At 46.4% G+C, this 1,153,433-nt stretch overlaps 1 protein-coding gene across 3 annotated transcripts; it reads left to right on the forward strand.

Moving 5' to 3' along the window:
• Positions 1–309,734: 309,734 nt before the first annotated feature.
• Positions 309,735–843,603, forward strand: FGL1 (fibrinogen like 1). Of its 3 annotated transcripts, XM_069631565.1 has the most exons (9): positions 309,735–309,870; positions 418,546–418,621; positions 490,559–490,742; positions 508,934–509,093; positions 598,281–598,378; positions 763,147–763,206; positions 780,466–780,554; positions 819,844–820,031; positions 839,794–843,603. In XM_069631565.1, the coding sequence occupies exons 2-9, from the start codon at positions 418,556–418,558 to the stop codon at positions 839,951–839,953; spliced, it is 1,005 nt and encodes a 334-aa protein (XP_069487666.1). In that variant the 5' UTR covers positions 309,735–309,870; positions 418,546–418,555; the 3' UTR covers positions 839,954–843,603. The 3 variants fall into 3 exon arrangements, with proteins under 3 accessions (XP_069487666.1, XP_069487667.1, XP_069487668.1); XM_069631566.1 differs by lacking the exon at positions 763,147–763,206 and having other exon boundaries at positions 839,794–843,096; XM_069631567.1 differs by lacking the exon at positions 819,844–820,031 and having other exon boundaries at positions 839,794–840,058.
• The last annotated feature ends 309,830 nt before the right edge of the window (positions 843,604–1,153,433 follow it).

Here is a 1,153,433-nt window from a genome sequence, read left to right on the forward strand (position 1 = left end):
AAGAGCGGGATAAAAGAAGACAACAGCAACTTTGTTTGTATTGTGGAAAACCAGGACATTTTCTGAAAGACTGCCCAATAAAACCCCCAAGGAGGACAGTCGGGGCCACAGAAAAGGATGAACTTAAGGAATCGGAAAACTACCAAGCTCGGCAACCGTAGAGGTCAGTTTGTCGAGTGATGAGAAAGAGCCAATGACCTCACACTTTGCAATACCCGTGATCTTAATAAATCACCAACAATCGTCAAAGATGCATGCCGTAGAAGCGCACATCGACCTGCGGAGCAGTTGGGAACTATATAGATCAAGAGTTGGCAGCAGAGATGGGGCTCCTTTTGTGTTCTAAGTCTACCAGGGACAAGGTGACTACCGTGGATGGGACAGAAATCGCCTCCAGACCAGTAACCCAGTGCACAGCAGTAGTAACCTTGCTGTGCCAGGATGGACATCAGGAGTGCATTTCGTTTTATCTTAAAAAGGCACCTCAGTTCCGGTTGATACTAGGGATGCCATGGTTGGTTGCTCACAATCCTTTGATAGACTGGCGGGCACGGAAATTAACCTTCTCCAGCAACTGCTCCCTGACTTGCTACTCTTCTGACCCGGAACCCGACTCCTGTGTCTCCAAGACTTCCAATACTCTACTTTGGGAGTAACTAATACTTTTCTTTTTAAAAAACTTATTTTTATTGTTTTCATAAGTAGTCAAAATTACAGAAGCATACAGTACCCCAAACAACCCATCCCGCCTCCCCCACCCACCCCCTTTCCGGAAGAGATCTCGTTGTTCCAATGTCCTCGGGATCATTTATGAAGTGAATAAGTCCGTAATTCTAATGGAGTGCGGGAACCATTGCGCCATATAGTCTGACTGGAGATAGTCTAGTACTCCTCCCCATTCTTTTGTGAAGGAGACATGTGTACCTTGTATATTATGAGTAATCTTTTCCATGGACATTTGGGACCAGACCTTTTGTAACCATGTAAATAGCATTGGAGGGTCTTGCTTTTTCCATCCCTGTGCTATTGTAGCCCAGGCTGCTATGACAAGGCCCATGAGACTTCTCCAGTGCGCCTTAGTGAGTGTTTTGGCGTGTTGCCCTTTGAGTCCACATAGCCAGACCTTCGCACTGAATTGATCGCCTCTGGAAATATCTTTTTCATTTCATATATTACTTCAGACCAGAAGTGTTTAACCTTTGGACAGTCCCACCAAATGTGCCTCCACGTGCCTACGTCTGTACAGCCTCTCCAGCAGTGGTTTGACGTATGCAGGTACATGCTTTTTAGCCTCTCGGGGGTGTAGTGCCATTGTGTAACTATTTTGATCCACATTTCTCTGGTCTGGGCTGGTCGTGTCAGTTTGGGGATGTCAGCCCATAGCGACTGCCACTGTTGTGATATCCTCTCCCAGTGTTTTTTTCCCATTTTTTCATGTATGCCCATTTTATGTCTTCTTCTTGTGTGTTTATGAACTTGTAGGGAGTTGAAACTAGTTTCCTGTCTCCTGAGTTGCTGAGGAGGAATTTTACAAAGGCGGTTAGTTCTCTGGTCGCCGCATGCATGATTTCGGGCATTGTCAGCCAATGTCTCAGCTGTTCATATTTGTATCTATCCGCATTTGTGAGGTTCCACAATGACTTGCAGTCGGCCAAAGATCTCACTTCTTTATCCATGAACATTTCCCCAATTTTCCTACATCCTGCATCCTCCTAGTTCTCGTATGCGCCATGCTCCAGCCCTGGTGGAAAATGCAGATTCCTACAAATTGGAGTGAACGGGGCCATTGCCGTGGTAAAATTCCCCTTCCGTGTCTGCTCATCCCAGGCGTTCAACGTGGCCTTCATGATCTCGCTGATGCGTAAGTTTGGATGTCTGTGCTGCTTTAGCTTCCATAAAAGATCTTCTAGCGGTGTTCTTGCGACCGCACTGTCCTGGGTCACCCAGATCGTTCACTGATTGTCTCCCAGCCATTCTCTCAGGACCCATAGTTGCGCCGCATGGTAGTAATTCCTAAAGTGTGGGAGCGCTAGGCCCCCCTCCAAGATATGGGATGTGAGAACCGCTCTGGCTACTCTTGGGGGTTTCCCATTCCATATGAATGAGGATACTGTCTTAGCTAATGTTCTGAAGAAGGATTTGGGGATCAAAATCGGGAGGGATTGAAAGTAATACAGCAATTTGGGTAGGATGTTCATTTCTATCGATTGGATTCTTCCCCACCATGAGATATTTAAGGGACACCACCGCTCTAGATGTTTTTTGACTCTGGACAGGAGTGGGGGGTAGTTTCTTTTGTATAATGCCTCTACCTTGTGCGTAAGGGTTATGCCCAAGTATTTGATACCCTCCTCCGCGGCTTTTAAACCCAATAGCCCTGCTTCCCTGCCCGTTATATCTCTGCTCCCGGCTAAGTGTAGTATTTCCAATTTCTTCTTGTTCATTTTTAGGCCCGAAATATTCCCAAATGTCTTGAGTAGGTGAATAGCCCCGGGCATGGAGTAGTCAGGGTTTTCGAATGCTAATAACATGTCGTCTGCGTAGGCTATTACCTTATGTTGTCTACCGCCATCTCGATCCCCCTGATTTGGTCCGATTCCCTTATTTTAATTAATAGTGGTTCCAGGAACAGTGCGTACAGGAGCGGAGATAGGGGGCAACCCTGTTTTGTTCCCCTAGAGATCTTCACCCTCTCTGTGATTCCCCCATTTACCGCTATTCTTGCCGAGGGGGAGGAGTAGTTGGCCTTAATCATGTTAATGTATTGGTCCCCAAATCCCATGTGCGCCAGGGTTTTAAAGAGCATGGATCATTCCACCCGGTCAAAAGCCTTCTCGGCATCTAGAGATAGTAGCACTGCTGGGGTGTGGGACATGTTGATTTTTTCTATTAGGTGGATTAGCCTTCTCGTGTTGTCATGTGTTTGCCTCCCCGAAATGAATCCGGATTGATCCCGGTTAATTAAGGAGGGTAGCAGCGGGGAGAGCCTGGCTGCCAGGATTTTCGTATATATTTTTGCATCCAGATTTATCAGGGCAATAGGTCTGTACGAGCCCGGGAGAGAGGGGTCTTTCCCTTGCTTGTGGAATACCAAGATTTTAGCCTCATTCATGGATGGGGTAACATTCCCACTGTCTCTAAAGGAATTAAGCAGTGTTGGGAGAATGGGTATGAGGATGACTTCATATTTTTTATAAAATGAGGATGTAAAGCTGTCCGGGCCCGGTGCTTTGTTGAGTGGAAGATCCTTTATAGCCTTCTTCACTTCATTTTCCGTTATCTGGGCGTCTAGTTCTGTCCTAGCTTCTTCTGCAATTTTTCGGGAAGGGGATTGACTCCAGAAATCTGTTTTGGTCTGCTTCGTCTGGGTGCTCCGATGCATATAAGTTCTGATAGAACTCCCTAAATGAATCCCCTATGTCTTCGGTGCGCGTCAGCAGGTCACCATGTGCGTTTTTAATGTTCTGGATGGTCATTGATTTTTGTTTCTAGGAGAGTAAACGTGCCAGATATCGGACTGCCTTATTGGCTTTTATGTAGTATCTCTGTTTGAGGTATAGAAGGGATTTCTGCGCCTTCTTGTTACGGAGATGCTCGAGTTGCCCCTCTGTGTGTTTTAATGTCCTCTTTAAGTCTCTGGTGGGGTTTTCCATTAGTTCTTCACGGATATCCGCCAGTTTCTTTTCTAATTCCCTTTCCCATTGCAGGCTTTGTTTGTCCCTTGTTGCTTTCATGGCAATCAGGTGACCCCTGATTACCGCCTTGAACGCCACCAAAACTGTGCCCAGGGAGACCTCCCCTGTATCATTGTACTCAAAGAACTGAGTGATCTTTTCTCTTATGGATTCTCCCATCACTCGGTCTGCCAGTACCTCCTGTGGGAGTGTCCATCTCCATATCCCACCTCTCTTTCTTTAGGGCTGACAGATCCAACCAGAGGGGTGCGTGGTCTGACAGAGAAATGGGGCCTGTCTCCATTTCTTGGATTTTACCCAGGGTCCCCACCGACACCCAGAAGTAGTCAATTCTTGACATCGTATTGTGTACGTGCGAGAAATAGGTGTATCCCTTGATTTGACCTTTCTGTTCCCTCCAAGCATCACACAGTGCCATACCTTCCATTCGTCGTTTGAGGCGCTCAGACGGGGCCCCCTGGTGATGGGGACCCCCCGCACTCCGGTCCATCTGTGGGTGCCAGGCCAGATTGAAGTCCCGTCCGATGATTATCTCTCCTTTCGCGTACCCCTCCAGCCTCCCCATGGTGTCTCTCAAGAAACTGTCCTGGCCCGTGTTTGGGGTGTAAATAGATGCCAATGTCAACATGGCATTATGTAGTTTAATATTGACGAATGCAAACCTTCCTTCCTTGTCAGATTGTTTGTCTATCACAGTTGCTTCCAGACTCCCCTTAACTGCAATCATCACCCCCGCCTGTTTCTCTGCTGAGTTGGATTGTGCTAATATATGGTAGCCCCTGAGGCGAATTTTCCCCCTATCTTGGGCTCTAATGTGTGTCTCCTGAAGCAGTAGCACTTCTGCTTTTTCCTTCCTTCACATGCTTTCCACCTTTTTCCTCTTCACCGGGGAGTTCAAGCCCCTCAAATTCCAGGTTACAAGTCTTATCTTCCCCATTTCAGCTAGCCTTACTGGGTGCTCTTGTTCGCCCAAGCTGTAAGTTCCCCCTTCTCTTCCGGAATTTCCTCCCTCCCACCCCTCCCCCCCAACAAGCACAAATGACCCCCAACCGTAAACATTAGTTCAACTTTGCGCCCGAGGAGGGCCCGGGTACCTAAGGTAGCTCTGGTGCTCGGCCACTCGCTCCCTGCCCTCTGTAGACTCGAGGCTAACTTTGCGGGGAGTCCTAAACCCTGCATCATCCCCTGGCCTTGAAGTAATTTGTTTTCAAACCCCTCCGGGCCAACCGATTCTGTTAAGGGCGAATCCCATCCTTGGGTACTGATCCGCGTACCGTGTTCAGCCACTGGGCCATGAGCTTCTTTGACCATGCTGAGTCATGTCCTCTATTCTGTTGTGTTTGATATATCATTTCCTCTTCCATACCCCGTCCTTTTCTGGCGGACCCTTTCCCACCCTATGGGTCTGTTCTTCTGTTCCCCCTTTGTTTTCTCATTGCTGGTAGCAGCCTCCCCCATCTGGATGTTCATGATGCTTAGCCCCTCTTCCTTGGTGGATACCCTCCTTTGCTTTCCATCCCAGTCGAACACCAGCCCGAAAGGGAATGTCTATTTGTATTTTATCTCTTTCGCGACCATTTCCCTTATGAGGGGGGCCATTTCTCTTCTCTTTAGGAGCGTCACGGCAGAAAGGTCTTGAAACAGCTGAATATCCATCCCGTTCATCCTGATTTGATCTAGTTGCTTCGCTCTCCGTAGTATAAGTTCTTTTTGCGTGTAGGAAGATAGAGCGACCAGCACATCTCTGGGTCTTTCCCCTGGCGCCCCAGTGCGTTTCGGGCCCACTCTGTGAATGCTGTCGATCCCAATCACCTCCGTGTCTTGTGCCTCTATGATATCCCTGAAGACCTCCTGCATCGCATTCCTTAGGTCCCTGTCCAAGACCGATTCTGGCATGTTTTTAATGCGAATGTTCGATCTGCGAGACCTGTTTTCTAGGTCTTCACATTGAATTTCCAGATTGTGGGTCAGGCGAACTAAATGTTCTTGTGTTTCGCTGTTTTGTAGAGCCTCCTCCTCTGCATTTTGCAAAAATTTTTATAATGTGTCCGTCCTCTCTTCCAGGTTGGCAATGTCGTGTTTAACATCTTGGATTGTCTGCTGCATGTCGTGCTTAATTGTGGTGAATTGATCCTGGACTGTCAACATGAGCTTATCCTGGAGCTCTACGAACCAGGCGCGCATATCGTCTTTTGTTGGGGGGAGGTTGCTGGCGATGGTGTGGCCTGTGTCCGTTGGCGGCATAGTTGGGTCTTCCTGCGACCTGCCTCGGGTCGACACTGGAGTCTCCGCTGCCCACAACTGTATAATTCTGGAGTCCTGTTTGGAGGGCTGCGGGTTCTGTTGGGCTCCCCCCCTTCCCCTTTGCTTTAGACATGTCACCTACAGGGTGCCGCTGCCGCCAATCTAATCCTGGGCAGCGCCCACGTGTGAGGTAGCCTTAGGGGAGTCCTGCTGCATGCTTTGCACCAGTCCTTAGTGTTACTGGTAAATGTAGAGATAGAGAGGGAGGTGGGGTCCAAGAGGGCTTATCCCTCTCCTCTGAGCCTCTCTGTCCGTAGTCCGACCCCCGTTATGCGTTGTATGTGGGATGGGGGGAGAAAACGTTTGTCTTGATGTGGCTGTTGTAGGCTAGCCCCCCTCTGATACCCGCTTCAAATTATGGCCGTGCGGGGGGGATATGAATGGCTCCCCCAGCGTAGACTCCTCGGGTCCGTACACCGGTTACCTGTGGTCGCAGGGAAGGTCCCGGTGGGAGGGGGAAGGGCGGCCTCACCTTGCAGTCCGCCGTACTGGGAACTTCCACTGGTTCCCCTTGCTGCGGCGTGCGAACGGAGCCTCGCCGGCCTCTCCGCCTCCCCCTCCTCGTGATCTGTTGAAGTCAGTCAGTTCTGTCACGATCCTCAGCCCTGATCCTCACTGGCAAGCCCATTGGCCAGGTGGAATCAGGGCTCGGATCACTAATAAGGCCTGGCATCCACTTCTTAGGCCCTCTTGGGGCCAGTCCTGGTGCCTTTGGCGCCAGGCTCATCAGTAAGGAAAGACATCTGCTCGAGGAACTAATTTATTTAGGTTTTCAGCCAACATGGAGGCATCCACATAGCTTGGTTCCTAGAACCAAGCTATGCGGTCTAATGTTTTGGGTGTGGTGGCCAAGGGACTACTTTACCTGGACTACTTTACAGTGGCTATTTAAACTACACCTGAACAAGACAACACGCTTCGCGTTACTTTGCTTCTAGCAACGTGACGCTCACTGTGTCCAGCTTTCTCATGAGCCTTGTGAGTTCCGGACCTGCAGAAAAACCAAGGACATCGTTAGCAGCAGAATCTTACCTGCATTCATCATCCTTCACTGCTCGCAGCTCCTGGGCAGCTCTGTTGGTGGAGTTCACAGCCTGGATCGAAGGACCTGAGAAAAGGAGAAAGACATCATTAAAGGAGGTAGTGGAGACATTACAACCACAAAGCGCTTAAAGACTTACCTGGTTGGTTGCTTTTCGGCCGGCATAGCTCCGGAACTCCATCTGCGCTGGGAACTCACCGCGACTTACGAAAAGAGAAAAGCACAGGTCAGTGAGGACAAGACATCGCTGCGCTACGCAAAGCGCCTCCTTACCGCATCATAGCTCTATAGCGCGCCATCATCTCCCGGTGAGAACCAGCATATCCAGTTCTCCAAGTGGACACTCGGTGCTCCTAGGGAGATAAAAAAAGAGACATTTAGAACAGAGAAAAGGCATGCAAGAATTACAACGCCATCAATCGCAATAAGACCTACCTGAAAGACACTACAAGGGCAGCAGTCAGTGAAGTAAGTGGACCGCCCGCGCCACAAAAGACAACACGCCCCTGCCCAGAGAGCAGGACGGAGAGCCCACCGATTCCGACAACCAGGTGAGAAGAGAACCTGAAGGGGCTGAAAACACAAGGGAGGTGGGGGAAAACTTACCTTGGTCGCCCAGTCCTAATATAGGGCCTCATTACACGTTGCGCGCTAAAAATCGCAAATTACCGGCAAGGCGCCCTTAACGTGTCCGCCCTCGCATGCAGGCGCTATTAGCGTACCATTACGAGTACGCGGACACGAGCATCGCGCCATGCCGGTAATGCCCCAACTGCCATGCCGCTAAACTCCCCCAATAGTCCCTTACCGGCTTCAACGACAGTGCAGATAGCACCTCCGCCTTGACGCAGCATGCAAATAGTGGTCACCGCTAATACCGGTGACCGTTAAATAGCTAAACCGGAAACAGCGTCATCGCACAGGAAGGCAGCCATCTTTAAAAACACAATCCATTGCCAACCTCTGCCCCCTGGACCTGTTTGTAGGACTTTCCTGTTGGAAAATATCTGGAACACCCTTACCATGCCCAAGGCTCTCAAAAAAACAACTGACCGCCAGCGGAAAGAAAAGTATTCGACTGAGGAGCTACTAATGCTGACACAGACCCTATCTGAAAATGCTGCAGTGTTCTTCGCAAACGACATGCGGCGGGAGACACTCCTCCAAAAAAAAGCAATCTGGGAGGAGGTGGCACTGAAAGTAAGTGCTGGTGCACTGTACGTGAGTGCCGGAAAAGATGGGATGACCTTAGACTCCGGGTCAGAATGATCTTGTCAGAAAATCACAACATTGCCACAGCCGGTGGATCGGGGTCGCCAATCAAACTAAAAGTCTGGGAGGAGACATGTGCCAACCTCATAGGAGTTGAATGCATCAAGGGAGTCGGGAGGATGGAGCATGGCGTGGCAGGCACTTCGGATGGTCCCCGCAAATGTCAGCCCAGAATCACCTCATGGATGGCCAAACAGCCACACATGCATCCCACCCTGCCCATGTCAGTGCCAGACCCAAACACACACACATGCACACATCAACAGAGCCAAGTCCCACACACAACACTGCATGGATGAGCCACTGAACTGACACATCACCTGCATCCTTCACAATGAAGTCCAAATGCCCACAACTGCATTGATGATGTATCCTGCATTAAGTACATCAAACCGTAACCAATGCCATCCCCTTTCTTGTCCCCGACAGGGTCACAAACAGACAGTGGCGATGGTGGGAATGCATCCCAGGCACCCCCTGCGCAGAAGAAAAAAAGGCCACAGCCCACAGAGGACACCCCCACAACATCCAGGAGAAAAGGCACAAGGCTCCATTTGCAGAGCCTCAAACATCGGTCGAGCGCCACTGCCAAGGCCACACCAAAGCCAACTGCCCCACCTCCAGATGTCCACTCACCACCACTGATCACAGCCACCGAGGGACCACCATCAGCTGCAGCCAGTTCGGCAGGAGAGGCGGCAGCCACTGCTCCATTATCTGATGTGGAGGACCCAACAGAATTCGACCTGGGCATGCACACTCCAAGCCCCCCTGGAAGCCCCCAGCCATCACCGCCACACACACCTGGCTCCAGCGTCACTGGTGATGAGACCATGGGAGCTTTCAGTAGCCCACAGGTGCCTCCATCTGTTCACCTGCCTGCACCACAATGCACACGAGCAACACCACCAGCGCCCGACACTGCCCTTGACCTGGCCAGCATCAGCCAGCGGCAACAGGGTCTCACTGTGCTAGTTGGGCAGCACGTGGAGGAGGCTGCCCGTCTCGGGGAGGAGATTGCAGAGACATCCAGGCAGTCCAGGGAGGGGATGGAGGCATGCACAGACAGGCTGTGTGGGGAGCTCATCCGACTTTGTGAGGTCCTCACACGTATTGCGGATGCTATGGACCAGCAATTTCCACCACCACCACCACCTGGACAGTCTGCCCCTTCTTCGTCCGCCAGTTTGCGGCAGTCAAGCCCACCCTGACGCTCCGCATGCACCACCATGGCACAGCTCTAGGCAGCCTCCCAATGCTGGTTTTGGCAATGATCAATAGGGAGTTAATGTTCATGCTTCCGCGTGCATGCCTGGACGCATACATTGTGGAAGACACATGAGGGACTGTTGTGGGGGCTGGGGGAAGGGTGTGATGGGACTGTTGTGGGGGGTGTGGGGGTGAAAGGGTGTGATGGGACTGTTGTGGGGGGTGGGAGGGAAGGGTGTGATGGGACTGTTGTGGGGGGTGGGGGGAAGGGTGGTGGGATTTTTGGGGACATTCACATTTTCCTGTTTAAGTTCATTAATACACTGGTGTTTGAGCAAAACACAGGCCTGGACTCCTTCATTGTGTATGTGTACTTTATTGACGCCAGGGTCCATTGTGAGCACACGAACAGACACCAAAGCATTACTAGCCATATCCAGGTGACAGTACGAGAACATGTTACTCAGAATATTTGGTTGATCAGATGCTGTCTCACAGCACGTCCCTCCTGGCCATCCCCTCTTGCATGACCTGCATCCCCTTCACCTCCATCCTCATCACCATCATCATCCTCACCAGGTGCCTCCATTTCAACGTCAGGGGGCAGTGGCACATTCCGTCTGATACACATATTGTGCAGCATGACACAAGCCATGGTGATCTTGGCCACCTTGTCATGGCCATACAGGAGAGCGCCACCAGACCTGCTAATGCACCTAAACCGTGACTTCAAAAGTCCAAAAGTCTGCTCGATCAAGATGCGGGTACGAGTGTGTGCACGATTGTATTCCTCTTCGTGCCTGTTCTGTGGGTTCCGTACAGGTGTGAGGAGCCACCTCTTCAGGGGATAGCCTGCATCACCTATATGGGGGAAGGAATGGTGTCCTGTTCCTGTTCACCTCAAGTGTGGCCTGTTCATTTCACAAACATTGACTTGGCATTGAGATTCAAGTACACAATCAACAGCATACATGCAAATGTTCTGTGTAACTTCAATGTGCAAAGGTGGGCTCAACCCTGCAAGTAGGCATGCCCCATTAATGCCTCCACCAGTAATTGACATGTCCTGTGTGAGGCCAGGTCTTAGGTGTCCCTGTGCCCAGGCAGATATGGTACCACACTGGTGGTGTACTGCCCTTCCAACATTGACATTGCCATGCTGAGAGGCATCACTTCAGTGGTGCTATGGGTTCGTGGTGCATTGCTATGGCTAGGGGGTATCCCTTAGCATGCATTGAAGGGCACATTGCATTATTGATGTCGTGCTGGACGAATTCAGCATGACTATGTTGACGGCATGGATGACGTGTGTATTTTGTGGCGTGGAATGTTGTGCAGTGGGGATGTGGTTTGATGTTTGATGTTTCTAAACTTGGATAGTCATCTGTGTTGTGTAGCATATACTTGCATGTCCGTTCATCTCAAGTACGTTGCGGCCCTCCCAGATGGACATTGGCTTACATCTGTATGTGCATTTGGACGACAGACTACAGGCTACACCCAGTTGGAGTATATATCTCTCCCCCCCAAGCACACCCAGTTGGAGTATCTATTTCTCTCCCCCAAGCACACTGCCATGTGCTTGGCCTGCTACTCACCAAGTAGCCACGAACGTTGTCCCGTTTGCTCCATGTAGCGGGGGATAGTTGAGTTCCGCAGGACCATGGAATCATGGGTTGATCCGGGAAATCTGGCACAGCAATGTGTGATTATCTTGTTGGCGTCACATACCATTTGGACATTGATGGAGTGGAATTGCTTCCTGTTTCGGTACACTACTTCATTGTGATGTGGGACGACCAATTCCACATGTGTACAGTCGATGGCCCGATGCAACTTGGGATGCCTGCCAGTGAATAGAACCCAACTTTGGTGTTTGCAATCTCCTGGGCAGTCCGTGGCATGAATATGTGTTCAGGTGCATGCTTCAGGAGGGCATCGAGTACCTGGTTCAGTGTGCGTGAGAATACTGGTTGGGAGATGCCATGCATCTGCCCCACTGTATGCTGGTAGGTGCCTGTGGCCAGGAAGTGGAGCACAGTCACCACCTTCAGTAGAGGGGGGATGGCAGTTCTGATGTCTATGAGGCTCACAATGTTGTGGTGTATCATGTCCACGATGCTGGTGATGGTATCCCGGTCCAGACGGTACAGGGTGTGTATCTGCTCAGGTGTTAGGTTCAATGGACTGGCTCTGATACTGGGAATTGGTGGGTGCCTCTGTGGTATGATTAGGTGCCGTGGTGGTGCTTGCTGTGCATGTCTTGCCCTCCTCCTCCTGCGTCTCCTCTGTGCTGCCTGTTGTTGTTGCAGCTGCGCTGCAATCAGGTCCTCCAGGCCATGTAATGCTGCTAGTATTGGAACCATCTTGGTGTGGGAAGGGGTGTGGGAAGGGATGTGGTGTGCTCCTTTTGAGAAGCCACAGTCTCCATTGCCTCCACCTGTGCCGATTGTGGCTACCTGTGGCAGGTGGTAACACTGCACAGTTCTTGTAACGGGTAGTTCGCGATGGCCGTATTAGCGCCATGCCGGTAAGGGGTTTTGGGTGCTTTTCCATGCTGCTATTGGCACGTCCGCCTGGCTTGTGATGATGTGCTAATAGCGGCATGGCGTAAATTACGGACGCGAGGGTCGCGCGCCAGCGGAATGCCCGCTATTAGTGGCACCGTACTTAGCGGTGCCGCAAATAGCGGTGAGCAAGGTCATGATTTGGATGGGGATTTAGCGTTACCGGTATTCCATTACCGGTAACGTTAAATCCCTACTGCCTACCGTGTAATGAGGCCGATAGTCTTCATTTCCAGGCGGTATTCCATTGACACCGAGACCACACCAGGGAATCATTGGGAAGGGCACCAACGACCAACTGGCTGGGAGGGGGCCCCGTGGATACCAGGTGAGCATAACAGATACTTCTGTAAAGACTGAACCCAGTCCATCAAAGAAGCTCCAGAGGCAGGCACCAAGAGATCCCCAACCAGACGCCTCCAGAAACACTGCTGCACCAATTCACAAAAGACCAAGACCTCAAAGCAATCTGACCGCTGCCCAGCTCTTTGCACTCTGAGTCCGTATCAAGCGGAACACGTCTGCAAGCTCACTCCTCGAAATCTGACAGTGAAAGCCCAAACAAGAGTCACATGTGCAGCACTCCAGGGGGCCCAAACAAAGACCCACACTCTGCCAAGGCCTGGGATGACCAACCAGCAGGCCCAGCCCTCTCCAGTCCGGCTCTCACACTGTCACTGGCCTTCCCCGGGATGCCTTATGCGTGGTGAAAAGCAGCTAGCTCAACCACCAGGCCCCTGGAACCCTGCCACTGGTAGACAGGAGTCCCTGACAATACCACCTAGGTGCCTGGGTTCCACTTGTGAATGCAAGATGATAGCAAGCAGTATCCACCAAGGAGTCCCTCTATGCTCCAATTGCGAATGCTCACAGTGGGGCTGCCGGGAGAACAGAGCACAGTATTCAAACAATAACCCAAGTTGTGAAGGACTCCAGATCCAGCCCTAGCCCGCTACTAACCCAACAGCCAGAGTCACTGGCCGCGTGCACATCACACTACAGGGACTGACCTCCTGGCAATGTTCTATGAAAGTCTGTTCGGCTCGATACCCACTGACGGGCTGCAGACCTGTGATAAAGTCTCTACGGGGCGCCACAGCCCTGCCAAGATCCAATATAGGAGGAGACAGCGAAAGGTAACAGTCCTCTAGGGATCAGGAGGGCACCGCCGCCGTGGGCTGTACATACCTGGATTGCCGTGCTTCGCAGGTCCGCCCTCCGGGGATGACTGGCGGATCCCGCTCTGGTGCACGGCAGGACCCGACACCAATGCTCCACCTTCTACAGAAGACCCCAACCCAAATCCTATTATTAGGAGGGAAACTCCTAAAGTAGGTAAGGTAAGATCTAAGAGGAATGGGGAGCAGGTACATTGCCTATCCCCAGCCCCTCCACCCAAGAGGCCTAAAACCCAACCTGCTCCCAAAAGAGAGGTGGTGAGGAACCCTGGAGGCCCCTGTAGAGCTAAGGGAATCCTTGATAAGGACCCCTTGAAAAAGCCTATCACAGGTTCAGGGTTTGTACCAACTTCTGAGGGACTGGTCAACCAGATCCCCTATAGCTTTAAAAAGAAAGACGTTTCTCAAAGGGTTTGTAGGTCATATAGCGTACAAAGAAAAACCTTTGATTTTACCATTGAGCACAGGTCAGGATGTCACCACCAAAATGCTGATGGTCTCTCTAGGATGTTTATAACCGACTAGAGGTAAGAGACTCATCCAGGAGTGGATTAGATCCTCCTGTCCCTTAGTCGGGGGCTTGGGGGGGGCGTGTGTTAGGGAGAATTCTCATTCTATGGCTAATTTCCCTTACCTATAGAGTCCCCCAGCAGCTTTGCTGGATTTGAAGGGTTTGTTTTTTTCTCCTGCTAAGAATGAGACTCTTTTTCCACTCTTAGGCAGATTGCTGTGTGTTCTATGCTATTTTTTGTGTTTAATGTCTATGGGTTTGTTTTCACCCTCACAGGAACCATCTTTATACACATGTGTTACACAGCACCCTCCGTGCAGTAACACAGGGGTGTCGTAGCGATCCCCAAACATAGACTCCATACCCTGGGACTGACTACTGTCTCCCAGGGCATGTAAAGTCCCCATTGACTTTACTAGTCAATCTTTATGAACAAAACCAGTAAGAGCCTGCTTCCCTTGAGCTGGTGTGGCCAACCAGTTTGCCAATCGCCTTCCCGGACCTGCCTTGGTCGAATCGCCAGTGCCCTGCACCTGGAGACCAGATAGCCAGGCACCCGTCCACCCGGACCGCGATTATAAGGAGCGTACCTTTTATTTCGTTTGGCAGCAATGCGGCTGGTTTCATCCCTGGGCAGTGCAGTAACTCGAACCTTCCTCCACAACGAGAGTCTCTCTTCCTCTGCTGGATCTCCTGAACTGCAGGAATTGCCAGGAACAACCTCCACCGCAGGAGTCTCTTCTACATTTTAAGGTATTTTGTTCCGCCAGGGCTCCCTTTTTGTTTGGTAACGCTAAAGGTGTTTTAAATCCTTTACCTACCTGCTGGGTTGGCTGCCCCTATTATCTAACATTGTCTTTCACCTTCTGCAACCACCTTTTCGAATCGTTTAACAAAGACTTGACTGAAGCTACAAGAACATTTTGCTCCTGGGCTCTTTGCCCTGTTCCACTGACTCTGGCACAGGCCTATTGACTCTGGCTAAATCTGTTACAACTGCCTTCTCTAGATTCCTTCTCATCTAGAAATGTGTTGGTGCACCTAACTCTTAAAACCACCTTTTCCTTCCCACTTTTCAAACTTGTGAAGTGCCATTTTGCACGGTTTTCAGCTCAGTATTATAAATGCTAAAGTGTTGCCTTGCCTAAACTTGTTCACAATCTTATTGGGAAGTGTCGCTAGGGTGCCTAAAAGTATATTCCTGTATAACTTGCTCTTTCCCTCCCTTGTGAGAAATTGATAAGAGTGCCATTTGTGTTTGGTTTTCACTGTGCCGTTTTGCTCAGTTTTCACTCTTGTTCAAACTTGTCTACAATTTAACTAGGGAGTTGTGTATACTTTTCTTGACTGATTTTAACTTGCTTTAATATCTGTGATTAATATGTTGAACTAGAAGTGTGTAATATAAATATATATTCTTTGTAATACAAAGCTTTGGTCAGTGTTTCCTTGTTCCATAGTACTGAAGGCCTGTTGTGTAAACCCTGCATACTGCTCATCTCCCTCTTGAGATAAGTCTGACTGCTTAGCCACAGCTACCAGCTAAATCTTTGTGGTACAGACTGATACTAAAGGGGATTTTATTGCTCATACCTGTAGTCTTAATCTTCTGCAGTGCTGCCTAAGGGAACTGCACAGGATTCTGCCTAACACCCTGAGAGAAAGCTACGAGGTCTTCCATAATGCTCCTGCCTTCACGCGAGGGGCCCCTAGCAGCACTCATTACTTTCTGTACAGCTTGACTCATTCTGATGCCACTCACATGTGGACCCTCTGAGTCCCCCTCTGAGTATTCCCCACTCATGCTCATGTCTGTGCTGGGTTTTGAATCTCTAATATGCAGTTTGCCTGGGCTGCCCCCGTCAATCTGCTCTCAATTGTAGCTAGCCAGGTCTGTTGATAAATCACCAGTCTTACTTGGGACTGTGCTCGTCAAGATAAGGAGCTGTTCGAGTGACTGGAGCCTCCTAGCCGCTTTCTGGCCGCTTTTGTCAGTTTTTCCTGGGACTGTGCCCGCCTGCGCTTCGCCTGCAGTCAGCAGTCTGTTTATATTGACTGCGGTGCGTTTTTTCCACCAGCAGATGGTGTGACGCCTTGACGGGCTCTGGGTTCTGCACTCGTTCACCTCGTTAATATTATCTGATTGAGCCGCTTGAAGTTCTAGTCTTCTTGGTCCCTCCTGGGATTCTAACTCAGCTAACCTCTTTTTGCTTTTCCCACGGAAGTTTTGCCGAGGCGCCGGTACCTCTAACGGTCCTGTCACACCCGGTGCACACTTCCATTTGGAACTGCCCTCTAACGCCGGAACCTTCACTGAGTCGCGTTAGCCACCTGTGGATCTGTTCTGCCAAGCCCTGATCGCGCTGGGCGCTCACTCGCACGCTCGCGCGCGTGTTCTATTCACTACACATCTTTTCAATATATTTTCACAGTAAATAAATACACCGTATACCATTTAAAGGAAGTCAAAAATGTACTTAGCTCAGCTACTCGAGCAGCAAAGAAAGAGGAAGATATAAGGAAGAAGGGGATGTTTATATTGGACTGTTAAGATGTGATTGGACTGTTGGGATCACATGGTATTGTTTAACCAATAGAACACAAACTTCAAATTTCCCTTATGATCATGGATATTGTAGTTCATTTAACAGTTTGGTGTATGTAAATATAATTGGTTGGTTGCTCGAGAAGTAAAGAATTGAGTTGAGCATAATCCAAGCCTCCGAGTCTTGACATAGAATTTGATACAGTAGGAAAATCTGACAGCATGTAATACATAGATGCCAACCCTCCCGATTTAGGCGGGAGACTCCCGATTTTACAGTGAAAAATATTGCTATTTTCCTACCCATCAGAAATTACTACCTACAGGAAAATGTAAAAGAAATGCAACGGTAGGTAAATTTGACAGGGTAGGAATATCTAATAGCAAAGGTCTTGTCAGTTTTCCCTACCCATCAGAAATTACTACTTACAGGAAAATGTAAAGCCTTTATATATAATACTCTGCAGTTGTTTTATTTTGGGCCTGAATTGGTGGCGTTTGGGAAGAGAAGGCTGCAGGTGGTGGGAGATTCTTCGATGTTGGCAGACACATACGAGGCGTAGTGGAGTTACACAGTGCATCCATGAATAATGGGCTGTACAATGGTGCAGCGCAGCCAAGAATTGTTATACTGCTCCCGGGGGTATAAGACCTCAGTCGTGGCCACGGGGCAATGCAATGTTTGTTGTGGGGGAGACATGTGAGGAGGGAAAGTCAGAACTCCGGCAAGTGACAGCTTTGCCTGTGGGACTAAGCTGGCAGTCAACAGGTAAGTATGTACTCTGAATTGGGCGCGGGCCAAATAAAGAAAAGGGGAAAGAGGGGTGGGGGTGGGAAGGGAGGTTAGGGGAGTTACGAGTTAGAGATTTAAGCGAGGGAAGGGGTTGGCCAGCGGTTCCGGCTCTGCGCAGCGTTATTCTTGCAGTCTTATATGGATTAGCGCTGTGAATAACAATATCTTTGCAGTCGTGGGAGAGGAGAAACAGGCTGCCGTTAACACTATCACTGTGCGCGGCATGCAGAACGAAGATGCCAGCGAATGGAACTTTGTAATGGGGTTTCAAGGCCCGCCTCCCCACTCTGACGCCTGTGCTCACAGCTATGCGCTGTCAGGACACCGGATGAGGAGGTAAATAACTTTTTCACTGGCACAGCCAGGACGCCAGTGCAGAGCAGTATCGTGTCACTGTGATGTCATGTACATGGAGCACCTGTAAGTTAACTCTTGCCATATAAAGCACGATGCAGATGTTTGTCTACCACACACCACTTGTGTTGAGTGCTTTTGTCTGGGTATAGTGCTGGGGGTTTGGGGAGGGGTATCAAGTGAGGTGTTGTGGGTTTCAGGGCGGTGGGGGGAGTACCTGAAGCAGGGTACTGTTTACATGTTTCCTAATTCTTCTTGCGGAGGGCCGGTTGTGAGTTCTCTGCACTCGTCCTGAAACGCTGCCTGGATGGGACCCCAGTGCCCGAAAGTGCTGCTAACTATGAAACACCTGGTGAGAAGTGCTGCTTCCCTCCCATGCAAGTGTCACACCCTTGACAAGAAGTCCTGCCCAGCCTACCCCCACTGAAAGAATTGCACTTATGCTGAAATTAGTGCTACAACTGGCTGCACACTACACATCTCATCTTGCTAAACCCCAGCTATCTGGACAGTTTTCAAGACACTCACCACTGAAGACCTCACTGCCATCCTTGCATCCCTCAAGGCCACATCTTACCTGACTGCCTCCGTACTCAAGACCGTTTCAGAGTGAAGCACTCCTCTCTTACCAGGGTCTGATTGGCCCCTCGCCCTTTCGGCCTGTGTCCGGGCCAAAATCGTACCTGGGGTGTGGGGGCCGGTTTCTGGCCATGCCTGGGCCGGTTTGGAAAAAGAAAATTGAAAAAAAAGATAATTTCTTTTTTTCAAATTTGTCTTTTTCTTCAAAAAGTCTTTCATCCAAGTGTGCCAACATCCAAACCACAACACCAACATACATCTGAATCAGACATGCCCCTCTTTTTGAGTTTCTCCGGACACCAAAACACTCTGTTGAGAACCTTAATTTGCCTGGATCGCTCACATAAATTGACCGAGCAAAGCTGTACATTACCACACATCTCATTCCACATATCAATGGTAATCTCACAACCTAATCGCCTACACCATTCAGCCACCAGTCCAGTATTGTCTTTGTAACTTGCAACCATCTGGCGATACATTTTACTCGCCACGATTATGCTCTGGGATTGTGTCAGGGTACGGGGCTTTTGGCATGAGGTTTGTGATATGTGCTTGCGAGTTCTGAATTGCGAAATTGATTTGGATTTTAAGACGATGATTTTGGGCTCTTGTGCTTTGCTTGAAGATCTTTCTGTGTCGGAGAAGAAATTTTTGTTCAGGGGAGCTTCGGTGTCCAAGAAATTGATATTGAGGGGCTGGAAATCCCGGATTCCACAAACAGCAGAGGGATGGATTGATGAGATGAATTCATTGGCGAATATTCAGAGGGTGATGTATAGGCGGTTGAGGAAATTGCAGGCTCATGCTAAAGTATGGGATGCATTCTTAGATCTTTATTAGCAAAGGATATGTTTATGGTCCTGTATTTGCTAGAGGAATGTAAATAATGTTTTTTTTCCCTTTTCTTCTTCTTCTGTATTCATATATTGTTTGCATTATTGCTCTTCGTTTGTACTATGATGCTTCATTATTGATGTATTTTTGTTTTTGTTTGGATAAACTATAAATAAACAATTTAAAAAAAAAGTCTTTCATCCTTCTTAGGTCGATAAATGAGTACCAACACAGGTTTGGTGATATTGTATGCATATTTGATCTATAAAAAAGAGCTTACGCTTCCCGGGGTGTCACCTTGGGGTGGGGTCAAATGACATCACTTCCGGTGATGTCATCAGAGGTCACGGGTCATGAGACGAGGGGTGGGCCACTTTTTTTGGGTGACCGGGCCTATTTCTTGTCCCAGTCCCACCCTGTCACTCACCTGACAATAATTAACAGCTCCCAGCAGGACACAGCTGCATTAGTTGCTCAGACAAGTGGCCTTCATAGAAAGGGTGGGATGCATACACTAATCAGCAAAAGATAACGTATGACAGCATGAACATATTAATAATCTATTTATTTATTGGGTATTTATAATGCACATTTATAATAGTGTGAAATTCAAAACTACAACATACATTTCAAAACAGTAAGCATGATGGTATGCATGTTCAGGAGCATGTGTCCCCTGGCAAAAGGATACAGTCAATTGTGAGCCTATTCTCACAGGTCTTGGGGTCTGTTCTCCTGAGGTGTTCCAGAACACTGATTCCCACAGTTCTCAGGTTCTTATCTCCTGTGTTCTCTGTCCCAGGTGCTAGTACAATATTTGGAGCCTGTGGGCCCCATTACGAGGTAGGAGGTAGCCATGGTGCTATTAGCACCATGGCTATCCCCTTACCGCATTCCGGGCCCGGGTTCTCGAAATAGGGACTTACCTGGTCATTCCAACCTTGGAGGACCCGGTAAATCCCCATTCTGAGAACCATTCCCCATTCCCATTCGAGCCCCCATAGGGCTCAATGGGAATGGGGATGGAGCTAATAATAATAGCTAGTTATTAGCTCCCTGGTCCCTTAGCAGCTCCCGCTAAGGGCGCCTGGTAAAACCAGGCGCCCATAGCGGGACCCGCTAAGGGACCTAGGAATATGGAGGCAAGGGGTTACCGGCACCGGCACCCTTACCGGTGCCGGTAACCCCTTACCTTCAACCTTGTAATGAGGCCCTGGGAGTGGATTCACACAGCTGTATTAGTTCCTCAGGCAAATGGCCTTCATAGAATCATAGTTGCAAGCCAAACCCTCTGATTGGGTTTACATCATTTTGATGACTTTTAGCAATTACGAGAGCTGTTCTGTTTGTGCTATGAGTCAAATAGCGGCACAAGAAAGTAAAAAAAAATCTAAAAATGGCTGACTGGATCGACACAATCACAAGAGTCAGAAACCTAAAATCACTGAACTCCTTCCTGATAGCAGACAGGAAACTTGGAACCATGCCACGTTACCTGGAAAAATTCCCAGATCGTGAGATAAGAAACAGCTTTCTCAGACTCCGTCTGAACTTAGCCTACACAGGAGAAATATTGGCTCAAAGAAACCAGGGAGAGAAGGCAATAAAATTCTGCGAAATCTGTAAAACTTCGAACCTCCAAACCTTGAAACATCTACTGTTGGAGTGCGAAGGCACATGGGCCATAAGAGTGTCTTTACTGAGGAGAGTTGTCAGCAGAGAAGAGAGTCTAATTCAAGATGCATTCTGGAACAGACTGATCTCCGGCCAGGAAATCATGCTCACTGCAGCGATAGTAAAAGTATCAGAGGAACTTACTATTCTAACAAAGTATCAAAAGATGATACAGCCTACTGAGCTTCCTGGTTGACATTCTTTGGCCTCTCAGTTATTCTAGTTATTCCCTGGTTTCCGAGAACCGTTTGTAATTTTATTTAAGGAAATGCACTATTCTTTTGTAAAGGTTTTCTTTTAAAAACCAAAAACAAATAAATATATAAAAATATTAGCTTGTTTGCCTACACATACACCCCAGTCAAAAATGTTGAGTGTAATAGAAAATATTCAAAATATATTTACTGTATAGCTTATGAAATATATCTTCTTTAGCACTATTAAGGCATTCTCCGCGCTGACGTTGCAAGGTACAGCAAGATACTTTATACTGAACAGTATGCAATGTTCCTCCCCACTCTGTTATTCCTGTCAGCACACATAAGTGAGCAAGACCACATTTGCTTTATTGGGCGACATTCAGTATAGTTGAAGGAAACTTATAGCAGGAGTAGCTACGCTGATTTGATCAATTCTAAAAAAAAGAAGCAAAGTGGTTAAGAAGAAGTTTTACGCCTTTTTTTATTCTTTAAAATGAAAGATGTATTAAAAAAAAGGGAAAAAATTGCAAAAGTAGCCACCATTGATTTTGTGACAACTCAAACAATGACACTACTAAGCGGGTTGATTGTGAATATCATGTCACCCACGCAAGCCAACATTGAATGCTTCACTGAGGATGACTTCTCCTCTCTAACTGTAAAGAGGGGAATCTGTAAGGCTCAACAAAGGGTGGGATGCATACATTAACCGGCACAAGATAACGCATGACAGCATGAAAATTTTATTTATTTATTTATTGGGTATTTATAATGCACCTATACAGCAAATGGTGTTTCAAGACACATTTATAACAGTGTGAAATTCAAAACTACAACTTACATTTCATTAAAGTAAGCATAATGGTATGTAGGTTCAGGGCCAGTGGCCCCCTGGCAAAGGATATGGCACATTGTGAGCCTATTTGCACAGTTCATGGTGTCTGTTCTCCCGAGGTCTTCCAGCACCCTGTTTTCCACAGTTCTCACGTTCTTATCTCCTTTGTTCTCTGTCCCAGGTGCTAGTACAATATTTAGAGCCTGTTAGTGGATTCTATATAGCCAATCAGGTAATCAGGAGAGTGGTATATGTCTGTCAGTACATATATATATATATATACGTGATCAAGCGGCGAGTCAGCCGCGAAACGCGTTGTTTTTGTGTGTTTCTTTCTTTGTCCTCGACATTATATGAATTAAAGAAATATTATTTTTTACTTGGTAACCTGGCTTCCTGACTAGAATGTTTAGTGTGGATCACATACTCTGAACTGCTTTCTGGAGTGCCCTCCATTGATCTTTGTACTGCTGTACAAGGGTTTTTCTTCATTTACTTCACAGGGATCCTTTCTTCAGGTGGCCGGGGAAGGGCCACCACTTGTGGATCCCAACACTGGGGTGGGCAAATGAGGGAGGATCACAGGAGTACAGGGTCTTTGGGAGTAGAAGGAGAAAAGTCCTTGGGTGAGACGCGGTATAACGCATTCTTCTTGCTGCGAGAAAACATCCCATAGATGTTTTTGTGATATTGTTATTCCTTTCTCATTAACTTAGGGAACATCCAGTAACCTCCCCAACATACAAAACATTGGTACCAAGGTAGAACATGATACCCTCCATTCACTAGTATGGAGTCACCCTACTTAGGCAATAAGCCCTAAACTGGGGGGTCATTACCGCATCAGGTAATGCCCCCGGGGTCCATAGTTACAGGCCAGAGCAAAGAAAGACAGGAGACCAGCGCAAGGGACACGCCGCAATTTGTGGACTCTTGCCATAAGGTAAGGCTCGGAAATGCACCAATAAGCACATTTCTTTCATTTTAATTAAGCACGCCAGGTAGTGATGTCCCTTAATCTTTCAGGGATATTTTTCAGAGCTACCAGAGCGCCAGGGGACCACTCCAGTGGTGTTGGTGCACGGTACAAATTTCCTTTAACATTAACATATTACCAGCCTTATACTACACTGCCCGCCAAAGTTCCACTAATAACTGAAAAGAGGGAAAGGCTCGGAAATGCACCAATAAGCACATTTCTTTCATTTTAATTAAGCACGCCAGGTAGTGATGTCCCTTAATCTTTCAGGGATATTTTTCAGAGCTACCAGAGCGCCAGGGGACCACTCCAGTGGTGTTAGTGCACGGTACAAATTTCCTTTAACATTAACATATTACCAGCCTTATACTACACTGCCCGCCAAAGTTCCACTAATAACTGAAAAGAGGGAATAGCCATCAGAAACAAGGCAAACTTTGTATAGAGAAATAAAAGAGAGAAGGTTCTACCTAGGAATCCTTTGTATAAAGAACACCACAATAGGATGGAGGCATAGAAGAGAGGATTAGATACATCGCACATTTATTCTCAGCAACTCATTGACCTACCAAGGCCCCTTCAGCCTTAATGGGATACTAGAAGTCCCAGAACACCTATTCCCCACAGTACCGCTCAAAAACTGAGACGAGGAAGAGGGAGTTATGGGTAATGTAGGCTTGTTATGTGAAACCCCACTATGATACTGGGACTAAGAAGATGCATACAGAGGCACACCATTAAGCTCAATGGAGATGTCCCCTTACGAAAGTCAAGCAAAGTCAGGCACTTTAAGTTGATCATGCCGACCTGCGGCCTGTTTCTACTCCACAGGAGCATAAAAGAAGTGATCACAGAAAACATGTTGAATGAGTAGAAGGGCGATTTGGAGTAGCAGTTGAGCCAGAGCAGCCCAGAAGGTGGAGAATGGGACACTGAGACTCTTACTGACTGCAGAGTGAGGCTGCGATAGGAAACGTGGCGGGGCAATAGTGTCTTCAGGGAGCCATAGTCCAGAGAAGGGATACCAAAGGCGCTGTAATCCCTTTTGTGAGCATAAGAAGTTGCTTGTTCCCCCTGGGCAGAGAGAGAAGAGCTCAGGAGTGTCTGAGGGGCAGGAGGTAAGACCCGGACCTCAGCCGTGAGAAGGAGTAGCTAACCGAAGCAACAGGATGATCAGGGAGTTTCATTCCAAAGAAGAAACCCATTACCGCAAGTGAAAGTTGCTGAATTTCATTGTGTTAATACATATGCATGCAGGCGGCATGTTAATAGAAAGTTTCGAATGAAAGCGAAGCGAATGAATGAGATGCAGATAATGAGATAGTAAACCCTTGTAGAAGAGTGGTTGCGCTTAAGAAAAGGCGTTCTCAAAAGTCTCTGATATTGAAGGGCAATTGGAAAGTATCCATATTACTAGTTTAGATGAATGAAAGGAATTGAGAATGGCTGTTAGTGTGAAACAGCAGAAGGGGAACTACGCGTAGAGACGAAGTGTGAGCAAACCCCCCACAAAGTCAGATAAAGAGGGAATGGCTAATGAAAGTAAATGTGAAAACGGCAATCATGTTTAAAGATAAAGATGATGAGAATTCCTAAAGATAAAGAAATAAATATATAAAGAAGAAATATATTTTGTGAAGTGGAATTGCATGAGGAGAGCACATCAAAAGCCCTGGACACCTGGTTGCGCGACCTGTAATGGGTGAACCGTTTGACAAGCTAAAATTGTGCAAGTCAAGATGAACTATTGAATATGTGGAAGGGAATGCATAAAGAAACAAACTGAACTGGTATGTTGGTGATTAGATGAACTTTGATATTTGGAAAACAAACTTTGTGAACCCAAGTGGGATCTGAATTTGGGCAAGGGAAACCTGAGAGTCCCAGTGAAAGAGTCAAAATCAGAGTGCTTGGAGTTCGGGAAAGGGAACCCGAGAGGCCCACAGCACCTGTGAGAAATAGGGTACTGTGAACCTTTGACAAGTTAATCCTCAGAAGCCTACAGAATCTTGTGAACCTGAGTGTCTTGAACGTGGGGAAGGGAGCTAGAGGAGCTCCAGTGCCAAACTGCTTTTACTTTGGACACTATTGAGTTTATCAAGTACCCTACACATTGTTATCTTATAGAGGTGAGGGCAAGCATAGGTTTTGATCCAGACAGTATTATATTTTGGACTGCTAGAGTTAGACTTCCCTTAGGTTACTTTCATGTAGGGAACATTCCCACCTTAGAGCTAGGGAAAGTTAGGAATTACACCATCCTAACCATTAAAATAAAGCTTTTTGAACTACATTTCAGTTGTCTGTGTTATTTCTAGATAACAAGCCTGTCCCACAGCTACTTTATGCCTTCCGTGGGTATCCATTTTCTGTGTTGGTCATTAGCCTGGGCCGGCTTTCCCCCTTTACGCTGCTGCCATCCCCATCCACTGGAATTCCACACTCAACTTCAACATCATACCACCACTTCTCTCCATCTCTGACTTCTGCTCTGGAGCGGCTCTGTGCACCTGCTGCTAATCGAATTTCCTTGATGAAAATAGTAAAGGCACATTGTCACTTTGTTATTTCCAGGCCACCACTTTTCATTTGCGATTATTTTCATGGTAAAGCATTGCACTTGTAGAGCAAAGTTGGTTTCACATGAAAAATCAAACACTGTTAACAACCCAATAGATAACCCAGGGTGCTAATAGCATAAGTACCCCATTGTAGGATAGGCTAGGTGGTAGAGGTCCTGAGTGATTGCCGAGGCCCGAGTGGACATGTTGGCATGGGAATAGCACTAAAGCCGGTGCCAGAAAGGGCTTTTTTTAAAAAAACGTTTCTTTATTGGCATGGTGAGAGAACAGACAATCAACACACTGTACAGCTTAGCAAAAGTGACAGGTATATACATAGTAGTGCAATACATGGGAATGTTAAGTAGATATCGGTGGGGCCATTGCCCAGCTCCAAGCGGCACAGCAGTGGATTAGATTACATCACCAGGAGGAGGGGAGGACAATAGTTCTAGGTTGATCTTGTTATTTAAATATGTACAAAATTCTGTCCACACATTCCTGTGGTGGGAGGCCAGCGGGAGGGTATTGATATAGTCCTCCTCGCACGATTGAGTCCAGGTGTGGGCACTCATCCACATCTCAAACAAGGGGGGGATCGGCGCTTCCAACATTGTAATATGCATTTTTTGGCTATTATGGTGGCGACATTGAGAAACCTAGACCTTTTCCTTAATTCTGGGCTACCCCACAGGCCGAACAGTACAGCTAGGGGTTCTGCAGGGATACGGGACGCTGTAATGTTTGAGAGAGCCTCAATTATGGCCTTCCAGTATGGGCCCAGCACGTCACAGGACCAGAACATGTGTGCATGATCTGCAGCAGGTGAACCGCACTTAGGGCAGGTGCGGGCCTGGGTGTGTGCAAACCTGTCCAGTCTTTGAGGTGTGTAATATAGTCTGTTAAGGAGCTTGTATTGCATACACCTATGCCTGGCATTTAGAGAGGTGGACCGGGTGTGTGTGCACATTTTCCCCCACATTGTGTCCGTGATGGGGAGGCCCAGCTCCTCACTCCAGGTATCTCGCGCCTTGATTGGCACGTCTGTGGGGTCGGCCATCAACAGTTTGTACAGCGCAGATACTATCCCCCTAGCACCAGCCGAGTTAGATATGTACTGGATCTGAGGTGAGTCTGGAGGTTCATATGGGTATAAGGGCCACCAGGCGCGGAACACCGCTCTCAGCCTGTAGTATTGTAGCAGTTCCAATGCCGTACCTAGGTGTCCGGGGCGCCACGTCCGCGGAGTGATAAACTTCCCGTCGGGGTAAAAGTCGGTCAAAGCTCAATAGCCTAGATCATGCCAGTGTTTCATCAAAAGCTTATCATGTGTGGGGCTGAAGCCTGGGAACTGCCAGATGGGCAGCCATTTGTAGTACGGGTGGTGATCAGGTTGTATCTGCAAGATATGTTTCCAGGCCCTAACAGTGGCCGCCACGGGGTCTGCCGGGGCGTCGGCATGATATGTATGATGGAGGATTAGGGAGAGGGTGTTAACGCTCTCACTCGCTAGTTTCTCGAGCTTCACATGCAGGGGGGGTCGGAGAACGTGTACCAGTGTGTGGCGTGTTGGGCCTGCGCAGCTGTCCAATATTTGGCAAAATTGGGGGCGGTGAAGCCCCTGTTACCATAAGGGAGAGTCACATGTTGCCATTTCTTGAGAACCGCGCCCGAGTGCCACAGAAATTGGGCACACGCAGCATGTAGATTCTTGCAATATCGTTTTCCGGGCCAGATCGGCACATTTGCAAAGACGTAGAGAAATTTAGGGACCATAATCATTTTGATTAGAGATAGTCTACCCGACAAAGAGAGTGGGAGACTGCGCCATTTCAACATTTGAGCCTCAGCAAGCTGTGCCACAGCCGCATAATTGTCAGCCAACAGTGAATCTTTAGTGAGGGACACCTGCACTCCAAGGTACCTGATGCTTCTCGGTGACCATCGAAGGGGGAATTCGCAGGACGGTTTGAAGTAGAAGGGGTGAGCAGGAAGATTTCGGATTTGGAATAATTTATGGTGAAGCCCGAGAAAGTGCCAATTTTGGTTATGTTTCTTAATATCGGATCTAGGTGGGCAGCCGGGTCTCTAATATATAGGAGCACGTCGTCGGCGTATAGAGAAATGATCTCGGGAGTATCACGGAGACGTATACCTTTGCGCGTATGTTTGTCCCTTACATTATCAGCCATGGGCTCTATGGCGAGCGCAAAGAGTATCAGAGAAAACGGGCAGTCCTGGCCTGTACCTCTGTGGAGAGCATAGGGGGCCGAGGCCCTGGAGTTGACCAGGACTCTGGCAGCGGGGCTTGTGTAGAGGAGTTTGATGTACGACCTCATGCGTGGGCCAATTCCCATTTTGTGGAGCACCTCCCACATGTTTTGCCAGGACACCATATCAAATGCCTTCTGGACATCGAGGGTGACTGCCACGGCCTGTGCGTCGGGGTCAATCCTAGCCAGAACATTGAACAGGCGACGGATATTTAGGGCGATAGATCTGCCGGGCACGAAGCCACTTTGGTCGGGGTGGACTAGGTGGGGCATAATGGGGAGAAACCTATTGGCAATGATCTTGGCGAATATTTTAGTGTCAGTGTTGATCAGAGAAAGGGGCGTATAAGACCCACATTCGTCCAATGGTTTGCCTGGCTTGGGTAGTACAGTTATAAGCGCCTCACGCATGGATGGGTGTAGGATGTTTGACTCTAGGGATTCGTTCCACACCTCCAGGAGTCTGGGTGCCAGAATGGCTACATGCTCCCGATAGAACTCCGAGGTGAGGCGGTAGGGGCCCGGCGCTTTGCCCCTGGGGCAGTTCGAGATGACCGTGGTTATTTCATCAAGGGTGATAGGGGCCTCAAGGAGGTCACTGGTCGCGCAGGAGAGGTGGGTGATGGGGACCTGATCTAATAGGGCGTCGGTGTCTTGCAGGCTGTGTTCTTGCTGTGGGCCATATAGGGTTGTGTAGAATGTGGTGAATGTCCCGAGGATTTCTGGGTCGGACCAGCACATGGTGCCTCGTGTGTCCTTGATGCAGTCGATGCGATTCCTGCCCCCCTCAGTACGGACCAGTCTGGACAGTGTTCGACCCGGCCTATCCCCCTCACCATACTTCCTGGCCACCACAGGGCGGGCGAGGTACCGAACCTCTCTCAGGGCATGGGACTCGAATGTTTCTAATTCCGCTCTAATCTGTGCCAGTGCAGCCGGGGAAGGGGAAGAGGTATATGCCCTCTCTAGCTCTTTTAATTTCGCTTCTGACTGTTGCAAGCTATTTTTTATGGCCTTGAGGACCCCAGCCTCTCTAGATATGCACATCCCTCTGATGAAGACCTTGAATGCCTCCCAGCACACTCCATCAGAGGTCTCAGGCCTGTTGTTCACTCTAAGAAGGTGTTGATATCAGCTAAGATATCGGCTTTAAAGACTATGGGCCTCATTACACGGTAGGCTGTATGGGTTTACCGGTACCGGTAAGGGCACCGGTACCGGTAAACCCTTACCGCCCTACTACGAGTTCCCTTTGCGGGACCCGACCTTAACGGCTGGTTTTACCAGCCGTTAAAGTAGGGTGCCGCAAAGGGACCTTGGTGCTAATTACAGTACCGCAATTTACGGTACCGTAATTAGCGCCTTCCCCATTCCCATTATGCCCTATGAGGGATGGGGAAGGGCCTTGGTGAATGGGGAATTACCGCCCCCGCTCACCTTGGAGTAGGGCGGTAATTCCGCCATCCACCAAGGCGGACACGGTAAAATACCGGCGGCAATCATGGCGCTAATAGCGCCATGGTTACCGCCTACCGTGTAATGAGGCCCTATGTCTAGCAGGGCCTCCGACTTAAATCTCCAAGAGGAGCGGGGGGCTGGCCGTGTCCCAGTGTTATCTGGAGTGTTACCGGTGAATGGTCCGATAGTGTGCGCGGTAGTATCTTGGTCTCCATGACCCTGCCCGTCATGCAGCTCGATATGAGGAACAGGTCGATCCTGGAGAGGCTATTGTGTACCGATGAGTAGAAAGTGTACTCCCTAACTTGTGGGTTGAGAGCTCTCCATGCATCCCTGAGATCCAGTGTGTCGATGTGGGCGTCCCAGATCTGTCCAGGTCTTTGTCTAGGATCAAATTCATGTCCCCGCCCCAGATGATGGGAATCCCAATGTATTTCAGAAGCGTGGTGGCGATGGCGTCAAAGAGTGTTCACTAGGAGGCATTCCATATTGGCGAGTGAGCAATGGAGGAGCACATTTCTACCCTCAGAGTCAATATGGCTGGAGCGCAGGGAAAACTGGACTGATTTATGGATTAGGGTCAGGACCCCCCTGGATTGGGTGGAGTACTTCATGTAGAATCTGTTATTGCCCCACGCGGGGGCGAGACATGCTGCTAGGCGCCCGAGAGCGTGGGTCTCTTGGAGAAAGAGGATTTTGGCGCCATGTCGCTGGGCATAGGCAGTGATCCTGCAGGCCTTAGTGAAATTGCTTAGGCCACGAACATTCCATGTGACAATGTTTAAAGCCATAGCAATATATTACGGAACATCCCAGTAGTAGTATTCATAAGGGTTGTCCCTCATGCACCTGCCGTGTGTACAGCAGCATTGAGTTAAGGTCATGCGTCTCTCAGCCATGTTTTTAACTGTTAACACAACCCCAATTACACCACCCCCCACCCTCACTGCCCAACCCCAACATGCAGTGCAGCTCCCCCACCCCAAAACACACCCGATGCCCCATGGGCTCGCTCCGACCAGGAACCAAACGTCAGAGGACCAGATCCAACGTGGATAGGGCCACATCCTAGCCCAACAGGGGCCAGTCAATAGGAAGAACCAAATAAAAGTGAAAGCAAACATTGCAACTGCAACGGGGGGTGCTAGTACTGTGCGGCCGGCATGCGTGGCTTGATGTGGGGCAGCAGACGCTGTCCCGAGTGTATTGTTGCGGTAAAACATGTATCGTAGACAGCCTCTGAAAACCAGAGAAGACGCTCTGGCAAGATGACATCACAAGAAAGAGCAGGGCACAGGGATAGCTCCAGGGGGCAGGTGAAGGAGAAGTCAAAGAAGCAGTGTAGGAGCTAGCCCTTGGCCCGCATATACATGGCAAGAGGCCGCCGTTATTGAGTGGACATGGTGAGGTTGCTATCAACACATACAAAAGTCACGAATCCGTGGACACTTTGAGAACATCGTAGGCTGTGTAGTCTATGGCGTGTGGTCGGCTCGCGGCCCGGGGCGAGGTATGTGTAGTTCAATAAACTTCACTGCTTCGTCAGGGACAGTGAAGAAGAAGATCTTACCGTCATGGGTAATCTTTAGTCGTGCCGGGAACAGGATGGCGTAGGGGACGTTGTGCTCCCTGAGCAGATTTTTGACGCCTAGGAACTGGCGCCTTTCCTGCTGCACCGCCAGCGAGAAGTCCGGGAAGATTCTAACAATATGGGCTTCAAAACGTAAGTCCCCCTTTTCACGCGACAGACGGAGGATGAGATCTCTGTCGCGGTATTTGAGAATCTTGGCGATAATGGGTCTGGGGATGTCGCTGGGTCTGGGCCGTGGAGCCAGGGCCCGGTGAGCCCGCTCGACCGTGAAATACGGAGAGAGAGCAGGGTCGTCCAGCAGGTCCTTGAGGAGTTTCTCCACTGCGTCCTCCATCCGCCCCTTGAGGGCATTTTCAGGGACCCCAATAATGCGCAGGTTGTTCCTACGGGAGCGTGACTCCAGATCGTCACACTTCGCCTTGACTCCTTTCATGTCCCGCGTTAGGGAGGCCACAGTGTCCTGAAGTGCGATGATGCTATCTTCATTCCCAGAGATCCTATTTTCGGCCTCGGTGATCCTCGATCCTGCCCGGTCCACTCGAGCCTTAAGCGAGGCGACGTTAGCGTTGATGTCGTCTAATTTTTCATGGAAGGAGGCAAAGTTTTTAGCCATGGATTCCATTAGTAGGGTGAGGTCAGGGGCCTCGACCGCACGGTGCTGGGTTAAATCTGGCTCGTCCTGTAGCGATGACGTGCTGGCTGGGTCATCTCGAGGGACCGCTTTAGTGTCCATTGTGCCTCCTTGGGCCCCCGCCTTATTTCTGCTAGGCATTGTCGTTGTGGTGGGCACGATTGCAGTGAGGGCCCGCTTATGGGTAGGATGGAGAGCTGGGATGGGCCAGGACCAGCAGGCTGAAACGCAGTGTCCTTCGGTGGCGGTAGGCGGTTAGAGGCAGGTGGGGGACCGCCGCGGATAGCAGAGAGACAGCGGTGGAGCGGCAAGGCTGTGATGGCGAGTGATTGCGGCCCCCTTATGTATACAGGTTGCGTGGGGGTGCCAGCGGGATCTTTCTCGGGGGGCCACGGGCAGAGGCGGCGATACTGTAATCTCGAGTTGGGCGGTAAATTGGTGTTTTACCTCCAGCAAAAAGCTGGAGGTAAAAATGTCCACTTACCGTCTGTTTTCGGGCGTTTTTGATGCTATTGCCTCTGGCGCAAATACGCTGGTGGTAATAACGCCCCCTAACACCCAATGAGGAATGGGGATTTACCGTCCCCCGCAACTCCGGATCCAGCGCAAAATGCGCCAGACCGAGTTGCGGTAACGCAAATAGCGTTGTGCAGTATCCCAGCGCAGCACTGGGATACCGCCCAACACCTTGTTGAAGGAAGACAATCAAAATGTGCCCATCTTCTGCATTGCTCACATTGTGCTTGTTAAATCAAACATATGAAAATCAAGAGTAGTCATACGTAGCATTGAAATACACAATCATTAGCATTAAAATAAAAGTTGGTTATGATTTGCACAAATACCAATCTACATTTCTTTTTGTATTTCACTCCAGGGACAAGTACAGTAATAGACTAGTGACCAAAACCTACTCTCTAGCTACAGAATTGAATTGATTACCGTTAATCACCTATAGATGTGTAATTACTTGACATCATATCTGCAAACGTCTAACCTTTCTGTACTTACAAAATGTACACTTTCTACATCAATCACTACCGTAATTTCAGAAACTGATGTTTGATTGATAAATATATGAATGGTGTATTTAGGGTAAAAACTAAACTGACCATTCCTTCATCCACACCTTTTGATTCAATGAGGTTGCAAGCCATACAATAGTCGTCAATGTTGCCTGCAAGAGAAAGAAGTGTTACTTTGTGTGACGCACTGCTTCATTCGATAACTCTGGTGTTTATATTTTATTAAATATACTAATCGTTTTATTGGTTTTTAAACATGAGGGCAATACATACATATATGTGCATGATACTTTCACATTCTTACATCAAAGTTGTATAATTTTTAAACAAAAAAAGGCACTTTCGTGCATGTTATCTTATTCCCCCCGCCCCGTTGTGTTGAGTTTTTTCAACCCTGCTCCCTCCCCCCACCCTCCCCAGGGCGGCTTTCTTGATTCTTCCAGTTCGTTGGCAAAAGTTCAGCTTGTATTTGGCACAAGACAGGACATCTATATCTGGCGGTCTTTTTAGGCTCGGAGTGTATGACAGAGTTTGCGACAGGCTCGGTCGACTTGTAGCTTGTCAGGTGATGTTTGCTTCCTGCAGAAAGAGTTGCTCTCTAGGGTCTTTGGTGTGTTGGGTTGTTTTCTTCCATGCGTGTGATATGTAGGTTAGCAAAGTCACACCAAGATTCTTCGTGTTGTGCGGCCTTATCGTGGAGGGCAGCCGTAATTGTCTCCATTGTGTAAATGTTTGTTGCAATTTTGTCCCATTCCTTTTGCACTGGGAGGTATGGGGATTTCCATTTAATGACCAGGCCTGCCCTCGCAGCCAATAGTAGTGCGGATGCCAGTCCCTTTATCCTGATTAGCTCCTCATCTTCCTTTTCCAGACCAAATAAAGTCAGGAAGGGGGACGACTTCCGTTCCATGCCATCTATCTGTTTGATCCAGCCTCGGACCTCATCCCAATAAATGCTGACTTTGGGGCAGCCCCACCACATGTGCCAGTAGTTGGCGTCCATTCCACATTGTCGCCAGCATTTCGGGCTGCTGGTCTGGTACATTTTAGAAAGCCTGTATAGATCCTACTGCCACCTGTGAAGTAGCTTTATTGCGTGGAGCTTATATTGTGCTGCAATTGATATTCGGGATGGTGTTGCGCACATTATGACCCATGCCTTTTGGTCGAATTCTCTGGCAAAGTCCTTTTCCCATCTTTCTTTGAGGCGGAGGTTTGGAGCTCGCTCCTTACAGATCAGGGCACTGTACATGCAAGCTATCAAGCCTTTGTTTGTGGTGGTCGTATCTAGAATTTTTTCAAAGAGCTTGAGTTCTCTTCGCGTATTGTCTTTCCATTCCCTTTTGGATAGGACGCCTTTCAATCGTAGGTACAGGAAAACTGGGATTGGGTACAATTGGGATTGGGGGCAGTTGGAGTTCTGTGATCGGTATGAATTTGTCCTCTTTCCACAGCTGGCCGACCCTTTCAAGTCCGGCATCGAACCAGGCTTGGTATCTGGAGTGTTCAGGGATTTCCTCCCTGATCCCGGGGGACCAGAGATGGCTCAAGGGGGATGGCCATGTGGTGACGCAGGTCATCCCTATCCCTTCCTTCCATATGTTCCATATTGTTCCCAATATTGGGTGATTGCGTAATCTTCTCGTTAGCTTCAGTCTGGGGACCCATAGCCATTCTACAAGAGTTGCAGGGGTTAGTTTGTTGTTGTCCAATTGGACCCATGTAGGTCCTTTCTGTCTCATAGGTGTGGAATGAGGACCCTTAATTGGGCACCTGGTAGTATCGCTCGATGTCAGGGAGGCCAACCCCTCCTTGCTTTTTGGGTAGGATCAGGGTTTCGTACGGTATTCTTGGTTTCTTTCCGTCCCATAGGAATTCGGTGAGTGCTCTTTTCACTTGTTTAAAGAAGTGTTCCGGGACTGTCACGGGAAGTACTTGGAAGGGGTATAAGAAGCGTGGAAGGCTCACCATCTTGATGGTGTTCAGGCACCCCAGCCAGGAGATCGTAGATCGTGAGAGATCTCCATTTCGTGAGGTCTGCCTTGAAGGCGGCGAGGAGTTGGGGAAAGTTTGCCTCGTACAGGTCTGCGACGTCCCTCGTTAGGTTGACCCCTTGGTATCTTAGGGTTGGGCCTCTGATGATTAGTCTGAGTCGCTTGAGGTCCATTTGTTGGTCCGGAGTGGGTTCGTGGAGCGGGAATAGGATGGATTTGGTTTTGTTCATTTTGAAGCCTGACAATGTGCCATAATCTTCGATAAGACGGATCGCTTGAGGGATCGATGTCATTGGGTTCTGCACGTGGAGCAGGATGTCATCTGCGTACAAGGCCAGTTTGTATTCTCTGCCATTCTCCTGCATCCCCTCAACACCGCTGTTTGTTCTAAGCGTTTGCGCCAGCGGTTCCAGCGACAGAGCAAATAATATTGCCGAGAGGAGGCAACCCTGTCTTGTCCCTCTACTCAGGGGGAACCAGCGCAAGTACTGGGAGTTCACTACCACGGACGCTCTAGGCGCTGTGTAAATGGTCTTAATTCCTCATCGAAGTGCAGGGCCCAGGCCTATTTTCTGTAGCGTGGCTTCCAGTGAATGCCATTCGACTCTATCGAATGCCTTCTCTGCGTCGATTGAGAATAGTGCGGGTGTGTTTGGCATTTTCTTGGCTTCGTGTAGGAGGTGACGGGTCTTCCAGGTAGAGTCGGCTCCTTGTCTGCTGAGGATGAATCCCACCTGGTTGTTGTGAATTATGGCGGGCATGTGTGACTCCAGTCGCACAGTGAGGTCCCTCGTGTAGATTTTGGCGTCCGTATTTAGGAGGGAAATTGGGCGGTATGACGCGCATAATTTGGGGTCCTTGCCTTCCTTAGGGATAACCGTTATGAGCGCCTCGGAGAAGGATTCTGGAGCAGAGCCCAGAGGATATTATTGAAGAGCTCGACCATGAATGGGAGGAGGGTGTCTATGAAGGTCTTGTATTAGCCATAGTTTCCGGGGGCTTTCCCTGTTGGGAGCCTTTTGATTGCTTCTTCTATCTCCTCACCTGTGATGGGGGCGTCAATGGCTTGCGCTATGTCCGTAGGTAGGCTTGGAAGGGATACCTTGTTCATATATTCTGTAATTGCTTCTGGGTGAGGGGCGGCGTCTGAGGTGTATAATTTATCATAGAAGCTGGCGAATGTCTCTGGGATATTGGACGGGTGGTTTCTGTGGGGCATTTCCTCACTTTGTATTGTTGAGACCCATCTTTCTCTGTGTTGCCCTCGTAGTCTCGCGGCAAGTAGAGCGTCTGCCTTGTCCACTATTTCGTATTGTTTCTGTTTTAGAAACTGGAGCTTGCGGACGATGCGATCGGTTTCTAATTGCCGCAGTTGCTCCATCTTGTCGTTGGCTTCCTCTATTTTTCGGGTTCCATCGGAGCCGACTGATTGGGCACTGTGATCCATTTGAGTTACTTCGCTACGGAGCTTGGTTTCTATGAGTTGGCGTTCTCTTTTCTTTGTTGCTCCTTCTGTGATGAGTATCCCTCTCCACATGGCTTTGCCCGCTTCCCATACTATATTTACGGAGGTTTCACCTGTGTTGTTTTGTTCGAAGTACTGCTCAATGTCCTGTCTAAGTTGGTCTCGGAATATCGGGTCCTTCCAGAGTGTCTCGTTGCAGCGCCATTTCGAACTTCTGTGGGGGAGCGCCATCCGGCTGATGGTGGCCGTGACCATGTCGTGATTCGTCCACATTACTGGGGATATACTGGACATCGCCGCTCTGAGGTCTGGGGTGAGGTATAGATAATCAATTCTGGTATACGTGGCATGCGGAGCAGAGTAGAACGTGAAGCCTGTCTGCCGTGGGTTCATGTGTCGCCATGCATCTTTGAGTTTGTAGGCGTCCATCATGTCTGCAACCTGTGAGTGGCCAGAGTCCGGTGGAGTAGCCGCTAGTGGATTGCCGGCTTGTCTGTCCCACTCTGGGTCTATCCACGTGTTAAGGTCCCCTCCCAAGATCACTTTGCCCTCTGCTTCGGTCATAACTTTGGGGACTGTGTGTTGTAGGAACCTGGACTGCCCAGAGTTGGGCACGTATATGGATGCAAGTGTGATGGTGGTGCCCTGCATCTTGCCGACCAGAACAAGTGCTCTTCCGCTTACGTCGGCCCAGGTTTTCAAGATTTCGAACCGGAGCTCTTTGCTGATGAGGATGCTGACACCGGCTCTCTTGAGTGGGCCACAGCCCCAGTGTTCGGAGCCTGTTTTAGTGTACCGGACCTTCCGCTCTTCTCCCCGGCTATATCTGGTTTCCTGTAAGAAAAGTATGTCGAGCTTCGCCCGCTTGAACTCCCTGGACCCCAGTGACCTTTTGGTGGGGGAATTGAGACCCTTGACCTTCAATGTGCCAATTTTGATTGCGCCCAGCCTGTCGCTTGTCACGTCATGTCTGTTGATCATTTGTGTGCCTTCTTGGATTGCGCGTCGAGTCCCGTCTTCTGTCTCTAAGTGCCGTCATCGTGGAAGTAATCCAATAGGTGCCCATTGCCGCCTGCAGCTGTGCTGCTTTCATTTGCCCTCCCCCTCGATCCCCCTAGAGGTATGCAATGTAATACCCCTCGCACTCTGTTCACTTTCTTCGTCTTTTCCCTTTTCAATGAGGGCCTGCATCTTGGTTTGGTGGTGTCGGACCACCGGTGGGGAGCGTTACCTCCCGGTCCTTGTTGCAATTTGTATCACTGTAACATTTTGAGACCCCATCCCGCCCCCCCAACACTTTAAATCTCAACAATAGCTGTTATAAGTGAAAGAATTGTAGCGATACATGCGGTTCCATGGCTCGTCGCCAGCCGACTGTTCCAGTCCGCCTCCGAGCAGGAGGCCTTTCTCTGAAGCGGGCCTCGCATTGGAGGCGTGGTCCTGGCTAGTATCCATGCAGTGAAGTCCTGATGACCATGTTCGGGAAGTAGAACATTGAGGTGGACTGTCATTTGTCGCTGTCTGGCATATCGTTGGATCTCCTATACTTCCTTGACGCCCTCACCCTTTTACTCCCCGGACCTTGAAGTTCCCATCGCGTTCCGTTCCGCTCGGGTACCTCTTGATCTCCTTCTTTTGGGCCTGCTCCTAGGAGGTCTGAAATACAATCTCGGATCTCCTCTTCGGATCGCAGCTGTATCCTTCTGCTTCCGTGCTTGAAAGTGAGGGAGAAGGGGTATCCCTACCTGTATCTCGTGCCTTGCTCTTTGAGCCATTTCGTTAAGGGACTGCAGAGGCATCTCAGGGCTAGGGTGAGTGAGGATAGGTCCTGGAATATGGCGATCTGCCCCCCCCTCAGTGGGAGGGATACCCAGACCTGGCTTTCATAAGTATCCTCGTTCTGTCTTGATATCGGTGAAATCGAGCGAGGACTGACCTTGGGCCGCCTGGTGGGCCTCCGGCTCTGTGTATTCTCTCGGTTTTAGGCTCATCGATGTCCTCATCTGCTGTCAAGATTTTGATGATATTGTGTATTGTTTTTTTGAGGTCCTCTCTGTTTCCCCCTCGTGCTCCGGTATCCCGAAAAATCATAAGTTGTTCCTTCGTTCTCTATTTTCTAAGTCGTCCATTTTCAGGCGAATTTCGTCTTCCCTCTTCTCTATGTTGCGTATCCTGAGGTCCATCTGTGTTTCAAGGGTGTCAATTGAGGCTTGATTGTTCTCGACACCTTCTAGTCTCTCTTCAATGTTATCCATTCTCTGTGTAATCTTGTCAATTTTGCCTCTGAGGCTGGCGCCCATGTTCTTGATTTCGCTCAGGAGGGCCGCAATGTCGCCCTTGGTGGCTGCTGCTCCCGTTTCTAAGACTTCTGTCGGCATTGTGGTTCCGAAGTCAGAGCACGGGGGAGGTGAAGTGTATGCGTATCTGGCTAGCTTCCTTTTAGTGTTCATGGAGCGGTTGTTATGTCAGAGGAGGCACACGCCCCTGGCATGGGGGCCTTTCCCTCTGTACCACCGCTTGGTCGAGTGTCTTTAGTATGCTTCCAGGCCGTAGGGCTGCAACGTGGTCTGCTGTGCTTGTTGCGTCCGTGGGACAGGAGGAGGCACATGCCCTGGGATCAGGGGCCCTACCCTCCGTTTAGTTGGTCATCAGTTGATTAGTCACTGGTGGGTGCATGTGCAGCCGATATCTTCCCTGGACGTCTGCGTGGTCTCGGTTTCGCAGGGGCCACGTGGTTGTTCTGGTGTTCCTTCTTACTGCGAGCTACTGGTGCCTTTCCTGGTCTGACCAGGGGCTATTGAAGTTCCTGTCCACCACGGGGGAGGGTCATTCAGAGGAGGGCACACACCCCGTATTTGAGGGTCCAACCCCCTAGACAGTCCTCAGAGTGGCAGTGATGTCTCTACCTTGACTCCCCGTGGACCACGGTGGTATACTTTGCAGGGGTCGTGTCGTTAAACCGGATGGGGGAGGATCGGCATCACTATGGAGTGCCCCGGTGGTGAGATGCCCACCACGGCGGGTGGGGAGGAGGTTACTATGGCCTCAAGTGTTCTGGTGCCAACGGGAGTTGCGAAGGAGGCAGCACACCACTGGCGCTTTATGCCCAGGCCAGAGGAGGGTCGGCAGCTTCAATGGAAGTACCTGGTGCGCACGTGGTACTGGTGTCTTCCTTTGTGGGTTTGTGGGACTGAGTGTCTCTTCGCCTTGCGCGGTCTGCGCAGGCTTGTTCTGTTCCGATGGGCCTTTCAGGAAGGTATGGGGCCCTGTGGGTTCCTATAAGAGCCCTGGTGTATGATTCGGAGGCTGAGGGTTGTGGTGTTGCAGGCTGGAGTGAGGGGCTTCTCAGGGGTGGTAGAACTCCTCTGTGTTCGCTGGCGGGGCCGTGTGCACGCTCTGCCCAGGGGCTGAGGCGGGGCCCGGAGCGCAGCTGCTCTGTTCCAGGGCCCCATGTGTCCAGCGTCGTCGGGAGAGTGTGGCGTGTGGCGGGACCTTTCCGCGGGCCTCTGTGCCCTTATGCAATGGGAAGGCGAGGCGGCCTGACCGCAGGTCTGTTTATCAGGTGGCAGAGGGGGCGCTCTCCCCTCGCGGTCTAAATGTGTATCGTGCACCCGATTCACGGATCGGGTGCACGTCAATGGTTGATGGGGTCCCCATCACGCGCACAGTGCCACCAAGCGCACTCTAGAGGGGGGTTTACTGACCCACCTTTTCGTTTATCTAGGCCGAGCGGGACGCAGGGCCTCACTCCCTCAGTGCCCCCCGCATGGGCTGTCAACTTTCACGGCGGGGCTACGGGATGGAGAGTGGCGGTTTACATGCTGGTGGGGGCGCCAGGGAGCCCGTGCCTACCATGCACTGCAGTATTCCCTCGTCTCGCAGCTCGTGTCCCGTTCCTGAGTACGTCTGGGAGGGGGGGTGGCTTATAGAGTCGGTCCTTTCCCTGCGAAGACACTTCCGTTTTCGCTCGGATTTTCGCTCACTGGGAGGGGGGTTGTTCCGCACAGCAGTCCATCGGTTTATATGTGTGGGGGGAGGTCAGAAGTCGGGGCTCACTCATCCGTGCGCCCCCTGGTGGCCAACAAATATACTAATCTTAACCAATGCATGAACATCTTTCCTAGAAGCTGTACATTATGATTGACTACATAGGGTATGCCCTACACTGGAGCGATTCTTCACATTTAGGATACAGTTCAGAGTAAAATTACCTAAGAATGAAAATAAATTATATCTTTATGTAGCTAAAATCCTATATATTAAGCAATCAACTCCAGTGACAAATTGGGGAAACGTGGCTTCACACAAGGGCAGCTATACTAGTCAGTACATGACATTAATTATATTAGAGGAGACCATATTAAAGGAATGGTTGTGTTTTCTCACTAGAATTCTGCATCAGGAACAGTATGTTTTTTTATTTCTCCACCTGAAATGTAAGTCTCTACAAACTGAAATTGAAAGAAATGATGCCTTCTGAGTCAGTGATTCAACATAAATAACAGATTTTGAAAGTTATAGCACAATCTTACTTTCAAGATTAATGGTCCACAGTTAAAACTATCCTGTTGCTTTTGATGCGTGCATTGTTCTATCTTCCAGGATCCAGATGTTATTATATTATCTGGGAAGTGGCTTCTCAAAATGTTTCTGTAAAGAGAAGATTACATTTTAATGCATATCTTTGATTCATTTGTAGACTATCTGATGTAATGTAGCATCGTTGCAGACTAGTTCCCAAGTAAATGTGCCTAGCTGTTGATCCTGGGGTTGCAGCACCTAGAGACCCAAACTGCAACTCACAGATGAGACCAATGATGCCGAAACATGTTGTGCTATGGTCCAGATGTTTGACCAGAACAATACCAGAGGACCTGATTAATTAAAAATCTTGCAGCATCACACTTCTATTTTACTCACAAAACTGAAGATTGGATTTGAATACAAGATATAATCAAAGCAGACAGTTGATGTTAAAAGACAATCTACATATTTGGTTTTATGAGTTGGTTTTTAACAATTACGTTAAAATCATCTAGTGTCCTTCATGATCTGACTCATATTGAATTGAATTGATATTTTATTTCTATCGCGCTTGTACACAAGTGTTTCAGAGCGCGATGTACACACTATCACTTAGACTACCGACTCATTTTTCCTATGAGGTTTTCCAGTTCCCCAACTGAAGTCCAAACATGCCAATGTAGGATTACTTCTGACCTTTCAAATTGTTTTCAAAATTTGACCTACTTAACAAGGACTATATAATACTGACATACCTCCAGTTTTTCTGAATCCTGTGACTGTGTTTAACCTCTTCACCCATTGAATCGATTATAAGAAGGTTTGTGTCCTTCAATGCAATAATCTTTACATTTGAAAAAAGCACAATTTAATGTTGGGAAGCTGCTCACACCATGCACACTGGCTATTTGAAAGCACTCCATTGCCTTAATTTATTTGAAATTAATAAGGAATTGTGCCACAATCATCCAATGATTTCCCTTATTGTATGGGTATAATAGCTCATCACTGTTCTCACTGTTCTGCAGTGGAAAATGAAATTGTGGAAAAGAGAGGAAATAAAATGTGACAGTGCACATTCACATTGTAAATGATGTATATATACTTTCTCGCTCTATTGCCACCCTAGTGCTGCATTTGAAAGTGCAATACCTTTTGTATGAGGTTTTTCTGTAGCGTCCGCCTAGTTGACTGGTTGCCACACAGGATGAGATGGCCTGGAACTTTACCTGTTTGAAACTGAATACATGAAAGCATGTTTTACGTTCAGTTCCCCGTCATTTCAGTCTCCATTCTAGTCATAAACTGTTAAATATCAGTACTCATGAGTGTATTCCAATGACACCTGATAGGAAGATGTTTATAACCCCCCCCCTTGTTCAGTGGTAGGAAAAGTCCATCTTATCTACTCCCTTTTTTGGTTCCAATCTGGATGTGCACTGGTTCCGATGGTCTGTTTTTCACCAGAAATGGTGAGCTTTTCGATGAGGCAAAAATGTGTTTTCCTTGTTACCGAAGCTTTGCTACTTACATCCCGTGGACGTTGAAAAGCCGCAGGCAATTTTAGGGCATGTGTGAGCTCAAATAGTTGATTTTCCATACACTAGATTGAACAAAAAATGTAGTCATCAACAATTAAGGTTAATCTAACAAAATGTGAAGTGTAGACAGAGTTGGACGCAGAAGGAAGTAACTGCCTGATCCATGAACAATAATGTTATTTGCAAATTAATTTATCATAGCTGTCACCTTCATTCTTCTTTACCACCCTTTCTCCTGCCATTATGTAGGTGTGACTGCTTATTTTTAGTGCTTTACAAGAGATTCTGGGGCAGATTCATAGAATCGGGTGCATAAAAGGTGCAAGGGCCGCGCGCCGAGAAGGACCGTGCGCCAGCCGTGGCACAGAAAAATCTTTGCACGGCATGCATATTCATGGATTCACAGAGGCATCAGTAGCCGCGGCGCAAGTAACAGCAAGCTGTGCGAGTAACACCCCCAACACGCCCCCACGCCCAGTAAAACAACAAGTGTAATGCCTAACACGGCACAAGCCTCCACGCTGTCCCTGGGCCATCATACAGCCCCCCCAGCGAAATCGCACGGAAACACCCTGTGATCCCCGCCCACACCCCAGCGCAATTGCGCGAAAACAGCTTGCAACCCCCGTCCGCACCCCAGCATAATCGCACGAAAACACCCTGCGAACCCTGTCCGCACCCCAGCGTAATCGCATGAAAACAACTTGCAACCCCTGTGTGCACCCCAGCGTAATCAGGCGAAAACACCCCACGAACCTCGTGCGCCCCCATAGAAAACGCATGCCCTCCGACGCAAGGCCTGGCCCACCACCAGCCAAATGGCACCCTATTACCTTGCAATCCGCAGCATGCAGTCCCTCCAGACAGGAGAACCCAACCCCAATCACCCATGACCCCACCCTGCAGGCAGCACCTTCCACATGGGAGAACGCAGCCCCCATCACCCATGACCCCACCCTGCAGGCTGCCCCCTCCACCTGGGATACCCCCACCACATCCCCCGTGACCCCACCCTGCACTCAGCCCCCATTACCTGTGACCCCACCCTGCAGGAATCCCCCTTCACATGGGAGAACCCAGCCCCATCACCTGTGACCCCACACTGCAGGCAGCCCCCTCCACATGGGATACCCCCACCACATCACCTGTGACCCCACCCTGCAGGCAGCCCGTCCACATGGGAGAAGCCAGCCCCCATCACCCGTGACCCTACCCTGCGGGCAGCCCTGTCCACATGGGAGAACCCAGCCCCCATCACCTGTGACCCCACCCTGCAGGCAGCCCCCTCCACATGGGATACCCCCACCACATCTCCCGTGACCCCACCCTGCAGGAAGCCCCCTCCACATGGGAGAAGCCATCCCCCATTGCCCGTGAGCCCACCCTGCAGGCAGCCCATTCCACATAGGAGAACCCAGCCCCCATCGCCTGTGAGCCCACCCTGCAGGCAGCCCCTTCCAGATGGGAGAACCCAGCCCCATCACCCTTGACCCCACCCTGCAGGCATCCGCATCCACATGGGAGAATCCAACACCCATGACCCCACCCTGTGGCAGCCCCCTCCACATGGGATACCCCCACCACATCACTAGTGTCCCCACCCTGCAGGCATCCCGATCCACATGGGAGAACCCAGCACCTGTGACCCCACCCTGCTGGCAGCCCCCTCCAAATGGAAGAACCCAGCCCCCATCACCTGTGACCCACCTTGCAGGCAGCCCCTTCACATGGGATACCCCCACCACATCACGAGTGTCCCCACCCTGCAGGCAGCGCCCTCTACATGGGAGAACCCAGCCCCCATCACCCGTGACCCCACCCTGCTGGCAGCCCCCTCCACATGGGAGAACCCAACCCCGTCACCCTGGACCCCACCCTGCAGGCAGCCCCCTCCACATGCGATACCCCCACCACATCCCCCTGTCCCCACCCTGCAGCCAGGCCCCTCCACATGGGAGAACCCAGCCCCCATCACCCATGACCCCACCCTGCTGGTAGCCCACTCCACATGGGAGAACCCAGCCCCATCACCTGTGACCCACCCTGCAGGCAGCCCCCTTCACATGGGATACCCCCACCACATCACCCATGACCCCACCCTGCAGGCTGCGCCTTCCACATGGGAGAACCCAGCCCCATCACCTGTGACCCCACCCTGCAGGCATCCCCGTCCACATGGGAGAATCCAATCTCCACCACCCATGACCCCACCCTGTGGCAGCCCACTCCACATGGGAGAACCCAGCCCCATCACCTGTGACCCACCCTGCAGGCAGCCCCCTTCACATGGGATACCCCCACCACATCACCCATGACCCCACCCTGCAGGCTGCGCCTTCCACATGGGAGAACCCAGCCCCCATCACCCACAACCCCACCCTGTGGCAGCCCCCTTCACTTGGGATACCCCCACCACATCACCAGTGTCCCCTCCCTGCAGGCAGCCCCCTCCACATGGGAGAACCCAGCCCCCACCACCCATGGCCCCACCCTGCAGGCAGCCCCATCCACATGGGAGAACCCAACCTCCAACACTGTGACCCCACCCTGCAGGCAGCCCCCTCCACATGGGATACCCCCACCACATCCCCCGTGTCCCCACCCTGCAGCCAGCACACTCCACATGGGAGAACCCAGCCCCTATCCCCCGTGACCCCACCCTGCTGGCAGCCCCCTCCACATGGGAGAACCCAGCCCCCATCACCTGTGACCCACCCTGCAGGCAGCCCCCTCCACATGGGATACCTCCACCACATCCCCCGTGACCCCACCCTGCAGGAAGCTCCCTCCACATGGGAGAAGCCATCCCCCATTGTCCATGACCCCACCCTGCAGGCAGCCCCGTCCACATAGGAGAACCCAGCCTCATTGCCTCTGAGCCCACCCTGCAGGCAGCCCCCTCCACATGGGGTACCCCCACCACATCCCTGTGACCCCACCCTGCAGGCAGTCCCCTCCACATGGGAGAACCCAGCCCCATCACCTGTGACCCCACCCTGCAGGCATCCCCGTCCACATGGGAGAATCCAATCTCCACCACCCATGACCCCACCCTGTGGCAGCCGTCTCCACATGGGATACCCCCACCACATCTCCAGTACCCTACCCTGCAGGCAGCACCCTCCACATGGGATACCCCCACCACATCACCCGTGACCCCACCCTGCAGGGTGCCCCCTCCACATTGGAGAACCCAGCCCCCATCACCCGTGGCCCCACCCTGCAGGCAGCCCCATCCACATGGGAGAAGCCAGCCCCCATCACCTATGACCCCACCCTGCAGGCAGCCCATTCCACATGGGATACCCCTACCACATCCCCCGTGACCCAACCCTGCAGGTAGCCCCCTCCACATGGGATACCCCCACCACATCACCCGTGTCCCCACCCTGCAGGCAGCCCCCTCCACATGGGAGAACCCAGCCCCCATCACCCATGACCCCCACCCTGCAGACAGCCCCGCCCTCATGGGAGAACCCAGACCCCATACCCTGTGACCCCACCCTGCAGGCAGCCCCCTCCACATGGGATAACCCTACCACATCACCCGTGTCCCCACCCTGCAGGCAGCCCCCTCCACATGGGAGAACCCAGCCCCCATCACCGGTGACCCTACCCTGCTGGCAGCCCCCTCCACATGGGAGAACCCAGCCCTCATGACACCCACCCTGCAGACAGCCCCGTCCTCATGGGAGAACCCAGAACCCATCACCCGTGACCCCACCCTGCAGGCAGCCCCCTCCACATGGGAGAACCCAGCCCCCATCACCCGTGACCCTACCCTGCTGGCAGCCCCCTCCACATGGGAGAACCCAGCCCCCATCACCCATGACCCCCACCCTGCAGACAGCCACGTCCTCATGGGAGAACCCAGACCCCATCACCCGTGACCCCACCCTGCAGGCAGCCCCCTCCACAGGGGAGAACCCAGCCCCCATCACCCATGACCCCACCCTGCAGGCAGCCCCCTCCACATGGGAGAACCCAGCCCCAATCACCCGTGACCCCCACCCTGCAGACAGCCCCGTCCTCATGGGAGAACCCAGACCCCATCACCCGTGACCCCACCCTGCAGGCAGCCCCGCCACATGGGAGAACCCAGCCCCCATCACCCGTGACCCCACCCTGCAGGCAGCCCCCTCCAAATGGGAGAACCCAGCCCCCATCACCCATGACCCCCACCCTGCAGACAGCCCCGTCCTCATGGGAGAACCCAGACCCCATCCCCCATGACCCCACCCTGCAGGCAGCCCCCTCCACATGGGATAACCCTACCACATCACCTGTGTCCCCACCCTGCAGGCAGCTCCCTCCACATGGGAGAACCCAGCCCCCATCACCCGTGACCCTACCCTGATGGCAGCCCCCTCCACATGGGAGAACCCAGCCCCCATCACCCATGACCCCCACCCTGCAGACAGCCCCGTCCTCATGGGAGAACCCAGACCCCATCACCCGTGACCCCACCCTGCAGGCAGCCCCCTCCACATGGGAGAACCCAGCCCCTATCACCCGTGACCCTACCCTGCTGGCAGCCCCCTCCACATGGGAGAACCCAGCCCCCATCACCCATGACCCCCACCCTGCAGGCAGCCCCGTCCTCATGGGTGAACCCAGACCCCATCACTCGTGACCCCACCCTGCAGGCAGCTCCCTCCACATGGGAGAACCCAGCCCCCATCACCCATGACCCCACCCTGCAGGCAGCCCCCTCCACATGGGAGAACCCAGTCCCCATCACCCATGACCCCACCCCGCAGGCAGCCCCCTCCACATGGGAGAATCCAGCCCCAATCACCCGTGACCCCACACTGCAGGCAGCCTCCTCTACATGGGAGAACCCAGCCCCCATCACGCATGACCCCACCCTGCAGGCAGCCCTCTCCACATGGGAGAACCCAGCCCCCAACACCCGTGACCACACCCTGCAAGCAGCCCCCTCCACATGGGAGAACCCAGCCCCCATCACCCATCACCCCACCCTGAAGGCAGCCCCGTCGACATGGGAGAACCCAGCCCCCATCACCCGTGACCCCACCCTGCAGGCAGCCCCGTCCACATGGGAGAACTCCGCCCCCATCACCCATGACCCCACTCTGCAGGCAGTCCCCTCCACATGGGATACCCCCACCACATCACCAGGGACACCACCCTGCATGCAGCCCCCTCAACATGGGAGAACCCAGACCCCATCATCCGTGATCCAACCCTGCAGGCAGCCCCATCCACATGGGAGAACCCAGCCCCCATCACCCGTGACCCCACCCTGCAGGCAGCCCCCTCCAAATGGGACATCACCTGCATGACGAACCCTGACATAGTGACACATCATCACCCCATCGGTTGTGTGTCGTGCACCATGACTGCCGTGTAGTGACACCAGCCAGAATATCCACTGGAACATGTATCCTGCAAACAAAAATGAATGCATTCACACGGACCACATCCATGAGTGTGTCAGCTGGGCAAACGGAATAGCTGTCCGCAACCAACTCCCAACATACACATGTAACAAGTGAATTTAAAAGTGAGTGCCTGCTGGCCATGTGACAATGTCATGACAACTATACCCAGAGACAAATTGTTCACCAATGACAGAATCCAAATCACCCTCAATGTGTGCCACATGAACAAACACTGACCAGGTGTCACACAGCCCGAGCTCCATTGAGCTGCTATTCCTAGAAGAGAATCCCTAATAAACACATCACTGGTATGCCCATGTGTGAAGGACATGGCAATCAGACAGTGCACCACGCACCGAGACAGCAGAAATGCCAATTGTGTATCCCAGTGCAAGAGGTTGACCAACACCAGAGATGATGATAACTGTAAAAACATGTGCTAGTGAAGGGGAAAGCACCATCTGTGTGTTACACAGCATCAAGCAAATCATGTGCAAATGTCCAGAACATGTAACACTCCCACACTTACCCCACCCACCTCACTCACAAACACAGTAAGGGCAAACACACAGTGATGCCCCACATGTGAAAGGGAATGCCATTTGCCTGTGTACACAAAAACCCCCACTTCACACACCACCACCGGCCAAACCCATGTGTAACTCACTCAGCAAATAAACCCCAAACATAACACATGCAAGTAAGCAAAGCAACCACACACGACTAACAATGAGCAGGATCAGGGCTACTAAATGGACTATCAAACAGGCACACTGCAAAAATAACTGTGACTGACAATGACTGTGAGAGTAAAAAATAAATATATTAAACAGTTGTATTTAAGCATACATACTGTAAATCAAATAATAAATCATAAATCATAATCTTAAAAGATGTCCATGTAAAAAATATAAAAATAAAAATATCCATGTGTATAAAATATATTTACTAAAAATACAAATAAAACACCTCAAACACGCCAAAAACGATTTACAAGAAAACATAGATAGTCCAGAGTCCACTCCAAAACAAATAAAAATAAAAGGAAACTTACACCTACAGAACTATGTAGAAATAAAATGGAGTAATGTCTGTGATCCAAGCTCTGAATAATAAGGAAAAATGAAAGGAAACATATCTACAAAACTATGTAAACAGGCAGCGGGCTGGTCCACCTTGTCACCAATGTTGTGCAATGTCTTACAAGACCAGTACAGACTAGAATTATATTTGAATTGTGCCATTTTTGAAATTTGGAAAATCCTGTGATCTCTTTTGTTGTCATTGCTCAATTTATTGTCACGTACTTTATTGATTTGCACTGGTGCATGTTGGAGGCGATTTAAACTCCAGGATCCTGTGCTATTACTTTAGCATTACCATATTCCTTATCTGTAACTTATTGTGTGCCTCACAACCGGACTATGTTAGGCAGAATCATGCGCAGTTCCCTTTGGGAACACTACACACAATTAAGACTACAAGTGTACGCACAATTCACCTTTGGTACAAGCCTGTACTACACAGTAAAGTGGTAGTGATGGCTGAGCAGCCAGACTTATCTCAAGAGTAAAGTGAGCAGTAGAACTAGTTACACAAAGGACAAACAAATAGTGATTCAAATAAACACATACTCAAGGTTTCTTGGTAGAAAAATGTACATTTATTTACACAGCCAATTTAAAAACATTACACTAGTAAAAGCAGCTCAATATCATACACTAATAAACCACAAATACACAACCGATAAGTAAATGAACAAGTTTAGCTCCCCAGAAGTGGGAGCAAAATGGCACTTCAGATACTTTCAAAAGGGGTACAAAGACACGGTTATAAGAATTGATAGCACAAATACTTTCATAGGCAGGGGAAAGGGTTTCAGTAAACTACAACCAGCAATTCAGTTCATAGGCCTGGGCCAAATTCAATGGTTCAGAGTCTTTGTATTGGACAGCACAGTTCTGGTAGTAAACGGTTAAGTCTTTGCCACGGTTTTTAGAAGAGTTTGGCTAGGCGAAAAAGTTAGACGAATGTTTACGGAAGAACAAGCCTTCGAAGTTGGGAAAGTTTCACAAACTTTCACCGTGGCTGAAAAGATTTCCGGACCGCGTTTGCACAGTACCTTGAAAGTGAAGAAGAGATGTAGCTGAGGCAGTTGTTCCTGGCAGTTCGAGCAGATCTCACTGTTCCTGAGCTTCAGTCATGGGGACAAGAAGGAGGACGTTGAGAGGTTCCTGCACTGCCCAGGGATGAGGCCAAAAGCTTAGCAAAACGTTGGTTTAAGGTGTGAGTGCCTTAAAGTCCACAAGCTGGTTTCCTTCCCCTTGACTAACCAGGTTTTCAACAGCACTCTGAAGAAAATTCAACCAGGATGGGGACGGTGTCCAGGTTGTTTCCACCAAACTCAAGGGAAGAATTTAACCTTGAAGGGCTTCTGTGTCGATGGAGTTTCAGGCAATTCGGACCTGCAGCAGGGCGTCACCGGTCGTCCAGGAGTTGCAGCAGTCCTCTTCCTTCAGCTTGTCTTCGGTTCTTTCGTTCCAGTGGTCGACTCTGCTTTCCAAATCCCAGAGACCTGCTTTTAAACAGTTTTCCTCCATTCATTCCAGCCTGGCTGTCACTCACACAGCAGGGTGGCTGTCCTTGCCAGACAGCCAGCTGGCCAATCACGCCCTAGTGCATTCAGGTCTCCTAGAAGACTAAGCACAGGAGTTTCGGGCACCTCCCTCACATCCTGTCCATCCCAGACACTCAGGCGCCAGAGGAGGGCTTCAGCACTGAAGCCCGCCAAAGGCCAATGAACAAAGGGACCAAACCTGATTTTTTGCACAGAGACAAACACAAGAAGGACCTTTGCAAAAAGAAATGGCAAAAAAAGTTGACCGGAGTCTGTTTTTACAGATAGGTCTGGGGCGCCATATTGAAAAACATGGCTGACCCAATTTTAGTTACCATTGTTAGCGGTCGGGAAAAATCATGGTAGTTTGATCTAAGCCACTGCCACCAGCCATTTAAAGTAGGAAAGGGTAACATTTGACTGTTACATGAGTGTTTTGACTCAGGGGAAGCTAGGCAACCCCTCCAGCACTCTATAGGAAGATAGTGTGTGCTGGGTCTGTAAATTTAAAGAGACTAGTAAAGTCAATTTAACTTTACATGGTCTGGGAGACGGTAGTCAGTCCCAGAGTAGGTATTTAAACCTTGGAAAGTCTGAAAGACATCCCTGTGTCACTGCACTGAAGGTGCAGTGTGACACACAGAAAAAGATGATGCCTATGGAGTTGTTTTAAAACTCCATAACCGAAGAACACAATAGTAAAACACATTGAAAATGAAAAGTTCAAAGCCACAAAATATAGCAAAAGAGCTGAAGGGCTCTAAGGTAGAGGGAATTCAGCACTTGGGTGAGAATTCAACCTAACAGACTATCACCCCGTTGAAGCTTGAATGCTTGTTGTGAAGTAACAACTTCTCAGGAACTACAGTTCCCAGAATCTCCATTGTCGCATTTAGGGAGACATCAAGCGGACATCGGCGCCTGTGGCAAAAACTCTTCCCTGCATTAAGCAGCTCCTGAGACATCTATACAGGTATGGGCTATTCTAAAATTGGGAAGAGGTGGGCACCACCTTTCATTTTTTATGAATTCCTTTAATTGATTAGGTAATTATATTTAAGGAGAAGCCGGACTGGTGTAGGATCCTATGACACCTGGACCCTGCGTTTAGACAGTATACAAAATAAAGTTGGATAATTCTATCCAGCTAAGTCTGGCGCTCTCATTGAGGCTTGTGATGAGCTTTGACAGTTCTGCCTAAAGTAATTGGATTCTAATAGCTTCTTTGGTAGTACTCGGCATAGCTCTCAACTCACCCGCTTTTGGCGGGTGTCACCAGCCTTGAAAGCTGATGAATCACCCGCCAAGCTCCTCATACGCCCATTCACTTCTATGGGCCTCTCACCCGCCAAAAAGAAAATCGGGTGTTTTCACCCGACTTCGTGACAAAAAAGGTTGGGAGCTATGACTCGGACTGAATTAGATCTGAGAATTTTAGTTAACAGACAATGAAGTTGTTTAGTCTTTGCGAAATAGTTCAAAAACCAAGAAGGTCTATTATTCAAAGAAGCAAAATGGTAGGATTAGTGTGTAGTTAATTTAATGCCAATGCATTTCGGAGTACAACTCCATCTTCAGGGCGTCAACTATGCCTTAGTATTCAAAGTATATGTAAAAGAACATACCAGGAATAAAACAAATTACATTACACACAAACCATGGTTGTTTAGAAATTAACATATGCATTATGAGTCATCATGTAAAATATAAGAGACAATTGTTAATGATGAATACATTCATACATACCCAATGTGAGCGTTTGTCCAAATACATGGAGTTGTAAAGGAAAAAAGAAAGAAGAAAGCAGAGAAAAGCTAGGATTGGTATTGAGCAATATAGACCAATGTAAATAACAGTTGTTAGGGGCGGAGGGCACCAAATAACGGACAGGAGCCAGCAGAGTGGAGGAGAACTTCTTTATTCCTCTTCTAACCGGCAAGTGCCGTGCCCGCACTCCCCCGCCCCTCACCACGTCACATCCGCCTGTGACGTCCACCTCACGAGTGAGGTGTCTTAAAGGGCACTCACTCGTGACAACACCCCCGGACAAAATGTCCTTTCAAGTCACCTTTGCAAAACTCGCTTCTCATAACATAACTTGGCCAAGTGGCAACACTATCAACACTCCTCCACTAACCTGGGAGGCCTCCTCACATTTCTCTGGGGTCTGCCTCGCGGCTCAGGGTCAGAGCCGCCGCCAGTGTCTTCATCAGGGTACACCTGGCGCTGGATCTGTGGTCCGAGGGGGACCCAAGTTTCATCTTGACTGTCTCTTTCAGCTGGGTCGTCTTCTTCCTGTGGTGATCTTTCTTCTGTCTCTTGCATAACATGCTTAAACCTTGAGCTGTTGCGGGTCACTTCCTGCTCTCCATTAGTGGCAGTGATCATTGTTCCTTTGACAGCCACTACTTGGAGCGGTTCTGGTGCAAACTGCGAGTCAGTTTTTTTCATCATGGCGCTTTGAACCCAGACTTCATCACCAATTTGGAATTCCTTGGGACGTGCTCTCCTTCTCCTATCAGTCTGTTCGCGAGCTTTCTCCTTCACGGCTTCATCCCTTCTGATGATTTCCTGATCTACTCTGGGCTTCCTCGCTGGGTTGGTGACGACCCTAGTTCTCACTTGATATTTCATCATGAGCTCTGCTGGAGTCCTATTAGTGGCTTCATGAGGCGTGTTGCGATAATCATGCAACATTCTGCACAGCGCTTGATGAGGGTCAGTTCCTTCCAGGCCTGCTCTTTGCATGGTCTTCTTAATGGACGCCATGAACCTTTCCGCCATTCCATTGGCTTGCGGCCATCTCGGGGTTACTCTTTGGTGACGGAATCCCATGTGCTTTGCAAACACCCCAAATTCATGACCACTGAACGGGGCCCCATTGTCTGACTTGAGAGTCTCTGGTATTCCCCACTCACTGAAGACTTCATCAAATGTTGCTGCGACATGAGCAACTGCTGTCGACTTGACACGTTTTACTATAGGGAATCTTGAATGTTCATCGATGAATAGTAGTAGGTAGTCTCCTTCCTCCCGTGGCCCGTAGAAGTCGACCGCCACTCTCTCCCAGGGATGTTCAGGGATTGGCATGACTTTGAGTGGGACTGGCGGTTCAGGTTTTGCTGTGCAACTGCATGCTATGCAGTTCTTTACCCACCGGTCAACCATATCGTCCATGAAGGGGAACCACACGCTGCACCTCAGCTGGCGTTTGGTGTTCTCCGCACCTCGATGTCTCTCATGCGCCGTTTTGATGACTGCTGCTCGCAGTGAGGTAGGAACGACTATCTTACATCCTCCCAGCAAAATGGAGTTGTCTTGGACTGCCAGTTCTACGTGTATTCTCGCCAGACGCTCCATCTCATCTCGAGATGCTCCTGGGTGGCTCTGGACTGCTCTGCGAAAGTCCTTCCATCTGTTGTTCTCCGTCAAGCTGATCGCTAGTGCCATCGTCGGGTCAGCAGCAGACGCGGTCGCAATGGTGTCAATGGATACGGCGGGCGGTAGTGCATTGGCAGTGACATAGCTTATGTATTCCGCGTCGCCCTGTCTTGGAGTGTGGTTGCCCACTGGGTGTCTGGAGAGGTAATCAGCAGGGTTGTGCTCGCCCCCAGGCCGATGAACAATGTCAAAATCATATTCTTGTAGGCGGATGCCCCATCTTTCGATCCTGGGGGGCATTTTCGTGCGAGGATTGCCAAACAGCGATAACAAGGCCTGATGGCCAGTAATTAGTGTGAATTTTTTTCCGATGATGAAATTATGGAAATGTTCGCACGCCCAGACGGCTGCCAGGCTTTCCTTTTCTGCCTGGGAATACGCAGACTCAGGCGGAGCTAGAGCTCTGCTGGCGTATGCCACAATGTTTCTCGGGTAAGTGTCTTGTCCACTGGTTTGTGCTAAGATTGCCCCTAGCCCCACCAGACTCGCGTCCACCACTATCTCAGTATGCCATTCGGGATCAAAATATGCTAGCCTCCTTGCCTCTGTCAGAGAGTGTTTGATGGTATCAAATGCTACCTGACATTCCTCAGACCATACAAAGGGAGTGTCTTTTTGGAGCAAACGCCTGAGGGGTTCAGTGATGGAAGCAAAATGTTGGATATACCGGGCACAATATCCCGCCATCCCCAGAAAGGACCTGACGTCGGCAATCTGGGAAGGCTTATCGAGGTGGAAGATGGTCGCCACTTTGTCCGGGTCCGGAGTCATGCCATCTGCAGAGAAGATGTGGCCAAAAAACTTCAGCTTCGCCTTGCTGAACCGACACTTTTCTATATTGAGGGTCAAACCCGCGTCCTGTACTGCCTGGCATGCTGCACAGAGTGCTTCATCGTGTTCACTGCGAGACTTGCCAAAGACCAAAATGTCATCGCTATCGTTGAGAGCTCCTTTAATGGGACGTATGACTTGCCGAATGGTTTCATGAAAAATTTCGGCCGCCGAGGAGATGCCGAAATTTAGTCTCTTGTAGCGGAATAGTCCGTCATGCGATGCGAACGTGGTGATTGGCCGTGACTCAGGGTGAAGTACTAGCTGATGGTACCCCTGATTTAAGTCTAGTTTGGAGAAAAGGACAGATTTGTTCAGTTGGACTATCATGTCCTCAATCTTGGGTCCAGGGTGTCTCTCCCGCTGTATGGCGGTGTTGGCTACACGCATGTCTACACATATCCTCAGACGACCGCCTTCCTTTGGGACAATCACAAGGGGGGACACCCACAGAGTCGGCTCCGTGGCAGGCTCAATGATATCATCTCTAAGTAGTTGGTTCAGTTCTTTGGACACCGCCTCCTGCAGGTGGAATCCTACCCTTCGTGGGTGTTGTGGGACTGGTTTGACTGCCGCGTCTATGTGTAACTTTATCGGTGGGCCCTTCAATTTACCTAGGCCTTGACACAGTTGCGGAAATTCCCGGACAATGTCATCCTTGGTTATGGCAGTGTTGTCGCGGGATATCAGGGCGCGGATCTGGCCTTGCTGTATAGCTGGACCCAACGACGATTTGACTACGTCCTCCTCCCGCACGAGAATGTTGATTAATCCGAGACAGGACGCCGTCTTGTAACTTAGCAGGCAGCGACCTTTGGTGGGGCTCCTGATGACGTGGATCACAGTATCGGTGGATTTGTCAGCGAACGTCAATCTTCGTTTGAAGGACCCGACGCTTTGCAGCGGGGTGTCTGCCCCCCATTGGTAGATTTTGGACATGGACAGGTTTAGCGTCGGTTTCTGGCAGAGCGTTAGGAATTCTTTTTCACCCATGACGTTCACCGTATCTCCAGAGTCAATCAGAAAGCAGTATTGTTTGCCGCAGATGTCAATGGCTATCCTGGGTGCTTCTCGGGCTTCCTGTTCGTCCATTATGAGATTGACAAATTTGTCGCTTGTATGCGGGTCATACGTAGCGTCATAATCATGTTCACTTTGCACTTCAGCTATGAACTCGCGGCGCGTTGCTGGCGGTCCATCATATTCATCAGTAATACGCGCAATTTGTCCTTGTGACTCATAGCCTTGGCCGTCATCTTCCGGGTACACTTCTTCAACCACCCGCACATATCTCCTCGGGCTCTGTTGGTAGAACCGGGGCTGTTGAGGCGGGCTAGTGTAGAATCTTTCAATGGGTCTGACTTGCGCTCTCGTCATGTCACGTGCGGTGGGGAACGGCTTACCTTCCCTGCATACAGATTGGAAGTGGCCCTCCCTACCGCAGTTGCCGCACTTTTGAGAGAGAGCTGGGCAGGAACCTGCATGCGGAAACGCCATCCCACACCTATAGCATTGTCTCTGCAAACGCGGGGTCGACATGTTGCTTGGAGAAACGCTCTTGTTCCCAGCGTGGATCGCAGCTATCACGTCACTTTTGTCAAGTTGTCCAGCGGCATTGCTGGCTATGTGAGTGGCTTGTTTCTCAACTCTTTCGAGTATACGTGCCATTGCACTTACTTCTTCGATGGTGACAGGTTTTTTTCAGGAGTTGCTTCTGTAGCGTCGCCGATACACACCCTTCAATCACTCTGAGTCGAAGCGCTTCATCAAGTGAAAACGCGTCACATTGGCAATGCGCACCTTTGACGCGGAGCCTCGTGAGAAATTCATCCACAGTCTCGTCAGTGCGCTGACGGCATTGGTTAAAGACATATCGTTCATAGTCTCTGTTGGGAGCGATGACAAGACGTTTGTTCAGGGCTGCGATGAGAGCATCAAAATCAGCCATTTCCCCTGGCGGAATGGTTTTGATAAGTGATTTTATCTCTCCCCCTGCCGTGTTTATGAACATGCTGCGCAGTCGAGGGGAGTTTTCTTCTCCAGCGGCCTCAATGAAGTTATTGAAGTCCTCCAACCAGTCCACCCATCGTGGTCCTTTATCTGCCTGAGGTGTCATGGAAAACGGGGGCGGCATGCGCCATGCTGTGGCGGTGGATCTGGTGACAGCTGGCGCAGGTGGGGGTTGGGAGCTGGAAGATGCCTGGGCAGCAGTGGTGCTCATGGTGGCGTGTAGGATGTGGCCTCAGCGGTGGATTGGAGCTGAGAGTCGTTCTGCAGGCAGGTCGGCACAAAGTCACAGAGGTACTGGGACGAGGAAGAAGGCCCCAGCAAATGAGGAGTGGTGATTTAGAAGAAATTTTTTTTTTTTTTTTTTCTTTTTAAGCTCTGTGGGCCCGTGGTAGTCTGTGGTTGCTTTGTGGTGGTGCTCAGGCTGGCGGAAAGCACCAGGCGCAGTGTGCAGAGAAGTCTTCTACTGCACGGCAGCTGCGTGCGTGGCTTCCAAGGATTCGGATCGCGTGTGAAGGAGGAGGAGGTGGGAAAAGGAGGCCGTTTCAGCGGGGATCCGCTCGTCGGTGGGATCACCGAAGTAAAGTACGCGCACACGGGGGGATCCCCAACGTGGCGGGAAGGAGGACTGCTGGCACCAGGGAGAATCCTCGTCGCCAAATGTTAGGGGCGGAGGGCCCCAAATAACGGACAGGAGCCAGCAGAGTGGAGGAGAACTTCTTTATTCCTCTTCTAACCGGCAAGTGCTGTGCCCGCACTCCCCCACCCCTCACCACGTCACATCCGCCTGTGACGTCCACCTCACGAGTGAGGTGTCTTAAAGGGCACTCACTCGTGACAACAGTACTTTATAATTTGCATGTAGCATCTGTACATTTATCTAAAGTACCTTAATATATATTTGTTAGGTTTCAAATTGCTTCTGTATGAAACTGTCTTATTCAAGTGGCTATGCTGCGGGAAATCAAGTATTTAGAACTTAGTATAGTCGTGGCAAGCGAAGTAGCTGCAGATTGTGGCAAATACAATCAGTAATAACATTAGAAGCTTACTGATGCGCACTTGAAATTGTGTCACGAGAAGAAAGCTTGTTTGTGTGTACGTGCGCCACGATTGTGTGAATTATATTGTTGTGTTTAGTTCTCATGGCAACCCTACGTGGCGTTGCCAGGCGGCAGCAGACGTACTGACGTTCCGACGCCTCGCGTCCCGTATCCCCATGGAGACAGGTGAACGGGACGGGGGGGGGCGCTTGTGAAGTCTAACATCGGACTTAATGTTCAGAAAATGTGATGAAGTACTAAAACGCCTAATGCATGTAGTGAAAGTACAAATAAAGGAAATGGAAAGATAGGAATGGGGGAAAAAGAGCGAGTGTAACTTTGTCAGACCGCAGGGTGCGGTAGTGAAGTGCTTATGCAGTTGTTATATCTCCAAATCCTGTCAATTGAATAACGAGCGGTGTTCACATCTTATTAAGTGTATTGTCCTATGGGGTATATGATATGAGGTATGTGTGTGTGATTCGTGTGTTACACACAATCATGCAAAGTAGATTGTGTGTTGATTCGAACTACAAAAATCTCACTGTGTGTAAAATGGAAAGGCATTACGCAAACCACTCGTATGCAATGTTGAAAAAATAGAAATAATGAATAGATACATTTGATTGCTGACACAAAAGAAATGATTTGCATGTTTTTCACGCAATCATGCAAAGTTAATCGTGTGTTGACTCGAAATATAAAATCTCACTGTGTGTTAAATGGAAAGGCATTACGTAAACCACACGTATGCAATGTCGAACAAATAGAAATAATGAATAGATACATTCGATTGCTGACACAAAAGAAATGATTAGCATAATACTTAATGTTGTGTATGAGATGATATAGAGTACAGTGAAAAAGGGAACCTAATGTGTGTGCAGTTCATTCTTAGTGCACAAATTGATTACAAACAATCATATCTATGTTGAACATTCATGACTATATTCCAAATAGCATGCCCAATTTCTTCGTTCAATCGTCGGGGAGTCAAAGTCCCCAAATGCTCGATCCAGAAGCATGACCTTCTGTCAAGTTTGTTCTGGATATTTTCATGTGGCTCATTTTTGTGAACCACTTCCAGTATAAGAAAATGGATTTGCGCCAAGTTGTGTCTCTTGTTTAGCCAATGCCTTGCAACAGCTGAGTTCATGTTTTTGCATGATCGATGTTCATTCCAACAAAGTTTGGCTTTCCTTTGTGACTGTCCAACATAATATTGCCCGCATGGACATGTGTCACATGTAGCAAAAGATTGATTGCGTTACCTTTCTGTACATAACTGCAATTGCTGCACTGTAAGAACGGAAAGGTTCCATTACGTTTGGTGTCCAATTGTTTTCTGGGCAGGCGTGTCTGTACTAAACAGTCTCTGAAGTTTCTACTGCATTGGTATGCAAACATAGGTTGATCTTTGAATAATTCTTCGGTTCTCTGGTCACAAGACAATACCTGCCAGTGTTTCTTGATTATTGATTTTATGTAACTGCTTTGTGTAGAGAATCTTGTCACAAACACAAGTGGTGATTCTGTTTTGGATTTCCTGATGCATTAGTAACTCCTCCCTGTATTTTTGTTCCACTTTCTGCTTTGCCTCTGTAATTTCCTCTTGCTTGTTCCCTCATCTGGTGAATTTCTCACCCATCTTCTGTAGTTCAATGTTGTAATCCGTTGGGTCGCTGACAATACGTTTGACTCTTAGCATTTGGTTGTATGGCACGTTTTATATCAGACTAGGTTGGTGGAAACTGAGTCTGTGAAGTAAATAGTTCCGATCTGTTATTTTGGTGTAGATGTTGGTTTTGTAATGCTTTTCCATGGATTGTATATTCACACCGAGAAAGTGTATGTTTCTGTTGGAATTTTCGTGAGTAAATTGGATTCTTGTGTCGATCGTGTTCAAGTACGTGAAGAACTCTCCGAGGTTTTTCTCTGTGTCTGTCCAAATTCCAAAAATGTCCTCAATATAACGTATCCAAATTGCCAAGTATGGTTTCCATGTTTGATTATTTAGTATGTGGTCTGTTTCAAATTTGTACATGAAAGTATTCATATGAAGGTACCATGGTGGCGCCCATTGCGGTCCCTGTTTTTTGCATGTAGAACTGTTTTTTGTATTTAAAATAAGAGTCTGTTGATATGAAGCGGAGTAGAATGATGATGAACTCTTTGTTTGCTTCAATAATTCCTGTATTGAACAGTAACCATTTAATCGCTGCAATCCCTAGATCGTGTGGGACCGATGTGTATAGGTTCTTGACATCGACTGTAAATAAAATGTGTGACAGTGAATGTGATATTGTGCCTAATAGTTATAGAAAGTGTGTTGTGTCCTTGATATAAGTGGACGTCTTTTGGATCAGAGGTTGTAAAAAACAATCAATATATTTTCCAATCTGTTGTAATATGCTGTTAGTTCTGGCCACGATTGATCTCCCTGGTGGGTTGATGAGATCTTTGTGTACCTTTGGTAACATGTAAAGATTTGGGATGTGAGGGTTCTTATTCATTAGTAATTCCTGTGTGTGATGATTAATCCATGCGTCCTCTTCCGCTTCATCTAGCATGGCTTCCAAACTTTGTTTGATCTTCATTGTCGGGTCAGTGTCTAGTACCTTGTATGTGCTGGTATCCGCGAGTTGTCTTCTGCATTCTTTGTCATAATGTTCGGAATTGAGTATGACCAATGCACCACCTTTGTCAGCTGGTCTAATTGTTATTGATTCATCACTGTATAGGTCTTTCAACAATCCTAATTCGGGAGGTTTAAGATTCTTGCATTTTGTACTCCTGAAATGTATCTTTTCTAAGACTTTCAAAAATTGCTTCTCAAAAATTTCAACTGCTGGTATGTTGATCGGTGGTATGAATTAACTCTTATTTTTGAATTCTTTGTAAGGTACCTCTTCTGTGGGGTTGGGTTGCTCTTCTACTTCATTGAAAAATGTCTTAAGCTTCATTTTCCTAATTAGTTTGAAGCTTGAACGCTTGTTGTGAAGTAACAACTTCTCAGGAACTAGAGTTCCCAGAATCCCCATTGTCGCATTTCGGGAGACATCAGGCGGACATCAGCGCCTGGAGCAAAACTCTTCCCTGCATTAAGCAGCTCCTGAGACATCTATACAGGTATGGGCTATTCTAGAAATTATTTCTCCATTTCAGCCACATCTGATAGCAACCCCACCGCGGCAGCAAAATTACTGCTACCACCTATCTTGGCTGGGGCAGACAACACCAAACCAGTAAACTCAAACCCAGAAGCTTTGAGTGAGAACGTAACAAGGCAAATAAACACAAACAATTCCATAAACTACTCTGAATTAAAAATTGTGCTTCTAAACACAAGATCCTTAAACAAGCACGCGCAGGAAATACATGACTACATTGTTGAGGATAATATAGACATTCTTTGCCTCACAGAGACATGGTTACAAGAACCTATGGGGCCAACCATTGACATTGCTGTACCATCAGACTATACTATTTATTTTAAAAACTGAGAAATAGGCAAAGGAGGTGAAGTAGCAATAATTGCCAGACAACATCTCAAGCTGTTCCTGTCGCCTATAAATTGCTCAGGATGTGAAATTCTACTCCTCAAACTCACCCCCACCCACAATAACTGCATCAACATGATAGTCATTTACAATCCACCCTCGCTGTTCTCAGACTTCAACGACAAACTAATCCTACTGTCAAACAACCTCAAAGCCCCTAATACAGGGACCGTACGCCTTGGTGACATTAACAGGTGGAGAGGAAACTCCACGGACAAGGAAGCCACTAATCCAGAGGCTGACTTACAAAACTCCTCCCACTCAGTAATAAACAAAGATCCCACCTCCATCTCAGGCAACCAGCTAGCCTGGATAATCACCAATAATGTTGACATGACAGTGCTGGGAACCTACCAATGCATCTGGAGAGATCACTACAAAATTTAATCCAGTCTTATACCAAAACAAAAAGTAGAAAAACCAAATAATGCCCCTAGGTTTGTACAAGGCAGAAACCTAAAATATATCACGCCTCCCATCTTATCGCAAGGAATCAATCACGTTATGAACACCACAACTGATGATGATACATGTGATAAAATAGTGCTGGCTTACAATAACCATTTTCAAGAACTCCTTGATCTTCACACCCCCATAAAAAGCAAACAAGTTAGACCCAATGTAAATCATCAAAATTGGTTCAACGCAGAAACCAACATACTCAAAAAAGAGAAAAGAAAACTAGAAAGAAAATGGCTAAATGACCCTACCGAGACTAACAAAAAGAATTGGAAGAACATAGACATTATGTACAGAACAAAGTTAACAGAATTAAAAAAGAACCACTACAATGAACAGATTGTCACTGCTGCAAACTCTGCAGGGAAATTATTAAAAATTTTGAAATCCATTGAAAAGCCAATAACTCTTTCCCCGCCATTTCAACCCTCAGTAGAAGATTGCGAAATGGTCCAGACAGCCTTTCAAAACAAAATCACCAAAGCCTGAGAAACAATAACAAAATGTAAGGTCACCAATCTCCCTCCTCCTGCTGCAACACAAGAAGAAGTCCCAAAACCACAGGGTTCAAAATTTCAGTTCACCCCAATATCTATGCAAGACATGAGGAAAACACTCTCAAACATCAACTGCACTTCTTGCCCAGAAAATGTAATACCACCCAAATGAATATTGGACAATGCAGGAATATTTACACCATTCCTCAGAAGAATGGTAAACGCCTCTTTTTGGGACCGCACAGTCCCGGCAGCCATCAAAACTGTTACGGTTACACCCCTACCAAAAATGCCATAACTCAACCAACAGGACCCATCAAGCCTGAGGCCAATTACAAATTGTTATTTCCTCTTAAAAATACTGGACAAGATTGCCACAGACCAATTCCAGAACTATGTGGATAATAACAACCTCCTCCACCCACAACAGTCGGGCTTTAGAAAAGCCCACAGCACAGAGTCCGTGCTGCTTGACCTTCATTCGGAGATGCTGGGCATCCTAGATAGGGGCAAAGCAGGCCTGAGGATCCTCCTGGAACTCTTGGCAGCTTTTAAACTGCTAGATCATCGGAAGCTTGAGAGGCCCTGGACTCATCAGGAAACTATTCTCAAGGGCCCATCGAATGCGTGTCGTCCTTGCTTCAAGACAGATGCTCCAAGATCATCTGGGGCAAACACGCTTCCTCAACTAGGTCAGTGGATTGCGGCGTACCACAGGGAGCCAGCTTCTCTCCGCCGCTGCTTTTCATCCTGTACCTATGGTGCTTATGCACCATGTTGAGCAACTTGGGTTATTTTTCACAAATTTTGCTGACGATACGCAGCTGGTCTTCGAGCTAAGTGGAACCTACATAAATGATAGTAACAAGCTAACGGCTATATATAATTCCATAGAAACATGCATGAAGGCAAATTGGATGTGTCTAAATGGCACCAAGACTGAGCTAATGACCTTTGGCTCGTCTTGTACCAGGAAAAAACTCGACACTGCTTATTCCTCATTTAAAATCAAACAGACATAATTAAAGTCTCTGAAAAAGTAAAGACACTTGGCGTCTATTTACAGGCCTCATTGGGAGCTGAGGCCCAAGTCGCCTACCTCAAAAGAAATTGCCAGTACCACCAAAGACTCCTGAGAAGCATTAGACCTCTGCTGAATCAACAAAACAGCACAACAATTGCCAGGGCCACCATCCATTCCCGGCTTGATTACAGGAATTCATTGATGTTTGGGGCCAGCAGCACTTGCATCAAATAGTTCCAAGTAATTCAAAATAATGCCATAAGAACTATAACAGGTAAAACCAAGAGAGAGCATATCACGGTCGACAGGAGAGACCTACATTGGCTTGCCATGTAGGTCAAAATAATGCCATAAGATCTATGACATTCTTATATATAAGAAATATAACAGGTAAAACCAAGAGAGGGCATATCACGGTCGACAGGAGAGACCTACATTGGCATTGCCATTAGTCCATCGTTGTCTATTTGGAAATGCCCCTGCATACCTAAAAAAGCAATTCACCTGGTATGAGCCAGGCTGCAACCTTAGATCCAGAGACAAAGGACTCCTGCACGTCATCCCAGCTAAAAGAGCAAACAGACTATTCTCCTCCAGGGCTACTACCAAGTGGAACGAGCTAACCATGAACCTAAGAGTAGAAACAAACTACCTATGTTTCTGGAAGAAACTTAAGAACCCTTCTCTTTAAATAATGACACCCGACCCCTGACTAAACCCCTAGAACCCGACACTTAAATTCACAATCCATGTTGTCCCGTCACTATGTCCTTGACTCCATGTAATGCGCTCTGTGGCCCCCGGGGGTGTCGGTCCCGTACCCTGCTCCTGGGTGCCTGCTCTCCCTCCATTGCCATTGCTCCTGTCGTTCCCTGGATCGGCATGTTGACCACCTCGGCTGATCCACTGTCGACTCCCAACTCATGCAGGGATGTTATCTCCACCAGACGAGCCGACATGGGTGGGACTGGTACACAGGGGGCCCTGGTGGTATCTGGGCCGGAAGACGCCCAGGGGTATGACTGGCGCACAGAGGAGCAAGACGAGGAGGGGGTCGCATAAGTGGCCAGCCCACGCAGCACATTTAAGACCAGGAATGCTACTAGCCAGTTCAGGAGATACCAGATGTCATTGTGATGATGTTCAACCTCACAAGTGCAAGCACGCACATCATCACGAATGATGCCGGCACGCTGCCCGATACCGACTAGTAGGGGTACCACTCTGTCCCGAATGGCAATATCCGCAGGCAATGGGGTATCGGTCTGGGTTGAAACAACTGACATCTGTGGATGGGTCAGGCCTGGGGTATCCCGGCAGGTGTATACTGCTGCAGGTGCTGACACAGGGACAGGAATTTGCACAGGTACCTCCACGGTGACCTGCACAGCCTCATGCCCTTGGGTCAGGACTGCAGCAGTCACATCCACCTCACCACTCCCGCCGGGCCATTGGACTGGGCTAATACGGCCCCTCCTCCTCCCCCGCCAACCTGGATGCCTCACCAGCATCTTCCGCAATGGATGGCCCCTCAGTGTGCTCACCTGTCCCCCCGCTGCCGAGGAGTCCACATCCACCTCTGCCCTCTTGACCTCCCCTCAGCAGCTGTAGCCGATGGTTCAGACGCGGCACCAGCCTCCTCGCTCCCCGATGATGATGTGACCAGGGGGCGTGGCTGGTCCTTGCGTCTCTGCCTGGTGGAGGAATCCCTGCTGCATTGCTCCACAGCACTTTCTCCTCCCTCTTCTTCCAACGCAACTGTGGATAAGGAGACATAGAACACAAACATCAGGGTACTGCACCAATGTGTTTGGTACAGAAAACATGCACATGAAGTACACTGCTAAAGGGTACAACCATCATCACCCTCCAAAACACACAGGTACATGCAATGCACATACATACACATACATGTCTGTCCTTTACAACAGACAATCACATCCAGGGACATGGCACGGTCACAACCTATCAATTGTGCATACTACACACACATGCGTCATGGGCCATACCCATGTCATGCACACACATCACCTGACATTCCTCAAGCAGTGCGCTGAGCTATCACATCAGAGTCCCCTCAACAGCAATCACGCAACAAGACTAGGGCACACATTGAAATGCACCTGTTACATTCATCCAGGAGTGATGGCCAGTCACACAGTCACATCTTAGACACATACACATGAACACCATGCATGTTCATGATGTTGACAACAACACCCACCCGTCACACCTCTCACACGGGCACGTCTCAGACAGATGTAACAAACCATGCACATGTCGTGATATGCTGCAGTACAACACACAATGTAAAAGTGAGACTGTTGAAATTATGCATGGTTCATAGAACACATGTAGAGCACTGTCTGGGACATGCACACAGACATCCATACAAGAGGCATACTTGATGTAAGGCCAAGGCACATACTCCCACCTTACATCAATATGCACATGCACTGTGGAGGCCAGCAACACATGGACACTCACCTGACGACTCCAGACGGTGCTGCAAATTGCTGACCTGAGTGTGCAGCGCTGGGTAAAGCCTCTCCAGGACCTGCATGTTGGTGGTTTTCAACCAGACTCTGCACCCCCCTTGCTTGGCACCAGCCTGGAGTAAGCGCAGGGCCTTGTTGTGGGTTCTGGATTTGAGGTCCCCCAGTTCTTGTACATGTGGCGGTAGTCACGGGATGCCACCCCTCCACGTTGATGGCATCCACGTTCTGGTCCCAGATCAGCATGCGTCCTTCCTTGCCGACTTGCACTGGTCCGTGGAAGAGGGCATCATAATGCCCCTGGACATGCTCCACTAGGACGTCAACTTCCCTGTCAGTGAAGTTGACAGCTCTCTGCCTCACAGCTGTAGGGTTGCCACTCACCTCAGATGATGGTGCCTGAGACATGGCAACACCGAGGCAGGTGTGGGTGGGCAAGGTGGTCCTGGGGCTGGGCTGTGGAGCAGTGATTATGTTCTCGCACGTTGGGAGTCTTTGGGATTAGCTGAGGTGGTCACAGGGCCAAGGACAGGAGCACTTACAATGGCTGGACAGCAGGCACACACAGTGGGCAGGAAGCAGCAGATGGCTCATAGGAGGCAGCTCAGGGTAGTAGGAGGCAGGTAATAAAGCTTTTAAGCAGGAGCGTGGGTCTTCCCTGTTTCTCACGTGGGCAGCTGGAAATAGAGTGACGATTACTCTGCGCGTGCAAAATTAGCACATACACATGAAATCAGAGGAAAGGGCCCAATCACGTAAGTTACGTGACACGCGCTGGGCATTGGGCGTTGGCATTCATATTCGGGATAAAGGAGTGCGTAGGAGAACTTTGAACCACACGTGCAAATGGGAGCGGATGGACGTGTGGACCTCAGAGATTTCTGGGGTGCCACACAATTTGTTCACTACTGTGACAGTGCGACCTTCTTATTTTGGTGGTGGATTTGCCTTCGCGCTTGTACTTTTCTTTTTTCCTGAGGCTAACGGTGAGTCGCGTACACATTATTCATACTCTGGGTGCCCCTGTGTATCGCGTACCCCCATTCTTAATATCACAGTAGCTTACCTGGGCTTCGCGTACACAATTTTTGGGTTGCTGGGTGCCACAGCGTACTACGTAACGCTTTTTCTTTTCACAGGAGCTACTGAGTGGTCGCGTACATGCATATTTGATATTTGGGGTGCCTGTGCGTTACGCGTCCCATTCATTCTTTCACCAGGGGTAAAATTCAGCCTTGCTGGACCATACTAGTACGTTTTACATCACATACCCTGCCCCCTCACTCCAATTACCCAGGACAATTGCTTGGTATGGCTTCCAGTGTACAAATACATCTGTACCATTAGTGGGAAGCCCACAAGAGGGAAAGGTGGCAGAGGTGACCAGGGTGGCCGAGGTGGCCAAGTTGGCAGAGGTGGCAAAGGTGGCCGAGGTGGCCAGGCTCGGGGACATGCAGAGAGAGCTCTGGCCCACCCCCAACAGAGTCAGGGAGCTGCAGGTGATCCTGCTGTCCCCAGAACCCAGGGTTAGGGAGCTGCACGGCCAGCTGCTGTCCCAAACACCCAGGGTCAGGGATCTGCAGCGATAGCTGTAGTCGTCCCAGCCCAGGTACACAGATATGCAGGGGCAGATGCTGTCTGTGTATCCAAGGGGATGGGACTTGCTCACCAAACACCTGTCCCTAACACCCAGGGTCATGGAGCTGCAGGGTCATCTGCTCCCGCCACCACCCAGGGGCAGCTGCTGTCCCCAGCACCCATGGTCAGGGATCTGCAGCGAGAGCTGTAGTCATCCCAGCCCAGGTAAATGGACACGCAGGGGCAGATGCTGTCCATGCTTCCAAGGGGAAGGGACGTGCACGCAAAACAGCTGTCCCCACCAACCAGGCTCAGGGATCTGCAGTGATAGCTGTAGTCGTCCCAGCCCAGGGACACAGACACACAGGGGCAGATGCTGTCCGTGCATCCAAGGGGAAGGGACATTCAGTTAAAGGACCTAGCCCCAGCACCCAGGTACGGGGACATGCAGGGGCAACTACTGTCCCAGCATCAGTGGGTGATGGCATGGCCCAGGCTACTGGTGGTCTAGCCCCTGCTGCCCTGAGTGGTCCCAGTGTCATGATGCCTACCCCAGGCATCTGGACCAAGCCCATCAGCCCCGGGAGCAGGCATCTAGACATTTATTAAAACCTCAGCAGCCCCGGCTAGGGACTATCTGGGTTCTGTCCTGGCGCCTTAGGCACCAGGCTCATAGTAGAAATCAGTCCTGGTGCCTAAGGCGCCAGGCTCATAGTCATTACTTACCTCAGGCAGACCATGCTGCAAATGACTCCAATCCAACGTGAAGCCTGGAAGGGACTATTTTACTACAGGGACTATTTTTTACTCGGGTGTGGTTCTAGGGACTTCTTACCTGGGACTACTTTTGAGGCTATTTAAACCACGCCGACCAGCAACACACGCTTCGCGTTTTTCTGCATCCAGCAGCGTAACGCTCACCGTGCCTGCAAGTCAGCATCCAGACCTCTGCCACGCCCGTCCTGAATCCGGAGCTCCTAGAGAAGAAGGAAAGTAGAGGCAAGGTTAGAAAAGGAACTTTATTCCAGTTTCTCACCTGATTCCGGAACCATCACGTCTCAGCACCTGGAAAGGACATTCTTTCTACATGCGTCGCATCGCCAGCTGCAGCACCGCACCATACTCACCAGTCCTCATAGCACCTTTCGATCCGGCGCTGCCTCCATCATTTCTTCGCCGGGCTCTGGCATCTGGGGACGAAAGAAATAACCACATGAGCCGAAAGAGCCAACAAATACAATCTATCTTACCACCGCAGACTTACCTGATTTACCACCGGAGGCATTATTCTTTAACTCTCCACATCTTCAAACGCCTCATCTGAAAAAGGAGAGAAAACAACATGTTAAATACATGCATCATTTACCGGACAGCATCGGGTAATACAGACTCTTACCTGAACGCCATCTACCGCCACAAGACCATCTTTTCTCGAACTCCACTGCAAGATAAGAAAGGAATGGGACAAGAGTGAACATCGGACATATTGAACTCTATGAACACTATACTTACTGGTCTTCGCCAGAAACCTCAGAGTCAACTTTCGTCCGGAACTCCCCAACGCCTTCTAACCAGTGAAGCAACTGGTATCTACACGGCCCTGCAATCCACGCAGGATGGAGAGCTCATCTTTCAAGAATATAAGGAGAATCCTTCTACGGGTCAAGCAGGCGAGATTAGGAGGGCCAGTCCAGTCTGTAATCTCTGCACTACGCATCACGTTGGTGGAGGCTGCAGCAGTCCGGGTCCGACCGACGCCCCTGTGGGAGCCAGGTGAGTGTAACACCCAGCCATACAGGGTCTGCACGACCTTCCAAGAAGGCAAAGCGTGCAGAAGCGGAACAGACTCAATCCCAATGCATGGCACAGGACACTACCACGTCGAGGTGCTTCAATGACGAAGAAATCCAGATCCTCGTGGACTATGTGCACGAAAACCGCTGTGACATGCTCACGCAGCCAGAGAGCACACAGACGCCAGCTCAGCATATGGTCCACTGGTAGCAAGTCACAGATGACATCAACGCCTTGTGGAATGAGAGGCACACCGCTCGTGAGGTTGTGTGGCGTGGAATGACCGCCACTGTCGAACCAAACAGAAGCTGGGTGCCAACTTCGCCTATGCTCTGGTGACTGGAGGTGGGTTACCACAGGAGGAGGAGCTCACACCACACAAAGAGACCATGACTGAGTTGATTCATGTGGAACGTGTGCAAGGTGTGGGAGGCCTGCCAGATTACGAGGAAAGGTCCGGTGAGTGATGAAGCGTGTGCATCCTGAATATGTGTATGTCGATAAAATAAATGTGTATGATTGTGTAGCACTTCTGCCAGCATTTGTATGACTGCCATGGGTGAACCATGTCATAGTGTACTGACCCGTGTCCTGCAGAGTGCATACAACCGATGTGCTACACATCAGTTGAACATGCCTTTGGAACAGTAGTCATCAAGAACCATCAGATACTAAAAGACATTTCCGGCATGCCAACACAGCGTGGCATCTGGATTTTTACATCAGTGATGTTAGTGACTCAACTATGCAAGTCAAGTGCTTGTGACTGAAGCCCATGCTAGACATTATGCACTGCATGTAGTGGTAAGTCCATCCACACATGTTCATAGGTGGTTTCATGCTACATGCCTTCCATGAACACTGGCAGCAGGTAGGACATTGTGCCATGAGTGACATAGCATTTTACTACACTGAGTTAATCCCAGCTGCAGCTATGGCACTGACCCCATTGTACAATATTTGTCTGCAGTCATCCATGTTGACCTGCCACACTCAACACCCCTCACCCCCATCAGTGCATGGCCCTTTCCCTGTTATGTGTCACTGTCCCCTCTTCTCATCTCCCAGCACATGTCATCACTCTCTCCACATCACACACCTGGGACACCAGACTCATGCCATTTCCACATTGTGTGCCCTCCGTGTGCCAGTGGTACACTGGTGTCAGATGTAATTGTAGTGTACATTGCTGTGATTATGTATGGACATGTTCTCATGTACCCTAATTTCATGTTGCACATCCACTTATTGAGTCAGAATTAAAATATTTTACTCTACTGGTTGGTTTGCCATGAGACAGGATTTGTATACACACATGCATGTGTTTTGTCAATGTGTGCAGTGCTTAGATGGTCAGGGACATGGGATGTAGTGGCAAGTCTGCATACGCCATGATGTATGTGCTTTTGCTCCATAGTTTGTGTATACCAATAATGCCACCGTAACATGCATGTAAATGAGTTGCAGGACACCATTGTGATACCTATGTATGTAGGGGATGATATTTACATGACTCTTGATGTCTTTTTATCTCCATGTGCAGGTGATGAGCCACTGGATGCAGAGGAGGAGGTTGAGGAGGAACGGGATCCTGAGCCGACACAGAGCACCAGTGGAGGACGTGTTGTGGCAGCCCATGAAAATCCACGGGTGCTACAGGCCATCTGGGGCATGCCTCAGTATGAAACTGACTCCAATGAAACCAGCAGCTCTGGTGGTGAGCCGGATGTCAATTCCTCTATGCTGCCTGAGGTGAGTGCATCAAGTGTTGGAGCTTTTGTAGCCCGCGCATCTGCAGGGGGGCACGTACCCTCACAGGGCCAGTCAGTGTTGTCACGTCCATCTGTAGTGGTTGCGGCTAAAGGGTCACGCTCCACAGTATTGATTCCTGGCCCTCGGACAGCTGGCCAAGGGAGGGATGCCGTAGACTTACCTGATTTACCACCAGAGGCATTATTCTTTAACTCTCCACATCTTCAAACGCCTCATCTGAAAACGGAGAGAAAACAACATGTTAAATACATGCATCATTTACCGGACAGCATCGGGTAATACAGACTCTTACCTGAACGCCATCTACTGCCACGAGACCATCTTTTCTCGACAGCAGCATCACATCAAGGGTCATGCTCCCTTGGGTCAGGCAAGTGTGGGGCCCGTACACGTGGCAGCTAGGGATTCAGTGTGGGAGCAGTCCATATACAGTGTTGCACAACAACAGGGTGCTTCCTATGAGATGTTGGCTCAGGGCATGGATAGGGTGGCCAATTCTATGATCCCCCAGAAACACAGGTAGTGCACCAGCTGCAGGCATGGCGGTCCACATGCCGCTCACACAGGCTGCACATGGAGGCCAGCAACAGGAGCTGATGGGCCGAACTGAGCTCTCTGCAGTCATCCAACAAGAGTTTCTGTCCCTCAGAGCTTCAATGGAAGTGCTAGAAGCAGCCCGCAATACACAGTACCAACAGCAGATGCAACTGTTGAGTCATACCATCTCGAAAGAACTCTGCGCATCCCGTGAGGTGTTGAATGCGGACCTCCAAGACTTCATGTTGCAGATGCATTCATCTGAGTCCCTCCTGGCTGATGACATGGAGGACCAGGCCAGGGCTCTACATGGTCAACCTCCCTTACCACTACCACCTTTGGATTCTACACAGGAAGGTGGACACAGCAGCGACAGCCCTCCCAATCCATGATAGCTGTGCGGTCCATGAACCCATGGAGGGATTCATTTTTTTTCAATATCCACCCATGTGGGTGTTGACGTGCACCCTGCCCTACACCCCTCCTGGATGGACCCTCCCCCCGTTCCAAGATGGACATTTTTATTCTTTTTTATTTCCCACCACCCAGGCCAGATGTTGGCATGTCATATGTTTTGCCCTTTCCTGGCTGTGGTCTTTGTTAATTTTTGTATTTATTGCCCTTGAGGTGTGCCATTAACTCCTCATGGACTATACTTGTGCAGTGGTGTACGTGCAGGCATGCCTAGGTATGTAAACTAGCATGTTTGCATTGGGGTGCACAGGATGAAAATGGCAGGTAATTATAGGTTTGTTGTTCCATGGCACGTGCGTGCTGTGTCGATGATACTGCACAATGGGTTTTTAATGGTTCATAGTCATTTTTTCGAATTCTAAAATGTCGAAAGTCATTTTTTCGAAAAAATGTTAAAAAAAAAGTCGAATAATTTTTTTTATTACGTTTTTTATTCGAAATGGGGGGTTTCCCCCAACCCCCCTTTTTTATTTTTTTTTTGTTTTACCCATTTTTCTTTTATTCCCGGACCCCAAAATAAATATACAATTTAAAAAAAAAGGAATTCAACTTTTTTGGACATTATTTTTTCGAAAAAATTGTCTTTCAACATTTTTTTTTCAAATGTTGTTCCAGTAAACGTGTGAGACATCCTGCACCATTCGAAGTCCACACTTCTCATGCCCTCCACCAAACACTGTTCTTCCTTTGACAAATTAGGAAACACAATTACTGGTGAAGGTCATGTGGGATTTACAACATGCAGACAGAGTTATTTGGTAAGCGTTTGCACTGTCTTGCATGTGGCGCATGCTTCATTGTTGGCCATCTTTTCTGCATGTGTCGGTTGTCTTATATGTCCTTTGCATGCTCACATGGCGTTGTGGTAATTTGGTTAGAGCTCATGTCACTGTGTAAGCAACCTATGTGAATTCCTCAATCGGCTCACCAACTGTGCTGTGCAGCATGGCATTGTACATCGTTGAACCAGGCCATGGACTCCTTTATCTGTCTTTTCCTTGTTATTCACTTTCTTGTCACTCTCTCTCTCTCTCCCTCCCTCTGGTGTGGTACACTGTACTCCTGTACAAATCAATATCAATGGCCATTCACCCTGTGTCACCCTGTGTTTCTCCTGCACTCTGTGTTGTATGCATATGCTTTTGCTGTTATCATTTGTGATCATGTATGGGCATGTACTTTGTGCTGTTACTCTGCATTGCATCCCATTTAGGTAAGGCATCTCCCGATGGTGTGCATCGTATGCAAGGCAGGTGAGTTCCATGTACAGGTGAGTGCATGGCATTTGCTGATACTTTGGTGGTGATTGCATGGGTGCAGGGCACTGTGTGTGTTCACTGTGGATTTACTTGCTTTTGCCTCAATCCCCAGTGTTGGAGGGTGGTATTCATCACCCAGGGGTGCAATCTTACACATGCTGTGTAACTCTCCAGGCTAAAGTACTGCTACTGCCTATTACACCAACTCCGTGCTTCTAATCCACACTCTGTGTTATTCATTTGGGTCAAGACCACAAGTATTATGCTTGATGTCAAGACCAGACACCACATCTGTCTCCCGCTGATTGTCCTCCACTGGCTAGCCATGTCAGACAGCATCGAGTAATAGTAAGTATTCATTGTGCACTGTTATTTGTGATGCCTGCTTACTTCCTATCTGCTAATGTTCCTTCCTCATTGCTGTCCCTCCCAAGCCATTTCATCATGTTACTCCTGCCTTCTTCAGGTGAGCCAGTTATTGATGGAGATTTTTTAAAGGGGATCTTCATCATCAGCAGGGCCAACCTCTGGGATATGCATCCGGCCACCCTCTGTTTGGGGACTAATTTCCTTTATTTCCATGTTCTACCCATGTGTTTCATCTTCTACTCTTCCTTCTCTCTCCCTCTTCCCTGCTAGGCATTCCATCTGCTCTCTCACTCTCTCCATTCCTTTTGTCCTTGCTGCTTGATGAGTGTCTGCTCGCTGTACCTCAAGGTCTCACACGCCCCTGTCAACCCCAGAAATATGTGGGGCTCTTGCCACCGTGACCTGGAGAAGAGTCATCATCAGTGCACTTGGGGAATGACCCGAGAGAGTTGCATCTCTCTGCACTTACCAGGGCATCCACTGAACTGGTTGCACTTGAACCACCCCTGAACTTGTTACCACCCTCGGAAAACCACACCCCTCTAAACATCTGTGCACTTGCTCCTTCTGATTGCACCATGCAGGTACGGTGTCTGTCTGTTCCACCCTGTCCTCGCTCCCTGCATGATGGCACATTGACGCACTTGTGAAAATATGATGAATCACTGTCCGACGGATTCACTGTTAGTTCCAGTGTTAATAGTATAGTATAATGTGCAATTACTGTTCGTGTCAGCATTATTATGCATATGTATGAGTGGGTGTTATTTTTCTACTTGTTCCATACATCGTTGAGCGCTTTGAGACACTAGTGTTATGTATTGGCCATTTATCTATCTCCTTTGACATTACATACCATGGCTCAGTGTGGGGACAATTTTACATGATGTATGGGACGGTTTATGTGACAAACAAGCGATTTGATGTGTAGTTTAGCATGGTGGTAGTGGCATACTCCCTCTTCTATGTGTTTCTTTTGTAAACACCAAATTTAATTAGTTTTAGTTCTAAGGGATGCACACAATGTAGCACTTCCAAGGACACATTCTCAGGGTGGTTTGGTGGGCACAGATGATTGGCCCTTTGTCATCATTGAATGCACCTGGGATGTGCCAGGGCGGTGTGCACTCCACAGGGGTTGGATTTCAGGTGAAAAATGTAGCCACAAGCTGGGTATGGGCAGCCTCGCCACGTGCCCTTTGCCCTACCATGCGCAAGCAACGTGCATGTAGTTGGGGATGTGTTGGCCCCACCATGTCCACGGGTACACCACGCCGTGTTGCAACATTGTGCAGGACACATGCTGCCACAATGATCCTGCACACTAGTGGTGGTGCATATAGCAACTCACCACCAGAGTGGATAAGGGAGCAGACACTTGACTTCAGCACTCTGAATATGCGCTCCACTATGGCCAGAGTTGCAATATGGGCTGTGTTGTATCTTAGTGTGGCAGGGTTCCGTATTGGCATCATCATGTGGGTGCTCAGAGGGTAGGCACTTTCCCCTGTAGAGGTGAAGATGTTTGTCATTGGTGTGTATTTATCTGTGTGTGACATACATGCATGTGCACTGACATTTATACTCACCACTGAGCCATGTGTTGCCATGCCTCCCAGCATCCAGGGCCCGGTGTAGGGGTGACATTCTGAATATGAAAGTATCATGGGTGGACCTTGGATAGTTTGCATATACAGAAGTAATGATACCCTTGGCATCACATAAAACTTAAACGTTGAGGCCAGTGCTTGCTATTGCGATAAATGTGCTCTGTGGCCCTAGGTGGACATAAAGCCACATGGGTGCAATCGATGGCACCAAGCACTTTAGGGAAGTGCGCCACCCCAAAAAAGTCCTGAACCATGGCCTGCATTTCTGCAGGTGTTCTGGGCATGTATATGTGCCAGCGGACTGAGGGGCATGCAGTCATTATCGCCAAAACACCTGCTGTAGACAGCGTGACTGTGTGGGCTGTGAAATGCCCCCAACTATGACAGTTGTCTGTTGAAATGACTCAGTGGCCAAGAAATGCAGTACATTGTGCACCTTTTCCAAGGGTCTCAGTGCTTGGAAGCACAGGGTGGGTGATGTAAGGTCATCTTCCCACTCCGTGACCAGGTCTAATATGATACAAGGTGGAAACCTATACATGCCATAGACCTGGTCATCAGGCATCCCAAAAAGGCTGGTCCTGGGTAGAAAAATATGGGCCCTGGCCATCCTCCTCCTCCTCCTGCAGTGTGCCATGATTCCAACTGCGAGAAATGGTACATTCATCGTAGCTGTATACCACATGTGTTGTTCGCTCAGCCTTTTTATGCATTTGTTTTAGTGCTCAGTGACGCTTACGCCAGCTTTCACGTGGCGTACATGTTTCCGGATTTGCACGTCTTTTTACGCACGCCGGCGTGCCCTGTTCAATTCTATGAATATGGGTTTTCAGCGCACGTATGGGCGTTGGGAGGATTTTACTGTGGGACTTCCCTCGTTACGCATACATTTGCACTTGTTGTTCCCCATTTCCACGTGTTCCGCCGCCTTTTTAGGTGACTGTGCAGTACCGAACACCCCTTCGCTACGAGTCTCGCGCAAGAGAATTCTTAGAAGGTGTTTGAAGAGGATACGCAAATGCGTGTTAACAGATACGTTGTAGGAACACAAGGTAAGTGTAAGGGGAAAACTCTGAGAAGGCTCGGAGTGGAAGAACGCTCTGAAGGAAAGCAGAGCGCAGAGGAGGGGCAGAATGGCGGCCGATAGATCAGAACGAACTGCTAGGAGAAAGGTAGGAAAGAGGCACAGTGAAGGCAAAGCAAGGAAGGCGGGAAGGCAGCGGGAACCACCAGAACAGTGGACAGAGAACAAGCGTGTATACCCAAAGAAGGAAGGTTGCAACGCATTGTCGCTTAGGCGTGATGCGTATATGTACGTGATGCATCGTAAACAACTAGAGCGCTACATTAGTTTCCACTCAGTAGCCCTTCTGCCATTTCCACCATAGTTTCCAGGGACGGCGGATCGTGACACTGTCACAGGTTTCCCCCCTTCTCACCTGTTGCTGTTATTTACTGGAGCTCCTTGAAGGAATTTTCTTGCATACAGTCTGGGTCTTGTACAGCCCCGTGTGGGCTTCTTCGGGTTCCAGCGTGTGATCGGCACTTCGACTCCTGGAATGTTCAGTATGTCTGGGAAATCCAGGAAATGATGATGTGTAATCGAGACGGGTACACGGGGTCCAGGATACAAGAGGTATGGAAAGGAAGGGACTGAAGGAGGAAGAACAAAGGGTCCAGGAACCGGGAACAGGTAGTCAGCGAGACTACGCACGTCTAGCCACTGCAAGCGGTAGCGTTGAGACACGCGGGCCCGGAGGGGCATGGCGTCTTTATAGAGTGTGCTACGTCTGACACGGAAGCTGGTAAACAACGTTCCGTGTCTGTCGGCCATGATGGTAGTACTGCTGAGTGCAGGCCTTGATGTGTCAGGGACCAGGAAGTCCAAAAGGGACGCATCTGACGGTTCATGATAGTATAGGCACATTCTTATCGTAGTTCAGGTCTGCACACCCAACTCCCATTTCCATCCGCAGCTCACATGACTGGAGACCGTATTCCGGCCTGTTTAGCAGCATTTAATTGTCGTGAAATAATAAACTTGGCAGTCTGGTGTTCTTTCCTAGCACCTTAACAAGGGCTGATTCAGCTTCTCACGTTCACTGTTCTCCAAGGATAGGTAACCAGTTCTTGGCTACTCTATCCTTGACATCAAGGCAGATACCAATTTCAGGCCTTTCCTCGATCTTCAGCTGATTTTCTCACTGCAACACAGCTTTCCGATCCTTTCTTCTCCATGGGTCTGAGCTTACTAAATATGTGACACCGATGTCCATAATTATATATAATGGTGGCACCGCCTGCAGTCTATTCACTATGTATAGCCAGCCTTTATGATTACTTAGTCTACTTACATTGCTGCATGTGTACAGTTATAAAACAACTTGCATTTCCTGCAGTGTTCTTCACACGTGCAATCTTCATTCTGCATATAAAAGTTAACCCAATTCTTTATTTCGCCATCAGATTCTATAAGGTCTATGCATCTTCTTCTTCGACCACTCTTCTCAGTGTGTCACGCTCATTTCTTGTGCCGTCACCAGCCTCTTTTTCTCTCATCTTCATATTCCTTCAGGGTTCTCCTCCAAGAGACTGTCATCTCTACAGGGATACATAATATAGGGTTTTCTCAATGGATACCTGGTCTCGAAGGCTCTTCATGGAATAGGCACCATCACTGGCATTTTGCATGTCCCAATTTTTGGCTTCCAACATATAGGCAGAATGGGGGTGGGACTTCCTGCCGAGGCATTCAGCTGCTCCTCTACACTCCCCCCTCTGGTTGATTTATCGTCGACTCCTTCATCACTCTTCACATCTTGGTATCCTCTCTTGAAGAGTCCATATGCTGATTTTACATGTTCATCAACACTCCAGGTCATATAGCTGCAGTGTCCATTCAGATTACAGTCGATCCATCATTCCACATACTTCCTGTGATTTCTTGGATGCAGGAACTTGGTTCCCTCAGGTGCTAAGATGCTGGCCTCTACATATTTTCTGATTTCTTCATCTGTCAACTCCTTAGGTCCAAACCCTGATTCGACATTGATCATGATCTTTATTCCTACTGCCTTCTTTGCTGTCTTCTTGCAGTGTGTGATTATTATCCTGATCACACAGAATCCAAACAACACCATCACTAACACTGCTCCCAGGAACTTGAAGAAGTTCGCCATCCACTGCGGGACCCATGAGAAGATAGATGCGAACCAGCTGTCATCTGCAATGTCTTCTGTCTCATCTTCCATCTTATTGTGCAGTTTCATCAACAATGTTATAGCCTCTGTCAAGGTCCCATTCTCGTCATCATGAGAAGGTATGAACATGCAACATGATTCTCTGATTTTGGCGCAAACTCCTCCATCCATCGCCGTGATCACATCAAGGACATATCTATTCTGCAGGGTTATCAGTCTTTTGGTCCTCAATTCTTCTTTGATAGCATTGAATCCCTTTATGGTAGTGTTGATCGTCTGCAAGAGCTTGCAGCAAGAGATCTGTAACCACTTTGCATTCACCATTGTCTGAATCCCTGGCATAAAGATAGTTGCAAATATTGCTGAAGTATGGCTGAACAACCTGTGTTCATATGGAATAGAATCAAAGGCTTCTATCAACGTAGCTGAGAAATAATTCTCCCTCCTTGTTCGGTTGAGGATTTCAAGTGATCTTCTCTTCCTCAAATGGGCATCTGCTTTTGGTAACTCTCCAATGTTCAGGTCACTCTTCGGAATCACTAATGCTGGAACATGGATACGCACTATAGAACACATCCCCAGTCTTTGAGCAGCTTCATGTAGGCTCTGAACCCACAAGCCCAATAGTGGTCCATCAGGATGGCTGTCCCATCCTTCATGCCTGGTACATAATAAATTTGACCTGACCACAATGATGATTTTCTCCATCTTTCCTTGTCCCATTATTTCAGAAACAGAAGGATGCGCTTGCTAGAGGTGCTATCTGCAACGATCCTCCTTTTTCTCCGACCGATGACAACAGCTTTGTAATCTTTGGCCATAGATCCTTGCATTCTCTTTCTACAGTTAACACAACTCCTACTTTCCGGTTACTACTACTGCTCTGGACACAACCAGTCCTTCAGCCTATCCTTTGGGAGTCAGTACTGTTCCTTTAATTTGTAATTGTCCTCTTTCCCAACATGTCCATATCTCCTCTTTATTCTTGCCTTGACAATTTAGCATCTTGTTTTCTTCCATCCTGATTCCTGCTCCATTCATTCCAGTCTGTTCATATCTTATTACTAGATTCCTTGTTTCTGACCTCTCTCTTGTCTTCAAATCTCACACATAATTATCTTCTCTTTGACTTGTCGCTTTATTCATCCACACTAGGGATGCTGTTTGACCCCGAACTGTCCCCTTGTCTGGCAGAGTGTGAGATGCATTAGGCAATGGGCTTTTTTCACTGGTACTTCTGTAGCTATGTATAATGTTGAAGTTCCCATGGCATAAGGTATGAGAGCGCAGACATAGCAACTCTCCTTAAACGTTCTCTCTCCCAACTTTTTCATGTGCTGATACCGCGTGTTATTATCCAAGTGTGCTGTACTATCTAGATATGTGTTTATCCCATCATTGGGGGTTATTACGAGGTTGGAGGTAGCCATGGTGCTAATAGAACCATGGCTACCCTCTTACCGCATTCCGGGTCCGGGTTCCCGAAATAGGGACTTACCGGGTCATTCCAACCTTGGAGGACCTCGTAAGTCCCCATTCCGGGAACCATTCCCCATTCCCATTCGAGCCCCCATAGGGCTCAATGGGAATGGGGATGGAGCTAATAACGCTTCCGTAATTTGCGGTACCGTTATTAGCTCTGAAGTCCCTTAACGGGTCCCTTCCATTACGCCTGGTAAAACCAGGTGTTAAGGAAGGGACCCGCTAAGGGACCTCGGAATAGGGTGGTAAGGGATTACTGGCACCGGTGTCCTTACCGGTGCCGGTAATCCCTTACCATCTACCTCGTAATGACCCCCATTGTCTTCCTCTGCACTACTCCTGTGTCTTCCTAACAGGATTTCTGAAGCCCCTGGAAACAATTGTAAAGCAACTCTATGCTGGGGAGACAACACAAGGGCCCTGGCTCCTTGATAATGGGCAAATCTAAAAGCGTTCCTGGAGTGGGGAGAATCAAAAGGACTTCTGCTTTCTTTGGATCAATAAAATAATAAACCAGAAGAAACAAAAAGGCACAAAGCATAATGGTGCATATGTATATAACAAACCAACATATTAATCCCTGCCACATGTGCCATTCTGGTATCTCTTGGGCTTGCTCATTCTGCGAAATCGTACCAGCTTCAACATTCCTCATTTTCACTGCAATGTAAGGAAGGAAAAGCACTTTACTCCGGTAACTGCAGTAGATTTGGCAATTGTAGTAACTCCTCTACTATTGCTACAAGCAACCTTCTAATTACAGGGCCATTCTTAGGATCCTGTAAAAAAGTGTGTATGTCCATGTCTCTTCTAACAAGAGCCGGATAAGCTTGAAGAATAAACAAAAAACAGCAAGTACGAGACGATGTACATCACTTTCTGGGAGGACCATATATACGGCCAAACAAACATTCAGTAAGAAACGAATCAGGGTACTGTTCACGCTTCCAATTCTTAACCAGGTGTTGTCGTTCAGGCATAATCATGATACATCATCATTTTTCAAACATTCCTTTGACTCAAGGAAAGCGTTTGCATGCCTGCTATAATATCTACAAGGAGTGCCCAGAGGGAGCCACAGTCCAAATGGAAATCTGCATTTATTAATCAGTTTTTAGCCTTATCATCCTTCTTCTTTGTCATCGATCAAGTCTGCACACGCTGAAATTCTTCTTCTTTTCTTGCTTCTGAATCGATGGCAGGGGGTGCTGCGGTCTCGCCGGTGTATAGTTTGACGTCGTTCAGGTGAATCCACACTCGTCTACCTTGAACTGTCACTGCTGAGGGAGTAATGTTCTCTACAACAAATGGGCCATCAAACCTTGGCTCGTGCCACTTCCTAGTGAAGTTTTTAATCAACACAGTATCGCCAGTAAAGAGTCTTGAAGCTGATAAAAGTTCAGAAGATCCAGTTGCTGAATGGTTTTGATCTGTGTTCTGAGACCCACCCCCCTGACGCTTCAGTTGATCTGAAATGACAGAGATACTAGCGGTCATACATGTCAAATAATCACGTAATTCATTTCCTAATATTTCTGCTGTACTTTGGGCATCACTTCTACTCCTCGATGGAGGAGTCAAAGGCATTCTCATTCACCTTCCTGTCACTATTTCGTGGGGTGTGAGTTGATGGTCCGAACCAGGCTGATTCCTCAGGGCATATAAAGCTAAGGGCAGGCAATATAGCCATTCCTTTTTCAGCGTTAGCTTAAGCTTGGCAATCCTTTCTTTAAGGAGGGCGTTGAGTCTCTCACATATTCCGTTCGCTTGCAGGTGATAAGCAGAAGAAAAGTTGTGCTTAATGCTCAACAATAATCCTATCTGTTCAAATACTTAATTGACAAAATGTGGCCCATTATCGGATCGCAGCACTTCACAACACGGAAAGTCTTCACGTACTAAAAACGTTGCTGAGCAAGTGGCATTCAGGGTGTGTAGAAGGACCTGCTTCAATCCACCTAGAGAAGGGACACACCACCACTATCAGATACCTGTATCCACTACATACTTGCAGCATAGCAACATAGTCAATATGTAAATGCTGAAAAGGACCATTCGGTCAAGGAATTACTCCTCTAATCATTCACAGTGTATGCCCAGAGGTAAACTTTTGACATACGATGCAGTATACTACATAAATGCAACGTGTTCTAACAAATTTGGAATGAACCAGCCTTCTGCAATTGTTGCAGCAAGACTTTCCCTAGTTACATGCGCAGGGTAGTGCAGCTGTTCAAGCTTTACCCTCAACAAGGCTACCAACATCACTGGCTTTCCAGTGCTGCCCTGTCGCCATAATGCTTCAGTTAGGGATAAAGAACAACCCATTCACTTTCATAATTCCTGCTCTTCCTGTGGTGCACTGCCCTGAATCTCCATTAATTGTGTTCTTGGTAAATGATTAAATCCTTGGTTCACTACTATAATCATGACTACTTTCTCCTTGAGACCTGCAGTATAAAAACTTGAACTATCTGGTCAATACTCAACCCTTTTGGCTTCTGCGACTTTGGCTTTGTTTCCGCAAGAAATAAAGTCAGTTCGCTTAGTATGCGCTGTGCATTTAACTATCGCTATGGCTACTGGGAGTTGTAGTGCCTTTTCAGCGCAAGCAGTTCTGCTGCTTGTGCTAAAAAGTGAGACAGTAGCCTTGCACTTGCTACAACCTCAAACTCGCCATTTGCTCTGTGCCTCACTACAGCTGCACCAGAATGCCTTTCTCCACTTGTTTGATCAATTTTTAAAGAACCATCAATAAAGAGAACTTCTCCTCCTGACAATGCATTTTCCCTTACGCGCAGTATATCATCATAGAATTCTATATAATTTGCACAATCATGTACATGATCGCCCTCTGCCACTGGCTCAGCTACAAAGGTGGCAGGGTTCACTAGCTTACATCTAACAATTTTAATCGCTGGGTTTGAGATGATCACTTCGTAGGCAGAAGCTCTCTAAGATGTCAATGTACCCTTGGGTTTCTCTAATATGGCAAACAAAGCATGTTCCACAAAAAGTGTCATAGAGCAGCCCATTACAATACTTGTCGATTTCTCAATTGTGGACGCGGCGGCTGCCAATGACTGTTCGCAAGGAAAGTGTCCTTTCATTACTGGGTCTAGAATCCCACTATAATATGCGAGGGGCTTGTACTCCAATGTGGTCCTCTGTGTAAGCACTGCTGTCATGACTGTTCCATTTGTGTGTGAAAATAAGAAAAACTCCTCAGCGTAATTGGGAAATCCTAAAACAGGAGCTCTACAAATTGCTTTCTTCAACTCTTCAAATCCCCCCATCAACTCCCCAGTCCATTCTATTTTCTCCTTGTTTGCCTGTGCTTTCTTTAAAGCCTGCAAAAGGGGCCTTGTGTGTGAACTATAGTCAAACACCCATGCTCTTACATAATTACATAGCCCCATAAACTGTTGCATCTGCTTTACCGTGAGCAGGTTTGCAGTCTTTTTTTAAAAATCTGTTTATTGTTTTTTACAGAACAAACAATACATAACAAGGTCCAATTTATGCATAATACAAATAAGGATCAACTTGGTTTTCTTGCTGGTCTGAGAGCGCACCTTCCAGGCGTCGGTGCGGAGAGTCTCTGGGAGAACATACTAGATCTTAGAGTTCAAACGCATCATCCAGTTAGTCCCTATGTTCCCATTTCCCCCATACCTTTGTGAATTTTCGGGGCTTATCGCAGGCTCTGTATACCCTTCTTTCCAGGCCCATACAACGGTCCATTTCTGCCGCCCATTGGTTTAGTCTGGGGCACTCCACTGAACCCCATGCGGCTGCTATCAGAATTTAATTTTAATCAGCCCTAGGGCTACGGCCAGAAAGGTTTTCTCATAGCTGTTAAAGTCTGTGCTTTCCCCTATTCTCAGTAATGCAGGTTTGGGTTCCAAGGATATCGGGGCCCTCATTATGGTGGACAGTTCCCAGATGCAATTGGCCCAAACGTTTCTAATTTGTGAACATTCCCAGAGTGTGTGGTAGAAAGTGCCTCCTTCTCTTCGCATCTGAAGCATGTATCACTATCGATCCTCTCCCATCTAATGAGCATTGTGCGAGAGTAATATACCCTGTGGAGGATTTTAAAATGTATCAGTCGCAGCCGTGCCACTATCCTGACCTCTCTTGAGAACATCAAGGCCTCTACCCATTCTTCAGGTTCAATCCTACCCAAGTCTTGCTCCCATTTGCGCTGCAGGTGGTTAGGTCTTCTGCCCCGAACGCCGTGAGTACCTGATATAAGGTGGATGTTACCTTAGTGGGAATACCTGCCTCGAATAAGTTAGCCTTGAACAGGGAGTTGCTTGGAATCTTGCATGAGGTAGCGAACTGGGCTGAGATGGCGTGGGATATTTGCCTATATCTGAACCCCTCTGCTGTGGACAGGCTGTACTGTAGTTGTAGTTCCCGGAACGGGCAAGGCCTGCCATCCTTTGTAACATCTATCCCTTTCTTTGTCCAGCTTTCCAGGTACCCTACTTTCAACAGTTCCCCAAGGAGTGCATTATGCCAAATGGGATGTGCGAGGGTCGGCCTCTGGCCCCACCCTATGTCTTGGTGAGTTTCTGCCCAAACCCGACACGTATGTTTCATTGGCCCGGGTAGGGTTCTGTGGTATCGTTTCCCCCCGTATAGGGCCTGCCTGGGTGTCCTTCCTCCCAGTCGTCTCATCTCTGCCGCGATGTGTGGGAGAGATTGGTCCCCATGTAGCCTCGAATAAGTTAGCCTTGAGCAGGGAGTTGCTTGGAATGTCGCTTGAGGTAGGGAACTGGGCTGAGATGGCGTGGGATATTTGCCTATATCTGAACCCCTCTGCAGTGGACAGGCCGTACTGTAGTTGTAGATCCTGGAAAGGCCAAGTCCTGCCGTCCTTTGTAACGTCTATCCCTTTCTTTGTCCAGCTTTCCAGGTACCCTACTTTCAACAGTTCCCCAAGGAGTGCGTTATGCCAAATGGGTTGTGCGAGGGTCGGTCTCTGGCCCCACCCTATGTCTTGGTGGGCTTCTGCCCAAACCCGACACATACGTTTCATTGGCCCGGGTAGGGTTCCGGGGTATCGTTTCCCCCCATATAGGGCCTGCCTGGGTGTCCTCCCTGCCAGTCGTCTCATCTCCGCCGCAATGTGTGGGAGAGATTCGTCCCCATGTAGCCAGTCATTTACTGACCCCAGCTGGGCTTCCCAATAGTATCTACGCGGATTAGGTAGGCCTATACCTCCCTCCTATATAGACCTCTGCAGTGTCTTCAGTGACACCCAGGGTTGTTTCCCTCCCCACAGGAGCCCCCTCAAGGATCCATCAATATCAATGAAAGTCTTTTTGGGGATTGGAAGCGGGGCGTTCTGCAGGACATGTAGGAATTTGGGCAGAGCCAGCATTTTGAATAGGGCCGCCTTGCCCAGAAGGGTCAGTGGGAGGGATCGCCAGTGGGCGGTGTCAGTTTGCGAACCTATTCATCACCGGGGTTAGGTTGAGTTGGGTTTTGAGGGCTGGAATGGATTCCAAGGTATTTAAAGCCTGCTGTGGCCACTGGTTATGGGCATTCTTGCGGGGGCCATGTTGTTTCGCCCTGTATTGGAAAAAGAACAGACTTTTGCCAGTTGATTTTAAGCCCGGAAAATGTTTGGTATTCTTGCAATATTCCTATCATGATTGGGCACGAGACTGTGGGGTTGCTCATGTAGATTAAGAGGTCATCCACGTAAAGCGATACCCTGTCTTCTCCCCGTGACGGCCATTTGAATCCGACCCAGTTTGGGCACTCCCTGAGGCGTATTGCAAGTGATTCTATTGCGAGAATGAAGAGCAGTGGCCAGAAGGGGCAACCCTGTCGCATGCTCTTTCCAGTGCGAAGGTCCGGGATGTGATCCAATTTACCCTTACTGCAGCTAGAGGGGAGGTGTATAATAGCCGGACCCAGGCCAGGAATTTCTCGCCGAATCCCATTCTGCTCATTATTTCCCAGAGGGACTGCCACCTCACGGAATCAGACTCCTTTTCAAAGTCTATGGCTAGTAGCGCCAACTCATCTGGTATCGTGATGGCTAAATCAATGGCTAGCTGCACCCTGCAAATATTCATTCTAGTGGATTTGGAGGGCATAAAACCGCACTGGTTCGGGTGTATTAGTGAGCCTACCACCGGCATTAGGCAGTTGGCTAGAATTCGGGCCAGGACCTTGGCTTCCCCGTTTATTAGGAAGATTGGCCTATATGACGCACAACATTCCAGGGGTTTGCCCGTGTTGTGGGAGGACAACTATGCATGCCTGTTTGAGATCGTGTGGGACGTCCCCGACTGTCTTACATTGTAAAAAGAGGCAATGTAAATGGCCATTAATCCTCTTCACAAGTCGCTTTCATACCTCTATCGGAAAACCCGTTGGGCCCAGGTGTCTTCCAAGGCTGTAGCTGGGCGATTGCCTCAGAGACCTCCTCTTCTGATATGTCAGCTTCCAATCCGGAAGCCTGTTGAGCCGATAGTCTCGGGACAGGCACTTGTTCAAGTACCGCCGGATCCCAGTCTTGCCGGTCTCTACTTCCCCCGCTGTATAGCGCCACATAATATTGCGCAAAGGCCTCGGCTATCTCTTTGTCCCCAGTGATTTCTTCCTGGTGGGTGTCGCGTAGGGCCCAGACATGCCTTGGCCCTCCTTTCCAGCCAGGCCAGTGTTTTTCCACCTTTATCCCCAATTTGTGGATCCGTCTCTGACTGGCTTGGTGGGCTTCCTTAGTGTTATCCAGCGCAATGGTACGTAGCGACTCTTGCTCTGTGGCGAGCGCCCGCTTGGCCTTCTGCGCCCCAGAGGAGAGGAACTCCACCTCCGTTTGTTCGACTACCCTCTCAGACTTCTCTACCTTCTCCCCGTGCTGTCTCTGTTTGGCTGCGACCATTGACAGGGCCTCCCGCTGTAGCGTAGCCTTGTACCCTTCCCAAAGCGTGATTGGGCTGTCTACCGTCCCTGCATTTATCTTGAAGTATTCATCAGTCTTGGCTGCGAGGCCTTCTATGAACTCGGGGTCCCCCAGGTAGTAAGTGTTAAGGCGCCAGGGCCCTTGGGGCTTTGCCCTCCCATTCTTTAGTTCGATGATCAGGGGGTGTGGTCTGAGATCCCTCTCACTAGGAATTTAGCTGACAGCAGCCAGTGCGTCATGTTGGCTGGGCGAAACAAGTAGTCAATGCGTGATATCGAGGCATGGGCCCCAGAAAGAAAAGAGTACCCCCTTTCGATCGGATGAAGTCACCTCCACGTGTCTACCCACCCCAGGGCTTCAGTGAAGGAGCGCAGTTTAGTGCAGGTCGACAGGCTCCTGGAGCCTATGTGGGATCTGTCAAGGCCATAGTCCATTACTTCGTGGAAGTCGCCTCCTAATACCCAGGTGTCAGCCTGGCATTGAGTCGTGAGTCCTTGCAGTTCTGTCAGGAGAGCCATAGAAAGTGGGGGCGGGGGCATAAACTGCTACCATTCCCAGGGTATCCCCTCCTAATTCTCCCCTAGCCAGGACGTATCACCCCCTTGGGTCAGACCTCACCTCTGTCAGCTGGAATAGGACCCTTTTGTGCAAGAGTATCAGTGCTTCCCTGGAGCCCCGGGAAAAGCCTGCATGGAAAGCCACCTTGTAGTTGGTTCTAAGGAAAAGCCTACATTCCGTACCTGCCAAGTGGGTCTCTGTAAGGAACACAATGTTGGGGGAGTGCCTGTTAAGGTATTGCAAGACTAGACTCCTCTTAACCCCAGAACATAACCCGTTCACGTTCCAGGTCATCACTGTGATCTTCCCTTCAGGAGCCATCATCCCAGGAAATCCCATTTCTGTCCTTGTGGTGCCTCCTCCTGCCAATTTGTTCCGGTAATCCACCAGCCCTTTTCTGTGTCTGTCGGCCCCCCTAAGGGTGCCAGTGCACGCTGCGTACAATCGTAACTCTAGTGGAAACATAATCAACCCAAACGTGGTATCTGAACTACCCCCTTACCCTCCCTGTACTTCTCCCCAACTGGAAACACCTGTATCCCTAACTCCGCTCCACCTGGGTGCGAGAAACTGAGTCAACCAGTTGCGGGGTGGTCGCTGCAGCGGATTGTGAGAGCCATCGCCTCCGATTCCGAGGCCGCTAAAGTCGCCTGCTCCCATGCCACCTACAAGGGTGCTGTTGGGATCTGTGGGCCCCAGGTCATCCGTTGCCCTCTCCCCCGGGCTTAGATTCAGCGGGAGGTGCTGGTTCTGCTGATTGCTGCTCCCTCAGTGCTGGAGAGCGACTTCGGTTTGGTCTGCCACCGGGTCGCCCACTGGGTGTATAATGTTCTGGCTGCGGCAGGACGTACGTTTCAAACCATAACCATGCCTCCTTCGAGTTGTGAAAGAGGTGCTCTGTGCCATCATAATGTACTTTGAGTTGTGCCGGGAAAAAGAGCGTGTACTTAATGCCAAGTGAGTGCAGCTTCTTTTTAACGGATTCATAGGATTGGCAGGCTTTTTGAAATTCCTTGGTGTAGTCCGGGAAAAACCTGATTCAGTAGCAATTGTATGTAATGGGGCCAGCAGCGTGTGCCATCTGTAGCAGGGAGTCTCAGTCCCGGTAATTTAGCAGGCGTGACATTATGGAGCAGGGGGGTGCCCCGGGGACGGGGCTGCCCGTCGGCATCATATGCGCTCTTTCTACGGAAAAGAATTTGGAAAGTTTCTTGGGGGCAAAGAGTTCCATTAGCCACTGCTCCAAGAAGAGCTCCATGTTAGGTCCCTCCTCTTTTTCCGGTACTCCAAGAATGCGGATATTGTTCTGCCTGGCTCTTTACTTGCTGTCTTCTGCCCTGTTCTCGAGTTGCGTGAGTTTCTGGGTAACCGTCGCTAGTTGTTTTTCCATTTTCTTAATGGCGTCCTCTGAGTCCGATATGCGTTGCTCTGCTTCCCCAACTCTTGTGCTCATGTTCCTCATGTCCTGTCTAATGAGGGTCACCTCCGACGAGGGTCAACCCATTTTCTGTTCCATAGAGCATCTCGATTCGTTTATGGCCTTCATTGTGTCACAGAGTGTAATTTGAGAGTCAGTTAGCCCCACTTCCATGTCCTCTGTTCCACTAGTGCTTGCCCTGACTGTTTGAGAGGCCCCCACTGTGTATTGATCTATTTTGCATTGGAGACCGGCCTTCTTGACCTTGTCCTTCCCCATTGTGTTGTGTGGGTGGACCACTGCGCAGTGGGCTTCGGCTCGAGGTCTTATAGTGGTGGGGGCTGGGGTTTTATGGCGGTGGAGTGTTTGATCCGTATGGCACTCCGTTAGGTGCAGCGCCTCTTCCTGCTCCTTTGTGTTCTGCCTTGTCTGAATGGGGTGAGCTTTGCCCCTTTGTAAGGGGAGTGTGTCTTTGCGGCTTGTGGTGCCGGATGTCCAGTGCATCAGAGCTGGATTCCCCAGTTCTTGTCTCCCCGGCCCGTCTCTGATTCCTGGTTTAAGCTCCTGCAGGCCCCCACTGTCGGGCTGGGGACTGTTGAGAGGGCCTCTTCCTATGGAGCCCCTTGTCGCCCTGCACAATTCCTGTGACTCGCTGGCCGGGGGGATCCTCAGGACCGTATGCTGGGCTGTGTGCCCACCTATGCAGTGGCCTCCAGGCTTTAGGGTACCCTTTGCTGGTGTTGAGTGGTTAGGATGGGGAGAGTTTGTACCCCTGATCTTGCGGGCTTCAGGGTTTGATGCCCTGTCGTCCCGGGCATTGGTCTGCTGCTGGGGGGGGGGTCTCCCCAAGTGTGCCAGAGTCTGATGCGGGCTCCTCCACCTTCAGTACTGCAACACTGGGTTGAAGGCACAAGTCCGCCTTCCGCTCCCTGTTACGGGGCTCTGACCCACGCTGCAGACAAGGGCTGCCTTGGTCCTGTGGGCGCTTGGGCCCCGTTCTGTGCCCCTCTGCAGGTCGCAGCGATGGTGGGTCGGTTTCTGCGGGTGCGACACCCCCCACCCCTGTGCCAGGTGGGGGGGTTTCACCTCGATGCTTGTGGCCGGTTGGGCTGTCCTGTGCAACGGAGGGTCCAGCCTCGGCGCAGGGCCATGCGGGAGAAGATGGCGCCCGTCACCCTTCTAGTCTTTAGGCGGTCTGTTGAGAGGGATCCCGACACCGATTTCCTTTGGGAATGCAACCGTCGCCAGTCCGGTGCTTCCGCAGTCTGGGGCTATCTTTTTTTAGTGCGGTCTTGGCAAGGAGTCAGGACAAAATTACAGGATATTTGCAGCAGCTCGGGAGCTATGGCAGCTCACGTCCTCATGGTTGCACTGCGCAAAAGCGCCCCGTGGGTTTGCAGTCTTCTTGATCGCCTCAGCTCTTTCAGGTGTTACCCTCTTTCCCTCATGTAATATCAACTGGCCAACATACAACACCTCCTTTTGACCGTACTGTAACTTCTCTTTGTCTAGTTTATATCCCTTGTCTGCTAGAATAGTCATTCATTGAATAGAGTCTTGCCTGCACTCATCTTCTGTAGTGCTACAAATTTAAAATGTCATCTACATATTGTATCACAGCGCTCTTCAAATCAATATTGCCTAGGGCCATCTGCTGCAGGACTCTATTAAAGATCGATGGGGACTCACAGTACCCTTGAGGCAAACGAGTATGTTTCAGGCGGGTTTGCTGAAACGTAAATGAAGTTAAGTCTTGTGAGTCCTTGAGCAACGGGATTGAGAAAAACGCATTTTTCAAATCGATCAACGTGAAATATCGTGCTTCTACTGGGATACTACATAGTATCGTTGCTGGGTTAGGAACTAAAGGAAACTCTGCCTCTACAATCTGGGTAATCAGTCACATATCTTGTATAAATCTCCAAGACCCTCCCTTTGATTTTTTCACAGGGTACACTGCAGTGTTGCACGATGATTCTGACGGTACCAGTGTTAGGGAGAATTCTCATTCTATGGCTAATTTCCCTTACCTATAGAGTCCCCCAGCAGCTTTGCTGGATTTGAAGGGTTAGTTTCTTTTTTCTGCTAAGGGTGAGACTCTTTTTCCCACTCTTAGGCATTTTTGCTATGTGTGTTCTAGGCTATTTTTGTGTTTAATTTCTGTGGGATTTTTTCAACCCCATAGGAACCATCTTTATTCACATGTGTTACACAGCACCCTCAGTGCAGTGACACAGGGGTGTCGCAGTGACCCCCAAACATAGACTCCATACCCTGGGACTGACTCTGACTCCCAGGGCATGTAAAATCCCAATTGACTTTACTAGTCAATTCCTATGAACTAAACCAGTACGACCCATCTGACTATGGAGGTACTGGAAAGGGTTAATAGTTTTTCCCTTATGTTCATTTTTGAGTGGGTACCGTACAGTCCCTCTCTCAAAAGTTTCTGGCTGGTGGCAGTGGTTACTACCATAAATATTTGACCGCAAATGTTTCCCTATGGGATTTTCCCATTGTTCGAGGCTACCGCATTTTCTGACAGCCTCTAACATACCGCCGGTGCATTTTAATATTAACTTTACTCCAGTTGGTTTTATTTGCCAGAACTTTAATATATCTTCTTTTTCGTGTCTTTCTCTAAACTCCTAACCCAGGTCGGGGATCCTTTGTTCGTCCTTTTGGCGGGCTTCTGCCAAGAAGTCCTCCTTTCGGGCGCCACTGAGTCTGGAGTGGGTCCATTGTGTGGGAGGAGGAGTCAGACCCCTGGACAGGGTTGCCTCAGCAACCCATGTCACACTATATCCTGATAGGCTGGAGGGTCTCCCGCCAAGAGAGCGACAGCTAGGCTGTATGAATGGGGATCTGTTTGCATAAAAGATGGGTCCTGAGGACTGGAGGAGCAAGACGTCGCCACTGGAACTAAGACGCCAAAGAGGAGAGAAGCCAAAGACATCTGCAACGACTGAACCACCGGTGAAGCCCTGCTGCAGCGTCTCACCACTTTTCTCCACACGACGAGAGAAGATCTTCATCTGCAAGAGCCTTCTTCCCTTGAGCTGGTGGGGCCAACCAGTTTGCCAATCGCCTTCCCGGACTTTCCTTGGTCGAATCTCCCGTACCCTGTACTCGGAGGCCTGATAGCCAGGCACCAGTCCACCCGGTTTTATAGGAGAGTACCTTTTATTCTCCAGGCAGCACCGCGGCTGGTTTCATCCCTGGGTAGTGCAGTAACTCGAACCTTCCTCCACGACGAGAGCCTCTCTTCCTCTGCTGGATCCCCCGAACTAAAGGAACTACCAGGAACAACGGCCACCGCAGGAACCACTTCTTCCTTTAAAGGTACATTGTTCCGCCAGGCTGCCCTTTCTTCGCGGTAGCACTAAAGGTGTTTTAAATCCTTTACCTACCTGTTGGGTTGGCCGCCCCTCTCTCTTAACATTGTCTTTTCAACTTCTGCATCCACCTTTTCAAAATCGTTAACCAAAGACTTGACTGCAGCTACAAGAACATTTTGCTCCTGGGCCCTTGCCCTGTACCACTGACTCTGGCACAGGCCTACTGACTCTGGCTCCATTTGTTAGAACTGCCTTCTTTAGATTGATTCTCACTTAGAACTGTGTTGGTGCACCTACTTCTCATACCTACCATTTTCTTCCCCTCTCTAAACCTTGTGAAATGCCATGTTGCTCAATTTTCATTTAAGTATTGCCTATACAGATGCACTGTCTTGCTTAAACTGGTTCACAGACTTATGAGAAGTGTTGCTAGGGTGTGTAAGAAACTATTTCTATATAACTTGTGCTTTCCCTCCCTTGTGAGAAATTGATAGGGTATCCCTTGTGTGTGGTTTTCACTGTGCCGTTTGGCTCAGTTTTCACTCTGGTTCACTTGGTCTACAATTTAACTTGGGAGTGTGCATATTTTTCCTTTAACTTAATTTAACTTGCTCGATGACTGTGATACATGTGTTTTATTAGAAGTGTATAAAATAAATATATATCTACTTTTTAATACTTTTTAATACAAAGCTTTGGTCAGTGTTTCCTCGTGCCATAGTACTGTAGGCCTATTGTGTGAACCCTGAATACTGCTCATCTCCCTCTTGGGATAAGTCTGACTGCTCAGCCACAGCTACCAACTAAATCTTTGTGGTACAGACTGATACCAAAGGGGATTTATTGCTCTCACCTGTAGTCTTAATCTTCTGTAGTGCTCCCTAAGGGAACTACAGAGGATTCTGCCTAACACTGGTGTACAGCGGTGAGGATAAAAGTATTAGATTTACATTTTAGATTTCTGCTAGAACCTTGGTTCAAATAACTACAAGGATAACTATCACAAAATGTTTATTTTAAACAAAAGTCAAAACTATGGAAAGTTACAGCCAGGAGACCCTCCTTACTAATACTGCTGATTATTTAAGGGATCTGTGTAGACAGAAAGGTCTTCTACTCAAAGGCAAGAAATTAGAAATGATTGATAGACTGTTAGAGAAACAAAGTCTGGATAGTGGTGCTGTAGTGCCCACTACTCCAGCAAATGTAGAAAACCTTTAGGAAAATAATGTTGAAGATGTTATTGTTGAATCAGATGAGGAAGAGGAGGATAAAAATGTCACACCCTCTGGCCCTCTACCTGCTCAAAGGCCTCAACCTATGGCTACTGGACCCTTACATTAAGTCCTGAATTTATCTCACTAGAAAACATGAGACTTGAACTAGAATTCAAAAGAATTAGTGCCCAAACTGAACAGAGACATCAGGAACTAAGGCTCAAAGAAATGGAGCTCAACCATGAGCTTGAGATGAAGAAATTGTCTTTGGAAAAGGCTTCTCTCCCCAAATCCTCTAGATCTTCCAGTCCAAAAAGACCCCGGATACCTAAAGAGATTGTGGGTATGCATGAACCTAAGTTGGATGTATTAGATTGGTTTGCTATGTTTGAATACAATCATGGGCTCCAGGATATCACAGGGAATCAGTTGATCCCCTGGTTATTCTCTAGGCTCCCCCTGTTGCATCTGATGTGGTAATGGAGTTGGGGGAGCTGGATAGGATGGATTATGAATGTGTAAAGCTAGCTTTGATAGCTAGATTTGGGAAGACTCCTTCCCAGTACCTTAAGAGGTTTAGGACCCTCAAAAGCATGATAATACCCCTTCGGCTACTTGGGTGAATGGTATTTGAAGAACTTAGAGGGCTGGATTAAGAGTTATAGAGTTAACACTTATGAAGGAATGATAAATCTTATAATGATGGAGTCTATCTATTATGCCTGCTCTCCTGAGCTCAGACAGCACTTGGCTGATTCAAAAGAACTGGATTCTAAGAAACTAGCTAAGGCTGCTGACTTGTGGGTTGCGAAAGCCTTCAGCAGCACTCTGCTAGACTCCAGGACCAAAAGGACGTATCTTAAGAGGAAAAACAACAGGAAAAACAGAATTCACAAAACACTATTAGCAGAGATTTGTAAAACATAATATCCGTTTCAAAAAATACAATTGATGGATAAAAAATAATAGAAAAGCCGAATAAACATGGTTAGAGTGAATGCACTACCAAAAGTGTCTATGGAGGAACTAATTGGGTTCTTTTCTTTTTTCTACAAAACTATTAACAGACCAAAGTTTGCTCTCCTGAAGAACCATTGTAGTTAGCAATGAGGAAACACGTGTTGAGAGAGATTGGGATATGCATATTTGCTTTTTGAATTGTTGAGTATCGAATGTTGATTAAACACTTGGAAAATTGAATCATTCATGTGATGGGCCCATGTGGAATTGTTAATAAAAAATAACATATCAGCATCAACAAACTCAAGATTTGATTATCTTTATTCTTTCACCTTTAATCATTTCCAAACACTCACCGCAATGAACCAAAATGGTAAAAGTTGGCGCATTTGAGTAAAAACTCACATCACTAAAACGTTCTTTTGCTTCTGTGTAGCAGCCACACAAGGATATGAGAAAAACTCATGCAGACAACATTTGAAAATTGAAGTAAACTTTTTATGGTAAAAAAAGCTGTCACCAGGGAATTTTCTTCATTTTTTATTGGTTGCAAATTATTTTACAAAGAACCATGAAGAGCATGATAGGAGCTTTGGAGGATCCCCTTAAGTAAAAGTGGGATCTTCTACTGCCACGCCTTCTCTTTGCATATAGAGAAGTCCCTCAGGAGGGAGTGGGTTACAGTCCCTTTGAACTTCTCTATGGCCATCCGGTCAGAGGTCCATTGGTCCTGATCGAGGAGGGGTTGGAGAGTGCTCCTTCCCCCACGCCAGTCAGAGTCACTGACTATGTGATAGGACTCCAGAGGAGAATGTCACACATGAGGCTTAGGCAAGTGATAACTTGAAAGCAGGTCAGGCTCTGGTCAAGCTTTGGCATGACCAGATGGCTAACATGGTTGAGTTTGCTCAAGACCAGCTAGTTCTTGTTATGGTCCCAACAAGGCAGAGGGCCTTGCAGGACAAATGGATGGGACCCTTCAAGGTTGTGGGAAAACCTGGAGAGGTGAACTATCTGGTGGACTTAGGCAATCCTAAGGAGGCTCCTAGAGTCTTTCACAGCAACCGTCTAAAAGCTTATGTCTCGAGACTGGAACTGGGAGCTCTGCTTCTAGCTTCAACTCAAGAGGAGGAGGAGAGTGAACCTCTACCTGACCTCCTCAGAGGCAAACCTTTAGATGAGAAAATAGAAGGAGTTAATCTCTCTTCTAATCTGACACCTGAGCAACAGGAGGAGTGCAAAGTTTTGTTAAATCAATTTGCCTCCCTGTTTTCTCTAGCACCAGGCTTGACCCCTTGGGGCCAGCATGATATCCAAACTGGTGACTGTTTACCTGTCAAAAGCAGGGGCTACAGGATGTCAGAAAATGTAAGAACCCACATCAAAGGAGAGGTCACCAAGATGCTTGATCTCGGGGTAATAAAGCCCTCTACTAGTCCATGGTCTAGCCCAGTTGTGTTAGTACCAAAGGCAGGATCCAAGGAGTTGAGATTCTGTGTGGACTATAGAGCTCTAAATGCAGTCACTAAGATTGATGCCCATATTTTGCCAAGGACAGATGATCTGATGGATAGACTTGGTTCAGCCAAGTTCCTTAGCACCTTTGATCTCACGTCAGGCTATTGGCAAATAGCCCTGACTGACCATGCCAAGGAGAAAACTGCATTCTCCACCCCAGTTGGCTTATACCAGTTTAAGGTTATGCCTTTTGGAATAAAGAATTCACCTGCTACATTCCAAAGGATGGCTAATCAAGTTCTGAATGGGATGGAGGACTTCTGCATGGCATACTTGGATGACATTGCAGTGTTCAGCCCTACTTGGAAAGAACATGTTGACTACCTAGGATATGTTTAGCAGGCTCTTGAACAGGCCCATCTAACCATAAAGGCAAGGAAATGCCAAATTGGTCAGAGTAAAGTGGTCTACCTTGGGCATGAGGTAGGAGGGGTTGAAATAAGGCCTTTGCTCATCAAGATTGAAGCTGTGCAAAATTGGAAACCCCTTCTACACAGACCCAGGTGAGAGCCTTCCTAGGCCTCACTGGGTATTACAGGAATTTCATTGAGGACTATGGATCCATAGCTTCTCCACTGAATGTAATCTCTTCTCCTAAATTTCCTAAAAAGATCAAATGGAATGAGGAGTGCAATCAGGCCTTTGAAAGCCTGAAGAAAGCCCTTTGTCAAGCTCCAGTTCTCAGAGCTCCTGACTACCACCAACCCTTCATTGTACAAACAGATGCTTCCAATATAGGCATAGGTGCAGTACTCAGTCAACTGGATGAGAAAGGTAGGGAGCACCCCATTTGCTTCATCAGTAGGAAACTGAAGGAACCTGAAACAAGGTGGGCAACTATTGAGAGAGAATGTTTTGCCATTGTGTGGACTTTGAAGAAGTTTAGACCATACTTGTATGGATCTACTTTCATCATTCAAACAGACCACCGACCCTAGAGATGGTTGATGCAAATGAAAGGGGAAAACCTAAAACTGCTAAGATGGTCAATCTGCCTCCAGACTAGCCGACTAGAGGTAAGAGACTCATCCAGGAGTGGATTAGATCCTCCTGTCCCTTAGTCTGGGGCGGGGGGGAGGGGGCGAGTGTTAGGGAGAATTCTCATTCTATGGCTAATTTACCTTACCTATAGAGTCCCCCAGCAGCTTTGCTGGATTTGAAGGGTTTGTTTCTTTTTTCTGCTAAGAGTGAGACTCTTTTTCCCACTCTTAGGCATTTTCGCTATGTGTGTTCTAGGCTATTTTTGTGTTTAATGTCTATGGGATTTTCTCAACCCCATAGGAACCATCTTTATTCACATGTGTTACACAGCACCCTCAGTGCAGTGACACAGGGGTGTCGTAGCAACCCCCAAACATACACTCCATTCCCTGGGACTGACTACCTTCTCCCAGGGCATGTAAAGTCCCAATTGACTTTACTAGTCAATTCCTATGAACTAAACCAGTACGACCCATCTTACTATGGAGGTACTGGAAAGGGTTAATAGTTTTTCCCTTATGTTCATTTTCGAGAGGGTACCGTACAGTCCCTCTCTCAAAAGTTTCTGGCTGGTGGCAGTGTTTACTACCATAAATATTTGACCGCAAATATTTCCCTATGGGATTTTCCCATTGTTTGAGGCTACCACATTTTCTGACAGCCTCTAACATACCGCAGGTTCATTTTAATATTAACTTTACTCCAGTAGGTTTTATTCGCCAGAACTTTAATATCACTTCTTTCTCGTGTCTTTCTCTAAACTCCTAACCCAGGTCGGGGATCCTTTGTTCATCCGTTTGGCGGGCTTCTGCCAAGAAGCCCTCCTTTCGGCGCCACTGAGTGTGGGGTGGGTCCATTGTGTGGGAGGGGGAGCAGGACCCCTGGACAGGGTTGCCTCAGCAACCCATGTCACACTCTATCCTGATAGGCTGGAGGGCTTCCCGCCAAGATAACCACTCCACTGTGTGAGTGACAGCTAGGCTGTATGAATGGGGATCTTTTTGTATAAAAGCAGGGTCCTGAGGACTGGAAGAGCAAGACTTTGCCACTGGAGCTAAGAAGCCGAAGAGGAGAGAAGCCAAAGACATCTGCAATGACGGAACCACCGGTGAAGCCCTGCTGCAGCGTCTCACCACTTTTCTCCAGACGAGAGAAGATCTTCATCTGCAAGAGCCTTCTTCCCTTGAGCTGGTGGGGCCAACCAGTTTGCCAATCGCCTTCCCGGACTTTCCTTGGTCGACTCTCCCGTACTCTGTACTTGGAGGCCAGATAGCCAGGCACCAGTCCACCCGGACCGCGATTTAAAGGAGCGTACCTTTTATTCGCCGGGCAGCACCGCGGCTGGTTTCATCCCTGGGTAGTGCAGTAACTCAAACCTTCCTCCACGATGAGAGCCTCTCTTCCTCTACTGGATCACCCGAACTGCAGGAACTACCAGGAACTACCGCCACGGCAGGAGCCACTTCTTCATTTAAAGGTACGTTGTTCCGCCAGGCCGCCCTTTCTTCGTGGTAGCACTAAAGGTGTTTTAAATCCTCTCCCTACCTGTTGGGTTGGCAGCCCCTCTCTCTTAACATTGTCTTTTCAACTTCTGCATCCACCTTTTCAAACTCGTTAACCAAAGACTTGACTGCAGCTACAAGAACATTTTGCTCCTGGGCCCTTGCCCTGTACCATTGACTCTGGCACAGGCCTACTGACTCTGGCTACATTTGTTAGAACTGCCTTCTTTAGACTGATTCTCACTTAGAACTGCGTTGGTGCACCTACTTCTTATAACTACCCTTTTCTTCCCCTTTCTAAACCTTGTGAAATGCCATTTTGCTCAGTTTTCATTTAAGTATTGCCTATACTGATGCACTGTCTTGCTTATACTGGTTCACAAACTTATGGGAAGTGTTGCAAGGGTGTGTAAGAAACTATTTCTGTATAACTTGTGTTTTCCCTCCCTTGTGAGAAATTGATAGAGTATCCCTTGTGTGTGGTTTTCACTGTGCCGTTTTGCTCAGTTTTCATTCTGGTTCACTTGGTCTACAATTTAACTTGGGAGTGTGTATATTGTTCCTTTGACTTAATTTAACTAACTTAATGACTTTGATATATGTGTTTTATTTGAAGTGTATAAAATAAATATATATCTACTTTTTAATACAAAGCTTTGGTCAGTGTTTCCTTGTGCCATAGTACTGTAGGCCTATTGTGTAAAGCCTGAATACTGCTCATCTCCCTCTTGAGATAAGTCTGACTGCTCAGCCACGGCTACCAACTAAATCTTTGTGGTACAGACTGATACCAAAGGGGATTTATTGCTCTCACCTGTAGCCTTAATCTTCTGTAGTGCTCCCTAAGGGAACTGCACAGGATTATGCCTAACAACCAGGATGCCTTGTTCCATCAGTGCTGAAATAGTCTTAAAAATACCCTCATCTGCCTATCGAGACATTGGTTACTGTCTTGCTCAAGGTAAAATTGCTCCTGGCTTCAGCTTTATTTTAACTTCCCCTATCCACCTTCATCGGCCTACGTCATAAGGGCCTGTAGTCCATAAGGCGATTGGCACCTTCTCCAAGTCTTTGTCAAAAAATGCTGGGCGCTGCTGCATTATCGCCATTCGCTGTGGGATCTCCCTTTACTCTATTCTAATCCAATATGTAATGCTCACAAAGAACACCACTTCATCATCTGATGGATGGACCCAGTGACGTCAGTTAACCTGCACACTTCTCCAATAGCTATCACTGTTCTCCATGGCTTGCCCTCATCATCTGTTCCTTGAGCATTGCCATTTTCCCTTGTATTATAGCTGCATCTAATTCTATAGGGATGGTCTGTCCCCCCTCTTCATCCATAGGTATCTATGCTCTAAACAAAAATTCATCAGGTATTCTCATAGTTCTCCCACTAAGCCAGGTAGCCATGTCGACAGAATGCTCACCCCATAAAGAAAGACCTCTGGTTCCATTGGAACGCCTCACAGAGCCACTTGCCCTGTGAAAGCCAATATACATTTGCCCACATTCATATAATGTATTCCAGGGGTGGAACACAATATCCCTTCATCAGTAAAATAAATCGTTTTTTTTTTTTAACATGTTTATTTTAAACCAGCACACAGATTACAGTACTATAAGTAAGTGAACAACACGTCTTAATCCCCAATTTCAGAAATCATATATAGGCAAGCAAAGGTCCCATATCCCGTGTCCACACCACATTCCCTCCTCCCTTCCCCGGCTCAGCCGACTTCCTGGTCTGGCCTGGTAGACGTTGCCACTGATCGTTTGCCTTCTAAGTGTAGAGTTCTCCTGGCCTGGCGGGTTCTGTTGGTTAGTGCCGGAACATTTTGCTCATAATCTAGGAATGGCGCCCAAATGTTTGTAAACCGATGTAGGAGGCCTGCTTTGGCTGGTGTTACTTTTTCCGCGATCAAAATGTCCCACATTTTTATCCACCACAAAGACATGGAGGGGCCTTCAGTAGTTTTCCAGGTGCGGGCAACTGTGATTTTCCCTGCCAGAAGGAATTGAGGCAGTAATTTGGCTAGTTTTCTGGATTTCGGTTACACTACCGGGGCCGGGACTCCTAGTAGGATGAGTTCTGCTTCCATGGGAATCACCACCTGAGTGATGTCTTTTATAACGGCAACAGATTGTGCCCAGAAGGCTTGTACCATTGGGCATGACCACCACATGTGGAAGTATGACCCCGGCTGTCCACATCGGCGCCAGCAGTGGGGGTCTAGCGTCTGGTTAAAGCGGAGTAGCCTAAGTGGGGGGTAGTACCAACGTAGGAGCAATTTATGGGTGCACTCCCTGTTGGTGATGCAGAAGGATGTGGAGTGTTTCCTTGTCCAGATATCCACCCAGGTTTGGTCCTCCAGGGGGTGCCCCAGATCTGTTTTCCATTGTGTCATGTATGGGGCCCTTGTGGTCAGTAGGTCTTCCTGCAAAAGTTTATAGAGGGTGGAAACTTTCCCATGCTGCGGGAGATCTTTCAAAGTGAGTTCAAGAGGGATGGGAGTGCGCAATGCTGCCGGACTAGTTAGAGGATGAGAGCACCAGTGTCACAGTTGGATATAGAGGAACCTGTCCTTTTTAGTTAGTTGGACAGCTGTTTTTTATTGTTCTAATGAGCAAGGCTGCTCCCCCCAAAGAGTTGTCCCAGAGATTCGAGCCCGCCTGCAATCCAGTGTCTAAGGTTCAGTGGATGGAACCCTGGCGAAAAAGCCGGGTTGTGAAATATTGGGGAGGAACTGCTCAGCCCTCTCAGGATACCCTTGCACTTCAAGGCCCAGTCCTATGTTTTGAGGGTGTGTTTAGTGGCAGACAGCATCTTCCTCAAATATTGGCGCAGTGGAGGTGGGATGTGCGGGAGGAATCATGAGGGGACCAACAAGCGAGATTGTTCCACCTTCACCCACCTTGGCCGCTCAGAGGACACGAACCATGCCCGTATGTGTGCTAGCTGTGCTGCCACTTGGTATTTGCGTAGGTCGGGGACCCCCAACCCTCCAACCCTGGCGCTACCCATCATAGCCCTCTGTGGGATCCTCGCTTTCCTACCCTTCCAGATGAACCAAAACATTTTCCTCTGTAGGCGATGAAGAGGGGGCAGGGGAATCGTGGTGGGTAGAGAGGAGCAGGCATACAAGAACCTTGGAAGGAGGTTCATCATACAGGCAGTGATAAGCTCAATAAGTGAGATATCTTGTGACAGCCATTGGTCAAGGTCCCTCTCCAGCTCTTTGAAGAGAGGGGGAAAGTTTGCCTGATATTCCTTTCCCAGACATGAGGGAATCTGAACCCGCAAGTAGGGAATGACTTTTTCGCTCCATTGGACTGGGCAAAGCGATTCAAGGGTCTCTCGTTCTCCTGGCTCTAGGCCGATTCCCAGGGCACCGGACTTGCCAAAGATGATGGTAAAGCCTACCACCTTTCCGAATCTGTGGATCTCAGTGAGGGCTGGCTTTAACGATGAGATAATATTTGTGATGGATAACAGTACATCGTCTGCGTAGAGTGCAATTTTGTGCTGAGAGGCGCCGACCTGGAGACCCTCGATCTCTGGGTTTTGCCGAATCTTTTGGGCAAAGGGCTCCATAACCAGTACAAACAGGAGTGGGGACAGGGGGCATCCCTGTCGGGTTCCACAGGTTAAGGGGATCGGGTTTGTTAGGGATCCATTGACCCTAAGGATGGTCCTTGTGGATTGGTAGTTAGCCAAGACGAGTTTTTGGAAGGTTGGACCGAAGTGGAAGGCCTCTAGGGTGAGATGCATGAAGGCCCAGTCCACTTTATCGAACGCTTTGGTTGCGTCCAGTGCTAAGAGCGCAAGTTTCCGCTAGTCCTCTGTTGCGATATCAATTAGGTTTAGGGCTCTGTGGATGTTATCCCCGGTTAACCTGTTTTTTTATAACGCCTGTTTGGTCTGGGTTTATTAAGTCAGACAAGACGCCTGCTAGGCGGTTCACCAGAATTTTTGAGTAGATGTTAGCGTCTATGTTTAGGAGGGAGATGGGCCTGTAAGAGTTGTTGTCTTCGGGGTCTTTGCCTGGTTTGAGTAGGAGGATATTAATGGATTCTTGCATGAAAGGGGAGACTGTTCCTGACTCCCTAAATTAATTAAACAGGGTAACCATTGGGACTATCAGTTGGGGGCAGAAGACCTTATAGAATTTTGTTTAATATCCGTCTGGGCCTGGAGCTCTAGGTTTGATGGACTGAATAGCAGCTTCAATTTCCTCACCTGAGATCGGGGCATAGAGATTCTCCCAGACGGAGTCAGTGAGTCGGGGGAGGGCAGCCTTATGCAAATACTCAAATTGTTCTTTCTGGTTCCGCGGCGATGTGGACATTACCTCAACAGGTGGGTTGCCGCCAGCTGCATTTTCTCCTGTTCTACATATTGGACCTTGCCTTGTTGGTCGCGAAGACCTATAATCGTATTTTTCCTCCTGACCTTGGCTAATTTCTCCACCAAAAGTTTGTTCGCCTTCTTGTTTCTGGCGTAGTAGCCTTGTTTCGATTTGCCCAACAAATGTGCTGTGTCCTCTGCGTAGTGGGCTTCCAATTTTTTCCAGGCTGCTTGTAGGGTCTGTAGGAATTTTGGGGACCAACCTTTACGTTTGTGATGTGCTTTGGCTCTCTGGACTTCCTCCTCAAGGTTTGTTCGGATTTGTCACTTGCGTTTGTGGAACGCCGCCCCATGTGCGATTAGCTCTCCTCGCACCACCGCTTTCATAGCGTTCCATGTGTTGGCTGGGGAGGTATCTTCATTTGGAATTTCCATGAAGAAGTTTTTGATTGTTTTAGCTAAGGAGTCCCTCAGAGGCATCTCGTTAAGAATGGGATCGTACATGTTTCCAACGGTGTTGTGGGACTGGATCGGGATCATGAGCCCAGAGGGTTAGTGTTATTGGAGCGTGGTCAGATAGTACCCTGGATCCGATAGTTCCATCATCGACATAAGCTAAAATCTGTGGGGAGGCCAACAAGAAGTCGATCTGGGAGAACGTTCGATGCACATGGGAGTAAAAAGAGAAGTCCTTCTCAGCGGGGTGGAGCACTCTCCAAATACCTACTATATCCAAGGTCCGGAAAAGACAAAGGAGACTAGTTGCAAGTTTGAAGTCTCTGGGGGTAGCGGGTGTGATCTATCTTTTGCCGGGTCAGGGACCCCGCTAAAGTCTCACCCAATGATGATTTGGCCTTCCGTGAATGAAAGGAGAGTCTTACCCAGTGCCTCATAGAACGTATCGTGTCTGTCGTTCAGGGCAAACGCTGAGACGAGAGAGTACAGCTTCCCTAATATGAGGCATTTGATTGCTACATAACGGCCTTCAGGGCATCTTCGGGTCTCCAGAATTTGTGAGTTCAGCCCTTTTGCAAAGAGGATCGCCGTACCTCCTTTCTTAGTGCTGCCGGAAGCCAGGAATTGGAGCGGGAAGTACCTGTTGTGGAGCCGTGCAAAATCTGCTGGTAGCAGGTGCGTCTCCTGTAGGAAATCTATTGCGCTTTCCCCGTCGTGCAGTTGCTGCAAGATGGATTTGGGGAGTTCAAGCCCCTGATATTGAGCGAGACACATTTTGAGTCTCCGATGTGGGGGGGTGAACCCAGGGGTCCTGGGAGTGGGGTCTGGGGCGAGCGTGGTTCAGTCATCTCATGGGTGCTTGGGTAGCATGATGTCTTCTTGTGGCTGCGGTTTTAACATAGACCTCCAACGTGAGGCTGAACAGTAAGAAATTGGGAAGACGGTTCTTTTTCCTTTTCTGGCGTAACCCATAGCCAACAGGGCTAACATAGTTAATAAAGAATGTTCTTGTGTCCCTCTCCAAGGGGATATTGGTGGCATGCACCCTGGAGTCGGGCAAGGACCGTGTGAATCCTGCAAGCCAGTATTTGTAGTTTGATGTTCCAACGTCGTCCATTTTCAGTCAGTGCAGGGGAAGGTCATTTTATGCTCCGGCCTCTCTAGACCCTCGTCCAGGCTGTGCGCTTTGGTTTGGCGGGAGAGCTTTCCGGTCTTTCAGCAGGAAGATTGGGCTGGGGTCTTCCACACCCCTGGGAGAATCGGAGCGTAGTATTGATGCAGCATCATCTAAGTGACTAATTATACGAAGGGTGCCTTTATAAGAGAACTGTAGAGCTGTTGGAAATAGCCATCGGTATCGAATATGCTGGTCTTGGAGGAAGAGCATGAGTGGTCAGAGGGCCCTCCTTTTTTGTATTGTGATAAGGGAGAGATCTTGGAAGATTTGAAGAGGGGCACCTTGGAATGATAGCTCGCCTGGGGATCGCCCTATTGCTGAGAGGGCCTCTTTGGTGGTGTAGAAGTGTACCCTTGTTATCACGTCCGGGGGGGGGTCCGTCTCTATTCCCCAGTGAGGGTGCAGCCTGTGGGTGCGGTCCAGCCTGAGTTGCGACTTTTACAGGTGTGGCAGCAGCGATTGGAAAAAGTCACCAACATATTCAGCCAGGTTTTTATCTAGGACAGAGGAGGGAACCCCACGTATCTGTAGGTTGTTACGTCAGGCCCTGTTTTTTAGATCTTCTTGCTTGAACTCGAGAATTTTACTTCTATTAAGCAGAGTTTGGACAGAGCGTTGTACTTCTGCGAGGGTTACAGAATGTTCTTGGGTCAGGTCCTCCACCTCCCCCAGCCTCTGTTCTGCGTCGGCGACCCTTTGGTCCGTTTGCTCTAGCTTAATGGTAAGCTCCGACATGCAGGATTTAAATTCTGCTTTGATGTCTGCCATGAAGGCTTGAATGTCCTCTTTAGTTACCAGTAGTCCCCTGCCCTCTGCGGTTTTCTGAGGTGTGAGTTTTGGGGCTTCAGGTTTTTTCCCTTTGTCCGCTGAGAGCAGCATCGTAGCGATGTCAGAGTTTTTGGCGGGTTTAAGGTGCTTGGCCATTTCTGCGTGTCCCAATCGAGAGACCCCAACGTAGCTTCCGAGACAGAGAAAGTGAAATGCTGGGGGCCCCAGTGACACCCTCCGCTCTGGCAGGGGGAGGACAGCGGTGTGATATTTCTCTGGAAGCGTGGGGGTCTGGGCGAGAGTTTGTGTTTGAGTCCAGGTGGGTTGCTGGGCACCGCCGGGATGATGGTCCTGGTTTCTGTGCGTCAGAGTGGGCCGGCGACCCTTCCAGAAATCCCCGCCTGACTGTTGGTTGCTCCTTCTCCCCACGATCAGGGCGGGTCTGAATATGTCCCAGAGGCAGAGCCCCCATGAGGCCGTGTGGCAACTCCTCTTCTCACTGCATTTGATTTGTGTCTGAAGAAGGGGGTGGCCGGGATGTGCCTTCTTGTTAAGCGGTATCTGTGAGGCGGAGGGGTGGGAGGCTCAACCAGTCCTGTATATGAGGCAATCAGAGTATCAGGAATTATAAGGCTTTTAAAATAGCCGCTAAGTGTGCTTTTCTGTGGTCCTTTTTTGTATTGATGTCCTTAATATATTCCCTCTTTCAAGCTAGATGATATTTCTCAGGTACACCCTCCGCTTTCCCCCATTACTCCTCTGGCACGTTACCTCTCGTTTTCTTTCCAGAGCCCCCAGCAGTCGGTGAGACCCTCAGTATTAGGGCTCCTGCAGTTCTGGTTCCGTTTAACATATGGCACAGCCTCCTCCCCTCCCCAGTGCGTGCCCGATTCGGAGCCTGGTGCCCAGGACGGAGCAGGATGCAGGCGGCGCTCACCTCTGCGGTTCTCTCCGTTTCGCTAAGAATCCGGCCAAAGAAGGCATCCGGAGAGACCCCAGCACACCCACTCTGCAGCAAAACTGGCGTGTGTGGTTAGCGGGTCGCAGGTGTGTCGGAAGCCGTTATATGGGCCTGCGTCATAGGAGGTTCCTTCAGTTCCTCTCCGGTCCGTGGGTCCTCCTCCCCACCTCGGCGCCGCAGGCAGCTCAGGCCCAGAGCTGCTCTGGTGTCTCAAGGGATTCCCCAGGGCCAGGCGGGAGCCCCTGCCTCCACAGCGTGTGCGGTCGGACGGGCCCCCAGGGTGTCCCCCGCCACCACAGTCAGGCAGGGTGAGCCCTGCTCATTAATCGGGGGCAGAGCTCGACCGCGCGTAGCCCAAACTCGGTCAACTGGTCCCCCTGCCGCTGCAACCTCTGAGCCTCGGGTGGTCTGTCATCTTGTGTCCCGTCTGTGACGGGTCCGGCAATCTGGGAATTCGCCTCACTCTCAGGCCAGAAAGAGCTTTAGAAGCTTATTTAACATCTGAATATAGCCCTGATATTCCGATTCCAGAGGCTACCTTTACAGCATAAGAACAACGCCAGGAACTATATTTTCTGTGCTTACATTACAGGCTCCACACAGAGGCTTTCAGAGGAGCAGCTGCATCAATGGCGCTCCATACTACGCCCCCTCATGTTAAGTTTTGTCATCAAATCTCTTCCCAAAATGTTAACTGTTGTCTGCCGTGAATACAACAATGAAACAGACATGTCACACTCTCCTATAGAGACTGGTAATTCATCAGTAAAAGGAACTCGACTCGTAGCTCCAGAGAACCCTTGAGCATTCATGGCAATTCCCGACATTGGATATTTTCCCTCTCGTATACATGAATGAGTAGCCCCAGTGCCTACTAGAAACTAAAACGATATAGTCACATCGACCCTTGTTTCCTCTTGGGGGTTTGGTGTCACTGATAGCACTGAACACATCAAGTCGCCCTGTGAGCTGTTTTATTGTGGATACATGCATACCCCTGTACCAGTGAAAGGATTTCCTCCCACCACAGTGGCATCCCCTATTCTAGGTGTCAATAATTGTCCCGTGTTTGTATTCTGCTGGATCTGCATGGGGGCATGCTACAAATGCCAATGCGGCTGAGTCATTTATGCTTGCTGTGGTTGCTTTGCCTGTTGCATTTGCGGTGTCTGTGTCTGATATACTGTCTGATCTTGGGTGAACCCCTCCCTAGCTTGTGAGCTATATGCTGGGGGATAAGTTGTCGCTCCTCTTGAGAATTGGCCATACTGTACATACCCTTGGATCCCACAAACGCGTACAATTTGCCCTGTCATCCCACAAGTCCAATGTACGGGAGGAGCCGTTGTGACTAGACCTCCTTGCACATTCTGATTCTCATTCTGTGTGTTCTGAAACCCACCTTGATTGTTTTTTAAATCCAACCCTTCCTCTGTAGCCCATGCCTCTTCCTTGTGTCATGAACTCATTCCCTTCTTGGTCCATCGGGTGCTGATTACTCGCTTGCGATGTACCCGCTGCTTGCTGTACTCCCAGCCCTTCTCCGCTTGTCAATACCGCCCCTTGTATGGCATACTTTGATAATTTCTTCTGAACCTTTTAGCTTCCTCAAGTTTCCTAGCCTCATCTGTCTTCTTGTTTTTCTCTTGCAACAGCAGACAGTGCTGCACTATCATCAACTATATTTCTGCCCATGGTTTTGCTTCCATTCCCACTTGCTTTTTCATTTGCCTCTGTACTTGCTCTGGGAAACCTTGCCATAAAATGTGGTAAAATAATGCCACAGTTTTTTCCCACTGCTTGCGCGTTTCAAGAGTCCAGAGCTCTTGAATGTCTTAAATGTAAGTAAGAGGATCCTTGTCTTCTTTCATCTTACATGTCATGATTGCACCCATGTCTGATGTGTCAGGATATTGTACCCTGAGAGCCCTCCAGACATCTGCTCTGCAATTATTAAATGCTCCATCGTGCGCTGTGTTCTGTGTCGTGACACCTGAATAGCCTGCTCTCTTCCATATGTTGTCAGCTCTTTCCCCAAGAATGGCTACTATGAGACCCTTAATGTCTCATATTGCCAAGGTATTTCCTCCTGTCATTTTTTCCAATTCATAAATCAATTTTTCCGCACCCAAAGTTATACTTGGAAGTTTGCATCTTAAATTATCCTTATCCATCTGTGGCCAGGGAATATACTGTGGTCTTGCTCCCCCTTTTTCCAATAAGGGAAACTGCGTAAACCCTAACCCCCAATTTGCTCCCATCATCTGCCTATCCATGGTGGGGACAATGGTGTCTGACCGCCTCCTCCCTGGCAACGATCTTAACCTGCTCACATATGGCGGTGACTCTCCTTTCTCACTGTACGATCGTCCTCTGGGAGGCTCTGGATATGCTATGGGATCTGGCGTTCTATCCTTAGGTTGGTCCAGATCAGACCATCTTACTTCCTTGTCTGCCTGCAAGCTTCCCTCAGGGGCACATGCACCTCCTCCCTCTTCCTCACGGAAGGATTGCCTTTCCTCGTCTGACATATCTAGTCCCCAACTAGTGTGACTCTCGTCCCCTTCACCCCTCTCTAAGGTCCGTCTGCTTAGAGATAAGGCTCTATGCTCGATGCTGAATGGATTATTCTCTTTGCTTCATGATTGGAAGACCAGCGTCTGATCTCTCCTTCCTCAGCTTCCCGAATTTGCCACCTTCTCTTAGTTCTTGATAGGCTTTATCAATACTCTCTCCAATGCTTCCTATATCGAATTTCTCTTCTAAGGTTACACTAGATGGCCCTGACATTGCTCCCTGTAATGGGAGGGACTCCTCTATACTTCCCCATTGTATTGCTGAACTTGACTCCATTAACTCTTTTCAATGCGTTCAATATTGTGCTCCCGCTGTCTCCTCTTTCGTTCTAATTCTTCATCTAATTCTCTTTGCTTTCTCGCTTTCTCGCTTCCTATCTAACTCTTTCTTCTTCCTGTCTTATCTCCTCTCTCCTTGCCACTGATCTCCTTTCTTCTTCTTCTTTTCAGCTCTGTATTCTTTTGTCCCTTAATTCCTGTGCTTCCTCCTCTTCTCTTTACCTTTCTTGCCTATCCCGTTCTTCTATTGCTCTCTGCCTGTTGTCATGCTTCCTTTGTTCCTCTGCCCTTTCTTCTTTCTTTTGTTGCTCCTCCTGATACATCTGTTCTCTCTGCTGTCTGCTCTTCCTTTTATGCTCATCTTCCATTAATCTTTTTTCTCATTCCCTGTCTTTTCTATCTTTTTCGTCCAGATCTTCCCTTTGCCTTACTTTCTCGATGCTTTTCCCATATAGCTTGAGCAATATCTGTCCTCCCATCCATTCGTTCTGTACGAGTGTTACCTCGTCAGCTTTATCCTTCTCTCCTTTCCATCTCTTATTCTCTCAGTCTATATCTGTTGATACATTTGATCACTCACTTTTCCCCTCTTTGTCCTGTAAGATTTTAAAGATCTCCTCTTTCTCCTCTGGACTATCGTCACTGCTATAAGCAGGTGGTTCATATATGATATGATATGATTTCTTATTTATAATGCGCTTAATACCCAGAGGTTTCTAAACGCGGACCCGGGGATCGAACCTGTGTTCCTCCGTGTCATCTTGCTTCCAAGGCGAGCATGTTGCCCTTGAGCTATCCTCCCGAGTCTATATCCCGAGTATATCGGATTACTATACCCCGTCGCCGCTTTCAGTTTTTTTAAAGGATACAATCCCATCTCTTCCGTACTATCACCATTTACTTCCGGTGAGGTAAGGGGAGCTGAGGGCTCAACACCTTCCTCCTTACACTGGTTAATCATCCACTCTTCGGGTGGCGGATCTTCTCTCTCTTTTTGGTACATCTTCCAAAGCTCTAAAATAGCTAACATTTTCTCCAATTCCTTAACCGTGTACGCAGCTTGAAATGATGTGGTCATGTGTTGCAATACCTCTTTTAACAATGATCCCCTTGTGGCCATGGCATGAACATCTTATCTGCCATGCCTTTCACCCATTCCGCACTATACTCTTTTGAGCTTAGGCATGTGTTTTGGCAATGTCTTACATAAATGCATCAGAGGTGTAATGTCTCCCATTGTGACGAGTCTCAATTGACTGGCAATACTTACCAGACTTTGTAAAATACCTTCACAAAAACAACAAATATGAGCGCTCTCCAATAATCGCCGCACAGAACCTCTATTTTTCAATTATCTCTGTCTACCTCTGGGTTGGTACCAACAGTTTGCCAAGATAGACAATATGACTCCTTGACTTTCTCTCAATTTGATTCCACATGTGTTGCTCTTCAACACCTTAATTTGACAAAATACACAAACAGACAAACTAGTCGATTCTTCACATAAATACCTAAGTGATCACCCCTTAACCTCTTACCCCTAATAATACCCTGATTTACAGAGTTTAGATTGTCACTTTATGCGGATTTGTCCTGCACATAGCCTATTCTTGCTCCAGTTGGAGTATGGGACAATCTCTTCTAAAACCCCATGGATTAGGACTTGTGGGCCTTTTATCTCTCTTTTCACACAAAATAAAATCTCCTGTTACTCCAGTTACTTCTTGTTACTTTTGTCACTTCCCGTTACTTTCTGTTACTTTCTAAATTACCACAACCTCATCCCCTCAATTTGCCATTCCCCATAATCTACTCACCATTCGTTCGTTTAGCTTGAAGCCTTCGGTATCAACTTCCTCCTCAAATCGACCACTTTCGCCTTCCGTCCACAAAGCGCCTGTGGAAACCAGGTAGGGATTTCGTCCGTGGGACCCTGGCCACAACTCGATTTTCTTGCAAGTTTTCTATTCGGCCAATCTCCACAGGAAACCTGCGATCTTATGGCTAGATAGCGGAGGATGTCCGATCATCCGATGCTCTGGAGTCAACAGGTTGATGGGTCTTCTATGAAACCATCCAACATGCTACCACGTGAACCCATGGGATGGGCCCTTAAATCAGTAACACATCATACAAGGATGGGGATGCAGAATAACTCTTGCAACAAATAATAAGACTGACTAAGGGAGTTGGCAAAATGTCTCTCTCGACTGTTTTATTTTCAGTTGTCTAGAACAGGGAGTTACAAAGGATATCAACAGACATCGCACAGCATAAGTCTCAACACATTTCATTAAAAAAATCACATTTATATAGTAGAAATTCATCATACTACACAGCAAACTAAGAAAACCTACGTGGGGTTGTGATAGACTTAAGGGGATCATCTAAGTATATTTTCTATAAGGGGTTGGGTTGTGATTGGGTCTCTTCAGTCAGGTGGTCAACTTATGCCCACCCCTAGTGCAAGTCATCTTCATCAGTTATTAAGTTCACGGCATATCATTGGCTCGCAAGCTATAAAGCCCTTCTTTATATTCTTTATATGGCCTTCTATAATTGGATGGTACACTTCTGGAACATTCAGCTCATTAGGGGCACGCAAGCTGCTACCCCAGGTGTCAGTGGGTGGACTTGACCGTGTCTCCCCACCCAATCAGTTCAACATCTCTCATCGCTCATGCCAGCTGCCATTCAGATTGTCTTTGAACTTGGCCTTGCAAAGTATTATTGCTCCTAAGAATAAAAGGGACTATATGCACACTCTTATCGTAATTCACATCCAACTCATATTTTCACCCTCAGCTCACGTGACTGGAGACCATATTTTGGCCTGTTTTGCAGCATTTAATTGTCTTGAATTAAAAAACTTGACACTCTGGTGTTCTTTCTTTCTTCGCACCTTAACAAGGGCTGATTCAGCTTCTCACGTTCACTGTTCTCAAGGGATAGATAACCAGTTCTTGGCTACTCCATCCTTGACATCAAGCCAGACAGCTATTTCAGGGCTTTCCTCGATCTTCAACTGGTTTTCTCACTGCGACACAGCTTTCCAATCCTTTCTTCTCCACGGGTCTGACCTTACTAAATATGTGACACCGATGTCCAGAATTCTATATAATGCCAGCACCGCCTGCAGTCTATTCATTATGTATAGCCAGCCTTTAACATTACTTAGTCTACTTGAGTTGCTGCATCTGTACAGTTATAAAACAACTTGCATTTCCTGCAGTGCTCTTCACACGTGCAATCTTCATTCCGCATATTAAAGTTACTCGATTCTTTACTTCGCCAGATTCTACAAGGTCTATGCATCTTCTTCTTCGACCATTCTTCTCAGTGCGTCACGCTCATTTGTTATGACGTCAGCAACCTCTGACTGTCATCTCTACCGGGATACATCATATAGGGTCTTCTCAATGGATATCTTGTCTCGAAGGCTCTTCGTGGAATAGGCACCATCACTGGTGTTGTGCATGTCGCAATTTCCGGCTTCCACCATATAGGCAGAATGGGGGCAGGACTTCCTGCAGAGGCATTCACTGCTCCTCTACACCACTTTTCCCACAAGCCGGTTTTACATCATGCTTATCCAGTCACCACAGCACGGCTTGCATTCCTGTCCCCAAAAGATAAAATGCATGCTTTCTTTTTTGACATTTCGCAGTTGAGACTCTCTAAAGGTCCATCACTGTGAAAAAACCTTCCATCGCGTGTGGGGTTGTGGGAAGCTATCATACATTAGTGTTGAGAGAGTTCACGCAACACTAATCTGTGCAAACAGGCTGGCCAGTTGTGCTGGCGTGCTGCCTCCTGTAAATGCCAGATCACCTTTGTGCATAACGTGACAGGCGCTTATCCAAAGATCTGGCACCAAAGATTAAAAAGAGCATAATCTGCTCTATTTTTAGATGACAGATTTTTTTAGAATAGTGTCAAGGAGAGAAGCTGGATTTTGAACCCTGGTTTCCTGGTTCCACAGTTTACAGTTTAGACAGCAGAATAACCTACATCTTGCTCTGTTCAGTTTTCCGTTTTTTATTATTATTCTTGGGGTATTTATTTATTGATCGAGTACCTCGCTTTGGGAAGCAACAAGGTGCTTTTCAAGTCATAGGTTGAAGTACTCAGTGTGGGAAGCAGAGGTACAAGGCTGCGTGGTGCTAACAACAGGGGAGAGCAAGGGCGGGTAGTTTGGTAGCAAGGGCTCAACAAGTAACCAGGGGAGAAAACAGGGGGAGCAGATCGCCCAGTCTCTGTTAAGGTGGCAAGTGTGTGTGGACCAAAGTATTAGGGAGGAGCCATTCCTTGAAGAGGAAGGTCTTGAGCTCCTTTTTTAAATGTAGAAGCGAAAGAATGAGTCTCCTGTTGACGGGGAGGAGGTTCCAGATTCTGTGGGTGTAAGACAGAGAAGTCCTGTTCCTCACCGGTTTGAGAAAAACACACATTGTTTTCTGTGTAGTTGTCTTTCATGGGATAAACGAGGTCTCCGTTCAGTAAATCTGACTTACAAAGTACCCTGGGTGGTAAAAGATTTGCGTGCTCCCCTAATTTGCATATGTGGTGACATCACCGAAAATGACATCACAAATTAGTCTCATACTCAAGGGCATCATGGGAAGTTACATTGCAAGAAGTTGCCAGGACTAAATCAAGTGACAAACTTCTCGATCGACAATATATGAATGGCCACTGTTATTATATATGGTGCAAAATCATAAGTGGGGCTTTTTTGAAGTAGCATACAGTGTATAAGGTGAATCATTTTAGGGATTTTTAAGTAGGCAGATAAGGCGTAGTGAGATACAATTATTTACTACGGAGGAACTCACTTGGTTAAGTGGCAAACCCAGGATTTTAGGCCGCTCTGCAACTTGGGCACTTGAATACATCATCCCAGCTGCAGTTGGTAGAAATATTTTTTTTCCGCAGGTCCTTTTGCAAATTTGCTTTGACAATAAAATATGACTTTGGAATGTATTAGAAACAAAATTATGATTATATTTTGCTGACTGAAATTACCTGTTTTTGCAGGGGTTTCATGTTGCTTTTATTTTTATAGTGTACATGTGTTCCCATAATTTCACAACTAGAAATATGCTTTGAACTGAGAAGCTAAAGAGGAGGGTTATTGTGTGTGTCAAAAGAAATTAATCTCCATTTTTTAAAATATTAATTGAGCTGGGTAACTAATACATGTTTCCTGCCGTGACTGCATGATCAAATGTCATCAGGGCAGGGATTGGGGCTGGGGCAGGCAGTGCAAAGTAACTCTAGTGCAGGATTGTCTTATAGTACAAACAGATCAGGGCCTATTTACTGGTGAGGTATTGAAGTAGTGATAGTAAGCAATTATGCAGGACTTTGAATCTTAACAAAAATAGCACAGGGCCTGGACCCATATAGTCCAGCAACCTACCTTCCCATAGCCCTGCATCTGGCAATTCACAACTCACTTGCTCTCGCCTCACCTCAATGTCTGGCTTTCAATAGTATCTTATTTCATAGAGATGACTTAAAAAGTACACAAATCATAATTAACCACACAGGAAGATACATAAATCTTTAGAGAAATATATTAAGCAAAACGAGTACAAGTGTAGCGTTCCTTCACGCCATCTTGAATGTAAGACTACAAATCCCAGAATGCAATTCGGCATGGGCTAACAAAAATGTCTTGTGTGTATTTTAAATGTGTGCACTTTTAAGACTTATAGACTCACAACCAAAGATAACGTAAGAGAGGGTGACCTGCTGCTTTTTATTTTCACAGAATGATATTCTTCGTAATTGATGCGAGAAAAATGGGACATTCTTTTTTTATTATTTAAAATGATATAGTTTCATTACAAAACTTTTCATTTATGCTTTATCAACATGGTTTACAATCACTACAAAAAAATATATATATAGAAAAAAAAGAATTTGCATTTCAGATACTTCCTCAAATTAAAGTTGAGGGACTAAAACAGCAAAAAATTGTCTTTCATTAAACGGATAGCTGAGACTATTGGTTTCCGGTTATATTGTATAATGGTGATTATCAAGTTTTTAATGGCGCCTGCCAATATCTAGGCCCAACGCTCGTGTGGTTCTCTGACGGGCGCATAATTCATGATTCTTTCTCTAAATAGTTTTCTTTTTCCGTTAGTTTGAGACGCTCCATTATAATGTGGAATAGTGTTTCAACAGTGTCCTCTTGTTCTCAAAAGCGGCAGAATGCCATTGATTTCGGCAGTTGTCTAGAATTGGTGAGAGCTTTGCGTGTGGGTAAAAGATTCAGGCGAAATCTGAGAAATCGGTCTCTGATATTTTGATCTGGGTAAATGGCTAGGTATGCAGGGAGCTGGTTAATGGGTCTAATGTCTATCTCGCAATTGATGTTCATTTTGTAGTTGTTTTTGGAGGCAATTGTCTTTATCCAGTCGGTCTGTAGCAGTCGTTTTTTTGCTGATTGTGGACGATTGACAAGAGACTCCAATGTTATGTCGTTGTCCCTCATTAGCAGCTCTATGGAGGCTTTCCATACCTTAAGCACAGTATCAGCTGTCGAATTCTCTCTGGTGCGGAGGATGTCGAGAGCCGGTATATCGTCGTTGTTTGTAATTTTCCTCTATAAATTGAGCTTTTTCCAGGTGACGATGGAACTCATAGATTGAGCGGCTATCTCATGCTGGATTCTTACCACAGGAAATAAGTTAGGTAGTTTTAGGTTTTTCGCCAGAAGATTCCTTCTAGTGTGTCCCAAAGTGCTTGGTCGATGTTAATCAAGGTTTCACTCCCATACGTGATAATAGCACTCACCTTTTGCCGGTAAAATGTTATGACTGGTTTTATCGAGAACTTCCCAAATTTGAAGTGGATTGTGGAACCTTGCCGGGCCAGGGAAGCTGCCATGATTTGAAGCTGTGAGATCCAGTCTTTCTCTATCTCAGAGTGCTTCAGTCGAATTCCCAAATACTTGATTGTGTTTTGCCATTGTCGTTGTTTGCAATTTTCCTGTATAAATTGAGCTTTTTCCAGGTGACGATGGAACTCATAGATTGAGCGGCTATCTCATGCTGGATTCTTACCACAGGAAATAAGTTAGGTAGTTTTAGGATTTTCCCCAGAAGATTCCTTCTAGTGTGTCCCAAATTGCTTGGTCGATGTTAATCAAGGTTTCACTCCCATACATGATAATAGCACTCACCTTTTTCCGGTAAAATGTTATGACTGGTTTCATCGAGAACTTCCCAAATTTGAAGTGGATTGTGGAACCTTGCCGGGCCAGGGAAGCTGCCATGATTTGAAGCTGTGAGATCCAGTCTTTCTCTATCTCAGAGTGATTCAGTTGAATTCCCAAATACTTGATTGTGTTTTGCCACTGGAGCTTTTTATTATCCATGAAGAATGATGTAATTTTCTGTTTTGTTTGCCTGTTTTTTGTCAGAGACATGACCTTGGTTTTGGTTGTGTTGATCTCTAGATCGTTCGGCTTCACGTAATTCTCCATCTGGGTGAGGCTTCTTTGTAAGCCCACGGGGGTGAGGTCTAGGAACACAATGTCGTCTGCATACAATAAATGTGGCACAGGTATAGTGTTGAGTTTCGGTGGGTTGGCTGTTCGAAAGCGATGTTCCTCCAGAATATCTGAGGTATATAGATTGAATAAAGTTTCTGCCAAAGGGCAGCCTTGCTCCAACCCATTGTTAGCATCAATCAGCGAAGATAACGTTCCGTCACGAGAGAGCCTAATTTTTATGGTGGTATTGGTGTAAAGTTGTTTAATAGGCTCTATAATCTCTGATGGACAGTTCGACAGTCTCAATTTTTGCCTGTTAACCAAGTCAAAGGCTGCATGTAGATCGAAAAAAAAGGGACAAATAGGACGTTTTTTTAGAAGAGCTTCATGTTTAAGGATGTTTAATATAAGAAGGTGGACATTGGTTCCTATGTTTTTGATGAAGCCAGTTTGACAGATATCGAATCGCTTGTTGTCTTTGATCCAAATATTGAGATTTTTTAACAATAAAGTGGTGAATATTTTGCCAATAGGGTCCAGTAGAGTGAATGGAGGATAGTTTGTGGGACTGTTTCGGTCGCCGTTTTTATATATTGGTATCAAGATGGCAGACCTCCAAGAGTTTGGGATTTGTTTGCATTTTTCTATGTTGACAAATAGATGTGTGCATAAGTTTACCCATTCAACCGGGTTCCGTTTAATAATAGCATTACAGAGACCGTCGGGGCCGGGAGCTCTTGAAGCATTTAATTTCCTTATTAGTAGCAGGATAGATTCTTGTTCCCACATAGCTGGCCATTTAATTTCAACTTGAGCTGCTGGTTTAAAGTTATTGTTGCTCAGCTTTCCTGTATAGATGGCTGAAAAATGGGCTAGCCAGATATCTTCCGAAATAACCTGTGTCAGTTTTTTTTGTTGGCCCTGTGCATTTAGTAAATTCCATAGTCCTTTTGTGTTATGCGAATTAAGCATGCTGAGTACCGATTCAACATCTTTTTGAAGTAACAGAGCTTTGGCATTCTTTGCCCAATTTCTATATTTTTGGTTCACCTTTTCCATCAGTATGGTACCGTTCGATAGTTTTAATTTTTTAAGACGAGTGAGTTTTTTCCGCAGTTTGCTTTTTTTCTCAACCATAAGCGGATTATAGGAATGTGTGTGGGTTTCCTTGTCTACATGATTGTGGTTTATATTTTGGAGAAATGGACTGAGTATCCATTCATAGTTTATTTTGTTCAGCATCTGCCGATTGGAGCCAATGTAATCTTCCACAAGCTCATTGACCTGAGATGGATTAATGCGCATGGTTCCCGATTTGTTTGTTTCCACTTGGATAGTTGGTAAAGTCTCTGTGCCGGCCCATGCGGTTTCCCAGTCTATACTAATGATGTGCTGATCACTGTTTTGAGATGTTACATTTCCAATGTTTATTGTTCTCTTCTTGATTGCTGGAGATGTGTAAATGTAGTCCAGTGTATTTTTCTATTTATATTTTTATTTTATTGTTTATATAGCGCTTTAATCCAAAGTGCTTTACAGTTTAACAACACAGGAAAATTAAACATGTAACATAGAAGCAATAACAGTATATATGAGACAAACCAGAAAAACAGCATGTGGAACAGTTTGCATTTGAGGAGGAAGAAGAATCAAGGGGAGGGGACGGAAAAAAAGGGAGAAAGCGTAGGGAGAGGTGAGAGTTAGGAGGGAGGATGGAGATCATGGGGGGACAGGGAAGATAGAGGGACAAGGAAGAGGTTATTGGAAGGAGAGAGAAAAGGTGTCAGGGAGGGGAGTGGAGAAGGAGTGCTTTCAAGGAGGAACGGAAGGAGGAATAGGTGGAAGTGGAGCGGATAGTGAAAGGAAGGGAGTTCCAATGTAGGGGGGCAAGGAGCGGAAACGAGAGGTGGCGCAAGGGGGTGAGGGGTGGAAAGTAAGAAGAGGTCTGCAGAACGAAGGGAGTGAGAGGGGGTATAGGATGAGAGAAGAGAGGAGAGGTAAGGAGGGGCAAGGTCATGAAGGTCATGAAGAGATTTAAAGACAAGACAAAAGAAGTGAAATTTAAGTTGGGAATGGAAAGGAAGCCAGCCAAGGTTGGAAAGTGAGTTGGAGATGGAATCATGGGGAGAGAGAAGACAGGGGGTACGGATGGCAGAGTGGTAGAGGGATTTAAGGGGGGCAAGATGGGAGGCACGGAGACCCAAAAAGAGAGAGCAGTAGAAAAGGCAAGAAAAGATAAGAGAGGAGATTAAGAGCTTGGTAGCAGGGTAGCTGAATGAGTCCCATATGACCAGGTTGGCTTAGTTGTTCATTCTTGTGTTCACAGTGTGTTGTAGAGAGTTAGGTTTCGGATCTTCATCTCATTGCTCCATTTGTTAGCTCGTGATGAGTGAGTGGTTTTCAATACCGGGTTTCCTTTATAGTCAAATAGATGTAAATTAGGATCCCCACAAATAATTAGTTGAATGTCATGATGCGCATATGAAACCTCATCAATTGCAGTAAATACTAAGTCAATGAAAACATATGAGTTGATTGCTGATGGGTTCCAATATATATGAAATATCCCAAGAGTCTCTTTTTGTGATTTTATGTAATTTATGGGTTCAATAGATTGAATAAACCTGTTGTATTCGCATATCGTAAACTGCGCCCATGGAGTTAGGTTTTTAGATTCAATTATTCGCATGGCTGGAAGATTCTTAACCATAGTGAGTTGGCCGGAAGAACAGCAGCCTTTCTTGTGTTGTATGGCAGGATTAATCATAGGAGTGTAGCCATCAGATCCAGGGAACGATGAGAGCCATGTTCTTGAAGGCATATGAATTGGTGGGTCAGAAGAGTGTCCATTGAGTTGTGGAATAAATGATTGGATCCTCTGGTATTCCATGAGCAGAGTGAAAGAACGTTATTGTGTCAAGGTATTGATGGTTATCTTTGTGAATTGATCGTAGAATTGCATGATGAGTCACTGTAGTCTAGGTCTCTCCAAAAGAGATGTTTTGTGTAATTCGTCGTTACTTGTTGAGTTCGGACTTGTTGGTATGCCGTAGGTGAATTACTCGCTTTGTTCTTATGGAAGCGTTGTTTATTACTAGGCACAATCGGAAGATCTAGATGCTTTTCTTTGATTGTTTTATGAGTGTGTTCTTGTTTTATGTCACAGGAACCTCAGGTGAGGTTTCCATTGCCTCTATGAGTTAAGGTACATTTAAATCCTAATTTAAAGAGATGTGGCGTGGCATCTAAGATTTTTTCTGTGATGTCTGCCGAAATGAATTCCACTAATATTATGTCCATGGTGTTTTCATGAATGAATTCTGCTAGTCTGATATGGCCCGTGTTGATCCATTTAAGTGTTGGAATGGCTTGTAGCAGGCGTAAAATATTAGTTCTGTTAAGAATGAGTAAATCTTTCCCACTGTCCATACGCTCGATCATCAGTTTTGTTTTTTGTGTCTGTTCCATGGGATCAATAAATGTTGGAAGTTTTAGCTCGTGATCTTGGGTCATTGGTGAGAGTCTACTGTGGTCTTCATTTGTGTTCCCATAAGCATCATCTGAGTGAAGAATTGACTGGTCATCACTTACTGTGGAGTAGTCAGTGGATGATGAGATGACAGAGGGAGAGCACTCTAGCTTAGCGTCTGAAATATCCACACAGGATAAATTAGTGTATTCGGACTGTCTGGTGTTGCCTTCTTCATATGTGTCAATTATAATGAGTGATTGGTCATTGTCAGGAGGACTAGGATTATATGACATTTCATGACTTTCAATTGTGTAAATGGATAGATTAAGCAGAATGTCTTGTTGTTGTTGTTCCTCTGCTGAGCATTGCGAATTCAAATTGTGATTGTATCTCTTTGCGTTTGTTCATGAACCTGTGGTGAAATGTCAATTAGCTTATCCGTGGGAATAGCTTTCGTTTTTTTTTTGTCTCTTGCTGTTTGTTATCAGGTTTCGGCGTGGTAAGGTTCCTTAAAAAGGCTTGCGAACCATTTGATTTGGTTGCGAGAGTTTGCTGTTTTGGAATTTTCTTGTTAAATTTAGCATTGTCAAAGATTGGAAAATGTTCGGTGTCTTCAATGTTGGACGTTGTGCCCTTATGTGTCATTCGATTTGTTGATGTGGGCACAATGGTTGGTTCCTTTTCTGATCCTCTATCAACTGTCGTTATTGTAACCCCAACTTCAATCAGTGAGTTTGAGGTAATATTCTGACCTAAATTGCTCTTCGATGGGTCCTTAGTAATCGGAATAGACTTTTCTTTAGAGAGTAGGGCCAGTATGGCTGTTGTCATGGAAGCTTTTTCTTCACGGTCTATCCTCGCAATTTCAAATAAGCGAGCTTGCCATTGGGAACTTGGTTCTGCTTCTATGTTGAGTAGTTCGAGAATGGTGTTAACAAATGACTCAAGATAAAGCTGTTTTGAGTGAATCAGTGCTAGCAGAGTTGCTTGATCCTTTTGTGCTTCTCCCGTGGCTTCTTGTAATTTCATGTATGGGATGAAGGCTTGGGAAGTCACTGCAAGAAGTAGATTTTGAAGGTCTACCATGGTAGTAGGTATGGACTCTACTTGTCGTCTCTCGGGGAGTCCTTTGTGGCATTGACATTTTGACTGGAGCAACTCCTCTTTCATATTGGCAGTAGCATGCCAGTGGTCGCCTGGTAGGTTGGCAGTCAGTTTAGGCTGTGATGTCGAAGGAAATGAGGGATCAATGAGTCTTGGAGTAGAAGCCTTCCACGTATCAGAGTGGATGTGTTCATTTGAAGTGTAAAACACTTCATTTCTTTTATCTTGGCTATTTATCAAGTCCTCTATCCCTGTGATATCTAGAGATAGACGTTCTTTCCTTGCCTCAACGACATTTCGACTGGATGTATCTTCTTCAGTTGGTTTAATGGCCTGGGCGCATTTTATTTCCATTTTTTTTTTTTGGCCAATAGCCGGTTTCTCTTTTAGGGATACTAGTGGGAGGCTACCCCCACTTTGTTCCTTGGATCAAGTTAGTATAAGATGAAACCTGTTCATGTACATTTACAGGATGAGGAATCGGAATGTGGTTGACTGACTGAGGATCCAGTTGCTGTAATGTTCTGGTTAGTTTGGATGTTGAGTCAGAAACTGAAGAGATTGCGAGATTATTGTCATTCATTCGCTGTTTACATAATTCCTTGGGCGGATCCTCGTGAATGCTGCTGCTAGACGCTTTACACACGTTAGATTTCCATTTGTGTACAGCAGGGGGTGCTATCTTCCTCTCTGCCACTATGTTGTGCAGCAGCTGCTGCAATTTGTTTTTTTTTAAAAACTGTTTTTATTAGCCTTTTCAATTGCACTCCATACAGCAGGCCAAGCGCAAACAAATAGAACATGGAAAAACATTTAACAATGCCCCTCCTTGAGGCATCAGCCCCTCCCGTGAACAACCCCCCTTCCAATCCCTTCCAGGTTATACATTCATGCAACAGAGTCGTGTCAGAGTACCCCTGACACAACAGAAGGCACTTGGCCTCCAGGGCCCCAATACTATAAAGAACAAAACACCGAAATGAAACCACAGCAAGGTAAGGTCTCTAGCCAAACTTTGGGGCCGATAACCCCTGACATGCCACAGAAGTGACCTCCACATTGTCTTGTGACGATGAAACGCTCTCACAGTTCGATTCACGAGACATGTAGCTCCTAAAGGCCAGCCAATAGTCCTTAGGCCTGCTGCTGATGGGGAGTGTTTGGTTGTACTGCGTCTCCCTCCGCTCACACATCGACATAGAGTTTATTTATTTTTTATTTTATTTTTTACATTTATAAAGCGCTCACACAGCCCGCAGGCATCGAGGCGCTGTTACAGGAATTGTTAGTTTTTCTTAGTTGTGATTTTTCTTTGTCACGTATTTATAACGCGCTTAAACACTCGGAGGTTTCTAAGCGCGGACCCGGGGATCGAACCTGTTGTTGCTTTGTGTCGTCTTGCTTCCAAGACGCGCACGCTGCCGCTGTGCTATCCTCCCATTGATGTAATGAAGGATCCGTAACCGCCCCCCATGTGCGTGCCACCAATGATCTAGCAACTACAGAGACCATGCCGACCAGGCGTTTATCACTATATGATTGCAGTTCCACCAATGCCAACACCCACATTTCCGGAGTAAAGGTAATCAGGGCCTCCACCATCTGCAGCGGCCACCCACAATGTTTGAATATGAGAACAGGACCAGGCCACATGGTAAAAATCGGCTGGGGTTTGTTGGCATCTCCTACAGTTCGGAGGCCTGAGTGGGAACAGTTTATGTAGAGAAAGAGTAGAATAGTACAATGGATGTAGAAATTTAAAATGAATCAAGCGGAATCTATTATTGATGTAGATCGATTTGTTCTGAGCCAGTATAAAACCCTATTGGGCCTCAGACAATGAGTGTGCCATACTATCTTCCAATTTGACCTTATATGAGGATGAGGGGGGAGACCAAAGCATGCAGGCCAGACCGTACAAGGATGAAATCACCTTTCTAGGAGAGGTCGGGCCTATAACGTACTCCAATATTGGGGAAGCCTCAGGAGCATTTGGAAAGTCGGGCCACCTCGATTTCAATACCTCCCAGAGGCGAAAATACAGCAATAGGGTGACCGGAGTCCAGCCGCCCTGGCCTTAAATTCCTCCCAAGTTATAAATTTACCTTGTGGTGCCACATCTCCTAGGGTGTAGATTTCCAGATTCTGAAAGTGTCGAATAAAGATGTGCTCGGACCCTATATATAGCCATCATAGGTGAGTACCATGGACCCATCCCAGCCCACTTCGCTAATTGATCCCAGGCCTTGAGCGTAATCTGCAGGGGTTGGACCTCTGCCCTCAGGTGACGCTCCCGGCGGCCCATAGGAAGCCTCTGAGATCATCAGTCTGGGCAATCGATCTCTCAAGATGCGAATGTGGAGAATTATTTGTCGGGACCACCACCATGTTGAATATTGGATCTGAGCAACTAGGTAATAAAGAAAAAGATTGGGGACCTCCAGACCCCCATGGGCATATGGGCTGCACGTTGTAAGCAAGGAGATGCGGGGTCGCTTCCCCGCCCAAATCAACCTAGACATCAGGGACTTTATGCAGCTCCAAAAGGATGCAGGGGGCCATACCAGGATGTTATTAAAGATGTATAGAAGTTTTGGTAGGATAACCATTTTGGATAGAGAGATACGAGCCGCCTGGGAAATAGGAAGCTGTGCCCATGTGTCTACTCTATGTTCCAGGTGTTGCAGGGCAGCGACATAGTTCTTCTCATACAGTAGCGTAGGGAAAGTGGACACTCTTATACCCAGATAGCGAATTTCCTGTGGACACCAAGCAAAGGCCTCCCCCACGTCTTGCGGGTCAACCCCTGATGTGAGCGGAAGAACCTCACATTTAGACCAGTTTATTTGTAAGCTGGACAAAGCACCAAATATAGTTATCTCCTCCATCACGGGCCGTAGGTTAATCCGGGGTGTTTAATATATGACAGCATATCGTCCGCGTAGAGGGAGACAATAGATACATGTGAGCGAATTGTTACTCCGCGGTGGGAGTGAAACTCTCTCAGGGTGGAGGCCACCGGCTCAATGGCCAAGGCAACCAAGAAAGGGGAAAAGGGGCAACCCTCCCTAGTGCCCTGAGTTGGATTAATGGGAGCGGATTGAATTCCATTTGTGTATACCAGCGCTCGTGGGGCTGAGTAAAGAAGCCGGATCCAATGGAGAAACGTGGTACCAATGCCCGTGCGGTGGAGGACCTTGAACAGGAAAGGCCATTCAACCAAATCAAACGCCTTCTCTGCATCCAAGGCCACCACCGCGATAGGGACATCCGGGTTCACACTGTGTATTAAGGTGAATAATCTTCACAGGTTATTCTGAGTAGATCATCCCGGAATAAATCCTGCCTGATCTGGGAGGATCAGAGCGGGCATGTGGGGAAGGAGCCGATCCGCGAGTAACCTCGCAAAGATTTTACTGTCAGTGCTTATCAGTGACAGGGGGCGATTAGATGAGCATTTTCTGGGGTCTTTGTTAGGCTTGAGTAGTACCGTGAGAGCAGTCCGGGTGGATTCCGGAAGCACTCCAGAGGACGCCGCTTTCTCAAACATATTGCATAGATGGGGATAAGCAGATCTGGAAAGGCCTTGTATAATTCAGCCGTTATCCCGTCTGTTCCTGGGGCCTTGCCATTTGGGAGCGACTTTATCACATTACGGAATTCATCTTTTGTGGGGGCAGGGGTCATTAAGGAGCCCTCAAATCTCCAAGTCAATCCAGCCCAGTGCGACCTTGTCAAGGTATTGGGTAATATCATCGTGCCCAGCAGTGCTATGGGAAGTATACAACTGCCCATAATATTGGCGAAATATCTAATTTATCTTCACCGCATCCCTGGTAGGCTCACCCACCGAGGGTTCCACTTCTAGTATAGGTTCCAAGCGACTCTCCTGTCTAATGGCCCAGGCAAGGGTTCTACTCAGGCGATCTCCCTCCCCATATCTCGCCGCTGCGACAGGGTCACCTAAAAATTGCTCTTCCCCATCCTTTAGAGAACGGATTTCCTGTCTTTTTGCCGCAAGATCAGCATGGAGAGCGGGGGAGTTCACCTTCTCTTGAAGGAGCTCCATATTTTTATTTCTTTTTCTTTCAGAGCAGTCGCTCTGCGGATACTTTTCAGGACCCCCCTCCTGTGACATGCACCAATCCTGCAAAAACACCTTAAAAGTTTCCCATACAACACCTGGGCTAGGGACGGATGCCGCATTCAACTGGAAAAATTCTGCAATGGCCTGGCGCAGATCTTCCCGGAACGTCATTTCTTCCAGAGCCCGAGCCCAAAACCTCTATTGAAGTTGTTTGGGGGGAGATGGAGGGCCCTTGAATTTCACAAGCATTAGGGATTGATCTGATAGGGTACGGGGGAGAATCACCGCCTTATCTGACACCCGAGACAGCTCTAGATACATATAGATATAATCGATCCTGGAAGAGCTCCCATGTACACTAGAGTAAAACGGGAATTCCCGAGCATCAGGGTGATGCCATCGCCAAATATCAAACAGGAAATAATCTGACGCAATGTATTGCCATTTCTGTGCTGCACGGGGAAGCGGCCTCTGGGCCGATGTAGATCTATCTAATGTTAAGGAAAGGGCTAAGTTAAAATCCCCCACCCAAACCACCTCGTATCCCGGGAAGGTTCGTAGGTGTTCCAAACACGCTTGAAAGAAATCGGGAGAGTCGTAATTAGGGCCATAAACATTTGTGAATAGGACGGACCAAATCGCAATCTCCCCAGCCACCAATATGAACCGCCCTTCACTGTCCGACACCTGTTTGTGAAGTTTAAATTCCAGAGAGCGATGTATGTATATTGCAACACCTCGGGAGTGCGTAGAATAGGAGGACCCATATCTGTGGATACCCCAGCCTGACAGTGCAGGGAGCTTGTGATCCTTCCCTAAATGTGTCTCTTGTATACATAGGACATTGACCCAGTGGTTTCTCACATAGTTGGAAATGAGACGTGCCTTTTTTGCATTAGTGAAGCTCCGAATGTTCCATGTAAGCAGGATTATGTCTGACTTAACGGGTGCATGTAGCCACGGGGAGACAGTCACGTGATGGCTGGGTTGGCATTGCTTGAAAGGACTGATGACATGGAGGTATCATTTGGTGCAAGGCTGTATGGGTATTTTACCAAATCATGATGCGCAAAGAGCATTATAAACCCAGAAGGGAAAACCCGCCCACCCCATCCCCTTGAACTAAATACAACACAGTCGTAACTGACCCCATCCACCCCCCACCCACGCCAGAAACAACAACCTATTGACCAGCATAACCCACCCCCCCACCCCCCAAACTACAAACATAACACTTTAACCCAATAGAGCGCCGCTGGGCAATGGGGGAGCCGGCGGCCACTGTGCCTCCCAATGGCGAGAGGCTTGGTTACCATATGTACTATTTGGCTAGATGCAACTGTTCGTGCCAAGGAATTGGACCATATCGAACTGAGTGCAAGGAGTTCACGTAGCTGAAGATCTGGGACCTTACCACAAATGTAAAGGGGGCACAATCCCCTCAAGTTCACTTAGGGAGAGTGGCTAGGCGATGCTCTTGGGGCTGGGATCTCCAAGGCAAATCTCTCCGCTGACTCAGAAGACGTGAAGAATATGGTTTTCCCCTCATGTTCCACCTTGAGTTTACCAGGATACATCATTGAATACTGTACGTTTTTCTTTCTCAGAGTGTTTTTTGCCGCTTGAAAAGGTTTCCGTAGCTCCTGTACTTGTTGACTGAAATCCAGAAACAATCTGATAGTTGCTGAGCCCCACCTCAGGGACCCCTTAGCATGCACCGCCCGAAGCAGTGTGTCTCGGTCATGATAATTAAAGATGCAAGCAATTATAGCCCTCTCAGGGGCCCCAGGGGGAGGTCTAACCGCCAAGGATCTGTGGGCACGCTCCACCATGAACATGTCTGTGACTGGCGGGTTATCTAGGATCTCTCTAAGTATTTTTTCCACAAACACCTCCATGTTGTCTATTGGAGTGGATTCCGCAACCCCAGTAATCCTAATGTTATTTTTTCTCGACCTTCACTCCAGATCATCGTCCTTGGTGACCACCTTTTTGATCGTTTGCTGCAAAGAGGCCACCTCTCGCTGTAATTCTGCAATCTTGTCCTCACCAGACCCAATCCGATGCTCTGCCTCAGACATCCTGCCGCACAGCTTATCGATTTGAATTGCTGAGACATCCAATTTACAAGTAAGTGCATCTATTTTTGCACCCAGACTGTCCGTGCTACTTTTAAGCAGCAGCAGTGTTTGATTAAGCATAGAAATGTCCAGTTGGGAGGAACCAGGGTCGTCGCCTTGCTGCGGAGGGTCGGTGCAGGCATATTGATCCATCTTTGACTGTTTCTTCTGGTTCCCCATACCACGAGTGGGTCCCCAGAGAATGTGTGTATTAAATGCAGATGACCCCACAGGCACTCACGAGGAAAAAGAAGAAGGGGAGGTTACAGAGCCCAGTGCAGATGGCCGTAGAACCCAGATGCAATCGACCTCCTGACGGGTAGCCTAGTCGTGACGTTGGTGTCATCCACGTCCTATGAAGCTTACAAGGATACGAGGGTCAAAGGGGCACCTGCCACGCTGTGTGTAGATAGTATGCCTAGGCCATGACAGTCACGCGCCACCGACATTAAACACCCTCTGTGGATTATAGGGTGCCCCACCACTCATATCACCCCCACGGCGGCCATCACAAGACAGTTGTCCAGGCGTTGTCTGTAGGCCAGGAGATAGGAATTAACAGGACGTGATGAGGAAACCAAATGTCCATACCAGGGGAGGCACTTCGGTACTGTTAGTGAGCAACTAGAATGGGATATAAGGCGTCCCACTGCTCACATCGCCAGACTGTTCTCTGCCTTAAGGCTGTTATTAAGATGCCACCCTGGAGCCACATGTTGAAGAATAGACTGAATTCCGAGCACCCCCCCTCGCAACAGTGCCCCAAGAGTCCTGGTACAGCAAGCTCCACAATGAGGCTGAAAGAGCCGTGAGTAGCCCAGCACCACAGAGAGAACACCTCATTTTGCTCCGTGCAGGGGGGGGGAGCGAAGGAAGCAAGGATCGCCAGGTATGTCGTGGGGAGGCCCACAGCCACTTGGGGGGTCAGAATGAGCAGTTGTCCCACCCCCCTGCTCCCCCTACTCACCGCTGTGTGGTGATGTAGCAGCACCCCCGCCTCCACCGTCCGCGGCCACAATGGAAACCCGAGCCGGGTTGGAGCCACCGGCGCCGTCCAGAAGACCAAGGTTCCGTGAAGTCTCGCCCACCAGGTGGCCGAGGTTCACCCTCTGCCATACGGCCGCCCGGCCCAGAGCCCGGAGTGGAGGCGAGCCCCCTGCGCACCAATGCGCGCTCTGCCGGATCACGGCTGGTCACAGCCCCCAGGGCGCCTGCCCCCAGGAGCAGCGAGGAAGGCGGCAGGGGCAGCGAGGCGGCCAGCCCAGGAGCCCAGCAGCAGGTAAAGCCTGGTAAAAACACTCCAGCCTCTCGATCAGCCCAGGATGATGCAGCGGGTCTTCGTCTCCGTCGGGAATGGTGGCCGCCACGGTGGGAGGGGACAGGCCGCCACAACAATGTTCATAAACACGGTCACCTCCAACTCCCTGTGCCTCAAATTCTCCGCAATATGTGTGGCAGGAGCTCCAACGTTTGCTTCCTTGCTCCACACGACCAGCAACACGGTCAAAACATAGGAATGTATGTTATTTCCCCGAGCCTCCGCCGGAGCACTCTCAGGCTGCGGCCATTTGGCGAACCGTGCAACAGAGCCCCCCAGCAGCCGCTGCAATTGCGGTGCATTCGCAGATGGCAGCTGTTGACCGCCTGTGTCTCCCAGGTGGGGGAGAACTTCCGGCGTGCCCGTTGCCATTGATGCCAAAGTCAGAAGAGGGGGGGCTGTGGGCAGCCGACTCCTCAGTTGCACGGCCGGCCCAATACCCTCCGCCATCTTGGATTGTGTGCGGCATGGAGTGATGGTAAGAAATATGCGGACGGGGCGTGTGGCTCTGGGGAAAGCTAGGGCTGAGCGGGCACCGCTAGGAATCACGGATGTTAATGTAGTGCGAGCGGGCTCGTAGGAATCAGCCCAGCCCTGCAGTCTCCTGCTCGCCAGGTTGAGGACAAATAAGTCTTTCACACAGTGAAGGAGATGGTCCGCGCCAAGGAGAGGGATCCTTCTATTGCGAAATATATTGTCACATGTCAAGTGGATCTTTCACAGGGTGATATATAAGTGCCGCACCCAGGCAGGGAATCCTTCAACTGCAGTCATTGCACACTGTTAGGTGAAAAGTGCGAACGGGATTAACCCAACAGTCTCCTGCTTGCAACACAGCGTACACAAAGCTTCAAATCAAGTGAGTCAGGCTTACCCTCCAAGGCAAACACTTGTTGTCGGCAGAATTTTTTGGCTGGGATCTTCTATTCACCCACGGCACACTGGGGGGATGAGTGGTGCTAGGAAGCCAGGGCACCGCCTGTGCTTGAAGCTGGTATGTTCACAGGCGCACGGGGCCGCAGAGCCAAAGACCAAAGACTGCTGCCTGACTCCGCGGCCCGCTCCACGGTGTGCTGATGGTTTTGTATTGAAGCAGGAAGTGGTAACAGGTAGGCAGCAAAGACAGACTAGATTTTCCAAAGCCCTCCAAGAGTCTAAGCAAGAAGGGCAGACCAAAGACTCTGCTGCCTGACTCCTGTGACATTTTACAAAAATAAAAAAAGGCTTTTTGGTGTGTCAAATAAGAACAAATGAAAGTAAGGCATTTTTTGTGTGACTTTTTTTATTTGTCTTGGAAGAAGGAATAGTTTTATGTAGCCATCTGACGATTGGCATGCGCTTTCTGAATAAAAATGCTCCCTTTGCATTATCACCTTGTCCAAAACAATGGTTACCTGAACGAATCATCACTTACGTTATGAATAGTTTCCATTAGGTGCTGCACACCCTAACAAAGAGAAAGCTAAAAAGTAAATATCCCTGAGCCCCCACAGTGGCCTGTTATGCAGCTTCTGCTGGGCTGCCCGGGAGGTAGTGTTGGTCTTCAGAGCGTCTGAGGGGATTGAGAGGTGAGACAACAAGGCCTCGCAAGGACACGAAGAAAAACAGCCTCGGGCCTCTAACTGTATAGACCCTTTATAATTCAAACGGTATCACTTGGAATACAAATATACACACTGGGTATACACAATATGAGGTAGCTTGTGCCCCCTGGGACCTAAGGAACTCAGGGCCCTGGGTGATGGCACAGGCTGTCCATGCCCAGGTCCAGCACTGACTGCCTCAACTTGCTGTACTACCTTTCCAGCTTTGTGCATGTGAACTATGGGGACCTATAGAGCTTAGGGGCTGTGATCTGCCCGAACTGCTTGGTCACATCCCTTCTGTGATCTCATGCATAAGGGATGTGACCAAGCAGTTCGGGCTGGACTGCCCCTTTTGGGGTGTGACCAAGCCTGATTTGCATACGGTCTTTCCCCTTTTGTAATGGCTTGGCAGGTCAAGAACGATGGTCTGGAGGGTTGCCCAGAGCAATGCCAGTGGTTAGGATTCATTCTAAACCTTCCAGCCATCACCTCTTTTGTTTTGCAATTTCAATTGTTCTATTTTTACCCAATGTCGATTGTTCGTGGTGCAAATCTAGGCAGAGTGGGGGAACAGGGGAGGTTGTAGGTGAGCATAACCTTGCATCTGGGAACGCATCTGCTCTGCTCAAATGCAATGCACTCACAAATTAAAGCAATCAGGGTCGGACTGGGACAAGAAATAGACCCGGACACCCAAAAAAGTGGGCCACCCTTTGCCTCAGAAAAGTGGCCCACCCCTCGCCTCGTGACCCTTGACTTCTGATGACATCACCGGAAGTGATGTAATTTGACCCCACCCCAAAGTGACATCCCAGGAAGCATGAAACATGACCTTTCACCCCTTGACAAAACAGGAAGTGGCATCAAATAGCATTGTTCCTAAGTACACTACGAAAAATATGGCTATGATTTCACTAATGTGATATACATTTCATACAAGAATGGATCACCATATGTATCATTAATATCTGTGTGTATAGATCCATATTGTCAAATTACTGTGAATGCAAGCAGACGTCCAAGGCCAAATGATAATGTTATTGTATAACTCTTGTGCTTAAGCTCTTAAGCTCTTTTTTCTGGAACAAATATGCATTCAATATCCTCCAACCTGTGTTGGTACTCATTTATTGACCTAAGAAGGATGAAAGGCTGAGATGGCCTTGCTGGGATTCGAACCTGCCATTCACACACACATTGCAGCAGTGAGCGCTCAAACCACTGAGCTATCATATCGGCTATAGTAAAATGAGCAATTATTCTGTAGTGGATACCATTAAACTGGTAACTGAGATTTAATAACAGACCAGTTAAGTTCATCTGCAGGTCTGGTGCAAAGTTGGCCACATGTCAAGCCTGCATGCATCTACTTTCCTCATTACAAGTTCGGCGGTTGCCTTGCCGGTAAAACCGGCATCAACTTGCACATTTTTCCGGCGCCCGGGAATGGGCAATTACCGGGGTATTACAACCCCGGCGGACCCAGTAATTGCCCATTCCCGGGCACCGGAAAATATTCTTCCCCATTCCCATTGAGCCCAATAGGGCTCAATGGAAATGGGGAGGCCGGATGCACCGTCTCCATTCGTGAATGGTGCCGGTGTATCCGACATGCTCTGCCTGCGAGTGCCAGTCCGTCCGCCAGGTCAGACCTGGCAGGCAAAAAGGCACCCGCTGTTAGGCAGAATCACATGCAGTACCCTTTGGGAACACTACATGCAATTAGGACTACAAGTGTAAGCACAATTTCACCTTTGGTACAAGCCTGTATTACACAGTAAAGTGGTAGCGATGGCTGAGCAGCCATACTTATCTCAAGAGTTTAGGTGAGCAGTAGAACAAGTTACACAAAGGACCAACTAATACAGCGATTCAAACAAACACTTACTCAAGGTTTCTTGGTAAAATAATATACATATATTTACTCAGTAAGTTTGAAAACATTACACTAGCAAGTGCAGCTCAATATCACACGCTAATAAACCACAAGTACACAACCGGTAAGTAAATTAACAAGTTTAGCTCTCCTGAAGTGGGAGCAAAATGGCACTTCATATACTTTTAAAAGGGGTAAAAAGACAAGGTTATAAGAATCAACAGCATAAATGCATTCATATGCAGGGCAAAGGGTTTCAATAAACTACAACCATCAATTCATCTCATAGGCCTGTGCCAAGGTTGATGGTTCAGAGTCTTTGTATTGGATAGCACAGTTCTGGTAGTAAACGGCTAAGTGTTTTCCACGGAGTTTAGAAGAATTTGGCTAGGCGAAAGGGTTGACAAATGTTTAGAGAAGGACAAGCCTTTGAAGTTGAGGAAAGTTTCATGCACTTTCTCGATAGCAGAAAAGATTTCCGGACCGCATTTGCACAGTACCTTTTTAGTGAAGAAGAGCTGTAGCTGAGGCAGTTGTTCCTGGTAGTTCGAGCAGATCTTGCTGTTCCTGAGCTTCAGTCATGGGGACAAGAAGGAGGACATCGGGAGGGAAGAAGTTAACCTTGAAGGGCTTCTCTGTCGATTGGAGTTTCAGGCAATTCAGATCTGCAGCAGAGATTCACTGGTCGTCCAGGAGTTGCAGCAGTCCTCTTCCTTCAGCTCGTCTTCGGTTCTTTCATTCGAAGGGATTGTGTCCTCCGACGTATTCCTCATCTTAGATATATCCTTCCAGCTCTGCTGGCCTCGGAAACTTTTTTCTCCAGAGGGCGCTGCGCGTCGACGTCCCTCGAGTCGATGTCCTTCGACAGCCGCCGTATCGACGCTCGACGTCATCCTGCCTATAAAGGCCGCGCGCAGCGTCCGTTGCTCAGTTCCGTTTTTCCGCGCTACTCGGTGCCTCGGAATACCGTTGCTCAGTTCTTAGACAGATAATCCTATTTACCTCGAGTTATTCGATCCGTACTCGATGGCTTCCTCGTCGGAACCGACAACTCCTCGATCCGGCTTCAAAAAATGTCGAGATTGTGGGAAAAAGATGTCGTTGACCGATCCTCACAGAAATTGTCTGTGGTGCTTGGGAGCCGAACACCATTGTTCGGAGTGCGAGGACTGTATGTCCATGACAGCTAAGGCCCTGAAGGAGCGTAGGGGGAAGCTGGAGAAAGGTAAGACTTTTAAAGCTTCTTCTTCGTCGACGAAGTCGAGACATTCGTCTCCTCGTCACCATTCGCGCTCCAGGTCTCGGAGTGGGTCTCATCACTCCTCGAGATCGAAGCACTCGAAGAGGAGACGTCGAAGATCCCCTTCTCCGTCTTCCTCTTCCTCTGTTTCGCCAAAAAGAATCCCTTGCCCCACGAAACATAGTTCCCGGGCTGAATGGGAGGAATTCAGAAAAAATATGATGAGCGTCTTCGAGAAAGCGGCCTCGAGCCCCTCGAAGACTGCCGAGAGCGATGCTCTGGTCGAAAGACCCGAAGGTCAAAAACGCCACGAGTCGCAGTACCCGGCGAAAGAAACCTCTCGAGCGCGTCTCGAACCCTCGAGTAGGACTATGACCTCCAAACCTTCCTCGAAGGTTCCGTCGACGCCGTCGACGAAGGTTCCGTCGACGTCGAGGTCGATGTCTTCGACGCCGTTGTCGAAGGGACCTTCGACACACAGGTCTGTCGACTCGACGCCGGCCTCGACACCGGCGTCGACGCCGAGAAAAGTCACGGTGACCACACATCCAGTGACGATCCCCAGGCCCTCGACGTCGATGGCGTCGATATTGTCGAGTAGAATTCCAATTCTGTCGAGGTCCTCGAGGCCTCCACCTCTGTTTTCGACGCCACGCTCGAAGCCTTCGACGTCGGCGTCGACGACATCGACGTTTTCGAGGCCAATAATGACAAGTTCGGCACCCTCTGCCTTGGAAATGGGATTTACTCCCTTCATGAGTTCAGAACAATTGAGAACTATATCCTCAATTTTAGAAGAGGGTGATTTGTCTGAACAAGACACATTTGAGTTACAGGGACCTGTAACCCCAGTTAGAGAGGAATTTTCCTCTGAAGAGCGCAGATTAAAGGATCTTCATGATTCTTTACATGAGGCAAGTGGGTTAGACACTTCCCCTGAGGTGGATTTTGCTAAGCCAGACCCGGGGGAGCATGCTGAAACCCCCTACAGAGCCTTAATGGCCAGGATTACAGAGTTCATGGGGTGGTCTACACCTTCACAATCTTTCCAGCAAGATGACCTCACGGATATTCTTGACAAAGGCCCACAAGAGGATCCAGTGGTGCCCTTTCATAAAGCTCTTCAGAGAAAGATCATGACAAACTGGGAAACCCCAGATGTAATACCAGCAGTAAATAAAAAACTGTCTGCAAAGTACAGGGTATCTTCCACAGACCCAGAGTTCTTGTCTAAACATCCATCCCCAGAAAGTCTGGTGGTACAAGCAGCATCCTCTACCGATGTCAAGACGGCTTATCCTACAGTCCCACAGGACAGGGACGATAAAAAATATGATGCTATGGCAAAGAAAGTCTTTTCAGCATGTAGCATGGCGTTAAAGTCTGTTAATGCTACTTGCACCCTTGCTAGGTTCAGCCATACACTTTGGGAGTTTGCTTCTACAGCGGCTGACTGCATCCCGGAGGGAGAAGAAAGGGATGCGTTCCTGAATATTATACAGGACGGTAAAGACGCTATGTGTGAATCCCTCCAGACGGGCATTGATTCGGCTGACAGTATCAGCAGAGCAATGGCGGCAAGTACATCAACCAGGAGGTTCGCTTGGTTGAGAAAGTCAGGTTTTGCCCCAGATGTGCAAGCCAGGCTCTTAAACATGCCATTTGATGGCTCTTCTTTGTTCGGGAAAAAGGCGGATGACAGTTTAGAGAAACTGCAAACTTCAAAAGCAGCAGCAAAATCCCTAGGAGCTGCAATCCGTCAGACTCCTTTTCGTCCCACAGGAACCTCTGCGAGGGGCAAGTCCTTTCGCTTCTACTCCGCATTCGGAAGAGGTAGAGGACAACCGGCTCAAAGGGGTCAAAGAAGAACTACCCGAGGTGGACGGGGTAGATATTCTAAAGCCGCAGCAACAGCAGGTGCCTCTTTACCATCAGCATCTGCATCAGCCGCCCCAAAACCACTCTGAGGACTCCCCTCACAGGACACCTGTAGGAGGCAGGTTGACTCAACATCTGACGGTATGGCAGGCTATCACGTCAGATGCTTGGGCATTGGAAACAGTCGCCCAAGGTTACTGCCTGCCTTTCCTACGTATACCTCAGAGTCATCCACCGGGGATCAGCTCTCAGAAAGCTCCAGATCCGCTCCTCTTGCAGGAAATTTTGGACCTGCTAGAGAAAGGTGCCATAGAACCGGTACCTGTAGCGGAGAGGAACAAGGGCTGGTACTCCCCTTACTTTCTCATTCCGAAGAAAGACGGAGGACTGAGACCCATCTTGGACTTGCGAGAATTTAACAAATTCCTCAGGAAAGACAAATTCAAGATGGTCACTCTTTCTCAGATCCTCCAGGCCCTTCAGTTTCAGGACTGGTTGGTATCTCTGGACCTTCAGGACGCTTATTTCCAGGTGCCTATCCATCTCAAACACAGGAAATACCTGAGGTTCGCAATTGGCAACTCTCACTATCAATTTCGAGTATTGCCATTTGGGCTGACCTCCGCCCGAGGGTCTTCACCAAGTTAATGTCGGTAGTGGCTGCAAGTCTAAGGAGGGAAGGGATTCACGTCTACCCCTACCTGGACGATTGGCTGATCAGGGCTGTTTCTCCGGAGCAAGCTCAGATCCAGCTAAATCACGTGTGCTACTCCCTTCACAAACTGGGCTTCTCCCTCAATTTAAAGAAGTCTCAAATGATACCATCGCAGAGACTCCAGTTCATAGGAGCGATCCTGGATACTTCCCTGGGAAAAGCCTCGCCACCAGAGGTGAGGGCTCAAGATATTCTACAGATGGTTACCAAATTCCAACATGCAAACGTCTCCCAGCCTTCGAGTTTTTGAGGTTGCTAGGCCTCATTGCATCCTGCATTTTCCTTGTGCCAGAGGCTCGCCTGAGAATGAGATCCCTCCAGTGGGCACTGAGGACTCAGTGGTCACAATTCTCAGGGAGAATGACAGATCTTCTTCAGGTTCCCGGCAGGGTGGCTCGAGACCTTCAGTGGTGGGCCTGTCAGGAGAACATTCTGAAAGGAGAACAGTTTTAGCAACCCTGGCCGGAGATAACAGTAGTCACGGATGCCTCACTCACGGGGTGGGGAGCCCACGCCAACGACTTGACCATCAGCGGTCGTTGGTCTCCATCGGAGTCCAGACTACACATCAACCTGTTAGAGCTGAGAGCCATCAGACTTGCGTTGAAGGCTTTCCTGCCAGCTGTACAAGGGAAGAACGTCCTGATAATGACGGACAACACGGTGGCCATGCATTACCTCAACAAAAGAGGAGGCGTAGGATCACTACCCCTGTGCAGAGAGGCGATGCAGCTCTGGTTTTGGGCAATCCAAGAAGGAATCTCTCTATCGGCAGTTCACCTAGCCGGAGAGAAGAACTTGACAGCGGACGCTCTGAGCAGGCAGAACACAGTCTCCCACGAGTGGGAGCTAGCTCAGGAAGTCCTTCAAGAGATCTTCGCCCTTTGGGGAACCCCTCAGGTAGATCTGTTCGCCACCAGCCTAAACAGGAAATGCGACCTGTTCTGCTCAAGGGAATTTCCTCCGAGAGGAGCTCTGGGAGACGCGTTCATAGTGGACTGGGAGTTTCCGCTTCTGTACGCGTTCCCACCGGTCCCTGTCATTCCTCAAATGATCAGGAGGTTGAGAAGATTCCGGCGAACCATGATCCTAATTGCCCCGGATTGGGCCAGGAGAACGTGGTACCCGGACCTTCTAGACTTGTCCATCTGCCCTCCAATTCGACTTCCTCTCAGAGAGAACCTACTCTCACAGAAGGGAGGTCAGGTTCTCCATCCAGACATCAAAACCCTCAACCTTCACGCTTGGCTTCTGAACGGCTGAGGTACAAGGATTGGGACCTCCCGGATGATGTTATGGAGGTGTTGCTTTCGGCAAGGAGGCCAGCAGCAAAGTCTTTATACCGCTGCCATTGGAACAGATTTTGCAGCTGGTGTAGAGAACAGAATATCGACCCATTTTCATGTGGTACACCAATGGTTTTGTCCTTCCTACTATATTTGGCAAATTCAGGCCTTCAAGTTGGCACCATTAAGGGCTATCTCGCAGCACTATCTATCTTTAAGCGTACTGCGGAGGAACCATCCTATTTCAAATTACCCTTGGTAATACAGTTTCTAAAGGGGTTAACCAATGTTTATCCCCCAAGACCATTCCAAGTTCCCCTATGGGATTTAAACTTAGTACTAACTTTCCTGATGGGTACACCTTTCGAACCTCTCCATTCTTCTTCGTTAAGATTCCTTACCCTTAAGACTGTTTTATTAATAGCACTTACATCTGCTAGAAGGGTGAGCGAATTACAAGCTCTTTCTTGTAAACCCCCTCATACAATCTTTCACAAAGACAAAGTTGTCCTGCAAGTGAAGCCTAATTTCCTCCCAAAGGTAGTTTCTGAATTCCATATCTCTCAGAAGATTACCCTACCATCTTTCTATCCTCCTCCTCACCCGGGGAAAGAGGAAGAGAGGTTACACAGACTAGACCCTAGGAGGGTTTTAAGTTTTTACATTAGTAGACTAGCCAGGATAAGACAGGCAGACCAGCTGTTTGTAGGTTACGCAGGTCACAAGCTGGGGTTACCAATAACTAAGCAGACCATTTCCAGATGGATCATTCTAGCCATTCTGGAATGTTATAAACTGGCAGGGAAAGAGCCCCCTCAAAACCTTAGGGCTCATTCGACCAGAGGTATTGCAGCTTCATCGGCCCTCAAAAGAGGCGTGCCGATTAAAGACATATGTGCGGCCGCTACATGGTCGCCTGTCCATACCTTTACACGTTTTTACAATCTGGATTCCTCCTCTAGTCAAGAGACTAGGTTTGGAAGGGCTGTACTGCATTCTATTCATCAATAGAAGACAGCGTGAAGTCAGTACTCCCTCCTCCGAATATAGAATACTGCTATGGGAGCCTATCTAAGATGAGGAATACGTCGGAGGACACAATCCCTTCGAAGAACAAGTTACTTCTTACCTTGTAACGTTCTTTTGACGGGATGTTCCTCCGACGTATTCCTCATCGACCCTCCCATCCATCCCCGCAGTTCTACTTCCCTTGTTGTTGCAGCTTACGCTCCTTCAGGGTGATTAGTCTAGTCCAGACAGTAATACTGTGGGCTACAAAATGGAACTGAGCAACGGACGCTGTGCGCGGCCTTTATAGGCAGGATGACGTCGAGCGTCGATACGGCGGCTGTCGAAGGACATCGACTCGAGGGACGTCGACGCGCAGCGCCCTCTGGAGAAAAATTTTTCCGAGGCTAGCAGAGCTGGAAGGATATATCTAAGATGAGGAATACGTCGGAGGAACATCCCGTCGAAAGAACGTTACAAGGTAAGAAGTAACTTGTTCTTCCAGTGGTGGACTCTGCTTTCCTAGTCCCAGAGACCTGCTTTTAAACAGTTTTCACCCATTCATTCCAGCCTGGCTGTCACTCACACAGCAGGGTGGCTGTCCTTGCCAGACAGTCAGCCGGCCAATCACATCAGAGTGCATTCAGGTCTCCTAGGAGACTAAGCACAGGGAGTTTCGGGCACCTCCCTCACATCCTGTCCACCCCAGACACTCAGGCGCCAGAGGAGGGCTTCAGCACTGAAGCCCGCCAAAGGCTAGCGAACAAAGGGACCAAACCTGGTTTGGTGTGCAGAAACAAACACTAGAAGGACTTTTCCTAAAAGAAATGGTGAAAAAAGATGACCGGAGTCTGTTTTTACAGATAGGTCTTGGGCGACATATTGAAAAACATGGCTGCCACGATTTTTAGCTACCGTTGTTCGAGGTCGGGAAAAATCACAGTAGTTGATCTAAACCAGCACCAGCCATTTAAAGTAGGAAAGGGTAACATTTGACTGTTACATGAGTGTTTTCACTCAGGGGAAGCTAGGCAACCCCTCCAGCACTCTATAGGAAGATAGTGTGTGCTGGGTCAGTAAATTTAAAAAGACTAGTAAAGCCAATTTAACTTTACAGGCTCTGGGAGACAGTAGTCAGTCCCAGAGAAGGTATTTAAACCTTGGGGAGTCTGAAAGACACCCTTGTGCCACTGCACTGAAGGTGCTGTGTGACACAGAAAAAGATGATGCCTATGGAGTTGTTTTAAAACTCCATAACCAAAGAACACAAAAGTAAAACACATTGAAAAAGAAAAGTTCAAAGCCCCAAAATATAGCAAAAGAGCTGGAGGGCTCTAAGGTAGAGGGAATTTAGCACTTGTGTGAGAATTCTCCCTAACACGCGGGAGCAGAACTCGTAGTTTGTTAGTTTGGTAACAACTGTACCGGCAAACTTGTAATGAGGCCCATTACAACAAAGCATTAATTGTGGCACAATGAAGTCATTGGCCACTTGATATGCTATGGTGAAATATTTCTACACTGTACAGAAGCTTTTAGGCACAAGGATTATGGCAAGTGACCGAGGACACCGAGATGGAATGTCCTGTGATGATTGTAACAAAGACAACGGCAGAAAAAAAACATGCTATTACTGCAACTTGCGAAAGGCAAAATACATAGTCCGAAATGGATGCTTATGCTACTCTAAAATTGGTAGTTTATCACTAAGATCACTAATACATATTTATCACTAATACAACAGCAGAGCAACTCCAGGGGGCACCGTGCCCCCTGGAGTGGAGGCACAGTGACAGCCGCCAGACCGGTGGCGGCCCCGGCCCCTCAACTTTGCATGCTGCAGCAGCATGTGAATGATGCATGCATCATAATTTATGATGCACACATCATGCATGCAAATAAATCATCAAAGCAAGGTAACATGTGATACCTTGCTTTGATGAATTATGCCATTGCCGGTGTTATTTTTTTTTTCAAAAAGATTTATTTTTTCAAATTTTTAAAAATTTTATTTTCTTCAAAACTGGCACAGGCATGGGCAGAAACCAGCCCTCACTCACAGGGACTATTTAGCCCTGGCCACGGGCCAAAAGGCCGAGGGTCCAATCCAACCCTAGAGATGGGCAATCATTTTGCTCGCTGTGTACACTTTGCGCACTATTCAGATACTTACTAAAGTGAGACCGCAAATGAAGACTTTGAAACTGTATACTTTATTTTTGGACTGTAAATCACAATAGGGATTATATTTTTTCATTTACATTACTGCTGATAAATAAGTATCTGGAGAGAGTGTAAAATACGAGACTGCCAGCATGAAACAACCCACAAGACCCTAAATACGTGTATTTTCATTACTCACTTCGCTATATCACAACACACGTCAAGGAAACGGGTTGCGAACATTGAGAAGAGCAACACAAGTGACCAGCCTCTCTTGTAAATATTTGACGTTGCTGTGCCTTGCCGATGCAGCTTGTGTTCTCAAAGCCACTCCTGTCCCAGGCTGCCGAAGAGCAGTTCCTCACCAAGCATGCTGCTCCACAAGAATCCGTAAGCACCACACATAGGACTCAGCGGAGTTCACTCACTCTCAGTCCCCACTTTGGCTGCTGCGAACATCTCCCCTGTACTAAGGCAGATGCTGAGCTCGCACCAAACTCAATCCCGCTGCAACAGTAGCAGCTGATAATGGCTGCCCACGCCCTGTCGCCAGAAAGGAGTCCTGCGTTGTGAAAGATCACTCTGCGGCACGCGTTCGGAGCACTCATTAAAGCATGAATGGCAGAAGCACATGGATAAAAAACAAAGGGCCTGATTCATAGAATCCAGCGCAGAAGCAGCGCTAGCCCCGTGCACTGAGAAGGAGTGCGCACCACATGTGCGTCAGCCGCGGCACAAACCAGCCATTGCGTGGCACGCGTATTCATGGATTTCCCGAGGCATCAGTAGCCGTGGCACGATGAACAGCAAGCAGCGCCAGTAACGCCCCCAACACTGCCCCGTGCGGAGGAAAAAGCCAGTGAAATGTCCAATGCGGCGCAAGTCCCGCACCATCCTTGGCTCAGCACACAGGCCCCCTCCGCCATAATCGCGTGAAAAATTTGAGCGTACCCCGCTCGCAGCAGCCAAATCGCGTGGAAATGGGCGCGCGTACCACTGCAAAATCACTTTCCCCGCTCACGCCAGCCAAATCAAGTGTAAAGAGCCATGCATACCCTATGATTTTGCGTACCCCACTCGCACCTGCCAAATCACGTGGAAAGGGGTGCACGTACACCCGCGAATTCGCATACCCTGCACGCGCCAGCCAAATTGCGTGAAAATGGCTGCACGTACCCCCATGAAATCGTGTACCCTGCTCATGCCAGGCAAATCGCATAAAAGGGCTGCGCGTACACCCGCAAATTTGCATACCCCGCTCGCGCCAGCCGATTTGCGTGGAAATGGCTGCACGTACCCCCGCAAAATCGGTACCCTGCTCGCATCAGCCAAATCACGTGAAGAGGGCCGCCCTTACTCCCGTGAAATCGCGTACCCTGCTTGCGCCAACCAAATCGCGTGGAAAGGGCTGCACGTATCCCTGCAAATTCGCGTACCCCGCTCGCACTATCCAAATCGCGTGGAAAGGGACACGCGTACCCCCGCGAAATCACATACCCCGCTCGCACCAGCCAAATTGCATGGGAAGGGCTGCACGTACCCCCGCGAATTCAAGTACCCCGCTCGCACCAGCCAAATCACGTGGTAAGAGCCACGCGTACCCCCGCGAATTCACGTACCCCACTTGTGCCTGCCAAATCACATGAAGAGGGACGTGCTTAACCCCGCAAAATTGCATACCCTGCTCGCACCAGCCAAACCGCGTGGAAAGGGCTGCACATAACCCTGCGAATTCGCGTACCCCGCTTGTGCCAGCCAAATCATGTGGAAAGGGACATGCGTACCCCGCGAAATCACGTACCCCGCTCGCGCCAGCCAAATTGCATGGAAAGGGCGGCACGTGTCCCAGCTAAATTGCGTACCCTGCTCGCACCAGCCAAATCGCGGGTAAAGGACAATGCGTACCCCTGCAAATTCACGTACCCCACTTGTGTCTGCCAAATCACGTGAAAGGGCTGCGCGTACACCCGTGAATTCGCATACCCCGCTCGTGCCAGCCAAATTGCGTGGAAATGGCTGCGCGTACCCCCGCAAAATCGTGTACCCTGCTCGCGTCAGCCAAATCACGTGAAGAGGGCCGCGCTTACCCCTGTGAAATCGCATACCCTGCTTGCGCCAGCCAAATCGCGTGCTAAGGGCCACGCGTACCCCCGCGAATTTGCGTACTCCGCTCGCGCCAGCAAATCACATGGAAAGGGCCACGCGTACCCCGGTGAAAATGTGTACCATGCTCGTGCCAGCCAAATCATGTGGCCGCCCGTACCCCCGTGAACTCCCGTAGCCCGCTCGCACCAGCCAAATCGTATGTAAAGGGCTGCGCGTGCTTCCATCAGCCGCGAACACCCCTCACAGGCAGCCCACCCATGACCAAACCCTGCAGACAGCCCACACCTCAAGGGATCCCCCCATCACCCCTGACCATACCCCGCAAGCAGCCCACACCACAAGGGACCCCAATCACCCCTGACCATACCCGCAGGCAGCCCACCCGTGAGCATACCCTGCAGGCAGCCCACACCACAAGGGACCCCCCATCAGCCATGACCATACCCCGCATGTAGCCCACATTACAAGGGACGCCCCATCACCCGTGACCATAACCTGCAGGCACCCCACACCAAAAGGGACCTCCCCGATAAGCCGTGACCATACCCCGCAGGCAGCCCACACCACAAGAGACCCCCCAACACCCATGACCATACCCCGCAGGCCGGCCCTGACTCATGTCCCCCCACCCCCAGCAGTGACGGCAACCTGCAGACAGGCCCCGACTCATGTCCCCCAACCCCCAGCAGTGAGGGCAACCTGCAGGCAGGCCCCGACTCATGTCCCCCCACCCCCAGCAGTGACGACAACCTGCAGGCAGGCCCCAACTCATGTCCCCCCACCCACAGCAGTGAGGGCAACCTGCAGGCAGGCCCTGACTCATGTACCCCCACCCCCAGCAGTGACGGCAACCTGCAGGAAGGCCCGACTCATGTCCCTCCACCCCAAACAGTGATGGCAACCTGCAGGCAGGCCCGACTCATGTACCCCCACGCCTAGCAGTGAGGGCAACCTGCAGGCAGTCCCCAACTGATGTCCCTCCACCCCCAGCACTGACTGCAAGCTGCAGGCAGGCCCCGACTCATGTCAACCCACCCCCAGCAGTGGCGGCAAGCTGCAGGCAGGCCCCGACTCATGTCCCCCCAACTCATTGGCCTAACATGCAATCATGTAGCATGTGTCCACTAAAATCACACGCTGCCCCCCCCCCCCCACAGTGCACCTCAACACCCATCCATTGCCCCTGCTCCCCAGTACATGCCCCATGGAATGGGAATCACAAATTCACACATGCATGTTTGCACACACATGACCAACGTTGCTCAACAGCAGGGACATGTAACAGAGCCAAGGAAGAGTGAGACATGCACCAAACCATTGAGAGCAGACACGACTTGGATATCAAGGAATACAAATGTATTGATTCATAAAACTCACACTAACTAAAAGACAACCAGTAAATTCAACATGAATGTAATCCAAATGAAAATGAAATTGAAAACAAAAAGAAATGTGGTCCATGTCCAATGATGCTTCTCAAAATGTTAACAGAAATAATAAAAAACAATTTCTCCAAGTTGATGAAAAAAAAAATATTCGTCCAACTATATACAAAGCTACGGGGTTCATGATCCCAAAACATAAATCAACATCCAAAACAAGTCCAAGAAAAAAGAACTATTTACAAGATATGGAGCAAAGTCCATGAACTCCAAATAAAAAATAAATAAAATGAAACCTACTCCTAAAGAACTATTTACAAAGGCAGCGGGCTAGTCATACGACTCACCATTTCCCCCAAGAGTCTCGGCCAGGGCACCATCGAACTCTGCATCTATTTCCCTGAGGCAAGCCTGTCCTCTCCCCTCGAGGGCCCGCAGGGACTCCAACGTGCTCCTCTCAAATTCCCTTCCAGCCTCCTCGAAGAACTCGGCCTGCCTCTCTGCAGAGTGTTCTCCGCCCTGGCGATGGTAAATCGTGCACCCTGTGCCTGCTGCCACTCTGCTCCGATCTGCTGGCCCATTCGCTCCAACATGGAAGACATCCTTGTGTTAAGGTCCACGTTTCCTTCCTGCCCGATGGCTGATACCTGCCCCTGTGATGGTGAGGGCCCCAATTCCTGTCGCCTCCTACGTCGAGCCTGCTGCCGATGAAAAGCCTGGTGCCTGCGCTTCCGGGATGATGAGAAGCCCCGGGGCTGTCGTGCACGTGCCGTGCTGCTTGGTGCCTGCACTTCCTCCATTGCCATTGTTCCTGTTGCTGTGGTGACCACCTCTGATGATCCTCCTTTGACTCCTGACTGTTCGAGGGATGGGGTCTCCACCAGACTGGCCACTGGGGTTTGGACAGGTACACATGGGGCCCCGGTGGTCTCTGGGCCGGAAGACGGCAGGGAGAACGACTGGCGCACAGAGGAGGAAGAGGAGAAGGGAGTCGCAGCAGTGAGGACACGTAGCACAATCGTGACCATGAACTGTGCTAGCCAGTTGATGAGGCGACAGACCTCATTGTGATGATATGCAAGCGCCCGATTGGAAGCCTGCACATCATCACAAATGTTGCCTGTACGCCTCGCAATACCGGCTAGCACAGGTTCAACCCTGTCACGAATTGCCTCATCCGCAGGTCGTGGAAGATCCATTTCCATGGACACTAGTGCAGTCGCAGTTCCAGGGACAGGAGCAGTCACAGGCCCCTCCACGGTGACCTGCACAGCCTCCGGCCCCTGACCCTGGACTGCACCAGGAACACCTACCTCATCACCCCCGCCGGACCCCATGTGCTGGGCTGATGTTGCCTCCTCCTCCACCACCAACATGGATGACTCCCCACTGTCTTCCGCATCGGATTGCCCCTGTGTGGTCTCACCTGTCCCACCCACTGCTAAGGAGCCCACGACCAACTTCACCCTCTTGGGCCTCCCCTCAGCAGCTGCGGCTGATGACACTGATGCGGCACCAGCGTCCTCGCTCCCGGAAGAGGACATAACCTGGGAGGCTGACTGGGCCTTGCGTCGGTGCCTGGTGGAGGCATCCCTGCTGCGGTGCTCCACAGCGCCAACTCTGCCCTCTTCCTCCGTTGTCGCTGTGGGTAGGGAGACATTGAACACAAGCATCAGTGTAACAAACAAATGTCTGCTTGATATAAATCAAATGCACATGAGTGGCACTGTCAAATGTCACAACCATTATCACCCTCCCCAACACACAGGTCAGTGCAAGCAACACACATGCACAAACATGCATGCCATGTGCAACAAACATTCACATCTATGGACAAGGCACTGAAGAGGGGCTGAACTTCACATGCATCATGGTACATGCACATTACATACACACACATCACCTGACAGTCATGCATCAGGCCATGTAGCGCTCCCGTCACAGTGCACTTGGGGACAACTGGGCCGCATGAGTCAGTCACACATTGAGATACTCATGTGTCATGCATCCATGGGGTTGGCCAGTCACACACTCACTACTCAGACACACGCACATGTACACCATGCATGTCCATGATGGTGACATTAGCACCCATGTGTCACACCTCTCGCATGCCCCAGTGCAGACACGGGTATGCAAACATGTGCACCACGTTACATGCCAGTGCGCATAACTCATTGCAACACAGACACCATTGATGTGGGTCACGCTTGAATGGACTCACATGCAGCACTGTCAGGGACATGCACACAGACATCTGTACAGGAGGCATGCCAGACATGAGGCCAAGGTGCACACTCCAGCCACACGTCAACATACACATGCGCCATGGTGGACAAGAACGCATGACTCTAGACAGAGCACCAAATTGAAGACACTGGGTCAAAGCACTCCAGGACCCGCATCTCATCGTTGGTCAACCGGCCCCGGCGCCTCGCTCGATCATCACCAGCCTTGAGGGGGCACCGGGCCGGTTGAGGGTCCTTGACCTGAAGACTTCCCAGCGCTTATGAGTATGTTGTAGTCGCGGCGTGCCACCCCCGCTACATTAATGGCACCCACGATGTCCACACAGATCTTACTCCATCCTTCCTTGTTGACTTGCAATGGTCCAGGGACGAGGGCATAATAATGCCCCAGAACTTGCTCCACCAGGATGCCAACTTCTCTGGAAGAGAAGCTGACAGCCCTCTGCCTCTCTGCCAGGTATTTGTATTTTATTTATTTCTATAGCGCACCAGGCCCAGGGGCAACCGGGCGCTTAACTTAGTTACAACAAGATGAAAGCATGACAAGGCAATGTGACAGAGTATTACAGGAGAATTTACAGAATATACATTCAAGCGAATATCGATAAGGCAGTGATTTACAGGGTAGTTAATAAGGGATGCAGAGTAGGTCAAAGTGCAAGTAGGGCAGTAAACTAGTGTTAGCTGTCTTGGGCGGATAGCCAGGCTTTGGTAAGGTGTTTGAATTTCAGGAAGGAAGGTTCTGCTCTAAGGTCATTGGGGAGTGAGTTCCAAAGTTTGGCTGCCAGGATGGGGAAGCTGGTTCCACCTGATCTTTGGAGATTAAAACGCGGGATGACAAGGCAGTTGGCTTGGGCCGCTCTGCGAGGTCTGGTGGAATTGTGGAAAGAGAATCTGTTTGCCAGGTAGCGAGGGGCTTGGTTGTGGAGGCATTTGTGTGTGAGAGCCAGGGACTTCAAGGAGATGCGATGTGGGATAGAGAGCCAGTGCAGGTTGCGCCTGGTGTCAGATATATGCTGGCGCCTAGGAATGTTAAGGGCCGCTCTGATCGCATTGTTTTGGACAATTTGTAGCTTGTTTAGATTGCGGAGATTAGTACCTAGATAGAGGGCATTACAGTAGTCGACCTTGGATAGTACGAGGGTCCTGGCCAAGGTTACGCAGTTGGCTGTGGTTAGGAACGGGCGACAGGCGGTGATGAGCTTGCAAGTATACGCTGCTGCAGATGAGACTGCGTTGGACTGTCTAGTCAAGGATAGGGTTGAGTCAATGTAAATCCCTAGGGTTTTCGTGTCCTTAGCAATAGGGATGGTGTTCCCATCAATGGTGAAAGACTTGAAAGCAGGGTCAAGTTTAGTGAGTTTTTGTGGTGAACCAAGAATGAGGAGCTCTGTCTTTTCATCATTTAGGCAGAGGCCGTGTTGGGCCATCCACGCTTGGATGACCTGGTAGATGGCGTTGATGGCGAGGGAGTCAGTTGTGTAGTCTCCTGTGATGGGGATTAGTATCTGGGTGTCGTCAGCGTAATTAGTATACGTGACGCCCAAATGGTCCAGAATATCAAAAAGGGGTTTGGTAAACACGTTATATAACGTGGGCGAGACACAAGACCCTTGAGGCACACCACAAGAAACCGGAGCGGGTGGTGCGGCCGCAAGTGGGGAAAACACGCGCATTGATCTATTATCAAGAAGGGATCTGATCCAAGTAGAGGCATTTTCTGAGAAATGTGCGGCTGATTTGAGGTGATGGCAGAGAATTTTGTGATTGACAAGATCAAAAGCAGCAGAGAGGTCCAGGAGAAGTAATAACGCCAGTTTGCCTTTGTCTTTGAGATCTTCGATCTGCGTTTTTAAATCGATAAGGGCGGTCTCAGTGCCATGGCGAGGCCGGAACCCTGATTGCCTGAGTCCCAGAAGTTTATTTGATTCAAGGTATTCCTGAATTTGTAGGTAGGCCGCGCGGTCAAGGATTTTTAGTAAAAAAGGTACAGTGGTAATTGGTCTGTAGTTTGTGGGTATGCTGGGATCCAGGGTAGGTTTTTTCAGAAGCGGGATGACCCACGCATCCTTAGGATTGTCCGGTACAATCCCAGAGCTAAAGGAGGAGTTGATGAGCGTAGTGATGAATGGTGCTAGGTCGTGAGCTGCTTCCTTAATAATAGGTGCAGGACAAAGGTCACCCTGACAATTGGACGGTTTAAGGCTAGTGATGATCTTTTCCACTTCGAGAATGGAGAGTGGAGAGAAGCTAAAAGGAGTCAGAGAGTCTGTGATAGAGAGGTTTATGGTAGGTATAGGGATCTGTAGAGGGTTAGATTGAAGGCTAGATTGTTTGTTGTTGATTTTAATTTGGAGAGTGGCAATCTTACCTAGGAGAGCTTCTTGGATTTTGGAGCACCAGGTGCTATCTTTGGTACAAGCGTCAGGTGGAGTAACAGGAGTTTCAAGTTCTTTTAGGATTTTAAACAATTCTTTGGTGTTAGATTTGGCTTGTTCGATGCGTTTGTTGTATGTGTCTTTTTTGCCTGGAATATAGCTTCCTTGTAGTTAAGGGTGGCCAGGAGTACGCATGATTTGTTAGCTAGAGAGTGATTGCTTCTCCAGTGGGATTCTGCAATTCGTTTTTCTTTGCCACTTGCCTCAGATGAGGATGGGTCAGACATGGCAAACCCCCCGGCAGGTGTGGGTGGGCAGGTGGTCCTGGGGCAGGGCTGTGAAGCGATGGAATGGCAGTCGGGTGTCTTCAAGATCAGCAGAGGTGGTCACAGCAACAGGATCACTGGTAATGGCTTAGGAGCAGGCACCAAAATGCAGGGCACGTGGGCAGCAGGCACACGGACTGGGCTGGCAGCAGCAGATGGCTCTAGGAGGCAGCTCGGGGCAGTTGGAGGCAGGTAAATGGCCTTGTGGGCCGGAGCGTGGGTCTTCCGTGTTCTTTTCCCTGGCCAGCCGGAAACAGAGTAACAGAATGACTCCACACGTGCGGAAATAGCGCGTTAGCGTGTAATCAGAGGAAAGGCCCTAAGCGTGTAAGTTACGTGATGCGCGCTGGACATTGGGTGTTACCATTCAGTTCAGGTTAAAGGTCCGCGTAGGACAACAGTGCACTGTACGTGCTTTTCGTGGAGACCGACGCGTGAGATTCATATTATTGTGGGTTCACAAGCGAATTGTTCACTACTGTGGCAGTGCATACTTCTTGTTTTGGTGGGGGAATTGCCTACGTGCACACACACCTGTGTTTTTCTTCTTATTTTTGAGGCAGATGGTGAGTCGCGCACACATTTTTCCCACAGTGTTTGCCCTTGTGTGTGGCGTACCCCATTTATTAGGTCATAGTAGCCTATGTGTTCCTCACGTATGCATTTTTTTGTGTTGCTGGGTGCCACAGCGTACTGCAGGATGTTTTTTCAAGACACATGGGCTCGAGAGGGGTCACGTACATGTTTATTTTTGTTTTAGAGGCGCCTGAGTTGCATGACCCTTTTTCTCCCCCCAGGGGTCACATACAGCCTTGCTGGAGCACAGTGGTACATTTTTCATCACGTACCCTGCCCCCTCACTCCAATTGACCAGGACAATTGTTGTCTGCACCTCCCATTGCGCTAGTCCATCAGTGCCATGACTGGGAGGGCAACAAGTGTTAAGGGAGGCAAAGCTGGGAGACCTCCCCGTGGTGGCTATGGTGTGCGAGGTGGCCAGGCTGGCCAGGGTGGCCAAGGCGGGTGACGTGGCCAAGGTGGACAAGGTGGGCGACGTGGCCAGGGTGGTCCATGAAAGCAAGGTGTCCAGGCACATGCAGGGATAGCCATGCCACCCACCCAAGCGGGTCAGGGAGATGCAGCTGCTGCTGACATCCCCGGAACCCATCAGACCCAACAAGCAGTGCCATCTGCTGTCCAGAGCAGCCAGGGTGTGGAACCTGCAGGGGCAGCTGCAGCTACCACCACCGAGGCTCAGGGTCAGCCAGCCTGGACTGCAGTGGTCCTGGAACAGGCACAGGGTGACTCAATGGCCGATTTCCGTGTCCGGTAGGCCAAGGCACGTGTGGGGCAAGTTGCTGTCATCAGGACACATGGATCTGGAGCAGCAGTGTCATCTGCTTTCCCGAGCAGCCAGGGTGTGGAAGCTGCAGGGGTAGCTGCAGCTACCACCACCCCTGTTATGGGTCACCCAGCCAGGACTGGATTGGTCCCGGACCTTGTCATCAAGGCAGGTGCGGCGCAGGACCTGGCACCAGCACCCAGCTGCCAATACCTGCAGTCCGACCTTCAGTTGTCACATCATTGCCTGATTCCATTAGCCAGTCCACCTGCACTTCAGCCCCTACTGATCAAAGTGGCACAAGCCACTCAGGGTCCGCATCACCTTGCAAGAGGAAGAAGCTTGCTCCAGCGGTACAGGCTGGTACCCCAGACACGGCTCAGGAGTCCCACATGTCAAGGAAGAGGAGTTTCTGGATGAGGAACTGGATGCACTTGTGGACTACGTGTTGGATCACGTCAGTGACATGCTGGTGCGGGCAGGGAGCACACATACACCTGCTCAGCGTAGGGCCCACTGGCAATGCCTCGTGGACTGTATCAGTTTCTTGGGACGTGAGAGGTGCACACCAGATGATGTCATTAAGCGTTGGAATGACCTCCAAGGCCGAGCGAAAGACAAGCTGGCTGCAAGGTTTGCATCTACTCTGGTGACTGGCGGAGGGACACCACCAGAGGACAATGAACTCACTGCACATGAGGAGATCGCTGGTGATTTCATTGCAGTGGAGCAGGTCCAAGGCGTGGGAGACCTGCCAAATTATGAGATAATGTCCAGTGAGTGTTGATGCGTGTGTGTCCAGGCCATGTGTATGTTGCTTAGGTGATGTGTTATGATTGTCTGCCAGTTCAGGCTACATTGACGTGACTGCCATGTGTGACCCATGTGATGTTGGACTGATATGTGCTTGTTGTCATGCAGACTGCATACAAACCATGTCCTGCGCACAATCCTCATCACCACACCTGCTCCCTCCTTCCATGACAATCTCTGTGCAGCCTCTCTTGGCCCTATTCTTGATCCAACCTATGGTCGCGGATGGCCTCTGATGATCTTCCACTCAACACTAACCTTCTGTCGTCACATGACTGACATCTCTGTGAGGTCACCCTGCAAGCTGTTCCTCCTCAGAGGTATTCTTTCTTACCTCTCCATCCCCCAGCAGCTCACTGTCTCCATGGGACTGGTGATTCCGATGGCGGACTACTGCAACAGGCTGTACCCGAATTTCTGTGAATATACACTCTTCCCTCTACAACTCTGCCAGACCTGGACTGTGTGGAACGTCCTTTGGCCTTGGTGCAGGGTATCTCACTCTGACTGTGTGGATGGCACAGACTCACAGTGGCTATGAGTGTTCATTCCTGGACCCTGTGCATTCCCAGCAAGTGCATATGGGTCCTGGGCAAGCAATTCATTCAACTCCATCTCCAGTATTTGCTTTCTTTTCATGGTATTTGATCATCCCTTTCCTGCTCACTCAGGGTCAGTTGCTCCTCATGGCCATTAGTTTGGGGTTCTCGTCTGTGTCGAGCGGAAGCCCCCCTCTGGTACAGCCTCCCTGCCTCTATGCAACTGCTGTTGTAGCTTCTCTGGGTCTGGGGGACGGCTGATGCTTCCTCATGTGTTGTGCTTTCTGTCCTCCTCTCCTCTGCTGTAGTTCCAGATGACTGAAAGAATGCAATTGACACCTGCCCACACTGCTCCAAATGGTACTCTGAGCAACCATTTTGAGCCATGCACTGCCTCCAAGCCATCCCCAGCCCTTGGGGGTGGGGTTTACTGTATCCCTACAACCCACTACCAACACTTTACACAGAATGACTGCACTTGCCATTACACTGCCATCAGTCCACAATATTCACATTACTGCCTCTGTGTTCTCAATATTAGTTGAGGCTGTACACATGTACTGCACTGCACCCACACACTTCTGAACCCTGTTCTCCCCTTCCACATACCTATTCACTGGCGTGATGTCAAAGTGACCTGCCTTAATGAATCCATGTCCCTTCCTTCACTGTATTTCAACACCATAGCGTTGTTGCAGCCTGTGACACGTGTGTGTTTTATCATAGTGATTTCAATGATATGTCAAATGACATGCATTGAACATGGCTCATGGACAGTAGTATTGAGCTTCCATCTGGGTCTGGTTGACAGTTCGGGCATGGCTATGCTACGTGCCATCTGTGTGTTGGCATCTGTCATGTTTGTGGAAGGACTATGGCAGTCACAAGCATGTGTGTAATGCAGGTGCTATGCACCATGCAGTACATGTCTTGTTTTGCCATTTCACAGGCATCCATGTCTTCTTTCAGGCTCATTGACATTGCATGTCTGAGTTTGTGTCATGTGTGACATGGCATGCTCATGTGTTGGCTGTCAACATTGATACCTATGTGTGTGGCCTATGCTGTTAACATGCGTGTTCATGTCTTCTTTTGATTTTTTTGCAGATGATGAGGCACTGAATGCAGTGGAGGAAGACGTTGAGGAGGAGGAGATGGTGGAGGGGATGGCGTATTCAGAGCCCCAACCAGGCACCAGTGGAGGCTGTGGTGTGGTGGCCCATGAAAATCCATTGGTGCTCCAGGCCATCCTGGCCAGGGGTGTCTCTGAGTACACCTCTGAGGAGCCCTATGCCTCTGTGTGGAATCAGACATTGAACCCTCATTGCTGTTGCAGGTGAGTGATTCTGCTGTGGATGCTGTTCTGTCCCACACACCTGCTGGGGGGGTAGACCCCTCACAGGGCCAGTCAGTGTTGGTACATCCGTCTGTGGTGGTTACGGATGCAGGGTCACGCTCTACACTATTTGTTCCTGTTCCTGGGGCAGCTCAGCAAGGGAGGAATGCAGCCCTGCAGCCACAGGCAGTGCCAGCGCAGCAAGGGCCAGGTATCCTTGGGCCTGACAGGTGTGGTGTCTGGCAACACGGTGGCCGTGTGCCACCCAGGAATACTGTGTGGGAGAATTCCATGAATGCCATTGCACAGAAACAGGGGGCATCATGTGAGATGATGGCTCAGGGCGTGGAAAGGGTGGCCAATTCCATTCTCCCCTCCGAAAGGCAGATGGAGCTCCAGCAGCAGGCAGTGCGATCCACATGCCGCTCACACAGGCTTGACATGTAGGCTGGCAACAGGGACCAATGGGCTGAACCGGGGGCTCTGCACACAGCTATAGCTGCACAGGAAGAGGCCCACAGGGATGCCCTGAGGGAAGAGAACACCTCCCTCAGATCTACTCTGGCTGCACTTGAGATGGTCGGTCTGCAGTAGAGGGGCAGAACAGCAGATGGAGCAGCTGACACACAACATCTCTGCTGAACTCTGTGCAACCCGGGAGGTCTTGCAGGCAGAACTCCATGCAACACGTGAGGTGCTGCATGGGGACCTCCGTACCATCATTATGCAGAATCAGACCTTTCAGGCCTACATGCTTTCTGCCATTGAGAAGCATACCAGGGCTATGCGTGGTTAGCCTCCCTTACCATGCACACCTTCTAATGTTATGCCAGAGGGTGCGGACAGTGGCGACAGCTCTCTCACTATAGGCTAGCGGTGCAGGCCATGAACCCATGGAGTGGTCAAGGGAGAGGAAGCGTGACTTTAGCACTCCGAAAGTGCGCTCCACTATGTCCCTGGTTGCAATATGGGCTGCGTTGTATCTTACCTGGGGTGGTGTGGTGGGGTTCCGTATTGGCGTCATCATGTAGGTGCTCAGAGAGTAGGCACTGTCCCCTGGGGAGGTGATAATGGTTGTCATTAGTTGGGTTTGTCTATTTGTCTGTGTGTGACATGGATGCATGTGCACAGGCATTTGTACTCACCAATGAGCCATGTGTTGCCATGCCTCCCAGCTTCCAGGTCCCGGTTTAGGGGTGACATTCTGAATATGAAACTATCATGGGTGGACCCTGGATAGTTGGCATAGACAGAGGTAATGATTCCCTTGGCATCACAAACAACCTGCACGTTGATGAAATGCCAGTGCTTGCGATAGATGGACTCAGTGGCCCTAGGTGGACGTAGGGCCATGTGGGTGCAATCAATGGCACAAAGCACTTTGGGGAAGTGAGCCACTCCATAAAAGTCCTGGACCACGGCCTGCCTTTCTGAGTTTGTTCTGGGCATGTATATGTGCCTGCGGACTGAGGGGCGTGCAGTCATGATTGCCAACAGTTGGTGTAGGCAACATGACCGCGTGGGCTGTGAGACGCCCCCAACTATGGTAGTTGTCCGCTGAAATGACCCAGTGGCCAAAAAATGCAGTACATTGAGCACCTATTCCAAGGGGCTCAGTGCTTGGGAGCATGGGGTGGGTGATGTGAGGTCATCCTCCCACTCAGTGACCAGGTCTATGATGATATGAGGTGGAAACCTATACCTGCCATAGACCTGGTCATCAGGCATCCCAAAAAAACTGGTCCTGGGTAAAAAATGCGGGACCTGGCTATCCTCCGCCTCCTGCGGGTTCCCGCGATCACTGCTACAAGGAATGGTACATTCATCATTGCTGTATATGCGCGTTTGTTGTTTGCACGCACTTTTATGCATTGGCTTTGGTGCACGGGGGCGCTTATGACTGCATTCGCGTGGCGTACGTGTTTACGGGTTTGCGCGTCTTTTGCTGCGCACCGGTGAGCCCTGTTCGATTCCATGAATACGTGTTTGTTAGCGCGTGTGTGGGCGTTACAAGGATTTTACTGCAGTGTTTCCCTCGTAACGTCCACATTTTCGTGTTTTGTTCCCCAATCCACATGTTCCGCCCCCTTTTTAGGTGTGTGCATTGGACGGTGTGTGACTTCGCTGGGCGTATCGCAAAAGGCGTTCGTGGTGTCGCAGTGAAGTGTTGGACCTACGCGGATTCAACGCAGGTCTCAGGTAAGCCACGCGCAGTGTGTTCCATGAATATGTAAACGGGCGTTTGCGCAAGTTTTGCACATGTGTGCCCTTTTTCAGTGCACATTTATTCCATGAATCACCACAAAAGCCATGCAAACGTAAAAAAAACAAGGCCCAGCTGGTGCTTCAGGCATTTCATCAGCAAGCGTTGGCAAGTTTTCATGGCAATGCCATTAACTGCTCCCGAACTCCCCTTCTCCTTTATGTTTTACAGTAGCAATGTTTTTGTCGATTTGTGCTTACGCCACAAAGCGCCAAAATCTAAAAGGTACATATTACCCAATATAGACACTAAACCCAGATTAGCAGCCTCACAGAATGTGCAAGTGTTCAAACATTATTCAGGAGGCAGATTGGAAGCAGCAAGAAAGGTGCTAGGCCCTGAATACCCTCGCGTATGGAAACAAGGCACAATCACCATACACCAAGTGATACGACAGACACAAGGTTCGATTTCCAAGTACTAGGTTCTCAGTCGGCTGACTGGATTTAACGTCTTGCAACGTGTGTCACCCAGACCTCGTGAGACGCAAGAGGAGCAAACATTCTACAACAGTATCATGTATATAAAAAGACAATCATACAATCTCTTTGTGACACATCAAAACCGCCCATAATGTATCTTCTTGAGCTAGGGTTTGGTAATTGACAATTATGACAAATATGACACATTATGACACGTTTCTTACTCAATCTATATTAGTCGTTTTAGCAACAGTTGCAATTTGCAGTAAGCAGACATAGGGCCTCATCACGACTTTGGCGGTAACCCTTAAATCTGGCGGTAGCGCTATTACCGCCGGATTTAAGGGTCAGCCAAATCAGGACTTCGGCAGATTTCGCCCCAGCTCTGAGCTGGGAGGAAATCTGCCAAAAATTTGCGCTATTACCGCCGGCGGGAAATCCGCCGGCGGTAAGAGCGCAAATTTTCCCCATTGAGCCCAATGGAGAATGGGGCATTCCCGAATGGGCTCAATGGGGAATGGGGATTTACTTTACCGCCGAACTCGTGATCCGGCACTATTAGCGCCGGGGAGTTCGGAGGTAGGGCTAATACCGCCGGCGGTAATACCGCCGGCGTTACCGCTCAAGTCGTGATGAGTACCATAGTTCTTTGTTATGAAGAACACTAGGCACTTGTTCAGCAAGGATACTGTGTTCGTAGGAGAGACACATTCCAAAGCGTGTTATCTACTGGTTTCTATTTGTGAACTAGGGGTCAGCCTGATATAAGGAGAGCCCCGAAGGGGGGTCGCTAGGAAAGTATAATTCATGCTTTAACGGCTTGTTTCTACAGTTTCAGCGGGACCGGATGGCACCTGGGCTGCTGATTAAATGCCTCTCTGCTCGCCTTCAAGGATTTGTGAGGGAGGAAAACAATGTATTTCTGTACTGCTTGGCCTTTCTGTCTGTGCCGGTCTCTTAACATGTAAACTGTGGCCTCGCTCCGTGCATGAGCTTTATGAAATAAAATACATTTTGCAAAGCCTTGAACAGAAAGGCAAAGAAAGGAAATGGTGGATCTTGCACAAAATGGACGCTCTATGGTTATGCTGATGATTCTCTATTGGCGATGTAGGATATATGATGCGATTGGTTTTCGGCCAACACAATATACCATCTATGCTTTGGTAGGGTAGTTTCTAAACTCACAAACCCTCCTTTTGGCTATAAATCAAGAGCATCAGCCATACATCGCATCTTCATCTGACCATGTATCTAATTCTGAGCTATGCATACTTCTGTAATCGTCATCATCAATATTAATTGACATGAACTCTTTCATAGTTTCTGTTTCATTGTTTGCATTCATATCCACCATGAAAGTTCTTTTTTCTGTTATCATGTGTACGCATTCATTTGTTATTTCTGAGCAAAAGATTGGCAGGCAGTGTATGCAACAACAACATGTCATGATAATTCCAAGTAATGTTACTAGAATTGCAATTAGTTTCCATCCCCATGAGTGCAATAACTCCCAAAACCAGGAACTTATATTCAGCTCCCAACCACCTGTCGGTGTATGAATGTCAGAACTCAGAATGTGCAATTTCTTGATTGCCTCAAAAATCGTAGGGGAGGAGTCACTTACAAATACGCAGCACGCTGACCCCACGATTTTGCATACACCTCCACGGTCGGCCAAAATTATATCAAGAGCCATTCTATTTTGAAGTGTCATTAATCTAACTGCCTTTTCTTCTAGAGTCATATTATACAGTATGTCGGTCGTTTCATTTATTGTTTTTTCTAATATTCTGGACAGTCTACGTATATTCCAGGAGTTTATTGCTTGCCCCCAGAAAGTGATAAATTATTTTGCTATGTCTTCCGCAATTAATCCTGTGTCTTCCCGCCGGGGCCTGGATCTAGATAATTTCGATATGTCTGACGTTTTGGAAAGGAATACACCAGGGAAAAGGATCCCTAAGTAACAAGTCCCTCCCCAATTTCTACGCAACCAGGGATAAGCTTTTTCTCCACATATAAAATAAACGGGATCACCTACATATATTGGTTCTTCTTCTCTCTCAAGTACTGCAAAATTCATGCATCTATTGAATGTCCCTACTGAATAGGAACCTTTCTTTTGTAAGTAAAATGGGACAGTGCGCGGATTGTAATTAATAGTATAGGAGGGGGGCACAACGTCCTTGTTCCCTACTGGATTCATGTGAAACGTGATTTATAAGGCACATAAAGTCTATCTACTGGCCTTACCACTGGTTTCATCACTCTTGCTCTCTTAAATATGGAACAACCTACAGGTTCCATTACCACTCTTTCAAACTCATCTATGTTTGTTCCATCTAATTGTCCCGTATCACTCTTATTCCACTTCCCATAAAATAGTGCACTTAGTGATACATAACATGCCGTATTAAGGGGTAATGGGTGTACATACCAACCCATTCCTTTCCCGCCATGCTGGGGTAAATGGGAGCAGACCCAGCAATTTGTTCTATTAAGGATAGAGTGAGTCATATTCATGATCAAAAGCAACGGGTTATTATCATACCCTTTTCTGTGTCTTTCTTCTAGTGGAGGGAGAGTATAAGAGAGTACATGGACTGGACTGTCTGTGGCAGGTGCATTGGCAGCAGGCAGAAGAGAACTTAATGGATGCACGCTCTCCAAATACCATAATACTGGGATCAGTGTACTCAGAATACAAAGTAGTGTTATAATCATTAGCATGAATTTCCTACAGCAAATCCTTCTAGACATTTTTATAGTCGCTATATCTATTATGTCATCAGCGCGTTGGTGTAGGAGGGAACAGAAGTGAGCATAGGCATTGTGTGCAATCCTTCTCTCCAGCAATGTTCGTCGTGAATAATTTCTTCACAGCAGCGCCCATTAAAACAGCAAAGCGTTCAAAGAGGTCAGCAAAGCATCTAGGCCAGTTCTCATTAGCCCGAATTGCTAAACATGTGGCAAGATTATTGTGACTCTGCACAGTGCTCCAAAGACTTTAGAGCCAGCATCAATTGTGATTGTACCATATGCGCCCCGCTTGTTTCGCACAGGGTGATCAACATAGGTCATTCACTTTTTCAAAGATAGCACCAGGAAGCCGCGGTACAGAGCTTTCAATTAGACGCAGATTGATACAGCTCCCACGCTCCACTTGCTTAGGCCTCCGATTCCCAATTCATCCGGGTTGGGAATAGAGGCAAAACAAAACATGTAGATCAGAACACTTCCGATTTTGAGAACGTAGGTTGTACCTTTTCGCTCCAGGTACTGTGTGATCCATAAATAATGCAGATTTACTTCGAGATGCAGGCTCAATGTCAGCCTGTGATGCAATAAGTGATGAAGCAGGCTTAATGTCAGCTCGCGATGATGCAGGTTCAGCTGGTCAAGGTTGGGGCACCTTTAGCCCTTTCTCCTTCGTGGCAATCTTTTCAGGCACTTTCTCTGGCATAGGCAGTATTTGTGGCAGAGAACTTGCGATGGTGTCTTTCGAATCAAGGGCAACTGTTTCTTTCTTGTCGTCTGGATCAGGCAGCTCTTTCAACGGGAATGGAATTCTTTTTGTATGGGTGGCATGAATCCATGCCTTTCGACCATCCACTCAGACTGCAGTCTGTGTTGCCAGGAGAATCTGGTACGGGCCCTTCCAACGAGGTGCGAGCGAAGATTTCCTTTCAAGGTTTTTTACCAGAATCCACTCTCCTGGCTGCAGACAATGCCCTGGGCCTGTGTATCTGACAGGAAGATCCTCCTGCACCTGATAATGAATCAAACATAGTTTCTGAGTTAACACGTTACAATAAGTGCTGAGCAAAGGGTATTCTATTTAAAGGCATGGTCTAGTAAAAAATGTTATTGTCCCTACGGGTCGGCCATGTTTTTTTAAGCCTAAGTGGCTCGATTTTAGAAAACTTTCCTATGGACCTTACCCAAGTTTTCGTCCATTAAACGCACGCGAAAACAAGCACCGGGGAGCCGCCATTTTCTGATAATCCTATCTTTTCCCCGATCGCCCTGGCTGACCTGCTTTTGCGGCACCAAATCAATTCCCCCTCCCCTGAGCCTGTCATCAGCAGACTCGTACCGCCCATTTCCCAACGCCAAAGCACGTCTCGTGTCAACATTAGCTGCTCTTCAGCTAATGACGTGTCGCCATGGAAATGGCAGGACGCCTCTTTCCTCAGTAAGTATAAACAGACCGTTTCACAACACACAGCAGCAGATTTTCGATTCCATTCCTCTCTCTGTTTTACTTTGAGTATTCTGTGACTCGTTTCAGTGCTCTGGTCAGCTACCTTCGCCGCTTGTAGCCCGTGTGAACAGATACCAGTACCACCGCTATAAATTATTTTAGTTTGTTTAACACACAATGACTACAATAATGCCCTACATGTACGAGCCCGAGTATACCGAGGAGGAACTACTGGAAAGGGAAGCACGCGAAAACGATGGGGATTCGGACGGCAGTTGGCAGGACGAATCAACAGATGAAGAGCCTGGGCCTAGTCGAATGGACGGCGTCTCCACCTGGTGCACATGCAATCGGTGCAAGCTAATGCTGACCGAGGAGGAGAACTGCTGCTGCCGAGAAAACTCGGGATGCCTGGCCTACATTTCGGAAGGCGAGCCACGACCGCAATGCATCACCGAGCTGCCAGACTTCAGGGCAGCCTGCCTCACACGGGCCGTGTTGAGAATAATGATGGTGCTTATGCACGAACTTCGCGCAACTGTTCGTCCTCGTAATCCGAGTAACGAGTAAGTATACTCTGCTTGTCATGCCACTCCTATTTCATGGTCTTCTACTATATCCAAAATTACATCTACATATCATTGTAACGCATGTAAGTCGTTCATTAGTGTGCATTGTCTAGATAGCATTTGTCCGTGCAGAATGCCATTAGTTACAAGAATTGTCATTGACAACAAACGTTTATTAAACTTATCTTGGTCATTTAAAAACAGTTTGTTTCATTTCTTTTCACAGGTGGTACAGGCTGGTGACCTATCGTTCCTTTACATGGTGTCTCCACGGGAGGCTTGGGCACCGCGTTCGAAGAGTGATACCCGCCTGTGCCGTTCGTGCCATTAGAGAAACGTTCCCGAGTGACAGCGGTCAGTACAGGGGATTTTCTCTCGCTGTGCTGCAACCTGAACTGTACAATGTTTAAAGTCTTGTATTTTTGTGTCATCAAAATAAGATACAAAATAAAACACCACATATATTTTAACAACGATTGTTTAAATTTTTTAAATGAATCAAGTGTGTCTCCATTCAAGGATGGACGTCAGACATCTGTGCTCCGAATGGAAGAAGGTCTGGTCGCTGTGAAGCAGGGTGGTCACTATCTATCTAAGCTAACATAACATATTCTCGATAATGCATGCACTAAATAACACTTGTTCAAAGTCTTTCAGTGGGTTATGTCTCTATAAAAGTCATATGTCTATACTAACAATTACCATTGGATTATACAGGCCTTGGGTCTTGACCACTATAATACACCGGTTGAAGTGTGGGTCTGTGCTCACAAGAATCTACGGTATGTGGCATTTGTTATTGATAAGCAACGATATACTATCATTGATTTAAAGACGATATACTATATATTGATATAAAGGCGGTTCGCGTCGGTGGATGTGCGCTGGCATGGGGGGCTGTCAGGGGCGCTAAAAGGCCAATGTGCCAAACTGCATGTACACTTCAAAAGGTGTCCCACGCCAAGGGGCCATCGGTCACATGGCCTCCTCAGACCCCGTGTCTCCAGCCAGGCCTCCCCTTGAAGCAGGCCGGCCCCCTGCAATCCACATAAGTGTGTCTCCATTCAGCAGTCTTCCTGTGCCTTATCTGCACGCCCCAGGCCCATCCATCCCACCGCCCTCTATCAAAGGCGGTTCGCGCCGGTGGATGCGCGCTGGCATGGGGGGCTGTGACGGGCGCAAACGGCCAAGGTGCCAAACTGCATGTACACTTCAAAAGGTGTCCCACGCCAACGGGCCATCGGTCACATGGCCTCCTCAGACCCCGTGTCTCCAGCCAGGCCTCCCCTTGAAGCAGGCCGCCCCCCTGCAATCCACATAAGTGTGTCTCCATTCAGCAGTCTTCCTGTGCCTTATCTGCACGCCCCAGGCCCATCCATCCCACCCCCCTCTATCAAAGGCGGTTCGCGCCGGTGGATGCGCGCTGGCATGGGGGGCTGTCAGGGGAGCGAAAGGCCAAGGTGCCAAACTACATGTACACTTCAAAAGGTATCCCACGCCAAGAGGCCATCGGTCACATGGCCTCCTCAGACCCCGTGTCTCCAGCCAGGCCTCCCCTTGAAGCAGGCCGCCCCCCTAAAACCACAACATACATACGTCATTCATTCACAAACACACCCCTGTTTCTAATACTTTATAAACCACTTGATATGTCTCATGAGAACATCTTTGTGCTTTGCAAGTCAACTCCTGAACGTGTTACCTGGCAACCACTGAGATCTACACTAATCTGCTCGTCGTCGTGCTATCCGTGAACTTCTGTGACCGCTTAGAGCAAACCCATCAGTGTGCTACCTGTGGCCACCCACCTATTCTCCTGCAACATACTGCTCTGCTTGCTGAATCCAACTGTTTGTTGGTCAAGGTAAGGCCATGTATCCTAGTCATAATTTGCAGATTTTTAAATTTCTATCTATTTGCGAGTAGAGTACACAATAGTGCTATGTTCATTGATCTCATTGCTATTGACTTGAGTTTCCATTGCTATGCTATCAATAGATCTATTTATTTTCATCTGTGTCTATTGTCATCGAATTGCATCCTTCAGGGATCCAGTCTATAATGTAAGCATGTTTCCTTCTCGTGCAAGACAGAACATCCAAGGGACGAGTCACATGTTCAGATTTTAGACACATCATTTATACATTTCTGCAACTTATGCAAATACTAAGCCGCACATAATGAACTGGTTTAGTTCCTGCGACCAAAACAAACCTTGCATTGATCATTGTATGATTCATTTACTTTTGTATCAAATCTTTATTCTTGAAGATTGTATAATAATGTCGATATTTACTTTTCAGATTTATCAACAATGCCTGCCTGTTCGATTAGCGGTTGCCCTTCGAAGACCCAATGCGAAATCTGAAGGCACTACAATGCATGTATTCCCGAAAACTGTTGATCGAATAAGAGAATGGGTCAGACATTGCGGATATCCACTGGATGAGCTGGAAAGTAGAGTCCAACAAGTCTTACAGGACAAGAGGGGTGATCGATACTGCATCTGCAGCCGGCACTTTTCCTTGGACATGTACACAACATCTTGGGTAACAAAGAAGAATAAATGTCGAAATGACAGAGAATGAACCAGCCGCAGCAACCATAGACGCATCAGAACTTGATATCAGCGATATTACTTTCCAATGTGTTGAAATCTCCACAACGTCACAGGCCGAAACAACGTTGACGCAGGATGACAGTCTAATGAAAGAGAGCAAATACATTGTATTCGACAGTTGTTTGATGGAAATTATAAGTATGCTGAAATGTGTGCATTCCATTAGAGGGAAAGTATGTGGGAAGCCATTGATTAATGTGACTCGTCAAATAAAAGGCAGTAACGTCAAAATAAATGCCGTCTGTAGATTAAATCATAGTTTCTCATGGTCTGCACAACCGATGCTGGGGAAACTGCCAGCAGGCAATCTACTGTGTGCAGCTGCATCCCTTTTTAGTGACTCCAGTTTTAGAAAGTTAGAGGCTTTCTTTCAGTTTGTGGGACTCCATTTCATTTCTAAAGCGCTGTACTACATATACCAACGTGATTATCTGTTTCCGGCCATTAGTGATGCTTGGAAAATTGAACAATTGTCTCTAGCAAGTACATTCGAAGGCAAACGATTCAGGCTAGCCGGCGATGGACAGTGTGACAGCCCTGGATTTTCTGCCAAGTACTGCACCTACCACTTTCAGGACATGGATAGTAAGAAAATGGTGAGTTCGGTGGTCGTGCAGGTAACACAATGTACATCGTCAGTGGCCATGGAGAAACTAGGGTTTATAAAATCAGTGGACTATCTACAATCAAGGGGAATGCACATCAACCTCATAGCCACGGATAGACACGTTTTAATTGTCAAGACAATGAGAAAGCTGTTCCCACATATTAAACATCAATTTGACGTATGGCATCTTGCTAAATCAATCAATAAGAAAATCTCCGCTGCAGGGAAAACAAAAGGTTTTGAAAGTATTTTGCAATGGTCACATTCTATCACCAACCATGTTTGGTGGAACTCAAAAACTTGTGAGGGGTCAGTGGAAATACTACTTGAAAAATGGCGGTCACTGATGCACCACTGTACCAACGTTCACCGCTGGACAGCAAATGAACATTTCCACCAATGTGAACATGGCCCTTTGTCCCCAGAGGAGCCACTGAAGAAGAAGTGGTTGATTCCATCTTCACCGACACACAAAGCCATTGAGAAGATTGTTTTCGACAAAACTCTATCAAGAGATTTGAGAGAACTGACAGAATTCTGTCACACAGGAGATTTGGAGGTGTTCCACAATATGTGCCTAAAGTACAGGCCAAAGCGCTTGCATTTTAGCTTTCGGGGCATGAAACATCGCACTCTACTAGCGGTCTTGGCCCATAACAGCATTGTCGGACGTGAACAATCTAATAATTATTATTATTATTATTATTAGGACTAGGGGTAAAGTAAGGATGCCTCGCTACACTAAGGGGTTTTCAAAACGAAGTAAGCAATGGGTGATCAAACCAGTCTATGATGAAATGCAGTTTGACTTTGTTGAAGGCCTTATTGTTGCTGTGTTAGAGAAGCACAGATATGGAATTTTGGACGTTTCTGTGCAGAGCAGTGATCCATTGCCACCGAACATTGCGATTGTGCCATGCCCACCAGAAGCACAGCTGATTGTGAAGTACAAATCCCGGTTTAAATAATTGCAACACGATTGTCTTTTTTGTAAATAAATGTTATTGTACAGTGTACCTGTAACCCTAACCCCTACGTTCACCATCATGGGTGGCGAACAAGCTGGGTGTCATCTTTGAATTCCCTCTATTCACCTCACATATGTGTGTGTATATATTTTTCTCATGTCTCATCTCATGTAAATGTAAATGCTGTGCACTGTTAACGGAGGGGAGGCTTGCATATTGCAAATAATAAAACAAACAAACAAACAATAAATCTCACTTTTAACTCAACTCCTGTGGTACTTTATACTTTCCCTGACCTTCCGCAAAAAATTAAATATCTCAATTTGGGCTGCAAAGCTCGCAGACAACGGGGACAAAATTGGGGCACTTAGAACGCGCCAGCCAAGCGGGCCATGGCATTTGGGAGAGAAGCCAGTTCGCATTTGCACATTGAGGCACACTACATAGACGGATTCTAAACTTCAAGTTCTCACAGATGCCTATACTTTTTGATGTTGCAAATAAAGAATGCGAAGGACAGCACCCAGATGAGGCCCACAAGTCGCACTGGAAGTATAAGGTTCTATTGTTTTTTGACCTTGAGACAGGGACCATGCCGAAAGAACTACATTTGAAGGGAGTGCGCAATAACGTAAGAGACGATAAGGCAGAAAATTCAGAAACTAGACCGAGTTTCATTTTAGTCCAGTATATGAAAAATCGTTGTCAAGAGCACGGTCCATTTTACAGACTGCATTACGAAGAGACACAATGGAAATTTCAAATATAATGTAAGTAAATCTTTACACGCTTTTATACCGGAATGAAGATTTAATGAATGGATGCATGAATAAATGAATGAATGAAGAGCTAGGAAAAGCAAGTAAAACGTGTTCGTAGTGGGCACATGGGCATGCAGGTCCACTGGTCTCACCGATCTCGGTCCTTGTCCCAGCCACTTCTCCCTGCACTGCCTACCTGCACTACGGGACTGTCTCTGTATCCTTCAGCCCCTTCTCCCGGCATTTACCTTGCACTTGCCACCAGCTGGCCCTATTATTTAATTTGTATTCAACTAACCATGTACAGCCTTTCCCCATGCGCGATCAGAAAGACACCTGGCCTAGTAGGATCGTTGTCTGTCTGCCCTTGTTCCCCACCTGCCTCGTCACGCCTCGAAACACTTGAGTATAGGCGTGTTACAAATGCCATATCATATATCATATCATTCCTCACGCATGTAGACTAACGGTCGTTTATCATTGTGTGTTGGCCTCGATTTATCTCGTTACTTTTCGCATTGATTTTAGAGATGAACATACTCCATTGAACTATCCTTGCAAGCAAATAGTTTCTGATCGGCCGTAATAAATAAAATGAGTAATATTAATGAAGTTCGGCTAGCGAGACTAATTATAATTTTTTTGTTTTCATAACAGGTATTTGATCCCATTCTGCCACTGCCATCTGTTTGAGACACCGGCGGATGGATTCTTCTGCAGACACCTGCAGCTTCGTGTCAACAACTGGAGCACGATCACCATATTATGGGACGATCGCCAAGGGCCCACATGCCCTTACTCTGTACTAGTGGCTAGAAGCAACATATCAACCTTTAGGCTGGACTAGTGCCTAGTTGATGGAACAGCCTTGCGGTTCACCGTGCTTCCAAAGTGATTCTTTTTACGAAAATGAACTACCCTGTGTACCATAAAGGAACAGCGTGTGACCCAAGATGAAACGGAACAGTTATTGCGGATACAGATAAAAGAAAATAAATGGCTTTCGGAGTTCATATGGCAATTGCTGAATATTCTCTAAACATTTAATGTCAAATAAATGTACTTTACCAAATGTACCGTGTTGCTGTTTCATTTTAAAGTACAGTTTCATATTCCGAATTGTGGCGCGCTGTGTTGTGAGTTGATCTGTGTTGGTTTCCGGGTTCTGTGTGGAGTCGCGCAGAAGACGACTGGGCGCGTTTGCCTACGCAGCACAGTAACGTCACGGAGAGAGGCGGGGAATATGAATGTTTTGATAATGTCAGGCTCAGGGGCGGGGGAATTGATTTAGTGCCGCAAAAGCAGGTCAGCCAGGGCGATGGGGGAAAAGATAGGATTATCAGAAAATGGCGGCTCCCTGGTGCTTGTTTTCGCGTGCGTTTAATGGACGAAAACTCGGGTAAGGTCCATAGGAAAGTTTGCTAAAATCGAGCCACTTAGGCTTAAAAAAACATGGCCGACCCGTAGGGACAATAAAAAATTAAAAACTAGACCATGCCTTTAATTCAAGCGCCTAGGCTGTGGGGTGCTCCAAAGATTCGTGGGTCTCCCTATCATGATTTCGTATGGGGAGAGTCCAGTCCTTACCTGCACAGACGTGCGCATGCACAACAAAGCTAAGGGCAGCGTATCAGGCCACTTCAATTGACTCCCTGAACAGATTTTGCTAATCTTATTTTTCAAGATTCTGTTCTGGCGCTCAACAAGACCGGCACTCATCGGGTGTCTGGCCGAATGGAATTGTTTATCAATCTGGAGGCCTGCACAAATCTGTAATATCACTGCGGCAACAAAATGCGGCCCGTTGTCTGACCATATGTCCCGTGGCAGGCCAAATCTAGAGAAGTACTCTTTCAGCATCACTTTTGCTGTGCTCATTACTGTGCAGTCCTTAAGCGGGTATGCTTCCACCCATTTACTGAATGCCCAGACTACCACCAGGACATACGTAAGGTTCTGACATCTTTTCATTTCTATGAAATCAAAATGGTTGACTTCAAAGGGCATAGAGGGGGGCCAAAACTTCCTACTGGAGTAGTGGTTCCTTTTACAATGTTATGTTGCAAAAAAGTCATACAATTCTGGACTAGTCTTTCAGCAGTTTTTCTAATGTGTGGATTCTGCCATACTGTGGCCAAATGCTGAATAATGTTTTCAGCACATATGTGTGTGGGACTGTGGGCCATAATGACCATTGCGGTTACATAGGAGTTAGGCAGCATCCATTTTTTACTTTCTTTGTCTACCAGCAACCCTCTACGTCTAATTCTGCTTGAACCCTCAGCCCAAGCTTTTATTTCATCTGCAGTTGCTTCTGCCTGCATCTCCTTGACTGTAGCAATCCCATTTTCTATCATACAGGGCACTTCTTCTGACTTCTCAATAAACATTTTCGTGTGTAGATCAGTGTCAGTTTGTTTCGCAATTTTGTCTGCAAATGCGTTTCCTTTTCCAACGTTACATGTTACTTTCTTATGCGCTTCGCATTTCATTATTGCTAATCGCTTAGGACGCGCCAGTGCAGACAACAATCTTGCTATTAAAGCACCATGTTGAATCTTCGTTCCATGTGATGTTAGAAAACCCCTCTCAGCCCAGAGTTGACCAAAATTGTGTACCACCCCAAATGCATACTGACTGTCAGTATATATGTTTACATTCAAGTTTTCAGAAATTTCACATGCTCTGGTCAATGCTAATATGTCTGAAGCCTGTGCTGAATTATACGGGATCATTTTGCTCTCAACAATACTCTTTAGTAATAATAATAATAATAATAATAATAATAATAATAATAATAATAATAATAATCGTGTCGTGATGGCATATGCAGCAGTTGATGTGCCATCGGGCAATTTAAAACAGGAACCATCACAAAACAGTTCTCCGTATGGCTCTTTCTGTGGGGTGTCTGTTAGGTCAATTCTTCCTTTCGTTTCTTGTTCAGTAACCATTATACAATCATGAGGTGGTGATTCCCTTTCACCCGTTCTTTCATTGGGAGGGGGCATTAACTCTGCAGGATTCAAAGCGCAATATCTAAAAATTTTAATAAGCGGTGCAAATAGGACAATTTCATATCTCGTCAGTCTAGCTGATGTAAGATGTTGCGTCTGCGTTCTATTTAAAAGAACGTCTACTGTGTGAGGCACCATTAAAGTTAAGGTGTGACCCAAAACCATTCCCTCAGTTTGTTTTACTGACACGGCAGCAACAGCTCGCAAACAGCATGGCAAAGCGCATGCAACACGATCCAGCGTGGAAGGAAAATAACCGCATGGTCTATTTCTTTCTCCTTGTTCCTGATTCAAAACAGCCAAAGCACAACCATTACTTTCATGCACAAATAACTTAAAATCCTTTTCATAATTTGGTGTGCCCAAAACTGGAGCTGAGCACAATGCAACTTTGAGCAGATCAAATGCATTGTGACATTCCACGCTCCATGGCAAAGGCAAAGCAACATCTTTCTTTGTCAATGCCACCATCGGTTTCACAAACATGGCGAAGTTAGCAATCCACTGCCTGCAATATGAAGCCATGCCTATTATGGCTCTGACTTCCTTCTTTGTCTTTGGAATAGGCATACCAGAGATGCTTTCTATCCTTTCTGATGTCAGTCTCCTTCCCTCTTCCGAAAGTAGGTAGCCCAAATAGGCCACCTCCTTTCGAAAATACTGGAATTTTTTTAATGAGGCTTTATGTCCATGTGCTGCCAAATGTGTCAACAATTTAGCGGTACTCCCATTACAAATGTCTTCTGTGTCAGCAGCAATCAATAGGTCATCAATGTACTGCAATAGTACACAACCCGTTGGTAACTCTAGCATGTCTAGCTGTTCTTTTAATGCTATGCTATAAATACTCATGCTCTCAGTGTAACATTGTGGAATTTGTGTGAATGTGAAAGAACGTCCTCCTAACGTAAAAGCAAATAAATATCTGCTATCTGGATGTACTGGAATGCTAGAAAATGCGTTCTTTAGATCTATAACACTAAAAAAGGATGCAGAAGCTGGAATCATGGTTAAAATGGTAGTAACATCAGGGACCAATGGGAATTGCTGATCAAATACTTTATTCAATCTGCGCAAATCAATTGTGAAACGATATGGTATTTCATTCCCTCCTTTCTTGCTAACTGGAAGAATGGGACTATTGCAAGTGCTACCAGTAATCTCTTCTATCACGTTTCGTTTAATCAAATTCCGAAGCAATGCATTTCAATGCTTTCTATCCTTCCACCAAAATTGTATACTGTGGAATACGTGGTAATGTAACTCCCTCCTTTAAAACTATTTTCACCAGCTCTATTTTCAAACAACCAACATCATTGTCATTCATCGCCCATATACAAGTCGATACGTTACTTAATTCAGTTGGTAATGGTTTAGACAAAAATTGTGACACTGGCATTTTTTGTGGTGATATTGTCAAATACACTCCATCAGGAGAACAATGAATAACCGCACTTAATTTTTTCAACAAACTTAAACCCAATAAATTCTCGCCGCAATTTTGTGTCAAAAGAAACGGGCAAGACTCAGTGAATGGACCTAGTATTATAGGTACTTACTGTGACACTGGACTGATTACTGGCGTACCTGCGAACCCTAGTGAAACATTCTTTTGCCCTGACAGTGGTATCTCCGGAACCAAGTGATGGTCTATTGAGCACTTTTGCGCACCTGTGTCCACTAGAAAAGTGTGCTCTCTATTCCCAACTTTCATCTCTATGTAGGGCCCTTTCTGATCAACCGCAATAAATACTGGTTCCGACCCCTGGCTTGGGCTGTCCTAATTGAACAATACATCATCCGATGTAAAGTCGCCAGAATAGTATGAATTGGACTCAGTATCAAAAACGTTCCCTTCTCCTGCACTATTCTGCTGATGTTGGTTTTGGTTCTGATTTGGGTTGTTATTTCCCTGCTTATTCTGATTTTGTGGCATCCTTGTGTTTCTATTTTGTCCTTGCGTTCCCGGGCGACCTCTATTCTGCCTTCTTGGGGCATTTACATTCCTATTCTGCAAATGTGGGCACTGTGCTCGCCAATGACCTTCTTCTCTACAATATGCGCATTGATTCAGTCCAATTGGACCTCCGTGCATGTTGGAAAAAATGTCCTCTCGTTTGTGCATTACCTCCGCCCCTATTATTATTTGGTACCTGCTGCAATAAAACTCTTGTTTTTAGATTCACTCTATCCCTCACTTCTTTCTCTTTCTCTGCATTTACTCTATTCTCATAGCATTGTGCCATATGTAATACTTCACTGTGATTTTGCTTGCCACGCACTTTCAGATGTCATTATGAAACTTTGAATTTTTGGCAGCAACCCTCTCACATATTTGTCAACAAATAGTCTCTTCCTGGGTTCAGTGCTTAAATGTTGGCCACTAAAATCTGCAAATACTTCTTCAAATCTATTAAAATAGCCAGTAGCCAATTCATATTTACCTTGCACACATGCCGTTAATTTGTCCCAAACAATTCTTTATCAGGTATTAGTATTTTTAATTTCTGTACTATTCGCGCTGGTAAGGCTGATAAAACTGGCGATGGCTTCTCGCCAGCTTTCCTGTCTGTATCATCTTTAATCAAATGCTCCCAGGTCCCACCCAAAATATCAATATCATCTACATTTCTAATTTGTTTCCATATATCTATGAGGAGAATCACAGGAAATAATAGGTCAATATCACTCACCGTGAAAAAAACGATTTCAAATAGGACTCAATTTCTTTATAAAATCCTGCCGGATTCTTTCTCAAATCAGAGATTGTCTGTTTTGTATTATTTACCTCTTGCCTAGAAATAGGGACATGCACGAACTGTGCTGTATAATGGGCTTCTATTACCTGTGCGTCAGTCGTTTCAGTGGCAGCAATCTCTACTTTTGGTGGGGGGGACTTCTCTCATGGGCAATATCGAACTGGGCGTTTCCTCATTGGTTCGCTTATTAAGCACTAAAGGTAAATCGAGGGAAAGGGCAGTCTTTCCAGTTTCAGGTAAAAACGCTCTTTTGTATATTGTCATTAAATCGGAGGGGCAACAATACTTCTTTTCAAAACATTAATCTTGCAAATACTCAACCATTACCTGCAATACCTTCCTCTGCATCTCTATCGTGTACTGATCGAACGTATCATGCACCTCCATTGGAGAAATGTTAGCATCCATAATCCATCTAAGCGCTTCTCGTGTACATATTTTCATCTCCTTACTAACAGGTTTGGACGGCGGAAAAAATCGCCGCTTGACATATGGTACCACCTGTTGTTTCCCTCTTTTCACCTCTGCATGCAATTCATCAAGCTCATTTTTAAACTCAAATAGCCTGTCTATGTGCTCTTTTATCTCTGCCGCACTTTCCCTCATATGTGAAAAAGCATTTAGATCCCATAACTTCTGTGGTGCTAACATACCAGTCAATTTCTTCCATCTATCTATAAGATACTCCCCCATACATTCTAACAATACCTGTTGCTCACAGAGCTTCTTATAGTCATACATTGCACTCAGCGTGGATCCCTCGTCATTGCCTTCAATGTACGTTTCTGTCCATTCCTTCAGTTCTTCTCTCCTCTCCCTGCTAACCGTACTACACGTTACTCTGGTGCTTCCTCTCTGTGCAGGCCCCGCCTCCATAGAGCTGCCTTCTCCGGCAGCTGCTAATTCATGCTCTGTCGGTGGTGGGGGAAATGGTATCACGTGCACAGTGGGAGATGGTGCAGTTGGAACAACACGAATGTGGGGTGGCAACTGAGGTGGAGCAATGTGTATTGGTGCAATTGTGTCAATATTGCTTTTAGGACGTTCTTGTCTTTGTTCATTCAAAATTTGATTTATTAGTTCATCTGATGCATGTAACTCTTGTTGTGGATATATTTTTTGTATGCCTAATTGGATACTCCTATCCCCTCTTCTGATATCCTCAGTCCATTTGAGCTCTTCTAGTTCTAGCGCTTTTTCTGTGTTTGATTTATGCCTTCGTGCATGTTTCTCCCTACTTTTCAAATGGAGGTTAGCTTCTTTCCTCCAGTCTCTTATGACGTCAAATGTCGCGGGGCTTGCTTTCTTGCGCATCAGTACTTATTCTAAGTGTTCTATAGGGGCCATCTCAAAAGTACCATCTTTCGGTCACTGCAAATCTACTACATGTCTGGTCTGCCTATGCCAAATTTCATTAAACATTATCGACCCTATCGCATATTTTACATACATTTCAAATGCTGGCGACCCTATGGGTGGCACAACCTGGCCAGTTTCCAAAGATTGTCTACTGCAATGGAAAAATCCCACTAGACAGGAACACAATTTCCCAGGCATATTGATCTTATTCGTACCTTACCCTGGGCATGGGCATTTGATCTTGCAAGAGCAACACTCAACCAATATCAGGGATGTTAGGAAGGAGCGGACCTACTTCAACTTGAACTGGATCAAGAACTGTTTGGGGAATCGAGGGTGGCGGGCCCGAGCCGCTCCTCGGAGGCGGGAAGTGGGGTCCGAACCAGGCCATGGGAATGGTCACTGGTCGGAGAGGGGAAAAGGAGAAGGCCCGTGCGGCGGAGGCCCCCCTGGAAGGGAGCTGATGTGGAGCCAGCGGCGGGGGAGTGAGCTGGACCAGAGGAGAACTAATCGGGTACTTGAATAATCTCAGGGGGTGGGGGACACAAAGGCTGTTTTGATTACAAGGAGGGGTGAGGGTGCTAAGAGCAAACATCATGGGATCACCAAGGGCGAGGAAGCCTGGGGGGGAGGAGGGACCAGGTTTTAAGGTCATTAGGGGTTGAGAGGGGCCGGGGGAAAGGGGCAGAAGGGGGGAAGGGATCCTCAGGTGCTGCACGAGGGGCGAACTAGAAGTGATCCATGCACCCGGGTAACAGACATGGGGCAAATGAGTGGGAGTGGGGAGCTGTTGGGGGTTCTTGAACAGCGGGGACAAGTGTCTAATTACAATTCAAGTGGGTAACGCATAATGTTAGGGGCCTAAATACCCCGCTGAAAAGGAAAAAGCTGGAGCAATTTACGAAGCGGGGAAAACCGGACTTTCTGGGATTACAAGAGACACATCTGCTTCGCAAGGACCAGGGGCACGGTGAACTTCCATTTGGAGGACACCCTAAGGGACAAGGAGGGTAGGTTTGGTTTGTTGTGATAAAAGGCACAATTGTGGAAGAGATGTATACAATAGGGGTGATTTATACGCCCAACACAGGGCAGGACTCCTTCCTCTGCGATCTCATGGGGAAAATAGGTGACTGGGCAAGAGGCCAGATAATCATAATGGGGGACCTGAATATAGCCTGGAACAAGATTAAAGACAGGTCAGGAGGGAGGGACTAAACGCCGTGGGGGAGGGGCGGTAGCCTCGGCGGAACTCCGGGACAAAGTGGAGAGCGTAGGGTTGAGGGGTGTCTGGAAGGAATTGAAGGGGGACGAGGAGGGCTACACATTCCTTTCTGAAGTTCATGGGACTCAGTCCAGAATTGACTACATCTGGATCTCGGCCAATCTGGTGGGTAAGGTCAAAGAGATAGAGGTTGGGCCCATGGGAATAGCAGATCATAAAATATTGTCGATGCAGCTGGAACTGGGAAAGAGGAGGAGGGGGCTGTGGGGTTGGAAATACCCGGAACACCTGCTGAGGGACCCTGTGGTAAGAGAGGAGATAGAGTGCAAGATGAGAGAGTTCTCATAGTGCACTACGCCATTAAGAGGCACTAATCAGTGCAATCAAGTACCACTGGCAACACGCCACACCAACTCAATGTGCAGGAATAACCACTTGTGCCTTGATAAAGATCCTGGTGTGGTGAAAACACGAGTTGTCACCCATAGTGAAAATAAAGCCCTAATGGCATGAATCCATAAAGACTGAACTACATTTTTCAACAAACTATGATTCAAGAAAACATAGGAACTCCCCTGAACCTACTATTCATGTACAAAGTGCCAATATCGTAGGAATCCAACACTCACCCAGTTATCCCTTGTTTGGGGCAAAAGAGCACTGCCGTAACGGATTCTTGCAACCGGCGGCTTCAACATCACACACACAGAAGGATGAGTTTGTGCGGTAGCCCCATGTTCCTGGTGCTCTCACTCTTTGTTTAAATCCTCCCAAGCCTTGGGCTGCAGGATTATAGTTCCCTAGAAATGTGGTTGCTTCTTGCAAATTACTAAAACGATTCTTATATGATGAACCTTCAAATTTACCAAGAAAGAGCCCAGACTCATTACAATGTCTGAAGACGAAGAGTCTATCAATTCCGGTGGTTGGAGCGATAGGCAGCAGAAGTGACAGTCAGGCCATGGGGAATTATTGGGGGAGACAGGCCAGTGAGAGAAAAGGACTTCAGGGTGAAACGATGCCTTCTGCCCTACATGGGGTCCACTGGCCTCTAATGCAATGCTTCAATTGAAGATCGAGCATCAAGACAACGGATTTAGTAGGCATTTCTTGGAGAGCTGACCATGATTTAGATGGATAAGTATCCTAGGTGGTTTGTTCTGTAGCACCATTGTGCATTCTGAGGAATGGAAGAATTCCCATTGGGTCACGTGGAGCATAGCTACTCCATTCTTGATGTATAGTCTGCAAGCTCTTTCTTCACAGGACACCACTAGAGATACGTCTATTCTGGTCAGAGGTTCCTGTGACTTTGTTCAATGAAGACAGGCATCAGCAGCTTTGAGTCCGGCACCGGAAGCAAATGCGGTCCTGTTCATCGGGATTCTGGCCCTCCACTGGCTGCCTCCCCGCTGGTCAGGATAAAGCCCTGCTCCTCAATGGCTATATAAGACCGTGTGGGGTCCTCATGGCTTTCGGGTGACGACCAGATGGAAGACTCACCCTCGTTTTATCCTGACTTTAGTAACACATACTGCTGCAAGTGGCACCCTCCCTCCCCTGTTCCCTGAACCAACATACGCTATGTCGCTGCCTTCAGTGGCGTGTCCGGACTCTTTTGACTGGGGTGGCCCAAATGGGGCACTGACGTATGCAGAGGTGGCATGAAGTACGAGCGCACAAATACATAATGATCAAATTTAGGATAATGGGTTGGCACCAGGGATGGCCAATCAGATTCCAAGGGTAGCATTTGTAATCCCAGGACACTCCCTGGACACACCTCGCCTGCGTCCTCCAGCAGCACGCCACCGGTGACACAGAGCCCCACTAACAAGATCATCCTCCCAGTAGAGTTCTGCAGCCCTGATAGGGCACACTGCTAAGCTAATCAAGCACTTGCAGAGGAGGCTCACACTGCTGGAGTCCTCTACCAATGACAAGGTACCACCACACCCGGAGGGAGCTCGCCCCACTCGGGTGCTTCTCTTATCTTCAGTACCCTGTTGCATCCCACCCATGCTTCCACTCTATAGATCCCATCCATGCATACATACATAGATACACTTCTGGGGTCATATTGCACGGACTGTGTACTTCTGAAGGAAGGTCATACTATTGGGTTCTTGTCTTTTGCGAGGTATTGCTGGAGGAAAATCAACATGCAGAGATGCTACGGTCCAACTGCGACAGGGAGGGAATATTTCCGCCTTTAAGATGTCTGACTCAAAGTCCTGTCCCCACGATGCTGTCCTGTGTCGATGTGCGCCCTGATGCCTGCGTGCGCCGGTACTTTATAAATAAATAAATACATTAATAAATAACTCAAGCAAATACACGAATAGCAAGGCACTGGTTGGTTCAAATAGCACTGGCTAGGTACCTCTGGAGACGTCCTAACCTACTGGGTTCTGTAGCCTTAACAGGGCAATACAGGGGGGAGTTCATACTGTTATGGTCCCACCATGAATGCAGATCCGGGAAATGTGCTGCGTAATTGCTGCTGCATAACTGCAATGCATATGAGACACGTGTGCTGGCCAGCGAGGCCATTGCAGTGAGCACGGGTTCATTGAATATTTCCTATTCAAACATACAGAACAGCTGTAAGAGGTAGTTAAAACCAAGTGTACATAGGTGCATGTGTTATAGAGGTGTGACTTTACATGGAATGTCTTACATGACTGTCACTGCATAGGTATGTGTGTTATAAGAGCACAACTGCACAGAGAAGTGTGCACCATAGAACTGCTGCATGTAGAGGTCTATGTGTGTGGTGGCGGGGACCAACTGCACAGAGGATGAATGTGTTATAATATTGTAACTGCACAGCTCACATTTAGTATGGATGCAAGAGCATGGTTCCTGTGTCTCTTCATGGGCCAAGGGCCTAGACCAGCCACCTTGGAAGTGCATGGCCTCCTAAGCACTTTATGGGATGATTGTAGTGGTGTGGGGAGCTGCATCCCTCCGGGCAAGGCGCTGGGCTCTGAGGCAGGTTATCTGTATAATCCGGCCTTTTCTATTCTTCTTGAGCGGCGCCATAGTTACCTTGTCCTGTCAAGATGGCAGGCGGGTGGTCTGGGCTCCAAGAGGTGTATTCAGCTTATCAGCGTCATTGTGCTGGTCTGCTTTGGGCATTACGTCCCTTTTGATGGACTTTAGCTCACTTTACTAGTTTTATAGTTTTGGTTGTTTTCTGGAGTGCTACATGTAACCTTCCGAAAGCCCCAAGGTGCCTGTTAGACGTGTGGATGGCTGCGGTCAAGGTAGGAAATTCGGACCTCGTATTGGGAGCTCTCCCTGGCAGCTTATCGGCTGATGGCCTCATTCTGCTGGCAACGGGGAGCGACAGACAATTGTCTTTCGATTGCTGGTACCGAGATTCCTCGGCAGAGGGGGTGATCCATGTTCATTTCGCTAGTATACCCATCCTTTGTTTACATGCCATTATAAATGCAGAACTCCAGGAACCAGAATGCAAAGGGAAAAAGAAAAATATGGCCTGGATTTGTTGCTGACGAATGACTTCGAACTAGTTCATCCTAGCACGGTATTTGCAGGGTAAGGATCAGATGGTCAATTTGAGGAGCAGTTTCCTGTACTCTTTCGGCCAGATTCTCAAATGGTCGCACAAATGAAAAGAGCGCAGAGGATGTGCTCTTTACGTGTTTACTACTTTCTGAAATGCTCAGGTCACCTTATTCTCAGAGGTGACCTGAGCATTTCAGGAGGGGCGGGAGAGTGGCGCAAAGATGCGCCGTCCAGACCCCGTGCATGCGTTAATATGACACTAATGTATGTCAGGCTCCCAGCAAGCACGTGATTGCACGGAGAAGATTTCCCAGAGATGGGCCTTGAAAGTGCAATGCAAGTGCGAGAGCTGCAGTTTAAACTGCAGCTGTAATGCTTCCAAACAAATCATGACCCGGTCAGGAATGACACGGCCATGATTTTCAACTCGCCCTGCATCTGTTACAAAAGGCGCATGTGGGGCGGGGGGGCGGGGGTGACACTCCTTTCCGGCCATGTAAACGCGCATCCCATTTATGTTTGTGAATTCGGTATGCGCTTTTACATGGCCAGAAATTCGCCCTAATTTGCGCAAAAGACTGAATGCGCGCATCTTAGATGCTCTTTGCGAATCGGATTGCTGCTTTTTTGGGCGTTAGCGCAGCTTCTCACTTCAGCCCAAACAAATGTGTCTTTGCATCCTGCTACTTATAGTTTTGCTCTGTCCATTGTAAGTGCAATGCTTGGCAGAATGCAAGGAACGGAGGCAGCGCGCAAGTTGCTATTCACAAGTGAAAGGGGACAACTTGGGGAGTCTGGAAATTCTCCTCAGAATGGTATGGTCCGGGGAACCTGCTTTTATCATCGTTTGAAACATGCATGCATTATGAGAATCGCATGCGCAGTGCTGCGAAAGAAAGAAAGCCGTCACCTGCTCATGTCAGCGGGCTCCAGACCTCCAAGCACGAGGATGCTTGGGGCCAATGACTAGCTAGTGCTGGGCGCATGTGCCCCACACGTACCTATTTACAATGGCTGGGCTGCGCGCATTGCCAGAATGTGCAGGGCACCTGCGTGAGTAAGATGACCTGCGCCATTTTAGGCGCGTCATCGCTGTCTAAACAAATATATTTTTTATTAATCATGTCATCCAAAAAAAGCTCCTAGTACAAAAGTGGTAAAAATATGTATAAAAATATGTTCCGAACAATATTGCAAGAACCACGGCCCCATAAGCATGCATGAAAACTCTGTGGATGTTCAGAGTGAGGCATCCGAAGGCAATAGCACGCCCTGGATAAAGACCGGTGGTGCAGATACGTCGCCATAGACCACAAGGAGAACATGGGACTTGGGAAGCATTAGACACAAGACGTAGCCCCTTGGAGATTTGAAGGTCTAACACAATAATTCATGACCAAGAACCTTGGGGGGACTACCAAGCAAGATCACGAATGTTTGGATGAATTTAGGGCTGGACTGAGCCCATGGGAACTCGGGAGATTTCCCGGCAGGCCTCTGCACACAAGGCCTCTTTTGTGTGGTAATCTTCTTTACTGTCTCATAGGGAAAGGGTTGGACTTGCTGAAAATGTGCAATATGGGGCTACTTTGAAATGTATTCCCGGTCCGCCCCGGAGTGCACAGGAAACTTTGTTCTGATTGACGTATCTATGGTTCAGAGAAACAGGCCGTATGAGAATCATTCTCATTGCCTGACGCAGCCCACTCCCTGGCCTACACCTGCTACCATTCACTGTTTCCTGTTCTCTGTTGTGTGTCGTGTTGCAGCGCTCCTATGCCTCAGGGCACTCGTCTCCAGCGCTTTCGAAATAAATTAAATAAATAAATACATTCTCACCAAGAACGGACCATCAGAAGTTAAAACGTACCAGGCTCGTTCAAACAAGATACCGTAGCCCACACATGAGGCCATCTTTAGTATTGAAGTAGGAGACCATTTTAGGAGATCAATCGGAACAGATGCGTGCGGAATGTCCAACATGAATTGTGTATTGAACAGAAACGTGTATATTGTATGTTGAATGGGCAATACGTCCGCATTCTCCTTCGTATTGGCAACGCCATGATGGTATAATTTTTTGGGGAGATTCACAAGTTTTAACCATTGTTAAGTTTAGATTCATTGCATTCACAATTTTGTTTTAATTGTTTACATTTTGTATTGGGTTTTTTTAAACCTTTATTTTTAGATTTTACAACAAATAACAATAGAAAACCACCCAATTGGGTGCATCAACAGTTGCACCCCAGAGTCCCCTCACCCGCCTCCCCCATATTGGTTGCATAGAAAGGATATTGTATCTTTGTGTAGTCGCTCAAATTCTGGATCCTCTGCGGGCAGAGGACACTTGACAAGTCGGCTCAGGGAGTCTGTTGGGATTGGGGTGACGAGGATTTATTGTTAGAAAGAGATAACAGATCGAGGATGTATGGACCCCATATGTCGGGGTGCATGCAAGGGTAATGTTCTGATGAACTGACAGTATAGGATGTCTTTCAGCTAGTTTGCCAAAGTGGGGGCTGGTCCTCTTCCCCATGACATGGCCACCCTCCTGCGTGCGAGTACCAGTAGGATACCTGTGAGGGGGAGATATGTCTCGTTAACCCGAGGAGGGCTATGGTAGGGATGGGCGACAGGGCCTCCCCAATGATTGCAGCTGTAGTCTTCAGCACCTGCGTCCAGAAACGGGACACGGCGGGGCATTCCCGCGCTAGGTGAAGGAAGTTTGCTGCTGGAGTGCCACATCGCTCGCAAGAGACCTCTGAGTCGGGACGTTGGATACATTTTTTAGCTGGGGTGTAGTATGCTTGATAGAGATAGTTAAAGTGGATCTGTTTAAAGCGTGTGTTCAACTCTACCTTTTGTGTTTGTCGGAGGACGTATTTGTTAACGAATTGGTGATCTAGTTTGCAGAATATTTGATTTACATTTATATTTTATGAGGTTGTGGTTCCTGTAATGTTGTTCCGAACATAAAAGTGTTAACACATTTTGTACTCGGTTCTTTTTTGGATAACATGGTTCATAAAAATATATTATTTTAATAAAATAACTACAATTGAGACACTAACTGCATTATGCTCACTCCTTTTTGGTATATTTGAGGCTTTTTGTTTTCCCAGTAAGAAATAAGGGTGCCATTTTCACCTCACGAAGAATCTGGGGACAACGTTTTGCGATACAAAAACATTGTTAGTGAGATGATTCGCAAACGACACGTTTCCTTCCTTTTTTCTTATGGATTCTGCGTAAATGGGTTTCCGCAAATGTGCTTCTATTTTTCCCCAATTCACTAAGATCGTTTTTTGACCTTCCAATGAATATTCACAAATGCGCAAATTGGCAATTTTTCCCTCGCAAAGGAGTGCTGATCAAAGGGAAATCGCCCCCAAAGACTACCTGCTTGTCTCGGAAAGGGGTGTGTGCTGCCCCCTTTCTAAGTCCTGGGTGACACGAGCGAGGGCAGACATAGGATCGGGTGTAGAGAGACAGCTCACAAGGGGGCATACTCGTTCAACATTCATTTAGGAAACACTACCCTTTTTAAAATAAAATCCTATTGTAAAACAATACTGATGACAACGGCTGATAGTCCCGTAGTTGGACTGTTGAATGATCCCCTCCGGCAACCGCCTGGCACCTGCCCATGTCGGCGATTACTCCCGCCCCTGTATGGACCCTGGGGTGGTTTGCCCTTATCGAGCAAGTATACATTTCACGGCAGTCTATCTGCACCTTCTTTGTTCAGCGCGATGAAGCGGGACAAATAATGATACTATATAACCACACTGCTGAATAGTGGTTCGAAAATGTCGCATCTGCGGTGGGACTGCCGCCCAGCCTTTCCCTTTGGTGATTCAGCAATGCCGTGCCGCTAGTGGTGCGGAAGAGTAACAATAATAACACTAAAGAATATATCTAGTCTAGCCCTAGCCCGTCACACTGTACCTCTGAGGGATCAGCACACGTAGATGAGATGGAAATTCCAAATGACGCAGTACCTTCCAACTACCAATAGGTGGCAGAAGAATGCAAGGAAAACATTCATAACTTCACCAAGTCTTTCATTTCCACGTTGCTTTAGAAAATACGTACACTATCAATGTTTGTACTCGTTCATTATAAGAATAAGAAAGGGCGCGGTCCCGGGAAGTAATGTTTAAACTGCCAATATTCCCAGTCAGACGTGTGAAAAAGGTACGTGCACCAAAAAAGTGACACCCTTTCGTGAATTCCGACTTTCCATCAGACATTGATTGCGTCAAGCTGGGGACACATTTTAGTTGAATTTTTAGAAGATGCTAAAATACAGAGCCCGTTGAGGGAGTAGCATAGTCACACAGCTGCACTTGATCGACGAAATACCTGCAAAATCTGCCAAGGGAAGGGCTCGAGGTCCTCTAAAGAATGTTACGGAAAAGTTATGGCAAATGGTACATTTTTGTATTCCCAAAATTTGTATTGGTTTTCAAGTTCTATTGGACGACATTGTTGGAGTGGTCAGGGAAGGTCCCAGCGATGAAGAGGGAGGGGTTCACCAGCTGACTCACATTGCCAATGCATCAAGTCTCCCCAGAGAACTATTTAAGAGAGAGCACGACTAGTGAGACCAGCCAATTGCATTGGACCAAGAAAAAGAACACTGCAGTCAAACTACATGCAAGCGTATGGTACGTATGCCTTGCACCACATCAGTGGATACAGGACGCAGGCACAGCCCCCCATCCATGCACCCTAGAATACAGCTATGGCTATGCTATTCCGGTCTCGCAGCACACATAGCCGTCCACACTGAATCCCCTGACGTAGCATCAACACCTCTGCCATTAGTATACAGCGACAACCTACTAAAAAATGTTGATCTAGCTGGGCACACATTGAATCTCCGGCAATAGAATTCTATCCTAAACCCAACAGCACCTGCTCACGTGCCTGACCTCCAGGCTGCTCACCAGAGCCTGGCCAGCCCACCTAAGTCCTAACCTGCCAAAATACACACATGCATCCTAAATTTAACTCTTAAAACCTCCCACACATTGATTGCCGTCACCAATGGCGAAGGGCGTTTCAACCTCAAAGTGCATTGAGGCCATACAAATGGGGAAAGGGCGCTATAAAAAGGACGAATACAATACACTACAATATTACGTGCTCTATATTTGTGACGGGGTGCAGTGAAATCGGCGTGATATTGCAATTTCATATGTATCCAGTGTAGTTAAATATGAATGGGATACGTTACTTCAGTGTTACTTTTTGTTTAAAGTTGATACATATTAGATTTGCACGCAAGTAAAAGATAAAATGTTGAAACCGCTAAATGACATATAACCATGATTCAGACATAATGTGCTATGGAGTTCCCAGAAGCTGGCAACAAGGAGTTTCATAATGTGCATGTGAGGAAGGGGGGCCTGTCATGAAGGAGTCAATGTGGAGGAGAAACAACAGTTCTTAAACATGAATGCATACTGAGATGCACATATAGAGATTTTATAAATCTACATGTGTTGGGCTTTCTTTATAAATTTATTAAAACTCTGGAGCTGGGAGTTCATGGGATGAATTCTGAGCATTTGGGAATAACTCGTTATGCAGGCTTGAAGGTTGAAGGAGGAGCAATGATTAACCAAGCCGATGGTCAGCCGTTGAACAGGCTAATGTTTATGGCTTGGTAGTTCCGCAGAGAGCAGATGTAATCTCCTTTTAAGTACATGGGAATTTGCAGAGGGACCTGGCTACTTTTTTTGAGCAGTAATAAACATGAGGTGGAGTGGCCCTTGAGGCCAAAGTGATCGATACCCAGGGGTTTCAATTGCATTCTCAGATGTGCTGTGTATGCTGAAATGGTAGTCATTTAGATCAGAATGTTCGAGGACAACAGTAAAATTGGGGTGGATGAGAAAGTTATCGTCAGTTCAAAGAGAACCTGTTTATTCACCTTTCCTCATGTCAACTGAAGTATTCATGTGCACCATGTGCAATTACATTTAGGTTTAAAAGGGTTGAGGCCGATTGTGACCTGTAATGAATTATGTTTGTATGAAGGGGTGTGCTATGAATACAATTTGAAGATGGTAGTTAAGATACCAAGTGGCCAATGAGACTGGAAGAAATGGAGAAAGATCGGATTTATTTGTATGGGTTTTGTCCAATCACATGTGGGGGGTAAATTGTTATATAATAAATGGGAGTGTTTTAACTGTTGCAAAAATGTATATAATGCATCAACTTATGTGGTTCGGCGAGACCTGGGCTAGTTTGACTCGATAGGGTCATCTAGCTCCTTCCTGGACGATTGTACAATGAACTTGCTTTACATACAAACGCACAGTCGCTTCTTAAATGCTTGGTTAAGGTGATTAGGAGCCCATTCATACATTTGGCAACCACAAAGGGACCCCAAGCTTTCTGAGATGTTGGGGGTATCTAACATCTCGGAAAGCTTGGGGTCCACACTCTGCACAACTTCGGCTGTGGCACTTCTCTGCGGGGACCAGTCTTCCGTAGATTGTGAAAAAGAGAGGTTTACGGGCACCATATTGGTTAAAAGCCCACCTGTTTCCGGGAGGCATGGTACCATGGTCCAGCTGTGCAGGATGACTTGACGGAGCACCACATTGGAGAGCTTCAGGTTCATGAGCGCACTTTTGGGGGAGTAAAGCAAGAGGGGAAATAGGGGTAAAAGAGGGTTGATTTATTGCGATTTAAGGTGTTTGGTAAGGGTAGACTCGGAGTGCGTGTGTGTAGTTAGTTGAGGTTATAGGGATTGAAACAGTGAATGCTTTGAAGGGGTGAGTGACATGTTTTATGTTGTAAGCCGTAGGTATATATTTTTACCTAGTTTGTTATTTTAGAGGTGTGAGGTGGTATCCTACCCAGCACATCCATTATGAGGTTTCTCCTGATACCCTTCAGTTTGCTTGTCTAGTTGGTTGGAGCCCTCACCTCGAGGTGAGTTGGCATTTTCTGGTAATTCCACCCATAGATACCTTCCTGAATTATACCCTTGGCACCCTTTATTTTTTATTGACTGTGCAGGCAGAGCCCTCGCCTTGCCTTTCTTGGTAGTCGAAGTAGTGAAGAGGAAACCTTCTGTAGTCAAGGAAAGACAGTATTGTAGTAGAGAAGACCTTACTAGTGATGCAGAGAGCGAGAGCAGCAGTGTTGTAGTGACAAACATTGCGCTCCTTCTATGCCCGAGTGAAGGAGATATCTCGGAGCTATTAGCTGGGGAACTGTTTCTTTTGTTGATAAGAAGCTGTCTTTTGTGTAAGGGTGAGAAGTATAACTAAAGTAAATGCAAGGTGATTGTGGTGAAAGCTAGTAAGGTGAGTGATTGTGGGGGAAGACTAAGAAACTGGGAAATGATTAAAAGGGGGTTCCTTTAGTGAACATTTTGTGCCACAGGTTTGGCTTTGGTGTTGTTTTTTTGTGGACATATTTTGGGGTAAATTGGGGTGGAGTATAGAGACTCAGCTGAATTATTTGTGTCATGTACTTCCTGGGTATAAGGTGAAGATTCTAAAATACCATCGGAAATGGTTGAGGGAAACTAAGGGTAAAATGCTCAATTCTTGGCCTACTGATGGAATTTACAATAAGGGAATGGGGGAGAACCTGCATACATTTTTTACTCCAAGGCACAATGGTTCAAAGTTAGATAAATGGTTAAACCTCCTAGGGTTATGGCGGATGTATGAAAAATGCGGGCAGGCCCATAGTGTTAAAGTTTTAGAGGAGAGGTTGAAAAAGGAGGGTGCAGAATTCCTTCTGCACTGCCCCCATATGGGTGCTATCCTTTTTCGCCCTGCAGAGGGGTACACAGACCTTGAGTTCAAACCTCCATTTTCCCCAGCGGCCACTCAGTGGTTGTGAGACGGACACAGGTAATGGCTCAATAAACTATGATTCCTAGAAAATGGGACAGTAAGGAAAGTGGAAAGGCAACTCCTTCAATGGTTAGGGCTACAGAAAGACTGAGAATGGAGAGCAGAAAAGGATTAACTCCCCCAACTGCTAGAATAGCAGAGAGATTAAGGGTGGAGAAACGAGAAAGAGTGAGGCTGGCAGTCAGAAGAGTAGATGTAGGATTGAGAATAAGCGAGAAAGGGTAGACTATGGGCCTCATAACGAGCATGTCGGTCCATGAAGTACGGTACCGGTAAGTATGCCGGTACCAAAGTTCCCGGACCGCCATACTACGGGCTGTGCTCGCGGGTGACTGACAGCCCGCCTGGTTATTCCTGGCGGGCTGGCCGGCACCCGCGAGTACGGCACATCGGATGCACCAGCACAACTCTGCATGTGCTGGTGCATCCTACGTCCCCATTCCCATTCAGCCCTATGGGGCCAAATGGGGAATCCCATGTTACCGGCACCGGCAAATGGACAATTAACGGGTCCGCCGACCTCGGCATGACCCGGTTCTTGCCAATTCGCGGGTGCCAGAAAAATTGCAACTCTGGCAGCAGCCGTGCCGTTTCTAACGGCACGGCTGCCGCCAGAGTTGTAATGAGGCCCTATGCCTTTTCCTGATAATATAGAGGATAGGCTACAAAGGGGAACAAATGGAAGAAGCACTGAGGCTAGTGGAGGAAGAGATAATGCTGTTACAAAGGCAGAGAAATGAAGAGCGGGAAGAAATAAGGAGACAGGCAAAAGATGTAGAGGAAGAAAGGCAGAGGCATGGACAAGTTCTTGTTAGGTTGGATACATCGATTATTAAGGAGATCAATGTGGACATGGAGAACAAGAATGTTGTCATGGGTACAGGATTCGAGCAGGGAGGATGAAAGCTGGCACCCTATGGTAGTGCTGAATATGCATAAGCGCCTGTAGAAGTGTCAGGGGAAGGAATAACATGAGTAGGAGACAAAGAGGAATGGGAATCGGATGTTGAACGCAGAGAGCAAGGTGCAGCAGCCCTACATCTCACTCCAGTAGAAGCAACAGAAAGTACACCATGGAGTCTTAGTACATGCCAGGGTACTCATATGGCCGTATTAAGTAGCATGGGAGAGAGGGTGGAAGTCCCAGTAAAAGCGGTGCAACTCTGTTTCCATTGCTCCAGAAGGGTCTGGGAAGGGTGTATTATGTCCTGTGGTCATACATGGACTGGAATAATTTGATGAAGACACTCCCTTTGCTCAATGCAGGGTTGGGGAATTGGATTTATGCATTAGAGAAACCTACCACCGGTGTCATGTTGGCCATAGGCAACATGAGAAGTTATATTTACAGCTCTGATGGGGGAGCAGTCAGACACGCTTTGGAGGAGAGCAGGGTATCAGGGAGTTCAGTTTGAATTCAAATGTCCACAATGGAGCAGTTCTTAATAGTTGCAGGGTCCAGGTATGGGGGGCCCTGCGGATTATGTATCCCGATGCACCACATACAAATTCTATTTTGGCAAAAACTATGAAGTTGGATGATGATCCTGCCGCACACATTCAGTTAATTCAGGAGATGTGGAGGGCAAAGACGGGAGAAGCACGGGAAAAGAAAGTGATGATTTTTTTACCACATGCTAAAGAAGGGACTCAATAAGGAAGTTCAGCATGATTTAGATAAGGTGGTAGGGATGGAGGCCGAGAGTTGGCTGGATACTCAAGCACAGACTGATCATTTCTGTAACAAGAGGCAAGAAAAAGAAAATGAGACTATAGAACAGGCACAGAAAGTAGAGGCCAAGCTCATTAAGAAAAAATTGGCGAATACTTGTTTGGAAGGGGCAGTAATTAGTAACTCTATGGAGGGGCAGCAAGGGCAGTTGGGACAACAGGGACATGGCAAATCAGGTATGACACAGGGTTGGATGGACAGGTATGTCCCCGGTTCAAGGCACATAAGAGGGTTCCCGATGGGCAAGGGAGGATTTTCACCGGGAAGTGAGTCGTTTGGCAGGTTTGGCGGAATGGAACCTTAGTTTAATAGCCCAATGGGAAATATTTATGGAGGGTTCAATGGGATTCAGTGTTGGATGTGCGGAAGGATGGGACATGTGTCACAAAAGTTTCGAATAGGTCACAGTATTTTAACGTGGGAGCTCAGCACATGCATGCTCTGACCCTGCCACATGCCCCAGACTCTGTGCATTCACAGCAGGTATGGGTTGAACAGAACCCAGTGACTGGCGCTACACAGACCTATTGGTTCCCACCAACCATGCTAGCACAGGCATCGAAACAGACATGGGAGAAAAATCATTTACCCCAAGCAATGGTTACTCATAACACTGGAACAAGTGGAGGGAGTCCTTTTTCGCTCCCCGGTGCTAATATGTAACAAGAGTAGGATAGCATCATACAGTCCGGTCCGTTACCACTGATTTGGAAGAGGAACCCTGGATCGGTGTGCATGTAGGTGATTGAACTGAGACAGATGACTCAACCCGTTAAGACAAGACTGGACTTCCTTTGCATTTTGTACTCATGGTGGCCCTGAATCATGCTGTTCCCATCTTCAATCACCGCCTTGTGGCCAATGCTGGACTTGATCTTTATGGACTTCATTGGTTCATTGTGCATCACCCCTTCTCAACTCTCATCCTGGACTTCCTTTGCATCTTGTACTTATGGTGGCCCTGAATCATGCTGTTCCCATCTTCATCTTGTATCCTGGCTTGCAACATTATGTGTTACTACTGACTTCTGCAATTGTATACGCTCTCCCCTCTTGCTTCTCCACTCTTTTTGACAGCTTACTCTCTGTTCTCTCCCTTTCTCCCTTTCCTACCTCCAGCACTATCTGAAATGTCGTCAGGCCTAGTGCGATAGTCGCTTGTTTTGTTCCTCCCCTCCCTTTCTGCAACCCTCTCCCTCACCTTTTGTTTTTTTCCGGCTCTACCAGAAATGCTGTCAGGACTAGTACGGTAGTCACCTGTCTGTTTCCATTTCCTTCCCACTCTCCCCTCCATTCTTTATCTATGTCTTAGCTCTTGCTCTATCTGAAATGTCGTCAGGCCGAGTACGATAGTTAATTTCACATCCTTACGGGTAATGGCCTGTAAGAATATCATTGTATTTGCCCTTGTTCCCTCCCTTGCCGTTTAGCGCTTTGAAACACATCATGTATAGGCGCAATATAAATAAACGATCAATACAATTCAATTAAAAGTTAGCAATACTATGTGATGAATAGGGACTAAGAAAAAGTGTCTAAGTTTAAAGGCACTCCCGCCCCCTGCACACCTTTAAAGCTGAAATGAATCAGTCAATATTCTCATAAATTTTCCCAAAATATGTAATTGAGTATAATAATCGAACATAGATAACAACATAAATTGCTGTGTTTTAACAATTAAGTGTAAACAGATAATATTAGGCTTCACAAATAGCCAACATAAAAAACAAAGAGAAACAAAGAAGAAAATGTTCTTAGATGGTTGGAATGCGATTTCAAGCTCTATGCGTTTCGGGGAAACCCCCTTCTTCAGCAGCAAAAATCTGCAAATACATATACATACAAGGTTATCAATCACCTCATAGTCTACTAAATGCTCAAGATTCTTAAACAAATCATGCCAAATGCTCTCATCAAGTTTAACACAAACAAGAATCAAATAATATTGTACATAATCTTTAGATTTTTCATCGTGGCTACTGTATCACAATTAAACAACTGGTGTGACTCCAAAAAAAATGAAACTCAAAGTGAAAATCAAAGAAGAGGATAAAAAGAAGAGGATAAAGAAACCTCATGTGTACCTTCTAATTTGGTTGATTCCAAAATAGTGTAGGGAATGTTCGTTTCACATATGTGCAGAGTGTACACAGAGAACAGAGTCCATGCTGATCTCCAAGAGTCATCCACTGCTTAGACACGTCAAGCCAAATCCTTTACGCTGCCAAATAAAACATGACTAATAAAGTAATGTCATCTTAAACAACTCAAACTAAAAAAGAAGAATCTAAAGACTAAATGCTTAACTAATTCTAAAGTGCATCGCAAAATTCAAAAAAGCCTCAGTTGGGCCACCGGCCAGAGAGTAGAACCCAGAATATAGGTCTCCGAATGATACCATGAGCCTATACTGTCACCTATAATCCAAAAGAAACCATTAGACCACCTACTAAATGAAAACCGCTATGTATAAACTATCGTGTCAAATTATCACCCTGTGCAATAAACATTTACCTCAAGAACTTTCCTGTCAGCCTTTCCCAGAAAACCAACATCTAATCAGCAAAAAACGTGTAGTTTGGCTTCATTGGTGAGGCATCCAGCCTCTGAAGAATTCATACTGGTAAGCTGTTAAAATAAACAAGCACGCACCAAAAGATGTCCATTACCCTTAACTGAATTCAAAGAAAACAAATCCAAACAACCATTAACTGTGACTAAAAACAGCACTCTAGAACTACTACTTACATCGTACTTCACTTTCCTCTCAAAAATCCACAGAGCGTCTCCTCTCTCATAGACCTGCACAGTCTCTGCATCGCGAATGCAGTGAATCTTTCAAGTTGAACTGTTTCCGGGTATATGCGGTCACGTGATGTTGTCACATGACTACAGAGTTCTTAACTATACCAACTCAAGAAATGTAAATAAAACGAATTTCCATTAACTTAAATAATGAACCTTAGATACCGATGAGGTGTCCCTGCAAATAGGTATATAATAATGAATCCTCTCGGGTATTTCCGCGAGAGCGGCGGTCACGTGACGAAGTCACATGTTACAAAGCCGTTCGAACAGGCCCATATCTATAGGTACTTCAAAACTTATAGAGAGAGTGAAACCCAGATAACTGTTACCCAAAAGGGAAAAATAGACATGGAAAAAAGACCAAAACGACACAAAATCAGAAAAACAGTTAATGAAGCACCAGTCCAGACAAAGTCAATGTACCCCTGAAACATTTACCAAATCTCCTTCAGAGAGCTAAATGATTGGAGGATAATTAACTCGTATAAAGAAAGTTAAAATAAAAGTAACTAAAGGAGTAAAATATAGACATAGAAGAGAGACTAAAGTAAAGAAATAAAAAGGAAATGATAAAATCACCTTCAAAACCACATTCAATCCGAAAAAAGGGATCAAACTATCAAAAATGATATTTATTTATTTATTTGGGTTTGTATAGCGCACATCTGCCCAGGGACATCGTGACGCTGAAAGCAATCTTACTTGTTACAGGTGTACATGGAGTATATATAGATACAGTGCAGAGCATTTATGCATATTTACTTACATTTGTGCTTATTTACATATAGTTGTGAAGATACAGTAGGATGGATAAGGTGGGGTGGAGTTAATTAAACAGTGTGGTTTTGAGTACTTTGCAGAAGGCGTGGTATGAGTTTTCGTTCCTTAGCGCGGTAGGGAGTGCGTTCCAGTTTTTGGCTGCTAAGTGTTGAAAGCTAGACCCACCGGCTTTGCTTCTTTTGAATGTGGGTACATAGGTCTGGTTCGTCAAATGTGACGTAGTGGGTCTGGTGGATGTGTTAAGGGTGATTCTTTCAGAAAGATATGGGGGAGCCTTGGCGGAAAGGCATCTGTGGGTGATGGCCATGGATTTGAATAGTATCCGTTCTCTTATTGGTAACCAGTGGGCTTCTTTCCTGGCTTGGGAGATGTGCTCCCTTTTAGGGATGCTTAAGGCTGCTCTTAAGGCATTGTTTTGTGTGACTTGCATTTTCTTTAGGTTTTGTGCAGACGTGCCCAGGAAGAGAGCGTTGCAATAGTCCAATTTGGTACCTTCTGTGGCTCTGGCTACGGCGAGGCAGTTTTTAATGGATAGGAAGGGTTTAACGGCATTGATTACTTTAGTGGTAAGTGCAGCAGAGAAGGCTATGGCATTGACTTGCCGTGTCATGGAGAGAGTGGAGTCAAGGTATACTCCTAATGTTTTTACTCCAGTGGAGACTGTGATGGTGGAGTTGTCTATGTTAAAGGATTTGTACCGCGGTGGGAGTTTGTTTAGAGTTTCTTTGGTGCCAACTAGTAGGATCTCTGTTTTGTCCCCGTTTAGGCAAAGGCCGTTGGCTGCCATCCAGGTTTGGATGGCTGTGTAGATCTTGGTTTACTATAAAATATACATTAGCAAAACGAAGTCCCACGTGGACAGAAAAAACAGGGTGCTAGAAAAGAGGTTCACTCGAAGCTGGTTGCCATATCCAACTCCTGCTGACAAAATTGCCTAATCAAAGTGACCAAGTACGTAACACGCCCTAAATGAACATATTGTGTAAAAGAGATTGGGGTCACCCAGTATGTCAAACCAGAGAGTTGTAGTCCACATCATTAACCTTAAACCATGACCATACATCAAAAGTTACAAGAGGACGCTACTTAATCAATTAATCATTTACCTAAATAAAACAATTCAAAGAAAATTCCTCATTGAGACCTCTTGGAGATGTCGTGTCCAAGAGGTCAATCCAAAACATCTCTCTCTGTGCAAGTGTCCTCATAAAATCACCCACTCTAGAACATTTCTTAACTACTTCCAGTATGTTGAATCTTAACTGTGCAATAGTGTGTCTGGCCTTGGTGAAATGTCTGGCCACTGGGAATTTCTCATTCTTGCAACAAATGTATGATTTATGCTCTGTCCATCTTTCACGGGCCGATCTGGCTGGCTGTCCAATGTACATTAAGCCACACAGGCACTTAATGCTATAGATCACCCCTGTGGACCTACATGTAGCAAAGTCTTTAAATTTAATTTTCTTACCAGTATGTGAGTGTAAGATGTATTCTCCTTATGCCACATTGTTACAATGACTGCACGTCAAACAGGGAAATGTACCCTTTTATTTGGTAGCAAATGTCAATTGGGTCTCCTTAGGCCCCCTTTCCGCTTTAACAACTCTGTCCCTAAGATTCTTACCTCTTCTGTACACCATCATTGGTGGACGTGGGAACAGTTCCAATGATGATGGTGGAGAATAGAGCAGTGTTTTTGTACGATTCTTTTAATGTGAAAGCTTTGTCTAGAGAATTTAGAGATGTGCAGGATTGAGGCTGTCTCCTTCTTAGGCTTTGGAGTGAGGAGTTTTTCCCTTGAAATGGGAAGAGCCCTATTCTGTGCTTCATTCAAAAGTTCTCTGGGATACCCTCTTGCTGATAACTTATGAGTCAATGATTCACATTCACTTTTGAACTCATCAGCATCTGTAATTATTCTTTGAGACGCAAAATCTGACTGTATGGTAGACTAGCCATCATCGGTTTTGGATGGAAACTTGCATAGTGTAATAAATTATTGACATCAGTCGATTTGTGAAAAAGTGATGTTTTGATATGGTTATTGATAATTTCCAACTGAACATCCAAGAAGTGTAATTTGGGGTCGCCAATTTCCAAGGTGAATTTAATACGTGAATGTTCATTGTTCAAGTAGCAAAATAACTCTTCAAGTTCACTTTTGGAGCCACACCACACCACAAAAATGTCATCAATGTACCTTTTCCAAACAATGATCCTGCTGGACCATTCCACTTTATCCAAAACAAACTGTTTTTCAAACCAGTACATATAGATGTTAGCATATGCAGGGGCCATGCCGACCCCATGGATGTTCCGGATACTTGTGCAAAATAATAATCTTGATACCTGAAATAAGTGTTATGTAAAATGATTGTGATAAATTCAACCACCAACTGTGGATCACATTCAACATTCTCGGATTGCAGTAGCAACCACTCTACCTCTTCAATCCCCTCCTGGTGTGGGATCGAAGTATATAAGCTACATACAACCATCGATAACAAAATACACTCTGGAGATAAACAAATGATTTCATTGACATTTAAAAGGAAGTCTGTAATATCCCTTAAGTAAGTCGGTATCAATTTGACTAAGGCTTGTAGGATCCTATCTACGTATTTAGACAATGGGTATAAAATACTATCTGTACCGGCAACAATTGGCCTTAATGGAGGATGCAGTGAATTTTTATGTATCTTTGGAAGTCCGTATAGGACAGGGATAATCGGGTATTTTTTGAGTAGGAAGGATCTAGTTTTAATAGTAATCCAATCCTTATTGAATGCTTTGTTCACACAAACTTCAATTACAGCCCTAATCTGTATGGTTGGATCTCTGTCGAACCGCAGAGAGGTAGTGTTGTTGTTAAGCATATCCCTATATTGGGTATGATAGAAATGAATAGGGATGCAGAAGTTACTCAAACATCAATAATCAAATGACTCAGGAAGTTGGCAAAGTTGACTGTTTTAATGTCAATTATCTAAAACAGCAAGTACAACAAACATTAACGAAAATGCTTGATCTTCTCGCTTAGTGATTTTCATAAAAAACACAATTATGTAGTAAAAACTCGTCATCGTTGGCGTCAATCTATGTATCTACTAACGTCATCCTACTTGGATAACTACAAAAACCTATTGAACAGAGTGATTGGATAAGAGGGAACATCTAAGTATAAGTTCCATACTATTCTAAGGCAGTGATAGGCTCCTTAACATCAGGTGGGGCAACTAAGCCCTCTCCTCAAACATGTCACTATAAATGTCACTAAATGTACAACGTCCCATTGTCTACACAAACTATAGGACCCTTAATTACATGGCCCCCTACAATTGGTTGGATTTTTTACATTCGTCAGTACATTTCCACCTATGTTAGCAGCACACAGGCTGGACTTCCAGGTGCTTGGTGAGCTGGTCATAACCATTGCTTCTCACCAATTAGCATACAATTTATCATCACCTCAGTAGTCTGCTGTCAATTAAGGCTTTGAACTTGGCCTTGAAAATGTTCTCTGCTCTGGAGAATCCAGGGGAGTAGAGGCATGCTCTGCCTCTCTGCGTAGGTGTGGTTCATCATGTTTGTCCAACTTCATCCTTTCACGTGACTGAAGACCACAAATTTGAGATCTAGTGCATTTAAAATGCTATTTTCTAATAGACCTCTGATGTCTTCTTGCTTGTTTTAGTCCATGACTTCTGAACAGGAGTTTCATTCTTTCACACAATTGTAACCACTTTCTGCTCATCTTAGCTTGATACAACCTTGGCTTCTTGGGGCTGGTCCAGCCTCGCCCCATAGAGATTCATCTCTGTATTTCAATTGCTTTTCAACTGCGACACACTGAAAAACGAAAGGCCTTCTTTCTTTAGTCCAACACTGCTTTAACACTGTAAGTGACTTCACAATCCAGCACTCCAACCAAGTTAATGCTTACTATGGGATGCCCAATGGGAGCCCTTATTTATATATTTTTATGTCAAAGTTCTTTCACTCTGGATGATGAACCCTTATATAACATCCCTTCTCTTTGAATCACCCAGACCTCAATGAGCCACGAAGTAGGTTTGTTTTGCAAATTAAAAGGTTTATTTTAAGAATTGAACGATATATATCACACTTTTATGAATAGAATAATATCTGAATAGCACACTTATGAATATGTACAGTGATCAGTAATGGGTAATATTACAATATCAACAATCTCTTTAATCAGTTAGGAGTAGGAATAGAAAGGATAAGGTAGCAGAGAATACTTTATATGATTCAAGGAAATGCAATGATGGGAAAGAATGCAACACAGAAATAAACTTGATATGATTTCAATCAAAAGGTAATATGATCACTTTTTCCCTTGTTATTACTCACTCCTCCCACTATGCAATATGAAGAGATGGAAATGAGGGCACACAGGTTTCAGGAATACAATCAATAATGCAGTTCAATCCCAGTTCCTCCAGCAAGTTTAGAGAGAACAGGTATGATTTGAAACAGTCAAAAATACTTTTGAATGTGATTGCAATGTATGGGAAAATATGCTAAAATGATTTTAATTCACTAAATGAGATTCAGGATAAGTGAGAGTTATTTTGTATTGGTTCAGGTCAACACTAGCAATGATTCATGAATGACTATCAGATTGAAAACGAATTTCAGCAATTGAAAACAAGAAGCAGTTATTTTGACATGTGGTGAAATTGAGCTAAATTGCAATTTGCGGAAATTTTTCCACGTGCGTGAAACGCGATTACAGAAAAACTATAACGAATTGGAATGTCGTTTTGGGTTCGTTAGAAAGCTTAGGATCTTAGCTTCAAAATGACAGTTTCGGTTCTAGGACGTGCGGTTCCAAAGTTACAGAGGTTTTTGTGAAGGTAGATTTTTCAGAAACAGTCAAGATTTCAGAAATGACAACTGCGCTTTAAAGATTTACCAACAAGGATAGGCTTATACTAAGGAGCTATGAAGAAGCAAGACACTCAATGGGCAACCACCAGAACAGCGGCGCCTCCGCTCTGATCTCTGTCCATCAAAACACTTGTCCCTCTTCAGAAAATATCAGCGCAAAGATGATTATTGCTACAATTATCAAGAATTATGTGGAGGAGAGAAGAATTAAGGATAGACAACAGAGGTTCTGTAATGCAGTTCTGGACAGATTGAAATGGATGGAATAGTATTACTTTAAGCTAAGAGATTGGTTATGGACAGTTCTAGACTAGATACTCACTCCTATGGCTTTGGAATGGAATGGAATAGGCCCTGTCAAAGATCTGGTCAAGGGTTTAGCTGGGATTCTCTCTCGCCACCGGACAGGTCTCAGGCACTCTGGTCTCAGCACTGCACTGCGGTCTGCGCGGCCTCTTGGATTGGATCTGATGGGGTCTAGCACAGGGTTCTTGGCTAGAATAGCAAAACAGCACAGCCCGGCTGTTCAATGTGAGAGCCCCTTGGAAGTTTAGGGGTTAGAATCAGGTTGCTAGGTTTTGAAGGCCTGCTGAAAAGGGTTCAGCTTTTGGGATTGGGCCTTTCTGCATCAGGGTTCTAGAGTTTGGTTCTAGAGCTTGGTTCTGGAGCCTAGTTTCTGGATATATGTCTGGAGTCTGGAGTCTTCGCCAAGAAATCGGTTGAAAAGTGGAAGTGTGTGTCTTATCTGTCCTCAGCAGTCTCTATTTATGTATTTCCCAAGTGGCTGGGGAGGCTGATTCTACAATGCCCAACCCTCTAAGGATCTGATAGGTTAGAGGATTCACTGTCTCCTGATTGGAGAAAGGATCAGCGTGTCATCCTGTGTCATTATTTGTCATGTTTATGGCTTAGGGGAAAGACACTCCCCTTGGTCTCTGTACAGCATATCTTATTTTTCATAAAACACATATTTACCATATACATAACTTGTTAATACTACATAAATCACATAACAGATTAACTAAGGTACATTTCTGTTCAACTTTCATCTTCCTAAGAGCTTGGGTTCAGAAATGACCACTTTTTGCGCTTTTAGTGGGTTTATCAACATTATTTCTACACCCATTTTTTGACACATATTCACACCCCATCTGAGCACAATTCTGTAAATTTTCAGGATCCTGGCATAAACATAGTAGCTACAATATGAATAATTCTGAGGTTTGGTCTCAGAACATCGCACAGACTCTAGCTTAGTCTTAAACTGTGAGTGAATTTTTCATTTTAACAATCTCAAAGTTTCACATTTTGGTCAGATTAGTGCAATTTGTTATAGGCATTTTTCTAAAACATATATTTGCTCAATGTTAAATCCACATTTCAGTCTGGTCCGCCCCAGAGCTGTGCTGACTCAGAGGTCACATGTCTCTCCTTCCTGGCAGCAGTTTGTTGTCTGTCACACCCGAATTAGCATTTTCTATTCAGCCCAAGGATTCCTTTGTCTGCACTGAGAGCAACAGGTCAGGGTGCCACTCCCAGTTCCTTTTGACACCAGCCTGTCAATCTCTTAGCCAAATGCAGGGGAAGGCCCCTTTGTCCAGGGAGAAGGTGTGGAATTCGTTTGAACACAGTGTGGGAAACTTTTAACTCTTAACCCAATGTCTAAAAATTGTCTTTTCTTATAATATATCCCACATTTTTAACACATACAGTAAACAGTTTCTTGCTTCAAGCCTTTTCAGAATATAGTTTTAAATTGCATCCACCTCTTAGCAAGTCTTTATTTGGCATAGTTTGAGCTCAATGTACAACTTTACACGAAATGGTTTTAAAAGGCCGGCTTCTGGTAGAGGTGAGTAACAGTATTACACCCATTTTTGACAGATTCCTTCCAGCAAGCAATCCTCAAAAGTGGACTTTGTTCAGATATAGATACACTTCTGTGGACCTTATATTTATGTAGATTCCAGAAGGAGAATGATCACCCAACAAGGAGGTTGGATATTTTCGGGTGGTTTGTGAGCCATCATTTTTGCAAATTTGACACCAAATAAAAACTGGATTTTTAAAGCAGCTCTGTGTTTCTTTTGGCAATCACCATTGCTTTTTCAAGTGATCTCAGGCTACTTTTGAGGGTAGCCCAATGGTGGGTTTTGGCAGTGGTCTCCTGTGTTACCACTGACATAGGCACAGTAGATGGTGGCCTATTTTTCAGGTTTTCACTGCACACTTTCTGGTGATTTCTGGCGAGCAGCATGCTTTCCCGCGGCCATTATGATGTTTCTGCTGCCAGCAATGCACAGTGATGTTGCAGGGCTTGGATTAGTGGGTTAAAACATCCCAGAAGCCCCCCTCTTGCGATGGCCGTTGATCTTCCATCAATGGAAATTTGCAAGACTGGGATGTCAGCCTCATCTCTCCGGATTCCACAAATGGCAAAGTTCAGCATCTTTTCCTCCATCAGGGGTGGATCGCTTGGTTCTCCTCGTCAGTCCTGATGGGAGTATTCGAGCGATACTCTGGGCCCCTCGGATCTTTCTCCCGGTCCCCGGGTCGTCCTCCTTGGTCAGTCTCCATGGTTTATCTCTCTCTCTTTCTCTCTCTCCTTCTCCTAGGATGACAAAGCAAAGACATATTTGTAGACATTTCCCCACCACCATTAATGTAGTGGGGCGGACATATACATTTTATGAATCAGGAGACATTTGCATTATTGTATTTTATAGACAATTTGTGGAATATTTTAGGGTTGGAATTTTATGGATCTGGAGTGGCCCCCTCTGGGGTTCCAGAAGACTCCTCCAGTTGCTGCAGAGTGTGCCTAGGATGGCAACACTTTAGTTCATTAATATGGACCCACTTGTCTTCCCCTTCCGCCAAACTGCCTTTGGGGATGCGGATCTTGCAGGCGACTGGTGAGATCTTGTCTACAATTTCAAAAGGTCCCTTCCAGGTAGGCAGAAATTTCCACTGTTTGGCCTGGTTCCTTTGGAAATTGTATAGATAAACCCAGTCTCCTACATTGTATTCTTTCCTGGTAGTCTTTAAGTCATAGTGGGTCTTCATGCTGTCGGCTGATCTTTCTAGATTTCGCTGAGCATGGGCAAAAGCATGTTGAAGGTGTTTTCTTAAATTTTCAACATACTCATGTGTTGTGGAGGCATGGATCAATGTCTGCTCTTGGGTTCTATAGAGCAGATGCCGGGGAAGCACCATCCTGTGTCCACTCATCAGCTCAAACGGTGACATTTTAGTTGCAGATGAAGGGGTAGATCTAATGGCCATTAGGACAAGAGGTATTCGAATATCCCAACCTGGCCCAGAATCTGCCACAATTTTTTTTAATATGCTCACAATGGTTTTGCTGTGTCGTTCCACTGCACCACTAGAGGCTAGCCGGTAAGCAATATGTAGCTTCCTTTTAACCCCAAGTATCTCCCACATCTTTGCCATTACTTCGCTGGTGAAATGGCTACCTCTATCCGACTCGATCCTTTGGGGTAATCCAAAACGCGAAAAGATGTGGTTGATCATCAGGGCAGCTGCTGTTTCTGCCTTGCAGTTTGGGGCCGGGAGATATTCCACCCATTTAGTAAATAAGCATGTCACAGTCAACATGTACTTATTTCCCCTAGAGGAGCGAATCATGGGCCCGATGAAATCTACTTGCAAATCTGACTATGGCAGTGTCATCCCCTCTTTTGGAGAGTTGCACCGTGTGTGAGGGATTTTGGCTGAAATTCTGCACACACAAGACACCCCTTCAAATATTGGTTGAGGTCCTGCCCCATGTGTGGCCAGTATGCAACCTCTCTTAAGATTTCAAGTGTTGTATGAAACCCCCTATGACCGGCTGTGGCCGCATTATGGGCGTGACTTAACATCGGCTTCGGAATGAGGTAGGAACCACCCACTGATCATAGCCAGCTAGGGATTTCCTAACCAAACCGTCTTGGATTCGGAACATTTTTGGACATTTCATCAACACTCTGAGGTCCTCTTTCCCAATGTTATCGGTGTCCGTCAGAGGAAAGTTCTCAGGGTCCTCAATGTGTTGATAAAACTTACCAATTATCAGATCCCCTTTTTGAGCCGTAATCAAATCAGCATCTGGGGTCTCCTTACTCCATTGTGCAGTTGAAAGATCATTGTGAGCATTTGTCTGGGACCTAGTAATAGCAGTGACCTGGATTTCCCCCAACAGGGACTCAATCTCAATTAGATCCCCTTGGATGGCCCCGGTTTTGGCCAGCTGATCAGCTAAGTCATTTCCGGTTTTGTCTGGTCCCTCTACTTTGGAATGACCCTTGATCCTTTTTCCAGTAGATGGTCATCCCATTCGAGGTGCGCATTCGAGGTGACCAGATCATCAATATTTTGAATTAACTTCCTATGTTTCAAGGGTTTGTTGTTAGCACATAACATGCCTCTGGTTTTCCAATTAACCAGATGCGCCACAAACCCGTTCCGTACATAATCCAAATCTGTGATTATGACCAGTTCGTGGAGTTGATGTTGGACAGCAGTGAGGATGGCTTGATGCACAGCCATCAGCTCTGCCACTTGACTACTTCAGGGACCAATCTTGTATCCAGTGGAGGGTTCTGGGACATGCATTCCCTACGCCGGCCACAACTTCTTTTTCCCCGTTGTTGTCAACATGGTAAGAGCATCCATCCACATCGACAGTGGGCATTCCCTCACACTTGTCCTCTTCAAAGACTTTGTGTGGGGAATTGAGGTAGGCCTCCATGTTGTCCTTGATTTTTAGACTTTCGTCCTCGAGAGAGTTTTCTCTGGCACAATCATGCAAGTCAGCCAGACCTTGCGTGAGGGGACTCTTGTCATGAACCGTCGTCTACGTCCTTTCTGGACCTCCTGGTCCCTGACTCGCAGGGGATTGCATGCAGTTATCCTTCCAACATGGCCGCCCGGAACGGAATGCTCCGGATCAGTCTATGCGTTCCACGCTGCTCATCTTACAAATGAGACACGCCCCTACGGCTCTGCGCGTCTCAACGCTACCGCTACCTGTAGTCGGACGTGCTTAGCCGGAGTTCGATCGGGGCTCTTGCTTGATTCCTTGTTCCCAGTTCCTTGAATCCCTTCCTGTTCCCTTCCTTCTCCAATCTCCTGGAAAACCTTCCGCGCTCGAGTCACGGTCCTCCGTGCCTCCAAGCCTACCTTATTTACTTCCTGGAATTACCCTGGACTTTTTGAACGCTCCTGGAAACTGAACCGCTACTCTCACGCTGGATGCCGAAGATCGGCGTTCGGGTCTATACAAATCCCGGACCGTAAAGAAGCAGAAATCCCGGAAGGTCACAAGTACACAACAGAAACAGGTGAGAAGGGGAGAGACTTGTGACAACTCTTCTTGTTTTGGCCATATCTGACCTCCACAGGAAAGCCTTGCATTTACATAATCCAGGAAGTTATTCGGGAATTACTCACATTTCTGGCCCGGATTCTGTCACTTTGGAGATATTGCAGAGGCTGGTGTGGAGTCTCCACTAGGATGTGTTCCCCCTGGATGAACGGGCGGTAAATCTTCAATGCCCACACCATTGCCAGGAGTGCCTTCTCACAATCGTTGAATTTTTTCTCCACAGAGGATAAAGTTTTACTCGCATAGAAGATTACTTTATTGACCTTGTCACGCTTTTGGTATAATACTGCAGTCAAGCATGTATTAGAGAACCCTGTCTCCAAGAAGAACTCCTTGTTTCTGACAGGGTAAGCTAGGCAAGACGCTTGTGAGAGGCTTCTTTTGAGTTGTCTTACTGCCTCGGTTTGTTCTGGACCCCATTCCCACTTGACCCCCCCTTCAAAAGATGAATCAGGGGTCTGGTGATATCTGCGTAGCCCTCAATGAACTTCCTGCTGTAATTAGTCAGTCCAAGGAGGATCTTTAGTTCCCGCAGAGTTGTGGGGTCCTTCAGTTTCTGGAGTGCTTCCACTTTCTTTTCCTGGGGACAGAGACCCTGCGGAGTAATCTCATGCCCCAAGAAATTAACACGGGTTCTATACCACTGTGCTTTCTAAAAGGAAAGTTTTGCTCCGGCTGCCCTCAACTGTGTCAGAACATAACGGATCTCCGCTATGTGCTCCTCCACAGTTGAGCTTTTGATGAGGACATCATCTACATAAACCAGGATACCCCTTTCACCCAGGTCGGGCATGGCCTTATGTAGGAAATGTTGAATTCATTGCCGGAGTTGAGGTATCCGAAGGGAGTCTGGGTTCATGTGTACTGCTGGCCCCCAAAGGTAAAAGCCAGCTTGTATTGGTCCTCCCTACTGACAGGTACAGTCCAGTATCCATTGGTCAGGTCTATTGCAGTGAATACCTGTGACCCCTGGATCTGGGCCAGCCCTTGGTCAATGTAGGGAAGAGGCCATCGGGAAGTATGGACCCGTTTGTTGAGCTCCCTAAGGTCGGCGCAGAGTCTCCACTGACCATTTAGCATCAATATCCCCAGCACCGGATTATTGAAGGTGCTGTGGACTGGACGGATTATCCCACGGGACTCAAGGTTCTTAATGATTTCGGTAAGGGACTCCATTGATGCAAGAGGCAAGCGATATTGCTTCACAAACACTGGAGTCACACCAGGGTCCGTGGAATTGTTGTTGTTTGAGTGTCGGTGTGACCACAGTCATATGAGTCCACCGCAAAGAGATCTTGAAAATCCAAGAAAACTTGTTTCAACTTTTGCTTCTGTTCCAGAGTCTCACAGGCATCAGCTAGGTTGACTCTCTCTTCAACCATCTGCCTGAAGCCTGGAAAGACTTCTGGTTTTGCTATCTCAGCGGCCTCCTCCAGCTGGGTGAAGTCCCTGGTCAGAGTGCTGATTTGGACTGGTGGATTCAGGTGGGAAACGCAGCCCTCATGGACCTGGAAAATCACCTCATCCCTTCTGAAGTCACAAGTCACATCTTCCTTGCCATAAGGGCAGGAAGTGTACACCAGGAAGTTCCCCCCATGCCGGGTAAAGATCCTGTCTGGTGTTGTGTTGTCATTACTGTCACTGTCAAAACAGTCCTGGGGGATTGGTCCTAACAGTTCATTTCCTAAATCTATGGAGAAATGTCGGTCATCAACCGCCATTCCAATAATGGTGCCTGCGGCTAGAGTGATACTCTTTAAGTCGCCGTTATCCACCACTATTGGAATGGTGTCGTGTTCTATATTGACTAATGTTGTTGGGTTTACCTCCAACCCTTGCTGTTGGAGAGAAGCATTGAGATGAATATAAGCATCAGGGTTTTTCAATTTCTGTCCTCTTTTAATTTTCACTTCCAGGGAAAATTGTCGGGTCCTTTCTGGGATGGTGACTTCCTCTCCAATCTGAATTTCAACTGCATAAGGTAGCAATTGAGCTGACCTAAATGCTTTCTCTGGATCATCAAAGCCCATGGGATCATCCGCTAATCGGGACCAAGCTTTGAAGTTTATTAGGTCCAAACTAATGGCAAAGCGATTGAGAATGTCACTGCCTAAGTAAAAGGCGGCAGTGCCATCTGGCATGACCCAACAATTGCAGACTATGCTCTTGTTGCCAATGGAGATTTTGAGTATACACCTGCTTGGCGAAGAATTTCAGTGTGTTTCCTTCCAGTGTGGAATATCACCTCAAACTGGAAGGAAGGTTGATTTTCAGAAATAGAGAGGACCCCCATCACCAGTTTGTTGTCCTATTGCTATTACTGTCAAGTCTGGAATTTGGTTGTTCTGGAAGTGAAATTTTACTTGGTCAGATTTTTGTTCAACCATGTGGCATGTGCCGTTTAAACTAACAAGGTTGACACTCTGTTTCAATTTTATTGGTCGGCTAGTCTCGGTTCAGAGAATCTTGTTTACGCAATCTATTAGGGGTGACAACCTTCGCAGGAGGTCATTCCCTAGTAAACAAGGGGTGCCCTCTGGAGTTACAACTATGACCGGGTGTTTCACCTTGTGTCACCCAATTTTAATGTCCAAATCCGCAGTCCCCTTAACAGGAATTTCCTTCCCGTCAAAGTTCTGAACTTGTCCTGGAAGAGGGGTGAGAGGAATTCGGTAATTCTCCCCCCTTCCTGAATTTAGTTCATCAAAGGCCTTTTTGGACAGAAGGGTAGCTTGGGATCCAGTGGCCACCAGTGCCAAAATTGTGCTCTGCCCCAGTACTTGAACCGGGGCATAGTATCTTCCCTCTTTCTCCGCAAGGGGGAACAGAAAATGCACATTTTTGGACAACTGGTGGGCTAATTTTCTAGTTTGGGACATGGAGAGAGAAGAGATTTGGGCAGAATTCTGTGGAGAGTCTTGGGAATCTGAAAGAAAAAATTTGGCAACTGGAGATAGAAGTTTTGAGTTCCCCTGGTTCCGGTCCTGGGCTGCCCTTCCCCCCCCATTTTGGAGGCAGTCACCGGGATGGGTTTGAACCAGGGGATTTTGATGTTGTTGGTTCTGGGATGGCATGATGGGCGGCGCTAGCTCAGTTCCCACATCTACCCAGTCTGTATTTGAATCCCTTGGAATCCATTTTTCTTTGGGAGGAGTTCCCCCATCTCTGAAGGAGAAGATCCCTTTCCCAGGATCCTCTGAGGATCCCTCTCCTTCAAATTGGAAGATTGTTACCTCCTCCTCAAAATGGGTCTGTTTGGGTCCTTTGTTTCTCCTACCCCCCTCTGCTCCTTGGGTGGCAGGCTTTCAGGGGCAGGAGATTTTGTTTCCGGTTCCTTGGTTTCCAGGGGCTGTTTACAAGTGGGGAAGGAAACCTCCTCCAGGCTTTACACCCCCCTTCCCCTTGTGCCTCCTCCCTGGGAACCGGTGGTTTGTCGGGGTGCTGCCCCTGTCATTTTTCTGGAGCACCAGGTCCAGATTTTGGGGCATTCTGCACCGGCATGCTCATCTGGGGTTTGGGTGAGCCCTCAGCATGCGACCCAGATCCTGTGCCATGTTTTGGACCTGGCGCTCAAGCTGTGAAACCTGCTCTGGCTGATACGGGGTTCTATTTTCTCCCCTGGGCTGATCCCGGGAAGGGTAACTATCCCTTCTCTGGTAGTACCCCGGGTTGGGAAGATTTGGGTACCCCTCCACCCTTGGCCTCCCCTCTCCCGGATTAGGTTGTCTGGGCTCAGGAAAGTGGGGAAAGAAGAATGGATTATTCTGGGGTTGGAAATTTGGTGGATACCTGGGAAAAAGTTCTGCCCAGGATTTGGGGAATTTCTGCCCTCCTGGGGGAAGTTAGGAGGGAAGGTCCTTGGGTTAGGTGCCTGGTTGGATCCCCCCCTTGGGCTGGAGGAGTCCACACATAACCCAGGATTGGTCCGTTTCCCTTATAGCTGGGACTTACATAGTCAGGGGAGCGAGAAATCCCATTTGTGGGACTACCTCCTTGACTCTCTGTCTGTGACTGGCCCGAGGGCCTTCTGGGCTTGGAATTATTCTGTGCAGGCAAGTTTTTAGGCCCCCCCATCTCCAAATCTAAAATGGGGGCAACCTTTACCTCTGCCACCTTAGCAGGGGCAGGGGTGCTGGTCGGTTTGGGGCTTTTCTGAGCATTATTTTTATTTTCTATGGGCTTCTGCACCTCAATGATTCAGGTGGCCTGTTCAATGACCCAGTCTAGTGACCTCATGAAAATCTCTCACTAGCTGGGTCATGATGTATTTTGGCAAGGCATGGAAAAACGTATTAACAAATCCTTTTGGTAGTCTGCGCAAAGGCACGCTTCAACTCCTGCACAAATTCTTGTGGGGCCTGATCCTCCCCACATTGTAAATTGTAGGCTGCCTTGCGAGCCCCTTGGGGATTTCTGTGAACAGAAAAGTGCTTTAAGGTGGCTGCCCTATATGTGGACCATCTTGAATGATTTTGGTCCTCCAGCCCTGCGAAGAAACTGGAGTATTCTGGGGAGAATGTCCATTTTACGTACTGAATGCTGCTACTGCTGTCTTTCAAATGGAAAGTCTCCATCATTTGCTCAAAGAGCTCTAAGTGTTCCCACACAGAATACTTGGTGTTCTTGTAATAAGGGGTGATGACACTCCTTATTGCCTTAATCTGTTTCAATGGGTCCTTAAGCAAGGCCCTTTTTGCCTTATTGGCCTTCTTGGTTCAGGTAACTCTGGTCCATTCGTCCTCTGACTCAGAGGTACTGCTCCCGGAGGTGCCCGTTTGATCTTCCAGGTTTTCCCGGATTCTGCGAGCCTGGGAATGGCTGGCAGAATGTGGGTACCTAGTCTCCTGTGTCCTGGGGCTCTCAGAGGAGTCTTCTGATTCCTCCCTGCTCCCAGGATCTGATGGGTACCCCCCCACTGCCCTAACTGGGCAGAGGTTTTTAGGATGCCCTTAGTGGGACTACTCTCCTGGGGTTCCCCACTAAATTGCACTGTACTTGGGTGCCCATACCCGGATACCCGCCCATCCATTCCTGGGAGGTACTGGCCTATGAGCCCCATACTTCTGACTGGATAGTACTCTGCCATCCCCGTGGCTCTGAGCTCATGTGCGCCAGGGGACATGGGGTGGCAGAGTCCAGGGACTGGGAGAGATGAAGGCCTCTGGTACTAGGTTTCCTGAGGTTATGCTCAGGTGTTTCCCATTTCCAGCAAACCTCATCTCTATCAGCCCCTGCTCCCTGTTGCCATGCAAGAGCCTGAGCTTTCTGTTCCTCAATCAAGGCCTTACTAGACTATCAGTCTCTATTGCATGGCTATTTGTCGCTGGAGCCTATCATTGTGCTGACAGAGAGCCTACGTTTCTCTCTGTGCTTCCTGGTTGGTCTTGGAGTACTGGGCCAGTCTTTGCTGCAGGAGGGTTACCTCCTGAGTCCCGTCCCTACTGGCCTGCTCCTTTCTTGCCAGAGCATCCTCCACCCTCCTAGTGTGCTCTAACAAGTTTTGATGCTCTTTTTGGAGGTCACCCAGTCCCTGAAGGGCCAGGTTACTTTCTTCCAGCTTCCCTTTTAAGTGACAGACTTCCTGGCCTAAGGTATCCCTTTCCTGAGAAAGAGCCTGCTTCTGTCCCACCAGGTCGTCCCTCTGCCTTTGAAGGGCACCAGCTTTCTGGCGCTCTTCCTCAAATTCTGCCTGGGTGTCCAGGTATTTCAGAAATAATTTGTTGCACTCTGCCTTCTCTCTATCCAGGTGGCTTTGTAGGGTGACGACCTGCTCTGCGCATGCCCTATTGAAATCCAGTTGTTGCTCCAGCTTTTTCTGGCTCTGCAGTAGGGAGTCCAAACCTTCTTGATACTCCTTCTGCAAGGCCAGAATTCTGGTATCCTGGTCTGCCCTTTCCTGTTGTAGGATACCCATATCTTCTTTGATTTTAACTAGATACTGCCTACTTTCGTTTTCTGACTCCTGGCTCCTCTGCAGCCTGTGCTCAGAAGAGTCCAGATCCGATTGGGCCTTCTCTAATGTCATCAGTTGCCTACTTGCCAGATCTTGGCCTTCAGCACATTTGTCCTGTATGGCTCCCATATATAAATATAAATATGCCGCTATTCTGGCAATCTTGTTGTGCTCATCCTTGGCCTTAGGGCCATATATAGTTCACTCAGGGCCACATGTAAGGGACCCTGATCTCTCCAGATATCTAACCCAGTTGCAGTGACCTGTTGTGTGATCGCCTGTAACCACACATTCTGGTCCTGCTCAGTCCACTCACCTCTCACAAATAGCTTATGTAAGAGGTGCTCTCTAGCTATCTCGATGTCTACCAATGTCGCCATTCTGGAAATTGATTTCCTTCCTGACTTACAGAAGTTTTTTATTTTATTTTGCAAAACAGACCGTTTCCTGAGAGCGTTCCTTTTTGAGGGGTGCTTTTACAGCGTAACACAGCATGGTAGCCCAACAGGATTTATGTATCCTATTAGATAGCACACTGTATTAAGCTGCACAAGTGGTAGATCTAATCCAGAAGTCCCGCGACGAGCCCCCAATCTGTAAGTGACTTCAATCCAGCACTCCAACCAAGTCAATGCTTAGTATGGGATGCCCAATGGAAGCCCTTATTTATATATTTTATGTCAAAGTTCTTTCACTCTGGATGATGAACCCTTATATAACATCCCTCTCTTTGAATCTCCCCGACCTCACTGAGCCAAGAAGTAGGTTTGTTTTGCAAATTAAAAGGTTTATTTTAAGAATTGAACAATACATATCACACTTTTATGAATAGAATAAGATCTGAATAGCACACATATGAATATGTACAGTGAGCAGCAATGGGTAATATTACAATATCAACAATCTCTTTAATCAGTTAGGAGTAGGAATAGAAAGGATAAGGTAGCAGAGAATACTTTATATGATTCAAGGAAATGCAATGATGGGAAAGAATACAACACAGAAATAAACTTGATATGATTTCAATCAAAAGGTAATATGATCACTTTTTCCCTTGCTATTACTCACTCCCCCCACTATGTAATATGAAGAGATGGAAATGAGGGCACACAGGTTTCAGGAATACAATCAATAATGCAGTTCAATCCCAGTTCCTCCAGCAAGCTTAGAGAGAACAGGTATGATTTTAAACAGGCAAAAATACCTTTGAATATGATTGCAATGTATGGGAAAATATGCTAAAATGATTTTAATTCAGTAAATGAGATTCAGGATAAGTGAGAGTTGTTTTGGATTGGTTCAAAATGACAGTTACATTTCGGTTCTAGGACGTGCGGTTCCGAAGTTACAGAGGTTTTTGTGAAGATAGATTTTTCAGAAACAGTCAAGATTTAAAAAATGACAGATGCGCTTTAAAGATTTACCAACAAGGATAGGCTTATACTAAGGAGCTATGAAGACGCAAGACACTCAACGGGCAGCCACCAGAACAGCGGCGCCTCCGCTCTGATCTCTGTCCGTCAAAACACTTGTCCCTCTTCAGAAAATATCAGCGCAAAGATGATTATTGCTACAATTATCAAGAATTATGTGGAGGAGAGAAGAATTAAGGATAGACAACAGAGGTTCTGTAATGCAGTTCTGGACAGATTGAAATGGATGGAATAGTATTACTTTAAGTTAAGAGATTGGTTATGGACAGTTCTAGACTAGATACTCACTCCTATGGCTTTGGAATGGAATGGAATAGGCCCCGTCAAAGATCAGGTCAAGGGTTTAGCTGGGATTCTCTCTCGCCACCGGACATGTCTCAGGCACTCTGGTCTCAGCACTGCACTGCGGTCTGCGCTGCTTCTTGGACTGGATCTGACGGGTTCTGGATACAGCTCTGCTTTCTGGGTCTGGATTTTGGTTCTAGCACAGGGTTCTTGGCTAGAATAGCAAAACAGCACAGCCCGGCTGTTGAATGTGAGAGCCCTTGGAAGTTTAGGGGTTAGAATCAGGTTGCTAGGTTCTGAAGGCCTGCTGAAAAGGGTTCAGCTTTTGGGATTAGGCCTTTCTGCTTCACAGTTCTAGAGTTTGGTTCTAGATCTTGGTTCTGGAGCCTAGTTTCTGGATCTATGTCTGGATTCTGGAGTCTTGCTGCAGGGTGCTTCACCAAGAAATTGGTTGAGAAGTGGAAGTGTGTGTCTTATCTGTCCTCAGCAGTCTCTATTTATGTATTTCCCAATTGGGTGGGGAGGCTGATACTACAATGCCCAACCCTCTAAGGATCTGATAGGTTAGAGGATTCCCTGTCTCCTGATTGGAGAAAGGATCAGCGTGTCATCCTGTGTCATCATGTGTCATGTTTATGGCTTAGGGGAAAGACACTCCCCTTGGTCTCTGTACAGCATATCTTATTTTTCATAAAACACATATTTACAATATACACAACTTGTTAATACTACATAAATAACATGACAGATTAACTAAGGTACATTTCTGTTCAACTCTCATCTTCCTAAGAGCTTGGGTTCAGAAATGACCCCTTTTTGCGCTTTTGGTGGGTTTATCTACATTATTTCTATACCAATTTTTAGACATGCATTCACACCCCATCTGAGCACAATTCTGTAAATTTTCAGGATCCTGGCATAAACATGGTAGCTACAATATCAATAATTCCGGGGTTTGGTCTCAGAACATCGTATGGAGTGCAGCTTAGTCTTAAACTGTGAGTGAATTTTTCATTTTAACAATCTCAAAGTTTCACATTTTTGTCAGTTCAGTGTAATTTGTTATATGCATTTTTCTAAAACATATATTTGCTCAATGTTAAATCCACATTTCAGTCTGGTCCACCCCCAGAGCTGTGCTGAGTCAGAGGTCACATGCCTCTCCATCCTGGTAGCAGTTTGTTGTCTGTCACACCAAAATTAGCATTTTCTATTCAGCCCAAGGATTCATTTGTCTGCATTGAGAGCAATTGGTCAGGGTGCCACTCCTAGTTCCTTTTGACACCAGCCTGTCAATCTCTTAGCCAAGGGCAGGGGGAAGTCCCCTTTGGCCAGGGAGAAGGTGTGGAATTTGTTTGAACACAGCGTGGGAAACCTTTAACTCTTAACCCAATGTCTAAAAATTGTCTTTTCTTATAATATAACCCACATTTTTAACACATACATTAACAGTTTCTTGCTTCAAGCCTTTTCAGAATATAGTTTTAAATTGTATCCACCTCTAAGCAAGTCTTTGTCATAGTTTGAGCTCAATGTACAACTTTACACAAAATGGTTTTAAAACGCCGGCTTCTGGTAGAGGTGAGTAACGGTATTACACCCATATTTGACAGATTTCTTCCAGCAAGCAATCCTCAAAAGTGGACTTTGTTCAGATATAGATACACTTCTGTGGACCTTATATTTATGTAGAGTCCAGAAGGAGAATGATGTTGACCACCCAACAAGGAGGTTGGATCTTTTTGGGTGGTTTGTGAGCCATCATTTTTGCTAATTTGACACCAAATAAAAACGGATTTTTAAAGCAGCTCTGTGTTTCTTTTGGCAATCAGCATTGCTTTTTCAAGTGATCTCAGGCTATTTTGTGGGTAGCCCAATGGTGGGTTATGGCAGTGGTCTCCTGTGTTACCACTGACATAGGCACTGTAGACGGGGGCCTATTTTTCAGGTTTTCACTGCGCACTTTCTGGTGATTTCTGGCGAGCAGCATGCTTTCCGGTGGCCATTATGATGTTTCTGCTGCCAGCAATGCACAGTGATGTTGCAGGGCTTGGATTAGTGGGTTAAGACATCCCACAACACGTAGTGGAAACATCCATATTTCACTTGCTTCTATATATGTATATATTGGTGCATGCCGCAAACTATTTACATCATAGCTAGCCTCAAGAATACTTCTTCTGCTTGCATTTCTTTGCATCTGCACACGTGTAAAATGACTTGATATCTTCCTCATTTCTGTGGCATTAGCTTCTTCACCCCGAGCCCGAGATGTCACTTATCCTTGATACTTTCTTGATGCCTTATAGAATATATCCATTCTCTAGTCTCTGCATCTTTTCTAGGTATGTCAGCCTTGCTTTGTGTGACGTTACCAAGCCACTCTTTCACTCATTCGTTCTGCTTCTTCTGGAATTTCATTAAAATGACCATCATACTGTCTTGTATGCTGATATGGCTTCCTCAATGGGAACCTTGCTTCCAGAATTCTCCTTGGTATTGGTATTCTCACTGGTACTGCACATGTCTCATACTCTGGCTCCCAATATATAGGTAATATGGGTGAAGTGATTGAGGTGGTGGTACTTGGCTCCTTCTCTACACTCCCCCCTATGTGCAATTCATCGACCACTCTTCCTTCATCCTTCACATCTAGACATCCCTGTCTGAAGAACTGCTTCTTTGGGACCCAGTTCTTAATTACTCCTTTCAGGCATCCGGCTGAGTTCACATGCTCATCTTTGTTCCATGTCATGAGCATGCACTGTCCAATTGGACTACAATAGATCCATCTTCCCACATACTTCTTATGGTTCTTTGGGTACAAGAACTTCATTCCCTCAGGTGCATGAATACTGGCCTTCACAAAATCTCTGATGTCTTCATCTGGCAGATCTTTGGCCTTCCATCCTGATTCAACATCAATCATGATCTTAATCCCTACAGCTTTCTTTGCAGTCTTCTTGCATTGTGAGATTATTATCCTGATCACACAGAATCCAAGCAAGATCATCACCAACAGGGCTCCAAGGAACTTGAAAATGTCAGCCATCCATTGTGGAACCCACAAAGAAAGCGATCCAATCCAACTGTCATCAGCAATGTTTTCCACATCTGGACGTGTAGCTTCGTTAGCATATCTGTGGCCTCTGTCAGGGTGCCATTTTCATCATCGTGAGAAGGTATGAATGTGCAACATGATTCTCCGATTTTTGCACAAACTCATCCATCCATAGCTGTGATCATGTCCAAGACATATCGGTTCTGAAAAGTCATCAGTCGTATGGCTCTCAGCTCTTCTCTGATAGTATTGAATCCCTTTATGGTAGGGTTGATCGTCTGCAACAATTCCCATCTGGTAATCTGCAACCACTTTGTATTAGCTCCAACCTGGATACTTGGCATGAAGATCAGTGTGAACACTGAAGATGTTGGACTAAACAATCCATGCTCATATGGAAGGGCATCACAGGCTTCAATTGATGTTGCTGAGAAATAATTCTCTCTCTTCATTCCTTTTATCAGCTCCACAGATCTCTTCTTCCTTAGTGAGCATGTGCATTTGGGAAACTGTTAAGGTTCAAATCACTCTTAGGAATCACCAATTCTGGAACATGGACATTTACAATTGAGCAACGTCCTCCCCAATCCTCTGGTAGCTTCATATAAGCTCTGGATCCACAAGCCCAGTAGTGATCCATTATCACTACTGTCCCAACTTTCATTCCTGGTGCGTCAAGAATTCTTCCAAAGTTCTGATTCGCTCTAACCTTTCTCATGCCATTGTTTCTGAGGCACAGTTTTGCATTACCCAAAGGTACTATTTGCAAAGGTCCTCCTCTGTCTTCGACCCATGTCAGTAGCTTGGCAGGTTTTGGCCATAGAGGCTTGCATCCACTCTGTACAAGGTTAACAGTTGGTTCGTAGAATCCAATTATTACCCAGGCTATGCAGATTACTACTCCTTCTTCCCATCCATCTGGAGAAAGCACTGATCCCCAGATCTGCATCTGTCCTCTGTTCTTCCATCTACGAATTTCTACTGCAGACTTTCCTGGACTCTCACGTGATTCTTAGTATGAGTTCTGTCTCTTGTCTTTGAGTCTTGCACGTAATCATCTTCATCTGGATCTGTCCATTCAGTTGGCTATTTGAGATAGGCTGTTCGGCCCAAGAACTGACCTCTTGTCCGGCAGAGTGCAATGTGCTGTCTGGACATCTATTTCAATAGCTATGAAGATTTTAGACTTCCCCATGCTATTTGGTAGGAGTGCACATACAAAGCATTCCTCCTTTGAAGTTCTCCTTCGCACTTCTTTCATAAATTGATACCATATGTTATTCCCAAGGTGAGCTGTACTGTCCAAGTAGTCATTCAGCTCATGATCATCTTCTCTAGCATTTCTATTGGATCTCTTTCTTTTCCCATGAGCTCCCTTAATCATGTCCTGAAGTACTTCCGCATATTTTCTTCTTACTGGACCAACCATAGAAACATTTATCAGTGGACTGATTGTCTTTACAAGTACTACATGTATAGGAGAAAGTTCTAAAAGCCTCATTCTATTGACAATCTATATCGGTAGGAAAATGTCTCGTACAATCTCTGTGGATGACCTCTCTCTAAAAGGAAACCAAGCCTTTTCTATCATAAGACTAGATACCTTTGAATGTGCCTCTGGTGTAGGGATAATCACATAAGGTCTCGGCTGCCTTGTAGTTGCCACATCTATACCCTCCTTCTGCATAGGAAGATACACAGGAATCTTTGCTTTATTTGAATCAAATAATATGCAGTGCGCACTGTAATTGAAAGAAGTATCACTATAAACAAAAAACATGTGTACATGAAGTATATGTACATCCACTTTTTACAGCAGTAGCTTCTTGCACATCGTGGATTTCTCTCGTGATCTGCCATGACATTATTACAATTGATGCTGCCCATTCTTATCTTTTCTACGGAGAGAAAAAAATAACTTTTATTCGGGCAACAACATGCAGGGCTCAGGATGCTGCTGAATTTTCTCCATGAGTTCCTCGATAAGGCTGACTGATTGCAGGACGACTAACAGGGTTCTTCTTGTAGACAAAGGAATCGTTTCTTCACCGGACAAAATGTGAATGTTTCTCCAGTAAGTAATAAAACACAAAGGAAAGTATGTTCTCAATATCTGCACTCAAAGGTCTCATTTAAGATGTTTTTAGTGTTCTCTCTGAATAAAGATTGACCTTTTCAATGATGTCCCGTAATAGTTCGTTCAGCGCCACTATATTTTCCGGATCTCTCAAGAAGGATCTTACATCAGTTTGTCTCCCAACAAGATGCAGACATTCTTCAATTAGGTAATGGAAAATGAGGCCAACTAGTCTGTGTGCATTATCGTCTGATAGAGGCATTTGTATTTCCCAAACTGTACTCAGGAAGCTGGAGTACTTGCTCTATTATAGCTATGAGCAATTTCCTCACGATTGGACCAAACTTAGGATCCTGCAGGAACAGATGAATGTTACAAGTTCTCCCAACCAATACAGGATATGTACGTAGAATGTGGATGAAAACAGCAAGAACGATCCAGTGAATGTTGTCATTGGGATGCCATGGGCATCCCAATGTTCCCTTTTCCAGTCGAAAAGGAAATCCAAATCTGGCATTCTTTCCTTCCCAACCAATGCTTAAACATGCCTCAGTCCAATGCTAACAAGCTGCCGTGGCTCAAGAACAAATAACCTTTTTTCCACTCCTTTGTAGCAGCTTAAAAGAGTGTTTCCCGAAACAAGCCACAGTCCAAAGTACTCTTTGTCTGTCTTTATTGGACAGTCTCTGCGTCCTTCTTCCTCGTCATGGACCTAGTCTGCACGTGCTGAGGTTCTTCCCTGATGCTTGCTTCTGATGGGTGTGAGGGTGAAAGGGTCTCTCCAGCATAGATCTTTACATGTGCGTCTTCCAAACACCTTTACAGCTGATGGGGTTACGTCTTCCATGATGAATGGGCCATTAAAACATGGCTAATACCATTTGTGAGTAAAATTCCTGATCAGAATTGAATCTCTGGGGAAAGGTTTAGGAAGACATAGGGCCTCATTACGAGTATGCTGGTCCAGTAACAACAGTGCTGGTAAGCTACTGGCACCATTGTTACTGGACCGGCATACTCCGAGTTCTGCACGCGGATGCCTTTTCGCCCGCCAGATCTGACCTGGCGGGCGGAATGGCACCCGCTTGGAGACCTTGACGGTAGCACAGGCACCATTGGTAATGGTGCTGGTGCTACCGTCCTATCCATTCCCATTGAGTCCAATGGGTTCGAATGGGAATGGAGAGTCATTTTTCCCAGCGCCTGCCAATGGGGAATTACCGGGACCGCCAGGGCTGTAATGCCCTGGCAATTCTCCATTGCCAGGCGCCGGAAAAAAATTACTCCGGCGGCAGCCATGCCGATTTTACCGGCATAGCTACCGCCAGAGTCATAATGAGGCACATAGTTCTTCAGATCTGGTAATTGGATTGTCTCCATCTGTGCTCGTTGCCCCACACCTCTTCTGTTTGAGATGAGCTGAAATGACAGAGATACTTGAAGTCATACAGGTCAAATATGCACGTAACTCCTTTCCTAACAATTTTGCTGTTGACTGGGCAACACTTCTAGTTCTAGATGGAGGTGTGAGGGGTGTCCTCATCTGCCTCCCTGTCACTATTTCATGGGGTGTAGGATGGTGGTCTGAATCTGACTGATTTCTCAATGCATACAATGCCAGTGGCAGGCAATGCAACCATCCTTTCTAAGTGAGCTTCAATTTGGCTATCCTCTCTTTAAGTAAGCCGTTGAGCCTCTCACAGACGCTGTTCGCTTGCAGGTGATAGGCCAATAAAAATGTGTGCTTTGTACCAAGAAACAAGCTTGGTATAAAGTACTTGATTAACAAAATGAGGACCGTTATCTAATCACAACTACTTCACATATTCCCCATCTAGGAAATACTTCTCATACTAAAAACTTTGCTGCGCAGGTGGAATCTGGGTGTGTAGACAGGCCAGCTTCAAACCACCTTGAGAAGGGACATACTACAATCATGTATCTATATCCATTACAGACCTGCAGCATATCGATATAGTCGATTTGTAAATGATGAAAGGGACCATTAGGTCTCGGGATAACTCCTCTAACTGTAATCAGTGTGTGCCCAGCAGTAAACATTTGACATACGATCCAATTTACTATGTAATATGCAACGTGTTCTACCATATTAGGTACAAACCATTCCTCTGCAATTGATGCAGCAAGGCTCTCTCCAGTTGTATGCACAGGGAAGTGCAGCTGTTCCAACACCACCTTTAATAAGGCTACAGGCATCAGCGGTTTACCAGTGCTGTCCTGTCACCATAATGCCTCAGAAGGGGATAAAGAACACCCCCTGCGCGTCCATAGGTCTTTCTCATCCTGTGGCGCTTCCCCTTGCAACTCCATTAAATGAGTTTTAGAAAATTCATTATAACTGTCAGACACACTCATTATCACTACCATACTTTCATTCGGTTCCATGTGATTTCATCACCTGCTTTTACATCGCCAGGCTTTTAAACGTGCACATTCCATCGAATGTGCTCATGTTTTTTTTTTTTTTTTCTTTGGGGAGGTTCCCCCTTTTCCCCACCCACACTTATTTTTTACTATTGCACTATTGCACACCCGCCCAAACCCTTATTTTCCATTTCCCACCCCCACTAAGATGTAATGTGCACATTTAAAAGCCTGGCGATGTAACAGCAGGTGATGAAACAACGTTGTACCCTTTCATTCACATCAGGTGTGTTCAATTCCAAAATATCTTATGACCATGCAATTTGTTTTGCTTCCTCGTCGGCAGCTTGGTTTCCTTGTAAAATAAGATCTGCCCTTTTCGTATGAGCTGCGCATTTAATGACTGTGATGGCTACTGGGAGTTGTAGTGCTTTAAAAAGCCTGTCCAATAAGGAGACATGTTGCACTGGAGTGCCATCCGCTCAGAGGTTACCCCCCTTTTTCCAATGTGCTAGCCCTGCGTGTACCGTCGATGTCACGTAAGCAGTCACTGTATACCGTTACTTCCTTGTCTGCATGGCTCTCGAGCGCATGTATCAGCGCCACTAACTCTACAGCCTGTGCCGGAAAGTGAGACGGTAGTCTTGCACTCACTACCTTTTCAAATTCTCCATTAGCTCGGTGCCGTATCACAGCATCACCTGTATATCTCCATCCATCATTTTGATCGATTCTTGATGAAGCGTCAATAAAAATAATTTCTCCCTCTCCTAAAGCATTCTCTTTTAACCTAGGAAGCTCATCATAAAATTCTGGATAGTTTGAGCAATCATGTGCGTGTTCCCCTTCTGTCAGGGGTCCAGCTATGAACATGGCAGGATTCACTATTGGAACCCGCCCGCAGAACTCGAAGTGTGCCGGTCCTGTATCAACAGTGCTGGTAGCTTACTGGCACTGTTGTTACCGCGACCAGCACACTCATAATGAGGCCCATGGTGTTTGAAAAGGTTTGGATAATACTCTATTTACATGCCCTCCTCTTATTCCTCTTGCTGTTGGAGGGGGTGGCGGAACTCTTGTCCGTGCGAATGTCTCTGAGATGGATCCACGCTCGTCTCCCAGACACTTTGACGGCAGTGGGAGTAGCGTAGACCATGTCTAAAGGTCAGTCGAAGCACGGTTGTGTCCACATGCATATGAAGTTGCGCATGGATACTTTGTTGCTTGGAAATGTTGTTGTTGCTGTGCTTGCAATGACTCCTGTTGTCACTCTCATGAGGCGTCAGACAGTGGTGGAGCTAGCTCTTGGTGTGGAGGCCCAATCTGGTAAGATATACATCTGAGAGATTTTGTTAATTCCAAAGATATCCATACAACTCCTCTCCCATATTTTGTGCAGACTTGCATGCATTGGAGGCTGTATGTGTGGATGTGAGGGGCGTGTGCAGCCTCCTTCCTGTAATTACTTTGTGTTTAATAAGATGATGATCTGACTCTGGCTGGTTGCGCAGTGCAAAGAAGGCGAGAGGCAGACAATGTAACCAAGACTTTTTCAACCTGTCACAGATTTTGGCCATTCCTCCTTTCTACCACCCTTTTGGCCTGAGGGTGGTAAAATGAACACAGTTTATGTTTAATTCCTAACAAAAGGCACATTTCCGTGAACATGTCATTAAAGAAGTGGATCCCGTTGTCAGAATTGTGGACTTTGCAAATCCCCAATCGGGGAAATACTTTGCACGCCAAAATTATGGCTGTGCATTTGGCATCAGGGCTTACACAGAGACCCACCTCAATCCATCGAGAAAAAGGACAAACCACAACAATAAGGTAATGATTGGGTCCTGATGGATGGGGCAAGGTCACTTTAAGTGTGGGAAGGGTGCAATTAGTAGTATATTTCTGACAGGTTGTGCAGTTTGTAAAGAAAACTGCGATGACCTATTGGAGGTTTGGAATAAACCAGTCCTGTTGTAATTTTGCAGCACTATATTCTTTGGACGTGTTTGCTGTGAAGTGCAGTTGTTCGAAGGGAATGGTAAGCAGTACTTGGGGCATAACTGGCTTCCCTAAAATAGTTTGTCACCAAATAAGATCAGTAGGAGAAAGAGATAAGCCTCTCTTGGTCCACAAGTCCTTTTCCTCTTGGGACGCTTGCCCTTGTATTTCAGTAAGCTGGACCATGGGAAGGGTATTGTAGGGAACTGTAAACTAAATCGGGGTGGAATATGGTTGAGCTTCTACCACACCTTAATTCTTTCCAACAAAAGCTTATACTTTGAAACAACTAATATTGTCTGCTAAAAACTGGCAGGCAAGAAAGAGCCTTTGTTAGCACAAGGTGCAGACCCCAAACCTTGGAACAAAAGCAAAAGCAAACTATAATGATCTAACTGGCCAACTGCGGCACTACTATATGAATTCTATACCATTAATAATCACAGAGCTTTTACTCCTGATTGAATGGTTTGTATTGTGTTATACACGTTTTGCACAACCAGCCAACACATGGTTCGACCTTTCACAAGGTCTTCTTCAGAACTGCAGTATATATACACACACACACACACACACACACACACACACACACACACACCTTTATATATTATATTGCTTGTGCTTACATGATACTCTTTTGCATTTTTAATTGTTTAAATGTACACTCTTCCTATAACTGAGCATATTAATCTTTTATACATGTAATATCCATCTTTCATTCCTTATTTCCTCATTGTACAATCCTTCTTACCACAACCATGCACAAATTGGTGTTAACCCTTAAAGTGGTGCCTGTTTTGGGTTAACCAACCCAAATATCCAATCATATTTACCAATTTTCCTATGAGCTTTAGCACCAATGTTTAACATCTGAACAAACCTTTGGTCTATTCAAATTTGATCTCTGTATCTGAAAATAATAAATATATCAATATTATATTCTGTCACAAATGTTCTTAAACTAAATTCCTACTAATCCACTAGACGTGTTTATTTATATGTGCCCAATTAACTTATGGTGTGTCCTCTCTAAAATGAAACATTTGCACATACCTTAAATGTATGTCATTACTTTGCGTCATTTTTCAGTTTGGATCAGCTTTAATTAGAGTCTGCTCAAAACTAGTCACTATGCCTGAAATAATAGATATATTCTTATTAGATCAAGAACACTATCTCTTCGGCTTCCTTCTTATTTTTTAATTATGACATTCTTAATATAACGTGATATTTTCAATTATATTCTCTGAGGGGATAGCTCAGGGGCAACGTGTTTGTCTTGGAAGCAAGACAATGCAGCGTAACACAGGTTTGAATACCCATCCAGCGCTTACAAGCCAATCTCTGGTATTAAGCGTGTTATAAAAGAACAATCATAATACTAATTATAATTATAATAATGTGTGATTTATGATTTAAAATATTTGAACATACCTTATATTTATTTCAAAACCTTTAGCATGCTCTTAAATTAGGATGATTTCTTAGTTGTAGTGGATATATAAGTGCTGTTCAAATACATCCAACCCTTAATAAAGAAAAAAATATTGTTTTCTTTTTTAAAACCCCAATGGGTATTGCAAAACTTGTAATGGCTTGGCAGGTGAAGAACGATGGTCTGGAGGGTTGCCCAGAGCAATGCCAGAGGTTAAGATTTATTCTAAACCTTCCAACCATCACCTCTTTTGTTTTGCTTTTGTCACCCCGAGTGGGATGGGTATGCCCAGGCATGGGTCCCGTGCCTGCTGGGCTTAGAGACCCAAGCTACTCCTCACTGATGACTCCCAACAAGGTTGAAACATGTCTGGGGATGCTTGTGGTCTCGTGCAGAAGGCATGTGACCTAGCAGTTTGGGCTAGACTACCCCTTTGAGGGTGGGACCAAGCCTGATTTGCATATGGTCTTTCTCCTTTTGTAATGGCTTGGCAGGCGAAGAACGATGGTCTGGAGGGTTGCCCAGAGCAATGCCAGAGGTTAAGATTTATTCTAAACCTTCCAACCATCACCTCTTTTGTTTTGCTTTTGTCACCCAGAGTGGGACTGGTATGCCCAGACGTGGGTCCCGTGCCTGCTGGGCCCAGCGACCCAAGCTACTCCTCACTGCTGACGCCCAACAAGGTTGAAACATGCTTGTGGTCTCGTGCAGAAGGGATGTGACCTAGCAGTTCGGGATGGACTACCCCTTTGGGGGTGGGACCAAGCCTGATTTGCATATGGTCTTTCTCCTTTTGTAATGGCTTGGCAGGCGAAGAACAATGGTCTGGAGGGTTGCCCAGAGCAATGCCAGAGGTTAAGATTTATTCTAAACCTTCCAACCATCACCTCTTTTGCTTTTGTCACCCCGAGTGGGACGGGTATGCCCAGGCGTGGGTCCCATGCCTGCTGTGCTTCGAGACCCAAGCTACTCCTCACTGATGACGCCCAACAAGGTTGAAACATGTCTGGGGATGCTTGTGGTCTCGTGCAGAAGGGATGTGACCTAGCAGTTTGGGCTGGACTACCCCTTTGAGGGTGGGACCAAGCCTGATTTGCATATGGTCTTTCCCCTTTTGTAATGGCTTGGCAGGCGAAGAACGATGGTCTCGAGGGTTGCCCAGAGCAATGCCAGACGGTAAGATGTATTCTAAACCTTCCAACCATCACCTCTTTTGTTTTGCTTTTGTCACCCCGAGTGGGACGGGTATGCCCAGACGTGGGTCCCGTGCCTTCTGGGCCTAGAGACCCAAGCTACTCCTCACTGATGATGCCCAAGAAGGTTGAAACATGTCTGGGGATGCTTGTGGTCTCGTGCAGAAGGGATGTGACCTAGCTGTTCGGTCTGGACTACCCCTTTGGGGGTGGGAGCAAGCCTGATTTGCATATGGTCTTTCCCCTTTTGTAATGGCTTGGCAGGCGAAGAACAATGGTCTGGAGGGTTGCCCAGAGCAATGCCAGAGGTTAAGATTTATTCTAAACCTTCCAACCATCACCTCTTTTGTTTTGCTTTTGTCACCCCGAGTGGGATGGGTATGCCCAGGCATGGGTCCCGTGCCTGCTGGGCTTAGAGACCCAAGCTACTCCTCACTGATGACTCCCAACAAGGTTGAAACATGTCTGGGGATGCTTGTGGTCTCGTGCAGAAGGCATGTGACCTAGCAGTTTGGGCTAGACTACCCCTTTGAGGGTGGGACCAAGCCTGATTTGCATATGGTCTTTCTCCTTTTGTAATGGCTTGGCAGGCGAAGAACGATGGTCTGGAGGGTTGCCCAGAGCAATGCCAGAGGTTAAGATTTATTCTAAACCTTCCAACCATCACCTCTTTTGTTTTGCTTCTGCTAAGTATGCTGCTTCTTTTGCTGCCATATCTGTAAAGTATTTTATGTTGGCCAGGTCATCTAAGTATGAAGCTTCCTTTGCTGTTAAATCTACTGTGTGGTTGCCATAAGCAATTGGGACTGTGTTATTTGTGTGAGCTGGGCATTTTGCTACCGCTAGTGCATCTATTAATCTTGAAAGTAGAGTGACATGCTGCACAAGCATACCATTTGATTTCTTAAACCGTCGCCTCCGCCACTTGAAGAGGCCGGAGAGCACCGTGGATCTGACGTATGCTGAATCTGAGTAAATGGTAAAAGGGCATCGCTGGGATCATTCTAACACTGGGCCTATTTCACGACTTGGGCGGTAACGGTAACGCTATTAGCGCGGGCGGTATTAGCCCTACCGCCGAACTCCCCGGCGCTAACAGCGCCGGATCATGAGTTCGGCGGTAATGTAAGTCCCCATTCCCCACTGAGCCCATTCGGGAATGCCCCATTCCCCATTGGGCTCAATGGGGAATCTTCGCGCTAATACCGCCGGCGGATTTCCCGCCGGTGGTAATAGCGCAAATTTTCAGCGGATTTCCCCCCAGCTCAGAGCTGGGGTGAAATCCGCCGAAGCCCTGATTCGGTGGACCCTTAAATCCGGCGGTAATAGCGCTACCGCCGGATTTAAGGGTTACCGCCGAAGTCGTGATGAGGCCCACTGTTATAAGGGCCACAAGTTCTGCTGCTTTCGCCGAATAGTGCGAGGGCAATTGTACTTGTGTGACTATGCAGTATTCCTCTGATTCATGGGTAACTACTGCTGCCCCTGTGTGCCTGATTCCTGTGTGCTGATCGATAATTGATGACCCATCAACAAAGAACACGTCTCCTTCTTCAAGTGCATTCTCCCTAATGCAGGTACCTTCGTCTGAGTGCCCTAATATGTAGTGCAATCGTGTACTGTGTCATGTGGATGTACTGGTTCTGCAACCAATGTGGTGTAAGGGTGAAAATGTAGGACTTTGGCATGGGGGGGCCATGGTGATTAGTAGAAACCTTTATTCAAGTGAGAAAATGAAAAGAAAACCCTGTCTTTTTCTAAATCTAAGAGCAGTGGGCAACCCACTGATTAAAGTATGGTATGGTACTGCCTAGGATTAATTGAGTAGGCAGGTTGGAGAGCACTGTTACTTTAATTCTTATTTATTTTCCCTTGATGGTAATGTGAATGTGGGTGTGTGGGTATCTCTCAATATGACCATGGATACAGTTTGTTCTCTGTCTTCTGGATTATTTCCACCTCCATGGAAGTAGGTCGGCCGTAATTGCAGATCGCTCACTACCGCTATCTAACTTGGCCCATATTTCCTTTCCCAGAAGAGCGGCAGGGATTCAGTAGCTGGTCTTAACCCCTGCATATAGAAAAGTGTTGGTACCTTTCTTATTCTCCTTCCTGTTTCTTGGTTTCTCAAGTACTCTATTTATAGGTAGGACAAGGGACAGGGACAGGAGGTCTCATGGGTCTCTAGGTTGCAGCTAGGGAAGGGAGAATTAAAAACGCTTTCCCTTTCTTTGCCCTTTTAACGCCTGTCCTCTAAGGTTTCCTCCCCTTGGGTATTCGGGCAAGTCTGCACTTTAGGTCCCCTTATGCCAAAGAAAAAACAAAGAGGTACGTGTTTCGTTTCCTCTTCAGGCTCTTTCTGGATTGATTTTGTCTGAACATAGAGAGTCTTACCACACTCTCAGGATCTACCTTTGGGGCTTCCTCTACCCTTTTCCTAATGAAAGGAATGAATCGCGACTCTGCAGGTGGAAATGGAAATGGGTCCCCCACTTCTTTCCTTAGGTTGAATATTTTGGGGTTGGATAGAGATATGTGTTCAGGGGACACAACCCTCCTGGTATCTCTTTCTCTATTTACCTTCTATTGGTTGTCTTTAGTGCGAGGGATTAACACTGATTTAGTTCTAGTTTAAGCATCTCACCTTCAGGGGCTTTACGGAGGTGGGAGCTTGCAGAGTCTCAAGGTCTCCTCCATTCTTTCAGGGTTTATGGGAAGAAATGTCCCAGCAAGTTTTGGTATACCCATAAAAGTGGAACCCCTTTGTTATGAGTGGATAACACCAATTTACATTTCCATAACCTCTGGGAGCCCTCCTTCAGTTCTTTGGCAAGCCAGTTGTCTTACTTCTTTCTTAATAGGCCATACCGACCCGTTATGTTATCATCTCGGAGTGATGACAATAATGTAGTGGTCCCGGGAGTACCACACTCCTCGACGCCTAACAGGAAAAGGGCTTTGTGAGCTGTTGGAGAACTATGAGAGCTTGCATCTGTATGTGAGGGTCTGGGTTCAGGATGACCAGAAACAAAGGTTTGCTTTTTCCCCAGTATGGGGCTACCAGAAAAATGTTCTTAGGCATTAAGGGATTCTCTATTTTTTTGTCTTTGGGAAGGGAACCTCACAGGTTTTGGAAATTTCTGTTGGCTCTACCTCACTTATTTTCCCATACGATGGGCTATTCTGGAGGAGATTGTATACCAGGCAGCCCACTAAATCTTCTTTCTCAACAGTTAAGTCATCTGAAGAATAGTTAAAAAGGACTAATTTCAACTATTCCCTCAAGGAAATACAGGTAATATCCTCAGACCCTTCTTTAATTGATATTGTGTAGTTGGAATCACATAGGTGATGCAATGTTTAGGGACGATCATCTGAAGGCCCAGGGAGATTATCTTCTTGTGCCTACTGGGGATCCAATAGTTATCACGACATAGAAAGGAATAGCGGTTCCCTTCTACATTTTTCGTAGATGGGGAAATGGCTACGGAAGTTACGGGATGAAAAGTGACTCCAAATCTGGGTTTGAAAAAACTTGTCTGGTTACAGGACTTTTTCGGTTCTTGGGTGTTCTCGTGATCATAATTCCGGGGACCCGAGTCATGGTCATAACTAACGTTTGTGACCCAGCAGGATTATTTCGCTGGTTAGAAAACAATTTGAGCCAATTATTTTGACATGGAGATCTCAGTGTCAAAATTCCCTTTGGTTAAATGAGAAAATCCTGGGATTCCCCAGTGTGTGTCAACCGGGCAGCATCCCACTTTTGACACCATATGTAAGGGTGCAGAAATAGGACTCTGACATGGAGGGCTCATGGTGATTAGTAGAACACTTGTATTCAAGTTAGAAAATGAAAATAAAAACCTATCTTCCCCTAACTCTAAGAGGGGTTTCCCTGCCTCAACCAAAATACCTAGTCAGTCTCAGCATGCCCACCACCAAAAGTGCAAATGTTTAATGTCAGAATCCTAACTCTGTCGCTCACACTCTAATTGACAAACTAAATGAAATGTTTTTATTTCTAGCCCAAAAAGAGCGACTCACTTCCCCTGGACAAAAGACAGTTCTGGAATCTTCAGTTACTCAAGTTTTGGGGAATGTCTCCCTTCCCCGGCCTTATTCAGGCTTCTTGTAAAGTTCATCAACTGCTAGGGGAATGTCTCCCTTCCCCAGTCTACTTCAGGCTTGAAATACAGTTCAACAATTGTGAAAAACTCTGTTCCCTAGTTGGCCCTGCTCATGCTTCTTGTCTGTCTCTGGGTTCCTGGCCCTCTGTGGCAGACCTTGTTCCTTTTCACCAGGCACAGTTGCAAAGTAGAGAAGTTTGGATGCGTCTCCAAATTGTGGTGGTGTTAGGCAAAGTTTGAATGCAGTACCCTCTGGGAACACAACAAACAACTATGACTAGAGGTATAGGCAACCCAAACTTTGGTATAAGCTTGTACTACACAGTTTTGGTAGCGTGCTGAGCAGCCAGGCTTATCGCAAGAGGGGAAATGTGAGCTGTATTGGAGTGACACAAAGATTCACAGTTAAAGGTATTCAAATAAACTCTTACACTCAAGGCTTCTTGCATAACCAATTATTAATTTATTTATCAGTCAATTATAAAGCCTTCTTTAGAAGGGAGCAATATACTAGTAGCATACAAATGCACTTCAATATTGTATACTCTGAATTTCTGAATCAGACAAGACCCTTCTGGGATGGCCTACAGACACAACCTACACCCACAGGCGACTTCAATGACAAGGGTGCTGGGGACATTAATATCTTACGGTTGGCATTTAGCACACTCTTAAAAAGTTGGTCAAAGGCAAAGGTTATTAGAATACAAGAAATTACAAATATTCATAAGCAGGGCAAATACTTTCAGATATCAGTTAGAAGAGTCATTCAATTCAATAGGCTAAGCCAAAGTCAATAGGCAAAGGTCTTTGTATAGGATGCAGCACTTCAGGTAAGTAAATGGAAAGTCTTTGCACAAGTTCTTAGGAGTCTTTGATGAAAAGAAAAATCAAATGTAGGGCCACAAGCTGATTAGGCTTGTGGGTTGTGTAAGATAGGGTGTGCTGGGTCTAGCAAGTACAATGCTAAGTAAAGTCAATTTCACTTTACTGCTATGGGAAACAGTAGTTGATCCCAGAGAAGGTATTTAAACCTTGGGAATACTGGAAGACTTCCCTGTGTCACTACACTGAATGTGCTTTGTGACACAATTGTAAAAGAGGATGCCTATGGAGTTTGTTAGACTCCATAACCAAAAAGAAACAAATACAGAATACACATTGAATTGAAAAGTTCAAAGTCCCAAAGTTTAGCAAAAGAGCTGGAGGGCTCTAAGGTGGGAGGAATTGGCACATTTTTGAGAATTCTCTCTAACAGTGGGTCTCTAACCCTGGTGGGCAGAGATAGTTTCTTCCTACTGCGATGAAGAAGAATAGCTTGGATGCATTTTCAAGCTGTTGTAGGTCCCTGGCTTCCTCCTACCAGGTACTGCAATGAAAAAGAATAGGTTGGATGCACTTCCAAATTGTGGTGTGTCCTTGACCCTGGGTGGCAGGACGGTTTTCCTCCTACCAGGTACTGCAACAAAGAAAAATAGCTTGGATGCACTTCCAAGCTGTGGTGGGTCCCTGACCCTGGTTGGAATACCTGTTCCTGCTACTATGGACTGCAATGAAGAAGAATAGCTTGGAGTCACTTCCAAGCGGTGGAGTCACATACAGACCTAGTTTACTTGCCTCCCAAGTACTGCCTTCATGTATAATACTCTCAAAGCTCTCTCTCTGGTTCCTGGATTTCACACACAGGCTTGATTTTAAATGGGTGTGGATCCTAGACTCGCACTGCAAGTTTTTGCCAGTACCCTGGCAAACTTGTTTTACTATTCTGCCAAGTACTTTTATCTTGGTTTAGCTGTCTAAATGTCTTTTGACTTTCATCAGGGTCCCAAACCCATTTGTGTGGGCTCTTTTGCTTAATTGCCCCCTTGAGTTGTCTCTGCCACTTTACAGGGCCCCCCAGCACTTCCCCGTCCATCAGTTTTTCGGTCTATGATGGTCTCAGGTCGTCTCCTGCACCTGCTGTCTGTAGTGGGGCGTCCCCTGCTTCCTTCTTGCATCTCTGGAAGCTGGCGGCCCCGCTGTGCCTGCTTGTTCCTTGTCGGTGCAGGACCATTCTTCCATGGGTGCTGACCTTCGGGATGCCAGGATGGTCTTCCTTGCTGCTTGTCACGCTGTCCATTCACCCCGGACCAACTTGACAGCAAATCCCTTCTTTCTCGGGTCCCTGGTCTGCCTCTCTCCTTCCCTGAATGTACTCCATCTTACTATTCCTCCAGGGCGGGTTTGACACTTTGTCAAGTTCTTCTTCGCTTTTAACTTGGTTCTTTGCAATCGGCTCCCGAGAACCCCTAGAATGGACAAAGTGGTTCTAGGAGCTTCTCTATACTGCTCTGTGCCTCCTCCTCATCACAGTTCTGATCGGGTTATGATGCTGTGACTCACTAGTGATCTTCCTCTTCTCAGTACTCTCTACTTATGATTTACTACAGAAGTACATGGGATAGGAGGGTAGGGATGAAGAGGGAGGAGAGGTGGGGGTCTTATAGGGATACTGCATTCTCCCAATATGGTCATCACCTCCCATGAGATCCACCCGCAGAGTACCAGCCCCAGGGGGACTATCGGGTAGTGGCCTCACCTCCCTGGCCTCATGGAAAGGGGCTCCCCCTACAGAAGCAGTGACGATACCCTGGAATTCCTCACAGTGGCTGAATTAACTGTGTGGCCTAACAATGTGAACAGAGGGGTTTGACAGAATCACTTCATAACCTGATGCTCGTTGAGTTGTGAGTGTGGATTTTTATTTTTCTCGGATCGCAAAAACTGTATTGCAAAGGCAGCTGCTGCTAGAGCTTGCTTGCATGGGAAATGTGCCTACATTACTGGGTCCAGAAGACCACTGTAATAAGCCAGAGGCTTATGTCCCATTTAGGTCTTCTGTGTGAGGACAATCGGATTCACCTGACCATTACAGTGTAAGAACGAACATAATTGCTTTTTATAATCGGGTGTGGCCAGAACTGCGGCACTGCTGATTACGGTCATAATCTCCTGAAATGATTTGATCATCTGGTCTGCCAGATACTGTTCTGTTTTGCTTTCTGTGCTTCCTTCAGGCCTTGCAATATCGGTTTAGTGAATGTTTGACAGTCAAATATTCATGCTCGACAGTAGTTGCAATACCCTAAAAACTGTTGCACCTGTTTGACTGTAGTTGGCGGTGGTGTGTGCTGTACTGCTGTGACCCTTTCCAGTGTTATCTTTCTGTCTGCTGATTATATCATCGGCCCTAGGTACACAACCTCTGTTGACAATACTGTGGTTTACCCTTTTCTGCCAATAAGGTCAAAAATGTTTACTGAGTCCTCCCTGAATAGCTCTTCTGTCGTGCTGCAGACCAGGAGGTCATATGCATATTGGATCACTGTGCTCTGTCTTTGCAAGTTGCCTAAGTGCATTTGTAACACCATGTTAAAAATACTGGGGACTCCCAGTACCCTTGAGGCAAACGAGTATGTTGGAATCTTTGCCATCTATAGATAAATAGAGTGAGGTACTGGCAATCTGGATGTAATGGGATCGAGAAAAAAGAATTCTTGAGGTCCATTACTGAAAAACATGTTGCTTCTGTGGGGATGTTACACAAGATGGTGGAAGGGTTGGGGCCCACTTGGAATTCTGCCTCTACAATCTTGTTCAATGGGCGCAGGTCCTGCACCACCCTCCACAATGACCCTTTCACTTTTTTCATAGGATAAATAGCCGTGTTACATGGGGACTCTGATAGTTGTATTATGCCCTGCTGCCAGAAGGCCTGTTAGGGTGGAAAAATGCCCTCTTCTGCTTCCTTTGACATGGGTTATTGCTTTACTCAGGGCAAAACTGCTCCTGGTTTCCATTTGATGCAAACTTCCCACATGCTTTTTAGCAAGCCTAAATTATTGGTCCACAATTTACCTGGCACCCTGCAAGGGTGACAATATTGTGTTGCTGAGGAGGAGGATGTGTGGAACTTGTCTGTGTTCTACTATAACCTGGCATAGTATGGACATTTCAAATATAATTTCCCCTCTTCCTCTGTGTCCTTCGAACAGCTGTTCATCAGACACATCCCTCGGTTGCTGTGTTGGGTTGATGCAAGAAATGTGCACCATTCACTGCCTCCAAATATATCTATACAATGTGCCTGGAGTCCAGTCTGGCTGAACAGCGGGTAAAAATAGGAACTCCGTAGGTACATGCAAAATCATGTCCTTAATCTCTGGCACCCAACTCAGCACAACTGTCATTCCATAAAAGAACAAATGTAGATGGAGTGGGACTCCACGCAGGGCACTGTGACCACAGAGTGCTTGTATTACTGTGGTGTCCTTCATGTGGTACATGCCTGGCGTGGAACACACTATACATTCCTTTGTAAACGAGATGGTCATATTCAATGTACTCATCAGGTCTCCACCCAGGAGATCGGCCAGGGAGTCTCGTAAATACAACAAAGGTGCTCATAGCTAGCATACGAAATGTTCGACCCCCTATCTTCACTGCTACACCCGGGTGTAGTAGTTAAGGGGTAGTAGTCCCTTATCCGGGTGGGTAGTTACTGATAGTACTGGGCACCTTGTAAGCTTTCCTATGGAGAAAATGTGTTCGACCCTAGGAGCAGGAAAGGGTTACCCCCTAACACACTTGCTCCTGTGTAGTGAGTTACTGTGCCTTGGCGAAGGGTGTTCTTCTCCCATGACTGGGCAAGTGACTGGGTGAAATGTGGTGCTGAGGGAAGCACCTGCTGCTGTTCTGGGCCTGGGGCACAAACAACAGAGTTTGGGCTCTGCGGGCGAACGGTGGGTGTGTCTGTGGGGTGAACTGCAGCTGTGCCTTCGGGTGAACTGTGGTTGTGTGTGCTGGGGCTGGTGCTCAAAAGCAGGATGATATGCTGGGACATAATAGTTAAAGGGCATTGCTGGTCTGCTCCTACACTATTGTGCAAAACTATCTATCTTCCTACAGGACCAACACTGCTGCCCAATTCAAGGCTTCATACCTCCAAATCTGTCCCTTCTGCCCCTCTGGAAACTTCCTCGTACTCTCTGAAAACCTTGAATGTCCCTCCTAACATCTCCAGGTCCCTGTGTCGATTCTTGCGCAGGATGGGAGGGTCGTGCTCATGTTGTCCTCCCGCCATGTGAGTTATGACCGCCCCTTCCACACTCAACTTTGCTATCTTTTTCTGCACCAATTTCACCTCTGTGCTTGTTCCATCCGATCTGCCTTCTGTGCTTGCGCCATTCGATCCTTATCCTTTTCTTGTTTCTGCTGGCAATAATGTGTCCCTGTATTTCCAGCCATTCTTTCTCTTCTAGCCCAACAACTTTTTTTAGATCTGCTTGTTCATCTGCAGAGAGTCCGCAATGCAGCATGTGATAAAAAAATTATATTTTTGTCCCACGCCTCCCCTGTCTCTGTCAGTCACATTTTCTGTATTTGTTATATATAAGCTGCGGGGTCCTTATCCCCCTTCATTGTGTGGACCATTTTGGAATGCATGTCAGGCCTATTGGGGTACTTGTTCCTTAATACTCTCCGCATGTGGGTGCAGCAGTTATTAAACGGATGCCATCATGGGGGCGCTGTTGAGCGCCGAACAAGATGGCCGCCTGAAACGTGAGCTCCGTGGCAGGCAGATCTCTTGATCCTGATCTTGGGCATGCATGATCTACAACTTGTACCAGACGACTACGATTCAGGAGCTGCTGGTCCAGGGACCAACTGGTCCAAATCCCTAAGAAAATCGGTGCCGGGAACCCTGTAATCGGGAACTGGCGCGACCATCCCCCAGAGCCCGCGAGTCTGCGCGCCAAAACCTCGGTGCTCGTGGGGCGCCGGATGGTCCCGGCCCTCGGAGCCGTAGCGACCTGCCGCCCTTGCCGTGTCCCGAGTGGTGGCGGAACATTTCCGCGTTGGCGACCAGGAACGGGCCACTGGATTGTTGGGGTCGCGCGGCGCTGGGGTGGAGCACCGCGACCACTGGAGCTGAAGCCTTCCGCTTACCGGACCCGCACGCGGCATAGGCCCTCATCGCCTCCCGTGTCGGCCCTCAATCTGCTGTCTACAAATCGAGCAGCAACCACCCGCACCTCGTACGGGACGACCTGCTCCTGCCGGGCGACGTGGTGGGACCCTCCCGCAGACCGGACTGCAACCTTACCGGCACCCGGAGGGACCCGGACCCCTGGCGGCCTAGCCGCGATCTTCTTGGATCCTCCTCGTGTTTGAGTTGCGTCGGCCGGCCTCTGCCTTCGAGGCCTGGATCCCCTGGGGTCCGCACCTCTGGGACCCTGCCCGTGGAAGCGAGCAACACTATCGGCACCCCTTCCCCTCTCCGGGGCCACATCACCACCACAATGACTAAAGGGACTGGCAAAAAACAGAGCTCCATATACATGTTTACGAAGGCACCGGTCGTCCCTGCCGAGGAGGCTGCCGAGCAGGCCCCCGCTACTACCTCATCCACTGCTGCCTTAGAATCTCAGAACATGATGGACTTTATCCGTGAGGGGTTCACCACGCTTCACTCGAAGCTCGATGATATGAATGGCACCATCTCCTCTATCAGGGCCCACATGGAGAGGACCGACGGCCGAGTTCGGGAGGTTGAAGCCAGGATGGGCTCCGCCGAGGATGGCCTGGGGGCACTGCGGTCGGAGGTCACGGCTCTATCTAACTGCGTCCTTGAGGTGGAGAAGAAAAACGAAGACCTGGAATCGCGCTCGAGGAGTAACAACCTTCGTATCATTGGGGTCCCTGAGAGTGGCATCGGAGAACCGATGGAAGACTTTGTTGAACTACGTTGCTATCGTTGCTGGACTCACCGAAGCTGTTCCTGCAGTTTGCCATGGAGCGGGCACACCGGGCTCTGATGCCTAAACCCAAGCCAGGCACACCCCCGCGACCCATCATAGCCGGGTCCTTAACTTCCGGGACCGTGATGCCCTCATTAGAGCCGCAAGACTTAAAGGCGAACTTCTACTACACGGAGCAAGGATACATCTATACCCGGACTTCTCGGTGGCTGTCCAGCGGGAACGCAAGACTTTCCTGGCAGTGAAAAGGAGGCTCAGGGATCACGGAGTCAAATACTCCATGTTATACCCCGCTAAGCTACGTGTGGAACACAACAATCAGGTGTCGTTCTTCACGATCCCGGAGGAGGCTTCCAGATTTATTGACGATCATTTTCCAGGCTGACCCTCCCCCCCGGCCATTCCGCCACAACCACTCGGAGCGCCCGTTGGGGGGGCGCCGACACCGGCTCTCCCCCGACACCAAGAATATACTACACCTATACTTATCAACATCTGTCAGTTAGATTAACCTGCATAACTGTGCCAAGGTAAATTGTGCCGATTACAGCTGTTCAAGTAACGTCCATAGCATCACTGTAGGCACCATGTTTTAGCTGGATCTGCCACAGGCCCGGAGCGGCGTCATCAGTCCGGCCCACAGCCCCCCAGGCGTTGATGCCACTGTTTTGGATTTGGTTAAGGGGTTTTGGGGTTGCCATTCCTTGTGTTCGGGGAGGGATGTGGGTGGGGGAGGGGGGTGATGGGGTTTTGTTATAAAAAAGTTTAGCTTTGGCAGCGTAGGCGGTCGGCAGGGCAATGCAATGTTGATGGGGCTACAGGGCTGCAGCATCGGCCCACTGGACATTATCCCGGCGATATGAGGGTTACCCCTCCCTCGGCGGAGGACAATCTAACATTTATAAGCTGGAATGTGAGGGGACTGGGCAACTTTAAAAAAATGAGACAGATACAACTGCACGTGGAGCGACATGGGTCCAAGATCCTGTTTTTACAAGAGACACATGTGCGATCCGAACATTGTTTGAGATTTGCTAGGACCTGGGGCCCCCAGAGATACTACACCAACTTTTCCACTCAAAGTCGGGGGGTCATGACTATCATTCATAAGAGCCTTAAATTTACACTCATCTCCTCACAAATAGACCCCCAAGGCAGATATGTGCTTCTCCATGCAATACTCCAGAATAGGGAGGTGATCCTCCTTAACATCTATGGCCCTAACATGGATGACCCGGAGTTCTTCACACAACTCACATCTCTCCTTGACGGCTTCCCTTTGGTCCCTATCCTATGGGGGGGGGGGACTTCAACACCATCTTTGATATAGACCTTGACAGATCTGGGTCCAGGCCTCGCCAACTCACCAGGGCAGCCTATGCTGCACTATCATCCCTCCCCCGCATCGCGGCTGTAGATGCTTGGAGACTGATTTACCCCGATTCCCGTGTCTACTGCTTCTACTCTTCAGTCCACGATTCCTATTCTCGAATCGACAGGTGGGTGGTCTCTGATGTATTGATTAAAAGTGTGGTACAACTAACAATCCTCCCTAGCACCCTATCTGACCACTCCCCGGTGACCATCACCATGGACTGGGGATCGGGCGGAGACCGTGCTAGACGATGGAGGATGAAACCTCATTCTCTTCTTGACCCTCTGTTTAGATCGGAACTCGAGGTAGCCATTGAGGAGTACTTCGAAATGAACAGGGACTCGGTATCTTCCCAGGCCACCCTATGGGAGGCCTTTAAAGCATACATTAGGGGCATAGCACTGTCCAAAGAGAGTGGCATACTTAAAACAATCCGAAGGGATATCGCGGTCAGCAAAACTAAACTATCAACCCTGGAGGCCCAGTGCTCGCGGCCCTCAACCCCTGCAACCCTTGCGGCCATGGGAGTGGAGCTGGACGTTTTTCGATCCCTAGCGGAACGGGAACAAAAATTCCTGGATAGCCCCGGCCTGGCGAGGAGTTATGGAGAGGGCGGGCGCCCGGGCCGCTTCCTCCCTAGACTCGTCCGACATGAACTGGGTGCCCCACATATACCTGGGATTGTCAGATCAGATGGCTCCCTGGCCACCACGTCACAGGACATCAACTCGGAGTTCCTTGCTTTTTATGAAGCTCTATACTCCGATTCTGACGAGGCTACGGAGGCAGAGGTGGACTCCTATTTTACAGCTCTCCCCCTAACGGTCCTCTCTCCCGGGACCGCTGATTCCCTTGATTGTCCACTCACCTCTGAAGAGTTCGCGGAAGCCATTGACTCTCTCTCCTCAGGGAAGGCTCCCGGGTCTGATGGCATCCCGGTCGAATTCTATAAATGTTATAAGACCCTCTTACTCCCTCACTTACAGGCTCTTTGGGAGGAATCGGTGGAGGCAGGCACACTCCCCCCATCACTCCGGGAAGCCACAATTACGGTATTACTTAAACCTGGTAAACCTGCCACTCAGTGCAGCTCATATTGTCCACTCTCCCTCATAAACTGTGACACAAATATTTTTGCCAAAATGTTAGCGACCAGACTTGCTCCCTGTATGCCATCCATTATACACCGGAACAGGCGGGGTTCATTCCAGGCCGATCCACCGCTATGAACATTAGACGGCTCTTTAATATAATCAGCAGAATCGGCCCCAGCGTCCAGGCGGTCGCCGCGACCCTCGACATGCAGAAGGCATTCGACTCTGTCTCTTGGAGGTATCTCTGGCGGGTGCTCGAACAATGCAAATTCGGGCCGGTTTTTCGTTCCTGGGTCAGGTTGCTTTACTCGGGACCGGTGGCCAGTGTCCGCACTGAGGACAGATGCTCCCCACTTTTCGACTTTGCCAGAGGAACGAGGCAGGGCTGTCCATTCTCCCCCCTGATCTTCGCTTTAGCGATAGAACCCTTCGCCGACATGCTCCGACAACTTCACTCACACAGAGGGCTCCGCTCGGCGGGTCAAGCCGATATTATATCGCTCTAAGCTGATGATGCACTTCTTTTTGTGCGGTCCCCCTCCACTAACTTACCCCCGATACTGAAAGATGTGATCTACTTCGGGTACATCTCAGGCCTCAAGGTGAACTGTTCAAAATCTATGCTCTTTCCGCTCACGGAACGCACCCTCCCCCCTCCTGATACGATGGGATTCCTATGGGCGCCGTTGAAGTTCACGTACTTGGGGATTGAAATAACCCGTCAATCTGAGACTACCCTAGAGGAGAACTACCAAAACTACCTAGCGCAGCTGGCAACTAAGTTCCCGACATGGAGTAAATTGCCGATCTCTCTGGCGGGTAGAATAGGACTACTAAAAATGATAGTACTACCCCAACTACTATACAGGTTCATTAATGTCCCCCTGTGGCCGGGCGAGGATTTCTTCCAAGCATTGACACGTAGTACCAACTCTTTCCTGTGGAATTCGGGTGCGGTCAGGCTTAAGCTCAGGACCCTATCCACGCCGATGCCTGATGGCGGTTTTGGGGCTCCCGATTTCCTTAAGTACTGGTTGGTCTCCCAAATCCAACACACATCTTACTGGTGTAACACAACTGACCCTCCTCCACATGTCAGACTTGAAAGACTCTCGGTCAGCGACCGAGATATCCGTTCCCTGGTGATACAACCCATTCCCCTCGCAAGGGATTCGTTGGACCCTGTGGCCTGCACCTCCCTGGAGCTGTTGAAAATGTGGAAACTATTAAAAACTCCTCACCCATTTCATGGCAATCTCCCACTGTGGAACTTTCTCCCCGGGATCCCGCGAGTCCCGCCGCCGACTGTGCGCAGATGGGCTGAGGCGGGATACGAGCTGCTGCGCGACGTATTCGTGCAGGGTAGCTTTGTGGAATGGCCCGAACTACCGCTATCCTTGAGAAGTGGCCCAAGTGCGTGGCTTCAGTATTCAGCCTTACGTAAAACCCTTAAAAGAAACTACACCATGTTCCCGGCAATGCCACCAGAGGACCCTGCTATCGAGGAACTAACCTCCCCCACACCCACTAGAGGGAAAATATCTAGGTTATACACAATGATACAATCCAGAACCACTCCGAAATTTACTGGACTAAGGCGGGCGTGGGAGGGGGACCTCGGGGTGGAGGTGACGGATGAGCGCTGGACCCACATGTGCGCCCAAATACACCAGGTATCTTTCAATTCCCAGTTTAAATTGATTCAATTAAAGGTGCTACACAGGTTTCATTATACTCCGAGCAGATTGCACCGTATGTTTAAGGATCACTCTCCGAGATGCCCCAGTTGTGGGCAAGATGGCGCCGATTACATACACATGATCTGGGATTGCCCCCGCCTCTCCCAGTTTTGGGAGAGGGTATTCTCAACTGTATCTGCTATGCTCGACTGTCCCATCGACCCCTCCCCAGTGAAGGGCCTGTTTCATGACTTTCCAGAGCTACCCCGAAACTCCAGGAAACTAGCCGGCCTTTGCATGCTCCTTGCGGTGCGGGCCATTCTGCTTCGCTGGCTTCGCACCGCACCCCCCACGCATGCGCAATGGCTCAACGCTCTCACATGGGCCTCAGACACTGAGGAGGCATGGTCCTGTCTACAACCAGTTCACTCGAGGCCTAGAAATGTCTGGACCCAGTTTCATTCCTATATGTCAGATTTAAATGCAATACCTGATACAACTCCCCCAACTACTTCACCCACCCATGCGGGTGATTCACCCTGAGCCAAGGGATATCTTATGTTGTCCTCGCACTGTATGCATCCTTGATGGAAAATGTTAATGTTAGATGCTCTGCCTGTATGCCTGCATTGATCCTACTGTACCCACCTTGTGCTTACCCCCTGTACTGTTCGTCTGTGTTCTGCTGCCAAGCTGTTAAAAAAAAACAGATGCCATCATGAGCAGTATCATTTAACGTTAATCCGGGATATCCCCCTTTCTTCCACATCTCATCTGCGTGGTCCCCTAACAGGAAGGTGAACATACTTTTTATGTCTCCCACGGCTAAGGTGATGTCCACAATGTGTTTCTCAAGGGTTTAAATCCACTTGCTTGCTCCTGCTGTAAGGGAGGACAAGGCGTTAATTAGGTTTTGCTAGTGCATCTTAGGTCAGGGCGCATACTGCAGTTCCCCAGGTCCCCTCTGGAGCAACGGTAACTGTGTTCCCTGCTGGCTGAGTTGGGAAACTCACACCGGTTTCCCTGTTTTAGCTAAGGGCATCCAATCTGGTTGCGTTCAGAGATGTCTAATGTATGACCATGACCATACCTCCTTCTCTTCCTCAGATTCCCACCCTGTTCCATTTTCCTCGTCCTGTTCCCCAAAACCCATGTCCCTATTCTCATCAAGCTGGCCCTCCTGCCATCCCTCGTCTGCGCCGCACACACTTCCCCTGTGATCTAGGGATGTGACGTCAATCTCTTTACTATTGATCATTAGGAGAATTTGTCCTGTCCTCCATTCATCAGCACATATAGGCGGTTTATAGTCATAAAATAATGTGGAATGTCAAAAAATAATGTAACAAAAATAACATTTCTTTTTTATTACATTTTTTATTCAAAATGGGGGGGTTCCCCCAACCCCCCCCTTTTTTTTTACATGCGGAACCCAAAAAAAATATAAATAAAAAAAAAAACATTCGACAATTTTTTTTTACATTATTGTTTCGAATTGTTTGTAATTCGACATTATTTTTTCAGTTTTATGACTTCACACCCATATAGGCATATAAGCCCTTCCCCTTGTCTCTGTTGTCGGTTTGCGTTCTCCCCTGCTCTGCCTTTTGTACTGTGTCCTGTAACTGCTGGCAAGGCTATTTTCAATTTGCGTAATCCGTGAAGCTCTGGTTTCTTCCTCTGATTTCCCTGACTTTGTTTTCCTCCCACTACTGAGGGTGAAAAGCAGGGGTTGGTATATTCTATAGCAGGTAGGACATGTATAGGGCTGGCGGGACGCCTATCAGAGACAGTGGCGGGGCGCTTGCCTGTTTAACTGTTAGAGTCGATCCCCTCCTGCCATTGTCAGAGGTATGTTCTTATTCTACAAACATTTTCCATAAATGTAGAATACGTTGCCGATTCTTCTGTTGTTTCCCCTTACATGTTAATAACAAATATGTATGCATATGTTACAATAACCTTTTATCATACGTGCCTTCCTCAGGTCATGGTGTAAACATCTTACCTATTGTGCCCTACCCCCACTCTGTGTGGTATTTCATGATCTTTCCTTTATACTGCGGGAGTGCTTTACAGGTGTGCTCCAATTGTGTATCCATCCTGCCATAAAAGCTCCTGCCAGCACTGGCCCAATGGTCACACCTTCCACCAAATCCTCAAATGTTCAGATCTCTGCTAGGCCATAAAGACCGCATATGGAAATTAAGGCACAATAGCCATGTACTTCAGTGACATGACAGACACGAGGTTCGATTTCCAACCAAGTCTGATTCATTTCAGAGTATCTCAGTCGGCTGACTGGGTCTCAATGTCTCGCAACGTGCGTTCCCAGACATCGTGAGTCACAAGAGAGCAAGCAACACTCAAGAGGTAATATATATACATTACATATAATCTTTACGAAGGCAATTTGATCCGCCCATAAATGTGTCATTCAGGCTAGGGTTCGGTGATTGACAGTCATGAAAATTATGACACGTTATGACAAGTCTTCATTCAGTCTAAACATCGTTATTCTAGCAATAGCAGCAGAGACATCTTTCTGTTATGGGGAACATGGAGCTCTTAGCTCGGCAAAGATATCATGTTCGTAGCAGAGAAACATTCCTTACCACGTTATCTGTGTGTCTCGGTTCAAGAGCTAAGGGCCAGACAGTTCCGAAGCAGAAAATACCACTCTCCTCGAAGGAACATCGCTAGAAGAATATAATTCATGGTTTAACTGCCTTTTACTACAGCGTTTGCAAGACAGGCTGGTACCTGGACTACTGATTAGATGCGGCTTCTGCTCGGCCTCAAGGACTTGGCGAGAGATAATAACAATGTATTTCTGCATAGTTTGACATTCCTGTCTGTGTTAGTATTTCAGCATTCAGGCCTTGGCCTCACACCGTGTGTGAGCTCGAGGCATAGAAAACATTTTGCAAAGCATTTTGACAGAAAGGAAAAAAGCAAATGGCCGACATTTCAGAAAATGGACGCCCTCTGGTTACAATGACGATTCTATGATTGCGATGTTTGTCACATGATGCGATTGGTTTCTGCCCAACATACTATACATACTATAGGGTCATTTCTGGTCCAACATCTCAACTACACAAAATCTGCCAATAGAACTGGTTTACATTGCTAACCTCATCAGACAATAAAAACACCTCAATTACTACAAATACCTGGCTCCAAAACACCTTAATACACACAATTGCTACTAATACTGAACAAAAAAGCGTCTTTATATACACAGTTAATAACATATCTTAACAACAAATACAAATGTATTTACAGAATGATGTAGACCCTTCCTCTGTCCCCTTACATCGAGACAAGGGTAATACAACCTCCTAGAGCTCCGGTTTACCTTGGAACCTAGGGATATCCTGCCCTTTTATAATAGGACAAGCACTTTATATACAACATTGTATTTCCTCATAAAGAGGAGCTTCTCCAATACTTCACCACATATGCAATGACAAACTACAAGAAAACAAGAGATAGAGAGAGAGAAACAATGTATCTTGTCCAACACATGCTTTGTACTTACTATGCGATCTCCAAGTCCTCCCAATACTCAACTAGATTAAAACCAGAGACTACACTTATGATACAGCTAGATTTAGACTTTCACTGCTCCTGGAATGCAACTGGATCAGAACATGTGTTGTACCTAGAAGGCGGCTAGATTCAATATATTTGCAGTGCCTATGCAAGCAACTAGATTCAAAACAGTTACTAGACCCAAAATGAAACTAGATGCAAAGCATTTACTAGACCCCAAATGCGCTAGATTCAAATCATTTACTAGACCCAAAATGCAGCTGGGTTCAAAACATCTACTAGAACCAAAATGCAGCTAGATTCAAAACATTTACTAGACCCACAATGCAACTATGATACAGTGGGGAGTGGAGGGGGGCACTGTTTTTTTTGCCATGCCTGAGGGTGCCACTATAAACAGAAGATTTATTATATTCAAGTGCCAGGGAGCGGTGCAGGAATATACTAGGATTGTGGCATAGAGTGGAATAGAGGGGCAGTGTTCAGGGAAAGATAGGATTATCCAGTTGTAAGAAATGCTGCTTATGCAATATAGCCTAGCAGGGTCTTCAAGGGGTAGCAAAAGCAAGTCAGAGGTGAAAGGGTTCATATTGAGAAGCAATATGGCATAGGGAGACACGTTGAAGCAACATTGAAACTAGCACCTGTGACTAGAAAGAAAGGCTAACGAAATGGAAGTTGTAATCTCTTACCTCAGTGTTGTTGTAGCTTCTTGGGCCTGGCCTGGGCACCCACAGCAAACAGGGCCAACAGGGGCTATTTTAAACTCATATCATCTTCTTTAGCTCAGGAAGGAAAAGGCGATTCACACTATGGTATGGTTGGGAAAAATGAGCCTTTTATCAGAGAGACATAGGGGAGACCTGACAGTCCAAGAGACCTACATCTCAATCTATCTTTTTTGTATGAATGTTGTAACGCCTTTGAGACAAGTTTATTGGCTCTTTAGTTTAAAACACAATAGAATATTCAATAGCACGTTTAGTGCACACGTCGAAATATACCAATGCAACTACAGCTTCTCTGTACCAGACATACTGAGAATCATGAAATTCTGCAAGACATTAAAAACACACTGCTTTGTCAATTCGTTTTGATGCCAACCTGGTTGACGATTTAATTAAATCTTGCAACAGCACCAAGATGCCACTCCAGGCTAACATGTTATTAACAAATGATGTAGCAAAACACAGCATACTTAAGCATTCCGACAAATTCTACCTAGGAGCTGTTGACACTAGCTATGCTCCTAGACAGACTGACATTGGATAATGGATGGGTGGGGGTTGACATGGAGGCCTTTACTTCCTGAAGGTCTATACAGCTGGGGCAGTCACTCACATGTTATATTAAAGCTGCAATATGGAACCTATAGAGGCAGGCTATTTTTCAGTTTGAAAACACAATTACTTGTTTTTTGCCATGGGGCAACACGCAGCAGCATTCGGCTACAAAGCACCATAGAATGACAGTTTACAATGCATGCAGCACATACAATGCAGTGAAAAACATTATAAAAAAATGAGTTATGATTATTATATGCAAATTATTTTCAAGTGTTAGGTGAAAAGTTTGACACATAGAAAAATATTGAATTCACTAAATGCACACAAGTGTGAAAAGTCCCAGTCCAGGAAGCTTACACAATTTAATTTCATGTAACTTGTATTACTTTATGTCCATGGTCCTGATGAAAAGTGTGTTATTAGCACTTCTGTGGACCGAAACATGTACACCTATAAATCAACACTCACTTCCATTCCTTGTGAGGTTTCCTTGTGTAGATGGCGAAACCGATCATATAACCTTTGCTTGAATACAGTAACTATTCAGTTTAGATAATAAATACAGCTCTACATAGCCCTATCACACCCACCCTTTGTAGGAGAAATTATCTCTAAAGTCAGACTACATATTTATCACTGTGTTAATATATGCTAGTTATGGTCAAACTTCGGAATAAACACACTTTAGTGACCCAAGATAAATTAACAATACTGACAGTCTTTTTTATGATGTCTTCCAATATGATATATGGTCTGCATAAGTGATCACCTTTCCCCTGCAGAGGTTAATTCACCTAGAAAAAAAAAACGTGTTTTATTGCTTTTAGGTTAGCTCTTCTTTTTCTGCACATTTCACTTTGAACCCGACATGTAACAGACTCCATTCCAGCCCTATCCGGCCTTGTGTTGTGAAAAGGAAGACCCTTAGTAATTTCCAGGAAACAATGATGAGAAGCACGAGTTGTGAGAAAATACAGGTTTATTACAGAGGATTAACGGTCGGGAGAGGACAGTCAGTCAAGTACAACTGAAAAGCTGAGAATTTGCCACACCCACATTGGTCAGTAGTATTAAAGACAAAAAACACAAAATTAGAATATATTCGCACATAATTTCAACATTATTTGTAACTACATTCCAAGCATCCTATTGGCTCCTGCATATAAAAAACAAAGTGAGCAAACCAATGCTAATAGGTTAGTACATTTCCCCAAGAACATTGGTTAGTACAAAAACCCTGTTACAGTTTGATGTGCATCCCATAGCATGTGACCTAATCATGCGCAGTCAGCAAAGAGAGCAAAGTCTGATATCCCCAGCAATAAACTAAATGCAAGGCATTCTCCTCAGTGAGACCAGATAGCTTGGCATCCTGTGTCACTCCCAGCACCTGCAGCTCTCCGACGTTAAAGCATCCCTGGTTGCTATCGCATTTGTGCCTGCGTATGCCAAAGCCGCAACCCGTGATTTCATTGTGTGCTCACCTCCCTAGAAATGATCCCAAGAAAAAGTGTACCAGATGCTCAACTCTTAGAATAATAGCTAATATTTGTGCTGCAGGCCATATTTGGCAGCTTGAAGGTTCGCTAGGATGCTGTAGAAAAGAAACTTAATTTACAATGGCAGTGACAATAGACTAAAATGGCTGAACGTTGAGAGGCCTACTGTGTGTCATAATCCCAAACACAATTGTGGATCTGAAGCTCAAACCAGCAGATCGAATGAACTTTAAGTGAACAAGGGTAGGTAATATGAGACTACTTGATGGTGAAATGGCTCAGTGTACAAAAACTATGAACATAACATACACAGTGTTTGGCCACTTTAGGTTACCCACCAGTTGTTCCATTCACAAAAGTGACAAGGGGCAAAGACATACAGTAGCAAGGCTAGCACATGCTTCATGGTATAATATTACACAAGGGTCTGAGGTGGGGATCGCCAAAGCCTTCAGGCCAGTGTGACAGCACAACGCGCAAACATTCTGACAGCACCCTGTGACTGCAAGGGAAAGCATAGGTGGGAGCCAACAAGAGCACTCATTTTGTGCATAATAAGATTGAGAATAAGACATTAATACCCGGTGAGAGGGGTGTGGCAGCCTGCCAGCCAATGGGGAGGCTCAGAATGTGGGCATTACCACACGGTAATCCCGCTGCCCTGAGCCTCCTCACGATCGGCAGCCGCCATCTCCCCTCACCGGGGAATCAGGTAGGTCTTCACCCACCCCCACTCACCCCATCCACAGAATTCCCTTCCCACCCTCCCACTCCCACTTACCTTCTTTTATGTCCATTTCGAGAGCGGATATGCTGGAAGCACTTCAGTCCCCAGCGCGTCTGCTCCCGCTCTGCGACAGGCCGTCATGGAAAGGAAGAAGGGACCTCGTGTAGTCCCTTCTCCCTTCCCATGGTGGCCATTTTGTTTGTTTACTTTTTTCGCCAATTTTTTCCATTCTGACATACTAAGTTTAGTCCCTCCTCCCTTCCCATGGTGGCCATTTTACGTTTACTTTTTTCCCTATTTTTTTCAATGGCCGCCATGGAAAGTGAAAACGGACTTTGTTTTACCTTCCCCGGCAGGCATTTTTTTGAACGTTTTTTTGTTCTGTTCCGAAACGCTGGTGGGAGCGTTTCGGAACAGAAAAGAAAATGCCTTTAGTACCCCAGTCTAACGGGCCGGGGTTACTAATGGCAATAAGCCCCGAGCCTGCGGCCATTACCCCGGGGCCTTCGTTAAGGCTCTCGTTATGCTTGGGCCTGTAACTATGGGCCCCGGGGGCATTACCTTATGCGGTAATGGCCTGCAGGCTCAGGGCTTATTGCCTAAGTAATCATATTTTTTACCTCAGGTGTGTGGTGATTCCTCTTTGTAATGTAGATTATTTCTCATGGGGCAAGTGTAAAGCATTTAAATGTCTCAGGTGGTAGTTTTGCCATGTCATTAAGGAATGAGGAATGTCATAGAGCGATATCTTTGACTGTGTTGTTGTTGAGAAGGATTAAAGCAATAAGCACCTGTTTTGGGGGCTTCACTGTGTGGTAATGACCTGGGTCCTGCAAGGGCCCTAATGCTGGGCCCTAGCACTGTTAGCACCCAGTGAATCACCCAGAATGGGCGCTTATTGCTATCAGCACCCTGAGGCTAACCCATGGGTTGCCAACAGCAATATATTTGTGTGAATCAACAGGTTGCGTCGAGCGCGTGGCCCGTTGTTTCATATAAAGGCATTCTCCTCACCTAACATGGCTGACATGGAACTGGAAGTTGGGGTTCCAGTGTGGAGCCCCTCTTGCATTTCCATTGCAGCTATCAATGGAGTCGGGTGCAGTGCAACAGCGCTACAACAGATGGGTGGGGATGGTGGGATTGGGTTGGGGGCTGGCGGGGAATGGGTAAGGTGACGGGGAGAGCGGGGAGTGGGAGGGAAGATGGCTGGCGGGTACCTCAACTGCTCAGGTTGCTCAGAACTGATTCGCTGACTCAACCGCTGAGGGTGCTAACATGCATTCAATTCACATAATTGTGGAAACACTTTTAGAGTGATTGCTAGTGACCCACATGGAAAGTGCTCTAGTTCCTAATGCCTTCCCACTGTTCTGACCATGCATCTTGCAAGATGCTTACCCTCTGAAATGAGGCAGAGATGTATGCTGGCATCATATATTGACAGAACACATCTGAGGAGAATTACATGTCATGTACTCTCACTGACCTGATCAAAAATCAACCACCTAGGTTAAAAGCCTACTATGCTACCTCAAACTGTTGTGCTATAGCATAGTACTTACTGATTGGTGTAGCTGTCGGGTGGAGTTCCATAATAGTTTGCATTCACATTCATAATTATGTTGTGTGCATTGCACATGATCTCTACAGGCAAGAAATGGAAGTGTCTCCTGTTCCTGAACAAGAGTTTAATGGCTGCAGTGGTATGAGGGCCACATGGGTGTAATCAATGGCACCACACATGCACAGAACCCAGGTAGGTCATAAAATGACCTCACTAGTCCTGCCATGGCACATATCTAATAAGGCATGCCTAGATATGCCCTGGCAGATGCAAGGATCACTTGTGATGGGCCCATGACTGTGTGGATTCTGATATCACCACTGTAACGCCACTGGTCCTCTGGAAGGAGCCTGTGGCAAGAAAATGCAAGTCTGACAGTACCTTGAGTAGTGGTGGTAAGGCATGGGCTAGTATTGTGGGTTGGCAAATGCCCCCTCTCACTCACTCACGATATCCACTATGATATGGGGTGAGAAGTGGTACCTCTAGGTGACCTCTTCAAGCCAGTTGAAATTAAGTGATCCCCCTTCTATAGATCTTTTCCCTTCTCATTCTTCTCCTCCTTCTCAGTCAGCATAGCAGCATGATGCTTTCTCGATCGGCCATGTTGGGGATTTTCACGTGTCTCTGTGTTGGGCTTTTATACTGCTTCTGATTTGGTTGAACTGCATTCTTCTTTGATTGGAGAAATCAGGAGCACTTGATCCATCCACATTGTGAAAAGAGCAAATGATGAAGGGCATTCTTGAGAGTAAATCTGGCGGTCAGGTTGTGTGAATGGGGATTTTGGTGAATCTTTACATGCTTTATGTGGTCACTCCAACTTTCATGTTTAATTTGGTGCATGCCCATGCTTTTCAATTACTTTGTGCATCTTTTGCGCCCATTTTGCGCTCCATTTGTAAAAGAGGCACATCTATGTCTGGCGCACTTGTGGCACATCTCAGATTAGTACACTTTTTTATTTTTGATAATCTGCCCTTAGTCTATCTGTCTGGCTATTAACCGCCTATCTGAATTGATTTGTCTCCATTATAATCTAAGCACCCAAGGGTGCCTCAGACTGTTTCCCCTGCTGTATGCAAGTGGGCTTCCAGCATCATACTGAAATGGGCACATGACATTGGCCGCCAACCCTGGAACCAATGACCAATGCACTGCTGCCACAGGCCATCGTTAACCACCCCACTTATTTTTTCACACAGAAGGCAGCCTGTGGGTCCCCTGAGCATTGTTCAGCCAGTCATTTGACTTTGCTCTCTAGAACATTGTCCCAGAATCACACTTGTTTAGAGCAATGCCACCATGTGTGAATAGAAGTGCCAGCTCCATCCAGCCCGTTTCTTCTTTCACAGGGTGTTTCAATTTCTCTGGCGCCACCATCAAAAAATCATTGTCTTTGCTTCTCACCTATCATGCGCACAGATGGCTGATTTGCTGCTCTCTGCAAAGTTTAACCCTGGGTTTTGTCATCTGGGGTTTTTATAACAAGCATCCATATAAGATGGGGTACTGACAAGGTGTATCCACTGCAAAACTTTGTTTAGCATATATTTCATACTTCTTTAGTTTGCCCAGAGCTGTGATCTTATTATCTCTGTCCCAAATATAGGCCCATTTTTTTATACGCTTTTCCATCAATAAAGTATTCCTATGCTCATCAGGTGCAAGACCAATATCATCAAATATAGCTTTTCAATTCTCCCAATGCGCTACTCGAAGAACAATTCTCCATCACATATCTAAAATTGGAAGGCCAAGATTCAGGGTTATTATCATTGCCCATAATCTTGACATAAAATACACTCATCGCTATCTTCTTTAGCATGAGAAGCGACATAAATCCCAATTCACAATTGATTGCTTCCACCTGGATGTATTTTGGTAGACCCAATTTATACCTCCAGAGTCTGCCTTCTAATTTTTAAATCCACCTTGTCTCTTTCATGTTGAATATCTCCAACCCATAGTATATACTAAGGATCAAACTTGTTGCATATAATTTAACCAATCCCTCAACTGAGAAGCCACCTTTATACCTTATGAAATTTAGGATACTTTTAAACCTTGTTTCTATTTTCAATGAAATAAACATTTCAATCCTATCCACCCTCATTGTATCATTTATATTTATTCCAAGGTAGATACAGGAGTGGAAAACCTCCATCCTTCCATTGGCTATTTTCCAAACATATTTAAAATGCTTCAGGGTACATTTCTATAACTTTTGTTTTTTGATAGTTAATAACTAAATTATTGTCACTAGAGAAGCGACAAAGTCCATCTATGCTGCGTTGGAAGCCATTCTGTGTTCTATCCAACAGTAGTGTGTCATCCGCATAAGTGAGCCATGCTATCTTCTGATTTCCCACTTTACGTGGGAAATTATGACATTTGGTCAACATTAACCCCATACTGTATCTGTATATAATTCCTGTATAAAGTGTAGAACAGTAGAATTCAATTTCCAATCTCTTAACTTGGCCCATAATAAATTATGGTTGACAAAGGCCACTTTAAAATCCATGAATCATATGAACAATGACCCATCCTTATTTTTCAGATGTTCATGTATTAAATAAATAAGTGGCCATAGGTTAATAATGGTGCCCATCCCCTTCCTAAAACCCGATTTTTGTTTGGAAGTAGATGATATCTCTTTATCCATATGTTGATTTCCTGGAGTAATATCTTTGGAAAGAGTTAAGAACAAGCACCAGTCATGGCTAATAGACGATAGTTCATTGGGTTGTCACGGGCCCCCTTTTTAAATATAGGAATTAAAATAGAAGCTTTTCGGCTTATTGGTATACAACCAGTGATCAGCCCAAAATCTGGAATCTTCCTTATAAATAAAATGTGGAATGCCATCCGAACCCAGGGTCTTTTAAATTTACCAATCTTTGTTACCAGATCCTCTTTGGTGTATTGTACAGTTTCCATATCACATATATATGGGAAGGGAACCTTCGTACAGGCTTCAACAAAGATTCCTCCTTATAATACAACTGTCTAATGTATATTTTCCAAACGTTCTCTGATATAAAATGTATTTATTTTTTCTCACCAGGGGTCTCTAAGGCATAACTTTTATATAAAGTCCAAAATTGGCAAGAATCATTCTTTTTGATCGTATTAACAATCAGAAACCACTGCTTCCTAAATTCCGATGCTTTATGTCTTTTCACAAAATTCTTATATCTGGTTTTAAGATTAGCTTTCTTTATTCCTTGCACTTCATTATCCAGAACATCTGCTTTTACGAGATTTATTTGTTTAAATAATCACCTCTTTTCCTTTGCAATCACCATGACAAAGGTTTTGCTCTTTACATTACATTTAGTAATATTATCTTTGGATCTATTTTCTATATACAACCTTGCCAGCATTGTAATTATCTCATACTTCTACATAGAATTGTGACCATCTGAGGACACAACCGTAAATAAAATCTCAAAAAAGACTTTCAAAGTTTCTATATTCTTAACTGGCCAATAAATATGTTTGCCAGCCGTGTTAGTCCCAGTATTACCACACATTTTACTCTTTAGTTCAACATCGCTCTTAAACCAAATTTTCTTTACCATATGGCACTGAACTTTGTTAAAATGAGTTGTAATTTCCCCATATTCTCAAATATTGTTTCCAGAATCAGAATATAATCTATCCATGAATATGTTTTCCCATTTGACCACAAATACGGTGTTGAGCAAGGGACATCTTGATCTATGTATAATAGTAATAAGGAAATTACATTAATAAATGGCATCCAGGCTTCCATAGACATACTCTCTTCCTCTATATGGTCAATACATTTGGCTCCCACTTGATTATATCGAATGGGAAGAATCTCAATCTGCTCCTTTGTCATTTTGTTAAATCTTTGAAAAATTAAAATCCCCTAAAATCACAGATCTGGCATTTATATTTTCACCTGACTAAATATTGATCATCTGTTCTAATTCCTCCAATATTGCCAAAGTATACATGTCCCCGATTGAATATTTTATAAAAAAAACATTTTATTGAGTCATAAACACAACCAAACAATACAAACCAAACAGTGCATGTTCCAACAGTTTCATTACACTTTCTTAACTTCTAGCCACTACTTCCCTTATCCCACCCCCCTCTACGAGTCTATTGCATTAACCCTTCAGTTTCCGCATCCTGTAGTTCGGTCTCCTCTTCTACAGGCTCTGCCAGGTCATCTAATGACCCAAACAGTTCGGCTATCAGTGATTTCCAGGCCATCAGGGACTCAGTCTCCCCCCCCCCCGTGCTACTCGCTTCTTGCCATGCCATGGTTTCGGCTTCCGCCCATTTTTGCAAATCTCTCCACCACACCTCTACCTTTGGCACATGGCATGTCTTCCATCCCATGGCAATCCTCCTCTTTGCAAGCACATAAGCCAGATCCCTCAGCTTACTCACGTGCTTGAGCTTCTGTGGTTTGGGAACCCCCCCAGCAGACAGGCCCACACTGTATCCACTACAATCTTGACCCCTTTTTCTTCCAGTTTCCCTTTCACTCCCCTCCAGAAACGTTCTATGATCGGGCATGACCAGAACATATGCACCATGCCCGCGTTCTCCTCATCACACTTGGGGCATGCTTGCCGTCCTGCATTTTCAAACCTCAATATCCTCCAAGGCGTCATATATGCCCTATGCGTTATGTGCAGCTGAATCTGTTTCAGCCTCGCGTTTCTAGACACCTTCTTATGATACCCCTGCACCCATTCCCACATCCCGTTTTCCATCGGGGCTCCAACCTCCGTTTCCCAATCTAGTCTCAACTGCGTGACCTCCTTCCCCACTTTAGACATCAGCATTTCATACAATCTGGGAATCTCATGACCCCCCTCAGCTATGTCGTATATCATGTCTCTGGTGGCATCTGATTCTTCCTCCAACACAGTTTCAGGCCATGTTCTCTTAATTCTCTGTACCATTCTATGATACGTAATATACTGGCCCTCGTGCAACCCAGTTTCTTCCCGCAGCCCCTCAAAAGTAATACTAGAGCCCTCCCGCCAAATATCACCCATTGTTGCCACCCCAGCCGGTTCCCAGTGGTTCCTAAGTATCATTCGTAGCTGCGCGTCTGCCCCCGTCAATGCAACCAGTGGTATCTGCGGTGAGCATTGGGATGGGTTCTCCATCATTTGACATGCCCTGCGCCCATGTCCCCGATTGATTGTATACATTTGCAAAAAAGAGTCTGTTGCTCAATCCCCTCTATTTTTGTTTCCAGGATAGTGGCCAGTATATTTGGACACTTCAATGATACATAAAATTCCTTTAATACAATATTATTCCTTGCATCTCAAATTAGGCCACCAAGTGGTCTACCCATGTTATTCTATCTGGCCTCTCTCTGTAAAATCTGGTAGCCATCCAAAATAAAATCATGCATCAACCATGTTTCTTGCAAGGCAAAAAATGTCAACTTGCAGCAAAAATGACAAACCAGTACTATTTGGCACAAACTAATGATAACCACTTGTATTCCATGGTAGAATCGATAACTGCTTTTTCTTTTGGATAACCTCTCAATCAAGGTCCTCACAAGTTGCTGAGATCACACCTGTTCCAACACTAAATAGTTCATTATTCGTAGCGGATTTCAATGCAGTAACTATCTGTCTGGCCAGATTTTCAATGTTCACTTCCTTTGCTTCATTATTCCCACCCTTATCAATTCTCTTTTACTGGTATTACTCTTTACATTAACACCCAACCTTTTAAACGCATAGCCCATTTCCAAAAAGGCATCAACGTATGCCAATATAAACCCTGTGATAATAGGGGAGATTAAATGTATTATAGCCCAATTGTTCTCCATCTCTGTGGGTGGTACCTCCACCAATATGATGTTGCCAGTCGATATAATCTTTAATTCCTGTATCTTGTGTAAAGGTTCTAATACATTAACTCTATTTAGAAATGGACTATTCTCAGTTGCATAGGCATCAATAGCTTCGATCTTCTTCGTGTTAAGATTATTGCCTAGTAGTATGTCTCTTATTCCAATGTATTTCCTTGCAAGAACCTCTCTAAAAACATTATCAGGGTTTTCACACCTATCCTCTGCCTTCTGCCTTTCTTTCCCTATCAGCCCATACTTAATTTTTGTTGGCAATTCATTAAGTTCTTGCTCTAATAATTCTATATGCATATCTTCTATTGTGGACTCCTCTAGTACCTCATTGTTCATCTCTTCGTCAATTGCTTCCTTATTTATTAGCCAAGCTTTTAAAGAACCATGTGTCTTACATTCACTTTTTCCTTTATCCCGTATATTAGACTGTTGTAACTTTAACTTATTCTGACTAACCAGGCGAAATCAATCTTTTCTTTCTATATATGTCACATTCTCAGTTGATATTTCAGCTAATGCTAGTGTCTTTTTAGCACCTTTTACTTATTTTGGGTCTTTTGTTGTTTTTTATTGTATATACATTTCCTACCCTTACCTGCCTGGTGGGTATTCAGTACCTTTTCCCTGCAAGATTCAGCACACCCGCAGGAGTTGTTGACTAGTTCTCATGCAGCGTTAAAATTGAGTTATTGACAATATGCGAATGTAAATGCTGTTCAGATGAAAATCTTTGCACTTCTGTCACCTTATTACCAACCTCCCCCAATAACCACCCCCTGCACTCCTTCCATTCCAACATTATTGGCATTATGTAAAGCAACATCCACCAACTTAATGACCCCTCCTTCAATATCTGCTGCTCATTATATACAGTGTTATCCAAATTAGTTTGTGGAATCTCAGCTTCTTCAATTTCATTATGTTCCTGATCCTCAGATGGACTCTTATTTGTTTCGCTTCTTAAACTGAGACACTTATTCAATAGAGAAGTATTGTCAATGGGTTCTAATTCCGATGAATCGGTTAGGGCATTAAGCATCTCTTCTGAAATAAAAAAGTATTGGTGGGGTGGCCTTATCTACTGGTTTTAGGAAAAAAGTGTGTTCCTGTGTTCAATCCTTTTGCTGCATTCTGAAAAAAGGAACAAGCCACACCGATCCTCTGGAGTTTTTTTTTTTTTACAGTTGCCCGCTTTTTCCTCCACTCACCTGCCTTCCAGGTGGGCACATTGCCTGGAGTGTTCCATTATTTGCCCTAGCCGAAGTGGCTTCAAGGAGAGAAAGGCCTTACCTCAATCTGCCCCATCTACATCACATTAATGAGGTAAGACTTGTAGCTGACAGAGGGTCCCCTGCAGCTACTTCATTAAAACCAATGGAAGGAACACCAACCCCAAACCACATGCAAGAGAATTGGTTTTCTCGATTTCTCATCGACCACAACCTCCAGACTAACCTACTGGCCAAAACCCAACCCTAGAAGGTAGACACCCTCATCAACTTGCAGAGAGAGAGAGAGCAGCAGCTTATCCTCTGGGAAGAAACATCCCAAAAAGGAATTTAAGATGGTTGCTGGTCTATTTGGAGATTTACTTCCAAGAGTTAGAACTGCAAGGAAAGTTAGTGAGTTAGCATGCTCCAAAAGGTCATGTTAACCTCCAGACAATCAGGAAGAAGCAATTCAAACCAAGCCGTATACAAGGACTACTTCTCAGGACAGCAACGAAAGGGAGTTCAGGAGCATATACATGGTAAATTGCAGTGTGGGCATTATGGGGCAAAGATGGAGTGCTTAAGGAAGCTGGAAATACAAGCAGGAGGATGTGGTGGCACAGCTGGATAAATGAGGCTGGACAGAGGTGGCCAGGGGGAGGTGTTGTGAATTTTAGAAGATATTGTATACCACAGTGTTTGAACGGCTTACATACCAGGATAAAAAAGTTAAAATGCAGTCTTTCTTAAATGTGCATTGTTTACAAAGCATAACATTCACTGAATCAAATCTGTAGAACGTGCAAAATGTGATTTACTACCTTGATTTTGTGGTTCCATGTCTTAAAATCACAGCAAAAATGGCTGTGAATACAAAATATTGAGGAAAAATGCTGTGGTTTTGCCACCGCAATCATAAAAAGGATGCGGGGGACACCCCTGCAAACCCTAGACCTATCATACCATTTAAGGAGAGCGGGGGACACCCCTGCAACCCCTACTCCCCTTAAATGGTATAATGGGGTACAACTTTACCGGGTCAAACCACTGCATTTTTGCCACATTTTCTTTTACCGCCGACAGTTTTGCTGTGATTTTATTACCTGATACTGTTTTTTTAAGAGGCAAAACATTTATTCATACTGTTAATTCCTTTTAAAGGGTACACTTTTATGGGCTTGAACGGGATCAGAAACTGGACCCAGATTTACATGTATTCTCAGTGCCATGCTATCCAGGATAATTGTACAGTAATAAAGAAGAGAGAGTAGTAGTGGTGTGGAGGGCATAGTAGGTGTAGGTTGGAGGGCATAGAATATTAGGAATTAAGATCGATGGGTGGAGGTGCACCTTAGGGAGAGGAACAACGGAAGGAGAAAGGTGGAAGAACTAAGGAGAGAGAGAAGAGACATTGGGTGGAGTAGGAGGAAGGAGATTAGGGGGTGAAAGAGACAGTGCCAGAGAGACATAGGGAGAGGAACATAAGAGTGGTGAATGAGCAAAGAGGGTGAATACCGGGATGTTTGGAAGGCATGACCCTTACACTACATCTTGGGAAATTGAAGGATAGGAACCCTAGATTGTTCCCTGCGCGAGGCTAGATAGATAAGGCATTCGCCGTTAAGCTATCACCAAAGGCTAGACAGATTTGGGCTAGTTGGGGTTACCAATACCTAGAACCAATCCGGGTTTGAGGGAAATCTGGCTTAGGGTGGGTATGTCCATCCCTAGGTTAGAGCGGGAGGGATGGCCATGAGGCTCATTGGAAATCAAAATAAAGATCCTTGAATCTCATCTGTGACACTCCACTCTCTGGTATTGATAAGATTTTAAGCCATTTCTGTTCAAAATTACACCCCTGTTCTGAAATTAAATTCAAAATAGAAACACAAATACTCTAAAGAGTGCCATGCTTTTATCCTACATTGGAGTTAGTTCCATCCAAACCAGCCTTCCTTCACATGTGCTCTCTACCTACATTCACTGGTCTATTATTGACTGGGCCACTCTTGTCCTCCAGGCTTGGCAGTCCCACAATTAGTATTCCAGAGTTTGCTCATCGGAAATGTAATGGTAAATCTAGGTAAAAAAGTCATCCCACTTCCAGGGCCACTTGAGCACATCTCTAGTCCATCTCAAAGCCATGCACTACTTAGCAATAATCACCAATTGCTCTTTCAAAAATGCCTACCTTCTACAGTTGCTTGGCCTATACTAATTATAATGGGTTCCATGTCATAATGTCTATTTTTTTATTTTTTATTAATATATGGCTTTAGAAAAAAAAACTTTTATCATTTACAGCATTTACATCCAATAACTTCAATAGGTGTCTCCCTCCACTCTGAATGTGAGTAAATATCACTTATCCTTTACAAATTCGGTAAGTTTATAGGCTTTCGATTCGGACAAAAGTTTCCTTTAAAAAAAGTATCAGAGAGATTGTCATTGAAAGTTTCTTCCCCTGTGACAGAATTTTCCACCACTCGTCTGCTGAAATCGACAGTTGATCTTGGATGAATTTGCCAAACCATTTCGTCCTAATTTCTATAAATCCTGGACAGAAGAGAACCAAATGTTGTAGAGTTTCCTTCAAACTGATTGAGGACACAGTCTGCAAGTTGGCTCCTCTTGGTTTCTAGTTGACCTGGCGCTCAGAACCTCTCTAATCGGGTTGAGTCTTAATCGAAAGTACATGAAATGGGCTCGATGATATGGGCTTGGGAACTTCACAAGGTACTTGGGGAGCACGTTTAGATAACTGGCTTCTTGTTGGCTAGCCCCGTAGAGCAAAACAAAAAAAACAGATGTTTCATGCTGCATCCTGATCCAGTCTTGAGCCCAAAGCTTACGTTTCACACTGATAGGATTTACAACCAGTGTGGCTTCTGGAACCCCTAGGTCCTCAAGGATTGCCGTGTAGATGACCTTCCATTCACACAACGTACCGTCCAAACCTTCAGAGATGGATTCTTGCACCAGTTTGAAGCTCAGGGGCGATTTGGAAGGATACATTTGCAGTCCAAGCTAAGTGATTTCCAAGCCACCATGGCGTAAATGGAGGTTAAGCCAAGCTCCATTCTTATGAGTTGAATGGGAATACTTCTCGGTAGATGCAAAACCTTCTTCCAAAATAGGCCCTCCAGGATCAGCCAGGTTTTAGCCGGGAGAGCAAAAAACACTTCTGCACCATATGTAAGAATGGGGAACATCTTCATGCGATAGAATATCAGTAGTGGGCTAATGGTAAATTTGCAATAACTGTTAGAAATAATTCACGCCAGAGCAGCTAGGGTCTTGACCTTGCTTCGCAAGATAGCCTCTCTTGGGTCGTTGTTGGTGCTGATGTTTAAGCACATTCCTAGTTACGTCAGCGTGTTTACTTTTACTAATTTCTCGCCATTCAGAAACCAGGAATGCTTGTTGCTTCTTCTTCAACTTGATGTTTCCAATGTCAGTATCTGTGATTTCTTGGCGTTGATCTTAAGGCCATTTTTGCCGACATATGTTTGAAGAGCATCAAGTTGCCCCTGTAGACCAATCAGGGTTTGGTCTATAAGGACCAGGTCGTCCGAGTACAAGAGTCTATCCAGGTTCTCACCACCCAATTTAGGAGGGAAACATCTTGCTTTTGTCACAGTGTTACAGACATCTGAGATAAAAAGGTTAAATAGTGATGGGGCTAAAGAACAGCCCTGCTTCAAGCCTTTCGTGGTCAGGATTGGTTCAGAGAGCAGACCCTTCTCGTCCAGTCTGACCCTTAAAGAAGTCCCGGTGTACAGATCTTTTACAGCTTCTAAAATGTCTATTGGGCATTTCCAGGCTTCAAGCTTAGTCCAGAGCTTTGCACGATTGACTGTGTCAAAAGCCTGGGCTAAGTCAATGAATGCTAGGTAGAATTTGGTGTTTTTCTTGGCTTTAAGGCGACCTTTTAAGATATTAATTAAGAAAATGTTCAAGGCGGTGCCTACTCCTTTAACAAAGCCAGACTGCCGTGTATCATGGAATTTAAAGGTCTTGCTCCAGTTTGTCAGGCCCTGCAGGAGTAAGGCTGCAAAGAGCTTTCCTGCAATATCCAGCAAGGCGATAGGCCTATAATTTGAAGCGGATGATTGGTCACCCTTTTTAAATATCGGAATTATAACCCTGGTTTTCCATGATTAAGGTACTTTCCTTGACCGCTTGATGTAATCAAACAGGACCTACAAAGAGATTGCCCACTGCTCTGGATGTTTTTTTTCAGCATAGCGTTCAACATTCCATCGGGGTCCGGTGCTCTGGAATTACACGATTTGTTGATCAAGTATAAGATGTCATTTCTGGTGGTGTGAAAGCACCAACCATCTCGCCAAGAAGTTCGATAGGCACATGGCATGAGGTTCTTCGACTTAAAGAGGGCAGCAAAGTGGTCCACCCAAGCGCTAGGCGAAACTGCGTTGACCAATAAGGCCTCCTGAGGAGTATTCAGTCCGTTGATCAACTGCCAAATTTTGAACGTGTTTTTTGATGCAATGCTCTTTAGCATTTTTTCAGAATCTCGCTGCATCGTTATGTGTTTTCTTGGTTTTATCCAGTTTCGGTGGGCTTGTTTTAGTTTCTTGCCAATAGTTGTCGCTTTATTTGCGCCCAGCTTTTTGAGGCACCTCAGTTGGCAGTTAAGGATCTTTTTTCTCCGTGACCTCGACTGGATCGAATATATGTATTTGGCTAAAGGGTGGTTTTGTACCATGGCCCCTTGCTTCCTCAGAGTCGATCATCAGCTGTGAATAGTCCAGGATTTTTTCAGGGGTGTCTGTCGAATCTCGTCTCAACAAGGCTTTCAATTTGGTATCCATTAATTTAATTCTATCTGGGTAAATACGTAATCGATTTCTCTGAGGGAACAGTTCCAAAGCTCTTGAGTAGTTCCCGGTCAGCTGCTCGTTAATGGCCATACATGTCAGTTTTAGTCTGTTATGGTCACTCTTTGATGTTTCCAAAACTTTTAAATGCTTCATGTGATTTAGTAGGTTGTGCAAGACATAGAAGTAGTCTAGGATCTTGCCACCTGATCCGTTTCCTCACGTTGCTCTAGCCGGGCGGTCTCTCTCAGTGCTTCCATTCAAGATCTCAATGTTTCTCAACATGTTAGGCCTCTCAGTTCGGCTTCAGTCGCTGCCAGGTTTGAGGTTGTAATGAGAATTTTTGTTTGGTTAAAGCAGTAGATATTAAGATCAGCACAGAGGATTAAATAAAGGTCATGGCACTTTTCCCTTGAGATGTCTGTGTGGCCGGTGGAGATTGACGCAGAGCTCTTGACCGTGTAGGTTACTGTTAAATCACGTTTGTTTAGGCTCCTTCCTGCTTTTAGATTGTTACTAGAAGGCCTCTCAGGCTGTCTGTACTGGATCATGGGTCCTGTGCTTTTGACCACTGCCTCCACAGCTGGGACATGGGGAATGCATTTAAGTCCAGTGCGACCTTCCTCATCGTTTAGAGTTAACTCTCTTAAGTCGAAACACATCCTTAACAAATTGGAAGCCTCATCAAGTAGTTGTTCACACTATCTAGTCGGTCCTCCTCAGGGAAATCTATGATCTTCAAATCGTTGGTAGTAATTAGTCTGAGGTTGGGGATATGGTGCAGTAACCTCAGTATGTTCGCTCTATTCAATATCAGACCGTCGTTTATGTAAAGAATCTGTTCCAGAAAAAGACTGGTTTCTCCTGGAGGCCGTACCGGTGGCCTGACAGTCTTAACCGGAAGTTGATTTCTTGAAGTCGTCCTATTGTTAAGGGTTTCCTGTCTTGGTTATTCAACACTGTGGATAAGTGCCTCCTTTTATGTTCCAAAGGTAAGCAAGAACTGTTTTTTAGATTAATCAGGTCAGACAAGCTGCCTCGCTCTTTCTCTCTTGAAGGCAAGTATCGGGGAGTGACAGATCTGGATGCCGGTTGCTCATGGAAAACTGGGCATGGTCGAATCACTGTGTTTGCGAGCAAAAAGGACCTGTAGTCTTGTTTCTCTTTTTCTGTTATTACTTCCAACACTGTCACTTTATTTGCTCATCCCAGATATTTTACTTGTCCAATATCAGGAGCAGTCATTCCCCGTTGGCCGAGAGGCATTGACTGGGGGTTGGTCGTGTAGACTTGTTTATGTTTATGGGTTGGTTCTCAACATCAGACTGAAGCTCGCTCGTCGGCTCCCCGTTGTGAGCTGCCACAGACTCAAAGCGGGCATGACCGCCATGCTGAATTTGTGCTCCTTCACAAATGATAATGGCACTTGCATCCACTTCCAGCTCTTCTGTGTTTGACATTGTATAGATGGAGATATTTAGCAAATCCTCTTCAACATCCGTATGCGGATCAGAGGAAGACTGAACATCAACAGCCTGGTGTAGGAGGGTATAGTCTGTAGTACCGGCTCCTTTTCTTAATTTCTTTTTGGTAGGATTCATGTCATGTGGCCGAGAGCCTTTGGTGGCAGGTAGAGATACATTTCTTACAAACAATCTGCTCTTGTTAGATCGATACTTTGGAGGAGCATTTGCATTTTTTTTTTTCAGTGATGGCTCTTTGACTTTTTTTCCCCAACGTGGAGCTCTTTCTAACACTAATGCTGGGAGTTGCTTTGGCTGGGTTACCACCATATTGTTTTGCTTTTTGTGACATTGTATAAATATTGTATTTCTGTGGGGCCGTCCTTTCCTCATTTATTGATGGTTCAGCAAGGTCCTGCATTACCAGGGTCACAGCGGTGTTTGATTGATCCAGTACAAGTGCGGGATAACTTGGTTCAGCAAGTTCGATCAAAATTGTGCTTCCATTGAGGTCAGGCTCCTTTGTACTTGCAACGTCGGTGTTACCCTCTCAGGGGACCGCTTTTGGTCTATTTACAGGCTCTTTTAAACGTGATGTAAGACTCACGCCTTCGTTGTTGGAGATAAGGGGGTTCTTTGTCAATGTACTTTGATTACTGTTGATTGTATGGTTAGGCTGCTGAGATTTACTAGAGTGCGGAGCCTTGATGAAAAGGTTGGCTGATCTAGAGTAATATTTAGGGTCCCTTCTTGTGATGGACCAAGACATAGCAAAGATCTTTCTAATCTCTGTTTGTCTTTTTCCAAGATAATTGGGTCCAAAATACTGCACAGTATATTTGTAGTTTGCTTTGCGTTGTCCAAATTACCTTGCAGAGCTGTTATGATTTTAGAGTGTAACATCGTGGTGTTATCCCTTAATTGGTCACTTGGTTGACACTCTCACCTGTGTTGTTGTGGGGCCTGTTTGAGCATGTTGACATAAACTTATTTGATTTGATGGGAGCTTCTTCCTCTCGAGCATCGCAGGATGTGCTCACCGTAGTTGAAGACAGCCTAGGTCTTTTGCTGGAGACTTTGTAATTGTCTCCCTGAGATGGAACAGCAGGGAGGGTAACAGGATTCAATAAAGAACATGGCCTAATAGACCAGGAGTCAGGTTTTCCCTGAGTTGGAGTATTTCGGGCCTCTGAAGAAGGCAACCAATGATTTTTGATCATGTCCAATTTTACTGCTTTAGCAGCTTTCTGCAAAGGAACACTTGTGTGGGTGGTTCTTGTTTTCCTAGGCGGCTGGTCCTGGACTTGGGTAAATGATCCATACTCTAGATTTTCCAAACTTTTCTAACAACACAAAGTCCGCCACCTCCTCCTTCTCTTCTGTGTGAGGAATTAACCGTGAGAGTGCGTTTGGGTTGTTAGTTGAGCGGTTAGTGTTTTTGTCTAGGATAGGCTTCCGATAACATTTTTGGATGGCAAGCAAGGAGCCGTTAGACAGCCCAGTCGGATGCCAAGTGGGTTTCTGCGCATAGGTATATGACTTAGAGGAGCCAGTATCTGTGGTGTGGCTTGGTTTATTTCTTAGTGGCATTGACAAAGACGAATCACAGGTGTAATTACTGCATTTCCATCTCGTTGGTTCGTTTTCCAAAGGAGATTGCATTAATGTTGGATGCCCAACGTGTGAAGAGCTAAAGTTAAAGGGTTTTGCAGTGGCCTGTGATTTCCTTGGGGTAGGTGAGGGCTCGTTCCAGGAGGGTTCTGGTGCAGACATTGTCACTTCTTGCATCCATATAGCATCCTCTCTTGATACAAGTGGGACAGGCAAATGACTGCTGAATTCCCACGTTGGGAGGGCTACACATAACCCGCTCAGCCCCTCTCCCATTGAGGAAGGAGCCCGCAGGAGATGCACGGGTGAATCGACAGCCTCAGTCACCACTTCGTGTGGCTGTCGCTGCTGCTGCTGGCTGGAAAGGGGGTTAGGCTGCGCTATAGTCGCATAGGCTGGACTTGTCCTGGTTGGCCCAGGACCGGGTAGTCCACAGTTGAATGCAGTGTTTGGGGAGGTGGAGGGCAGGGAGCTGGGTCCCGCCCCCCCCAACCCATGATAAAAAGTTTTCCTCAGTATTGATAAGTATATTGGTTAGGTCAGCGATGTTAGTTGCTGAGAGAGGGGAACTGGAGGGAGTATTCGGCAAGGCACTAGCAGCCAAACTTGAGGAGGCGCTTTCTTCTTTTGTAGATCCGCAAACATTAGACCGCTGCGCATCTTCATTCAAAGTAGCGGTAGAGTGAATATAAATCACTGTGCTTGCGGTGATCTCGACCTCAATGTCGAACAGGTAGGGGATTAGCAATGGCATAAGAGGCCTTGCGTATCAGGTCAGAGGTGCAAAGGGGATTCACATGAGTTGGTACAGGGAGCGCATGGCAGACTGACCCCAACACTCACCTTGCCGTTCCTGATAGGCAGGCATCGCACTGGCGGCCTCAGTGATTCAGCAGGCTCCACGGGTCGGAGTGCATCCCCACAGGCAGTGCCCATGGCACTCAGAGATGTCAGTGAGACCATGCCCTCAGCCAACCAACAGACTGCCACAGACTGCAGACAATCAAAAACTCGACCGAAAACTCTGCAAATGCTGCACGTTGCAGTGGTGCTCTTGTAGAGCGGCTCCTCCTCTCCTCAGTATTGACTGTAAACAGACTGCAGACAACAAAAATTCAACGGAAAACTATGTGAACGCTCCACATTGCAGTGGTGCTCTTGTAGAGTGTCTCCTCCTATCCTCAGTATGGACTGTGAACAGAATGCCACAGACTCCAGACAACCAAAAACGTGCATGGACATCATCACATTGAACATGTGAGGGACACCCCTGCTACTCCCAAAACCTATGGGGAGCGGGTGATACCCCCGCAACCCTTACTCCCCTTGACCCCATACATATGGTCACCATATATAAAGTTGCCACAGCCTTCTGCCAGCGACATATGTATGGCGACCATATATATGGGGATAATATTACCGGATACCTTATAATGTACTTTCTAATTATCCACAATCCTGATTGAAGGTCCAAGGTAGCTGCATCCACATGCACCTAAGCTATCACAAAGAATGTACCCATCTTCTTTACCCTTCTTTTTGTATGCCATGCCAACGTCCTCTTCCTCCTACCTTTTAAACGTATTTCTTTGCTGTGGTGTGGATACCCTGGGCAGGGCCACCAGACCTGAACCTCCAGAGAAGCTTTGGATTCCTGAGACCACTACAGTGGCGATGTGACGCAATATACAAGCTTTGTAGTATAACATAGCATAACCCCAGTAAATATTCCATAACAATTTTAATACATGTTAAAGTTATACACATGTATGACTCCCTGATTCGGTCCTGTTTTATTCTTTGCAATCTGTGAGTGGATGCCACTTAATCTGGCACTTTAATCAAACCTAACTACCCTATGGCAAAGGTACAAATAGGCGTCAGTGTGGCCTGGCCACAGCTGCCTCTCTCCCCGGATTAAGGGCAGAAATCAGTTATGACTGATGACAGATTTCTCTGGGCTACTGTCCCCTACTGCTTCTACCTCTACTATCAATATTCTTAGTTACATATTTTGTATTTTGGTTATCATCATTCATGCTCTGTGGAAAAAGTGTAGAAAAGAAGCCACGTACAAGAATCTTACCTCAAGGAGCTCACTGTTAAGAGAAATATGTAATTGACATCTGTTATTCACCACTTAGAACATTTCTTATTGTCAACATTATGAGTGCATTTCTAGGAGATTCTAACACGTTCATCCACTATGGGGACGCTTTGCTAGGTAATGCAATCCATTGTGGTGTTACATCAAATCCTGTGAGATTTGGGGTGAGTGGCAGGAGTTGCTGGACCAGCAGACACACTCTAACTCTCTTAGGCCCACTGTCCGGTGTCATGCTTCTCAACAAATTATCATTTGGAGGGCAGCACCCTCCTCGGGTCCTCCCAAAAGCTGTATGAGCCCCATAGACTTCAAAGGCATCACCCACAGAGCAAAGGTTCACAATCCGGCAAAATATTACTTTTCTCCATTACTTTCAATAGCATCACCCTCCAAAAACATTTGATATCAACCACTTTGAGTCACAACAGGATGGGAGGTACTTGAGCACTGCACTTGACATACTCAGCTGCTCTAGTCATCAGACTGCACAACAGTACTTTGAGCCGAGTGCCTTTGCACACACACCGAACTGGTGATTCAGCCCTTACCTGGCATGTGGCCTCTGTCCGCATACACCTGTCCTAGGGCAGAGATGCACAAGACCGCCCGCAGCTGATAGCCAGCAAGTGGCATGCTGAGATCAGGTGACATAAACAGCAGGTTACATATGCTTGCTAGTTAGAATCACCAAAAGGGAAGCAGGGTGAGTAGGAAAGGGCAGCTCGGCCTATATGGTTTTAATAGGATGGTTGAGTGTGTCATGCGATTGATCCCTATCTTCTCTCGCTGCGAAAGAACCACACACACACGGTTTATGCACTCATGGGCATTGGTCCCGTTTTGGCGGATCGGGACCCTTTTTATTAATTTGCTCGCGTCATGACGTTACACGTCATGACGCCTCACTGTCTGCTTCTCCACACCTTGCCCCTCTCCAACTTAGATGAGAAAGAAAACAAAGTTCAGCTTATAGTTCGCTGGTAAATTCCATGCATGACAAAACTCCATCCAAGTGGATGGCTGCGGCCATTCTCTCACAGAGTATCTGGACCTGTTCTCTCATGGGATCTCACGTGTTTCGTCTTTGGACCTCTTTTCTTCGCTGGCCTGGGCTCGAGGGGCTCTGGAACTCCTGGGTGTCATCTCAGGATTCAGTGCTGGCATTTCCTTCTACATGGTGGGTGGTCCTTTCCGAAAAATGGGATGCGTTCCATGTCACAGATTCTTGACCTCTCATTGCTGTCACCATGCCATGGTCATTGTTCCTGATCGTCCAGGGTTGTGATTCATATGACAGGGACAGCTTGGTTTGCAGGGATCTGTTCTTCACTAGCACTGTGTCCCCTGGGTTCAGGTCGCTGGGGTGGGCTCTGCGCCATGTTCACATCTATTTCTGTTTCACCTGCCCCAGGTAATGTCCTTTGAGACCCATCGGAAAGGTTGCCATGATTGTCCAGTTAGGTCATTTGCGGAAAATCAACTTCAATTGAACTCTGACACCAACAGAACAACTGCCTCCACCCACAATCACTTTTTGTCCTCTCAAAAGCATCGCAACACAGTAAAACAGGAAGCCTTTGATTGATCCCCAGGGATATAACATAAAGACAGGGCCCCAAACCAACACAACCAATGCAAAATCCATCTTCACAAACAATCTTAACACTATAACAGCCTTAAATCCCCATGCATAAAATGTCAGAGCCATAAACATGAACAACAGGCTCAGTCCCCCACAGGGTCGGAATGGGGCATACAACTGGCGTGGGCACAACGAAAAAGTGGCAGACAGTTGCAAAAAAGCAATTCATTCCTTTTGTGACAGACGAGTATTTTAGTCAAATGTGTCACAAATTCTGCATTTTGAAGGATATATGTTGAATAACACTACTCAAAAATACTAGCCTTAAAACTGGCCCATTTCGACCAAAAACACGGGCCCACACTTGCATTTTGAACTTGGAATTCGGGCATTGCCCTGTTGCCCTATAGGCCAGTCAGAGCCTGGTTCCCCCATAGCAGGTGACAAAGTCGAGGAGTGTGCCCCTCTACTCAACAATACCATAGCATGCTAGCGTATCTTTCCTGTCCAAACACTCCCAGGCCATGTCTGAGATGGTAAAGAAGTTCAGATTTCCCTTGTACATGGCTCACAGCTTGTTCCAGAATGTAATCAGGATATTTCCTTCACGCATTGATTTTCTGACACCACCAGGTGACTTGGGGGCTGATCAGATGTTCACAGTGAAGTCCAGGGTGAGAGATGAAGGTACCTTAGTAGGCCAGATGTCCCTTCTCTCTAGCTAAAGGAATGATTCTATGTCAAGACTGGAGGCGAGCATTATGCTTCAACTTCTTTATTCATTCTACTCTTCAGCAGTTTTAAATCTTGAACTTTTTGTTTATTTATTTATTCAAACCACTTAAGAGACTACAAATCCCTAGTAATCCTTTCATCTTTGTAATCCTCTCCTCAACTTCCTTTTCCTTGGACCTAGCATCCTACTTCCTGCCTGGGTCCCTTCCTCTTCTTTTTCTGCTCTTCGATCAGATAAGTGCACTTTACAAAGTAGAGCCGTTGCATATCATGACATATATACATAACGGTTCGATAAGTACAGAATTTTCACTAATATGTTGTGACATGCGTTCTCGTGTTTGCGACGCAGTTCAATCAGTGTGCGATCGGGGGGTTATCCGCCTCCGGTGCCACACGGGAGCCTTCATCCACAGAGGAAGGAAGTCCCCGATGTGGCCGTGACCCTCCTGCGCATGCGCAGGGCTCGGTAGACACTCAAGCAAAAAAAGAATGGACGGGAAGCGAGGCCGCCTTGCCCTTCTTATGCCACCAAGAGGAACAGAGCTCAAGGACAACCACACAGAGCTTAGCCGTGAAGCGTCTAGAGCGCCCCTTCACCTAATTAGGTTGTTCTAAAGCCTCCTGAGCATGAAAGACTGTGATATTTTTCTCTGCCACATCAACAAAAAAAGATATATAACGAAAACAAAATTATAAAAAGAAATTAATAATAAGATATATACGAACGGAGATGTATTTCCTCCTGGGCCCACCACAGTCGTAAAGGGCATGTCATTCAGGCTGCAGGTTCAGGCACTGGCACAGGCCAGCACATTGATAACACTACAGTGCTGATACTGAGTACAGACTTTATGCATGACCATGGAGGATTACACATGGAGTGATGAGAGCCAGGAGGACACAGACTCAGGCGGAGAGTGACCTGGTGCTCAGTTTTAAAAAAAAAGGTGGGAGATTTGCTAGTGGAAGCCGTGGCACAAGGGGTTAAACCTCTACAAGAGAGACTAGATACTCTGGGGTCCCTCCTTGGAAACAATAGCAATAACTCCAAGAGTGACAAAAGGTAAAGGCACGTCCGACATAGTCACCCAAAGTGAAGAGGACATACTGGGGAGTACTCCGATCTGGAAGAGGAAACACTCTTCTACTCTCCCGGGTCACGAAGGAGGGGGCATGAAACAGACCCCAGAGGCTGCTGACGCATTTCAGAAGCTCAAAAAGGCATTCCTTAAGAGATCAGCTGTGCCAAGCCTCCTACCTCAGGGGAAGATAATATAGGGGATAGGGATGACACTCAAGACACTGAGGGCTCCTCATCAGACAAGAAACCGAGCAAGAAAGTAGTGGGTGAACAGGTTCCCGGTAAGAAGAAAGCCAGGAAAGACAAACACCTTGAGCAACCAGACATGTAAGTGTCTGATATATTTGACCCAGACAGTATTAGGCACCTAAGGTCGACCGACTGGCAGCCATTGCCTAGAGTGGCCTTATATATGACACAAAGGATGAGAAAGCCTCTGGAGAAAGAAATGAGGCTCTGCATGCGCTCTGAATGCCCTAGACCAGAGCTGCCAGGAAAAGCAGCAGATACTCCGGAGCTAGACTTGCACATGGTAACCTTCATTACGAAAGCATCCAAAGACATACGGAAGAGAATGGGCAGGTCATGGAAGAGCTGTCACAAAAAACTCCCAGATTGAACAGGTCTAATCGCCAAGATCGTGGACCTAGCAAACAGAGCCAGGGACACCGGCGAGCCATTAGACCCAGAAGTACTAGCCAGCTGGGAGCAAAGTGCTGTATGTCTGCTGGGGAACACTAACAGTGCCGTGCCATCCGGAAGATTAAGGAGGCTACTCCTTCAAATAGGATCTACGTGATCCAACCGCGGCTGATTTTCCCGAGGCCGAAAAGTTTGCATGTGAAATGTACGTACCACAAAAGGTTTATACATTTCCCATGCAAACACACGTTCAACACCCCTACATACCTACAGCCCTGCCCACACCCACAACACACCCACGACACACCCCCCACCCACACCCTCAAAACACCCACACTCCCAACATAAACAAATCGTACTTACTTTTTCTTCAGGGTGTGTCCCTGCGACGCCTGTTCCCTTTCACTTCCGTGATCGGACACCGGCGCCACAGGGTCCTTTTCTTTTTTCTTTTTTTCTGGAGCTGCTGGGTTTCCCCCGCAACCCCCGCTCACTATACTCTAAAGTATAGTATAGTATAGTATAGTATAAAGGAAACCCCTGCAGCCCCCGTTTATTTATTTATCTATTTTGTCCAGGTGTGCTACGGGGGTGTCCCCCGCAACACCCTGCTCACCACACTATACAGTATGGGCATTGTCAGAAGCGGCTGACTCCGTCCGTAGGACACGATACGGTTCTCAGTGCGGCTTGACAGTGACATCCTGCGTGCCAAGCGTTAGGTCCTTTCCTCTACCAGGAAGTCCGGACCTCCGAGAAGCGAGAAGTGAGAAAGCAGCTGGAGAAGCGGCGGGAGCCGCGCGAAAAACCACGCGATAGCGGTCCTGCTGGAGGCTGTCCGAGGCTTCCAGTGTGCCGTTACAGCCGGGGGAGACATAAGGAAAAAGTTGGAGGCGTGCACGGTGAGCGGCGAGCAGACCGATTTAGAGCGGTCCTGGATGACCACCCTCCGAGCTCCACGCTCTACCCGACTGTAAAATAGTACAAGCTGTACATTGGTAAGCCCCGCATACTTTATACTTTCTACGTGAATAAATTGAGGGGGCTTTGAGCCTGAGCCTTTTTGTGTACGGTGAAGTGGTTCATGTGTCAGTGTGCCGGTCAGTAGGCACACAGCAGTAAGACTGTAGAGATCGAACCTCTTGATCTCACTGACTTGACAACACATGCCACCCTATAAGGGGGGTTAGTAGACGCTGCACACACGCGCAGAGATCACCAGAGTCCAGTGGAGCCACTGTTTTATTCTCTGTGGGTCCTATTCAGAATAAGAAGCTTCCTGGTGATTTGCGCTAATAGTTTAAATTTCATACACAGATGGAACGATAAAATAGTGTGAGTTCACTTTAATAAGTTAATTTAATCTGTTCCAGTTGTGAGTTAAAAAGCGAGAAGTAGGGAGAATGTCGGAGATTTTACTCCTTTGATCCCTTCAATCTTTTTGCCTTATTCAGCTTCATAATTTTGAGAAATGACTAATCGTTACAATTTGGGGAGTGGACCTCTTGTTGACGATTTAAGAGCTCCCGAATGGGACGGCTCCTACACTGAAATGCCTTCACAGGTAGGGGCAAATGCCTCAGGCCCACAAACTCCTACTATCTCAAAAAGGGATAATAACCAAGTGGAGGTGCAAGTTCATCAAGAACCTCAAGTTGATAAGACCTTAGTGGGCGATATTTTAAGTGACATAGTAAGAAATACTCCACCCATACAATCAAGGGACTTTACCCTGACTTCAACAAATGTAAAAGGGACTATCGACCATTATTTTCAGAAACGCCGACAAAATAGTCCAAGTGCTCTTATTTCAAATTCTTTAAGACCCTTAGAACAGAACTATAATCCACAGATGGAGAATGGACAGTTGGAATTACCAAACTCAGTAATAGATCTCTCAAGGACCTCAAACCATCTACTGAGTGTAACACAAAATGTATTATTTCAAGGAGAGAGAATGAATTCAACAGAGGCACCTAGAAGAGACTCAGCTGTGTTTGATGAACTTATAATCGATCATCCAGTCCATATACCAAGTGCGGACCATGGAAGTAAGAACCAAGATCCCAAAGAAGGGGACTCAACTTTACCAGCTTTGAACTATGTTTTAAATTCACTGATGGAAGTTTTTGATCTCCTTAAAAGAGATGTGCAGACGCACACAGGGATTCTAATGGAAATGACTAAGGACATTGAACAACTTGAATTCTCAGTGGTAGGTCAAAATAATGTAACACATTTTTCAGTATTGCCTACACTGGTAAAAATGGAGGATGGTTTTATAAAGCAAAGTGAAGACTTATATGAAATTAAGCAGCAATTGTCTTCTTTACTGATGGAAAATAGGGAGATCAAGGACTTGTTATTGAAAAATAATACAAGATATACAATAAATCCTCTAACAAACCAAGAACTTGAAATTAAAAAAGATGATTTACCGCCTGAACCGAGTGCTTCAGTCGATGATACTCCTCTATCTGAGTCTATAATGGAAGAATTTTGCCGTTTGGCACAGGTGGCCGATTCACAGAAGAAGTGACAGTAAATGCAAATAAATGGAAGAAGAGTACTCAACAAACTTATAAGAGACGGAGAATAGAAAGGCGGAGAAATCTAAAATTAAATCATACATCCTCAAAATCAAGGAGCAGACAAGAAAGGAAAACAAAAAACATGAAAAACACTAAAACAAAAAAATCAAACGTAAATAGTTTTGTTAAAGGGATCTCGGACTCGGTGAAAAATCTTGAAAATCAAACTGCACCAGAAAAGAGTGGCAGGAATTCGGAAAATGATTCCCTACTTCAGGAAGAGCAGGGAAGACCAAGAGCAAATAAGCTCAAAAAACATCAAATGAAAAAAAAATCAAATTGAGCGAGTCCCAGAAGTAGTGGATGAGACACAAAAGGCAAAAAAATCTGTGAGCACTCAGACAGAAGAAAAATCAGTAAATGTGGATAAAATCGACAGCTACATGATTCAGTAAGATCAAAGACCACAGGGAAGCTGCTGAAAATAGCTCCAATATTTTTATCCAAGCAGAAAACAGTGCCTAAAGAACCTATGCAGAATCAGAGGAGCTTAAAGATGGCTCCAATATTTAACATGGCAAGAGCAAAGATCGGAAGCCTAGCAGAATCTTTGAAACCTGTAAGCGGCCATTCAGAGGGTAAAAAGTGTGACCCGACATCGAAACCGCAGACGAATAATCCAGACCAACCGGCAGGTGTCGGAAGTAAAGCAAATGCGATTGCTATAGGGGAAACCCTACTTTCTGAAGCAACAGTTGAGAGACCAACACCCATCCAAGAAGATCAAAACCCTTATGCAATCCCAAGACTTTAGTTTACTAATGAAGAAAACAGACAGTCCGGCAAACCTTTGAATAGGGGAGCGATCTTGTCACTTGTTAAAAAACTTCCTGAACTATATTTGTTTCCAACAAATGACATTGAATATGTACGTTTTCCTAAACCGGACTGCATAAGTTTAGCCGAAGTCAGATTTGTATCTAAACTGGGGGTAAAGGCCTTTTTAAATCTGGCAGAAAAACTGTGTTGTTTGGATCTGGAAGTGCATGGCAAACTTCCTTCTTATGCTACAGAAGTGGAAGAAGCTGAGGAAAATGAAATAACCCAGGGGAATGGCTCTGTGATGCAAGTTAACGAGCAGAAAAAGAAAGAAGATAATATCAAAGAAGGGCCACAACCTTTATCCTGGCCAATGCTACCAGAAATAATTATGCAAGTCTGTCAGAAGCTGGGAGTAGTGCAAGCATCTCTTTAGTAGTACAAATTTAAGGATCACTAGCTGGAATTCACGAGGGTCCAGCTCTTTCAAAAATAATAAAATGAGAGCATTGCTATTTGGGGAGAGTGACTTGATCCTACTACAAGAAACCTGGCTGGCGAATGCACCAGAGCTCGAGGGTTTCAATTTGATAATACAGCCAGCACATAGTAAAGTCAAGGGCAGACCGATGGGGGGTTTATTGATCGCCTGTAGAAAGGTCTTATTTAGAGAATTAACAACTATACCCTGTAAACAAGAAGGGATTCTTGTGGCGAGAGCAGTCACTCCCCTTAAAAACGCTCCATCTAAGGAAATAATAATTATTAACTTGTATTGGAATCCGGCCAGGGAAAAAATACTGGTCTTTTTAGAATCAATTTCGGTAGTCTTGAGTGACATAAGTATAATATACCCTGGGGCTTATATAATAGTCGCAGGGGATTTAAATTTGCAATGTATTAAAACCAAACACAAATGTCAGACAGGGAAAACAAAAGAAATAACATCTAACGGTAGAAAGTGGTTAAACTTCTTTGATGAATGGGACTTAAAACTTTTAAATGGAACTGTAGAAGGTGATGTACTACCTGCCACAACGTGGGAGAGGGGGTCTACAGAGTCAACATTGGATTATGTTTGTTTATCGACAAATTGGTTTGGGAAATGTACACACTTTTCAGTAGAAGATGGTGGAACAAGCGATCATAAGCGATTAGTCACACAAATAAGTTGGCATTGTAGGGATACAATAGAGGTTTGGAACCATCGAGTAGTTGTCAACGCTCAGAAAAATCGGTTGGTGAAATATAAGAGAGAAGGTGAACGTTTAAATGACGGAATAGATAGACTGTACAATTGGGGGAATCGTGAAGTCCTATATCAAAATTGTAACCCGTTATCTTTTCACGAATTTATATGGTCAATTAATCCACCATCAAACACTCAGAAGGGTCTTCAACAAACTCAAAAACATTACTTTGATGAAGCAGTTTGGGCAAAAAAACGTGAGACTCAGAGACAATTAAGACTTGCAAACAAATTGGCAAAAAGTACATTAGAACTTGCCATAGAAACAAAAAAATTAAAAACAACTTAAAGAGTTGGTCTAGACATCATAGAGAAGAGTTGTGGCAGAAAGATGGAGAAGAAATGTTGCGTGCATTGCAAAAGAATTCCTCACGAAATATTTGGTCAATAATGAACTCACGTAAAATAGACCAAGATACTGTTCAAACGAACAACGTGACAGAAGTAAGTTGGCTGACCCATTTTGGTGAGAAATACCAAAAACCACCGGGACCCCCAACATATAAGGGAGGAGATGGGAATTGGGGATTGAGCTTCGACAAAAAAGATGTCTTGAACCTGATAACAAAATCCTCTGCATCAAGATCTGCGGGCCCCAATGGTTTAACTTATCAAGTCTTTAAAGGAAATGGGATTTTATGGGGAGAAATTCTGTACACATTGTACAGGGGAGTGATAGACAACAGAGCAATTCCTGCTTCATGGAAAACGGCGATCATAATCCCTATTTTTAAAAAGGGAGATTGCAAAAGCCCAACAGGTTATAGACCAATTACACTGCTTGATGTAGAGAGCAAGTTGTTCAATAGCCTAATATTAAGAGAATTGGAAACCTGGGCCAGAAAAAACAACATAATTCCCAAACAACAAACAGGGTTTAGAAGAGGTCATTCTACCTCCTTGAACAGTATAATACTCGCCTCTTTAACAAACCACAAAGATAAAAAAAACGCAGGAAGACTCTATGGTGCGTTTGTCGATCTGTCGAGTGCCTTCGATATGGTGAATCGAGATAAACTATGGCGCAAGATGGATCAAAAAGGAGCCCCGAAAAATCTGATAAACATTTTAGTAAATCTCCATGAAGGAAACACAGCCAGAGTAAGACTTGATACAGCTGGTCATTTGTCGGAGTTTATAAGTATAAATAGGGGAGTAAGACAAGTTTGCATGTTGGCACCATTCCTTTTTAAGTTCTATTTGGGAGATTTTAGACAGGCCGTAGAGTCTTCAGCATTGGCAAGTCCAAAGGTGGGTTCACTAGCTATAAAATGGCTGATGTACGCAGACGACATAGTCTTGCTTGACAAGACTCCTGTTGGTCTGCAAAGATTGTTAAGGGCACTTGACTTATATATGAAAGCAAATGACCTGGTGGTAAACCCGGAAAAATCAAGGGTCGTAATTTTTGGACGAAAGGGCCTTAAAGATGTTAATTATTGTTGGTCAATTGGTGGCTATTCGATCCCTGTGGTAAAAGAAGTTCATACCAAGGTTTCAATTTGCATGCGGCCCCCACAGTTGTGATAGAGTATGAAGAATTATTGGCTAAAGGCTCACAACTAATAGCCCAAATGAAGATGATTTCTAGTTTGTATGGTAAATTCTCCATCATGCCAGTAATAAAGTTTTACTTTGCGAAAGTAATTCCCGTATTACTATATGGAATCGAGGCAAAACCTCTTTTATGGCATATAGACTGGCAAAAACCAGAAAGTTACATTGGGAAAGAGGTTTTAGGTTTGCCCAAAGGACTACATACGGCAACGCTCAGATATGAATTGGGTTTAAAATCTCTCAAATCTGTGGTTGTATAGTGAGCTGATGTTGCGGGTGACACCCCCGCAGCTGCCTGACAAAAAAATAATAATAAAAGTAAAAAGGCTGCAGGGGCTGCAGGGGTGTCACCCACAACACCCCGCTCACCATACTATACAGATAGTGAGCGGGGGTTGCGGGGGACACCCCCGCAGCTGCCTGACAAAAAAATAATAATAAAAGTAAAAAGGCTGCAGGGGCTACGGGGGTGTCCCCCGCAACACCCCACTCACCATACTATACAGTATAGTGAGCGGGGGTTGCGGGGGACACCCCTGAAGCTGCCTGAAAAGAATTATAATAAAAGTAAAAAGGCTGCAGGTGTCCCCCGCTACACCCCACTAACCATACTATACAGTATGGTGAGCGGGGGTTGCAGGAGACACCCCTGCAGCTCAGTGACCAAAAGTTACACACAAAAAAGAAAAGAAAAGGACCCTGCAGCGCCGGTTCCCGATCACGGAAGTGAAAGGGAACCAGTGTCGCAGGGACACAGCGTGTCGGAAAGAAAGGTAAGTAGGGGGGTGGGTGTGTGTTGGGGGTTTGAGTGGGGGGGTGTTGGCGTGTGGGTGGGGGTGTGTGTTTGTATGGATGTGGTGTTTTTTTTAATGGATGTCCGCATGGGAAATGTACATACAATTTTGTAGTGCGTACATTTCCCATGCAGACTTTTTGTATGCAGTGATTTCCGTCGCAGCCAGGGGAAGTCAGACTTGATGGCCAGCAGGAGGATGGATTTCCTGGGGTTAATCGTAGACACCAGGAAAGCTAAGCTGGATCTGCCAGCGAAGAATATAAGGTATATCAAGAAATAGATCAGACTATGTCTCAGGAAAGAGATGACATCCTGGAGAACTTTAGAGAGGATAGCAGGGTTGTTGGCCTCGTCCATACAAGCCATATTCCAGGGTCATTACATTACATTTACAGTATAGAGAAGGTAGGAGAATTTACAGTATAGAGAAGGTAGGGGAATGGAATGTCAACAGCTACTCACTTTCTCAACAATTAATTCTCATTCAAAAATATAAACTTTATTATAGTTTATTTGGTAAAAAAACTCTCATTAGTGAGAGAGACATAATACATATAATACATATAAAATTCATTTTCAGACACTCTAAAATATACACAAATGTAACAATGACGAAAATATTTCAGACACAATGGGCCTCATTACAACTCAGCCGTTAAGGGTTAACGCCGTCGTTAACCCTTAACGCCTGATTCCAATTTTAACGGCTGCTTTTAGAAGGCGTTAAAATCCATGGCGCTAAACCGCCTTGGTGCTAATTACGGCACCGTAATTTACGGTGCCGTAATTAGGCCTTCCCCACTCCCGTTATGCCCTATGGGGCAAAAATGGGAATGGGGAAGGGTAAATGGGAAATGGGGATTTACCGCCCCACTCACCTTGGAATGGGGCAGTAAATCCGCCATCCACCATGGTGTAAACATAGTTTACACCATGGTGGTAAAGTTGGTGTACTTACCGCCTGGGTCGTAATGACCCCAAATTATTCTAAAAAATAGAAACGTGTGTTAATACAACCAAAACTTATTGCCAACTCTTCTAAAAGTAAAATCAGATTGTATTAAAACATTTAGAGATCCATGAAGATCAAAAACCTAAAACAGTGAAGGATTCACAGCAAAGGTTAAAATTTAGATGGGCGGTGTGTGGCACAGTGTGTCTGGTGAAGGACAGAGGACAGACCGCTGTGCATTTTGCTCTGTGATTCTTTCTTGATTCCTGTGTGACGAAGTCCTTTTTCTATTGCAACTCTAACTGGAGCTGAACTCTCTACTTCCTACGCAAGCAGCGTGCAAGCGCGGAGCGCAGCGCGGTGTGTGGCACAATGTGTCTGGTGTCCGGTGGCTGGAGACAGGAGACAGGAGGTGAGACGAGCCCAGCGAGCCCAGTGAGCCCATTCCCTTCCCTTTCCTTCCCTTCCCATCCCCTCCGTCACTCCCTCCCTATCAAGCCAGTTCCGAAAACAGACACGTACTGGCTGTTTAGGATTATCTAACATCACAGACGAATTGCGAACTGCGTCCCTACGCTGCTATCCCACGCTGACATTTCACTCCTGTAGTCTCCATCCTCCCTCTCCCACGTGGCCAACACGGACCGATGGCACCGCTATCACCTACGGATGCAGACTCAGGCCGTTAGATGCGAAGTAACAAAACGCAGCCCGAGCCCGGCGTGAGAAAGCTAAGCTTGCAAATTAACAGTTTAGTACCAGAAACCAACATGAGCGAGCCGGACGCCGCTCACGGCGGTCCAAGCCCGGCCCCCCCCTCCTGGCCTCAGGAGAGCCGACCAAGAGAGGTTTGGCCCACGCGTACACTACTTCCCCCCAAAACGCCCAGAGCGCTGAAGAACGCACTGCATTGAACGCCCCGCGAATGATAATCCACCAAGGAGCGGATGGTGACAAACAGAAAACAAAAGCAACCAACTGCACCAGAAGCCCAGAACGGACAGTTCTTTCAATCGCCACATTACAAACTCCCCGCCGGCGCACCGACTCGGCGAGTGACATCCTGCCAGAAGCTGTCGGAGGACGGCCTCGGCAGAGGTCTGCATGTCGGGGGGTGCTCTCTGTGGAAGGGGACATTGAACAGCACCACTCTCAACAACACCTTCAACCCACCCAGCCCTGTAACCAACTGGCGGTTTTTGAAAATCGCTGTGGAGGGGTGGGCAACCAACGACCTGGTATGGAATTGGCCAGGCTACTGCAGCCACAGCTCACTACAGCACCAGTACTTCGTGTGAACAGGCTGTGAAAAATCGGCCACAACGACCACACTTAGCCCTACTGAATCTTGGGCATCAGACAACGAAGACACGGTGGAGTCTCCAACCAGGGGAAAAAATGACAACTCAGTCTTTGAAGTGCCAGAGGGAGCAAATGTATCTTACCAAGCCCCTCCATCTGAAAAAACAGAGACCCGAAACTTAGCGACAGAAGATGTATGAGCAAAAAGCGCAGAAGGCTCAGAAGACGTACGAGCAAAGAGCACTGAGGTCATAGAACTCGTCGGACTGTCTGAAAACCACGAGCCTATTTCGCCCTCTGAGCAGTGCTCATCACAAGATGGGGAACACACAAAAGCTAAAGATGCCGCCACTAGGCCCAAAATCTTCAAAAAAACCATGAAGAGCAGGGCCAAAGTTCAGACAATGGGCGACAAGTCGCAAAAAAAAAATGGCTGGAAAGCAGGCCCAAAAACATTAGGAGGCACAAAGGGTTTATCAGCACCACTGCTATCGGCTTCCTTGAGGGACTACTACAACAAGAGGAAATTGTGTTCAGAGCAAGAGATGTCAGATGCCGAAATACTGGAGGCAATTCAGGATCCATCGCCACTGAGCAAAGCCCGAAAAATCGACCAGAACCAGGAGAATTCAACGTCAAGAATTAAATGGCATGCCCGCAGCACAATCGTCGCGGACCGGGACACAGAAGTAGTGAGGGCAAAGTCCCCCCATGCAACTGTCTTCCAAGATCTTGCATTATCAGCAGAAATCGTAAAACCTGCGACCGCCCTGAAGCCAACCGCAAGACCCAGCATTGAATCAACGAGTGCGGTGCCCCATCCGGCAGGCGAACCAAAAAAAACATCAATACAACAAGACCCTACGTATCCTCAGAATGGTTCCAGGAAAAGCAACCCGATCATAGAGATCCAAAAAGAACCACCAGTTCAATCACAAGCCCAAGACCTCGCGTCCTCCTACAGCCCAGTGGCGCGGGACAGGCCAAAACTCATCAGCAGACAGTCGCAGGTCGAAGAGCCTTACGTATGGACTCAGCCCCATATCCAGGCCAATAGCAACAGAACATGGGCAGAAACATCAGTCAACACTCAAGATACAGAGGCAGTAGCCGAAAAAAGACTTTCCGAGAGATTCTCCCAGTGCCAAAATGAAAGAGGATCACACACGCCAATCAGAAATAGAAGACACAGTGAAATCTCTGGAGTATCGGACAAAGAAACACCATCATCTAAAAAAAAGACAGACCTCTTATCCATCATGTCGGCTTTCACAATAGCGCTAAATCCCTTTAGCAAACTCTACAAGTCCATCCATGAGGCCCTAAAGGACAACACATCTATGATAGCCTCACTCAAGGATAAACTGACCTTCATTGAAGGGTATGTAACGGCCGTTGAACGGAACTTAAACAACATGCAAACGAGCCTTGAAGACAAAATAACAAAACTTGGGAGCGAACTGGCAATTATGGGGCCACAAACTCGGTACACTAGCACACTGACCTCTCGAAGCACCCAGACGGAAGACGCAGAAAAAAGAAGGATTGGGCACCTATCTTCGCGAAAGGACTAGCTAAGTCACCAGTATCACGACCTGGCTCTAGATGTGCTCCAGAGACCCAAATTGTGGATAAATATTTGACGGACTGCCCGCTACTGTGCGTCCCAGTCAAGTGTCCATCTGATCACCTAGTGAGAGCGGCAGGTAGTACTCAAGTAGGGCGGGTAAGCTCTTCAGATGGCAGACCAGCTAAAGCCAATGAAAACAAGGAACGTAGTCGTTTGGACATGGCTAGCAACCAGCAATGGCAAGACCGGCCGGCCCTAACACAAGGGTCCCCGTCTCGAGCCCCGCCTCAGACTCATTGAACCTTTCCCACCATTCTGACTGTGTTGAAGTGATCTCTACAACTGCTACACAACAAACTGAAGAACCGAAGCAGACACTGACAGGTGTCCGGATACAAGTGGGGCAGCCTTCGCCTACGGAGGAACCCAACGGAGGAAAGGGTGTGACAAGTAGACCCGAAAGACCCCGTTCAAGCACGCCCAGTATTGGATTAGAGGCCATAAAATCCCTAAAGAAAACAGAACTGAAGCCGGCACAGATCAGAGAGTCAGACAGGAGCTCAGGGTAGGCCCGAAAACATGATTTAAACAACCATCGAAGACACTCCCACAAGGAAGACCGTAGACCAACAAAACCCATAGCTAAAAACGACCTAAAACTCGCCGGAATTTCACTATTTAAACTGGAACAAATCTCTTCTAAAGACAGCTATATGGTTCTGAATAGAAGGTCAGTTCTAAAAATAACAGCGAAAATCGACAAACTATGCCACCTTTCGACAAACGACCTAGTCCTGGTGGAACCCTATCATAGGGACCACAGAGCCAAAGCATACTTGCACATAAGATCAAAGGCCTTAAAAGAATGGCCCCTCGAAGTATCAAAAGATCTCCATTGCCTGGGCTTGAAACTAGAAAAATTAATGTGAGTGGGAAAGGAGCAAGAAGAGGCGGAAAGAACAGAAAGGAACCTCCCAGTAAAACCCGACGGTGAGATAAGACCAGAAACCCCCATAAAAGAAAACAGAAGAAGAGAGGCCTCGCCTAGACGAGAAAGAGAAGTTAGGGGAAAATCGGCAGATCATCCTCCTAAGTGGTCTAGGATAAACCACACAACAGCAAAAAAGTCAAGACGACGAGAAGAAAGTCCACGGAGCGACCGCACGAAGAGGGAACAGACGATTTACCCTAAGCCAGCTTTAACTCCATCTATATCAACCAAACCATGGAAATGGATTTCCGACACCTTCGGTCGTAAGAAAAAGGCGTAGCAGTCAACCCATGACGCCGTCGCCAACAAGAATCAGACAACGAACTCTGACCAACACATGAAAAAGACTGTATTACAGATGGCGTCATGTAATACAAGAGGACATCTTCATCTAACCAAACCCAGCGACATAAACCTGAACCGTTTTGACCTAATCTGCTTTCAAGAAACATGGCTAGCGGAAAAACCAACGCTCGAGGGATTCACAATCGAAGTCTCTCCAGCTCAGAGGCCCATTTTGGGAAGATCGTCAGCGGGACTATTAACCGCAGTACGACTGGGATCAGGAATCGTACCGAAGAGCAAAATCAGTGAGGAGTACGGCATGCTAGCAACTGTAACGAGATGGCACCATCAAGACCAGGGGGAAAATTGTCAGACTAGCTCCGACCTCGCCATAATAAATCTATACTGGAATCCAGAAAGAACATCAACAAAAGAATTCTGTGAACAAGTAGCCAACACCATTGACGAAATCAGAGTTAACTACGACATCCCCAATATAATCATATGTGGGGACTTGAACGCAAAATGCGGAACACACTCGGTAGACAATACGATCCCCCTGGCCCTGAGGAAAACCGACGAGAGAGGCCAAGCATGGCTGACCTTGATGAAGTCTAGACAGTTCCACAACGTCTGAACATTCCAAGACGGTGTTGTGCACATTCCAACATGGGAAAGAGCGCCCTCATTCGCTAACCTAGACTATATCTTCATCACAGAAGGACTAATTCCATATTTTGTGGAATTTAAAGTCCAAAGAACTAGTGAAAGCGATCATAATCTTCTACACCTGTCATGGGGAGGAGAAGTCAAAGATCGATTATCCTACCATTTTGAAATTGACGTCAACAAGCAACAAAATCGAATCCGTCTAACATCTTAAAACATAAAAGCATTGGAGTCAAAACTACGCAGCAAACAAGCCATCCCAAACAGTGGCATGGAAGGACCCGGCCAGAATACGTTCCCTACTGGTGCCCCACAAAGTGAGTTTTGGGGGGAAGAATCGGCACCAGCCCAAACACAGCCACACATTCAACACAGTACTAGTAACTAAGTGTAAAGAAATCAGAAAACTGAAAAGAGGGGCGACAAAAAGCAACACCAAAGAAGCCTCGACAACCTACCAAAAGGGGAAAGCAACCTACAAAACATGGCTTAAACAAGAACGGCAAAACTTATACCAGAACGACGCCGAGGCCATGCTAAAAGTTTGGGCCTCAAAGAGCAGCCGTGATTTCTGGTCCTTGTTAAAAACATCTAATGGCCAAAATTTCCATCAGATCCTCAGTGATGTCACAGAACAACAGTGGATCGCTCACTTCACAGAACTTTATGCTTTGCCACCGTCCAGCACTCTACCCACTACGCAACTCCAACTCTTAGTGGGCCAAAATGAACGCTGGACCAACGTGGCAATCATGGAAGACATCTTGAGGGTAATCACAAGCCTAAAATCATCTAGGGCCCCGGGTCCCGACGGGCTGTCCAACATAAATCTGAAACAGCATCCTAAAGCCTGAGCTGGAATGATCAGAGAGCTGTTTGACCAATGCATCAAACGAAAACAGATCCCGAAGAGCTGGACTGAGGCAGTCCTTGTGCCAATCTATAAAAAGGGGATCAGAAGCAACCCGACCAACTACAGACCTATCGTCTTACTTGATATCATTGGGAAAATGTTCGCTTCACTGATACTCATCAAGTTCAAAGAGTGGGCCAATAACTCACCGGCCTCTGATATCTTCCAGACAGGCTTTCAAAAGGGCGTGGGAACTGCAATAAACCTTCTGATCCTTAACACCATTAAGGCTAAAGTGAAGGGAGGCGCGCCAAATGTCCATATGGCCATGATTGACTTATCGCAGGCCTTCGATACAGTGGACAGGGACAAACTTTGGTTCAAATTAACAAACTGGGAATGTCCGGAATCGATCCTCGACCCAATCATGGCCTTGTACTCGAAGACATCTTTGAGAGTCGGCCTAAGCCAACAAGGAACATTATCGGACCAGATTGAGACGAAAAGAGGAGTTAAACAAGGTTGCCCGCTAGCGCCCGCACTGTTCATAGCCTTTATTGGAGATTTTCAACCAACAGAAGAACAGGTGCGATCCTTTCCTCCGAAGCTGGGAAAAGTTAAAGTATCAAGATTGTGGTACGCGGATGATTTGATCTTGCTGGATCAGACGCCTTTAGGCCTCCAAAGACAGCTAGCCAACCTAGCGACATATATGGAAAATAATAACCTAAAGATCAACACAAAGAAAACCAAAATAATTTAATTCTGCAAAACCACAAAGGAGACCCAGATGACACACCCATGGTTTCTGGACAAGACAAAAATCGAGATAGTAAAAGAATTCAAATACCTGGGTGTCGTGATAGACAACACAATGAAAGACAACTTCCTCCTGAACTCTCTGTGGGAAAAAATCCGAAGCCTTACAGCCCAAACCCGTGCTGTAGACACCAAATTTGGAAAATTCTCTTGGTCACCAGCGTTCCAGTACTACAAATCCAAAGTAGTACCAGCACTAACCTATGGAATGGCGGCAAATCTGAATCTGCCCCCTGAAATCTGGACAAAGCTCGAAGGATACTTATGGAAATCAGTGCTGGCTCTGCCCAAATCCGCACCCAGCTATATGGCGCGACTTAGGCTTACCATCTCTAGCCTCAGTGGTAACCCAAAGTTCTGTACAACTCTACAGGAAAATTCTGTCTCCCAGTTCGCTGCCGATATTTCATATCATGGAAACGGAAATCTCCAAGGGAACCTGCAAACCTTTGACAGAATGGGTCAAAAAAATACACGAAAAACTGGAGGAAGTGGCATGTACGACTGAAACGCTACTAAACAACCCTGGGAGGGTAAAGAGGAAATTGGAAAACCAGGATTGGATCAACAACATCGAAAAGATCCTGCAATACAAATCGTTAAAGCATCTACCACCTACTCTCAACCGGCCAAAGGTCCCATTGAAATACTGTGAGAGATTTCCAGAAAAGAATTTGAGAAAAATCTTCATGAGAGCTCGGCTAAACCTACTGAACACAAGGGAAATTTTGGCCTCACGAGCTCGCGCGCCTGTCTCCCACTGTCGCCTATGTGAAGCTGCAGACCAAGTTGAAACGATTCACCACCTTCTCATGTCATGTCCAGCCCTAGCAGTAGAAAGGCAAACATACTTGGCACCACTTACCTCAGACATAACTTCACTCGACGAAGAAACTCGCTGGTTTCGGCTGATCGCAGGAGACTCACCCAGATGGTCCAGAATGACAGCCAAATTCCTGGACGTAGCACTCAAAAGAGCCAATTCTCCTGACGCCAGCTGGCCTCAGGCAAACACGGAGTAGGGCTGTCCGCGACCTTGGCACGGACTCTGCTCGCACGATAAAAGTGGTGTCCCAAGTTTGAAGTTTCTTTTGTAAAAACCAAACGGGTTAAAAAAAAAAAAAATGTTCGTCGGGTGATTCTCTCACCCCTGGGTCCCCCTCTTCTGGGCGTATGCTCTTCTTGAATCTCGTTATTTTGGGTGGCAGCTTTTCCACGTCTCGGTCCCCCTCTTTTGGGCGCCGACCCTTCACGTACCATATTCAACAAATTAAATAACAGTTCCTTTTCTCAAAGAACTTTGGATGATAGCTTCAATCCAGGTTCTCCCTCGTTCGGGCTTGGACCCCTCTTGACTGTTAGCCTCCCTCCGCCGGGTTCACTATGGCTTTCAACACAATCTTCATCTGCATGGCTTTTGAGGGTGAAAGTCTTTCACCCTTGGGTCCCCCTCTTCCGGGTGCAGACCCCTCTCAAATCTCAGTTTCTCTCCAGCAGGTTCACTCTGGCTTTCTTTTCACTTCATTCACAAATCTTCATGTCCCTTCAAACAGTTCCAGTGGACATCCCTCAGCCGGGTTCACCCTTGTCAACAGACTGTTTCTTGGGACTTTAGACTTTGAGGTGATATAACATACAAGGGGGGAGTAATCCGCACTATTAGACACCATGTAGGGGCTCTGAAGCGCTGAGAAGTAGATGCGTGGCCGCGCTGTTCACGGTCCTAGGTCACAAGGCCTATTTCATACTGACTCTGCGCAAGCCCAGTTCCCACGGAAGTGCATTTCCCCTCGTTCCTCTAGTGTTGCGAATATTTAGTATCTTCTAAAGGAATGCGCCATGTAAGAGCATGAGACAACACCAGACTCCACACTGCGTCCATTTATCTTCGCTAAACTGCCATTAGGCCCCTAACCCCCACCCAGCCAGGCCGGAGCCAGCCACACACCACTGACTCGACCCCCACACCTTTGCATTGCACGATAAGTAAGCGACCCCAAGGTCCCAACACAAATCAAGTGTCCACAGAGGATCTAAGCATGCAAGGCGGTATTTCTTTCTAACCTAAAAACATATTCCTTGTAACACGAGATACAGGGAAGGATAAATTAAAGATCAAAATAGGGTATTTCTTATATGTACGGAGGAGGCCCAGGCGGGGCGTGTATGCTGTGAGTGTGTGGGCGCATCAGGGAAGAGTGAAGAGAGTGATCGAAAATGTTCTAGGGGGAAAAGGGAAATTGATGTTTTTTGTTATGAATATTTTTGACAGTATTGACTGAGAGTATAGACACGATTATAGTACATATGTTTTAATGTAAAATTGGACGAATTGTATTTGTGGAACCAGTTGGGGAACAACTGTACAAGTATATTTCCGATACACAACACTGACTGGGCATAGCCATGGGGACAGACACACCCCTTGACCTGTAAAGCCCTGCCCCTGTACTGTGAGAAAATCAAGACGTACCACAACCAATGAGTGACTGAGACTAAAGGAGAAGGAATTTCCCACTCCTGGCCAGAGTGGGGGTCTTTTGACAGGTGCACCTTGGACCATATGTCCACATATTTAATTGCAGAGGATAAGGGGATACCATTACAGAACAGGAGAAAAATATTGGACCTCTGGAGAATGTTTGAGGAAAAAGAGACCCCTGAGGGGAATGGGGCAACACCTGACAATAGTAAGAAAATTAGCACATAAGAGACTGGGAGAGTGGGGAGACAAAGAATGGGATTTACCCACTCGCCACCAGGCCAGCAGAAGGATACATTAACCCAACCTATGTGTCTGGGGGTACGATGGTGGCCGGTCCGAGCACGGTACATCGCACCCCCTGAGGTGTCCACCCATACAGGAGTAAGCGCAAGGGACTTTGAGGTGGCATTCGCCACCACACGTACAGAATTGGCAAGGTTAAAGGCAGCCAGTGAAACAACGTGGGCAGCAGAGGTTCCGATGTTGCCCCCGGGAACGCCCCCACCGCCGCCCAGGGACGAATAGAAGTTGGGTGACTTCCTGTTCAGGATTGACAGTGCACCCATAAGAGCTGTTCATGTAGAATGGGAGAGAGAAACAAACAGCCTGGGGTATGAGAATGTGCAATCCAGACGAGTGGATGAGGAATATTGGAGCGACTTTGATGACACAGAAGAAGACACAGTGGGAGGGACTGAGCGGGCACCCACGACAACACCAAGAGTAGAAATCCTATGGGATGGAAGGTTAAGGGAAAGGTTTGGTAGGATAGCATTAGCAAAGAAGAAAAGAATTGTTTTCAAGGGAGGGAACGGAAGGATGAAATTACAAATGCCCTTAATTCATCAGGGCACAGGGCAACCCCATTACGTCCCTTGGCCGCAAATGGACAAAACACATCTTCTCAAGGCCCTCCCACAACTCACTGCGGGAGTGGGGAAATGGATCTATGCATTTAAGAAGCACACCGCAGGACTGCCCTTAGCCATAGGGCACATCAAAGCTTGTTAGTAGCGGCAGTGAGAGATCAGGCAGAGACAGTGTGGGTTAAAGCGTGGTACCCAGGAGTAACACTAAGTAACGACACCCATGATGGTGCATCATTCAATAAGATCAGAGCGTGAGTGTGGGATGCCCTGCGGTGGACATTCCCAGACACCCCAGATTTACAATCCATAATGCAATGCACAATGGGGGACGAGGAAGACGCTGCGCAGTACATTCTTAGGGTCCAAGAGATGTGGAGAGCTGAAATGGGCAGCGCCTGGGATCAATCCACGTCATTGTTTTACTTCATAGTAAGAAGAGGGCTGCCCAAGGAAGTGGACAAGGCGATCAATAAGATAGCTGGGGTGGAAGCAAAGGGATGGCCTGAGATTCAAAGCATCATAGTGCACCATTGTAGGAGTATCAAAGAGCGCAAGAAAGAAACTATTGAAAGGAGACAGGCAGATGAAGCGTAACTAGTTCAAAATAAACTAGTGCAGGTAGTGGCGGTATCGGCAGTGCCACCGTAAGAGCTGACGGGAGAGGAAGGGTGTGTCTCTGTCACCACACAAACAAGGATGGCAGCGGTATGGGCAGACAATGGACAAGGACAGTGGGGAAGAAACCAACACTTTTCTGGGTCCCAGTGGCAAGGAAGGAAGCAGCAAGGACGAGGTAGGTCCTGAGGGCTGAGGAGAGGGGGATTCAGTGGACAAGGACCAAGTGGTGGCGTGCCAGGGCAGTGCTGGTCGTGTGGGAGGTGGGGACACTTTTCAAGGGAATGCCGCAGCAGACAGGAAGTGAATTATATTTACACTCAACAACCCTATGGATACCCCCACCCAGGTAGTCCAAAAGGGCATGTCCAGGACGTACGTCCATAATCCCATATGAAATACATCAGGCATATATGCAGTTGCCGTCCACCACACCAGCAACATACTATGCAACCACACCAACCTCGCTCCAACCAACCAGCCACGGAAAGTAAACACCCATTTGCTACTGTACTCAACGGATGAAGCAGCAGCCCCATACAAGGGAGAAATGGTGGTGGAGGAACCCTTTTTCATTCCCAGGGACAGACACCTACCCTGACTAGGACAGTCCACAGAGAGCACTTGCACGTCCAGTACTGTCAATGACCTTACATCCAGAAGAGGAACCACTGGTGGGGGCAGAGATAGGAAATAAGCAATTCATCTTTATGGTGAACTCAGGAGCTGAGAAGTTGTGCATTAGCGAAGGAAACTTCCTGTTATCAGGAAAGACTCTCGACATGCAGGGATTCTCTGGGGCTGTATTAATGGTTCCATACACAAAGGACTTATGCGTCAAGGTGGGAGGGAAGGTTGTATGAGCACCCCTCCTCTATTCTGAGAGTTCCCCGGTTAACTTGCTGGGTAGGGATCTACTTAGTAAACTGAACATGACAATATCTTTCACAGACAGAGGAATTGTCTGCGCCACCCATGCATGAGCTCCCTTCGAGCGATGCTAGTAATACATTCTGTGGCCAGGCAGATGGTAGTGAGGGGCATCGCTGTCAACCCAGACATGTTTATTTATGGTATCAAAGTGCTTGACCAAGCTTTCCCCCAGATTACCAGAAAGGAATGGAGAGTACTGGCAGATTTCATTTTCCGACCTGTGGTGCTTCCCAAAGTGGACGCTGGCATGATCTTGTCATTAGATCTGGAAGGCTTGCTTGTGTCTGCTAGAAAGATTCTAGTGTTAGATACTGATCCCCAAGGGTGCCAATGGCACACTGTGCTGTGTATTGACCCCAATGTACCTCTACGAGAGGTGACAAAGACCTTTTTGAAGATGACAATAATGATGGAGAGATAATACTCAAGATTTGTATACCCTGTGACATAATGGTCCAATACAGGAAGGTGCAGAACCCCCTCTTCGCTGTTGTCAGTGGGCCACCCCCATTCAGTGAAAGTGATTTGCAATATGTCCCTTCCCATTTGTGGACAACCAACCCTCATGATGGAGGTATGTTAAAAGAAGTACCACCTGTTTAAATAACCCTCAAACCAGAAGCTTTTCTCCCGCAAGTTAAACAATACCCCCTATTCAGAGAGGCAGAAGTAGAGATTCATGAGACAATGCATGCCCTGTTACAGCAAGGTATTATAGTGCCCTCCACCTCACCATGCAAAACGGCAATACATCTGATTAAAAAAGCAATGGGGGCAGTCTGAGGATGATTCAGGATTTAAGACCCCTTAATGACATTGTACAGATAGAGTTTCCACTTGTCTCTAACCCAGCATCCATTTTGTGCAGCATTCCCAGAGAAGCCACCCATTTCACGATGGTAGACTTGAAGAATGCATTCTTCTCAGTGCCCCTCCATCCAGACTCACAGTACCTCACAGCATTCACCCTGGGAGGAAGGTGCAACAAACACTCTCGCTTGCCCCACGGTTTCTGTGAAAGCCCCAATATTTTCAACAGGATATTGCATGAAGATCTATGGAACATTCAGGTGCCCAGCACGATCATTCAATACGTAGATGACTTACTAGTCTGCAGTGACAGTGAACAGAGCTGCTGAAGGATTCCATTGCACTCTTGCAGCTATTAGCAAAAATGGCTACAAGGTGGACAAGAAAAAGCTCCAGTTCTGCTTACAGGAAGTGCCCTACTTAGGGCAACTCATCTCCAAAAATGGAAAGAGGATAATTCCAGACAGAGCAGCCACAGTGCGTGCCACTCCCATGCCCATCACAGTACAAGACATGCAAATGTTCCTAGGGCTCTGTAACTATTGTAGAGCACGGATCTTAGACTAGGCAGCATACACCAGACCGCTCCTAAAGGGCCTCAAAGATGCCCAAAAGGAGGGCACCATAATTCAGTGGACAGCAGAAATGATGACCGGTTTTAATGATCTAAAAGAGGTGATTTCAAAAGATCTCGTCCTCGCCACCCCCGATTACACACAGAAATTCTACATTTTCTCTCACTCAAACGGCACACTCATGTTCATGCAAAAGCCATGCTCACGCAAAAGAGTTCTATGGGTCACAAACCTCTATCTTACTACAGCAGCACACTCGATTCTGTCATGCAGGGACAGTTCGCTTGTGAACAAGCTCTTGTTGTTGCAGCCTTCACCATTGAAAAATGTTCCACAATTATCATTGGATGCTCAGTAACGCTATACGTCGAGCACTCACTCTTTGCTATATTGGACCGATCCAAGTTCACACTCACCACACAAAGGGCATCGGCATATGAAATAATACTGTCCAGCCCCCATATCCATGTAGTGTGGTGCAGAACAGTAAACAGTAAGCAGAACAGTAAATCCTGCCACATTTCTCACCGAGCAATGCACGGCTGAGGACATACAACAATAGGATTGTGCATCATATGAAGGGAAAGATGATGACATTCCGTTAGAGGAGGTAGAAGTACTTTTCATTGATGGGTCAGCATCCATTGATCAGGATACAGGTGAAAAACATGTTGGGGTGGCAGTGGTGTGCCTAGAAGAGAGACAATACGAAGCCCTGGTCATGAAAAGATTACCAAGGCATTATCCTGCACAAGCAGCAGAACTTGTTGCGCTCATATGTTATGTCAGGTTTATTAATTTTATACAGCGCTTTAATCCAAAGCGCTTTACAATAAAACAACAAGATACAATAATGGAGAAGCAATCATAGAAGCCATTTACCATTTATTCCGACTCTGCCTATGTCACCACAACAGTGCATGCAGGTCTGTCGCGTTGGAGAAGAAGAGGGTTCAGAAGAGCAGATGGCTCACCAGTAAAACATGCTGCCTTACTTAACGCATTGACCTCTGCCATTGCAGAGCCCTCTGTGGTGGCGGTCGTTAAATGGATTGCGCACACCCACAACACAGACAAAATATCATTGGGGCACGAAGCCGCTGATATGGCGGCGAAGGAAGCGGCATACCTCTCACTTACTGCATCCACTGAATATGTCATGGCCATATCTAATACAGGGAAACGATGCATGCACAGCCCTCCCTATAGCACAGATCATCGAACTACAGCGCAAGGCACCCGCAGAGGAACAGGATCTGTGGCTCAAACTGCACCCAATCATCCACAGATCTCTTGTGGAGACAGCAAACAACAGGAAGAGTGTTGATGCCTGTGGAATTACTACACACATCGTTTGAACATTTACATTTTCCATCTCACAGCTTTAAGCATCATATTGCAGCCGATCTTCAGGAAGATTGGTTTATCCCAAATTTACAGGAGCACCTAGCAAAGATGGTGGTCCAATGTACAATGTGTCAAGCGTTCAGCAAAGGAATGACACTGAGAACCTTTGAGGGGGGCATTGCCCCACCCTGTTGGTACCCTTAATTGAGCTGCACATTGACTATGCAGACATGGGAGACAGGTGCAATGGGGCACGATATCTAATCATGGTGGTGTGTCAATTTTCTCAGTGGGTTGAGGCAGGCACAGGTGCCCACCCAGATGCCAAGTGTGCTGCAACATTTCTTGTTAAGGTTTTTCCCCACTGGGGAGTGTGTAATGTTCTACGATCAGACAATGAGACATATTTCTTCAATTAACTCTTCAAGGAGGTGACTACTTTATTAGGAATTAAGCATAGCATCTGCTCAATTTACCACCCACAAGCAAACAGGGTGGTGCAGAGAATCAACGGCCTCCTTAAGAGCAGACTCTCCAAACTATGCAACAACCTGAAAAACAATTGGGTGTATAGCCTGCCCCTAGCACTATTCCAGCCCAGCAAGGACCACCATCTTTCCCCCCCACGAAATAGTGATGGGTCGACGCATGTAAATGCCCTTGTCACCAGTAAGAAGAACCTCAGATACTCAGAGCTGCTACAATTCTGGGTGAAGATTTCAACAGTATCTAACCCATCTCACACGGGCGATCAGATGCATCTCAAAGCAAATGGCACTGCCCCACATGGAAGACAGAGAGACAATGACTACCCAACTGACTGAAATGACCCTCACCCAACTATTGTTGCCTGGGGATGGGTCTATATCAGAAGCTTTGTCCCAAAGTGGAACTCGCCCAGGTTCCATGGGCCCTATCAAGGGGTGTTTTCCACCCCTCTTGCAGTAAAGGTAAAGGGGCTGAGATACTGGATACACCTCTCTGATGTCCGTAGGGCACCGCAGGATGCCACACCAGGTACCCAGATGGAAACCAACAATACTACCTCAAAACAATAGCTCTACGGTGACCATATTTGTGCATGTGAAAATAATTACAGTACATGCCTTGCTGCTAGAGCATGAGCTACAGAAACTAAAACTCTCCCTCTCTCTTTCTTTCTCTCTTGCTCTTTCTCGTCTCCCCTACCCATCTCTTACCCGCCCCCTTTTTTCCAAGTTTCCGTAGGTGCAAAAATGATGGAGATGGCACCACTAAGAGATTCTTCAAATATAGAGATTAGTAGAAGTAGAATTAGCATTACTAGGACCTACACCTATGACTGTGGCCTTCACTTCACAGCAATTTTGTTTACAATATGTATGTTTGTGTTGGGGATTTATTGAGGGACATCTTTTATCTGGGGTGGCCATCTAAAAGAAGGGGGAGGGGTTTAAATGGACTTGGAATAGAAACAAATGGACCTGAAATGGGAGTACACCCGTGAACATTACACAACTCAATTTCAATGAAACAAAAATGTTTTCAAATGTTACTGCATCTCTCTTAAATGTAACTGCAAGGCCTCCCAGTGCCCCCAGTTCTATCTTTATGTACTCTACCAAAGCTAAAATCGACTCCAATCCCTTTTTCCAATCTGAAAGAAAGGACGAATGTGAGTATGTCCACAGCAACAGCTGAGGTATTCATAACACCACTAAATGAAACAAGGTCTAATAATACTAGTCTTGTGAATAGTTGCAACTCCCAAAGCACAATATGCAATAATACAATGTTCAAACTATTGATGCCAGGGGTAAAACAAACCTGATGCAAGATTAACAGTACTAAAGAAATAATTGCTGTGAGGAAAAGGTTCACATTGCGTAGCGACAGAAAAAGGAGGCAAGCGCGCCAACGTATATATGATGCATATCATGGTTTAAAACTAGATGTAGTAGGAGACATTCGCCACCCCGAACACTCAAATAGTTGGTACTCTGACATCAGTACCATGGAAAGGTGAACGACTAATGGGAGCTGCTACGTTTTCTCCTTAATACTGCACGTATCTAGGGCACCCAAGGTACCACAAGAAGTACCCATGATAGAAACACAATGGGCCTCATTACGAGGTTAGAGGTAGCCTTGCTGGTTTTACCGGCAGGGCTACCCCCAGACTCGCATCCGGCTCCGTCACCCGTGAAAGGGGAATCACTGGGCCATTCCTAATTCGGCGGACCTGGTAATTCCCCTTGCGCGGGTGCCGGAGCCGGTACGTCCCCATTCCCACTTGAGCCCCCATAGGGCTCAATGCGAATGGCTAGGATGGTACCGTTGCTACCATCATGTTCTGCTCGCGGGTGCCGGTATGGCCACCTGGTCAGACCAGGTGGCTGCAAGGGCACCCGCGAGCAGAAGTCCTAGTATGGCGGTACGGTAGCTATACCGGCGCCGTTGTTGCCTTACTGCCATACTCCTAATGAGGCCCAATGTTTGATTCACCTTCCACTATGTAGAATCAAAGGCACTTTCCAGGCATGCCGTGTCCATCTAGAATTCATCCATCATGATCACGAAAAGTACAGAACGAGTTCAAGCAACCCCAAGTGTCTCAAAGAATCACACCTCCAGATTGAGGGAAGGAGATATGTCATTAATGAATGTCAAGATGCAACATATTTATGCAGGGCTGAAGGACTCCTGGGGCTGTCTGAAAAAATCACAGCACTCATGGAACAGACCTGCGAACAAACATGGACGGAACACATCACAAAGCTAAGTTGGGTCACAGCCCTCAAGAGGGGAGTGAAGGTACACCCACAGAAATCATACAAACTTTGTTTTTTCAGCGAAGGGACAGTGGCTGTTGGGTCAAACGAACAATGCAATCGAACTGTCATAGTGCCTGAATTCAACAGGGGCACAAGTGCAATGATGGACTATTACTGGATCTGCGGCCGACAAGCGTACTTGCACCTCCCACCTTCTTGGAGGGGCTACTGTTCGCTAGCAATGCTGCACTCTGCCCTGCTGGTCGTACCCAAGGAGCACCTAAAGGGGGGGCTCCAGGCCGAAGCGCCCACTGTGCCCCCTATCTTAGAAGCTCAACCCACAGAACCACCCCGAACATTTGCATAGTCCCCAACAAGGAGCCCTATGACCAACTTCGCAGAATAAAAAGAGCATTGAATTACATTTCCAATGACTCGTCTGAACTGCCTGCCCAGATACCTGAAGAATACAAGCTCTACAATTCGGCAGAGAAATGTTTGCATCTTTAGTGGCCAGCATCCAGATAATGGGCAATGCCAAGTGGCTCCAGATAGTTCAGTGGGAATTAATTTAGCTGGTGAACGACACTGAACAGGGGTTCAACATCATGAAAGTGGAATTAAGGGCCCTAAGACTCATGACAATGCAAAACAGATACGTGTTGGACCTCCTGACAGCTATGGAGGGTGGTGTTTACAAAAGGATTGGGAGTTCATGTTGCACATTCATACCTTCTGAAGACGCTGAAAACAGGACACTGTCCCATGTCATCGCTGCTGTACACAGGCTAGGGGTGAAAATTAAGAAAGAAGCTGGGGTCAATGAAGAAGACTGGTTCAGCCTGGCCTTCAGCTCAGTCCCATCGTGGCTTGAAACATTGGTAAAGATGCTGGTCCCTCTCATCGTGGTTATTTTGGTGATCTTCTGCATGTTCCAATTGGGTCTCCGGTGTTGTGCCAAAGCTGTGATGATTGTGACTATTGGGAATAATAATAAAGTACCTTGTGATACAAAAGAAGTAGAAATCCAAACTGAGAAACATGACGGGCGTGCACTTCACATGATCCCCTTTCCTCTCAGTGACGTAGTTGAAAACATATACCACACAACCATTGTACTTCCCCCGGATTCCGAAAACTATAAAGAAGTGTGGGTAGATTTGGCAGGCGATGTGGGGTGTCTATACATGACCTGCACACTTGAACACTACGTGCAGCATGGGGAAAGTTTGGGGCACGTGTGCAGGGTATGGATGCCCATAAAGGGAACATCAGCGTTGGATGAAGCAGAAAGGCATGCAAATGAGCAGAAGTATGGGGGGAGAATTTGTTACTGTAGACCTAACAAAAGGGGGGAATGTTGGGATGGAAATGAGCCTATCCCACCCCCCTGGGTGCTTCCAAGTAAGACGAATACCGTATGAGGTGATATAACATACAAGGGGGGAATAATCCACACTATTAGACACCATGTAGGGGCTCTGTAGTGCTTAGAAGTAGATGCGTGGCACTAGAAAATCCATGGCCTTTGACTCCATTTTGTATTAGGCTCAGGCGGGATAAGTTGCAGGTCCGCGCTGTTCACAGTCCTAGGTCGCAAGGACTAATTTCATACTGACTCTGCATGAGCCCTGTTCCCACGGAAGTCCATTTCCCCTAGTTCCCCTAGTCTTGCCAATATTCAGTATCTTCTTAAGGAATGCGCCCTGTAAGAGCGTGAGGCAACACCAAGCTCCATGTTGCGTCCATTCATCTCCACTAAACTGCCATTAGGCCCCTAAGTCTCACCCAGCCAGGCCAGAGCCAGCCCCACACCACTGACTCGACCCTCACACCTTTGCATTCCCTGATAAGTAAGCGACCCCCAGGTACCAACACAAATCAAGTGTCCACGGACGATCTAAGCATGCATGGCTGTATTTCTTTCTAACCTAAAAACATATTCCTTGTAACACGAGGTACAGGAAAGGATAAATTAATGATCAAAACCCAGGGTGTAAACCTTGAGTGCGGGAACTGCGGTATCAATGAAGCCCTGAATGTGTAGGTCAGCGTGCCTGTATTTTATCCTCCCTTCTCCCTAGCGCCATTTCCCGTGCTGCCCAGGTGCCTGCCACAATTAGTTAATATTCAGGCTTAGCGTGTTTAGTTTAGATAGGAACAATGTATTAATGTGTGCCCCGACCTTCACGGCATGGATGAGCCCAGCTGGCCCATGTGGATCCAGACCGACGGGAAAGAACTAACAAATTACAGTGTGGCATCCCCTATGGACAAGTTCATGTGTAGGGTGCCTCCAATCAGTGGCACCCAATTGTACTGTATGGTGTGACGCGTTTGGGGTTTTTAAGCCCCTGTTTGTGAATGTAATGTTTAGAGCGCTTTCGAGCAGCAGAGTCCTTTGCTGATATATTTTTCTATTTTTTATTTTTTTTATTGGTTTGTTACAAACCTTTAATAACGAAAGGTACATAAAAATAAAAAATAAAAACATTTAAATAGAACATAGACATTAATTCACTTAAAAAGAGCAAAAAGAAAAGCAATTAAACATGATAAAATACTTAAGAGAAAATAAGACAGAACATCACAAGTACATAATAGAACATGAAGAAAAGCTTACTATTTTCTTTTCCTCTTCTTCACTGATCTTTTGATCTTTCTCGCTATGGTACATAAGTGAAAATTCAGATGTTTAAGTTTTAAATGATGCTTCCACTTTTGCCAGCTTTTTTACAATCTCTTCTAAAAAAAAAGTCAGTTCAATTGTCAGATTCCGATCTTGATCATTGAAGAGTATGCGCCAGCAATCTTCAGCATCCAGCACAGATCTTGCTCAAAAGAACTCCTCCAAGTGCAAGTTCCGTTCTTGTGTCAGTCCTGGGCATGTTAATGTCAGATGTTTAAAACCAAAGCCAACCCCCCTCCCCTTCCTTTACCCCCCAATCCATCGGTTGGCAATACATACATCTCCCCCAAAGCAAGACCATACAGGTGAGCACATATGTCCTATCAACAGTCCTGGCATATCTCAGCGAGAAACCGGCTCTTACTGAACAGTCCCTTTCATGGGTCCGAGACCTCCTGCGGATCTATAATACCCAACAGAGTCATTGCTCTAGGACACCATCTCCTGCTTTCGCCACCACCCAGAAATGCAAGCAAAGCAGACCCATATGTTGCGAACCTCATCTGGGCACCCTGTAAAGAGTGGGTGAGCCATTCCATAGACATTACTGACCAAATTTTAGCTATCCACTCATGTTCCTGAGGGGGTACTTTCGCTTTCCACCTGCGGGCGATGACCATTATTGCCGACATCATCATTAAAACATATATTTTGCGAAGAGAAGCAGTAGGAATAGCCACCAGGGTTTCATACATACAAAGGATGTCCAGATCCCTACTACTCTCCCCCACTTCCCCCAGCACCCGCGATATGGCTTGGTGTATATAGCCCCAATATATTCCCAGTTTCGGGCATTCCCACCAAATGTGCACCCAAGTGCCCACCCCCCCACATTCCCTCCAGCACATCTGGGAGTGATTTGAATTCAGTTTATGTAATTTAACCAGGGTCAGGTGCCAATGAAACATGAACTTTAGCCAGGTCTCCCGGACCTGTACCGACATGGAATGTTTTGGAATCTGGGTCCACAATCTCTGCCAGTCTTGATCTCCTATGCTCTTACCCACCGCCAGTTCACACTGTTTCGTGTAGGGTCGGGCGGGGAAAACTTCCCCCTCCTTAATATACTTGTATATATTAGCCATCAGGCCTAAGACACCAGAATGTGTATCCAAGTATTTCTCAAAAGGGGTCAGAGGGCGAGTTCCAGCAGTTTTTAAGGACGGCAGTGACAACCAGTGACGGAGTTGCATATACCCATATCTTTGCCTCTCGTCCAAGTCAAAGTCTGCCTTGCAATGCTCAAAATCTTTAAGCTTCCCATCTACAAACATATCCCGCACCATCCTGCACCCGCCTTGATGCCACTTCCCAAACGAGATCGTATCTGTGCCCGCGGTAAATTGAGGGTTTCCCCACAGCGGGGTGCAAGGGGACGGGAAGGTGGTAATCTGAGCCTCTTTCACTGCGGTGTCACAAGCTAGCCCCAGCGTCGTAGTGATTTTACTGGCGTACATCTGGGGGTTTCTATCCTCCCTCGGTTTCCATAAGGTCCCTTCCAAGTGATCCGCCACCACTGCCCTATCCATCTGCCTCCAGGGTTTATTCCTGTCATCCCTCTGCCAATCAATGTCAGATGTTTTAATGTCTTGGGCATTCGATCGCATAGCCGACATGTTAGAAGTACTGGGTCATTTGTCTTCCAATGATTCCGATTTTCTCTAGTTGGTATTTGATTTAGGCAGAATTTCTCCAGATATGCTTGAGTCGTATTATACTTTTTTGCCTCATTCAGAACCCTATTCATTACTCTGTGTTTGCGCCGGGTATCCCCGGTGTCAATCCAATCTTGGGTCATAAGGTAGTTTTCACTTTGTTGGGATTGGTTTGCAATGTGAAATTGTCAGAACTTATACCTTTGCTGATATTTGTATTCTGTACAATTAAACCTTGTTATCCTTGCAACGCTATCTCCTGGCCTATTTCCCTAGCGGGTTGTCTTTATTCCAGAGTGTGCGTAAAAAGGGACTTACCTTCAGGATAGGGAAGAATAATGGTTGGGAGTATTCTTGTAGAAAGCAGGAAAGCAGGGTTTCTCGGAGATGTGGTTTTCGAGTCTAATGGGGTTTGTGCTCCTACGGTATTTACCAGGTATGGAGGGTAGGAAGTGAGGAAGATGTAATAGCCTACAAAGGTTTCAGGGATCTCACCCTTCTCACCTTCTCTGGTACAATACCATGTCTCCCTTGGGTTATTCCCTCAAGTACAACCTCAGGCTTCCCCATCCCAGTGAGCTTTTTCTCGCTCTTTCACCACTAGAGTTTCCCAACTGAGCAGATCAACCCTTCGTTGGCCACCTGAATAAGGGCTTCTCGAGGTTTGCTATATGAGATACTTTCAGGTATTTCACAGAACTCATAGCCCTTGAGCCTACTGTCCCAAACTAAGTTCACAATAACAACAAATATGGACCTTGGCAAATGAGATCAGAACATTTCTTTACATTGACAACACCAATTGTCAACAAAAATATATTTATTTATATACAACTCTCGAATATTTGTTCATATACCAGCTTTTTTAATACACCAAAGTGTCTTTTATTTACAACATCTACATCCATATCCCACCATTCATTCTATTCTTCAGTCATACTCTCACTTGATGTATGTGTCTTTCCCAACCAGGGTTATACATAAACCTGAATACTCATACTGTTACATAAATCAATGACACCTCTCTAAATTCTTAGTAAGTGTTAATATAAAAAAATCAAATAGCATCATGCTTATTCAATATAGCACAACATATGTTTCGGTCGTCAAGAGATAGGCTCTCAGTTGCGCCAGTCAGTACAAGCGACCTTCTTCAGAAGACGGATGGTTAGGATTAAAACCACTCTGGGATGTCAAAAGGTGTGAGATGTCATCTAGCATCAGTCTACAAACAAACAGATATACAACTCATTAAGGTTCTGATCTCTTACTTTTAATGACACAGAAAACTTGTGTGTATACCCCTGTGAATGTGTATACTAACTGACACTCACCTCCACAAAAAATGATGGAGCCATGTGTCAGCGGAGGAGTAATCCTGCAGTTCTAACGTATCACTCCGAACAGAGACTGCAACAAAGAAATGGACCAGGCACACAAATGAGCCTCCCTACCGATGATGCTCACATACAATGTCGATATTATACTACTGTGTGAGTCCTATTGATTGCACAAGTAACCTTAACCAATCTGAAGTTCAGGCACAGGAGCATTTAGCACATGGTCCAGCGATCCATGCTTTCAACCTCGTCGTCCAGAGTTCTACAAGTGGGCACCCCCACACCAGAGGCGTAGCCAGGTTTGTCTAGCAAATGTGGCCTGAAGCTAATGCAGTTGGACCCACTGCACTGACAAAAATATCTGTAAATGCCCACACAGCGCTGCTGAGTGGGCATTTACAGATTTTGGGTGGGCCTTGCCCCTCAGGCCCTACCCTGCCTACGCCTCTGCCCCACACGTATCTAGGGTGCAACACAAAAGAAATTGTTTTAGAACCACTGTCTCAAGTATGTTATGATATTATTTGTAGTGAGTCCTATACTACACTCACCTGATATCGTGTTATTAAGTGGTGAAGTGATCTCTTCCAGTTTAACAAATGGATGACGTATTCCTCAATAACACCGTGCCCGTGTTCATAGAAAGAATACGCAGGACAAGGTCCCATTAAAGAGACAGACCAGTCTATCTGGTCAAAGTATATTAGAAATATTGCTTCCTGGGCCCTACTGTCCCTTCTATGGCTCGCTCTACACGAATACATATCGAGTCTGTTAGAAAAAGCTTCTACAGAACACTTCTGGAACAAAAGAACTTTATGGGGCGACCCCTACTAATTCTCAGGTGGCCACTAAAAAAGGACTCCTGTGCTCCATCTTATGCGCTTAGACTTTTAAATATGCTGATTAAATTTAAATGTCCCGCGTGTTTACTCACCGCCGCACACCATGATCTCTGCTCCCCAGTGCAGGCATGACCAAAAAGGCGTCTCGTTACACGCGTACAGATTAGGGGCTGTGATATAATGTATTGGAAGTCCCCATCTCTAAATGAACAGCCAATGCCACTGAGTCTGCAAGGGGGTCCCTTCCTAGTTCTATTCCTTAGCGTTTAATCACAGAATTTTCGCTTCACACAGCGTCCTGCTCTGTCTTCAGCAAATGCGGAAGACTTCCGTGTATATGGGCGTGGCTCTCTGCTCGTTAAATGCAGGTAACAGAGTAAAGGGACTACTCTAAACAAACTCGCGGATCCTGGGAGATGTAGTGCTCGCCTCAGAATCATGTGTATTGATATATTACCACATTCAAACACGTGCTGACCAAAATTTGAACCCATTCACACAGACTTAAATGGATTTTCTGTCCAGAGCGAACGCTCTGCCAAAGCTTTTCAAATAACGCTTATACGGTGAGATGTAGGTGCATACTAAAAAGTTGTATGGTGACAGAATGAAAGGACTAATCCAATCATATTCACAGATCCCCGGAAATACAATGCCCTCCTTCGGGTCATGTTTAAACAGGCTTAAACAAGTTCAAGGGTTAAATAAAACCACTTTCACGGATAAAGAGCATTTAAAGGCACACTCTTTAAATGCAATGGACATAATGCACTATATATATACATACATGTCATGCCTGATGTATAAGGCTCCCCCAAAGGGGTTTGTTGCACAGAGGAAAAAAAAGATAAATAAATGTGGATAAATTGGTCCCTCCACTTGGATCATGTTGTGAGCGCATCATACAGGGATGCCCTATATGACGCAGGCTTCATAAGTCTGCTACCCTGTGGCGAGCTTGTTCCATTCAATTGAAATATTCAAACCATTCTTGACGGAATCCAAAGAATGGATCCACCTTTGTCCCTCTCGGTGTAGCATTCTTTGGCGCACTTCTCTCATGGTTTTTCATACATATATTAAATTACATGGGCACTGGATAACGTATATAATGTTTTTACTCAAACAGTTGGTATGACTTTTTAAGATCCATTTCTTATTGTTCCCATATTCAAAGAACTTTCTTGTGGACATGAATTGACATGCCACGCAGTGGCCGCATTTATGATGTCCTGTAATAGGTGACAGGCCCCACTGGTTCATCACTGTTTGGTTGTCGTCAGTTTCTTTATAAGTATGGACTTATTTTTGTCTCAGATTCATGTTGCATTTGAACGCAAACATGGGCTTATTGGCCAAACTCCCCGGATGTTTCACAAGGTGCCAGTTCTTATTCACACTTTTTTTGATCATGTTATTTATTGGAGAGAAAGTGGATACACAGATCAGTCTATTGTTTTTTTCTTTGATCTTCGGGGATAGGCAAATCTCTCAATGGGTATTTTCGTGCACGTTTATAGTGTTGCTTCACTAACTTTTGTGGGTATCCTCTCTAGAGCAATCTATCCTTCAGTTTTACTGAGTGATTGATGAACTCAGTTTTTTCTGTACAATTCCTTCTAATGCGAAGGAATTGACCATAGGGTAAATTGAGTTTCAGACCGGCGGGGTGAAAGCTCGAGTACTGTAAGAGTTTGTTCTTATCTGTGACCTTTCTATACAGAGTTGTTTCCAGGTGGTCTTCCTTTTTAAGAATCACTAAATCCAGAAAACTCGCACTAGTCTTATTTCATTCCATTGTGAATCTTATATGAATCTTAAATAAGAGACACTTTGGTGTATTAAAAAAGCTGGTATATGAACAAATATTCGAGATTGGTGTTGTCAATATAAAGAAATGTTCTGATCTCATTTGCCAAGGTCCATATTTGTTGTTATTGTGATACATTTAGCCTAAAGAACCCGTGGCTGTTTAGGCACCCTTATTTTTTAAACCCAAACTAAGTTCAGCCATTCCTGTGTTTTGTCTGTCTTGTGCATGATTCAAAGTGCTGTAAAAGCAAAGAATGCAGCAAACTAGAAAGCTTCAGCACAATGTGTTATGGACAAATAGGTAGTATCGGGAAATATAGACTAATAAGCAGCAAATACACAGCCCGAAGGCAGCATTTAACAAGCAGCTGGCTAAGGAACCTATGGGGTCATCAACACCTCAGTCCCCTCAAGATGGGCCCAGATGCAATGAACTCTTTAGAGAGTTATTCCCATCTCGTCCTATGGTGTGCTTCCACACCCATGGTGCCAGCTGCTCCGGAGAGAGTTGAGAGCTCCTACTCCCAAGGTTCCCAGGGCAGACATGGGTAAGCAGACTGAAGTTCAGAAAATATCTCTGGCAACAATGCTCTACCCACACCAGTGCCCATCACTCCACCTCAACCTCCACCTCAACCATCATCCAGACCTTCTTCACTTAGAGGTCAGGCTGCAGCCGCAGGCTCCACCCTTTCCCCAGGGGGTGGACTGTTGCATTAAAAGAGAGAGTGTTATTATTATTTATTATTTGGTTTGGTTTTACAATAGAAAAACCTTTACAAACTTTAAGCAGAAGAGAAGAAAACATAGTGTACATAATTTACACTATACAGATGGGTAGTCAGTTCACAAAGTTTGCACAATTTGCATAATATCGATACATTCTCAACATAAGCATTAAAATAATAGAGATAATAGAGATAGAAAGCCACACTCACATGAATTACATTATTCATAGAATCACTGAATAGGCTGCTCCTAAAAAACAACTTAACATTACATCTGATTGGCATATGACAGCTATCACCTGTTTTATCAATTACAGACTGAAAGAGACCTACAAAAAAAAAGACACAAACTTAGCTATATGACACCCTTAATCCACAAGTTGGGACTGATACCGTTCACACTGCAACTTTCATGGAGCCCCATATATGGGTTTGAAGAGCAAAATAGGTTAAGTACCAAGTTTTGCTAAACTCCAGTTTCTTCCAAGTAAGCTATCAAAGTCCTGCCTATGGTTTACCAACCATCCTCTTAACCAAAGATGGATGCAAGAATACCACTAAATTTGTAATAAGCCACAGACTTCTGATACGAATCTGACAATTGCAATCTTAAGGCCCACCAAAGTTCCATGTAACATATTATTCCACACTGCATCCAAATCAACTCTCTCATGGTTATGGACAAATTTGCCAAAGTGGGAGATTCTAGTTGAAGTTAGTTCAGGACATTCCAATAGCAGATGTCTTACGTTTTCTGTAGCAGTTACGTTTTTACAGTGTCTACAGAGAATCGAGGCTCTGGGCAAACAGACCGGAATCTCCATAATCTCGCCAGTTAGAAGCACATTAAACCTTAATCTCGTATATGGGTTTCGCCAAATTTTGGCCTGGGGACCAATAGATATTAAAAATAAGTAGGAATACGGGCGGAATACAACCTCCCACTTCCAGGACCACTGCGAGAACACGGGGGGAAGGCACATGGAGACAAGAATGATTAGTCCTTCCCCCAACTTAATTGCGGTTAAAGGCCCTCCTGCCGGCCTGCCTCTCGGACCCTTTGTGGTCAGCACATAACGAGAATCAAATGCATCAAAGTGCCAGGGTCTGACCATCCAGGTCTCCTTGATGCATATGATATTTCTCCTAAATAAGTTTGAGCACAGTTCTGACGAACAAGACAAGTGGGAATGACCTCGAGAGTTCCAAGATAGTATTAAGAGATCATCATTCTGGTTAAAGACTTTGTTTTAAGGATTGCAGTTGCGAAATAGAATCCCGAAGAGATAATTGTGTGCCACCTCCAGCTATGGTCTTCTTCCAATTTCGTGACTGGTTCAATATTAATATAAGCTCCTGACTGAGAGTCAGGGGCAGGGCAACCTCTTTCTTGATTATATGAGACAGGAAGCAATACTGGGCTAAATATCAGAATGTCGTAGCCCCTACGGTTGAATTGGTCAGTTTCTGCTATAACCTTGTCGTAAATCATGCGGGAGTGGAAGACCAATTGCACATAGTCATAACGAATACGGTGGATAAAATCCACCCTCTTTATGTCTGCCAAGGATAGATTACTCAAAGATGGGATATCATTTAAAAGTGCCAGAACCCTCTCTCTATCAGGGACATTGGGCCCCCCGAATCAAACAGAGACTACAAAAGAACACTCGGGTGGTCCAGAAGGCAAGGTTGCCTCCAATGTATGTGTTTCAAATCACTGTCAAAAAGTGACTTTGGGACCCTCCCATTAACGTCAGATTGGGTAAGAATTCTGGTATTTTTGGCCCGTTGCACGTCTGGTAACGTATTCACATTAATATCCAAACCTAGTAGTTCAGCAGGGCCGGTAATGGGGAGAGGAGGACTCGGTCCACTTGTTCTATGGGACTCTTCGGCAGCAGGAGGATTACATTTGATGTCCAGCAATCTTTCCACTGTCGCTCTAATAAAGATTCTAAAGAGGAATTTGAGCCGGTTTTAACAATGGGGGCAGAGCTGTGTTAGGATCATTAATCACTGCACTGTCCGCCAATCCTGGGGCTGCTATCGGGAGTAGAGGGGAAGACCTAAGGACTCCCGGCACACCCGTTGGCGGTACAGAGCACTGGTTGTTAGAAATCAATTGTGGACAGAGTCCCTGTTCTCTTTCAGGGGTTATAGTTACCTTAAGGGCCTCCATAGTCTGGGGCGAAGCCCTGGCGTTGACATGAGCTGTTAATAGAATAGTAGCAGGCAGTGAGGGAGATGTGGCCTGGTTAGAATGATTTTTTTAAGCAAACAAAAGAGAGTGAAGACAGAGCCAGGAGTCCGACTATGGGAAATAGCCAATGTTCGAGTGGCCTGGAGAGTAAGAGTCTCACCACCAGCCCCTGGTGCTGGAGGGCCTCCTTAATCCCTGGCACCAATCCCCCAACAAGATAGTACTGCAGGTGAGGTACAAATTCCAATTCAGACTGAGGATCAAGCAGGCCAGCCCTGTTTGCCTAGCAATCTGAGCCGCAAAGGCTAATTGCTATTGTTCCAGTCAGTGCAGAATAACCTTGAACCTAGCTCTCTGGCACACACATCTGATGCAGAGACTGAAGGGAGAACCACTTCTTGCTGTGAATTGATATCCCAGTTCTAAGGCACATCTGATCAAGGGAATGAAAGAAAAATCATTACCTGCTCAGAACAGAAACACATTCCCAGGTATATCTTCATTCCCAGGTATATATGATGGAGAGAATGAGAGTTGTTTCTAGCCAGGAAAGTAGGGCAATGTTCCTAGCTGTGCAGGGACTGTTGAACACAAAAGGTTAAGAGATCCATAACACTTGGCAAGCTCTTTCAATAAGTGTGATGGATTCCTGTCTGGAAAATGTTTGAAAGCTGTGGCTTTTTACATTTGTATTAAAGATAAAACGATGTAGGTAGTCCATCTTAGAAAGGGAGGTCTGCTAAACAAATCCCTTTCAGTAAGCATAGTGCACACCTGTGCCCTGCTGCATCAATTTCCTGATCTGCAGCTCCTGCTCTCCAGGGGCACAGAATAGGTTTGGAGCCCGCAAGAGCACGGTTTGACAGCTGCAGCTGACCACAAGCAACATTACTGCAGACAGAGGTTGCATTTTCAACTGCACCACTGATGCAAACCAATTATAATTATGATAATTGGTTTGGGGGATGGCTCAGGGGCAACACGTTTGTCTTGGAAGCAAGAGCAACACAGGTTTCAATCCCGGTCCCACGTTTAGAGACTGGTCTCCGGTATTGAGAACGTTACAAAATATTGATGAATTAATGAATAAACTATCGTGTGGTGGCTGGGTAATCTGGAAATATGAGTGATACTTGAGTTTGGGTGTGGTGGCTGGTAGTTCATATAGTAATTAAAGCAACTTCTGATTTTAATCATGCACATGCCAACAAAGTGAGCCTAGGCCAGCCAGGGAAGGGTTGTGTATATTGTAGTCAGACTGCCCTGCGCTGCTCACCAGTGGAAGAAAGGGGAAGAAGACTGTTCCACTCTTTCATTGAGGGGGTTGGGAAACAACTCCCTCCAGCAGAGAAGCTCCCAGTAGAAGTGTCCCTAGGAAAGAGGCTTCAAGATATAGCCCAAACAAAAGCACCAGCTTCACAACAGGATGTTACATACCAAAAGGCTTTTGAAGTGCAGACATTCCCAGGTGGAAGACTGCACATGGTGTTTTTGCAGGGAATCTACCGTGCCTATCTGGGACTGAAACCGGAGCAGGTTCGCAATCACTGTGCCTCACGCATGAGGCAAGCCCACCTCCTCTTGCAAGTTGGTCGATTGTTTAGTAATGTAGTCGCTGTAGCAGATGAAGCTGAGTGCTGCAACATAGGCTCAGTGAATGAATTGAGGGCCCTCTTCAAATACCCTCTGGCCCACATGCAATAGTACCCGGGTGAACCTCATCCTTTATGTCTCGCTCCCCCCACACTGTACTGTGGAGAGGTCTTTCAAGCCACCGGACATGGCATTGCCTCCCCTCCCCACCCCACCCCATATTTTATAATATAAAGGGAGTTTACTCATGTATACACTGTTTGACCCACATGTGCATTCACCTCACTGCTCCTGCTTACCTCTCTCAAAGAATCCACCCCGTCTCCTCTACAAGGCCAACCAGATCACCATATACCAATATGCTCTCTGTGCCACTAGAAAAAAGAGCCAGAGCGGGCGGATCCAGCTTCCCATATCTTGCACCCACTCACTGGACCGCCCTACCTCCCACAATCCAAGGTGAGGCCTCTCTCAGTGCCTTCTGCAAAGCCATGAAAACCATCCTCTTCACATAAGGTGTGTTGCATCAGTTGAATACCTATTATATGACCCACTGCATAAGCTGTAATGTAATGACCAATTGTACCAGTCGGAATATCAGTACTATACCTTGTAGTATTCATAATGTGCCATTGAATGCTACTATTCCTGTGCCCTGGTAACTAAGCTCTTGCAAGTAACAGCACATCATGTTTGCGCGCTATATAAATATAAATACATAAATAAATACTGTTACAAGGTAGTGGCCCAGCTAAGCCACTTTGAAAACAAGCATTTGCAAAGCCAACAGTTTTGGCTTTTGTGTAGGCACGGGAACCACATTTTTCAGGCACTGCCATAATGGTACGGATCTATGAAATCTTATTGGATTTCCTGTTTCACTGCATCTACCCCTGGTTTTTTACAGCAGTGAGCTACCATAAATCTCATATTTCCCCTCCCATCCTTCAACTGCTTACCCTCCATCCCGTACCAAATGTTACCATAGTGAACTACCTTGCTGCAAAATGTGGTGAAAAGGTTGTGGGGAAATAGGGGATAACAATTGTACTACTTGGCCATAAGATGGCAACAGCTGGCAAATGGCCCCAGTATGTGGGCATATTATGGGCAAATGCCTATCAAATGCCTAGACAAGAGCCAAACATGTTGGCTTTGTCAATGCCTGTTAACAGGAATGCAGTGCAAAACAGATGCAATGACACACATACTGCTTATAAATCAAGTGGTGGAAGGGACACTTGGTTAAAACTGTTTTATTATACCAGGAGCAGGCATACCTGAGTGATGCAATTAAGCCATTATCTTTCATAAGGCGGCTCAAAAATCACAGTGCTAGACTCCAAGAGATCATAGGGAATGTGTTTTGGGCCATAGAGACTACCATGACCATGGGAGGTCAATGGGTGGTGTGACGAATTGAGGGAATTCGTCCCATTTCCCAAAGGGGCAGCACCCTCCTGTGAGGCTAGGGGTGTGAGTCTGCACCACAAAACCCTCCCTAGGGTTCGAGCCAAGTGGGACCTCATCAGGAGAGGCTCTTCTTTGGGACAACGACTTCTGTTCCTGTGAGGGATGGCTTATATAGACTTACCTAATACACACAAACGTTGTTACTCACCAGTGTACATGTAATCAAGACACCACTTGTGTTGTTCTGTAACCATTTAATCAAGTCTACTTACAACTTTCTGTAACAGCGCCTCGTTGCCTATGGGCTGCAAGTGCGCTATACAAATATAAGTAAATAAATAAATAACGTTATCAGTTTCATGAAGATGCAGTGAACCTATATCATCAATCACAACAAACGGAGGATATCCCTTTAAATCAGAGTCTCCAATGGATTGTGCTGAGGATGCTGAAAAGGGATGGCTCTACCTGACAATTTTCCCTAGCTCATTGATGTGTTTAGAAATGTTTGCTTGTCCGACATTTCCATTTACTGGAATGCATCTCATAAGAGTTTAGTTTAGACTAGAAGAACTCTTTTAGAAGGATGTTTAGTCTTGTAGACCAATGACTGGATCATGGTCAAGTTTTGATAATATGCACATTTAGCACAATTTCCGTTGTCTTGTAACTTTTGAGTTTGTGGCTGTATTGTGTATTCCATAATGGTTTCTGTTTATCTTTTGAGTTTCCTTTTTGTTGCGTTTTCAAATAGATGCTGCTACACAACAGCACAATCGTTATGTGCATGAATAAACAAACTAACTTATAGGTTAGTTGGGTACAGACTTTTATTGATGAAGAAAGAGTTGGGAAAATGCCTCTCTGTCCCTAACGCTAAGAGGGGTTTCTCAACCTCAGTAAAAACTAGTGTGATTGTCAGGAAGTCCAAAACTAAAAAATCTGTCACTGTCGTGCCTCAAAACCTACCTCTGTCCCTAACACTTATAACTTAAAACAACTGTGCAAGGATGAACTCTAAAGTGTTCATGGTAGCTCAACTAATGAAAATAAACAATGTTCCAAAATAATGGACTCCCAAGCTACTACTGTACGCCTTTCCCCTAGACCTCTTCTTGTCTTACTTTCCTTCCTTTTGGGCTCCTGACCTCCTGTATCCTTTTGGGCAAATGTCACTGGGCAATTCACAAGGACATGCTTCTTGCATTCATACTTCTTTATCCTATCAACTTCGCACAGTTCGCTATCATACGTAGGATTCCTTTTATTATTTCCAGGGGTCTTGAACTTCTTATTCTCAACCTCTCACGTGAGTGCTGGGCCCAGACTTGCAATAGTATAAATGGCTTGGTTCACTCACCTGCCAAGCAAGTGTTCTTGCATGGACTGTCTCTCTTTCTCTCACATTCCTCTTATTCTTTGTTACTTTAAACTTTGATTTCTCATAAGAGTGCAGGTCCCAGACAGTGTAGTGTTGTGTCTGCTTGGTTCACATCCCTGCTAGGCATAAAACTCTTACTTGTTTGCTTCTTTCACAATCAGGTTCCGAGACCCGCTTATTCTTGCCTTCTTATTTGGATGTGGATTCCAGACTCTCAGTTTGCTATTGTATCTATTTGCTTAACTCTCCTGCCAAACATACGATTCCTGTTTCTTTATCTTGGTTATTGTCTGGGTAACAGACCCCATTATATCTTGATTTTCCTATGGCTCAGAGTCCCAGACTCTTGGATTCACACTTCTGCTTTCACCCTGTTGCTTCCCCGGACCTCTAGCATCGCTAGCGTAACCCATGTACCTGTTTGTCTGTTCTGTGCAAGTACCAGCATTTCCTGAGCTGCTGCGTTCCTTCACGTGGCTTCGGTAGCATTGGGGTAACCGGCAGGGTTTGCAGCGTCTTTGCAGGCATCTGACTCTGCCCGGCTGCGCTTTATCTTTCTCTCACCCTTTGCCAGGGCCTCGGCCAGCCAGAGGTTTGGCTCGGCAGCTGCCCAATTAGTCCTTCCGTCCTGGACCACGTTGGGATCTCCTTCTCCTCCGTTCATGGCTTTCCTTTCGGTTTTCTGCTGCCTGTCTGATGCTCGGCTCCCACAGTTCCTCCTCCGAGGATCACTTTTCTCGAGCGCCCCAGCTGAGTTTCTTTCAAACTCCTATGCGGGACTGTTTTACCGCCTTGGGCCAATCACTTGTCTTGAGAAGCTAGACCACTCACTCTGGTTCTCTAGAGTGATCCTCGAACTCCTGGTCATCTTCTTCTTCACAGTACTAGTTTTAAAACCATGTGCATGATACCATGTATTCTCTGGTCTTTCTGTCTTATCAAGAATATTATGTTGACTGATTTGACAGCAGAGCACATTGGTTCTATCTAGAGAGGGGAAAGGAGGATTTGGTATTGGAGAAGGGTTTGGGTGTACTGAAGAGGGGTCATACTGCGTTCTCTGTACATAACAGAGTGGAAGGGGGCAGATCTGACGCAGAATGCTGCTCCCGCGTAAGCCAGAACAGTGTCAGCAGGAACAAGAAACTGGGAGACTTGCGTGCAAGAATGGAGGAAATCCAAACAAGTTGGAACCGAGAGTTTGGTGGTGGCATGCCCATGCAGCAATCGTGGTGGGCAGCTCGCCTACACAATGACGAGACACAACCAGCGGGAGGGAGCAACTCTCGAAGCAAGTCCGGCGTCAGTTCTATCCATAAGGTGAGGGCGGGACACTTATGAAACAGACATTGTGGAAAGTGAACCACAGAGCTACCAAGAAGCCGAGAGAGTCCAAAGTCCTACAGGTACCAGCAACGTTAGCTTGAAGATAGAAGGTAATATGGGAAATCAAAAAAACAGAAAGTTAAAAGGGACTCTGTATAAAATGAATAAAACTCCTCCCAGTACTAATGGGAAACGAATTGGAAATTGTTGTGACTTGACCGTCGTGTAGGCAGAAGAAACCTCTGTCCCCAAGTGTCGCACAGAGAGAGTCCAAATCACTCCCTGTGCAACCCTTGAGGCCACAGGTGGGGGATGTTACTTCCGGAACCACGACTTATGGAGTCCCCAAGCCACTGCAAAGAAAGCACCAGTTAAGTACCAAGCCAAAACACCAATAAAAGTAAGCAAGACAATATAAACAAACGTGGAACAGGCTTACCAAAAAGGGTAGAGATGGCGCTGCTGACCCTTTAGGATTGGGTTCCAGGACTCACAAGGGCAGCGCTCCCCAGTGCGGTTTAACGAGCCAATGAGCCCAGTTAGGAGTGTGGTAGTCAAGCCCACCTGCTCAAGGGATCCAAATCCAAGCTAACTTGAGAAGTGTTGACAAGAGGACCAACAAAGTGCCAAGGGATATTCCAATTACAGTACAAGAAGCAGTCTGTGGTCAATGATCAAAGTTCATCCAAGACGCCAGTAACCAATAGATGTTCCAAAAGAAGTCCTTATTCAAGCCGAGGTTGAGTTTCAGAATCCAAACATGATCGTAACCAAGACGCCAAACAGAGTCGAAACGAACAGCTGTGAAGCATCGACTGTTCGGGCGACACTGTTTAAATACTACCGCTACCGGAACTACTTCCTTGTCACGTGACGTGCGACCGCATCACGTGAACGGGATTTAGAGTCACGTGAGCGGGAAGCGTTAGTCACGCAACGCGGAAGTGAACTGTAGGGTAGCCGGTCTCTCAGGCACCAGGGGATATGCCAGTTGAACGGGCGCTATCGAGAGTGTGAAATATTACGGATGACCTGTGCTGGCACACAGGAAATCGGGGGCTGTACATGTGAGTCCTGGAACCTGACAGAGGAATGGGGTGGGGTTGAGGGACAAGTTGTTGTTAGTGGATGTGTGCGTGACAGAAATAAGCAGATGAATCCGAAATATATTAATGAGAAAAAGAGAAACACAACAAACTGTGGGAGAGAAATGGGGGAAATGGGGAGAGAAATAGAGTTGGAATCTTATTGCCTTGAGAAAAGGGAAAGATCAACAAACATCCCGAAGATAAGAAAGAACAGAAACCAAAGAGAGACATTTGGGGAGTCAAGAGCCATGAGGTCAGGTAGATAACTATCATACTAGAAAGAGCACCCCGGGAAGAGGTGAACTAAAATTGGGGGTTGAGCAACCACAATTCCCGAGAGGAGAACCATATACAGGGGTGTCTGGAGTGCTACAACCGAGAAGGAATATGAGCAGAACAAAGATAATCTCTAAGAGGTAGGGCAAGGAAGCTACCAGTCCCCCAAAAGAACTGCAGAACGTAGTCCAAAGGATAAGCAGAGACTATTTACATATGGTCTATTGAGTAGAACAATATACTCAAGAAAACCCCTGTGAAGAAACACAGCGCCCAGGAGAAGGGAGTCATTCTACTGACCTTAGTCAGTTGTAGTAGTGGTAGGGCCAGATAGATCAGATTTGGGCAGTGGACCAACTTGATTTGGACATTCACTCTGACTGACAAACACCTTAGTATAATAGGTTGGGAATACCCCATAGACTTAGGGAAATGTAGGCTTTATTTTACTTTAAAAACAAACTGTATGGTAAAAATGTCTTCACAGCTTTGTGGTGTGTCACCCCTCCTGGGAGCATGGTATCCCCCAGGGCTCATGCTATGATATGATATGATATCATAAGGCATTTGTAACGCGCCTATACACAAGTGATTCAAGGCGCGACGAGGCAGGGGGGGAACAAGGGGAGACAGACAACGATCTTACTAGGCCAGGTGTCATTCAGATCGCGCAAGTGCAAGGGTAGAGGGGAAGGGAAAAGTGCATGGGGGAAAGGGAGAGGGGAAAGTGCAGTACAGGGTTATTAGCATACAGCATACAGGATAAATAACAAGGGCCAGCTGGTGCGAGGTAAGTGCAGACAAGTGCTGGGAAGGGGGGCTGTATGGATACAGACACAGTCCCGTAGTGCAGGGGTTGCCGTGGAGGCAGTGCAGGGGAGAGTGGCTGGGCCGAGAACGGTGAATGGCCCAGTTGCAGATTCAGTGCAGTTTCAGTAGTATTAGCAGGGGAGAGGGGGAGAGAAAGCGGAGGCAAAGAGGAAGGTTTTGAGGTGCTTCCGGAACCGGAGGTGGTTCTCCTCAAGTTTCAGGGTAGGAAGGCTGTTCCAGAGGGAGGCCCCTGCAGTGGAAAGAGATCTGCCCCCAACTCATTGTTTGGAGAAGCGGCTGACCCTGAGGGAGTTGGAGGCGGATGAGCGAAGAGCTTGAGAAGGAAGATATTTAGGAAGAGAGAGTTGAAGGTATTTTGGCCCAAGGCCCCAGACGGCCTTGTGGACAATGCAGAGGGTTTTGAACTTGATCCTCGCAGTCACTGGGAGCCAGTGTAGTGATTTCAGTCCTGGAGAGATACGGTCCCTGGGCTTGAGGCCAAGGACAAGTCTTGCAGTCCTGTCACATGTTGGTGACCATGTGACTTAAAATAATAAAATGGATGAGCCAGTTCCGGCTCGTCAGTTCATTTAATGGAGCCCTGCCTGCCGTGTGTGCCATTACTGCAGAGCGATGCTGGCCCTGCGTAGCAGGCGGAGGGCCTACTGCTGCAAGACCCTCCACATGGACCGTGCCCCTGCTGGGCAACACTGTCCATGATGACCCCCCCTTATGTCTGCAGAGTTCCTGACGGGCAACTCTGCATCAACGTGGTCCCAGAGTCCCTGACGGACAACTCTGCTGCAATGTGCCGGTGCCCCTGCTGGGCAACTCCGGCGCTGTCCTTTGTGTTTGCCTGGGTGCCCCAAGCCATGCAAGAGACTGTATGCTAACGGTCTGATAGGGTGCCCACTCCCCCAAGATGTCAGCTGGGTGCCCCAGCATGTCGGCTGGGCGCCCCCAGCCTTGGTCTACCTGGCCTGCGTGACCGCAGGCGAGGACATAACAAGAGTCCCCATCCCTCATCTCCTATCTTCACTACGCATGATAATAGTTTTGGCTTACGCGGAGGGCTTTCAGTGCCACCTAATAGCCCAAAACAAAACTTGTACATGCTCCAATACTTTGAATGACCCTGACATCATAAAAAACGGTGACTCTGCGAACCCGGACCGGACAAACAAAAGCAGCAATCGCCCCATGTGTGCTCACTAGCCCTGCGTATAAACTAAAGCACTGGTCCAGCTCTCCTGCTCCTCCTCCTCTTCCTCCTCCCATGGCTAAAATATAGGTTTATCAGGACGCAGTCCACCATTCGGTTTCAATTAAGTTGAGCCTCGAGTGAACTGCAGCAGTGTGCCCGAACATTCCAGAATTCTGACTCACGGCAGAGCTGAAGAATGTAGCTGCAAACACATTTTCTTCACTCTAAAGAAATGTGAAATCTCCTTCGTGGGCGTTGAGAAACTTTACGCAACAGGCCGTTCTGACTCCAAGGTAAGTGCAACTCTTTTTTAGTAGGTCTGCCTGTACAAAAATGGTCGACACTTATCCAGTGGCGTCACTAAGGGTGTGGGGGCTGGAGGGGCCAGGACCCTTCCTCTGAAATCCTCGACCCCCTTGTGCCCCCCACAACTCCCTTCAGCTGGTCTACTTTCTCTGTGCTGTCTGCAGTGCTGTGTCTGTCAGCACAGCACACACACAGGGCTGCAATCAATGCTGCGCACAACAACGAAGAGCTGTTAAGTTCCCCTGCAGCCAAGAGCAGCCCCTCCAATCAGAATGTAGCCATGAAACCCTAATGATGGGTCATTAGTTACTTAATGGCTTAGTGCCTACATTCTGATGGGAGGGTCGGTGGGGTGTGGTGGTTGGTGTGCACAAAAGATTCTTGCAGGAGTGCTCCTGACTTCACACATTGCCCTTTTCTAGCCCCCCCTTCTTTTGTCTGCGGCCCCCCACTTTTGTCTGTGGCCCCCTCTGTGCCCCTCCTAAATTGTATTACTGGCGACACACTGCACTTATCCACACCAGTAAACCCAGCCAAGGAAAGCGCATGCCTGGTTTAGTTATGATCCTAGTTATGATATTTAACATTCTTTTTTCATGCTGTGCTAAGCGTTGTTACCACCGCCTCTTAAACAGTATGTAAATTACATTTTGTGTATGCAAGATATTATCAAACATTTTAAATACCGAGCAGGCATGATTCAAGCCATGGTATGTGTCCTCCATCCGGGAAAATAAGGTTTATTTATCGGTGGTCCATCACTGAAGTAGGGCAGCATTGACCCTTCCCTTCCAAGCACACGTCTCTTGCACTCAGTCCACCTTCTTGTGCTCTAATGAACCTGCCTTACACGACAACCTGTTAGTGCACTGCACACCCACCCCGGAGGCGAGCAGCAGGTTGGCACCGGTTGGTGCAGTTTAGAATGAAGTCTCCCTGATTACCGTTTGCACATACATATGGACCGACATCCATACATAAAAAAACGGAAAGCAGGTCTTTGCGCCTGCTTCCCATTCTGCAAATCACGCCTTGCAGACGAATGTGAGGTTCTTTTCGGAAATACATGATTTTAATGTCTAGCCATGTGGGAACATAGCAACAAAAAATATAACGAGCAGTGGCAAAGTCAACATTTTTGGCTTTGATCAAGGGCGCTGTTTCAGTCAAGCTGGCCACCGCCGGGCGGTGCCTTAAACCTAGAGATCTCTCAGCAATGGTTAGACATGCCATGGCCAGAGATGGCTGACTGTAGCTATGGTCATCTGTTCATGGCGACAGTTAACCACAGGCGGGAGCACATGCGTCCCTAGAGCAGGGCAACGGGAGGCAATTCACCCCCCCACCTATTTGTTGCTTTGTCCCCCCCCCCCTTATTGGTGGCCTGCCCCCCAGCCCCGTCTATCCAGGAGACTTAAAGGCGCCAATTCTCCTTTTTGTATCAGTCATGCGCACGTCCGCAGGTTCTATTTGCCGAGCCTGTGTTTTTTCTTGTGGACTGAAAGGGACACTACGGGAATCAAGGGGTCATGAATATCCTTGAGGAGGGGGCCATCACTGTTAAAAGCAGGCTTCCTACAGGCTAGGCACACTATTGCAAATGTGCAGCTTAGACTTGTATAGAAAAAAACAAAACAGACATTTCCAAACAGAAACATGCTTTTTAAACTTACATTCACTAGTTTTCTTTAAAATGTGTTTCTTTTTTGTCGGACTACCACACAAATACCCTGTGATTTTTGTGCCCCTTCTTTTGTGTTTTATCACCAGATATATTTCTAAACATGTTTTATGCTTGTCAAACTCCTATTGTGCTGACAGCAGTTATTGGGAAATTAAACTGGGTTCACAGGTGGCAACTTTAGATTTTCACTACGGGGGCAGATATTCCTGGCCCTGAATATAGGCAAGCGACCTGCCCAAGCAGCCCAACCCATCTTCTGGCCAAACACATTTTATAGCAATAAAACTAGGGACTCTGTATGGTGAAGGACCATGTGGTGTGCGGTAGGTCCTATCTCTACTACTTATGGTAAATGGCAAGCTGCGTCGCCATAGTCACGTAGTTGGTGCACCCATAAACACCTACGAATTATACTGTTGTAGTTGATGTATAACAGGTGAATCGCGCTTTAGCCCTTAGATCCTAAATAGTTCGATAAGAAAAGGTTGAAATCCTAAAAAGTTACAATACAGGTGAAATTAGAGAAACATCAGTGTCTTTATTCCAAAGGATGTCAGCCGACACTTGTTTCGACATACGTCATTTTCAAGGCATATCTGTGAACAATTGCTCTTATACTAATATTTAATGTGAAACGCTCAAAGGAAAGTCTCGGGCAGATTCCAAATAAACCATTGTGGATTCTTACTAGTCCAGTCGTGTGGAAAGCTTTACAGGGCTTGATCCCTCTATGAGCGTGTTGAAATCCAAAGCATCAGAGTTGAAAGTGCTAATATATCTACACGCACTTAGAGGGATCGAGCCCTAAAGCTTTCTACACGATTGGACTAGTAAAAATCCGCAATGGTCTATTTGAAATCTGCCCGAGACTTTCCTTTGAGTGTTTCACATTAAATATTAGTATAAGAGCAAATATTTACAGATGTGCCTTGAAAATGACATATGTCGAAACACGTATTGGCTGACATCCTTTGGAATAAAGACACTGATGTTCCTCTAATTTCACCTGTATTGTAACTTTTTAGGATTTCAACCTTTTGTTATCTAACTATTTAGGATCTAAGGGCTAAGGCACAATTCACCTGCCATACATCCGCTACAACACATTTTATAGCACATGCTTTTTTAGAAGGAATTGCAACAAGTCTTAAAATTTACAGCCAGTTCAAAATCTATAACATCTCGGCAACCGTCACTCAAACTGCCGAGATACCCTGGTAGCATTCTTCTATAGGACGTGTCTAAGCATTCCTTATTGTGCTCAAAATCACTGCATTTCCAACATTGTAGTACATGCACATGGATTCAAAGTCAATAGTACTTCATCTCCAGCCACACTGACCCTGTGCATAGGTTAATTGAGGATGTACCAGCGGTAGCTTGTCCATAATGGGCAAGGGGGTGCTGACACACATGCACCCTTAGCCATTATGCAGGAGCCGAGGAGCCAGGCCAGTGTAAACACTGAACGCTCCCTCAGCTGATTTTTGCAGCTGATGGAGCAATTCTGGTCTGGCTTGAACTGTCAAAGGGAAATAGGGTTTTGGTTTGACAGTTCTGCTCCCCAGCCGCTACTGTCCAATGGGCCATGCAAAGCTGGGGGCGTTTTGCTTCCCCAACCTTGCATGGGTCATTGGGGATGCAGGCTGGGGAACTGCTTGTTTGTATGTGCACATCCCTGCACTTACAAATGGAGCAGGGTTCGTCATCAGTGCTTTGGTTCTTGTGCGAATGTGCAGGAACCAGGAAGCGTTCTTTGCTTCCTAGTTCCTATTCAGGCTACGCAGGAGCTGGAGCACTGGGAGGAAACTTCAGGACCGGGGCAGAACCTTAGTTGATTTCAATATGTGTATGTATATGTGTATGCTTGTGTTGTGTTTAATGAGTGAGATGATGATTTGTGTGCGTGTGAATGATCGAGTGCATGCTTCATGTGAATTTGTGTGTGTGTGTTTGTGCAGGGCTGTGGAGCAAATTTTGGCAGGATCAGGGTTGTTGCACAACCATCCACCCCGCTGGCCAAAATCAGCTCCCTGTGCTAGGCGCTGGGGTGGCTCAGGGGGAAGGCATGGTCATTATATTTTGATGATAGATGCCTAGTAAAGCAAAGCATGCCTGCCACTTGGGCCTGCCAGCACCTAACATGCACACATACTCCCATTGTGTTCCTGCAAGGTGCTGGGAGGCTAAGAGACAAGCATGGAATTTATTACTGGGCATTGTTGATAAAGCAAGCATGATAAGTGTTATTATGTGGCTATACAGGCATTTTGGTGCAGCCAGTCAATTCATTTCTTATTGTGGCATGATATTTTGTATTGGGCGTCTTTGATAAAGTTAGCATGATAAGTGTTATTATGTGGCTAGACTGGCATTTTGGTGCAGCCACTCTAGCCATTTGTTATGGTGGTATGACATTTAGTATTGATCATCTTTGATACAGCAAGCATGATGTGTGGTATTATGTAGCTAGACTGGCATTTGCTTTGGCACAACCAGTCTAGCTATTTCTTACTATGGCATGATATTTTGTATTGGGCATTCTTTAATAAAGCAAGCATGATAAGTGTTATTATGTAGCTAGACTGGAATTTTAATGCAGCCAGTCTAGCCGTTTCCTACTGTGGCATGACATTTTGTATTGTGCATCTTTCATAAAGGAAGCATGATCAGTGATATTACGTGGCTATACTGTCATTGTGGTGCAACTATTCTAACCACTATGATAAAGAAAGCATGGTAAGTGTTATTGCGTGGCTGGATTGACACTTTGATGCAGCCAGTTTGGACATGTTTCCATATTGTGGCATTTTTAAGGGTAAGTTCAACTGGAGTATGTTCTTACGTGGGGATACTGCCATATGATGGCAGAACATGCATGGACATGTTTTCCTATAGTATCATTAAGCCATTATGTGCAAAGCAAACATGAGTATGTTCTTATATGGGAAATATGGGAATACTGACATATATTGGTGCAGCCAGCATGGAAATCTATGGGCACAACCAGTGTGAAAATATTTGTATACTGGCATATATTGTAGGCAAATGCATCATACCAATGTGATGGGCAAATTCTCCCGTGCACTGTTGGTAACTTCCATCTATTGGAGTTTTTTTATGAGTTACCCTACAACACAATTGCAAACTGTTTGGCTTTTTACCCAATTTCCCCCAAAAAGTGTGCTATAAAATGTGCTATTCTAAGGCAATATTTAAAATATAATTCTCGGGGGTGGGGAGGCTCATAGCTCCTCTTGATTGATTCATCGGCTCCTTCACTGTGCTCGGTTGCTCTGGTATATTTGTGGGAAATATTCACACCCCTCTAATTATAAAATTCACCAGCCGCCACTAGTATGTACAGCCAGAAAATGAAAACTTCAAATAATTTTGTGTGGTTAAAGTGAGATTCCTGTAACCAGTGCTGAAGAAACAAGGTGGCAGTTGCCTCCTTCCCCCCTTTACTCGGCACTTGTATGTGATATTTTATCTGTTAAACAGACTGTCCTTGACTATCATTTGAAACTGAAGTATGAGGGATAGCTCTTCGGTTAAACTGACTCTTTTTGACTGGCTATTATTTAAAGCTGAGCTGGAAGCGATGCCTCATACTAAATGCCACCCTTAACTACATATTATTTGAAGCTGTGCTGGGAGGTACATCTGCTTGAGTTTAGACAAATGCAGTCTTTTGCTGAGTGCAGAGGGCATTTTTGCAACTGTTGCAACTGTTGAACATTTGAGTTAACATTTTAGGCCCTATATTAACTTGATGCTAAACTTGAACTGTCTTAAACCTACCCTGACTGCTTAATGTCAAAAGTTTTAACCAGCTTGGTAAAATACCTAAACCAGTTTGGCCTGTTGAGCCTTATTTGATGTGTCAGCAACACCCCCTCCCCTTGGTTGTATTTGTGCTCCCTGGTTTGCCCCCCTTAATACGGATTTCTAGTGACACTGCTGGCCGGGAGCATAGGTCAGGGACAATGCGTTTGTCTTTGACACCGCAGAGCAACCAACACAGATTCGAATCCTGTCTCGTGCTTAGAGGCTGGTCTCGGTTGTAAAGGACAATGGTTGTCAATGCCTGGAAATGGTCAACAATGAGTGATTATGGTTGACAGAACACATGCTCACTGCCTTACTATAAAAATAATCTTTGTCAATGCGCAAATACAAAATGACTGACCCTAAAATTGCTGCTTACTGCGACACAAAGCAGTAAGTGCAGCCAAACATAACGCAGCACCTATATTTTCCTCGGAGTTGCCAACCCTCATAGTTATACATCTACAACATTCATTTTGGTTCTCAATTAGGTGACACCAAAGCGTCACCTAAAAGACCCAAAACCAAGAACAAATAAAAGAGAGCACACAGCAAACAAAACATGTCACCCGTTGTATGTTCCTAAAGCTGTGTTCATAGTTCCTCCGTGGAAGGTAGCCCTCTTCTAGAAAAAGAGCATAGACATATTTAGCCCAGCAGTCACAATTTGTACCGCCCAGCGCAGTTTAAGTAAGCCCAACGCAATCAGTTGGGTTAGTGTGAGTCTGCCTCGGTCGAATAGTGCAATTTCAAGAATCCACTCATCTACACAGTGAATTTGGGAAGCTTCCGTGCTAATATCAGTCTTTCCTCTTTCTGGTCAGTTTTGAGTCTCCACTAATAGGACCCTCTCAGTCCTACTCTTAATAAGTATTGGAAAGGACCTTTTTTAATATCAGGGACGCACCAGGCAGCTCTCTAAATAAACAGATTCACAATACTCACAACCATCTATTTTTATAAAGCCAAATTTGAATAACTATTTTAATCAAATTTAAATGTAGTAATTCCCAAAATAAGCATCCAAATTTGTATTGTTGGCAGACTTTATATTTCAATGAAACAAATTACCTTACATTTTATAATGCGCTTTATTTTCTCTAAAACCATCGACAAGTGTTGGCATCAGACAACATTTTTAAAATTCACATTTCACTTGGATTTCTCTAACACCATCGAAAAGCGTTGACATCAGAGAAAAATGAACATCGAAGTCACAAATAACGTTCTTATTCTTAACCCCTTATGTGTTAAGGCCCGCTGGGTCCGTCCTGAATTCCCATAAGAAATCATTGTAGGCTCCACCCACTCCAGACGTTTTAAGATAATTCTACTCTAGAATTACAGCCCAGCCCCCCTTCATTGGCCTAGCCTGTAAAGTATTCCCCTAAAATACTTTTAATTGCTATCAGGGGTTTAAAGTAATTCTTAGGACATATATCTAAATTCACTGGGATTTTGTATACTTACTTATGGTTTGTCTTTTATAGACAGTGGACTGATAAGTGCATGTACATCTCCAGGCACTCTTTGCCAGGTAAACTCTGGTTTCAGTTTGTCTCCATAATATCAAAAAACGAATGAGCAAGGTCAGGTCAATCTCTGCTGAAGAGTAACCACTGCTACACCCTGAGTGGGTGACCCCTTGTGTGGGTGGTCACAGAATTCTCATAAAACTGTTCTTCTGCACAAAAGGGTTTTATTTTGAAGTGCAGTGGTGTAGTAATACACTGGTTTTTTTCCAAAAACATAGGACATTCATATGTGAGGACATACAAAGTGTAGTACCTAAGTACGAATGATCAAGTAGTCAATATTTGAGACATCTACTTGTACAGTTTGTTCATTCTCTATAGGTTCCTTGGGAAGGAAGCTTAGAGAATTCAGTGGAATCATAAATAGGTGGGGGGCCCATAGAGTGTGGGCACAATCAAGAGTTGAACAACAACATATAATACATGTCAACACGACAGTGTTTCGGCCATTTTGCGTGGAGCTAGGTGAGCTCTAATGGTGTAGGCCTTCATCAGGACAGGAGTGTCTTTACGAGTGGAGGGTCCTATGTGGTCTGTAGGAGTGAAACAGACAAAGAACTTGTCAGGATGTGCATGGTCAGCAAAGATCTAGCAGAGAAAAGTTATGAATACTATGTAGGGCGGATGCCGGTGCTTACCGAATCCGAGGAGCTAAGTGGCTCAGATTAAGGGGTGGAAGGATCCACTTCTTTAGGATGCAGTCGTCATCTTGTCAACAGGCACGGTCACGTCTGTAAGGGGATGAGGAAGTAGGATTACTAAATGGCGCCCCAGGGGTGTGGTTCCTCTCTAGCCCATAGTTAATGTGTGACTAGGGAGGTGGTGGTGTAGGTCTTAGCAGATTTGGTGAGAGTAGACCTAGTGGTGGTCCCACTAAACGTGGAGTGCGCTTTAATGGGATAAAAAGGGCTTCTGTGGAATAACAAAATGCCATTATCAAGTGCACGGAAAACTTAGTGCAAATCTGTATTTAATACAATGTGATCAAAAAGGGTACCCCTTCTCATCGGTCCTGGGGGAAGGGTGGACCGTGATCTATGTGGGCTGTGCAAGTTCTGGATTACGGTGCCACAACATGTGTCATGCAGCCTATGGTGTAGGTGGCATGAAGGGCTATGGGTGTTTAAATGTGCAGAGTCATGCTGTTTTAGCGATTCCTTACAGTGAGGGTAGGCCTACCAGTTTCTGTGCATGAAGCCGCATGCAGTAAAGCTTACCTATTGTCAGTGCATTAAGCTGCCAAGATCGTTGAAGCAGCAGTGTGACATCTTGGAAGTCGAGGATGCAAGTGTGTTAAGTGCAGGCCAGGGACATGTTAAAGAACAGGGGCCCTGTGGTGGGGTGACTCCCTAAATGCCTGTTTGGAGTTGATGAAGGCAGTCAGTATGGCCAAAATGCAAGTCATGCATGGTGACTACCTAAATGCCTGTTTAGAGTTGATGCAGGCAGTCAGTTAGGCCAAAATGCAAGTCATGCAAGGTGACTACCTAAATGCCTGTTTAGAGTTGATGCAGGCAGTCAGTTGGGCCAAAATGCAAGTCATGCAAGGTGTGGCGCATGATGATGATGTCAGCCACTGTCAATCCCATTGGGTGTCAGCTGTCATGTAGTGTAGAATCAGACCTGTGTTACTTCATTCCCACATGTTGTTCATGACAGGTATATGACATCAATGGTTTATATCAATTTACAGATGTTATTACTTTAAATAAAGATTTGACAGAAAATCAAAAAACAAATTGTTACACAGTGCAAATTCTTGTTTTTAGAAAATGGAAAGGATCTGTATGAAAGTCTGGCCAGATGCAAGGTGGATGTGGTTTCTCAGAGAGCATCTGCAGCCATATTGTATAAAACACATGCTGTAGACGGGTGTTCTGTACAATGTGTTTTGAGTTGGTGGTGGATGAGCGGAGGGCTCCAGAAGGGAGATGTTTAGGGAGTGAGGGTTGGAGGTAGAGTGGTCCCAGGCCCCAGAACGCCTTGTGGACGATGCAAAGGGTTTTGAATTGGATCCTTGCCGCCGAAGGGAGCCAGTAAAGAGATTTTAGTGCTGGAGAGATACGATCCCTGGGCTTGAGGCCAAGGACAAGTCTTGCAGTCCTGTTCTGGATACGTTGTAGAGGTTGGAGAGTAGAATCAGGAAGATTTAGAAAGAGGCTGTTGCAGTAGTGCAGCCTAGAGAGGACATGAGCTCTGGAGACAGTTAACTTCTGGGGGAAAGTGGGGAAAGAATACCTCTGAGGAGGTACAGCAGATAGTTTGACTTCTTAGAGATGTCGAGATGTGAGGAGAGAAGGAGAGGGTGGAGTCGAAGATGACCCCAAGGTTCTTAGCCTCACAGGTAGGAGCAGGAAGAGGGCCCAGAGTGGGCGGCCAGAGAGAGAGAGGAAAGGAGGGAGCTGGTGTTCCAATGACGAGGATCTCAGTCTTACTGGCATTAAGGCAGAGATCATTGGCGGCGCTCCATTCTTGAATTGTGGAATCAGTTCAATCAGTTCACCTGGTGTACTCTACTGCCAGGACTTTCTCAATTTGCTCACTTATACTTGACTGCGGGTCCCAGAATCGCAATGAGGTTGCCTGGTGTACTCTCCTACCAGGACTGTCTCAATTTGTAACAGTTCCACGCTTTCATATTTTCTTCATTCAACCATTGGGTCCATTGACCCTCTTTCATTTGCTTCATTCAATACTTGGCTTGGTGTCCCAGCTCCCCTGCTCAGGTTCACCCAGTTCATATATCGGTCTTCCTAATGTTGTACGGTATATGCCACGAAGTGCCCCGGTGTCCCAAATCTGCTCTCTGGGTTCACCGGTCTCCACTGGCTGCTTTGGTGTTCTTCACGATTTTCCCAGCGGCTCACTTCCTCCGTTTGTTGGCATCTCGTTGGCTCTCCATTACCCGCTATGCCTTGTCCTTCGTTCCACAGCTTCCTCTGCTCTCTACCTCTGTGTGGCAAACCTCTGACTTCCGAGCCCCTTGTGACGGCACCTGCAGGAGCTCTTTTGCTCCTGCTGCAACGTGCATCCTCTTGGTTTCCCGACCCGCGTCGGGAGTAGTGGGTCTCCATGTTTTTTACCACTTGATGTACTGGCTCCTGAGGTCAATAGAACTATTATGATGTTATCGATGCATAGGAATTAAATTCAGAGCAGTAAAGGTTTGGGGCCTGATTATAATAGGATCACATTCTGGCACTGTACACCTGCAAAAGGCTTACTGTATACACATTGCCATATAATATATCCAATCCCACATGCTCATGGGAAAATAAAGAAAAGCAGATTCCGTACACACAGTGATAAACGACTGACGGGGGCATTTCTTACTTAGCCAAAAGATTTGCTGGTGTGACTATAATGAGATGCCTGAACTGCCAATGTGGTACAGTACTGCTGTGCGCTAAGTACCCTTCTAGGCTACATTAAATAATTTACAGATTCTTACATCACGCAGCTAGATAAAAATGCACTTATCTGCTTGGAGAGCAGGAAAAGAAGAGGGGGAGTACAGGAAGTGAATGGACTAAGGTCACGTGGACAGGTCATGGGGACTACAGTGGACCTGGGACAGAAGGGAAATGTAGTTTTTGTTTGAAAAAAGTTTTTCAATTTCTTTTTTCCTCCAGAAGAAATGTTAAGAAAATGGTTTATTGTTGAAACTGCTGGAGACAGGAATAAAATGGAAGATGAAGCATAATGCTCACCTCCGTCTTGACATAGAATCAACAGCGTTTGTGTGTGTGCTTCGGCCCCTCAGGAGGTGTGTGAGGCAAAGGAGGAACCGCTAACATCGACGCAATGAGATGCCAGAAAAAGGAGAAGAAGCAGCGAGTTGATAGTCGAGTTGAAGGCTGAAGTTAACGTTGCTGAGGTGCAGAAGCCGCAAGTTGACAGCCGTGAGGAAGGCTGTAGTTGAAGTTGGCGTGTTACACAAGTTCTCAGTCAGAGATAGAGAGAGAGAGAGAGAGAGAGAGAGAGGGAGAGGGAAACGTAGTCGCGCACTAGATCAGCTGTGATCCCATGACATTCGAAAGTAACAAGTATTGCGCAAGGCTTCCAAGAGATTCTGTGACATTCTAAAGATAACGAACATTGCGCGAAGCTTCAGAGAGATGCCCAAGTCTCCCGTGACATTCTAAAGATAACGAACATTGCGCAAAGCTTCAGAGAGACACCATGGTCTCCTGTGACATTCTAAAGATAATGAACATTGCACAAAGCTTCAGAGAGATGCCCCAGTCTCCCGTGACATTCTAAAGATAATGAACATTGCACAAACCTTCAGAGAGACGCCCCGGTCTCCCTTGGCTCCCCCTCCGCTACCGGTATGTGCAACTCTGAAAGAGTAAAACCAGGTCCAGCCTTGCCTGTTATAATCCTATTTGTCCATGAGAGTAACCTGTGAAGAAATAAAGTTGGTGTACTTACCATTAAAGGTGGTTTGGCATTATTATTGTCAACGTATCCTGTGACCGGAACTTTTTGTGTGTAAATGCAAGTGTAGGCGATCCCCACTGTGAAATGTACCCTATGTATAAAATAGAATTATTGCCAAACTCAAACATAGACCGTTCAGTATTGGTTTCATCAGTATTTCAGGTTTACATTATATGCTCTTTATCCTCAACCCTTTGTCCAAGAATGATACAGAAATGTACTCTATCTTAGTTAACAATTGCTTAGAAGAAACACATGCCTTCACAACACCCTGCTGCAATTCTTTGTTAATCACTAGATTATTAAAACCACACTTTTGTGGCTGGTTTTTGGGAGCTTCCACTCAGCTGCGATTCGCCGGTGGGCAGACAGCATTGCCAGCTTCTTGAGCCATTCTGCAATTGTTAGCTCAGGTGTACATTCCCTGTATATATCTGTACCTCTAAAGAGTTATCCTTGAAAGATGTTGCTCCAGAAAATCATGAGTATTGGACATGCCTTCGACACCTCATCAAATTCCACCTTGGAACATAGCAGCACAGGCACCGCATGGGTCAAGGTAGATCTAGCTGCCCTGTTCTAGGGCTTAGTTAAATATGTGCACTCTGCCAGTCCAAATCTGGGAGACACGGTGTGGTTCTCCCTTTTGATTTAACAGGCAGCCCACCGTTGCTCTTCCATTATTGATAGACCTCTATCAGCACCATAGTTAGAACATAGACAATCTGCTTCTTGGCTTTGTCTTGCTGAGCAAGTGAGCCAACCATAAGTCACCTTGCCGGGCTTCAGGAAATAGACACCAGCTAGTCTTGTGTGTTGACTTTTTTCTTTTGTAAGGATATCTAAATCTATAGAGCTCACCCATCCACCTAGAGAACGCCTCAACAGGGCAAAGCTCTGAAAATGAGAAACCCTATGCACCAAATCCGCTCCATCGCTGCCCCCCTTTCAGGTGGAGGACGCCAAATTAACATATCAAGCACAAAGAGACAGTGGATATTGTGTAGATGAAGTAGATGTAGCACAAGGATCTAATTCATCTGTGAGCTGATTGGTTGGCTGGACTTAATGGATTATAACTATTGTGAGGCCCATGCCTATCTGTGGAAAACCGAGGCACAAGATGAAGTGCACACACTCACCAGACCCCAATCTGCATAAGACTGTGTGAATGTTTCCGCCCATATTAATGTGGTACTATAACAAACCCATTCAGATCCTTAACATAGCTTCCTGAAGCCGGCTCTGTGATATATAAATATCACCATTAACATAACTAGGTAATGAAATCTTAATATTATTAATTTGATCTGTGCTATGTTGATCATGCTAGGGTTGCTGCATTTTATTGATCCCTTGCTAACCCTGTCTTTGACAACAGAAGCTTTTTAGCTCTTCTCCTACTTAGCAGACTGCGAATAGTTGTTGGAACTACACTTCCCATCCACTTTTTAGTTTCCTCTCCCTCATATTTTGCAACCAGGTGCGTGAGAGAGGCTGGTCTGTGCAGGTCTGTGTTTGGTCCGCCTTCCTCCTGCTGGGATTCTTGCAGTCCTGGATCTTCCCTTATTTATTTATTTATTTATTTATTTATTCACATTTGTTGAGCGCACAACAGACCGAAGGCATCGTGGCGCTAGTTACAGAGTTGCTTACTTAGTTACATACAGTTCAAGTAGATATACTTTTTTGCAGATGTGCCATAACAGCAGGAGTACATGAAATCGTGTTTAGTTGAATAGGGCAGTTTTAAGCTTTTTTCGGAAGGAGAATAGAGATGTGTCAGCTCTGAGGTCAGTAGGAAGGGAATTCCAGAGTTTAGGTGCGAGGAAAGGGAAGCCTATACCTCCTGCTTTGGTTCTGTTGATGCGAGGTATTGCTAGTTGGTTCGTGTATTGTGCTCTTCTAGGTCTTGTGGATTGGTATCTACCTATCGTGTCAGATAAATAGGAGGGAGCTGTGAGGTTGATGCATTTATGGGTGGTTGTGAGAATTTTGAAGGAGATACGGTCTTTGACTGGGAGCCAATGAGCTGCTATTCTGGCTTGTGTGATGTGTTCTCTTTTAGGTATGCTGAGGGCTGCTCTGAGAGCGTTTTTTTGAGTGGTTTGGAGCCTAGATACGTTTTTTTGGGAGGTTCCGGCTAGGAGCGCATTACAATAGTCTAGTTTGGCTCCTATAGTTGCTCGGGCGATGGAGAGGCAGCTATCCTTGGTTAGGAATGGTTTTATTGCGTTAATGAGTTTAGTAGTAAGTGCTGAGGCCGAGACTATGGCGCTGACTTGTTTGTCCATGGAAAGTGTTGCGTCTATGTGAACCCCCAGTGTTTTGACTGAGGATAGGACAGGGATGATGCAATTGTCTATGTTGAAATTGATGTACAGTGGGTTGAGGTTGGAGAGGGTCAATTTCTGTCCTAGAATGAGGATTTCGGTCTTGTCCCCGTTCAAGCAGAGGCCGTTAGTAGCCATCCAGGCCTGTATGGTAGAGTAGATTTGCTGTAAGGTAGATGCGTCTTGGAGATAGTTCCCTGTCAGGGGGAGGAGTACCTGTGTGTCGTCGGCGTAGTTTGTGTATGTGATTACCAGCGCGTCTAGTTTGTCAAATAATGGTTTGGTAAAGAGGTTATAGAGCGTGGGGGCAGTACAGGAACCTTGTGGTACCCCACAGTGGATGATGGAAGGTGCAGCATGTGCTGTGTTAGAGAACACTTTCATTGCTCTTCCCTCTAAGAATGATGTTACCCAGGATGCTGCGTCCTTTGAGAAGTGTGCTGCGTGTATCAGATGACTGGTAAGAGTGGTGTGGTCTACCAGGTCAAACGCCGCTGAAAGGTCAAGGAGGAGGAGGAGGGCGGGCTTGCCTTTGTCTAGGATGTTGGTAATTTCATTTTTTAAGTCTAGAAGGGCGGTTTCAGTACCGTGTCCCTTGCGGAACCCGGATTGTCTTTTACCTAGGACTGCGTTCAGTTCAAGGTATAGTTGAATCTGTTTGTGGGCGGCCTTGTCAAGTAGTTTCAGGAGGAAGGGGACTGTGGTTATGGGACGGTAGTTGTTAGGGTTAGCAGGGTCTAGCGTCGGTTTTTTTAAGAGAGGGCGGACCCAAGCCTCTTTAAGGCTGTCTGGGACTATGCCCGTTTTGAAGGATGCATTGATGAAGGCTGTGAGAAGGGGGGCGAGTGGTTCTGCGCAGTCTTTGATGATTTTTGGGGGGCATACATCACCCTTACATTGTGATGGTTTGAGGTGTCTGAGAATGTCAGTGACCTCGGTTTCTGAAATTTCGGTAAATGCAAATTTGGGCACGTTTCTTACTTTTACATGAGGTTTTATCTGTGCATGTTCACTTTGTTTGGGTAAGGTTTTAAAGTGGTGGGATATTTTGTTTTGGAGGAGGTTTATTTTTGTAAGCATGGCTGATTGAATGCCTGTACACCATGCCTCGTCTTTGACGATCTCATCAGGGCATGTAGGTGGTACGGTTAGCTCTTTGAATATATTGAAAAGTTCTTTGGAGTGGGAGTTGGCTTTGGAAATGCGGTTGTTGTAAGTTTCTGATTTAGCCTGGAAGATTGCATCTTTGTATTTTTTTGCTATGGATTTGAAATTAGTTTTTGTGGTATCGCATGGGTTAAGCTGCCAGTTTTTTAGGGCTAAGCGTTTGTCTTTGCGCATGGTCTGGAGTTCCTGAGTGAACCAGGAATTGGAATGGAAGGATTTTTTTTCTTTTTTGATTTCTAGTGGGGCCGCAGTGTTGACAGCCATAGTGATGGTGTCTTTGAATATTTCTGCGAGGATGTTGGGGTCATCGGAGAATGGGGGCGCTAGGCAGGGTAGATTGAGGAGTGCACTGATATTGTCTGCAGTGAGTTTTTTAGCGCTTCTCGCGGAGGTTGCTGGTGCTTTAGTAGGCACTTTAGCGCTTATTAAGATAGGGATGTCAAATAGGAGAAGGTTGTGGTCTGTCCATGGGAGGCTAGTATTGGCAGTGAAGGCTGTATTACAGTTGTGGTCTACGATCCAGTCAAGGATGCGTCCTTTAGAATGAGTAGGTGAGGTGATCTTTTGAGAGAAGCCTAGGTCTTGGAGGTCCTTGGCTAGAGAGATAGCAGTTTTGTCCTTAGAGTCGTTGAATCCTAGGTTAAGGTCACCTATGAGAAGTGATTTAGTAGATTTTTTAAGGTTGTTTCTTAGGAGGTGATTGATTTGACCTATGAAGTTAGCGGTTGGGCCGGGAGGACGGTATATGGTGTGAATATTTATTGTGCTATTTGGAGAGAGTGCTAGTTTGACTGATAGGATGTCTAGATTACCTTCCTCTTGGTGGGGTATGGCTCTGATAGAGAGGGTTTCTTTGTGAATAATGGCTACCCCCCCTCCTGTTCTGGCTATCCTGTCTTGTCTGAGGATGGCATACCCTTGTGGTAGGGCTAGTGAAATGGCTGGGCCGGAGGCTTCGTTGAGCCATGTTTCTGTGACAGCGAGTAAGTCTAGGTTTTGAGTAGTTATTAGGTCATTTACTTCTAATGCGTGGGCATTGAGTGATCGTACATTGATTAAGGCGCATTTGTAAGGCGTTGGGCAAGGGCAGGAGATTTTTGAAGGTGTGGTGTGGGTGTCTGCTTTAGGTCCAGTGGTGTAATGAGAGCAGGAGTTACTACTCGGTGTGGTAAGTGAGTGTTTAAATTTGTGGCATCTGGATGTGTTGTTATGGAAGTGGAGTGTGTGCACTTTATGGGTGCGTGAGCTAAGTCTGCGGTTTCTGAGTGGTATGTGTGTGGGAGTGGCATAGTGGTGGATAGGGATGGTGCGGGCTCGGAGTCTGTCTAGTCTGAGGTTGAGGCTAGGTATCATTAGTGCTGTGTTTTATGGAGTGTGTGATGGCTTGGGCAAGGGGTCTATTGTGTGTGATTGATGGTGCGGGCTGATTTGATCGTGGTGGTGGTGCTTTAGAGTGGAAGGGTGTGGTGAGGTAATCAAGGTGAGTAGCGTGCCAATTAAGCAGGTGAGGACGGGAAGAGAGTACATAGCAAAATAGCAGTGGCAGTCTGCCTAGATTCCAATTTCACAGAAAGGGGCAAAATGCAGTGTTTCAGCAGTAGATAACAGTGGCAGTCTACCTAGATTCCAGTATCACAAAAAGGGGCAAAATGCAGTGTTTCAGCAATAGATAACAGTGGCAGTCTACCTAGATTCCAATTTCACAAAAAGGGGCAAAATGCAGTGTTTCAGCAATAGATAACAGTGGCAGTCTACCTAGATTCCAATTTCACAAAAAGGGGCAAAATGCAGTGTTTCAGCAATAGATAACAGTGGCAGTCTACCTAGATTCCAATTTCACAAAAAGGGGCAAGATGCAGTGTTTCAGCAATAGATAACAGTGGCAGTCTACCTAGATTCCAATTTCACAAAAAGGGGCAAAATGCAGTGTTTAGGCATAATAAGGGGCATTCAGATAAGCAGATAGCGGTGCAGGCAGTGTAACTGCATTGAATCACAGTATGGCTAGAGAGAGGTGCGTAGCCGTGAGCGAGCAAAACAGGTTCTTAGTACAATTGTCACGTGCTGTCCTTGGATGTAGGTGTGTAGGGCAGCAGCCAGGTGGTAGTGTTTTGCGCATGGGGGGGGAGTTAGTCAGCTTGGGGATCAGTGAGGGCGCGTGTTATGCTGCTGGTGGGCTTACCCGTTGACCTCAGGGGCTCCAAGGCGATGGTTAGTGGTCCTGGGGTGGCGAGTCCTCCAGGCTGGTGCTCTCCTTTGAGGGCCAGGGGGACTGGCAGAGGCAGAAACGGCTGTAAACAGGCTCCAAACAGGTAGCAGCCTTGCCTTCGTGGGCCTTGGAAAGAGTGTTGGTCATACTTCCAGGTAAGAGCGGCTGCCTGCTGAGTACTTTAACTATCCTAGGCTTTACATATGACACTCTCACAACTTCCCAGCGAGTTTCATCTAGTCCACCTCTCGATGACCCTGCTCCTCAGCCTGCCGCTACCAACTATCTATCTATGATTTCTTCTGCTGAGAGGCACTCCCCCAAAACTCACTTGCGTTTTAGACTTTTCAACACACGCTCTCTGGTTAAACATGCAGATGAGGTTGCTGATTTTATTTGTACTCAAACACTCGACTTACTTTGTATTACGGAGACCTGGCTCTCCAGTGTCACCAATCATGATGCCATGGCCGCGACTCCCCCAGGCTACCAGCTGTTTCATACAGGGCTCCGGCAGGGGTGGTGGCACTGCTATTATTATTATGAAAAACTCTCTTACCTCCTATAGAGTCCATACTATCCTTATTGATGACTGTGAACATACTGCTATAAAAATTACGATTGATGCGAACACCACTATCTGCATTGTCAATATCTATCAGCCTCCCACGGTCATGCCACTATTTGAGGAACAGATCATCATGCTTCTCGGCGACCTTATAAAGACTACTTCCTACGTTGTTGACTTCAATCTCTGGGTTTCTCATATTGATGACAATCAAGCTGTTAATCTAGCCCAATCCTTTCAAGCAAATGGCCTTCATCAACATATAAAGACTCCCACCCATAAAGAATGTCATATTCTGGATTGGGTTCTCTCTCAGAGTCTAATACGGAACTATTTCGACATCATGACTTGCCCTTGGTTCGATCATAGTTTAATTTATTTCTTTTTGGACCTGCGGCAAAACTTGCTAGGCTTAACACTAACACTTGTGTCAAAATGTCTGTAAGGAATGATCGCAAAATTACTCCTCTGGCTGTGTTTGAACTAGCTTCTCCTTTGCTTGCCAACCTTTTACACTCTAATTGCACCAACACCCTTGTAGACCGACCAATATAATGAGTTCATTCCTACCATTACAATTCCCCATCTGTCAAAACAGTTCAAACTGAAACTTTGGGTAAATCTTGGTTCTCCAAGGAAATTCTCGCACTTCGAACTCTCAACAGACAAAAAGAACAGGCATGGTGAAAAAACACCAATGACTGTACTCTTGCTCTGCATCATAAGGCGGTGGCTAATTATAAGACTGCAATTATTGTGGCTAAACAAGACTTTTATGAAGAACGCATCAAATCTGCAAATTCTTCCCATAAAGAGCTTTTCTCTATCCTTAGGACATTGAAGGGAATGTCAATTGTTTCCCTGCCTTGGTTAAGAGTGACCAATGGTGCTACGACATCCAACCAGGCATCAGCGATAAATTCAACTCCCATCATAGAAATATTGCGTTACTGCGATCTTCTCCATCCTGGTCCACAAATAGTTCTCCTAGACCTGATTATGTTAACACACCTTCTGTTCCTTCCACCCCCATTTTCAATTTTAAAGAGACCAGTGAAGCTAACCTTTCTGACACTGTCTCTCGCCTCAAACCTTCTTCATGCCCTGATGATATTTGTCCTCCGTCCAAAATTAAAGAATCATTTGCCTGCTTGGCCCTTCTGGTTGCACGCTTGGTTAACTCCTCTTTCACTACTCCTACTGTCCCATAGTATTTGAAAAAGGTATGTATTTCCCCTGTGATTTAAAAGGCTTCTCTCGATCCATCCTGTGTTGCCAACTATCGTCCTATCACTAATGTTACTTTTCTTATGAAGATTCTTGATAGGGTTGCTTACTTCCGGATCCAATAACATGTAGAAAACAATAACCTCCTTCTCTCCAGTCTGGCTACTGTTATGTTAGATAGATTTGTAGCACGCACATACACCCGGGTGCACCTTGGCGCGAGGAACCGCATAACAGCTACAACCACAACCACAAAAAAGGCAATCAGCAGATAAGTGTTGTCTTGAGTAGATGACGGAAGGTCAAATGGTTCTCAATGGATTTGAGTTTGAGAGGAAGATTGTTCCACAGCTTGCTCGCTACGACAGAAAAGGCCTTGCCGCCCACTCCCTGGAGGCGAAACCTTGGGACCAGAACCAAATGATCACTGCCCGAGTGGAGAGTCTGACTATGAACATAAGGCTGGAACTTGTCTCTTAGAAATTCAGGTTTAACCTGGTAGACCGCACGGTAAACAATACACAAGCATTTAAAAACAATTTGTTGTTGCACTGGAAGCCAGTGCAGATGGCGTAATACAGGACTGATGTGTGAGCCACATGGAGTTGCAGTAGCGAACCGAGTGGCCAGATTCTGAAGAAGTGGCAATCGAAGAATCAGGCCGATTAGCTGGGCCAAGTAAAGAGCATTGCAATAATCAATCCTGCTCAAAACCAACGCTGCTGCCACATGTGGGCGGAGTCGAGCAGGGAGAAAAGGCAAGATCTTACGTAGAACTTGCAGCAGAAAATGAACAGACTGACATACCACACTCACCTATGCTGCCATGGACAGTGAGGCCACTAAATAGACCCCCAAGTTCTTCACCACAGTCACAGGAGTAGGAAAAGCACCCAGTGAAGCGGCCCAGAAAGAAGAGGACCACGAGTCTGGATAAGGCAGGGAGCCCACCACCAGGACCTCGGTCTTGTCCCCATTGAGTTTAAGCCAACTGGTGCTCATCCAGTCCCCCACGGCCGTCAGGTAGTCACACAGACGGGACGACACACCACCCCGGTCAAGATCAAGATGGACTAGGATCTGTATGTCTTCCACGTAAGAGTAACACCTAATGCTTTAAGAGCGGATAAGAGCAATCAGGGGGCAAATGTAGATATTAAATAACATCAGGGACAAGGTGGATCCCTGGGGAACCCCACAGAACAAAGAATGAAAAGAAGAAAGAAAAGGAGGAAGAGATGCAGACTGGACACAGTCGGTCGGAAAGTAGGTGAACCAGGCCAGCACTGGTCCAGCTATTCCAAGTGGAGCCAGCCAGTAGAGGAGGAGGGTATGATCAACAGTATCAAAGGCCGCTGACAGATCGAGTAATATCAGGGCCCCCACTCCTCCACTATCAACCAGTCTGGCAAGATCGTCCATGACCGAGACCAGGACACTCTCAGTACCCCTGCCCAGCCAAAAGCCCGACTGAAAGGGGTCGAGCACTCCAGAAGACTCAAAGAGAAATAGAGAAGAGGAGAAATCAGGGCTTCTAGAAGCTTCATAACAAAAGAAAGTAATGAGATAGGGTGGAATTTCGACAGCACAGAAGCATCCAAAGATGGCTTCTTGAGTAAAGGGACCATAATGGCTTGTTTAAGCTCATCAGGGATAAAACCCTGGATGCATGAAAAATGGACAGCTTGAGTCACCAAAGGAATAATCGTAGGCAAGAGATCCTGTAGAATAGATAGAGGAACTGGATTGGATGGTGCTGCTGACCCAATACGAGAAATAGCAGCAAGAACAGTCACATCCATAAACATCGGAAAGGTGTCCCATCCAAAAGTAATGGGTGGACAGATGTCCGTAACCAGTACCCCAGAATGTGTGGATTTGATGTTATCATGAATGGTAGAAATGAGTCTGCTAACGCTTCACAGTGAGACTGAGATGGCACAACTGTGGGAAGAAAGCATGCAGCAGAAGAAAAGGATATAACAACCTAAAAGAGTTCCCTAGTTTTAACTGACGAATGGTACTTCTTAGATAGAAAAGAATAAGTGACTTTATCAGTCAGGTTATGAGACAAGTGGCACTTGCGCTCAGCTTGGCGAACTCCAAGTTTAGCTATTTTAAGTTCAGCTGAAAACCATGGCTGCGAGGGGCGAGAGTGGACTCTTGCAACCTGAAGAGGTACAAGTTGATCCCCGACTTTCAACAGAGATGAGGACAAAATAGAAAAATCCACAGGACTGTCAGTAGGACAACTAACCATGATGGCAGATGCGAAGAGAGATAAATCCACCTAACTCCAATTCCTCCTCAGGATTGTGCGCTTAGCGGGAGGCAACAAATGTGTCACAAGCGGCACTGTGAAGGAGACCAGAAAGTGATCTATCCAAATCAAAGGAGTAGCATAAAAAAACCACTAATCCTGGAATAGCTGAAAAAATAAGATCAAGAATGCCCCCTAACGGACGGGTGGACTCAGCCGCAATTTGTTGCATCCCTAAGCCATGCACATTTACTCTAATATTAAAGTCACCTAAAACAATCAAGTTGACATATTTTACTGTAATGAGGCGACTAGTTCCACAAAAGGATGTAAAAAAAGAGAGTATGACCCAGGAGAACGATAAACCAAAAAAAAGGTGAATCGACTGTGAAGCAGATACTGGGCCTCATTACAAGTCTGGCGGTTAGCACACTTGGCTTGCCGGAAACCCCGGGGGATTACGACCCATGTGTTCCGGGAAGTCAGGCGCTGGTAAATGGTTAATTCCCATTCCCATTAAGTCCCATAGGACTCAATGGGAATAGGGATGACAGAAGCACCGGCACCGTTAATAACAGTGAAAGTCTGTGGGACCGCAGACTTGTAGTGTGCCTGTCGGGTAACAACGCTGCCAGTAGGCTTACTGGCACCATTGTTAGCGGACTGGCACACTCATAATGAGACCAACTGTAACATTTACCAACAATGACTCCATAGCCAGAGCATGTACACAAGGCACCAAATTAACTTGTAGCACTGATCAAAAAATAATGGCCACCCCACCTCCAGGAGGAACCGCAGTTCTATCCAGGTGCAGGATGTTAAACCCATCAGGTAAAAACTTTGGGAACATGGGAGCCGAAGAGTCAGTAAGCCACGTTTCCGTTATACAAAGTAAGTCAACCTGCCCAGTAGATAGGAAATCAAAAACATAGTTACAATGCGCTATTAGCGCCCGTGAATTCACTACTTTAACCCTTAATACTGGACTAAATTCCACTGGGGCAGGTATCATCATGGGAACCCGAACCAGACCAGCAGGGAATACCGTATTCCTATGTGCCAAATCCAGTAAATAACTGCGAAAATACTGTCCCACAAGCAGTTCGGAACCCAGACGGGCCCAGACGGGCTTAACTTTGGCACAACTTCGGCGCGCATTAGGCAAGCCCACTGCGCTGTCTATAGGAGTGGCACATACGTGTTGTTTTAGGAGTCATGTGACTGCGAGAAGAGCAGCCAGCAGAGAAAGGCTTTACAGTGAATGTCGGAAGAGCGACTATGCTGCAACTAGAATGCCCTAAAGCACAATCAGATCATAAATCAGGATCACAACACAGGCAATAAGTGAGGGTTTTTAGGAAAGGGAAACACTAAAAAATAAATCAAAATGCTAATTTAAAAGCACACAATTAAAGCAATTAGCAACCAGCACTTCTTGCGTCAAAGCCATATACAGCAACACTGACCAGCTCCCGGTCGGCACTGAAGTGTCATCTCGGGAGTCATGTTCCTGCGAGAAGAGCGACCAGCAGAGAAAGACTCTGCTTACAGTGAATGTCAGAAGAGGGACTACGCTGCAACTAGAATGCCCTAAAGCACATGCAGATCATAAATCAGGATCAACACACAGACAATAAGTGGGAGTTTTTAGGAAAGGGAAACACTCAAAAATAAATCAAAATGCAAATTTAAAAGCACACAAATAAAACAATTAGCAACCAGCACTTTCTGCGGCAAAGCTGTATACAACAACAAGTAGCAGGAAGAGCATTTGACTCCATTTCCTCGCACCTATAGAATCCCCTTCCTGTTTCTCTCTGTCTCTGTGAGGAACTATCCTCTTTTAAAAGAGCTCTTAAAACGTTACTCTTTGATTCTGATGACTAGTCTTATATCTTCTCTGATGTTCTCCTGGTTCCTGATCTCTTCTTTCCTTTCTGACTTGCTGTGCACTGAGGCCTCTGGGTGAGTTGCACCCTACAAAAGTTATATAACACTAACAATAAGTGGGAAACGCTTCAGGTGATGCCTGAATTTGGCCAGAACAATCCTACATAGCAATGATGTGCTTCTCACCTTTGGATCTTACAAATGCAGCATTCCTCCACAGTTTGGCTTTAACATTCCCAAATATTTGGGAAATGTTCATGTGAAACAATTGCTCACAGTCTGCATCTTTACCCCAAGACAAGCAATACATCGATGATGTATTATAGGGTAACTATGTGTCATGACCCACAGAACGCGCCCCTTATGGACTTCCTGTTCCTTGTCACGGCGGGGTTTGCATTCATTGTTTCTCCCAACATGGCCGTATCACGTGACACGCCGCGCACCAGCCTTCATGGCGCACGTAGTACGTTCCATAAATATGCCATGCCCCCGTGGGCCCGCGCGTCTCAATGCTATTGCGAAGTAGCGACCAGACGTGTGCTCCGTAGCTCGCAGTATTATTCCCTTGCTTCTTCCACCCTAACCCAATTCGAGTCCCTTCCTCCCTTTCTTGATTCCTGGACTCGTGTGCTAGTTGCGCAGCCTGTTATTTCCTGGATTCCTAGACCCTTGCTTCCCGGTACTTGAACGCAGGCTGGAGTCAGAAGAGACTCGTGCAGCCTTATTCAAGACTCGAGCAGTACGCAAGAAGGCATCGATCAAGAAATCCAGCAAAGATCAAACTCAGGTGCTACACCTTCATCAGTTGCAGGCTGATTGGAATTAAATCCTCTGTGTCCCAGTTTGTGGTATGATCCTACCAGGCTCCAAATTAACAAAAGAACTCCAGATTTAGCTCTTCAGTCAACCCAGGCATGGAGATGTAGAGCTGGATGTTGTCTGCAAACAAAGACATGAGGTTCTGGACATTTCGGACCTCCTTTCCCCCGTTTGGATGTTTTTTATTAATGAGATTTGCTAGTCTTCTAACTATTAGGATGAAGTATTCTAGGTGACAACCCTGACACATACAGTTCCTAATACTAAGTGGTGTGTTCCCTTGCCACATCGTATATGCACATGTGCATAATAATTGCGGCATAGTGCATACTAAATGTCACCCTGCCAATGAACTTCCATGAAACAGATGTCTTTCAAGATTTAGACAGACAACCACCATGGGAACACCAGGAGTAGTGTACAAGAGGGTCCTTTTCCATCCCATCAAGCTTTTGGCATCTGTGGACTCTGACACTGGAGATTGGACAAAGGAGGAGCAGAGACCCGGATGCGAGTTCACAGTCATCTTTAATACAGGTTCAAAAAGACATACTGGAAGCACACCGAGCTCCTGCAATCAGTTGCCTTTTATAGGCCTTTTTCAATGATGCAATACTTTCATGCAAATTCAGGACACGCTTCTAATTGGTTCACCAAGCCAGAAATAAACCCCTTACTGTCTCTAATTGTGTGGCTCATCTGTCAATCACAAAACCCACATTAGCTCACTTTTGCAAGCATTGGTTGACTGACACATAGACTGATAAGATTATTTTAAACTCAGTTAAATACAATTATACATCTTTAAAATCCTCAAATGAACCATTCCTTATCTTCTTCACGAGGTGCTGCCAAGGTCAGTTGGCAGCTCATACCGTGAAAAACTCCATGAGCTCATTTTGTTTGCTGCCAAGTACCGCAGCTAATCTGTATTAATTGGTAACTTCTCTGTCTCTATCTGATCTACTATCAATCATGTCTGCTTTCTCTGCCAACATTTCTAAATATTCTATTCCAGACGTGCTTATCTTACAGTGAACTACTGCCAACAAATATTCACCATCAGCATGATTCAGCTCTTTTAACACCTATTCCTTAAGCCATTTAGAATTTTGGCATCCATTTTAGAATCTCTCCGTCTATTCAGCCTTGCTTATCAAAGAGTAAATCAGTTTTTACATTTGAGCATATCTTATTTTCTATCCAGTTACCAGAATACATTTTAGATATTCATGATATGTGAGTAATACTGTAGACACCCTTCACTTCCTGAGTCATTCTGACCGCAAAAAATATATAGCGCCACATGCACTCTTTATCAAAAATAAAAGGGATATGATTCTGATATGTGCGATACTGGAACCATTGATCAGCCTATAATGTTATCTGTGCTCAGATTGAGGGTGGGAGGGGGTTTAGTACCCTTATACAGTAGTACCAAGTGACAAATTAAGTCACACTACATGACCTTTCTTTGAGTCCCTCCACATTCACCAACATACAATAAGGTGAAATATGGGCACTTCTTTGAGACATTGCTAGGACTTCCTACACGCCAGTAAGTCAGCAAGCAGGAAAAAGCACTTTCCCACAACCCAAATTATCAAGTAGGGTCCCACTGCGTTCCTTTAAAAGGAACCCTCTGTCTCACTCCCTGGGTGCCAGAGGTCAGGTAAATCAAACACCAGACAGAGGGAAGCAAAACACACCATGAAACATCCATCATGCACAAACAGTACCTCCCCTTTGCTCAGCCAGGACAGCACAGTGGGACATCACCTGGTTCAGCATCAAGGCTTGCATATTTTGGTAGCTCAGAAGGAGGAGACAGACAATTGTGTGCCATGCTCACAGTGATTTTATTTAAATAATAAAGAAAATGCCTGCATTTCCTTATGCTAAGGGCTTCCCTACCTAATGTAACTAAACTAGGATGCAAGTCATAAGTCGTAAAGCGCAAAGTAAATAGTCTGTCCTCCGTCCAAAAGCTGAGCTGCTCTAGCCCTAACACAAAGACAAAACAACAAAAGACCAGGAGAATGACTCCTTTCGCCTGCAATGTTTTACAGCACAGTTTTTTTTCATAAGTGATCTTCAAATAGACTCTGGCTCCTTTAAATATCTCTTTTAGTTCCTCCAAGGGATCTTCCCAGGCCCCTGTGGACTTGTTCTCTGCACTCTTTAGAGTCTTTCTCTTCACACCGAGAAATGTAGATAAAGTCTTTCTTCGACTCTTGATTATTCTGTGCTCTTGTTCTACTCTAAGGAAAATATGATGAGTTCCTGTATGATTCCCACACTTTGGTATTCTTTCTAACTACTGGGACGAGTATGCAGGGTTTCGGTTTGATCTTCACTCTGCTTATGTGTGTGCCCCACACTGGGATGAGTAGGCAGGGTCCCTGAGTAAGCTTCACTCTTTTGATATATTTGCCACTTACTGGGACAAGTATGCAGGGTCCCTGAGTGGTCTCTATGCCTCGCTCCCCCTTTACCTGAAGTATCAGGGGTCTGCATCACTGGATTGTTCTTTTCTTCTTGTTCATAATTTGTCAGGATTGTTCTCTGGTTTCTTTTTCTCACTGTATCCAACACGCTTCGCAGTGTCTCAGCAGTATCAGAGACAAAAAGGCATTCTGCTGGTTTCCCTTCCATGCAACCACCTCTTTCCTTTGGTTCTCTGATTGCGATGTGTTCCTTGCACAGACCACCTTTAGATGCGTTTCTGGCGTGTGGCTTCTCTGGCACACCAACAGGAGGGTTCTCCTTTCGATCGCTTGAACGTCCCTATTACCAACTCGGTCATCTTGGTCAGCCGGGCAGTATACCACTGTCACTTCTTCTCCATAGATGCTTGAAAATGCGTGAAACAGCGTCTCCCTTGTTTCCCAGGCTTCTCAAATCAGACACTGCGATTCGTGAATGCAGTGAGATATCCGGAGTCCCAATGCAATGGGATGGAGAAAAAAGCATTTTTCAAATTATCACTCTGAAATGTTTAGCATTTGCCAGGATGTTACACAATATTGTAGCTCGGTTCGGGGCAAGTGGGAATTCAGCCTCTACCACATTGTTCAGGGGGCGTACATCCTGTATAAATCTCCAGGCCCCTAATTTTGCCTTTTTGATTGGATATATGGCCTTGTTGCATGGGTAAATTGATGTCTGTATTATGCCCTACTGCCACAGTGCGAGGAGTGTGTCATAAATACCCTGAGCTGCCTTGTGAGAAAGTGGGTATTGTTTCACCTGGGGCAGCAACGCCCCTCTTTTAATTTGATGCAGACTGCCCCTGCTCTTTTGAGCATTCCTACATCATAGAGCCCTTTGGTCCATAAGGTTTCTGGGACCTCCCTCAAGCCTCCGCAAATGTAGGCAGCTTTTGGTTCATGCCATCCTAGCCCCCATTGTCCAACAACACTCATTGTGAGGTCACAAACCTTCCCACACCACCCATCATTACGTCTCAAAGCATTACATGATTGTGCTGACCACTGGAACCTTATTCATCCACCATTGGTCAGTTCCCATCAAACACACAAGACAATCTGAGATTGGCAAAGGAGAGACATTCACACGCCATCCGACCAATGAGGTGCACCACAGACATCAGCGGGGACACAAAACACTGCTACACCCCAGGGGAACCAAAACTGTGACTGGTTCTTCATCGCTTATCCCCTCGCCCCATAGCCCTCTTCTGCCAAGGGGCAATATGATTTTATTTGATTGCACTTAATTCTAATTCCCTACAAGTTCCTAGTGAGCACCCAGGTGACTAGCTCGCTGGCATCGAAAGTATCTACTGGTCCCATTCCCCTGCGGCTACGTTCTTCCAGGAACTGCCAACTTGCAACATTTCTCCAGAACACTGCTGTAGCTGAGCGATCGAGAAATTCATGGTTACCTAGGACATGAGGCCTGTGGCTGCGAAAACGCAAATGCTTTACTTACCTGCAGCCTGTACTGACTGTTATGTTGTTCACATCGTGTTGTACTACCACTACCCCTGCCCCGTAACCCTATCCCCTCTGTGTCCCTCTGCCCCATGCCCCTCTCAGTAATCCCAATACCACTCTTCCCCACGGACTTCTCTGGCTGCACATGCGCACACTGCGCATAAGTTACACAGTGCAGCAATCAATTATGTCCTCACCCCCCAGGAGGGCCCCCTCCCATTTTCCACTGCGCTCCCCCATCAGTTATGTAATTGATAGGTGCGCCCCCCTTGGCAGCATTGAATTTGCACCTTTACAGCATTTGGTTGAGGATGCCGTGATGTAACGGTGAAAGCAGTGGGAAGTGAGGAGAATGAGTCAAAGTAGGAATTGGAAACTGGAGAAGGCAGTGAAGGTGGAAGAGGCATTAGGTGTGAAGGAGGAGAGTGAGAACTCTAAGTAGAGAAAGGGACGAAAGTTAGAAGTTTTAGTATTAGATGAGGGGAGGTCAGAGGGTGGAAAGGAGATGGTGGTGGCACAGATAGGGATGGCATGACAGTATTAGTGGGCGAGAGAGAGGTGGAGATAAGAGTTCCAAAGAGTTACCCTGTGTGGGTAGGTAGGTTATGGATAGGGTGTAGAGCGTGGTCACTAAGGAAAGACTGACGTTCAGATTTCTGAGAAGTGGTTGGAAGTTTAAAGTCACCTAAAAGAATGAGGTGATGTTTCGTGGAAGGATAAGAAAGAAGTTGTTCAAAATCAAAAAATGGTGCAGCGGGACAAAGAGGGCGATAGATGGAGATGCGAGGTGGAGCAATGGTAGATATGGTGAATTTAACCCGGGGGAAGGCAATTGGCTAATCAGGTGCCTGGAACAGCAGACGAGAATGTACATTCTCTGCACGCTGTTCCAGCCAACTGATACCCTTCACAGGGCAACGCCATTTTATTATGTGTGGAGGCAACAGGGAGCTTTGCTCGGGTCTACCATGGCAAGGGCTTGCGTGCAGTTACTGGCCATGCACACCTCCCCATTCCCCTCCCCCAAGGTGAGAAATACATATTCAAAATAGGTAGGAGATGCCATGGCACTGGAGATTTGTGAGGCGGGAGTAGAGTAGATGTCCGACGCCTCCACCTCTGCCAGTCAGTAGAGGCGAGTGAATCAAGATAGTTTGGAGTTGTGTAGGGATGCCAGTGTGGCAGTGTCAGATGGAGAAATCCAGGTGTTGGTGATAGCAAGAAGGTATAGGGGAGGAGAACTGGAGTGAAAGTAGTCAGCATCCCAGAGTGCAACATAAGTTGATGCAGTAACGATGTTCAATCAACCTAGCCAAATAAGCGTGCTTACCTTTCCCTAACCCACTCATTAGGAACAGCTCACTAGCTCCTTCTATGCCCCAGTGCCTGTTCTCAGTCTCAAGACTTTGCTCCCAGAAAAGGCGTCAGACCCAAGAGCCCAATTAACTAAATGTCCTCTATACAAAGAGCCTACAATGTGATCACTTTTACCATTCTCAGAAGACCAAACCACAAATTTGTCCAGGTTCCCATAACTCTGGATTTTCCCCACCCAACTTTTATTTATCTATCAGGTCTGCTATCCATATCCTGGCCATTTCTCTAGTACATTTTTTAGAAGGTGCCTAAATATTCATGTGCAATTGAAATCTTACTGTGTTGTAGTAACACCTAGAAATGTCAGGTTTACATCCATTCAGGTTTGTTGATTTTCCCAAATCATCCATCACACAACACTGGCGCAGCCAAGGGAAATCCAAATCACTGTTGACAGTCCTGAAAGAAGATGCGTACACCTGCCAATCCGACGGGCCATTCACGCCACAGCAATTATTAATCTGTCAGAAGCGGCTGGCTAGCGGTGTGGCTTGACGGTCCTGACAGTCTTGGGACCCTTCCTCTAACCCCGCTGAGGATGCAGGATGCAGGAGTCTTTTTGCTGCGCGATATGATATGGCATTCATAACACGCCTCGACGCAAGTTTTTCTAGTTGCCACAAGACAAGGGAAGGAAGACAAAGGGAAGACAATGCAAACGATCTTACTAGGCCTTGTGTCATTTAGATTCTGCAAGTGCGACACAAGAAGTGTGAGGGGAAGGGAGAGGGGGAAGTGCAAGGGAGAGGGAAGGGTGAAATGCGATCAGGGAAGCAAGTTTAGAGTAAGTACAGCCAGGGCAGCACAGCTCTGGGTAAGTGCAAGGAGGCAGGGCGGCTGTAGGGGGTTACAGTTACAGCCCCTAATTGTGCGGTAGGCCAGGAGGCAGTGCAAGGAGGACTGGTCATAGAAGGGCCTGGTACCCAGTGAAACCCTGAGGGTACCAATCAACCAGTCGGCGCAGCAGACAGATAAGTTAGCAAGAAGGGAGAGATATAAGGCAGAGGAGAAAAGTAAGGTCTAGAGCCTCTTCTGGAACTTCAGGTGGTCCGACTTAAGTCTGAGAGGGCCAGGAAGGCCATTCCAGAGGGAGGCACCTGCATAGGAGAGAGATCTACCCCCCACCCTCTGCTTGGAGAAGCGCCTGACCCTCAGTGAGTTGGAGGTAGCTGCACGAAGGGGTCTAGAAGGAAGGTATTTCGGCAGAGAGAGCTGGATGTGGTCCGGGCCCCGACCCCAGAAAGCCTTGTGGATGATGCAGAGAGTCTTTAACCTGATCCTTACAACCACCAGGAGCCAGTGGAGAGATTTAAGGACTGGAGCGATGCGTTCCCGGGGCTTGAGGCCAAAGATAAGTCTCACAGTCCTGTTCTGGATTAGTTGCAGGGGGCGAAGAGTTGAGTTAAGCCAGATTGAGAAAGAGCCTGGTGCAGTAGTCCAGCCTGGAGAGAACCAGGGCTCTGGAGCCAGTGAGCTTCTGGGGGAAAGAGAGAAAAGGTAGAATACCTCTGAGGAGGTGAAGCTGGAAGTGGGCCTTCTTGGCAAGGTCCGTGATGTGAGGAGAGAAGGAGAGCATGAAGTTGAAGATGACACCAATGTTTTTTGCCTCACAGGAAGGTGAATGTAAAAGGCCCAAGGAGAGCACCAGAGGGAGAGAGGGAAAACGGGAGCAGGGGGTCCCATTGAGAAGGATCTTCGTGTTACTGGCATTAAGGCAGAGATCTTTGAAGGCACATTAATCATGAATAGCAAAAAGACAGTCAGGGATGAGCGAGGGAGGAGAGGGGGCTGAGGGAAGTCTAAAAGAGAGCTGAGCGTCATTCGCATAACACTGAAAGTTAGAAGAGATGGTGGAGTGCAGGTTGGTCAGAGGGGCCAGATAGACATTGAAGAGCCAGTGTGAGAGAATAGAGCCCTGTGGGACACCACATGTGTAGAAAGAGATGGTGGCGAGAAAGGACCCAAGTTGGACCTGAGAGGGTCGTCCAGGAGGAAGGAGGTAAGCTACCCCAGGGCCTGATCCGTGATGCCCAGGTTCTCACAGAGAAGATTGATCAGGCTGGCGTGATTGACCGTGTCAAAAGCAGAGGAATCGTCAAGGGGAATGAGGACAGAGTGAGAGCTGGAGTCAAGATTAGAGAGCAGATCTTCAGGGGTGTTCAGGAAAGCAGTCTCCATGCCTCTGGCTGCTCTGAAGCCAGACTGATTATCATGGAGACAACAAACAGATTCAGTGTGGAGAGTAAGCTGGGAGATAGCCAGCTTTTCCAGGCGTTTGCCCAGGTAAGAACTGATAGAAATCGGGCGATAGTTAGCTAGACAGGTAGGATTGGCAGAAGGCTTTTATAGGAGGGGGTGCACAAGGGAGTGCTTGAGAAGAGCAGGGGAGCACCTGTTTGGATGATATTTTCCTAGATCGGACTTGTCTAGAAACATTGTCAGGTGTTATCAGATAGAAGGAGGAAAAAGGAAGAGGAGAGGGAGAGGTGGCGAAAGGGGGCCTGAGAGAGGTAGAAGGAGAGGTAGAGAAAAGCGAGGATGGGTTGTCCTGAGTTTTAGTGGTGAAATGAGAGGCCAGAGCCATACAGAGGGCCTGGGAGGGAACAGGAGAGGTGGAGACTGCAGTAGTATTGTCCAGATCTGTGCTGATTTCAAAGCGTTTGGCTGTGTTGAGCGGGAACGCCCCCTTGCACATACAGACTTTCAGTTCCCCAGCCAGCATTTCAAATGAGCCATGCGAGGCTGGGGAAGCAAACGCCCCCAGCCTTGCATGGCTCATTGAGCCTGCGTGGCTGGGGAAATGTAACTGAGAAAGGGAAACAAACTTTCCCATTCACGCTTAAGAGCACTCACTCAGCTTAAAAAAACAGCTGAGGGAATGCTCAGATTTTACTGGGCTGGCTCCTCCATAATGGGGAAAAAGGGGCCAAGACCCAGTGCGTCGACGCCCCCTCATCCATTATGGACGAGCCACCCCTGATTAGAAGCATCCAGGTGGATGTTGAGGTCTCAGAGGAGAAGTTGAGAGGTAGAGGCAAGGAGAGAAGAGGAGAGTTCAGTCTATTCTGAGTGGAAGAGGGCGCCCTGGCCAGGTAGCCTGTAGATGATGGCCACAGTCAGAGAGAGGCCAGGAGAGATAGAGAGCCTGCAGACCAGGCATTCAAAGGAGGTGTAGGCCTGCGTTGGAATGACAGAAGCAGGGACCCACTCTGGAAAGATCAGGGTCACTCCAGCTTCTGGCTGGTTGGTTCTGGGCTTGCATAGGATCTTGTAACCCTCAGGGTGGAGAGTGTCAAAACTCATGACAGAGCTGGCCATGAAACATGTCTTGGTGAGAGCGAGGACATCCAGGTCAAGGTCTTCGAGGAGGTGGCAGATATAAGAGGAGTGTTTGACAGCAGAGCGAGAGTTCAGAGTAGCGACGTGGAGCATGTTGCCACATTTGAAAGACTTGTGGGGTGGGGTACAGGAGTGAGGTACACACAGCCAAAGCAGTAGATGCGCCAGCCAGTGGGCAGAGGCAGCAGATGGAGGTGGCATAGGGGACAGGGAGGAGAAGGAGGCGGAGGAGACAGTAGGCAGAGATGGCATAGGAGCCAGAGAGGATGAGGAGGGAGGTGCCAGAGTGGCGGCAGCGGAGGAAGGGGATGGTAGAGAAGCCGGAGAGGTGGTAGAAGGAGTAGCAGGAGGAGGGAGGAAGTCAACAATACCTAGGAGATGCCTACCCAGGAGGAGGAGAATGGGCTGAGAGCCCTGGACCATGACGGTACAATTTAGATAGACATAGTTGAAGGCTTTGGAGGAATGGAAGGCGGCCAAGAGGACCTCCCACCGGGTGCCACCATTTATGGGAGAGGAGGGGAAAGGAGAGAGAACAGAGACCATATGAGGGTTTGTTAGGAAAGTTTCCCAAAATATTGTAATTTTCCCTCCAGTTGTGTATCCCCTAACTTTTTGCTGCTGTTAAATACCTTAGTCTGACTTTGCCAGTGGAGCACATTCTTCTGCTGCACTCCACTGGGATTTTCGTTCACTTTATTATGGGGAAACTGACCTGCCCTTAAAGACAGTCAGTACTGGGAGACTTTGTTTCCCTTAGTCCTTTCCAATGTTGCAACTTTTCTGCAACATGTTACAAGTGCACAATGTACCTTACAGTACGGTGCGCTTGGGTCTTCCTGTCATTTCCAAAGGCCCTAGACACCCTCGGAGGATGTTTTAGAAGTGCAGATGTGCCTCGGACAGGGCTGGTGGCAGCTTATCCTTTCTTCCATTTTTAACCCTTTCTTGAAATGCAAACCGCGTTCACCGAGGTTGGCACAGAAAGGTGGCCTGGCTCCAAAAAGGCCATGCCACGAGGTTCTTTGTCCTTTCCTTTGGCCATCTTGCCCCTTCCCCTTCCCCAGGTTGAGCCAACCTGGATCAGTCCTTATTTGGGCATGCATCCTCCTGCGAAACGCCAAGCTTTTGAGGGCTTCTGCATGCCTTGTGTGTCTGCCCCCAGGATGTGGGCTGGACTGTCTAGTTCCAATACACATCCTGGGTGCCAGAGAGTCTGGTGTGCTGTGAATGACTGGGACCACCATGGTCCATGATTGGTCCATATCTGGTGTGCCTGTATGTGAGCAAATCTCCCATTGGGTCCTCTTCATTTTGGTGCGAAGGAGATTCTGGATAAGAGAAGGCTCCAAACACCCATACCAGGTCAATCTCTTGAGTTCTCTCTGAACCTAGGATAGGATCCAAGTATCCTGAAACTAAGAAGCCAAGTCGAGGAACTGCTGGTGACTGGCTGGAAGGTGTGGCATCCTGAGCCTGCTGTCATCCCCCTGGACCCCACTACATCTGATCAGAATAGAAGGTCTGCGAAGACACTTCGACCCATTATAAAAGTGGAACAACTATTCTCAGCACCTTCATCAAACCCTGCAAGTAAGCCTCATCGGAAGTGTCCCTGGGCCAACCAGTGGGCTGACCAGCTTTTGCAGGACCTTTGCTCTGACACCGCTGCTGTTTTCAGGAGACCCTTGACACTTGGTATATCGCAAGCTCTGTGTTCACGGCACTCTCACACTGCATTTTGTACACTTGGCATTCCCAGATCTGAAGTAAATAGAGAGCGCCCGAACCAGAGTACACACGGTTACTGTATCACCCAACCGTGGTCACAAACCTTGCAGGTGCCTTGCTGCAGTGCGCCTCTGTGCCCTGAAGCCTGCTACAGTGAAACTGGCCTGCTCCATCCACCAGTAGTGGAGAAATCTCCACTGTCCTACCAGGGAATCTTTACTGCTGTAACTTTGCAGCTGAAAGTCACAGTGCCGCACAATTGCTGCATTTGAACCTGCAACGGAAGTGGACTGGACTGCCGAAGTTTGGTCCGAAGTGCGCCAGTGGTCGGTGAATACTTTCAACCCGCACAAGTGTCCCCTGAGAGCCACTCACCTTTCGAAAGGTAGCCTGAGCTACCGTTCCATTCCCAACTCCTGGAACCTGTTCTTCGCTCTTTGGGAGACCCTCCACGAATAGTGGGAACTTATTCTGCATCCCCTCACCCACCTTCCTGAGCTGCTACAGACCCTAGAAGAGACCCTGTTTTCGCCCTTCTGCACTATCGCGTGCATCAGAAGTTGAAAGTACATTTGAGCACTAGGCTCCATTCTTCTTAGGGACTGTTCTGCCTTTCAGTTAGGATTTGATTACTGCAGAATTGCCTAAAGACTATTTGCACTGCTTGCTCCTTTTCCTTTTACGTTGTGGACCCATTCGTGCATGAACCCTTCAGGCCACTTAGTATTGTATATATGTATTGTAGTAATGTGTTGGTTTAACAGTATTACTGTTAATAATGGCTGTGTGTTGAAACTCAAAGGCCTTGAATAAATGTGCATGCATTTCTAAGATATATACACCTGACTGGGAGTGATTTGTAGTGTCCTTTACTGTGTGTGCTCATTGTGGGCTTTCAGTCACCCTCAACCCTCCTGAGACCTAGTCTTGACCGCCGCCAATGCTACCTTGATTGGTCTGGCTTGTCCAGAAGGTTACCATGTTCCAAGAAACTAGTCTGGCCTTTTGAACCTCTGCCCACCAGGTCAGAGTTCAGAAATCCTTCTTAACGAATTGGTGTACAGCGGTGGGATAGGACTGAAGGTACCCAGAGTTGCACTATGGTGAAGGCATTTCAGATTACCCCTACGCAGGGCACATTCAAAGTCTGAAACATTGAGAATGATGTGTGCTGAGAGAGGCTTACCTGCTCAAGGCACAAAGGGTGAAATGATCCAAAGGATCATGGATTGGCAAGACTTGTAACTTGATGCCATTACCACAGATGAGGCTGCAGAAGGAGGCGGGACTGCTCTCACTGACAGATCTCACAGATTTGTTGCTGCACTCATCCATGGTACCCAGGAAGATAGAGATGATGTGTTGTCCCAAGTTTCCTCTGCAGCCTTGATGCCAATGTCATGTTGGAATTCAAGAAGCAAGAGCTGCTATTTAAGCAGAAGGAGCTTGATTTCCACATGGCTAAACTGAAGATAGAGCAGGCAGAAGAACAGAAGGACAGGGATCACCAGTTGGAACTGGCCAAGCTTCAAGTTTCAAATGGATCCAACGGATATGGACCTGGGTCTGGGCCCTCCTCTCATCCAAGATTTCCTAAAGATCTGCTCAGAGTGTATGATGAGAAAAATGACATTATGGACTGGTTATATACATTTGAGTATGCATGTGAGGTCCAAGAGGTTGTAAATGCTGATAAGATTGCATGGTTACTCAGCAGACTACCCCATTCTGGCTGCAGTGCTATTATGGAGATGTCAAAAGCTGAAAGAGTAGACTTTGCAAAATTGAAGTAAACTCTCATCTTAAAGTTTGGGAAGAGTCCTGCCCAATACTTGAAGAGATTTAGTGAGTACAAGAACAAAGGTAGTACTTGGGTGTCTTATGTTACTGATTCCTTAAAGAACTTGACTGACTTGGTTGATGGCTATAAGGTCTCCACCTTTGAGGGTATGGTATATCTTGTTATGCTTGACCATATTCTTGCATCTTGTTCACCTGGGCTTAAGCAGCACTTGGCAGATTCAAAGAAGTTAGCTCCTAAGAAACTGGCCATAGCAGCAGATTTGTGGGTGTCACATAGAGTGTCCCATCAGGACAAGACTCATCCTGCTAAGGAGGAGGGGAAAAAGCCCAACGATAACGGTGGGGGATCTGATAAAACTTCCTCCCAAATGGGCTAGAAATTTAAATTTAAGGGTAAGTCCCAAGAGAATGTTCAGGGTAGTGGAAGTTATCCTTCCAAACAGAACTCTGGTTATAATAAGCCTCCCTATGTCCCAAGACCCAGTGGATCTTGTGTGGCTTGTGATGCAAATTACCATGTGAAGGGGGACCCCAGGTGTAAGGTCAAAACCTTGGGGGTCCACACTGTGTATCTGGCCTTCCCCTCCTATGAGGAGGAAGAGATCACAGGGGCATCCTTCTCCTCAGACTCCTTTGCCAGTGGGACATAATCTGAGGTAGTCCTAGTTTCCCTGGGTTCCTGGGAGCCTAAATTCTAAGAGGTTTATGCCAGCATTCCTGATAAAACAATGTTTTATTATTTATTTGCATTTGTAAAGTGCAAAACAGCCTTTGGGCATCACAGCACTGATACAGAAGGCTTACTTAATTACATAAGTGCTTGCAGAAAACATACACAAACATACATGTTGCCTAACCCCATGTTGCAGGGCGGCATACTTGGTTACATAAGTGCTTGCAAAAATATACAGGTTGCCTAACCCCATACTGCAGGGCAGCAGCAGCATACAAATGCAGAAAGTCAGTTTAGGTGGCGCAAACATGTTGCCCAGCCCTATGTTGCAGGGCGGCAGCAGTATACAAATGCAGAGAGACAGTTTAGGTGGCACAAACATGTTGCATACAAATGCAGAGTCAGTTTAGGTAGCACAAACATGTTGCCCAACCCCATGTTGCAGGGCGGCAGCAGCATACAAATGCAGAAAGTCAGTTTAGCTGGCACAAACATGTTACCCAACCCCATGTTGGAGGGCGGCAGCAGCATACAAATGCAGAAAGTCAGTTTAGCTGGCACAAACATGTTACCCAACCCCATGTTGGAGGGCGGCAGCAGCATACAAATGCAGAAAGTCAGTTTAGGTGGCACAAACATGTTGTCAACCACATGTTATAGGGCGGCAGCAACATATAAATGCAGAAAGTCAGTTTAGGTGGCACAAACATGTTGGCAAACACCATGTTGCAGGGTGGCAGCAGCATACAAATGCAAAGTCAGTTTAGGTGGCACAAACATGTTGGCCAACCCCATGTTACAGTGCGGCAGCAGCATACAAATGCATAAAGTAAGTTTAGGTGGGCGTGGCTTGGAGGGGAGGGAAAAGGGGAGGGGGAGGACAGCGAAAGGGGGCGCACTGACATCAACACAGGTGACCAAGGGGGGGGGGTGGGGGGCTCTCACATCAACAAAGGCTTCCAAGAAAAGGGTGGGGGGCACTCACATCAACACAGACGACCAAGGGTAGGGTGCGGGGCACTCATATCAACACAGGCAAACAAGGGGAAGGTGGGGTTCACTCACATCAACACAGGCGTCTAAGCGGGGGGTGGTGGGCACTCACGTGAACACAGGCAACCAAGGGGAGGGGAGGGGGCACTTACATCAACACAGGCGGGTGGGGGGCACTCACATCAACACAGGCGACCAAGGGGAGGGTGGAGGGCACTCACATCAACATAGGCGATGAAGCACGGATTGGGGGCACGCACATCAACACAGGCGACCAAGAGGATGGTGGGGAGCACTCACATCAACACAGGCGTCCAAGCGGGAGGTCAGGGGGCACTCACATCAACACAGGCAACCAAGAGAAGGGTGGGGGGCACTCACATCAACACAGAAGACCAAGGGGAGGGTGGGGGACACTCATATCAACACAGGCGACCAAGGGGATGGTGGGGGGCACTCATATCAACACAGGCGACCAAGGGGATGGTGGGGGGCACTCATATCAACACAGGCGACCAAGAGGAGGGTGGGGGCACTCATATCAACACATGCGACCAAGGGGACGGTGGGGGGCACTCACATCAACACAGGCGTCCAAGCAGGCGGTGGGGGGCACTCACATCAACACAGGAGATGAAGCATTGGTTGGGGGCACGCACATCAACACAGGCGACCAAGTGGATGGTGGGGGGCACTCACATCAACACAGGTGTCCAAGTGGGGGGTTGGTGGGGAACTCAGATCAACACATGCGACCAAGGGAAGGGTGGGGGGCACTCACATCAACACAGGTGACCAAGGGGATGGTGGGGGGCACTCACATCAACACAGACGACTAAGGGGTGGGTGGGGGTCACTCATTTCAACACAGGCGACCAAGGTGAGGGTGGGGGGCACTCATTTCAACACAGGTGACCATGGTGAGGGTGGGGGGCACTCATTTCAACACAGGCGACCATGGTGAGGGTGAGGGCACTCACATCAACACAGGCGACCAAGGGGAGAGTGGGGCACTCACATCAACACAGGCGGCCAAGGGGAGGGGAGGGGGCACTCACATCAACACAGTCGACCAAGCGGAGGGTGGGGGCACTCACATCAACACAGGCGACCAAGGGGAGGGTGGGGGCACTCACATCAACACAGTCGACCAAGTGGAGGGTGGGGGGCAAACACATCAACACAGGTGACCAAGGGGAGGGTGGAGGGCACTTACATCAACACAGGCAATGCAGCGGGGGTTGGGGGGCACTCACATAAAGACAGGCATCCAAGTGGGGGGTGCAGGCACTCATATCTGCACAAGCGACCAAGAGAAGGGTGGGGGGCACTCATATCAACACAGGTGACCAGGGGGAGGGTGGAGGGCACTCACATCAACATAGATGATGAAGCAGGGGTTGGGGGCACGCACATCAACACAGGCGACCAAGGGGATTGTGGGGGCACTCACATCAACACAGGCTTCCAAGCGGGGGGTGGTGGGCACTCACATCAACACAGGCAACCAAGGGGAGGGGAGGGAAGGGGGACTCATATCAACACAGGCGGGTGGGGGGCACTCACATCAACACAGGCAACCAAGGGGAGGGTGGAGGGCACTCACATCAACATAGGCGATGAAGCAGGGGTTGGGAGCACACACATCAACACAGGCGATCAAGGGGATTGTGGGGAGCACTCACATCAACGCAGGCATTCAAGCGGGGGGTTGGGGGGCACTCACATCAACACAGGCATCCAATTGGGGGGTGCAGGCACTCATATCAGCACAAGCGAACAAGAGAAGGGTGGGGGGTACTCATATCAACACAGGTGACCAGGGGGAGGGTGGAGGGCACTCACATCAACATAGATGATGAAGCAGGGGTTGGGGGCACGCACATCAACACAGGCGACCAAGGGGATTGTGGGGGCACTCACATCAGCACAGACGATCAAGGGGAGGGTTGGGGGCACTCATATCAACACAGGCAACCAACGGGAGGGTGGGGGACTCTCACATCAACACAGGCTTCCAAGCGGGGGGTGGTGGGCACTCACATCAACACAGGCAACCAAGGGGAGGGGAGGGAAGGGGGACTCATATCAACACAGGCGGGTGGGGGGCACTCACATCAACACAGGCAACCAAGGGGAGGGTGGAGGGCACTCACATCAACATAGGCGATCAAGGGGATTGTGGGGAGCACTCACATCAACGCAGGCATTCAAGCGGGGGGTCGGGGGTGCACTCACATCAACACAGGCGACCAAGAGAATGGTGGGGGGCACTCACATCTACACAGAAGACCAAGGGGAGGTTGGGGGGCACTCACATCAACACAGGCATCCAAGCAGGGGGTAGGGGGCACTCACATCAACACAGGCAACCAAGGGGAGGGTGGAGCACACTCATATCAACACAGACAACCAAGCATAGTGTGGGGGGCACTCACATCAACACAGGCGACCAAGGGGTGGGTGGGGGGCACTCATATCAACACAGGCAACTACGGGGAGGGTGGGGGCACTCACATCAACACAGGCTTCCAAGCGGGGGGTGGTGGGCACTCACATCAACACAGGCAACCAAGGGGAGGGGTGGGAAGGGGGGACTCACATCAACATAGGTAGTTGGGGGCACTCACATCAACACAGGCGACCAAGGGGAGGGTGGAGGACACTCACATCAACATAGGCGATGAAGCAGGGGTTGGGAGCACGCACATCAACACAGGCGACCAAGGGGATGGTGGGGAGCACCCACATCAACACAGGCATCCAAGCGGGGGGCCGGTGGGGCACTCACATCAACACAGGCGACCAAGGGGATGATGGGGGGGCACTCATATCAACACAGGCAACCAAGGGGATGGTGGGGGCACTCACTTCAACACAGGCGACCAAGGGGAGGGTGGGGGCACTCATATCAACACAGGCAACCAAGGGGAGGGTGGGGGGCATTCACATCAACACAGAAGACCAAGGGGGAGGTGGGGGCCAATCATATCAACACAGGCAACCAAGGGGATGGTGGGGGGCACTCACATCAACACAGCCCGACCAAGAGGAGGGTGGGGGGCACTCATATCAACACAGGCGACCAAGGGGACGGTGGGGGGCACTCACATCAATACAGGCGTCCAAGCAGGGGGTGGGGGCACTCACATCAACAGAGGTGACCAAGGCAGTGGTGGGGGGCACTCACATCAACACAGACGATCAAGGGGAGGGTGTGGGGCACTCATATCAACACAGGCAACCAAGGGCAGGGTGGGGGGCACTCACATCAACACAGGCTTTCAAGCGGGGGGTGGTGGGCACTCACATCAACAAAGGCAACCAAGGGGAGGGGAGGGAAGGGGGGTCTCACATCAACACAGGCGGGTGGGGGGCACTCACATCAACACAGGCGACCAAGGGGTGGGTGGAGGGCACTCACATCAACATAGGCGATGAAGCAGGGGTTGGGAGCACACACATCAACAAAGGCGACCAAGGGGATGATGGGGAGCACTCACATCAACACAGGAGTCCAAGAGGGGGGTCGGGGAGGCACTCACATCAACACAGGCGACAAAGAGAAGGGTGGGGGGCACTCACATCTACACAGAAGACCAAGGGGAGGGTGGGGGCACTCACATCAACATAGGCGATGAAGCAGAGGCTGGGGGCACACACATCAACACAGGCGACCAAGGGGATGGTGGGGGGCACTCACATCAACACAGACGATCAAGAGGACGGTGGGGGGCACTCATATCAACACAGGCAACCAAGGGGAGGGTGGGGGACACTCACATCAACACAGGCTTCCAAGCGGGGGGTGGTGGGCACTCACATCAACACAGACGACCAAGGGGAAGGTGTGGGGCACTCATATCAACACAGGCGACCAAGGGGAGGGTGAGGGGAACACACATCAACACAGGCGTCCAAGCAGGGGTAGGGGGAACACACATCAACACAGGCGACCAGGGGCAGGGTGGGGGAACTCACATCAACACAGGCGACCAAGGACAGGGTGGGGGAACTCACATCAACACAGGCATCCAAGCGGGGCGTGGGGGGCACTCACATCAACACAGGTGACCAAGGGGAGGGTGGGGGCTCTCACATCAACACAGGCGACCAAGGGGATGGTGGGGGGCACTCACATCAACACAGGCATCCAAGCAGGGAGTAGGGGGCACTCACATCAACACAGGCGACCAAGGGGAAGGTGGGGGGGCACTCACATCAACACAGACAACCAAGCGGAGTGTGGGGGCACTCACATCAACACAGGCGACGAAGCGGTGGATGGGGGCACTCATATCAACACAGGCAAGCAGGTGGGTGTGGGGGGCACTCACATCAACACAGGCTTCCAAGCGGGGGGTGGTGGGCACTCACATCAACACAGGCAACCAAGGGGAGGGGCCAGAAGGGGGGACTCACATCAACACAGGCGGGTGGGGGGCACTCACATCAACACAGGTGACCAAGGGGAGGGTGGAGGGCACTCACATCAACATAGGCGATGAAGCAGGGGTTGGGAGCACCAGGCGACCAAGGGGATGGTGGGGAGCACTCACATCAACACAGGCAACGAAGGGAAGTGTGAGGGGCACTCACATCAACACAGAAGACCAAGGGGAGGGTGGGGGGCTGTCATATGAACACAGGCGACCAAGGGGATGGTGGGGGGCACTCACATCAACACAGGCATCCAAGGGGAGGGGAGCGAAGGGGGGACTCACATCAACACAGGCGGGTGGGGGGCACTCACATCAACACAGGCGACCAAGGGGAGGGTGGAGGGCACTCACATCAACATAGGCGATGAAGCAGGGGTTGGGAGCATGCACATCAACACAGGCGACCAAGGGGATGGTGGGGAGCACTCACATCAACACAGGCGACCAGGGGGAGTGTGGGGGGCACTCATATCAACACAGGCAACCAAGGGGAGGGTGGGGGGCGCTCACATCAACACAGAAGACCAAGGGGAGAGTGGGGGCCACTCATATCAACACAGGCAACCAAGGGGATGGTGGGGGGCACTCACATCAACACAGCCCGACTAAGAGGAGGGTGGGGGGCACTCATATCAACACAGGCGACCAAGGGGACGGTGGGGGGCACTCACATCAACACAGGCATCCAAGCAGGGGGTGGGGGCAGTCACATCAACAGAGGTGACCAAGGCAGTGGTGGGGGGCACTCACATCAACACAGACGATCAAGGGGAGGGTGGGGGGCACTCATATCAACACAGGCAACCAAGGGGAGGGTGGGGGGCACTCACATCAAAACAGGCTTCCAAGCGAGGGTGGTGGGCACTCACATCAACACAGGCAACCAAGGGGAGGGGAGGGAAGGGGGGACTCACATCAACACAGGCGGGTGGGGGGCACTCACATCAACACAGGCGACCAAGGGGTGGGTGGAGGGCACTCACATCAACATAGGCGATGAAGCAGGGGTTGGGAGCACACACATCAACAAAGGCGACCAAGGGGATGATGGGGAGCACTCACATCAACACAGGCGTCCAAGAGGGGGGGTCAAGGAGCACTCACATCAACACAGGCGACCAAGAGAAGGGTGGGGGCACTCACATCTACACAGAAGACCAAAGGGAGGGTGGGGGCACTCACATCAACATAGGCGATGAAGCAGAGGCTGGGGGCACACACATCAACACAGGCGACCAAGGGGAGGGTGGGGGGCACTCACATCAACACAGGCAACCTAGAGGAGGGTGGGGGGCACTCACATCAACACAGGCTTCCAAGCGGGGGGTGGTGGGCACTCACATCAACACAGACGACCAAAGGGTGGGTGTGGGGCACTCATATCAACACAGGCGACCAAAGGGAGGGTGAGAGGCACACACATCAACACAGGCGTCCAAGCAGGGGTAGGGGGAACTCACATCAACACAGGCGACCAAGGGCAGGGTGGGGGAACTCACATCAACACAGGTGACCAAGGGCAGGGTGGGGGGAACTCACATCAACACATGCATCCAAGCGGGGCGTGGGGGCACTCACATCAACACAGGTGACCAAGGGGAGGGTGGGGGCACTCACATCAACACAGGCGACCAAGGGGATGGTGGGGGGCACTCACATCAACACAGGCGTCCAAGCAGGGAGTAGGAGGCACTCACATCAACACAGGCGACAAAGGGGAGGGTGGGGGGCACTCACATCAACACAGACAACCAAGCGGAGTGTGGGGGCACTCACATCAACACAGGCGACGAAGCGGTGGATGGGGGGCACTCGTATCAACACAGGCAACCAAGGGGAGGTGGGGGCACTCACATCAACACAGGCTTCCAAGCGGGGGGTGTTGGGCACTCACATCAACACAGGCAACCAAAGGGAGGGGCCGGAAGGGGGGACTCACATCAACACAGGTGGGTGGGGGCACTCACATCAGCACAGGCGACCAAGGGGATGGTGGAGGGCACTCACATCAACATAGGCGATGAAGCAGGGGTTGGGAGCACGCACATCAACACAGGCGACCAAGGGGATGGTGGGGAGCACCCACATCAACACAGGCGTCCAAGCGGGGGGCCGGTGGGGCACTCACATCAACACAGGCGACCAAGGGGATGATGGGGGGGCACTCATATCAACACAGGCAACCAAGGGGATGGTGGGGGCACTCACTTCAACACAGGCGACCAAGGGGAGGGTCGGGGGCACTCATATCAACACAGGCAACCAAGGGGAGGGTGGGGGGCATTCACATCAACACAGAAGACCAAGGGGGAGGTGGGGGCCAATCATATCAACACAGGCAACCAAGGGGATGGTGGGGGGCACTCACATCAACACAGCCCGACCAAGAGGAGGGTGGGGGGCACTCATATCAACACAGGCGACCAAGGGGACGGTGGGGGGCACTCACATCAATACAGGCGTCCAAGCAGGGGGTGGGGGCACTCACATCAACAGAGGTGACCAAGGCAGTGGTGGGGGGCACTCACATCAACACAGACGATCAAGGGGAGGGTGTGGGGCACTCATATCAACACAGGCAACCAAGGGCAGGGTGGGGGGCACTCACATCAACACAGGCTTTCAAGCGGGGGGTGGTGGGCACTCACATCAACAAAGGCAACCAAGGGGAGGGGAGGGAAGGGGGGTCTCACATCAACACAGGCGGGTGGGGGGCACTCACATCAACACAGGCGACCAAGGGGTGGGTGGAGGGCACTCACATAAACATAGGCGATGAAGCAGGGGTTGGGAGCACACACATCAACAAAGGCGACCAAGGGGATGATGAGGAGCACTCACATCAACACAGGAGTCCAAGAGGGGGGTCGGGGAGGCACTCACATCAACACAGGCGACAAAGAGAAGGGTGGGGGGCACTCACATCTACACAGAAGACCAAGGGGAGGGTGGGGGGCACTCACATCAACATAGGCGATGAAGCAGAGGCTGGGGGCACACACATCAACACAGGCGACCAAGGGGATGGTGGGGGGCACTCACATCAACACAGACGATCAAGAGGACGGTGGGGGGCACTCATATCATCACAGGCAACCAAGGGGAGGGTGGGGGGCACTCACATCAACACAGGCTTCCAAGCGGGGGGTGGTGGGCACTCACATCAACACAGACGACCAAGGGGAAGGTGTGGGGCACTCATATCAACACAGGCGACCAAGGGGAGGGTGAGGGGCACACACATCAACACAGGCGTCCAAGCAGGGGTAGGGGGAACACACATCAACACAGGCGACCAGGGGCAGGGTGGGGGAACTCACATCAACACAGGCGACCAAGGACAGGGTGGGGGAACTCACATCAACACAGGCATCCAAGCGGGGCGTGGGGGGCACTCACATCAACACAGGTGACCAAGGGGAGGGTGGGGGCTCTCACATCAACACAGGCGACCAAGGGGATGGTGGGGGGCACTCACATCAACACAGGCGTCCAAGCAGGGAGTAGGGGGCACTCACATCAACACAGGCGACCAAGGGGAAGGTGGGGGGGCACTCACATCAACACAGACAACCAAGCGGAGTGTGGGGGCACTCACATCAAAACAGGCGACGAAGCGGTGGATGGGGGCACTCATATCAACACAGGCAAGCAGGTGGGTGTGGGGGGCACTCACATCAACACAGGCTTCCAAGCGGGGGGTGGTGGGCACTCACATCAACACAGGCAACCAAGGGGAGGGGCCAGAAGGGGGGACTCACATCAACACAGGCGGGTGGGGGGCACTCACATCAACACAGGTGACCAAGGGGAGGGTGGAGGGCACTCACATCAACATAGGCGATGAAGCAGGGGTTGGGAGCACCAGGCGACCAAGGGGATGGTGGGGAGCACTCACATCAACACAGGCAACGAAGGGAAGTGTGAGGGGCACTCACATCAACACAGAAGACCAAGGGGAGGGTGGGGGGATGTCATATGAACACAGGCGACCAAGGGGATGGTGGGGGGCACTCACATCAACACAGGCATCCAAGGGGAGGGGAGCGAAGGGGGGACTCACATCAACACAGGCGGGTGGGGGGCACTCACATCAACACAGGCGACCAAGGGGAGGGTGGAGGGCACTCACATCAACATAGGCGATGAAGCAGGGGTTGGGAGCATGCACATCAACACAGGCGACCAAGGGGATGGTGGGGAGCACTCACATCAACACAGGCGACCAAGGGGAGTGTGGGGGGCACTCATATCAACACAGGCAACCAAGGGGAGGGTGGGGGGCGCTCACATCACCACAGAAGACCAAGGGGAGAGTGGGGGCCACTCATATCAACACAGGCAACCAAGGGGATGGTGGGGGGCACTCACATCAACACAGCCCGACTAAGAGGAGGGTGGGGGGCACTCATATCAACACAGGCGACCAAGGGGACGGTGGGGGGCACTCACATCAACACAGGCATCCAAGCAGGGGGTGGGGGCAGTCACATCAACAGAGGTGACCAAGGCAGTGGTGGGGGGCACTCACATCAACACAGACGATCACGGGGAGGGTGGGGGGGCACTCATATCAACACAGGCAACCAAGGGGAGGGTGGGGGGCACTCACATCAATACAGGCTTCCAAGCGGGGGGTGGTGGGCACTCACATCAACACAGGCAACCAAGGGGAGGGGAGGGAAGGGGGACTCACATCAACACAGGCGGGTGGGGGGCACTCACATCAACACAGGCGACCAAGGGGTGGGTGGAGGGCACTCACATCAACATAGGCGATGAAGCAGGGGTTGGGAGCACACACATCAACAAAGGCGACCAAGGGGATGATGGGGAGCACTCACATCAACACAGGCGTCCAAGAGGGGGGGTCAAGGAGCACTCACATCAACACAGGCGACCAAGAGAAGGGTGGGGGCACTCACATCTACACAGAAGACCAAAGGGAGGGTGGGGGCACTCACATCAACATAGGCGATGAAGCAGAGGCTGGGGGCACACACATCAACACAGGCGACCAAGGGGAGGGTGGGGGGCACTCACATCAACACAGGCAACCTAGAGGAGGGTGGGGGGCACTCACATCAACACAGGTTTCCAAGCGGGGGGTGGTGGGCACTCACATCAACACAGACGACCAAGGGGTGGGTGTGGGGCACTCATATCAACACAGGCGACCAAAGGGAGGGTGAGGGGCACACACATCAACACAGGCGTCCAAGCAGGGGTAGGGGGAACTCACATCAACACAGGCGACCAAGGGCAGGGTGGGGGAACTCACATCAACACAGGTGACCAAGGGCAGGGTGGGGGGAACTCACATCAACACATGCATCCAAGCGGGGCGTGGGGGGCACTCACATCAACACAGGTGACCAAGGGGAGGGTGGGGGCACTCACATCAACACAGGCGACCAAGGGGATGGTGGGGGGCACTCACATCAACACAGGCGTCCAAGCAGGGAGTAGGAGGCACTCACATCAACACAGGCGACAAAGGGGAGGGTGGGGGGCACTCACATCAACACAGACAACCAAGCGGAGTGTGGGGGCACTCACATCAACACAGGCGACGAAGCGGTGGATGGGGGGCACTCGTATCAACACAGGCAACCAAGGGGAGGTGGGGGCACTCACATCAACACAGGCTTCCAAGCGGGGGGTGTTGGGCACTCACATCAACACAGGCAACCAAAGGGAGGGGCCGGAAGGGGGGACTCACATCAACACAGGTGGGTGGGGGGCACTCACATCAGCACAGGCGACCAAGGGGATGGTGGAGGGCACTCACATCAACATAGGCGATGAAGCAGGGGTTGGGAGCACACACATCAACACAGGCGACCAAGGGGATGGTGGGGAGCACTCACATCAACACAGGCAACCAAGGGAAGGGTGAGGGGCACTCACATCAACACAGAATGCAAAGGGGAGGGTGGGGGGCAGTCATATCAACACAGGCGACCAAGGGGCTGGTGGGGGGCACTCACATCAACACAGGCATCCAAGACGGGGGTAGGGGCACTCACATCAACACGGGTGACCAAGGCGTTGGTGGCGGGCACTCACATCAACACAGGTGACCAAGGGGCGAGTGGGGGCACTTACATCAACATAGGCGATGGAGCAGGGGTTGGGGGCACACACATCAACACAGGCGACCAAGGGGATGGTGGGGGGCATTCACATCAACACAGGCTACCAAGGGGAGGGTGGGGGGCACTCATATCAACACAAGCAACAAAGGGGAGGGTGGGGGGCACTCACATCAACACAGGCGACCAAGAGGAGGCTGGGGGGCACTCATATCAACACAGGCGACCAAGGGGACGGTGGGGGGCACTCACATCAACACAGGCGTCCAAGCAGGGGGTGGGGGCACTCACATCAACACAGGTGACCAAGGGGCGAGGGGGGGCACTTACATCAACATAGGCGATGAAGCAGGGGTTGGGAGCACGCACATCAACACAGGCGACCAAGGGAAGGGTGAGGGGCACTCACATCAACACAGAAGACCAAGGGGAGGGTGGGGGGCACTCGCATCAACACAGGCTACCAAGGGGAGGGTGGGGGGCACTCATATCAACACAGGCAACCAAGGGGAGGGTGGGGGGCACTCACATCAACACAGGCGACCAAGAGGAGGGTGGGGGGCACTCATATCAGCACAGGCGACCAAGGGGACGGTGGGGGGCACTCACATCAACATAGGCGATGAAGCAGGGGTTGGGGGCACGCACATCAACAGAGGTGACCAAGGCAGTGGTGGGGGGCACTCACATCAACACAGACGATCAAGGGGAGGGTGCGGGGCACTCATATCAACACAGGCAACCAAGGGGCGGGTGGGGGGCACTCACATCAACACAGGCTTTCAAGCGGGGGGTGGTGGGCACTCACATCAACAAAGGCAACCAAGGGGAGGGGAGGGAAGGGGGGACTCACATCAACACAGGCGGGTGGGGGGCACTCACATCAACACAGGCAACCAAGGGGTGGGTGGAGGGCACTCACATCAACATAGGCGATGAAGCAGGGGTTGGGAGCACACACATCAACAAAGGCGACCAAGGGGATGATGGGGAGCACTCACATCAACACAGGCGTCCAAGAGGGGGGTCGGGGAGGCACTCACATCAACACAGGCGACTAAGAGAAGGATGGGGGGCACTCACATCTACACAGAAGACCAAGGGGAGGGTGGGGGGCACTCACATCAACATAGGCGATGAAGCAGAGGCTGGGGGCACACACATCAACACAGGCGACCGAGGGGATGGTGGGGGGCACTCATATCAACACAGACGATCAAGAGGAGGGTGGGGGGGCACTCATATCAACACAGGCAACCAAGGGGTGGGTGGGGGGCACTCACATCAACACAGGCTTCCAAGCGGGGGGTGGTGGGCACTCACATCAACACAGACGACCAAGGGGAAGGTGTGGGGCACTCATATCAACACAGGCGACCAAGGGGAGGGTGAGGGGCACACACATCAACACAAGCGTGCAAGCAGGGGTAGGGGGAACAAACATCAACACAGGCGACCAGGGGCAGGGTGGGGGAACTCACATCAACACAGGCGACCAAGGACAGGGTGGGGGAACTCACATCAACACAGGCATCCAAGCAGGGCGTGGGGGGCACTCACATCAACACAGGTGACCAAGGGGAGGGTGGGGGCACTCACATCAACACAGGCGACCAAGGGGATGGTGGGGGGCACTCACATCAACACAGGCGTCCAAGCAGGGAGTAGGGGGCACTCACATCAACACAGGCGACCAAGGGGAAGGTGGGGGGGCACTCACATCAACACAGACAACCAAGTGGAGTGTGAGGGCACTCACATCAACACAGGCGACGAAGCGGTGGATGGGGGCACTCATATCAACACAGGCAACCATGGGGGTGTGGGGGGCACTCACATCAACACAGGCTTCCAAGCGGGGGGTGGTGGGCACTCACATCAACACAGGCAACCAAGGGGAGGGGCCAGAAGGGGGGACTCACATCAACACAGGCGGGTGGGGGGCACTCACATCAACACAGGTGACCAAGGGGAGGGTGGAGGGCACTCACATCAACATAGGCGATGAAGCAGGGGTTGGGAGCACCAGGCGACCAAGGGGATGGTGGGGAGCACTCACATCAACACAGGCAACGAAGGGAAGTGTGAGGGGCACTCACATCAACACAGAAGACCAAGGGGAGGGTGGGGGGCTGTCATATGAACACAGGCGACCAAGGGGATGGTGGGGGGCACTCACATCAACACAGGCATCCAAGGGGAGGGGAGGGAAGGGGGGACTCACATCAACACAGGCGGGTGGGGGGCACTCACATCAACACAGGTGACCAAGGGGAGGGTGGAGGGCACTCACATCAACATAGGCGATGAAGCAGGGGTTGGGAGCATGCACATCAACACAGGCGACCAAGGGGATAGTGGGGAGCACTCACATCAACACAGGCGACCAAGGGGAGTGTGGGGGGCACTCATATCAACACAGGCAACCAAGGGGAGGGTGGGGGGCACTCACATCAACACAGAAGACCAAGGGGAGGGTGGGGGTCACTCATATCAACACAGGCAACCAAGGGGATGGTGGGGGGCACTCACATCAACACAGCCCGACTAAGAGGAGGGTGGGGGGCACTCATATCAACACAGGCGACCGAGGGGACGGTGGGGGGCACTCACATCAACACAGGCGTCCAAGCAGGGGGTGGAGGCACTCACATCAACAGAGGTGACCAAGGCAGTGGTGGGGGGCACTCACATCAACGCAGACGATCAAGGGGATGGTGGGGGGCACTCATATCAACACAGGCAACCAAGGGGAGGGTGGGGGGCACTCACATCAAAACAGGCTTCCAAGCGGGGGGTGGTGGGCACTCACATCAACACAGGCAACCAAGGGGAGGGGAGGGAAGGGGGGACTCACATCAACGCAGGCAGGTGGGGGGCACTCACATCAACACAGGCGACCAAGGGGTGGGTGGAGGGCACTCACATCAACATAGGCGATGAAGCAGGGGTTGGGAGCACACACATCAACAAAGGCGACCAAGGGGATGATGGGGAGCACTCACATCAACGCAGGCATCCAAGAGGGGGGTCAAGGAGCACTCACAACAACACAGGCGACCAAGAGAAGGGTGGGGGCACTCACATCTACACAGAAGACCAAAGGGAGGGTGGGGGGCACTCACATCAACATAGGCGATGAAGCAGAGGCTGGGGGCACACACATCAACACAGGCGACCAAGGGGATGGTGGGGGGCACTCACATCAACACAGACGATCAAGGGGAGGGTGGGGGGCACTCACATCAACACAGGCAACCAAGAGGAGGATGGGGGGCACTCACATCAACACATGCTTCCAAGCGGGGGGTGGTGGGCACTCACATCAACACAGACGACCAAGGGGAGGGTGTGGGGCACTCATATCAACACAGGCGACCAAAGGGAGGGTGAGGGGCACACACATCAACACAGGCGTCCAAGCAGGGGTAGGGGGAACTCACATCAACACAGGCGACCAAGGGCAGGATGGGGGAACTTACATCAACACAGGTGACCAAGGGCAGGGTGGGGGAACTCACATCAACACATGCATCCAAGCGGGGCGTGGGGGGCACTCACATCAACACAGGTGACCAAGGGGAGGGTGGGGGCACTCACATCAACACAGGCGACCAAGGGGATGGTGGGGGGCACTCACATCAACACAGGCGTCCAAGCATGGAGTAGGGGGCACTCACATCAACACAGGCGACAAAGGGGATGGTGGGGGGCACTCACATCAACACAGACAACCAAGCGGAGTGTGGGGGCACTCACATCAACACAGGCGACGAAGCGGTGGATGGGGGGCACTCGTATCAACACAGGCAACCAAGGGGAGGTGGGGGCACTCACATCAACACAGGCTTCCAAGCGGGGGGTGTTGGGCACTCACATCAACACAGGCAACCAAGGGGAGGGGCCGGAAGGGGGGACTCACATCAACACAGGTGGGTGGGGGGCACTCACATCAACACAGGCGACCAAGGGGATGGTGGAGGGCACTCACATCAACATAGGCGATGACGCAGGGGTTGGGAGCACACACATCAACACAGGCGACCAAGGGGATGGTGGGGAGCACTCACATCAACACAGGCAACCAAGGGAAGGGTGAGGGGCACTCACATCAACACAGAATACCAAGGGGAGGGTGGGGGGCAGTCATATCAACACAGGCGACCAAGGGGCTGGTGGAGGGCACTCACATCAACACAGGCATCCAAGACGGGGGTAGGGGCACTCACAGCAACACGGGTGACCAAGGCGGTGGTGGCGGGCACTCACATCAACACAGGTGACCAAGGGGCGAGTGGGGGCACTTACATCAACATAGGCGATGGAGCAGGGGTTGGGGGCACACACATCAACACAGGCGACCAAAGGGATGGTGGGGGGCACTCACATCAACACAGGCTACCAAGGGGAGGGTGGGGGCACTCATATCAACACAAGCAACCAAGGGGAGGGTGGGGGGCACTCACATCAACACAGGTGACCAAGGGGCGAGGGGGGGCACTTACATCAACATAGGCGATGAAGCAGGGGTTGGGGGCACACACATCAACACAGGCGACCAAAGGGATGGTGGGGGGCACTCACATCAACACAGGCTACCAAGGGGAGGGTGGAGGCACGCACATCAACACAGGCGACCAAGGGAAGGGTGAGGGGCACTCACATCAACACAGGCGACCAAGAGGAGGGTGGGGGGCACTCATATCAACACAGGCGACCAAGGGGACGGTGGGGGGCACTCACATCAACATAGGCGATGAAGCAGGGGTTGCGGGCACGCACATCAATACAGGCAACCAAGGAGAGGGGAGGGAAGGGGGGACTCACATCAACACAGGCGGGTGGGGGGCACTCACATCAACACAGGCGACCAAGGGGAGGGTGGAGGGCACTCACATCAACATAGGCAATGAAGCAGGGGTTTGGAGCAGGCACATCAACACAGGCGACCAAGGGGATTGTGGGGAGCACTCACATCAACGCAGGCGTTCAAGCGGGGGGTCGGGGTGCACTCAAATCAACACAGGCGACCAAGAGAAGGGTGGGGGGCACTCACATCTACACAGAAGACCAAGGGTAGGGTGTGGGGCACTCACATCAACACAGGTGTCCAAGCAGTTGGTGGGGGGCACTCACATCAACACAGGCTTCCAAGCGGGGGGTGATCAACACAGGCAACCAAGGGGAGGGGAGGGAAGGGGGGACTCACATCAACATAGGTGGGTGGGGGCACTCACATCAACACAGGCGACCAAGGGGAGGGTGGAGGACACTCACATCAACATAGGCGATGAAGCAGGGGTTGGGAGCACGCACATCAACACAGGCGACCAAGGGGATGGTGGGGAGCATCCACATCAACACAGGCGTCCAAGCGGGGGACCGGTGGGGGCATTCACATCAACACAAGCGACCAAGAGCAGGGTGGGGGGCACTCACATCAACACAGAAGACCAAGGGGAGGGTGGGGGGCACTCATATCAACACAGGCGACCAAGGGGATGGTGGGGGGCACTCATATCAACACAGGCGACCAAGGGGACGGTGGGGGGCACTCACATCAACACAGGCATCCAAGCAGGGGGTGGGGGCACTCACATCAACACGGGTGACCAAGGCGGTGGTGGCGGGCACTCACATCAACACAGACGACAAAGGGGCGAGGGGGGGCACTCACATCAACTTAGGCGATGAAGCAGGGGTTGGGGGCACACACATCAACACAGGCGACCAAGGGTATGGTGGGGGGGCACTCATATCAACACAGGCAACCAAGGGGAGGGTGGGGGCACTCACATCAACACAAGCGACCAACGGGAGGTGGGGGGCACTCATATCAACACAGGCAACCAAGGGGAGGGTGGGGGGCACTCACATCAACACAGATGACCAAGGGGAGGGTGGGGGGCACTCATATCAACACAGGCGACCAAGGGGAGGGTGCGGGGCACTCGCATCAACACAGGCGACCAAGGGGAGGCTGGGGGGCTCTCATATCCACACAGGCAACCAAGGAGATGGTGGGGGAACTCACATCAACACAGGTGACTAAGGGGAGGGTGGGGGGCACACACATCAACACAGGCGTCCAAGCAGGTGGTAGACGGCACTCACATCAACACAGGCAACCAAGGGGAGGATGGGGGGGCGCTCACATCAACACAGGCGACCAAGGGGAGGGTAGGGGGCACTCACATCAACACAGGTGACCAAGGGGAGGGTGTAGGGCACTCACATCAACACAGGCGATGAAGCGGGGGCTGGGAGGGCACTCACATCAACGCAGGCGACCAAGGGGAGGGTGGAGGGCACTCACATCAACACAGGTGATGAAGCAGGGCTTGTGGGCACTCACATCAACACAGGTGACCAAGGGGAGGGTGGGGGGCACTCGCATCAACACAGGTGACCAAGTGGAGGGCACTCACATCACCACAGGCGATGAAGCAGGGGCTGGGGGGTTCTCACATCAACACAGGCGATCAAGGGCATGGTGGGGGGCACTCACATCAACACAGGCATCCAAGCAGGGGGAGGGGGCACTCATATCAACACAGGCGACCAAGGGAAGGGTGAGGGCACTCACATCAACACAGATGACCAAGGGCAGGGTGGGGGGCACTCATATCAACACGGGCGACCAAGGGGAAGGTGAGGGGCAATCATATCAACATAGGCAACCAAGGGGATGGTGGGGGGCACTCACATCAACACAGGCGTCCAAGCGGGGGGTAGGGAGAACTCACATCAACACAGGCGATCAAGGGAAGTGTGGGGGGCACTCACATCAACACAGACAACCAAGGGCAGGGTGGGGGGCACTCACATCAACACAGGCGAGTAAGGGGATTGTGGGGGCACTCACATCAACACGGGTGTCCAAGTGGGGCGTAGGGGGCACTCACATCAACACAGGCGTCCAAGTGGTGGGTGGGGGGCACTCACATCAACACAGGCGACCAAGGGGAGGGTGGGGGGCACTCACATCAACACAGGCGACCAAGGGGAGGGTGGAGGGCACTCATATCAACACAGGCAATGAAGCAGGGGTTGGGGGGCACTCACATCAACACAGGCGACCGAGGGGATGGCGGGGGGCACTCACATCAACACATGCATCTGAGCAGGGGGTGGGGGCACTCACATCAACACAGGCGACCAAGGGAAGGGTGGGGGCACTCACATCAACACAGACGACCAAGGGTAGGGTGGGTGGCACTCATATCAACACAGGCAACCAACGGGAGGGTGATGGGCACTCATATCAACACAGGCAACCAAGGGGATGGTGGGGGGCACTCACATCAACACAGGCGTCCAAGCAGGGATAGGGGGAACTCACCTCAACACTGAGGCGACCAAGGGCAGGGTGGGGGCACTCACATCAACACAGGCGACCAAGTGGATGGTGGGGGGCACTCACATCAACACAGGCATCCAAGCAGGGCGTGGGGGGCACTCACATTAACACAGGCAACCAAGTGGAGGATGGGGGCACTAACATCAACACAGCCGACCAAGGGGATGGTGGGGGCACTCACATCAACACAGGCGCCCAAGCAGTGGGTAGGGGCACTCACATCAACACAGGCGACCAAGGGGAGGGTGCGGGGCACTCACATCAACACAGGCGACCAAGGGGTGGGTGGGGGTTCACTCACATCAACACAGACGACCAAGCAGTGGGTGGGGGGCACTCACCTCAACACAGGCGACCAAGGGGATGGTGGGGGGCACTCACATCAACACAGGCGTCCAAGCAGGGGCTAGGGGGTACTCACATCAATACAGGCGACCAAGGGGAAGGTGGGGGCACTCGCATCAACACAGGTGACCGAGGGGAGGGTGGGGGGCACTCACATCAACACAGGCGACCAAGGGGAGGGTGGGGGGCACTCACATCAACACAGGCGACCAAGGGGAGGGTGGAGACACTCACATCAACACAGGCGATGAAGCGGGGGTTGGGGGGCACTCACATCAACACAGGCAACCAAGGGGAGCGTGGAGGGCACTCACATCAACACAGGCGATGAAGCAGGGGGTTGGTGGGCACTCACATCAACATAGGCGACCAAGGGGATGGTGGGGGGCACTCACATCAACACAGGCGACCAAGGGGAGGGTGGAGGGCACTCACATCAACACAGGCGATGAAGCGGGGGTTGGGGGCACTCACATCAACATATGCGACTGAGGGGATGGTGGGGGGCACTCACATCAACCCAGGCATCCAAGCAGGGGGTGGGGGCACTCACATCAACACAGGTGACTAAGGGGAGGGTGGGGGGCACTCACATCAACACAGACGACCAAGGGGAGGGTGGGGGGCACTCATATCAACACAGGCGACCAAGGGGAGGGTGATGGGAACTCATATCAACACCGGCAACCAAGGGGATGGTGGGGGGCACTCACATCAACACAGGCGTCCAAGCAGGGGTAGGGGGCACTCACATCAACACAGGAGACCAAGGGCAGGGTGGGGGCACTCACATCAACACAGGCGACCAAGGGGATGGTGGGGGCACTCACATCAACACAGGCATCCAAACGGAGCGTGGAGGGCACACACATCAACACAGGCGACCAAGGGGAGGGTGGTGTCATGATCTCTGCTTCCAAAAGATCAGGACTTGCCCGACTCCCTTGGAAGCAGACCCATAACCCCGGTTCCGAGTGCCAGCCAGTCCCAATTGGGACCTTTTGGACCCTGTCCTGGCGCCAGTGGCACCAGGCTCATAAAGATGCCCAGTCCCAGCGCTGGAAGCGCCGGGCTCATAATGCTTGGGTGGACTTACCTGCAGCAGACCATGCTGCTTACTTACCTGCCAGTTGAACCCCTGATCCTCTTCTGTTTGGGACTACTTTTCCTGTTGGGTGGGGCAGGAGCCACTCCCTAGGTTCAGAACACTGGAACTCTTCTGGAAAGCAGGAACTCTTTTCTTAGGCGTGGCTGTGGAAGGAGACACCTAAGCACTACAGGAGGCTATTTAAACCACACCCGATGGATGAATCTTGCTTTGCGTTATTCTGCATTCTCTGCAGCAGAACGCTCATCGTGTCTTCTGCTTCTGATCCTGGGCCTAAGGGAACAAAGGCTTACCATCCTGGAATCCAGTCTTCAGCAGCACCTGTAAAGACAAAGAAAGAACAGGTTAGCACTACGGTCTTCAGTGGCAGCGCATCTCTTACCTGGTCCATCGGCTGTCACCAACGCCTCGCGCTGCATTCCGGCATCTGAAAGACAAAGGCTTACCTACTCTTCGCATGCTCCGGAGGTCTTCGCACTGCATTCCGGCATCTGAAAGACAAAGGCTTACCTACTCTTCGCATGCTCCGGAGGTCTTCGCACTGCATTCCGGCATCTGAAAGACAAAAGCTTACCAGCTCTTCGCATGCTCCGGAGGCCTTCGGCGCTGCATCCCGCATCTGAAAGACAAAAGAAGGTGCGTTTAAAGACATTGGGCAACTTTATTACTCACGTGCCATTACTCCTTCCCACACCGAATCCAGTGGGTATTCCAGCACCCTTCAGCTTCTCTAAAGCTCCGAACTTGTACCTGCAAGATAAAAGGGACAGTTAGTGCGCACCGTGAAGCAGGCTACAAGCGCTTACTTACGTGCTTCCAGGCGCTTCTATTCCTCACGCGGATTCGATCCTCAACTCTCATCAGCCCGCCATCCGCCATCGCCGGAACCCTGCAAAACAAGAGATATCATTACAAAAGACTTTTAAGACATTTGAAGTGCCCAGAACTTACCGTTTGTGCAGTTAACGACGGACAGCAGTCCTCTGAGGTCAAGAGGCCTGCACCCTTATCCAGTGAAGAAACTGGTTACGGCACCCTGCCCCGAGGCAGATGGAGAGCTCGGCGTTCACTTACCTAAGGTGAGGGTGTTAACCTTTGGGGTTCTACAGGAGAAGAGAAAGGGAAGAGGAGAGAGGCACCCAATAACCCCAGTTCATTAATCCCATATTTTCTATCTGCAGACATCTTACTCTTCGAGTCAGACATACAGTGCACAGAGGTCAAGCCCAAAGAGCCAACCGTGTGTTACACATCACCTTTGAAGATACGGCATTCACCCAGTCAAGACCGGCGCCTCTGCGGGAATCAGGTGAGCGTTACAGAACGCAACGCCTATCGCAAAACTCCCACCCAGGCGCTATGGAAACCTCGGATACCGACCAGCTAGCCCAGTTACTTGGGGAACTAAGAGCAGAAGTGCATGCAGCCCGTCAGGAAACGAATGCTCTAAGAAGGGAAGTGATTATTTCCAAGGAGCGAACAGACGATCTCGCTAGACAATTGCTACAGTCACAAGCCGGACAAACTCCGTTACCCGCATCAGGGGCAAATCTTCCTTTAACATCCTCTACGAACCCAGTGCAGATCAACCTACCTGGGAATGTACCTCTGGCTCCGCCCGAACGATTTTTCTGGTGACCCAAAGAGGTTTGCAGTATTTATTAATCAGTGCCGGTTGCACTTCTTATGCCGGCCAGCAGCCTTTCCAACTGATCAAGCTAAGGTAGCTTTCGTGCTTTCGTACCTTAGTGGCAATGCGGCAGACTGGTTGATCCCTCTAGTTAATCAAGATGATCCGGTTCTCCATGATTTTCGAGCTTTTCAGCTCAGTATGGAAAAACTGTTTGCAAGACATTCACAGGGGCAGGCCTTGGACAATGAGCTCCTTTCATTGCGACAGGGTAATCAAGACCTTTTGGCTTATATTGCGTCTTTCAACAGACTGATAGTGGAAACTCGATGGCCTGAGGACAAAAGGATTACGCTGTTTTATAGAGGTCTACGTGGAGAGCTCAAAGATGTGTTAGCCCAAGTAGTGAATCCCCCGCAAGACTGTTCGGACTATATTGACTTAGTCGTTCAAATTGACCACAGACTGCAGAACAGGAAGGCCGATCGTTCCAAGTTTGATGCTCGAGTATTTTCCAAACCACCAACTCCTACCAAAGGAGTAGACTCCGGGGAACCCATGCAAATAGGGGGCCTGAAAGGACCACTAACACAAAAGGAGCGGGAAAGGAGAAAACAGCTGCAATTATGCCTCTATTGCGGAAACTCGGGGCACTTTCTTCGAGACTGTCCGGTGAAACCAGCCAAGAAGGCAGTAGGAGCTGCAGTTACCAGGTTCACAAACTCTGAGCAGGGAAACGACCTCGCCCGACAAGAATAGAGGTCCTCTTGCCGAGCGTTAAAACCAGTTCCGTGACCTCGCATTTCGTGATACCTATGGTCCTCATTAGCCCTGAACATCCGGATCGATTACATGCGATTGAAGCTTACGTCGACAGCGGTGCCATCGGCAATTATGTGGATCATGAAATGGTTTTGAGGATGAATCTGACTCTTTGTCCAAAGGCTGTAAAGGACGTCATTACTACGGTGGATGGTACGGAGATAGCCTCCGGACCAGTAACGCATACCACCCAAGAAGTGACGCTAGTAAGTCAAGATGGACACCATGAGAAGATCGTGTTCGATGTGATCAAGGCCCCCCAGTTCCAGATTATTCTAGGAATTCCTTGGTTAGAGAAGCACAATCCTCAGATCGATTGGCGAGCAAGAACGGTTCAGTTTCCAGAATGTGTCTCCACTTGTCACCCTCGACCTGGTGTTGCACTGGCAGCAATTTCCTCGGAGGCTCCTCAGTTACCTCCTGAATACCTAGAATTCCAAGATGTTTTCCGGAAGGATCAGGCTAACTCTCTACCTCCTCATAGGTCTTATGACTGCCAGATAGACCTGATACCTGGATCTACTCCTCCTTGTAGTAGAATTTATGCCCTCACCGAGCCTGAGAATCTTCACCTCCGACAATACCTGGATCAATACCTAGCGAATGGGTTTATTCGTCCTTCCAAGTCCCCTGCTTCCTCAGCTTTGTTCTTCGTTCCAAAAAAAGAAGGGGACCTTTAGAACTTGTATAGATTATCGCGCCCTGAACCAGATCACTGTTAAGAATAGATATCCGTTACCTTTGATCCCTGAACTCCTGGACCAAGTCAGAAAAGCATGCATATATACAAAGCTGGATCTTAGAGGAGCCTACCACTTGGTACGAGTAAAAGAGGGCGATGAATGGAAGACGGCCTTCCGCACCAAGTATGGGCTATTTGAATATCAGGTCATGCCTTTCGGACTTTGCAATGCCCCGGCCGCCTTTCAATATTTTATGAACGATGTCCTCAGAGAGCTCATAGATGTGTGTGTTGTTGTTTACATTGACGACATCCTCGTTTATTCTTCATCGGAAACTGAACATTGGAAACACGTGAAAATGGTCCTCGAGAGATTGCGTCAACACAAACTTTTCGCTAAGTTGGAAAAATGTGTTTTCAACGTGACTGAAGTTGAATTCTTGGGATTCATATTATCACCTAGCGGAGTGCGTATGGATTCAAAGAAGGTCGATGCAATTCTCAAATGGCCATCGCCATCCTCCGTAAAAGGTGTTCAAAGCATGTTAGGCTTCGCTAACTTTTACCGCAGGTTTATCCCCGAATTCTCTCGAATAGTCCAGCCCATCACCGCCTTGTGAAAGAAAAACAAACGTTTTGAATGGTCTACCGAGGCGGAACAAGCTTTCCAGAATTTGAAGACTAGATTTATCTCTGCACCGATCTTAAAACATCCTCGCCCAGAACTCCCCTACATCGTTGAAACTGATGCTTCGAGCCTTGCCATGGGGGCAGTTCTATCACAAAAGGACCCAGTAACCAATCAGTTGCATCCCGTGGCATTTTGGTCCCGCAAATTCTCGCCTCCTGAAATCAATTACACTATTACTGATAAGGAACTTCTAGCTATCAAGTCCGCCTTTAAGGCTTGGCGGCATTATCTTCTGGGGGCCCGACACACCGTTACTGTGATTACAGATCACCGAAACCTGCAATATTTGAAAACCGCAAAAGCTCAATCCTCTAGGCAACTCCGTTGGGCACTATTCTTTGCCGAGTTTGACTTCATAATTACCTATCGACCTGGTACAAAAAACGGTAAAGCTGATGCCCTTTCTCGGATGGGAGTGGAAGAACATTTGATCAATCCTAAACCTGTACCTATCATTCCCGAACAAAGAATTCTAGGTGTAATCGCCACACAATCCATAGAGGAAGTTAAGGATAAAGCCAGGCTACTGGTAACTCCAGCAGACATACAGAATTGGCATCTGCAGGGAAAGGACTTTACGGTGAAGGACAACCTATTATATTACCAAGAACGGTTATACCTGCCCAGCACAGATTTGCAGAAAAAGGTAATCTCTTGTTATCACGATTCTTTAATGGAAGGACATCCCGGTATGACCAAGACCTCGGAAAAGATCAAGCGCTACTTCTGGTGGCCGTCTTGGAAAAAAGATATCAGAGACTTTATAATGTCCTGTGGAGTATGCGCCCAAAACAAGAGTCAAAAGGAAAAACCAGCCGGCCTCTTACGCCCTATTGACATCCCGCCTCGCCCTTGGCATACGCTTTCTATGGACTTCATCACCGATCTACCTCCATGCTCCGGATACAATACGATCCTAGTAATCGTGGACCTATTCTCCAAGATGGCGCATTTCATTCCACTCAAAGGCTTACCAACAGCAGCAACTCTGGCCCGAGAATTTCTCGAAAACATCGTCCGACTGCACGGTTTTCCTTCAGTTCTCATTTCGGATCGAGGTAGTCAATTTATTTCTCATTTTTGGCGAAGTTGCTGTCGGTCGGCTCAAATTGATGTGAGACTTTCGACCAGCCACCACCCTCAAACCGACGGACAAACCGAGAGGACCAATCAAACTCTGGAACAGTATTTGCGCTGCATGCTACAACAAACTGAAAAAACTTGGAAAGATATCCTTTGGATAGCCGAATATGCCTACAATAACTCTGTCCACTCGGGAACTGGGAAGACCCCGTTTTTTCTTTTATACGGTAGTCACCCTCGAACCTCGGAGTTGGATCCACTCCAAGATCTTGGAACACCAGCAGTAGACCACCTGCATTCTACAATCACCCAAGCCTTTAAGGAAGCCGTTTCTCACCTTCAAAGGGCTAAAGAACAATACAAGAAAGGAGCAGACCAACATCGGAAGGAAGCCCCCCAATATCAAGTAGGAGATCAAGTCTGGTTATCCACCAAATATCTACCTCTAAAAGGACCACGCACATTCAACCCAAGATACCTTGGTCCCTATTCCATCACTACCATAGTAAATCCAGTAGCGGTCAAGTTGGACTTGCCCCCTCACATGAAGATACATCCGGTCTTCCACGTCTCTCTATTAAAACCTGTGCAACCTCAAACCCGACTAACTACATCTCCAAAACCTATTCTAGTTGATGGAGAACTCGAGTTTGAAGTCAAAAGCATCCTGGATTCCAAGATCTCCAAATCTAAACTATTTTACCTGATTGACTGGAAAGGCTACAGTCCCCAAGAAAGATCCTGGGAACCTGCAGAATATGTCCACGCGCCTCGTCTAATCAAAAGATTTCATCGAACATTTCCTAACAAGCCCAAACCCCCGGAGAAGCCCGGTTTGGGAGGGGCCTTGAGGGGGGGTGCTGTCATGATCTCTGCTTCCAAAAGATCAGGACTTGCCTGACTCCCTTGGAAGCAGAACCATAACCCCGGTTCCGAGTGCCAGCCAGTCCCAATTGGGACCTTTTGGACCCTGTCCTGGCGCCAGTGGCACCAGGCTCATAAAGATGCCCAGTCCCAGCGCTGGAAGCGCCGGGCTCATAATGCTTGGGTGGACTTACCTGCAGCAGACCATGCTGCTTACTTACCTGCCAGTTGAACCCCTGATCCTCTTCTGTTTGGGACTACTTTTCCTGTTGGGTGGGGCAGGAGCCACTCCCTAGGTTCAGAACACTGGAACTCTTCTGGAAAGCAGGAACTCTTTTCTTAGGCGTGGCTGTGGAAGGAGACACCTAAGCACTACAGGAGGCTATTTAAACCACACCCGATGGATGAATCTTGCTTTGCGTTATTCTGCATTCTCTGCAGCAGAACGCTCATCGTGTCTTCTGCTTCTGATCCTGGGCCTAAGGGAACAAAGGCTTACCATCCTGGAATCCAGTCTTCAGCAGCACCTGTAAAGACAAAGAAAGAACAGGTTAGCACTACGGTCTTCAGTGGCAGCGCATCTCTTACCTGGTCCATCGGCTGTCACCAACGCCTCGCGCTGCATTCCGGCATCTGAAAGACAAAGGCTTACCTACTCTTCGCATGCTCCGGAGGTCTTCGCACTGTGTTCCGGCATCTGAAAGACAAAGGCTTACCTACTCTTCGCATGCTCCGGAGGTCTTCGCACTGCATTCCGGCATCTGAAAGACAAAAGCTTACCAGCTCTTCGCACGCTCCGGAGGCCTTCGGCGCTGCATCCCGCATCTGAAAGACAAAAGAAGGTGCGTTTAAAGACATTGGGCAACTTTATTACTCACGTGCCATTACTCCTTCCCACGCCGAATCCAGTGGGTATTCCAGCACCCTTCAGCTTCTCTAAAGCTCCGAACTTGTACCTGCAAGATAAAAGGGACAGTTAGTGCGCATCGTGAAGCAGGCTACAAGCGCTTACTTACGTGCTTCCAGGCGCTTCTATCCTCACGCGGGTTCGATCCTCAACTCTCATCAGCCCGCCATCCGCCATCGCCGGAACCCTGCAAAACAAGAGATATCATTACAAAAGACTTTTAAGACATTTGAAGTGCCCAGAACTTACCGTTCGTGCAGTTAACGACGGACAGCAGTCCTCTGAGGTAAAGAGGCCTGCACCCTTATCCAGTGAAGAAACTGGTTACGGCACCCTGCCCCGAGGCAGATGGAGAGCTCGGCGTTCACTTACCTAAGGTGAGGGTGTTAACCTTTGGGGTTCTACAGGAGAAGAGAAAGGGAAGAGGAGAGAGGCACCCAATAACCCCAGTTCATTAATCCCATATTTTCTATCTGCAGACATCTTACTCTTCGAGTCAGACATACAGTGCACAGAGGTCCAGCCCAAAGAGCCAACCGTGTGTTACACATCACCTTTGAAGATACGGCATTCACCCAGTCAAGACCGGCGCCTCTGCGGGAATCAGGTGAGCGTTACAGGTGGGGACACTCATATCAACATAGGCAACCAAGGGGAGGGTGGGGGCACTCACATCAACACAGGCGACCAAGTGGAGGGTGGGGGCACACACATAAACACAGGTGACCAAGGGGAGGGTGGAGGGCACTTACATCAACACAGGCGATGAAGTGGGGATTGGGGACACTCACATCAACACAGGTGACCAAGGGGATAGTGGGGGGCACTCATATCAACACAGGCTTCCAAGTAGGGGTGGGGGCACACACATCAACACAGGCGACCAAGGGAAGGGTGGGGGGCACTCACATCAACACAGACAACCAAGGGGAGGGTGGGGGGCACTCATATCAACACAGGTGACTAAGGGGAGGGTGGAGGGCACTCACAACAACATAGGCGATGAAGCAGGGGTTGGGGGCACACACATCAATACAGGCGACCAAGGGAAGGGTGGGGGGTACTCACATCAACACAGACGACCAAGGGGAGGGTGGGGGGCACTCATATCAACACAGGCAACCAAGGGGACGGTGGGGAGCATGCACATTAACACAGGTTACCAAGGGGCAGTTGGGGGCACTCACATCAACACAGGCGACCAAGCAGAGGGTGGGGGGCACTCACATCAACGCAGGCGACCAAGGGGAGGGTTGGCGGCACTCACATCAAGCCAGACGACGAAGGGGAGGATGGAGGGCACTCACATCAACACAGGCGATGAAGTGGGGGGTGGAGGGCACTCACATCAACACAGGCAACCAAGCAGGGGTGGGGGGTACGTACCAAGCACTATTTCAAAGACAGTGCGCTGATCAATGGTGTTGATACTCCTGCCCTTAGGGATAGTGAGGCCAGCAGAACAGTAGTGGATTCTACCTTGGTAGACCCAGAGGGACTTGCCAGAGCTCCTCTGTTGCCCACTAAGTTAGCCGATGCCCCCCTCTCAAATTCCCAGTTATGTCTGTAAATCTTACTATAAATGGTACAGTGGTCAGGATTCCAGTGAGCATTCAGAGGCAAGTCCCAGGAAAGGTCCTGCTTGGGAATGATCTCAGAGCCTTTGGGCTTGTGTGTGACACAGCAGAGAGACCATGCACAAGGTCACAAACAAGGGCTGCTCTGGCTAGGTCCAATGCAACACCCAATCCAAAGGGGAAACCTAAGGCTAAAGGAGTCAGAAAAGACAGAAGAGGGAAAGAAAACATCCCTCCTAACTCACCTACCACTGAGGTGAAGGTAGTTGGTCCAACACCTGAACCTGGCGAGGAAGAGATGTTGCCTGACATTTTCAATTCCCATGACTATCCTGAGCTACAGAGTTTGCTAGTGGAAGATGGTCCTGACAGGGTTCAGTTCACTAAGGGCCAACTTGAGTGGCCATCTTTGGAAGGCCTCAGGAGACAGGCCTGCTCCCAGCTTGAGGGTGAACCTCCTAGGAAGCACAGGATTTATTGGGAAGGTGGGCTCCTCTACAGTGATCCCACAGAGTGCACAGAAGGAGACCATAGGAGGTTGGTGGTTCCCCTTGCTGTAAAACCCTTCCTCTTGCAGTTGGCAAATTAAATCCCACTTGCTGATCACCTTGACATCCAGTGAACCAAGCAAAGGTTATCCATGCACTTCTACTGGCCCAAGATGGGGTTGCAAGTAGAAAGTCAGTGCAGGAGTTGTGCCACATGCCAGTTATCTGGCAAGAGTGGCACAACAATCCAAGCTCCATTGGAACCACTCCCAGTTGTGGGGGTACCATTTGAGAGTGTAAGGATTGACATTGTTGGTCCCCTTGACCCCCAAACATCCTCAGGTAATAGGCTTATCCTGGTGCTGGTCGACCATGCCACCAGGTATCCTGAGGCTATCCCATTGAAGACTGTGACTGCCAAGTCAGTTGCATAAGCTTTACTTGGCATATTTACGAAGGTTGGCTTCCCTAAAGAAGTTGTGTCTGATAGGGGTAGCAACGTATGTAGGCCATGTGGAAGGAATGTGGAGCTACCTATAAGTTTTCCTTCACATACCACCTCAAACCAATGGTCTAGTTGAGCGGTTTAACAGAACCTTTAAGAGCATGCCCCAAAGAAGAAAATGGGATTTTCTATTACCATGCTAACTGTTTGCCTACAGAGAGGTACCTCAGGAGGGTGTTGGCTTCAGCCCCTTCGAGCTTCTTTTTGGTCACCTTGTGAGGAGACCCTTGACTATAGCCAAGGACAGGTAGGAGATGCCTACTCCCCGTACCATTACCAATGTAGGGGACTATTTGCTGGAACTGAATGGTACTCCTGATGGGTCAGGCTAGTGTGAAGTTGAAGGCTGGGCAGTCTCTGGTGAAACATTGGTATGACCAGAAAGCTTCCCTGATCAACTTCCCACCAGGCCAACAAGTCCTGATCATGAATCCTATAAGGCCTGGAGCTTTGTAGGGCAAATGGTCAGGCCCTTACACAGTGGTGAAATCACTAGGTGTGGTCAACTATTTAGTGGACCGTGGAAGAGTTGGTCAAGCTCCGAAAGTGTTCCATGTGAATAGACCAATGGCTTTCATCGCAAGAGGTGAAATAGCTGCACTGCTGCTGTCTTCAGCTGTTGAGGAGGAGGAGTCAGAAACTCTCCTAGACTTGTTCCAGGGCAGTCCTTCAGATAACTCCATTCAGGGTTTCAAAGTGGCCCGCACCTGACTTCTGGTCAACAAGCAGAGATGAGAAGTTTGTTGAGGCAATTCTCCCCCTTGTTTTCTCTAGCTCCTGGTTTGACACCTTGGTTCAAACACGACATTGATACAGGAGATAGTGTACCTACCAAAAGTAGGAGATACAAAATGTCAGACAAAGTAAGGTCTTATATCAAGACAGAGGTCAACAAGATGCTAGATCTTGGGGTGATTGAACCCTCCAGTAGTCCTTGGTCCAGCCCTGTGGTTTTGGTTCCAAAAGCAGGTTCCTCTGAGTTGAGGTTCTGTGTGGATTACAGGGCTCTGAATGCTGTCACCAAGACAGAGGCACACCCCATGCCTAGAACAGATGAGCTGGTGGATACTTTGGGTGCCGCCAAATATCTCAGCATATTTGACCTCACTGCAGGCTATTGGCAAATAGCCCTGGCAGAACATGCCAAGGAGAAGACAGCATTCTCAAATCCAGAGGGTCTTTACCAGTTTAGGGTAATGACGTTTGGGTTGAGGAATGCACCTGCCACTTTTCAGAGGCTTGGGAATCATGTCCTTAATGGGTTGGATGAACTTTGTCTTGCATATCTGGATGATATAGCAGATTTCAGTTCGACCTGGGAGGATCATATGAAACACCTTAGAATTGTGTTGCAGGCTCTTCAGAAGGCCCACTTGACACTTGACCATAAAGGCCAGTAAGTGCCAGATTGGACAAGGTTCAGTGGTCTACCTTGGGCATGAAGTAGGTGGAGGGAGGATTCAGCCTCTACCCAGTAAAGTACAATCAGTAGAAGACTGGCCCACCCTCACTACACAAATCCAGGTGAGAGCCTTTTTAAGACTCTTCATGGCAGACTATGGCACCATAGCTGCCCCACTGATTGATCTCACAACTCCAAAGAAACCCAAGAAGGTCTCTTGGTCTGAAGAGTGTGGGAAGGCCTTCAATGAATGAAAAGACTCCTTGTGCCAGGCCCCTGTTCCCAGGGCCCCAGACTACCAAAGACCTTTCATTGTGCAGACAGATGCTTCTGACACTGGGATAGGAGCTGTACTATCACAAGTAGATGAGAAGGGTAAGGAACACCCTATTGGATTGATTAGTCGCCAGCCTAAGGACAGAGAGCTCAGATGGTCCACAGTAGAGAAAGAATGTTTCTCTGTTGTGTGGGCCTTAAGGAAGCAGAGGCCTTACCTTTATGGGACCCACTTCACTGTGCAAACTGACCATAAGCCTTTAAAGTTGTTGATGAACATGACGGGAGAGAATCCAAAGTTGCTCAGGTGGTCCATAAGCCTCCAGGGGTTTGACTTTACCATTGAGCATACGCCAGGTGGCCAACATAGCATTGCTGATGGGGTGTCCAGAATGTTTAACCGACCTGAAAATGAGACTCATCCAGGGGTGGATTCATTCCCCCTGTCCTTGGCCTGGGAGGGGCGAGTGTTAGGAAAGTTTTCCATTTATATGTAATTTTCCCTCCAGTTGTGTCTCCCCATCGTTTTGCTGCTGTTAAACACCTTAGTCTGGCTTTGCCATTGGAGCACAGCCTCCTGCTGCACTGGGCTTTTCACTGACTTTATTATGGGGAAACTGACCTACCTTTAAAGACAGTCAGTACTGGGAGACTTTGTTTCCCTTAGTCCTTTCTAATGTTGCAATTTTTCTGCAACATGTTACAAGTGCACAATGTACCTTAGAGTACAGTGTGCTTGGGTCTTCTTGTCATTTCCAAAGGCCCAAGACACCCGCGAATGATGTTTTAGGAAAAGTGCAGATGTGCCTCGGACAGGGCTGGTGGCAGCTTATCTTTTCTTGTATTTTTAACCCTTTCTTGTCATGCAAACCGCGTTAACCGCAGATGGCACAGAAAGGTGGCCTGGCTCCAAAATGACCATGCCATGAGGTTCTTTATCCTGTCCTTTGGCCATCTTGCCCGTTCCCCTTCCCCAGGTCTATCCCTCCTTGGTCAGTCCTTATTTGGGCATGCATTCTCCCGCAAAACACCAAGCTTTCGCAGGCTTCTGCATGCCTTGTGTGTGTGCCCCAGGATGTGGGCTGGGCTGTCTAGTTCCAATACACATCCTAGGTGCCAGAGAGTCTGGTGTGCTGTGAATGACTTGGACCACCGTGGCCCGTGATTGGTCCATGTCTGGTGTGCCTGTATGTGAGCAGATCTCCCATTGGGTCCTCTTCGTTTTGGCGCGAAGGAGATTCTGGATAAGAGAGGGCTCCAAACACCCATACCAGGTCGATATCTTGAGTTCTCACTAAACTTATGATACAATCCAAGTATCCTGAAACTAAGAAGCCGAGTTGAGGAACCGCTGGTGACCCACTGGAAGGTTTGGCACCCTGATCCCGCCGTTGTCCCGCTGGACCCCTCTGCATCTGATCGAACTAGAAGGTCTGCGAAGAAGCTTCGACCCATTAGAATAGTGGGACCAACTATTCTCAGCACCTTCATCAAACCCTGCAAGTAAGCCTCATCGAAATTGTCCCTGGGACAACGAGTGGGCTGACCAGCTTGCACAGGTCCTTTGATCTGACACCGCTGACATTTTGAGGAGACCCCTGCAACTTGGTACATCACAAGTTTTGTATTCACGGCACTGTCACACTGAATTTCGCACACTTGGCATGCCCAGGTCTGAAGTAAAGGGAGAGTGCCCGAACTAGAGTACACACGGTTACCGTGTCGCCTACCGTGGTGACGACCTTTGCAGGTGCCTTGCTGCGGTGCCCCTCTATGCCCTGAAGCCTGCTACAGTGAAACTGGCCTGATCCATCTACCAGGAGTGGAAAAATCGCCACTGTCCCACCAGGGAATCAATGCTGTAACTTTGCTGCTGAAAGCCGCAGAGTCGCACAATTGCCGCATTTGAACCTGCAACCGAAGTGGACTCGACTGCCGAAGTGTGGTCCGGAGTGCGCCGGGGGTCGGTGAATGCTTGCAACCCTTACCGGTGGCCCCTAGCGCATCCATCAATTTTGACACACAAGTGTCCCCTGAGGGCCACTCACCTTTCCACAGGTAGCCCCAGCTCCTAGAACCTGTTCTGCCCTCTTAGGGAGACCATCCACGAATAGTGGGAACTTATTCTGCATTACCTCACCCCCCTTCCTGAGCTGCTACTGACCCTACAAGAGACCCCGTTTTTGCCCTTCTGCACTATTGCGTGCATCAGCATTTGAAAGTACATTTGAGCACTAGGCTCCACTCTTCGGAGGGACTGGACTGCCTTTCAGTTAGGATCTGATTACTGCAGAATTTCCTAAAGACTATTTGCACTTCTTGCTCCTTTTCTTTTAGGTTGTGGACCCATTCTTACATTAACCCTTTAGGCCACTTGGTATTGAATATATGTATTGTAGTAGTGTTGTGTTGGTTTGAAGGTATTACTGTTGATAATTGCTGTGTGTTGCAACTCAAAGGCCTTGAATAAATGTACATGTATGTTTAATATATATACACCTGACTGGGAGTGATTTGTAGTGTCCTTTACTCTGTATGCTCATTGTGGGCTTTCATTCACCCTCACGTCTCCTGAGACCTAGTCTTGACCGCCGCAAGTGCTACCTTGATTGGTCTGGCTTTTCCAGAAGGTTACCCTGTTCCAGGAAAATAGGCTGGCCTTCTGAACCTCTGCCCACCAGGTCAGAGTTCAGAAATCCATCTTAACAGGGGTCCATAGTTTTGGAGAGGGAATGACAAAGAGGATGTTGGTGAGAGTCTGTCTAGAGGAAGTGTTGATTTGGAGACAAGGATATCCCTATTGAACTTTTTCTTCCCAGACTTAGTGAGAGGGATAGGATAAGAGTAGCAGTTAGAGAAAATGGGAGAAATTAAGAGCACCATAGGTGGTGCGAGCAGGAAAGTTGGAGGAAGTGTCAGAGAGAAAGAGAGAGAGAGAGGGAGAGGAGCACAGCCCAGCACAATGCAAGATGCACAGAAAAGGAGGAGGAATCACACAGTAGGGAACACAAGAAGAAGAAGCAAGGCAAGTGGGGGGATCATACAGTAGGGAACACAACAAGAGAGCCTAATGGAACAACAGAGACACAGTGGGCCTCATTACGAGTCCGGCGGTGCCGGAAAAACTGGCAGGTTACCGCCGGACCCGTATTACCATTCCGCTTCCGTGATTCCCGGAATCACTGGGGCATAACGATCTCGGTGACCCGGGAATTCCGGAGGCGGAATTTTGTAAGTCCCCATTACCATGGAGTCCCATAGGACTCCATGGGGATGGGGACAATGGAAACACCGGTTCCATCTATGACAGAGTCAGTGTTTCCATGTCCGCCTGCAGGCTGGTGGTGTAAATCCCGCCAGGTCAGACCTGGCGGGAGTGACACCTCGTGCCTGCAGGACTCTCAATCAGCCGGTCCGGAAAGAACGGTGGCAAGGGTTTTACCACCACCGTTCTATCCGGACCGGCAGAGTCGTAAAGAGGCCCAGTAACCAATAGTTACCACCGTGGAGTGGAAACCTAGAGAGTGGGAGTGAGCCTAATGGACACAGCAAATGCAGTTCCAATGGAAACCAACAGTGGAAAAGGAACCTCGAGGGGCAAAACAGACCTGGAGAGCATAACAATTAACCAATAGTGGCCCGTGAGGTGGGAAGCTAGAGGGGGAAAATGGACCTAGAACAAAGCAGTGAGCCGTGAGGAGGGACAGCAGGCTCAGGACACAACAGAGACTCAGGTGGAGAAGTGGAGTACAGCTGCTTCTCGGTTTGACACCCCAAGTGTGTGGTGTACAGTCGATGTTCCATATCAGCCCGGTACCCAGATATGCACATGGAGATTTGGAGGCCCGACACCTGAGCCAAGTCGCCGTAATGGGCAAATGGTAAGGGGGTTTCACTGTTTTACTGTGAACCTCAGTGATCTGCTGAGAGCTGCTGAGAGCCCCGTGTCCTCATCCTGCAGTCCTCAGTTTGGTACGGAGATGTATTGAGTTTTGGGGGTCATGGTGTACATGCTCCTATCATCATGGTGCAGCTATGGCAGTGCAGAGCCACATAAGCATTCAAGCGTTTTCCCTTGTTTGGCCCCTATGACCTATTAGCTATATAGCCCATCTTTTACCTCCTCACACCTTGAGTCACATTTCTTTTTTTTTGTGGCTAAACCGTAGTGCTTGGCTTGGTATGCAGCACATAGCACACAGTGCATTGCACATTGAGGTGGGGAGCACTTGGGGGCACTTCAGTCTTAAAGTTGAGCCTCGGGGGTCGCCTTCCAGGACTGCTGTAGGCCACGTACCCACCTCTTCAAAGGCTTCCAGCACAGTCAGCAGGGAAAGGGCATGATGTTTGCTGCCTGCAGGGGGAGACTGGGGAGGGGAGCACCTCAAGATCGTGGAAAACAATGTGCAAGAAATGCGGAGGGCAAAGAGCAGCTGCAAGTGATACACTCTTTGCCTCAGGTGAGAGGCTGGGATGATGGGACGTACACCTGGCATCACTCCCCGTCATTGTGTCATGACTGTCAACTTTCAAGAGAATCCCCTCACCACACATTTCACCCCTCCTATCACCATGTCAGGTCACGCGATACCAAAATTGAAAATGTATAGCAATAATGCGGAAAATCCCAACAGAATTCTCTTTATTTGGCACCACGAGAAATGGTCCCACAGTCCCATAAGACTTACGAGAGAGGCTTATACCCTGATCAAGGAAATTAATCAGTTTCTTGGTGCTAATCGGGATGTCTGGGCCCAACTTTAGGAAAGTCTTGTGTACATAAACAAATGTCTTTATGAAGTATTGCCTCCCCAAATGACGTAATTGTTTATATATATTTAACATTGCATGCATATATATATATATATGTGCACCAAGCACTTTATATACCTTTGTATAGGATTCTTATGCTGCTACATTGCTATTTGCAGACTAGCCATTGGGGCTAACTATTGCGATTTTGCACATAGGCACTTGCACTTTATACATCTTTACATGTGGTATATGTAAAAAGTAGCCCGAGATGCACTAGCACTTTATTAGTGATAGGCTGGTTTAAGTTTTATTGCAGAAGCAGCCTAAAGGCACTTGCACTTTAACTGGAAAGCCTAGACTACAAATAATCTGATGTATGGAAATCTCAACAAATGATACAAGTTAAATTGAAACATAGCTTTCGGTAATTCGTTTTCGAATTGCAGGAATATTAATTGTTAAGTAACCAGGACTGCGACAAGTCAACACCTTGAAACTTACGGGCCCCCTGTCTGCGTATTCTTGACATCGGAAACATACGTGCTTCAGATCTATAAACAAACACGTTACACGCAGCATTACAAAAAAAGTGTAATATGTACAATTGGAGGACATTTTAAAGTTTAATATATGTGGTTTACATGTTGAGAAAGTGACACATTGCCAGCCAATTTGATATGCCTAACAAATGTATTCTATGCAATTTAATGTTTTTTACGTAACCCACTGGGGTTTAAAACACACTGAAACATGGTGGATTTCGTGCAAGCAAATGGCTATCATTGTGCAGGGCGCTCTAACATGTACACCATAGAGTATACACAGGTTTAAATGTACTTCTTTTGTTTCAGAACCCTCAACGTGATCAAGCGGTTAGCTTTGCCGCGAAATGCGTTGTTGTCCGCGCACTTTCTCTTTTGTCCTTGGCATTTCATTAAAAGAATATTTTGGACGTTTGAAGGACTGCTGGTCTTTTGTAACTCTGGGTCCAGTGTGGAATCACCACGTGGGTTCATTTTCTGGAGTGCACTCTGAAAGCCTTATACTGTGGTACGAGGCAACTTCATATTTGTACACGCCGAGGGAAGAACGGCGTTGGAAGGTGCACCCGCTCCTGATTAGCAGCACTACGCAGCATCCACTTTCTTTTTTGAGGAGCTGTGGAATTTCGCTCCGGATTGCCAGAGCCATCAAGGCATCGTGAAGCTACAGCGTCTGTGTCAACTTGGGTGCCTGCCTGAAAACGGATTGGAGGAGCCATTGCCATCGGTGGGTGGAGGCGCGTTCATCCGCTCAGGTGAGTCCCGTGTTGACAGCAGAGGACTGTGCTTTGTATTTCATCAGCTTCATACTAACTGGACATCCGTTAAGGATAGTTTCCTAAGCATTTAGCTACAAGAAACATTTGCATGAAAAACGGAAAACATTTTCCAAGAGAGTTCAAGACCAACACCCAAATATGAGTTACAGTATAATGTCTACACAAAAGGACAGAGAAAGTGTGCATAAGGAACAAGCAGTGTTTTTATTCTGTGAGAAACAAACTGGAGGTGCTACAAATAAACTTAGCAAAAAAGTGCCAGAAATCCAACCCAATAACGAAGTGAGGCTACTGAGAGAATTAGAAAAATTGCAGACGGGAAATCAGTAAATGGTGGGTAGAATATTCTTTGCAAAATTACATCGATGTGGGACGCATCCCAAGAGGTCTGCGCATATTAACCACACCCACCTACGAAGATCAGGATCCCGCAATGCTGGAAGAATGGGGGCAATCAAGTAACACTTGTTCAGTGACTTTTCTTCGAATCCTCATCAAATATGCTAAAGTTGATCGAGAAAAACTCTTGACAAAAATACAGGAAACAGAAGAAGCTTTACAGGCCATTAGTCCAAGTGAGGAAGGAAAAGCCATCCGGTTGAGGATGGAAAAGGGGTACAAGATATTCGAGGAAGAAATCAAGCTGAGAAAACAGCGGAAATTCTTGCGGGACAAAGATGACTACGAGAAGGGAAGAGTATTGACATTTGCTAAAAGGTTCGACACTCTGAGACAGAAACTCCCAATAGTCACACCCAATGCTGAAAATGATATGCCCAGCGTACCGTCATCCTCGGATATTGACACCACAGAAAGCGAAAGTGAACAGCCCCAGAGAAAGTTGAATTTTTTAGAAGAAATTAGACTTTTAGGAATGGATGGCAGAAACAAAAACAACGGCAAAACAACCAGAGGAAAAGGGCGAGGAAAACCAACCAAGACGCGAGGATAAAAAAAAACAAGGAGGAGCTACTGCCACAGAAACCGCAGCAGCAGAAAAGACAGACAGAAAAACACGCTCTGGGACAAAAAATTAATGGAAGAACAAAGTAAAACACCAGACATGTCTATCATTAACCTCACATCACAAGAGTTTACCCACGAAGAACAATCTGTACTCAGGTTGGGCCTTAATTTCTGCCCTACGTCCCCATATAATTACGCTGAAACCAGAATTGACTTTGACAAGTATATGCGTAAAATCCGGTTGAAAAAGTTTTTTGCCATCAATCCACCCATACCCAAAAAAGATGAGCCTCTGGGTGGTTACACCCCTGTGACAATTGAGGATTCACATATATTGCGTGACCTCATCCACCTCGAATCGGAATGGCAAGACAATGAAGACATTAGTGACCCACAATGGGAACTAATGAACATACAAACTGATTGGCCCAGCAAAAGTAAACTTAAATTACAATCACGCTTCAATCCGATGTTCAACCCAGGAGGGCATGTTGAGGCTTTTCAGGATCTGGTTATAAGTCACCTAAAAAAAATCAGGAAAAAGAAAATGAATATGAAAGATAATCTCACTCGTCGTGTACAGGAGACCTTGTCTAATCTACGCAGAATGGATGACTGTGTTATTAAACCTTCAGACAAGGGCACTAACATAGTCATTATGAATCGGCAAGATTATATTTGCGAGGCCAATAGACAACCTAAGGAGATTGACTGCTACAAGCTATTGGCCACAGATCCCACAGCAAAGATGAACAATAAACTTTTTGATCTGCTCTCCAAATGGCAAGAGAAAGGCTTGCTTGATGAGGACATGTGTAAATACCTACATCCGCAATTTCCGGTGATGCCTACTATTTATTTCCTACCCAAGGTGCATAAGAATAAAACTAAACCACCAGGGAGGCCGATAGTTACGCTATGTGGTGCACTACTTGAAAACAAATCAAAATTAGTGGATGAAACCCTAATTCAATTTGTCACCACTTTACGTCATACCTATGCGATACTAAAGACTTCCTCAACAAAATTGATGGGCTACCTTGGGAAAAGTCATACATACTAGCCACACTTGATGTGGTTTCTTTATACACATCCATCAAGCATACAGCTGGCCTCAAATCATGTGATTATTTTCTAAAAATCAGATCACTCAACTATTTAGAACATGGCAAGATGATTCTGGAAATGATCAACCTATGCTTGACAAATAACAGCTTTTTGTTTAATAAGAACTTCTACACCCAGTTGCAAGGTACAGCTATGGGAACTACGTTTGCTCCATCGTATGCCAATCTTACTATGGGCTGGTGGGAGAAGTTTAAAGTTTGGACATCCATTAATGCTGAAAAGACAGATAAGATTGTACTTTGGTTACGTTACATAGATGACCTGTTTATCATCTGGGATGGGTCTACTATTGAATGGTTGGACTTTGTCAAATTACTTAACATTAATGAATTTGATCTACAGTTCACCGAGTCCCATAGCAAGACTGCTATCGTCTACTTAGATATTCTTGTTATTGTGGCAGAAGGTGAACTAGTAACAGAACTGTACCGCAAACCCACTAGCTCAAACGTACCACTTCATGCCTTAAGCAACCACCCCACAGATGTGACGTGGAGCATACCTTTCGGCGAATTTATTCGCATAAGACGTAACTGTTCCCAACTTGAAACCTTCGACAAAGAATGTGAAAGTATGGCCCTAAAGTTCCTACAAAGGGGCTATCCTAAGAAAGTGCTAGAAAGAGCGTACAACAAGACACGAGAGAAAGATTGTTCTATCTTGCTGATGCCCAAAGTCCCAACAGTTAGTAGTTTGGAAACAGGAGACACCAGATTAATTTTAACGTATAGCAAAGCTTCCAACATTATACGTCATATAATGCATAAACATTGGCATATATTGAAACAAGATGACCATTTACGAAGCATTCTGGGTAACAACATCAACATCACCTTTAGACGCTCTGCCTCATTCAGGGATAACCTTGTATCTAGTTATATGAGTCCCAAAATTGTCTCAACAGGCCAAAGTTGGCTCGGAGCAATACGAGACGGCTTCCAGAAGTGTATGAAATGTAAGGCTTGCAAATTTGCCAAGAATACCAAAAACTACCTCCATCCAATATTACACAAAAACATGATCATCAAATCTCATATCACTTGTGAAACTGAGTATGTTGTGTATGTGCTCACTTGTCCTTGTGACAAATGGTACGTAGGTAGTACTATTGGCAAATTAAAATTGAGGATACTGCAACACATAAGAGCCATCAAGAATATTGATCCTACGTACCCGATGGCTCTCCACTTTCAGGAAACACATGGAGGCAACCTTCAAGGCTTCGCCTACCTAGGGATACATGTTATTCCAAAAGCACCAAGAGGAGGAAATCGAGAATTGCTCCTTAGACAAATTGAGACAAAATACATTTTGGACTTAGAAACTAAGAAACCCAAGGGAGATAACCTGGATGAGGAACTCTATACCTTTCTTGGGACCTAAACCAACTACCTGCATTGGTATTATGTATTGTGTATTTTTTATCTTGCTTTAAGATGATGTAACGCTCACCTGATTCCCGCAGAGGCGCCGGTCTTGACTGGGTGAATGCCGTATCTTCAAAGGTGATGTGTAACACACGGTTGGCTCTTTGGGCTGGACCTCTGTGCACTGTATGTCTGACTCGAAGAGTAAGATGTCTGCAGATAGAAAATATGGAATTAATGAACTGGGGTTATTGGGTGCCTCTCTCCTCTTCCCTTTCTCTTCTCCTGTAGAACCCCAAAGGTTAACGCCCTCACCTTAGGTAAGTGAACGCCGAGCTCTCCATCTGCCTCGGGGCAGGGTGCCGTAACCAGTTTCTTCACTGGATAAGGGTGCAGGCCTCTTGACCTCAGAGGACTGCTGTCCGTCGTTAACTGCACGAACGGTAAGTTCTGGGCACTTCAAATGTCTTAAAAGTCTTTTGTAATGATATCTCTTGTTTTGCAGGGTTCCGGCGATGGCGGATGGCGGGCTGATGAGAGTTGAGGATCGAACCCACGTGAGGAATAGAAGCGCCTGGAAGCACGTAAGTAAGCGCTTGTAGCCTGCTTCACGATGCGCACTAACTGTCCCTTTTATCTTGCAGGTACAAGTTCGGAGCTTTAGAGAAGCTGAAGGGTGCTGGAATACCCACTGGATTCGGCGTGGGAAGGAGTAATGGCACGTGAGTAATAAAGTTGCCCAATGTCTTTAAACGCACCTTCTTTTGTCTTTCAGATGCGGGATGCAGCGCCGAAGGCCTCCGGAGCGTGCAAAGAGCTGGTAAGCTTTTGTCTTTCAGATGCCGGAATGCAGTGCGAAGACCTCCGGAGCCTGCGAAGAGTAGGTAAGCCTTTGTCTTTCAGATGCCGGAATGCAGCACGAGGCGTTGGTGACAGCCGATGGACCAGGTAAGAGATGCGCTGCCACTGAAGACCGTAGTGCTAACCTGTTCTTTCTTTGTCTTTACAGGTGCTGCTGAAGACTGGATTCCAGGATGGTAAGCCTTTGTTCCCTTAGGCCCAGGATCAGAAGCAGAAGACACGATGAGCGTTCTGCTGCAGAGAATGCAGAATAACACAAAGCAAGATTCATCCATCGGGTGTGGTTTAAATAGCCTCCTGTAGTGCTTAGGTGTCTCCTTCCACAGCCACGCCCAGGTAAGAAAAGAGTTCCTGCTTTCCAGAAGAGTTCCAGTGTTCTGAACCTAGGGAGTGGCTCCTGCCCCACCCAACAGGAAAAGTAGTCCCAAACAGAAGAGGATCAGGGGTTCAACTGGCAGGTAAGTAAGCAGCATGGTCTGCTGCAGGTAAGTCCACCCAAGCATTATGAGCCCGGCGCTTCCAGCGCTGGGACTGGGCATCTTTATGAGCCTGGTGCCACTGGCGCCAGGACAGGGTCCAAAAGGTCCCAATTGGGACTTGCTGGCACTCGGAACCAGGGTTATGGGTCTGCTTCCAAGGGAGTCGGGCAAGTCCTGATCTTTTGGAAGCAGAGATCATGACAGCACCCCCCCTCAAGGCCCCTCCCAAACCAGGCTTCTCCGGGGGTTTGGGCTTGTTAGGAAATGTTCGATGAAATCTTTTGATTAGACGAGGCGCGTGGACATATTCTGCAGGTTCCCAGGATCTTTCTTGGGGACCGTAGCCTTTCCAGTCAATCAGGTAAAATAGTTTAGATTTGGAGATCTTGGAATCCAGGATGCTTTTGACTTCAAACTCGAGTTCTCCATCAACTAGAATAGGTTTTGGAGATGTAGTTAGTCGGGTTTGAGGTTGCACGGGTTTTAATAGAGAGACGTGGAAGACCGGATGTATCTTCATGTGAGGGGGCAAGTCCAACTTGACCGCTACGGGATTTACTATGGTAGTGATTGAATAGGGACCAAGGTATCTTGGGTTGAATGTGCGTGGTCCTTTTAGAGGTAGATATTTGGTGGATAACCAGACTTGATCTCCTACTTGATATTGGGGGGCTTCCTTCCGATGTTGGTCTGCTCCTTTCTTGTATTGTTCTTTAGCCCTTTGAAGGTGAGAAACGGCTTCCTTAAAGGCTTGGGTGATTGTAGAATGCAGGTGGTCTACTGCTGGTGTTCCAAGATCTTGGAGTGGATCCAACTCCGAGGTTCGAGGGTGACTACCGTATAAAAGAAAAAACGGGGTCTTCCCAGTTCCCGAGTGGACAGAGTTATTGTAGGCATATTCGGCTATCCAAAGGATATCTTTCCAAGTTTTTTCAGTTTGTTGTAGCATGCAGCGCAAATACTGTTCCAGAGTTTGATTGGTCCTCTCGGTTTGTCCGTCGGTTTGAGGGTGGTGGCTGGTCGAAAGTCTCACATCAATTTGAGCCGACCGACAGCAACTTCGCCAAAAATGAGAAATAAATTGACTACCTCGATCCGAAATTAGAACTGAAGGAAAACCGTGCAGTCGGACGATATTTTCAAGAAATTCTCGGGCCAGAGTTGCTGCTGTTGGTAAGCCTTTGAGTGGAATGAAATGCGCCATCTTGGAGAATAGGTCCACGATTACTAGGATCGTATTGTATCCGGAGCATGGAGGTAGATCGGTGATGAAGTCCATAGAAAGCGTATGCCAAGGGCGAGGCGGGATGTCAATAGGGCGTAAGAGGCCGGCTGGTTTTTCCTTTTGACTCTTGTTTTGGGCGCATACTCCACAGGACATTATAAAGTCTCTGATATCTTTTTTCCAAGACGGCCACCAGAAGTAGCGCTTGATCTTTTCCGAGGTCTTGGTCATACCGGGATGTCCTTCCATTAAAGAATCGTGATAACAAGAGATTACCTTTTTCTGTAAATCTGTGCTGGGCAGGTATAACCGTTCTTGGAAATATAATAGGTTGTCCTTCACCGTAAAGTCCTTTCCCTGCAGATGCCAATTCTGTATGTCTGCTGGAGTTACCAGTAGCCTGGCTTTATCCTTAACTTCCTCTATGGATTGTGTGGCGATTACACCTAGAATTCTTTGTTCGGGAATGATAGGTACAGGTTTAGGATTGATCAAATGTTCTTCCACTCCCATCCGAGAAAGGGCATCAGCTTTACCGTTTTTTGTACCAGGTCGATAGGTAATTATGAAGTCAAACTCGGCAAAGAATAGTGCCCAACGGAGTTGCCTTGAGGATTGAGCTTTTGCGGTTTTCAAATATTGCAGGTTTCGGTGATCTGTAATCACAGTAACGGTGTGTCGGGCCCCCAGAAGATAATGCCGCCAAGCCTTAAAGGCGGACTTGATAGCTAGAAGTTCCTTATCAGTAATAGTGTAATTGATTTCAGGAGGCGAGAATTTGCGGGACCAAAATGCCACGGGATGCAACTGATTGGTTACTGGGTCCTTTTTTGATAGAACTGCCCCCATGGCAAGGCTCGAAGCATCAGTTTCAACGATGTAGGGGAGTTCTGGGCGAGGATGTTTTAAGATCGGTGCAGAGATAAATCTAGTCTTCAAATTCTGGAAAGCTTGTTCCGCCTCGGTAGACCATTCAAAACGTTTGTTTTTCTTTAACAAGGCGGTGATGGGCTGGACTATTAGAGAGAATTCGGGGATAAACCTGCGGTAAAAGTTAGCGAAGCCTAACATGCTTTGAACACCTTTTACGGAGGATGGCGATGGCCATTTGAGAATTGCATCGACCTTCTTTGAATCCATACGCACTCCGCTAGGTGATAATATGAATCCCAAGAATTCAACTTCAGTCACGTTGAAAACACATTTTTCCAACTTAGCGAAAAGTTTGTGTTGAAGCAATCTCTCGAGGACCATTTTCACGTGTTTCCGATGTTCAGTTTCCGATGAAGAATAAACGAGGATGTCGTCAATGTAAACAACAACACACACATCTATGAGCTCTCTGAGGACATCGTTCATAAAATATTGAAAGGCGGCCGGGGCATTGCAAAGTCCGAAGGGCATAACCTGATATTCAAATAGCCCATACTTCGTGCGGAAGGCCGTCTTCTATTCATCGCCCTCTTTTACTCGTACCAAGTGGTAGGCTCCTCTAAGATCCAGCTTTGTATATATGCATGCTTTTCTGACTTGGTCCAGGAGTTCAGGGATCAAAGGTAACGGATATCTATTCTTAACGGTGATCTGGCTGAGGGCGCGATAATCTATACAAGTTCTAAGGTCTCCTTCTTTTTTTGGAACGAAGAACAAAGCTGAGGAATCAGGGGACTTGGAAGGACGAATAAACCCATTCGCTAGGTATTGATCCAGGTATTGTCGGAGGTGAAGATTCTCAGGCTCGGTGAGGGCATAAATTCTACTACAAGGAGGAGTAGATCCAGGTATCAGGTCTATCTGGCAGTCATAAGACCTATGAGGAGGTAGAGAGTTAGCCTGATCCTTCCGGAAAACATCTTGGAATTCTAGGTATTCAGGAGGTAACTGGGGAGCCTCCGAGGAAATTGCTGCCAGTGCAACACCAGGTCGAGGGTGACAAGTAGAGACACATTCTGGAAACTGAACCGTTCTTGCTCGCCAATCGATCTGAGGATTGTGCTTCTCTAACCAAGGAATTCCTAGAATAATCTGGAACTGAGGGGCCTTGATCACATCGAACACGATCTTCTCGTGGTGTCCATCTTGACTTACTAGCGTCACTTCTTGGGTGGTATGCGTTACTGGTCCGGAGGCTATCTCCGTACCATCCACCGTAGTAATGACGTCCTTTACAGCCTTTGGACAAAGAGTCAGATTCATCCTCAAAACCATTTCATGATCCACATAATTGCCGATGGCACCGCTGTCGACGTAAGCTTCAATCGCATGTAATCGATCCGGATGTTCAGGGCTAATGAGGACCATAGGTATCACGAAATGCGAGGTCACTGAACTGGTTTTAACACTCGGCAAGAGGACCTCCATTCTTGTCGGGCGAGGTTGTTTCCCTGCTCAGAGTTTGTGACCCTGGTGACTGCAGCTCCTACTGCCTTCTTGGCTGGTTTCACCGGACAGTCTCGAAGAAAGTGCCCCGAGTTTCCGCAATAGAGGCATAATTGCAGCTGTTTTCTCCTTTCCCGCTCCTTTTGTGTTAGTGGTCCTTTCAGGCCCCCTATTTGCATGGGTTCCCCGGAGTCTACTCCTTTGGTAGGAGTTGGTGGTTTGGAAAATACTCGAGCATCAAACTTGGAACGATCGGCCTTCCTGTTCTGCAGTCTGTGGTCAATTTGAACGAGTCAATATAGTCCGAACAGTCTTGCGGGGGATTCACTACTTGGGCTAACACATCTTTGAGCTCTCCACGTAGACCTCTATAAAACAGCGTAATCCTTTTGTCCTCAGGCCATCGAGTTTCCACTATCAGTCTGTTGAAAGACGCAATATAAGCCAAAAGGTCTTGATTACCCTGTCGCAATGAAAGGAGCTCATTGTCCAAGGCCAGCCCCCGTGAATGTCTTGCAAACACTTTTTCCATACTGAGCTGAAAAGCTTGAAAATCATGGAGAACCGGATCATCTTGATTAATTAGAGGGATCGACCAGTCTGCCGCATTGCCACTAAGGTACGAAAGCACGAAAGCTACCTTAGCTTGATCAGTTGGAAAGGCTGCTGGCCGGCATAAGAAGTGCAACCGGCACTGATTAATAAATACTGCAAACCTCTTTGGGTCACCAGAAAATCGTTCGGGCGGAGCCAGAGGTACATTCCCAGGTAGGTTGATCTGCACTGGGTTCGTAGAGGATGTTGAAGGAAGATTTGCCCCTGATGCGGGTAACGGAGTTTGTCCAGCTTGTGACTGTAGCAATTGTCTAGCGAGATCGCCTGTTCGCTCCTTGGAAATAATCAGTTCCCTTCTTAGAGCATTCGTTTCCTGACGGGCTGCATGCACTTCTGCTCTTAGTTCCCCAAGTAACTGGGCTAGCTGGTCGGTATCCGAGGTTTCCATAGCGCCTGGGTGGGAGTTTTGCGGTAGGCTTTGTGTTCTGTAACGCTCACCTGATTCCCGCAGAGGCGCCGGTCTTGACTGGGTGAATGCCGTATCTTCAAAGGTGATGTGTAACACACGGTTGGCTCTTTGGGCTGGACCTCTGTGCACTGTATGTCTGACTCGAAGAGTAAGATGTCTGCAGATAGAAAATATGGGATTAATGAACTGGGGTTATTGGGTGCCTCTCTCCTCTTCCCTTTCTCTTCTCCTGTAGAACCCCAAAGGTTAACGCCCTCACCTTAGGTAAGTGAACGCCGAGCTCTCCATCTGCCTCGGGGCAGGGTGCCGTAACCAGTTTCTTCACTGGATAAGGGTGCAGGCATCTTGACCTCAGAGGACTGCTGTCCGTCGTTAACTGCACGAACGGTAAGTTCTGGGCACTTCAAATGTCTTAAAAGTCTTTTGTAATGATATCTCTTGTTTTGCAGGGTTCCGGCGATGGCGGATGGCGGGCTGATGAGAGTTGAGGATCGAACCCGCGTGAGGAATAGAAGCGCCTGAAAGCACGTAAGTAAGCGCTTGTAGCCTGCTTCACGATGCGCACTAACTGTCCCTTTTATCTTGCAGGTACAAGTTCAGAGCTTTAGAGAAGCTGAAGGGTGCTGGAATACCCACTGGATTCGGCGTGGGAAGGAGTAATGGCACGTGAGTAATAAAGTTGCCCAATGTCTTTAAACGCACCTTCTTTTGTCTTTCAGATGCGGGATGCAGCGCCGAAGGCCTCCGGAGCGTGCGAAGAGCTGGTAAGCTTTTGTCTTTCAGATGCCGGAATGCAGTGCGAAGACCTCCGGAGCCTGCGAAGAGTAGGTAAGCCTTTGTCTTTCAGATGCCGGAATGCAGCACGAGGCGTTGGTGACAGCCGATGGACCAGGTAAGAGATGCGCTGCCACTGAAGACCGTAGTGCTAACCTGTTCTTTCTTTGTCTTTACAGGTGCTGCTGAAGACTGGATTCCAGGATGGTAAGCCTTTGTTCCCTTAGGCCCAGGATCAGAAGCAGAAGACACGATGAGCGTTCTGCTGCAGAGAATGCAGAATAACACAAAGCAAGATTCATCCATCGGGTGTGGTTTAAATAGCCTCCTGTAGTGCTTAGGTGTCTCCTTCCACAGCCACGCCTAGGTAAGAAAAGAGTTCCTGCTTTCCAGAAGAGTTCCAGTGTTCTGAACCTAGGGAGTGGCTCCTGCCCCACCCAACAGGAAAAGTAGTCCCAAACAGAAGAGGATCAGGGGTTCAACTGGCAGGTAAGTAAGCAGCATGGTCTGCTGCAGGTAAGTCCACCCAAGCATTATGAGCCCGGCGCTTCCAGCGCTGGGACTGGGCATCTTTATGAGCCTGGTGCCACTGGCGCCAGGACAGGGTCCAAAAGGTCCCAATTGGGACTTGCTGGCACTCGGAACCGGGGTTATGGTTCTGCTTCCAAGGGAGTCGGGCAAGTCCTGATCTTTTGGAAGCAGAGATCATGACAGATGAGGAGACATTGTTAGTCTTGAGTGTTTACTTTGAGACCTTCCCGTGCCGATTCTTTGCATTTCTTTAAAACTCTCTGGGACACGTTTTAACATAATTTGTAGTTCCATCAGTCAGATAGATTTTATGGGATTACTTTATGTTATTTATTTAAATTGCACACAGGGTTTTTTTATGCTATATTTTTTGTTCACACCACCGTTATTTCTCACATTAGCCTGTAGGTTTTAGAGTCTATCAATTCAATATTTTAATGATAGCAATTGAATGAATTTTAGATTCCCTTTATCTCTAGCTATCTAATTTTAAACATTTTCTTTCTCATTTCTTATGATGAAGGTTGAGCAACTTTATTGCTGTGTTATTTAGGAACTCTAGTTAAACCTGTGGTTATATCCTATTCTAGTGATTTTAAACTTGTCCCCCTCCTTTAATGCACAAAGATCAGTATATCATTATTTTTTGGTGTGTTTTTTCAATTCGGGTTTTATCCATTGTCACAGTCTTGTATTTTATTGTATCATTATCCACATGGTAGTGTGGATATAATCTGTTGATCCAACACTAAGGCTATGAATGCACTAAGCACTTTATATTCCTTTGTATAGGATTCTTATGCTGCTATATTGCTATTTGCACACTAGACATTGGGGCTAACTATTGCGATTTTGCACATAGGCACTTGCACTTTATACATCTTTACATGTGGTATATGTAAAAAGTAGCCCGAAATGCACTAGCACTTTATTAGTGATAGGCTGGTTTAAGTTTTATTGCAGAAGCAGCCTAAAGGCATTTGTACTTTAACTGGAAAGCCTAGACTACAAATAATCTGATGTATGGAAATCTCAACAAATGATACAAGTTATATTGAAACATAGCTTTCGGTAATTCGTTTTCGAATTGCAGGAATATTAATTGCTAAGTAACCAGGACTGCGACAAGTCAACACCTTGAAACTTACTGGCCCCTTGTCTGCGTATTCTTGACATCGGAAACATACGTGTTTCAGATCTATAAACAAACACGTTACACACAGCATTACAAAAAAAGTGTAATATGTACAATTGGAGGACATTTTAAAGTTTAATATGTGTGGTTTACATGTTGAGAAAGTGACACATTGCCAGCCAATTTGATATGCCTAACAAATGTATTCTATGCAATTTAATGTTTTTTACGTAACCCACTGGGGTTTAAAACACACTGAAACATGGCGGATTTCGTGCAAGCAAATGGCTATCATTGTGCAGGGCGCTCTATCCATGTACACCATAGAGTATACACAGGTTTAAATGTACTTCTTTTGTTTCAGCACCCTCAACGTGATCAAGCGGTTAGCTTTGCCGCGAAACGCGTCGTTGTCCGCGCACTTTCTCTTTTGTCCTTGGCATTTCATTAAAAGAATATTTTGGACATTTGAAGGACTGCTGGTCTTTTGTAACTCTGGGTCCAGTGTGGAATCACCACGTGGGTTTGTTTTCTGGAGTGCACTCCGAAAGCCTTATACTGTGGTAAGAGGCAACGGGCGTGTAGTTATGGATAAGTTGATAAACCCACAGGAAGACAACTTTTTCAGTGGCTTATAACTTCGCTTCCCCTAGAGGAATCCTCATCAAACGTTGCAAAAAAAGTATGTGGCCTGTTTTCAATCTTTACAGCAAGTTTGGTGAGGTTTCATGCGGGGGGGGGAGTTATAGGGGGATCCCAACCATTTTCTTTTTCCCATAGACTGAATGGGGAAAAACTTTGCGCACGGCTACAGCCCGAACGGCTGGACGGATTTGCACCAAATTTGTGGCAGGAGCAGGCGGGGGGCTTGGTTCAGAAAGTGTGCTTTTGTATGTTTGGCGGAAATTCGACTAGTACTTTTGTTGCAAAGAGCTGAAATGTATATCTCAAAAAATGAGTGATATCTGGCTCTGCTCCACGGACCCATTTCCCTGTTCGCTCCGCGGACAGAAGTCTCATTGGCTTGCGGTACAGCGTGCTGGCGGCGAACTTTGGACGCGGACAGTGGTTGACTGGAGGGAAGCATGATGTGCATCAAAGTTTTTGGGAAACGCTGCCAAGGTGTATCGGAGGACAGTGCGGTGCCGAAAGGGACTGACAAACATAATGTACGGCAAGTGGTGGTGGTAAGAGGGGATGGAAAGGGTAGGGGAGAGAGAAGCAGAACATACAATATATTTGTTCAGGTGGAAGAAGACGGTGGTGTGTGACTGGTGTAAGCGAGCACTGTGACAATTTTGCCACGGCAGACGGTGTGATGTTGCAAAACATGGTTTGCAGAATTGGGTGGGTGAAGGAGGTGGGGAAAAGTTTAGGGAAGGGAAAAGTTGAAGATATGATACATGGGTTCAGGTCGAAGAAAACGGTTGAGTGCGAGTGGTGAACCCGAGCCATGTGGCAATTTGCGGGTAGCTCCTCAGGGGAGAACCTTCTGTGGCGAGTGCATGGACGCTCCATTGGGAACGCAGAGTGCATTGCAGATGATGCGCAGAAAGTGACAATCTGTTGTGCTGTTGCCTAGGGGTGCCGGAGTTTATGTTGCCTTTGTGCCTTTACCTTGCGGTATGGTGGTAGAGTTGGTCTGGCGGTAGCAGTGGTACTTTTGTGAAGGATGGTACATGGCCAAATGTTGCCATGCATGCCTGCATTGCCTTATAGTGGTTGTGGGCAAGGCCTAGTCTTTTGGGTGCATACCCAAGAGCCTAGGGCTTGGGCACCACCCCCGCAATGCAATCCCTCCATGCATGGGAGAACAGTGAGGCATTTTGCGGGTAGCTCATCAGGGGACTACCTTCTGTGGCAACTGCGTGGATGCTCCCTTGGGAATGGGGACTGCATTGCAGATGATGTAAAGAAAGTGAGAATGCGTGACATTGTCACATGGAAGGATTTTTTTCCATCTCAGTTTTGTAATAAGGACCGTTCACACAGCTACTCACATATCCTTCATTGGCAGGTAGCTCTACAGGTGACTATCATTCTTTGGTGAGTGCAGGCCGACTCCATTGGGGATGGGGAGTGAATTGGAGACAATGTGGGAAGTAGGTTTGAAAATGGTGCGTTGATGCTCCCTTGGGAATGGGAACTGCATTGCAGATGATGTAAAGAAAGTGCGAATGCTTGCCACATGGAAGGAGTGTTTTCCATCACAGTTTTGCAATAAGGACAGTTGACGCAGCTACTTACATATCCTTCATTGGCAGGTAGCTGTACAGGCGACTATCATTCTTTGGTGAGTGCAGACAGACGCCATTGGGGATAGGGAGTGCATTGGAGACAATATGGGAAGAAGGTTTGAGAATGGTGCTTTGTTTGGGTCCGTTACTAAACCCATATGTACCTGTAGTCAGGAAAGCTACGTGGCCACATGTTAGCATGCATGGCTCTATTGCCTTCTAGTGGGTGTGTGCAAGGACTAGGCTCTTGGGTGCATGGGCGGAGGCCGTAGGACAGTGTGGTTTCCCATTGTGTTGTGGCGGTGGGTAGGGGTGTTGGAGGCAGTGGTACGTTTGTGAAGTATGGTATGTGGCGCCATGTTCCCATGCATGCCTCGATTTCCTTGTAGTGGTTGTGGCCAAGGCCTAGGCTTTTGGGGGCATGGACGGAGGCCGTAGGCCTCCACATGTACCCAAGAGGCTAGCCTTTGTCCACAGCCTTTCTTCAGGGAGGGAAGTAAGACATTGCCACATGGAAGGATTTTTTTGCCATCACAGTTTTGCGATATGGACCTTTTACGCAGTTACTCACATATACTTTATTGGTGGGTAGCTGCACAGAGGACTATCATTTTTTGGTGAGTGCAGGCAGACTCCATTTGGGAAGGGGAGTGAATTGGAGACAATGGGCCTCATTACAAGGTAGGCGGTAACCATGGCGCTATTAGCGCCATGGTTGCCGGCGGTATTTTACTGTGTCCGCCTTGGTGGATGGCGGAATTACCGCCCTACTCCAAGGTGAGCGGGGGCGGTAATTCCCCATTCACCGAGGCACTTCCCCATTCCCATTTCTGCCCCCATAGGGCATAATGGGAATGGGGAAGGCGCTAATTACGGTACCACAAAATGCAGTACCGTAATTAGCTCCAAGTTCCCTTTGCGGCACCATACTTTAACGGCTGGTAAAACCAGCCATTAAGGTCGGGTCCCGCAAAGGGAACTCGTAGTAAGGCGGTAAGGGTTTACCGGTACCGGTGCTCTTACCGGTACGGTAAACCCTTACCGCCTAACGTGTAATGAGGCCCAATATGAGGATATTTCCCATGCATGGCTTCATTGCCTTCTAGTGGGTGTATCCACGGACTAGGCTCTTGGGTGCATGGTCGGTGGCCATAGGCCTCCGCATGTACCCAAGAGCCAAGGCCTTGCGCACAATCCCTGCAACGCGATGCAGCCATGTATGCGACCACTGTGATATTGGTATGTGCATTGCACGCATATGTATAAAGAGTCCATTCTCTTTGCCTTTGCTCATTTGGATACGTTATTATAACCATACGTTCTGACATTCCACAGACTTTTACTCACATTTGTACATACATTGTGGAAGACATGTTAAAGTTCTTACAGCAGCAGTGGTGAGACATGCCACCATTTTCCTTTGGAATGGTGTGGCCTTGAACAGAGCCTTGCTTGAGGGAGTGCAGGAAGACATTGGAACATGCATGGGAGCACTGTTATAATGGTATCTCGAGTGCACACATATGTAAACAGAGTGCATTTAATTTGCCTTCGCTAACTTCGGTAAGATATTATAAGCATACTTTGTTCCATCTGACCCACTTTTTAATATGTACATGTCCTATGGTACTTGCTTTTGTAGAATCATTGTGGAGGACATGTTAGACTTGCTGTAGCAGCATAGCTGAGATATGCCACTATTTGTGCAGCCACACATATATCCTTCATTGGCGGATAGCTGCACAGGCAACTACCTTCAAGCCCATTGAGGATGGGGAGAGGAGTGCAGATGATATTGGGATATTGCCAATCAGTGTACTATGTTGTGTTGGAAGTGGCAAGCCCATACTGGCTTGTGTGCATGGCTAGTGACCTTTGTACTAACAGTGTGGACACTGGTTGGAAGTAGGTTTCAGAATGTTGCTTTCTTTGGGTCCGTTCCTATAATGATATGTAACTCCAGCGTACACTCTTGCAAATATGCATGCCTCCTGTGGGTGACCACCATTACAGAATGGTTTTGGAGGGCATTGTGCAGTTGGTACACCACCAGAGGTGGCGTGAAGTGCCTTCCGTTGCATATAGTGTACGTCAATGGACTTGTTGTCGTTCACGGACTGACATGCCACCATTTGTGTTTGGTATGGTGTGCCCCTGATAATACCGTGTGCTTTGACAGTGGAGGAAGATATGGCGACATGACTCCAGTAACGAAGCAGTACACATTGAAAGTATGGATAATGTACAGACGACCCACATACATTTGCACCAGACAAAATCATCAACGCCGTTAAGTCCAGCCATATACAGGATAGGAGGCCTTCTGACTGTTCACTTTCTTTTGCGTACTTATTGAGATGGCCAAGGAAAGCGGTTGGCGTTCCTATTGTGTGCAATAGTAATGTGTGCATCGCTATCATTACATATACGTGTGGGTGGCATACACCATCGCAACAGTCACTGGCACAGCTGACTTTAGTTGTGGAGAGTTGTTGCGCACGCCGTGCACTCCAGGTATTTTTGTTACGTGCGTGCCAAGCGTTGAGCACTCTGTCATGTGAGCACCTAGTTCCGGAAAGGAACAACATAAACAAAAGCAAAAGCAGACATGCGCACACAGAGCGTACGGTTCCAGAAAATTCCCATACTTTACCAACAACACTGTGAATTGTTGCAAGTGCTTTATTTTGTACAGAGTGTTCACGCAAATGCGTAAGGTGGATGCCATCACCGCTTTTTTATTTCGGAAACAAAGTCCAGTGTGCAATGCCGTCTGTGCTCTTCTGTACGTCTTTTGTCGTATAGCAAAGTGGAAACAGTATACGTTTGTGGTCATTGGTGGGCCGTGTGGAAGAACACTTTTTCTTTGCAAGGTAGACAAGGTAGCAGCTGTTACCTATGGGATGCTTTACATAATAAACATTTGAAGGTTGGTTCGTATTGCCGAAACTGCAAATGGACATAGAGGCCCAAATCTGTCGGCCCAGATAACAATGATGGAAAAGACATCGCTTATGGTAATCTTGCAATGCTTGATCCACCACCCGTCTGTTGGAATGTGAAGGAGTGGCACGCGCAGTAAGGAGCAACGTATCTGAGAAGAAAGAGGAATAGGAATAGATGTAAATTGCCATTATGAGTCGCAGTGTACAGGACAAGAGTTTTCGTTAAGGATGTCGTAATAGGTGGCTGCCTCATGCACCATGTACCATGTGTTATTGAGTAACCTCATATGTTAACCCACTGCTTTGCTCTCTGGTTTGTAGGTGATACTGTCCTTGTAGGGTTGCACACAAGCAAAATGTCTTTGAAACGTTGCCTCCAGACACTCCTTTCATGTGTTTCCGTTTTCCAAAAAATGACAGTGCTAGCGAGTGTTGTTAGACCCACGGCATAATGTCTCTGTGTGTGTCCAAAGAAAAGAATAAAAAACCACCCTCATGGGGGTCCCCGCGGATTGCAGGAGAATGCAGGAGCTGGTTTGCTAAAAAATGCAACATTGAAATGTGCGCTGTCGATGTTTCTGTGCCAGTTGACCGCTGCGTGTATCTGTGGCTGTAATTACTTGCAATAAAATGAGGGTGCGTAGAACTGGAATTGTTTGAAAGGGCATAGTAAGGGCAAAACAGGGAAGCAAGCACTGCACGAGTGAGCATAATGTGTGCTATTTCACTGCACAAATTGCGTTCCCTTTACGTCTTGTCCTTTATGTCTGGATTGGCAGAGACTGGGGAAAAATGGCAACAAAACGAAGTACAGTCACAGTTGCAATTTACGGGAAATGGTGGAGACATGCCACTGTAACAGCGCTTGATTACTGCCGTCACAAACCTCTGTACAATGCACACTGAGAAAGTGTGCGGGACAGTACATTTATAATTATGCAGACAGAACTGCAGCTTAATAAATTTTAGTCGTAGTACACATGAGATGTAAAGTTGTACTTACATAAATTCGGCGAATTCCATGCTTGTATTGGGTGGGTGACAAATTGCAGTGTACGGCGTATGTAATCGTTGCAGACTAACTTTGGGGTACATGGACAGTACAACTGCAGTGTAAGTTATTGTAATAATGCAGTCCACGCTGCTTTAGTTGCTTCTTAATAAGTTTTACTTCCAGTTCGTAAATTACAGTTACAAGACTGTAGGTATAAGACATATAACACTGGCACCCATCACCCAGGAAGGGAGGGACCAGCTGACTTAACATAGAACACTCACCACAGCATTCTCCCACTCATACATCAACATTCCACAGGCACTCACATGACATCATCAATCACATGACAAGCCACATCAGACTCAAACAAGTACTTCTCAACACATCTCCCTCCTTACCGAACACACTCACAAACAAGTACTTCACAACAGTTATGTATTTTTTTTCTACAATTCCATACAATGTCTGCCCTTGGAGCTAATCATGTTTTCCACTCAAGGCTGTTTTTTTTTTAACTTGTTTATTTTTGGTCAACACACCGGAGAATCATACATTACAGCACATTAAATCTTAGCAATTTGTCAAGCCATCTAGTCACCCTCCCTTAAGCTAAGCCTCCTCCCTTTAACCCTCAGTTATCGTCTAGCTCTCGTTCCTCCGCTCGTTGTATCATGTCTTTGCTCTCGGCCAATAGTGCGTTCGCCACCGAAAGTGGCTTGAATGTTAGAGCTGGGTAGCTCTGGTCGTTGTCTATCATGGGTGACCAGATGTTTGTGAAGCGGTGAAGGAGACCTCTGTTTGCCGCTGTGATTTTTTCCGCTATGAAAATGTCCCAGAGTTTCAGCCACCACAGGATCATTAGGGGGCCTTCCGGGGCTTTCCAAGTTCATGCCACCATGATCTTAGCGGCTAGGAGTAGATGGGTTAGGAGGGTTGCCCCTCTGCCAGATCTTGGGTATATGCCCGGGATCGGGACTCCTAATAGAATCGGTTCTGGCTCCAGAGGTAGCGTTATCTTGGTAATGTCAGCTATGACCGCAATGCATTGGGTCCAGAAGTTCGCAATCACTGGGCATGACCACCACATATGTATGAACGATCCCGAAAGGCCCCTCAAGGCTGTTTTACAATGCGCATTTGTCCTGTAGAAGGAGAGGTATGTTAGGTTTTGCTTTCTGGAGATGATGCTGGGAAAAAAAAGGAAGCAGACGGCAACGTGTTTCGATTGTACCATGCATTTCCGAATGTTGGTAGTGTCATTACGGAGAAGTTAGTAGGACATATAAGTAGAGATGATGGTGCTGTACACATGCAGCTCTGAATGCACAGATGGCAACATACATAAAATGTGCTTTTACAGTCCCTAAGGAACATTTATATGTGCAGTGTGTTACAAGCCAACGGTGGACGATGACATGCTGTGTGTGCGCTGTCTCAGCACTCTTGGGTGGCTGGACCATCGTACACAGTTTGGTGTCTTGCAGCGTGAACATGTTTGGGGCTGTCGTTGCTCAAAGAAAAGGAATTACTGCGTACGTCCTTCAAGCATTGTAAGGGGGTTATGGTGTTGAAATGGTGTTTCCATTATACAATAAGAAAGGGAAACAGAAGTTAAAAAATTGATGGAGTAACCCAGTGTATGACATATGGCTGCTGAGGTATGTACCATGTGCTGCCGTGAAATCTGTGGTGTATACTTTCTTTTGAAATGGTGTACATAACAATGAAGATGACCTAATGGCCTAAACGGTGGTAGTGGAATGTGAGAAGCCAAATGTTGCAGCAGTTAGGACAATTACGTAAGATATATGGATGCAGTGATGAATTTGCATTGTTGTGATTGTGCAGATTATTGGGTAGGTTACTGTAGTGTAGTGAATTCAGTGTGTCCACGTATTATATGCTTAGGTGAACCGTGTACATAGGAAACAGGCTATCTATTGTGTGGAAGAAATGGCAGGCAATGTCAACTGCAGTGGCTAAGGGGTAGGTGGCTGCGTCATGTGTTGGGTTTCTGGTACATGGATAGATGTTTGCATGCATAGTTGTACAGTGCAGCAGCAGTTGTGGGCAGGGTCTACAATCTTGAATGCATGGTTGCAGCCCCTATACTGTACCGGGTGTAGTGAAGCATGTAGGGCGTAGGCAGAAGCTGTGTAGTGTAATATAGATGTGCACAGCAAATTGTAGCATTGCTATGTGCATCTCAGAAATAAGTGCACACATTGCACTGTGGACATTGTAGAGAAGTGTGATACCAATAATTGCATACTTACTGTTTGGATTGGGGAAGGCCTGTGCTGTTTTTTTTGTATGGAATGTGACATGTTGAAGTCATTGTTGCTGCATTATCTGTGGGAAAAGAGAACAGAACATGTTAGAGCAGGTATTTCGTTACTGTGTAGTCCACTACATTGCATATATTTATTTACTTTGTGGGCCCTCATAACTAGTACTTTATATGCTTTGAACCAGTGTACTGTGCAATGTGCGCAGTTCCTGTGTTTCTTTGCATAATCTTTGGGTATGTGGGGAAAAATAATCCATGCTGAATTTAAAAAAACCTTCCAAATGTCTTTGCTGCTATGGTGCACAATTAAATACAGTAATGTTTGGAGCGGTTATAGCACTTTTTAACGTGTACTCTTCATTTAGGAGGAAATGTAATGGTTTACGATTTCTGCCCTATACATGTTGGTAGGGTGGGTGGCGTTGTATAGCAGTTGGTGTTTTGTAAATGGTTACCTGGTTCCTTTTTGGTAGCACTGTTTCTTTATGCGTTTGATTGCTGCTGGTGTTTTGCACGTATTGTGCCATTGTACTGTGCTACTGCAGAATTGTGATGGTAGTTACGTGCCTGTTGGTGTACTTTAACTGCTCATACTTTGGAAGTGTTTGAGGATATGTTTGTAGCACAGTCGTTGTTGAAGGTTGCGTTGGGTTGTTTGATGCTGCAAATAACAATGTAGTATTCTGGTTGCAGTTACATACCAAGTAGCGTATTCTAACTGTTTACAGTGTCCTATTTCTAAAGGGTACGTTTACAAGCTCGTGCATTCCTGTTGCTAATATCCCATCTGTGTACATTCTGAAGTGCTAGTCTCCCATTATGGGTTTACGTAGTGATAGTTGCATATGTCTTGCAGTTGTATGAGTATTCTTAGAGAGCATGTGACTCATTTGCGTACTTGGTTGTTTCAGAGGTTACTGAGGATAGGTTTGAAACCTCATACTTAGTACTTTCTCTTGTACGTATCTTGTGGAAAATACTGCGACTGGGATTTGTGTACACGTACTGTTTGTGTGAGTGTACTTGTTGGGTTAATTGGGGATAAAATTGTCCAACACACACTGTAATGCATTTTGGTAATGCTTCCTGTATGCTAAGTTGCTTTAGGTCGACAGTGTGGAAGGACATTTTTGTTTAGTGCAATTACAAAGGTACTGGTTGGTGCTGGGGAGTAAGGTATAGTAGGTTTGTACATCAATGGCTAACTTTTGGCTTCAAGAATATTAAGTAGGCATTTGCAAGATTTGCAGGTAGTCTCTGCTTTGGAATGATGGAAGTATCATTGCATTCCCACCATGACCATTATTTCTAATGTATGCAGTATAGTGGCCTCCACTGGTTGTTTCGCCTGTGTGGTAGATTATGGCTACTGTTGTGAAGTTTTTCTTGCCAAGTGAGACCTGTCCGTGTGTGAAGGCAGTAGGTTTGCAGTTGCTTTTGGTTCCATCTGCATTGTATCTTAAGAGCATTACTATAACATATTGACTATGTGCGTGTATATGTAGCATCGAGCGATTATCGGAATTGCAAGACGTGCACAATATGCTATGGTTTGCATTTTGCAATAGTTGCTGAAAGGGAATGGAGTCGCAGTTAGGTATTGCAACATACACGAAGCATTTGTTAGGGACTTGTTCCTGAATGACATGGTTGCAGAGACTGCATGTATGTTTCCACATGTAGGAAATGTGGAAGACTTCATTTATGAGTATGTTTTTCCTTTCGAGTATTTGTAGTAAGTACATTAGAAATTCCTGTGGATCTTCTTGTCGGTTTAAAGTGAATTTCACCATTCCACCACACTAGTCTAATTATTGCCTTATTCCTGAGACACTGTAAATGTTGTCAGGATTACTTACTGCATTTCTGTGAAGGACGAGCATTTGCAAACACAACTGGTCTGTTCAATAAATGTGTACAACAATTGCTGGCATTTGAAATAAACCATTAATTGTTACATTTGCATAGCAACTAACACCTGTTGTATTGGAAAATGTGAATGGACCAGGTACTACGGTGTCTGAGTACTTTGATGGAAGGGTACGTGGTTTCTTTGAAGTGTCACTTTTCTTGTGTGTGGAGTTGGGTATGTCTTGTCTTGTTTACTCCTTTTGTCTGTGCTTTTGGTAGTTGATGTAGTATGAGTTGATTTCAATTTATCTGGTGGTTGTATTGCCAAATCATTTCCAACATCTGATGGAATGAGCATTCTGTTGATACCTTTGGGTTTCTGAGGAACAGGATACATGTTCAGATGGGGTGTGTACAGTGCACATAGTCTATTGTACTCTATGATGCACGGAATGTCTGCGCTGACTGCAATTGCATCAAAATTCACTTGATACAGTCCTTCCAGTGTAGGTAGCCGTGACAGTGCTACTTAACTCATGCCTTCTTTGAAGACTATGCTGCCAATATCAACCAATGCTTGATCTAAGGTTAGACCTTGCGATTTATGAATAGTTACTGCATAAGCTAGCGACACAGAAACTGTTCTCTGCGTACATACATGTCTTTGAAAAGAAGGAAGCGTACCATTGTGCATCCTACCTTTTAACTTCTGAAAGTTTGTCAAACTGGATGTTCACAAACTGAATGCTGTTATCCCGTGGGTATGTCTGGAAGCCAACAACTGTACCAAGTGCTCCATTAACTAACCCTTGCTCCACGTCAAGGTTAAGCTTCAGCATTACTCTACAGTTCACACATAATGTTAAAATGTTCTCCAAACCAGCCGTATTGGAGATAGATTTTTCTAAGGTATGTAGTCGTGCTATGCCTTGTTGAAACATAGGTATTGTCATACCGTATACGTCTATTTTGTCTGTGGCATGAATTTCCACTAGTGGTTCTTTTTCTTTATCCAGCATTGTTGCATTGAATTGTGCACAGCTTGCATTAAGGACATACAGGTGACATTTTTGGGAGTTAACTGTTCCATGACATCAGTAGTATGCTGTACAGCTCATGGATGCATCTAGTATTGAGGGTAGACTGCGCCTCATTTTATAGCACACCAATCTATATGTTTTTTTAAATTGTGTCGTAGGTGAGGTCTGCAGACTGATGCATGTTTTGAGTTAGTTCTCTGTAATGGAAATGTTGCAAGAGATTCCCAATGCTTCCAAGACATTTACGGCACACTTTGTGTCCTTTGGTTTTAAAGATAGGTTCACCTTTCACTGGTGTTAATTGAAGGAGATCTCTGAAAACAATTACATGTTTTCCTCCAAAGAGTTCTTCGTAGTCTGTTTTGAGGACCTCTTGCAATCTGAGGTGAATCAAAGCCAACATTAGGTTGGAGAACATGCTCACCTCATCTATTAAGAGCATTTTCATTTGTTTCAAAACTCTGCATAGCTCAATAGCAGATTCTGCTGAAAGTTTATAGTACTCTAATTTGTTTTGGTGTTCTACTGGAAGGAGTATCAGTCGGTGTAGAGTGACTCCACCTATGTTGTAGGCAGCCAAACATGCAGGGGCGGTTACTACGACAGCTGAAAGCTTGTTGTTTGTTAATTGTTGGACGTATCTATTGATAATCTTTATTAAGAATGTTTTCCCTGACACATCTTCACCACTTACATACAGCAGTACAGGTTTGTAGTTGTGACAGGTGCAAGTTTTACTTTTGTGCTGTATACCATTTTCAATTTTTTCACTTACTTCTAGAAAAATTGTACACTGCTCATTGTTTAGTTGGGATTTCAGTATAGCCATCTCTTCTGCAGATTGCTCATACTGAAACATGGTGGTGGTTACTTCTGTCATGGCTAATTCTGCCTCATTTTCTATGAGTGGATGTCCAAGTGGATCTTGGCTTCCTGTTACAGAAGGTTCACTGCTCTCAGAAGTGTCTACATTTAGTTGTGCTTGAAGTTCTTCTTCTTGTTGGCGTTCATTGTCCAATACGGTTTTGTACTGTGGAAAGTTTTAATCTGTAATTGTACTTTCACTTGCATTGAAAGCATCTTCATAGGAGGCGTGGGTGCCTAATAAATCTTTTTCTTTTCTCCAGGATTTGAAAAGTTGCAGCAGAGCTATGTAGTACAGTTCTTTGTGTTGAGGAGTTTTCAATGACTATTTCATATGATTAATTAGGCTGCGTTTGGTAAGTTTCACCAGGCTGCCTTCAGAACTTTCAACTCTGTATCTAACTTTTTTCCCATCTGGTTTAATGTTATTTTTGTATGCAAAGTTTTGGGCTATCTGGTACAGACACAAGCCTTCTAAAGTAATACTCCTGTTCGGGTAGTATGTGTCCAATAAGTTGTTCTTTAAAATGTCCTGGCTGTTGGGATCGATTTTGGCTATTGTTTGTATGTCTTTGTATGATTTAAGTACACTTTTTCTGGATCAAGCAGGACCAAGGCTTAGCCACACTATGGTTTCAGATTTCCCATATAAGGCGGTGCCGGTTAAACGGTCTGCAGTTTCGTAGCAGCCACATTCTCTGTGGGACAGCATTTTTATGCCAAAGCTGTACAATTTTTGTGCCAGTGTTTTGTCAGATGATATGTCATCCCAGAGGTCTTTGAGCTCTGTTTTCTCTGCTTTGGTTAAGCAGGCTGTTACATATTGTGCAACTGCAGTGGAATTGTCTGCAATGTACTGTACATGAACATTAACGTTCCATAAGAGGGCAATTATTGCATTGTAATCATTGATGTACTTTGATGCTTCACTCCTTTTTATGCAGTATGTGTTCTTAGGAGATTTCCCTTTCACACTGTGTCGAACCGAAGACATGAAGCTGCTTACTTGCCCTGTTGTTGACACTGATCTAGGGAAACCAAAGCAGCATTTGGTGTAGTATTTGCCTCTGTTCTTATATTTGCGTCAACAATGCTTGCCACACTTGTGTCTTTGGAATTGCAAAATGTGTGTGTGTAGGTCAATATGTGTATTTTCCGAAGGGATTTCGCAAGTGGCATATTTGTGAATGAACTGTAAAACAGTTTAATCACTGTCCTCACCAAGTAGGAGCGTTTTTAATCCACAAAAGCATGTGGATGTGTGGTGCTCCTCTGGCTTGATATTCTTTTCTCCAAAAGTAGTGTTCCACTTCTCCGAGGGGAGGAAGTGTTTTATTGTAAATGAAGTGCAGCATGGCAAGGAAGCGATGATCGAAGTACCGTGAAACATTTACTGGATCAAGTGAGCAAAGTTCTCCTGGTGTTTTCATGTCTACACCTGTTTTGTTTTTGTTTGATATGCGTAGGAAAGTGTACAAGTCTTCACATGCATAATCTGCACAACTTAAAGTGACAAACCATGTGGGTGGCCCAAGGTTGCGTAGCATACACTGTACATCTGCGTGCCATCAGAACCAGTACTCATTCGTACCACGCATATTTGCCAAGAGATTTGTAATACTTGACTGTAATACCTCGTCCCTCTCTTGGAACTTTTGAAGTAGCTGTTTTGCAGACATGTTTTTTAAATGGGAGCCTGTTTTCCATGTGTGGGCAACTCCATAGCATAGCGTTGCCTGTTCACTTTCAAGGAGGAGGTGGAATATGCACTCCACGTTCTGTCTAAATCTAGGGTCTTCAGAATACATTCAGAAACAGCGGTATTCTGATGCTGTTATTTGTGTGCATCTTTCATCATATCTTCCACCTTTTCCAGTCAGGAAGAGTAGAGGAAAGGCTTGTGCTTCTACACTTTTTCCCATAAACTGAGTGGCGCTCCTTTGGCTTGCCTCATTTGATATGGTTCTAGTGCATCGTCTATGGTGTCTTTGGAGTGCAGTGGGTGAATTGTATAGTGGTCTAAAATATTGGAGGCAGCACTAGGATCTAGACGTTCAAATTGGCCACTTTTTGAGGAGTTCTGAATTATTTCGGTTGTTTCCCTCAGGTTTTCTTCCACTTTTATTTCCTTGTAGTATTCATTGTTTTCTTTAAGGTATTGCAACGCTTCCCTAACTTTGCTTAAATCCACTAGTTGCTGCCAATTTCTTTTGTCCTTTGTAGGTACACCATTTACCAGGATAACCAAAGATTCTTGTATTGGCCTTTGCACTCATAGAGTGTCTTCATTTTGTTTGAGATCTAATGGTAAATAAACTACTTTCCACACATGCCTCTCAGTAATTCGGTGGGAGGCAATTTTGCAGTTTTCGGGTGAAGTTGTATTATTGCTTGAAATGGGTGCACTGTTTGGATTATAATGCTCTCATACAAATTAAGCTGCTGCAGTGCATTTGGTAGTGGAAATACTTCCAAATGATTGCTGATTGCCCGTGAAGGCCTTTGGTTATTGTCAACTTCTTATTGCCTTCTATTTTCTGCATTATATCTACAGTTTTGGTGCTCTTTCTATAGAAAGTTCTACAACAACACACACATATTTGGTTTGGTATTTCAGCAGATGTGCTTTTAAACTTTTGTATTTCTTTTCTGTATGTGTGATATAAAAAGTTGATCGCTCCACTCTTGTCAGTACTGTTGTCTGAACATACTGGCGTGTGTAAGTGCTCTTCAGTTCCACAATATTTCCTTTGGATGTGCTCCATTTCTTCGAGCAATTGTTTGGCTGTATTGTGTAGGATAATATCATTTAACTGTTGCAGTGCTAAAGCTGGACTTTTTGCATAGTACAGTTTGTAAACTAGATTTCTGACTGTTGAATGGTGGGTTGCTAACATTTTGATACAGTGGAAGGTGCTTTTGCAAGTAGGACCAGAAATACAGGCTAAGGAATGTCCTTGTATTCCTCTATAATTCCGCACTGGACAGGAGTCCATAGTTTGTAGTATTTTTATTTTTATGTTCTCGTTGCCTTTGACATATTGATTGAGGAATTGCTGCAAAGATTTGATTAAGCATTGGTGAACGTTACACATTGATGTGCAAGGCCATTTGAAGGTGTGGCGTGTTGGTTTGGTGGTACGGAGAGAGCCATCTAAGTTTGATGGGGATATTTCTGAAAGCAGTGTTTCTTCTTCCATTATGGTATTGTGTATCTTTTCATACCCTCATCCACTTCGATGTAAGGCAATTTGGTTTGTTTGTTCTTGGTTGTATGATTCTTCATCGAAGTATAGCTCTGTGTTGGTGGTGTGACTGCACTCACCTGTACAGATGTGGCCAAAGGTATCTATGCTGATATTGCGTTTGTTGTGAAGTAGTGCTTGCAATGTATCAATTAATCTTGTTAGTGGTTTCGTTCTGTTCAAAATTACTATGAATAATTTCCGTTTTACGATCATTGCACTGTCTAGAAGAGCTTACAGGATGACTTTTCTGCAGTAGGTTTTGAGGGTTGATTGTGATTTCTGGCCTCTATTTACAAGGTTCTGAAGGAATCTGTGGTGCAACATTTTTTGCAAAATTAAATTTTTGGAATGCTTGCTTGTGGTTACATTACCATTTGTACGTGCTCTGTTGCACTGTTTTTACTGATTTTCTTTTCATTGTCACATTTTGACAGATGACCAACACTGTCTTTACTGGTAGATGCATCAATCTTCCTTAATGACTGGATTAGCTCTTCTCTTTCAACTTTCCTTAGAAGTTCTGCTTGCAGTGAATGGCTACTTTCTACGTGTTTAGGTTGCATGGCTCTATTTCTTTGTTGCTTTGTGTAGTACCTGATGGCAAAGAAAGGGAAGTGTGGGTGTGCAGATTTTCAAATGTATATGTGTGCAATGTGCATGAGTGGGTCAATGGGAGGGTAGGCATATAAATGGAAGTGTGTCACTGTGTAATGGCTGTAACTTTCGGTTTGGGACAGTATCGTACTATGTGGGGATTAGTCTAATGGTGGCGACATAACACACACCTGTAGAGGTGCCATGAGTAACAATGACGTACATAGTGGTGGATTGCCGCAAATCTATATGCTACAATAGAACAATAGTGCACTCTTCTAGTAAGACGTACAACCCTATGATGGTATTGTACTTACTTTGTTACTTGGTGAGAGTAGGTTTATTGCAGGTTGTATTGTGAAGTACCCATGCCAGTGGCTTTCCACAGAGAGGTGGGCACTGCACATGTACATGAAAATGGTAAGAACATATGTTGGGTAATGGCATACTACTTACATTTGTACAATACATTCTTTAAAACTGTACGGGGATGGCTTGGCAGGATGAGCAAGTCTGTGTGTATAAATGGATGGCTTACGATATGACTGGGGACTTGAGAGCATAAGCATGTGTGTGAAGGCGGTTGGTGGGTTATTTGGGAGTGTATTGTATGACGTCTTATTGAACACGTGTGTGTATTAGTGTCGAACTATTTACTTCCAAAATGCAGTACTTCGCATGACAAAAAATGTGCAGAAAGATGTACAAAGCAGAATGTTTTTGTGTGTGCATTTGCATGTACTTCTCTGCATATATATGCTTACATGAGTGGAGCCATTGTTTCCGGTCTTTAATTTCCTTATGCGCATTTATGAATGTTACTGCTGTCAATGCACACATACATTTTTTTCTTTTTCAAGTAATGTTGTGATCTATGAAATGTGAAAGGTAAGAGGCAGGAAACTGTTGTTATGCATGCAATGTATGCACGTGGCTTAGTTTGGTGGGATACGCTGACTGATGCGTTTGTGTGCGATTTTTACATATTTGATAGGAGGTGCGTTAATTGGGGAAAGCATCGTAAAATTGATGGAACAAAAGAGAAGAGTAACAGTTTGCATATAACAATGACTGCTATGGGCAAATGGCTACTTTGCAACCACCTACTAGAGTAGGAACTATTTAATGGTAGGTGACCCTCACACAGGACATTATGTTCGCGAAAATCGCGCCATTTGGAGGTGCACACATGTGACATCCGGGTCTTTGCCGGGCGGCTGCAATTGAAATGGGACTGTGCAGGAGTTAGGATTGGTCAATACGATTTCGTGGGTGTGGTGTGTAGCAACAGATTGTGCCAGAGTTGTGTTTGCAAATAGGAGTGCAGATGGCTATGGGTATGGCTGTGCTGTTCAGTAGGTGGACTATATGGCTTTGGGCGACTGCTGGATATATTGGGTATAAGTTTACGCAGAACGCTATGCACTGGCAGCACACTTTGGGTTCCATAATGTCGATGTTCACTAGTACAGAGTACGTGGGATGAAGTGGCTCCACGAGGTTCCTTTTTGTGCCAGTTTGGTAACGCACGCTCATCCAGACATTATTATTCTTCATTGTGGAGGCAATAGTTTAGGACATGTTAGAGGCATTTCATTGCAGTTTGCGATGAAGGAGACATTACGGCAACTCATGGAAATGTTTCCAACGTCGCACATCATTTTTTCTCGCATTGCCCAGAGACAGATGTGGCTGCGTTCTTCCTCGTGTGGGCCACAAATGGAGAAAGCGCGGCGCAATGTGAACAAGGCTGTTTGTGCTTTTTGCAAGACATTGGCATGTCCTCCTTCCACAGTGAAAACATTACATTTCATAGTAGCAACATTTTTCGTTCAGATGGAGCTCATCTGAGTGATGCTGGCAACGAGCTGTTTCTGCGTAATGTCCAAAAACAGTGCAGCGCTTCCTGCAAGTTTAGCAAGCATTTTCCTTGTGGGTGCTCACCACTTCCAACGTTGCGAACACAAACAGTACAAAAAGGGTCTTTTCAGAGCCACTACTTCGTTTTGAGAATGTGTACAATGTTTTTGACGGCGTCCTGCCGCCCAGTGTTGACAGCTATGTACGTTGCGCTCATAGGCTGCCCCACCGCCTGTATGCTTTCATTCAAATTCTATTGTTGAACAGTGCAAGGTGGCTCTGGAAAGAGCCTTTTTGTCCCCTTCCTCTCCCTTCTGGTTGTGTAGCATTTTTCATGTTGTTGTAAAACACACCACAGAAGGACAGGAATGGGAGGAAGGTTTGGGAAAGGGAACCAACCACGGGGATACGAAATTGCACGTGGAGAGCACAAGATGTTGCGTGGACCTCACTTGGGTAGGGGGCACTCATTGTCATGCTGTCAGACCGAAGCCTCAAAAGCACTTAGAAATTGTTCCCCCCTGCACAGTACTGCGTCGCAGTACCTGCACAATACAGTGATCTTTGAAAGGTACGGGTCTGTAGCGGTGCGTATGGCCTGCAAGGCTGGGTGTGGGATGCGCTGGCCCACTGGAGTGTCCCTAGTTGTGGCAGGAGCAGATGCGGAGGATGCTGTAGAGGAAAGTGACATACTGTCTGGTTGGAAGGGGACAAACCTCTGAACAGCTGCCTTGTGGTTCTATTTCAGGTGCCGCCGCATGGAAGTGGTGCCGTAGCTGTACAAGCCAGGTTAACCGCAACTGAGTACTATCCCGCACTCACTGCATTTTACTTGGTTTGCATGAGATTTGGGCACATCTCCAACGGTTGTAAATAGTTTCCACACTCACGACTCACGCTGGCTGCAGGCAATGGAGATTCCCTCTACTTTATCCTCGTTTCCTTTTTCATGTCCATCCACATTATCACACCTGTTCCCTTGCTCAGGTGCTTCAGAAGGAGGTGGTGGTGATGAGGGTGTGGGTGGTCCTGAGTCAGAGGTAGTAGTAGAAGCCCTGGTGGCCATTACTTGCAGAGGTACTTTCCAAGCACAGAATTGGTCAGAAAGCAATATCTGCACAAATACTTTCCAGGCACAGAATTGGTCAGAAAGCAATATCTGCACAAACCAATGTGCATCGCTGGTGTTCTCTGGAAAGTCAAACATGGATTGCAGCGCAGTTGTGGGGTGTGCCCTTTTATGGGACTGTTGTGGAGCATGTGCACCTGGAAAGTGGCCCTTCATCTTTCCCTACAATAACTACATGCAGAAGGGAGGGTGTAGGACCTCTGTAAGGGTGCATTCTCACTGTAACACTCCATATATTGCAGAAAATAGTCCTTTTTCGAATGTGCACGAGTCCGGAATGTGTCCGCTAAATAAGGGCCCACGCGCAGCGTGGTTCCGTTCCCATGGTGATGTCGCCATTGCTCTCCATTTGGACGGCTGTCCGTGGGACGCATATTGGCCGGAATCCTTTGTGGCCACGTGCATAGGTCTCCTACGGATACCCTTGTCATCCCCGGACCACTTAAATGTACGGCACACATGCACTGACCATTTCTAAATCAGCTTGGTGTGTGCATGGTACAGTAGGTGGAATGTTCATGTGCAAAGGTACTCGCAGGAAATGGATGAACGCTTCCACCTACTATAACTACATCACACGTTTCTTCGCATATCTTGGCCAGGGGCTGTGTTACCAGGGGTCACAGGAAGAGATACGCATTTGCGAAGTTGTGTGACTGACAAACGTACGGTCCTACAACTACTTACAGGTAGTTCTGTGCATGCAAACATGCAGCCTGTAGTGGCGTCCTACGGATGCTTCAATTGTGATTGCGCATAGGGCAGACAGGTGCGGTGGTCGTACGATTCCTACATTTCCCTCACATGCGATCATCCCCACCAGTGCTGAGCCCTTCACAGTTACAATGGGCTTCTTAAAACAAAGGAAAAGGCACACACAAATTCAGTAACAATTTACACATCAACCTTTATTAGCGCACATTCATAGCAACTATTCGGAAAGGGAAGGGGAACCAGAAACAAATACATATACTGGGGTTTTCGGCATTTCTACAAGTTGGTGGTGAGGGGAAGAAGGGATAGAGGTCTCATTGAAGCGTCTCATGACACGCAATCAGCAGGGATGGGGGGCTGGGAAATGGGGAAAAGGGGGCGTGTGCAGGTTGGGCAGTGGAATCTTATTTTCTACATAATATGTTGTTCTACAAAATTGTTCAAGGCGGCAAAATTGTTCAACAATTCATCCAGGCGGTCTAGTTTTATATTTACAGTGTACCTTCAGTTTCCATGGGGTATGTTGCTGTGGAAAAGGTGCCGCTTCTGGTGTGCTCCTTTGTTTTCCCCTATGTTCTGTTAAAGAAAAACAACTGTGTTTAGTATACATGAACCAATATATTGTAATTGTGTTACCTTTCACAGTGCGTTCCCTATCTATGGGGTTTCTATGGGCACTCATTTGGTCATGCGGGAAATTCTCCTCCAGCCATTGTAGGTTGCTTGCCCTTGCAGTAACTCTTTCCCTTTTCACACTGTGGCGGGTAGTAATGGGGTTATCGTCGTCACTCATTTCTTCATGCAGAAAATTCTCTTCCAGCCAGAAAACATCATGCTTTCCTACTATTGTTCGTGACAGGACTTGTGCAATTATAACATACATTTTAGTGCACTTACTATGTTGTAGTGATGTTCTGCTCTCAGTAGTTGGCGTCCCTAACGCTGCCTCTTTGTCCTTTGTTGGAATGTGAAGCAGGTGTGCGGTGAGATTGTTGAAGGCAAATGGTTACTTCTCTTGTTGGTGCATTCCATTATGCTGCACACCCTATGCCTTTGCGTTGTTTGTTTAGAAAGTACAGACTTTGTGCAGCTTCTGCATTTTCCCTTCCCATTCACACACTTGCTGCTGTTTGTCTATGTTTCTTGTCTTTGCTGCATGGTACCGCTTTGTACGACCACCCCTCCCTTTCTCGGCAGGTTGCACTCCACCCGATGTCCGCAAACAGACGCACTGTTCGCAACCCTCTGTGGCTATTAGTATAGAGCCACCGGTTTTAGTATACTGTACAGTACATCTATACAAACTAAGAGTATGCTGTTAAAAACCTATAGAATTCAGTGAAAAAAGGATTATTAAAGAGAAATTGCGGTTAAGTTGCGCTACTAAAAACCTATCACCTTTACTGAAAAAACTGTGATATAGCAATGTTATGGTTAAAGTGCCCTACTAAAAACCTATGAAATTCACTAACAAAAAACATTGTTAAAGGGACTTTATGGTTCAGTTGTGCTACTAAAAACCTATCCCCTTCACTGAAAAAACTATCCTAAATGAAAGTTATGGTTAAAGTGCCCTACAAAAAACCTATGAAATTCACTGAAAAAGACATTCTTAAAGAGACTTTATGGTTTTAAGTTGCCGTAAGAAAAACCTACGAAAGTCAGTACAACAACTATTTGAAAGGGACATTATAGTTACTTTGCACTAATAACAACCTATCCATATTGTGGTTACAAGTGCAACCGAAAACCCCCAGAATTCACCAGTTATGGTAAGCTAGGTAACCATAACTTGCGCCACCACTGTGCACTGCTAAGACTAACCCCCATACCATCAAAATGACATCACAAATGTCATTGATGATATCCCTGATGACATCACATCTGCATTTAGTTTTCATGAAAATCCTCCACAAGGGATTGTCATTATAATGTTGGCAGAAAACTTTCAGAGGTCATTGGGAGAACGATCAGTTCATTAGGCAATGCATATCTATGAACACCATTGCATTACAGGCTTCTTTCCAGTACATAAACCTATTCATGAAGAAACATAGGCATTTTCTGTAGCATGCACCATATCGATGCAATATTCAAAATCTTGCCATACTGGATAGTAAAATGATCAATGCTTTCGTTTTAGAGTTTTGCGTACTGTGAAACATGTAATAAGTAGCTACCAATGCCTCACTTAGTACATAATTGTACTACTACACACAAACCATAGAGACCACAACACATACAAATATGAGCATATACAGGGAAAGTAAAGTAAGCAAAAAAGCAGCAGTATTACCAAAAAGTGTTCATAACCTAACTGATTATCTTCATGCACAGAAATGATTGCTGTGTTTCAGCCTTGCTTATTCCCCTATGTATATGTATCATATGATGTGCCTGAACCCTAAGGAAAGTAGTGTAAGAACATGTGAGAAGGGTAAGCTCTACAAATATAGTACCTTTTCAATGTTCAGTTCCTGACTGCCAGTGAAGAAAATCACCTGGCCTACATATGTCAGTGAAAAAAAGAGGGAACCAGGCATGTGATGTCATCAGTGATGCCAAACTTACCATAACTGGCAAATTTCTGGGTTTTTTCTGTTGTACCTGTATATATATATATATATATATATATATATATATATATATATATATATATATATATATATATATGTACACACACACACACTCTCTCTCTCTCTCTCTCTCTCTCTCTCTCTTTGACAAAACCACATTTAACAGACTCTGAAAATGCTGTTTCTGATTTGGAGAGTTATGATAACCTCAATAATATAAACTAAGCACTTTATTTTTTATTTTACAGATACTCCATCATGAAGACTCTTACACTATTTACATTTATCCTTTCAACAGTTCAGTTTATGGGATTTGGTAGCTTGGTAAGTCAATTAACATGTGGATGCAACAGGTCTAACTGTTGGTCACAAAGCTTTTTGTATATTGCAGGAGGAACTATTTTGCATTATGTCATTTTATTTTGTTTTATTTTGGGTATTTACTGAGCATAACGTTAACTTCAAGATGCAACAGTGCTCTACATCTTTAGAAGTTAAATGCATACATTCAATGGTTATGAGGAGAGGAACATAGCATGTATTACTGGTATACCATTTAGTGTCAGATTATAGTTAATATTTACATGTGGAGTGGAACATGTAACAGTGCTGTAAGAATGTGTGCTGCTCGTACAGAAGGTGTCCTGTGTGAGTTACCGTCAGGAGGGATAGTGGGCTGGCAAAGAGAGCTATCGTAAGGTGTATATTAATTTAATATACATAACAAACCTCTTAAATAGAAAAACGTTCTCAAGCTACAGGATGTTCTTCCTCTCTAATCCTTGAATGTCTGATTGCCGTACACTTTCAAAAATTGGAAAGGGTGGGTAAGGTTTCTTTCCCAAGACACAAATGCTGACTTTTATGCCACTGTATTAATTCACGACAACAGTCTGTCGTTACCATTTTTTTTAAAGGAAAGGAGTAATTAATCCATTGTCGTGACCACATGACCCCATTACCCCATGAGGGGAGTCGTATGGATCACAAAGGGTAGGTAGGTGTTCTTGAAGGAAAGAAGATCAGAAGTCTAGGAGCCAGACTACATCACTAAACTGAGATGCTGATGGGAAGAACGCAGACGAGACTGCTTAAATCACAAGCTGCCACTTCCAGAGAGGAGTTCCATATCAGGAGAAGTGCAGAGAAGCTGCCAGGAGCACGAACCTTGAGAAAGACAGAGAAAGCTTGCAAACATAGTCACAGTGAGAGAAGATAGGACTGTGAATGAGGAATAGGAGCTGTTTTTGGAGAACCTCTGACAGAGAGGGGTTTTGCAGCACTGAGAGGGAGACTAGCAGAAACTGGCACTCAAAAGTTGATGAGCCAAAACGTACTGAGTGAGAAGTGTGGTGTGGAAGATGACTGAGTAGGTGGAAACCAAACCCTGGGGATACAGGACGTTTATTGTCATAATTTACCATTGGTACAGATGGCAGCGTTGGCCGTTAGTGTGGAGGTGAAAGGTCCCACTCAACCTAGCCATGGTGCATGGTGAAAATCCTCTCAGTGGTGTCGAGGAAGGGGCACCTGCCTCCCACATGGATGAAGAAAGGAAGGAGGGTCCACTTGGATAAGAGTTCTTATCACTGCAGTCCTGGAACTTTGTCAGATGGTGGACATGCAAAGCACACAAGCGACCAGCCCAAACAATTTGACCCTCTACCACTGCTTGGTCATGAAGGAAGCATGGAGTGGCATAGATATAAAATGAAAAAAAAATACGACCTACAAGAGTCAGCCAAAACCTGGTCAAATCAAGTGTGGTTGCTGAAACTACATTGAACCATTAGTAACACGAGTGGCAGTGCCCTGGCATTGACTACTCCACTGGTCACGTCGATCAACACACTCCTTGATTAATACAATGCTTTTGCAGCAGCAATAGAAGATACTTTTTGACCGGAATGTACCTATTTCACACACCAGCATCTTTTCGATTTTGAGCAGGGTAATCTGGAACCTCAGTTTGAACTAATCTAGAATGAAAGTGGATGGGCAGCAGCAGCATGTTTTGGCACTGCTGTAGCACCCATCATGAAAACATGAAGGATGATTTAGCCTGGTCGTACAGACCTGTCACTTACAATGAAAATGGTACTAGAATGAGGCTATCGGCTGCGAGAACACCATCTAAAGTGGAATGATTATCGTATGGCTTTATCACATACTGTACCGGATGCATCGGAACCCGGACAAATTGGGTCAACATAAGACCCAATTATGACCAGAAGAAATAATCCACTGTAGCACACTTTCATTATGCATTGTGCCGAATCGCATTGTGATGAATCTGATGATATCCTCTCTTCTCCTCTAGAGGAGAACTTTCCCAGGGGATAGGGCGGCGCATTCTGTGAGGAGTCAGAGATGAAACTTGGACACAAATTAGACATGAGTTTGGATAAAGACCTTTATTAGAACGCAAAAGGGGTTGGGAAAAGTCCTCTCTGTCCCTGCACTAGCAGAGTTTCCCTACCTGAACCCAAAACTAAAGATTTGTCACTGTCAGAATGTCCAAAAGAAAACCGTCCTGTGTCCAAAGTACTATTCTGATCCTTACATTCTAAACAAATGAATTCTAAAGTAAAAAGGATAATGTCTTTGGCCTTGAGTGTTTGGTAAATGTTCAAAAGAAACACACGATGTGTAATTTCCATAAAAAGAAGATTCTCAAGGATAGATTTCCCTGCTTTAGAGGGTTCTTCCCTTCCACAGGATTCTTTGTCGCTCTCTTGTGTTATAAATAACAGTTCTTGAAGTTCCCTTGGATCAACAACAAAAGTTATCTTTAAGCTGCTGACTCTTTGTTTTATGTGTGGTCGGAATACCTGGTGCACTCTCCTGACAGGATTTTTGGTTTTCCTGTCTCTTTAGATCAACACAGCCTATTGGCTAATTCTTGTATATTGTTCACTTTGAACATGCCTGGTATTTTCCCTATCAGGACTTCCTTTACACTCTTGCAACAGCCTTGTATACACTCCTGCCAGGCTTTCTGGATTCACTTGTAATGGCCTGGAGTTCTCTCCTACCAGGGCTTTCTGTAATCCTGCACTTGTAAATGGCCTGGAATACTCTCCTGCCAGAGTTTCTCTTGAATGCACAAACTTATAGCTGCCTGGTATAGTCTCCTGGCAGGGCTTTTGGGGGGTGAGCTGCTGTTCACTCTCCCACCTTTAATGCATTTGTCTGCTAGCCTTCTTGGCTAAAATACTTGGTTTCTTTTAGATTGGCCTTACAGTCTCTCTTTCATACATCCGTAACACACATGGACAAACTTGAAAAGTCTCTCTTTTTTGGAAACTACCCTTTCCGTCTTCCTCTATCCGGTTTTACAAACCGTTCCTTTTATCTTTTGGCTTCACAACTTATATTTATTTAACTTTGGCTTAGTCGCCGACACTCGCCAGTGTTCCCTCTGTCCCTTCGTGGACTCACTGGTTCTTGATGGTGATTGCTGTTGTTTCAACGGTCTGCCGGTGACAGTCTCCTGCTGACTTCGCATTGCGACAGTTCTTCCACCGGTTTCCTGCTTCTTGAGGCTTCTGCTGTGCTCCTCTGCTTAGCATAGGATTTCAGTGAGCAAAGTGCTGTTCTCTGACACCGGCAAACACCCAGGGGCTCTCTGCTTTCTTCTGGCATTACTGCCATGCGTCACCTGCTTCCAGCAGATTTCTCCCCTCAGGACTATGAGCCGGTTGGCTCCACAGTCTTCTCGCACAGAAAGGAGCAACCCGCTCCTGCCAGCTGGCTCTCTTTGGTTCTTGCTTCGATTTAAAGTTCCCGGGCACAGGCGTGCTCTTGCTGCCACTAGGGCAAGCGCTGCCTGTGCTTGTGGATTCCCATGCTCTGCATTACTCCACTCCTCTTCTTCATCCCAGTGTTGTGGGGATTGTGGTAATAGTACCCCCCTTTTAAAAACAGTGTGTGAATGTTGGCAATGGGTTTTAAAGGCAACCTAGGTTTAGAGAAAGAGTATGTAGGGCTGGGAAAAGTGTCTTTGTCAATTTTACAAGGCCAATTGGATTCTAAGAGTTGGAAGGTAATAACAGATTTACACTACCATCCATAGGTGGAAGAGGGGAGGGATTACAATAGGCTATTAGGGTATTGGGAGTTGGAGATGTATTTTCAGAAAGGGAAGGGGGATACCATGTCTCGTCAGATGATACAACAACCATCTCCCAGAGGTTGTCTACCCCTCATGTGATCCTCCCTCATATAACCGCCGCCAGGGTCAGGATCAGGTACCAGCTGCCTTCCCCTGGCCACATGGGAGGAGGTTACCGCCAGGAAAGGAGTGATGATAGCATCGGATTCATCACAGTCCACAGTACAATAATCCCCCTGGGGTGGTACACGGCAGGAGGATCACCTGGGAAGGGAAACCCCTTATAGGACAAGGGGCGATCAGCTTCAGGAGACACAGTATAACTCAATTGAAAGTCCTTCAACCCCTTTTCAGGCATTACATCCCCCCCCACATCTGCCCTGATAGGACTGATATGTTTTATTGTGAGACCAATGCAGATAGTTAATTCAGGCAAAGTAAAGAGTTAACTAATACTGATATTGAATAGGTGGGCTGGCACCTCTGTTTGGCGCATGTCCTATTGAATCAGATGGGTCATAGATCCCATAATGTAATTTCAAACAGCAGGCAATGATTAGTTAGTTCTCAAATGACTTACTTATTCAATTTGCTCCTCATTGAAAGTGCCAATTAGCACGTGCCCATTGTGCGGAAACGTGTTTCGAACAATACTGTTTTTCCTCTAGGCTGGGCTAAGTGTTACAGTTTATGTCACTGCTTAACTTAAAATGAAACATTAATACATGCATATAGTTAGTAGTCCATCCAAAATATATGTTCAGAAACACAAATAAGCATTAAATGATTATACAAATCGCATTAAACAATATATTGTCAGAGTTGACAGAGGCACAAAGAGGGTTGGCATGGGAGGGATTATTAAAGGATAAAGAAATTGAAAAAAGGAGAAAAAAAACATTTATCAGATTTCATTTTCGAGAAATGCTACATCACGATTGTTACATATTCATTCATATTAGTGCCACATCCTTGTGGATTACAAACCAGAATCTATGTCCATCATTGTTTTAATCAATAGTGCGTCCCAGAAATCTGTATGGCAATGTAAAAAGAAATCCATGTGGAGAAAATAAGGAAAATGTCTCTTTAAACAGAGACGTGTATTTAACTGTGCAGAGTCAGAGCAGATGGAGAGTGCTATGTGCACAGTAAACCCCCTGACCTCATCACGCCTTGTGGAGGGGGAACCCAAGCAGATCGCGGAGTCTGCAGGTGTCAAAGGACCAGAGCAGCAGAATGTGAGATGCCGTACCCCCAGTGTGTAGGACCGCAGAGGAAGCCGTACGAACAGGAAATAAAGGAATAGGTACCTGGTAGTGAATGACCACACATGCAGAGTGGTGGGCATGATGCCAGAAGAACAGCACAAGACTACTGCAATGGGAAGTTTGAATGCCTTCCAAGCACCAGCATTGGCAGATGTCCGACGAGGAAACCAAAAATCAGAGAAGCGAGTGAGAAGCAGTACCTGAGCGAGAGCCGAGCCCTGCAACCATTCCCAGCATAACGAGAGGTTCAGTGGGAACTGCGAATAACGGGAGACCACCGGAGGAATCATTATCTATGTGATCCGACATCTGACGAGCGGCTTTAGTTTCTTTAGATAGGTAGGGTATTCCCTTTAGCCAAAGAGAGCAATTGGTCTTATTCCTTAATTTTAATAAAGAGAGCACAGAAAGTCCTCAGAGTGTCAGACTCCTTCTTCTGACCCACCAAAGCAAGCGTGTGAGTGTCCTGTTGCCCCAAAGCGGAAACCAGGAAACAAACTCTTCGGACTCTAGAAGGAACCATGGCATGGGACAGTTTCCATGGTCTCCATCAGTTTTAAATTTTTTTTTTTTTTTAAATGTGTAATAATTTTATTTATCATTTCGAGAATAAAACATACAAGAGAAAAGTAACATGTACATATCCATTACACTGACTGTATGTAAGACCTCCAGTATTGATTTCTTTGTGATTCTGGTTCGTCTTTTCTAGAAGGACGATCACATGATGTCTGCAACTGCTCTAGTGGGCTCTGGTTCAGCCTGTTTCTCTATGAACAACGAGTGGGAGGACAGATGAAGCATCCCAGACTGCAAGAAACCACTGTGCAACCTATACAATGGGGTGGTTGGTCAGCCATCAGTCTCTAGCAAGGTAACAGAACATACCTGACTCTCTGTCTGGGTATTGGCAGCATTCATAAACCTTGCCCTTTGACCTCAGGAGTATTTCCCAATTTCCCTCCCAATTTCCCTCTGATACATGGCCTACAATGGCTATGACGCATAATCCTGGCATTTATTAGGCTGCGTGAACATTATTTCTAGGTTGCGAATACTGCAATAACCACTTTCTCCAGAGTGCAATATACAATACTACACAAAACATATCCCTGCAATAAGTATTGACCATCATGATATCATCCCTGAATTTGGTGCTGGAAAAGTACATGGATTTTGCTGATGTTCTCCACAACCCAGAAGAGAAGGAACTTCCACCACACCCTTCCTGTGACTGTTCAATTGACTTGCTTCCTGATGCGATGGTTTGTTTCGTTCATATGTTCATGAGAAGGCAGTGCTCCAGTCTTCTATCCAGGCCAATATGAAAATGGTTTGACTGCTGACTAAGTCGCCTACGGGGGAATTCCTTGTCTTTTGGACCCAAAATGATACAATGGAAATGTCCTTGCTCGGATTATCACGGCTCAAATAGAGTGATGTTTTATGGTAAATATCTATTCCATTTGGTTTCTGACATCCTTGAGGCCCTGCAAGGAGCTGTGTTATTCACAAAGCTGGATTTATGATAAGCTTGCCAGTTGGTTCGGATTGAGTAAGATACTAGTGCAAGATAGTGTTTTGGACCCCATTTGGACATTTTGAATACAACGTGAAGTCCTTTGGCTTAACAAACGCTTCCACCATCCTCAATTGTGCTGTAGCTACTACCATTAATGGTGTGCAAAACTTCCCATGGTTGGCCAGTTTTGTAATGGAAATGCATCATGTATCATTGCTGAACTGAGGCGTTTCTCCCAGTCTATTTCCGGGGATCCTTTGTTCAAGTGGCCAGGGGAGGGCCATCACTCTTGGATCCCAACCCTGGGGATGGATGAGCGAGGGAGGAGCACTTGGGGACTATGGGAGACACACCCTTGGGTGTGACATGGTATTCCTCCCGTTCCGATACACCCCTACCCGACATCGCCTCAAAACGACCAGGGAAATTAAAACCCAATCGAAAATCCATTCACCCATCACCATATTTTTACCCCCTTCATCCTGACGAAAACCTACATGGTTTTTTTCATGATCTTCAGGAAAACCTTCAACTCCCATAATCCTATTCCCCTATTGAAACACCCAAGGACTGAGACGAAGAAGAGAGGGACTTAGAGTATAAGGATTTTCAAGGAAAAAACTCTTAGGAAACAGAAAACAGATGATCATACCTTGTCAGTAGGCTGTTCCACTAATGGAGTCAGGTACGGTCAGGCAGATCCAACCCTGACCCAAAACCTGCAGCCTGTTAACATCTTCCAGGTGTATAAAGGAAGGCTGCTGAGCAAGAAGGGTCATTTGCTCTGGGGACACCAGGAGGGAGGCTGCAAGGCTGAGTCCGTTAGAGGATCCCTACCTGAAGCCAAGCACTGGGAGAAAGCAGTGGACCAGACCCAGCACTGGTACAGGGAGGCTACACGGCTGAGACCAGCAGAGGATCCCTAAGTTTTGGCAGTCTGCAAGCCCGGAGAAGAAGGCGAAACATGAAGCAGAGCCACAGAGCAGAGAGCAGAACCCCAGATCCTTTTCAGCCCAGGACTGACTGATGGAGGGATGGGTGTGGAGCAGGAGCTCCCGGCAAGGTCTGCTAGGCAGAAGAGGTGGACACGGAGAGTGAAGGCTTCTAACCCCTTGCAGGCTACATGAACTGTTTGTGTCCTCCTGCCACAGGTGCCGGGAGGCTGCCCGGTTTCCTCCCGGGTGAACGACATAGTTGGGGAGGAGCAAGGCTGGCACTGGAGGCCGACCTAAGGCAAAGACAAAGATTGTTAAGAAGCACGGCCAAGACAACCAGTGAGTTCTTGTGTACAATGGGAGAGAGCCTGGTTTGTGACATTTCAAGTAATTATCATAACAAGTGACTGTTACATTTTGGAACCTGTAGTTCCAGAAAACAATGACAGAGAAAGAGAAAGGGGAGTTGTGATGCAAGGTGTCTAAAATGAATTGTTGAAACCAAAACAGACTCAAGCCCGACTGAGGGAAGCCTGAGTAAAGTTGAACTGCTGATGAGTGATTGAACTTTAAAAGCCAAATACGATACCTTTGACAGAGTGGTCCGGCACGACGTGGGTGCTCAATCGAAGGTCGCTGTAAGGTATCCAGCCGAGAAGTGTCAAAAGTGAAAGAAGTAAAGAAAGTTTGGAAAAGTAGATACATTTGGTCCGAGCCTGGTGGAGGGAGACCAATTGAAGGTTTTGTGTTAAAGTGGGTGTGAGCCCGGCGGAGGGGGAGCCGGGGTGAAGAGTAAATAACCCAAGAAGTGGAAGTGTGAAATCCTGAGAAGAAAGGAACTTTGATATTTTGTTGTGTCGAAATCCTGGGAAGAAAGGAACTTTGATGTTTGTTGTGTTGCATTAGGCCCTCTGAAATAAGAGACTTTGGGCCTCATCACGAGTTGGTCTGCAGCCCTTAAAAGCAGCAGTAACTGTAATACTGCCACATTTAAGGGCTGGCCTTATCACGAGTTGGGCGCTAAATGGACTGTCTTTCCTCCAGTTTATTTTCTGGAGATGAAAATCCCATTTAGCACCCTGCTTTCGGCGGTATTACTGCCGGCTGTATTAGCTCACAGTATTAGCACTGAAAATGCCCCATTGAATCTAATGGACCCAATGGGGAATGGGGATTTACCGTTAACCCCCAACTCGTGATTTGGCGGTAATACTGCCGGACCGCTGTGTGCTAAGGCTATTACAGTTGGACGGTATTACAGCCGGGATACAGCCCAACTCATGATGAGGCCCTTTGAATGTCAAAAGAGACTTTGGCACACAAGACCTTGATGTCGAGGTTTGAACTGCATCTTTGTGCTAGACAAGCCAGAGCGTGTGCAAAGCTCGAGTGTGCCACCTTGTCCCATGCTGCAAACGTGGGGAAGGGAAGCCAACGGCTCAAATATCCTGACATATCATTTCCTGAACACTTTTCTTTTGCATAACATTGTTTCCCACACTATTTGTATTTAGAAGTAAGGGTTGGCAATATGTTTATTAGTATAGGCCCTTTTAGTTTGACAAGCACCACTAGGACTGCGTTATTATTATGTGATGGTTTTAGCTTGCTCCCATCTTTAGATTTTGGATTAGATAGGCGCTTTCCAACTCTTTTTGAACTTCAATAAAACACCCTTGAACTGTGATCACTTGTGTCGTCTTACTGTTGACACCATGGTTTCACATGACGCATGTGGTGTCAGAGGTGGAATTCAGACCAACTGAAACGAGTTGGGGACCCCATCAGAGTAAGGATCAACATCCCTTAGGACCCTATACTTTTCCATAAGGGTCAGAACAACAGTCAAGCGATCATGGTCGCGACTTGAAACACTTGTGTATAGGCGCGTTATAAATGCCTTATCATTGCATATCATATCATGGTTCTGTAGAGCAGCAGACATACACATCCGTAGGAGATCCTACCCCCTACCTCTTCTGTATTGGAGACATGAGAATGTGCCCTCTCTGACACTAGCTACTGTATCAATACCGCAGCGAGTATTTGGAAGACGGTATCCATTGAGACAACCATATCGAATGAACCCCCGAGTAGATGATAGCCTGCAGGAGGAACTCCCTGAAGGAATATGAGAAAGAGCTAAGAAAACCGACTGATGACATCATTAGAAAGTGTGCACAACGTCCTGAAATACTGAATGAAGACAATGTATGTATCCTAGAGGAGAAATCACAAAGTAAAGAATCAAATGAACCTCAAAGTTTAAAAGAAGAACATTACACAGTAAAAAAGTGCTGCAGAAATCATAAGTGTAAAGAATGTATATATGATGAAATGCAAGATCGAGCAAGTCATCATATAGGCTAGCTATAAATAGTGAATAAAATGCAGGCAGAGCCGCTATTGTACAGAAACTGGACATTGGTATCATGAAATAAAAAGCCATATAATTATGAAGAAAGAATGGAAGGCTCTGTGGCAGTAGAATAGCAGGTTGTTGGAGCTGCGTTGGGAGGCTGTCTGGCCTGAAGTCATGAACTGAGAAGTCGAGACAGCTATCTACGCTGAAGAGGAGCATGTGTGCAGAGGATGAACCCTCTCACATTAAGGTGCAAGAAAGGACACAAAGGGTGCCAAGTCCTAATTCATCTAAAACAGTTAAAATCTTGCAGAATTAACAGAATCGTGGTCTCCTGTCACGTGAGTCGAGGATGGAAATAGGGCTTGAACTTGGAGTTAGAGACACGATAGCGAGTGCCCTCACTCCTGTCACATTCCCAGGACAAGAATACTCTGTAAGGCCAAATACAAAGAGAATTTCATGGCAGAAGGCATGAGTTATGAGAAATGTTGGGCTAATTGGGTGGTAGGGCAGTCTCATGTCCTATGTACTTGCACCTATGTCTTGGCTTACGTGCTGCTAATTGAACCAAATGTTCCAGACATGGCACAAGCGTGCCAAACCAATTGTATTAGTCCGTATAACGAAGGCCTTTATAGCTTGAGAAACCAATAAAACACTGTATAACTGATTTTTCTGAAATGACAAGTGTGAAGAGGTAGTCATGAGTTGTCCACCTGATATTGGACAACCAATAACAAACCTAGCTCCTATGTGATTTTATATCTAGATATGTCCTTTAACCAATCCCAAACCTTGATAGGTTTTTGACTATTGCCACGTAGCATTACGTCATTCTGATGCATATAGAAGTATGTAATTGTATTTTTTGTGGAAATCCCTGAGAATCAGCGTACGTCTGTTGATGTTCGTTGTAAACTCCCTGTTTTAGATAATTTTATTTTTATTTATTTAATTGATTTGGTTGCATAATACAACCTTTTAATGAATCCTTAAAACAATCATACATATAAGGGCATACATAGATACACATAAAATAGTTTATAATACATGTTATCAATTATGTTACAATTCCTACAAAGTGAGCAATTTACCAATATACATTTGTCATTTTGAACATAGCAATTAGGTCATTGAGTTTCTAAGCCTAAAAAGGGCAATTCCAGGAATTTCATTGCTGCTAAAGTCACTTTGATGCACTCACCCTTGTAAATTCTAGTCCATACATTTTCAGCTGTTAAAATTCTATAGAAACTGCCAATTGGAAACTTTAATACCTTTGGCAGGATTCCCATGTCACCTGCCAATCATAACACCACAATTTGGTTTTAGCCTTCATTGGATTATTTATCAGCATATCAGATGATATGTCTGCGGCTGCCATGTAGTGGGTTGCATGAAGCATCCAGGGTTTCAGTGAGTTATCTGCAGGGGAGCTCAGCATTGTGGCTATAGCAGACACAAGGGACTTTGAGCCTGGAGCAATGAGACATTTTCTATACAAAGTTAACATTTTCCACACAACAATAAAATTCAAAGACAGCAACCCCAGCTCATATCTTACAATCGCTATTGGTTGGCTAGATTGTAACATTAGCAATTTCTTACAAAATAACCCTTCGGGTCTTTTCCAATATAACACTCCTTGATACAATCTGGTCTAATCCCCATACATCACAATCGGCACTATTTTCTGCCTATAATACATTATTAGAGGTTTATACATAGGTTTACCATATTTCTGGAGTATCAATCTGGCCTGTGATACAGCAGTCTGCATTTTCTTCTTTAGGTCAAAGTGATAAGGAAGGCCAACCGGACTATTATTTGTGTTAAGCCCAAAATAGCGATACTCATCAAGTAGGGCAACATGGCTGTTGTTTATCATCCCTTTTAATGAGACTCTTATTTTCTTTATAGGTTTATTTGGATTAAAAATCACCACTTTAGTTTTTTCAAAAAAGATTTCTTTTGCATACAATTCTAGGGTAGTTAGCAAGTTTTGCAGACCTATTGGCGTTTTAGAACTTGAAACTAAATCATTGGCATATAAAAGCCAAGGTAACGTAACTGAACCTAATTTAGGTGAATCAGATAGCACATTAAAAAAAATATTTGCCGATAACTGCTATAAAAAAGTTAAAAAGAGTTGCACCGAAAATACAGCCCTGTTGCAGCCCCCTTGATCGGTTGAGAGAATTGGCCATCTTGAGTTAAACAAATTTGCACAGAAGTGTTACTGTAAAATAGTGTTATTATTGCTTGAATATAATGGTGGCAGTTTTCTTCTTCTAGTTTCGCAAACAATAATTCTCTAGAAATAGAGTCGAATGCAGATCTAAAATCTTTAAAGGCCATATAAATAGCTTGCCCTGTTAGGAGGCCTTGAGGCTTCATTAAAGATAATGCTAAAAGATTTAATGAAGTGCCAAGGCCCGCTATAAACCCTGTTTGAAAGTTGTCAGTCAGCTGCATAGTATTTACCCAGAATTTAAAGTCCCTCAGCAAAAGTTGCGCAAACATTTTACCGGGTACATCCAATACCATAATAGACCGATAATTCTGGGGGAGGTCTCGGTCACCATTTTCAAAAATCAGGATTGTTGTTGATTTGTTCCAGGTAGGTGGTATCTGCTTTGTGTGTCATATATCTTTAAAGAGGCCGAGCAAGATTTAAGCCCAGGCTTTGAGATGTGCCTTTAACATTACGTTTGTGAGTCCATCTGGACATGCGGCTCTAGACCCACTTAACTTAGCTCTTAGCAACAAAATATCAACCTTATCAAATAAATTGCACCCCAGACTTCCAGGGTTTAGGATCTAAATTCTGTTGTTGCTCTTGAAGGCCATAAACCTCTTTATAATATTGAATCCAGGTCACTTCTTGCACAGTATTAATCTGAAATGGCAGTTGTTTGTCATGAATAGCGCTGTTAAGTATCACAAAAATGTGTCCAGTATTCTTAGATGCTACAGCCTTCGTTTTTCATCTTGCTGCAAAGACTGTGCACGATGGGACTTACACCAGTTTCGATATTTTATCTTAAGTTTCTGGATCACAGGTAGCCTCAAGGCTAAGTCTAGTTGGGGCGCTGCTTTGATGTCTTTTCGCATCTGTGCCTTCTCTATCTGTACAGTCTGGTCAAAAGAATATTTATGTTTATAGCATAACTTAGGAGTTGAGGATGTTTGAATTTTAAATAGACTCATAATCGCTAGATATTTGCCTTCTCTTTCAACCAAATTCAGGAGAGGTAAGTGTGGAAAAATTCTAGGGATTCATTTGACCACCTACATCTATTCCTCCTCCTGTTAGCAGTAGCTTAGTTGTATAATAACAATCTTCTCATGGGTTTCGGCCTGGTTCCAGGTTACTGATAGCAGGCCGTGGTCACTTTGCATCTATTCAATTGCTTCAAAATGATTTATTAAATTGAGCATTTTCCTTTGGGCAAAGACATAACCAATGGTTGAAGCAGATCTACCACACCTCCACGTGGGTCTAGGTGGTATATCACTCTTTAATGTTCCATTAACCATGGAAAATGGTCTCTTTTGCATTAGTGCTACCTATCTTGTTGAGGTATCTGTGGTGTCTAATTCTTTGGGTAATAGGCACTTAATATTTAGATCTCATGCTATAATCACCTCAGTAATTTTTACTTCCTAATTAATCAGATCAAGCATCTGAATTACTCCCAACAAGAAAGAGTTATCCGATATTCCTACATGGCTCCAATACATGTTTAGTATTGCAATGATCCCATTAGCAGATTTTATCTTGACAAGCTGTTTGCAAGAATTTGGAGAAGTCCATGGTTCTAGAGAAAACCCCCTGTTAGTTTTCACCACCACCAAGAGACCTGCTGAGGGCCTACCCAAAGACCCTCTAGTTGCTGGCCGGAGGGCTAGGGCATGGCCTTCCAATACAAGGGGTTTAAGAAAGCATGTTCCCTGGAGCGTTATGATGTAGAAATATTTAAAGGTATCTGTTTTGTTAAATGATAGGTGCTTAAACCCCCTCGTGTTCCAGCATGCCAATTTGTACAATGTTTGTGAGGTTTAAAAGGGTTTTTAGGTATTATTAATATTCCTTAAGATATTCCTCTGTGTGGTTATTGCTCTACCTATGCATGGTTGACCTGCTATTTGATTGACTTGTCATACTTCTTTAAAGGCTCCTTGGGTGCAGGTAATCCTCAGTATGGCGTTTGCATACCCTTCAGGGGGCTGACTATAATTAGCCTGGCGTTCTCCCTTAGTGCAGGTGACTCTCAGATTAAGGTCCGTAATCCCATCCTATATCGATAGGGGATTTCCAGAACATGATGCTTTATGTTGTCGGTTAAAATCGAATTCTCTGTCTGCGAGCAATTGCTGTGGATCTGATCCTGAGACAGTATAAAACCGAGTACATACAATTCATCTATCACTAACCACACTTTGTTCATAATTACTCCTGATTGTATCCATAACGTCACTATGCTCAAATTGGTGTCCTGGACGAATTCAACTTCAACTATTGAGGGTATGCTGTAGGTCTGCATTGTAGTATTAATGAGTGGCAATTCTTTTGGATTTTTATTAAGGTTTTCAGCTTATCTATGTTTTGAATGATTTTCTGTCATTCTGGTTTAGTCGACCACAATCTAGGGGGAGGGCTTACTGCGTTTTTCGACTCACGAAAGATGTTACTTGATAGCGTGTCCATAGATCTGCTGTCAGGGTTCTGTAAACTTGCAGATAGCTTCAGGGATTTTACTATTTCATTTCTACGTTTTTCTAAAGTAAGACATTTAGTCATATTTTGCCAAGATTGAAGGGTTGGCCTTTCATCCTCCATATTACTCTTTTGTTTTCCAGAATTAATTTCTGGCAAACTATCAGCCAGTGAGGGCAAGGATACATTAGATGGGGCCGTTTCCCGAGTCATCTGTACAGCTGCTTGAACCAAATCGTCTAATGGCTCTAACTTCACATTTGATTAGTGCTGATCGCTAGGATAACAATTTGTTCTGAGGTGTTTCGTTTTTTTCAGCTATCTCACTGTTTTGCTCAGTTTTTTCACATTTTGTACGTTTGTATGAAATCACTGTTTCTCTGGTGTCGTCAATAGTTCAATAAACTTCCTTAAACCTAGTTTTGTTGATATAGGATGGGTGCTATTTAGGTATTTAGCTCATGTTATGACAGTCCGCCTGCTTATGCATACCTCGCTCCAGGGTCAAAGGTAAATCTCCTCTTGAGGCTCCAGAACGTAGTTCTAATTAAATCTTTTGCATTGTGCATAGTGTCTATAGACTGTCTTGTACCACTCACAACTGATGGCAATGCCACTTTTCCATGCTATGTCGATGCCCTCTGTGAACTTCCTCCCACTCACAGTGCAAGCTGTTCCTTCCAACCTACTCTGCTATCTTCTGTACAGGGGCTGCGCCTCTGCTCATCTAGCATCGAGCTGTTGCCCCCTTTGCACAGCAGTCTATTTAGGCCATCCCACTGCCTAGCATCCCCCACCCATCGTTTCTGTAGGCTGCCCTCCCATATCGTTCGTAGCTGGTGCCAGCAACCATTCTGTCTGCAGGGGCTCAAGTTCAGCAGAGAGGCTCTAGTTGGTTTGACCTCAGCTTGGTTCATGTCCTGCTAGAGCACACAACATTGTGCAATAATAGCATCCTTGCCCATACTGCTACTCCCAAGTGTTGTGATGCCTGAATATTGCTTTCTTTGTGCTCGAAATTCTATGTTGCACAATTTGTCTTTGATATCCAAGGGCATGATGGGAAGTTACAAGCAGCTGCTGCAAGAAACATAACTTTGCGTTTTGAAATATTAATTAATATGATATTTATAATTACAGTATGTATGGAGCAATACCAAGAGTGAAGCTTTTTTAAATACTAGTGAACAGTATGAACCAAATCACTTCTGGAGGGTTCTAATTTGGGCAGATAAGGCACAGTGAAGATTAAATTATTTTCCCCAGATTACACACTTAAATTGAGTCATGACGCTGGGATATGCATCAAGTCCTCAGTTTAGGCACTTGACCACATATCTTAAGTCTACAGAATTTGGTAGTGTTATGTTACTAGGTTGCTTTCACAAATACTCTGTTTTGTATAGATTGAAAAGCACACACATAACACACCATAAACCATTCTGACAAATTTGAATAGAAAAATGATAAGCAAAATATTATGATTCTGAAGATCTGTGTGTACTAGGATCCTCTAGGAACTGTGGGTGGCAGGACCTTCAGAGAGATGTGGGTGCAAGTGTCTTGAAAGAGTTGTGTGTGTCGGCATGTCCAGAGAGTTGGATGAAAGACGTTCCTGGGAATTGGGCCACCTGTACTGTAAACTCGTCTTTTTAAAACCAATATTTTTTAGGGATATTTTGGTAGAATGCAACATCAATATGCCCAAGATTTTAAGAGTAGGGCAAGTCCTTTTACACTTTTGATGGGCACAGACAGTGTTGATGGGCATAGATGTACTTCCTGAGGAATAACCAGGGGCCAACCATGCACCCATTATGGAGGAGCCAAGCAAGCCAGTCCAGTGAACACACTGGGTGCTCACTCAGCTGAAGCAAGCAACGTCAGATGCACTCTTGAGCTGGATTTGGTACTGTAGGCTTGCAGTACTTCAGACACGCATGCCCAATGGTCATGCCGCACATGGCACGTGTCTTCCCTGCCTTGCATGGCCCATTGGGCATGCATGCTGGGTGCTCCAGGCTCAAATGTTTGTAGTTGGTGATCCTGTGCTCCCGCATAGTAAACTGGCAGTCGGCAGCGAGATGGTGATGTTCTGACTCCACTGTGAATGTCAAGAGCCAGGATTGGAAAGATGTTTGATGGACACCTTCACCTGCTTCTTGGTTCATGTTCCCGGGATGCGTGGGAACTTAATGGCCTTCCTGGCAGCAAGAAGATGGACGCCCTGACTGCACTGCCCAAAATTACTCAATACTTTGTCATAATTATTGCTTAAAGATATATTCAAATGTTCCAATAGTGAACCTGATGATGGAACCAATGTTGCCTCGGCCAAAATGGTACTATTGGGTCTAACACTTAATATCATGACCCCATACATGGCCTATGAAGGTAGAGACCTTGTTATAAATGTGGTTGGTATCTAAAATATTCTTGTCTGCTTCAGTAAGTATTTGGTATTTAATTTTTTTTCAGAGTCAAAAGTCAAGTGACATCACTTCCTGTGCTGTCATCAGGTCTGTGATGTCACTCCCACCACCCATGGCATTTTGGTGAATCGACGTCCCTGACCTTAAAGGATTTTGCAGGGTGAAGAATGAATTGGGGATGGAAGGAAAGTGTATGATAAGCAGGCATAGGGTAGTGGTAACTGAAGTATGAAGGCTAGGGTAATGGAAATTGCTTGTGAAAGACATTTGGGTGTGAGTAAGACCAAGCATTGATAAGAGAGGACTATTGGTGGAATTGTATGGATAATTACATAGAGAAGATGTTGGAAGAATTGTGAGGGGTGTAGTGGCAGTGGCAAGGTGTTGAGTACTAGGACTTCTCAGATGAGTGAGCTACCAGTACCGGATGTGGTTTGGAATGTAGTGGCAGTGGTTATTTTGGGGCCATTGGCCATGAGAGGAGTTCAGTGTAATTACATGGTGGTACTGGTGGATTTTTTGTCAAAGTGGCCTGAGGAATATGTGATGAGGGGAAACTATTCAGTCTATGGAAGCAGCCTTCTGGCAAGAGGGTTTTCTGAGAAAGATTAACCCGGATAATGGCCCACAGTTTGTGGCCAATGAATTTGAAGAGTTCTTGGAAGAAAATGGGATTTAGCATGCATCAACTGCTCTATATCATCCTAAGGGAAATGCTGTGGTATAACTGTTTAACAGCACCATAATGGATGCATTGAGGATTGCAGCAGTTAGAGGTGGTGATTGGGTACGCGCAGTGATGGAAAGAGTGTTCCAATACAGGTTAGCTCCACATGATACTAAGGAAGATTCACATTTCAAGGTTTGTGGCGAAAACCAACAGAAGATTGTGTCCTGGAGGGTTGAACAGGTCAAGGCCTGTAAGAGTGAATGAAGAGGCGATAAAAAGGACAGTGGAAAGGCAAGGGACATTGGCAAAAGAGAGATATGACAAGTTAAACTGTGTGAAGGGTGTTTCCATGGTTGTAGGTACGGTGATCAAGGTGATGCTGGGACGGAATGTGCAGAAAGGTATGTCAAAGTTCTCTAGGGCCATGGTGGTCAAGGAGGATCTGGGGAATGCAGTGAGATTGGAGAATGGAGAAGTGTGGAATGAAGAAAGAGTGGCGAAGGTGCCAAGAGGGCAGCTGTAGGAGAATGTTCTCCTCTTGAGAATATTGTATGCAAGTGTGATAAAGGGGAGGAGATGTGTTACATATTAACATGACCAAGGTTAAGCAATCATTATGCCAAAGTAAAAAATATGCATGTGGATAAAACAATGCAGTCATAGAGGGAATGTAGAGTGTGAGGGAGGATTCCAATATTAGAACGTAAGGTGGGTAAGAACGTGGAATGTATAGATTTGTAAAGGAAGGAGTTGAGAGAGAAGGAGAAGGAGGAGGACTGAAGGCTAGGACTGCTGTTAATGTCTGAACAGAAATAAAGGTTTGAAAGCACGTACTGTGTGGAGACTCCTTCTCAAGTGTGACATATGTTTCTTTTGTAGTAAAACATTGCACTGTTAATTTCTGGTCATTTCTGGTGCATCGTGTGATTGAGTCCCATATGCAGAGGTGTTTCCTGGGGGAGCTATAGTCCTGGGTCTTTGTTGCAAGGGAAAAAGGACAGAGCCCCTTTAAGAGGGGAGCTTGAGACTATGGGAGGAGAGCGGGAAGCGGGAGGAAAGGGAGGGGCAAGGGAAGAGGGAAGGCAGTCATGTTACGGAGGAATAAAGGGAAGGTTGGAGAGCAGGATAGCTCCCGTGTCTTCTGTCTGCAGCGTATCTGTATGGCCAGCTGAACAGTATAACAACTGGCGACGCGACAGATGCGACCCCACGCTCTGCAGCATTAATGGAGGGCCCGTGTGCCCAGCAGAAAAGAGGGGCCCGTGCGCCCAGCAGTAACGGAGGGCCTGAGTGCCTGCAGTGAAGAAGGGCCCGTGAGCCCAGAGGAAGGGCCCGTGTGCCCTGCAGTAGCGGTGGGCCCGTGCGCCCTGAAGAGGGCCCGTGTGCCCTGTAGGTGGGCCCGTGTGCCCGGCAATAGCGGTGGGCCTGTGCGCCCTGAAGAGGGCCCGTGTGCCCTGTAGGTGGGCCCGTGTGCCTGGCAGTAGCGGTGGGCCCGTGCGCCCTGAAGAGGGCCAGTGTGCCCTGTAGGTGGGCCCGTGTGCCCGGCAGTTCGTGTGGGCCTGCGTGCCTTGAGCAGAGGCCCGTGTGCCCTGTTGGCGGGCCCGTGCGCCCAGCAGTTCGTGTGGGCCTGTGTGCCCTGAGCAGGGGCCCGTGTGCCCTGTCGATGGGCCCGTGTGCCCAGCAGTTTAAGTGGACCTCCGTGTCCGTGTTAAAGCAGAGGCCCGTATGCCCTGCTGAAGGGCCCGTGCGCCCAGCAGTTTGAGAGGGCCGGTGCACCCTGCAACTATGCAGAGGCCCGTGTGCCCTACTGGAGGGCTACGTGCCCAGCATTCCAGAAGGGCCCGTGTGCCCTACGCAGGAGCCGAGGACCGAAGTGGAGCCGTGCGGGAGGAGACCCAGCAACTGCGGAGACGCCAGAGAGGGAGAGGAGAAGACCGTGTCTGCGACGCCCACGACCGCGCTGCAGACCCGGCTGCCCAGCTGATCCATTCCGCCCACCCGCAGAGGAGAAAGGAATCACCCGACCGCCGCAGTCGCAACACCTCAAGTAAGGAGCTAGGACGGGGGCTGGGAGTGAAAGGAACCCCGTGTCTCCCACAACGTGACATTGCAAAGCGACGAAACACTAGCCTACCAAGATTAACCCCGTGTCTCCCACAACGTGACATTGAAAAAAATAATAAACCCAAGCAGTGAAAATAAAAGCCAAAACACAGGGCCCAGCAGCATTAACCCCGTGTCTCCCTGCGAAGTGACACTTCATCTGGGCACCCCAACGAATAAAGAAAGGGAAACCCCGTGTCTCCCAACGAAGTGACAACATACCAAAAAAAAAATATATATATACATATAGGAAAACAATAGCCGGATCAAGCTGCACCAACAATCAAGCAGCATTAACCCTGCGCCTCCCACGAGGAGCCACTGCACCCAAGAGGGGTCGAGACCAACGGCTGCCAGCACAGGCGTGACAGTCACTACACGAACCAAACCCCAAGGGACAGGACACACACAGCCACCTGCATCTTAAATGAGGACAGGCCCGCGCCAAAGCTTATCAAACAGCACAAAGCTGAGCGAAACCACACAGTGGAGGGCTCGCCACCAGCACCCACGACACAAGTCGACCCAAGAAGAAAGCCCAACACAGCAGTAGTGCACTGAGCAGCCAAGGCCCACGGCTGCAACACCACCCAACAGCTGAGTAAGACACCCACGGGAAAGGGCTAAAAGCCGTCTGAACAGGCCCGGGGAGCCACCGAAACGCAATACGAAGGTTAGGAAACTGAAACCCACACAGGCCAAACACCACCTCACGGACCCGTACAGGAAATAAAAAGAAGACAGACCTAGAAAGCTGCCCAGACATATGCGCACCAGCAGCAGAGAAGACCTGTACCAGACAGGACCGGCAACAACGGAAGTAAACGCAGCACCACCCATACAAACCAAAGGACCATACAAAAGTGCATAGCGACTCCACAACCAAACTAAACACCGGCCACCATGGCGGACCAAGAGCAAGCAGATGCCGACGCAAGTGCGCAAGCCCTAGCAGACTTGTGCCCCACATCATATGCCGCCGTCATGAGAAGACCCAGCCCATTTGCCTTGATCCCGCACCAGGACCAAAGAACAAGATGGGAGGAATGGGTCGAAGAATTCAAAGACTTTCTAGGCGCAATCGGGAACCAGAACCCGCCAAACAAACTCAGCATATTCAAGAACTTGGTAGGAAAAGAGGTAAAGGACATCATCAAGACAATCCCAGCCACAGACAAAACCACGTACCAACGTCTCCTCGATGCAGTAAACGACATACTCATAGTAGGATCCAACAAAGACTACGAACGCATTGCATTCAACCAACACAGGCAGCGTCCACACGAATCGATTGGAGAGTTTGTCATACGTCTCCAGCAGAAGATAGGAGACTGTGACTTCACCAACTTCAATGATGAAGAAGCTATAAGACTAAGGATCATAGAAGGGTGCACCTCGTCAACGTTCAGGAAACACCTTCTCATAAAGCCCCTACCCCTAGCAAAAATACTCAATATGGGAAAAACATACGAGAGAGTTGACGCACAGGCAGCCGCCATTGAAAGGAAAGGTGAACGCGACGCCATCGCGACCCTCACGGAAGAGCAACCGCAATACTCTGAGCCCACTCGACCCTGGAGAAGGAGGAAACTGAGTAGACACTGGCAAGAAAGCCCGAGCAAAGAGCAAGGCCACGGGCGAGGGTGGAAACACACCCACAGACAACCATACCCAGCCCTTGGACAAACATGCTGGCGCTGTGGCCAGGAAGGTCACCTTCAGAGAATGTGCAGAACAGGACCACCCACAAGCTCGGCATGCCAACCCACACCCCAGGAAAGACACCCGAGTACACCGAGAGCACGGCTAGACATCAGGAAAGACATCAAGGACATGAACATCAGCCCACCCAGAGGTCTCAGGCAGGCACACCCCCTCTACCCTGAGCTTGCCCACCGCAAAGGGGACGGACCAACACTTGGCACACGAACGCCACACGTCCTGCGAGAGGACTGCGAGCTTTGCAACCGCCCAGTACCCTTTGAAATATTGTACGGGGGGGGGAAATGGAAGTCACAGAAAACGTCAGTACAAGGCAACAGTACCAGTCAAGGGCAGGAGAATACCCCCTAGACGAACCCCAAGACCATGGCGTCCAATGGAGGACGGCACAGACAGAGGAGCCGAAAGGATGGCCACAACGTGACCCAACCCAAAGAGAATGCAGAGTGCCGAACACCATCCGCATGATACCGAGCCCCGCCAGAGGAGACAGCCGCCTCAGTGACCGGACAGCACTACAGCACGCACTCATCAGCGTCCACTATAGGTCATTCAAAGTAACCCACAAGAAGGACCACGTGCCCGAGCAAGATGCTGGAGAGACAAACAAAGCCAAAGGGCAGACGAACAGCGCAGATCCCACCCTAGCGACAGAGAACAAAGAACAAGTGACAAGTACGACAAGGAACTACGGCAAAAGGACACCAAATGGCTCCCTCCTCCACGAGTTATACTTTGAAGAGCATGAACCAACGGAAACGAAGGTGATCGAGATGGAGAAAAAAGAGAGAGAGTAGACTCATGAAACGCCACAACGAGAGAGTGCAGAGGAGACCCACGAGCAACCAAGCAGGCCCCATCGAACCACAAAGAGACCCCAACGGCTCATCGAGCAAATGTAACCTGGGAAGTCTCATGTTAAGCAAGGGGGAGGTGTTGCAAGGGAAAAAGGACAGAGCCCCTTTAAGAGGGGAGCTTGAGACTATGGGAGGAGAGCGGGAAGCGGGAGGAAAGGGAGGGGCAAGGGAAGAGGGAAGGCAGTCATGTTACGGAGGAATAAAGGGAAGGTTGGAGAGCAGGATGGCTCCCGTGTCTTCTGTCTGCAGCGTATGTGTATGGCCAGCTGAACAGTATAACAGTCTTTAGGTTGTAGCCCTGGATAGAAGCTCAGGGGCTACAACTAAAAGGCTAGCTGGCCCAGAGTCCCGACAGTCCCAATATTAGCACAGGCCCGAGTCTTTTCCAGACCTAGCAATACCCCTGCTGATATGTGTTTGTCTTTGCATGTTGGGTGTTTGTTTCTGTGGGTGTTCATTTGATAAATGTGCTTTGAGCACAAGTGAGGTTTGGGAATTATGTTTGTAATAAATATGGAAGCCAACATTTCACACAATTGATGCAATAAATCTGTGCCGAAAACGGGGCGCAAGCGTGCAAAACGCGTGCAAGCGCCCATTTTCCGATTCATGGAACAGATTGCATTTGGCTTACCTGAGACCTGCGTTGAATCCGCGCGGGTCCAACACGTCACTGCGACATCACAAACGCCTTGCGCCAGACGCTCAGTGAAGGTGCACACCATCCATCGCACACACTTTTAAAGGGGGCGGAACACATGGAATGGGGAACAACAAGCGCGTAAATGTGGGCGTTACGTGGGAAGTACCACAGTAAAGTACTTGCAATGCCCACACGCATGCTAACAACACGTATTCATGGAATTGAACAAGGCTCTCCTGGGCGCAGGAAAGGACACACTATTCCAGAAATACGTCCGCCAAGCGAAAGCGGGCGGAGGCATCACCACGCACCTAAAACAATGCATAAAAAGCATGCGTGAACACAAACGCGCGTATACAGCTACGATGAATGTACCATTCCTTGCAGCAGTGATTATGGGACACTGCAGGAGGAGGATAGGCAGGCCCCTCATTCTTTAACCCAGGGCCAGCCTTTTTGGGATGCCTGATGACCAGTTCTATGGCATATATAGGTTTCCACCTCACATCATCCTAGACCTGGTCACTGAGTGGGAGGATGAGCTCTCATCACCCACCCTGTGCTCCCAAGCACTGAGCCCCTTGGAAAAGGTGCTCATTGTACTGCATTCTTTGGCCACTGGGTCATTTCAGTGTTTCACAGCCCACGCAGTCACGCTGCCTACACCAGGTGTTGGCAATCTTGACTGCACGCCCCTCAGTCCGCAGGCACACATACATGCCCAGAACACCCGCAGAAAGGCAAGCCGTGGTCCAGGACTTGTATGGGGTGGCACACTTCCCCAAAGTGCTTGGTGCCATTGATTGCACCCATGTGGCCCTACGTCCACCTAGGGCCACAGAGCACATCTATCGGAATCGCAAGCACTGGCATTCCATCAACGTGCAGGTTGTATGTGATGCCAAGGGAATCATTACCTCTGTATATGCCAACTATCCACCCATGATAGTTTCATATTCAGAATGTCACCCCTACAACGGGACCTGGAAACTGGGAGGCATGACAACATATGGCTCATTGGTGAGTATAAATGCCTGTGCACATGCATGCATGTTAGACACAGACAAATAGACAAAGCCAACTAATGACAGCCATTCTCACCAGTGCCTACCCTCTGAGCAGCTACATGATGACACCAATACGGAACCCCACCACACCACCCCAGGAAAGATACAACACATCCCATATTGCAACTAGGGCCACAGTGGAGCGCACATTCGGAGTGCTAAAGTCACGCTTCCACTCCCTTGACCACTCCGGTGGACAGCTAGTATATGCACCACCAGTAGTGTGCAGGATCATTGTGGCAGCACAACGTTGCACAACGTTGCAACAGCGTGGCGTACCGGTAGACATCGTGGTGCCCCCACATCCCCAACCACATGCATGCCCGCTGTGCATGGGAGGGGAAAGGGCACGTGGCGAGACAGCCCGTACCCAGCTTGTGGCGCAACTTTTCACCTAAAATCCCACCCCTGCGGAGTGCACACAGGCCTGGCACATTCCAGGTGACAATCAATGATGACAAAGGGACAATCAACTGTCACAACCTTACCACCTTGAGACTGTGTCCTTGGAAGTGCTACATTGTGTGCATCCCTAGCTACTTAGTCCCGGGAGGATAGCTCAGTAGCAACCTGCTCAACTTGGAAGCAAGACGACAGAAAGCAACACAGGTTCGATCCCTGGGTCCACGCTTAGAAAACCACTGGGTATTTTAGCACGTTATAAATATGCAACTAAGACAAAAACAAAAACAAATTCTGTAACAGAGCCTCGATACCCCCGGGCTGTGTGAGCGCTTTAAATATGCAAATAAATAAATCCCATGTGAACAAAAGGCACACATTGAAGCTGCAGTATGCCACTAACCCCATGGAAAACACCACATCTAAATCCTGGTATGTCACCTAAACCCACTCAAACTTCATGTCACCTGGTTGCCACACCATGCCATGGCATGCAATGTCAAAAGTGACAAATAAAGGGGCAACACATAACACTACTGTCACAAAGTGCAGTTCAACAAATGGAAGTAGATCAGAAATAACTCACTCTGACACATGAAAATGAAATGGTACACAGAAACATCCATCTTCTAGCATAACATATCTTGAACACAGGACCCAACAGTGACAATGTCACACAGTAACCAATCACAATAGCACAAGTGCCTCAAAGTGTCAAAGCCACAACATGGACCCCTTCTACCTTGAGTGTGTCGCTGCTAGCTAACGGGGGCAGGGTAACACATACAGCAGGAAGGGCATCAGTAATGGAGACAGTCAAGGTAATACATGAAGATGTAACATGAACAAAATGCACATTAACCAATGTCCAAACAAAAAGGTATTCTAACCATGCACTGAACAAAACCATGCACTGGACAAACAATCATGAATCCCCACTAGGGGTGTATACACAGGTTGGACTTCAGGCTGACCACAGAACGGATGGAAGGCCAATGCCTCTTTTTTTAATTGATTTGTAACAAACCTTTAAAAAATTAAGAACAGATATAGAAAAACCAAGAAGAATAAGCTACTTAAGTAAAAGCACAAGAGAATGAATGAAGAGTAAAGCGCGAAATAATAAAAAAAGAAAGAAACATTTAAAAAATACATAAGGAAAGTAGCAAAAGCTTCTTTTGTTCAATCTTTAGCTGTCAATTTGGTTACTACTTTTTCTAAGAAGAAAATTAGATCAATCGTCAGCTTTCGAGCAGAGTCGGAGAACAGTTTGCGGCACCAGTCATCAGCATCCAAGGAAGGTCTTGCTATAAAAAATCTGCCCAAATGCAGGTTACGTTCTTGTAGCACGTCCGGACAGAACAAGGTGAGGTGCTTCAAAGTTTCATGTGGATCCTGACACAGTCGGCATGACAATGATGTTTGATCGTCTCTTTTCCAAAAGTGTAGAGTTTCTTGTTGGTAGCTGATTTAAGCGGAATTTGATAAATATAAATATCAAACTACGGCTCTTCCAGGAAATTTTTCCAAGTACGGGTGGTTTGTGGTGTACTTCTTAGCTTCAGTCGGAACCAAATTCATGGCTCTGTGTTTACGCCAGGTATCTTCAGTGTCGATCCAATCTTGGATCCATAATGATGTTTTAACTTTATTTGGATTATTTTGCTAGGTCTGGTTATCCAAGCCAATGTCAGCAAATATTTTTTCTGCACGCTGAGCCCATAGTGTTGTTATGTTTTTGCTGTTGCCACTCACTGTATCTTCCAACATTTCATATTGAGGGGCCACCTGAGATTAACTCATTTTGCTATTCTCATTAATGGTGTTCCACATTATTCTTGCATTGATGGAAAGTAAACCAAGCTCGTATCTTATACATACAGTCGGGACACCCCTAGGGAGACACAAAACATTAGACCACAAGGAATTTTCCAGCGAAGACCAAAATTCAGCCGAGCAGCCAAGAGCACTTTCAGCTCCATGTATCAGAGCAGGGACGGCTTTCTGCTTGTAAAAGTTCAGCACCGGCCTTAGGGAAAATTTACCAAATTTTGTGTTCAGCATGCAAGCTTGAGCCGTCAATTGCTTACATTTTGCCTTGGTTCTTTTGACCCAAGGGGTGTCATTGATGCTAGCACTAACACACATGCCTAGATATACGATATACAGTTTGTGTTACTATTTCAATGGTTTCATTTCCCATTTTCCATATGAACTTTTTCTTGTTCCTCCCTTCTCTGTTCTTCTGCAGATTTTATAGAACTAGGATTTCAGATTTATTTTTGTGTTGACACATAGACTATTTTGATTCACATACTGTTGACGGATGTTTAATTTGCGCTGTAGGCCTATTGGTGTCAAATCCAGCAAGACCAGATCATCTGCATAGAGTATCCAATTTAGTTTGTTGCCATTTAACTTCGGTGGAAACGGGTTCGCAGTTGTGTAGGCCTTGCCTATATCAGATATAAACAGGTTGAATAGTATTGATGCTAGGGGGCACCCCTGTTAAACGCCTCAGCAAGTTTTTATAAGAGCCGATAGTGATCCCTTTTGGTCCAGTCTTACTTTAATCTCTGTATCAGTGTGCAAATCTTTTATTGCCATGAGGGGGCTATCTGGGCGCTTCCAATCGCAAATTTTTTACCATAACAGCTCCCTATCAATACTGTCAAAGGCCTGCAATAGGTCAATGAACGTGAAGTACATTTTTTTGTCTGTTCTGATAGCCTCCATTTTTAGCAGATTATGGGTCATAAAATTTAGCCCACAACCAACTCTCTTCACAAAATCAGACTGCTGAAAGTCCAAGTGGCTGCTCGATGTTATCCACTTTGAAAGTTGTTTTTGCAGCTCGGCGGCGTATAACTTGCCTAAAACATCCAACAGTGCGATGGGTCTGTAGTTGTTTGGTTCAGCAAGTCTACCCTTTTTAAAAATCGCCACCTCTATCGCACTTTTCCAAGTTGGAGGGGTTGCTGCTTTGCTGGCTATGTTGGAGAAAAGTTTTGCACAAAATATTGCCCACTCTTTTGGATTTTGTTTTAAAGTATGATTGGTTAGTCCATCTGGACCAGGAGCCCGCGAGGAACTGTATAGTTGAATACTTTGGAAAATGTCTTCTTCTTCAAACCGCAGATCCCATTTAGATAGCTCTGGCAATTTGGGTTCTGCTAATTTTCCTTTTTTTTCATGCAATTTCCCAAAGTGACAAACCCACTGTGCTTCCGTAACCATATTCGTTTGTATGGCATACTGTTTGGAGCAATTGTTGTTTATTAATTTCCAAATTAATTGTGAATTTTTGTGGACTAGGCTTAGTATCATTGCCTCTGCGTCACGTTGCTGTAGGATACTCCTGTGCGAAATTATCCACTTTTTGTACTTTTGTCTACTCGCTTTTTCCGCAGGTTGTCGCTCGGTGCTGCTTAAAAGATCATGCTGTCTGAGTCCCTTTCGAAGTTGCTGTTTTCTTTCTACAATTTCTTCATCATACTGATGCATAGGTTTGAAGGAGCCTATTTTCAAGCCTTGTGTTTTGAATGTGAACTGCTGTAACAGTTGAGTGTATTCAACTTTATTATTCATTGAATCACTTGACCATTTGGTGTAGGCGTCTGTGATTGATTTCACCTCGTATGGATTTATTTTCAATCTTATTTGTTTTGGTTCTACTGTGACATGCTGGGCCCAGATTTCAGGCTTACTTCTCTCTTGAAAGAGGACTGACATTTTCAGTTGACTATGATCACTCAAGGGAGGCTTGGTTACGTGCAGAGATGATACTTGGCGATTCAAATTTTCAGATACATAGAAATAATCTATGATCGATGACTGATCCTTAAGGCTCCATGTTGTTTGTGCAGGAATGTCACATTCGGTGTTACCTTTTACCATCGTCACGTTTCTCTCCTCCAGGGCAATGCCCCACTTAGTTGCGATTTTTTCTGCTCCTTTCTCACTTTTTGCGGCTTTTATACAGTCCAAATTGAAATCACCACAGAGTATTATATTTGGTGCTTCCTTACAATGCCTCTGTGTAAGTTACTTTTCACATGCTGCCCTCCTTGCAAGCCCATGGAAAGGGGAAGCAGTAGTGGAATATGTGTCTGGACCCTAAGGCACAAACAAGGAGTGTACCAACACAAGACAAGCCTGTATGGGCCGAGCCGGAAAACACAGTTGGTGCCTTAGGATTCCACACAAAGCAACACACTGTCACATGAATGCACAATAGACAAAAAAATCAAAAATGCCCATGGTGGACCACGGCAGGGGGGGGGCACAACCAGGCGGAAGGAGGTCCAGGGTACACCTCAACACCCATATGGGTGGATGTTGAGAAAAAAAACCCTCCTGGGTTCATGGCCTGCATGGCTAGCATAGAGTAGGAGAGCTGTCGATGCTGTCATCACCCTCTGGTGTAGCATAGGGGGTATGTGTGGTAAGCAAGTCTGATCACGTATAGCCCTGGTCTGCTCTTCAATGGCAGCGAGCATGCGGGCCTGAAAGGGTTGATACTGCATCATGATGGCCCAGAGGTCCGCATGCAGCACTTCACGTGAAAAACGGAGATCCGCCTGCAAGATGTCACGGGATGCATGGATCTTGCTTGCAAGACCTCACGGGTTGCACAGAAACCGACAGAGATGTTGTGCGTCACCTACTCCATTTGCTGTTGTGCCCGTCTACTGCAGGCCAACTCGAGTGCAGCCAGAGTAGAGCTGAGGGGGCAGCCCTGTGTGCCTCAGCCTCAGCAGCTATGGCTGTGTAGAGCCCCCAGTTCAGCCCGTTGGTCCCTGTTGCTGGCCGACATGTCCGGCCTGGCATGTGGACTGCAATGCCTGCTGCTGTAGCTCCATCTGTCTTTCAGGGGGAGCATGGAATTGGCCACCCTATCCATGCCCTGTGCCAACATCTCACATGATGCCCCCTGTTGCTGTGCAATGGTATACATGGATTGCTCACACACAGTATTTCTGGGTGGCACACAGCCACCGCGTTACCGGACCCCACACCCACTGGACCCAAGGATACCTGGCCCTAGCTGAGCTGGCGCTGTCTGTGGCTGTAGGACTCCATTCCTCCATTGATCAGATGCCCCAGGAACAGCAGCCAATACTGTGGAGCGTGACCCTGTAGCCGTAACCACCACAGGCGGACATGCCAACACTGACTGGCCCCGTGAGGGGTCTACTCCCGCCCCCTGCAGGTGTTTGGGACAGAACAGCATCCACAGAAGAATCACTCACATGCGACAGCAATGAGGGTTCCATGTCTGATTCAGCACCAGAGGCATAGGCGTCTTCAGAGGTGTACTCAGAGTCACCCCTGGCCAGGATGGTCTGTGGCACCAATGGATTCTCATGGGCCACCACACCACGTCCTGCACTGGTGCCACGTTGGGGCTCAGAATACATTTCCTCCTCACTCATCTCCTCCTCCACGTCCTCCTCCACTGAATCCAGTGCCTCATCACCTGCACAAATGCAAAAAAGAGACATTAACACACATGTAAATAGCATAGGCCACACACATAGGCATTACAATGTTGTCAGCCAACACATGAACCTGCCACGTCACACATGACACAAACTCAGGCACGCAAGCAATGTCAATGAAATGGAAGGGGACCCTGAAAGCAGACATGGATGCATGTCAAAGGGCCAGAAAAACACATGTACTGCATGGTGCATAGCACCTGCATCACACACAAGCATGTCACTGGCATAGTCCTTCCACAAAGATGACTGATGCCAATACACAGATGGCACGTGGCATAGCCATGCCAGAACTGTCAACCAGCCTCAGATGGAAGTTGAATACTACTGTCCATGAGCCATGTACAATGCATGTCAGACCGTGTTGTGGCAGACAGTGTGGGCAGGTGGCAAGTGCATTCTCTAAGTCATCTGGGGCTACAGCAGGCGAGAGGAGGACAGAAAGCACAACACATGAGGAAGCCTCAGAGGTGCCTCCAGAACCGGAGAAGCTACAACTCCAGTTACATAGAGGCAGGGAGGCTTTACCAGAGGGAGGCCTCAGCTCAACACAGATGAGAACCACAAACTAATTTCCATGAGGATCACCTCACCCTGAGGGAGCATGAAAGGGATGATCAAAGACCATGAGAAGGAAGTAAATACTGGAGATGGAGTTGAAGGAATTGCTGGGCCGGGACCCATAGGGGCTTGCTGAGAATGCACAGGGTTCAGGAATTAACACTCATGATCGCTGTGAGCCTGTGCCATCATCACAGTCCGAGGCAGATACCTTGCACCAATCCTAAAGGACTTTCCACAGAGTCCAGGTCTGGCAGGGTTGCAGAGGGAAGAGTGTAGAATAACAGAAATCCAGGTAAAGCCCGTTGCAGTAGTCCACCATAGCAATTACCAGTCCTCTGGAGACAGTGAGCTGCTGGGGGATGGAGAGAAAAGGAAGAATGCCTCTGAGGAGGAGCAGCTTGCAGGGTGATCCCACAGAGGCGTCAGTCATGTGATGATAGAAGGCGAGTGTTGAGTGGAAGATCATCACAGGCTATCTGCGACCACAGGTTGGAGCAAGAATAGGGCTAAGAGAGGCTGGACAGAGAGTGTCATGGAAGGAGGGAGCAGGTGTGGTGATGAGTATTGCCTCTGTGTGCAGCACATGGTTTGTATGCAGTCTGTGTTAGGCAGAAGTACATGCAGTCAGGGACGTCATTTCACCAAAATGCCATTTGACCCCACCCCAAAGTGATATCGAGGGATGCGATGCAACACGACCTTTCACCCATTGGCAAAACAGGAAGTGCTATCACATAGCATTGTACACTACAAACATATGGTTATATCACTATAATGTGATGTACATTTCATACAAGAATGGATCGCCATATGTATCGTTAAGATCAGTGTGTATAGGCCCATATTACCAAATTACTGTGAATGCAAGCAGACGTCCATGACCAAATGATAATGATGTGTTGTTTTATAGCACTTGCGCTTAAGCGCTTTATGTAGAAAAAATATACACCCAAAATCACCCAACCTGTGTTGGTACTCATTTATCGACCTCAGAAGGATGAAAGGCTGAGTTGAGGCGTTTAAGAACAGACTAAATCAGTGACTCAACCCCTGAAGTGTGCCTGAAATAAACCTTTAATGAGTCAAGCAATTATTGTATAGAATTCCAGAAAGACACATTATTTGGTATTCCTAATCTTTCTTATTTAGGGTCAGTGCTGAAAGTGTTAGACTTGTGTCACTCCTTTTCTTCTTTTTCTTCTTTTTTTTAAGGGGCTTTAACAAGAAAACCAGCTACCCCAGAACTAAAGAGCCACATGGTGCTGGCCACAGCCCATGAGCTTGCATTACAAAAAAAAAAAGGGTGACCACAGAGGTCGCAAGGGAGACCTCAGGGGTCGCAGTTGCGACCTCTGGCGACCCCTAAATGACATCCCTGCATGCAGTACCCTTTGGGAACACTACACACAATTAAGACTACAGGTGTAAGTACAATATCACCTTTGGTACAAGCCTGTACTACACAGTTATGTGGTAGCAGTGGCTAAGCAGCAAAACTTATCTCAAGAGGGATGTGAGCAGTACAAGATGTTACACAAAGGACTTGCAATCACAGTAGTTCAAACAAACACTTACTCAAGGTTTCTTGGTAAAAGAATATACATTTATTTACACATTTAGTTAGAAAACATTCCACTAGTAATAGGCAGCTCAATATCACACTATCATAAACTACAGTACTCAACCAATACGTTTCTGAACACGTTAGGCTCCCCTAAAGTGGGAGCAAAATGGCACTTCAGTAACTTTCAAAAGGGGTAGAAAGACTAAGGTTATAAGAATCAACACACAGTTACTTTCATAGGCAGGGCAAATAGTTTCAGTTAACTACAAGAGGCAATTCAATTAAATAGGCATGGCCCAAAGTCAATGGTTCAGTGTCTTGGATAGGATAGCGCAGTTCTGGTAGTAAAGGGATAAGCCTTTGCCAAGGTTCTTGGAAGTAGTTTGCAAGAAAAAGAGTTATATGTCGGATTAGGAGCGAACAAGACTCCAAAGTTGGGAAAGTTTCACAAACTTTCACCGCGGCAAAGAGGATTTCTCTACCGCATCTGCACAGTACCTTATGGATGAAGAAAAGCTGTAGCTAAGGTAGTTGTTCCTGGCAGTTCCTTCAGATCTTGCTGTTCCTGAGCCTCAGTCGTGGGGACAAGAGGGAGGATGTCAGGAGGTTCCTGCACTGCACAGGGAAGAAGCCACCAGCTTGGCAAAATGTCGGTTTAAGGTGTGAGTGCCTTTAAGTCCACAATCTGGTATCATTCTCACTGGCTATCTCGTAACAACAGCACTCTGATGAAAATTCCACCAGTATGGACATGGTTTCCAGGTGGCTTGCGAGGTGGTTGTTCCCACCAGCTCAAGGGAAGAAGTCTTCCTTGAAGGGCTTCTCTGTTGGGGGAGTTTCAGGCAATTCAGACATGCAGCAGGGCTTCACCTGGCGAACCAACGGTCCAGGAGTTACAGCAGTCGTCTTCCTTCAGCTCGTCTTTTGGTTCTTTCGTTCCAGTGGTCGACTCTGCCTTCCAAGTCACAGAGACCTGCTTTTATACAGTTTTCTCCCATTCATTCCAGCCTAGCTGTCACTCACCCAGCAGGTTGACTGTCCTTGCTGGACAGTCAGCCAGCCAATCACGCCAGAGTGCATTCAGTCCTCCTAGGAGACTGTGCACAGGGAGTTTCGGGCACCCCCCTATCATCCTGTCCATCCCAGTCACTCAGGCGCCAGAGGAGGGCTTCAGCACTGAAGCCCGCCAAAGGCCAACGAAAAAAGAGATCAAACCTGTTTTGGCGTGCAGAGACAAACACTAGAAGGACCTTTCCAAAAAGAAACGGTGAAAAAAGATGACCGGAGTCTGTTTTTACAGAGGGGTCTTGGGCGCCATATTGAAAAATATGGCTGACCTGGTTTTTAGCTATCGGTATTCGCAGCCGGGAAAAATCATGGTAGTTTGTTCTAAAACCACTGCCAGCAGCCATTTCAAAAGGAAAGGTTAGCATTTGACTGCTACATGAGTGTTTAGACCCAGGGGATGCTAGGCAACCCCGTCAGCACTCTATAGGAAGATAGTGTGTGCTGGGTCTATGAATTTAAATAGACTAGTAAAGTCAATTTAACTTTACATTCACTGGGAGACAGTGGTCAGTCCCAAAGGAGGTATTTAAACCTTAGGAAGTCTGAAAGACATCCCTGTGCCACTGCACTGAGGGTCGTGTGTGACACACAAGAAAAAGATGATGCCTATGGAGTTGTCTAAAACTCCATATCCAAAGGACACACACGTAAAACACACATCAAAATACATGAAAGAGTGGGAAAAAAGGCTCACACTCTTTCCAGGTGAAAATGAATGTCCTAGAAATCCAGTAAAGTTGCTGAGGGTCGCAAAAGGTAAGGGAAATGAACACATTTATGAGAATTCTCCCTAACACTTGCCCCCCCCAGACTAAGGGACAGGAGGATTTAATCCACTCCTGGATGAATCTCCTTACTCCGGTCGGTCAAACATCTTGGAGAGACCATCAGCATTTCAAAATACAAAAGTAAATCCATACAAGTATGGTCTAAACTTCTTCAGTGACCACACAATGGCAAAACATTCTCTTTCAATGGTTGCCCACCTTGTTTCAGGTTCCTTCAGCTTACTGCTGATGAAGCAAATGGGGTGCTCCCTACCTTTCTCATCCAACTGACTCAAAACTGCACCTATACCTGTATTGGAAGCATCTGTTTGCACAATGAAGGTTTAGTTGTAGTCAGGAGCTCTTAAAACTGGAGCTTGACAAAGGGCTTTCTTAAGTGCTTCAAAGGCTTGAGTGCACTCCTCATTCCATCGGACCATTTTAGGAAATGTGGGTGAGTAGATCACATTCAAGGGAGAAGCTATGGTCCCATAGTTCTCTATGAAGTTCCTATAGTAACCAGTGAGGCCTAAGAAGGCTCTCAATTGGGTTTGAGTAGTAGGGGTGGCCCATTTTTGTACAGCTTGTATCTTGCTAGGCAATGGCCTGATTGTACCTCCTCCTACCTCATTACCAAGGTAGACCACTTTACTCTGACCAATTTGACATTTACTTGCCTTTATGGACAGATGGACCTGCTCAATAGCCTGCAAAACATATCCTAAGTGGTCAACATGTTCTTTCCAAGTAGGGCTGAACACTGCAATGTCATCCAAGTATGCGATTCAGAAGTCCTCCATCACATTCAGAACTTGGTTAACCATCCTTTGGAATGTTGCAGGTGCATTCTTTAGTCCAAAAGGCATTACCTTAAACTGGTAGAGGCGTGCTGGGGTTGAGAATGCAGTTTTCTCCTTGGCATGGTCTGTCAGTGCTATTTGTCAATAGCTTGAAGTGAGATCAAATGTACTGAGGTACTTGGCTGAACCAAGTTTGTCCACCAGTTCATCTGTCCTTGGTAAAGGATGGGCATCAGTCTTTGTGACTGCATTAAGAGCTCTATAGTCCACGCAGAATCTCAACTCCTTGGATCCTGCCTTTGGCACTAGTACAACTGGACTAGACCATGGACTGGTAGATGGCTCTATTACTCCGAGATCAAGCATCTTGTTGACCTCTTCCTTTATGTGGTTTCTTCATTATCTGACATCCTGTAACCTCTGCTTTTAACAGGTAAACAGTCACCAGCGAGAATATCATGCTGGCCCCAGGGGGTCAAGCCTGGTGTTAGTGAAAACAGGGAGGCAAACTGATTTAACAGAAACTTGCACTCCTCCTGTTGTTCCAGTGTCAGATTAGAAGAGAGATTGACTCCTTCTATCTTCTCATCTAAAGGCTGTCCTCTGAGTAGGTCAGGTAGAGGTTCACTCTCCTCCTCATCTTGAGCTGAAGCTAGAAGCAAAGCTCCTACTTCTGGTCTTGAGACATAAGCTTTTAGATGGTTGGTGTGAAAGACTCTTGGAGCCTCCTTAGGATTGCCTAGGTCCACCAGATAGTTGACCTCTCCAAGTTTTCTCACAACCTTGAAGGGTCCTATCCACTTGTCGTGTAAGGCCCTCTGCCTTGTAGGTACCATAACTAAAACTTTCTGGTCTTGAGTAAACTCAACCATGTTGGCCTTCTGGTCATGCCAATGCTTCACCAGAGCCTGACCTGCTTTTAAGTTATCTGATGCTTCTACCATCATGTGTGACATTCTCCTCCGGAGACCTATCACATAGTCAGTGACTCTCACTGGCTTGGGGGAAGGAGCACTCACCAACCCCTCCTTAATTAGGGCCAAGGGACCTCCAACTGGATGGCCATAGAGAAGCGCAAAGGGACTAAATCCAACTCCCTCCTGAGGGACGTCTCTATAAGCAAACAGAAGGCATGGCCGTAGAAGGTCCCACTTTCTTCTAAGGGGTTCCTCTAAAGCACATATCTGTCATGATCTCTGCTTCCAAAAGATCAGGACTTGCCCGACTCCCTTGGAAGCAGACCCATAACCCCGGTTCCGAGTGCCAGCCAGTCCCAATTGGGACCTTTTGGACCCTGTCCTGGCGCCAGTGGCACCAGGCTCATAAAGATGCCCAGTCCCAGCGCTGGAAGCGCCGGGCTCATAATGCTTGGGTGGACTTACCTGCAGCAGACCATGCTGCTTACTTACCTGCCAGTTGAACCCCTGATCCTCTTCTGTTTGGGACTACTTTTCCTGTTGGGTGGGGCAGGAGCCACTCCCTAGGTTCAGAACACTGGAACTCTTCTGGAAAGCAGGAACTCTTTTCTTAGGCGTGGCTGTGGAAGGAGACACCTAAGCACTACAGGAGGCTATTTAAACCACACCCGATGGATGAATCTTGCTTTGCGTTATTCTGCATTCTCTGCAGCAGAACGCTCATCGTGTCTTCTGCTTCTGATCCTGGGCCTAAGGGAACAAAGGCTTACCATCCTGGAATCCAGTCTTCAGCAGCACCTGTAAAGACAAAGAAAGAACAGGTTAGCACTACGGTCTTCAGTGGCAGCGCATCTCTTACCTGGTCCATCGGCTGTCACCAACGCCTCGCGCTGCATTCCGGCATCTGAAAGACAAAGGCTTACCTACTCTTCGCATGCTCCGGAGGTCTTCGCACTGCATTCCGGCATCTGAAAGACAAAAGCTTACCAGCTCTTCGCACGCTCCGGAGGCCTTCGGCGCTGCATCCCGCATCTGAAAGACAAAAGAAGGTGCGTTTAAAGACATTGGGCAACTTTATTACTCACGTGCCATTACTCCTTCCCACGCCGAATCCAGTGGGTATTCCAGCACCCTTCAGCTTCTCTAAAGCTCCGAACTTGTACCTGCAAGATAAAAGGGACAGTTAGTGCGCATCGTGAAGCAGGCTACAAGCGCTTACTTACGTGCTTCCAGGCGCTTCTATTCCTCACGCGGGTTCGATCCTCAACTCTCATCAGCCCGCCATCCGCCATCGCCGGAACCCTGCAAAACAAGAGATATCATTACAAAAGACTTTTAAGACATTTGAAGTGCCCAGAACTTACCGTTCGTGCAGTTAACGACGGACAGCAGTCCTCTGAGGTCAAGAGGCCTGCACCCTTATCCAGTGAAGAAACTGGTTACGGCACCCTGCCCTGAGGCAGATGGAGAGCTCGGCGTTCACTTACCTAAGGTGAGGGTGTTAACCTTTGGGATTCTACAGGAGAAGAGAAAGGGAAGAGGAGAGAGGCACCAAATAACCCTAGTTCATTAATCCCATATTTTCTATCTGCAGACATCTTACTCTTCGAGTCAGACATACAGTGCACAGAGGTCCAGCCCAAAGAGCCAACCGTTTGTTACACATCACCTTTGAAGATACGGCATTCACCCAGTCAAGACCGGCGCCTCTGCGGGAATCAGGTGAGCGTTACAGAACGCAAAGCCTATCGCAAAACTCCCACCCAGGCGCTATGGAAACCTCGGATACCGACCAGCTAGCCCAGTTACTTGGGGAACTAAGAGCAGAAGTGCATGCAGCCCGTCAGGAAACGAATGCTCTAAGAAGGGAACTGATTATTTCCAAGGAGCGAACAGACGATCTCGCTAGACAATTGCTACAGTCACAAGCCGGACAAACTCCGTTACCCGCATCAGGGGCAAATCTTCCTTCAACATCCTCTACGAACCCAGTGCAGATCAACCTACCTGGGAATGTACCTTTGGCTCCGCCCGAACGATTTTCTGGTGACCCAAAGAGGTTTGCAGTATTTATTAATCAGTGCCGGTTGCACTTCTTATGCCGGCCAGCAGCCTTTCCAACTGATCAAGCTAAGGTAGCTTTCGTGCTTTCGTACCTTAGTGGCAATGCGGCAGACTGGTCGATCCCTCTAGTTAATCAAGATGATCCGGTTCTCCATGATTTTCGAGCTTTTCAGCTCAGTATGGAAAAACTGTTTGCAAGACATTCACAGGGGCAGGCCTTGGACAATGAGCTCCTTTCATTGCGACAGGGTAATCAAGACCTTTTGACTTATATTGCGTCTTTCAACAGACTGATAGTGGAAACTCGATGGCCTGAGGACAAAAGGATTACGCTGTTTTATAGAGGTCTACGTGGAGAGCTCAAAGATGTGTTAGCCCAAGTAGTGAATCCCCCGCAAGACTGTTCGGACTATATTGACTTAGTCGTTCAAATTGACCACAGACTGCAGAACAGGAAGGCCGATCGTTCCAAGTTTGATGCTCGAGTATTTTCCAAACCACCAACTCCTACCAAAGGAGTAGACTCCGGGGAACCCATGCAAATAGGGGGCCTGAAAGGACCACTAACACAAAAGGAGCGGGAAAGGAGAAAACAGCTGCAATTATGCCTCTATTGCGGAAACTCGGGGCACTTTCTTCGAGACTGTCCGGTGAAACCAGCCAAGAAGGCAGTAGGAGCTGCAGTTACCAGGGTCACAAACTCTGAGCAGGGAAACGACCTCGCCCGACAAGAATAGAGGTCCTTTTGCCGAGCGTTAAAACCAGTTCCGTGACCTCGCATTTCGTGATACCTATGGTCCTCATTAGCCCTGCACATCCGGATCGATTACATGCGATTGAAGCTTACGTCGACAGCGGTGCCATCGGCAATTATGTGGATCATGAAATGGTTTTGAGGGTGAATCTGACTCTTTGTCCAAAGGCTGTAAAGGACGTCATTACTACGGGGGATGGTACGGAGATAGCCTCAGGACCAGTAACGCATACCACCCAAGAAGTGACGCTAGTAAGTCAAGATGGACACCATGAGAAGATCGTGTTCGATGTGATCAAGGCCCCCCAGTTCCAGATTATTCTAGGAATTCCTTGGTTAGAGAAGCACAATCCTCAGATCGATTGGCGAGCAAGAACGGTTCAGTTTCCAGAATGTGTCTCTACTTGTCACCCTCGACCTGGTGTTGCACTGGCAGCAATTTCCTCGGAGGCTCCTCAGTTACCTCCTGAAAACCTAGAATTCCAAGATGTTTTCCGGAAGGATCAGGCTAACTCTCTACCTCCTCATAGGTCTTATGACTGCCAGATAGACCTGATACCTGGATCTACTCCTCCTTTTAGTAGAATTTATGCCCTCACCGAGCCTGAGAATCTTCACCTCCGACAATACCTGGATCAATACCTAGCGAATGGGTTTATTCGTCCTTCCAAGTCCCCTGCTTCCTCAGCTTTGTTCTTCGTTCCAAAAAAAGAAGGGGACCTTAGAACTTGTATAGATTATCGCGCCCTGAACCAGATCACCGTTAAGAATAGATATCCGTTACCTTTGATCCCTGAACTCCTGGACCAAGTCAGAAAAGCATGCATATATACAAAGCTGGATCTTAGAGGAGCCTACCACTTGGTACGAGTAAAAGAGGGCGATGAATGGAAGACGGCCTTCCGCACCAAGTATGGGCTATTTGAATATCAGGTCATGCCCTTCGGACTTTGCAATGCCCCGGCCGCCTTTCAATATTTTATGAACAATGTCCTCAGAGAGCTCATAGATGTGTGTGTTGTTGTTTACATTGACGACATCCTCGTTTATTCTTCATCGGAAACTGAACATCGGAAACACGTGAAAATGGTCCTCGAGAGATTGCGTCAACACAAACTTTTCGCTAAGTTGGAAAAATGTGTTTTCAACGTGACTGAAGTTGAATTCTTGGGATTCATATTATCACCTAGCGGAGTGCGTATGGATTCAAAGAAGGTCGATGCAATTCTCAAATGGCCATCGCCATCCTCCGTAAAAGGTGTTCAAAGCATGTTAGGCTTCGCCAACTTTTACCGCAGGTTTATCCCCGAATTCTCTCGAATAGTCCAGCCCATCACCGCCTTGTTAAAGAAAAACAAATGTTTTGAATGGTCTACCGAGGCGGAACAAGCTTTCCAGAATTTGAAGACTAGATTTATCTCTGCACCGATCTTAAAACATCCTCGCCCAGAACTCCCCTACATCGTTGAAACTGATGCTTCGAGCCTTGCCATGGGGGCAGTTCTATCACAAAAGGACCCAGTAACCAATCAGTTGCATCCCGTGGCATTTTGGTCCCGCAAATTCTCGCCTCCTGAAATCAATGACACTATTACTTATAAGGAACTTCTAGCTATCAAGTCCGCCTTTAAGGCTTGGCGGCATTATCTTCTGGGGGCCCGACACACCGTTACTGTGATTACAGATCACCGAAACCTGCAATATTTGAAAACCGCAAAAGCTCAATCCTCTAGGCAACTCCGTTGGGCACTATTCTTTGCCAAGTTTGACTTCATAATTACCTATCGACCTGGTACAAAAAACGGTAAAGCTGATGCCCTTTCTCGGATGGGAGTGGAAGAGCATTTGATCAATCCTAAACCTGTACCTATCATTCCCGAGCAAAGAATTCTAGGTGTAATCGCCACACAATCCATAGAGGAAGTTAAGGATAAAGCCAGGCTACTGGTAACTCCAGCAGACATACAGAATTGGCATCTGCAGGGAAAGGACTTTACGGTGAAGGACAACCTATTATATTTCCAAGAACGGTTATACCTGCCCAGCACAGATTTACAGAAAAAGGTAATCTCTTGTTATCATGATTCTTTAATGAAAGGACATCCCGGTATGACCAAGACCTCGGAAAAGATCAAGCACTACTTCTGGTGGCCGTCTTGGAAAAAAGATATCAGAGACTTTATAATGTCCTGTGGAGTATGCGCCCAAAACAAGAGTCAAAAGGAAAAACCAGCCGGCCTCTTACGCCCTATTGACATCCCGCCTCGCCCTTGGCATACGCTTTCTATGGACTTCATCACCGATCTACCTCCATGCTCCGGATACAATACGATCCTAGTAATCGTGGACCTATTCTCCAAGATGGCGCATTTCATTCCACTCAAAGGCTTACCAACAGCAGCAACTCTGGCCCGAGAATTTCTCGAAAACATCATCCGACTGCACGGTTTTCCTTCAGTTCTAATTTCGGATCGAGGTAGTCAATTTATTTCTCATTTTTGGCGAAGTTGCTGTCGGTCGGCTCAAATTGATGTGAGACTTTCGACCAGCCACCACCCTGAAACCGACGGACAAACCGAGAGGACCAATCAAACTCTGGAACAGTATTTACGCTGCATGCTACAACAAACTGAAAAAACTTGGAAAGATATCCTTTGGATAGCCGAATATGCCTACAATAACTCTGTCCACTCGGGAACTGGGAAGACCCCGTTTTTTCTTTTATACGGTAGTCACCCTCAAACCTTGGAGTTGGATCCACTCCAAGATCTTGGAACACCAGCAGTAGACCACCTGCATTCTACAATCACCCAAGCCTTTAAGGAAGCCGTTTCTCACCTTCAAAGGGCTAAAGAACAATACAAGAAAGGAGCAGACCAACATCGGAAGGAAGCCCCCCAATATCAAGTAGGAGATCAAGTCTGGTTATCCACCAAATATCTACCTCTAAAAGGACCACGCACATTCAACCCAAGATACCTTGGTCCCTATTCCATCACTACCATAGTAAATCCAGTAGCGGTCAAGTTGGACTTGCCCCCTCACATGAAGATACATCCGGTCTTCCACGTCTCTCTATTAAAACCCGTGCAACCTCAAACCCGACTAACTACATCTCCAAAACCTTTTCTAGTTGATGGAGAACTCGAGTTTGAAGTCAAAAGCATCCTGGATTCCAAGATCTCCAAATCTAAACTATTTTACCTGATTGACTGGAAAGGCTACGGTCCCCAAGAAAGATCCTGGGAACCTGCAGAATATGTCCACGCGCCTCGTCTAATCAAAAGATTTCATCGAACATTTCCTAACAAGCCCAAACCCCCGGAGAAGCCCGGTTTGGGAGGGGCCTTGAGGGGGGGTGCTGTCATGATCTCTGTTTCCAAAAGATCAGGACTTGCCCGACTCCCTTGGAAGCAGACCCATAACCCCGGTTCCGAGTGCCAGCCAGTCCCAATTGGGACCTTTTGGACCCTGTCCTGGCGCCAGTGGCACCAGGCTCATAAAGATGCCCAGTCCCAGCGCTGGAAGCGCCGGGCTCATAATGCTTGGGTGGACTTACCTGCAGCAGACCATGCTGCTTACTTACCTGCCAGTTGAACCCCTGATCCTCTTCTGTTTGGGACTACTTTTCCTGTTGGGTGGGGCAGGAGCCACTCCCTAGGTTCAGAACACTGGAACTCTTCTGGAAAGCAGGAACTCTTTTCTTAGGCGTGGCTGTGGAAGGAGACACCTAAGCACTACAGGAGGCTATTTAAACCACACCCGATGGATGAATCTTGCTTTGCGTTATTCTGCATTCTCTGCAGCAGAACGCTCATCGTGTCTTCTGCTTCTGATCCTGGGCCTAAGGGAACAAAGGCTTACCATCCTGGAATCCAGTCTTCAGCAGCACCTGTAAAGACAAAGAAAGAACAGGTTAGCACTACGGTCTTCAGTGGCAGCGCATCTCTTACCTGGTCCATCGGCTGTCACCAACGCCTCGCGCTGCATTCCGGCATCTGAAAGACAAAGGCTTACCTACTCTTCGCATGCTCCGGAGGTCTTCGCACTGCATTCCGGCATCTGAAAGACAAAAGCTTACCAGCTCTTCGCACGCTCCGGAGGCCTTCGGCGCTGCATCCCGCATCTGAAAGACAAAAGAAGGTGCGTTTAAAGACATTGGGCAACTTTATTACTCACGTGCCATTACTCCTTCCCACGCCGAATCCAGTGGGTATTCCAGCACCCTTCAGCTTCTCTAAAGCTCCGAACTTGTACCTGCAAGATAAAAGGGACAGTTAGTGCGCATCGTGAAGCAGGCTACAAGCGCTTACTTACGTGCTTCCAGGCGCTTCTATTCCTCACGCGGGTTCGATCCTCAACTCTCATCAGCCCGCCATCCACCATCACCGGAACCCTGCAAAACAAGAGATATCATTACAAAAGACTTTTAAGACATTTGAAGTGCCCAGAACTTACCGTTCGTGCAGTTAACGACGGACAGCAGTCCTCTGAGGTCAAGAGGCCTGCACCCTTATCCAGTGAAGAAACTGGTTACGGCACCCTGCCCGAGGCAGATGGAGAGCTTGGCGTTCACTTACCTAAGGTGAGGGTGTTAACCTTTGGGGTTCTACAGGAGAAGAGAAAGGGAAGAGGAGAGAGGCACCCAATAACCCTAGTTCATTAATCCCATATTTTCTATCTGCAGACATCTTACTCTTCGAGTCAGACATACAGTGCACAGAGGTCCAGCCCAAAGAGCCAACCGTGTGTTACACATCACCTTTGAAGATACGGCATTCACCCAGTCAAGACCGGCGCCTCTGCGGGAATCAGGTGAGCGTTACAATATCATGCTCTTCATTGTATGGTTAAACCCCTCTATCAATCCATTTGTCTGTGGATGGTAGGCAGTTGAGAACTTGTAAGTCACTCCACAGTTCTTCCACATGGCCTACATGTAGTGGGACATAAAATTAGATCCCCTGATTCATGGGTCATCCGACCCATGAAGCGCGTGTCTGTTGCGGCTTTCGCTGTCACCTTCTCTCCTCCCCCTCCCCCTTCGGCTGACTCCCACCCTGACACAGCCCTCTCCTTGCTCCACTCTGCTATATCTGATACTCTTGATATCCTTGCCCCTGTCATGAAAATCCGCCTGAAGCCCAAAGCCAAATGTAACTCCTGGTATGATTCGGATCTCGTCACCCTAAAACGCAAGTGCAGGGTGGCAGAGAGGAAATGGCGTGCTTCATGTTCATCCTCTGACAAACTGGCCTGCCGCCTGCTCCAAAGGCAATACCGTCTCTCTGTTTTCACCAAGAAGAGAGCCCTTATCCAAGCCCGCATCTCTGCGGCATCTAACAACTCGGCTGAACTCTTTAAAATCTGCAAGGAGCTTGCCAACCCTGCTGCAGTCTCTACCTCTCCTGTCCCCTCCCAGGCCCCCTGCACTGCACTGGCCTCCCACTTCATCTCTAAAACTCAGGACATCCTGTCCTCACTCTCCTCCTATCACCTCCCCCCCTCTCTTCCCTGCTCCTCCTCTGGCCCCTCTGCAGCCACCCCTCCTCCCTCCTTCTCTGCCTTTCCCCTTTTTTCTGCTGACGAGGTTTCCAGACAAGTCCGATCTATGAAAGTTTCGTCCAAACAGATTCACCCCTGTTCCTCCAAAACTATCAAGGACCACATCGACTCCCTGGATCCTGCCCTGGCTGACTTTTGCAACCACTCCTTTGCCTCTGGAGTCTTCCCATCCCCCCTCAAGCACTCCCTTGTGCACCCTCTCCTTAAGAAACCCTCTGCCGACCCCTCCTGTCCGGCTAACTATCGCCCAATCTCCATCACTCCCTTCCTGGGCAAGCTCCTGGAGAAACTGGCCATCTCCCAGCTTAACCTCCATGCTGAAGCTGTTGACAGTCTCCATGACCATCAATCTGGCTTCAGAGCGGCCAGAAGCACGGACACTGCTCTCCTGAAAATCCGTGAGGACCTGCTCTTAAACCTCGACTCCAACACTCCGTGTGTTCTCATTCTGCTCGATCTCTCTTCTGCCTTTGACACTGTCAACCATGCCATCCTGCTCAACCGTCTCCGTGATAACCTGGGTATCACTGGTCAGGCTCTGGCGTGGCTGATCTCTTTCCTTTCCAATCGACCCTCCCAGGTCCAACTTGGGTCCTTCCTCTCTGACATCTTTTTCTCCACCTGTGGCGTTCCCCAGGGATCTAATCTCTCTCCCTGGCTTTTCAACCAGTATCTGGCACTCCTTGCCCACCGCATCGCCGCCCTCTGCCCCAACTTTCAGTGCTATGTGGACGATACCCAGCTCATTTTCAGGCTACCCTCGGCCTCCTCCTCTCCCTCCCTCATCTCTGACTGTCTGTCTGCTATCCAGGATTGGTGTGCTGCCAATGACCTCTGCCTTAATGCTAGTAAGACTGAGATCCTACTCATCGGCACACCCACTCCCTCCTTCCCTGCAGCTCTCTGGCCGGCCTCTCTTGGCCCTCTTCCTGCTCCTACCTGCAAGGCAAAAAACCTCGGGGTCATCTTCGACTCCACACTCTCCTTCTCTCCTCATATATCTGACGTCTCTAAGAAGTCACATTACCAGCTGCACTTCCTCAGAGGTATTCTTCCCTTCCTCTCCTTCCCCCAGAAGCTCACTGTCTCCCGAGCCCTGGTTCTCTCGAAGCTGGACTACTGTAACAGCCTCTATCTTAATCTGCCTGCCTCCACTCTCCGCCCTCTGCAACTCATCCAGAACAGAACTGCGAGACTTGTCCTTGGCCTCAAGCCCAGGGACCATATCTCTCCAGGACTGAAATCTCTACACTGGCTCCCAGTGGCTGCGAGGATTAAGTTCAAAACCCTCTGCATTGTCCACAAGGCCTTCTGGGGCCTAGGGCCTAAATACCTTCAACTCTCTCTTCCTAAATTTGTTCCTTCCCGAGCCCTACGCTCATCCGTCTCCAACTCCCTCAGGGTCAGCCGCTTCTCGAAGCAACGAGCTGGGGGTAGATCTCTCTCCGCGGCAGGTGCCTCCCTCTGGAACAGCCTTCCTGCCTCCCTGAAACTTGAGGAGAACCATCCCCGGTTCCGGAAGCACCTCAAAACCTTCCTCTTCACTTCTGCTTTCTCTCTCCCTCTCCCCTGCTAAATTCTTCACCAAAACTGCCCTGATTCTGCAACTGGGCCACTCTCACCGACCTCGGTCCTGGGCCCAGTCACTCTTCACTTGCACTGCCTCCCTGGCAACCCCTGCACTGCGGGACTGTCTCTGTATCACTACAGCCCCCCCCCCAGCACTTGTCTGCACTTACCTTGCACTTGCCACCAGCTGGCCCTATTTATTTATTATTTTATTTCTATTCTACTACTTGTACTGCACTCCCCCCCGTCCCCCTTACCCTTGCACTTTTTCCCTTCCCCCTACCCCTGCACTTGCGCGGTCTGAATGACACCTGGCCTAGTAGGATCGCTGTCTGTCTTCCCCTTGTTCCCCCCTCCCTGCCTCGTCGCGCCTTGAAACACTTGTGTATAGGCGCGTTACAAATGCCATATCATATCATATCATGACTTCCTTAGGAAAACCTACCCTGATAAAAATACCAAGCAGGGCCTTAGCAACAGCCTGAACTGTAACAGTCCTCATAGGTATTGCTTCAGGATACCTAGTAGCATGGTCTACTACAACCAGGATAAACCTGGTGCCTGAAGAGGATAGAGGGTCTAAGGGACCAACAATGTCGATCCCTACCCTCTGAAAAGGGACTCCCACCACTGGGAGAGGCACCAATTTGCCACATTCTTGGCTCCTTTCTAGCCAGATGTCTGACAAGTGTGACAGCTCCTACAGAATTTATCGACATCAGACCCCAATTTAGGCCAGTAGAAATACAGAGAAAGCCTTCCCTTAGTCTTCTTGAAACTCAAGTGACCAGCCAAAGAAATCTCATGGGCTAACTGTAGGAACTGGTGTCTGCTTTCCAGAGGCACTACAAGTCTTCTGTAGTCCCCTGGAATAGTCTCAGTAGGTTCACTGTAGAAGAGGCCATCTTCCCAGTATAACCTATGCTTCCCTGGCCCTTGCCCTTCCAGCTGGGAAGCTGCCTGTTGGCGAAGACCTTCAAGAGTAGGACACTCCATTTGACCTCTGCTGAAGTCTGCCCTACAGGGTCCACCTTCTGCCAGTAAAGACTGCAGCTCAGGATGGTCGGAGGGATCCAGATCTCCAACAGGGGCAAGGTCTTCTTCCAGCTATGATTCCTTAGCAGATGATTCAACCATACCAGGTTGTTCCTCACACTCAGCCTCAGCTGGTGGAGGAGTCACAGGTGTGACATTGGACAGTCCTCTCGGGGATGTCCTTGTAGGTAGAACAGGAGTGTTGGCTCTCTTCTTCCTTGAGGTTTTATGTTTCCCCTTTTCCTCCTTTTTCTTAGAAATTGCAGTCAGTAAGTCCTGTGGACTGGGGGCTATAGTTTCCTCTATAATTTCCCCTAGAGAGCCTCTTAAGGTACTCTCTCTGGCCTTCCTTGTCTGCTCCTGTTTCCTATTGCTGGGAGGCCTGGGGATGCTTGATACAACTCCAAGAGTTTTTAAGTCATTCCCCAACAGGACTCTCCCAGGTACTTCACTCTGCACACTAACAGGTATCTTGACAGTCATGTCATTACACTGGATAAGAGCTGGTAACTTTGGAAGCATTTGGACAGGGCCTCCAGCAAGCTTATTGAGGCATTTGGGTGCCTTAGCAACAAATACAATGATTCATATATACACTTACTCAAAGTTTCTTGGTCAAATAATATACATTTATTTACTCAGTCAGTTAGAAAACATTAATCTAGTATAAGCAGCTCAATATCACACACTAATACACCACAAAATTCCAACCAGTAAGTAAATGAACAAGTTTAGCCCCAAAATAAAGTGGGAGCAAAATGTTACTTCAGATACTCAATAAAGGAGGCAAAAGACAAGGTTATAAGAATAGACAGCCCAAATACATTCATTAGTTAAATACAACCAGCAACTCTTCTGAATAGGCCTGGGCCAACGTCAATGGTTCAGAGTCTCTTGTATAGGATAGCACAGTTCTGGTATATAACGGTTAAGTATTTGCCACAGATGTTTAAAGGATTTGGCTACGCGAAAAGTTTGATGAATGTTTAGGGAAGGACAAGGCTTCGAAGTTGAGGAAAGTTTCATGCACTTTCTCGATGGCCTAAAAAATTTCCAGACAGCGTTTGCACAGTACCTTGTCAATGAAGAAAGCTGTAGCTGAGGCAGTTGTTCCTGGCAGTTCCAGCAGATCTCGCTGTTCCTGAGCTTCAGTCATGAGGACAAGAAGGAGGACGTCGGGAGCCTTGATAAAAGATTCATCCGCTACAGTAATGCTGGCCCCAGTGTCTCTGATGGCAGGGGTCTTCTGACCATTCAGAAGAACACTGTCTTTGTAATACTCTTTAGCATTGTCTGGGATGAAATTATAGACATCTAAGTTCTGTTGTTCCCACAGACCCAGGGACACTAAAGAAACACTGGCTGAGACGTTCATGGGTTCCTCAGCCAGTAAGTGAAAGTTTCCACTTGCCATTTGTGCGTCTTCCTCTGGGGAGAAGGCTAAGGACACAGTGTGGACCCCTGAAGGTTTACCTTTACATCTGAGATCCCCTTTCACATGGTCAGTAGACCCACAAGCATAACATTTTCCAAATATCTTTATGAATGGGGGCTTGGTCTGACCTCCCTCTGGTTTAGCACCAGAGGGTACACTAGCCTGATTTGGTTTCCCATGTGGCTTACCCTTGTTATGTTTTTTGCCCTCTTTTGGAGTGGAGGTATTGGAATTCTCTTTGTTATCTTTCTTGGGCTGATTTCCCTCCTCCTTCTTCTGAGTAGCCCCAGAATCGTTGTGAGTAGCCCTGCTGGCAACCCACAAGTCAGCAGCCTTTGTTAACTTGTTTGGATCAATTTCCTTAGAGTCGGTCAAGTGCTGTCTCAGCTCAGGAAAGCAGGCATCATAGATATATTCTAACATGAACAGATTTCTCATACCTTCATAAGTGTTAACTCTGTAACCCTTAATCCAACCATCTATGTTTTTCAAACATTCACACACCCAGGTAGCCCACGGGGTACCATCATGCTTTTTGAGGGTTCTAAACCTCTTAAGATACTGGGAAGGAGTCTTCCCAAACCTAGCTCTCAAAGCTAGTTTCACATTTTCATACTCCATCCTGTCTATTTCCCCCACCTCCATTACAGCCTCAGTTGCAACCTGGGGTAGCCTAGACAAAAGCCAAGGAATAAACTGATTCCCTGTAATTTCCTGAATCCCATAGTTATACTCAAAAGCAGCCAACCAATCCAAAATATCAAGTTTAACCTCATACATACTTACTGCATCTTTGGGCATGTGAGGTCTCTTAGGTCTGGAAGACCTAGAAGACTCTGGGAGAGAGCCATTCTCAAGAGACAGTTTCTTCATTTCAAGAGCATGTTGTAATTCCATTTTCCTTAGTTTAAGTTATTGATGTTTACTTTCAGTTTGTACTTGGAGCCTTTTGAATTCTAACTCAAGTCTCATCCTCTCAAGAGAGACAAACTCTGGACTCAGTACTGGACCTGGTATGGTCCCTGTGGCTAGAGGTTGAGGCCTAAGAGCAGGTAGAGGTAAAGTGAGGCCTACATCTTGAGACTCCTCTGCCTCATCTAAATCCTCAATAACATTCCAGTTAGACTCTGAAACATTATCATCCTCCTCATCATTTTCCACATTTTCATCAGAAGTAGGTACAGCAGACTTTGACATTCCAACAATTTTTTTATCAACTCATTCTTTTTGCCTTTAACAGTGAGGTTCCTAGCTCTACACATTTCCCTCAGTTGATCAACTGTTAAAATGACTAGGGTCTCCTGTCTGTAGCTATTCATATTAGGCATGATAAAACAATTGCTTCTCTAGTGGTGCTTAGCCTTGTGAAGATTATTTGAATAAAAGTAAGAGCAACACTTTAAATGTAACAACTATACTTTATCCTCACCACTTGCCACCAGTGTTAGGCAGAGTTACACGCAGTACCCTTTGGCAACACTACACACAATTAAGACTACAGGTGTAAGCACAATCTCAACTTTGGTACAAGCCTGTACTACACAGTTATGTGGTAGCAGTGGCTGTGCAGCCAGACTTATCTCAAGAGGGATGTGAGCAGTACAAGATGTTACACAAAGGACATGCAATCCCAGTAGTTCAAACAAACACTTACTCAAGGTTTCTTGGTAAAAGAATATACATTTATTTACACATTTAGTTAGAAAACATTCCACTGGTAATAAGCTGCTCAATATCACACTATCATATGCTACAGTACTCAACCAATACGTTTCTGAACAAGTTAGGCTCCCCTGAAGTGGGAGTAAAATGGCACTTCAGTAACTTTGAACAGGGGTAGAAAGACAAAGGTCATAAGAATCAACACACAGCTATTTTCATAGGCAGGGCAAATAGTTTCAGTTCACTACAAGAGGCAATCAATTCAATTCAATAGGCCTGGGCCAAAATTAATTGTTCAGTGTCTTGGATAGGATAGCACAGTTATGGTAGCAAACGGTTAAGTCTTTGCCAATGTTCTTGGAAGTAGTTTGCAAGAAAAAGAGTTATATGTCGGATTAGGAGTGAACAAGACTCCAAAGTTGGGAACCATTCACAAACTTTCACTGCAGCAAAGAGGATTTCTCTGCCGCATCTGCACAGTGCCTTATGGATGAAGAAAAGCTGTAGCTGAGGCAGTTGATCCTGGCAGTTCCTGCAGATCTCGCTGTTCCTGAGCCTCAGTCGTGGGGACAAGAGGGAGGACGTCGGGAGATTCCTGCACCACACAGGGAAGAAGCCACCAGCTTAGCAAAACGTCGGTTTAAGGTGTGAGTGCCTTAAAGTGCACAATCTGGTATCCTTCTCACTGGCTATCCAGTTTCCAACAGCGCTCTGATGAAAATTTGACCAGTATGGAGATGGTTTCCAGGTGGCTTGTGAGTTGGTTGTTCCCATCAGCTCAAGGGAAGAAGTAGTCCTTGAAGGGCTTCTCTGTCCAGGGAGTTTCAGGTAATTTGGACCTGCAGCAGGGCTTCACCGGGCAAACCAATGGTCCATGAGTTGCAGCAGTCGTCTTCCTTCAGCTCGTCTTCGGTTCTTTCGTTCCAGTGGTAGACTCTGCGTTCCAAGTCCCAGAGACTGCTTTTAAACAGTTTTCTCCCATTCATTCCAGCCTAGCTGTCACTCAGCCAGCAGGGTGGCTGTCCTTGCCGGACAGTCAGCCAGCCAATCACGCCAGAGTGCATTCAGGTCTCCTTGGAGACTAAGCACAGGGAGTTTTCAGGCACCTCCCTCACATTCTGTCCACCCCGGACACTCAGGGACCAGAGGAGGACTTCAGCACTGAAGCCCGCCAAAGGCCAACGAACAAAGGGATCAAACCTGTTTTGGTGCGCAGAGACAAACACTAGAAGGACCTTTCCAAAAAGAAACAGCGAAAAAAGATGACTGGAGTCTGTTTTTACAGAGGGGTCTTGGGCGCCATATTGAAAAACATGGCTGACCCAATTTTTAGCTACCGGTGTTCGCGGTCGGGAAAAATCATGGTAGTTTGTTCTAAAACCACTGCCACCAGCCATTTCAAGAGGAAAGGGTAGCATTTGACTGCTACAAGAGTGTTTAGACCGAGTCGATGCTAGGCCACCCCTCCAGCACTCTATAGGAAGATAGTGTGTGCTGGGTCTATGAATTTAAAGAGACTAGTAAAGTCAATTTAACTTTACATTCACTGGGAGACAGTAGTCAGTCCCAGAGAAGGTATTTAAACCTTGGGACGTCTGAAAGACATCGCTGTGCCACTGCACTGAGGGTCGTGTGTGACACACAAGAAAAAGATGATGCCTATGGAGTTGTCTAAAACTCCATATCCAAAGAACACAAACGTAAAACACACATCAAAATACATGAAAGAGTGGAAAAAAAGGCTCACACTCTTTCCAGGTGAAAATTAAAATCCTAGAAATCCATCAAAGTTGCTGGGGGTTCCAAAAGGTAAGGGAAATTAGCCCATTTATGAGAATTCTCCCTAACAGTCTACATGACTATAAGCATGTATCAGGTAAACATCACATTGGTCACACATGGCAGTCATGTCAATGTAGCCTGAACGGACAGACAATCATAACACATTACCCAAGTAGCATACACATGGCCTGGACACACACACATCACCACTCACCGGACATTGGCTTATACATTGGCAGGTCTCCCATGCCTTGGACCTGCTCCACTGCAATGAAATCACTAGAAATCTCCTCGTGTTCAGTGAGTTCATCATCCTCTGGTGCTGACCCACCATCAGTCACCCGAGTAGAGGCAAACTTGGCAGCCAGATTATCTATTGCTCGGCACCGGAGGTCATTCCAGCGCTTCCCAACATCACCAGCTGTGTGCCTCTCATGGCCCAAGGCGCTAATATGGTCTGCGAAGCACTGCCAGTGGGCCATACGATGAGTAGGCGTGTGTGTGCTCCCTGCCTGCACCAGCATGTCACGGCCATGATCCAACACGTAGTCCACGAGCGTGTCCAGTTCCTCATCACAGAAACACCCCTTTCTCTATGTGTGGGACTGCTGTGCCGTGTCTGGGGTCCCAGCCTGTACCACTGGAGCACACTTCTGCCTCTTGCGAGGTGGCGCAGACCCTGAGTGGCTTGTACCGCTCTGGTCAGTAGGGGCTGGAGTACAGGTGGACTGGCCTATGGAATCACCCACTGATGTTACAACAGAAGGGCTGCTTGCAGGTATCGGTAGCTGGGTGCTGTTGCCAGGACCCTGCACCGCACGTGTCCTGGCCTTTGGCACATGGAGATCGGCCATTGAGTCACCACGTGCCTGGGATGGGACCACAACAGTCTGGGCTTGCTGACCCTGAGCCTGGGTGGTGGTGGCCGCAGCTGCTCCTGCAGCTTCCACACTCTGGCTGGTCTGGACAGGAGATGGCACTGCTTGTCCAGGACCACGGGTGCTGGGGATGTCAGCAGCAGCTGCATCTCCCTGCCCCGGTTGGGTGGGGGCCATAGCTATCCCTGCATGGGCCTGGACACCTTACGCATGTGTACCTCCTTGGCCACCTTGGCCACCCTGGCCACGTCACCCACCTTGGCCACCTTGGCCACCCTGGCCCGGTCGCTCACATTGGCCAACTTGGCCAGCCTGGCCACGTCACTCACCTTGGCCACGTCGCCCACCTTGGCCACCTCTGGCAGGTCACCCAATTTTGCCTCCCTTCCCTCTTGTTGCCCTCCCAGTCATGGCACTGATGGACTAGCGCAATGGGGGGTGCAGCCAACAATCGTCCTGGGCAACTGGAGTGAGGGAGCAGGGTATGTGATGGAAACCATACCACTGTGCTCCAGCAAGGCTCTATGTGACACCTAGGGAAAATATGACGGGTCGCGCAATGCTCAGGCATCCCAAAAACAAAAATCAACGTGTACGCGACCTCTCGGTAACCCACGTGTGAGTAACAAATTCCCTGCAGTATGCTGTGGTACCCAGCAACACAAAAAATGCATACGCTAGGAACACGTAGGCTACTAGGATCTCGAAAATGGGGTACGCGACACACATGGGCAACCACAGTGGGAAAATGTGTGCACGACTCGCCGTCTGCCTCGTAGTATGAAACAAATCACAATCCGTGTGTGCATAGGCAACTCCCCGCCAAAACAAGAAGTACGCACTGCCAAAGTTATGAAGTAACCATGTGTGAACCCACAAACATGAAATTCACGTGTCTATCGCCACGAAAAGCATGTACATTGCACTGTCGTCCTACGCACACATTTATCCCATACTGAACGGCAATGCCCTCCGTCCAGCGCACATCACATAACTTACGCGCGTAGGGCCTTTCCTCTGATTACACGCTAATGCCCTGTTTCCGCACGTGCAGAGTCACTCTGTTCCCGGCTGGCCACGTGTAAGAACACGGAAGACTCATGCTCCTGCCTACAAGGCCATTTACCTGCCTCCAACTGCCCCGAGCTGCCTGCTATGAGCCATCTGCTCAGGGCTGGACTGCCCCACCGGGACACCAAGACTTTCCCCGGTAGGCCTCGGGGCATAGGGCCTCTTTGGGTAGCGGAAGGATACATATGCGAAAACGATCACCCACACCCAGCCAGCAAAGTTCACATGAAATTGGCTGCCACCAGTGCTGGCTGCGCATTTATTTTCTCACAAGGCTGGCTGATGGTAGCCCGGGCCGGGTTTGCACCTGCGCATTTGGCACGGCACTCCCCGAGGATCTGCACATGCCCTGCAGTAGGCTACAGTGGTGCGTGTGTGCAATGACATGATGCTCTCCCTCTGTCTGCATATAACACAGTGCCCAGGTGCAGGGCGGGCACCCTGGCACAGCAAGCCGAGCAACCTCAGTGCACTGGCCTGCTCGCAGAGCTGTTCTGACAACGACGATTGGTGAGGCCGAGGTGAGCTGCTAGCAGGGCAGCAGCATATTGGAGTTCAGGTGCGAAGGGAGCTGGGGGGGGCTGGATCTCCCCAAACCCAGTGAATGTGTGTACTTTTTTCATAGGGAAGGATAGGCAGAGTGGATCAGAACGGGTCTACGCGGGATGCACAGAACCAGAACTAAGTCCTTGGTGGTGGAGCCCAGGGAGTAAGAGGGTAGGGTGGGGGCAGGAATGGGAAGTGGTCAGCTTGTTGAGAGAGCGTGGTTAAATCCAGAGAAAGGTGCTGCTGCCAGGAAGGGTTTAAACCCATTCCAGGAGCGTTGCTTCCTTGCAGAACAGTTTATAAAGCTGCCTGTGTCCCCCAACCAGCAGTGTACCCCATTGATCTCATCATCATGGTCCTTAATGCAGAGAGTGACGCTGTGTGGGAGGTGACAGTGTAGGGGAGGTGACGTGGGGTGTCAGGGTGGCATTGGGTGTTTGAATGAGAAACGACCAAGATTGCAAGATTCCATTGCGACCCTTGGGTGAGCCCGGTACCATCCTCCGATGTTCACCCACAGAGGGCCTTCCTCTCCAGTGTCTCGCAAACCTCTCTATGGGGAGCCTGCATTACCATACACTCGCCGTATCCATCAAATCAGACGTCTCTTTGGCATTCGTGGTCTCTTACTCTGCCTCCCTCAGTGTCGTCTTTTGTCAGTAGCTGAGATCCACGTTATTTGTTGGAGGTGCTGGCGCTCTCTATTTTTCTCTCTTCCACTCTGTCTCTCTCATCGGCTCCTCTCTCTCAACCTTCCCCTCTCATCTGTCCATCTCTCTCTCACTCTCTCTGCCTCTCTGCCTCAATCGCGTGCTCTCTCTCTGTCCCCCTCAGAGTCCCCTCTCCTCTCCATCCCCACTCTCTCCCCGTCTTCCTCTATCCGCTTTTCAATCTTTCTCTCCTTTCTACTTCCCCTTTCCCTGTCTCCCTCTTTCTCTCTCCCCATCCCCTCGCCCTCCCCCTGTCTTCCACTAGCCACCTTTCAATCTCTCTTTCTCTTTGTCTCTTTCCTAAGAATGTCTACGCTGGGGCTAGAGCGTACATGCTCATTTCACAATGCACAGATATCCTTTTTTTTTTTTAAAACAATTTTTATTATTTTAAAAAACCAACACACCAAACATCAATGCACAGATATCCTTATGATTTTATAGATAGGATAGATTTCTCACCCTCATTGCCCCCCTCGCCTCTAGTTTCTTACACTACAGGTAAAGTAACACTCACAAATGAACTCCTTCCACCTTGGTTTGTACCAAATAAATGTTTTGTTTTTCATACTGTGAAATGCAATTAGATCACGCTTCAGAGAATATGTTACTCTCAGCTGCTGGCCACGCTATCCTGTGCCAGAGGGGAAGGGCAGCACCTGACCTGGCCTGTTTGACAATTGATAACTCCAGGGTCACTCTGGAAGTGAAGTGGGGGTGATATCACATTGGAATGAGGCAGCATCAGTATCTGACACTGCCCCAACCCTGCCAGACTTTCAAATGCATGAACTTGTCTTGGAATCTCCAGGTTTCAATAAAGGCCAGTCAGCAAAAATACGCTGAAGGAAATGTGCTGGGATTTTAACCTGCGTGTTGCGACATAGATTTCTGCTTCAGGCGCACATTCACCAAATAAGCTAGCACAACAAATATCATGAAGAGCAATGAGCGGTGTGCCTCAGTAGGGGGGTTCTATTTTCCAAATGTAGGCTTTTTATCAACTTCTTTTGCCACATATCATTCACCCATCCGGTTACCTCACTGGAATAGCACACTGTGCTTTGCATTGTCATAAAGAGATTTCTGTGTTTGGTGCCTTGCTGCGATATAGTCAGTGAATTTCATGTTGGACCCAGCAGGTGCCTTAACTCATTAAATGATCATACCGCAGTTGCCTTAGATACTCATTTTCCAGACCAGCCGCTGCATCAGATTGATTAACTCACTGAGCTATCTTACTGGGACTGCATCCTGTGACTTGCATGTCACACTCATCTGGTCACAGTCATATCTCTGCATATCACACCGGGATTTTAATCTGTGTTGTTCGCCTTGCACAGCACCTGCGCTGCAGGTACATTAGCGAAAGACGAGGGAAGAGCTGTCCAAGCACTGTGTGCTGGGGACATTTGAAGTGATTCTGAGATGAGCGTTTCTAAGCATGGCCCAGGTAATTCAAGTAGAGGGAAAATGTCTAGAATATTATCCCCCAGTTAGAAGAGTGTAGGTGTTGTAATCAGTTGAAATACATTGTTGGTCCTGCCTGCCCAAGACCTGGCAGCTGAACCTTGCATGGAACTCAGAGCTAGCTGCATACAATGGGATCTTAGCTATGCCGCCATAGTAGGGATGGATAACTTAGCTCCCCATCACATAATTGGTGACCCTTCTGCCCCATGGGCTCCTGAGCTTGCACATTGGCTTTTATAACTGCTGTCACATGGGCTCCAGAGTTCAAGCTTACTGGCTATTGGGGTCCCTGATGTCAGTGATGTGCCTCTCCGTTTGCATTCTTATGGGCTCCTGGGCTTGCTGTCACGTGGGCTGCTGAACCCACAGTCCTATTGGCTGCAGGGTTCACTCCCTTGGGTTTCTAATTTCGCAGCCTTGTAAGATTTTAGGATTACTGTCAGATATTGCAGTGACACGTGCTGCTGGTTTCAGTGGCACAAGGGCCGCAGATTTTGCAGTCTTATGATTGTCTTGAATTGCTGTCATGAGAGCTCGCAATTTCGCAGTCTCATGGGCTTTTGGTACTGCTGTCACATGGACTGTTGAGATGACAGTTTTATGGACAGCTGTATCCCTGTCCTTCCATGTGCACACGTGCCTCTCATCCACATTCATACATTTCCAATATGTCACTGTGACTTACCCCACTGATTTCCTGCGCTCATCCTCACACTCTCTCACCATCACTCAGCAGACCTTGCACAATTTCACCCTCTCAGTCATCATTCACATCTACACTAGACAGTTTGCCACTTTGTAATGACACTGCTAGTGCTTAATTGGCATGACTCACTGATCTCGTACCAACTGAACCTTATTGTTAGTGTTGACCAAACTGCCACCTATATGCTGAAACTATTGCATTAGAGTACAGCTAAGGAAACATATCATATGATGTGGGACACAAAGCTAGTAGGACTTGTTTGGTTATTTATCCATCCATTGACTTTCCAAGGCCATGCTAATCCCCATGGCCATTTCCACCTGCTTTCTGCCCCTCTCCACCCAAAACACGTGCTACTGGGATCTCTTTGAGCTAGCTTCATCAAGCCTTACCATCAAGCTTTGTGCTCAAAGTGCCTGCCAGTGTTTTCTCAAAGCAGTCTTCATAGAGTTAATGACTTATTTGTAACTGTAAAAGCGCTATTGGTGTAATAAAAATGCCAGGTTTGACTTCAGCCACTCGATTTATAAGCACTATGCCTGTCCTTCACTGAAGTCCTTTTAAAAACAAGCATTGGCAAAGCCAACAGTTTAAGCTTGTGTATCACTATTAGGCATTCACCAGACACTGCTATTATATGCCAAGGTACTCTGACCACTTTGCAGGTGCTGCAATCCAGTTAATACCACTACGGCAGTGCCTGGCAAATGCTTTTCCCATGCCTACACAAAAGCCAAACCTGTTGGCATTGCCAATGCTTGTTTAAGAATACCGTTTATCTGTGTGCCCTTCCCAGCACGGAATAGGATCAAATGAGCTAGGGATGCATGTTGTCTGGGCACCTTTAATACCAGATTAATTAGGTTTTCTCATCTGCAAAATGTGTAACGTCACAGGTCCTTCTATCATTGGAGATCTACTTTGAGAGATCATGAATCCATTTAAAACATCACTTTTTAATCCATATAACATGCTTTAAATGCACTCATCTTGGCTCATTTTATTCAACATTTTCTTGGGGATACTCCCAACCCCGTCACAGAAGGGTTGAGCTCACACTCTGTGCTGGCCCGTTTGGCGAAATATGGGCCACTTTGAAAAGAAATTCCAGGGACACTTTTGGTTCTCTGTCCAGGCCTGCATTTGCTGCTGCCCGCCCACTCTGTGTGCCTGCTGCCCATGTGCCCTGCATTTTGGCGCGTGCTCATCAGCTGTTGCCAGTGATCCTGTTGCTGTGACCACCTCTGCTGGTCCTGAAGACTCCTGACTGCCATACCACTGCTCCACAGCCCAGTCCCAGGACCACCTTGCCCACACACACCTGCCTCAGGGATTGCCATGTCTGACACCACACCATCAGAGGCAAGTGGCAACCCCCCAGCAGAGGGGCGGAGGGCTGCCAGCTTCTCAGCCAGGGAAGTTGGCATCCTGGTGGAGCGAGTCCTGGGGCATCATGCCCTCTTCCACGGCCGATCGCAAGTCGGCAGTGAAGGATGGAAGAAGATCTGGTGGACATCGTGGGTGCTATCAACGCAGAGGGGGTGGCACCCCGCGACTACCAACATGTCCACAAGCACTGAGAAGACTTCAAGTCCAGGACCCACAACACGGCCCGGCACCTCCTCAGGGCTGTTGATGATCGAGCGATGCACCGGGACCGGTTGACCACTGATGAGATGAGGGTCCTGGAGAGCTTCTACCCAGCACTGTACCCCCAGGTCTTGGAGTTGGTGCTCCGTCTGGAGTCGACTGGTAAGTGTTCATGTATTCTTGTCCACCATAGTGCATGTGCATGTTGACGTGTGGTTGGTGTGTGCACCCTGCTCTTATGTCTGGCATGCCTACTGTACAGATGTCCGTTTGCATGTCCCAGGCACTGCTGCATGTGAGTTCATTGATTCATGTGCGACATGAATGGTGTGTGTGTGGAAATGCGTGATGTGCGCATCTATGTCACAACGTGCACATGTTTGCATCCCTGTACGTGGATTGTGTCATGCCAGAGGTGTGACACATGTGTGCATTCGGCAACATCATGGACATGCATGGTGTACATGTGCATGTGTATGAGAAGTGAGTGTGTGAGTGGCAAACACTCCAGGATGTCTGTGACTCTTCGCTTTTGCATGTGTGATTGGCTCATGCTTGCAATTTGACCTCAAGTGCTCTGTGACATGATGGATCCATGGCCTGCTTCATGACAGGTGATGTGTGTGAGTGAGATGTGTATGTGCCATGATGTGTGTGAGGTACATGCACAATTCGGATGTGCTGGCAGTGCCTTGTCCAAGGATGTGAATGTCTGGTGTGAATGACGGACATGATTGTGCATGTGTGTGAATGGCACTTCCCTGTGGGTAGTGGACGGTGATGATGGTTGTGATCTTTGGTAGTGTCAATTATGTACTTTTGCATTGTGACAAACACACATATGTCCAGTACCCTGATGTATGTGTTTTATGTTTCCCTATCCACAGCGACGATAGAAGAAGAGGACGGAGAAGGCGCTGTGCAGCCTGGCAGCAGAGATGCCTCCACCAGGCGTAGACGCAAGGCCCAGTCATCCTCCCAGCCACTGTCATCTTCTGGGTGCAAGGATACTGGTGTTGCATCTCAGTCAAGGACCGCAGCTGCTGAGGGGAGATCCAAGAGGGTGACGTTGGTTGTGGGCTCCTCGGCAGTGGGAGCGACAGGTGAGTCCACACAGGGGAAATCTGATGCGGAAGACAGTGGGAGTCATCCAGGTTGGTTGTGGTGGAGGAGGAGGAGGAGGCCTCATCAGCCCAGCTCTTGGGGCACAGTGGGGGTGATGACGTAGGTGTGACTGCTGCAGTCCAGGGTCAGGGGCCGTAGGCAGTGCAGGTTGCCGTGGAGGGGCCTGTGGCCTAATCCTGTCCCTTGTACTGCGACTGCAACAGTACCCGTCCGCAGGTAGCGGATGTATCCACGGAAACAGATCTTCCACATCCTGCAGATGAGGCAATTTGTGACAGGATGAAACCGTTGTTAGCCGGTATTGCGAGGCATACAGCTAGCATTCGTGATGATGTGCAGGCTTCTAATTGGGGGCTTGCACATCATCACAATGAGGTCTGTCACCTAATAAACTGGCTATCTCCGTTCCTGGTCATGAATATCCTATGTGTGCTGGCCACTTCTGTTACCCCCTCTTGCCCTTCCTCCTCTGTGCGCCAGTCATCCTCCCTGCAGTCTTCCGGCCCAGATACCACCAGGGCCCCTGTGAACCTGTCCTAACCCCGGCAGCCAGCCTGGTGGAGACCGCATCCCTGCCACAGTTAGGAGTTGAAGGAGGATCAGCACAGGTGGTCACCTCAGCAACAGGACCAACAGGACCAATGGCAATGGAGGAAGTGCAGGCAACAAGCAGCAGGGCACGTGCACGATTAGCCCCGGCGGTTGTCATCATCCCTGAGGCTGTCCCGGAGGTGCAGGAACCAGGTTTTTTGGCAGTGGCAGGCTCGACGTAGGAGGCGACAGGACTCAGGGCTCTCAACATCAGAGGGACAGGCATCGGCCATCGGACAGTAGGGCAACGTGGACCTTACCACAAGGATGCCTTCTGTGTTGGGGCGAATAGGCCAGCAGATCGGAGCAGAGCGGCAGAGGGCACAGGGGGCACGACTCACCATCGCCAGGGCGGAGAACACCCTGCGTCGGGCGGAGAGGCTGGCCGAGTTCCTTGAACAGTCTCGCAGGGTGTTTGAGAGGAGCATGATGGAGTCATGGGGAGAGCACAGTCCTGCCTCAGGGAAATTGACGCAGAGTTCGATGATGCCCTGGCTGAAACTCTTGGGGGAAATGGTGAGTCGTAAGACTAGACCACTGTCTTTGTATATAGTTCTTTAGGAGTAGGTTTCATTCGTTTTTTCTTTTTATTTGGAGTTCCTGGACTTTGCTCCGCATCTTGTATATAGTTATTTTTTATAGTACTTTTAGGATGTTCTTGGATTTTTGGGGATCATGGACCCGTGAACTGTGTATATAGTTGGGATTTTGTCGTTTTAAAACTCATTTCTTTTAACCATGGAGCAATGATTTTATTGAGATTTTTCTTTGGAATTTCATATGCTACAATGGACATGGACCACATTTTGGAGTCTTTCATTTTTCAATCAAATTTCTTTTTTTTCTGGAATTGCATTTCATTTGGATTTTGTATGATGATTATTTCACTGGTTTGATTTTAATGTGTTTCATTAGGATTCATGATCATTAATACATTTTTATACGTTGGAGTACAAGTGGTGTCTGCTCTCAATGTTTTGGTGCATGTTTCAATCTTCCTTGTCTGTATTTTGTGTCCCTGCTGTTGAGCATTGTTGCTCATGTATGTGCAAACATGCATGTATGCGTGAGTTTGTGATTCCCATGCCATGGGGCATGTAATGGGGAGCAGGAACAATGGATGAGTGTTGAGGTGCACCGTGTGGGTGCAGCGTGTGGTGGGATTTTGGTGGACATATGCTACATGATTGCATGGTGTACAAATGTGGTGGGGGGTACCATGAGTCAGGCCTGCTTGCAGGTTGCTGTCACTGGTGGGGTTGGGTGGCATGAGTTGGGGCCTGCCTGCAGGTTGCCTTCGCTGGTGGGGGTAGGGGGACATGAGTCGGGGCCTGCCTGCAGCTTGCCGTTACTGGTGGGGGTGGTGAGGCATGAGTCGGTGCCTGCCTGCGGGGTACGGTCATGGGTGGTGGGGGGTCCCATGTAGTATGGGCTGCCTGCAGGGTATGGTCACGGGTGGTGGGGGGTCCCATGTGGTGTAGTCTGCCTGCGGGGTATGGTCCCATGTGGGCTGACTGCGGGGAATGGTCACGGGTGGTGGGGCGATCCCATGGGGTGTGGGATGCCAGCGGGGTATGGTCATGAATGTTGGGGGGGTCCCATGTGGTGTGGGCTGCCTGAGGGGTATGGTCATGGGTGGGCTACCTGCGGAGTATGGTCACGGGTGGTGGGGGGGTCCCATGTGGTGTGGGATGCCTGCAGGGTATGGTCATGGGTGTTGGGGGGTCCCATGTGGTGTGGGCTGCCTCAGGGGTATGGTCATGGGTGGTGGGGGGCCCCATGTGGTGTGGGCTGCCTGCAGGGTATGGTCCCATGTGGGCTGCCTGTGGGGTATGATCACGGCTGGTGGGGGGTCCCATGTGGTGTGGGCTGCCTGCAGGGTATGGTCACGGGTGGTGGGGGGATCCCATGTGGTGTGGGCTGCCTGCTTGGTAAGGTCGCAGGTGGTGGGGGGGCCCTTGTGGTGTGGGCAGCCTGCGGGGTATGGTCACAGTGATGGGGGGGTCCCATGTGTTGTGGGCTGCCTGCGGGGTATGGTCCCAACTGGACTGCCTGCGGGGTATGGTCACGGTGGTGGGGGGACCCTTGTGGTGTGGGCTGCCTGTGGGGTGAGTTTGCGGCTGATGGCAGCATGCGCAGGCCTTGCCATGCGATTTGGCTGGCACGAGCGGGGTACGTGATTTCTCTGGGGTGCAGACGGGCCATGCGTGGGCCTTTCCATGCGATTTCGCTGGCTTGAGTGGGGTACGTGATTTTGCTGGGGTGTGGACGAGGTACATGCAGGCCTTTCCACAAGATTTGGCTGGCCCGAGCGGGGTACGCAATTTCACTGGAGTGTGGACGGGGTACGCGTGGGCCTTTCCACGCAATTTGGCTGGTGCGCGCTGGGTACGCTCCAATTTTTCACACAATTATGAGTGGGCGGCTGTGTGCTGGGCCATGGATGATGCGGGACCTTGCACCATATTGGGCATTTCACTGGCTTTTTCCTGCACACAGTGCCATGTTGGGGGCGTTACTGGCATGCTTGCTGTTCATTGCACCACAGCTACTGTTTTTTTTTATTTTTTATTAAATGTTTATGGTTTATATCTTAAACCTTACATTTGGGTATTTAGATAAAATTCAGATTATGTAATTATTTACTATTATTAATACATTCAATGCATTCAATTTCATCGTGTATCTATCATGTTAATCACAGTCTAGATCTAAGCGATAGTTTGTTTCAATCCACTGTTGTTTTCTGTGGACACATGCAACTAAGAGGTATCTTCAAATTCTTCAGGCTTCTATATAAGAGTTCAGAAGTGTACTATGGTAGTAACCATTCTTCTATTGTTCCCCATCAGTATCTCAGAACAACGTTCAGAGTTTTCTAGTTCTGTCGGGGCGCTGGAATGTTTTCGACTGAATGAAACATGTTCGTGATTTAGTACTTCGCATTCCATGACGATATGCCTGATAGTTTCAGTTCTCTCTTCATTTTTGCAGAATCTACACGTTTTAGTAGTTTCTTTATTCTGATGTCTTTTCCCTGTTATCTCCCGGGTTGGTAACAAGTTCAATCTGAATCTTAGAAACACATCCCGGATTTGTTGATCAGGGAATAGGCTGAGATAATGCGGAAGTTCGTTCAGCGCTCGCGCTTTGCCGTCGCATCTTAAAGTTAATTTATAAAGGTTTTTACGATTTTGAGTTTCAATCCAGTCGATTCTTGCAAGATGTTTTTTCGCTTTCTGTGGCCTATTTGTCAGCATATCCATGGTTATCTCTTTTTTGATGCATATCTTCATGGCGGCTTCTTTCCATCTGATCAACACAGCATCATTGGCATGGAGGTCCGTTGCTCTCAGGATGTCAAGCGCTGGTACAGTATCTCCATTATTGAGCTTACAAAAGAGATCCAAGGTTTTCCACATGACTATTGAGCACAGTGATTGCAGGCCTAGTTCGTATCTTATCCAGCTACTGTTGCCTCAGGAAATCCATGAATACGCGTGCCGCGCAATTGCTGGTTTGCGCCACGGCCGGCGCACGCGTGCCGCATGCTCTTTGTAGGCGCGCAGTGCTTGCGCTGCTTCTGCGCTGGATTCTATGGATTGGGCCCTAATGTTTCCAGGATAGAACTTTGATTATTTGCAGAAGTGTCATGTTATATAATGCACAATCTGATTGCAGATCAACGTGTTTTCCAAGACTGTCATTTGAAAGCCTGCAGTTTGGACGACCACTTTTCTTTGAACTGAATTCAACCGTGTTTTTTTGTACAGCCCCCCCTCCCATGTCTACCTGCATGTATGTCCTTTGTCGAATCGATCAAACTGCAGACTTTCATATGAAAGTATTTCTAACAATGGGAGCCTGATTATTCCTCTGGCTCTTTCTACAGCTATGAGCAGATAGTATTTCTGTCCAGTGTGTCCAGGGTCAGCATCAAGAGCACTCTCTGCTCAGGTATTACCTGCAATTTGATTTCTCCAAATAAATGAAAATGTCCTATTTCTGTCCGAAGATAGTGAACTCGTCTATGAGCTGTTCATGTTCAAGTCAGTGCTGCCGCGTATAGGTTGTGGCTTCCAGATGTTTACCAGATTACAATCTGCTACTGTTTTGGTACTAAGCTTGCTTCCTGTTTTATACTCATATGTTCTTCCTTCTGACGTCCATTTAATGTCCTCTTGCTTAACTCACCATAGCATTCGCTAGCCTGGTTTGACACTCAAGGAAGACCTGAGTGGCATAGCGCCTTTGTCATAGCTCTCAACTCACACGCCAAGGAATCAGTTCACTCACCAGCCAAGCCCCATCCTGGTCCATACACTTCAAAGGACTCTCACCCGCCAAACACAAAATTGTTTGTTTTCAACCCACATGGGGACTCAACGTTTTGAGCGGTATGCTTGTTTAGTGTATGCCCATCTGTCTACCATTCAGTGAGCTGGACATGATAATGCTGCAAGCTTGGTCACCTGCCCTCTTTTCATGGACCAGCGGAGGAAATACATACAGCCACCAGCATCGTAGATAGTTTGCTTTTGCTTTATTCAGGTAATTTCAGCATATTGTTAAAGGTAGGAAGGGTGGCAGTTCTGCGATCTCACATTTTCCTTGACGGTTGCAAGACCCATTTTTGGAAATCAATTGCTGTCATTATTTGTTATTGTAAAATGTTAGTTGCGAGGGTGTCCCCTGCTCCCCTTGTCAATGTGACATTATGGGTTTGGGTGTTGCGGTGGGTTCCCCGCTTGCATTACATGGAAAGCAGGAGACAATAAAAAAAAAAAAATAAAAGGGACTGCGGCGGAAGTTCCAACCCATAATTGGGCGATGGAACTGACGTTGCAGGGAGAAGACCGTTGCAGGGAGGTGAAAGAAGGTAAGTGCAGGTATTTAAATATGGTTTTAAAGGGTAAAGGAGTGGTGGGTAGAGGGAAAAAGGGAATTCGAAATTTTCAGTATGCTAAGCTTTCTGCTTCTCCATTTTCTTAACCTGGGTATTTGTCCATTTGTTATGCCGACATACATCGCCCATGCTCATTTGCTTTTACCCCACTTTTTCTCCCTCCAGTAAGGTGCAGAATGAGACATGTTTTCTTTTTGGCTTAAAAGGCAGCAGATTTATTTTCACACAAAATAACACAGCAAACAAATAGTGAAAATAGCTCCAAAGGTGCGACGACTGCTCCGTATCCAATACCTGCTTCCACCTTTTTCCCAAAGTCCATAATAGGCACAACTCCTCCAAATGCTTCGTGCCTGAGATACACCCTCCCCTGCAGGTGTTTGTGGGCTGAGGGAGCGCTGTTTGTTGGGGGAAGCTGAGCCCTCATTGCTACCACCAGACGCCCCCGCCGTTTAGGCTGCCAGGGTGCGCTGGTCCAAATGAGCGAAGACCCTTCCGGTTTAGCAATGGCTCATTCGGAGTCTATCTCTCCTCACTGGTCGCCAAAACACTGCCACGCCAAAGGTGGGTTACCGCCACCGCGGCTCCCCCCTTTTCTCATTCACAGTTTCATTAGCTTAGTGCACATATTCAAGAAAAACAGCTCCATTACCAATGCCGACAAATGCCCTCTGTCTTTTAAATAATATTCCGGGGATTTAAGGTTGATCAATCCATGTCTGATGTGAGAGAAACCTCTGCCCTTGCAGGATTTCGCCATTGCGCAATTCAACTTCCTCCATGAGTTTTCCACAGCTGAGTGACTCTCAGCACCCCTCCATTCTTGTCTTGGAATGATTTCCGACCATACAATCTCGGTCTCCCCCAGTCGTGCTGCCAATTCCTGCAAAGAAGCCATCATTTCCCTCAACAGGCTCCCTCTCCCCAAACTTGTTAAGTCGTTCCCCAGAGATGCACCACCAGCACGTCAGGTTTTTGCTGCTTACCCAGCAATTTGCGCGCCTGCCCCTGCAGTTGCGCCCACCTCATGCCAGGCACCCAGTGCCACTATATCTGGTACTCGCCAGCAGTCAACTGTTCCTGATCGGCTGTCCAGCTCGCCCCGGTCCTTGACACAAATGAATGGCCACCACCCAAACGGACCGCCTCCTTCTTTGTGCAGCAGCTACTAGGGAGGAGATGAGAGGGAAGCTGTTAGCCCTATACTTTATCAGGCCTGATGTAACTCTTAAAACATCCCGATTTCCATCCCCCTATTTGTTTGATTGCCTCGGCACTTAGGCCCCTCCCCGCTGCTGAGGTGGCTGCCCCTATCCTAAAGGAATGTGTCCCTAACACCCCCTATGTAACCCCCACTTTCGTTAGTGCCATGTCCATAGCCCTCCTGAATTGGAAACGGCTCAACGCTGCCCCATCACCATGCACTAGAAACGGGGACCTTTCCCCTGTAGGAACTCTCTGCTGTAGGTATGCCGCTACACACCCCACCGGGCACACCGCGCTGCCCTGTTTGCTGCCGAGTGTAATCAACCTCCCTTTCCCACTCTGATTTGTCTTGGATTTTCTAAGGAGGATGTTCAGACGCCCCTCTTCCAAGTGCACTTCGCCCATCCTAAGGACCCGGAAACCCTGCCCCCCTTTATTTCTGGAACCAACTCGCTCACCCTGAATGCCCCAAGGAAAGCCAATGTGAAGGCCGCTGTAAACAAGACCCTCTCATACTCATTCCGGCGCACCCCTGCTAAGCATCCGATCATAGAGTGCAGTTTCCCCACATCAGTGGGCCGCCTGTCATCCGGCTTCCTTACAGCCTGCTTGGCCTAACCTTTCATAGCCATGACAATGTAGTGCTCTTTAGTGAGCTCCTTCCTACCCCCCAACTTGTAGTAGTGGTGACCTATCGCCACCAAATGGTATGCCACCCAAGATCTTAACCTCCCGGTTTGCCAACACCATCCCACAAAAGCCCGTACTGACCACTCCCTCTGTGTTCCAACTGCAAATCGCTCTGAAAGGCCAAGAACCGCTCCCAGCACTCCTTGTATTTCCTTGTCATGCCAGGTGCCAGAGCGGTGTTGATCAGGGAACTCAGATCGCCCCAATCATGCCCCACCATTGCACTTTGAAAGGGGTCATCGTCACGCTTGCTCCTGGACAGCTCCCCCGAAACCTCTCCCACTGCAAACGAGAGAGAGAATCAGCCGCCACATTTTTCACCCCTGGAATATGCCATGCCGTCACCTCTGTGTTTAGATTCAGTAGGCTCCTTGTGAGCTCTCTAAGCAGTTTAAGCACTCTGTGATTCCTGCATGTTCCGTGATTGATGATCTGTACCACCGCCAGGTTGTCGGACCATATCATCACCTGTTTGGGCCACAATTTAATCACCAGAACTATTGGAAACAACTCTAACAGCGTAATGCCCTAGTGATCCCCTCATGGTGCCATGCCGTTGGCCAAGCTTGACCGCACCACTCGCTCCCCAAAATGGCCCCAAATCCGTGTGACCCAGAGGAATCTGTGATTAGTTTGAGACCCCTGCCACCATGTAGCTCTTCTCTCCAGAGCAACACCCCATTGAAGTTGTCTAAGAAAGCATCCCATACCCTGAGGTCTTCCTTGACCTCTGCCCCAGACGGACATGTTGCCCCGTATGCTGTAGCCCCACTGTTTTAAGCGCAATGCCCCTAGCGAACTCCTTCCCTGCCGGGATGACCTTTCTGGCAAAATTAAGGTTGCCCGCCAGCGATTGGAGCTCCCTCGGGGTGGCTTTCTCCTTACCCCTCAACCCCTTGATTGTGTCTTTCAACTTCAGCACTTTATCCCTAGGCAGCCGGCACTCCCCCACAATCATATCGATCTCAATCCCCTGAAAGGTCAGACTTGTGGCCGGACCGTCCGTCTTCCCACTAGCCAGTGGAACCCCCATTTCATCCATCAATCCCTGAAATACTCCCATGAGTGACACGCATTCATCCATCCCTTGTTCACCGATAAGAAAGAAATCATCAAGGTAGTGCAACACACCCCCCACTGACGACTTTTGCCGTAACGCAAACTCCAGAAAGCTGCTGAATTTTTCAAAGTAGGCACATGAAATCACACAACCCATTGGCAAATAGTTATCATAGAAATAATCCTCTAGCACCTTGAAACCGAGCAAATGATAGCTGTCCTCGTGTATTGGCAACAGCCAGAACTCAGACTCTATGTCCGCCTTACCCATTAAAGCCCCTCTCCCTGTTGCCTTCACCATCTCTACTGTCTCATCAAATGACGCATAGTGCACCCTGCATTATTCCTCTGCTATACCATCATTCACAGATTCACTATCAGGGAAGGAAAGGTGCTGTATCAGTCTGTACTGCCCTTCCTCCTTTTTGGGCACCAGACCCAATGGTGATACCACAAACTTCTCCAAAGGAGGTGAAGCGAAAGGGCCTGCCACCCTCCCCAATTGCATTTCCTTTCCCACTTTTCTGAGCCAATACCTCAGGCATTGCCAATGCCGACTTTAGATTGCACGCCTCTTTGGACCCCACCGACCCGGTGAAAGGAATCCTAAACCCCCACCTAAAACCTTACCATAACATCTTAGCATCGCTACTGTCGTGATACATATTTAGAAAAGGAATCATGGCCTGCAATCATACTGGTGTGGGTAAATGATTTTTAATCATGCTTTGCTTTCTCCTTGGACCTGGCACTTCTCCGCTGCTTCCCTTGCCCGGCTGTGGAGCTGCGTCCCCCTGAGCCTTTTCCCTTTGTGCGCTTGAATCTACAAGCGTTGCCGAAGGTGCTCTTCCCTTCCGCAAATCCCCAGCATTCAGGCTGCTCTCCCTGGAAGCTGGAACGGTTGTTCCAGGAGGAGTTCCCTCGAAAGGACCCCCTGCTTCCGTGTGGGTAAGACCCTCTGTTTTTACCGTATTGTGGCTTCTCTCCCCGGACCTTTTCTCCCGGTGCCCGAGCAGGTACCTTCTTATCTATGTACCCGTCCACATCGAGTTCGTCCCAGGTCATGGCTGGCCAGACCTGCATCTTCATCCTAAACCCTCTATCATAGTTGAGCCAGGGATCCCCGCCATGTTTTAGTTATTGCTCATGAATATATTGCTCATTCGCAATCATTGCCACCCCATCCTGCGGGATTTTTTCTAACATGATGGTAGCATACATTCTAAACGCCCTCAACCAGTTGTGAATAGTGGGCTCCACCTTTGGCCTCTCTCTCTCTTTCTTCTCCCTCTCTCTCTCTGTTAGTTCCCTTAACCCTTCGGCCTGTGGGTTCCAACCCCACTAACACCAGAATTTCCAAGAATTCCTTCTGCCATACCCTCTCCTTCTACGCCAAGTGTATGTGCCATACCAATGTATTTACTGCAAGTCTTGGAGCAAAGCCAGGCATAGGCCTCCCATATACCGTAATATTGTTTGCCGTTCCCCCTTGAACCTGACTGGCTGCTGGTGTCACTACCGGCTGCATTCCCTGACCGGCCACCCCCCACGTGGGGTTCCCCGAAGTAAGCCCTGTTACTGTTGACCCTTGACTCCACCAAGATGGTCCTACCGCCTGAGGGACAGTCAGCGGAGGCCCACCTTGCACCAGCTGCCCCCCTCCTACTAGCTGACCTGTTCCTCGCACATGCACTTCCTGCCCCACCCCGCTTCTCTCGTGGCAAGGTCTCCCTTTGGATGTGAACTGCCTCTGCATTTCTACCTAACTAGTTAAATGCATTCACATTATTATATAACATCTGCCCATTGCTACCATTCCCCCACGCCCGCATACACTGCATGAACATACCTTTAACCATCTCTAAAGTGGTGGGGCCCTCTGCTGCTACCACCGGCGCTGTTGCGGCTACAACCTCCTGCACCCTCCCCTTTCCCTTAGGGGCCGCTGCTTTCTGTCTCCGGGAAGTTTCAACTTGTTGCCTACTGGCCTTAGCTCTCTCCGTCATAACCCTCTTCCGCTTGGATACTGGCTCCTCTTCCTCAATGACCTCCTCTTCCTCTTCTTCACCTTCTTCCTGTGAATGTACTTCCACCCAAGCCTCCTCGTTGGCACGTTGGCAGTTGGTGGGAACAATAGCGGTGAATCAGCCCTCTGATTGCGCCCAGCAACCTCTGCCCCCATTTGTGTCATGCCTGTCTGCAGCCATCCGTGCCATGGCAAGGAAGTCCTCCAGATCCTTCTGTGGACAAGCAAGGCTCCTGCCTTCTTGTGCCTCCATGCCTACTATTCCCTCTTCAGTTCAGGCCTCAGTCTTCCTTGCTAAGTTTTGCTGCTGTGCTTCTCCCCTCGAGACCGCTTTGCGCAGCTCACGGTAAAAATCCTGATGGCCTCTGCTGTAGGGTTTTCCCCTGCCGAGCCCACTTTGCGCAGCTTGCACCCTGTCCTCTGCCGGCTTGAGTTGTTTGCAGAGCCCTGCTATTCCCACCGCTAGTTAACACGTCCTAATACTGCAGTGTTCGTTGCGTCCCAAATGTTTCCCCAAGTCAAGCCTCTTTCTTTCACCGAGGCGACCCGCTCTATCCGCAGTTTCCCAAAGTTATTTGTGGCAAATCACCCAGGCGGCCCGGCACAGTTGTCCGCTCTGCTTAAACTTTTCCCCCAGAGTAATTTACTTTGCTCACCCTCTCTTCTGGGGTGAAAAGTTAATTGCTTGCTTTGTCTGTCTGATGCCGGCTGTTGCCCCCACAGTAATGCTGCCTGCACCTTACCCAGAAGCTGTTTCGCCCTGGGACCACCCCACGATCCTCACTGCACGTCGGCCGCGCTGCCCAGCTCTCTTCCGGGTGTTGTTCACCGTCTGCCGACGAGTGGCTGTTGGTACGCTCCTTCCTGCTCTTTACCTGCGCCCGCGCTGTTGTCCTCCTCACAGCCCGCCGATCCCTCACTGCTGGACCGCTCTCCAAACCACGCTGTTCCTCTCCTTTGCCGTGGCTCCTTCCGGCTTCTGCTGGGCTGCTCACCTACGAAAGCGGATGCTATGCTCCTGAACCCATCCGCGACCTGTCGGCTTCAACTGGTCCTCGAGCTGGTTGCTCCTGCTGCCCACAACGTCCTGTGATCCCTCACGGTGAAGGTATGCAACACGAAATCCTCCAAACGAAAACCAGCAAATGAAAACGAAATCCTCTTCCTAGTGGCGGGTGTCCTGCTGTTGGAAACTGCAAGTCCTTTCCCTCAGGACGCCTGCCGCTTATATGGGGCTTGCCCCACCCCTTCTATTGTTGCCCTTTGCGGGCTTTCCGAGCATTTTTGGCGCTCTTTGGGGATAATACCTCCCCCTTGCCCCGAGAAGGAAGGGGGAGGGTAGAGGAATGAGGCCTCTGCCCCGGTTATCGGGGTGCCTCCTCCATTTTGTGTGTATTTTTCCGTCGTCACCTTCAGCCGTGTTTAATTCCGCTGCAACATAATCACGTTACCCACACCTCCAGATTCCTGGGATATCCCCATATGTCTGCTCTTACCCTATCTATTATAGGTGTCCTTGGACGTTCTTGATATCGAACTTGCAGGTTGTTTGAAAATTTTTGATTAAGCAATACATATTTCTCGTAGTGCAATACTGACATGCTGCATACTACCGAGTTTATCTGACAAAACTTTCCAACTTGGACCTTGACCCGGACACTTGATCTTTGATCCTGGATTGATCTAGCTTGATCTGATGGGCTCTTGCATAGTGCATGGCTCTACTTGCACCATGTTGCACCTAAGCATGTTTGTCTCATCCCTTTGCACTTAACTGATCTGAAAGAAAGCATAAACAATGTTTATCCGCACAGACTCTAGAAAGCTGTCTACAAGAGCAACTGAGACTCCAAGCCCAGGTGAGACTGCTGGAGCATCGAATCAAGCAACAACACATGAAGGTCCAGGGCCTCTTGGAAGAAATGGAAATGCACCTGATCAAAATAAGCAACGAAAACAGCGTCATTGATCTGTCAGAGGAGAAGAGGCAGTACGCAGGTCAGGAACATTCCATTTTGTATGACTTGTTTCATGATTCATTGTATCATTTTATATTCTCTGTCCAGCCCAATGGTCTGCAACATTTGGCTTTCCAGATGTTTTAGACTACAAATCCCGTGACCCCTAGATAGGATAGTCAATGGTAAAGAATTGTGGGAGTTGCAGTCCAAAACATCCCGTGGCTGTCGCCACATGTGAAATCACATATAAATGTGTGCCCCACAGAGGCTTTATTTTAATTTCGGTCACTAATAAACTGTTTACTGCTCCATTTTACTTTTCATGTTTCCTACATTATGTGCAGGACAACTGTCTCGCAGCACATTATTTGATGTATTAATTTATACATTTTGTATCCAAAGTATTGAAAACAGACACAAACATTTGTATATATAAAAATAAATCGAAGAACAAACAGACAACTATGTAGTTCAGTCTGGTAAATGTAGTTCAAGAGAGAAATAGGTCTATAGTTCCAGCACTTCAAAGTACCCCTCCTTTTTGGATGCACCTTGTTGCAAAGATTCCGGTTTACACTTTCAAAACAGAATCTCATTGAAAACATTTCAGAAGATTGACACTAAATAGTTGCATAGATTCACATAAAAATCAGTAGGAATCATGTCCAGATCTGGCGTGTTACCATTATACAGCCACTTTATGACTTGTCTCAACTCTGTGGTCATGAAAGGCCATTCGCACCCAAGAAAGGCGTTCTGACCAATCAAATTCCGCCTTTCCCTGGTGGGATTCTGCATTCACCGCCCATAGTGGTTCGAAAGAAAAAGCAAAAAACCATGGCCGCCGCAATTTAAATAGAAATGGGACTAGGTCCCTTTTCAGATGACGGCAGCCATTTTGGAACAGTTTTTCCATGGCCGCAGTAATCCGAAAAGGGACCTATCCTTTTTCTATTTTTATGGCAGCTGCCATTTTTTTGTCATTTTATTCCCATTCCGATGGGAGTTGGGCTCGAACAGAGCTCATCTTCCATTGGAAGGGAAAAAATGAAAACGAAATCCCGGGGTGCGAAAGGCTTTCACGTCTCGGCTGGGGTGCGGACACAGGGTTTAACGGCCCACCACCTGAGCTGGGACACTCACTTTGCTCAGGCCTACAAAGCCCAGGCTGGCGGGCCGTTAAACCCTGTGTCCGCCCCCAGGCGGGGCGTGAAAGCCATATTCCAGTTTTATCCCCTCTAAGTATCTCCTCATCAAGGCATCCAGAATCTCTATGTCGTTGGAATAGATCCTAGGTCACTGTAGATGTCTCTAAATTGCTTAGAAATCCCCAAGGCTCTTCCACTCATAATGCCAGTGCCGTCCTCTGAGGCTAACACAAGTCTACATTCCTCTATCTTCTTTAATCCGTGGGCTAACAATGCACTAACCTTTTTTGCCATAGTCCCAGGATAAGTGTTTCATTTTCCCCAACAGATTATCAGATTTTCTGGTCAAATGCTCATTGTGAGCAGCGTTTACTCTTGCCAGCCCTAGTAAGTCTTTGCCCCCTTTTCCAATTTACATAGTGGCTCTTCTACATTATTTTCTTCATTGTCCCTCTTATTTTACATTGTTGTCAGCACACTGAGTACCCTATCCATGAAGAACATATTTTTCTTGTTCCTAGTGAGTCCCAGTGTGACAACAGATCCTTCAGTTTCTTCACAGTAATATATCATATCTATAGCCAGACTATCTATAATTGTCGTGTCCAAAAAAAGGAAACATATCGCCTCCAATTTCATTTGGGTAGAGGTTCCCACCCAGCTAAAGTATGTCTGCCAGAATATTACGTGTTCTGATATGCAAATACCTACTATATCTTCCAAACCAACATTTAAGCAATAATCCCAGAGCGGGGAGTCGGGGGACATTACCAAGTCAGGTAATGCCCCCCCCTGGCAAGGGGATTATTGCTATTAGTACCCAGTGGGGGGTGCCAGCCTCTCAGCCAATGAGATGGTCCGGAACGAGGGGTTACCAGATGGTAATCGCGCCAGCCCTGATGCCTCCTCACGGCTGGAGGCTGCCATTTTCCCCTGCCAGGGAATGAGGTAAACGGTCTCCCCATCCCTCATCCCTCCATCCACAGATTTCCCTCCCCGCCCTCCACCCCCACTTACCTTCTTTTCTATCCATTTCGGGAGCAGACGCAGTGGGAACACTTCTGTCCCTAGCGCGTCTGCTCCCGATCTGCTACAGGCCGCCATGGAAAGGAAGAAGGGACTACATGTTCTCTTCTTTCCATGGCGGCCATTTTTTTGTTTACTTTTTCCTATTTTTTGAATGCCCACCATGGAAAGGGAGAAGGGACTACATGTAATCCCTTCTCCCTTTCCATGGTGGCCCTTTTGTTTGTTTACTTCTGAAAATAATTTTCAATGGCCGCTATGGAAATGGAAAAGCAGGGTTTGTTTTCTTCCTTTTCAACATGCCAGAGCGTTTCACAAAGGAAGAAAGAAGCTTATGAAGAATAGAGCACTAGACAGTGAAAGGCAATCAATCCTGGAGTAGATCAAATCAGCTCCTTAAAAAAGTATGGTCACCTTCCTTTTGGTGAAGCTCTCGCCAACACTCTGCAAGATCAAATCCCATCACCAGCCTACTATATGCATTTATACCTTGTCATCCGATCCACTACCTAAAGATGAAGTTCGATTCAATGGTTACATTAAAATCTCCACTTAAAATGTTGTCATATGTGCCCCCATCAATTGCATACCTCTCACAAGGGTGTTGAATAGGGCCTTATTCTTACTGTTAGCCATGTAAACATTCCCAAGATTAGAAGTATATCCATCTCTTCATTATTTTTAAGTGTCCTTGGGACCTTGCACGCATTGCTTTATTGGCCACAACAGAAACTACTGTTGACTTATCACAGTATGTGCTGGGAAGTAGCCTGACAAAGCAGCCCTTTGTAATAAGGCCTAAATCACCCTCTAACAAATGGGTCTCCTGTAATAAAAACATCATTGGCTTTATATTTCCTCAGCTTTGACAAAACCGTCTTCCTCTTTGTTACAGATGACCTAAAGAACACGCCAACTATGTGATGACTCAAGGAATTTTATTAAATGTTTTGCAGGGTGCTAAGGGACATCCCTCACTTTCTCATCTAGACAAAGCAGTTTCCTCCCTAAACCTGGAGTCCTTACTCCCCAGGTTAGTATTAGTATCTAAAGATTATTGTCCCCTATTACCCAAGTTCTGGCTCTCTGTCAATGAGGTTCCTAAAGGCAATCACGTTATCTGTGTCCCTCCATGACTTCCTAGACTGGACTTGCACTATCATTGATATTATTTCCCAAGGGTTGTAGGGTTGTGTCTTTCAGGCACTCAAGCCCCACTCTCTCTTCTTCCTCTCACCCTGGTGGTCCTCTCCCTATCTCTCACTGTTCTCACACGCCCCTTCTGCTACTTTCCTCCTTCCAACTCCACCCCTCCTTCACTCATAGTACCTTATCCTTCTGACACTCCGGTGCATCTCTCTCCTTCTATCCCCTACCTCCACCCTCCAATATTACTCTCCCCTGCCCTACTCTCTGCTCCCTCCACTAATACTCTCCCCTCTCCACTACACCACTACTCTCCCCTCTCCACTAAATTACTACTCTCCCCTCTCCACTAGTACTCCTCCTACTTATATACACCTTTTCACTCCCTCCGTTACCTTTCATTCACTCTCTACACTTTCTTTCACACTCTAACTCACCCACTTTACACGCACACTGACAACACAGTATCACTTGCTCTCACCAATCTATATTTAATAATTTCTACAACATGTCTCCACGGTCCAATCCACTGCGCTTCCTGCTTCTGTTTCTGCCACCTCCTCCTCCTTTGACCTCACCTGAACAGCCCACACCTTCCTATCCTTCTTATCCACCCCCTACTCCTCCCATTTGCCTTCTAGTACTAGCCAATTTTGTCCTGACTCCCCCGCTTGGGAGGTGTCACAAGTACCAAAACACATAAAAAGGGGGCTAAACCGTGCCCATTTCTTCCAGGCAGAGCCGCTGTGCTGGAAATATGGCAGCCCATTTTGGAGAGTGCTTTTGGTTCATGTTAGGGGACCATGTTGTGGCGAAATCCATGATAAATTAACAACATTCTTGGTTTCTGTTAGGAGGTTGCTCCACGGCAAGTCAGTGATAGTTTGTTTCAAGTAGCTCTGGTGCAGCTGTTAGAGTATGGTGTACACCGGTGTTGGGGGGTGGGGAGTGGTGCGTGGAGTTCCTGGTGGCTGTGCAGGCTCTCTGTCATTTCATTCAGCAGGGCTGTCGCTCCCTGCTGTCCACAGAAGTATGATGACTGGAGTCTGATGAAATGCTCTGGTGGGTCGCTGTTTTGTGAATGGTCTCCCTGGCTGCATCTTGATGTTGTCTGAAACGAAAAGAAAGAAACTGGCCAGCATTGTTGTGAGGAGGTGTGGAGTGGTCCACAGTGGTATGGTTGAAATACATACAGGCATTTAGGGAGGGGACAGTAACTGGCTGAGACCTTTCCCCCTCTGGACTCCACATCGGCAGGCTTCCCATCCTAGGCTGAAAGGGGTCCCCATCCCCTCTTGACAGTGTCCCATTACTGACCTTGTCACATCTGGATGGAGACATTTCAACCTTTTACATTCCACCTTACTATCTTTGTAGTCATATCACTGTATTCCGACTGCAAACCGACATTTTGCATCAAGATGTTACCTTCAAATACAGTGATGTATTCCCCAAGAACCTGAACAATACAATTGTAAACATATGAGTGTAAGCAAATGTGACATAGAGACAGAAGCAGTTTACTCGAGGACAAATCAGTGCAATCAGAGCCAGCAACTTTATTAGCAGAACAAACGAGAACCCCTTCCCACTCAGCCCTTACCCCCTGCCCCCCGCCGAGCCTCCACCCCAAATCTAACAATGGGCCTCATTACTCTGAAAAAGTATTTTGCCCACCGTTGCATATACGGGAAGCTGGGTGAATGCGCCCCCCTATCCAGCAACATGTAAAGCATTGAGCTCCTACCCTTAAGCCTAATGTCCAATATCATCGGTTCCAGGTCCATATGTGGCTGAGTCCCGGCCGTACGGACCTGAGGATTCGAGTTCCAGTGCCTCACTTCAAATAGTAAAAGCGTTTGTTTTCGGGGAGACGCCACTTCATCTTACAGTCAGTGAAAGTGAGGAGAGTCCACGAAGAATAAAATTGGGAAAGTTCCACAAATCCGTCATCAGTCAATTGTCTGAAGAGATTCCTCTGCATTCCAGGCGAAATCCCCAGGCTACATAATGACAGTGAACATGGGCACAGACAACACCCCACTGGCCATTGTCTGATAGCTTTGTCCCAATAAAATAGAGAGGTTTGTGTGGAGGGCAGGAGTGTGCTCAGGGAATTTCTCAGGGCCCTATCAACAAAAGGGAGGACCTGCAGAGACAATTTATTGGCGGATTGTTCTATCTCCGCCCAGGGGGTCGAGATAGTAGTGTAACCCCAGATTTTTATATGAGACAGGTGGACTGCCATTTTGTCTCTCATTGGTGTTGTGGCTGAGTAGAATGGGGAATGGAATGGAATGAGGAGAAGAGAAGGGTGAAGGGAGTAGGGAAGTTAGTTATGATGTAGGAATAAAGGAGGTTAGACATGAATGCTGTCTCATGTCATCATTTAATGGAAGTACATCAAGTATAATGGTATAAAGGATAAACACAACAATTGGATGAGGGAAGCCAAAGCCTCTATTGAACTGGTTTATGAGGATGGCTTTGCTAACTCTCAGTTTGTGGCCCTGCCAATCGAAATGTAACATCTGAGTGAGAAGGGTCTGTATAGGTTGGATTGGATCTTGGTGGGAAGGTCTGAAACCATATACAATACGCTTGGGATCAATTTAATTTTAATGGTTGTTATGCGGCCATACATTCTCTGAGGAGCAGGGGGATGTTGGTGTGGTGAAGTGCCCCATAGATGGGGTGATTTTGATACCCAAGTAGGACGTTCACCCCCTTTGATTAGCTATAGTTTAATTAGAACCCAGAGGTGAGCTAGAGGGATTTGAGTTCTCGCAGGACTGAGTGTGAGACGTGTTTATCATTGACAGCAGAATTGGGGGGCTAAATGGAACCTTGCCAGAGGGTGCTCAGGTGGGCCCTTGGTGAAGTTGACTCCGGTGGGACCGTGATGGCGTGGGCTCAGGTGGGACCTTGGTGAAGGAGGCGCGGGTAAGACCCAATCAATAACTTTAGATGGCCCCTCCAGAGCTAAAGCCGGCCCTGCACATAGTCTGAATATTTTGCAGTTCAAAAATCCTGATAGTTTTGACAAAGGGAACGGCCTTTCTCTCCCACCCCATACCCACTCTCTCTACCTACCCCACACCAACCCCCTCTCTATCTAGCAGCACCAACCCCACTCCCACTCTCACTACTCCCACGGACCCCATCCCATTATATGTGCTGGATGGGTTATGCTTGGGCTATTTTGGGCTACATTTGACAGGTCCTCCCGAGGCTGATGTGTTTGTTACGCTCACCTGGCTCCCACAGGGGCGTCGATCTGAACTGGACAGCTGCGGTCTCCACCAATGTGACGCGTAGTGCCGAGATGACGGACTGGACTGGCCCACCTAGCTTCCTTTGCTTGGCCCGTAGGAATATTCTTCTGATGGTTTGGAAAGATGAGCTCTCCATCCTGCATTGAGCGCAGGGGTGCGTAGATAACCAGTTACTTCACTGGCTCGAAGGAATTGGTGAGTTCCAGAACAATATTGACTCTGAGATTCCCGGCAAGATGCCGTAAGTATGTAGTTCGTAAGAGTTCAAATGTCTGACTTTCACTCTTGTCCGATTCCTTGCAGGTTGCAGCTTGACCCTAAAGAAGAGTTCCTTGTGGCAACCGGTAGTATTCAGGTAAGGATTTGTATTATCCAACACAGTTCGATAAAATAATGTCAATATGTAACCTGTTGCTTTCTCCCTTATTCAGGTGCTGAGAGAAAGTATGAAGTCTCGGGGAATAATGCCTCCGGCGGTAAAATCAGGTAAGTCTATTGTGGTGAGGAGGTTTCCCCTTGTTTGTCCCTTTGTTTCACCTTGCTGTCCTTTTGTTTCCCCTTAGGGGCCGGGGTTTGGCGAGGATGCTGTGGAAGCTGCGCCGACCCGTGAAGAGGAATAGTACCCCCAGTGGTAAAATCAGGTAAGTCTATGGGGGGTTAACTAATATCGTCTCTGTGTATTCCCTTGGCTCACCTTGCTATTTTTGTCTTCCCCTTTAGGTGCCGGAGTGCGGCGGGAACATGCAGAAGGATGCGGTGGAATGTGAAGATGCTGCGAAGGCCGGTGAGTTCAGCGCGGCGCTGAAGCAGGCGAGGCGACGCGCATAAAATAACTTCTTTCTTCCAGCTTGAAGGCACGATGGATCGGGAATTCAAGTAAGGATCAAAGGTATTGCTCTTGTTCTAACCTTTTCTCCTTCTTTCTCCCTTTTTCTAGGAGCTCCAGACTCGAGACGGGCGTGGCAGAAGACTGGATGCAGACTTGCAGGCATGGTGAGCGTTATGCTGCTGGAAGCCTCCAAAGTAGTCGCAGGTAAGTATTCCTCCCCAGGCTCACCCGAGTAAAAAAATAGTCCCTAGGTAAAGTAGTCCCTTCCAAGCCTCTTTAGGCTTGGAGCTCTTGCAGCATGGTCTGCATCAGGTGAGTTTGCAGCATGGTCTGCATCAGGTAAGCTTTAATCTATGAGCCTGGCGCCATAGGCGCCAGGACTGCACCCAAATAGCCCCTAGTAGGGGTTATTGGGCTTGCTTAGAATAATTTGATGCCTGCTTCTGGGGTTGCTGGACTTGGTCTGGGTCCCCGGGGGTAGGCATAACGACAGTGTTGTTCATGTTTCCTACCCCCTACCAACTACCTACCACTCAGCCACCCCACCCCTCTCTCTATGCCCAAGCACCCACCCTACCCCCACTCGCTCTACTCCCACCCACCATACCCCCACTATCTCTATTCCCAGCCACCCTACCTTCATTTACTTTACCCTCCCCCACCGACCCCCACTCTCTCTCCCAACCCCCACTCTCTCTGCATGGATATGTGTGCATGCCTTGGAACCCCTTTTTCTGTGCCATTGTTTACCAGCATCTCTCTTGGCCAGGTTTCTCGCTTACTAATCTTTCAGGTGGTACCTGGGAGGTAGCAACAAACCGAAGAACTCGGACTACAAGTACCCACAAAGCACCTAATGGACAAGGCCCGGCCTGGAACTGGAGGAATGGAATGGCTACTCAAATGACAATGGGATGGGTTTTCCCCTTCAGGAACCGAATCAGAGACCAAACGCCCACTACAGACTGCCAATGCATGCTATATGGGAGCAACAAGACTGGAACCAGCAGAGAGTGACACAGCCCTATGGGAGACCAGGGGACCTTCCCCTTGAACATACTTGGTATAGGAGTGAACCAAGAACAAGACTGCATGGCTGGATGGAAGGAAATAGAGACTGCAAAGGGGGCAGGACTATAGGCCCCTATGAAGACTTCTTGGGGAAATCTCAGCCCGCATGAGTAGCTCAGACAGAGACTGGCCCAGTAGAGGCCCTGTAGCCCCATCCACAAGTCTCTCCTGGGCCCAACGTAATGTGTCTAAAGACTCCATTGTGTCCACAGAACCATCATGTACAGCATTATGTTGCATAGTGCATAGTGCAAAGCATATGCTCCTGGTAGCAAAAGTCTCTTAGTAGGCAACATTTCCAGGCTGTCCTTGAGATCTAGGCTGCTTCACAGCACGTTATTTGTTTCTTAATTGCCATTTGTAATGTGCTCAAGCAAAACAAGTTTACTACATAGCGCAAGGAAACCTGCATCAGGCGTAAGGCGCAGCGTAAAGAGGAGGAGAAGAGGAGAGTATTTAGCTGTGCCTGCCTTTAGGGCCCATCAGGGCATCTACAGGCCTTATCATTGACCTTTCTGCAGTTCTGTGTTGTGGTGGAATAGTTCATAAAGAAACTAAATAGACCTGCTTCGTTTTTTTCTGCAAATCTGCTTCTTTCATTTCGTTACATTCAGTCTTCAGTGTATTTGCCACGTTTCCATGGGAATTTAAGTCCCGCCACTTTTCTTTCCGCCATGACTCCAGGTTAGATAATTAATGTTCTGCTTGCTTTACATTGCTCAATACTTTCCTCAACTTTTCCCAGAGTTGCCAGCACAACTAATCCTCGTTTTCCTTCTTACTTTGTTCCAGAAGAACTCCACTCTCTTTCTTCTGTAACTTGGTTGCTCTTGGGAATTCTTCTGGACAACCTTGCAATATACCCCTTTTACATATATGGTGAGTTCTTCCTTGAGCAGCCTTACTTGCTTTGGGCTTCACTACACTCCTAGATTCGAGGGCCACTCAATGTTCTTACCAGCTTTTGAATCGATACCTCTCAGGGATCTCGTTTTTGCTTCAAGTGCCTTGACTAATTCTTAGAATGTCTCCAGTCTGAGTGCCTCTTGGGTTCAAAGGCACTCTCTTTGTCCAAGTACATTTGCAGGTTCTCAGCACCTATTAGAGGCTTCCTACCAGTTTTAAGGTTCTATGTTTTCTCCAGACTTGCCAGCACCACATGGGACATGTGCTTTTGAAGACTTCTTGACACCCATTGTTGAAGTGCTCATCTGAGCTTCTCAGCAGCGCATTAGTCAAGTGCTCATCAGCACATCTCATCACCTCTTACTGTCACATGCTCATCCTAGCTTCCCAGCACTGCTCCAGTCAACTGCTCTGCACGATTACACTGCGCATCTCATTCATCATGGGACCCCTGAACTTCTCAGTGCCTCTTCAAACAGGTGCTCCTCAAATCTTCTCAGCACCTTTTAGGTGCTTGTCCTGACTTCTCGACACCTTTTATGGTCGTCTGTTCTTCACCGGTGTCTCCACAACACTTTGGCTCAAACTGGCAAAACTCCCATCTTGGCGTCCTTTCACCAGCCCCAGGCAATGAAGAACAACCCTGTGTCTCCACAGACTAGCATTTGTTTCCACCTGACCTGGCTATTCCTGTTCCCTGCCCTGCAGTAGGCTGTCTTCCTCTGACTCTGAACCTTACTGTGGGGGCTGATAAAAACTTGTGTCAGCCATTGTGTTCTTCCCTCTCCTTTCAGAAGTGTCTGTGTATCCACCACGGCCCTATCCTCCTTGTGAGTTCTCTCCACAGCATGTGGGTAAGAGGGTCTGTTTAAATATGTGCACACAAACTCTGGTGATGTAAGACTCTGGCAAAGGGACATCTCCCAAGCCCACTCTGTCCCACTTCAAATGACCCCTTAGCCTAACTTTCCCAGCAATACCACATACTAATGGACATATGTAAGCTGTGCACATGCTAATGCTGGCCTTAGACACTCTACATATATATTGTTTATGTTTTCTCCCCGTTTCTGTTCATTTTCATTTCCCTCACGACCGCACGGTTAACTCTCAACAACTCAACCAATGCATGTTGTAAAGACACCCTACATAGGGACCGCCCCCACTTTCAGCAATGTAGCCTCTGTATGTCATCTCTGGTAGAAAGGGCATCTTTTCTGCATAATAAACACTAATAAAAGATACAAATGTAACCTGTCCCATCTCTGTTAGAACCCCCGTGGTAGCTTAATCTGAACCCTCTTTCCTTCTCCGCTTCACCCCTTCCCTATCCTTTCCTCCACAGACTATGGTCTGGATGCCGCGAGTGGGGCCATAATACACCAACGTCCAGACAAGCCTCTGCACTTTGAAACTACTACGCTGGTGATTTGGGGCAGTACAACAGATGTCTAACATAACATATTCCAGGGTGTTTGGAAGTAAGCTCAGCTGCTTTCCCCTCCTAGGGAAATCTTTCCTGAAGGCAGCCGACCTATGCAGAAACAGCACCCCGCTTTTGGTCTAATGTAGCTTTCTGAGGCGGGCATTTTTTTCCTAGGAATTACACAACATGCTGCAGTGTCTTAAAGCGCTAGGAAGCAAATGGAATTCATGTCAGCACCGTAAAAAGCACAAAGCAAAAAAACAATTCCATATTCGGTTAGCCACCATTTCTTTCAAGTGATTGGACAGGCCTTGGTTCACAGCTCAATCATATGTCAGAGCGGAAATGGACCCCCGCATGTTTTCTTGCAGGCAGGATACAACACCTAGAGATGAAAGGGAGGGGCAATTTGCCCCAGCGGCGAAGTTAGTAGATTGGTTATGGGTGGAGTCCTCTTCCCCTTATTTCTGGGCCAATTCTCCACTTATGTTCCCCATTCTCATTTCATCAGCTGGATGCAGAGGAGCCTTCATCAAACTGGAGTGGGAGCTGTTGTGTGTGTGTGTGTGGTCATGGGGGTTGGTGCTGTGCTTGGGTGGGGGCGATTGTGTGTTTATCACAACATATTCCTCGTTATTGGGTGTTTCTAACCCTCCTTTGGATTAACCTTGTTCCCTCAGCTCTCCCTCCAGGCACCCACTCCAGTGTCTTCTCTGGGGCACGATGCCTTTGGGGTGCTGTTTTGCTAGATAGCATCAATATTGGTCTGGTATTGTAAGCTATGCCATATGTATGACTAAAGTCTTCCTAGCATGATCCTCCGTGAGCCAGAAACGTACTCACATCACTCGTACATTTCATACAAAAGAGTGCCAGACTTTCACTGCATACAGAAGGAGAGACTTTCGAAACTTTCCTCTCTACTTATCCTGTTTGTCTCCATTTACATTGGCCTTTCACACGGTCTATTGTGGGCTTGCCCACTTTTGCCCACTAGGGTTGCCAGTGGCAGAATTACTGCTTTGGAGTTTGTTTTGTGGAAGAAATGAAAAGTACTCACAGGCAAAAAGGTTACATGCGTTAAAATCCATGAAGCCGCGATTTTTTGTAAAGGCGACATTTTTGCAGCGATTTTATTACTGCATACCGGCAATAATAGCCGACAGTCCACTTGAGCACATTCCCAGCCCATTACATAGTCAGACACTGCTTATAGTAATAGCTATTTTTCTTTCAAAAACAACACTCAAAACTTTGATTACAAATTATTTAATGGTTAATCAAATTACCTTTAACAAAATGCACATAACACACAGTCAAATACAGTAAAATATAATTTCAAAACATTTCATAATTCATAAAATTCAAAGCAGGAGTTAAAAGAAGATTCTTTAAATCTATCATGATAAAAACAATCAATATTTTCAGGAGGTTACATCATTGCTTTTGTTTAAAAAAAATGGGGCAATGTTATATAATAAAGAAAGGGGGAAAAGGTGAAGAAAAGAGGAAAGGGGAGGAAGGAAAAGGGACACTCCAAGCCGTTAGTCATGTCTTCTTACACTTCTCACTCAACACAATTATTATTCACAGGTGACTTTCATTCCAGGGGGCTTACATCTTCAAGGTGCACGCTTTTTACAAATCCCACAATTGCAGTCACAAGTGAGGTAGTTCTCCCAGCTAAACAATCTTTCCAAAACCTATCCTCCCACTCTGGGTGCTCATAGTGTGCACATTTGCCGAAATAACAATGCTGCTTTGCGCCCGAGGGCGGGCAAATGACCAGTAAATGATTTCGAGATTCCACAGAGTCCCCCAGTTTACAAAATCTACACTCTGTGTTCTCACTTTGAGTGAGGCCGTATCTCAGCTTGATTTGGTTGGTAGGGAGCAAATTCCACCTGACGTTCGGGAAATGCTTTTTGACTGCTCTATTTGCATCGATGGTGAGAGCTGGAGCTACAATGCCCCAACTTGTGTGGTTATACTGAAGATCCTCTAAAGACTCAACCCCGTGAAATTTCTCCAGAATCGGAATACAGTCCTCATCATTTTCTTACCCCCATGATGTTTATGAGGTCATCCTACCACAGCCTCAGGGAGTTCAACTGGCATGTGCAAAATGACACAAACTCTCTTAAAAATTCCACATTGGCTGATTGAGTTGGAGTTTACAGGTCTTTATATAATGAGTTATCTATACGACAGGCTATGTTACGATATAATGACAGAATTCTCCACTTGCTCTGGCAGTAAGGGAGTTAAGGCTCAATTCATATTGTATCGCTGCCAGAGGGAGGGAGGTCTGAATACCAAAGACCTTGCACCACATTAAGACTTCCAACACAGGAAGCAGGTCAGTCGCCAGAGAAGGTGCACTTCAAAACCGTAAAGCAACTTCGCAACAATCTTCCCTTCATGAAATCACACGGTACACCTCAGCCGACAGGGCAGTTGCCCCGCTTCACAACCACTCCCGTACCTGAAATGTATGAGGTTTGGCTAGAATGGGAATCCCAAGATACATAAATTGCGCGATCATCTCCAGGGGTTCTGATAAAACATGCCATTGGAATGTAATAGATCTTTTTTTCACAGTACATTGCATGACCTTAGACCTATGCAGATTTACCACCAGGAAATGATGGCTAACCTTTTTTCAGAAAAGCAGTAATGAGACGCTGGAAGCTAATCTCTGTACAATCAAAGATGAGAAAGTGGTCAGTGAAGCTCAACCATGTGACGGCAAGATCCTTTATTTTGGGAGACACTGACGCTACTGGGTCCAGATATTCACCCAGATCTGCCATGTACAGGTTGAAAAGACAGTGGGCCAGAATGCACCCTTGTCTAACACCTCTGGACAAGGCTCCACTCTGATTGAGTCTCACCCGTATCACTGAATGTTCATGCAATCCTATGATGAACCTTAGGAGGCCTTGTGGAATTCCCCAATGCTGCAACTTCGACCACAGAAGCTTCCTGTTAACTGCTTCAAATACTGCACTCCGGTCAAGGGCGACAATGAAAACCGACTCATATTTTTTAGACCAGGCAAGGGACTGAACGCATTTCAATATAAAACCATTCAGTGTGGTAGACATATGCTTCTTAAACCCGTCCTGCCACTTCTTTAGGATTCCGGATTCATTTGCCCATTGTTCCAAATGTTGTAGCAGATAGGCTACAAAAACCTTTCTATCAGCATCTAATATAACAATTGGTATTTAATTGTGTGGCTTTGTAATGGCGCTTTGGTCTGTATAAAAAAATACACGAAGGAGCGGTGGAGCAGGCCCTGAAGCAATGTACTGGCTCTGCTCGCTTTTTCCAGTGCGTTGCACTTGCCAGCAGGGCCGCCTTAGGGGCAGCAGCGCCCTGGGCAAATTGCCCTGCCCCTTCCCCCACGCGCCCCTAGTCAACATCAACATGGGGCAGGCCAGGAAGTGTCACTTTTATTTTTTTAAACCTCCTCGCTCCGGCGAGGAGGTAATGCTACGGATAGGGTGCATGAGCACCCAATTGTTCTTAAATGTGCTCCGCTGCCGTGGGCGCATTGACTAACAATGAGGCGCCTGCCACATCTTCTGCCATTATGCCAGCTCAGGGCAGCCCCTGAAAGACTCCCCGAGCTGGCGTGGTAGGGGCTAATGGCGCCCTGGGGGGCGGCTCGCCCCCCCCCTAAGGCCGGGCCTGCTTGCTTGCCAGGGAACAACGCTTAATGTTCCAGTCTATCTTGTGGCACATGCCCAAAGTGATTCTGCCTCCCACGTGCAGCCCTTTTTTAATCTTGCTGCCCCATGACTTGCTGAACAGTTGGGAAAACCAAGAGTCGAGCAGCAGATCAAGCATGTAAAGGAATGTGTTTGCATGCATGCTTGTGTGTTTTAATTGTTATGTAATGTGTGTATGCGTTTGTGTGTACAAATGTTTCAATTAGTGTGCATGCATGCAAGTGTGTGCATGTTAAGTGTGACCTGGAAGGGCTTCCAAGGGTGGTGACTGAATCCCTTCCCTCTCTCTGGCTCTACTTCTAGGTGGAGGGCTCCATTTAAGGCAACCTCAACCTCTGGCTGCCGGTACCCCCCATTTTGGCGTGCCCTGTTTGGCGCAGGACAATTCAGCGCGGCCAGTTCACCGTGGTCAGTCCGGTGGGGGGAGGGTGGGGGTGGTTGGGCACCAGCATGTTTCGGCACGGGAGAAAGCACCACACCACCCACTGTTTGCTCCAAGTCAACAGTAGCCTTTCACAGTCTTACATAATTGGCGTGCAAAACAGTTAATGCTTAACTAGGTGCGCTGAGTAACTTCTGAAAAATTGCTCTTCATCTCTCTCTGTAAGGAAAGTTGCAAACTGGCATTGAGCAGTGCACATTGATAGTGAATCCGCAGTGTACCCCATCGTACACCAGTTCTTTGCCATCTTAAGGAAACCCAATTTCACTTCTTAAAACGTAGCGACTTTGGTTATTGAATGCTTATTGCAATATTTTATTAGGTCTATGTGACGTTTGATATGAATTGCTGAAAATCTAATAAAGAGAATTTAAAAAAAAGAAAAAAAAACGAGAAAAAAAAACGTAGTGACTAATGTTTAAATAAAACGTTTCCTGGAAAAAATATGTGCGTTGTGCGTCCCGTCCTCCTTTGAATATCCAACGCGTGTTACTTGTCATGAATAAGTGACCTGCGGCCAGACCTCATTAACCAGGCAAGACAATCCATGGTGTATCCAGTGTCTGCTCACATTTTCCATTTCCACCCCAAGGAACAGTGTGCACCTAACCGGCCGCGCTGCCCCGGCTGCGCCAAACCGGCTCCTGCGGCGCAACGTCCGCGCCAAATCAACGCACATCTAACTGGTTTCACCAAAATGTCCTGCTCCGCTGGCTGGGGACGATTGATACTAATGGTGTCACTTCACTGCTACCCAGAAGCCCAGAGCTAAATTCTCCATAAATCCAGTCGCTCAGCCTATTCCTGTTTTACTTCTAGTTACTTTCTATCTTAGTTTGAAATTGACTTCAGGCCAGAATGTGCATCCTCTTTACTTGGTTTCCAGTCGGCATGGATTTGACTAATCTAGCTTCTTGTTTCGGCCTCCTGTCATTGATGCAAGGAGACCCTTGTTATGGTTTCATTACTTCCCGTCAGACAGGATCAATTTGGCTTCTTCAGTTTGTCAGCTTTGAGGGTCGGGTTAACCCTGAGGGTTTGGCTTCTTTGGTTTCTTGATTTCTTTTCTTTTTGTCAGCTGCGTCTCAGCACCTTTTTGTGTAGCTTTGTGTTGTTCACACGCTTTTCCTGCAGCTGTCCTAGTCTTCTCCCAAGTACCCTTTATCTCACTGCTTTTGCCTTCTGTCTTTTTCACCCGATTAAGGGCTTCACCAAAAAGTGTGGAATGTATTCTGCTCTTTCCTTCTATACAGTAAGGTAAACACCTTGAAGGTCATTTCATAAGACCTCGAAAACTGCACGGAATAGAACTGTTACATTTGCACTTAAGCGCAAAAAAGCCCCCTCAAGGCATTTTTAATTATTTGCACTATGCATTGCAAAAAGGAGTAAAAAGCAGGTGGAATCGCCTGTACACCTTAATTTTGCACTTCACAGTTCGAATTGCTGCCTGCTAGTTATACATAGCCGACAAGATTCATAATGGATTCCTATGGAATCCACCTACTTTAAGAAGGTGTAAAAAGCAGGCAGATTCCATAGGAACCCAATGCATTTCCAACAGCATCAAAATCAGATGCAGGCTGTAATGCATGTGGCTTTGCATGGCAGAGCAGATGGGGTTGGTGGTAGCTGTATTTTTCACTCCACGCGCCCGCTCAGCCATACACACCAGGGGCATTCTCATGTGATGTATAAAGCATGTGTAAAAGTTGTATGCATTCGTTTTACACTTTTACGTTACGCCATACACAAAATGATCCTTTGCTTTGCCAAGGCTCTGGGAGACGGCAGAAGATTGCATCAGCTAGGGGACATTTCCATTGCTTGTCTTATGTGTGTATCGGTGTAGACTGCCTATGGCAGACACCCCTTCAGAGTCCTGGCTTCGAATCCCGGACTAGGTAGAAGGAAACGGCATATCAGTGAATATGTAGGCAAGACATTTAAAACAGTTACGAGTCCTTTGTTGAGGCTGGAGCACACCCTGTTATGACTCCTCACTCATTTGTTTTGCTGTGGAAGTTAATGCACTGCAATTCCTTTTTTGAACACAATAATATGAATTCTCAGCTTGGTAGCGGTACAGCACACATAGTAGAAGCGCCTGTGAACACCCATTGAACCTGTGGCAGTAACACTAGCATTTCCATGTGCACAATGTGGACTCTTCCTAAAAACCACACATCACTGGGCGTTACACAAGCCCTGCTGCTCCAACGGATGGACCCAAACCTTCCACTGACCGCTAGTGGCCTCAATGGTTAATTTTATCTGCAGTAACAACAGGAAAAAAAGTATTCCCTGTAATTACTCTTCATGGGTTTCTTGCATCTCTAGACATGCTCTTCCCCAATTGCAGTGTGTATTTTGTGTAAAGGTCTTCCAGATGTGAACCAAAATTGTAACCTTTCACATTTTGTCAAACAAAGCTTGTTTCATTGTAAAATGTCCGTGCCCAGTTTTCTCGCGACATGTGTCAGTTTCAGTGTTTTTACATGTGTCAGTTTCAGTGTTTTTATGTAAATAAAGTACATTTGTCTCCCAATTTGACGCTTCACTCGCTCCATTTTCCTACGTCCTAGTTCTTGGGCTTTGCCACGGCATGGTATGAATATTCCCAGTCTCCACCGCGCTGTCCCGCGGAGACGACCCATAGTTACCTGTTATGCTCTATAATATTGTCAGTAATAAGTGGATTCAGTTAAAAAAACATCAATTCAAATTATGAAGCATTCAAGTTATAAACAACTGTTAACAGATTAGCTCTAGTTATTTAATTATCCTATAGAATAGGACACCAAAAAGGTAAAATATAAAACGCTAAGATTTCATACACAGCCTACAGCTTAAAATCAGTTATTCCGATATTACTGCAAACACAGAAAACAGAGCAGCCACTCGGATTCACATCTGGGAAATCGATTGGGATATTCAGACTCAAGGACACATTTACGTGGGCAAATGTGGCGTTCAGCCAATGTAAGATTACTTCCGAGGCTGCACAGCTGGGAAAGATATTTGAAACTCACTGTATTTACATATCCTGGCTCCTATTTTTGGAAAGTTCTGCCTGTATGGCCTACGGTAGGAACAGGAAATTCACGTCTTCCATTTATTGTATTAAGCTTATGCACGTGATTCTGTACCCCTGTATCTTTTTGAGTGCCAGAGATGGAGATTGAGTAACTATTATTAATAGGCTACATTTGGTAATTGCAGACTGTGCAGAGATCTACAACAATGGCCACCGACGCAGCGGATTCTACAAGATGAAGCCTCTCCAGAGCCGCAGTGCCTTCCAAGCCTTCTGCGACATGTCCGAGGGCGGAGGATGGACCGTTTTCCAGAGGCGCTCTGATGGCAGCCAGCCATTCGACAGGTGAGTAGACTCAGTGACCAGAAGCTTGTGCTTCAATAGTCCACCATGGTTGGCCAAAATCATCCCAGGAGACTGTGGGGTGGCCGAGCATGGCTTGCACCACATGCTGGCTAATCAGGGTTACCACAGTCCTCCGGTTTGCACCAATGGCCCCATATTGAAGCAGATTTGTTTTGGTTAATAGCCCCACCAAGTGACTTAAAACGAATGCTGCCTACCATGTGTGCTGCTCACCTTAATTGTACAGCACTCAGTTGCGTTCTAGCTAGGTTCACACTGTATAAATCACCCAACACCATACATGAATACATGCATACAATGCTGTGTAGAGAAGGGGATACATCATTCGAGGATGGATACACTTCAGCAGTGCTTTGGACAGGTTTCACCCTCTCCACACCCATGCTGTTGGCCTGTCACCAGCACCAGCAGGTGCTTTTCTCTAATGCATATTCCTTATAGGGAAGCGGCGTGTGCATCAAGTGTCAAACTGCCACAAATGGCTGTATGAGGGTGCTTCAAAGCTGTGCTCACTTCATTTGCAACCCCCAATTGAGAGTGTGGTTTGCTGGGCCGCACCCCAAACGGAATGGTGCACACTCACTCCATTGCCATTGTTGAGCTCCCTTTTGATAACAAAATGCATAAGAAGAAAGGACCTTAGCAACTGTGTTTGCACGCTTTCCACTTTCCTTCGACCTCATGAGCTGCCTTCCCCCTTATAAAAGTGTTGGCGTGGCCAATGCTGTTTGTTAAAGTTTGATGCATATCCTTAAGAGGGTGAGAAAGGCAGTGCTGTAAAACTATGCCGTAGTAACACATATCGCGCACACAATTGCCAAAACATCATGTACAGTAGCAAGCAATATGCACTACACATAAGTTATGATCATTATATCTTCTTCTGGGGGGACAAGAATGCAGACATTTTCCTTCTCCATTCATTTCATGAACAAGTTGACAACTGTTTGATAGATTGATGGTAAGAATGACAACCAACACACCAGAGTCTCACCATGAACCCCACATCTCCATGACTACACGAGCATCCCCATAGTCAACAAACAATTTGGTTCAATAAAAGGTATAGCAGGACCCATCAGTGTTTCCTCAATCAAAATACCATAGACGGAAATGACATACAAGCCGCCCCAGGTTAATGCAATCTTTGGGCATGTTTGCCTTTTCAGGACCACAACCCTTGTATGATCACTGGCCCCTTACTCCCTCATTGACCACTGTGACAATTCTGACAACTGGGCACCTTCTCAAATCTTGGTCCAGGCCTTGTTGCTTGCAGAACATATGGAGCTTTAATTATCTCAGTACACCACCAGGTTCCTCGTACTGTTCAGAAATTTGAGACATGTATATTGTGTTTATTACAAAATAAAGAGTGGTACTGAGGTTAATATATTTTAGAAGTCTTCATTGGGTAATGTCATAGCTGGGCCGTGGCCCTGCTATCCACAAATATAGAAAACTTGCGGCTTCCTCCCCATTTAGTTGAACAATACAAACATGTTAATTGCAGGCTTACACTATTGTGGACTAAAACGTGGTTTCTAGAGATAAATCTTATGTTCTCCAAGGGAATATTTTTATTGGCATTCGTGCATTTACTAATATTACAATTAAAATGAACCCTGTTTGCTGACTCTGTCATCTCTATGCTGCCATTATATGAGCTCTTTGTCTCTATAAATGTATGTTTAATAATAAGCATTGCTGCAAATCCGATACACCCTGCCCTTATTTCATTTTCTTTTGCTGTGACTGCCTTCTTTAGGCATTTATTTATTTATTTATTTTACATGTGTACAGCACACCGAACCCGTAGCCATCTGGGCTCCATACTTGACGGGCTAAGGCCGGGTTCCACTACATCATTCTACACTCCTCTCTCCCCCCTTCCACCAATCTAACTTTCCTCATGGCAGCATCCCATCTGGGGAAAATGGAGTAGTAGAGCACAACATCCAGTGGGGTGCCTTTGTTGTGCATAGTTGCTCCTTACTCCATCTCTTCTTCTACTCTTCTCATTACCTGTATGTCTACTGAGGCCCAGGCAATCAACTCTGCTGCCCTGTTTTCATAGCTCAGCCCTCCCTTATATTTCCACACCATTGCTACATTCCTACCCACCAAATCAGTCCCACATCAATATAACTTAGCCTCAGAGGCATACACGTCATGCTAGTTTCTTTATTCATTAACCCTTGAATACATACATGCAGGCTGTCCACGGTTGTGCATCCACTAGCTCTATGCATGCGCCTTTCTCCCATTGGTCTTTGCCCTTTAAAGACACCCCATTGAGACACAGAAGGCTATAAACAGAGAGGATCTTCTATCCTAACTCAGGTCTAGTATTGCTTCCTCCAGCCCAGTGACTTATAGGGTATCAGGGAAATCCACATGGCCATCCAGGGGAGGCCAGCATGGTGGAGGAATTGCTCATTTGGCAATTCATAGTTTACTGACAGATCTTCAATTTATTCAGACTGGAGTTTGGAAAAGAAATTAACCATTCTCAAACCTCCATGTTGCATTTGGTGTCACATACATGGGAACTTTCATGAACAAATGTTGTACCCCGAATCTTGCTTGAATAATGAAAGGAGCTCCTACACGACCTACTAGTCCTTGCCCATACGTCTGCGATACAGGTCCATGCACATCACCACCTTCTTTCAAATAAGATCCACCTGGCGCATTATGCCATACGAGGCATTCCCAAATAGAACCGTGGCAGTCATCGCCCTGCTACTGGCCAGGCTACATCAGCCTGTATGTAGGCCTTGTGGGATAGTTGATAAAACATGTACAAAGAGTGCAAACCACAGCAGTTAGACCCTCCCCCCCCCCCAAGACAGGAAAGAGGGGAACACATCATTCCATCTCTCCAAACCCTCCACTGGCTCCCAGTGGAATACAGAATCTTATTAAAAACCCTCTATGTCACCCCTGCACCTTCCATGGCACACACCCAGAATCCAGCAAGGGGAAAATCATCCACTATGCGCCCATGTGGACATTCTCATCCAGCAGCGCAGCCCTACAGAAACCTTGTTAGTCCAAGCTTTCTGAGTCCAATACTGAATGAAAGTAAGATGTTTTTTCAAACTAATATCAAAGGTACCTTCAAATCTGGCCACTGCAAACTATGTCCGTTCATAGACCAAGGAAAGAAGGACATTTTTCTCCCAAATGGAAAAACAAAACAAATAAAACAAATGATCAACTGTAATTCTACGTTTGTGATTTATGGAATTGAATGTCCATGTGGAAAACTGTACATTGGGAGTCCTATTAGAAAATTAAAGGTGAGAACCTTTGAACATTTACGAGCCATCCGAAACAAAGACCTTCGGGCCCCCATTTCGACACATATTAGCATGAACCAGTCATCAATTAACTTGACAAAACTCAAAGTTTTTGGTTTGGAAAAAGTAGCATCACCACCGAGAGGAGGAAATAAGGAAGAATTATTACGGAAACAAGAAAGTAAATGGATTTTCATCATGGACACATGTGTGACAGGATTAAATTGTGACTCAGAGATGTTCAATTGGTTGTAAATTTAAATCTGTAACTAAACCATATAGGGGGCATACTGTGGAACACGTGTTGAAATACTAATGTGATTTATTTTGTACCAAAAGGCAATTACTATTATGTTAAAGTTTGAAACCATAAGTAAGTAACATGAAAACTGTAACCAAAAAGAGTTTGATAGTTGTATATATTTTATGAATGATACTTTGCATCCCTATAACATATACCTAAAAAAATAAAAAAATAAATTAAAAAAAATAATTTTTAGGTACGAAATAATAAACTAGTTAATACTTTATACCCACAAAGGAATTCACTTCTAAGCTTGACAAAAATAATATCCGAAACAAAAATCCAAAAATAGGTAGAAAATAACATATATAACAATATCCGTGTCCTAGCAATCTTGAACCATTTCGCCCCAATTCAATATGGCCGACAATTACGTGAATATACGCGATGATGTCATCACGCTGCACCAGATCACGTGAAGTGCAACGTAATGACGTCATACTGTTCCGATTTTGAACAAAATAACGAGCAAAGTCACAACAACACGGACTACTCGCTCGGGAAACTTCTTGCACGCTTACCATGGCATAAAGTAAGAAACCTGCTATTTTTGCTCTATCAGCTAGACAATCAACATGCTCTCTCTCCAAGCCAATTACCTTAAATACTCACATAACCTTTTATTGAATGAAAAACGGAATTTCTTCTCTCCCTTTGCCTCTTTAGGAAACTGAAACTTAGAAAATAAGGCACGCGCATAATAAATCAACATCTCTCATAAAGAGGAAAAAGATATCACACATAGCTATCACCAAAAAATGGATATTGAGTAACAAATTATCAACCAGGGTGAGTTACAAAATTATTTTTAATAACAAGTTTCAAATTATTAAGCATTGAATATTTGTCTGTCTTTCTTTAGTAATTAAGAATCACACTTAGTTTGTTATATTCATTTTTTCTGTTTGTCAGTTAGTAAAACAAGTTCCATCTCCTGAGGAACCTTTGTTAATAACAGTGGGGAAACGCGTGTCGAGTTAGGAACTATCAAGTAGAACCAACAATTGGAATAAAAGTCAATGCACTGGAATTCAAAGTGAAGCAAGAATTGATTGGTTAAAAGGTGTGAAAATAACACTGAACTTGTACTGTAAAGCAAGAATTGATCCATTATAAGGTGTGAAAACAACACTGAACTTGTACTGTGAAAATAACATTGAACTGGTATTGGAAAAAACTAAGAGTGAAGTCAACTCTATATGATTTATTCAATGAACCAAAATTAAGTTGGAAAATAAAGAAACTCATTAAAAACTATTTTCAACTCAGACTCACCTGTGAACAATTTGTAAGTAAGGTTGGTGCATTTGAGTTAACCATTCCCAATTATTTTTAATTTTTCTATTGTGAATCTGTGTAACATCCACACAGCGATTGGGTAATTACTCATGCTGACAACAACAGACATCGAGCATAACAACTATCATAGTACAAATCTTTAACTATGAAAGTAGTCGCCAAGGGAGTGTTTTTTCTCAAAGGCTGAACAATGTTTCTTTTGCAGCCCTACGCTTCAGACTGGTCCTCCTCATTCCTGGCAGTGAACCTGTTGGACACTGTAACCAGATGACTCTGCACAGTCTTCAAACAATCCCTCAAATTCTGTCTGTTCATATGTTCACAACAGACAAACTACCTCAAATACACACACTCCCATAATGGACTTGGAACTCAAACTCACTCGCTCACAATGTCACTAACAAGAACACACTCAAGACCAGCCTCAATCCGATCAGCCTCAACCAGGCATCCCAGAAATGTCTGAAAATAACAACCCAACTAGGCACGCTCTTGAGTCCGGACTCAAAGGGGTCAGTCCCTACAGCTTCTTCTCATAACAGACACCAGTGATCAGCAACCCCCACACCCCCACAAGAACCATAACACACATTCTGCTACAACCCAATCAGACTCAGCCATGCACCCGCCACTTTAGACAAAGGAATTGAACCAACTGAATTCACCATAACATAACGGTTTTTACTCCAGTTTACTGAAATACCACCGGGTCAACCTTTGGCAAAGAAATCATCGAGACACTATTGAAATGCCAGCAATAACCATAACAACAGAACCAAGAATAGTAAGCACCCTGATGTCTCTCCTTTCCAGTGGTACAGGACCTCCTACTTTCCCCTCGCACGCAGATCGAAACCCTACTGGGTCTGTCTAGGCTATCAACCCCAGACACAGGTCTTCTCAAGATCCTTCCGAATCACCTCACCAGACAACTAACCGACTCACTTTGCAATCTCTTAACACCTGACAATACATACACGAACACACATGCACACTGGAGCCCTATGGGTATTAGCACTCTGATCACCACATAAACCAACATAGAGTTATGAAGACCTCTGTCTGAACGGACAGCATCACCTTTACTCCATCACATGTTGCCCATCCCAGACCAGTTGCCCTCCCAGCATCCCAGCTCTGGCAGGTAGTCACTCTTGGCTTCCCACCTCTGGATAAACAGACACGCATGTGTCAAGGCCAGAAGCCACCCAGAAACCTACTGCTGCACAGGTCTCAGGTAGTTTTAGCCGTCAGGCATCAGCACTTTCCTCTCCCAATCATCCCAGTCAGCCTTCCTCCCCTTCCTTCTCTCTTCCAGAACTATGCTGCAAGTGGTTGTCAAAATGCAAAAGCACACTACTAAATAAACTCACCCTTCTGCATACACCTCTCAAACTCTGAACTAAACACAACCACGTCTCTACAGCACAACAGGCCGCACCCCCTCCACTACACCACAACAACGAAACAAACCACACGTAAGCCTTGCACAACAGCGCATGATGGCTACCAACTGAAAATCGCACCTACGCTCAGCGAACAGTGTAAACAGAACTGAAGCTGCCAATAGCACATCACAGCTCCCATGCTCTTTTCTCCCGCTCAGTCCTACTAACTTACTCCTCCATTACCCTTTGGCTTTACAGGTCCACCCGAGCGCCAAGAGACCACGCATGGGGTCACACGGTGTGGTATAAGAACCTTTAACATGACATAACATCAAAGGCCACTTACTGTACATTAGATTACCTCATTCAGCAATACTTCTGCATACAAACAGATACAATAATTCTGCCTAGTACCACGCCTGTGAACATTGTAATTAACATGCCCTTTGACCATTGTATTTCTGCAACCAGAGTACCTACTGTAACCTTGTCTGTAAGAAAGCGCACAGATGCCTTAGGGCTTGCTGCGCTATATAAACAACACAAATAAAAATAAATAAATAAACAAATAGTAGCCTCAAGTCTCCAGTGATCGTCCTCTGCGCCACAACACTGCAACTCAGATGTGAAATAATGTTTTTGGAAATCTAGATATCCACACCGCATTATAAGATGTCATCAGCAGCATTAGGAAGGCTGAAACATTCTTCTCATTGCCCCAGACATATCTTTAAGGAGAAATCATCATCGGAATCAACATTTCTGAGAGCGGCAAACTGCAGAGAGATCTCTCTAGATTGCTTTAAGGCCCTATAGACATTTCCTGTGAAGTGTTTGTCAAAGCCTCAAGAGGAGGAGGCCCCAATGCCGGAGAGAAAAAAGCAGAAAAGTAGAAGAGAGAGTCCTGCAGACAACAAAGGCAATATGTTCAAACATCAAGGCAATGAACACAAAAAACACAAATCAGCATGTAGGCGCCTGACTGGTTTAATACAAAATAAAAAATGTTTTGTCCCGAATGCAACTGAAATGTCTCCCAATCGTTATACCACTTATGAAAGCGTGTGCAGGAACTCGAGTAATGAGAGTCCAAGCCTTCTCAAGATTTGTGGACTACCCGGGGTGGCTCGACCCGAGAGACCTTTGGCATCGTTTAGGGCAAAAATCTTTCTGTACCTTGAATAGTGTAAATTTCTCAAAATGTTAAGACTGTCTAAAGATTCACTTCGACCCTGATGATTAGTGGGTTGATACAGAAATGTATATAAGATTAAAGAAAGAGTTTTGTTTTTATTTTTTAATGATTGTACGAAATGTATCTGTTGATGTATGTTGTACATTGTGAAAAGTCAGACTATTGACTATACAACATTATTGATTAAAAAAAAACATCAAGGAAGCCCTTTAAGTGTTTCCTACTGAGCAAGTTACTATTACAGAGCATGGCTCTAAATGTTTGCTGGAAGGAGCAAGATTGGACGCCTGTGGCTAGCCACTGAGCAAATTCAAGGGACCCATATTCAGAAGGCTGGAGCCTGTATGTGTCCAGCATGAACAGAACAGTGACTGCTTCTTGAAGCATGAACCAGCCCCCTGTTAACAAATATGTAACAAGAGACTAGAGAAAAGGACACAACAAATGACGGGACAGACATTGGGCCTCATTACGAGGTTGGAGGCAGCCATGGCGCTATCAACGCCATGGCTGCCTGCAAACTCGTTCTGACTCCGCCCTGGTGAATGGAGCAATTACCGGTCCAATCCAAGGTTGGCGGGACCGGTAATTCCCCATTCACCAGGGCCATTCCTCATTCCCATTGAGCCCCAAGAGGGCTCAATGGGAATGGGCAAGGCGCTAATAACGGTACCGCAAATTGCGGTACCATTATTAGCTCCAGAGTCCCTTCGCGGGTCCCGTCCTTAACACCTGGAAAAACCAGGCGTTAAAGGAGGACCTGCAAAGGGAACTCGTAGTAGGGCGGTAAGGGATTACCGGCACCGCTGCTGGTAATCCCTTACTGCCCACCTCGTAATGAGGCCCATTGCCTACTGGGGGACCCAGCAGCCAACCTCTGAACAAAAGGACATATCTAGTGCACAAGGAAGGAGAAGATGAAAATACAAACCTTCAAAGGAAATCCCAACAATAGAACTGGCAGCACCATCCCGTGCTTGAAAGATAGAATTTCAGAACATATTAGAGCAATACAAAAAAAAAAACATTGGGAACATTGGAAACATACCTCCTGGCATTACATTGGTAAACAAAGCACCATGAATAGTAGCCTATTAATTTGTGGCACAATACAAAGTATAGCTATAGACACGCTTTTGAGTAATATTTGAAGAGGTCTGCATATAGTCTTTTTCAGATGAACAACAAGGTTAACTAGAATAAGGTTGAATATGGATAACCTAACATCATTATCAAGATGGATTTAAACAATACAGTTTCTCCATTAAAGTAATGAGGTCAGGCAGAATACGATTACACGGCAAGCAGCAACCTTTTTGCTATTCTCATTGTTCCAAGAAATGGGTATAAAGACTCTAGGAGCTCATTCAGAGTTTGGCGGTAATTCAGTGGTAATTCCAACAATATCGGATACCGTTACCACCACTCTTTCCTGTGGATTTACCACAGGATTCCAAGTGGTGGTAGGGCAGTGTTAGTCCCCATTTGTGGAGCCCATAGGACTCCATTGGGGATTTTATGCAGAATTATCACTGTCGGAATTACTGAGTGGTAATTCCACTGGTATTTGGAGGAAAAGTGGAGGATTCACCTCCAGTATAAAGCTAGAGGTGAATCCTCCTTTTTTTCCCCCAAAATCAGTAGGATTACCACTCAGTAATTCCGCAAGTGGTAATTCCACCAAAACATATAATTTGGCAGTGTGGGAAAAATGGCGGCAATTCCGTTCCCACCAGAAAAAGTGGCAGTAACAGAATTACCATACCTTTTTTACTGCACCGTCAAGCTCGGAATGAGACCCTCTGTCTTTTGTGCAGGAAATTATTATGGGACGATTACATAGAAAGTGCTAGATGATTAGTCTGAGGATAGCTAGAATCATAATGAATATGGAAATGTCCATGTCTTTAGGACGATAGATGTAAATAATGCTGTCTCTAGAACAAGGCAGTCCGGTAAGGTAGAACACTGTGATAGAGTGAACAGTAATATATATTTACTCTCTACAAAATCTCAGTCCTCATTACATCTGAAAAGCTACCAAGCCACCAAGAAAAGAAAAACGAACTGGATCTGCCCAACACAATGGACATCAAGCAACTTGTAACAAAACAACCCAAAGCAAAGGCAACACTATTTACCTGGTATTAGCCACCTCTCCAGCCATCAAAGGTCTTCCCCCTGCATTTGGACTAGACAGAGCATGCTACCTTGAACCTCCTGCACCACCCCACAAATCTCCCCCACTGTGACCAACCCAAACCAACAAAGGCACCCCCCAACTCCTTCAAGAACTTCCCATGGATGCACTGCAAGGAAACCTCATCTCCTTGGCCTCCTCGGTGGCCCACGGGGACCACCCAGCTCAGCACACTCAATCAGACCCTAACTAAGACCACCAATACCCAGGCACCTCTGAGGTTTTGAATCAACCAATACAACCCCTCCACAATTTGGTACACACAGGAAGTCTTTGACAACAAGAATACCATATGCGGCAAGAAAAGTTATTCACACCATGAGAATTCTCGCTAATCGACTCTCATCACCACAGCCATGGCAAACTACTGCACAAGAAGCAACATTGATCATTTTTTAGAATGCTATGCTCATGGCTGTTGGCAAAATGTTCTCCAAACTTCAGCAAAGCCATGGATCCCTTGCAAACATAATATAAAAATATGCCACACGAAGTTGAATACAATGTAAAATTCTTCATTGCATGTTGGTTTCCACAGAATGATTGCCACATTGACAGCTACAATTATCATTTGTAGACTACTTAGCACTTTTGGCTTATAACGGAAATTGGTGAAACCACAATTTTGGGATTAAACATCTAGCTAGTAAATTATGTATCAGTGCATGATAAAAACCATTACCTGTGAGAGGGGGTAAATACATCTTCACTGACAATGTATTTGACTTGACGTCAAATAACCTATCTCTTTTTTTTGTTATAAAGTTTGGGGTAAATTGCCTCTTTCTCTAACATGTATCATCAAAGCTGTAAGCAAATCCTAATCTCTTTACCAGAGTAAAACCAAACAGATTGAGTCAGACTTGTTTAACCAAATTTTAATCTGCATTGAAATTGGGGCCAACATGAAATCAGCGGTTAAAGGTAATAAGACGTTTTCCAAAAAATAACCAGTTCATTTGCAGGTGAAGACATGAAACCCAGCAATTATTTCAAGAGCCCAAGTTCTTCTTTTGGAATATAGGACAGTGGTTCAGATAGCCATATCAGCTGCAAAGCGGGCCACGTGCCATAGCTTCAGAGATTTTTTGGAAGTATAGAATTGCATTCCCACTGGAATTTTCAGTAAACTAAGAATACCCTGGTTGACTTGGTTAAAAACGTAGCAGTCTTACGTTTTACTGCTGGAATAAGAGACTCCCAAGTTGTCAACAGTTTCTACTCTATTGAGGATGTCATCATTTGCTTTAAATCTATAGGATCTCTTTGGTCCATGGTTATATATCATACCATGAGACTTAGCTGGGTTGATGGCCATGTGTCTAGATTGTATACATTCCACATTACCATTAATCAAATGTTGCAGAGCTGCCGGAGTTCATGCAATTAGGACAGCACCATCAGCATGTACAGCTCTGCCCCCCATAGCATGGGTATCCAAAGATCTACCTATTAGGAGCACCTTATGGCTATTTACATATAAAGCAAAGAGTAATGATTCGATGAGGCAGCCTTGCCTAAGGCCTTTACAGAAGTTAAAAGTAGGAGTTACTTCTTAATTTTTACCATATGTAACATAATAATTTATATTGCTGTATAATTGCATAACTATACTTAGAAGGCTTGCATCTTTTCCCAAGCCAGCAAAGATAGATCACCAAAGTTGATAATTGACATTATGAAATGACATAGACAAGTCCATGAAGGCAAGTTAGAGCAAACCTCCCCTAACACCTCCCAGTCTTCTAAGTGATTAGCTAGCGATTCAGGCATTACTCCACCGTCCCAAAAGAAGATCTGAACCCCAGGATACGTGACTGTTTTACCCAATCCGCAAGGCAATTTTGTATGGCCTTACCTGTCATTTTCAGATTGAAGTCGCTAAGTGAAATCATTCGATAGCACTTAAGATAATCTCTCCTTTCTTGAAGAGGGGTGCAGTTTCAGCAGTTAACCATGTCTATAGTCAAAGCCTATATATCAGGACATAGCTGATTAGATTTAACAATAACAGGGCCAACAGACTGGGAACCATACAATATAGATCCCCAGAGGCACCAGTGAGTCTAGTCCAGGTGCCACTTGAGCGCTTAAGTTATTAATAATATGTATCATCTCCACGGAACCTATTTGGTCCTACAGACTCAATAAACATGGAAGATAAGTTGTAATGGCACAGTGGCTGAAGTCATACCCGCTATAAAAGCCCTTATAATAACCAACCACATCTGCTGTGAGATGTTGCCAGCCGGAGAATTTAAACAGCTTTGATAGTAGTACCTATGTTGTCAAAGGTTGAGTATCTTTACTGGCACTGTACAATACAATATACTTCATATTTTGATGTTTAGCTTCAAGCAAGTTCTTTCACGATTAGCACCCAGTAAGGTGGACCTCGGGGCCATGAGGTATAGCCTGCCTTCCAAGCCTCCACAGAAGCGGGGGGCCCCCATCTTCCCTGCAAGGCAGATAAGATCCCCTTCTTTCATCCCTCTCCATTTTCAACTCCCACCCACAACCCTCCCCACCCCAAACCCAGCCCCAATGAACTGTGACCGTGTCGTCCCTCGCTGGTCCTGAAACACTCAATGGTCTGAGCCTTCCCGTATGCAGCAATGGGTTGCATGGAAAGGGAGAAGGGACTCCATGGTTGCTGTTTTATAGATTTTGTGGGTGGGCATTACCAGTCAGATAATGGTGCTGGGGTCCAAGTTAAAGCTCTTGATTTGCTCGGCCCTGTAATGTGGGTGCTGGGCTATTATCTGACTGGTAATGCCCTCTCATGTCAGGCATTATTGATTAATTATACCTTGTCTTAGTGTGCTGCTGAGGAGACATGTTGTGTTCCTCTACCACTTCAAGAAAAGCATAGGTGGTTCCCTCTCTTCCTTTGACTTAGGTTACAAAGGAAGACACCAAGGCATGACCCAGAGGCTACCTAGTATGCTTTCCTTGTCTTTTTTAACAATTTGTTTTCTCCAATCTTAATAATCTTTAATTAGAATTTGATGGAAAGATAATAACAGCATTATCAAGACCATACAGGTGGCCAGATAGACAGAGAATATTCAAAGAAAACATGAGCAACAGGTGAGAAAAACTGTCGAAGATGATGCTGGGAAATTAAAAAAAGGTAGATTGAGGTATTAAGAGTATGAAAACCCAGCCGGGTATTACAAATTCCATATCTACAAGATAAATGGATAAATAGTGGACAAACAAGGAAAGCGAACGAGGGGACAAACACGGGAACAAGAGGAGGGAAGGGAAGGAAAGGAGCATATCACAATGGAGCAATGTAAGCTTTGGAGTTAAATCACGATGCAAACCAAACAGAAAACAATGTGTACAACAATTTGAGGAAGAAAGGATGGTACAACAACACAACAATACACATCACAGGACTGCTTAAGAGCCATGGAATGTTGAGCTAAAGTGATCCAAGTAACGAATAAAGTGAGTACATTTTGCATTATATGTGGGAATGGCATCAAGGGAAATGGCCATGCAATGTTCCATTATCTGCACATGACATACGTTGTTCCACCATTCCTTAACTGAGACATTTTGCAAATGTTTCCAATTGGTAGTGACAAGTTTAAGGGCAAGAGCAATAAGGAGGTCATAAAGTAGAGATGCTTCCTGTACATCAATAATAATAGTGGTTTGACTGCCCAGAAAAACATTCAAAAACGAAAGGGGAATATTGACATAAAAATTAAATGAAGAAATCACCACACCTCCTTCCAGAACTTGAAAACATGGGGACAATCATAAAGCATATGTTTATAGGAGGCGGGGGCATCACAATAGGACCAACATTTTTCATCCGCCCAGGTTTTGACTTGGATAGTTTCAGAGGAGTTATGAAAGTTCTATGGGTGAACAAATACAGAGCTTGTGTGATGTTAACAGATATGGAGACACTCTTAATCCTTGCAAGTATAAGGGCCTCATTACGAGGTGGGCGGAATGGGTCTAACGGCGCCGGTAATGGTGCCGGTGCCGGTAAACCCATTCCACCCTATTACGAGGTTCCCTTGCGGGACCCACTCTGAACGTCTGGTCAGACCAGATGTCTTTTGCGGGTCCCGCAAGGGGACCAGGGAGCTAATAAAGGGCCTGTTAATAACGGGCCCGTTATTAGCTCCCTCCCCATTCCCATTGAGCACTATGGGGACTCAAATGGGAATGGGGATGGGTTTTTTGAATGAGGAATTACTGGGTCCTCCAAGGTTGGAATGACCCGGTAATTCCTCATTCAAGTAACTCGGACCTGGACCCGAGTTTGGGCATGGCTACCTCCAGACTCGTAATGAGGCCCGAAGAGACCAAGTTTTGTCATCCAGAGTAGCACCGAAGTCCATTTCCCAATTGGATTGCATAGACCATTTGGTGGTAGGATGAGCCGCAGTGCACAAAAGTTTATAAAATGTAGCCGCAGGGGCAATGGAAGCCATGGTTAAGAGCAGAAGTCGAGAACCATCAGGTAAAAGAATACAATTCAGTGAGCTCTGCAGAGCATCCAAACACACATTAACCAATTTAATGTAAAAGTTGAGATCCGAATTAGGGATAGGAAACAGGTCATTTAACTGTTGAAATGATAGAGGGAGCCATTGTCTATAATCTGATAGAAAAATCTGATGCCTTTATTTAACCAGGACTTGCGGTAAAGTGCCCTGCCATTCATAGTAATAGCTTTGTTATGCCATCAAAATGGAGAGAGACTCTGGGCAGGGGATCTGCAGTGGGGGAAGAGAATGAAGCGTTAATGGGGCCTGAGAATGCAGAGGAGATATGACTGAAGATGTAAATTAAATTAGTAATAACATACAGGAGTACCAGCATTAATTTTAACAGTGTCAGCCACAGTAGAAGCAAATCGTAGGCCCAGGTATTTAATTAAGTTTTGACACCATTTAAATTCAAACGCATCTAAATCCTGCTTAATGCAAAAAGAGTTAAGGGGGAGAACTTCAGACTTGTCTCTATTAAGTCGGAGACCAAGGAAAACTGATGCAGTCTGTCTAGCAATAATGGAAGATGGAGCTTGGGGTTTTTAATAAGAATCAAGATGTCATCAGCATATGCAGCAATTTTTGTACTGGAGGTTCCATGTGCGATACCAGGGATGTTTGCATCAGATCTAATGAATTCCAATAGAGGTTCTAGATATGAGATGTAGAGAATAGGGGAGAGAGGGTAGCCCTGTCTAGTGCCGCTTTGTAGAGGAAAGAAGGATGAGGATAGACCGTTGATACAGATAGAAGATTTAGGGCAAGAATAAAGAAGTTTTGTAAGTGAGATAAAATATTCCCCACACCCATGCCACCGCAAAGTTTGAAACATAAAATCCCAGTTGACCCGGTCGAAGGCTTTTTCAGCATCAAGTGCAATAGCGGCATATCCTAGATAATCATTTATGTCCTTAGACACCAAGGGAAGAGCATTTAAAAGAAGCCTGGCATTCGCAGAAATGTTCCTACCCTTGACGTAGCCAACTTGATCAGACTTGATAATGCAGGGAGAGAAGATTCAATCCTGTTGGCCAAAACTTTGGCAAAAATGTTGCTTTCTGCATTAATGAGGCGGATTGGTCTATCATTTTTGGGAAGATCAGGATCTTTATCTGCCTTGGGGAGAAGGATCCAGATGAACCTTGTTGAGATGCAAAATAAGAAAAAAGCTTCTTTAATCTGGAAGAAAGAGAGCTAGCAACGTGACTAAAAAATTGAATAGAGAGCCCCTCGGGATCTGGGGCCTTCCCTTTCCCTAATCCCTTAATGGCATGATTAATCTCAAGAAGCATAATCTCACCCTCTAAATGGACGAGATCCGTTTGAGGATATGATGTTCTGCTGATCTGATTAAGAAAAGAGTCAATATGGGAAGGAGAAATGGAGGTCTGTGGAGTATATAACTCAGAGTAAAGTGCTAGCTTGTTAGAAGTCTGATAAATGTTGGTTTTATATTTTAGTAACGTACCAGAGGCTGATTCCGTGAGTTCTTTATTTATCTGGAAGCGCAATGAAAGAGCAGAGGCAAGATTAACATCTGAGGGAGAATGATAGAATCGGTTTTCAGCATTGGAAAGCTGAAGATATAAGTCATCAGGAGGTGCTTTATGCAATTTACTTTTCTTGCAAGAGTAACTGATGACATGACCGCGCAACGTCGCATTAAAGGCATCCCAATTTGTGACAACTGAAGTGTCGTGGTCTAGATTCTCAGCAAAATACTGTTGAAACAAGGAGTGAAATGACGGATGAACTGTTGATCATTAAGCAAGCTATTGTTAAATCTCCAATGAGAGGGTGGCTTATTGATATCAGCAAGGTTAAATGTGGTAGAGACCGGAACATGATCAGAGATGATAATGTTAGAAATAGAAGAGTCAATGATAGTACCAGTGAGAGACTTCGATGAAAAAATATAATCGAGACATTTTCGAGTATCATGAGGGGATGAGTAAAAGGTGTAATACAAGTGAGTGGGGTGAGAGAGCCTCCAAGTGTCAACAAAACCAGTGTCAGCCAAATAGCGCTTAAAAGCCTTATGAGACTTGGAGCTTTTGAAAATCCACTTGGATTTCCTCCCTAAAAAGGGATGTACCGGATGGTAAGGCACATAAAACATGAATGAAGCAATATGGTCAGGCCAAAAAATGCTGGAAGAAAGTAATGGGAGTGTGTGACACCACAAGGGCCGTCAAACACACACAGACGGTCCTTAACAGGAGAATGGGTCACAAGACCACACCCGGCCCATCAAAAATATAGAACTTGAGTTGGTAGCACTAATGCATAAAAAATGAGTTCAATAACACTGCCAAGTGCAGAGGAGAATCAAGGTCTCCAAGTAGTGGGAGAATCCAACGGAAGCGATGTGTCAATGCCTTCATTTTTAATAGTGCAAATAAAGGCCTTCAAATCGGCAGGTGAATTAAAAATGGCAGTACGCCCATCGTGAGTGATTTCAAAGGAGCACGGATGAAAAAGGCTGCATCTTACATTAAGCTGTTTGAGGGCTGGGTAAAAGGACAAGAATTCTTTACGACATTGAGCAGTAATTTTAGCCACATCTTGCGAGATATGAATTTTGCTACCTTCGCAGGTAAAGGGATTCCTTTCCTTAACCTTCGAAATCAGTAGCTGAAGTTGAGTAAATTCCAGAAGATACAATATCAATGTGCGAGGAGGTTGTTTAGATGAAGAATTTCTGACTGGACCAATACGATGGGCACGCTGAATGTTGAGCAAGGTGTTTGGTTGGAGAAGAAGCAGGACTGGCAGCATTTTCTATAGGAGTGATATGGGATCAGATCCTTCAGATCCCTCCAGCAGACCAGTAAACTCGCAGATTGTTTCGCCTACTTCTGTTCTCCAACTCCTCTGTATGCTTTTGAAGATCCTTGACTGTTTTTTCAGAAAAGCCACTTTAGGGGAAACATTCTCCACAAAATCAACCCTTCTCACCATTTCGCCCATTCTGCCTTCGATGCCCTTCCACCTGTCATCCAATTGCTGCAGTTTCTGGTGAGTGGTTTCAATGAAGGGCTTCAAAGCTCTGTTCTCTTATAGAATAACATCAATAGTCGGGTCAATAGGAGAGAGCAGTGGTGGTGAGTCACTTTTACTTCTTTTGAGATTGGTCAAGTCAGGAGTTGAGTCTTTAGATGTGGGCTGTGGTTTTTGTGAGCCTTTACCCGAAGCCATGTTACCAATAAAGTGAGCAAGATAGCTGCTGTAGAAGTGTAATAACACAGGTTCAGGAGAAGCCACCCAGCAGTCAGCAGTAAAGGACTGAGCAATAAAGGCTTTGAAGACAGCAGCCAAAAGATGTAATTAGTATGAGGTATGTAAGCAGCGCCAGCAATGTTTTTATGAGAAAGAGAAGATAAAAAAAGAACAAGTCTCTTCAGGTCAGTCAAAATAATTGCAGGAATAGGAAAATAATGACCAAGGACCAGCACAGCAGGTAAGACGGCCAAAGAACAGTGCAAATGCAGACAAGTGGCAAGAAAGAGGCTGCGTAAAGAAACCAGGCAAAGTGCAATAATAAAGCTCCTCAGGGAAAAGCCAGCAGAGTCTTGACAGAAATCAGTTGAGATGCACCGTACTTTCTTTCCCCCTTTGTTTTCCTTTTCTCTTTGAAGTAAAATTGTTATATAAGGGCAAGGTAGCAAGCGTGCCAATAAAAGTCAGTGAAGACAATAGAAAAAAGAGGAAAACACTTAATTAATGGCATGTAGTTGAGCTGCAGTGGTAAACTGAGGCAGGTGGTGGCGCACACTTCAAAAACAAAGCCGACGAGCCGACAAGGCCCGAGCTGACTCGCTGCATTGTGCGAGACGCCCAACGTCTTCACACGTGATGCGGCTGATGGTAACCAGAGAGTGTGCACATTTTCCCTTGCAGAAGGAGTTCAGTGAAAGAAGATGTTGGGGCTGCCGGAAGGCTGCAGAGTATGTAGGCGTGGACCACACAAGTGAACAGCGGGAGAATGTTGAGAGAAGGGCAGTAAGTGTCTAATTCATTAGGTATATTAAATGATGGACCGGAGCGATGCGGTCAAGCAGCCATACTCCCGCGCGCCAAGCCACGTCCCCCGTATTTTTTTTACATTTACAGGAACAAGAATGGATGAAGAAGCAAAGTATCTGAATGCTTCTCTAGATAAAGAAACATTGTAAAAATCCATTGAATGGGCTTTCCACTTCTCAAAAATCTGACTTTGGACCAACGACTCAACCAGGCTATTTTAAAACCGGCTTTTAGCAAGCATTAGAATATGACAGGTGCATACTGTAATCCAAGTTTGAAGATGGGGATAGAGTTGGTTGGTAAGTCACATTTGGCCCCGATATACAAGATCAATTGTGATTTTTCTTAAGAGAATATGACGGAAAGTCATGATTCCCTCAATATCACGGAGGTGAGTATTACACGTTTCTTTTCTTGTTTAATGTATATAGCAGCAAGAAATTATAGCTGCAAGAAAATTCCGGAAAACATTTTTTTCAGTGATAACTGCGTGCAGCATGAAAGCGTGTCTGGGCAGGCAAATCCGATTAAATTAGAGGCAAGAGTCTTGCTAAGTCCGTGTTTTGGGGATGTTAAACATTACACAATAGGAGCGCACTCATCACTGTTCCCCCTTCTGTGATGCGTTTTTTGCTTGCTCCATTCAGTAGATCGTGGGGCTATGGGGAGCAGTCTAGTGCAAAGATGTTCTGCAAATAACCTTTAAAGGAAAGGACCTAACAAGTAGGACATTCCACGTAAAGTAGGAGAAGGAACAATGCTCATATCTTCAGAAAATGGCTGAGAAACAAATGCGGATCAGACAGAGCAGAGATGCAGAAACAGAATGATGATGATATCAGTAAGGAGGACGTACAAATGAAGGGCAACTTAAGCGCATTTCTTTGACTTTTATGTGGGTAAATATAAAGATAGAGCTATGGAAAAATCCTTTCCCTCCACTGTGAATGCTTTATCCCAAGATTTGGGGAAATCAGTGGACGAAGCAGTTGGCTTGGGCCTAACAGCGTCATTCCTGCTCTAGAGCTCATGATAACATTGAAGGAGGTGATCCCAGATACATGCCAAGCCTAGGCAGAAGCGGAAACACCCTTAAGACCCTTTGCAACTGGGAAGTGGTTTCTCATATCAGAACAGATACCCTAGGACTGAAGCAACGTAGGGTGCACTAGCAACAGATGGCATTTTGCCACCACCCAGACCCCCAGGCTATGGGAAAGTTCAAGATATGGCTAAGAGGGCCTAAAAAGGTGAAGCCATGGATGCATCACCTCCCACTGAGTGGTAGAAGTTACCCACCTCAGCTGTAAAGCTAGTGACAACATAACGATTTGGAATATCTAAGATCTCATGATGATCTTCATCTATCAATATCAAGATACATCGAGCAGTTCTGTTACGTGATCCCCGCGTGCCCTCTTACTTGACTTCAGCTGGCACCTATATCTGCGCTGGCGGCATCCCAGAGGGGTCCCACGGCATACTGGTAGACGGTGGGCTGCGACCAGTCGGAGACGCCTGATTCCTCTAAATGCTGCCATGATGGCATGTAATGATGCAGACCCTTGTGGCGTCAATACGTCATCATGCACAGTCTCTCTGGCAATAGCAGCATTCTACAAAAGGCAAATAGGCCCACAAGGGAGTGCATCTCAATGCTCTCTGTGACCGCCATGTCCCGGCGAGTGTCTGTTTCTCCTTTCCTTTGCCAGACTGTCAGTCTTCCCTGACCGTCTGCAGTTTATCTCTGCTAAGCCTTCCTTCAGCTGCCTGTCACTGCCTCCCTAGCAGCCTGTTAGTCTGCTTTGCATCCTGCCTGCCATCCTGCCTTGCTTTCCTGCTATTCCCCTGCCTGTCTGCCAGTCCTTCCTGCCTGCTAAATCTGTCCTGCCTTCCAACAGCTTGCCAGTCTGCCCTGTTTTGCTCGTGTACCATTGTCTACCTACATCTGTTCAGCCTGACCACGGGACCTGCCACGGCCCTCGTCTACTCATCTTCAAGGGAAGACTGCACACTACAAAACCATCAGCACCTCTCAAATCAGTTCTTTAACTGTGCCCTCACCATGCTAATACTGTGAGGCGTGACCGTGGGTTGAAGAGGCGGTCATTGTCTCTCACTGACTTTTTGCAATCTCAGGGATAGGAATGATCGGGATCTTACTGTCACTTGCTCTGCTAACAAAACCTGGACCTATCTTGGAGATCTACACGCCAGACTCCATCAAGGCCTTCAGGCAGAGTTAAAAAATGCTGGGAGCAGGGAGCTATTTAGCACCTGGTTATAGTATAGGAGAGCTTGGTTATGTTGACACCAACAACTACCAGGAGCTACATTTGGCTCTACTGGCCAACTGGTGCCATACAAACATATCCCTACGACATGAGCTTTGTGGTTTTAGGAATGTGTATAAATGAGCATTAGGACACCTCCAGAGGATATTTAAAGCATAATGAGTCATATAAATGGCAAAACGTTATAGTCTATATATCATGTGCGAGTTACATTTTAAGCCTGCTACATAATAGCACCTGCTTCCCAGAGATAGGTCTTGCTTACTGGGTGATGGAGGGTACTCTGGTGGATCCGAAGAAGTAGGCAGACACTTAAAGGACATTTTTAGGGGGGGGGTTATTCAAATAATAAAGATAAGGCTTATCTTTCACTATTGCTAGAGGGTTGCCCCAGCCCATATAAATACCTCAAGGTGCTTGTCAGTCGTCAGAACGTCTAAAATGTATATGTCCACAGCTCAAAACCAGTTTTAGATGATCCTACCACTACTTCAACTAACTTAAATTATACTAGGAGAATATCTCCCCTCTCTTATTCTCTCCTATTCTCTTGTGGCAAAGTCCCTTCTTCAGTCAAAAGTTCTCTTCAGTATGATATCTTCAAATAGTCTCTTGCCCCCTTTTGGACTTCTTGTTATTCTTTTATAATGCACTTGGGTGTGGGCTCCCCTCTTGGACGCTTGTTCCCCAGTTCTTTTTATCACTCTGTCTTGTACTTTTATCTGAGCTTATATGCCTTTGTACTTCTTGTAACCCAGGCCTTTTTGGGTTGGGTATCCTTTGTAGGGACTAGACCTTCCCCTTCTCCTGGGGTTGTTCAGTTAGATTATCTCTTCTCTTTTTTGGCTCACTTGTCTTCACTCCCCATTCATATTTATACACTTCTACCTCTTCCCAGTGTGTATGTGTCAAGTTCTTACTACTTACTCTTTCAGGCTTATTTGTTATTCTATCTACCACAGTCACACAGTTCCACTTAAATGACTTTGTCTTTAGTATCTCATTAATTTCACTGGGACGATTTCCTCATGCTCCATAACGATGCCTCTGTGGACTCCTGGTTCTCCCATTTACCCTGTTACCTCTGTTTCTGCAGGGGAACACTATCGGGCTCGGCACCCGCTCCGGTTTTCTCCATCTGCTGCGGGTTTCGTGCTTCTCCTTGCTGTCGGTGTCCCACCCTCTGTCCTCTCTCTCATTGCGACCGGGTATTGTAAGGGTGCAGAAGTATGAGTTGACACAGTGGTGACATATTTTTGGGCAAAGACCTTTATTAACGCGAAAAGGTTGGACAAAGGCACCTCTATCACTACATGCTATCAGGGATTTCCCAGCCTCAAAGTAAACAAATGAAAAGGTCAGGAAGTCCAAAAGTAAAACGTCTGTCACTATTGTGTCAAAAACCTACTTAGGTCCCTAACACTTACAATCTAAGATAACTGTGCAAGGATATTCTTTGCTAAAAGAAACAGTGTTCTAGGTGTTCTCAATAAACAGAAAAATGTCCTAGGTTCGCTGCCAGTAAAGTGTTGAAAGGAAATGTTCAAAAACACAAAATTCCAAGACTGTGGAGGCGCTCCTTTCCCCTAGACTTATTCTTCTATTAAAATGCTGGATCACAGATAAAGTAAAGTCTCTAAAATGTCCAGTCTTTATATCCTGTTAACTCGGGATCCCTCTCCACCAAGTATAGGATTCACTTTATTATTCCCAGGGTTTTTGTCCCCCCTGGTTTCCAATCTTCTATGTGAGTGCAAGTCACAGGCTCGCAAAAGTGGTTTGGCCTCTTCCATTGCCAAACCGGGTGAGTCTCAAAAATATGTCTCCTTCACAGGGTCCCAGACCCTCTTGACTCTAAGCCTTGGTTTCTGATATGGGTGCAGGTCCCAGATTCGCGCAGCTGCGATACTCCCTCTTAGTTCACTCGCCTGCTAAGTGGATAACGCTCTTCCATTCACTTCCGGGTCCCACAATATCTTTCTTGGGTACTGGTCCCAGACTCGCACATCAGCGTTACTCCTGCCAAGTGAGTAACTTTCATTCATTCACTCGCAGGTCTCAGACCCTCTTCTTCCCTTTCTTAGATTCACTTTGGATCTTTCTAGGCTGGACTATTGCAACAGCCTCTTTCTAAAGCTGCCTGCCTCTACTCTCTGCCCTCTGCAACTCATCCAGAACATGACTGCGAGACTCGTCCTTGGCCTCAAGCCCAGGGATCGTATCTCTCCAGGACTGAAATCTCTGCACTGGCTCCCATTGGCTGCGAGGATTAAGTTCAAAACCCTTTGAATTGTCCCCAAAGCATTCTGGGGCCTGGTGCCTCTTTAACCTCAACTCTCTCTTCCTAAATAACTTCCTTCTCGAGCTCTTCGCTCATCCACCTCCAACTCCCTCAGGGTCAGTCGCTTCTCCAAGCAACAAGTTGATGGTAGATCTCTTTCTTCGGCTGGAGTCTCCCTCTGGAACAGCCTCCCTGTCTCCCTGAAATTTGAGGAGAACCATCTCCGGTTCTGGAAACACCTCAAAACCTTTCTCTTTGCTTCTGCTTTTTCTCTTCCTCTCCCCTGCTGACCTCCTGGCTGAACCTGAAACTGCACTGGTTACCTGGCCACCCTCTGATCCTGGGCCAAGGTCCCTCCCCCGCCAGTCACATATATCTGCACTGCCTGCCTGGCAACCCCCACACTTGGAGACTGTTTCTGTATCCCTACACTCCCACTACCCCAGAACTTGACACCTAATGTCTGCACTTACCTCTGCACTTGCCACCTGCTGGCCGTTACTTTTAGTTATTGTTATTATTCTATTCCCCTGTACTGCACTGTCCCTTCCCCCTCCCCCCGCACCTCCCCCCTTTCCATATCCCATGCACTTGCATGATCTGATTGGCACCTGGCCTAGTAGGATCGTTGTCTGTCCTCCCTTTGTTCCCCCTCCCTTTCTTCGTCGCGCCTTGAAACATTTGTGTATAGGCGCATTATAAATGCCATATCATATCACTTTCAAGCTTACCCAGACTTCCAACACCTTCTGCTAAAACCGCGTACCTGTTCTTTTCTTCTTGAATGGTACCAATGTTTCCCCAGTCTCTGTGTTGCTCGCTGAGGCTCCAGCAGCTTTTTTGAGAGCGGGGGGGGGGGTCTGCAGCGCTTCGAGCAGCATGTATCTGCTCCCTGCTGGTGGTTCACTGGAGCCCGGATAGCCTCGAGGTAAGTATTTGCAGCAGCCCACTTGGTCCTTCAAGCTTGGACCTTTCCTCTATCTCACTCCGTGGCTTCCCTCTGTCTGCCGGGTGCAGACAATCCGCTGTGCCTCCTCAGAGAACCGATCTCCCGGGGCTCATTCTCAGGAGTGTTGGGTTAGAGAAAACTCCCAGGTAGGTTTGGGCTACTAATAGTTCATTGATCCAGAACCCATGGAAGGCCCAACTCCTTCCCTTCCCCAAAAGGAGCACAGGCCCAGGCAAACAGCAAGTTCAACTGTGGTTTATTACAGCCAAAAACCAACAGGGATCAGTACACGGAAGAAGGATCCAGGCACCTCTCAGAGAATTCTAGCTTGCAGGCCAGTTTTGTGCTGCAGCTACCTCACATTGACATCACAACTTGGGCCTGTTCCCAGAAAACTTATCACACCCTGTGATTGGGTGTTGAGTAGTAGTCCACCTATAGCGGACTGTACATGTGTTAGCTAAGATGGCTGGCCTGGCTTGTCCCCAATTATCTAGTTTTCTACAATGTTGCAGTGTGAGGGTCTTCTCATTGGTTCTGGAACATGCCTACCCACCCGTAGGGTGCTGAACTGTGATTGGTTAGAGCTGTTGCCCCCCAGGCCTGGGATCCAAGATGTTCTCAGCTCAAAGTGTACCTTTCAAGGTAAAATGAACAACTATGTGTCTGCATTGTAACGTGTGTGCACTACCAATGCCTATGCAAGTGCTTGTTCTTACCATGCGGCATTCAACTTTGTCTGTAACAACTTTGTTGCAAGCCACTGTCTGGCTCGTGAGACTGTCCTTCTTTCCAAGCTGCTAGTTTTGGCTCACTATCAGCTCAGCTGGACCACGTGTTTGAAGACTATGTTTCTGAGCTCTGCTGCTCTGAATTAGTCTGCATTCTATGAAGAATTATAAGTATTTTCTGTGAGGTGTTACTGCAGTTCAGGGAATGGAATGTCATTTGAAACAATGTGGCCTTGGCAGCGGGCCTGTCTCACACGGTTGCTCCCTTTCTTTTTCGCGCTGAATTCAGCTCCACTGAGACAGCTGTGCCCTGCTGTCATTTTCCTGAAACCAGAGCATGGCTTCTACATTGTGCTATTCTATAGTTTCCATAGATTATTCAGTTATGGCACTGTCAGGTCTCTCAAGTGCTCCTGCAGTTCCATAGGATTATTTGCATGTAAGCATCAGCAAGCATTACACTGGATCTCTTGCTTCCTGCGTTTTTTTCACTGCTGCTGCAGTCAAGCTAATGCCAAAATAATAAAGCAGTGGCAGTATGTTCATGTATCTGTCTTCTAACTCATAGAACTGACACATGTGTTCTTCGTGTATTAAGGTGCTTGATCGTGTCCCGATGTGCAGATGATACATGTGCTTCATGTCTAACGCTGCTATGTCATGGTGTCTCTAACCACATTGAACATGTCTTCTTGGCGCTTTAGTCGAGGCTATCAATTGAAGTGTCCTTGGTAGCATCCAGAGGCTTTTCATTTACTCTGGGCAAGGTTTGTATGGCTCCTGGGTTGTAGGGTTGACAGAGTGAGTACCTTTCAACATACTTGTCATTCACTGGGGCACTGGGAACTGGTGCAAAATGGTGGGTGTGGTTGTGGTTCTTTCGGTTCTTCTTACGGTTCATGTGTCTGGGGTAAGGGGAAGCAGGGGTAGATTTTGACCTTGCCTCTTTATTCCCCTCTCTGGTCGACTAGTTGACCACATCACGAAAGAACCATTCGTCTTCTTTGAGTGGCCATGTCTTTGTCACTCCTCCAAGGTGTCCATAATAGTTTACGTGATCATCAAAGGACAAGTACATGAAAGCGCATGCTCCTTCTGGGTTGCACCAAACCCACTTCCCTTCATACTTTCTTGGGTCAAAGGGATTGTCCACCTTTGTCCCTGCTGGAAACAGGTCACAATTCGATATCTTCTCTCTTAGTCCGTCCCTTTCTTTCACAATGTCATCCATCTCTCCTCCTGTGCTAACATCCATAGGTATTTGCATCCCTATTGCTTCTTCTGCTGTTTTCTTGCATCTTCCAATGTAGATCTTGATCCCACACAGGGATGCTGCTCCTAGCGCCAATGCTCCAACTATCACCTTCAGTCCATCTGCCAGCCACAATGGAATCCATGGCCATAGATATGATAGCCAGTTCTTGTCCTTCCCATTTCCTCATTCTTCGTCCTCCATGTTCGCATGCATCTGTGCGAATTGTGGAACTGCATCTGAGAGAGTTCTGTTATCTTCATCGTTAGCTGGTATGAACGTGCAACATGAACTCCCGATCTTTGTGCAAACTCCTCCTTCCATCGCTGTGAGGCAATCCAGAACATATCTATTCTGGAGTACCACCAACCTTAGTGCTCGGAGCTCTTCTTTTATGGTGTTCAACCCACTTACTGTCGAATTTATGGCTACCATCAACTCCCAGCGGGTTATTTGCAACCATTTGGCGTTTGTATTTGCTTGTTCTCCATGTATTAGTGCAGTGAAGAACATTTGTGTCGTTCTGAATAGTCTGTGTTCTGCTGGTTTTTCATCCAGAGCCGCTTCTGATTTGCCTGAGAAGTAGTTCCCCCCTCTTTTCACCCATCTCAGTCCTGTCTGTTTCTCTTCTTCCTTTGTTTGGACTGTTGGTGCTATATTCAGTCATCTCTTCATCCTTCTGTTGTTTTCCATCTTGGAAAAGTCATCAAGCTTCACATCTTTCTTGGGTCCCACCAACAAAGGCATGTTGATGTGCACCAGTGAACATACTCCTCCCCAGTTAGGAGGGAGCTTCTCATATGCTTTGGGTCCACATACCAACTGGTCCATGAGTACTGCTGTTCCTGCTCCCATCGCCCGAATGATCTCAACTGTCTTGCATCCTACATTTTCACCAACTTCCTCCTCACCATTGCGCTTGTAACACAGGGCCGGTGTCTTCAGGGGAAATATTGGCATCGGTCCAGCTTCATTTTCTACCCATGTCACCAACTTTGCACTCCTGTCCCTCTCCTTCAGGCACTTGTCATTCTCCTCTTGTACCTTGTTCACTGGTGATTTGGCGTGGGTTAGTGCCCTGCTCCATACCACTCCGCCTTCCCTGCCATCATTAGTGTACACACATCCATAGATCAATATCTGTGGTCTTTCCCAACATCCAGGTTCTCCTATCTCCTTTACTCTTGTCCATGGGCATGGCAATGCCTTCAATGTGATCGTTTTTGTTTCTCCTTTCTCTGGTCCTTCAGTTATATACTGCAACCCCTCACTGAGCTGCCAGTAATAGTTGTTCATCATGGCTAATGTCTTGATGGAAGTGTCTTAATTGGGGAATGTCCCTCTGGACATCCATCTTAATGTTGCTGTCTTCCCTTGGAATCTTTCTCGCGTTTGGAACATTGCGAGATACATCAGCCATTGTGCTTTTGCTGCTGGTATTTCTGTTGCAATTAACATTCTTGTTGCACTCATATCGTAGGGGATTAAGGAGCGGACATAGCAGCTCTGGTCAGTGGTGTCCCTACCTAACTTGAACATGTGCTTGTACTACATGTTGTTGGACACTCGTGCTGCGTCTGTGAGATACATGTTTACTCCCTTCATGTCTGTATCAACACTGCGCTTGCCTCTCCTTACCTTGGCAGCAGTGTCTCTTCTTCCATCTGACATGGTAGTTCCTCCTGCTCGGGTTGGGGTAATGTTAGTAGAGGGTACAGCGGTAGTACTCATCATTACAGATAATTGCCACAAAACCACCCCCATTATTCCACTTATTATTGATCGGCCCACCACAATGATAACAGTCTTTACTAACCCAGCCATAACCACTTATGCTGCTAGATCCTTGCAGGTGATGAGACGGTAAAGTTGCCCGTCTGAAACTCGCAAGAAAGGCGTTATTGTGTTAGTATTTGTCAGTACACTCAAGCGCCGCAAACTACGTAATCACTAAGAGCAAAAATAAAAACCTCTTCCCAGACCTTTCTTACTGAGGGGTCGCTCAACGTGGGTAGGACAGGGAATGCACTGTATTCAAGTTGGGGAAATGCTTGGGCTATTCAGTGAAAGCAAGGAAGTATACTTCAGGGGATCATGCTCTAAAGTGTCTGGGTCTTCTGACAGAGTACACAAACTGGATGGAGAATGCTTTGGGCTGTTAATGGGAGGGGGCTCCCCGTGGGGGCCTTTGGGGCAGGGATCTGTGGGCCCTCTCTGCCGTGAAACCATGGGTCAGTGCGCCATGGCCTACTTCCTGCAGGAGTAGGGTTTCAATGTACATAGTCAGGTTGTTTCCCTTCTCACCTTGCGGCAGCCCCAGGATCCTGATGTTATTGCACCAGGACCTGCCTTAGGCATCCTCCACCCAGTTTTTCAGTACGCACATCCTGTCCTCCAAAGGAGACACCTGCATGCAGGTGGCAGTTGCATTGGTAGTATTTTCCACACCTGTGTTTACACCGTTACTATTCGGTTAGCCAGGGAGCGTACATCCTGTTTCAGTAGTCCAACATCAACAATGACTGCATCCACCTTCTGCTCCAGGCACGACTTCAGTGAGGTTATGGCTGCTAGGATGAGGTTCTCACCTTGTGCTTCGCCCTGAGATGTCACCGCCTCACCTCCGCCGTCCCTCGCTGTCCCTGCGCCCTTCTCCGTGTCTTTCTTAACGAAAGCCTCCCCCACCAGGACCAACAGTCAGTTATGCTTGCACAGTACTCAAGGGTCCTGGGGCCATCCAGGTGCTACAGGTGCCATAGCCTCCCTGCTGATTAACTATTCCACTGTTGTGTGCTCCAGTGTCCAGGCCCTGTTAGTTGCACGTCAGTATTGCCCGCCTTTAATTTCGCCGCATTTCGAGGAGGCCAGGCTATGATGCTATCTTACGGCAGCCCCAGCGTGTCCCTGTGGCAGGAGTTCCCTGGTTGTCACTCTGCGGGGTCCCACTCAATCTGTATTCCGGACCCCTTGCCAGCTGCCAAATTCTGCGCTTATAGTTTGGGTGTCAGGGATCACCTACGAGCCATGTCTCGGAAATTAACTTCCCCCGCTTCCAAGCCCAAATGGTCAGGCCTTGAACTGCTCCTCCACTAGGCCTGTGCGCCACTGTATGAGTGCCTGCAACAGTCCGCTCCCCCCAAGGGTCAGTAGCAGGGCCTCTGTATGATCCACTGCTGTTCCTTTACTAACTGCATGAGCTTGAGGTGCTCTAGTCAAGTCTATTCAGTGGCTTTTCCAGTCCCCTACAGGTCTTGCCCAGATCAGGGCATCTCCAGCACCTCTTTTTTTATCATGATTCCCTGCCAGTGCGGTCTCATTGACATGTACCAGGGGCTCCTCTCAGGCTGGCTTGGCAGTCCCCCTGTCCCTGCCATGGTGGGACGAGAAGCCCCGGGCTTTCAGCGTGCAGGCCCGGTCCCGTGACTCCTATCCCAGTCTGTCACAGTTCTTCTGCCCTCTGGCACTGTAACGCAGCCTGGCGACGGCCTGCCTGCACTACCTGTCCCCTCCAGCTGCACAGGAATATTCGGCCTCCCCCCATGGGGGGTCCTGCTGCCACCGTTTGGCTCCCAGGCTGCCTCAATGCACCTCAGCAGTCATTTGCTGCACCGCTGTGGAGGATGGGGGAAAGCGCTCTCCATCCTCACTCCAGCGCCACCAGTCCTCGCCCAGCATGACACTAGCTCTGCACACTCGCCCCAAGCGACCCGTGGAGCCTCCGATGTCCTGGGTGCAGCCAGGCGCCCACTGCACCCAACTTCTGCCGCCTTTTCCTTACTCGCGGCCTACTGGCAGAAGACCAGATCTGGACTGGCTGATTCCGAGTTCTGCAGGTGGGAGGTGTCACTAATCAAAGCTTAATAACAACAAAAGGAATGCCATGACCACAAGGCGGTTGCTAGGTCCTTTTCAGTTGGCAACCAGGTTTAATAATGACTTCCCACCTCTGAGAATAAGATGGTGTTGAAATGGTATGGACGCTATAAGATCCTAGAATGCAACGGTCCCCTGAACTACTCTCCAATCTCAACACCAGCACCCCTTCTGTTCTCATCCTCCTTGACCTTTCCTCTGCTTTTGACACAGTCAATGACACCATCATGATCAACCAAATCCGTCAGAACCTGGGCATCACAGATCAGGCCCTGGAGTGTCTGACCTCTCTCCTCCTGTCACGCTCACCTGGTCTCCACGGGGGTGTGCTCGTGTGCGTAGGGTATTGTCTGTCCTGATGCTGCTCTGCTTGGCTGGAGATGCTAGCTTGTGTCTCCCCTTAGTCCTTGCTTCAGGAGATGTTAGTCTGCAAGTCGAAACAAGATATTAGCTACCGAAGGGAGCTGGTCAGTGGTTTCACTTCCTTCCGATCTTTCCTTCACTTCTTCTGGCTCACCTCTGTTTTTTAATGGGCGAGCTCTCCGTCCTGCACACTCTGGCAGGGGTGCGGTTCACAGTCTTTCCTGGGTCGATTTACGTCACTGATCCGAAGGAGGTTGCTGAATTTGAAGGCCCGGGAGTAAGCAGGTAAGTCTCTATTCCAATAACTACTTGGAATGAATGCCTTTAAGTCTTTCTGTTCAGCAGGTAGCTAATGTCCGTTATTGTTTTACAGGTGCGGCGTTAAGCGACCTTCGGATGATGGATGACCCTCCTGACAATGATGCTCAGGATTCCTGCCGGGCGTGCAAATGTTCGCCTCTGTAGCTTTCCTTTGCTACGTGCGACTAACCTGTTTGTCTTTTTCTGTTCAGCAGGTTTGGTGCAAGTCCAGGAAAAGGCATAGAAGACCCGAGTGGCGGTGTCGAGCTGCGGCGCGCTGCTGAGTGAAGAACTCTCCGATGAAGTTCCTGGAGCAGGCTGGTCAGGTGAGTAGCTACCCGAAAGGGTACTTTTCGTTTTGTTCTGCAGATGCGGCGGGCCGTGGGAAAGCAGGAGATGAGATCTGGATGTACTGCAGGTAAGGTCTTCGATGCTTAAATAACTCCTGTTATTCTCTGTTCGCAGGTGCCGATGGATGGAAGACTCTGGACGGGCGTGGCAGAAGGAAGCAAGAACTGATCTGACACGGTGAGCGTTACGCTGCAGGAGTGCAGAATAACACGAAGCGTGTTCAGATTGTTGGGTGCGGTTTAAATAGCCCTGCAAGTAGTTCCAAGAAAATAGTGCTCTTCTCTGTATCCCTTCTCTCAGGTAAAGTAGTTCCAGGCCACACCATGAACTGAATGGCTCAGCCTCCCAGAGCTAAGTTAATGGACCATGTAGCTAACACCTCCATGAGCCTGTCACCAGCGGCACCAGGACTGAGTCCAGGTGAGCTTGGCTGGGGCCTGATAAGCCCCCAAGGGGGCCAAAGTCCGGGATGGCCCCACCAGTTTCAGGGTTTTGGATGCTTGCACCATGACAGCACTCCCCCCCATTGCTCCCCTAATGGCTGATCCACTCATTGGTCCTGGTTTGTTTGGGTGATTACGGTGAGACCTTTTCAATAACCGTGGAGCATGTACATTCTCACTATGTTCCCATGATCTTTCATGCGGTCCGTACCCTTTCCAGTCTATCAAGTAAAAGAGTTTTGATTTAGTGATTTTTGAGTCCAAAATATCTTTTACCTCGAACTCGGGTTCCCCGTTCACTGTGACCGGTTTCGGTGGTTTCACAACTCATGTTCCGGGTTGCACTGGTTTCAAAAGTGAGACGTGGAACACTGGATGAATTTTCATGTGTGGGGGTAAGTCCAGTTTCATAGCCACTGGATTGATTATGGCCTTAATGGTATACGGACCCAACTATCTGGGATTGAAGGTACAAGGCCCTTTAACAGGTATGTACTTTGACGCCAACCAGACTTCATCCCCAACCTGATAACTTGGAGCTTCACTTCTATGCACGTCGGCTGATTTCTTGTACCTTTCCTTAGCCTGCCTTAGATGATCTGTTGCTTGTTTGAAGGCTTGGGAGATGGTTGAGTGCAAACTCTTCACGGCTGGCATTTCCAGAAGTTGTGGCGGGTCAAGGTTGGAAGTTTGTGGGTATAACGGGTAGATTGTATAGAAGGGACTTTGACCTCTACTGGAATGGAGTGAGTTGTTATAGGCATACTCTGTGATCCATAAAACATCCTTCCAGCTGCCTTCAGTTTGATGTAACATGCACCTGATATATTGCTCCAGGGTCTGGTTTGTTCTCTCTGTTTGACCATCGGTTTGGGGATGGTGACTGGTGGAAAGTCTTACGTCGATTTGAGCTAACTCGCAATACTTCTTCCAGAGGCGTGAGATAAACTGGCTGCCACGGTCTGAGATCAGAATGGAAGGGAATCCGTGAATTCGGACAATCTGTTCCAGAAATTCTTTAGCCAGAATTGAAGCTGAGGGTAGTCCTTTTAACAGGATGAAATGGGCCATTTTTTAAAACAAATCCACCACTACTAAAATTATGTTGAATCCGTTACTCTGAGGAAGGTCTGTTATAAAAGCAAGAGATAGTGTATGCCAAGGCGTTGGTGGAATGTCTAATGGCTGGAGCAGGCCTTGTGCTTTTTTCTTTTGGACCTTGTTTTGAGTGCAAACTCCACAGGATAGCACAAACTGCTTGATGTCCTTACGCCATGTTGGCCACCAAAATTGTTGTTTGACCTTGGCCTCAGTTTTTGTGATTCCAGGATGACCTTCTACTAATGAGTCATGGTAATGTGGGATGACTTTTTCCTGAAGTTCTCTGCTGGGTAGATAGAGACGTCCTCGAAAATAGGGTAGTTGTTTTATGACTGAATGGTGGGGACTTTTGGTCGGCCAATCCTTTAGGGTGTTGGAATCCATGAGATGAGAGATACTCTCCTGAACGTCTGCTAATGTTAGAGACGTAGTAATCCCAAGAATCTTCTCACCAGGAATGATAGGCACTGGGTCGGGGTTGGCGTTTTCCTCGTCTACTCCTATACGGAACAGTGTGTCTGCCTTGCCATTTCGACAGCCAGGTTGGTAGGTAATTACAAAGTCAAACTCAGCAAAAAATAATGCCCATCGGAGTTGGCGAGTTGATTGGGCTTTTGCCACCTTCAGGTACTGTAAATTGCGATGATCGGTAATTACTGTGATGGTGAGTCTAGCTCCGAGGAGGTAATGTTGCCAGGCTTTGGAGGCCGCCTTGATGGCTAACAGTTCCTTGTCCGTAATAGAATAGTTCAGCTCGGGAGCCGTACATTTCTGTGACCAAAAGGCTACTAGGTGCAGTTGACCCGTTTCGGGATCCCTTTGTGAAAGGACTGCGCCCACTGCCATACTGGAAGCATCCGTTTCGACCACGTACGGTAGATCTGGACGAGGGTATTTCAAGATCGGGGCTGAGATGAATCTTTGTTTTAGTTCCTGGAAGGCTTTTTCAGCTTCTTCGGACCATTGAAAACACTTGTTTTTGCACAACAGAGTGGTGATGGGGTGCACTAGTTGCGAGAATCCTGGTATGAAGCGACGATAGAAGTTTGCAAATCCGGGCATACTCTGAACTCCTTTAATCGAGGTTGGCGACGGCCAGTTGAGAATGGCATCCACCTTTCGTGAATCCATGCACACACCATGAGGGGTTAGGACAAATCCGAGGAACTCAACCTCCGTAACATGGAAAAAACATTTCTCCAACTTTGCAAATAGCTTGTGTTGTCGAAGTTTGTCTAAAACTGCTCGGACATGTTTCACATGTTCTTGCTCTGAACGGGAGTATACCAGAATGTCGTTGATGTATACTACGACATACACATCAATCATTTCTCGCAAAACATCGTTCATGAAATATTGGAACGCCTCTGGGGCGTTGCAAAGGCCAAAAGGCATCACCTGGTATTCAAATAGCCCGTATTTGGTGCGGAAAGCGGTCTTCCATTCGTTTCCTTTCCTGATCCACATCGGGTGGTAAGCTCCGCGGAGGTCTAACTTGGTGTAAATCCGGCATCTTTAACTTGATCCAATAAATCAGGAATCAGAGGCAACGGGTAACGGTTTTTAACAGTGACCTGATTCAATGCGCGGTAGTCGATGCAAGTCCTAAGGTCACCTTCCTTTTTAGGCACAAAGAATAACGGTGAAGCCGCCGGGGACTTGGATGGGCGGATGAAACCGTTAGCCGGATACTGGTCTAAATACTTTCTCAAATGCAGGTTCTCGAGTTCTGTGAGAGCATAGATTCGACCGCACGGAATCTGTGCTCCTGGTATTAGGTCGATCTGGCAGTCATACGACCTGTGAGGGGGCAGTGTGTTGGCTTGATCCTTTTGGAATACATCCCGATAGTCTTGATATACCAGAGGTAGCGAGTTAGTTGGTTTCATGATCGTGGTCGCTCCAGTGACCAAAGGTCCTTTAGTTGGATAACAAGTCTGAACACAGTCGACTGAGAAGGTCAGCCTCTTGGCACGCCAGTCTATGCAAGGATTGTGTGATTCCAACCATGGCATACCCAGAATTATCTGAAATTGTGGGGCCTTGATTATAAGAAACACTATGGTTTCCCGATGACCGTCTTGGCACAAAAGGGTCATCTCAGTCGTAGAGCTATTTCAGTTCCATTGACTGTGGTGACTAAGTCTGCTGTTGCCTTTTCGCAAAGGGAAAGGTTCATCCTTGAAGCCAATTCTTGATCCATATAATTTCCAATGGCTCCACTGTCGATGTATGCTCTGACTGCATGCATTCGAGACAGTTGCTGGTGGTTTATAAGGACCATAGGCAAAACTAGGTGCAAGGTCTGGGAGTCCTTCTTTTCGCTCGGCAAGCGGAACTCTACGCCTGCCGGGCGGAGAGGTTTTCCGGCTCAGACTCTGTTTCAACCTTACCAGCGACTCCTACTGCCTTTTTGGGTGGCTTCACTGGGCATTCTCTGCAGAAATGGCTGGCTGAACCACAATATAAACACAATTGTTGTTGTCTTCTCCTATCCCTTTCGGCCTTGGTTAACGGCCCCCGTACTCCCCCGATTTGCATGGGTTCCGACACATCGGTGGTCCTGGAGGCATTTTCCTTGGGGCGCACGAATACTCTAGAATCAATACTAGCACGATCTGCCTTGTGGTTCTGCAGTCTGTGATCTAGCTGGACTACCAAGTCTATGTACTCAGCACAGTCCCTGGGTGGGTTCACCAATTGAGCTAAAACGTCCTTTAACTCCCCTCTCAGACCACAGTAAAAAAGCATTGTTCTCTTGTCGTCTGGCCAATCAGTTTCCACAACCAGTCTGTTGAAGGTCGCGATGTATGTTAACAAATCCTGATTGCCTTGACGCAAAGACAAGAGCTCATTATCTAATGCCTGACCTTGACAACGCCGGGCAAACAGCTTCTCCATATCCAATTGGAATCTTTGGAAGTCTCGCAAAATGGGATCATCCCGACTGACCAGCGGTACAGACCAGTCAGCAGCACTGCCGCTAAGATATGAAGGTACAAAAGCCACTTTGGACTGGTCGTTTGGAAAGGCTCCTGGCCTGCATAGAAAATGTAGACGGCACTGGTTCATAAACACTGCAAACCTTTTCGGATCCCCAGCGAACCGTTCCGGGGATGCCAAGGGTACAGCTCCTGGGAGGGCCACCTGAACTGGATTTCTTGATTCGGGGGGTACTGCTGACCTCACCCCGGATAGCGGCGTCTGCCCCGCCTGTGACTGGAGCAGCTGTCTGGCGAGATCATCGGTGCTCTCCTTGGCTACAATCAGTTCTCTTCGTAAGGCATTAGTTTCCTTGTTAGCCGAATGGACCTCACCCCTGAGTTTCCCCAAAAGCTGAGCTAGCTGATCAGTTTCCGAGGTTTCCATCACGCCCAGGTAGAGAATTTTGTGTAGGCTTCATGTTCTGTCACGCTCAACTGGTCTCCACGGGGGCATGCTTGTGTGCGTAGGGTGTTGTCTATCCTGATGCTGCTCTGCTTGGCTGGAGATGCTAGCTTGCGTCTCCCCTTAGTCCTTGCTTCAGGAGATGTTAGCCTGCAAGTCGAAACAAGATATTAGCTACCGAAGGGAGCTGGTCAGTGGTTTCACCTCCTTCCGATCTTTCCTTCACTTCTTCTGGCTCACCTTTGTTTTTTAATGGGCGAGCTCTCCGTCCTGCACACTCTGGCAGGGGCGCGGTTCACAGTCTTTCCTGGATCGAGTTACGTCACTGATCCGAAGGAGGTTGCTGAAGTTGAAGGCCCGGGAGTAAGCAGGTAAGTCTCTATTCCAATAACTGCTTGGAATGACTGCCTTTAAGTCTTTCTGTTCAAGGTAACTAATGATAGTTATTGTCTTACAGGTGCAGCATTAAGCGACCTTCGGATGATGGATGACCCTTCTGACAATGATGCTCAGGATTCCTGCCGGTAAGTATATCGCTTTGCTGGGCGCGCAAATGTTCGCCTCTGTAGCTTTCTTTTGCTACGTGCGACTAACCTGTTTGTCTTTTTCTGTTCAGCAGGTTCGGCGCGAGTCCAGGAAGAGGCATAAAAGACCCGAGTGGCGGTGTCGAGCTGCGGCGCACTGCTGAGTGAAGAACCGTCCGATGAAGTTCCTGGAGCGGGCCGATCAGGTGAGTAGCTACCCGAGAGGGTACTTGTTGTTCTGTTCTGCAGATGCGGCGGGCTGTGGGAAAGCAGGAGATGAGATCTGGATGTACTGCAGGTAAGGTCTTCGATGCTTAAATAACTCCTGTTATTCTCTGTTCGCAGGTGCCGATGGATGGAAGACTCTGGACGGGCATGGCAGAAAGAAGCAAGAACTGATCTGACATGGTGAGCGTTACGCTGCAGGAGTGCAGAATAATGCGTGTTCAGATTGTTGGGTGCGGTTTAAATAGCTCTGCAAGTAGTTCCAAGAAAATAGTTCTCTTCTCCGTAGTTCCAGGCCACATCCTGAATTGAATGGCTCAGCCTCCCAGAGCTAAGTTAATGGACCATGTAGCTAACACCTCCATGAGCATGGCGCCAGCAGCGCCAGGACTGAGTCCAGGTGAGCTTGGCTGGGGCCTGATAAGCCCCCAAGGGGGCCAAAGTCGGGATGGCCCCATCAGTTTCAGGGTTTTGGGTGCTTGCACCATGACACCTCCTGGACCGACACTCCGAGGTCCAACTTGGGTCCTTTCTCGCCACCACCTCTCTCTCCACTTGTGGTGTTCCTCAGGGCTATAACCTCTCACCCTGGCTCATCAATCTCTACGTGGCTCCTCTGGCCCACCTAATCTCCACCTTCTGCTCTAACTTTCAGTGTTATGCGTATGACACAATGCTCTTTCCAACTCCCTATAGCCTCCTCTCCTCTCTCGCACATTCCAGACTGTCTATCTGCGATTCGGGATTGATGCACCTCCAACGATCTCTGCCTCAATGCCAGTAAGAAAGAGATCATTCTCATCAGGACCCCTGCTCCCGCTTTCCCTCTCTCACGCTTGCTGCCCCCCATGGGCCCTCTTCCTTTGCCTTCTTGTGAGGCAAAAAAACCTGGTGTCATCTTCGACTCCACTCTCTCCTTCTCCCCTCACATCACAGACCTTTCCAAGAAGGCCCACTACCAGTTGCACCTCCTCAGAGGTACTCTTCCGTTTCTCCCTTTCCCCCAGAAGCTCATTGTCCCCAGAGCCCTGGTTCTCGCTACGATTGACTACTGTAACAGCCTATTTCTCAATATGCCTTCCTCTACTCTACACCCTCTGCAACTAATCCAGAGCAGGACTGCAAGACCTATCCTTGGCCTCAAGCCCAGGAACCGTATCTCTCCAGCCCTGAAATCTCCCCACTGGCTCCCGGTAGCTGCAAGGATCAAGTTCAAGACCCTCTGCATCGTCCACAAGGCTTTCTGGGGACGTGGCCAGCACTACATTCAACACTCCCTTCCAAAATACCTTCCTATTCAATCCATATGCTCTGCTGCCTCCAACTCTCCGGATCAGACTCTCTCCAGGCAGAAAGTCGGGGGTAGATCACTTTCCTATGCAGTGCCTCCCTCTGGAGCAGCCTCTCTGCCCCTTTCAAACTTGAGCCGGACTACCTGAAGTTCTGGAAGCAGCTCAAAACCTTCCTTTTGTCCTCTGATTTCTCTTCCTCCCTCCCCTGCTGACCTACCTGTCTGCTGCACCAACTAGTTGCTTGGTTACCTCAGAGTCTCACTGGGTACTTGGGTCCTCTTGACCAGTCTTCCCTGCACTACCTCCAGGCCTGTTGCGCACTAGGGACTGTAACTGTAACCTCTACAGTCCCCTGTCTCCTTGTACTTACTCAGAGCCAGCTTTCTTGGCTGCATTTACTCAGAGCAATGCTGCCTTGATTGCACTCCCCCTTGCAATTCCCCCGTCCCCTTCCCCTGCACTTTGCATTCCGCACTTGTACGAACTGCATGACACAAGGCCTACTAAGATCGTTTGTCTTGTCCTCCCTCCGTACCCTCCCTTGTCTTGTCGTGCCTAGAAACACATGTGTACAGGCGCATTATAAATGACTTATATCATATCATATCATAACTATTTAGTCTCCCAAGCCTGACTGAAGGCAAAACCCCCAAAACCATCACATCAGACTATTGAAACTCTGGAGAAATGACCTAGCAGAGCAGTGCACCATATTAATGGTGACACTCTTGGTGGAGGATGAGAAGGAACCTAATTTAATTCCTAATTAATCTTCATAGGAAGTAGCAGGCTGACCTTCAGGGCTTACTAGTGCAGTTTGCTGAGGTCATTTTGGAGGAACCAGGAAGAAGACACCAGAATGTTTTCCATTCCCGTAGAACACCTTCTGGGCAACTGGTCAAGCTGAAGCCCTATCGGATCCCTGGGATTTGAAGACAGATTTTAGCAGAAGAAATAGAAAAGATGCTGAAATTTGGAGTAATAGTATTGCCAGAAGGTCCCTGGTCTTGCCCTGTCAGTCTAGTAACAAACCGACGACTCATGGAGATTCTGCATAGAATTTCAAAGACTGAACTCTATCTCAGTTTTCAACAGTTATCCTATGCCAAGAATTGATGAGTTGATAGAATACCTAGAGTATGACAATTTCATCACCAATTTGGATTTCACGAAAGACTATTGGCAGGTCCCCTTGAACTCGGCAGACAGTGAAAAGACTGCTTTTAGCATCCCTCCACCCCCCATGGTCTGTACCAGTTTACAGTTCTCCCATTTGGGTCACATGTAGTCCCTGCAACATTTCAAAAGCTAATTGACAGAGTTTTACAAACGTACTCATCCTTTACAGGGGTCTATTTGGATGATTCTTTGATACATAGTTCAAGTTGAGAAGTACATTTCTGCCACCTATATTTATTTATTTTTTGCATTTTTAAAGCGCTCACACAGCCCACGGGCATTGAGGTGCTGTTACAGGAATTGTTTGTTTTTTAGTTGTATAATTTTTTTTTGTCTTAGTTGCGTATTTATAATGTGCTTAAACCCCACAGGTTTCTAAGCGCAGACCCGGGGATCGAACCTGTGTTGCTTCGTGTCGTCTTGCTTCCAAGGCGCACACGTTGCCGCTGAGCTATCCTCCTGGAATAAGGTCACTAGTGCCTTAAAAAGTGGAGGACATACGGCCAAACCAAAAACAATATCATCTGGTCCAAAGTGTATGAAATACCTACGGTACTTTGTCAGCAATGGGTGAATATAACACCTAAGGCCAATCTGATATGATATATGATAATTTATTTATATCGCGCTCATACACAAGTGTTTCAGAGCGTGACCAAGCAAAGGGAGGGGAACAGGGGAAACAAAAATAACAATCTTACTAGGCCCAGTGACATTAAGAACGGGCAAGTGCATGTAAAAGGGAAAAGGGGGAAAGTGCGTGGAAGGGGGAAAAGTGGAAAGTGTGGAACAGAGGAGAGGACAGAATAAATAATAAGTGAAATAAAGAAATGCTGTGAAAAATGATAGTGCAGCCAGCAAGTGGCAAGTGCATAATTAGTCAGATATGGTATATCTGATAAGTGCAGAAGTAGAGTTAGGGACTGTATTGGTACAGATACAGATCCCAGTGCCAGGGGTGGCCCGGAGGCAGTGCAGGAGAGAGGGCCGGGTGAGCAGGTACTTGGGCCCGAGGGACAGAGGGTGCCCAGGCGCACGGTGCCAAGAGAGAAAAGCATATCAGCAGGGGAGAAGAGGGGCAAAGGCAGAAGCGAAGAGGAAGGTCTTAAGGTGCTTCCAGAACCGGAGATGTTCTCCTCAAGTTTCAAGGTGGTTGCGAGGCTGTTCCAAAGGGACGCCCCAGCCAAAGACAGAGATCTGCCCCCAGCTTGTTTCTTTGAAAAATGACCGACCCTGAGGGAGTTAGAAGTAGAGGAGCGAAGGGCTCGAGAGGGGAGTTATTTACGGAGGGATAGTTGAAGGTATTTTGGACCCAGGCCCAGAAAGCCTTGTGAACAATGCAGAGGGTTTTAAATTGAATCCTTGCATCCACTGGGAGCCAATCAAGGGATTTCAGAGGTGGAGAGGTACGATCCCAGGGCTTGAGGCCAAGGATAAGTATTGCAGTCCTGTTCTGGATTGGTCGTAACGGGTGAAGAGTGGAGGCAGGTAGATTTAGAAAGAGGCTGTTACAGTAGTCCAACCTAGAGAGAGCCAGAGCTTGGGAGAAAGTGAGCTTCTGGGGGAAGGAGAGGAAAGGCAGAGTACCTCGAAGAAGGTGCAGTAAGATGTTTGACTGTTTAGAAACGTCAGAGGTGTGTGCAGAGTGTAGCCTTAATGTAAATCTAAATGTAAATGTCAAAATCCCTCACCCATCTCTTCCATCGGGGCACCAAACTGCTTGTTTCAGTAAGATCAAGGTGAGTGGGCATTTGCATGGCTAGTTTATCCTGAATTCTCAGGGGCAAAGTCACAGGCAGTGTAATGGGCACCGTCAGGTTTTCATCTTCTAACATTATGGTGACAGTTGGGATTTCTACCGCCTGATACACACAGACTGGGTAGACAGAAGGCTTCTTGTTTGGTTCCATTTCTCCCTTAGCGGAGGATGTTTCATCCAATGTATGTGGTGTGCCTCCTCTGCTTCCCACAGGGCGTTTCTATTGGTGCCTTGCAGAGGCTGGTGGGAAGCGTAATGGGTGCCTATGCAGAGAATGGGCTCAACTAGGCCCTGAAACCCATATACTGTCTATATTCTAGCATCCTGCGCCCATACCTTCCAGGAGCATGTGGGAGAGTCTGTAGGCACTTCCCGCTTGTCCTTCACTCCCCTTCTGGGGTCCTCATCGAGTTCTCTGGATGAGCCACGTTCCAGCGCTCTCACTCCTTCCGTATTTATTGATGGCCACAATGGCGTACTATCGACCGTGTTCTTTTTGGAGGGTGCAAGCACCTCCACGAAGATGGAGGCCGCTCTGTGCCCTGTTCCGACGCTGCTGCCGTGATCCGTCACTGGCCCTTCCGCTGGAGTCTCTCCACACGGCGCCAGCCGCCTCAGGCTCCTGCTGCCGATTTCACACAATAGGGTTCTGGTGACCTTGAGCACAAGTTGGATGAGTCGCCTCATCGACTGTTATTATGTGGGCCCGCACGGCCGCAACCCTAAGCATTAAGAAGGAGCGGGCACGGAGCAGGAGAGGTAACCAATGTTAATCCTGACATCCCAAACTCCCTCCTCACCAACCCATCCCGCACCCTGTGCCCGAAGGCTCCCCGCCTACCCACGTGATTCCCTCTGTGGCTTCCCAGGAGGTCACACTTACCATCACCCTCTGCGGCCTACATTTCCATATGTTTGTAAATCGTTTATTGCTTCTGTCTCTTCTCTCCCTCTCTCTCTCTCTCTCACGCACAGTATCTTGCTGTTGTCTCTTTCTATACCTCTTCTCATGTTTAACCGTCGTTATCAATCTCGCCTCTCTCGCTCTCTCTCTGGCTTTATATTTGCTTCTCTTTCCCACTTAGTTTCCGTTTGCCCGTTTCACTCTGCCTGCCTTTATGTCTGTCTCCTGCAGTTGGGCACATTGCTATGTTCAAAGGCGGTTTTCATTGTTCAGCATGGATTGGAGCAGCCCTCCCTCCAATTTAGAAACGGAAACATCTGTTTTTCATCCCAAGCAATGCTGTCATTATACAAACAGCACGTTTATGAAAATGTCAAAAAAATCAGTGTGCTATTACTAAGTACAAGGAAATGCATTGTTTAACTTTACGAGAAATAATAGCCTCTAACTATACGGCGATGAAAAGGTAGAACCATTAAGGAAGTCGAAGAGCTGTGGAGGGTTGTAAAAAAAGCAGCCTGTAAATCCACTTCGCCATGTGCGCATCAAGTGATTGCAGGCTCAGAGAAAGGAGGCAAAGCAAGTGGCGAGAAAGTGTGGACATCTGAAATAGACCAAGCCACGGGTGAAAAGATATTGGGCCTCATCACAAGTTTGGCGGTAACCCTTAAGTGCGGCGGTAACGCTATTACCGCCGCATTTAAGGGTCCCCAAATCACGGTCTTGGCAGATTTTCCGAAATCCGCTTGCAGTAATAGCGCGAAAATTCCCCATTGGGCCCAATGGGGAATGGGAAATTCCCGAATGGGCCCAATGGGGAATGGGAAATTCCCGAATGGGCCCAATGGGGAATGGGAATTAACCGTTCCGCCAAACCCGTGATCCGTCGCTAATAGCGCCAGGGGGGTTTGGCGGTAGGGCTAATAGCACCGGCGGTAATACCGCCGGCGTTACCGCCCAACTCGTGATGAGGCCCATTGTATTGGCTTGTTACTCCAAGATAGAATTTAAAATGTTTGTTCTACTGAGGCACTGTACTTGTCAAAGACAGGTATAGTACAGTCATTTTAAGGAGGACACACTTTTAACAGTTTCAAACTAAGGTGTCAAGTTTTAACATAATCAGCACTGCATGACGTGAGCAGGAAACTGTCTTCATATTTTAAAGGGTCATTTTACCCCACATGCATTTATAACACACAGTCTGCCAATAACATATGGGATACATGCTAATGGTATGACAAAGAGATGTAACAGTAAATGAAGCTGTCAGATAGCTCAGTGAGCGAAGTACAGCCTAAAAGCCACAGGTTCAAACCGATTAGCACAGGAGGATAAATTCATTTTTTATAAACACAGAGATGCATTTTCATGATCAATTAATCCATTTGATAATCTTTTCTCCCAAACATATTTTTTTCCTGATTTACGAATCGTGTTCCCATAAGATTTCCTGTTTATTGCACTCTTTAAAAATATACTCAAGCAAAAACCAGCTAAGGTTAAAAAAAAAAAATGGAAGAAGTGGATTGGATTCAAACTTTGGAAATTGCAGCTAAAAATAAAATAACAACCAATTTACCGATCGACACAAAAAAGATAAATCAGATTCCGTAGTAAATGAAGAAGTTCCCGAATAATACTCTTCGGAACACCTTTCTAAGGGCCCGCTTAATCCTTTTAGAGACTAATGAAATCCTGACCATAAGAGGTTTGTCCACCTCGAACAAGTGCCGATACTGTGAAAATCCAGAGCAGATAGAAACAGTGAGACATGTTTTGCTATCCTGTCCTGGAACCAACAAAATAAGGAAAATCTATTTGAACCACAATTTTTCCGCACTGGAATTGTATGAGGAGGAAGTTTGGTGGTCGCGACTGATGAGTGGAGAGAAGACTTCATGGGTGATTGCAGTAGCACAAATCCAGCAAAAGACTTTGGTCCGCGTAGGAGAAAATGGAAGGAAAACAAAAAGCGACCACAAAGAAATAAGAATATAGCTACGATGGGCCGTTGGACTTTGGAAAGCCCTTCATGGTTGCCGTATGTTTTTGTGGGACGTTATGTGGTGGACAACATGGGGAATTTTTTCCACTTCCCCTTTTTGTATACTTTGTATAATTTTCCTTCTCGCTCTCCTTCAGGTTTTCCTTTTATTCTTCCTTTCTTCCATTCTTCCTTCTTCGAGGGAATAATTCACCAGAAGCTAAGGAATTCTGTAATCTTGTAAACAAGTTATAAAACATTTTTTTTAAATATACAGTACTGTTTTCCCTCAATAGTTTTTTAATGTGTTTTTATTTTTTAGATAAGTTATTTTATTAACTATTTAAGACAGTTGGTTCACTTTTTAACACATCATTCTATTTTTTTAACGAACCTTGTCATATTTTCTATTCAATTTGTATAACACGACAAAACATTTTTTCTTTTAAATCTATGAATATACATTTTTTCAGAATGAATTGACTTTTTCAATAAGTACCATGAAAACATTAGTTTAATGTTTTCCCATAAATGTTAAGATACATCTTCACAAAAAGTGCCCACTATGTGCTAATAGGTTATTGGCTGCATTTGCAGTAAATAACGTTTGTTCAAAAATAGGTGCTGGTAACATGTCATTGGCAGCACTGCAAAACAGCACAAATTGTGGTAGCAAGCTTTTTTATAAAAGTGTTGTTTATTAAACAAAAGAGTATTTTAATCCAGGTTGTACAGACGAAAATTCAAGCCGTACTGTACAACATTTAAAATTCCATAAAATAAGCCTCACATTCAACGGAGTAAGAGTCAGCAAACCTAGAAGGTTATGAAGTTAGCAGTGCAATATCTAGTATCAAAGTATTGTAAATCATACAGAAAACATGTTGAAATGCTATACACTTCACCCTAGACTAAGTAGAGGAAATCTTTTCTATTGACTGGAAAGATTACGGACCGGAAGAAAGGTCTTGGGATATAGAACACAATGGCCATACCCTCGCACTAGTAGCTTACTTCCATTGCCAATATCCCCACAAACCCCGGGCAGGGGGTGAGCCCTGGGGGGTGTCCACTGTCAATGGATACACTCAGCCCTCAGTTGCTCTTTAGGGTATTACTCATGTTATTGCGACTATTTGCAGACACAAAAGTACCGTCAAGGCTAGTTATTTATGAGGGGGAGTTCCAAACAGATTGATGCTTCAAAAGCTCTACCAATGGATATGAGAACATGACCAAATCCTGGGGGGCATCTTGGTGGAATGCCTAGATACGGGCACGCCAAGCTGGATCTCGTGTTTGGTGTTATCGTTGGAAGCTCGATCTCCGCCACTTCATCAGATCCAGAATTGCCACTCTCCTGCCTTGCTCAGGCTCTAGGTCTTTGTCGTGTTTGGTATTTCCATCTCCCCCTTGCCTACAACTTCCCCATGCATCCACAAATTTACCTTCACTTGCAAAAGAGAGCAGATACATGTTAGTACTGTGCACGCTGCTATTGGCTACAGACTAAATGGCCAAAACCGGTATTTAATGCTCATATATGTAATCTTTATAGAAGCTGAGTGGTAAATGACAGCAAGCTCAAATTTCAGTGAACAGCAAAAGTATTTGATTGCACGCACACATCTGCTGGAAAACTGTACTGAGTTGATAATTGGCACAGCACCAACCATGCACAGCCCGGAGTCTCCTGGAGACTACCAATGAAGGGTGAACAAAGTCTTATTAATTTAAATAAAATACAAACCTTACTGAAAGAAATAATATATGCATGTACTTTACGTGTAACACCCATTTTAGGTAGGGGATTACAAGCGCATTGGTGATGAGTCTTGAACACAGCACTCTTGGGTTCTTGCTTATTCTAGAGCAAGTGTTTTACCCTTTAGCCCGGCAAAGCTCTTGCTATAACATACACCAGAACACCTGTGTGCCCCAGGAAGGTACTCGTCTGTGATCTATAGACTGGGCATGCATGTACAGGCCCTTTGAACTCTGGTGAATACAAGGAGACACCTATTAGTGAAGCAATTGCTAATGTCCTGCAGAGACGTATCCGCTATGTATCGGGAATTTTTTGTAACCGAAATAGTGGGGATGTACGTCGATAAAATTGTTTTTTTGTGTTATGGAATACTGTGATATGTACAAGAGTGACTCTTAAGAGCAGTAATCCAGGGTAAAGTTGATGGCGGACTGACAAATATGTTGGGTATACAAAAGTGACAGAATATTTAGGATTCCATTTCACGTGAGCATTTAAAGAAATGCATTCTGTGTTCAGAAAGATACAAATAACTAAACACTAAAAACAAAACATTTAAATACACTATAAATGAACATGGTTGATGTTGATATCTTAAAAACAAACATTACATATAACCAAAATATTCTGAGTTGGAACATATGTAAATATGCATTGCGTAGTGCGGACCTCCACGGCCTCCCTGGTGTGGAGTGCCCCAGCATCCCTTGCCCTGGGGGTGCCACCTCAGCACTATGACCATAGGAAGAAATCATTTCTTTAAAAAATCAGAGGATAGGGCCAAGCTTAGATGAAGGCGCTCATGTTCCACCACACATGTCAGGAACCAGGATGCTCGCTGTGCTCCCATTCCTGTCTGTGTGGAGCACATGAGCTGGAGGCCTGGAAAGTAACATTGAGCCCAGAGCTGGTTGGCTCTAGAAAACAGGTAACAAAAAGCCTTTTTGCGTGTGCGTGTGTGTGTGTGTTTATGTATGGATACATGTATGCATGCGTGCATGCAAGAGTGTGTCTGTGTGAGCTTGTGTATGAATGAGTTCTCAGTTGAGTGTGAATGGTGTGTATGAGAATGCAGTGTGAATGTTGTGGGTGTGCGTTGGAGAATGTAGTCCAAATGTTCTGTGCTCGCGTGTAGAGAATGCAGCGGGAATGGGCTGGGTGAGTGACTAGTGGGTTCATTGGTTTGCGAGGCAAGGGACTGGGGGGCATTGGTGCATGACAGTTTTCTTATAATGACATGGCATGTTTTGCAGGCATTTCTGGGCAAAGCCAAAGGGCAATAGCAATATGTGCGCTCTTACATGGAGGTGCGAGGTATTTGTGCAACCAGCAAGGCAGCGTTTCCTTACTGTGGCTTTGCATTTTGTTACTGGTGTTAAGGCCAAGGCAAACATGATCAGTATTCTTACATGGTGGGGAGTATTTGTGCAGTCATCAAGGAGATGATGATTTCTTACTGAGATAGGGCTTTTTTTTTTTACTGAAATTAAGGGCAAAGTCGACATGAGTATTATCACATAAAAGTGTTTCCTTACTGTGGCATTGGATTTGTAACTGGTGTTTAGGTCAAGGTCAACATGAAGAATGTTAGTGTATGGTGACGAATGGGGGGTGGGGGAATTTTTGCAGCCAGTAATAACATGTTTTCTTTCTGTGGCATGATATTTTTATTGGCTTTAAGGGCAAAGCCAACAGAAGTATATTCTTACATAGGGCGGCTGGCAAATATTGTCAGAGCCAGCATGAACATGTTGTCTTATGGTAACCTTACTGCACACATTATTAATGCCGACGTAGAGAGGTGGCTGGTATATTTGGGTGCCAGGGACCATGCTTTACCCCTTTCTTCTAATCCAGGTGACCAATGTAAGGTTTGATTACAAAGACGTAGTCACCACTTACATCTTTCACCTAGTTCAGTGCACTGAGTGCCCCTGTAACAGCATACTCATCATGCGCATTGCGCATGCATGATGGGCCGGGCCTGACTGGAGTGTAGTGTGGCTAATTGTATTTCTTTTATTTTGGCATTTGTTAAGCACACTAAACCCAAGGGCATCAAGATGCTGGTTGCGCATGAATACGATTGGTTGCACATACAATAATACAGGAAGAAAGACATTGTAGGTGAGTACACAAAGTATTACTGGAAGAAAAATTGTTAGGTGGGTTCGTGTTTAGGCCAGGAGATTATGTCTGAAAACAGCAGAGTCTTGAGTTGTTTCTGGAAAGCACAGAATGAATGTTCAGATCTTATGGAGAGTGGTTTTTATTTTAAATGTTGTTTATTGTGATCAGAGTTTCCAAAATCTTTTGCAAGTCATATTACAGAAATCATAAGTGAATCATGGACTCTCAGAGGCTTTTACATTATAAACAGAAACTTACAAACAGCATTCTAACATAAACCTTCCATACAAAGGTTTAGCTCAGTGTAGGGGTGCGGCTCTGGGGATGTGGTTCAAGATCAGGGCACTGTGGTATTGTGATGGCAGTGGCCCCGTCCAAAAGTGTGGGTGAGGCATGGACCAAGGCAAGGGAGGTGAGAAATAGAGCTCAACATAATGGGTCACCAAAGCAATGGGGGGTGAATGAGGCACTTGTCATCTGATGGGTGGAACATATCAAAGACAAGCGTTTTCCAGGCTCCTTAGGTGTCAGTCAAACTAAGCTCTTGGGATTGGGGCACCTTTGCCCACACTATTGTTTCCTCCTCACACCAAGTGTAAAATTCAAGGAACCACAGTTTGAACTGCGGGCCACCACGGGACTTCCAGGACATAGCAATCGTTCATTTTCGCAAGTATGCATGCCAGGTCCATAAACCTAACCACATGTTTATACCTGCTACATCTGGAATCTGAACCCAGCAGGCACTCCATGGGGGATCAATCATACCTAATGATGCCCTCCGCCCGGCATGCCTGTTCAATTTGGGACCGGCACCTCTGTACTCTCGTGCATTTCCAAAGCATGCAAATAAGGTTGGCGCTGTCCTGATGGCACCAAGGGCAGGTAGGTTGTGTGTTTTTACTGAATTGACCTATCCTAGCAGGCGTCAAATATGTGCGATGGAGCAGATTAATCTGTATCAGTCTGAACCTAGCGTTACGGGATACATTAGTAGGGAAGCCCAGTACTCGATCCCACCCAATGTCCAAAGTCACAGACCCATGTCATTTCCCATTTCACTTTCAGAGCTGGATTTCGATAGCTGGCTCTCTCCAGCAGGCAGCCATAGAGTCTAGTTATGGGTCTCACATGGGAGAGAAACGAGCACAGCGTGGAGGAAAGACAACGAGACAAACTCTGCCTAGGAGATAGCGAGGCATCTGAGGGTGAGGACAGGTGTGTGCACTATTCTGAGACGGGGACAACTCCTCGTAGATCAGGAAGGCCACAGAAGAGTTGCATAAAACCTCACAGACTCATTGAAGAGATGGAGTGAGAAGAGACAAAGACCTGATAGTTTAAAAAAGGGGGAGATGTCAGTTCGTCATACCGAAGTATCTCCCGTCTGCTAACCACTCTGTAACAAAGCTCAATTGAGCGGCTAGGAAGTATAGCTGAAGCCTTGGTAGCTGAGCCCGTCTTTGTAGGGCAAGTACAACACAGAGATGGACAGCTTGTGGCGACCCGAACCCCTAAGGGAATCTCTTATGAATGAGTCTAGCAGGTGGAAAAACGCTGCCTCTAATTAGTAGTGGATATTGAAAAAATAGCAAAGAAGTCTAGGGAGAATAATCATTTTGGCAATGGCAACCCGGCCCATCAGTGACAGCGGTAGTCGGCACCAGAAAGCCATTGGTCCTCATTATAAGGCTGGCGGCCACGGCATGAACGGTGCCGGTGAGGCACCAGCACCGTTCATACCGGGCCGCCACATTACGAGTTCTGCTCGTGGGTTCCTGACAGCCTGCCCGGTCTTACATATTAAGGTCACCAACCTTATGAAACTCTCGCCCAGCCCAAACCTTTGCAGCAAAGCAAGCAGCCATTCCCAGTATGCACAGTCAAAGGCCTTGACAGAGTCCAGAGATGCCACTGCATATTGATCTCCTCAGGAGTCGGTTTGATCGATAACATGTTGGAGCCGCAGGAGGCTCAGTGCAGTGCTGCCACCTGGTACAAAGCCTGTTTGGTCTGCATGTGCGATGAGGAGGCGATGACCCTGCGAAGGCATTTTGCCAAGATCATCGTGAGAATTTTGAGATCATAGTTCAACATAGCAAGGGTCACAGCTATCAATTGGCTTTCCTGCCTTGGGTATCGGTATAACCAGGTTCTTTCGTATGGCAGTCGGCAGTACGCCCTTATCAAAGACCTTGTTAAAGACTTTCAGGAGCATTGGAGCCACGGTGGAGCTATAAGCCTTGTAGAACTCTGGTGGGAGTACATCGCTTCCAGGTGTTTTACAAGTGGAGAGAGAAGCAATCGCTTCCTGTAACTCCTCCACAGTGATGGGTTGGTTGAGGGGGATTGCTGATCAGGCGTAAGTCTCGGAAGCTGGATCAGTGAGAGAGCCTCTGCTATATCTCCCTGGGGTACCAAATTATCATGACTTTATAGTTGTGCATAGTATGCAGTAAAGATATCATTATTCACGAGTTGGGATCTCCACAGAGCACACTACTCATCAAGGAGCAGTATGGTTTGAGGTTTAGTCTGCTCGCATTTGCAAAGCCACGCAAGCAGTCTTCCAGGTTTGTCCCGTTCTGCATGGACATTGGCTATGTGCGTGGTGTGGTCGAACTTGGACAGTCCCTCCCAAGCTACATGACACCAGGCACGGGCCGCAGCCAGGTTTTCTTCAGTCGCCCGGCAGCTCGGAATTTGGGACTCAAGCATTCTGATCTCCTCCTCTATTCCCTCCAGCTCTCCCCACAATGAGCGGTGGATCACCCCTGCCATTGCCATGACCTCACCCCGGGTCACTACCTTCAGGACTTCCCACACGGTGCCCCAGCTCTCAACACTACCCACATTAATAGCTAAGAAACTGGTTAAGAATTTCTGACAATGATTTCCTGAACCTCGTCAGTTAGTGCGTCAGTAGGCATGCACAATGTCAGTATGGGGGATCTGGGGTTTGTGAGGTTCCATTCAATCACTGAGGAGTGGTCCAACATAGTGCGCCTCAAATATTCCATGCTACAAAATTCAGTTAGCGGTGCTGTCCCGGTAAAGAAGTAATTAATCCTAGTGTGGAGTCTATGCGGAGCAGAGTAAAAAGAGTACCCCCTGGTGGTTGTGCGCAGTTCCCTCCAAATATCGGTCAGGTCTAGGGTCAGTTAGTGCACATTTAGGGCTTTCAATGCTGGGCTAGGGCCACTTTGGGGAAGGGAAGGATATGTCCATAATCGGATCCCTGAAACAGTTGAAGGCGCCACCCCCCTCCCCAGATGACCAACCCCTCTAGTCTGGGCACTATGATATTGCTGCGGGCGTGAACATGGGGCAGGGCCATGTAATTCGGGACGTAAGAGTTGACAATACTGATTTCCCTGTATTGTACATATTCCCTCATTATTAAATACCTCCCCTCCTTATCGCTTACTGCTTCCAGTAATTACAAAGGTAGTCAACTGCTGATCCAAGTGAGAACTCCTCTGGAAAATTTTGAATATGTGGCACCATAGCCCGTGCCTCCCCAGCGGCTCAGGAGAGCCTCCTGATCCCCTGGTAGAAGTTGGGTCTCTTGCAGTAAAGCTATAGAGATTTTCCTGTGTTGCAGGTAGGATTTCACTCAATTCCTACACAGATAGGAATTTAGACCCCGCACATTCCAAGAGAGTATCCTAATGGTGGCTATAGTAATTCCTTATGTCACCCAGCAATCTCCCAGACAAGCCCGACACCCCCCGGAGCTCCCGCCCAGTGAGCCATGGGGTATAAACCAGTGCATAACATAAACAACAAAACCGTGAAACATTGCCCAACAAACCATAATGTTTAGGCATCCCAGTACTGAGGGTGGGTGGGTATTACTAGCAGTGGGTAACTGGGTTTCCCCCCACTGAGCAAACAGGACATAAGCAGCAAGATTGAGTTTTAAACGGAGCAGCATTAATCAGCGGGAGTCAATAGTCACACCAATGGTTAGGATCAGTTCAGACCAAAAAGTTACAAGCAGGGCATAGGTCCCGCGTCAGCACCACAGTTTCAACAAATTCACCTCCAACCGGCGTTCTCAAAGACCGTAGTTAAAGGGGAAATTATGCCTCACATGTAGATAGTCAGGAGCCAGGGCCCTTTTCATCCGACAGGTTGTTATGTTCCATCCACATATTTGCGGCTTCAGGGCTGTGGAGGAAGTACGATTTGCCATTGTGGAATATCTTTAGGCTTGAAGGACATATGAGCATATATTTGAGGCCTAGGTGTCGGCTTTAATAGGCACAAATGAGTTCCAAGCTCTCTGCACTGCGGGAGTATAATCTTGGTAAATGGCAATTTTAGAGCCATCACGTGACATTTCGCCCCCCTCCCTGGAGTACCGTAAAATCACTTCCCTATCATGAGAATTGAGGATCTTAGCAATCATAGGTCATGGGTGAGATCCAGGGGGCGTTTTTTTCTGAAGTGATCTGTGGGTTGTCTTTACTATGAAGCCCTGTGACAATTTGTCGGGGCCAATTTCCTGTAGCAGCAGGTTTTCAACATAGGACATTGGTTCCGCAGCTTCCGCCCCCTCCGGCAGGCCCAGCACATGTATGTTGTTTCATCATGTTCTGCCCTACGCATCCTCCACTCTTTGTTCCAGTGAGGAATTCTTCCTCTCCAGTTCCTTGACCTTCACCACTAAGTCTTTAGTAGTGACTACTGTGTCGTTGAGTAGCAGTTCTGCAGATGAAACCCTTTCCTCCAGTTGTCTTACATCGTGCCTGAGCAGCTGCACATTAATCTTGACCTTGTCAATTTTAGTCTCCAGGGAGGTCCACAGAGAGCAATTGATGCGAGGACTAGGTTATCCTGTGAGGCGTTGGCTGCGTCCCTGGGTGAGCGGTGGTCTGTTCCAGGCGCTTGAGTAGGGGTAGTGGCCTTGCTCTGGTTGGCAAATGAGTCCATGATGGTGGATTACCCCTTATTTTTCGTGGGGGACATTTTTCCACGTCTTAGGTTAAAATTTGGTGCCGTAAGCAGGATCAATCTCTTAGCAGGGGCTCAAAGGAGGGAGGCTGTGGGTTGGAGATCCTCATACCTTCAGGCGCAGATCATGGTTGTGCAGTTGTAATCCAGCAGGACAGCCACAACAAATGTTCCAACACTGTAGGTGCACACCCAAAGCGCTGTGAGAAATTAAAGATGGTTGGGCCCTCAGCAGGCGCTATGTTCTAGCTTTGGGTGGGGCACCTTCAACGGTGTCAGGTCTAGGAGGGCACAGCAGTTTTCACAGTCTCAGCAGGTGCAGCCGGCCCGGCAAGGGAGTCGCAGCATTCATGGGGGATGAGCCACCACACTGTCGCTGGGCCACGTCCCTCCATAGTGCAGCGTATGTGTCTGGGACATGTACCAGTGACAACAGCAGGTTCAATAGGCAAGACAGCCAGTAACTCACCTTAGCTTCCAACGTCACCCATACAGTCCCGGGCCGGGTATCTCAGTAGTGTGACTGCAAAAACAGCATCCGCATAGAGCCACTGAATGGTGTACCGGAGCGTTGCACTGCAGTGGAATTAGTCAGCTCCCCACTCGGTCCCCCGGCAGGGAGCATTCAGCAGGCAGTCCTCAGCATCTCAGCTCCGTAGTACAAAGCTCCGGCCAAGTGCGAGGAGCATGCACACCCCGCAGCACCAGTGGGACGCCACAGAGTTCGCCTGGCACAACACTCCCAATGCCTAGCCAAAAATCGTCGCTGCCACACACACAGCCAGGAGGGCCTCCAGAGTCCAAGGTGCACACAGGTCTAAAGGGTCAGCTTCGCCACAGATCGCTGTTGCAGCCACGTATCACCTGGCAGCCGCCATCTTGGGGTGCAGGAGGATTCTGAACTCGGCTAAAGCTCGACCCTTTGCCGGGTCCGATTCACGTCGGACAAAAGCTGGTAGGCTTCCCCCACAGAGGGGTGTAATTTGCTGCAGATGCGATCGGTGTAAATTAGTTGCTGCAAGGATCTGTAAGGATCTCAGTGGGAGCGTTAATCGGTCACATTCTCACTGCATGTGCCCAGGCCACGCCCTCATCTTATGGAGAGTGATTTGTTGTTCCAGTTATTTTTAGATATGACTGGGAAACTGGCACTCCCTGCTCTAGTGTGCTTGTAGCAGGGTATGGAGAGTTGGTAAGAGTAGGTAGTGCGGGTGGGTTTTAAGGATTGAGATCAGGCGAATTTTTGTGATAGGCATTTGGGGTGGTGTTAAAGAGACATTTGTGTGTGGTGGTTAGTGATTATTTAAAGATGATGCACTCTCAGATAGTTAGCCAATGGACTCTTCTTCTTGCAGCAGAGATGTGGTCACGTTTTTGAATTTTAAGGGCACTGTTTTGGATGACTTTCAGTTTGTTAAGGTTGCAAGAGGGGGTGCTTGTGAATAGGGCATTACAGTAGTCTAGTCTCGAGCCAATAAGAGCCCTGGCAATGGTGATGCAGCTTTCAGTGCTGTGGAATGGTCTGCATGCATTAATCAACTTAGAAGTGTAGGCAGCAGATGAGTCCATCTCATTCACCTGCCGAGAGAGGCATAGTGTGGAGTCCAGATAAACGCCCAAGGTTTTGTCATTGTTGGAAACTTGGATGGTGTTTCCATCTATGATAAATGACGTGTATGATGAGTCTAGCTTGTTTTTTTTGTTTTTTTAACTTCTGTTTATTAGGTTTACAATACATCAGTTCCACATAGGCTGAAACAAACAATAAAGCACTCAATTCAAATGAAAACACGAACAAACCAATTAAACCAAATCTTGCAATAAAATCAACTATGTAAAACTCAGCTAAATGAACCTCACCAAATGTCTAGCCCTACACACACAAAACACCACGAAGACAAAACACAACATTACAAGAAGGGAAGTAAAAACATTTTTTTTTAAAAAAAAACCTTATACCAATCTCCATCTGCCACCAAAATGTTCCATGAATGAGCAAATCAATCATAGAGAGCATCAAACTAACCCCACAGCAGTGGAGTCTAGCTTGTTGAGAGCACGTTGTGAGACGATCAGAAGGATCTCTGTTTTATCCACATTAAGACATAGGTGGTAGGAGGCCGTCCAAGTCTGAACGGTGCGATAGAGGGAATGTATGTTTTTTGTGTTGTTTTTGTAGTTGCCTGTGAGGTGTGGGGCAATCTGCGTGTCATCCATGCAGTTGGTATAGGACGTTCCATTGGGGTCAAGCAAGTCAAGGTGGGGTTTTGTGAATATGTTGTACAATCTTGGGGAGACACAACATCCTTGCGGGACTCTGCATGTGATGGGGGCCAGGGGGGCTGCCGCAGTTGAGGAGAACACTCTCATGGTTCTCTCTGAGAGGAAGGAGTTAATCCATGTAATGGCTTCAGGTGAAAAGTGTGCTGCTGATTCAAGGTGACAGCATAAGAGTTGGTGATCGACCAAGTCAAAGGCCACCCATAGGTCGAGTAGGAGGAGGAGGGAGGAGTCTTTGATGTCATCCAATTGGTTCTTAAGATCTAACAAGGCAGATTCTGTACCATAGCCAGGTTGAGGAGATTTGAGGGATTGGGGGGCCTCAACATGCCTCACAGGTAGGTCCCCACATTTTATGTTACAGCACTTTAAATATGTCCATAATTTATAGGCAGAGCCATAAATAAATCTATAAGCAGGAAGTTGAGTCTGGATGTGATGCCAGGGGGCACATATATCTTTAGCCTCTGCCTTCATAATGGCTATATTACACAGTAAATACACATCAGTTAATGGTCAGACTGTTTATATCCAGAGTGTGCTAGTTTGACAAGAATTCCATCTCCACTGATTTTCTCATGCTAAACACTCTTTTTCCCTACTCATTGCAAAGTCTCTTCTAAATCCAGTGTTCAGGATACCGGTATGGTCTCCAAAGCTCCACAGGTCCAAAGTCAGCGGCGGTTGGAGCAAGGATGAAATAACCATGAAAGGCAACTTGCACCTCCAGTGATTTAAATGTTTCACTAAACCTGTTGGTCATAGGCCAGTTTCAGAATTACATCAAAACAAGGACCAGATTGTAACGCCAGAGAGAGAGAGAGAGAGAGAGATCCATAAAGGCCATCACGCATTGCCAAAGTACGGTCCACTTTAAAAACTGCAAGGTACCAAACGGCCAAGTGTAAGTAGTGAGTAATTTGCCAATTGTGTTATCAAAGGTCCTTTGTTATAATTAGAATAGTTATTTACAACACGCTTAATAACGAAGAGGTGTCTACGCGCGGACCCTGGATTCAAACCTGTGTTTGCTCTGCGTCGTCTTGCTTCCACAGGCATCAGGGCGCCACACATAACCAAGACAAACAAACAACAGAAAACCCAAGGCAATAGATCAAAGGGACAGCAGAGAAGGTCACATCAACGCAATTTCAGATACATATATTGTTAATACATCCCAAACAACAAGGTTTCAAGTCTCTTCCTGCACACTGAGAAGCTAGATGAAAGCCCACTATACAATGACTGGTCATTCTAAAGATTAGGCCCAAGGGAATAGCAGGATTTCCCCTTGCCCCCTGCTCGACGGACTATGGGACAAGAGAGCAGTGCTTGAGAATTGGACCAGAGGGAAAGATAGCTTCGGACAGATAACTAGGAACCTGAACATTCAAGCATTTGTAATCCATAGAAAGCACTTTAAATTCTGCTCTTGCCTTCACCAGGAGCCAACGCAAGACCTTCCTATGATCATATGTTGCCGGCGATGAATGCAGGCGATATTTCAAACTGTGTCACTTTGTACAACTTGCAATTTTGGGATATTTTTGGTGGAAGTTCCAACAAGCAAGCTGCTGCAATAATCGATGTGGAACTACTAGCAATGTTAACACCTTGTGCCTCTCTTGGAACAACTCTGACAGAAAAGATCAGCGCCTGCTGAATTTCACAAACAGGGCTGGCATTGGGGTCCTTCATGGTTTTCAGTCAAAATAGGCCCTTGCACATTGGAGGAGGGACTGTGACTGATGAAGAAAGCTTAATAGCTTTCCTTAAGCGGTTATTTGGGGTTTCAGCTTCCTCGCTGGCTACCTTTCTTTGTTCCTTGATGCAGAGGCCAATAGCCCTGCCCCCTGACTATCTGCAGCTATAAGCCCCTCGCTTCATTGCTTTTTCTAGGATTTTGCCAATGAATGAAGCCCTGAGGTGGGGCTGTATTGGCTGCCCAGAGACAGACGTATCCAAAAAGTGTCCAATGGCGACAGACATCGTTTAGCCTGAGTTCAGCTCTGATGTGTGGGGGCAGTGAATATGGTTGGAGAGTAATGAAGTACAATTTGGGGAACATGTTATGTAACGTTATTAATAAAAACCAGAGCGATCACTTATTACAATTTGCATTAGGGAATATATTCTCTATTATGTCTATGCACCACACGGCTGCCCAAGGAATTCATATGTTGTACTATTTTCCTTCTTCCCATTCCATATGATATATTGATTGTGTGATCAGCGATGAGCTCCAATGATACAAAACTGTACCAACTGAAACTGCTCTTGTCCCCTAAAACATGTACTTCTCATTTTTGCACGGCCCTTTTTGCATTTGAAAACCTGAAGTTACACCAGCTGCCTGCATTTTTGCTGTCAACATATGCAGGTGAATTTTCCCATCTTTAGATAGGGGGGATCCGTGGCATCCTTTCGCAATGTAACCCTCATACCTTCTGCAGGCCATGGTCACAATAGCACGTGAGGTTTCTGTACTCAGCCTGTGAGGTTTCTGTACTCAGCCTTGCTCGGTCCCCTCTAGAACCTATCAACACAGAATGCCCATTGAATGCATTGTCACATCGTTTTAAGCCTCTCGCGCCTTCCTAATTCCTGATAAAACAGGGTAGATGGCTGGGCAATGGGAGATAAAGCGAGCAGAAAGAGCAACTCCTATTCTGAAGAGCATCTGTCAGGAACAATGACCGTGACAGACGACGCACTGGAAGGCCAGAGACACGCCTACCGTTTAATCATGGATGGCTCTGTACCCTGTTTTGTAGGAGTAACCATGGCTATCAGCTTTCCTATTATCAGGCCAGCACACTGCCAGTTCAGAAGAATCATGTGGACTCATGGTCAGCAGCAAATCAATAGCAAATGACCTTGAAAGGAAAAGAACATACATTGAGGCAAGGCCAGCATTTATGCGATGTAAAGCAGCTTTGGAATGTTCAACATCTACAATTGGAATGGTTCCTTCAGGGACTGACGGCTCTTCAGATAGATGACCCAGATCCTTCTGGAAAGTCTAGGCAGACAGTTGCATCCCTGGAGAGGCGTCGAGTTTCACAACCTCTCACAACACCCGTGGATGTGGTGTCAGTGTGTGCATGTGCCCTGTGACTGGACCTCAGTGGTACTGATCGCCTGGCTGGGATGTTAGCCCCACTGTAAGAATTCCTGTGAATTAAGCTATATTATATGCACAGAGGTGCAGTGGCAGCTGGTGAATGTTTTAATTGGAGGGGCGTAAATATTTCCCACAAATATGCGCGAGTGACTGTGCGTAGCTAGGGAGCCCGAACCAACCTAGGGTGTTGCAGTTTTTTTTCTCCCTGAGAATTCTTTTTAAATCATAGCTTAATAATGGGTTAAAATCGTGCATTATGCAGCATGCTTTCTGTGGGAAATTGGGTAAAAAGCCAGACAGTTTGCAATTGGTTCTGTAGGGTAACTCCAATCCAAATATACAATAGACGCAAACCACCAACAGTGCAGAGGAGCGTATAGCAACATATTTTTCTGATGCCATTACAATATATGGCAGTATAAAAAGATTTTCATGCTGGCTGTGCCATACATTCCCATACTGGCTTCACCAATGTATACCAGTATTCCTATGGAAAAACATATTCACATTTGCTTTGTGCATAATGCAAGTAATAATTCTGTAAGAAAGCATGTGCAAGCTGGCTCTGTCAATATATGTCAGTATCCCTACATAAGAACATACTAACATTGGCTTTGCCTTTAAAAATCCCATGCCACAATTAAAAAACATGTCCAAACTGGCTTCACAACATAGGCCAGTCTAGACACGTAATAACACTTACCATGTTTGTTTTAACCTCGACGCCCAGTAAAAATGCCATGCTACAGTAAAAAATAGCTAGTCTAGCTGAACCAAAATGCCAGTTTAGCAACACAATAATACTTATAATGCTTGTTTTAGCAAACATGCTGAGAATAAAATGCCATTCCATAGAAAGGAATAGCTGGACCGGCTGGACCAAAATGCCATTCTAGCCACGTAATAACATGTATCATGCTTAATTTATCATAGATACTGAGAGTAAAATGCCACGCCACAGTAAGAAATGGCTAGAATGGCTGCACCGTCTAGCTATGTAATAACACTTAACATGTTTGCTTTATCAAAGATGCACAGAAATAAATGGCATGCCACAGTAAGAAATGGCTGGACTGGTTGCTCCAAAATGTCAGTCTAGCCACATAATAAATATCTGATAACATCCTTATTTCTTTAATCAATGGCATTTTTTAAACTGGGCATCTACAATAGATGCCCAGTAAAATATACCATTGTTGACCCACCTGCCAAAATCAGCTCCCGTCAGACCACAAGCACACACTCACACACATTCACAAAACATGAATTTGCTCATTCACACACCACATTCACTCATTCACCCACGCACCTATACAGCATACACTCACTTATTCACACACACACACAAACACACACAGATTACATAATCATATTTCATTCAAAAATGTATTCTTACCTGCATTCGTCCCTGGTGAGGACTCTGCTCCGTTCCGATCCAACTCCTCCATGAAAGCCCTCCATCTCTGACCAGCACGAACAGGAACCATGATGCAAAGTGTGCTTCTTGGTTCCTGCACATGTGCTTCTGACACACTGCACCGATCTGTTTGTATGTGCATGGAGGTGCATGAGCACCCTCTCACACATAGAAATGTGCAGTTCCCTAGCCTGCATCCCTAATAGGCCATGCATGGCTGGGAAATCAAAATGCTCCCAGGCTTGCGTGGTCCATTGGACATGCGTGCTTGGGAACTAAACTTTCAAAGGAAACCATGTTTCCCTTTTGTAATTTAAGCAAGCCCAGAACCGCTCCCTCAGTTGCAAAAAGCAGCAGAGGCATTGCTTGGTGTGTTCACTAGTCTGGCGCGGCTACTCCATAGTGGACAAGGGTTCTGGCTAGCCAGCACCCCTGCCCCATTATGGACAAGATACAGGACTGGAACGATTTGCTGTCTCGCCTTGATTGGATGGGATGGTTCATCCGGCCATTTCCAGCAGACTGGAATACCTACCTTGACTCGGCTATACACACCTGTCATGGCCACAGGCCCCAGAACACAAAAACCACACCATCTAGTGATGGGGCAATGGGTCACTTGACTCACCTATGTCCTTTCGGGACTCATAAACACAGGGACCCTGACTGGACTCAGTCCTGGCGCCTTTGGTGCCAGGCCCATATAGATATGTGAGCAGGAACACTTTATTTCGGTGCAGGAGTGCTATTACTTCAGTGCACACTTTATTTCAGTGCAGGAGTGCTTTTATTTTACTTCGGTGCTGGAGTGCTTTTATTTTACAAGAACTTTCCAGGTGCTGGAAGTCTTTATTCCAGAGAACATTCCCATGTGCTGACTCATCGGGCGTGGCTCCCTAGGCCTGGTCTTCAGGTGCTGACTCATCGGGTGTGGCAGGGCATGGCAGCAGGCAGGCCAGAGCTACTGGGCTAGGCTGGGAACAAGACTATATAAACCCACTGATCCCTCAAGCAAACGCTTCACGTTACTTTGCACCTCCGTGCAACGTGACGCTCACCGCCGCCTGAACCAGCTACTTACCTCGTGATCCTGTAAAAACAGCATCCTAACCTGGACCCTGGGCGCATCTCGCGGCAACGCTCCATCTTCTTGGCAGATCCCGAATCGACGCCGCAGCACCTGGGCTCTTTGTCCCACGAAGCCGAAGTCCTGAAACGAGAAAAGAAGACAAGACAAGGTTAGAACTCCCAAAAACACCAAACCCTGGGTCGTGCTGCATTTAAAACCCAACGCACACCCTAAGGCACCATTAAAGGCTACTTACCAGCTGTCAGACCATCTCAGCCCCGCTCCTCCGTAACTCTGGCTCTGCTTCTTCTACCGCAGCTGCTGCCGGCACCGCTACACCACCTGCAAGGAGAGAGAGCAGAGAAAAGAGACATTACATACAAAGGACAGAGAATGAACTTTACAAATACAATTACAACAGTCGGAAGACAAGCGGGCAAGTGTAAACAAGGGAAACACCCACAAGAGAAGTGGACTAGTCGCAGCTGACCTGGACTTCCACCACAATGGACCAGTGAAGGAACTCGGTTCTCTTCATCAAGCGCCCCTGCCAGAAGCAGCAGGACGGAGAGCTCATCATCATTATTCAGCAGGAACCACACTGCTCATCACCGCAGTTCCCCACACAGACGCAGAGGGAGGAACAGACAAGAGGAGTTTCATCCGACCGTGCCCCAACACCTCTGCATAGAGCAGGTGAGCATAACACACCACCTTTGTTGGACATAGCGGTGGGTGCCAAACAACTACACTAACTTGTGTGGAGACGTCCGTCACCATCTCGGTGTGGATTTGAATCCCGGATATGGTCATTGGACCCAGGTTTACATGAGAAGGTAATCGCTGGGTTTTGCATACATGTGCAGATAGATCATCATAAGCATTGCAGTAGTTTCCCCCTGGAGCACTGTGGATTAATTCCTGAGTTTGCACCACCCCCTCTAACAAGTATCGGAGAGAGAATTTTGGAAGATATTGTCCACCAGAATATTTTGTGATTGTGAGGGAAGATTTATACCTCATTGTTTGTCCTGAAGAAAGTCAGAACCATGCTTGGCTGCAATTTCAAGCCTCTGTTCAGCCACCGAAACATATTACTGTCAATAAGCTATGCTATTGTACATATGTACATACCAATAGGATATTTGGGTGTAATGTAAATAACAGACTTTGTGTGGGAATACATGAAGGTTTCCAGTTATAGGAGGACTTTTATGTATTGTATTGTGCCTATTGGCATTGGATGTGTGGAAGAATGCATGGGTATGAAAGGTGGTAAGATTTAGATGTAAAGAGTATGATGAGTTTAGGAAAAATGTGTGTGGCGTTTTAACACTGAGGTATTTAGTGAAATAAATTGATGTTTTTGTATTGAACAATATTGTGAAGTTTGTCTGTTCAACATCATCACCAAGGCCCACTTTTTTAATAGAATCTGATTATTTACCTGAGGGGCCTTTTGGTGTACAGGTACCCTTATAATCTACACCATTATGGACGAGCCACCTCTGCCCAGGTGTGCACAACGAGTGCGCATTTGTGGTGTGTGGGGGAAGAGAAGGTAGGAAGGGGCTAACTCTTTAAATGGTGGGGAGAAGAGCTATCTTTAGAGAAAGTGTCAGGGGTAAACTTACCTGTGGGGAGCATTCTCTGGCAATTAATATTTGTGGAAAGTAGTGTCAAATTAGCAGAAAATTGTACAATTTAAAGAACATCAGGCTACGGATACTGCCCATGATAGAATTGCAGGACAAAATGCCCCTTTCTATTGGTATTTGCCAGCATGGTAATGCTGTGTTTGCGAAGTGGTTTGTGGTTGGCTTTGTCAGATGCTAGTTACTGTGCATGTCCCACTGCATTGTACCAAAATCCCCATTTAAACCTGAGTGTCTCTACAGTTGAAGATCATGAAGTGCCAAGAAAGCATGAAATATGTAGAAATTGTGCCCTACAAGAATCCATAACATAGTGTAAAACAGATTACAGTGACCTTCACTCATTCTTCTGTGATATAGAGCTCTGGGCACTTGTAGCAACTCTGGTAGTTGCCAACATCAGGGGAGGACATTAATATTAGTTTTCCTGCAGTCAGTCCACTAAACTAGAAACTCTGGAACAGTTAAGACACAATGAGATTAAAATATTTGCCCAAGATTAATCACTTTGGTTAAGGAGTGAAGCCAGGATTATAAGCCACTTTGCAATTTAGGCACCTGACCACATACCTTCTGAGGTCTAGTTAGTACAAATGTTTGCTTTGTCTTTCAAAAACTACAATAATTAGGTTTTCTAGAGATTACTTGCAAAGTACAGAAGTCACCTAAATCAACCCAGCAAACAAACTCGAGTAGGACACCCAGACCTTTCTTCGCTCTAATGTACACCACAGTCTATAACATTACTTTAATACTGATTCATTTGGTGCCACACTCTGTCATGTAGATACAATATTAACATAGCTTCATTTTTGCATAGTTGTCAAAACTTAATTTAAAATTGTCTCATTGACACAATCTCACACATGAGTGAATCCTGAGGAAGCACATGTATCAATTAATTCATAATTTTTATACAATTACAACAATCGTCATAAAACGTGATCATATTTCATACATTCGTCTCTATCAACATTACAAGACTATGTGGAAACTATGCAAAACGCAAGTGCATCAAAGTGCTTACAGAGAAACCAACGTGATACTGGCTTGAAATGGGGAACATGGATAAACACATATCTACAATTACAAATACCCTGAGGTTCAATATGTCATGTGGGTTCCCACTGCAAAGGTCAACATGCTATGTGTCGTAATTTTCAAAACATCCTTTTTCTAGGTGTTGAATTACCATGTTACATCTCCTAGGATGTTCCTATACATGACTGGATGACTTTGCTTAGACATCTAAGTGTCTATGGGTGTCGACACATGGTGTTTCGGCCCTAAAACTGGAGTCCACACATCCAAAGTGCCTCCTCAGCGATATTTTTATGCAGACGAGTCAAGTTCATGCACTTCTAGCAATTAGGAGACTATCACACCACACGCCACACACAATCTGTGGATGCAAACAATTATATTATTTAATGGGAATACTATCGCCCAACAAATAGGACTAGCGCAGAGCGTCTCACCAAAGTATAGGACTGACCTTGTTTGGTGTTCCAAAACTAGCGCTGGGCTTCTTCTTATTTGATCAGACAAAGGGCTGGCTGTAATTTCTTTATGGTAATCTGCTCCTGCAAACATAGTTATGCTGCTGATCCTTATTTCTTTATTTTCAAACACTGATATATAAATGATGTTTCTCAATTATTCATCTCATAAATCCTACAAGATTATTGAGAGACAGTGCTCAGCCTTGAAATCGACACTTCACTGGGTTCAGACTCCCTTCCACGTTCACACCCCCAGCATCAGCCATGAACCTGGAAATTTTGGCTTTTGAAAATAAAATCCTAGAGGCCTCAGAGGCCCTGCTCAGGCGTAACAATTTGCCACGAGATAATCTCCCCAGTGGGGAGAGAAAGGCAACGGAAGCTCTGCATAACAACAGGGAGTTTATCATCAAGCCCACAGATAAGGGCGTGGGTATAGCGCTCTGGTCCCGGGAGCAATTCAGGGCGGAATCACTGTGCCTTCTGGACAACCCCACACATTATTGTAAGTTGGACACTGATCCCAAAAACAGGCTACGTGAAGAGATCCTCAGCCTTATGGCATACACAGAAAATTAGGGCTGGTTTGACTTGGAGAGAAAGCTTTTCTTAACAAACCCCACCCAGTCCCTCCAGCATTCTATATTCTTCTTAAGGTGCATAAAAATGTGACATCACCTCTGGGATGTTCCATTGTCTCATAGGCTCCATTCTTGAGCATCTATACATGTATGAGGATTTGTTCCTGAGACCGCTGGTACTTAAAATGCAATCATACATTAGGGACACTATGATTATATAATTAACATCCTTGCTAACATCAAGATGGAGCAAACTGGCGTGGCCAGCGAGCGCGCGATGAAGATGTGAATCTTCGGCGCTCCCGTGGCCACCTGAAACATCCTGCAAAATCCTGCCATATGGATCGTGTAAAAGCAAAATAAAGATAACTCCGGGCGGCGGAACCTCGGAGCAATACCTGGCGGAGAACAGAGCTAAGTTCGCAAAGGGAAACACGAGATATCGGCATTGGAAATTTCACCCGGGAACTTCCCGAACAAGATGGCCGTCGCCAAGACCCGCTGAAGCGTGACAGGGATTATCGAACGCAGCCCACAAGCCCCGACAGCTGAATGCAGCAGCCGCACCTAACATCCCATGGCAATCCATGGGTGCGCCGCCACCAAATCCTGTCATCCGTCCCCGGCACGGCCGGGGCGGGGAAGACCAGAGTGGGCGAACCCCCCAGCCTGCGACATCGGCTGGGTCCGCGTGGTGCGGCCAGGGGTCGGGGTACGGATGACTCAACCCCCCCCCCGGAGACGGAGAGTGGATCCCCCCAGAGGGGGTACCTGAAACAGGCGGCGGCAGCCCAGAATCCTGAATCCCGGACCCCGGAACTAAAGCGAACGGCCACGCGGGACCTGCCAACTCGAATCCGGTGTGCCCATAGGGAGTGCCCCTGGGGGAAACAATAACGTATACGCAATACGGGCAGAAGCACACCGACAACACCAGTGCGCAAAAGAAGCTAATCCTGTCGAACGGGGCCACCTCCACGGGCACTGACAGATACACGGGGCCCTATACAAGCAACACCATGGGCAAAGAAAAGAGCAGAAAGACCTCGACACAAAGCACCATGGACCAATACGCCACAAGCACATCCACTGTACAGGGTACTGAGGACCAGGGAGTGACCCCCCCTCCGCCGAACGAGACCCTCTCGCTCAAGGATGTGATGGCCGCCATCGCCAGCTTGTCCGCGGTGGAGGAAAAAATGGACGCCATCTCTACCGAGGTCTCATTCCTCCGCCATGATCTCCAAAAACTGTCATCCCGAACTGGGGAGGCGAACAACGTACCTCCGGTGTGGAGGATGGCCTCTCGAACTTTTTCTCGGTGGAACGTGCACACCGCATACCCGCAGGCCGCCCGACCCCGGGTGCACCCCCAAGGACAATCATAGCAAGGCTGCTCAATTATCAAGACAGGGACGCCATTTTACAAATGGCTCGAAACCAAAGGGACAATGACATATAACGGTGCCAGAATTGCCTTCTATCCAGATTATACCCGCGAGGTCCAGAAAGCCAGACAATCCTTCGAGCACCTTAAAAGGAAGCTCCACTCCATGAACGTGAGATATGGGCTGCTGTTCCCGGCCCAGTTAAAAATCCAGCATGAAGGTAAAAGCGTCCACTTCACCGATCCTCAGGAAGCCTGGAAACCCACATCGTAGGGGACTGGACCGCACCCGTTCAAAACCAGAGGTAGACAAAGACCCCAACCGCGGGTAGAGGGACCCGCCCAACGACCCATACCGGAGATCCCAGTGGACCCGGACAAAGACCGCGATCCCTGACAAGGTCCCTGGAACAGCCATGTTGGCCAGAGAGGGGAACTCACGGTACCATCAGTACCCTCAACGATCAATCCATTTCTTGGCAACCATTTGCAATGCATCGCCCCTCCTAGGTCGACACCAGTGATGGGAAGCCGTCGCTCCCACACAACTGATCAGAGAGCCACGCGCTGCCATCGCTAACACACCATGCCATTGGCAGACACCACGCACCTGATCCGAGTTACCAGACCCGCAAGCGGGTAGTAAGTTGGTGGGAAGGTGACCACAGTTCACATTAAGTTAATCTGGCGACACTGTTTTGAGCGCCAGTTGTGTTTGGGCGACAGATACTTCATGTTGGAGAGGAGTATGGGGAGGGGGGAAGGGATACAGTTCTATGTTAGTTACATTCCGGGAAATCACACTATGTCCACACTGATCAAGATGCCACCGAACACACCATATGCGATGCCAATGCCTCCAACTCACACACACGCCACATCTCCACGGCCAAACGCACCAGGCACCCATCTGGCACAACACTCCAGATCACTAGACAGCAATGACCACACTGCACCAAGATGACCCCACTTATGGAAACGCACTAGCCCCAACAACACCCCACAAACGCCACAGGTCACTCAAAATCATTACTTGGAACGTAAACGGCATGGGCTCAAGTATCAAACGCCGATTAGTCATGCAATTCCTTAACAGACGCTCTCCCAACATAGCCCTCCTTACCGAGACCCACTTAGCAGGTTCAACCTGCCAGTTCTTTCACAGAACTAATTACGACTAGCATACCATGCAGGGTACACGATGGGCTCCCGGAGCGCCCTGATCCTTTTACATAAGCGACTCCCGTTTGATCTATCTGCTGTTGTACAGGACCCCTTGGGCCGTTTTGTGATGATCCGGGGTGCGCTGAGGGGAGAGACAGTGGCCATTCTAGCGATATATTCCCCGCCGGGATTGGGGGAGTGTCTCCTGAGGGAGGTGACGCCCTGATGGCACAACAGCAAGCAGAGGTGTGGATTGTGGGGGGGGGATTTTAACAATGTTATGTGCAACACACTTGACCGGACCCACATCCGCAGCCGGAACCCAGTCTGTCCCACGCGGCTGGCGACCTTCGCATCAGCGCTTGGTTTGAGTGACGTGTGGAGAGAACTCCACCCTACAGACCATGGATTCTCCTTCCACTAGGGGGCCCATGCATCCTTATCCAGGTTGGACTACCTCTTCCTCCCGGCCCCAGAAGCATATAGGGTTATAGCGGCAGATTTCCATCCCCGGGGCATATCAGACCACTCTCCCCTGGAGGTGACGCTCCGTACGGATCGTCCCTTGCCGCCCAAAACATGGCGGCTAAATGGCTACTACCTGGGCCTCCCCGAGTTCGTGGAGCACATCACGGACAAATCCAATGAATTCTTTGAGATCAATACAGGCTCGGTAGAGGACCCTGTGATATTATGGGAGGCACATAAAACAGTGCTTAGGCGGGAAATGACAGCCTGGATCTGTAACCAAAAGAGGGAACATCACAGGAGGGTGACGGAGGCAGAGGAGGAAGTAAAGAAACGGGAAACCAGATATATATCCTACGCTTCCCTGGAAATGCACCACTCCCTCCTGAAGGCTAGAGCATCCCTCCATAACACGGCGCTTGATAACGCACGGCAGGCGCACTGGGAATCAAAGACGAGAGTTTATGAGCACGGGGACAAAGCCGGCAAACTATTGGCATGGCTGGAAAGACGGGAGGAGGGGCACAGACATGTGTCACGGATGGCACTCTATTAAGAGTGGCACAGGACACCCAGAAAGGGTTTGGGTTGTTGTGCCAAATAAAGTGGACAGACAAGAACACACACAGCGGAAAGAGAACGAAGAGTAGGCAAGAGTAGCAAGGGAAAAGATACAGAATGAATACCCTCTTGGGGTGTATGCAGATATAGGAAAAGAGTATTCCACGAACCTTGGAAATACTCTAGCCTTCTGCACAGTTTCCTATAACAGAGGCCCACGCTGTTTGCTCATGACTTGGAACAGCAGCTATGGATGTCTGTAATGTAGAAACGAGACAAGGGAAGGGGCAGAGGTTGACTGATGGGAACCAACAGACAAGCTCTGTACAAAAGGGTCTACAAACAGTACAAGAGAAGATACTACAGACAAATCCAGGAAAGGAGGTGATAGCAAACTAGCAGAAGGAAATGAAGGGAAAGTCGTGTAACAGGATAGGATAGCAGAGGACAGTAAGGAACAAGGTTGAGAGCTCAGAGGAGCAGGGAAGCAATGAGTAAGCCCACAGGAGTAGGACTGTAAGGTAGAAAGCCCAGAGGAAAAGGGCTTAGGGCAGCAGAGTAAAGCAGACTGCACGGCAAGGATCCGTAAGGGCCGGGCAGTAAGGAGTGAACCCTGAGGGACAGGGCCGCTGAACGTAGAAGGTAGCAGAGGACTGTAGAGGGCTGCTAGGCCGAGAACCCAGCGGAAAAGGTAGGTAGTAGGCAGCGAAGCGGGATAAGCTGCAAAGTAGGAAGGCCCAGAGGACAAGTGCTGTAGGTTGCCAGAGAGAGGTAGGCTGCAGAGCAGGGAGCCCCAGAGGACAAGGGCTGAAGGCAGCCGGAGTGAGGCAGGCTGCAGGGTGGGGAGCCCAGAGGACAAGGGCTGAGGCAGGAAAGCAGCAGAGCGTGATCAGCTGCAATGTAGAGGGTACGCAGGGCAAGGGCGGAGGCTGGAAGGCAGCAGAGCGTGATCGGCTGCAATGTGGAGAGCCCGGCAGGGCAAGGGCGAAGGCTGGAAGGCAGCAGAGCGTGATCCGCTGCAATGTGGAGAGCCCGGCGGGGCAAGGGCGAAGGCTGGAAGGCAGCAGAGCGTGATCCGCTGCAATGTGGAGAGCCCGGCGGGGCAAGGGCGAAGGCTGGAAGGCAGCAGAGCGTGATCCGCTGTAATGTGGAGAGCCCGGCAGGGCAAGGGCGAAGGCTGGAAGGCAGCAGAGCGTGATCCGCTGCAGTGTGGAGAGCCCGGCAGGGCAAGGGCGAAGACTGGAAGACAGCAGAGCGTGATCCGCTGTAATGTGGAGAGCCCGGCAGGGCAAGGGCGAAGGCTGGAAGGCAGCAGAGCGTGATCGGCTGCAATGTGGAGAGCCCGACAGGGCAAGGGCGGAGACTGGAAGACAGCAGAGCGTGATCCGCTGTAATGTGGAGAGCCCGGCAGGGCAAGGGCGAAGGCTGGAAGGCAGCAGAGCGTGATCCGCTGCAGTGTGGAGAGCCCGGCAGGGCAAGGGCGGAGACTGGAAGACAGCAGAGCGTGATCCGCTGTAATGTGGAGAGCCCGGCAGGGCAAGGGCGAAGGCTGGAAGGCAGCAGAGCGTGATCCGCTGCAGTGTGGAGAGCCCAGAGGAGCAGGGCTGTGAGGCAGGGAGCCTGGAAGGCTATGGCTGGAGGCAGCAGGGTGGAGCAAGCAACAAGGCAGGGTCCAAGCAGGAGTGAAGGTAAGCAGCATACAAGATCCGTAGAAAGAAGCAAAAGGTGGAGGAAGAACTCTCAGATGCAGGAGGCTGAGCCACTGCAGGCAGCAGCCTTTATACTGCCTAGCCCAGCACAGAGGCAGGCTAATTGGTTGCACCTGGCTAAACACACCTGCAGGCAATCGGCCACCTCCCTTTCTGTTCCTGGGCTGGTGGAAGCAGGGCAAGTCTCTAGGGCTTCTGGGGGGTGTAGTTCCATTGATAACCAATAGGAACAGCCAGGAATCAATGCTTGTAGCCAGGTGCATTATGGTATGCGTAGTTTGTTGGAAATAATAATTAAGCAGCAAAGTCTCGCAAATGGGAAATAAAGTTTCCAAAGTAAATATAGATAGATCCAAGAGTCTGTTGTAAATAAATGATAAACATATAGTCCAAATTGAGCGTAAATGGATGCGCCCATGGCGCAGGCATGACAACATGTCAGACAGATCACCGATGGCCCGAACGGGCCGGCCCAAACAGACCCAGAAATAGCGGAGGCCTTTGCCAAATTCTATAGTATGCTTTATGCCGCCCCAACAGTCCCCACAGACGCGTCCCTCCTGGATGAGATAGTGCTTCCGCAATTATCGGAATTGCAGAAAACTTACTTAGACAGGGAATTAGATTTAACCGAAATAGCGGAAGCCATGACCCAGCTACAATCCGGGAAGACACCCGGCCCAAACGGCTTCCCGGCCGAGACCTGGAAGAAATTGGGCAGCAATAAGATGGCCGCCCCCCTTTGGGATCTATTCCCCGCCGCTAAAGAACAGGGCACCCTCCCACCGGATCTACGGACGGCCACCATGGTGGTCATACCCAAAAAAGGCAAACCCCCCGATCAGTGCACATCGTACAGACTGATATCGCTTCTCAACAGCGAAACAAAAGTCCTTGCCAAAGTACTGGCTAACAGGCTCCAAGGGGTAATATCCTCACTGGTCCATCAAGATCAATGCGGCTTCATGCCGCAAAGATCGACCAGAATGAACCTACGCCATTTACACCTGCCTTTGGAAGAGGCCCCGACCCTAAACACTCCACTCGCACTCCTCGCAATAGATTTCGAGAAAGCGTTCGATTCGGTGGTGTGGGCTAGCCTCTGGGCAACAATGAGGCGCATGGACTTCGGCGAAACGTTCCTCAGCTGGATTGAACTCCTATACGACGCCCCACTAGCTACAGTTAGGGTGAACGGCTGGACCTCCGGGACCTTCCCGCTGGGCAGAGGCACCTGGCAGGGCTGTCCTCTGTCTCCCCTCCTCTTCGCCCTAGCAATCGATCCACTGGCCTGATGGCTCCGACAGGTCGCCACGTGGTCCGGATTCCGTTGGCTACATGGATGGGTGGATAAGCTTTCCCTTTATGCAGACAACGTATTACTCTACCTGAGTAACCCAGGCCAAGCATGCCCAATCATAACACAAATGTTAAAGACCTATGGAGACTTCAGTGGCCTTTATTTATTTATTTATTTATTTATTCAGATTTATTTAAAGCGCACGTCAGCCCGGGGGCATCGTGGCGCTGTTACATGAGGACATACATAATCTGGTTACCGTGGAAGGAAGATGGTTACAAAGCAGTTTTCATTACAAGGGTTTGAGTAAACTGGGGGAAATCAGTTCTCTTCCCAGTAAAAGGGGACGATCTGGCAATCCCCCGGGACTCCCCATACCGAATAGAAAGAGAAGGCTTCCGCTATCTGGGCATATGGGTCTCCGGGGTTCTCTCAGACTATGTGCGTCACAACCTGCACCCACTGACGACCCGCTTCGCGGGGGATGTACGACACTGGATGCACCTCCCCCTCACACTCACAGGAAGGGCAGCCCTTTTCAAAATGATGGCACTTCCACGGTTCCTCTACGTACTGCAGAACGCCCCACTGGCCATACCAAACTCGGAATTTGTCCGGGTGGAACGCCTCCTCAGGGAATTGATATGGAAGGGGGGGCAACCTCGAATTGCGCTGACCACGTTGCAATGATCGATCTGGGAGGGGGTATTGGTGTCCCACACCTGTAGTCCTACTACTGGGCCAGCCAACTAAACCTTGTCAATGACCTCCTCCATTGGACCGTGACCTACCACACATCAGAGCAGAACTACCCTTCAGGCAAGATACCCCCTCACTTGCAACGATGTATCAACGCCTATCCAGACCCCCCCGCACAGACAATGTCCTCTCACATCGCAATCGTCTGGCATCAGGCCCACAAGCACATAGGCTGGGGGAACAAGATTACCATGGCACAACCACTATGGAATAACCACATGCTGACGGAAGTGTGGAAGCTGCCCGCCTGGACCCGGTGGGTGAGGGCCGGAATAACCACGATAGGAAATATCTTAACAGAGGGCTCTATTCTTTCGTTTGAAATGCTCCAGCAGGAATATGGTATTTCGGCAGCAGAACACTAACATTACACACAATTATCACATGCACTTAGTGGCCACAGGTAAGCACTTGCTGACGCCCCAGACTACACACCCCTGGAACGCAACTTACTTCCACAACACATCCCCACCAAGGTGACCACCACCCTATACAAAGCTATTAATGCATTCGCTACCCCAGAGCTGACCAGCCTCAAAGCCAGATGGAAGCGGGATGTTGGGGACATTGAGCCTGAGGACTGGATCCAGGTTCTCATGCATCCACGTGAAATCTCTATAGACTCCAGAATAAGACTGGTACAGTTAAAGATACTACATAGGGTATATTACCCCCGAGTGGCCCTTTTTGGTTGGGGAAGGGCAACAGATCCAAACTGTTTGAAATGCCGGGGGAAGAGGGCACCTTCATCCATCTCCTTTGGGACTGCCCTAAAATCAAGACATTCTGGACACAATGCTTACAAATTTTGGCAAGAGCACTGGGCCGCACGATAGAACTGCGACCTGCAATAATGTTACTGGGGCCCCAGATGAGAACATCTCAAAGTGGGAGGGCATTCTTCTCTCCACAGCAATGGGCCTGATAAAACGTGATATTACGCAGGAATGGGGAGCCCCGGAGTGCCCGACAGCGGCTCAGTGGTCCAACGAAATGGACATCTGCGCGGCGAAAGAACTCAGAATTTATACAGCACGAGGATGCCCAGCAAAGGCCACAAAAATCTGGGGAAAGTGGGAAGAACATGTGACCTGAGATCGCTCTGAGGGATGGGAGACCGGGAAGCGCAGGAGCATAACATGGACATGGCAAAGAACCTATTGCTGGACAGGTGATGTACAGAGTGGCAAGAGACGAACAGATCGACGATCGACCCGGCAAAGGGAGATGGAGGGTAGGGGGAAACAGTTGGTATGTTGTATGAATGTTCAAAAACTTTCAATAAAATATGTTAATAAAATAAAAGATGGAGCAAACTGATCTATTTGTCATGTTAGATATGGAAACACTCTGCACCATTATCCCACAAATATTGAGCCTTTTGGTCCTCAAGGCTTACTTAGACACCAGAGAGAATGTAGATAAGGTACCCACCAATTTATTCTTAATGTGCCCGCATTGCATTAACTGAGAGCTTCTTTCTTTTTTAAAATAGATGGTACAAACAAACACAAGGTTCACATATGGGGGCAACTTTTGCCCCTGATATTACCAATCTCTACAATCGATCATTTTGAACAGTAATACATCGACTGTGAACAAAACCTCTACAGACCAACCATTGCATGCTGGTATAGGTATATTGATGATGTTGTGTTGATATGGGGAGACTCTCGGGAAAAGCTTGAAGATTTCTTGACATGGCTGAATAGCCAAGATCCATACTTACGCTTCACCATGTCTGTTGATGATCAAACATTCCGTTCCTTGATCTCAACCTGTTAAAGACTGAAAGCGGTGCTATTCATTCATCCTTGTATCATAGGAAACAGATTAAAACTCTTAATTGCACTTTACAAGCTATTACCCGAAAGCTCTCAAGGAAAATCTGCCATACGAGCAATTCATTAGAATTAAACGTAATTGCTCTACAGATGAAGAATTTGACAAACACGCTAAAATTCTCCAAGAAAGACTACAAACTCGGGGATATCCATCACACACGATTAAAGTAGCCAAAAGAAGAGCTACACATCTCAACAGAATGTCATGCCTTACCAAGAGGGACAGATGTGTCAGCAACCAAATTACATGTGTCGTGACTTACAACCCTACAAGTAACCATATGCGAAAAGAGATCCTGAAACAATGGAATATATTGAGGACAGAGAACTTTAACCCTCAAAACCCATAATTTGTCTTTAAAATGCCACCAAACATCCGACAGAAGTTAGTCCACACTTTTGAGAGAAAACTACCAGCGGACCCCTTTATCACCAATGCCTAGGGCTTTCCACCAGTGCAGGGAGATTTCTGTTGTGGAAACTGTTCTGTCTGTTTGCTTTAAAAAAGATCTGAAATCCATCAATCTGAAGGGCATGGAGTGGGAACATAGAGACCACACCAATTGCAAAACTAAATGGGCAGTGTAGGGAATTCATTGTCCTTGTACCCTTTTTAATATAGGTAAGACATCACGTGAGATCCGTCAAAGGATCTGCGAGCACCGACCAGTCTTTTTCAAGGTTCCAGACAAACCATTGGTCGACCATTTTATCTAAAAGCATCACAAACACTTTGACCTTTTTTGGTTCATCATTCAGGTGGTAAAAGAACATCCTAGAGGGGGCGACAGGGATAAATCCCTCACCCTCATTTAGCAGAAGTGGATCAGATGCTTGAACACTGTTGAAGATGGTCTAAATACATACATTGAGTGGTCCACATTGATGTTTAAATACATCATATACACACAGGTGGAGACTTGTCAGCTGGCTCGATGTGGGTCTACATGAGCGTTTGATAGCTGCATGTATCATTTTGGTGGAACATATGTATGGCGGCATTTGCAGTCGTTTGACCTTCTTTTAGTGGGATGTAAAAAGAGAAATGCACTAAGATGCAAAATGGTGTCTACCAGCAATGCCGGTAATATAGCCTTTTTCAATAAAAAGATTGGTCCCACTTTTTCGTATAAATGGTTGTGCAATATTGATGTGCCTGTGGTTTGACCTAGGTGCAACTCTTAGGCAAAGATGGCTGCTATATTTTACATAGCTCAGCCATAGGGCAGAGATTGACACTAAGCAAACTGGAGTGTTTCGTAGGAAGTATGCTGCTGCCCATAGCTTAAACATGATTGGGCCGTGATTTCAGTAATACATGCCCCCCAGCAGTCTGATCTAGAAATGGGGGGCTTAAAAAGGAAAAGGTAATGAATACAATAAATGCAAATAAGCCTGGAGGGTGTTTCACCCTGCATGAACAACAGGCTTTGGAGTGCTGGTGCGGAGGATAAGACAATGGAAATGCCATTGAGATCCTATTTCAGGATTCTGTGGGTAGTTGTAAAACAGAGGCCAAGATGGCCGCTGTTTTTTAATAGTTACCCATATGAACTACTCATGGGTACCACCCCAAGATGGGAACACCTTCAACTATGGTAATTCAAGATCGCTGCTACTAGTTATCCATCGCAAAAACGAGCAGGCAAATTGAATGCGGCCGTGCTCCGACTCTCCAAGTAAGTTGGCGCCTACACATTCACGTGTATTGTGATATTGGATGGCGCACACATTGTTGTGCTCCACTATGTATTTGTGTGTGTAATACAGAATTTGTCACCCAAGTATCTCGCGTAGTTAATATATAAGTAAAAATGACACAGGTTCGATAGCTCGACGACCACTGTTCTGCAATTCTCACAGTAGGGATGATTGAGTCTTGCTCAATTCTTTGAGTTTGATGTGAAGCCTCTGCAAATTTCATGCCGTACGGCGTTCAGAAGCAGGGTTTTGCACAGAGAGTGTAATTAGTAGTCCAGCCAGGCCACTAGGTAATATTTTCCAATTTCCCTACAGAAAGGAAGTTGGAGCACATACGCATTCAGGAGGGGCCCAGAGACCATAATGCCAGGGGAGCTTTTCATGAGCCTACTGCGTGCAGCCAATACAGCACATGATAAGGTCTGTGATGGGGATTAATGCCCTGTCGGGATGTGGGCAGGCATGTGTGGGGTTGCGTTCCCTTGGGACTAACAGCTCAGTAACTTGTTGCGAATAAATATTAACAAGTCGAATGCAAGTAGAACAGGCATAAACATTTGTCATTAGCTTTGGTCACCTGATGTGAGGAAGTAATCGCTGTCGATATTAGAACATGTTGTAGGATTTATGCTCATGTTTGCAGGTGCAGACTACCATAAAGGAATTACGGCCAGCCCTTTGTCTGATCAAATAAGAAGAAGCCGAGCGCTCGTTTTGGAACACCAAACAAGGTTAGTCCTATACTTTGCTGAAACACTCTGCACTTGTCCTATATGGCAAATGCCTAATGGCAATAGTATTTCCATTAAATTGATAGAAGTGCACAAACTTGACTCTTCTCCATAACAATATCTCTGTGTCCTGAGGAAGGCCCTGTCACTGATACAGGAGGCACTTCGGATGTGTGGACTCCAGTTCATAGGGCCGAAACCGACACCCACACACACAAAGTGTTGATGTCTAAGCAAAGTCATCTGGTCAGGTATTGGAACATCCTAGGAGGTGTAACGCGGTCATTCAACACCTAGAAACAGTATGTGTTGAAAATTACGACACATAGCATGTTGACCTTTGAAGTGGGTACCCACGAGACATATAGAACCTCAGGGTATTTGTAAATATAACTTATGTGTTCATCCATGTTGCCTATCTCAAACCAGTATCAAGTTGGTTTCTCTGTAAGCACTTTGATGCTCTTGCACTTTTTGGTGCTGTTTTGCATAGTTTGCATTTTGTCTTGTAATGTTCACAGAGACAAATATATGAAATATGAACATGTCTTATGACGATTGTTAAGGTATAAAAATGATATATTAATTGATATATGTGTTTTCTCACGATTCACTCTTGGGAGATTGTGTCAATGAGACAATGTAAAAATTAGGTTTTGACAAATATGCAAAAATGAAGCTGTGTTAATAGTGTATATACGACAGGGTGTGGCACCTGATTAATAAGTATTAAAGTAATGTTATAGACTGTGGGGTGCATTAGAGTGAAGAAGGGGCTGGGATGTACGAGTTGGATTATTTTCTTAGATAAAATACAGGCTAGACTAATTTACAGACTGTACCTAAGTCAAACCGGCCATCTGTAAAAACGTATATAAGTATGGTAAGCCAAAATAGCAGCATTGTAGCTGTATGTTCTAAATTCTGAATGGAAAACTACAAGCCCCAGAATGCAAACCCAAAATTACTAGTAGGCTCATGGATATACACAGCTAAAAAAGTCTGTTTTTGTGTGAATTCTTGACCCTATGTGCTCAGGGCCATCTTAAGCTCTTTTGGGGCCCTGGGCACAGACATCTTTGCGGCCCCCCTTCACCAAACCATAGGAACAAGAATATCTGATCACCTCCCTTTGTTGCGATCAGAACCAATAGGTTGATATGCTACCTTGCAGTATTCAAAATAAGCATGTTTACTTCCTTTAAGTCCCCTTACTCTCTTCATTCTTGCCCTAATTAGAATGATAAACAAGTAGCATTTGATGACCAACAGCAATTTATGAGGAGGTGACTTCTGTTCTAGTATAGATACATGATTCTGTTTATCAATAGGATCCAGGAATGTATGCAGCCTGTAGTATTAATGCAGGACCATATGTAAAAGGTACATAGACGGAGAACTCAGATTAGCTGCCTCACAGAATGCAAAACTGCCCAAGCATGGCTAGAATAGACCAATTGGAAGGAAGGAGAATGCTACACATACCATAGCATGGATAGTGGAGGCAGATTAGAAACTACCAGGAAGGTGTCTGTATCCAGACAATCTGAGATTAGAAGTGGGACATGGTTTTCAAATAGTGTTGCCATTGGGGATCAAAGGAACAAGTGCCTGTGGTGTTCAATATATCAATGCTCACTATTATAATGGAAGCAACACTATAGCCAGTGAAACCATGAGTGAAGCTTTTTTGAAGATCATACCCTTAGAAGGAAATCACTCTGAAGTGCTGACAATTTTGGAAGGTTTTGTGACTGGCAATTTTGAAAAGTTAGGCAATACAAGATTAAATGAGATGCCAAGGATTACACAATGTTTAAGGGATGAAACTGTGATTTGTGTCAACTCTGCTTTTGAACACTTTCTTTTCCAGTTCTTACCATGAATAAAAATAATCTCATTTTATAAAACTGACTTGGAAATCACATTACCAAACATAACAATTTTTAAAAAACTAAATATTATAGAAGTGTGTTACACAAAATGTGAATGATTCTAACTTCATTCTGTCCATCATCAAGAGAAGTATATAAATACCAGCATACCAATCGATGTGATTGAACAGATTTAATCTGGGTTTGTCTTTTGTATTTTAAAACTTTAAATACTTCCAAAACAGTGGCTTGTGAAATTGTCATTCATAAATGTGCAGAAAAATCTGACTTTTACAAAAAAGCAACAATTTTTTGTGTCAAACTAGCAGACCCTAAAGTATACTTGCCTGAGGCCTGCAACATCTGGTCCGCTCTCTTCTGTCTACCACCTCTTCCACCCAAATGCCCTACATAAGAAGAAAGATCAAGTAATGGGCTAAACAATGCTACCAGAATGCAAGAAGGCAAACCTCACCGAAGACAGCACAGTAATGTAAGAGATATTAGCTGATTTGCCCAAGATCACTGTCTGATCTGTTGGAAAAGCTAGGATACAATCATGAATGCTTGGTTCCACAGTCTTGAATTTGGACACTTATTCGCCTGTTGGACTAACAGTTTATGCTCATCGCTGAAGGTGATTGCCTAGATTTTACGCACCCCATCTGAACAAACCAATTTCTAGATTTTTACCATACGGATGATAGGTTTGTTTTTATAGCAACCGCCATCTATTGTAGGTACATTGCCGATAAAAACACCTGTTGTGCTGCAAAACTAAGTAGATATGCAGGTAGGTTTATAAACTTCAGACATAGGAAAGGCTCAACCAGCAATGCTGTAATGTGCAATTCTAATCTTGCATATGAACACATATCTCTGCAATGAGTTCTTAACACACCGAGCTAACTTCTGAACCATTGTGGCACTCAATTTGTCAATATGCATTTCAACTTTAGCTATTGCACATGATCAAAATAATTCCCACAGGAAGGAAAAAATGCTACTGGAGTTATGCGTAAGGAACACACAAACTATGTATATCACAGTGAACACAGAAAGCATTACATGATGACGTGAACAAGGCCGAATGTACTTGTCAAAACAGACAATAGGTTTAGAGCCTTATCAGAATTCCATTAAATATCCTGGCGTGTGCTATTTAAGTCTGGTGAACAATGGAATCTTACTTCTTAAGATCAGGTGCCCCTTTTGCCCTCCCATAAAAACGTCTCTGGATGTGCTGTTGGGGCATCTAACGTTTTTACATACATTCCAGTGAGACTCTTCAGCTGAAGCTTTCATGTTAAAAACTGCTGTAACTCTCCCGTTCACATTTCAAACCAGTTACAGGCCTGCTGTGGAGATGAGACGTCTACTGCCATCTTTAGTCTCCGAAGGACACAGCTAACAAGCAGCCCCATGTTTGATACTTTGAGCAAGTCCTGTTTTTGCCGTGCTGACTGGGCCTTGTTGTGGAGATTTTCCCTTTAATGGTCTGGACCTCCAAACTCAGCATGCAAAATAGAAAGCCAGGACTGATTCACAGTGTCACGCACAGGTGAGTTGCTAGGTCTGGAAAAGACCCGGGACTACGCTGATGTTGGAACTGTTGGGACTGGGGGCTAGCTAGTCTTTTGGCTGTAGCTCCTGAGATTCTATCCGGGGCTACAACCAAAAGATCAGGGGCTATAGCCCCCTTAGCCCCCCCCTAGCAACGCCGCTGCCGCATGAAATGGCGTCACTCGACAGCTATGCACGCACTCCCAGACGTGCAACTGCTAACTTTCTGATTACTGAACTAAGATCAGACTTCTTATCATCAATCATTTCTTGTATTCTTTTCTCTCTTTCACTCCTAAAGTGTGTGCCCTTAGCTTAAAAATAAACGACCTGGAACTGACTTTGGTGGTATTGCAAGCAGGCACAGCTGTGTAATTGGGTGATGGCAGCTTTGTGGGGGCTTTACTTTGGAAACGTCCCATCCCGGTTAAGTCAATACCATGACCATGACTGCAGCGCGGCGACGCCATGCATCGTCTGTGCGCACTGCGCAGTCCTGCTCTGACAGCTCTGCGGGAGAACGAGGTCCAGTCAGCGTCAGCAGCGCACCATTTCGAGAGGGGCTAAAGCCCCACTGGTCAAATGATCCTGCCAACTCTATGTACATAGTCTGTGTGCAGTGCGTGTGCCTGGAGTATGCGCAGTACTTTAAGTGGGATTGGAAATCGAGTGGGGGGCCTATAGGGGAGTGACCTAAGGCCACGCTCCCTAACGAGAGTCCCCCCGACCCTCGATTGAGGATGGGGGCGGCTGGTAAAGGTTGGAGCTGGGACACACTGGCATTATTACCTTTCATGCACCCAGCCCCTCCTTTTAAACAAAAGAAGGGGGTGGGCGCACCAAAAGGGGTGACACCAGTGTGCCCCAGCTGGCACGCAGCAGGCAGCACCTTCATTCAAGGAGCCTGCTTTAACCAGGGGCTCCTTGAATGAAAGGTCTGCACTTGAAACAGGAGGAGGGCTGGAGGGCCCAGTCTCTCCTTTTGTTTTTGAGTAACGTCATCACCCAGCATTATGCTGGGTGATGACTAGTTAGTTACTCGAAACAAAAGGAGAGCTGAGCAGTTCAGCCCTCCTCCTGTTTTGAGTACATAGACATAGGGCCTCATTACGAGGAGGACGGTAAGGGGTTAACGGCGCCGGTAAAGGTGACGGAGCCGTTAATCCCTTACCGCCCTATTACAAGGTCTGCTTGCGGGACCCGCTCTGGACGCCTGGTTTTACCAGACGTCCTTAGCGTGTCCTGCGAGCAACCCAGCATGCTAACAACGCAGGCCTGCATGCTCCCCATTCCCATTGAGCCCTATTGGGGCGCAAATGGGAATGGGGATGGTCCTGGTTCCCTGAATGGGGAAATACCGGGCCCTCCAAGGTATGAATGGCCCGGTATTTCCCCATTCAGGGAACCCGGACCCGAGTTTGGAGGCAGCCATGCCTCCAAACTCGGAGTCATGGCTGCCTTATTAAGGGCATCGCTACCTCCAAACTCGGAATGAGGCCCATAGACATAGTACATCGAGTGCATAGACATCAGGCAGCCCTCACTGCACGGTTACACCTGCTGCTTGCTGCTGTCAGTACTTCAGTTTTGAAAAAAGCAAAAGCGATGCCTGCCTGAGGTGTTTGCTGGCTGGGGCTAGTCGGGGGTGGGCCCCGGCATGGCCCTAGCTCGGGAGCCATTTCTGGAGACTGCCGGGGCCGGCCCCGGCTGGCCCCGGCACACTTAAAGCCCTGATGCTTCTACTTTCTGGATACTTATCCCGTGACATGGCCGCCCACCATGCGCCCCCTATAATCCTCAAACACCCCCCCCCTCAAGCTGCCCATGTGCTCAATGGGCATGACCTGAGGTCAGGACAGAGAGAGGGGGGGCCAGCGGGCGGCATGGTGGAGGTGTGGGGGTGGGGGATTATACGGGGTGCATAGAGAGTAATCTTATTCAGCACAAATGAACATCAAAGTTAAAAAAGACAACATTAAAAAAAACTTTTCATATATAAAAATACACAATAATCCATGTCACAAACAGTGTGTTCAATATCACAAATATACAATCTTACATTAATATATACAGTAAAAGAACACTACATAAAATAACATCATATGCATTTTCACCTAAATTCATATTGAACAAATCTAATAGGAACGATAAAGTTACATAATCAGAGACGTCTTTGTGGGAGGGCAAAAGGGGCACTTGCCCTGGGCCCCCACCTTGGAGGGGGCCCCACAATGCTGTCTGATCTTAAGAAGTCAGTTCACATTGTTTACCAAAGTTAATAGCACACGTCAGGATATTTTATGGAATGCTGTTTATGGCATGCTGCTGAAGCTCTAAAGACAAACTATTGCCTCTTTGTTGTTGACAAGTACATTTTGCCCTGATCAATTCATCCTGTAATGCTTTCTGTGTTCACTGTAGTATACATGGTTTCTGTGTTCACTATGGCACAACTATTGTAGCATTCTCATCTTTCCGTTGGGATTATATTGATCATGTGCAATAACCAAAGTTGAAATATATATTAATAAATGTAAGTGCTGCAATGGATCAGAAGATAGCTCAGTGTGTTAAGCACTCATTGCAGAAATCTGTGTCAATAGGCAAGATTATAAATATCAAATTACAGCAAGGTTGGCGATGCCTTTCCTATGTCTGAAGTTAATAAACCTACATGTGTATGTATTTGGTTTTGCAGCACAACACATGCTATTATCAGCAATGTGCCTGCATCAGATAGTGGCTGCTATAAAATATTGCATCAGTGTAGTGTAGGTCTAGAAATTGGTTTGTTCAGATAGGGAGTTGTAAACCCCAGGCAGCCACCTCTAATGAGGAGCATAAGTGTTAGTCTGAGAGGTGATTAGGTTGCCAAATTTAAGACTGTGGAACTAAAGCGTTCATGCTTGTATCCTGGTTTTGCCAGCAGATGACAAAGAGATCTTGGGCAAATCTTATATCACTCAAATTACTGTGCTGCAATCTGTGGAAAGGTTTGCCTTCTCACATGCTGGTGGCATTGTTTAGCCCATTACCTGATCTTTCTTTTTATGTAGGCCATTTGAGTGGAAATAGTTCTACTGAGAAAAGAGCGGGCCAGATATCACAGGCCTCTAGCGAGCATATTTTAAGGTGTGCTCAATTGACACAATGTTTTTCCTTTTGTACAATTGAAAGGTTGTTCTACATATTTATTAATAACAATTACAGCAGTCTTTTGGGCGTATTTAAAGCTTTAAAACACTAAATTAAAACCCAGATGAAATCTTTCAAGCTCACATCAATAAGTATGCTGGTACTTAGTCCCCTTGATGATGGAGACACAAAAACTAAAATCCTTTCCATTTTGCATGATATGCTTAATATGGTTTGTTTTTAAAATTTGACATATTGGGTTATTTGATTTTTGTACTTTCCAAATCAGTTCTATAAAATGGGATTATTTAAGTTCATGGTAAGAACTGGAAAGGGAAGTGGTAACATGCATACATTGCTGAGTGGGCACACAGTCCAGCTTCACTGCTCAACAGGTCTGATCCTGGGCATCTCATGCAATCTGGTATTGCCTGACCTGTCATAATTGCCAGTCCCTAAAACGTTCAAAATCGTCACCCTTCAGAGTCATTTCATTATCAATGTATGGTCTTCAAAAAAGCCTCACTCATGGGTTCACTGGCTATAGTTTTGCTTTCTCTATAATAATAGTGAGCATTGATCTACAGCACACTACAGCTACTTGTTTCTTTGCTCTCTAAAGGCAACACTACGTGAAAACAGTGTCCCTCTTGTAACCTCAGTATGTCAGGATATGGACACCTTCCCAGTGAAAACAGTGTCCCTCTTGTAACCTCAGTATGTCAGGATATGGACACCTTCCCAGTAGCTTCTAATCGTCATCCACTATCTATGCTCTGGTATGGGAGGCTTTATTTCACCTTGCTTTCAATTGGTCTCCTGTATCCCTGATTGAGAATTTTTGCATTTATCGAGGCAGCTGATTAGTCCTCTGTCTATTCTGGATTACGTGCACCTTTTTCCTGCGTATTGCGTCCTGCATTTATGCCATGGCCGGTATACCTTCCTCGTGGCTCCTACTCGTGCTAGAACACAAGTCATGGACTGTTACTTGTTCAACATTCTGATTACAGCAAGAATGAAGAGGGTACTGAAAGGGAGTGCCTGTGCCTATTTTGATCACTGCGAGGCAGCATATCAAGATATGTGTTATGATCGCCACGAGTGGGGCGCGACCAGATATTCTGGATTCATTCATTCCTTTGGTTCGGTGGAGGGGGGCCCCAAATGTATATTTGGCCTGGGCCCCAAAAGTGCTTAAAATGGCCCTGTACAAAATTAGAAAAGAAGAGCATATTCATGAATGAAAAAAATGCCCTCAGCAAACCGGCTTACCGGATTGTCAACCTGGCGTGTTAAACCCTTCTCCGGCGTGTGGGGTTGGGTGTTATCGGCCCGAGACCTTCGTTAAAGGCCCGCGCTTGGCTCGGGCCTTCAACTGAGTCCCCATGCCGATAACAACTGGACTTGCGTTTGAACTGTTGAGCATTCCTGAATGGGTGACGTTAGAGGCGGGAGATGCTGGAACCTTCCAAAGTGCTGATAGATTTGAAAAGCAGAAGTCTGTTGAAGAATGTGTTTGAACATATGTCCTTACATTATAACAAGGCGTGATTGACAGCTAACGAGACGATGGAACGCGGCCGAAGCACGCGTTTATTTGTTTTCCCGTGAGATGCGATACTCAACGATGCCCTGCGGGAGGACTTAACATTACATCGGGCTAATGGTGTAGACATGTTGTGGGGATGACTGGAAACGCATTACGGGAAGACTTGTTTACTCTGGGTGTGGTGCTAAGTGATGACACGTTGAAAGTGGTGTAGGAGGGATGAAGAAGAAAGCACTTGATCTGGTGAAGTGCCAGAAATAACAAATTCATAGCATCATTACAAATTGGACATCTTTTTCCAAACCCGCAAAATTGTTTTCAGAAGACGTGTTATGATTGCACTTAGGTGCAAACAGGACCCTTCCAGACACGTTTTCTTGAGTGGGGCCATAAAGTGCAAAGAGGCGTAAATATTAGGCAGCATATATGTACTTTCAGCTTGCACTTAGTGCAAATCGTGTACATGCCGGCTGCCACATAATCCTGGCAGGTACTAGTATTTACAATGGATACCTATGGGAGTTGCCTGCGTTTAGCAGGTGTAAAAAGCTGGCGGACTCCATGGGAGTCCAAAGCATTATCCCCAGCATCAAATGGGGGGGCTGGTGGAACTGCATGCAGGCTCGTACCCAAGGGGTGCCGAAAGCAGTCATTCCACTTCCTGCCCGTCATGTAAATCTGCCAGAACGTAAAAATAAAAAGCATTCGTAAAAATTGCACACATGCTTTTTGCACCAGAAGGAACACGTGGCCCGTTGTAACCAAGCGTAATCTAGATTTACTGGAGGGAAACAAAATCTGTTTACAGTCCTAAGTAGTCATGTTCTCCAAAGTGGTAATTGCGTAGAGCGGAAAAGTCCTGGCCATGGAATTTTAATCATATCCACCACGCAGTGCAGGGGAAAAGTATAGTGTAAAACAGGCAACATTGGCTTTACTCTTCACTTTTTTGCTAAATGTTGTAAATGTCTCTTACAATTAATGATCGTGGTAGCCATTCACACTGGATTCTTTTACCAGGTGGTAAATTCAGGAGGATTCTTTCATAGTAATACTTGGATATACTGAAAACGTTATGCTGATGCTAAACTGGATCAGTGAAAGTGGTGGCAAAATTGGTGGTTAAAGTAGTGGTAATTATTACAGCTCCTTTTACCGCCACTGGTTACCGACACAGTGGTTTGGAAAATACACTGAGTTAGGTATAAAAGTGAAAAAACGAAAATAGGGCCTCATTACATGTTAGGCGGTAAGGGTTTACCGGTATCAGTAAGGGCACAGGTACCGGTTAACCCTTACCGCCTTACTACGAGTTCCCTTTGCGGGACCCCACTTTAACAGCTGGTTTTACCAGCCGTTAAAGTAGGGTGCCGCAAAGGGACCTCGGAGCTAATTACGGTACCGCAATTTGCGGTACCGTAATTAGCGCCTTCCCCATTCCCATGATGCCCTATGGGGGCATAAATGGGAATGGGGAAGGGCCTTGGTGAATGCGGAATTACCACCCCTGCTAACCTTGGAGTAGGGCGGTAATTCCGCCATCCACCAAGGCGGACATGGTAAAATACCGGGGGAAACCATGGCGCTAATAGCTCCATGGTTACCGCCTACCGTGTAATGAGGCCCATAGACCTTTCCAATCCCCTGAGTATTGAAACCATGTGAAAAATGTATGCACGTGGTTTTGCGCCTCATTTTACACTCCAAGGGACCTTACAATATTTAACAGGCGTGTACATTGCTGGAGGCATTTACAGCTTTTTGCAGCTTTTTGCACTATGAAATGCAAAAGATGCTAAGAAACCCGACTCTGCCCTGGATTTCCGTGCATGGTTTCAACCCCGTAGTGCAAATAATAACATTCTGTGGAGAGAACTACAGTGCCCACCAGCGCACACGGCTACAGTCATGTCTGTGTCGCCAGTATGATAATAAAAAAGAAACCCCATCGGAAACATGTTAAACTGACATCCTTACCATTTTCATATGTATGTTGGCAAAATATGAGATTTTCATAACCACGAGCAACTATCCCCACCAATGAACTTTCACTTGCTAGTTGGAACACTAGAGGTTACTCTCATCTGCAGTGGAGTTTAGACAACGGGTTGAATAGTTATGACATTGTAGCTTTACAAGAAACGTGGTTAATAAATCCCCCTATATGGGATGATCATGAGATTAGTTTACTACCAACAGCTGGTCTGTTAGTAGCAGTGAAAGCGAGTAGGGGTCTGAAAATCTCCCCCTGGCAAGCACCAAACAAATTCATGCAACTGGTTAAGATCTCCTTTAACTCACAGACATATGCACTTATTAATCTTTACAGAAATCCAGTGGGCATTACTGATAACAGCTTTTATGATGCTCTTTCCCTTATCTTTGAACACATCTCTGCCCAAAATAATGTCTCTGGAATATTGTTAATGGGTGATTTGAACCTTTCTTGCTTTCATTCGAACAAAAGGAACAAGAATCGTGAGGGTGCAAGATGGACCTCTTTTTTGGAAGATCATGGTTTAAATATGGTAAATGGTGCGATCATAGGTGACATTCCCCCTATGAACACCTGGGAAAGAGGCACCTCAAAATCTACCATTGATTATATTTTCTTAACTAATACCATCTTCATGAATACCAGCAAATTTGTTATAATTAAACAGACATCTAGTGATCACCACCTTTTAGCCTTATTTTGGGCGGTTGAAATTGGCGATCACTTGCAAATTGCACTTTACTATAAACAGACTGTATCTGTCAATAAAGGCATAAACCGTTTCAAATGGTCTGTCAATAAATTACTAGCTCTGAATGATGCTATTCTAAACAATCAAAGTTTACATAAGGCTGGTTCCTATATAGATGTCTTAAGCACCTTCGCGAATCTTTATCCTGTTTACAGTAAACCAGTTAAAAGACATGTTCATGGGTTTGATCTAGCTCTCTGTGAAAGAAAGAAAGCTTACAGAAGAGAGATCAGAAACTATCAGAAATTGCCCATGATTGATCGAATTAAAGCAGTTAAAGTTGCCTCCTCGAGATATCGAAATTGGGTTCGAGCGAGGAGAGCTACCATGTACCAAATAGATGGCGAATACTTCTTGTCAGCTTGCCGTAGTAAAAATTCTGCCTTGGTCTGGGAGCTGTTGAATAAATGTAACACCTCATCCCAAGGTCATGCGCAGCTCAATAGCGTACCTGAATCGGTGTGGGTTACACATTTTTTGACCCTATACGACGATCCCATGATGAACTACTATAATTACAATAGCAACTCTGTAAATAGTTGGACTTTGCATTGTACAAGATTTACTATTCAAGCCTTTATTAAAGCTTCTTCATGGTCTAGAGCGGCAGGCTTGGATGGGCTTACCAATGTAATGCTCAAACAAAACATAATAGAATGGGCACTAATCTTGAACAACACTTTTCACCACATATTACAAACTAAAAATATTCCGCAATCATGGCGTTCTTCTGTGATCATTCCGATCTATAAAAAAGGTGATCGAATGAATCCCAAAAATTATCGTCCAATAACGTTACTAGACGTGCCAGGCAAAATTTTCTCCAGGCTGGTGCTAAGAGATTTTAATGCTTGGTCAAATAAAGTAAATCAACAAGACCCAGCACAAACTGGATTCGTGGCAGGTTTAGGTACTGGCGTCAATCTAATTGCTTTAAATGCCATAAAACAACAAGCAATTCATAAGAAACAAGCCAGATACTTTGCGTTCGCGGATCTTCACTCCGCCTTTGATTCGGTCTCAAGGCCAAAACTTATAGACAAGTTAATCAAAGCGGTCTGCCCATCCACTCTTATTGACATCATTTTTGCCCTCCATTCACAAACCCAGGTCTATGTAAGACTAAAGTCTGAGGGTCTTCTATCAACCCCAATTCCAACGCTTAGAGGGCTGAAACAGGGGTGCATTTTAGTATCTGCCTTGTTCAATTTTTTCATTAATGATGTATGTTGCATTTTTAGCAAAGTAATCGCTGATGCTCCTAAATTGAATGATGTAGAAATTTGTGCCTTATGGTATGCGGACGATCTTGTTTTAGTATCAAAAACTCCCAGTGGTTTACGCAATCTCTTGTCAGCATTATGTTCTTACTTCAAAGAAAATGAATTGGTAGTAAACATGGGTAAAACACAAATTGTCTCGTATGTTCCTAAAGATTTATGCAAACACTTGTTAAATTGGCAGGTTGAGGGGACACCCCTAAAGATGGTACCAAACTACGTCTATTTGGGCCTTATCTTTGAGGGTTGTCCGACGTTAGACTCACATCTAAATAAAATTAAGCAGAAGTTAACCACGGCAATCTGTCAGACACGAGTAATTGTTTACAAACATGGCAAATTCTCCATCAAAGCTGCCATCACTTATTGGGACCAGAATGTTGTAGCAACCATTCTTTATGGTTTGGAAACACTAATTGTCCCCCCACGGTTTCTCAGTTTACTAGAAGCCAAGTTTTGGCGTGCAATCTTAAATCTACCACAATGTATTCCTGGTGTGTTAATACAATATGAATTGGGACTAATTTCTTTAACTTCATTATATAACTGGTGCCTATGTGCCTTATTTCGCAAATGCTTATTATCCACACATGATAATTCTACATTATCAACCATCTCAAGTTACTTGCTTAACTCTACAGAAGTATTTCCGAAATATTGGTCTACGAAAATACTAACAATCATGGTGCATGCGGACATATCACTTGATCTTCTTACGGTTCATCCGGAGCAAGCAAAGAAGAAGGTGTATATGATGGACTGGATTGATACCAGAACTCAGTGTCTAACTTATAAAGACTTTGATTCTACAATCTTTGGTCCCAAGCGTTTGAAAAACATTGCCTCTTATCTATGCTTGGCACCATCTGCTGCCTTAAGAACTGCCATTCTTCGCTTGAGGCTTAACATCTGGCCCACCCGCGAGGTTAAAACAAGAAGAAAACAAATCTCTTCTGACCTCAACTGGTGTAGGTTTTGTAAAAATGTACTGATTGTAGAAACTCTTCAACACCTAATAGTGGACTGTCCAGCGCTTAGCACTTTAAGAAGATTGCACTTTGTTAATCACTTTGCATATTTTGCACAACTTGATCCGAGAAATAGATGGGTCGCCTTGGCAGCCACTGACTGTATGAGTATAAGAATTGCAACGATTAATTTTTTACAGGCCTTGAACTTGGAATGATGGTTTTACAGTATTCTGTGAATTTACATGGTTTTTTCTTATGTGGATTTTATGTTTATGAACTTTTCTATTTTGTATAAATTGAAAAAGTTGATGTAATTTCAACTACATTCAATAAATAAAAAAAAAATAATAAAAAAAAAGAAAATATGAGATTTTAGAATAAGTTGCACTGTGCGCATGCATGTAAGTCTAGTGGGTTAATGGCATGCTACATTGATCTGGCCGGTCCAGGTGAATGGAAGGAATAATTCTCTGCTTTCTTTTACACCACCACCCTGTGGTTAGGGCCTGGGCAGAGTACAAGTACGGCTTCGGAGATTTCACTTCCGGAAATGGCGAATTCTGGCTTGGAAATGACAACCTCCACTTCCTGACTTCACAAGGTAAGAGTGACGCACTGGGAATTGTGATTGGCTCGTATCATATGAAGAACTCAGGTACAACCAGCACTGTTGTTATCAGATCTGGTAAAGCGAAACTGAAGTAGCCTCCTGTGGCTGAGATAAACCCACTCATAAGTAATGCCCACGTTAGCAGGCCAATTCAGCAAGAAAGCAAAATGTGGATGAAGCGGGCACCACCAATTTCTTGATAAATATCAAATTTCTCTTGAAATATTTTAGCGTTTCTTATATATATGAGTTTTTACATTTTTTTTGAGGAGCAGGCCGTGTAGAGCCCAAAGACACCTAGGCCAAAAATGTATGCGGTCCAGAAAACAAGATGGGTGATTCACACCTGTGTTTTGTGGAGTCGACTCGCATAAAGGGGAGGTGGTCCTCAACAGACCTTATGTAAAGTTGTAAAGAGTTTCACAGACTCACCCCCCACCCCCATGTGCACAAGGAAATAGAGCGGCCTTGTTATGATTCAAGGTTTAGAAACAAGAAACGCTCCCCTGGATCTCAGAGAGTGTGTGGGACTTCATACGGCCCGGGGCCTGGGGCATAGGCTGAGTAGTGTGGGCTCCCCTTTGCTCTTGTTTCCTAACCACTAAACTATGGAATGAATTGCAGACCAGTTTTGTTGTGGAAAAAATTATAGGCCGTAGGCTTTTATTTTCTACAGAAAATACACAGAAAACATTTGTAACAACAATGTGCTTTTGGGAACTTCGTGTCCAGGGTTGGAGATGCCAAAACTTCTCCTCAGCAAGTCTTTGTTACCCTTGGGCATCCGTTCCTGGACACGTGCCACCTACGACTTTCTTCTACCGTGTAGCAGAAGAAGAAGAAGAAAGTACTTGGTGTTCTGACTCCTTCTTGTTTCGTCTTCCTTCGTTTTTTGCAGGGTGGGTTGGGTGGCAAAACGTTTCTCTTCCCCCTTTTCCAGGCCCTAGGAGCTTACCCGAATGAGGTGAGCTCCCTACCTGGTTTGTGCTTTCCCCTTCTTTTCTGGGACTACTTATACCCCCAGGCCCCTTTGTTCTTCCCTTTTAGGGGGCCGGAATTCCCCTGGCCCCCTGTTGCTTCCCCTCTGACCTTTCCCTGGTGTTGTGTGTTGTTTCCTGGCAACGCTGGGGTGGGGGCGCCACCTGGCCGCCCCTCCCCTCGGCTTTCACGCCGTTTTTCCCCCACCCTGCGCCTAACCTCCCAGGCCCTCCATCGTGCCGTACTTCGTACGGCCCGGGGCCGGGGGCATAGGCTGAGTAGTGTGGGCTCCCCTTTGCTCTTGTTTCCTAACCCCTAAACTATGGAATGCATTGCAGACCAGTTTTGTTGTGGAAAGAATGATAGGCCGTAGGCTTTTTTTTTCTACAGAAAATACACCGAAAACATATGTAACAACAATGTGCTTTTGGGCACTTCGTGTCCAGGGTTGGAGATGCCAAAACGTCTCCTCAGCAAGTCTTTGTTACTCTTGGGCATCTGTTCCTGGACACGTGCCGCCACACCTGGGTGGGTGTTGCCTCGGCCGCTCAGGTCCCCCCCAAAAGCGGCTCTATCTGCATCCCCGCTCCTCTAGAGCCCTAAAGATATTGTCAGAGAAAACCCCCATCCCTTTGCTAGACAGGTGCACCCCGTCCTGATGAAACATCTCTGGGTTATTTAGTGGAAAGACCGTGCTTTATGAAGTGGAGCCCTGTGCTCCTGCAGTATTTCTCCACTGCTTTATTCAGCTTTCTCCTTGCTGTTTCGATGGCCTGCCTCCGATGTGCCCCATACCAGATTCTCTGTGGTATCATTTCTGACATGAAAATTTCAGTTTTCCACCAGCAGTGTGCTATGCTATGCAGGGACTAGCAAATGTTTCTCTGTAATTCTCCCATATTCGTGCTAACCAGATCGTTTCCCCCGAGGTGTATAACCAGGTACTCGGGCGGGTCCCTGAAACCGATCAAGTCAGACAACCTGTCGTGAATGTCCTCCAGGTGCATCCCCGGGAGGCCCCACCAGGACGTGATTGTCTTTTTGAAATGGAGATCTTGCTCGACCTCCTCAATCCACCTGTCTGCCCGGGTCACAAAGCAATGCCCCACGATCCATGCTGACTTGTAGGGGCCCGTATCTGTAGGAGCGGGGGGGAGAGAGGTTCATATCAGTTCCTCCCTTATATATTTTTGAAACATTGTGACCTCCACCCCCCAATCTTCTTCACACCCTTTGCTCCTAGGCCCCCTGCCCATGCTGAATTAGCTGCTCCTGTTCTAAATGAGTGGGACCCAAATTCAGCTGGATCCCACTCTGCCTTGACTACTGTTTGCTTTAATACCTCCTGGAACTGGTAACTGCTTAATGCGTTGCCGTCCCTGTGTATTAGCAGTTGCCCACGGGCCTCCGGTCGGATCTCTAGAAATGCTTGGGTGATGCATCTGGGACAGTGGTCCTTCTCTCTGAAGCAGTTGAGGTCTATTGCTCTCCCCTTTCCCGCCTGGTCAGTTTTGGATTTCCTCAACATTATGGACATACCCGTGCACCCTATGCTAACCTCGCTTCTTGCCAGGCCATCCCCCGCTATCGTATTCCGGGCTACTACCTCTCCTACCCTGAAAGCCCCATAATATGCTAGGGCAAATGCTGCCCTGAACAGGGCTGTCTCATATCCACTGCTACATGTGTTTTGTAATACTTTCAACAGAATCACCAGTTTCCCAAAATTCAGAGGTCTCCTGCTATCTGGTTTCTTCCCTTCCAACTTTGCCCAACCCTTCATTGCATACTTTATCAGTGGGCTGTTTGTTGGATCCGGTACACCGGCTACCTTTGCGGTGTATGCAACTGCGGCTAAGTGTGCTGCCACCCAGCTTTTCTTTTTCCCTTTGGCAAATGCCCCTTCTAAAAATTCACACGTGTTTCCCATTGAAACTTTACCCACATCTTGCACTCCTGTTTCCACCAATACATTATTCACATGTTTTCCGTACTGCTTACCCGTTTTGTACGTTAGGGCGTTCCTGGCCAGTCTTTCTAGAGCCGTCCTGGTTCCTGTGGCTTTTCTTTTTCTTTTGAGTTAACCTTGTAGTCAACTGTTCTTTCTCCTCCAGCGCTTTTAGTGGGACCCATGCCTTTTTTGGTGTGGGTGTTTTTTCTTTTTTGGCGTCCGGCCTCAGCTCCCTGAACCTGTCCCATTGAAAACGAGACAAGGCGTCAGCCACCACATTTGTTTCTCCAGAGATGTGCCTTGCCTTTATGCATACATTATTTTTCAAACATTCTAGCGTGATAGCTCTCATCAACTCCAATACCACTGGGCATAATGCATTTCCTTTATTCAACACGTGCACCACTGCCATGTTATCCGACCAAAACGCCATTTCTCTGTTATTTAGCTCAGTTTCCCATGCCATACAATGCTACCCAGATTGGAAAAAGCTCCAGAAGCTTGATATTCCTAGTCCATGCTGCCTCCTGCCATGACTTGGCAATTTCTCTGTGCACCACTCTCTCCCTAGTATTGCCCCAAAACCAAACCCTCTGGCTGCATCCGTGAACAACACTCTTTTCTCCTCATCGTTGATGGGCAAGCGCCAGATAACTGACCCATTAAAAACCTCAGGAATTCTCCCCAAACTTCCATGTCTTTCTTGATTCCCCCTCCTAACCTGACTCTGTGGTGCCCCATCTTAGCCCCTCTTGTTCTTAGCTCAATGCTTCTTTGAAATTTTTTTCCTTGTGGTATGACCCTTCCTGCAAAGTTTAGCTTTCCTGCCAATGCTTGTAATTCTCTTACAGTGGCCTTGTTTCTCCCCTTTAGGTTATTGATTGTTTCCAGCAGGTCTGCCACTTTATCCTCTGGGATCCGGCATACCCCCTGCCTTGAGTCAATTTCTATACCCAAAAACTAGATTGTCTGTGTTGGGCCCATCGTCTTTTCCTCTGCCAGCGGGAAACCCCATTTGTTTGTTATCTCTATAAATTTGTTCAACGTGGCTTTGCACAGTTTTGACCCTTGGGGCCCTACAAATAAAAAACGTACAGGTAATGGACCACCCTGGCCTCTTCCATTTCTTTTCTGACTGCCCATTGCAGGAATGAGCTCACTCTTTCAAACTATGCACATGAGATGGCACATCCCATGGGGAAGCATTTGTCAATGAAATATTTTCCCTCCCATTGCATGCATAGCCATTTCTGTGACTCGCTGTTGACCAGTAACAGTCGGAAGGCTGATTTTATATCCGCCTTTGCCATCCATGCCCCCCTGCCTGCCTTCCTGACTACCTCCACAGCTTCTTGGAAATCTGAGTAAGTTACTGTTGCTTCATTTTGCGGGATGCCATCATTTACTGATGCCCCGGGGGGATACGAAAGATGGTGAATAAGTCTGTATTCCCCTTTTTCCTTCTTTGGGACTAGACCCAATGGCGAGCATATGTAATCTATAAATGGCAGGGATGTATAGGGGCCCCCGATCCTACCCAGTTCCACCTCTTTCCGGATTCTTTTGCTTACTAACCCTCTTTTTTCCATAGCCGACTTCAAATTTTGTGGGATCTTCTGCGACCCTTGTCCTGTAAACGGAATGTTGAAACCTTCCTGAAAAACTCGTCTGATCACATTTGCAGCCTCTTGGTCTGGCAATGCTTGGAGCCACTTTTCCATTTTTTCAATTTTAACTTGTGTGGCCCCCTTCTCCCCCAGCTCCTAGTTCCGCTTCTCATTGCCTTTGTTGCTGTTTGCTGTTGCCCTGGTGCACTTGGCGCTGCTGTGGTCTCCCCTACACTTCTCGCACTTGTGGCTGACTTTGCACTTCCTGCCCCAGCTGCATGGTACCCCATTTTCGAAATTCCGGCATTGTGTTGACCCTGAAAGTCCCATAATATGCTTGGGCAAATGCTGCCCCTGCCCGTGCTGACCAGGTGTTTCCGCTGCAACCCCCTGGGCCGTTGCTGGTATGCTGCTCTGCCAACCTCTCTGTGAACTATATTGTCTATTCCGAAAATTCTGCTCCCTTGATCTGTCATAGCTACTTTCGTACCTTCTGTTATTATACCTGTAATAACTTCTATAATCGTTCTGCCAATATTGCCTTCTCTGTTGCCCTCCTGAATTCTGCTCCCTTTTTTCTTTCAATACGTTAAATATGTATAGATTAAAGTTTTCTTCATCCCACCCCATGTCCGGGAAGCAATCCATTTCTTTTCTAAACTCGTGGTCGTATTCTTTCCATGCATCTCCACCAAATGCCTTGTACACTTTTAATACCCTCTGCTGATATGCGACTAATGCTACCCCATCCTCTGGGTATTTCTGTAATATAATAGTGGACATTATCTGGACAGCTGCTACCCAGTTATCGAAACTCTTCACTACTGTCACCCTCCTTAGTAAGCATTTCTCATGATATCCTCTTTTATGTCTTCTATTGACACGTTCATTCCTCTCTTTTGACATTCTATCAGGGAAAAAATGTCTATGAACTCCTTCCTCCAGATTTTCTCTTTAACCTTGTCATTTATGTACCATGCCATTGCTTTCATAGACCGGCCCTGTGCATCTTTCCCCATTGTTGGCCTGCCATACTTAGTCATGGCTGCCCCCTCCTCCTTGCCTGCTGTGACTGTGGCCACAACACCTGGTGGTTCCACCCCCTGCAGGGGGTTCCCTGCCACCAGTATTGCAGTTGTTCCTGCGGGTGCCACCGGCAGGCTGGGTGTAATCCCCTGGGGACTGTGTTCCGGCGGGATCCCCTGTGGGCTGGTTATCGTTGGTGCTCCTTGGGGTGTTGGGACCGGGGTCTCTAGTGGTTCCGACCCTGCCCCCCTGTTCCTCTTCCTGCTCCCTCCATACCAGAGCCCTTCTGCTTCTCTTTGCTTACTACCCCTTTCCATTTCACCCATGCCTTCAGGTGGTCCCTTTCCTCATCCTCATTGCTTTCTGTTTCTGATGATGAAAACCCCGCTCTTCCCTGTGTTTCCTATGCTTTCCTCCCCTCCTGTCTCTGGTTCTGGGCGACTTACCCATACCCGTGATGCACGTTTTCGACATTTTCACAATTTGCCTCCCAACCTTATCATCATTTTTCACAGTACCTTTATGTTTTTCCTTCCTCTTCTTCTTTCTGGGCGCCTCCGGCTGATGTTGGGATCTTCTTGGCTCTTCTCTCCCCCTTTTCTGTCCTTGCGGTAATTCCTTCTCTGCTTCGCTGTTGCTGGATTCCTCAATTAGTAAATGCGACATTACCTTTGCCCTCTCCTCCTTTTGCATGATATCCAGGACCCATTGGGCCCCATACTCTTTTTCTGCCTTTCTGGCCCATTCACTGAATTCCTGTGCCCTTTTTGCTCTTTCCTCCACCATGCTTCTTGTCTGAGTGCTTCTTCTCTGCTGTATCTTCCTCCTTCTTTGGCTTCTTCTATGAGCTTTTTTGATTTGTTGTTCTTTTTACCAATCAGGTGAGTTTTTGTCTGCCTTGTGTATCCCTTCCTGTTTCTCTTGTGTTCTTTCTTTGTAAATTGTCTGTCTTTTAACACACATCCTTTTTCCTGCTTATTTCCGTTTGTCGTGCTTGCCGTGATAGCTGTTGCTGTCCCTTTAAAACAATTCCTTCCTCGCTTCCTCTTTAGCTGGGCCTGCCGTGCCGCATGTTGCTGCTCCTTTAAGACTTTCGTCTTAATACTCCCCCGCCGGGCCTCCGTTCGACATGCTGCACTGCCTTTGCTTCCTCTCTGGGAGAGCCCCTCCTTCTGGCTCTCGTTGACCGTGAAAACAGATGCAATTGCTCACCTCGCTGTCCCGCGGGAGTCTTCCGACGGTCCGGGATATTCTGCTGCTTGCCTCGCTTTTGCTCGGGCATGTCCTGTGTCTCGCCGTGCCCTGTTTCCTCGCGGCTAATCTCCTGCTGGGTGCTCCCGATGTTGCCGTTCTCCGTGGCGGTCCCTCCGATGGTTTCTCTCAGTCTTCTGCTCACCGCTCCGACTCCCGATGCAGCTGCTTGCTCCGTACCTCGACGGCGTTCCTCCACGGGATCCTCTGATGCTCCTGATCCCGGCTCCCGCTCCCGAGTAGCGGCCTTCTCCTGATGCTGCTGTCTTTGGGGAAAAATACAGGTAGGGTTTTCTGCTCCTCTGCTGCAACGGCTAACGCAAGTTTGGCCGTGTGTCTGGGATCAAGACAAAAGAAAAACACTTTCCGCCCACAAGAGCAAAACGTTTCTCTTCCCCCTTTTCCAGGCCCTAGGAGCTTACCCGAATGAGGTGAGCTCCTTACCTGGTTTGTTCTTTCCCCTTCTTTTCGGGGACTACTTATACCCCCAGGCCCCTTTGTTCTTCCCTTTTAGGGGGCCAGACTTCCCCCGGCCCCACTGTTGCTTCCCCTCACACCTTTCCTTGGTGTTGTGTGTTGTTTCCTGGCAACGCTGGGGTGGGGGCGCCACCTGGCCGCTCCTCCCCTCGGCTTTCGCGCTGTTTTTTCCCCACCCTGCGCCTAACCTCCCAGGCCCTCCTTCGTGCCGTACTTCGTACGGCCCGGGGCCTGGGGCAGAGGGGCTTGGGCAGTTACATGCTATTTGTGCCATGGAGCAGACTTTGAAATTGAATCAGCTCTTAACAGGCAGCCACTGCAACTAACACAGCAAGAAATATGGGGGTATGTTGGACATGGTCTGTAACGGCCTGTCAGTCTGAGCCTTCGCGAGGACCTCAGCGAGGGCTGTTGGCCATTGTCAGCCATGTCGGCCCCTGACAAGGGGGGTGATAGCCAGTCATACCCCGGGGTTCATCCAGGGTGCAAATGGTTTAATTTGTATAGTTTTGACAAGAGATGGGCTGAGCGCATATTGTGCGAGCCCAATCTCGCGTAAAAGAAATTAAAACAAAATATCCACTTCCATTCCTATGGTGGCCATGGGTGACTTAGAGCACAAAGCTCCGGCTCAGCAGGTAAGAGGGTGGAGAAAGGGTATGTTTTATTTTGGGGGTGGGAGATGGATGGGGAGGTGAGGAGGCAACAGGTAGAGGGTCCCTGTTGCCTCCCCACAATCAAGATGGCATTACCCGGGGAAGGGCCTCGGGTGGCTGAAAACAGCAGGCGGTACACAGTGGGTTCTCATCGGCTGTTCCAGCCACCTGATTACCTGAGTGCCCTTCCCTGAGTGTGAATCATTTTTTAGGATAAACTCCTTTTTTGCTTCATGTACAAGTCCTAACTCATCTAAAATATTTGGAAACAATAGTGAATCGTAAAGAGAAGAAGAAATAAACATTGATTTATTCAATACATTGATAATAAACCACAACTCACTTAAATGCTTTAATTAGTTGTGGACAACAAAACATATATAGAAAACATTTATAATTTTCCCAATTGAGCTGCAACACACATGATAATTCTAAACAAGACATTTCATTAACTTTGTAGTGCAAGATGACGGGGGTAAATCCAGGGTGGCAAGCGATCTATGCCCAAGACTTCCACCACCCACAGATGAGGTGCCCCAACTGGAAATCTTGAAAGCTTCCCAAGAATGCAGGTCAAAGGTTGGGATACTTGTGCTCATGATTGAATACAGTTTTCGAAACAGCCACAGGAGCTGAATCTAAGCTGTCTGAGCTCGAAGCCATGGTGAAGTCTTTAGGGTACCAGCTGCACAATGCACAGGCCACCACAGTGGGCCTTGAGAAGCCGCTAGAAGAGCTGAGGGGAGGGCCCGCTGATGCAACATCAGAGTAGTGAGTCCAGCAGAAGGCGAGCGAGATAAAGATCCGGCTACTGATAGTTTGCGATCATTTTTAGTTTTGATTATGTTCCTCTCTCCTTTCCTTTCTTGCCTTTTTGTGCCTCTTTCATTTCTTTTCTTATTTTAGTAAGTACATTCTAAATTGAGAGAAAATGTAAATGTAAATAATGTAAAATGATTTGTTTTGTAAAAGTTTTTGAAAGGTTCATTATTTGAACCAACCAAAATAAAAAAATAAAAATAAAAAAAAAAGATCCGGCTACATTTCCCAACTGCAGCTGGACCCAGTCGGTCAGGAAGAGCTTTCTCCAATTTTCACAGTGGAAAAAGTGCATAGTGCATATGTTTAAGCCTGTTAATGTTGGGGTGTGGGTCAATTACTCTAAGTCGGGTAGGAACAACCACAGTTCTAACTATGGTAGACATTATGATGGACTTAGTTGGGTTAAAGGTCTGAGGGTTGCGGCTGGGAAAAAGAAGTATAGTTTAATCAGCTTGATTGCGTGTTTTCAATGGCATTTGGGAGGCAGGGTCTGGTGGCACCACAGTTCGGGTGAAAGGAAATTGGTGAATTAAAAATGCTGTTTTGTAAATTGTGTGGGTTAGGATATTATATTAAATGTATTGCATGGGTTCCTTTTGAGGTGGTATACAATGCAATTGGCATTTTTACAGGAAATACACTTTAATTTGATTTGGTTAAACTTAACCCAAAAAGGGGAGGAAGAGTGTATGGCACTTCTTATTCGAGATACAGGAACGGGGTGCTTACTTGGGTTTCCAGTAGCGTCCCACTGGAAGTGATTCATTTGGTGGTGGGCCCTATTGGTGGGTATGTGATATTGACTAAATCACTGGATGGGTTGAAGCGATGCATGGTGAAGCTATAGGACCAAACTCAGGAAGACGCCCAGGTTTTCCCAAAACCTGAGTGTGTTATGTGTTTAGGTGTGATGTTGTTGTGGGCGGGTGTTTGTAACTCTGCATTGAATAATGCCCTGGCTAGGTCTGAGCCAGGGAGGAGCCCCAGGGGGATATCACTGAGAGCACTGTGTGGCTCCTTGAAGCAGCTTAAAATGGTTCATAGCTGGAGGTTCTGGAATGCTGAAACTAGCTCTTACTCTTATTACTCAGTGGTTCATAGTCTACACTCTTGGCTAGACTGTTTATTTGTGAACGACGCACATTATTATAAATTCACTGAACTACAATGTTTAGCCTGAGTGACTGCAAACCACTCACTCATTAGCGGCACATGTGAACTGATGTGAAAACTGAATGTAGATTTCCTACAGTATGTGGAGTTTGAGGTGGGGATAGGTAACGATATTGGACCTTGGTAGATCTACCAGGATACTGGCAAATCATTTCTAGCACTCGGTCCGGCAGCATTACCGCCGGATTACAAGTAACTGAGTGACAGTGTTAATCTCCATTAATTTGCTGTCATTACCAGCAACGGCAATACCGGTGGCAGTAATGACAGCATTTTTTGCCAGTAGGGCGCCTGCCTTACCTCCAGCTCTTAGCTGACTGAAGGTAGCACAGGTGCCCCACTGGCAAACCTGTAGTCGGCTGGTCAGATAAAGTGCCGGTATACGTGAATACTGGCACTTTAATACCGGACTGGCTGACATGTAATGATGCCGACTGTTTCCTATTTTGACACAAATAAATCCACAGCATCTTCCATATTGTATTGTATTTGTCATTTATATAGCGCCCTTTCCCCATTTGTATGGCCTCAATGCGCTTTTTGGTTGGAACGCCCTCGGTGACCGCAGTCCATGTGTAGGAGGATCAAAGAGTTTACATTAAAAGATGCATGTGTGGATTTTAGCTGATTTAGGACTCCGGTGGTATGGCTAGGCTCCAGTAAGCAGCCCAGAGGTCAGGCACGTGGGTGGGTGCTGTTGGTGGTTTAGGATATAGTGTTAGTGCTGAAGATTCGATGTGTGCCCAGCTAGACTGAATTTCCTTTGTTGGTTGTCGCTGTATACTAATGACAGAGGTGTTGAGGTACGTCAGGGATTTCAGTGTGGACGGCTATGTGTGCTGCTAGACCGGAATGGCATAGCCATAGCTGCATTCTAGGGTGCATGGACGGGTGGCTGTGCCTGTGGCTTGTGTCCACAGACGTGGTCTAAGTATACGTACCGTACACTTGGATGGAGTTCGACTACAGTTTTCTTTTCCTCTGTCCAATGCGATTGGCTGGTCTTGCTATTCGTGGTCTCCCTAGAACGACTACACTAGGAGTGGATTTTGGGGGCACCTTTGCTTGATGCAGTGTAATTCTTTTATAGCACAGGTGAGAGGCTGTTTGATCTAAAATGTCGTAGGCGTTAGTGGAACATTGCAGGGCAAATTGAAATAATAGAGGGTAGGTTGCAGGAACTTGAATCATACCAACGTAATACTTTGGCTTAAACAAATCGGCCTAGTGAAGCAAAGGAATTTGAATATTCCTCCTGGTGATGCAAGCAATATGAATTTGGGGATAAATCAATGGGACTTGTAACCTGGTTAGTGACGAACCAAGATAATATGCAACGTATCACAAACATACGAGTTGAGATTGGTAATAAAGAGAAAGTGGGGCAAGGTAAGACCGAGACCACCAGCGCTTGCAATCAATAACGATACTGGTTTGTTCTACGCCTGCGGGTGATTTGTATAGTGTGGATGTATTGCCCTACAGTCCACAGTTTATGAAATGTGCCTTACAAAGCATATACATTCACACTCCGCCAAAATAGTTGATTTTTTAATAAGCACAGTTGTGCATAATTTAATGGTAGACCAGATCAGCCTGACACGTGTTTCTGGAATGTCCCTTCTTCTGAGGCTGACCAATCATCAAGTTACGGTAACGTATAAATTCAACAATTTGTATAATAATAGCACAGTGCAAGACGTATCAGGGGATGGCAAAACCAACATACAGTAATAGTTATATACATGTTCTATCATATGTAATACAAGTTTTCACATGTTACACAAAGGATGCATTATACGTATAGTTCATTGTAGCAATTGCGTATTCACCACATTATAGTTTGAGCAATGTAAATACATACCAATCAATTCAGGCGTAAGGCATAAGAAAAATTAAAAATGGAGAAGAAAAATAAACGACCTGTTAGTCTGTATAAAGAAATATTTAGAACAATGATCTCAATTGCGGTGTGTCACATCATGTATCCCTGACTGTCAAAAAAGAGCAAAAATTGCATAATTCCCAGTTTCACTCTTCCGATTTCTGGTGTCATTAGCCCAATATGATGGTTGAAATAGTAAAAACAAATACCACAGATTAAAACCAACACTAACCATATAATCCAAATTCACTATTTCTGGTTCCCATTGAATTATTGCGATCTGCACCTAACACCACAATTATTTAAAGCACTGAAAATCCATCCACCATCTGTAAATCATAAACCAGATACTCATATTCAGATTCGCTGGGGCATATATAACCATATCAGACCAACACCATAACACCTTATAGTTCATTGTAAATTATATTACCTTCTGCTTCGTGCATTAGCAATTGCTCTTGCACCACAATTACTGTAGATCATATCACCATACCGTGTGCACAATTCCACGTGTCATCCAAGCATATATTCAATGTTGGCGATTATTAGGTGGACCCAGAAAAAGAAAAACAGAGAAATATAGTTCCGAATGAGCACCTAATTTTCAATGTAGCTTAGTCAATTAGTACTGAGCCGTGCACAGCGGTTCCTTGAGGGACAGTAACAAACTTAATGTCCTCCTTATTCACCAGCCTTTCGGCAACTGCTACTTTTTCGGGGGTACCGGTCACGCTGTTTCCTACATCTGATAAAGTAAAGCTAGTCTAGTTGCAGATGCATTGACACTCGGTCCAATGCGTCTGCCATCTTGTGTGAGTATTCTCCATATAAGTTCTATAGGTATGATCCAAAAACCGTACTCTTTTCATAATTAGACACCTTGGATATACAAGGAATCGCAATAGTATTGCTCTCCTTGCTCATAATGGAAAAAAGTCACATTAATGATGTATCCGTGATTTTAAAAATTAATCGTGCAGTCCCTAAAATATAGGGCTATGTGTGTCTGTTCCATTGCATAAATAGCAAAGCTACTCCAATCATATCTAAATAGAAAATAGATATTCCTCCTTATTACTGAATTTCCTGTAATCAATAATTGATTTATCTCATATATATGCATCCTTTTGTCAGTCAGCTACCATGGCGCGATGTTAGCCACCCTTGAGATCATTGCGTATGGCTTGAAGCTAAGAATAACCTTAACGTTCACCTAAACATTAATGCCTGCAGTTTAGGTTAAAAGCTAACCAGTACACATTATCATTGATATATTATTAACCGATTGGTAAGTTCCACAAAAAAATACCACAAACATTTTTACAATCAAAGCATATTATTTCATTGGGACACACCCAATTATACCTTTTAACCTATATGAACACATTTTGATATATATGAGGGTTCACAAAGCTCTTCTTAATTATAATTGCATTAGATAGAATCATTAGTTACTGAGTACATTGTGTGCACTATTGATAGGCTTCAGAGGAACACCTGGAATTCATGATCTGAATTAAGGCCCTGAGTTACGAACCTATATTTGCAAATTAATCTCGCCTCTAGTTGTCTTAGTTTAACTTCCCGTTTGCCTCTCTATGAGAGGTTTGCTTGAGCTATACCTGTAAAACGAATAGCTTTTTTGTCATCCATTTGATGCATTTCCTGCCAATGCAATGCTAAAGGATATTTACTCTCGCGATTAGACATGGATGACAAATGTTCTCTTATCCGAATTTTCAGGGTCCTGATGGTACTTCCAATATAGCATAATCCACAGACACAGGTGATGCAATAAATTACAAATGATGTGTTACAATTAATACATTATTTAATCATATGTTTCATCAAGGTTCCAAAGTCTAGTACTGCTGTTTCCAATGTGTGTGCGCACATGTTGCAGCTACCACATTTGTGAAAGCCATTGGGTCGACCATGGAGACAACCATGGAGACAACCATGTATTGCCCCTGCTTGAATTTGGCATGTATGGCATGTATTTTTCAACGTCGGAGCTCTACTAAAAATAATACCAGGATTAGGTTCAAGCCATTTTGTCAGATCTGAATCTAAATGTAGCAAATGCCAATGTCGTTTCAAAATTGTATAGAGATTGTTACTATCAGCATTAAATCTAGTTATCAATCTTACTTGATTCACTTGTTTAGTACATATTTGTCTCGGAATTAATAAACTTTCTCTCATCAGACTTGAAACATCCCGTTCTGCTTTGTTCAGTACCAGCGGCATATACCCTCTTGCTTTGAACTTGTCATGAATTACATTTTCGACAGCAAAATCACTGGAGTCTGAGCAGTTTCGCCTTGTGCGTCTATATTCCCTCAAACAGATATTATTGATTACTGTCTTTTTGCGACAACTTGTTGCATGCAATTCAGCGTTAACCGAAGTCGGTTTACTAAAAGGTTTTAGTCTTGAAACCATTATCAGTCGCTATTACAGTCAGATCAAGGAAATCAATCGAAGTTACATTCCACTGAACAGTAAATTCTAAACCCCACTCATTTTCATTCAAATACTTAACAAATTCCATCAGATTTTCAACATTATCGGTCCATATCATGAACACATCATCTATAAATCTCTGCCAAATATAGATCATGTCAAAACATTTTTTACGTGTGAAAACCTATTGCTGCTCGGAATGATTAATAAAGATATTATAGATTATATTTGATCCCTTCTGACTTCCACGTGAAAGGCGAGGATGCTTCAAACTCCACTACCTCACTTCCCCTTACTGTGACATTGAGCAATAAGACTTCTCACTGTTTATTTTAAGACCATAGGCCTCCCCAAATCTCTCTAGTAGCCCCTTGCATGCCCTCAGCGACTCCCTCGGCTTTGTTAGTGTTAAAAGCATGTTGTCTACAAACACAGCTACTTTATCTTGGACCCTGCCAAAGGGTACCCCATGTACCTCCCCAGATTCCATCAGGGCCTGCAGTAGTGCTTTTAAATATATTGCATAAAGCAGGGGGCATCTCTGCTTGGTTCCCCTACTTAATTGAATGACCCGGGACATGGTACCGTTGATAAGGGGCGACTCTGAGAGTTGACTCTGGGCTCTAAGCCTGTGAGTAGGCTCAGCCATCAAGTATTTCCAAAAGCCCTCTGAGACCATCCTTAGGGAAATCAGAACTGCAGAAACTAAAGTTCACTGTAGATAATAGCTCTCTTGTTCCGAGATGTGGACCTGGGAGAAAGTCAGAAAATTGGGACTGGTTAGCTGGTGTATTGGCCAGCATTTGTAAGAAATAGACCGTCCTGAAGGAACAAGGCCCCATCGCTTGGATCTGCTCATGGAACATGAGAGGTTTTAACTCACACTTTACAGATAACCTGAGTTCCCTGGGCAAATATGATATTATTTGCCTACAAGAGGCTTGGCGCAGGTCAGCCCCCTCGTGTGATGTGTATGAAAGTTTCTTGAATCTGACTTGAAAGGGGGTAATGGGGAGGCCATTTTTAGGACTATTGACTCTGTTAAAGGTAGACTTTGGATTTACGGTGGTAGGTCATGAATCCCCTAATCTGTACGTTCAAGTACTAAAACTGTCAAGGATGGTATGGGGTAAGCAGGAACACCTCTTTTTTTTTTAAACACAACATTTTATTACGTTTTTACCACATCAACACAGGTATCACCATAATGCATTAAATACGAGCTAATTTGACAAGACATGCAACACATAGAGTACACCGAGTGCGGGAACCGATAGTGTCCTTCTAGCACTGTGGGGAACCGCATTGAGTCCAACCCCTCCCCTTCCGTCGCCAGTTCCTCCTTTATCCGTTATTGAATGTCTACTGGAGGGGAGAAATAAACTTTGTTAGATCAGTCACAAACGTGGTGGATCAGGTGTTGGCTGACTGGGAGAATGTTAGCTTGATCGTGTGTTGGGACCTCAATATCCATCTGTTGGAAGGGAATGGTGTCCCCTGCAAAGAGTCTGAGTTGGAAGGAAGGGCTCGGGAGTGGTCTCTTCAAGCTGGGGCTAGGGATCCACACATGTTAAATGGGCTGACAAAGGGGGATAGCCCAGGAGGTTGTTCATGGGGTAGGGGGCAAAAGAAATTTTGTGTGGACTATTGTTTTGTTTCAGGCAATATCCTTGATAGAGTGAAAAGACTAGAAATAGTGGAGCAGCTTGTGAGTGATCATGATTTGGTAGCTATTGAGCTGGAGATTGGGGTTCATCTAAATCGAGTCAAATAATTAACCGGGTGGAAATTACCTGGGCCTGAAACAGACTAAAGGTGGGAAAGAGAGAGATTCAAACAATCTGTGGAAAATATGAGGTGGCAGTGGAAGGGGACACTGCCTATGTCGCATATAATTTGATCTTAAAAGACTTTTCCTCATCAGGAAAGCAATTTAAAAATGTGGGGCTACTGCCTAAGCATGCTTATGATCTAATGGTCCACAGTGCTAAGAAAGAAATGAGGGAAGCCATGAGGAAAATTAAAGCTGTCAAGTCTTCAGAGTACGCCGAGCTGATCTGCCTCGGTAAACAGACGTTTGGGAAATGGCTCATAGCTACTAGAAGCCAACACCTGCAGACAGAGGCTGAGCAGATGTTGAAGGTAATCTGCAAAAAAAGGTACCTCTGGGAATTGTTGAACAATGGGGGATCCTTCAGAGCAGACCTGATGCTGGGCCAAGTCAGCAAGTCGATCTGGCATTCCCATTACTCTTGGTGGTTTTCGAATCCGGGTGATCCAGTGAGAAGAGAAGTGATAGGGAGTACGCAGAAGTGGGTGATAGAAATTGAAAGGGAAGATCTGGAGGTATGGATAAAGGGGCTTAGCTCTTCAAGAGCGGCCGGGCCAGGTGGCATCTCTAATCAGCAGCTCACAGAAAATCCAGAGGAGTGGAGCCGACTGGTTAAAGTGGTCCTTGACCAGATTCTATGTACACATCAGGTCCCAGTTACTTGGCATGAGGTGATAGTTGTCCCTATTTACAAGAAGGGCAATTGTGCTGATCCTCTGAACTATCGGCCGATAGCCCTCCTTCATTCTATGGGGAAGCTTTTTGCCTCGGTTCTTTTACGGGACCTGACAGAGTGGGCTATGAAGGTGGGAAGGCTGGATCCCCGTCAAACGTGATTCATAAGGGGCGTGGGAACCTCCCTGAATCTCTTTGTAATTGATGCCTTAAAACAAAGAGCACTTGAATCTGGGACCTGTATCCACATGGCCTTTATGGACTTGGAACAGTACTTCGATTGCGTTAACAGGGCATAGCTGTGAGCGAAATAAAATAAATTGGAACTGCCCTGCTGACCTATTGGAAGCGATCTGTGCTCTTTACTCTGCCACATCGGTCCAAATTAGACTGGCTGCCTTGGGGGTTCTCCCTGAAATGGAGCTTGAAGTAGGGCTGCACCTTAGCCCCTTTATTGTTTAGTTTGTACATCTCAGACCTGGATGAATCGCAGGCAGCAGTGAGGGTTTTCCCACCTAAAATTAATGGAATTGCTATTCCCTGGGTCCTCTATGCGAACGACCTAGTGTTCATGTATTTTACCCAAGTTGGCCTGCAGAGGTGTATCAAGAGGTTCGTGCAGTTTCTGTGAGACAATGGCATGAAGGTCAATGTCAGTAAATCAAAGATCATGAGCATGGAGTCTGCCCGCAGGGGGCCGAGGAAAGATCATGCTTGGTGGGTTGCCAATGAGAAAATGGAAGTGGTAGAGACCATGGTCTATTTGGGAGTGGTCATCAACAAGAACTATGATGATAGAGCCCATTATCGCTCGCTCCGCAACAAGGCAACAAGGCTGGTGGCTCAGGGCATGAGGATCCTCTGTAGATACTGTAAATTCTCACTCTCTCCTCTTCTATCTTTCTACCGTCAAAAGGTAGGTGGTGCCCATACTTACCTATGGTTGTGAAGGAATGTTGAATATGTCCTGGACGGTATGGGCCTTATTAGAGGGCCTGTTCTGGAGAAAGAACCTTAAGCTACCCAGCTCTCTGAGGATGTCTACGATTAGGCATGAACTTAGACTACAGTCTCTGGAGTTCATTGTCCTCTGTAAATCTATGGTGTTCTACAGAAAATGTAGGGTGGCGCAAAGTGAAACCCCTTTCGAGATTTTCAAGGTGATGGGAAAATCTTCTGATCAAACCCTTAGGAGGTGGTGGACGAAGATGGAGGTAATCCTTGCAGAGAGCAAGGTGGATAGGGAGTTGATTTCAAACCGCTTGAAAAAAAAAGAAAAATGCAAGAACAGGACTGGGTGGATACTGTTCGCCAAATAAATCTAGATACCCTAAGACCCTGTCTGGAAAGAGAAAAAAGTGTTGGAATCAGCCCCCACAATTTCTAGTACAATTTCCCTCTCCCCACTATCGGGACTTGTTGCTTAGGGTGCAACTTAACATACTGGCTACTAGGGAAGTGGAACTGAACAGGAAACACATATCCAAGGATTTTACGTATTGTAGATACTGTGGATCTCCAGGGGAACCAGAAATTCTCCGCCATCTGGTGACCTCATGCAGTGCCCTAAAAGATTTGCATACTAATTACTTGCAAGCCCATAGGGACTTCAGATTGACAACATTGGACCTACAGTGGTGGGAATGGACATTGATGGGAGAGAGAATAAGTCTTTGTTTGGCAGCCTTGCAATTTATTGAAGCAGTGCTAAAAACGGCAAACGAGGTTGCCTGAGGGAAGGGCATGCTGGAAATGAGTTGGATGATGAGGAAACTACTGTAGAGCTCTGAAGCTCCTTGTCGCTTGATAAGAACTGATATTTGGGCCTCAACACAGAGGAGGGTTGAAATCACTTATGTCAAATTGTGAGCTAATATGGAGAATGCTTTTTAAAATGGTGTTTGACAATAGACCTTGGATTTCCAAAGGGAGACGGAAATACGTGAGGAATGTGAAAATTGTAGACATTCTTGGTCTTGTTTTTTTTTCATTTAGTCTTCTTTCCTTTTGCTGATGTAGAGTAGAAGGATTTGTTTTAATGTTTTAATGCAAATGGTTAAATGACTTATTGTTTAATAAGTTCAACCAATAAACATTTTATAGAAATAAAATTAAGAAGGCGAGCATTGGGTGTCTTGTAGTTGGCCTGTACCATTCATAGGAAATTTTCTCCCACCCCCATCCTTTCCATTACTCAAAACAAGAACGTCCACACCACCCTGTCAGAGCCTTCTCAGCATCCAGGGATAGGAGGATTCCCCTGTCTTGTGGGCCTTCTCTACTAAGTATGCCTGATGTTATCAAATGTCTGCTGCTTCCTGAGAACAAAGCCTGTGATTGATCATGGTGGATCAGGCTTGGGAGATATGCCTCTAATCTTTTGGCCAAGATATTAGTGTATATTTTAGCATCAACATTTATCAATGCTATTGGTCTGTAGGACGTGCCTCTGGTGTGGTCTCTGTTAGGCTTGAGGGTAAGAGTTATTTTTGCTTCCTCCATAGAGACTGAGATTCTCCCTGTCTTCCGAAAGTGATTAAATAAGTTGGATAAATATGGGGCCAGGACTCTACAGTACGTTTTATAAAAAGACGCCATAAAGCCACCCGATCCAGGTGCCTTGTTTGGGGGAGGCCTACTATTACCTTTCGAACCTCTTCCTGCGTGACCTCCCTTCCAAGTATTTCCGTTGCCTCCCCTCCCACTGAGGAGGGTTGAATCCCCTCCAGAAATTCTATTTGGCACTGACTCGATGGACTCTGTGTCCTGTATAGATCTGTGTAATTCTTGGATTTTCTCCATATTGAAGTGGCGGATCACCTGTTTGTCCATTATGGCTACAATGTTATTGTCCCATGCCGGGCCCCTAAAATGTCACGCAAGAAGCGTGTCAGCTTATTGGCTTTTGCGTAAAACTTTTGCCGTGCAAATAATAATGATCCCACCGCTCTTTTAGTTTGTTAAGTTGGCATAACGCCTGTCTGTATTCCTTTGTTCTTTTCTTTGAGGGTGTCTACCCTGCTCGATGCTTTGCATCTTCCGCCTCTCCCTCTAGCTGGGTCTCGAGTAGTTTCAGTTGCCTATCCCTTTGTGCCTTAGCGGCAATACATTTCCCCCTTATTGTGGCTTTGAAGGCATCCCATCGGACGCTTTCTCCCGTATCTGCAGCGTTGTTGAGCATAAAAAAGTCCCTGATTTTCTCCCCACACTCCTCTCTAATAGCTAAATCTCGGGTCAATTCCCCAGGAAGCTCCCAGCCCCAAATCCTTGCCCTATGTCCTGGTAGATGCAGCTTCATTGTTATTACTTCGTGGTCTGCTATACCCAAGGGCCCCACCTCTATGTCCTCTACCGCTCCCAGCAAATGGCTGAAAACCCATATATAATCAATGCAGGATTGTGTGCCGTGGACGCTGGACAGGAATGTATATCCCACTGCGTCCCCCTTCACTCCCCACCACACACCCGGGGAGTGAAGGGGAGATGCATCTCCTGGATTGCCAGGACATCTGGGACTGTTCTCTTAGTAAACTGCTCCAGTTTTTTCCTCTTGAGCGGGGTGTTAACCCTCTCATGTTATGAGTTGCCCACCTGAATGAGTATATCTCCTGCTCACTTTTCCCTCTTTCTCCCGTGCTGTCTTGCTGTCTGTTCGTCTACCCCTAATCCCCTTCGGCTTCCTGCCTCTCAGCTTCCCATATCTAGCTACTGCATTTTCCACTCCCCACTCTTCCAACCAGCCCCCTCCCAGATCTCCATGATCCCAGTCCCCCCACTCCTCTCCCCTCCCTTCCCTTCCTTCCTCCCTCCCCATCCCGATCCCCAACTGAGGGATGTTATTCCCCTCCTTTCCCCCTTCCTAACTCTGCTCCTCCCCACTCCACTCCCCCCCAACTTCCCCATTCGCCCTCCATCCCCAACTCCCTCCGCCGCCCAGCCTATTTGCTCTTACTGAAACCAAGATGGAGCATCCTTCCACTCTCTTCAAGCCCAGTTTCCCTCGAATCTATTCCACCACATCTGGTGAGTGTATCCTTACATGCTAGTTATCTCTCACTGCTAATCCACTCCTTGTGAGCCTCCCTCTGCCCCTCCTCCCTCCTTTGATCTCAGGCCCCTCAGGGTGACCTTCCTCCTGCATTGTTCTCCTGTCTCGTCCATTCCCCTGGTTGGGGCCTTATAAGAGTCTCCTGCTGGTGATACTAATCTTCCTGACGGCATTGGCTTGGTTCCAGTTACAGAAGGTCGACCCCTTCATGCACCAATATTATTCACTTTTGGCCTCCCTCCCAGTTGAAAACCAGTCCAAGGGGGAATGTCCATTTTAACAGATTCCCCTGTGGGCTAATTCCCTCACCACTGGGCCCATCAGCCATCTCCTGACCAGTGTACTACTTGCCAGATCTTGAAACAGGGAGATCTCAGTTCCATGGTAATGCACCAGTCATTTTTCTGGCTGCACTTAGGACTGCTTCCTTCTGAGCCTAGCGTGTGAAAGCCACCAAGACGTCCCTCAACCTAGCACCGGCTCCCTGTGACTCAGCCTGTTCTGTGGATTCTATCCAATTCAATTTCCTCCTGATCTGTGTCCCCCAATATATCCGCAAAGATCTTCCTGACTTCTCCTTTCAAGTCCTTATCCACTACTGTCTCTAGCAGATTCCTAATACTTACATTTATCCTCCTAGGTCTATTTTCAAGGTCTTCCATCTGCTGTTCTAAGTTCAAGGTGGCCTCATTTAGCCACTCAATGGCCTCACTGTTTGCTGTGGTGTCCTTATCAGCCTCTTGAAGGCCCCGCTCGAGAAGATCCATCCTCTCCCTTAGTTGGCCCACCTCTTGCTTCATTTCTACCAAGGCTAAGTCAAGATCCAACCTAATAAGTTGAAACTGCTCTTGAAAGGCCTTCGTGAGCAAGGTCTGGAGGGTTAGCATGCCTCTGTGGAGATCTTGCCGCCACTCTGGCCCCGTCTGAGCTCACTTGTTCTGCCATGTTTCGGGTCTCGTTTTCTCCTTCTCCCCTCCCGACATTGCCCATAGGGTGGGAATGGTGCCGGATGATTCTGTGGTTGCCTGCACCTGTCTCAAGGATCTTGCCTTTGCCTTTGACATCCGCCCCTCTGCCCTGGGGTCCATACCCCCAGGGAATATCCTGGGTGAGGGGAATCCATGAAGGGCCCTCCTCCGACCAGGTGTTGGGGGCACCGTTTATAGTTCTCCCCCTGTCCTGTGAGACTGTCAATGGGGCCCGCTCCTTTCCTTTTCACCAGGGGTTGCTCCTCCTCTTTCACCTGGTCCCCGTGGACCTCTACGCCCTCCCCCGGGTCATGCCTCCTTGTACTGTCCTCAAGGGCGCCCTCCTTGCCTTCACTTAAAAGTGGGGTGTTGTGAACCCACACCTTGCTGAGCAGACCTCTTTCCCCTTGGGGGGGGTTCAGGGGGAGACCCCTTTTCCGTCTAGTGCCAATTCCTCACTTTCTGAATAACCAGGGCCTTTAAGTTGCCCCTTCTGCTGCGGGATCCGGGCCCTTCCTCCCCGTCGATCTGCAGTCCTTAAATCACCCCCTTTCTGGGTTCTGGAGACCCCAGGATGCTGCATGCCAGTGTTCTTTGCAACGCTCTCCCTCCTGTTTGGTGCAAAACCTGGGTCCCGGCAGGCGAGGTGGGGGGGAGTCTTACCACTTCAAGATGATTGTCGTGGTTTCCATATGCCTTCTTCCCCCTCCGATGTGCCCATTTCTCCTTGCTCCTCCAAGATGCTCCCCAATGGCATGGGGTACCAATGTTTCTCCTGCAGGGGGATCACCCTCCCACGATCCCCGGGCTCCACTGGGAGCCAGGGTTGCTGCCACCACCTTTGATATGGGCCTTTCAATGTACAGTGGCCTGCTGTCCTCCACCTTCACAAAGGTTTATGCTCTCACGAGCCGGCGCCTGCGGGAGACCAGGCTCCTTCCCATGCCCCTTCCAATGTCCTTGAGGCTCCCTCATAGATCAGAGACCCCTCTGCCAGTGCCCTTTGATCCGCTGCCATGCCGTATCCCTACAGCTCCAGGGCCCTCGGCTCTCGATCGGGGACCTTCCTGCACCGACCCAGAGGCTGCGCTTTTCCCACGCCTCTCGGCACAGTAGGGTGCCAGCTTCCTCCGGCTTTCTGCACCATTGGGTGTAGGCCCGCCTCCCCATATGGTCCGCTCCACGCCGTGGGGAGTTCAGCGCTCCTTCTTTCCATCTCTGGAAGGATTCCTCTCTGACCTCGCTTCCTGTCCCAACTTTGGGAGGGGAGAGGTATCCGTATGCTGATCACCTGGGACCCACTGAGGTTTGCTCGCCTCTACGGGCCGGAGACTGGGTATTGCGCCCACCCTTTGATCCCTGCTTACTCTGCTGATTCCCCGTCCAGCCTCTCGGTTGCACTTCGGCTGGGGGTTTTAGTTCTTCCCCTGCTACGTGCCACTCTCGCCTGGTGACTTTTCACTGATCTGGGGTGGTGGAATGCATACTTTTATGCTCCGGGCTTGGAGAGCGGCTGCCGGCTGCCGACACATCTAACTAGTGTCGGCGGCCAACTTGTGGTCCGGGCAGCAACTTTTAAGTAGAGTTAAGTGAAGTCCAATCCAACCAAAATTGTCCCATTTAGCTTTCTGCAGCCATGGCGGCGGTTGACCTCAGAATATGGAAGAGCGAAGTTTGTCTCTTAACTTCTTATCTTTATGATTTGGGAGGATTTTACACTTTTAGCAAGATGAGGGCACTATACAGTGTGAGTGACGGGACTAGGCTGAGTAAGACAGCGCATGATTGGCCATTTTTCCCAAAGAACCGGATCGACCCCACGTAGTCAAAGCATTGTTAGATATTGAGGGTATGCCACACGCAGCATTTGCTATCTATATGGTTTGAACAATGAAAGCACAGATTGCCTTGCACAGGGAAGTAGGAAGTGGATATTGGGTTGGGAGCTTGCAGATTTGGAGTAGTCTAAAATCTGTGATGGAGTGCACACACTGCCCCACAATACAAGATTGAAACAAGTACAATTCAACATTTTACAACGAGCATATGCTACACCGATTACCCAACACAAGATTAATACAGCAAATGTCACATCTTGTCCTAAAGTGTCATTTTAGAGTGGCCGTGTTTTATCATCTACTATGGTCATGTCATCAGGTGGCTGGATTCTGGAAAAATGGCGAGAACTTTGTGAGAAAGCCAGTAGTATAAAGAATCTTTATGCACACAAGGTAAGCTTGGTGGACTTGATTCCTAGATAGAAATGAGATACGTGGGCAAACAGGAGTCTGGTGAAGAGGATAGCTCAGGGGCAAGACCACACAGGTTCGAATCCCGATCATGGCCTAAAAAACAGTCATTATAAAAGAACAATTATAATTATTATTGGGCCTGCTAACTGCGCATGGGGAAATAGCGAGGTATACAAAAATAAATACATAACAACATACATATTGGATGGCTGTGTCAGCCCTTTACAGTACAGCTTTGGCAGAGTGAGATGAAGTGCTATGCGACAGAAAACAGATGAAGAGGAGAGTTGGGGAATAATGCAGAGGTAAGATATGATTTTAGAACTGCAGGAACCACCGGACACCTCTAAGCCATGATTAGACGTGCCCCATCGTTCTGGAGAATGTGTATATTGCCATGGTGTTCTCTTTCAGGAAAGGGTTGTTGGTTATTTCACAGGTGGGTGTGATCATCATTAGTGGTGGTGTAATGGTGACAGTATACAGAGACTTGTTAGGTATGAATTCCAGCGTTTATTTGTTTATTTGTTATTGGTTATATTTCATTAGAGGGAGGCGGTTCGGCAGAGGATTAATAATCGAGCACTGAAATTAGTTTTAGTTTTCAGTTGATGAGTGTTCCACCTTTGGGACGAGTAATGCTTTTGTTAAAATGTATATGAACTACCGCTGTATTTTGTTGAAACTCAGTAAAGACATTTAAAAATAAAATGCCTTTTAGCAAGCCACGGACGCACAGTGCTGGCCCAATGCACACGTATATATTCGCCACCCAGTTAAGAGCACTGCACACACCCCAAAGGGCCTCTTAACCCATATTCTATAAATAATTACCCAAACAAATGCTTATTCTCTTACAGTCATGAATTGTAGTCAGAACTGCCAAAAACAATGAGTGATTAAATTGCTAGAGCAGTGCCCAAACAAACAACCCACACAAACTGGCTCTGTATAACCCTAGTGCTGGGCGGCAACCAGTGATTTTGGTGCAGGAAAAAATCAACAGTTAATAATAGAAGGTGTAATAATAGCGACATTCTAAAATAACAAGGGTAAAAACATCGAATCGAGGTTTGAAATCGACGAGCATGTACAAATTAAGATTTGCAGGTGGGAATTTTACAACAAAAACCTGTCTAGGTAGGTAGAGTTCAGTTAAAAAATGGAATAAAGGGAAGGACTATGGGATGATTCAGGGGGAGAAGTGGGAAAGGGGGTTGGGGGGGTTCCCCCCAAAAAGTGGTATGTGTAACTCAGGTGGTATGCGCGTTGGGGCTGGAAAAGGACAGGATACAAATGCATTTTTGGAAGAACCACAAGAGGGCCCTCTGACACCATAGACTGTGAATGCAGGTAGCGCTGAAAGAGGAACTCGATATTTTTCCCATTGTTTTTGTGGATCGATGAATACATTTCGTGGTTATGAAAACAGCACCATCACATATAACTGTGGTGGACAAGGCACTGAAGGCTTGATTATGTTTTAATTAAGTACGTTTTGGCTGATTGGCCGTGTGGTGACCAATTGTCAGCTATTGTCAGTCCCTGCAGCGGCTGATGGGATTTTTTTTAACTGGAGTTGCAGTATGTACCTAATATGTGGGAGCAACTGAGCGCTGAGAGGGAGCCCGAACCAGACATGGTTTTAGAATAATGGGTTAATATGATGTATTTTACAGGACTTGCTGGGAACAATTGGGTAAAAAGGCACAAAGTTTGCAATCAATTTTATATGGTAGCACATGAAAAAACACAATAGATGCAAGCTACCTACAGTGCACAGGGCCATTTTCCAATGCATTTTCATTATGCCTTTACCCACAACATATGCTAATGTGTAAAACATTTTCATGCTGGCTGTGCCCCTACACTATAAGTATGCAGCAAAGAGCTATGACAAATTCGGTCCAGCTGGACACATAACGAGTCTCTTGCACTCACTCTTTTTCCTGACCTCTCTCAGCACCTAGTCACATGCCTCTCCTCATGGGTTGCTTTTACCGGAGCCGGGCCAGCCCTCTTAAGCCTTATCGTCACCAAATGCGCACACACATACTAAACCTACGCTGTGATTTCCCACATCTTGTAATTCGGTCCGCAAGGGTGTTCTCACCACTAGCGCATTGAGACTATAATAATGGTAAAAGGTGCTATATAAATTACAACTACATTATAATACAATACATGTCTATGCATGCTGCAAAAATATGTCCCGGGAGGTTAGCACAGTGGCAACGTGCTCGCCTGGGGAACAAAACGACACGAAGCAACACAGGTTCGATCCCCAGGTCTGTGCTTAGAAACCTCTGGGTATTAAGCGCATTATAAATACGCAACTAAGACATATTCCTGTAACAGCGCCTTAATGCCTCCGGGCTGTGTGAGTGTTTTAAAAATGTGTATAAATAAGTGCCATAAGGACTCCCAGCCAGTAAAAATGCCATGCCAGAGGAAAAATGTATATCCAGACTGGCTACCAAGATAGGCCTGTGTACCAAACAATAACTCTTATCCTGTTTGCTTTAACCTCAATAAACAGTCACTTTGCATCAAGGGTAAAGCAAACATGATAAGTGTTAATATTACATGGCTAGACTGCCCTACATTGGATTGGATCAGTGACACTACTTGTTATGTTTGCTTTACCCGTGATGCAAACTCAATGTGCATCAAAGGTAAGTTAAAGATAAGCGTTATTATGTGGCTAGACTGGCCCACATTCAATGTAGAATGTAGGCCAGTTGAATATATAAAAACGGATATCTTTAAGCACATCTTACATTGGCATGTGTGAGGTGTGTTATTTGAAGTCACATGCATTAATTTACCACTAATTACAAAAGAGATTGTTTCACGGATATGCAAATCTTGCTTCATTGTGCAATAAAACGAACAGTGCAGATTTAATGAATATACCACAGGTCATGTGTGGTGTTGTACTACCAATTATTTTTGAACCCAGAGAAATTACATTTTTAATGTTATATTTTTCCTACAACCAATAAACAAAAGAATGAAAACACCTTATTTCGTGAGGTCTGGTCCTATAACATACTCCATAAAGACCTCCTGTGGTGTTTACTACACACACCTGTGTGACACAAGAGGATTCAAGCATCGGCCAGTATGCTCGAGAGACTGCGTTGGCAACTGCCAAGTTGGATGCCAAATCACCACAAGAGCACAGCCCTGTGAACTGTCATCATAGTCTACGGCCTGCACGACATTTAAGGGCAACAGTAAGGGTTGAGAACATTGTCAGTAGCTCTTACTTGTTGCCAAATTGTTTCTACATCATCCAGTCAAATGCTGCGTGAGGTAGTGTACCTGTGGAAATTGCCATCCTGATCACCATCAACCAGTTGGACAACTACTCTGGAATCGCTCTCCAAACCATCGGTTCATGATGAGTCAGAGCAACTGCAAAAGCCAGGAGTACCTTCAGTCTCCACTGCTGTCACGGAGGTTGGCACACCTCAAGAACATCGAATCATAAAACAGTACAAGCTAGGCAGAAAGCGAGTTACCTATCCAAATCCTTCCAGGGAGTCATTCCGACATGGTCAGATGATCTGAGTACGGATCCGGAAAAACTCAACTACAAATTGTGACAGACTTTTGAATTCTGAGGGTCTATACAAATCCTCTGTGAATAGAGCAGCGATACTGAGCACAGCTATTCTGCAGGGAAACAGGCTATTTTGAAACAAGGCCACATAGCCTGGCAACTCAGCTACTCAACAATTGACTGCTGTTCAGCACAGTGACTCTGGTGCTAGGCAATGCAACTTAGTGGGCCTCCTGTAGAGTCAACTAGGCTTGGGAGTCATGAGAACCCTGCAATTAGAGGCACAGATGCAGCACAATCTCTTCAGAAATGAATGTGCAAATTACGGCGATGCAGAACGAACTTGCAGCCAACAGCCTCGATGTAGATTTTGCATGAATGTATGCAAACTTTTTGTAAGGGGTTTCCAATGGATTGGGAGTTATAGGACTGATCAAGAATAGCACTTAATGTTTTTGTTTGATCATGTGTTATCTTTTTTTTCCAAGTTGTCTTCTTATTGAAATCTCGATGAACATATTATAACATTGCCATACATCACCAGCATTATTGAGGAACCATCGAAATTTCACTTTTGCAATTTCTTAATTGGAACCCCCCACCCAACATAAAAGTCCCCCCCAAAAGAAAAAAGTAAACTCAAAAAAAGGTTGCACAAATGCTAGCCATGAAATACCCTCCAGCATCACAATCCCACACAATCCCCGCCTTCACATCACAATGAAGTCGACAGTAGATGTTTCATAATCTGTGGCCTAAAAACATGTGCTCCTCCCCTCGGGTAAATTCCAAGAAGGGGGCCCGAGTGCGGGACAATTTCACCATTCGATCGGATGTGTGCGTGCGCTTTTCCATGGATCGCGCCGCCCATTTTTTCACCAAACCCACGCAAGATACAATGACCTTCCGGGGTCTTCCAGAAGCGAGCACAATTTATTCTCTCTGGCGTCAACAAGTGTGATATGAGGTGCACTCTAGGGCCTGACATCGGAAATGATCAACGGACACATGGGGAGCAAGCTGCCTGTGATCTCTTTTATCCTTGACTGGATCTCCTGCCAGTATGCTTGCATTATTTGTCAGTGCCATCATATATGTGGAAGATCCCCTAGCTGGCCGCAAGGGTGCCAACAACGCTCTGAGTAATCTAAATGAATAGCGTGTAATCTTGGGGTCAAAGCATCATTTCATGGCTCCCTTCCTGATTAGGGTGCATCGGGAGCTTTTGTGAGCTCGGGACCGGATCTTCTGCCAGGAGTCTTCTGTGATTTTTACCCCCAGTTCCCACTCTCGACGCACAATATATACAGTAGCGTGCCCTCCAAGGAAGCACATTCCAGTAGCAGGTGGACAACTTTTTATGATTCCTGACCCTCCAACACCTTAAGTACTATTTCCATGCAGGGTCGGCAAGCAGCTTGTTTGACTTGATTATTGGAGACCCAATGTCTAAGTTTAGTTTATTATTTGTATAGCGCCGCCTGGCCCTAGGGCATCCAGGCGCTTGCGATGAATACAACAAGAATAATACAACAGAAATGTACAAACCGATTACATATTTACAAATTTACAGTCTTGGTGCATGCTAGTAAGGTAGGGCTAGGCAGTTTACGTTTCTTTGGATAGAAGCCAAGTTTTGGTGTTGTGTCTAAATCTGTGAAAGGAAGGTTCTGATCTCAGCTCGAGTGGAAGTGAATTCCAAAGTTTGGAGGCAAGCACGGGGAAGCTGGAGCCACCTGCTTTTTGGAGCTTAAATCTTGGGATATTTAAGCAATGTGTTTGAGCTGATCTGGTAGGGCGCGCTGGGGTGTGGTGATTGAGATTGTCGGATAGGTATCTGGGTGCTTGGTTAGCTAGGCATTTGTGTGTGAGTGAGATGGTTTTATATTCAATTCTTTGTGGTATGGATAGCCAATGGCAGGTGCGTCTGGCGTCCGAAATGTGTTCATGTTTGGGTATGTTCAGGGCTGCTCGCAAGGCGTTGTTTTGTATGACTTGTAGTTTGTTGATGTTTTTCTGACTGGTTCCCAAGTATAACGCATTGCAGTAGTCAACTTTGGAAAGGACTAGCGCTCTGGCTAAGGTGATGCAGTTGGATGGTGAGAGGTAAGGTCTGCTGGCATTGATGAGTTTACAGGTGTAAGCAGTGGCTGATGAGATGGAATTGATCTGTCTTGTCAGTGTGAGGGAGGAGTCGAGGTAGATTCCTAGGGTTTTGACGCTGTTAGAGACGATGATGTTATTGCCGTCTATAGTGAATGCTTGATAGAGTTTGTCGAGTTTATTAAGTCTGGGTTGGGAACCTAGGAGAAGAAGCTCGGTCTTGTCGTCATTGAGGCATAGGCCATGCTTGGCCATCCATTCTTGGATAATGGAATAAATGTTGTTGAGAGCAGTGAGGTCGGTGGAGTAGTCGCCTGTTAAAGGGATCAGTATTTGGGTGTCATCTGCGTAGTTGGTGTAGATGACACCCAAGCGGTCCAATATGTCAAAGAGGGGTTTCGTGAACACATTATATAGAGTGGGGGAGACGCAGGAGCCCTGGGGGACACCGCAAGTGACTGGGGCTGGGATGGCAGAGGATGTGGGTGCGTAGACTCTCATGGATCTGTTGTTAAGGAAGGAATGGATCCATGCGTTGGCGTTATCTGAAAATTTGGCTGCTGAGGATAGATGTTTGCAGAGGATGTCGTGGTTGACCAGGTCGAAGGCGGCCGATAAGTCAAGAAGGAGAAGGATGGCTAGTTTACCATTGTCTTTAATGTTGTCCATCTGTATCTTAAGGTCAATCAGGGCGGTCTCAGTGCCGTGTTTGGGGCGGAATCCTGATTGTCTGAGTCCTAGTAAGTTATTTTTCTCAAGGTGATTCTGTATCTGAAGATAGGCAGCTCTGTCGAGGATTTTTAGTAGGAAGGGTACGGTCGTAATGGGTCTGTAGTTGGTGGGGACATTAGGGTCAAGGGTGGGCTTCTTAAGTAAAGGAAGAACCCAGGAGTCCTTGAGGTTGTTGGGCACTATGTTGGAGGTGAAAGATGAGTTGATGAGGGAAGTGATGAAGGGAGCAAGTTGTTTGGCTGCATCTTTAATGACTGGGGCTGGGCAGGTATCGCCTTGGCATTTGGACGGTTTAAGAGAGTAGATTATTTCTTCAACCTCTTTGATGGTTATGGTGGAAAACTCAAAGAGGTTATTGTCATCATTTTGGGGGGTGGTGTGGGTGTGTGTAGAGGGGGTGATGTTATCAGTGAGGGTGAGGCTTTCTTTCTTTGTCAGGATTTTGGCTTGTAGTGTGGCAATTTTGCCTAGGAGTGCTTCCTGGATGCTCGTGCACCAGTGGATGTCTTTGTTACAAGTGTCTGGAGTGGGGGAGGGTGATTCGAGTTCTCTCAGGATATTGAAGAGCTCTTTGGTATTAGATTTGGCGTTGCTGATTCTTTCATTGTACATGTTTTTTTTAGACTGGATGATGGCTGATTTATAGATGTTCGATGCCAGTGCGTAAGATGTCTTATTAATAGTGGATGGTGACTGTTTCCATGCTAATTCAGCTTGTCTTTTGGATTTGCGGAGTGTTTTTAGTTTGGGGGTGAACCAAGAATTGAGGTGTGCTCGTGGTTTGGCTTTCCGAAGCTTGAGTGGTGCTATGGTGTTTATGGCCTTAAGGATAGTTGTATTGTATAACTCTACTAGTTCAGTAGGGTTGGTCATGGTGGGTGAGAAGTCGATGATGGGTTGGAGTAACGGGAGGAGTTTCTCTAGTGTGATATTTTTGTTGTTTCTTGTGAGTGTGGGTGGGGCATTGGAGGAAGGCCCTGGTGTTTGAGTGCCTTTGTTGATGGTGAAGGTAATAAGGTGGTGATCAGTCCAAGCGCATGGAGTGTTGGAAAGGATGGTAGTGTTGCAGTTGAGGTCAGCTATCCAGTCAAGGATGCGGCCTTTGTTGTGTGTGGGTTGTGTGATATGGTGGGTGAGTCCTAATTCTGAAATTGTGTTGGCGACAGTGTGAGCTTTGTCATCTTTCTCATCATTGAAACCTAGATTAAAGTCTCCTAGGATGAGTAGTCGAGAGTTAGGTTTGATATTGTCAGAGAGTAAAAGGGCTATGTCGTCATTAAAGGATAGTATAGGGCCTGGCGGTCTGTAAATGAGGTGGATGGTGATAGTGCTTGTGTGCGTTGTGTATAGTTTGAGGGTGAGTAGTTCCGCTGATGGCAGTGATTGGTTTTGTATGTGTTTTATGTTGATGGAGCTTTTTGCAATAATGGCTACTCCACCACCTTTAGCTGTTTGTCTGTCTGCACGGTAGATGGTATAGTCATTGGGTATAGCAAGTGAAAGAGAGGGGCCAGACGCTGGGTGGAGCCAGGTCTCTGTAATAGCTATGAAGTCGAGATCATTGAAGGAAATAATGTCGGCTATGTCTAGGGCATGGGCGACTACAGATCTCGCATTGATGAGTGCACCTTTGATGGTTTCGGTGGTGATGCATGATTTTTTGATGTGGGTGCGGGGGGAGGGTGCGTTCAGGCCGTGTGATATCTGGTCTGACGGAAGTGTAGGGCGTGTGCAGGGAGGGGCAGATTTGGTTAAGGTTATATTTTGTTTGTTGCCTAGATTGAGGAAGGATACGGGTGTGTGTGTTCTGGATCTGAGTCGGGTGAGTCTCGATAAGCCTGAGCAGGGATAGGATTTGCTGGTAGTGAGGTTCGTGATAGTGGATTGGCCGATGGGAGTAGTTTGTGATGCTTCTTGGGGGCTGGAGGTGTCTGCTGTGCGATGAGAGTCGATGGAGGAGGTAGGCTGGAAGGGGTTGATGTTGGGTAGGAAGGGGGTGGGGCAGGGTATGGGATAATGTCTGGGGCAGGCTAGTCTGCTGAGGCCATTGGGGTGTAAGCGAAAGTGTGGCCCTGTACAAGGGGTGTCATGGGGGACCAGGCAGAATGGGAACATAATGAGGAAGGTTCAGGTTATCATATCTGAATTTAGAGGGAACTGGCGCACAAAATCATCAGAGAGAAGCTAGTACGCAATGTTAGTGCACAATGGTGCTGCAGTGAGGGTACTAACGCAGAGAATCAGAGAAATGCTAGTACACAGTGCTAATACACAGTGCTAATACACAGTGCTAATACACAGTGTACTCTAAGCGACCATAAGGCACTACACAATGTCACAGTGGTCTCTAAGCGACCATAAGGCACAACACTATGTCACAGTGGTCTCTAAGCGACCATAAGGCACAACACAATGTCACAGTGGTCTCTAAGCGACCCTAAGGCATAACACTATGTCACAGTGGTCTCTAAGCGACCCTAAGGCACAACACAATGTCACAGTGGTCTCTAAGCGACCATAAGGCACAACACAATGTCACAGTGGTCTCTAAGCGACCCTAAGGCATAACACTATGTCACAGTGGTCTCTAAGCGACCATAAGGCACAACACAATGTCACAGTGGTCTCTAAGCGACCATAAGGCACAACACAATGTCACAGTGGTCTCTAAGCGACCCTAAGGCACAACACAATGTCACAGTGGTCTAAGCGACCATAAGGCACAACACAGTGTGAAAGTAGTTTGTGTTAGACCGTACTGCAAAAACAGGGTTCAGTGAAGGCTTGAAGCAGTTCAGGTTGCTGCTGTAGCAGTGGAACAAAGGTTGCTGTAAGGGGCAGTATGCTTGCCCCAGAGGAGATGGGCAGGGGATCTAGCCCTATGCTCGATGGCGTATACAGGCTAGAGATAGGCACCGTGTACAGTGCCTTCGAGGTGGGCCGGTTCGAAGCTTGCTGGCTTGTGGTTGGCTCCCAGTAGAGGAGAGGGGCCAATCACGATGTTTGCAGGGTTGCGGGGCCGGGTGGAGGGCTGAAGATGCGACGGTCAGCCATCTTTAAATGGTGTGGACCTAGGGGCTTCAATTGGTGGCTGGATGCACTCTGAGTGCAATAATGGGGCAGATCCTGGCTGGAGAAGGCCACACTGGGCAACGCTTGAGCGGCGCGGATATTATTAAATAATCCGCCGCGTGTTGCCTTCAAGACGCACGCTCGTGCTGCGGCTAGGGACTCGTGACATACCTGGTGTCAGGCAGGGCTGGCTACTGCTCCAGCAGTAGATGGAAGGAGCTCCTGCTCATGGTGGCTCTGGAGTGGTAGGGGCAGAGTTCCTGGTCCCTGGCTCCTTAGGCTCCGAACAGGCACCCAACAGGCCTTAGTGTGGCCTTTGTGAGGGCCGGCGAATCCGCCTGCCGGCGGATGCTCGTTCGAGCTAAGAGGCAAAGTTGGAGATAATGAAAGCGCTCTGTCTCCGAGAGATTAAACTTCTCTTTACATTCCACAAAGGTAAGTGGCACCCCGTCCCTATATAAGTCGTTCAGTCGCAAGACCCCTTTTGATTCCCAATGTGCAAACCTCCCATCTGCCATACCCGGGGAAGCCTCTGGGTTGTGTAGCACTGGACAAATGGGGCCCAGCCTTGATTTCACCCCTCACTGAGCGCAAGCTTTACCCCAGTGTCGCAAGGGGGAGCAAGTGGTCTCCAGGAGGCCCTGATGGGACCCTCTCGTAGATTTGGGAAGAAATGGGAGGTGAGTCAAAGGAAAAGTTGAGACAGTTTGTTCCAATGCCTTCCATTTCGGCATCCTTTCTTCCGATGCCCAATCTAGCTTTCAGGGCGATCTGTGTCGCCCGGAAGTAGCGCTGAATGGAAGGGACTCCAAGCCCACCCATACCCTTAGACCATAGGAGAAGCTTGCGAGTAAATCTGGGGAGGTCGACCACACCAAATGAACCGTCCCACTGACTTCTGCAATTCAAGTAAATCCTGCTCCAGGATAAGGATTGGTAAGGCCTTGAAGATATAGAGAAGCCTCGGGAGCAAGGTCATCTTGACTGCACTCATTCGACACAGCCACAAGATTTCCTGCATCTCACATCCCTATAACATGTCTTTAGCTTCTTTCCACAACGGGGGGATATTGGCCTGTAGGAGGGAGGTGTACGCATAAGTGATACAGGTCCCTAGGTACATAATCTCTTGAACCGCCCATCTGAAAGGGAAGGTGGTTTTCGGGGTATGGAGAACTTCAGGAGGTTCTGTTATGGTCAGCCCTACAGACCTTTCAAGATTAATGCGGAATCCTGATATTAGGGCAAAATGTTCTAGTAGCTCTAGGAGCACTGGTAGGGAGGATATAGGGTTCTGAAAGAAGCAGACGGCATCATCAGTATATAACGCTACCTTAAGTGTGACCCCCCCATGTGTTAGCCCCAGTATGCAGGGATGAGAGTGTATCCTCTCCACCAGTGGTTCCATAGCCAGTGCAAATACTAAGGGGGAGAGGGGTCATCCCTGTCTAGTGCCTCTGCCAACGGGGAGCCGTGAGGACCGGAGGGCATTAACATTAATTCTGGTGGACGGGCTTTAAAATTTGCCATAATCAACCTTGTGAAGGAGGGGCCAAATCCGTAGGCAGGGAGAAGAGCTGCTAGGTAATCCCATGACATTCTGTCAAAAGACTGGTGTGCGTCCAGAGAAAGGAGAGATAATCCGCCAGGGAAACCAAATCCATCACCTATCGGACAATATCATGGGCACCCCTATTTTTAATAAAGCCGGTCTGATCGTTATTGATTACATATGGGAGGACCTCACCCAGTCTGTGTGTTAAAATCTTACTATATAGTTTAGCATCAGTGTTTAGGAGGGCTATGGGACGATAAGAGGTACATTCCTTCAGGTTTTTCCCCAGTTTCAACAGAAGGGTGGTGGCGGACTCGGCCATAGAGTCAGATACCTTCCCTGATTCTAAGAAACAATAGTGACATGCAGGACGAGGATGTCAACAAAGGTTCTATAAAATGTGTTAGTGAAACCATTCGAGCCGGGGGCTTTGCCTGCTGGGGGAGACCGAATTTCTTGGGCCACTTCCTGAGTGGATATATCTGCTTCAAGGAAGTCTCTTAATTATTCAGGGACCTGGGGGAGGCGTGTCTGATCGATAAACACCTGAATGGTGGCTTGGTTCCCCTGGTGTGGGGCCGAAGCTCAATGGAAGAATTCTTCCATTACCTGTAGTTGCCCTGCCTCTGTAAAAGTTTGTTTCCCATTCTCATCCCTCATGCCCCAATATAGTTTCGGGTGGCCACCATCCTCTGCTTAAGCCGCTAGTACCTGTTGGCCTTGTTCCCCTGGGAATACAAATATTGTTTTGTTAATAATATTGAATATTATTGATTGGGGGGGCATGGCTAGCCAGTGCACCATGCGGTTGTGCCTGCCGTAATCTCTGTGTTGAGGCGCCTGCTCAAGTCATTTCTAATGTCCTCCGAAAAGAAAATCTGCTGCGAAACGATGTCGGAAGGTGCCCGGACCCAGATTTGATATGCAGAGGTGCAATTCTGTCGTTGGGAGTGCTGAATCCCGGGAGCCTGCGTGGCTGTAGCACTCGGCCGACGGTGGACGGGCTGCCAGAGAATAGGTGGCAGTGAGGAGTGAGTCTGGCAGCCATTTGGATTGGTGAAGTGGTAACACTGGGAGGCCTTTGGCGCTCATGGTCCGAGCCGTGGGGGAGGTCGGAGGCAATGTGCGTGGGATGAAGACCCCCTCCGACCTCAGTTGAGTTGCCAAAAAGAAGGGAGAGTGCGGTGCGGGGACCGTGCGCGTTGGAGGTAAGGAGGGGGATCGGGCGGCTTCAGTGACTGTGGTGGGGGCTGCCCCTCCTCTTCCCATCACTTGTGATCCGGCAGGCTACTGTCTTGATTCTGGGGCCGGCGCATCTGCTGATGATGCTGGGGATCTTCGGTTGCTTGTTACAACAAGCGCTGAGGCCGGGCGTCACAGGCACCGGGAACACGGCATATAACCCTGTGGCAGGAGGGGAAAGTTATTCCGCGCTCACCTGCCGTGGCCGACGCACATGGTCTGCATCAGAGAAGCTGTAGCCTGCAGCTGCTTCGCTGTGCCTACGTCCACCGAGTCCAGAGCAGACACTGCATGCGGCTGCTGTTCGTGAGAGAGCCTTCGGAGGGAGAGACGGTGCCGGAGCGGAGGTCATTAGCCTCAGAGAGGTTTTGCTTGGAGAGCAGGATCTGTCACTGTACTTAGTCACTCCTAGGAGCATTACCTGTAGGATTTGCACTGGGGCGAGCTTGCGTTTGGTCATTGCAGTCGGGGGAGGCAACCGGCACTGCAGCACACATGCAAGAGTGCCAAAGTAAATGCACTGACCCTTGTTCTCCCGCTTATCCTCTCAAGGACAAATCAATGAGAAAATCACCTGTTCTGATCTGGTTGGTGGGCTGGACACTCCTGGTGCTGGAAAACATTTACATCATTGTATTGCTCGACAAACCTCCAAGCAGCGGGGTTGAAACGCTGCCTAATGCCGTCACGCTGGTCGGCCCCGGCCGCTAAAACGCTTTGCTGGGATATTGACTAGTGCTACCAGGCTGGACTGCCTTTGATATGAACAAATTCTCCTCAAAGCAGAAAACGGCGGAAAAGAATAAAGGGAACAAAATCACTACTTTTTTGACACCTCAAACATCCCAAGCCCAGAAGATGCAGGCTACAAAAGCTGACGTCAATGCACTCCAGGAGGCAGTCCTGCTCCCTAATCTGCCCTTTCCAAACAATATTTTGAAGAAATGTTAAAAGCTCTTAAGCAGGACATCACACAACAAATAAAAAGGGAGATAAAATCCTCAAGGACTACCTAGCTCGATCAATCGCTGATCTGAACAGTCACTTACTTGGCTTGGAGGCTAGAGTCAACGATTTAGAGAACACAACGTGTGAGCAGGTGCATGAGTGCAAGGAACTTACTAAGAGAGTCCAGAGCGTGGAGGAACGGCTTGAAGAAATATGGGCAAAACAGGCTAATCTGGAAAATCGTTCCAGAAGGAATAATATCCGTCTGCGAGGATTCCCGCGGCAAATTCTGGAACAAGACCTGCCAGAATATGTGAAAGCCCTCTTCAAATCCCCCTTGAATCTCAGAGACTCAGATGAACTGATCTTGGACAAGACTCATCTGGTCTACTCTTCAATCCAGCAAAAACAGAATCTCTTACCAGATGTCCTCTCTCGAGTACACTTTTTCCACCAAAAGGAGGAAATCATGACAACAGCTAAACGGGCGGAGCCAGTGAAGTTTTGAGGAACGTTAGTAACCCTGTTTCAGGACCTGTCATCGTACACCCTAGGAAACCGCAGACGTCTCCAGAGAGTCACGGCCTGGTTACAAGCTAAAAAGGTTTGTTACCGTTGGGGGTTCCCATGTAAACTGATCTTTGAGTTTCAAAACCGCTCATACACTATTAGCTCGGAAGAAGAGGCAAAGGACTTGATGCGGGAGCCGAGCAATATTGACTCCAGCGTGAGAGCCGAAAAACTGGAGGATCCACCCTTTAACCCCACACCAAAGGATAGGAGAAGGAGGCCTTGTGAAAGGAGCCACAGGCTCGGATCAGGAGGGTGCAGGCCCCACATGACATCGGGCGGACTGACGAGAGCTCCACAGCCCCTGAAAATGGGACATGGGCAACATCTTCTGTTGCCCCGGACATGGGACACGTGCCTTTGTGCTAAACATACCAGAGGCCTCCTGTCTACAGATGAACTGCACCTGCCCCCACAGCTATGTCTTTGGGTAAACAGCACCGGACGAAGGTGATTGAAGGGCTTCACCAATTGCCAAACAAGACTTTCTTGCTTCCACATCCATACTCTTGGACATTCTAGATTAAATGTGGCGTGTTTGGGAGTTGATCTGGTCGGGCGCCCAGAACGGATTGCGCCTGCTATTGTTGTCTGGAAGTTGATGTTAATGAATTTAACAAAGGTTTTAATAAGTCTTCGCATAACTTTCCTTATCTCTTCTAGTTTGTATCATATTTTCATGATTCTTATTCTTAGAATTCATTATAATGCCTTTTGGATTATTTTCACATGTGCTTTTGCCGCAATGCTAGCACAGGAAATCTTTGGAAACTTGTAAACAAGGCACGAATGTATTTGAGGTATTACATCTTTTAAATTGTATTATAGCAGCGTGTGTTAACTATGTTCGGGAACACAACTGGGGGAACTGGGCGAGGCTGGCTTCCGGATGGGAGAGCATTATTATATTGTTTTAGACAGGATCTTGAGCGACACTGGTATGGCAACCCCTGACACCATCTGCCTAACTTTGAATGTTCAAGGCCTAAATTCCCCTCTAAAATGAAATGCGTTTTTGCATAGAATGGCCACCCTTAATTCGGCGCTCCTGTTAATTCAAGAAACCCACCTCGCACCTTCGGACGAATTTCGTCTTAACAACAATTTATATCCTATTAGGTTCTGCGCCTCCTCGGGGGGATGGAAGGAAGAAGCGGGGGGTTGCCATTCTGGTGCGCAAGGGCACTTGTTTGAAAGTACAGAAAGAACTGGGGGACAAAGATGGCAGGTATAATCTATTGGTGGCAACGCTGATGGGGCAGAGGGTAACCCTGGTTTTGTTATACGCGCCCAATTCTCATCAGGATCAGTTCTTCTCCTCCTTATCCAGGTTATTGAGTGAGCATGCGGCAGGGGACCTTATCCTGGGGGGTGATTTCAATGCAGTAGTTAACACTCTGGTGGACAAGTCTCTGCCCCCAACTGCCAATGACAAAAGAAATTTCCTAGCACACACTACGCTCTTGCGTGAACATTCTCTCATAGAGGCATGGCGATTCCTCCACCGAGACGAGCGTGATTGCACTCTTTTCTTTGCAGTGCATAGGGGTTTCTCCAGATTAGATATGTTTCTCATTTCTGATACTCTTATAACTCAAACAATTGCTATAGAGATTCTCCCGAAAGGCCTGTCGGACAACGCCCAGGTAGTGCTCACACTAGCCCTATTCAATGCCACCCCACCGCCTGTAATAACCTGGCACTTAAACAAGCTCCTATTAGAAGATCCCCTGTTCTGGTCCCATATCTCAACCGCCATACATCACTATTTCATGGAGAATGACACTGGGGAAGTGAGCTATGATATAGTCTGGGATGCCGGGAAGGCTGTAATACAAGGTCATATCACAGACCAAACGATAGCAAGGGGAAGAGCCAGAAAGCACTTACAATCTCAGCTAGAGTAAGATCTTCACAGAAAGGAGGTAACGCATAAAGAAAAGGGATCTGAGATGTGGATATAGCTTGGAAGGCCCTGGAGGCGCTCCACATGGGCCGGACAGCTTATGGCATGATGCGCACTAAGCAATACTATTACTCGAGAGGAAACAAAGCCAACCGGCTCTTAGCAGCAAAGCTGAAAAAACAAGGCAATCGTATAAATGCCTTATGGGCTGCTAGTGGGAGACACGTTACCTCAGAAGCGGATAAGCTCCAAGTAATTGAAAGCTTCTTTACGGAACATTCATCTCCCCACCAGACCGATCCCCATATGACCCAAAAATTCATATATAATGCACACCTCCCACAAATTGCCCTGGAACTTCAGGACCCCTTAGAAGAGCCTATTATGGTCCAGAAAACTGAGTTAGCAATCTGATCCCTCCCCCTGGGAAAAGCCCCAGGGCCTGATGGCCTCACAAGCAAATTATATAAAACCTTTTGCGCCAACTCACCCCCTTTTTAACGAAGCTTTTTAAAGATATACGGGCCACCAGAATTGTATCTAAATCCATGGCCGAATCCGCAACCACCTTGATCTTAAAAGCAGGAAAGGACCCCACAGAATGTAGGTTTTACACCCCCATCTCCTTACTTAATACGCATGCGACGCTTTTCAGCAAAATAATAGCGGGTCGATTGGGGGGAGTTCTTCCGACGTTGATAGAAAAGGATCAAACAGGTTTCATTCGTAACCGATCAACACATGATGACATTTGCCGTCCGATTAACTTAATTGCCTTAGCTCCTAAAATCCCTGGCAAACTTTCATTATTATCTTTAGACTCCCACAGGGCTTTTGATAACATGTCCTGGGAATATTTGAAAATAGCGTTAGATGGATTTGATTTTGGCCACAAATTGACAAAATGGATTCTCGCAAACTTCCAAATTCCCACGACTCAGGTTAAAATAAATTTGCAGTGGACTCCTCTGATTGCCCTGCACAAGTATACCAGACAGAGCTGCCCCCTGTCCCCTCTGGTATTCATCTTGGCGATGGAGCCCTTAGCCCAACAGATTCGTTTACATCCCAAAATTCTTGGCTTCAAATACGCGGGACAATGTCACAAGGTAGCCTTAAACGCGGACGATGTGCTTTGTTTCCTAAATGATGCTGCTAGATCCATCCCACCCTTGATGGAGCTCTTGTCCCAGTTCGCAAATGTGTCTGGCCCTCATTACAACTCAGGCGTTAAGGGTTAACGCCACCGTTAACCCTTAACGCCTGATTCCCACCTTAACGCCTGCTTTTTGCAGGCGTTAAGTTCCATGGTGCTAAGGCACCTTGGTGCTAAATACGGCACCGTAATTTACGGTGCCGTAATTAGCGCCTTCCCCACTCCCATTATGCCCTATGGGGCAAAAATGGGAATGGGGAAGGGAAAATGGGAAATGGGGATTTACCGCCCCACTCACCTTGTAATGGGGCGGTAAATCCGCCCTCCACCATGGTGTAAACGTAGTTTACACCATGGTGGTAAAGTTGGTGCACTTAGCACCTCAGTTGTAATGAGGGCCTCTGGGTTTGAGGTGAACCCATCCAAATCATTAGGGATGTCTTTAACAGAAACCCCTGCAGGTGTGGAGTCTCTTCAGGAAAGGTCTCCTTTTCCCTGGTCCACTACTGACATCTCTTACTTGGGAATAAAATTGCCCCTACCTAATCAGGCCTTTTTAAAGCTAATATCCCGAGTCTGCTGAAAGAAGCTAAAGATTGGCTCTCACGCTCGGACTCCCAGGAAATTTCTTGGCTGGGTCGCATTACCGCGGTCAAGATGTCCTTTGTCCCGAAATTGTTATATGCCTTTCACGCATTGTCAGTGCCAATTCCTGAAAGCGATCTCCTAGACATGCAGAAGACAATAGGCCAACTTGTTTGGATGAAGATAAGACCCAGAGTTCCTCGCAAACTTCTTACCAGGGGAAAGGTGTCGGGAGGCCTGGGGCTCCCTTCGATCCCTCATTATTACAGAACAGCTCAGGTCGCTGCAATGCTGAATTGGGGGTGCACCTTTGAATCTCCTAAATGGCAGGATATTGAACAAGTGGCTGCCCCGTTCTCCCTGGCTTCTCTCCCGTTTCTCCCCAGGGATGCTAGAAAATATTGAAACACGATCCTATCCACTACACTAGAAATGCTCCAGAGCTGGGATAAAGCATGCACACAAAGGGGGATCAGACCAGGTTTAGGCCCACTCTCCCCTGTCACCCAGAATCCAGCATTTACACCAGGCCTTCAGCAGGCTCGTACCAGCTCTGGCGTGCGGAACAGCCTCTAAGACTGAGAGATTGATATGCTAATCAGGAGCCCCTTACATTTGCAGAATGCAACGAGAAATTCAAATTACCCGAAACTGAACGTTTTAGGTACATACAGCTTCGCCACTGGCTGACCAACAGAGACACTCGTCTAGCCACCTCCAGAAACCCGACAGGAATAGAGCTCAAAATCCTAGAGGTGCAGCAGTCTCATAAATTAACCACTTGTTATAGGCTCCTAGAATATGTCTCGGTGGAGGATAAATTGCCTTACATGGTAGCTTGGGAGAGGGAGCTGGGTCTGGAGATCCCCTGGGAATCTTGGCAAAAGATATGGTGCAGAGCCCAGAAGAGCTCCCGGTGCACTGTAGTGAAAGAGGGGGCCCTTAAGCTCTGTTACCGTTGATATCTGTCACCGGATAGACTACATGCAATGAACCCTGCTTATCCGGACACATGTTGGCACGGGTGTGGAGAGCGAGGAGACTTGGCACACATGTGGTGGCACTGTCCAGTCATACAAGCATTTTGGCTGGAGGTACGATCAAAAATCAAGGAAATCACTTTAACCTTGCTCTCCATGGATCCACAAGTCTTATTACTGGGGGATGTCCCGGATGACAGGTCCTTCCCGATGTCAGATTATAGGGCAGACCGTATCACCCAGTTAATCGTAGCAGCCCGATCTACACTAGCACACTTCTGGAAAACTGTGGAAGGCCTGCATATATCATACTGGTGGGTGAAGGTGTGGGAGCTATTGGGGCTGGCAAAGCTTGCGGTGATGTTGGAGGGGAAAATGATAAAGTTTACACCGACATGGGGGCCCTTCCTGGCATTTGTGTGGGATAAAGAACATATGTTCTTCCAACCGTTACTGCTGAAACACCTTATGAAACCATGATGTTGGCATTGTATAGATAATTCCTTTTTTTTTCTTTCTTTCACGCCTTTCAATGACTTCTCTGGTTGAATTCCCCCTCTGGCTTTTATTCATGAACGACACTCATTGATTATCCTGGCATGTTTAATGAAATTGTGACAGCTAAATGTAAAAGAAGGGTGGGGGGAAAATGAATACAGCTTCTTATGAAATGTTATGTCACTTGATTAAACTTTGTTTCTGGAAAACTCAATAAAGTTTGTTTAAAAAAATAATAATAATTGTGATTGGGCCGCCATCCCCATCAGATGCACTTCCATGGCCTGTTTAGCTATCTGGAGGTCCCGGAGAGAGCGCTGAATCCCCTTTTCCACATGTTCTCTCTCCCACTCCTGAACCACCCCCTCCAACGTGGACTGATGCAGCTTCTGAGTCCTCGCCCAGGTTATCGACTGTTCAATGATAACCCACCCTCCTCCCCACCCCCGAATCACTGCTTTCCCACCATCCCATACTGTTCAGAATTCAAGCTCCCAGTATCATTAACTCAAAAATAATTTGTGATGGCTTCAGAAATATGGGATTTCAAGACCACATTGGTTTATATGGATCCGTTGAGCCTCCAAGGGGACTTTTGGGATGGGGTGGCCAGAGAGAGCTCAAGCATAAGCTTAAAGGAGGCGTGGTCTGAGAGCACTTTCGGTAGAATAGTTACCCCATGTACTAAAGGGATGAGGGTGTTGGAAATAAAAAACATGTCAAGCCTGGAGAAAACTTTATGTACCGCTGAATAGAAGGTATCATCCTTCTCCCCTGGATGAAAGAACCACCATGTCTCTATCAACGAGTGCTATCTTAATAGTGTTGTCATGGCATAGAAGCTCCATCTATCATTGCTAGTAGGGGCTAATGACTTATCCATAGTCGGGGCAATGAAACAAATAAAGTCTCCCCCCAGGATTATTTCCCCATCAGCGGATTTAGCTAAGAATTCAGAAAGCATTGCAAGGAACGTAATCTGGTGTTCATTAGGGCTATAAATTGTAGCTAATGTGATCTTGCGTTCACCAAAGCAGACTATACGAATCAAGTTCCTCCCCTCCCAATCGTGTAACACCTTCAGCACCTTCACATGCAAGCCCTTACAGACCATATTGGTGACAGCTTGTTTTTTAAGGCCACTTGTAGCAAAATTATCCCTGGGATAGAACTTAGTGTAGAGTCACGCTGCTTCTGCTGCCAGTAGATGGGTCTCCTGTAAGAAGACTAGGGCTGCTTCCAGGGAGGACAATCTATGTAGCATAGCAAAGCATTGTGTTCCACTGGGTGATTGAGACCCCGCACATTCACGGTCCCCTGCATGACTAACAGTGATTTAATATCCTCTGATTTGGGTTTAGCACCGAACTTGGGCATTACAGCAGGGTGTGATGGTATTCCAGGCATATACTGCCCTGCAAGCCGATTAGGGACCACTATTCCATTAGCTCCTTCTCACAGCTGCACTGTTGCGCTCATCTAGAGCCAGATGCTCCAATTTACCCAGGGCTCAGGTATGCTATGTCCATGCATTCCCAATGCGCGGGCATATTGTAAGGAAGGCATGACATCAACAGTAAAACAGACTCAATTGACCACAGTACAAGGGTGTTTATTGAACTTCAATAAGCTTTTGAAAAACGCCTATCTAATCCTAAATCTAAAGATGGGAGCAATCTACGACCATCAAATAATAACAATGCAGTCCTAGTGGTGTTTTGCAAAATAAAAGGGCCTATACTTATAAACCTATTGCCAATCCTTACCTCTAAATACAAATAGTGTGGGAAACAATGTTATGTAAAAGAAAAAGTGTTCAAGAAATCATATGTCAGGGTATTCAAGCTGTAGTCTTCCCTTCCCCACGTTTTTAGCATGGGACAAGGCGGCACACTCGAGCTTAGTACAGTCTCTGGCTTCTCTAGCACGAGGGTGCAGTTCAAAACTTCAACATCATGGCCTTCTGTGTCTCTTTTCCATTCAAGGTCTCTTCTTTCAGAGGGCCTGATGCAAAAAACAAACAATTAAGTTCCTTTCCTTTTGCATTTCACATATACACATGTAGGTGTTTTCCTATCCACCTCGGATCCTCCTCCGCCGGGCTCAGATCCACTTTCACAACAAATCTTCAATCAGTCTCCCTCCGCCAGGATCGGACCAATAACACACACTTGCCTTAACCCAAATCTTTCAATTGATCTACCTTTGCTGGCCTCAGACCAACTTTATCTATTTTGCCATAAACTTTATACCAAATTGGACCGCAGCAGGCACCAAGCTCATCCACAGGGCAGCCGCCATGTTCTGGCTTCGTCAGAACAACTTCATTGGGTCCCAACCTCATGAATGGAGAATTCGACTAAAAAGAGCTGCAAATGCCTGGGTCGCTGAGGCTTTGGGAAGATAAAAAACAGCTTTGAGCGGATTTTACATTAAATAAAATGCTGCATTAGAGGATTTATGGTGCCGGTCAACACAGCCTACAGCAGGCACGTATGCATCGGGTGCCGCCTGGCCACGCCCCTAGGTTATGTATTTTCTTACAGGTACAGCAAAGCTTCAGCTACAAGAAGAGACATTCGATTTTTCCTGCACAGGAGATTGGTAATGTTTCGTTTAAGAGACGGTAGATAAGTGTTTCTGTTTCAGTGACCCTTTACTAAATTTGCTCTTGGTGAATGCAACAACAGCCAAGAGGACATACTATGTGTTCTGGGGAACAGTGTTATGCTTATGATGCAATTTAATTTACATTTTTCAAGAAGAATTAAGTGTTTAAAAAAATTGCTGTAAAACGTGGTATTTAAATTTCAATTGTGAAAATGTGCATAGAGAAACATATTTTGCTGGTATTGTTCAAAATTTGTTTTTCCTTGATGCTACTGTAAAGAAGTGGCTGGGGCTCTAGCAGTCACCCCAAGTATCAGCAAAAGGATACTCGGCCCCACATAAATTCCCTTCTGCAAGAACTTTATTATCAAACAAAATTGACAGGGACCACACTAGAACACCACAGTCTTTCCAGAGCTTTCGTCCTCCAAACATGTGCTACACAGTTTTAAACATGAGTGACATCTCAAAAACAGGTTACGTCCCCATAAACCTATCAGGGTTGTGGATTGGCCAGCTTAGTGAAACTATACTTAGAATGTATAGGGGTTAGTATGATTATTGGATTGCCATATCTGGTGGCTCCTCCTAGGACCACCTCTACCTCCGACAAATACAAAGTTTCAGGGAGGTAAATAAGCTACTGGCCACTGCAACATTATATGTCTTAACGTGAAAGATAACTGGCTAGAAGGGGTCGTCTCAGCCTTGGGACCATGGACAGCTACCAGACTGGGCAGACTTTTTCAAGGCGATGGGAGACGAGCAAAGAGGTGCTGTGTGTTCCATAATGTCTTCCTGCTTTTAGCTGACTCAGGCTGTCAGTCCTTCCATGTATTAGAAGTTTGCATACCCTTCCTCATTCACTTTAGTGCAGCTTTAGCTTCCATCTTTGTTCTTATGGCTTTAGAGGAGCAGCTTTATGTTCAGCAGGAAATCCAGCTCCTGCCATGTTTGACACCAGCAGTTGTGCCAATACTGCAGCGAATATTTAAAAAAGGTATCCTCTGAGAAAACCCTATCATATGTATCCCTGAAGAGATGATAATCTGAGGGAGAAGCTCCCTGAAGGGATATGAAAAGGAGCAGAAGGAGAAGCTAGTATATCACAAGAAACATGCCCTGAAGAATATTGGTTGAAGAGAATGCATGGATCCTACAGAAACTGACGATGGAGTTAAGAATCGAGTAAACTTTCATATGTGAAAAGAAGATTGCACGTGTGTGAAGAACTGCAGAAAATTAACAGTTCAATAATTGTACAGACGCTGAAACGCAAGTAGACCAAGTCATCATAGAAGCTGGCTATACGTAGTGAATAGAATGCAGGAGAAGCAGACATTGTATAGGAGCTTGACATCGGTGTCATGAATTTAGTAAGCCAGGACCTATGAAGAGGAAAGACCGAGAAGTGTGTCTCAGCAAGAATACGCTGAGATCGTGGATATCGCCCGGCCAGGCTGTCTGGCCTGGCATCAAAACTGAAGCAGCCACGGTCGGTTATCTATTCTTAAAAGCAGTGAATGTGCGAAGGATGAATCATCCCTTATTAAGGTGCAAAGAAACAGAGAGTGCCAAGTTTTATTCATTTAAATGCAAAGAAATTTACCAAATCGTGGTCTCCTGTCACGTGAGCCATGGATGGAAATAGAGTTGATCTTGGAGTCCTAGAACAGCGATAATGAGAGCCTGCACTCCCATATATTTCCACAGACAAGGATAATTTGCAAGGCCAAGTTCAAAGACAATCTTCATGGCAGAAGGCATGGGTGATGAGAGATATTGGGCTAATTGGGTGGGCAGCTAAAGTCAAGTCCACCTCCTGGCACCTCGGTCTGAGCTTACATGCTGCTAAGTGAACCGAATGTTCCAGACATGGCACAAGCATGCCAACCGATTGTAGAGGGCTATATAATGAAGGGCCTTATAGTTTGAAGACCAATGATAAACCATGTACTTAATAGTGTTGGAGAGGACATGTTTTAGAGGTAGGCATATGTTGTCCACCTGACAGTAGGGCAGCCAATCACGATTCTAGTCTCTATAGAAAGTATACTTAGATGTTCCCCTTGAGCCAATTATAATCGCTTGTAGGTTTTTCTTATTTTGCCACATAGTATGACATCACCTGTGATGAATTTTAAGTATAAAGTCTGTTTAGTGAGAAAATTGTCGAGAGCTGAGCAAACGTCCTTTGATGTCCTTTGTAACCTCCCTATTTTAGATAATTGTTAATAAAACAGTAAACTTTGCCATTTTCCTGAGTGGGTTTGATTATTTGGAGTCAGAGTTATTCTGTAACCCCATCCGTTGCATGTACGTTACTAAAGGACCATAAGTTCATGGGTTTCCATGTTAGTTTACGATTAAGCATGTGCAGGCTGGATACATGTATTCTTGGCATCTTGCCGTTTCTGCTCTGGCAAAGGAAATATATATATTTGCATAATCACAAAGAAATAATTTTTTGGGATGTATTTATGGAACACAAGTTGGGTAAAATTGAAACAAATCTATATAGAAAACCCACTGGTTCCAACACTCCCCTACATGCCACCAGCAATCATCCGAAGAGTTTAATTTGGAGTATACCCTATGGTGAATTCCTTAGGTTGAGGAGGAATTGCTCCACCTTGTCTTATTTTGATGAACAGAGCTGTGTCACTGCAGAGGGTTTTAAGGATCAGGGTTACTCCAAATGTGTGCTTGAGCGTGTATTTACGAAGGTCAGAGGGATGACCAGAGACAGTCTCCTCACTGAAACAGAATCGCCATTTAAAAGAGCAACGGATTTGGATGATTCCAGATTTATCATCACCTATAACAGGGCATCCAGAAACATTAAAAGCATTATAAATCGCCACTGGCATGTGCTATGTCTGGAAAAGAATCCTGGCCCAAATTTGCAACGCGACCTAAAACCATTTTTAGACGCTCGACCTCTGTCAAAGATATGCTAGTACAGAGCTATATGGCCACTGAGCCTAAGGAATTGAGGGGGCAAAGGCTCATGGGAAATGCCATTGGTTTTCATAAGTGCACAATATGTAAGGCATGCCAATTTGCACACAATTGTACTTCTTTTGAACACCCTATTTTGAAACAACCCATACTGATCAAAAATAAGATCTCTTGCACCACAGAATTTGTTGTTTATGTGCTTATGTGCCCTTGTCAAAAATGGTATGTGGGGAGCACGGTTTGCAAATTGAAACTGCACATTTTACAGCATATCCGTGCCATAAAAAACAATGATCCCTCATACCCCATGGCGAAACATTTTAAGGACATGCATCAAAATGATCTGACCGGTTTTATGATTTTTGGAGTCGCAACCATACTGGCATCCCCTAGAGGGGGGAATCGAGAATTGACATTACGCTAGTTAGAAACAAAGACTGTACTTGATTTTTAGACACAATACCCCTCTGGGCACAATATCGATGAAGAACTATATACTTATTAATGATATCTTTGTGATAATCTTTTTGACTACATAAATGGCGTGTAGTTGGTTGTGTATTAATGAGAGGTCATGTGTTATCTTCCTCTTCCCCTTTTCTCGCCCTCATATTTCCTCCTTTTTTGTCCTTCCTCTTTTTTGTCTGCCCTTCAGTCAGTGTCTTCCACTGGTTATTTGGGATGGTATTAACTTTCAATGATGTTTTCACTTTACTTGAGTTCAACAATGATTGAGGTTTTTAAAGTGTTTGTTGTTAAACTGTTTGTCTTTACTTTTCTTTTTTGTTATTTTGCACAATGAGGAGTTAACAGTATGGAAGGGAGGCAAATGAATTTTCTAAACTATCAGGCTCAATATGGCGGATCACAACACATTATAGTTGCACTCATGTTGACAAGACCAGAGGCCCTTTCAAGAATTGGGTCCATCACTTGGGGTTATTGTTTTCATCATTTTCAAATACAAATATGTTATTGCAGAAGTGTGTTTCAATCTCAGGGATTAGCTAGGGATTCTATATGTTCCTATGGGCATGTATTTATATATGTTTTTACCAAATTCTTGGAGAATTATTTTTTGAGCATCTGTACTTTATATGGTTTGATCTCCTCGATGCACCTGTCACTTCATGCATTATGCATTATGCACTTTTACATGTGCCACCCAAGAAGAATTGTATGCAATGTATGAATCAGTTTCTCAGGTTGCACTACGCACTTTATAAGGGTGGGTAGGGACAAGATCAGGTCAATAATCTCTAAAATTTTGCATTCACCAACGTGTGTTGCCCTAGTCTTTCTTGCCCTTTAACATGACCTTGTATAGTGACTGCAAAACAAGGTCACAAAAAAGGTTGTAATAATTTCTCCTTTGCAAACCAGGAAGGGAGAGATATAAAACTCTTGTAGACACAATACAGAGAGACCCAACGACTAGAAGTCATCTCTGTAAGATAGGAGGAGTTCATTTTACTTTTGATGAAGAAAATAAAATCCTGTAAGCAAGTCATGCAGTAGTGAGTCCTCTTGAATGTTGCGCCTAGAACACAAAAGAAGTGCACAACAAGAGCATGTCTGTAGAATAGGTTTTCCTTCTCTTTTTTTATTTTGTTTTAAACTCTTTCTGCTAGACAAAGAATCTGAATAAAACAAAAAAGAAATTAATTTGAATAGCAGTCGACATATGTCTGATCTCTTCTGGCATGTGCCTTTTAGCAAAAACTTCCAAATTCTCGACAGATACGGTAGTTTGTATATAGGTCAACGATAGGGCATGTTTCTCTCCGTCTATCCCCTCACCCTCGACAGGCGGAGCAACCAGCGCGTCCTAGGAACAGGAAGGCACAAGGGCTTAGAGGAGCATGGTTGAAGGGCAATAAAGACTAGGGCAACACAAGTTGGTGAATGCAAAATTGTAGAAATTATTGACCTGTGTGTTTCTTGTGTGGTAACGGATTAAGGTAACCCACAGGGAGAAAACCCAGAACAGTCCTGTAGTGTTTTGTCGAAACAAGATCATACATTCACCTCTGAATTTTGGTTCATTTTGTGCTCATATTACCTATTGAATCAGCTCTCTGCATAATTCCTGTTGAAATTGTTAATTGTAATTGCATTTTATAATTTTTTTACGGATGTTTCAACAATCTTGTAGCAAATTGGAAATTATATTTTGTCTTTTAGCCATGATCTGTATGTGTTCCATTGGCCCTGTGCATTCTCTGTTCAATGACATTGATGATTTTTTCTTCATTGCAGTCGTTTTCCGTCATTTGCAAATGACATGTTAAGCATTTAGGCATTTCATTTGAGTCAGCCAGTTTGGCGGTATAATAACGAATATTTGATTGTGTAGTTGAACTTAAACCCTAAGCACTAAGCACCTTATTTATAGCCTGCTGAGGTGGCGCATTAACAACCAATTGCCATGTATTCCACATTAGGCAATTTGGAAATCAAATGAATTCAACTGCTAGCACTTCATCCCTGCGCCTGCCACAGTGGCGCATAAATAAATATTGAATTATTTGCAATGCTAATTTGGAGATTATATGAATTCTACTGAAATCACTAAGCACCTTATTTATTTATTTTTTTTCTGCGCCTGAGTGGCACATAAATAACCAACTGCTGTGTTACTAGCCAATTCGTAAAGATCAACAATTGTCATTTATTTGTAGCACTAGGCACTTTATCCTAGTCAACAAATTCGGTGACAGGACTAAATATGCAGGAGAACTTATTTCACAGTTGCAACCCCCATTGTGTCATTTACATGTGGGAAATTGTTTTTATTTTGAGCCAATGGTTTAATATTATGGGCAAGGATGTGACACAACATAACAACATGGCCGACAGCATTTATATGTGTTTTGGGCCATTGTTTCATGACAATGAACATAGAGAAAGTATCAGGTCTCTCTAGCCACTGCCACCATAGAGTTCTGTTTCCATGTTTTAAATTCTGCTCCACACTGTGCTGCGATTTGAATGTGAGCAAGCAACAGGTTGTTGCGAAACACATACTTGTCATCCACCTTGTCGACTAACACCAAGCCCAACTCTCAGATACTGCTACTAGGAGACCTCAACCTAGGTCTCTCAGATCCCAAGGACCACATGGCCACTGAAGTAGACACCACCCTCTCCAACCTAGGCTTCCAGCAGCGTATTCGTGATCCTACACACATCAAAGGAAGAACGCTCGACTGGCTAGCCGACCTTAACTGTAACACCAATGTCACTTCTAATGATGCATGCGCCTGGTCTGACCATCATGTTATCATCTTCCTCCTGCCAGCCACCAGCCCCCAGCCCATACCTACCATAGCCCCCGCTATACCTACCAGAAATAAAAAAGATATCACCAGGGAGAAACTGCTTCCTCTTATCCTCCCTTGCTTGAACACTCTTGCTGCACAGCAGAAGGATAAGGACCCCACTGTCCTAGTAGACACCTATAACAGCCTAATGACCAATGCCATTGAGAGCCTAGCTCCACTAAAAATCCGTAAAGCCAAACAACAGTCCCATCTGAACACCTGGTTCACCCCCCAGCTCAACGCGCTGCGCAAAGAAAAGCGCAAGGCTGAAGCCCTTTGGAAAAGCCACCCCAGTGCTGCCAATAAAGCCTCCCTTCTAATCATCTCTCTTAATTACAAGGAGGCCATATTACAAGCCAAAAAGGAGACATACAATACACGAATATCCCAGGCAGAATCGAACACTAGAGAATTATTCAAAATCCTCAAAGAGCTAGAATCTCCCTCACTTGCCCCGGACACGTGCACCAAGGACAGCTCCTGGTGCAACAATATACAAAATGCCCTTCTCAACAAAATATCCACCTTGCAATCCAAAATCAACGCCAAACAAAATACCCTCCACACCCCTACATTTAGCAATACCAGGCCACCTAAAATAACAACCCCTGACTCCCCGGTGCCATTCAGCTTCACACCACTCACCGTTCTGGAGGTTGAAAAAATCATCTGCAATTTAAAACCCTCAAACTGCCAAGGGGATACCTGTCCAGCCCCGATCATTAAGGAGTCGGCACATGACCTCGCTCCTTTTATCACCTCTTTTATCAACGCCTCCTTTCAATCGGGAGTGGTCCCCAATAACCTAAAGGATGCTTGGGTTATCCCTCTCCTAAAAAAACCCACCTTAGACCCGGAGGTTCCAACCAATTCTAGACCTATCACAACGGTCCCATTTCTGCTAAAGATCTTAGATAGAGCAGCCTATCTTCAGATACAGAACTATCTGGAATCAAACAACCTACTACGCACGAGACAGTCTGGCTTCAGACCGAAGCACAGTACGGAGACAGCCCTCCTCAATCTCAAGACCCAAATTGAGGATCTCAAAGACAAAGACAAAGGTAAACTAGCCCTGTTACTACTATTAGACCTATCTGCTGCCTTTGATCTGGTTAATCACCAAATCCTCTGTCACCACCTGAAAACTGCAGCTCACTTCTCCGACATGGCCACAAACTGGATTCAATCCTTCCTGGATAACAGACAGATGAGGGTATTCTCGCCCACCTCCGCGGCTGACCCTGCACCCTGCACCAGTCCCGTGCGGAGTCCCCCAAGGATCGTGTGTATCCCCTACCCTTTACAATGTATTACTAAACCCTTATTTGATGTGCTTGACTATCTGGGTGTCACCTACACAAATTATGCTGATGACACCCAGATACTCATCCCCATCACGGGTGATTACACATTAGACTCAAAAGCCTTGAATGACGTTTACCATGTCATTCAAACATGGATGGCCCAACATGAGCTTTGTCTCAATGACGACAAGACAGAGCTCCTCATCCTAGGTACTCAGCAAAGACTAAACAAGCTGAACCCTATGTACAGTTCCTTTAACATCAATGGAAATATAATAAAAGTCTCCAAAGACACAAAAACGCTTGGAATCTACCTCGACTCCACCCTCTCCCTTCACAGACAAACTAATGCAGTTGCGGCCGCCGCCGCCTATACCTGCAAGCTGATCACAGCATGTCGCCCTTTCCTCTCCTCGCACAACTGTACTACTCTTGCTAGGACCCTGGTCATGTCTAAACTTGACTATTGCAATGCATTGTACCAGGGCACTAATCAGGGTAACCTAGACAAGCTCCAAATCATACAAAATAACGCCATCAGGGCAGCCCTCAATATCCCCAGATCTGCACACATTTCGGATACCAGGAAGAACCTTCATTGGTTGTCAGTCACTCAAAGGATCTCACTAAAATCGCTTGCCCTTACCTACAAATGCATGAACAATCTGGCCCTCACTTATCTCTCCTCACGATTCACGCTGTACACTCCAGTTCGCTCACTCAGATCTACCCTGAACCAGAGCCTACTGATACCTAGATATAAGCTCCAAACAGCTGGTGGTTCTAGTTTCCCAGTCCTGGCAGCCAAACTGTGGAATGCTGTCCCCTTGACTATCAGAAACCTCCCCTCCTTCAACCTTTTCAAACATAGAGCCAAATGTTGGCTCGCCTCCTCCAATGCCTAAGCTACTTTCGGAAAACGTGTTGCAATAACCTATGTAAGGATGTACTACTTGACAAACCATGTATCGTTCTACTACCTACCTATGTCTATTTCTATGCCTTATTTATTGTTTGATATATTATCACTGTATGCAACTTATGTAACCATTGCCTTAAGAAATGCGCCCGGTAGCCTCCAGGCCTGGTCTGCGCTATACAAATAAAATAAATACAAAATACAAATACAAATACTTTTTTATGTGGCTTCCATGTCCCTGCTGAGGGATCCTTGAATAAAGTAATCAGCTGTGCCATGAGAACTGTTGATTTGTGCCATATGTTGGTGGAGGAGTGCACTGGCATCGTACTTGAATGTCCACACGGCTGTTCTTTCCCTCTCTCTCTCTCTCTCTCTCTCTCTCTCTTTTTCTCTATCTCTCTCTCTCTCTCTATATATATATATATGCATATATATATGTGTGTGTGTCCATCGTCTACCTGCGTGAGTCATAAGCATTTGTTTTGTGTCTATCTGTAATAATCTAATGTTGTTTAGCTACATGCATGGATGCCTATGTGCTTCATGTCTATATGCACCTATGTTGTGATGTCAGTGATGGCATCATTGACTTCTCAAGTTATAATCAGTCGATCTGTTGGATTTTTGATAACTACACCTCCTCCATATCGTCCTTCGGGTATGGTTTGAATGGCTGCCTGAGAGAGTAACATTTCTCACATCTGTGATACATCGACGATGGTGATGAAGAGCCTACGAATGATATCTGTCATTTCTCTGTCTTTGGACTGCAAGTCGTGTTTGGGTCGGGCCACACTTGGGCCCCCGTCTTCAATCACTCCTCTGGTTGATGAGGCGACCACACTACCAAGACGACTCTCTCTGTTCACGTATAGTTTCAGGAGCCAGACTTTTGTTATTCCTCCCCGATGTCCATGATACTCTGCATGGTCGTCCAAACTCCAGGTCAGGTAAGTGCAGTCTCCACTAGGGTTGTACCAGACCCATTTCCCCTAATAGTCGCATGTGTTGAAGGGAAACTCGAACACTGTTCCTTCCGGGAATAGAGGACGCTGTATCAACTACGATTTCAGTGCACTTGGTCTTCTTCAGTCTCTACGTCTAGGAGTACTTTCATCCCGATAGTCTTTTCAGTGCTCTTCCTGCATTGTGATGTTGCTATTCCGATGACACAGAAGTTGAATAACACTAGTACCAATGCTGCTACTAGTACCTTCAGTCTGTTGGCCATCCATGACGGTATCCATGAGAAGATATATGACAACCAGCTGTCGTCCTTCTGTATGGTGCTCGTCTAAGCTTCCATTTTAGCATGTAGCTTTGATAGTTGTGTAATGGCCGCTGTTAGGGTCCCATTCTCTTCATCATGGGCAGGTGTAAATGTACAGCAAGAAGGCTCAATATTTGTGCAACCGCCTCCTTCCATGGCTGTAAGAAGGTCTAGAATGTAACAGTTCTGGAGGGCCATTAACCTGACAGCTCTCAACTCTTACCTGATGGCATTAAATCTCCTCATTGCCGAATTTATCATCTGCATCTGCTCCCAAGCATAATCTGGAACCATTTGGCATTCACATTTGCTGGAACGATGGATGCAAAAAACACATCAGTCCTGCTAAACAGCCTATGTACTGATGGTATTGCATCTAATGCGTGTACCATTTTTGATGATGCATAGTTCCCTCTCTTCACTCTTGTCAGCTCTACAGATCTCGTCTTCCTTTGATGAGCATCCATCTTGGGAAATCCATCTACTTGTTTGTCTTTCCAGGGCACTACTAATGCTGATGTGTTCAGCTGTAGAGAGAACATATCCCACCTCAATTAGGTGGCAACTGGATGTACTCCTTCGACCCACAGCCTCAAAGTGATCCATGAGTACTGCAGTACCAACCTTTATGACTGATATTTTAAAAAATTTGCTGCACCATGTTATCTCTCCAACCTTTTCTGGACCATCATTCTGGAAACACAATGCGGCACTCTCAAGCAGTAGAAATGGCATGGGTCCTGCTTTATTTTCTGCCTTTCTGAGCAATTTTGCACTTGCTTCCCATTCCTTGAGGCAGTTGTAATTTTCCTTTTGCACAATTCTACTGGAACTGTTTGCAGCGTGTGTGCTTTGCTCCCAACCACTCCTTCATTCCATCCATCCGCCTTGTACATCTGTCCAAATACTAACATATGTGATCTTTCCCAGCAGCCTGGCGTTCCTCCTATCTCCCTTTGTCTTTTCTTGGAGAATTGTAATTCCCCTTGAGTCTCTATCCTTGCTTCTCCTTTGTTTGGAGGATCAGAGATGTATTCTATTGTTTTGTCTGTACTCCAGTCATCTATCATGGCTTGAGTCTTGACGTAACTATCTTCGTACGGGAATGTTTTACACAACCTCCAGCTTAATGTGGCCCGTCTCCCTTGAAATTAGCCTCTGGTGGTGCAGAGCGACAAATGCATGAGGCATTGTGCTCTGGCAGCTGGAACATCAGTTGCTACAAATGTCCTGGATGTACTCATGGCAGAGGGGATGAGAGAGCATACAAAACAGCTCTCCTGCATGGTTTCTTTTCCTACCTTGGCCATGTGCTTATACCACATGTTATTAGAAATATGGGCTGAATCAGTTATATACGAATCTACTTGGTCAAAGTCTACATCTGCACTGCGTTTAATTCTTTTTACTTCTTTGACAGCACTTGTCATGCTGTCCGGATATGGCTTTCTTAAAAGCGTGGATAAAGAGTTGCATTTGTAGGGGTCAAGGCAAGTGCATGCGAAAATTGAATTCTTCGTAATACAAGGAGGGTAAAGAGGTAGAGACAACAGAAAGCACAAAACATATATACGACAGTTCGGATTACAGTTCCCATTTTGTAGTACCGAATGTCATCTTGCGTTGTTCTGAAGATCTGTAAGGATCACCTGAAAAGCCTAAAAAATGTGTGATTATAGTTTAGTGTGTTAGTTTAAGCTTTTCGTCTAAAGTACTGTGATAGCGCTGTACAGAACAAACGCTCCCAGACTAACCGGATTCGGGTATTACTGAGCAAGGTTATAATAGATGGGTCTCCGTGGGTCAATTGTGGGTATGTTTGTTTGTGCCACGTAAAACAGAAAAGCATGAAAGAACAATCGAGGCAGGATCACCTGTTCAGTCTCTGATTCAATTACGAATCTCATAAAGTGCTCCTGAAAAGTTGTGTGCAGGCATGGAATATTGTATTTGAAAAAGTCCTTTACTTTCACGATGAATACTTAGAGTGAAGAAAAGATAGTGTGCCTAATCTAATGGTGTGTTCCGTCCCTAGCTCTAACCATAGAACAATTGAGTCTTTGGTGTGGAGTCTCTCCTTTGTCTAGCTCTTCTTCTTGCATCAAATCGTCTTTGTTCTGGTCGGAGTAGGTCTCACCTCGCAGGGCTTAATGTCTCCAATATAGTTCCAGGCTTATTTTCCATTCAGCTTAACCGTACAGTCAGTGGCCTGCTCGACAAGATATGGTCCCTCAGTCCTTGGCTAATACCAGGGCAAACAAATTTGTGCAAAAGAACCATGTCCCGTGGATAAAGTAGTGACAGTTTTAAAAGTTCTTGATTTGTTTCTGGGGTATTGTCCTCCTCACTCTTCCTCTACCTCTCTCGCCGGGCCTGGAGCTGTTGAGAGATAAAAGAAGCACTAGCCATCATCAAAGTAATATAATCATGCATTTCATCTCCAAGAACAAAACCAGAATTGTGTGCGTTTGTCAGTGCTCTAGTGGGAGGAGCAAGTGGGAATCGTAGGCGTCGCCCTGTCACCACCTAATGGGGTTTTAAGTTGTGGTCCGATCCAGACTGGTTGCACAATGTAAAGAGGGCTAGGGGAAGCCAATGGAGCCACCCCTTTTTCAATGTGCTTTGATTTAATCTATTTTCACCTTGAGCAGGTCATTGAGGCGCTTGCATATTCCATTTTTGCTTGTGGGTGATAAGCACAGGAAAACTTGTGCTTAATTCCCAGTAGTGCTGTGATATGCTCAAAGGTCTCATTTACAAAGTGAGGTCCATTGTCAGCCCGCAGGACCTCACATACCACCACCATGGGAATACCTCTTTATCAAGGAATTTTGCAGCTCTGTGAGCATCAGGGTGTGAACAAGGACCGACTTTGATCCACCAGGAAAATGGGCATACAACCACTATCATATAGCAGTAGTTTCGACCTACTTGGATCATGTCAACATAGTCTACATGGAGGTGCTGGAAAGGCCCCATTGAACGGGGTGTTGCTCCTCGGACTACTCTTAAAGTATGGCCTGCATTACATTTCTTACAAACAATACAGTTCTCCATGAATGCAGCTATATGCTCTGCCAAATTTGGACAGAATCACTCTTCCCCAATGTGTGAGGGATGATGCAATTTCATGAATGCAATCTGCAATAGTGCTACTGGAATCACTAGCTTGCCTGTGCTTTCCTGTCACCACAAGTCATCTGTGGAGGATATTGAACATTCCCTCTTCACCCACAGCTCTTTTTCTTCTACCGGTGCTTTCCCTTGAACTCCATTATTTACATAGCTTTTAATGCACGTAATCCTTCCTTCAGGAACATGTTTCACACACGGATACTTGTGTTCGATGGAGTAGTGAATCCGTTTATTTCTGTAAAACATGCTGCACGCTTTGCTTCCGCGTCTTACAGCTTCGTTGCCACGGGAGACTAAGTGCTCCCCCTTCATATGTGATAGGCACTTAACGACCGCTATGGGTTATGGGAGTTGCCGTGCTTCTTTAAGCCTGCCCAATAGGGGCCCGTGCTGCACGTCGGAAGCCCCGCTCAGCCATTGTGACAGTCCAGCGTGTACTGTAGACGTCACATAGGCCGAATTGGAATAAACTGTGACTTCCTGGTCCCTGCACACTTCTAATGCCATGCAGCGAAATGTAACAGCAATCTTGTGCTTGTAGTATAGCCGTGCACATAGTCTCCCTCTTCCACTGGTTCAGCTAGAAATGTCACTGGGTTTACGATTCTGCACCTTACTACCTTTATTGCTGGATTCGAGATAGTATCCTCGGATCCAGATACTCTCTGAGTAGTCAACGTGCTCTTGGGTTTTTCGAGGATCAAGAAGAGGGCATGCTCCACGTAAAGTGTGGTGCTGCACCCCATTCTGATACTCGTCGACTTCTCTACTGTGAATGCAGTAGCAGTCAATGCATGTATAATGTCCCCTCATTACTGGGTCTAAACGTCCACTATAGTAAGCCTTCGGTTTATCCGCTAAGGTTGTCCTCTGCGTGAGTACTGCAGTCACCACTACTCAGTTAGAGTGTGACAACATAGATAATTTGTCGTGGTAGTCAGCAATCCCTAACACTAGAGCTGTGCATATTGCCTTCTTCAGCTCTTCAAATGGTTCAGTCATTTTGTGTGTCCATAATAGGTTACCATCCCCTCTCTATGCCTCACAGAACCCACTTAACAGGGGTCTTGTGTACGTGCTGTAATCAAATACCCAGGATCTGCAATAATTACAAAGGCCCATGAATTGCTGCATTTCTCTCACTGTCTTTGGCTTTGGTATTCTGGCATTCTGAAGATCACCTTCACCCTTTCTAGAGTTACCCTTCGGCCTTCCTGTGATATCAGCTGTTCTATGTACAACACTGCCTCCTGGCAATATAGTATTTCACCTTGTCTACCTTGTAACTCTTTTCTGCAAGTACCGTCAACAAGTATACTGAGTCATTTTGACACTGCTCTTAAGACTTGCTGCAAATCAAAATGTCGTTTATATAATGAATGACGGTACATTCCGTCTGTATGTTGCTGAGGTCCATTTGGAATACCCTATTAAAAAATAGGGTGACTCACAGTACCCCTGTGATAATTTTGTGTTTTTACACTTCCAGTCTCTATATAGAAAAGAGGTAAAGTCCTGTGACTCGTCATTTTGTGGTACAGAAACGAAGGCATTCTTTAAATCTAATACCGTGAAATGAGAAGCTTCCAGCAGGCTGCTACATAGAACTGTCGTTGGATTGGGAAGTAGTGGAATTCTGCCTCAACAATTTGATTTAAAGGATGCAAATCCTGAATAACATGCCATGATCCCCCTGTCACCTTCTTCACTGGGTACACAGCTGTGTTACACTGTGACTCCATAGGTAACAATATACCTTGCGTTACTAACTTGGTGATCGTCTCATAAAGGCCCTCATCTGCCTCTTTTGATAAGGGATATTTTCTTGCCCTCTGTAAAATCGTCCCTGGCTTGAGCTTTATTTTGACAGCTCCTATCCCTTTTAACAGACCCTCATCATATGGACTGTTGGTCCATAGGATACTGGCTACTCACCCCATGTCTCCCTAAAGAAATGGTATTGGTGCCTTTTGCATCCCTGTAATGTATCCTCCGCCAATGTGTAATGCTCATGAAAAATACTGTCTTGTGATCTGAACAATCGTATTTAAACAGTTCCTCATCTGTCACGTTAAGCAGCCTGTGCCCTTTCCCTAATGCAATTACTGTCCTCCATGACCGTCCCATGTCGTCAGTTCCATGCAACACTATTCTCTCGTCCTTTACTATAACCGCTTCTAGTTCTATCAGCATTACTCGTCTTTCCTTCCCATCTAGAGGTATCTCTGGTCTGAACAAGAACTTGTTTTGTATATGTAATAGTCTGCCACGCTATCAGCACTTTCACCCCATATTGAAACAGCTCAAGGTCTTCTGGCACCCCCCCTCTGTACCACCTGTCTGCAATATGCCTGAATGAGTTCCCTCACGTTCATGTAGTGAATTCCAGGTGTCAAGCATACTATCCCTTGATCTGTTAATGAAATGGTCATGTTAAGTCGGCTCATCATGTCTCTGCCCATTATGTTTACTGGTGTCTGTCGGGAATATAACAATGGCATAGTCAGGTTGTGTTCTCCCACGGAAAGTGGGAGCTTGTCAGTAAAAGGAAGTTAATCTGTATTCTGTGTGATTCCCAGGTCAGGGGAGTTGGTAGTTGGAGGCCAGATGGGGAGGAACTGATTTTCAGGGTTCAGAGAGGACAGAACAAAGTAGTGGTGGATATTACAGGGTAGGAAAAGTGGGTAAAAAGGTCAGGCTATGGAATTCTGGTAGCTGGTCGTTGCACAGGTTTACCAACTGGGTTAACTGGTTTTCCTTTGAGACCTTTGCCAGGGCTGGAGGAATTCCACAAACCCCCCACATACCACAGGTGCAGGCGACAGAGTGGACTAAACCCCTGACACACACCAGGGAACATGCAAGCACTTGACAGAAATAAACATTGAGCATAAACAGTGCACCGAATATACAGTCACATTTAACGCAAGGGGCAAAATATATTTGGGAAACATGAAAGTCACGCAATACATTGGTGAAATGAAAACCAACAGTAAACCACTGACATATGGATACTGCCATTTCCACAGCCCCCCTCTGGTCCCAAAAGGGAACACATCAACTAGGCTGGTGATCAGCATCACTCCTCGATCTGTAAAGTTCTTGGTTTGAGTCTAGATTCCAAGATGTGAGGAGGATATGAGCCATGGTTAAGTAGTGTCCAGGGGTTTGGCAACAGTTTGATATGGAGCACCAGAGTAGTTTGCAGATGCCAATCAATGCAAGAAACCACCCCCCAATAGCATACAGGATATAGGAAAGCAGTTTTTTCCAGAAGGAGCTGAACCAGTCTTTTATTCCATTCAGAAAGTATTTGGCTGTATCCTTGGGGGTGGCCCCAAGGAAGTGATGTGAGTGGCATGGTGAAAGAGTCTGCAACACATACACACTGCTCTAATCCAATAAGTGCACCCACTCCACCATGGGAAGCCAATATCATGTCATGGTTTTTGAGAGCTAGTTTTCTCAACTCCTTCTGCTCAGCGGCCAATGTTCACAGTGAGACAGCCGTTTCATTCACCACCACTTCCAGAATTGCTTGCAACTGATCTTTAGTCCAACCTACTCTCATGACACCCATCTGGGGTATTAATGCGGTGCCATACAGCTGTGTGCCCATCAGAGAAGTGTAGGTGTTCATTAGATTAGGGGTTTGTTGTAGGTCACAGGCGTTTTGGATTTTGCCGGGATGTCTTTCTTTGGAGGCACTGATGCAGAGGGGGACTAGGGCACAGCTGCTGCTCCAAACCTTTAGTCAGCTGCTTTTAGGCCTTGGTACCAGAGATCTAGACAAGGTTTTCAGGTGCCAACCAGGTGGCTGTTGACTGGCACTCAGGTAAGAATATCTTCCATACCAAGCAGACAATGAAGGTAGAATTCGGTGTCACAGGGAGAGGATGTCCAGTTTGCTGCATAGCCAGGGGCTCTCGTGCGACCGGAACACCATGGACTAGCATTTTGGTGTTGCCCACATTTGCTGACCCTTCTTCTCTTTTCCACTTGAAGCACACAGGAAAGGTGTCCTTGTACTGTACCTTTAGAGCTGCTTTTTCCAGGTGCGCACTGAGGTTTCTGGGATGGCGGAGGAGACACTGGCAGGTACACAATGGAGCTGGAACTCTGCGCCATAACAGGGAGGAATATGGGCACAGATCCCAGGGTGTTTGGGCCGCCAACTGACAGACCTGGAGGTAGTCTGTTAACGCAGGCGGGAGGAGCAGATGGAGAAGAGAAAGTGTGATTAAATGGCTAATTATGGAAGACGTTCCGTTATGGAAGATTGTGGAAGACATTATGGATTGGCTTGATCCATGGGAAAGCAGAAATCTCACAAGAAGGTGGTGCATAAAGACAGGACGATGGCATAGTGCAAAAATGTAACATAAAAGTTAGGAACATAAAATGCAAAATAAAATACACATATAACAGAATGAGCTTGGTACACTGCAGCCGTTTGATGGTTACATTGGTAACATTGAGATACTAGATGACATTCAAACTCCTCAATTGCAGGACAAACTCCAAACATAGAAGACTCCAGATCTCACAACTCACAAATGCAAAAAAGAAAAAGGGAAACATATTGGCTTTCAAAAAGAGATAAAGCTTGAAAAACAAAAAATATAGAACATATTAAACATTTTAATCATTTAAAAATAAATAAATCAAAATAAAATATTAAAATTAAAAGTGCTAAAATTAAACATTTAAATTACAACAATATCTAAAATTAAAGGAGAACATTTATTGTAATATAAAATTGAATATTATTAAAGTACAAAAAAATCAAAATATCAAAAGTGTGGAATGCCAAAAATTATTTGAAACATTTAAAAGAAAATACAAAATGTTCACTGTCTAAATACTAAGGTCAACAAAATCCCAGTTCAAGGGACCATGGTCCAAGAAAATATTTGATAGATTGTTCCGATGCAGTCAGGGTTTCTGAGCAGGGTTGAGAGCAGATTTTGGGGGGGAATAGTCCATGCTCTAGGGTGCAGTGTCCTAGCTCTCCCTCCTGCATTAAATGTAATCTTGGCTGGCCTGGTACGGGTTGTGCCCCGCTGACCTGGCGGTAGATCTGACTCATGATTGAAGTCAGGTGTTTGAAATATGCCAGAACTGAATCATCAGTCAGTGCCAAAGGCAACTTGTTCACAGAGGGAGGAGCTGCAGCGGGCAGAGGCATTGTTCTTGCCATCATGCTCTCAAATAAGGAGTCCAGCAAAGCAGCATAGTCCTCTCTGTGCACACACTTTTGCCACTTTGTAGCTCCCCATTCTTCCTTTCTCTTTTAACCAAGCTTTGTGTTTTATTTCGGCCCTAGGGTAGCCTGCAGTTTTGCGTAGCTATGTTGTCAGTTCTGCTACTGAATCTTGTACTGAAGAATTGGGGAGAATGGACTGAGCGCAAGTGGAGTGATTTAGTGGGCCAGAGGATTCAGTGCACCACAATGATACAGGCACCTTAAATGGGATGTCCTCTATTCCTACAGTTGTGACAGTCTGGCCAGGCACTGGGGCCTCCGGGAACTCTCCAGCCTCAGTGTGCTGAAGGTGGCTCATGTATCCAGCAGCATCCTGGCACACTTGTTACCTACCTGTGCTGTCACATAGGGGCCACTGGATGGGAAGCGGATGGTTAGGGTGAGGAGTTGGGGTGCCAGGGTGACATCGTCTGGATCCAGTTCCCGTCAAGTTTGAGGGAACTGGAAGCGACTCTGGCCTGGCTGCTGGCCCCAGTGTTGCAAGGCGGTGCTAGAAAAGGCACCCTGGCTGTTTTTACTACTGGCTGCTAGATGAGCGGCATTGTTCTGGGGTTGTCCAGGCTGGAGTTCTGGGCATTGTGATCTGGGGGTCTAGCTTGAGCGAGGAGGTGAGGAGGTGAAAGGTACCAAGCGGACATGGTGCAGGGAGTTGTGATTTGCTCTAAGCAGACAGGGCTGGGACCTTGTTCTGCTGATACTGAATCAGCTGAGGACAGTTGTACTTCCAGTGCCCCATTCCTTACAATAGGAGGACTGGTCCTGATGCATGTGGCATGTACCAAGTGCTCTTATAGCCACAGTACTGGGGGTTCACAGGGGGAGTGGTGAATGATTCCTCTTCTTCCTCTCCCGCTAAAATTGTGCTGTCCTCTAGACGCCCCATACTGGCCCCCATAGGGTGACAGTACAAGGGTTTATGCAGCAGAGGAGTGTACCCAAGGGGCAGGAACAGGGAAGGGAGCCGAATAGCTGGGTGTAGGAGCAAGTGCAGAAGCATCTAGGACATCCTCTGGGGAAGAAGGGGTCACTGAGGGCAACACTTGGAACAGGCAGGGTTTACACCCATAACTGGGGTAATTTCTCACTTTCTCTAGATAAGGCTGTTCTAGCCTCCTCTCTAGGGTCACTTGTTTCAGCCACTTCTTCCATACCACATATGCAGTCTGCAGGGACCACGATGTGTAGGACTTTCACTGCCTAACCGATGAGTTCCTTTCTCCCTTTTAAGAACCTCAGGCCCCGCAGCTAGGTTAGTCTCATCAAAGGAGCCTCCTGCTAGGGGCCAGACCAGTAGGTTCTGAAGCTTGGTCTATTTATGCCATACCGGCATCCATCTGACAATATCTGGGCCATGCACTGTAGCCATGAGTGCCACAGGGGAATCAGGGAAAAGGCTCACTCCCTGGCTTGCAGAATTTCCCATTCTGACAGGCATAAAGATGTTGTACACAAACTAAGATGTCTTCGAAAAATACGAACTCACTACAGGGTGTAGGTCAGCACCACTGAGCCCCAACTATCCAAGTCTGTCATCCAGGGTTACTCTAGCGCATTCACAATCGCTCACAGTCCCTCACAGAAGCATATTCAGAGGTGTTCAACTAGGGAAGGGGTCGGATGATAAACTGTTCCAGAACAAGGGGCACGGTAATGCCAAGCTACTGGTCAACTTCCAATAGGAGTATTAAATACAATTACCAGGTGTCCCTGGAAAACTACTCGGATTCGGGCAGGCAGGTTTGGCACTACGCACAAAAGAGTTCCAGGCAAAGACGATCTCTAGAGGCCCACTCTCGTGGTCCTAAGGAAATACATGGCTTTCATGACCAGGAAATGGACACAAAAATGGGTAAGTGTGTGAGGTTGGGCCTTCTACTAGCCTTGTTCTCTCCTATGCCGTGTGGGAGACCCCAGTCAGAGCCACAGTTTTGGACCAGGGAGTGAACAGAATTGGCTGGTGTGACTTGTGTGCACAGACGGACTGGGTCCCCCCTCTGGTAACAACAGGAAGGCTACACTGAAAAGTGGGGGCACAATGAAGGCACCAAAGCCTTTGTAGAAACCAGGAACAGATGTATTACAGGAAGAGGAGTAAACTAATTGCCAGCATGATAGATTATACACACTGGACACAGGTGATCACCTGCACTGGTCTGGGGGAGGGCAGCAGAGCCCAGGAGGCCCCTTCCACAGGTACCCTTGTCTTCCCACTGCTTCCTTCCCCTCCTTTCCTCCTAAACCAGCTTTGTTTTTCCACCAGTAGGGCTCCTGGTCTTTCTGTTTACCCCCTGTGGGTGTGGGATAATCCACACCCCCTCTGTTCCCCCTGTGATGTTCCCTTGTGCCCCCTCCCTTCTCACACAGAGGTGTTGGCTGTTTTGCTTGATTCTTCTACCCTGCCCTCCCTCTCCCCCTCCAGCCTACTTCTGCAGGAGTCTGTTCTGATACAGTCTGGTTTCACCATCACCGTCTTGTGGCCAATGCTGGATTTGACTTTTATGGACTTCATTGATTCACGGTGCGTCACCCTTTCTCAACTCCCATGCTGGACTTCCTTTTCATCCTGTACTCATGGTGGCCCTGAATCATGCTATTCCTATCTTCATCTTGTATCCTGGCTTGCAATCTTATGTGTTACTACTGACTTCTGCAATTGTATTCGCTCTCCTCTTGCTTCTCCACTCTTTTTGAATGCTTACTCTTTGTTCTCTCCTCCTGTCCCTTTCTCCCTTTTCCTATCTCCTCCCCTGCTCCCCTTACTTTCTTCTGTGCACTTACTCTATCAGAATGGTCCCTGGACCTAGTATGATAGCAACCTCGTCTGTCTCCCCCCCCCTTACTTGTTTTATCCTCCACCCCCCTCCATCACTATCTGAAAAGTCATCAGGCCTAGTACGATAGTCACTTGTTTTGTACCTCCCCTCCCTATCTGCACCCATCTCCCTCACCTCTTGTTTTTCTCCAGCTCTACCAGAAATGTAGTCAGGCCTAGTACGGTAGTTACTTGTTTGTTTCCATTTCCTTCCCACTCCCCCCCCTCCTTATCTATGTCTTAGCTCTTGCACTATCTGAAATGTCGTCAGGCCGAGTATGGTAGTTAATCTCACATCCTTACTGTTCATGGCCTGTAAGAATGTCATTGTATTTTCCCTTGTTCCCTCCCTTGCCTTGAAGCGCTTTGAAACACATTGGGCCTCATTACACGGTAGGCAGTAACCATGGCGCTATTAGCGCCATGGTTGCCGCAGGTATTTTACCGTATCCGCCTTGGTGGATGGCGGAATTACCGCCCTACTCCAAGGTGAGCGGGGGCGGTAATTCCCCATTCACCAAAGCACTTCCCCATTCCCATTTTCGCCCCCATAGGGCATAATGGGAATGGGGAAGGCGCTAATTACGGTACCGCAAATTGCGATACCGTAATTAGCACCAAGGTCCCTTTGCGGCACCCTACTTTAACGGCTGGTAAAACCAGCCGTTAAGGTCGGGTCCCGCAAAGGGAACTCGTAGTAAGGCGGTAAGGGTTTACCGGTACCGGTGCCCTTACCAGTACCGGTAAACCCTTACCGCCTACCCTGTAATGAGGCCCATTGTGTATAGGCGCTATATAAATAAACTATCATATCATAATTCTCAAGAAAAGAAAGAAGTGTTCTCAAACAATATGTCAGGATGCGGTAGCTTTGATCTGCCTTCCCGACATTTTGGACACGGGATGAGATGGGAGCTTGGAGCACAGTAGAGTCTCGGGCTTCTCCAGCACTAGACAACAGTTCTAATGGCAGCTCTCAGGAAACCCTCTCAAGCTTTCAGCTATCAGGGCCGTTGATGGCCAAGTCTCGTTTCACTTGAAAGTTTCTTGCCTTCGAGAACCTGACGTGTTCAAATAACCAACAAAAAGTTCCTTTAACAAATGAAAAGTTTGATTCCAAGGTTTACTGGGTGATGGGTTCACCCTTGGGTCCCCCTCTTCTGGGCGCTGACCCTTCTCGTATCGTATTCCACAAATCTTAATGTCTTTTTAAACAGTTCAAAACACACTGGGCCTCATTCCGAGTCCGGCGGTAGCTGTGCCGGAAAAACCGGCTGGCTGCCACCAGACCCGGAAGGAATTACTAACTCCGGACTTGCCGGACTTACCAAGGCATTACAACCCCGGTGGTCCGGTAATTCTGGAGGCGGAATAACGTTACTCCCCATTCCCATGGAGTCCGATAGGACTCCATGGGGATGGGTACCATGGAAACACTGGCACCATAATTAACGGTGCCTGTATTTCCATTTCCATCTGCAGGCGAGTGGTGTTACTCTTGCCAGGTCAGACCTGGCGGGAGTAAGACCATCCGCCTGCACAACTCGTAGTGTGCCGGACCGGAAACAACGGTGGCGTCGGGTTTACCGCCACCATTGTTTCCGGACCGGCAGGGTCATAATGAGGCCCACTGTTTCTTGGGACTTTAGACTTTGCCCCGCTTGGAATTTGCTTTCCTTATTTCTTCTCACTGCAGGATTCACTTGCCTTGCTTTCTCCTAGTTTGTCGATCAATGTTTGTCGATTGTACAGGGATTTTACTTGACCTCATGTGTGACCACTTTGACCTCTTGTAGCGACTCACCTACAGCTTTCTGGTACCCGTAGTTTCGCTCAGTTGGGGATCGACCAGAGTCTCTCGAATTAGCACCCACGTAGTGCCGTAATCCCTCTGCAGCTGGTCTCCCCTCAACACTTCTTACAGTTGTACTTTTTACAGTTCAATAATCTTGGATCAAACTTGCCACTTTGCGTTTCTCATTCAACAAAGCCCTGTTCTTATCGATTCTCCCCTCGACTCACCGGCTGTGATCAACCGCTTGGCTTTTCTTCTTCATTGTAGTGCTGCCATGCCTGGGTGCACACCAGGCTCCCAGGCTGCCCTGGGCCTGCAGCACCCTGATTGGCACAATTTCGCATTTGAAGGAGCCAACCCCCTGCGCCGGCAGGTGAAGCTGGCCCCCACTGAAGGCGCGCTCTCAAGGCCTAGTTCATCATTCTCTGCCGGTCTCATGGTGAGACAGGTCCCCTACCTAGGGTGACCAGATTTCCAAAACAAAAAACCGGGACGGCCAACAACATAAAAGAGTGACTACTCCATCGCAGCCCACCAATTACCACCCCTCCCCCAACACGCCCCCATAACCACCACCCAATCATATTTCCAGCACTTCTCCTTTCTATACACTGTATATGATCTCATTTGTGCAGTTTTGTCTGTGAATCTTGCCATGTTAATGCAAAACAGGCGTTTGCTCTAATTGATATACCATAGCTTGCTGTCCACTCATTTCCACGCCAGTCTCTGTGGCACAGTCAGTAAGCATTGTGAATTGTACCTGAAAGGTTGGGGGTTCGAGCCAGTCCTCCAACATCAAAATTCTGAAAGTGATGTAAAAAAAATTACATATGTAATGACCGTAGCCACCCATCCACGCAAACCCTGAACAGGGTTTCTAAAATAAAAAAACTCCCCAGGTCCCAGGACGGAGGGTGATTTCCCCAGACTGTCCCGGGAAAACCAGGACGTCTGGTCACCCTACTCCTACCCCTACAGGGAGACCCACAACCCCAATAGCCCTGCAGTTACAGCAACAGAATCCGAATTTACAGCAACATCCAAGATGGCTGCCACCATGCCTGGATGTGCACCAGGCTCCCAGGCTGCCCTGGGCCAATAGCACCCTGATTGGCCCAATTCTGCATTTGAAGGAGCCAAACCCCTGCGCCGACAGGTGAATCCGGCCCCCACGGAAGGCCTGCACTCACAGCCTATTTCATCAGTCTCTGCCGTTCTCATGGTGAGACAGGTCCCCTTTCCCTACAGGTAGACACACAGTCCCCAGCAGCCCTGCAGCTACAGCAACAGAATCCGAATTTACAGCAACATCCAAGATGGCAGCCGCCATGCCTGTGCACACCAGGCTCCCAGGGCCTGCAGCACCCTGATTGGCCCAACTCTGCATTTGAAGGAGCCCACTGTGCCAAGCATGTCTCAAGGCATATGTGCAGATCTCGACAAACAACACGTCCATCTGTTGAGCAAGGGCTTGAGCAAACTAAAAGGACACCAGAAAAAATTGCACATAAGCGTTGAAGCCTTAAAACGGGTGGCACAACACTGTCGAGGGATACGTTTTCACATACACAAACATGTAGAAGCAGACATGCAATCACTTTTGGACTTCCTCAGTGGTCCCTCAGCAGGGGTTTAGGCAATAGTATCCATTCCACAGAGACAGATGCATCAAAACATGAATCTGTGTGGTTATGTGCCTACCGAACCAATCATTACAATGAGAAAGACACTTTAACCCCATGGATAAATGACATGATTCACCATCTCAGTGGAGCAACATTGTTCAAGGATATCATCAGCTTGAATTGACTCCAGCCTCTGTGTATATCACAACCTTTGCAAAGCACCACAGGTTCTACCTCTACCAACAATTAACTTTTGTGGTGTCTTCGGCTGCTGAAAGCTTTCGAGAAGAAATCTGTTATGTCATATGGTATATTGCCAACTGCATGAATTACATTGACAACAGGTTAGTCTTCACTTACACTAGAAACCCTGCAGAACTATGCAGAGAGTTTGAGACTCATGTCATTGACCTCATATTTGTCAGGGAACTCAAGAGAGGAAGTGTAATAACTTAACGTACAACGGAAGTCGTATGACATGACCATCCCAACTTGGTTGGTTACTATGAGGCAGCCAATGGGCCAACAAGTGTTGGAGAGCGGTTGTGGATTGGTAGGTGGAAGTAGGTAAACTGGAGGCGGATTAGGAAGAGGTTATGGATGAGTAAAGGGATCTTTAGGGTTAAGCAACAGGGCACCTTTACTACAGTCATTCACAATGCTATCCCACAACCTCTTCCACTTTGTTTTCACTCTTTCTCTCCACTAGTAGGTTTAAAGCCTGCTTCAGTCTGGGGGACAATCACAAAAGGGTTAGCAAGTTTGACAATGAGCATAACACGAACAATGATGAGCCAGAGGTTAGCAAGTGGTGCAGTTATTTAGTAGCATGCATAGCAGACATTTGGCATCAGCAGTCCCACAACTGGCCCTGATGTGATTTGAGACACAATGCCTATAACTCAATTTGAACAACTGTATTGGATTAATCAAAACATTTGAAAGTGTGCCGGGGACGGGAGGGTTCCCAAGTTGAATCCTCTTTCTTTTTACTTTTTATTGAGACAGACATATCAGAAGCAGAAGACGTTCTTTGCTTTTGTTTGGTCTTTCTTAGTTCTCTAGTATCACTCATGGCTTGTTTTTTCACTGGCCAACATCTTCTTTGAACATAAGATTCCTCTTAGCGGTTGCTCAGGAGTGCTTTATCTACAGGAACACCTACTGACTGGTTCGAGCATGAATCAGTAGATTCCCAATTCAAGCCCAGAAACACTTTTATACATTTGGATGAAAACCAGGATGCCCAGGGTGGTTTCTGTAACTTCCTTGAACTCCCCCCAGAGCACTGTAATGAACCACGTGGAGAGCGATGTGCTCCGCCTGCTGGTCAGTGAGTTGCAACTATGTTCCGCGTGCTGATTGCTGTGGGCAAAGGTGCGGGCAATGGCTGAGACCATGGCTAAGGAGAAGGGACATTTGGTCTGGAAAGGAAAGAGCGCTGACATGGAAAGCTGCACGATGGAGCGCCTACAAGAACTCTGACTAGGCATCTGCCTGAGAATCCGTGTGTAAGCATGGCAGCAGGAGATGCCTCGGGAGTGCTAGCTGGTAGCCAGACAGTGATTCTGGGTAATGTAATTCTGGGCCCCAGGTCAGCACGTTTCCAGCGCTTACAAGGCCACTGCCAAAGGAAAAGTCCACACAGACACCTGAACCACACTCTTCCTCACCATACCACACTTAGAGTCCTCCTTTTCCACTAATACACCAAGATTTTGTATGAGCTTGGACGCTCCTGGTATTGCATATGTCCTGTTTTCCTCTTCTAAAACATGTGTCAGTGTTACTGCAGGGGGGTTCCCTTTGTCCATGTGTCCACTGGGGTCCCTCGATGAAGTCATGTCAATATCATATGCTCAGAGCGTGTTTCTCTCTAAGCATGTGGCTGCCATGGTCCAAGCCTCTCAACACTCTTCAATTTTGAATGCATAAGACCAGCCCTCGCCCCCCTTCCAAAGATGGTGTACTGTAAAGATGATCAGATACAGAGATTGAGAACAAATTAAGTTTGTGTCTGTTCCTGCAGCTTCCATGAGGGGTCATTGCGCTGCCATCACGGCTTTTGATTTTCGTATAAGGATCTTATCAGAATCTTATAATATCTTACACAAACCCTACTTTAAATGCAATAAGTATTGCGGTGTCATATAAGTTCTTGTTATTGTTCCCAAAATCCCACTAGTTCCAATCAGCTACTTTTAAGAATCTTATAAGACATTTTAGTACTGCTCTCTGCTTGTGGATTGTCTTGGGGAACTTTTGTGGCAGATGGATGCCCCACTGAATTTAAGATTCTTTGAGGTGTTTTTACTGGTAGCATCCATTTTGCCCCACCATGTGGGGCATCGGGGACCCCTGAAGTGTAATCATTCGTATCTAAGATATTTTTCCAGACTGATTTATCTTAAGGTCAGGACTGGGCTTCACTTCCTAGTTGTATTCTTCCATCACAATGTAAAGGAGATGCTTTTTCGGGAAGCATTCTCCCTGAGGAACAATCTCTACATGCCTCGAGTGTTAAAAGGCAGTTGAAATCTATCTACCCGAGGGAAAATGCAAGGATTCCAGGGGCTGCATCGTCTTCTTGTGAATTTTGGTGCAGAACGTATGTGACCAGAGTCTTCAATGTCTACCTTTTCCAGGTAACTGAGGGCAACCACCTATTTATCCTGCTCCCTGAGTCAGATGGACATTGCTTCTCGTGTGCAGGCTCACACCATCAAACGTATGATGAGCTCTTGGGGGATGGCTCAGGCTCAGGGAGCTTCCTTGATTGACACAGCTAAAGCAACCACGTTTCCCGTTACAGATTGCAAGCGTGCTTTACCCATTGGCTCAGGTGGGGTCATCATTTATAAATTCACTACTGTCATGTGCAGTTTGTAGCAATGGCACACTACGATGTAACATCTTCCAAGTTTTAAGGCATGAGATGAGTAAAATAAGAAAAAGTAATATTAGGAATTTTTACATGTAATTGTCATGGCTTTGATTTTATCATCCCTCCTGGTAAAAGTCCTTGCGTCCATAGAGCAGTGCTAGGTATGGGACAGGATGCACTGTTGGGGAAGAGGCTATGTATATATCCAAGGACGTGATTTGAGAGTTGCCAGGGGTTACAACTGCGACTCCTGGCAACTCCTGTGCAACCCCTGGCACTGATTCTGCGACCCCTGGTTGGGAGTTGCAGACTCAGAGAGAGCAAAAGTAAAAAGAGCTCAGATGGTAGCTCTCTTTACATCCAGCTACACCCGCCGGCACTTGTCCTGGGGAAAGGGGAACTTGATTACCGTAACGGTTTTCCATAACGGGAAACATTCATTTTTGAAGTCAGTCAGAGTGACTTCTAAAATAAATTACTTATTTTTGAAATGCGAGCCCCGCACAGCCCCAGGGCTTCTGCTCTGCACATGTGTGCGTGAAACATGGGAGCCAGAGGCCTGTCTGATGAGGAGTTCCTTGGAGGAAAAGAAAAGGACGTCTTTGTTTAAGTGTGTGTGGGGGAGGGTGTGTGTGTGTGCGCGGGTATATATTTGTAATGTATGTGAATGAGTGATTACTTGTGTTCAATGTCTGGATTACTTACCAGTAATCTTCATTACTCCTGGTCCTACTCTTCCTCGTCCCAGTACTGGCCTATGCAGCACCTTGCCTCATACGTAAATACTGGGAGGAGTATGAGGGACGTGGAGGGAATGCTGAGCCGAGGAGCTGATTTTGAGGGTAGGGGAGGAGAGTGGGAGGGAGAGACATGATGGTGGTGCACCAGTGCTTTAAGTGGGTCTCAGTATCGAGGGAGGCTCTAGATAGGAGGCTTGGTCTAGATGGGGGTGGCTGGATCCCACCCACCTGTACTTTGGCCACGCCCCCTACCTAGAGACTCTCCTCGCCTATGGGTTGTGTGGGCCTCGCAAATACCAGGAGAGCTGGGGTGCACTGGTATTATACCTTTGGAGCATCCAGTCCCTTCTTTTTGTTCCAAAACATAAGCTCCGAGCCCTGCTGACAGGCTGTTCGTGGGGGATCCAAACCTGTGATTAAGAAACAAAAGGAGGGGCCAGGAGCACCAAAGTTATAATACCAGAGGACCCCAACTTTCCTTTAGTTTCTTAAAGAGAGGAGCTAACACCCAACTGAAGCCTTTTCATGCAAGGTGCCATGTGGTTAAAGGGATGCCTGTGGGGGTCGCCAACCCCTACAGGCATCCCTTTAACTATGGAGCTCCTTGAGTGAAAGGGATGCCTGCAGAGCGGTTAGCTCCTCTCAATAAGATTCGGAAGGAGAGCTCGGGTGCCCAGCCTCTCCTTTTGTTCCTTAATGAGAGGAGCCACCCCCAGTTGGAAGCCCATTTAGCCAAAGAGCTGCGCTGTGCTAAGCATTGGGAAATGCTGCCTGCAGGTGTCTGCACTTCTAACTGGGGAAAAGGAGCAGCATCTCTCCTTTCTCCTAATCAGAGCCCTATCTTGGGAGTCATTTTTGTAGACTGCCAGGTCTCTGCCCCATCTAGCCCTGGCTCACTTAAAGCTCTGGGGTGCACAAAAACGTTATGGGAATCCACGATAAAGCAGGCATGATGTGTGGTATTAGTGGCTAGACTGGCATTTTGGTACAGCCAGTCTAGTCCTTTCTTACTGTGGTATGACAGTTTTATTGGGCATCAATAATACATTAAGCATGATAAGTGCTATTACCTGTATAGACAGGTATTTGGGTGCAGCTACTATAGGCTTTTCTTATTGTGTCATGGCATATTTGTCTGGGCATGTAGGATAAAGTAAGCATGGTGAGTGTATTATGTGGTTAGATTGGCATGTTTTTGCAGCCAGTCTAGGTATGTCTTACTGTAGTAGAGCATTTTCTACTGTGCATTATCAACGTTACAGAAAACATAAGTGCATTACATGTCTGGCCTATATTATTCAGCCAGTTTTGACATGTCTTCTTATTGTGGCATTGCATTTACAATAGGAAAAATAGTAAGATAGCTCACCAGGTTGCGCACTTGCTGCTCCGATCTGTGTGATCTGGGGGTTGCAGGTTCGAATCCTGGCACAACCAACTCAGCCTTTCATTCTTCCATGGTTGATACATGAGTACCAACTTCGGTTGGGATGATAATTGAATGTAAATATGTGCTATGGATAGCGCTTTAGCGAAAGCACTATATAAATAGAAAATCAGCATCATTAATTAAAACATTGTTGGTGACTTGCAGCTATTGGATTTTTGGATAATGTATTGGTATTGTATTGAATGTATTTATTGTATTGGCATTTTGGTATTTAAATTATTTTTTAGTTTATGTACTTTTGTTATGCTCGCAAGCCACTTCCGTCCAGTGACTTCACCATGGGTAAAGAGGAAATGATGCCATCTGGGTCAAAGATCATGTGACATAATTTCCTGTGATTCCATCAGGTGTGTGATGTCCCATCCGCTACCCCAGGCATGTTGGTGAAATGACGTCCAGGTATATATCTCTACATACGTGGGGTGTGTGGCCTGATTACGATGGTTCTTTGAATTATGAGGTTGCGGGATGCCCATATGCCAGGCGAACTAACCTTTGATTCGTAAGCACTAAGACAGGGGAGCTACAATGGAGTAATGAAGATTACTGGTAAGTAATGAACACATATCCTTAGGGTGAAAAGTACTTCCAATATTCCAAATCCTTGATGTTTTAGAATAATATAATTATTTTTGGAAAACACGCATTTGAAGGCCGAGAGCAGCTCTCCCTTTGGAAGAAGCGGGTCGAAAGCAAGTCCAGAAGAGAAAATATAAATTAGGATATTTAATTTGAAAACAAAAGGCGGGTTTCCAGCAAGCAGAAGCTCTGGATGTGAAAATTGACCTCACATATGTTTTCATTTAACACATTTCTGTTTGCAGGCTTCATCTATAGACATGGTTGCAAATGTGTATACTGGCATTTTCACATTAACACAATGTTCCTATAAAACTAACCAACTCCCAGAACAGGAACTCTCTGTCACACGGCTGGACCCGCCGAGGCCCTGAGGTGAAATGAGCCATCTCTGTGATGTTATCATAGCGGCCATCTTGGGCATGCGTTCTTGTTTCCCTCCAGATGTGACTGGTGGCTTGCATCTCTCTGCCACCTCCCCGTGGTCACTCCTCTACCAAGAACCTTTATTAAGCACATCCTTTTGAGGTTCGCGTACTTATTTATTTTTATTTGTATTTGCTCTTGTAGAGCGCAATGTCTGCCAAGGTGGTTTCTTGGCAGGGTGCCCAGGATGGAGAGAGAGTAAAAGAACGAGATTTTTACATTAAGTCGCGAAAATGGGTGATCAATGATTCTAGTAGGTTACCCATTGTATGATCAGCCCCATGGAAAACGAATTTCTGCTTTCTGATTGGCTGAAGGAAGGGCCATGCATCTCTGCAGCCATTTATAAGTGGAGGACATTTCTTGCTTTACAGTTCCAGTAAGAACGAAACTCGGGCCCAGATTGGTGAAGACAGTATTTGCCTGAGCCACACTGTGAGGGGTTGAAAAACACCTTTTACCACATTGCAATGAGCATGGTTGGACGGGTGCATACAATTGTCTCTGGCACCAGTGAAAAGGTGTCCCACAGTTGCAAATAGAAATTCATTCCTTTTGTGACAGACTGTTTGAGTAGTACCCAAGGGGGACGTTTTTGATAAAATGTAATGTAGATTGTGAATTTTTAAAAATATGTATTCAGTAACATTGATCAAAACTACTAGCCACGTAGTGAAGTAACTCATCAAACTGTCCCATTTTGACCAAAAAACTGTTCCACGCTAACATTTTGCGTTTTTTGTTTCGGGCATTTCCCTATTGCCCTATAGGCCAGTCGGAGCCTGGCAATGAGCAGCACACAGAATGCGCATATGAAGTGGTGTGTCAGAGTCAGACGGTATATGCCTGCATTTGGGTTAAGATGGTGTCTGGCGACAAGGGCTGCCTGCCCACTATCAGATGTGTGACCTGAAGGTGGCAAATGGGGGGTTTCCCAGAGCACCTCCTCCTGTTCCAGTCCTTCAGGTGTCATGATTCCAATGAAATATGCTCTGCAAAGATTTCCCAAGACCATGGCCGTCATTTTAGGGGAGGAGGGGGGGGGGGTTCCCGCCACCCCCACCAACGTTCCAGGCAGCATGAAAATCTCCCTTCCACAATTCCAATAACCGGCAGGGACCCACCCCGTTGTTTTAAAGGGAAACAACAGCTCCACTCCCCCAGATAAAAGAGACGAGGGATGCCACTCAGAGGGGGAAGGAAAGAACGCATGGCACTTCCCTCGTGCACTATTGGTACCTCTTTCACTCAGCACGAACAGCCCAATGGGAGCCACATCTCTTCCACCGTATACAGCAGCACAGCTTGCACATACAAAATCCTCATATGACCCTAAAACCACACTGGAAACCCCAACTCAAAATGCCCACATTAAAGGCAATAAAGCAGGCCCCATACCTTCGGAATTAGCCAAGCTTAAGCCCCTGTACCTTCAAAGAAAGCAGCAAAACAGTGCGAGAGCAAACAAACACCAAAAACACATGGTATAAAGTCAAACTGGCCAGCCCTTTAAAAAAATCTCCCAATGGGGTCTGAACTACAAAGCATCTCACCCAATCAAATCACATGAAAGAACCAGCTGACCACCAGAGCCAATCAGGTTGTAGGCGCTTGGCCTGGCAGTATAAAGGAGCCTCTCTTTCCTATGATTTGGAGAAGGGAAGCCATAGTGGAGATGTGCATTGGAGAGCTGTGACACCAGAGCCCTTTGAGGGTATGGGATTATCTGAGACACTGAAGGGGTAGATCAGATATCAAGAGAAATCCTAAGAGAGAAAAGGCTGTGGGAAAGATCCACACCCAGAGAGAGAACCAGGCCCAGGGGGAGAACCTTATCTTTGGATGATGGGTGCATGTATCACCCCCTGACAGAAATCTTAAACAAAAAGGAAGACGTAATTGCTGGCAGGAGTGTGGCAAAGATATGGTAATTAGCCCAGGGGTTGTTTTCTGTACCCTAGGCAAGGGGCAAAGGAGTACTTGCTCTTAGAAGTGTGTCAAAGTTTTTTTTAGTTAGCCTAGAAGGGAGACACATCACTGGCGGCTACTATTATCTATTTCTAACATGTACCCTAAAGCAAGGGAGGGGACATACTCATTTCTACTGCAGGTGAGAAGTCAATAAGCAAACTCTGTGCTATATCCCTATGAGTCAGAAGGAGAATAGTGAGCTGGGCGCTATATACCGCTGAGACTAAGTTTCAGCCAAGAAGTGAGCTGGGCGCTATACCCCTGAGACTAAGTTTCAACCAAGAAGTGAGCGGGGTGCTATATACCCCTGAGACTAAGTTTCAACCAAGAAGTGAGCGAGCGCTATACCCCTGAGACTAAGTTTCAGCCAAGAATTGAGCTGGGCGCTATACCCATGAGACTAAGTTTCAACCAAGAAGTGAGCGGGGCGCTATACCCCTGAGACTAAGTTTCAGCCAAGAAGTGAGCTGGGCGCTATATAACCCTGAGACTAAATTTCAGCCAAGAAGTGAGCTGGGCGCTATATCCTGAGACTAAATTTCAGCCAAGAAGTGAGCTGGGCACTATACCCATGAGACTAAGTTTCAGCCAAGAAGTGAGCGGGCGCTATACCCCTGAGACTAAGTTTCAGCCAAGAATTGAGCTGGGCGATATACCCATGAGACTAAGTTTCAACCAAGAAGTGAGCGGGGCGCTATACCCCTGAGACTAAGTTTCAGCCAAGAAGTGAGCTGGGCGCTATATAACCCTGAGACTAAATTTCAGCCAAGAAGTGAGCTGGGCGCTATATCCTGAGACTAAATTTCAGCCAAGAAGTGAGCTGGGCACTATACCCATGAGACTAAGTTTCAGCCAAGAAGTGAGCTGGGCGCTATATAACCCTGAGACTAAGTTTCAGCCAAGAAGTGAGCTGGGCGCTATACCGCTGAGACTAAGTTTCAACCAAGAAGTGAGCGGGGCGCTATACCCCTGAGACTAAGTTTCAGCCAAGAAGTGAGCTGGGCGCTATAACCCTGAGACTAAATTTCAGCCAAGAAGTGAGCTGGGCGCTATACCCAACAGACTAAGTTTCAGCCAAGAAGTGAGTTGGGCGCTATATAACCCTGAGACTAAGTTTCAGCCAAGAAGTGAGCTGGGGGATACACCCCGTGGACTAACTTTCAGCCAAGAAGTGAGCTGGGCGCTATACCGCGGAGACTAAGTTTCAACCAAGAAGTGAGCGGGGCCACTATACCCCTGAGACTACATTTCAGCCAAGAAGTGAGCTGGGCACTATACCCATGAGACTAAGTTTCAGCCAAGAAGTGAGCTGGGCGCTATATAACCCTGAGACTAAGTTTCAGCCAAGAAGTGAGCTGGGCGCTATACCGCTGAGACTAAGTTTCAACCAAGAAGTGAGCGGGGCGCTATACCCCTGAGACTAAGTTTCAGCCAAGAAGTGAGCTGGGCGCTATAACCCTGAGACTAAATTTCAGCCAAGAAGTGAGCTGGGCGCTATACCCAACAGACTAAGTTTCAGCCAAGAAGTGAGTTGGGCGCTATATAACCCTGAGACTAAGTTTCAGCCAAGAAGTGCGCTGGGGGATACACCCCGTGGACTAACTTTCAGCCAAGAAGTGAGCTGGGCGCTATACCGCGGAGACTAAGTTTCAACCAAGAAGTGAGCGGGGCCACTATACCCCTGAGACTAAATTTCAGCCAAGAAGTGAGCTCGGCGCTATACCCATGAGATTAAGTTTCAGCCAAGAAGTGAGCTGGGCGCTATACCCATGAGACTAAGTTTCAGCCAAGAAGTGAGCTGGGCGCTGTACGTCAAAGACTGCGTCTTAGATAAGGGAATCCTGAAAGGACCATTAGTCAGACAGTTATCCCTTCATCCAGTTGTGTAAACCTATCCTGACATCTTTGGCACAGTCATACCTCTTGTGTTATGTATGGAATCCAAGCCCTATAGGTGTTCGCCCCAACCGCTTCCTGTTTGCGAATTCAAGGTACAGACTGCACCACAGGGGGAGCAGTATGCCTATTAGATTAGGAACCCCCAACACGTCATAGTTTACCCCTTTCCCACACTGTTTGTTTGGACTATTGTAAGAGACACATACCCTGTTTTGTTATGAAAAGGCAGATACTACTCATAGGAGTTCACCACGAACCCATCCGGAGTGTGCTAATAAAGAGTTAAAAAGGGACTTCTGGGCCCAGCGTGTATTGGATCTATTACACTCGTGACAGCATGTGATAGAGAAAGCGTGAACATCGGAGGCACAGTACAATTGAATAGCGAGGTTTTGCTGTTGCATAGCATCGCTGGATATTACTGTTGCGTAGCGTGGCATGACATTGCTGTTGCACAAAAAGGCATGGGATATTACTGTTGCATAGTAGCATCGCAGAATATTGCTAAGTCAGCACCATGAGCCAACATAGAGTTGGAGACTGGCTTCAGAGTTTTATTTAAGGCTGATTCTGCTCCAGGGATCCAAACTAGCCTAGTTTGAAAAATCAAGTTGGGATGTACACCTTAAACCGCTGCAGCTGCTGCTTTTGGGTGTTGGAGCTCCACCTTTCATCGCTGGCTGAGTCCCAGCTTGAAGTCTCATTTCCAAGCATCTTGCCCGGGTAGGGCCTGTGTTTATTTAAGGGTCGGTGGAGAGCAAATATTCTTCAATTGATAAAACTGGGATTGTCCAATAACTCAATTAGTTGGGGGCAATCTTTATTCAGCAAAGGCAGATAGCATATTTCTAAACTGCTGAAAATGACCTGCTAGCATGGGCCAGGCGGCATTATTACAAGGAAGCAACAATCTGGAGCAGGTGGGATTGATGTTGAGAGTTAGGTCCCCTGTGTGTTAATCTCGTAGTATGATGTTCCTGAGGGTGAACCCATTTGACTCATGTCTACAGCCCCATCTACTATAGGGTAAGTGTGCTATTCAAACAAGATGTAAACTGCAAAACTCTGAATCAAAACAGTGGAACTTATATCACAACTGCAGGGGCCAAGGCGCCAAGAGGCCAAGAAAATATCAGCGGTGCAAAACTTAACAAAAGCATTCAAGGTGTTCGATCACCAGATTGAGAAAAGGGGAAGTGGGAAGGCGATTGCACAAAGGTGCATTACTGCCTGTTCACGGACAAACTTACCAATCAAGGAAACAAATGCAATTCCCACCTGTGCATGAACAATGTAGTTGTATTAGCACTGATACAAGGAACAAACTAAACCTAAATTGTGCCTATGCCATGTGTATTGCCCCAGGAACTATGAGCAATCAATGGAGATGTAAGCTGGTCAGCAGAGGCAGGGTAAGCAGGAGGAGCTTAAGCTCTAGCAGGCAACCAGAAGACTGGAGCAACTGAGCTGCTAGGAGGGCAACGGGCGATCGCTGGCAACTCTAAAAGAAGAAAGTAAATGAGAACCAACAGGTCTAGAGGAACCCGGAAATAGGTGATCTTGGAAAAGCAGAATGCCAACTTTGGAAGAACAGTGGATTACCCTAGGTGTAGGCAAATGTTAAGGTGGTGTTGGTGTCAGACCCAGGAAACTCTGCCAGGCCACTTACTGTGCTTATCAGCACGTGAGGCACGGTTTCTGGTTACAGGGCGTATTGGGCTAAATCAGACGTGTTTCTGAAATCTAAGCACTGCAGTCATCTCCATTTTAGAGGTGGACCATGAAGTGAATAGAAAATGGCCAATGTGCATTAGGTTTAGGGGTAGAGCACACACTGCATATATCTGAATGAAGAACTCGCTTGTAAAATGATTATGCAGGATTGCCAATGGTGGTAGTGCTTGTACCAGAAATCCTGGGGCGGGAAATCAATGCAGTTATGATGTGATTAGCAGTGAAGATTCTATACCAGGTATAACATTTCTTTATCTGGTTGAAAATACAAAAACAAGCTATAGAGAGATCTTTATGGAGGGAGAGCAAGACGCCAGAAATTCCTTGATATGTCCTTCAGGAGGGTAGTGTTACAGTTACAACCCTTTGGATGGTTCTAATTACAGAAAAAGCCACAAACCACCCAATAAATAAGAGCTGGAATGGCAAAGATTTAGATTTACAGCAACATCCAAGATGAGACACCTTGCTGTCTGTCTTGGGATGATTTTCCACAAGAGTTTTGGGCAGCAGAAAACATTTTCCATTGCGATTGATCATCTATAAGGCTGAAAGGATGCCTCCAATAACTATTGGGCTGCCCAACCACCAACCACAATGCACACTACGATGAACGTTTATGCCCCAACACCAACCACGATGCACACTACGATGAACGGTTATGCTACAAGTGTCACAAATTTACCGACATGGCTCACATGTGGAGCATTTTCTGGAATAGACAGCATGCTGTAAACAAATCACATTTCTGGTGTCTGAACTCACCATTGGACAAATTATGCGTGTGTCTTGTTTTTCGCCTCAGTGTTGTCTTCAACCCATTCATTGCACCAGGAAGACATGCCTTGCACCAACTTTGAGTCACATTCCCTGTTCGTGGCTGTATGTCATACAGAGATCAAAGTGGTTGGGAACTAAAGGATACAACGTGAAGTTCCCTTTTTTCTCGTGGCCATCCATGATCGTTCCCTTACTTTATGCACACCGAATTACCTTCGAAGATGGCAACTTTTTTTTCTTTCTAAACATTCTCCACTAGAGGGGATTTGAACCTGGGCGCTGCTGATAATAAGCCAGTGTAACATGTCACAGTGCTATGTTGCATGCTTGGGTCCTCAGTTGTCTCAATGAATGAAAGAACAGCCTTCTCATGAATGCCATATGGGACTAAAATATGAGTATCTAGGATTGTCTTACAAGTGGGGCCTGAAGCTAATTTAGTTGGTCCAACCGCAGTGACATCAATATCCGTAAATGCCTACACAGTCTTACTGAGTGGGCATCGACTGATTTTGGATGGGCCTTGCCTGCTCAGGCCCTACCCTGTCGACGCCTTTGGATAAGAGGAGGAGAGGGCTTCTTCTGCACCCTGCCAGGCCAGATATCCGGAACACTGCAACTGAAATCCAGGATAATATCACTGGCAACCATGCTTCCCTCAGTACTATCCTGGTGAATATGTCTTGCCAAAGAAGAACGTAAATTATGAAGGTCCATTTTTTCATTCCACGCAGGAAAGGAAAAGGTGAATTAATTGACAGTTTCGTAACAAGGTTGAAATCCTGCATTACCAATGTGATTTTACTCAATGATGAAGTCTTCAGATCCCAGGTTACTGCTGATGTGAATCATCTCAGCTAAAAGCTCCTACAAAAACAGAGCTTGCTCCAGGATATTCTTGCCAAAGCAGAAACATCCCTTATGATTGACTTGTATGCATAAGTAATGGAACGCTCTGCTAACACGCACATTCCCTCATGCATGTAAATTGATCAAGAAAGAATACTATCATAGAAGTCAACGCCTTCCACACAACGGCACATGTCCAGCCATAGGGCAGACATACAATGCCTGTGCTAAGGAAAAGCATTTTTAACTGTATGTTCTTCGGGAGGAGCAAGGGTTACAAGACGTAACTCACATAATGGTCCAATTACATAAAGTCCCCGCTTCTGACCACCCACCAAACAGGACATTCATCCAAGATGCAAGACAACAATAAGAGTTTTCTACAAGACCACAACCTATATCTCTATCACCATCTTACTATCATCACTCGAGGCGGTACATCTTCACACTTGGATGGTCATATTATGCTTCTTGACTGGTTCGAACATGAATCAATACATTCCCAATTGAAGCCCAGAAAGACTTGAATACATTTGGATGAAAACCAGGATGCCCAGGGTGTTTTCTGTAACTTCCTTGAACTCCCCCGAGAGCACTTTAATGAACCACGCAGAGAGGGATGTGCTTCGCCTGCTGTTCAGTGAGTTGCAACTATGTTCCGCGTGCTGATTGCTGTCGGCAAAGGTGCGGGCAATGGCTGAGACTATGGCTAAGGAGAAGGGACATTTGGTCTGGAAAGGAAAGAGCGCTGACATGGAAAGCTGCACGATGGAGCGCCTACAAGAACTCTGACTAGGCATCTGCCTGAGGATCTGTGTGTAAGCATGGCAGCAGGAGATGCCTCGGGAGTGCTAGCTGGTAGCCAGACAGCGATTCTGGGTAATGTAATTTTGGGCCCCAGGTCAGCACGTTTCCAGCGCTTACAAGGCCACTGCCAAAGGAAAAGTCCACACAGACACCTGGGCCACACTCTTCCTCACCACACCACACTTAGAGTCCTCCTTTTCCACTAATACACCAGGATTTGGTATGAGCTTGGACGCTCCTGGTATTGCATATGTCCTGTTTTCCTCTTCTAAAACATGTGTCAGTGTTACTGCAGGGGGGTTCCCTTTGTCCATGTGTCCACTGGGGTCCCTCGATGAAGTCATGTCAATATCCTATGCTCAGAGCGTGTTTCTCTCTAAGCATGTGGCTGCATTGGCCAAGCCTCTCAACACTCTTCAATTTTGAATGCATAAGACCAGCCCTCGCCCCCCTTCCAAAGATGGTGTACTGTAAAGATGATCAGATACAGAGATTGAGAACAAATTAAGATTGTGTCTGTTCCTGCAGCTTCCATGAGGGGTAATTGCGCTGCCATCGCGGCTTTTGATTTTCGTATAAGGATCTTATCAGAATCTTATAATATCTTACACAAACCCTACTTTAAATGCAATAAGTATTGCGGTGTCATATAAATTCTTGTTATTGTTCCCAAAATCCCACTAGTTCCAATCAGCTACTTTTAAGAATCTTATAGTTCTTAAGTTAAGATTCTTTGAGGTGTTTTTACTGGTAGCATCCATTTTGCCCCGCCATGTGGGGCATCGGGGACCCCTGAAGTGTAATCATTCGTATCTAAGATATTTTTCCAGACTGATTTATCTTAAGGTCAGGACTGGGCTTCACTTCCTAGTTGTCTTCTTCCATCACAATGTAAAGGAGATGCTTTTTCGGGAAGCATTCTCCCTGAGGAACAATCTCTACATGCCTCGAGTGTTAAAAGGCAGTTGAAATCTATCTTTCCGAGGGAAAATGCCAGGATTTCAGGGGCTGCATCGTCTTGTGAATTTTGGTGCAGAACGTATGTGACCAGAGTCTTCAATGACTACCTTTTCCAGGTAACTGAGGGCAGCCACCTGTTTATCCTGCTCCCTGAGTCAGATGGACATTGCTTCTCGTGTGCAGGCTCACCCCATCAAATGTATGATGAGCTCTTGGGGGATGGCTCAGGGTTAGGGAGCTTCCTTGATTAACACAGGTAAAGCAGCCAACTGGAAGACTCTGGGAGTCATTACGAGTTTGGAGGCAGCCATGGCGCTATTAGCGCCATGGCTGCCTCCAAACCCGTGTCCGGGTAGTCGGAATGGGGACTTACCGGGTCATTCCAACCTTGGAGGACCCAGTAAGTCCCCATTCTGAAAACCATTCTCCATTCCCATTCGAGCCCCCATAGGGCTCAATGGGAATGGGGAAGGCGCTAATAACGGGCCCGCAAATGGCGGGCCCATTATTAGCTCCCTGGTCCCTTAGCGGGTCCCGCTAAGGGACCTCAGAATGCGGCGGTAGGGGGTTAACGGCACCGGCATCCTTACCGGTGCCGTTAACCTCCTACCGCCCTACTCGTAATGAGGCCCTCTGTCTACGTTTCCCGTTACAGATTGAAAGCGTGCTTTACTCATTGGCTCAGGTGGGGTCATCATTTATAAATTCACTACTATCATGTGCAGGTTGTAGCAATGGCACACTACCATGTAACATCTTCCGAGTTTTAAGGAATGAGATGAGTAAAATAAGAAAAAGTAATATTAGGAATTTTTACATGTAATTGTCATGGCTTTGATTTTATCATCCCTCCTGGTAAAAGTCCTTGCGTCTATAGAGCAGTGCTAGGTATGGGACAGGATGCACTGTTGGGGAAGAGGCTATGTATATATCCAGGGACGTGATTTGAGAGTTGCCAGGGGTTACAACTGCGACTCCTGGCAACTCATGTGCAACCCCTGGCACTGCTTCTGCGACCCCTGGTTGGGAGTTGAAATCTCAGAGAGACCAACCAATTACAGACCAACAGCCCTGTGTAGCCATTAGTAATCGTCTTAGCACTGCATTAGCATTTTGGTCCAAGCCTCCCCGGCTTCATACTAGTTACATGTATCATCACCTGCATTCTGCTTTTGCCATGCCCTACTGTATGCTGCCCCTGACAACTGTTTTTGCAGTACGGTCTAACATAGACTACTATTACACTGTGTTGTGCCTTATGGTGGCTTAGAGACCACTGTGACATTATGTTGTGCCTTATGGTCACTTAGAGACCACTGTGACATTATGTTGTGCCTTATGGTCGCTTAGAGACCACTGTGACAGTGTGCTATGCCTTATGGTCGCTTAGAGACCACTGTGACATTGTGTTGTGCCTTATGGTCGCTTAGAGACCACTGTGACAGTGTGCTATGCCTTATGGTCGCTTAGAGACCACTGTGACATTGTGTTGTGCCTTATGGTCGCTTAGAGACCACTGTGACAGTGTGCTATGCCTTATGGTCGCTTAGAGACCACTGTGACATAGTGTTGTGCCCCATGGTCACCAGAGACTAGGGGGATACTGTTTTGCCCAACTGATAATTCTATCCCACTCTCGCTTACCCACCTCAATATGTACGCCACACATACACTGTACCTCCTCATAGGCCTAGTCCACACCTTACTGACCAGTAGTACTGACATCTCTATGCCCGCAGGGCAACCCGACTACCATATCATGGAACCTAGACACACCACCACGCATGCTACTCCCTCCGATATCATACTCAGACAGTACAGACTCAGAACACGGACATTCCCTTTAGCACTCCCCTCTACACCAATGCAGGCAACAGACAGGAACTTACGCATAAGCTCTCGCACCCACACCAAGACCTGGCCACCACACACCAGCACAGCGACCCAACGCCCTAACAGTGCTCCAACGTTCGATCAAACCCCACATGACCAGCGTAAAGTCGGACACCACTTGACTAGCAAGCCTACACACATTACCAAAAAGTCCATCACTAGCACACTCCTCAAGCCACCACAACCAAAAAAGATCCAACACCTCAGATGTGCGTTATTAAATGTTCGCTCACTCAACGCCCACGCTATAGAAGTTAATGACATTATTACCAATCAGGACCTAGATATGTTAGCCATAACAGAAACTTGGCTGCACTCTGCCGCTGGACCGACCATCAGCTTAGCTGTACCATCAGGATATTCGATCCTAAAACAGGATAGATTAACTAAAATAGGAGGCGGAGTTGCACTGATTTTTAAAGACACCTTAGCCTTAAGACAGACTCCCACCCCCGAGGAAGACACCACTGACATCCTCTCAGCCAAACTTACCCTCTCTCCCAAAAATACGGTAAACATTCACGTCATATATAGACCCCCAGGCCCGGCTAATAACTTCAAAAGCATAGTCAACCATCTTCTTGGAAAAAACCTCAAACAAACTTCCAAAACACTGTTTCTAGGAGACCTCAATCTTGGATTTAATGATAAACTCGACAAAGAAGCTGCCACCCTCGCAAGAAACCTCACAGATTTAGGATTCACACAAATAATCACTGCCCCGACCCATAATAAAGGCTGCATCTTAGACTGGGTGGCAGATCACAACTGTGGATCCACTCTCAACTCTAACACAGCCCTCCCATGGTCTGATCACAACTGCCTCCAATTCTGCATCCCCATATCATCTTACTCCAAACCTCTAAAACCTGCACCGGCCACGCTAATCAGAAGTGCCAAAAAACTCACAGCAGACAATATACGTCCCTTCCTTAACACCCCAAGCCTAGCACCCCCGTTTTCCTCCAACCCCAACACTCTAGCAGAGATCTTCAAAAACACGCTCACCATGGCCATCAATACCGCAGCCCCTCTTGAAAACAAAAAAGAAAAAAAATCGTTTCATTCTAACTCATGGTTCACGGATGACTTACTAAATCTGCGCCAACGTAAGCGCCAAGCCCTCAAAACATGGCAGGCTAATCCCTGTGAGGCCACCAAAGTAGACTTCCTTTGTATTTCTAAAAAATACAAAAATGCCATATTCAAGGCAAAGTCAGAAACCTACAATAAACGTATCCTGGAAGCCAACTCCCACTCAAAAGAGCTCTTCACCATCTTTAAAGAGCTCACTATCCCCCCTATCTGTACAGATGAGATTGTTAAGGATGAAGCCTGGTGCAATAGCATCCAAACAGCGATGTTAAATAAAATAGACCTTCTCCAAACTAAAATAGCAGAACACTATAGGGCTCTACACCCCCAACAGACCCTCTCCGTCAATACCGCCAAAGATAAGCACACCTCAAAATTCAATTTTTCACCAATCACCGAGTCGGACACTCTCCACATCCTTAAACAGCTCAAACCATCTCAATGCAAAGGCGACATTTGCCCCCCCAACATAATCAAAGAGTGTGCTGCACCCCTCGCACCGATCATCACAGCTTTCATTAATGCCTCATTCAAGACGGGTAAAGTCCCGGACAGCCTTAAAGAGGCGTGGGTACGCCCGCTCTTAAAGAAACCAACCTTGGACCCCGCCCAACCTAACAATTACCGGCCCATTGCAACGGTTCCATTTCTCTTAAAAATCCTAGATAAAGCTGCACATATGCAGATACAGGCCTACCTGGAAAACAACTCTGTCCTAGGCAAAAGGCAGTCCGGATTCCGTAAAGGTCATGGAACTGAAACTGCGTTACTAGATCTGAAGAATCAAATCACCCTAATCCTAGATAAAGGTAAGCCGGCCCTCCTGCTCCTCCTAGACCTTTCAGCGGCTTTTGATTTAGTCGATCATGCCATTCTCACGAACCACCTAACTCAGGCCGCTCATTTCTCCAAACAAGCCACAAATTGGATTACCTCTTTCCTCAAAGGTAGAGTGATGAAATTGTTCTCCAATATAGCCAACGCAGAGCCTACCACCATCAGGTATGGAGTCCCTCAGGGTTCATGTACAGCTCCCACTCTCTATAATCTTTTCACCAAACCTCTCTTTGACAAATTGGACGCACTTGGGATCACATACACCAACTACGCTGACGATACCCAAGTACTCCTCCCGCTCACAGGACACTACCTCCAGGACGCAACCACCCTCCAGAATATATACGCCACCATCCAAGCATGGATGGCCACGAATGGCCTATGTCTTAACGGTGACAAGACCGAAATTCTCATCCTTGGCCAAAAATCCACTCTCAAGAATCTCGACCCTCTCTACACAAACTTCTGCATAGACAATTGTGTCATCCCAGTTCTACCTTCTGTAAAAACACTAGGAGTCCACATTGACGCATCACTATCCATGGACAAGCAAGTCAACTCCATTGTCTCTGCCTCCGCTCTGAGCACTAAGCTCATTAATGCCATTAAACCATTCCTAACCAAAGATAATTGCTTATCTATTGCAAGAGCCACCATAGGAGCCAAGATAGATTATTGTAATGCACTACTGGCTGGTACTTCCATCACTAATCTCAATAAACTCCAAACAACACAAAATAATGCACTAAGAGCAGCCCTCAATATACCTAAACGGGACCACATCGCGCAAGCCAGAAAGGCAGCACACTGGCTACCTGTCAAAGAGCGCATCACATTCAAAATACTTACCACTGCACATAAATGTATTCACCTATCTGCACCTTCCTACCTGTCTGACACCCTAGTCAGATCGCACTCCACTAGACCAACCAGACAATGCCACACCAACCAGCTTAGGGTCCCAAGCATCAAACAAGCCAGAGCAGGTGGAATAAGCTTCCCTTACATTGCACCGAAGCTATGGAACGCACTACCTAGCACACTCAGAGCAGAAACATCTCTCATTGCCTTCCGAAAAAAACTGAAAACCACCTTGTTCAACTAGCTCGTCGTACAACATCATCTCCTCTTCCTTTCCTATCTTCTCCTTACTACTCTCTTGTAACTAAGTAATGACTTCTTTGTATGTATAACAAGTCATCTCTGTAACAAGCGCCACGATGCCCTATGGGCTGTATGTGCGCTTAACAAATGCGAATAAATAAATAAATAAATAAATAAATAAATAAATAAAGAGAGATCAGACGGTAGCTCTCTTTACATTCAGCTGTACCCGCCGGCACTTGTCCTGGGGTAAAGGGGAACTTGATTACCATAACGGTTGTCCATAACGGTAAACATTCATTTTTGAAGTCTGTCAGAGTGACTTCTAAAATAAATTACTTATTTTTGAAATGCAAGCCCCCCACAGCCCCAGGGCTTCTGCTCTGCACATGTGTGCGTGAAACATGGGAGCCAGAGGCCTGTCTGATGAGGAGTTCCTTGGAGGAAAAGAAAAGGACGTCTTTTTTTAAGTGTGTGTGGGGGAGGGTGTGTGTGTGTGCGGGTATATATTTGTAATGTATGTGAATGAGTGATTACTTGTGTTCAATGTCTGGATTACTTACCAGTAATCTTCATTACTCCTGATCCCACTCTTCCTCGTCCCAGTAATTGCCTATGAAGCACCTTTCCTCATACGTAAATACTGGGAGGAGTATGAGGGACGTGGAGGGAATGCTGGGCCGAGGAGCTGATTTTGGGGGTAGGGGGAGGAGAGTGGGAGGGAGAGAGGACATATAGGAAAAGTGGGACATGATAGTGGTGCGCCAGTGCTTTAAGTGGGTCTCAGTATCGAGGGAGGCTCTAGTTAGGAGGTTTGGTCTAGATGGGGGTGGCTGGATCCCACCCACCTGTACTTTGGCCACGCCCCCTATCTAGAGCCTCTCCTCGCCTATGGGGTGTGAGGGCCTGGCAAATGCCAGGAGAGCTGGGGTGCACTGGTATTATACCTTTGGAGCATCCAGCCCCTTCTTTTTGTTCCAAAACATAAGCTCCGAGCCCTGCTGACAGGCTGCTCGTGGGGGATCCAAACCTGTGATTAAGAAACAAAAGGAGGGGCCAGGAGCCCCAAAGTTATAATACCAGAGGACCCCAACTTTCCTTTAGTTTCTTAAAGAGAGGAGCTAACACCCAACTGAAGCCTTTTCATGCAAGGAGCCATGTGGTTAAAGGGATGCCTGTGGGGTTCGCCAACCCCTACAGGCATCCCTTTAACTATGGAGCTCCTTGAGTGAAAGGGCTGCCTGCAGAGCGGTTAGCTCCTCTCAATAAGATTCGGAAGGAGAGCTGGGGTGCCCAGCCTCTCCTTTTGATCCTTAATGAGAGGAGCCACCCCCAGTTGGAAGCCCATTTAGCCAAAGAGCTGCGCTGTGCTAAGCATGGGGAAATGCTGCCTGCAGGTGTCTGCACTTCTAACTGGGGAAAGGGAGCAGCATCTCTCCTTTCTCCTAATCAGAGCCCTATCTCGGGAGTCATTTTTGTAGACTGCCAGGGCTCTGCTCCATCTAGCCCTGGCTCACTTAAAGCTCTGGGGTGCACACAAACGTTATGGGAATCCACGATAAAGCAGGCATGATGTGTGGTATTAGTGGCTAGACTGGCATTTTGGTACAGCCAGTCTAGTCCTTTCTTACTGTGGTATGACATTTTTATTGGGCATCAATAATACATTAAGCATGATAAGTGCTATTACCTGTCTAGACAGGTATTTGGGTCCAGCTAGTATAGGCTTTTCTTATTGTGTCATGGCATATTTGTCTTGGCATGTAGGATAAAGTAAGCATGGTGAGTGTATTATGTGGTTAGATTGGCATGCTTGTGCAGCCAGTCTAGGTATGCCTTACTGTAGTAGAGCATTTTCTACTGTGCATTATCAACGTTACAGAAAACATAAGTGCATTACATGTCTGGCCTATATTATTCAGCCAGTTTTGACATGTCTTCTTATTGTGGCATTGCATTTATAATAGGACAAATAGTAAGATAGCTCACCAGGTTGAGCACTTGCTGCTCCAATCTGTGTGATCTGGGGGTTGCAGGTTCAAATCCCAGCACAACCAACTCAGCCTTTCATTCTTCCATGGTTGATACATGAGTACCAACTTCGGTTGGGATGATAATTGTATGTAAATATGTGCTATGGATAGCGCTTTAGCGAAAGCACTATATAAATAGAAAATCAGCATCATTAATTAAAACATTGTTGGTGACTTGCAGCTATTGGATTTTTGGATAATGTATTGGTATTGTATTGAATGTATTTATTGTATTGGCATTTTGGTATTTAAATTATTTTTTAGTTTATGTACTTTTGTTATGCTCGCAAGCCACTTCCGTCGGGTGACTTCACATGGGTAAAGAGGAAATGATGCCATCCGGGTCAAAGATCATGTGACATAATTTCCTGTGATTCCATCAGGTGTGTGATGTCCCATCCGCTACCCCAGGCATGTTGGTGAAATGACGTCCATGTATATATCTCTACATACGTGGGGAGTGTGGCCTGATTACGATGGTTCTTTAAATTATGAGGTTGCGGGATGCCCATATGCCAGGCGAACTAACCTTTGATTCGTAAGCACTAAGACAGGGGAGCTACAATGGAGTAATGAAGATTACTGGTAAGTAATGAACACATATCCTTAGGGTGAAAAGTACTTCCAATATTCCAGATCCTTGATGGTTTAGAATAATACAATTATTTTTGGAAAACACGCATTTGAAGGCCGAGAGCAGCTCTCCCTTTGGAAGAAGCGGGTCGAAAGCAAGTCCAGAAGAGAAAATATAAATTAGGATATTTAATTTGAAAAAAATTGGCGGGTTTCCAGCAAGCAGAAGCTCTGGATGTGAAAATTGACCTCACATAAGTTTTCATTTAACACATTTCTGTTTGCAGGGTTCATTTATAGACATGGTTGCAAATGCGTATACTGGCATTTTCACATTAACACAATGTTCCTATAAAACTAACCAACACCCCTAGAACAGGAACTCTCTGTCACACGGCTGGACCCGCCGAGGCCCTGAGGTGAAATGAGCCATCTCTGTGATGTTATCATAGCGGCCATCTTGGGCATGCGTTCTTGTTTCCCTCCAGATGTGACTGGTGGCTTGCATCTCTCTGCCACCTCCCAGCAGTCACTCCTCTACCAAGAACCTTTATTAAGCACATCCTTTTGAGGTGCGCGTACTTCTTTATTTTTATTTGTATATGCTCTTGTAGAGTGCAATGTCTGCCAAGGTGGTTTCTTGGCAGGGTGCCCAGGGTGGAGAGAGAGTAAAGGAACGAGATTTTTACATTAAGTCGCGAAAATGGGTGATCAGTGATTCTAGTAGTTTGCCCATTGTATGATCAGCCCCATGGAAAACGAATTTCTGCTTTCTGATTGGCTGAAGGAAGGGCCATGCATCTCTGCAGCCATTTATAAATGGAGGACATTTCTTGCTTTACAGTTCCAGTAAGAACGAAACTCGGGCCCAGATTGATGAAGACAGTATTTGCCTGAGCCAGACTGTGAGGGGTTGAAAAACGTCTTTTACCACATTGCAATGAGCAGGGTTGGACGGGTGCATACAATTGTCTCTGGCACCAGTGAAAAGGTGTCCCACAGTTGCAAATAGAAATTCATTCCTTTTGTGACAGACTGTTTGAGTAGTACCCAAGGGGGACGTTTTTGATAAAATGTAATGTAGATTGTGAATTTTTAAAAATATGTATTCAGTAACATTGATCAAAACTACTAGCCACGTAGTGAAGTAACTCATCAAACTGTCCCATTTTGACCAAAAAACTGTTCCACGCTAACATTTTGCGTTTTTTGTTTCGGGCATTGCCCTATTGCCCTATAGGCCAGTCGGAGCCTGGCAATGAGCAGCACACAGAATGCGCATATGAAGTGGTGTGTCAGAGTCAGACGGTATACGCCTGCATTTGGGTTAAGATGGTGTCTGGCGACAAGGGCTGCCTGCCCGCTATCAGATGTGTGACCTGAAGGTGGCAAATGGGGGGTTTCCCAGAGCACCTCCTCCTGTTCCAGTCCGTCAAGTCTCAAGATCCCAATGAAATATGCTCTGCAAAGATTTCCCAAGACCATGGCCGTCATTTTAGGGGAGGAGGGGGAGGGTGTTTCCACCCACCCCCACCAACTTTCATGGCACACCATTTTGTCCCCTTCATTTGGCAGGGGCCCCTTTCCTTTGTCATGCGCCCCCTCACCCCTCCTAACATTTTTGGCAAAAGTTACTCCACTGCCCAAGACCCTCAGGCAGCATGAAAGTGTCCCTTCCACAATTCCAATAACCGGCAGGGATCCACCCCGTTGTTTTAAAGGGAAACAACAGCCCCACTCCCCCAGATAAAAGAGACGAGGGATGCCACTCAGAGGGGGAAGGAAAGAACGCATGGCACTTCCCTCGTGCACTATTGGTACCTCTTTCACTCAGCAAGAACAGCCCAATGGGAGCCACATCTCTTCCACCGTATACAGCAGCACAGCTTGCACATACAAAATCCTCATATGACCCTAAAACCACACTGGAAACCCCAACTCAAAATGCCCACATTAAAGGCAATAAAGCAGGCCCCATACCTTCGGAATTAGCCAAGCTTAAGCCCCTGTACCTTCAAAGAAAGCAGCAAAACAGTGTGAGAGCAAACAAACACCAAAAACACATGGTATGAAGTCAAACTGGCCAGCCCTTTTAAAAAATCTCCCAATGGGGTCTGAACTACAAAGCATCTCACCCGATCACATGAAAGAACCAGCTGACCACTAGAGCCAATCAGGTTGTAGGCGCTTGGCCTGGCAGTATAAAGGAGCCTCTCTTTCCTATGATTTGGAGAAGGGAAGCCGTAGTGGAGATGTGCATTGGAGAGCTGTGAGACCAGAGCCCTTTGAGGGTATGGGATTATCTGAGACACTGAAGGGGTAGATTAGATACCAAGAGAAATCCTAACAGAGAAAAGGCCTTGGGAAAGATCCACACCCAGAGAGAGAACCAGGCCCAGGGGGAGAACCTTATCTGTGGATGATGGGTGCATGTATCACCCCCTGACAGAAATCATAAACAAAAAGGAAGACGTAATTGCTGGCAGGAGTGTGGCAAAGATATGGTAATTAGCCCAGGGGTTGTTTTCTGTACCCTAGGCAAGGGGCAAATGAGTACTTGCTCTTAGAAGTGTGTCAAAGTTTTTTTAGTTAGCCTAGAAGGGAGACACATCACTGGCGGCTACTATTATCTATTTCTAACATGTACCCTAAAGCAAGGGAGGGGACATACTCATTTCTACTGCAGGTGAGAAGTCAATAAGCAAACTCTGTGCTATATCCCTATGAGTCAGAAGGAGAATAGTGAGCTGGGCGCTATATACCCCTGAGACTAAGTTTCAGCCAAGAAGTGAGCTGGGCGCTATACCGCTGAGACTAAGTTTCAGCCAAGAAGTGAGCTGGGCGCTATACCCCTGAGACTAAGTTTCAACCAAGAAGTGAGCGGGGCGCTATATACCCCTGAGACTAAGTTTCAGCAAAGAAGTCAGCTGGGCGCTATATAACCCTGAGACTAAGTTTCAACCAAGAAGTGAGCGGGGCGCTATACCCCTGAGACTAAGTTTCAGCCAAGAAGTGAGCTGGGCGCTATAACCCTGAGACTAAAGTGAGCTGGGTGCTATACCCATGAGACTAAGTTTCAGCCAAGAAGTGAGCTGGGCGCTATATAACCCTGAGACTAAGTTTCAGCCAAGAAGTGAGCTGGGGGATACACCCGGCGGACTTACTTTCAGCCAAGAAGTGAGCTTGGCGCTATACCCCTGAGACTAAATTTCAGCCAAGAAGTGAGCTCGGCGCTATACCCATGAGACTAAGTTTCAGCCAAGAAGTGAGCTGGGCGCTATACCCATGAGACTAAGTTTCAGCCAAGAAGTGAGCTGGGCGCGATATAACCCTGAGACTAAGTTTCAGCCAAGAAGTGAGCTGGGTGCTGTACGTCAAAGACTGCGTCTTAGATAAGGGAATCCTGAAAGGACCATGAGTCAGACAGTTAGACCTTCATCCAGTTGTGTAAACCTATCCTGACATCTTTGGCACAGTCATACCTCTTGTTTTATATATGGAATCCTAGGCCCTATAGGCGTTCGCCCCAACCGCTTCATGTTTGCAAATTCAAGGTACAGACTGCACCACAGGGGGAGCAGTATGCCTATTAGATTAGGAACCCCCAACACGTCATAGTTTACCCCTTTCCCACACTGTTTGTTTGGACTATTGTAAGAGACACATACCCTGTTTTGTTATGAAAAGGCAGATACTACTCATAGGAGTTCACCACGAACCCATCCGGAGTGTGCTAATAAAGAGTTAAAAAGGGACTTCTGGGCCCAGCGTGTATTGGATCTATTACACTCGTGCCAGCATGTGATAGAGAAAGCGTGAACATCGGAGGCACAGTACAATTGAATAGCAGGGTTTTGCTGTTGCATAGCATCGCTGGATATTACTATTGCGTAGCGTGGCATGACATTGCTGTTGCACAAAAAGGCATGGGATATTACTGTTGCATAGTAGCATCGCAGAATATTGCTAAGTCAGCACCATGAGCCAACATAGAGTTGGAGACTGGCTTCAGAGTTTTATTTAAGGCTGATTCTGCTCCAGGGATCCAAACTAGCCTAGTTTGAAAAATCAAGTTGGGATGTACACCTTAAACCGCTGCAGCTGCTGCTCTTGGGTGTTGGAGCTCCACCTTTCATCGCTGGCTGAGTCCCAGCTTGAAGTCTCATTTCCAAGCATCTTGCCCGGGTAGGGCCTGTGTTTATTTAAGGGTCGGTGGAGAGCAAATATTCTTCAATTGATAAAACTGGGATTGTCCAATAACTCAATTAGTTGGGGGCAATCTTTATTCAGCAAAGGCAGATAGCATATTTCTAAACTGCTGAAAATGACCTGCTAGCATGGGCCAGGCGGCATTATTACAAGGAAGCAACAATCTGGAGCAGGTGGGATTGATGTTGAGAGTTAGGTCCCCTGTGTGTTAATCTCGTAGTATGATGTTCCTGAGGGTGAACCCATTTGACTCATGTCTACAGCCCCATCTACTATAGGGTAAGTGTGCTATTCAAACAAGATGTAAACTGCAAAACTCTGAATCAAAACAGTGGAACTTATATCACAACTGCAGGGGCCAAGGCGCCAAGAGGCCAAGAAAATATCAGCGGTGCAAAACTTAACAAAAGCATTCAAGGTGTTCGATCACCAGATTGAGAAAAGGGGAAGTGGGAAGGCGATTGCACAAAGGTGCATTACTGCCTGTTCACGGACAAACTTACCAATCAAGGAAACAAATGCAATTCCCACCTGTGCATGAACAATGTAGTTGTATTAGCACTGATACAAGGAACAAACTAAACCTAAATTGTGCCTATGCCATGTGTATTGCCCCAGGAACTATGAGCAATCAATGGAGATGTAAGCTGGTCAGCAGAGGCAGGGTAAGCAGGAGGAGCTTAAGCTCTAGCAGGCAACCAGAAGACTGGAGCAACTGAGCTGCTAGGAGGGCAACGGGCGATCGCTGGCAACTCTAAAAGAAGAAAGTAAATGAGAACCAACACATCTAGAGGAACCCGGAAATAGGTGATCTTGGAAAAGCAGAATGCCAACTTTGGAAGAACAGTGGATTACCCTAGGTGTAGGCAGATGTTAAGGTGGTGTTGGTGTCAGACCCAGGAAACTCTGCCAGGCCACTTACTGTGCTTATCAATACGTGAGGCACGGTTTCTGGTTACAGGACGTATTGGGCTAAATCAGGCGTGTTTCTGAAATCTAAGCACTGCAGTCATCTCCATTTTAGAGGTGGACCATGAAGTGCATAGAAAATGGCCAATGTGCAATAGGTTTACGGGTAGAGCACACACGCATATATCTGAATGAAGAACTCGCTTGTAAAATGATTATGCAGGATTGCCAATGGTGGTAGTGCTTGTACCAGAAATCCTGGGGCGGGAAATCAATGCAGTTATGATGTGATTAGCAGTGAAGATTCTATACCAGGTAAAACATTTCTTTATCTGGTTGAAAATACAAAAACAAGTTATAGAGAGATCTTTATGGAGGGAGGGCAAGACGCCAGAAATTCCTTGATATGTCCTTCAGGAGGGTAGTGTTACAGTTACAACCCTTTGGATGGTTCTAATTACAGAAAAAGCCACAAACCCCCCAATAAATAAGAGCTGGAATGGCAAAGATTTAGATTGCAAAGTGCTTAGAATATGGCTTCATGGTGTGGAGCCTCAGCAGTACTGATAAGCATGCTGATGGGGTTCGTACTGTACTTGAACATCACCCAGAGCCTGGTCTGGAGGACTGCGGTCCTTGTGTCTGTGTGGACTTTTCCTTTGGCAGTGGCCTTGTAAGCCCTGGAAACGTGCTGACCTGGGGCCCAGGATTACATTACCCAGAATCGCTATCCGGCTACCATCTAGCTTTTCCCCCACTCCAGAGGCATCTCCTGCTGCCATGCTTACACACAGATCCTCAGGCAGATGCCTAGTCAGAGTTCTTGTAGGCGCTCCAGCGTGCAGCTTTCCATGTCAGCGCTCTTTCCTTTCCAGACCAAATGTTCCTTTCTCCTTAGCCATAGTCTCAGCCATTGCCCGCACCTTTGCCCACAGCAATCAGCATGCGGAACATAGTTGCAACTCACTGAACAGCAGGCGAAGCACATCCCTCTCTGCGTGGTTCATTAAAGTGCTCTGGGGGGAGTTCAAGGAAGTTACAGAAACCACCCTGGGCATCCTGGTTTTCATGCAAATGTATTCAAGTCTTTCTGGGCTTCAATTGGGAATGTATTGATTCATGTTCGAACCAGTCAAGAAGCATAATATGACCATCCAAGTGTGAAGATGTACCGCCTCGAGTGATGATAGTAAGATGGTGATAGAGATATAGGTTGTGGTCTTGCAGAAAACTCTTATTGTTGTCTTGCATCTTGGATGAATGTCCTGTTTGGTGGGTGGTCAGAAGCGGGGACTTTATGTAATTGGACCATTATGTGAGTTACGTCTTGTAACCCTTGCTCCTCCCGAAGAACATACAGTTAAAAATGCTTTTCCTTAGCACAGGCATTGTATGTCTGCCCTATGGCTGGACATGTGCCGTTGTGTGGAAGGCGTTGACTTCTATGATAGTATTCTTTCTTGATCAATTTACATGCATGAGGGAATGTGCGTGTTAGCAGAGCGTTCCATTACTTATGCATACAAGTCAATCATAAGGGATGTTTCTGCTTTGGCAAGAATATCCTGGAGCAAGCTCTGTTTTTGTAGGAGCTTTTAGCTGAGATGATTCACATCAGCAGTAACCTGGGATCTGAAGACTTCATCATTGAGTAATATCACATTGGTAATGCAGGATTTCAACCTTGTTACGAAACTGTCAATTGATTCACCTTTTCCTTTCCTGCGTGGAATGAAAAAATGGACCTTCATAATTTACCTTCTTCTTTGGCAAGAAATATTCACCAGGATAGTACTGAGAGAAGCATGGTTGCCGGTGATATTATCCTGGATTTCAGTTGCAGTGTTCCGGATATCTGGCCTGGCAGGGTGCAGAAGAAGCCCTCTCCTCCTCTCATCCAAAGGCGTCGACAGGGTAGGGCCTGAGCGGGCAAGGCCCATCCAAAATCAGTCGATGCCCACTCAGTAAGACTGTGTAGGCATTTACAGATATTGATGTCACTGCGGTTGGACCAACTAAATTAGCTTCAGGCCCCACTTGTAAGACAATCCTAGATACTCATCTTTTAGTCCCATGGCATTCATGAGAAGGCTGTTCTTTCATTCATTGAGACAACTGAGGACCCAAGCATGGAACATAGCACTGTGATATGTTACACTGGCTTATTATCAGCAGCGCTCAGGTTCAAATCCCCTCTAGAGGAGAATTTTTTAAAAAAAAGAAAAAAAGTTGCCATCTTCGAAGGTAATTCGGTGTGCATAAAGTAAGGGAACGATCATGGATGGCCACGAGAAAAAAGGGAACTTCACGTTGTATCCTTTAGTTCCCAACCACTTTGATCTCTGTATGACATACAGCCTCGAACAGGGAATGTGACTCAAAGTTGGTGCAAGGCATGTCTTCCTGGTGCAATGAATGGGTTGAAGACAACACTGAGGCGAAAAACAAGACACATGCATGATTTGTCCAATGGTGAGTTCAGACACCAGAAATGTGATTTGTTTACAGCATGCTGTCTATTCCGGAAAATGCTCCACATGTGAGCCATGTCGGTAAATTTGTGACACTTGTAGCATAACCGTTCATCGTAGTGTGCATTGTGGTTGGTGTTGGGGCATAACCGTTCATCGTAGTGTGCATTGTGGTTGGTGGTTGGGCAGCCCAATAGTTATTGGAGGCATCCTTTCAGCCTTATAGATGATCAATCCCAATGGAAAATGTTTTCTGCTGCCCAAAACTCTTGTGGAAAATCATCACGAGACAGCAAGATTTTATGTCAAGACGGACGCAAGCATTATGCTTAAACTTCTTTAATGCTACCATCCAGCAGCCTTCAAATCTCAGAGGAAATTCTCATAAACAACTTTAAAAACATTTCTAACATTTTTTCTAACTCTTTCAAATCCACTGGAAAATATCTGGGAAAACCTCTCTCTCCCATGAGTCCTTTCCTCTTTCCTCTCCAAAATCCAACCAATGAGTACCCTCCAGACTTCCCAATGTCATGTCCTGTCCGGGTCCCTTTGTCTCCTTGATCCTAATATAATGTGAAAAGTCCAAGTTTTATATGTCAGCACATGGCTGCATTCATAACCCATACTCACCCTGGTGTCAAGTCCTTAGAGACAGCATGGGAAGTATTGACTACCCCAACTATATTAAGGAAACCTTACTCAATTTATTAAAACTACTCTAACTTCTATATCTGTATCTTTTACACAGACTTATCCAAACAAGTTGGTGAGTTGACCTCTAATCAACCTTACACTTATTAAGTGTCACCATTATCTTATGTGGCTACAGCGCACACGGCTAAGAGAGTGTCCAATTTTACTTGCGTCACGACATGCACATGCATGATCACTCTAAATTGAATAGTTGGCATCACTAGCCTAAACACAGAGGTGCCCATGGTTGTACAATGGAGCTGGTGTTTCACACATGCTATCTGCATTTAGTAAATATGCATGCTATCCAAGCATAACCTCAATGACAATATATAATGACAGAGATGGTTAAACAAACATGGTGGTGGGAATGCAATAGTGTGTATTTAGGAAAACACTTTATTTCAGTGATGACACTGTACCCCAGTCTGATTGACGTCTGGTTTCTGTTTTGTTTCTCCTCTATTGATCTCCCCACCTACCAACAATCCTACTATGGGTATGTACTTACTAATGTGATATGGACAATGTACTGTGTTTCAATTATATCACAACACTTGAATTGATGTAATGAATTGCATATATGTGCCAATCACCTATGCATACAATGCTTTACAGCCTTGAAAACGGGCGCGAAGGCCGTAACACGTGTCGGCTGTTTCAGATACAGTTTGAGATTAAAGCGCATTGGAGACACCTATCTATAAATAGTTTTTGGACATTCTTGCTTAAAGATTTCATTCATGCTAGTATATGAGGTCATAGCGCCATTCGACAGCACTTAACCTTTGTCCATATTGTTTACTTCGGGAGTTTAGGGTTTTCTCCCTTTGTTGTCGAGGCTGCAAGTGACCAACTACCTGACTTTGGAGAACAGCGCACCCATCTTTGGCTACAACCCACCCAATCATTTTGCATCACTAGGACTGCGTTATTATTATTTGATGGTCATAGCCTGCTCCCTCCCATCTGTAGATTTAGGATTAGATAGGCGTTTTTTCAAACCTTTATTGAAGTTCAATAAACAACCTTGAACTGTGGTCACTTGTGTTTGTCTTACTGTTAATACCATGCCTTCCTTACAGAAGCTTGTCTTGATGTGCTGTTGGTTCCCATGTCCAGTTATCCAGCTTTCAATGCATATTTGCACCAGAGCAAAGTTTGCCCAAGTGCTAATATGGAATGGTATAATGCATTGAAAATGTATCTTTTTTTGCACTAGGGCAATGCTTGTCTAATATACCTAAGTGTTTTTAGAAATAGGGCAAACTTTTCCCTAGTACTAATACTGTGCAACGTTGCAATTGCACCAGTGCAATGTTTCTGGAATCTGGCCCCTGGTGGCCACACTGCTAACCCGTCTGGACTGAGACAGGAAATATATAAGATAATTAATACAGATGGTTGGTATTTTGCATAATGATCCCTTTTAAGTGTCGCTAAGCTTTGTGTCTATTTACACAGACGGTGTACCATGTTGTCACTTCAAGGAAGAATTCTATCTGCTGTGGGGAGGGATACCTTTAATTTGACTGAATAAATAGGAACATACAGATGGCTAACATAGTGCCCCATCCTTAGGTTTATTTGGTTGGTGAAATAAAAGGCATCCCTACCCACAGCATACGGAATTATTTACAAAAACTGAAAAAAACACAGAATCTGCTACAATCTGGGCCAAGTTTCATTGGCACAAGTCCCAGAAACGGCAGTACTCATATTTACTGGATTTAATCGTGCAAACATTTCCAAGCTTTTAAAAGGGAGGGTTCCAGGAAACTTGGAAAAGCCCAGCGACGGTATGTTGTTAATTAGAATCTAACCTGTTTGTTAAAAAAGAGAACATCTTTCCATGTGTTCCTCCATATCCAATTATCAGAGCTCTTTCGAATGTAAACTGACCAACTCCAAGAATCGTGGCCATTTGCAAGTTAAAGTTAGATTTGAGTATTTGCAAGGGTTGATAAATGTGTCCTACATGTATTGCATGAAACGTTTCATATCATCATTAAATGCGCCAAGAGATCACCAAAAAGATAGACGATTGCAATATTCTATTGGTAGGCAGAATGTTTTCAGGATAAGCCAGATACGTTTTTAGATTTAATGCACCGTTCCCACTCACATAAGACTTTGAGGGTTTCCTCTCCCTTCTAGTGAGAGGGTGATACGATTGAGGGAAATGTCACATTCCATAAATTGAGCTGTTTATGTATTTTGTTTTGGTGATGAAGGGTACTTCGTTAATTCATGATCTTTAAGGTGAGCTCTTCCTGTACTTTTGTGTTGGTGATAAAGGGTACTTCGTTAATTCATGATCTTTAAGTTGAGGTGTTCATGTATTTTGTTTTGGTGATAAAGGGCCTAATTCATAGAAGCATTTTATAATGACATAACCCTATTAGAAAACGTTCTGTGAATCTGGGCCAAAGGGTACTTCCTTAATTCATGATCTTTAAGTTGAGGTGTTCATGTATTTTGTTTTGGTGATAAAGGGCCTAATTCATAGAAGCATTTTATAATGACATAACCCTATTAGAAAACGTTCTGTGAATCTGGGCCAAAGGGTACTTCCTTAATTCATGATCTTTAAGTTGAGGTGTTCATGTAACCCGATTAGAAAACGTTCTGTGAATCTGGGCCAAAAGGTATTTCCATAATTCATGATCTTTAAGTTGAGATATTCATGTGTTTTTGTTTTGGTGATAAAGGGTGCTTCCTTAATTCATGATCTTCTGTCGTTTCATTTTGCTTAAGTGGTATCAGATTATCATCCCACTAAACACTGCTCATACACTCTATTTGGGAATGGACAGCAAAAGCACATATGCAACTGATGACCTATTCTGCCATTTCACTTAGAGGATGCTTCTGTGTTCACTAGTGGATGAGGCTTCATTAGTGGAAGGATGTTCAGGTAATGTGCTAGCACGTTATGTGGCCACTTCATCTTGTATTATCTTCACTTAAAATGTTCTACAAGGGCCCATGTGCAAAGAACGGACACATTCACCACCTCTGGACTACTGGAGGCCAGCATGAGAGCTCACCTACTGCTGAGTGTGTTTCCCTACATTTTGCATCTTTCGTTTAATGAATACAGGATTTGAAAACGAAGCACAATTGTACATAATTTAAAAAGTCCACTGTGGCATTCTCCTTCTAACCCCTGTATGCCTGCTTTTATGTCTGTGATATGAGCGTGTGATGTCATATGTCATGAGGACATCCACGGAGTGTTGTCCATCCAAGGTTCTATGAATGTCAGAGCTGGCCACCTGGGCCGGGAGGCGGTGGGTCCATGTACCCATGAACATAAACTATACCTGCAACCAATGTTCCCTCTAAACTGTGAGCATGTGCGCTTGCCCAGCTTCCTTCTAGGTGCCGCTCAGAAGATTTTTAGCAGCGCACCTAGACAATTCTCACCTATACAAAAATATTTAATAAGGCACAAGCCACAGCCATTACCATTTTCTTCTCTTAAAACAAGCAACTAGTCTTGATATTCTGCTAATTTGCATTACACTACTATGCACCTACAATCCCTAACAGCAAAATACAACACAAGAGGTCAAAAATTAATATGAAGAACTGGCTCCATGAACAGAAGAATCTAACAAAGATATGCCTGCACGCATTAACCAAAAATGTTCCCTCCCCACCTATGACTCCTAAACCTGACTCTACCACACGTTTACCTTATGACTAACTTCTGCCCGAGAGTACATTAAGATACAACCGGACAACCTTGACTCTTCCTCTCTTGGCTCTGCAAAAGGTTAGCAGACGTGTACCTACATCCACTTGTTTTATGTTTGTTGTAACATGAATAACGTTCACGCGCCAGATTTTCTGTTACTCGTTGTGCCTTATCAAAAGTGCCACCCCCAGTATATAATCGAACTACCAGCTCAACTATCAAATATTGACTGTAAGTAAGCAAGCTACTTGGATGTGCAACCAAATCTCATACTTCCTCATCTTTGTACATATGTCACACAAGTGCTTTGAAGCGGCCCCCTTGTAAGTTAACGCATTATAAAACTCAAATATTATTTTGTTCTCTAAAGATTTTGAAAAGACAAATGTGATGCTCAGCATCTCATACTTTAGCATTACTAACATTACCCAATAAGTAAAGAGCAACATTGCAATATCATTTACTTAGCCTACAAGGGATAATGGTTATGGACCATGCCTGGGATTACTCGTCCATAGTATCAGGGCATCGGATATTCAGACAGAAGAATGCTTTTCACACAATCAGCATCGTTTCCAAGTGTTCAGAGTTCTTTGGGCATAGACCTTCACACATTGGGCCTCATTACGACCCTGGCGGTACAGGGTAAACGGCGCCGTAAAAGGTGCCAGCGCCGTTTACCCCGTACCACCTCATTCCGAGGTCCCCTCGCGGGACCCAGGAAGCAACGCCTGGTTAAACCAGGCGTGCTTACCGGGTCCCGCGAGGGGAAGAGGGAGCAAACAATGGGCCAACTCGTAATGGCCCGTTGTTTGCTCCCTCTCCCATTCCCATTCAGCCCTATGGGTGCTGAAATGGGAATGGGGAAGGACCGGGTCCGGGTTCTTGGAGGGAGGAATTACTGGGCCTTCCGAACTCGGAATGGCCCAGTTATTCCTCATTCTGAGGACCCGGACGCGATTTCGTCGGCAGCCATGCCGCCAATAGCGGCATGGCTACCGCCAAACTCGTAATGAGGTCCATTGTATGGTAACTCGCTTCTATACAAAAACAGTTTCACTGAGAACTTGTGTAATCCTACACAATGATATAAGGGTGGGGTATGTTGCAAACAATCTTGTATGCACTGAAAAAGAATTGTGTACATGCAGAGTCATGACATTCTTAAAATGCACATCTTATGTTGAGGCATTTAAATATGCCTTGCTTGCAAAGTATGGTGGGTCTGCAAATATCCCAGTCAGTGTTTACTGCTACAATCCCTCTATTTTTACAGTGCTCTACCAACTAGTATTGGAGGCAAGCACAGGGATCGGGGAAGGGTATGGGTGGAAGCATCACTCCTTGCGGGTGATTAACAAAGCAGCACATTTCAAAGACCAAGTCAGACGTTTTGGCAGTACACTGAAGGAAATGTGTTGCTTGTTTTCTAAAGGATAGGAAATTCTAGTACCCATCTAGACAACAGCACCTTCATTTTCTTTCTATGCTCAACTGTTAAGGGCTTTTCAATATAGCCATGTGTTCTGTGCGTGCGGTCTCTAGCATCTCCCTGCATCTTATTTACTGATCACAAAGAGTTACAGAAGTGGGATCCATAGTTACAGAAGAAGCCACTCAATCAGCTGTATCTCTGATGAATTGGTGCAATTAACGTAAGAGGCATATATGTGTGATTTGCTTCAACAGGGCTCCATAATAAACCCCAGTAAGGCTCTTGTGTATTTTTTATCTAGCCTGTGGTGTGGAAGGGTGGCCAAAACTATACACTTTATTATGTGTCCTGGCATTTCACTCCCTATGTCAGCGGTACAAGCAGGGCTCTAATCAGATGCTGCTCCCTACTTGGAGTCAAATGATTTTTCAGGGAGTAAAAAAGTAATTAGCTTTGCCGATAGGGATACTTTCTGCTTATTAAACGATGTTCTTTCACTGTAAAATCCCTCTTGAGAACGGAAATTAATATTATTAGAGTTCCTTCCTTCCTATGCCACTGCTCTACTGGTCACTAATTCGAAATAATATCAGTGTTCATTGTTTTTCATTTTTGTTAGTTACATTTTCCTTTTTTTAGGGAGTAAAAATGCATGGTGCATATGTCTCTTAACTCTAAGGCTGGTGTTATCACTAGCCACAGGAGAACGTAATGTGGATAGTATGCAGAGGCACATGAATTTTGGATCATCAGATTCTAATGTGAAATTATTCTGTTGCAATTATCATCCTTACACAAATTATAAGAAGCATGTTCTCCTGGCCCTTGAATTACTTCTTTAAAGTGGCACTTTAACTACTTTCAGAATGTTTTTGACACATTGCTTTTAATTGCCATTAATCCATCGGGAAATGTATTCTGAGTTTCTTGACAGCTACATCAGTTACAACAAGAGATATTTGTGTTTTGTTATACAAATGAGTGATTTTCCGGTGGCATAAAACATACAGGGCCTCATTACGACTTGGGGCGGTATCCTGGTGTAAATTCACCAGAATACCACCCAAACGAATTACTGTTACCGCCACTTGGTCTGGAGGAATTTCCACTGGATTACAACTGGTGGTAGTGGTGTAATTCCCCATTCATATTGTGCCTCATTACGAGGTATGCCGGTAAGGCAAAAACGATGCCGGTATGGTAATACCGGCATTGTTTACCATCCCGTTGCAAACCCGGTATTAGCGACACACTAAACAACGGTGCCGCTGATAGCGGCATAGGCGCGTGCACGCGCCCCTTGAGGGAGCAAATACCGGCATGCCGGTAATAGGGGGTAATTCCAACCCGCGCATACATGCAAATACCGGCATCGCGAAGCCGGTAATCACGGGCTGCACGATGCCGGCCATACAGGCATCGCTGACCACCTGCAAACAGCAAGCAGGATACAAGGCAGCTGCCACAGGTGCACACAATCCCCACAGGTGGAGTCAATGGAGGCTGTGCCAGTATAAACTGAGCACACCCACACACCACAACCCCCCCCCCCCCACAGGTGTAGGCAATGTAGATTGGCCCAGTACAAAAGAAGCACACCTACACACCACACCCCTTCCTACCCCAAAATGCTACCACTAGCAGTTGCAATCATGGCGCTGGAGGACATGCCTATACTGCTACAACTACAGCAACAACAGCAACAACTACAGCATCAAGAACAGGCAGCACAAAGGAGACACAGGAGGAGAAGGAGGGTGAGACAGGCCCAGCAATTACCACCAGCGCAGCCACCAGTGCCTCGTAGGCAGCCACCAATCCCTCGCACCAGACCCAGCCCATTCAACCTAACCCCTGAGCAGATCCACACCCTGTACCGGTTGGACCGTGACACCATCACCACCACAGTGGACATGATACAGAACGACATTGCCAGCCACATAGAAATGCGCACTGCCATCCCCCCACTACTAAAGGTGGTGTCTGTGCTACACTTCCTGGCCACAGGCACCTACCAACACACAGTGGGCCAGCTGCATGGCATTTCACAACCACTATTCTCATGCATGCTGAACCAAGTGCTGGATGCCCTCCTAAAGCACACAAGCACCCATATATCCCTACCACGGACTGCCCAGGAGATAGCCGAAACCAAAGTAGGCTTCCATGCACTGGCAGGCATGCCCAATTGTTTTGGTGCCATCGACTGCACCCATGTGGAATTGGTAGTCCCCCATGCCATAGAGGCGGTGTACCGCAATCGCAAGCAATACCACTCCATCAATGTGCAAATGGTATGTGACTCCAGCAAAATCATCACACATTGCTGCGCCCGATTTCCTGGATCCACACATGATGCCATGGTACTGCGCAACTCCACGCTACCCTGTCACATGGAGCGAAATGCTGGACCACGTGCCTGGCTGCTCGGTGAGTTGCACAACAGAGCCATGGCCATGCAGTGGGGTACTGATGTGTGCGGATGCAGAAGGGGGGGCATACTCCACCCGGGTGGTAAAGGGGAGGGGAAAAGTGCACCTGGGTGGGAAAAGAGGGAAATAGTGCACCTGGGTGGCACCAGCCAGTGAGTGGAGAATGCATGCAGAGCTAAACACTCCTCACCTGAACCAGCCAAACGGAGCATAACACATCACTGGGCCACATATCACAAATATTGCATATGGATGACACAAGTAAGAAGCACAACCAGGGCACCATGGTGATGGCAAGCAATGCATGACTGAATAGGATGGCAACAGTGGCAATGTGGCTAGTGTGACCATGCATAGTAAAGAATATACAGCATGATTTGGAGGCCAAATATTTTTGCACTACCACAGCACATCTGCCAGAGCATGAATGATTACACCCTGCATCATCTATTGAACCCCATCCAGTGTACCACACCTCATTACAGTATACATTGCATATATGTGACTATTTTGTACACGTACAGGGACATGTGCATGCCCACACCAAATAGCTGCTGCCATGACTGTGCTCCCTGAAGGTGGCAGTTCAGGGTGACCATAAATGTAATGTGCATGTGACACACTGTCTTTTTTTGTTAGAATTTCCCCACTGTACACCATCACAGATTAAATGTACATGCACAACAATAAGTATGTCCAGCCAATGATTTTCTTGCACACAACGGGTGTATTTTCCAGACACGTGATAATGTGAACAAAATCCCCTCTCAAACCCCAGTGAACACCCTCACCCACCCTACAAACCCCAAAAATACCCAAGTAAACTCCCTCACCCACCCTACAAACCCCAAAAATACCCAAGTAAACTCCCTCACCCCACCCTACAAACCCCAAAAATACCCAAGTAAACTCCCTCACCCACCCTACAAACCCGAAATGTCCCCATATGTCCAACAAACACTGGTCCCTTCACCAACGTACATTTTCAAAATGTCATTGTCTGCCCACTCTATTTCTTAGCAATTTTTGTATCCGGGGGTGCCATGGTCAAGCGCCCTGTACTCCTCCGCGTCAACCGCACGGGGCTCGATTGGGCCAAGGTAGAAGGGGTTGTGGTAGTGGAGGTGTCGATTATCAGTCCCATGCCTGCCCCAGGGTGTGGGCACTGCGTTTGAGGTAGATTCGCAAGCAGGGCCTGTGTAAGTGCCCCCATACACTCCCTCATGGCACGTGTCGATGCCTCAACAGCAGCAGTGTTGGCTGCAATGACTGTGGCAATGGCCCTCATAGAGTCATTCCCGTTGAATATTTGTTGCCGCATGAGTTCGAGCATCGACTCCTGTCGGGCCTCAACCCTTGACAGGCGAGCCTCGAAGGAGTCGTTGGCTGCAGGAGTACTGGTTGGCGGGGTGGTGGTAGGCAGGGTGGTGGTAGGCAGGGTGGTGGATGGCAGGGTGGTGGTAGGCAGGGTGGTGGATGGCAGGGTGGTCGTAGGCAGGGTGGAGGATGGCACCTGCGCGGAGCCCAAGTCCAGGGCACAGTCCTCCTCAAAGAGGGCTATGTAAGAGTCTCCAAGGTCCGAGTCGTGGAGGCAGAGATCGTCCATGTTCTCGGCCTCTGTAGGGTGGGGTAGGCTGGTAATGAGGCTTGGGGTGGGTGTGCCAACATGATGTCACCCTCATTCTCCACTTCTGTATCCATAAATCCACAACGTCCGCGGTGGCTGGCAGAGCGGGAATGGAAACGCCTCCCACTGTTGTGGGTGGCTGCTGCTGTACTGTGGCTGCAGGTGTCTCCTGCAGGGTTACTGCCCGGTGTGGCACACTGCCTGTTGCTCTGGGCAGTTTCTTGGGCTGGGGGGTGGCGGTGGCCCTGGTCCCTTGCCGTACAGTGGATGAACTTGCACCCCTGTCCTGCATTCCATCTTCCTCATCGGTGCCTCGGGGATAGAAGAGAGGCAGATCATCAGTGATGGTGTCACATGGCAGCTATGATGTATTGCGCTGGGATATGTTCATACATTCATGCATCAAATTATTTCTGGGGTGTGGCATTTGGTGTTCTGAGGGGGCATGTGGGCAATTAAGGCATGGTTGGTGGCATGGTATTGGTGTGGTGAGTTCCATGGGCACGGTTGGGTCATGTTGCACTTGTGTTGGCATTGGGATTGGCACTCAGCATGCATGTGTTGCAGGGTGTGCCACACATTCTTGACTGGATATGTTGATGTGGGCCTGGGACATGCATTGCCTTGCCTAGTCTCACTTCCACATCACTTGTGCCACATCATGTTTTAGCCTACATGGATGTGATGGGTCACTCACCTTCTTCTGTGGATGATGCGGCGCCCGCCTCCTGGTCTCCAAATCCCTCGATGGATTCAGGGTCAATGAAGGTACTGGTGGTCTCCTCCCCGCCTGTCACCATTGCGGCCCTCCTGTTATCCGCCAGGATCTTCCTCACCCTGAAGCGAAGGTCATCCCACCGCTTCATACAGTCACGCACACTCCTTGGGGTGCTTCCCACTGCCGACACCCTCTGTGTGACCTCCTGCCAGACTTCTTTTTTTTTGGTTTGGGCTGCATGCTTCATGTCAGTGCTCCTGATTGTGTCCGCATGCTGGGCCAGGGTGTCAGCAAGCATGCTTAGTTCAGCGTCTGAAAAACACTGTTTTCTCTTCCTTTGGGTCGCCTTCTTGGTAGCCTTGGACATCCTGCTTCTATCCTGCCACAGAACAACACGATAGAACTGGTGGTTGTGGAGGATGGCAATGGATTGTGTTTTTAAAGATGGCTGCCTGCCCATTTCCCGTTCCTGCGTGATGACGTAATTTCCGGGTCCGCTTTTTGCGAACACCGTAATACCGTGCCGGTATTACCGTGCCGGTATTTAGGGATTGTTATGAGGCGGTAACGCTTTGGGCGGGCCCCGCAATGCCGGTATAGGGGGTTGGTGGCCCTTTACCGGCATGGCGGTATTGCCACTACCGGCATGGGGGAAGGCGCGTGCTCGCGCACTCGTAATCACCTGCTGTTAGCGGGTTTATACGAGCACGGACCCGCTCATTCCGGCATGCCGGTAATGAACCCGCTTTTACCGGGCAACTCGTAATGAGGCCCATTGAGTCCATATTGAGTCCAATGGACTCCATGTGGCTTTTTTGGCAGAATAACCGCAGTGGAAATTCTGACGGTTTCGGCGTTGAGTTGGAGGATTTACCTCCAGGATTTTCCTGGAGGTAAATCCTCCACTCAAGGCCCGAAATCGTAATTTGGCATAGTGGTAAAGTTGGCGCTAATGGAGTTACCGCCAACTTTACCACTTACCGCCAAACTCGTAATGAGGCCGAAATCTTTCTCTGCACAGAAGTAAGTTTGCAAGGTACTGTGGCAGATATTGAAGGCTTGGACTGGTTGATGAGTTTTTTCTGTGTAATCACATATGACATATTTTATTTTCTCCCATGTGTTTGGAAAAAGTGTTGTAAGATTTTTAAAGAATTGCAGTGGCTGGGAAGAGTACATTCCTTTCCAAACTTTGTTCTGCGATGGTAGCTCACAAAGTGGCTATGCTCATTAGTCAGTTGTGCACATGGAAAATAAGGTGCGCACAACAGACAACCGGTTCCAGACATAGAGAAAAATAATTAGAAGGATCATTGCCTGCAACTTTGAAATAAATAAATGTAACCAACCTACAAGACTTACCTGATGTGTCCACCATGGTCTAATTGAACAGGACACTACAATTTCGTTACAAGGATTCCAGAAAAGGCCCAGTAGAGAAAGCCGAGTGTTGTGGCAGTGGGGCGCAGCCATGCATGGGATCCACCGCCCCCCAGAGAAGACCCACCAAACAGGGAAAAGAAGAGGTAAAGCACTGTGCTGCGTAGCTCCAAGTGGCCCCACCAGGGAGGCTAATAGGGAAGTACTACCTGCAGTGCCCCCATGAAGGAGCTGAATAGTGAAGCGCCTAAATAGATAGACCATTTGCCTTGTGGCCTTATCCAGCATAGTCTCTGAAGTGTGTGATGCGGTGCCACAGGTATGCCAATACGTATGAGCACTGTGCAGCCCCGGTGCCTACAGTGTGTGCCCAAGCCAACAGTTCAAACAGCCAGTATGGACATGCTGCCGTGGGTGATGCAACAGGGCCAATTTGAAGCTCCAGCGCGACGTTGGAGAAAGCTGTTGTGACCAGTGAAGCTCTGTGCTCTTCAAAGGCTGGTTGAGGAATGGTCACATCAGAACTTGCTGTTTGCAGTGCGGCCAGCGACTCTGCTCACGAGACTGCAGTGGCTGCAGCAACAACCCTGTAGGGGTAAAAGAAAGGAGACCTGAATTGCTGGCACGCTATCTGAGAGTGGGTTTACTCACAGGGCACGGGAGCATCTTCTACATGTACATGCAACCAGTATGTAGGGAAAGAGTAAGCTTGTGAAGAGGTTCAGCAAAACATCTAAAGGCTTCCAAAAGGTGTTGCACAAAGGGCTGAATCTATGGAAGCAAAAAAGAAATAGGCGAGTTGGCTAAAGGCATATTTCGGATTGTGGTTGAATATAGTGCATGGAAATAAATTTTCAATCTAGGCATTTGTGTTGTACAGGTGTGGGGAGGCTGCATCGTAAAATAAAGATACACACTTTTTATACTCAGTGTGTAGATCGCCTGCCCATCCTGACTGCAGTCCTCATTCTTTATCTAGTGACGTAGTACAACCACACATGCGTGTGTAGAAAAATATTCTTCTGACTCCAAGAAATCCACAGAAACAAAAATGAAGTCCACAGGAATTAGAAAGACAGCTTCTTTATTGCAATGCAATACAGCCGGGAGGTCAACAGATCACGAAACCAAAACCCAAAGGACTCTCGACCCTCCCACACTGGGCCTCAATATTTATAGATAAAACCCATAAAATTAGCATTTGAACACATTAGTAAATGAAACATTTCAGATTATTCTGTTAGAACACCCCCCTAATTTCCTACTGGCTCCTTCCTAGGGTACACCTAAATATTAACCTTTACAGTTCTACATTATTGGTCAGCACCTATAACTGACCTCATAAGTCAATCCCTTGTGACATTTGAGAACAACCCCATGGAAATGACCTAACTTGTCATATGTCATCCTGAAAATATCACCATGCGGATGAACTAATCACAATTAGTGGGTTAGCTAAATCAGCGACCTCTGGCAACATTTAATGAACACTTCTAGTATCCACTCCCAGCTTTTTGGTCACCCAGATAGTTTGCACGTCTTGCTGTTCCTCACACTAACATATTTCTGCAGCTATCGTATTGAAACCTTGGGGCTCATTACAAGTTTGCCGGTATCCTGGTGGTAAATCTGCCAGGATACCAGCAGACCCAAATAATTATACCAGCACTCGGTCAAGCGGTATAACCGCTGGATAACTAGTGCCAGTGTCAAGTGTAAATCCCCGGGATTTTGCCAGTATTACCGGCACCGGTAATACCGGTGCCGGTAATACCTGTGATTTCTGCCAGTAAGGTGCCGGAATTGCCTCCAGCTCTTAGCTGGAAGGAATTCAGGCAGCTCTCCAGCAAAATTGTAGTTGACCAGTGCAGAAACGTGCTGTATACATTAATGCTGGCGTGTTAATTCTGCACCGGCTAACTTGTCAACTGCCAGGGGGCAGTAGCACTTGAGGCCTGCTTCAGTGTTTTGGCAGTGTCTTGCTCGGGCTTGCGGCCTTGTTCTTCATTAGTACAGGCCACTAGCAACAAATGTATTTTACTTCTTCCAGCTGTTCAGGACATGACTCATTACTTTTCAACGTGTTCAGTTTTCTTGTGGGCAGTTCTATGGGAAAGGATGGCAAATTCTGCTTCTTGCAACAATGAGAACATGACTAATGTTGGTACTGTTTTGCATTCTATCGTGTACACTGACTGCGTGGCTTAGCTCTCTTTGAATTTAGCAGGACTTTCCAGCCTAATTTGAAGTGAATGTGGTGTTTAGCTAAATGGCACCAAATTGAACCCTATCCAGTAAAAGATGGTTGCACTTTTCAGGTGTCAGTAGGGTATTTGTGAGATCAATAGTTAATGTATTTAGATATTATGCTTTCTGTTATGTATTTGGCAGCATAAAACTCACAAGAGTGTTGGCCTAATGAAATCTAATTCATAAATAACCAAGAAACTGTGACATAATACTGTAAGAACTTCAGACTAATGTAATTTGTGAAGGTTGTATTTTCGTCTACGTTCAGAGCGTGATAATTGCCTTTCTACACGTGACCATGCTGACGACACCACCTCTCTTGTTAACCATGAACAAACAGCATAATGCAATATAACTCGTTCAACAACAACTTTACTTTCATTGCCCGGCCTTCACCGGCAACCGCCTGGGGGCCCTCCTCGCCTCACCCATACTTCACCTCCTCATGTTGATCCACTCTCTCATCTCCCAACGTCTGAAATTCTGCATCGGAGTCTCCGACATCCTTGGCAACTCCTCCATACCTTGCCTGGTGTACTCCTGGTCCTTTTCCGCCTGAGCATCATCGCCTTGGTGATTGTCTGCACCTTCAGGAGTGTTGATGCGCCTAAACCAGCAGCAGTTTCTAATGACACTCTCACCTGCTCTTTGCGCTGTCACCATGGACCCTTTTCCATTTGCGGCCATCCAAGCAGATGACTCATATGGCAAGGCCAACTTGTGCATCTGTCGTTGGTTTCTAATGAGTGAAGTGGCACCCACCTGTATTGATGAACGGGCCAGCCACTTCCTCTCTGATTCTCTCATGTTTCTAGACAGCTGAGTCTCTTTTACTTTGATGGGGTCAACCTGCTTAGTCACCATGAACGGATGCTCTAGGATCATCAACCTCACTTTGCGTCTCATGAATGCCTCTGCAGGTGACACCCCCGTTGTGCCCATAGAGCACAACGGGGCTGGTGGCAGCTCCATGCTGAATTTGACAGGTGCTCTGAGTATCCTCCATTTTGGGGATACCCAGGCCCTGCCATTGGAATCAGTTGATTCCTGATAGGAGACAAGATGGTCCCTGTGGCCTCTTGCTTTCTATCACATGTTACCTTATTTTCCCGAAGTCCCAGGAAGCCCTGACTCTGTCCCTTCCCCCTGACTGGCTGTTGGGTGGAAGTTCCATATATGGTAGTGTGGTGAAGTCCAGGCCAGACTGGCTGGAGCCTTCCCAATGACTGTATGTTGTGGGTACGCCCGTGGGGTGGGACCTGGGAGAATGGAGTATGTGACGAATACGCATTTCATGTTATGGGTGTCTAGTATCTGGTATTTGACACAATGACTGAGACAGCCCTGTCCGAAACTCGGGTGAATGCAGTGTGGAGTGCTGAATGGCAGAGTGCTTGTCCCAATACACATTCCTTGTTGTGAGTCTCTGGAGGGAGGAGAATGGCCTGAATGCACTGTGAGCCTGATTGGCTGCCTGCCTGCATGAATGCCCTTCTGAATGATTGGTTGCCTGAGTGTGAACCAGCAGAGTGAATGGGAGATCAACAGTATATCTGGGGTGCTCTCACTGATGGAAATCGTTCAGAAGATGAAGAATTGCTGCTGCTGTCCTTTGCTAATCTGAAAGCTGCGTGACTGCAAGGAACTGATCCAAGGGAGGACCTGGCTAGGAGACCTCTTCCAGAGCTATGAGGGACCATCGTGCACCAGCTGATCTTTGTCAAAGCTCCCTGGATGTCAAACCCTCAAAAGGCTGCCGACTGGAGAGGGGGATGGCCGCGGAATCACAAAGTGAAGCGCTTGGATATTGAAGTCCATCACCGTCGATGACCGCCGTCACCGACCACAGCCGCAGTGCTCCTTTGCCTAACACATTTGATCCTTGTTCATCATAGTCGACCGCTTTTATCCTGCCGGAGAAAGTCAAGACCGCCAACAACCAAGGAGAATCCACCAGTGGGTTTCCCACCACCCGAAGACCACAGAGACGCTGACGACCCAACGTCCTTGCTGTGCCAAAGTTCTTCATCGACTCTTTGCGGCAATGAACAATCGTCGTCGAGGTGCACCGCATGCCTCCGCTTGCAGGACATTTTCGACCGATCGTCGACGAGCACCGCAAGAACTGAAGCGGCTGCCGCAACAACAGTGTTCAGCTTTTTCTTCACTGACTCTCGACGAACCGTGGCTCCTGCCTTAAAGGGACTGCACTCAAGAAGGGCCTATCGAAGCCTCACCGAAGAACTCTACGAAAGCAGGTACTTTGGGGTCGTAGAACCTTTAGAAGGAATCGAGACTACATTAAGCATAATTGGACTGGGCTTGTCAATACGCTTTATTTACAGGTTGCCCAGGTGGGGGGATCCTTGCACAGAACTGTCTCTAGGTAGACGGGGGACTGTTCTGCCATTACTTGATTTAACTTGCATTCTTTCTGTGGTCTATCGTTGATTCATCTTATAAATCTGATTCGTATGCTATTTTAGCCGCGGACGCATTTTAAAGACATCGATAGAAAGAGTGGTACCACATTGACCTGTATATATTTGCCATTATAGTATTGCCAAAGTAAAACGTGTGTTATTGTGATTGTGTACATAACTTGAACCTTATTTATATAAAGACTTTGTTTTCACTAACATAGTGTGTGGACATTCCTTTGTGGGTGCTTGGCGACTACACTGTACTTAAGAACCAGCCTGCATCACCTCCTGAGAGCTAAGCCTTGATTGCTTGTCCATTGCTACCAACAATAGAGAATCTTGGCTGGGGTACTCTGTGCCTCGACTCTGCCATTTAGGGAGCAGGAGTACTGATACCCACCTCCAGTCTTTACAGTGCGGAACTAAAATCTATACTTGATGATATCAACACTACTTTGGACTATTATAAGAAAGACATTGAACAGTGGAAAGTACGCAAGTTTAGACGAGACACCTTAGACCAGTGGTCTTCAAACATTTTGGGCCTTTGCCCCCCCCTGAGCAAAATCTGGGCAGGCTGGGCCCCCCCCAAAAATGCCAAATGGACAGTATGTATAAATGGCTATGAACTATTGTGCGCCATCACCGCACCCTACTCCCAGTATAGTCCCTGGGCTCCCCCACCTGCTCCCATCACAGTCACTGGGCTCCCTCATCCCAATCCTACCCAGTCCCTGGGCTCTCCCCACCCCATCACAGACCCCAGGCTCTCCCCATCCTGCTCCCACCACTATCCCAGTGATCCCGCTCACGCTGCTCCCAACACAGTCCCTGAGTTCATCCCACCCCGTTCCCAACACAGTCCGAGGGCCAGTGGGAGTTGGTGAATTTTTTAAGTGGAGGGGAATAAATATTACCCACAAAAATGCCATAGTGGCTAGCGCAGCGAGGGAGCCCGAACCAATCAACGGGGGTTTGTGGGAGGTTTTCCACCTGTGAATTGTTTTTAAATAATGGGTTAAAATGTTACATTTTAAAGCATACTTTAAAAATAAATGGGTGAAAAGCCAAACAGTTTGGAGTTGGTGCTGGGGGGTAAGGGGGGGGGCCAAGGGGGAAATCATGGTATTTTTGACTAGACATCTATGATAGCTATCCAGTAAAATAAATACCATCCCTGACCCCTGGGCTCCACAGTGCCTCAGACGCTGATTTTGGCAGGTGGGTAGGCGGATTGTACAACAAAGGCATTTTTAAAATGGCTTTGTTGTAAAACCCTCCTTCTCCCCTGTACAGTCTCGGGAGGATAGCTCAGGGCCAACGTGCTTGCCTTGGAAATAAGATGACACGGAGCAACACAGGTTCGATCCCCGGGTCCGCGCTTAGAAACCTCTGGGTTTTAAGCGTGTTAAAAATAACCTATAATATCATATCACTCGCCAAAATCAGCTCAATAGACCAAAACAAACACACACATTCACACAGCAATCACTCTATCATTCATAGGAGCACCATACACTCACTCATAACACAATCACACACACATCCATACACATGTTTAAATTAAAAAGAAATTAACATAAACGTACCTTCTGCAGGGGTCTGTGTGTGGGTGCTGAAATGCCCCACTCCAGGGTGCTCTGTCTGTATTTTAGAGGAGGCGCAGGAGCTCCCCCTCGCTCATACAGACATGCAGTGCCCCAGCCAGAATTTCCAATGAGCTATGCAAGTCTGGCGAAGCAAAACACCCCCAGCGTTGCATGGCTCAGTGAGCATGTGCAGCTGGGGAACTGAACTGTCAAAGGGAAACAGTGTTTACTTTTGACAGTTCAGCCAGCCCAGGAGTGTTCCCTCAGCTGGAAAAAGCAGCTGAGGTAGTGCTCAAAGTTTCACTGGACTGGCTCCTCGGCTCCTCCATAATGGCTTAGGGGGCCACTGGGTCGAAGCCCTCTCACCCATTGTGGATGAGCCATTGTTGCTGAATAAATATTTTTTAAATATCGCTATTTGTTTACATTTTAACAAAAAAAAAAACCTTGGGTACTATTAAAACGGTCTGTGACTAAAGGAATGAATATCCATTTGCCACTGGGTCGACGCCCCCTCACCCATTGTGGATGAGCCACCAGACTCGGACTGGTCTTTAGGGCAATAGGGTAATGCCTGTACCAAAAATGCAAAATGCTAGTGTAGGCCAGCCTAAAATGCCCATTTTTTTGGCCAATGTGGGCCGGTTTGATGAGTTACTTCACTATGCAGCTAGTAGTTTTGACCATTGTTGCTGAATAAATATTTTTCAAATATCACTATGTGATAATCCTAGCATAAACTTTCCCTCATCTGTGCCGAAGCTGCCCACCTACTGATCCGGCATTGTGAGCTCATTCAGGCTCTTGCCTGCACCGACGCTCGAACGCGCTTCCTGGAGGAGGCGTGGCTTCATCTGCACGTGAATCCATCACGTGATTCAGGCCTCCTTGAAAGGACTGAGGCTACCACCCTTGCAGCATTAAGCCCGTCGGGGAAAAGGGCGTCGGCTGTTTGACGGCAATGGTGCAAAGACGCTGAAAACAACATAGACCCCGTGGCACATATCATCCACCAAATTTAAGAGGGATCAGATAAAATTGTCAGTGGAGACTGCGGGCAAATAGCCTTTGATCCACTGCTAGAAACAACGGCCAGAGAGGCACATTCAGGCAAAAGGCCCTGAAATAGGAACCCAAGAACACAACTCTTCAATATAAAAAAAGGGAAAAAGAAAAATAAAAAATAAAAGGGGACAAAACAAATTTTTGGTAGCAAATTCTACAACAGAAATACCTAACCCCCAAGATAAGTAAACAAGTAAACACAAATCACAAAGTAAAAAACAAATACTACATACGAAAGAAAACATAAACTACTGTGCCGGAAGGGACAAGAAAGTACGCGCCAAGAAACCCCACTCCTCGAATGACACGTACAACCAAGTGCGGGAAAGCCGCTGAATCGACCCCCCCGCACATGAATATTAGAGGAAAGAAAATGAAAAGCTTGCTACAGGAGATACGACATCCGAAAAAAACAAAGAACACGAAGGTGGAACTTAGTAACAGAACTACCCCCAGCCCAAAGGACAAGACAAAAACAAACTAGGAGGAAGAGATAAAGGAAAACGATAAGACGCCCAATCCACCGGCCCTACAAGAAGGAAAAGACGAAAAAGAAAGAAAACTCATAACCCAGCAGCAAAAAGCTGCCAAAGCACAAAAGAAATGGCAGGCCCTGTACAAAAGTCGCAGACACTCGCAACAACACGACCCAAAGAAAAATGAGCAGACAAACCCTAAAACTGCAAGATTATCACTTGATATAACAGAAATCGAAAACCTAATGAAGAATCATGAAAGAAGAAAAGAGGTCTTCGGTAGCCCACCATCACTCGCAAAGAAAATAGACACAGGTCCTTGGACACAAAAGCTACAAAAAGGAAAAGCACCAATACCAAAAGAGCAAGAATTCTATAACAGAGACAGAAGATCACAAAACAAAAATAATTCAAAAGTCGAATGTGAAGAAATACAAAATTAAAATCTAGAAATACAAGATAAATGCAGTTGCGACCAACGTACTGAACACGAGTTAGCATCAATACCAACTTCAATGCTAGATCTACAAAATATGTTGATAACAACTACAACTCAATCATTATTGCCATATATGAAGCTACAAGAGGCACTAGTAGGCTCAATAAAAGATCAAACAACACTCATGGCATTGATACATTCAAAACAAAGTTATTTAGAATAACGCAAGAACAAAATACTGGAGCGACTAGACATCAAAGCACAAAATAGCCACCTATGGCAAAGCAGGCTATTTGATATCGCCCGCAGCGACAGAGCTGAAAAAACAGACCTGACTCACGCACTAATTAAAATGATGACAGTAGCAAACCAAGAGAAACCAACGCAGATGTCTTATTTAAACCATCAAAGTCCAAGTAACAAGACAACACAGCAAAAAGGAAATGAGTACAGTGAACCTTCAAAGTTACCGGAAAGACATGAAGCAAAAAGGAATCCCACCCCCGTAGAAATAAACCTAATTGATCTTACAGGGGAACCCCTCAAGGAAATGAAGACAAACAACCATACAGACACAGATAAAGAAAAAGAGACTAACAAATCAATTGACGCCAAGAGACTTATACCCCATTCGAAAGGGAAAGAAACGTATGAAATATTTTCAAAAGGAAACAAGACACAATCTAACAGAGAGCAGGACAAAAAAAGAACAGCACCCAACAAAAAAACAAAACAAAGAGGTTCACGAGCATTCTTAAGAAACCTAACCAACCCTCCAAAAGAACCACATCCAAAAATGAACAAAGTAACACAGCAGAACAAACAAAAAACCCTTGAACCCAAAGAGAAAAGGAAAAGCCTAGACCATAACGAAGCAGACATAGAAATAGATGAATTAATCAACCTATCAACTTATACGGAAGATGAAATCGATCAATCTGAAGAAGCCCAAATCGAAATTGCAGAGGCATCGTTGATTACAGTAGATGAATACGAAGAAGAGCAACCTGAAGAAGATCAAATTCACGAAGAATCAGGATATGAAATGACACTTGACGAAATATCTAAAATTGAATGGGAAGAGGACAGTGAAACAACATCGGATTTGAATAACCACCTCACACCGACAAGGGAACTCCAAAACAATAATGGTGATGATAAAACAACCGATGGACAAACAGAAAAAGTAATAAAACTACCAATTTTTGTCCTCCAACAAAAACAGCAGACTGAAAAAATAGACAAGAAAATAAAACTAACAAGAATAACAACAAAAAACCATAATCTAATCATGAACCGATCCAATGTGTTAAGATTGATACAAGCCATCCCCAACATGAAAGAAATCACAACAAAAGACATACGAACAGTAGAATTCTGCGATGAAATAACAACGGACCAAGTGAAGATTACCTTTGATTCTGAAAAAACACTGAACAGAATGATAGACAATAAAAAAATCTGCAAGCAGCTAGGCTTTGAAGTGACCCTGATCGAAGAAATGCAAAATACAGAGAGGAGAAAAAAACAAAAAACAGTAAGCTGGAGGCAGTCTGAGATGAACCAAAGTATGTGCGAATTGGACGACGTCTATGAGAATACATCACCAGAACACAAGAGCGTAGATGACATGCATAAGAATAAAGCAAATGACAATAAAGATTACCAAAACCGTCACGACCTTTACAGAAAATACGGAATATGGAGGCAACAAGAGAACTCACCCGTAAATACAGAAGAAAGATACAACCAAAGAAGATAACAACTAAAAGAAGAAAGTCTGCATACCACCACGCTATGCTCATGGAACACTCGGGGACACAGCCATTTATTTAACACAACAAATACAAATCTCATAGCGGCTGACATAATCTGCATCCAAGAATCATGGATAATGCAACAACTGATAGCAGATGGATACACTATACTAATGAATCCCGCAATCCAAAAGCAATAAGGCAGACAGTCCTCTGGCCTTCTAACTTTAATCAAAAATGGACAAAACATCGACATACTAGAATACGAAAACTTAAACCCGTGGACACAAAGTACAATACTCAAGCACCAAACGGATAACAAAGAGAAAGAATCTTCATCCGAGAACCACAAGAAGGACTGCTTATGGGCACTAATTAACCTATACTGGAATCCAGCAGGATTAACGGATGAGAAATGTATAGACACAGTAACATCAGCAATAGATAACACCAAAGGAAAATACAATGAGATAGAATTTATACTATGCGGCGATCTAAACATCCACTTAAAAATCACACCTGTCATCCTGAGCTAAATGCTGGATCAAAGAATTACAATGCAGGAATAGGAGGAGATCAGACAGCATCGCTACAACTACTGGAAGGCAAAAGGAAACCTGGGCAAGAGGCAAGACCGCCACCATAATTGACTACATATACATGACCGAAAATATACATGAAGATCTGAGGGAATCCAGAAACATTAAAACAGAAGTAAGTGACCATTACATACTGGAAAGAACGTTGAACACTGAAACAAACGGTGAACAAAAAAGCTGACTCAACAAAAATCGAAATAAACAACGGAAACAACAGATTAAGAATTTGGGAAAAAAAGAATGAAATAACTCAACACTAGACGAACTAGAAAAAATCAACTATGGATGGCTACTTGTACCATACAGATGCCATAATATACAAAATGGAAAGTCAACAACAAAGAAACACACTCATGCATACAAGAATAAAATGATAATCAAGAAAAGAGAATTGAGAACAAAAACAAAACTACTAATGAAACAAAACCTACCGGTCAAATATAAGGAAATCAAAACAGCAAAACAACATTACAGAAATTGGATAAAGAACAACAAAGCCATGATAATACAAGAGGACGAAGAGAAGATGCTCCAGACACTAAAGAATAGAAATCCGAAACAACTATGGGCGTTATTACATGACCAAACCCAAACACAAAACAGTATGGTCACTGATGTACCAGAAGCAAGATGGACGGAATATTTTACAGAGATCTACGGGAACAACAACACAATGAAAGAAGAAAACAATACACAACAAAACATATGGCAATGGGAATGGGACCAGGAAGATCTAAAAAAGGCGATTAATACCCTTAACACCTCCAGAGCCCCAGGCCCCGATGGCCTCTCCAACACGATAATCAAGCAGAATGCAACAGTGTGGACAGCGATATGCGAGAGCATCTTCAAGATGATACAAAACAAAAAAAAGATCCCAAACACATGGAAACAAGCCACTATAATACCCATATTCAAGCAGGGAGATACAAAAGAACCACGAAACTATCGACCTCTGCCGCTCCTAGACCCTTTGGGCAAAATTTTCGCAAAAATACTACTAAGAAAACTAGACAGATGGGCAAACAAAGAAAAGAAATATGCAACAAGACAAACTGGATTCATCAAAACATTGGGTACCAACATCAACCTATTTATACTAAACATACTGAAACATGAAGCCATAAGAACCAAAATACAAATCTATGCCGCCTTCGTAGACTTACGGTTAGCTTTCGACTCTGTGAACAGAGACATTTCATGGGAAAAACTGATCGCATGGAAGTGCCCAACTGACATCATCGAACCGATTAAACTCTTATACGAGGACACCAGTGTTAGAGTTAGACTATCGAAAGATGGCTTACTCACGGAACAAATCAGAACATGGATTGGACTAAAACAAGGATGCCCATTAGCAGCCACTTTATTTCACCTCTACATGGCAGACCTTGAAATAAACATCTATACAGCGCTAACAAACCCTCCAAAAATCAACAACACAGCGATATCTTGCATTATGTACGCTGACGACATAGTGCTTCTGACAAAAACTCATAGAGGACTACAGATCGCACTTGAAAACTAGAAACATACATGACAAAGAACAAACTGACAAAAAAATACGAAAAAAACAAAAATCATGACTAAAAAAAGAAAACAATATCAATAGACAGCTCTCTCCCTTCTATATAGGAAAGGAAAAAAATGGAAACAGTAAAAACCATAAAATACCTTGGAATATGGATCTCTCAATCGTCAACAGAAGAAGAATGGGCTGTACACCTCAAAGAAAAAACCTTGTCCCTAGCCCGGCAAGCAAAAATAATCCACCGAAAATATGGAAAATTCTCTATGACCCCAGTAGTTACATTCTACAAACAAAAAGTTACGGCCATCTTAACAAATGGGGCAGAATCCATGATAAACATCAACAACAACATCTGGGACAAACTAGAAGGGAATTTCTGGAAAAAAAGTGTTAAACCTGCCAGTATCACTACCCACCATACGAATCCGAGCTGAACTTGCACTTCAATCGCTCAAATCCATTGTCTTATGGAAACAACTTGACTTATAAAGGAAAATTATGACTAAAACCAACACCCCACCTCTGGAAATATTCAGAACAGAGAAAAACTATAACAGAGATCATGCCTTAGAAAAATGGAAAACAGCGACAGAAGGGAAAAGAGAAGAGCAAGATGTATCGATGGAAATGCTATTAGAGAGACCACACAAAGCGAAAATAAAACTAAAAGAGAATGACTGGCTGAAAACCAACCAAGAGGAAATTAAATACCGGCACAATATACATAACCCATCTGACAACAGAAAACTCAACCAACTACGTTCATACTTACAAATATTTCCATTGTCAAAAACAAGAGATACATTTATGAGACTACGGCTAAACATCCTCCCGACCTGAGAAATAATGGCAGCCAGAAAACAAATCCCCAAAAGCAAAAAATACTGCCGATTCTGTAAGAACCCACGAAGACTGAGAGCCTACATCATATAATCATGATATGCCCGGCACTGAATGAAAAAAGACAACAATCGAGAGAATGGTTCATGAACACCCAAACTGTCCTAACTCCTGAAGAGCGCTGGGCGAGGATGATCTCTGGGAACGAAAAAAAACTGGTGTTTGCCCTAATATCATTTTGGAACAACATCATGAACAATAGACGAACAGAATAACACATATACACGAGGAAAGAAAACAAGATGCAAGACAAAAGATAAAACTCCAATAACCTGCGCTATGTAACTTGAGCAATAACAATAAGAAAAACAAGATGAAAGGTTTAAATGCAAACCAAACATTTAAAAAAATTTAAAAAATTAAAAAAAATATCACTATTTGCTTACATTTTAACAAACCCCCCCCCCCTTGGGTACTATTAAAACGGTCTGTGACTAAAGGAATGAATATCCATTTGCAACTGCGGGCCACTGGTGTCCGAGACCGTTTTATGGTCCAGTCCGACCATGTGAGCCCCGCAGTTTGAAGACCTCTGCCTTAGACTATTCACAAGACAACGTCTACTCTTGGCAGGAATATTACCAGAAGATCTGTCCAACACGTCCAAATAGACCACAACCAAGAGCCCAGAGACAAAACGGCAGTGACATTAGCAGTGAAACTCCTATTAGAGGAGAGGACACCCCAAATAAAGTCACTAAAACCCTGGACGTTACCATTGGAAATACACCATCCGGTGTTGTACTCCACAAGTCACAAACGGCCACGACATCCAATATGGTTCCAGTCTCTTTTTTAGACATGAAGAGGCCACAAGAAATCTAAGATCAAAGAGCAAGCAAGGCAACACCTATTGGGGAACTTATCATCTAAACATCTGTGTACTAGTCAACTACAAGTCATCAATTTAGGGTTATCCTTTACCCCCACACAGAACACAACAGATCTGGAAGAAAGAACTAATTTATTAAGACTTATTAGGAAAATGCGACTAAAGATCTTTTTTGACATAAAATCCCGCAGCGAAGGCACACTGGTCTCTGAGTATGAGATGAAACCAAAAAGTGCATTCGATCCCCAAATTAATAACACACCATTGAAACTCTTTGAAACACAGATGCTTAGTGAATTCAAAAAGATTAACTTCAATAGAACCAGTGGATATAACATCAGAAAACACCAGAGCAAACTGATTACAGACATTGCAGATGACTATACCATGACACTAAAAACCGGCTGACAAAGGGGATGCCATTGTCATTATGGATACAGCTTTCTATAACACCCTGTGTTTGTCACTTCTTAACGATACCAATACTTATGTCCCTATCAAATGAGACCCAACAGTGAAGATCTTAACTATAATCCAAACAATGCTTGATAAAGCCCTTGAGAATGGCTGGATCACCCAAAAGACACAGAGATTTCTTTACACAACCAATCCGATTACTCCTGTCTTCTATGGATTGCCCAAAATCCATAAGCATCTCCCTAACCCACCCCTCAAACCAATAGTAGCAGGTATGGACAGTATCTTTGACCCCCTGGCTATATATGTTGATCAAGTTCTACAACCAATCGTACAAAAATCAAGTACTTACTTGAGAGACACGACACACTTATTGAACACATTACAAGAACTGAGGGAGCTTGAGCAAGGTGATCTATTGGTGACACTGGACATCCAAAGTCTCAATATGTCCATCCCCCATGAGGGTGGTCTTGAATCACTTGAATGGGCACGTCTGAGCACGTCTGGGCACTGCAAAGCCTCTAAGCTCTTTGTATTGGAATTGACAAAAATTATTCTATACAACAACTTTTTCAGATTTGGACAACAGTTTTATTTGCAAGCAGTCGGTACCTCCATGAATGCTGACACTCACACTTAGGATTCTTTGAATTTCAACTGTGTAACAGCAGACGAGGCAGGGGATTGATTTCTAACATGTATCCATCTGTCATAGCCTATTGTTTTGAACCACAAATGTTCACATGCAAGACTGTTTGGTTTAAATTCTGTTCGACATCATATAAAGGTCTGTATAGACGGATAATTTAGTAATAATATTGCACTTTATCAATTTCAAGAAATATAAGTAAAAATGTAACAATTAAGCACACAGAATGTGAGCATGGTTGCCTTCTGGACACGCTTCGCCCTATTCGATGCCTGTTCAACTTTTTATCTACCTGCAGGTGGCATTTGCCATACATCAGAGTAGGATATGACGCTTAACATTCCAAATGGTTCCCCTTGTCACTTGTTTACATGTGCGGTGACGTCACTTGTTTACATGTGACGTCACCGCGCGGGCACGCATGCGCTTTACTTTGAATATTTCCGGCCTGACACTAGCGAGATAATCTCATCACGCTGTACACCGCACAGCGCCATACTCCTGCGAGACTACATCCCATACAGTAAGCAGCATAGATCTTTACTGCAGACAGTCAGCAGTATTATCGCTATTGAATGCTTGACTAATGATCCCTTAATATACACACAGAGCAGATTAGCGTGAACGAACATATCGAACGGCTCACTGGACAGCAGCCACAGCATTTACAGATCCCCCCAATGATAATGGGCAGTTACGGGGAAATCTACAAAGCACATTGAAACATCGCCTGTAGCTCCAGGTAGGGTGTATTACCAACTTAACCACGCTAGCTGCCTTTGAAAGTAGTTGGAGAACCCGGAAACCTGATTAACTTCTCCCCTTTTAGCACAGGACAGGAATACACAAGAGACAGGCAACCGGCCGTTCCTCATCCCTAGCTAAGGCTCTTTTAAAACACCCTCACATAGGGGTATCCAGATGGCATTCATGAGAGGTAGGGTACCTATGCATGATGAATTAATTATTCAATAGAAAGAGTCACGTTGAACCCGAGTAGCTTAATACACATTTTATTATTTTCTCCCACTCTGTGATGCAGATTGAACATTGAAAATGAAATATGGATAACGAAAAGTGCATGGAATAATGCTCCTGACGAAGGGATCATAATCCCGAAATGCGTAGAGCTCATAGTTTTAGTTATTGAAAAAGGATTACATGGATGCATATGCAAAGTACAATCTGATTTGAATATTGCATTTGGCCTCTTATATTCTATGTTTTGAGATTGAATTATTTATAAATTGATCCCCAAATCATTTGTGTACAAATTATTTATGTGTGAATTTCACAACACCAATATTGTCTGATAAAAACATATATTGAAATTGCATAGCTACTTATAAGTAAGAATCGCTTGTCCTGACAAACATTTTGTGCGTGCAGGGGACCCGAGTGTTCCACGGACTGTGGACAATGTCTCCTTTTTGTTCTTGTTAACTACAACCTAGTGTCAGGGTTGTGATACACTCCTCTGCACCTCACTACAGCCTTAAATAAGATCACAGAACACGTATATAACACATAGTGTGCACTTGCAGCATTCCCTTCATCCAAGCAGATGACTCATATGGCAAGCACAACTGTCGCCGTTTTCTAATGAGTGAAGTATCGCTCACCTGTATTGATGAAAAAGTCAGCCACTTCCTCTCTGATTCTCTCATGTTTCTAGACTGCTGTGTCTCTTTCACTTTGACGGGTTCAACCTGCTTGGCCACCATGCACTGATGCTCCAGGATCATCAACCTCACTTTGCGTCCCATGAATGGCTCTGCAGGTGACACCCCTGTTGGGCTGTTTGTCATCATTCTGTAAGCCATCAGAAATGTCATCCAGAGCAGTGCTACTCTCCAGCACTATGCAGAACACTTTATTTAGTGTCCACATTAAGCGTTCCACATCCCGGTTTGCCCCTGGCCGGCATGGTGTAATCTTGACGTGTTTGACCCCGTGTGTCATCGTGAAATCTTGTCTCAGCACTGTTGTGCCTCAGTAGTACAAAAACACTTTGCGTCCTTCTTGACCAGGGCCCACACTGGTTCCATGTTCATGCCCGTGTTGGGTACGAATCGGCCACAAAAGTTAACCATCCCTAGTTAGCTGCGTGTTTCTGAGGGATTCTGGAAGCTGAATCGCTGCAACTTTCTGTGGGTCTGGGGAAATCCCTTCTCCTTGAAACGTGAACCCAAAGAAATGTACTCTAGACTCTAAGAAGTGGCACTTCTGTTGGTGCAGTGACAGGCCTTTTTCTCCCAGCTGTTGATGCACAGCTGTCAGTATGTGCAAATGTTCCATCTGTGTCTTGTAGATGAGGACATCATTGCTCACATTGAGGCCCCGTTTAGTCCCACCAACATGCCACGTGTCGCATGCTGGAATACTTCAGCCGCCAACAACACCCCAAAACTAAACCTCTTGTACAGGAATAGGCCAATGTGTCAGGAGAATGTAATGATCGAGTGATCGTTTTGATGCAAAGAGATCTGGTGATAACTGGCACAGAGATCTATAGTGGAGAATACCGCAACTCCCTGTAGAGCCACAAATATGTCATCCAGTGTGGGATGCTGTTCCCTCTTAATGGCCCTATTCAGGAGTCGCATATCGACACATATGTGTAACTTGCTGGGTTGCTTTGGCTTGGACACAACAATGATGGGAGACACACAAGGTGTGGGTCCTGGGACGAATCGAGGGAATGTGTCCCTTCTCCCCAATGAGGACCCCACTCCCCTGTGAGGATTGGGAGGTGAACCCACTCCGCAACAGCCTCCCTAGGGGTTGAAGAAAGTGGACAGCCTTCCGCATAAGGTAATTTCCCGCCGCAAAACTCACTAGGATGTTTCTTTGATTCATTCCTTTTGAGTTGTGGTGGTGCACAAGCTCTTGCCTTTCTTGCCCATGTCCCCTTCTGAGGAGAGGAGTTGATCGCTTGGGCCTCTACTATTTTCATGCCTTTCCTGGCCTCCTCAATGTGCGTGGCATGTGGTGTGGCCAGCTCCTTGGCACGGCCAAGTTCGTGCATTCTCAGCAGTGGCCGGTCCTTTAATATCTGTTTTCACAGCTGATTTGAAAAAGAATGTTGGATAATCTGTCCCTGCAGTTCTCTTTCCTCATCAGGGAAAGCACATGTTGCGGCTAGATAGCACAGTCTTGTATAAAACACATCCAGGAAATTGTGGGTCCTTGTATCGCCTGCTGCAGTTAGAGTGGAAACGTTCCTAATGAATGTCCATCATCTGCGTGAAGTAATTCATCAGTGCACTAACTGCGTCGTCATATGAGCCCATGCCTTGCGGTAGGCTCTTGAACAGCTTTTGTATGTCACTGCCAGCATAGAAGCGGAGCATGGATTTCTTCCATGAATCATGAAACACACTGGCCGCCTCAATGAACACTTCCAGCCCTTCCGTCCACAATATCCATTTCGGTCCCAATGACGCTGTGGACTCCGACATGTTGAATCCCAGAACTGGGCAATTATGAAACTAGAGGTTTGAGATGAGGTTGCTTGTTGGGTCACGAGGTCACGCTCCTACCTGGAGCTGTAGATGAGGAAACAATATCATCCTGTCTAGAGACATCCGGGCGGTGTTTTGGTATGAACCTGATCTCCCTCTTCTTTGTTGTTTTATTTTTTTTGGGAGTGCTCCTGTGTGGACGTCTGGGTATGGTCTTCCCCACTGGGTCCAGCCGCACGAGCACCTACTGTTCCGCAGGACTCACGACTCGGTACCACCCTTGCAAGACCGTAAAATAAAGATGCACACTAGTTATAGTCGGTGTGTAGACTGCCTGCCCATCCGGATGGCAGTCCTTTTTATTTACCTAGTGCTTACGTCACCACATAAAGGATGCACATGGATATATGCCACTGACATGTTATCTGTGGGACTACACATTAACAGTGACTGCATCATAGTTATCTAGGGTTATTTTGTGAGGATGGCATCACTTGCAAATGTACAAATTGTTCCTTTCGCATATTGATGGAATTGAACTTTAGGGGCTGAAGGCACTCTGTGTGCAACCTGAGAACCTTCCCTGTAAAATAGATAGATATACATGTTATGTTATGTCTAACAAACTTGGCATCTTCTCAAGCCACATATTGGGTGATTATACAACAATGGGTTTTTAGCAAGCTGTGGATAAAGTGGCTAATAAAAAAACAGTTTTGCATCCCACTTGCCACATAGCTTGAATGTGTTCTTTGAAGCTGCTCGTTCAAATGAACAGTTGTGATATTAGTAGCACGATCAGAGAATTGACAATTTTGGAAGATGGCTGATGTGTTAGAATTGGTATTCATTTTCCAGGCAAATGGGTTGTCCGGGAACAGGGTTTGTTGCGTGGATATGCATTACAAGATTACTGGACTGGAGTGTAACCCCTTAATTCATGTTGTCTCAGTGGACACTGGTTGAGGATGGAATGGTATCGTCGTGTGGCACATGTCGCTGTGGACATTTGTTGATGACGGAATGGTATCTTCGTATGGCACATGTTGTTGCATTGGACACTGGTTGAGGAGCGAATAGTATCTTCCTATGGTGTATGGTCTCTAATTGGACTCCGTCTGAGGATGGAGTGTTATCCTCATGTGACACATACTGGTTGAGGATGAATGGTATCATCGCGTGGCACATGTTGTCTCAGTGGACTCTGAGGACGGAATGATATCCTCTTGTGGCAAGTCACTGGCAAGAGGTATTGGCTTGTTGACTCTTTTATTATCTATTTACACTTTTTTTGAGTGAATGTGTGCAAGTTATCCGTGAGAAGATGGACCAGTGGGGTCTGAGGTGGAGCCCGGTCAGAATATCAGGGCTGAAACAGCTGAGAGCTTACTGACTTTAGGACAAGCACTGACAGGGTTCAAAAGTAAAGTATGCCTAAATGGGGAAGTAAGGGCAGACTAGCCGCTAGCCACAGAGTGGAACTGGCGAGTTCACGCCCACACCAAATAAATCTTAGTAACAGAGATAGCAGACTAACCCATAGCCATACATCAGTTCTGGTGTGAGTAACAAGTCCTTCGAACACCATAAAGAACATTTGCCTATAGGTCTAGAGATTACTGCTAACCCTGAGTCTCCCTTGGGTACCCGACTAGGATGGGAACGAGCCAGAGGAAGGGACGAGCTGATGACTCCCCTGAAACCAGAGCAAAGAAGAAAAGACACAAAAGGCACCACTTTTGGGGGCTATAATGATGAAGGCCCACAAATCCACCCAGGACAGATGTGGGAAGGCAGGGCAACCTTTGCTGAAAGGCTTAAAGTGAGTATTTGGGTCACAGGATCAAGACTTCAAAACAGAAAAGGCCCATTTGAGTTCAAACCTCTGGAATCAAGGCTATAATAGCCACATGAAACCTTTCCCTTAACCCAGGGGTCCATTGGACCAGACCCGAAGGAGCTGTGCTGTACTGGGTTTAGTTTGAGTTGAATAAACCATCCTGATGGTTTTGAAACCTAATTAAGTGGACTAACAACCCTAAGAGAGACTTGCACTGAAAGCTTTGAATCTCCCCTACACCTATTAGTTCTCTTGACCACACTACATTTCCATCCTGCCTTGGATTTGACTTGTGTTCCTATCCTAGTGTACAGAACAGTGAATGTCTTTTACTACCATATCATTGCCTCTCGAGTCATCTCCTGATCCTCGGTGCAATAATTGAATGCAGGAGAAGCCTCTACTGGTTGTATATCAATAACTGATAAGTGGTTGGCTTGAAAACACTAGGCAGCATACTCTCCCAAACCTGTCTAATGAATCCATTAATGCCCACAAAGCCTATTTCATTTGTTTTTAAGCAGAACATTGTATCAAATAGTAGTCTTAGTATTGTGACAAGGTCAGGAACTTGACCCTATCAAAATGCCTAAGCACAGAAACCCTTGTGGCAGAGGAACGGACAGGCAATCCACCAGCGAGAGATTTGGCGATGAGCACAGAGCCGGCAGAACGTTGTGTGTTGTGGACTGGCAAGTAAGATGCTCCTTCATGGTAAACTATGAACTCTGACACTGACATTCATTGTACCAGGCCACCTTTGCCAAACCTCAGCACACCCGCATTTGGAAAGGAGGTGGCACTTAGAGGGTGCGTTATGGCTTCACACCTGTGAGCCTGAGAAATAAGGGAGGAGAACGATGCACATGGACGAACAAGATGGGAGAGTGTGAGATGTTCGGCTGAGATCAAGCAGGGAGGAGGCAGACTAAGGGACCTGGTAGTGGATGGATGATGGTGTGGAGCGTGGTGGCAACTAACTGAGAGAGTGTTGAAGGTTAGATATTGGTTTGTGGTACTTGGGTGTGATAGTGCATGTGTGGTGGGTAAGTTGAGTGTGTTAGATTTAGTGGGAAAGTAGGGGACTAAGTGAGATTGAGTGAGCAAGGTGAGTGAGCGAGTGAAAAGTCAGTGAGTGTGAGAGAAGGGGTGTAGTGAAGTGTAGAGAGTGATGTGTAGAAGAAGATAGTAGGAGAGGAGAGTAGTAGACAGTGGTGAGTAGTAGAGGGTAGGAATAGGGGAGAGTAGTAGTAGTGGAAAGTAGTGTAAGGTAGTGGGGGAGAGTCATTGAGTTGTGGGCGTAGAGAGTAGTAGAAAGTAGGGTGAGAGGAGAGCAATGAAGAGTAAAAGTAAGAAATGGAGTTCAGACAGAATAATATCAGAGGGACAGAGTAGAGAGAGAGGGAGTGAGAATAGAGAGTGGGAAGCAGAGAAGGGTGAGAGCAGAAGTAAGGGAAAGGAAGGAAGTAACAACAGGGTGAGGTATAAAAGGGATTTGGAAGGATAAGAACAAGTGAGAGCTGGGCAGTTGGCAGGCACCAATTCATAGTTCATATACCATTATATTGATATTGATGATTTATTTCTATCGCGCTCGTACACAAGTGTTTCAGAGCGCGACAAGGCAAGGGAGGAGAACAGTGGAGAACAAAACAGCGATCTTACTAGGCCCAGTGACATTGAGAACGCGCAAGTGCATGGGAGAGGGGGAGGGGAAATGTGCATGGAAGGGGGGAGAAGTGGAAAGTGCAAAGCAGAGGAGAAACAGATATATTATGATAAATAAATAATAAAGGCAACAAACAGTGGTAGTGCAGCCAGCAATTTGCAAGTGCTAGTTTTAAGGCAGCAGACATGGTAGGAAGAAAAAGGGGGGCTGTATGGGTACAGATACAGACCCCAGTGCAAGGGGTGGCCCGGAGGCAGTGTGGGAGGGTGGCAGGGTGATCAGGTACCTGGGCCCAGAGGACAGATGGTGGCCAGGTGCACGGTGCCAAGAGAGAACAGATCAGCAGGGGAGAGGGGGAGTGAAGGCAGAAGAAAAGAGGAAGGTCTTGAGGTGCTTCCGGAACTGGAGATGTTTCTCCTCAAGTTTTAGAGTGGCAGGGAGGCTGTTCCAGAGGGAGGCCCCAGCCGAAGACAGAGATCTACCCCAGCTCGTTTCTTTGAAAAACGACTGACCCAGAGAGGGAGTTAAAGGTAGAGAAGTGAATAGATTGAGAGGGGAGGTATTTGCGGAGGGATAGCTGAAGGTATTTTGGACCCAGGCCCCAGAAAGCCTTGTGGACAATGCAGAGGGTTTTGAATTTAATCCTTGCATCCACTGGGAGCCAATGGAGAGATTTCAGAGCTGGAGAGATATGATCCCAGGGCTCTAGGCCAAGGACAAGTCTTGCAGTCCTGTTCTGGATTAGTTGCAGAGGGTGGAGAGTAGAGGCAGGTAGATTTAGAAAGAGGCTGTTACAATAGTCCAACCATGAGAGAACCAGAGCTTGGGATACCATGAGCTTCTGGGGGAAGGAGAGGAAAGGCAGAGTACCTCTGAGGAGGTGCAGTAAGAAGTTTGACTTTTTAGAGACCTCAGAGATGTGGGCGGAGAAAGAAAGGGTGGAGTCAAAGATGACCCCGAGGTTCTTAGCCTCGCAGGTGGGGTAGGAGGAGGGTCAAGGGAAGCCGGCCAGAGAGTGAGGAGAATGGATGATGAAGGTGTGCCGATGAGGAGGATCTCCGTCTTGCTGGCATTCAGACAAAGCTCATTGGCGGCACACCAATCTAAGAGGGCCGTTAGGCAATCAAAGAAGAGAGAGGGAGAGGAGGTGGCAGAGGGCAGCTTGAAAATGAGTTGAGTGTCGTCAGCGTAGCACTGGAAATTTGAGCAGAAAATGGCAATGCAGTGGGCGAGAGTTGCCAGGTATTGGTTGAAAAGCCAGTACGAGAGGTTAGACCCCTGAGGAATGCCGCAGGTAGAGAGGAACATAGATGATAGGAAGGACCCAAGTAGAACCTGGGAGGGTCGATCTGAAAGGAAAGAGGTCAGCCAGGCCAGAGCCTGATCAGTGATACCCAGGTTTTCACAAAGACGGTTAAGCAGGATGGTATGGTTGACCGTGTCGAAGGCAGAAGAGAGATCGAGGAAGATGAGGACAGAGGGAATGTTAGAGTCAAGGTTGGAGAGCAGATCTTCACAGATGTTCAGGAGAGCAGTTTCCGTGCTTCTAGCAGCTCTGAAGCCAGACTGGTGGTCATGGAGACAGCCAACAGAATTGGAATGAAGGTTAAGCTGAGAGATGGGCAACTTTTCCAGGAGTTTGCCCAGAAAGGCAGTAATGGAAATTGTTGATAGTTAGCTGGACAAGAAGGATCAGCTGTGGGTTTCTTGAGAAGAGGATGCACAAGGGAGTGCTTCAGAGAGGAGGGGAAGGATCCTGAGGCAAACGAGTGGTTGCAAAAATCAGCAAGGGCTGGAGCGTGGGTGTCAGTGTGGTCCTTGATGGTTTTAGGGGAACAGGGATGAACCTGTTTTGATGAGGCTTTCATAGATCGGATTTGTCTAGCGACCTCGTCAGGAAAGAAAACAGGAAACGTCGAAAAGGATGGTGGGGGTGTGGCTAAAGGAGGGTCAGCAAGAACAGATGGAGAGCGGAGAGGAGGGGTGGGAGTGGAGAGGGTGGACAGGAGGTCCTGGTTTTTTTAAATGGAGTGTGAGGCAAGGGCATTGCAAAGAGCCTGGGAGGCAACATGAGAGGTAGAAACTGCAGCAGGGTTGGCCAGCTCCTTGCAGATTTTAAAGAGTTCAGCCAAGTTTTTAGATGCCGCAGAGACACAAGCTTGAATGTGGACTCTCTTCTTGGTGAGGACAGAGAGTCGGTATTACCTCTGTAGCAGTCTACAGGCCAGTTTGTCAGAGGATGAACAGGAAGCCCTGCATTTCCTCTCAGCCGCCCTACACTTACGTTTAAGTGTTGCTAGGTCAGAGTCATACCAGGAATTAACTTGGCTTTGGACTTCAAACGGATCCTCATGACAGGGGCAAGAGCATCAAGAGTATCAGAAATTGAAGAGTAGAGCAGAGACAGGGCTGTGTCAGGATGTGAGACAGCCAAAGGTGGAGGGGGAGAGAAAGTGGTGGCAAAAGCCTCAACTGATACACGCTTCATGGGGCGCATGTCCGAGAAGGTAGGTGGCAGTGTTGGGGTAGGCTTGGCTTGGGGGGAAGAGAGGGAGAGATGAGATGAGAGGAGGGAGTGATCGCTCCAGGAGAGAGGAGTGGTTAGAGGGATGGAGAGGGGGAGGTCAGAGGAGATCAAGACATCGAGTGTGTGCCCTGCAGAGTGAGTTGGGCCAGAGGGAGGATGGACAGTGACAGGGAGTCGCAGAGGTCACAGAAGAGTACAGTGGAGGAACAAGGAGAGTCTAAATGTATATTGAGATCACCGAGGAGAAGTAGTTGAGTGGTAGAGGCCAGGAGGGAGAAGGAGACATCCGCCCACTCAGAGGAAAATGAGGTTATTTGATCAGGAGGCCGGTAGATGGTAGCCACAGTAAGAGAATTGGTAGGTGAGAGAGAAAGTCTACAGACAAGGCATTCAAAAGAGGAGTAGATCTGAGTGGGAATGATAGAGGCAGGAAAGATCAGGGCTACCCCCCCGCCCACCGGACCGGGAGGATCTGGGTGTGGAGAGGATCTTGTAGCCATCAGGGAGGAGAGTGTCAAAGCTTGTGACAGAGCTGGCCGTGAACCATGTCTCAGTAAGACCAAGGACATCAAGGTCTAGTTCTTCAAGGAGGTGGCAGATGTCAGAGGAGTGTTTGACAGCAGAGCGAGAGTTGAGAGTGGCAATATGAAGAAGGTTGCCAGCCTTAAAGACCTTACGGGGAGGGATAAAGATCCGAGGTACGCCCTGTGGAGGAGAAAGAGCCCTAGGAGGGGCAGAGGAGGAGGAGGGGAGAGAGGGCGAGGTAGCCAAGGGGGGAGAGGAGGGGACAGTAGGAGACAAGAGGAAATTGATGAGGCGAGGCAAGCGCCTATCAAAGAGGAGGAGATTGGCCTGAGGGCCTTGGACCATGACAGTGCCATTTAGGTAGACATTAATGATGACTTTAGAGGAGTCAAAGGAAGCCATGAGAACTTTCCAGTGAGTGCCACCATTAATGGGAGAGGAGGAGATAGGACAGAGCACAGAGATCATATGAGGAGTCCATAGATCTGGCGAAGGAACGACAAAGAGGATGTCAGTGAGGGTCTGTCTGGAGGAAGCATTGGAGTAGGTGTTGGCGATAGGAAGAACAGGGTTAGAAGCCAAGATATCCTTTTCGAACTTCTTCCTACCAGACTTAGTGAGAAGGGAAGCATAGTCAATGGAGAAGCAGTTGGAAAAGATAGGAGAAACAGAAAGCGCCATGGGGGTGGAAGTGAGGAGAGGATGGAGAAACTGGGAGGAGGGGCTAAGGCAGGTAGGTGTGGGACAAAAGAGAGTGGTGAGGTGACTGGGCTAGCAAGTTACAGAGAAGCATCAGAATACAAGCAAAATACAGAGAATTTCGCAATGGGCAGCAAGATTTGACTATTTAGCACAAAGCAAAAACAGTGAGATTTGACTTTTTAGCACAAAGCAAAAACAGCAAGATTGTTCAATCTTGGAATCAGATGTTAGCAAAGGGTTTTAGGAAGCACTGTGCATCAGGATGACAACATGGGAGTAACAAGCAGAAAGAACAGTGATAGTCAAAGGTGGTAGGAGTGAGTCCATAAGGAGGGAACTAACCCATACTGCTGGAGGAGGCAAAGTCAAGGCAGTCTGGATTTCTTAGAGGAGTAAGGTGGCAGCATCAGTGTGGTTAAGGTGCAGGGAGGACCCCAATTATCATTCCAGGAGTGGACAGGGAGCAGACAGGGGCCTTGGAAGTGGGCCTTAGCTGAGAGGGCCGGCTAAAGCCTGCCGGTCCCTGATTGGATGCAAGAAAACACTCAGCAACCAATGGGAGCGCTGCACAGGGAGAGGTGGTTCAGCACAGCCTGCCTACACAACAAAGAAAACCACGGCGGCCACCTTGGAAGGGCCAAAAAACCGTCAAATAAGCAGGCAATAGTGGGAAAACCTGTGCTTTCAAAATAGCAAAGCAGCTCCAGGTATTAAAAAGCTCAAAAAATGGCAGCACGATGAAAATGCCAAATAAAACAGTCCTTCCAACAATTTTATGCAAATTTTGTGTATTTTTTTTGTTTGTTTTTTCTTTATCAAATTTCAATTTCTCAGGTTCAACAATTCCCCTAGAGGTGCAGTAATGCACAGAAAGGACACCTACATAATGGAATGGTCAGCAGCCAGGCACAAACTCCACATGTGCATTATAGTTCTTGTGAGTACACCTAGAAGACCCCTGAGGTAGTCTGATAGATAACTCTATTGCCTTTAGGTCCTCATTGCTAGCTAGTCAGACAGTAGATAGTAGGCATCATCAGCCTCTAGTGGCCATCTTGGAGATTAGGGAAGGGTTATGGTGGCGGAAGCCCATGTGTCGATGAGAGAGAGGGACAGTCCTTTCATGGACCCCCTTTCAATTAATAATTAAAACCCTTGAACCTTCTGAGAGTTGTATTCTTAAGTCCATCCGTGACTGTATACATATGCTGTATTTGTTGTAAGCCGTGCATGACCAACCACTAGCTATCCAAGGGGTCCCTAGTTCCCTTTTAATACTTTCCCTTTCTTAGTAGTTCACTACTATGCAATATCCTGTTCATTGATTTGAACAACTATATAATATGCATCAAACAAAGATCATTTTAAGAGCTTTGGTATGATCCATGCATCCCAATACCACAGCACATCTTCAACTGTCTATAATTTAGCCCAAACAGGTTCAGCATTTTAAGTCTAACTGGCCCCATGTCTCTGTTGTAAAGTTTAAAAAAGGGGGTCCACAATTTCCAATAAATTTGCAGTGAGTCTGTTACTCCCACCATACGTTTCTTCATAGCCATTATAGGCCACACCCTATTTTACCGCATCTGGAGCCAGAAGGTGTTATATCTAGCAGTGTGATGATGTCTGTAACATTGCTGCTAATAAGAGGTAAGAGACCAAGTGCTCCAGCGGCAAGCAAAGCAGGTAGACGTTTATCTGTGAGGCCCCTAGCAACATGTGTATTGGGTTATCAGGCAGCTCCAGCCTAGTGATAATTATGTTGGATCTCACCTTTAGCCACAAACCTCAGAGTTTTCAGCTCCTTAGCCTCATATGAAGCTTGCTTCTCTTTTGACCACAACCCCTTCAGCAGTTATCATCTTGAGATGGGGATATTTTACTCAATTTGGTCCGGTGTAATACCTTTTGGGCACAATTGTGTACTGCTTTTCTGCTTGTTGTGAAGATATGATTATTTTGAATAATCTGGCCCATATCCATGCTTATGTCTCCTGGTCCAGTTCTCTTTCCCAGGTTAGCCTGATAACGATTTCTGGTAAAATGCCTTCTCCTGTTTCTTATCAGTCGCTTTTCTATAGCGTAAATTAAGCTTCTTTAGGAGGTAGCCTTTTGGGTGAAGGTTTCAAAATCACCTGCACTGTTTTTTGTCTTTGTGGAAGGCCCAATGTAGGCATAGTCAAAGCATTTCTCTTTCACATATCTCAAAGTCCGATTTTCACTGTACAATTAACTTAATGACTCTTTTTACAAATAATTCCTCATTATATTTTTACAAGTCTGAGCAGTCTAGTCCTCCTTTGTATTTGAAAGACATCAAAACCATTCTACTGACCCTTAGTTTGAAACCTCCCCATATGAAATGCAAAATGATGGCCTGGTGCTTTGCTGGTTACATGATTGGAACAGCCTGAAATAAATATAAACATCTGGGGACAAAGATTCCTGTTTTTCTGGAATATCATCTTCAACCAGGTCATTAAAAGACTCTTCCAGCCAGATAAACATGACGTTTGCTTTTCTACAAATTTGACAGATTTGCCATCAGAGCTTCTATCTGCTTATAAACATATGATCAGATTGATTATATTAATTTTCAGCTGGAAAGCAAACAATTTACAAATCCTGATGACCTCAAAACTTACTTGCAAAATGAGTGGTCATGTGCCTCGATTTGGTCACAACCTAGACCTTATCGTCTCTCTAGACAATCTCTTTGCATTTGCAACTCCTCTCCTAATAATGTGGTCTGGCCATTGCGCTGTGATATTTGCTAAGCCCCATTACTTCACTCTCACTCTCCACCTGAGCCACCATCGCAATCCAAATCATTTAAACCTTCTCGAACTGGAAACATATATTGAGTCACACCCTTGTTGAAAGTATGAATTGGGGCACCGTATTTGGACTCAAAAATAGATAGAGCTCTTGAAGAACTTATTAAATATGTGACATTTGCACTCGATTGTGTCATCCAATTTCCAATATCTCTTTCCTAGCTAAGCTACTTGAAATAACTGCCACTAAAGGTTACTGGAGGGTTACTGGAGTGCATTAAATCCCAAGCCCACTTGAATCAGATACAGGCTGGTTTCGGCACACTCCACAGAACCGCATCTGTAGTGACTTATATCCTTCATCAGCCGTATTTCCACCCAACTGCAGAGAGCCTCAGGAAGAGAAACAACGGCTTGAAAGTGAATCCCAAGAGAACTGAGATTCTTTTGGTGGGATCCCCTCCTAATTCATGACCTATGGAGTTATCGCCCAAACAGCAGCCAGATGAAGGTCCTATTCTTCAAACAGGATCCTATGTAGCAGATGTGATAAATAAAGGCTTCTTTATCTTAAAGCTGTAAATGTTTCCCTGCCTCTACTTTCTAGCAAGACCCCAAACTGTAATATCAGTAGACCTCTCACATTTAGATTAGGTGAACAGTGTATACCTTGGACTGGCCAAATTTCTCTTGGACATATTACAGGAAGTTCATAATTCTGCTGCTTGTATTCTCCTTTGATTAAAAATGTGTGGACAAGTGTCCTCTGGATTTTTCTCACTACTCTGATTGACTGTGAAGTCCGGAGTAGATCTCAAGGTCATCTGCATGGTTCACAGGTCCTTTTACAAGACCATCTCTGATACACTACAGATTGTACCATCTGCTTTTCTTTCATCTTACTTCCGACTGTTTCAAGATTGGGGCTTGCTAGACTGGGGCCAGTGGTGTGGAAAGCCATTCCAGATTCCCTTAGGAACACTGCCAATTTCGTGGAATTTAAAACAAAGCTTAAAATTTATATATTCCCTAATTAATACTTAAAGTCTTCAATCAGCAATTCCTTCCTTGTTCTTGCTGTCATAGCACGAAGAAGCTACTGCAGCAGTGAATGAATGTGCTCTATAAAATATTAATAATATAGCATCATTGATTATCAGTGCTTACCGCATTAAATAATTTGGGATATTTGGCTGCAAAGAGTGGAGATACCTTGGGTTTTATCTTTAGTCCCACGTTAATAGTGTGACCTTGAAGGGGGGCTCCCACAATTTGTTTGACACCTCTGAGATTGATAATTTCTGATTTTGTTACATTTATCTTGAAACCATGCTCCAGTAAAAGTCACTATCTTCTCTAAGACTCTATGAGACAGACCTTGGATTATGAGTGTGCTATCTGCACATCACCTGCGAGTAGAAAGATTTTGTGCTCAGTCTTCCAAAAAGACAGTGCTTGGATGAACCTGTTTTGTTTAATTCCTTCTGTGAAGGGTTCCATTGTGAATGCACAAGAAAGAGGGAAAGGATGGAGCCCTGTCGCCCCCTGTCTGTTGAAATAAGCTGTTTGGGAGAGAACGATTTATCTGGTCCTTCATTAAGGGCTCTTATAATGAGTAATTAGCAACCTAGTAATGTGGTGCCTAAAATGTAATTGGCGAACAACCATTCACAGGAACACTGTGGAACACCTTCTCGGCTTCTACCAAAGAGTGCAGTGATCACCACAACTTGGAGCATGAACTGTAATCAGGATAAACGCCTGTGTTCAATTCTTCTAGTGCCATTTTAAGATTCCATCTTCTGGCTAATGTCACCATAGCCAGCCAGAAGTTAAAACATGTCCTGCCGCCACCAGCATACATTCCTTGGTAACTAAATTCTGTAGCTACACCACAATATCTCTGGGAGGCAGCTGATGGACTGGCATACTTTTCCCACCCTATGGTTTCGTCGATGGTAATGCCCATATCCAGTTGCTTCCTCAATATCAGCTTGAACAGGTCTTTCATACAAGTCATCATGTAATTGCATTCTGACCCCTCCTTCAGGTATTTGATGGGTAGGCTTTCCCTCCTTTTTTTTGATCAAACATTTTATTGAATTTTCATACAAAGTTAAATAAACATTACAACAACTGGGAGAGCCGTATAAGAAGCTCTCCAAACACAACATTCACAACTAACCGCAAAGAGAGGGAAAAGAAAAAGAAAGGGTGATTGTAAAACAAGAGCAAACATCTATGGCGTGTATCGGCACAATAGTCTCTGCCCAGTTGACACATATTCACAGACTCAGGTCATCCGGTAGGGGAGCGACATGTTATCGATAGTCCTCCCATTTCTGCCAGATCCTCTTTGCTTTTTCAGGGCAGCCTCTCGAAGCATAAACTCTGTACTCCATTGCAATATAAATGTCTATATCCGTGGCCCATTGTTCGAGGGTGGGTGCCACCTCCGAGCCCCATAATTGAGCTATGTTCCTCTTCGTTACTGCTGTGGCAGTTTACATGAATAGTTTTTCGTATCTTGTCAGTTCAATTTCGTCCTGTATCCCCAGCAGCAAAAGCTTTGGTTCCATGGGGACTGTTTTACCTAAAATTTTCAACAGTTCATTGCAACATGCTTGCCAGTAGCGTTGAATATGCTCGCACTCCCATAGAATGTGGAAGAAGGTACCTTCTTCACGTTTACAGCGCAGACAGTTTGAGTCCGATATCCTGCCCCAGCGGAAGAGTGTCACTCTTGGGTAGTAGACTCGGTGGAGGATTTTAAGCTGTATGAGTCTAAATCTAGATGAGATCGCAATCTCTCGGGGGTACTTTAGAGTGGTTATCCACTCCTCCGCCTGGATCATCCCTACCTCCTGTTCCCATTTGGCCTTTAGACTTGCCAGTTCAGTTGTGGCAAAAGAGGTGATGGCGTTATACATGACAGAGGTGACCTTATGTTTGATTCGTTCGGAAACTACTTTGCGTTCCATCGGTGTGCATTCAGGCATATCGCACATGGTGGGAATGTGGGTTAACAGCGCGTGGTTTAACTGTGTATAGTGGTATTGTTCTGTGGGGGGGAGAAGTGGGACACAAAGATGTCGAACGGAATCACTTCTCCCTCTCGTATCACATCTCCAATTTTTGCTATCCCATGCAGTGTCCAATTGGGCCATCTGGGGAGTGTGCTTACTTCTGGGAGGTTCCTGTTGTTCCACAGCGGTTGTATGGATGCTAGTTTGTTAATAATAATAATAATAATAATAATAATTAGGCTTTTATATAGCGCTACAAACCCTCAGGTATCCGAGCGCTGCTTATTATTACCCACGGTGTGTGGTGCTCATTTATCGACCTCGGAAGGATGAAAGGCTGAGTTTGGCCCCGCCGGGATTCGAACCTGCGTTAACAGGCTCTGCACGGGTGTCAAAGCGAGCGCTCTACTCGCTGTGCCACTTGACCGGCTTCATATAATAATATATATAATCATAAATAAAAAATATATAATCATATATTTGTGTGTTTCTACTCAAACTCTTGGTATGTGTGTTAGCATGGTTGGAGGGGTCGCTCGGCCCACCTCTCGGTATAAGTGTTCCAGGGGAGGTTTGGTGGATTCGCATGTGATTATCGCTCTGATATGTGGTAATGTTGTGTCCCCGTGCAGCATGTAATTCACAATCGCCATTTGGCTAGCCCAATAGTATGTTTGTAGTCTGGGGAGGCCTATACCACCCTCCCATATCGATCTTTGGAGCGTGGCAAGTGCTATGCGTAGGTGTCCCCCACTCCATAGCAGTTTTCGAAGGATACAGTCAATTTTGTGGAATTAGTGCCATGGGACATGTAGTGGGGCATTTTGCAATATATACAAGAAGCGCGGGAGGGCCATCATTTTGAAAAGGGCTGCTCTGCCAAGTAGGGTTAATGGTAGGGAGACCCAGTGTTGGACGTCTTCAGCGAACCGTGTTATGATCGGGTACAGGTTTATGGGTGTATATTCCCTAAGGTCTTTTGTAATTTGTATACCCAGGTATCTGAATTGTGTCAGTTCAATATGGTAAGGGTAGTTTGTTGGTATTGTTTCGTTCACCTCACCCAGTGGGAATAGTATGGACTTAGACCAGTTAACACGTAGTCCGCTAAAGGAACCGTATCTTTCTAACAAGCGGGTCACTACGGTACAGGAGTTAATCGGGTCTTTTAAATATATCAGCAGGTCGTCTGCATATAATGAGACTCTATCTTCCCAGTCATCTACCCAGTGAAAGCCACTCCACGTCTCCGTGGTACGCAGCAGTACTGCGAGGAGTTCAATCGCTAGGGCAAGGATCATTGCCGACAAGGGGCAGCCCTGTCTGGTTCCTCTGCCTAGTACAAAGGGGTCTGAATTCCAACCGTTCACCCTCACCATGGCCCTTGGAAGTCTGTAAAGGAGTTTGACCCAGTTTGTGAAGTGAGGTCCAAAGCCCATGTGGTGCATTATTTCCCAAATCGCCTCCCAATAGACTGAGTCGAATGCTTTTTCGAAGTCAATGGCTAATAGGGCGAGGGGGCTCTGGAGGGTGCCTCTTTTCTCCAGGGCCGAGTGTAGTCTATGGATATTCATGCAGGTTGATCTTTGTGCCGCATTGATCTGGATGAATTATAGACGGGATGACCTGTTGTAATCGGTCAGCTAGCACCTTTGCAAGGATCTTGGTTTCGCTGTTTATGAGAGAGATGGGTCTGTAGGAGGTACATTTATCAGGGGTTTTTCCTGCTTTGGGAATCACTATTATGGTGGCTTCTCTAAGGTCGGGGGCTAGAAAGCCCTGGTCACGGGCACTTTGGTACATGCGTAACATATGTGGGGCTAGCTCCCCTGGGCCTATCTTCTTCCGCAGTTCCACTGGGAAGCCGTTTGGGCCTGGAGTCTTCCCTGATTGAAGCCCCGACATGGCTGCCACGCTTTCTTCTTCCAAGATCTCTTTTTCAAAGAGTTCCCATTCTTCGTTGTTCAGGGTGGGGAGAGTGACTTCCCCTAGAATCGTATTCTCTGCAGGGGAGGCAGGTGTTTTGTAGAGGTCAGCGTAGAAGTTGGCAAAACCACCCGCTATTTCCTATCTGTTAGAAGAGGGTTAGAGTCTTCCGGGCTGAGCCGTCTAACTTGACTGTGCCCCTCGTCCCTCTGCTCCAACCAGGCGTTATCTAGGGATATATTTTGGAGATGCTTCTGAGCGAGCAAGAGTGCCCGTTGTGTTTCGGGCCGGTCCTGCAACAGATGGTTCTCTTCCGCATGTTTTACCTGTCTCTCGGCCTCATGTAGCTTAGCAAGGTGTGCCTTTTTATGGACAGTGGTCCAGGAGATGATGTATCCTCTCAGCACTGAGTTGTATGCTTCCCATAGCACTCCTGGGTCTTCTACCGTTCCTGTGTTTGTTTCAAAGTAGGATTTCGTGGCTGTTTGGATTCATTCCACTAGATCCGGGAAGCCCAGGTAGTAGTTATTGAGACACCACCTCGGGGCGGGAGTCGGTCTGGAGGTGAGGAGATCGAATGACAGGGGGGAGTGATCCGAGATTCCCATAGGGAGTAGGCATGCCCTGCTAGCCTTGTGAATGTCCACCAGAGGGAGAAAAAAGTATTCTAATCTCAAAAGCGAGGCATGTGCTCCACAGTGGAAGGAGTACTCCCTGCTATCGGGGTACAACTCTCTCCAAACATCCCGTAGGCCAAAGGCATTGGCAAAGGTGACCAGCTTGGTACGTATGCTGGGGTTTCTGCCTCGTGTGTGCGGTCCATTTCTATGTCCATGACCTTGTTAAAGTCACCTCCCATAATTATGATGTCAGATGTGCCCCCGGTGATCAGGGGTGAGATATCAGTGAGCAATGGGTTTAGCAGGGTCGGTGGCACATAGATTGCCAGCATTGCAATCGATTGTTCCCATAGTGTCCCTGTGATGTATACATATCTGCCACCTGTGTCCTGAGTGACGCTGGATAATTGGATAATTGGGAGTGTTTTGTGTATTAATATGAGCATGCCCCTTGAGCCCCTTGTGAAGCTGGCGTGTATTGCAGTTCGATAATTTGTGCGCTTAAACAGATTGCATTCTATGCCCGATAAGTGTGTTTCGGTTAGGAATACTGCATATGGCTTGTGCCTGTTTAGAAATTTGCGTGACCAAACGTCTCTTTATACCGGTACCTAACCCATTGACATTCCATGTCATGAACCGGAGTGTTCTAGTGGTATTGCTGTGTGAGGCCATGACAACTTGGGGTGGGAATGTCACACATCATAACATGCACCATGAGTGACTCGTGCCATCTGGCTACTGCTGTCGACTGTGCAAACATGAGGGAGCAGGGGGTTCGCTTACGGGATACATTATCCCCATTGGGGCCATGTTTGTGTTATCTTCATGTGTTTTCTCCCCTTTGAGGATCGCCTTGCACGATAGTGTTATCTGTACACTGCTATATGACAAGCTGTATCACTAACCTGGACAGACTGCGGTTCCCAATGAAGACAGCCAGCAAGGAATTGGAGGATCTCCGGTGAGAATCCTGCTCCCCCTTCTCCCCACCGTCAAGTGTCAGGGAGGAGGAAGGCACAACCCCCAGGGAAACCCTCCTGGGGAAAAAAAACCTGGGTAGCTGCAAAGCTTCAGACTGGACGGCGGAAGGTGGATGCAGTTCTTAGAAGAGTTGGTACGCAAGGAGGAAGTGGTGTTCGTTCTAAGAAATAAAGACAGAACAGGTAAGTGCAAGGAAGGAGGGTTAAAAGGTAGCGGACTAATGCAAAAAGAAAGAATATCCTGGAAATGATTGTCTGACGCGACAGCAGAATGGCTGAGGGATAGAGAAGGGCTAAGGCAACACTTACTATCGAGGACAGGACTTCTCTCACAGCACTAGCAGAAGGAGCGGTAATCGGCCAGGGTGTAAGTCTGTATGAAGGAGTAATGGAAGTAGAATAGAGAGTTAGAACAACAGGAAAAATGAGTAGTCGAACAATCAGAAAGATTGGATCCCAAGGAGCAGACTTACGGAGTGTCGGTAAAGGCAGTAGCGACGCACTTGCTTGAAGCTCTTCCTTCCTTATCAGGAATCGCGTGATCCGTTGTAGATCCGGTGTGCGAATGTGAAACAACTAGACCGCTGCTTACAGTACGAAACTCTGTAACATCGGTAGTTCTTACAATAATGTTTCCTACCGTCCTTCCTAATCTTTTCCTCTCCCACCATGACCAACGTTGGTAATGTGTAACAGTATGTCCCCTCCTCAGGGGAGGCAACCCTGGTTTTCCCGGGTGTAGTCGGAAAAACCTTCTCACCAATTTGGGGGCATGTACCCCTGAAGCATCTTCCCACGTCCTTTCTGCCGGTGAATACCCCTTCCAGTCAATTAGAAATTGAAGGCGACCTCGCCTATATCTTGAGTCACAGATATTGGCTACTTCGTATTCTGGACAAGTATCTGTACTAACCGGCGGAGGGCGGGTTTTAGGTGTCCGAGAGAAGCAGTCTTTAATGGACAGCTTGATCTGTGAGACGTGAAAAACAGGATGTATCCGGGACCAGGAGGGAGGTAGTTCTAGCCGAACTTCTGATGATCCCACAAGAGCAATGATTTTGAATGGGCCAAAATATTTGGGGGATAGTTTGGAAGGAAACAAATGTCTGGGAAGGAACCGAGAGGCTAGCCAGACCAACTCCCCCTCCTGAAGTGCAGGTAATTTCCTGCGATGGCGGTCAGCATATAGTTTGGCTCGGTCCTGAGCTGATTTCAGAGATAGACAAGCCAGTTGATGTCCTTTTTGAATGTTAGAAATGAGACTGCCCACTCCTGGACATGGAGATGCAAGGGGAGTGATTGAGGGTAGAAAAGATGGATGATATCCATAGGAACAAAAAAAAGGACTAGTCTTTAATGCTGAGTGATAGGCATTGTTGTAGGCAAATTCTGCCAGCGGAAGCAATTCTACCCAATCATCTTTGGCTGCGGATACAAAACACCCTAGGTACCCTTCCAAGATTTGATTTAGACGCTCAGTCTGCCCATTTGTCTGCCGGTGAAAACCTGAACTGAGAGACCTCTTAATTCCCAACTCGAGACACATGTATTTCCAGAATTGCGAGGTATATTGAGGGCCACTATCTGAGACAATAGTGTCGGGAAGGCCGTGTCGGGAAAATATTTCCGCCAAAAACACTTTAGACATTTGAGCGGCCCCAGGGAGCTTGGTTAACGGTGTAAAGTGAGCCAATTTGGTGAAGTAATCTATAGTTACCATAATGGTGGTATATTGAGAAGAAACCGGGAGATCGACTATAAAGTCTGTAGAAATCACCTTCCAGGGTTTGTCAGGGATAGGCATAAGTGATAACAGCCGTAAGGATGAACCCGGGGGGTTTTGGACTGCTGACAAACTACACAGGCTGATACATAGTCCCGGACATCAGTCTTTACAGTTGGCCACCAAAAAAGTCGAGTGATCAATTCTATAGTGTTTCGATATCCCTGATGTCCTGCAGCTCTGGAGTCATGGCACATTTGCAGCACTTCCTTTTGAAGAGGAGCGGTAGGTATGAGGGCTTGTTCTTTGTGGAAATAGCAACCCTGCGTCAAAGTAAGCGGGTGAATGACTGCGAGATCTTCACATAATTGTCTATTCCGAGAAGTTTCTTGTTTCAGAGCCTGGAGGAAATCCCTCACCATGGCCACAAACTTGGCTTTTGGGAATAAGGTTTCCGGGGTGAATCTGTGAGAAGAGGGATCCTTGCGAGAGAGAGCATCTGCTCGTAGATTTTGATTTCCCGGGAGGAAGGTAAATTCAATTCTGAAAGGCAAAAAAAAATGGGCCCATCTTGCCTGTCGGCTGTTAGTCGTGTAGGCTTGCTGTAAAACCTTGAGATTTGGATGATCCGTTCGGACTTCCACTGGTTAAGTTGTTCCCAATAAAAGGTGTCTCCACTCCTCAAAGGATCTCTTGATAGCTAACAGTTCCTTTTTGAGGATGGAATAATTCTCTTCCGAAGGGCTAATGGTCTTTGATATATATGCCACTGGTTTCTCGTCTCCTTGATTGTTCTTTTGGAGAAGAACTGCCCCCAAAGCATGATGTGAGGTGTCCGTCTCAACCACAGAAGGTCGAGTCGCCAGGATCTCTGCAGACGTAAAAAGGCATTTTAATTTATCAAACGCCTCTTGTGCCACTTCATCCCAACAAAATGGAACTCCCTTCTTTAACAATCTGGTAAAGGGTTGTACGATTTCTGAAAAGCAGGGAATGAATTTGCGGTAAAAATGTGTGAAACCCAAGAATCGCTGGATCTCTTTCACGGACTTTGGAGGCAGCCAGTTTAAGATGGATGATACCTTCCTTGGATCCATGGAAATTCCTTGATTGACAATACAAATCCTAGATAAGTTACTTGCTCTTGGTGGAATTTGCAATTTTCAGCCTTACAATACAATTGATTTTCTTGAAGACGCGCCAGAACAAGATTGACATGTCGAATGTGCTCCTCCTTGTTCTTGGAGAACACCAAAATATCATCAAACTAGTTCATGACAAAATGAAGAAGGATGTCGGAGAATAGATGGTCCATAAAGCGTTGAAATATAGCCGGTGGATTGACCAAGCCGAAGGGCATAACATGATATTCGTAGTGTCCGAATGGAGTCCGGAACGCCGTCTTCCATTCATCTCCTGCAGCAATCCTGATGAGGTGATAGGCCCCTCGTAAATCCAACTTCATATAAAACGAAGTCCCTTGAACCGCTTCTAAAATATTGGGGATCAAAGGCATTGGGTATTTGTCTGGAATGGTAATTCTGTTAAGTCCCTGGTAGTCAATACATCGTCTTAGTTCTTCTGAGTCCTTTTTCAGAATAAAAAATAATGAGGCTCCTGCAGGAGAGTTAGATTTGGCGATCAGGCCGTTCTGAATATTTTGTTGGAGATACTCCTTAAGGGCGGATTTTTCTTTCTGAGACAGTACATACATTCGACCGAATGGAATTGGCTGATCGGGGAGAATGTTAATGTGACAGTGATCTCTTCGATGTGGAGGAAGAGTAGGGAATTCGGGAGTCAAAAACACCGCTAGATATTGTTGATGGCAATCGGGAATCTTTCTAATATGACTGATAGATGGAACTTTCTGAAATGTTTCTGTCTCCGACAGAAAATGTACTCCCACAGCAGTTTGGGACAGACAATGGGTGGCACAGTATTCCGAACCTAAAAAAAGAGTTCCGGCGGACCAGTTGATAAACGGATTATGTATTCTTAACCAAGGAAGCCCTAAAATTATCGGAAAATAAGCAGTTCGGATTAGATCAAATTCTAGAACCTCCTGGTGTGCAGCAACTATACATGTTAAGGGTATAGTTTGCTCTTGGATAGGCCCAGAACCTAAAGGAGTACCATCAACACCCTGAATAGGAGTGGCTAGTGGTTTGGTCACCCTGGCGATTCCTTTCATAGAAGCCCACTCATCATCCAGAAAGTTCCCAGCAGCCCCGCAATCTATAAGCGCAGGGATGTTTTTTAGGATGATATTTGGGAGGATTAATGTCAAGGAAATCACCACCATGGGTTGTTCAATAAGTTCAGTGTTTAAAGAAGCTTCATTCTTAGATGGAGAACTCTGCTTAAATACTCCTACCGTGGTTCCCCCTACGGTAGGAACTCAGCGTTTCCCGATACCTGGGAGTGGGTTCGACGTGGTGGAACTAATGGGCAGTCTCTTAGTATGTGTACAGAGGACCCACAATACATGCAAAGTCCCAACGTCTTTCGCCTCTCTCTCTCATTGTTGGATAGTGGACCCCTCATGGAATCTATTTGCATGGGCTCTTCTGTGGATACCAGCTTGGTGTGAATGGGGAGTAATTCAGTATGGGGCCGTATATTCTTCCCCTTCTTCCTCTCATGATGACTTTCCTGTATCCGGTAATCGATCTGCATTTTAAGGGTGATCATGTCTGCTAAATTTGCTGGTCGAGGAACTTTCAAGACTTCATCTTTAAGTTCTTCAGAAAGACCTCGTCGAAATAAAGTAGAAAGACCATCGTCAGGCCAACCAGTTTCGGAGGACAATTGTTTAAAAAGTGTAATATATGTCATGTGGTCCTTCGAACCCTGTTTTAAATCAAGTAACCTCTCCTGGGTGGTTACAGAAATTTCTTTTCGGCTAAACATGGACTTCAAACTGTTGGTAAAGGCTGGATAGGAGTCAAGGACAGCATTGCCCGAGGTAACCAAAGGAGTAGCTGATGCCAACGCTGGGCCTGATAAATGGGAAGTCAGAAATCCCACCTTATCTTTATCTGTTGGAAAGAATTGGGGCTTAAAGGTAAATTGGACCGTACAACTATCTAGAAATTCCTTGAATTTGTGAGGATCACCGTCAAATTTACCCGTCTGCAATGTGGACCGGGGAGATTCTGTGAAAGCACGGGCGATCTGTTGTTTTAACTGAGTATCGTCTTGTTTTAAGGTTTGCATTTCTAAGGACATAGCCTGCATAGCAGCCATGAGTTGTTGCATCTGTTGCTCCATTGTAAATCGCCATCTGCCGTGGCTATTTCACCAAATCTGTTATGGCGTTGCTATCTGTTATCTGTACACTGCTATATGGCATGCTGTATCACTAATCTGGGCAGACTGCGGTTCCCAATGAAGACAGCCAGCAAGGAATTGGAGGATCTCCCGTGAGAATCCTGCTCCCTCTTCTCCCCGCGGTCAAGTGTCAGGGAGAAGGAAGGCACAACCCCCATGGAAACCCTCCTGGAGAAAAAAACCCTGGGTAGCTGCGAAGCTTCAGACTGGACGGCAGAAGGTGGATGCAGTTCTTAGAAGAGTTGGTACGCAAGGAGGAAGTGGTGTTCGTTCTAACCAATAAAGACAGAACAGGTAAGTGCAAGGAAAGAGGGTTAAAAGGTACAGAGTGAGAATTCTATCGGGAGGGAACTTACAGTGAATCCTTAATGAAATCCACTATCATGCTTGGCTACTCTCTGAGACTTGAGGGGGACAGAGAATCTTGTCCTGCACAACTTGATCGGTAGCAGACTAATGCAAAAAGAAAGAATATCCTGGAAATGATTGCCTGACGGGACAGCAGAATGGCTGAGGGATAGAGAAGGGCTAAGGCAACACTTACTATCGAGGACGGGACTTCTCTCACAGCACTAGCAGAAGGAGCGGTAATCGGCCAGGGTGTAAGTCTGTATAAAGGAGTAATGGAAGTAGAATAGAGAGTTAGAACAACAGGAAAAATGAGTAGTCGAAGAATCAGAAAAATTGGATTCCTAGGAGCGGATTTACGGAGCGTCGGTAAAGGCAGTAGCGACGCACTTGCTTGAAGCTCTTCCTTCCTTATCAGGAATCACATGATCTGTTGTAGATGCGGCGTGCAAACGTGAAACAACTAGACCGCTGCTTCCAGCACGAAACTCTGTAACGTCGGTACTTCTTACAATAACGTTTTCTACCGTCCTCCCTAATCTTTTCCTCTGCCACCATGACCAACGTTGGTAATGTGTAACAGATAGACCCATAAATAACAGAACTAAAAAAGAAAACCCAACATACCCCCACCCTACACTCCACCCAACTTGAAGTATCTGTCGCCCAAACAACATTTAGCAGCTGTCAAATTGACAACTTGCTCACTCTAAAACATAAACTCACAATAGACTGGAACGTCTAAGTGTCTGGAGGATGGATTCCGGGGGGAACTTTCCCTATCCCCTGGACCGCTCAAAATTAAGTCTATAACTGGGGCTAAGAATTGTGTGATGTGTCTTTTGTTGAGCCAACAGAATGTTATAAATTGGTTCCCGTCAGATTAGGAAGGTACCTTTTTCTGTTTTGTGCCTTCAGCGATCTTCAACCGGTGGCGGCGGTGGGTCAGGATCTTGTTCTATTGGTGGCAGGGCGGGCAATCCCTGCTCGGGCGGCGGTCTGGGCCTCCGGTTGTTTCTCAATCTCGCAACCCCCCAGTCGCCTTCAATGTGTTGTTCTGCCCATCTCCATGCGTCCTTTGGGTCTGTAAAATGCACAGTAGTGCCTTGGTGGTATATTTTAAGCAGCGCTGGGAAGAGGAGGCCATATTTCACGTTCTTGGTTTGGAGGTGTTTCTTGAGTTGGTCAAAGGATTGACGTGCCCTCTGGACCTCCCTAGTGTAGTCCGGAAAGAAGGCGATGCGAGAACCGTTGTGTGTGATTGTTCCCTTTGCGCGGGCCATTTGCAATAATGCGTCACGATCCCTGTAATTCAACAGTTTTGCAATCACCTTACGCGGGGGTAAGCCTGGTGTAGGTGGTCCAGATTGCATGTGGTGGGCCCGTTCAATAGAGAAAAATTTTGAAAATGATTTGGGTTCAAACAGGTCAGTGAGCCATTGTTCTAGGAATAGTTCCAGGCACTGCCCTTCCGCTTTTTCCGGCAGGCCCAGTATGCGGACATTGTTGCGCCTAGATCGACCCTCTCCCTCATCGACTCGCTCCTCCAATGTTTTGATGCATGACATGGCCTGGGTCATATGCTGTTCCATGTTTCGTAGCCCGTCTTCTGCTCCAGAAATGCACTGATCAGCTTCCCCTGTGCTTGATGTCAATTTTTGCAGGTCATGCCGGAGAAGGGAGACGTCGATGCTAATTCCATCCATTTTTTGCTCCATAGTTGCCCGCGACTCAGCTATTGCAGCCATGATATCCTTAAGGGATATGGAGCTTTCAGCCTCCGTCATGTTGTGCAGCTGCTCTTGGTCCGAGGAGGAGGCCGCTGGTGTTGTAGTATATTAATTGATTCTGCTTTGGGTAACCATCTTTCTGGCTTTATCTTTGCCCATCATGTGCTTCGCTGATATCAGTAAATGCGGAGGGACGTTTTTGCTGTGTGCAGCGGGTTGTTGCCCCGATGGATGTTGCTCCACAGCAAGTGTAGGCCATGCCCAGCCGCGGCCCACCGATCTTTACCACGGATCTCGCGGCCGTAGGCAGTCGCAGGTCTGCGTCTGTCCCGCGCTGTACCTCAGGCCACATGGGCACTACGATGTTGGCAGTGCAGCTCCTTTCCGGTGTGCCTTCGATCAGGCTGCGTGCACCCACATCCAAGGCCCAGTTCGCCGTCGCCGAACACCCGCTAGTGGCGCAGATGTGTACAGGGTGTCACACGGGCAGGGACAGGCAACGGCAGCACGATCACCCGTGGAGGTTCTTTCTTGTAGCTTTTCTCCGGTACGGCGGAGGCCGCGTCATAGGCACCTCATGTGGCACGTCTCCCCCTCACACAGCGCCGTAGGCTCCGGACGTGGACCGCGGCCATCTTGCTTTTTGCTCGCTGACACTGCTACGAAACTTTCTCGGCGATTTAACTCAGTTACGTGGAAAGCTCCGGAGTTCGTTTTCAGTTCGTCTGGTCACTAGGTGTGTGGCTCTCAGCAGGGTTATTTTCTACCAATAAAACCAAAGATAGCAGGCTGTTTGAGCAGGATTTGTGCGGCGGTCCCGGGAGCTTCAGACTGTTTTTCAAATTCTCACATTTTAAGTACAGTTATTCTTTTGCTAGTGTAAGCAAGATAACTCCATCAGCAATCCTGGGGATAGGCTGACAATGAAATGTGATGTATCTTTTGTTGGCATTCCCCATTCGGCCTCCTCTATTGATCTTTATTGTGTTTTTGTTAATCACTGTGGTGATGCCCACTCCCAGACTTGCAGTATGTTGCTTGAAGACCAGCCTACAATATAATTTCAAGCCACCCAAAGACTGCTCATGTAATTCTTTGGCCTGCAGCGCCATATCTTTTGTTCCTTTGTCTGCCATTTCGTGTAAGTTTCTTGCCTAGAGCTGCAGATACTCTAGTTAACCTGTTTGCTGTCTACCCTCCCATGAATGATATGATATGATGATATGATATGGCATTTATAATGCGCCTATACACAAGTGTTTCAAGGTGGGACGAGGCAAGGGAGGAGAAACAGAGAGAGGACAAAGACAAAGATCCTACAAGGCCAGGTGATATTGAGATTGCGCAAGTGCAGGGGAGTGGTAAGGGGAAAAGTGCGGGGGGAAAGGGGAGGAGGTATTGCAGTGCAAAGGATAACAGTAAAATAAATAAAGACAATAAATAAAAGTGCGCCCAGCTGGTGGGAAGTGCGGGGTAAGTGCAGATATCAGATGTTGTCAAGTGCTAGTAGGGGCTGTAGGGATACAGAAACAGTCCCTGAGTGCAAGGGTTGCCAGGCGGGCAGTGCAGGTGTGCAACTGGTGGGGAGGGGAGCTGGGGCAGAGATCAGAGGGTAGACAGGTAACCAGTGCAGTTTCAGATTCAGCCAGGAGATCAGCAGGGGAGCGGGGGAGAGAAAGCAGAAGAAAATAGGAAGGTCTTGAGGTGCTTCCGGAACCGGAGATGGTTCTCCTCAAGTTTCAGAGAGGCAGGGAGGCTGCCTGTTCCCAGCAGAAGAAAGAGATCTACCACCAACTCGCTGCTTGGAAAAGCGACTAACTCTGAGGGATTTGGAGGCAGATGAGCGAAGAGATTGAGAAGGAAGATATTTAGGAAGAGAGAGTTGGAGGTATTGAGGTCCCGGGCCCCAGAAGGGCTTGTGGAGAATGCAGAGGGTTTTGAACTTAATTATCGTCGCCACTGGGAGCCAGTGCAGAGATTTGAGTCCTAGAGAGATACAATCCCTGGGCTTGAGGCCAAGGACAAGTCTCGCAGTCCTGTTTTGGATGATTTGCAGAGGGCGGAGCAAAGAAGCAGGCAAATTTAGAAAGAGGCTGTTGCAGTAGTCCAGCCTGGAGAGAACCAGAGCTCTGGAGACAATGAGCTTCTGGGGGAAGGAGAGGAAAGGAAGAATACCTCTGAGGAGCTGCAGCTGGTAGTGTGACTTATTAGAGACATCAGAGATATGAGGAGAGAAGGAAAGTGTGGAGTCGAAGATGACCCCAACATTTTTAGCCTCACAGGTGGGAGCAGGAAGAGGGCCAAGAGAGGCCAGCCAGAGAGTGGCAGGAAAGGAGGGAGCAGGTGTGCTGATGAGGAGAATCTCAGTCTTACTGACATTAAGGCACAGATCATTGACGGCACATCACTCCTGGATAGCAGATAGATAGTCGGAGGTAAGAGAAGGAGAAGAGTTGAAAGAGGGAAGCATGAAAATGAGTTGAGTGTCATCTGCATAGCACTGAAAGTTGGGGTAGAAAGTGGCAATGCGATGGGCAAGAAGTGCCAGGTATTGGTTGAACAGCCAGGGAGAGAGATTAGACCCCTGTGGAACACCAGGTAGAGATGGAGATAGAGGAGAGGAAGGACCCAAGTTGGACCTGGGAGGGTATATAGCAGAGGAAGGAGGTCAGCCATGCGTTTGAAAAAGAAAAAAAAATGTGGAAAAAATAAACGTTTTTCCATTTTTTTAAATTCCAAACCGGCCCAGGCATGACTAGAAACTGGCCCCCGCGCCCCATGGACTCTGTAGGGAGTGAATGTGAAGTATTAGTGTGATTGAAAGGAGGGTGTCTGAGTAGGAGGTGGCGTGGAGTGGTAGAAGTAGTGTGGAGGTTGGAATAGTAGTATGCAGGAGGGAGCAGTAGTGTGGAGGAGGGAGTAGTTGTGTGGAGGAGAGAGTACTGGTTCATGAGTATTTCTGCAGTTTTTTGTATGTTTGTTTGTTCTTGTGTCTATGGGCCCTTGGCGTCTTACAAATGAATAAATAAATAAATACTGATGTGGAGGAGGGAATAGCAGGATTGTTGAAATGTAGTACATTACAGGGTGGGGGTGAGGCCTAGAAGGAGCAATAGCCATTGGAGGGACAGAGGGAGAAGGGGAAGAGAGTTGAGGTGTGTGGAGTTGAGGGGGAGAGTGGTGAGAGGTAGGAAGAGGGAAGTGTCTGTAGGGCACCATCCCCAACCCCTGTACAACACTAACAACTGGAGAGAGTAGGAACAGTCTTAGGAAGTCCCTGCCTTTAGCTCCTCACATACAGCATAAGATAGTATTTAGACAGTAGGGGTCAATAATCGATAATTACTAACCTGGCATCAGGGGTGCCTAGGTTAGGGAGGAGGTGCTTTGCTAGACGAGAGAGAGTAGGATGGCCATAGGGCCCCTTGAAATAAAAAGAGCCCTTGAACCATCTGTGAGACTTGGAGTGTTTCTTGTGCCATCTGTGATGCCACCCACTCCTCTGTACTCAGTCTTCACTGTCGTCTTGTGGCACCATGCCCCCTGGGGTTGCTCTGTTTCCTGCTGAAGCCTTCTGCTCATGGAACTTCAGAAACACAGAGTGCATGCCCATATTTGTTAGCTGTTATTGGCAGAAGAAGCCCGGGGCAAGGACTGATATCCCTGCTTTGATTCACTGGTTCATCACAACACTCCATTCAACTGTGTCCATTGGGGGTCCCCGGACATAAATCAGTGCAAGTCCACCATCTTTGTTGTGGAGTGGTAACCCACAGTGTGGGGATCTGTAAAGCTATGCCACCAACACAGTTCAATCTGTTTTTGCTTTGCACCTGGGGGACGAGATCTTATATGGGGGCCATGTGGCAGGGAACAGGAGATGAAGCAGAGTACACCCGCGCACCCTGCCACCTTGGCCACACCCCCAGCAATATACTTTTTACATCCACAGGCTTGATCGCTCATCTTTAAAATGTCATCCATGTATGTGGGTCTGCCGTGTAAAGCCAATCACCCAAAATGTTTAAAATACATGCTTCAGTAGTGAGACAATTATGAAAACCTATACCCACCTCGGGCCTACCTTGACTTGAGTGTAAAACACCGAAATATATACTTATGCTTGGGTGGATCATTCATTTTTTTACATACATTTTTCCCCAGAGTGTGTATGGCGACCACCGTTTGCAGTCTATCTCTACTTTGCACACCCAGGAACTGACATTATGTATCATCACATTTCTGAGGGTCTGAATCACTCCTTCTCCCAAATATTATTTACCCTGCCCTTCATGGCCTGATCTCCTGTGGCAGCTAACCAATATCGCCATGTCCTCCGTCTTCCCCATGTTCAGTTTATACTCTGTTAATTTACTTTACTGATCAATTCAGAGCCAGTGTCAAGAGAGACCTTTGTTTTTTTAATTAACATTAGTACATCATCATATGGCAGTCGTGTCGAATCAGTCTCTCCAGGCACATATCTCAGAAACTGTCTGTTATGGGCATGGACATTTGAGCAGATATATTTAGCCTCTATACGATTCTCAAGGGCTCTGGGAACCCATAGCGGCAATTGGATTCCTGCCCAAAAATCTTCACTTAATCAGCATCCTTTAAATCATCTAAACTTAAGATCCGACACCACGACATCCCTGTTCTGGCCTCTAACAAAGCCTGACTGAGTGACACGTATCAGTTTGGGGGCACTTTCTGCTAGTATGCTTGCCAAAATTCTCATCACTATTTTCAGGTCAAAATGTAACATCAACCAGCCTATGACTCCTACATTACTCAGTGTCGTTTTCATCCTTCATGATGTTTGTAATAAATGCTGGCTCCACTGAAGCTGGCTTTGCCCAGTTTATACTATATCAGTGAACACTTGGCCTGAGGTTTCTGCTAGATCACCCTGGAAGGTAACATACTTTTCTACAGGGAATCCATTCATGCCTGTGGTTTTGCCACATTAAAACATCTGTATTTCATTACTAAACTCTTCCACAAGGTAACCTTAGGCAACTGTTTGACTTCAGCTGTTAGCAGAGGGAGACTACACCTTGTTAAATATTCTCCCATAACTTCTCCATGTGCAGTGCATTCATCAGAGTGCATATTTCTGTTACAAAAAGGTTGCCAACACTTTAGGGAAGACTGCACTCAAAGATGTAGGAAACTTCAAAAAGAAAAGCAATCTCAGATTGCTTCAGGACCATAGTCCGTCAGTCACCCCCTCTCCTTCCATCGACTGGCAGTCGAGTAGGAGTCATTCGGAGTGTTTGGGTTTTTAGGTACTCACACTTCTTCTTTGGCTTAACTCAGTGCAAGTACTTTTGGTCATGATTCTGCCCGTGTTGGTTAGCCATCTCCACCATTTAGTGCCTGATAGCCCCCTCACTCCCCCCGGTCAACAGGTTAGATCCTAAGTTTGAGTAATGTAGATTCATACAGCTATGGGCTTAGAAGGGACAAGACGCAGGCCCTCTGGTGCCATTGGCAGACTCTGCCACTGTCTCCACCACCACTGAAATGGTAGATGCCCTGCCAACTGGTGCCCCTAGCCCTGGGTACTTGTTTCTCCTGATGACATCCCTCACACTTTGCCCTCTTCTCTGCTGATTTCCTCGCCTCACTGCCCTTCTTGATACCCCACAATGTTCAGGCCCTAGGGTGGCTTCCTTTCCACTCCCAACTTAAATTTCACTTCCTTTGTCTTGTCTTTAAATCTCTCCATGACCTTGCCCCTCCATATCTCTCTCTCCTCTCATTCCACACTCCCTCTCGCTCCCTTCGCTCCGCTGATCTCTTCCTACTTTCTGTTCCCCCTCCCCCTTGTGCCTCTTCTCGTTTCCGCTCCTTTCAGCTCCTTGCCCCTTTATACTGGAACTCCCTGCCTCTTTCCATCCGCTCCATCCCCACCTATTCTTCATTCCGTTCCTTCTTGAAATCACTCCTTCTTCATTCCCCCGACACCCTATTCTCTCTCTCCCTTTCTTTCTTTCTATCTCTCTCTCCCTCTATTACCCCATCTCAGCACTAGCCACTCTCCCCCTTCCTCCCTATGATCTCTCTTCCTACTATGTAATTTACTCCCTAATCTCTACTCCCTCGCCCTTCCTTCCCCACCCCCCTCCCCTTCTCCTCCTTCTCACATGCAAATTGTTCTACATACTGTTTTTTAGTCTAATTCATGTATATTGTTTTCTTCTACTGTTCTATGTTTTGTGTATTCCTGTTGTTAAACTGTAAAGCGCCTTGGATTAAGGCGCTGTATAAATAAAAATAAATACAAATACATACACTCTTGGGATACGGCCTTTCTGTATCTCTTCCTCGGTCCTCCTCTCTAAGAGGCCTCTCTAGTGGGGGGCCTGTTGATCCTCTAGCTACCTCCTCTGGGCCCTACATTGCAGAGCAGGGAGTGGACTCCCCAGTTGCATTACCCAGCCTAAGACATGGGACTTTGCCACCCTCCACCTTTTTTATCTCGTGAGCTTTGAGTTCTTCTTTCTATATCCCCTATAGCAGGGACCTTTGCCCCAAAGGGCCGTCATTTCAGAACACTAATATATACTTCCTAACTTGAAATGTCACCTCTTTGTCTTCAATTATCGAAACATTCAGTCACCAACTTGTCATTTTAGATCTGTTATGTTTATCATTTTTATTTCCATTAATAATGGTGTGTGATCTGACACAATAATGTTTTTGATAAGAAATCCACTTTTTGAAACACCACCCGTTATCCTGATCTCATGCGATAACTTAAAACCTTTTTTTGTATATATTTAACATACTTAATTTTTCTTTATCTTAATGTTATTGGTGTCCGAAAATGTTATAAGTATTTCAACAGCTGCGTAGGAGATCCTTTCAGTAACATCATAAAAATATAGGACAGGAGGTATTCTCCCAGGAGAAGCTGTTTTTTCAGGTAGGAAGTGCTTAGAGTAGTAAGGCGGTAAGGATTTACCGGTACTGGTAAAATACCGGTACCGGTAAACCCTTACCGCCATCCGTGTAATGAGGCCCATAGTATTTTAGAATATTGGAATGGGAAGATCTGTGGCAAATTGTTAGATTAGTGCGTTTCTATACCAAAATCATTAGTCGATATCTTCAGCACTTACATGTTGAACTTACATGTTCCACATTGGCAGCTGCCTGGGACCTACACCTTGTTCAACCTCAACCTTCTCCTGCCCCGCGATGCCACGCATGTGGCTACAGAGGAAACCTGTTAACAGAAGCAAAGCAGAAAAGCAAATGGGTTAATTAATTTATTTAATAATGTGCGACAGTTTAAATATAAACTTTACACATAATTCAAATACAATTACAAGTATAAAAAATAAAGAATATAGAAAGAGAAAGCGAAATGGGTTAATAGGTGCACACCAAAAATGTAGTCCTCATTTTAAATGAATCGATAAATCCGGGCAAGCTGGTTTCAAGTTATTAAAGGTGCAAGGGAGGAAAAAAGGCCTTGGCACAAGGCCCCGTTATACATGAAAGAAGAAACAGGATCCAAAATGAGGAGCCCTCCCGTCCCTCGCACACTATCATCAATCCACCACAATGGTGGTAACTAGTTGTAGGTAGAAACTGAAACGGAAGCAAAGCATGCATCAGTCGGGGAACATCCCCTTTCCGTTGCTTGCCAGGTTCACAGTTACAAGGGAACCACTTCAGGGGGGGAGGAGGTGGGGTTGTGTGTGCGTGTGTGTGTAGTGTGCACTTTTTTGTAATGCTTGAGACAATCCTCTCCCTGCCATCCATGTTTTTACACAAGGATAATGGGAGAGAGCTTCAGGTTGTCTGTTCATATAAGAGTTCACCATTAACCTCTTCAATTGGGGTCCATGTATACACGTATGCAGGAAGTACTTGGACAGGCATGGTTGGCACTGTTTTAATAAGCAATCCCAACAGCACAGCTCACCCTCCCCCACCATGCTGTTTCAGTCCAATCCATACTGTACATGCAGGTGAAATCCAGGGGATTTCTTCCTATTGTATTTCATTCACCTGGTTAATTGCTGGCACTTTCTAGAATCCTCTCTCAATTGTCTTCCTGGCAGGCTCCATGCAATCATATTCTCTTTAAATGCATCAGCATTGATGAGCTGTCCCTGTTATGGGAAAGTGCACCAGTAGAGTGACAGCAGTGATTCCTTCCACCTGATATCATGCTGCAAATTAGTGTTGGGAGGCAAGTATTGTTATGTTTTGATCATTTTGTTTTCAAGTGCACTATCTCTTGGCACTGCTTGGGTGGTTGAGGATGTATGGCAAGGCAGACCTTAGTTCAGAATATTATGTGAAGAGCCACCTTTGAAAATCTGTTTGCTTTCCTGGGATCATAATGCATCCGGCATTAAGTTCCACAGCTGAGGATCAATGGAGGAGAAGACGCGACCTCCCCTACTTGTTTTGTAGAACATGTGAACTTCCTGGTGGAATTCAGTGCAGGATCTCAATGGACTTGGTGAGAAAGGATCCTGTGGCTTCAGATTTAGAAGTATTTGTGCCATCATATTCTGATGCCGCTGCAGAAACTGGATCAAACATTTTGAAAGGCCAAAGTTACCACTATTTGTATAATTTATCCTCAAAAGGAGCAATACTGCCATCTTAGAACTCTGGAAATATTATTTTCCATATTCTGAGATGGAGGTATTTGGATTGAGGTAGGCTGAATGTGATGTTGTAAGAAGAGATTGTGATCCATTATAATCCAATGATTCTTTGCTAGCGTACTTTTGTTGGAACAGGTGCCCAGTTCTATAGAGCAAAAGAAAACAGGCATGCTTATATTTCTACCCTTTGGACTGTTTACATGCTTTGACCAATGGTGACATCCACCTATGTGGGACTTCATGCAGTAGATGCTGCTAGTGGGGTGGAGTGGATAGCTGAGCAGATTTATCTTCATCAGCGCCAGTAGGGTGCTTTTTGCCTGATATGGAAATAATCATCATTCCAGATGATGTACAATGGAATAGGCTATTAATGCATATTTTACCCAGTTTATCCTAACCTTGGCATGGAACAAGATGGGGGAATAGCTGCTATGCTCTCACTGGGTAGTATGGGCAATGGGGAATTGGAAACAGTGTGTTGCTATATGATGTGTAGTTCAATATGAAGGTCCATATATGCCTGAATTACTGTTACACAGCCTATACTGGGCTCCTCCAGAAGTCTTAAGGGAGTCCAGACTCAGGCCAGCCAGAATGTGCTTCAACCTCTGAAAAGTAGACCATATTTAACCAGCCTCAAAGGCACTCTACCTTGTAAAAGAAGTCAATGTTAGGACTTGAGTCTTGGGTGAAGTTTGTTTGGTTAAGATCTAATAGCAGCACTGTAGGTCAAACACAGAAATGGGCAGTGAACAACCTTCAAAACAATCCCGAAGCTGTGGTACAACTTGTATAGATTTTCTTACACATTGCTACTAATGCAACTAGCAGATTTTATGAATTCACTAGGGAGATTTTACTCCTTCCAAGTAATAAAATTGACTTCTCTGTCGAGATAGGCAGACTCTGGTCAAATAAAATTGTGCACAACATTAATAAAAACCAGTATAGTAAAGTTGCAGCCAATGAGGTCTGATGCTGTTTGTTCTCTTCACAGAATGAAGGGTGAACCGAGGAATTTAAGGAACGTGCCATTACAATAATTATTGTTATTTGATAATTATTTTCATTGATGTGACTTATCTCAAATGGAAGCCATCATAGCCATACAAATGTCAGTTTAAGTGAAAAAAGGCTGTCAATAGCTTGTTCCTTTTAATAGAGACACTTGATAGATCGTGGGGCTCATTACTAGGTTGCCGGTAAGACGCCAGTAGTACCAGCAGCTTACTCGCCAAATCGGCTTACCTTTCCCGCTGCCCGACATCCCAGTATTACTAGGATATTACAGGCGGCGAAGTAACAGTAATTTCCCATTCCCATGGAGGCCCATACGACTCCATGGGATGGGAACCACTGAAGCACCAGCACTGTTGTTGACAGTACCGGTGCTTCAGTGAATTATCTGCTGGTAGGGGCCGGAACTACCGGCAGGTCAGCCTGCCGGTAATTCACTGCCCCTATCGGCAAACTCAGAGTATGCCTATCCAGAAAAGGTGGTGGCACACATTGTTACCGGCAACGTTTTTTCCGGACCGGCATACTTGTGTCTTAAAAATGGAAATGGCACACTAGTTAGAGTTGTCACACTAGCCCTGGGAATCACTATTCTGGAAGTAATGCAATTTACACTGAGACATTGTTAATATAGAGCAAATGCACAGCAACGTTTAGGAGAGGCTGCACTTTGCATATGCCAGCCCAGGTGCAGCATTCCAACAGCCTCCATGCTGTTTTTCATCTGTTGGTGGTTTTAATGGCATGCCCTGCTTCTCTTTCACCAGAACGTTTGATCAGATGCAAGATCATCCCACTGGGCACAGCTAGCGACCCCAATAGCAAAGGTAAGTTCCTGCTTGAACACAGTGGAAAGATTAGGCGTTTTGACTGGTTGACAGTTAATGGCATATAAGGTTGCTCTTTGTAACAAAGTGGGCTCTTGGGCGGTCACTAACTACCAGAACCAGAGTACAAGGATTTGTTTTAGTGCCATACATTAAGAGGGAGATTACAAGTTCAGCAGTATATGGTAAAAGTGATCGTAACAGAATTACTGCCACTTGTACTATACTGCTGAATTAGAAGCTGGCCCTAATTCTGCCGGCATGATTAGCCCCAGCAGAATTACCGCCAAGATCTGGCAGAATTAGCGCATATATTTCAAACTGTATTTCCGCAGTGTTACAAGTAGAAATACAGCCAAGAATGGGCAGTATTCCACCAAAAACTCAGTGCGGTTACCTTCACCCAAAAGGGGGAGATAAAAGCATACAGGTGAAGAAAATGACTCTGCAGGTGCCAATAATAACACCCAAAAGGGTATATAAGGCCCACACCTTCCCCAAACACATATCCAAACAACATGCAGTCACAGCCAGACATGAACTACGGGAGCCACAACCCTGTTACTGTTCATAGAGCTACTGCGGAACGCAAGGCCACAGCAGGGAAGGAGACAGGCACCACAAAGGCGGAGGAGGTGTGCTGCGGAGAACAGCCATATCCGTGTCCGTCCATCCCCTCCGACACTGACTGACAATTAGTCACACTCTATCGCTTGGACCAGCACACCATATCAGACCCGCTGACCCTGATTGAGACTGATGTCCAGCGCACCCTCGCCATCAGAACTGGCATCTACCCCATGTCTGGTCCTACACTTCTGTTCCACAGGTGTATTCCAGCACACTGTTGGGATGCTGCAGGGGATGTCCCAGCCAAGATTCTCAAAAGTGATGGAGCAAGACTTGGATACGCTCAAGAGGAATGCCCATCAGCACATCTCCCTGCCCACCACCCATGCTCAAGTGCACACTGCAAAAGCACATGTTTAGACTATTGCCTAGTTCCCCAATATCATTTCAGCACTAGATTGTACACATATGACATTAGTGCCTCCCCACACCCCAGGCAGTGGAGCCTGCATACTGGAACCAGAAACAGTATCATTACATGAACATTCAGATGACCTGAGATGCTGATCTCATCATCGGCCAGTGCTGCACCAAATTCCTAGGTATTTTCCACAATGCCATGGTTCTGAGGAACAGAACCCTACCAGCTTACAAGAACACACACAGAGGACAGCGTACTTGGCTTGTGGGTAAGTAGTCAATCTGACAATGATATGTCACAGAGGCACACATGGAGACTGGAATGAGAATACATTTGAGAAAACTACAATTCCCATAATGCCTAATCAAGAATGTATTGAATAGTCCATGGGGATCTATGTGATTATTGCGACTACTATTATTACGACAGCCGAAAATGCTGAATTATTTTTTGTAAATTATTTTTAAGACCTCCCTTACACCACATACATATGCGGGGGGAGACCCCTGCACTCCCCCTTATTAACAGTATATTACATACCCCCCATGTGGTGTAAGGGTGGGACTAAAAAAAAAAGTGCATTTTCAGCCATCGTAATTGTGAGGGTGACATTTTGGCCCATTACCGTTCATGGTCCATGACCCATTTCCCGCCGGCCACATAGTGGCCTGAGGAAACTCTACAGGACCTCCTGGTATGCATGACAGCAGGCACACAATTATTCACATCAAGTAAGATCGCTGCCAAATCCAAATAGCCATTCTCTGCAAATGCATGTTTATAGGGCAGTAATTGGCCCAGCCCATCCCCATAGTTCACTTTTAGGGGTGATGTCAAAACAGAGCAAAAAACATTAAAAAAGATGCTGGACACACTGTGAATGACTGCAAGTGCACATTGAAAACCAATGCCCCTCCACGGCAATTGATGCACACTGCGTCATCCACAATGACAATATACGTGTACTTCGACAAATGGTCATGTTTAACACTGTACTTTCATTTTGCTGTAGGTGACTCAGGCTATCTGCAAATACCCTGGTTGGAAGATGGTCTATATTGAGGCACACAAGATGATCAGGACATGCATTGAGCGCACATTTGTACCGCTAAAGGCAATGTTCAGGTGCCACCACCGGACAGGTGGTGCACTCATGTATAGCCCTGTTAAAGTTGAGAAAATGGTCATATGCGCAATGCTGCACAGCATGTGCATACAATGCAACATTCAAATGCCTCCAGAGGAGGACTATTCCCTCTCTCCCCGGCTCTGACGATGAAGAAGTTGCAGGTGACAACAGGGCACCTCAGGATATACGTGAGGAGGTGAGAGAAGGACTCTTCTGCCAGGACCCAATGGACAACTATTTTTGATTTCACACACATGGACCTCTCAAAGTACTGTGATTATTCACGGAATGCACATACATCACATCCATTGAATAAACACTGGAGGCATTGACTGGACTCAACATTGATCTATTCTATATGTACACACCCTGATCCCAACATCATCCTCGCCCCACACCTTCACCCTCAACATCATCCCCTGCCCACACTCACACACCCATCACCTTCCCCTCCCCACATCCACATCCCCAACATCATCTCCGCCCCACACCCACATTCCCAACACCATCCTCTTCCCACATTCCCATCATCATCCCCTCCCCACACCCACATCCCCAACATCATCCCCTCCCCACATCCTCCTTCCCAAAATCTCCCCGTCTCCACATCCTAATCCCAACATCACCCTCCCTCGCAACTTCATCCCCAACATCATCCCCTGCCCACACCCCTACATCATCCCCTCCCCACACCAACATTCCCAACATCATCCCCTCCCCACACCCACATCCCCAACATCATCCTTTCCCCACATGCTCCTCCCAACATCACCCGCTCTCCACATCCTAATCCCCAATGCCACCTCCTCCTCTCATCTTCATCTACAACATCATCCCCTCCCCACACCCTCATTCCCAGCATAATCCCTTCTGCACACCCTCATCCCCAACATCATATCCTCCCTTAACCCACATCCCTAACATTATCCCTCCTCACATCCCCAACATCTTCCCCTCCCCACACCTACATCCCAATATCATTCCCTATCCACACCCTCATTCCCAACATCATCCCCTCCCCACACCGTCATCACTAACATCATCCCCACCCCACACCCCATCATCCCCTCCCCACACCCTCAGCCCCCACATCATCCTCTCACCACAACCACATCCCTGAAAATCATCCCCTCCCCACATCCTCGTCCCCAACACCATTCCCGCCTCACATTCTCATCCCCAAAACCATCCCCTCCCTACACTCTCATCCCCAACATCATCCCCTCCCTGAACCCACATCCCCAACATCATCCCCTGCCCAGATCACAACATTATCCCCTCCCCACACCCACATCCCCCAAATCATCCCCTCTCCACACCCTCATTCCCAACATCATCCCTGCTTCAATCCCTCCGCATACGACCAAAATAATCCTCTTCCCACACCCTCATACCCAAAATCATCCCCTCCTCACACCCTCATCCCCAACATCATCCCCTCCCCACAACCACGTCCCAACATCATCCCCACCCCACACCCTCAACCCCAACATCATACCATCCCCGACCTACATCAGCAACATCCTTCCCTCAACACACCCTCCACACACCCCCAGCAGCATCCTCTCCCCACACCCTCATCCCCCAATCATCACCTCCTCACACCCTCATCCCCAACCTCATCCCCTCACCACAACCACAACATGATCCCCTCACCACAACCACATCCCCAACACCATCCCCTCCCCACACCCTCATCCCCAACATCATCCCATCCCTACAACCACATCCCCAACATCATCGCGTCATCACAACCACATCACCAACACCATCCCCCCACACCTTCATCCCCAATATCATCCCCTCCTCACACCCTCATCCACAATATCATACTCTCCCCACTCCCACATCCCTAAAATCATCTCCTCCCCAAACCCTCATCCCCAACATCATCCCCTCCCCACACCCTCATTGCTAACATCATCTCCTCCCCACACCCACATCCCCAGCATCATCCCCTCCCCAGACTCCTATCCCCAACATCATCCCCTCCCCACACCCTCATCCTCAACATCATCCCCTCACCACACCCACATCCCCAACATCATCCCCTCCCACACCCTCATCCCCAACATCATCCCCTCCCTACACCCACGTCCCCAACATCAACCCATTCCCAAACCATCATACCTCCCCCAAACGCACATCCTTGTGGACAATCATATATACTTGTCCACTATCTCCTCCTCTTGCCAACTTTTTGGGATGGGGAGCTTGGACGCCTGATGCTTCACTGTGAGAGCCTTGGTTGGGTGCTTGCCACAGTTCCCTCTGTTGGCGTGGCTGACACAGAACTGGGTGGTTCACCACCCCGGATGTGCTACAGAATGAGGGTTATGGCTTGTGACACATTCTCATTCATGGCTGCATGTGCTCAGCCAACTCCCACACCCTTTGGCTCATGCGCGTCGTGCTTGCTGTGCCATCTGCAGCATGCCAACACAAGCGGTGCAGGACAGTGACCATTCTTCTGGAGGCACCCTGCAGCACATCATGCATTGCCTGGGAGTGGCACAGTTGTTCCTGGGCAATCCTCTCCATCCTCTCCTGGCTCTGCTCAGTCTGAGAGAGCCTATCCCAAATGGCGGTGAGCATGTGGTTGGGTACTGGCCTTGGTGATTCAGGGTGGTGGCTTCCCTCTGAGCCACACAGCTGTTCCCCATGCACCTTGCCCTCCTTTATAAGGGATTAAGTGTCCTCTGGTTGGCTTCAATGCAGGGCATGGCATCCTGATAAGGGGGAGGGGCTGTTGAGAAGTGGTGAGATGCTGTGCAGGATAGATGAGTCCATGGACAGCTGGCTCACTGTGGCTGCTGTGTTGGTGGCATCAATGTTGGCTGCCTCACGTGCAGCTATGTCGGCAGGTCAGGTGGCTGTTTCTTGGGCAGTGGCCTGCTTAACAGCCTCACTGGTGTCTACTTTTGGGTGGGTGATTTGTAGCCCAGACACTATGGCAACAGTAGTGAAATGTGGCTGCCTGGGAGGGGTCCTGCATTACAGATAAAGACTGGACTTTGGTGGATGTGATTTGGTGTTATCAATTTCGTTAATATCACTGGATACAGTTAAAAAGACACTTTTGACAGCAGAGCCGTCACGAAATGTTAAGAGGTTCCATCTTCCCATCATCCTCCGCCCTCCCTGTGTGACAGGATGGACAACACTAGAAGAGAGTAGAAAAGGACAAGAGGAAAACAAGGGCACCTTCATTGCAATGGATGATGAGGAAAGGCCAGAGGAGCTCAAACAGTCAATTCACTCAAACATAAAGCAGGTAGGCCAACCCAGGGTAAAACCAAATCCTGGAAATATCTCGCTGCTCAAATAGCGTTTACATGCAATAAAAAGATGCTTGTTTTGAAGGCAAACACTAATCGTCTGACTAAGCCCTCTGTGAGGAACGTTCCCTGCTGGAGTTGTGCCAGGTATGGGATTCACTAAAAAGAGCACGCAGTCTCAATGTCCTCCATTTATAAAGCACTAGCAAGAAGTTCCCGTTCTCTGAACGGGGTCTGTGGACAGACATGACCAACACTTTCCTCAATTGTTGAAAATCGATGATTCTGTAGGGCGCTGTTTCCTTATCGCTTGATGTGCTTTGTGCTCTGAAGTAAACTGCGCTGAGAATGAGCGTGTGTGGCTGTCTGACATACCCCGCGTTGGGGGAGGCGAGAGTTGGTGTGCTGCTGCACACTGGGACCTGCTGTGCTCTCTCCTCGCCTGTTGCCTCACCCTGCCATGGTGCAATTTTTTGCAGTGCATTCCGGTGCAAATGCCTCAGAAATCGTGCATTCTGGGGTTGAGCCCTGGTCCGTCTATGACCACATTGATGTTTTCCTGATTTCAGGCAACCGTCTCATGTGTGAAGGTGCTGAAATCCGGCGAAAAGGGTGGGGTGTCCACATGTCATGTAGCCAGTAATGTCCAGAGTCTCCTAACGGTATACTATACAAAATGTGGTGCAGATTGGTGAAACAGTGTGGAATTGTATAAGCAACCGCACTTGGCCAAACCATAAACCCACACATTTTGACTTTTGCTGAAATCCAGGGAAAGGGCTGGAGTGTCGACATGTCATGTAGCCAGTAACGTCTTGTGGGTCCCGCATCCTGTTCTATGTGAAATTCCCGGATCTTATTATTTTATGTTATATTAGAGGTATTGATATTGCGCTGCGCTGCCATTTGCATAGTAGCCAGGTCCTTTGGTGGATCTGAAAGGGAAGGGGGTGCAATATAGCTTTGCTGCTGGTTTGATGCTCGTAGATTTGAAGTACTCTGAGGTCTGTTTCCAGTTCTGTGTTGAGAGCATAGAGACCTGTTGAGAGCATAGAGGCCTGTGTGTCAGGAGCAGAGCTTCGTGTGTCTGTGTTGCTAGGATGCACTCGCTGGGCTACGGATGTAATGTAAGTTAGTTGTAGAAGAATAACGTTCTGATGTTTGATGTGTTTTGGGAGGCGTGTTCAGTTGCCACATATGGGTAGCTTAGTTGGCATAAGTATTGTTTGCTGGAATGTAGATTGCACATATGGGAAGCTGTATTGGAATAAGTATTGTTTGCAGGAATGTAGATTACACATATGGGCATCTTAGTTGGCATATGTATCGTTTTTGGAATGTAGATTTTTAGCGTGTTAGTGCAGGGAGCAGTCAGAGACCTTAATGGACAGGTTTCTGCTGAGGGACATAGAGAATCATGAAGCCACACATAGCAAATAGGTCCTAAGATGCCACATAAGCACATGAAAAATGCATGTAAAGCGAGACAAAGCATTAGAAATGATAGCAATGCATGAAAAGGGCCTAACAAGGCAGAGCAACCCGGTGTTCTTCATACACTCCTGCTACTGGCTTCTCTCTCTCTCTCTCTCTCTCTCACTCACTCTCTCTCGCTCTCTCTCTCTCTCTCTCTCTCTCTCTCTCTCTCAAATACATACATTATACCACACGTAACCCATGTGTAACAAGGATCTGGGAGTTGACAGATGAGCGGAGAGGAGCAGTCCGGAGACTCCACTCATTGCCATACGAGAAGCGCTTGGGGTTATGCGAGGCGGGCACTGTTTGGTTCAGGGAAAGGGCTTGTCGGTAGGCATTGAGCCCTCTCAGACCTCACTCTTAAGAGGCGCAGGTGCAGTGCTCAGCTAGAAATCAGGGCACATCAGTGTGTTAGTCAGGCGATCTGGGAATGGGTCAGAATCGCGGCCCATCTCTCTCATAAATCTAACCTGGTGACCTTCACAAGCCTAAATCTCCTGTCACACTGCGCACGCACCCACAGGTCAAAAGGAACCCCCACATACTCGCCTTGTAAAGCAGAAGCGCAGAATTATGCTGAATCCCATCTTCATAATGAGATGCGGAGCAGAAAACATCCAAGGTGGGTATTTGAATCTGCAACGTGCCGCTTGAAGCCAGGTGCACCATCTGTTGGTGTGAAGAGGGTGGCAGGGCTGCAGAAAGGTGGAAAGAAGCTAAGATGTTGGTGCAGTGGGGATAAGATAGCTGATATGATAACACTGCATCCTTCAGTTTACCGTATCTCCAGCCCTTCACTAAGTACTGATATGTGTCAGAGACATTTGGAAAGATTTGTGCAAGTACTAAAGAATGAAACATGGCAGAGGTAAGTGTGCAGTATTTATTTTTAGGGCAGTCCTTCCGGGGATAGGTACTGGGTATCAATCATGGCTTATCATATGCACGATGTATATAAACTGTCCCACGGAGCCAGGAAGGAACCGCCTCACCCATCAACAGCTATTTCGCCCATAAACATGAGGCTGGATGGGAGAGTGGATACTTGTCTGTGGTAAGGTGTGGTTGACTGATTTGTTCACTTCTGCATATTTTGGTTTGATTTGCAGAATGAGTGTGATTTCCACCTAGTTTTGAAGCTGGTTGTCTGTGTAATAAATAGCACATAGGGCCTCATTACGAGGTAGGTGGTAAGGGGTTACCGGCACCGGTAAGGACACCGGTGCCGGTAATCCCTTACCACCCTATTCCGAGGTCCCTTAGCGGGTCCCTTCCTTAACGCCTGGTCTGACCAGGTGTTAAGGACGGGACCCGTTAATGGACTTCAGAGCTAATAACGGTACCGCAAATTGCGGTACCATTATTAGCTCCATCCCCATTCCCATTGAGCCCTATGGAGGCTCGAATGGCTCGGAAGACCTGTAGCAGTGCTCGTGGAAAAAAAAAATTGAAACACTGCGCATTTGGAAGATAAAAAGGAGGAATGATGGCTGCCATTTGGGAAATAAAGTCAAGTGACAGAGTGCGTTTATCAGGAATAAAGAAACTTAATTTTCATCGTTTAAAATGACAGCCTGTAAAGAGAAAGGCCTATTTCGTTTTGTAGAAGTGAACACTGGTTTCCTATGTTAACTGCGGCCTAGCTCTGTGAATGAGATTAATAATTAATCTACCTCTGTTCTAATATAGTAGAAAAGAAAGACTGTATTTTAAACCACATGCCGAGATAGAATGCTAAAATGTTACATGTAAGCACATCTTGTCGAATTAAAGCTGTATTTTCTGAAGTATGGATGCAGCTGGTGTTTTCCCCCACTGAACTGAAAGGTCTGTGACTTTGAAAATTTGAACTCAAGACCTTTGGCTGAGGACCTCCAGGAGAAGAAGGTCTAGTTTTAGTTATAAATATAAAGAATATACAGAGAATTAGATCAAAATTGTGGGAATTGAAGATAAAATGCCAGCAGAAATGACCTTTAAGGTCAAGCCTCCCCAATAACTGTACATTAGTAGTCAACAGAAATGACCTTTCGGGGCTAACTCGACCTCAAGAAATGGCTTCAGAACCACTAATGAATGATCAAACATTGTGTATGAAACAGATAGCTGATAAGTGTCAGGTTAAAAGAACAGGCATTCATGTTAAAATTGGTGGGGGCCAATGTGAAACTGAGGGACACATGGAATGCCTTGCCATTGACTAACATTGAATACATTTTCTTGAATAAAAAGTGCATTGTACGCCCCAGTGAGCCCATCGTGGTCTCATATTGAAGGGGATAAGAAGCCCTTCAGGACCATGTAAAACCCATTTTGTGTGCTGGATACAACTGGAGTTATATGATTCTGGCCTTCTCATAATTCTGAGGGGATAGAACGTTGTGATGATAGGTTATGGAAGTAAGGTTTGAATCAGGACGGGGCAGATTTGTGATTATTTCGGCTCAGGAGTAAATCGATCAAAACGGTAGCTCCTCCCATGAAGGACGTGCCAAGATCTGATTAGTATTTTCCAACTGGCCATCAAATATAGAACTCAAAAGTATATATGTGCCTGCAATTATCTGAAAAATTAGGGTAGCTGCCATGTTGTTAGATTTTCAGAACCCAAAAGTTTAAAACTACCTGTCATTTTGAAATTTTGTATTTTTCCTCCTCCCTCAGCCTCCATCATACACACTCCCTAACTCCTTGTCCTATTTGCAGGCAGGGCACATATTGGGGGGAGAGAGAAGGAGAGAGCTAGCCAATCCACAGCGTGGACGTTTTGATAATAATGGAATGTCATCAGCCCTATATCTTGGCAATTTCCAATCTAAGAGGGGACTTGCAAGAAAACAACTAGGGAGAGTGAGGGAGACCAGGAGAGCTGCCTAATCCATCGGGGTACCACCTTGCCAGGGGAACAAAGCTAAACCAAGGCCTGCCTAGAAGAAGGGAGAAAAGGAGACCCATGGACTTTGCTCGGAAACTTGGGAGCCCTATCTGATAGAGGCCTGTGGCTGGAGAGACCTGGCTAGTCGACAGAGGCTTGAGATGTGATCTGCCTGCATGAAAAAGGGTCCTAGAATCTGGTGGGCTTCCTGAGCTAAGAACAGAGATCTCCCATTTAAGTAGATATATCCCAAAGCTATCAATTGTGTGGGTAGCTACCTGCCTTAATACCTTTGCCTTAGTGGGTGAAGGGGGGAAGGGGCAAAACAGGGTAGACCCTGTCCATATTGATAGTAGACTAGAAGTATTACTCAGTTGCGCCAGGCTGCAAAGAGCGACATCAGATTCTCAAAAGTGTGTTTCTCAAATGGTTATTTAATGTCTATATAGAGTAGGTGGCATATATCTTAATGCCTTTCAATAATAGGTAGATTGTCCTTTAGTTAACACGTGTTTCGGCCTATGGGCCTTCCTCAAAACAAGACTAAATCATAGGACAGTCATTTCCAAATCTTGTTATACATTAGTACACAACATAATTTTCAATAATAGACAGAAAATCTGGGGTTGGCGAAGGGTAGGATTTGAGGGACACGAGCAAAAACAGAATACATATTTCATTAGTTATGTTCTACCACTTTTGATGTTACAATATCACCTTTAGAAATTACTTTCTTTCTTTTTTGTTTGTATTAAACAAATATGTTTTTCTTATTTAGCTTACAAATATGGAGGGAATTTGTCTTCTTTCCTCAGAATGATTTCATAGATCAGTACTATACATATGTCATTAGTCTTACATCATACTCGCCATTCTTGCTATGCATTAATAATAGTTGGTGTTTTTTTTATTCTAGAGCGTTCCTGGGTTATTTCCCCGTTTCTACAATAGAATTGGTTCACATTAGGCATACATCTCCTATCATATAGTGATAATATTTTTATTCCTATTCATTTCATTAGTTGAGTTTCTCTTTCCCATATCGGGTCGAATCTCTCGGTATTTGTCAATTACATTGGTCAAATTTGCAAGGTTCTTAGGGTCCAGGCCCCACACCAACATAATCAACTCTCAGTGACATCCTTTTTCTGTCCATATTGAACTAAAACGTTAACTCAATGAATCCTCTATAGAAGAACACCCAATCCAGTTACCTAGTATCGTGTTGGAATCTGTCTGTTTAACTCTTACCTTTGCATTGGTGGGTGCTCTCATTTAGTCGGGGGAGGGGTGAAAGCGTGTATACCCTTGCACAATTAAGTAAAAATGTAATTTAATTAATTCCGATAGAGTCATTTATAATGTGGTGATCTTTTTGTCAAAATTCAAAATTGACAAAGGATTATCCCAGTGCACTGTAAATGGCTCAAGTGTGTAATGTAATTGGGTAACCCTGCTGTTCAATTGAATGTGCTAGTGTTCCCAAAATGAAAGTCCAAACACCTTGCATTCCCTTTAAAAACAAATTGTGAAAACAAATGTTCCCTTTCAGTCCAAACCAGAATCCCAAGGACCTGCATGTCATGCAAATAAAAAGCCCAAAACTATTTTCCCATTGAGTTACTTTCCTGACTTTGCCTTTCAAATAAAAAACCCAACCCGATTTGTTTTTATTGTGTCTATTTGTCAAGCCCTGCCTTTTAATTAAAAGCCAAATGATTTTGCTACTGTATTCCCACTCCCTGTACCTTGCCTTTAATTTAAGGGGTCATTTATAACTGATGTCTGGGGACAGGGGGGGGTTGTTGGGAGAAAAAGCTTGATAACAGACTAAGCAATCGCTGGGTGAATTATATTGTTTGAGGGTAAAATTGCAAGAAATCTGATGTAAAGTGATAACTGTCCATCTCTAAATCTTACCTTTGTGGTTTAGTATCTGTACAATCATTAGAAACCTGTGTTAATCAATTGGTGCAAGAAATTTGAATTTGTGATATTGTGTAGTGTCACAGCGTTGGTGGCTGATGTTTTGGTTGCTGTTAAATTTTGTCAAACCATAAATAAATATATATTCTTACTATATACTGGCCTGGTTCCTAGCTCATTGGTGGTACAGCGGGTATTTGTTTAGGTAGTGTGAGACAGGTTGGAGGCCTCAATAAAATTCAATCTGTATAAGCGCTTTGGGTGCGTGCCACCTTGCTTGGGGAGGCGGGAAAAGGAACTCCCTGAGTTGAAAGTGACTGTCTGATTAATCGTGAATCCCTGGTGGTGGTTGTTGGTAAACAGCATTCAAACTGTCCCGGATACCAGCCCTGGTGGTGGTCCTAGATAAGCAGCACTGGGACTGTCCCTGATACCAGCCATGGGGTTGCTAGGAAAACAGCACTTTGACTGTCCCTGATACTATCGTCCATGCTGTTAGGTAAACACCACATGGATTGACTTAGATAACAGGCCTAGGGATGGCGCTCAGTGAACAGTATTTGTACTGTTTCCAATACCAGCTGCGAGGGTGCTAGGTAAACATTATTTGGACTGAACTAGGTACCAGCCCCAGTAACAGCATACACGCTGTCCTGGATTCCTGCCTTGGAGGTGCTAAGTAAACATCATTCATACTGACCTTAATACTAGTCCTGTGGGTGCTTGCTGAACAGCATTTGGACTCCTGTGGAAAGCAGCCCTGGTGCTCGTGGATGGGAAGCAGCATTCAGGCTGTCCTGGATGCCAGTCTTGGAGATGGCCCGAGGTAACTAGCATTCAACCTGTGCCAGATTCCAGCCCTGGGGTTCTGAGTCAACCAAACATATACTGTCCCTGATGCCGACCCTGGTGGTGGTGCTAAATAGAATGAAATCGACTGAAAAAAGTCATATCTCAAATCATTTAATATAATAGATAGCAATTCCTACTATAATAAAAATGAAAATGGGTAACAACAATTAAATATTGGCATGCAATAATTTTCTCAACTCAAAATGGATTCCTCTTTTTAAACCAGCTTCTTTGATAGAGGGATCCATGTATACTCTCCATAACATACCCTTACCCAACAATGTTGTTACTAGCTGCCTCACCACTCTTCTCTATGCATGCTGCCAGGTGTGGTTTATTTCAAAAATTGACTTTGTTTATTCCGTTTTGAGAGATTCGAGATTTTGAGTTGCATATATTTTCCATTTAAGTTAATGGCGCCATTCTATCTTTTTCATTCTATGCTTATGCTTTTACCCACAAGTCTATTGAGAGTGTCAACAAAGATAGTCCCCCCAGTAGCAACTGCACAGCAGTCAACGAGGCATTAGACCACAGGAAATCACATGATGCTTTGTGGCAAACAGGCAGAATTCGACACAAGGCGCATTGACTTCTTTTGTAGATTGTATGTTAACCCTTCACCTTCACGGTGGCTCACAGACGGAGCAGAAGAGCTTGCTTGTTCACGCCAAAAAACAAGAAAATCTGTGACCTAATCGGAGAGCTGCTTTTTGAGTGAATCTTCTCTGAATAGGGAACGTAGCCTGTATCTTCGGCCATACCTGGGCTGTGATAGCTGTGTTACTTCGCCTGCCTGTCTGGCTGCTGGCTGTCGCCTGTCTTGATTAAGGTATGAAATACTGCAAAGTACTGTGCAACGTATGAGGCTACATTTTGGATTCCACTCTAGAGCAAATCTAGTTATTAGACATCTTAGTCTTGTCCAAATGAGCGAGAACTTTGACGTTATGTGTATCAATATAATGCAGTTGCAAAATTAATTTGATTCATTAATATTGTACCCATAACTATGTGGAACTTTATCTTCTGTTTCAAGTCTTGCCGTTCATCAATTAGAGGCATCACAAAAGGGAGGCTTTCGATGTTATTGGCTTTGGTCTATGGAGCCGTAATCAGCATATCATGGAATGCCAATCACTATGGCACTGACGATGTCGGAGAGTTGTGGAAATGGGAATGCATATAAATACATTGGAAAATAAATGATATGGGCCTCGTTACAGGTTTGGTGGTAATTCGGCAGTAAATCTACTGAATTGTTGCCACACTCAATTGCTGTTACTGTCTCCTGGTCCCGTGGAGTTACCACAGGATTACAAGTGGTGGTAATTCCCCATTTTTGGAGTCCATAGATTTAGGTAGATTTACTGCTGGCAGAATTACCGCACAGTAAATCTGCCCATTTTGGCAGTAAAGTGACAGATTCACTTCCAGATTATTGCTGGAGGTAAATCCTTCACTTTACCTCCAAAACCATAATTCAGCGGTGTGGGACAATGGTGGTAACCGGTTACCACCAAAAAAGTGATGGTAATGGAATTACCACCAAAAAAGCAGTGGTAACAAAGTTATTACCACTTTTTTCCCTGCAACGCTGAACTTGCAATGAGGCCTTATATCTTTTACAACATTTATCATATGCCCCATTTGTTTTTTAGTTTAACTCATTATAGCCGGTAAAATAGCTTAGAGGGTTGAGCACTCGTTGCTGTGATCTGTGCTTGATCTGCAAGTCACAGGTTTAAATCCCGGCAAGGTCAACTCAGCCTTTCATCCTTTCGAGGTCGATAAAGTGAGTACCAATTTCGATTAGGTAATAATAACGTATGTATATATGTTCTATGTAAAGCACTTTGGATAAAAGCGCTGTATAAATAACAAGTTATTATAGTTATTATCTTGGGTAGGAAAATGATTTTAATGAATTCATACCAATATGAAGAAAAGAAAGTAATTTAAATTGAATATATTTTCTTTCTATATTAATGTTATCCAAAGCACTGTACAAAGATCAGACATGATTCAATGATAACCCCAGAAAAATAATAGCATCTAGAAGGCGAATAGGGCCCAGGTCAACGTCAGACGGGTCCTATTGCTTGAAAGCAATCCAAGCTGACTTTAACCTTTTAACTGCCATGGGGTTTCCCCCCCAGTGCCAAGGCCTTTTTTGGTGATTTCAGTATTTTCAGTATTTCACCATGCAAAGCCTTCTAACATTTTCTCCTTCATTAACGCCTTAAGTGCCAAGAACGAGCTATCTCGTCCTTGGCACTGGGGAGGTAATCCCAAGGACGAGATACCTCGTCCTTGGCACTTCTTAAACAAAGATCCAGAAATGGGACCCAGTTCAATGAAGATCAATGGTAGCACATTCCAAAGCTTGAACGTAAAGCAGTGTAGACTAACCACAGTGTTTGCCAGGGGCAGTTTAAATAGCACACAAAACCAAAGCAAAAACTCCTAGAGGGCTAAGAAAAAGAACTATGTTATGCTATTTTGTGTTATGTAATGTTATGAATGATTCTCCTCGTTCCTAAAATATAGATTCTATCAATTTCCCTCCCTGCCCACAACCCCACCATGCAGGGCCCACAAGGGTCTTCCAGATCTCCTTTAACATCTGCATGCAACCCCTCCCCTCCATCCTGGACCCCTTTCATTGCTATGCTGGCAACATCCAAATCCTCATAACCTTCTAGCCCAGTGCAGCCCAGAGCGTAGCTACATCCTCCTGCATCTCCCACTCAGTGACAGTCAGCAGCCTACACCTGTAAGGAGAAAAAACGGAGAGGTTCCTATTAGGCCAACCCATTGACAAACCTCTTCTCTTTCCCTCCAGCCTAGAAGCCCCCTTCCCCCACTACGCCAGACAAAGTGAAAAACCTAAGGGGCATCTTTGACTCCTAGATGTCATTGGAACCCCAGGACAAGACCATTTGCAAAGTAAAACAAGATTGCGACTCCATATGTTGAAAACAACCCTCCCCCACGCCCACTCCTGGATCCTGAACACAAATCCGATCTGGTGTGTTCCTTGGTTCTCCCCCACCTAGGCTACTGCAACATCCTAGTGTCTGAGGCACACACAAAACTCACCAAGGGACTCCAATCGTCCAAAATAGGGCTGCCGGGCCCATCCGGGGAGTGAAGACAAGGAACCACATTGCCCCCATTCTGAATCCCTTGGCTAGCTCCTGATTGAACACAGATGCACATTTAAAGTCTTCTAGATTATCCAGAAATCCCTGTACAGTCCTGCACCAACCTACCTAACATCCCGGTTCACACCCACCAATTCACACAGAGAACTGATATCGGCCAATCGGACCTGATATTTGCCCCGAGATGCAAATAATCCTTAGCTGGTGGCAAAAGATCTTCAAATGTAGGTCCACACCTGTGTAACATCTTACCTAATGCATTGTGTACACCAATAGACGTTAAAGGAAAGTGTAGGCCATTCTGATTACCCGAGTGCTTAACGCTGGCCCTGCTTAATTCAAAGAGTACTCTTCTGCTTTGCCATCCGCCCCATTTGGCCCCTGGTGCATAACCTTGGGGTCTTTGGACGCACTGATTGTTCCGATTACTGTTAGATATGATCGGCCCCTCTTCCCTTCTTCCCTTTGTGTCCATCCCCTCTGTCCTCACTCCCTCCTGTCTGTGCATTGAAGCACCCTGCCACAATATAGTGCTTTACAAAAGACCAATAAAATAAACATTTTTGTTAAAAGTTATGTTTTGTTACAGGCTTTTATAGCGCTCCTAATCACCATCACAGTCGTCTCGGAGCCCCTGGGCTTGTCTGGAATGCAGCCTATTGTGCTGAGCCTGGGGCACCCAAACCTTGGTCTGTGGAGGAAACGATGTAGGGGGCAGATAGGAGGATGGGAAAGAGGGTACAGCTGCCTCAGACACAGGGAGAGGCTGGTGTAGCAGTTAGCAGGGGGATGCAAATCATTTCTGACAGTTTGGCTGCATGTGGACCATAGATGAGATGGCAGAAAGGAAGGTATATTATAGATTGTTTGGAATCTAATGGGACGTGAATGTGAGGCAGTTTCAAACAGCAATGGGTATTTAATAACATGTAGGGGCTGGTTTACTAAGCAAAATAAGTATCTTAAGTAAGACAACATGTACTAAACTCAAAAAAATAGATGAATTAGAATGTAAGCCATTTTTTGATTCAACAGTAACTTACACAATTTTGTGTAGCTCACTAAATCAGCCTCACATATATGTTTGTTTTGGGCTGATTCACTAAACTCAAAAACAATTGTGTAAATCCAACTAAATTAGCTAAGCTAAGTAAGTAGAATTTAAGCCATTTGTTGGTGTCAGTGTAACTTACACTATTTGTTTAGCTTAGTAGATCAGCCCGTAGTGTTCGGATCCCCAATGGTCTAGAGATGTGCTACAGCCACTCAGGTACATTGTGGTGGCTTCTTGACCCAGTAATGCCTTAAACTTTTTCACGGGACAAACCCCAGAATGGTCATTCCGAGACAGCCACGCCTGGGGCCAGGAGTGGTCCAGTCAAGACTGTATGTAGACACTACACATTGTATAAAACACTTTTGGAGAGATGCAATAAGATAAGGACAAACGTGCCACACAAGAAGTCTTTTTTTGTGGGGGGGGGGGGCGTGGGGTTTAGTGGATGGAATTGCAGTTTTCTAAACTTTATATTTCAGAAGTAATATTGTATTCTCTATTGCAGGAAATTATACTTTGAGAATCGATCTTGTGGACTTCGAAGGGAACCGGCGTTTCGCACAATACAAGCGTTTTAGAGTTGGAGATGAAGAGGTAATTATCTAATGTCCAATTAAAATGTGTCCCCCTTACTTGTACTCCATTTGCTTGCCATTGCTTTACAGATACGTCTGTACCACCAAGAAAACGTCAACTTCTTAAATTGTCTCGTTATAATTAGGCTCAACATGTGTGCAGCGATATTTTATTGCATTCGAGTTTAGTTGCAGTTGCGTTTTTCCTGTGGTACCAGCCCGTGTCCCTTTCATAGGGCCTCATTAGGAGTTAGGCGGAAAATCTGAAGTAAATCCTCCAAAAAATGGCCCTGAGGAATTACTGTTACCGCCACTTGGTCAGGCGGAATTTCCACCTGATTACAAGTGGTAGTGCCAGTGTAATTCCCCATTTATTTTGGGTCCGTCCATTGGACCAAATGGGGCTTTATTTGCGGCATTACTGAGGCAGAATTACTGCTGCGGCAATTCCACCAATTCTGACGATTTATCGGCATTGAGTGGGAAGATTTAACTCCAGGGTTTTGCTGGAGGCAAATCCTCCACTCAAAACACAAACCCATAATTTGCCACAGTGGTAAAATTGGCGGTAACACAGTTACCACCAATTTTACCATTTACCGCCCTACTCGTAACGAGGCTGATAGTCTTTGCAAGATAACACTAATGACAGGATTGCATGGTCGGCTATTTGGACATACTAGGCCACTGGCGATAGCTGTTCTATATCACACCAGTCACTAAAGAGCTGTGACAATTCTCAAACCAAGCTCACGTGTCTGATTCTGGAATTTGGAGTACGCAATCAATTCATAATGTCTTTATTCCAACGTTTTTCCCCTTAAAACAGCAGCAACAGAAATCACACCAAAAAATGCCCTTGCAAGGAAATTGTGATTTAATGAGTATTACCAACATGGCTGGCAAGTAGGGGTGGTTCTTCTAGGAGTGTGCCACAGGGCTTCCCCTCCATTACACTGCAAGCAGAGCTTATTCTTTTCACAAAGCTGAACCTTCAACAGAGAAGGCTTTACCAGTAAAAGAAAACAAGCCAAACCTCTCCCCAGTTACACGGAGATGCAGGATCCCATCACAAGTGATTAGTGCCACGTTTCCTGCACCACCGTAGTGCAAGGTTGGAGAGAGTGGGCGTAAAATCCTCAAGTACTTGGCTCAGGTTTTCCTTCATATTACGTCTGCCCAATGAAGGGTTAACCGTAGGCAGAATGACCACCTACTGCAGTAAATGTTCTAAAACGCCATGAAGGGACTTCAAAATAGGGACTAACACTGCAACCATGGCAGCAGCAATGTGGCAGATGTACTGCTAGCATGAGTGTCAGTAAGGGCCATAGTCTGTTGAGTTTTTCTTGCCCTCTTTCGATGCAATGCAGCATCACCTCGATTCATGGGAATGAACAATATATGCAGCGTTTGACACCGACCTAGAAAACATGTCAATGTTTGCCTCTGCAAGCAAAGGGGTTGGAATATCACATATTGTGTGAGCATTGGAGGTCAGTGTTCAGCATTCTAGCATTGCATATATGTTAAGAAGTGTTATGATTAGTCTGTTCTGGGGAATTCACTGGTCCTGTGTTGTAACAGAAGCTACATCCTTAGATGAACACATTAGACCCTCATATACTCATATGGTAAGTTGAGTGGCTTGGCTCAGCTTCCAGATACTCTTGGGATAAAGTGCATACATGGGAAAAGGAACACCCATCAGACCATCCATACACTGCCAGCTTTCACTAAAACTAACAAACATATACCACTCATTCTAAATCTTGCAACAACAGTTCTTGCATACCCATCCACGTGACATCACTGACATTCCATGCAGTAGCATTCATCCACATTACAAAACAGTGTACTGGGGTGGTGCATGCTCCACAGTGAGTAGCAGTGAAAGTGAGAGTGGGTCTGACCCCTCTAGTGGCCCAGCCTGTGTTATGATATGATATGATATGGCATTTGTAACACGCCTATACACAAGTGTTTCAAGGCGCGACGAGGCAGGGAGGGGGAACAAAGGGAAAGACACAACAATTCTACTAGGCCAGGTGTCGTTCAGATCGCGCAAGTGCAAGGGTAGAGGGAAGGGAAAAAGTGCAAGGGGAAAGTGCAGTACAGGGTAAGTAGAATAATAATAAATAATATGGCCAGCTGGTGGCAAGTGCAAGGTAAGTGCAGATAAGTGCTGGGAAGGGGGCTGAAGGGATACAGAGACAGTCCCGCAGTGCAGGGGTTGCCAAGGGAGGCAGTGCAAGGTGAGAGTGGCTGGGCCAAGGACCGAGATCGGTGAGAGTGGCCCAGTTGCAGATTCAGTGCAGTTTCAGTCAAGAATTAGCAAGGGAGAGGGGGAGAGAAAGCAGAAGCAAAGAGAAAGGTTTTGAGGTGCTTCCGGAACCGGAGATGGTTCTCCTCAAGTTTCAGGGAGGCAGGAAGGCTGTTCCAGAGGGAGGCCCCTGCCGCGGAGAGATATCTACCCTCAGCTCGTTGCTTGGAGAAGTGGCTGACCCTGAGGGAGTTGGAGGCGGATGAGCGAAGAGCTCGAGAAGGAAGATATTTAGGAAGAGAGAGTTGAAGGTATTTAGGCCCCAGAAGGCCTTGTGGACAATGCAGAGGGTTTTGAACTTAATCCTCGCCGCCACTGGGAGCCAGTGTAGAGATTTCAGTCCTGGAGAGATACGGTCCCTGGGCTTGAGGCCAAGGACAAGTCTCGCAGTCCTGTTCTGGATAGGTTGCAGGGGGAGGAGTGTAGAGGCAGGCAGATTTAGATAGAGGCTGTTACAGTAGTCCAGCTTCGAGAGAACCAGGGCTTGGGAGACAGTGAGCTTCTGGGGGAAGGAGAGGAAAGGAAGAATACCTCTGAGGAGGTGCAGCTGGTAGTGTGACTTCTTAGCGACGTCAGAGATGTGAGGAGAGAAGGAGAGTGTGGAGTCGAAGATGACCCCGAGGTTTTTTGCCTTGCAGGTAGGAGCAGGAAGAGGGCCAAGAGAGGCCGGCCATAGAGATGCAGGGAAGGAGGGAGTGGGTGTGCCGATGAGTAGAATCTCAGTCTTACTGGCGAGTCACTTCTTGCCAGGATAGCTGCAGCACTTAGGGGAGTTCCGCTGCTAGGGGAGAGAGTGCAGGCACTGACAGGTTCTGTGTCACTGTGTCCTTGAAAGGGCTTCCACCATGGTTATTGGGAGGTGGTATGCAGCCTCCCACCCATGTAGATGTCCTGGGGAGCAGGTTAGGTCAGTATTTTTAAAGGTGTATAGGGGAGAGGTGAGTACTTGCCTGTGTGAGCTGAGTGGCGGTGTCCTTGAGTGAATATCAGGATTTCCAAGGTGTCGTGAACCTCCCTTTGAGAGGACTAAATGGGTTGGATTGGTTTGGAGATGATCCACTTGGGATGAGGGCTTGGGATCTGCATCACGCAATATCACAGCACAGACTGGTAGCCTGTCCTGGGTTTCCACGTTACATCCTCAATACTCTGTCATGATAGTCTTATGCCTAATTGCATCTCTGGTGCACTTCCTGTCTTCACTTCTTCACTGTCTCTCTCCTCTACCTCCTCATGGGCCTCATCGATGCCACAGCACATAATCTTACCTCTACCTCTCTTTACTTCGATCCTTTCAGGCTTATTGGGTGTCTGATCTTTCTCTTCAACTACTCCCACTCATCTCTGCTGTTTCTTTTCTCCTCCACTTCCCCCTCTTTCTGCCCACCTGTTCTATCTTCAGCCCACTCTCAAGGGTGTCTACCTCCCTAATGCTCTCCTCCACATTCCTTCTCATGTCTTTTTTCAAACACCTTCTCAATGAACTCCTCTTCTTTCCTCTTGATATTTCCTCCAACTGTCTCCTCAATATTCTCTTTTCTCTCCTCCTTTTATCTTCCCCAACAATCTCCCCAATATACTTCTCCACCGCCCTTACCTCTTTCTCCTTCTGCTGTTTCTCTTTACCACCTCCTCCCCATCCTCTCCCACCTCCTCCCTGGTGTATTTTTTTCCTCATCCCTATTCTCTCTACTTATATTTCATCCGCACCCAGGTGTTCTCATGCCTAATGCTCTCCACCCCCATCCTCCTGATGTATTTTCCAAACTTGTTCTCAATTAACTCCTCCTCTCTCCTGCTATTTCCTCTAAGTGCCTCCTCAATATTCTCCTTCTCTCTGCTCCGGGTATCTTCTCCAACTGCTTGCTCATTATACTTCTCCACATCTCCTTCCTTAACTCCTCCTCCATGTGCTTATCCGTGATCTGCCCCTCTCTCCTTCTGGCCCCCTCTCTCCAGTCTTTGCCTTCCTGTTCTGCCTCAAGCTCTTTTTCTGTCCATCACCTTCCCAAACACCCGCAGTCCTCTCTCCCAGATCACGGGTTATAGAAGGATTTGTCCTGCCTCTGGGAGACCAGGGAACCACCTGTGGCTAAATCCTCTCAGGTGTGGGTCAGAATGATGTCTTACATCTGATTAGTTTAGTTGCGTCATTTCGCAGGCTTTCCACTATCCCAGGTCTAGATTCCCAGGCTGCGGGCCAAGCCTTGATTAAAGCCGGCCACTATCTCTGTCTGCCATTCGGTGCCTGTCTAAAGTGCTGGGGTTTGGGTCTGAGCATGGCCATCATCATTACATCTGCAGTCTACTTAGGGCCAATAATCAACAAAAAAAGTCAACACTCTACACCTCGCTCACTGACCCTGCTTACCTATGTCAGAATGGCCAATCGGCAAAATCTGCAATAGCTGCTATTGTTTACGCGCAGACCCTCCGAGACAGCCCACGCCTCTGCAGTCACCCTCGGTCATGCAGACATCGCATCCACTGCATTTCTTACAGAGCTTTCCTCCGAGCACAGCCACAACTGGACCAGTCTGTCATCATAACCAAAAGGCCGTCCTGCACCTTATACTGAAAGGAGCACACATTTGAATGTAGTATATAGTGCCTAAACTCCCCATCCATGCATGCATCTTACACTCGCTTTGGGCCAGTTCCAGCTCCGTATTTCACATCATTGGATGTCATTGGTGCATTTGATCCATCTTTAAGTTGATCTCAGTCCTGGACAATGGATGTTGCCAATTCATGAATCCCTCCATGGAAAACCTGCACATCCTTCTACTCAGCCTTGTAGGTTGTAGCCTGTGTAGGTACTGAAACGTTTGGCTGTTGTTGTGCACACTGCTCTTTCAAACACCCAGCCGGGTGATGGCACGCTGCTCTTTCAAACACCCAGCCGGGTGATGGCAAGCTGCTCATTCAGACACCCAGCCAGTGGATGGCACGCTGCTCATTCAGACACCCAGCCGGATGATGGCACACTGCTCATTCAGATGAAGGCCTGCTGCTCATTCAGACACCAAGCCAGTGGATGGCACGCTGCTCATTCAGACACCAAGCCGGGTGATGGCACGCTGCTCTTTCAAACACCCAGCCGGATGATGGCACGCTGCTCATTCAGATGAAGGCCTGCTGCTCATTCAGACACCAAGCCAGTGGATGGCACGCTGCTCATTCAGACACCAAGCCGGGTGATGGCACGCTGCTCTTTCAAACACCCACCCGGATGATGGCACGCTGCTCATTCAGATGAAGGCCTGCTGCTCATTCAGACACCAAGCCGGTTGATGGCATGCTGCTCATTCAGACACCCAGCCGGGTGATGGCATGCTGCTCATTCAGACACCCAGCCCGGTGATGGCACGCTGCTCTTTCAAACACCCAGCCGGGTGATGGCACGCTGCTCATTCAGATGAAGGCCTGCTGCTAATTCAGACACCAAGCCGGTTGATGGCATGCTGCTCATTCAGATACCCAGCCGGGTGATGGCATGCTGCTCATTCAGACACCCAGCCGGGTGATGGCATGCCGCTCATTCAGACACCCAGCCGGGTGATGGCAGGCTGCTCATTCAGACACCCAGCCGGGTGATGGCATGCTGCTCATTCAGACAGAGAGCCGGGTGATGGCATGCCGCTCATTCAGACACCCAGCCGGGTGATGGCAGGCTGCTCATTCAGACACCCAGCCGGGTGATGGCATGCTGCTCATTCAGACAGAGAGCCGGGTGATGGCATGCTGCTCATTCAGACAGAGAGTCGGGTGATGGCATGCTGCTCATTCAGACAGAGAGCCAGGTGATGGCATGCTGCTCATTCAGACAGAGAGCCGGGTGATGGCATGCTGCTCATTCAGACAGAGAGCTGGGTGATGGAATGCTGCTTGTTCAGACACCCAGCCGGGTGATGGCAGGCTGCTCATTCAGACACCCAGCCGGGTGATGGCATGCTGCTCATTCAGACACAGAGCCGGGTGATGGCATGCTGCTCATTCAGACACCCAGCCGGGTGATGGCATGCTACTTCTTCAGACACCCAGCCGGGTGATGGCATGCTGCTCATTCAGACACCCAGCCGGGTGATGGCATGCTGCTTATTCAGACACCCAGCCGGGTGATGGCATGCTGCTCATTCAGACACAGAGCCGGGTGATGGCATGCTGCTCATTCAGACACCCAGCCGGGTGATGGCATGCTGCTTCTTCAGACACCCAGCCGGGTGATGGCATGCTGCTTCTTCAGACACCCATCCGGGTGATGGCATGCTGCTCATTCAGACACAGAGCCGGGTGATGGCATGCTGTTCATTCAGACACCCAGCCGGGTGATGGCATGCTGCTTCTTCAGACACCCAGCCGGGTGATGGTGCTGCCTCATTCACTCAGACTGAAACATCAGGCATTATCCACCTCAGTTTGATTTTTGACATTCGCATTAGAACCAATAACCAGCTCCAGTATGATCCAGCTATTTTCTACAGAGTATCATTCCCTAATTTGCAATTGGACCATTCCAAAACATCTTTATTTTATTTTTTTAGAGATACATATTTGGCACAGCACAGACCCCGTTCCCAGAAAAGCCGTGCACTTTACAGGGAACAAGTATTGTTGCAGTAGCTCCATGGATATGAGGTGCCGGACTTAGGAAAGTGTGGGGCGCGGGGAGATAAATGTAACCGGGACAATATAAGCGGTGCACTGTACAGTTGGCTCTTGCATTAAACATATTTCAAATCAAGGCAGAAAAAGGATCTACCAAGAATCACACGTTTTTGAAAGTAGAACCCAAATCCCAAAGCCCCAAGTGAGACGCTTCGCCACTAGAGCAGCACACCTGCTCCCAGAATGCCTTCCTGGGCCCGGCCATGATTGGTTTATCGACATGTACTGCAGATATCAGGCAGTTTCCTGTCCTTCCCATTGGATAAGACGCTGGTTGGCTCGCCAGTCCCTTCCTTTATGTGCATGCGTTCCTGCCTGTGGCAAGCACCTAGATGCTTTTATTTTCCTTTTTTAGCGCGGTTAGTTTATTATTGAGTAAGCTGGCTGCCTGTTTCTTGTAATGGGATCAGTCTGCTTGCCGTAGTTAGCCTGTTGACGTTTGCTGCACTGTGCGCCAGTTGTGTGTACGCCTGTGAACAAAAGGTGCGAAGTTTGGTGATTCACAAAGGCTTAGTACCAACCTATCGCGCACTTTACGCTACGGTCATTTAGCCTCTGGTGCATGGAATAATGTTCAGAATTGCATGAAAGAAAACGTGGAGCATCGAATGGGCATTTGCGTCTGAAAACGGGGCGCTGGACTCAATAGATATGTTTCTGTTCATCGCAACACATGTTCGAATTTCCTTCAGTTACAAGTTTAATGCTTTCTGCCTGTTTCCCAGTCATTAGATATGTGTCTGTTCCTATCAACAAGCGTTGAAACAGAAGCAACGTTTCCAAAAAGTATTTCATTACTGAATAGACAGTCAATAAATACCTGCCATTTGCATGTTTTAAATTTAATAATTATAGCACTACTTCAATTTACTCAAAACTAAAGCACTCATTATGAGTATGGTGGTAATTGTTGAAGCTGGTGGTATTTCAATTACCACATTTACCACATGTGGTGTTCCTTAGGAATGCCCTAGCTAGCAAATACTAACTGACTTTGAGGTCAAATACCTTATATATTTTACTCCAGTTTTTACCTCCACCCAAAAGTTGATGGTGGTAACATTTCTTTAAAGTCCACTACAGTTTGGAAACGTTGTTTTCATGTAGTCAAGGGACACTCTTGCGCTTTCCTTCCCTGTAGGACAACATCTTGATGTGGCCTTGAAAGGGGGTGAAAAAGGGGGAATCTTTGATGGGTACCTACTCATCCACTTTGCAATGAATTTCTAAGAGGGGTCAGCAGTGAACCGTTCCTGCATTGTACATTTTTCTATGCAGCATGATCTCCAACTATTCATAATCCATCACTTTCCACAAAATAAGGGTGGAAATGGTTTATAAAATGACCATACTAACATACACAGATTTAGGTCAATACACATCTGTTACCAGTGTACAGATAGTATTCTCATAACTAGAGACCCCAACATGTTTCCATGCGGTAACTGTAACTACAGCAAGCAGTAATCCGAGGATTAAATCTGCCAAAATCATAATCAAAATAAAAAAAACAAGTAGATAGCTGGAGCCCTACACAAGAAGACTTCCCCCAGGCCCAGCCAATAAATCAGTGTAATATGACAGGTGACAGAGATAGTATAGGCTGCTTACAGGTGCCCAAAACATCGGTTTAACACCGCTAGTGAGGGCTACTTACACAATGCAAAGCACTGTATCCATCCTGAAATGGCATCCAACAGTACCTCCCTACTATTCAGTATTCTATGTATTACTTTCATTTCATTAACTCAGTAAAGTGTGTCACAACTAAAAAGGCAAGAGCACAAGCTTGGTATCTACAATCATAATTCTTACATGCACATTTACTGCATCACAAAAAGCAGTGACCCACAAACAGTATAAAAGAAATGCACGATTTGCCCAAGATGTATTGCAAGCCCACCACAAATCAATGTCCATCAGCCGCCATTTCACCATAGCAACTGCAATATGTATTTTCACCAAATTCTTCTTCTGAACCATTAGTGTCCAGTCAGAACAACCACACAGCATCTTTTGACAATCCTATCCCAAAGATGGCATCACTATCAAGGTCATGCAGTCTCGGGAGGATAGCTCAGAGGCAACGCGCTCGCCTTGGAAGCAAGACGACACAGAACAACACAGGTTCGATCCCCAGGCGCACGCTTAGAAACCTCTGGGTATTAAACGCGTTATAAATAACCAATTATATCATATCTAACACACACGTGTTCATGTAAACACGTAGAATACCAATATGACATGTCCAGGCCAACAGTGCCTCCCAGTATACTGGCATTGCCATCAGTTGACATCAGACATTGGACCAAAGCCATATTCAGTCATTATTCAGCTGTACATACTTGGCACATTTCTCCTACTGAAGTTTAATTCTAGGTTCAACTCTTGAAAAGGGATGGAATCCCTGCCACGAGACATTTGTCTCAGAACATGCATTCCAGCAGACATTCAGCCCTGCCTTCTCAGAAACTTTCCATCACTTAAAATTCATGGGTTGAACAACGAAGAGGAGTCTGCAGAAAGCAGCCATTCATAAGGAATGTTGACTTAAAGCAATGTCAAACCTGCAACAAGTCAGCCGTTGATCTAGGAACTTGAACAGATTTCCATCAGAGTCTGGCAAATAGGGGAAGGATTCAGACATCTATTGGCACTGGGCAACCCTGGTCACAAAGTGGGGTCTCATATGCCAGAGCGCACCTGAAAAAAGTGCTTTCAGTTGCCCTTTAAGTATCACTTAGTAATATCATATGGGTGTGAACCCACATTGATAGGGTGACCAGATCTAAAAAGTTAAAAAACGGGACAGGACAACTAACATAAAAGTGGGACTAACTCTTGAAAGTGGGTGTACACTTCAGTAGCGGTTGGAGAAGGGGGTTTAAGTTTTACTGTTCAAATAGACTCCTATTATAATTCATTTATCACAAACTAACACTATCTGAAGTTGTAAAATGCAGCATTTCTTCTGTGCGAGATTGTGCATTCCTGTCTGACAGCTATGAAGACCTACTATTAAAAACCTGGACCACTGCATGATCATGAAAAAGGGGGACAGAGCACCCACATCTGGGACAGTCCCGGCAAAACCGGGTTGTCTAGTCACCCCACGATATTGAAAGCCCTTTGGCTGACATGCTGCTATCACTTGCTCTGCCACCCACAGACTGTTGGCGCCCTAGATTTGCTGGATAAAAACATGGTCACCTCATCATTAACCCTAGCGTCCAACCTTGCCTAGTTTTATTCCGTTGCGATGCGCTTGCCCGACATTTGTTCCAGAGCCCCACATTGCATGCAAATATATGTCAAGGCAGGGGCGTTGCGTTGCTAAGAGGGAAATGGGGGCTATAGCCCTGGGTCTTTTGGTTGTAGCCCCAGATAGAATCTCAGGGGCTACAACCACCAAAAGGCTCCTAGCCCCGAGTCCCGACAGTCCCGACATTAGCGTAGCCCCGGATCTTTTCCAGACCTAGCAACACCCCTGTGTCAAAGTGTCAATGCTTCACATGCTCTACAAAACCTGTGCCCTGATATTTGTATTGTCTTAAGCTTGTTTGCGACTCTCCACAGCTGACACAAGCATCTGATTTCTTCGAGGTACCGTCCTTCTCTGAGCGGGTTTTCAGGCCCCTGAGTGCAGCCAGGCAAGCCTCGCTTCAGACCAGACAGGCGTTTCCTTAAAAGCATGTTCCTAAAAAGGTGTGCAGCCAAAATGACGGGTGACGACACCTTGTTCTTTATTCACCGGATCTGGCATTGATAACCCGGCTTCTTCTGTTAGAGACCGGCGAATGCTGCCTCCGCAACGGAAGCGACCATCTAACACGGTCAGAAAGGGGTGTCTCACCATACTGTCAGACGTCTTTTGAGCATAACATCTGCAAAAAGCTTCTCAGCTTAAATGTATGGGGGCCTCTCCAGCCACCAAAGGTATTGTAATCCGGAAGAAGAGAAACTCCCTGTGAATGTAACAGGGTGGGGAAGGTGAATTTTCCGTGGGATGCTCAAATTCATGTTTGTGTGGTTTTCTCCAACTGATCCATGGTACGAACAGAGTGGCACTGTAGTGCGAAGTACCTAGTTAGTATTCTGTCACATATAGGCGAAAAATGGCAGCCTCCTCAATCTCACTCCAAATGGGGATGTGATTTGCGGGTCGATACTGCAGGTGTAGCGTCCGAGAATGCAGGGGTCGTGGCCGTGACCCCCAAATGACGTACCTGACCTTGCATCTACCACACTCCCTGGTCCCAAATCCTGTAACGAATCCCTCAGCTGAAGAAATATGAACACCCTATGGTACAAGACGGGGTGGTCCAACTAGACCAATGATGACAAGATACTGTTTATCAACTGATAATAAAACATCATATTTATTTTACAAATACGGAAGACAGTTTCACAGAAATTAATAAGTTAGGCTCAATGCACAAAAAAATCATCCCTCCACATTCTATTCACTCATGACTCACACAAGCATTCAGCATACCGACATACGTTTCGTGAATAAGGTAAAGTGATGTTACCATCTCAAATTATAATCAAATAAATGTCACTTTAACACTCTAATATTGAACGATGTGACCCTCTGTGCATCTCCAGGGCTAAGAAAACTATTGTCGACACATGTTTCAGTTGAGTTCTCAAACAAGGGTAGGGTCCCCTTGCACAGTTATTTTGATCAACCTTCCTCAAGACGGAGTGCGAACGCCAATTGCACGTTGCCACTCCATATACAAAAAAGGTGGGGGGTGAATCGGGAGAGCCTCAGTTGTCCTCTGGACTACCAGGGGCCGGTGGCTCGGCAATATGGAAAGAATCCTAGCGTGGGTACTGCCAGTAGTGGGGCTCCACATCAATATAGTACCTCACTCCTATGGTGGGCATCCTAAATGTGGACCATTTGTCCGGCTCGGCATGGTTCGTGACGGGCGCCAGGTCACTAATGGCTACAACACCTGTTGTCCTGCTAAAAATGAGCACTTCTTATGTCTGCTCGTGCACCCAGTTTGTCGCGGCTTGGGTAGGCGCGAGTCACTGTAATTCAGGCACTGCCTGGCTGTATAGCTCAAGAGATGAGTCTTGACATTTGCGAAATGCGGCTGTAATCCGCGTCTTGGATCCAATATGATGTTTTACTATAAATTGATGAACAGTATCTTGTCATTTTTAGTCTAGTTGGTCCACCCCCTCTTTTCCCATTGTATACCCGCCTGGAGGACCATAGACATAGTACCAGGTATCCCTTATTTTTAGTACACCCTATGATACAGGCAGCTCAGGGAAAGAGAAACTACCTATGCTTAAAGATATTTTCAACATCAGGGGTGGGGGGGTGCAAGAACCTAGGCCTCTTGCTCTTAGCATACCGAAATTCTGCAAAATCTTATAGCCAACCCCAAACTCCCTCTTAGGCACCGGGGCAGGCAGGGCCGTGTGAACAAATACAAAATCTGTGGCAAGGCAGTTATTTTAATGGTATTAATCTTTCTTCAGAACCCAAAATGATTAGGAGTGAACCTTTCCAAATCATCCCTTTTGCTAGTACCACCTTAAAGTTGACTGCAGTTTTCTTAACATCTTGCACAGCTTTCATGCCAGGGTACCAAACGTGAAGCAGACCAGGAATTGCCTGATGAACGACTAAGGTTCTGTGTTGCCTGAAAGCCATCGCCCTGATGGACCAAGGTCCTAGCAAGCCGCACTGCGCACAGCAAGTCCTTACGTTTTAGTGCATACTGAGGCAGCTTTCAACCTGCGAATCAACATACTAAGAAAGTTGAAATGAGCACCTGGGATGTTCATATGTTGGGCAGCAGTTTCACTGAACCAAAGAGCTCATGCCCCCCATTGCCTTTAGCGCTTCACTTAGGCTAATGGGAGGCGTCTCTAATCAGCTATTCCTCTCATCTGCCAGTTCCCTGATCCTTCTTACACAGGGGTTGTAATGTATGTATTTGAGAGAGAGCTAGAGAGAGAGAGAGAGAGAGACAGAGAGAGAGAGAGAGAGAGAGAGAGAGAGAGAGAGAGAGAGAGAGAGAGAGAGAGAGAGAGAGAGAGAGAGAGAGAGAGAGAGAGAAACAGAGCCAGATAAAGAGCAGGTGTTTTGACAGTGGCAACCTGAAAACGTGGACTGGCAGCTGCTAGAACACCAGCGCATTCCAGGGTGCATGGGGACTGCTCACAATGACTCTACCAGAGGTCAACCCCTACCAGGGCAATGCAAGGATGTGTACTGAATGGATGATCTGAAGGCCCATTAAGGTCTGCATTGACTGCTCCCCGCACAAACACGTTCACATTCTTTATTCAACACACAATACTACACATACCAACAAAGTCACCCCTCCCCCCAACGAGGCAACTGAACACCCCTCCCAACAAACATCAACCATCTGACCGCTACACCTCTCCGGCTAACTTCCCTATCACACCCGCAACCAACGCATGCTCTCTTTGATGGCGCATGCGGCTCCCATTTGGATACAGATATACCGCAAGCGCGCTCAACAAGCACCACCTATAGCACACCAGTACTTCCAAACTGCACTTCTCTGGTGCCACAATGATGTGTCGGCTTATCATCCAGAATTCAAGAAATGCTCTTGTGTGTGAAACACTATTTTTGGCAGCAGAACATAACTGCCTGAATTCAGAAATGCATAGTCATGTGGGGTAGTGCCAGAGCTAAGGCAGATCAGCACAAACCTGCAGTATTGTTAAAACTTTACCTAAACCCCTTGCACGGTGGCACACAATTTGCTTTGAGTCTAATGTGGAATTGCCTGATGTGAATGAGTGCATTGCTTTGTAGTTCATGATAGACCTTCTCTGAAAATGCATAACTGCCTGTTAGCCGGGCTCTGTGTACATGTGCATTCACAGGGGTTCCCTTATGGTTGAATATCCCCATCACAGAACACAGTGGAGGTCCTGGTTTTGATGAACTTTCTGTGGAACATCTGGAATAGAAATGTTTACCCACTTGCAACTACCCAGCAGCAGGTGTCCAACCCAAAAGAGAGAACAGTGTACTTTGCAGCAGACCCTACTTGAGAGAATAGTACTTACATGGCATCAAAGTAAAATTGCTGGTAATGAAAAAGACCGGCGGTATTTCAAATACCTCCTCTTTTATTCCCACCTGATTATGGACCTAGAGATGTATACCAAAGGCGGTCTTCCTTGGGTTCACAGCGTGAAGTAAATTCCACCCAATTATGAGGGGAAATACCTTCTAATTTCCTCAAAGGGTGGAGGTAAAAGTTAAAACCTAAAAAAAAACCTTTTCCTTCACTTATGTGAAGGGATGTATTACCACATATCGGGGATGGGGGGAGGGCTAGAGGGCGTGAATGAGCCCGTCTTTTCACACCTTTTCAATGTGATACACACTAGGGTCACTAGCGAGCCTTGTATGCATTGATATACATGGTACATTGGCGGGATGATCCGCTACTACGCTCAATCCACTCCAGTCCCTCAAAAGGGGGTGATAAGGGAGTATCCAAGGCATGCAAGAAATGTAAATACTCATTTTCAGGAACACTGCTTGGGGTGTTGATGTAAATATGCATGCTCCCCCCGAGATCACCACCCTAGCAGTGTAAATCCATAAAGCCGCACGGCCCTCTCTGATCACACTATGCAGTAACAGCACTTAACGGTTCTGCATGTTAGCAATGTGCAGGCCCAACACAAGCCACATGCACTCTGCAATGCCATTCCCAGACCATGAGAGTGATGACTGCTGGTTGTGAGCTGTGTGCATGGTGTAGCACGACAATGCATATGTTCTCCCTTTGTGAATGGCTCTGCATCCAATAATTGAGATGGACAACCATCTTGTAGGACAATACATGGAAAATGCATGCACAGATTTTCCATCAAAATGTCATTAGAAAAGGCAACACATCCACAATGCACTGTGATTGACACCTGTGACCTTTGCCCTTGCAGATGACTCTGGATACCCCCAGATTCCATGGCCAATGACACCTGTGCGAAATCCATGTACGCCACAGGAGATGTCCTACAATGAGGCACTTGTCAGGACCAGGCTGTGCATTAAGCGGACCTTTGGCCTACTGAAAGGCCATTTTCAGTGGATGCACAGAACCGCAGGGGCCTTGATGTACAGGCCAGAGAAGGTTGGACAAATAATTCTTGCCTGTGCCATGCTGCACAACATCTGCCTCAGGCAAAATGTCCCTGTGCCCCGAATGAGGACATGCCACCCCCAGAAGACATTGACTCACTACCTACAGGGCGAGGAAACACTACCCTTGACAGTCAATGGACAAACAAATAGTGGTAATGACTACTGCATGTGATTCAATTTTAATGCATCAGAGCATATGTTGCACATACATAGGGAAGGAGCATAGGACATTCAATAAAATATATACAACGTACATAAAACAGTATACAAATACATGTGCCAAAATAACTTCTTTTGGCCGAGTTTATCATCAATTACAATCTCTATGGTCCCTTGTGGGGGATAACATGAGGTGGGATAATGCAACTGCAGTACATTAGGTACAAGTCAATAGACTGGACTGTTGGTGAGTGAAAATGTTGTGACACAGAGACAGGTCTACACAACTGTGTTTCGGCCTCAGAGCTGTTCTTGTGTGGCTGTAACTTGATCAGCCTTCATCAGGACAGAGAAGATTGGTATATGAAAAAATCCTATGTGATCTGTCAAAATAATGGACAGAGAGGGAAGTCAGGAGTGTGTGGGGTTCCGAGTAGTTACAAACAATTTCTAATGCATCAAATTCTGGCCTCTCAGAGAGAGACTACATAAATTATGGATCTTACCGTAATGTGTTGCACGATGGCTAACAGTCTGAATGTCCAAATCATCAGATAAATGCCAGAGACTTCCAGAAAGGGTCACGTGCGTGAGTAATTGCTGTAACAAGGAGAGGGGTATCAGGAGTGCATCAGGGATATCAGAATGTTTGTGAAACTGAGTGGCAAGGATGAATGAAATGGCTCTTACCAGCGCTCAATAAGTAACCAGAGCTCCTGACTAGTCGGAGACTGTGGGTCAGGTTTAGTTCAACAACTGGACTGTGGAAAAAGGTAGAGATACGAGTTACTCAAACACCCAATGTCCAGATCTTGACCAAGATGAGTGATAACTCTCTGGGAGTAATGGCTAGCAGTGTAGTCTGCACTGTAAAGCAGCACTCAAATGTGCATGTGCCAATATACCTGTGGTGTGTAGCTATAAGATGCACATGGGACAACAATGATCTAGTGGAGTGTAGATGCTAGATATAACGTCTTGAACAACACAAAAGTGTGTCACCCTCTGTGCCCAGAAGACAGAGATAGGGTTGGCTGGGTAGAGGAGTGCTGAGTTGTTACGATCGCCTGTGCAGTGCAGCGTCTAAATGGCATGTATGCCAGAGGGTGCCCCGTGGAGGGTCAGGCCGTGATCTAGTGCAGTACAGCAGTGATGGTAGGGCTAATCGTGGCGGATTATCTGGCATAATGGATGGCATGTCCAGGGACTCGTGGGATGCGGTGATAAGCCTCCCGTCTTCAAAGCAAGTGCAGCGTGAGGTTGCTATGGCTCATATCTCTACATCCTGAACACCCCTCTCTAACCACCTCCCCCATCCCCAACACCCTTGCCACCCACCTCCCCAGCCACAACACACCATCCCCAACACCCCTATCCACCCACCTCCCCCATCTCCAACACAACATCCCAAACACCCCTATCCACCCACCTCCCCATCCCCAACACACATGCCCTCCCACCTACCTTGTGCCTATGAATAGAGTGCCATGACATGTCACTTCTGCGTCCTCTTGCCCTTGCCAGTCTGCTCGGGAACTATTGAGGTCCGATGGCGCAAGGAGTGCCACCTTGAGGTGCCAGGCAATTATCTCTCTATGGGGGTGTCCTAGTTGGAGGGCTCAGACTCTTGGCCCCGGATGTGCTGCAGTATCAGAAGCATGCAGGATTAAAGTGGCTCGGCAAAGGCCATTATGCCCTCGGTGTGCTCCCTCATCCTCTGGCTAGCAGTGGTGATGGCAGCAGTAGACTGTGAGAGCTTCCGGCACTGGCAGCCCAGGGTCCTGGAAATCTTCCTTGATGATCCCTGGACACTTTCTCTGATTGCCTGTAGGTGCTGTACCTGCTGCACTGTAAGGTGTTCGATGGACACCTGCCGCTGCTCCATGGCATCCAGCCTCGCCCATATTGCTGCCAGTAAGTGCTATGGCACTGACTGTGGGTCCAGGGTGAAGCCCGTGTTTTAGTCCTCCTCATCCTCATCTGGAGAGCCACTGGTTCCTGTGTATGCCTCAGCCTGGTACTGGTGATGCCTATGGTGTCAGGGGTCAGATGAGGGTGTGCAGGTGTGTGAATGACACCATGTTGACCCTTGGGGATCTCCACAGGGGCCCGCTGTGGTGTGGCTGTCACAGCTTCAGCACCTGCAGCAGCATGTGCTGTGCCTCCTGTGCCATCTGTATAGCTGTTGGAGGGACCACTAGGCACAGATGTGGGGACAGTGGGTGTCTCCATGCCTAGCACGGCTGACTTTATGCTGGTTTCATGTGACCTTGGTGCCTCCCTCTTGCTCTTCCTCCTGCTACTCCCTTGGCCGGCCTGTGCAGGGGTGAAGGTGGATGCACTGCCAGCAGTGGAGATCTCCTGGGAAGTGGAGGGCTCTGCCTCTTCAGCCTCAGTCTACTACGTACCTGTTGGGTGAATAATGACATGCAGTCAGTCATCATGCATACTAGTAAGTGGGTTAGCAAGACCCCGATGCAACCTGAAGTAGGATCTTCTTACACACATTCTTTATGATGAGCATGGTTGGTTTTAGGCCAGTGTGTACAGCTAATGCTAGAAGAGAATAGTGTCTGCTGAGGGTGTGAGGGTGTACACAGCATATGCATGCATCTGATTGTTGCATGTTAGCCTGCCAATATTGCTTGTTGTTAACTTTCCCCTTTTACTGTGGCATGATTGTGGCAAGTCTTGTCTCCAGATGGCAGCAGGAAATGGGAGATTCAGAGTGGATTGTACTTGTCAAGATGGCTGCCGCAAGGCTTCCCGTTCCAGTGATGATGCTATTTCCAACAGAATTAGCACCGAATATGCCGGCGGTGACGGTAATGCTGCCAAATCTGTGTGGAATTACCACCCGTGACCCATGTACGGCAGAATTTCTGTTACCTCTAATGGTGTGTGCATGCTCCCAGCAAGTTGTAATACGGTGGTAATTCTGCCAGACACCAAAGCAGTAACGGTAGGTAGAATTACCACCATATTGCTTTCAAACTCATAATGAGACCCCATGTGTGGGCCTGCTTTTCCCCGTAGGTACCTAAATAATATTCAAAGAGAGTTAATACATCAAGTATTCAGTACACGTAGAACAGGTTCAAACCTCCTTTACTAAAACAATCAAAACATCAGCCATACATAAACCCAGCTCTCCCCTTGGCTCCTGCTCTTCAACTGTCCCCTCCATGAAAGCAATGGAACGCCTATGACATCATTAGAGAATGCTGGGCTCCTTTGACTTCTTCGCAGCAAAGAGCAAGTACTAGATATGGCAAGACATGAAATACCTGTTATTAATAAGGTTTCTTGTCCTTGTACTTCACAGGTAACTTGTCCTTCTGAAGGCTCCCCGTTAGTACCTCACTAAAACATTCGCCCTCAGGACGGCTGTTGTTACAATCCTGGATTCTTCTAGTGACGTCTTCTTCCAGCGCACTTCCTTCTGCTGCATGACACTCCTTTCCCACAACAACATCATTATTATTACTCCTGGCGTTTTTCTTATTCCAAACTCAGTGCTCTGTGGGTACATTCAGGTACCTATTAAAGTTCCACATGGATCCTTCCTGAATTCCGGCCACATTGTGGAGTACTTAATGAACTCTCACCAGTTTGTAAAGCCTAGATGCCCATTTCTTTGGTTTGTTTCTCTTTACTCTCATCCAGTTGCCTTCATTTATATTCATTATAGTTGTGAAACATTTGCCCTTGTAATGTGCCATCTTTTATGTATTTTGAGCATTCACTAATGTGCATCAACATCCAACACATTAAATCACTGTTATTGAGGGGAGGAGGGCTGAGCTCAGTTTGGGTTGTCATCTCCTAATTCGTAAATATGGGCCTATAATCTGCAGTCTTGTCATGTCCAGAATAGCTTCTTTCCACTCTAGCTATCCCTGAAGCCAACGGTATCCATTCGCAAAGCACGTTGTTGAATCCCTTTCTCACGCAGGGTGATACAATGACATGAATGGCACCTTAACTCCTTTTTTTTGTGACATACTGGGACATCTTCTCTGAAATAAACGGGTGTCCATTGTCACGGGATATTACCTCAGAATATCCTTCCTTATGGAAACTATCTCTATAAATTCTAGATTTGTGACCATAGTAGCTGACTCTAAAAACATCACCTAAGGCCACTTGGAATAATGGTCCATCATCACCACTGCAACATTAATCAGACCCCCAAATACACCATACAGTCAGTCCCATGACATCAGTACCCACCATTTACCAAGGGCTATCAAGTAAGGGCAGAGGAACCAAAGGTGCACTCTTAGCCTTGAATGTCTTATCATTATTAAGGCAACTGGAGTCATTTCTCACGTTCCTCTCCTCTGGGATATCCATCCCAGTCCCCCAGTACATCTCCCTCAGCCTACTTTTAGTTTGGTCATACCCAAAGGCCCTCGTGGACACAATGGATCAACCTCTCTCTCATTCAGCACCAGTCCAACTCTGCACAGAAGTCAGGAATATTCAGCAGATTACTCTTATTTCCCAACATGTGTTAATTTCTTCTGTAATGCATTGCTTACTTTGCCACCTCCTGCTCAACCATTGTTTTATTCTGGAGAAATTCATACTTGGCTAATGCGTTCTTTTACCCTCCTTAATCTCCTCTTTGCTTACTACTAAAACTAATATCCACTTGTCACTCCCATCAGCTACCCCCACTCTGTTCTCGAAGGGATATGAAGAGAGGCAGTCCTCCACACAATTCTTTTACGTGCTCCAAATTAAGAACACATTCTTGCAGTTTTAGGCCAGTGGTCGACAAACTGCGACCTTTCAGATCATTTGTCCTTCAACTCCTATCAGTGCTGCCTGGCATTGCCAATGGTGCAGATCATGGTAGTTATATGCAAAGACATCTGGTGGGACACAGATTGCCTCTGCCTACTCAGGATGACAACCTAGAAAGTTGTCTAAATGTCAAAACTTCAACTGGGGGCTTATGATAAGTACATAACTCAAACCCGATCATCCATAAATATTAGGGGAACTAGCTGATGGGCCAGCAACATGCCAGTAGTTACCTTTCGATTACAGGACATCTTGTGTCAGGATCCATAACGGCACTGGGGGAAAATGCAATCACGTGTTCTTGCGTTCCTCATTTTTGAGACTAACCTACCTCTACATCTTTATTGCTGGCATCCACTGTGATGATCAGTGCAACATAAATTCTGCCTTTCATTTCTAGGAATACGCCCTTGCACTCACCATTCCACTCATATCCGGTGTTACTCCTCTTCAAAGGCCCAAAGATTTGGATAATTCATTCAAAACCTATATAAAACAACTATCATATTGTGCTAAATATAGGAACAACCTCAGTTCTTCTTTATTCTTTGGTGCAAGGGATCCTCCTCTGTGCCCCTCTAAACCCCTCCCCCCGCTGTATATATGTGCTATTGTCACCTCTGAAAGCGCTCCATTATGCATCTGTACTGTTGTATACCTCTGTAAAGTGCTTTGTTGCTTCTCGAAGCTAGGGCTGCACTCAATAATAATAATAATAATAATAATAAATATAATAATAATAATAATAATAATCCTTCAACTGCACTCACTGTGTTCACTTTGGGATACATATTCTTGTTCCTGAGTTTGCCTTTAGAATTCTCAATTGTCAGATCTTTTATTTCAGTCGGGGGAGCACCGCTCTTAATCTGACATCATATTCTCTCATGCAACCAACATACACTAAAATGTCACCCGAGAATACATCAGTCTCTCAAGCCCCTTCCACATCTTCTGCATTGCCACATCATCAAATGGCATCATTAGATACAAGAAAATGTCAAAAAGGGTAATACATGATGTGACATGTTTAGAATCCTCAGGCTAGGGTATGTGTTGGTACACCCCAGAAAGATAAATTGTGTAAAATACTTTTGCCTCTTCATTACATTCAACTTTTCATGAATTACTGGTAAGGGAATTTTTTCTATCCAAATGTTGTTAAGATCCTATAAACCTATGTGCACTCGGATCTTTCCACTGATCTCCTTGATGACAATATTGAGGGTCATCCATACTGCAGATTGTATCGGTTCAATAATGCCCAAGTCTGCTGTTTCAGATTTTACTTCCTACTGGTACGCTGATGGTATGTTCCAACTGTTGTGGCCTGCAGGCACCACCCCATCATTCAGGACAATCTTATGTAACCTCTGAAATGTCCCATTTTATCTAAAAACCCTTCCCGTAAATTGTTACATTCGGGATGGCAGAACCTTTAAGTTCTGTGCAATCTACCAGAAGTGTTTTCTCTTCAATGGTTCTGTCCGTTTTAATATGAAATCAACTTTGATCTCCCCAAACCAACACATATCATCCCTTTTTTCTTTACTTTCTAGCTTTGCCTCAATAGACTGTTCAGTGATGAAGGAGGACTTCTCAAAGGGTTTGAGCACTGTGGGGGTCATTAGGAGTAAGCCAGTCTAGGAAAAATGCTTTTAAAACATCTGGTACTTTCTCCAGCATTTTTCCCGGACCGGCATACTCAGAGTCTGCCGGTAGGGGCATTGAAATACCGGCAGGCCTGACCTGCTGGGAGTACAGGCCACTACCGGCAGAGAATTCACTGAATCGCTGGCACCGTCAGCAACGGTGCCGGTGATTCAGTAGTTCCCATTCCATAGAGTCCAATGCGATTCCATGGAATGGGAAGTTACCGCTGTTGCCGTGCCCGTAATATCCCGGTAGCATCGCGATATCAGGCACTGGTAACGGTAAGGCGAGACTGCATCAGTGGGTTACCGGCAGACTCGTGATGAGGCCCTATTTCTTACTTCTTTAATTTCTCAGTAAACCCTTTCCTGACCATGTCTTCCCATACTTTGTGCATGGTGAATCTGAATCCACCAATAATCGTGTTCTGAACCCATCCACATATAGCACAAACTGACGTATATCTTTTCCGTCATCATTTACATGTAATACTTTTTGAAAGTCAGAGTCTGTGCCCAACTCTGTCTGTATACACTATAATTTTTCTCCATTCTTCTTTTGACACATCTCAGAACCATTACCCTATATTCTACAATGAACATGTTCCTCTGCTTCATACCTAGTTAGGGTTCAAAAAGGTTCTATGTGTATGTAACATGCAATTTTTCACTGGAAATTATTTTTATGGCCAACTTTTTACCAGGTTTTTTTGTCACAAAATGACATCCCCAACACCCCTTTTTCCCAGCCACCAATATTGCCTGACCTAAGCACCCCCTGCATTTTGTGGCACAAAATGTAAACATTTGGCATTCAAAAATATTCTGACACATTAGGGACATTCTGAAGTTCTTTTAATGACCTTATACAAATAACGCCTATCTTTCCCTATTGCTAGAGGTGTTTCACTGCCTATCTAAAGGAACTAAAGATACTTGTTTGTCATCAGTCTCGAAGAAAGAATGTCCTCCTTCCAAATCTAATTCTACCTGACCCTACTACTAATACAAGCAACTTAAACGAGGCCAGGAGAATGGCTTAATTCCTCTGGTATTTGGTAGTCTTTCTATATCAAAGTCTCTCATGTGTCTGTTTCCTAAAACAATCTTCTATAATAGTCTCTGGATGTCTCCTAACTCGTCCACAATGTTCTTTGGTTTTGTACTCTCTTTAGCGATGTGTTTGTGACAACTTTCCTTGTGATATTTTCTCACACCCTTGTGTAAACTTGTAGACCTCTCATAGTCTGTTAATCCAGGCTTTCTCAGCTTGGATGTGATTTGATCCAATTTGGTATCTCCCCTCTCCTAGGTTCTTTTTCGGCAGCTATCTTGTTCACTTGGTAGCCTCATCGCCTCTCCTTTGCTACAGTATTTCATGCCATACTTTCTCCACTCTTCACTTTCGAACTCAGAGTATTTTTACTTCTTTCAGTGGTCTTTGTTCCCATTCTTTATCTACTTTCCACGCCAGGTTATTTGTTCTTCTCTTTATCTGCGTTGCATACTTCCAGTTAAGCAGTTTTATATTCAGTATCTTATTGTTATTACTGGAACGGGTTTCTCTCTCCATATAATGTTGCACTAGCGGCATCCCACTTTTCCTGTACTCCCGTTACCTCTCTGTATGCAGGGGAATGTTGCTGGGCATGGCATTCGCTCAGGTATTCCTTGTCTGTGTTTGCCTTGTCGTTTTTCGGTTTCTCCTGTCTCCTGTTCTCAGCTTCCCTTCTGAACATTGCCGTATACACATGGTGGCATTAGGAAACTGTTCACGCTCCCTTCTGTGATGATCTCAACTGGTTTGCTGGGCATCCTGCCCACCACAATATGAATATGTTCCCGCCACCACCTGGTTTAGGATTCCGCTCTACTGCCTCACAATGGTTTCTCTTTTGTTGCCTGCGCTGGACCTCGGCCGTATCAGACTGGTGTTCTTTGCCTCTGTGAAAGTTGTGGGTTCTGCAGCTCATCTCAGGTCCACCTCCCACAGGCATGATCACCTCAGTGGGCTTCCCCTGCATTACAATACTCTCTTCTCCTCCTTGTTAGGCCACTTGTCTCAGTTAAGTACACATCTCTTCTTAAAAACATATCTTCTTTTCCTGCTGCAGGCTTGTTTGTTTCAGCATTGCTTTCCACCAAATATGCAGAGGTCACATTATGCTTTGTAGCAGATAGTGCCATATATGCCACTATGGAGAGTGGCTTAAGGAGTTCCTCACAGGAACGGGAGTCCTTCTCTTGTAAGAGGGAGTCTCTCCCAGTAAGGTCCCACTTGCCCAGACCCATAGGGGGCGTCTTGCAAAGCAGGCTCACCTCCCTAGCGTCAAAGGTGGAGGCTCCCCTTTGGGGAGAAGGGACGCGTATCCTTGATATGTCACAGTACCTTTGACAGGGGTTGCTAAATTACATTTTATCTTACATCCTGTAAAGATGGGCTCTCATGTACCCACTGGCTATACCTCTTTGCTCTTAGCATGTATAATAATTTGGACCATATTCAATTCATTTCGGGCAACTATCAGAAGGATGTAGATGTTGTGAACTATACCTAAGCCAAAATTCAAGCATGGATGGCAAATAACTCACTGGCTCTTAATGACTCTAAAACAGAGCTACTTATCCTGGCCTCCGGTCTTAAACTGAAGAACCTTGCCCAACAGTATGAATCCTTTTTCGTGGCAGGTAATTCCATCCCTGTGAGTATATCAGTGAAAGCCTTGGGAGTAATGCTTGATGCTAATCTCTCCATGAAAAATCAGGTCTCTCAAATGCACTCATTTTGCGGATATGTAATTAAACTCTTAAATCAGATTAGACCTTCTTTTAATATTGCCAAAAGATCCTTCCTGGCCTCCTCACTGATAGATTCATGATTGGATTATTGGATTATTGTAACAGCTTGTTAATGGGAAATTCACAGGGGAATCTGAAGCAGCTACAAACTATGCAGAATGGTGCCGTCAGGGCAGTCTTTGGCTTGACTAGAAGGGATCATGTCACCACAGCCAGGAGGAAACTGCACTGACACCCGGTGAAGCAGATAATCAAACACAAGATTCTATCCCTCGCGTTTAAATGCCAGAATGGCAAGGCACCACACTATCTCGTCAAGTCGAAGAACCCCCTTCTTCGACGACCTCCGACGAGGGAAGAGGGCAGGAGCCCCCCTCCTCTCCTGCAGCCACGACTATCAGGATCAACAGGCAGCACTCGAAGTAAGTGCAGTCCCTCTGCATTTCACACGGCCTGTCTGACCGTGTCCCTCTTGCATGCCTGACCTGCCCATGCCGGGCGCAACGCAGCACCACAGCGAGGCTGAGCCTCGATCTGGCCCATAATTTGCATCCTGCATCCGCCAGCAGGCGGATGCGCCGGCCTTGTACGAAGGCCGTACAAAGGCCCTGTTTGCCCCCAGGATCCCCCTCTTCGACGACCTCCGACGAGGGAAGAGGGCAGGAGCCCCCCTCTTCTCCTGCAGCCACGACTATCAGGATCAACAGGCAGCACTCGAAGTAAGTGCAGTCCCTCTGCATTTCACACGGCCTGCCTGACCGTGTCCCTCTTGCATGCCTGACCTGCCCATACCGGGCGCGACGCGGCACCACAGCGAAGCTGAGCCTCGATCCGGCCCATAATTTGCATCCTGCATCCGCCAGCAGGCGGATGCGCCGGCCTTGTACGAAGGCCGTACAAAGGCCCTGTTTGCCCCCAGGACCACCTTCTTCGCCGACCTCCGACGAGGGAAGAGGGCAGGAGCCCCCCTCCTCTCCTGCAGCCACGACTATCAGGATCAACAGGCAGCAATCGAAGTAGGTGCAGTCCCTCTGCATTTCACACGGCCTGCCTGACCGTGTCCCTCTTGCATGCCTGACCTGCCCATGCCGGGCGCGACGCGGCACCACAGCGAGACTGAGCCTCGATCCGGCCCATAATTTGCATCCTGCATCCGCCAGCAGGCGGATGCGCCGGCCTTGTACGAAGGCCGTACAAAGGCCCTGTTTGCCCCTGTTCGCATCCTGGAGCGCTATACCGCGAGTTCTATACCCTGAGTTGGCTCCAGAGCAGGAGCTCCGCTCACCCATTCTCTGCCTGCTCTTGCCGCCTCTGCCGTCCCGTCTACCAGACTTTCTGGGCCACGTCTACCACAACCAAGGTAACTCTATGCCTCACCGCCATAGCGACACCCCTGGTACCGTCATTGACTCCTAACAAACTCGTATGAGCACCAAGACACTGCCTAAGTGTGCACACCCGCTCTCCCTTTAACCGACCTGTGCACCAAGTCAGCCCTATGTGTACCTGTAAACACTGTTTATGAACCTCTGCATACCAATTAACTTAGACTATTGTACCTGCCCATGTGCCCCTAGTCTAGGCCCTGCCTGATGGGTTGCAACCCACTTTAGCTGTTAAAATCTCGAACTCAGAGGGTGCTTTATGCAATCTAGCCCTCCTGCCACATTTGAACCTAGTTGGTGCTCTATGCATCCCAACTTCACTGCCATATTCTGATGGTTCTCTATGCACTTTCGCCTCATTGCCATATCTGAATTTAGATGGTGCTCTATGCATTCTAGCCTCACTGCCATATTCTGAATCTAAATGGTGTTCTATGCATTTTAGCCTCATTGCTATATTTGAACTTAGATGGTGTTCTATGCATTTTAGCCTCATTGCTATATCTGAATTTAGATGGTGCTCTATGCATTCTAGCATCACTGCCATATTATGAATCTAAATGGTGTTCTATGCATTTTAGCCTCACTGCCATATTTGAATCTAGATGGTGTTCTATGCATTTTAGCCTCATTGCCATATTCTGAATCTAAATGGTGTTCTATGCATTCTAGCCTCATTGCTATATCTGAATTTAGATGGTGCTCTATGCGTTCTAGCCTCACTGCCATATTCTGAATCTAAATGGTGTTCTATGCATTTTAGCCTCACTGCCATATTTGAATCTAGATGGTGTTCTATGCATTTTAGCCTCATTGCCATATTTGAATCTAGCTGGTGTTCTATGGCCAAGGTCTATACTATAAATGCACACTGGCCTAACTAGCATTACCAAGCCTATTCCCTAGCCTATCAATACTCTCACCACCACTTACATTGTTCCCATCTACTACTAGCTTGTTTGCCTGCGTCCTTATTATCCTAATCAGTGTAACTCAATTTAAGATGGCTCCACATTTACCCAACATGCCTTTTCCAACTACTCTTATTAACCAGGCACCACACTTAGACATACACAACCTCCAGCTACTCCCCACCAGTCTCCCTCGTACTACCCTAGATAGGAACCTAGGACTTAGAGCTAGACTAGCCAAAATTTATGAGCCTCTAGCCCGCTCATTGCCCACTTTACAGAAGTCCAAAGAACAGCATCCTCGATCCAGTTCTTCTACTAAAACTTCTAATCCACCTTACAACCCCACCACTAGACCCCCTCATAACCTCCCCAGTCAGGGCATTCTCGAATCAACACAAGACAAACGTCACACAACTACTACTAAAAACATAGCCAGCCCCAAAATCAAGGGAGCTTTGATCAACGCTAGATCATTAGTAGCGCACGCCACAGAAATCACAGACCTGATCCTTAAAGAAGATCTTGATTTCCTCGCTATCACCAAGACTTGGCTACACCCTGCAGCAGGCCCCATGCTCATGTTAGCAGTCCCAGATAACTATTCTATCCTGAGGCAAGATCGCCCCAACTCCAGAGGAGGGGGTGTCGCCTTCATACATAAATGCAGCCTGTCCATGAGACTAGCAACCTCCTCCAATGTCCCATCTTGTGAAACACTATCAGTCAAAGTCCCACTCACTAATACCCAAACCCTCCATATCCATTTGATTTATCGTCCGCCAGGCCCTATTGGCACCTTTGATGAAGACCTCAAATCCATTCTATCTAGCAATCTTAAAAGCTCCTCTCAAGTTCTCACCCTGGGGGACTTTAACATGGGCTATAACGACCCGGCAGACCAAACAGCCAGCACCATAGCTAACACTCTTGCTGAACTAGGCTTTGCGCAAAGAAGTATGGCACCCACTCATTCGAAAGCTAGAATACTTGATTGGGTGGCCGACCACAACTGCTTAGCGAACATCACAAATACCTCACCACTAGTCTGGACCGATCACCACCTGGTATCGTTCTTGGTGTCCACTGACAGACCCCCACTTCCACCTAACACCACGGCCCCTCCAACTCTCACCAGAAACAAGAAGAACATTACACTAGAAAGACTCATCCCGAATTTACTCCCCACACTTAACACACTCCCCGATAACCTGGATCCAGAGATCCTGGTTGAAGAATAAAAGGTTATGGCTTCCTCGTTGGATCTCATCGCCCCACTTATACTCAGACCTAGTAAACTGAAAACGCACCTTAACAAATGGTACACCCCATTCCTCAAAAACCTAAGGCAGCAAAAAAGCAATTGTGAGGCTACCTGGAAAAAATCCCCTTCAGCCGCAAACAAACTCAAACTCTCCAAACTTACCACACTCTATAAAAAAGAAATCTACCTGGCCAAACGAACCTCCTTTGACTCTTGCATATCCCAAGCCAAATCTAACATAAAAGAACTCTTCTCTATACTTAAATAAGTAGAAACTCCCATACTACCCCCTGATACTTGTACCAAAAATAAAAATTGGTGCTCAGGAATTCAAAATGCATTGGCAAATAAGATCGTGACCCTTCAAAGTAAAATCTCTAGTAAAAAAGCTGCCCTAAAAGACACTCTCCCCTCCAAAATTCAGGATAAGCACACGACCACAGATCCGATCTGCTTCAAGTTCTCAAAAGTCAATACTCTTGAAGTAGAAAAAATGATCCTGTCTTTGAAACCATCCAACTGCCAGGGAGATCTGTGCCCAGCGCAGCTCATCAAAGATGCCGCCCGTGACCTCTCACCCTTCATCACTAAACTGATCAATGCTTCCTTTAACACTGGCTCCATCCCTTCCAATCTAAAAAAATCCTGGGTACGTCCATTATTAAAAGAACCTTCTCTGGACCCAGCCATACCCACAAATTACCGACCTATAACCACTGTTCCCTTCTTACTAAGAATTCTCAACAAGGTCGCCTATGTACAAATACAGAAGCACCTAGAAGAACACCACCTCTTAGGATCCAGACAATCAGGGTTCCGTCCTCAACACGGGACTGAAACGGCACTTATCGACCTAAAAGCTCAGATTGATACTCTCAGGGATAAAGGGCAAGTTGCGTTGCTCCTCCTCCTTGACTTATCGGCAGCTTTCGATTTGGTCGACCATTCTGTCCTATGCTCACACCTCCATACAGCAGCACACTTCTCTCCAGAGGCCAACAAATGGATCACCTCATTCCTTAACGGAAGAACTATGAGGGTCTTCTCTCCCACGACTGCAGCCAGCAGACCCCATTCCCATCACTTGTGGTGTCCCACAAGGCTCCTGCGTCTCCCCCACACTGTACAACGTATTTACCCAGCCCCTTTTCGATGATTTGGATCATCTTGGTATCACCCACACTAATTACGCAGATGATACCCAGATCCTCCTTCCGCTTTCTGGAGATTATGAAAAGGATTTGGCCTTGCTAAATAGGGTATACATCATCATCCAGGCATGGATGGCCACTCATGGACTATGCCTGAATGATGAGAAAACGGAGCTTATCATCCTGGGCACTACGTCCAGTTTAAAGAAACTCAGCCCTCCTACAATTCCTTCATAATAGATGGGAACAATATCAAAGTTGGACAAGAGGTCAAAACATTGGGTCTCTACCTGGACTCTAACCTTTCCTTCAAAAGACAACTGAGTTCCCTGGCATCCTCAACTGCATACACGTGCAAATTAATCCGCTCAGCTAAACCATTTCTGTCAGACACTAGCTGCCTCACACTCGCCAGAGCCCTTATACTTTCTTGCCTTGATTACTGCAACACCCTTTACCTGGGAACCTCCAAGGCTACCACCAGCAAGCTACAAACTTTACAGAATAACGCCCTGAGAGCAGCCCTAGGCATCCCCAGAAGAGGGCACATCTCAGGACTCAGCCAACAGAACAACTGGCTATCCACTAGAGACAAAATCCTCCTAAAAACGGCATCTCTAACTCACAAATCTCTTAACAATGCCGCCCCAATCTATTTGATCAACAGGTTCCATAGACAAGCATCCTCGAGACCCCTCAGAACTGCATACAAAGACTGCCTCTCTGTCCCTAATTTCAAACTTGCCACCACAGGAGGTAACAGTTTTCCAGTAAAAGCAGCCAAACTGTGGAACTCCTTGCCTCCCAACCTTAGAGCAGACATGCCCTATTTGAAATTCCGATCCATGCTAGTTCCATGTCTGAAAACGAGGGACCACCAAGATAGCTAGGTGCCAAGGCTATCACTCTTGCTACCCGTACACTGTGTAACCCGTGCGCCCACTTTGTACTCGTGTTTATATTGTATATATTGCCTGTTCTCCCCATATTGCTCTGTATATACTTTTATTGCTAACATGTACACTTTAAATTTGTAACCAAGCTTTGAATATTCTTGTAAATGCTGCTCCTTGATACCCCCGGGTACATCTGCGCATTATAAATAATAAAACAAACAAACAAACAAACATCAAGAGATTAACGAGGAAATCGTCAAGCAAAACTTTACGCTCCTCTTTTACCCTTCTGCTCAATCAGCCGAGATCTGGCTTGAAGAATGTCTGCGATTGTAGCTTTGAATTTAACGCACCACATGAATGGAATGCTTTGCCTATAAACATTAACATTTCCCATTCATTACCTCCCTTTAAGAAGCATGTGAAGACATGTCTTTTTAATCAACCTGAATAGAACTCCCCTTTTGTTCCAGGCTTTTTTCTCTTTCTAACTTTCGTGCTGCGCTCTGAGCCACACAGGCATGTAGCGCCCTACAAGAATTGAAATAAATAAATACATTCTTACTGATCTATCATGTACTCTCACTTAACTAATAACTTCTGCAGAGTGGTGACATCATCCTCCATAGATTCATGATGACCTTGCTTGGGCAATGGTGACATGGTGTCGATTTATCACCATATTTTGTCTAGGTGCATATTTATCCATCTGTTGACTCTCTTGAACCCATCTCCTAGTTCACTAGCCAAGAGGGATGGCAGCTTTCAATGCACTTTTTTGACTTGCTGGCCTTAATAAATGTATCACAGGTTTTTCTTTTTCTTCGCATCCTTTCCTTCCCTCATATCCAGCTGCGGCAAAGTCATTTTCCCAGTAATCCTTGCATTTATTGCATGCAACTACTGTTTCTCCAGGAGTGGTGACGAGCGGTGGGGCTGGATGGACACATATGTTTTGCATTTTAACACACACACACACACACCTGTAGAGGCGAGAAGGCTGGTTACAATGTCTAATCGGCCAGTACTGTATTCCAACAGCACCAGCACTGTAGAAAAAGGACATGTGCTAGCAACAATGTGGGTACGTCACCTATTGCTAGAGTGACACGCCAAAGACAATGGATGATACTTCCATAATGCCATGAGCCAGAGACATTTCTCTGCACTCTTGTGCCAGCCCCAGGGATCTGAGGTGAAAATACTGCTTCCTTAAGGCCATGAGCCGGAGGTCTTCCTTTGTGAAGTTGTTCGATCCCAAAGTATTGGAGTCAGCAGTGCTGTTCCCTTAACTGTTTATTGTTTACGTGCTTATCAGTTTACAAAGAAACTTGTTGCACAACAAAAGCATCCACATTTCAGAGTATGGACAAATAATTAATAACACACAAAGTTGCACGAAATAACAACACAGAATTATTAAAACTCCATTCTCAGTGTATCAAATGAAATACATTTCATCAGTAATAAAATCAACAATTCAAGCTAAAGTGCGGGGGTGAAAAGATTAAATCGGGCATCCCCTTCATGCCTGAGTTCAACATCCAATCTTATTACTTGTTTAAAACCACTAAATTAACTGCATTTAAAAATCTAAGTAAAGCCACCGACAATCATAATTCATATCCCGAGACGATCCGCTGCAGAAGGCTTCCGTACCAGTGCCATTTACAAATTTGCTAACGTGGTGTATTCTTAACTGCTCTAAGCCCAGGCATTCAGTGACAATGTTCCTCATTATGAGGTTGGCGGTAACCACCGGCGGGTTACCGCAAACCGTGTAACACTGTTTCCGCCACCTGAGTTCCTGGCACCACTGGGCAAGTCCTGGCGGCCCTGGATATCAGCGGCAGAAAATGTTGTGCCCCATTCCCACGGGGCCCTATAGCACTCTGCAGGAATGGTTGCACGGAAGCACCGGCACCGTTGTCGGAAGTGCTGGTGCTTCCATGGCAACCTTGCCTACTGGGGCCGATGCGCCCGGCAGGTCTAACCTGCCGGGCGCATCTGCTCTGGCAGGCAGAGTTGTAGTCTGCTGGTCCGAAAAGGATGCCGGTACGTTGTTACCGGCACCCTTGTTTCCAGACCGGCAAACTCGTGATGAGGCCCAATGTGCTTTAAATCTACCTGCAGTCCTGATGCTTCACAATATTCCCAACTGGGCTTCAAACCCTAACCCCTGCTTCTGATGTAGTTTATTTCTCCCGTAGGTAACAGGTTTACCCTCAATCTTAAAATCTGTGCCCGCCAAATCGAGTTTGGTATGGAAGTCCGGTATTTCTCGATGATGCCATGACTACGTAAATCCCACCTTAAGTGATATAATATATCATTTAGAACACTGTCCCTAGTATCATTCCAGTCCTTAATAAATGATCTTCTGTTAAACTCCATCGGGTTCTCAACCAAAGGTGTTACAGTAGTCACGCCACCTGCCATAATGTTCTCCTTGGTTTGCCTAGCATGATATATCAGGCTGCTCCCTTAATGGTGGTTCGGTTCACAGGGCTTCTAAGCTCCTCACGGAGGGTGACCAGGCGATCCTCCCAATACCTCCTCGGGACCCATCATCCTCTGGCTCTGCGGGCAACCAGCCCCCTTAGCCACCTTCTTAGGGGTCCCTAGAGCTAGGCAGGTACCTCTCCAAACTACCCATATCCCACATCTGGGCGCAAGAGATCGCCAAGCACTGATACATGAAGCAAGTAAATAACGGTGTGGGATGGATGCTTCTGCACAGCTGCCTATAAATTGTGTCCGTTTAGGAAACGTAAAGTACATTTTGAAGAGTAGAGTGACCTGTGTTTGACACATCATGGGTTCCTGGTAACCACTAGTTGTGACCAGAACACCAGAATGGACTGTACATTGTACATGTTATTTCCTGAATAATGTTCTTTAAATTAATAAGACTAAGCAGGTGTTATGACAGCATGGACGTGAAGAATATGTTTCTTCCTCCTTGCTAGGGGTAGGTTCAGGGACTGATAAAAAGTCTGCTCCCATTAAATGGCATGGATAAGGGATGTAGTGGACTTTCTGCGGGAATGTGTACTGTCACATGTTTGGTGGAGAGAGTCTTGGTTGCTCTTTGGAATGTGCTGGAGCCATGACGCAGAGGTTATTACTGACAGAATAATTGGAATACATTTCCTGACTGGAGACATGATACGGCCTCTGTCGGGACTCGTGTCACGCTGCGCTGATCAACCTGAACTCGGAAACATTGTATAATTTGCATTTGCCCCAGGGGCTTATTGCAGAAAAGTATCACTGTCTAGCTGCTCAGCCTGTGTTTTCCAGAGGTTTTCTGCCCGGAAACCCGTTGACAGACCAGTCTACATTTGAAAAGCAAAAACCCAGAGATGTACGTCTCCGCATGTCATGCCTATATCTTCACAAGACCAGGGCACCTGCCCAGCCCACATATTGAAAAAAAAAACTAAACACTACACTGGGTGGTGACTTAGAGACCAACTATAGGTGGGATTTACGCGCCTTACGGTGTTTCCGTCCCACACCACCATGTGATTGGCCACTAATAGTCTTTTTGTAGCCAATCACATGGAGGCGTGGGTCGAGTTGCCGACTGATACTCATCTGCAAATAAAGCGGTTGCATACGCATGCTCCAGCAGCGGGACTGGATCACCGCACAGAGCTCATATTGGTCAGGCCAGGCCGACAGCACTGTACCTGTTGCTGGACACTTACTGCTCATACCAATGGCTCGCATGTCCTGGACTGTGCCTCACTAATGCATGGGCTTGCACATTAAAGGGGCGTGTTCAATGAGGGTGCAACGTTAATGGGAAGCGTAAAAGCCTTGCGGAAGGCTTTTTTGCCTACCGTTAACGTTGTTAACGGTGCTGGTGCTTCAGTGATTTCTGCCAGAAGGGGCCTGAACTCCCGGCAGGTCAGGCCTGCCAGTAGTTCACTGCCCCTATCGGCAGACTCAGAGTAATCCGGTCTGGAATAAATGCCAGATCCGGTAGTACCGACCGTTTTACCAGCCTTTTTTCCAGATGGGATTACTCGTAATGAACCCGACTGAGTCCATAGGAGATCATGAACAAAGTAAAACCAAGGGCAGTGGAAGGAGCGCCTAGAAGCAAAGCTACGGCTAGCACTAGTGCTAAATGAATCATTGATGAACCCATTATAATACAAAGGGCTCCTGGTTACGACCCTGCTCTACCCAGGTAGGTGAACATTAAATAAATGAGCAGGGTCACAGAACCCAAGGCACCCACTCCTATTATGGATTGCCACATTGTAAGAATGGTTGCTTTGTGTTAGATAAATGTAATGCATAACATGGATTAGTATTCAACTTGAAACACATTACAGGAAGCTCAATAATTTACAGACAATATCTAGAAATAACACATTAACCCTGCTCATTTGATTTGATTTAATGTTCATTGGTGAAGCCTACATTTAAACAGATACGATAACTACACTAGAAGTGGGTATCGAAACTGTCCTAGACTGGAAATCCATAGAAAGTGCTGTTATAAAACCTGGCTAAAGGGTATTAGTAACCGGATAACAGAGTGTGGTTTCGAAATAACGTTGGTCCACTATCTAGGTTTTGCAACAGCCCGGGGACAATGGAGAATGGAGTAATAATACCTAGAAACTGGCAACACGGTGGACCGCCGGGGTAAGCTGGTTGAGCAGGAGGAGAACAGCGCCACCACATGGACACCCCAGCATAGGCGTCAGCAAGGAGCTTGGGTAAAGGGGAACAGGGAAAGGGCATCAATACAGGGAGCCTGCAAGCAATGCTGCAGTGCAGAGAGATAACTCTAAAAAGGGGCAGCATAGAAGTCATCCGACAGCTTAAGTGTCAGTAAGCGGGAAGAGCTTTAGTCCATAACAACAAAGTTACAGAATTGAGGGCAGTTGCAAGGGCACTGTCCTAGGCGATACAATATTTTTTATATTTGTAAAGCGCCTAAACCCGACGGCATCAGTGCGCTGTTAAGGAAACAAGTTACACACGTAGACATAAAAACAGTGGATAGTGCGGGGCAGGAAGCTCACCACACACGCATGGACATTTCAATAGATGTACTCAATCATATACCAGTGTCATTTAGGCAAAAAGCCACGTTTTTTCTCTGCCCTCAAAAGCAGGGGGAGAGCATTCCAGTGTTTCACTGCCACTGCAGGGAAGCTGGAGCCCCCTCCTCTATCTTTTTTGAAGGCGTGGATGGCCCTCACCGGTCTCGTGCAATTGTATCACGATTTTCTGTGAAAGGTATTCTGGGGCAGCGTTAGTAGGACATTTGTGCGTGATGGAGAGTGTCTTCAATATAATTCTTTCTCGGATTGGGAGCACGTCCTTTCTTGATGCTGAAATGAGATCTTTTTTGGGATGTTAAATACTGCACATAGGGCAATGTTTTGGATTACCTGCATTTTTTGGATGTTTTGTTTTGAAGTCCCTGCAAAGAGAACGTTACCGTAGTAGAGTCTCACTCCTATGATTGCTCTGGCGACAGTGATGCAGCTGGTCAGCGGGAGGAATTGTCTGGCTGCATTAATGAGTCTTGCTGTGTCTGCCGCTGAGGAGGCGATCGCGTTCACCTGTCTGCAGAGCCAGGCATCCAGGTAGACGCTCAATGATTTTACAGATGCTGAGACTGGGATGTTGATTCTAATAACAATAGGGCGTAAAAAAGTGCCCCCCGCATGACCTGGGGTACGCTGCCTGGGAGGCTGTCTCTGCTAATGCGGGCCCTAGCTGAGTGGTGCCCCCACCTCCAGAGCATAGGCATTACATGGTGTAAATGCAGCAAAGACCACAGGGACCGAAATGCATTATGGACCAGAGTGTGATTCTGCCCTTTATGGATGTGCAAGCTTACAAGTGATATGATATGATAGGTTATTTATAACGTGCTTAATACCCAGAGGTGTCTAAGCGCGGACCCAGGCAATGAACCTGTGTGGCTCTGTGTCATCTTGCTTCCAAGGCGAGCACTTTGTCCCTGAGCTATCCTCCCGCGACAAGTGCCAGATGTCTTGCAGAACGCAGGAACATCATGGGCCGAATCCAGGACCCTGATGGAAATCTGAAAAAGTAGAGGTTATGTGGCCTCAGAGAGGGAAGGACCATAAGCGACCACTCAACCAGTTGCATAATACGGCACCCTTAATCACTCACATCAGATGCGGGCAATGATGGAATGCTAAACACTGATCATCGACATAAGACACCAATCCATTAGTCACCAATCCATCATCTTCAGCTGTTTGTGTGTTGCTCTGTGCATGTTCTTACAGTGATCTGTTGTCTCAGGGCCTCTGTGGGTGTGCACACGTCCATGCATGATAAATACCTGTATAAGAGCTTGTGGGAGCATGTTTTTCAGTGAATGAATGCTTCTTCATGTGTGGTTTTAGGTATGCATATATTTTCTGAGTGTACATGGGTGATTGTTGGTATGTAAGGAAGCATGCCTGTATCTGTGGGAGTGCATGTGGGTATATGTGGGTATGTTTGCACTTTCAAGTGCTTGATTGTATCTATGCATACATATTGTATGTAACAGTGTATGTGTTGGCATGTCTAAGTGCATGTTTCTGCGAGCGTCTGCCGCGTAGAGTACATGTCTGTACATGGGTATATCATAGCCTGCTTCACTCCCCTCTCTGACTCTGATATTGTCTCTTTCCTCTGTCGCTCCCAACCCACTGCTTCCCCACTTCATTTTCTTCCATCACCTCTCATTCCCAAAGTCTTTCCCCCTCTTCTTCCCTACGTCACCGCACTTATTAACATCTCCCTCTCCTCGGCTTTCCATCCTTCCAGCTTCAAACATTTTGTTATCCTCCCCATTCTCATAAAACCCTCCCTCGATCTCTGCATTCTTGCCAATATTCATCCTATATCTCTACATCCCTTTCTTTCTAAAATTCCTGAGCGTGTTGTCTACTCCCAAATTTCTACCTATCTCGATCATCACTCCCTACTTCCTGATTAGCAATCTGGCTTCCACCTCCTCCACTCTTCTGAAACTTCCCGTCTCTCTATCTCTAACTCACTTCTTTCAACCACCCACTCTAAACGTTCCTCTGTTCGCATCATATTACATCTCTCCACTGCCTTTGACACTGTTGACCACCCTACCCTTGGTTGCACCATCTCCTCCGTTGGTGTGTCTGGAACTGCCCTAAAAGGGATTAAATCCTACTTGGCAAACACCACCTTCTCGATCTCCTGGGCTGGAAAACGTGCCTCTACCTTCCCACTTCTTCATGGTCTTCTTCAAGGCTCCAATCTCGGCCTCCTGCTCTTCTCACTCTACAAATTTCCTTTATCCTCTATTGTCTCATCCTTTGGTCTTTCCTCACATTTTTAAGCTGATGAATCACAAATCATTGTCTCCTCCTCTTTCTCTGATGCTCTTCACTCTACTATTTCTTCTGGCCTTCTGGCAATCTTAGATACAAGCCAACTTTCTCTGCCTCAACGCCTCCAAAAACAAAACCCTTTCTTTTTCATTTACTTTCAATTCCCTGCTGCATCCATCTACCTCCCGCCCCCTCACACCTTCCCTTCTCCACTTCAGCCCATAGCATGGGTGTTTATTTTGATTCCTCCCTTTCCTTTAAATCCCACATTGCTAGCACAGCCCACTATTGCTGATATCATCTGTTTAACATCTGCAGACCTTGCTCCTTTCTCTCATTTCAAGCCACAAAACTACTCATCTCTACTCTTGTCCTTTCTCACCTTGATTACTGTTCAGCTTTGCTTATTGGTCGGCCCTCCTATCCACTCGCTCCCCTTTGCTCTTTCTTTAACTCTTCTGTCTGTACCCTCTGCGGTCTCTCTCCTTGTTCCTCTATCTCCCCCTCCCTATACTCACTTGCTTGGTTCCCTTGGATCCCGCCTTCTCATTCATTTTCTCTGCATTATATTCAAATGTCTACATGGTCTCCCCCTCGACCTGCTTTCTTCTCTAGTGTCCCCTCTCTTTACTTTCTAAAACAATTTCTGCTTACTGTGCCCAAGCTCTCCTGTGCCTCTTCCCCTTTTTCATTAATTTGAACTCCTAGCCCCCAAACATTGGAACTCTCTCTCGCTCCATATTCGCTCTTCTCCCTCTCTATCCATCTTTCACCTGAATCTAAAAAAACAATCTACTCTTTTCCTTTAATCACTGAGCCGTTTTTTATCTGTCCAGCACTTTGGCGAAAGCGCTATATGACTAAATAAAATACAATATAATGACATTATATGGCACACAAGCAAACTACTTGACATATTGTGTGAATGGCTGGACCGAATATGGCACCATCTGGCATATAATAGAAGTGCCAGGGCAAATAAAGACACTTAGGCTGCAACAAGAGAACCTTGGAATAATCTGTAAGTATTTGGTATTCATGACTTGACATAGGCTTGTAGTAGCTATACACGCCAAATGATATCTGTCCCCGGGCATAGCATGACATAGCATGACCATACCAACATATGACAGGAGATGGGCATATGATGGGGACGTCTGGTTTATAGCTGAACACGTGATGCTAATCCTTGTTATAATGTAAGAGTATCCGGTCGTATAGTGGAAGTATATGCTGTGTGGTGCTATGAGGCGTACCAATGTGACATGAGCATACGTCTTCACCACAATATCTGGAATATGAGGCCATTCCCACACTGCTGTACTGATACACCCATTTTTTCAACACTCTACCAGAATTATATCCACTGGTGAACCCACACATATACAACTGCTATGAAGTAAAACCTAAACATAACTTACATGCAACAAACACAACCAAACCGCACATCAAGCCACTCGCCATTAATGCATCCATCGGTACATTACACGACACATACGCTTAAAACAGGCCAGGCCTGTTGGCTTGGCCAGAGCTTGTCTGTCTCCTGGCTTTGTCATAAGTCTTCTGCTCTGTTATAAAGTTACATACTGCGACAATCACCACTGCAGTGTTCAGTGAGGAGGTTTCTTGGATGTTAAAGAAGATACAATGATGTGAAAAAAGACAGGAGAAGGCTCTCCACTTCCTCAGATGTGAGTGACTAATAACAGTGATATGTCTGGTTACACCTGAGTCTCTGCTTTTATTCCCCTCAGAGTTCATACCTGATGAGTTGCGGGGAATATTCCGGAACAGCAGGAGACTCCCTCTCAGGGGGCTTCAACCCAGAGATGCAATGGTGGGCCAGCCACAAGGGCATGAAATTCAGTACGAAGGACAAGGACAACGACAACTACGAGGGGAGCTGTGCCCAAGAGGAAAACAGCGGCTGGTGGTTTAACAGGTGAGTGCTTTCCTTCTCCAGATTTCCGACCCCGTCATCCATTCATGCCCATGGTCAGCCGAGGGCTTTCCTCCTATCTGTTTAATAATCGGACTCTTGCTCCTTAAGGAAATCCCATATTGTACGCATACGCAGCTCTAAAAAGAGCCCATTCATTACTACCGACCATACTCATAAAATCGAACAGTTTCCAACGCGACATTCCATATGTGTGCGATATTTCAAACCCAACGGGGCGTTGATCGTAGTCAACGTCCGCTTTCACAAACTCATTACCTGATGGCGAATGGAAAAGTATGAAAATGGCGTCCATTGCCACGGAAAGACATCACTTATAGGAAAATGGAAGGCTAGTCTGCCCTGGAAGCTCTCAGTGACACCTTGGACATTTACGGTGGCGTGTATCCTGAATTTCTTTGATGGCACCAGTGACCCCAAAGTGGATACACTTTTTTCTGTATAACTATAGAATTCTTAATTTTGGAAGAGATGTACTATTTTGTGACCCCTTCTCGCTCTTGATGTTTCAGTGTTCACCGGGAGTCTGGGTGGGCGCAAAGCAATGCTTGATCAGGATTGCCCCACACAGAGTAATACATGACCTTTTGCCCTCATGCCATGTTATCCTACCCAGCTGCCCCTCTCTTCTGGCACGAGCAATCAGTACCTGAAGCTGGGGTCATCATTCTCTCATATTGGCAGTTAACCATGGTTCCCAAACCCTTGAATCACCGCCCTTCTATGCTGGGGATCCAGCAGTCCAAACATATAGAGGAACCCGCTGCTGCTGCTTCATTTACGCTCTGCCAGCGGATGACCCTGACTCCGCCCTGACCCCCACTTGCTAGAAGAGGAAGGCACCTGGTTCCTGGTTTACTTCGATCGGCTCCAGGTTGTGCAGCTGATTGTTACTGGAAATGTGTGAAATAAGGGATAATGGCGTCTTTAGGAAAGTGGTGAACGTCCGCTGGAATCATTTAACTGCAAGTGCTTTTGTGTCTTTTGGCAGCACCACTTTGGCCTACATGGGTCTGAGCGTATGTAAAAGTAGTGTAAAATGCGCAGAAGTTGCACTGGGAGCAAATATATATTAAGTGTGCATATTGACGCATGATTTGGTTACAATAATGGTTTCCAAGTTCGCAATGTCAGCTCTCTTGGGTGGCCATTCTGAACCCCTGGGCATTGTGGTGTGGCACTGTCAGCAGTTCTTTAACCTAGTAATGCTGCCACCTCTGATTTTCTCTATTGCCTTGGTGTAGACTTCCACACATACATTAAGTACTACTTAAAGTGCCCAGAGCACAGCATCGATTCATCCACAGTCACTAAGTGCATGCACACTATCACATTTGGATGGATTCCAACAGGTTGTGTCTATTCGCAGATAGAAAAAGAGTTGCTACTCTGATCCAAACACTACCAATACTTAGTTGGACAATCTCCTCCCAGCTGAGCTGGCACTGGGCCCCCAGGTCAATTTGCTTGTGACTCTCAGCTTATTGAACTCTGGGTTATTCATCCCTTACTTCCCAGTAGTCATTTTCATCACAGGATCATTGCCACAGCCTGTATGTGCGACTCACTCACAGACTGGTCTTAGTGCAAAGCATGGCACTACTACCAACCGGCATCACACATGCTCATTCATAAACTATGCCAGTGGCTCCCTCTAGCTGCCAAAATAATACCCTTTTGATGGATGCAGAGAAAAACTGCACCCAAATCTTTCAAGTGTTTTCCCCACATCCCCCAATTCTCCTTGAAGTGTCAGGCGTTCGCGTAGTGCTCCCATAGCACTGCTGGCATGCAGGGACTTTACCCATAGATCTGCAAGCCGCTGATATCTGGAAATTCTATTCTGAGCGAAATCACCAAGTTTCCACAGTTTGTCCAGGCAAATGGTGTGCTACGCCTCACCGGCCACATTCCACACGGTTACCTTTTGTAGACCTCAACAATTGTATTTTTACAAGATTGATGTATAGGGTGGGGTTCACACTCAACTTCCTGGGTGTTAGTGCACTGATGGATCCTGTTGAGCTAGTCATTGTTTCTACCCACCCTGTGTGTGCCAAATGCAGCACCGCAGCAGGGAGAATATGTGCAAGCAGTGTCCCTCAGGAATCACCCCTTCTCAGGGATCACTGCATGAGCATGGAGAATCCTTGCTATGCATCCGCGGGGAGCTGTTTCAGAGGAGAATCCCCATGTAAAAGCTTGACCCATGTACACAGAGCAGTAAGCTATTCCAGGGAATTCCCCCCACAGCAGCAGACAGAGGGACACATGCTTACCAATACCACAAAGATTATGCATGCATACAAAAACCTATACCATTGTGATATTAAAATGAATATCCCCTTTGTGGTCAGCAGTGGGTAGTAATTACTTTCAGGTGTGATTACCCCACCCTGGGAATGTCTTCCTTGGACCACTGCTACAGATATTTCTTATTGATCTCCTCGGGTGCAATCCGCATTACATTGTGTCAGTACTCAGATGTTCTGTGGGAAAGAAAGCTGCTGAGTCTTGCCCAGGGAACAGTAGTAAGAAGACCCATATGAACACTAATGTATTGGTCCGGTGACATAGAAGCCATTATTGTGGGCTAATTGCCCGCCCCCAATTTATAGCCCAAGACAAAGCTGAAGCCACAAATTGGTGAGCAGTCATTATACCAAGCCCCCTCCACCTCATGTCTATAAGTTATCATCACACAATGCAATAAGTGGTGTAGGTTCTGGAGGTGACGTATACTAACAGTGAGTAGAGCAAATGAACGAAACACGTTAGTAAAGAAAATTCTATTTGATTGTATTTAACGTAAAAGATTGCCTTCATGAGCTAAACATTTTAATTGTTTATGTGGTTAAACTGAAAAGATTTTAACATGAGTTTGAATTGGGGTAATTAACTAATTAATCTTGTCTATGGTGCTTTAGAACAGAGAACTTTGAGGACAGGATTGGGATTTGAACCTGCGTTTCTCTGCATTGTCTTGCTTCCAAGACAAATGCATTGCCCCTGAGCTATCCTCCCAGCCCTAGCACAAAAGTAAAAAGCTTCTCTAAAGTTAAATCATGTTTCCCTGTTTCCCTGTTTAGCTTTTGTTAGGCAGAATCCTGTGCAGTGCCCTTAGGGACCACTACACACAATTAAGACTACAAGTGGTAATACAAGTTCACCTTTGCTACAAGCCTGTACTACACTGTTAAAGTGGTAGCAGTAGTGGAGCAGCCAGACTTATCTCAAGAGCAAATGAGCAGTAGTAGAGATTACAGAAAGGACCACAATTACTGTGACTCAAGCAAACACTGACTCAAGGTTTTTGGTTGAAAAGTAAAAGTACATTTATTTCTAGACCATCTGTTTGCAAAACACTTAACTTCTATTAAATTAAAACCATACGTAAAATACACTACAAACAACCAATTCTCTTTGTGCAGAACAACTCAAGGTAAGTACCTTATGATTTGACAGACCGGTGTTATGAAACAAAAGGCGTTACCGGGAATACATATGCGATCACTTTTTGACAGTAATGACAGTTTGGTCTTACTAAAGATACGCATATCCGCTGGAAGAAATGTTACCGGAGTTAAAATACACTTAGCACCTGAGTTAACAAAAGAGAGTTGGGGACAAAAATCATAGGCAATACTTTTGTCAAGGCAGACAGAATAAGAGAACACTTTCTGACAAAAAGATAAAAGTCAATAGGCCTGCGCCAGTGTCAAGTGGAACCGGGTTCCTGTCGTCGAGGATCACACAGTGATTGCCAGGAGTACTTGGTTATTGTCAACAGCAGAAGCAAAAGTTATCAGAGGGAAGGAAGACAAGGGCAAGCCTTGGATGAGGAGAAAAGGGTTCACCCTAGTTCCTCAAAGCTGGACACAGTACCTTATTCTTTGAAGAAGCTGATGCTACGGCAGTTGTTCATGGTAGTTACCTGCAGAGTCACGGTTCCTGGAGCTTCAGTCTTGGAGACAAGAAGGACGACGTCTGGAGTGATCTGCACTACCCAGGGATGAGGCCAGCAGCAGCGACGGTGAATAAAAGGTGCGCTCCTTAAAAACAGGAGAGGCTCTACAGATGGCTATCCGGACCACTACAGCAGTGTGCAGCGATTTCGACGACGAAGAGGATCCTCTGGCTGTGGAAGATGAGCTGGTTGATCCCACCAAGCTCAAGGGAAGAAGACTCCAGACTGGATCTTCTCTTGTCGTTGAAGGGTAGATAGCTCAGAACTGCAGCAGGGCTTCACCGGGACTCGGTAGTTGCAGCAGCCATCTTCTTCTCCGCTTCTCTTCGGTTCCTTGCAGTTCCAGTGGCGACTCTGACTTCCAGCCCAAGAGTCCTGCCTTTTATACGAAAATCCCCCATTCACAAAGCATGGCTGTCATTCACACAGCAGGGGGGTTGTCCGGCCCGGACAACCACCTTAGCCAATCATGCCAAAGTGCGACTTGGGTTTCCAAGGATACCCTGTGCAGGGGGTGACTACACCCCTCCCTCACATTCAGCCCACCTAGACACCCAGGCGCCAAAAGGAGGGCTTCTTGAGAGAAGCCCGCCAAAAGACGGTGAACAAAGAAGGCCAACCTGGTTTGCCACGCAAAGTAAAACACAAGAAGGACTTTAACAAAAAGAAATGGTGAATAAACCCGACCAGAGCCAAAAGAAAGTGTATTTGGTCAAGCGGGTTTATGTTCAAGGCCAATATGATAGCCTGGAACAGTACCACGTTTATATAATATAATCGCAGTAGAAAAGTTAGGATAGATACCACTGCCACCAGCCAAGTCTAAATGTTAAAAGAGCAAAACAAAGCTCAGAGAGGCACAGACAAAAAGGGATAGGAATTAACCCTTTCCAGTACTCCACGTAAGATGGGGTGTACTGGGTCTGTAGTTTTTAAAATGACTATGTAAAGTAAATGACAACTTTACCTGTTTTCTGGGGGACAGTAGTCAGCCCCAGAAAATGGAGTCAGGGGGAAGTCTCAAAATCAACCCTGTGTTACTGCATGGAAGGTGCTGGGTAACACACATGAAAAGTGGGGTTCATGGAGTGGTGTCCACCAGAGCCCACTATTACACAAACAGTAAAAATGCACATGGCAAAACACATGCAAAAGTGGAAAAAAAGGCTCACACTCTTACCAATTGGAAAAATAAACTCCAGAAATCCAGCAAAGCTGATGGGGGACTCACTAGGTGAGGGAAATTAGCCATAGAATGAGAACTCTCCCTAACAGCTTTCAGTCAGGTGTGTTAAACTGGATATTGGTACTCATTACGAGTCCGGCGGTAGCCAGTGCCAGAAAAAACGGCATTCTGCCGCCGGACCTGTAATACCATTCCGCCTCTGTGATTGCCGGAATCACCGGGGCATTACAACCCCGGTGACCCGGTAATTCCAGAGGCGGAATTCTTTAAATCCCCATTCCCATGGAGTTCCATAGGATGGGGACCATGGAAACACTGGTTCCATCTATGACAGAGCCGGTGTTTCCATGTCCGTCCGCAGGCAGGTGGTGTTAATCCCACCAGGTCAGACTGCAGGACTCTGAATCAGCCAGTCCGGAAACAACGGTGGCAGAGGTTTTACCTTCACTGTTCTTTCCAGACCAGCAGGGTTGTAATGAGGCCCACATTGAAGGTGCAGTGAAAACATGACCCTGCCACAGAGGGAGTGTCTTGTTGAAATAAATCTTCCTGGAAAATTGCATTTTGTTTCATGAATGCCTAGGAATGTTGTCTGTTTCCCTGTTTGCTAGTATGTTGGAATTCACACTTCTAATTCAGTAGTTATTGAATGCATTGTGAATATTCTGATTGGCTGAGAGAAGGTCAGTAAAGATTTCCATGTGCTATTAGACATTAAAGCCCAAGGCGAGATGATTAACCTGGGAAAAGCCATTGAACGTGTATAACAACTAAATACTCATTATCAATGACATTAAAACTGGGACATTATGTAACATAAACATTGGGCCTCATTACGAGTTTGTAGGTAGACATGCCATCATTACCGGCATGGCTACCTCCAAACTCGTGTCCGGGTCCCGAAAAAGGGAATTATCGGGCCATTCTGACTTTTGCGGGCCCGGTAATTCCCAATTTTTGGGATCCAGACCCAGTACGTCCCCATTCCCATTTAAGCCCCCAGCTCAGTGGGAATGGGGAGGATGCTAACAACAGACCCGTTAATGACGGGTCTGTTGTTAGCATCCTGGTCTGCTCGCGGGTGCTGGTATGCACGTCTGGCCAGACGTGCATACCGCCACCCGCGAGCAAACTCGTAATGTGGCGGCCTGGCATGAACAGTGCTGGTACCTTACCGGCACCGTTCATACCGCAGCCGCCAGGGTCGTAATGAGGCCCATTGTCATCAATAATGGATATAATTAAACGTAGACACCTCTTGTGACCCTCTTGAACCTTTACCTATACTTACTCCAAATATCTTATTTCTTTTTTTTTTTTTTACAAATGTCAATAACACTTTACATCTCGAATATGATTCAAAGAAATCCCCTCAAACCTCATCAATTGGAACGACTGGTAAAATGATTGTCACCTTCAGTAAACGTCTGTTGTATTGGATGTACATGTTCCCTCTGAGATGTGTGTAACAACTCACTGTTTCAAAATCCCATTGCTTGTAGTTGGATCACCAGCTGACATGTATCAAGCCCACAACACTGCTGGTTATTTGCCTTCTGTAACACCAATATATTACAAATAAAAATAAGAATCTGGCAGATACCATTTACTGTGATTTTGAAGAACCTTTCACCTCTACAGTAGTTGACAGGCTTAAAATCAATTGGCGCGAGCAGTGAACACAAGCTTTAACTGCATGGAGGCTGTTCAGTGTGGCATGGCGAATCGGTGATATGGGTTTATCCTAGCTGGGAACATTTGCATTTGCCTTGACCTGGTTTTCCTCGGAATAAGGTCATTTCAGGGAATCGCAAGGTCTTGGGCTTAAAGACCTGCACTACCTTTCAATATCTAGAAACCTAGTGAAACTGGTCTTGGTAGATTACTACGTGTCCGAATCGGTCGCAGGAGAATTTATCAAAAAATGTTGTGTGATTTTGCTGCATATATGTGGGGGTGGTTTTAGGAATATCATTAATGTAAAGGGGTGGTGTGTGGGGACTTCGCACCAGTATATATATGCAGCAAAATGTACCGGACAAAAAAAGAACTTTGACCAATTTATTCGATGTAATCAACCGAAACCGAGAAACTGGACATACCTTACCTTCCTTACCTCATCTGCTGGTAGTCAAAGTCGAGAGATCAAGGTCAGCTCTCTGGAAGACAGACGTGTGTTTATGGGAGGGCAACGGGGGCTCATGTACAGGGCCACCCACCTCTTGGGTGCCTCCACCCCCTCCCCACTTTCTTCCCCACCTGGCTACCAGAAGGAAAGCCCAACAATCTACCAGATGGGAATATGGAAGTGCACAATGTTTACAAAACATAGGCACCATAATGCCTTGTGTGCCACTGGGGGTCTGAGCATGCTGCCTTCAATGCGTTCTGTGTTAGCTGTAGTATATACAGTTTGGGCGCTCTCTGTAGCACAACTCAAGTAGCATTTTCACCTTTCTTTGGGGAATACATTGATCACGTGCAATAACAAAGGATGACTTGCATGTTAATACGTTTCAGTACAATGATGGTTCAGAAGATAGCACGGTGTGTTAAACGTGGAGTGTGGAGATCTGTGTTTGTATGCCAGATCACGATACCATTTCCCAGACAAGCAGACTCCACTTTTCCTCTCCCTTAGGTTGATAAACAGGAGCATATAAACTTTGGTGATAGTAACACGGACTGTGCTGAAGAACAATGTACCTGCAGCAGAAATCACCTGCCATAATCATTAACAAAGGATCAATAAGGTACAGGTCCAGAGCTTGGATCCTCCATACCAGGGTTGTAAACACTGAACTGCCACCCACAATGAAGCACATAAAGCATTAGTCAACAATTGTGATTAGGCAGCCAAATTCGAGACTGTGGAACCCATCTATTAAGGCTCATATCCCGGCTTTGCCACTGAACGATACTGTGATCCTGGACAAATCATGTGTTCTCAGTGTATAGCACTGCACTGACTCCTGTGAAAGGGTTAATTAGCCTTCCCATATTCTGCTGGCATTGGTTAGACTATTGTATGCTATTTCTTTTTCTGTAGGCTATTTGAGTGGAAGTCCTCCTAGCCAGGTGAGAGTCGACAAAATGGCACAGGTCTCTGACACTGTTACTTTTAGGTTTGCTTCTTGCCAGAAAAAAACATTCGGTTTGTGTACAATTTCAAATGTTTGTCTTCACAGCATTAATACAAATCTGCAACTCTGCCTGAGTCAAACAATTGCTACTAAGGTGACCGTATGACACAGTTAGCCTCATTATAAGTTTGCCAGTCCAGTAACAATGGTACCAGTAAGCTTGCCTGTACCGTTGTTATCGGACCGGCAAACTACAAGGTCTGCGAGTGGGTGCCTTTTTGCCTGCCAGGTCTGGGGGTGGCAGACCGGCACCCGCGAGCAGACCATGTCGGATGCACCGGCACCATTCAAGAATGGTGCCGGTGCATCCAACCTCCTCATTCCCATTGATTCCAAATGGGACTCAAATGGGAATGGGAAGTAATATTTTCCGGCGCCCGGGAATGGGCAATTACTGGGTCCGCTGGGGCTGTAATGCCCCGGTAATTGCCCATTCCCGGACGCCGAAGTCATGATGAGGCCCAGTGTCTTTTGTTGGGTGAATTTAAAGCTTTAAAATACAGTCAAACCCAGGTGGGATTTTCAAGGCTGACATCATCTTTCGTTCTGGTACTTGTATATATGCTTTCCATGCTGAAGGAAGGAGAAAATAAAGCTGGAATAGGCTCATCCTCCTTTTGCATATGTATTTCTAAAATAATTTTAAAATATACATTGTCATTTAATTTGTGTACTTTCTAAGTCACGTCTACAACACAGGGTGCTATTTTCTTTAATAACAGTCGCACATTCAGAAATAATTCATGTTTGCTGGTGATGTTGATGGTGTGCACATTGCTCTATTTATGAAGGTGACTTTATATCACTGTTCATGTTTCCTGCTGCTATGTCCTTTTAATGAAGAAACACAAAAGTCCTTCCATCCTCCCATCTCCTTTGGGATATTCACAGCAATCTCATTCCTGTAGAACATGGCCAACATGTGGTTTATAGGGGAAGATTCCCACCCTGAACAGTCTGTATATAGAATGTAAAAGGGAATGATGGAACGTTCTAATCCGTCCTACGCCCCTTCGTGTGCCTTTTTTGTGGGGAAGTTGGGGAGTGTGGGGATGATTGGCAGGGCAGATGATGTTGCATTTCTGCAGCTGTGCGAGCTGATTTGAACTGTGAGGGTTGACCTGTGACTATAGAAGACAAAACCCCAGGAGTCCCCTGCATTCCTGCTCAGGGAAATGTGGTAATGGGTCCACATTTACCACCTCTTTCTGGAAATTGGGGGGGGAATACCTTTCCCCTGGCTTCCCCACTCCTTTGTGTTTGCCGTGCCCCTGCTGAGATTGCAGCAAAGCCCCCATGATACAGGGACGGGCCCTGAGAGTTTCCTTGACTCTGCTGTAGCCATGTGCTTCTAGTGGAAGCACTTCTGACTCAGGGTTTAACAGAACACAATAGAAAATAAACCAGCTGCATAAAAGACACATCCATTCACCATCTCACCTCCTCACAACTGCCTTCACCCTTTGTACCCCCATGGAAGCCATCCCACTTCCTGGCCCCACTCTTTTACCATTTATTTCTCAATATTCGTGGAATGTCTACCGGGAAATGCTTCCTGCCTCTTATAGAAATGCTAGGATTACTAAGCAGCGAACTGTGGCCTAAACTCTCCCAGGTTCCACCCCTTCCAGCTGCTCAGGTCCACCACGTGGTACGGGCCCGAGCCCTTAGGTAGGTTCTCACCTGTCTACCTGAGGTTAAAACTCTCCCCAGGTTCCACCCCTTCCATCGACTCAGGTCCACCACGTGGCTCCGGGCCCGAGCCCTTAGGTAGGTTCTCACCTGTCTGCCTGAGGTTAAAACTCTCCCCAGGGCCCACGCCTTCCATCTGCTCAGGTCCACCTCATGGCTCCGAGCCCGAACCCTTAGGTAGGTTCTCACCTGTCTGCCTGAGGTTAAAACTCTCCCCAGGTTCCACCCCTTGCATCTGCTCAGGTCCACCATGTGGCTCTAGCCCGAGCCCCTAGGTAGGTTCTCACCTGTCTGCTGAGGTTAAAACTCATCCCAGGTCCCACCCCTTCCATCTGCTCAGGTCCACCACCTGGCTCTGGGCCCGAGCCCTTAGGTAGGTTCTTACCTCTCTGCCTGAGGTTAAAGCTCTCCCCAGGGCCCACCCCTTCCATCTGCTCAGGTCCACTACGTGGCTCCGGGCCCAAGCCCTTAGGTAGGCCATCACCTGTTTGCCTGTGCCCAGTTCCCACACCTTCCATCTGCTCAGGTCCACCACATGGCTCTGCCCCGAGCCCCTAGGTAGGTTCTCACCTGTCTGCCCGAGGTTAAAACTCATCCCAGGCCCCACCCCTTCCATCTGCTCAGGTCTACCACGTGGCTCCATGCCCGAGCTCTTAGGTAGGTTCTCACCTGTCTGCCTGAGTTTAAAGCTCTCCCCAGCTTCCATTCCTTCCATCTGCAGAGGTCCACCACGTGGCTCTGAGCCCGATCCCTTAGATAGGTTCTCAGCTGTCTGCCTGAGATTAAAACTCTCACCAGGTCCCACACCTTCCATCTGCTCAGGTCCACCACGTGGCACCATGCCCAAGACCTTAAGTAGGTTCTCACCTGTCTGCCTGAGGTTAAAACTCTCCCCAGGTCCCAGCCCTTCCATCTGCTCAGGTCCACCATGTGGCACCATGCTGAAGACCTTAGGTAGGTTCACACATGTCTGCCTGAGATTAAAGCTTGCCCCAGGTTCCACCACTTCCATCTGCTCAGGTCCACCACCTGGCTCTGGGCCCGAGCCCTTAGGTAGGTTCTCACCTGTCTGCCTGAGGTTAAAACTCTCCCCAGGTCCCACCCCTTCAACTGCTCAGGCCCACCACGTGGCTCCAAATCTTGAATCTCAAACATTGACAAATAATTGCACTATGCTGTACAGCAAGAATTAGGAAGCGTGGTCAAGTGCCACAAATGCAGACTGTTATCAAATCCCAGCTTCACCATTTAAACAAAGTGAGTGATCTTGGCCAGCTAATTTATTCCCATAGTGCATAACCTGTCATAATTATCAGACCACACATCTTTTAAAATGTAGTCTATAAAGGTGAGTTAGTTCGCAGGACAATCTGTTTAGAAAAGCATCACTCACGATTTAACTGGCTGTAGCATTGCTTCATACATAATAATAGTGCCCATTGGTATAATGCACACCACCAAGTCATTTATTTCTTGGTTTACGCATGACTATATTACAGGAAATCCATGGTCCCCTTGTAATCCAAGTCTAGGTTAGGATATGTGCACTTTTGTGATAACTTCTAATCCACATCCTTTGTCTGTGCTATTGTCTGTGTACATTTCCCTGTTGCTTGAAGTCTGTCTCCTGTAGCCATGCTTGACCACTAATACAATCTGTGAGTCTGCTGATCGGTATCCTAAAACTGTGCTAGAGCTATGTGTACTTTCCTCAACACTTCTGATACCTGTCCTGAATGTGTGCTAGAGCACGTCCACCTCATGGCTCCGAGCCCGAACCCTTAGGTAGGTTCTCACCTGTCTGCCTGAGGTTAAAACTCTCCCCAGGTTCCACCCCTTGCATCTGCTCAGGTCCACCATGTGGCTCTAGCCCGAGCCCCTAGGTAGGTTCTCACCAGTCTGCTGAGGTTAAAACTCATCCCAGGTCCCACCTCTTCCATCTGCTCAGGTCCACCACATGGCTACGGGCCCGAGCCCTTAGGTAGGTTCTTACCTCTCTGCCTGAGGTTAAAGCTCTCCCCAGGGCCCACCCCTTCCATCTGCTCAGGGCCACCACGTGGCTCCGGGCCCAAGCCCTTAGGTAGGTCATCACCTGTTTGCCTGTGCCCAGGTCCCACACCATCCATCTGCTCAGGTCCACCACGTGGCTCTGCCCCGAGCCCCTAGGTAGGTTCTCACCTGTCTGCCCGAGGTTAAAACTCATCCCAGGCCCCACCCCTTCCATCTGCTCAGGTCTACCACGTGGCTCCATGCCCGAGCTCTTAGGTAGGTTCTCACCTGTCGGCCTGAGGTTAAAGCTCTCCCCAGCTTCCATTCCTTCCATCTGCAGAGGTCCACCACGTGGCTCTGAGCCCGATCCCTTAGATAGGTTCTCACCTGTCTGCCTGAGATTAAAACTCTCACCAGGTCCCACCCCTTCCATCTGCTCAGGTCCACCACGTGGCACCATGCCCAAGACTTAAGTAGGTTCTCACCTGTCTGCCTGAGGTTAAAACTCTCCCCAGGTCCCAGCCCTTCCATCTGCTCAGGTCCACCATGTGGCACCATGCTGAAGACCTTAGGTAGGTTCACACATGTCTGCCTGAGATTAAAGCTTGCCCCAGGTTCCACCACTTCCATCTGCTCAGGTCCACCACATGGCTCCGGGCCCGAGCCCTTAGGTAGGTTCTTACCTCTCTGCCTGAGGTTAAAGCTCTCCCCAGGGCCCACCCCTTCCATCTGCTCAGGTCCACCACGTGGCTCCGGGCCCAAGCCCTTAGGTAGGTCATCACCTGTTTGCCTGTGCCCAGGTCCCACACCTTCCATCTGCTCAGGTCCACCACGTGGCTCTGCCCCGAGCCCCTAGGTAGGTTCTCACCTGTCTGCCCGAGGTTAAAACTCTCCCCAGATCCCACCCCTTCATCTGCTCAGGCCCACCACGTGGCTCCAAATCTTGAATCTCAAACATTGACAAATAATTGCACTATGCTGTACAGCAAGAATTAGGAAGCGTGGTCAAGTGCCACAAATGCAGACTGTTATTAAATCCCAGCTTCACCATTTAAACAAAGTCAGTGATCTTGGCCAGCTCATTTATTCCCATAGTGCATAACCTGTCATAATTATCAGACCACACATCTTTTAAAATGTAGTCTATAAAGGTGAGTTAGTTCTCAGGACAATCTGTTTAGAAAAGCATCACTCACGATTTAATTGGCTGTAGCATTGCTTCATACATAATAATAGTGCCCATTGGTATAATGCACACCACCAAGTCATTTATTTCTTGGTTTACGCATGACTACATTACAGGAAATCCATGGTCCCCTTGTAATCCAAGTCTAGGTTAGGATATGTGCACTTTTGTGATAACTTCTAATCCACATCCTTTGTCTGTGCTATGGTCTGTGTACATTTCCCTGTTGCTTGAAGTCTGTCTCCTGTAGCCATGCTTGACCACTAATACAATCTGTGAGTCTGCTGATCGGTATCCTAAAACTGTGATAGAGCTATGTGTACTTTCCTCAACACTTCTGATAGCTGTCCTGAATGTGTGCTAGAGCACGTATTCCTTTCACATGGCTCCCAATCTGTGTCCGCAGCCATACTAAGGGACCATTGCCTTCCATGTAGCTTTTAAACTCATAACTCAAAGCATATGCTCTGGTATATGTACCTTCATATGCTCTGGTACCTTCATTGTGATGTCTTAACTAAATTCGCTGCCTGCTAGGATATGTCTATCTTATCAAGCAGCAACAGATGTGTCCTGCCTCAATCTTCATCTGTATTGTAATTGTGTACCTAGGCTAGAACACAAATACCCTAATTGTGGACAGCTAATGTTTCCCTTCAAATGGCACCTGTGTTTTGTCGTGGTTTATTACGCGGTTACACTCAACTCAGGGAGTTCCTTTCCCTCCAATGAATGTCGCGCTCAGCAAATCACTAGGATTTTGATTCAGGTTCTATTTTGTAAGGCCTCCAACACTTCTCGCACCCAATCCCAACAAATACACGGTGCCACAATTGACTAGGAACCAGGCCAGTGTGTAGTAAGAATATAGATTAATTAATTTATTTAAACCACATTTTACAAACAGACTAACATCGGCCACCAAAGCAGAAAAAGAACAACTCAAGACACACAGTGATTGCTGATTTGGTTAGCCCCCTCCCTCCAAACATCAATTGGCCCCTCTGAATTTAAGGACAGTGGCAGAGAGTGAGAACACAATGGGGAAATCATTTTGGGATTCTGTTCACAGATGCAATATGAGGGAAAGAAAAGCAATGGGAAAATGTGTTTTGCCACACCTAAAAGGAACAGGCAGGACTTTGTGGTTTTGGTCAGAGCACAAAGGGAACAAAGAGGAATTTCGTTTTGCACCCTGCACACTCACGTGGAAACAGGGTTTTGGGATTCATTATTTTGGCAAATCTTTATATCTATACCGGCTCAAAACACAATGGGAAGAGCTTGTTGGTTTCGAATGCCAACAAAATACATCCCGTGACTTCTATAACGGAATTAATTGATTTACTTTAATTAGATATGCTAAGGATCTACACAAACAAACAGGATATTTAGCTAGGGGGAAAGAACTTAAACAATGCTTGCAAATGCAGGTTCTACACAACCTATGGCTTTGGGGATAGTTTTACTTACAGGAGAGGCCTTGTAATGGACATCAGGGAACAGCAGTGCACCTCTGGGACAGCAAGGGTGTCAGTCAAGGACAATCTCCTGTGAATCCTCCAAGAGGCCCCAGTCAGCTTCTATGTCTCTTGGTTCCTGTCTCCAATGCAAGATTTGGGGCCTCTCTGCTTGGATGTTTCTCGCAAGAGTTCAGCAGCAGGTTGCCTCGCAGAATAAGTGAAGAAGGCCAGTTCCTGCAAAAACAGGCATTCTAATTCTTCAAGATCTGAAAGGAAAAAAATTGGACCAAAAAAGAAGATGCAGTGTTACCTAGGGAAGGAAGCGCTTAGAATTGTAAAGCAAACTCAATATCTGGGAACATGCATTAACAGCAGTATTTGTGATGCTCCATGGGTTATTAAAGCAAAAGCCAAATGTAAATATCTTGTGACCCAAGTAGCAGCCTTAACAGGAAGTATGGCAAGTTTTCATTAAGACCAATAGTGGCGTTCTACAAACAAAAAGCAGCGGCGGCGATCATATTTGGGGCGGAATGTATCTTGGATAGCTCATCCGCCTTGTGGGATTCACTCGAAAACATGTTTTGGTGTAAGGTGCTGTGGCTCTCAAAAGGGGTGCTGACGGCATGTACTCGATATGAGCTGTGCCTGACATCTATTAATGCTCGAGTGGCATGGAACACATTGGCACTGTATCAAATTATCCTTGACAAGAACAGGCCACCTCAATTTGACTTTTGTCCAATCCTGGTGAGAAGCATGATGGAACTATTTTATGGTTGTGGACCGAAAGGTGTGAAATACTCTTGAAACAGTTAAATACCAATGAAAACACCTTATTAACAAACCCCACATTTTTTAAAAAAGATTGTTATGACAAGATTGGGCAAACACTGGCGAATTGAGATCTAGACATAGACAAATGCAAAAATGTTGCCATTGAAGCCAGACGGTTACATTTGTTACCTGGTTATCTGGAGGAATTTCCAGGGATTCTACAAAGGAACTTATTCCTGAAATTTTGAATGAACTTATTCAAAACCAAAGAATTAAAAGGGCTGAGACAGAAAATTCAACCAGAGGAACAAACATGCAGACTGTGTAAGAGCTAGGAAGAAACTTTAAAGCTCTTAAATGTATTCTGTCCGGCACTTAGAGACTTAAGAACCAAACATCTGGGAATGTATATACTAGAAAGAACTTGCTCAAGTGGCGATGATTGGTGAGTGGCACTGTCAGAAGGTACAAATAAGAAATTATCTTATTCACTAACCTTCTTTCTGGCCCAAATGAATTGCTTGTTGACAATGATAAAGACATGCAGTTTGACCCATAGAAGAGGGAATGAATTTTGTGAAACTGTATAAAGTAATTTGGGCCAGAAAGGATGGTAAATTAAGTTTGATGAAATAAGAGGATATGTATTTTAATTGTGAAGATGTGGTAACTGAGATGTATTTTAAAAGTTTGTTACAAACTGTATAAAATAAAAAAATAAAAATAAAGGCCAGTTCTAATGCAAACTGGTTTACTTATAGGGCAAATGACATCAAAACCTTATCATGATTCCAGCAAAAGGGATTGGTTGGTTTTCTCTACCCACCTCCCACCTGTGTGCTAATAAGACAAGGAGATGAGGGGTGTGAGTTATAAAAGCTGTGGGAGGAGAAAGCTTCATCATCTCAAACTGACATTTGGGCTCTGCATGTTCAAAACGCAAAGAAAATCGATCAACATGGCAAGTACCCTCATTTTTCTAATCTTTACATATATGAATATATTTTTAGGAACTACATTTTAAGGCAAATCACATGATGCTAATCTGAAGGCGGCACGCCCTTCCTATGCAGGTATAAGTTTTTTCTTCATTTACTCAGGCGCCGTTTCAGTGAAAAATATGCCACTTCATAATTCCCATGTTAATTATTTCCTACACTCACACACCAACTTTCAAATCACTCAGAATCAAGGGAAGGCCCAAATAAAATGTTCATGAATAACTTTAGTTATGTTTATCACACAATAATCGTTAAAGCATGATTCAAAGGGGGTTACTGTCACCTTTAATAAAAGTCTGGAATGACCGTTGTGGCATATACGCTGCCCCTTTTATATAACAATATGTATGTTTCCAGAAACTACAGACTTTTCCTTTGTTCTCTTAAATTGCATTTACCCTTAAGCATGTGACCAACCAGAGGCTGGATCATGTTTATGTTTACCTCCCCCTTCAAGGCCTGTGATGGCCCTGATTGCAACTCTAATGGACATTTTATGGGACTTGTGACCTCAAGGTCACTTCTGCTGAAAGAACAGGTATCACCTTATCTGTTTCCACCATGATTTAAATCTAAGCAGTGTATTTCTTTCTATATTTTTAAGTAATGGCCCTGATTGTTGGTTGACGACCAGACCTCTCTCTCCAGGGCAGCAGAGGAAAGGTATTGGAGGTTAAGTTTCTTCTTTAGGAGAAATGACCGGCTGCATATACAATTCTGCAAGCAATGGCTTTTAAACTCACACGCAATACATGACATTTTATAAGGCGCCTGGGCCTCATATCCATGTGTAATGTACTTCTTTAATCTCACATTTGCAAAATACATGAGTATCTCTTCTGGATTGTCCATATGTATAGAGCAGTTGTATGAGAAAACCATGTTCAAACTCTGAAAGTCTAGTGAGCACACTGTTATTTGGATGAGGGGAAAAAAAGAAGTTATTTTATTTCTTATCATTGCAATGAGCTCGGTTTCACTTTAGATGGCTGGAGCACAATCTGGTATTACATTAAGATAATGTATGCATTGCTGTCTCTTTAAGTAAAAGTGCAGCTCTCCATTGATTGAGTAAAACAGCATTGTCAGCCACATGTCTTTCTTTTCCTTGCTGCAATGCATTGCGCATATCTTTGCACTTTTGAGATTCAAGCCCAATTTCTTTCCTTTGAGATTTAGGCCTGTTTTTGGTTCAATAGGCCTCGTGTCAGACATCACCATTTCTGTGCTGGCTTTTTACTTCAGTGGGATTTTACAAATCACTCTGACCTCTTTATTTCTGGCATTCAGGGGCTATATTTCACCCCACATTATTATTCATATTCAGGCATTGTGCAAGGAGGAATAGGGCTGGCAAGGGACTTGCTATGCTGATTTTAATCACTGCCAGGGCAGCATATCAAGCTATGTGCTTGACTGGATTGAAAGAAGCTGGAGAGAAATCACATATTGTTTGGATCTCTTCATTTCTTTTGTTTGGAGGAATCACAAATGTGCCTGTATCCTGGAACCTGTACGCATTAAAGATGGCCCTGGGACAAATACTGAACTCTGAGATGATAGTGGGAGCAATCCTCCAAGTCCTGTTCTGTGGGGTTGCAAGGTGCTCTGGAAGTGTTCCCTTGGGTGCTCAATACAGCAGCTGTGGGCTCATGTCTCCTCCCAACCACTTAGGGTTGTCTAATCTCATTTCTGCAGAGCCTGTAGGATGTGCCCAATGCATATGTATCTGCAAGTGCCCAACAGATGTGGGTAGAGACAAAATAGGTTGCCCTTGCCACAGCTGAGCACCGCTGAAAAGCTGTGTCTTGGTTTACTCTATCATTAAACACACTGTGTCATGGGAGTGATGTGTTACTCGAAATGGGATGGGGAACCCAGCGAAGAAGGTTACTGTCTCGTCTGGGATGTTGGGCTTTGGAAACTGGGGAAATCAAGGAGCACACAAGTGGTTGCTATTATTGGGGAAACAGCAGCGTGGGCTTGGGTGGTTACATGTCTTTATACCGAGATATTGTATACTGAGTGCCCATATATCAAAACATTTCTTGAAAACCTTAATATTGAATAGATCTTATCTTTTTTAGGAGGCGTGGGGGGGGCCAAACCCCTGTTTACAACCCCTAAAACACGTCTATTCAATCTAAAGGTTTTCAAGATATAAGTTTAGATATATGTATTATTCGATATATAATTTTCAATATAAACACTGTATACCGGTTTGGGGTAGCCCAGGCAGTGCCCAACAGTCCCTAAACACTTCTTCATACACTAATAGGCACCTGATGCAATTCCTCCTGCGTGAGACAGGAGTCTGAAAGCCACCAGGGGGCTCTTGTTGGATTTGCAGGGCCCAACTCATCAATGTACACACTCTGAAGGGAATGCATTTAGGAAAATGAACTGTCAGCCTATGTTCAAGGAGCACAGCCCGAGCCTGAACCCCAAAAGCTGAAACTGTCCAAATGGTTCATGAATAGAGACATTTCACTGTCACCATGGGCATAGTGACAAGTGAAATGAGCACCAAGCCCAATGTGCACTACGTGCTGAGAAGGGTTGCATGTTTAAATCATAATCATAGACATGTTTGCCGAATATGATAGTGATTATTTATTATATATATATATATATATTCATATATATATATAGCAGATCACACAGATCGCAGCAGCTAGCGCTTTACTCACAGAGCTATCTTACTGCATTACAAAGAATAGAAATATGTGTGAATTCTTATTTTCCTAAAATGCTATTTGATTTAATGCTCAGCAGCCATGAACCCACATTGGTGCTATTTGTCCCCTCCACATTCTTATAGGTGATTTATTTATAAAATGTGGGTGATTTACTTACTGAATGAATTATTTGTGTACTAAGTGAGAGGGTGATTTATTTTCAGACAATGATTTGTTTACAAACTGAGACAGAACAAGATTAATCTACAGTAGCCAACTGGATGCAAACAAAACTACTGGAGAAAATGCTGAGTACCCCATTGCAGAGTCTGATTATGTACTGCTTGTAGCAGGAAGCCCCCACGTTATGCTGCGCCCAACATTCACTAGGCCACACACCATGTTAGTGCCCCCCCTCGATTTCTCATCCCTCTTAAAGCACTGAGAAAGGGATCCACTTTATGACTCTGGGTACTGATCTCTCTGCTGCACTGGCCAAAAATAGGAAATGTATATTTGTTGTTTTTTAGTTTAATAAATGATATCAAGACATATAATGTTTGCATTGTTTCTAATTTTTTAAAAAAAGCTCAGAAATCTTTGTCACATTTGACATTTATACTTTTCTAACATTGAAACCTTCTCTTTTTTCATCCCACCAGGTGTCATGCTGCCAACCTGAACGGCTTTTACTACAAAGGCCCGTACACAGCAAAGACCGACAATGGCATTGTTTGGTATACTTGGCATGGATGGTGGTATTCCTTGAAATCTGTCACCATGAAGGCTAGACCAGCTGAATTCCAGCCAAATGCAATCTAATGTGCCTTATCATGTTTTTATCTCACCCTGTGTCATAATGGTGCATGCTATGAACATTCTGATGCTATCAGCCAACCACAGCACATTCAGGCACGGTGCCCAGCGTGTGCTTCTGCGGGTCACAGGGGATGCAGACGGCTTTTATAGGATCACATAGCCCCTATACTGATCCAGTGATCATTTTCACTGGGGCCCCCTAACACCAGCGACCTTAGAGTCAGGCAGAGTGAGGTAATAGGTTCAGAAATTCCATGTCTACATTTTTTTACTACATTCTGACTAACTCTTAACAAATCCCCAAGGGTATCCATGCCACCCACAGGCTGACTGGGCATATTAAACACAGCCTTTATTATGACATGATGGCCTCTTAGAGAAACCATTGGTTCTCAGAAGTATTGAGCCATGTACAATTGGCCAAGGTATAACCAATGAGAGCACTCTTGTGCAGCATATTGTCAAAGTACCACCTTAGAGCTTTTAAGATCCTCCCTTGTAGGATCCTACGTATTTGTACGCTTATTATGTTATGTACTGTTTGTAGCGCATTCCCTCCCATCGATATGATCTCATAGCGATGTAGGCTGTCAGAATGTCTTTTGCAAAACAAAAGATGTGATGGCTAGAAGATTTAGAATGAATCTTAAACCTCCGGCAATTGTCCTGGGAAATGCTCCAGACCATCGTTCTACACCTGCCAAGCCATTACAGAAAGGGAAAGACCATATGCAAATCAGGCCTGGTCACACCCCAAAAGGGGCAATCTCGCCTGAATTGCTTGGTCGCATCCCTTCTGCACGAGACTACAAGCATCCCCAAACAGGTTTCGGCCTCATACAGCAACATCAGTGAGGCTTGTCTCTCCGGGTTTTGCTACATGGATCTGGGCTTCCAGTAGACTGTACACTGGCATGCCATGATATAGGCAGTGCATATGACACTTAACCTTGGTGGAGGACATTGCATCTTGCCTTTTCTGAAACAACACATTTCAAGTTGCCATTTCACTGCATTGGTGATGAGCGGAATCCTTTACTGGAGCCAGACAGCATAGCCATTCATTTATTCTAATTATTTAGAGAAAGCACATACGCCTTGACACCTATTGGTGCTCTGGGGATAACAATAGTGTGTGCTGATTTTAAAAGAAGACAGGAAAAAAATTAAAACAGCAGGAAAAAAAATAAAGGTAGTGATGCACAATTGGTCCAAAACAAACAAGGTTCAATAGAAGGACGAGGAGAGCCCTACAATGTGCCTGGCAAATGTCCAAGAGGTTGCCCAAGCCCAAAAGACACTGCTTCCATGCCAAGGACATATCAGAGCAGAGTCTTGGAAGAACCCACTTAGAAGAGGCTCTTGTAGACTGTCACGGAGTCACCACCTTGTAGAGGATGGCAGCAAAGACATCAGTTCCCCGGGCGAAGACAAACAAGTTGCCATTTGGCATTGTAAGGCACAGAAGCAGCTTCGGCTCCCATTCCAGTCTTCTGGTGACCTATGCCATAGAGAGGGTCAGGTTCAACAGGCCACAGCATGCCCGCTCCAGGCATGGCAAAGTCCTGTGGAAGCAGGTCACACAGATGTTTCTTCTAGCGCTGCGGGCTGTGTGGAAGCAGTGTTGTATAGGTAGGGCATTATTGCATGATCAGTAAGAGTGTATATAATACTCCGCCTTGCATGGGGACATTACATCTTGACATTTCACACAGCCAAAGAGCATCAATATAGGGCACATTTCCAGTGAGCATGGCATTGCACTGGTGCAGGAGGCCTATCTCCAGGTATTGCCACTTGTAAGTTCCAATGACTCCACCCCTGGCCTCACTGATGACTTGATTCCCAGAGGGGGGAAAGCACATAACTCTTTGAGAAGACAAGGTTCTCCTTGACTGTAGGCTACAGTGGAACTCTTCACCCATGCCATGGTGTTGGACCAGGATGGCATGCAGAATAGATCCATTCCTTGAATTGGCCAACATAGAAGGTGGGACACAGATCAATGAATAGAAGTAAATGCGCAATGGCCTGGTGTCCAGATCATGAGGTCCTTCCTCGTCACTGTGCATAAGTGTGCATTTTGGGGATGCTGAAAGGGAACATGAGTTAGTAAAACAGCTTGAATGCCCACGCCCGCCCTGGGAGTCGCTGAGAATTATTGGTTCATGCGTGTTCATCCCTTTCTTAATTACATACCAGACATGGCATTGACTGCAGCTCGGTGACGGCCACTACCTGGCTTCCAGAGGGACTTTTCAGTGGTGGCTGTGACTGCTCCGCCTGTCCCCCCTCATCCCCACCCTCTCTCCAACCCTGCATCCTTTGCCGGATCCTGCAACATGCCCCCACCTAGCACCCTATGTCTCCAGAGTTACCCCTCTGTGTCCTGCCACTGCCTCTCCTTCTCTCCCCACATGCAGGCCGTGGTCTCAGGCTGGCAACATTATTTCCGCAGTCAATTCTTCAGACGGAAAGGCCCTTCTTTCCTATAATCTTCTACTTGCACTTTGTTATTGTGCCATGCAAATACCCGCGGGCGTATATACACCGAATCAGAGACGTTTTTATGGGAGAGCAAAAGGGACACTTGCCCAGGGCCCCCACCTTGGAGGGGGCCCCACAAAGCTGCCTGATCTAAAGAAGTAAGATTCCTTTGTTCACTAGAATTAAATAGCACACATCATGATATTTTATGGCATGGTGCTGAGGCTCTAAACCTATTGCCTGTCTGTTTTGGCAAGTACATTCTGCCTCAATCAATTCACCATGTAATGCTTTCTGTGTTCACTGTGGTATATATAGTTTGTGTGTTATTTACGGCACAACTCCTGTAGCATTCTTTCCTTCCTGTGGGAATTATGTTGATCATGTGAAATAGCCACATTTGTAATGCATATTGGTAAATTGAGTGCCACGATGGTTCAGATGTTAGCTCAGTATGTTAAGCACTAATTGCGAAGATATGTGTTTCTATGCAAGATTAGAATAGCACATTCCTCTAAGGCTGGCTGAGCCTTTCGTATGTCTGAAGTTTATAAACCTGCCTGCATATGTACCTAGTCTTGCAGCACAACAGGTGCTATTATCGGCAATACACCTGCACCATATAGGGGTTGCAATAAAAACAAACATCCTATGGTGAAGGTCTAGAAATTGGTTTGTTCAGATGGGGTGTTGTAAAATTTAGGCCATCACCTCCAATAAGGAGCATAATCTGTTAGTCCAAGACACGAGTAAGTATCCACATTTGGAACCAAATAATTCTTGCTTGTATCCTGGCTTTGCCAGCAGACAATACAGTGATCCTGGTCAAATCAACGAATATCTCATACATTGCTGTACTGTCTTCTGTGAAGTTTGCCTTCTCGCGTGTTGGTGGCCTCATTTAGCCCATTACTTGATCTTTCTTCTTTCGTAGGCCATTTCAGTGGAAGGGGTGGTAGACAGAAGGGAGCAGACTAGATGAAACTGAACCTGGGCAAGCATATTTTAAAGTCTGCTCTTTTGGCACAAAAAACACTTTGCATTTTTGTAAAAGTCAAAGGTTTTTCTGCACGTTTATAAATGATAATTTCACAAGCCAGTGTTTTGGAAGTATGTAAAGCTTCAAAATACAAAAGACCAACCCAGATTAAATCTGTTAAATCACACTGATTAGTATGCTGGTACTTATATACTTCTCTTGATGATAGAAAGAATGAAGCTAGAATCATTCTGTATTACACCCTTCTATAATATTTTGTTTTTCTGAATTGTCATGTTTGGTAATGTGATTGGTGTACTTTCCAAATCAGTTTTTATAAAAATGTGATTATTTTAGTTCATGCTAAGAACTGGTAATGAAAAAGTTCTGATGCAGAAATTGCAGAGTTGGCACAAATCCCAGATTCACCCCTTAATCAGTGTGTAATACTGGGCATCTAATTTAATATTGTATTGCCTAGCCTCTCGAAATTGCAGTCCCTAAACCTTTCAAAATTGTCAGCCCTTCAGAATGACTTCCTTCCCAGGGTATGATCGTCAAAACAGCCTCACTCATGGTATCACTAGCCTTGCTTCCACTATAGTAGTGAGCATTGATATATTGCACACTACAGGCACTTATTCGTTTGATCTCTAATGGCAACACTATTTGAAAACCATGTCCCACTTATAATCTCAGTCTGTCGGGATACAGACACCTTTCTGGTAGCTTCTAATCAGCATCCACTATCCATGCTATGGTATATGTAGCTTTCTCCTTCCTCCCAATTTGTCTCCTCTATCCATGCTTGAGCATGTTTGCGTTCTGTGAGGCAGCAAATGTGAGTTCTCTTGTCTACTCTGGGTTACATGTACCTTTTACATACAGTCCTGCATTAATACTACAGTCTGCATACCTTCCTGGATGCTATTGATAAAAAGTCTCCTATATCTATGTTAGAACAGAAGTAACCTCTTCGTAGACTGATAATGTTGGCCTTCAAATGCTACTTGTTTATCATTCTAATTAGAGCAAGAAAGAAGAGTTAAGGGGACTTAGAGGGAGTAAACATGCATATGTTTAATGCTGTGAGGCAGCATATCAATCTATGAGTTGTGATCGTGCAGGGGCAGATATTCTTGATCACTTAATTCCTTTGGTTCGGTGGAGGGGGTCCCCAAAGATGTCTGTGCCCAGGGCCCCAAAAGTGCTTAACATGGCCCTGCACCGAATAATATACTTGGTAAACGATGCAATTATAATGGGGCAGGTTAAATCCAAAACAAAATCTCCAAATCCAGTACAAAAGCTGTGTGTGTGCGCTCGTGCAGGGGTGCGCGTGGGTGTGTGGTGTAAGTTACTCATGGAAACGTCTTTGTGGATCAGCCCCATTCTATTGGTAGAGAGAGGACAGGTGAAGGAGGAAAGGGTGACAGAGGGGTTATTTATGTACACCCCTTGTAGTCCCTCTGCAGAGCTACTTGTGACTGGCTAAGAATCAGCCATTCTCCAATGCATTCTGTTGACTTCCAAATAATGATTTGGTCATACAAATACTTGTTGGAGCTTATCACATCTGAATAGTGTTTCTTCACTTTTTCCTCACCACTCCACGCTAATATGTTTCCTCCACATAGAACAGGTTAGCCAACTCAGGTTTCTCCCATGTTACATTTTACACACACACACAAAGGTACGCAAACAGCACCAGTTAGTGCCCCTCGCTTCAGGAACTTCATGGCCCCATGTATTCACCATCGCATTCATTTTAGGTGCGTTTATTAATTTAATGATCAACAGATCCTGCTTCATGTGGGGATGTTTTAAAGGATAAGGAAACAACGTAAGATCTTTCCTTACACGTGGAATTTTGTTGTTGTTGGAAGGATCTCGCGGTGCACTGGCCTATAGGGAACTCGGGAGCTTTCCCGGCAGGCCTCTGGGCCTCTTTTGTGTGGTAACTATGTTATTTCCACATTTTACCACCACAGGAAAAGGGTTGAGCTGGCTGAAAATATATTTAAAAAAAATCTAAGCCTCATTTGGTTCCCAGTCCACCCCTGGTCTTTAAGCCTTATGTTGGAGGTATGTTACCTGTGGTAATACCACTGAATGCTTCCAGCGTTGCCGCATGCAGTGCACATGCTATGATTAGAAGGGTATGCATGATTCAGAGGCTCATGGCCCTTCACTTAGTCCACATGCTATGGTGCCATCAAACTCCTTTGGAGATTTCATATTGCCGCGTGTCAGAAGTACCAAATGCAGTAATATCGCATGCGGCAATGGTTTCATGTGGAGGAAATGGTCCAAAATGTTGAGGCAGCGCTGCAATTTACGTAACCTCTCCAAAGGTCTGCAGGTGTCTGTGCAGACGCTGATTTCCTTGACCAGGTTGTTTGATCATTTTATTCTAATACTACTCCCTGTATGCTGTGGGTAGTTATTTTGTAAATAAAAAAAAGGTGGAATATGAAAACGTTTAAGACCTCCCATAATGGGTGCTATAACATACACCATACTGAATGCTTTCATGAACCAGGAGGGCAAAAAAAGAGCCCGGTGAACTTTGACCTGTAATGTATTGCAAAGGATTGCGGGCGGCTGACTTGGTACTCATTACCCTGACCTGCATTTTCATGAATCCAGCCAGGGGGGTGTAATGATCACATTTCCTACGTATACTATATGGAGCAGCCTGTTAGCTCACTCCCTGCCGGTGCAGTCAGCGTAGGGAGAGAGGATCCGGGCCTGCAGGCAGGTTGGGCCGAGGAGCGAAATGAAGACGTGACACGCTCTCTCCAACTCGTGCCAACCCAGGAACTGTCTGCCTTCCGGGCCCTTTATTGTTAATGTGCCTCACGTCACCGCGCACCGCCACCCCCCCCCACCACTCGTTCCATAGAGCCTGTTTTACAACCACCTTTACCACCCACGCACACCCCCTCTTGCACCTTTACCCGGCATTCGCCTACCTGTTTTCCCCCCAAAACCCAAAATGTTAAAGAATTGCATTACAGCAGTATGTGTCTGAAAATGCAATTCATTAACAGTGGGCTGTAAAAGTGCAGCATACCTTGCAAAGGCCTCACAGCGAATTATACATTACTCTAAACGTGCGATGCAATGAAAGAACCTTTTCTTGAAGGCCAGGCGTGTACGTATGAGATATATTAGGTTTCATTGTAGGATTACTCCTTCTGTCTGTGGGCATTCCGTGTTCAAAGGCGGCCATACCAGAAGGGGCTGATTAGGCTGCCTTAATTATACCCTTTGAACAGGCCTGAATGGCTGCTGTCAACAGACGTGTGCCTGTCAAGAAGATCAGTGACGCGATAACATAGAGCGTTAGAGTCACGCACCTGAACTCCCCTTCCTGTGCACCAGTGTGCAGAGCGCTTGTGATGTGAAGGGGGCTGGGGAGGTGATGCTTCTTATCTTACTGATAATAAAAGTGAACACTGCCCAGGGACCCAGGCATGTCCTTATAATGTCATGTGTGTTACAGTGCCTGTGATGAGAAGTAGTAGCCTGTGAAACATTCGTATTAGACAAACATGTGACGAAGTCATCCGAGAACTTCTGTAAACTGGATGCATATATTGATATGATATGGCATTTATAAGGTACCTATAAACAAGAGTTTCAAGGCGCGAGGAGGCAAGGGAGGGGAACAGAGGCAAGACAAAGACAACGATTCTACTGGACCAGGTGACATTGAGGATTTGAGATCGTGCAAGTGCAGGGGATTGAAGCATTGAAATGCTTAGTTGCCACCTGCTCCACACGTGTAATTTCACACACAGAAAAACAAGCAAGCAAAGATCATTTCTTCATGAAAAAGTATTTTTATCAAAATGACAAAGCTGCGTTTGATTCCGATGTATATGCATGCAGAACATGTTTTGGTCTTAAACATTACAAGCATGTTGCTTTTCTCTTTTCAAGCTCAATTGCTTTTTAAAAGTTTGAAGCTATAAATAAGTATTCTCAGATGCAGGTTCTACTCTTGTTTTGGCTGGAGGGTGTGGACATGTGAAGAATTCTCAGGTGTGGGCTCTGCTCTGAATTTGGTTGGAAGGTGCAGGCATGTGAGGACTTCTCAGGTGTGGGCTCTGCTCTGTATTTGGTTGGAGGGTATAGTGTAGGGTATTTTGTGTAGATTTGGGGTTTAGCGGTATTTTCTTACCGCCAAAAATAAAGTAATTCAGCAATAATCACTCCTTGCATTCAGATTGGGTTTGGTATTATAGTAATATAGTGGATATGCATTATTTCAGTACACGGATACATTTAGTTGGTATGCATTTCGTTGTGGTATAGTGATGAGCATCGTTTCTTTGTTTTATTTGTGGCCCCAACATACAAAACCCCTTTCTTTTGTTTAGACTGTTCTTGTGATCTCTAGAGGCCTCAGGCTTCTACATTATTCAAGAACACCACATTTTCATATGGAATGCCACTTATGGCTGTTATCACTGATTTATCTACACCAGTGAGCTATGCTTCCATAAAGTATTCACAATAACATGTGGTATAATCACTAATTTATTTACATTAGTGAAACTATTTCCAGAGGCCTCTCTTTCTGCTGACTCATATACGTCCAGCAAACTATTTCATTATGTTCCACTCAGAAAACACACACACATATATACACTGAGTGGAACCACGCACACAGCTATTTATAATTGCTCATAACATTACTTTATCTGCAAAGAATGGCGCTTTAAGCATCATTCCCTCTATGGCATAATATTTTTTTTAGACACCAAATAAAACAGATACAAAAATACTCTTAGGCAGACTGTGTTATCACAATTTAATTTTACAATGATACATTACCATTCGTGAGACAATCCTCTTCTGAAATAAAACACGAGAAAGACAAAATGCAAGAACACTACGAATTTCATTTCATATTTGCACAAGAGAGAGAAAAAATTACATTGTTTGTTTTGCCTTCAGCTGGCAACATTAAAATGTGTCATTTGAAAACAGTGAAAAGCTATCGCTACGCTGCCTGTCTAAAATAGGTCTCATGCACATACCGCACCCTCACTTTCATGCAAGATAATTACCAGCGAGTTGTAGCTGTTTAGCACGCGAACTCCCCGGACTGGTCGCTTTCTTTAAATGGCTCAAAGCTTTCCTTCAAAGCACCCCAGCGAGGACATGCAGTTCTGATCTGCGGTCTCTCAAGCCGGTGCTTATCGACTGGAATCTTCAGTCTGGGAAAGTCAGCAATGGACTGGGACGGCACCTCTCAATCAGGAAAACCCCATAGAAACTTCCCCGGAGCTGTGTAAAATGTCCTCTGCCTTTCTTCCTCCCCGAAATGTACCAAGAGACCTCTATTACAGCCCTTGAGGTGACGTGTCACCAGTGAAAATGCACAATAATCTATCCTCCTCTTTTAACAATGGCTTGGCTTATACGGTTTAGAAACTGTATCTACTCATTTCCTGGCATGCAGATTACGCATCCAGCTAACACAGTGAACAGAGAAAAAAAATGAATCCAAGTGCACGTTTAAATGACTTTCAGAGCCTGTTTTTTCCACCTCATTTTGCACTGGAGAACACATTATGATGTTAATAAATTAAGATCATGTTAGTACTGTTAATTATATTAGTTCATTAATCCTCTAATGTGTCTCCTGCAACAGAGGCATTTCAGGTGAGAGAGAAGAAAAAAAATGCATTTTTCAATGTGATAAAAATGTCTGTGTTTTTGACTGAGTAGGCTGTCTTCATTTACATGTCCATGTCACATTGGCAACACATGGCTTGCTGTACCACATTATAGCAATACATTAATCCCATGCAATGGTGTTGTGCTCCCAAAACACGCTAAATAATCCTACATATCCCCTCATTTTTCTGAGGATTTTGGCAATGGTCCAAGCCACAATTGGAAGAAATCCAACTTGCTCCTTTTCTTCTTTTTTTAAAATGTAACAATCCAATACAATTAATATTCAGGTGTGAAAAATGAAAATTGAAAAATCACTGTTCAATCATAATATTAAAATTCATTTTTTAGTCCATCAGTTCTTATAAAATGTTCTATTTTTTTCTTCCCAATGGAAGTGTCCATAGTCCAGTGTCTTACTTTTGTACTTGAGTTCAATCACAAAATAATAAAATAAAACAAATAACTAAAACAAAGAATTAATATAACAGATTAAAATAATTAATTAAAATAATAAATACGTGGAACTCCATACACCAGGACACTTGTCTGCCTCTGATATGTCCAGACCAGTGATGTCACATCATTTGGTTCATTCAGGTACTCTTCCATCTTGGCACTCTTGGATCCTTTCCCCATAGGAGTCATCACTTTTTGGCATTCCGGTTACTTTGTCTTCACCTCCACCCAGAGGCAGGCATCATTCGATCTTCATCCAGGGGACTCCAGGACTCCATCGTCTCCCGTGACCTCCGGTACAAATATGTTAATATTCTAAACCAAATAGAAAAGAAACAAATTAAGTACATAGCACAATACTAACTTCACCCTTTTGCCAAAAATAAAACATGCTTTATATTTCGCCCTTTTTCCTCTTGCTTTCTGAAATTAAACATAGGTTAAAGAGAAAACAAACCATCATAAAACAGCATTCAATATTTAATGCATTTTCACACCAATTCCATACATTTTAGCCTCCATTTATTTTATATATATTTACATATATTACAGTGTTTATTTGCCATTATCATAATCAACCATCTTTATTTAACTTCTCTGCCACTTCTATTGACTAGACCCATTCACTTGACCTTTTTATGTTCAAGGGACTGTATCTGCTTCTACACGCTCAAGTTGTTTAATCTCATGTTTAGGGTGACATGGTTTTATTTGATTTACGTGAACAAACTGCTCTGTTGCTGTTTCACCTTCAGTCTTCAAAATTTTATAGACCACAGGAGAGACCTTATCTATAATTTGATATGGCCCCTGCCAGGCTGCTAGAAATTTGGAATTTTTCTGTTTACCAAATCCAAAATGAAATTTATACACCTGATCGCCCACACAATATTCCTTTACTGACGTCTTTTTATCATAATATGACTTTGCACTGTCAGCAGCTCTTTCTAAAATTTTCTGTACAAAAGCAAATGCATGTTGTACATGCTTCCTCAGTTCATCAATGTATTCATGAACTGTGGATGCGCTCACAGGTGTTTGCTCATGTGTCCTGTATAGCAGGTGTTGTGGCAACACCATTTTCCTACCTGTCAAAATTTCATGAGGGCTAATACCTGTTGCTTTGGCAGGAGTTGATCTGATTGCCATCAGAACCAAAGGTAAGCATAAATCCCAGCTGGAACCTGCTTCCGGTCCAAATTTCTTTAAAATGTCCACAACAGACCCATTGCTGTGTTCAATTCCACCTGAAGACGCCGCCCGATATGCGATATGTAGCTTTCTCTTCACACCCAATATTTGCCATACCTTACTCATTAGAGCATTTGTAAAATGACTTCCTCTGTCTGATTCTATTCTTTGTGGCAACCCAAATCTTGAAAACACATGGTTCACCAGCAATGTGGCTGCTGTTTGCGCACTACAATCTGGTGCAGGAATACACTCAATCCACTTCGACATCCAACATACCACACTCAAAATATACCGGTTCCCCCTGCTCGACCTCTTTACAGGCCCTACATAGTCTATTTGCAAATATGACCATGGAAGAGTTAGGCCTCTTTTCATTAATGGAGCTCAATGCATTGGTGAAGCAGGTTTAAATTGGGCACATCCTAGACATCCTCTAGTATATAATTCTACATCTTGGGACATATGTGGCCAATAAGCATAATCATTTAGTATTTCCATTGTTTTCTGTGAGCCTCTGTGGCCTGTAGTTATAGCATCATGCGCATGCTGTAGCATTAACCCTCTGAATGAAAGGGGTACCACCCACTGTATTTGTCCTGTTAGGGACTCTCTAATCATGAGTCCATTTTGTAGTCTTATTCGTTTTTTTATTCTTTAATAGCACCCTCAACTCTTCCCATACAATCATTTTCTGTTAAAGGGTTTTGTTCAGGATCTATCAAATGATTATAATAGATTCCCAAAATTCGATCATTCTTTTGTGCCTCAATCAGATCTTGATCTGGTGTATCATAACTCCACTGTACCACTGGTTGATCTGTCTCCTTTGTTGCTTTAGAACGTGTTACTGCATCAATTCGTATTTCACCCAGTAAATGTTCAATAGGTAGCAATTCTCCCATTACAGCCCCAATTTTAGCCAGGTGATCTGCCTTATCATTTCCCTCCTTATCCTCTCCTGGAGTTTTCAAATGCCCACACATTTTCCTCCAGTATATTGTTAAATCATTTTCTGACACCAATTTGTCCATGGCTTGTATCATTTTTCCATGTTTAAGTGGCTTTTTATTGTATGTAATCATGCCTCTCGATTTCCAGCCAGGTAAATATTCCACAAAGCTATTTCATGCGTAATCACAATCAGTCACCAGGACAATTTCACTGAATTTATCATCAACTGCAGTAGCAATTGCTTTATAAATGGCTGCCAATTCCGCTACCTGACTGCTCCTAGCACCAATTCTCATCCCTATGCTCGGGACACCTTCACACTTCAACCAGACATTCCCTATTCCTGACACTAATTGTTTATCACTGTCATTTTCAATGTGAAAGGCACAACCATCAACATATACAGTTGGCAAGTCTTTGCATGTTTTTTCATCAAAAGCTTTATGTGTGATTGTTCAAATTCCTGCCAATTAGGTTCCACTTCTATTTCATTTGATACTGGTTCAGCTGCACAGTCATGTAAATCTGCTAAACCTTGAGCAATTGGGCTTTTTTTATTTTGGCCATATCTCACTTTTACAGGAAAACCCTGTAATGCTAGCGTCCATGAAGTGATTCTGGACTGTGCTAAATTACCTGACCTATTTCTTTTACTCTCTAAAAATTGCAAAGGTTGATGATTTGTCTCAAGAATCACCTTTTCTCCCTGAACAATGGGGCGGAAGTGTTGTAGCGCCCACACAGTGGTTAATAGGGCCTTTTCACATTCATAGAATTTAATTTCAACTTGGGAAAATGCCTTACTTGCATATGCAATGGTTTTGTGATTCAAATCATGTTTTTGTGATAACACTGCTGACATACAATGTTCAGAGAAACCTATTTCTATAAAGAAATCCCTGTCCTTTATGGGATATGCTAAACATGGTGCCTTTACAAGACATTCCTTTTATTCAGCCACTGCCTCAGACTGCTCTTTTTCCCATTTCCAGGGTGTATTCAGTTTAAGCAGTTTGGTCAATGGTTGAGTGATTTCAGCATAATTTTCAATGAACTTTCTGTTATAGCCTGTCATTCCTAATAGACTTTTTACCCCTTTCACATTTTTAGGATCTTTTAGTTTCTGTATGGCTTTTATTTTCTTCTTTTGTGGATTTAGTCCATGTTCAGTCACTTCATGGCCTAGAAAATTCACCTTTTTCTTGCACCATTGTGCTTTTTGTAAAGATACTTTGGCGCCTGCTTTCTGCAATTGGCCAAGAACATGTCTTATTTCATCAAAATGGCTTTTCAAGCTATCATTTTTTATCAGGACATCATCCACAAAAAATATGGTTCCTCTTTCTGCTGCATCAGGCATAGCCTTTCTCACAAATATGCCAAATTCACTCCCACTATTGACATACCTGAATGGAGATCTAACCCATGCATATTGAGTCTTATCAAATGAAAAGGAAAATACATTCTGTATCTCCTCTGCCAATGGCACACACCAATATCCAGAGGTGAGATCTAATGTGGTGAACACTTTTGAACCATGTACCTGAGCTAATCCCTGATCAATGAATGGCAGTGGCCATCTGGATACTGGCACTCTTTTATTTAACTCTCTCAAATCTGCACACAGTCGCCATTGACCATTTGGTTTTAACACACCTAATATAGGTGTATTGGATGTGTTATGAATGGGCCTGATGATTCCCCGCGACTCCAAATTTTTAATAATCTCTGCCAATGATTCTAAACATGCCAGCGGTAGTCTATACTGGCGTACAAATACTGGGCTTCTGCTACACCCTTCCGGAAGTGTGGCCACATGTACATTAGTTAGCCTACAATCATAAGCATCTTTTGCAAATACATCTTTAAACTCCTTAAATATCTTCCTCAATTCATTCCTATCCTCCTCGTTGTCACATGCATCCGCTAACAAAATCTGCTCCTCTACCATTTTGGGGAATTCTGGAAAATGTTCTGGCATGGAAATCTCGGCGCTTTCCTCTAATTGTGTGGCTGTGTCTCTTTGTAAAGCTGCCACATTTAAATGTTTTGGCATATCAGCTTCCACTTCAAAGGGCTGATTTTCTATTTCATTTTCATTTAAGTTAAATGTTATGCAATTGTCTTGCTGACAGCACACTGTCTCGCTTGAATCATAAGGGTACACAGAATGAATTTTAAATATCCCTTTGGGCTGAGAGTTCAGGTATTCTGGCAATTCACCCTTAGCATCTGCATACTTTTCAGGGATATTTCCAATCACCATGTTATTTAGATCAGCTGTGTAATGTAATTTTTGTATGTCCATTCCTACTGGGGAGTTTTCCTCTAAATGAATATTCTGATAACCTTTATTATTCACCATAGTTTTTACAGACCATTCACCCACATCTACCAATGGAATGTATTCATAATCCAGGCCCTGCTGTTTTATGGATTAGTTCAGACACACAAATGCATTAGAATCTTTCATCTGCTGTCCATTTGTGCATTTCAGTGTTATTGCAAACTGCTTTGTGAATGCAGGGATAACAGTATCTTTCCTCATTTGTAATTCAATTGCATAAGGGACCAGCTGTGCACAATGATAGGCCCTTCTTTTGTCTTCAAATTCAGGTGCCAGCCCACCTATGCGTGACCATATCTTTTGATTAAGGAAATATAGCACCATACACATTCTGTGCATGATGTCATTGCCCATGTAAAAGTCATTTTGTGTTCCACACACTATCCAAACATTATGGTAAATAGTTTTTTGTCCAATGCTAATTTTCAGCATGCATCTACCTGCAATTCGTTTTTCAAAGTCTGGACCGTCCAAACCAGAGACATGCTGGTTTTTAATCCTAAATTTCGGGATCTCCTCCCTTTCCATTATTTTTTGCAACAATTTCTCGTTAATGAAGCTCCTTTCCTGTTCAAGTGCTAAAGTGGCTTTTATTGTTTTAGAATAGTCATTTATTCCAACATGAACCCATGGTTGTTCATCTTCCATGTGTATTTCAGCAAGAGTGGTAATGTGTTTTTCTGAACCTGCTCTAGGAGCAGTATTCTGTTTGCATGTCTTCTCTTTTAAATAAAAACGTAAGGTGTGCTCATCTATGGCAGTTTGCCATTCTTTCCTTGGGTCTATGTATATTTGTACAGGTAATTCTTTATTTTCAGTCTGCATCTTGTCTTGACACATTAATATAACAGTGACGCTAGGTATGCAACTATTCTGGAGATACACCTCCACTGCATCATTTGTTTTTGCAACGGTGTGACATTCATTTATATTGCTGTTTTGTGATTTTAGTTTCTCAGGTCTCAATGGTTTTTTGGTTAAGGACCACAGTACTCCATTCACCCCATCTATGAGCGGAGATAATCTTTTCAGGCAATTTGTTCCCATTAGAAATGGAATATCACAAATGGATGTGACCAATACCTCCTGTTTCATTCTGTGTTTACCTATCTTTATGTCAACCTCGGTGGTGCCTATAATAGGCACCTCCTCCGTGTTAAAATTATGCACTGGACCTTGATTCTCCTTTACTGTGATCTGATTCTGCGGGGATCTCCCTTCATTGATACTCTTTACTAATTCTTTAGACATAATTGTGGCCTGTGCGCCAGTGTCAATCATTGCAAATGTATGGCATTTTTCTTCCACAATGATGGGAGCATAATACCTGTCTTCAACTTCCTCCAATACACATAGGAAATGCGAATTCTTACTGATTTCAGGGCTCACCTTTCTCAGGCCTTTTTCACTTTTTGCTAAGCACATCAGTTAATGGAAAGACATTTTTCCCTCCTTTTTGCTCATTCCTGTGTGAGAGACTTTATTCATTTCCCCATGTTCAGAGGTTTTTTGGAGTGTGGCCACCGTTCGCCCATCCATCCAGGTATCATCAGAGGTCACACTACAACCCTCCAACTGAACATGTGTAACAACATCACTTGGCAATTTGTCATTGTCTAATTCTGTGCATTTGTTATTTTTCAATATGATACCAGCCCTTTTAACTTCTTCAAAAATATGTGGTTCAAAGAATTCTTCAGGTGATTGACCTGTACCCTCCTTTTGAGTATTTCTTTTTCCTGCCTGTGTTTGGTCATTGTTTGGATTGCCCAGGGAAGGAGCTATAGCATCGGCACTTACTCCCGGTTCACTGGTATTCCCCATGCATGAGTCATTTTTCTTAAACCTGTCTCTTTGTTCTTTTGGGTTTTCAGGTTTTCCTATTTCATTTGTACATATCGCCAATGTTTGATTTAGTTCTAGGTTAAACCGTACCTCTCTTTTAGAAGTATTTGCATTTTCTGTTACATGTTCATGTACTGGTATTTTCACTTTTAAATGATTAGGCATCTCATAGTCATTATGCAACATTACATCAGAGCAAACTGTCTTTTCAGCGCTGCAGGTATCATAAGTACTTACTCACTTTTCAGAAGCCCCCCGATCATTGCTATGGCCATCTGCCCCCTCCTTTGATGACTGTTTTTGTGTTGTGCAGAGCTTTCCTATTTGCTCAGCCAACATTTTCACTTGGGCCTCGAGGCACTGGAATCTTTCCATCTCTCTAGAATCCTCTCTCTGTGGCCTAGATCGATATTGGTTGTTTTCTCCCTGATTGGATCTATTCTGATACCTCTAAGGAGAATGATTTCTATTGGGATGGTTCCTGAACTCTTGATTCATTTGTGCAGGGGAGCGGGGTGCACCCATCCTTTGGTTGTAATCCCCTGGTGGGGAATCATTGTACTGACGTGAAGTGTAATTCATGTTCTGTCTCATGTCTTGTCTCTCAGGTTGTGGGTACTGGCCCCTATGTTGATTCCCATTATCAGCAAATCGATCCACATATCGGGGTCTATCCTGATTACCATATATCATGGTATTGGGATCAAATGTCTGATAAGGACCATCATTTCTTTGATCCTGATTTTGTCTCTGGTTATTGTTCATACCTGACATATCAGGTCGATAGCCTGCCCGGGGCCTATCTCCTAAGTACCTGGGGCTGATGTAACTCTCCCTATAACTAGGATCATGTGATTGGAACATTGGTGCAGTGTGTGATGACCTTTGTTGATTACCCCTCTGTTCAGGTGCCAAATTATTTTTACTTGGACTTTGAGCAGACTCAAGGGACATTTTGGCTGACCTGATTTCCATCACTGTTGCTGAGGGTTCTTTAGATTTAGGTCTAGTATCTCTTATTTTATCACTTTCTCTACCCTGACAATATAGTACCTTATATAGTTTTGTACTTTGGTGTACAATCCATTCCAGGGACTTGACACGGTCAAATTCATGGACCAATTGGGATATGATGTCTTTCTGCAGCCCATAGAAGTAGGCAGTTTTAAACTCATTGGAATTGGGGTCAAAAGATACATCAAAGCGAGAAAATGCTCTTTTTAAGTCTTGTAAAAACTGGCGAGGGGATGTATTAGGCCCAGCAGTGATTGTGTACGTGACTTTCTTTGCCTCCTGCAATGACTGGAAAGGAGAAAAATGAAGCCTAATCTCTTTTTCGAACTCCACCCATGTCATATTCTGCTGTTCATTCAATCCTCTTATAATACTGGCCGTCGGGGAATCTAAAGTTAAATGAAAATATTGCCTGTACTGTTCCTTAGGTATCTGGAGTGCTTTAAAAATGTCATGAACCGCTTCTAAGTGATCCTCAATGCAGCATTCCCCCTCCTTTTTTAAATGCTTTGATCAGGGCTTTAATGGATTTCATTCTCTTTATGGGGCTACTTGTTGCAATGCATGGAATTGCACTAATTGTTGACTCAACCCTGGTTCCAGGTGTATGGGATTGGTGGCGGCCCCCAATGGGAGTATCAAATCCCCTAAGGCGCTGCAACCAAGTTCAGTCACCGGCCCAGTCACTGGGGCACTAGCCCTTTGGGTAGAAATAGAATTCACCTCAACTCCATTGAATGTGGTACCCTGCCGCCTCTCCTGGGACATGGGAATGCACATTTGCTGTTCTAAGTCCTTACACTTTTTAAGGAGCCTGTTTGCTTCATTTTGCAAATAATTGTTTTCATCACTCATTTTATTAATTACCTCCTGCATGTCGCACATTTGCATTTGGCACTCATTAAATTCTTTATTCCTCTTGTCTCTTTCTTAAAGCATTTTTACCATTTCTTGTTCCGCATTTTGGAGGTCACTTTCTTTCTCATAATGCTCTTTTTGTAAAATCTGCATCTCTGACACAACCTCATCTTTATCTTGTCTAATGTGGTCCACCAATGCTTTTAAGTGTACCAATTCTTGTTCCCTGTCCTCAAATCGTTTCTTGCTTTTGGACAATTGAACATCAAAATCTCTGCATTTTAACTTCATGTCTTTTTGGCATACATCCAATTCTGCTCTTAACATTTCCTGATTTTTACTTGCCCCATCTAAGTCAGTCTTTAACCTGTTAATTAGCTGGGTGTCATTTTCTTGCATTCGCAGGGACCTATTCAAAATAAACCAGATTTTGGCGCATAGCCGTATCAAACAGTCTTTCTCTGCATTTTTATCGGCTGCATTTAATAACATTAGAAGGCAGACCTGAATTATGCTGCCTTCTGCAAAAATATTGTCTAGTTTTTCTTTCTGTACCTCACCCTGAATGCGGTCATGCCATTCTGAGGTACTGTTTGATGACCACGTCCCATGTGCGAATAACTTTGCCTCTAAATATTGCACTAGGTCTGAGAATGTGGTTTCCCTTTGAGACATTCTGAAATTCGTTTTTAGTGACACACTGCTATTATGAAATGGGTTCCCTTTAATGTACAGATGGTGGTGTGAGACACACATGCCATGCCCAGTAGGTGCTCTATGATCACTTTCCCGGCCTGCAACCCACCATAAATATGTAGGGTATTTTGTGTAGATTTGGGGTCTAGCGGTATTTTCTTACCGGCAAAAATAAAGTAATTCAGCAATAATCACTCCTTGCATTCATATTGGGTTTGGTATTATAGTAATATAGTGGATATGCATTATTTCAGTACACAGATACATTTAGTTGGTATGCATTTCGTTGTGGTATAGTGATGAGCATAATTTCTTTGTTTTATTTGTGGCCCCAACATACAAAACCCCTTTCTTTTGTTTAGACTGTTCTTGTGATCTCTAGAGGCCTCAGGCTTCTACATTATTCAAGAACACCACATTTTCATATGGAATGCCACTTATGGCTGTTATCACTGATTTATCTACACCAGTGAGCTATGCTTCCATAAAGTATTCACAATAACATGTGGTATAATCACTAATTTATTTACATTAGTGAAACTATTTCCAGAGGCCTCACTTCTGCTGACTCATATACGTCCAGCAAACTATTTCATTATGTTCCACTCAGAAAACACACACACATATATACACTGAGTGGAACCACGCACACAGCTATTTATAATTGCTCATAACATTACTTTTTCTGAATAGAAACTTGGCGCTTTAAGCATCATTCCCTCTATGGCATGATATTTTTTTAGACACCAAATGAAACAAAAATACTCTTAGGCAGACTGTGTTATCACAATTTCTAATTACAATGATACATTACCATTCGTGAGACAATCCTCTTCTGAAATAAAAACACGAGAAAGACAAAATGCAAGAACACTACGAATTTCATTTCATATTTGCACAAGAGAGAGAAAAAATGGCATCGTTTGTTTTGCCTTCAGCTGGCAACATTAAAATGTGTCATTTGAACACAGTGAAAATCTATCGCTACGCTGCCTGTCTAAAATAGGTCTCATGCACATACCGCACCCTCACTTTCATGCAAGATAATTACCAGCGAGTTGTAGCTGTTTAGCACGCGAACTCCCCAGACTGGTCGCTTTCTTTAAATGGCTCAAGGCTTTCCTTCAAAGCACCCCAGCAAGGACATGCAGTTCTGATCTGCGGTCTCTCAAGCCGATGCTTATCGACTGGAATCTTCAGTCTGGGAAAGTCAGCAATGGACTGGGACGGCACCTCCCAATCAGGAAAACCCCACAGAAACTCCAGCCAGGTCTTCCCCGGAGCTGTGTAAAATGTCCTCTGCCTTTCTTCCTCCCCGAAATGTACCAAGAGACCTCTGTTACAGCCCTTCAGGTGACGTGTCACCAATGAAAATGCACAATAATCTATCCTCCTCTTTTAACAATGGCTTGGCTTATACGGTTTAGAAACTGTATCTACTCATTTCCTGGCATGCAGATTTCGCATCCAGCTAACACAGTGAACAGAGAAAAAAAAAATGAATCCAAGTGCACGTTTAAATGACTTTCAGAGCCTGTTTTTTCCACCTCATTTTGCACTGGAGAACACATTATGATGTTAATAAATTAAGATCATGTTAGTACTGTTAATTATATTAGTTCTTTAATCCTCTAATGTGTCTCCTGCAACAGAGGCATTTCAGGTGAGAGAGAGGAAAACAAATGCGTTTTTCAATGTGATAAAAATTGCCGTGTTTTTGACTGAGTAGCCTGTCTTCATTTACATGTCCATGTCACATTGGCAACACATGGCTTGCTGTACCACATTATAGCAATACATTAATCCCATGCAATGGTGCTGTGCTCCCAAAACACGCTAAATAATCCTACAGTGGGCATGTGAGGAGTTCTCAGGTGTGGGCTCTGCTCTGTATTTGGTTGGAAGGTGCGGGCATGTGAAGAATTCTGCGCTATTGGCTCTGTTCTCTTCTATTCTGTTCTGTTCTTTGGTGCAGGCTGTAAGCATGTGAAGAATTCTCAAGTGTGGTCTCTGCTGTGGTTTTGGTTGAGGTGTAGGAATGTGAGGTATTCTCAGGTGTGGGCTCTGTATTTGGTTGGAGGGTGGGGCATTTGAAGAATTCTCAGGTATGGGTTCTTCTCTGTTTTTGGTTGAAGGGTGTAGGAATGTGAAGAATTTTCAGGTGTGGGTTCTGCTCTGTATTTGGTTGGAGGGTGTGGGTATATGAAGAATTCTCAGGTATGGGTTCTTCTCTGTTTTTGGCTGGAAGGTGTAGGAATGTGAGGAATTCTCAGGTGTGGGCTCTGCTCTGTATTTGGTGCGAGGGTGTGGGTATCTGAAGAATTCTCAGGTATGGGTTCTTCTGTGTTTTTGGTTGGAGGGTGTAGGAATGTGAGGAATTCTCAGGTGTGGGCTCTGCTCTGTATTTTAGTTGGAGGGTGTGGGTATGTGAAGAATTCTCAGGTATGGGCTCTGCTCTGTTTTTAGTTGAAGGGTGTGGGCATGTGAAGAATTTTCAGACGTGGGCTCTGCTCTGTTTTTGGTTGGAGGGTGTGGGCATGTGAGGAATTCTCAGGTGTGGGCTCTGCTCTGTATTTGATTGGAAGGTGTGGGCATGTGAAGAATTCACAGTTATGGGTTGTTTAGGATTTCAATCAGGCAGACACCCGGGCCTCGCCTAGCATGTAATGCACACATGAAATACTTATTTATTATGTCAATAAGTTCAATATTCTGAGTGATATACCACTCATATCACACCCATCTCAAAATACACCCGAGGTCACACTGAACCAGGAATCAGGCTCGTTACATATTTATTTATTATTTAAAATTCAAATCAAATATAAGTTTTAATATATATGGGGCAGCAATCACCAATGTGGTGACAATACAAATCAGAAAATAAGTAAGGCAATTGAATTCACTTTTGAGCAGCACAGAAGATAAAACACAGCAAAAAGACAGTTTTGGTTTGTAAAAAGATAGCGCTTAGGTTAATATTTCCCCCTGCAAAGTTCTTAATTCACACATGAGCAATTCTACACAGATGTAAGTGAACACCAGGTATTCAGGAGTAAGCACAGAGTACAGTGTTTGAATATGATCTTCCCTCCCCAAACAAGAGAGAAAAGGCATTTTAAAGAAATTTACACTTTTTAAACTGACAATGAATAATGTGCAAAAATGCTTACATTGATATAAATTCCTATGGGAGCAACACTAAACAAGTTCTAATAAACATAAGCTACCAAATGAATGACAGTACACACTTTAAATCAGAATGGGAGTGTGGAAATACGTTGAATAAGAAAAGACATGTGTAAAACTTTTGCAAAAATGTGAATTTGCGCCTAATTTCCGCTATGCAATGTTTTATAGAAACGGGTCATACATACTGTTTCACAATGCGGTTGTTAGTTGTGGATGTAGCTAAGGGTCTTAGGTTTAAGTGAGAGTTGAAATTAGATCTCTAGCTATACAATTGAAGAAGTTATGCAAGTTTGAATGAGAGGTGTTTTGGAAAATAAAAACGCGAAAATGAAAACAGAAATCAGTTATTACAATGACAATTATGCTCTAAACTAGGGTATTCAGGCTGGTTACCAGTTTGAAACACAGTAAGCCCCAGAGTGGTCTACAGAAAACCAACCCCAGCACCTCCGTGTCCGCCTTGGAGGACTCAGTCGGATTACCCGTGGAATGATTTTAAGGGTTTGGGATTTTCACAAGATAAAAGGATTTTCAAGAAATTAACACTATTACAAGAAATCAAATCAAGGTTTCAGACTAGTGTGGCACTATTATAAGTTCCTAAGTTAATGAGAGGATGGGTTGAGATATGGGAATAGGAGAAGGTAAGACAAAATATGCTATGGTTGACTATGATTCCTGTTGAAACTTACAGTCCACTGTAATTTAAGATCAGACCATCAGGGCTCTGGTCATCCGGATCGGGTCTACTGGCAGCAGGGCACCTCTGGCGAGATGGTCAGCTGGGCGGTTCTGGTCAATTGGTCTGCACCTCAGATTGGATTTGGATGGGATCGGCCCTTCTGGTCACTGGACACTGTAGGTTCACGGGATGCCGAGTTTAGTAGGCAAGTCTTAATGGAAGCAAGCCAGACTGGATCAGAATTTTTCTTTCCTGATGTTTGGGATGGTTCAAGATTTGGGCCTAGCTAAAAAAGAGTTCAGCAATAGCTGGGCCTTGGTTTTGCAAAGTAGTCTGGATCAGGACAAGAAGAAGAATTCTGGAACAGGATGAAAAAGTCAGGAACAAAACGCTGCACGGAAATCAGGATGTAGTCAGGAATCAGTGTGTGTCTGTGTGTGGTGAAGTTCCTATATTTATCATGCCAAGTGACATCACTAAGTTTATGGTAGGGGTAGAATTTCAAACCACACCCACACGGCTGTGATAGGTCAGAGGCACTTGCTTTTTTCTGATTGGAAGTCAGAAAGAGCTGTCATATTTCATGATGTGATTTGGGAACTCCCACATTGATTTGAACCACAAATTAACTTTCCCACAAAATCTCATTTCTATAATTATGCCCTCTAATAAAACCAGACACATACATTACATATTTTGTGGGTTATCTTTACATTCAATTTCCATCTCAGTCAGAGCTGGATTTGTCTTTCTGTGGAATTTTGTCAATTTTAATCATAACGGTTTCGCCTAACAATTCCTAATTCATTACATTTCTGCGCAATCACCACTAGAACACAGGTATACAGTATTATATATGCAGCATCAACAGTTTTGCCCCAAATATTCTTTTAGTGTAAATGTGGTTTCTTATGTAGTACAGGGTTTACTCACATCTTCACAGAAAGAGCATAAAATTAGATTTACAACTCCCAACTTTTAGATTTATCCTCCTTCTTGTGGCAAAGTTAAAAGTCTTTAAAGCGTAATTACAAATAGGCATTTAAACACCAAAAGTTATTGGCAGTTTTTCTTTTACTTGTCTTTCAACTGGCAAAAGCTGTCAAATTCCTTTGATCAGGGTGGGGGTCCGCAGGGAAGTTTTCTGCCCCTCCCCTGTGGAGGCGAGTATTCAAGGCTGCCATTGTCTTTGCTTGAGCCACAGATGAAAGCCTGATGAGGTCTTTGTTCAAGTATGCGAGAACCTCCCAGCAGCAATTAAGCCTTCAAGTAGCAGCAAGGTGTTACCCATTCACAGGCTGAAGCTGTCAGCTCAGAATTAAATAGTTGATTAGCTCCAGCCTGGTTTTAACTTTAAATTACCTACACCTTTCATTCCAACATAAAACTTGAACACAGTTTATAGGTAAATTTTGACATTTAAAGAATTAGGCCTTTCACAAAAACAGGCCTTTAAACAGGCGATTTTGCACTTTCTTCGGGGAATAAGCACATTTAAACTGAGTCTTTTACATGCAATTTTCTTATGCAGCACACACACATGTAATTCAGCATTATTCTGTCCTTGAGTGCTGGGATTTGTCTGCAATCTGGATGTAAGTATCCAGACTTTGCTAGGAGTTCTCTCTGCACAGCTGAAATTGTTACATGTTGTCATTTTTAGCCACATTTTCCAGTAGAGCTGAAAACAATGTTGCTGGGCTGTCTTTTTCATGGGATACATTTCTTAGCTGCTTTCAGTCAGTGAGGCCCGGCTTCTCTGGCCACACTGGATGATCTGTACTCTTTTACTTTCAATGGTTCACTGGAAAATGAATGGATCTAGCACCCAAACAACACTTTGAAGGTTGCAAAGCTGCATTTCTAAACGGCATTTCCGGTTTGTAGCCCAATTCTGTGGCCTTGCATCATGTTAAATGTAACACCACCCACTGGCATTCTCCTGCAGTGAGTTCTGTTTTCCCCTCCACTTTGACTGTGTGTGGCTGGGGTGTGCAGCCTTTTGTGATTGTGACCCATGCGCAGTTTTTCAGATTTTTGCGCGCACAGGATTAGTGCATCCATTTTTGTCTGTTTCTTTCCACAAAGATGAAGTGGTGCAGTGGGGCATATCGGCATGGGTAAAAATATCCCACAGGGCTCTGCTCTTTATTTGGTTGGAGGGTGTGGGCCTGTGAATAATTCTGAGGTATTGGCACTGCTCTCCTTTGGTTGGAGGGTGTGAGCATGTGAAGAATTACAAAAGAAGCGTTCCCTGTTTAGGGAACTCCCGTCCCTCTCAAACTTGAATAAATCAGGCAAACAGGTACATAAAGGGTGTGCACCATTATGGTAGATTGGTCCATCATGCTATACCTTCTGGTTAGAATACACTTAAACAATTAATTATTTTTGGTTGTTAGACAGTTGTTTTTGACATGAAGTAATTCGAATGACAGATTCAAAATTTTTTCACAAGAACATAATATTTATTGTTGGCCCAACGCATTTTGAGTTTTCACTGTTCATCAGGGGTAGGCAATTTCTTAATTCTTTCTACAAAGGAACATTTAGAAAAAGTTAACATTTTAGACAGTAATAGTAATACTAAAAAACAGTAATTAATAACATATCCATTATAAATGTCACAATATAAAAGTGAGAGTTTATCCAATTTCAGATACATCCTATCCTAAACATTTTCAAGCTTAAAAAAATACAAGCTAATTATATCATTTATTCATGTACTGGATAAGCTTGAACCATGTTTTTAGATGTCAAATCAATAAAAAAAAAAAGAAGAAGAACGAGGGTAAAGGGCTCACTTCTAACTAGTGTTCCCTGACCATTATAGAAAAAATGGTAAGTCTACTGTCCTGAGGTGTGACTATACCCAATTTTATAAAGAAACAGAGACAAAAAAGCATTTCAAGAGCATGCTAGCCTTGTGATGACTTTGCTTCCTGGTTAAAATGTTGTGGTACGGACTCATTCACTGAAGTGCTCTGGCTGGATCTTGCGCAGACAGGTAAGTTCTAAAAGGTACGTATATACATATCTTTAAGTATTGCCCAACAGTTGTGAGGAATAGTGGTGTATTCTCAACAGTAGGTATGCCATGACTTACCAGTTGAATGGACTTGGTATTGATCGCTGGGGTGCCGAAAAAGCCAGTACAAGTCTGGCTTTATTCTGTGTAGGCTTAACTTAAATCTCTGCTGGTGATGCAGTATCTCCTTTAGGTCTTGAACTACAAAAATGTAGAGACCAGATTTGTGTTAAATAGGAGAAAGTTTCTCATTGTATGACCTAGTAGGTAATTCTACGACAGGTTCTTATCCTAGGGGGCCGCTGATAAATCTATGGTGAGCGTTTTCAAACGTCCCGTAAACAAGGGGTTCCCATAAGCATCCCCACAGTCATCAAATATGGTGCTGATCACACCTTGTTAAAGAATGGAAAATTGGATTTTGTTTCAATTTGGAAATACTGTTAAGTCACATAGTGAATAGAAGATTGTTTTCAGTTCAGGAATACTAGACAGTCGCATCTATAGTGACACTAGAAGTGAAGAAGGAAGAAAAGAAGGAACTTACTAACTTGTCCTCCAGAGGCTTATGCAGTGAATATGGAGCTTTCCTAATCTCTGTATCGTAAGTCAGAAAAAGTCTTTGCAACAAGAGACTGATCTATAGAATCAAAAAGTGTCGTATTATGATAATGGTAAAAGATGGTAAAGGAAGGGCTTTCTACAGAGTTTAAAGAAACTTACTTAGATTATGTGTGTCCTGCTGACAATGGTAACGTCCTCCGGTCGCCAGGTGTGCTGAAGGGAAACTGCTGCACTGCGATGGGTTGTTGCAGTGTTTATATCTGTATCTGTGTGATGATGTCACCGTGCGCATGCGCCCATGACATCACAGTCTTAGTGTAAAAAGTCAAATAATTACCAAAAAGATTGTACTTAGTAAATGTTTTTAAAAAATATAGTACATTGAGACCTGATGTGCCATTAATCACAGGAAGCGATAGTATGATCACAGAGAATTTTGTTGAAATTACGTGACGCGAGTATGCGCATGTGCGGAGACTGTCGTCATATCGTCAGGATGATTTTGATGAGATAAAACTCTCTTGATTGCTTATGAGAGTGATATGGAGATATAAGTAAAGAAATCTAGTTACTCTCAACATAGAGAATATTGTTTACCGTTCTGTCAAATATTATACTTGAACGGTGTTGGCAATGGAGGCAACTGAAGGTGCCTTTTTTCTGTTTGCTGAGGAGAGTTTGAGGTGGTTGATTAGGTTTCTCTGCTTTTATCAATTTATCTCTAAAGTTCCTTCCTCGCTTGTAGGCCAACATCGGGGGCTCCAGGAAGAGTTTGTTGAGATTGGGGTCTGATCTGATCAGATCCCAATTTTTGTGAATAATGCGTTTTATTTGGAAGGTCTGACTGGAATATCTTAGTGTATGGAGGAGGCTTTTGTTTGTCTTTTTTGTACCAGGTCCCAGAAGTTCCTCACAGCTTTGTCCTTCTGTCCTTAAAATCGCTTTATTGAGTATTTCTTCAGGGAATCCCCTGTCGGTGAACCTGGATTTCATTTCTTCATATTCCTCTTGAAGTCTTTCTGCATTCAATATGATTCTCTTGGGTCTTAGCATTTGGCTATAGGGCAGGTTTTCTTTCAGGTGCTTTGGGTGGAAGCTGTTGTAGTGGAGGGTACTGTTGACATTGGTGGGTTTTCTGTAGATTTTAGTATTGAACCCGGTCTCTATAATTTCCACCGTGACATCCAAAAAGTTGACAGTTGGTTCTCCGATTTCCATTGTAAACTTGATCCTTTCATTGCATTGATTGAGGTATGTCCAGAATTGCTGTAGGTCTTCCTCTGTGCCCATCCAAACACCAAAGAGTTTTATCCCATCAGAATCATCCTGATGATATGACGACAGTCTCCGCACATGCGCATACTCGCGTCACGTAATTTCCTGGTACAAAAAAGACAAACAAAAGCCTCATCCATACACTAAAACCCCAATCTCAACAAACTCTTCCCGGAGCCCCTGATGTTGGCCTACAAGCGAGGAAGGAATTTTAGAGATAAATTGATAAAAGCAGAGAAACCTAAACAACCACCTCACAATCCCCTCAGCAAACAGAAAAACAGCGCCTTCAGTTGCCTCAGTTGCCAACCCTGTTCAAGTATAATAAAGGGCAATCACATGCGCCACCCCAAAACTGGCAAAAAAACACCGCTCAGACATTATGCCACCTGTGAATCCAAGAACGTCATTTATGCACTATGCTGTCCCTGCGGAAAGTACTACATAGGAAAAACCACAAGAAGAGCGAAGGATAGATGGACTGAGCATAAGTCCAACATCAGGACACACAATGTGAAATCACCAGTCTTTAGACATTTTTGAGACAATCACCACAACATCTCACAAATGAAGGTGGTAATTCTAGAAGTCCTACACCCACTCCCTAGGGGAGGAGACCTGCAAAAAATATTGTCCCAGCGTAAACTGTTCTGGATCCATAGACTGGATGCCATGACACTGGTGGGCATTAACGAGGACAACTACTTAGGTCCATTTTCATAAACAGATGACCATAGGTTGAGATACGTCTATTCCCTAAAACCATCCATAGGCCTGAGTTAGGCAATACGCATCTACCCTAATAAGACAGGTGCATATCAACAGAGGATAGTTTATCCTCAAATAAGCTAATGACAAAACTGCTTCTTGTTCTCAAGTTTTCATGAATGTCTAATATAGAGAGCGAATATTGTGATGTTTACAAACTTGCCATATGCACATGACAGCAGAGTATGAACCTTCAATGTGACTATATATCATGTAATTCTATTGGTAAATCACGAAAATGTTATGTTTAGCATATAAATACCAACTATGTATGTGAATTAAAAATTAGTGAGGAGCATAGGAAATAGATTGTGAACTCATCTAGGGACAGCTTTTATCCACAGTTTTCCAAAGGGTCACATCTAAACATATGACTCTGGATGTAGTACGAATAGAAACTACATGGTAATGTTGTCACCCAGTCATCAACAAGTGGACAGCACTTTACTTTTTACCTTTCACTGTTTACTTTTTGCCAATCATTGATTTGATAAGTTGGCTGATCTACCTTACTATAAAGACACATCTCCTAAAAACCAACCACGATAACTTTAAAGACATCATCATTTTGACACAAATGATGCATCCGCATGATTAGGTCACTCGATTCATTTTACGACTCATCTCGATTAAATTTAAAAGATGTCATTATCTTGACATGAATGCCCCTTACATTACTTGATTTATTTTTCGAACATTCTTTAGATTGAGGCCAACGGTACCCCTATTTAGCTCTGCAATTAAGATTAGTCTCGAAGACTTTGGTTTGCATATTTTTCCTTGAGATATATATCCCGCATGGCGTCATCTGCGCATGCACACCGATGAGTATGTACTTTGGAACTAGCTATGCCTCACGAGGCCGCTGAACCTATCTTACTATGAACATACTTTCAGAATTTGGCTCCAGTACTTATTCCTTGAGATATATATCTCGTATGACGTCATCTGCGCATGCGCAGGAAGACGATATTTCAATATATTTGACAGAACGGTTAAGCAATACTCTCTATGTTGAGAGTAACTAGATTTCTTACTTATATCTCCATATCAATCTCATAAGTACTCAAGAGAGTTTTATCCCATCAGAATCATCCTGACGATATGATGACAGTCATCTCACATGCGCATACTCGCGTCATGTAATTTCAACAAAATTTTCTGTGACCATACTATTGCTTCCTGTGATTAATGGCACATCAGCTCTCACGGTACTATTTTTTTAAAAACATTTACTAAGTACAAGCATTCTGATAATTATTGGACTTTTAAACTAAGACTGTGACGTCAGGGACGCATGCACACGGTAACGTCATCACACAGATACAGATATTGTTATAACCAGGTTTGTGACAATGAAACACAACAGATACAGAAGGATATTTCTAAGGTTCACTTAAAGGATACAGACCGATAGTTGCAAAGGATACACTCGGTGTCTTCTCCCATCTACTGTTGTCAGAGGTAGAACGTAGAGTGTCAAGAGAAACCTTCTAACTAATGTCACTCTCCGACTAGTAAAAACCACAGTCAAAGAGAGCTATTAGTGGGAAGGGCATGAGTGGACCAAGATTCACCATGCTGTCGATAGAGAGTGGACTAATTAGAAGGCTATTGGTACAAAAGGACAGTAAGAACCTATGTTATATACACTAACCTGGATGTAAAGCCACAGGTAAGTACCAACACTGTCTGATGAATCAAAGGGAAACAACGACAAGGGGAGGGTAGTGAGGAATCTAACCCGGGCGGAACGAGGGCCGCACTAGAGTCAGGTTGGTGCACACAGGTAAGCGTCAAAAGTTCTGTGCACTTGTAGGAGGAGAAGAAAAAACCTTGATCCAGGAAGACAAGCCCTTTACAGAAGTTGAAGGTCCAGTTGAGTCCTGACCAGGGGTCAGTACAGCGACTGTCAAACTAAACTCTCCTGCAAGTAGGATGGGATTTAGCAGAGGTTGTATACCCACAATGGAAGTAAATGTCTACGGAGAGTGACAAAGAGTAATGAGGTTAATAGTATTGCCGAACTGGATGGATATGGAGCGGGACTCTGCAGGGTGTTGATTGCAGTCTGTGGAAATTGCTGTGTCACGTAGGAACGCGGCGGGCAGATGGGGCCCCTGTAATCAACAGACCAGGAAATTGCTGAATTGCGTAAGAACGTGGCGGGGCTCTGTCTTGGAACGAAGCAACAGGATGAAGAGCGTCGTGTAGGAACGCGACGGGGCTCCGTATGAAAATAAAGTGAAAGGTTGTAGAAAGCCGCGTAAGAACGCTGAAGAAGGGTAGCTCTGAGACGAGCTGGGAGGTTGCCTGAAACTGCATAGGAAAAGCGGGGGAAGGCAACTGCTCCTTGCGATGGAAAGATGAGTGTCTGCAAAGAACAGCAGAAGCAAGCTCCGGAACGCAGATACCGAAAACGATCAGAAACGCAGCTGTAAGGTATCCGCCTCGTTAAATGATGTCAGGTGACATACACCTGACCAACGCGATGGCGCGTATGTTGGTCATGTGACGCAAGCTCTTTCAGTGGCGTCTCCCGGCCAATTTCCATTGAGTATAGAACGGCCTGGCCGTTCTGAAAGCTGAGGATGCCGGAAAATAGGAGCGTTTGGGGTAAGTAATGGATCCTGGGGTGGCAGGCATGACAGATATAAACACTGCGACAACCCGTCGCAGCACAGCAGTTTCCCTTCAGCACACCTGGCGATTGGACGACGTTACCATTGTCAGCAGGACACACACAATCTAAGTATGTTTCTTTACACTCTGTAGAAAGCGCCTTCCTTTACCATCTTTTACCATTATCATAACACTTTTTGATTCTATAGCTCAGTCTCTTGTTGCAAAGACTTTTTCTGACTTACGATACAGAGATTAGGAAAGCTCCATATTCACTGCATAAGCCTCTGGAGGACAAGTTAGTAAATTCCTTCTTTTCTTCCTTCTTCACTTCTAGTGTCACTATAGATGCGACTGTCTAGTATTCCTGAACTGAAAACAATCTTCTATTCACTATGTGATTTAACAGTATTTCTAAATTGAAACGAAATCCAATTTTCCATTCTTTAACCAGGTGTGATCAGCACCATATTTGATGACTGTGGGGATGCTTATGGGAACCCCTTGTTTACGGGACGTTTGAAAACGCTCATCATAGATTGATCAGCGGCCCCCTAGGGTAAGAAACTGCCATAGAATTACCTACTAGATCATACAATGAGAAACTTTCTCCTATTTAACACAAATCTGGTCTCTACATTGTTGTAGTTCAAGACCTAAAGGAGATACTGCATCACCAGCAGAGATTTAAGTTAAGCCTACACAGAATCAAGCCGGACTTGTACTGGATTTCTCTGCACTCTAGCGATCCATACCAAGTCCATTCAACTGGTAAGTCATGGCATACATACTGTTGAGAATACGCCAATATTCCTCACAACTGTTGGGCAATACCTAAAGATATTTATATACGTACCTTTTAGAATGTACCTGTCTGCGCAAGATCCAGCCAGAGCACTTAAGTGAATGAGTCCGTACAACAACATTTTAACCAGGAAGCAAACTCATCACAAGGCTAGCATGCTCTTGAAATGCTTTTTTGACTCTGTTTCTTTATAACATTGGGTATAGTCACACCTCAGGACAGTAGACTTGCCATTTTTTTCTATAATGGTCAGGGAACACTAGTTAGAAGTGAGCCCTTTACCCTCGTTCTTCTTCTCTTGCATTGATTTGACATCTAAAAACATGGTTCAAGCTTATCCAGTACATGGATAAATGATATAATTAGCTTGTATTTTTTTAAGTTTGAAAATGTTTAGGATAGGATGTATCTGAAATTGGATCAACTCTCACTCTTATGTTGTGACATTTATAATGGATATGTTATTTATTACTGTTTTTTAGTATTATTATTACTGTCTAAAAAAACTTTTTCTAAATGTTCCTTTGTAGAAATAATTAAGAAATTGCCTACCCCTGATGAAGAGTGAAAACCCGAAATGCGTTGGACCAACAATAAATATTATATTTTTGTGAACATTTTTTTTAATCTGTCATTTGAATTACTTCATGGCAAAAGTAGCTATCGACCAAAAATACTTAATTGTTTAAGAGTATTCTAACCAGAAGGTATAGCACGACGGACCAATCTGTCATAATAGTGCACACCCTTTATGTACCTGTTTGCCTCATTTATTCAGGTTAGAGATCGTGTGCTGGGGACGGGGGTTCTCAGGTATGGGCTCTGCATTATGTCGGAGGGTGTCAGCATGTGAATTATTTCCAGGTATAGGCTCTGTTCTGTTTTTAGTTGGAGGGTGTGGGCATGTGAATAATTCTCAGGTTTGGGCTCTGCTCTGTAATTGGTTGGAGGGTGTGGGCATGTGAAGAATTCTTAGGTTTGCGCTCTGCTCTGTCGTTGGTTGGAGTGTGTGGGCATGTGAAGAATTCTCAGGTGTGGGCTCTGTTATGTTTTTGGTACGAGGGTGTGGGCATGTGAAGAATTCTCAGGTATAGGCTCTGCATTAGGTCGGAGGGTGTGTGCATGTGAATTATTTCAGGTATAGGCTCTGTTCTGTTTTTAGTTGGAGGGTGTGAGCATGTGAAGAATTCTCAGGTTTGGGCTCTGCTCTGTATGTGGTTGGAGGGTGTGGGCATGTGAAGAATTTTCAGGTGTGGGCTCTGCTCTGTTTTTGTTTGGAGTGTGGGCTCTGTTCCGTTTTTGGGTGCAGGCTGTAAGCATGTGAAGAATTCTCAGGTATGGGCTCTGCTCTGTATCTGGCTGTGGGAAGTGGGTATGTGAAGTATTCTCAAACAGGGGTTCTGCTCTGTTTATGGTTGGAGTGTGTGGATATGTGAAGTATTCTCGAATACTGGTTACAACCTCCACAACCAACCTATCCATTCTGGTCGGAATTGTCCTGACCATGCCTTTCTCTCAGATTTACTCTCCTCCTTTATTCACTTTAATATCTCAGCTCAGTCCTTCCACCTTCAACTCCACCTCTCCCCTCTTCAATCACTAAGAGGAAACTCAGGAAGGACTGACTTGTGCCTCATGATGACCCCTCTCCTGCCTCTCTCCCCTGGTCATGCCTCTTCCATTGACAGTGTTTTTTCTGTCTTTCACTATGCACTTATGACTCCCTTTGACCAACACTATTCTGCTCACATATGCACACATTGCTGGCCCCATCCCCATCCTTGAATCACCTCTGAAATTCAGACCCACAAAACAAGCCTGCACCATGCTATCCCCCTACAAGCCTACAAAAAGTCAGTTGCTGCCCTCACCTCTTCACTGGACTACTTCAAATGTTCCTACTTCACAAACCTGATATCCTCTCCTCGCAATCATCCCTGCAAATGTAAACTTTCACCTATCTACCAAGCTTTGCTCACACCTCCCAAGCCAACATCCATCACCTCACTGCTTTATGCTAATGTCTTTGCTCACTACTTTTCCTGTAGAATCACTAAAATGTATGACCCTCCAACAGCCCTCTTCCCTATTCCTTCTCAACCCTCCTGTTGCCCTCCACCTCTGACCCCTACCTCTTATTCTCTTGACCACTTCACCCCTACCTCTCCTATTGAATTAGTACTGACCCTGCACAGTGCCAACCCATCTTGCTCTCATATTGACCCCTCGTTGTCCCAAACATCCCAGCAAACTATCGCCAGGTTGCCCTCCTTCCTCAGTATTCAAAGGTGCTCTGCTCTGTTTTTGGTTGGAGAAGGTGGGTATGTGAAGTATTCACAGATATTGGCACTGCTCTGTGTTTGGTTGGAGGGTGTGGGTATAGGAAGCATTCTCAGATATGGGCTCTGCTCTGTTTTTGGTTGGAGGTTGTTTGTATGTGAAGTATCTGCAGATATGATCTCTGCACTGTTTTTAGTTGGAGGGTGTGGGTATGTGAAGTATTCGCAGATATGGGCTCTGCTCTGTTTTTGGTTGGAGGGTGTGGGTATGTGAAGTATTCTCAGATATGGGCTTGGCTCAGACAGGATCAGAGCAGCAATCCAACACCGGAAATCGTGGCCTGCAGAATTCAAGTGAGGCAAAATTGCAAACATTGGCAAGATTGAAACAGCAATTCAAAAAGGGAAACCCAAGCCACAAAATATAAGTGTGGTGAAATACAGATGGAGGCAAGATTCAGCAAAGACGTCTGTTACCTGGAAGTAGCTGTAGATGGAAAGCATGGCTTCCTGCAGGGCTGCGGCGCCAGGGCTAGAAGGTGCCTAGGAATGTACCCTTTGCCTAAACCCTTAGCCGGCTGCCTGGGGAAGGCTGCCCTGGGGTTCTCTGCTAAGAACATGTGGTTCAGTGAGTGGTCACCTGACCTGTGCAACACACCAATCCAGTGTCAGGGCGGGCAGGGGGTGGGATGAAGGTGGATGGGGCTGGCTATAGGTTGGACCTGCCTTTCCTGCCAGGAAGTGCACGGCACAGGGAGATACAGGTGGGGAGAGGAAGAGGAGCACAAAGGTAAAGGTCCTGACCAGAAAGCACCCTTTGCTAAAAAATGTACTGGTGCTGCAAGCAGTAATGTTTCCTTAAATGCAGCGCATGCAGAGAAGGAAGTATTCCTGCCTCACTAGATGGGTTACTGTTCGATGGTCCCCTGATCTGTGCAACACACCAATCCGGTGTCTGGGGGCGGGCAGGGGGTTGAATTAAGGTAAAGGTCCTGGGCAGAAAGCGTCCTTCGCTGAAAATCATACCGCTATTGTAAGCGTCGATGTTTGGTTAGAGGGTTTGGTTATGTGAAGTATTCACAGATATGGGATCTACTCTGTTTTCGGTCAGAGGGTGTGGGTATGTGAAGTATTCACAGATATGGGCTCTGCTCTATTTTTGCTTAGAAGGTGTGGTATTGTGAAGTATTCTAAGATATAGGACCTGCTTTGTTGTTGATTGAGGTTGTGGGTATGTGAAGTATTCTCAGTTATGAGCTGTGTTCTGTTCTTGGTTGGAGGGATGTGGATTTGTGACTGGACTGGAGAGCACTTTATTGTCTTGGCAGAAGACAATATTCCTTGTTTTAGTCACCACCTCTTGAACCTCAAAGGAGAGGAGCAATTTGGAATGTTTTGGCAGTTTGTAACAGAAAAGGAAAATGTGATTCAATAGCAACAAGCATTGGCAAAGCAAATAGTTTCGGCTTGTGTAAATGTATTAGGCATTTGCCAGGCACTTCTATTAGATGTGCGGGTACGCACACCATTTTTTCACCTGCTACCATCAATGGCCAGTTAATACCACTATGGCTGTGCCTGGCAAGTGCCTTTCCCATGCCTACTCAAAGCCCAAACTGTTGCCATTACCAATGCTTGTTGTATTTGTTCCGAACTTAATACATGTCCCAATTTTACATGGCATGTGTTCACTTCTTTTGCCCTTCCTTGTCTGGTGTGGAAGCCTTTTGTTTCTTCACTGGCCACCTAGAAGTGGTTAGTACTAAGGATGCTGGTGTGAGAACTTGCGCTGTCCCACACGAGGAAGTGCAACATACATGACACGACATGCGACATAGTGGGACATTTCAAGGCATTCACAATCACTCAGTAGGCAACCCTACATGCTATTTATGTATTTTCTGCAGAACTCTCCTGCTCCTCCAGCATGCATGTTTAAATGTATGCACACATGCACGGTATGTGAACACACACACACACAAACACACACACACACACCACACACACCTTTGGAAGTTGTATTAAGTGCTTTTTTCTGGCCGCCACCTTTTTGCATTATCCCTCAAGCTGCCTCCACAAGCATTAACCCTATCATGTACCCCCTGTTAGTGGAGGCACCAGGAATTCATAGTCATTGACAGCATAGTGTCTGTCCCAAGGTCCACAGATTAGTCTAGTAGTAATGTAAGGGAGGCATGGTATCACAAGTATGACACTGACACAAGAGGTACAATTTCAAAACCTTTAATCCATTTTCGGGATTTGGAAAAAACCCTGCTTTTCCCTATAGCTATGATAGGAGTAGTCCCTACCATCAAATAATAAAGAAAATACAGTCCTAGTCAGTCTTTGACAAATCAAAATGGCCTATACTACAAAACCTAATGCCTGCCCTATCTCTTATTAAAAAAGTGTGTAAAGGGGAATATATATAAGGAAGGTCAGTGTTACAAGATAAAGGATCAAGATGACTGAGCCAGCTCTCCTCCCCGCGTTGGACAGCACTGAGTAAGGCGGCCCCCGTAGACAGGATGACACACTCTGCCTCAGGTTCTCAAAACAAAACGCAGTTCAAAACATAGATGGAGGCCCGCCTGGACTTCCACGTTAGTCACTTATTCTATTGTTCCAAAAGTTAGTTCACAGGTCAACATAAAGTTCACATAGGTCTCCCTCTGTCGGGCGCAGACCTCTCAAAGCTTTAACAGTTTACATAGGTCTCCCTCAGTTGGGTTCCGACCACTCAATCAACAGGTACCTGATTCAATGCAGATCTCCCTCAGCTGGGCTCGGAACTTGCAATGACAGCACTTGGAGGGGTTCCCTTCCCCAAGCTTAATTCACATTCTTTAGGGGATCCCTTCCCCTAACTTATCACACTTTCGTTCTCCCTCAGAAGGGCTCAGACCTTTTACTGATGGTGAAGACTTTCAAATGTGCAAGGCTTTTTACTATAGACCTCTGCAGCACCACTTTGACTTTCTCTTCATCTCACACTCTCATGCTATTTTCCCCAATTTCTCTTGGTCTTGGTAGTTCAGCACCATCACCATAAGCACAAAAGTTCAAAAGAAATCTTTCTCTTCAAGCATTCACCTTTTTACTTCTCCTTATGCCGGGGTTAATCTTGACCAGTACGTGTTTCAGAGATCATTCCATTTGCCGCTTTATAACCAAACATTTTACATTTTGCAGAGACTTTCGAGTGGGGTACTTTCGTTGGACCACTCCGCTACTCTGTATCACTGGCCTCACAGTTAAAAGTTCATCACTGATTATCTTTCTTTCGCGTCTCATCAGCAGGTGTGCAACTTTCACTTGTGGGATACACTGTTGCAGCTTCAATCTTTCCTTGACACAAACCGGCCTTTCATGTCTTTCACTAACTCACCAGTTGTGCTCGTTCCTTTATTGTTTTTGCAGCTTTGATTCACGAGTCAAAGTTAATACCACATGCTTGGCCTCACCTCCCCAACTCTGTCGTTCATCTGGGAGGGTCGCTGGCGTCCTTGAAACAAATGCAGGTTTCTTATGGTCTGCGATTTAGCTTTCTCTGCGTCTCCTTCACAGCTTCCCGGAGGCAACAACCTTCTGCAGGGAACTTCATGTTTTCTTTACCCTTTGCTCTAGTCCTTTGATCGGTTGCTCTGCTCCAGTAGGTTTGCCTTTGCCGCTGACATCCTGCTCCTTCTTGTGTTCCACCTTGCTCAAAGTGTGTCTCTATGTTCCGCCTTTTATCCGTATGGGGAGAGCCGTTGGGTATCAGATGTAGGTAATTAATGTCAAGTGCCTGACCCGATAAATGGGACATGTCCAATGAGATAGGTAAGCGTAGGGCGTCAGGACATTAGAGAATCCTATAAAATAGGATCGGTCATGGGTACGGGAAAGGGGGGAATACCGCATCTCACTATCAGTTGTCTCACCTCCACTCCCCAAAGATCCCTCACCCAGGTGATCCCCCGCACTGGTTCATCTCCAGGGTCTCGATCCAAAGGTGATGGCTGTGCCCTGGCACCTGAGAGAGAGATCCCTGGGAACTAGTAGGTGAGACACCCTTTGGTTTCTCATGGTAATCAAAACTTGTTATTTATTATGAATCATAAATTTCACAAGTGATCAGTCACTAGAGCCCACTAATCCTAAACCTCAGTCAACCAGTAACTAGAGCCTACCAATCATAAACCCCAAAGCTGATCATTAACTGTTGCCTGCACATCCTCATTTCGAAATGGTTACTATCCCCCTTTTTGTCACAACTTGATGAAAAACACAGACCTCCAGGTGTCCATAAACTGACTCATTAATGCAGCCAGTGGGGCACAATGCCCCACTCCACGCCACCCAACTTCCAGAAGCCAGCACGCGGGAACAACCAAAAAGCACCAAACATGCAATACCGAAATCGCACAGTGCCATACTCCATGAGGACAACCCGCGCCGGACCAAAAAAAGGGTGGTGGTGAAGGGGGTGCATTCACACCATTTACCGCACTCTACCCTCCCCATGGGCCCAGCTCTCATTGCGCCATCCCTATTTGGATACACATGAAAATGTGAGCGCAGAAACAAAGCAGCAAGTCATGCCATATACATCCCAAAACTTACAGCACACTTTATACTACCCTCTTCCGCCCACAACCGCTGTCCTTGTCCATCCGAACACAGTGCACCAGCAGTAACTAAAACCTGCGGTGGTACAATGTATGCAACCTGTATTGCAGTCGAGCCCGGGAACCAGAAGTTCCTCCCCATTATGGTTAAACCCCACGATGCTGGCACTAGTTCCAATACAGCAAACTCCATTGAAAGCAAATAATTTGGTATTTACGGCAGTGGGGCAGCTGAGGCCACCCGTGGAGGAAGCGCCGGCGGCCGTTAAGGCCTCCATGCGAAGGGTCGGCAACGGACAGCTGTCAGGGTAGACTGCTTTCAGGGCAGCGGGGAGCAGTTCTGGTCCCCAGCCAGCACATTACATGTCTGCTGAAGCGCAGGGAGGTCCTTCAAAGCTCACTCCAGCTCACAGCTTTATTACTCGCTTCGAATATAGAAACAAAATGGCTTACTTGTAGAAACAAACACAGACTACCGATCCAATCAAATTATGCTGACATCACTAACTACACATCCAATCAGGTCGAGTTTACATCACTAGACACTACAACACTACCCTCAAATCAATACATGGGCAATTTGAAAGCCATTTTACAAAACACGTATCTTTAACAGTAAATTCTTTATTTTGAAATCAAAATTCATTAAAATATGTAACATAACTTCAAAGCTGCAGTAAATATTTTTAAAATCATCAATTAAGGCAAATAACTTTTTAATAACATTAACACACAGTGGCTGCCATTTTGCAAGTAAAAATGGCTGACAAATTCAGCACACAATATAAATGCAAGTAAAAAAGTGGTAAAAGGGGTGTGGTTTTAGGGAAGATGGCTAGGACTGAGAGGAAAATCATATAGATTTAACTTAGAGATGAGCATTAATGGGTGGGAAACATAGCCAAACAACACAAATATATCCTCATATGTCCTTTGCATTGAAAAGCATTAGAGACCCTCATTCAAAGCCCCTATTTCAAGCTCTTATGTTAAAGCTCTTATTTTAATGACAATAGTTTTGGCTTAAAAGTACCGCTTTTCAGCGCCACCTAATAGCCAAAACTAAAAATGTTATGCTTTTATTTATACATATGTGTAAACTATTGTTTAGGGCTCTAAATAGAGGAATTTATTTATGCACTTGAAAAGCAGGTACTGAAAGCTATTTATCTAATTTTAGTTACAGTATTTTATTAGTGCTCAAATTATGGAGTGGGGAAAAAGGAAGAGCATTTGAGATGTATGGGTCAAGGAGAGAGAAACGAGGAACCATCAGAAATGAGGGACAATTGAGTCAATTAATGATGTTCTGAACTTCTCGCAATTAGGTTAAAGGGAAGGATGGAGTAGTAAAGAATTCCAGAAAGAAGACCCTTGATAGTGGAGAGTTCATCTCCAAAAACAGATATATTCAACTGGCAGGTAGCTGTTGGATTTGGGACACAGGTCTTAGGTTAGTTCAGTGGGTGTACTTCAACCATCTGGCTCCGGCATGCAATCTTAAAATTAATACAGTGTTTAGCCACCAGCCAATGAGCCACTGCCATGCCCTGTGCCATGTTATTCATACAATTTAGGATAAAGTTCAGGCAGAAAGCATAATTCTGGATCTTTTGCAAACTATGCATCAATTTAGCAGGGAGACTATCATAGATAAAAGTATAAACATTAAGCAGGGCATCAAAAAAATCAATGAACACATTAAAAAAATAAAATCAAGCAGGAACATGAAAACAGCGAGAACTAGTGGATATCTTTGAAGCAGCATAATAAATGTGAGGATCTCCCACCAGAGCCTCAAGTGAAAGAAGGTGTATTTTATCACTGTGCTCACTTGCTGGTTGCAAACCTCAGGCTTGGGTAAGGAAGCACGCCAAAAGAACAGGCCCTAGGACTAGGAGCACCACTTTGGAAACATTTAGGCAGAATCGATTGGTGACCATCCATCTCTGGATGTACAAGAGACAATCAGCAACCTTTTGTCCATCCCCAGAGCACTCCTGTTGAGGTGTATCTGTCTATCATTAGAGTAAATTTGGAATGCAATCTCACAGCTCTAAAATATCTATGCCAATGGTGTCCATGTTTATGCTGCAAGAGGTCTGTGATAATGTTGACTCCTGTGGCACTGTACCAGTGATTATTGTGGTACAGGAAGCACCTCAGCTTTGCCTGGTAGGAATCTGAGGACATCTTCACTTCGACTCACACTGAATCCTCCTCTCAGGTGGCCAGGGAAAGGCCATCGCTCTTGGATCCCAATCCTGGGATGGTTATGCGAGGGAGGATCACCTGGTTGGGGGGAAATTGGGGAGTGGGCAGAGGATGTCTTTGGGTGAGACATGGTATATCCTTTCCCTTGTCAAAATGAACCCTACATTCCCCCTGCCTTTGTAGGCTATTATCAATCTTTGCCCCTTGTTCACACCAAAAAGGTCCCACAGCCATTTAACTTTAAGACTGGGACGAAGAAGAAACAACTAGGTGTTATGCACACTTCCATTCATTCACACCACTTTGGTACTGAGACGAGGAAGAGGACATCGGAGGAATACCATTGTAATAGCCAAGCATGTCCAGATAATAGGCCTAACCATGGTCAGGCACTTGTAGTGAAGGACGTCCCCTTTAACCAGTCACAGGTGTATAAAATGAGAGAGCCAAGAGAGAGACGGCCTGGAGAGAGGAACGAGGCTAACAGAAGTGGAGCGGGCTGGAGAGAAACCGGCTGGAAGGAAGCCAGGTTGAGTAGGAGTGCGAGAGAGACAATGGGACCAAGACTGGCCATGAGAGGGTCGAGTAGCCTGCTGTGCTCATTGCCCGGAGTCCCCAGCAGGAGCTGGGGGACACAGATGTCTCCCGATCGCCGCAGTCCGCTGGTAGCTTCCACTGAGTAAAAGCAGAGCTGGGCGCTGCAAGACAGGATTGCAAGCGCTGGTCACCGTGGCTCCCGCGAGGGAAAAGCAGAGAGAGCAGAAGCTGCAAAGCAGAACCAAGATGCCCGAAGGAGCGGCAGCATACCGGTGAGTGTAAAGAAGAGTACACTCATACCAGGGTGCTCTGGGGGCTGGAAATGGGCATGTCGAAATGCTGAATTAACTGAAAACGATTACAATAGCCATGGAAGATCAAACCAAGGGGTTTTGAATGCCGAACAAGCGTCAAACTATAAGTATGTTTGAAAGTGCAACAAACAATACTGAATACCGAACTAACTGAAACATATGATAAGCATATTTGAAATACTGCCTGAGACAAAAGCAAGTGAGGAGCACTTATGAACAAAGTGTAAGCAAGGTGGTGGAAAGTGATGAACACCACTGAGTGAGTTGTGTGTGTGAGATACCTGTTGTGGCAATGCCAAGAGACTGCCAAGGAGAATCTGAAGAGTTGTGTGGGATACACATTGTGGCAAAGCCAAAAAGAATGCCTAGAAGAACTTGAAATAAATCTTGGCCAAGAACACACGTTTACAGAGAAAACCCTGTGTTGGCGAAAGCCTGAAGAATACAGAAGCTTAACAAAGTGCCTGGGGTTATCAGTTGCGTGACCTGTAACGAGTAGACCTTGTGGTCCGACAACTGTGCATAGACATAGTGACCCCTACTTGGAAAGAGCCAAGGAAAGCAAATGTAAAGAAGCTTGTATTTTGCCACAGTTGCTGAAGTGAATGAGAAATGCAGAAAGAAAGTACCCTCTGTGAACTATCGAACCTGGTTGATTAAGGAGTTAAACTGGAACTGTTTTTGAAAGCTAGAAGATTTGAACTGATTATAGTTTTGAAGCTGGAAGAGTCGCCTTCTTGTGGAAGGGAATCCCAAGACCTTTCTTAAAAAAAAATGTGTGGAACTCTTGAGGAAGGCATCCCTGAGGCCTTTACGAACTGTTTTGAACGTGGGGAAGGGCAAGTTGGGTATGAGCCAGGAGTTGGAAGAAGCTCAGAACTTTATTTTGAACACTGTGGGCCTCATTACGAGGTTGGCGGTAACCCACCAGTGCGGCTGCCAACCATGTAACAATGCGCCGCCAACCACATAACACCCAAACTGGCGTCTGACTTCCCGTGCCACCGGGACATTACAAGTCCCAGCGGCGCATGAAGTCAGGCGCCAGATTTTGTAACTTCCCATTCCAATAGGTTTCTATGGGAGTGGGGAGATGGAAGCGCCGGCACCGTTGCCAACTGTGCCGGTGCTTCCGTGAAGATTCTGCCTACTGGGGCCACTGCGCCCGGCAGGGTCTGACCTGCTTGGCGCAGCAGCCCCTGCAGGGTGACTCGTAGTGTGGCAGTCCGGAAACAAAGGTAAGCTTACCGGCACCCTCGTTTCCAGACTGCCACACTCGTAATGAGGCCCTGTTTCTTTTGCTGCTTACATCCCTCCGCATTGTATATATTTAATTTTGAGGGAAAGTTTAAGTTTTGGTTATAGACAGCCTTTTCAGTTGAACTTACTGACACAGACTATCCGTAGGTGGAAATCCCACCTTAGCATAGGGCAAGTTAGGCCTTACTCCATCCTGACATTTCAGAAAAAGAAGCAATTTTTTTGTTTAGAAAGTTGAATCTGTTGTCTGTGTCTTACTTTGTGATGCCTTCACAGAACAGACAGCAAGATATGAAGTGTACCACTTTAAAAATGTGCCTTCTACACCGATGCACTCATTCAATCAATGATGCCGATATCAATAATTTCAATTGCTGCGAATAAATCAAAGAAGATCAGGGCACAGGTGAGAAGAGCCTGTGTCATATCCCAAAGAGTTATGTTTGAGTGCCATCCAAGGGTCTCAATAGCTGACCCTGTGCTCCAATGCATTATGTATGGAATTGCCCCAATGGCTGCGGGCTTGCGGTGCGTTAGAAATAAAAGAATACATAAATAAATAAAATAAAAAATTGGCACATGGTCCTTTAGAGGATTCCAAAGTTCTGCATCCCGATCATAGGGACAATATGGCCACATCTGGAGGGAGTGGAAGTCTTGGTTTCTGCATGACAGGTGCAGAGGATCAGTGGCTCCTCGGCTGCTAGCCCGGTGCAGACTGAGCCGGCACACTGCAAACGGGTTACCTAATGCCTTCCGCCTATGAATACATAAAAGGAGATCAGCTAGATAGCACCTCTCAAGCTTCTGTTATCCTGTGTATATCCTAGCTGTTGTACTTCTACCTTCTAAATCAGACCACTGTATCCACTGGTTGTCCTGCATGTCTTTTCATTCAGCTCAGTCCTCTCTCCTGGCTACAATGTATTTCCCCTCATACTTCTCATTGGCTTTGCTAGAGCGCTGAGTCTATTAGTGTGGCCTTGTACGTAGCTTGGAGGTTTTGCCAGAGTTGGAATTCACAGCCTTGTGATGTCTCCATCTGGGCTACTTATCGGTGCTACACAAACCCATTACTCCCTGGTCTCTGGCCTCTAGCAGCTTCTCCCTTGTGTCCTTGAGGGTATCTTTTGTCAAAGTCAGGACCTAAGCATGAATGGAAGCTATAAAAAAGTTTATTTAGCTTGAGGTGGACCAAGAGTTGGGCAGTGATAACAGTTTGAAAGTTTTGGAAGAACAAGGAAAGTTTACGATGGGCCTAAAGCTTGCTAGCAACCCTGAAGAGTGATAGATTAAAAACGTTTGAATTAATCATAACCACTATAAATTGCTCTGGTGCCTGTGTTTCATTCTATTGTTTTACAGCAGGGTTTGGTAATATATGCATCCATAGAGCAATTTGTACGTCATTAGCATATTTTAATGGATGAAATATAGATAATCTTTTTGCACGTAGAAAAGGGAATCATCATGATGGTCATCACCATTTAAGTAATTATATACACAGTGGCGGGCTGGATTGGCCGTAAATGGGCCAAGACCCTAGTTATAGACCTGAGCAAAGCAAGGTCCTAACCAGGCCTGGGCCAATCCAGCCCGCCACCTATGGTATTAATGCTATTAGAACGCCAGGGCTGAGCCCGAGGTGCTCAAAGTGTTTTTGGAGAAAATAGGCATAGCCATAGAGGTCATGCAGGACGCAGGCGAAACGGTCATAGAAATGGAAGATGGTCTCTAGGGAGAGCCTGTCTTCTATTTCAATGATGTGGGAGGCGATACTGGCGGGGAACTGGGAACTTAGGCGGACAAGCAGTTACGTGAGGATTCTGGGAGGGGGAAAAGGCGGTGAGGGGTTGTAGGGAACGACGCCCTGCATCAACAGGGCCGACTCGGGGAGAAAGGTGCTAATCTCTGGGTGAAACACGTTGAGATACCATGAGATTCAGCCCGCGTTCCAACAATCATGATTGGCTGGCGCCTTCTTCGGGATTCTAATTAGCAATATTAATGAGCCATTTGCACCCCGGGGTACATCCGGGGTGCGAATGGCTTTTATTTTGGATTTTTTCACCAGGTGATGAGCTCACAGTGTGCAAGCCCATCTCCTAAGGAAAAAAGCAAAAAAATACCTGACGTCATCCAAAAAGGGGAATAGTCCCTTTTCCATGCCATGCTGTGTTGTGGGCGGTGATTACTGAATCACGCTGGGGATGACAGTTTCTGATTCGACAATCTGTCATCCCCAGGTGCGAATGCTCTTGAGATTACGTTCCAGTGGCCAACCCTTGATGCAATAATGCCTTTTTTTAAGCAAAATGTCATCCACCCCCTGAGCCTCATTCCATGCACTAACCAAATGGCTGATTCCTCAAGCTACAAGATTTCAGAGTAAACCTCTTCACTACTCTCGACCCATGCCACCTCACACTCTGAATCATAATGGGGATGCTCCTCGTCCAGGAGAAGTCTAGATAAGCAACCATCACCCACATTTCTATTGCATAGTATGCATTCTACTCTGAACATATACTGTTGCAATTTTGTCACAAGCCTAAATTCCACCTAACAGGGAAAATACATAAATTAGAGGTTTATGATCAGTCCTTATCGTGAAAGTCGCGCCCCATAAAAGCATCTTAAAGTGTTCCACAGCTGAGGCGCCTGCCACTGTTTCGCGATCTAGCACTGAGTAGTTCCTTTCACTTGGAGATTAAGTGCCGGATGCATATGCCAGTGTCCTTAACTCACCTCACACTTTCTGCAAAAGTGTAGAACCCAAACATAATGCACTAGCGTCCACACTCAACACACACTCTTTGCTATTTTCAATACCTTTCAGGGGCTATGCCCCTTTGATTTCCATGTTCATGAATTCGAAACTTTCTTCTTGTGTACCCTTTTTTAACAACTGTTGCAACAGTTCTGTCTAATGGGCAAAAGACTCAACAAATCTAAAGTGGAACTCTGCCAAACCCAGGAAAAGAGTATAACTGGTCTACATTCAGTGGGATCTGTGTCCTCGCTATAGCACCTAGAAGGCAATGTTTGGGTCTCATCACCCCCTGAAATGAAATGACAAATACAGTCCACTTCTGTGAGTCTAAATATACATTTGTCAGCTCTCATTGCCAAACCACTGTCCCTCATTGCTTCCAAAACTCAATGCAAAGTTATTTCATGCTCCTTTCTGCTCCTTCCTACTCTGTCCATATACCCAAATGTGAACAAATACTTTTAAATGATGCACTGGAACAGAGATGATGCACTAGTCAAGCTAAATGGAATTGAGTTGATACAAGCCATTTGGCATGATAAAGGCCATCAAGGCCCAGCATGAATCGTACCTGCTGATAGGCACTAATCATATCAAGGGTGCTATAGATGTTGGCCTCCCCTAGTAATGCAAGCAGCTATTGTACATTTGGTAAGGGATGGCAATTGGCCACCACAAACTCAATGTGACCACACAGCTCTACACACAGGCTCCATTTGCCTTGCCAAAACTACAGGGGAAACGCACCCACAACTTTTAATCAGTTTTATTACATCCTTGGCCAGCACTTCATTGAGCAAATCCTTGAGTAGAGCACGTACATTAATTGACACGATTCTCACTGTACCCCGTGTTGGAATGGCACCCTCCCAAAGAACAATGCTGTGGACAAGCCTTTTCAGTACCCCCAATCTCTTTCCAAATACCTCTGGGTATCTTTCCACAATTCCTTTAGACACCTGCTCACTCCCACACATCTGCATTCTTTCACCCGAATGCAGTTTCATCTCCAATTCACCCTGGGGAATCCAACCTTAATGGGGGCTCCCAACAGCTGCACAGACCTTAGCCTGAGTACAGTGTCGCTTGTATGTATGTATTCTGCATTTGTAGAGCGCGTATCCACAGGAGAACCGGGCAAAAAAGATTGCATCTGGGCACAGATGTAAGAACAGCACAGAACCAGAAAGCCAACATTGTCTACTATTTTAGTTGAAAGGAGAAGTTTTTCCTGAAGTCCAGCAGGGACTTAGTATTACGCAGATCGTAGGGTAGGGAATTCCAAGCTCTTGGCCCTGCACAAGAAAAACATTTATCGCCCCATGTCACAGAATTTGAGTGAGGAACCACCAATAGCTGTTGTCGTGATGACCGAAGACAACGTTCCGGGTGATAAACCGAGATTTTTGACACAAGATATCTCGGGGCAGTCCCTTGGATGCACCTAGAAATCAAGCAGAGAGTCTTAAACAGCACACTCTGTTGCACGAGCAACCAGTGAAGGTTCCTCCGAGGTTGAGAGATGTGTGAGCGGCATGGCAGTGAGAAAATAAGACTGACGGCTGAATTCTGCGCAACCTTCAAACGCAAGATTTGCTTCTTTGGAACTCCCATTAAAAGAGCATTACAATAGTCGAGCCTGGAGTTAACTAGGGCGCCGACAACCAGTGGCTGGTCGTTAGGTGAAATCGGTGGTAACAAAGGTTTTACCAATCTGAGTTGGTAATACATAGATTTCACTGTGTCATTGACCTGCAAATTGCAGTTTAAATTTGCCTGCCAAATACATCTGAGGTTTTTTACTTTTTTTAGCAAATGATGTAGTAACCTCAAATAACTCTGGACAGGGCAAATACGATAGAGTTTTTGCCAGGTTTTTCTTGGGACCAAACAAAATGGCCTATGTTTTGTTTGGGTTGAGCTGGAGCTTGTTGGCAACCATCCAGCTCTTAATTTTACTAGCACATGCAAGCATTCTGTGTGTCGTTTCCATGGATTCACTTAGCCGTACATAAATCTGCCTGTCGTTGGCATAAGAATGATAGAGTATTCCAAATTCTGCAAAAATATCCAGCAGAGGGCGAATACAAATGTTAAAAAGCAGCAGTGACAATGAAGAACCCTGGGAGACTCCATATTTGACTGCTAGAGAATCAGAGATAAAAGTACCCAGTTTAACCTGCTGAGATTGGTTATTTAAGAAGGAAATAAACCATTGCAGTGATGCATTGGAGACCTGGGCCATTGTAGAACGTCATTTGAAAAGGATCTCGAAGTCTACTGTATCAAAGGCAGCCGAGAGGTCCAGCATGACTAGCATGCCGATGTCACCCTCATCGGCTGCCTTTATAATGTCATCCCAAACTAGCAAAAGTGCCGCCTCGGTCCCATGGCCTGGTCTAAAACCAGATTGACGCAGATCAAGAAGCCCCTGGTCCTTCAGAAAACCCTGTAATTGTATTGTAACGATCTTCTCCAGAATCTTAGATAGCCAGGATTAGCCTGCAATCGGGCAATAATTGGAGTGTACCTTATGATCCAATGTGTTTTTCATCAGCAAGTGTGTGAGGTAAGACATTTTTAATTCCGTTGGAATACAACCCTGTGTTACAGACGCATTTACAATAGCCAACACAGGTACACTTAAAGCTGCCACATGTCTTCTGACCAGATAAGCAGGGATCGGGTCGTAATTGTGGTTGGTGGGTTTTAATTTGGACATACGATTGGTAATCATCTCCAATTCCACATGTTTGAATTCAAACCTTGGACATGTCCAATCTTGCTCAGACCTCGCGTTGGTATTCAGATCAATACTTAATCCTGGCAAGAGTTCTAAGTCTATGTTAGTCCTGATCCGATCAATCTTCTCTGTAAAGAAAGTATTACATTCGTTAGCCAAGGATAGAGAAGGAGTGAGATGCAGAATTGTACTTGAGGGGCAGGCAAAGTGTTTTACAGTTGCAAATAGGGTCTTTGGTCTGTTAAGGGTAAGATCTATTTGTTCTTTAAGGCAATCTGCTTTAGCTGCAACAATGCCCTCTTTATATTTTTGTAATGCTGCTTTGGCCTCTAATAAATCATTAAACCACTGGTTATTCCTAACATTAGGTTTATTGGTACAAGTATTGGGAGCTAATTTATCACCCTTAGTTTGTAAACAGGTAATGAGGTTTGTGTATAATTCAAGGCACCCTGAATCAATTGGACAGGCCGAAAAACCTTTCAATAGATCAGTGGTACTGAGGATGTCCATTTTTATTTTACTACGTGTGAGCTGGGTACTGTGGTTTGTGGTTTTTCCGTGTTGTTTTAACTCCTTCGGATTGGCGAATTTTACCACAAAATAATCCGACCATATGACTGGTATGTTCTCGTGGTGGTATACTATCTTCCGTCTAAACATAACTATGTCCAGACAGTGACCCCCCCGCCCCCATGTGGGATACAGATTCAGTCAGTAGGGAGAAATCATGAGAAAACATAATATTCTTAAGCTGCAAGTATTCAGGATTATCAGATACATTGCACCAGACATTGAAATCGCCCAAAACAATTATATTTTCGTAATGTAGGGCTTCTGCTCCCAGATAACTATCAAGCCCTTGTAAAAAGTAGCCGATTTGGCCTGCGGGTCTATAACACATCACCAAATGAAAGGAAAAGTTGTGAGATATATGTAATGTGCAGCTTAAAAGTTGGGACTGTGTATCCCAAGTTAAGGTTTGAAAATTCAACAGCTCCAAGCAATAATGGCCACTTCTCCTCCCGTTGCACACTCTCTGTTGTAACTTAAAGTACACTGTACATAACCTATTATTTAAATTCTTCCTCCGCCATTTCCCCTGTAGCATATATCACACTTATACAACTTACAGTGCCCAATTATTTCCTTGAAATCCTCCAACTCAAGTATTGTATATTTAGAATAAGAGTGAGCCATCACTTTTCTTTTTCATTTCCATCATATTATATGTCCGCCTTAGCTCTGGCGTTCCGCTCTCTACTGTTGAGCGAGTACGAAACGCGCAGGCTTTCTCTTCCTGCTTCCTGCAGGTGTTACGCAGCTCGGGGCCTTCCCGGGCCAACGCCTGCATTCCTCTCTCTCTCCATGGCTTATTGAGGTTACGTTAATCAACATGCTCGTCCCAGTAGATTAGTTATTCTCATTTAAAGGGACATATTCTTTTTCAGAAAGATAATGGCATCTCTGCAGAGTTTCTTCACCCCAGTCTTGATGTGAAAAGGTTTCTAATATTTGAGAGCATCCCAGGTAGGCCATAATGTGTACAGCTTTAGGGAGTTCCTCACAGGAATGGGAGTCCTTGTCTCCTAAGGGGGAGTCTCTCCCGGTGAGGCCCCACTTACCTCTCCCCGTAGGCAGGGTACTGCGGAGCAGGCTCACCTCCTTAGCCTCATAGGAAGGGGCTCACCCTTGGGAAGAAGGGACAAATTTCCTTAGATTCGTCGCAGTTGGCACTCCTTGCAGGTGAAATCACGTAAACCTAGTCTCTCTTTCCACCTTCAAGTGTCTTCATGTTCACCTCTGATGCTTTTATGCACTTTGCAATTTCAATGATAGTAATCAAATCCAGGTCCGCTCCCTTCCACTGTCTTTCTTGCTTTTTTTATTGTGTGCATTCACATGAAATTGATCACAGTGCACCTGATCTGAGGTAATATTTTCAAACTCGCACTTGGCAGCCAAACCCTATCAAAGCTCTTTCGTAATCATCAATTACTTCAACATGGAGTCGCTTACACAAAAAGGAATTGAATCTCTCCAGGACTACATTTGCTTTCTCTGCAAATCTGTCCTACAGCCTTTTCAAACCTGCTGTTTATAGATCCTTACAATCCTCTGCGGAGCCAGGGGAAAGATGCTTCATCACTCTCACAGCCTCTGAACCAATAGCAGTTTTTAGAATAATTTGTACATAGTTTGTAATAGTTTGTAGAAAATGTTCTACAGGCGCAAAAGTCTTGCGTCAAATAGTTTCTTCCATAGCTCACACTTCATGCTTAGGTTGACAATCAAATTCACGACTTGCTGAGTAATCTTGACACGTCCTTCCTCATTGCCCATGCTCATAGCTTTCGGCAGTGTGACAAATGTCCCCTTAATCAGACTCTTTGGGCCTCATTACGAGAATGGAGGTAATGAAAAAAGGAAGGCGGAATGGTAATACCGGCATCGTTAACGGGTCCGGTGCATTACGACCCGACAACCCGCCAATACCGCCATCGCCCGTACCGGGCCCCCTCATACCGGCATGGGCGCATACACGCGCCCCTTCGGGGTGTAAATACCGGGATGCCGGTAATAGGAGGACATCACAACCCACGCGGGCATGCAAATACCGGCATCCCGAAGGCGGTAATTAGGGCCTGCATGATAGCGGCCATACAGGCATCGCGGACCACCCGTAAACAGCAATCAGCAATCAAGCCAATTGCCACAGGTGCACACAATCACCACAGGTGGAGTCAATGGAGCCTGGCCCAGTATATAAGGATTACACCCACACACCACACCCCTTCCTACACCAAAATGATACCACTAGCTGTTGCAATAATGGTGCTGCAGGACATGCCTATACTGATACAACTACAGCAACAACAGCAACTACCACAACAACTAAAGCAGCAACAACAGGCAGCACAGAGGAGACGCAGGAGGAGAAGGAGGGTGAGACAGGCCCAGCAGTTACCACCAGTACAGCCAGTAGTACCTCGTAGGCAGCCACCAATCCCTCGCATCCGACCCAGGCCATTCAATCTAACCCCTGACCAGATCCACACCCTGTACCGGTTGGACTAGGACACCATCACCACCATAGTGGACATGATAGGCAATGACATTGCCAGCCTCATAGAAATATGCACTGCCATCCTCCCGCTACTAAAGGTGGTGTCTGTGCTCCACTTCCTGGCCACAGGCACCTACCAGCACACAGTGGGCCAGCTGCATGGCATTTCACCACCACTATTTTCATGCATGGTGACCCAAGTGCTGGATGCCCTCCTGAAGTACGCTAGCACCCACATATCCCTACCACGGACTGCCCAGGAGATAGCCAACACCAAAGCAGGCTTCCATGCACCGGCAGGCATGCCCAATTGTGTTGGTGCCCTCAACTGCACCCATGTAGAATTGGTAGTCTCCCATGCCGTAGAGGCGGTGTACCGCAATTGCAAGCAATACCACTCCATCAATGTGCAGATGGTATGTGACTCCAGCAAGATCATCACACAATGCTGCGCCCGATTTCCCGGATCAACACATGATGCCATGGTGCTGCGTAACTCCACGCTACCCCGTCACATGGAGCGATATGCTGGACGACGTGCCTGGCTGCTTGGTGAGTTGCCTGACTGGCCTATGGCAGTGCTTCGGGGTAGTGTAAGAGGATTCAATTTAACACTACAGCTAAGTCAATGCCTAGTCTGGGATACTGAATGGAAACCCTTATTGATGTATCTTTACGTCCAGTTCATGCGTTCTGGATGACTACCCCTATATAACACCCCTCTCTTGGAATCCCCCTGACCCCACTGAGCCAAGAAGTAGTTCTGTTTTGCAAGTTTAAAGGGTTTATTTGATAATTTAAACAATAGATATATATATCACACTTCATAATAAATTAATAATTGAATATCACGCTTAATCTGAGCAGTAATCAATAATGGATAATCCGGCACTAGCACACTTCTTTATAATCAATGATGAGTGGTTATAGGATGAATAAGATAGCAACAATACTTTTATGGTTTCAAATGGATGCAGGGTGGAATGAAATTACAGTACAGAAATACTCAATATGATTTCAACAAAACAATGTAATCACTTTTCTCTGGCAATCCACTCCCCCCTTTATGCAATGCAAGGAAATGGAAGGAAAGCACACAGTTCTCAGAAATGCAATCAAATGTAATTCAGTTCACCCCAGCAAGCTTAGACTACAGAAGTTTGAAACACAGGCCCAAAATGCTTTTATATGTGCTGGCAATGAAGTGAAAAATATGCTAAAATGCTTTTATATGTGCTGGCAATGGAGTGAAAAATATGCTAAAATGCTTTTAATTCCCTCTAGAGGTTCAGGGTGAGTGGTATCTAGTTAATATTAGTCCAGGCTCACTCTAGCAATGATTCAGGGATGGTTCTTAAGAGGCAAACGATTTTTTAGCAAGGAAAGCAATGAAGCTGCTGGTTTCACACGTGGCTGGATTTTTAACCAAATCGCAAATCGCGGTAAAATTTGCAAGTGCGAGAATCGTGATTACGGCAAAAGTATGAGGAGTAGGAAGTCTAGGCTTGTTGAAAAGTTGAGATTCTAAGCTTTCAGAGGAAAGTTAAACCAAGTTCCTAGCCCAAACGGTTCCAGAGTTATGAACAATTTTGTGAAGGTTGTTTTTCGGATTTGAAATTTTAAAAGTTCAAAGCGACAGGTTACAGCTTGCAGATAGAAAATGACAAGTGACAGCTTTGCAAATGACAGGTGACAACTAGGAGGCAGTTCTACTTAGATTAAAATAGTTTGAATTATATTATTTTAACTAAGAGATTGGTTCTGCACAGTTCTGCTAGGTACTCACAATATATTTTTGAATTAGGCCTCGTCACGGATCTGGTCAGGTTTTGGACTGCACTCTGGTCTGGTCTCGGCACTTCACAGTGATCTGGGTCAGCTCTCTGGTTCTGCTAACAGCGGTCTCTGGTTCTGATCAGGTCTGTGGGTCCGGATACAGCGGTCTCCGGTTCAGCTGGTCTCTCTCTGGATACAACACTGCTCTCTGGCAAATGACAAGAGTTCTTGCAAAGATTTCAACCAGCTCGCCTGGCTGTGAATAGTGGCAATGATTTGAGGCCTGCTGAAGAGGGATTTAGCTTGTAGTTGACCTCTCTGCTACAAATTCTGAAGTAAAGTCTTGGTCTCTGAAGGTGGATAGATTGAAGTCTCTATGTTGGCTCTCTGGAGGTTGATGGAGGTAAAGTATGGATTTTCCCGGCAGAGCGTCCCGCAGCAGATGGAATAGAATGTCTCTATCTGTCCTGACTGTCTGCTTTTATGTGTTTTGAAAGTAGGTGGAGAGGCTAGCTTTCTAGGCCCTACCCCTCTCCACTTGTCATTGGCCACTTCCTCCTCTTCCCCTTGATTGGGGGAATGAAATGAAGTGTCATCATGATGAGGTCTGTTTATGATCCAGAGAACCCACCCCTGTCAACTTTACACACAATCTATATTTGACCCAAACACATATTTACACAGGTACACATCTGTTTAAAATTACACGCACCCATCACATATCACATGAGGTATACTCTGTCCAAATCTGCTCTTCCTGAGAGCTTGCATTGAGAAATGGCAACTCTTTGCGCTTTTTGGTCGGGTTACCAATATCGGATTCTTACTCAAATTTACCCAAATGTGTGCAAGGCATGCAGGCATTAATTGATGAAGTATCAGACTTTTCACATGCAGACATTTTAAGTAAAACCCTCTTAACTGCTAGTTTGCCCCCAGATCATACCACCGGTTCTAAAAACCTCTTAAAATGTGGGCAGAAAAATCACAAGAATTATGGTATCATTTAAATAATTATGACAAGTCCGTACCATGAGTTATTCATCTTTTTCTAAAAACCATATTCTGGCTACAGGGGTGTGCCTTTTCAGGTCACATGGTACAGAAACCAGTCTTTCCACTTTCTTCAAGCTCAGCCTCTGTCTCCAGTTTCTCCCCCTCCCAGTTTCTGCCAAGAGGAAGCCATTTTTATGACTCCTGCAATAAACCATCTGCCTGGGTGAAGGGGGTTGCATTGTTCAGAGGAAGCCATTTTTACGACACCCCCAATAAAACATTTGCCTGAGTCAGGACAGGGCTTTGTTCAATTTCCTGCACAGCCCAGGTTATTCAATCAGAGAAGTGTCATATCCCTTTTGGTGGGAACAGCAAAAGGCAGCTAGGCCTGGGAACACAGCTGTTGTGCAAGTCTCAACTCCTGTCGGGGTTAGCTGGTGGGCAGAATTCAGTTTCATTAAGCCAGGTTTCAGATAAAATGTCACTTTTTGTTCCCCAGTTTAAGTCAAGACAATTTTTACATATGCAGCTAGAATGCTGATTCTAAGTTCAAAACTATGACATTTCAACAGTGACAAACTATGTGACACTCAAAAGTAGGTCACTCAGTTAATTTAAACATTTTAGATTTTTGGTAGTTTTAAATCCAGTTTCAGTTAGGCTGCTGCAGACCTGCAGAGCTCAGCCAGTCTTGTTATGAACATTCAAGTCACTTCAGAATATAACTTTACATTGTATCCACCTCTCAGTAAGTCTTTCTTTGGCCTGCTTTGGGTTCATTTATTCAGTTTTACACAAAAGTCTGGTGGTTTTAAAACGCCGGCTTTCTGATAGTGGTGAGTACTGGTAATGCAACCATTTTGGGGATTTAAGAAAATGAATTCCCCACAGTTCTAGGTTGCTTTTGGCAATCAGCATTGCCATTCCCAATGGTTTCAGGCTACTGTGTGGGTAGTCCAATGGTGGTTTTAGGCAGTGCCCTTCTGTGCCCATAACATCGGGAAAAATGGGTGGCAGCCTATTCTTCATGCATTTCCCTGGGCATTTTCTGGGAAGCTCTGGCTATCATGATGTTTTCAATGCCAGTACTGCACAGTTTTTGTGGTAGGGCTCGGATGCATGGGTAAAAACATCCCACAGTAGTGATGTGTTGGGATGCATACTCCACCTGGGTGGGAATGGGAAGGGATGCATACTCAACCTGGGTGAGAATGGGGCTTAGGGATGCATAGTCCACCTGGGTGGGAATGGGGGGGTGCATACTCCACCTGGATGGGAATGGGGGGGATGCATACTCCATGAATGGACGGTGAGTGGAGAAGGCACGCAGAGCTAATGACTCCTGACCTGAACCTCCCAACCCCAACATGACACATCACTGGCACACATTTGACCAATTACGTATATTAATGACCACATGTAAGACGTACAACCTGGCCACCATGTGTATGTCAAGCAATGCATGACTAAACAGGATTGCAACTGTGCCAATGTGGCTAGTGATGACCATGCACAGTGTAGTATACACAGCAAAAATGGGAGGCAAAACATTGTCGTACAACCACAGTACATCCGCATCAGCATGCATGATTTCACCCTGCATCATCTGTGCAACGCCATCCAAACTACCACACCATATTGCAGTATCGAATGCATATACACAATATTGGTGCATATGTACAGGGACATGTGCAGGTCGACAGCAAATAGCTGCGCCCATGACTGTGTATCCTGAAGGTGGCAGCTCAGAGTGACTCACATAGACCTATCTGTATTCTCTTGCAGGTAATGGAGGATATCCCTTGAAGCCGTGGCTATTTACCCCTGTGCGGAACCCGCGGAACAGCCATGAAGAGGAGTACAATCGGGTACATACCCGTACCCGTGTTGTGATAGAGCAGACCTTTGGCCTGTTGAAGGCGCGGTTCCGCTGCCTAAGCAGGTCTGGTGGAGCACTCCGTTATGCACCAGTGAAGCTGGCAAAGATAACCATGGCCTGTGTCATGCTGCACAACATGTGCGTCCATAGAAATGTACCACTGCCACCTGACATTCACATGCATGCACCGGGTGAGGATGATGAGGATGAAGATGGAGGAGAAGCAGCACCCCTGCCAGTACGTGATGCACAGGATGGCCGTGCAGTACGCCAATCACTGATTGACGAATACTTTTCACCCACAGGGACCTTGATAGATATGTGTCAGTGACACATTGTACACTGTGTCCATGTGGACATGCACACAGGGAATGTGGGGAGTTGGCCACTGTACACCGTCATACATTAAATTGATGCACACGAAATGAAGAATATCCAGCCATTGATTTTTTTTTAACACAACAGGTGTATTGATATCAACTGAAGAAAGTGCAACCCCCTCCGACCCCCAAACCCCCAGTGAACTCCCAAAACCCCCCAGTGAACTCCCAAAACACCCCAATGTACTCCCCCTAATACTCCCATTCACCGCCAACACCACCTGACCCACTCCCATTGTTCTCCCACACTATTTCCGGGACTTCGTGCTGTCCGGGGGTGGCATTTCAGGGTGCCTCGCACTGCGCCTTGTTTGACGCACAGGGCTGGAGGGTCCAGAGGAAGTGGGGGCAGAGGAAGCGGGTGTGGTGGATGGGGAGGAAGCCGTGGTCATTTGCACGGCATGTCCGGGTTGTGGCTGCTGCATGTGCAGCAGGATGGATGTGAGGACCTGCGTGATGGCCCCCAGACAGTCTCTCATCAACAATGCTGAGGTATTGACGGCGGCTGTGTTGGCCGCTATGGCGGCTGTGTTGGCCGCTATGGCGGCTGTGTTCGCCGCTATGGCGGCTGTGGTACCCGTTATGGCCTGGGCTATCCCACGCCTCGTGTCCTCCCCTTCTGCGATATATTGCTGGAGCAGGTCCAACATGGAATCCTGTCTGGCCTCCACCCTCGCCAGCCGTGCCTCAAGGCTGATGGTGGCAGCAGCAGTGGTCGAGGGTGCTGTGACAGGGCCTGCAATGGCAGTGCTGTTCTCGTGGATGTTGCTTAGGTCTGAATCGTGCATGCAGGGATCCGCACTGCTGCAGGTGGGTGAGGGCTGAATGTGGGGTGGGGCGTGGACACGGGGCTTGGGGAGTGTGCACATGCCACATGTGTCAGTCCATTCTGGTCTACATACTCCTCCACTGCAGTATCAGTGTTGGTCAGTGGGTCAACGGCCTCGCCTTCCAATGTAGGTGTAGCCACCTCGGTGTCCACGGTGTCAGGCGCCCTGGGTGTTGGTGTGGGCTGCGAGGCTGCCCCAGAGGTGGTGTTGTCAGTGGCCGTTGTCTTTGGCCGGGATGTGGATGCCCTTGTGGTAGGATCCTCGCTGGCATCTTCTCCATCGGTGCCTGGGGGGGTAGAAGAGATTCAGGGCATCAGTGATGGTGTTACATGCTAGATGCATTATATGGTGCTGTGGAGTATTTCATTTATCATGCATTCATATGTTACAGGTGTGGCACGCAGGGTAGTATGAAGGGGCATTTTGGCGTTTGCTGCATGGCAGGTGGCATGCCGCTGTATTGGGGTTTGTGTGATGTATTACATGGGCACGGTGCGTGTGTGTTGGCTGTGTATTGGTAATGGGATTGGCACTCAGCATGCATTTCAGTGTGGCAGGGTTTGGCCCTCCATCTAGACATGGATATGTTCATTTCTCTGTTGGGACATGCATTGCCTTGCCTGGACTCTCTTCCACATCACTTGTGCTATGTCATGGTTTCCCCTACAGGGATCTGCAGGGTCACTCATCTCCATCTTCAGATGTTGCGGCACCCGTCTCCACCTCCCCAAATCCCTCGATGGACTCCATCTGGATAAACGTGCTTGCTGTCTCCTCCCAGCGGGACAGTTTGGCAGGTGAGTGGGGACCCCCGCCTGTAGCCATGGCCTCCCTCCTGTTGCTTGCCAGGATATTCCGCACCCTGATGCGGAGGTCATCCCACCTCTTTTTGCAATCCTTCACTGTCCGTGGGGTGGTGCCCACAGCCGAGACCTTGCGGGCTACCTCCTCCCAGATCTCCTTTTTGCGCTGCTGCGCCTCACGCTTCATGTTATGCTGATTTATCTCATCTACATGTGCGGCACGGGTGTCTGCCAGCATGGTAAGTTCTTCATCGGAAAAACGCTTTTTGCGCAGGTGGGGGGTAGTTTTCCGGGTAGCCTTTGACATTGTGAAGGGATTGGCACTGGTCCCTCCTGAAAACAACAGGTGGCTTGGGAGGATTGCAATGGATTGTGTTTTTAAAGATGGCCGCGGCCCATTTCCCGTTCCGACGCGATGACGTGACTTCCGGGTCCGCTCTTACGAGCCCGGTATTAACATGCTATTATTACCGGGTCGGTATTAAGGGGTGCCTCCTAGGCGGAGGCGGTATCGGCGGGTCCCGTGATGGCGCTATCGGGGTGTTGGAGGCTCTTTAGTGCCATGGCGGTATGGCCATTACTGGCATGGGGGTTCGCACGTGCTTGCGCACTCATATTCAGCCTCTATTAGCGGTGTCATATGAGCACGGACCCGCTAGTTCCCCCATGCCGGTAATGAACCCGTTTTTACCGCGCTTCTCATAATGAGGCCCTTAGACTCATTGAGAAAAGACCACCTTGTTTTGGGTTTTGGAGAATTTTGGTGGACCGAAGAGAAAGAGATTGGATCTTTTAACACTGTGTTTGTTTATCATGGCAACTGGCAATGCTTGGATGCACTAGGCAATGCAGAGTTTGTTACATTTAAATGGCCCTCCACAATTTAAACCAATGACTGTGGTTGATTCGTGTATTTGGTCAATGGGGAATAATATTTCAAATTACAGGTGTGCTGTTTCAGCTGCATGCAGTTATCTGTGGTCTAACAGCATAGTTCAAGGGTAAAGCATTATGGGTAAAGCAAACATGATAAGTGTTCTTACGTGGCTAGACTGGCCCACACTAAATGTAGGCTAAGAGTGACATTCTATTTTTTTACTTGGCATCAAGGGCAAAGCAAACACATTCCTTCCCCTCTTGCGCTGTCATTCCCGCCCTCCTTGTGCTGTCATCCCCCTTGTGCTGCCTTTCCTCTCCACTTGAGCTTTCATTTCTTCCCCTCTCATACTGTCATTCCTTCCCACCTTGCAATGTCATTTTCCCCCTTGCACTGTCACTCCACTCCCTTGTGCTGTCATTCCCCCTTGTGCTGTCATTCCTCCCCTCTTGCTCTGTCATTTTGTGCTGTCATTCCTCACTTCCTTGTGCTGCCATTCCTCCCATGGCGCTGTCATTCCTCCTTCCTTGTGCTGTCACCCTGTCATTCCTCCACGCCCTTCTGCTGCCATTCCTTCCCCTTTGTGCTGCCATTCCTTCCCCTTTGGCTGCCATTCCTCCCCACCTTGCACTATCATTCCTTACCCCCTTATGCTGTCATTCCTCAGCCCCTAGTACTGTCATTCCTTCCCCCTTGCGCTGTCATTCCTCTCCTTTGCCAACAATTTTGTCTGTGATAGTGATTTAACAAGAACCTCTTTTGAGCGAGTGATGGAAGATGGACACTGTTCTTTTCATTGGTCACGATACTTATCCTAACAAAAAAATTCTGTAAATTGCAAGACATGTATACCAATTTGGACAGCTTCTGAACAGGATGTGAGGCTTTGTCTGTTTCTGCATTCAGTCTTGCGTGCCAAATCTTCAGCAACTCGGCCTGTCTGTGCTTGAGAGCCTCAGAACGTTCCGGCAAGACGAACTTCGCTGAAGCTCTGCTCTCTCTTGTTCCGGCCCAAATCCTATGCTGCTTTTGTGTAGAAATGGGATAAGCATTTGCCAGGCACTGCCATAACAGTAGTAACTAGAAATAGGTAGCTACAGCTGAAAAATGGTGTGAGTGCATGGGCAGATGATGTCAAGGCCTGACGGATTCCTATCTAATACCTGTACAGAAGCCACAACTGTTGGTTTTGCCAATGCTCATTTTTAACATGAATTCAGTGCAAGGCACAGTTGTGATGACCCTCACATTGCCTATAAATCCAGTGGCTGTAAGGTACACTTGCCTAATGCATTTTGATTACACCAGGTGTTCCGTTACAGTAGCAATTAATCCATTAACTCTCAGAAGCTTGCTTGGAAATAACACTAGCAGTCCCCATACAGCACCAAGTTTGATGTTACTGAGTGATATAGCTAGCTCAAAGAGATAAAATGAGGGTTTGTTTTAACCCGGGAGGGGCAGAGAATTGGTGGGAATTTCCTTAGACATTAATATGACAAGTGGCAAGGCAAATAGAGCCGTAGCTCTTTAAGGGGGCGTAGCTCAAAGGGTGGCAGGCAACCCCCACCAGACAGCCCTTTGCAGAGTACATCACCTTCTCACCCAGGGATGCAAGGGTGATAATCCCTGCATCTCTTAACTAAATGGATGCCTGCCAGGGGTCTTCACCACACCTGTTAGTCCTTAATTGTGGTGCTGGCCCCCACCAGGCTTCCCTTTACCTAAGAGATGCAGCGATCACCCAGAGTGATAGCTGCATCTCTTCGTTAAAGGGATGCCTGGCAGAGACCAGTGGCACCGTTATGGAAGAAAAGGGGAGGCCACGAGAGGCCAAGGCCTTTTTTCTAAAGCCTACAGCTCTTGCAAATGGTTGAGAACTTTAGGATTTAGAAAAAAAGGCCTAGGTCTCTAACAACCGGCTGGGGATACCGGGGACTTTACGGAGCTCCAGCAGCTGAGACATTTTTCCGAGACTGTAGGGGATCTTCCCCAGCTAACCCTAGTCAATTTAAAGCCCTGGGGTGGGTAAATAGCCAAACAATACCCATAGGCTGCGTGGGGTTTATGCCCCTTCTCACATCCCATCTCTCTCCAACCTGTAGTCCAATGCAACTTTTTCACCTTAAGTAACACCTAAAATGCAAAACTAAAAAACATATTTCATTACAGTCTGACATGACGTGTGTCCTTTACATGAAAGCTTGAAGAGTTCACTGCAGTGTGAAATAAAATAAAAACACAGGGCCTATCATGTTTTTTTTCCCAAATAGCAATTTCAGAATTTAGATTGCAATCGGTCCCTTGCTTCTCTAAGAAGGGATTTGATTCGTGATGGCCAGGGGGTCACTTGTCAAAGATAGGAATGGAAACTGTCATGTTAACTGTGCCCCTCCTCCTCCTAAAAGCACGAGCGCGTGAGTTCTGGCAGGAGTACGAGACATAATTAAATATCACAAGTCACTTAGCGTGCCCAGCCGTTACTGGCAGCGCATGTTGGTATTTATCAGCTTTCCGAGCAGGTTGGAACACGTCGATGGCTCCGGTGTACTCAGGAGATTAATGCATCGTTTAAGGCCGGTGTGTTTGCACAAATCTCCGATAAGAGTAGCACCACAAACAAACATTCTGTCAGAGTGTACACGTCAAGCAAGTGACATGACACGCAGCAAAAGGCTTGGAGGCACCAGTGGCTGTTGAGGAAAGGAGGAGGGCTCGTGGTGTGCAGACTTCAGCAGGCTGGTTTCTGTCTGATCACTGAAGCAGAAAAGCGACAAGCAAGATAGGACGGGGCTAAAAGTCGCCCAAGACCCAGGGAATGTAGCATTCTTCGAATGAATACAACAATGTAAACAGTTATACAGTGGTGACACAGTAGAAAAGGTGTTACCCAAAAAGAAGACAACCCATATGTGGTGTCCCCAAGCTGTGTGATCAGAGCAGTCTTTCCTAATGTTTAGCAAATATTTCTAGTAGTAGCACCAAACCTGTCCCAATCTAAAACCTAATCCAACCGACATAGACTGATTAAAACCCTTTCATTCTGCTGATGGACGGTCACGTGTTCTCTCAGAACGTACTTCTTTGTTGTTATGTGTAACACTCCCGTGTGTATTGCCCTTTTAAGATGTGTGCCTCCCACGTGTATTGCCCTTTTAAGATGGGCCATAGCTAATAAAAGGAGCCCTTACAGGCACATTTAGCAGAACGGCTGCAGCTCCAAAGTGGCACGACTGAGTCCGTCTCTCATTTAGGCCTGCAGCCCCACCCTGTGAGAGCACAGGCCTGCAGGCCATGGTGCCGTGGGGCCCTCTTGCCAACAAGGTGGCCAGGGCTTGCACGTGCTGGGTATGTTCTGCCCTGCTCCTCCATAAATCCGCGTGTACCCCGGCAAAGCCCTGAGGCACGGGGCCTCCAAGGTGCTGATGACCCATAGAACTAATGGGGCAGGCTCGAGTGGCCTCGCCGGGTCCCACACCAATGGTGACGAGGTAAGGAACACAGTGAGGCGCCCATCCCCTGTTCTCCCATTTTTCCATCCAAAAAATGAGATTTTTGGTGGGAATTAGTGAGTTGGGGCCCGGCTGCTGCTGCCACATTCCCTGAAGTAGGGAAGGAAGCTGCATCCATCGCTGCAGGTAAATGTGAGTAGGAAGCGGCAGCCTTCGCCGCGGGAAAAGGGGGAGAAGAGAGAGTGGCATGCAAGGCCCCCCCTGCCGGCAGATCCTCCCTGGCCGGGTCCCTCGGTGAAGAGGGTGCTTGTGCAGCCCGGGTAGGGGTCTGCCGGGAGCCCCTGCAGCATCCACCACAAAGTGATTTTGTTCTTCTTAGTGGGGAATAAAGTGAACAGTCCCCAGCTGGGGAAGGAAGCGCGCCACGGCCGGAATCAGAATGGAGGAAGAGCCCCTGCAATGCCCCCCACCCGGCTGTCCCTCATTTAAAAGAAAAAAAAGAGGAGGGAGGAAGGAGAAGGCGGCATCCACCACCCTGGAAAAGAGGGTGGATGCCATGTCTGGTGCCCTGCCAGCAGATCCTCCCTGGACACAGCCCTCTGATAAGAGGGTGCTCATGTGGCTGGGGAGAGAGTCCGCCTGCAGTCCCCTGCGGCATCTGCCGCCAAATCGGGTTTTGAATCAGCATCTGGAGGGCGAGAAAGTGCTGGCTCCAGAATTGTAGCTCTGGCAGGGAAGTGCGGCGTGCGACATCGCTGTGCGGATGAGGTGTCCCTGTGGGGAGAATAAGAAGTGCAGGCCGCCCCCGCAACAAAGAAGAAATATTCCCCCTAGAAGAGTGAGGACTCAAGTGGCCTCTGCCGCCGTATGGAGGGAGAGCATAGTGATGGCGGCACTGCCACAATGAATAAAGAAGTCTCCTACCGGAGAGCGAAATGGGGGTGAGTGTGCGCTGGCCGCCAAGCAAAGGAAAGTGCGTGTTGCCCTCTCAGCGAGCCGGAGGTGTGGCGGCTGACCAGTGTGCCAGGCCTGCTGGCCCAGAGTGCTGATTCCGGGCCCCAGCCTGCAGTGAAAGTAATAGAATGCGCTCCGAGGTGGTGCAGTGAAAAAGAAACCCTCACCTCCAAAAAGCCCAATTTGATTAAAAATATGGCGCTTACAAGCACCATTGCGCACTCGGCATGTGTTTTGTCCCCCTGTGCCCGCCCGCTTCCTGGTTTCCCTTCTACCCACCACCCAACCCGCCCACTGCATCCGGATTGGTCCACATACCACATATCAAGGACATACCAGGGCAGCCCTCTGCCCGGCAGCCCCTGCGGCGAAGGACCCCAAGGCAAAGGACGGCTCCTACATTGGCGGGTCCAAGATGTGTCTGCAGGTGTCCGCAGGGGAAGCCAAGAGAGCCAGCAGCTAACAGACACCAACAAAACTGTGAGTGTGGTACGGGTGGGGAGTAGAGCAATCACTCTACTCCAGAAAGCCCCTGCCACTCTATCTTAACTCCCAATAACATAGACAGCCATAATATTAGCATGTCCACACCTAGATGGAATTGTGAATATTAGCATGTCCACACTTAGATAGAATTGTGAATATTAGCATGCCCACATCTAGATAGAATTGTGAATATTAGCCTGCGTCCCATCTAGATGGGACTTTGAATATTAGCATGTCCACACTTAGATAGAATTGTGAATATTAGCATGCCCACACCTAGATAGAATTGTGAATATTAGCATGCCCACACTTAGATAGAATTGTGAATATTAGCATGTCCACACCTAGATAGAATTGTGAATATTAGCCTGCGTCGCATCTAGATGGGACTTTGAATATTAGCATGTCCACACCTAGATAGAATTGTGAATATAAGCATGTCCACAACTAGATAGAATTGTGAATATTAGCTTGTCCACACCTAGATAGAATTGTGAATATTAGCTTGCCCACACTTAGATAGAATTGTGAATATTAGCCTGCGTCGCATCTAGATGGTACTTTGAATATTAGCATGTCCACACTTAGATAGAATTGTGAATATTAGCCTGCGTCGTATCTAGATGGGACTTTGAATGTTAGCATGCCCACACTTAGATAGAATTGTGAATATTAGCATGTCCACACCTGGATAGAATTGTGAATGTTAGCATGTCCACACCTGGATAGAATTGTGAATATTAGCCTGCATCTCACCTGGATGGGACTTTGAATGTTAGCATGCCCACACTTAGATAGAATGTGAATATTGGCATGTCCATGCTTGGATGGAGTTGTGAATGTTAGCATGCCCATACCTAGGCGAAACCTGAATGACTAGCATATGACACACTTAGAATTGTGAACATTGGTCTGCGTCGCATCTGGATGGTACTTTGAATGTTAGCATGTCCACACTTAGATAGAGTTGTGAATGTTGGTCTGCGTCGCATCTAAACAGCTTTTTGTTTGAAGGATAGCATGCCCGCGCCTAGATGAAACTTGAAAGTTAGCATGTGCCACACTCAGAATTGTCAACACCAGCCGGCGTAGCATCAGGATAAGATTGTGAATGTTGGCATGGCCACACCTAGACAGATTTCTGAACATCGGCCCGCGCCGCATCTAGATAGGATTAGGAACGCAAACAAGTGCCACATTTAGACAAAACTGTGAATGTTAGCATGCTAAAGGTCAGGTAACCCACTAACCAATATAAGCTCAAACTCTGCATACTTTTCTCACTCAAAAAACTCACACAACCATCTCTCGCACAACAAGCCACACGCACTTCACAACACTGCAACAACACATAAGCCAGAGCAACAGCACACGCGGACTGACACCGATCCAATACCCGCACCAAAGCTCAGCACCCGGTGTACACCGAGTTGAAGCTGTCAACAGAACACCACTCCTCTCACTATCCTACTCCCTCTTCACCTTACTAACCCATCCCACCTTTATCATTTACAGATCTGCCAGAGCGCCTGGGGACCAATTCCGTTGATGATGGTGCGCGGTACAAATACCTTTAACATTTAACATTTAACAGCCCGCAAAGAGAAATCGCAGGCCCCCAGCGTGAATATGATGAGTGCTTTGGCATCAAAGCTGAAAGAAACCCATCCCGGGCCAGGAGGCTGTGAATTTGTTATGTGCTCCATGTCGGAGCATAGATAACTGTATGCACATGGCCCTCCGCAGATCGTGAGCCCAGCGGTGAAACACCTGACCAGAGACAGAAATGAAAAGTGCTCTTGACATCGGAACTTCATAAAGTGTGGCCCTCATTAATGACCCGGGCGGCTGGGAGGTGACTTGAATAACAAGTGTCAGCTGGGGAAGTATGCAGCGCTCCATGCCAGCACACTGGAAAGAAAAATGAATAGGAAAAGACTTGTTCAAAAGCAAAGCCACCATTGTCCCAATGCAGGCCCTGCACTTCTTGAACCAGCTGGCTTGTGCAGTGTAAAGAGGGGCATTGTTCCAGGCACATACTCTATACATCATGCTTGCACACGTGTCACATTTCAATATTATGAATAGCACCTTTACAAATCGTGTGAAGAGTGCACTGCGATGTTGGAACTGGGTGCTGTATGCAAGCTCCATGGCAAGAGCAAAAGAAAGAACAGTACTCCTGCCTGGGAGGAGTGAAGTGTATGGCACAACCTAGAGACCCTGCCATAAGTGTCTCGCTGCCTGTCCCACATCCACCACCAAGAGTGGGGAATTCACCAGGTGCAACTGCCCTGCCGACAGGTAGGCGGCCCCAGCACCCTGCCACTGCAGTGGGCCCTCTGCTACTGAAAGAAGTGGCCCCATCACCCTGCCACTGGTGTGGGCCCTCTACTACTGAAAGAAGTGGCCCCAGCACACTGCCACTGGGGGTGGACCCTCTGCTACTGGTCATACTCCTGGCCTGGGGGAGAGAACTAAGCAGCAAGTGGCCCCAACGCCCACCCTGCCAATTGTGTCACGCTGCCTGCCCTGCAAGTGACCCTGACACCCGCCACCAGAAAGAAGGGTAATGAGCAAGTGAGGGTTGCAGCTCTGCGCGAGTACTTGTGCGCCCTCCCGTGCAGCCACAGTAAAGTGACACTCCTGCCTGGGGGAGCGTGGCCAAGAAAAAGGGGGTTGGGTAACATGTTGTCACCCCATGCCCTGTCAACATCATGTGGTGCAGCCTAGACACCCTGCTATCCGCGTCACGCTGCCTGCCCCAACATCAAGGGACTAAGCCGGTGTGGCCCCTGTGCTCCCAGTTGCGGCTTTGCCAGCCTTTGAACTGTACCATCAACGGACCTGGACCCGTGGTGAACGGACACTGAAGCAAAGTGAACTGGTCTCCTGCAGTCCTGCAAGTTCTCGGAGAAGACTCAGTGGGCATGTGTTTAGATGCTGTGAGCCTGCATGTATATTATGTGCTTAAAGTGGTCCCAGTTAAATGGATGTGAAGCTGTGCTGCCGTAGTATGTAGTATGTAGACATGCTCTAAATGGTGCCAGCAGCTAGCAATGGCGTCATTCAGTGGTGGAAGTTCCACTTACCCTAGGTTAATAAAGGGTCTTGTGAAATGTGGGAAAACTGCCAACATTCCACCGGCAGTTCGCCAACCACGACTGTCACCCGCAGATTATGTTTAGAGTGTGTTGATATGTGTTTTATGTCTGTAACTACCTGAGTCCCGAAGTATGTATCAGTGGCATATCCTACTAGTTGTCTATCCTACAATCCCCAAGTGGTATAAGTATTGTCGTTCTGTAATGGGGAATGGGGGAATCATTTGTGTTTCAGCAACATTTGTTTTGTTCGTTATGGAAAAGGAGGAGTGTTATGTGTGACCCTCCCATGTGTATTACCCTTTTAAGATGTGTGGCTCTCCCACGTGTATTGCTCTTTTAAGATGGTCCATGACTCTGTCATGGACCAAACAAGTAAAAGAGCCCCTGAAGGCACATGAAGCAGACGGCTACAGACTCCAAAGTGGAACGACTGAGTCCGTCTCTCATTTAGGCCTGCAGGCCTAACCCGTGGGAGCACGGGCCCGCAGGCAATGGTCCCGTGGAGCCCTCTTGCCAGCAAGGTGGCCAGGGTCTGCACGTGCTGGGTATGGTCTGCCCTGCCCCTCCATAAGACTGGGTGCTTTCCGGCAACCCTCTGAGGCACTAAGCCTCAAAGATGCTGATGTCCCATAGCACCAACGGGGCGGCTCGAATGGCCTTGCCGGGCCCCACAACATTTGTTACGAATAAGACCTGACAACACCAATCCCCAGGGAAAACAATTGAGCAAGAACAAATTAGAGGAACACTAAATGAACATTGTGTATGTTAGCCCATTAGAAATATGTCAAGAAAAATGTTACAGAAGGCGCGCGTGATGAAAAATGGCAAAATACAACATGAATAACAAAACTCTCACATTACCTTCCACCAGCTCCCCCCTCATTAATCCATTGCCCCATACCATACCCGCTTTACACTTTTATTTTTCCTCCCCTAGTTATTAAATATATGAAAGCCGGCCTGTTGTCGCACCTTTCCCCTAACTCGCTTCTTCTGGAACGCACGCACGTGCCTGCACCCCTGCGCCACCCCCTGCGCCACCTTCTATAGATGTTAATTCCATCCTGGGTTGCACCCATTAGGCCACACGAGAACGAACCGAAGGTTACAGCCACTGCAAATGAGGGTGACATTTTACTTGATCCTCGTTGCCTCAATAGGGGTGCTCTATCTTATGCCAAGAGACTTTCAGCCTCATTTAGCCTCTAGCAGCTTCAGTTCTGCCCTCGACATCATTCCAAGATCGAAGATAGTGTGAAATACTTTCAGAATTATAGAAAATAATAAACACCCTGATTCAAATTGAATTTGCACTGCTGAAAAGGGACTTTGCACTGCCGACCCAAACCCTGATTCATGGAACCGTGCAAAGTGTATTTTTGCAGTGTAACGTCCGGGCAAAGTCGGAGCATAGTCACTTTTTAAGTTCAAAATGACTTTGCCTGGACTTGGCATGGCAAAAATACACTTTGCACAGTTCCATGAATCAGGGTTTGTGTCGGCAGTACAAAGTCACTTTTCAGCAGTGCAAATTCACTTTGAACCGGGCAAATATTCCGTGAATCGGGCCCAATGTGTACATTTCTGCCAAAACATGAGTCACACCTATTTAAAGCAAGTGGATAGATATACAACATATAACAGTAACCTGGTACTTAACATTAAGGGCCTGATTCATGTAATGTTTAGCGCAGTGCAAAGTGACTTTTCAATGGTGCATAGTGACTTTACACTGCAAAGATACACTTTGCACCGCTCTGGGACTGTGGGTGTTTGTTGGCAGTGCAAAGTCACTTTGCATCAGTGCAAACTCACTTTGAACAGCGCTAAACAGTCCATGAATCAGGACCCTAGTCTCTCAATCCTAACTAAGTATACATTAGAAATGTGTTTTTTAATGGATGTGTTTTCTCCAAAATATCTTCCTTGCAGGCAATCCTTATTTCGTACTTGAATATATCCTCAGCCCTATCACCATCTGGTAAATAACTTGCTCTATTTGGATTTCTACACTAGACTCCATGTTGATGCACACACATGTAACAGCCTTGTAAAGTGTCACAGACTTCTCTCTCTCTCCCCCTCTCTCTTGGCGAGGAGGCCCACATCTACCCCCCCCCCATATAAATATACAAACACAAATATGTAAAAAGGGCCAAAAAGGAAACAATACCTTCAGAGTTCCTGGTGGCAGATTTCAGGGCGAAATATCTCTGCGCATCGGAGTCATTTGCCTGGCAGACAAGAGGCAATAAAGCACATGGGCTGCCCTAACAAAGGTACCTTTAAAAAGGTTACACTCTTCAAATTGAAGTCGCATACATGCAGAAGCACGAGCAAGAAAACTCTGCCAGGGCTACACCGGGTAGACAGAGCCAAGTGCGTAGAGCATCGTTTACTCATTGCAAGAGAATGGATCCTGGATCCAAGCTCTGTGTTTAATAATAATAATAATAATAATTTGGCATTTATATAGCGCTACGAACCCTCAGGTATCTGAGCGCTGCTTATTATTACCCACGGTGTGTGGTGCTCATTTATCGACCTCGGAAGGATGAAAGGCTGAGTTTGGCCCCGCCAGGCTCTGCACGGATGTCAAAGCGAGCGCTCTACTCGCTGTGCCACTTGACCAGCTTAGGTCTGCTGAAAGAAGTATGTTATGTTATGTAGATTTATACCGCACACCGCTACCACCCAAGGGCACTCTCCAGGCACTCGCATGGCTCTGCAAGAAAGAGGAGGGTGGGGTGTTATTAGTGAGGGTAGGATGACAGGATAGGTTCAGAACCAGGAGAAACTGACGTCCTGAGAAATGCCGCCGTTTGTCTTGTTTTATGGCATGTGTCAATCACACTAGTATCCATGGCGGGGGTGAATTTGGCTACAGTTGATGTAAGCATGAGCTAAGTGTTCTGACATATTATGGCCTTTCACTGCGGCCCATAATCTGTGGAAGGGTCATTATCCCCAGGTCCGAGGGCTATAAGGCTATTAGCACATAGTGGTAGTAGCAAATCATGCTTTGGCGTTTTGGTGGTGAAGTAAAAACGTTGCTGTAATAGTGAGTTAATTAGGAAATTAAATGCAGTTTTATTTTGTAGTGTTTAAATAGTTAAGTATTTTCCTTTACAAATTTGTTTAAACTGCAGTGGGTTTGGCATTAGCATGCATAAGGCGTCATGTAAAAAGTAAAACGTTTATCTTTAAGAAAGTGAAAGCATATTCCCTTGTTTTTGCTTTCTACCTGGTGTGTTAAACAGGATGTTACTGTGAAAAAAGGTCCTCCCAGAGAGGAAGTGTGTTGTTGAAAGAAACCTTGTCTGGAAATTGCATTGTGGTTTCCCTTTCTATTTTTGAAGTGGGAATGTTTAGAATGCAGTCATTTCCAGTTGTTATTGACTGCGCTTCGGATTGGTTTGAGTGGCGGTCAGTAATGATCTCCAAGTGCTAATAAGACATGTCCCTCTTGCATTTGGGAGGATTTGCATAGGGTAAACTACTGCTTGCACCTATTGGATTTGTTCATGATTTCCCAATAGCCTACATGTTTACTTTGTTGGACTGCTCGCTGTCATGATGCTATTGTGTTTACAATTTTTGATTAAACTCTTTTGCATGTCTGTGCTAATTGTGATTCACTGTATTTGTGGTGTTGCAACTTTATTGAATACAATTGTATTAGTGCACGCTTGGCTCGTGATAGAGAAGATAAACGCAACAGTTAAAACATGCAATTAGAAATTACAGCCATAAAAAGATAAAAACCACAAAGATCATAAATCATTAAGTATGATAACTTAGACTGCAGCTCAGTTCAACAGTTAGGGTCTAGTTCATGGAACCTTTAGAGCGGAGCAAAGTGACTTTCCACTGCCAAAAACACGTTCCACTGCGTCTAATTCACAGGGCAGTGCCAAGTGTATTTTTACAGAGCAAAGTCGCTTTGCATTGCAAAAGTACTCTTTGCACCGTGCTAAATGGGCCTAATTCACACAAAAAAGCAGTAACTCTGCGCTACTTATTGCTTTTTTTAGTGAATTAGACCCACTTAGCACAGTGCAAGGAGTACCTTTCCAGTGCAATGTGACTTTGCTGCAGGAAAATACACTTTACACACCGCTCTGTGAATTAGGCGCAGTGGAACGTGTTTTTGGCAGTGCAAAGTCACTTTGCTCCACTCTAAACGTTCCATGAATTATGCCCTTACTGTTTTTTTTCTCCATTTTGTTGACCCAGGCTTATGCGTATAGTTAGTGAATTGCTTTTCGGTGTTCGCAGTCAGTGTTTGCGCGCCTTTGCACATTCGCTACCTACTTCATATATATGGTCCATTAGTAATAGTGCAAACAAGAAGTAGGGCAAAACTTTCCGCTGTAATGCAGTAGAAAAGCCAGACTTTCCATAGTAAGATGAACAATGCACAACCCAAGTGCAGTTCTCCAGGCAAGGATTTCAGCACAGCATCAAGGCACCCATACAAAATGTGGGTATCCCTTTTCTGCCTCACAGATTCCCACAAACATTCAACATAATACTATATTCTTAAGGTAATGCAACCTTAGAAGTTACCCTACGCCCAAAGACAGACCTCCCCTAAAAATTAGACCATGCTCATTACTAGGCAACCTCACTGATAAGGCATCCTGGAGCTGTCCCAAGGATGGTCTTATTTGAGTGAGGTTATATTCCACTATAATGTATAATGTAAGGAACTGGGCGTGGGTCTTTTTTCAAGCGACTTTACATTTTCTGTATATTTATTCTGGACCTCTGGGGTGAATTTGCTCCATCTCATTTAATACATTTTTATTTAAAAAATCCTGTGACTGTTCAAGACCACATTTATCATTTACAAAGCAGCCACAAGTGTACCTAGTGGCTGAGCTCCACATATCCAGCGGCACGCGCTCCTGGCGCAGGAAATTGACCAACCGGCTTGAATCACAACTCGTCTGCATAGAAAGGACCTGCAACCAATCCATCTCTTTTCACGCACCCACCCTCTGGAACTCAATCCCGGTATCGGCTTGGAATGCCCCCACAATTTTCCTTTTTTGCAAAATCTCTCAAAATGTGGCTTTTCATCAACACCATGACCATGGACTATTCCCAATTGACGATAGACCAACTCACAGACTGTAACTCGCAGTTCGGTACTACTGGTAAAATATGCCAGCCTAGACGCTGGCTGCCCACAACCTGCACAGCCACTGCTGCTCTCGAGCTAGGTTCGCGCTTTAAACAATAAAAATAAATATATAACCCACAATAATATTTAGTATGTGAGAGACCCTTCTGACGATAATCTACATGCCACAGCCTCCCTGCAGTAATTTATCGTGTATATTAACCCCAAATCGTTGCGAATACCAAAAGCAAAAGTTAACGGGTGAAAAGCTTTGAATGAATCATAACCACTGGCATTTGTTCTGGGCAGCTTCCATTCCATCGTCTTTTGCCTGCCTGTGACATTACATAAGGGGATCAGCCAAATTGAAATTAGCCTGGGTCCTGACACCACTAAAGGTGAGCAGTCCAGCCTTACCTGCTATTCCACGTTCCCTCTACCAACGGAACACTGGCCTCCTAGTCATGTTTCAGTGGACTAATAAACTATGGAATGGAAGCTGCTGAGAGCCCCTGCCAGTTGTTATGATTAATTCAAAGCTTTGCATTCATCACATTTTGGTGTTTTCATGTATCTCATAATGAAGGCACTTACAATGACCTCCTAAAAAGGGCACATTTTCCCCAGCTGCCCATAGTCTATCACATCTTGTTAGGGCTCAAGCTGAGGGTACACGTGGGTGGACCGGGTCCCCCCACTTTTTCAGAAGCCCCCCCCCACTTTTTTCAGAGGGCACCTTAATATGCTAATTTCTGGTGATACCCAATTCAATTGGTATGGTAATGAGTCCCCCCACTTATTTTAGGACTTGACCCCTGCATGTATATATGATATGCCATATTATTGTATTCAGAAGACAACGCAAGCTTCAGTGACAGCCAACTTTACACCAGGTGGTGCTCTTGTCCCATCGTGTTCCATTCATTAGACAAACTGAACATCTGCAGCTTGTGACTTGAAGCTTAGGAAAAAACATGTACGCGCATGAATATGAATTCCGGGTTCACTCTGTGTTCTGAATCGGCCTTGATTACAAAGGCGGCAAACCGAATGATAATGTATGCGATGGCCCTATTAGTGCTACCAACGAATGAAAAAGATCTTAGTGTTCTTTACAGCTTCTCCCGGCATTGTTTACTATTAAATTGCATGATTTTAATAAAGATGGTTGCGTGTCCGTATTCTGTGCGGGTTTCCCAGCTGAGCGTTCCCTCTGCGCTGGTGTGAGCTGCATTCTATGCCAGTTACAGTTTGATGAACACATCATTCCTATTCCCGCTTCTGCCTGCCCCTCACCCTTGCCCATTTTTCCTCTACTCTTTCTCTATATCCTATGGTCTGGTTGGATTGGGCGGGGGCACAACACGCCAGTTTCTCAGACAAGGTTCCTGCACCATAAGACCACACCAGTGTTGGTTGGCACTATATGAAAGCTTCAAAACATGGCATAAACGCGGCCACTGGCTCCTTTTCGGTGTTGAGGTTGGTGTAGGTATGCAAAGTAAATACGGCCTTGCTAGGCTAAGCTGCATTCAGGAAGCACACATAAATAAACACCAAGTGACTGCAAAGCACACACTCAATTGCAATCGAAATACACAAATGCAATTCTTCATTTGGAGGCACCACAGGGATTCGCCCACTCCCTTCATCGCTATTCAAAATCATGAACATGGAAGAAATGCTAACAACAAACCTAAAAAAGACCAAAACCAATGCTTTTTCCCCTCCAAACCTTGGGTATCAGCATTTCCCCATCAATCTACTCCAGCAGCGCCATAGATGCCGGCCCCCATCGTCCTGGTGTGGACCCCCTCTCCCACTCTGCATTTGTGAACTCTGGGGGGCTTGCCCTCTTTTCTAGCTTGGACGGACCTACCTTTGGACCCTGGTGCCAGCAGTGCCCCAGTCCCTGGTGCCAACATCCCTACCGTTGACCCCACTCCCACCCAGCATCGACATATGCACGCTCCAGGGCAAGAGCCACTCTGCCATCTTCTAAGCATTTACATTGTGCCCCTGGCTCTTTACTGCACATTTTCCAACAGTCGCCACCATTGCCTCAACCCTAGTCCCTTTTGTGGACCCCTCCTCCATTGATCTACAAATGGGCATTGTGGGGGTTAGAGCCTCTCCAGCAGTTTGCAAGGAGCTTCATATGTTCCATCAACCACCTCCACTAGTGCCCCAGATGTTGGCATTATGGTCCACACAGTTTTGGAGACTGCCATGGCTCGGTCCCGGCTGGCCCTGGCCACTTACAGCTTGTGTCGACTCCCACCCAACATCTGCTCATGCAAACTCCATGGATAGGGCCTCCATCATTTTCCAAGGACCTACATCGGACCCCTGGCTTTTTGCTGAACATTTTCCAGCAGTCACCAGCTGTGCCCCAGCCACCGACACACCATTGCCCCTACTGTGAACACCATTCTTCACCATTCACCCACGCAAGCGTGCTCAGTGGGCAAGGCTTCCTCACCAGCTTGTAAAACCCTACCTGTAGTTCATGGTTCTTTGCTGTTTATTTTTCAACTGCCACAGAAGCAGTGCCCAGACGTTGGAACCATCCTCCTGCCATGCAGTTTTGGCAACTAGGTGGTGATAGGCCGAAACGTTTGCATTGGAGCATAGCCAGTGGCGTAATTAAGATTTCCTCTGCCCTAGGCCCAAATAAGTGCATGCGCCCCCACCCGCAATGTATCTCAACCTCTGCCAGACTCTGCACCTTCACCACATTCTGCCCTTTTGAAAAAATGCAGGCAACGTTGTCGAAACTACGCCCCTTCAACCCCATTTTGTCCCCCATTTTGGCTCCATAACATTATAAGGACATTTTTAAGGTTGCAGGGATTAGAAAGTTATTGCTTCCTCTCTATTAATTCAAGCCTGTCATCTTCTATGTTATGTCAGTAGAAAGAGTGTTTTCAGATCTTTGCTGCCCAAGCTTAGGAGACGGCAGTGTGTTCTACAGTTGAGTCCACTAGAGAAAATTGCTACGGCTAATTGTCTACTTTCGGTTAAGGACGAAAAAAAATCTTTTAGAGGAAGTGATAAGAACATAAGCTGTCTGCCAATTGGACACAAGTGAGAGAAGGTTGGGATTAGGAATTCTGTTTTCAATACTAATATCTGTTTTCTCTCACAAATTGACTGCTGTCACTCTATTAGAAGAACCTAGACTGGTCTTTAATATTAATGCAACATAACAACATTTCTGCATCTAGTCTTGTCACATGGTAAAGTTTACATATGAAATATATGCAAGTGGTGCAGGCACATTTTATAAAAATGTTGAATAAAAATAACTCAACCCCCTTCTCATGGTTACAGCTCTGATGTTAGCAGGGGGTAAAATGGAAATAAGAGGTTACCTGCTGCAGCTGATGTACCTCCAATCCCTTGGGCTGGAACGCCATTACATTATGGCAGAATCACAAGTGAAATTTGTAAACTCTGCGCGGGCATAAGCACATCAGAAGAGTAAAGACAGTTGGAGAAGGGTCTTGGAATCTTTGGCTGTGCATTCTCACTTTGGATTAATGGATAAGGCTGACCCTGAACATTCATGTGTGGGAAGCAAGAGCATTCCTCATAGATGCACAATGCAGCCACCTTTGATAACAAATTAAGTGGTACATACTGTTTACGCCATTGCTGTTGGTACAATTGTTCAAAATGCCCAACACTCCAAGAGTAAAAATGAGCAATGGATCGGGCGTTCAAGCACAATATTAGATTTGTGGGTGTGGTTTAGGCTATCAGTCTTGCCAGCTTGCATTTAAGGTAATTTAAAATGTTATTTAACTTCATAGAGTTGAGATGTGTGGGTTTAGATATAGATGTCCTGCTGTCGTTTGAAGTACTGTTTCACAGTAAATGTCCTGCCTTGTATTTAAAATATAATTACTGTAAAGATTACTTATAAGCATCACAATTATGCATTGTGTGAAATGCATTGCAGATGGTTATCCTGGTAGTATTGAGTGTGCAGCAGAATGTCATCAGACACACACAATAAAGCCAGCAGATGCCATTTGCTTGCTTAGCACTAAGCAGTTTCTGCAAAGATGGCTGAATGGATATCTTTACGGATGTGGGGTATATTCATAGCCCAAAACAGAACTCCCCTACAACAAAAACTGCATTTCAGTAGTTGCCAAACAAATTGCTGTTTTGCCATTTAAACATTCACGGCTGCGCAGGAAAATGACCTGCATTTAAAAGGACATCGCGCTGGTCCTGCTTTCTTTTCAAACATCACCCAGTCTTTTCTAGTAAAACACAGCCCTGTCCGTGTATCTCATTTTGAACACGATCAGTTAAGGGCATCCCTCCCAGAACGGCATTGTTTCATCAGGAAGGTCCATGAAAAGCAAAAGAATTCTGCTTAAGTCTGCATGGCTCGGATTGACTTTTTTAAATAAATCAACACACGCAATGTACTTCAAAGGAAAGATGCTGGCTCTTGCTTCATGTCAATTACCAAAACACTATTTTCAGCATATCTCTGTGTCCAGAAACTGATTAGATCTTTGAAGAGCTTTTCAGAAAGTTAAATGCAAAAGAAACCGCATTTGGTGACAGTAACATATGAGAAAAAGCACACGTGTGAAATCTGCTTTTAGCAAAGCAGTAAAATGATATTTGTAACATTAAATGTGAAGCAATACTGTAGCTTGCACAGAAACACCATTGTACATGGGGAGAAAGGGCTAAAAAAAAGAATGCAGATTGTGCTCTATTTTCCACCCAAAAGACACATCATCCTTGCTAGGCCCAGGAATTTCTTTACACCAAGGCTAATTTCGCACCTACTGGTGACTAAGACTGCAAGGATGTGTGCTTTGTTCTCTTGGGGTGGATAGTGTGATAATTACAGGTTCCCACAGACTGCCTGGCAGAACTGCTCCCAAAGACAAAGGAAGAGTCCAGTCCTGTGTTTTGCCTCGTAGGTGTTATTTCCTCTACATGTATTCCCAGTATCAACTGGAGGACTTCAAAAGGGAGTCATGAAAACCCTTGTGCAAGCCGACCCAGGAGGGACATTTGGATGTGGGGGGTTGAGGACCGCCCCTATCTGTGAAAATTCACCTCATTGACAATGCTGAACATTATACTTTAAGACATTTTCCCCGCAAGCAGAATACGCAGTAATATGATATTATGTCAGTTTTAATGTGATTTTTGGACAAGCACAATAAGACTATGTGTGTCACTGTGGCACGTGGTGGACTGGAATGGGAGTAAAAAGGCATTTCTGGGTGAAGCATGCATGGTACAGATATTACAAATGAGGAGGACATGCCAGATACTAGCAGGCATATCTGTAGCCATTTGTAGAATTTTAGAGGTCATGTGTCTCCTGAAAACTGCAAAATTGTGCCCAAAAGCGATGCTGCCTCGCACAGAGTTGGCGATCGGACAATCCAATTTCTTGCGGAACATGTGATCTGCCTATCTGATTTATATGATGGTGACTATTGTAAATATGAGGTTTTTATGCCATAACTTATTTTTGGTAAAAAGTAACTGGTTAGACAAAGCAAGCCATAAAACGCACACACTTAAACTGAGGTCCCTTCCCCCAAACCAATCAGCTCAGAGGGAGGTTGGGGCATTAGTAGCCTGGCCTATCCCCTTGGGGGGGTTAAGTCCAGAATATTTCCAGCCATATAGTAAAAGTCTCTGATGTCACTTTTCCTGTATAAGCAGGAGGTAGAGAGAAACAGGGGACTGCATTGCACTGAACTAAACTGACTGAATCTACCGACTACTTGCTTCCTGACTGACTAACTGACTGCCTGATTTCCTAATCTGCTAACTCAGACCCAAATCCAGATCCTGAGACAAACCATTGAACCAAATCCAGAGACAAACCATTGATCCAGGTCCAGGCAGAACCATCTATCCAGAACCACATCCATCTCAATAATCCAGGGAGAAAAGAAGAGAGGCCGCTGATCCCCTTTAGGAGAATCCAGTAACCAGACCCTTTGCCCAGCTGATTCATCCCGCTGTCCACAGTGACCAGACCCTGCGCCCAGCTGTTCCCATCCAACAGAGCCTGGCCGTCTGTGTGACCAGATCTTTTGATCCCAGTGACCAGATCCCTGGCCCGCCATCCAGAGACCTGGCTGGCTGTCCAAACTACCCAATTCAAGTGTATTTTGTAAGTATCAACATCACCCGCACCCTAAAACTCCATATCCTGCTCTTTTACCTTGCATTCTGTTCAAATCCTATAAAAACGCCATAAGAACCCTAGTCACATCCCAAATTGTTAGTATTCTCCGTTTACCCTTTCCCTTGAAGAATCCGTGTTGGTTCATATTTGTTAGCCTCTCTCTTTTCCATTGCTTTCAATTATTTGTGTAAATCCTTAGCATTATTTGAAATAAATTAATTAATTCCCCTATAAGGAAGGACGCGGCACAAGCTGGTTAAAATTGCAAATTAACCCCCTTTCATGCAGTGTCTTTCTTTCATAATATAGCCATTAAAATATAGTCTTAGTAAAACTAATCATTGTGCTAACAAAACCGATTTTGCCGATTTTTCTTTAAAATCCAATTTAACTTTTCCCCATAAAAAAACCAAACATAATCCCATAAAGAGTCATCCTTTTACCTCAGTACCCTTTCTGTGATGTTCCGTTGTTTCCCCTCCCAAAAAACAATTTTTGATTTTGACTGTTAAGTCCACTTTCTTAGCTGTTTGCCAATATAAAGCCAGTGTGAAATAAGAAATGGCAATTCTGCTGCGTGTGATTTTGGTTGCATTGTTTTCCTTCCCAAAATTAGTTTTTCTTACCTTTGTTCACGTTACTTCAGTACCCTGCTCAGTAGCCTGTAAGCTTCCTGGTCTCTTTAGTACATCCACTTGAATTCCTGTCCTATCTATCCAACCACAAATGTAAGTAACCAGTGAAATTTGAGTATGCCATTTCGCTAATTTTAGGGTTTTCATTTTTGGCCTCCCATTCTGGAGTGGTGGGTCAAATTTAAAAACGGTTTTTCCCTCTTCTTGCTTTCCATCCACACAGAATTTAGTTAGCAGCGGTTTGGGGAAGTGTTTCAGGGGAGTGCATAACAGTGCCATCTATGATTGTGAATAAAAGGGGATTTTACTTCCAATTCGATTCAAGGTTTATGTAGATGATGTTAGAAAGTAGAATTAACAGTATTACAGGCTTTGCATTTGTATTGTCACCACATTGGTGATTGCTGCCCTAATTTTGATTTGTTTGATTTTATTTGAATTCTAAAAATGAATAAATATTTCATTGTTACACCCCGGTCTGGTTCATAGTCCATTACGACACAGGGTAGAGGTTGAGGTGGGTGTGAGACAGGTTGGATGCCTTCTCAAAGTAGAATCCCTAACCAATAAAGATAAACATTTTTTTATTGTGCATCGCATTCCTTGCCAGTAAAAGAGTCCTGGTCTGAAGTGTGCCGCGTCATAAATCCGCTACACGGGACACCTTTAAAGCTGTGAAACTGTGCGTACCTTGGGCACACAGGTTTTGTTTGCACCCTTTACTGGTTTACGGTATCCTTTCACAGGTTTCTTGATGCACTTGTGCATTCAGATTTACTCTTCGCCATTTTAACTTCTCTGTGATCTATTTCATGCTTGCAACTTTTGAGCGGCCACAGACCTCTGAAACGTGGGGCCGGGGAGGGAAATTGTTGCGTGCTTCTGAACATCATTTTAGTGCCACCTGTGCGAGCTCTGTGGTTGACTTAAGCATAGGCATGCTTGTAATATTGTAAAATGATGCATCATTTTTAACTGTTCCTTTTCTGAAGGGGAAATCCTCATTTTTGCAATTGTTTAAAAAATGCATGTTGTGTATTTGAATATAAAAGTGATTGCTTAATGTACGTGTGTATTGGTTACAAAGAACTCCAAAGATAATGTGAATTGGCCTCAACAAAACCAATGAGGTTTTGGCTAATTTGTATATTAAAGAGCATTTTGAGAAGATAAGAATGACCAAAGAACTTTATATTTGTCATATATGTCTGTGAGAGTTGTGTAGTGGAGGTCCCAGACATGGCCTACACCACAACCCCACAGTTTGAGGTACCAGGAACATACTCGCCAATGTATGTGACGTATGAGGAACAATTGAACCAACAGAGAGCTGCACTGAGCCTGTGCCCAGTGCCCATCAGAAGAGCAATACCTGTTGAAGTGCCTATAACCAGACAACCATGGCCAGCTCGGTACCCGCTGAGACAACCGTACCAGCATCTGGCCCAAAGTGAAGACTACTTACAGGACGTCCCCGAAGAGACCCAAAGAGCCCTAATGGAGGGTAAATGGTGATGACATAAGAGCCTGGACAGTCGTACAGATGCACATAAACGACAAGCGAAAAGGATAACATGAACAACAATCGAAAGATGATGCACAAGGACGAAATGGAAAGAATAATGATGTAATGGATTTATACGAAGAAACGATGTTGATACATAAATAGACGTAAGGAAACGTAGCTGCGAAGCAAGATGGAAGTCTTCAACCAGCTAACGCTTGTAAATAGGCTTGAAACGCACAAAGCTAAGAAAACGGAACTGCTTGCAATGCTTAGTAGAAGAATAGAGAGGCATGCGCCAATTATATATCTACCTCAATGAAGCACAGTATACAAGTGCAACTCCATTTTGTAAAGCAGAATTAAGCCCATGCTGCTCGGGGCTAACAAGGCCACGATTCATATTCCAGCCAAAGCCAGAAGAACGAGCAGAATCGAAACTCAGTAAGAAGCAGCTCATGCCTGGGAATTCGAGGTCAATCTAAGGAAAGGAGGAGAGCAGCAACCTCGGAGAATAAAAACTTCAGAGCATACCAGCCAGCAAGTGAAGGTCAAGATAAAGAGGCCCCAGGCAGGTGGCGAGGCTACGGAAGAATCAAATACACGAATAACAGGGAAATTAAGCAGATTCGCGGTGAACAGAAACCTGACCAGCCAGGCGCAAAGAGGTACCAACGTCTGATGTCACCCAAAACCAAGGATGCCATTACTTTTCCAGATAAGAGGCTACAGTTTCGAGGCCATCCTCAGCCAACTAATTGACACATAGCCCTAAAAGTACTGATTGAGGGAAAGGAGGCAGGGTGAATCTTGGGGCACAAGGCACCTGGGTGTCCATTCTGCATGCTGCTAATTAAAGTGGAGATTTATGCCTAGGGGTGTAACCCACCCAATCACAATGGAACAAATAATCTAGGGTCCTATAGCTTGTAGAATCAATAAGACGTTGTAGTTGTAGTGACGTCTATCACGAGTGATGCAGAGGGATGGGCGTAGATGGGCACCCGATAAGAGTCATCCAATACTCACGCTCTGTTACCATATACAGATATAGCACCTATACTTAAGTTACCTTTTCCAACCAATAGAATTACATGACAAACTTATGAGTGTTACACATCAATGATGACGAATTTGCCTATAAGAATTGCTGTTTGAATGGAGAATGTGGGAGTTGAAGCAAGAGAGGCGATCACGACATTGTTGATTACCATGTGTTTCCCCGTTTTTTGTACTTGTCATTAAACGGACTTCCCAACTATTGAGTTGTCCTTATTGAATTGTGTCGGAGTAAGAGAATCCTGCACCCCATCCTCCTCAAGGTGCAGCTATCTTGTCTTACAGGTACTTGAGGGTGAGCTCTGACCTATGGGCCCGTCAGAGGACGCTCCACCCTACTGTACACTTGGTAGCGATGAGGATGGTTTTGACCATCAACTATTGATTAATTATTACTAAGATACCTATTGACCATTGATACAAAGTAACTCTAGGTCTTCGGCAATATCACAAGTACTTTGCTATTCAGCTGAGTAGACTGAAAAACTTCCCGTTTACAATGATAGTGTAAGCCCATAAAAAAAAAACTGCAGTGGGTCTGAAGAAACCTGCCTTTCAAAGCATAACCCTTCTCATTCCTAAGGGCAGCCGATCGGACGAAAAAAATGAAAGAGGCAGTAAAGGAGGGGCAGTGATCCCGAAGATCCAGAGAGGAACCATGGGAGCGGTGAGTGAACCAAAAAAGTCAATATTTTGGCAAATGTCTTGTAGGCTTTAGAACAAGTAAGGGAAAAGGTAACGGAGGGAGGCGGAAAATAAAAATAGTCAGAAGTAGAGAATACTGTATATATACATATAAGGGGATAATGGCTCGAGCATAATAGAGAAAATAGTGGTTAACGGGAGGACACCCGAGAGAAAATAGTGGTTACCGGGAGGACACCCGAGAGAAAACAGTCGTTATCGGGAGGGGCACCCGAGAGAAAAAACAGAGGATACCAGGAAGGACACCTGAGATAAAAAAGTAAGAGGATTCGCCTTGTTCCTGCGCTTTAATATAGCGGTCAGAAGAAAAGTGAACTCAGAGCCCACATAAGAGGGGACGATTAGGCTACTGTGACGAATAAAAATGTCACAAAAGGGGTTTGTTTAAACTCCATGTCGGGGTATTGATTAGAAGGCAGGGATATGTGTGTCCAGCTGGTGTCCAACTAGTCTGTCAAGTGTCTGTCGTGCATGTTCTGTTATATGTCAAATGTAAACAACTGTATCATTGATTGGTTGAAATGAAGTTTGGCTTTTACGCGATTCTGTAACTAAGAGGGAATCGCCAATGGATTGATGTTCTTGAGTAAACCGATGACATAGAATTTTGGCAGGAAAATATTGGATCGGAGCTTGCGTATGTGGTGCTCGCTCATATTGTTGGAAGTATTAAACGTGCATGAAAATATTGTTGGTAACGGAATTTAAGAATGGAGGAGATTACCCCACTTGCCCACTTATGTAAGCAGCTGCCCAAACATGCACCCAAGCTTAAAAAATATAGCACAGAGTGGGTCAAGGGTACTGCCCACAAGATGTTTATGCCGTGGCCACAGAATGGGTCCCTATCCAAAGCCGTTTTACAACACATGATGACTTATCTCCATGCCACATATACAGGTAAAAAACTAGAGAAACGCCTCGCTGTTCTAGAACTTTGGAAAATGTTCGAACAGCCAAAGGAGGAGGAGCCACCCGTAGACTGTATATTAAACGTATGCACGGTGGGGGGTGAGACGCCTAGCGCGCCACCAGCCCCGCCTGAGCCAGAAATCGAGGGAAGTAAGTCAGAGGGACTTTACCCGCTGAGGGAGCTCAAGGCAGCCACGGGATATAGCAACCCCGCATATGAGTCACCTACGTACAGTAGTGACGAAATCAAGGGGAAGGATCAGGAAATTAATCTTACCTCCGCAGTCCCGAGGGACAAGGAGAGACGCGATGATGAAAGAAAGGACCAGGCACAGATTGGAGCACCTCTCGATAAAGAAAGAGAAGGAAAGAAGTGGAAAGGAAGTGATGATAGAGCTGATGAGATAGCATTCGCTAAAAGACAAATGGATGGGAGGACAGATATTATTGAAACTCGCTGGAAAGGGAGGTGATGATGTGAGACCGAGAGAGAAGTCTGATGAGACGCAAAGAAGGGAGAAAGAAAAGGAGAAGAAAATAAGGGACGAAAGGATAAAAAGGAAAGATAGGCTGAGGCGAGAACAGCTATATCGCAAAGAGCAAGAAAAACAGCATGTTCGCAAACAGAAGGCAGCCTATGACCAGTACAGACAGAATCAGCAAAGTTTGGGAGAAGAGCAAAGAGTATGTGAAAAAAGGATGAAGAGGCGAAAGGATGAGAAGTTAGAAGGGTAAATGAACATAGGAATGAAAGAAAAGGGGAAGAAGAAAGGACTATAGAAGATGTGAGGAGACGCAAGGAAGTTGATGATGATATAGAACGTAAGCGTAGACAGAGGGCACGGGATCTCGAATATTTGGAGCAGGAAGTTAAAAACCCAATCCTGTTGTAGAATGGGAAGACATCGAAGAATTATTTTCCGCGTACGACTCAGTACCGGGTACGAGTGGGACGAATAATGATGATGACTTCGACACCAGAAGCATTGGGGAAACGCTTGATAAAATATACAATGAAATGGGGCTGGAACAAATATCCAAAGGGGGAAGGGAAAACGAGCGCTTGGAAAGCACTCAACTGTATGGCTCTGAGGATGTCACCCGAAGTAGTGGGAGCAGGGGACTGTCCCTGGACAGGCTAGAAATTGGTAAGAACGACGAAGATGCAAGGAATTACGTGAACTGGGAACAATCAGCGTCCGACTCTGGTGGGGAGACGGAGGACGAAGCACACGAAGAAGGGAGACGGCACGAGAAGCGGCACCCACGGGACAATAGGGTACGATGGTCAGACGCCAGTGAGTCTGCATCTAGGGCATCAGAGTCTGCCGCGCAGCCTGGCTGACATGAAGGAACACCCCACGGTCAGAGGGGGCTGTCAGCACCTGCCTATGTAGACAGATTGAGGACATTGCCAGGTAGACTGCAATGCAGGAATACTACTCCAGCAATAGACAGGAGAGCTATGGGGACAGAGAAGGAGGACTGCGCATTCCGATTCCCGCTACTAGAAAAGGGGGAGTAAGACCAAAATATATTCCATGGCCACACATGGACAGAGAGAACCTGAAAAACAAGTTTCCAATGTTGACATCGGGAGCCGGGAAGTGGATACACAAGTTAGAAAAAATGACAGGGGGTATCACATTAGCTATAGGGGACATTAAGGGCCTCCTGATCGCCATACTTGGTGAGAGAGCAGACAATGTATGGAAATGAGCTGGGTACCCTGGTGTAACCATAATTAACACTAACCATGATGGAGCGCCATTTAATAATTGTAGAGCAGCGGTGTGGAAAGCACTATGAGTGTTGTTCCCAGACACTTTCGATATGGGAGCTATAATGACTCGAAAAATGAAAGAGTCAGAGGATCCGTTGATTTATATCCAGAATTTTCAAGACGCATGGGTGCTCGAAACGCATGAATCCTGGACGAAATCTACCCCTGTATTCTACCATATATTGTTCCAAGGGTTACCTGAACCAGTACAAAAACAGCTCAAGAAATTGGCAGGAGTAGAAGCTAAACCATGGGCCGAAATACAGTTGACAATTGCATATTACTATAGAGTGTTGCAAGAAAAGAATTTTAAAAAGGAGGCAACTCGTAAGGGTGAGGAAGCAAAGCTGGTGCAAAAGAAACTCTCAAAGTATGCTCTTGAAGGAGCTATGCTGACCAGCCCAGCTGAATCAAGCTTACAACAGGCGACTAACCCGTCGCAGAATAACCAGGGTAACGCCTGATTTTACCAGAGGGGAAGGGAATTCAGAGGAAGAGGATGGCAGAGTAATCAGGGAGGGTTTCATAGTAATCTGGGAGGTTTCCAGAATAATCAAGGAGGCTTTCAAAACGTGCAGATGGGCAGTCCGGATATGCCAAATGGACAGATGGCCCGACCACCGCCAGTGTGTTGGCTGTGTGGAATGACAGGACATGTGGCGCGCTCGTGCAGAAGCCAAGGCGCGTGGCAAAATGGTCAAGGAATGGGAGCAGGCACGGTGAATCTGTCTGCTATCACACAACAGAGTGGTGCACAAAATCACACAGTGCAGCAGCAAGCACGAGGCTTGCAGCAAGGTGCTCAGCAAGGGGTTCAGCCCTCGAACACGGGGCATCTGCCACAAGGGCAATCCCAACAGGCACCACTGCAAATGTCACAGGGCACAAACTCCGGAAGGGGAGGCAACCCCGGGAATGGAGAAAATACACAAGCATATAGTGGACCGAACTTATACATGAAATAGGACAGCTCGCTGGGAACCCTGATGTGTTCTATCCTATCAGTGACACCAGACCCTAAGAGGGAACCAAGGGTAAATGTCATCATAGGCTGGAAAGAATATTCGTTCTTAGTTGACACGGGTGCAACACGCTCGTGCATACGAGAAGGCAAGTTTTCCTTGTCCTTCCAGGCCATGGATACTCAGAGTTTTACAGGAGCTCACAGCAGAGTTCCCTTTACAGACAATCTCCCAGTCTCTGTAGGAGATTGTGAGATGAATGTACCTTTACTATATTCACGTCAGACCCCAGTAAACATTTGGGTCGAGACTTAATGACAAAGTTGAATATGACTATCTCATTCACAGAGGAGGGCATAGTATGCTTCAGTCCAGGTATGGATTATTCGAACGTGTGCGAAATGATCAGAGTATACTCCTGACGCATAGCCATGAGAGCTATACCATTAAAACCAGAAGTCTTCGCATATGGCGTGCGTGTGCTTATGGTGGGATTGCCAGGCCTCGCAGATAGAACTATGAGAACCCCTGATGAGTTTCTATTCAGGCCAAGTATACCTATGCATGAAGAAGAGGGACAAGTATTTCCCTTAACGATACATCGTGCAGCAGTGCAAGGGAAAGTAGCATTGGTCGAAGGATACAATAATGAAGGCAGAAAATGGTGCGCGATTATCGCCATTGAAGAAGGGTATCGAGTGACTGACGTCACCGATGACGATCTATTTGAAGAACACCCTGGCTTACAAGAGGCGAGGATGGAAGTAAGTCTCATATTCTGGGTCGAAATGATCAAACGAGAAGAGCCACAGAGAATGTTGTTGGCGCTGATCCGTCCAGCATACTTTGATGACGACATGGCCAAGGAGCCTGTCTCAGAATGGGCCACAGGACCTTATGATGTAGGCCTCCAGAAGGGGGTAGGAGAGGTGAAAATTAAACTAAAACCAGGAGCAATTCTACCAAGAGCGCGACAATACCCCATGTCCAGAGAAGCAGATGAAGGGATCGCGAAGACAATTTCCGCCATGATGGATCAGGGCATCCTAGTGATGTCAGAATCACCCTGTAATACAGTGATTTACCCTGTCAAGAAATCAAAGGGAGGATCATGGTGTTTAATCCAAGATTTAAGAGCATTAAACGATATTGTTGAAGCCGAGTTCCCTATAGTCCCTAATCCATCTACGATCTTGTGTAACATACCGACCGAGGCGAAATACTTCACGGTGATCGATTTAAAAAATGCTTTTTTCTCAATCACGTTACACTGTGACTCGCAAGATCTGAAGTCATTTACATTCAGACAAATGCGTCTGAAGAGCACGAGATTGCCACAGGGGTATTGTGAGTCCCCGTCCATTTTCAACAGAGTCCTGCAAATGGACCTGAGCAATATTGCAGTAGACAGTGTTGTTTTGCAGTATGTGGATGACATTCTGATCTGCAGCACCACTGAAGGGCAATGCAGGCGCGATTCAGTCCAGCTACTGACCATATTGGCAGATAAAGGATATAAGGTTGACAAGGAAAAGTTACAATACTGTCAACAAGAGGGGCTATACATAGGCCATCTAATCTCACATGAAGGAAAAAAAGGTAACCCCAGAAAGGGCTGAAGCTATCATGAACACGGCTAAGCTGCTCACTATAAATCAAATGCAGAGCTTCCTTGGCCTGTGCAATTATGTCAGAGCATGGGTTTTTGATTACAGCTCGTATGCCAAGCCCTTGCTGCAGGCCCTACAGAAGGCCCAGGCAACAAAGGAAAATATTGAATGGACTGAGGCAATGGAGAAGGGATTTGCAGAACTCAAGAGGGTGATTTGTATGGCCCCAGTTCTCGGGATTCCTAATTATCCAGAGGAATTCTACCTGTTCTCACACACGAATCACAACGTTATGACGGCAGTACTTGCCCAAAGAACCTCGCTGGGGTACAAGCCCCTGGCATATTACAGTGGGAGCCTGGACCCAGCCATGAGAGGCCACTTCCCATGCAAACAGAGTTTAGCTGCCACAGCGTTCGCCATAGAGAAGGCGACAACCATTGTAATGGGCTGTTCCATGACGGTATACATCGAGCACTCATTATTCGCCATCTTGAAGAAACCAAAAGGCACATTGACATCACAGAGGGCTTCTGCCTATGAAGTGATTATATCTAATCCATCAATCAAAATAGTTTGATGTAAAACTGTAAACCCAGCTACGTTCATAGCTGAGCCAGTCACTGAAGGAGAGCCGGCACATGACTGCGCAAACTATGAAGAGTTCTATGATGAAATCCCCAGGGTGAAGGAAAATGCCCTGGCGGGAGGGGAGATCCTTTTCATGGACGGTTAGTCAAGAATCGAACAAGAAGACGGACAAAGATATACAGGCGTGGCCGTAGTAAAAAACATAGCGAATGGAGAATTTCTAGTTCTCGTTGGTGCACGAATACCATCTCACTATTCAGCACAGGCTGCAGAACTATTGGCGCTGATACTCGCCATTGAGAGTCACACAGACCAGGAAGTAACAGTATACAGTGACTCCGCGTATGTGACGTCCACCGTGCACGCAGGCCTAGCATGTTGGAAAAGGAGGGGTTACCCCTGAGCAGACGGCATGCCAGTGCAGCATGCAGCCTTATTGTACAGGCTGATAAAGGCACTACAGCTCCCAGTGGGCATAGCGGTCATTAAATGCGCCAGCCACACTAAGGAGACAGATTTTGTGTCATGTGGAAACCATGAAGCAGACAAGGAAGCCAAGCGTATGGCATCCAAGAGTGAGACGATCATGGAAGTAGAAGTGGCATGCACCCATGAACGAATGATCTTAGCTCGAGCCACACCAGAGGCCTACAGTAATATGGGGCAGACTCAACTGATGGAGCTTCAAGGGGAGGCACCGCAGGACGAAATGAACCTGTGGAAGCGTCGAGGGTGTTCTTTAAACCCCTCAGATGGGTTGTGGCTGCAAGACAGCACTGGTAAACCAGTAATGCCTGTAGCCCCACTAAAAATAGCATTGGAACAACTACATTACCCATTTCACATGACAAATGAAAATCTAGCTGCAATGCTCGCAGAAGACTGGTTTATACCGAATTTAGTGGAGCATGGTGAACTGCATAATCTGCCAGCAATTCACCGCTGGGCACACATTAAAAGTAGTGAGAGGAATCCTCCCCCAGCCAAATGGGCCTTTTCAGCACTTTCATGTCGATTTTATCGACATGATTCAAGTATGTAACGGGTACACGTACTTAATTGTAGTGGTGTGTCCATTCTCTAGATGGATAGAAGCAGGTCCCTGTACACACCCAGACTCAACCTGTGCTGCCAAATTTCTGGTGAGGGAAATGTTCCCTAGATGGGGGGCGTGTGAGGTGATGAGGTCAGATAACGGGGCTCATTTTGTTAACGCAGTCTTCGAACAGCTCAGCTTGTTGCTTGGTATAAAGCACAAGTTCTCATTGGTGTATCATCCGAAAGGTAACGGTATTTGTGAGAGGCTCAACGGCTTGATAAAAGAAAGAAAAGCCAAGTTGAAGCTTACTCTAAAGAAGGGATGGCTACACTGTCTACCACTGGCATTGTATGCACTTCGGAACCAACCAGGCTCCGACCATCATTTTACGCTGCACGAGATAGTCACGGGAAGGAGAATGAGAACCCCCTTTACCCCACGAGATAGAGCTAGATGTGATGCCCAGCCAACCGAGAGGTCTTAGGAGTCGAGCTGCAGGAGTACCTGAACTGTATGACATCCAGTTTCACTGTGATTTCAGACCAAATACAGCGACAACGAAAAGGGTGCAGCACAGCACAATACACAGCAGGAGGCACTGAGACAGATGCAGTTCAAGGTTTATGTGCGCCAATCATCTTCCCTGCTGATGCCGTGTTGGTAAGAAACCACACGAGAAAAAGGTGGGACGAGCCAAGATTCAATGGCCCGTTCATCGTAGAGGACTGCACTCCCTCAGCCGTCAAACTGCAAGACATGGATCTTCCTTAATGACATTAAACCCTATATCGGTGAGATGCCTCTAGCTGCACCCCACCGCGAATAAATCACAGACAACGGGGAAGAACCTCAGCACGTGAAGATGAGATCCATGACGAGGAAGAAGGACGCATGAGCAGCAAAGCCAAGACAAATGAACTCTGTTTGAAAATTGTGGCTTTAACTGGACATTTCCTCTAAGCAAAAAAGGGGATAAGGACATAATGGACACTCTGTGCATCTTAGTTGCAGGGTGAAGAAGAGAATTACGTATCTAAGCCACAACGCATTGACAACACAAACTTTTGGATCAAGCCACACTTAGGCATTGTTGAAGAATCAAGACTCTGACAGACTGTACACAAGGACTTTTCGTTAAGAGTTTAACACAGTAAACTGAAGCAACCAGCACCAAGACTTTGTTTTGCAGATCTCATGGTATCTCCCAGCAGAAACCTCACATGGGATGTACTCACCTACTTCCAGTTAGTGGCATTATCTTGTCCGTCACTTATAGGGAGAGTAACCTGTGTCACAGACTTTGTTCGAGATCCTGCTAACAAGAAAGTAATCCGGCAACGGCTGACCATCATGGCCGAAGCCTTCGCCGAGTTGCCCGAATACAGTGATAAGGACATAAATGCTTCCACCACAAGTGTATCAGAGTGGAGTGCCAAGGACTCGTTGGGAGAACCACGGACACACTCATGTACATTAGCGATCCAAGAAACACTGAGCATTTGAACCAACTGTGGATCAAGCTAAACTATGTGGTCGCAATCCACGCAGCAGGAAAGTGCAGAGACTGTTCACGTCAAAAGAAAGGCCTGTGATCCAGAGCCCAGCCAAGCAGGACAAACGTCCCTGTCACCCGAGGACAGCCAACTGGCTCACAATGTCCTGTTCCGTCAAGTCACTGACTATCCAGAAATGGTGGGAAGGCCTTCAGAGGTTGACGTCATCCCCTTCCTTAGAGATCCAGCTAACGATGCACACATGGGAACACTCCTCCATGGAATAATGCTCCAAGTGGAGCTGTCCAACTTTCAAAGAGAGTACCTAAGGAGAGTCCAGTGAAACCTCCCGCCGAAAGACAGATCCAAAAGAGAGAGACAGTTCTTCATCTTTCCGCCGAGGGACAGATCCAGGAGACAGAGACACAGTTTTTCATCTTTCCACCGTGGGACAGATCGAGAAGAGCAGAGAAGAGAACTTTACTGTTTTCTTTCATTTTTTATTTTTATTTTCATTTTCATTTTTATTTTTATTTTGGTTTCATTTTGAGTGATACCACTTTTTCAATTTTTTCCGCATTTGAACAGGTTCCAGCATGTCCTCAGGACTGAAGCAGATTCGGGGAGTGCATTGGGAATTTACCTATTTTGAATATGCATAATGAATGTGATTTACCAAAGATGTTAGTCTAATCTTTTTCCATAGTCCAGTAAGAGAACTATTTCACATAACCAGAGACAATCGTCAACCGCAAGAGGGGGACACTCGAGAAGCACTTGACACTTTATGATACAAATCTTTTGAGAAACAAGAACGTAGTAAGTGAAAAGAATTAAACCCTGACAATTGACTCATGATTGAAATGGGGGCCCAGAACAGTAACCTGGTCCTCCCGCAAACAGAGAGGCGCCCCTGTTTCCCGGGAAAAAAATGCTGCCAGCTGTCGTACCGATCAATCATGTGTATATGCATAGTAATTATAATTGTTTTTCTGTCATTAACAATCAGAACTGCATTTTTCATTGGTGCACGAAGCGTCCCAATTTCAGTGCACCCACCAGATAAGGTACGCATGAGTCCCACAAAAGCCCCTAGACCCTATGTAGTAATCCCAGTCCAAAGAAAATCTGATGGTAAAGTAAACAAACTAAAATTGAATGTAATTAGCAGTGATTCATACACACTTGAGGTAACAAATGAAGAGAAAAGCTGGAGACAGGGTCAGCGTGGAATGAATGAAAATGTAGCACTGACCACTACACGCGCACACACATTGAACGCACACGAACAAGGGCAAGTGCCAATGGCTGCAGAACCTCGAACTATGGCAACAGAAAGTACGAGACTGCCTACCGAACAACCAGTTCCAGAAAATAGTGGAAGTGACCAAGAAGAATCAAGTGAAAGACCAACTAAGGAAGACATAACAAAAGTCCTCAAGAAGACGGAGGCAGCTACAAGAGAATTTACTGCAAAGACACAAGTGCTGATAGACCATTTGTTCCCATTTATAGCTATAGCGAAGAAACTGCACGAGGAACTGAAAAATAGAACCACAGAAACTGCTGTGATAAGCACACCAGTGCCAACACAAGGGACAAGCACCAGGCCCATGACGCGGCCATACCTTGGACAGAAGGTACACAGGTGGTGGTTAAAGAAGCTCTACGAGAGAATACAAGAGGAGAAGAAGAGAATCGCAAAACCTCCTCCGACCACAGCGATACGGGTAATGAAGCCTGCTCCACTGGCAAGCATGCCTGAGAAACCTCCAGCAACAAAGAGTAGCACAGACGCATTTAGAGATATAGTTATAGCTAACTACAAGAAGACACCAAGAAGGGAAGCCCACATGAAGACAGCAATGAGCTAAACTATTACCTGGATAGCACAGCACATCTAGGAAACAACATCTGGTACCAACACATGAAGGAAGTCGGAGAAGAAGTGCTTCGTCTGTGCACTTCTACCGTACAGCATGGGAAAATCAAAGATCTTTGTTGCTGTAGAAATCGATGTCCCTACAGCACACTGTATGTCACACGTAGCAATGTGCAACACCAGAGGACAACTTATGGGAAGAGATGCCTCATTGATATGGGCAACTGAAACAGAGTATCCCGATGAAGACGGTTACGTCCAGGATATCAAGACAAGACACAGAGCGCACACTAAGAATCACGTGATCAGGTACGAGAAGCCTGAAGTGAAAGGATCAGGAACAAGATGGGAAAAAAACCCGAGGCTGAATGTCCAAGGAAAGACCGCAGAAGAAGCTCACATTTGGAAAAACAGAGGCCAAATGCAGATCTGGGGAACAGTGGTTTCCCCAAACGGATGGGAAGAAGGAGTTGTAATCTGCCGAGCGTGGATGGTCCTTGGAGCTTGCCAAGAAGCAATAGAGAACTCACAGAGATTATGCAAACCTCTATGGCCGAAATTGCTAAAGCTGCTACATGGGTCGAAGACAGAGGAGGACCCTTGCAAATAGTACCAATGGAAAGCCCGAAACTGTGCTTCAGAAGCAATGGCACAAGGAAGATGGGAGAGAATCAAAACTGCGGACGAATCTTTGACGCTCCAGGAATGACTCAGGGAACCGCTGTCATTATGGAGCCTTATTGGGCATGTGGATCCAAGGCATATAGAAGGCTACCGAAAAACTGGGGAGGCATATTCACACTAGTGAACGTCCACGTTCCTGCACTAGTGATCCCGAAAAGTGACCAGAGTATGGACAGTTTCCCGAAAGCAGATGCTCACCTAAGGAAAAGGAGGTCTGCGGAACTGGTATCCCAAATGAAGAGGGAGAATTACTTTTCTGCCAAATCAGAAGAAGCATTTTATGCAATCCCATATGAACACAGGCTGTTTAGCCTCACCTCATCGGTATTCACAACAATACTCTTGCCACACATCCAAGTCAGAGCAAATACTAAATGGTTGCAGATAACCAGATGGGAGTTATTGCAGACCATCAACACCACCATAAAAGGATTCAACGCGATCAAAGAAGAACTAAGAGCAATCCGATTGATGACCCTCCAGAACAGCTATGTACTTGACATGATCACAGAGATGGATGGAGATGTTTGCACAAAAATCGGAGAATCATGTTGCACATTTATACCTTCGCATGACGAAGAAAATGGAACGTTAACAAAAGCCATAAGTATGCTGAGAAACCTAAAGAACCAGATGATAAATGAAACCGACGAAGTGGATGATGACAGCTGGTTTGGAGCACTATTCTCATGGGTCCCGCAATGGATGGCAGACATATTCAAGTTCTTGGGAGACCTGCTAGTGATGATACTGCTGGGATTCTGTGTTATCAAGATAATCATCACACAATGCCAGAAAACTGCGAAGAAAGCCATTGGGATGAAAATTATGGTCGATGTCGAACCTGGATGGAAGCCCAGAGACCTAACTGACGAAGAAATAAGAAACTTTGTGAAGGCCAGCGAATTTGCGCCAGAAGGAACAAAGTTTGCGTAACCCAGAAAATGAAGAAGGTATGAAGGGAAATGGATCTACTGCAGCCCAAATGGGCAATGCCAGCTAATGACCTGGAACAAAGACGAACATATAAAAACAGCAGGATGTTTGAAAGGAGTGATAAAGATATGGACTGCAAAGACACACACGTTCACACCATCATGCACGAACCCAGAAGACGATGAACAGGGTACTGAAGAACCAAGTAGGACAAATCCAAAGGAGGTAGCAGAAGTGGTTGATGAACCGACCAGAGAGGGGAGTGTAGAGGAGGTCCCAGACATGGCCTACACCCCAACCCCACAGTTTGAGGTACCAGGAACATACTCGCCAAAGTACGTGACGTATGAGGAACAATTGAACCAACAGAGAGCTGCACTAAGCCTATGCCAAGTGCCCATCAGAAGAGCAATACCTGTTGAAGTGCCTATAACCAGACAACCATGGGCGGCTCGGTACCCGCTGAGGCAACCGTACCAGCAGCTGGCCCAAAGTGAAGACTACTTACAGGCTGTCCCCGAAGAGACCCAAAGAGCCCTAATGGAGGGTAAATGGTGACGACATAAGAGCCTGGACAGTCGTACAGATGCACATAAACGACAAGCGAAAAGGATAACATGAACAACAATCGAAAGATGACGCACAAGGACGAAATGGAAAGAATAATGATGTCATGGATTTATACAAAGAAACAATGTTGATACATAAAGAGACATAAGGAAACGTAGCTGCGAAGCAAGATGGAAGTCTTCAACCAGCTAACGCTTGTAAATAGGCTTGGAACGCACAAAGCTAAGAAAACGGAACTGCATACAATGCTTAGTAGAAGAATAGAGCAGCGTGCGCCAATTATATATCTACCTCAATGAAGCACAGTATACAAGTGCGACTCCATTTTGTAAAGCAGAATTAAGCCCATGCTGTACGGGGCTAACAAGGCCAAGATTCATATTCCAGCCAAAGCCAGAAGAAAGAGCGGAATCGAAACTCAGTAAGAAGCAGCTCATGCCTTGGGAATTCGAGGTGAACCTAAGGAAGGGAGGAGAGCAGCAACCTCGAAGAATCAAAACTTCAGAGCTTACCAGCCAGCCAGTGAAGGTCGAGATAAAGAGGCACCAGGCGTGTGGCGCGGCTACGGAAGAATCAAATACACGAATAACAGGAAAATGAAGCAGATTCACGGTGAACAGACACGTGACCAGCCAGGCGCAAAGAGGTACCAACGTCTGATGTCACCCAGAACCAAGGATGCCATAACATTTCCAGATAAGAGGCTACAGTTTTGAGGCCATCCCCAGCCAACTAATTGACACATAGCCCTAAAAGTACTGATTGATGGAAAGGAGGCAGGGTGAATCTTGGGGCACAAGGCACCTGATTGTCCATTCTGCATGCTGCTAATTAAAGTGGAGATTTATGCCTAGAGGTGTAACCCACCCAATCACAAAGGACCAAATAATCTAGGGTCCTGTAGCTTGTAGAACCAATAAGATGTTGTAGTTGTAGTGACGGCTATCACGAGTGATGTAGAGGGATGGACGTAGACGCCCACCCGATAAGAGTTATCCAATCCTCACACTCTGCTACCATATACAGATATAGCACCTATACTTAAGTTACCTTTTACAACCAATAGAATTGCATGACAAATTTATGAGTGTTACACGTCAATGATGACAAATTTTGCCTATAAGAATTGCTGTTTGAATGGAGAATGTGGGAATTGAAGTGAGACAGGCAATCACGACACTGTTGATTACCAAGTGTTTCCCCGTTTTTTATACTTGTCATTAAACTGACTTCCCTTTGCCAAACTATTGAGTTGTCCTTATTGAATTGTGTCGGAGTAAGAGAATCCTGCTCCCCATCCTCCTCAAGGTGCAGCTATCTTGTCTTACAGCTACTTGAGGGTTGGCTTTGCCCTATGGGCCCGTCAGAGGACGCTCTGCCCTCTTGTACAGTTGTATGACTGAATCACGAAATTTCCTTTTTTGTTTTTAAACAAAAGTCCCCCGAACAATCAAGCTTTTGCAAATATCAAGCATATATACATGTTTGGCCATTAAAGACTTCAGCTGTCAGATGGAATGACTGATAACAGCTCAAAATGTCTTGCATTGTTGTGGTCAGCCTTTCAAAATTGGTTTTATATTTAAAAAATGACAACCAGTAAATTGAAAATAAAATTAAATAAAATCCCGCCCCTCTGGCAATCTGCCGCCCTAGGTACAGGAGAGATGGACGGCATAAAGGAGGGTGCAGGGGGTACACCCCAAAATGACAATAGGAAAATGTGGTGAGGTGTCCGAGGCACTCACAATCACCAGATCCCAGCCCCACATCCCTGGTTCATTGCTTGAACTTCTTTGCTCTAATTTTCCCTCCAACTCTCCTATCGCTGTTCTTCCTTTTTTCTCTGTGCTTTGGATACACTCCACTAGCCCCTTTCGCCCCCCCTCCCTGTTTCATTTATTCATGCATCGTGATTTACGCCACCTTGATACTTTTCTGTTATCTCTGACATGCACCATTCTCTTCCATCACCTGTGGAATTCTGCCATGTATATGGACTCTTCTTCTCCTCTGTTGTCATCAGCCTCCGCGTCACCTCTTGACTCTATGAACTTGATGTTTGTTCCTTCTGGAAAACCACCTCAACCCTGACATTACCTTCTCCGGAGCACTCTCGTAACTCTCTCTGGAAAACTGATTGGAACCGGAAGAAGGAATATTGCCTTACAGACATTTTAATACCCTCTTCTCTGCATTCATCTTATAAACTTGACTTATTCCATGATAGGCCACTTTATAATCACGGTTTTATTGCTTCTCTGTCCCCTCACCCTCATCAGTTTATCGCTATAATTAATCATCTCTTGGCCTCAGGTTCTTGAGCCTGTTCTCAACTCTCTGTTTTACTTCTTATTTCATCTCCAAGACTGGCAAAATACTGCTCATCTTTTTTCACTGCTTTCCCTATATCCTTAACAACATTACCTCCCAGTGTCGTCTTTTTTTTCTTCCCCCACCCACACCAAACAGATATGACTGTCCTTCCAAAAAGGGACACTCCCACCGAGGCTCCCCATGAACCTCTTCCATTGCCACCAAGTCACTTAGTATTCTCCTTCCTTCTTCATTAACCTTTGTCTCATTCATTCTTCTTTTTTCTCTATTAAATTCCCCCTCTTGTTTAATGATGCTCCAATTCTCCTTATCATTAGAAACTCTTGCCACATTTCACCCTTCTATCCTACTTCTCATCTCCCGGAAAGCGCTGCCTCCACACAGCGTTTGTGATGTCTTAATTCTAATGCACTCCTAGCTTCTCTACAGTCTGGCTTCTGACCTGCTAACTCCACGGAAGCATCTCTGTTACACATCACTAATTAACTTACTTCCGCTGGACACTACAAGCTGTCACCTCTTGTTATTCTTTGAGTTTTGCTCAAGTTAAACTCTGAGAAGACAGAAGTGATGGTCCTTGGGAGATCTCCAGTTGTTCATTCTATGTGGGTGAGGGAATTGTGGCCTGATTCTTGGGGCCCTTAATCTACTCTGGTTTTCACAATAAAGAATGTGGGAGTGAAGATTATCTCGTTGCTCTCTATGCTACCAGAGATTAGTGCGAGATGCAGCTCTGTACATTTTAAACTTAGAACTCTGAGGAAAACCATGCCCTGTATTCAAGAGACTCTGAGAAGCCGGCTGGTCTCAGCTGCCATTTCAGGAACCTTGGACTACCGTAATCTTTTACTACTTTTGCAACCCAAATTCCTAAATCAACGCCTGCAGGTTTTACAAAACTCTGCTGCCCGTTTGGCTGTGGGCCTGACTAAATTCGCCCATACATCTGAAGTGCTACAGGACTCTATTGGCTCCCAACGAGTGCTAGAATTAAATTTAAGTCACTCTGCCTAGTCCACCGAACCTGTTAAGGCTCAGGAGCTTTGTATCTCGGGGCAATCTTCACTCGGCTGATCTTCTGCTTCTTCACGTCCCTTGGGTGTCTAGGAGCACAATTGCTGGTCTGGCTTTTTCAGTGGCAGCTGCAGTTCTTTGGAACTCTATCCCTTTGTCTTTGTGGGCGACCCCGGACGATCTGTCCTTTAGGGAAAATCATAAGACTTTTTATTTGTCTAGTAATTACAAGTGGGCTGCCCTCCCTCGTTTTGCGGATTCCTATTGGTTGACTTTGGATTAATAGCACCAAGATACCCCGGGTCTTGGCTCTGCTTAACAAATTCACTTAACCTAACATAACATAACATAACATAACATTTGTCTGCAGCCTTTGAAAAGAGGCATCTATCTTTGCTCATCTCATTCCTCTTTTGTATCTCTGTTTCAGCTACTTCTTCAGGGATGTCATTTGGGGGGCACCTGAGGTCTCCCTTGCTACCCCTAAAAAAGACCTTGGTTGTGGCCAGCACCATGTGGCTCTTTGTTTCTGGAGTGGCTGGCTCTCTTGTAACACTTTCAGCAGTGACCCTAAATCAGAAAGAAATGGAATAACACATCATTTGTCTTTCTGGAATTCTATACAATAATTGCTAGATTCATTAAAGGTTTATTTCAGGCACACTTTAGGGGGTGAGTCACTGATTTAGTCTGCTCTTAAACACCTCAAATTCACAATGCAGCCAAAAACTTCCAAAAAGCATTCCGAGTAGAATAGGCATCCATTTTGGAATATGTATTTTGCTTTTCGCAAGTTGCAGTTACAGCCGTTTTTTTTCTTCCGTTGTCTCTGTTACGATCATCACAAGACATTCCATCAAGGTGTCCTCGGTCACTTGACAAAATCCTTGTGCCTAAAATCACCGGCACTGGCACCATTACCGGTGCCGATAAACCCATTCCGCCAACCTCCTAATGAGTGCCATTGACTGCTTTCTGACTCCCTACATCTCCAAAACCGAGATTATATTCTTGCCAGGTCTTTCTCCCTATAACTGTCCTTTGTCTCAGTACAGCTCCTTTCCCACACTGCTCTTCCCCTCCCCTCCTCCGCCCACTACCTTGGTGTAATCTTTGCTCCCATGGTCTCTTTTTCTACTCACAGTTCTTCTCCTCCCTGCATCTGTCAGTTTCAACTCTAGAACGTATGCAAATTGTGCCCTTTTCTTACTTGTCAGGCCACAATAACCATTATTCTGCTCCTGCCATTTAATTGGTCTCCCTGCTTATGCTCTTTCACCATTACAGTCTGTCTTTAATTCTGCCACACAACCACGTTTCTGTCTCCCACTGCATTATCTCTACTTCCCTTGGCAATCTTGATTGGCTTCCCTTCCCTGCTTCACTTCGATGTTGCTATCTATGTATTGACTTTAAATGTGTTCATTGTCATACTCCGCTCCTAACCTCTCTTGTCGCCCTTTATTCTCCCTCTCTCCAATCATCTTCTTATCACCTGTTAACTGTCTCTCGTATCCCCTGACCCCAATCTCATTTCTGCTCTTTCTCCTTACTGTGCCCAAACCTTGGGGTGGCCTCCTTCTGCCTCTCTGTTAAACCCCACTCTTGCTACCTTTTTCACACTACTCAAGTCTCGCCTACTCTCGTCCCCTCACTCATTATTGAGTCGTGCTATGTTGCTCACATACACTACCACACTTGTTACTGCTTTGGAACCTTTTTTTTGTACAACACTTTGGCGAAACCCCCGCAAATTAAATAACATAAATACATAAGGACATACGCGGAGATGATAAAAAGTCATTCACAAACACAAGACCAGTATGTGTCCACAAATGTACAGAAACATAAGCAAAAGATCAGCATGTTCATGTGCCACAGACCTGGAGACCCCAAACACTATACATCACAATTCCAATTGACCACCAGGAAGCAATGAAAAGGTCCTTCAACACAATAAGCAGAATTGTCACCAGCATATTTAAACAGAAAGTCATCCACTGCAGATAGCTTTTGTCTAGTGTGTAATGGGATATGGGTTGTTTGACCTAAACAACTTGACCTACTGCCCATTTGACCACATTGTTTGACCAAATTGTTTTTGACCTACTGCAGAGGGAGACCCCCGCAAGTCCCCTAATGTGGGGGTTGGGGAAGAGAGACCCCCCATGCACCCCCCCCAACTTCCTCCCAACTCAACCTATTCCCTTATCCCACCCCAAAACTATTTGTTAGTAAAGTGTACCACTTGACCTACCAAATTAGGTCAAAAAGATGTGGTCAAATGGGAGTAGGTCAAGTTGGCATTAGGTCAACTATGCCAATACCGTGTAATGCATACAACTGTATTTTGGCTCACCTGCTGTCCATCAAGGTAAAACAATTTAAAACAACCCCTGAGCTGGCTTTTCAGTTTTCACGTTCTGGTCGATTGGCACTGATCACATTGGTTGCTGGATACTGTAGTCCGGAAACAGAGGAAAAAAGAACTCTGGCCAGAAAGCTAGCAAGAAGGTATGGTGTAACAGACAGTGGTATTAGTCTCCAAATAATACAAAGCACTCTCAAGGGGGTTAGGGACGGTGCCTCCCCAACTCCCTCTCCCCACCTTTGGGGGAGGATTGGTTCTGGCATACGCCCTGGCAGGCTACCTACCCCGGGTTGCGAGGGGGCCCTGCTCTCCCTTGACCCTGTCACATACCCCCACCCTTTCTTCCAAGTTCCCCTTCTCTTTGCTCTTTCATTCTATATGGGTGCTGCAGTATGGAAATCCACATTAGCTTGTGTCTGTGTTCAATCCTAACTGTGTATGGCTGCAAGGCCAAGTACCTCTTAAGTAGTCTGGGGTATGGTTCCTTGTGGATAGCCAGCTAGACCAAGGATGGATGATCAGTCAACACTTTAAATAGTCCACCAGTCAAATAGTATCTTAAGCTGAACACTACCCACTTTATGGCCAGACATTCAACATCTGATGGGATGGTTGCATTCTCGTGGTTGTAATTTGCTGCTTATGCAAAAGATTGGTTATTCTTCTCCATCTCTTATTTGTGACAAGATCGCCCATATGCCCACCTGGGAAGCGTCTGTCTGAAAGACATACTCCTGGGAGAAATCAGGCATAATAATCACAGGGCAAATACACAGCTTAGTCTTTAGGTAATTCAATGTTTTGTGTGGGGGTAATCCCAAAATCTCTCTCTTTCTGGTTCTCTCTCTCTTTCTCATCTTCCGCTCTTCTCACACTCCATCTTTGCTCTTCTCCTTCTCCTGTCACCCTCCTCACTTATTCTCTTTCTTTCACTCCTCCTGAAATGAACTGAAGATAACAACAGCACAACAAAGCCCTCTTGCACTCTCCCCCAGACTGCAAGGTTAGATGTTCATTTCTATACTTAATACCCCTCCACTGTGAGACCTGCAGCACTTTCCGCTGGACTTGTGGATTCTTTTTCCATGTTCATAAGCTAGTAGGACGCTTTTTCCCCCTCACCCTTTCTTTTACTCTTTTTATGGGTGTCATCTTGCTGACTCTCCATGGTATATTATTTAATATATCCTTTCCTATGACATTTTGGGCATCTAGATTTATTTATTGCAGCACACCGCACTTTATGTTAAGTGTTGCTGGGTTGCCCTTGGGGCTTCCCTTTTTATTTTCTCATCACTTACCTTGTAGAATTACCATTATTAAAGGTAGAGAGGGATTTCCATCGCCTTTACATTTTATATAGTGAGACCAGCACACCCCATTTTACGTGGAGTGCTTGGGAGATACATAGTATACACTTTCTCACTGCTCCAGTAACATTTCTGCTACTGTGAGAAGCTAACTCTTATGGCTGGTGGCAGTGGGCATACGTTACTGACATTTGCTGTTAAACCAGCCGCGGTAATGCACAGAAGGATCATCATTCTGCTAGAATGTTGGCTTATTTCTTTTTTTGCCATTTGTAGTATGCTTGTCCTTTCTTGGGTCGACTTCTGCCATCCCTGGTGGGGGAGGCCCGGCTTGAAGTTTTATCTTCAGCAGGAACTCTTCCATCCAGTGTCCGTTCTTTCATCACCACAAATGTGTCTCCAGTGTGTCTGTGAAGGCAGAAAGTGGCGGAGGAGTCAGAACTCTGCAGCCCTTTGTCTTCTGGTGTGCCAGAACGAAACCAGTTCCCATTAGGGGAATTGCTATCCTGATTGGACAGCCACTTGCCCCTTTCTGTAAACTGCAGGGAGAGTTTGCAGAGGTTGTGTGGGTTCCTGTATAATTGTCTGATTCTGGAAGCTCAAGACAAGTCGACCACTGGAGCTGAATCCAAAGAGTACGATCAATAGAAGACGGCTTTAGCTCATTCCAGCGACTGAAGATGCTTGCTTTGTAACCAGAGCCTCTTCTGACCCTTTCTTCCCTGCAACCTAGGAGGCCCAAAGATGACGAGTCCAACACAGAGACTGTTGGGACACTTCATTCTTGAGATGACTGAAAAACAAGCTTTCCCACAACGTGCTGTGACCCTTCTGGGCTGCAAACCGTCAATACGATGGTACCTCGAGCTTGTGTGCCGTGCATTGTCTTCAGAAGTCCGATTTTTGCTGAAGCTTTGATGGACTCCTGCTGGACCTCCAGAGACATGATTCAAATCCCTGAAGTCCCCTCCCCAGAGTGCTGTACCGAGAGAGTGAAGAGAATCCAACCAGTGACAACTGTCCTTCTTCTGGTACCTTGAAAAGGGCACTAAATCCACAGAACCGCTAGAAGAACCGAAGAATCCTTTGTTGGGAGCCTTTTATGTCGACTGCTGCTGCAAGTTCCCATTCAGTGTCCGTTCATTCATCACCACGACCAAGAATCCAGAGACCGGGTCCCATACTATTGCATCATGAAGGCATCCGTCGGCAAGCTCTTCTTCACTGCTTGAGGTACTGTGTTGGCTTGGGTAATACTTACCTAACGTCTTGTGTCAATCCTGTGTAGCCGAATGGGTGATTTGTGTATTTGGGAGTTCACCCGTACTGCTCGTCCAGGCTAAACGCTGGAACACATCGAGGAAGCCTTCTATGAAGTCCTTGCACCCTTTCTACCAACCCTGAAGTCTGTACTTACTTGACGAGAAATCCTCTGAAACTCTGACTTCCTGCATCTGAGCCCCATGCTGACCTGCCTACTGTTGGCCACTAGACCAGTAGCGTCCCCCTTCTGCAAAGTTATTTACTTACCTTTGAATTGTGTTCGACTCTTCTAGATAGTCATTGAGTTAGTGTTTCTTTATTATTCCTAAAACTGAGTAAGTGTACAAGTCTACCAATAGGGTTTACTCACCTTGAATAGCTACTGGCATTCTAAGTGTAAAATAGGGGTGTGCTTAGCCTGAGCTGCTTAGTGCCTTTCTAAAGTAGTCTTACAGAGTTCTCACTTATCCTAGAGTTGCATTCTAACGCTCTGAAAAGTATTCAAAGTTCTTGAACTTAGAATTGTGTTCCACTCTTCTGAAAAGTATCATTTGTATAACTGACCATTCCTGTAACAGGATAAGTGTACGCGTTTATGACCAATAGGGTTTTACTCACCTTGAATAGCTGATTGCCATTCTAAATGTGTAGCCTTAAGTCATACTTACCTTTTGAACTGTGTTCTGAAAAGTAATATTGGTGTAACTCTATCCATTCCTGAGAGAAGAATAGGTTACACCACTAACCCAACCCACTAAAACTCATCCCTCTGCTTACACCGCTCAAACTCTAAACTAAACATTATCATAACTCTACAGCACAACAAACTGCATGCACTCCACTACACTACAACAAAATAAACCACATATAGCCTGCAACAACAGCACATGACAACTACCAACTGAAAATTCACACTTAAACTCAGCGAACGGTGCAAACCGAACGGCAGCTGCGAACAGCACATCACAGCTCTCTTGCGTTATTTTCACGCTCAGTCCTACTGACTTATCCTCATGCCTTACCCTCTTGCTTTTCAGATCCGCCAGAGTGCCAGGCGACCACGTAGGTGTTACGCTCACCTGACTGCCACGGAGGCGCTGGCCTGGTTCGCGCTGCTGTGACCTCTTCTAAGGTAATGCGCAGGGTTCGGAAAACGGACTGGACCGGGCCCCCAAATCTGACTTGTCTGGCTCGCAGAAGTATCCTTCTGTAGGCGAAAATAGGGGATTAACTGTCTGCGGGGTAATGCAATCGGCCTCCCACTTCCCCTCTCACCCTCCTTGAAACCCTTCTGTGATTTCTCGTAGCGTCTCACCTTAGGGTCTGGAAGGACGAGCTCTCCATCCTGCTTCTGATGCAGGGGCGCGTTGGTATCCAGTTACTTCACTGGATTTTCGGATTGGTGAGAACCAAACTTGCTTGGCTTCCAGGTACGTTTTCTGATAAGAGGTTCCCCTTGTGTCCATGCATTAATGTACTAATGCTAGTGTCTTTTTCCCTATAGGGGCCGGGGTACAGAATGCCGGGGAACAGGCAACAACCCGAGATGAGCGGTGAAATCCTTGTAGAAATCAGGTAAGTCTTTAATGAGCGTTTTTTGGTAATGTCTTTTCATTCACTCATTAACGCTGATGTCTCTTTTTCCCCTTAGGGGCCGGGGTCCGGAAATGCCAGGATGCGGCGCGGACCCGAAATGAAGAGGGAATGAATCAACAGGTAAGTCTTAACATGGAGATTTAGCTTTCCTCATTCCCTTCTCTCTCTCACCTTTTGTTCTGGTGTTTTTCTCCCTAGGCGCTGGGACGTGACTGCGAATCCGGATGATTGCTGCTGAACATGGAGGCGCCCTGTAAAGGTGAGTGGAATGCGGCGCTGCAGCGATCGACGCGATGAGCTTTTAAATTAAAGTCTTCCTTTTCAGGATTGTCGGCGAGATGTCTCTGGGATGCGGATTTAGCAGGTAAGGACTTTTCCTTCTTCTGTTCTCTTCTTCTCTTCCTTTGCAGGTGATCCAGGATGCAGGCAGGTGTGGCAGAAGTCAGGATGCAGGAGCAGACACGGTGAGCATCCAGCTGCTAGATGCAGAACAACGCGAAGCACGTGTGGCTGTTCGGGTGGGGTTTAAATAGCCTTGGAAGAAGTTCCAGGTATGTATCCTTCCTCCAATCAGGTATGTATCCTTCCCCGACCACGCCCGGATGGTAAATTAGTCCCACAGGTAAAGTAGTTCCTTTCAGGTCTCAAGGAGGCCGGGATCCTGCAGCATGGTCTGCATCAGGTAAGTGCACCCAAGCATTCCCATAATGAGCCTGGCGCCTATGGCGCCAGGACTGATGTCTTTTATGAGCCTGACGCCATAGGCGCCAGGACACTGTCCAAAGGGCCCCTATATGTGGTTGCTGGGTCCTTCCTTGGGGACTGGATGTCCGCTTCCGGGGATACCGGGCTTGAACCGGCTCCCCGGGAGTGGGCATCATGACAGCACTCCCCCCCAAGGCCCCTCCCAAGGTTGTTCCCTCCGGGGGTTTTGGTTTGTCTGAGAAGAGTCGGTGGAATTTCCGGACTAATCGAGGTGCATGCACATGGTCGCTGGGTTCCCACGACCTCTCCTGAGGTCCATACCCCTTCCAATCAATTAGGTAGAACAGTTTTGACCTAAACATTGTTGAGTCTAAAATGTTCTTCACTTCGAATTCGGGCTCCCCATCTATTAGAATAGGTTCTGGAGGTTTGAGTAGTCGGGTTCCGGGTACCACTGGTTTCAGAAGTGACACATGAAAAACAGGGTGAATTCGCATACTAGCTGGTAAATCAAGTTTAACAGCCACTGGGTTAATTATTGCCGTAATAGAATAAGGTCCCAGATATTTTGGGTTAAAAGTTCGAGGCCCTTTGAGTGGTAAATGTCTGGTAGCTAACCACACTTGATCCCCAATCTGATACGGAGGTGCTTCACTCCGATGTAGATCAGAATTCTCCTTGTATTTTCTCTTGGCTTGTTGTAAATGCGTAGTTGCCTCTCTGAAGGCTTGGGTAATTGTAGAATGCAGATGTTCTACTGCAGGCATTCCGAGGCTCTGAGGTGAGTCAAGGTTTGAGGTTCGAGGGTGATGCCCAAACAAAGTATAAAAAGGACTGTGGCCAGTTCCAGAGTGTACCGAATTATTATATGCGTATTCGGCTATCCAAAGAATGTCTTTCCAGTTGCTTTCAGATTGCTGTAACATACACCGTAAGTACTGTTCAAGGGCCTGATTTGTCCTCTCGGTCTGACCATCGGTCTGAGGGTGGTGACTGGTCGATAATCTTACGTCGATCTGCGCTATTTGACAACATTTGCGCCAGAAGTGGGAAATGAATTGGCTTCCCCGGTCAGAGATTAGTATAGATGGGAATCCATGTAGCCGAACAATATTTTCGAGGAATTCTTTGGCTAGGACAGAAGCTGAAGGTAAACCTTTCAAAGGAATAAAGTGGGCCATTTTGGAAAACAAATCCACAATTACCAGAATAGTATTGTACCCCGAACAAGGAGGCAGGTCCGTAATAAAATCCATTGATAGGGTGTGCCAGGGTGCTGGTGGTATGTCTAAAGGTTGAAGGAGACCGGCTGGTCTTTTCTTTTGACTTTTATTTTGGGCGCAAACACCACAGGACATCACAAAAGATTTAACATCTTTTCGCAAAGAGGGCCACCAAAATTGTCGTTTTCCTCTGTCTTGGCAATACCGGGGTATCCCTATATTAATGTATCATGATAACCGGAAATAACTAGTTTGTGTAATTCCTTATGTGGCAGGAATAAGCGTCCTTGGAAATAAGGTAAACCATTATCTATGGTAAAGTCTGATCCCTTTTGTATCCATTCCTGTAAGGTTGTAGGGACCAGGAGTTGTTTCACTCTGGCTTGAATGTCTTCAAGCGTCTGTAACAAAGTCATGCCTAGAATCCTCTGTTCGGGAATTATTGGTACTGGTTCTGAGTTTGTATCAGATTCTCCCATTCCAATTCGGGATAAGGCGTCTGCTTTGCCATTCTTGCAGCCAGGTCGATAGGTAATCACGAAATCAAATTCAGCGAAAAACAAAGCCCATCGGAGCTGCCGTGATGACTGAGCCTTGGCGGTTTTCAAATACTGTAAATTCCGGTGATCAGTGATCACTGTGATGGTATGTCGAGCGCCAAGCAGATAATGCCGCCAGGCTTTAAAAGCGGACTTAATGGCTAACAGTTCTTTGTACGTGATTGCATAATTAATCTCGGGTGCCGAGAATTTTCTGGACCAAAATGCTACGGGGTGCAGTTGGTTGGTTTCGGGATCTCTTTGGGACAGGGCAGCTCCCATGGCTAGGCTGGATGCGTCAGTCTCGACGACATAAGGGAGATCTGGACGCGGGTGTTTCAATATAGGTGCGGAGGTAAACTTAGCTTTTAAATCCTGAAAGGCCTGCTCGGCTTCTTCAGACCATTCAAAACGTTTATTTTTCCTCAAGAGTGCAGTAATGGGTTGTACCATGCGTGAAAATTCCGGGATAAACCTGCGATAGAAATTGTCAAAGCCGAGCATGCTTTGAACCCCTTTTACGGAGCTAGGTGATGGCCATTTGAGGATGGCATCCACTTTTCTTGAGTCCATTTGGACTCCTTTGGGTGTCAGGATGAAACCTAGAAACTCGACTTCTGTGGTATGGAAAACACATTTCTCCAATTTAGCAAATAGTTTGTGTTGGCGCAGTTTTTCAAGTACTGCCCTGACGTGTTTTCGGTGATCAGATTCCGAAGAGGAGTACACCAGAATGTCATCGATATATACGACAACACAAACATCGATGAGTTCCCGAAGGACATCATTCATGAAGTATTGGAAGGCAGCCGGCGCGTTACACAATCCGAAAGGCATCACCTAGTACTCGAATAATCCGTATTTAGTACGGAAGGCAGTTTTCCATTTGTCGCCTTCTTTAACTCGTACCAGATGATAAGCCCCCCGGAGATCTAACTTGGTGCATATGCAAGCGTCCTTCACCTGGTCAAGGAGTTCAGGGATCAGAGGCAGAGGATAACGGTTTTTAACCGTTATCTGGTTCAATGCGCGGTAATCGATACAAGTTCTATGGTCGCCTTCTTTTTTGGGCACGAAGAACAAAGCCGAGGATGCCGGGGACTTTGACGGGCGAATAAAACCATTAGCTAGGCATTAATCCAAATATTGTCTCAAATACAGATTCTCAGGTTCGGTAAGGGCATAAATCCTGCTACAAGGGGGTTGTGCACCGGGCACCAGATCGATTTGGCAATCGTACGATCTGTGAGGAGGTAACGTGTTGGCCTGTTCCTTTTGGAAGACGTCCTGAAAGTCTTCGTATTCCGGAGGTAGTTGCATGGAGGCAGAGGTTACAGATGCTAGATTAATCTTCAGGTTTTCTGAGTAGCAGGTTTGTGTACAATCCGGGAAGGTTATTCTCGTAGCTCGCCAATCAATTCGAGGATTATGTGTCTCTAACCAAGGGATTCCAAGAATAACCTGAAACTTTGGAGCCTTGATTACATCAAACACAACACCCTCCCGATGGCCGTCGGAACCAATAAGAGTCACCTCAGTAGTGGAATGTGTTACCGGTCCAGAGGCAATTTCAGTTCCATCGACTGTGGTGATGACATCTTTGCTGGTTTTAGGACGGAGAGGGAGGTTAATCCTAGAGACCAATTCACGATCCACATAGTTTCCAATAGCCCCACTATCGATGTATGCCTTTATTGCATGCAACCGCTTAGGCTGTTCTGGATCTACGAGAACCATTGGCACAATGAAATGCAAGGTCTGAGAGTTCGTTTTCAAGCTCGGCAAGCGGACCCCTACACTTGTCGGGCAGAGTCGTTTCCCGAAACAGAGTCTTCATGGTTTTTATCAGCAGCTCCTACCGCCTTTCGGGTGGTTTTGCCGGGCAATCTCGTAGAAAGTGTCCAGAATTCCCACAATAAAGACATAATTTTAACTGCCGCCTCCTTTCACGTTCCTTTTGAGTTAAGGGCCCTTTAACCCCTCCAATTTGCATAGGCTCAGAGACATCAACTCCCTTGGGATTAGCATGGGTCTTGACCAACACCCGGGTCTCAAACCTGGACCGATCTGCTTTTCTGTTTTGAAGTCTGTGATCCAATTGGACCACTAAGTCTATATACTCTGTGCATTCTTGGGGCGGATTTACAACTTGGGTCAAGACATCTTTAAGTTCTCCGCGAAGGCCTCGATAAAACAACGTGACTCTTTTTTCCTCTGGCCATCCCGTTTCCACAATTAGTCTATTAAAAGTTGCAATATCGGATAGGAGGTCCTGATTGCCCTGTCGCAGGGATAGAAGTTCGTCATCCAGAGCCTGCCCCTGAGAGTGTCGAGCAAATAACCTTTCCATGCTTGCTTGAAACCTTTGAAAATCACGGAGAATCGGGTCATCTTGAGTAACCAGTGGAACTGACCAATCGGCAACGCAGCCGCTGAGATATGACAATACAAAGACTACCTTGGTCTGATCATTAGGGAAGGCCCCAGGTCTGCATAGGAAGTGCAAACTACACTGATTCATAAATACGGCAAATCGTTTGGGGTCCCCAGAAAAGCGTTCGGGTGGGGCCAGCGGCATGTTTCCAGGTAGATTAATCTGCACAGGGTTACTGGAAACCACAGGAGCAGGGTTCCCTCCGGAACCGGGTAGAGGAGTTTGCCCAGCTTGACCTTGCAAAAGCTGTCTGGCCAGGTCATCAGTTCTTTCCTTTGATATTATTAATTCCCTCCTGAGGGCATTAGTCTCTTGACGAGCGGCATGTACTTCGGCCCGTAATTCCCCCAGTAATTGGGCCAACTGATCAGTCTCAGAACTTTCCGTAGCGCCTGGTGGGAATTTGTAGGAAAGCTTTGCGTTCTGTTACGCTCACCTGACTCCCACGGAGGCGCTGGCGTGGTTCGCGCTGCTGTGACCTCTTCTAAGATAATGCGCAGGGTTCGGAAGACGGACTGGACCGGGCCCCCAAATCTGGCTTGTCTGGCTCGCAGAAGTATCCTTCTGTAGGCGAAAATAGGGGATTAACTTATTGCGGGGTAATGCAATCGGCCTCCCACTTCCCCTCTCACCTTCCTTGAAACCCTTCTGTGATTTCTCATAGCGTCTCACCTTAGGGTCTGGAAGGACGAGCTCTCCATCCTGCTTCTGATGCAGGGGCGCGTTGGTATCCAGTTACTTCACTGGATTTTCGGAATGGTGAGAACCAAACTTGCTTGGCTTCCAGGTAAGTTTTTTGATAAGAGGTTCCCCTTGTGTCCATGCATTAATGTACTAATGCTAGTGTCTTTTTTCCCCATAGGGGCCGGGGTACGGAATGCCGGGGAACAGGCAACGACCCAAGATGAGCAGTGAAATCCTTGTAGAAATCAGGTAAGTCTTTAATGAGCGTTTTTTGGTAATGTCTTTTCATTCGCTCATTAACGCTGATGTCTCTTTTTCCCTCTAGGGGCCGGGGTCCGGAAATGCCAGGATGCAGCGCGGACCCGAAATGAAGAGGGAATGAATCAACAGGTAAGTCTTAACATGGAGATTTAGCTTTCATTATTCCCTTCTCTCTCTCACCTTTTGTTCTGGTGTTTTTCTCCCTAGGCGCTGGGACGTGACTGCGAATCCGGATGATTGCTGCTGAACATGGAGGCGCCCTGTAAAGGTGAGTGGAATGCGGCGTTGCAGCGATCGACGCAATGAGCTTTTAAATTAAAGTCTTCCTTTTCAGGATTTTCGGCAAGATGTCTCCGGGATGCGGATTTAGCAGGTAAGGACTTTTCCTTCTTCTGTTCTCTTCTTCTCTTCCTTTGCAGGTGATCCAGGATGCTGGCAGGCGTGGCAGAAGTCAGGATGCAGGAGCAGACACGGTGAGCGTCCAGCTGCTAGATGCAGAACAACGCGAAGCACGTGTGGCTGTTCAGGTGGGGTTTAAAGAGCCTTGGAAGAAGTTCCAGGTATGTATCCTTCCTCCAATCAGGTATGTATCCTTCCCCGACCACGCCCGGATGGTAAATTAGTCCCACAGGTAAAGTAGTTCCTTTCAGGCCTCAAGGAGGCCGGGATCCTGCAGCATGGTCTGCATCAGGTAAGTGCACCCAAGCATTCCCATAATGAGTCTGGCGTCTATGGCGCCAGGACTGATGTCTTTTATGAGCCTGGCGCCATAGGCGCCAGGACACTGTCCAAAGGGCCCCTATATGGGGTTGCTGGGTCCTTCCTTGGGGACTGGATGTCCGCTTTCGGGGACGCCTGGCTTGAACCGGCTCCCCGGGAGCGGGCATCATGACAGTAGGTGGTGATAGGGCACGGTATAAATATCCTTTAACATAACATCTCTCTCATCTCACCACACTCCACTATCTACCCACGCCCTATACTCTAACCCTCTCCTGTTCCTCACTCCTTTCGATTCTTGCATGCATTCAAATTCACACATAACAGCCACTACAATCTCTCAAACTGGGCACTACCCTCTCACATACAATCCCTCACCTACACTCACCCCCAATACCTTCACATTCTCCTCAGTTCTCCACTACAACTTCCACTCTCTGTCTGGTCCCTCGGTCTGCCACCTCTTCACCAGACCTCACTCTAACACCTCTCACCATCTTGTGCAAGTTAGGGGTTCTCATACCCCTGTCCTTCCAGATAACTTCCTCCTCCTTCCCATTGGTCTTCCCTATCACCTGTCTCTGTGGGCCAATCTTTCCATGCACTTTCCCCTGGGGCTGGGCTTTCCTGGACAAATAATTTTCTTTGCCATTTTCTGCTTCACGGCATTCTTACTGGGTCTCTGCCGCAGCAATGCTGGTTTTCGCCCCATTCACACCCCTCTCTTATTCGGCTGCCATCTTGCTGGATGTCGTAGTCCTGAAAAAAAGGAAAAAGAACTTGGGCCTGAAAAATGGCAAGCAGGTACAATGTAACAGACAGTGGTACCAGTCTCTGCACAATAAAAGACACTCTCCAGGGAGTCAGAAACTGGAGCCCCCAACTCCCTTGCCCACCTTTGGGGTAGAATACGCTCTGGCATATGCCATGGTAGGTCACCTAGCCCAGGTTGGGTAGGGTCCTCACATCCCCTTTGCAGGTCAAGCTGCTGACCCTGTCACAACATAGAAAGATTGCGAGTAAAGAGGGAGGCAATTGAGGCTCATAGGAGGTTACATCATTGTAGGCACATTTAAAAAACGTTATGGCGGTTCAGATAGAGAAGTGAATTTCAGGTTGTTGCGAAATTTTTTGGAGATTGTCACATATGGCCTTTAAGAATATACAAACACCCGGTCACAGTTCATGGAGTTGGGGTTTTATAACAAATATTTGGACAGGCTCTAGGGGCCACCCTTTGCTCTCTCGTCTAGAAGAAGAAATACCCTCCCAGACCCAGGTGTCCCTATTCTCCAGGTTAATATCTAGCACTTGATAACCATTACTATCTAAGTTTTGGGTTTCCTACCATTGAGGGCCTAAAGGCAATCACCTCATCTATCTAGCCTCCCTTTGGGACTTCTTTGGGTGGACCTACACTATCCAATGTTTAGTTCTATTTTTTTGTTGGCATTTAGTTTATTACAAACTTTTTAACCAAAATCATACATGATTCGTTCTATGAGGTTGTGGAGGTTTGTGCCTTCCAGACATTCAAGCCTCATTCTGTCTACTTCCTTTCACGCCCTGTTGTTCCTCTCCCGATTTCTCCCACTGTTCTTCCCTCCTCCCACTACTTTCCTCCTTCCAAGTCCACCCACATTCTCTCCTGGTACTTTCTCCTCTGTCCCTCTGATGTCCCTCCCTCTCGTTCTACAGTCTACCTGCACCCTTCGATGTTACTACTCTACTACTCTCTCCCATGGTACTCTGCATACTCCACTCCACTACTCTCCCTTCTCCACTCTAGTACTGCTCTCCTTTCTCCACTCTAAATGGACATTCAGTGGACTCCGGTGGGTGGATCAGTGAGGGGGGCAGTGTGTGGTTTCTCTCTAGAGGATCGGGGGTGACCAGACATTTGGTCGACCTAAAACTGGTCGAACGACATTTGGTCGACGCAATTTGGTCGAAAACCAAATGGTTGAATTTTTTTTTTTTATTATATATTTATTTTTCGGGTTTTCGTTTTTTATAAAAATGGGTTTTTAGAAAAAAAAGGTGGTTGGGGGCCCCCCCACCCCAAAAAAAAAAAGGGTTGAAAAAAAAAAAAAAATATTCGACCATTTGGTTTTCGACCAAATTGGTTCGACCATTTGTCTGGTCGACCAATTTTTTTCGACCAAATGTCTGGTAACCGGATCGGGTGTCCTTGAGACTAACAATGGCAAACACGACGAGTATGGTATTTTTCTATCAGTGACTATGCACTACCACCACCACGTTTGAATCCAACATATTATATTTTACTGCCATAATGAGATGGTACAGATAAGGGGTCCAGCGTTGGTGTTAACTATGTCTTATCCGACAACTGTGCATGTAATTTGCATGTTGACTGCATGTTAGCCACTGATGCATGTATTCTGTACATAAAGTAGTCAGCTACCCTAGGGATTGATAGATTATTTACAATACTCTTGCCCCCCCTCACACTGTACCCCATAGAATACAGCGAAGTCCCATGAACAATTCGGTCCTGTTGTCACATAGTCACTGACATAGCAACCTTCCCTATGCCTTGCAATATGCGCAGCATGATTTAAACTGCTTTAACCTAGTCATCTTTGCTGACCGCAAATGGCAATTACTGTTCGCAAGCATTGTATTGCTCCTTTTTTACATGTGTGCATAAACTACAGTCTTCCGAAGGGCGTTCATCCACTACAGCATTCGAAGCCAAAACAATGGGAGCAGGCCATAAACAAATACAAAATAACATAACTCTAGTGCTTCTCTCTCCTCTCCACTTTACTTCTACTCTCACTTCTGTACTACTACTACTCCAACCCTCCTCTTTTTCATTCACCCTCCTTTCACTCTCTCAGTCACCTTCAACTAACTCTTTACACTTTATTGAACAATCTCTCACCCACTTTACACGCACACTCACAACACAATAAAACGTGCTCTCACCAAATCAGATCCGCCCTCCAGGCCACCATCCTTCTCTTAGTCTGTCACTTCCTGCTCCCCTGACCTTACCTGAACAACCCATAGCTTCCGCTACAAGTTCTTTATAGTCTCTTTTGGGGAGCTCCATTGAAGCTGCTGAAGCGCAGAATGTGCTGGTGCTACTGGTGGTGCACAGCATTCCTGGTGGCTGTGAGAGGTCTCTGTTGCTTCCCTTAGTGACTCTCTTTCTTCCCACTGATCGCTGCAATTTGATGACTGGAATAGTCTGCTTAGAGGCTCTGGTGGGCTGTACCTTCTGGACGGTGTTGCTAGACCTTTGCTGTATGTTGTTAATGCATGAAAGGAAAGCGGAGCGAGAGCAGAGGGAGAGCAGTCTTCTGCAGTCTTTCTACGCTTTCTACGCTGCCTGAAGTGCCTTAAACCTGCCATTTTTCGCGGAGCGGTGAGCGGAGCGGTGAGCGGAGCGAGAGCAGAGGGAGAGCAGTCTTCTGCAGTTTTTCTACGCTTTCTACGCTGCCTGAAGTGCCTTAAACCTGCCATTTTTCGCGGAGCGGTGAGCGGAGCGAGAGCAGAGGGAGAGCAGTCTTCTGCAGTCCGCTGCTGACAGCTGAGGACAATGGAGGTGAAAGAGGTGAGAGAGACATTTAATCAGACTGAAATATCGGAGACTCAGTCTCACCAGTCTTACCAACCCACTAATATCAACACTACGAACCTCCCTCCCCAGGAACAATTCCCTAGAATTCTACGAAGTTCTCTGAAATCAACCAAAAGTAATATCACAAACCTTAAATCTACGCTACCTATTCAAAAACATCAGCGTCTACCACCTAAAGCAACGATAGTTGTCTCTCCCGTTACTAAAACTTCAACAAATGCAGCGAATATTAATTTTTTCCCGACCCAAGCTCCAGGGATCACAGGGACCACAGGAATCAGTGAACAAAGACCTGAATATATCCACCGGCTTGTGGCCGGATTTGAGACAAGACTTCCAAGTACCTCGAACATTTCCTCTGAATCAATAGACTCACAATCAACTCCCCTGACTGACACGTCTGTAAATGCTTCGGAAAATTCAGACTCAGAAGGGGACTCAAAAGTGAGACCAATAGAGCTACACGGTCAAATCACTGAATCAAACAAAACCAAAAATATGTTACCAGACATACCTGTATCCCCGGTTTCTCCGGTGACATGGACTTGCAGGGGGAGACCCCAGGACGCATCGCTTTCCGATGGAGTACAGCTGCTTCTACCCTCTCACGCTGGCAATCGCAATCAGCCCCCTGCCCGGCAGGCTCTGCCTTCCCGTTTCGGAATCGAAACGAGTGGTGCTCGGGATTCTTCCGTCGGAGGGCGGGCGACCCAGGCACCTGTGCATCCAGCCCTAGGCAGGGGGAGTGTGGCCGCGGGAAGCAGCACGATCGCTATCCATGCGGTGGATTCTCTGGGAAACCAGGACGCGAGTGTGGAGAAAATCGCGAGCTCAGAGCCCGCCCAGGATGAGGCCGTCTCACTGCCGGTATCAAGGGGCCCCACTAAGGGATTCACAGCGGATACACCGCTCATTACAAATTCAACGTCAAGTACGGTGGCGGCCCAGTACCATGCCTCCCAAGACACATTTCTGAATAAAACAAACCCTCACTTGATCCCCCAAGAAATAGCCGGTGATAAGTGTCCCACACAGGGAACTATGGTTGCAGAGGAGGTGTCGGTGTGTGGACTCCCAAAGAACTTGCCCACACATCAAAGCAATTCATGCGTAGTGCTGCTCATGGACTCGCTTTTGGATTTGACGAGTCCCCAAGTGGAGAAAGCCACGGCATTGGAACCGCAAACTAAACTCTCACAGGAACCTTCAAAACAAACCCAAAAGAGAAAGAGAACATACTCCTCAAATGTCAAAGTAAAAGGACACAGAGCCAGAAAAACAGGGAAGTTAGCCCTACCGGCCCCTCTGTTGTCAAGTGCCCTGAAAGACTTTATAAATAAACAATTTAAAAAAAAACTAGAGCAAACAAAAGAACTATCAGATGCTGAAATGCTAGAGGCAATCCAGGATCTACCGCCGATGAGCAAATCACGGAAATTAACCAATGAAATGCCGGGTCTGCCAAATCAGGCACAGATACAAATAGCTGAAAGCATCCAATCGAGGGGGGAGAAAGAAGTCCTGGAACCCCCAAGAAACGAACGGTTAGCTGAAAGGGGTGAACCAAGTAAACAACTTAGGATTGATTCGAACAGTGAAAGAGGTGAAAATCTAAAAAGCACCAACCCAGAGGAGGTCATTGGTTCACCTATGGATAAACCACGCACGCCGGAGGTTAATCCGAAAGGGGCTTCTAAACCATCTAGCCCCAAAACCCTCGAACAGGACTTACAAACTTCGTCCACGCCTATAAAACTCCCAGACCGACAATCCAGTCCATACGTGATGTCTCCAGAGATTTGTCCTCTGCCAGATCGTCGGTTTTCAGATGTGGAGACTTCTAATTCCGACGCTCCCCCGTATGTGATAAACCAACCACCCCAACAAACATCTCACCTTAGATCTCCCCCAAAAAACCGAAGACTGAGTGAAATTGCGACTCCAGGAAATAAAGACTCTCCTTCAAAAAAAACAGACCTCCCAATCATCATGTCAGCTATCACCATTGCTTTGGCCCCCTTTTGTAAGCTTTATGAAGCAATTAATGACTCATTGAAAGACAGTACGGTTTTAACCGCAATGATGCATAGTAAACTGATTTTTGTTGAAGGATTTATCACAGCACTAGACAAAAAAAATAAAGACCGTACCGATACTTGGGACGAAAAGCTGAGCAGGATAGAAGACGTTTTGTCTCGTTTAAAACAAGCCTCCCCAGCTACAGTGGACAAGGAATCTCAGACTGATGGGCAAACTGTGCCTAGAGATCTGGCACCTGGCTTTATTAGGCAACCAGAAGAGCTTCCTCATACCACCACAACAGTGTCTAACCAACAGAAAATGAGTGAAACACTAAAATCAGTAACACCTGTAACTAAAAGTAAACCATTATTGAAAATTGTAAAGAGAAACGAACCGAGAAAAAGCGGAGATCAAACAATCTCGGCTCTGGATCCTCTGATGGTAAAAAGAAACAAACAAACAGAACGAGTAAAAGAAATCACGACTTTACCTGAGTCAACTGAAAGCGCAAATAACTCAGTAATTTGTACGTCTTCCTCTCCGAGATCGGTAGAAGAATTTATAAGCCAGAGCTCACTAATGGACCTAAGCCAGCACCTAGATGAATCTAAGATGATTCCAATGAACCCTAGGACAGCGAAAGGTGTTCATGTTCAAAATATCAAGCCTACTGATGTTTCTAATGCTCTGACACAAGAAAATAAACCCGAGGAAAAAAAAAAAAAACCTGAAAAAAAAAAATCCGAAGAAAAAGGACCGGAAAAAAAAAAATCTGAAGAAATGGACCCCATCGGTGTTCCAGATTCGATAACTCGCAACATTCCAAAACAATCTACAGACTCAGTCCCTGACTCTTCTCGGAAAAAGAGTCCACTGAGAAACACCAGAGACGATCGTGCGAGACGGAGTGGTCCTTGCCTATCAAAGACACGTCTCTTTAAGATTGAGCAAACATCCTCAGCGGACCAGTATATGGTCTTAAACCGCAATATGGTGTTGAAGATACTCAAAAAGACTAAAACTCTGCAAAACTTAAAATCAGACGATTTCGTACTAATCGAACCTTACCACAGTAAGAAACTAGCAAAGGCGTACCTGCATATCAAACAACGAGTTTTGACAGATCTCTCTCAAGACGCCTATTTGGAATTAACACACCTAGGGTTCAGTTTATCCGAGATCTCGACGTCGATCCAGAAAGATTCGGCAAGATACTCCCACAGGACTTCCCCAAAAAGGAACTATAGGTTCAAATCTAGAACCGAAGACCAATACAGACCTGGAAGAGGAGGACAAAGTCCACAAACTCCAGCCCAGTGGCCGAATAAGTCAAGAAGAGACGACAGATTTGACTACAGACAAGAGAGGAGACAAAACCATAAGTCTGTTCGAGATACAGATCAAGCCTCATTAGAACGCTTTCGCGACCAGGAAAGGAGACCACTACGGACTGAGTCTCCATTAGGAAGAAAAGCAACCAATCGAACCCACCATGAAACAGAAAATGAAACAAAGAAGGGTAAATGGAGCTGGTTCCGCAACATTTTAACGCCAGGGCAAGCAAAATAGCAATCACCAAGGGATGCAAAGCCAATGTTATCCGCATCCCATTCGTCTGTGACAACTCCAATAAGCAATACTTTAAGTATAGCATCTTGGAACACTAGGGGACATGTACACCTTACCAACTCTGAGAGCCATGATCTCAGCGAGTATGACATCATTTGCCTTCAAGAGACTTGGCTGTGCGAAAAACCGGCACTCGATGGCTACTCTATTGAAATATCACCGGCACACAAGGGACCACTTGGCCGCCCTTCATCGGGTCTACTTACAGCGACTAGAATTGGTTCCGGGGTAGCAATTATAAAGGTGATAAAGAGGACATACGAAATTCTGGCAGTGCTAACCGCATGGAATTCAAGAACTTCCAAGACTAAGCCCGAATCACAAGAGCTGGTAGCAATAATAAATGTGTACTGGAACCCCCAAAAGACTTCAACAGTGAACATGTGTGAAGAAGTAATTAATACAATTGACGAAATCTCTATCAACTACAAATCTTTCAACATCATGATCTGTGGCGATCTTAACTCCAACTGCGCAACGTCCAGTTCATATGAAAGAAATCGATCTACTAATTCAACCGCGCTAAACAGGGGTTTGGCCTGGAACAGAACCATGAAATCTCGCAATCTATACAATTCGGCTTCAGTGTCGATTTCGGAGTCCTTGCTACCGACTTGGGAACGGGTCGCATCTTCGGCAACTCTTGATTACATTTTCGTCTCTGACTCTCTACACCGCAACATTGTCTCCTTCAATGTCATCAAAACAAAGCACAGTGACCACAATTTATTACATCTCAAATGTAAACATCAGGAGACTCTTTCGCAATTCTACGTGTCCGAAATTGAGACAAACTCACAACACACCCGTTTACGAATGATTGCCTCGGACGTCTCCAAACTTAACGACCAGTTCACAACTCTAACTTCAAATCCTATAGTGCAAGACGAAGTGGCTAGATCGAGCTACATTCCTCTCCTCTTGGCCTTTAAGAAACCAAGAAAAACCCCGAATATGATGTTCGTCGAGCATACCCACGAATACAATGCAACTGTGGTCACAAAACGCAGAACGTTAAGAAAACTAAGAAGGAAAGCAAAAAGTGCAAATTCACCATCATTGTGGGAAACTCTAAAAACAGAAACCAGAGACTACAAACAATGGCTGAAAAACTCAAGGAACCTTTTATATCAAGCTGACGCTGAACTAATGCTGACAGCACTAGCTAACAAAAAAGCTCGTGACTTCTGGGCAGTGATAAATAAACCAAACAAGATCTCAAAATCACACATGATAAATCCAGTTTCGGAAGCAAACTGGATTACACACTTCTCAAATCTGTTCCAAGAACCAGAAGCAAACAAGGAGGTTTTTATCAGAGCGGAGGACTCTTCATGGGTGGACTTGACAGATGTGAGGGATATCAACAACATAATAATGAAACTAAATTCATCAAGAGCAGCTGGACCGGACGGCCTAGCAAACTGTGACCTAAAGCAACATCCAGTCGAGTGGTCAAATCTTGTAAGCGCGATCTTTAAACTCTGTATGGCAAAGAAAACAGTACCGGAATCATGGTCTCAAGCGTTGATCGTTCCCATTTATAAAAAAGGCTCCAGAGATGACCCTGTGAATTATAGGCCAATAGCTCTTCTGGACGTCATTGGGAAGATTTTCGCCTCTTCCCTTCTGTGTCACTTTCGGAAATGGGCGATCTCAGCAAACTGCTATGATCCTCTACAGACTGGCTTTCAGAAAAATGCAAGTACCAGCGCAAACATCATGTGTCTGACAATACTTAAAGAAAAAGTTCTGACAGGTGGCCCTCGAGTCTTCCTTGCTTTTGTTGATCTATCTCAAGCGTTTGATCGAGTGGATAGGCAGAAACTCTGGGCGAAACTGAAGACATGGGACTGTCCGAATACAATCTTAGAGCCCATAGTCAGCCTCCATAGAGATACCTCCATCAGAGTCCGCCTAAACAACGCTGGCCTCACATCGAAATACATCCAAACATGTCGAGGGGTAAAGCAAGGATGCCCCCTGGCCCCAGCTTTGTTTATATCATTCCTAGGAGATTTTAAGGACAGCCAAAATAAGATCAGATCATTTCCTCCCAAAATAAGTGCGACTCATATCCCAAGACTGCTGTATGCAGACGATTTAATCCTACTTGATCTGACCCAGGTTGGTCTCCAACGTCAATTGGATAATTTATCATCATATATTCAAGACAACAACTTGGAGATCAACGAATCTAAAACAAAGATAATGATTCTGCAAAAAAGGGCCATCAAAAAAAGGAGCGGTTCCACTGGCATCTGAACGAGAAACAAATTGAAGTGGTGGTTTCGTTCAGATACTTGGGAGTGTTCGTGGACAGCTCGAAGAAAGCGAGCAGTATGCAAGTCAATCTATGGTCAAAAACCAAATGTCTGACAGCACAGCTGAGAATGGTTGACCGAAAATACGGAAAGTTCTCCCTCCAACCGGCCATAAACTACTACAAGGCAAAGATTGTTCCATCACTGACTTATGGCATGGATGCCATACCCTCCATTCCTCCTCTAATTTGGCAAAAATTGGAAGGTTACATATGGAGAGCAGTCCTGGGTCTACCAAACTCAACTCCGATTGCCCCAATCAGGCGTGAACTTGGCCTTCTGTCATTGAAGGCAGTTGTGGACCATAGCTCTCTTCAGTTATATAGGAAAATTATCCACCCCGAAAGTTTGGAAATCTACCAAATAATGGCATCAGAACTGGAAAAGGGTTCTAATCAAACTATGAATAAGTGGGCTGAGGACCAAAAACAAAAATTCCATCAAATTGTGTGTACAGAAGCAGAACTGAAAGACAACCCAACCAGGATAAAAACAAAACTGGAATGTTGGGACTGGATTAACACCATTGAGTCAGTATCCTCTTGCAAACTTCTTGAACACCTTCCCATGAACACCAACAAATTAAAAGAACCGATGGCGTATTGCAAGAAATATCCCGATAAATTACTGATGAGAACTTTTCTAAAAGCCCGTCTAAACGTCTTACCGACTGGAGAAATTTTAGCGATTAGAGCAGAGTCGGAGAAAACAAACTGTAGATTATGTACCAATCCCGAGGTCATTGAATCAATAAAACATCTGCTGATGTGCTGTCCAGCTCTTCATCAGGCGAGGATTGCATATTTCTCCGCCTTGACGGCAACCTCCTTTGCAGGGAATGAAGATACCTGGTGGAAACGCCTGATAACGGGCGAAAAGACTCAATGGCACACGGCTGTCGCAAAACTTTTAAACTTGGCCTTGGAAAGAACAAAGGCGATTCCGGAGGTTGGCGCATGATTTCACCCACACTGAATCAAATTGGCAGGCATGCATTACTCACTACCTATCTAGCAAAACTAGGAGTGGACTCCCTTCAGTTGGACTGAAAAACGCTCTTGTAAAAATCTGTTTTCTTTATGATTAAATACAAGTAATAAAAAAAAAAAAAAAATGCATGAAAGGAAAAGAATGAAACTGGCCATCATTGTATTTAAATAGTATTGGGTGATCAACAATGGTACTGTTCAGATACAACAGGCACTTAGGGAGGAGACCGGTATTGGGCCACTCCCAACTGCCACCCTCCCATTCTGGGGTAAAACTGGGTCTGGCTTCCACCCTGGTAGGCGTCTCACCACAGACAAAGGGGGGTTCCTCATCCCCGCATGACAAGGTCAGCTTACTGACCTTGTCTCACACCTCCACCCTTTCCCGCCAAGTCTTCCTTTTCCCCCGGGCCCCTAGCTAATTCAGGATACTGGGATAAGAAGTCTACATTTGCTTGTTTGGTCCCAGCCCTATGTTCATCTCCAAAGGTGTAGGGCCAAGAACCACCTCACGATGCCGGGGTTGGTGCCTTTTATTTATTGCCATCCAGACCACTGGAGCAGGATCAGTGTTAAACCAATGTCATGTTAGGTAGTATCCCTAATTAAATATGGCCCACTTTACTGCTAGACATTCCAGCTCAGCCACTGGGTAGTTTCTTTCACAATGGAAGAGTTTTATGATGTTTTATGCTGATGAACATTATTGGCATCTCTTCCCACTCCTGTATGTGCGATGATATGGCCCAGAGACCAATGGATGAAGCATCCATCTGTAAGAGGAATTCCTCAACAAAATCAGGCATAACCAGCACAGGGCTCTTTGAGAGAGCATTCTTTAAGTTGTTGAAGGCATCTTGGGCCCGTGGGTCCCATCGGATGATGTTCGAGCCATTCATGACTAACATGTCTGTTAATGGTCCTGCTTTCACTGAGAAAATCGAGATGAATTTCTGATAGTAGCCTACAAGGACAAGGAAGGCTTGGACATCCTTGTTGGTGATTGGACTTGGTGCTTCTTGTATGGCCCCCCCTTGACTTGTTGTAGTAGGACTTGACCATTTCCAACTTGGAAGCACAGGTACCTTATGAATGATTGGACCAGATGACACTTGACCTGATTGGTGGGACCAGATGGCACTTGACTTGATTGGTGGTGAGATGGGCTTTCCGCAATTTACACACACAGCAGGTAAGTACATAGGATTATCTTCCCACGCTGTGCTGTATAAGACAATATCAGCAAGATTTGTTCCAGAAAATGTCCGACCTGGGGCATGGACTCTGTCCATTAGTCTCTGTAAGGTTGCAGGAGCCCTATAAAGGTCAAATAGCAATAGGGTAAACTCAGAAAGGTCTTCTGGAGTTGAGAAGGCCGTTTTTAGTTTGGCTTTTTCCTCCAGGGGCACCTGCCAGTAGTTCTCTGTCAGGTTCAGGGTGGAGATGACCCTTGCCTTCCCTTCTGTCTCCACCAGTTCATCCATCCTGAGTATCAAATTGACATTGAATTTGAATATTTCATTGAGATGTCTGAAGTCAATGCAGACTCTCCATGTATTGTCAGGACTGTTGAACTATGTGTGAGAACCGTTTACTGTATGACCTCTCGATAACATTGAGCTCCAGCATCTTTCTCAATTGTACTGTAATGTTTTTTTTCTAGCCTCAGGTAGTGGGTAGAGTTTTAGACACATAATCCCCTGGGGTTGTCTGGATTTCGTGGGCGACTCCCATCACTCGGCCAGGATTCATGGAACACACGTCCAGGTATTTTTCTATCAGTCGGGCAAGTTCTTGATGGCTGGTGTGGGGAAACCAACTGGCAAGGTGGCCCCATTATCATTTGAATGGAAGAGGAGTCTCCTGCCAGTTGTTGGCATACCATAGCAGGAGTTGAGAATGACTATGCTCCCTCCACGTCTTGAGTATGTTCACATGAGATAACTGAGATACCTTTTGTCGGTTGGCTTTCTGTACCTTGTAGGTAAAATGGTATACAACTTCCGTGATTACTTAGGTCCATGCCATCTTGCTAACAGTTTGTTTTGGGTGATTGGGAGTAATTATATCACTTTGTCTCCCACTTGGAAGGTACGTAACTTGGCATCTGTCTTATATGCCTTTTCTTGTCGGGCCTGCACCTCTTGCAGATGGGTTCTAACTAGACTCTGCACTTTTTCCATGTATTCACTTGTATTCTGCCCCATTGGATGGTTACTGGTTTGTTGGCTGTTCGGTCCTTGCCATTCCTCCTTTATGATATCCAGCATAACACAGGGAATCCAGCCGTATAACAATTTGAAAGGAGAGAGCCCCATAGAAGATTGTGGCATCTTGCAGATGGTGAACAGATTCCAAGAGATCAGATCATACCAGGTTCTCCCATCTTAAACAAACAGCCTCCTTAAAATACATTTCAGGGTCTGCTCAAACTATTCCACAAGGCCATCCGTCTTGGGATGGTATACAAGGTGTGGAGGTTTCTGATGTTCATCAGGGTTTTCATGTGCCCCATTAGTATTTACATGAAACTGCTTCCCTAATAAGTTAGGATTTGGGCTGGGAAGCCCGCTGGGGTGAAGTAAGGTATGAGAACCTTGAGTGTGGCTTTGATGGTGTTACTCCTCGAGGGCAAGGCTTCTGGATATCAGGTGGCATAGTCCAACATTACCTAATGTACCGATTGCCAGATCATGAAGGCTCCAAGGGTCTGACTATGTCAATGCCGATTCTAAAGAAGGGCATTACTTTGTTTGGCAATGGCTGCAGCAGGGCTCAGGGCACATCATGCAGGGATGTATTTTGGTAGTTTGACAAGTATGGTAAATCAGACATAGGAGATGCACAAGAGGACATGGTTCAACAATGATCTTTTTTGAAAAATCAAAGAAAACCTCCTCTAGCCCTATTTCTATGAAGGGGTCCCTACTCTACAAAACAATAAAAAAAGGTGCTCATCAGGATGTCTCATAAATGAAAAAATAAGTCCTCCGTCCTCTACCAACTAGCCCAAGAAAGAAAAGAGAACCTAAAGTTGAGCTTAGGATAGGGTTAGTTACCTCTAGTAATAGTTTAGTGAAGGATAGTTTTCTGACCCCCACCAAAGAGTTCTTACAATCTTCTGCTCCTCTGGTTCACATGTCAAAAGGTTACAATAAAATACAATGTCTCTCCGCTTCCTTCGAGGTCAAGACAATGTCCTTGTCATATACTTCAGGCTGTCTTTACTTTATCCTGCTTCTGGGAAATGTCTTCCAAATCTGTATCGATTGGCAGTTGCAAAAGAAACAAAGTTCACGCCTTGTTTTATCTAAATGCTTACCTTCTCAGCCTCGGGTAGGCCTCGTACTTGGTCAGCCCTGTTTTGGATACCTTTTGTTCAGACCCTCTTGGGTTACGTATTTTCTAAACTCTGGTGGGGTACAGTCCTGCTCAGCCCTGCTTGGTATCTTGCTTTGCTCGACCCCTCCTGGGGTGTTCCTATCTCTAGCCAAGCATGGGCTATGGCCTTGTTAAGCCATGCTTGGTATCTCGCTTTGCTCGCCCCATCCTGGGGTATTCTTATATCTAGCCCTGCGTGGGGCTTGGGCCTGCTCAGTCCTACTCATTGTTTGGCTTTGCCCGACCCAATCCTGGCTTATTCTTATCTCTAGCCCTACATGGGCTAAGGGCCTGCTCAGCCCTGCTCGTGTGTTGCTTTGCTCAACCCCACCTGGGGTATTCTTATTTTCAGACCTTGCGCCCCCCTACAGGGGTATACAGACTCAAAGCCCCATCTGAACTTTGCTGTGACCTTGAAGCCCTCCGACCACTCTTGGAACAACATTGCATACCTCTCTTCCAGCAGCAGTGTATCTCTGTGACTTCGCATCTCCAGTTTGAGCAGCTCTGTGGTTCAAACCTGCCTGCGATTTGGATAAGAGGGTCTTTCTTGTTCGCAGCCCTGTTTCAGGATGGATGGGCCTGCAGCAGGACGTCAATCGGCTCCTTCAGCTACTGCGGTACCAGGCTCTCCGCCACTCCCCAAGTGGCAGCGTTGCACGGGTTTCCTCGAGTCTCCACCCACCATATTAACGACGTGGATCTTCCTTCTTCATGTCAGGGCAGGGCTCCCTCCTCTGTGTAGTTGTGCAGGCAGGTGTTTAACGCGCTCCGGCTGCTTCTCCCCTTTTATGCTGGTATTTTAGTTACTACCTTGAAGGCAAGTGAAGATGACATTGGTTCTAATCTTCATCAGAAGATGGTAACAAGTACAGGTCAGAAACCAAGGCATCCACGTTAAAGGGGCCCTGTGCCTGGTTACCTTGTTCAACCCCCATGTAACCCATAAACATTGAGGCCTTAGACGGTATGGGAGGTGGGGTGGGATTGTTATTTGGGCATTCCTTGTCCCCAGAGGGGTTAAGCCCCAGTGCAATCCTGCTTGTCCCATCTCCTAGGGAATCTATTGTGTAGCAGGCTCACCTCCCTAGACCCAAAGGGGATGGCTCCACCTTGGGGAGAAGGGACGGATCCTTGGCTTTGTCACAACTTCTGTCACAGAACTGCTTAACTTCACTCCCCTGGAGGCCATATACTGAGTATAGCCCTTCGTGTATTTGCTAATCGCAAGTCCCCCACTGTCAGTTTGGAGTGGGCTAGATCCAAAACCTCCTTTCAGAACTGTTATGGCACCAACAGTTAGTGATAGTTGGGTCATTCGCCTCTTGGGTTCACATCAACTCCTTATAGAAGTCTCCTCTTGTCAATAAAATGTCCTGTATTTAAAGTTTGACTCTCAGCTTCGGACACTAAATTCTTCCGAACTTGTTTTAGAAGCAGATCCATTCTTTGCTCTTCTACAAACTCCACGGATGTGGGACCTGGGATTTCCAGAGATGGAGCGCTCCATTCTTGTGCGTCCAGCATTTCTCCAACTGGGGATCTGCTCTCCTCTATTTCCACCTCCTCGATTTCTGCTATGAGAACCTTTTGAAATATCAGTTGGGATATCTGTTGGCCTGGTTTGATAATGTAGGACAGGTTCCAAAGGTTGAAGAGCATTACTTTCACTTCTCTGCAATAATCTCCATCAACCATGCTGGGTCCAACGTCTATGGAATGTTCCTGCACAATCTAGTCTTCAGGGAGATTCTCCCATTGGTGCCCTGAAACAGTGCCGTGCCCTTCAGTGGAATGGATACTCCTTCATCCCCACATAGGTTGCACCCCATGGCCCAGAAGGTTACCCTGGTGGGAACCCGGGCTGTTTCAGTCAGACTCACTACCCTTAACATTCTGTGAAGCAGTGGTAACCACTTTATTGGTGCCTGAGAGATCCTACAATGACACCATATGACACATTTGGCACATATGACACATATGGCGTTTAAGAATGCACCAACGCCCACAGACAGTTAATGTGTTTTTATTAAACATTTTTAAATGGCTCTAAGGGCCATCCGTTGCTCTTGCTAAAAGAAGCAATGCACTCCCTAACTCATGCCTCCCTATTCCCCAGGTTAGTATCTAGCACTGTCAGGATCCTACCCACCTGGCACCCAGCACCGTTCATGGCATAATTACCATGTTAAAACCTAGAAACTGCCTCTGCATTCATTTACCAGTTTTATCACAACAGTTTTAGTCTAATCTAATTTCATGTTTCATTCAGGGTTTTGGGTTAATCTAGCAGATGCATTCTGGTATATGTAGGCTGTCCAAATGGCAGAGGGCTGGGGGAGGCATACTAAGTACATTTGCTTGCAGTAGGCTGCTAAGAGCTGGAGAGAACCTGATTATATTCACCTGTTACAAGCTACTGACTGAGCTGCCAAGAGCTGGAGAGACATTAATTGTAATCCACTGCTGTAAACTACTGAAATCTGGAGTGGGATTGATTGTGTACAGCTGCCTGGGTCTGCAATCAGCTCCACCCTGTCGTGCTGTGGGCTGGAGGGCTTTCATAAATTCACTTTCAGCAGACACCGTTGTTCTATCAATTGCGTTCACTGGGGGTTTCCTGCTTTAGTGCTTCTGTGACCAGTTTTTTAACCTTTTCCTGCTTTTGGCTTCTGAATCCTACTTGGTGTAGGTGCTTTGTAGCACCTTTTCCAGTCTGCCCTAGGTAACAGAGTCTCCTACCTTGTGCACCGCCACTTACTGCCTAGACAAAATGGGTACTTTGCAGGATGCAGGAATAACAGCCACCTCTCCAAGCCAAGGGTCGAGCTTCTATAGTGGAGCCTGCTAGGGATTCTTATCAGGTCCTGAGGGTTTCAAGAACCTCCCAGGCTCCAGCCATGGCAGGGTCACACAAACTGTCTTCCTTTCAGATTTGGTGGTCCTGCGATTACCACTGGGATCTGGTCTGTAGGCCTGTAACGAAGACCCCTGCCTGACTCATGGGGTAGAAGAAGGTGTGGTGGCCACAGGGGTCAGGTGCTGCCACCTGCTACGCACTGCTGGTTCTGAAGGAGGTGTAGAGAGGATCCCCTGGCTAATCTCGCCATGCCCTGCCCATTTGGCAGGGGATCATCGCATTGGGAAGGAACATGCCCTTGTCCCCTTCAAAGTGGTCCAAAGCATAGGTAATGCAGCCAATCCACAAACACCTCTGTGGTACAACCTGTCCCAAAGACCACACTCTAAAGTAGCCGTAGGCGCTCTACCTCGACATCAGCATTCTTGTGTGGCCTTTTTGAACCCAGATAGGATAGTACTGTGACCACCAGGGAAGGACGATTAGCTAAGTCCTGAACACAAAGAGAGCAAAGAGGGCAATGCCCCATGAACACCCGACTATAGAAACCACATGGTTCTATCTAAATGTATGTTTTACATGAGGCACGCAGTGTGTGTGTGGGTAGTCGCCAACCAAGAATCTGCTATTCAAATAAATTCCATTCACTGCTGAGCAATACTTGAATGATTTGTTTGCTTCTCCAGGCCAGGCTGACTGAAGGTTAGAATATTAGTGAAATGTGTGTGCATGAAGACTCAGAGAACGTTCAGTGTGTGGGATTAGAATTATTGTTCTATGTGTGAGTCATTTGGGTGCTTGGCCTGAATGAATGAGGTGGCTGATGGGTGTCACCAGTTTTTGTATGTGCCTCACTGTTTGAGATTGATGAATAAAGCCTTTTGAACTTCACTGAGACTGCTGCCTGCCTCATTTATTGAGCACTGAGTTTGGTATATAACAGACACCTTAGGGAGACACAAACTCACCAAGAACCAAGGGCTGGGATTACAAGACCACAGAAAACCCAATCGAGTCAAAAGCTTGAAAATGAGCCGCAGCTGTTCACAGTTGAACTTGGCCAGTCCCTGTGGGCAGGGCCAACCTTCTGTATAACTTGCATGCTTATGAAAATAGTTGGTGTTTTGAGACAACTTTGGAAGCAGGACTTCGAGGGTTAGAAAATGAGCATGCAGAAAATGAGGGAAGGAAAATCATATGCAAGCTGCTGTTAAACTGGAAGACTTTCATACACTTTCTGACAGTAAGGTTATATTTTTCAATAAACCTGTCATCGTACTGAGATATATGTAGTCTGTGACCCCAAAAAGGGCACGGCTATGCAGGGCTACATACTTTCCCTCTAAGGGAAGCCTAGGAATAAAGGCACAGACATCAGGGTTTTGAATAAAGAACTTTATTTTAAGTAATGTGTGTTTAAGAGTGTTGTACTGATCCACCCAGTCCACCATGGGGCTGGATGGAATGTTGATGAGAAAAGGTCAGAACATGCCTGCTCATGAATGGGCTGGCAAGGGGGAGAAAAGATTCTAGAAGTTTGAAAAAGAAAACTTCTGGAGTATGGTTGAAGAAAAAAAAGAGAGAGCAAGAGTGGAAGAAGGAAAGAAGAAATGAGGGAAGAAATTACTCCGTCTGGGGGACGTGGCCTTGAAGGGCCCCCATGGCCTAAAGACATTTTACGTGCCGGGCCACGTGAGCTGGGCGACCCGGCGTTAGTACAGTTGGCCTGGGGTGCGTGCTCTGAGTAGCCGTGGCACCCACAGGGTTTTGGCGCCTGTCAGCCAGGCCAGGGCTCAGACTGGACTGGCCCATTGTTACCAAGGTCCCGGAGTGGCCCAGGTGAAGTGAAGCCCTGGTCTGCCAGAGCAGCCAGTGTGAAGAAGTCCCGGCCGCTCTGTCATTGTTCCTGCAGTTTTCCTGATCCTTCTTCCTTATTAACGGGATGGCTATTTTGTGTTTTGAGTACTATAATGTTCTTGCTTGCAGCTGTAGGATTGCCTGTTTAACGTGTTCGGTTCAGCACCACTGTAAATCACGTTAAGCTTTGTATAGCATGGCAATGTTCACCACCCTTTGGTGTTATAGCCTTGCATGATCGACAGGATAAGTGAACACAGCTTCTTTCCCAGGTGGTGTTTATAGTCCTTTTAAAGTATAGTCTTTAAGCTACCTTTTATAACATCTACAAAGTTGTCAGCTTCACAGAACTTGTCAATGACTGTCCTACAAGTGAACTAGGGGTATAGAGTATCTCTAACAGCAATTGTGAGAAGGAAACTTTTGAGTGTGTACCCTGATTCCTTGTTATTATTTACATTATAGTCTTCTGTCCTTGTACGACCTGAGGATTAGTCTGCGTGTTGCATTGCTTTTTTAGTGCATTCTCCTTGATGAGTGCCGACTCCATCTATGGTTTTAGCAAGATGTCCATTACTTGGAATGCGGAGGTGGGTAGGCCTGCAAATGGTAGACTTGTATCTATCACCTTTTATATAATCAAGGCATGACAGACAGAGGCCTTTGCCACTGTGGAAAAGCCTGGCGGCGGAAAGCTTGTAATGGGACCGTAGTAGAATTGGGAATACTCTGTGCTATTGTAGCCCCTCTCCTGCATCTTCTGTTCCAATCATTGACTAAGCACTACTCAGATGGAGGTTCAGGGACATAATTCAGTCAATTATGCGTCACATTAACAAGGTATATGATATGGCATTTATAACGCACTTATACACAAGTGTTTCAAGGCGGGACTAGGCAAGGGAGGGGGAACAGAGGGAAGACAGAGACAACGATCTTACTAGGCCAGGTGACATTGGGATCGCAAAAGTGCAGGGGAGGGGGAAGAGGAAAAGTGCCAGGGGAAGGGGAGGGAGCAGCGCATAGAATAAACAGTAAAAATAAATAAAGATAATAGATAGAAGTGTGGCCAGCTGGTGGTAAGTGCAGACATCAGGAGTCAAGTGCAAGTAGGGGCTGTATGGATACAGAACAGTCCCTGTGTGCAAGGGTTGCCAGGGAAGCAGTGCAGGTGTGCAACTGGCAGGGAGGGGACCTGGGCCCGAGATCAGAGGGTAGCCAGGTAACCAGTGAAGTTTCAGTTTCAGCCAGGAGATCAGCAGGGGAGAGGAGGAGAGAAAGCAGAAGCAAAGAGGAGGGTCTTAAGGTGCTTCTGGAACCAGAGATGGTTCGCCTCAAGTTTCAGAGAGGCAGGGATGCTGTTCCAGAGGGAGGCCCCAGCAGAAGAAAGAGATCTACCACCAACTCATTGCTTGGAGAAGCGACTCACCCTGAGGGAGTTGAGGCCCCAGGCCCTTAATCTTTGCCGCCATTGGGAGCCAGTGCAAAGATTTCAGTCCTGGAGAGATACGATCCCTGGGCATGAGGCCAAGGACAAGTCTCGCAGTCCTGTTTTGGATGTGTTGCAGAGAGTGGAGAGTAGAGGCAGGCAGATTAAGAAAGAGGTTGTTGCAGTAGTCCAGCCTAGGGAGAACCATGTCTCTGGAGACAGTGAGCTTCTGGGGGAAGGAGAGGAAAGGAAGAATACCTCTGAGGAGGTGCAGCTGGTATTGTGACTTCTTAGAGACATCAGAGATGCGAGGAGAGAAGGAGAGTGTGGAGTCGAAGATGACCCTGAGGTTTTTACCCTCACAGGTGGGAGCAGGAAGAGGGCCAAGAGAGGCTGGCCAGAGAGTGACAGGAAAGGAGGGAGCAGGTGTGCTGATGAGGAGAATCTCGGTTTTACTGGCATTAAGGCAGGGATCATTGGCGGCACACCACTACTGGTTGTCAGACAGAGAGTCAGAGATGAGAGAAAGAGAAAAGGTGCTGGAAGGGAGCCTGAAAATGAGTAGAGTGTCATCCGCATAACACTGAAAGTTGGGGCAGAGAGCGGCAATGTGGTGGGCAAGAAGTGCCAGGTATTGGTTGAACAGCCAGGGAGAGAGGTTAGACCCCTGGGGAACACCACAGCTAGAGATAGAGATAGAGGAGAGGAAAAGGAAAGATGTCAGCCAAGCCAGGGCCTGATCGGTGATACCCAGGTTGTCACGGAGATGGTCGAGCAGGATGTCAGGATTGGCCGTGTCAAAGGCAGAAGAGAGATCAAGTAAGATGAGGACACAGGGGTTGTTGGAATCAAGGTTGGAGAGCAGGTCTTCACAGATGTTCAGGAGAGCAGTTTTCGTGCTTCTGGCAGCTCTGAAGCCAGACTGATGGTCATGGAGACAACCAACAGATTCAGTGTGAAGATTAAGCTGGGAGATGGCCAGCTTTTCCAGGAATTTGCCCAGGAAAGGAGTGATGGGGATTGGACGATAGCTGGGCAGGAAGGGTTGGCAGAGGGTTTCCTAAGAAGAGGGTGCACAAGGGAGTGCTTCAGGGGGTAAGGGAAGACTCCAGTGGCGAAAGAGTGGTTGCAGAAGTCAGCCAGAGTCAGAAACAGGGTGTCAATGTGGTCCTTGATGGTTTTGGAGGAACAGGGGTGAACTTTTGACGAGACTTTCATAGATCGGACTTGTCTAGAAACCTTGTCTGGGGAGAACAGGAAGGCATGAGGCTTTTGTCACTGAGAAAAAGGCTGTCATCAAAAGGAAAGAGGTGGGGCTATGTTAGCTTATTATCTTTGGGCTTCCCTCCACGCTAATATGGATGCACCGCCTTCAACTCCAGCCCGATCACTTATCCAGCCTTGCAAAGATGGCAGCTCAGGGATGAAATTCACTCAATGTTAGATCAGCTCAGAACTGTTCTGCACATGGGCTGATTTTGAGTGGGGTGGGGTGTAGGTTCTGATGAAAACCAGAGCATGTTGATGGTCTCAGGGATCTCCCCTCCTAATTCTGCAAAGGGGCCACATAACCCCTTTTTGAAGCCTACTTAGGTGCATGAAAATTGCTTTACATAAGCCACTCCATCTGGGAATTTTTGCTCACGATTTTGTCCCAGCAGATAGAATTACTGTCTGGGTTTGCAGATAGTTAGTCTTCTGTAATAAGGGAGCAAAGGTTTATAGACAATGGAGCTAAAATATTACAATGCCCATTTTATTGGTACTGAGTTATTTCCTTGCTTGTCTGCCTGCCAAGACTGGCTGGTGCAAAAGAGATTCTGTGATACTCCATTTGCTTGATACCGAAGTGGAGGTTCGAAAGGAATATTTAAAGTAATAATGTCTGTCCATAGTGTTGACATAATCATCAAATAAAAATTGTACAAAATAATATAAAAACAGGGTTTAATTTGACAAAGTATTGATCCAACAAGCATTCCTGCATAATTGCATTCAGGTTTCAGCTAGGCCTTGGTTCACATAGTGCGACATCTGTATTTGTCTTTCCGGGTTGCAAAATGGGAACCCATGATGATGGTCAGCCTGTATTTACAGGAGGAGGTTTGTCGTAGCCATGCAGGGTGTACCACCCAGAGCACGACAACAAGTATGCATGAAAGATTTTACTACATTGCCTCCTCCCACCTTCTCTAAGGGGCATAGCTGAAAAAAAACATGTAAATAGAGTCACACTAACTGTACGGTAGGCCCAAAAACAGATCGGAAAAAACAATCCAAGGAAGCAATCATGAAGTGCACGATTTGCAAGAAAAACAGCTTTAATACGTGCAAATTACGGCCAGGAGGGTCAATCAGCTCCATAGAATTGAAAACTGAAAACTGAAAACTCTTTCGACCACACAGTATTTAAAGACAAAAAACAAAACATCTGAATACATTACAATATCAAGTTAATCCCACGTTCTCCATTGGTTCGCACCTATACTAAAATCTAAACTCAATATATTTATTTATTTTCACATTTGTAAAGTGCCCAAACCCTGAGGCACCAGGGCGCTGTTGCGTAAACCAGTTACATGATACATACTTTAAAAATGACAAAAGATTACATTATCACAGGGCATTCTTAACGGGCGAGCAAGTGTCTCTAACCCTAAGTGGGTTAATCAGATTAGGTGAACAGCCAGGTTTCAGTGCTTTGCGGAATGTCCAGGTTGAGCTCTCCACCCTTAGCACCCTTAGTTCAGATGGGAGGGAGTTCCAGTGGTTGACTCCAACCGGGGGAAGCTGACCATCCTCCTTTCGCTCTTTTGGTTTTGGGTACGGAGAAGTGGTTGGCATACATGGCTCTAACAAGTCTATTGGAGTTGGCTCTTTCAATTTTCTGGGACAGGTATTGTGGGGCAGAAATGCTCAGGCATTTCTGAGCCATGGAGATTGTTTTGAAAATGATTCTCTCTTTTCTTTTATGGGGAGGCAATGCACTTTTCTTCTGGTGGCGGAACTGTGGTCTCTCTTTGGGATGTTTAGGGCAGCCCGCAGGGCATTGTTTTGAATGATCTGGAGTTTATTGATGTTCTTTCTTGAGCTTCCAGTGAAGAGAACATTACAATAGTCAAGTTTTGCTCCAGTGGTGGCTCTAGCGATGGTAACACAACTTTCAGGGGTTAGGAATTGTCTTGCAGCGTTGATAAGCTTGGCTGTGTATGCTTCTGAGGATGCCACAGCATTTACTTGTTTGGTGAGGGAGAGGGCCGAGTCTAGGTAGACCCCAGTGTTTTTACTGTGGCTGAGACCGGGATCTGCATGCCGTCTATGTTGAATGTGGTGTATTGGGGGCCAAGTTTCTGTAGCATTGCAGGTGGGCCTGCCAATAAGATCTCGTTTTTTTCTTTGTTTAGACAGAGGTAGTTTGAGGCCATCCGGGATCGTATTGGAGAATAGGTTTTGTTGAGCAGATGTGGGTCTTTTTCATAGCAGCCTGACATGGGTAGGAGAATTTGAGTGTCATCGGCGTAGGGGGTACAGGAAATGCCTGCTTCATCCAGTATGTCCAACAGTGGTTTTGTGAATATGTTATAAAGGGAAGGGGAGACGCAGGATCCTTGTGGGACACAACATGGGATGGGGATGGGGAAGCGCTGGCTGTGTCTGAGAAGACCCTCATAGTTTTGTTTTCTAGGAATGAGGCTATCCGCGAGGTGGCATTGGTGGAGAAGTTTGCTGAGTTGATGAGGTTGTGACATAGCGTGGAGTGGTTTACTAAATCGAATGCGGCCGATAGGTTTAACAGAAGATGGATGGCCAGTTTGCCTTAATCTCGGGTGGAGTCAAATTGGATTTTGAGGTCTAATAGTGCTGTTTCGGTACCATAGCCAGGGCGGAAACCTGAATGCCGAATACCTAAGTGTGGTTAGTTTCAAGATAGGATTGGATCTGATTGCATGCTGTTCTGTCTAAAATCTTCAGCAAGAAAGGTACTGTGGTTATGGGGCATTGTAGTTGTTTCGATTGGAGAGGTCAAGTGATGTTTTTTTGAGTAGAGGACAGACACAGGAGTCTTTAGGGCTAGCTGGTACAGTATTGGAGGTGAAGGAGGCATTAATGAATTTGGTGATGAAGGGCACAAGGTGTTTGGAGGAGTCTTTGATAGCGGCAGTAGGGCATATGTCTCCCATGCAGTTTGTTGGTTTACGGTTATTGATAATGTTAGCTGTTTCTGCTTCTGATATTTCTCCGAATTGAAAGGCTGGCACTGGGTACAATGTGGTGTGGGGTGGTGGGTTAGAGGGGCTCAATTTGTTCTGTTTTTGTTCAATTTCCTTTTGTAGTAAACCGATTTCTTCCCTTGTGGCGTTCTGAATACTTACACACCATGGTTGGTCTTTGTCATTAGGGTTTGGGGCAGTGGTTGGTGTCTCTAGTTGTCTAAGAATTTTAAATAATTCCTTAGAGTTCGAATTAGCTTTTGCTATTCTGGAGTTGTATACTTGATCTTTAGCTGCTGTGATAGATTGTTTATATTCGATGGGGATTTTGATGAAGGCTGTTTTTGTGGGCTTGGGAGTTTTCTTTTTCCAGAGTGCTTCTGCTTGTCTTTTGTTACTTTGCAGGGTTTGGAGGTCTGAGGTGAACCATGGGTTAAGGTGGCAGGAAGGTCTAGCCTTCCTAGGGATGAGAGGAGCTACCAGGTTGATGGCACTGGTAAGGGTGCTGGCGTATAAATCAGCTAGGGCTTGTGGATCAGTTACCTCAGGGGGCATAGTGCTAAGGGGCTTGAGTGAGGGTGCAATGGAATCGCTGGTGATTTTCCTGGAGCTGCGGGCTAGGGTCGGAGGAAGCGTGGGCGATGGGGCAATGGGATGTTTAAGGGATGGGAAGGAGAAGGTGATGATATGGTGATTGGACCAGGGGCAATGGGTGTTGGCTGTGATGGTGATCTGGCTGTTGAGGTGTTCTATCCAGTCAAGGGTTCTACCTTTGTTGTGGGTGGGAGAAGATATGCTGTGTGTGAACCCAAGGTTAGAAACTATGTTAACTGTGGAGGTGGCTGCAAGGTCCGAGGGGTTGTGTATGCCTAGATTTAGATCGCCTAGAACTATGATCCTGGAGGATAGTTTGATGTTACTACCTATGATGTGGTTGATATATTCCTCAAATGCAACTGTGGGTCCTGGCTGACAGTAGATAATGTGTAGGGTGATAGAGTCTGTGGGGGATGTAGTGAGTGTGATGGCCAGGTGTTCACAGTGTTCCTCAGTGGAGCTACTGCTAAGTCGTATTTGCATGGCCTCCCTGTAGATAAAGGTGACTCCACCCCCTCTATAGTCTGGCCCGTCGCACCTCGAGATGGTGAACCCTTCTGGTAGTGCTAGGGATAGTGCAGGGCCTGAGGCCTGGTGGAACCAGGTTAAGCTCATGTACATTAGTATACATTAGTACTCCCCATTGGTTAGTACATTACCCATGACCATCCTAAGTGCAGCCCCATATGAATGACCCAATTGTGCAGTCAGCAGAAAAAACTCCATCCTGATTGGCTAAACCCCCATTGATCAAAACAAATTCATGTAACTTTTGATATGCAGTCCTACCGAAAAGACCCAATCATGTAGTGAGTGTGAACAGTGACATCAGCAAATTAGACATAGTCATATCCTCTCCCATGTGCTCAACTAAGTTGTCAATCCAGACAGTTCTCAGACCTTGTGGCAGTTTACTCTGCAACACTTTTAACTCCCATTTTCAAACATGTTGCTATCCCTAACACACATCCTTCTGGCTATCTCTTGGGAACCAGGTGGCTTCATACAAATTTTCACTGAGGCTCCACTCTTTGGAAATTGCAATCTCCTATTTATTCGTACTACCAGGCCATTCTATGTCCCAACACTCCCTAGGGGGCAGTATATCCACAATCTAGTTTGACTCATTGATAATCGTCCTCATCACGAGTCTGCTGGTCCGGAAACAAGGGTGCCGGTAGCAATATACCGGCACCCTTTCCGGACCTGCAGACTGCAACTCTGCCTGCCGGAGTAGATGCGCCCGGCAGGTCTGACCTGCCGGGTGCATTGTCCCGGTAGGCAGGATTGCCATGGAAGCACCATGCCCGCTGACAACGGTGCCAGTGCTTCCGTGAACCTATTCCTGTGGAATATATAGGTATATATATATATATATATATATAGGTATATTCCTATAGTACAACAGTTTCACAACAGTTTCTGCCACCTGATATCGCCAGCTGCTGGGACTTGTAATGTCTCAGTGGCACCAGGATCTCAGGCGGCAGAAACAGTATTACGGGGTTGGCGGCAACCCGCCAGTGGCATCGGTGGGTTACCGCCAACCTCTTAATGAGGCCCAATGTCTCCTATCCAGGCTTCGTTCACACCAAAATATGCCCTTCACAACAAATGTACTTATCTATCGTCATTTCACTCAAAACTCCTGAGAACAGCTAAGCCATGCAAAAAGAAAATATGTGTGCTGCACCTCACCCTTCCTTCAAGGACCAAGGAATGTTGAACACTCGCTGGCGGAAGCAGGAATAAGGTTTAAAGGAATGGAAGACAGAAGCTCAGAACTGTGGCCTCCTAGTGCTCTAAATTACAGAAATCTACAACTCTGATGGGACCTAGTTCCAAATGGCAGGTCTCTGGCTAAAGTTGCTAATGGAGGCCAGTAACAACATCTTTTGCTGCCCATCATTCAACCACATACTCGGTAGCCTAGTGCTCTCTAGAATGTGGCAAAACTGAATACAATTAGAAAATAGCCTGAAATGCTGCGGAAAATGATAGAAACACTAACAAGAAAAATGACCAAATCTTCATGCTAATTACATTCCCGAAACAAACAGAGTTTGTTCTTCCCTACACATTGAGGCGTTGCACCAGCATCCCAGCATAACACATCCAGGTACACTAGTTGGTATAAACCAAACATAACTTCAATAGTAACTAACACCATGGGCCAGTATTGTGATTTCAAACCTCTGTATGAAACCTCTTAAAAAACTGAAATGAAACGTCCACATATAAATGGGCCCAATTTACTAAGGAAGATCCAAGCCGTAAGTCCAACTTGCACCCAACATTAGCTGCAACTTACGTGGAGGTAACCTTGCTTCCACAATATTTTCGGTATTGGTATTCTTATGGTACTGCACGTGTCTCACACTCTGGCTCCCAACATATAGGCAACATGGGGGAGGAGCTTTGGGTGGGGGTACTTGACTCCACCTTTACATTATCATGAGGGAGAAGATTTGGGGGTGTTCTTTATAAATGTTGAGCGAATAGATGCCCAAATTAATTGGGACGAGAATCTAAAGGTCTGTTATTAGGCCCCATAATTGAAAAGAGAAATAAAAGTGTGCTAGGGGGAGGAGGATGCTTGAGAGCAGCGCCAAGATGGCCACTCTTATGTGAGCTCCAGGTAACCTGTCGTATATACGTGCAAAACCCTGCTATTCCATGGCTGATTTGCCCCAAAAATCCCAGGGTGTACTGCTGGAGGTGTCTGGGCAGAACAGCATGTGTCTTTAATACTGAGCAGAGCTGTTCCACAGATATCGCTGTGGATCAAGATTGAGGCCCACAGGCGAGGAGCTGCTGCGACCCAGGAGATGTGTTGAGGAGGGTAGGTGCTGCAACGCACGCACTGAGGCCCGGGGCTGTGAAAGCTTGAATCCTGCCTCAACGATCCAGCATGGGTGTGCATTGTGACACCCTGCCCCGGTTTAGTGGCCAGAAGCAGGCGGCTCCAGAAGGAGGGGGCTCTGAGAAGCACTGACGGTGAGGACCGCGGAGTGAGGTCTGCTGACGGTGGACAGTGGTGAAGATTGGCGCAGCGGAGTACGGAGTACAGCTGTGTGGGGCTAAGTGGCTGGCTGGAAAACAGCGTGGGGCACTTCCCACACACAGAGCTTTGGGAAGGCGGTCTGCAGCGACCCGCTCCGGACGGCGGCCGGTTGCATCTTTAAGCAGCAGGCCGCATTAGGGGAGAAGTGCACCCTGGTGTACAAGCTGGGAGGAGTCACCTGATGCGTGTGGTTGCTTCAGGTGCAGAAGACCTGTGGGGGGAGCACTGGAGATTGTCCCCGGCACACTATCGCATACCTCATCGGGACAGCAAGCACTTCCCCGTTGCTACAGCGGCTTGGCCTCTGATGTTGAATTGATGCAACTGGAAGGTCTCAACCCTCGTCAAGTGAGCAAGTGAGGCGGGCAGTGTGGTGGGAAACCGCTGATAAACCTGGTAGTGCTGGGGCCTCATATAGCTGCTGGGAGCCACTGGGCTACTCTTCTGAGAAGTGGGCCTGAGGACAGAGGGGGCATTGTGCTCAGCAGATTGGGACTGAAGGGCGCACATCTCAGAGAGTGAAGCTGGTCCTGGATCATGGTATAGAAGTGGATCAGTGCTTTACACCTCTGCAGGGGTAGTCCCGACTCATTGCAATGTGCTTCATAGATCTGTGTAGCTCTGTGGGCACGGAGAGGCTGTTGTAACGTCGGTTGCAGTCCCTGGGGTGATAGCATGCTGGTAACACAGGAACACTGAAGTTAGCTCCTGCAAGGAGCAACACATACAGCAGAGAGTCTGCTGAGAGCTTTCCAGTCCTTGTATAGTCTCATTTTGCCTCATGATTGCATAGTTATCAGGAACAAGACGGGGAAGCAAGAGAAAACGTAGTCCAAACTTCCATATGGTACGTCATCGCAGTAAAAGATGGTAGCATGTGGAACTAAGGAGGCTATGGAGACGACTCAGCAGAGGTTGGAGCCCTCGCCGGACACACTTAGAGACATTAAATGTATCCAGACCCAGGTGCAGAGTGGCATCACCTCCCTGGACAACAAGATGGATACACTCACCTGTAAGATGTACCATATGCAGGTCTGGATCAACAGACACGGGAATAGGCTAGATGAAGCGGAACAGTGACTATCTACGATGGACGACGAGTCATCCGCAACATCTAGGGAAGTGGTCCAGTTGCGGAAGGCGGTCAAAGTGCTCCAGGCGAAGCAGGATGACCTGGAATCTAGGTCCACCAAAATATTCTCAGGATAATCGGGGTTCCGGAGACAGCTGACAAAGGGCCCATGGAGCAAATGGTGGAGGCGTGCGGGAAGCGCTGGGAGAGTCCAGATTTTCCTCAGCCTTCGTGATCGAGAAAGCCCATCGCACTCCCTCAACTATCAAGGGTTTCAGATCCATCTCTTGCTGGATTTTTCAAATAAGGTGCAGGATTCGGGAAAGAACTTCCTAAAAGTAAATAAAAGACTCTGAGATAAAGGATTCAAATATGCCATGTTCCCTGAGTGTCTGCAGGATGAACACAATGGCAAAGCCCTATTCTTTCAAACAAGGAGGCGAGCAACTTCCTAGATGTAACTGAAGGTGGGGCCGGACTGGCGAAGAGCAGAAGCGGCAGGGGGAGGGCCTTGCCACGATACCCGGAGTGACACTATGGTTCTACAGACTTTCTCCAATTTGGCAGCCTTATATTAAAATCCTGTGGGGGGTTCAACCACCTGTGGCTTTAACAGTGGCTATGGCGGGTTGGGGTGGCTAAGCCTCGAGAGCCTGCTATGCTTCGGCATATGGTTGTAGTGTTGGTTGGGGGGTATTACTAGCAAGTTGGGGTTGTCGGTGGGGGTGGGTGGAGTTTGGATGTTTCTGTTGGTAAACTGGGAAGGATCGGTTTGGATTTTTCAGCACACACTCTTTTGGCCTCTAGTTACTGTCTGGAATACTTACTGGGGTGGGCTTTGTTGAGAAAAGGCAAAAGTGAGTGGAGCTGTGGTTGGCCTGAGCTTGAGAGCATGGTCCATTTCTTCGGGTTGAATGTTAGGTGGCCTGATCCACGGAACCGGCAGAGGAGAGATGAGCTTTGGCCTATCGAAGCTCGAATTCAGGGTAAATGGGAGTTTGGTTGATAAAGGGGTTACTTGTAAAGCCGTGATTTGGCAGACCCCTAAATGCATCAGTAACAGCATTACCGCCGCATTTAAGGGCTACCACCAAACTCGTGATGAGGCTGTAAGTGTTCTGTAAGAATGTCCGTGTAAATCAATAGTCCACCATCCTGTGCCAAAAACCCTACTTCTGTCCCTTACACTTAATTCTAAACTAAGGATAAAGTAGACCTTCTTGGGCCAGAAGAATGACTCCCTTCTTCTGGACTGGGGATAAAGGTTCACCTCCAGGTGTTGATTTCTTCTTAGGGAATGGCTCCCTTCCCGGGTCAAAATCGTCCTTCAACACAAAAGACAAAGTTCCAGCGCTTTTCCTTGGCACACACTGTTTATCTTTTAAAATTTAGGATCAGAACGTCTTTACAGTTCTGGTTACCAGGAGAATGACTCCCTTCTCCTGGTATCTGGATTTTAAAGTTCAACACAACCAGTGGGAATGACTCCCTTCCCCTGGCCTCTTGGTTACTAGGAGAATGCCTCCCTGCTGCTGGTAACTTTGCTTTTAGAGTTCAATACAACCAGGGGGGATGACTCCCTTCTCCTGGTCTATTTTAACTTGGTTGCACAATTCAACACCACCAGGGCGAATGACTCCCTTCCCCTGGCTTCTTACTTTTGTTTGACAGTTCAACACTGCCAGGGAGAATGACTTCCTTCATCTGGCCTTGCTTATCATGAGAATGCCTCCCTTCTCCTGGTATTTTACCGTTTACAGTTCGCCTGCCCAGTACTGCCATGAGGAAGATTATGGATGACTCTTCCTTGGTTCTCTTTCTTTAGGTGGGGGTTTTCAGGATTCCCCTTAATTATAAAATATCTGCTTTTTGGACTCTCTAGAATATTGTCTGTGAGGCGGGTGTCTAATGTAGCCCCAGATTTGTATATTTTCCTTCTTGAAGACCCTCTGCAGTTGCAAGACCCTCTTCCGCCCCACCAGAGAGACTTTCAATCTCGTACCTTTTGGGTTCTTCTTCACGGGCTCTGGCCAGTCTCAGAGTTGGCATCCTCCTTTCTCAGGTCTCTCGTGGCTTCTGTGGGCTTCCCCTTAACTACAGTATCTCCGCAGGTTGAGGGTCTCTTGTCTCGGTCTGTCGTGGTTCCCTTCTCTTTCGCTATGGTGGCTCTGCAGCATTTGGCTCCCTGCAGTACACCATCAGTTCAATACCACGCGGTCCACCTATTCTCTCAGTTTGGGTTACTGCCTCGCCAGTTCTTTGCATGGTCTTCCGTCATCAGACCGCACAGAGACACGTCTTACTGCTTGACAGTGTCCCCGTCTGCAGGCGCTTGAATTTCCCGCACCGAGGAGTTAATCCACTTTCTGTTCCTCCTGAGACGGCTTGAAAGCCCGCTTGACCAGGTCTTGAGTCCTTTCTTCCCTTTTTTTGTTAGTTATTGAAACAATTTGACATGAATGACTAGAATGTTCATTTGAGTTTTGCAGAGCATTCTTCACTAATCTGTGCCTCCTCTTTGTCTCCACTGAGTAATAATAATAAATAATAATAAGTAGTCCCAGCTCTTCCTCGTATCAGTGGATGTCACACTGACTGCCTTACAGATATGCATGAGTTGTTGAATATAGTATTGGGATATAACTGGTAGGGGGGTCAAGAGGGTTTGGGCTGGAGTGGCCATACTGTGTTCTCCCGAGATGTTCTCCCTGATTCCCAGAGGGGGAGTCTCTCCCTATGAGATCCTCCTGCTGAGTATCACTCCAAGGGGGACTGTTGGGTAGCAGCCTCACCCACCCTGGCTTCATGGGAAGGAGCTCCCGATTGGGGAGAAGTGACAATATCTTGAGATTCATCGCAAAACTAATAATTAAACCTTCCCTAAAATGGTTTCCATGTAGTGCAGGGTATAATTTCATGTGGAAACATTGCTCACCATGCACACACACTAACAACTGCACTTTTTCTCTATCGGAAAATGAATGGGAGTAGGTTGAAAAGTGTGTTTTTATGTTTTTGTAATAATGTTTACATTTTTTGACAAACCTTTAGTTTAGAAAATTTCATCCAAATCCATCCAGCAAGTCAAAAGTTATAATCCTCACTCAGCCTCTGTTGTAAAAAGCACCAAGGCTGTTAGAAAGGTTTTAAGGTGCAGGGGGCACTCCCTTCTCTGTAAAATATTTTAAATACTTCTGGATGGATTTACCCCAAACCAGTTAAGCAATTTAAGTCCTCGCTTTGTGCTTAATATGTTTCTCATTTGGTCCAAATCTGGCCTGCGGTTTTCACGCTACGGCTGTTCAAAAACTGCACGTTTTCTCTATGACAAGATGAATGGGCTGAAAACTGTGAACATTTGCTGTTTTGTGTCCTTAGTAATCTTTTTCATTTTATAACATTTTGTTCACAGAATTAGCAGTTTGGGAGGGCTCTTGACACGCTTTATGTTTTGAAAATTTCATTCAAATCCATCCAGCAAGCCAAAGCTTATTAGCAATACAATTCTGGGACAAAATGGCTGCTCTGAAATGCCTTTCAGTCATACAAAAGAAAGTATGTGCCCATGTGCACTGTGATAATATATAATCTAAGAGTTCAAGGTTTGGTTAATATGGAAAAAAATCAGCTACTTATGCTACATAATTACATATGTAGAGAAGAAATTAGGATTAGAGAGTAAATATAAAATTATAGCCAGAGCAATGGTATTACTAATATTATTAGTCATTTCTTTTGAAAATAAATTATGGATTTGTATTCCAATATAACAGATTACCTTCCAAAGTACCTAAATGCATATATACTATTCTTCTTTGTAATAATGTCTGTATGTACTTACAATTGTATACCGCGCGTTAAATTTAAAGAACCAAGGGCAGAATACATTGTACTGTGTAAGTATGAAATATGCACATATATGTCATGTTAAAAAACAGAGTTGTCATATTTCAAAATGTAATTAATCAAACCACAGACATCAGTAATGTCATGCATGATGTAATTGGTGAGGTCATCAGTGATGTCATCATTGTGTTCATATTCTGCTCGACAGTGGGCGCATATTGCTCAATGTCAGGGGTTTTGTTGCATTAAATCTGACCACCTTAACTGTCTCCTATTTAAAAATTGTCACTGAATTCTGAGTTATACTATAGTTTCTTCTGGGCCCACTAGCCATGGCCACTGTACTTGTTGCACCAATAGGTTGTTTTGGGGCCCACTAGCCATGGCCTTCAGCCGTGGCCACTGTACATTTTGCAACAATACGATTCTGTGGGGCCCACTAGCCATGGACTTCAGCCATGGACACTGTACATGTTGCACCGATAGGTTTCTTTGGGGCCTTCGGACATGGTCAGTGGCCTCGGCTTTCAGCCATAGCCACTGTGCATGTTGCACCAATGGGTTTCTTTGGGCCCACTAGCCATGGTCTTCGGCCGGTCCACTGTACATTTTGCACCAATATGTTTCTTTGGGGCCCATCTATCACCTTTGCCCATGGACACTGTATTTGCTACACCAATAGGTTTCCTCTTTGGCCACTATCCATGGCCTTCGGCTGTCGACAGTGTACATGTTGCACCAATAGGTTTCATTGGAGACCACTAGCCATGGCTTTGGCCGTGGCCTCTGTACATGTTGCACCAATAGGTTTCTTTGGGGCCCACTAGCCATGACCTTTGGCACAGAGACCCATTACTCCCTGCCTAGGAGATGTGATTGCTGCAGGTGTAAAACTACTTTTGTTTCACTCTCTCCCCATTCGCTCAGGATTCCCGGATAATGGCAACAAACTACACATACACAGGCATTCAACTTCCCAATGCTGCGGAATTCCCCCGGTATTCCCCCGATAACACTTGAAAATCTTCTCAAGAACTCACCAAGTGCCCTCCTTCTCTTTCCATGGTCACCCCACTCTCCACAATTTCTTTTTCCCTTCTTGCCCTCTCCTGACCATTACCCCTATGACTGTTCCGATTGTGTGATGCATTTTGTTCTCCAAGGTGGACTTGATTGAAATGAGGGTGCAGAATTTCAGGGGTTTTGTTAGGTTAAATCTGTTCACCTTAACTCTCTCTTAACAAATGGGTTTTCACTGAATGTGACGGGTTTTGCTGAATCGTATCTGCTGTGGCCTCTGTACATGATGTACCAATAGTTTTATTTTGAGCACGCTAGCCATGGCCTTCAGCCATGGTTAGTGGCCACGGCCAAACATGTTGCAGAGTTTCTTGAGGTCTCACTAGCTATGGCCTTTGGCCTTGGCCTCTGGTCCTGTTACACTGATATCTTTCTTTTGGGCCCGACTAGCCATGGCCACTGTCCATGTCACACCATTAATGTATTGCCAAACCTGCCCCCTACCCAGTAGATCTAGGCACTGCAGATGTTAAACCATTTTTCTAACTCCTTATTCCTGTGATAATTTCACAGTAATCATTGCCAATAACAGAAATTCCTGTGGTAGAGTGGCGGTTCTCAGATTCCCGCAATAACTGGAAAAAATGCTCTGAATTAAAAAGTCTTTCCGGCTCTCAACATGTGTTCCCCTTCATTTTTCAGGTCCCATCACTGCACTCAATTGCTTTTTCCCTCTATAACCCTCTCCCATTAACCCCTATCACTCATCGCTCCGGCTTCGTGTGACGTGCATTTCTTTCTGAGCGCGTCTTGCGCTGTTGTCTATTTTGGTAGGCCTCTTGAATGAAGCCGCCTTTTGCTCTCTGTTTATGATAAGCCTAGATGACACAGATACCGTGAGAGGAAATCTCTTTGATGGCAGTACCTCAGGACAAAGCATGCCAACTCTCACTCGCAAGGCCCCTCTGAGAGTTTATATTACCGTATTGCGCTCTCTTTTTATCACATCCTCTCAGCCCACTCCACACCCGCGCAGGTGTGTTCCATTTCTGCCCAATTCCAACTTGGCTCCTTACATGAACCCCTCCACCCCCACTGCTGCTGGGTGCACCATCCTTCTATTCAGTTCACTTGTGTTTTTTCCCTCAAAGACCCTGATCAACTTCCCAGGTCTGCAGGAGTAAGCAGGCTTTATTATGAACCTATCATGGTCATTGCATCAATTTCCTCCTCTGTCAATCAGTAAATGTACAGTGTTTTCACGTGGTAGTAACTTGTGTATATATTATATTGTTCGCCACCACTGGTGATCAGGGACTGAGGGGGTTCAGCGTAGAGTACTCCATGTCTGCAAAACTTTGTCATAGGTGGGTATGAAGAGGCCTTTCACAGGCACTGTTACTGTCACCTTTCCACTGTGCCTTTTGGTTCAGCGGTCTCCTGATAGTTTATGTGGATTACATGGATTACAAAAGCACTGCAAAACATGGGCAATTTTCACATAAAATCAACTGCTCATAAACTAATATAAGAGAAAAGCTTGGCTGGTGCCTTGGAGAGGTCCTGGTGAGAGAATTAGCCCAAAAAAGAAGATATTACCCATACAGCACAGGAAAAACTTAATAAGGAAGCATGAAACACGTCTAAAAATGACTTTTGCATAGAAAACTTATTTGCTACAAACCCATATGAGAAACTCTTGCGAGAGAGAGAGACAATTATTTTAAAATTCAGTGCCACAAATGGATTTGCAAGCAATTGTCGGGAATTCCTACCCAAGCACATGTTTCTGTTTTTGCCCCTCTGAAGGCATTTCGCCTTGAAGCTCTTTGGTGAGTGTTGATGTGTAGGCTCTTCCAAACATTTGTTTCCCTGGCCTCTTGAAGTAGCACACTCATCAGTTACACTGCCATGCTGGTGTGTGAGGCCATGCTTGCATCGGATGCAGTGACTTTCCAACTCATGAAGAAGCCATCACTCAGTCGACTAATGGTGAACGAAGCCGTGAGGCAATACACATGTGCTCCTCCCTCTGTTTCCTCAGCACTGAGATGCTCCTCTTGGGGCAAATAAGAAGAACGGAGATCAAAGGTGAAATTGTTCCTGTTATGTTACCATGTTGCCTCAGGTAGCAGTTATCTGAAGGAGCAGCAGTGGTTCACTGGAGAGCTGCCACTTCTCCGGCTATTTCCCCGATGGGTGGTGACTGCTACAGATCCCGCTACTTTACTTTTTGGAGGGGGATCAGCATTGGGGCGGTATCCCAGCACCCGCACACTTACCTCTACCATTAGCAGCTACCAAAAAGTTTGCACTAGCAATTGCACCTAAATCACTTGCTGACCGCCAAGGGAAAGATTGTGTAAAGGGTAGCCATGAAAACACAATGGACGGGTGCGGAAAGACTGACTCAGGGGAGAAGCATAGGTAGCAGTAAGTCATAAAACCAGAGCCTTTTATTTGACAAGCACAAACATGGCAGATAGTGCTTTCCAGGACACATTGTACTACTTACTCAGCAAGTTGAAGTACATTTTCTTCGTGCTAGACTTGTTTGCACAAAATTGCTGTCAGTGGCTCCTCATTTTCTGGCGATTTAAAATGGCAGGCCGTAAAGTTAGCATACGTGGGTAAAGTAATGCTGCTTACAAAAATGCCCATTATAAGTTGGTCCCATTTCTGGGATGCCATAAAGGGATCTCTGGCACTGCATGCCCTTACCGTAATGTCTTTGATATGCGTATGTTACTTTAGAAATGCTGCGATACTTTATGCCATTGGCAGATAGATCCCTTGAATGTGAACAGAGATCTAGTACTTAGTTAATAGACTTTATTATAATATATCTACACCAGGTCCAACATTGTGATCTAAAACGTGACTAGTCCTCTGTCGTAAAATCGCCACTATTCCATTATATATTAATCAGTAAATGCAACTACGACTCATGATACATTGATTTTATTATACGATTGTCTTGCAACAAAAACAAAAAGTACCTTATTATGTCATGGCACCGATAAAGGTTAGCTCATGTTATTGAGAAGTCATTCACCAGCAACTCATTTCAATGGTCACCTCAACCTCTGCAATCCAGTCGTCTACAATCCCCACCAGATTCCAATAAAGAACATAAACACAACCCAAAACACATCTATGAAAAACACTGGCATAATCTGTAAAACAATCCCCTCCCCACACATTTGACCACTTACATCCACCCAAAATGATGTACATTTTTATTTTGCGTTTTAACATAGTTCCCAACCCAGGCCCAGTCCACTGGCATCAACTGTGAACACCATATGGCACCCAGCAGAATAATTTCCCAGGGTGGGAGCATTTGCAATATCTTATTTAGTGCAATTGTACATTTCCTCGCTTTGGCCAGACCAAATAAATTGCACTCTCTTCTTGTGAAGAGTTTTGAGGGGAGTGATATTAATAATAAAATATTCAAGCCTTTGTGATAATACTCTGCCAAACCCGAAAACCAGTGCAGTGGGTCCTTATCAGTGGGATCAGACACCAGATTGATAGCATCGACCAGGCTAGCTCGAGGACAAACCCCTCCTGAGGTCTACTTGAGGCCCAGATACTCAACTTCACCCACACCAATTTTCCATTTACTTCTTCGTATGGTGAGACCTGCCACTCGCTGACTGTCTAGCACCCTTCCAATGGTGTGGTCCTGTTCCTCAACAGTGTTCCCACATACTAAGATGTAATCTTGGAAAACCACTGTACCCCGCACGCCTTCAAGAATTCTTTCCATGAGTCTCTGAACGGCAGCAGTTGCTAAGGCCAGCCCAAAGGTATAAGAACAAATGTAAATGCCCCCCAAAGTGTGATAAAGGACATCCGACAGCTTCACTTGGTGGTATAGCAGTCAGGTTAATAACAGTAAATGAGCAGCTGTGCCTAAAGCCTCTAAGATCTCCGTTATATTGGGTAATAGATGCACGCCCACCAAAATAATCCTATTAGGATGCCTCAGGTCAATACAAACTCTCTGTTTACCATTAGCCCTGGCCATTAATACAATTGGGGCCAACCCCTCTGAACTTTGGATCTCCTCAATGGCACATTGTTGCAACATGGTGTCCAATTCATAATATAGTCTGTCCCTCAATCTGTGTGGGACAGGATTTACTTTATGAACCACCGGCGTGGCCCGTATCAGAGTTTGATGTGACATTCAAAGTCGCTCATAAATAATAATAATAATAATTTGGCATTTATATACCGCTATGAGCCCTCAGGTATCTGAGCGCTACTTATTATTACCCATGGTGTGTGGTGCTCATTTATCGACCTCGGAAGGATGAATGGCTGAGTTTGGCCCCGCAGGGATTCGAACTTGCATTAGCAGGCTCTGAACGGATGTCAAAGCGAGCGCTCTACTCGCTGTGCCACTTCTCCTAAATTGTCTGAAAATACCAGCACTTCTGATACACTAACAGGATCCGTAGCACAGGCCTCAATGCAAATTCAGACAACCCTTTGTTCCTAAGAGGGAAGATCCCTTTTTAACCACGTAAATCCATGCCTTGCAAACCTTGCCTTTGAATGATATAGTTTCCTGGTACCTCCCAAATAACTAAATCCTTACCTCTCCATATGGCAAAGGATTGATTTCTGGTGGCAGAAGATCAGTACTGTCACTGTTCAGCACCCCTAGAAAAGGTTGCCTCAGAGATAATGGTCCAGTGGGATCAGCTATCCACATTCATAACCATTTCCTTTCAACCATCTATGAAAGTATTTGACAGCCCATTCCTTCCTTGCAGTGCAGTCACTTCAAATGCATGTCTTCCACCTGCTCGTCCATCATGGACAGACTCTTCAATAGGTTTCTAATTTGGCAAAGTGTCTGGTCACAACATTGCCAATTGACTTGTATTTGGTATTAGTATCTGGCTTTATAGCACAGACCACAGTTCTATCGAGTTTATCCACTTTCATTTATCTGATGTACATGGCAGTTTTCTCAATACTGTGGGCTATCAACACAGCGTCTTCTAGTGATGGTCCTTAGCTTGTAGATGTTCTTGAATTTTAGGATTATTTGTGCTCCTGACCAGCTGATCTCCCATTAGTGACAAAGTGAGATCACCAAAGTCTGTAACTCAACCCCCTCAAAGCTGCAACATCATTTTCAACCGGTTCCTTTGGTTCTTATGTTCACTGCAAAAAATAAGTGCCTTTCAAATACAGTATTGGTTCTGGAGAGATTTTGCAATTTCTTTACCGCCATAGTGGACCTAGTTCTAAGAGAAAAGGTGGGGTGGTGCCATACTAGCAGCCGCTATGGTGAAGTCTTGTAAGGTATTGTACATTCTTGTTCAAGATAGGATTTTTCTGTAAGGTTTTCCATTGCATAAGCTAATATGATAATGTCTTTATGTCTAAAGCCATAAAGTTAATCCTCCAGCACTCATTTAAGGCTTCACTCTTGATTCTGGCTAACTAAGAACAGCTGTGTGCAGTCTAGACACACTACTATGGCCATATCTTTCTTTGATATTGTACAGCCCTCCCTGCGTCAGCTTTAGGCGAGCAAATCGGTGTGCCTAATTTCAGTTACTCACTCACAAATTCTGTGGGGATCCGGGTCACCCGCCTAACGTGGTTCCAAGTATACCTCGGACTGAACCCCTCAGGGACTGTTTACAGGAAAAGGCATAATCACCTGTGGGTCTTCGTCGCACTGTAGTACAGCCGCAGGGTGTGGATGACCATTTCTTTTCATCAACCCTCTTTCCAAGCTGCCCTAATCGCCAGTATGATGGCACAACACTGGATAAAAGAAAGCTCAATTCTATTAATAACAGTCTTCTGTCGACAAGCATCTCCAACGGCCACCCCAACCTCTCCACATTCCATTTCCCAAGATTTCCTACTAGATTCCAATAAAGAACATACACATAGCCGACAACACATCTATGTAGAGTACTTACAACTGATACTGATATTGATATTTTATTTGTATCACGCCCGTACACAAGTGTTTCAGAGAGCAACGAGGCAAGGAAGAGGAACAAGGGAGAACAAAAACAACGATCTTACTAGGCCCAGTGAAATTGAACGTGCAAGTGCATGGGAGAGGGAAGGGTGAAAAGTGCATGGAAGGGGGAGAAGTGGGAAGTGCTGAGTAAGGAATATGGATAAATAGTAAATAAAAAGCAAAACACAGTGGTAGTGCAGCAAGCAAGTGGCAAGTGCTAGATTTAAGGCAACAGGGAGGGAGTGTCTGGTAAGTGCAGAGAAAAAGGGGGGGCACTGTATGGTTGCATATACAGACCCCAGTGCAAGGGATAACCAGGAGGCAGTTCAGGTGGATGGCAGGGTGAGCAGGTACCTGGGCCCGGATGTCAGAGGGTAGACCAGGTGCACACTGCCGATAGAGAGCAGATCATCAGTGGAGAGTAGGAGCAAAGTCAAAAGCAAAGAGGAAGGTCTTGAGGTGCTTCTGGAACCAGAAATGGTTCTCCTCAAGTTTCAAAGTGGCAGGGAGGCTGCGCCAGAGGGAGGCCCCAGCCGAAGACACAGATATACCCCAGCATGTTTCTTTAAAAAACGACTGACCCCGAGGGAGTTAGAGGTAGAGGAGCGAAGGGCTCAGGAGGGAAGGTATTTACGAGGGACAGCTGAGGATATTTTGGACCCAGGCCCCAGAAAGCCTTGTGGATAATGCAGAGGGTTTTGAAATGAATCCTTGCAGCCACTGGGAGCCAATGGAGGGATTTCAAGGCTGGAGAGGTACGATCCCAGGGCTTGAGGCCAAGGACAAGTCTTGCAGTCCTGTTCTGGATAAGTTGCAAAGGGCGGAGTGTAGAAGCAGGTAGATTTAGAAAGAGGCTTTTACAGTAGTCCAACATAGAGAGAACCAGAGCTCGAGAAACAGTGAGCTTTTGGGGGAAGGAGAGGAAAGGCAGAATACCTCTGAGGAGGTTAAGTAGGAAGTTTGACTTTTTAGAGACATCAGCGATAAGGGCAGAGAAGGAAAGAGTGGAGTCAAAGATGACACCAAGGTTCTTAGCCTCGCAGGTGGGGGTAGGAGGAGGGCCAAGGGAGCCGGCCAGAGAGTGAGAGGAAAGGAGGGTGAGGGTGTGCCGATGAGAAGGATCTCTGTCTTGCTGGCATTCAGGCAGAGATCATTGGCAGCACACCAATCCTGAATGGCAGATAGGCAATCAGAGATGAGAGAAGGAGAGGAGGTGGCCGAGGTAAGCCTGAAAATGAGGTGAGTGTCTTGAGCATAGCACTGAAAGTTGGAGCAGAAAATGGCCGAGAGTAGCCATGTATTGGTTGAAGAGCTAGGGTGAGAGGTTAGACCACTGGGGAATACCGCAGGTAGAAAGGGAGATAGATGAAAGGAAGGATCCAAGTTGGACCTGGGAGGGTCAATCAGAGAGGAAAGAGGTCAGCCAGGCCAGAGCCTGATAGGTGATACCCAGGTCTTCACAGAGACAGTTGAGCAGGATGGTATGGTTGACCGTGTCAAAGGCAGAAGAGAGATCGAGTAATATGTGGACAGAGGGGATGTTAGAGTCGAGGTTGGAGAGCAGATCTTCACAGATGTTCAGTACATCAGTTTTCATGCTTCTGGCAACTCTAAAGTCAGATTGATGGTCATGGCGACAACCAACATAATCAGAGTGAGGGTTAAGCTGCGAGATGGCCAGCTTTTCCAGGAGTTTGCCCAGAAAAGGAGTGATGGAGATTGGGTGATAGTTAGCCAGGAAAGAAGGGTTGGCTGTGGGTTTTCTTGAGAAGGGGGTGCACAAGAGAGTGCTTCAGAGGGGAGGGGAAGGCTCCTGAGGTGAAGGAGTGGTTGCAGAAATCAGCCAAGGCAGGAGCAAGGGTGTCAATGTGGTCCTTGATGGTTTTGGAAGAACAGGGAGGAACCTGTTTTGATTAGACTTTCATAGATCAGCCTTGTCTAGAGACCTCATCAGGGGAGAAAAGACAAAAGGACGAGAAAGAGGGTGGAGGGGTTGCTGTAGGAGGGCCAGAGTCCATAGAAGGAGGCGGCGCAAGAGGGGGAGGGCACGAGAGGGTGGACAGGATGTCCTGGGTTTTAGAGATTAAGGAGAGGCAAGGGCCATGCAAGGGGCTTGGGAAGTGATAGGAGAGGTAGAGACTGCAGCAGGGTTGGCCAGCTCCTTGCAGATTTTAAAGAGTTCAGCGGATTTGTTAGATGCCGCAAGACACAGGCTTGGATGTGGGCTCTCTTCTTAGTGTGGACAGAGAGTCCGTATTGCCTTTGGAGCAGGCGACAGGCCAGTTTGTCAGAGGATGACCAAGAAGCCTTCCATTTCCTCTCCGCCACCCTACACCTTTGATTAAGTGTAGCTAGGTCAGCATCATACCAAGAATTGCACTTGGCTTTGGGCTTCACACGGATCCTCATGACAGTGGCAAGAGCATCAAGAGTGTCAGAAATAGAGGAGTAGAGCCTAGACAGGGCTGTGTCATGGTGTGAATCAGCCAGAGGTGGAGAGGGGGGAGAGAAGGTGGCAGCAAATGCCTCAGCTGACACAACTGACAACATACCTCGTATGAAAATCAAGGTATTCCTAAGCCTTTTGCTTACACAATACCAGGTTACAGTAGTGCCTCACTGCAGTATCTTTAGATTCTAGTATCTGCCTCTGGAATAGTTTATGTCACTTGCAGTTGTCCATCACGATGTCATTCATATCCACATCAAATGTGTGGTTTTAGGAACAGAAATGGCCACACAACAACTTCACAAGTTTCTCAGAGCAGAGCAGCACAGCACATGCCATCGTTGGATGCATAATTGCAGGTTATTCAATCACTTGTCATCCTTACTGAGGTAACGGCCCGCTGCCCAACTTAAGAGCCCGAGCAAAGTGGCAGGCTGAGCACTCATCAGCACAAGGCAGGAGTTAAAGTTTTTTTTAAATATTATGAAAACTTAAAAAGAAAATGTACCTGAAACTCTCTGCAAAGCAGCTTTGTCATCATTGTTGGGAATAGATGCACACTTAGTGGGCTGAGACAAGTGCATTTATTGATACAGAGGAGACCCTAGGGCACACACATACGTGCCGTGCTCACCCTCATCCAGCCTCTCAACTTTTGTCCATGTGTGTTCCAGGACGAGAGTTCTAGAACACTTTGGCAGCAGAATAGTTCATCACATCTCCCCTCCATAACAATGAGAAAGGAACAGTGGGAAAGAATGGGAGGTGGGGAAAGGGTTGGCGGGGGTGGTTGACAGGATCCTTTCTGGGGAAAAGGGACCTTAAACATATTCTAAGAAAAGGATACAGTTCAATAATATATGAACTCATTTCTGGTATTCTTCTCCTCTGTGCAGATCATTCAGGATGCTCTGGAAGATGTGCAAACTGTGCAATATCCTCATCTCCTGCCACTTCGACATTGGGGCGCAAAATGTTATCTGTCATGCCCTCATCGGTGCAAACAATGTCATCGAAAGACCAAATGTTGCCATCTTCCAGCACTACTGTTTTCCTTCCAACTCTTTCAATCCTTTGAAGGTTTCCAAATTTGGCAAACCCTTTTGCCACTTTCCGATGCTCATGAACTCTCACTCGATCGCCTTCCCTGAATACAACCTCACGACAGCTCTCACCCGATCATAGTGCTCTTTGTACCTCTTCAGTTTTTCTTTTACTCTTCTAATAATCCCATCCATATCGACCCTCTTGACACTCTTCCTCATTAACCAAGAGGGACTCAGTCTCCCACAAAGCGCCCTGCCCCTCATCATAACAAATGCTTCAATTTCAGTCACTGTATGAGGAGTCATCCTGTATGCATTTAATGACTCTCTCAGGGTCTCCTTCCATAGTAATGAATTCACCACTGCTAGCTGAATCATTCCTTTCATGAAGCCATTCATGCGCTCGACGAGACCATTCGCCAGGGGATGGTATAATGCAGTGCGTCTATGTTCGAATCCACGATCCTTCTAAATGTTTTGCATGTTCTCAGAAATTTACTGCGCTCCATTGTCGGTAACTAGTTCCTCTGGGTCCATCTCTGTCAAATATAGAAATGTCACAATTTTTGCAGTTGTCACATTTTCCTCCATGACGCACCACTTCACCTACTCTGATGTATAATCTATGAGGACCCCTATAAACACCTTGCATTGCTCCAATCCCTCACATGGACCAGCTATGTCTACAGCTAGCTTTTTCCACACCAACTCAAGAACTTGAACAGATTGTAGGGGTGCTATGTTTGTTTTCTTTGATTTGTCGCTGACAGCAGAAGCCTGACAGGACTTCACCAGATCTTCAGCCTCGCTCCACATTCCAGGCCACCAATAATTCTCTCTCACGCTTCTCTTTGTGAGGTTCCTCCCTAGGTGGCCTTCATGTGCCAAATTAGGGATTTTGCTCCTCGTGGACTTTGGTGGAATTATGTGGTCTCCTCTTAATACGCACTCTGTGCGCTCTGTGATCACATCTCGGATCTGGTCATACTCCGGAATGACATTTCCTACACTTTCCCATCCTTCTCAAATGGCACATCTCAACAATTTCTGTTCGGGTTGTTCTGCTACCTCCATCAACCACTGCTCTTTTCCAAATCCTGCCTGGATCGACGCAATGATGCTCTGTTGTGTCTCTTCTCTTTCTGGCCCACGGTAACCGAGAAAAGCAATCAGCAATGATATTCCTTTTCCTGGTGTATATACCACTCTGGGATTGTATTGCATGAATTCTAACATCCATCAGTGAATCCTTGGAGAGGCTAGGTGCGGGTTCTTTGAATTCATTATGTGGATGATAGGTTTGTGATCTGTCTTTATTATCACTAGCAGGTCCCAAATGAGCGTTCTGAAGTATTCTAGTGCCCATTTTACACCTAGAGCTTCCTTTCCGATTGTGCAATAGTTTAAATCTGCCTCATTTAGCACTCGGGAGGCAGAAGCAATGGTAACTTCCCTACCATCTTGAATCTGTTCAAGTACTCCTCCCAAATATACATTACTGGCATCTACTGTGATTATGCTGGTAGCCGCAGTATTGAACATTGTAAGGGTTGGTGCTTTGCTGACATCACTCTTCATTATCTCCCACTCCTTTTGGCACTGTTCAGACCACTCGAATTTTGCACACTTCTCCATGAGTGCCCTTGTGTTTTGCATTTTCTCTGTGAAGCATACAACAAACTTTGAGTAATATGCAGCCAACCCAAGGAAAGATCTGAGTTGATCCTTGCTAACAGGGACACGCATTCTCGTCATCATTTCAAAAAGATCCTTCTTTGGCTTTATTCCTTCACTATTTATTACGTGTCCTATGTACTTCACTTCCTGCACCTTAACTTTAAACTTCTCTATCTTCAAAGTAAGTCCTTTTTCTCCAATTACTTTGAGGACCGCTAAATGCTTCACGTTATGCTCCTCTTCAGTGTGTGTCATTATCAGAATGTCATCCTGAAAGAAGTAGACCCCCTCCAGACCTCCAAACAACTGTTGCATGAGCCTTTGGAAAATTGCAGCCGCTGATGCTAAACCAAACGGCATGCGTTTGAACCTAAACGCACCCAATGGAGTCATAAAGATGTCAAATGCTTTGACTCTTCATCTAACACCACCTGGTGATAAGTGGACGTTAAATCTAAAATTGTGAAATATTTGGCAGGTTTCATTGTCGTTGAGAGCTCATTGATGTTCAGTAGAGGGTGTTGGTCAATCCAGATATTATTATTGAGGTCTCTAAGATCTACACACATGTGTATCGAACCGTCTCCCTTCCGCACAATAACAATAGGAGACAGCCAATCTGAGGACTCAATTGGTTCTATGATATCTTCTCTGCAGAGCCTCCTCAATTCTTCCTGTAGTGCACCTTTGGTGCCAACAGGAATGTTTCTCCCTTTGTGCACTATTGGTTTTGTTCCTCTTCTTAGAACTATGCAGTGTCTAAATACTTGTTGCTTCCCAATGGTGTTGTTGAACACTTGGGGGAATTGTTCAACTAGACTTCCTTGGATGAAAGATCTTGTGTTGCGACACTCAATATCGGTTACTCTTCTCCCGGATGGTTCCTAATTTGCAGCGCAGCCTGCTCGTCCCAACCCAATACTGATGATGCTTTCTGAGCCAAAAATACCTTGCAATAAGTCTCTCTTCCTCCAAATTTGAGATGTACCCACTTAAATCCAAATATGTTGATGGGGCTTTGACCATATCCTGTTTCTCTCACGTTGGAGTATTTCAGGTCTTTCATGGAACAACCCAACTCATTCTCAAACGTAAGGGCATCCACAATCGAATAAGTTGATCCGGTGTCAATCATCACTTCAAGTGGCACCTTGCTTACTTCAACCTTTTCCCAAGGTTCCTTTTTTTAAGGTGCATTAAGAGATAGGACACATATCGGGTCCTCTCGAGGATCAGTGATAGTGAGGAAGCTGCTGGCCCCCCCAATTTCTTCCAGTGTTCCTATGGTGTAAAGACCTTTAGGTCTGTGATTTTTGCACACTCTCCCAAAAATGCCCTATCATGCTACATTTATAGCACTCAGCATTGATAGCTGGTCACTCCCTTTCAATATTCCATTGCCTGTTGCGCCCACACTAAAAGCACTTCGACAAGGGATGGTCGCTCTTCTTGGCGGATCTCTCTCCCCTGCCTTTCTTGAATCTGTCATTGGCATTTTCCCAGCATCATGTTGTAGCTTCTGCATTTTTCTTCACTAAAGCAATGGTCACATCATTGTCATCCTGATATTCTTCTTTTAATGGAAGCCCCTTCTTGTTGTACGACCTTCATGCACGTCTTTCCTAATTCGAGTGTCCTAACCAGATCAATGGCCTGATCTAATGTCAGGTCTTTAACCTACCACAGTCTCTGCTGAATCTGTGGGTCTGCAGTGTGCAGTACTAGTTGATCTCTGATATACTCGTCTAGCACTCTGGTGAACTTGCAGGAAATGATGAGGCCCCTAAGTGTCGCTATATTGCTATCCGCAAATTCTCCTTTATTTTGTGCCCTTGAAAAAAATAGAATCTCTCCAGCACAACATTTGTTTTGTTCCTGAAGTGCTTCTTAGGTTTTGCCAGTGCCAATTCATATTTTCTGGCAGATCCTGAGGAGCTGGTAAACTATTTCAGGAAGGGTGCGAATAATCCTCAAAGCCTCAGCGCCAATGCAATTTAGAAGGGATGCTTCTTTCAGGTCGTTGTTGAACTTTCCTCCCCCCAAAGCAGGCAGGTATACTTGAAAAGAGTCTACCCATTGTTCCAAAGGTATGGGAGTGTACCCTGGAGAAGCCAGAAATGCACTAGGGGAAGGAATGTTTTGCATGTTCTTCCTTTTCTTTTGTTGGTGTTATGTAATTATTGAATATTCAGCAGATGCTCGCAATGTCTTCCTCCTTGTTGCTTTGGCAGTTGGGTTGTCTAAATGGTTCACCCTTAGTAAATCACTATCAGCATGCTATTTCCAAGAGAACACAAATGTACTCCTGGTGCACTACTTAGTGTGGATGACTTCCTTGTGCTGTAGCCACATTACTGTTCTCAGGCACTTAAACGTTGTGTTACTGTGGGGATGACTCTTCCGTGGTCAAATAACTGTTCTCTGCCCTCTGATCATCGAGTTATTGTGCAGAGGGTTCCTTCTTATTTACTCCCTGTGCCTTCCCTGGCAGACACAACGTTCTGCGGAGATCCATTGCCAGGGGTACCCATGTTAACAGCTGAAGAGGTTGCACGTCAACAGGTCCTTTCCTCTAAGGCTTCCTCCCTTCTAAGCCGCTGGAGCTTCTTGCGCTGATTCACATAGGTGGTGTTGATCCCGCACCCATGTTTTTATTGACTTTTGAGGGGGTTGCTGTGCTTTCGGGGGATTCTTTGTTATAGCTATGGTGATGGGAGCAGGGGAAGGGGCGCTGTCACTGCTCTCCTCCCAGTGGTGACATGGTAGTTGCCCATCCCTCACTGGCATTGGAGGGGTGCTGACGGTCATGGAGCCGCTCCCTCCTGCTCTGGGGTCTCCTCCGGGATCTCAGCAGCAGATTTATTCCTCGTTGCCAATTTGTTGGAAATAGATGCATACTAAGTGAACTTAGACAAGTGTGTTTATTGATACAGACAAGACCCCTATGGCACACACATGTATAATCTATGAGGACCCCTATAAACACCTTGCATTGCTCCAATCCCTCACATGGACCAGCTATGTCTACAGCTAGCTTTTTCCACACCAACTCAAGAACTTGAACAGATTGTAGGGGTGCTATGTTTGTTTTCTTTGATTTGTCGCTGACAGCAGAAGCCTGACAGGACTTCACCAGATCTTCAGCCTCGCTCCACATTCCAGGCCACCAATAATTCTCTCTCACGCTTCTCTTTGTGAGGTTCCTCCCTAGGTGGCCTTCATGTGCCAAATTAGGGATTTTGCTCCTCGTGGACTTTGGTGGAATTATGTGGTCTCCTCTTAATACGCACTCTGTGCGCTCTGTGATCACATCTCGGATCTGGTCATACTCCGGAATGACATTTCCTACACTTTCCCATCCTTCTCAAATGGCACATCTCAACAATTTCTGTTCGGGTTGTTCTGCTACCTCCATCAACCACTGCTCTTTTCCAAATCCTGCCTGGATCGACGCAATGATGCTCTGTTGTGTCTCTTCTCTTTCTGGCCCACGGTAACCGAGAAAAGCAATCAGCAATGATATTCCTTTTCCTGGTGTATATACCACTCTGGGATTGTATTGCATGAATTCTAACATCCATCAGTGAATCCTTGGAGAGGCTAGGTGCGGGTTCTTTGAATTCATTATGTGGATGATAGGTTTGTGATCTGTCTTTATTATCACTAGCAGGTCCCAAATGAGCGTTCTGAAGTATTCTAGTGCCCATTTTACACCTAGAGCTTCCTTTCCGATTGTGCAATAGTTTAACTCTGCCTCATTTAGCACTCGGGAGGCAGAAGCAATGGTAACTTCCCTACCATCTTGAATCTGTTCAAGTACTCCTCCCAAATATACATTACTGGCATCTACTGTGATTATGCTGGTAGCCGCAGTATTGAACATTGTAAGGGTTGGTGCTTTGCTGACATCACTCTTCATTATCTCCCACTCCTTTTGGCACTGTTCAGACCACTCGAATTTTGCACACTTCTCCATGAGTGCCCTTGTGTTTTGCATTTTCTCTGTGAAGCATACAACAAACTTTGAGTAATATGCAGCCAACCCAAGGAAAGATCTGAGTTGATCCTTGCTAACAGGGACACGCATTCTCGTCATCATTTCAAAAAGATCCTTCTTTGGCTTTATTCCTTCACTATTTATTACGTGTCCTATGTACTTCACTTCCTGCACCTTAACTTTAAACTTCTCTATCTTCAAAGTAAGTCCTTTTTCTCCAATTACTTTGAGGACCGCTAAATGCTTCACGTTATGCTCCTCTTCAGTGTGTGTCATTATCAGAATGTCATCCTGAAAGAAGTAGACCCCCTCCAGACCTCCAAACAACTGTTGCATGAGCCTTTGGAAAATTGCAGCCGCTGATGCTAAACCAAACGGCATGCGTTTGAACCTAAACGCACCCAATGGAGTCATAAAGATGTTAAATGCTTTGACTCTTCATCTAACACCACCTGGTGATAAGTGGACGTTAAATCTAAAATTGTGAAATATTTGGCAGGTTTCATTGTCGTTGAGAGCTCATTGATGTTCAGTAGAGGGTGTCGGTCAATCCAGATATTATTATTGAGGTCTCTAAGATCTACACACATGTGTATCGAACCGTCTCCCTTCCGCACAATAACAATAGGAGACAGCCAATCTGAGGACTCAATTGGTTCTATGATATCTTCTCTGCAGAGCCTCCTCAATTCTTCCTGTAGTGCACCTTTGGTGCCAACAGGAATGTTTCTCCCTTTGTGCACTATTGGTTTTGTTCCTCTTCTTAGAACTATGCAGTGTCTAAATACTTGGAGCTTCCCAATGGTGTTGTTGAACACTTGGGGGAATTGTTCAACTAGACTTCCTTGGATGAAAGATCTTGTGTTGCGACACTCAATATCGGTTACTCTTCTCCCGGATGGTTCCTAATTTGCAGCGCAGCCTGCTCGTCCCAACCCAATACTGATGATGCTTTCTGAGCCAAAAATACCTTGCAATAAGTCTCTCTTCCTCCAAATTTGAGATGTACCCACTTAAATCCAAATATGTTGATGGGGCTTTGACCATATCCTGTTTCTCTCACGTTGGAGTATTTCAGGTCTTTCATGGAACAACCCAACTCATTCTCAAACGTAAGGGCATCCACAATCGAATAAGTTGATCCGGTGTCAATCATCACTTCAAGTGGCACCTTGCTTACTTCAACCTTTTCCCAAGGTTCCTTTTTTTAAGGTGCATTAAGAGATAGGACACATATCGGGTCCTCTCGAGGATCAGTGATAGTGAGGAAGCTGCTGGCCCCCCCAATTTCTTCCAGTGTTCCTATGGTGTAAAGACCTTTAGGTCTGTGATTTTTGCACACTCTCCCAAAAATGCCCTATCATGCTACATTTATAGCACTCAGCATTGATAGCTGGTCACTCCCTTTCAATATTCCATTGCCTGTTGCGCCCACACTAAAAGCACTTCGACAAGGGATGTACGCTCTTCTTGGCGGATCTCTCTCCCCTGCCTTTCTTGAATCTGTCATTGGCATTTTCCCAGCATCATGTTGTAGCTTCTGCATTTTTCTTCACTAAAGCAATGGTCACATCATTGTCATCCTGATATTCTTCTTTTAATGGAAGCCCCTTCTTGTTGTACGACCTTCATGCACGTCTTTCCTAATTCGAGTGTCCTAACCAGATCAATGGCCTGATCTAATGTCAGGTCTTTAACCTACCACAGTCTCTGCTGAATCTGTGGGTCTGCAGTGTGCAGTACTAGTTGATCTCTGATATACTCGTCTAGCACTCTGGTGAACTTGCAGGAAATGATGAGGCCCCTAAGTGTCGCTATATTGCTATCCGCAAATTCTCCTTTATTTTGTGCCCTTGAAAAAAATAGAATCTCTCCAGCACAACATTTGTTTTGTTCCTGAAGTGCTTCTCAGGTTTTGCCAGTGCCAATTCATATTTTCTGGCAGATCCTGAGGAGCTGGTAAACTATTTCAGGAAGGGTGCGAATAATCCTCAAAGCCTCAGCGCCAATGCAATTTAGAAGGGATGCTTCTTTCAGGTCGTTGTTGAACTTTCCTCCCCCCAAAGCAGGCAGGTATACTTGAAAAGAGTCTACCCATTGTTCCAAAGGTATGGGAGTGTACCCTGGAGAAGCCAGAAATGCACTAGGGGAAGGAATGTTTTGCATGTTCTTCCTTTTCTTTTGTTGGTGTTATGTAATTATTGAATATTCAGCAGATGCTCGCAATGTCTTCCTCCTTGTTGCTTTGGCAGTTGGGTTGTCTAAATGGTTCACCCTTAGTAAATCACTATCAGCATGCTATTTCCAAGAGAACACAAATGTACTCCTGGTGCACTATTTAGTGTGGATGACTTCCTTGTGCTGTAGCCACATTACTGTTCTCAGGCACTTAAACGTTGTGTTACTGTGGGGATGACTCTTCCGTGGTCAAATAACTGTTCTCTGCCCTCTGATCATCGAGTTACTGTGCAGAGGGTTCCTTCTTATTTACTCCCTGTGCCTTCCCTGGCAGACACAACGTTCTGCGGAGATCCATTGCCAGGGGTACCCATGTTAACAGCTGAAGAGGTTGCACGTCAACAGGTCCTTTCCTCTAAGGCTTCCTCCCTTCTAAGCCGCTGGAGCTTCTTGCGCTGATTCACATAGGTGGTGTTGATCCCGCACCCCTGTTTTTATTGACTTTTGAGGGGGTTGCTGTGCTTTCGGGGGATTCTTTGTTATAGCTATGGTGATGGGAGCAGGGGAAGGGGCGCTGTCACTGCTCTCCTCCCAGTGGTGACATGGTAGTTGCCCATCCCTCACTGGCATTGGAGGGGTGCTGACGGTCATGGAGCCGCTCCCTCCTGCTCTGGGGTCTCCTCCGGGATCTCAGCAGCAGATTTATTCCTCGTTGCCAATTTGTTGGAAATAGATGCATACTAAGTGAACTTAGACAAGTGTGTTTATTGATACAGACAAGACCCCTATGGCACACACATGCGTGCCCTGCTCACTGGCATCCAGCCTCTCAACTGCTGTCCATGTGTGTTCCAGAATGAGGGTTCTAGAACACTTTGGCAGCAGAACAATTCATCACAACAACCATACGTCCCTTTTCTGTGTTGATGACATAATTGACGCAGAAAACAGACTTCGTAAGAATGGGGCTGCATCACAGAGATTTAAAATATGTTTTCATTGTTTAGTTCTAGTATTACAAATCATCCGTGAACACTTGCGTGGGTGTTCGCTAGTGGTAAAGGCAATGCAGGAGTCTGCTGGGTGGAATAAGAAGGTTAATGATGGCAAAGTTCAGGCAGCATAGCACTGAGGCTGCTCAGAATGCAGGTTTCCACTAATTAATGCAGACAGCCTTCCGACCACCCTGATTGGCAAGCACTTTCGGCCAGGGTGCTAATGTGGCAATGGCCTGTGCTTTCTTTTCATAGACTTGTAATATTGATATTGTCTGTTTTCAATTTGAGACTTAATCCTCTGGCTCCCCTTCTGTCATAAATGGAAGTGGTGGTCTAAAGCATCACAAACCAGGAGACAGATTTTGGGGTAGTAGTAATGTTTGACCTGAAAGTGGCTCATTGTCACAGGGCTGTGGATATGAGTAAGATAGGTGTTTTGTATTTCTTTAATTGTATATTGTACACTTACTCCTCCTCAGAGACTTCTCAACGCTAGGAAGAAGTTGCAGAGAAATTCTACGATTATACAACAAAAGAGAATAAACTACAAGATAGAACTAAAGAAACAATTATGCAAGCAGGAACTAGTAAAGTAAAATAATCCATGGTGAGGAAATAATGTCTGAGCCCAATATGGTCAGTCAAGCTCAGAGAACAGGAGCAGGTTGGGCTCCCATAGTGAAGAAGTCTTGCTGAGCTTTTTTGTTTGTATGTAACCTAAAATGAGACCGTTAAATCTGCATTTGAAAGTGAGCCCTGCCAATCATACTAACTTTTATAAATGCTCCATGCTGGGAAGTATAGTGCAAGCATGTAACTGTGCTGATCCTGTCTACTGAAATCAATGAGCAATTTTCTTACCAACATGGCAGTTATATGGTAACATGTGCATTCCTACAGACAACCTGATGGACCCAGAGATCAAACAGACATGGACTGCCTTCAAGCATGGGCAGCTCTGATACAACATTGTATAATTGTGTACTCCCAATGCGTGGTGGCAAATTAAATAATAAATAAAAGCTATGTCTAGTTTCAACATGGGGCCTTTGGGGAAACTACAACTATACTGGCCCAAAACCTTTTGGTGTGATGTTTGTGTCAGCTTGGTTGCTAGACACTCATCTCACTAACAGTGTGAAGCCCAGGAACCCCCTTTTAAACTCTCTGGCAAAACTTGTCACCTTCTCCAGAAGACAGGAAATCTCCCCAGGGGCTTAGCTGTGAACCAGTGCTTTAAAGGCAAGCTCTGCCAAGACAAAATAGAGCTGAGACTTGTGTGGTAATTATCAGAGGCTCTTTGATGCAGTGCAGACAGGAGAGAGGACGAAGTTAGAGTAGTCAGGAGAGAAGCACTAGTCCAAAAGAAGGGTCCCAGCATCTTGGATTCTCCCAGGGACCAATCTGCTTTGGCAGAATGCCTGTTAAATGCGGTGTGACCACCCCTGATTGAATCATCTTTGGACTACTGACGAAGAAGGATTTCACCTGTACCTTTGTTATGGGTAGAGTCTCACGAGTTATACAACAATAAAAATTACAATGGGGTGCACTACCTTTTGTATATCGATATCAAGTATTTTCATCAGGCGATTAATACTTCAGTCAAAAGCTGTCAAGAAATTGACAAGTGATCCAGTCACTCCAATGGGGTAACTAACCCTGATACATTCCACAAAGGAAATCTGATTTTTGTTAAAAAATGTATTTCTCATATGTGACCATGTCAAAACAATTCATATTAATCCAAATATGTTCATTCTATCACAATTCCTGTGAAGATCATATTCAACACCATCAATTTCATTTAAAAAAAAGCAAAAAGAAGAAGCACAGAAACATCAATAATAATAATCTAATGGATTTATTAATATTTGGCACTCAATTGATGTTGTCTTTAAACACCATCATGTTTTACATCATGTGCCTCTTTTATTTAATTCACTCTAAATAAGGAATATAGATATTGGTTGAAAATTTGACCTTTTATCTTCTATCTTTTATTCCATCAGATATTGAAAAGGATAACATTCACACCTGAAGAAGGGGCGCTCGCGTAGTGTCTGACTTATAGAAGGATTCCTGATATAAGTTCTGGAGCGTTATCTAACATTATGTAAAACATGATGGTGTTTAAAGACAACATTAATTGAGTGCCAAATATTAATGAATCCATTAGATTATTATTATTGATGTTCTAACTGTTGCTCTGGATCGCTATGGCAACAATAAATCAGCCACCTTCAATTCATTGATCTCATCTGCAAACGAAATGGGCATAATGTCCGTAATATGGTTTAACGTTTAAAGCTGATGCTCTTGATCTTTCAATGCTTACCTATTTAGTTATGCCATTGTTGGGCTATTACCATGTGGCAGAGGAACAGAGGGGTGACTGTGAAACCAGCCTACCATCCTCTGCAATCACGAAATCAAAAAAACACTTCCAGTAACCTATAACGTTACGCGAAGCTTACTGTCACAAGATGTAAAAAAATGTCTTATTGTTACACGGCGGTCATGATTAGACAAATGTCTCGCAATCTTAAGGAAGTTTAGCGCCACAATACTGAAGCCAGGATCTCTTGGACGCTTCATTCGCGAATAAGCGTAACACCAATTCAGTACTCGATTGTGGTGTAAAAATGCTGACATTCTACGACTAACAAGTGATGCAAGAATCAGGAATCGGCTGTAAAGACAGCCTCCCGTTCTGGGCCAGTGTAATGTAGCATGATGTATGATGTATGATGTATGATGTAAACCTACTGTCTTTCATCTCTTTAACGCTCGGATCAGGAATCGGGAGACAGCTGAGTAAACAGCCTCCCATCATGCGTCGGTGTAATGTAATGGAAGAACCAAGTCATGTGACCCGTGGCATCATGTGAAGTTTCCCTCATGCAATACATCAACAAATTCTTGTTTTTGCATGGCAGCCATCTTTAAATGTGTTGCTCTTTTGGAAAAAGTATACATGCACTGTCCCTCACCAGATGATGTCGGAATGCCTAGAAAATGTCTTGCTCAATTAGGTATATCTCCAATAATGTGATCCTTTGACAAAAACTTAAAATTGAACATTAAATGGACATATGTCTATTATTCATGTCCAAATCAGAAATGTATCTACCTTGAAAGCCTAACAACATCTAATTAATATGTTATTTCATATGAGCAAGTTCTATGTGATATTTCCATCGGGCTAATCCATGATTTGATTTACATAGGTCTCGGGGAACTAAGCCCATTGCAGTATGTCACTGTTCATTACAGTAAATACCACATCTATTAATGGTTAATCACTCTAATGTGGATAAAGTCATGAAAAATAATATCATCCAACAAAATCATAGACACATTTGGCTCATTTGATTTAGCAAGAATTAATACACACCTGTTACACTCACCTGGTTCCACAGGGACGCCACCCAGCAGTTGGGACTCAGGTATCCTTCTCTGCGGTTCCCAGGTGTGACCAGCGGGAGGGTTCTGCCTGGAATACAGGTGGGCAATGTTCAAGATTGGGCAACTGGGGTAAACAGTCCCCCACCACCCTGTATACCCGCGGCCGCACTGGACCTCTCCTCACATTGTTTTTAATGCAGGTGTGTTCTCCATCCTGCCTTCTTGGCAGGGGCGTGTTGTGCTTAGTGGGCGTTTGCGATCGAATTACTTCACTGATGCTAGCCCGCTTTGAGTCTTTCAGGTAGGTCTTATTGCTGTGCTATATTATTGTCTTTACATGCCTTTAACTAATGTCTTTTCTCTTCCTTAGGTGCGTGGAAGTCCAATATGTGGCATAGAGTGAATTGGGTCTCGCCGGTAAGTAATGGCGTTTTTAGAGTGCCTTGATGCGGTGAGTAGGCGCTAAGTGCAGCGCTATGATGCCTTGCCTCTTGCTAACCTGTTGTCTTGTCTTCCCACAGGTCGCGGTGCTCACCCGGTGCATGGAATTCCTGAGGCGATGCTGGTCGAGGAGCGGCTTGCGAGGTAAGCTTTTTGGCACCGTTCATTAAATTGTAAAAATGTCTAATGCCTTGTTTCTTCCTTTTTTGCAGATCCGTCGGTTCAGGAGGAGTGCTGGTTCCAGGATGCTGATCTCAAGAGCCGTGGACAGCTAACAATGAAATTACAGGTAAGCTGCTGCTGTTAACAATGTCCTTTTTCTCCTTAACAGATGCTGTTCTTCCGAGGTTCGCGGGTGCAGCTGAACACGGTGAGCGTCACGTTGCAGTATTGCAAAGTAACGCAAAGCGTGTTATCCCAGTCAGGTGTGGTTTAAATAGCTTCAAGAAAGTAGTCCAGGTAAAATAGTTCCTATGGTACCACACCCAAAAATACTATACCGCATAGCTTGGTTCCAAGGAGCCAAGCTATGTGGATGCCTCCATGTTGATTGACACTGAAATAAAGTAGTTCCCAATACAAGTCCTTTATCAAGTATAAGCCTGGCGCCAAAGGCGCCAGGACTGGCCCCAAGAAGGCCTAGGCCAAGGATGCCTGGTTTTAGTGGAGACCCTTCCTGGCCCATGGGCTTGCCAGGGGATCTTCTGGATGGGTGTCGTGACAGCACTCCCCCCCAAGTCCCCTCTCAAGGTGTTCCTCCTGTCTGGTCCGGGTTTAGTTGGGAAGTTTCGATGATAGTTTTAGATCAGACGTGGCGCATGAACGTTTTCACAGGGTTCCCAGGATCTATCTTGGGGTCCAAATCCTTTCCAATCAATTAGATAGTATAGCTTCCCCCTTGAATACTTAGAGTCCAGTATGCCTTTAACTTCGAATTCTGGTTCTCCATCAACAAGAATGGGTTTTGGTGGTGTTCCAATCTGTGTACCAGGCTGCATTGGTTTTAAAAGGGATACATGAAATACCGGGTGGATGTGTAGGTTGCATGGTAAATCTAATTTGACGGCCGCTGGATTAATAATCGCCTTGATGGTGTAGGGTCCTAAGTACCTGGGTTGAAAGGTTCGGGTTCCTTTGATGGGTATAAACCTGGCGGCCAGTCAAACCTTGTCCCCTACTTGATATTCTGGGGCTTTTTTCCTGTGTTGCTCGGCAAATTGTTTTTGTTTGTCTTTGGCGCAAACTAGATGTTCTTGGGCCTTTTTGAAAGCCTGAGTGATGTTGGTGTGAAGGGTTTTTACTGCTGGCATTTCCAAGCTGGTTAGGAGATCCAGTTCTGAGGTACGTGGGTGTCTACCATATAGGGTGTAAAAGGGTGTTTGTCCGGTACTGGAATGCAAGGAGTTGTTATATGCGTACTTGGCTATCCATAGTAAGTCCTTCCAGTCTCTTAATTCATGGTGCAACATGCATCATAGGTATTGCTCAAGGGTCTGGTTGGTTCTCTCGGTCTGACCGTCCGTTTGGGGATGATGGCTAGTGGATAGCCGGACGTCAATTTGCGCCATTGAACAACACTTTCTCCAAAAGATAGAGACGAACTGGCTACCTCGATCGGAGATCAGGACTGATGGGAAGCCATGTAGTTTAACAATACCGTCCAGAAATACCTTGGCTCCAGTGGATGCGTCAGGGAGGCCTTTGAGCAGAATAAAGTGCGCTATTTTTGAGAATAGGTCTACGACTACAAGAATGGTGTTAAACCCATTACTGGAAGGTAGGTCAGTGATGAAGTTGAGGGAAAGAGTGTGCCATGGTGCAGGAGGAATGTCCAAAGGTTTTAGAAGGCCAGATGGTTTTTGTTTTTGCGACTTGTTTTGTGCGCAGACTCCACAAGACTGAATGTATTGGATGACATCTCTACGCCAGGTAGGCCACCAGAAGTTCTGTTTTACCTTGGCTAAGGTCTTGGTAATTCCAGGTTGTCCTTCGATCAAAGAATCGTGATAACCTGAAATGATTTGTTGCTGTAAGTCCTTGGTGGGTATGTACAGACGACCCTTAAAAAAGGGTAACTGATCTTTGATGGAATATTGTTCCCCCTGCGCTTGCCATGCAAGGAGGGCATCTGGATTCATGGTTTGTTGAATTTCTTTTCCCATTTCCACTTGGGTTAAGGCCGTGGTGAGGCCTAAGAGTTTGTCTTTGGGTATGATGGGGACTGGGTCTGGGGCCGTATAAACTATGTCATCAGTGCCAGTACGAGAGACTGTGTCAGCTTTTCCATTCTTGACCCCTGGTCGAAATGTAATGACATAATCATATTCGGTGAAGAAAAGAGCCCACCGCAACTGGCGTGAAGACTGGGCTTTAGCTGTTTTAAGATATTGCAGATTTCGGTGGTCCGTGATAACTGTAATGGTGTGTCTGGCCCCCAGAAGGTAGTGTCGCCAAGCTTTAAAGGCCGATTTGATTGCCAAGAGTTCTTTGTCCGTAATGGCGTAATTTACTTCTGGAGGTGAGAACTTCTTTGACCAGAAGGCCACTGGATGCAGCTGGCCGGTGTCAGGATCTCTTTGTGAGAGGACAGCTCCCATTGCTATACTGGAAGCGTCCATTTCCACGATATAAGGAAGATCTGGACGTGGATGTCGCAGGATCGGCGCTGAGGTGAACCTTTTCTTAAGTTCCTGAAAAGCTTTTTCTGCTTCTTCGGTCCAGGTACATTTTTTGTTATTTTTTCGTAGTAATACGGTGATCAGGTGTACAACTTGGGAGAAGTCTGGTATGAACCGACGATAGAAGTTCGCAAAGCCCAATATACTTTGCACTCCTTTTACTGACGTTGGTGATGGCCACTTCAGAATGGCGTCAACTTTGTGCAGGTCCATCCTGATGCCTCCGGGAGTAAGGATAAAGCCTAGAAACTCTACCTCGGTTACGTGAAAGAAACACTTTTCAAGCTTTGCATATAAACGATGTTCACGGAGCTCGGCGAGAACTGAACGGACGTGCTTCATATGATCCTGTTTTGAGGTTGAGTACACTAGGATATCTTCTATGTACACTAGGGCGCAGACATCAATTAACTCTCTCAAGACGTCATTCATGAAATGTTGGAATGCTGGCGGGGCGTTGCATAACCCAAAGGGCACGACTTGATATTCAAATAAACCATATTTGGTACGGAAAGCAGTTTTCCATTCGTCTCTGCTTCTGTCCCGGACCAGGTGGTACGCTCCCCGAAGATCCAATTTGGTGTAAATCTGAGCATCTTTGACCTGGTCCAACATTTCTGGGATAAGTGGCAAGGGATAACGGTTCTTTACAGTGATCTGGTTTAATGCGCGGTAGTCAATACAGGTCCTTAAGTTCCCTTCTTTTTTCGGCACGAAGAACAAAGGACTGGCTGCAGGGGTCTTCGATGGACGGATGAATCCGTTTGCAAGGTATTGGTCTAAGTAAGACTTCAGATGAAGATTTTCAGGTTCCGTAAGAGCATAGATTCTACCACAAGGGACTTGGGCACCAGGAACAAGGTCGATTTGACAGTCATAAGGCCTGTGCGGCGGCAGGGTGTTTGCTTGGTCCTTCTGGAATACATCTTGGAAATCGCGGTATTCCTCTGGCAAGGTATTAGTTACACCCAGGGTTGATGTTGTCGCTCTGGGAGTTGCAGAAATACTGGAAGCTGGTTTCTGTTCTTGATAATAACAGGCTGGAGAGCAGTCACTGGGGAAGGTTAATTTCCTGGCCCACCAATCGATCAAAGGCTTGTGAGCGACTAACCATGGCATCCCTAGTATAAGCCGAAATTGAGGTGCCTTGATGAGATCGAACGAAATGAGTTCGCGATGCCCGTACTGGCACAGCAAGGTTATCTCGGCTGTGCATTGGGTTACGGGTCCGGAAGCGATTTCTGTCCCATCTACCGTAGTCACCTTGTCTGTAGTCGGCTTAGAACATAAGGGAAGCCCCATCTCTGCAGCCAGGTCTTGATCTATATAATTCCCGACTGCTCCGCTGTTGATGTATGCCTCAATGGCATGCATTCTTGACGACCGTTGGTTATTGATTAAGATCACTGGTATTGCAAAGTGTGAGGTTGGTGGCTCTTTCCTCTCACTCGACAAAATGACCTCTACGTTTGTCGAGCTGGGTAGTTTTCCGATTTAGATTCTTTCCCTTCATCTTTTTCCGTGGCCCCAACGATCTTTCTTGGAGGTTTCACCAGGCAGTCCTTCAGGAAATGCCCAGGCTTTACGCAATACAGACATAACTGTTGTTGCCTTCTTTTATCTCGCTCTTGTTTTGTTAATGGTGGTCGCACCCCACCAAGTTGCATGGGCTCCACAGTACTTTCTTGTGCTCGGGTTACATTGTCTCTAGACCGAAAATACACAGCCTGAGGATCCATTTTGGAACAATCTGCTTTTCGGTCTTGCAACCGGTGGTCTAGTTGTACGACCAGATTTATGAACTCAGAACAGTCTTCAGGAGGATCAACTACTTGAGCTAGAATGTCTTTTAATTCGCCTCCTAAGCCCCGATGAAACAACGTGGTTCTTTTGTTTTCAGGCCACCTAGCTTCGGCAACCAATCTGTTGAAAGTAGCAATGTACGTTAACAAGTCCTGATTCCCCTGTCGGAGGGAAAGGAGTTCATTGTCCACTGCTTGCTCTCGGGTATGGCGAGCAAAAAGTTTCTCCATTTCCCTCTGAAATCCCCCAAAGTCCCCCAAAGTCATGTAATGTAAGGATCATCATGGGTCACCAATGGTACAGACCAATCTGCTGCGCTACCACTCAGGTATGATAAAACAAAGGCTACCCGAGCTTGGACGTTTGTGAATGCTCCTGGCCTGCAAAGAAAGTGAAGGCGACACTGATTCATGAAAGCTGCGTATTTCCATGGATCACCTGTAAACCGCTCCGGCGGTGCCAAAGGAACTATTCCTGGTAGCATAATTTGTACCGGAGTAGAGGAAGTGGATGGCAGGGTAGGATTCTGCATCGTCGGGTTGCTTCCATGCAGAGGTGTCTGTCCTGCTTGTGATTGCAAGTATTGTCTGCTAATGTCTTCTGTACGCTCCTTAGTCACTATTAAATCTCTTCGGAGAGCGTTAGTCTCCTGTCGGGCAGAATGAACCTCGGCGCGCTGTTCTCCTATTAATTGGGCCAATTGGTCTAATTCCGAGGTCTCCATGGCACCCAGTTGGATTGGTTTGGCAGGCTTTGCGTTCTGTTACGCTCACCTGGTTCCACGGGGCAGCCACCCAGCAGTTGGGACTCAGGTATCCTTCTCTGCTGTTCCCGGGTGTGACCAGCGGGAGGGTTCTCCCTGGAATACAGGTGGGCAATGTTCAAGACTGGGCAACTGGGGTAAACAGTCCCCCACCACCCTGTATACCCGTTGCCTCACTGAACCTCTCCTCACATTGTTTTTAATGCAGGTGTGTTCTCCATCCTGCCTTCTTGGCAGGGGCGCGTTGTGCTTGGTGGGCATTTGCGATCAAGTTACTTCACTGATGCCGGCCCGCTTTGAGTCTTTCAGGTAGGTCTTATTGCTGTGCTATATTATTGTCTTTGCATGCCTTTAACTAATGTCTTTTCTCTTCCTTAGGTGCGTGGAAGTCCAATATGTGGCATAGACTGAATTGGGTCTCGCTGGTAAGTAATGGCACTTTAGAATGCCTTGATGCGGTCAGTAGGCGCTAAGCGCAGCGCTACGATGCCTTGCCTCTTGCTAACCTGTTGTCTTGTCTTCCCACAGGTCGCGGTGCTCACCCGGTGCATGGAATTCCTGAGGTGATGCTGGTCGAGGAGCGGCTTGCGAGGTAAGCTTTTCGGCACCGTTCATTAAATTGTAAAAATGTCTAATGCCTTGTTTCTTCCTTTTTTGCAGATCCGTCGGTTCGGGAGGAGTGCTGGTTCTAGGTTGCTGATCTCAAGAGCCGTGAACAGCTAACGATGAAATTACAGGTAAGCTTCTGCTGTTAACAATGTGCTTTTTCTCCTTAACAGATGCTGTTCTTCCGAGGTTCGCGGGTGCAGCTGAACACGGTGAGCGTCACGTTGCAGTATTGCAAAGTAACGCGAAGCGTGTTATCCCAGTCGGGTGTGGTTTAAATAGCTTCAAGAAAGTAGTCCAGGTAAAATAGTTCCTATGGTACCACTGAAATAAAGTAGTTCCCAATACAAGTCCTTTATCAAGTATGAGCCTGGCGCTAAAAGCGCCAGGACTGGCCCCAAGGAGGCTTAGGCCAAGGATGCCTGGTTTTAGTGGAGACCCTCCCTGGCCCATGTGCTTGCCAGCGGGTCTTCTGGATGGGGGTCGTGACAGAACCTCCCAATGGGCTCATATAGTTAATATCTTGTGATCGTCCAAAAAATAATGTTTTCAATTTGATACCAACATTTAGAGATTATATTTTCAACCTGTCAGTGATCACTAACATCTCCAAAAGATCAATTGGGAAATCATCTTCTAATGTTCACGCCCCATCTATGGATACTCAAATACATAGCACACTGTTCACAAAAAGCATGACAGATCAAATTCAAGGTTCATACCTCTTGGATTCAAAGTTTCAAGAGTCGCAGTGCCTTTGCCACTGACCTCTTTTTCAATACGATTACCGCCTGCCTGTGGTCCAGCCGTTTTTGAGGTAATCGCCACTGAAGAACTGCATCGCATCATTGACCTTTTTCGTTTCGGCTTGACCGATTCGAGAGACTGACTTCAGTTGCTATTGTTCAACCAATAAAGAACGCCACCTCATTGCTGGACTGTCACGAGCCAACTCAACCGTCCATTGGGAACAAACGACTTCAAACATCTAAATGCCGACTCGACTCATTGTAAAGCACATAGAAGCCTGGCTCGATGCTGTCACACCCCAAAAACAAGCCTAAAAGGTATTTCAAGTGGCTATGTCCCCCTGGCCTACCTTAACAGGCGTAGTGACTATTAGGAACTCACTATCTACCTTTTTAAAAGATATATTTTTTTACAAGGTCCTCTTATTAGGTTTCTTCTAATTCAGGGGTGGGTTGTAGTGTTTTAGATTAGTTTGTATTTTTAGTATAATGAAACTCTCCTATTTTTATAAAGCATTGGTTGGACGTTCTTTTATTTTGGTAACACAATGCTATTGTTGTTTGAGTGTTTCTGTATAGCTCATATCTCTCCTGAAGCATATAGCCTGCCCATGTCTCATGGTACTGTAATAGGCAAAAGAGGTAAAATTGCCAGGTTGTACCTGTTTCACCTTTATGATTGGAACCGCTGCCGGTTTAGTAGTAGAGTGAGGCTGAGTATGAGCTTTATCCATTACTCATCCTTGTACTCCTATGGAGTAGTAGTCATTTCGCCATAATGAGATTTCAACGTCTTCCCGTGTTCCCTCCTGATGATAAAACAGGCATTGGGGTGGGGGTGGGGGTGGGAGGAGCAAAGAGGATGGAAGGTCAAAGACAGAACACAAAACAACCATTTGGTGTCTTCAGGTCCGACAATCGCCTTTGATTCTCCATCAGCATAGTTCTTATTGAGCGTCCTTTCAATGGATGAGTAGGAAAAGTTAGAGAAAAAGCTGCAGATGTGACTGAAGGGGGGAAAGGAGCAACAGTGGCCCATATTGCCGTTGAATGCCACTGTAAAGGGCTACTGTTAGATGGCCAAAGTGCAGGTGTGCATAGCAAAACAAGTTTTGGTCGGGCCAATAGGCTTTGACTTCTATGGGCAGGCAGCATATGTAATAACAACTCCATCACACACGCACGGATAATTGGGAATACTTTCAGAAGAGGGAGCTGTTGAAGGTACTGAGGTCTTCTGGACTTTTTAGTCATAGACTAAGTGAGGAACAAGTCATACCTTACTACTGCAGGTCTGATTGTGAAAAGGTCAGGCTCCCTTCTAGGGAAACTGATAGGCAGCAGGTGCCGCTTTCCTGGCCATTGCGGTCTCCTTCCCTACCTCTGCAGCCTTCCCGCATGCCTCAGGAGCTCACCCAACACATCCTACAGCCTCTCTCGAGGTATTGGCTGCCTGCAGATCCTGTTATATCTACTCTAACACCAAGATCACAGCTCACATAAGGCCTCCTCCCTGCAGCCCCATTTCAGTTACCTAATGTTATCCAGCTTGGACCCAATCGAGAGGGAGATGGTAGCCTCAGAGTACTTGAACATAATGGCCCAGCAAAAGCGCAAAGCACAGAAGTCCTTGCTCTCTAGATTCAGGGTTGTATCTAGCAGACTCTCCTTGGTGAAAGAGAATCTATGCAGAAGTACAGCCTTTTCCCACACATACGCTTGCAGAAAATATAAAACAGACCATTTACAAATAAAGGTCAATTTCAAAACGATGTGCTCACATAATGAACGTGTGAGAAGGAGGACTAGAAGGAAGGAGGGAAGAAGTGGACACTATTTCGTGTTATATGAAGCGTGGTGTTATTGTGAATAGCAGTGATTAAAAGTTCAGGTCAGATTAGAGAGCTAAACCCTTTAAGCCTTGTCCTGTGATTCACATTAGAGTTGTATCCACTAAAACTAAACTTTGTTTTTTTCTAAATTAAAGGCTGTGTAGCTCTGGAAGAAAGAGGGAAAGTATAAACAAAAAGGGGATACATTGAACATATGTAACCAAAGCATGTAATACAAATAATAGGGTTAAACAATATACAGGAGTTTCTAACACATATTGTATAAGTGTTGAGTTCAGGTGATGTTCATTCACCTTTGGCAGTAGGGACTTTAACAGACGCATATGTCTACAAACGCAAAACCAAGAGACTTTAGTGATGTTTAAAGTACAGGGATAGGGACAAATTCCTGCCGGTATTATCAAAGAAACCTCACCCTTCCCGGTCTCCACTGTAGAGCTTCCCCCGCCCACTGCGATGTAGATATCATTATCCCCTACTGTGTGGCTTGCTCGCCCACGAAGAAGTCACGTTAATACCCTGACGCTTTGTTCATGAGTGATCCGTAAGCACCTTTTAAGTGTAGCCCGTGTGTGTAGATGAGAACAGGCCTGTTTATGCCATCACAAAAACAATGTTGTGCACAGCAACAGCTGGGTGAAAGAAGCATATTTAAGCTGCTAATTCAGAAAGTGGCGCTGACTAGCTGAAAGGATGCAAGTTTAAGGTGGGTAGAGTCACTTCTACGAATTGTGGGGCATGCAGAAGCCCAGAAAGGGATGATCACTACATGATGGGATGTGAAAAAGTTCACACTTCAGAGGGAATTGCTAATAGCCAGGATGAGTAGCATTGGGGTGTCAGTGCAAAGTGTATCTGACTTGCTTCACCTCAAAACAGGGTCAGAGGATAAGAAGTGCAGGTTCCTCCTACAGTATGTTAGGGAGACTGGGAAGTGGGAGGAGCTTTAGCAGAGGGGCTCGGCTGACAAGGGTGGCTGACGGCGAACATCATCTCTGCAGATGGAAATCGCCGGCTCCAGCCTTTGAGTAGCCATCCCAAGAAGAAGAAGTGACAAACTGTTAGGGTTGGCTCTTATACTTGCATGTGTGCTGAGCCAGGACTGATGTCACCATCAGAATGTAGGCTTTGAGTCTGGAGTGTGAGATTAGAATGTTTGGGGTTGAATGGGTTCTAACCCAGGCAGTTAGATTATGTGAGCCTGGGTGGTGGGAGCCAGTGGGCTCCTGTCCCTTTCCTCTTTATCTCTTAATGACTTGATGACATCTGATCCTTGTAACAGAAGAACCTTAATAAAGTAACCACTATGCGTACCTGGCCTGTGCATCCTGAGTGTCCCTTGGAGTGAACCCTATGACCAAGGGCTGGTCATAACAATTGGCGACGAGGATGGTCCAAGGTATGGTGAAGGAGGACCTTGGAGTGGACACCAAGTGAAGCAAAAAGAGATACAGGTACCTGTGTGATGACATGTGAGAGAGGAGAAGAGACTCTGCTGCGGGGGGTGCAGGCAAGAGGACAAGTGAATGAAAGGAGAGAGGGAGAGCCCACTGCCCCCCATAGACTGTTTGCACCCACCACCCAGGGCTGTTTGAGTCAGTCCACCAGGGCTGGAAGGGCCAGCCTGTCAGAGGAGACCCCTGGGAAGAAGGAAGAGTGCCCTGTTTGAGGCCAGGAGTCATTAGAGGCTGTCCAAGAGTCTGGAGAAATGGAAATCACCCAGGGCTGGAAGGGACAGCCTGTCAGAGGAGACCCCTGGGAAGAAGGGAGAGTGCCCTGTTTGAGGCCAGGAGTCATTAGAGGCTGTTCAAGAGTCTGGAGAAATGGAAAGCACTCAGGGCTGTTTGAGTCAGCCACCAAGTACTTCTTTAGTCAGCCCCCAGGGCTGTTGCAGGCGGCCACCCAGGGGTGTCAGAAGCACCCTGCCCCATGGAGCCTGGGGCAAGGATGGCCTGTTGGAGTCTGCCAGGAGCAGGCCCCCTGGTACATGAGGAGACATTGGCAGGGTTGCATGAGGCTGCCCAAGTGTGCCACCATTTCCTGAGTGATTATGCCAGCATTATTTAAAAAGGGGAAGTGTAATTTCCATGCCAAGTAAGCGTAATTGTGCCTTTTATGCACCTGGAGGCTAAAGGTTTTAATGAGAATAGACGCTATGCTGATTTGGTCTGAGGTGGGGACCATGCAATGAGAAAATGGTTACTGTTTGGGTTTGGGTATGATAGTAGTTTTTGGGGATGATTAGTTTATGCTTGCAGAAGAAATTTTGGAGTTTCATTTAAAAGTAAAATGTCATAATGGATTGAGCAACGATGTGGCTAGCAGTGACTGAAGAGTACTTTTGTGCATTAGTAGTGAATTACCATGAGAAGTATTAGTGAGAATGATGTTGCACTTAGAATAGGAGATGCATTTTATTTTAGATGTAACTATTTTGAGGCATTGCAGGTTGGTTTTAGAGTTGGCCCCAGTTGGCAACATGGACGTTTAGGTCTCATTTAAAGTTGGTTTCCACATTTGTGTTGTGACAGGGGTTGTGTGTGAGTGGCACATATGAGGTTGATTGAGGTGGACAATCAAAGGGTGTTGATCCTATTATGCTTAGTATAACATTTTGAGGCATTTTAGCATATTAGGTTACCTGTTTAATGGTGACATGGACTTTTAGAAAATGTGACTTGGATGTACTATGTTTCAATGTTCTGATCATCCTAAGACTATGTTTTGCTTGTGTGTGTGTGGTGTGAGATTTGTGATCTTAAAGCACAATAAGAGTGATGTTGGTCATTAATGGTTACCACAATCTTTGAGTCATTTCAGCATTTAGAGTTGCCCATGCTTTGGCAACATGGACTTTTAGGAAATGAGATCTGCAATTTATAATGTGATTATTGATATGTCATTGCAATGCTTACTATAACCATTTTTGAGGCATTGTAGGCGTGATGTTCTGTTTGTGCGTGTATGGATGTGCAACCCTTGATGACTGCCAGAGTGACTGCAGCGTTCCTTAGCAGTTAACATTCTATGCCGGGGTTGTCTGTATTTTGAACATCCTGTGTTTGTGTGTGTGTTGTAGCAGTATGTGAATGTTTTAGTGTTGGTGCATGACCAGTGTTGGGTTTTGAAATCTTTTTTATTGTTTTTTGGAATATGTTTTAATTGATGTACATGACCAGGGTTGGTCAGGGGACTCTGCGGAGTTGGAGGTGTTTGGTGTTTTGAGGCCCTGTGGGGTTAGTGATGTTACTAGTGGTAGGCTAGTATAGAAGCTAGTTGGAACTTTGATTAATTGGTTAGTGACTCTGAGGGGTCCAGAGGTACCTAGTAGGAGACTAGTACCATAAGCTTTGCAAAGCTGTGTTTTTGTGATGATTGGTGGCTCTGAGGAGTTCACATGAAACCTAGTGAAGCTTTTATGTTGTTTTGGATTGTGGCTCTGCGGAGCAGTCCAGAGGCATCTAGCAGGGGACTAGTGCCTGAAGCTGTGTGAAGCTTCTATGTTGTTTTTGAAGGTGTCTAGCTCTGCGGAGTTTACTTGAAGCTGTGTGAAGCTTTGATGTTTTTGGTGACCCTGGAGTTGTTAAGGTCCAGGGATTGCTTGGAATTCTGGAGATGCAAGTTACATTGCATTTAGTGTTTTCTTTTAACTTTAGGTGACTTTTGGAGTTGTTCTTGAGTCCGCTCTTGATTAATTTCAGAAGCCTGGCAACGTTTCATCTGCAGCTGTGTTCACTTTGGGGTGTTTATTTGGTTTTGAAGGGCTCATTTGTCTGGCCAACATTTGTAGCGTTATGCTGGTGGTGGTTGTTTAGTGACAGCTGGTTGCGTTTCTTTATTGGTGTGATGAGGTGAGTGACTGGTGATTAGGTGTGTCTGTGTTGCTTGAATTTTGGAATGGATTTGACAGCGGCATGAGTTGTGACTGTGGTTTCTTGGTGACCCAGGTAGATTGTTGGGTTGTTAGTAAGTATCTTGCGCAGTTATGACAGTACCTGGTTTTTCCCGGTTTTGGGAGTTAGTACTCGGAAGTGGCAGTCCGAGGTTCCTTTGTGGCAGAGAGGAACGGAAGGAGCTTTGTGTTTGGTTGGTCTTGGTAGTGTTGTGGTTTGTTTGCCGAGGTGGGCGGTTAGTGCTCGAAAGTGGCAGTTCGAGGTTCCTTTGTGGCAGGCAGGAACGGAAGGCGATTTGTGATGTTTTGATTGGTTAGGAATGTTAGTTGTGGCGGCTGGGACTGTCATAGGATGTTAGTTACGCCTGTTTGTTCAATCTCTGGGGTTAGCGGAACTCTGCTGAGAGTGAGGTGTGTCTTGCTGTTGTGAAAGTGTGTGTTGTTCTTTATGCAAGAGGAGGAGGTGTTAGGGTTGCTTTCTCTAAGTGTGTGTTTGAGGTGTGTTTGTTTGTTGTAGGAAAGGAGGTGTTAGGGTTGGCTCTTATACTTGCATGTGTGCTGAGCCAGGACTGATGTCACCATCAGAATGTAGGCTTTGAGTCTGGAGTGTGAGATTAGAATGTTTGGGGTTGAATGGGTTCTAACCCAGGCAGTTAGATTATGTGAGCCTGGGTGGTGGGAGCCAGTGGGCTCCTGTCCCTTTCCTCTTTATCTCTTAATGACTTGATGACATCTGATCCTTGTAACAGAAGAACCTTAATAAAGTAACCACTATGCGTACCTGGCCTGTGTATCCTGAGTGTCCCTTGGAGTGAACCCTATGACCAAGGGCTGGTCATAACACAAACTCGATGTCATTCTACTGGGTCCTGGCAGCCCAGGCAGAGGAAATGACAGAACAGGTCACTAATAGCTTCAATTTGTGCCACAGATTCCCTGATGCTGCCACTGCTGATTCATGCACATTACATTTTTCATAAAGAAGAGCAATATCTGGGCAGGTGGAGCGCCTTGGAACTAGCAAAAACAGCAGAATCCATGTAAATAAAAAAGTAAAGATCAACCAAAATCAAAGGGAAAGAGAGTTGCACGTTATCCCTGATAAACGCAAGCAGCTCTGTGCTGATATGACAAGTAGCCCTTGTAACACTGCTGAACCAATTCCCTGTTGGGATGATATCGCTCTGCCGATCATGACTGTATAGGGCAGGGGTCAGCAACCTCTGGATGTACAGATGTTTTGGACTAGAATTCCCATCAGTCCTAGCCAGCATAATCAATGGTGCAGGATCATGGGAGTAGCAGACCTCTGGTATAGAGTTTCAGACTCCGTGGAAGCAGCCATTCACTATGATGATGATGATCCCTTCATTGGGTCAATATTAAGCTGATGATTATTATTATATTAGAAAATGTGTAAAGCGCAGAACTAAGGCCATAGGGCATCTAGACGCTAAACGTCGGCAGCTACGCAACCATGCTTCACACTCATAACTTGCAGAGAAAACCAGTTTAAAACAAGTGAGTTTTTAAAGCTCTCCGGAAAGGAAGATAGTCACCAATGGCTCTTAAGGATAAAGGGAGTGCATTCAATAAACCAGGGACCAGGACTGAGAAAGAACGTCCGGTTCCGCCGGTATTTAGGTATCTTGAGGTGTAAGCGTGGCGCAGAGCGTGGCTGGGCTAGACCAGGTCAGGCCGTTATTAAAAAAAATGTGCAGCCTGGTCTACCACGCTAATGTTTCTGCCTCATTTAGCCCTTCCTTTCGCAGTCAAATTGTGTTGAAAGATTAATAGTTTTGCAGCTGAGCTTAGACCTCACCTCTCCTTTCCTCACGTGCAGTATTTGTTATCAATATCAACACAGGATGATCCCTTTGACCCCATAGAACTGTTGTCTCAGCAAGTGATCTCTGGTGTATCTATTTTATGTTCCCATTGCCCAAAGGCCTAAAGAGAAAGTAGCATACCTCTCGACTCATTTCATGGTGAGGTGCTAGACAGAGGCCGCACTGCCCATGCACACTGTTTTAGCCGAGACGTGTGCATGGTGACATATATGCATGCGTTAACATTTGCCAACACTTATACAGGGTTCATTGGCTGTGAGGTGGTAAGGACACATGCTTCCGGATAAGAAGCATCAATGGGAGATGTGTTCGATTCCTCTCTCCTCTAGCACCATTTTGAATTGCCCTTGTTTATTGGTTTAGTTTACCTGGTGACAAATGGAAGAAAAGCACACATAGGCAATATCTGGCGAGTGCTTAAGTACACTTAGGTTAGGGATATGCAATACCGCTAGGTGACTGGGGATCTGCGCTGTCTGACACTGAGCAGCTTTAGTCCTTGCAGCAATAAAAACTCTGTAGGATAATGATATGGTGAAATGTGTATGGCGCAACAATCACCATCAATAGGCATCGAGGCGCTAAACAAGGGACAGGGGCCATCTTACCAGGTGAAAAGAAACCGATCCATCACTAACAAGTGAAAAAGAAAGTGTTGAGTTTTTGTCTAAACTCCACATAATGAACATTCAGACGAAGACTGGCTGGAAGAGAAGCTTTGCAGCCTAAAGTCCCACTAGCCCCACCAGCTATTCTGAATCTGTGAACAACCAGCAAACCTGCCGATGCTAAGCGTAAAGTTCTGTAAGGTAAGTATTTACAAACCCTATCTCCGAACAGCCCAGGCATAAGACCGCAATAGGCCTCGTGCACAAGGCACAGTGCTTTGAACCTGATGCGTTGTTCCACTGGAAACCCATGGAGTGAACTGGCGAGATATGCGCTCGGCGCCCTAGATGATACATCAACCTAGCAGCCGAGTTTTGAATTATTTGCAGTTTGTGGAGTAACACTTTAGTTAACCTCAGAAAAGCAGCACTGCAGAGATCCAGCCTGTTAGACATAAAATAATTTACCAGTAGAATTCCGTGTGGAAAAGCAAAATGATTCAGAAAATCTCCTCAACGAGCCTAGATGAAAAGAACACGATCTAGTGATCATGAAAATGAGACATTCCAGAGGCAGTTTTGGTTCCAGCCATACTCAATTCCTGCACTTTCTGGGAGGCACAGGACACACGCCCAAGACTTGAGGCCTGAACCATCTGATCCTAGATTTGGATGTGGGTCCTCTTCAAAAACACTAAACAAGTTGATTAGCATATCTGAAGGACGGGGATGAGCAGATTAGAATCTCTGGTTTGTGCACATTGAATTTGAGTCGATTGCAGGGCACCCACGGCCTGACCTGCTCCAGACAATCCCTATAGTCAGGGACGTCATTTGGGGGTCGCCAGAGGTCTCCCTTGCGACCTCTAAAAAAAAAAGAAAAAATAAATGAATGCAAGCTCCTGGGCTGGGGCCAGCACCATGTGGCTCTTTAATTCTGGAGTGGCTAGCTTTCTTGTTCAGGCCCCTTAAAAAAAGAAGAAACATAAGAACATGAGGGCCACAAGTCTAACACTTTCAGCACTGAACCTAAATAAGAAAGAATAGGAATGGCAAAAAAATGTGTCATTCTGGAATTCTATACAATAATTGCTAGACTCATTAAAGGTTTATTTCAGGCACACTTCAGGGGGTGAGCCACTGATTTAGTCTGTTCTCAAACTCCTCAACTCAGCCTTTCATCCTTCCGAGGTCGATAAATGGGTACCAACACAGGTTGGGTGATATTGGTTGTATATTTCTTCTATGTAAAGCGCTTAAGCGTAAGTGCTATATAATAACACATCATTATCATTTGGTCATGGGCGTCTGCTTGCAATCACAGTAATTTGGTAATATGGGCCTATACACACTGATCATAACGATACCTATGGCGATCCATTCAGGTATGAAATGTATATCACATTATAGTGATATCGTAACCATATTTTTGGTAGTGTACAATGCTATGTGATGCCACTTCCTGTTTTGTGAATGGGTGAAAGGTCGTGTTCCATCGCTTCCCGCGATATCACTTTGGGGTAGGGTCAAATGACATCACTTCCTGTGATGTCATCAGGGGGTCAAGGGTCATGTGATGTCACTTCCGCTACCCCAGCCATTTTGGTGAAATGACATCCCTGCCTATAGTGTCAAAGGCAACCCAATATGGCGCTGAAGCTTATTTACGCATGGAACATCAAATGCCTTCAAGGCTTGGTGCAAGATGGGTTCTGGGTACTGGCTCGTCAGTTTGGCGTAATCATTTAATCTGGCAAATTGTCAAGGAGGGGGGGTCAGATAATCTGTCTAGGGATTTTGTGAATTTACTGCCTTTCTTTTTTTATTCCAACAACAGTACAGTCATGGCTTTACACAATACTGTATCCCTCGAAAAAAAGAGTTAATACATAAATGAATAACAATATATACTATAAAAACAGCAGGGAATACATACAAAACATATACTGGAATAAGTTACAAGACACTACACTAGTCTAGTATCGAATGCTTTTTTCATGCACCAAAAAAAGCTAGAATAAATAAAAACACACCAAACCAAAAGAAGGGCATACATTAGATCAATAAATACATAACTCAGTCGTACTGATATTAAACACATTTAAAATAATATTGGAGTGGATTGAAACCAGGAACCCAGCTGATTGAGGCTTTATCCAGTTGAGGTATTCGCTGTAGCTAATGCGGCGATCACCAGACTCAAACCCTCTTTTCCAATCTACTAGGGGTGGGCGAGGCAGGCAGAAACCGTGTAGCCACACATTTTGCATATTACAACCAGCACCTGTACTCTTATATTCTTAATAGGCTGCCCATGTCACACTCTCCTCTGCTTCCCAGTTAGAGTCAACGTCCAGCTCATTTAGGTATGGGCGATTTGACCCTGTTGCATGACAATGGGGCTCATTACGTGTATGGCAGTGAGGGAAAAAATGGGTTATAGCAAAATTACTGCCACTTTTCCCGCTCTGCCATGCTACGAGTATGGCGCTGGAGTGGGGGATTTAGCTCCAGCATGTAGCTGGAGGTAAATTCTCCCACTTTCTGCTGAAAATTGGCAAAATCAGCAGAATCACTCCAGAGGTAATTCCGTCAAAAATACCCTCTAGAGTCCAATGGACTCTCAAAAAATGTGGATTAACTCCATCAGTCACTTGTAATCTGGCGGTAAATCCGCCGGACCAAATGGCGGTAACACTAATTCCATTGGACAGTTTTCTGGTGGATTTACTGTCGGAATACCGCCCAATTTATGAGCCATAGTGGTGAATGATGCACAGCATCTCAGAACTCTGTTTCCGGCGTGTATCGGGGATAACCTGGGCCGAACACAGTGCGGAAAAGTGTCAGTGAGACAGCCTTTTTGGCAAATAAAGAAGTGTGATTTGTACAAGTGTCGCTTCCTAGTACAGTGGGTCATTCTAATACGACTTCAGTTCTGATCATGGCGCCAAGTCTGCAATCATTCAGGTGCTGACAACACTGCGTGTGAGCTATATAATACTTGTGCGTGTTATAAGCAATAATATTTAAAAACCTCATGCTATAATAGAGCACTTCATGTAGGATTACCTGGGTATCACTGATCAGGCTCTGGCCTGGCTGACCTCTTCCCTCTCTGATCGACTCTCCCAGGTCCAACTTGGGTCCTTCCTATCATCTATCTTCCTTTTTACCTGTGGTGTCCCCAGGTGTCTAACCTCTCGCCCAGGCTTTTCAACCAATACCTGGCAACTCTCGCCCACTGCATTGCCATTTTCTGCTCAAATTTCCAGTGCCACGCTGATGACACTCAACTCATTTTCAGGCTGCCCTCTGCCACCTCCTCTCCTTCTCTCATCTCTGATTGCCTAACTGCCATTCAAGATTGATGTGCCGCCAATGATCTTTGTCTGAATGCCAGCAAGACGGAGATCCACCTCATCGGCACACCTTCACCATCCTTTCCCCTCACTCTCTGGCTGGTCTCCCTTGGCCCTCCTCCTACCCCCACCTGCGAGGCTAAGAACCTCGGGGTCATCTTTGACTCCACACTTTCCTTCTCCGCCCACATCTCTGATGTCTCTAAAAAGGCAAACTTCCTACTGCACCTCCTCAGAGGTACTCTGCCTTTCCTCTCCTTCCCCCAGAAGCTCATGGTCTTCCAAGCTCTGGTTCTCTCTAGGTTGGACTATTGTAACAACCTCTTTCTAAATCTACCTGCCTCTACTCTCCACCCTCTGCAACTAATCCAGAACAGGACTCCAAGACTTGTCCTTGGCCTCAAGCCCTGTGATCGTATCTCTCCAGCTCTGAAATCTCTCCATTGGCTCCCAGTGGATGCAAGGATTACATTCAAAACCCTCTGCATTGTCCACAAGGCTTTCTGGGGCCTGGGTCCAAAATACCTTAAGCTATCCCTCCGCAAATACCTCCCCTCTCAAGCTCTTCGCTCCTCTACCTCTAACTCCCTGAGGGTCAGTCGTTTTTCAAAGAAACAAGCTGGGGTAGATCTCTGTCTTCGGCTGAGGCCTCCCTCTGGAACAGCCTCCCTGCCACTCTAAAACTTGAGGAGAACCATCTCCGGTTCAGGAAGCACCTCAAGACCTTCCTCTTTGCTTCTGCCTTTGCTCCCCCTCTCCCCTGCTGATCCGTTCTCTCTTGGCACCGTGCTCCTGGCCAGCCTATGTCCTCTGGGCCCAGGCAACTGCTCACTCTTCCATCCTCCTGCACTGCCTCGGGGCCACTCCTTGCACTGGTGTCTGTATCTGTACCCATACAGTCCCCCCCTTTTCCTTCCTGCACTTATCAGACCTACCCTGTCTGCTGCCTTAAACCCAGCACTTACCAATTGCTGGATGCACTACCACTGTTTGTTGCCTTTATTATTTATTTATTATTATTTATCTGTTTTTCCTTTGCTCCGCACTTTCCACTTCTCCCCGCTTCCATGCACTTTTCCCCTCCCCCTCTCTCATGCACTAGCGCGTTCTCAATGTCACAGGGCCTAGTAAGATCGTTGTTTTGTTCCCCTCCCTTGCCTTGTCGCGGTCTGAAACACTTGTGTATGAGCGCGATAGAAATAAAATATCAATATCAATTCCCCCTGCTTCAAAACCCCATGATTAAAGATGTTATTATTACTACCAAATGTAACAGTGCTCAATTTCTCTACCTCAGAAAGTTTATTTGGCATTTACTGAAAAGAAAGTTTGTGGGATCTAGTGTGAGAATATGCAACAAGATCTGTAGTTTTGTTTTATTCATTTATAATACATGACAGCCTGCAATATCTGTATTAAAGACTGAAAATAATGTTCTTATTACAGGCTAGTTGTGACATCAAATGTGGCTTGTAAAAAGAAAAAATGACATCACACCCACTCTATATTGCTTCAGTTAGGATGTCACAATGCCTGCTTACTTGAGCCGGCAGAGAGAATTCCAGCTGCCACTGCAGCACTTACAGCCATAACAAGCTTTTCAAATTCTTTGCTGTGACACTTTACAACCATTAAATGGCAATTAATTGTTTTATGGTATAATGATTAATTTGTGCGCTGCTGTAGTTTAACATAAACAAGCATAAATGTGCATGTATTACTTATTTTGAAGCACAACATGAAAACCTTTTTCGATGCATTTTATGACACTGCTTAAACTATTTTTCTGCAACACATTAGGAGCTGCATATTAGCCTTTTTTTAATCCAGATTCTACACTGATTATATGGATCAGCAAAAGTAAGAACTTACATTACATTAATCAAGAGGCCAGATATCAAAAGCGATGACAGTGCATGGGCAGGAAAGCAAGGAATAAAATACCCTCTGCCGAACATAAAAAGGATATTGCAAGTCACCTGAGAGTTCCGTGGCCTTATAAAGGAACTCAGCCTTTGGCCTCGTTCCCCTATTTGGTCACGGAGCTCCTTGGTGATTTGCAATATCCTTATAATGTACAGTAAGGGGTACTTTATCCCATATATTATTTAGAGTCTTAAAGAGATTGCACCGCTGGCTCCTGGGTAGTAGTGAAAACTCCTTACATGTATTTTAAGAAGCTATTCTTTCTTCTTCAAGTTTGCATTTGAAACCAGGCTACTTGCTATATTTATACCCAAGGTACATTTTGTAAGGATTCCTGTTATATGTACCGCATAATAATGAAAGAGGTTCCATGCTAATCGTTAGATTGAATCACATATAAAATGTTCGCTGCCAAAGCCTTAAATTGGAAAGTGGCGTCAGCTCTGAGTGTGAGAACTTCAAATCATAAGAAACTATAGGGGTGATGCCACCACAGGTCAATACTAAACCGCGAGCAATGGACACTCAGATGCACCTAATTGTCCCTTCAAACACGACATCTGTGCCCATTCCAAAGGTAAAGTGACGAAATGAAACTATGCCTGTGCAGCATACATTCTTGCACCAGCCCTTAGACGTACATTGAGGGCCTCATTATGAGTTTGGCGGTAACAGTAACAACAGGTAGCAGTGGCGTCCCTAAGGTGGGGCCAGAGGGGGCCCTTGCCTCCCCTACCAAATGCTGTGCTCCCTGTTGTGACCCCCCTCCCCAAGAGGTAGTTGTGAGCTAGAGTTGCTGGGCTTGCTGCCAACCTACAACAGAAGATCAATGCTCTTCGGGCCTGACGACATATAACCAACAGGATCCAGGTATGGGTCTCCTATTCTGGCGGTTGAGGGCAGTATGCCAGGTATGGGGTTTGCAGTATTGGTGGTAGGGGGCAAGATGCTAGGTATAGGGCTTGTGCTCTAGGTGGGGGGCAGAATGCATGTATGGGGCTTGTACTTCGGGTGGTGGGGGCCAGGATACGCAGGTTTGGGACTTGAGCACTGGGTGGTGGGAAGAAGGATGTCAGGTATTGGGTTTGTGCTCTGGGTGGTGGGGACAGGTTGCCAGGCATGGGGCTTGCAATACCAGAGATGGGGGACAGAATGCCAGGTATAGGGCCTGTGCTCTGGGTGGTGGGGGGCAGGATGCATGTATGGGACTTGTGTTCTAGATGGTGGGGGGCAGGATGCCAGGTATGGGCCTTGCAATACCAGTGGTGGGGGCAGGATGACAGGTCTAGAGCTTGTGCTCTGGGTGGAGGAGAGGCAGGATGGCAGGTATGGGGCTTGTGGTCTGGCTAGTAGGGGGCACAGATGCCAGGTATGGGACTTGTGCTGTGGGTGGTGGGGAAGCAGGATGCCAAGTATGTGGCCTGTGCTCTGCATACAAGTGGGCATGATGCCAGGTATCAGGCGTGTGCACTGGATGGTGGAGGGCCAGGGTGGAGGGGAAGGATGCCAGGTATGGGGCTTGTATTTGGGGTGGTGGACAGGCAGGATGCTGGGTAGAGGGTCTTGTGCTCTGGGTTGTAGGAGGCACAATGCCAGGTATGGGGATTGCAGTACTGATGGTAGGGGACAAGATGCCAGGTATGGGGCTTGTGGTCCTGGCTATAGTTGAGAAGGATAGCAGGTATAGGGCTTGTGCTCTGGCTGGTGGAGGATCAGGATGCCAGGTATGGGGCTTGTGCTCTGGTTGGTGGGGGCAGGATGCAAGGTATGGGGCTTATGGTCTTGGATGTGTTGAAGGATGACAGTTATGGTACTTGTGCTCTGGGTGATGGGGGCAGGATGCCAGACATGCGACTTGTTACCTCGATTGTGGTGGAGCAGGATGCCAGGCATGGGGTTTGTGCTCTGGGTGATGGAAGGCTACAATGCCAGGTAGAGGGCTTGTGCTCCGGGTGGTGAGGGGCAAGATGCAAGATATGGGGCTTGTGTTCTGGGTGGTGGGGAACAGGATGCCTGGTATGGGGCTTGTGCTCTGGTTGGTAGGTGCAAGATGCCAGTTATGGGGCTTGTGGTCTTGGATGTGGTAGAGAAGGATGACAGGCTTGTGCTCTGGGTGGTGGAGGATCAGGATGCCAGGTATGGGGCTTGTGCTCTGGTTGGTGGGGGCAGCAAGGCATATATTAGTTTTCAAAAATTGATCAGCAGAGTTTGCTAATTAAATTTGTTTTGATTAACAAACAAACCCATTTGATTAGCAATTCTGTACTAATACTATTAATGTTACCAGAAGTTATTTGAACTCCAGACATGAACTGAGCAACAATACAGCAGTTTTGTGTACTACTGAAATAAGAATTAGTGAGGGGAGTCAGGCCTTGCAAATTCTTTAAACTTCAGCTAGACCTGCAGGTTGGGTAACTTAGTTTATCTATTCAACCCAAGAGAAATAGACTTGACCCATAGCACTGGTAGACAACAAATTAAAAATACGATTTCTGTAAAATGGTGCATTTCACGACAAGCCCACTTTATGTTTGTCACACTGCTGCCACCCAGAGGCCAGCTATGCACAGTAAAACTTGTATTTGCCATTTATTGCAAACAAAGTCAATGTTAAATAAAACTTTCAAACACCTCTTGCAAATACTACTCGCCCTTCATAAAATTTACTCGACTATGCAAGTGGGTGAAAGACTTTGCGAACCATAGATGAGTGTCTGTAAAATGTAAATGGTTAGCTGCATGAATAGACACAAATAAATAGACATGATAAAAAGGCTCTGAAAACAGTATGGCCACCTGTGTCCTGCAGGTGGTAATAAATAATAATGAAGCAAAGCAAGCTCTGGAGGCCAACTACAGCGTTTGGTATTGAAGTAGATCTGTACATGTACAGACTGGATAGAACTTTAAATCACTACTTTGCGTAAGCATCTAATTCGATTTGTGTATTCATTACGTAAGAGGAAAGAAAGATACTAAGCAGAGTGGATTGCATAGCAGGCAGATAACTGGGCAAACTAGGTGGTCATCTCATTTTCAGGGTACCTGGAATAAAGCAGCAGGGTGATCATATAGAATGTCAAGGTACATGGGTTCGCTAGTGAGTTGAGCGGCAGTTGCAAGATGACTGCAACCTGCAGGTTACAGAACTAGGTTTGCCATCAAAAGCATTTGATCATGTGATCATGTACATTTTCAAAAGTGTTCACTCATCAATATGATGCATCTTCCCCAACAAAATGAAATATATTTGACACTATGAAATTATGATAAACTAACAAACTTTACTGTAAAGCATGGAGATGATGCAGTGTTTTACAGTATCAATACTGTAATTATGCATTATGTAACTTACATTTTAGGAATGGTATTGCATGACTGTCTTTTTAAAAAATATATATAGAGTTGACACATGCTGGTCTTTGCCAGACAGGATATAGAATGCTTAAAAGTATCATCCCAATTTACTTCAGGTTTGCAATTATTTGAAAACAATTCTTGCCTAGCACTCCCACACATGCCTTTGGCACTTAAAGAGTGGAGGAGATGATTACTGCACTGAGGGCAAGAGGAATGCAGGGTAACCTGTGCTTTCATTGAAGAGGGCAACTTAGATAGCTTACTTTGCTACACAAGTGTTCATTTGATTAGCAAACCTACAGAAATGCATAACAAATTACTATGCAACACTGCTTATTTTATGCCTTGGGATGTCAGATATGGGGATTGTACTCTGGGTGGCGGGTGGAGGCAGGATGCCAGTTATAAGGTATAGAGATTGTTTTCTGGGTGATGGGCAGGCAGGATGCCAGGCATAGGTCTTGCACTCTGGGTTGTAGGGGTCAGGATGCCACGTATGGGGCTTGCAGTCTTGGTGGTAGGGGTATGGGGCTTGTGATCTAGGTTGTGGTAGAGAAAGATGCCAGGTATGGGGCTTGTCTTCTGGTTGGTGGTCAGGATGCCAGGTATGGGGTTTGTTTTCCGGGTGGTGGGTGCAGGATGCCAGGTATGGGGCTTCTGGTCTTGGTTGTGGTGGAGCAGGATTCCAAGTATGGGGCTTGTGCTCTGGGTTTTAGGGTGCAGGAGGCAATTATGGAGCTTTTGTTCTGGATGGTGGAGGGTCAGGGTGTCGGGTATGAGGCCTGTGGTCTCAATTGTGGTGGAGCAGATGCCAGATATGGATCTTCTGCTCTGGGTGAAGGAAGGTCAGGGTGCCAAGTATCAAATTTTGATCTTGGTGGTGGGGGCAGGAGGCCAGGTATGGGAGTTGTGCTCTGTGTGGTGGGGGCAGGATGCCAGGTATAAGACTTGTGGTCTTAGTTGTGGTGGAGCAGGGTGCCATGTATGGCACTTGTGCTCTTGTTGATGGATGGAAGGTCAGGATTCCAAGTACAGGTCTGGGTCATGGGGGCAGGATGCCAGGTATGGGCTTGTGCTCTTTGTGGGAGGGGGAAGAAAGCCAGGCATAGGGTTTGTGCTCTGGGTGGTGGCGGCAGAATGTCAGGTATGGGGCCTGCACTGTGGGCACATGGGTCAAGATGCCAGGTATGGGGCTTGCGATCTCAGTTGTGGTGGAGCAGGATGCCAGGTATGGGGCTTGTGGTCTGGGTATTGGAGGTTCAGGATACCAGGTCCGAGGCTTGTGGTCTTTGTTGTGGTGGAGAAGGATGGCAGGCTTGTGTTATGGGTGGTGGAAGGTCAGGATGCCAAATATTGGCTTATGCTCTGGGTGGTGAGGCAGAATGCCATGTAAGGGGCGTGTGCTCTGGGTGGAGGGGACAGGATGCCAAGTATGGGTTTGTGCTATTGGTGGTGGGGGCAGGATGACAGGTATGGGGCTTGTGGTCTCAGATGTGGTGGAGAAGGATGACAGGTATAGGGCGTGTGCTCTAGGTGGTGGAGGATCAGGATGCCAGGTATGGGGCTTATGCTCTGCTTGGTGGGGGCAGGATGCCAGGTATGGGGCTTATGGTCTCAGATGTGGTTGAGAAGGATGACAGGTATGGCGCTTGTGCTCTGGGTGATGGGGGCAGGTTACCAGGCATGGGGCTTGTGCATTGGGTGGTGAGGGGCAAGATGCAAGGTATGGGGCTTGTGCTCTGGGTGGTGGGGTACAGGATGCCAGGTAAGTGGCTTGTGCTCTAGTTGGTGGGGGCAGGATGCCAGGTATGGGGCTTATGGTCTCAGATGTGGTTGAGAAGGATGACAGGTATGGCGCTTGTGCTCTGGGAGATGGGGGCAGGTTACCAGGCATGGGGCTTGTGCTCTGGGTGATGGAAGGCTACAATGTCAGGTAGAGGGCTTTTGCACTGGGTGGTGAGGAGCAAGATGCAAGGTATGGGGCTTGTGCTCTGGGTGGTGGGGGACAGGATGCCAGGTATGGGGCTTGTGCTTTGGTTGGTAGGTGCAGGATGCCAGTTATGGGGCTTGTGGTCTTGGTTGTGGTGGAGCAGGATGACAGGTATGGGGCTTGTGTTCTGGGTTGTAGGGGGCAGGATGCCAGATAAGGGGCTTGTGTTCTGCGTGGTGGAGGGTCAGGGTGTCAGGTATGAGGCCTGTGGACTCGGTTGTGGTGGAGAATGATGTCAGGCATGGGGATTTTGTTCTGGGGCGTGGAGGGTCAGGGTGCCAGGTATGGGGTTTGTGGTCTTGGTTGTGGTGGAGCAGGATGCCAAATATGGGGCTTGTGCTCTGGGTGATGGAAGGTCAGGGTGCCATGTATGGGCTTGTGATCTGGGTGGTGGGGACAGGATGCGAAGGACGGGCTTGTGCTCTGGGTGGTGTGGGCAGGAGGGCAGGTATGGGCTTTTGCTCTGGGTAGTGGGGGCAGGAAGCCAGGTATGGGGCGTATGCTCTAGATGGAGGGGACAGGATGGCAGGCATAAGGCTTGTGCTCTGGTAGTGGTGATGTTGGGTCATTTGAGTTTAAACTTGTGGGTCTCTACCTTACATAACGTGACTGTACCAACCATAAAATAGCTTTATTGGGGCATTTAAAGCTGCACTTGACATATAATTGCAGCCCCTGCAAGGCTATCCATTACATATGTTGGCTCATCAGGCCATTAATTGGTGAATTTGAAGGTGCGCTTCCATCAGAACATGTCAAACTGGGGCAGGGTTGGGCAAGGATGGCATGGCACTGCTGGAACTGGCATTATGTAATTGTGACTAAGTAGAGTTGTTAGAAACTGGCAAGGCTATGCTCAACTGGCAGGCTGGCACATTACTCTCAACATTTAAGTTTTCAAGAGAACCATGGTGTATTTAAACATGACCCCAGGCAGGTTGCCACTTTATTAGTAACTCTGTAAAAGAGCAACAAGAGTCACCCTGAATTGACAGCACCCTACAGCATTTGAGCAACACTAAAGTATACTTTGAAGTAACCTTACATTTTGGTGGTAACACCTTGCAACTAATTCTGTTACATTCTGGCACTTCCAAACCCAATCTTGTGGAGTGCATAATATCCTGGCACAATACTAAAATTGGTGTCATTTACACTGGCCTATGATGCATAATTGGCACTGTGCTTACAGTTGACGAAATGGCATCAAAAGTATTCGTATATAGATTTTCTTTGTATACGATCGCTTGCAAATTCTTTTGATCCAACTTTCCCCAAATATTGTGCTGTACAAATGCACCATTTTTACCTCCCCAGGTTCAATTTGAGCTACTTCACCCATGTCAGTTTGGGAAAAACATTGCATTGTACATATTAAGGTGCCCCCTACTCTTACCTGTTGCTCCCACTGGGCTCACCCCTAAATGTGATTCCTGGGGATGCCACTGACAGCCATATTTGCAATACCGCCTGTTTTTACCAATCACCTCATTATAAGTATTGAACAGTATGCAGCGATGATACCACGTGCAGAATCAGAAAACGTGAGTCAGAAATACTCCTATAAGGGAAAATCTCTTTCTGACACCCGCGAACAATATAAGTTAATGGTATAAAGATGAGGTAAAATATAAGGTAACAGCATTCCTAACCTCTTAGGGATACTTGCTTCCCTCTGAGGCTCTGTTCTGTTACACAGCTAATGGAATATAGCGCTCATTAGCTTACAACCACAATAAGAATGGTTTGGTTAAATGTATTTAGGCTCTAGGGGCCTTAAACTCGAAATCATGGGAGTCCCTATGGTAAAGATGTTAGAATGGGTCAATGGTAAGTGTTTCAAGGGCCCAACCAAACTCGGACTGGCCTATACGGGAATAGGGCAATGCACAAAGTGCCAGCCCATGATTCTAGGATGGGCCAGTTATTTTTACAGATTGTACCACTTTTTTGCCCTGAGTGGGCCAGTTTCATAATTTACTACACTAGTTTTAAACAATGTTACTAATTAAATATTCTTTCAACATATTTTACCAAAAACACCTGCTTGGGCAGTACTCAGTCTGTTCCGGATAGTAATACATTGTAATGTGTGATTGTGGGCCACCGTTTCATTGGTGCCTAGACTGAATTTTTGCCCCAGTCTGACCCTGGGCTTAACTATTGGAATACTGATCTTGCCAAGGATTCCCTTACTAAGATTCCTTTAAAGGTCTCAGTTCCTAGGAGTAAAGTGCCAAGCTCAGTCGTAGGTAATTAGCACTCTACTTGCTTCTTGATTCTTCTACCAGGAAGTATTTCTTCCCTCCTGCTTAGGGTAATTGTCAGGCCTAGATTTCTCACTAGTAGCGTGTGTCACCCTCGTGGGCTAGAATCAATATCTCACAACAGGTTCCATAAGCGAGCATTGTGTCTCCCTTGCTTAGGGTGTTTCCATGCTGTGTTATCACCCTCCAGGAGGGTCACTTTCCTGGGCCAGCAGTCTCTCAAGACCCCAGTAATTATATTTTGTCACCTCACCCTTCAGAAGATTTCTCTCCTAGTCCATTCCAACTATTTATGCCTATAATGTTCACATATCCTGCTCAAACACCTCTCTATTCCCTGCTTACTTGGGGCAAGCAGCAACTCTCTGCGACAGTTTCTTCACCATTCTCCTTTATTCCAGCTCGCACTCTTTTCCTCTCTGGACCGTGAGCCATTCTGATCTCCCTATTGCGGAGATTTCCTCTCTTTTAAAGTCCTTCTGATTGCCGTTATTGGGTAATGAAAGATCTTGGTTTTTGTAAAGTTAGGCAGAAGTAGAGCGCTAACTGGATGGCTCTATCACGTGAGTTCTATCTTCAGTGTCCCCTCTGGGGCGGATAATGGTGTGTGTATTCGCTCTTCTAATGTGTATCTGCAGAGGAAGAAGAGTTGTACTCACAAGTGATCATTCAGGATTCACAATCAGCAACACTAGCAATTGTTAGACTGCTTTGTCCATCAGGGTCATAGCGGGCACATTAAACTACTGAAGATTGCACGGGTGCCTTAGAAACAAGACTCCCTGTCCCTGACTCACAAGTTGTATGCCAGAGACTGTCTACAACATTTACTTTAGGCAACAAGGAACAAGAGTGATCAGTAGTATATAAGGAAACCTCCCATCAAACTCAAAAAGGGTTTTGGGTTGTATAATGTGACAGGCGGCCACGCCCCCCTTTGGTATGACCTTGGCCAGAGGTCAAGGTCATTCATCATTAGTCCACCCCATCTTCAAGATGATCTTTTTTAAGGTCGTGCTACACCCTTGTTATCAGGGTCATGCCACACCTTTTTTATCAAGGCCATGCCACAGCCCTGTTATCAAGGTTACGCCTCCTCCTCAAGGCAGCGGTAGGCAGGACAAAGATGAGTGCAGCACAGCCAATCAGCAGTCGTCATCGGAGACACACCCGGGCCGGCAAAGTTGAGGAATCTGATAAGAGGAGATAGGGGGGTGTATTAGCCAAACAGACCAATGAGCGGCTAGGACATATCTGGGCATAATGTATATAAACTATCTTTGTCCAGTATAGTTTTAACACTGGCATATGCATATAAAACAAATCAAGATGACAAAGGAGCACATTTCACAAAGATTTAAGAAATCCCCGAAGAAAAATGCAGAGCCAGTGTGCTAGCTACCACCAAGCTTGGTAGATTTGGAAGATAATGCTGCCAACAGCACAGTAAAAGCTGTTTATATCGTTCATCGATTCAACCTAGTGCCTATGAAATTTGCTATTGGGAAAAAGATCTGAGAAACCAGGAAACAGAGGGGACTACCAGTAAAGCAGAGGTAGAGGTTTCTCAGGAGAGCCTCTTATCCCTGCTTCACACGGATGGTATGAAAGTGGATGGCAACAATAGCAGAAATCTTTGCACAACCCTTTGATGGTGGCGAGAGGGAAACTGCGGAAAAGATGGACCAGAAAGATAATGATGTTGCTGAAGATGTAAGTATAGGGTAACCCAGTGATAGATATGTTTACTAGTCATCCTCGTTTGAATTATAGGTGTACTAGCTGTGAGACAGGCATGATGAGAAGAGAGACACAGACTCAAAAAGTAAGATTTCAAAACCTTTATTTAAAGTCTCAGGGTTGGTGTAATACCTAACTAGTCCTAACCCTAAAGTGATGTTTCCCTGAAATGATTCATCTAAGGGCTGTCAATGTCTGAAAAAGTCAGTCTGAGTCTAAATCTATGCTTGCCCCCACTCTACAAAAAAATGTGTTAGTTTAGTTTAGTTTGTTTATTTATAAAGCGCATCCGAACCCTCAGGTAGCTGGGCGCATAATCATGTGCACAGCAGAGTTACATATCGTTACACGAACACAATAATACAACAATCAGAGCACATACATTAGTCCAGGCTCTGAGTAGTTACATACAGAGAGTAGAATAAACAGAAAACATGGTACAAGATAGTTACAGTGGAGAGTGAGGACCGGGTTACAGGGTGGTCCTGAGTAGGATATAGGCAGGGTAAACATTACTACATGGTGGAGAACGGCGGCAGGCCGAGCATGTAGGTGAGAGACTAAATGTTTAAGCTAATAGTCATCATTTCACCATGGCTCTGAATGGCCAGAACGCGGCTTCCGATCTAATTGCAAGAGGGAGAGCGTTCCAGCATTGTGCTGCGAGAACTGGGAAACTGGAAACTCCTGCTGTTTTTAGGTTGTAGTTGGGGATCTTTAGTTGGTGCAGGTAAGGGGTTCTGGTGGGTCTATTGGAAAAGTGTCTAGAAAATTTGTCTGAAAGGTAGCGAGGGGCAGTGCGTGACAGGCACTTGTGGGTGATGACCAGCGTTCTTAGCTTAATTCTGTCACGGATCGGGAGCCAATGCACTTCTTTGCTAACTGTGGATATGTGAGCCTTGTGCGGGAGGTTGAGGGCACATCTTAATGCATTATTTTGAAGGATCTGGAGCCTGTTCAAGTTTTTAGTGGTGGTGCCTAGGTAGAGTGTGTTGCAATAGTCTAATTTAGACAATATCAACGCTCTAGATAAGGTGAGGCAGCTTGAGGGGGAGAGAAAAGGCCTGCAGGCATTGATCAATTTATTGGTGTAGGTGGTGGCTGAGATGGTGGAGTTTATTTGTTATTTTAGTGACAAGGTGGAGTCGAGGTACACACCTAGTGTTTTGACCTCTTTGGAAACTTTTACGATGTTGCCATCAATGGTAAAGGATTGGTACCTTTGGTCCAGTTTGTTGAGGCGATCCTGGGAACCTACGATAAGCAGTTCTGTCTTATTGTCGTTGAGGCAAAGGCTTTGTGTGGCCATCCAGGCTTGGATTTCTAAGTAGATTTCATTAAGCTTTGCAACATCTTCTTCATAGCTGCCAGTGAGAGTGATGAGGGCCTGAGTGTCATCCGCGTAATTAGTGTAGCTGACACCCAGATCGTCAAGACGGTGGAAGAGGAGCTTCGTGAAGATGTTGTAAAGTGTGGGTGAAATGCAGGAGCCTTGGGGCACTCCACATGTAATTGGGATAGGGTCCGCAGCCGCGGAGGGGGCGAAGACCCTAGTCGACCTGTCAGACAGAAATGACTGGATTAACTTAGTGGCATTCTGAGAGAATGCAGCAGCCGAGGAGAGGTGTTGAGTGAGGATCTGGTGGTCAACCAGATCGAAGGCAGCGGATAGATCCAACAAAAGCAAAATGGCCAGTTTGCCCTTGTCTTTGGCATCATCCATATGGATTTTTAGGTCCAAGAGGGCAGTTTCAGTCCCATGCCTTGGTTAAAAGCCAGATTGTCGCAGGCCTAGGAGGTTATTGTCTTCCAAATGTTGTTGTATTTGGAGGTAGGCTACCCTGTCCAAGATTTTGAGGAGAAACGGGACTGTGGTGATGGGTCTGTAAATTGTGGGGATGTTGGGGTCTAGGTTAGGTTTTTTGAGCAGGGGGAGGACCCACGCTTCTTTGAGGTTATTGGGGACCACTGAGTTTTTGAAGGAAGAATTGATCAAAGAGGTGATGAGAGGAGCTAACTCATTCGCTCCGTCTTTGATGACGGGAGCGGGACAAATGTCACCTTTGCAGTTGGATGGTTTGAGACTGGCGATTATCTTGATTACTTCCTCTTCTGTGACTGGTGAGAAGTGGAAGGAGGGGCAATTAGGGGTGGTGTGGTCTATTCTGCTGTTGGGGTTCTGTTTGGAGGCAAGGTTGGCTTTTTTTGCTTCTATCTTAGTTTGGAGGAGGGCAATTTTGTTAGCGAGGGCAAGCTGTATATTATTACACCAGGCCTTGTCTTTAGTGCAGTCCTCTGTAGGAGGCAGTGGTGATTCGAGTTCCCTTAGTATAGGGAATAGTTCTTTAGTGCCAGATTTGGCGTTTTGTATTCTCATGTTATAGATCTCTTTTTTAGAGTTTAGGATGGCAGATTTGTAGGTGGAGGCTGCTGAAGCAAATGTATCTTTAGTGGAAAGAGAGGGGGCTTTTCTCCAACTAGTTTCTGCAGTTCCTTTGATATTGCGGAGAGCCATTTAATTCTGCTGAGAACCATTTGTTGGAGTGGGCAATCGGTTTGGCTTTTTGTTGTTTAAGAGGAGCTATCTGGTTGAGAGCTAGTTCTAGAGTATTGTTGTATAAGTCTACAATGGCTGATTGGTTGTCATTCTGCGTAGGTAGATTAGCTTTACTGATATGCACAAGAAGAGGTCTAAGGTTCTCTATGGTGATGTTGCAGTTATTTCTGGAAATTATTTGAGATATCCTAGTGGGTAGTGTGGTTAAGGGTATGGATCTGGGTAGAGAGAAGGTAATAAGGTGATGTTCAGTCCAAGCACAAGGAGTGATGTCAGTAGTGGTTCAACAGAAAAATAGTAAAACCAGTGTTGGTTTCCAGTTGCTTTCTTGCCACGCATGGTTTTAAGCTTATCAAAATAAGTTCGATCAAACAGACCCTGTGGCAAGACCTTCGCCACAGGTTCCTTGCAGTGAATTCCAATACTGTCAGTGTCTTCGAGTTCCTTGGGGTCCCTTCCCCAGGTTTCAACTTATTCAAGTTTCAAACACCACAAAAGAAATGTATCACAGTCCCTTCAGTCCTTTCAACACTATAAAATATTCAATAATGCACAATCTGATAGGTATCTGCATATATCATTTAATTTTTAAGTGACAAGAAGTATGGCGAACAGAAAAGATCAACCAATTTGTCAATTCAATAATGATGAGTTCTACGCGTTTCGGCCATACTAGCCTTCATCAGGAGCAGTAAACTTGACCAGACATATTCTCAAGTTCTTCTAAACAGAACCTATAATTTAAAGAAAGCAAAATAGCATCAGTATTCAAGAATTGGATATACATTACTCCATTATCAAATTGTCTAACTCGCATGTATTAGGTGATCATTCACCTGGATAACAGGACAGATTTGAGATTCTCAAGATTGTCAAATCCTAGATCTTTTCAACCAAGTGAATCCCCACTGTGCTAAATGAAAGGAGCAATGTTTTAAGAACTGTGCGCCCATGGCTGTTTTAGCATATGATTAAAGAAACCCTGAGTACTTGTCATACCTTGCTCCTTATTTCTAGGTAGCAAAAGCAGTCTCGGTAGTAAGTCAAGCAACCCAGGCCAGGTGTATCAAGACACGTGACATCTAGAAATTAAATAGAGAAAACATAGTTTGAGGCTCTTGTTGGACAAGGAGACTGAAAGATGTACAAGGGATCATCTCTATATTTTATTCAAGTCGAGAAAACTCGAGCCGTCAATTGACCTGGAAAGTAGTCAATTTAAAATTGTAGTTCATATGTCATTAAAGTTTTTAAGGCCCAAATTAGTTCAAACTAAGTACTTAGCATTCATGCTAGTTCAGGGGTCAATAATCCATGATGTAATCTTACATGTAGATCTATTTACCTCTAACTGGAGACAATCACAGCGAGAAGTCGGCTTCATGCAAGTGCATGAGTCTGTATCACTTTGACTCATGCTAAACGTACTTAGCGTTCATACTGGTTCAGGGATCCAAAATCCATGATGTAATCTAACCTGCTAACCTGTAGACCTATTTACATCTCGTTGGATGCAATCATGGCGAGGACCCGGCTTCATGCAAGTCTGGAAATTGGCATCATGGTGGTTAACGATAGAAATACTTTAGCATTCATAAGTGTGACATCATTGTGTGGGTGCGCGATGACGTCACATGTAAACAACGCCAGTAATCTAACAGAAAACTAAGCAACCCTGTACGGGTGATGGCATCAAATCAAGGTCCATGTCATTATGCTAAGTGTCTGTTATACTAAATCCAGCCTTAAAAAGGACGTGTTCTTACAAGAAACTGAACTATCCAAATACTAATGTACAAGAATGGGGAACATGATTGCCCCCCCCTCGATAATAGGAAACCTAGGTGTACCAATGGGGACATGAATTACATTCAATGTAATAGGATAAATTGGAGGAGCCAGAATTTAGAGGGAAAAGTAATGGGTCCAAATTGGGGAGTCAAAATCCAGTTGACTGATAATCACCCTCTACCGCTTACAATCGGATGGGGCCTCTCAAAATGGTCCCCTTCTTATTTCATTCTTTTTAAGTCCAGAACCAAATCACATTATGTGGTATTCATGTCTAAACTGTGTCTATGGCCTCATATTCCCTGGGGAGGGGTATCACCTAGTATATTTGGTTGTAATATTGTGTGTAGTTTGACATCTCTCTCTCAGAGGAACGGCCCCAAATAAAATTCTTCGTTCATCCCTGTAGGCTGAATGGCATCCAGCTTGTCAATCCAGTAGAGTTCTCCTTGAGTCTGTTTTTTAGAAAAATCACCCCCCTCTCTGTAATTTTCCCACGACTTCAAGAACGACACAACGTAATTGTGCAACCGTATGTATTTTTTCTGTAAAATGCCTGGCGACGTGGGGTTTTGGTACTGTGCACAGGAATATTACTCTTATGCTCATTCCCGCCCGCCACCCATTTGAGGCATCCACTGCCTAACCCACCCAGCAGACGCTGCTGAGTCCCGATTGGCTGGTGACCCTTCTTCAGCTACCTACCGGGAGCCGGCAGGCGAAGCCGGCCCACTCTCACCAAGGCCCAGTGAAACAAGGCTGACTCCTGTCCTAGCCTGTCCCAGCCGCTACACCATTCCCCCCTTCCTCTTCAGTGGAGCAGGAGCTCCCATGACCCTGCAGGAGCAGTGGTCTACCAAAGGGAAGGCACCCTGAATTTTACAACCTTTTCCGGTAAGCGCACCTCCAAATTGTGCAAAACGGATTCTCCGCATCACAATATCCCAGCTACGATGCCCAGATGCCCTTGCTGTCCCTGCAACTGAAATCTGCTTTGGCAGTGTGTTTCCGGCCGAAATTGTGACCGTGTGCATGCTTCCACCATTGCTCACCATGTGGAGCCCATCAGACTCAAAGATGGCCGCCCGCCACCCATTTGAGGCATACACTGCCTAACCCACCCAGCAGACGCTGCTGAGTCCCGATTGGCTGGTGACCCTTCTTCAGCTACCTATCGGGAGCCGGCAGGCGAAGCCGGCCCACTCTCACCAAGGTCCAGTGAAACAAGGCTGACTCCTGTCCTAGCCTGTCCTCAGCCTTACTCGCTGTTCGCCTGGACACTATGCCCTTTTTCACCTCGCACTAATCCCTGCTTGTGGTTACACAGCTGACTCTCCTCCTCGTGAACCTATGGACTAGCGCTCTCATCATCCAGAAAGTAAGACAAATAACGTTATCAACTATTTCAGCGCTTCCAAATGCTATGCTTATTCCCACAAGCTTTCTACCTAGTATAGCTATATAAGTTGTCCGCTCTGTGCCTACTGCCCTACAAGCATTTATCTTGCCTGTTGAACTAGCTGACATACTATCTATCCTGATGTTGATAATGCCTTTACGATGCTAATATAATCACATACGACACTTGACGAGCTGTAGCAACGTAGCAACGTGCTCCATGCACACCTCTGTACTAAGTCTGCACATCTATTACGAGCGTCCTGACCTTAATCAACTGAGCCGACTGCATATTTGAGCCCCTAGTCGCTACCTATTCACGGCTGCTTACCACCAAGTGATTGCACCATTTCAGTGCCTTATTTGCTTGCATTGCCTATGTCTGTTCTCTTTGCCGCCTAGCCCATACCTTCCCATTGCATGACCACGGCACCGCTTTCATTTGCGGCTTTGTTCGCCTGTGCTTGCCTTGAAATTACTATGCTGCCAACCCCATGCTCGCTTTTGAAATGATTGAGCTCTTGCTCAGAATCACAACGTGGACCCACTTGTTAGCTCCATGATTTATGCTACTCTGCCTGCCTGATACGCTCATTGTGTATTCCCTAATTTGCTGCGCCACACCTTGATCTATGCCTGCATATGTTGCACCGCTCCGCATAAGACATGTCCACATGATCTAGGCTAACTCCAGGGTACCTGCCTTACTCTGCCGTGCCTTTCAACTTGACATTTACCTGATCTGCCAATACTTGCTGCCAACACTAGAATGTCTTCTCTGCCTGAATTGTTGCACCGTTACAATTAGATCACGCTTCTTGCATTCTGCATTGTTCCCTGCCTAACATGCTAATGTATATGCAAGCTTTGGTATTTGCTTTGCCTGTATACCCTGATCTGATGCACCCCCATTGCTTGACTCTGAATAAGTAGACTTAACCTGTCTTAAACTTATTAGCCTGCATTGCTCGTACAGAGCACGCACTGCCTAGCCACATAGTGCCTGTAACGCTTACCTATAATTGCCTCACAGACCCGGCGGCCCTTCCTCTCTAATCTCGGTAACATGCTACCTCGCTGGTCCTCCCTAAGGTCACTGCTCTCCTCATTACAAGTACTACTCTCAGTGTGGTCAATTACTAGGTCGTCACACCTACCACCTCCCACTTTAGCTGCACCTAGCTCCTTGCACACCTCATCCATGGCCACCTCTCACGGATCTCCTGATACCTACCAAAGTACTGCACCTCAATACCACAACATCTACCTCAACGATCCGGCCCTATGGCTCGACCATTTCGCCAAAAAACCCTCACCCAACCAACCATGTCCTATCACTCTTAGAAAGCTAAGATTAGGATCTAGACTTATGGGTAAGAAGGGACACCCCATGTACCTGAGCCCATACCTCAAAACTCATACGCACAACCCGCCCCCACAAATGGCCACCTCGCCCACGCCCCATCACCCTCAAATCATCACAGCTTCATCAAGCAACGTTGGTTTAATTAAAGCTGCCCTGATTAATGCAAGATCCCTAGCTGCGCACGCTCTGGACATTGCTGATCTTATCAAAACTCAGGAACTCGACTTCATCACCATCTCTGAGACCTGGCTGCACGCGGCTTCCGGCCCGGCACTCTCATTGGCCATCCCCACTGATTACTCCATCATCAGATGTGATCGCACCTCGAGAGGTGGAGGAATTGCTTTCATCGCTAGAAACTCATTAGGACTTAGAACCATCCCAAGCACTAAGGTGGAAACTGCAGAGTTACTCTCTGTCAAGCTCGGACTCTCAGCTAACCAAACGGCTACCATCCACCTAATATACAGACCCCCTGGTCCACCCACATCCTTTGTGGATGATATCTCTACGTTAGTACTCAACAATGCTAAATCCAACTCCCAAACCATCATTCTTGGCAACCTCAATCTAGGACACCAAGACCCTAATGATCCTGCGGCCCTCGACCTAGCTAATACCTTAACAGATTTAGGTTTCACTCACCACATACAGGAACCCACCCACATTAAAGGGCGGTCCCTTGACTGACTTAGTGACACCAATTGCAATATTAGCGTAATCTCCAACGCCCCTTGCTTGTGGTCTGACCACCATGTCATCACTTTCAGCATCGAAGCAGCCCCACCACCCATGCCTTTGGTCGCCCCAGCCACCCTCACTAGAAATAAAAAAAACTTTACGACAGAAAAACTACTCCCCCTTATCCTTCCCACACTAAATAACGCTCCTGACACTCGCTCAGACCCCACCAACCTAGCCGACATGTATAACCAGTCACTGCTTGCAGCCATCAACTCTATCGCCCCGCTCAAACTGAGGAAACCCAAACAACGAGCACACCTTAACTTGTAGTTTACTCCCCAGCTTAGAGTGTTACGCAAAGAGAAACGCACAGCAGAGTCATGCTGGAGAAGTCACCACTCCAACACCCAGAAGGACAGTCTTCTGATAGCCACCCTTAACTATAAAGAAACTGTACTCCAGGCAAAAAAAGATTCTTATAATAACCGCATTATGTCAGCCCAGTCCAATACTAAGGAACTCTTTAATATCCTTAAGGAACTCGAGACACCTGCAGCCCCCCCTGACTCTTGCTCCAAAGACAACACTTGGTGCACCAATATTCAGTCAGCACTCCTGGGTAAAATTGCTACCCTCCAATCTAAAATCAGGGACAAACAGAAATCCCTACTGCTTGACCAACCACCGACCACACCTACACTTAATACACATTTAACCTATCCGCATAAACCTTTCTCCTTCTCCCCACTCACTACTCTTGAAGTAGAAAACATCATAAACAATTTAAAACCTTCCAGTTGCCAAGGCGACCCCTGCCCAGCACCTATTATCAAGGAAGCATCTCATGAGCTAGCCCCGTTCATTACAGCATTCATAAATGCTTCTTTCAAGACGGGTATTGTCCCCGACAACCTAAAGGATGCATGGGTTATCCCACTCCTCAAAAAACCCTCCCTTGACCCTAATATCCCAACTAACTTCAGACCTATTACTAAAGTCCCATTCCTGCTCAAGATCCTGGACCGCGCAGCCTACCTGCAGATTCAGGATTACCTCAAACTAAACAATCTCCTGGGCTTAAAACAATCAGGGTTCCGCCCTAAACATGGCACGGAGTCAGCTCTGATCGACTTGAAAACTCAGTTGGAGTCACTGAAGGACAATGGGAAGCTAGCTCTTCTCCTTCTCCTCGATCTCTCCGCGGCTTTTGATCTGGTCAACCACCAAATACTCTGCCAGCATCTCAAATCCGCAGCCCACTTCTCCGACTCTGCCAATGCCTGGATCCACTCATTCCTGAGCAATAGATCCATGAGGGTCTTCTCACCACTGGCATCAGCGGATCCCTCCCCTATTCACTGTGGCGTTCCTCAAGGCTCATGTGTATCCCCTACGTTGTATAACGTATTCACCAAGCCCCTCTTCGATGTGCTTGACTATCTGGGTGTCTCCTACACTAACTACACGGACGACACCCAGATACTCATCCCTATCACAGGAGACTACACAGCTGACACCAAAGCCCTTAACAATGTTTACTCGGTCATCCGGCCTGGATGGCACATCACAAACTTTGCCTTAACGATGATAAGACTGAGCTCTTACTTTTAGGATCAAATCATCGGCTCAACAAACTAGACCAAACCTACAAGTCCTTCATTATTGACGGCAATGTTATTAAAGTCTCCAAAGAAACTAAGACGCTAGGGGTCTATCTTGACTCCTCGCTTTCTCTGAACAGACAAATAAATGCAGTTAGGTCAGCTTCGGCCTATACCTGCAAACTTATCACTGCCTGTAGACCCTTCCTAAATTCCACCAACTGTATCACAGTCGCCAGAACTCTTGTTATGGCCAAAATCGATTACTGTAGTGCTCTCTACATAGGGACCAGTCAGTCTAACCTTAATAAATTGCAAACTGTACAAAATAATGCCTTAAGGGCAGCCTTAAACATCCCGAGACGCTCTCATATCTCCTCCGTCAGATCGGACTTACGCTGGCTCCCGGTAAGACAGAGAATTGCCCTGAAAACCCTAGCTTTGACTCACAAATGTCTGAGCATCAACGCCCCACCTTACCTGTCCGCTCGCTTCTCACGCCACACCTCCACTCGACCTACCAGAGCAGCCCAAACTCACAGCCTCATCGTGCCTAGATGCAAACTCCAAAAAGCTGGTGGGGTGAGCTTCCCCGTCCTGGCCTCCAAACTCTGGAACACCTTGCCCACACCTATCAGAATTGAACCATCATTCCACTCCTTCAAGAACAATGCTAAAACATGGCTGCTCTCCCAAGACTCATGAGACCTTGACACAGTCCAGACTCCATGTGGGGTACGTGACTGAATATACATTTTCTCTCTGCTCTGTCCCTGTATTATACGCTGTTAATGGTATCCTTTGGTACATGTATATATGCTGTATGTTTTTGTAACTCACTGTAACTACTGCTTTTTGTAACATGTTTAAGAGTATGTACATGTATATATGCTGTATATTTTTGTAACTTCTGTAACTACTGCTTTTTGTAACATGTTTAAGAGTATGCGCCCGGTTGCCCCTGGGCCTGGTTTTTTGCGCTTTATAAATAAAATAAAATCAAATCAAATCAAATTCCACCTTTCCTGCTCTTCTGATTGTCTGTCCAATGTAAAAGATGCCACAAGGGCAGCCTAAAGCGTAGATTATATTGTTGGTATCACATGTAGCAAAATCTATTAGAGGAACCTTTGCACCAGAACTTGGCTGCCTTATACTGGTACCTTTAATGACGTGTTTGCGGTTATTGCAGCTTAAACACTGAAAGGTCCAATTTTTACATTTATGCAACTGTTGCTTCGATGTAGTTTGTCTTTCTGCCTTCGCTAATTGGTCTCAGAAGTTCCTCCTGCTCTTATAGGCAATCATTGGAGGTTTTGGAAAAGGTTTGTCCAAATGTGGGTTCAATTTGATCCATCTCCAATTTTTCTTTCGGAGTCTTGTAACATGATGAGTTTCACTTGTCTTGGGTTGAGGGGTCAACAGACTCTCCCGATCTTCTTCTGTGGCCTTCATCTTTGCTGATGCCACAATCCCTGCTGGGTATCCTCTGATGTGGTATCTGTCAGACATTTTTAGAGATTCTTCCACAAAAGTAGTTTCATCTGAAATAATCCTTCAAAGATACCTTTGGAGACCAAAACCTACATTTTATAACTACTGACTGGAGACAGTTGATTGGTGTGCAGGCGGTGCAAGCGTTTCCTTAAACAGGACCTTCTCTTTCCTTCTATATACTACTCAGCCTTGTGCCAGGGTTGTTCCCCCTGCACCCTGAACCATACTCCATACATTGCACTTTGTTTACAAGAAATTGTTTCCTAAAAAGGTGTGCACATTTAGAGAAACCTCCAGTCGATTTAACATTATAAAGCAAACCAATGTCTCCAAATTGCCCGGGCCTCTTAGGGTTCCCTTCCCCAAGCACAGGCTTCTTCCAACTTGCAACACAAAACAAAATAAATCACAGTTCCTTTTAGGTTGCTCAGGGTGCACTTCCCCAAGCTTAGGCTCTTCTAGTTCCAAACACAAATTCAGCTGGTCAGGATATGCCTTTTTCTTATTTGCAGCTTTTCTTACATACATTCTTCTCATGGGGTAGAATGAGAGGCTTTCGAAAACGCAGGCTCTTTGCCTTTCCTTAGCGCGACCACTATGATTCTTTGCCCCTCTCTTTATTTCTTACTTACACTTTTCTTGTTACCTTTTATATTCAGGTGTTTATCGTGCACACTTGCATTATCTTTTATTCCTTTCACTTTGTCGTGCGCACTTGCACTGTTCTTTTCCCCTCAGTACTTCTTCTATCATTGGCCACGCACACTTGCACTTCTTTTCCTTTGCCTTGCGTCCTTGCACCTTTAAATTGTCACTTTCCTTCTCTGTGCTCACTCGCACCTTTTCCTCACTTTCCTTTAGGGCCACTTGCCCTCTCATGACTTTCTCGTGCGCGCTCGCACTTTCCTCTTACTTTGCTTCTGTCCGCTTTTACCTTTACATCCGGGCCCCTTGCCCTTTCTTTCAAATGTATTTACTTTCTGTCCTCTTATTTCTACGTCACACAAACCTTTTCTCTTCTGTTACTTTCTTTCACTTGCTTTCTTTCTTTCTACTTTCTGCTTCTTGCTTTGTGCCGTTTTACCAATCTTGCTTTTCCTCCCTTTCCCGCTCCAGCCACCCGCACGCTCCTCAGTTTCGCTCTGTGTTATGCGAAACTCACTGTGTAGTGTAGCGCTGGCGAACGGTCTCTCCGGGATGCTCTGGGTCGAGGTCAAGGTCTTACCACCTGCCCATCAGATACCCTTGGGCCCGGCACACGGCCCAAGGGAACAAGCAATTGCACAGACTCTGCCTGCATGGTCCCAGCTGCCTTGCTCCGGCTCTCAGGTGACACGGCTCCCCAGGCACGCTGCAGCCCTCCCTGCACACCGGGCCAGCATTGCAGCATGCGCTTTCCTCCGGATCCTCCTTCCTGCAGCTCTCAGCTTCGTAGCTTCTCTGGTCCAAAATGCCTCTCTAGCTCACTTATCCATCTGTGTAAAACCACACCTTTTATAGTGAAAAAAACAGTCAAGTGAAATCAGGTGTAAATTGTCACTATTAATTGCCTGACAGCTCGAGATTTTTCTAGGGTAGGTTGCCCTTACTTTACCCATGCTATTCCTATGGGTAATCTCTACTGGTCTTAGTTGCCTCTTCCACGTCTCAGTATTTGTGAGAAATGGGGAGAGAGAGAGATAGGGTGAGATTGGAGATACCTCATAAAGGCTGAGGGTGAGTAGGTTGGGGTATTTCTGGGACTTGGGGAATACCATGTCTCACCCTTGGGTATCCTCTTCCCAATCCCTTTTAACCCTCCACTCAGGTGACCCTCCCTCGCTTGTCCACCCCCAGGGTCGGGATCCAAAAGCAATGTCCCTTCCTTGGCCACCTAAATGGAATTTCCCAAGGGAATGGGTGGGAGAACTCCGTTTCTCACATAGCATTATTTTGTTTTTCTTGAGCAAAATATTGAGAAAGTAGTCCAAAAAGAACCAGACGTTTCACCACTGATGGCTGTGAGCTTCTTATGTCTGTGTTGCAAAACATAGAGAACAAGCCTCTGTACAAAGTTGGGCAGTGTGTAAGTATGGTCAATTTGTAAAGGATCTGTTAAAAGTTGAAAGAGGGGTGAATAAATGCGACGGTTGGAGGAAATTACTGTACAAGAGTGCTGACTGCTTTCCTGCTGGTCACCTTGCCTCTACGCTGCTCCGCGCCTTGGATTCAATTTCACCCATGGATTTAATTCAGAACATTGCTTTACTTGCTGGAACACCTGGAGGCCCTGCCTCCTAATCACGTGACTCCTATAAATCGTGCCAAGCACACGCACCAGCGCACGCGCTCCTGCACGAGTGCCCTCAGAGTGCTGACTGCTGTCCTGCTGGTCATCTTGCCTCTGAGCTGCTCCATGCCTTGGATTCAATTTTACCCATGGATTTAATTCAGAAAATTGCTTTACCTCCTGGAACACCTGGAGGGTACACAATGTACCCATTCAAGAACTCACAGTGACCTGTGTATTCTTATACATGCTAAATCCCCTCTTTTTCTCTCTTTCTTCTCCCCGCCTCTTTATACGAGACTCCTATAAATCCTGCAGAGCGTGCGCGCACCTTCACGAGTACACCTGCACGAGTGCCCTCAGAGTGCTGACTGCTGACCGCTGGTCCGCAGGGTCGCAGTGTTGTGCACTCTTTATTCCTAGCCCTATTCCTATTTTTAACTTCTGGTCCAACCTTATTTATTTACTTGTATCTTTCCCTTCTCTCCACTTCCTGTTGCGGAGTTGCATCACAGAAGCACCTGATCCTATATCCTCCCAACCTTCCCCATGACCACCTACCGACTCACTTCTGACATGGCCCACCCTTCGGCAACTACACTATCGAGTCAAGCTGCTCTTGCACCGCTAAACACAGCACCACTGCCCATTACTCACTCTTTTTCGCCTTCAAGGAGGAATAATTCTAATACAGACATTAGAAATGTTCTAGCATTTAGAGATGGCCTATTAATGCCCGCAAATCAAAAGTCTGCCTCTGATTCAAACGCTGATGCGATCGCAGTTACCCTTGCTCCCACCCCTCAGCCAGACTTCCACATGACTAATGCTCTGCCGCTTTCAGACCTCACAATGCAGGCATGCGCAAACCCACTTGCACCAGAGTCAGAATTTTAAACCTTTCATACTCCAACTTTGACCACTGATTCTCTTTTGAGAATGCAAGCCACTGCCACCATGCATACTCTGGACTCATCAACGATTCCCCCTCTGTACTCTCAGATTGTGCAAAGCGACGTGTTACATGCCTTTCCCTCTTTTCACTCTGCTGCGCTTGCTCCTACGCTCTCACTTTCTTCATCTGCCGTGAATCACTCTACTCAAATTCCTGACACTTGCATACAAACAAATTCTAACATCTCCCCCCAAATAAACGATCTAGACCAAATAACAAGACTCTCGACTTCTCCCAATCTATACACCAATGAAGAACCCTCAAGAAATATATAATCGATCGGAGTCTGAATCCTCCCTGGTAGCTTCATTTACAAAACCAAACCCGAGACCTTCTTTTGGTTTTCCGTCCACATCCAATCTTGCTCTTGATGAAGCATCTTTTACTTGGTCAAACTGTATGAAATCCTAGATCAGAAGGCAACGCTGCATTCAGCCTCACTTCACTCCCTAACACCTAAGGTCGACTGGATTGCATGGAATCTATTGTCAAAATCGAACAGTCTTGGCGCAGACTCTAAATCTAATGACCAACCAATCCACCTCAAACAACCATGAGAGTGTCAGAAACCAGGACGGAGGGCAACTCGATTTCTGGTGAGCCATCACCTGATTGTGTGATTATAACGACTCTGCCATGGATTTCCATTTCTGAGCACTCCAATTCAGATCCTAAATTTCTGCACTCCAATTCAGATGCCGGAAATTATTGGAATCTCCCAAAGTGAGACCCCTTTATATGATGTTTTTCATCTGAAGCAACAATCTAAGAAAAATAAAAGAAAAAGAAATAGGAAACATAAATCCCTCCCGCCAATTGAACCCAAGAAAAAAACAAAAGAATCTGACCATGCCAAACATAAATAAATGACAATCAAAAAACAATCTTCTGATCGGCTGCCAGCTGCTCTCCCTCCACTGTTCCGACCGACATCAACTCAAGGTAAGGTCTTCAGTGATGCTGAGAATGTGATTAACACTACTGATTGTATGCCTTCTATGACTCATGAGCAAGTTTAGTCAGATGTTGATAATGCAGAACTGATTAATCTTTCTGTATATTCTACTCACTCACTGCCTATGACAGAAATTGTTCACCAGAGCTTGCACTGCGTTCAAGCCCCTTCACCAAGCCTAGACAAACTTTCTGCGTTAACATTAATTTAGAACCTCCGTGCTGCAAAACACTTGAACAAAAACGAGCAACCTCTTTGGGAACAGAGGCGCCCTGTGACGACTCTTCACAACAAGGAATCCCGAGCACAACTCAACATACCTTGCCACAACAAAAGCGAGGACCATCTTTAGAACAACCAATGACCAGAGTCGGGTCCTCGCTCCACCAAGACACTAGTTTACTTCTTGTTAGCCTTCCATCTCAACCATCTTTAAATCGACAGCCAACTCCAATCACGGCCCCTGTCATTAGCAATTCTAATATTGATCCTATTGAATCACCTTTACTCGACACAGACACATTAATTATAACAATGCTAGACAGGCTGAGGTCGGACCCATACCTGAACAGATCAACCATGTTAATGATTTTTCATTCTATCCCGGGCCTTGAAAGCATAAGCTCAGAAGACATTGAGGCAATAAGATACATTGACGCATCGAGCTATGACATCATTGAACTACAGATTCCCTCTAAAATTGTTAAAAATGTAGTTTGGTGTACAAGAGAAACCTTGAAACCCAATGGACCCCTTCTGGAAGTCCAAAATTAACAACAACGACTGCAAGTTGACAGAGAGAACCAACAGTTAGGACCCCAGCAATCATCATCCCTGGGCAATAACTCAGTCTCGTTAGAATCCCATCATTCATGTTGCAGATGCAACAAAAACTACCACTCAAACTCCCAAACTCAAGAACAATCAATAAAGCTAGCCTATCCTAAGTCTAAATGGTTAAACATGATTCACAAAGCCAACTGGAACAATAGCACTCTCCTGATTCTGGCATTCAACTTGTAAAAATCTCCTGTACAAATCCTTTGCACCCTCTGTATCCCAATTCAGCAATTTTAAACATTAATTGGAACCCTCTGTCCCCCGAAAGCTCTCAATTTCTTGACAAGGTTGAATCAATGCTTGACTTAATTTTGCTGGATCCCTCGATTCACACTACAATTATTGCTGGAGATCTTAATGTAAACTCTATACCAACAACCAATAACTTCCATAAGTCGCGAGCAGCAGAATGGATTGCTCTTATGCAGATCAGGAACTTCAGTATTCTGAATGGCTCGACTAGTGAAGCTGATCCTCCTGCTGCAACCTGGACAACAGGCTCTAGTTCATCTGTCCTTACTATGTCTTTATCTCCTCCAATGCACATAAGCAAATCACATTTTTCAAAGTCATTCCAAACTCATCCAGCGATCATCAAATACTTGATATACGCTGGACTCCGCATTTAATCCAAACCTTGCAGTTCTACACAATACCAATAACACTTAACCAAACTAGGAATCGTTTACGGTGGAAGCCGGCACAGATAGTTGCCTAACGCAACAATTATCCAAAAAGCACATGCACGAAAGAATTGTCATTGGATGTCGAATACACTGACTACATAAATGTAATTATGCAGACCAATCAAGCCGCCCATCATTCAAACACAAATACATCTATCAACCAACTATTCACAATCTCAAGACAAAATTAGGTCAAACGTTGAGCTCTATTACAACATTTGCTCATGCAGGAGAAAGAAGTAGATTGAAGACTAAATATAGGAACAGAATAAAACAAATTATAGCGATTAAAAAATAAGATGATGCGGAGGCAAAACTCAAGACGCTAGCCAAAAGGTGGCAAGGAACCCTCATCGGCTCCTCCTATTCCTCATTCGCAAGAGGGGTTCTGATATGGATCGACCCGTCCGTCCCCTTCAGAGTAACGGGTACCAAGACGGACGATGAGGGCAGGATGGCCCTCGTTCAGGGCACCGTGGAGGGTAGAGACCTGTGCCTGGTTAGCACTTATGCACCCAATCACGACGCCACGGCTTTCTTCAACTCCCTATACGCCAGACTGGGCCCTCACGCAAACAGCATCATGATATGGGGAGGGGACCACAATTGTACCCTAGACCCCCTCTTAGATAGGTCAGACGCTAAACATTCACACCCATCCCCCCCAGCTAAAATATTAGCTAAATTGATAAGCCACTTTTCACTCTGCGACCTGTGGAGGGTATCGGGCCCAGAACGGCGAGAATATTCCTTCTTCTCCCCTCCGCACAATGTTTACACGAGACTAGACTACATTCTAATCAGTCATGGGCAGCAGGCCATGTTCCATGACGCACAATATTTACCTAGGGTATTGTCTGACCACTCCCCCATGTTGACCACCTGGGAGGTGTTTCCACCCAGACCCCCGGTTCCCACGTGGAGACTTAGAGCCGAGGCCCTACTTGATGCGGCCTTCCGCAACCACATACAAGACAGTACGGAGGAATTCTGGCAAACTAATCTAGACAGTGTAGAACATATTGGCACCGCATGGGAGGCATATAAGGTGGTTATGAGGGGGGAAATAATAGCCACGGTAGGGGGTGCCCAGAGATCTATTGTAAATACCCTGGCAGGGGCGGAAAAGAAGCTGGGAGAACTGGAGAGCGAGGCAGACTCGACTCCCGAACGCTTGCAGGAAATAACTAAATTGCGACAAGCCTGTTTGTCGCACTGGGAGACCCTTGGGAAATTAAGTTACGCTAAGCACACGGAAAGAACTCACGCCCTGGGAGATAAACCTGGGAAACTCTTAGCATGGTTATACAGGCGAGAAACTCCCAGGACCCCCATCTGCCACATACGCAGACCAGATGGCACGACTGTGCATACCCAGGCAGAGATTAACTCTGTCTTTTCCGAGTTCTATCGAGACCTTTACTCCCCGACCCCGCCTCCACCCGAATCCGGGATCGAGGATGCCCTGGACTGCATAAGGCTACCCAAACTAGATACACAGATGGCCGAAGCCCTAGATGATCCGATCACCCCTGAAGAAGTGGCGGCAATAATTAGAACAATACCCTCTGGAAAGACGCCGGGCACGGACGGCCTACCCGGGGAATTTTATAAGACGCACGAGGAGACCCTTGCTCCACTGCTAGCGCAGGTATATAACGAAGCCTTTGAACAGGGCATGCTCCCCGACTCCATGAGAGAGGCAGTTATTATCCCCTTGCTGAAACCCGGGAGGGATGGGGCGGACTGTGGGTCATACAGGCCACTCTCCATGTTAAATGTAGATAATAAAATTCTGACGGCACTCCTCGCTAACAGACTACGCAGAGCGATACCTGTGTTGATTCACCAGGACCAGACTGGGTACGTGCCAGGGCGCTCCATCACCGAAAACCTGCGTAGATTACACCATATTATATATAGCACCGAGCGAGGGCCCCAGAAATACGCCATAGCGTCACTGGACGCCACCAAGGCCTTCGACTCGGTGAGATGGGAATGGCTATACGCCACTATGGCTAAGATGGGGATCGGACCTGCCTTCCTTAGATGGACCCAATTGATCTACACTAACCCTACAGCCAGGGTGCGTACTAACAAGACTTACTCAGACAAATGGCCCCTCTACAGAGGCACACGGCAGGGATGCCCTCTCTCCCCCATGCTATATATTATCGCTGCTGAACCGATTGCTGCATATCTCCGCCAGGAATACGGAGACGGAGGCATCGCGTTGGACGGAGTGACACATCTTATCTCCATGTACGCAGACGATATGCTGCTGTACCTACACGACCCTGAGCACCTACTGCCCCACATACTAGAGACATTAGATTGTTTTCACAAACTCACGGGCATTCAGATTAATAAAGATAAGTCTTGCCTCTATCCCCTCGCTGCACTATTTAGCGAGGAGCATAGATCCCTGCCCCCCCTGGATCTCCAGTGGCAGGTGACATCCTTTAGATACCTGGGCGTTACCATCCACCGTAACCCGAGTACTGAACACATTCTCAACACAGTCAGGGCAAAAGATGCACTCGCTAAGTCTATGGCCTTTTGGGGTAAGCTCCCTCTCTCTGTTGCTGGGAGGGCTGGTCTCCTTAAAATGGTAGCACTCCCCCGCCTACTACATTGCTTCGTCAACATTCCTTTTTGCATCCCCCCCGCCTTTTTCAGGGAGCTGAACAAACTCTGTAGAGGGTTCCTGTGGCAGGGTGGCAGGCACAGGGTGGCGCTCGATACTCTCCAAAGGCCCTACGAAAAAGGGGGATTGAAAATCCCCAATTTCGAACTGTACTACCTAGCCAGCCAACTAAGACATGTAACGCATTGGATGGCTGACGAAGTCACCACAGACACCCGACTTCTACAACCTGCCCTACCTCGACTGCTTCTCCGAGACCTGCTGTGGGTGGAGCAGGGGGCGTTAAGACAGTGTCCCTACCTGATCAAGCTTGGAACCCAGCTCTGGAAGAGAGCCTGCAGAATAGTGGGGCCGCCAGACCCGTACTCCCCGCAGATCCCCATCGCGGCAATCATGGCCAAATCCTCATGGGGACACATAGAAACACGCACCCAGTGGGAACCCTACGGAGTGGCGGTACTTGGGGACCTTGTTCACGACCAGAAACTCACGACATTCACGGACCTTAGTGAATCTACAGGCCTGCCCACAGGCCAGTTCTTGCTCCACGGAGCCGTGACACAGGCCCTGAAGATTAAGTGGCCAGAGACTATCGTCCAAATCACAGAAAATGAAACCGTCGAGTCAATGCTGAACACTGCTGAAGGCGGCCACGAAGTCTCCAGGATATATGAGGCCCTCCTGCAGGGCTCAACCAACAATGAACTAAAGTGCAAAGGGAAGTGGGAAAGAGAAATGGGCCTGGAATTTGAAGACAGAGCATGGGAGAAAATAACCCATTACCATAGAAAGATCTCCAGGAATGCCCGTCTCCAACTCATCCAGCTGTACATCACCAACAGAGCCTACCTCACGCCCGAAGCTATATCTAAGTTCAAAGGCGCCACAACCCAGACATGCCCAAAATGCCACGAGCCAAGGACAGGAATGACCCACATGTTCTGGGGCTGCCCGACGATCCAGAGGTTCTGGGCCCGAGTAAAAGAGAGGGTGGCGACTGCGGGGATCGAGGTAGAAATACGCGAGCCGGCAGCCTGCATACTGGGGCAATACAAGCGAAGTAGCAAGAATAGGCCCCTGAATAGACTCACTGATTTGATCTACATCACCGCGAAGAGGCGTATAGCTATGAAATGGAAGAGCGCTAGAGGTCCAACCGAGGCCCTTTGGTGGAGCGACCTCAGGAGATGGATAGCGGCGGAGACTGCAGCGTGGGAAACGGCGATACACGTGCAGCGCCTTGACTCCAGCGCAGATTTGCTCAGTTGGGTGGCGCTTACGGTGCCACTACTCCACCCGGAGGCGCAGGACGGTGCCTCGGACAAAACGGACAGTCCCGGCCCGGCACGAGATCCTAAAGAAGATTGAGAACTTATCGGTGGTCTCGGTTGAAAAGGGGGAGGGGGGAGGGAAGGGAGGTTTGGGGAAGTTATACTATGTTGTTCTTGAGTTATGCATATCAAATTGTCTATCAATGAGTCAATCGTGTTAAAACCAATAAACATAAATTAAAAAAAAAAAAAAAAAAAAAAAATAAGATGATGCAGAAATAATGTTACAAGCAACAATGAAGAAGTCGGCTTCTGAAATGTTGCATTTAATTAATAATATTGCCCCAAATGCTAATGAACCACCAGAATTAAACACAATAAATGAAGAGCAATGGATTATGCATTTTAATGGATTGCTTGGAAAATCTAACTCATCATCACCGGACATTCAATCTCTTGTATTCGACCTGCCAAAAATCACATTTGACACTCTTGACATCATTCTACTAATTAAGAAATTAAGTTCTTCCAGAGCCCCAGGGCCAGATCATCTAACGAATATGACACTGAAGGCGCATCCCTCCAAATGAGCAATTATTTTAGAAATAATATTTAGAAAAGACATCCAATTAGGTCGAATCCCCTCTCCATGGCAAGAATCCATTATAATTCCCATTTTTGTTAAAAGGGAACAGGAATGATCCCACCAACTACAGGCCAATAGCTCTTTTAGACGCTCCAGGTAAGATTTTCGCTAGTCTTATTCTGCGCGATTTCATGAAACGGTTAGATGAAAAAGATTTGTTAGCTAAACACCAATCTGGTTTCGTCAAGGGAGTTGGCACAGTTTTAAACTTGATGATTTTATCGGCAATTAAAAAGCAAGCCATCGCAAACAAACATCCTGTATGTTTAGCCTTAATTGATTTTAGACAAGCGTTTGATTCAATCTCTCGAGAAATGTTTTGTACAAAGCTTTTAAATGTCAATTGCCCTCCCCACTTAGTTCATTTAATTCACCAATTTTATTCCAATACATATATAAAGGTTAAACTCACCACCAATGGTTTATCATCAAAAGCAATTTCTACCCAAGTTGGACTTAAACAAGGCTGCATATTCGCATCCACTCTATTCAATTTCTACATTAGAGATGCAGCTTTTGAATCAGTTTGTTCCTTTCCTCCAAAACTGGGAACTATGGAAATACCCTGGCTACTGTATGCCGATGAGTTAATAATCCTCGAGATAACCCCAATTGGGCTTCAAAGGAAATTAGCAGCTTTAACCATCTACTCTGAACCAAATCAGCTCACAATCAATTCCCAGAAATCCAACATTCTGGTTTTTCATCATCATTTACCCAAAACAGGATACAAATTCAATTGGTCTCTCTCAAAATCTTCACTCACTCAAGTTTCACAATACAAATACTTTGGTGCAAACCTTAACACTCACCCATCTGATCAGCCTCCTCTCTCCTGGAGTGACCACTTCCTTCTCTCCTCTCACCTCTCACTCTCTTCCCCCCAAGCCAACCGCACCCCAACACTGCCACCTACCTTCTTGGACATCTGACCTGAAGCGTGTATCAGTTGAGGCTTTCGCTGCTACCTTCTCTCCCCCCTCTCCTCCTCTGGCTGACTCACACCCGGACACAACCCTGTCCCTTCTCTACTCTTCCATTTCTGATACTCTTGATGCTCTTGCCCCTGTCATGAGGATCCGCTTGAAGTCCAAAGCCAAGTGTAATTACTGGTATGACTCCGACCTAGCTACACTTAAACGTAAGTATAGGGCGGCTGAGAGGAAATGGAGGGCTTCTTGTTCATCCTCTGACAAACTGGCTTGTTGCCTGCTCCAAAGGCAATACCGACTCTCTGTCCGCACCAAGAAGAGAGTCCACATTCAAGCCTGTGTCTCTGCGACATCTAACAACTTGGCTGAACTCTTCGAAATCTGCAAGGAGCTTGCCAACCCTGCTGCAGTCTCTATCCCATCCTCTTACCTCCCAAGCTCTCTGCAATGACCTTGCCTCTCACTTTATCTCAAAAACCCAGCCTCTCCTCCCCTCACCCTCCTATTCCCCCTCAGTCTGTACTTGCTAACCCCCTCTTTAAAAAAACCCTCCCTCCTTCTCCCCTTCTTTCCTCTCTTCTTCCCTGATGAAGTCGCTAGACAAGTCCGATCTATAAAAGCCTCGTCAAAACAGGTCCATCCCTGTTCCTCTAAAACCATCAAGGACCACATTGACACCCTCGCTCCGGCCTTTGCTGATTTTTACAACCATTCCTTTGCTTCAGGATCCTTCCCCTCCCCTCTGAAACACTCCCTTGTGCATCCTCTTCTCAAGACACCCACAGCCGATCCTTCCTGTCCGGCTAGCTATCGCCCAATCTCCATTACTCACTTTCTTGGCAAACTCCTGGAAAAGCTGGCCATCTCTCAGCTTAACCTTCATTATGATTCTGTTGGCTGTCTTCAGGACCACCAGTCTGGTTTCAGAGCAGCCAGAAGCACGGAAACTGCTCTCCTGAACATCCGTGAAGCTCTGCTCTCCAACCATGACTCTAACATTCCCTCTGTCCTCATCCTACTCGATCTCTCTTCTGCCTTCAACACAGTCAACCATACCATCCTGCTCAACCGTCTCCATGAGAACCTGGGTATCATTGATCAGGCTCTGACCTGGCTGACCTCTTTCCTCTCTGATCGACCCTCCCAGGTTCAACTGGGGTCCTTCCTATCCTCTATCCTCCTCTCTACCTGCTGTGTTCCCCAGGGGTCTAACCTCTCGCCCTGGCTTTTCAACCAATACCTGGCAACTCTTGCCCACTGCATTGCCACTCTATGCTCAAATTTCCAGTGCTACGCTGACGAGACTCAACTCATTTTCAGGCTGCCCTAAGCCACCTCCTCTCCCTCCCTCATCGCTGATTGCCTAACTGCCATTCAAGATTGGTGTGCCGCCAATGATCTTTGTCTGAATGCCAGAAAGACAGAGATCCTCCTCATCGGCAACGCTTCTGCATGATTTTCCCTCTCTCTCTGGCCAGCCTTGCTTGGCCCTCCTCCTATCCCCACCTGTGAGGCTAAGAACCTCGGGGTCATCTTTGACTCCCCCCTTTCCTTCTCTGCCCACATCTCTGAGGTCTCTAAAAAGTCAAACTTCCTATTGCACCTCCTCAGAGGCACTCTTCCTTTCCTCTCCTTCCCCCAGAAGATCACTGCCTCCCAAGCTCTGGTTCTCTCTAGGTTGGACTTTTGTAACAGCCTCTTTCTAAATCTACCTACCTCTACTCTTCGCCCTCTGCAACTAATCCAGAAAAGGACTGCAAGACTTGTCCTTGGCCTCAAGCCCTGTGATCGTATCTCTCCAGCTCTGAAATCTCTCCATTGGCTCCCAGTGGATGCAAGGATTACATTTAAAACCCTCTGCATTGTCCACAAGGCTTTCTGGGGCCTGGGTCCAAAATACCTTCAGATATCCCTCCGCAAATACCTCCCCTCTCGAGCTCTTCGCTCCTCTATCTCTAACTCCCTCGGGGTCAGTCGTTTCTTAAAGAAACGAGCCGGGGGTAGATCTCTGTCTTCGGCCGGGGCCTCCCTCTGGAACAGCCTCCCTGCCACTCTAAAACTTTGAGAACCATCTCCAGTTCCAGAAGCACCTCAAGACCTTCCCCTTTTCTTCTGCCTTCACTCCCCCTCTCCCTTGCTGATCTGCTTTCTCTTGGCACTGTGCATCTGGCCACCCTCTGTCCCCTTGGCCCGGTTATCTGCTCACCATGCCACCTTCTTACTGCCTCCCGGCCACCCGTTGCACTGGGGACTGTATCTGTACCCATACAGTCCCCCATACTCCAATTTTCTTCTTTTTATGCACTTATCAGACTTACCCAGTTCTGCTGCCGTAAACACAGCACTTGCCACTTGCTGGCTGCACTACCCCTGTTTATTGCTCCATTATATAGTTCATTTGTATTTATTATTATTTATCTGTTGATCCTCTGCTCTGCACTTCCACTCTCCCTCTTCCATGCACTTTTCCACTTTCCCTATCCCGTGCACTTGCACAGTCTCAATGTCACTGGGCCTAGTATGATCATTGTTTGGTTCTCCCCTGTTCGCCTCCCTTGCTTTGTGGCGCTCTGAAACACTTGTGTACGAGCGTGATACAAATAGAATATCATATATCATAGCCATACAAAAATGAACTCAAAATCAGGATGAAGCTCTTGTCAATACAGGGCAAAGCACTACAGCGAAAATATGATAAATTCTCATTCAATCCAGCAATGATGTTTTACAAGCACAAGATAATTCCAATAATCACTTATGGAGCTCAAGCTAAATTTCCACAATGGTCACCGAGATGGGACTTATTAGAAGGGGCTTATTGGAAGACCATTCTTTCATTGCCCCTGAGCAACCCCAATCCCCATTATTAGATTTGAATTAGGTCTCTCCTCACTATCAGCGAATGTATTTTGGCAAATGCTTGCCACACACAGAAAATTTATAATTTCCTCACCTACCTCCCAAAATCTCCTTCCTGCATTATAATCTGTATTTATATCCTCGCTACCTGGCCACCTACAATCCTGGAAAGCTCTCTGCCAATCAATTCTTGAAGAAGCTGACATTACGCGCGTACTCTTATTAAAAACCTCTAAAAAAACGAAATTAAAGCTATGGTGATGGGGTTGGGGACTGACATGTGAAGCGTGCAGTACATACAAGACATTCAAGACTGGTGCATTTATTCTTAAACCCATGCATAAAATAGCTCATTTTCTATTGAAGTTTCCTGATCCGGCGTATGCTATGTCAATCCTTCGGCTTCGTTTGAACCTCTGGCCGACTAGAACTAGATTAGCAATATATAATAAGAACACAGCCTTGGTCACTACGTATAGATTCTGTAAAATCTCCGAGCATAAAGAGTCCTTACAACACTTGATAACAGAATGCTCTGCTCTAACAGAATCGAGAAACCCATTCTTCTTTAAGCATCTTAAGCACATTACTCAACTAACCAAAGAACAAATGTGGGCTGGTGTATTCAATGAGACCAGCATTTCGCTAAACATTGCAACAGTGCAATTTCTTCTGAGTTGGAATCTATCAACGGACCCCAAGCTCTTTTGACCAATTCACCAGGCTCAAGGCAAAAGATAAAAGTGCTCTAGTTTATTGTTTCTTTACATTTACTGGGCTCTTGACAATGCCCCAACCATCTTGTTGAAATCAAGTGCTGTGCGTAAAAGGACATTTTACTGTGCTAATTCGTTTTTGCTGCTTCCAATGGCATTGTTGAATTTTGCATCTTTTATATATTTATCATTTACATCGCCAACCATGCCTTGTATAGAACTAACCTTATGTGAATTCTGAATCTTATTTTTTTTATCCAGTTTTATGAACTCTGGCTTTTAGATTATTGCACTTAAACCTATTGAATTGTGTAAGTACTGTATATTATTTTTGGAATAGTCCATAGATCAAACTTAATGCGAACATTGAACTTCTATCCCCTTTCTCTCTATATTTAAAGGACCTCACTGTTTTGACTAAACATATTTAATTGCACTGAATTGTCAAATTTATTGCAATAATATATGCCAATCTAATCCTGTCTGGAGACCAACCTGTAAAAATCGGTAAAATTATTATTTGTAACGCATGATCTATGACCTCTCCGATTGTAACATACATAATCTCGTGATCAAACCGTGGCTATCACAACGAAAGATGTAGGTGCAGTATCACTACCATCCGTAGGTTTAACTCGCAATCAATATCAAAGCCACTGGAAATGTGATACCTTCGAATGGGCTCCACTCACAAGACCTTTTTTAATTTTACAAAATGTTACTGTTCATTTACTTGACATATATAATAACAAATTGAAAAAGTTGAAATGTCAACTAAAAGAATATTGTGCTAATTAAAAAAAGAAACAAGGCATAACTGCTGCATTGAGAAAGGAGTGTTTAAAACGTCATTATTACAAGGATGGTTATGGTAATCGTTAACCGGAACTGCAACAAGATGCTCACAAATGTCTTAATGACTCGTACATACCCAGAACTATTAGAAAAACATGTTACATGAGAGATCCTGGTAGAGTGGTTAAGATGCTGAACACTGTTTGCGAGGATACTCAGGAGGGAGGTACACGCAATAAGATTAAAACTATAACGAGGACTTTGCGAGAGATACAGTGCACCCACGATCCCCGATATAGAATTGAAAACGTACATCGGAAATGGGTCAATGAACTGCAGAGGCTTGTAGATAGAGTATTATATAAACAAAAGATCAAATATTATTTTGCTAATAAGAAGCGAGACAGGTGTTTATGACCCAGAAAGTTAAAATACAATGTTTCAGGCACAGGCTGACATGTATATTATATTATATATAAGACAAAAAGCACACAGAGTGCCCATAAAGTTGAAAAGCTGGACCAGAACTGCGTGTTCAAAGTACTTTGTCATCTGAATAAAGAAAAAGTGCCTCTACTGAAAATCAGAATACCCTACATTTGAAAACTCTGGACAACGTCAATGCATATGTAACAGGAGTATCTACCCTATCATGGATGGCTATAGATCCATGTATAAAAATTGTGTAGATTCTTTGATGTTACTCTCGCACATTGATCTAGAAGTGGCTCTGGATCAATTACACCGGTCTTACTACTGTATTAAAGGACATTCATTGTACATGCATCCCTTTTGCATTCTGTTGAAGGCAACTAGCATATTTTGGTTTCAAGTGGTGTGAAAGGAAGAACTTTTATATAATTGTGAAAAGCACAGCACAAAATTTAGCACAAACTGTAACACTTTTTCCTACATAGATTAAGCTAAACATCAGTTAAAACTGTCATAAAAATAAAAGTATTTGGGGGGCGTGGCCAATTGCTGTGCCGTGAAGACGCATCCTAGCTAGCTTCTGATTGATCCATCCTGACCCGTGCCGTTTTAGCAGAGAATAAGCAGGCTAAGGGTCTAAAACTGCTAAGTATGCTGTGGTAACACCAGCAGAGCAAACTGAAGAGGGACAGTGAACTACCATCCCTGCTTCCCCTCCCACCAGACGCAGGAATCGGAAGAAGGACCGAAGGAGCCATGAGCGCTCGTACTATTTCGGACCGATTCCCGGTGCCCCATAATAAACACGTATGTGGAGAGGTAGCCACTCAGTCAACCCTATAGCCCAAGAGCAGTACAAACGTTGCCCAGGGGGAATGAGGAGCCTCTGAAGGCCATTAAGAACACTTCAATTGACAGCCTCGACTTAAAGCGCCAAGAAGCTGTGCTATAAAGTTGTTAGAGACACCATGACATAGCAGTGTTAGACATGAAGCACACGTGCCATCCGCACATCAGGACACACTCATGCACCCGAATACATGAAGAACACATGCATACAATTCTATAAGATAGAGGACGGATACATATACATACTGGGCCTCATTACGACCCTGGCGGAAATCGAAAAACGATGGCGGAAATGCAATACCGCCATCGAATAGCGCTCGGTGCGATCATGACCCGTCACCGCAAAGTACGATGCCATTAGCGACACCGTAGTGAACGCCAACGCTAACTGCACCAAGTACGCGCGCGCGCCATGCCAAACCGTAATTACCACCATGGCGCAACGGTACGCGAATTCCGACCCTAGCGGACATGCACCTAACGCCATCAAGCACGGCGGAAAGTACCATTCCGCCATGGTGAGAAGTACGGCATCGCGAACCAACCGTAAACGGCCCTACTGAGTGCCTGTACACCGCTCCCTGGCCACATTGTACAACCCCCCGTAGGTGCAATGAAGTCACACAATGCAACCAGTGAAATGTACTAGTCATCCATGCCTGCCAACGAACAAATGAATCTCAAGAGGGCCCAATGGGAGCTGCAGGGCACAGATGGCACGAATACAGAAGCTATACAAATGGACATGACCTCAGTCTCCCACCAAGAAACGCACGCAAACACAGGCACCTGTGACCAGCAATATTCCGATAATCACATCATTCCACCAATCCAACTGGCTGACCGGCATCTGTTACACAAAAGCTAATCCCCCGCCCCTGAGCATGACATCATCAAAACAGTCATAATGGCAGCCCTTATCCCTGACCTCACTGGGCTTCGTAGGCAAACGCGCCCAGCACAGTACCACGCAACTATACCCCGAAGCTGGAACCCAATGCAGATCTCCTCACAATACATCGCTCCCCAAATAGTAATATGCCACATCACTTGCAAAGAAGAACGCTACACGGTTCACATCAGAATAGAAATTTAATGCACAACAAATTCTCCAAGCCCATACAGCCATTAGGCCATGAACTCCAAAATACATTTCACCATTGTGGGCTGCATCCGCAATAAATGACCAGCTACTTCTTGTGTGACGCCCTGTTCCTTCATGGTACACAGGGGCTACATTCTCGTACGAAAAGGCAACATGGAAGCGCCTAGAACCGCAGGGCCGTCCCAATAGGGAGGCACTAGTCCAGCTGAAAGGCCGAAATGTTGCTCCTAGCCACTAGTACTGCGTAAGGGCATGTGGCCCATTGGCGATCGTCCCATAAGATCGTAATGCTGCTCCACTGATTAACACGAAGCAGCAGGTGTCGGGAGTAAAATCCATCTGCAGGAGTGGCATACAGATGGCAGTGGCAAAAGGGGAGGAGATACCTGTCAACCAAATGAAATGAAAAAGAATAGTATGGCCATCAGAACTACATTTGAATTACTCACTTCAATGATCACACCAAATCCACAGCCATATGCATGCTAGCCCACTCCAAAGGATCATCACCACCCAAAAACCACTTGCGAATCATAACTATCTATATCGAGGTGAAAACACTATCACAAACGAGTGTACCTGTGCATGCGTCTGTTAAAACAGAATCCATCTGATGGGATTGGTAACGTGCATAGACACAAGTGTCTGAAGGCGCGTCGAGACAGGGAGGGCTCAACAAGGCCAGATAGACGATGGTCCCACTATGGCAGCCCTGCATCACATAGCGCAGGGGAGGCGGATAGATTCCAAGAAGCCCTGTACATGGCAAACTCTGTATCAAATCATCTGTCCATGCATCCATACATCATTCCCTCATCCCGTAATGAAAACGCCTGTTTCCATACTCACATAACATGTGAAATTTCCATTGAGTCTGTGCGTTATGCAGCCTGCAAAATCCACTGTGCCCCAGCCCGTAATTCCAGTGTTATGAAGTAACATGTATTTGGGAACGTCCGGCCTCATCGCCCACTTCGCTATTGCGCATCCCAAACTATTCATATCAATCATTGCATCCTCGCCATGGCCCCTGTCCCAAGGACATTGAACAATAGAACGTTATATTTGCAGTCAGACCTGTGGGCATCTCCTCGCCGCTAGCTGAAAACCGAAAGCGCCGCCCTTCGAATTCCTCATTTGCAACATCACGTCGAAAAGGCATCTGTGGCCGCTTGAATTCACAAATTAATCCATCTAGTGCGGCTGTGTGTGAAAATGGCAACTGCCTTCACTCACAAATGGGACGCCCCGCCCGTCGGTGAAGCTCGGTACAGTGTTGCATGAGGGTCCACCGTTACTCGAGTACTACGTTCCACTGACCCTTCACAAGTCTGTTTGCGACTGCAAAGATAGTATGTGAAACAATGGGACCATAGCCGAATGAACATATCAACCAATGTTACACTGCCATCGGGTACAAATACATGATTGTAATAGCAAGATGCCATTCGTCGAATTGCAGCGTTGTGTGCGGGACGTGCTCGCCCAAAGGGGAGAGCAGCTTGCACAGGTGGAATGAATCACCACAGGTGGAGGCCATACAGCCTGAAAACACATAAATTGCACACCCAGTCTCCTCCCACAACCACACCCACTCCGAAATGCTACCGGCAGGACTAGCTATGTTGGCCCTGGGGGACCTGATAGCACTGCAAGTACTCCAACTTCAAGAAGAAGACGAACACCAACTACAACCGGCCGCACGGCGGAGACGCAGGAGGAGGAGGAGGGCAAGGCAGGGCCAGCAAGGGCCGCCAGCACAGCCACTACCACCACGCAGGCAGCCCGCAATCCCACGCCTCCGAGCACATCCGTTCAACCTCACTGATGAGCAGATCCACACCCTCTACCGTTTGGACCGGGACACCATAACCGCCATTGTGGACATGACACAGGCTGACCTTGTCAGCATGATAGATAGCCCAACCGCCATCCCACCCCTACTGAAGGTGGTGTCTGTACTCCACTTCCTGGCCACAGGCACCTACCAGCACACAGTCGGACAGTTGCATGGCATATCACAGCCACTGTTCTCACGGACACTATTGCAAGTGCTCGATGCCCTCCTGAAGCACGCAGACGACTACATCTCTCTACCACGCTCGGAGCAGGAAATTACCAACACAAAAGTGGGATTCCATGCACTTGCCGGCATACCGGGTTGCATTGGTGCCATCGACTGCACCCATGTGGAATTGGTCGTCCCACATGCCATGGAGGCCCAGTACCGCAACCGAAAACAATTTCATTCTCTGAATGTACAAATGGTGTGTGACTCCAACAGGATCATTACACATTGTTGTGCCCGATTCCCTGGATCAACCCATGATTCTATGGTCTTGAGGAACTCTACTATACCACGCTACATGGAGCGACACGCAGTGAACAGATCCTGGCTACTCGGTGAGTCTCATTTCATGCATGATGATGTGGGGTATGTGATGCGGCAATGACCTGGCAGGAAGGGGGGGGGTGCGTACGTAGCAATGGCATTCCTCAAAATTCCTTTATTGTCCACATACAGGTGATGCCGGGTATCCACTGAAGAGATGGCTCCTCACACCAGTCCGGAACCCACGGGACCAGCATGAGGAGGACTACAACCATGCCCACTCACGTACCCGTGTAGTCATAGAACAGGCATTCGGCCTACTGAAGACTCGTTTCCGCTGCCTCAGCAGGTCTGGCGGGGCACTCCTGTACCGCCATGTGAAGGTTGCAAAGATGGTCATGGCATGTGTCATGCTCCACAACATGTGCGTACGTAGAAATGTGCCCATGTCCCCTGACGCAGAACTGCAAGCACCTGATGATGGTCATGATGAGGGTGGGGATGTGGCAGCACCTCAAGGAGTCTGCGAGGCACAGGAGGGCCGTGACATTCGTCAGCATCTCATAGATGCATGCTTTTAGCACTCACGCCTGGTGGCTGATACATGGACACGGGACTCGTGGCACTGTGTGTGTCTGGAACATGCACAATATGGACTGTACGCCTATAATGGCCTCGTACACAAAGATCAATGTCCACACATCTCATTGGATGATCGTGCATTGTTTATGGCATATGTGATATCATGTCAAACACCCTATCGACCCGCCACCCAAGTGAGCCCAACACACCCCCTCCACCCTCCTACCTCCCCCCCGAACACCAGTGTCCAAAGATGCTCATTGTCAGTGGGCAGTCGCTATTGCAAGCCCCCTCTGCGGGTATCAGGGGCACCCCTGCCTGTGGAGCGCAGGTTCCTCCCAGATCTACGTTGGGGGCTGCCCTGGACGGAACTTGCAACGGATGATGTCTCTGCCTGCTCACGTCCATGCATGTCCCTAAGGGTTTGTGAGAGCTCAGTGAGCACACGGCGCACTGCGGCAAGTTCGGCACATACGTCTTTGGACGTCGCATGCAGTTCCCCCCTCAGCCTCTCGGTGCTTCTCTCCATTTGTACTCTCAGGCTCTCGGTGCTTCTCTCCATTTCTACTCTCAGGCTCTCGGTGCTACTCTCCATTTGTGCCCTTAGTGTCTCTGTACTTCTCTCCATTTCTGCCCTAAGTGTCTCAGTTGATGTTTCTATGTCTGCCTTAGTGCCCCCACATTCATCGGCATGGTCCTTGAGGAGCGTGGCCAGTTGCTGCTGTTGCACGATTACCTGGTCGAGGGACTGTTGCCTCTGCTGGGCCATGGCCATTTGCGGTGGTGTCACAGAGTGGCTGATCACCTCATGTTGCCTTGCCACAGGGCTTGTGGGGGATGGCCAGTCGTCGTCTTGTGGGTGCCCCTGCGTGGTATCCTCATGGTGTACGGGATGGAACAGACAGGGGGATTGAGACAGGTCATGGATGGATCTAACTTCGACATCCCCGTTTTCTGTGTCGGAGCATGCTGCCATTAATGCAGTGTCACCTATGGTGCTGCTGCCACCAGAAGCAGTGCCTACTGTGGCATCCATTGGGGGGACCTGTGGTGGTGTTGTTGTGGGCATGCTGGCTGCTGGGGTGCCTGTTGGAGTTCCCTCCTCTGTGCTGCCACTTGATTTGTGCTGCTGCCGTGTCTTGATGCGTGCAGCTGAGGTGGAGGGTCTTTGGCCGTTGGTCTTGGCCCTCTTTGCAGGTGTGCTGGTAGGTGTGTCCTGGAGCTCGTCGTTTGGATCGGACCCTGTGGTGGAGTAAAGGAGGGCGAGCGTTATTAATGGGTCTGTGGGAATTGGAATGGCAATGTATCACATGCATTGGGGTGGTACCTGAGGGTGATTTGGGTCGGGGCCTTGGAGGTGGTTTCATTTGTGTGTGGAGTGAGGGTGCAGTTGTTTGGCAGCCTGCAGTTAGGGTGTGCCTGCTGCACGTGTAGAGGGTGTTTTTAGGATTTTTAATTATTTATGTATTTGATGTGAGTTTTAAAGTGTGCTATCAGGCCTATGTATGTGGACGTTCTCCTGGACATGTGTTCCTGTTGCACTATGTGGGCACGTGGTACTTCACATGATTGGACATTGTGGTTTTGGCATTGTTTTATTTGGGACACCTACCTGAATCTTCGGATGTCTGCTCTCCTTTCTCCATCCCTCCGACTCCCTCTATGCTCTCCATTCCAATGGTGGAGGCACAGATTTCTTCCCAGGGGGTCAACTTGATGGGTGATTCCGATCCTCCCCCGGTAGCTGTGGCAATGTTGCGGTTGGCAGAAAGTATGCTACGGACGCGTATCCGCAGGTCGTCCCATCGCTTTCTGCATTGCTGTGGGTTGCGGGGTGCGGTCCCCACCGCACTTACCCGCTGTGCCACCAGGGCCCATATGGCCTTCTTGTTCGCAAGTGCCGTCCTGGTCATTTGCGTGGAGAAGACGGCGGCAGCATTCTCCTGGAGGGTCTCTGTGAGCACGGTGAGTTCCTCACGGGAGAAGTGGACCTGCCGCTTGCGGTCGCATGCTTTCTTCGCTACTTTTCCCATTTTTCTTGGTTTCACTAGGGTGGATGACGGGTTGGGATGTGTCTCAGGGTAGTATTTTTAATGGTTGTGTGGATTTTGTGGTTTTATAGGTGTACGGCGGGATGTTTCCCGTTCCGGGACCATGCTTTTACTTCCGTTTCCGTATATTTACGGTCACCGTACTTTCCGGTTGGCGCTCACTGCGGTGTCCGCTGAGATGGGTGGCGGTATTGCACCTAGGGCGCCGTACGGCGGCGGTGTGGGCCGTTTTGGGGTCATTTCCGCCATCGCGGACTTTGCACTTCCGCCATGGCGTGGTGCTCGTGCCCGATGGGTCGGAATGAGCCGCACTTTGCTCCATCGTGCAATGGCGGAAACGCTATTTACGCTATGGCGGTCCGGTCGGTTGATTTCCGCAAGGGTCGTAATGAGGGCCACTGTCTTCATGTTTATTATTTTGTCATTATCTTGACTGCAGCAACGCAGAATCTGCAAGAAGCATGAGATCCAGGGACCTGATAGTGCCATATACAACTAACCTATGGATTCTATAGAATAGCGCATACAAGTTAGAAGCCATACCGTGGCTTAGGAGAATTACAGTAGATCAAAACAGCCTCAGCAAAGGCTGAGCTGAGCTGAATTCAGCGCAAACAAGAGAGCAACTGGTTGGGACAGGGCCTGCTGCCAAGGCCGCCGAGAAGCAAGTGATATTCCTTTCTCTGAACTGCAGTAACACCTGCACAGTAAATGCGAATAAATCAGAATAATTCCGAGCTCCAGAAGCCCAAACACGGTCTCTGAGCACGTAATCCAGCCGAGCTGATGATGAACCAAAACTAGCAGCTGGGAAAGCAGGGCAGTCTCACGCAGTCAGAAAATGGCTCGCAACAAAGTTTTTATAGAAGAAGCTGAGTGTGCATGATGAAATTGAGCGCTCTCATAGGCATTGGTGGTACACACACGTTACAATACAGACACATACTTGTTCTTTTTACCTTAAAAAGGTACACTCCGAGCTGAGAACCGACTTGTGTCCCAGGCCTGGGGGCGACAGCTCTAGTCAATCACAGCATCGGACCCTAGGGGTGAGTAGCAACGGACAAGAACCAATGGTAAGACCCTCACACTGCAACATTGTAGAGGTAGCATTTTTTGGGGATGGACCAGGCCTGACATCTGACATGGGAGAACCAATGAACTAACCCATATACAGTCCACTATAGGTGAACTACCACTCAACACCCAATCAGCATGTCCGATAGGTTTGCTGGAGAGGGGCCCAGGTTATGGCGTCATTGTGACAGGTTTTTGCCTAAAAACTGGCCTGCGAGCCAGAGTTTGAAGAGAGTTTCCAGGAGCTTGTTCCTTGTTCTGGTTTGGTCGTAATAAATCACAGTTTGAACTTGCTGTCTGGGCCTGCGTTTCTTTTGGGAAAGGAAGGAGTTAGGCCTTCCATGAGTTCTGAGTCTGCAAACTCCTAGTAGCCCTCCTGCCTTCCTGGGAGTTTATCCTAACAAGTTGGTAGCAGAGTGGATGGTGGGCTGCGCCAGCCCGGTACTAAGCCGACCTCTTCGCTGAAGAACCTAAGAGGCTGTGGGACCCTTGCGTGCATTTCGTGAACACTGGGAAACACGTAAACCGGATAAAGGCCATCAGGAGCCATTTGGAAATTATTCTGCCCGGAATCAGCGAGTGTCCAGGCAGAAAAAGACGGGGAGGCGAGCTCCTTGACGGGGGAGCCGGCAGCCGAACATCGCCTGTGCAGCACGGAACGTATGTTTTGATCCAGGCAAGCAGCAATTGTGGGTGCACGGGAGGGTGTTGAGTACTGAGAAGTATTGGGTATTGTTATTGTGTGTTGTTAGAGTATTGTCTAATGTTATAGTAAGGACTTGAGCAAGGTAGAAGCATTTTGTTTTATAGGTGTAGGAAACATTCGGTATGAGAGGGCTTGGATGATGACAGTTTATGAATAAGGTATTCCTGTGGGTTGGACGTTTTAGCTTGGGTCATAGATGACGGTATTCCTGTGAGGGCTAGCTGGAGCTATTCTAGGTTGCGGAAGGTGAATTGGCCAGTTAAGTCTCCTGGAGAGAGGCGTTTCACTCGTTAGGCGACAGAACGGGTGCAGTTCAATCGAGGTATACTCTACCGTGGAAAGGCAGGAAGAAAGCTCTGGCTTTGTGTGGGGGTGGACTAATGGGTCATTGTTGTGTGTGCACAATCGTTCATCAATCTATTGTTATTTTAGCTTCATGACTTCACCTTAAGGTTGGTGCATAGGACGGACGTTTGACGGTGAGGAGCTAGCGTTGACAACTTCGGATTGGTAGACGAGGTGAACCAGTGGAGGTGCGCGGAAGGCGCATGCGCAAAATTGTGGTGGTGTACCAGAGAGAGGTAGCGATTGTAAAGGAGGGGTTGTGCGCGAAGCACACCTGGTAAGGTGCAGAGCGAAGTAGGCTTGTAGGAATTGGAATGTAATACCATTGTACTGTGACTTTTATTCCTTGAACAGTGGATTGTCGAAAACCTCAACTTGAGGTCAGGTCAGAAGGTACAAAAAAAATGTATCAGGAAAGTAGTGGGGGACACACCCCCGTGCAGCATTTGATTAAGACATTGCCACCCTACAAAGAAAAGATTGTTAAATACAGTGTAGCATGGTCCAAAAACATGGAAGGTAAATTGACCAAACCATGGCCGCCCTGCAGCAGTTTCTCCAGAGATGTGCAGCAATCACTATTGGCATACATACAGAGCACTTACAAGGGAAGAAAGTTAACCAAACGCATGGGGGTGTTTGAGTTGTGGCGCATGTTCCATGATGGAGAGGGGGAGCGGCGAGGCATCCATGGATGCTGAACCAGCACGAGGCGAAGGAGGAAGGCAACCATCACTGTCCCTCCGAGCATAGTATCTGATGACACGGACGATGAACAAGGAATGTACGCAATTAGAGAACTGAGAGCAGCAGGGGGATATTCATATCCGTCATATAAGCCAGCACCATACACTAAAAAGGACAAACCGAAAGATGCAGGACAGGCTGCTAACAGTGCTGGTGCAAGCGAGGAGAGGCTGCAGCACGCGAACGCAGAGATTGAGGGCATAGGCATGGAGGAATGGAGGAATGGATAGCAGCACAGATACTCCTAAAGCTCAAGAGGAAGACCATGGGGGAGGCAGAAGAGGCAACTAAGGCAATTAAGAACCTGGAAAAGGATTGAGGTACATCTGACTGGGCAGAGATAATGGAGGAGAAATAAAGAAGGGAGAAGAAGAAGGAGGAGACGGAGGAGAGGTTAGAGCATGAAGACAGAGAAAGGAGGAGAGAAACTGCAGCAGGAATATAGAGAACAGAGAAGGGAAGAGGAAAGGGAACAGCTAGAAAGGGAGCATGAAGAAAGGATAGAGAGAGATCTGAAGGAAAGTAAGAGACTTGAAAGGGAAATGAAGGAGAAGAGCGAGAGAGAGAAGGGGGAGAGATGAAGGGAGATAGCGGAGCAAGAAAAATGCAAGTTAGCCGAGAGGTAACAGAGGAAGTTGCATTTGGACAGACTGGCGAGGAAACAAGCATGAAAGGAGGGGGATGAGCGAGCAATAAGGGCAGTTAGCGAACGAGTTGCCCTGGAACGGGAGAGAAATAGACAGGAGGAGGAGAGGCAAGCAGAACCAGACAGCACACATACACAAGGAAGTAGCGCGGTAGGAAGCAGCGCTGCACTCCTAGGGTTATGGACAGGAGGCAGCAAGTATAACCTGTGGATATTGATCTTAGCGCAAACACTAACATCGACTCGACATCAAGGAGATTGAATTGTTCTGAAAATTTCTGCAGCAATATGGACATAGGGTCTAACAATGACACCAAGGACAACAGTGACGAGGGGGGGAGCAGAGCAGGGCCCACTCCACGGGGATAGGGGCGGGAGCATTATGTGAGCGTAGATACCATGGACAGGTAGAAGGAGGGGCCGATCTAGAAGACTGAGCACAGCAGGCGACCGACAGGTGTACTGCACATAACACATATGTCAATAGACTCAGGGATCTCCCAGGGTACAGAAGGGAGGAGACAACACTGGCACATTCCAGAGGAGGATTGTCTAGAGCTCATGACAAAAGCACGCGAGTACCCACGCTAGACCCAGTGGACATATGCACAGACATTGAGGACGAGAGAGGACCTATTCAGCTCAGACAGTATCGAAGGACGCCAGAGGAGAGAGCAGCATAGTCATAGATGCCCCTATTAGAGAGGGGAGGGACGAGTCCTCATTATGTATCCTGGAAACACACAGACAAGGAGAATGTCAAACGTAGGTTACCATCTTTAATTGCAGGAGCTGGGAAATGGATTTATGAAATGGAGAAACTGACAGCAGGTCACAGGTTGGCAGTGGGTGACGTAAAATGGTTATTGGTTTTCATACTGTGTGATGCAGCTGACGACACATGGAAGAGGGCAGGGTTTCCAGGGGTGACAATACAGAATAGGTCACATGATGGGTCACCATTTGCAAATTGCAGAACAGCAGTTTGGCAAGCACTGCGAACACAATACCCAGACACATCAGACATTGGGATGATTACGTCACGCAAAATGCGTGAGGATGAAAACCCTGTTCAATACATTCAGGAAATTCAAGAGGTTTGGCGTCTCGAAACTCGAGAGCTTTGGGACAAAATTATAGCTATCTTTTATCACATCTTAGTACAAGGCCTAGCAGAGCCAGTATAAAAGAGTTTGTAGAAATTAGTGGGAATGGAGGCGAAAGGATGGCTGGAAATACAGCTTACAATAGTGCATCACTGCAGGTTATAGCAGGAAAAGATCAAGCAAAAGGCAGAGGAAAGGAAGGCAGATGAGACCAAACTAGTACAAAAGAAGCTATCAAAGTATGCAATGGAGGGGGCGGTCATAACCAGCCCCACTCTGCAAGCACCAGCACCACAGCAGCAGTGCCAGCAACCACAACACTAAGCACCCTCCATGGGAGGAGGGTACATGGGCGGGTCGGGTTCCACCCGGGGTTAAGAGGGAGGGGAGGATTCCAAAGGGCACAGGGCTTCAGACCACAAATACCTCACAATCAAGGGGGATTTCGAGGGTATGGCCAGCAGATGCAGCAAGGAGTAGGGGACTTCCAGGGGGGTTTCGCAGGGCAGGGGAGGGAAGCACCTCAATGGTGGACCTGCGGCCATCTAGGACACATTTCAAGAACTTTTCCGATTTGGAGGTACACAGCAGAATTGGGGAGACCAGGGCCAGCAAAATTATCAAGGGGGACTAGAGGATTATTATGCTCTGGGTCAACAGCAACAATGACAGATACAAGGCACCTACCAACAGATGCCCCAAGCACAAACGCAAGCACCAGCACCACCAGGAGTACAAACACAAGCACCACAAATGGCGGCACCATTACCACAATATTTGCAAGCGTCACAGATCAAAGGGAGTACACAACAGCTAGAACAACTATAGGATAACAGCACACCAGAACCAATGGACACAATGGTGATAGTACCAGTTAGGCGACTGGGTGGGGTCCCCATGGTGGGGAACAATCCCTTTACCGGGAAAGGGTTATCCATGTACCCCCAATAGGAAAGCCCACAGATGAACTTGATGTGTCCCATCCGGTCAGTCACACCCAATCCTGCAGAGGAACCTCGTATAGGGGTGGCGATAGGTGGCAAAACGTTTTCCTTTCTTGTTGACACTGGGGCGACTAGGTCATACATCAGGGAGGGAACATTTAAGTTTTCAGGCAATGCCATGAACAGTCAAAGATTCTCAGGGGCTCGAGAAGTGGCTCTGTTTACTGATAACATCTCCTTATCTATAGGAGTTCACGACTCAGCACTACCTTTACTTCACTCTAAACAGACGCCTGTGAACGTACTGGTGCACGACATCATGAGCAGACTAAACATGACAATCTCATTCACAGACAAAGGCATAATATGCTCAACACCAGGCATACGCATGATGAATGTGAGGCAGATTGTTCAGGCCTATTGTGGGAGCACAGTACAGACGGGGTGCTAGTGGATCCCGAGATATTTCAATATGGGACAGACATCGCCATTGCATGGATGCCAGGCATCGCAGGGAAGGTGTGGGGAGTATCAAACGAGTACCTGTTCAGGCCAGAGACACCATTGGATGAGCAAGAGGGGACCATAGTGTCCATCGAGATTGAGGCAGTGTTGGCAAGAAAGGATCGGATTGCAGTACATGCAACAGAGGACACTGAGAGGGTGTGGAGAGCAATCATTGCAGTTGCAGAACCACACTGTAGAGGCAGAGTATCCAGTAGCAGCTAATCCAGCAACAATTATGTGTGGCATCCCAGCCAAAGCCACCTGCTTCACAGTCATTGAACGTCTTCTTTTCAGTACCAATGCACCCTGACTCACAAGACTTGACTAGCTTTATGTACCGCAACCAGAAGTGGAAACATACTTGTTTGCCACAAGGGTACTGTGAGTCACCATCCATCTTCAAAAGAGTGATCCAGATAGATCTAAGCAACATAGAGACAGAGAGCATGGTCTTACAATATGTTGATGCCATTTTGATCTGCAGTGAGACAAAAGACGAGTGCAGAGGGGACTCAGTGCACATGTTGACAGTGCTAGCTGACAAGGGGTTCTAGGTAGACAAGGCCAAACTGTAGTACTGTCAGGAGGAGGTGCTCCACATCAGGCAGATGATATCCAAAGACAGCAGGCACATTTCACCAAAGAGAGTGGAGACAATACGTGGCACACCACAACCCACAACAGTGAGAGAGATGCAACAGTTCTTGGGGTTGTTCAATTATTGTAGGGCATGGGTCTTTGACTACATCACATACATCAGGCCACCCTTGACTGCATTAAAAGAAGCACAGAAGGGAACAAAGACACTGGCATAGACAACAGAGATGAATGAGGCTTTTGAGGAATTGAAACAAGCAATATGCATAGCACCAGTGTTAGGGACCCCAGATTACAAAAGGGAATTCTTCCTGTTCTCACACACTGACGGTGGGGTGATGAACGCAGTGCTGACTCAGAAAACAAGCATGGGCCATAAGCCAATTGCTTACTACAGTGGACAGCTTGACCCAGTGATGAGAGGACATTATCCATGGAAACAATCATTGCTGCTGCCGCCTTCGCAGTGGAACGGTCATCTGCAGTGACCATGGGGTGCACCACCACTCTTTACGTGGAGCATGCCCTGTTTGCGATACTGCACAAGCCAAAGAGCACACAGACTACACAGAGAGCATTAGGATACGAGGTCATACTATCAAACGTAGGACTGAGGATAGTAAGATGCAAGACAGTAAATCCAGCAACACTTTTGGCAGATGTTCTCCAGCCAGGGGACTGGGCCCAGGACTGCACAAAGAACATAGAACTGTTCAGTGAGACACGCAAGGTGGAGGAAGATGCACTTGAGCAGGGAGATGTGCTGTACATTGATGGTTCATCGACCATTGACCAGACTGATGGGATCAGGAGGACTGGAACTGCTGTAGTGAGATTGAGGGAGGACTGGACAAGCAAGGTGGTTGTGAGTGCACAAATACCATTTCATTCTTCAGCACAAGCAGCAGAGTTGGTGGCTCTCATACTAGAGCTAGACATACATTCAGGAATGGCAAAGTGGCTAAGGAGGGGTTTCAGAAGGGCAGAGGACCCCGGTGCACTCGTGTTAGGCAAACTAATTGATGTGATCACATACCTGAAGGAGCTAGCACTAGTAAAACGCCATGCCCACACGAAAGGGGAAGATCCTATCTCAAGGGGAAATGAGGCAGCAGAATACGAGGCAAAGTGGGCAGCGTACTTTGGGGAACTGTGGGAACTGAAGGAGAGACCAAACGCCCTGGGAGGAGTGAGAAACATATTGTTGGGGGAAAGGGGGGTATAACAGCATACCAGAGACTCAGATTATGGAATTGCAGGGAGCTGCACCACAGGACAAGGAGCTATGGGTAAAGAGAGGATGCTCTACGTCCCCAACAGATGCTCTATGGCAACAGAAAAACACAGGGAAAGTGGTTATGCCGGTGGCCTTGCTCAAAACAGCACTGGCACAATTGCACTATCCAGCACACACAGGGAAGGGGGCCATTGATGCACCTACTGGAGAAATGTGATTTTGCCCAAATATGAATGAACATGTAACCAGGTTCATCAGTAACTGCTTGATGTGCAGGCAGTTCACAGCTGGACACACCCTGAGAGTTATAAGAGGAGCCATACAAAGACCTGAAGGCCCATTTCTGCATCTCCATGTAGATTATCTAGACATGATTCAAGTGTGTTGTGTCAAGGATACCGCTACATGATAGTGGTTGTCTGCCCATTCTCCAGATTGATAGAGGCTTTGCCCTGTTCACATCATGATGCCCTCAGGGCAGCCACATTTGTGGTCCGGGAGGTATTCCCAAGATGGGGCGTCTGTGAGGTCCTGCGGTCTGACAACGGTCCTCACTTCGCCAATGAAATGTTTCAGCGCATCACCACCCTGCTATGAATCAAACACAAATTCGCATGTGCGTACACCGGAAAGAAAATGGGGTGTGTGAACGCCTCAATGGACTCCTGAAGGAGTGGATTGCTAAAACTCAGCAGAGCACCAACAAGAACTGGCTCCATTGTCTGCCATTGGCACTATTTGAATTGCGCAACAAGCCAGGGTCCGACCACCATTCAATGCCCCATGAGGTGGTGTCGGGACGGCACATTCATCTCCCCATGGCTCCTCCCACTAAGGCATTGAAGGACTGTGAAAATAGTGCAGATGTGTTAGGACAAGAGACGTTCGAATATATCAATTATTTGGTGTCTAGCACTTCTTTTATCTCTCGCCAGATACAGAGGACACAGGGCAGGCCTTAAGACAACAAAGCCACAGATCCTAATGACTGAGAGCAAAACATTGGACACACACATTCAGTAAACTCACCCAGATTCTCTGGCCCCCACGTGGTCGAAGCAGTCACAGATTGAGCTGTACGGCTCTAGGGGAAGACCGTCTGGAACTACATCCAGGACATCAAGCCCTACAAAGCAGTGGCCTCACCCAGGAACAGAGTAACAGTAATCGATCTTGATGAACGACAAGTGCATGCAGATCTCACTGAATTAGGAAGACCTGGCCATCCTATGGTCCGACGATCCCAAGCAGCTGACGTAGCGACTGGAACACTTGTGCACCTTGACAGCTGAAACACAATGTGTTGTTCTCTCCTTTCTTCTGCATACGCAAGCTGTGAATTTGCAACTGGAATATTCTTACACATATACAGCTGAAACACTGTTTTGTTCTCTTGTCTCGCACATGCAGGTTGTTGCAAATGTTATTAGAACTGTATACAGGATTAGCTTGATGTTACTTCCAAATGACCACCCACAAACCTTTTCCAACCAGTTTGTACACTATATCAGGAGACCCAGACGATTCAGAGCCCGATCCCCTACCGTCTATTTCCTCGTAATATTTGTCCCAAGCAGACCCACAACTTGAACACAGTGCCTACCCAGCATTACCCACTTTTAGAGATCCCCTGATAAACCAAGCCTGGGAGCAGATCTTTGCTTTCGCCATCAACGATTACCTAGTTTGCGGAGCTTGAGGGTACTAACATATATCAACACATTAACGCCTTTCTTGCCATTTTCAGGCGGGCAACTTTATCATCTCATCAGCTGCAAGAACCGAGCAGCGTAAGTGGTCATGTCGGAAGCAATACAAATTTGGCTTAACCTTGGTGTGTTAACTGATCCCACTGGAGTGCTGGGCATTATCGTTTGGCAGCTCTATCTTGCAATTAATGCTACCGCTGTATCCACTACTAACATTCCCCCAACCCAAGCAGGAGGAACTACCATGTCAGGTGGAAGAGAGGACACTGCTGATAAGGTAAGAAGAGATAAGCGCAGTGTTGATACAGACATGAAGGAAGTTAACATGTTTCTCACATACACTGCACGGGTCACAAACAACATGTGGTACGAACACATGTAAAAGTTGGTAGGGATACCACTGGGGAGAGCTGCTATGTCTGCTCTTTACTCCCCTATGCCATGAGTGCTACCAGAACATTTGTTGCAACTGAAAAACATGCAGCCAAAGCACATTGCCTGATGTATCCCGTGATAGTGCAGATGCGAGGGAGATTCCGAGGGAAGATGGCAACATTGAAATGGATGTCCAAGGCAACCTTCCCCTATGAGGACAGCTACATTAAGATATTAGACATGATGAACAACTACTGCCAGCTACAAGAGGGGTTACAATACATCATCGATGGACCGGAGAAAGGAGAGACGAAGACTATCACACTGAAGGAATTGCCATGCCCATGGACAAGAGTAAATTAGATAGGAGGAGAGCCTGGATGCTGGGAGCGATCACAGATATTGATCTATGGGCATGTATACACTAACGATGGCTGGGAAAATGGAGTGGTGGGAAGCAAGGCGCTGCCCTTAACCAACTCGTCAGTGAGTAAGGTGCAAGAAGAGAACGACAAATGCCTGAAGGAATGGGACAGCAATGCAAAGCTGTTGACATGGGTGAAGAACGAAGCAGGGCTGATGCCAATAATTCCCCTGAGGATGCCAGCTCTGTGTTACCAGCACAATGGCGATGTGGAAGTTGGGGAAAATGTAGAATGCAAGGCGGTTGAGATTATCCCGGCACTGGGAGCAGGAACAGCAGTAATAATGGATCATTATTGAGCGTGCGGAAGTAAGGCATATGAAAAACTGCCTAAATAGGTCTGGGAAACCCTCTACCGGCAAGAACACTGACCAGTGACCTGTTCTTGGGTGGAACCCAAAGTACCCAAAATTTGCATAAAGAGGTCTAGGAAACCCTCTACCGGTTGCTCACTGTGCTTAGAGAGGCACAACTCCACCTCACTGATGAGGCCCAACTAGGCCGAAACACATGTCTGCAGTTGCTGTTGGTACTCTTGTTCAGAGGAGAATTGCCTACCATTTCGGTGCTGGACTACCTATGGGTGGGACAAAGACTGATATGTTTATGGAAATTTCTCTTCTGTGGAAAGCATAGTGAGCTAAAGCGTGGTTGAGACCCTCCCCGGGGCCATCCACCCACGAACAGGTCAATGGGCCGTGTTTGTACCGGTAGCGGGTTTCCCAGACCTCTTTATGCAATTTTTTGGTACTTTGGGTTCTCACCCTAAGTTACCCGGGGAATCCAGACGTGAACCCCTTGCTCACTGTGCTTAGAGAGGCACAGCTCCACCTCACTGATGAGGCCCGACTAGGCCGAAACACGTGTCTGGGGTTGCTGTTGGTACTCTTGTTCAGTGGAGAATTGCCTACCATTTCGGTGCTGGACTACCTACAGGTGGAACAAAGACTGATATGTGTATGGACATTTCTCCTCTGTGAAAATCATAGTGAGCTAAAGCGTGGTTGAGACCCTCCCAGGGGCCATCCCCCTAAGAACAGGTAAATGGGCCTTGTTTGTGCCGGTAGAGGGTTTCCCAGACCTCTTTATGCATATGAAAAACTGCCACCAAATTGGGGAGGTCTATGCTCCCTAGTGCACATCAACCTGCCTTCGCTGGTGGTACACAAAAAAGACATGAAGCTTGATGACTTTCCAAAGATGGAGAACAACAAGCAGAAGAAGCGGTCACTAGAAATGGCACCACTGGTCCAAACAGAGAAGACTGACAAGCAAAAGGGATTGAGCAGAGTAAAGAGAGGGGGGAATTACATTTCAAGTAAATCAGAAACAGCACTGGACGAAGTACCAGCATCACACAGACTATTCAGTAGAACACAGATATTCTTTACATCACTGATACCAGGAATACAGACATACACCAACTCCAAGTGACTACAGATCACCCGCTGGGAGCTGATGGTAACAATAAATTTGACAGTGAATGGATTCAACGCCATAAAGGAAGATCTCAGAGCAATAAGGTTGGTGGCGCTCCAGAATAGGTACGTTCTGGATCTCCTCATAGCAATGGAAGGAGGAGTTTGCGCAAAGATCGGGAGTTCATGTTGCACCTTCATACCAGCTAACAACAAGGATAACGGGACTCTCTCAGACGCAGTTGCACAATTGGCACAAATGCATGCCAAGATGGAAGATGAAGCACGCAGATCAGGTAAAGACAAGAGTTGGTTGGCATACATATGGTCGTGGACGCCATCATGACTGTCAGATGGACTGAAGGTGATAGCTGGAGCACTAGTGCTGGGAGTGGCATCAGTATATGGAGTGAAGATATGTATTGGAAGGTGCAAGAAAACAGCAGAAGAGGCAATGGTAATGCAGATCCTGGTGGACGGGAACATAGGAGGAGCAATGGATGAAATTGTGAGAGAAAGAGACAGATTAAGGGAGAACATTGCAATGTGTGACTTCTTCCTGACAGAAACAATAAAGTTGTATAACCCCCATGATCTGCGGAAGTATGAAGGGAAGTGGGTTTGGTGCAACCCTGAGGGAGTGTGCTGTTACATGTACTGGTCCTTTGATGATCACACAAACTATTATGGACCCCTCGGAGGATTGACAAAGATATGGCGGCCAAGGGAAGATGAGTGGTTCTTTCGAGATGTGGTCAACAAGTCGACCAAAGGGGGGACTGAAGAGGGACAGTCAAATACTGCCCCTGCTTCTCCTCCCACCAGAGGCACGGACCGTAAGAAGGACCGAAGGAGCCATGAGCGCTTGTACCATTTTGGATGATTCCCAGTGCCCCCATAATAAACAAATACATGGAAAGGTAGCCACTCAGTCAACCCTATAGCCCAAGAGCAGTACAAACGTTGGCCAAGGTGAATGAGGAGCCTCTGGATGCCATTAAGGACACTTCAATTGACAGCCTAGCCTAAAAGCACCAAAAAGCTGTGCTACAAAGTCGTTAGAGACACCATGACATAGCAGAGTTAGACATAAAGCACACATGCCATCCACACATCGGGACACACTCACACACCCAAATACATGAAGAACACATGCGTACAATTCTATAAGCTAGAGGATGGATACCTATACATACTGTATGCACGTTTATTATTTTGTCATTAGCTTGACCAGAGCAATGCAGAAACCGCAAGAAGCAAGAGATCCAGTGCAAAAGCTTGCAGATGGTCATACGGAAACAATCCTATGGAACTGCAGAAGTACCTGAGGGACCTGACAGTGCCATATACAACTAACCTATGGATACTATAGAATCGCACATAAAAGTTAGACGCCATACCATGGCTTAAGAAAATTTCAGTTGGTCACACCGTCTCAGCAAAGGCTGAGCTGAGCTGAATTCAGCGTGAACAAGAGAGCAACCGGGTGGGACTGGGCCTGCTGCCAAGGCCACCGTGAAGCTGACATTCCTTTCCCTGAACTGCAGTAACACCTGCACAGTACATGTGAATAAATCAGAGTAATTCAGAGCTCCCCAAGCCCAAACACGGTCTCTGAGCCTGTGACCGGCAGAGCTGATGATGAACTGAAACTAGCAGCTGGGAAAGCAGAGCAGTTTCACGCAGCCAGCCCATGGCTCACAACAAAGTTGTTACAGAAGAAGCTGAGTGTGCATGATGAGAATGAGCACTCTCAAAGGCATTGGTGCTACACTCGTTACAACACAGACACATAGTTATTTTTTTAAGTTCTTTTTTTAAATTCTTTTATTGGTTTTATGCAGACATCCATTGAAAGCAAAATAAACCTTTGACAATTTAATTCTCTAAATTACATCATGCCATCATCATTCATTTTTATCTTTGCTAAAAAAAACATCAACGTTTCCAAAAAGAGCTAATCAATAAAAATGGAGGAAGGAAGATAGCAAAGAAAGAAAAGAAGGTGAAAGAAACAAGGTGTATGAGGAGGCTCTACCTATTATGAGTAAGCATTGTTCAAAAGGAACTCAAAAACTCTGCTCATTCCCGTTAACCTTCAAGGGCAGATAACCACTGGCCAGGTGTATCCTTCCAGGATTTCCACTGATACCCCTAGCCTCTTTATCCGTTCCAAATCCTTTCTCACCCTTCTCCCTCCTTCCTAAGAATAAAACAACAATTTCCAATACTGCCAGCGTCATACAACCCTTTCCCCTATCAAAGCCAAATCCCACCATTTCTCAGTTGATAGTGACCTCATTTTCACCAGATAATCTCCCAGATAGGCAGTTCTGATCTCAATGAAGATACAACATTCAGTTACTAAGTGAAAGAGGGTTTCAACCTGGTCTTTTTCGCCACAATATCTACAGAGTGTCCCGTCAGTCCCTATTTGGTTTCTCTTTAGCTGCAATTCACTTGTGGGCATGATATTCAAACGGCATCTCAGGAGTACATCTCTGTAGAAGGGCGACAGGAATTTCAGGAGATACACTGGCATATCATTTCGGCATTTCTTCTCTTTCCACCAGTTATAATTCGGGGAGACTCTACCTCTGGCATCACTGTCTGAATCCAGTCTTCTCTCTCTAACATTCGCTTACTTTAAGGGGATTGACTCTCAATGTCTCAATCTCAATTTCGTGGTGTTGTAGGACCTTCAATATTTTGACACCCCACTCCTTCACAATTTTATCCTCCTGCTCTATTTTGGCTTTATAAATAGCAAATGGGGGTTCCCCGTCTTTTGTCATACATTTGCGGTACAATGAAATAGACTTCCATTGAACTATGGATGTCATTGATTGTAGTCGCAGTTCATAACGAATGAGCTCCACCGGCAGTGAGTTTGGTAATTTCAACATTCTACGTCAAAACAGCCCCTCCAATACTGTCCAAACCTTCCATGCAAGATTTAATAAGGATTCAGCCCCATAAGTCAGTACTTGGACCACCTTCTGTCTGTAGAAGGTGGTAACAGGAATGAGAGAAAAACCTCCATATCTCCTATGGATTGCTATTCCTTGACTTATTAGTATTTTCAGTTTGTCCCTTAGATAAATTAGATGACCACTTTCATTGATATGATTGTTAATCAGCAATCCCAAGTAAACAATAGAGTCAGCAATTTCAAGGGGACAGTCCTCAACCTTCCACACAAAAGGTTTCTTTCTTTTCTTACCCGCCGACGACATAACCAATACATGTGATTTTTTGACGTTCATTTTAAGGCCATTTACTCCAAGATATTCATTTAATGCAGTTATTCGTTGCTGGAGGTCTATGGCAGTTGAATCAAGGAAGACTATGTCGTCGGCATAGAGAAGCCATGGGAGCTCACAATTATTCAATTTCGGTGGAAACACTCGAGCACTTGTCTGTGACTGCCCCTGGTCCAAGATATAAAGGCTAAACAACAAAGGGGCCAGACTTGTTTGACCCTACACAAAGTGTAAATCTTTCTAGACATCCTTCCACTTGAGCCCAACAGTATCTGTATAGACACATAGTTGTTCTTTTTAAATTGAAAGGGTACACTCCGAGCTGAGAACCGACTTCGGTCCCAGGCCTGGGGGCGACAGCTCTAGCCATTCACATCATAGGACCCTAGGGGTGGGTAGCAATGGACAAGAACCAATGGTAAGACCTTGACACTGCAACATTGTAGAGGTAGCATTTTTCGGGGATGGTCCTGGCCTGACATCTGAAATGGGAGAACCAATGAACTAACCCATATACAGTCCACTCTAGGTGGACTACCACTCAATGCCCAATCCACATGTCCAATAGGTTTGCTGGAGAAGGGCCCAGGTTATGGCGTCATTGTGATGCGTTTTTGCTTAAAAACTGGCCTGCAAGCCAGAGTTCACTGAGACGTTGTTCTGGTCCCTGTTGGTTTGGTTGTACTAAACCACAGTTTGAACTTGCTGTCTGTCTGGGCCTGCGTTCCTTTTGGAAAAGGAAGGAGTTAGGCCTTCCATGAGTTCTGAGTCCGCAAACTCCTAGTAGCCCTCCTGCCTACCTCAGAGTTTATTCTAACAAAGCGGACACGAAAAACAACAGATGATCTTAGTGTTTGATCCTGCGGTCTGTCCCTCTGTGCCAAGACTCCGGCGATGTATGTTAATCCAAAATGGCGCCTCGCAAACAAGAACGGCCTCGGACTACCGCAAGATCCTGCTAGTCCCTTGTGGAGATGACACAGGGCCTGGGTGTTCCCGGCCTGCCGCATCCACCCACCTGGGAAAATTGACACGGTGTTAGATGCAACACGATAAGGAGAATGCCAGTAGCAGTGCGGAAGACGGCGCCAGCGTGCCCCTGCACTGTTCAGGGTGCTGGCATACTGATGCTCAGAAAAAGGCACAGGTGAGGGACAGCTAAAAGTGGCTAATGTGGGCATTTGCACCAGTATATACACCCCGTAATTGAAGCGGCACACGCGGCTGGGATCCTGATAAGCTACATACATTAGCAGACAATGTTTGCAAATAGACGGTTGTCATGTAAGCCGCTCATATTAACACCCCTCCCACCTTGCTACCATGTCAGCTGTTAATTGAAAGCTATTTCTGTGTAGAAGTGGGAAAACAGACTGCTTAAGGATTGTAGAAGCACCAACACTGAATACATGCAGTACTACACCAGGCGGGATCAGTAATAAGGTAGCAGTTCGCCTCCTGCACTGTGGGTCCCAACAAGCGCATATCAAAGTAAAGTACTGAACATCAGAGTGTCTGGATTGCCCAAGAAGGGCTCCAAGATTGCTGCGCTCCATTTAGTATCCCACCACAAAAGTGTGTGATGGCAGTGGAACCTGAGGACACTGTACAGCAGTAAGTGTGCAATACCAGCCTAGCACAGGCCTGGTTGGGGGGGACTTTGTCATTGTCGTGTATGGGACAAGCGGTTGCCCACAGTAGCAGTCGGGTGCTCCCGCTGCGACGGAGTGCGGTTTGGCAGGGTACTACTTCAGACAGTGCATATAGCACATGCAAGACTGTGATCATGAGGTGGAAAGTGGATTGGCTGGGATCGGCGTAGATGAGTAGCAACCCCAAACCAGTATAGTTGAGCATAACTAATTGAGGTTCTTATACTTGGACTGCATGGTAAATGCACCAAATTATCCAGAGAGCCAAGGTGCATGGAACACAACCATATAGATGCCTGCTTGTAAAACACCCACCTTCCAAATGCCTTCCAAGGCAGCCAAGAGCAAGGCCAAACAAACTACAATTGTGACATACACGAAAACCTCAATGGCTGCTGCTCCCGAGGGGATAGCGTCCCCACCGCCCCAAGTGCCAACGAAAGAACAAAATGAGGGTGAACTGAAAATCCTACTGGCCATCGCAGCTTTAAAATCCTTGCTAGAATCTAAGATGGACACCGTCAGCATTGATGTCGGTCTCCTACGACAGGATGTACGGGCGTTAGCCGACAGAACTGGGACGCTGAAGAAACAAGTTATGGAAAACACATCAAATATGAAAACAACATTGGTAGACATGAAGACGCTACAGCAACAGTTGGAAAATTTGGAAAACATAGCTGAAGATGCAGAAGGTAGGGCCCAGAGAAATAATCTCAGAATCATTAGTCTACCGGAGGGCGAGGAAAGTACCGATCCCACAACATACATAGAGAATATGTCGTTACAAGAAATAGGGCCTGGCAACCTGACCCAAGGCTTTACAGTAGAACTCGCGCACAGGTCGTTAATCAAGAAACCTCCACCAGGAGCTCCCCCAAGACCGATAATAGCCAAGATAATATTGGCATTTTTTAGATCTGCGCCACTGTACAGAGAGCATCGGCAAAACTAGGGGCGGACCCGGACCACATTCTACAAGTTCAGAGGCGCAGAATGCAATTTGGTTCAGCGAAAGAGTGACTCAGAAAAAAAAACAACCTTAAATATAAGTTGATACACCCAGCACGCCTGAAAGTCATATATAAAGGCTGTACCCTCTTTTTTGATATGCCTGAAAATACGCACAAATGGATGGATGCAGAGAAATTGGCACCAATACAGGAATGATACCCTCATAAAAAGGATGTGCTCAGACCCACTCATATTTTCAAGGTGGTTCCCCTGTGGGCAGACACAGGCCGAAGGTTTTTACTTACTCAGTATACCAGGGTACTAGGGGCCACCACGTGATATGTTTGACCAACCTCGATAACATACGGCTTGGGACTCATACTCTGGCGCAATGATGTTACAGGGAAGCAGGAACAAACTTGTAGTGACTTTCTTGCTCAGTGGAGAGCAGTGACACTGTGTGGCTTCCACCCCATTGTACCCTCTCCTTTGGGATACTAGTTGTATAGTATCCACCTGCTGCACACCGGCCACCACAAACTTGGACTGGGCGGTGCTGGTGCGAATGACAGGAACGCCTGAGCATGCTAAGTATAGCTGGGCGACAGTTGGGGGTTGGGATCAGGTTGGGGGGGTATGTTTTATGGGGTTACTTGCACAGCCTCCGGTTGCATCCAAAATAGAGGTGAAAAATGCACAACAAGATGATGCTTGTACCTAATGTATCACTTGCTTAGGTTATGCCTCCTGCTACTGTGACACATATGGTTCTCCCAAACTACCACAGATGATGGGAGGCCTTAGACTGATAATCTGGAATGTCTGGGGTCTAAACAATTATATCAATAGAAATAGGGTGATGACATATTTACACAGACACAAAGTTGACATAGCATTGCTACAAGAAACACATCTCACCAAAGATAAACAAAATACACTAACTAATAAATGGAGTGGTAAAACAATGGGATCAACTTATTCAACATACCCTTTCGAATACTAAAGACAAATTACCGACAATGAGTATAGGATGATCCTAGTGCATGGATTTCTAGAAAATAAAGAAATATATATCATTAACACAAAGTAATAAAGTTACGCCCTATTCAACTGCGCTTGTATTGTAGTCTCATCAAAATTATAATGTGAAGTCTTTATGAATTCACTAGATATTTGATTGTAACAAACTAATAATAGAATAGATTCTTGAGTTTGATATCTTCAAAATGTGTACAATATGCACGAATTGTCACAGCCAAAGCCAACACGTGTTTCGACCACCGGTCCTCGTCAAGGCTAACAATTGACTTGAATTGACTTGAATCCCAACCCTAATATAAATGTTGTTCAGTACTTCTGTTGAGTGATCCTATCTATTGGTGGTGTCCCGTAAGGAGTGACGTATCTCCTATTGATCTTCATACGATTTCATGATTTATTGATGAATAAAACATCTTTCTTTTAGCTGAAGGATAAATCCTTGAATGAATTAACAAAATGGCCTGTAAGGAATCACTTGTAAAGCATGTCGCGTTTTTCTTGTTAACACGTATGGCCCGAACCATGATGCTTTGGCCTTCTTTAGATCATTGTATTCTAGGGTAAGCCAATACAGAAATTGCACGATAATATGGGGTGGAGACTTCAACTGTACCACAGATCCATTGCTTGACAGATCTGATAATACATTTACACACTCCAGACACCACCCAAAACGTTAAACACCCTGTTAATAGACATTTGGCAGGGACTGCACTTAAACTCGAGAGGTTACTCACACTACTCTGCCCCACACAACGCACACACTAGAATAGACTATTTCTCTGCGGGGCAGAGAATGTCATTGAATTAACCAAAGCAGAATATACAGCACACATTTTATCAGATCATGCCTTGCTCCTGATTGCGTGGCAGGCTGTTCCCCCTAGGGCGTGCATCCCGACTTGGAGGCTGAGAGGATAATCTCTGCAAGATGGGAAACTTAGAAAACACGAAAACCAAAACAGCTTATTGCTAAGCAGTAAGCCCGGATGCACTCCTAAGGAACCGTAGTTCAATTCTTTGGGTCCTGCCTAATAGGCAGAGATAAGTCCAATGTAGTCTTATTCATGCATTCATAAAGAATATATATACACCATATTTAAACCTAGAAGTCTATACTGAAGATTAACCTCCAAATAAGACAGCATTCACAATGATTCCTAGAAAAATGGGACATTTTAATTGTCCATTCTCTGTTAAACACAATTAAAGTTTCAAAACAAAATTTCAAAGAAAAAGTCATACATTACATAATAACAAGGTGAAAGCAAATCAATGCACAGTATGTGTTCACAAAGTAAATCACTGCACAGTATGTATTCACAACAATATACACTTAATTCATTGTTACATTAGTAGTGGCAAATTGAGTTTTCCTTAATTATAAAGGACAATCTCCAATCTGAAGCCCTCTTTTTCTTGCAGATATTAGCAATTAACCGACGCGTTTCGGATCAAGGGATCCATCTTCAGGGTAGGGGCTTCACTCTTAGGGTAAATCTTGTGAAATATAACGTGAAAACTTATTTATCAAGGTGCTTGTCCTATAAAGAATTAGAGAGGGGCATTATTGTTGGTGAGATGCAAAAAGGAGCTGAGAAGTAATGGCTAAAGCGCCGGGCGAGGTAAATGTTACTAACCTCTAGCAGAGGGAAGCAGTGTCACAACTCTGACCTATTCAAAAACAGAAGGTGTGGGAATGTCAATATCTCACATACATAAAAATATTCAGAACACAAACGACAAAATGACAGTGGATGACAGAACCAATCACTCACCCAGTCCAGAACCGGAAAGTACTTTAGACTGGGACGCGGCAAGGAGCGGCTGGGGAGACCCTAGGTAAGGATACTAGTGTCAAGACCATTCGAATTGAAAGCGTAACTCATATTAATGCTGAAACCCAAAAGGGAGGTATCTATCAGACCTGTAGTCACAGTTAGAAATCCTTACCCAAAGGACGGGGAATCATGGACAGCGACCGCCTCCAGCAACAAGCCAAGCTCGACTGCGAGTGGCGTTCCTTGTTGTCAAGGGAGCCCCACGCATGCGCCTGTGGGCAGAGGCATGGTCGGCCATCTTAGTGTGGGCATTGTGTGCGTCACAGCGTTATCATAGTACCGGCAGACGCTACTGGGCGTCAAAGCGTAAGTAAACCCATACGGAGCGAATCGAAAGTAAAATTACCAGTAAAAATGTACCCTGTCACAATGCCCTGGGCCGTGACAGAAGAGTTAAAGGTGTAAATGATGCATGTGGAAGCCCACAGCGACCAGAGGTGGAGCACAAAGTGCCCCAATCTCACATCCAATTCGAGAGACAATATGAGCGGAAGTTCACCGATTGCTAACTCGTGACCTCAATCGAGGTAATTAAAGTGCATAGAATGCAAGTGGGGGCTCCAGGCAAAATTCCCCAAAAAGGGGGGGCACGCTGGGCGCCCCCATCTTGCATACAACTTAAAGATTGTAATTAGGATGTTTAAAAAGGGGGGGCTCAAGAAGAAATGCTCCATTGCTGATGAAAAACGTGATTGTTCTGGCAAAAGGGTAAAAGGGCAAAATGCCTCAGTCGAGGTAAACAATCCATTGGGATAGAGGTAAAAGTGAAGTCTGTCACAGTTTTAAAATTCATCTTTCAAGAACAGTATGTCTACAATTGACAACATCCGTATGTTACATACACCCTACTGGGAGGGTTCATGTTTACAGAGTCTGAATCACATGCTGATACACCAAATCAAAGAGGTCCTATGTCCTATCATAGAATATTGATTGCATGGACAATCCACAGTAAATACATCAATCGAACCGTTGTGTGTTAACTACTAGCCAGCAATTTAACAGGTTTTTGAATGGTGATTTATAGTCAGTACATATAAGTGCCTCTTGCAAGTAGCCTGGCTAACCTTACAAAAAGCGATGTACAGAAAGCAATATACAAAAGACAATGGGCCTCATTACGACCCAGGCGGTAAGTTACCGCCTGGGCCGTGACTTTACCACCATGGCGTAAACTATGTTTACGCCATGGTGGTTGGCGGACTTACCGCCCCATTCCGACCTTGGCGGGGCGGTAAGTCCCCAAACCCCATTTACCCTTCCCCATTCCCATTTTTGCCCCATAGGGCATAATGGGAGTGGGGAAGGCGTTAATTACGCCGCCGTAAATTACGGTGGCGTAATTAACTCCATGGTCCCTTAGCGCCATGGATTTTAACACCTGCTAAAAGCAGGTGTTAAGTCCGCCATGGCGCTAAGGGACCTCGTACTCAGGCGGTAAGGGTCGGCGCTGTTTACGCCGCCGTTAAACCCTTACCGCCTGGGTCGTAATGAGGCCCAATATATAAAGAAACATCCCAAAGCACTGTACATAGATATATAGATACCAATTGAACATTCAATAATTACAGTGTACATTCTGTACAGTTTCTCTAAGACCTATGGTACTCAAGAAGAGGCCTCTATACGGGAGAAAGAGTCTCTATGTGGGTACCGTCTAGTAGGAAAGTTACAGATAACACATTAGGTCAAATTCCAAATTCATACCACGAGGGTGTAAAGAGTCCAAAAGTTCTATCCACAAAATTTCACGTTGTGCTAGCTTACGTTGCAGATCACCTCCTCTCCTCCCTGGTGCTACTTGTTCAAGAATGACACACTTTAGTTGTGCCACTGTATGTCTTGCCTCTGCAAAGTGAACTGAGACCGGTGATTTCAGACTTTTGGTACGTATGTTAGACTTATGCTCAGTCCATCTTGTTTTGGCTTTTCTAGTGGTCATACCTATATAATAGAGATCACAGGGGCATTTAAGTGCATAGATTACATTCTGCGCGGCACAGGTACAAGAGTGTCTTAACTGTATTTGTTTGCCTGAGTGCGGATGCGTAATATAATTGCCTTTTCTGATGTTCCCGCAATGTTGGCAGTTGTAACAAGGTATTGTCCCCTTATATTGGGATGTGGTATTTGGCACAGAAATTTCAACCTTCACTAAACTCTTGCGTAGCGACTTGCTGTTTCTATAGGCAAACGTGGGAAGTTCAGGAAACAGATGTTCTAGCTGGGGGTCCAACTGCATCATTGGCAGTTTTTTTTGATAATTTTCTTGATTTTATTGCTCTGTACTGAGTAGGTGGTAACATACACAAGAGGTTCTCCAGACTTTGTTGGTTTGGGCACCAATAAAGTTTCCCGATTGGTATTCCTAACTTTCCTTGCTATGTTTGAAATAAGCGCTGGATCGTCTCGCTGTAAATTTTGTTTCAATGTATTCGCTTGTCGTTCATATTCCACCGTGTCCGAGATATTCCTTCTATATCTTAAGAATTGACTCAGAGGGACACTGTCAATGGTACGTTTTGGATGGAAGCTAGTCGCGAGTTAGAGACGGTTCCTATCTGTTTGTTTAGTATATATCCTGGTTTCCAATTTGGCTTCAGAGACATAGATTTCTACATCCAGAAAATGGATGAAAGTAGTGCTAGTTGGGGTAGTGAATTTAATCCGAGGGTTCATGCCATTCATCATTGTGAAGAAATCATCTAGTTCATCACGGGGTCCAGTCCATATACCAAAGACATCGTCTATGTATCTGACAAAAAGTGATAAATGTCTCACCCATCTTGGCGACGAAAGGACATGCTCATGGTCTAAGTAATGCATAAAGGCGTTGGCATAGCATGGTGCCATAGCCGCCCCCATGCTAGTTCCCGATGTTTGAATAAAATATCGGTCCTGGAACCTGAAAGAATTGTTGTTAAGGACTAGTTTCAAGAGTGTAAGGACAAACAGTCGATCTCCTTGGCATTTGTCCGATCTTAGAATGAGCCATTCTATTGCTTCTAGTCCGGCTTCATGAGCAATGTTTGTGTACAGGGATGTCACGTCCATCGTGAACATTATATCTCTTCCATCGACATACTGTACATTTTTTAATTGTTGTAGGAAGTGCATTGTGTCCTTTACGTACGTAGATGTTTCTTGGACTAGTGGTTGCAGTATTTTGTCCAGATATTGTCCCAAAGGTTCAAGGATACTGTTCGTTGCTGCTATAATTGGACGTCCCGGCGGTTTCAACAGTCTTTTATGTATCTTAGGTAAAATGTAAATTACTGGCATAATCGGGTGTTCATTTTCAAGAAAACGTCTTGTTTTATCTGAAATAACGTCATTTTCCTCTGCTTCATCCAAAACTCTTTTGATTAATGCTTTCACTGTTTCTGTTGGATTCATAGGTACCTCAAGGTATGTCTCTTCGTCACTGAGTTGGCGTTCAATTTCATCCAAGTAGTCCTGTTTGTTCATCAGTACCAATGCTCCACCCTTATCGGCTGGTTTAAAGATAATTTCCTTGTTATTGAGAAGATTTTTCAAAGTCTGACGTTCAATTCTCGAGAAGTTCCCTTGTGTGTCTAATTGGAACCGTATCTTCTTGAACTCATCCAAAACAGTCTTCTCGAAGGTAGACAATATATGGTTTTGTACAGATGGGTTAAAGCTGCTTTTGGGACTAAGTTCCAAGTACTTATGTTGTTCTTTTTCTACATTTTCATCTTCCAAAGAGTTAAAGAAAACTTTAAGCTTAAGCTTTCTCATCAGTTTGAAAAAATCAATTTGTTCTTTTAGCAAGGTGCTGTTATTCTTGGGAACAAAAGATAAACCCTTCCTCAGTACTTGTGTCTCCATTTTTGAAAGTTGATATGATGAAACTTAGAAAACACCTCAGAGAAGGCATCATTAGTTAGTTAGTTTGAACACAGCACTGGTAGTGTCACATCAGCGAGCACACTCTGGGAAGCCTTTTAAGTAGTAATTAGAGGAGAAGCTATATCTAAGTCAGGGGGATACAAGCCGAAATCACCAAAGATTTGTTTAAGGCAAAAAGCGAACTGGAAGTAATAGAACAAGGGGCAGGGAATTGAACACTTGCCCCTCAGACACTACCAAACTGAGACTAGAATGCTAAAAGCACTGGGATAGCCTAGGCAAACTAAATTACAAGAAATACATAGAACAACAACACGCAGAGGGAGATAAGTCAGGTAGGTTACTAGCCTGGCTTTATAAGGGGGTCAGTAAACAGGACATGATTTGCTCTATTACTAGCAACGATGGTGCACTATGCACCACACAATTGAACATAAAAAAGACCTTCTTCGAGTACTAGAATTCTTTGTATAAAGACACATCCAATGTACAACACTCCCGAACTCGTGGAAGCCCTGGCCCAGATCAAACTTCCATGCTTGGACACCTCAAATGCGGAACTATTGGAGGCCCCCATCACTAATGAAGAATTAGTAGCCACAATAAAGGAGTTGCCGATAGGCAAATCCTACGGCGCAGACGGGCTGCCAAGCAAATTTTATAAAGGATTTGTAGGAGAATTGACACCCCATTACTAGACATGTTGAACGGGGCATATGAGGCAGGATCTCTACCGATATCGTTGAGAGAATCCATAATTACACCTCTCCTCAAGCCAAATAAACCTTCCACAGAATGTAGTTCATATAGGCCACTGTCTCTACTAAACCAAGACAGCACAATACTTACTGCACTGCTAGCAAATAGACTCAAGAAGGTGATAACTGACCTAATCCACCTACACCAAACAGGATGCGTACCAGGTAGAAATACAACATGGAACCTACGTAGGCTGCATCACATCATAGATTGCAACAACTCTAGCACTAATCCTTACACAGAAGCATCCCTAGATGATGTCAAAGCATTTGACTCTGTTAGATGGACATGGTTACAGGCCACCTTGCAGCAATTCAGTATTTGACCTAGATACATCATATGGGTACAATTGTTATATAGCAAACCTGCTGCTAGAGTCAAAATGGGTTGCCAGGTTTCAGAAAAATGGGAACTAGAAAAACACATTAGCTAGGGATGCCCCCTGTCCCTTATGCATTTCATATCAGCCCTCGAACCAATCGCAGCATTCCTTTGGAAAGAATATAAGGAGGTGGGCATAACGATAAATGGCACATGTCACCTGATATCTATGTATGCAGATAACATGTATGCAGATATATACAAAAGCCCAAAACCAACTTACAATATATACTGGAGATTCTCGACCGATTCGTAGAACTCGCAGGCATTACGGTCAGTCACAAGAATTCTTGCTTGCTCCCTTTGGAGGGGAAAGAGGAAAGCTAGAAGACACATTACCCACACTAGCAATACATTGGAACACAGACATATTCACATTTCTGGGTATCAACATTTACCACAACCCTCAGGTGGAACCCACCCAAAACACACAACAAGCACTGGTAGGGATAGGGAGGTCTATGTACTTCTGGGCACGATTGCCCCTCTTGCTTATGAGCAGAGCCACGCTACTGAAGATGGTGGTCCTTCCTAGATTGCTACACGTTTTCACCAATGTCATGCATAAAATACCCAAAATCCTCTTTACGGAGCTGGACACGACATGTATAATATTCTTATGGCAGAATAAGAGGTGTAGGCTGGCCTTATCCATGCTCCACAGACCATATGGAGGAGGTAGAATCAGGGTGCCCAAATTTTGAACTACACCTTATAGCTAGCCAACTAAAATTTGTCACAGGTTGGTTGTCGGTTGAACTGACATTAGATACCTCGCTGTTACAATCAATCAGAAAACCCTTGTTGAAAGAAGTGCTGTTGATACATAACTCTCACCCCCCACACCTACTGGTCCTAGGCAAACTTATGGAACACAGCCGTAAAATACTCGAGATAAGGACCCCCTTCTCCCCACAGATCCCATTAGTATCTTTGACGGCAGGCAAACAACAAACACGGTCAAACATACGAAAGTACTGGGAGCCCAGTGGGATTTCGACTGTTGGTGATTTGTTCACAGAGGGTGCATTAACAGGCTTGTTGTCTCTTATAGAACAAAGAGGCATACATAGAAGTGAATATATATTACACAACACAATGCTTAGTATACTCAAGCAAAAATGGCCGGCATTGGGCGACCAAGTCGACTCAAGTAACATGGTGGACACTATGCATGATGTATCAGAGGGAGGGCATGTTGTTTCCCGGTTATATGAACTGTTTCTTTATAAGCATCTTGCATTTGGGCTGAGCGCGCGGCAAACATAGGAAAACGATTTAGGAAAGACTTTCACAGACGCCGGTTGGCTACAAGGGCTCTCCTATCACAAACGGGTATCTAGAAATGCAAAATTGCAACTGATACAATTATATATCACACATAGAGTGTACCTAACACCCGAAAGATGTTGTTGTACAGTTCAGTTGTACAGCGCTCTCCTAAAAGTATGCTAAAAAACGCCATTATGTTACACACGTTCTGGTCCTGCCCTAGAATACAAAAGTATTGGAATGTGATAGCACACAAATTGTCTGATGCAGGCGTGACGTTAAATGTTGAATCCCCCTGAGCTTGTCTAGTGGAAGTGTTTACACGATCAAGAACCGTGAGACATATTTGTAAATTGAAAGACCTAGCCTATGTATTAGCACACAAGGAATAACAATGGGGTGGAAATCTCATAAGAGCCCTGTAGAGGAGCAATGGTGGTGAGATATGCATAAATGGACGATGGCAGAAACTTCGGTCTGGCAAAAAGCAACCCAGGTGGGTCAGACGGAAGGCAGAACAGACATTGAATCCCGGAGGCTATTGATACAGGATGTGTTTGCAACTACAGAAGTACATCGAGAGATGAGTTCCTGTAAGTAGGAACAATTATGACAACTACAGCATAATGTGACCATCGCCCTAATACCAGTAGCAACACAGATGAAGATACATGGGAGCAGGAGGGGGCTGTGCAAGGGATACTTGCTGGGATATGGCGGGGTTTGTTGGGAAGTATGGGAAAGATTCTAGATGTAAGCATACATTATGTGCGATGAATAAGAGAGTATATATTGTCATAAACAAATAATAAAAATTGTTGTCACGATTCCTGCCCCCAGCCCCCCGGCATATCAGGCTGGAGACAGGTCACAATCACCTAGTCGGCCCCTAAGGGCCTCTCCATCTCCCCAGAGACCTACTTGGACTCAGACTTGGCGCCTTTGGCACCAAGCTCACACACAGTCCTGAGATCCACTTAGCATTGGACTTGCAATGTATTATGGGCCAATGGATGCCCCCATGTAATTCAGTTCCTTGAACTGGATGAGCAGTCTAGTCTTTCGGGTGTGGCTCAGCCCAGGGATACCTGGGATACCTACAGACTATTTAAACCACGCCTGGCCTGAGAAGCATGCTTTGCGTTTCTCTGCACCTGCAGCGTGACACTCACCGTGCTCGGATCTCCTAAAGAGGCCCACTTCTTTCTTCAGCGCCAGAGCACCTGCAACAACAAGAACATCGTTACCAACACTCACCTTGAAGAGCATCCAACTTCTGTCTGGCTCTTCCCAGTCTTGCGGATTCTTACGGCAGAGTCATCTCCATCTCGGCACGCCGCACCCTACGAAAAGGGGAGTAGAATAGAAGAAAAGACGTTAGTAAGCATTCAGCAATACTTAGCTCTCTCGAATTTGCAAAGAGAGTTTGATCCTTACCTGAACTCCCGTCGATCGGACAATTTCTGCTCCGGAGCATTCCGCCGATCTGAAAAAGGGGAAAAGACACATCAGGTTAGCGCAAAAACATTTAAGAGGCGCCGCACATCGCGCTTACTCACCGCCGCTCATCTCCTCAGCTCGCTTCCATGCTGGGTTACTGCGGCACCTAAAAGGACACGGAAAAGGCGAACATTGGTTGGTGCGAAGGAAGCCAATAAGCATCACGCTCCGCACTCCTACTTACCTCAGCAGCGCGTTGCCATCCTCAAGACCTTCACCACCTAAGGGAAGAAAGACACAGTATTAAAGGGACCAGAGCCATCAGAACTTTCGTAAGGCTCATTCCACTTACTGGCCGGGCTGAAGTCACAACAAGCCCCGCCTGCCGGGCCCATGCCAGTGAAGCAACTAGGCACCCTCCAGCCCGCATCACCCAACGCACCCCTGCACCGAAGGCAGGACGGAGAGCGTCCCACATCAAAAAACAAGGTGAGGAGAGAACCGGGGGAAGGTTGGGACCCACGGAAGAAGGGGGGTCAGGCAAGCAAGACTAATAGGGAATTGACCTCTGGTAATCCTGTGTTTCAGGCCCAGCGCTTGGTTGAGCAAAGTCCAGGGAAGCGTTCGAAGTGGTTGGAAGTCCGGACCGGCTGAGTGGCGCCCCCGTGGATATCAGGTGAGCATTACAGAACGCAAAGCCGCATACCAAAAATCCACCTGGGCCTCATGGAAATGTCAGAAACCGACCAGTTAGCCCAAATGTTGGGGCAGTTACGCTCCGAAGTGCACGCAGCCGGGCAGGAGACCAACACCCTGAGGAGAGAGTTGATAGTTGCTAAAGAGCGAACTGATGACCTAAGCCGACAACTTCTCCAGTCGCAAGCGGGACTTGCACCATTGCCGGGAAACGTGCCTACAACGCCAGTACCATCAGCCAGCCCTGTTCAGATAACCCTTCCTGAGGCAGTTCCCTTGGCGCCACCGTAGCGATTCACTGGGAATCCTAAGAAATATGCCACTTTTATGAACCAGTGCCATCTGCACTTCCTTTGCAGGCCCGGGGCCTTTTCCAAATGACCAATCACGGGTGGCATTTGACCGGAAGTGCTGCAGACTGGTCAGTACCATTTGTGACTCAAGACGATCCTCTGTTACATGATTTCAGGAAATGGAAAAACTTTTCGCCAGTAGTACTCGTGGACAGGCTCTAGACAATGAACTTCTATCCCTTTGTCAAGGGAACCAAGACCTATTGACATACATCGCCACGTTCAATAGACTTGTGGTTGAAGCTGAATGGCCTGCAGAGAAGAGAACCACATTATTTCATAGGGGTTTGCAGGGAGAGCTAAAGGATGTCCTCGCACAAGTATTGGACCCCCCTCAAGACTGCGCAGAATGTATTAACCTTGTGGTTCAGCTAGATCAAAGATTGCAAGACCGAAGAGCAGATCGAACCAGACCCAACTCTCGCCCTATTTATGTGCGTTCAAGGGACAATGTTTCTCGATCAACAGAAGGCTCAGGGTAACCAATGCAGATTGGAGGCGTCAGATCCCCCTTGATTAAGGCGGAAAAAGATAAGAGGAGGCAACAGCAATTATGTTTGTACTGTGGAAAATCGGGTCACTTTTTCAAGGAGTGCCCAGTGAAGCCACCGAGAAGGATAGTAGGAGCTACGGACAAGAAAGACCCCACCAAGGAGTCGGAAAACTGCCCAGCCCGACAAGTTTAGGGGTCCACTTGTCGAGCGAAGAAAGTGAACTACAGACCTCCCATTTTGCACTACCTGTGATCCTGATCAATCACCAACAATCATCGTGGATGCATGCGCGTGGCTAACTAGCCATGGAGTAGGACGTGCCTGGAAGAGCTGCTCCTGAGGATCTGACATTGATCCGGAAAATCACGCCAAGAAAACGACTCATGTTCCTTGGAAATTAAAGCATGTACGTGGGAACAGATGCCCTGCACTCACTGAAAATGGCAAACAGATCGATTGGAGGAACGAGCAGGAAAGAGGCTTTTTAGATTGCAGCCGCACCGAAATGATGCATCACAAAATGGCGGACAACAAAGGGAATGAGTCCGCGATCATGGAATAAACAGCATAGACCTGGGCGGCAGAGGCTGGAGAGGAGGATCGTTGTTTGGTGACTGAGCGGAGCCTGGTTTGCGAGCCTGTGAAGGTGTGGATGGTATTCGCTCCGCCGAGCCCATTCCAGGACATTGGGCGTCGGAACGCTTTGCAGCGTGGACACAGTGGCTCCATTCGGCGAGCCCCAGCAGATAACGGCAACGGAGCGCCTGATGTGAGCGGGATGCACCAGTCAGCAACATAAGTAGCAACGCGCTGGTGCCGGCTGCGCTGCAACATTGTCATCACTACAAAGGTTGGTGAGGGATCCGCGCTGCGCGAGTAAAGCCAGAGCGCATCACATCACATAGTGCTGCTGTTGCACAGACGGCACCGAGTCTGTGCCGGCGAAGCAGAACCATTGTTTCCATGACCCAAGGGTGGTGAAAGAGCCGCGCTGGGAGAGGGGAGCCAGCGCGGATAGCGGGACACATCTCTGCTGCAATTTGCATACGGGAACCGGCACAGGACTGCATATACTGCTTCCCTGCAACCATATCAGAGGGTATCATTGCCTCACAGGAGACAAGTGCCATAGTGGTGCCTGAAGGATACGGGTGCATGTCGCCAGTAACTTGCAGAGGTGGAAAGAGAGAAAAGCCTCCCTGATCTGCTTGGGGACACATGCCCAGGCAGTTAAGTTAGCGTTGGGCATCTCACGAAGGAAATGGGGTTCACACACTGAAGTCTGTCATGCAGGAATTATGGGCTGTGTAAACATGGATATAATGGCCTCTGGAAAGAGCAATATCTAGCTCTGTTTGAGCAAGTCCTGGACTACTGCATACGCCGAGCAAAGGAGCAACTTAACGCATATGAACACATACTGCGGCCCTTTGAGGGTAACGCCCCCAGGCCTGGACTGTCCTCGTGGTGGCACGACAGAACGAAGAGACTGAACTGGCACACCAAGAATAAGCTAAGACTAGACATACAGACAGGATTGCAGGATGTCGGTGAAAGGAGCTAAGGCTAAGAGTAAGCAACCCACGATGCAAGCTTTCGCCAAGATGCAGCAGACTCCTACTGCATCGGCACGAAGTGCCGCATCTGCAACTGTAGAAGAAACTCAGGCAACAGAAAGCCACTTGATCCTAACGGCTATAACAGAGTTGAAAGACTCATGGTGGATAACAATGGAGGACCTACGTACTTCCCTGGAGTCCAAAATAGATGCAGTAGGAATACAGGTCACCCTGCTGCGACAAGATGTCAGAGTGCTGGCAGACAGAACGAGTAGTCTTGAAAGTGCGGTGAAAACTAACACAGAAACCTGCACCAGCAACGCAAAGGACGTCCACATACTAAAACAGCAGGTGGCTAACCTTGAGAACCGGGCAGAGGAGACGGAACAACATCCACGTGGTCGGCCTGGTTGGAGGGGGAAGAAGTCCAGGACCCCATGGACTATGTGGAGAATATGATCCTGCAAGAAATAGGGGTCGACAAACTCTCACAAGGATTTACAGTGGAGCGAGCACATAGGGCCCTGATGATGAAACCGCGGCCCGGGGCCCCCCCTCGAGCTATAATCGCAAAGATTCTGAACTACAAAGACAGGGAGAAGATCTTGGAGTACTTTCGTAAAGGTGGAACGATAGAGAGAGCATCGGCGACCGTCACAGCGTATCCTGACTATACAATGCTAGTGCAGAGACAGCGTTACAACTATGTGGCGATCAAGAGAAGACTAATAATAAAAATAATAATAATTATTATTTTTATTATTAGTCTTCTCTTGATCGCCACATAGTTGTAATGCTGTCCCTGCACTAGCATTGTATAGTCACTATGCACAGCTGGAATCAAATATATGCTTTTGTATCCTGCGAAGTTAAAAGTCTTGCATAAAAGCAGAGTGTTCTTCCTTGACACCCCAGAGGAAGCAGCGGCATGGTTGGACTTACAGGGCTGCCCGGAACAAGAGGAGGAGCAGGCCCACGAGAAGCACGATAAGTGATGGGGATATTTCATGCATAATGAAACGATACATCGAGGGATATCCCAACAGAGACTATGGTATAGATAACAGTAGAAGGGTACAGACGGCTAACGCCGAAACCACATTGTGATACGTTTGCATTTGTTGGACTTGTTGGACTAGAATATAGAGTATAAAGCACATAAGTAAATTTGGTAGTATTGGGCGTGGTGAATTTGAAACGAATAGGAGCAGCAGGACGAAAGCACCCTACCCCCCGAGACGTAGTAGTAAGACAGCCATTAGGGCGACTTTACCCTGCTGAGCTATGAGTACAGGCTATTGCCAGAAAGGGCTAGATGCGGGGGTGCCTGAGATCCAGGGATGGAGCTGGGCAACAGTTGGGGGCGTGTTTTTTGTTAAGGGGGCAAGGGAGAAGGGGAGGGCAAGGGAAGCTGGGGAAGAGTTGGGGAGTGTGATGGGGCTGGGAAGGGAGGAGGGTGGGAGAGGGTGGGAAGTTGGGGTAGAGTTAGCAGTTGGGAGCCGTTTGTATTGGGGAACAAGCCTACATAAAATGAGGGAATATCTGAGATCCGATGGAACTGGAGGGTACCTGGAGAAGGAAGGGAGAGACCCAAATATGCTATGGGATACCTTAAAGTAGTCACCTGGAATGTGAGAGGGCTCAATAGCTACTTAAAAAGAAATAAAGTTATGATGTATTTGCGCAGGCAGAAAGTAGACATAGCCCTGTTGCAAGAGATGCACCTGACAAAAGAAAAATTGGAGGTGGTCCGGAAGAAGTGGAGAGGGACTGTGGTGTGGGCAACATACTCGGCGTATGCTAGGGGGTAATCACCTGGGTGGCACTGCATGTACCGTTTCAACTATTGCAATCTACGGTGGAGACAAATGGGAGGATGGTAATATTAAAGGGATTGGTAGAAAACAAGGAGATATGTGTGATTAACACCTATTCCCCGAACCAGGATACGGCGGCATACTTCAGAACCCTATATAGCAAACTCAGCGCAAGCCTGGGAGAGGCAGTGATTTGGGGAGGAGATTTTATTTGCGTAATAGACCCAAGGATAGATAGATCAGACTCCAAAATAGATAGACCGACCCCAGCAGCTAGGATACTGAAGTCCTTGATAACAGACTTCGGGCTGGAGGACGCATGGAGAGCACACTATCCGCAAGATCGCCAATATTCACATTATTCAGCCCCCCAGAATCTACACACTAGATTAGACTATGTGTTCATCATGCATGCGCTGATGACAGAGATAGCACAGGTAGAATACAAGGCGAGGGTCCTATCGGACCATTTGCCGCTTATACTGACATGGCAGTATCAACCTCCGAAAGCGAAAATACCGACATGGCGTCTCAGAGCGGAAGCGCTAAAGGACAACATCTTCAGAGAAGACATGAGGGAGGAAATAATAAGCTACTTCGAGATCAATACAGGTAGTGTCAAGTCGGCGGGGGTTCTTTGGGAAGCCTTTAAAGTAGTGGTGAGAGGGATAGCAATAGCCAAGTCCAAGGGACTACAAGGAGGGATCGTAGCAGACTTACAAGTAGCGAAAAGGGAGCTAGAAGAGGCGTTGAAAGGGGGAGGTGGCACCAAAGATGATAATGAAGCAATACTTAGATTACAACAGAAATGCGCGGGATATTGGGAAAGGCTGTGCAATCTAAACTATAAAAAATACATGGAGAGACAGCATGAGGGGGGAGATAAACCGGGGAGAGTTCTGGCATGGTTATACAAAAATGAGACTCCCAGACCAGTGATCAGGACGACAGTGAAAGAAAATGGGAGTATAGCAGATACCCATAAGGATGTGAATCTAGAATTTGCAAATTATTAACATGACCTGTATGGGGACGCAGAGGAAAGTGATAATAATGCAATAAGCAAAATCTTAGAGGATATAGGATTGCCGTAGATTAGCTCTGAAGAACGGGAAGAGCTTGACGTGCCAATCACTCTAGAGGAATTGGAAGAAGTGGGGAGGCAGCTACCCACTTGTAAGACCCCGGGGGCCGATGGACTCCCCAGCGAATTTCACAAGATGTATAAAAATGAGGTGCTCCCACCACTCCTGGAAGTGCTCAACGAATCATATGAAGTCGGAAAGCTGCCAGAATCCTTGAGAGAAGCGATAATTATACCGCTTCCGAAACCCAAAAAGCCTGGTGGTGAGTGCGGATCCTATAGACCCCCTGTCACGGCTGTCCTGTCAACAGAATGAGGAGAGTCATTACTAAATTAATCCATCCCGATCAAACTGGTTATGTCCCTGATAGGAACATATCCAACAATCTTAGGCGACTCCATCGAGTCATTGAATATGCTAACGAAGAGACAAATGAAATGGCAATTGTGTCGCTGGATGCAATTAAAGCCTTTGACTCGGTCAAATGGCCATGGTTGATTGCTGCCCTGACAAACTATGGAATAGGGCCGGGGTATCTGAGATGGGCCAAATTGCTATATAGTGAACCGTTGGCCAGAGTGAAAACAGGGTCAGTTATATCAGAGGTGGAAGCTTGGTAGGGGCAGCAGGCAGGGTTGCCCTTGGTCCCCCATGCTGTATATCCTGGCCTTGGAGCCTTTGGCGATACATTTGAGGCAGCAATATGACACAATAGGCATCGTCATTAAAGGAGAGTCGCATCTAATTTCCTTATATGCTGATGACATGTTGCTGTATCTGTGATACCCGGAAGAAAATGTACAGTATGTCCTGGAAGTGATGGACCGATTTGCAGGGCTCTCAGGCATAGCAGTGAACCCCAAAAAGTCTTGTGTGTTTCCATTGGGGAGGTATAAAGGGATCCCACTAGAGCAATTACCAATCCTCCAGATACCATGGGCGGTTAACACATTTCGATATCTGGGAATAGACATATATCACACGGTAGAAGCAGAGCACCGGCACAATACTGAGAAGGCAGTACGGAACATAGAAAATAGTATGAGATTCTGGGTGAAACTGCCCTTGGCGATGATGGGCAGAGGGGCGATGCTTAAAATGGTGGTCCTGCCAAGACTGTTGCATTACTTTGTCAATATCCCATACTTGATATCCAAGCGATTCTTTGTCAAGCTGAACAGTATATACAGGGAATTCCTCTGGCAAGCGACAAGGAACAGGATGGCCCTTTGGAAACTGCAAAACTCATACAAGAAGGGAGGCATCAAACTACCAAATTATGAGATCTATTATATAGCAAGCTAACTCCAGTACGTAGCTAAATGGCTGTCTGATGAGCCGACCTCGGAGACCAGGTTGTTCCAACAAGATTGTGCCCCATTCTTCCTTAAAGAGATGATGTGGTTACCTAAAGTAGACATGGAGGGCGCCCGAGGATGATGGTACTTGTGTGGGAAATATGGCAAAGAGCTTGGAAAATGGTGGAGGACCCTTACCCATGCTCCCTGCAGGTGCCATTGGTAGCTTTGGCGGGAAAAGAAATTCAACTCAGATTAATGATCAGGAGGCAATGGGAGTCTGTGGGGATAGCGACTCTGGGAGACATATGGCAAGAAGGGAATATAAGGGATTTAAAGGGGATGGTGGAAGAAACAGGGGTACATGCAGGACAGTATATTACATATCTTAGGGTGGTGCAGCGGATCAAAGATACGTGGTTGGAAGACAAACTTTTGAGTGAACCTGATACCACCATAGACACAATATACGACATAGCAGAGGGGGGCCACGAAATATCAAGATTATATGAGCTGGTGATAACCAAGGTGGGAAAGGAAGTGGTACAACTTAGACACGATTGGGAAGAAGAAGTGGAGACCCCAATGAGTGATGCTCAACGGTATCACAAAAAAGTGTCGCGTAATGCCAGGCTACAGCAGATACAGTTGTATGTCACCCATAGGGCATATATGACGCCACAAAGGATAGCTAAATTCAAAAATGCAGGGCGACAAGCATGCCCCAAATGTAATGAAGAAAATGCTGGAATGGTGCACATGTTCTGGTCATGCCCAGAAATAGAATGTTTTTGGGGTGAAGTAGCACACAGGATGGAAGATAAAGGGATCAAAGTAGAGATAGATACAGCATGGGCATGCCTACTAGGAGGGTTTACTAGACCACGCAAGCAAAAGCACGTGAGCAAATTGAAAGACCTGGTGTATGTACTAGCGAAGAGGAAAATTGCAATGAAATGGAAAGCATGTTACAGACCAAGAATAGAAATGTGGTGGAAGGATCTACAAAAATGGGCAGAAGTGGAAACAACAGTATGGCAAGATGCGAGTAATGTTGGGGGGGAGGAGGAAGCTGGAACCTTTATGGCCTGGAAACAACTAATTGCAGAATTATTTGGGCCTACAAATGACGGGGATAGTGACCAGGACTCACCAGGAGTAATCGATACAGAAACCTCACCACATGATGTGAAGGAAAGTAGGCTTGAGGGGTGTGTGGGGGGGGGGGTGAAAGTGGACAAGATAAAATGATGTGTATTAATATTGTCATGAACGCTGTAAGTTTGGTTTGTGTCGGTTGTTGAAATAGAATCAATAAACATTGTTTTTTAAAAAAAAAAATCATTGTGGATGCATGCAGCAAGAGCGTACATAGACAATGGAGCTGTTGGGATAACATTGACCAAGATCTCCCAGCAAAGATGGGACTTTCTTTATTTCCAAAGTTAACCACAGACACTGTTACCACTGTCGATGCCACGGAAATAGCCTCCGGTCCAGTATCCCAATGCACTGCAACGTTAACCCTTCTGTGCCAGGATGGGCATCAAGAATCTATCATTTTCAACCTCATCAAAGCACCTCAGTTCCGACTGATCTTAGGGATGCCCTGGTTGGTAGTTCATAATCCTCGAATAGATTGGCAAGCAAAGGAGCTGGCCTTCTCCGAGACCTGTGCTCAAATGTCGACGCCAGAACCTCTACGCTGGGAACAGTGGCAGCCAGGACCCTACCAAGAGAGCACCAGGATTTTCAAGATGTATTTCAGAAGGAACAAGCTAATACTCTGCCTCCACAAAGACCATACGATTGCCAGATTGACCTGATACCCGGCGCCCAGATCCCTTGTGGACGAATCTATGCACTCACAGAACCAGAAAACCAGCACCTGAAGTCCTATCTCGACCAATACCTGGCTAACAGGTTTATCCGTTCCTCGAAGTCCCCGGCAGCCAGTTCCCTGTTCTTCGTACCGAAGAAGGAAGGGGACCTAAGAACGTGCATCGACTATCGCGCACTGAACCAGATTACTGTCAAAAACCGTTATCCCCTGCCGTTGATTCCTGAACTGCTTCATCAAGTCAAAGACGCCCAAATCTACACAAAACTAGATCTAAGAGGAGCATATCACCTTGGGTGACGAATCGAAAACTGCCTTTCGTACCAAGTATGGCCTGTACGAATATCAAGTAATGCCCTTTGGCCTTTGCAATGTGCCAGCTGCATTTCAATATTTCATGAACAATGTTTTAAGGGAATTAATTGATGTCTGTGCTCTAGTATACATTGATGACATCCTAGTGTACTCTGCATCAAAACAAGACCACATCAAACACGTTCGATCCATACTGGCAAAACTCCGTCAGCATCAGCTCTATGCCAAGCTTGAAAAGTGTTCATTCCATGTTTCCGAGGTGGAGTTCCTTGGTTTCATTCTCTGTCCGAATGGTATCCGTATGGATGTACACAAGGTAGATGCGATCCTAAACTGGCCATCACCAAACTCGTTCAAGGGAGTCCAGAGCATGTTAGGTTTCGCAAACTTCTACCACCGGTTCATCCCGGGATTCTCACAAATAGTACATCCCATCACATCGTTACTAAAAAAAGAGCAATAACAAATTTCAATGGACAGAGGAAGCAGAAAGAGCTTTCCAGGAACTTAAGGCTTGATTCACTTCGGCCCCAATTCCATGCCATCCTCGCCCAGACCTCCCATACATGGTGGAAACGGACGCATCAAGCATGGCCATGGGAGCCGTCCTCTCGCAAAAGGACTCTGAAACGGGTCAATTACACCCGGTTGCCTTCTGGTCACGTAACTTTACACCCCCCGAGCTCAATTATGCCATCACAGATAAAGAGCTCCTATTCATCAAGTCAGCCTTTAAGGCCTGGCGCCATTACCTTCTGGGTGCAAGACACACCATCACTGTCATAACAGATCATCAAAATCTCCAGTATCTAAAAACTGCTAAAGCACAATCTTCACGACAGCTACGTTGGGCCCTATTCTTCGCTGAATATGACTACGTGATTACGTTTTGACCTGGAGTCAAAAACGGGAAGGCCGATGCCCTTTCCCGTATGGGTATTGAAGAACAGGAGTACAAACCCCCAAACCCGATACCTATTATCCCATGTGACAAAATCCTAGGAATTACTGCAACCATCACTCAGAAAGGACTGCATGAAAAAATCCAAAACTTGATGAGTCCTAAGCAATCACAAGAGTGGTGCACACAAGGGGAACATTACAAGATAAGGGACCAGTTGTCCTTCTTCAGAAACCACTTGTTCTTACCAAATCAGGAACTACGAGAACAAGTCATGTCCAGCTATCATGATTCCTTAATCGAAAGCCACCCGGGGATCGCAAAAACATTAGCCAAAGTAAAATGGAATTATTGGTGGCCCACGTGGCGTAAAGACATTGGGTCCCATTACGACCCTGGAGATAACCATGGCGCTGTTAGCGCCATGGTTGCCTCCAAAACCTTATCGATTCCGCCATGGTGAATGGAGCAATTACCGCCCCATTCCAAGGTTGGCGGGGGCGGTAATTCCCCATTTACCATGGCCCTTCCCCATTCCCATTTTAGCCCCTACAGGGCTCAATGGGAATGGGGAAGGCGGGAATAACGGTACCGCAAATTGCGGTACCGTTATTACCTCTAAAGTCTCTTTGCGGGTCCCGTCCTTAACGGCTGGTTTTACCAGCCGTTAAGGGAGGACCTGCAAAGGGACCTCGGAATAGGGCGGTAAGGGATTACCGGCACCGGTACCCTTACCGGTACCGGTAATCACTTACCGCCCGGGTCGTAATGAGGCCCATTGTTCAATTTATCCGATCTTGTGGAGTATGCGCTCAAAACAAATCATCCAAACAGAAACCGGCAGGACTCTTGCAACCGTTGGATATCCCACCAGCACCCTGGCACACGTTATCCCTCGACTCTATTACTGACCTACCATCCAGTCAGGGATTTAACACCATTCTAGTAGTTGTGGACTTGTTTTCAAAAATGGCACACTTCATCCCTCTAAAGGGGCTCCCAAACGCTTCCACTCTAGCAAAAGTATTTCTGGAATGCATCGTACGGCTCCATGGTTTTCCCTTGGTCTTGGTTTCGGACCGTGGTACTCAGTTTGTGTCCAACTTCTGGAGGAAGTGCTGCTCTTTGGCTCACATTGACATCCGACTATCCACCAGTCACCATCCCCAAATGGATGGTCAAACTGAGTGAACGAATCAGACGCTCAAACAGTATCTACGCTGTATGCTCCATCAAGCTGAGGAGAGCTGGTCAGATTTATTATGGATCGCTGAATATGCCTACAACAATTCCCTACACACAAGTACTGGGCAAACCCCCTTTTATACCATATATGGTCGACACCCACGCAGTTCCGAGTTGGACACCCCTACAACCTTAGAAATGCCAGCAATTAAAACCTTACACACAACCATTTCATAAACCTTCAAAAGGGCAGCAGAACACCTATCTGAGCTAAGGATCGTCAGAAGAAATTTCCAGACCAACACCGAATCAATGCCCCTAACTACCAAGTGGGAGACAAAGTTTGGCTGGCATCCAAGCATGTACCCATTAAAGAGACCTGAACCTTCCGTCCAAGATACCTGGGCCCATTCACTATCACCTCTGTGATAAATCAATTATCTGTCAAACTAGCCTTACCAGCTAATATGCTAATTCATCCTGTGTTCCACGTGTCTCTCTTAAAACCTGTTCAACCTGGGACCCGTGTAACACCAGCACCGAAGCCAATAGAGATCGCAGGATAGCCAGAATTCGAGGTCAAGGACATCCTGGATTCCAAGTATGTCAAATCCAAACTATACTATCTAGTGGACTGGAAAGGGTACGGTCCCCAGGACAGAACATGGGAACCCTGTGAGTACATCCACGCACCTCGCCTGCTTAGGAGGTTCCACCAAAACCACCCAAACAAGCCTGGACCAGAGGGGAGAGCCGCCTTGAGAGGGGCCTTGGGGGGGGGAGTGTTGTCACGATTCCTGCCCCCAGCCCCCCAGCATATCAGGCTGGAGACAGGTCACAATCACCTAGTCGGCCCCTAAGGGCCTCTCCATCTCCCAAAAGACCTACTTGGACTCAGACTTGGCGCCTTTGCCACCAAGCTCACACACAGTCCTGAGATCCACTTAGCATTGGACCTGCAATGTATTATGGGCCAATGGATGCCCCCATGTAATTCCGTTCCTTGAACTGGATGAGCAGTCTAGTCTTTCGGGTGTGGCTCAGCCCATGGATACCTGGGATACTACAGACTATTTAAACCACGCCCGGCCTGCGAAACATGCTTTGCGTTTCTCTGCACCTGCAGCGTGACACTCACCGTGCTCGGATCTCCTAAAGAGGCCCACTTCTTTCTTCAGCGCCAGCGCAACTTCAAGAACAAGAACATCGTTACCAACACTCACCTTGAAGAGCATCCAACTTTTCCGGCTCTTCCCAGTCTTGCGGATTCTTACGGCAGAGTCATCTCCATCTCGGCATGCCGCGTCCTACGAAAAGGGGAGAAGAATAGAAGAAAAGACGTTAGTAAGCATTCAGCAATACTTTCTCGAATTTGCAAAGAGAGTTTGATCCTTACCTGAACTCCCATCGATCGGACAACCTCTGCTCTGGAGCATCCCGCCGATCTGAAAAATGGGAAAAGACACATCAGGTTATCGCAAAAACATTTAAGAGGCGCCGCACATCGCGCTTACTCACCGCCGCTCATCTCCTAAGCTCGCTTCCATGCTGGGTTACTGCGGCACCTAAAAGGACACGGAAAAGGCGAACATTGGTTAGTACGAAGGAAGCCAATAAGCATTACGCTCCGCACTCCTAATTACCTCAGCAGCGTGTCGCCATCCTCAAGACCTTCACCACCTAAGGAAAGAAAGACACAGTATTAAAGGGACTAGAGCCATCAGAACTTTCGTAAGGCTCATTCCACTTACCGGCTGGACTGAAGTCGCAGCAAGCCCCGTCCGCCGGGCCCGTGTCAGTGAAGCAACTAGGCACCCTCCAGCCCGCATCACCCAACGCACCCCTGCACCGAAGGCAGGACGGAGAGCACCCCACAACAAAAAACAAGGTGAGGAGAGAACTGGGGGAAGGTTGGGACCCACGGAAGGTGGGGGGTCAGACAAGCAAGACTAATAGGGAATTGACCTCTGGTAATCCTGTGTTTCAGGCCCATGCTTGGTTGAGCAAAGTCCAGGGAAGGGTTTGAAGTGGTCGGAAGTCCGGACTGGCTGAGTGGCGTCCCCGTGAATATCAGGTGAGCGTTACAATTGTTTAAACATTTCTTTACAAAATAAAAAAGTATGTGTGAAGCGTCTCTTGTGTTTTTTTATCTTTGTGAGGGGAACATGGCAGAGAAAGTTACACAAAATCTGCTCTGATGAGGGGAGTGTGGGTAGTTACTGGGTGTTGTATCCCTTTTTAAAGCTGCGGAAGCTGTGGTTAAGAAGCCTCCTGTTCCAGACGCGATCAAAGAAACTTGGCGAGGCTAACCCTGCTTTTGATGAGACAACAGGCTTCCTCATAAACCAAGACGCCAAGGTAAACACAAGCTGCACCCCGAACTTGTACAAAATGTATTGGTATCACCTCTGGTCTTCCTGTCCCGAATCACAAGAAGTTCCAGACACAGCACCCGCCCTTATGTCCTCCCAACCCTGGGTGCCCAGGAATGACGTGACTAGGGCCCCGCTCTTGAGTCTGAATTTAAATGATTTGTTTGCTTAAGTTGTCTGTCTAGATGTCATTCATATGGGGTGTCCGCCACATCACAGAGCCTTGTGCCCTATTCTCATGAATTTGTCCTTCAAAGGGCGCATCCGTGCCTGCTCTTTCACCAACTAACATTCCGTTCCCATCACATTCAGGCCCCGCAGCTGGATACAATTAGGGCTTATCTGTGCACCATAGGTGTCTCTGACCTCGGCTTCTGTCAAGTTTACACACCAACCTCGCTGTTACCACACTACCTTGCTGAGTCCATCTTCCGCTTATTTCAATCCTTCCAGCACATCACACTATCCTGCATCACTACAATACACCAAATAAAACAATGGGCCTATAATACTGCCATATCTATGACAGCTGCAACTACCACATTAATACATGTTTTGCTCTTTCTGTGTTGCTATATGTGGGTATCTAAATGTACAAGACCTAACTAAAACAATATATACACTTTGTATGACACACCCTTCACTCTGCTCCCTCAAAGTTGCTCTCTAATAGGTTTTCCTCAACCTGAACCTTTTTGCCTGGCTGGGACGCTGTACATGCATCCCAACATTCCCCCCTTTAGTTAATACTCCATTACCTAACCCTACTGAATTATCTTTAGATACCCTTGCCCTGCACATATGACGTGAACCCCCCCTCGAGCGTATTCATCTGGAGTGCCCATAATGAAGCAGCACCCTGCATCTCCAGCTAAATCTACCCAGCACTTAGTAAAGTTCTCTGGGTCTTGCGTGGGTGTGGCCACTGTCCACAGGGGTTGCAAAGGCTTCTCCGTTTTTAGCATTCTTGGCTGACAACCCCATCCCACGTATCAATCTGGGTGTACTTATATTTTGTGAGAGGAGGAGCTTTATCCGCCCTTATTGAAATCATCATTGTGCAGCACTTCAGTATCCTTTGACATGGACAAAAAAGTACTAACAAAAATACTACCATAGGAACCAGCATTTATACGGCTATCTCTAACCATGATGGGGCCCAGGAGAACATGGCATCAAACCAATCATCAGTCTTTACTCCAGTTTCTTTCTCCATTGCAATCCTCAAGTTGTGGACGTCCCCTATCGCATGGGACAACTATCTGTTGTCAGCATCATTTGGGGGAATGTATGTACAGCAACAACATCTAATTTTCTTACAAATTCGCCCTTCTATTTCTGTAAGTAAATCCAGAACGTATCGGTTCTGGAGGATTATAAGCCTAATGGCTCTCAACTCACTCTTTACTGAGTTAAGGCCCTGCACTGTATGGTTCGCCATCTGAATCATCTCCCATCTAGTTATCTACAGCCATTTTGCGTTGGTTGTAGTTTGGATAACTGGCACCAAGAGGGAAGCACAAAAGGTTTCTGTCTTGGTAAATAACCTGTATTGATCGAGAATTTGTTTTGGTTTCTTGAAGGAGTCTTTTGACAGGTAATTAGCTCTCCTCTGACGATGACCTCTTAGTGAGCGATGAACACGCTTAGTGGTTGGGGGCTTAGTTGGTTCTGGGGCAGACACATTTATAACTGATAGATGAGAATCTGGAACTACTAGAACTGGGGAGAGTCGGATAGTCAGTGAGTATACACCCCTCCATGATGGTGGGAGGTGTAAGTATGCATATTGTCCACACTCCCAATACATGTCCATCATCGCTGCTGTGCCCTCAGTTAGATCAGGGATGAATAAAGTTTTGTTGCAATGGCTGTTCATTCCCATGGGTAAAGTGCCATTTCCTCAAAAGCAAAACAAGTACTCTGCTGGCCTTTGTACCTTGGCTGGGATCTCATTTAGTTCAATCCATGTCAGTTTTGACATGTAGTTAACCCATATTCTTCCACAGTTTTCATACACACGTGCCACCACGTCTTCATCAAATCCCAGTAAGCCAGCAGCCCCACAGCTGCCACCCATCTATTGTTAGAATACAATGCTCCTTCCAGCTTCAGCAATGTTTGCAGCTTGCACTGCGCCTGTTCCTTCATCTGGGCACATTCCTCATCATCCCTGTCCATGATTACCCCCTGGACAGTGTGTCCTTGGAAAAGACTCTGCACTCTACACAGGGTTAAATGCACCAGGCACTGGGCTATAAGAGGCAGCATTTTTTGGGATATGAACAAATTGGGTGTAGCCTTCGCATGAGGTATCAAAGAGAATACATAGCAGCTCTCATTTGACCTCTGCCTCCCCATACAGCGCATGTGATTATACCAGATGTTATCCAATTGAGGGTGGTGCACATCAGCTATGGTGTCAAATATAACACACTTATACTGATTGTACTCTATATCCTCCTCAGTTTCCTTCCTAATTCATGTTAACCCCAAGTGTGTTTAATTCTCATAAACATTCCATGATCACCCTATCACCTCTTTTCTATGCCCCCACCATATAAAAGAATCACAGAACAATAATATACAATCTGCAAAGAAAGAACAACATATAAAACATGAGATATATATCACACGACGTCCGTGGTGTTGCACCTGCAGAGGGTGAGAAAAGGCAGCCATCCATGCAAAAAATCACAAATCCATTATTATTAAAACATAAAATATTGCAATGAGATTTTATATAAAAAATGAGGGGCTGTGGAAACTGGTGCACTTTTAATGTCAACAGATAACTATTTTAAAAGGGGAACGCAGTGCTCAATAATAGATCAATAAGGTACCTTATGCACAATACAATTTATAGTGGGTCAATAACAGGGCCAGATCAATTTAAATAGGACAATGGAACCATACTGTAATATAAACGTTTATTCTGCATCAATACTTAGGTCCACTTCATTTATTTATTTATATGCTTACAAAGCGCCAAAAGCCAGCGGGCATCAGGGCGCATAAACATAAAACATAAAACAGGGACAAGACTTTGACAGGAGATTTTCAGGGTCTCCTTATTTTATAGAGTGTTTAATTAAATAGATGGGTCTTGAGGTGCTTCCTAAAGGTTCTGTAGTTCGGTTCAAGGCGGAGAGCAGAAGGCAGCTTGTTCCACTGCTGTGCTGCCCGCACTGGGAAGGCTCTACCAGCATCCGTCCCTCGACTGAACAAGGGCACCTGTAACCTTCCATGAGCTTCAGACCTCAGTGACCGATTGGGTATGTATCTTACGTTCCTATTCTAGAGGTAAGCCGGTGCCGAGTCATACAAGCACCTGTGCACTAACGTCAAGGATTTGAAGAAAATCCTGTCCTCTATCCTGAGCCAAAGTAGTGCTTTTCTTCCCTCGGATACGTGATCTCTTCTGTTGATCACTTTAATGACGCGTAACGGGGCGGATGGCTCTCAAAAGACAAAGGTAATGCGAGTTGTTTTATGTAGGTTATTCACCTGAGCCTCTTTCCCCAAGGACGCCTCCATCATCATCCCAAGGGTTTTAACCTGAGCGGCCACTTTGATGCATGAGTCTTTGACAAAGAGAGACTATTCTGCTCCTAGCTTAGCTCTTGCTTGGCGAGTGCCAAATATCATCAACTGGGTCTCTTTACTATTCTTCGGGAAATATTTCATCAAGTTGCCCTCCATCCACTTTTGTATTATGCCATATACTGCCGAAATCTTGGCTATGGGCCTCATCACCAGTTTGGCGGTAACCCTTAAATGTGGCGGTAGCGCTATTACCGCCGCATTTAAGGGTCCGCCAAATCACGGGTTTGGCAGATTTCCCCCAGCTCTGAGCTGGGGGGAAATCCGCCGAAATTTCGCGCTATTACCGACGGCGGAAAATCCGCCGGCGGTAAGAGCGCAAAAATTCCCCATTGAGCCCAATGGGGAATGGGGAATTCCTGAATTTGCTCAGTGGGGAATGGGCAATACCTGTTCCGCCAAACCCGTGATCCGGCGCTATTGCCGCCGGGGGGTTTGGCGGTAGGGCTATTAACGCCGGCGCTAATAGCGCCGGCGTTACCGCCCAACTCGTGATGAGGCCCAGTAGTCTCCCTCCAGCACCAGCTGTGTATCGTCGGTGTAGTTGGTAAAGTATACGCCAACGGTTTCTAATAGCTCACACAGATATTTTATATAAAGCTTAAAGAGTAATGGGGACAGGCTAGCTCCCTGTGGGACCCCAAAGCTTATGTGGGCTGCCTTTGAAAATGCCTCTCCCCAATGGACTCTTGCTTTCCGGTCTGCCAAGAAAGCTGTCAGCCAGGCCACTGCCGCCTTAGAGCATCCCGCTGTTTTGTCCAGGACCTGCTGTAATAGTTGGTGGTCGACCAGATCAAAGGCTGCACTTAAATCCAAGAGCATTAACAGCCCTGCCTGCCCTTGTTAAGAATGGATAACATACAAGTCTGCAAATCAAGCATAGCTGTATCTTTGCTGTGTGCCGCGCGGAAGCCTGACTGCTGCTCATGCAGAATGTTGTTAGCTTCAACATGTAATTGCTATTTTATCCATGATTTTAAGGATGAAATTGGTGTTGGTTATTGGGTGCAGGTTACCAGGGTCCTTAGGGTCTAAATCAGGCTTCTTGACCAGGGGCGTGATGATAACTTCTTTGATGCACTGGGGTACTGTGCCATCTTGAAAAGAAGCATTCATTATTTTTGTCAGGACTGGAGTGACCAATTCCTTGTTTTCCAAGATTATTTTAGGTGGAATTACATTTTCTGCGCACGAGGAAGGTTTCATGTTCGTCACCACTTTAATCATCTCTTCTTCTGATATGGGATGGAAGTTGAAACTCAATGGTTCTTTCTGTCTCAGTTCCACAACTGTAAACGATGAAACCTCCTTAGAGGCTTCTCTGGCCGTAATGATAGAGTCTCTGGCTTTCTGAATTTTATCAGAAAAAGCCCTTTGCACCAGTTTACAGTCCTCCTCCGATGGAACATGTGGTGGGGACAGCACTTTTGGTTTTTCTACCGAGTTAAGAATACTAAAAAGTTTACTTGTGGAGTTAAGTGTGGCTTCTATCAACTCATTATAGTCGTTAGATTTTGCCTCTCTAATACTCGTTCTGTATTTTGCGTTAACGCAATTCCAGAGTTCTTTGTTGGCTAATGACAGATCTATTTGCCAATTCCTTTCAAGTCTTCTTTTCTCAATCTTGAACTCACAAAGCTTACAGTGGAACCAGTTGTGATGATTATTGTTCTTCCTGACCAATTTCGATTTGAGGGGTGCATACTGCTCCACCACTACTCGAATTTGGTTGGTATATTGTTTAAACATTTTTTTCACAGAGTCGCCAACTTGAAAGCTTTTGGCAAAACTTTTTAGGCAGGGTTCCAACTGAGCAGGTACTAGGTCTTTAAAGTTTCTGCTTTGCACCTTCACATAGGGGCTATGAGTTTGTTTAGGAGGGACATGCAGATGTACCTCAAAAGTTACTGAAGTGATCTGACCAGATGCACGGCCGGGTCACCATGTTCTGAATGTTAAGATTTTACATAACAATGCAGTCTCCCTTCATGAGAGGGTGGAGCGGTACCGGGTGCCAGACATGTGGACTCAGTACCGCAACTCCTTCACCTTTGCCAAAAAAGGTGTAGTGTACACCACAGTGAAAGGCCCCTGTAACCTTTGTCAGTTCCAATGGCGAACAAAGTTACGTATGTAAATCTTGTCCCCAGGAAACAACTACAACATCGGCAAGTTCAATTCATCCATCACAGATGCTGCTGCTGCATCTTCCCTTCTAGGAACAATCTGTTGGGAGAGCGCTTTAATGTATTTTGTTAATTCATGCAACCATGAAACTCCTCCCCCGAAACTCCTGCTGCCCTGTGAGCATCTGATGCTGTGTGTGTTGGTGTAAGAGGTGTGTGCATCCTTCTCCCTTCACTATCTCATGAAGCGGCAAGTGGTGGTCTTTGCTGGGCTGCATTCTCAGGCTAAACAAAACCAGAGGGAGACTTTGCACTATAAGGGGATAGAAATGAGAGACAGACACAAAGTTGTAATGTTTCCAACATTAGACATCTTTATTAAAATAAAAAGGGTTGGATAAAGGCGTTGCTGTCCAGGTCCTAAAGAGAGTTAACTTAGCTAGGAAACTAAAACTAAAGATCAATCTGTGTCTCATCGTCAAAATTATAAAAACTGTCCTTGTGTCCAAAACATACTAGTCTGACCCTCACACTATCACACTAGAAATGAACAACTAAGAGTGTAAGGAAAATGTCTCTGATTTAAGTGTGACAAAAGTGTTCAAAATTAAAGCATTTAGATAAATCCAACAAAACAATCCTTGGATACAGAGGGTGGTTCCCTTCCCCTGGATGTCTCAGGTAAGATGGCAAAAGTGTCTTTTGCAACCAATATTTTCTTAAGGATAGCAAAAACGTCTCTTGTAAATAACAACTTCTTAAGGGTGGCAAAGGTGCCTCTTTCAAGCAACAACTTCTTTAGAATGGCAAACTTGTCTCTTTCAAGCAACCACTTCTCAAGGATGGCAAAAGTGTCTCTTTCAAGCAACCACTTCTTATTGATGGAAAAAGTGTCTCTTTCAAGCAACAGCTTCTTTGGCTCCTTATACCTGATTCGGCAAGTTTCTGTAAAAATAATATGTCCTACACCATTCAGCTCCTTTTAGGTTTCTTTGCACTGAGGTCACAAACCAAAGGGGTTTTATTCACAATGAGATGTTCCATCTAGGGTTCTCTTATAAACCTTTCTGATTTTTTGGCGGCACACCTGATGTATTTGTCCATCAGAAATCTTCCTGTGAGCTGTTTCAGTCTGTGCTTATAGCTTTCTGCCCGGTATTTTGATTTTAATAGGAAAAGTGATTTTTGTTCAATTTCACAACTCCCACTTGCCTGTTCCCCTAAAGTCTCTGGTTCACTTTTTTCAACATGTGTGTTGCAAAAGTAAGAGTGTTTCTTTCAATGACTTCGCTGGAGTTCGTGGTATACTCCCCTGCCAGGAATCCTTAAGCAGGTTTATTAGATCCCCTGGTATACTCTCCTGCCAGATTTCTTCCCACAGAGTTAATGTGCTTATTTAACTTCAACTTGCCTGGTGTTTGGACTGCCAGGACTTTTCATATGGTTCTAAAAGATCACCTCCCCTGCCAAGTATCTGCCCACAATGTCTGATTACTCTGTGTATTTCAAATGGATTGTCTGGTATAATCCCCTGCCAGGAATACCTTTCTGGGGTTTGCAGATCCCCATGCCACATAGAAGGCAATCTCTGGCTGGGGATTAGTGGTGACTCCACAGGATTCATCACAGCACCCAGTTCTGCCTTAATGTTACCCACAACTTAGACAATTTACTTTTCAGGAGGCCGTTTATCTTTTCAACAGTCCCATTGGCCTGTCAGTGGTATATGGAGCACATCTTATGCCAGATCCCCAACAGAGAGGTTATCTCTTTAAACAGATTATTGATTCTGTTGTCATATTGTAGGAACTCGCACACCCCCCGACGAGGAAATACCTTGCATATAAGAAATGTTGCTGCAGATTTTGGATCTGGGTGTACACAGGGACCAGCCTACATCCAAAAGGACAGCGGGCATACCAAAACAATAAGGTAATGGCAATTACTACACCTGTTAGACATATCTGCCCAGTCTATGTGAAGCTCCCGGAATGCCACACAGCATACTGAGCATTTGACCAGTATTGTAGAGGTGGCATGTTGTGCAGTTTGCTGCAAACGTATTAAGAAATTCTTGCAGATTGGGGACAAAAACAGTCCCCCGAAATATCTGCAGCAATGTGCTGTAATAAGCACCGGGTAGTGCAGCTGCTCAATAGCAACCGTTAGCAGCTCCTGTGGTATTATCACCTTACCTGTAATGTTTTGTATCCAAATTAGGTCAGTCGGGGACTGCGTGCAGCCCTTCTTCACTAATAAATCTTTCTCCTCTTGAGGTGCCTGTCCCTACAATTCAATTATCTGTGTAACCGGTACTGCAGTTTAGGAATTGTTAACTGTAACTGCTGATTTGCCACCTCAGGATATGCAGCAACATCTGGGTCTTGTAGGGATGCTGCTTCTTTGGCAGCCCTCTCTGCGGCATCATTGCAGAGTGAAATTGGGTCTGTATTTTGAGTGTGGGCGGAGCATTTAACTGCTGCTACCACAGAGGTGTAGGACAATGCGTACATTAATTTTTTCAATAAGGCCGCATGTTGCATGGCTGCACCCCCAGCCCTGCAAAACCCCCTTCTTTTCCATCTGGACAACCCTGAATGTACAGCGGTGGTGATGTACGCCGAATCAGAGTAAACTGTTACCAAACACCTTGTGATGCTTCTAGCACTTCAATTAAAGCAATCAGTTCTGCTGCCTGAGCCGAAAATTATGTTGGTAACCTTTTTTAGACCATCATCTCATATTCCCATCTACGAGGCATACCACCTCTACAGTAGTTGCACAAATCCAGGAATTGTTGCATTTCTTTAACTGCAGTGGGCTGTGGTGTATTTTGTACTGCAGCAGCTCTTTCAGGAGTTAGTCTTTTCCCTGATGATGATATTATTTGTCCCAAGTACACAACCTTCTTCTGGCAATATTTCATTTTATCCTTGTCTACCTTTTACCCTTTGTCTGCAAGCAAGGTCAGTAGTGTAATGGAATCTGCCCTGCACATCTCACCTGTGTTATTTTCTGCACAGGAGAACATGTGAGACTCCTGGCAGTGCAGCTCTTCCTCTTTTGGTTGTGGTGAACAGACCTTTGGGATACCCTTATGGCACCCATGGGTCGGGGTACAACCCTGTACCCCTATGTATGTTTCTGGGCACCTGTGTGTGGCACACGTATCCTCCATTTTGGGATACCCAGGCCCTGCCATTGGAATCCATTGATTCCTGATGGGAGACAAGATGGCCCCTGTGGCCTCTTGCTTTCCATTGTCTGTTACCTTGTTTTCCCAAAGTCCTGGGAAGCCCTGACTCTGTCCCTTCCCCTGACTGGCTTTTTGGTGGAAGTTCCATATATGGTATTGTGGGGGAAGTCCAGGCCAGACTGGCTGGAGCCTTCCCAGTGACTGTATGTTGTGGGTATACCCTTGGGGTGAATGGAGTGTGTGACCAATATACATTTCATGTTATGGGTGTCTGGTTTCTGGTGTGTGACACAATAACTGAGAAAGCCCTGCCTGAAATTGGTATGAATGCAGTGTGGAGTTCTGAATTGCTGGGTGCTTGTCGTAATCCACATTCATTGTTGTGAGAATCTGGATGGAGAAAAATGGCCTGGATGCACTGTGAGCCTGATTGGCTGCCTGCCTTCTGAATGCCCTTCTGAATGAATGGCTGCCTGAGCCTGGCTCAGCAGTGTGAATTAGAAACAGAACAGTATATATGGGGACCTCTCACTGACTAGAATTGTTCAGAAGCAGAAGTTGAAAATTGATGCTTACTCTCGAAGCCGAGCGAGAAGAAGAAGAATTGCTGCTGCTTTCCTTCAACGCAATCTGAAAGCTGTTGTGCCTTCGAGGACTGATCCAAGAGAGGACCTGGCTAGGAGACCTCTTCCCGAGCTATGAGGGAACATTATGCACCAGCTAATCTTCACCAAGGCTCCCTGGAAGTCAGTCATCGAAAGGCTGTCGACCGGAGACGGAGACCACCGAGGAATCTGAAGTAAAGCACCAGGACCTCGAGGCCTTTGACGACCGCCACCACCGACCGAGATTCGGAAGTCCGCTACAATCTCGCTGACCAGAGCCGCAACCGCTCCATTGCCTAACACACTTTGAAATCAAGGACTCCCTTGCTCATCACCGTCGACCACTTTGTCCCACCGGAGAAAGTCAGGTCACTGACAAACCAAGGAGAATCCACCAGTGGGTTTCCCGCCACCCGAAGTCCACAAAGACGCCGACAAAGATCCGAAAGCCAACCGTGGTTGAGTCCCAATCACCGGCCTCAAATGCTGACGACACGACACCCTTGCTGGGCCTACATTCTTCACTCTGTACTCTTTGCGGCAACAAACTCTCGTCATCCAAGTGTACCGCAACCCTCTTCTTCGCAGGACATCCACGACTGATCATCGACTAGCACCGCAAGGTCCGAAGCTACTGTCTCGACAACATTGTTCAGCTTTTCTTCGAGGGATCTCGACGATCCGCGGCTCCTGCCTTAAAGGAAGTTCACTCAAGAAGGATCTGCCGACGACACAACGTCGAACTCTGCTAAACCAGGTACATTTGGGTAGTAGAACATTTTTAGAAGGGAACAAGACTCTGCTAACCAATATATGGACTGGGCTTGTCAATATACTTTATTTACAGGTTGCCCAGGTGGGGGGATCCTCAAACAGAACTGTGTCTAGTGGTAGGGACCCAGTATTCTACCAATTGTTTAACCACTTGTTTCCCTTCTATGTCTGGTGTTGGTTCACATTGTTATTAGACTTGCATGTCATTACAACTGTCAGCAGTTGATGCATTTTAATGGAATCAAGAGTTAACTGTGGTACCACATAGATATTGGACATATTTATCATTATAGTATTGCCTGAACACAAAGTGTGTTATTGTATGTGTATATAACTTGAACCTTTTTTATATAAAGAACGGTCTTATCACTAACATAATGTGTGGGCATTCCTTTGTGGGGGCTTGGGGACTACACTGTACTTAAGAACCAGCCTGCATCACCTCCTGAGAGCTTAAGCCTCGATTGCTCGTCCATTGCTACCAACAATAGAGAATCTATGACCTGGGATGCTCTGTGATTCTACTCTGCCATGTAGAGATCAGGAGTACAGATAAGCCCCCGCTCCCCCTCCAGTCTTTACACTGGTGGCAGCCGTCGGATGCTTATGGTTTTAAGAATTAGCATGTAACCTTGCCACTTACAAAATATCCGTACTTTGTTGAATTTTAGGTTTAGTTGTGTACTAGGGAACTACATTACAAGCAATGCAATCTATTGCAAATGGTAAATTGACTAGGATGAGCGTAGAGGCTCTCCAGAGTGCTTGTGAAGCCATGGAAGCCAGGGAGTTAGACTTTGAAGATAAGTCTAGGGCTGAGCTGATAGCTGCGCTAGTGGACTACCAGATTGATTGTGAAGCACTTGATGGAGGGGCGGGATGCAACCATTGAGGAACCTGCCGTTGTTATTGAATCTGTTTCTGGGAGTGCCACCACTCCTGCTGCCTCTATTCCGAAACCCAGCAATGTTTCTTCATCGGATACATTAGAATTTGAATTATTGAGGATGAAATTGGCCTTTGAATATAAAAAGTTGGAAACTGAACTTAAGAAAGAGGAGTTGACACAGCAAGTGATACTCAGGAATATGGATCTTGAACTCAAAGACAAGGAAACTGAATGTCAGAGAATCCAGATAGAGAAAGCTAGAGTGGAGACTTCAGCCAAACCAGTTGAGAGTGTCAGGTCCCCTGCAACCAAGTTTATGAAAGATTTGGTTGGTGTGTATGTGGAGGGTTCTGATATCCTCCAAGGGATTGAAGCATTTGAATTGGCTTGTGGAATCCATGATGTTGGTAAAAGAGACTTGGCTAAGTGTTTGTTAAGTAGAGTGCCTCAGACTGGTTATGACTTTATTCTGAAACTGAGTGTGGAAGAAAGGGGTCAGTATGAGTGCATGAAATCTGCTTTGATTAGTGCCAAGTTTGGCAAGACACCTACCCAGTACCTTAAAAGGTTTAGGGAATATAAGTAAAGAGAGAATGTGTCTTGGATTGACTGGGTGAGTGCTGCACATATGAACATGATTAGGTGGATTGATGGTTACAAGGTGAACACTTTTGTTGAATTGTCCCACCTTTTGTTTTTTGAGCATGTTTCTGAAGCCTGTTCACCAGAGCTGTGTCTGTATGTTGCTGACCAGAACATTTTAGATCCCTTTAAGCTGGCCAGGCTGGCTGACAAGTGGGTCTCCCACCGGGTGACCCCTAAGTAACCCTTTGGGAAGGACAAGGACAAAGAAAAGGGGGCCTCTCAGAAGCCGGAGGAGTCCTAAAAGCAGTCACAGTCAGGTAAATCTAAACCTTCCTCTCCTAAAACCCAAACATCTAGTGGGGATATATCTACGTGGATAGGAGTAAGAGTAGTGGTCCTCCTGCTGCAAAGCAGGCTCCCAGTGCCTCCAGTACCATACCCCTCATTCCTGGCACTTGTTGGGACTGTGGGGCTCTGGACCACAGGAAGGGTGACCTCAAGTGTAAAGGTAAGGCACTTGGAGTCCAGGATGTAAGCCTGACCTACCCTTACTTCATGGCTGAGGTGGAGGCCACTGTCCTGCCCTCCTCTACAGGAATCACATTTGGTGCTCCTGAATGGATTTTTCTACACTCCCTTAGGGCCTGGGACCATTACGCAGAAGTACTGGCTACAATAAAGATTTTCCATAATAACTTACTAGTAAGTCTTAATTCTATTAAAGACACGGAGGCGAGCATTAAGCTTCTCTTTCTTTATTTAAACACGTAAAGAAAGCTCAGCAGCAAGATATTTTTGTGTACCTGAGCGCAATAGGTAATATGCATAAAGAAGGTGCACCAAAAAATATATAACAAAAACACAATAAAACACATCAGACTATGTCCATAAGTCTCTGGGGAAAACAAGAACTCCATTTCCCAGGAGACCTGCCTAAAGTTCATCCAGAGGTCACCAACATGTGACATTAGTCCTCCAATAGGTATGAAGATCTCCTCATAAACAGTCCTGAACATGATGTAATTTCCTCTTTCGAGGCTGCGAACTTGGCTGTCCATAAATCGGTGAGTAGAATTGTAACTGTAGCCATCTCATACAAGGAGACAGAGACGAGCTGCAGGTCAGACGGACTTGTCTGCAGGCGCTGTCAAGAGAGAGATAAAAGACTAGAATTACTTTGTGCGTATGACAACCCTTTGTGGGGTGTGAGAGAAAAAAACAGGGAGTTATTCTGAAAAGCATATATAAATTCCAAATTACCAATAATTACTATCAAGTGTGGTACATGCCGCTATTTTCTCTCGCCGGGTGGGATAATGCTCGCCTCTGTGTCTTTAATAGAATTAAGACTTTCTAGTAAGTTATTATGGAACATCTTTATTATATGTCAAGACGGAAGGCTCACATTATGCTAGTTCAAAGCTTACTTACCACAATCGATGCAGGCTGCTCTACCGGATTCAGGTAGAACTGTTTAAAGATTGACTCGCCTGCCCAATCAGCCATCCTCATGATGTCTTCTAAACGGACACCGACTTGGAAGGCTTTGGAGGCCATGGCTCCTCTCACAGAGTGGGTGCCAAAGTGAAGAGTGTCTATCCCTGCCTGTGCTAGGGTCCAACGCACCAAGCGTACTAAAGTAGGGGCAGAAACTGCTCTGTGGGGTTTGCGAAGAGCTATAAGTAGCTGACCGCTAGGAGAGGTTCTGAGGGGAGCTGTTACCTTTTCATAGGTTTTCAAAGATTTGACTAAGCAAAGCTTGGGTTGTTCCCTAAAAACAGGGTAAGAAATCACTTATAAATCGCATTTAGATCTTCTGCATATGTGGAACACAATACCATCAGGAGAAAAGGTCCTGCCTGCTAGGTCTAGTGATCTGACGTCCGAAACTCTCCTGCAAGAGACCAAGCAGAGCAACGTAGTAAGCTTGCCGGAGAGAGCCGTACGTGATAACTCTTCGTTAGGTGGCCATGACAGAAATAGATTAAGTCCCCTATTGACGTCCCAAAGCTTGTCATATCGGGACGGAGGCCGCACTGTAAGCCTAATTCCCTTTAGCAATCTGCAAACCAGGTGATGCTCCCCAGCTGGGACCCTTTGCACGAGGTCGTGGCCTGCTGAAATCGCCGAGTGGTAGGCGTTGACTGTCCTATCGGCAAGGCCTCTTTCCACCAAGGAGGCCAGAAAATTGAGAATGTATTCTATAGGTGCTGAAACCGGGTGGAGTATCTTCTAAGGGTAGCGGGAGCCCAGCTCTCCTCGATGAGACTGATCGCCTTGAGCGACATGCCTGGAATTCTCCACCTCGCCCTGAAATCCTCCAAGCTGCTAGGGTCAGGGACCCGCTGAGGAGCAGGGGGTGACGTTGTCCTAGCGGACCCAATAGAAGAAAAAGTAAACTGAACCCCTTCTACCCCACTGGAAAGTGGGGTAGAAGGATTGGAAAATCCGTAGAAAGTTCCAGAAGAACTGGATACCAGGTCTGAGAGGTCCGGACTGGGGCTATGAGGACCAGCTCTGTTTGCTCCCAACGGACCTTCGCCAGGGTCCTCGCTATCATGGTAAAGGGGGCAAATGCATAATGAATTCCCTTGGTTCAAAGGCTGCAGAAATGCGTCCTTCGCCGAGGCTGTTGGATCCGGTCTCCAGCTGTAGAACACTGAGAGGCAAAGAGATCCTTGAACATGGGACCCCAGATTTGTTGGAGATGGAGAAAAATGTTTCTGTTGAGCCTCCAGTCGCTGGAGTCAGCGTAATGACGGGGGTGCCAGTCCGCTACCACGTTCCTGAGACAGAAGATATTCCGCTGTGACGGAGATCCGGTGTTCCAGACAGAAATGGCAAAAAGTCTATGGCCAGTTCCGCTAGCGGACGTGATTTGGTGCCACCCAGATGATTGATGTATCTTACTACGGACACGTTGTCCATTTTCAGCAAGATACAGCAACTCACTCTGTCTCTGGCAAACGAACGAACTGCGAAAGAGCCCACGAGAAGCTCCAGGCAGTTTATATGCATCTCCAGTTCCTGTGGAGACCAAGTACCTCCCGTGGCTACCGAGCCACATCTCGCTTCCCAACTGGAGCGACTGGCATCTGACTCAATGATGATATCTGGAGTGGATCCGAAGATGGCTCTGCTGTTCCAGGCTTCCATGTGAGTGAGCCACCCGTTGAGCTCTATTCTCGCCTGAGGTGAAAGTATTAGGCGGTGGGAGTAAGAAAGGCTGCGCCTTAAGTGTTGACCCTTCAGCCTCTGTAACTTTCGGTAGTGAAGAGGACCAGGAAATATCGCCTGGATGGAGGAGGATAGTAAACCTATTACTCTTGCTAGTTCCCGAAGAGAAATGAGGCTCCTCTGCAGGAGTCTGCGAATCTCCTGTCTGGTGGAGTGTATTTTGGCTGCTGGGAGACAGAGTTGAAAATTCTGGGTATCCACCAGAAACCCAGAAGTTCCAGATTCCTGGATGGACAAAGAATTGACTTTTCCCAGTTTATGAGAAAGCCGAGGCTGTGCAGTAAGTCTATGGCTAGCCTGGTCTGCCGCTGTACTAGCTCCTGAGATTGAGCCATGAAGATGATGTCATCCAGATAAATTATAAGCCGTACGCCCTGTTCTCTTATGAGTACACTGACCAGAGGGTTGTTGCTGGGCTGGATATTTAGCCGCTCTTCTCCAGGCACGCCCTGTTGAAGGAAAGAAGGTATCAGTGCGCTCTTGCCAGGCATTGTGCTGGTCCCTGGAGTATTGAGGTCTTCTATCGAAGAAATAACGGCCAGAGGAGCGACCTCGACCTCATCCGGCCCATGAGAACATTTTTTTAAGCGAAGACTCTCTTGATGGAGGCCTGAGCTTGGTCCAATGCGGTGAAGGTACTGACAAATTTTGACATCTCCTTCATGAAAGGATCCCCAAAAAGTAAGCCCTGGGCAGCAGCACCTGACTCTGTGTCTGCTAATTCAATCAACTTGCTGTTGATTTTAAACAGGATGCCTTTACGACGCTCAGTTGATGTAGCACAACTGGCATTTCCTAGTAGGCAGATGGCCCGCTGGGCCCAACCCGAGCGAATCATCGGGTCAATGGGGTCGGCTGTGTCGATGGCTGCTTCCGCCAGGTCCAAGATCTTTGCCAGGGGACCAGTGATGTCCAGGACCTTGCCCTGACAGGACTTCCAGGCACAGTCGATGCCTTTTCTAGGGTCCTTCACATTTCTGCCCAAAAATGTAATCATTTTAGAGTCTAGCTCTGGGGTTAGAGCCACCTTGTCTGGAATTTCTGGACAGGGGCATTCGGCCCGGAGTCTGGCTCTGACCTCTTTATCGAGGGGCTTACGTAGTCTGGTAAAGATGTATTTAGTTGTCTCAGATGACGGCTCCCAGTCAGTGGATCTGGGATGTATTAGATCGTCGGGCGCGAACATCCCCTTTGAAGGAGACTGTTCCCCGGCTGTCTTCTTGGGGATGGGGGCTGCCACAATCCCTGAGCTTGAGGGCTTCGAACCCATGATTTGAATGTCCTCATCAGAGGAGGTGTGAGAGTGATCAGCATCATACACGCCTCTGTTCTGGTCGTCTTCCATGCCCTGTCTATCTCCCTCGGGGCTTGAGGGTCTAGTACCCCTGTTGTCCTCCTCGGGGTAAGAGGGTCCACCCTGGGAAGGGGTTACCTTCCAATTCATAAAGGCTCTTTTTAGCCTGGAGAAGGCGTCCAATATGGCAGAAGTGGCAGGTTCTGGCTGGCTCAGGGGGGTCGGAGAGCTTCTGCTCCTCTGAGCCGGACTACATCCCCCTTCTGTAAGGTGCTTACTTTTTGGGGTCTTTTTTCTCCCTGGTGGGGAGGCCTCTCGCATGCGCCATTCCATAGTGTCCAGACGCTGCTATATAGGTAGGAGCATATCTGTTACGGCCTTTTTAATGCTGGTCTCAACAGAAGATCCCAGCACCTTCTGAAGGCTCTTTGCCATTGCCACTTCATCAATATAACAAGTATCTTCCTCACACTCAGACCAAGCCTGATCTGATTGAGGGGAGTACTGTGCTGCCATGGTCAATTTAATGCACCTTTCTCACCTTCTTTTTTTTTCTTCTGGGTTTACTGAACGCCTTCTCACTAGCCCAGCAGTAAGAGTAGTCAAGCTGAGATGATCCTGGCTTATAAAGGATCTTTTTCTCTTACTGTTCGTTTGGTTTTCTTTTTTTTTTTTTTAAATATGTTGAATCTGAATGAAGAGATTGTTGTAAAGGAGAGTCTCTGGCGCTCGCGTTCGCAAATCCGTTATAATCTGTAACGGAAATGCATCCGCGAGCACCGGGAAACTGAGAAAAGGACCAGGGAGTGCAGGAGCTCCCCCTGGTGGAACGCGGGTGGCGCCGTGGCCAGAGGCAAACTCTGTCGGCTTCCGCGAGCCCTGTGGGGAAGTCTGCTGGGCCGGGGAAGCAAGCGCAAGGGTCCGCTTCAGCGGACCTTCTGTCAGCTGTTAGGAATGCTGACAGGAACAATAAAATGAAATAAGAACGCAAACAGAGCGTTCGTAGATGCACGCTCTCCGATGCCAGCAGGAAACAGCTGGCATTGGAGAGAAACAAGCAAAATAAGTCACGGAGCCACAAAGTGGACAAAACTAATAACAAACACGCTATAAAGCGTTTGTAACACGTCAGCAATATAATAATAATATTAAATCCAATGATATAACTAATGATATTTAAAATAATGCAAACACTTCATAAACAGTGCTGAACATAAAATGTACTTATCTCTTGCTGTGAGCAGCAAAGAAAGAGGAAGTTACATCATGTTCAGGACTGTTTATGAGGAGATCTTCATACCTATTGGAGTACAAATGTCACATGTTGGTGACCTATGGATGAACTTTAGGGAGGTCTCCTGGGAAATGGAGTTCTTGTTTTCCCCCCAGAGACTCATGGACATAGTCTGATGTGTTTTATAGTGTTTTTGTTATATATTTATTGGTGCACCTTCTTTATGTATATTACCTATTGCGCTCAGGTACACAAAAATATCTTGCTGCTGAGCTTTCTTTACATGTTTAAATAAAAAAAGAGAAGCTCAATTGACATAGAATCCCACAGAACACCTGCCGACTTTTCAGAAGTGTCCTCCTGAATTTCCAGCCTTCTACAGGTTTGAGAGACACTGGGGCAAGCATGACAGTGGTGGACAGGACACTGCTCATGCCAGAGGACTATGTAGGTGCTCCTCTGAGAACTACCAGGTTAGCTCGTGGGCCTCCCAAATGATCTCCTGTTGCCTTAGTCACCATCACGATTGTGGACAAGACAGCAAAGCTTCCTGTCCTGGTTCAGGACAATGTACCTGCTAACATCTTATGGTGAATGATCTAGTGGAGTTGGGGCTGATCGCTGATGGTCTCCCCCTGACTTCTGCTACATTCACTGGGTCACAGGTAACACCACGTCTGTCTGTGAGTCAGGTACCCAAGCCGAAGGGGAAACCCAAGACAAGACGGAAGAGTAAGAAGGCCATCTCTGCGAAGGGGGCTCCTTCACTTCCTGCTGCTTGCTGCTCAGCAGCACCCACTGGGATTCAGGCTCCGGACAGGCTGGGTCCAGTGTTAACCCGAGACTCAACTCCTGAGGGAGAAGAGCCAGAAGACCCTCCTGCGGGAGAGGTACTCAACCCAGAGGATAACCCTGACCTTCAATGCCAGCTGGCTGAAGTGGGGCCCTCTAGGGGCGACTTCTGCAAGGGTCAGAGAGAGTGCCACTCTCTTGAGGGTCTGAGGAAACAAGCAATGGCCCAGGCACAAGGTGAAGTGCCTAGGTCATTCAAAATGTATTGGGAGGGTGAGCTCCTTTGTAGGGAGCCCACTAAGCCTGAACCTGGTGCCCTCAAGAGGTTGGTGGAACCCCAGGTTTACAGGTCCTTCCTACTGCAGTTGGCGCATGAGATGCCCTTAGCTGGTCATCCCGGGACCAAGAAGACTAAGCAGAGGATCTCTGCACATTTCTACTGGCCCTGGATGAGAGTAGAAGTGGAGTCCTACTGCAGGACCTGCACCACTTGTCAGTTTGCTGGCAAGACTGGAGGCAGTGTCATTGTCCCACTGCAGCCGTTGCCAGTGGTGGGCACACCATTTGAGAGGTGGGGGCATCAACATTGGATTTGGATTCCCTAAAGAGGTGGTCTCTGACAGAGGATCCAACTTCATGTTGAGTTACATGAAAGCGATGTGGAAAGAGTGTGGAGTAACCCTACAAGTTCTCCGCCTCCTACCATCCTCAGACCAATGGTTTGGTTGAGAGATGTAATAAAACTCTCAAGGGCATGCTGGGTACTTTGACAGAGCCCCTAAGGAGGAAATGGGATCTCCTTCTGCTATGCCTGCTGTTCGCTTACAAAGAGGTACCTCAAGATGGTGTTGGTTTCAGCCCCTTAAGTTGCTCTTTGGACATCCCATGAGGGGGCCCCTTGCCTTGATCAGAGAAGTTTTGAAAGCCACCCCTCCAGTTCCTGCCAAACAATTGGGGAACTATGTGTTACCTTTGATTGTATGGTATGTGTAGTGTGTGAGGAATGAAACACGTTGGGATGAGTGGAGTTGCATTTGACTGTGTGTTGATTAACTGCAAGGTGTAGAAGTGTATTGTAAACTGAAATCTGTTTTCTAATAACAAGGTTACAGGAGTCACTCATTTTTTAACCTTGTGTAAAGAGGAAGAAATTGATTACATCCTCTTTTATTTATCTTTTGATGTACCCATCTTTTGTCTGTTGTTATATGAGTATGCACTGTTTGACAAATTATTAATTGTATTTGTCTCTCAAAACTGTATTTGTTTTTTAATTTATGTATTAATAAAACAGAGTATTTTGAATAATCGTTCAGACTGACAGCAAGTTGAATTTTCCTACAGTCTATTAAGGATCTGATTTTTGAGGTTTTGTGCCTCTTACAGTTTTTTGAAGGTTTGGTGATGTTGCCTGAATTAGAGCGCTGTTTATGAGCCCCTGTGTATTGTGCTAAAGTTTAATTAACTATTTTTGAGGGTTGTGGCTCAGTAAACGGGATAATACCTAATTTCCCTCACACCTCTTTGTTGTGTCAATCGGGACTATATGTTAGGCCTCAGACGGAGGATGACACAAATGATGGGCCAGGCGACAGCGAGCCTTAAGGCAAGCGAGGAATTGAACAAATACTGGCATGACCTTAAAGCATCACAAGTGGATTGGACTCCAGGACAGGAGATCCTTGTGATGGAGCCTACCAAGCCTAAAGCTTTGGCAGATAAGTGGACTGGACCCTTCAGGATAATCTCCAAGATGGGCAAAGTCAATTATCTGGTTGACATGGGAGTCCCTGGGGTCGCCCCTCAGGTATTCCACGTCTACAGGCTCAAGCCTTTCAATAGGCGAGCAGACGTCTCATGTCTCTTGCTAGCTTCCGAGCAAGAGGAGAATGAGAGTGAGCCCCTTCCTGATTTCCTGCATAGCAACCCTCCAGAATGCTCAGTAGAGGGAGTGCATCTCTCTCCAGATATGACACCAGAGCAGCAGAGGGTCTGCAGGGCTTTGCTCCGGCAGTATGCCCCTCTGTTCTCACTGACACCAGGCCTCACCCCATAGTGCAGGCATCAAATTGACACTGGTGACAGTGTGCCTGTCAAAAGCAGGTGCTACCGAATATCAGACACGGTTAAGAACCACATCCAGGCTGAGGTCGCCAAGATGTTGGATCTGGGAGTTATTGAACCCTCAACCAGTCCCTGGTCCAGTCTAGTGGTCCTTGTCCCCAAGGCAAGTTCCCAGGCAGGTACCAAGGATTGGCGGATCTGTGTGGACTACAGAGGGGTCAATGCCGTCAGCAAACCTGACACGCACCCATTGCCCACGGTTGATGACCTCGTGGACACCATAGGGGCTGCCAAATTTGTGAACACCTTTGTCCTTACCTCAGGCTATTGGCAAATAGCTCTGACGGACCATGCCAAAGGAAAAGACTGCGTTCTCAACACCTAAGGGACTCTATCAGTTTAGAGTCATCCCTTTTGGATTGAAAAACACACCTGCCACCTTCCAAAGATTAGTCAACCATGCGCTCAGTGGGCTGGAGGCCTTTTGTGTCGCCAACTGGGAAGAAAATTTTACTCATTTGGATAAGGTGTTGCAGGCCTTGAAAAGGGCTAACCTCACTATCAAGGCCACCAAGTGCCAGATACCTCAGGGGAAAGTCATGTATCTTGGTCATGAGGTAGGAGGGGGTTGAATCCAACCCCTCCCCAGTAAAGTACAGGATGTACATGACTGGGAGACTCCCACTACTCAACCCCAGGTGAGAGCCTTTTTGGGCTTCTCTGGGTATTATCACAACTTCATGGTGGACTATGGAACCATAGCTGCCCCTCTGACAGCTCTGACTTCACCCAAACAACCAAGGACGGTTAATTGGCCGGAAGACTGTCAGAGGGCCTTTGTTGGCTTTAAGGAAAGTCTGTGTAGGGCACCTGTGTTGGGTGCGCCTGATTACGGTAAACCATTTATCACTGAGACTGATGCCCGCGACACTGGAATTGGAGCTGTCTTGTCCCAGTTAGATGACAAAGGGAGGGAACATCCTATCATATTCATCAGTAGGCAACTTAAGGGTAGAGAACTTAGGTGGGCTACTTTTGAAAAGGAATGTCTTAGCATAGTTTGGAGCCTCTGGCGTTTTAGGCCCTACCTTACGGGGTCTACCTTCAAGGTCCAAACAGACCATAAGCCCTTAAAACGGCTTATGCAGATGAAGGATGAGAACCCGAAACTGCTCAGGTGATCCATTAGCCTGCAAAAGCTAGACTTCACCATTGAGCATTGACCAGGGAAAAGTCATGATAATGCAGATGGCCTTTCCAGAAGATATACTGACCGTCTGGATGAGGGTGTCAAACCGCTTATATTGTTCCAATTTTCAAAAGAGGTCTGCGTACTTTGGTCAAAAATTATAGACCTATTTGGCTTATTGATGCGGACTGCAAGCTTTTTGCCTGTATGCTTCTTTCCCACCTTAACGTTTGGATTAAGGAAAATCATATTCTCCCCAAACAACAAACAGGTTTTAGGGCAGGCCACTCAACTAATCTTAATGGTCTTATTATTAGTGCCCTGCAAAGTTCTACCTGGGGTAAATATGATGGTTCCCTCTACGTTGCGTCTATCGACCTGTCAAACGCCTTTGATTTGGTTATCAGGTCAAGACTATGGGAAATATTAACCAAATGGGGCATTCCGGCCGGTCTGTTAACTCTTATTATGGCTATGTATGAAAACTCGGGGGTCCATATCAGGCTTGATTTGGCAGGAACTCTCTCCAGAAGGATAAGGACCCGTATTGGGGTGAGACAGGGTTGCTCGTTAGCTCCCTGTCTTTTTATCCTCTATATGGCTGATGTGAATGATTTTCTGGGAAATACAGGCATGGTGAGTGCCAAACCGGGGGATTTGAGGCTCTCATGGTTGGCCTATGCCGATGATTTTCTTCTTTTTGATCACTCTAAAGTTGGCCTGCAGAGGCTCATTTGCAAATTTGAAGAATACGCCATTCTTAATGGGCTGAAGATTAACCCGAGTAAAACCCGTACTATGGTCTTCTCAAAGGGGAGAACGGGGAACAACAAAGTATGGAAAATAGGGGGTGAAAACATCATCAGAGCACACAAAATAGTCGGCTTTTTGATTCTGGCCCAACCTTCGGCGATTGAGCTTAGACGATTTCTTAGACACAAACTGCTCCCACTCATCTCCCAATCCATTAGATTAGACAACAAATACTGCATGTTCTCCCTCAAGCCTGTAGTAGATTTTTTTTAAGGGTAAGGTTACTCCAAAGCTACTTTATGGAATGGAACTTCACTATTCTGCACTTTTGACTTTTTGGGACTCTCTTGAGGGCATCTATTGGAGGAAAATTCTGAAAGTGCCGAATTCTATTCCAATAGTGGCCATTAGGTACGAACTAGGGCTAGTCTCACTGCAAGCCAGGATTCTCTGGAGGGGTCCTTTCTCTTTTTTCAGCTCTGCTCTTTCCTAAACCTGATACCCTCTATGCTGTTCTGGGTCACACAATTTTTTCTCAGGGACCTCTGGTCCGTAATTTATATCTCAACGCATTCAGTGATCTCTGTGACAAGACCCTGTCGGATATCTCCACTGATAGGGTCACTCTACTAACGAATCCCAATAACGTTAAGGAGTGTCTTTTCAGTCATGATTGGAGTAACACCATTGAAAAATTGCATTCTTATCCCTCTCTGAGAGACCTACAATTCGACCATAAGAAAAGAGGTCTGTTGTCTTTTATTCTGTCTCAATTTCCCAATAGATATTATCGTTCTCTTCTCATTAAACTCAGATGGAATCTCCTTCCCACCCGGGAAGTCTTACATAAAAGGAAAGAGTTTTCTGATTTAGACCCTATCTGTCGCTTTTGTAAAACTCTGGGGGTGATTGAAACCTCTCGGCATCTCTTTTTAGATTGTACTGCTCTGACATCCTTAAGGGACAAATATTTAGTTAGATTCAGTGTAATGGGGGCTGATAATCAGATCTGGTCACAGTGTCTCGCTATTACTAATATTAAGGATGGACTTGCTCTGGCGGGTTTTATCAACGCTCTAGATCTATATGCCCCTCTGATATGATTAAACTCGACTATATGAAATTTTTAATTCCTGAAGGCTTATTGTCTATTTTAAAATTTCAAATTTTAATGTTTAAATTTTATTGTCGAACTGTATTTTGCACTGAATCCTTTAAATTTGTCCCTTACTATTTGGAGATTGGATCTATGTTTTTAATGTATGCTTGTATATTTGAAATTTAGATGTAACGAATGTTTTCTTTCTTCTTTACTTTTTGTAAAGGTTTCTTGTAAACCATATACAATAAAAAAAAATAAAAAAAGGCCTACCCTAACCTCAGTCTGCGGGGGTGGGGGCGACTATGATGCTGTAAATGCATTGGAGGGACATAGCCTCCATGTCCTTGTCCTGTAGTCCTTTTTATCATGTGTGTTCTGTGTTATTTTCTGCACAGGAGTCCATGTGAGACTCCTGGCAGTGCAGCTCTTCCTCTTCGTGGTTGTGGTGAACAGACGCTTGGGATACCCTTATGGCACCCATGGGTGGGGATACAACCCTGTACCCCAAGTGTATGTTTTTGGGCACCTGTATATGGCACACAGAGCAGGGTATGGGCTGGTGGCAGCTCCATGCTGAATTTGACAGGTGCTCTGAGTATCCTGCATTTTGGGATGCCCAGGCTCTGCCACTGGAATCAGTTGATTCCTGATGGGAGACAAAATGGCCCCTGTGGCCTCTTGCTTTCAATTGCCTGTAACTTGTTTTCCCAAAGTCCTGGGAAGCCCTGACTCTGTTCCTTCCCCTGACTGACTATTGGGTGGAAGTTCCATATATGGTATTGTGGGGAAGTCCAGGCCAGACTGGCTGCAGCCTTCCTAGTGACTGTACGTTGTGGGTACACCCTTGGGGTGGGACATGGGTGAATGGAGTGTGTGACCAATATACATTTCATATTATGGGTGTCTGGTTTCTGGTGTGTGACACAATGACTGATACAGCCCTGCCCGAAACTGGTATGAATGTGGTGTGGAATGCTGAATGGCTGGGTGCTTGTCCCAATCCACATTCCTTGTTGCGAGTGTCTGGATGGAGAAGAATGGCCGGAATGTACTGTGAGCCTGATTGGCTGCCTGCCTTCTGAATGCCCTTCTGAATGATTGGCTGCCTGGGCCTGGCTCAGCAGTGTGAATGAGAGACAGGACAGTATATCTGGGTACCTCTCACTGACTAGAATCGTTCAGAAGCTGAAGTCGAAAATTGATGCATACTCTCGAAGCCGAGCCGGAAGAAGAAGAATTGCTGCTGTTTTCCTTTGACGCAATCTGAAAGCTGTCATGCCTTCGAGGACTGATCCAAGAGAGGACCTGGCTAGGAGACCTCTTCCCGAGCTACGAGGGAACATCGTGCACCAGCTAACCTTCACCATGGCTACCTAGAAGTCAGTCATCGAAAGGCTGTCGACTGGAGAAGGGGACCGCAGAGGAATCTGAAGTAAAGCGCCAGGACGTCGAGGACATCGACAACCGCCACCATCGGTCGAAGTTCAGAGGACCCCTGTAATCTCGTCGACCGGGGCCGCAAATGCTCCATTGCCTAAGACACTTTGAAATCAAGGATGCCCTTGCTCATTACCGCTCATGACCGCTTTGTCCCGCCGGACAAAGTCAAGGTTGCCGACAAACCAAGAAGACTCCCTGGGGGGTTTCCCACCACCCGAATTCCACAAAGAAGCAGACGAAGATCTGAAAGCCAGCCGTGGTCGAGTCCCGATCACTGACCCAAACACTGACAACCTGACGCCCTTGCTGGGCCTACGTTCTTCACTCAGTACTCTTTGCAGCAACAAACTCTCATCATCCAAATGCACTGCACACCTCATCTTCACAGGACATCCACAACCGATCGTCGACGAGCACCGCAAGGGCCGAAGCTGCTGCCTCAATGACATTGTGCACCTTTTCTTCGAGGGATCTCGACGATTCGTGGCTCCTGCCTCAAAGGGAGTTCACTCAAAAAGGATCTGCCGGGGGTCGTGGCCAACGGGCGAGCGATGCAGACGTGATTTCTCGTCGCATACCGTGCCGCCAGCCCGATCCTGAGCCCATCCTGCTTGAAAACTGCTTTCGAGATACTCCAAAAATGCTCCAGTGAAGCGTGGAATATCGACCTACCACAACGCAGCACTGCGGAACTTAATCGGTGTGCACTGCAGGAGTTACACCGTTTGAAAGCGATAGACAACCGCTCTGGGGAGAAAGCACCCAAGATGGCCGCCAAGTCTCCAGAATAGTGGTGGAGCGAGGTAACTTGCGTGGGAGGACAGCCACCCCCAAGAATCAGCTGTCCCCGACGGCGCTGACACCGGGTGCGCAGGAGGCAGACCGGGCACTGGCCCCCAGCTGCCAGCGCTGAGAAGCGAGCGTGAATGAGCGAGGAGGGTCCACGACTGCCAGCCGTGGTGGAGCGGCGGACCCGTACTACGTGGCGAGTGGAGCCCGCCCTGGGGGAAAGATCCTTCCTACGCCTCTGCACAGTTGCTGGAAATGGACAAGATCTGAGGGGTTTAGAGGTTCAGACAACCCCGGCAACACTCGGTGGCGCGGACACCTCCCACGGCGCGGGCCCGCCGATTCGCCACTTCACCATCTTAGTAGCGACGTCCATCGGAGCTACAGAGGGCCGTCGCCTGGAGCGACAGAGGGGAGAGGGTGAGAGCCCGACCTGGGGGGACCCTTCCCATGCCACTACTCAGCGGCACGAAACAGACCGGACCTGAGGCCCGGGGGTGCAAACAACATCCGCACCATCGAGACCCGGCAGCAAGGACACCTTCTACGACGTGGGCGCTCCGCGTCGATCTGCGCGGAGCGCCCGTCATCTCACCATCCTCCACAGCTGCAGGGAAAAGACAGGATCCCAGGTCCGTGGGTGCAACAACACCGGCAGCATCGAGGCCCGGAGGCACGGACATCTCCAACGGCGCGTGCGCTCCGCTCCACTTAGCGTAGAGTACCCGCCATTGCACTGTCGCAGCAACAAACGTCCCTTGGAGCTGCAGAGAGCCGACGCCAGAAGCAGCGGTAAGAGGGAGGTGGGGAGACAGATTGAGAGCGGTGGTTGCGGATGTGGATCCGGGTTCCTACCCGATATCCGATCATACCAATATTGCCACAGGACCCCCTCGCACCCCAGTAGCCTTGATACGATTTTGTGCGCTCATACTAGCATATCCACACAGATACCCTCCAGCATTGCACTACGTGCCGCAATAAGTTGAAGAGACAACATTATCAGATGTAGATGGTAATGAACTCTTGAGACTCTAAAACTGCGTCACCAAGGGAGCTTAAAATTCACCGGGCTCCACGGAAAGAGCACGAATACCCAGCAAACACCTAGCAGACACTGAATGTGCTGGACAGTGGTGCAATACATACATAGGCTGTTGGCACCTTAGAAACTCGTACTGAGCACAACAAACAGCAGTGTGTGATACCTTCATTCGCCCCTGCAGGGCAGTTGCCAAGATCCTACGACCTGGGAAGCAAGCCAGTGGAAGCGCAGGTAGCGGGATCTGAGGGGGTGAATACGACCGCTCTCTCAGCCCTGGGATCTACAGGCAGTCTCATCATAAGTGGCAACAAAAAAGAAGGACCCCGATCGGAGTACCCCTTCATTGGACTCCATGATCCAGTAGAATACAGAGCTTTCTGAGTCGTACCTAAGAACAAAACTGTGGAAACCCCCTCCCCCCATCCCCCTCCTCCTCCTCGTTCTATGTGACGGAGGGAATCCCCAGATTACCGAAGACACCGAACCAACATGGGGAAAGACAAACCGAGGAAAACCTCCACGCAAAGCAGGATAGAGCAATACGCAACAACACCAATATTCCTTTTATAACCCAGTCTTGGTTTACCTCCACCTGCACAACTTAATTTCACCTGTTGGTTCCACAATCTTTTCCGATTAAGTGGATTAACATGGAGTCTCAGAAAGAGGTGGTGTAGCCATATTGGCTAAAACCACTTTGGAGTTGCTTAACTTCTATTCTCCTAATTCGGATCCTATCTCCCAAATTGTGGCCTGTACTTGCCGCTTTAATCCCGTCATGTCAATTAATCCTGTGCTATAGACCTCCAGGACCGGCTGGTCCTTTTTTGGATGGTCTGGATGCCTACTTGGGTTGTGAGGCATTATGCTCTAAAAAGATGATTATTTTAGGGGACTTTAACATTTGGTGTAATGAACCCAAAGGGACAAATTGTAAACATTTAAATGATTTTCATCTATTATCTAACTTGCCAACACATGTAGAGGGCCACCGTTTGGATCCCATTCTACATAGAGGCCTAAACTTAAAACATAGTGAAAACATACCTGTCAGCTGGTCTGACAATTTAAGGTGTATGTTTCACTATGGCTGTTTATTATATCTTACCTAAAAGGAATGAAAACGCTAATCCAGAGTTTTGTCGCTGAAAGAAAGACCTTGACCGCATATCTAGTGATGAGTTGTTGGCTGGTATAGCAGCCACTCAATCCACTATAACCTGCTCATCCTTCTATACCAAACTGATGACAAAGTTGCAAGATAATTGCGATACGTTTGCTCTCTGTAAAATTGTTAAAAGAAACTCTGATGAGGAACAACCAGTGGTATAACGATGATTTGAAGATCCTCAAGTGACTATCAGAAAAATGAAAAAAGGTGGTTCAAGACTAAAAATATAAGTGACCACATTGAGGTGAAATCTGCCTTGAAGACATACAAGTCCGAGATTCATAAAGCTAAATCTGTATTCCTTCAAAAGCAGATACATTTGGCTGATATATGATATGATATTTTAATTATAGCGCGCCTATACACAAGTTTTTCAAGGTGCGAAAAGCCTTAAAAATCTAAAGACCTAAAGCCCTGTTCAGTGTAATCAAACATATTATTAACCCACTGTCAATCAATACTAGTCTTCAAATGTCTCAACAAGTGCTTAACACTAGTAGGGGGCGCGGGAGAAGATGGCCGCATAGCTACTTAGCTCCTGCTCCCTCCAGCAAAATGGAGATGAAATTGCGAAGATCTACCCATAAAGGATAGCTCATACACCTCTGAAAGGAGACGAAGATATGCTTAGCTGACAGAACTGTAAAAAAAGGGAGACCATGGACGACTCGAGAGACCCAGACACGGTGGAATCGGAGAGGCCAGCCTTGATGTAAATCGAAGACATGGCCCGACAGCAGCAGCCCACTGACAAGGCCAAGCTCTGTACAAGTGCGTGGCGGGCTCACACGAGACATGTGGGGTCCACCACCGACCCTTGGAGGAAAGAGACCAGCCAGAGCTGACACTTTAGGTGGGCCCCCGAACAGAAAACCGGCAGAATAACCGGTGGGGACGGGCCCCCAGAGGAGGATTGAAGAGTGCAGTAAATGGAACAAGGGCTGCCTGAGTGCCTCAGAGGTGCAGCAGGAACAGCAGCTGTGTAGCAGAGACAGAAACGGCAGCCCTCGGCGTGGAGAAGGCGGCCCCCTGCAGCAGAGCAACCGAAGCGAGCTCCGAGTACGCTTATCCTACTATCTGTCTACCCCACAATTCCCAACTGATAAGTATTGTTGTTCTGTAACGGGGGCGTGGGGATCTCATCAACGTTTGTTTTGTTCGTTATGAAAAAAGAGGAGTGTGTTGTTTGACCCTTCCATTTGTATTACCCTTTTAAGGGGATGTGTCCCTCCCACGTATATTGCCCTTTTAAGTCATGGCCCAAGCTAATAAAAGGAGCCCCTGCAGGTACGTGCAGCAGAACAGCTGCAGACTCCAACTATGGAACTCCTGTTGTTTCTGTCTCTCATTGTGGGCCTGCAGGCCTACACTGTGTAATCACTGTGCTGCAGCCCTGGCCTGCAGGTCCCTGCTGGTCTGGGCCCCCCAGACCAGCCTGGTGCCTGGGTCCAGCCCAGGCACCCACCATCCAGGATGTTATCAACATCCAAGGTGCTCCGGCACCCAGGCTGTGCCCCCACATCCTCACATGGCCCTGCCATGCAACTACCTATAAGTCCGGGTCCCCCCAACACCAGTGAGGCCGGCCGCGTGACCGCTGCAAGCCCCACAATACTTTCAGCTTACAACATTCACTTGTCATGCTTTTTCTACAAAAGTCAACAACATGGCGATTTCCTTTCAAAGTGTGTAAAGAGGAGGCATGCACCACTGTGTATTTCTACATGTATATTGTGAGGCAGGAGGTAGCCTAGAACAACTGCTCATGCATAGCGCATAGAACTTGGACTCATCTAGGTATACTGTTAAGCCATGCCCGTGTACTATAAGCACCCACGATTCTGCCAACCAAAGCTACGTAGTGTTCCCAATATAGCCAACTATTGCGGGAGGAAAGGAAATAAGCAAACAGAAAACACCATCTGTTATCCATTTATAACCAGCATATCACGACTGAATACACACACGCACACAAACGTCTACTTTACATCACCCTTAATGTTACCACCTGTTCGAGTTGCACAGGCTTTTTTTCAATGTCTTATAAGTTGAAAACAGGCCCTGGGTAATCTTGATTTTTGAGGTTTCAGAAAAACTCCCATGAGCGATCGATACAAAGCAAAAACCGACCATTTGTCTAGTTTGGCAAATAAGACCTTCAAAGTGACAATGTACACACCATCATGGTACTGTGTACAATGCACACTGCAAACGCAAACTTATGTATGCGCGTAAGCAAATATATGGTGTGAAATGCATAGCTAAAATATACTTCGATGTGAGAAGTGCCAGTGCTGTCACATAAATGTTACAATATTTCGATTAGCATGCAGGGACCCGTGTATCTCACTTTACCAATAGCAATGCAGTAATGGAAACTTCTGCAAGGGAACATGTCAAAAGTGTAAACGCTTTATTGCGAAGGACTGTGGACTGTGACTGCATGGAAAAGGCGAAGAGGCCTTTTTGAAAATCAAAAGGTGAAGTGGCCATTGGAAGGCACACTGGCAGTGCTTAATTTGGGTCAGTGTTTGCCAGGGCTGAGCTCTGAGACTTATTTCAAATCCCCGTCACTTCCTGTCTCAGACTCAGTTCAATTATGGTGCGAGGTTGTGGCCAACATTACTTTTTTAACTGTTAGTCTAAGCCATACAACAATCAAACGGAGAATGTGCAACACAAGCGCTGCTGTGTACTAATCCAGTTTCATGAATAACAATGAAGATTACCCCTGCTTTCTGCGCAGGGAGTATTAATTCTATTAAAGAATAGGAGGCGAACATTATGCTTCAACTTCTTTAATTTACCACTCTTCAGCAGTTTCAACAAACTCAAAAACCATAACAAACATTGAAAACCGCCTGAACAGACTTTTCTCTTTTAAAACTACAATCCCCATAGTCTCTGTAGTCCATATCCTTCATTGCTCAGCTTATGACCATATCCTGTCCCTGAGCTCCTCCTCTCTTTTACTCGCTCTGAAAATCACACTGAGAACTCCACTCTAAGTCCTGCAACTGGCAACGACTTGCATTGGTCCAAACGAATGTTGAACTTCCTCGACCCATGCGACTACTTCCGCTAGTCCCATATTTCAATCGTTCTTCTGCCCCTCTCCTAGGAAATAATAGAAAGCAGAAGAATCAGGGTGGTGTACATGTATTGCTGAACAAAATCACATTATTATCACATACAATTATCATATCTTATGCAATACATAGCCCCGGGTGGGAATTTAATGCTCGCCTCCTAGTCTTTAATAGAATTAATACTCCCTGCGCAGAAAGCAGGGGTAATCTTCATTCTATGACAAGACTGGAGGCGAGCATTATGCTTGTTCAAAGCTCCCAAACACTGTGACCGCTAAATTCTCGGTCGGCTTAAAATAAAATTCTTTAAATGTTCGATCATTCGACCAATCGGCTGCTATCATGATATCTCTAAGATATACTCCTGCTCTAAAAAGCTTTAGACGCCATGGCACCGCGCACCGAGTGCGCCCCGTATTTCCCCACATCGATGCCTGCTGCTTGCATGACTTCTTTAACCCACCTAGCGATAGTCGCGGTGGCTACCCCTTTATAAGTTTTCCTGCGCGCTATAAACAGTTGCTGAACATTCGCTGCTCTGAACTCTGCAGTCCTGCTATCGTACTCCTTCACGCAGCTCGCTACGCACCACTTAGGCCTACTCGGGAAATATGGGTAGTGCACAGAGGCTGTCCCCGTCTTAGTCCTACCCACTATTGTGAAAGTTACGCCCTCTGGACCGAATGCCTTTCTATCTATGTCTAGGGCCTTCACGTCTGACACGCGCTTACAGGAAACCAGGCACAATAGCATTGCTAACTTTCCTTACAGCTGTTTCAGCGATAAATATCTGTTCCCCGGCCAACTCTCCAATAGCCTAAGTACTGACGGTACGTCCCAGACTGCTTTGTAACGAGGCTTCGGGGGAACTGCAAATTTGGCACCTCTAAGAAGCCTAACTACTGCTGGGTGCTCCCCTGCCGGTGCGCCCTCTATAGGGAGATGACCCGCTGATATGGCGGATCTGTACACACCTATGGTGCGGAACGCTCTCCCTCCTTGTAGTAATTGGGCTACAAAATTCAAAATCATCACTACAGGCACAGTAATGGGATGAACACCTCTCCCTCTGCACCAGCTAGTCCATTTGGCCCAAGCCGCGTCGTAGCTCCTTCTCGTGGTCGGGGCCCAGGATTCAGCGATGAGCTGCGCAGCCTGCTCCGAAATACCTGGCAACGCCCAGCGTTTCCTGATATACTGCACGCAATGAGCGGGAGTGTCCCCCTCACTCTCAGAGGATGAAATGACCCAACTGGGTCTGTGAGCAAGCGCTCTCCCTCCGGAAGAATTCTCGGGTAATCCGCCACCAGTTCCATGAGCGTTGGGAACCATACTTGTGATTTCCAGCACGGGGCTACTAACAGCAGCTCCGCTGCTTCCCTCCGACACTTCGCTTAGACTCTGCTCAGCATCACGAATGGGGGAAATGCGTAATGCTGGCCTCCGCTCCACTCCTGTAGGAACGTGTCTGTCCCTTGAGCTCCCGGGTCCAGTCTCCAGCTGAAATAATCTGCTGTCTGAGCGTTCAACCGGGATGCGAACTGGTCTATGTGCACCGGCCCCCACCTTTCGGTCAACCTCTGAAACACTGCTGGATCCAGCTTCCAATCGCTGGAGTCCGAGAGGTAGCGCAAGTTCCAGTCCGCTATCACGTCCTGGGATCCCGGAAGGTACTCTGCTGTGACCGATGTCTCCGATTGCAGGCAGAGGTGCCAAAAATCCTTCGCTAGTTCGGCTAGCATTCTGGACCTGGTGCCGCCTAGGTGGTTTATGTATCGCACTGCCGAAATGTTGTCCATCTTCAGCAGGATGCATGATTTCATCTTTCCCTTTGTGAAGGCTCTGATCGCGAAGGACCCCGCCAACAACTCTAGGCAATTTATGTGTAAGCGGAGCTCCTCCTCGCTCCATTTCCCTCCTGTCTGTAGATCTCCGCACCGGGCGCCCCAACCCAGGCGACTGGCGCCGGATTCTATGATTAGGTCTGGCTTGTCTCCGAAAATGGCACGACCATTCCAGGCGTCCATATCCTTCAACCACCATTCCAGCTCCGTCCTGGATTCCTGATCCAAAGGCACCACTTGGTGGTACTTCAGGCCCTGCTGCAGATGTCTTATCTTTAACCTCTGCAGGGCTCGGTAATGTAAAGGCCCTGGAAATATGGCCTGAATAGAAGCTGCTAATAGCCCTACAATCCTCGCTAACGTTCGGAGGGAGACGACTTCCTTCCGCAGACACGCTCTCAATTCTCTCTTGCGGGCTGGCAGCTCGAGCGTAGCTTTCCTGGTGTCCAGGATGAAGACTAAGAAGTCTAGTCTCTGCGCTGGCTCGGTATCCGACTTTTCTATGTTCACTAGAAAGCCTAAGGATGTTAGCAGGTCCTGCACCCACTTCATCTGGTACTTGAGAGATTCTCGGTCTTCGGCTAGGAGTAGAAGATCGTCCAGATAAATGATCAGTCTTATCCCTTTCTCTCTTATCGCTGCCGCTACCGGCTTCATTATCTTGGTAAAAGCCCAAGGTGCAGAGGCAAGTCCAAAGGGCATCGTCCTGAACTGCCAAAGCTGTCCTTTCCAGCGAAAAGCTAGGAAAGTTCTGAATTCTTCCGCTATCGGTATCATTAGGTAGGCATCCTTCAGATCCAATCTCGTCAGCCAATCTCTCTCTCTGAGCGAGTCTCGGAGTTGATGGATGCCCTCCATTTTGAAATGACGGTACACTATCCACCCGTTCAGTTCTTTCAGATTTATAACTGGGCGTACTTTCTCTTTCCTGTGCACCCGGAACATATTGCTCAGAAATTCGGGGTCCCTCGGGCACCTCTCTATGGCGTTCTTTGCCGCTAGTAGGCCTAGCTCCCGGTCTAGGAGCTCCTGTTCTGCGCGCCCCAGCTGCTGCTGGTGTGGCCTGCGCTGCTGAACTGGCGGCTGGACGAACTCCAAGCTCATACCCGCCACTGTTTGCAACACCCAGGCATCGCTGGAAAGCTTGCGCCAGTTTCTCAAAAACATGCCAGTTCTCCCCCCTACCGGGGGATAATACGCTGCTCTCACCTTGTGTGAAACCTTGACCGCGTCCGGATCCTCTTCCTCTGCGACCCCTTGGGAAGCGTCCTCTGGACGGGAAGAAGGAGTCCCGCTGCCTATTCTCCCAGTATTGGGCTCTGGGATTCTGGGGTCCTCTACCTCCTCGATTGAGACTAGCCGCACGACCCCTGTGGCGACTGGTCCCTCCAAAAACTCGGTTGGGGAAGATCTTCCAGATGGAAGCTTGCACCTTCTCCAAGGAGGTGTAAGTGCCTACAAAACGGCCCATTTCCTTGCCGAAAGTATCTCCGAAGAGGAGTCCCTGGGCCACTTCTCCCGCTTCGTACGAGGCTAAATCACTCAGCTTCTCATCGATCTTCAATAGTAGACCTCTTCGGCATTCGGAAGCGATGGCACAGTTCGCATTTCCTAAGAGGCATACTGCCCTCTGTGCCCATCCTGCTAGGGCGTCGGGGTCCACTTCTTCCCCTGTGTCCCTGGCCCTCTCGGCCAGGTCCATGATCTTTGGCAACTCCTCCAAGATCTATCAATCCCCTTACGGGGGTCTTTGTGCGTTTTCCACTCAAAAGTTAGCATTTTGGGGTCCAACTCTGGTGTCTCGGCTACTTTCCCTGGGAGATCTGGCCTCGGACACTCGGCTCGGAACCTCTGGCGGACCTCCTTGTCCAGCGCTTTCCTGAGCCTCTTGGTCATATACTGTGCCACTCTCGGTGAGGGCTGCCAGTCTGACGATCTCGGATTCCGGGTGCTGTCCGGATCGAACATCCCTTCTTCCTCCTCTTCGAGGTGTTTCTCCTTGTAGAGTTTTTTCCCTCCGCTGGGTTTGCATTCCTCCTCCTCCCTCAGTTCCTCTTCATCCTGCGAGGGAGGTTCTCCATCCTCCGGCTCCTCTTCTGAGCCTGGGGTCTCATCTCCATCATATTCTTACCCTGGAGTGGGGGTCGTGAGGTCCAGCACTGTCTGACGCCGCAAATATGCTTCTCGGAGCTTTGCGAAGGTGTCGATGACCTCCGGGGCCTTCTCCTTTGCCCCTTCCAAAGGGCCCTAGGGGTCGAGAGGAGCTTTCCTCTTACGGGCCTTAATACTCCCCTGTGACCCTTTCTCTGAGGATTCTGTGGGCGTGCGCTCAGTCCGTATGGTGCTCTCTGCTGGCTTTTGTAGCCTGGCCTCTAAGGACTCTAGTCTGTCTTGCAGAGGTTTAACTCCCCTAGCCACTGCATCTATCAGTGAGTTTCCCAGCACCTCTTTGAAGCTGGCCGCCAGAACTGATGGCTGCTCTTCCTCGCTCCACTCGAATTCCGACATCCCGAGGATGCTGTGTGCCTCAAATACCTCTGAATGTGTAGCTGCACGCCCCTTTCACTGAGATACTCTCGACGGGACAGAGAGATATTCTCTCTCTTTTCTTGCTCCCTTGTATTTAATTGTAGACAATTTTCCTTTTTTTTTTTTTCAGTGGCTACACCAGACTCTTTATCTCCTTTGTTAGCCTGTTCTAGGCGTGACTCCTCAGTGGGCCCCTTTGTGTTGGGCACCGTGTCTCAGGAGGCAGGAAGTTCCTGCCTGTCTTCGGCTGTTAATGCACTATGAGTGCTGCTGCACGCTTTCTCTTCGCGAGCGTGAGTGATGGAAGGCTCCGCTTCCTTGATTAACTCGGCTCGAGAAGCGTGCGCTGGGTACGGCCGTAGCTTCTTTATGTTGCTGCCGGGGCCCGGCGAACTGCTTCGCCCCGCTTCGCTCCGCGTCGCAGCAGTTCTGCGAAGCAGAAGTGAGCGGAGGCAAAGCTCCTCCTTCCCAACGGAGGGGGCCGGGGAGCTCCGCCGTCTTCACGCGCGGCTGTTATGCTTGAACTAAAATGGCACTGGTGCGCAGTGCATTCTGAGAGCACTCGGAACCATGATGGATATTTAGTTCATGCCGCAGTGAAAAGCTGCACACATTTTGCTGAGTGTTAGATTCACGGTGCTGAAAAAACATGCTTTCCAAACCTGGTATGCGGTCAAGGACATTTCTGCTGGGAAAGCTAACTTTGTTATGGTTTGTTACTGTTCTCCGAGGAGCGTGTTTTTAGAGGAGGGAGGCACTCTGCTCCTTGAGGGTGGCTGTTGATTGACCCAGCTGGCAACCGACGGCTGCTCATCAACTGCGGAAGTGCCATTTCCAGAAGGTTCGAGAACTGCCACCCCTTTTCGGAGTGTGTATATATGCGGAAACCCGGAGGTGGTCAGGTGAGACTTCAGCCGGAGGAGGACGCTTACGTCCGGCACTCCTGTGAGCTGTGGTGCTCTCGGCCTGGCTGTTCCCGGGGTCTTCCAGCCGCTTCTGGGCGAGATGAGGAATCCAGTTACGCTCACGGTGATGTATTTCCTTTTGAATTCTTTGCTTCTTCTGTGATTTATGTCTCTGTTATTTCTGTGAGTTATTTCTATGTTATCACTGGTTGCTTCTAAACTTTGAATAAATAGCCGTATAAGTGCTGATTATCTTCTAAGAGTGTGTGGTCGCGAGTTATTGAGTCTTTCTGCGTTCAAAGTATTTGCTCTATAATTTCACTGGTGATTTATGTTTTTCCGTGCACTCTGGGGAGAGCAATACAGCGGCGGGCCCCACCCCCCCGAAGGAGCGGGCTGCTCTGATCACGAAGCGGCTCTGGCCGCTCTCACTCCCTGCCGCCTAGCCGTTCGCTTGAGGGCCTGCGGCTGTCTCGCGACCCGTGTCGCTGTAGGCTCCTTCTGCGCCTGCCTGCCCTGATGTGCCGGTCATTTGGCACGGGTGGCAGTGCAGTGGGAAAGCCTTCTCTTGCGACGAATCGGAACAAACAATGAGTGCAATAACGCCGCATACGCGTGATAAAGCACACGAACGTTACAAGTGTTACATATATAAATCCATAACGTAACCTATCCCTTGCTCGCCTTAGAGGTAGCGCTTTCCTGAAACCTGCACGGTCTAACTCTACACAATACTGCTAAAACCCCCCCACATAATAGGAAGATGCATAGAGTAGTACTTATCTGCTTGAAGAGCAGTAAAAGAAGAGGAGGAGCTCAGGGACAGGATATGGTCATAAACTGAGCAATGAAAGATATGGACTACAGAGACTATGGAGATTGTAGTTTTAAAAGAGAAAAGTCTGTTCAGACGGTTTTCAATGTTTGTTATGGTTTTTGAGTTTGTTGAAACTGCTGAAGAGTGGTAAATTAAAGAAGTTGAAGCATAATGCCCGCCTCCAGTCTTGTCATAGAATTAGCAAGATGGTGACAACACAGGGCGCTCATGCTGGTCATGCCAGCACACTGCTTTAGTCAGTATCAGTATCAGTATGCATGGAAGTGGCGCACCTCCGCTACTGTTATAACTGACAGGACTGCCACAGTAAAGTGGGTGGCTGTGGTGTGTAAGTGCGGGCACCAGCCAGGCAGATGGGGTACAAGGATCAGCTCACTAGTTCAGCAGGCAAGCAGAAACGAACATATGTTTGTGCCAGTGTCTGTATGGCTCCGAACTTGCTGCAACTGTGCAGGCAAAGCCTTGATAGGCTGGAAACTTCCCCTTTTTCTTCTGGTATGCAGCCAGCCATAGCATGAACAATGCAGAGGCACATGCCAGGCTGCCAGCTCGGTGAGCTTTCAACACACACACTGGCACATGACTGTGATAGGTCTAAACAGTCACCAGTGTAATTTGTGGGCCAGAGGGGCACCCGGCACAGTGAGGACAACAACACAACAGTCACCAGCAAACAATACTACTAGAAGAGCAAAGTCTGGGAAAGGGACACTACCAATGAGCAGCCGCTGTGCAGACAGACCACCTACAGAAAATATTGGTGGGGTATTTCACAGGCACGTTCATCAGTTCATTATTTTTGTTTATAGGAGGTTTTAATCATATAACTCGAGGGAATTTTCCACGCAGCCCAATGTAGGTTCACGCAATTATTATTTATTGAATAAAGTTCTTTTTAGGAACCTGGGAGCCCCAAGTAAACACTATTGATTCACTACAACCTCCGTCAGGTCAAAAAGCACACAGGGGCGCACAGAAGATCTATTTATTAATCAATAGAAATAAATAAATACATAAACAAAGTATGCATTGATGAAATTACAACTTCAATGAAAAATTATCAATACACTGGTTTCATCACTTTTTTATTCTACATTTACTTGATTAGACTTTTGTAAACACACATAACACTGTATCCACATTTGATGTATGCATTGAGCAGTGTATGAAGGATCAGGATAAAATTATCATTTTATCAGAAATCAAATTAAATCAAAAAACTCCTACATAGCTAAGTCTCTTCTTCTTATTCATTGAAAAATACCCACCTCCAATCAATGGCCATGTCAGAATTTCAAACAGTGTTCTAGAAAACTCAATTGCAAGACAAGCTACTTAATATTCCCGCACGTGAATCACTCGCGGGAATATTATATATATTCATTATATATGAAAATATATGTTTACTAGATTTCCTTCAGTGATGTTTCAATTGCATTACCATGGAAAAGTGTACATTTGTCATTATCAATGGGCAACTTGAAGATGGGGAATGGGTAGCAGTTAGTAATGTTTTCCCCCTTTTACTTGAGCGGATCAACACCAGTAACAGTACTCTTCAATTACCTTACGTTTTTAGGAATATGCAAAGTGAGATATCATTGCGCTCCTAGTCTGCATTTGGCCATTGCACAGAGAAGGAGTCCAAGATCTCCCGGAAATCTCCCAATACACACACCATTTGGGTCTAGTCTTTTAAATTAAATGTTTCCAGAAGCACATACACCCTTGAAATAATTACTCATTTCCCAGCATGTGTATAGTTACATTATAAACCCCTACCCCTCGGTACTTACTTAAGAATTTTGTTAGCTGTCTCCCAAACAGGTGATCATCCGCTTAAGGACTTATTCAACTCTCCCCCTCAGTCAGGAAGATGGGGGCAACTTCCCTTCAAAGTCTGGTTCCCTTCTTTCTGTGTTGGGCATGTCTGTTGTCTCTTCCACTAAAGAAGGCCTGGATCTTTAACTGTAAGTACGCCTCTCTTACAGTGTGCTGCTTGTAATCCAAAAATGGGTCCAAAAGAAAGCCATTTATTCCTTTCTGTTTCTTATCAAAGATCAGAAACGACTCCCTTTAGTCGTGTGTATAATTCCTCTGATCTAATTGGTCAATGTATGTGATTGGAAGGTTTTCCAAAAGTGAGATCATACAATACATCCTCTTCGTACTCATCGGGCATATTAATGAAGAGGGCAGTTTAATGGGAGTGACTTCTTAATCCAGTTTCCCTCCAATTTGATGTGATGTCATCTTGCAGATTTCTACATTAAACAATTGTTGTTTGGACCGGCATGTTCCTCACATGTGATCAAGTTGCTAATCAGTTCATCAGATAACTCTCACCTAGAGTAATAAAAGAATGCAACTTTCATCTCAGCAAATGTGGGATGTGCTGTAGATTTTCCTGTTTTTCCTTCGGACACTTTTATGCAAACATTCACTTCGTAGCTCATAGTAACAGGCTCGCCGGCACGAATGATAGGATATATGAATCACTGGCGCTTGCCATTTCTGCATGAAAATATACACATTCACCGAATTTGCATAATTAACATAATGTGAAAAGAAAATATCATTTTACATCAGCAGATAGAGCTTTTCATCCTGAACAATTAAAAAAATGAGGGACTATCTAGGACATTACATTCAAAAGTTATAAAGAGAAAAAATATGACATTTGTCATTTAAACCGTACATTATTGTTCTTTGCATGTAATGAGATGAATCACAATATTGAATAGCATCACCAGTTCCTGACTAGTACATCCAAATGGTGTCAGTTCCTTTTTGAGCTCAGGGCTGGGGCAAGTATGGCTGCTGAGAATGCTGGTTGCCATAATGTAATGTCCTTCGAAGTTTAGGTTCTCGTAGCCACATGTTTACATAGCTTCGCCCCCCCCCTTGAATGATTCCAGGATCTGGCAGCCGCTTGTATCAGACATCCATCGTCCAAAATGTGCAACATTTCATTCTCTTTGCTGATGGGGGCCGGGGGGATTTTATTACTTGAGAGGAGACCACTGCTCAGAAGAAAATCAATGTATTCATAAGGCATTGGTCTAGGCCTTCTGGCAGCTTGAAGCTGTAAAAGGGGAGCATTTGTTTTAATTACCCAGACCTGTATACTGAGAACCAGCTGCAGGGAAAGTCATATGGTTTTATGGTGAGCTTCAAAAGCCAGTGTTCACAATTTCCTCATGTGTAAGCAGGGCTTTCTTTTTCCTATTGCCGTTGCTGATTCAGGGAATACCATTTGGTGATCCAGACCCTGTTGCTAGCTTTCTTCACCACTGCAGCCTATAAAAGTAATTTTATTTTCCATGTTGCAATTGTCGCTTTAAACAGCATAACATAACATTTCTTTGCACTTACACTCCTATTAAAGACATGTTTTTAATATGTCTGTATTTGTCATTATCCAAAGCAGATTTTCAGTCCTGGAAAGAGAAACAGACACAATACAAGGCTCAAATTGGTTTTTCATTTTCCTATAAACTGTTGTGCTTTTCATTCCAGATTGGACTGTTTTTTTTTTCTTCGTTTTAAGACAAGTTCCTGGATACTTTCTGTTAACTCGATGTATTTCTTTTTGTCCCTTGTCATGTAATGTTGGACATATAACCTTGTTGTAGATGGGCTGTTAACATTGCACATTTCCACGCACATTTAATTTTTTGGGGTTTTTGGGCTATTAGGTGTCGCTTGCAATACCTATAAGCCAAAACTATTGCATTGCATTACAGATAGGGTGGAACAGGGGTGGACTGGGAACCAAAAGAGGTCCTGCCCGGAATGACATATGAGAAGGGACACAGAGTCTGTAGTTGTTGTTTGGTT

Source organism: Ambystoma mexicanum, chromosome 6q (genome assembly GCF_040938575.1).
Source record: "Ambystoma mexicanum isolate Mex_15411 chromosome 6q, UKY_AmexF1_1, whole genome shotgun sequence".
NCBI classification, from domain to species: domain Eukaryota; kingdom Metazoa; phylum Chordata; class Amphibia; order Caudata; family Ambystomatidae; genus Ambystoma; species Ambystoma mexicanum.

Coding starts and splice junctions, on each gene's coding strand:
- FGL1 (XM_069631565.1), top strand. CDS start 418,556: ATGAAGACTCTTACACTATTTACATTTATCCTTTCAACAGTTCAGTTT. Junction 598,379..763,146: donor CCACTTCCTGACTTCACAAG/GTAAGAGTGACG, acceptor CTCTTTCACCAG/AACGTTTGATCAGATGCAAG. Junction 780,555..819,843: donor TTAGAGTTGGAGATGAAGAG/GTAATTATCTAA, acceptor TATTCCCCTCAG/AGTTCATACCTGATGAGTTG.